Source organism: Elgaria multicarinata, chromosome 1 (assembly GCF_023053635.1).
Source record: "Elgaria multicarinata webbii isolate HBS135686 ecotype San Diego chromosome 1, rElgMul1.1.pri, whole genome shotgun sequence".
Lineage (NCBI taxonomy): Eukaryota > Metazoa > Chordata > Lepidosauria > Squamata > Anguidae > Elgaria > Elgaria multicarinata.
In genome coordinates, this window is record NC_086171.1 from 32,735,386 (window position 1) to 33,543,240 (window position 807,855).

The window sequence follows — 807,855 nt, forward strand, 5'->3', positions numbered from 1 at the left end:
ATTCCAATTTTAAAACTTTTTTCCTGCTGATCCTTTTCTTCAATGAAATGTTAAAGCATACTATTTGAAATACCTGATGCCCACATAGTTTAAGGGAGGCAGTCCGAGGAGGAAAAAAAACATTTCCCACCTAGTGGTAGTGGAAAAGCCCACAGGAAATGGAGACTTTTTTTCCCCATTTCCCCTTCCACCCATGGAACAAGCCATTTGATCCATGACACATATTTATTTATTTATTTATTTATTTGTAAACATGGGAGTGGCAGACACACACACACAAACACACCCATTCCCCATGTCAGAAGGAGGTCTGCATCAGAGACATTGCCACCATTGGGGTCAGGGGACAGGATAAACCCGCACAGCCTTGTGATCCCCTTCACGCATTCCTTATATTGAGTCAAACCATTGGTCCATCTAATCCAGTATTGTCAACACTGACTGGCAGAAGTTCTTCCAGGTTTCAATCAGGATTCTTTCCTAGCTCTGCCTGGAGAAGCCAGGGAGAGGGTTTCTCGTTTTTCCCACTTGAAGTTTAGTTAATCATGAATGGTGAGCATGCTTTTTCAAAAGGAGCTTGCATGCATATTTGTACACATTTTTGTGAGCATTTACCCAAACACATAGAATCATAGTAGTAGAGTCAGAAGGGGCCTATAAGGCTATGAGCCCAACCCCCTGCTCAATGCAGGAATCCACCTTAAAGCATCCCTGACAGATGGCTGCCCAGCTGCCTCTTGAATGTCTCTAGTGTGGGAGAGCCCACAACCTCCCTAGATAAATGGTCAATGGTGCAAATTTTGATGGGAGAACATAGTTTTGGTTTGCCTAATATGTTAAAAGTGCAAAATTAGGTGAGTTTCTATCAAAATGGAAATCAGATGAATTCCTTCTCCCTCCCTAGTGACATCAATAAAAACTGGGACATGTTTTACTTATTTACTATATTTCCTTCTCACTCTTCTTCCTAGGAATTCAGGGAAGCATATATGGTACTTTCCATTCTCTCTCTCTCACACACACACACAGAGAGAGAGAAAGAGAGAGAGAGAGAGAGAGAGAGAGAGGCCTATATCCTGGTGCGAATCCCAGGATCGTCCCTGTGCATCCACATGACACACAGGGGATCCCGAGATCAGGGAGGGATGATCCCTCCCTTGCCCTGGGATACAGCCCTCCCATTTGGGCCTGCTTTTTCCACAGTCCTGGGCTGAGCCCGAGACTGCGGAACATGTGGCCCGTTTCCGCGGCTTGACCCCGCTCCGCGCGATTTCTTATGCAGAGCCAGGAGCCGCGCATGGGGTGCATGGGGGGGAGCAGGGAAATTAATTTAAATGTAAAAAACACTTACCTTTGCGCACGACCATTCGTGCACTGCCATCGCTTTAAGGAAAAAATTTAAATGGCGGGCGCGACACCTCTCTTTCTGCGGTCGTCACGCCATATGTGTAAACGGGGGAGAGATGTTGCATTAATCCCAATGCAAGATCTCCCCTCCTCTGTCCCGGAACAAAAGGTAGGTCTAGCTAAGGTAGGGTGACCATATAAAGAGGAGGACAGAGCTCCTGTATTTTTAACAGTTGCATGGAAAAGGGAATTTCAGCAGGTGTCATCTGTATATATGGAGAACCTGGTGAAATTCCCTCTTCATCACAACAGTTAAAGTGCAGGAGCTATACTATGACCAGATTTAAAAGAGGGCAGGTCACCTGCACCTTTAACTGCTGTGATGAAGAGGGAATTTCACCAGGTTACCCAAAAATACAAATGACACCTGCTGAAATTCCCTTTTCAATACAACTGTTAAAGATACAGGTGCCCTGTCCTCCTTTTCTTATGGTCTCCCTAGCTAAGGCCAGAGGGAGCATTTCATCCTCACTATAAACTAAGGCCCTTTCTACCCCTAAGGATTATCCCAGGCAAATGGAGGGATTGTCCCTGCCTTTTCCCGGGATACCCTGTGTGTCATTTGGATGCACAGGGATGATCCCGGGATGATCCCTGGAAAAAAGGCAGGTGTAGAAATGGCCTAAGTGAGACTGAGGGAGAGAGAGTGGCTCAAAGTTTATGGCTTAGTATGGATTTGAACCTGGGTCTCCCAAGCCTTAATCCAATACACCCAAACCCCACTGTACATTATTACCAAAGCTGTTGTTACTACCAACATCATTTCTATTGCCTTTTTGTTGTTGTGCAAAGTGCTTTCCATTTTTTATTGAATTAGCTGATGCAACTTGTAACATTATTTCCTGAGAATTTAGCCATAAACTGAATGTAGCCATAAAATACTGCATTACAGCATCACAATGAAAAGCACAGGGCTGCCAACTACCTTTCAGTAACCATTTACTTAATATTCTTCTTATTCTATCCTGAAACAATAGCCAGCTCTTAGGAGCAAGACAAAAGAAATGAGAGGGTGTCAATTTAAATTCCTGTGAACTTATTTCCCCGCTTTGTGTGCTAAAAATTCTCCTCCCGGGGAACGTATTTGTTTAAGATGGTGATTATATCTGATTAGAGGCTTATTTTTAAGAAGTTAATATATACTTTGCCAAGTGTTGCTTTATCGTACTTTAGTGTTTAAGTAGCATAATCCTAGTCTGTGTAAAATGGATAAAGTACCAACCAGAGCAGCTCCCTATGAGATATCCTTGTACCATATTGAATGTGTGTGCTCTGTTTAGGTTCTTCTTAAGGATGACGTCTGCTTTCTTGAGTTGCAAATACTTATTTTTAAAAGTGATTTCTCTGCAAATATCCTGAAAGGGGTAAGTGGTAGATTAGCTTTTTAGCTGTTTTAGAAAATGCATCTGATGAGGTGGACTCTGGTCCATGAAAGTGAGTGACATAATAGCTTCTAAGGTGCTTCAAGTCCCCTTGGGTGCAATCCTATCAATTTCGCCCTTGATGCTCATAAACCTCCAACCTCAGAGCGTTACCAATGTAAACTACCAATTTACAACAATTTTTAATTGTTGTAAACCGCCCAGAGTTGTGGGGCGGCATATAAATGTAATAAAATAAATAAATAAATAAATAAAGAGGGAGGAGCAGCGGAGGTGATCATCAGCTCTGCCATGCTGCCCGCTCTGCATTTCATCTAGATGGGTTTTTTGCCCATCTAGCGGGGAATCTCAGAGGGGGAAGGAAGGAGGCTGGACAGGCCTCGGGATACCATGTAAGCCAGCCTCTCCACTCCCCTCTCTTCCTGCCCACCTGAACACCTCCTTTACCTCAACTCTGAGGTCACTTTTGTGACCTTGGAGAGGCAACCAGTGCGATTCTCTCCATGCTGGTTGTGAGGGGGTGGGAGCACAGATTCCTGGATCCAAGGTTGGAGCACTGTCTCTGACCTGGGATCCAGGAATCTGAACTGGTTCCCAAGATGCTGCCTTGGGGCCATAGGATAGATTCCCTTGTTGCTTTTCTTGCAACAGTCTTGCATGGCTTCTGCTCAGGAATTTGGAAAAAAAGGTGTCTCATGAATAGCAAAGTTCAACAGTAGCTTCTAGCTTTAGACGCACAACTCATGAAACTTGAAACAAATGAAAATTGATTGAGATTTCAGAATTGCTTCTCCCTGGCTGAATTTCAGGTTGTTGTTTTTTTAATATACTGATGGAAACTGAGCTAATGGTGACTGACCAAGAAAGAGATCTTGAGGTTGTGGTGGACAGCTGTTGAGTGTGTGGCTGCCGTAAAAAATGCAAATTCCATGTTAGGTATAATTAGAAAAGCAATTGAAAACAAAACTGCCAAGTTCATATTACCCTTACACAAATCGATGGTGTGTTCACACTTGGAATACTGTTTATGGTTCTGGTCACTGCAGCTTAAAAAGGATATTGTAAATTTGGAGACTGTGGCATTCCCACCTATTCCCAGTGAGATTTCCCCTTCTCTAAGGCTTTTCTCACCCCAGTAGGAAACAACTTTCCACACAGAGAGATTCGACGCCACAAAGACCTTTAGGCCGAGGCACAACCCATACTCTATCTGCGAGGACACAACCTGTTTATATTTTCCCCTGTATTGTTTCCTTTATTACCTTCCCCTTACATAGCCAAGAGCGGAAGGCATAGGAATTGTATAAAATAAAATAAGTAGTTGAATAGTAAATAAGTAATGTTTGTTCCCTCATACACAACACTCCAGATCACTCTCTCAGTCAGTCACTACACAGGCCTTAGCTAGACCTAAGGTTTATCCCGGGATTGTCCCAGGGTCGTCCCTGCCTGCTCCCAGGATATCCTGTGTGTCGTTTACATGAACAGGGATGACCCCAGGACGATCCCGGGATAAACCTTAGGTCTAGCTAAGGCCACAGTCACCACAGACCTTCACTGTATCAATAACTCCTCCAATATTTCTCAAATCCAAACCATTTCTCACATGAAATCCCGATCTTATCTGATCTGACTCACAGATACAACACGAATGCATAACCAAAACCATAGGCTTATAATAGGAGACATTACTATATTTACAGATTCCATATGTACAAACCAATTAAATCACGAAAACCGATCCCATACATGAGGTTCAGGTAACATCAGGAGAATAGTCATTGTTAAAAGTTTCAAAAGCATTTTCTTGGAAGACAGATTTATTTCAGCTTGACAATAGATAGATAGATAGATAGATAGATAGATAGATAGATAGATACATAGATATTATGGATGTCCTTTGGATTCAGATGAATCCTGAACTGATTCGGTCTCATTCAGATTAAGAATCCATCCAGGGGGTGCAAGTTTGCCAAGCGAGCTTCATATATACATACACATTCTCAGAAAAAACCATTACTAGCTGTGTGGCTGAGTAAATAAAATTGGAAGGTGCCTTATACAAAAAAGAAGAAAAGGGCTATAGTTATACATTTTTAGGACTAACAACAGCATTGGCAAGAAATAGCCTGCAGTTCTATCCCACCATTTCCGAGATGCCTACGTACAAAGAAGCGTTCCAGTCACTCAAAACAGAGGCGAGCTTGTGACATATGGTTGGCACAACAGCATCGTTTCACTGTGATTTTTATTTCCGTTTACTACCTCAGGATCTAATGAAGGTAACCAAGAGGGTGCATTGACTTGTAAAATTAGCAAAGGATCCGAAACAGTTGTTTGCATGGAGTGGCACATTTTCGAGGCCAAGGCAGCTGGGAGAAAGGAGGTCAAGGAGAAAGAAAAAAAGAGGAGAAAGTTTTTTTAGCTGGTAGCTGAGCTTCTCACAATATTTTTTTCTCTTTCAGTGGCTAGTGCGCCCATCGTCTTTATATATATTTTTTAATTGCTGAAACAAAATTCTTTCATAGACTTGTTAATAATATTATCTTTGTTTTATGACTTCCATTTCTTTTTACAAAGAGCTGCCGATTTTTTCCCCTTCCCTGACTTCTTCTGATAAGCCAATGCGCTAAAAGGAATACAATGAGACTATTGGTGCAAATTACTGAGCAGATAATGTTGCGTGACATTAAGGTCAATGGTGTTGTTTGCTATGGGAAAGGTAGTTAAATTTAAATAAAAGATTGTTCAAATTAGGGAGACCCAATGTCATTGGCTCGTCACAATGAGTAAAATTATAAAAATGCTAATAGGTTCTTCTATCATAATAACTTTATTTTGGTGCTAATGAAGTGAAGGGGAAATGGAGTCATGGTTAAATATGTAGTTGGCAGTTTTTCACATTATCATCAGGGTTAATTTTTGTATTCATACAATGAGCTGCAATGAGAAGCCCATACAATTTTGATGCTTTTCTCATTATGACTTTTCCTCAAAACTTTATATCTGCTCTTCCTACTTTTTTTTTTTGAAGACTTGAGGGGGCAAATTTTACAAGGGTTTTGGCTTCAGTTCTGATCACCCAAGGCAGAGATCACCATGAATTCACAAGCTGTTTGGCTGGATATTACAGGACTTACATTTGCATAAATTAGGGCAAACATAACGAATAATGTTAGCAGACATTTTCCCAAAGATGGATGAAAAATGGCCAAAAAGTGGGAGCTTGTTTGTTTGTTTACATGGAAGACAACTGTTGCAAATATATATATATATATATATATATATATATATATATATATATATATATATATATTCAATGTGTGTAAATGTGAAAAGAACACAAGAAAGTGTTGTGTGGCACATCAAAGATATTTCGACAGAAAAAGTCCTACAAATTCGAGCATCTCCCAGATTGGCTAGGGAATGCTGGGAGATGTAGGACTTTTTTCTATCGAAACATGCATAGGATTGCACTCTAAAATTTCTGTGTTCATTCCAGGCCAGACCTCCCATGAAACATAACCAGGCACCACCTCAGCCAGTAGATTTTTGGTGTCATAAAACTGCAGCAAATTGTTCCTTTGTTGTTGTTGTTGTTGTATGTTTATGGTCTGAGATGGAGAAATGTGCCTCAGAGAGCAAAATGCACTGGTGGACAAGAGCCTTCTTCATCCTCAGTTGGCAGAATATTTGTGTGCACACAAACACATGCCTCCATGAGTAAAAGGAGAGAGAGAGAGAAATGAAACAGTGGGATCAAAAGGCCACAAAATGCAAGAGGTACGATCTGGACCTAACCACCTGTCACATTAACAATGTGCTTAGCAATTGTGTTGTGGGCTTTTTAAAAGAAGATTTAAAAATCCCCCATGGCAACTAGCATTAGGGGGAACCTCCCATTGCCTTTAATGCAAGTTGCAACACCGTCTCCCCCATGCCTGATATTTATTTATTTATTTATTTATTTATTTATTTATTTATTTATTTCAAAGTTGTGACCATTATTCACCTAAGTAATGTAACATGATACTCCCTGTGACATTTCTGTGCCAAGTTCAAATATATAGATAAGCTCAGGGGACCATTCACAATAGCAGTAATTGGTGATCACACAATCTGTCTAACTTTGCTGGGCTGATTTTACATCTGTACTGGGAAACAACCCCTTGATCTCAGTTGTGTCCTACATGAATAGAATTAAATTTATCAATAAGTTCCAGTTCAGCGGTTTCAAGCTAGAGTCTCTCTGTGATGTTCTTTTGTTGGAGAATGCTGACATGCAGTTACCTGTTATTGACTTCAAGTTCCCTATTCATCTTGTTTACCCATGTTTGTACATAGTCCAGAAACAAACTCCAGTTACTACTTTTATTCAATCTCACTTTAGTCTAGGCATTGTCTGTCAGGCTGGCACTTCCCAACTCATTGAAGAGACCTGTCAAGTTTCTCCCTTAAAAAGCAAGCATTTATTCTGGAAAATGTATTCAGTTTCACAGGGTTGATTATTGCCTGGATCTTGTACGGCTTTATTCTATTTAAAAGACTTACTTCTGTATGTTGCCTTGAGTGTTTTAAAAACTCACTTTCTTTGAGATATGTCAGCAAATGAAAAAGAAAAACACAACCCTGAGACAGGTAAGTAGAAATGGTTGTAACAGTCTACAAACTTATGCATGGTGTGGAGAATGTGGATAGGGAGACATAATACTAGAACCCAGGATTATCCCATGAAGTTGATTGGTGGGAGGTCAGGACAGATAAAAGGAAGGACTTCTTCACACCGTGCATATGGAACTAGCTACCACAACTTGTAGCGATGGCCACCAGTTTGGATGGCTTTAAAAGGGAGGTTGGATAATTTCCTGGAGGAGAAGGCTACCAATGGCTATTAGTCCACTATGTGCTACCTCCAGTATCAGGGGCAGTAAGCCTGTGTACACTAGTTGCTGAGGAACATGGGTAGGAGGTTGCTGTTGCACTCACGTCCTGCTTGTAGGTTCCTGGTCAACAGCTGGTTGGACAGTGTGCAAAGGGATTGCTGGACTAGATGGACCTGTCTGATCCAACATGGCACTCCTGAGGGTTATAGATCAGAAACATAATCCAGACTTTACTTTCGCAAAGTCTTGAGTTTTGTTCTTGGCAATTAATAAGAACTTACAGCCAAAGCAGACATTACTTTAAAGACATAGCTAGCAGCTAGTTGTTTTTGTTTTTACTCTAGAGCAGAAATGAAGAACTTCAAGGCCAGGAGCCAAATCCTGAACCAGAAATGGTCCTAATCTCATCCTCTGGAGTTCTCCAGAAAACCATGCCCCCTTTTCCTGCCCCACACCCTTTCAACCATGACAAGCACAGAAACATAGAGGCTTAGAGGAAGACTTAAATCCAGTTCTCCTCTCCAATTCATTAATGCTGGTTTCCCTGAGTTCAGAGGCTGCCAGCAATCCACATAAGACTACATCCTTAATTTTCTTATATTATCCTAATATTATTTAATGTCTTTGTTTCTAAAAGCTATATAAAAGTTTAAAGTTTCCTCCCCACCCTCACACAGATGTCAGTTGAATGAACGAAAACTCATGTTGCTATATTAATGAAATCTATTCCCCTCCCTCTAATTCAGTTTGTACAGGCAGCAGAACAATGCTGTAAAATACACTGACACCAGGTCATCTTCTTTGCATTTTCAACAATAGTCCCATGTTTTCATAAAGGGTAATGTTAAGTCACCCTGCGTGTGTGTGTTGGGGTTTTCCCCCCAGGATTTTGTATATCTTTATCTTAAAATTCAAATTGTGTCAGCAATAGAAGGCGATTTAACAGCTAGTTCATAATTATTATTCTCCTCATGATGTGTGTCACACAGAGTCACCTTTTCTTAAAGTGGTCAGGAAAAGGGAGGAGCCTGAAAACAGCTGTATTTTACCTGCTTCCATTTTACTTACGATTATAGTGCTAATGTTACATGCTAACTGAATTTATGCAAATGTTGTCTTGCTTTCTTAAATAAATAAATATATGGTTAAGCTTCTGTAATCATATTAATGGTAGGTGCTAGGTCGTTCCTGTGTCCTGCTTTATGGAAGATAGGCCTGTTTGAAGGCATATTTTATTTGAAGGGTTATTCAGTAAAGAGCCTCATGTGGCGCAGAGCGGTAAAGCAGAAGTTTCTGCAGCCGAAACTCGCCCCACAGCCTGAGTTCAATCCCAGCGGAAGCTGGTTTCAGGCAGCCAGCTCAGGTCGACTCAGCCTTCCATCCTCCCGAGGTCGGTAAAATGAGTACCCAGATAGCTGGGGGAAAGGTAATAACGGCCGGGGAAGGCAACGGCAAACCACCCTGCTATAAGGCCTGCCAAGAAAACGTCAGCGAAAGCTGGCGTCCCTCCAAGAGTCAGCAATGACTCAGTGCTTGCACGAGAGGTTCCTTTCCTTTCCCTATTCAGTAAAAGTCCAGTTTAAAGTAAAGAAAGAGCAGCATAGGCCTTTAAGTTGACCAGCAATGGTTTGCATCTTAGCACCTGAGCAGGCACAGTCTGCCCCATGATGGTATTGTATTTCTTTTTAAAATGATCATCTTTCTTTCTAAATTGGCACCTCTACATCTAAATCAATGTACACATTGTTTTAGGTAGATCTGTGTCCTCTCAGGATGACCATATGAAAAGGAGGACAGGGCTCCTGTATCTTTAACAGTTATATAGAAAAGGGAATCTCAGCAGGTGCCATTTGTAGTCATGCAGCACGTGGTGAAATTCCCTCTTCATCACAACAGTTAAAGTTGCAGGAGCCCTGCCCTCAAGTGACCAGAAACAAAAGAGGGCAGGGCTCCTATTGTGATGAAGAGGGAATTTCACCAGGTGCTGCACACATACAAATAGCACCTGCTGAAATTCCCATTTCTATACAATTGTTAAAGATACAGGAGCCCTGTCCTCCTTTCCATATGTTGGTCCTTGGGGTGATGTCTAAGTGGCTGTCCTAGATAGGTCTAGAAGACAGGTGATGCAAAACACAGGAGTGAAGTACCCTCCTTTCCCTCAATCCTTGGTCATAGTGAAACAGAAATAACAATTGGAAGGCCTTGAGAATGGCAGTTATAGGGTGCTTTCTAATTTCCAGCCCAGTTCTGTAATGTAGCAATAAAAACTTGCTAGTGTTTGAGGTTCCATGAGATCCTATTTTGTTCATGGGAAGAATAAGGACATGAGGGAGGCATTATAGTTTAGACCATTAACGTCATAAATTGGTGTCAATCGAGGCTTCCCCCTCTTCCTTTTTAACACTCCTGTGAGGTTAAAACATCTGAAGGGAGAAAGCTGCTTTGGACTGAATGCTTATAATTGTGTGTGTGTGCATTCTGCATGCTCCAGTGTGGGACTTAATGTTGGTTGGGAGAGATCAGAAGGTAGAATATGGGACTGGAGCATCTCCCTTATGAGGGAAGGTTACAACAGCTGGGATTGTTCAGCTTGGGAAAAAGGAGGCTAAGGGGAAACATGATAGAGGTGTACAAAATTAGGCATGTTGTGGAGAATATAGGTAGGGAGACATTTCCCCCCTCTCCTGTAATACTAGAACCCAGGGCCATCCCATTGAGCTGATTGGTGGGAGATTCAGGACAGATAAAAGGAAGGACTTGCCCTCCTTATTGCTTTACTATGATTTTATTAGAATGTAAGCCTATGCGGCAGGGTCTTGCTATTTACTGTTTTACTCTGTACAGCACCATGTACATTGATGGTGCTATATAAATAAATAAATAAATAAATAAATAATAATAATAATAATAATACAGCGCATAGTTAAACTCCAGAATTCACTGTCACAAGATGTGGTGATGGCCACCAATTTGGATGGCATTAAAAGAGGGTTGGATAAATTCCTGGAGGAGAAGGCTATCAATGGCTACTAGTCCTGATGGCTAAGTGCAGCCTCCAGTATCAGAGGCAGTGAGGCTGTATACACTAGTTGTTCAGGAACATGGATGGGAAAGTGCTGTTGCACCATGTCCTGCTTGTGGTTCCCTGGTCAAGAGCTGGCTGGGCACTATGTGAACAGAGTGCTCGACTAGATGGACACTTGGTCAGATCCAGCGTGGCTTTTCTTATGTTCTTATGTAGAAGGGGGACCAAACACCAAAATATTGAGGGATGAAAGAACAATCCCATGCATGGTTAAACAGGAAAAAAGTCCTCCAATAACCAACATTCCTGTCTGGGTAATGCTGGGAGTCATAGGACATTTTTTTCCGTCTGAACATGCATAAGATTGCACTCTGAAAAACACTGAACTAAGAGAGACATTGAAGACTTGCAAAATAAGAAGTGGATAGAAGCAGGTAGTGCAGCAACTTCAAGTTTCCTGGTCAGCCATATTCACGGTGGAACATATTCTGATACTTGAATAACTCATACCACCCAGGCTTTTGGGGTCACCAGATGTGCTCAACTGAGGTTGCTCTCATTAGAATGTAAGCCTTTGCGGCAGGGTTTTGCTATTTTATTGTTTTACTCTGTAAAGCACCATGTACACTGACAGTGCTATATAAATTATTATTATTATTATTATTATTATTATTATTATTATTATTATTATTATTAATAATAATAATAATAATACATAAGAACACAGGAAGGGCAGTGCAATTCTATGGATGTCTACACAGATGTTAGTTCCACTGTGTTTACTGTGCCTTGTTCCTGGGTAAGTTGGTATACAATTCCAGCCTTATTTTTATTATTTTTTCCTCTTGTTATTGTGAATTTAAATAAAGAGAACAGAAAATAAATCGTGGCAGGGGGAGCACTACATACATAGGGATGTCGTCATTTTTTTCATCAAAGATACTGTTCATGAAAAAAGTATGTGGGTGGGACGCGTTATGCATAAGTTTAACAAAAGGCACACCAAATGTTTGTGTACATATCCAGGTAAGTTGGTGTACAATCACAGCCTTATTATTTTCATTGCAATTACATGGGCTGGGAAGGTAAAGCCAGCCAACCTCCAAGCCCAAAAACCTTAGCAAAAAGTAAATAACATGTGATTATGTGCATCAGGGTTACAGCTTATTCTCTGTATCTGTATGGAAGACTGTGTGCTGAGGAGGAGGAAGAGGAAGAGGAAGAGGAAGAGGAGGAGGATTGACATTCAAAGTCAAAATGCAACAGGTATACAAAATTACAAAACAGTTCCTTAGTAGTTCAGTTTAAGAGCAATCAGACTCATACATCCTAATTCAGAGTGGGGACCCAAGTACACAGAAGCAGGCTTTTGCACAGCTATGCAAAAGATCCGTAGCTCAGCAGAAAGAACACAAACTTTGCCAACAGAAGATCCCAGACCAAATTACTAGCATCAGTAAGCAGGCTGGGGAAGTCCTGTCCTCTCTGAAACCCAGGAGAGCCATGGCCCATCAACGTGGACAATACTAAGCTCAGTGGATCAATGAACTGACTCAGTATAAGGCATCTTTCTATATTCCTATAAATAGATATATAAATCAGATCCTCCTCCGCAATTTAGCTGCTCAAATGGCATGTATGGAATCCTGCAGTAAAACAGTAATTGTGCCTATAAGTTCTTTGGGAAGCTGGTCTAAATTAGGGTTGTGCTCCACTCCGATTCGGATCCCCGAATCGGGAGAAAGGCGACCCAATCCGCCTCTGCCAAGGGCGGATCCAAATTGGGTCGGGGGAGCTGCGGATTGAGGCAAAGCGGATCGCTCCACAGTGGATCACTCTGCCTCGATCTGGAGCTCTGCTCTCAGGTAAGTGTGGGGGAGTGGGTCTTACCTGGCGGCGGTGCTGCCACCACAGTCTGTGCGGCAATGGCAGCAGAGCCAGGTAAGGGGGCAGGGGGGAGGGGGCTTACCTGCCTCCGTTGCAGTCCGGCGGCAGCTTCAATTGAGACCTGGGCCTCAGTTGAAGCCACCGAAGGACCGCGACGGATGCAGGTAAGTGGGGGGGGGGAAGGAGCTTACTTAGCTCCACTGCCACCATTGCAGTCCATGTGGCGACAGCAGTGGAGCCAGGTAAGGGGGTGGGAAGGCTTACCTGCCTCCGTCACGGTCCAGCAGCGGCTTCAACTGAGGCCTGGGCCTCAGTTTAAGCCGCCGCTGGACAGTGATGGATGCAGGTAAGTGGGGGGAGGGGGGCTTACCTGGCTCCACCACCCCCTGCCGCCGCAGTCCATGTGGCAGCGGACAGTGGAGCCAGGTAATGGGGGAGTGGGACTTATTCACCCCCATTTTGCTCCCCTTCCCCACTTACCTGCCTCCGCCGCCCGCCGCTGAGGCAAGTAAGTGTGGAAGGGGGGCGAAATGGGGGGCAAATCTCAATCCGACCTTCCGGATCTCACTCTAGATCTGGATCTGGAGTGGGTCAGGGGAGGGGCGGATCAACCCAAAGTGGTTCAGGCCCAATCTGGAAGTTTTGGATTGGGCCCCGAAGTGGTTCGGGGGGCTGGTGCACAGCCCTAGTCTAAATGCAGTCCCAATCCTTGTCAAAGGGCTGATTAGAATTTCTCCTTCTCCTTCTCCTTCTCCTTCTCCTTCTCCTTCTCCTTCTCCTTCCCCTTCCCCTTCCCCTTCTCCTTCTCCTTCTTCTTCTCTTCTTAGGTATGCATAGCTCATCCCTAGCTTAGCATGCACAAAGGTGGATCCAGGCCAGACAGATTTATAGGAGATTTGAAACTTCTTTTATACAAGAAGGTTCGCAGTCAATTCCGTTCCCTCTGTACATAAAGACAGGTTTTCAGTAAACTGAAGCTGTCAATTATGTTTTCTCCAAGTTTCTCATTTTTCAAATCTTAAGGTCTGTTTCTCCTGAATGTTGCTGGGGGGAGGGGGTATTAAGTTGCCATAAAAATGCATACCCAGTTTTGTATGCATTTCTCCTAATACATGCATTTTCATGCACTAATTTGCCTAATATACACATTTTGAAAGCAATTTTCCTAATATAATGCATTTTTGAATATTATTTTCACTAATATTCAAGATTTTGTGTGCACATTTCCCTAATATATGCCTATTCACAGACATGTTTTGCCTGAAGAATTCCACTGCAAGATTGGGGTAGTGCAAATTTTGAAGAACAACTGAGCTTGGGTTAACATAGGCCTTAGCTAGACCTAAGGTTTATCCCAGGGTCATCTCGGGGTCGTCTCTGCCTGCTCCCTGGATCCCCTGTGTGTCATTTACATGAACAAGGATGACCCCGGGACAATCCTGGGATAAACCTTAGGTCTAGCTAAGGCCATATTGTGCTGAAATGGAAAATTAGGGGACATTCACATTAAAATGGGAAAATGAATTTCTCCTTCATCCCTAGCTTAGCATACACAAAGGTGGATCTGGGCCAGACAGATTTATACATTTAGGGCATCCCTTATTCAAGCAGCTTCCCAGTCAATTCAGGTCCCTCTGTATATAAAGACAGGTTTTCAGTAAACTCTGCTCTTTCAGTATTAAGGTTGTCAGGGAAGCATCCCTGCCTGGACACTAAAATGGTTTTGTGTAGCCATGTGTTCCCCAGCTGTCATGTAATCACTCAGAAAGATGTCCCCCGTGTTTATAGCTTGCATCACCGGCAGAGATCCAAATGCAAATGATTTTTAAAAGATAGTAAGGCTGCTGTCCTATGCAGAATAGGACATACCATGGCTCGTCAATCTCAATGGGCTTAGGCAGGCTTAACGCTTCATAGGGTCAGGTTGGAAATGGGCTAAAACATATTATCATCAGCATTATTATTATTATTATTATTATTACAACCAAAGGGACGCGGGCGGGGGGGGGGAGGAAACCAGAAGAAAGGTCTGATCCTTCTATTTTTAAACACTGTGTAATTCTGTGATGCTTTTCTATTTAATTAATGTGCCAGCACAATAAAATAACACAAAATCATTATTTCATGACATTAATGAAGTCGACTTTTCTAGCGCAATTTGAATAGGCAATTGAACAACAGTGTTCTAAAACACATTAAAACCAGGTCATCTGCTTTGCATTTCTAACAATATGCCCACACTTCCATGAAGGGTAATCTTAAACTACTTTTTTTTTTTCAGAGCAGACAATACATCTTTATCTTAAAATTCCAAATGTTTCAACAATGGATGATTGTAAAGAACTAGACAATTATTTTTCAGCACCCATTGATTAATGACTTAGTCTATGACACAGAGAGAAAGTGTAGAACAAAGGAGTCCATTATAATAATGCATAGGCATTAAACCATCTTCATTAATAGGGCCTTTTTTTTTTTTTGGCTTCTGCTTAGCATAAAACAAAATGCGCCATAAAGAAAGTGAAGACGCATTAATGTGAGATGTCTTTTTAAATGCAGTCAGTGAAAAAGCATGCATAAAAAATGGTGTCCTGGTATTTACTTGAGAACGTTTGTGCATTCCTTACTTGCATTTCCCCCAAAGGAGAGCTTATCTGAACAGAGTGGGTGCTCTGAGCTTTAGCGATCTCCGTTGAGAACATCCCTCTCTAGAGGCCTTTTTGAATAGTAAAAAGGATTTTGCAGATGCATTTTACCATGCAAGTGTGCACCTGCTGATGGTCCCCTTTCTGTGCAACAATGGAGGGCTCCAAGCCCTTCCCTCCTGGCCACTGCACCGCCACTGCTTCTCTACAGCATCCACATCCCAAATTGATCCAGGATGTTTTGTTTGTCAAGCATCAGCGGTCAATGGCAGACAGCGATGGTAAAGCACCATTGGTCAGTTGGAGACCACTACGCATTGCTAGGTACAGAGTAGCATTCTGCTGTTGGGGATGTGGTACAGGCACGATATGGTAACCCACCAAGAGGATATGTTCAATTGCTTTCCCGGCCAGTGACCATGCTTCATTTAATTTAAGCCACACCTTAGCAGGACTCACTTTCGGCACTCCTGTTGCAAAGTAACGATTCTGAACATGCACAGCAAACTTACGGATCCTCAGGCTGACGGACCAGGTCTGCCCTCCCCCCTGCCCTCCCAATCCAGTCCTCTGAGGTCCCCCACAGAGCCACACACCCTTCCTCTGGCTCCACCCCCTTTCCCCCACCACTGATTTCCCATCTTTTGTACAGTTATTCCCCAATCTCAAAGGTTGAAATGCCTCTCCTACGGGTTAGTTGGTGGCAGTAAGAGCTTTAAGCTAGTATTTTTGGGCCTGCCCCTTCTGCCTTTGACTCCACACACCAGTGGAATGTTGCCCCCGAGAACTTCTCTGAAATGGAATTCTGCTCTTGGGGGTGAAAGAGCTTCAACGCCCCTGATACATGGAGCATAATTTACACCACTGAATATTTTATCCATAGATGCTGCTCTTCCTAAGTTTCCAAAGCACTTTCCACATATTGGCTCACAAAACCTCTGCTCTTCCTAAACACACCCATCTATAGCTCCCATATTACAGTTTGGCTGGGCTGAGGTAGAATGGCATGACTGAGGCCAACCAGCAAGATTTGCATTGTGGATTTGGTGAGGTTTTTGATGCCGAAAATGTTGATTATTCCATTTTGGGGCATTTCCGGGGGGGACAGACAAAAACTCTGTCGAAAAAGGCTAGGAGAGGTGAGGATTTTCTCCTTGAGGAGGGGGGAGGGTTTCCACATGTCTTTTTAATGTGTAGCTGGTTGTTGAGGGGGGTCTTCTTTGTATTTTTTTTAAAAAAAAAACACAGTCCTTGTACTTGCAGGAGCTCAAGAGTTCTTCTTGAATGCCTATTGGAACGGGTGATGTCACATGTGTCCAATAGGCATTCAGGAAGAACTGCCAGGCTGCTCCAAGTGCCTGGGGTGTTGTTGTGTGTGTGTTTTTAAACAAAAAAAATGAAAGCAGAACCCTCAACAATCGGCTACATTTTTAAAATGTATGTGGAAACCCTGTCCCCTTCCCCAAGGAGGCAACTCTCCAAAATTCTCCCCCTCCCTTTGAAAAAGGCAGAAAAAACAATGCATCTTTCGCATGAAGAGAAAGTGTTCCTGAAAATAGGGGGGGGCAGGATTCAGCACAGCACTAGTTTTTAGGGTTTGCAGTTTCTTCACTAGCCTTTCACCTGTAGCCCCCATGGGTCAGGGGTACAACAAGCAGATGTCTCTGGGTTCACCTACATTTCTAGAGGTGAACCAATCTCGCATGCTGAAATTCACATGATTACCCATGCTGTTTAAGCAATGCTGTTTGAGACTTGGCAACCCAGACTTTGGGATGGATGATACAACCATGCATCCACTTGAGACTGTATGCATGCAATGGCCACACTCCTTCTGATGACATGTTTGAGCAAGGGTTGAACAAGATGACTTCCCTTCCATCTCTAACATTTTATGACCCCTGCTTTCTATTTGTTCAGATCCATAAGCTGGCAAATGTTTGTGTGAACAGGCCTGGATTTTTACATGATCCCGGGTTATATATCCATAATCACACAAATGGCAAATCAGGTGAAATATGACCAAGACAGAGTCCAAACTTCCAGAAGCAGATAAGACAAGAAAAGCTGAGCATTGGAAAGATTAGTGGAGCTGTATGAATAAATCACAATGAATAATTTGACAAAGTTAACCTCTCTTTCTGCTGGTAGAATATCAATGAATGGATCTCCCTGGCACTTAGCTCATACATTATCTATATTCATTTCATAGAAGATCTTTGAATGTGGGTGTTTTGTTTTGAGTTCTTGGATGTTTCTCAGCATTAGAACAGTGTTATTGGACTGCAAGTGCAGCTGTTAATTTATTTGAATTTGTAGCCCACCCTTTCATGCAGGCTCAAAGGATATTTTAGGGGGAAAGATTAAAAACAAGTCAAAAACACATGATAAAAAGCTGATGAAAAGTAGCCTAAAACATAACAGAGGGTAAGTCACACAAATTGAAGTCAGGCCTGGCATCACTGGGCAACTATCAAGACTCCACACCCCAGCATGGACCCACTGACAAGAGCCCTCTGGAGTTGTTCCTCCTCTTCACTGCCGCAACCTGCTTGTTCACCTACCGCTCGCTCTGGCCCAGTCAATGGTGGTGGTGAGAAGAAAGAGCAGTAGGTACCACTGCCTACTTGCTCACTGGCTCTCTACATGTCAAGCAAGCAGGCAGTAGCAACAATGTCAGTTTCATCTGCTCAAAACACTACTTCCTTTAGCCCAGCAGAGGCCATGTTCTGTACTTGTCAAAGAACTTGTCAATTTCATCCACCTCTTTGGTACTTCAGAGCAAAGGGCTGGGCATGGAATTGACAAGGTCATTAATATGTATTGGATATGGCCCTGCTGGCTAAGTAGTGCATAGTAGGGCTGTGAAGCACCTCAGGCCGAGGCCCTGAATCCGAGCCGAGGCAGGCTGATTCAGGCAAAGCCCGAGGCGGCCTAAAGCCGAAGCCAAATGGCTCTGAAGCTTCGGGGCATCTCAGCGCTTCGGAGCAGCCCTTGGCAGTCCCTTACCTGCTGCCTCCGCTGCCATCCGCCACCAGTGGACGGTGGACAGTGGCAGTGGCAGCAGGTAAGTGGGGAAAGGGAGCCTTTTCTGGGTGCCGGGGGGTGGGTGCACTGCTCTAGTGTATAGAGAGGATGAAACTGACAAGAATATTTAAAACAGGGAAATATGCCTCTGCAGAGTTACATCATGGATAAGCAGGCTTGTAGGGAAAAATACGACCCCATTTGCATGAATTTAAATATCACACATAATCAAATAACATCCAATTTGCACAAATTGCCACCATTTTGTAAAAAAAGGAATCCACATATTGGATCGGCTCGCTACAGACCAAGGCCATAGCTAGACCTAAAGTTTATCCCTGGATCGTCCAGGGGTCAAACCTGTTCATCTAGGTGACACACAGGGGATCCAGTGCTCAGGCAGGGGCGAACCCTGGACGATCCCAGGATAAACCTTAGGTCTAGCTGTGGCCCAAGTCAATATGAGTGGGAGAAAGGGAACGACATCTGCCAGGGCTGAACCAGAAAAATCCTTTGAGTTCTCACCTCCAAAATGGGATTCTTATACATCCCTAATTCAAATGCAGACTGAAATCGCACTTTGCAGAAAGAGTGGTACCACGTTCCATTCCTCGATATATAGATCAGTCCTTTGACTTCAGAGGGTAAATGAAAGTTCTGTGTTGCATCTGTATTCTATGTGGTGTCTAGTACAGCCTTCACCAACCTGGTGAAGGCTGTACTTGACCATGCTGTCTGGGGCTGATGGGAGTTAAAGTCCTAAGTATCTGGAGGGCATCAGGCTGTGGTCAGCTAGCCTAGCATTATGCTGTTGCTGAAAAGAAAGAAAAACTTCTGTTTGAAATTCAGTTTTAGGAACAACTGCTAGAAGCTACAGTAGTCATTGCAGTTTTAATTACCAAAGACGGTATTTTCTTTCTTACTGGAGTGACAAGCCATGGAGCCTTCTGATTTTCTGACACCAGTTCCACTTGGTGGAGTGTCATACACTGCACAGTGTATCTTAAAATGATAATTGCTGTTAGTTTTGTTTTCCAGCCAGATGTAACAGTGTGTTGATTAAGTGTTTTTAAAACTTTAATTGCACGCAGCTTAAATGTGTGTCTGATAAAATATTTACTGACAGCTTAGCTGGCAAGGACAGGCATGGTTCAATAATCATGAGTGGCTGCATCGTTTGTACATATTTTATAACTTTAATTTGCTGGTCAATGTTTACAGCTCAACGCTACTGCATCTGATCTTGTATTCTGTGGAGTTTATTGATAAACGATCATGGTATATATTTTAAATTATACTTTTTAAAAAACAAAGAAGAAGAAGCTCTCATCTTCTTTATGATCACACTACTGACACAGAATAAATATCAGCATTAATTAAAATGTGTTTATCTCATAGCGGCCCATTATTTTAGACATGGGCACATGAGAAAACACATTGCATTACAAAAGATTTGTATTTTTCTTTTTATACTTCCCTATCCAATGTAGTAATTAAGTTGCTTTAAAAATAGCAGAGGGCCTCATTGTGATAAGCAATTCTGCTCTCCTCTATCAGCCAGTTTAGAGACTATTGTTCTTAGCAGATGTCTTTTATTCTCTATTTTTATTTCCCCCCACCCCGGCCTTTTGTTTTGTATCTTGAGGTCCTTCACATGTTCGAGCAACTAATAGTAGGGCTGTGCAGCCACCCACCCACCCAACCCGATCTGTCTCGGAGGCCGATCCGGAGCCCCCAAAGCAGCCCCGATCAAATATTCTTGTCAGCATCTTGGGGCTGCCTCGGGGGTTGCCTGATCCGCCTCGATGCCTAAGCTGAGGCAAGATTCAGGCCCTCCGAGGTGATTCAGACTTTTCGGGGTGCTGGCTGCCCCCACCCCCCACCAGTCTCCTTACCTGCTGCCTCTGTCGCCTCCGCCATCTTTCTTTTGGCGGCTTCCAGTGCTGCCAGAGGAAATGACCAGAAGTAGGCCGTGCAATTTTAAGATATCGTGCAGCCTCTGCTGTGATTAGTACCTCTATGCCCACCATAGTTTGTGACCATAGAGGTACTAAACTTTTTTAGTACCTTTATGGCCACAAACTACGGTGGCCATATAGGTACCAATCACAGCAGAGGCCGCACGATATCTTAAAACAGCACGGCCTGCTCCCTTTCATTTCTGCTGGCAGCACCAGAAGCTGCCAGAACCATGATGGTGGAGGCAACGGAGGCAGCAGGTAAGGAGACTGGTGGGGGGAGCCTTTTCTGGGTGCTGACAGTGCAGCACAGCTGCACAGCCAGCACCCCGAAAAGTCCGAGTCAGAGGGCCTGAATCTCACCTCAGCTCTGAAGCACCAAGGCAGCCCGAAGCTTCAGAGCCAATTGACTTTGGCTTCGGGCCACCTCGGCTTTCGCCCGCACTGCCTCGGATCAGTGATTCAGAGGTCCGAATTACCCCAATCCACTTTGGATTCGGGGTTCGGATCTGAGATGGTGCACAGCCCTAACAAATAGCATTTCCAACTTTCAGGAGTTCCTCCCATAGCTTAACTACCCAATCCTGTGATTTTCCAGAGAATCCTTTTTCTGAGTGTCATGGATAGAAGCTGAGACTAGGCAGGGGGGAGTGGGGGAGGATGGTTCAGATTCCATTTTAATGTGGACATACCTAATTTGCACTTTCCAAATCAATATTCAGACCAAAATACAATTATATTTCAATAGTCGCACTGTTTCAGAATTTTGCCATGCAGCTATTCTTCCCAGTGCCAGATAGGGATGCTGTGGACATCCAATATGGGGGTGGTGTCTGCTGGACTACCTCTCACTCAGCCCCTTGCCCCCTCCCCATTCACAGACCACATGGCACTTGCTCGACCCATTCACCAAGGCCGTAGCTAGACCTAATGTTTATCCCAGGATCATCCCGGGTTCGTCCCTGCCTGAGTACTGGATGCCCTGTGTGGCACTTGGATGAACAGGTTTGACCCCAGGACAATCCTGGGATAAACCTTAGGTCTAGCTACAGCCCAAGTGTTGCATTGTCCACAAACAGGGAGCGGCCACCTACTCCTTCTCCAAGCTGCCATTTTTATGCAAATTTATTGCCCTATTATGCCAGTCATGTTGTGTAGATGGCCCCTTTATGGCTGCAATCTATGTGACATAACTTTTCTGGAAAGTCCTGAGCTGCCATTTTGGTGGCCCAGAATGCAGATGAGCAGCCATGTGGCATTTGCTGCTCGTCTGCACAAGCTGTCCAGGTGGTTATGTGGTGTAGTGGACAGGTATGAGCTGCAGCTGGGTGAGTGACCGGCAACCCTGAAAATCCTCAGTGCCAGGTGAGTCTTCCAACACCCGCAGCTATAGCAGGGAATTCAGGTGTGCCACTTCTCTTCCTAAGAAAGAGGAGGGAGAGCAGTGCACAGGAGAATCCCCACTGTTATCTCCATTCACTGATTGGAGGTAACAGTAGGGATTCCCTCCAGGAGGCAGGGCTTGGAGGCTAAGAGTACAGAAGCTCCTTGAGCCAGATTGAGGAGTCCAGCAGATCATGGGTTCTGTACCCCTGCTTTAGCCCAAACTTCCAGATGACTTCTATCCCATGCTGAAGTTAAAAACACAGGAGACAAGATAGGAACCCAAAACACTCCAAAGATCAGCCCTGGGGCAGATCTGGAGTCCCCCAACATCACTTCAAATCCCTTTAGAAGGGCCTAGAATCATAGAATCATAGAATAGTAGAGTTGGAAGGAGCCTATAAGGCCATCGAGTCCAACCCCCTGCTCAATGCAGGAATCCACCTTAAAGCATCCCCGACAGATGGTTGTCCAGCTGTATCTTGAATGCCTCTAGTGTGGCATTCACCCTAGGGAATTGGTCCCGTTGTCATACTGCTCTAATAGGAAGTTTTTTCTGATGTCCAGCCAGAATCTGGCTTCCTGTAACTTGAGCCCATTATTCCTTGTCCTGCACTCTGGGATGATCGAGAAGAGATCCTGGCCCTCCTCTGCCTGACAACCTTTCAAGTATTTGAAACCACTCTAACTCTGCTTCCCTTTACCTACCCAAGCTCAGCTTTCCAGACTTATATCAATGACAGGTCTTGGAGAATGGACAAAATTGTACTCCTCTTGGCATGAAGTCATCCCCAAGGCTGTTCTGACCCCAAACCAGATCATGGGAGACCAGACTGGAATGAATCTAAATGATCAGTATCATCCAACACCACCTGGATGAGACTTCTGCCTTTGCTTCTGCTTTTTCTCCTCCACTTCCTCTTGCTGGGATACAAAAAGCCTACAGTGCTCTCTCCATCTCAGGCACCCAGCATTGAGGAGCTTTACTTCCCAGGGGGAGGACAGGAAGGAAGTGGCAGCAACAGGAAAAGGTTGTTGAGCAAGCAGAAAGGACTAAGAGCGAATGTATCATCATGTGATTCCCTGGTATGCTAGAGACAGACATTAATACCAAAGACCTCATGGCACACTCACAGAGCAGCAAGTGCCCTTTTAATATTCTGTCTAGCCCTCTTATTACGGAGGCGAAGGGGATGTCACATGAGCGGCAGAGATGACTAAGGCATGAAGGGTGCTTTCATCCTTCTCCCAACACAGTGTTCCAGTTGAGAGTTAGACTCAATCCAGAAGTCTAGGGATGTGCATACAAGCTTGTTGAAGTTTTCCATATTTCACCTTGAAGCTAGGGAAGTACGAGAACAGCGTTCTTGCTCACAAAACATGGGCTCCCGTCCAATTTGTGCAAATTTTCCCAGTTCAATTTGTGCAACTTTCCCAGTTCAATCCGTTTTTCAATTTTCCTAACTTGCATACGTTTCTCCCATAGACTGAATCAACCCCGATTAATCTATGGAGGAAAGTTGTTCAGATTAGGACATTTGCGTGTATTTTGGGAAATGTGCACAGATTTCACATTTGATCACTACTCCAGTTGCACAATTTTCCCATTCGCCCAGAGCAGGCTGCGATGCGAAATGCAAGTGGAATGGAGAATGAGACAAGCTGCGAGGTGCTGTGTGGAAAATCCCAGCAATCTCGGACATCGCTCATTACCCCATCCTTACTTGAAGCTCGTTCCATCTTGTTTGTATCAGATTGTAGTCTTTGTTGGTTGCTTTGTGGTAAAGCAGCAGTTTCTGCAGCTGAAACTCTCCCCACGGCCTGAGTTCGATCTCAGCGGAAGCTGGTTTCAGGCAGCCGGCTCGGGTCGACTCAGCCTTCCATCCTCCCGAGGTCGGTAAAATGAGTACCCAGTTAGCTGGGGGAAAGGTAATAACGGCCGGGGAAGGCAACGGCAAACCACCCCGCTATAAGGCCTGCCAAGAAAACGTCAGCTGGCATCCCTCCAAGAGTCAGTAATGACTCAGTGCTTGCACGAGAGGTTCCTTTCCTTTCCTTGTTTGTTCTAGTGTATATTTTCCCCAGTGTATACATCCATCGTGCACATCTTTGAAATGTACACATTCTTCTCCCATTGATAAAGCATGTTTGTGCATATTTCTCAAATGTACGCTCGTTGTCACATGCCTTTTGAAAGGTGGTTGCGAATCACATACTGTAGCAAGCTCAGAAATGGAGGGCCTCCAACTGCAGATCGTGTTCAGGTCCGTGTTCAGTTCTGGAGATGTGAACTGGGTAAATCCTGATCAAAAATGGACTGAAATTAATTTCTCTATTTATGACTCTCAGCCAATTAGATAAGAAAATAGGCAGCCCGTGGGGTACCCTGCAGAATGGCATAGAAAATGTGAGCTGACTTCATGACTGAATTGGCCTCCTCCAAAGACCCTAATTATTGTCCTGCTGGGGCCAGTCTCGAAAACCACCTCATTTGTTATCAGTGATTGGATATGGCTCTGGAGGTGAGAACTTCAGCCTTTCCTGCGGCAGCTATAGCTGATCCATAAAGCAGGCTGCCTGTTATATTGGGAGGAGGTGAAATGAGGCCTTCTCCCAATATAACACATTACCTCTTGAAAGTGCTTCTGTCAGATGATAAACCCCCTCATCCCGCTGCCACTATAATAGATGGCACTAGGTATATGTGTTTATAGCAGCCTTCCTCGCCCTGGTGCACACTTGATATTATGGACTAACTCCCAACAGCTTCAGGCAGCCTGGCCAACCATCAGGAATGCTGGGAGTTGTGATCTGAAATGTCTGGATGGCACCAGACTGGGAAAGGCTGGAGTATAGGAGGAGTGAGTTTCTCTTCTTTCCTCAAGGTCAGGGAGGGTGGGATTCGTATTGCGGGCCTTGGGGCTGAGGCCGTGTGCTCCCCATCTCAATTTGGAATGTTCCTCCACAGGAAGTCTGAACTGCTGTGAGGAGCACAGGAATGCACATGGTGCCCCCCGAGGTTCCCATGTATGTCAGTAACAAAGCAAGATTCCCGATCGTGTAGGAGGTTCTATTCTCTTGCAAGCTGTCATTTCTACCACCCCTGATGCTGTGGTCTCACACCAAGGCCTCAGCTAGACCTACGGGTCTAGTGCGACGGAGGTGTGAAGATCTCACGATACTGTTATCTTGAGATCGTACCCCTCAGTTTACACGTGGCATGCGACATCCTCAGAGGAACAGGATGTTGCGCCTGCCATTTTGTGTTTGCTTTGTTTTTTAAAAAAAGAAGGGGCGCACGAGCGCTCATGCACTGAAAGTTAGGGGTTCTTTTTTTTAAAAAAAAAAACTCCACTCCCCTCACCCCATCCTCGATGGATGCAGAGCTCCTGAGGGGCTCCGCACCCTATGCACGTTTCCCAGCTCCTCGCGAGTAACCACCAGGAGACAGGGCAAATCATGACAGTGGGCCACACTTTCTGTGGTCTCAAGACTGCAGGGAAAAATGTGATGAAAGGGTAAGGTGATATCCTGGGGAAAGGGAGGAATCATCCTTCCCTGCTCCCAGGATCCCCTGTGCTTCATGTGGGTGCACAAGGATGATCCTGGGACGACCCCCAGGATATCACCCCGTCTAGCTATGGCCCAAAAGTCTGATTCAGCACGATAAGTCTGATTTATGGCCTGGTCAAGTTTTGGATTGCCAAGGTGCTGGGAATTTGTCTCTACCTGGTTTCACACTAAATTTCAATAAGGGAGAGGCCACTACTCCTCCCTCCAGCCAGAGCCACGGTCCCTCACCATGGGCTATGCTGTGTTATGGGGACAGCTAGGACAGTCCTAATGCAGAGGGAATTTCTAGCAGTCCTGGCATGATAAGCATATGTATGTGCTTTAGGGAAGGCTATTATGACAACTGTTGAGGACATTGTTTGGCAACAGAGTTTTACAATGTGCCCTGTGGTGTATTATGAGCTCCCACCTCACTAAATTAAAAATGCAAAAATAAAAAGAGCCAGCCAAACCAATCCACTCCCCCAAATCCTTACCATTTTCAGCCATAGCCCAACACAGCAGTTACATTTGACCTTAGCAGCTTTGCACACAGCACAGGCAAACAAGCTTTGAATTATTGCTGTGGTACAACATAACAATTCTATTGCTATGACCCCTGGTGTCTGGCAAAATACAGTAGAACAATAATTGTCAATCCTTCCTGTACAATGTGTAACGTTTGACAGAGGTCAACATTAGCCACATGACCTTTGGCTGGTACTCAAAGAGGTAATATCTCTTCTCCAGTTCAGTTGATAAAATGTTAAATAGAATCAATGTTGGCCATGCTTTTGTGGCGCTGGAGACAAAACCAATTTTTTACACTAAAGCGTGCCTTTTAACAGACAGAAAATAGCTTCCGTGACAGCCTTTCTTCCACTACCTTGGTAAATATATTATTTCAAATGTCAAAAATTTAATTTTCTCTAGAAAAGTGGCATAATTCTTATTTCCAATCTGTGGAATGGCATGATTAATATCATGAGGCTCTGCTGTATTACACAGAATAGAATGGGTTTTGCGAGAGATCTTTAAATAGGAAAGGAGGGAAGTTGAGCTTGCACAGATTCCGAACTAGTAGGCATGATCAGCTTTCGACAGTAATTGCAATTCCTGTGTTATCCCACCAATGTTTAAAATTCCAGGTGGTATGGAGCTCCCATAGCACCAGGGTTCAATTTGATGAGCAGTGTGACGGTTATTCGAGCATTGTTAATCATTTTTGCATTGTTGTAAAGACCAGTTTAGAGCTGGAGATAGGTGAGGAAAAAAACAAAGGTCTCAAGATGGAAAGATGGCTGGGCTCTTAGAAAAGGGGTTTTAGTAGGTGCTACTTTTGTAAAATGTCCTCTCCTGCACAATGGTTACGTATACAGTAGGGGTGTGTGCTCTGCTCAGCAAATCCGAGGGGAAAGCCTTTGTGAGGGAGGCACAACAAATAGGCGGTTGCATGTTGGGCTATTTGGAGGTATAGAATTAGCGAGCTTTGGCTATTGGGTGGTACAGAAATTAAATAAATAAATTAATTAATAAAAAGATTGAATCTTAGATCAATGCCAAGGCTGCCTGCTGTTGAGTCTCTGGCTGAAAATGGAAAATGCTGTAAGAAATGGGCAACCAACTTTATTATGGGATTTGACCAAGCTGTGAGATGTTGGTTTGTGGGGAGGGGGAATACACTTCCATCCTTCAGACCACAGCCTAGACCAGAGGTAGGAAATGTGTGGCCCTCCAGATGTTGGAGGACTGCTGCTCCATCAACCCTAGCCAGTATTATGGATAATGGGAATTGTAGTCCAACAACAACAGAAGAGCCACCTGTTCCCCATCCTTTGCCTAGACAAAGAATAGACCATGGCTATCCATGTTATCAGATGACGTGTGTATCTCCTCAACCTGTTGCCCAGGTGTGAACCATTGATTAGCAGCTTTTGTGAACCGCCCAGAGAGCTTCGGCTATTGGGCGGTATAAAAATGTAATAAATAAATAAATAAATAAATAAATAAAATGGCTCCTGCTCCCCCTCCCTTCTTACAGTTGAAGCAGACATGGACCGTCCAACCCTTCAAAGAGAAGATGCCTTTAATAGATGGCTGACCTCTGTAAAGTAGGGCTCGTGGCCACCCTAATTGGACTGCTTTTTGTGAACCGCCCAGAGAGCCTTGGCTATTGGGCGGTATAGAAATGTAATAAATAAATAAATAAATAAATATTCTCAACAATGGTTGGGGTGGCTTTTCCATGCTCTCTTAACAATGGTACGCAATGACGGAAAATAAGTCTTAGAACACTGAAGGGCTTTTTAGTCATTTTGTTTAGAAATTCGTTGGGAAATGGCCTTTTAAACAAGAGTTTTCAGTGGACAAAACATGCACCACATATCATGGTTATGATGGATAGGGAAAACCATAAATAAAAATAGCTGACATTTAAAAGGGGGGGGGAATAAACTCATAAATGGCAGGCGGTATTGATCAAGGATAATGAAATATCAGCTAAGTCCACAGAGTGCCTTAAGTTTTCTTCCTCTGTTTTGATCAGGTTCAAATGTTAAACTTAATCCGTAAACCTATAAATGAGAATCCAGCCAAAAACGCTCCAGGAGCTGAGATTTCAGGAAAGAACTGCTGATGCTCGATTCCAATGTCAATCTTGAAATAAAGAAAGGATTTTCTCATGGGGCTGTTTTCATAAATAATATTAAGAATCAATAGGTATGTTTGGGTACTTTTTGCTTAATGAATTTTTAGGGGATATTTTATAGAGAGAGGGGGTATAAAGTGGCACAACAGCTAAGCAACAAGAGGGCTCTGGATTTACTGTAGATGCAGTCAATCTCGAAGTAAAATGTCTATGAAATATAGAAAGCCTAACAAAGGTGTGTGTGCGTGTGCGCATGTGCGTGTTCAGTTTCTGCCTCTATCAGTAAATGGGTATCAGGAGTGGCATTATCAGGAGGCTGGTGGCTCCAAGATCAGTGGAGCAGCAAATCCAGTCTGGGTTTTCAGTCCAAAGGAGCTATCCAAGGTGCTGAAAGGACAGAAGAGGCTGGTGGCTCCAATGTCTGTAAAGTAGTGAATCCACTCCGGGTTTCAGTTAGAAGCCAGAACTCTAAAGGAGCTATCCAAAGTCCTTGGATAATTCCTTTGGAGTACTGACTGAAACCTGGAGTGGATTCACCACCACACTAACATCGGAACCACCAGCCTCCACTGATTAGATAGATAGATAGATAGATAGATAGATAGATAGATAGATAGATAGATAGATAGATAGTCTATAGTCTATAGATAACCACATGGTCAAAGCCTACAGGTCCTCTGGGAAGAATTTACTCCAGCCAACAAAAACAAGGCTGACAACTATTACCCAGAGGACTTTTTCTTCTGCTGCTCCCAGTTTGTGGAATGGCTTGCTGGGAGAGATTCGTCAACTTAATAGTCTTCTGGAATGTAAGAAAGCCATAAAGACTGATCTCTTCTGGCAGGCCTACCCACTTGAATTTTAAATTTGCCTTTTAATGATGTGCTGCTCTTAGTGATGTATTGGTTTTAAATGTTTTAATTAGTTGTATGATGTTTGCATTTGTGTTGTGCCCCACCTCAATCCAGAGGGAGAGGCGGGTAACAAAATTATTATTATTATTATTATTATTATTATTATTATTATTATTATTATTATGCCTTTAACAAGAAAGATATCTGACTTTATCTTAGAAATTAATCCACAAATTTAGAAATAATCTAATCATCCACAAATTTCATCCACAAATAAAAATTCATCCACAAATTTAGGCCTATTTGTAGTTTGGTTAGCAATCATATTTTTGTTTCCATGCACCTACTTGCTGACTATTTCTGGGGCTCTGCCATTTCCTGCCTGCCTTTGACTCCGACCATCTAGCCCTACGTGCCTCATACCCACTTGTATATAGGGAGAGATGATGTCTCCTTCTGATGAAGACTAGAAGCATCTGGTTATTAAATACTAAGGAATTCTTAAGGCTACCTTCAATATCTCAAAAAGACAGCCACGTTCAGGTTTTGAGAATATATGAACATTTACATTTAATCAATTCATTAATTGATTAGTCAATTAAAAAGGAGGCATTTAATCAACTGAGAAGTCCAGAGCCAGTGGGCTGTCCTAATAAACAAATGATAACGTAATGTAAGATGCTATAGAATCACAATAAGTATCCATTAACATTCCATAGAGCCTTCATTTTTGTTGGCAGAAATCATTAACTTAATGAGCATATGTACCAACTGAATTAATAATCTTATTAGCATTCTTGGCTAGGGGTGTGTCTCACCACTGCATGGTGGAGAGATGGTGTGTGTGTGTGTGTGTGTGAATATATATAGGTAAATGTTCAAAGAAGCCTTTTCTGAAGGGAGAAAGGATCCACTTCCTCCATGGCTTTGTGTTGAAATTGCACAGGATGGAATAATTTGGATGATTTCAAGTCATCCAACTGGGGGATTTTTTATTTAAATGAGATTCGGTGTCTGGCCCACTTGGGAGGTGGTCACTCACATGCCGGATGAGTGGTTAACAGCATGAATTGCATTGTAATGTGGAATAAATGAGGGTCGGCCACCTGCCCCCCATCATAGCCAGCCGGGCCCTGCTGCCACTTGCAATTACAAAGGACAAGTGCAAAGAGACACTTTGGCAGTAGGGGAAAGCATGACCTGCACGGCGCAGCTCATTTTGCCCTGCACTTATTCAATACACTACTGCCCTATAATTTGCTCTTGCATTGTTATCTGTTAGCCGCTTACACAGTCACACCTTCATTATGTCCCCGGTCGCCAACATCGGGTTACTTGTCACATCTATTGATTGCACTCAAACGGCAATTTACATGGATCACTTGTGACTGTCCTCTGGGGAAAGAAAAAGAAGAAGAAGAAGAAGAAGAAAAGGAAAACCAAACCAAACTGATATCCCTTCAGAAGAGTCGTCAGCTTTCTCCTGGGGACCTCAGAGGCACAACAAACTGTCTACCGGAAACCAATGTGACTCTAAGCACCACCATCAGCAAATATGCCACTTTTCATCAAACTCTAAGCCGGCTCTCGCTTTGCCCAAAATGTCAAGGTGTCACTCTCTTCCCGGCTGTTTGCTAAATTATTTGTGAAGTTGCTTAAGGCTACCGAAGGTCAAGGAGGTTATTATATGGGTGGTCTTTGGCTTTTCTACCTGCCATCAGCAATATCGAAAAGCACTCGTTCAAAAGGTTTCATTACATTTGGGCATCCGCAGTCCAAAGCTCCGAACAAAATTGCATTGCGACGCTTAGTTCCTGGGAATTTCCAGCCCAATTCAGGATCTAGTCAAGAGCTCCTCCTCTGTGCACTCCAGGGCTCTTTGTGATGAACTGCTTGGGGATACTGGGAAGAAGAAGAGGTGATATTGTCTTCCCAGGGCCCAATATACATCCACCTCCATGCAGCCCAGTGATTCCTGTTGACCTGTCTTACCTATAAACACTTCTGGATTAGGCCATTTTTTCTCCCTGGCAGCAGACAGATTCAGGCCTCACTTATGTGGCTGCTTTGCCTGTGTCAGGGGTCCGCCTGACAGCCTACATACCTGCTCCCTCCTTTCCCTCCGATGCCAGTGGGGCTATGAATCCACTCTGGGATCCAGTCAGAACTCTAAAGGAGCTATCCAAGGTGCTAAACCCTGTCCCCAAATTAGGTGCAGTCCCTCAGATAGTTCCATTAGGGTTCTGACTGGTTCTGATTGAAACCTAGAGCTGAATCAAAGCCCCACTGACATCAGAGGCACCAGTCTCCACTGTAATATGTTAGCATCCCTCTCCATCGTCCTAAATCCTCATTCCCAGGGACAGCCTTCCCACCAAACAGGACTGGGATGGGAAAGATATCATGCCCCTTCCCCCACTGGGAGGGCTGACCCTGCCGCCGGTAGCTGAGTCTGATACTTTGCTGTCAATATAGAATTGTAATAAATAAATAGCTAAATTTGTTGTTTATTCGTTCAGTCACTTCCGACTCTTCGTGACTTCATGGACCAGCCCACGCCAGAGCTTTCTGTCGGCCGTCGCCACCCCTAGCTCCCCCAAGGTCAAGTCTGTCACCTCCAGAATATCATCCATCCATCTTGCCCTTGGTCGGCCCCTCTTCCTTTTGCCTTCCACTTTCCCTAGCATCAGCCTCTTCTCCAGGGTATCCTGTCTTCTCATTATGTGGCCAAAGTACTTCAGTTTTGCCTTTAATACCATTCCCTCAAGTGAGCAGTCTGGCTTTATTTCCTGGAGTATGGACTGGTTTGATCTTCTTGCAGTCCACGGCACTCTCAGAATTTTCCTCCAACACCACAGTTCAAAAGCATCTATCTTCCTTCGCTCAGCTTTCCTTATGGTCCAGCTCTCGCAGCCATAGGTTACTACGGGGAATATCATTGCTTTAACTATGCGGACCTTTGTTGTCAGTGTGGTGTCTCTGCTCTTAACTATTTTATCAAGATTTGTCAAAGTAGCTAAATAGATAAATAAATCATCTGACCATGTCCTGTTCGCAACCCGGCATGTGAACATGAGTCGGCACTGAATTCTCAGGATTATTTCCTTTTTCAGTTTCCCAAACTTGCACTCATGTTCAAAAGTTTGCACACACACTAGTGCAGAGGGCAACAGCAACAGAGATGGAAGGGGTGGGGGGTAGTGCCCTCCCGCTCATGGGCTAGGGACTGTAGCATGTCCTAGAATACAGAGAGACCCATTGATAATACACACAGGAGAACAGGATGCACAACACAAGAAGTAGGGGAGCTTGGAAACAGATTACCACCCAAAGTCTCAAACAAGCCCCATCACAACCCAGCTGACAAAACATCCTTCTTGGGCCGAGGAAGAGCTCTGTTCATGTCAGTCCATGCCACACTTCAGGCAATCATGGGACTGGGCAGTGCCGGCTGGTGGCTTCGATCTCAGACGGGCTGTGAATCCATCCTGGGTTTCAGTCACAACCAGCCAGAACGCTAAAGTAGCTATCCAAGATGTTCCAGGGACAGGGTTCAGAACCTTGCATAGCTCCTTTAGAGTTCTGGTTGGTTTTGATTGAGACCCGTCATGGATTCACACAGCCCACCAAAAACAAAATGACTAGCCTCCACTGGGACTGGGCAAAGTAGAAGGGACGGTGGTTGCTACATTGCAGGGAATGGGGGCCTGGCAAAACAGTGTCACCTTGTGACTGATGCAAAAGGCACCAGGTCCTTGAAGTGCCATCCCTCATTTTTAAATGCCAGCCCAGGAGGGATGGGCCAAGGAAGACACAACATCCATCTTGTCAAACAGTGGAAGAGGAGAAGGAAGACATTACTGAGGTGTAGAGATCCATTTGGATTGGAAAGGGAGAGCAGTAGATTCTTCCTGTGCTGGGGACACAGCATTCCAGTTTTATGCATTATAAGATACGACCCCTCTTTATTTATCTCAATGGAGTATAATAAACCAAAGAACAAAGTACATCAAAGCATGTTCAAGTATTTCAAGTCCAGGTGCCAGATGTTTTCAAGACTTTCTCTTATAGGATAATTAAAGCTGCCTCCAATACACAACATGCTACTCTACGATGTACTTTTATCCCTCTGAGCATATGTAGGGTTTTGTTTGGGATTTTTGTTTTGTTTTGTTTTTTCTTGAAACTTGTGAGTCATTTAAAGCCAAGAACAATGACTGAAGATAAAAGAGAAGAAAGGCTTTCTCCTGGTATTTCGGTGTTGGCTGAAACCAATAATTCAGTGTCATGGGTGATGATGTAGTGAGTCAGGAGACATGAAATATCTACAGAAGACCCTTTGTTCAGCTATTTTTCCCCACCCAATGCCTCAGGTTGTCAGCAGGAGGGCATAAAATAAATTAAAATAAAATAAGGCATTTTTATGTAAGATACTAATACATCTCCTGGATGAAAAATGGGCAAAAATCAAGTGGAGCATTGTTGTAGATTTCCCTTTTCCTGAAAGTGCTTTAGCCAGTAATCCTGAAAGATGATGCTAATGAAGTTGATTTAGTATTAAGGGTGGGGGTTGTTATAACTATGTTGGACAAAAAAATAATAATCTTTGGTTGGCAAAGTTTTATGAATCCTTTTCCCCTGACTTGGGTCTGTCCAGTTTATCTTTTTATTTCAGGGCCACATGACACATTATGTGTTTAAAGCATACACCAAAAGTTTGGGGGGTTATTTTTGAAGTATGCACCAATAATATAAAGTGTGGCTGAGACAAATACCCATTTCCGAGCAGGATTGGTGGAATACTTGGCAGTAAATACAGACTTATTTATTTATTTATTTATTTATTTATTTATTTATTTATTTATTTATTACACTTATATACCGCTCCCATAGCCAGGGCTCTCTGGGCGGTTTACAGAAAGACTTGAATTACATATAGCATCCAACTTGCATATCCAACTCCCATCATGACTTCTGTCTTGCAAGATGGAACTGGGAAGGGATGAGAAACAGCTGGTGAGTGGAGACTGTCACAATACCCCTGCAAGTCACTTTGACAGGGTTCCAGATGTGTTTGCGTTGTATCTGAAACCCCAACTGGGAATAAAGCAAAGGCTGTGTGTTTGGGATCCTTGTTTGTTGACAAACCATGATTTGAGCAAACCATTGTTTGCCCATTTAGGCATAACAGCAAACAATGGTTGCCCACAAACCAGAAGTGAAAGCTGCTCACTTGTCCTTGTGCACCAAAGATGGAGAGCAAGGATTGTATAAGCCCAAGGCTCATCACTGTTTGTGAACATAATAGCAAAACATGGTTTATTATTATGCCGAATCGAGTCATAAGAGAGATTCAGATGTATATCCCTAGCTTCCTAAACCATGATTTAGGAAGCCAGGGCAAATGTCATGCCCCCACATTCTCTGCCCTTTTCCCTCCCCTCCCCAACTTCAGCAAAGGGATCCTGGTTTTCACTAAGCCAGAGTTCCCCATAATATCAAAACTATGGATCTCTGATTTAATGTCAGTTAAAGCCTGCCTTATTATTCTGGTTTGCTAACCAATATTTAACCAGAGTTCCCTGGTATGGGCATAATGGGAAACTCTGGCTTAATGAAAGCCAGGATCCTGACAAAGCTGGTTTGACGATGGGCGACAAAGGATAAGTATACAGTGTTCATCCTGATTTCATAAACCATGGTTTAAGAAATCAGAGACTAACATGCAAACTTAGCCAATGTATAGACTGATTTGTGGGTAACCTTGGAAAATAGGTACAAATAAGCTTAGGTTCTTTCCATGATGTATATTTTTTATACTTTGTATGAATCCATCAGGTGTTATCTAATAACCCTTGGGTAATTGAATCTATGAATAGATATTCAATGCGATCCCTCTTCTATGTTGCTATGTATGCATTTCTTGATTATAACTACTTCAAGGTGTAACATGTCAATATTATGCCTCTAATCAAGATCGTGTGCTTAGGAAAGGACTTTCAGAAGAAATATTACAGACCTTCACGCATAGACATACAGAAGCAAGGGGAAAAATGAACTTGCAACATAATTTCTTAGAGTTATAAAGATGTATCTGCCATGATACAGGCTCTGAACACCAGACCCCACTGCTGCCACTACTTCTTATGGGGCAACACAGGCTCTGAACAACAGACCCGGCCGAGGCTACTCCCTGCTCAAGCTAAGCACCACCGCTTGATACGCCTGAGGCAAGGGATAAAAACCACCTTCCTCCAAACTATGTGGAGAAAGGGGTTTAAAATGGAGAATGGATTTTAATATATATAATAATGCGCTGTGAGTTATATCTGCTTAGATGAACGATTGTCAGAGTGGGTGTTATATGTGTAAACTTAAGATGATAAATGCCAAACAGACACGTGGGCCTTTTGTGGTAGTTTAAAAACAAAACAATCAAAATTTATTTTTAAAAGTTCATAAGCTTTGTTTCAAATAACAACATTTAAAAACCTTTTTGAAACCTTTCATACAATCTGGTCACTCATTCACATACGCGCTTTCCTTTTTCTCACACAATCACTCTTGAACTTTCTTTATTCTCAGTATTGATTAATATACATCCACTACGTGCACACCACACTCTAAAGACACCACTCACTACACTGACCCTCAAATTTCCCAGAACTTAAGTACCCTAAACACAGAGAGCACTACAGACTCTAAGAGTACCTAACAAGTCTCCCTGAAAAGCTTTTTCAATCCCCTCAGTCATTCCCTTATATATCACTCCTCCCCCCTCCCAAGACATTCTAACTCCACCCACTCAGGCCAACATTCTAAAAACTACAGACTTAAAAACCACAGACATACATTTGGAACTGACTTCTGGGGTGTAACGCCACAGTATCCATCCATCAGAATTGCCATTTCATGAATCTGTGGCAGAAATAGCTTTTTTGTATAATTTAGCTCCATCAAAGGTATTTAGAACCATTGCCTATCTCAGGTGCTGAATTACTGAAACAGTCATTTAGGGCAAGGACAGGGAGCTTCTGGCCATCCTCCCTGCAGGAAAGAGCTCTTAAAAGCTCCCTTTCTCAGCACTTAGCAGTGAAAAGCTCTTATTTCCATTGAGCTGCTGATGGAGATAAGAGCTTTTCCCTGGTTGAGGTCTAGGAAGGAAGCTGTTAAATAAGTCAGTCCTGATTACTTCTGAGACCTCTCCTGCTTGCCTGTGAGTAGACATGCAGCTCAGACATGAAGAGGTGTCATATTTGGGATGCTATTTGAATATGCTGCTGGGTGATTCAGTCCTGCTTACTTATGAGTAGACATCCAAATGCTTGTTCCGCCTACCTCTGAGTAAATTTAAAATTCATTAGAAACACATTTTGGCTTCCCCCATTTTGCCTTTAGCCCTGTCCACAGAGGGAATGTGGACCCCTAGACCTTTTCCGGATTAAAATTTGGTCTTTAGACTGAAAATGGTTTCTCATCCTGACTTAAAGGTCCATCCGACAACAAGTGTTTTATTGCACACTCATTACTGGGCACTTACGGAGTTTGCTCAGGTCCCACACATGACGTCATCTGCCTCCTGCGCACCTTCCGGACCTTCTGGCCTTCCTTGCACAACAAAAAAAACCACTCATTAAGTCCGACGTTTTTTTTTAAACTCGGAATTGCTGCTCTCTCCTGCTGTGTGCAGAAGAAGCAGCACCATTAGAACAGCAGACTCAATGGGCCTCGTGCTTGTTGGGTACTTCTTCTTTTGAAAAGAGGAAGTAACTGAAAAATGTAAATACGGGTGGAGAAGCGACGGTAGGGAGCGTGTTAACTCCCAGTGTGATGGAGCTTTTAGGGAGAAATAAATAAAAAGGTAGACACCCAGCCAAAACCCATTGTGTTCCTGGACCTTTTTACAAGGAGATGGGTGGATGATACTGCTTGTCTGCCCCAACTGATAGTCACTTGAAGAAAGCAAGAATGGGGGCTTTATATCCCTATAAAAACCTCCAGGGCTTTTGTTACCATAAGTGTTCCTTATAAGTGTCGAGATTCCTGCATACTGACATGCTTTCTTCATAAACATGCTTTCTTCATAAACTCTTCAGGAACTTCTGATTACAGACAGTTCGGGATTTTAATGTAATCTTAATGTAATACAAAGGATAATAGGCATAGTTCTAGTCCTCTGCAACAAAGTAATTGTCACACAGCTCTATCAATGGACAAGGATAACAGGCGTTGTTGACCAACAACATTTGGAGGACCACAGATTCCTCAGATGTATGCAATTCCAAGAACCTTGGAGGAAGGATGAGATGATGATGATGATGATGATGATGATGATGATGATGATGATGATGATGATATACAGCTCATCCATGTGTGGAAGTATGGTATATAAGTCAAGAATGCTCACTATCATGCATCAAAGATGAAAGCATTTCTTCCACAATCAGATGTAAGGCTGTAGCATCATGTGGAAACTTCTGGTCACTATTGAACATCTGCAAAAGTTTATGTCCAGTCTACCTTTAGACTCAAAGAGTTCGTTGATATACTAAAAAGAAAGAATCATGTATATACCTCTCAAATATCCATATATCTCAAATATCCATGTATATACCTCTCAATATATCCAGAGGAGCTCAAACTACCTCAGCAGGTGTGCAAATGTCTTGGATGTTTATTCTTCTATGCACTAAAAAGAAGTATCAAATACATTCTGTTTTAAAGGTCTTTTCAAAATAAATACAGTTGGTTAAAAAAAAAAAGCATAATGTATCTGGGCTGGATTTTGACTTAGGCTGCAATCCTATGCATGTTTAGACAGAAAAAAGTCCTAAAACTCCCAGCATGCCCCACCTGGCTTTTTCTATCTAAACATGCATAGGATTGTGCCTTTAGTCATAGTTAGAGTAACCCCATTGCAATTAATGGGATTTAAATGAGTAATGAGTAACTTCAGATCCATTGATTTTAATGATTTTAGCCTAAATATGGCTAAAAGTGGATCCAATCCTTTGTCTTGCACTCTGAAGTAATTTCAGTCAGGATATATATATATATATATATATATATATATATATATATATATATATATATATATATTTCCCCAAGAGTTTTGGCTACAGGGTGACTCACAAGCTGAATAAATAAATAAACTCTAAAGGTAGATTAAGCTATGGCTGCAATCCACACTTGGATAACAGTGCCTCTATATATTCTTGTTGACCTGTCAGCTGCCTTTGATATAGTTGACGATGGCATTTTGTTGACCCACTTCCTGTAGACACTGGCTGGAATGAACAAATAAAAACATCTCTCATACCTATTTGATATACTCAGCCTCCTGGGAGTGCAACTGATGAGCTGTACCTGCCTGACCTGAAAGTGATTTTGCTTGCTATGGCCAAGGAAGAAGCAGACTTTTGTTTTAAACCGTTAGTATACTTATAGTTAAATGTATTTCCCCAGTGATGGCCAGCTGTTTCCTTAATGATCATTGATGGTTGGGGTGGCTGCTAGCTAGAGTAGTAGATGCTTTATCTCATGCCCCAAGTTGGGGGCTGGAGAGACACACTTGTGGCTGCTTGAATGTAGACAACAAAGGAGCCAGAACTCTGAGATTTTGCACCGGGCTGGAGCCAGAGGTGCAGCACACCCTAATTTTAGATCCTGGACTTAATGATCATTCTGGGGGAGGGGGGTCCTTAGATGACCATATGCATTACTACACTAACTTTGGGTGAAATGCTATGCATGTTTGGACCAGGATAGTCCTATAACTTCTAGCCTTCCAAGCCAGCATGGCTGACAGCTGGGAAATGTTGGGAGTTGCTATTGTTTGCTATTTTATTGTTTTACTCTGTACAGCACCATGTACACTGATGGTGCTATATAAATAAATAAATAAATAATAATAATAGTTGTAGGGCTTCTTTTAAACATGCATAGGGTTGCTCTCTAACGCAAACAAGTAACTTCCCCCCCCCTCACTTCCACTGCCGTTCCATGCTTTAAAAAAGCTTCTACATTCCTGATAAGTTTTTAAAAAACTGCTTGCCAGCCCAACCCTGATAAAAAGGAGGGGGGGAGATGTACTCTGAGCATATGCGGTGTTGCATTTTAAACTAAAATCACAGCACCAGCATGACTACAGGGATAAAATAGGTGCTTTCTTCTGAACCCGCCACTCTCTGGATGGTTATTAGGGGTGAGTGGGCTGGGCTGTGAGTCCTGGATGTTGGGGCTAAAGCCCAGACCTAGTTGCAGCACTAAGTGCAGGCACCGTTATTATGCTGTTTGCTGTTTGGAAAAGGTGCTGCTTCAAAGGCTGCTGTCCATTTGTGTGAGCACTCTCCCACTCCCATGTGCTCAACTTCTGTACTTCTAAATAGACCACCATTTTAACACTCCGTAAGAGAGCCAGTGGCTAGAGTGCTGGACTGGGGCCGTTTCTACACCAGCCTGAAAATGCGGGCTAGTCAGGGCCAAGTCCCTGTGTGTCCAAATGACAGGGGCAGGGGGATGAGCACGGGTTTTCCCAGGGATAAGTACTCCCTGGGAAAATCCTATTCTTCCAGCGGTGTTGGGATTGTCTCGAGACCATGGGAGGTGTGGCCGCCTGTCCCGGCTTCTTCCCTCCTCCCCATGAGTAGCGGGGAGTGGTAGAGGGAAGGAGCCAGGCCAGGAGAAATCAGGGGTGGGGGGAGAGGGGTCGGGGCTTTTTTTTTAACTCACCTTTCTTTGGAGCTCACATGCACTCAGCTTCTTTTTAAAAAATGGTGGGCGCAACACCCTCCTTCCTCCTGGGATGTCGTGCCTCCATGTGGACTAGTGGGGGAGGGGAATCTCATGATCAGGATATCTCGAGATCCTCCCCCCCTCTACACCGGGCTGGTGTAGAAATGGCCTGAGAGTCAGAAGATCAGGGTTCTAGTCCTCTTTCAGCCAGGAAGCTCACTGGGTGACTTCAGGACACTCAAAGGCCTAATGTACACCAAGCAGGATGTAGCACTTTGAAAGCGGTATATGGTATGTGTCAAAGGGCCCCAACAGTTGTCAGTGCACTTCAATACTGCTATAAAGCAGTATTGTGGCTCCTGCCTTTTATATACCACTTTCATAGTGTAATGTACTGCTTGCTGTAGATTAGGCCAAACCCTGAGCCCAACCTACCTCGCAGGATTGCTGTTGTTGTGAGGATAAAATGGAGAGGAGGAGGATTATGTATGCTGCCTTGGGTTCCTTAAGGAGGAAATAAAGGTGGGACATAAATGTTATAATAAAACCATAAAATGAAAATAACATAAATAAAGACTCCCATACATTGTTCTTAGAAGAAAATGGTCAGTGTAACAGTTTGCTCCATCTTGAACATCCCACTAGTTGCGATATGGGAAGCCGTGAAACAGTAGCCATATCAAGGCCGTTTCCAGCTCATTCTTCCTTGCATTGTGCTCCCCTTCTCCTTCTCATGTTAGACTGAAATTGTTGGGGCTTTCCAGGGAGGAGGGCATATCTCTGTCTGCAGGGTCTGTACTTTGAGCTTAACTCCTTTTGCAGAAGGTACTGTCCCTATTTCGGGGAGGTGGGGGAGAAGGGCCAAGGCAAATGCAAAGCTTTCATTCTGCAAAAGGGGTCAGATTACTGCAGAGTTTAAAACCTGGCCTGTTGTCATACCTCTGGCAGCCGCTACTACCAGCCCTTTTTATTCTTTGGATTCTGCTTGGGGGGCTAATGAGAGCTCAAAAGGTCTTGATCACACAGCCTCAAACTCTGAAAATTGCAATTGCTGCAGCTGCCAAAGAAAAAGAAGAAGAGGAGGAAAAGAAGAGAAAAATGAAGAAAGAGAAGGACCTAATGTTATTACTTGATGTGCAAAATCAGATCAAGTTCAAAGGAAGAGACTGGCTTGATTTTTGCACAGAGTAATTTCTTATCTTCTTCGAGATGACAAATGAAAACTGGTAGGAATGGATCTGCTCCCTTCTTTCTCCCTTCTCCCCCCAACCCCCCAGAAAACCCCTGGTTCTCTGGCCTCCCAAGCTAGAGTCTCTCTGCAAATAGTCACACTGTCAGCAGCTCTTCCTTGAAAGTAGGGCAAGAGTGGATTAATGCAGGAATTTTGCAGCAGGAAGCTCTGGTGTCTCACCTGTATGAGCTCAGGACTGCATCTGTGTCCTGCTTCAGTGCTCTTAGCATCATTCATCTCTCAACGTCTAGAGAGCTACGTTCCTCCCCGCCCCCAGCCCAGGCAATGGGAAAAAATGAAGGCAGGCTGTGCTTCAAACAGGCAACCATAATCCACCCTTTCATTTCTGGCACTCCAGAGAAGGGCTTTCAGGCAGGGAAGGCAAATGACTTCCCAACAGTCATGAGTCCCAAGCATTTTGCACTCTTATGACCTGTCCCGAAGCACAAAATGGCCTCGTGGGAGTATGTTTGCCAACTTACCAGGAATAGAACATGCCCCTGCTCTTGTGCCTTTTTGAACATTTTCACCACCACCACCAAAAATAAAAATGCATCACCAAGAGAGAGAGAGAGAGAGAGAGAGAGAGAGAGAGAGAGAGAGAGAGAGAGAGAGAGCAGAAAAGGACTACTATAATTCAAACAGAAATATAATACATCCAGTGACATCCAGTGGTGCAGCTGGGTAATTTTAGACCCTGGACTTAATGGTCTAATGGGAGGTGGCTTTTAGATGCCCAGGTGCACAACTAACATTTATCTTCACCCCACCCCCTGACCACCATTCCATGCCTGACAACAGCTTCTACATTTCTGATATGTTCAAACAATCTGAGCATCTGCAGTTTTGCATTTTAAGCTTGTGTGAATCTTAGCATTATCACAAGTCTAAGAATAAAATAGGGTTTGCTTCCGCTGCCTTCTTCATCTGCCATTCTCTGGGTGGGACATTTGGCGCCTCAAGTTTCCACCCCAAGATCCAAACTTTGCTGCGCCATGAAAGCATCTCACCATATAGGAAAGACGTGGGCCAGGTGACCAGCGTGGCTGCTCAGCGTGCTGTCCAGGTGATGAGTGTTGATGGGCAACTTCAAGGCCTCTGCTGCTCTCCCTTTAAATTGGACTTGGGTCAGATAGCCCTTCAAATAGAGGACTGTAAAGTAGGCCATAGATTTACAGACTGGTTGTGCTAGATCAGATAAATTGGGGTGAGTGTTTGTCTTAAATATGAGTGACCATAAGAAGAGCCATGCTGGATGAGACCAAGGGTCCATCTACTCCAGCACTCTGTTCACTCGGTGGCCAACCAGCTGTCAACCCACAAGCAGGACACAGTACCACAGCACCCTCCCACCCATGTTCCCCAGCAACTAGTATATATAGGTTGTGTCTGATACTGGAGGTTGTACATAGCCATCAGCACTAGTAGCCATTGATAGCTTTCTCCTCCAGGAATTTATCCAACCCCCTTTTGAAGCCATCCAAATTGGTGGCCATCACCACATCTTGTGGTAGCAAATTATATAGTTTAATTATGTACTGTGTGAAGAAGCATTTCCTTTTATCTGTCCTGAATCTCCCACCAATCAGCCCAGCTTCTAGTACCCCGGGTTCTAGTATTGTGAAAAATGACCACACATGGCCACTTGGCCTTTACCGGTCAACCTGAGATACAGAAAGCACTTTTGCATTTGGTGGATAAGTTGATCCAATGTAGGGTTAAGAAGAGCGCCTAAGTACAGCACAATGGTTAGAGTGTTGGACTGGTACTCGGGAGATCTGGGTTCTATTCCCCACTCAGCCATGAAGCTCACTGGGTGACTTTGAGCCAGTCACAGACTCTCAACCTAACCTACCTCACAGGGTTGTTGTGAGGCTAAAATGGAGAGGAGGAGCATTATGTATGCCACCTTTGGTTCCTTGCAAGAGGAAAAAAGGGTGGGGTATAAATGTAACAAATAAAATAAAAATAGTTGCTTTAGGCATGCCTAATTTTGCATAGTTTAAGACCACACATTGGAACATATTGGAATTCAGACTGTAGTTTATCTGATTTTATATTGCATTCTTATACTTTTAATGTTTAAAATTTATTGCATACTTATTCTGTTTTATGGTTTTAATTGTGCACTGCCCGGAGAGCATCAGCTATTGAGCAGTATAAAAATGTAATAAATAAATAAATTTTAACTCTGTTGTTATATAAACAAGATTTTGGAGGTGGGTTAAGCTCAGGGCTTTAAAAGCTGCAGTCTCTAAGATTTTATTTTTTTATTTTATTTTTAGTTTTGCATTCTATCATATTCAAGAAAAGAAGTAGAAAAACCTGAAGTTCTTTCTGTCCCATTTCTGAATATATATTTTTTTTCAAATTTTAGTAAATTCTTATTTTTAAAAAATGAACCTACCAACAGTATCAGCCAAATTCAAAAGCTATAGCTATTTCCATCATGAAGAGGACCATGTTATGCCTGCCCACCATGTGACAGTTGAAGATGAGGAGTCTGTTGTGGGGAAGGGGAGGGGGGGAATGATAGAAACCCTAATTCAGGACATGATTCAGGATCTACACTACTACTTTAAAATGGTTTATAACAGTAGTGACAACTGTTGGGGCTCAGGACATAGTCCATATGCAGTTTTTGAACCATTTTCAAAGTGTCATATTCTGCTTGGTGTAGATCTGGCATATCCAGACTTTTGAGGAGTAATAGGTTGACCATATAAAAAGGAGGACAGGGCTCCTGTATCTTTAACAGTTGTATAGTAAAGGGAATTTCAGCAGGTGTCATTTGTGTGCATGCAGCACCTGGTTAAATTGCCTCTTCATTTCAACAGTTAAAGCTGCAGGAACCCTGTCCTTGTGACCAGATACAAAAGACCGCAGGGCTCCTGCAGCTTTAACTGTTGTGATGAAGAGGGAATTTCACCAGGTGCTGCATGAATACCAATGACACCTGCTGAAATTCCCTTTACTATACAACTGTTAAAGATACAGGATTCCTGTCCTCCTTTCCATAGGGTCACCCTAGGGAGTAAGTATTAAAAGCCTTCTGTCTGGTGGGTGAATCTCTCAGTTTCCATTTCTCCCACATTCATTTAAAAAACAAACAAATCTCAAGTTCTTTCCATCCCAAATACAAAGAGCTCCATAAGAAGAGTATCTTATTGCATGTTCATTACTGGTAGGTTGACCATAAGAAAAAGAGGACAGGCTCAAGTATCTTTAACGGTTGTGTAGAAAATGGTATTTTAGGAGGTGTCATTCATTTGTATGCATGCAGCTCCTGGTAAAATTCCCTCTTCATTACAACAGTTAAAGCTCCATGAGGGTCATTCTAGTAAAGCTCCTGCAGCTTTAACTGTTGTGATGAAGAGGGAATTTTACCAGATGCTGCATGCATAACAAATGACACCTGCTGAAATACCATTTTCTCCACAACAGGAGCTCTGTCCTTCTTTTCATATGGTCACCCTAGTTTCTGTGCACTCATGGATTTTTGCAGGTTCCTCTCATGACATCATGTGACTCCTGTGCATCTCCCGCCCTTCCTAGCCTTCTTTGTGCAACAAAAAAACCACTCCAGTAAGTCCAACTTTAAATGGCGCACTGAATGAGCCATGTGTAATTTGTTTACTTCCTCTTTCAAAAGAGGAAGTAATCAGGGACAAACGCACAAGCTGAGAAGTGATGGTAAGCAAACACGATTTTCCCCTGGGTGAAGATGCTAAAAAAATATATGTATTGGGTAAGTTATTTTTTAAAAAAAATGGACCAAATGAAATTGTCGCTCATGCCTAGTAGTCCCTCCCATGCACTAGGAGCTGATTTTTTAATGAAATACAATGAAGCTGCTGTCTTCTACCTGCAGGGGAAAGAGTACAGGGTCCCCATATCATTGTCGTCTCTTGTAATGAGGAAAGCAGCTGGCATTGCTCTTTTGATCACCAAAAAACCAGACACAGGGAAAGAGTTAAGCACCCTTTTTCTCACCCTGGGGCTCCCATCAAATTTGCACTTGCACCGGTTACATTTTTTTTAAAAAAAAAAAAAAAAGCTCACATGCCTCTCCTACTTTGGCCCTGAAATCTACAGGATTTACTTCTGAGTAAGCCCAGATAGGTTCAGTCTGAACTGATGCAATCAGCAACAACAACCTCTCAATGCTACATGAGTACCATCTTCTGGGAGATTAATAATAATAATAATAATAATAATAATAATAATAATAATAATACACATGCAAGGGTAGAACCGAATAAAGTTTCAGGCCTACTTGAAATACAAAGTTCATAATAATTGGGAAAGTTAGAGAGAGAAAACCAATTCACAGCAGGGGAGATAACCTAGATTGAGACTGGAAAGAGAGTTTGGGCTTGTATTTATTTATTTATTTTTAGATTAAAGGGGTTCCAGTATACAGGGCCGTGCTGTTCTCATAAGGCCAAGTGCAGACGGAAGCAGAGATTAATCAAGGCATGAATAATTTAGCATAATTTTTCCCCTTCAGTTTTTTTTTCCTTGGCTCTGTGTCAGTAGTTTTGCTTCTGATAATATCCCTTAATAAGATGATGGGTAAAGCAGTACTTGGAAAGGCACTTCGTGATCTGCAGTGCAATCCTATGCATGCTTACTCAGAAGTAAATCCCATGTTCAATGGGTCTTACCCCAAAGTAAGTATGCATAGGATTGCATGCATAGGGTGTATATATGTTATGTGCATGTATGTAATTTTCAAGGGAGAGAATGCTTTCCTTACTTTTTATAGTCGCAGGCCATATAGAAATTGAACCAGGGTGAAGTCTGGAGAAAAGCTTTCCCTAATAATACTTTGCATGTTAAGCAGCTGGTATCAGGGCTCTGCCCAAGGAAATAAAAGTGTGGGTGTGTATATAGAGTCGATGATTGTACTAGCAGAACAACAACTTAATAAAAGGAAGTGAGGCAGGTGTCTACCAGAAAAAAAGGCCTTTTCTGCTGTGGCACCCCGGCTGTGGAATGAGCTCCCTGCAGAAGTTCACCTGGCGCCTAGATTGTACTCTTTCCGGTGCCAGGTGAAGACCTTTTTTATTTTCTCCAGTATTTTAGCAATTTACTATCCTGTTTTGTTTTTAAGTCTCTGCATTGCTGCTCCATTTTATTCTGGTTATTATTATTATTATTATTATTATTTATTTATTTATTTATTTATATTGCACCATCAATGTACATGGTGCTGTACAGAGTAAAACAGTAAATAGCAAGGCCCTGCCGCATAGGCTTACATTCTAATACTTTTATATTGTGGTCTTATATTGTGGTCTTAAAGCTTTCGTATTATATTTTATGCCATACTTATGGTTTTAATTTTTGTGAACCGCCCAGAAGGCTTTGGCTTTCAGGCAGTACAGTAAATAAATAAATAAGGGGGGGGAATTGATATCCCAGCATCATCCCCTTGCATTTCTCATTAATCCAGGATAACCAGCATCTTCTGTAATTCTTCTTCCACCATTAGTAATGTACGTATGTGAGAACCCCTTAGAGATGACACTCAAAATGTTATACAAATTCAGATACTGGAAGAGTTTCACCATTCCAAAGCATACTTTTTTAAAACTGTGAAACTTAAAATGTTGCCTTGTAAATTCAGCTTCATGAGATCTGGATGGTTAAATCAGGTATGACTCTCAATATGTTCTGTGTGGCTGTTTTGCAGGTATCTGTTTCCTGGGTGGTTATTTATGTCGTGCCATAGCAACTGGGCTGTACTTTTTCTTCCAAACTGAAAAACAATAATAACGGCCTGCAACCCAAATGCTGCCCAATTCACTCAAATCAACATGCGAATTTGCCTCAGTTGTCCATCTTCCCTGCGCTTTCCCCCAAACATCTTTCTCATTCATCTACATTTCCCTCGATCTCCTAATTTTCCATCTTCATTGCCTACTTTGCTTGCCTCTAGCAGCCATTTTGCCTCTGGACATCAAGTCCTTACATTTCTACCTGCTGGGACCACTTCTTAGTCATCCACTTGCCTCTCAAAATTATTCCTATCTCTATGGCCCTTTCTACACCTAAGGATTATCCCAGGAAAATGGAGGGGTCATCCCTGCCTGCTCCCGGGATCCCCTGTGTGTCATTTGCATATACAGGGATGATCCCTGGAAAAAAGGCAGGTGTAGAAACGGCCGAAGTCTTGTGTGATGCTTTAAACTCTCTGCCAGATTGATCTCTTTCCCTGTTCTGCAACCATTCTGACACGTTTGCTCCCCAAATTAGAATGACTGTAAATATTCTGTGGCATCACACCCCCATCTTTGCCAAACACTGCAACAGGCCAGTGTTGATAGTCAGTGTGGTGTAAAGTGTTGGACTGGGACTCAGTAGATCTGGGGTCTAGTTCTCATTTGACGATGAAGCCCACTGGGTGACTTTGGGCCAGTCAATGATTCTCAGCCAAACCTACTTCACAGGGCTGTTGTGAAAATAAAATGGAGAGGAGGGCAATCAAGTACTCTGCCTTCAGCTCTTTGGATGAAAAGGCAGGGGATACAAATGTAGCAAATGAAATAAATTGGCAAAATACAATATAGATAAATAAAAACACTTCATGAGATAGTTGTTTGTTTTTAAAACAGAGATCTTAATTTTTGGTGATGAGTTTCAAGCAGTTATATTTACACTTGCCAAACTCAGTGCTTTATGCACTTCAAGTACAATCCTGCCAGAGCATAGCACTTTGCAAGGTTTATTTATTATGATCAGAAAGTTATGCATATGTTAGGACAATGATGCAATTCTCTTTTGGTGGATCAAGCCCCTTGTTCTTTTTCCTAACTTTCCTAAATCCAACAGTATCCATATAAAGGGCCGGGGGGCGGGTAGGTGGGAGGGGGAGTATTATATTATTGTGACAAGCAAATTTAAGCTGCCAACATTTGCTTGAGGATTTTTCTACTCAATTTGGTTTGTCTCTAGCAGTCCCTCGGTGGCTGGAAGCATGCGTTGCAAGAATAGTGGCATGGCAGGATGGTTAAAGGGATTTGTGTTCTTGCATGTGCCCTTAAATCTTTGGACTAAGTTTTGTTTTGCCTACGTTTATATTTCATGGTTTCTGAGTTTCAGCACTGCAGACAGCTGTTTCCAGCTTCTTCTTCTTTTTACTCCCAGCTTTCTTGGCTTGCTTAATTCTCTCTCTACCCATCACTTCAAGACACGGTTTCCTGAACGCAGCAGTTCATCACCTCCTTCTCCTCTTCCATTTTTTCCCCTACCTTCCTTGTAAACTCAGAGAGGAAAACCTCTTATAAACTAATTACAGTGGATGATGGAAACATAGTAAAACTTTTCTCTAGAATAGGGTTTGTTCTATTAATGTTTTAAAAAATCCTACCTATGTTATATGTATTTTTCTTTTGTTCTTCTTAACAGTGTCAAAAATTAGCTAACAGCTACTGCTAAGGAGTAAATGATAACTGCATTAATCTTCACCAGATATAGTTATTTTTTCTGCACTACCTTTCCCCAATCTGGGGCTTTCTAGATGTTTTGGACTACAAATCCCATAATCCGTTTCCATCAGCTGTATCCCTGGGCATGATGGGGGTATAGTCCAAACCTTTTCGAGGGCCGCAAGTTAGGATTGGCTGATTTACACAAATTGATAGTGACCAGAGGTGCAAATGTTCTTCATACACCCGCTTTCACAACCTGTTGCCTTCCAGTTGTGTTGGACAGCAACTCCCATAATTCCCAGCCAGTATGGCTTCTGGCTGAGGATCATGGGAATTGCAGTCCAACACAACTGGAAGGCAATAGGTTGGGGAAGGCTACCTTACACCTTTAAGAGCCCTGTAAATGAGGAAAAATCCAGAGGTGAAGCTTAACACTTTCAGGGAGTAGGAATAGCTGCATCTTCTGAAATTACTTCCACACCCCTATTAAAGGTATGGGGCCCCTGTCATTCTCTTCACCATAACACAGAGAAGGCAGATATGATCTAGTCTAAAAGAAAACAAGGGACTCCTGTATCTTTAAGAAAGTTCTACAAAAAGAACCCCTAAAGGTTGCAGTGTTGTTTGTAAGAAAGGTTCCAAAAGCCATATTGGTGTAGCACTTTTATTGCACCAACTCAAAAGATTACAAAAAAAAAAAGCAGCAAGCTTTTGTGATCCCCAGATCTCTTCACCAGGCAAGAGGTTACAAAAGAGCAGAAACAGTGGGGAGGGGAATAGGCTGACTGGGTGTTGTAGTCAGGATGTCGGCACAGTCGGCACTTTAAGATGGTATGGAAGTAGAGGGTTTACCAACATTCATATCATCGCATTATAAGAACTTTGTTCTTTTAAAAATTGTATTTTTAATATGGTCATTTTATTCTTTGATTCTATTTGTTGTCCACCACTTTGAAATCTTTGGATGGAGAGCGGTATATAAATATTCTAAATAAAATAAAATGAATAAATAACATAGTACCTGACAGAACCCGTCATGAATGTCTGCAGACCTCCCTCCTCCTCCTCCATATCATCTCAAGGCTATGCAGACACCGTGACTGCAACATCCAGACAATCATTTATTTTCCTCCACCTCTTTTCACCCCCTTAGTTTCGACCAACTTTTTGGTAAGATCTTGTCTGATGAAGAGATCTGAAGATCTCAAAAGCTTGCACAGTTGAGGGAGGGAGGGTGAGAATCTTTTGAGTTGGCCCCGTAAAAGTATTACACTATATGGATTTAACAAAGCTGTGTGATGGTGGTGTGGTGAGGGAATTCAGCACCTTGGATAGCTCCTTCGGACCTTGCTGAAATATCACCCTCCTTCTACGCCACTAAGAAAAGGCTAGTTGGGAGGCCTGAGTGGTGATCAGCCTAGCACAGCATAAGATGGGACTCCTGCATTTGTGTGTATGGGGCGGTGGTGGAGGGAGGGAGAGTTTTCAGCAGATGCTGCTTTTCTCCCCACTTCGTGGACCAGTGGCACCTGCCGGGCCATTAAAGATAAAGGAGCCTTTCCCCCCCCCCCCTTTCTCCGTACCACTCCCTGGTCTCCCTGTTCCTCTTCCGAACAGTCCAAAGTGAGGTCTTCCTCTCGCACTGGAGTCATCATGAACTCATTCATTTCTTGCGCTGCGTTGAAAAAAGAAAAGGAACAGGGACTAGGGAGTAGGAATTAATGTTGGCCCTACATAGAGTAGACCCATTGAAATGAATAGGACTGAAGTCATGTCTAACTAGAGTTGCGTTCATTTCAGTGGGTCTACTCTGCGTAGTTACCCACAAGTAACCTTTCCTTCCTCCTTTTTCTACTGCAAGACGGGAAGTGCAGTGGGGGCTGGTGGCTCCAAACTTGGTGGGGCTGTGGTTCCATTCTGGGTTTCAGTCGGAATTAGTCAGAACTCCGGAGGAGGTATCCACAGTGCTAAACCCTATCCCCCAAATGGCTTCAGTACCTGGATAGCTCCTCCAGAGTTCTGGCTGGTTCTGACTGAAACCCAGAATGGATTCGCTGCCCCACCGGAGCTGGAGCCACCAGCCTCCGCAGGGGAAATGCGATTTCATTTCAGTGGGTCTACTCTGTGCAGTACTAACACTGGCTACCACCATAGGGCTGTTGCCCTAGTCACCCGTACCTGAGGTGGAAGCTCCATTGATGGCACTGGAATTTATTTCTGAGTAAACCTGTATAGGAGTAATGTGTGTGTGTGTGTGTGTGTGTGTGTGTGTGTGTGTGTGTGTGTGTGTGCATGCGTGCGCATTCTCTCTTCATACCAGCCTTGCTCTGCACTCTTATGCGGGAGGAAATCCCACCTCTGTGATTCTAAATCCCGTTTAATATAGTGGAACTTACTTCTGAGTCGACGCGCCGCAGGAGTAAACACTGCTGCAGATTTGGCGACGGTGGGCAGGGAAGGAAAGCTAGCAACTTTTCGGGACTTTATTTTGCACTCTTTAACTTGAGAGTGAGGAGTCATTGAACATAGCGGCTCGCCTGGCTGAACACGGATTCACGCACTGTGAGTTGGCACAACACCCTGGGACCTTTTGAGGAGGGGAAGTGAAGGAAGGAGTGCGAGATTTATTTATTTATTTATTTATTTATTTAGATTTATTTATTCAGGGTGCAATCTTATGTATGTTTAAACATTCAAAAGTCCTGCCACTTCCACTTAGACATTAAAAAGTCCTACCATTCTCCAGCCAGCTAGAAGTTGTGGGACTTCTTTCTTTCTTTCTTTCTTTTCGTTCTACTGTCCTAGGTGCTCTTAAATCCCAAAGCACACAGTGCACCTGGGTCCCACATGGCTGAAAACTCTCTGTACCAATGTGGTGCTTTCCAGATGTTTCGGAAGCCAAGGTCCATCAGGCCCAGCCAGCATGTCAGGGATGATGGGAGTGGCAGTCCAAAACATCCAGAGGGCCGCCAGGCTGGGGGAGGCTTCTCTGCGTACTTCTTTACTCAGCAGTAGGTTCCCACCCACCCACTGCAACTCATCGGGATGGAAAACTACTTTCGGATCCAGCTGCATTACTACTGGTACACTATTGATGATGATGATGATGATGATGATGATGATGATGATGATGATGATGATGATGAAAACAACAATAACTGTCCTGTCTGCTTCTGCTAGATTTGCTGTCTGTCTGGAGGTGGCTTTTGTTTTATTTCATTCCTTGATACCAGGGGAGGCCAACGTCGGTGGGGCAGTGCATCAGCTCTGGGTTTCAGTCAGAAGTCCAAAGGCGCTATCCAAGGTGTTGAAGTCATTTGGGGGATCGGGGCCAGCACCTTGGACAGTTCTTTTAGGGTCCTGCTGGTTCGGAAGAAACCCAGAGCGGATCCACCGCCCCGCCCCCCGCCTCCCCTGCCTGAGACCTTCCTCCGACCGCCCCACCCCTCCCCCCAGACCCCTCAGCCGTCGGAGTCCTTCCTTCTTTTCCTTTCGGGTCCTGGGAAGCTGAGTTTGCAAAGTGACAAGGGATGGATGGAGAGGGAGGGGAGTGGGGGAGAGGGAGGGGAGGGCTGCTGCTGCTGCTGCTGATGTCAGAGCTAGGAGACAGTTGTGATTGGATCTAATTAGACTTTGCAGCAGCAAATAGACACGCTCCCCGCATGATTGGCTTCAAAGTGGCTGGTGGTGCCAAAGAACTAGCAGAGGTGCAAAAAAAAAAGAAATAGAGAGAGAGAGAGAGAGAGAGAGAGAAAGAAAGAAAAAAAGTAAGAGACGTGCATTCCCAGCCCCTGATAAAACAAGGCACCCTGCGAGGGACTGAAGGAGTGAGACCCACCGAGGGGGAAAGCCAGCAGCGATGGGGAGAATCGGAGTTCCCCCATTGATTGAATTTCTTTCCTTCTTTTAAGTCCGCCTGTACCTGTTCGCGGTTCTCTCTCTCTCTCTCTCTCTCTCTCTCTCTCTCTCTCTCTCTCTCTCTCTCTCTCTCTCTCTTTCTTGCCATCATCCCCACCGCCACCGGCGGCGGCAGCTCTTCGAGGATGCCTGCCCGGAAGATCGCTTGAGCCCCCTGATCCGGCATCCTTGCTACGCAGAAGCTTGGAAAAGAAAAAAAGAAGAAAAAAAAGGGGGGGTCTTTAGCCCCGGCTCTCCAGACCTAGAAAGCGGCGGCGAGACGGAAGGAGTCCAAGACTTCTTTATTCCGTTCCCCGCCACCCCTCCCGCCTCTTTCCAGCGCGCCCCCCCACCCCACCCCGCAACGCACACGCTCGTCTTGTTTACTGAACTACACCGCTATGACATCGGTCCTGGGGAACGGCAGAGCGTCCGGAGGGCCAAGCAGCCAACTGAAATGCAAGTCCAAAAGGAGGAGGAGGAGGCGATCGAAGAGGAAAGGTAAGCTCTGGTTTTAAAAATCAAAATAAAAAACTGAAATCTTCCCTTTTTCCCCACTAGCGATTTCCCTGCTTCCTTTCGCCTCTTGACCAGCCATCCCCGGGTCCCTCTGCATCTCTCTTGTCCCTTCTCTCTGCTTCGGGCTTGTACTGACTTGTTTGTTGGAGTGGGATGGGGGAAGAAAAATGTGCCTTTTGGGCATGCTTTTTTCAGACAGAGCATCAGTTTTTGTGTGTGAAGGGGAGAAGTAGTCTCAGTTGTTTCTCAAACACGCCTTCCACTCAGAAATCCACACAGACAGGTACACATTTGGAAGCCAGAGAGGGTGTGCTTGTAAGAGGGGGATTATATTTATGTGGGGGGTTATTTATAGAAGTCTAAAACCCAAGGGAAGGCAGAGAAGAAGAAAACCCGCGTCTTCCTAACCTGCCTCCCATGTACCGGGGAATTAAAATAGCCAGATACCGCAGCGCAAGTTGAAGCACCACTAGCAGGTGCTTCCTTTGACCCTGTCAGAGGTAAAAAAAACAAATTGATAATATCACATGATTTGGAATGCGTTGAAGGGTGGGTGGATGATGGATGATGGAGTAGTCCAGGACTCTGAAAGGAATCCAGACACTGTGCGCTGTGCGTTTCCACGTTACCAATTATCTCCATCACAGCTGATTGTGATGGAGGTTAGTGCATAGTTTTGCTCTGCACACGATCATTTCTGTTGTGTAAAAAGAAAAAAATATGTCTCATCTATTGGAGATTTGGCTTACAGGGAAGAAGCAGACTTTGTGCAGTTGGGGTGAGGAGGGGCAGGAGATGGAACAGAAAGGAAAGGCCCAGTTTGATGACAGGTTGTATCTGCCAAGCTGTCATTTCTCGACCTTTGTTGTGTTTATGTGTATGTAGACGTTTACCTCGAAATATGTTTTGAAATGGGCTCTGTTGTTAGCCAATTCAGTTTTCTAATTTGCCAGGATGCGTTGTGTTTTAAAGTTAGGGAGTGCATTAACGCTGCTCCCGAATCTCAAAGGAGACCAGATTTCTATAAATGGTAGATGAGTAATTATCCTAATCCAGAAAAAGAAGGGAGCACAGCTTCTGAGTGTCAGGGAAAGCTGAAAGTCTGCCTGAGATTAAAGGTTTTCCCAAAGCTGTCCCTGCTTCCTCATAAAGGAAGGATGAGACGTTGCCAGTGGATTGTTAATGCTGCATTTCCACAGTTAGCGTTAAGATCCTGTGAAATAGTTGAAAGTCAAATAAGTATGACAAGCTCAAAGTAATCCAGAACCTCGACTCAGTGAAGTGTGGTATGCTGCAAAGATGCTCAACCCAAAGGCTCTTATCGGAACAGTAAATTCCACCTAGTCTATAGTTGTCATTGTTATGGAGGCCTTAGATAAGTTTCTGTCAGCTCACTCAATCACTTCTAGACAGATCTTTTTTTTGAAGCTGGGATAGAAACGTTCCTTCCATTATTAGGGAATTAAGCAGTCCAACTGTTAGAGGCCTAAAATTATGGATCGCAGAAGTTAGGGCTTAATTATTACCTTGTGCATATAAAATCCACAGTATGTGTGCCTGGATAGGTTCTGGGAGAGATTTAGAAATCAAAGGTTAAATGATCCAAGCCTTCCTTAATTTACTTGCTTCTGTGCTATATACAGTGTCTTCTTTCAGTTTGGACTTTCCCTCTTAGCGACCCAAACAAACTCAATTCTCAAGTCTGTCCATAGAAAGGCAAATGAATAAAACAATATCATGTGTGTCATCTTAAGTCTGTTACTTTAAAAGAAAAATAATCTTATTTTTAATTTCTGTTATAAATGGAGTTTGGGAAGTATCTTCAGCTTGAAGTAACAAGTAGGCGGGAAATCACATATCAAGTAGGAATATATAAAGTATCAAGTAGGAGGAAAATCAGGCTCAATTTATGAATTTGTACTAAAGCCATTCAATAAAGGGGTTTCTTTCTGTTGCTAATTGTCTCAAATTACTACTAGTAAGTCAGCATTTCATGTTCTATCCAAGATTCCATATTCCATCTGTAGTTCTGTTATGGAGAACTTGTATAAGTTATGTCTGCTTTCTAGGAATGTTAAACTTAGTGGCATTCTAAATTTGTCTTTTGAAATGAATCAATAATTCATTTCAGCCAAGATCCCTATGTTAAGATTGCTTTGCATGCAAATTCCACCAGGTCGCTCTCTTTCTAAACCAATAAGTTTGAACAATCTGTAATGGTGGGGGGGACACAATTTACTTCATTCTTGTGCTTTCTTCAGCATCTCCCTGAATGGTATTTGCATCACACACACACACACACACACACACACAGGGTGGGGGGGGTATTCTTGAAAAGAGTAAGTTTCTCAAGTGTTACCTCGTTTGGGGACAAATAATGGCAGTATATCAATAGTTCCAGGTGTCACACCATATTAAGGAATTATTGGATTAAATTGTTTAAAATAACCATGTTCTATGTGTACTTCAGTGAGCCATATAAATCTTTTGTGGCATGGTGGTCACAAGGGCTGCTTTGACAATCAGTTGTTTATTATTATTATTATTATTATTATTATTATTATTATTATTATACCATTTATTTATTTAAATAGTATATTATACTATTTATAATAATAATAATCAGTTGTCTTTCTGATAGATATAAAAACGTAAGAATGTATCTCTCAAAAACACCTGGATTTTCAACCTGTTGAATTCAATAGTTTGATCATAGTGAACATCAGTTTCCCAAAAGCAAATGTTGCTACTTAGATCTAAATGATGAGGTGAGTTTAAAAAGTAGTTTACTTAGCCACAACTGTTTAAATGGCAAGAAAGGGCAGATATCACTAGAGGCTGCATCAATGAAAGCATTTTCTAAAGCATCAACATGAGATCCATAATATTAATGGCAGTTCTAAATCTCATAGTATTTTCTGAACATATCAGAAGAAGAAGAAATGTACTTAAAATGTTCCTAATGCTTCTGCAGAGTCAGATTTACTGCCTTAAGTAAATGAACTCTACTTTTAAAGTGCAGGATGCCTTCAGAGATGTTTACATCAACTTCCTCACGCAGTCCAAGGAATGCTTGCGATGTTGATAAATCTAATCCTGACTTTAAATAGTGTAAAAATAAAATAAAAGGCCCATCTAAACTCATGTTCAGTTGATGAATGTGCAGCAATTATATATAGAAAGGCAAGTATTTTACATAAAATGCCGATGCGATGAATCATCATGCTACAAAGATGTAATTTTTGTTTAAATACCAGTTTGGAACTAAAATGGTTGATATTCAATGGGTAATATTGCTTTCTCTTGTCTGCCTGCCAACTTACTTCCTAGGATTTCCTTACACCGTTTATTAACTTTTTAAGTCAATTTGAAATGTATAGCGTCTGATGCTTGCTTCTTCTTAGAAGCTCTTTGCTATTACTAATTTTCTCAGAAAAAGTTAAACCATGGTGCTGGTGAAGTTGCATTGGAAGAAATAGTTAAAAATCAAGATAATATTAGAATTAAAGGATCTGGTGCAGAAATGGCTTAACTTCAGTGTTCAGTTCAGTGACAAGTGTATTGTTTGATTTCAACAGTCCAATATAGCATTGTTTTGGAGTTGCGGGATGATCCAGGCAAAGTTAAGCTCTGAAGTCCCATACAAGTAACTTTCTCTTACTATAATCAATTAGAATTAAAAGTGTCTAATTTGGGCTGTATGATGCCCTTGGTGTGCTGCTGCTGCTGCTGCTTCTATTGTTTAATGGTAAGTGAAATAATAACTGTATTTCTGGAGGTGTTAAAATTCAAAACCTTACCAAATGACCTTTCCACACGCACATTGCATGCCAGTGTCTTTCCACTTAACTCTGAATTCTAAGACCCTGATCAGAAAGCAATTTCTATTGATTTCAATAGAATTTCCAACGAGTTACATGTTTAGTAACAAGATGCTTCTTTGCTGCCAGGCAAAAAATATCTTTCTTTTTTAGAGCTATTGGCAAATGCTTGTAAATGTGCAATATATTTGCACCATTATTTTTTCGGTGGTAAGCATCTAATCATAGGTTATCATTTCTCAGAAGCCATCAAAAACAAATTTGTGCCAAAATGCTAGATTTATAGTTTATATCATTGAAATTTGTTCAGCAGCCCTTTATTTTAAATGTCCATCTGTGGCATGAGCTACACTGAATGAAGAATTCACAGTTTAGTATGTAATGGTTTTTTCTTTGTTTTGTTTTTGAACACCTGGCTTTATTTTCGTTATTAATCACGGATCTCAAACGTAATAGAATTTGAGAAGCATAATACGAAATCATAGAGTACATGTTGTGCAAAATTGGGCATAACTCTGAGGGCTTCTTTAAAAAGACAAATGACCAAGGTGTAGATATGTCAGTGTACAGAGATTTTCTGGTATCCTGGTTAGAAGTGAATCTGACCTCTGCCAAATCTCTTTAAAATGTAATTGTTGGGTTGTGATGTTTTCCTTGTTGGCTAGATCACCAAGAGCAATTAAGCTGACTCATCGGTTGCATGCAGGATTCACTAAATCGGAGGCATTCGCAGCAAAAGAAGTAAACACACAAAGTTAAATGCTACACTATATGGCCAAGGGGCGGAGGGTAATGTTGATGGAGCGAAACAAACAAAATATGTACAGCAAATGTATGTGTGTGTGTGTGTGTGTGTGTGTGTGTGTGAGAGAGAGAGAGAGAGAGAGAGAGAGAGAGAGAGAGAATAAGATTATAGTATAATGATTTTTTGTGTGAAAATTAATGAAATTGCGAGACCATGTTAAGGACAAGGCTCTTGAGCCCATGTAGCTTATCACTACGTGTTTTCCCTATAATATCCAAGTAATAAATGAATGTGTTTCCATTTTGATCTGGATTCATGGACAAACGTTCCATCCTGCAATAGGCTGGTGTCATGCTTCAGGATCTATGTTGCTTATCTTACCCCCCAGCCAGCTTGAGAGCAAGGATTGAATTTGTAGATAAAAATTTAAATTGATTAAAACTTAATATCCGCAGTCTTATTTGGCGTTTCCCTTCTTCTTCCCCCCCCCCTCCCGGTCCTCTCCCTCCTCTTGCTTCCTTCCTACTATTACCTCTGATTTCTAGTGATCCGTGGTAGTGACAGCAATTTGAGATTCCATCAAGGGCATTAGCTGCAATGGCTGAACTTAAATTTAGAATGAGGGGGAAATTATGGAATTCACAACTCCGAATCTACACAGTGGCAGAGCCTTACATGAAGAGCAAAGCCGCCTGTTCCTAACAAAAACCCCTAAATGGAGACAGCTGGATGGGGTGAAAGAGAGCAGGAAAATGGAACCCTCTAATATTAACAGAAAGATGTCCAGGCTTCAGCTTGAAATGTGCAATGAATTAACAAGTTATTTGACTACTTTTACTGTTTTACCTGCTGAGCTGTTTTGTTTTATTTTTGAAATGACGTTGATCGTGTTTTTTGCAGGTTTTATTTTTGTTTCTCCGCTGGCTATAACTGAGTAAGCCCTTGGCTTTTTAAGCATTCAAATACAGGAAATGGTTATGAGCTGTTTTCAAATGGATCATTTCTCTTGGATCAGCTGAAATTCCCCCCTTCCGTCCAAATCCCGGACACTCAGGCTCAGTTCGCTTGTTAATTGAGATGAATGGAGTATTTAAAAGACTTGGCAATGGGACTGAGGCTGACACATGTGTGAAATGCTGCTTTTAAAAAAAAAAAGAAAAAAAGAAAGAAAGGTCATGTGAAAATGCTTAATGAAACACCCAAACCATATTAAGGGAATAGAGGGTTTGCTAACCCTCTATTTCTCTTTATGTCTGCGTCTATTTTTTAAAAAGAGGAAGAACTGATTTTTAACAATATTTTGCAGCAAGAAACAATAAACACACACACACACAGAGACTTTTTTCCTATGAAGTCTTCATTAAGTTTTATAAGTTGTACAGGACTGTAACAATAGGATGAATGGAATAAAGGCACATGTGTAAGGAATACGATTGAATCCAGAAGAGGTGTTCTTAAACATCACCTTCTGTCCTACAATATGCCCCCGTTCTCCTAAATTCATACTCCACCCCTTTGTTCCTGCTCCAGGACAAGAAATCAGCAATATTACATCTTTTATAGTAGAGAGATGTTGCATTTTTGCAGAGAAACGTAAATAACTAAATTCAAGGCAAAAAGTAAGATCTTTTAACCAGATTAAAGTACCCTCGCCAGAATTATCCAGGCTATTTGACCAGCAAAGAACTTGAATTCCTTCCCGGATTTATAACCATCTATCTCTACAGTCTTCCAGACTGTTTACAGATTTGGCATGCATGTAAATGATTAGTTATCTGGACAAAAAGGAAGCTTGTTAAGCATAGGGAGATCCATCATTCTGTAAGGACCTGGGATGATCTTTGCCCCTTCCCTGTGTAAAACCCTCTGGTTTCTCTGAAAGTTGCATGGTTTCTGATATGGAAAATAAAGGGCTCCCAGTCGTCTTTTATCTGATCTTTTCCTGTCTGTTTGCTTTGTTTAAAATACTGACAACCTAGCAGATATTGTGAAAAGCGAATTGCAGCGATGGATGAAATGCAACACTCTGTTAATTTCTCTCAGTGGCTCACAAGCCTGGTTGTTCTGCAAAATAGCATGCCTTTAGTATGAATGTGTCAGATTAGTTGGCAATTTATATCATTTGGACTTTATGACATTACTAATTTCTAGATAGGATTTGGAGGGTTCGCTTGCTTGCTGGGGTTTTATATATATATACAATGATGATTAATTTAGGTTTCAAAAACATAATTGGTATGATGAACAGAGACGCGTCAGTCCGCTCAATGGATACCACAGCAAGTTTGCTGCCTTGAGGAGAAAAGCAACTTAAAATGTTAGGTTGTAGGAAGACTTGAATAAAACATAATGTGGGAAGCAGGAAGACCATTGATAGTTAGTGCGTGTGTGTGTGTGTGTGTGTGTGTGTGTGTGTGAGAGAGAGAGAGAGAGAGAGAGAGAGAGAGGAGCGTGTGTTAATGCCCTCAGCAAGAACATAGGTGCTTTTTGTCAAAATGATTTCTTAAAAGATGATCAATACAAATTGTGGAAGTGCTTCTGTGTTCCTAGAAACCCTGAAACTGTAACGTTGAAGCTATGCTGATGAAATGATGAATAGTTGTAGCGCAGGTAAACTAGGGGATTCTCCTTGCTGAAGGCAGGAGAACAAAGGGATAGTCACTGAGGCTGAAACACAATGGCCGTACTCCAAGGCTCCAGGAGTTCTGGTGTACACAAATAGCTTCACAGGAGGAGGAGCTGCACCATTCAGTGCCAGTGTGAATGCAACGGGGATGGAAAAGCATGGGTGAGGAGGCCTGTGCGTTCTTTGGAAACCATCCAGAGGTACAGAGCAACTATGTTGGGATGAAAGATTATGGAACTAGTAAACGTAAATTCTTTTCCACCAGCTCTTAATTCAAGCTTTGAAATGCCCTCACCCTAATAAGTCCTACAAAGAAGAAGTTGCCAAATGGGATAATGATAGATTTGCAAATAAATAATGACGGCCCTTTTAGAGCTCCAGCCAATAAGCAGCAGTGCAACAAATGCATGTTTAGGAAGCGGTGCGTCAGCAGTCTTTGTCAACAGAAGAACATGACAAGGGCATTGGGGAGGTGACCTGTGGCATTGTGTGATGCAACAGCATAGGCTGGTATATCATTGGCAGATGCGGCAGTGTTGCACAAAGCTGATGTGAACTCAGTGCTGGACTAGATGGGCCCATGGTCTGATCCAGCAGGGCTCTTCTTACGTTCTTAGGATAGCTTCTTTAATAATAATAATAATAATAATAATAATAAGAAGAAGAAGAAGAAGAAGAAGAAGAAGAAGAAGAAGAAGAAGAAGAAGAAGAAGAACTTCTTTAGAGTTTCTTACTGGTTCTGATTGAAACCCAGAGTGGATTCACTGCACCACTGTCACCAGCCTCCACTGCAAATATCTCAGATCTTTGTGTTATGAATGTGGACAACTTTGTGAATTTTGATAAGTTTGTATCAAAGCTGAATCGAAACTAAATTCTCACCTGTCCCTATTATTATTATTATTATTATTTATTTATATAGCACCATCGATGTACATGGTGCTGTACAGATAACACAGTAAATAGCAAGACCCTGCCGCATAGGCTTACAATCTAATAAAGTTGTAGTAAACAATAAGAAGGGAAAGAGACTGCAAACAGGCACAGGGAAGTGTAAACAGGCACCGGGAAGGGTGAAGCTAACAGTATAGAGTCAGAACAAACTCAAAGTTTAAAAGCTATAGGGAAAAGAAAAGTTTTTAGCTGTGTTTTAAAAGCTGTGATTGAGTTGGTAGTTCTCAGGTGTTCTGGAAGAGCATTCCAGGCATGAGGGGCAGCAGAGGAAAATGGACGAAGCCGAGCAAGGGAAGTAGAGACCCTTGGGCAGGCAAGAAGCATGGCATCAGAGGAGCGAAGAGCACGAGCGGGGCAATAGTGTGAGATGAGAGAGGAGAGATAGGCAGGAGCTAGACCGTGAAAAGCTTTGAAGGTCAACAGGAGAAGTTTATATTGGATTCTGGACTGAATTGGGAGCCAATGAAGAGATTTCAGAAGCGGAGTGACATGGTCAGAGCGGCGGGCCAGGAAGATGATCTTAGCGGCAGAGTGGTGGACAGAGACCAGCGGACTGATGTGAGATGAGGGGAGGCCAGAGAGGAGGAGGTTGCAGTAGTCCAACCGAGAGATAACCAGTGCGTGAACGAGAGTCTTGGCAGAAGAGACAGACAAAAATGGTCGAATCCTGGCAATATTATACAGGAAGAAACGACAAGATTTAGCTACTGCCTCGATATGAGGAATAAAGGAGAGCGAGGAATCAAATATAAAGCCAAGGCTACGAGTTTCCTTGACCGGAGTAAGCGTGACATCGTTGACAGTAAGAGAGAATGAGAGGTGAGGAGAAGGTTTAGGAGGAAAAACAAGCAGTTCAGTTTTTGCCATATTGAGTTTCAAACGGCGATGAAGCAGCCAGGCTGAGATATCTGAAAGACATGCTGAGATACGATCGTGGACATCAGGAGAAAGTTCCGGAGATGAGAGGTATAGTTGTGTGTCATCGGCATACAGGTGATATTGGAGGCCATGAGATTGAATAAGTTTACCCAAGGGCAGCATGTATAGAGAAAACAGCAGCGGGCCAAGCACCGAGCCTTGCGGAACCCCTACTGAAAGGGGAAAGGAGGAGGACGAGCTGCCGTTAGCCGACACGCTGAAAGAGCGACCCTCTAGATAGGAGGCGAACCAGTTATAGACAGAGCCACAGAGTCCAAGGTCATGGAGGGAATCTAAGAGAAGATCGTGATCAACCGTGTCAAAGGCTGCAGTTAGATCAAGGAGAATATGATGAGGTTACAGCTCTGCCGTCCTGTTCCAGCTTTGCATGTCTATAGGATCAGAGTCCTATTTGCACTGATAAGCCCTCATGCATTGTGAACCAAGTATATCTGCTCACAAAGAAGCTTCCTGCGTGTAAGCAGATTATCATCATTGTTTTCCATCATTTACTGTCTTTGCACTTTACTGTCCAATGGCTATGGCTGAGTAGGCAGGGAAACACACCCAACACAACATTCTCGCAGCTGTAGAAGCGAGCAGCGTTTCCAATTTCTGAGAAAGTGACCATTGCCGATACCCTAGGAACTGTGCAATTTGTTCTGTGCATCCGAGTCAGTTTTGGACTTGTTCAAGAAACACAGCTGCCGCCTGCATTTCAGGACAAATCACTTCTGGAACTTGGGAGAGTCCTGAACACAGTACATGACATCGCATTGGATGTCTAGTCTTGAAAGCGAGGCGGAAGGCAGAAATCCCACAGGGTACTCACAAACCCTGGGGCATGCCTAGCACAGCTCTTTGTATTCTGGCCTGGGTTTCCTCTCAGATTCTTTATTCTTAGATCTGGTTCAGCTTTGGAGGTTTCTGTCTCCCACCTATCCTCCACCCACGATGGTTGTCATCTTCTCACATGTACCCAAGTAATTTGTCACAAGCCAATCGACCAGATAATTGTGAATGCATTACCTGATTTGCTCCAAATTGTATTTTTTCCAAAGCCTGGTATGTTGAGTAAGCTGTTGCGGGGGCAGAGATGTCTCAGCAACTGCTTCTGTATGTCAATTACTCTAACCTGGGGGCCTTGCTAGACCTACCTTTGAATCCAGTTGTGAGGAGGGGCCAGCCCAAACTAAAAGTAGCATGGGCCATCACCCCTGTCTACATGTAAGACGCGACAGGCTGCAAGAAGGACCCGTCACGTCCGCCATTTTTTTTTACTTTAAAAGGGCCATGTGTGTAGGAGCGCACCAACAATAAAGGTAGGCTTTTTAAAAAAAAGTTCCCTGCTCCCCCCCTTGCCCCCGATTTCCCCACCCTGGCCACGATCCCCCTGCCCGCCCACAATCTCCGATACCCCCTTGCCCACCCGCGATCTCCAATGCCCCCCATCCCCCCCTGGCTCTGTTTCCCCCCCCCATCTCCCCACCCTGCCCTGATGGCCGCAACGCTCCTGCAGAGCGCCGTCTGCTGCTTTTCCCGGCTACTCACGAGTAAATGCATTAACTGGGAAAAGAAGCGGAACGGGCTACACACCCGGTGCCAGTTATCCTGAGCCAAGGGAGGATTACCCCTGCCTGAGCCCAGGATCCCCTATGCATCATCTGGATGCACAGGGGCTGGCCCGGGGCTTGCACCGGGCTACCCCGTCGTCTAGCAAGGCCCCTAGAGAGTAATTGACTTAGGGCCTTGCTAGACCTACTGGGGAATCCGTGTTGGGAGGAGGGGCCAGCCCACGCTAAAAGTAGCGCGGGACGTTGCCCCTATCTACACGTAAGATGCGACAGGCTGCTAGAAGGACCCATCGTGTCCACCATTTTTTTTTTTTAGTTTAAAGGGGCCACATGCACAGGAGCGCACCACCGGAAAAGGTGGGTGGTTTTTTTAAAAAAATTGGTTCCCCTGCTCCCCCTTCCCCCAATTTCCCCTCCCAATAATCTCCCCAGGCCTCCAATCCCCCCGATCTCCCGAAGTCCTCTGTTTCCCGCCCCCCCCATGTCCCCTGGCCTGCGATCCTGCCACCGCCAAGTCCCCAGCCTGTTTCCTGCCCCCATGTCCCGAGCCTCCATTTCCCGCCACCCCCCATGTCCCCAGCCTCCATTTCCCTCCACCCCCCATGTCCCCAGCCTCTGTTTCCCACCACCCCCATGTCCCCTGGCCTGCGATCCTTCTGTCGCCAAGTCCCCAGCCTCCGTTTCCCACCCACCCCATGTCCCCTGGCCTGCAATCCTGCCGCCGCCAAGTCCCCAGCCTCCATTTCCCGCCCCCGCATGTCCCCAGCCTCCGTTTCCCACCCCCCATGTCCCCAGCCTCTGTTTCCTGCCACCCCCCCATGTCCCCTGGCCTGTGATCCTGCCACCGCCGAGTCCCCAGCCTGTGTTGCCCTCCGCCGCTGAGGCCCCGGCCTGTGATGCCCAGAGCTGCCATGTCGCCGGCCTGTGATGCCCGGCCGGGGGACATGGGGGGGCAGGAAATGGAGGCCAGGGGACTCGGCGGTGGAGGCCAACACAGGCCAGGGGACTCGGCGGAGGCGGGAGCACTGCGGCCCATCCGCTGCTTTTCCCGGCTACTTGCATGTAAATGTGGTAGCCGGGAAAAGCGGCGGAATGGTCTACACGCCCGTGGAGACTGCGGGAAAAACTGGGCCAAAAGCAGTGCTGGTTAGCCAGGGTGACTTGAGACCTGCCTGAGCCCGGGATCCTCTGTGCGTCATTTGGATGCACAGGGACGAGCCCGGGCCTCGCACCGAGCTAACCTGCCATCTAGCAAGGCCCTTAGAAACTGTTTGGACTACTGCAACATGGTCTACCTGGGGTTTGCCTTTGAAAACTGTTTAAAAACGTCAGCTGTGCTGCAGCCAGACTGTTGACCAGGGCTGGTTACAGAGAAGGGATCATACAATTCACTTGTTCCAACAGCTTCACTGGCAACTGGTCCATTTCCAGACAGAATTCAAAGTGCTAGCTATGGCCTATAAAGCCTTATATGGCTTGGGGCCAGGTTACCTGAAAGACCACCTTCTCTTATATGATCCTGCCAGTTCTTAAGACCTTCTAGAGAGCATCTGATCGATAGCTCACTGTTCCTTATTTATTTATTCTGTAAAACCTGGAAACATGATCTAGCCTGATGAAGAAGAAATGATTGGATGTCTGTGAGCCATGCAGAGATCAATTTCAGACTACAGATCTGTATCCGTGCCTTCCGGAAGAGGCAGTTGTCATATTTAGTAATGGCAAACACGTCTCTTGTAGTCCAAATGAAACAGTACCCTTGAACTATCAAAGCTATTTGAAGGTGGTGGTAGTGTTAGGGATATCCTCCTGCATACAAGTCATGAAACATTGGTTAGGGCTTTAAACTATGGAGGTTCCCCGTCTCCTCTCTTGTGGGTTAGACATAGCTAAGGAACAGACATCCATCAGAATGATGCTTTAGCACTAAATGCTCTCTTACAGTGAATAGCACCCAGCTTTATAGAAAGAGAGAGACTCACTGTGATTATTTTCTGGGCAAAGCTCTCTTCACTGTAAGATACAGTGTCCAGTGTCAACACAATGCAATTGTGCAATCATAAACCCTGGCTGGCTATTCTTACTGAATGCAGACATATCGTGAGCGCCCAACATACGTTAAGCAAGAGCTGTTAAGCAGAACAGGGAAATAATAAAAATAATAAAATAAAAGCCACTCTTTGTTTTTTATGTATCTACAGAGAATTTTAAACATAGGTATTATTTTTTAAAAAAAAAAAGCCATAACCCATGTCTCAATGCTTTTTCAGGTCCCATTAAAATGAATACAAACTGAGCAAAGTGCAAGAAAATCCCTTTCCTTGCAAGAGTTGCTGCATTCCATTTCTGTGCATTGTGTGTGCTGTTTTTAAAGCTGTGGATGCAAAGTATGGTCCACAAGACTATAGAAAGTGTATGTGGCCATCAGCAGGATGGGAACACCGAAGAATGAGAAAGAGAGAGAGAGAGAGATCAAAACAATGCAGTTCAACAGTCGAATTATATGGCATTCAGTGATATAGATCCTGTTACCTGTCTCTTCCCCCTCTGCCTGTCAGTCATTACCAGGTCTTTGGATGCTTAGATTTGTATGAATGGTAACCTGGAAGCCGGAGAAGGAGTGGAAACATTAGAGGTCTCTATTGTTAAGTAGTGCAGACAGTAATTATATTACATCTTAAGTTTAAAGGGAACAGGGGGAATAGATCTTCCCCAATGTCATTGACAGAAGGTTTTCCTCCAGCTCCACACTGAGACACCAGACATATTGATTAATCTGTGTTGTACCATTTATTTATGCTAAACATCTGATGTTTGTTCCTGCAATCTGGTCTTTCGAAATCATGATAATATTTTGAAATGTTGGCATCGCCCGGTTGGTTTTTCAAGCCACGAGCCAAGCAGGCTCTTTAGTTTATCTTGCTTTTTGCATTTTGCACAGTAAACATGGCATGTTTAGTGTGTAGTCCTGGAAGCACAGATTCTTGAATTTATAAAAGGGAGAGAGAGAGAGAGAGAGAGAGAGACCACCCTCATTGCACTTGCTGCAATCCTCTCCCCCCAAATGGTAGCAAAAGACGGCAGGTCTCTCTGTATTTTCACAGCGCACTGGCCACATCTTTGAAGTACAGAAAAAGGACATATGTTTAATTTGGGAAACTAACACTAGGGGGCTGTCTAAATGCTTGGAAAGCCCTGGGATGGAGGCACGGTGGCGCAGTGGCGATCATACGCCGAGACTGTAATCGCCCACCCACCCCGGGGCTTTCCGCTGAAGCTGCGGGGTGGGGGGGGAGTCAGGGATTTACCATGACTTTTTTTCTCTGGAGCGAGGCAAGGATGTGCAAGGTGGCATCAAGACCGCCTCTTGCCTCACTCCAGAGTCGCAGCAGAGGCGTGGCCAGGTGGTACCCGGTGGAAGGCGACCTAGGATTGGTCGCCTTCCATCAGGAAGAGGGCGGGGGCAGCCCCGGTCCCCAGAGGGTCACCCAGAAACCCCGTGCTCCTTTCTTGTTTGTGTGCATGGACCACACTTTTAGATCATGTTTTTAATTGTTAACCTTGCTGGGAACTCTTTGGATGTGAACTTGAAGAGCAGGATGTAAAACAAATACAATTTTGGGGGGAAAGATGTGACGATGTAGGGAAAAGACAGGCGTGCCCTCTAAAGTGGTGGTCAAACTGAAAATATTTGCTGCGTTTTCTGAACCTGGCGCATTGGTTTTGAGCACAGAAAAGGTGTGGGCGCACGCTGCTTTCCACCTCGCTTGCGAGGTATCTGAGAATATGAATGTGTCTATGGGGTGGAGAGTGGGACTTCACACACTGACTAGGTTTGGAGGATTGCAGCGGGGGACAAAGACTTTGTGAGTTCTCACCCTGTGCATGCCGTGGGCACAGACACCACTTGCACTATTCCCTGTGCTGCAGCATGGGTTGGTGGGTTGTCCAAACCCAGCACATAGTGCGGGCGTCATACCCACCCTACAACCCACTATGTGCAGTAGAGGTTTTAGGGTGGGTACAAAATCTCCCTTGCTGTGTGCCAGGTTCGGATGATATGCCAACCCACACTGCAGTGTGGGTAATAATACAAGTGGCAGGCGTGCATGCGGCACGCACAGGGGCAGGAGGAGACGCCACAGTGGCTTCTCCTGCTGCTGCAATTGTCCAAACACACCCACTGACTCTGCTTTTTCCCCTCAACACATTTCTCCAAAGTCATGGATAAGGCCTGTGCGTGTCACAGTCCCTTTGAAATGTGTGCTCAGGCTCTTTTCACAGCTTTGGATGAATGCATTGTTTGAGACAGTGGCCATATACATAGGTTATATCCCAGGATATGTTGCGTGAACAAAGCTTCTGCCTATGCTGATAGGGGCCACATTTTCTGTACTGTGAGGGCTGGTACACCATAAGGGGTGAGAATGTGGAGCATGGGCTGGGAAGTCCCTCTATGCAAGTCTCAAACCCACTAGCCAGCCTTAACCAAGCCACTATCCTTGTAACTTCTCCCAAGCCAAGATCTGCAACATGGTGGGGTGAACAAAAAACAAACAAACCCAAAACAAATCTGATATATTTTATTGCAAGGATTACTGCGTGAATGTACATGAAGTGCTCCGAATGCTTGAAATGTGCCATAGAACCGTTGAGCAACGTGTAGCACTCTATGAATTCATTTGCAGCGGGAGCTCCTTCATTTATTAGGAACTTAAAAGACAGTGTATAAGTGCGTTGTTGCCACTAGTTGATTTAGTGCACTGGATACCTGGAAGTCTGACTGGAACTGGACTGACTTGCATGTTGGTCGCTGCAGGTTCAAATAGCAAAATGACAGTTAGGTGATAAATTATCCTAATTTCCTCCATATACTTCCTGGGTTAGATCCAGGATCTGACTTCCATGAGAAGAAGGGCTCTGCTTGCAGAAGTCCCTCTGTCCTACTTTGGGGAGAATCCCACCCCCACCCCCATACCACAACTCCTCCCGTTCAACAGGATTTTCTGACTTTATGTGTAGCATTTTCAGGGGCCTGGGAGAGCTGCTGTGGGCAGGAGAGGGCAGGGAAGTCCACTTATGCCAACATAGTTGATCTGGCGTAAATCTAGATCCAACCCCATCTCTGTGTGTGCGTATGTGTGTATGACAGAAAGAGAGAGAGGCTGTCAGAGACCCATTGGCTAGCTAAAAGCCAAAGTCCAGCCATAGTAATGGATAGAAGTTTTTTAATTGTTTGAAAATAAAGTAGAATGAGCACCATGCTGGTCTGAAAAGAAATAATGAGTTAATTGTGTGGTCTTTATTATTAAAACCTTAGGTGGCTGTAGCTTAGCCTTCCCCAACCTGGGCCCTCCAGATGTTTGGAACTTCAGCTTCATTCAGCCCCAACTAGGGATGGTTGTCATGGGGAAAACTGGCCCTTTTGGGGCCCAAGGGTTCCCTGTGTTGCCCTCGATTTGGCTTGCATTTCTGAGTGGTATGGGAGGTCATTTCCCAAAACTCTGGAACTTTGCCAGTTTTTTAAATTTATTTATTCAGGAATCATTATTTGTGCAAAATTACAGCTGTAAATAGTGGGATTTGCACAAAATTCTGTGCGCTATACACAGCCGCAATTTTGCGCAAACCACATTTTTCAAAAATAGTTGCACCTGCAGTTTAGCACAAATCACAGCTCGAAATTTTTAAATATTTTTAAAATAGCAATTTGGCCTGTTTGCGGATGGGTGAGTTAGAGTCCAGGGGCCAAGCTGGCCAAGCTGTGCCCCCAAATGAATTTGTCCACCACCCCTAGCCCCAGCCAGCATAGCCAATGGTCAGAAATGCTGGGAGTTGTAACCTAGAATGTCTGAAAGGCCCAAGGTTGGGAAAGGCTACATGGCTGTGAGTCAATGCAAGTCTTTGGGTTTCATTTTGGAGTTTTTCATCAGATGGAATGGAAAGAAAACAGAATCCGAGGCATGTGAGCATATGCCTATAGAGCAAGTATAAGCCAGTTTACAATTCAGATGCTTCAGCCACTTGCTGTATTTCCCTTCTATTCTGTCTAACGAAATAGTCTGTGGAACTGGAAAGACAGAAGATATCATTTCGCCTACTGTGTAAAGTAAATGAAAATGCACAGAGGGCTAGACCTCCGCTTAGTGTAAATCTGGCTTAGATAAATAGAACTAGAAGACCATACTTGCAGGCAGGCCTGGTTTAATAATGTCCAGGTCAACCAATCTTGTAAAAATGTAAAGTGCCAGAAGCATAAGAATGGCTCCAGACGTGACACAAATATGGAAGCAACACAAAGGTCAAGGATTTTGTGTTTCTTGTTTCTCAGCATCTCTGCCATGGGGATGTGTGAATCAGCAAAACGTGAACTCACCAAAGTGCTCCAAATTCCAAATCAAAGCTTGTTCCGACTTGGCTCCGTATCATATTCTGAGCTCTGTTTCTCTTGTCGCATAAAAATCCATGCGTATTGATGTGCGTGTTTTTCCAAATGTACACATCAATTTTGCACATCTTTGAAATGCACGCATTCTTCCCCCTTTGATTAAAGGGTACAGTTTTCAAAAGTAAGCATTTGTTTCGCACACATTTTTCAGTTGCATGCATGCTGTCAAACACATTTTGGTGGTGGTGGGAGAACCTGAATCATATGGCAAGCTTGGAAACGTACAGATTTCGACCACCGATTGCCTCCAAGTCCATGTTCAGTCTGGAAGGTGCAAACTGGGTAAAATTCTGATTGAAAACAAACTGAAATGAATTTCTCATAGGCCAAATGTAGACCCTGGGAGATGCACAAGCTGTTCTCACATGGACCAGGTTGGAGATAAGCAAACTTCATTTCTCAGCCAGAATATTGAGATGTGGTAAAATGTTCATAGGTCGGGTCTTGAATGCCTGATGCACCTCCAATGGACTGAGGTATCAAAGATGTCACCACTACCTCTCCATGCATAACTGTGGTGGGTTGTAAAGTCCATTTGAGATTCATCTGAAGAGTGGCCAGGATTCTTAAGGGAAGAATTAAATGATAGTACTCATCCCTTGCTCCTCTTAGCTACTTTTCTTAGGAAGTTGTGTGTAATGATGGGGGGAGTGAGTTGGCTACAACTGGAGGGGGATAGGGCCTGTGGGTTTTATTGAGAATCCCATATATTTTCCCTCTCATTAAATACATCCACTTCTTTCAATACATTTTTTTTTGGGGGGGGACCTAATATTCTGTAGTAAGTGTGTGTGTGTGTGTGTTTCAACTGCTATTTCAGCCAGATCCACTCATTTTATACTCGCTGATCTAATTATTCATCCCATTTGTTCTTGTTTCTTTAAAGGCCATTTTTGTGATGCTCTCCCTTAAGATCCCTTTTCTCCACTTAAGAACTGGGCTGCATTAATGGCCAAGAACATCATCCTCTTTCAAATATTTAAAATAATGTCTTGAGTAGGGATAGTGTTGTGGATCATGAATGTAAAAAAATAAGGTGCTGGAGGGGAGATGAACCATCTCTAAAGTTCGTTGTCATCATGACAGTTTTTTTTAAAAAAAGCAGGGGAGCAAAAGAAGGAACAGTACCATGGATAGTAGTAGTTTAATAATGAAAAATAAGCACATTTCAGAAGACAAATTATTTTCTCTCGTTTGTTTAGACACGCAGCCTCCTAAGGCTTTGCACAATGCTGACCTAAGGGGCACGCGGAAAGGGCACAGCAGAAGCCGCCTCATTCTATCGTAGCTCCGTCTCTGCAAAATAATGCACTGAAAATATATAAGCACTGAAGAAGCCGCTGGCTTCCCAGTAGGTAGTTATTAAAACAAAGTCCTGCAAATTGCCCCCAACCCCAAACACATGCATAATTCACACGGTGTAATTGTCTTTGCCTTCGACGACTCTCCATCAAAACTGTTCTACTGTTGTCATCTCTTGCCGGTGTCCTTCTCTTAAGACTGCGTTCTCTCTCCTCAGAAGTTAGGGAGGGGTGTGGGGGTGCATGAACACAAGTGGCGACTGTATTTTGCCAAGTCTGTGAGGAAGAACAAGGATGAAGAGCAGCTTGTACTTTTATTTCCTTCTCTATCTTCTTAAGCTGGCTAGGATTCGCCCAAACGTGCGGATCTTCGTAAGCTCAAGATGTCTGAGGGAAACTTTGGCACAACAGGAAATGCCGAGAGAGATTGTGCAATGTCCCCCACAAGGAGAAGAATGAACTACATGAAATGGTGCCGCTAAGCAATTTCAGACCTTGAACTTACCAGTGTTTTGGAGGCCTCCTGGAGGATGTCTATGCCACGAAGCCTTGGAAGGGTGTCAGATCAAACGCCCGCCGGATCGCTGCTGCGGGGCTAAATCGATAAAGCTAGATGGGGCAGGAAGGAGCATGGCCTGTCTGGCTGGAAAAACCCACTCCCTCGACTGAGATCCCATACTTTCCTATCCCAACAACAATAGACAGGCTCTCTCTCCAGACAATTGGAGCTTTTTCACAATGCCCACCGATAAACTGGAGCAAAGGTAAAAGTCGCTGTGAATCGGCAGTTTGAAAACTCGTAGTTTCAGGGTGAAACGCCCGATGAGCAGTGAGTTGGCAGCTGCATTGCTTAAACCATGCAGCGCCACTGCACAGCCACTACAGAGTTAATGCACTGTATAGACACCCCTGTAGGCAGCCATGTGCATTACTTCTGTTGTGAAGTGCATGACAAAGGTTCCTCTTCTTCCCTCCGCCGTGCCATACCTTAAAAGTGCTTCTGCATTCCTGATATGTTAGAATGACAACAAAACCACTAACCTTACGTAAAAACAATTAAAAAAATGCAATGGCCATGTGCAATTTCTCTTCCATTTTAAACTCATTTCAATCAAAGCTCCATCATCAGTACTGGGATAAAATGGTGTTTGCTTCTGCTAGCCTGATGCCTCATTACCTGCTGGTGGTCATTCAGTGGTCCCTTTGGCTGTAGGGCTTTGGACTTTGACTTCAAGGCCCAGCCCTAACTGCACCACTGACTACAAGTCCCACTCACACTTGGGTGATTCATTTGGGGAGGGGGGAGAAGCATGTGAATTCTTGATCCAGACATTTACACCAGAAATGCAGTGGGGGAAGGGGGAACCCTTCCACAAAAGGAGGAGGGCCTTCTCTGCTGTGGCACCCTGGCTGTGGAATGAGCTCCCTAAGGAGGATCACCTGGCATCTACACTATATTCTTTCAGACGCCAGGTGAAGACCTTTTTATTCTATTAGCATTTTAACAGTCTATAAATTCAATTTTAACTTTGCTGTTTTAACTTTGTATTTTAAATTTGTATTTTTGCATTGCTGCTGTTTTTAATCTTGGTTGTGCTTTTATATTGTATTTTATGTCAAGTTTTTATACTGTTTGTTTTATACTTTGAATGGTTTTAATTTTTGTGAACCACCCAGGGAACTTCAGCTATTGGGCAGTATAAAAATGCAATAAATAAATAACTCAAAGTCATCTTGGATCCAGAAGATGTCTTGCATGAGATGTCACTTCTGCTTGTGCAAGGTAGCTCTGGTGAATTCTCTCTATCTCCCTGTCCTGCTGCTCCATCCCATCCCAATGTGTCATAACAGGCCATTCCAGAGGATCCTGGAATAGAGTTTTTCTTGTCTAACTCCGGATCCAACCTGATGTGTGATTCAGTTGCATATTCTTTCCTCATGTTCCACTGACGTTAAAGCCCATCTTGAGATGGGAAGCCAGCCAATCTACTTAAAGCAGGTCCACCAAATCTGTGCCTCCATCGGGCTCTTCCTCCTTGTCTATTCAGGTGCTATGAAATCGTCCATCTCCGGCCATTTTCCAGCCACTTGCCTATATGTGTTTTTAAGGAGAGCCATGAATAGGGGAAAAGCACGATGTGAATGACAGGTCACTTAAAGCCAGTTTTTGAAGGCGTTGGTTGTTCTCTCAATTTTTTGTTCTCTCAATATGCATGACATTTTGAAGATGAAAAGGAAAGGCCGGTCAGTGTCTAAACTTTCACTTTGGAAGGGAGAAGAGTGACAGAATGTGGATACAAGAATAAATAGGGATTTCTGTTGTTGTTGTTGTTGTTGTTCGCAGTCCCAGCTTGTGTGGGAAGAGTATCTAAAAGAAAATGGGCTCACTTTCTGCTGTATGCCAGTAGTTTGAGCTTCTTTTTCTACAAGGATACATTTAGAGTTCAACCCTATGCATATCTACTCAGAAGTAGGCCTCTTTGAGTTGAACAGCGCTTACTCCTAGGTAAGTGTGTATTGCAGGGGTGGCCAATATATAGCCCGTAGGCTGCATGTGGCTACTGCATGCCCACACCCCCCAGTGCAGCTCCTACCGCCGCTGCCACCCAATTTCAGGAAACCTTTGGGGGCTTCAGAGCTGCTATGGATTCCCCAGAGGGTAAAAGTTAGCTTGCAAACAAGATAATTTTGATCCTTTCAACATGCTCAATAACTCAGTGTCTGGAACTTCATGGTGGTGAAGAGAAAGCAGCTCAGAAGTGACTTTTTTCAACAAAAAGCAATAGGCAGGGAGGGTTACGGTGCTGGTTTTAACCTATAAAGCCTTATATGGCTTGGGACCACAATACCTGATGGAACACCCCTCCCGACATGAACCTACCTATACACTGTGCTCAACATCTAAGGTCCTCCTCCGAGTGCCTACTCCAAGGGAAGCTCAGAGGATGGCAACAAGGGAGAGGGCCTTTTCAGTGGTGACCCCCACCCCCAATTATAGAATGATCTCCCCGATGAGGCTCGCCTGGCGCCAACATTGTTATCTTTTCGGCGCCAGGTCAAGACTTTTCTCTTCTCCCAGGCATATTACCCACCTCTCCCTCTGGATCGAGGTGGGAAACAACATAGAACACAAAAAATTATAAAATACATAAAACTGATTAAAACATATAAAAACTGAAACCTTATTAAAATAACAGCCAGATATCTTAAAATTCGACTGGGTAGGCCTGCTGGAAGAGATAAGTTTTTATTGCTTTTATATATATATATATATTTAGAAAGATTATTGAGTTGGCGGATCTCTCCCGGCAGGCCATTCCACAGTCCGGAATGGCCTACTCTACTGTCAGATGCTCAAGCTTTTCTTTGCATCACAAGGGCTACAACACTTTAAAAAAGTGACAGATGCGTTCTCCAGATTCTATGAAGCTGATCGGCTTTTGCTCGTCGTGCCTCTACAAGCATTCTTATGTGATCCCTTCCCTATGACCAACCTCTTCTTTTCAAAATAAGGAAACCTAATCCAGATACCTAGTTACAGAATTAGCTCCTCAACCATTGAGGATTCCATTGTGCTTCGAAACCACACAAGGCTATCATTATAGCATGCGCCACTGTGCCACCGACTCTCTGGTACATAAAGAAGGAAGCACAAAGGCATGGGTTAAGTAAGGATGAGGTTGTGCACCTCGACATGGAGCCTCCAGCGTTTGTTGGTTTCTGTTTTCAACATTTGTTGTGTGTGGCTGAGGACATGAGCAACATTAAATGGCTGCTGCACTCATAGGGCTATATCTGCAAACAATATAGATATTTTCACTTTTCCCTCTTGCTCCGATTATTCCGCAGAACGTCAATGTCTTGTAGTGAAAAAGATAACACTGATCTGGAACAACATATGAAGTTTAGGGGAAGTGGGGTGGAAACCAAACAACCACCCAGAAGCTTTTTAATAATCTCCCAATTTAACTGTCTCCATAAATACAGTTCCTTCTGCAAATTCTGTTGTATGATGCTAGCATGACAGAGGCAGACTCAATTCTGGAGGGGGAAAATACACCTGTGACCCAAAAATGGCAAACTGGCTTATGATTTGTCTGTACTTTTTAGGAGGGGGAGATTTATTTATCCCCTACTCTTCCACAGTTCTGTTTGGAGCAATGTATGTCAAGGATACACAAAGAAGAAGAAACAATCGTAAAAACATAATGAAAAAACAGATTGCAATTTATTACCGAAGGAAGGTTTGGTTGCACAGTGCTAAGAATAATTTTATGCATTTCCCCATTACAACATCCTTTTTATAAACTTACCCCAATAATGTAGATTAAGGTATAAATTCCATTTTGCCTGCCTCACTGCATATTCATCAGTTGAAAGCCCAGACAATTATTCTGATAGTTTCGCTGCCAGATGGAACCTGTTTTCGGATTTGACAGACACTTGATTTGACAGAATAATCCCTAAGAAATTTTCTGGATTATTGTTCTTTTTCCCTCCTCCCCTCCTGATTTAGGAGGAAGGGGGAGTTGCATGACAAAGTGAGAATGTAAGCAGACTCGGGAATGATTTCATTATGTTTTTAATATTGGTTTGCTCTTTTTAAAACTCATTTTAAAGCCTTAAAATAAACTCGTAGATGGGAAAATGAAAGTTTCCCATGGTAGACAGTAAGCTACAGAATAAGACAGCATTACTGGGACACCATGATTTTCCAAAGGGATACATTATCACATTTCTCTCCCTAAACAAGAGGAGAACAGAAGGAATGTTATATTTCTCACACCTGTTACATCATGTTAGGTTTGATCATCTCTGATTATGTATAGAAGGATATACTTTGTAGTTCACAATAAAGCAGCAATTTGAATAACAAATGCTTGAGCTGGATGAACTTTTAAATGGGAAAACCGAGCTCAGTATTAGTATCTTCCGATTAAAAAATGATATGAACGATTGAGATATGCAGGATTCAAAGTTGCATTACACAGGAGAAAAGTGGCTTTGCTATTCCATTAGTCTGTGAAAGGGGACAATTGAATTTTTTTTTTAATGTCTCCCTCCATCCTTACTCTTTGTCTATGAGCATCATCAGACTCGGAATGATGACGTTTCTGTCCCACGATACTTCACACAGGGAAATAAAGAGGGATTAAACAATGGGTGTCTTTACGTGCAGCTTTTCCTGCGCACAGCAGGAAATGGCAGAACATTTCATTTTTTAAAAAGACAATCGGATTTACCAGGGTCTATTTTGTGATGGAATGAAGGCCAGAAGGAGTGGGAGACGTGCAGGAGGCAGACAGCATCATCTAAAGGATGTGCAAAAAAAGACGTGAGTGGGCAGTAGCAAGCATGCAATAAAATGCTCGTCTGATGATGCTCTTAGAATCTCCCAGAATTCCAAGTGTGTGTCAAATGTCTGTGTTTGCATATCTGCATTCTCCCTTGAGAAAAATGTGTTTTCAGTATCTCCCAAATGGATCACAGCTGTTTAGGGCTAATTTTGAGACGTTCACATACTACTTTTACAATAGCTGAGCATAGGAAAAGCAGCTGTTTCTATAGACATTTTCCCATAGTGCTCAGCTCTTGTGAAACTAGTGCAGCAGTTTTACTGTACTAAGATCCTACGCCATGATCTTTTTGGAGCTATTGAGTAAGTTTTGCTTTGGGAAGAACACAGATCTTTGAAACGTTTTGTGTATTCTGGCAGGTTTTAAACATGATTTTTAAATGTCCTTTGTTTGCATTTGCAGTTGCTTTGCCTATCAGTTCTTAACCAGAAAAAACAATGCAGACTTTGTTGCTTCCATTGTAACGAAGTTACTGACATACCACCTGATTTAAGCTGTTATGGGGGTTTTTTTCCCTTAACTGCCCCCACCCATCTTCCTTTTAAACAATTAATGAATTGATTAAATGTAAGAATATTTGCATATTGCCAAAACTTTCAATATAGGTGCATTTTGGAAATACTAACAGGAAATGTAACAGACATATAAGATATTTTAAGCACAACATAAACAATGCTTTAAGGTAGATTCCTACCTGCATTGAGCAGGGGTTGGACTCAATGCCTTTATAGGCCTCTTCCAACTCTACTATTCTATGATTCTATGATTTTATGAATCTTATATTACATTGTTAGAACTAATGGCAACCTTTTAAAAGATATGTTTTCTTTCCCTCTGAGAGTAAAAGGGCAGAACTAAAATAATCTCCAACATGTCCCTGCCTCTAAGCCCCACTTATTAAAAATGCTTTCTGCTGATAATAAATTAGCTTTAGATGATCTAAATTTACAAAGTTTGCAACCCTACTTGAGTTAATATCAATAAAAGTCCAGATCAAGCTCTTAAGCAGAGTGTCATGTTGGTTCTCCACTCTCTGACCAGACCAATTTCGATATAGCTTTAGACTGGCTTTCTTAAACCCAACCACTTGCTTTGATTTGTGTTTATTTACTGCATTTGTAATACTGCCTTTCTGCTAATGCACCCATGGTGAGAGCTCAGTGTGGAAAATAATGGCTTATAATACTAGAGACACAATGCAGAATATGGTGGAGAGGAAAATAAATATGCTCTACTAACTTTCAAGATGGACTACTGTGTTGCATTGCACGTGGGGCTTCCTTTGAAGACTGCCTGGAAAGTAACTAGTACAAGTTAGTAAGATACTAATGGGATCATATCTTGTCCATGCTTACACTTGTATTGTTCTGTTTCTAAGTGCTGAGGAGGGGGGGGAGCTCAGAAACATTTGAAGGAAAATGTTTGGTCTTTTTCTGATGATTTAAAAAATATTTTTCCAACAGAAAAATTGGAGGTTTAGGGGAACACTGAAAGGGTGGGGGGAAACCTACTATGAAATAGTTTATATTTTCAGAAAGGAGCTGAAAGCTTATGCCGCTTTCAGGATGCAATATCCTACTTGGGCCAGATCTACACCAAGCAGGATGTAGCACTATGAAAGTGGTATGAAAGCAGTATATAAGAGGCAGGAGCCACACTACTGCTTTATAGTGGTATTGAAGTGCACTGACAACTGTTGGGGCCCATTGACACATACCATATACTGCTTTCATACTGCTATATCCTTCTTGGTGTGGCACTTATATACTGCTTTCATACCACTTTCACAGTGCTATATCCTGCTTGGTGTAGATGTGGCCTTGATGTAGGTTAGGCCTAAGTCTCCATGCTTGTAAACTGAGTGTGGAGATAGGAAAAGGAACATTTCTGGGCCTGGAGAAGGGAGGAGAGGAGACTGGGGCACTGGCCATATGAGGAATCCTATGACTTCCCCGGTCTCCTTCCCTCCCTATTCCCGAAGTCACTGCTAGATGGGCAAAATCACCCATCTAGCTTACATGCAATATACCTGCCACCCTGCATTGGACACTTGTAAGTATTCGAGTTTGTGGGTTGATGAATAGTCAGGATGGATCGTGTAGGATTGCACCCTAAAACATATTTTCTTTTGTTTCCTACACAATTTGTGATTTCTGTTTTCAACTTGTATTTTTTCCACTTCGCATATGGCAAATGTGTGTGCACTTAGGTAGCATAGATTATAGCAGTTTGAATCTCTCTCTCTCTCTCTCTCTCTCTCTCTCTCTCTCTCTCTCTCTTTCTCATATGCTGGGTATATTCACAACTTTGTTTGTACAAAACTAAAGCATTTGTGTGCTTACCTGATAGTAGCCTCCATTAAACAGGTCTTACTTCTGAGTTAACATGCATGGGTTTGCTCTGTAAACTTCATAAATATTCCAAATAGTACAATTGTATATGCTAAGTTATAAATTATATATTTTATGTTGTTAAAGTACTAAAATATTTAGGTTTGATAGGAATCTAAGTATTGGATGTATTTACTCCCCTCTTTGACACACACACACACACACACACACACACACACACACACACACACATTCAGGAAAAAGAGCCCATCCCTCCTCTCATATAGCTTCAAAACTTTCAGAAATGTTAAATCTTTATGCTTTCTTTCAAAGCCATACACAGCTTTGGACCTGGGCACCTGAAGGAAATCTGTTTCTGCATCATCCTTCCTGTGTGCTGAGATTATCTTTGGGTGCCCTCAACATCTGACATGTGGTGGGCGGTAACAGAGAAGAAGTCTTTCTCAATTGTGGCACCTCCTTTTTCTCTGGCAGGCTGATCTGGTGCCTGTTTTGATATCTGTTTTTGCCCCCAGGCAGAGATCTTATTTTCCCCAGGCTTCATCATTATTTTTGTATTGCTGCTTTGATCCTATTGGCTTACACCCAACATTACGCCAGCAGGGGGGGGGGGAATTAAAGAGGTGTTGTTGTTCTGCTAGCAGTTGCGGGATGACTACCAGAATTGTTAGCAGACCATAGGGGTGACATAATGGGATGTGGAATGACTTGTGGAACAGCTTGCACAACTGGAAACTCAGTATCAGATTTGACACTTGTGCAAGGATGAAACAGGATTTCTGCAAGCCCTGTTAGAGAAATGACACCATTTGACTCAACACACTGTCTTAATTGGACTTACAGTTGCACTTTTCTTGTATTGTTCTGTGTTAGTCTCTATAAACTGCTCTGGCAATTTTTATATTGAAGGGGAGCATTAAAATTTGACAGCTGAATTCAACCAGGCAGTCTTCACCTGCATCTGAATTGGTTTAGTCCAGGAACAGTTTAACTCCATTGTCTGCTGAATTGTGTGCAAATGAGATCCAAGTGATTATAGGCACTATATGGTGATGAGGAATTAGTGTAATACCTTAGCAGGCAGATCCTATACATGTCTACCCCTAAGCAGGTCCCACTGAGTTCAAGAATTTGCCTGGTATGTGTGTGATTTTTAATTACCTGCCATCCAGAACCACAGGCTTCATAATGCAAACCCATGATAACCTTTTTGCTTCTTTCCTATCAACCTGCCTGGTCACTGAGGTCATCCAGGGGCATGCTCCTGGTGGTTCCACATAGACCCATCCTCCAACTGGAGTCCACCAGGGGAAGAGCCTTCAGCTTGGTGGCCCCCCTCCTGTGGAATTCCCTGCCTCTGGAGGTCAGGCAGGCGCCAACTTTGTATTCCTTTCGGCACCTCCTGAAAACGTCATTGTTCTAGGAAGCCTTCCTTTGATGACCAGCCACGGTTCACTTTGCATTTCACTTCTTTTAAAAATCTATTTTAATGTGTTTTTATTTTATTTTATCTTGTACCCCACTCCGAAATTTTGAATAGGGAGTGATATATAAGTATTATAAGTAAATAAATAAATAATCTTGCCATTTATTCCATTATGATATGTAAATTGATAGATTAATTAGCAATTTGAGGTACATGCTCGCTCGCTCGCCATTTATATCATCAGTAGAAAAGCTGAGATGGAAATTTAGCCCAGTAATTAATCATCTCGTAGCTCACATTCTTCATGAAGAGGGTTCCCCCCCCCCGCCATTTTATCTGGTCATTCATAATGCCCATTCATAATAGTCGTTATCCCAGAATGAGGAAAGAGAAGAGTGACAGAGGATGTGAAGCAGGCTTCTCCCCCACACATCACTCGGCCATTTGAACATTTTTTTTGCTTCCTAGCATGAGTCGTAATTTCTAGGACAGGAGCCAGAATGAACAGCCAACTATTTTGCCTTCCTGACACAGAATGGGCCTTGGCTCATGGCAAGCCTGGTTGTATTATTTATGCAGCCAGGTTGGGATGCAATATGCGTGACCTGGAGCAAAGGGATCACATCCCTTCAGAGTCTCTATTCATACCCAGAGTAGCAGTGGGTGAGAAATTGGTTTCAGTTCATTTTAGTACAGAATTTATCCCATTTGCACCTCCCAGAAGTGAACATGGACCCAAATCCAATCTCTGATAAGAATGGTGCAAGAGTCCGACTGGGTCTGCGAGGGCAGCCAAATTCTTGCGTCTGACCCTCAGGGACCCAATCAGACATGCCCTGAAGTGTGAACTCAAGCCCAAGTGCTTGCAAGCCCCCCACAGGCACTTGGGCGTGGGTCCACCCTGATTTCCAGCCTTTTCCCCCCACTGCTCTAATGGCACCTGCCATTTCCAACTTCACTGGCTGACAGTCCAGGTCCAGGCCTGATTTAAAGTGCTGGTATTAACATTTAAAGCCCTAAACAGCTTGGGGTCAGGCTATCTGAAGGAACTCCTCTTCCCATATGTACCTGCCCGGACCCTAAGGTCATCCTCATGGGTTCTTCTCCGCGAGCCCCTGCCAAAGGAAGTGAGGCAGGTGGCTACCAGGAGGAAGGCCTTCTCTGCTGTGGCACCCCAGCTGTGGAATGAGCTCCCTAAGGAGGTTCGCCTGGCATCTACACTATATTCTTTCAGACGCCAGGTGAAGACTTTTTATTCTTTCAGCATTTTAACACTCTATAAATTTAATTTTAACTAGCCTATTTTAAATTTGTATTTTAAATTGGTATTTCTGCACTGCTGCTGATTTTATCCCGGTTGTGCTTTTAAACAATTTTTTTTTAAAAAAAATATTAATTCAAACACATACAATAATTACACTACTTCAACTCAATATCCCACAATAATAAAAATTAATAAACTTAATAAAATAATGTAATCATATCTCGTGCACCCCACCCCACCCTGGGATCATTATGCTCCATTCCAGAATTGTAACATATCCTGCGACAGTTTACTCCCTTTCCCTTTTCCTAATACAAACTTAACAAATGGTCTCCGTATCTCTTCAAAATCATTTCGCTTCATCACTCCTTTCTGGCTGTGCTTTTATATTGTATTTTATATCAGGTTTTTATACTCTTTGATTTATACTTAGAATGGTATTAATTTTTGTGAACCGCCCAGGGAGCTTTTGCGATTGGGTGGTATAAAAATGCAAGTAAATAAATAAATGTAACAGGGGGGAATTCACACTTTCCGGAGCCTTCAGAAAGCATGCCTGTCCCCCCTGTGCCAAAGGCCCTGTTAACGCAAAGCGTGTGTTTCTGTTTTCCACACTAGTGGCTAATGTACACTTTTCATAGCCTCCAGAAAGCGCATGTTCCCCCCCTGCATGCCAACCAGGGCCTTAAAGGCCCTATTAATGCAAGCATTTACTTTTGTGTGTTAATAGGGCCTTTAAGACCCCCATTGGTGCAGGGGGGCAACGCACACTTTCCAGACGCTCAGGAAATTGTGAAATCCCCCAACCTGCTGCATTAATGGCAGCCACCATTAGGGTGGAAGGGGAAACTGCACCCTTTCCAGAGCATCTGGATATCATGCATTCCCTCTCCTGCTGTGTTAATGGTGGCCATCATTAATGCAGTGGGGGGGGGAGGGCTGGAAGCCAGGGCGGGCAACTGCTGAGCACTCGTGAGCCTTGTCAGCATTCGGGGGACTCGCATGGCGTGGTTCATGGGGATGGTACCAAGATGAACACTTGCAGGGTGAGCACTCGCTGGTTTCAGCCACTCCTATTGGTACATTTCCAAGCTTGCAGCAATTCGAGCAACAGCCAAAACGGGCATGAAAAAAGGCGTCCATTTGAAAAATGTGCACAAGCCTGCTTTAACTCAATGGTGGAAAAAGTGTACATTTCAAGAATGTGCACAATTGACAATCTGCACAGATTTTCTTACAGGGGCAGGGGGTGGGGGTAAAAGAAGCTTGCAATCAGATACAGACACAAGTTGGAATGAGCTTGGTGGTGGAAAACTCAACAAACCGCCCAGAGAGCTTCGGCTATTGGGTGGTATAGAAATGTAATAAATAAAATAAATAAATAAATAAATAAATAAATAAATAAATAAATAAACAAACTCAATTCTTGCTGAGTTGCACATCCCTAGACCTGAGTAGAGTCAATTCTTGGGCAGATCAATGTTCAATTAAAACACGAAGGAACATCTGCTCCCAGGTCAAGAATGCTTGTACCCTAAGGTCATCTCCTGTTGCCCCCCTTCAAGTGCTCTTCTTGTTGCCAAGAAGTGAAACGGGTGGTGACGAGAGAGAGAGCATTTCTGTGGTCATGGCACCCCATAGATCTCTCTCCCCAGGGAACCTTACCTGACACCAATATTGCAACCTTTCTGGTGTGAGGCTAAGCCCTCTTTATTCTCCCAGGACTTTTAAACATTTTAAGCCTTGAACATTTTTATTCTGTTGGTTTTGGAGTTGTCTGGCTGCTTTTAAATCTACTGTTCTTAGCAGTGTTTTGTCACATGTATCATTATTTAGGTGGTGGTGGTGGTTTAATATTGTAAACTGCCCTTGAATCTTACGAAGGGTGGTATTAAAAATCCATGAGAAAACTGCACATGTTCACGTAAAGGAAGAAATTTCCAAATTGAAATTAGAGAGCTAGAGATATAGCTGTTATCAGGCTGCTGTAGCCCGACTTTGGGGATTCCCAGTGAGGCTTTTATTGCATCATCAACCTGCCTCTTTCACAGAATTTTACAGGGTGTGGTCCAGATGACATCATATTCCATTTGTAATTAGCGATGTCAGAGAAATTAGTTTGGATTTTTATGCATCTTCCACTGTAGATAGACTTTTAATCAGTCTGGAGCATTCCGCGAACCTGTGGGTCATTTTTTCTAGCTTTCCAGAAGGTTACACAACTGTAGTAATACAAATATACGCAATAATAATAATAATAAATAGCTTAAAAATGTCCATTTCCTCCATAACCTAAAGTGTAAAAATGCTATATATATATATATATATATATATATATATATATATATATATATCAGATTCTAATGATGAGCAGAGAATGTAACAAAAGCTGCATAATTACCACTAAATGCAGATGGTAGAGATTTTACACAATCTATACATCCCTACTTGTAACACACACACACACACACACACACCTATGTTTTCCCACTACTTTTTTTTCCTTAATGCCAACCTTCCATTATGAGGAAAAACAAGGAAGCATCTGGAAGCATCTTTGAATGCAGGAGAGAGCTGCAATTCCGAGTTTAAAAATACATTGGACTTAGAGGGGTTTTTTGGTCACACAAGGAAGGCCAGAAGGGGTGGAAGGGGTGCGGGAGTGCCCAGTAATGAGTGTGCAATAAAATGCTCATCAGATGGAGCTTTTAGTCACAGGAGTGGACTAACTTTCTGCTACCCTTTGAGATGTTTCTTCCTTTTTTCATTCTTGTTGACCAGGCCATACAATTGGATGCAATTGGGTCCACACTACGCTTTTGAAGGCTACTTAGAGTTCTCTAGAGCAGACTATTCCACAGAACTAAAACTCTCATCCTTCCTTGGCTGGCAGCCTTGAGAAAAAAACGGATTTAAGAATTGCTGTGCAGACATGGACTTGGCCAGGAAGCAGTGCCTTTTAAACTTCCTCTTTACAACTTACCAAGGGCACAGTAAATGCACCGGCGACATGCCTACTCAAGAACAAGCTCGAATAAATATGAATCCAATGTTTATTTCCTTGTTCCTTTTATCGTTCTTTTAAGTCACTGTTTCTGTCTCTGACTAGCAGCGCCAATAAGATTTATGCATCCAGAAAGAACTGGCCCTCACCAAATATCCCATAATTTATGTAGCAATTACTGTTTACTTGCCACCAAAGCAAAAGCACTTATGGATATGTCAGAGCAAGGAATAAGAGCTTCTAATTCAACATGAGGCATTTCAAGTCTCAGATTTTACTGCATATAGGGTTCACTTCAACAAGCCCTGCCATTCTGTATGCATTTGTTTTGTGGGGTACTGGGGGAGAGGTGCACATAAGGTCTCTCTCACACCTCCAAAATTCCCTCTCTCATTTTCCAGAACTTACTATATATTGGTGTTTTTCTTATCTGATTTCCTTGTCTCTCTCTTGCCTGCTTACGTCCCATGCTGGTGTGGAAGGTGGCTTATTGGGGACAAGGGGATCAGACAGAACAGAGGGAGGCCATTTATGCTCCCCCTAAAGTAGCAAAATTCAAAACGACCTGCAAGCCCTCTAAATCCATCAGTCGGAGGTGTGCGTGCACTGCAGGCTGGTGGCTCTGAGGTCAGTGGGGCGGTAAATCCACTCTGGATTTCAGTCAGAACCAATCAGAACTCTAAAGGAGCTATCCAATGTGCAGCACCTTGTCTAGCTCCTTTAGAGTTCTGTCTGAAACCCAGAGCGGATTCACCATCCCCGCTGTATGTCACAGCCTCCATCTTCCACTGCAAATCTCTGTTTCAGTTCCTCCCACATTTGCTTTCTTTTAAAAAAATAAAAATAAGTTCTTTGCGTCCTGAACGTGGACACAATTGTGCTCTTTTAGAGTTCTGACTGAACCAGATTCACTGCCCCACTGATGTCAGAGCCACCAGCTTCTACTGGTTGTGTGTGCACACTTTGCAGAAGCCCGTGGGGATCACAGGCAGCAGAAGGCAGTTGCTGAGGCAGTACGCAGGGTTCACATTCACACTCACACACTAGAGGTCGTAACTGTTTTTCGTTTGTTTGTTTTTTAAAATGTGCATCTAGCAGATACTCCTTTTTTTATTCATTTGACTGGGGCTCTGATCCAGGTCAGGAACATAGCAGCATGGGGAGCTTTTAACATCCAGATGGGAACCCCTGCGCCTACTGTAGAGTCAAAGTGAAAAAAGAGACAGATGGTAGGCACACATTTAAAGCAGCGTCTGTTTGGGCCTCCAGAGAGTTCTACAGCTCTCCTGACCCCCATTTCCTACTCCCAATCCTACACCCTGCACCCACCTTCTGCCCCCTCTGCAAATTATCATGGCCCATGCTCCTTATAACCATTACTTAACTATATACAAATCCATCAACTTTTGAGAATAGGTGTTGCTCTGATGGAAAAAACCAAAGCCAAAATGTTTAAAAAGTGAAATTATATGCCTGTGTCCCATGTGTAATATTCCTACTGAGTTTCGGGTTGCAGAAATATAGATTTCTTTATTCGGTTTATGTTTGAGTAAGGGACACATGCACAGCATGCGTGAGGAGGAGAGACCGTCCCACTAAAATGCTGTTTAAAAACCTATACAGTAATATGCTGAAACACCAAGTGTCTTGTGGCACCTTAAAACCTAACTTTTATTAATTTCATGGACTAGAGCTTGAGTGGGCTACAACTTTTATGGACTAGAACCTACTTCAGTTATTTATTATGATGTCATTTCTCATGATTTATTATGGCATCACTGTGTTTATTATGATGTCATTTATTATGACCTTTATTATGATGTCGTTTATTGTGATGTCATTTGTTACGATTTATCATGATGCCATTTATCATGATGCCATTTATTACGACGCCAGCTTTTTGTGATGAAGCCCACTCCATCAGGTGTATGAAGTGCTTTCCTCCATTGGCAGGTAGGGGTGAAAAGGTACATGTTGAGGCCAAGAAGTGATGAAATGCAAAAAGGACAGCCTGGCACAATTCTTTGTGAAGCTCACATATTTCCAAGATAAGCACATCTGACCCATCACAAAAGCAATAATTGGGGATGACAAAATCAACCTAGTTTCTAAAAAATGCAATGGGCTTACCTAGACCAGACTTGCTTATCTAATCCAGTTATTGGCCCCGTTCAGATGACACAAAAGCCATGATAATTAAGCATTTTGAGCTAAACATTATGACTTAGCATGTCATGTGAACCATTCCTAACCATGGTGGCCACATAACCATGGTTTAAACATGCTCACTTACCATTTGCTACAAAAGGGTTAGTGGCCTAACCAAGGCTTAGCATGTCATCTGAACAGGCGCACTGTCTACTCTGATTGGTAGCAGCTCTCTAGTCTCTCTGGCCAAGACCTTTCCCTCTCTAGGCTCTCTGGTCAAGAGGACAGGGCTACAAATGACACCTGCTGAAATTCCCTTTTCTATTCAACTGTTAAAGGTACAGGAGCCCTGTCCTCCTTTCCATATGTTCACCCCACTCATGTATAAATAGCAATTTTAAAAATGCATGCCATGTTTCCCAATTAACACCTTGGTCAGTCTTTTCGGTATGCCAGCACTGCAGTTGTAGTAGCAGCCCAGTGGCAGTTAGGTGGCATAGAACTATGAACTGGAGATTATGATGATTATGATGAATTTATATCTTGGAACAAACAGTGTTTTGGTTGCCCTCATGCCCAGAAGGCAGAAGGAGAGAGCAGATTATGGAACTTGTGGAAAGCCAATAGGGTGTGAGAAGTTGCATCTTGTTTCATTACTGCAGAAATCTTTAAAAGCTAGGCAAGATCTCTGTATTGCAACACAAAGTAGAAATGGCTCCATATTCTCACTGCAAGACAAATTGGTAGATGCAGAACATGCTTTTGCAGGTAACAGCATGTTTTATTCAGATGCTTGAGTGGACATTCAAAGGCACATTCAAAGGCAAGTGATCCAAAACAGTGTGGTCCCAATGTCAGGGTCCTGGAACTCTGATTTGTGATATCTTGGAGCCAACCTACAACCACCCAAGATTGAATTGAGTGGCTTCTGACATTAGCTGTCTTTTCAAAACCGTAAAATGGACGCAATTAAATAAGAGACCAGCCTCCTGGTATTCCAAGGACAATTTAGAAGCTGCTTCCCACATTATACTTCAAAATATAAAATGTGAATGGGTCAAATATGTGTCTGTAAACACATGCATGATAAAAGTCACTTCTTCTTTTCTTAGAGATAGAGGGACTTTTGATTGCTGCTCCTTTTTGAGTGCAAACTTGGTTTGCAGCTTCAAAAGATGTGAAATGCCCCCAAGATTAATAAATATTGCTGTCTGCCTTGATCTCTAGACCATGGTTTGAAGTAGCTTTATAATGTTTGAATGAACGTTGAATGAATGTTGGTTCTGCACTGAGCAGACTGTGGTTAAGATGGTTTTCTCATCTCCCTGAGGAGCGCTGCACCCCGTGCACGACTCCTGGCTCCGCGCAAGGAATCGCGTGGAGCCAGGTCAAACCACGGCAACGGGCCACACGTTCCGTGGTCTTGGTCTCAGCCAGAGACCACGGAAAAAGCGGGCCCAAAGTGTAGGGCTGTATCCCGGGGCAAGGGAAGGATGATCCCTCCTTGATCCCGGCATCCCCTGTGCGTCATGTGGACATCAGTCCATTGGTTTCTGTCCACCACTCTGCCGCTAAGATCATCTTCTTGGCTCGCCGCTCTGACCATGTTACTCCACTTCTGAAATCTCTTCACTGGCTTCCAATTCACTTCAGAATCCTATATAAACTTCTCCTGTTGACCTTCAAAGCTTTTCACGGTCTAGCTCCTTCCTATCTCTCCTCTCTCATCTCACACTATTGCCCCGCTCGTGCTCTTCGCTCCTCTGACGCCATGTTTCTCGCCTGCCCAAGGGTCTCTACTTCCCTTGCTCGGCTTCGTCCATTTTCTTCTGCTGCCCCTTACGCCTGGAACGCTCTTCCAGAACATCTGAGATCCACAAGTTCAATCGCAGCTTTTAAAGCTCAGCTAAAAACTTTTCTTTTTCCTAAAGCTTTTAAAACTTGATGCTGTTTGGACTTTATACTGTTAGTTTTACCCTACCCTGTGCCTGTTTGCATTCTCTTCCCCTCCTTATCGCTTTACTATGATTTTAATAGAATGTAAGCCTATGCGGCAGGGTCTTGCTATTTACTGTTTTACTCTGTACAGCACCATGTACATAGATGGTGCTATATAAATAAATAAATAAAAAAATAAATAATAATAATAATAATAATAATAATAATAATAATAATAATAATCATCCCGGGGTTTGCCCCGGGATATAGCCTGGTCTAGCTAAGGCCTGTCTCTCTCTGGCCATTTCTACACCAGCCTTTTTCCCCGGGATCATCCTGGGATCATCCCTGTGCATCCAAATGAGACACCGGGGATCCCAGGAGCAGGCAGGGATGATCCCTCCATTTTCCTGGGATAACCCTTAGGTGTAGAAAGGGCCTCTCTCTCTCTCTCTCTCTCTCTCTCTCTCTCTCTCTCTCTCTCTCTCTCTCTGTCCCTTTTCTTCTTCCCTAACAGCAGTTGAAAACCATAGAAGTCACTCAGTATTCAGATCGCAAAGAAGTGTTTCATTTCAAATTGAAATCACTAACAAAACATGTATCAATATAAGGACGTGTAGGGCACAAATGCTTCTGGTGCTGAGGAAAATTAATAAAGCGACTTATTAGCATGAGTTCAACTCGCTGCTCTTCTCTCTCTCACTCACTCTCTCTCTCTCTCTCCTTTTTTTTTAATTCATTGCCACCGATTCTGATTAACTGTAAAATATTCCCAGGTTCAGGACACACTGTCCTCTACCGACGGCTTTCGCAGGGAAAAGGTTATTAGCATTGAATGGGGACGGCTCCCTCAAGAGAGCTTTGCAGATAAAATGACCAGGGAAAGAAATAGCACAACTTCTCAAATTAGCATAATTAGTAATTATCTCTTAATAGCCCCACTTGGCTTTGGAGACTTGGCACTTGAAATTCCGCTTAAAGTTCAGTGAGGAAAAACAAATTTCACGGTGAAAATGTCTCAATAACACAGCTGAGCTACTGAGGTAATCGTCTGGTGTAGGTAAAGGGAAGGAGATGAGCATATGGACGGCCATGCACTTTCGCTGTGTTTGTGTTTGCGTGTGTGCAAAGCACTGAACAAAGGTCTTGACAGTGCAATTGCAATCCTTCATTTAGGTCCATTCCCTTTATTTCTCTCTCACAGAAAAAAGGAAAAATATGGCAGTTAACTAGCACAGACCTGCAATTCTTTACTTTAAAATAGAGCAACTCCCCCCTTCCTCCCCCACCTTTTTTTTTTTTCAAACCTATCAAACGAAAAGGAGGGGAGAATAACAGACAAGTTAATAAAGCAAATAGCAAGCTCTGTATTGCAGCTCACCGGTAGCAAATTAAAACCTTTCTAATGCACTTCCTAAATGTTAAGACTCCAGGCAAAAATCAACTCAGGAGAAACAGTAGCCTGATTTCTTTTTCCTGGTGCTGGGTGAAAAAAAGCAACCGCCTCAAAACATACTCTGAGATCACATCCATTGGGTTGTGGTGGCTGTTTGACATTTGACTTTCTCAAAAGCCAGCCAATCCTGGCAAAAGAAGGGGCTCCGTAGCCAACTGTGAGTTGGGTCGTTCATTTTAATAAATCAAATTTGATTTATACCTCAGGCAGATCTACACTAAGCAGTATATAACACTTTGGAAGTGGTTTGAAAATGATATATGGAATGTGTCATGGGCCTCATCAGTTGCCAAAACCATTATAAACCGTTACAAAGCAGTAGCGTAGATCTTGCCCTGGTATAGTTAGCATGGCTCAAATGTGGTCTAAGTATATTATCCAAAGCCACAATTCTTGATTATGGAAGTTAGCTGGTTTGTATGTTTTTTCATTATATTTTTTTTTTTAAAAAATGTTTCCCAATACAATCATTCCAGACACTTACCTATACTTTAACTTGGATCAATGTAAAATCAAGAATTTTTAAGATGTGTTGATTCCTGTACTAATGTTGTTCCCTGCCTCGATCCTAAGGGAGAGGCAGGTAAGAAATATATTATTATTATTATTATTATTATTATTATTATTATTATTATTATTTATAGTTTACCTATTGTTGTTTAATCCCCTGGCTAGAACCTATTCCAATAATTGATCAATTGTATCCAACTCTTCTCGAAAGTCTGGATGGAGTTCATTTTAGCCTCCCATAGCAGCTTATAACTTATTTTGTTCATTACTCTGACAGTCCAAATCTTTTTTTATCCATTGTACTAGAGATGGTGTGCATGTTGATTGCAAAGTGTTTGCTAAGTGGATCCTTGCAGCTATTAACATATAACTCACCATCACTGCTAAATCTCTAGAGATCTGATCTTTAGTATTTATCCAGGTATATAGTTGGTGGGGTTAATTGCAACTCATAGCCTTAATTTCTGTGATGCTGTTTATTATCTTCTGACAATATCGATTAACATGGTTTACAGAGCAACCATATATGGGAAAACGTTCTTCTGTCATTACAACTCCAGCACTTAACTGTTACATTTTATTGATGGACAAAGAAGCCACGGTGTAACAATGGTGTAACCAAATTCTATCCACACACCTCTCAGTCCCACATGCAGGGCAGCTACGGGTGCTATTACTTCCTTACATGATCCATAGTTACTACCCACTTCCTTCTCAGAGCGAAAATACATGTTACGCTAATCATGTTGTGTCGCATGTAGCCGAAGGTTAGCCTTTCATTTGCTCTAATGCACGAATGTGCAGCCCCAATTTGGATCAGGACCACCATGCACTGGGAGGGAAGGATTAAAACTTTCCTCCTACCATCAGTGTCTTGCCAAACTCTTCCTTCCTTGAGGGTTAAAAAGGAAATAGCTCTCCATTGACCCTTTTTTCCTTTTTTAACACCCCCATCCCATGAGGGGAGAGGATTTGGGGGGGGGGAATAGTGGTGAGGGAAATGTTTAATCCACCCCCGTCCCAGTTTGCATGGCGGACCTGCCCAATCAGGGCCACACATGCTTACACTACCATAAATAAAACGCTAACTTCAGTATAATTAGTGTGACTAGCATACTGTGTAGTTTAGCTATTCAGCAAGCTAATGTCAGGATTTGCCACACGTCCTGCTGTGAGGGTGAGTGCTGTTTTCTGTGGCTGTTTTTTCTTTGTTGCTCAAAGGTTTCTGAAAAATGGGTGAGCGCATAAATGTGCATCCCAGAGAGGGGTTGGAAAGCAAAGAAGAAGAACATCCATGTGCTTCCCTATGTATGTATGTTTCTAAAAAGGGGGGGACACATGTGCCTTCTCGTAAATCAAAATAACCAAGCACAAAAAGATAAGCAGTATGACAATGGATCCAGTTACCTAGGGAGGTTGTGGGCTGTCCCACACTGGAGGCCTTCAAGAGGTATCTGGATAGCCATCGGTAAGGGATGCTTTAGGGTGGATTCCTGCATTGAGCAGGGGGTTGGACTCGATGGCCTTGTAGGCCCCTTCCAACTCTGCTATTCTATGATTCTAAGCCCATGTGCTGAGTCGGTAATATTACGCGGGGGGGGGGAGGATTAGAGTGTTGCTAGGAGATTTTTAAACAAAAAAAAGTGGGAAGACTATTCCAAAAGACAGGTCACATGTTCATCCTTTGCAAATCCAAAAAAGAAGAAGAGATAGTCTCTAGTGTTAAAAAGTAGAAAAGTTTTAATCTCTTTGTACAGATGTCTCAAACGTTTAAAAATGTATTGTTGTTACAAGACTTTTTGAATAAAAGCTCAACGTTTCTGATCTGCCGATCCTTCTTCAGGAGCTGATATAACAGAATAACATGAACTACCAAAAAGTCCAAATGAAGCAGTCAAAAGCCTTCCTTGCGTTCGTCTTTTGACTGCTTCATTTAGACTTTTTGGTAGTTCATGTTATTCTGTTATATCAGCTCCTGAAGAAGGACCGGCAGATCCGAAACGTCGAGCTTTTATTCAAAAAGTCTTGTAAGAACAATACATTTTAAATGTTTGAGACATCTGTACAAAGAGATGAAAACTTTTTTACTTTTTAACACTAGAGACTATGGGCCTTGCTAGACCTGCCAGGATAAGCCGGCAGGGAGGCGGGGCGACGGCGCGCTGACATTAGCGCGCGCCGCCCGGGCTTCCAGACGTGGGACGCGCAGGGACATCGGGATCCCTGCAGCGTCCGCCATTTTTAAAAAAAGTTTAAAGGGGCCACGTGCGGCCTGAAGACTCCGGAGAAGGTAAGCCGTTTTTTTTAGTTAACCCCCCCATCCGCTCCTGATCCCTTCCTGATCTTTCTCTCCCTCCGTGTCCCGTGTGTCGTCTCTCCTTCTCCCTTCGTGTGTGTGTGTGTCCTGTGTCGTCTTCCCTCCGTGTGTGTGTGTGTGTTCTGTGTCGTCTCTCCTCCTTCTCCCTCCGCGTGTGTGTGTGTGTGTTCTGTGTCGTCTGTGCTTCTTCTCCCTCCGTGTGTGTGTGTTCTGTGTCGTCTGTGCTTCTTCTCCCTCCGTGTGTGTGTGTGTTCTGCGTCGTCTGTGCTCCCTTCTCCCCCCCCCCGGATCTCCCCCCCCAGCCGATGGGCACAGCGCTCAGCGCTGTGGCCAGTCCATGGCGTTTTGCGGCTACTCGCGAGTAAGCGAGTAGCCGCAAAAAGCCACGGAAGTCTCTAGACGTTCCGCAGCTCCGGCCTCAGGCCGGAGCTTCGGAAAAGGCGTGCCATAAGCAACTTCGCTTATGGCGCGTTAGAGGAGGCTTCAGTGCGGCCTGGAGCCGGATTCCCCTGTGCGTCATGTGGAAGCACAGCAGGGAAACCGGCTCTCAAGGCGCGCTAAGGCCTCGTCTAGCAACGCCCTTGCTCTTCCTTTTTTTGGTTTTATGTAGTGTTTTTCCCCTCATCATTTTGACGTGTGCATCCTTTGCAAATGCCATGTTACAAAATACAGGGGTGAAATGCTGTCTCTGACACCTGGCAGAGAGTGCATTTGTGGTATCCTGGGTTCAGGGAACCAGGGCGGGGTAGGACAGAGGCCTTTCCTTTTTCCTTTTTGGATAAATAAAGCTCCCTACTTTGGTATCAAAACAACAGACAAAGAGGAAATATGAAGATAAACTGCTCAGAGCAAGATGACAGCTATTATGAAACTGAGAGCCTGCCACTCTTGCAGCCAGAAGAGGAGGAAAGGACTTGGCTTGAAAACTCTAATTAAGGCTGGCCAAGGTCCATTAGCTCATCTTCACTTGTAGCTTCTTGATTCACACCCTATGGATCACCCTTATTATACCAGTTCTAGGTGAGAAATGTGATGAAGCAATCTGCTATAGAGCTCCATCACACCAGCATTTTAGCCTGCTGTCACGGTGCGTTACATACAAAGGACTCAGATGACGCTGTCCACGTCCTGTCCTGATCTCACCTCTCCCCCCACACACCCTCTTTGCGAGGTTTCCAAGTGTGGGGAAGGAACCTTTTTTCCAGCAATGCGCTCGACCCTCTACGTTTACTCAATCCAATGTTCTGAGGGCGGGAGGCATTGCTGATGAAAGGGAGGAGGCATGCCAGGGTAAGGTGTCCCTGCGAACAACCAATAGATTATAAGGGGAGGTACAAATGAGATCTGCAGGGTGGAGGGAAACAGCAATTCCAAGGAGAGGGGTGAAGATGAATGAAACATAAGGCTTTCAAACAAGTAAATGGAGGGGGATAATACAAGGGCAAACATTCAAGTGTGATGGAACTCATAGCTGCATTTTTCTGTATTTTCTCTCTCTGTGTGTGTGTGTGTGTGTGTGTGAAACCTTTCCAAACAATCCTTTACCAACCAATAGGCAAGGGAAGGGAGCGTTGTGAGAGAGAAAAGAAATGGAACTGGATCAAAAGAGATGAAATGACATGTTGAAAAGTATGGAAATAAGATTCTGAATTAATGGCAAAAGAAACTAGAACTGCAGCAAAGTCAATGTAAATATTTAGAAGGAAGACAAGCTGGAAGCAGGACGAAGATAAGAGCATAGAAATCAAGCTAATTTCTTTTCTCTCTTTCCTTTTGGGAATCGAGAGCTCTAAAAATATGTTCAGTGCAACAAAGGCCTCATTCACAGCAGAAGTGATTTCAGGTAACAAACTTCGAAGGCCTGATTCATCTCTTAAGCTTGGATAGTTGTCTCCTTTAAAAAAAACATGGATGCCACGCTTGGTTGGAATGAAAATCTTTTTTGGTATGAAGCCAATTCACATGATGTTGGGCCAGATTTGTTTATTTATTTATTTATAACATTTGTATACTGCTCCGTATCTAAGCAGAGGAAGTAAAATAATACAAAGATTAAATGATTAAAACAACATAATAAAATTATTCTTTTTTAACCACCATCTCTGGTGCCATTCTAGTGAACATGATTCCAATATGGCTTGACTGATATCAGCACACTACCACCCTTTTGGGTGAAAGAAGGCATCGTATGGTCAGTCAAATCCACCTTTGGGTACTTTGGACTGATCCAGCCCCGCTTCGGAACCAAACCGATTCGGTCCGAAGCACCCTGCTTCAGCTCAGAATTCAGATCTGGATCCGAAGTGGTGCATAGCCCTAGTTTTGAGAACCAGAACTGAACTGAGCTCACAGTCCCTCCACACACAAATATACTCCTGGTTATGCTGTGCTTTCATCATTTCAGCAGTATAATTTAGGGTGGGAGGGGAATCATTTTGTTGCTGCCTGCTTTTGGACAATAAGGGGATGCTTCACTCTTTTGCATAGTGCAAAGCGGATAGTGTGTGGGAGAGCTCAAAGCTGCTCACAGGATAAGTAAAACAAAACAGTTTCCCATGACCTCAATGAACATGATCCCCTTCCCAAGGAAAATCTGGATAATAAACTAGATTCATTGGGTATTTAAAAAAACCTGGTTATTTTATTTATTTATTTATTTATTATTTATTTATTTATTTATTATAACATTTCTATCCTGCCTTTTTGCCACTTGCTAGGAACTCAAGGGGCAGCTTCTATGATCATCCTCCTTTCCATTTTATCCTCACAACAACCCTGTGACGTAGGCTAGGCTGAGACTCATTGAGTGGCCAAAAGCCACCCAGTGAACTTCCATGGCCAAGTGGGGGCTAGTACCCAGATCTTCCAAATTCCAGTCCAGTACTCTAACCACTTTACCACACTGCTCTCTGTTTGGCATTTTTAGATTAAAAATAGCCAAAATGTACTAAACTCTTGTCCAAAAGAAAGTGCTCAACATACCCCAAGCCGATGCCTGTTGGACTGCAGTTCTTATCATTCCTAGCCAGCATGGTCTTTACCATCCAATACAGCTTGAGGATGCCAGCGTGGGCAAGATTGCTCCTGTCCTTGCCTCCAAATCCATGCCCAAGTGAAAGAATCTTTTATTTCACAGCTTCCAACAAAAAATGCATTTGAACTAATCTGTCGAGCTTCCAGCGTAGGAGGAGTTTGATAGATTTGGAGGTGCTGCTGAGAATTTCAACTCCATGCTCTTGAAGGGGCTGCAGGCCTTTGACTATATAGTGCACAGAGAGCAGTGTTACTGGGATGCTCTTGGCGTCCAGGGTCTCTGAGGCAAAAAACATGGTGGAAGAAGCCGTCTCCTATTGGGCTTGTGAATCAACTGGGATTGCTTAGCTTGGAAAAAAGGAGGCTAAGGGGAGACATGATAGAGGTGTCCAAAAGTATGCATTGTGTGGAGAATGTGGATAGGGGGAGATTTCTCTCCCTCTCTCAAAATACTAGAAGTCCCATGAAGCTGATTGGTGGGGGATCCAGGACAAATAAAAGGACGTGCTTCTTTACACAGCGCATAGTTAAATTATGGAACTCACTACCACAAGATGTGGCAATGGCCACCAATTTGGAATGCTTTAAAAGGGGGTTGGATTAATTCCTGGAGGCAAAGGCTTTCAATGGCAACTAGCCCTGATGGTTGTGTGCTATCTCCAGTATTTGAGGCAGTAAGCCTGTGTGCACCAGTTGCTGGGGAACATGGGTGGGAAGGTGCTGTTGCACTATGTCCTGCTTGTTCATCCCTGGCTGATGGCTGGTTGGCCACTGTGTGAACAGAGTGCTGGACTAGATGGACCCTTGGTCTGATCCAGAATGGTGCTTCTGATGTTCTTATGAATTCTGAGCAAACCAACACGCACACCCCAAACCAGCATATTGTAGCTTAAAACTCTTAAATCAAGCTTAAGTCTTCTAGAGAGGCATTTCAACTTTTAGAACGGGAAAGGAACTGCACAAAATAGGGGTGCGCAATCTCACCTGTGTGTGGCTCAGGGGCCACTTGCCCCATCGCTGCTGCCATCTGCCCATGCTCACCGGGACGCACGAGCCTCTTCTGAGACCCAGCTTGGCCTGGCAAGTGTTCGGCAGCCAGCTGACCGAGCACCAAAACCACACCCTCCCCCTTCCTGCATTAATGGCAGCCAGGGCTGGTGCCAGACTACTTTGCACCCTAAGCAAGGCGAGCCACTTGCACACACACACACACACACACACACACCTAAAATTGCCAACTTCAATTTCTAAGAACAGATGTTTTGTAGAAAAAATAAAAAGCACAAAACTTGAACTTATTATTCTTAAAACAGCTAATTTGTATAAAACTGTGACCCTTAAAGGTCAGTACTGCGCCCCTCTGAGGTCTGCGCCCTAGGCACCTGCCTAGTTGGCCTAATGGTAGCAGCAGCCCTGATGGCGGCTACCATTGACACAACAGGGGGAACTGCGCAATGTCCGGAGCTTTGGTAAATTGTGCTTCACACACACACATCCCAATGGTGCCCTTAAAGGCCCCAGCTATTGACACGAGGGTGAAAGCGCAAAAGGCGGCTGCCATTGATGCAGCAAGCGCACAATTTTGGCACGTGTACAGGTGGCTGCCTAGCACTCGCCGGGGCCTTGCGAGTGCTTGGCTGGGAGTCCGTGCTCTTGTCAGGAGCGTCCAGCTGGGTCTGGGGGCACTGGATGTGAGAGGAGGAACAGGACTACCACACCAAGCAGAGCGCTCATGGCATTCCTAACGCAAAAGCCGTGAAACTACCAACTGGTTGAGGAAAAGGGGTTGGGACTATTTGGGAAACCACAGAGGACTGGAATTATTCTCCGAGCCTGAGTTTCCCTAGCCTTGGCCTAAAACAACTGCCTGTGGAAGAAATGTGGGGAAAATATTTTACAAGTTGGGACTTACAAGAGTTGACTGTTTTCCTTATTCCGCTTCCTTGTACCTCCTTTTCTTTTTCGTTTCTTGTTTCCAAAGCAAACAACAACAACAACAGTTTCTGCCAAGAGTCGAAACACCTGATGCACCATCAGAACTATGTGGTGAACTCGATTTTGTAATGCATTCAGAGTTAAGCGCTTGCTATATTTTACAGGCATGCTAAGAGAAATGCCAGCATTTTAAAAAAGGACAAGTAAATTAGAAAACTCAGCAGACCCGAGAAGGTCTGCTTGCTCTCATCTAGTGAAAGTAGGTCAATGTTTTATGCTGTTCGCATTAATGTCATTCATTTGGTTGGGGGGGGGGGTTTCTTACTAATAAAATCTAATAGCTAGTTAAGCTTTCAATATGGGCAGGATTGCCCAATGGAAATGCCTTTTTGAACAAATCAATAAAACATTATCATGTGATACCTATAGCTTTTCTAATATTGTATGAACTAAATGGCTGCTTAGCTTATTGATGTATATTACATGACTAAATCACACACGTGGCAAAATATTGCACATGATATTAGTACAATACAGAATGGTCTCTCTCAAGTAGCTCATGGGATCAGTGATTTTGATTTTGATTCTCCTAGGCTTTGATGGGTGGTGGCCACAGGATAATTGTTAGTTTATATACTTCTAGTTCTGTGGAAGTAATCATAAATATTTCTTTAGTTCTATTTCACAGTGTTTTATATTTATTTGCTTTATTATGGCATTATAGCATTTCTAGACAAACTTTTATGCAAGGCCGTGTACAAATTCTAGGATAAGACATTGCATAAAATTATCAGTTTAAAACATATTACAACCCTGCTATTTATTTAATTTATATCCTGCTTTTCCATCTTCCCAAAACAGTACCAAAGGCACCCTTTAAAGTGATTGGTGCAAATTAATATAAAACATAGCAATTAATAAAATGCAGATTGAAATAAAAATAACTTGGGAGGATTTTTCTTAAAAAGAAAAAAATACTGATAATGATGAAACCATGCAGATTTCCTGGGGAAGTGAATTCCATAGATCTGAGACCACCACCGAAAAAAACCCTGGTTCCCTGTCATTGTAGCACTGCCTTCCCCAACCTGGTAAGTCCTACTTAAGTATGTTAGAGAAATCTAATCAAAGTAGTTTGCATTTCTGTGGATCTGATCCTCACATGGATTCCGTGGACTTGTGAACCATTATTTTTTAGTTTCCAAATAAAGAAGTAAAATGAAAAAAAATGAAAAACAAAAAACCCACAGACCTAAAATGTGCATTCCCACCTTAGGCTAAAGCATGAAAATGAAAATGTGCATTTGTATATGCTTGTTAGACTGGCAGGAGGATTTGCACATTTTTTGCAAGTACAAATTTGCATATAGGCAAGTTTGGGAAATTGAAAAAAAAAATCCAATTCCAGCAATGAACAGACAATGGAGCAAAAGGCACTTGACAGATGGAACAGATTTTGCAAAATCTGCAGTTTGCCTTTGCTTTTAGACACTCGCTCCAAAGTTCAATCTCTCTCCTGCCTTCTCTCTCTCACACACGCATACCTACACAGTTGAGATTAATGATCAATTAAGGATTATATCGGGGGTAAATAGTTTTGACACCCTTTTGTAAGCCACTTGGAGGGGTTCTTTTGGGGGAAGGGAGCAGAGGAATGGGGGGATCACGAATTGGGTATTATTTAATCTGACAGTTGAAGAGTGACAGGCACACTCCACCTAACCAAGCTACACTGAAATGCATGAGAGCTTAGAAGAGTACGGTTTGTTTCCAGCAGGAGTCTGCATTGGAAATTAGAGTGCATTTTGGGGAACTGGGCTCATTGCCCCATAGGCTTGTAAACTGATCACGTTTGGGCCAAATTTGCACAGCATGTGTTTGTGTTCTGTAAATCTCCGGCAGTTGTTAGCTTCAGATTCCAGGAGTTAAAGACCAAGTAATACTAATGGTCTGGTAGTGTATTTATTAGCCTTGATGAGACCATATACACATCAGTATCATGACATAAATCAATAATAATATTGGTGCAGGGAGACCAACATCAGTATTTGTAACCTAGGGCTTTGCTAGACCTGCCGGCTTATCCCGGCAGGGAGGCGGGGCCAAGGCGCGTTAAGGCCTCGTCTAGCAAGGCCCCTAGTTATCTTTATGCATCCAAATGTGCATCTCCTCGCCCAGATCTCTTGTGTACATGGGGGTAACCCCACTTGCTTTCAGTGAAGGCAGTCTGCAATGAAAAGGAACAAGGGTACTGATCAGCTCCCTACATTAAAGTCAATAAGCTATTTGGATATTCTTTGACTTTAACCCAGATTTTGATTGGAAACCTCTTCAAACTGAGGATACCTTGAAACAGAGGACTCTTCTCTGACACATCTCTAAAATACAGGAATGTCTTCTGTAACACAGGACACCTGGCTACCTTAATTAAGGCTATGGGCTCCAATCCAGCTACAATGTTGCACAACTAGTCATGAATAACCAACAGGCTGACCCAGATGGAGATGTCAAAATATGCAACCTAACAATTCAAAGGGACTTGCACAACTATCATAGTATGGAGAAGGCCATAAAGCAGCTACTCACATGGAAGGCTACAATTAAGCCTTCTCTCTCTTGTTGGATAAGGTCAGTGTTGTTGATTGGGAAAACAGAGAGAGAATGTGCTATTTTGATGAAGACCTTCTGAGTGCAAGCCTTATGATCATAGGGGAGCACCCAGCAGAACTTGTAAGATGTCTCTTGGTCTGAGGCCTAGCTTTGGTTGCATGTGTCAAGAAAACAAAGGCAACATCTCTACTTAGCCTTGGCAGCCACCACAGCAAACACTTTTCCCGGCCCCTCTCTTCTTATTTTCTTCTATAATCACAGAATTTCCACCTTGCCTGCTGAGCCAAGGACACCTACCAAGCAATTTAAGGTATTAGCAGGTTAGCCGGGCATTGTAATTAAGGGATAAATAGGACAAGTGCACTAGTAATCTAGTTGGGGAGTGGATAAAACAAGGCATGCTGTGTTTACTTCTCCCTAGGTAACTGTCAAAGTGTACTGCAAGCCTTCTGAGATTTGAGCCTTGGAGTATACCTGAGTAGCTTAGGTGCATTTTGGAGTTAGTCAATCCACTGTTACAAGTGGAGAGTGTGTTTTGTCTACTTTCACATGGGCAAATTAGCCTTAGACAGTATTGACAGGGAGCTTCTTGCCATGAATGGAAGTATGGGTCAAGATGGTTCCCAGGCTAGGTTTCAGATGCTGAAGCAGACTCGGAGGCAGAACTAGAAGAAGCCCAGCCAAGACAGGGAGCAGGGGAAGAAATTCCACAAGACTCTCCAGGAGTCAGGGAAGAATCTTCCCAGGAGCTTATCAAACAGAAGGCCTAGGTTCAGATATCGTCTTCCCCCTCCCCCAGGAACTAAACCTTTATGAGAGGGGGAGGGAGCATCAGAATTGACAGATCCCAGAATCAGGATCAAGCAATCAGAGCTGAGAGGAGGTGGAAGGCAGTCTGCCAGACTAGCTGCACATCAGACATTGTATCAAGAGGACCCTCCTTGAAGGAGGCGTCCAATAAAAGCCAGTCAGGCATGGCGGGAAACTGTCCGTTTAGTTGAGAGGCAACTGATTTGCTTTGTTTGGCTAATTAACCTTAGGGGGATAGCTCCTGGACTTTGTGGATTGCACAGCGAATCTCTTTGTTGTCTCACAATTCGGTGGGAGGGCTTGGAATCACTACAGTATGTTTGGGCTGAAGGCAAATTTGGGAGGATTTTGAGGTTCTAGTGTCTGTAAGGTTACAATGCTGGGATGTGACTGCATCTATTTACCCATGTCCCCAGCTGAATGCATTGACTGAGGGAAGGTTATCTCAGAACTATCCTCAGTTCTGGCTTGTGCAGGCGGCTTCATTCACTTTCATGGAGGCAGCAGAACCATCTGCAGACACAAAACACTGACAACTGTTAGGGCCCATGACACATTCAATATACAGTTTTCAAACTGCTTTCAAAGTGTCATATCCATCTGGCCATCTTTAGGGTTCTGACTGAAATCTAGAACGGATTCAGTGCCCCACTGACATCAGAGCCACCAGCCTCCACTATATGGCCATGTCTTGTTATAATTAAGCAGATTTGCCTGGTGACGTTCTTATTTTCTTTTCAGCAGCAAGGCGAAACCTCTTTTCTTGTCCAGGACTTTTAACATTTAGCTGTAAATTGAACTGATTTTATGCTGATATTTGACTGGCCTTATGGTTGACTCTTCTACTCCCGTGATTGTTATGGTTTGACTTGAAAACCACTGTGAGGGTTTTGGCTGAAAAATGGTTGACAAGCCCTCTAAATATGTCCTGACTTGGGAGATTTCCAAAATTAATTTTGGGATGAGATAAACAGTTGCAAAGGTGAGGAAGCACCTGGCTTTCCTCTCCCTCTTCCCTCATTACCTTATTATCTGAAATGGTGAAGTGGGCCTACATTGTTGTCTATTAACAACTTTGTCCAGATCAAAATGGAAGACGTGAGTTTTAGGGAGCATTAGAGTTCTGAAAAAACAGAGTTGCTTTTGCATGTTGTCAGATGTGACAGTCTCAAATAAGTAGCAAGAGCGGTCTGGCGATACTACCTGGACATCGTATGCTGACCCAGCAGAATGAGTTTCCAGGAACCTCTGCCTGTAAAGTTGAACCACCCGCCGCCTTGTTAACGGCAAGCTTCCTGTACAAGGCAAATAGTATTTCAGCATATTCCTGGCTTCGTACAAATTGGCTGCTTGTCCGCTCTGTCGGTGTTACACACACACACGCACCGCCTAAGGAGTACGCAGACGAGGATCATTATAAACTCCTTGCACCTGTTTTGTTAGCCAGACTTCCAGTCATTTTACTCAATTGATTAACTCAACCTAGCCTGTTCCATGTCTTTATATAGGGCCTTTATATAGCACCCTTCATCATATTTATCCCAGGATGGTTTACAGTGCAAGCTAAATCAAAAGCTGGTATACAATGAAGATTAACATGACTAAATTAACATGGTTAAAACTAATTAGAACAGAGGAGTGAAAACTTCATTTCCAGTTTTTTAAAATGGAGCATTCTTCGAACATTTCAAATATAGACCATTAAAATGCCTGGGGGTGAAGAGTACCTGGAGGGTGCACATGGCTCTGTCTTCCAACACCTTGTCACTTCTCTGTACCCCACCTCCTGCCCACCCCCCGGCATCTTCCACCTGAGGCAACTGTCCTATGCTGCCTCTTAGAGGTAGCCCTGTCAAGGAGTACTGTAGAGCGACACACCTGACCTTTCAGAGAGAGAGCAACCCCATCCAAATCGCCTCTTCCAGAACTAGGGAGTCATCTGCCCCCCCCCCCAATCATTACCTCCATCTTATCAGGACTGGAAACTCCATCATCAGCCTCCAGGAGCAGGCTATTTTAATATGTTCTCACCCCCGTGAAGAGGAATAGCTTATCATGCATATACCTCTGAAGTTAGTGCAATTCACAAGCTTACATGACTCACAGATATCAGTTATGCATCAGATATAACTTGGGAGTCAAGCCTCTTGAAGACAGGAGGGAATGCCTAGTCCCCCGTCCTTTTTGCCACATTTTTGAAGACTTATAGGAGCCAACTTTTGGTAATATTGGAAATCCCTGTATCTGGGGCATAACAAAGTTGTTTTAAAATTTGCATAATAAGTTTTTAACAATCCGCATATAATTCTTTCCCCACTGAGGAAGACCTTTATGGTCGAAAGACATTTGGGATTTATATTTGAGCTTCGTGTGGCGCAGAGCAGTAAAGCAGCAGTTTCTGCAGCTGAAACTCTCCTCACGGTCTGAGTTCGATCCCAGCGGAAGCTGGTTTCAGGCAGCCGGCTCGGGTCAACTCAGCCTTCCATCCTCCCGAGGTCGGTAAAATGAGTACCCAGTTAGCTGGGGGAAAGGTAATAACGGATGGGGAAGGCAATGGCAAACCACCCCGCTATAAGGCCTGCCAAGAAAATGTCAGCGAAAGCTGGCGTCCCTCCGAGAGTCAGTAATGACTCAGTGCTTGCATGAGAGGTTTCTTTCCTTTTCCTGTATGTGGACCATTCTGTTTAAAGTTGAAGTGTACATATTTGTTTTAAGAGTAAATAGATTTTCTATGAACTCATGGTTTTATTTTAACAGGCATAATTATACCAAAATTTGATATACTGTTTTTACCAGTTTCCTTAAACCTATTTTGCTTTCAGGTTTGTTTTTGGTTTAAGATAACACTTTTATTAGACTTCTAAACTTGAGAATGGGGCCAGGGCAGGCTGAAGACATTTTGTCACCTCAGCCAAAGGACAAAATAGCAGACCCTCCCATTGCATGTATAAAAGCCAACTGGAACAGCCGTTGAATGTTTCTTCAACATTGGCAACAAAACCGGCATCCCCCACCACACCAAAAGCAGCAAGCCAGCTTAGAGGGCGCAGGGCAGGCCACGTGACCCATAGCCCTCTCCTCCCACATCTTGCTGCTGCCTCTCTGTATATGCTGCCTGAGGCAACTGCTTCACTCTGCCTAAGGGCAGAGCCGGCCTTGACCTGTTATGCTACCATCCTCCTCCTGTGTCTCAGACACCAGCTCCAACATGCAACCATCCACATGTGTAGAGCCATTGATTTCTGGGACAGCCTCAGGGTTGCCAATTTCATTTCACTCAAATTAGTTCATTTAAAAGAAGCCTCCTACTATTTACTCACTCGGGGCTCATCTACACCAAGCAGGATATTCCACTATGAAAGCGGTATACAAAAGGCAGGAGCCACACTACTGCTTTATAGCGGTATTGAAGTGCACTGACAACTGTTGGGGCCCATCGAGACATACTATATACCGCTTTCATACTGCTATATGCTGCTTGGTGTGGCTCCTGCCTTTTATATACCACTTTCATAGTGGAATATCCTGCTTGGTGTAGATGAGCCCTCTGTCTTCTGGACCTTTTCAAATCCCCACCACCAAAGGGGGGCTACAATCCCATATACAGTCACCTAGGAGTAAGCCCCAATGAGCTTACTTCTGAGTAGACATGCATAGGATTGCAATGTTAATGAACTTTGCTAGGCCTGCTTCACTAGCTAAAAAGGCCCATTTAAAAAGAAGAAATGTTGTAATAGTTTTATATAAACTATTGGCACCAAATGATGCTGAAATTCTGTTATTTCGCCAGTCTTGCACTTTTTATTGTTTATCCCTTCTGGCTGTGTTTAGAGCTTAAAAAAAAAGCAAACCAAAAAAAAAGAAACCCAAACCAGCAGCATTTTCAATCAGACTAATCAATTTTAAAACCTTTTGTGCCCAAGGCAGCAATGAAGATGGGGGCGGGAAGGAACCACATGTATCACAGACGCTGGATAGAAAACAGAGCACAATTTCTATTGATTAAAGTTTCACAAGGACAAGGCATAGTAAAAACATACAAAAATATATTTTAAAAAATCTGGGCAAGGATCCTACTTCTGCCAACCTCCATGCTGTCTAAAGTATTTGACCAAAACTGCCTGCTAGATAAACATCTGAAGACAGATGGCAAAGTGGAAAACACACTGGGCCTGTTCAGACAACACACTAAGCCATTGTTAGTCAGGGTGACAATATGGGAAGGAGGACTGGGCTCCTGTATCTTTAACAGTTGTGTAGAAAAGGGAATTTCAGCAGGTGTTATTTGTATGCACACAGCACCTGGTGAAATTCCATCTTCATCACAACAGTTTAAACTGCAGGAGACCTGTCCTCTTTTGTATCTGGTCACTCTGTTAAAGATACAGGAGCCCTATCCTCCTTTCCAGATGGTCACCCTATGTTAGGCCACTAACCCTTTTGCAACAAATGGTTAGTGGGCATGTTTAAACCATGGTTATGTAGCCATCATGGTTGGGAATGGTTCACATGACATGCTAAGCCATAATGTTTAGCTCAGAATGCTTAACTGCCATGGCATAGCATGATGCCTGAACAGGGTCATTGTTTGGGTCTGTCAAGAGTCCACCTACTTCAGGGATCAGTGAGCACATTTGGGATTTTGTAAGTGTTGTGGGTGCTCTCATGAAATGGCTGCCATGGTGGGCATGGCTAATCACAAAACACTCTTTTTCCAGAAGGCAAACTGCTAAGATTAAACACAAAGTAATTTGCTCAAGAACCAGCATGCAATGCAGAACTCTGAAACATGAAACCACTCTATTGAACTGAAATAAATTACTTTAGGGGAAGCATTTTGCTTACAGCATGGATGTCACCATTCCAGCTTAAAACAAATCTATTTTATTAAAAAATAAAAATAAAAATGGTTGGACCAGATGGAATAAGTTGGTTCACTCAGGCAATTGTTACTCCTTTTGCTGCTGCCACCACCACCCCACCTGCTGTTCCTGATGTCCAAGGGGAAAGTAGGCTGACCAGTACTGCACCAGCATGACACTAATCACTGCTTGGATAGGCTTTGCTCTTTCTGCCTGGCCTCTCCCTGACATGGGTAAGGTACATGGTGGCTGAGGGGTGTGGGTGGTCTTGCTTAAACCTTAACTCTGCACTGCTGTGTGGCACCAATGAGCTTTCTCCAACTTCTTGGAATGTGGTTTCAAGCATCCCTCTCATCTGACAAAACAAAGCTAAATGTGGAGCATAACAGATGAGTGATAAAAAAAAATCAATAGGAAGTCCTCTTAACTTAAAAAAAAAAGATTGTCCACCTCTCAGGCCCTCAGCCACCTCATAACTTTATTAAAGTTAGTGCACACAATCTCCACCCTATGCCCAACCTTGACCTTCTAAGAAAATTCTTCCTTCTTTGAGGGGCAATTTCCTTTTGTCCGTCTTCCCGCATGAATGGCCCAAAAACCCACATCAAATGAATTACAGGAATTGCCTTCATAATTTCCCCATATAATACTTCCATTATCAATGTGACTATTCTCTGAATCTTGGCATTGAGGTATGTTCTTCTCAATGCTCTTCTATGTACATATATATCTGTCCTGAAGTTTTCAAGCCAAATATGGAGCCCTTGAGGGAGGGGCAATACTCCCATCCCAGTGCTGGCTCCAAGTTTTTGAGACCCCCTGGGCAAGACACCCTCAACAGGGGCCCTCAACATTCTATCCTTCAGTCACAGTTGATGATTGCAGATGATTATCCAATCATGACGCTGCTTAACCTGTCAGATTTGGCTACATGGTGATGTCACCAGTAAGAGTGCATCAAGCTCATTAAGCACGGTAATGGACTGGATGAGGGCTAACAAACTGAGACTCAATCCAGACAAGACGGAGGTACTGTTAGCGGGTGAAAGAGGGGACAAAGGCTTAATTTTTTAAAAAAAACGCTTATCTTTCGGGGCGCACGTGGCCCCTTTAAGACGCTGCAGGGCTTCCCTCGTCCCTACGCGTCGCCCCGCCTCCCTGCCGGCTTATCCTGGCAGGTCTAGCTCAGAGTCACCGGAAGAAGGAGGTTTACTTCAGAGCTAATGAAGAACGTTCTAAAGAAGAGTGTTCCCGGGTAAAACGATAGTAGAAAAGGTATTTCGATTGACTGGGCTCAAGTTGCATTTTGTAACGTAGCAAGGGAGGACGCAACAATGCACTTAAACAACGGTGTAATGAATAGTGTAGATCCTGCCCTGGTATTGACATTTAAAGCCCTAAACGGTTTGGGGCCAGGTTATTTGAAGGAACGCCTCCTCCCATATGTACCTACCTGGACCTTAAGATCATCTACAGGGGCCCTTCTCTGTGAGCCCCTGCCAAAGGAAGTGAGGCAGGTGGCTACTAGGAGGAGGGCTTTCTCCGCTGTGGCACCCCGGTTGTGGAATGAGCTCCCCAGAGAGGTCCGCCTGGCACCTACACTGTACTCCTTTCATCGCCAGCTGAAGACCTTTTTATTCACTCAGTATTTTAACACTTAATTTTAACTTAAATTTAAATTATACTGTTTTAACTCTGTATTTTAACCTTATATCAATTTTGCTGCGTAGTTTTTTCCTGGTTGTGCTTTTTATATTGTATTTTGTATTTGTGTTTTTAACTTGTTGGTTGTTTTATGATGGTTTTAATTTTTGTGAACCACCCAGAGAGCTTCGGCTATTGGGCGGTATAAAAATGTAATAAATAAATAAATAAATAAATAAGAGTGATAGCAATGCTTCATGGACTGGTCCCATGGGTTGCCTATAAGAGACTTTCTGCTATCACTCAGGATGAACACAGCCAATGTGGGGCAGTGCTTTCTGAATGATTTTCTCCTCTTTCACAATGAAAGAGACACAGCTTTGCAGGTCCCAGGTTCAATCCCTAAAATCTCCAGGTAGGACTGGAAAACCTGCTCAAAAACATTTGAGAGCTGCCAGTCAGTTTTGACAATCGCCCCATTCAGACAACACGCTAAACCATGCTGCTTAACCACAAAATGGTTAATGGAATGCATGCATACCATTAACCATTTTGTGGTTAAGCAGCATGGTTTAGCATGTTGTCTGAACAGGGCCAATGCTGGGCATAGATTAGGGTGACCATATGAAAAGGAGGACAGGGCTCCTGTATCTTTAACAGTTGTATTGAAAAGGGAATTTCAGCAGGTGTCATTTGTATATATGGGGAACCTGGTGAAATTTCCTCTTCATCACAACAGTTAAAGCTGCAGGTCCCCTGCCCTCTTTTAAATCTGGTCACTCTAGTATAGCTCCTGCACTTTAACTGTTGTGATGAAGAGGGAATTTCACCAGGTTCTCTATTTATACAAATGACACCTGCTGAAATTCCCTTTTCTATGCAACTGTTAAAGATACAGGAGCCCTGTCCTCCTTTCCATATGGTCACCCTAGCATAGATGGACCAATGGTCTCCAATAACTGGTTGGCTACTGCTGATGGACCCTTGGTCTGATCCAGCATGGCTCTTCTTATATTCTTAACTTTTGATGTTCCTAGTCCTCCTGCACCAAAAAAATATCCTTCCGGAGGAGCACCTTTCACTGCTGATGAAAATGTTTGCAAAAAAATCCACTTTCTCTTTCAGCGAAGCTGTGTATATGATGTGATTACTGCAAATGCAGCAACACCGGGGGATTCTTTTATCTACTTCTCTCCATCAATCTTTGTAGCTGTTCTTGTAGCCCATTATCTGTGCGTTTGTTACTGTACTTCAAGCAGTGCTAAAAGAAATGTTGGTACTGTGGGGTGATATTTTGTGGATTCTCCCTTCCCGTCTAACGTGCATCGGTATCCCCCTCCGCTTTCTCCTTCTGTTCCTGCCGGCCTATAAAAAATAATTTCTTACGAAGTCGCTTACACTTGCTCTGAACTTTTATTGTAATAGACACTGACCTTTGAAACCACTGAGCCTGTGGGTGGGGTGTGTGTTTGTGATAGACTTTAGATCCCCAAGTGCCCCTTAGCTGCCATAATGAAGGAAGTTTACTGTGGGAAAGTGAATGAAGCAAGCATGTTTTCAACCATATGGTAATTATCTGCTATCTGTGCAAAAGATATAAAGTGTTGTTTACTGGTTGTGAAAAGAGCATCTGAGAAGAGATTCCCTGGAGAAGTTCGGAAGGGAGATTTGGCACCGTGGCTGCTCTTCAGACGGCTGGTAATAGAGCCTATAAATTTGGAATATGCTGTTGTTAATCAGCGGAGATTGGAGACTGTTGGCTCATAATGTTTCAGTTTAAAGGGGCAGGTGATTGTCTTGCCAAGCAGGGTTTTTGGGTTTTTTTTTTTTATAACTGTAATTGAATTATGCAAATGGTAATTGCTAGGAGGAAGAAAGAATAGCACAAATGTGGGAAAAGAGGATATTAACTCTTTGAAGTCAACAGTGCATTTGATAAAGGGAAATCCTGTCGATAAAATTGTAAAATTTGACTTTTTTTAAAAAAAGTGGGGGTGAATAGCCAATTCGGGGGACATGATAGGGGGCCCTTCCCTTTTCATTCTTCTGAATAGCTATCATTCAGGTGAGAGAATTTCCCATCGCTTGCATCACTCATGCGGTACATTTCTGACAACTTCTGCTTCTGAAAAAGGTGGAAGAAATTGTGTCACACTCATAAGGGGAACGGCGCAGCTGTCCAAAATTTTCCAAAATGTTTAATTCGGGACATTAAGTTATGCAGAGAAATTGCCAAGCCTCCGTTGAACAAATCTCCTTAAACCACTTTAGCGTCTTAATACCAAGAAAATGAGTTGTGGAATTTCAGTGGCGCTATTTCTAACAGCTACGGTTCATGGGTTGTCTGGCATTTTCCCTAAAATTCTCCCATGCAGTATGCAAATGTCTTAGCACGTAACTATTGAAAATCCACTCAGTGGCAAAATGGTTCCTTTTTAGGATTTGCCCGAACAATAATGTCATTTATCAGCTTACTTTTGTTTTCACTGATTTTTAGTGGAAAGGTTTCTGTAACAAGATGTCTTGTGCCATCTGATGATCCTTTCTCTTTATAAGACAGATTCCGATGAAGCGCTTACGGCCTTTTTAGGGTGTCCATATGAAAAGGAGGACAGGGCTCCTGCATTTTTAACAGTTGTATAGAAAGGGAATTTCAGCAGGTATCATTGGTATGCATGCAGCACCTAGTGAAATTCCCCCTTCATCACAACAGTGAAAGCTGCAGGAGCCCTGCCCTCTTTTGTATCTCATCATGCTAGGCAGGGCTCCTGCAGCTTTCACTGTTGTGATGAAGAGGGAATTTCACCAGGTGCTGCATGAATACCAATGACACCTGTTGAAATTCCCTTTTCAGTACAACTGTTAAAGATATAGGAGCCCTGTCCTCCTTTTCATATGGATGCCCTAGCAAGGCCATAAGCGTTCCATCATCTAGGTAACATCTTTCCTAATATTTCAAGACGTCTGTCATATCACCTCTTCAGCACCTCTTCTCCAGGCTAAGCATACCCAACTCCTTTGACCTTTCCTCACAAGACTTGGTCTCCAGAAACCCCACCATCTTCATCCTTCTCTGGACCCATTCCAGGAGTCTATCAAGAGAAACTTTCCATTGCTGAAGCCAACAGGTGATACAGGATGAGGGATTCCTACATTTGTAAGTGTTACAGACACAAGCTAGACTTCAAAAGCACCTTAGGACAAAAGTATCCCCTCTTTTCACCATACCTTAGAGTTCCCGTGCACTGTGTAAGCACTAGATAATAAGTAGTTCAGGACCTTATACCCAATGAGCTACATCTTGCTTTCTTAAATAAGGTTATGGAGCATAGCCAGAACATTAAGCTATCAAAATCTTCATAAGATTTTTTTTAAAATGCCTTGAGACTGTCGGCTTCCAACCACTTTCCCCAGATTAGGATCATTTTACTTAGATGGTACTAATTCAACATCTGTGGTTTTGAGGACTGAACCCTTGGCCCATAAAAGTGAATGGCTCGCAACGCAGAGATCATCAAATGAACTCCTGGGCTGATGGGTAATATGAGCGGTACATTCTATCAGATCAGTGATCTGTTCACTCGGGAGTTTCTCTGTAGGCCTTTTTTTAAAAAAAGAAAAGACCATAAGGACAGTTTCAGGTAATAACTTGGAGTTTAATTGCTATGTAACTAAAAATGTGTCCATGTGATGACATGGGTGAAATTATTTTAATTCTGACTTAGGCCTTTTCTACACCAGCCTGAAAACCAGGGCTGGTCACAGCCGAGTCTCTGTGTGTCCAAATGATGCACAGGGACTCCCGGGGGCAGGGGGAGACAAGCATGCATTTTCCCAGGGATAAATAATCCCTGGGAAAACCCAATTCTTCCCACAGTCTCGGGATCATCCCGAGACCGTGGGACGTGTGTGGCCACCCATCCCGGCTTCTTCCTTCCTCCCTGCAAGTAGAGAGGATCAGAAGGGGGAAGCCGCTGGGCCAGGAGGAATCAGGAGTAGGTGGGGGAGCGGGGGGAATGGGGGGGTCCCCATGTACCTTTTGCTGGAGCACAAGCATGCTCCAGCTCCTGTAACTTTAAAAAAAATGTGCGCCTCCACGTACACAATGTCCCTCCTCCCATCCCAGACGTTGCGCTGGCCATTTGGACATGGGGGACGATCCCGGAAGAAGGTAAATCCAGGATCGCCCCCCTCCCTCTACACCTGTATGGTGTAGAAAGGGCCTCAGCAGATAGAAGCCCCAAAATGGCTGTTTTCTGCTACCAGACAGAACATCTGCCACTATTTGTTTGAACTGCTAGGATGTCATGAAGGCCAGGTTTCTTATATTTACCTGTTATGAGAGGAGCTATGCAGTTAATTAGACACTGAGTGAGATATTCCTTTCCATCAAATTGATCTTTCATTTCTTCCATGGCAGGTCAATCTGCCCCGCACACTCAGGTCCTCTGGGAAGAATCTACTTCAGTCTGCCAAAATTAGGCTGACAGTTTCCCAGAGGACCTTTTCTTCTGTCGCCCCCAGATTGTGGAATGGCCTGCCGGAGGAGACCCGTCAACTTAACAGTCTTTTAGCATTCAAGAAAGTTATAAAGACTTGATCTCTTCCAGCAGGCCTATCCAGTGGAATTTTAGGATGTTTTTAGGATTTTTTAAGGATGTTTTTAACAATGTATATTATGTTTTAATTCAGTTTTATGTATTTTATCATTTATTGTTGTTCCCCGCCTCGATCAGAATGGAGAGGCAGTTAAGAAATAAAATTATTATTATTATTATTATTATTATTATTATTATTATTATTATTGTCATTATTATTTTATTATTGGTCTAGTTTGCATGAGAATGAGCCACGGTGATCCTCAAGTGTTCATTCCTCCCTCCTATCCTATCCTCCTCCAGTGCAAATGTAAGGAGGAGACCAGACGTTTCCACTTCCATTTTAGATGCATCACAGTTTAGCGTTACATCAGTAAGGTTAAACTATGCTCAATTGTAACTATAGTAAGTGAAATTAAGACAAGTACATGAACTATGATTCGAAAATGACTATAGAATCCTCTTGCTTGTGTTTTGCAGCAATTGATGTAGTGAGGCATAGTACCTCTGATACTGGAGGTAATATATACTCACCAGGACTAGTAGTAATTTCATAGGAAGTTACTTTACATCAGGCCAACTTGGTTCTCCATCTAGTCCAACATTGTCTACTCTGAGTGATTCCTACATCTCAGGCAGGAGTTTTTCCTATCTAGTAGTTAATTGTGGCTCATGAACTACTAGTTAACTGCTGGTCAACTACTTGTCAGCTGTTAATCAACTATTAGTCAACTACTAGTCAGCTAGTCAACCCTTTATGACTAGTTCCCACATCTCAGGCAGGAGTCTTTCCTATCACTTACTGCCAGATCCTCCTAGCTAGAGATCCCAGAGGTGAACACGGAAATTTCTGCATGAAAGGTATGTATGTGCTCTACCACTGAACGTGATTTTCCACCCCACCCCCCAAACAAGCCTCTTTGTGGATAGGGATGTCATGGGAGTCTGAGGTGCACATCACGTTGGATAAGCACAGTAGTCCCACTAGTCTGCCAAGGTAAAAATTGTGGCTCATTGCTTTATGTAAAGGGCTTTTTTATGGAAAGCAGCCATATAGGGAAGAATACAGATGTAAAAGGCCTTTGATGTAAAAGAACAAGCCACCATTTTTTACACAAAATGGTGGCTTGCTGAGGGATCAAGCCACTGTGGATCACTCACTGGGCACCTATGGACTGCCCAGTGGCTCGCTACATGCAGCAAGCAGGAGCAAGCTCCTGGCAGGGGTCCGGTGAGGGGCACACGTGGTAGACTGGGGTGACTCCGTCCATTCCTAGGCCTTAGCTAGACAGTGCAAAATCCCAGGGTGATTCCCGGGATCATCCCTGTGCATCCACATGACACACAGGGGATCCCGGGATCAGGGAGGGATGATCCCTCCCTTGCCCCGGGATCTTGCCCTCCACTTTAGGCTCGCTTTTTCCGTGATCCCAAGACAGCGGAATGTGTGGGCGGGTATCGCGGGTTGTCCCCAGTTCCTCAAATTTCCTCCCAAGCTCCTCAGGAGCTCTGCGCCCATTGGGGGTGGTGTGGGGGGAGGGGGAAATTAAGTTTATTTTTTAAAAAAAAAACCCTACCTTTCTGCGCATGAGCATTCATGTGCTCTTCTTCTTTGAGAATTTTTTTTTAAATGGTGGCTGTGACATCCTCGCCTTCCGACCTCATTGCAGGTGCCGCAATGAGGGTGAGATCTCATGATTAAAATATTGTAAGATCTTTACCCCTCTGTCCCGCTAAACTGCTAGGTCTAGCTGAGGGCCTCGTTTCTTTTCCTCATGCCATTCTTATCAAATGCACAAGATCTGCCTATACCCCCTCAAAAATATCTTCAGTTATGAAAAGGGATGAGAGATATAACTAGAGTGGCTGGAAGATTTAGTTTGGTCCACATTTTGAAGCAATTTAATCAAATCTACTCCTTTTAGACTAATGTGGAGACCGGAGTGCAGTTATCCTTCGGATCTCACACTTTTCCAACTTTTATGATGCAGTTCTCTGTGTTGTTGTTGTTTAAAAAATAGGATAAAACACATTTATAAATGCATATTTTGTGAGAAATTTTGTTCTGACATATGTATCTAAATGTGTATCTAAAGATGAGACTTTGTGCACTAATTATGCATGCAGAAATAAGAAAGAACAGAATTACAAATGAACAAATGCAAAACTAATATTAACCTGGACATGGATGGATCTATCTATGCCTAAATGTAACAATGGCACTTTTTGAATGATTCCCTTTATTCCTAACTTGTAAGTTGACAAATTCTAGCCAAAAAACAAGGAAAATGCCAAAAACAAGGAAACGAAAAGAATGTGCACTTCTCTGTTGAATGCCTTGAACGACACAAAACTCAGTGTTAGCAATTGTATTTCTGGCCCAGAGTCAAATTGCCCCAATTGCTTCATTCATGTGTTGTTGTGACTATATAATTGTGGACAATTTGATCTGGAGGCTACACCTGCCATTACTTTCTTATCAACGTGCCTATTAAGATTCCTGCCAATAGTGTGAATAGTCTGACAACATCCAGTGCTGGAGCAGCATCTGAGCTAAGCAGATGTAAAACTAATGAGTAACCAATAGGCAGACCATAGGGAAAATGTATTCCTTTATTATTTAGAATACTTATCTCTCCCTCTATAGCTCCAAGTGGCTCTCTAAATGGCTTACGAAAGGTCCACACGGGAGACGTACAGATTTTGTTAAATCCATGTTTCATGGATTGTCAGGTTGTCATCTGCTCCATAGTCCATTCATTCAGAGGGCCAGATTGAAGCCCCAGGAAGGCTAGCGCCTGATGTTCATCACCCCTGGTATACCAGAGCAAACACAATGTTGACCTCCACAATTTGTGGGTGGTGGGGAAGGAACCCACTTCTGTCTTTCCTCCAGTTTGATTCAGCTCTGCTAACCAGGTGACTGTGAAGAATAACTAAGTATAGAAAGATTTCTAAATTTAAGACTGCAAATCCATGCCCACTTGCTTGGATGTATATGCCACTGAATTCAAAGAGGCTTGCTTCTGAGTAAATGTGGACTAGGTTCAGGCTGCATCTTTGGAGGATGAGTGGTGTAGCAACTGTCTCACCCTGGTTAAACAGAGTACTGCCACTAGTTTACAGCTAGTTGAATCTGTTGAGCAGGTAGAATGTGATTTTGTTCTTCTACAGTCCATGTTTGGTATGTTTTTGGAATGTGAATGTGCTCCTATTGGCAAGGTTTGCGCACAGATGTGGGACATTAACATAGTGGATAATTGGATATTGCAAATGAATTACCCGAATGGAAGTGACTAATGGGATAATATCCCCAGCTGACGGTGCTTACAGTACTCCATCTTTCAGAGGAGAAGAAAAGTAGTTATAAGAACCCTTGAATTATGGTGATCTTTTTTTCACTGGCTCTCTGTGAAATGTCTGTGTGTGAGAGAGAGGGAGCACATTTGTGTACAAACACTCACCTACAGGTTACCCACATTAAATTTCACCATATACACCAAATTGACAGTTAAGTCCCAATCCTACTGAAACTAGGGCTGTGCACAGCCCACGGATGTGACTTGGAGGCTGATTCGAAGCTTCCAAATTGGCTCCGAGTCTCAGGGTGCCTCAGTACTGCCACAGCCTTCTTTGGTTCAGCCCACTTTGGTTCAGCAGGCCGAGTTGTGGCAGTTTCACAGGTGTTAGGCCAACCGGGGATCCCTAGGACTCCCCTCCCACTCACCCCCCCTCCACTCCCACTTAACCTCCAAACCTGGTGGGCTGCTGCCCCCACCCACAGCCTCCACACGGACCAGCAAGCTCCCCATCCTCCAGAAGAGCCACTCTGACCTGCTGTAGATCTACAGTGGCTAGCCATTGGGCCAAATGAGCCCAAAGCACTTTGGCTGGTTCGGGCTGAGGTGGCCCAATCAGTCACAAACCAGATCACTTTGACTCAGATTCAGAATTTGGGACTGAGATGAAGCACACCCCTAACAGAAACACAGTTGAGAATTGTGAATTTTAGGGTCCTCTTATTACTATGAGTTAGACTCATGATCTGCAACTATCTAACTTCGGGGAACTCTCTCCACATGGACTTCTCTGCCATGGAATGACTTTATTTAGCAGAGGATTCAAGGGAGTTTTTGCAATAGTGCTCCAGCGTCACATGGAGCACTGGCACAGCGGTTCAGTCGCCCTCTTGCCCCAAGTGAAATGAGTGCACCCTGCTCATCTGCATTTTGCAAGGAGAAAGTGGGTGTGGCAAACAGGGCAGCCATCTGAGGTCAGCGTCGTTGGGGACCAGCAGGGGGCTCACGGCCAATCCTGGCTGGCCCTGGCTGTGCTAGGGTGACCATGTGGAAAGCAGCACAGGGCTCCTGTATCTTGAACAGTTGTCTCTGGTCAGGAGGGCAGGGCTCCTGAAGCTTTAACTGTTGTGATGAGGGAATTTCACCAGGTACTCAATATATACAAATGACACCTGCTGAAATTCCCTTTTCTATGCAGCTGTTAAAGGTAAAAGAGCCCTGTCCTCCTTTCCCTATGGTCACCCTAGGCTGTGCTCTTTGTTACTTCTGCATGTTCACCTGCCTTGTCCAAGCAAGTGACAATAGTAAGGAAAAGGAGAAGCAGCCCCCACTCATTAATCAGAGTGCCCTTCCCTTAGAGTAATCGTGCCAATTGGGCCCAGAGGGAGAGGGCAAGGGAATGGGCAGTTGTGACAGTGGCAACGAGGTGGTCCCAGTCAGGGATGTGCAGAACCTAAGGCCTGGCATCTGAATCCACCCCTCCTGTGGTCCCAAACCAACACTCCACTTCCCCTTCTCCTGGCTCCACCACTGTTCCCTTGACTGCCGGTTATTTGTAGGGTTGTCTCGGGTGCCCAACCAGGTCTGGGAACCCAACAGACTCCCCCTGCATCCACCCCAACCCCGGACCTAGTCAGGGGCCTATGGTGCATTCACAGACCAGCAGGCAAGCGCCCGCACAGCCCAACGAGTGCCCAGCAGATGTCCACCCCCATTCCGGAGCCCCCATTGTACATTACAAGTGAGGCTTTGGAAATTATGTCATTCCCCCCTCCTGTGTCAATAGCGACCATAAAGGCCCTATTTATGCAAGAACAAAGTTGTGCACGGTTGAGGCTCTGGATGCTGGGCGCTCATTGGACACTCGCCAAGCTCCCAAAGGAGCTCGCACAAAGCGCAAGCAGGGGAAAACAGTGGCAGCAGACTAGGGAGAGTTCACCCATCCCTAGATTTGGTGGTTTTCCGGGTTTTGTGCAGGTTTTTTTTAATAAAAAGCAAACAATGAAATGTACCTTCTAAGGCCTAGTTCCTGACCAGTGGACAGCTACAATATACAGGTATTTTATAGCATTTTGGCCACGCCCACCTCCAGAATACAACCCCTCAAAGCTTTTCCAAAATGGAGTTCAGCCCTCTGGCTGAAAGAAATTGACTACCCCAGCACTAAGCATGTCTTAAGGACATTGCTCAAACCTCCCCCTTTGTATTTATTCTGCAAGTGGAGCTGTTGCATAGGGGAGTCAAAAGAAGTTATGCGATTTCATTATGGGCCAAAGTCCTGTTTTTCAAATGTGTTGATTGTTCAGTGTGGAAGAATGTCAGTCCCCACTGAACATCTGGAATTAGGTGTACAGTGATGGCATCTCTTCACCGCAGTGGATGCCAGTGCCCATTGAGCCTCCATTACAGCTATCTGAAAATCAGTCCTTGGTCAGTGGCGTTGGGTAGGATTATCCAAGAGAGTGCAACAATCTCTTCTTCCTGATCCCAAGCCTGGGGTCTGCTTGTCTGTCTTTTCCTTGTCTCTGAAAAGCATAGAGATCTTCTGAAATGTTTACGGCTCAAAAACATTAATTGATGACTTGATGTGGTTTAATAAGTTCATTAATCACAGAGTTGGCCAGTGGAAGGGAGGCACTTTACATCCTGGGATTTGAAATACCAGAACAGAGGTGTCCAAATTCTCATTCACTGTATTCTACCGGCCCCTGACCAAAGCATGGAGGAGAAATGGATGGAACTCTTCCCCCTCCCTCAACACACACACACACACACACACACACACACACACACACACACACACACACACACATCCAATTCAGAGTGTATCTAATTAAATTGATTCTGTTCAAATTTAGTGAGGCCTCCCCTCCCCAATTATGTCATCTGCAGGAACAGCATGATGGGATCTACAAGCCATGCTACAGGCTGCATTTACCACAAGGACTCCCTGCAACTCTCCTTTCTGGGATCCATTCTCTCCATAAACCAAGGAAGTCCCCGGGAAAAACTTTCTCATACATGTTTGCTATAGGGCTGTAATGCCTGAACAGTTGGGATTCCCAAGGATCTTCCCTGCTTCTCCCTTACCTTGGTAAATCTGGGGAAAGACGATGGGTGAAAAATGGATCAGTTTTGACTCAGCCCACACTACAGAGGCACAACATTGATCCAGGGCGGACAAATTCCAGGAATCCAAAGTATGAACCTGCCCGTTTTGGAATTCCACACCCATCACTAGCTAGAATTGTATTTTGCCAAGCAAACAGATTCCTTTGTGAGTGGTCAGGCTATACAATGATGTTGGTGCCCTCAAGAAGTAAAAAAAATCATTGTTACAGACCATTGGCTTTTGCATAGCATTACATGCAGATGTATACCTATTGTATATGCATTAGATACAAAATTGGAAACATAGATGCTTCAGTCTTTACAAAGAGGTAAAGCATAGAACTCCTGTTTCTTAAAACTTGATTTTTTAAAATAATAACAACAACAACAACAACAACAACAACAACAACAACAGAAGTGAAGCTGTGAGAAAGCTTTTAAAATATACTGATTTAAAATTTGATATGGCTTATTGGGTCAAACAAAAAATATTTTGTAAACTGCTCAGAGAGCTTCGGCTATTGGGCGGTACAGAAATACAATAAATAAATACTATTCCAGTAGTCAAGAAAAGCAAGTTACTTAGACAGAAAGAGATCATGAGTGTAAATGCAGATGGAATAGAGAGTTCTTCCTCTCCCAAATATGAAGAACTTTGTGAATGATGGTAAATTCTTATTAAAAAAATGAACCAAAACAAAATGATCATTATCTGCACCAGCCAAATGCAATAACTACAACTATTCCCAGCATGGAGAAGAACCTCCCTACCATGTAGCTGATAAAGATGAGGAGCCTTTCCAAAAAATGAGAGGCGGGCATCCGTAATTCAGCCCCACAGATATGGTTGATTACACGGAGGTTAAAACTCAGATTTTTAAGATATAATCAGTGGTGGTTGGTACACACTGGGGCTGGTGGGGTGAGGAGTCTGGGTAGGAGATTTTGTACACTTTGGTTTGCATTATTATTATTATTAATAATAATAATATTTATTTATAAAGCGCCATCAATTTTCATGGCGCTGTACAGAATAAAACAAAACAAGACAATCTGCCATATGGCTTACAATCTAAAAGTAGGTTTAGTTCTTGTTTAGTTCTTGGTCTGGTTCTTGTTTTCTCAGGCCACAGCTAGACCTAAGGTTTATCCTGGGATCATCCAGGGTTCACCCCTGCCTGAGCACTGGATCCCCTGTGTGTCACCTAGATGAACAGGTTTGACCCCTGGACGATCCAGGGATAAACCTTAGGTCTAGCTATGGCCCCAGTCTCTCTGAAAGGCCAGGTATTCCCATCCCCACCCCTGCATCAGGAGAGGTGTGTGTGTGCGTGTGCGTGTGCATGTGCATGTGCATGTGCCCAACAATATCCTACTCCACAGGGAGCTAAGCACTCAAAGTCTTGGGCCTGGATGACCAAATGTGTCAATTTCAGTGTCTCCCACATTTGAATGTTTTAAATTTCAAGTCCTTCTTTTCTAAAATGTAGATAACTTTGAAAATTTTGTTGCATCATTATTTAAAACTAACAAACTGAAACAAAATTCTTACCCATCCCTAGGAACTAACAATTCAGCCTGGAGATCAGGTGATAGTTGGCATCATTATGGGCATAACATTGAAGTCCCAGAAACAAAGTTAAACACCTGGCAAAATCGTTACTAGAGGAGAGAGCAATTAAAGTTGCCTCGTGCAAGACATAGCGTTTTCCATTTGTTGAATGTGCGTATACCAAATCTGTCTGATCAAATTCAGGAGTGGAAGGTACAAATGGCATTTTTAAACTGCTAGAGATCCTCCAATTATTAATAAACATTCCTCTGAGTATTTAGCGACAGAAACACAGCTTGCTTAGTTTTCAGCCCTGGGAAAAGTGCTTAGCTTGCAGTCCGCTGCTTCTAAATGTAGAATAACTTTTCTTGACACCTTATTATCAGCAGAATTAACTTGTTTCCATTTTTCCCCCACACACTAAACTGCTTGATTTGTGGTTGTGCGGGGGCTGTGTAAGATATAGTCTGTGAGAAGCTTGGATTCAGGCTATGATATATATTCCTTTAAAAGGGGGGAAAATGAATGAAATCTTCTGGGATTTTGTGTCATCCATTAAATGCAAGTACGACTTTTCCCAGTGTAAGGTAAAGGTACCTGAGGAACTATTAATATCATGTCCCTAAATACTACAGCAGCAATTAAATGTCCAGCTCTGTTGAAGACTGAATAAAAGGCTAAGGAGCTGCAGCTGGAGGTAAAGTGAGGCACGCTGGTTGGGATTTAGAGGCCAAAAGACTGGGACAAAGGGTTGGCATCACCAGGCACTGATAATGCAATCATAGGCTGCATTAATAGAAGAACAGTGCATAGGCCACGGGAAGAAATATTCCCCTTGTATGCGGTGTTAGGTTACCTTTGGGATACTGTCTCCAGTTCTGGGCTCCATGTTTTAAGAAGGACTTGAACAAACTGGAATACCCAGGATAGCAAGGGGGCTGGAAACCAAGTCCTAGGAGGAATAGTTGAAAGAGCTGGTAGGTTTAGCTTGGAGAAGGGGAGATGAAGTGGAGATGTGATAGTGGTCTTCATATATCTGAAAGGCTGTGCAACAGTTTGAGGCATATAAAGGAAAGGTAATAAGGTCAGGCCTAAAGGCCTGGAATTTTCTGTTGGGAGTGGATATTCTTGGGAGAAGGAGTTTCTTTTCCCAACTAAGTTTCAATTCCTGCGTTGTTTTTCATTTCTTCAAGGCTGAAACAATACTTTCTGTTTTGGGAAAGGAGGGTATGAGAAAGAGAGGGAGAGAGAGAGAGAACCAGAAAGAAAAAGGGGCCAGGAAGAATACAGCAGGAAGAAGGAACAGGAAGAAGCAGCATGGGGAAGTCTGAATGCAGCTAGCGTATAAGAACTTGCATTTTTGCAACTTTTATTTTTGGAGGTATATAGTGTCTCCAATAGATAAGGTGATCAGTAAAATAAGAATTCCATAAGGTTCAATGGAAATCAAGGGGTGTTGTTATAACCTTGCTAAAGTAGAAATGGTTTCACTAATCTTCCTGAAAACTGTTCATGCCAGAAAGAAATGCCTATTTTACATAACCTAAAAAGTTCAAAAACTTTGGTTAAGGACTGAGTGAGAAAGGGCAGTTAACAGAACAAAAGAAGAAAATCCTCGGTTATGCAAAAATGTTTCTGAAGACATGTTGGCAACCGTTTTATGCCCTGTAAAGACACTATATCATCCATATTTTAATGGTTGGTGTCTTCTTATTCGCTTTCTACTGTATTGGGTGGAATGAATTTTTTTGAAAACAAAATCATTTACTTATTCTTAAAATATTTTTTCTAATAAAGGCCTTCGGAAGTTCATAACGTGGACCTTGGAGTGTTGAGGGTGGGGGAAAGGAGAGGGGATGATGGTTGTTTCAGTAGTTCCCTTTTGGAAAAAGAAGTCATTTTTTTTCTCCTTTTGAACATGGTTTCTCTTGGCTTTAAGACTATGGCCTTAGCTAGACCTACCCGTTATCCCGCAACAGAGGAGGGAAGATCTCGCAATGTGTTTAATGTAAGTTCCCTCCTTTGTTTACACGTGATGCATGACGACCTCAGAAAGAGAGGTGTCGCACCCACCATTTTTTTTAATTATAGGGCCAGTAGTGCACAAACACTCGTGCACAAAAGGTAAGGGTTTTTTTTAAAAAAAAATACTTTCCCCGCTCCCCCCACCCTACCCCCGATGGGTGCAGCACTCCTGAGGAGCACTGCGCCCCATGTGCAGCTCCCGCCTCCTCACGAGGAATCACGCGGAGCTGGGTCAACCCGCGGCACCCAGCCACACGTTCCACGGTCTCGGGCTCAGCCCGGGCCTGCAGAAAAAATGGGGCCAAAGGGGAGGGTGATATCCCAGGGCAAGGGAGGGATCATCCCTCCCAAATTCCAGGATCCCCGGTGAGTCACGTGGACGCACAGGGACGATACTGGGGTTCGCCCTGGGATAAAGCCCCATCTAGCTATGGCCTATTTTGGGCTATCATTCCCCAAGCCAGTTTCTCTGAGCCTGATACCTTGTTCCTGAACAGCTTGGTGTTGTTTTTGCCCCCTATTTTATTTTGGTCACTGGTGGAGCTTGGGCTTCACAGCACTTCATTTTAAAATATTGCCTTTGTTCCAGAAATTACGCATTTCCCCTTTACAGCCAAGAGTAGCCACCATTAACACAGAAGGGGGAAGTGCATAATTTTGCAAGACGCTGCTGAGCTGGGCATCAGAAGAGGATCACGTGGCCTGGAGAGCACTCATGGATGGCAGCGGTGACAGGGTGAGCACCCCCTGAGCCTGGCACAGGGGAATTCACTCACTTCTACAGTCGCCATCTGATTCAGGCATGAATCGGAATGAGCTTTGAGGTGGAGTTTGGAGAGGCTCTGTGATCTAGGGCATGTCTAGACCTAGCAAGGGGAGGGGTAGGATCTTGCGATATGGTGATTGTGAGATTCTCCCTCTCAGTCCACACGGGGCATGGTATGTCCCGGGAGGAAGGAGGACATCGCGCCTGCCATTGTGTGTATTTTTTCCTTTGAAGATGGGTGCATGAGCGCTCCATTGAAAAGGCAAGTATTGTTGTTGTTGTTGTTTTTAAAAAAGATCGCACTCCCCTCCTCCCACCCCCGATGGGCACAGAGCTCCTGAAGAGCTCCGTACCCCATGACCAGCTCCTAGCTCCTTGCGTTTACTCACGAGGATCAGGACGAAACCAGGATGGCTGCCTACATGTCCTGCAGTCTCAGGATGATCCTGAGACCACAAGAAAAGTTTACATTAAAGCTGTCCCGGTTATCCTGGGGAAAGGGAGGGATCATCCCTCCCTGCCTCCTGAATCCCCCGTGCATCATGCGGTTGCACAGGGGATGATCCTGGGGTGATCCCCAGGATTAGCCCTTGTGCAGACATGGCCAAAGTGTTTTTCTGATTTCCACATCCCTAGTTATAGCCCAACACATCCGGATGGCCCCAGGTTGAGGAAGGGTGGATAAAACAGCTTTTAAAAACCTCCCCTCCCCCTTTCCATTTGAATAAAACTATCAGCACCAAACATTTCACCACACCTTGTTTTAAAGTCTGGTAGGCTTCAGGAACCAGACCTCAGGAATCACCTGCCTGTTACCATTAATTCGCATCCACCTTTAGTGGTGGTAGTTTTTGATTTGTGCAAATCCAATCAAATATTTGAAACCTATTCAAGGCTATAGAGACTTCCTCCTTGGTAGGCAAGTGACTGGCTAAGTTGTGAAACTATGAACAGTAGTTACTAACAGGACCACAAAAGGTCGAAATGTTTTGGGAGTGGTAACGAGCTGACACGAGGCATAGTCAATCCCTCAAAGCTCTAATTCCTGGCTAGTGTGGATGTGCCAGATGGACACGGACATTAATTTTAATAGGCTAGCCTTGAAAGGCTGGCATTTGCCCAGGTGTGCCCAATGATATGGTATCCATATGCTTTAGAAGAAACATTAGTGCTTTAATTGAGGGTCAGACAGGACAAGATACGCTCACATGATGATGTGGGGAGGTGGTGCAATTGGCCTTTAATAAAAATCACAGCTTTTGAAATACATCACAAATAAAACTCTCTAGATTCCTATTCCACAGGGATTCATAAAGGAAGCCAATAGCCTGACAGTAGCTGGAAATAAATCTATCCGTTCCTGTCTTGTGTTAACCAGCTGCACCTTTTGCCTGCAAGGAAAAGAGAGAAAGGGAAACAATTTTAATTTCAAAAGCAAGCAAACATGCCGAACGAAAAGTGTTTGTTTGTTTTTCCTTTTCTTTTAAAACTGCATAAATTATGGGAATGCTTATGTACTTTACCTTTTCAAACTGCTTACCACAAGGTTTCCCTAACTTGTAATGAGAAACAAAAGATTCTGCAGCACCTTTTAAGGTGCCATAATAAACCACTTGGTAGCCCAATCCTAAGTATATTTACCCTAAAGTAGATTCAATTGAAATCAGTTGGTTATAGTCCGGGCCGGTCCACCCATTAGGGTGACCATATGAAAAGGAAGACAGGGCTCCTTTATCTTTAATAGTTGCGTAGAAAAGGGAATTTCAGCAGGTGTCATTTGTATATATGGAGAACCTGGTGAAATTCCTTCTTCATCACCACAGTTAAAGCTGCAGTTGTATCTGGACCAGATACTAAATACTATACTAGAGTGTCCAGGAGCTATGCTAGAGTGACCAGATTTAAAAGAGGGCAGGGCACCTGCAGCTTTAACTGTTGTGATGAAGAGGAAATTTCACCAGGTTCCCCATATATACAAATGACCCCTGCTGAAATTCCCTTCCCTATGCAACTGTTAAAGATACAGGAGCCCTGTGCTCCTTTTCATGTGGTCACTCTACATTAACCAGGCCAAGGCATCCGCATGAGGCTGTGGATTTGTAAACTGGCGAATTGTACTGCTCCCTTGTCCCCAGCCCAGCTTGAACCCAGCTTGAGCCACAGCTTGGAGGCATTCAAGAGGCAGGTGGACAAGCATCTGTCAGGAATGCTTTAGGGTGGATTCTTGCATTGAGCCAGGGGTTGGACTCGATGGCCTTCTAGGCCCCTCCTAACTCTACTAGTCTATGATTCTATGGTGAGCCCACATTCAGCATGTACAGGTGGTAAACTGTACCACTCCCCAGCCACAAGCACAGCCCCAGCCCAAAGAGCGGCCATTGGGGCTGTTCAAGCCGCCGCTGCTGGCCCTCTGTTGCTGTGGGACACCCACAATATCTTGGACATGTGCCGATCCATGATCCCAACCCACTCTTCCTGCCTGTCTCCTCTGCTGCTGTCAGCCCCAGCACAGGAGAAAGGAAAGGCAGTAGGATCTCCAGGCTTGGGCTGATGGTGGGAGGGTTGTGTGGCAGTGATGACAGAGAGGGAGGGTTGTGCCATGGTGCCACTACCATCAACCTGGGAAGAAGGGTGGCACGGCAGGGGCAGCAGGTGTTCTACTTCTGGTAGCACAAGCACTCTCGCCAGGCCTGGTTATAGCTGTGAATAAATATTCCCCATTCTGAAAGGTTGAAACGTCTCCCGTAAGGCTTAGTTACTGCTAGATAAAATATGCTAACAACTTTGATATTTTGACCACACCACTTTTGCTATTGGTGGCCCCACCACCCACCTCCGGGACATGGTCCCTGATGGCCTCTTCAAAATGGCATTTGCTCTTGGGCTGAAATAGATCCTGTACCCCAGCTTTATTTTTTGCAAGGCATAATCTAACCTTGAAGTGGTTTCCTGGTGCATTATGAGAGATGACCATGAGTGAGTGAAAGCCAGGTAAGTGCATCTATTGCTTCTACATAAGCCGACAATAGTGAACTAGTTAGGGTGACCAACTGTCAGGATTTCCCCGGATTTGTCCTGGTTTTTGTTCTTTCCATGGTGTCGGGGGATTTTCTATAATTTTCAATAATGTCCTGGAATGACACACCTTCCTCTTTAAGGCTGCCATTAGCATGGCAGGAGGGAATGACATGCTTTCTTGAGGCACATCATTCCCCCACCCCGAGCTCCAATTGAGGTCTTAAAGGGGAAAGTGGGTCATTCGTGGACATTATAGAAAAGGCCCCAATTGGAGTGGATGGTGGTGATGCAGAATGAAATCCTTTCCCTTCCTCCACTCCAATCGGGTTCTTTAAGGTGGCGGGGGAATAACGTACTTTCTGCAGGACTCAGAAAGCTGCTTCCCCACACACACACTAGGTGTCCTCTTTTTTGGTTTCCCAAATATGGTCACCCTAGAACTAGTGTTAGTGAAAGGCTCTGGGGCTCTGGTGGGTGCTTCACACCTGGCGTTTGTTCTACTCCAGCTGTAGGACTAAAAATGGTGTGCATGTCTTGGAGCCACTTCCAAACACTAGTGGTACGCATGGCAAAATGGACACTTGTGTGATGTTTGGGGTGCCATTTCAGATGTGGCCGTGACGTATCATGCAATTCATTCCCCCACCCGTAAAATGCTCTTCATCAGTGGCTGGTATATGTTCCCCTGATGATTAAGCACATGGGGCCCAAAATACAGGGGAAGCCACCCTCTGTCATGCTTCTCCTAAAGGACATCTTAGATGACGATCATATAGAATGGCATATTCCATATGCATGGTTTGGAGAATGTGGACAGGGATACATTTTTTCCTCCTCTCTCATAATACTAGAACCCAGTGGAGTCATCCCATGAAGGGGATTGGTGGGAGATTCAGGACACATAAAAGGACCTCAGTTATCCCGGTTTTACATGCAGTCCCGGGACGAACCGAAGGACCGCGGGCGGTGTGGGCGCCCATCCCAGCTTCTTCCCTCTTCCCCGCGAGCAGTGGGAGTCATCAGAGGGAAGGAGCCAGGATGGGGGGAGTCTAGGGCCCTCGGTGGTGGGGTGGGGCGGGGTTGGGGCCTTTTTTTCCCTTATCTTTTAATTTTTGCTGGCGCACAAGTGCGCTCCAGCTCTGGCCCTTTAAAAAAAATGGTGGCTGCAACAGCGCGATGCCTATGACATCGCGCAGCCCATTTAGACTGAGGGCGACAATCCCAGAAAGGTAAGACCAGGATGGCCCCTCTCCCTCTCTCTACACCTGTAGGTGTAGAAAGGGCCATAGTCAAACTATTGAATTTGCTGCCACAAGGGAGAAGGCCTTTTCAGTGGTGGCCCCCAATTATGGAACGATCTCCCCGACGAGGCTCACCTGGCGCCAACATTGTTATTTTTTGGGCACCAGGTTAAGACCTTTCTCTTCTCCCAGGCATTTAACAGCATTTAACAGCATATGCCAGGGTGGATAAAAATCAAGGATTTTTTTAAAAAATAAAATAAAATAAATCTGATTTCTTTTATTTAAATTGGATATTTGAATAAAATGCTTTTTGAAGAAAAATGTATCTAAAGATAGTTTTCTATTTAAGATATATTATAGTCCAAAGGTTATCCATCATGAAATAAGGATTAGATTTTAATTATGTAGCATGAAGCTGTATATTCATGCAATGTTTACATTTTTTGGTAAATGAATTCCATTAATCCATTCACAATGTCATGCTCTTCCAGAGGTTTCTGTGAGATTATTGGGCAATTTTTCTATCTAGAAGATATTATCACAGATGCTTGGTTTTACAGTTCTCAAAACAGTGAATTTGTGTCTGCAGAGATCACAATCCCATTGTTCCTTTGCAAATCTATGTACACATAGATTTATGTACACATACCTCTTAAGAGCTAAGTTTCAAAAAAAAATTCAATGAACAGAGTGCACTTTTGGAGGGGGAAGTCACATGATTAAATCAAGTCTTTCTGAGTAGTGATTTAAATCGTAATTTAAGTCATGATTTAAATCAAATCCACCCTGACATATGCTGAGTTTGTTTGTTTTTAACGGGCCCCAGAATAGCTGTTTTTATAAGGATACTGTGTTTTTATGCTTTTTATGTTTTTAAACTTCGTATATTTGTTTTAATGTTTACTGATTTTAACTTTTGTAAACCGCCCAGAGAGCTTCGGCTATGGGGCAGTATATAAATGCAATAAATAATAATAATAAAAGATGTAGGGATGGCCACCAATGTGGCTGGCTTTAAAAGGGGGTTAGACAAATTCCTGGAGGAGAAAGCTATCAAAGGCTATTAGTCCTGATGCCTCTATGCTACCTCCAGTATCAGAAGCAGTAAGCCTACGTACACCAGTTGCTGGGGAACATGGGCAGAAGGAAGCTGTTTCACTTTTGTCCTGCTGTGGGTTCCCCATGGGCAGCTGGCTGGCCACTATGTGAACAGCATGCCGGACTAGATGCTGGACCCATGTTCTTATGTGTACATTGGGGGTACACACCGTTTTTAGCCCCAAAGGCCGCACTGGGCATACCATCAGGGGCCACACATGTGCACATTCACACACACACATACACACTTTTGCATACAACTCACATGCACCCACTGCACTCACTGTATGTAGGTGGGGTAGCCCCCTCTCTGTGGTCAGTCTAGCTGCCTCTCTATTGCCCTTCCTCTAGAAGGAAAAGACATGTTCATTTAGGCAGGCTTTTGGTTGATGTTCAGATCATCTAAACTGCTGTGTTGCTGAAGCAGATTTTAATCTGGTGGGTGCTGGGGCGATGCATTTTTTACTCGGTGTGTAAATTGAGATGTAATTTAATTTGATGACATTTAATTATAACTTTGTTATTTTATTTGTATCGTATTGCTAGCTGCTTTCAGCACTAAACGGTGGGATGTAAATGTAAAAAAAAAAAATGAATAAAAAGTTATGCCCTGATTCCCAATAAAGCTCTGTGAACAATACAACCAGACCTCTAGCATCCTTATGTTTAAGGAGTATCTTCTCTCTTTGGGTGAGTTTTCTCAATCTGTTTACTGCAACCATTTTATTGTTGTTCATTCTCCATTTGGACCTCAAGCTCTTGTTCCTGTGTGTGTGTCTTTTGGCATAGCTAGGGACAGAAATTCCAAGTTTCCAGTTTCCAGTAGGAAGAGGTGCATTGCTATTATTACCACTCTTAGGCCTTAGCTAGAACCAAAGTTTATCCCGGGATCATCCCGGGGTCATCCCTGTTCATGTAAATGACACACAGGGGATCCCGGGAGCAGGCAGGGACGACCCCCACCCACCCACCTCTCTCTCTCTCTCTCTCTCTCTCTCTCTCTCTCTCTCTCTCTCTCTCTCTCTCTCTCTCTCTCATATATATAATGCACTCCAAGAAAGCTCATAATTACAAGCCAATTTCAAATTGAGATAGACAGAGCTTGGCGTCCATGTGTGAACATCACATTTTTCCTACACTCCTTGTATGGAAATAAAACAAGCAATGAGCCTGAAAACAGCATCTTGCTTTGCGGATGCCAGGGACTGAGTTTCTGTTATAGACGTTATTATGACAATGTCATTAATATGCATTACATTAGTGCTGGACATATCTGTTCCCGTTGCTTATCTTCTTAAGAAAATGGTTATTGGCACATCCTTTATGTGCAGCAAAACCTATGGTCAGCAGGCAAGGCGGGGGGGGGGGGTTAGTCTGATTGGCAGAAGAAACCCTTGGGCTGTCCACTAAAGATGGCCATTATCCTTTTTTACTAAGCAGGTGTTGAAATGAATTGGTCCTTTTATCGTAATGCAGATTTACAGTGTATTAGGCAATCCATTTTTCAATTTAGTGTACTGCCTCTGATAAATTAACAGATGTCGATTGATTTTCCCCCTCCCTCCCCCCTTCTTTCAGTCCCCCTGTTTACACCTGACAGCCAGTGCTTTATAGTTGAGCAGTTATTTGAAGTTATAAACATTATAATTAGCAATTTTTTAATTAGGCTGACAATTAACAGGAGATTTGCAAAGCTGCTAATTTGACATGTCATACTCTCTGCAGTGTTTGTTAACCACCACTTGAGTGAATTCAATTGAATAGAACTGGGTCGGGGGAGGATTTGATCTCAAGTGAACCCTTTCTCCCACTTAGGTATAGTTTTCAGCATTCTAGCCAGAGAAAAAAGGATGTCAGCTAAATGTTATGAGATGACAGGGGCCAACAATCCGAGTTCAAACACGGGACCTAGAAGGTATAATGAAGCATGCCTTAAGTTGCTGTTCTACTGTCCAGGAAGATTTTTGTCCCGTCTGGATCTTCAATTTATCTGGTTTATTACTGATTCAAGACATCAGTTTAGAAGCTCAGCAGCTTCCCAGGAAACAGACAAAAAGGAGAGAGGGAGAAAAGAGAGACAGACAGACAGACAGACAGACAGACAGACAGACAGACAGAGACCTGGACATCATCAATGTACTGATGTCACCCACACACAGCAACTCTTTGAATGATTTCCCCCAGTGACTTCTGTAACATATTAAAAAAAGCATAGGGGGCTAGATGGAAACCTGCAGGACCATAATCAAATGGTTATAGTGACAAGCAGCACTTCCTAGAACCATCTTCTGGAACCAACCAACCCTCCAGGAAACATTATAGCACAGTGCCCCAAAATGCTTTCTATGGCACCTTGGGGAGAGCTGGTGCTGCTTCAGTCCCGTCCCGGGCCCGGAAGAGCAGCTTCCCCGACGGGATGACCTGTTCGGCCCGCCAAGCTGTGGTGGCGCTGTACTGATTGCCATCTTCTCCATTCCAGAAGGATACCATGGCCAACAAGAAATGCAGTTTCTTAAGTATCTTTGGAAGCAGGCTGTTATCGTGAACATACACAGCAGCATCCAAGGTGCAAGGATGCATAGGAAATCTAGCTTCTATGGATTTTAGACCTTCCTAGGTGAGTGACAGGATCTAGGAGTACTACATTTCCCAGGGATCATTCTACTTAGGCCTTAGCTAGACCTACCTGTTATCCTGCGATGGAGGAGGGAAGATCTCACATTGTGTTTAACACGAGATCCCTCCTCTGTTTACACTCGATGACCTCAGAAGGAGAGGCGTCACGCCTGTCTTTTGGGGGGGGGGGATTAAAGGGCCAGCAGCGCATGAAAGCTTGTGTGCAAAAGTTAAGTACTTTTTAAAATTTAAATTACTTTCCCCGCTCCCCCCCACCCACCCTACCCCTGATAGGCGCAGTGCTCCTGAGGAGCGCTGCACCCCATGCGCAGCTCCCAGGTCCTCGCGAGGAATCGCACGGAGCCGGGTCAACTAATGGCACCCAGCCATACGTTCCACAGTCTCAGGACTGCAGAAAAACTGGGGCCAAAGAGGAAGGCTTTATCCCAGGGCAAAGGAGGGATCATCCCTCCCTGATCCTGGGATCCCATGTGCGTCACATGGACGCACAAGGACAATCCCGGGGATCACCCCGGGATTAAGCCGCATCTAGCTATGGCCTTAGTATACTCCAGAGGCAGCACAGAGTCCCTGTGATGAGGCCTCCTATGGAGAGATTGCCACTGTCCCTGCCATCAAGTAAGTTCTGGGCAAAGAGATTTGCAGGCTGAGGGTGGGTTGATGACATTTCAAAACATGTGGAATGCATCAGAGCTAAACTTAGGAATGGTTGTGGAAATAAGAAGATTTCAGTTTAACGGAAACCATTCCATTATGCATAGCAAGAAGAAAATAGTAGTAGTAGTAGTAGTAGTAGTAGTAGTAGTAACAATAAAGTAACTTAAATTTCAGGCGTGAACGTTTATAGAAAAGATAATGAATGAACAACTGCAATGAAACATCAATGAACTCGTGGCTCTCAGTGGTAGAAATTGCTGTTTTGGGAGGCCATTTTAAAGCAGACAAATGGTGCTCTCATAACACTTGTATTCAAATCCTGAACCCTAGGATTTTGTCAATTTATAACCTTTCATTTTCTTCCTATGGGGTTGTAATTGTACTTCTATAGGAAGGTGTTTGTTTTTTGTTTGTTTTTAATTCAAATTCATTTTTCTTCTCCAGGGAAATGGATTGTGGTTTTGCAAGGTGAGGTAGCAGGTGTTTCAATTTGTTGTTGACACTCCAAAATCTGATAGTCCTACCAGAAGACATAAAAAATAAAAACCAGCAGAAAAGTAACAGCAGAAATGGGGGAATCCACTGGTCTCTCCTTTTAATAGACTTCTGGGTTCACAACTTCACTTGTTTTATATAGCAGACAAACTAGAATTCCTGTTTTCCTTTGTAGCACAGCTTGTACATCCTTATAAAGGTTCATTTAGAGTAACTTGGAATCGATAGCAAACCAATTGCAATTCTGTGCCGCAATAGCATTAACAAGTTACTATTTTATGTTTTCAAGTTCAAGAGAAGACTAGATATTGCTTGATTTTACACCATGCACATTTGAAGATTTATGCCCATTGGTTAGGGCTTAGGGCCTTTTATTTACTGTATTTATTTATTTATTTTTGCAGAATGAAAAAAACAAAAACAGTTGGGAATCGTCATCTGCTAGAATATTACTAGGGTTAAACTGTAGGAGTTCATTGCGATCTTTAGTTCACATCTGATAGTAAATCTTTAAGTGGGAGTCCAAAAAAGCCAGGATGAGGGTTGATTACCTTTAAAAGATAATAATAATAATAACAACAACAACAACAACAACAACAACAACAACAACTGCAATAGCATTTAACACCAATAGATTTGAACATTAACAAAAGATATAAGGTGATGCCAATCACAGAGGTTATAGAGAGTACATTTTTAAGGTCCCCTCTTTGGTTAGGCTATAACAAGGAGAAACATATCTATTGATAGGGCTTAGGGTCTTTTAAAAATTCACAGTGTGGCATGCCAGAATCTAAGCTATAAATTCTTGTTAGCATCAAGGATTTGGAAACTTGGGCCATGGCTAGATGAGGGACTTGGAGGGCGACAATCTCACGATTTTATGATCGCAAGATCGTGACCCTCATCTACACATGGCGTGTGATGTCCCAGGAGGAAGAGGACGTCACGCCTGCCATTTTTTTTAAAGGAGAAGGAGCGCACGAGTGTTCGACCACAAAACGTGAGGGTTTGTTTTTTTAAAAAATATCCCCACTCACCCCACCCCCAATGGGCACAGAGCTCCTGAGAAGCTCCATGCACCTTGCCCAGCTCCCGGCTCCTCGCGGTTACTCGCGAGGAGCCGGGACAACCCAAGACGCCTGGACACACATTCCACGGTCTCGGGATCATCCCGAGACTGTGGGAAAAGTGGGCTAAAAGGATAGGGTGATATCCCGGGCCAAGAGAGGGATCATCCCTCCCTGCTCCCGGGCTGCCCTGTGCGTCATTTGGATGCATAAAGATGATCCCGGGGCGATCACTGGGATATCGCCTGCTCCAGCCATGGCCTTGGGTTGTATCTCTCAGGACAAAAAGCAAAATGATATGATCTGGGTCTTTAGTTTTCTTCTGAAAGATTAGTGGATCCACTCAACCCGTTTCTCCTTTTTTATCAAAGGCCACAGAGGCTACTGGGTTCTTGGGGGGCTCTACAATTTCCCAATTACTAGTTGAGAACAATCATGAGCAACTGTCTTCCACAAAAGCAGGAAGAAGATGACCCAGTCTTGCTAGAGCAGATGTGTTGAGCCTTTCAATGAGTTATGCCTCCATGAACATAGGGACACAGGAAGCTGCCTTATACCAAGTGAGACCATTGGTCTATCTAACCCAGTATTGTCGACACTGACTGGCAACTGCTCTTCAGGGAGTAATTTCTCCAGCCCTACCTGTTGGGAACTGAATTTGGGGCTTCATGCATGCAAATCATATGCTGTACCAGAGTCATGGCCCTTCCCCTGCACTTCCCTTGCCAGCAAGTTTTGGGGTTCTTGATTGTTTCCCCTCTATGTGCCCACCCTGAACTTCTATCCCAAATCTTGACAGTTTTGCTGCCTGTCAGCTCAGAGGTTCCTGGACCCATTTTACCTGTCTTGCCTGGATTCTGATTTCACCACATACCTGAGACTGCTAAGGTTTCTATTTTTGGTAGGGATGAGAGATTTAAAAAATCAGATTTTTTTTTAATGTACTTTTGAGCCAATATGTGAACCAAAACTCAATTGCCCTTTGAAATTCACACTTTTCTGAATTTCACAGTGAGGTCCTATAACTAAAAAAAAAAACCTGCTTACTATATGTGTGTGTGTGCGCACACGCACGCATGCATGTGTGCAGAAATGCATACGAATTTACATGTGAACTGTAAAAAAAAACCCATAAAGTTAGGAATGAACTGAATTTAAGACTAGAAAATTGAGAAATTGAGAGAAACTGAAATCAACAGGTTCATTCATTTCTAATTGATGTCTTGCAAATGCTTTTCACCTTGTGTAGCCCTGAAATTAAGTGGCTTGGTATGTCTGAGAAATCTGAAATGGATTGAAATGACTTTGGGTTTCTGGGAATTCAACCCATGGATTATGCAGTGGACATCTTCTGAGTCACACAGATACAAAAGTTACTATGCAAATCTATAGGCCATTTAAAGGCAACAACAACATTCTGATCTCTCTTCAGTCTCCACCCTGTGGCACTTTGGTGCAGGGTGGGGGGGCACTTGATGATATGCTGGCCTAAGAAAAAAAATACACATATAATTACATGCAAGCAAAAGTTACATGGATTGCAGTAGACTTTTTTGTGAACTCTTCAGCAGGTTGGTGAGGGGGAATTCGATTATGTCAATGAGTGGACACCAGAACAAAAGACACCTGACAATATGCAAACAGACTGAACACAATCCATACATCCCTAGTTGTATGTACCTTACAACATAATTGTTAAATGATCTAGGCAGGATCTACACTACTGCTGTATTGAAGTCCACTGACAACTGTCTGAGCCCAGGTACAGTTTCCATATGCAGTTTCCAAAGCACTTTCGACGTGTTATATCCTGCTTGGTGTAGATCCGGCCCTGGTGTGCCAAAACGGCAGCTTGGAGGCAGCAAGGTCCCAATGCTGCTGCTAGCATTCACGATTAACTGGATTCTGAAGCAAGTTATGCCTTTGTGCTGGGATTGTGGCCAGTGTGGAGTAGTGGTTCAAGTGTTGGACTGAGACTCAGCAGATCCAGGTTCAAGTCCCAACTTGGCCATGAAGTTTTCTGGGTGACTTTAGGCCAGTCACTGACTCTCAGCCTAACCTACCTCACAGGGTTGTTGTGACGATAAAATGGAGAGGAGCGGGATTATGTTCACCGACTTGGGTTCCTTGCAAGAGGGAAAAAAGCAGAACTGCATTATTATTATTATTATTATTATTATTATTATTATTATTATTATTATTATTATTTATGGCATATCCCATCCTTCCTCTGAGGAGACCAGAATGGCATGCATATGCGTTACTCTGTTGTCCTGATAAGAACTCTGAGGTAAATTTGGCTGAGAGAATTTCAAGCTCAAGGTCACCCAGAAGCCTTGAACTCAGTTCTCTCTGGTCCAAAGTCAATTACTGTCACCCTTAAAACCCTGACCCTGGCATCAAGATAAAAGACAGACACAGAGAGAGAGAGAGAACACTATATTGGTGCTGTCTAGTAACCAATAGCCCAGAAAAGCACACACGCCATGCTTTAATTGGGGGGAGACTATTTATTTGGAGCTGTTTGTTTAAGCGCAGGAGGATTCCTAATGGAGCCATCAGACCTCGCTCATTGGCTAATAGTTTAATTAGGCCCATCTGGTGGAGGCCGTGGAGAGAACTGTCCCAGCTCTGATATTGGCGGGGAGGTAATTTGTCATTCCTTGGCCCGGTGACTGGCACGCCGACGTCTTCAAAGCCAAACAGAAGCTGCGCAATCTGTCTGACAAGAGAATCGCTGAGAGTGATGGGAGGGATTTTGAGCCATTCACCTTGGCACACCCGAGGAGGAATGACACCATCCCCCTTCGTATCCTTGAGATCACCTCTGTGCAGAAATCAGGCGAAGGTTTCTGATACGGCGGGTCAATCTTGCCTTAATCAGCCAAACCTGTAATAACTGAAAGCTTTTCTAAAGAAGGGAGAAAGGAAAAAGAAACTTAAAAAAAAAAAAAGCACCATTTAAATGGAAATAATGTCCCCCGTCAGTGTGTCATGAGAGTATCCTGACTGGAGAAGTCCATTTAGGAACCTGAGAAAAGATTTGCTTTAACTATGAGAAACTCTATTTTTGTGTTCTTGTTGAACAACTGAGGGAAATTGGGTTTGAGAAGAGAAGAGGAATGTGTCGCTCAAAACATGGGGAGACTTAACTTGTAGTGGAGTAGATTAGGCAATATGGTGGTGGGCAAGGAAACACGCCTTCCCCTTCCCTCAGGGTATAACACAAACACACTCCAGCAGTCCTGCTATGAAGAGCTATTTATTTTTACTTGTTTTTAGTTTATTTATGAAAACATATCCCACCCTATGTCACAAGGAACTCAGGGTGGCGTACAGATAAAATCATACATATATAATAGAACAATAATACAATTCTAAAACAAATTAAACCATTAATATGTTAAAACTAATATGAAATTTTAAAACAGTAAAAGCCAATTATAACAAGACAGTGTGCAGGCTGGTGGATTTAGCCATCAATGGCTTTGTTTAAAAGCCATGTCTTAACCTGGTGCCGAAATGATGCCAGTGCCAGTGCCAGTCAGGCCTCCAGTGGGAGGGCATTCCACAGCCGGGTTGCCACAACAGAGAAAGCCCTCTCCCACATCCCACCATAGCGTATATCTCATGTCGGTGAAGCATGGAGAAGGGCTTCTCCAACAGATCTCAGGTCTCGGGCAGGTAGATATAGGGAGAGGTGCTCCTTCAAGTATCGAGGTTCCAAGCCATTTAGGGCTTTAAACCTCATTACCAACACCTTGAACCCGGGCCTATAGATAGAGAAGAATGAAGGGTGAGGGTGAAGACAGGCAAGGCTAACCCAGGATGTTTGGCTCATTCTCCTTCCAACAAACCCTATCTTGATACTAGTTTGAAAGACTGCAGGAAGAATCGGGCTAAAAGCCATCCTATTTATCCCAAGGGAAATGGAGGGAGCATCCCTCCCTGCCCCTGGGATACCCTGGGCATTATTTGGACACATAGGGTGATCCCGGGACCATCCCCAGGATAAGGACTAGTGTAGACATGCCCTAAGTCATCATGGGCTGGCCAAAATCCTCAGCTGTCATGTGAACTCGCTTTCAGTCTTGTCTATATAGTTAGTAGGGATGTCATTGGTACTGGACTGGGTCTGGGTGTCTGACCGACTCCCCTGCGTCTGTGCCCCCGCCCTCCGGATCCAGCTCACCAGACGTGGTGCATTCATGGTCCTCACTTCAAGCATCTGCATGGCCCAACAAGTGGCCAGCAGCTGTCCCACCCTCATCCAAAGTCTCCATTGCTGCGCACAATGGAGGCTCCAGAAATTTCATATTTTCCCCATTGTTTAAATGGTGGCAGTAAAGCCCCCATTTATACAACAGGGAAAATACATAATTTCTGGAACCTCCATTGTTGTACATGATGGAGGCTCCGGATGAAGGCAGATGGGCTCGTAATGTCATTGGACACTCACCAAACCTCAAAGAAGCTTGTGCAGCACTGCGGTCAGGGTTGGACGGCAGCAGCAACAGGGCGAGCATCCAGCAAGTCAGATACAGAGGAGTCCATCCATCCCTAACAGTTTGAGCTACTGCAGATGCCCCGAGCTGGACGGAGGTGCATTTATGGAGCTTGAGTCCATATTCTCCTTGGTCTCTTTCCCAAGACATATGTGTGACTGCTTAGTTACATATCTGACCATGACAAATCAATACATTGATCACCAGCCTAGTCTGAAGGTAAATGATGCAAGAGTTTTGCTGCAGTTAAGTGAGTCTGGGGTTTGGTCAGTATCTGGGTGCTTGGCAATTCTGGGTAGGGTGCCTTCACCTCCAGTGGTGTGATGGCATGGGATGCTGCAACTTTGATGAAGCTAAGTGGGTCTAGGGCTGATCAGTTTCTGGAAGGGTGCAGGGGGTTGGACTTGATGGCCTTGTAGGCCCCTTCCAACTCTACTATTCTTTGAGTCTGTGATTCTGAACGTGGGATTAAAAGCTAATAAAGCAAAAGGAAACTTTTGTATCTCAGCCAGCAGAGAGCTGCTTGGAATCAGCCATAATGATTGAAATGAAACATCCTTTCTAGGAAGCTCAGTTCAGCTTTTCATCGAGGCTTCAGGATTCCTGCTTGAGTGCATAAAACGTTTTATTTTCTTCTTGAGTTGCGTACGCTAATATGACCATCTCCCCTTTTACCAAACTCCCTAAAGCAGTTAACTTGTCAAATATTTTATCTATTTTAAAAAAAAAAGAAAAGAAAAAAAGAACCACAGGCACATAATGTGGGTGCTGACTAAACTAAAAAGCCAGCACAAAGCCCAGCCAGTGCAAACGTAGCAGTTTCCGCTATAAATGACACTTAGTGAGTATGAGTGGCCTCAGGGGAAGCATCAGAAGTTTTTTTAAAAAAAAAGAAAGAAAAAAGAAAAAACATTTAGTGAGTCAATAAATCATTTCCTTTCAGAGATGTCAGCTACCTATCCCCAGAAAATAAAGCAGGTGGAGTCACGGAATATTAACAGGGATGCCCTGATAGATACCAAGGGCCATTTGTTTAACAGTGAACAACTTGTTGTTGAGTCTGCAGGTAGAATGGGCCTGGACTAACTTTTGTGCAAAAAGAAATTGTGTGGCGATTCACAACTCTGCCTTTCCATAGCCAGCCAGAAGAGAAGGAGAAGGACGTGGTGGGTGAGGAGTTCATGGTGCCACTGCAGTCGCTGCCCTGTCCGGGAGCCAGCAGGGTGGCTAGCCCCATTTCTTGGCTGTCTTCGTTAGGGTGGCCATATGGAAAGGAGGACAGGGCTCCTGTGTCTTTAACAGTTGTGATGAAGAGGGAGTTTCAGCAGGTGTCATTTTTATGCATGCAGCACCTGGTGAAATCCTCTCTTCATCACAACAGCTACAACTGCAGGAGCTGTACTAGAGTGACCAGATACGAAAGAGGGCAGGGCTCCTGCAGCTTTAACTGTTGTGAATAAGAGGGAATTTCACCAGGTGCTGCACGCATACAAATGTCAACTGCTGAAATTCCCTTTTCTATACAACTGTTAAAGATAAAGGAGCCCTGTCGTACTTTTCATATGGTCACCCTATCTTTGTCCTCCTTGGGCTGACTTTGAGCTACTTCAGTCTCCTTCTCCTCCTCTGCTCATGCATTTGGCAGGACATCTGGTGAAGCCTTCCACACACACACAATGCCCTCTTCCTTGGTCATTCACCACTGCAAAATGTGTTGGCATCCACCGACTTAGATGGTTACATGGGGATTTGACAGATCCTTGGAGGATAGGACTATCAGTGCCTATTGATCCATCTTGAGGCTCAGCAAGGCCCGGTGAGCGCTCAGCAGCCATCCACCCTTGTTCCCGAAATTATGCATTTCCCCGTGGCATAAATGGCAGCCACAAAGGCCCCATTTACGCAAGAGTAAAGGTTGCAAATGTTCCATTCGTGCCTGTAATCTTGCATAAATGAGGCTTTTACAGCCACCATTTTTGCCATGGGGGGAATGTGCAATTTCCGGAGTCTCCATTGTGTGCAATGGAGGCTCTGGACGAGGGCAGACACCTGCGAACTGCTCCTTGGGCCTCGTGGGCACTCAGAGTGTGGGGTCTGAGAATATGCCACAGGTGCTAAATGGGGGAGCAGACATGGGGGAATCCCTTGGACTCCTGGAATCAGTCAGGCACCCACAACATCCCTATTCACCCTAAGGGAGGAGCTTTACAAGCCACTCAAGTTTCTGGCTAGCACCAGTTTCATTGAAACTATCAAACATAGTGCATTAACCCAAAGAAGTTGCTTGTAGCCTAAATGGTCTTTCGTTATGCAAAGCTGTCTAGAGACTTAGGGCATGATGCTGTCCAGATAAGTCACCAGCCTGTGAAATCAGACACTGCCAATGATCCTATGCAGGGCTGCTGGAGCGCTGAGGGGATCTTCACCTCCAAACTCTAGCCATCTTACATTTTGCCTAAATCGGCGATTTTGCAGCTTCGGGGAGCAAAGGAGCCTGGATACCCAATAGGAATCTGTGTAAATCAGCTTCCCTGGTCTCCTCTCCACCCCGCCTCCATAACTGTCCCCCTTTTCACCCTCTCTGTGATCCATTTCTGAGTGTGGAGACATAGTCAGTGTGGAAAGAACTGACTACAAGGGGAGAGCAGTTCCTGGGCTCCAAGGTCAGAGCCCTGATTCTGCCCTCAGTTCCCAGAAACCAAAGAACATTATGTCCCCCTAGATAGCATCTAGGATTGCTCAATTAGTATTTTGCTGCTGTTCCTGGTTTCTGATTGTCTGTTCCTGGATTCTGATTGTAAAGCATTGTCGACTTGACTGCAGTTTGCAATGTGTTAATTTGACTGCAGCTTGCATAATAAAAGACAAAAAAAATTGCACTTCCCTGAGGAAAGGGAGACCTGAGTGTCAGAGGTGGTAGGGGAGAGGGTGACGTAGTGGTCTTTATAGACTTCATTAGACTTCTTTAAACATCTGTTGGCTTCTTGTTGGACTTTTGATCTAATTTTAGTGCTATACACTTGATAGAATGGTAGGGTGCAGATCAAATAAAAAAGTAAATAAATAAATAAAATGATATTTAGATAAATAAATAAATAAATAAATAAATAAATAAATAAATAAATAAATAAATAAATTTTTGTTAGTTAAAAGCCAAATGAAGATCACCGAAAATTTCAGGTTAACAGAAAAGGATTCAAATGTATTTGAGTTGGAAAGACAGATTGGTCTCCAAGATCAGTTTTAATATATTTAATGTAAATTGAAGAAGAATTTCAGAAGCTTTTTCTGGAGCAGTCTCATTGCAACAAAAAGGGTTATTCCAGAATGAGCAGTTTGATCAGTTCCCTAACTCATATTATGATTGCAACCTAAACCTGTTTAACAGAGAACTGGTTTGATTGTGCAATTTAGTGTGTTTGAATAAATAATCAACCAGAACAATTATACTCTTTATGTTTGTGTTTTATAGGGAGGCAAAAAATATCCTAGATGGGTAATCTGAACTTTTCGCTATACAGTTTCTAAGTTACTACTCAAAACCACTGCAATTCATCAGCAGGAGGGGAACACAGTGGAGGATGGAAAAACAGCCCACGTGCCACATTTTGCCCACCCCAGTGGAGAAAATACTGACTTAGCTGGACCAATGGTCTGACATGGTATAAAGCAGCTTCCTATGTTTTTAAAGTTGGAAGTAACGGAATATCTAAAAGAAAGATGAGTTAATGTGTCTCATGGAGACGTTCGTGGCTCTGCACTGTTGCACTGCTAAGGTACAGGAATGTGACAGATGGCTATAGGGCATGGAATCCTGTTAGTAGGTGATGCGAGACGTTGGAAGCCAAGATCTACATCCTGTATGGAGGAGGAGAAGAAGAAAGTGTGTGTGGGAGGGGGGACCCAAATGGGTACCAGGCAAGTGGACCTGGGGTGAAATTGATTCCTATCCTCCTCTAGTGTGGTGTGACCTGTAATGGGCACAGGTTGCGAGACTCCAATACTGGCGAACATTTCTGTGCAAACGTCAGCATAGGACTCTGGCATCCAGCACAGTCGTTGCCTTCCAGGGTAGCCGCCGCCGTCGGATAATGGATGACCTTATTACATTGTCATACAGTCAGTTTCTGTAGTGCAGGGCAGGAAAATCGAAATAACCTCACTTCACGGGTGTTTTTCTTTCCCATACAAGGTATCTGAATGAAAAGCCTGAAACACTCATTTCCTTATATATGACGGGGAAATGGAATACATAGAGAAAAGCCTCAAACTATCCATTTATCTTTTTGAACAATGATATGGTTATTTATCTTTTTTAATTATACCTCAAAAGGCACATGCAGCAGCCATAAATAAAACCAGGCAATGACAAAGGAATGCCAGGTAGGGTGGGGAGGAACCGGTCCCCATCCCCCCCACCCCCGGTAGCTGTTTCTCCATGGTTCCCCCTTCCAAAATCTGCCGTTATGGTGGTTACAGTAAGGATGTAGATATAGTGGTACAGTTGGGCTTTTTTGGCCTCTCTTTTCCTGTTTGATATATACAGAACTGCTATATTTCTGGAATCAAGAAAAACACAGCTGCTGGCTGATTAGGGGTATAGATAAGATGGCAGGATTATATTAGTATGATGCATGTGTTATTTCTCCAGCACCAGCCCTCTCCCATATTTAGTGCCAGGCACACACACACACACACACACACACACACACACACACACACACACGATCACACCTGAGAATGTTAGAAACTATAGTACCTCCTCTGCTAGAGAGGCACAGCAATTGGCATTGTCTTGAGGGCACAAGCCTATACACGTTTAGACAGGAAAAAGTCCTACAGCCTCAGCATTCCCAAGCTTGCCATGGTGGCTGGGGGATGCTGGCAGTTGAGGGATTTTGTGCTGTCTAAACTAGGGTGACCAACTGTCAGGATTTCCCTGGATTTGTCCTGGTTTTTGTTCTTTCCATGGTGTCAGGGGGGATTTTCTATAATTTTCAATAATGTCCTGGAATGACACACCTTCCCCTTTAAGGCTGCCATTAGCATGGCAGGAGGGAATGACATGCTTTCTTGAGGCACATCATTCCCCCACCCCGAGCTCCAGTTGAGGTCTTAAAGGGGAAAGTGGGTCATTCGTGGACATGATAGAAAAGGCCCCAATTGGAGTGGATGGTGGTGGTGCAGAATGAAATCCTTTCCCCTCCTCCACTCCAATCGGGTTCTTTAAGGTGGCGGGGGAATAACGTACTTTCTGCAGGACTCAGAAAGCTGCTTCCCCACACACACACACTAGGTGTCCTCTTTTTTGGTTTCCCAAATATGGTCACCCTAGGAGAATGTAACACAGAGAGTATAGCAAAAGCTTCAAAGTACAGCAAAACCTACAAAAGTAGGAGTGAGTGAAGTTAATTTCAGATACATTGAATCTCTCACTTGTTCTTTATTTCAGAGATTTGTCTTAAATGTGTGCTGTAAAATCAGATATGTAACCAAGGCTATGTTCGGGTGGGCCCGCCCCCTTGGTGCTGGACACGCCCCCTTGGGGGCGACCATGTTGTCCTCCTTTTTGGTTTCCAAAATATGGTCACCCTAGTCTAAACATGCATCCTAAGAAGTATAAGTCTGGGACAGAGAAGCAGCAACATTCCCACATCCAATTTGTTTAGCCATTGCATCTTCGCTTCCAGTTCTAGGCCAGACCTTGCATGTTGCATTTATTTATTTGTTTGTTTAAGTCCTTATCTGCAGCCTTTCAAAACTGCTTACATCATTAAAACCACAAAGCAAAATCTAAAAGGTGAATAAAACAATCCAGTAATAAAAACAAGAACAAGCAATTCCATAAGAACGTAAGAAAAAAAAACGTGCTGGATTAGACCATGGGTCCATCTGGTCCAGCATTTTGCTCACACGGTAGCCAACCAGAGGCCTACAGGAAACCCACCAGCAGGACAAGAGCACAACATCATCATTCTGCCCATGTTCCTGAGCAACTGGTGTATACAGACTTACTGCCTCTGATACTGAAGGTAGCACATAGCCATCAGGACCAGTAGCCATTGATAGCTTCCTCCTCCAGGAATTTATCCAACCCTTTTTTAAAACCATCCAATTAGTGGACATCACTACATCTTGTGGAAGTTAGTTCCATAGTTTTCCAAGTAAATACCATAGTTTTCCAGCAGCCGTTTATCCAGCCCATAATGTTTTTAGTGGATTGCAAGTTGAAACAAATAAAGTAAGTATTTACGTTGTGTTTAAAAATGGGGCTAAACTTGAGGTGTGAAATATAGCCTCCACACCACTTTGTTTTCAACATTTACTTTGGTTTCGTAATCTTACAGGTGGGAAACAGTTCAAACATACATCTGAAATATCAAATATAATAATATAAAATGACCTATTCATTTAAATCTGAAAACAAGATAATTTCATAAATAAAGTGGTGGTCCAATCCTTCTCTCAGTGCCATTTGGAAGATGAGTAGACGTTTGTGTCTGCCTATATGTTGCGTGACTTTCCCCTGCACACACACACACACACACATGCACACACACAGAGGGGGGGGGCCTTAGCTAGACCGAAGGATTATCCCAGGCAAATGGAGGGGTCAGCCTTGCCTGCTCCCGGTATCCCCTGTGTGTCATTTCTGAACAGGGATGATCCTGGGACGATCCCGGGATAAAGGCCTGGTCTAGCCATGGCCAGAGAGAGAGAGAGAGATGCAGGCACACCCTGGCATGAGTATGAATCTCTGCTTCAACTTGACAGTTTCTAACAGAGCGTAGGCACTCAGTAAAAGGGGAATACGAGTTGTGATCTGGAGGGATTATTATGCTAATTATTCCTTTATTAATGGCTTTTCTGCTCCTCTACAGAAAGCACACAAAGCGACTTACAGCAAGATATTAAAATCGAGTATTAAAAATAAAGCCAAATAAAAGCCACCTATAAAACGTCAGCAATAAAACATGAAAATGCATTACAGTGCGGTCATGACTGAAGAACACAGCAGGAGAGTGTTTGATCTAGGAACAAGTGTGAGGGGAAGCAGAAAACAACCATGGCATCGTTGGAGTGGGTGAACATGATGCTTCTTCTTCGATAGCGTTGGGTGGGAATTTTGTTGGTTTGTTTTTCATAAAAACATACCCAAATTTGCAAATGCCTTCATATTTGGGATTGAAAGAATTTGAGATTTTTAAAAAATGTGGGTGAAACTGAAATTGACAGATTGGTCCATCCAGGCCCAGCGGTTTGGATGCCTAGCTCTTAAAAGTCTGGGGTTTCATCCATGTGTATTTAACCACATTAGTGCTGAATTGGGGCTGCTACTTTTTTTCCTTCTGGCAGGCTCCTTGGCTTTCACAGCCAAGGGATCTGCTTGCATACCATCCTGTTGCATTCAAGGGGCTCATCTACACCAAGCAGGATATTGCACTATGAAAGTGGTATATAAAAGGCAGGAGCCACACGACTGCTTTATAGCTGCATTGAAAGGCACTGCAGGATCTACACAACTGCTTTATAGTGGTACTGAAGTGCACTGACAACACTGACACTGGCATCATACCATTGCTGTGAGCACCTTGTTGTTCTCAGGCACTAGCTGTCGGCTAGTGAAACTGGAATCAGTGTTCGAATTAGGCGAAAACATTAGGAGGCCATCAAACAATCCAAAGTGCCACCCCGACACCACCCTCCCCATGTTCAGTCAGTTCTTGCCTCCTGCAGGAGCTAAGAGAGGTAGACCCACTGTGCCCTTCCTGTAATTCACATGGTGGCCAGAATTCTGAAGTAAACAGTTCTTGGTCCGATGGTTATTCTTCTCATGTCTTTATGGCATTGTAAGAATTGCCTGGATACTCTGCCTTTGAACACTGAGGCAGGTAGAGGGATAGTGTCTCTGGACTCATTGGTTTACCTTCCTATGTCCATAGCAAATCCAAACCACCTTGTTCCCACATCATGTACGTGTGGTCTTGAGGAATGGAAGCCTGAGTCTGTCCGGACTCTTGCCACCAGAAAAACTGTGTCCACACATTGTCAAAATTGCTTTTTTAAAAAATAAAAATGGGGAAGCGGTATACTGACCCTGCTAGGACCTGCCATGAAGCTGCTACTTGGGTGAAGAATACTCAGTAGAAGGAAGACGTTCAACACTTGGAAACTGGTTTTCATATACAGGGAGGTTTGGGATAGTGATGCACATTCAGTCACTATAAAGCAGTCATGTGGCTCCTGTCTTTTATATACCGCTTTCATAGTGGAATATCCTGCTTGGTTTAGATGAGCCCAAGGATTCCATAATTTTGCTAGATTGAAGCAATTATCTCCCACACGCACACGCACCCAAGTTTGGATCATGTGAGACTCAGTTGTGTCTCTTTTTGTACCTGGAAAAAATTGAAATCTGAAAAAAAATGCTAACATGGTAGATCTCAGCTGTATGCTGTAATTAAAAACAGCTGAGAGCCATGGTTTCACCATCACCACCTGCATACTTCCACTTTTTTCTAAGTTTCCAAGCTTTATATGCAACCTTCTTGAATCTATAAAATCTAGGAAGAAGGGCCAGGACCAGTGGGCCCTTAGATCATGAGAAACAGAAACCATAGCTGATAGTATACTTTGGAATATGAATATAAGTAACCCAAATCTACAATATGAGCCTGCCCAGATTTTAAGTACTTTGGGGAAAGCCCTTCTCTCGGAACCAGTCCCATCAGAGTTTGATGGGGATGGAAGACAGGACCCTCTTGGTGGCTGCTCCCAGGCTCTGAAACTCTTTGCTGTGGGAGATTAGGGTGGTCTCCTTCAATGGAGGCTGGTGGCTCCAATTTCGGTGGGGCTATGAATACATTCTAGGTTCTACCGTATTTCTTTGATTGTAAGACGCCATCGATTGTAAGACACATACTAATTTCAGTACCACCAACAGGAAAAAAAACCCTAAGATACACGATTCTAAGATGCACCCCATTTTTAGAGATGTTAATATGGGGGGGAAGTGTGTCTTAGAATCGAAGAAATAGTGTAGTTACAGCCAGCCAGAACTCCAAAGGAGCTATCCAAAGTGCTGAACCAGCCCTGCCCTCTTTTGTGTCTGGTCACTAGGGCAGGGCTCCTGCAGCTTTAACTCTTGTGATGAAGCAGGAATTTCACCAGGTGCTGCATGCATACAAATGACACCTGCTGAAATTCCTTTTTCTATACAACTCTTAAAGATACAGGAGCCTGGTCCTCCTTTTCATGTGGTCACCCTATTCCGGAAGGCCTTGTGCATGGCTTTGTGAGTTCTTGAGATAACCTGCAGTGCCACAGTGTGTGCGCGCGCATGCGTGCGGGCTTGTGTCTTCTTTAAGAAAAAGCATCTGTATTTCTCCACTCCCCTGTCAGCCCTGAAACCTTGATGGGAACTTTGCATGATGGATGCAAGTAGCTAAAAATAGTGTGTGTTAATGTGTAACATACAAGCAAGTCAAGACATAGTTTTACTTATTTATTTATTTCTCTGAGCAAGATGCCCATAGAGAGTGAGCAGCCTGATCGAGGCCACAAGGGAAGTTACAGTGATGGAGTGTTGCTTGCGGTACGGTAAATCAGGAGCGGAACAGCCTGGCCAGCTTGCAAGCATGCTGCATCTGGAGGAAAGCCCTAGAGAAATACTCCCTGCATTTAAAAATTATACCTTGGATATATTTGTTATATATAGGGAATTTGGCGATATATCCTTGCCGCTACCTGCAAATGTATTGCGGTAACAAATGGTGGGGATTGTTTTTATTAGAAATATTGTCTCCTGTTTCCCAGGTTTCTTGATCTCTGGTCAGGATGAGTATGTACCATAAACTTAGAGGGCTTCTTTTGGGGCAGGGTGGTGGAGGGGGGTTGGTGTTACAGTGATTGTAAAGCAGTAATTAACAAATTAGAATGGGAAGACTGCAAACCTCCTCCTTTACCCACTGCAATGTTCTAGCAATGTTCTTTTAAAAAGAAAGGTAGAAATTCACAGTGGGTTGGGGTGGATTTCTCTGTTCAGCTTTGACATTTTGCAGGTGTATTTGCATTGAAGCACATTGCAGAATTTCCTGATTGCTTTTGATTGCTATGAAGAGAGTACCAAGAGACAATCTCTCCTTGCCCCTAGTTTCTACCTCAAAAATACTAGATTCCAAGCCATGGTTGGTTGGTTGATAGATTATTACATTGATCATTTGATTGATTATTATTAGGGATGTCCTCCGCTTATAATGGGACCGGCGAATTAGAAGCAGAGCGGGGGGCTTCGCCTGCCCTTAAGGCGGAGGCGAAGAGGATTGGGGGGCCGGCGGAGCATGGCAAAGAGGATCGAGGTGAAGGCGGATCCTTCGCCTCGATCCGGAGCTCTGCCGGAAAGGCAAGTGGGGTTTACCGGGCCCTGCCGCTGTCGCTGTCGCCCATGCGGCGACAGCGGCAGGGCCCAGTAAACCCCCCCTCCTCTCCCTTACCTGCGTCCATCCGCGGTCCGTTGGCTTCTTCAATTGAGCCCGCGGTTCAACCAGGAAGTCTAGGCCGCACTTGCGGCCCAGACTTCCTGGTTGAACTGCAGGCTCAATTGAAGAAGCCGACGGACCGCGGATGGAGGCAGGTAAGGCCCCCCTCCCCCTTGGTCCCTTACCGGGCTCTGCTGCCGTCGCCGCACGGGCGGCGATGGCAGCAGGGCCCGGTAACCCCCCCCTCCGCCCTCCTCTCCCGGCCTTACCTGGCGCCACTCCCCTCCACTGCAGAGCTCCGATTCGGAGCCGGAGCTCCGCGGCGAAGAGGAGCGGAGTATGGGCGGAGCGGCGCGGAGCGGAGCGGACCGATCCAAAATTTTCGGATCGGCCCGCGGGGCGGAGCGGGGGGTCCGTGCACACCCCTAATTATTATGTTTATATCCCACCTATTTCCATCTTGCAAGGAAACCAAGGTGGCTTGCATGGTCCTCCTCTTCCTCTCCTCCTCTCCATTTTATCCTCACAACAACCCTGTGGGGTAGGTTAGGCTGAGAGTCATTGACTGACACATGATCACCCAGTGAGCTTCATGGCTGAGTGGGGGCTAGAACCCAGGTCTCCCAAGTTCCAGTCCAACACTTTAACCACAACACCACAGTGGCTGTACACTGAAAGGCAGAAAACAGGAGCTACTACTTCACACAAGTAGAATCATAGAGTTGGAAGGGACCTTGGAGATCATCTATTCCAACCCCTGCTCAGTGCGGGATGTTACTACAGCATACCTGATAAATGATCAACCAGCCTCTGCTTAAATGCCTCTGGCTAAGGCAAGCCCACCACCTCCCAAAGTAGTCTGTGCCACAGTTGGACAGCTCTTACTGATAGGATGTTTCTCCCTACCAACTGCGAACTGTGTAATTTATTGCCACAAGTTGTGGTATGAAGGCCAGCTGCTGAGGTGTTGCTAGGTAAGTCAAATCCACAAATAGGGAATTATTGATACCTATTGGCTATGATAGCAAGATGGGACCTCAGAGGCATTATACCTGTGATTACCAGAGGGGCAGAGATAAATATTAGGGTGACCATATGAAAAGGAGGACAGGGCTCCTGTCTCTTTAACAGCTGTAGAGAAAAAGGAATTTCAGCAAGTGTTATTTGTATACCTGCAGCTCCTGGTGAAATTCCCTCTTCATCACAACAGTTAAAGCTGTATCTGATCACTGTAATATAGCTAGAGCAGCTTTAATTGTTGTGATGAAGAGGGAACTTCACAGGTGCTGCAGGCATACAAATGACACCCGCTGAAATTCCCTTTTCTTTACAACTGTTAAAGATACAGGAGCCCTGGTCACCCTAATTTTAAGTAAGTAACAGGGGGTTAGAGTATCCATCTATGGAACACCAAAGAAGAGGAAAAGCAATACCAAATTAGAGTGGGGAGGAGCTGCACCATGTTACATAAAATGTGCATGTGCTAATTTGCATGTATAGAGGCTAAGTCAGAAATAGTTATTCTGATTTAAATAGTAATACAATGCATCTCACCAGAGTGTGGAAGGCTGAGCCTTGCTCAGTCTGCTGTCTGGGTGCTGTTGCTTTGCAACTTCAAGGCCCAGCTCTTCCTTCGCAGGGTTCTTTAAACCAGACAACCCTCCTCCTCCTCTCCATTTTATCCTCACAACAACCCTGTGGGGGAGGTTAGGCTGAGAGTCATTGAATAGCCCAACATCACCCCGTGAGCTTCATGGCTGAGTGGGACAGTCTTCCAGAGGACTGTCCTTCGTAAAAGAGGGCACATGGCCACCCTACAGGGGATTGCGATCAGCATCATACCATTGCTGTGAGCACCTTGTTGTTCTCAGGCACTAGCTGTCGGCTAGTGAAACTGGAATCAGTGTTCGAATTAGGCGAAAACGTTAGGAGGCCATCAAACAATCCAAAGTGCCACCCCTGACACCACCCTCCCCATGTTCAGTCAATTCTTGCCTCCTGCAGGAGCTAAGAGAGGTAGACCCACTGTGCCCTTCCTGTAATTCACATGGTGGCCAGAATTCTGAAGTAAACAGTTCTTGGTCCGATGGTTATTCTTCTCATGTCTTTATGGCATTGTAAGAATTGCCTGGATACTCTGCCTTTGAACACTGAGGCAGGTAGAGGGATAGTGTCTCTGGACTCATTGGTTTACCTTCCTATGTCCATAGCAAATCCAAACCACCTTGTTCCCACATCATGTACGTGTGGTCTTGAGGAATGGAAGCCTGAGTCTGTCCGGACTCTTGCCACCAGAAAAACTGTGTCCACACATTGTCAAAATTGCTTTTTAAAAAAATAAAAATGGGGAAGCGGTATACTGACCCTGCTAGGACCTGCCATGAAGCTGCTACTTGGGTGAAGAACACTCAGTAGAAGGAAGACGTTCAACACTTGGAAACTGGTTTTCATATACAGGGAGGTTTGGGATAGTGATGCACATTCAGTCATGTTGACCTGCTGAAAAGGGCCAGAGCTTAGTGGTAGAGCACCTACTTTGCATGCAGAAGGTACAAGGTTCAATCCCCTGCCTGAAAACTTAGAGGGCTGCTGCCAGTCAGTGTCAACAATGCTGGGCTTGATGGGCCAGTGGTCTGACTCAGGCCTTAGCTAGACCTAAGGTTTATCCCGGGATCGTCCCGGGGTCATCCCTGTTCATGTAAATGACACACAGGGGATCCCGGGAGCAGGCAGGGACGACCCCGGGATGATCCCGGGATAAACCTTAGGTCTAGCTAAGGCCTCAGTTTAAGCCTGCTTGCTATGTTCCTGTGAGAGACTTTGCTGGTTAGAGTGAGCAATACTGAGCTAGATGGACAAGTAACCCTGACCTGATATAACACATTTTCCTATTTTCCCCTCTTCCTGCCACTTGCAGGCTGATGTGAAGGAATAGGTTTACATTAGATCCAATGTTTGTATGAACTAGGCCTTAGGGCATGTCTAGATGGGGCGATATCAGGAGCTCCATGCCCATTGGGGCGGGGGGAGCAGGAGTAAAAAAATTTTTTTAAAGCCATATCTTTACGCTCAAGCACTCGTGCACTCATTTTCAAAACAAAACAAAAAACAAAATGGCGGGTGTGATGGCCCCCATCCTCCTGGGACGTTGCACGCCACATGTAGACTGAGGGGGAGGATCTCACAATCATCATATCACAATATCATCCCCCTCCACCACCCCTTGTCTAACCATGCCCTATGTCTCTCCAAAAGCAAGATATGTCAGTCATCACAATTCAAAGTTTGCTCTAATATATTATTGGCCTGTTACCTTTCAATGACAACCCAGTTTCATTGAAATTACAGGACTTTCCTGGGAGCACATCCATTCTTCTGTCACTCTGGAGGAGCTTTTCCTTCAAGAAGTGACTGAGGAGTACGTTGATCTCATACTTGGGCAAATGGATGAGCCTGGGCTATCAGAGTTTCCCTACATTGAGGGAAATCACGTTGTTTTGTGCTTCCTGGTTCTTTGGCATGGTTGTTATGTGTTGCATTACATGGGAGGAGAGGGGTGACAAGGGCTTTGAATTTAATACTTCTCCTTCATTCAGTTCCATTGAGTTCTGTTGAGGTAGCACCATCTAGTGGCAGAAGATCCTGCTGTATCCTGGCTATTACCACTTTAAAAGTGATTCTTTTTATCCTGGGATTTCTAGAGGATTCTGCGGGAGATGTCCTGGTTGTTGAGGACGTCATGAAATCGACCCGAAAACTTCCATAAGTGGCCAGTCACGAGCGTGCAACAAATTACTGTTAGAGGAGCCTATAGACTCATGGAAATGTCTTTCTATGCAGAGGCAGCACAAGGACTGCCACGAATGCTAAGTGCTAAAATGTGCAGTTAACTTGATAAAATGATTTGAGAAGCTATGGAATTGTTAATTACATGATTACATATGTTTGCCATTGATGTACACCCACACATTTGTTTCCCTAGTTCAAGGAAAGATAACAGAGATGGTGTCTGTCTGTGTGTGTGTATGCATGTGCCTTAAGCTTTTCCTGTAGTAAATAATTTGCAGCCAATGCCCACACACTCTTTCATTACGTAAATAGGACAAATGTTCCTCTTCTTGTTGTTTCCTATTCAAAGGCTCCATTTGAACAAAGACCCAGAGCATTTGCAAGCACTGGCATTAGACTGTTCACATCATTAGTTTAAACGAGATTGCAATTATGCCATCTGCATTCAATTGCGCTCCATTCAAACCTTGTCATCACCTTTGCCAAAGTTAACATCTTTTGGGGTGTTTTCTTTGTAACAGATTTCTCTGCATCTCCAGCCTATTTAAAGATACCAGTGCTGAATTTAGGATTTCATTACGTGAAGGCATTGTTGGGTTTTCCATTTTGTTTTAAAATAAAACTCAAATCATCACCTTTAGGAATAATGAACTAAATTTCTCAGTCCGCCTTCTTAAAAAAAGGAAAGAAAACTTTCCCTCCACTGGCCTTAGCTAATTTTATTCATTCTACTTTGTTCTGCCAGACATTTACAAAGTACTTTATTACCAGATCACTGCTTGCAGAGTTCAGATGGCCCCTTTCAACTGCATTCTTGGTGCCAAAAGACGCAGACTTGTTTTAGGCCCAAGATGTCTCCAGGAATTAAAATGTGGGCCCTCCATCTTGAAGATGCAGCGTTTTGAAATGGACAGTCCTCGCTCATAGGCTTAAGGTGTGATCCTATGCACGTTCAGACAACAACAAAAAGTCCTACAACATGGCTGGCTGGGGAATGTTGGGTGTTGTAGGGCTTTTTTCTGTCTAAATGTGCATAGGATTGCTAAGAAGAGCTGCCCCATATTAGAAAAGGCCCTTGGGAATGGAAGAGAAGTAAATCATGTTGTGGGGAGTGGAGAGGAACTGAGCAAAGAAATGGGTCCTCTTATACTATTTGTAGATGACAGATGGAGTGAGCTGGTTGACTTGCAATGCAGCCGACATGCCAGAAGCCATGCAAGGAAGGTTATGGAAGTTAGAGACATTAGAGACATTGGAGAGACATTCATTCAGTTTATATTTTAATGTGAAGTTCTGTAATTTTACACTTTCGGAAAAATCCGCGAACCCAAAGCCAATTATCCTTTGAAATTTGCATATCTCTGGATTTTGCAACTGTGTTCTCCAATCAAATAACTGTGTACAAAAAAATATGTGTATTTTAGGGGAACATGAAAACAGAAATGAATATATCAGTGAAAATAACATGCAAAATTCATTATATTAGGGAAATGGCTTCCAAAAAAAAGGTGTATATTAGGCAAAATTATGTACAAAAGGGCACGTACTGGGAGAAATGTGCACACAAATACCTCCACCTGTTCAAGCAAACTTTAAAAGAAAATACATTCTCAAAGTTCAGGTTGACCCAAACTTAAGATTGGAAAAATAAGAAACTGAGAGAAACTGAAATTGACAGATGCATCCATCCCTGATAGATGGGTGAAGTGATCAAAGCAAGGTATAACAAAACAAACAAACAAACAAACAAACAAACAAAAGTGAACTGAACCTTATGTCAATTGTCAAATATCTTGATTCTCAGTCACTCTCACCCAATGGTTTTCTCAGACCTGCCTTCCTACTCCTGTGGGTTGTATGTTTCCATTTTATAGGTTTCAGGTGTTTCTGCTCCTGGAATTCCAGCAAAGGTTTAACTTTAAACCATGTCTGACTCTTGGGGCCTTGCTAGATCTACCGGAGAATCCATGTGGGAGGAGGGGCCAGCCCACGCTAGAAGTAGTACGGGCTGTCGCTCCTTTCCACACGGCAGACAAGACGGGGTAAAGGAAAGCCCCGTCGCATCGGCCATTTTGTTTAAGATCTTAAAGGGGCCGGGTGCGCAGGAGCACACCAGCAACTAAGGTAGGTGTTTTTTAAAAAAACAAAGGGTTCCCCGCTCCCCCCTGCCCCGATTACCCCCCCAGCCGCAATTCCCCCACCTGTGATCTCCAGTTTCCCCCCCCCCCCGCCCGCGATCTCCGGTTCCCCCATCCCCTGCCCATGATCTCCAGTTCCCCCCATCTCCCGTGGCTCCATTTTTCCCCCACCCTGCCCTGATGCCCGCAACGCTCCTGCAGAGCACTGCACGCCATCCACCACTTTTCACGGCTACTCACGAGTAAATGCGGTAGCCGGGAAAAGCGGTGGAACAGGCTACATGACCGTGGTCTCGAGCTCAGCCTGAGATCATGGGAAATACTGGGCCACAAACGGTGCCGGTTACCCCGGGGCCAGGGAGGTTTGACCCCTGCCTGAGCCCGGGATCCCCTGTGCATCATCTAGACGCACAGGGACGAGCCCGGGCCTTGCACTGGGCTAACTCCTGGTCTAGCAAGGCCCTTGGTGACTTATAATGACTCTTGGTGACTTATGATGGCTTTCCACATTGACACCTATTTTCAAATGTTAGGCACAGTGCTATTTGAGAATGTGCATGTGCTCCCTCCCACAACTGAAAAATCACAATACAGAAAGTGGTGCTCATCTACTTCAAGCATGGTTACCATACGCAAACATACAGGTGCACCCACATGCACACACCCACTTCTTCCTGGTGTCACCCCATGCCTTGAGCTCTGTGCATGAACTATCAAACAGTGTGAGATGGATGATCCAGGTGAGCCTTTCCCACCCCATTTGGACAAAGGGTGGGGAAGCCCCACATGATGGTTCCCATTTGTGCCTATAGCATGGGACGGGGATACAAGAGTGAGAACAATGCTTAGAGTGAAGTGGGGTCAAGTGAATCCAGATATTGCACAGACCGATGGCTGACAAGCAACACCATAGCACAAGCATGCTAGAAGATCGTTGATGGAATCACAAGGCCACCTACGGCTTCCAACTCTCATAATACCCTCAGAACCCCACTGACCAATCCCAACTCAGTACAGAAGCCCCAACACCATCACGTTCTCCCTCCGGTATTATTATCATCATCATCATCATCATCATCATCATCATCATCATTATTATTATTATTATCATCATCATCATCATTATATCCCAATACTGGGACTCAAGGCAGTTTACAAAATTAAAACTGATACAATTAAAACAGATAAATATAAATTTACAAAATTTAAAACAGAACTTATATTAAAAACATTTTTTAAAAAATTAAAAAGCAAATAACATTTTTTTTTAAAAAAAAAAATCCAATACATTAGCACAGGTCCAGAGTATTCCCGAAGGCCTGCCGGAACAAAAAAGTTTTTGTCTGCCTCCCAAAGTGTAACAAGTACAACCAATCTTAGCAATGAATAGAATCTGCTGGATGATAATAAAAGCAACAGTTCCCCCATTTCACCACCAATGTAACAAATAAATGAATGTGTGATGCCCTTACAAAACCCTGCACTTGTACACAAAGAAGTGGAGTTGTGTAGCATGATGTCCCTTCTGATATCAGCCTGGAGCAGCAGGCTGACTCCATGACTTATTTATTTGACTACCGCAACAGCAATTGCTGTGATTTATCATTTGTACGTCTCCACCCGATGTGTGTGGGACGCTGGCATCACATTAGCAAACATATGTCATTGTTTTGCATCTAAATGAACATTTGCAACATAGGGCTTTGCGGGGTGGGGGTGGGGGCAGGCGCACGCATCACCTTTTCCCCGAGCCATCAAGGCTCCTTTCTCATCCCAATCAATCCCATCTTTATCAATGATTAGAAGTCTGTGCGTTCCTCCACTTAGCATCTGATTTAACGTTGCGCTTTGAGAATCGTAATGTCATCTAACGAGAGCTGGGAAGCGGATCTCTTTGCTGTTGCAAGCCTACAGTACATCAAGAGAGAAGAGCGCCAAGATTCCCTTCCCTGTTTATGACCTGACTCCAAATGATACACTCTGCTGGAGAGAAGGTAATTTAATGCCCATTATTATCATACAATCCCGAGCTTTCTTTTGAAGCCATCAGCTTCACACACACACAAAAATCAACTCCAGCTGCCTAAGTTCACTTGAAAACCTCAGCTGAGCTTTCATCACACACACAAACACCACACACGCATATGCACACAGACACACACAGGACACAAACCTGTTTTCCCCCAACATCTTTCTCCCTGCTTCCTTAAATTAACTACTTTTCCCTTCCACTGAGCAACAAAGGAAAGATATTTTCAGGCTCAGACGCAGACACAAGCAGCCGCGGCGGAAAAAAAGAAGAGAGGAGAACGGTAGAAGGAATATGCTAATTAAATTACTTAGACCCTTTAAAAAGCATTTACTTCCCTCATAGAGCTGTGCACAACTTTGCTGGCATGTTAATTCAGTTGTAAAGTAAATTATTTAAGCCAATTATTAATAAATCATTAATTGCACTTTTTGCAGGGGGAGGGTGAAGTACTCCTCGATCTGTATCAGTAGGGAGGATTTCTTTTTAGAAGAAGAAGAAGAAGATACAAGTTCTGAAAATGGTAGAGAGAAATCAGTTTTGCTGGTCACTAGCTCTTTTATGACAGATTTTAGAAGCTATGGAGCTTTCTTTTCCAGAAAATATAGCATTTTTAAAAAAATAATCCTGTAGCAAGTACAACAAGCAAATGTTGTGCTCGGACAGCCCCAGCTCCAAGGGAGAAGGATACATGTATGGAAGAGAAATATGTGTGTATACAGCTAGAACTTTCTTGCTATGTGTGCATTTTTCTCTGTGGTGGCACCCCGACTGTGGAATGCCCTCCTCTTGGAGGCCCGACTGGTGCCGAAATTGATTGCATTTCGACGCCAAGTAAAAACATGGCTTTTTAACAAAGCCTTTGATGGTTAAACTCACTGGCACATTGTTTTAACTGTTTTAACTGCATCTATTGCTTTTAAATTATATATTGTTTTAACTTGGATTATGGTTTAATTTGTTTTTAACTGTGTATATTTATTGTTCTATACTGTATGTTTTTATCTGTACGCCGCCCTGAGATCTTAGTGATATAGGGCGGGCTATAAATATTTTAAATAAATAAATAAATAAATAATAAATCACTGTCAAAGAGATAAGCCCCTTATAAAAGTGAGCAAAGGCTTGTCTCTTCTGCAGTGGAAACTGCTGTGACCAAATGAACTTAGTAGCTGCTTGTGACACATGCACATCCCTTCTTTGGAACCTGGCCACCCTTGGGAAGAAGGGTGTTACAAAAATAAAGAGAATGTGATGGATATATTTCACACTGACCAATAGTTGAGATAGACACTAGTGGGAAATTGCATAACTGAGAGCCATAAAAACAAATTGATATCTGCAAAACAGAAGCAACAACACAAGAAAGTGGGCCAAAGGAGGTTCTAAGTGCCTCTTGCAGTCATTTTAGCAGTTGGTGAGAATGCTTCATATCTCAGAAGAGATGCTCAAAACTGAAAGCTATGTAAAAAAGGGGATTTTAATTTTTGCCCTGAGAAATGTTCTAGTCTCTGAAGGCCATTCTTGTGAAGTAAAGGTATTATTATTATTATTATTATTATTATTATTATTATTATTATTATTATTATTATTATTATTTCAATGTGAATGGGATTTTTTTAAAAACCAAAATACCAGTACTTGGGGAGGAGGATTGCTTAAAAGTCTTGAAACATAAAATATTAATATAAAATACAAATGTAATATTGCACTGGGCTGAGCTCCAAGTTCTCCTTTCAGGAAAGAGCAAGTGAGCTCCCAGACCGCCTCCAGTTCAGTGATTGAGTGCCTGTTATGCATACAGAGTAGCAATGAATAGATCCATCTGATTCTAGTCCAGCTCAAGCCTTTGCTAGACCAGGGGTTATCCTGGGCTGATACCCGGGATCGTCCCTATGCATCCAGATGACACACAGGGGATCCCGGGCTCAAGTAGGGATCAACCCTCCCTGGCCCCAGGATAAAGCCTACCCCTTTGGGCCCACTTTTTCTCGCAGCCTCGGACTCAGCCTGAGACTGCAAGCGTGTGGCCCATTTTCGCGGCTTTTCCCAGCTCCGTGCAATTACTTGCAAGGAGCAAGGAGACGTGCACAGGGTGCAGCGATTCCCAGGAGTGCTGCACCCATTGGGGGCAGGGGGGGAGCGGGGAACACCCACCACCCACATTTTAAAAAACCCTTACCTTGGTTCGTGCGCTTTGTTCCTTTAAAAAAAAATGGCGGATGCAACGGCTCTCTACTTGAGTCGCCTTGCGTTACATGTAGACGAGGGCGGGATCTCGTGTTATTGACAACACGAGATCACCCCTCCTCCATCGTGGGAGATTAAGTAGGTCTAGCAAAGGCCTCAGTTTCACGTGTGTTCATTCATAAATACATTCTGTCCCATTTCAACAGCCATCTATTCAAATTGAAAAACTGCAGGACAATTCGCATTTAAATTGAAATCGTTATTTAAATATGCTTTTTTGTTTGTATTTTATCCCAAAATATGCATTTTTGTTTGCATTTTGAGTCAAGAACTGCAGCACAAAATTTGGAGAAGTATCTGGAGAATAATAGTGTTCCAATACATGTCTTTGTCCGGGAAATGAGGATTTGGTCACTTCTCTGAACAAAAATTCAAACGCTGTTAATGTAGAAGGTTCATGGTTTAATCCTGATATCTGCATTTCAAGGAACACTGTTAGTAGTAGGTGTCATGACAAGGCCTGTTCCCCTTAGTGTGGGGGAAGGAGTTTCAGGCTATCCATCAGAATCAGATTCTGAAGTTGAAGAAACAAGATTTGAAACATCCCAGCTTACACAGGAAGTGGGGGAGGTGTCTTGTGTTAGGGCCAGCCCTAATGACAGCATTTACACAAGCGGAAGCTGGAGTTCCTGTTCAGAGAGTCCCATGGCAAGTTGTAAAAGCTGTGTCATTTGGTGTAATTGTAAGGGGGAAATGTCCTGCACTCTTGCAAGGCTGAGGTGCCAGGGGTTTTCACTCATGCCATTGTTCTTGAATAATGCTTGGCCTTAACTAGACCCAAGGATTATCCCAGGCAAATGGAGGGGTCTTCCCTGCCTGCTCCGGGGATCCCCTGTGTGTCATTTGTATGCACAGGGGTGATCCCAGGGCGATCCCGGGATATAGGCCTGGTCTAGCTATGGCCCTTGATTCCAAAGAATATTTCACATTATCCGAACATGGTCAAATAATGGTCCGGCCAATGAACAAGAGTTGACAGCCATTTTACAGCCCCTTCAGAAATTTGTCTTCCACACATTCAAAGAACGAATGAAGTGCATGTGCTAGAACTGCATGTTCCACCCCTAAAACTTTCCAAATTGAAGTGACGGCCTGGGGTGGGCGATCTTTATGTGTTTGACTAAATGTGCCTCCCAGGTTTGTGATCATGTGGAGAATCTTAAATGTGTTCAGCTGAATTAGCAGACATTCCCCCCCACCTCCAAGACCTTTGGCTCCATGCAGGAAGGTAGAGAATGGAGCATATGGGTCATGGCAAGTCAGTGCACAGCGCCGCCTCCCCAACCACACATTCTCTGAACACATAGAGGAGAAATGTGTCATGGGAGTTCATGTCTAAATCCAAAGGTCTGGACATTTCATGGCTTTACACTCAGAGCAAATGCCACGCCTTCCTCTTCAGTGTTGGGGAATATTCCACACACCCAATTCTTCTGACTATGCAGAATGTATGCTTTAAGGTAGATTCCTGCAAATGAGCTGGGGGTTCGACTCGATGGCCTTGGAGGCCCCTTCCAACTCTACTATTCTATGATTCTATGAATGTTCCACAACACTGATAAGAATGGAGCAGCCTCTGTTTTTCCAGATCTCCATACATGAAGAAATATCCCAACATGTGCTCTTAAGGTGCTGGATCAGGACAAAAATATTTACACACACACACACACACACACACACACACACACACACATATATATACATATATATATATATATATATATATATATATATATATATATATTGATCTGCTTCAAATGTAGTTTGAAACTATGCAAATGAGCCATGAAAGACCTGAATTGGTTCAGTAACAACCTATTCCATTTCAGAAATGTATTAGTTTCAGTTAATATGCATTGGATCTCAGAGGAACATTGAGACTATCTTTCAAGGGCTTCAATAAAAATTGGCTTCTATAAATACCATCTGGTTTACTTCAATGCATCCAAGTGTGGCAAAGAAGGGGGAGGACAGCAAGCAAATCAGAGGAATTAAAATGCATTTGTTTTGAGATGTGCCTACTGGTTTTGGTAGAAAGCTTTATTGGGGTTAGTGAGATTTTTTTTCTTTTTTAAAACAACAACAACATTAGTATCCGTTGATTTATTTAGACTGCATTGTTTCCATATGTCAGTGTTGGTTCCACTGCTAATGAAATGGATTCAATTAAACAGATTCAGCCAAAGTATTGGTTGGAAAAAAATAAATAAACCAACAGTTTGATGCAGAAATGAACAAAGCCACTAGAATTAGCACAGAATACATAAATACTAAGCTGAATGAAACATAGATTGGATGATGCTTGGTATGTGCTTAAGTACCCTGATGCAACAGCGCAATGTGGATCTCAGTCCCATCAGTGAATTGTGCTAGTACAGATCAGGTACAGATCAGACTTTCTACCTTCAAGGAATCCTTTCTGCATTGACTTGTGGAACAGACAAGTCCCAAAAGAAACTGAAGAGTGTCTCTTGGAATTCACATTGCTTATTGTAGCATTGGCACGGCCAGGAGCAATGCCAGAGGTGCACTGAAGCATCCCCAGTGATCTCACAGGAGATGCTGAGGCATGTTTCTGAAATCATGTGTAGCGCCCATCCTGGCAAGCAACAAAGGAAGCTGTTTTACATGCATTAGACCATTGCTCCATCTAGCCCAGTATTGTCAACACTGACTGGCAGCAGCTCTCCAGTATTATGGGCAGGGATTTTTCCAACCCTACCTGGATATGCTGTGGGCTGAATCTAGGACCTTCTGCATGCAAAAAGTGTGTTCTGCCATTGAGCTACGCGCCTCCTCCCCCCTCACTATGATGCACCTGCAGGGACCATAAAAACAAAAGAACAGCCATGTTGGATCAGACCAATGGTCCATCTAGTCCAGCATTCTGTTCACACAGTGGGCAATCAGCTGTTGAATGGATGCCCACAAGCAAGACATGAGTGCAACAGAACCCTCCCACCCATGTTCCCCAGCAACTGATGTACACAAGCATACCGCCTCTGATCCTGGAAGTAGCATATAGCCAGCAGGATTGGTAGTCATTGAAGAAAATAGTAGAATACCACGGCTCAGTCAATTTAATTTGATAGAGACCAATACTCCCAGGTGAGTCTGGTTTGGCTCCTAAGCATGCTGAACTCAGGCCTTGTAGGGCTTTACAGGTAGTCTCCATCATCTTGAATTCACCCTGGACAGTAGCATGCAGCCAATGCACTGACAAAGTACCAGCATGATATGCTCCCTCAGATAAGTATTTTTTAGGAGATGAACCACCCCAGTTCTGCACCAGCTGCTGCTTCTGAAATACCATCAGGAGCCACATATAGAGCATGGGACATTCATCAGTTTGTACAGTTACCCAGAAAAAAATAGATAGCATTGGATGGTGCACTCTGTAGTAAGATATATATTTGGTATATTTCAGCAATGGATAAGATTCGTGGGAATATCGATAATTGTATCTGTTCAACAAATAAGTTGAAGTGTGAGGCAGTAATTTGTTAAGCTTGGAAAAAAGGTGAGTAAGGGATGACATGATAGAGGTGTACAAAATGAGGGTATAGAGATATACATTTTTCTTCCTCTCTCATAATATAGAATCCAGAGTCATCCCGTGAAGCTGATTGGTGGGAGGTTCAGGACTTCTTTACACAGCACATAGTTAAACTATGGAATTCACTACCACAAGTTGTGGTGATCGCCACCAATTTGGATGGCTCTAAAATGGAGGCTTAGACAAATTGCTGGAGGAGAAGGCTAGCAATGGCTACTAGTCCTGATGACTATGTGCTACCTCCATGATGCCTATGTACACCAGTTGCTGGGGAGCATGGGCAGGAGGGTGCCGTTGCACTTATGTCCTGCTTGTAGGTTTCCTGTTGACAGTGGGTTCGCCATTGTATGAACAGAATGCTGGTCCCTTGGTCTGATCCAGCATGGCTCTTCTTATGTTCTTGACTTTATGAAACTAGGGGGCTGTGAGAATTAAGTTAGCTTCATTCGTTGAGAAGAGTTTACTAAAAGTTTACAAATGTATTCATGAATCACATGAAAAGAAACTGCAGTTTTAGAAGTTCAAGTGTGGGAGAAATCGAAATTGAGAGATCCATCCATCCAAGCCAAGGGCTTTGAGTGCTTCGCTTTTAAAAACCTGGGTTCGAATCCCTGTGTATTCCACTATGTTGGCAGTGCTGAATTAGGGTTGCCACCTCTTTTTTTCTACCAGGTTCCTTATCTTTCTCAGCAATATAGCAGGACATGTACAGCATGGTCCTCTCCATGCTGGGAATAGCTGTAGCTGTTGAATATGGATGGTGTAGCTGGGTTAGAATTCCATTTCGGGGTTTTTTTCCGATAAGAATTTATTAAGATCCACCAATCTCTCCAAGAGTAGGATGGAAAGAACTTGAGACTTAAAAAAAAAAAAAAAAATGTAGAAGAACCAGCGAAACTGACAAATTTGCCCATCTCTGTATTGAAACTAAACACCCATGGACACGGCTGCTGTTTACGAGATGCTCCTCTATCTGGCTTTTTCAAGGCTATCGTGTCTGAGGCTGACTAGAAATGTGATGGCCTAAAATGGAAGTGGAGAAGGCCTGTTGATAATAAATGCTTTCATGTGGCTGTTGGCAAAATCAGGTGATTATCAGCCCAGTCACACGCAGGCATGCCTTGCTCCTGCCAGGGCTCGATTTCATTCCAGTGTGCTTTGTTCTGGGCTTTCTTGGGAATAGCTTAACAGCTGCAGCTGGCACTGAACGCACAAGTTTCTTCATGCCAGGAACATATTGCTTCTCATTCCCTTCACTGAACAGTGGGCAACCTTTGCCATGAAGGAGCGCACACTCTAAAGCCTTGCAGTGGTTGTGAAAACATCTCCTTATTTAAAAAGATCCACCTATTTAAAAAGGAGGAGGTAAAGCGGGGGGAATGAGAATACAGAACAGGACAGCATCAAGGATGGAACATTTAAGAATTACAATTAATCAAAAGAATAAAAGTTTAAAGGATGCCCAAGTCTGGATGGGAGGTCCGTTCTCTTCAGTATCTCCTAGAAGAATAAGTTCCTCCATCTGAAGTCCATGTTCAGGAACGTGGCATGTGGGCAGAGCCAATCTTGTGAACCCGAAAGTAAGGATGCTGCCAAATTCCATCCAACTAAGGGAATTCCACAGCCAGGCTGACACCACAAAAATGGTGGTATATGTGGTGTAGTGGCTAAAGTGTCACACTTGGGCCACAACTAGACCTAAGGTTTATCCTGGGATTATCCAGGGTTCGACCCTGCCTGAGCACTGGATCCCCTGTGTGTCACCTAGATGATCAGGTTTGACCCCCGGATGATCCAGGGATAAACCTTAGGTCTAGCTATGGCCTTGGAGTCAGGAGATCTGGGTTCTAGTCCCCACTTGGCCATGGAAACCCACTGGGTGACTTTGGGCCAGTCACAGACTCTCAGCCCGACCCACCTCATAGGGTTGTTGTGAGGATAGAAATGGAGAGGAGGATTATGTATGCCACCTTGGGTTCCTTAGAGGAAAAAAGGTGTGATATAAATGCAATAACAAATAAGTGTGTTATTGCAGCCCCATAGGCCACAGTTCTCAAGGCCACCACACACACAGCCTTCCCAACTTATCTTAAATCTCATGTTGTTTGGTACAAGGTATTTCAGTGGGTAAATGTGTTGAACCCAAACCTACCTCACAGGGCTGTTGTGATGGCAGGATAGGATACTGGTTCTTTACACTGCCTGGACTAAAAGCAAGACAGATATGCCAAATGCATGATCAGAAAGCAAGGCAAGTATTGATGTCAAAGACCTGAAGGCTTTCATAACTGGGTTAGCTTGTTCCTTTCAATGCGCAGCAGTGACCCATGTCAGTGAAAAGTGCAGCATGGTAATGAATGCATTGTATCCTTCCCTCCCATTCTCTTCTCCTGCATAAAGACTCATGCTCAAAGAGTCAGCACCAGCTATTGAGAGGAATGGGCTTGGGCCTCGGCCAACACTTGGGTGTCAGCTTGCATTGGGAGTCCGTTTCACTTGCTGCTGGCTTTCCTTTTAAATTGCCATCTCTTGAGTGAAGGTGAAACTCTTTCAGGCGACAGCAGCAGCAGAAAGGAATTGGCTGCTGGGCTTCCTTTGCTTGAAGTACTGCTGGGAAATCAAACTTGTGGCTTTATCCTGTTTCCAAGATGCTGCTCCTCCAACCAGTATCTCCCATCCCAAAGTATCACCCAATGACCCTGTTCAGATGACACACTAAGCCACGGTGGTTAAGCATTTTGAGCAAAACATTATGGCTTAGCGTGTCATGTGAACCATGACACAGCATGTTGGGTGAACCATTCCTAACCATGGTGGCTACGTAACCATGGTTAAACACTCACTAACCATTTCCTGCAAAGGATTAGCAGCCTAACCATGGCTTAGCATGTCGTCTAAACAGGCCCAATAACACAAAAATATCAGGGTGTTATTCTTCCTGAAGCCTCCACTTAAGAACTTATGTAGTTAGTCAGTCATGAACAGTGCAATCCTATACAAGTCTACTAAAAAGTAAGTCCTACTGGGTACAATAGGACTTGCTCCCAGGCACGTCCTGGAGGAGAAGGCTGTCAATGGCTCATAGTCCGGATGACTATATGCTACCTCCAGTTGCTGGGGACATAGGCAAAAGGGTACTCGTATCCTGCTTGTGGGTTTCCCAGTCACAACTGGTTGGCCACTGTGTGAACAAAATGCAGGACTAGATGGACCTGGAATCTGATCTGGTACAGCAATTCCTAGGTTATAAGCTCCACCTCATAAATTCTCAGTTGAGACCTGCTGCTTGCTGGAACAACATCTTACCTCAACTCCTAATACTTTTATGTCTTTCTGTTGCTTGACGGAATACCCATAAGCAGGACACGAGTGCAAGAGCACCCTCCAGCCCATGTTCCCCCAAGCAATCTGTGGCCATAGAAAATGGGGTAGGACCTGGGGAATGGCCATGGAGGGGACCCCAAAGGGACTTATTTGGGGGGTCAAGGCTTACAGTTCTGCACCCCTGTTCTGCTGAGGTCAACATCCTCACTTTGAAATGTTCATGAGACTCTCTGCTTCCCCAAGGTGAACAACATAATTAGTAGATAAGTTTAAGCGTTTTGTTTTTAAATATCCAACTTGATTTAGCATGCTTCTTGAGCGCTTGATTTTTAAAATATAATCTGTAAATACAAACTTAAAAGTTAGAGTCTGTTGCTTTGTAACCTTATGTTCATACAGACTTTGCCCCATTTTCATTTAGGCAGGTCGCCATGACCATCCTTCCAAAAACAAAGATCAAAGTGGGATGCTGATATTTAAAACCACCTCAAAACACCTTTTAAAGCCCAGCCAGCGTGAAGCACCACAGCGTTGTTTCAAACAACTTCGTTGTGTATGTGTGTTTTATAGCATCGGTCGGGGTTTCCTGCGTCAGAACGTGGGCTTATTAACTTCTTCTCAGTGCCATTTGAGTTGTAGAATGTGAGACTGTTTTCAAAACATCCCTTAGAGCTAGACAACAATAATTAACAGCATTGCAAGTGTTGAGAGGCAACTAGCTGATAATGACTCAGCCTAATGACAACGGAATGCAATTAATCATGGATACTACCCATAGAGTTTAGGATTTATACTCGGTTATTAAAAAAACAAAAAACAAAGGCACTGATGAGAGACCCCCGTCTTGATTCTGCGTGCTGTGTGTGTGTGTGTGTGTGCGCGCTAAAGTGTCTTCTCGCCATATGCAAACAAAAGCAGAAAGGAACATTTAGGGGCTTGCATTCCCTAATATGTTTATTATTGCTCAGTTATGCAGTTATTCACTGATATTCTCAGAGGACAGCGGTATCAAGGACAAACAGCAGCTCATCCTTCTAATCTTCACAGAAGGATGAGCTGCTGTTTGTCACGTGCATAGCTCTGTCTAGACTGGGGCCTAATCTACACCAAGCAGGATATTGCACTGTGAAAGCGGTATGAAAGCGGTCTATGGTGTGCGTCAATGAGCAGTGTGTCAGTGGGCCCCAACAGTTGTCAATGCACTTCAATACCGCTATAAAGCAGTAGTATGGCTCCTGCCTTTTAAATACTGCTTTCATGCCGCTTTCATAGTGCAATATCCTGTTTGGTGTAGATTAGGCCAGGGACTTTGGATGGCAGTGCAGGCTGGTGACTCTGACATCAGTGGGGCAATGAATCCACTCCGGGTTTCAGTCAGAACCAAGGTCCTTTAGAGTTCTGACTGGTTCTGATTGAAACCCAGAGTGGATTCACCGCCCCACTGATGTCGGAGCCACCAGCCTTCACTGGCCAAAAGTGCTTGCCTCGTGTGTTTTTAATTGTGTTTCAAGGATGTTGACAAACACTAGCAAATTTTGAAAGCCAATTCAATATGTACATTTGTTTTGCATGAATTCTGTTCTTCTTAGTCTGCAATCCTATGCCTGCACAGACAGGAAATAATGGCTGGCTGGGGCATGTTGAGAGTTCTAGGACTTTTTTTCTGTCTAGGATTGCACCTTTAGTGCAATTTGACTTCCTTTCTTTTCTTTTCTTTTCGCCTGTACTGCCTTGTAATTCCATTCGCTGTGAGAGCCCATGTGATTTGGTTATGGTATTATGTCTCAACATGGTGGAGGCTCGTAAACAAAATCACAAGGGCTGATTGACATCGCCTGTTGGATTAAATATCAGCATGGAGGAGACTGTGCCTGAGGAAAGTATTAGAGAGAAGAATGAAAAAGAGGCAGACAACTCATTAGTTTAATTTAAATTTATGTTGTGCCTTCTCACCAGCACTGTCTCTGGAATAATTTAAAAAAAGAATTCCTATAAAATCAGATTAGATCAAGCCTCTTAAAAGTGGAAACCAGCAGCCAATGAACAGAAGCTAAATACAGTTTAGTGATCATGTTGAAAGTTCAGTGTCATACCTGACCCAAACCCAGGACAGGATGAGTGTTCAAATGAAGATTCAGAGACTGTGAAGACCACCAACTCTATGGATGCTCCAGCAGCAGAGACAATGAACCTTTGTACACCAGTTGCTGGGGAAAAGGGTGGGAGGGTGCTCTTGCACTCGTATCCTACTTGTGGGCTCCTGGTCCTCAGCTGGTTGGCCACTGTGTGAACAGAATGCTGGACCAGATGGGCCCTTGATCTGATCCAGCACGGCTCTTCTTATATTCTTATGCTCTTAACACTACTGATAGCATCTCCAGGGAAGCTATATTGGGTACACTGAGGCTTTAGTTAGACCTACCTTTTATCACATGATGGAGGAGGGAAGATCTCGCATTGTGATTAACGTGAGATCCCTCCCCTGTTTACATGTGAGGCGGGACGACCTCAGGAGGAGAGGCATCATGCCCGCCTTTTTTAAAAAAAGCAGAAGGAGCGCACAAGTGCCAAAAGGTAAGTGTTTTTTAAAAATAATTTAATTTCCCCACTCCCTCCAAACCCCCGATGGGCACAGCTCCTGGCTCTGCACAAGGAATCGCGCGGAGCCGGGTCAACCCATGGCAATGGGCCGTACGTTCCCCGGAGCCCGAGACCGCAGAAAAAGTGGGCCCAAAGGGGAGGGGTCTATCCCGGGACAAGGGAGAGATGATCCCTCCCTGATCCCAGGATCCCCTGTGCGTCATGTGGATGCACAGGGACGATCCCGGGGTTTGCCCTGGGATAAAGCCCCATCTAGCTAAGGCCTGAGATGCACCTTAAGTCTGATCCAGCACAGCTCCTCTTAAATTCTCAGTGGAGACCTGCTGCTTGCTGGAACAATACCTTCCCTCCCCTCCGAGTTTTGATGTCTTGCTATTCCTTGAACTAATCTCTCATGCTGCTGGCTCTTGGCCTCCTGTAAGTAACTTTGGACTGCCTTTGACCACTCTTCTTGCTGAATCTGTGTCTGTCACTGTGTTCTGAGAATTTACTGACTTTGACTAGTGATGGGGCAAAAATCTGCCTAGGCCCGCAAGGGCAATGGATTCCCCGAAGCCTGGCCCTCATGGGCCCAGGCGGACATGTTTGGCAGATTTTTGCCCCAAGGCCAAGGGTGGGAAGATGATGAACAGATACTATGCATGGGCAAAAGTGGTTTGGATCCATTTCATGAACATCACAGATCTCATTATATAAAAAACTGTCTGAACATGAGTTTCTGCCAAGCCTGAAGGTAGAAATATCCACAAAAATAAATGGAGTATCTTGCAATCTCTCCGCCCCACCCCCTTGCAGTCTTTGGCTAGTTTTAAAATTGTCAGTCAATTATTCTATTCTGTACAGGTGTCTTTACACTTCTTTTTTTAATGTGCATAGGCTTTTTCCTTCTTTTGTTGCACCTGCTATCATGTTCCACTTGATTGATCCACTCTAATAGCTATTTGGTAATTGGCATCTGACTTGAATCTTAACCCTGTGGAGTGAGGTTGTAAATAGTAGAGTGCCAAAGAGCCATGAACTTCGAAGATGCCTTCAATGAAACATGGCTGGGTGAAAAAACACACACACACACACACACACACACACACACACACACACACACACACACACACAGTGAGTCCAGTTTGTATTCAAACATAGCTGCCCCACGAAGCACCCATGTTTCACTGTTCATTGGAAGAGTTCTTTGGAATACGTTGATTACGGAGACCTGCAAAGATTTGACTCTAAACTAACGGGTAGCTTTCTGCCCATTCTCCTCCCGTGCTTCTGAGAAACATTGGCTCATCCCTAGTTATCATTCTTCAGCACCCAGCACCTTTCCCAAGGTCAGAGTTGGCATTCAGGATTGTGAATGGGCCATGTTTCCATGATTTACAAGCATGAATGAAATCTTCCTACAGCCCTTGAGATTGCTCAGCAGACAAGCTGATATGGAAAAGGTTTCCTGGGGGTAGAAATTTTGAAAGCCAAGAAACTACATTCTAGGGCTGTTATGAAATTGAATCCTTCTCCCGATGCCATCCCATTCACAGGCAGTGATTGGGGGAGGTTTTGATTATTTTTCAGGGGTGGGATTCTCCATTTTTGCAGGGCCTCCTATAGCAGTAGTAGCAGTGCTTCACTCTCTCTTTATTTGCAAATTATGTTCGGCTGATACCACAACTGGCAATGGCAACAACAGAACTTCCATGCTGGCTATTCTGCTACCATTTCGTATTTCCAACAATGCTCCAGATGTAGCATCATTCAGGGCATTTTGAGCTCCCATGATAGCTACCATTTTTTCTCACATTGCTCCAGACAGATGCTACATCTGATGCATTGTGGGGGCTACAAAATGGTGGCCAGGCAGCCATCAGAAGAGCTCTGCTATTGTTGCTTAGGGTGACCATATGGAAAGGGCTCCTGTATCTTTAACAGTTGTATTGGAAAGGGAATTTCAGCAGGTGTTATTTGTATGCATGCAGCACCTGATGAAATTCCCTCTTCATCACAACAATTAAAGCTGCTCTACCTATATTACAGTGACCAGATACAGCTTTAACTGTTGTGATGAAGAGGGAGTTTCACTAGGTGCTGCATGCATACAAACGACACCTGCTGAAATTCCCCTTTCTACACAACTGTCAAAGATACAGGAGCCTTTCCTCCTTTTCATGTAGTCACCCTATTGTTGCTGTTGCTTTCAGTGGCAACAAAAGTGGTTACAGAAGAAAAAGAAAGAAGATGTGTCACCATGAGTGCTGAGGGTGACTGTCCCCCCCTCAAAAGTGTTGTATTATTTCATACACATATCCTGAAAAATCAGAGGAATTATCCCCGGTTCCTTCTGTACCTCAAATTTAATCAGAAGGTCCACCCCTAATACATTCCATTCCAAAATGTCAGTCATTTACTTTCTATCCCACATTAACAGTGTGTACAAGTTATACAACTTAGAGTAAAAGGCCTTCTTCATATCACTCGATTTACAAATAAAATGTAAAAAAACACCAAACCTAGCTACTTTCTCCCACGGCTAGGACTATGAATACACTACACTTCCTTTCTATATCTCCTTTTTTTCTTTTCCCAGGCTGGAAACTATGAATCAGTGTTTTCGCACTTCCAAAATACTTAACAACGTGTTCGTGCACTGCAAAGACTCTAAATTTAGACAGCCAGTGCCCATGTGCATAACAAATACTTCTTAGATGTGAAAATGAGCCTATGAAGGATTTTAGCTGCAAATTCACTCTGTTTAATTTCACCAAAGCCAAATTCCCATATAGCATGTTTTTCTCATGATGGCGCATAGTGCTCCTGTAATACCAGTTTTAATTAGTCATACAGCAGCCTTTCCACGCATTATGCTGCTGCAAACCAAGATGTGCCATCAAGGGTATTCCAAAATAGCTCCTTCTAGTTCTTGATGAGGGCACTTTTGTGATACATGTGTCTGTCCTATTCTAGGGATATCCATTGCTGGGAAATCCAGTTCCATGGCATGGCCGACTGGGTTTGCATTTGTGGGTCAAGCCGTGGGTTTTCTCTGAATCCCAGGAACATTTTGCAGTGTGTGTGTGTGTGTGTGTGTAGGTGTAGCCATAATTTTAACAAGTAGATATTTACACAAATTATGGCCAAGATTTGTGCAAATTATTTATTTATTTATTTATTACATTTCTATACCGCCCAGTAGCCAGAGCTCTCTGGGCGGTTCACAAAATTTACAACATTTGCATGCCACTTGACATCCAGACAGATTCCGGAGGGGTGAACAATAACAATACAAAATAGAATAAAACAATAATACACTATGTTAAAATAATTGCTGTTTTTTTTAAAAAAAAATAATCTGGTAAAACTGTGACCGGTCAGTCAAGGAAGGCTTCCTGAAATAAAGACATTTTCTTTATTTCAGGAGGCTCCAGAAACAGCACAATGTTGGCACCTGCCTGACTTCCAAATTCCATAGGAAGGGGGCCACCAACAGCTGAAGGCTGTTCTTGTGGTGGATTCCAATCGGGCCATGGGTCCATGTGGAACCACCAGGAGCATGTCCTCTGATGACTTCAGTGACTGGGCAAAGTTGGTAAGAAAGAAGGCGCTTTCTCAGGTATCCTGGTCCCAAGTTGCTTAGGGCTTTGTACACTAGTACTAAAACCTTAAATAGTGAATAGACAGCCAGCTCAGTTCCCTCAGCAAAGCAGTTGCATGCTGAAAAGGGCAAGCGCCGAGCTGCTGTATTCTGCACTAGCTCCAGCTTCTGAAGCAGTTTTAAGGGCAATCCCACATAGAGCCCATTGCAGTAAACCAGCTTCAAGGTTACTAATGCCTGTACCACCATGGCCAAGCTATCCCTGTCCAGGGGAGGCCATAGCTGACAAACCAGGCAAAGCTGGTAAAAAGCACACCAAGCCGCTGTGGCCATTGGGCCTCCAGCGACAGTGATGGATCTAAAAGTACTCTAAAACTACAATCCTGATCTTTCAGAGGGAGTGTGCAACCCCATCCAGAACAGGCAATGAGCCTATCTCCTGGACTCAGGAGCTACTCACCCACAGGGCTTCCAACTTGCCAGGATTCAGTTTCAGTTTACTGGCCCTCATCCAGCCCATTACTGAGTCTAGGCACTGGTCCAAGACTTGCACAGCCTCACCTGATTCAGAAGTCACAGGGTGATAGAGCTGCATGTCATCACATATTGATGGCACTGGGCTCCAAATCCCCCAACGATGGCCAAAATTGCAAACGTTTGTGCATATTGTGCAAATTATGCAAATGTGCACAAATTTCAGTCATAGTTTTCTCAGATTAAAAAACACAGAAAATCTGTGAACTGATTCAACGTGCTCTGTAGGGGGAAATGGAATGAAGTCCAGGGAGCAGAGACTATGAAAAGGAGGACCGGGCTCCTGTATCTATATCAGTTGAATAGAAAAGGGGATTTCAGCAGGTGTCATTTGTAGGCAGGCAGCACCTGGTGAAATTCCCTCTTCCTTGCAACAGTTAAAGCTGCAGGAGCCCTTCCCTCTTGACCAGATACAAAAGAGGGCACCCTAATACAAGGCTCAGTCAGTCTTAGGGTGACGATATGGAAAGGAGGACAGAGCTCCTGTATCTTTCACGGCTGTAGAGAAAAGGGGATTTCAGCTGGTGTCATTTTTATGCATGCAGCACCTGGTGAAATTCTCTCTTCATCACAACAGTTGAAGCTGCAGGAGGTATACTAGAATGACCAGATCCAAAAGAGGACAGGGTCCCTGCAGCTTTAACTGTTGTGATGAAGAGGGAATTTCACCAGGTGCTGCCTGCATACAAATGACGCCTGCTGAAATTTCCTCTTCATCACAACTGCTAAAGATACAGGATCCCTGTCCTCATTTTCATATGGTCACCATACCTTTATGTGGTGTAGTGGCTAAAGTGTCAGACTAGGAGTCAGGAGATCCAGGTTCTAGTCCCCACTTGGCCATGGAAACCCACTGGATGACTTTGGGCCAGTCACAGGCTTTCAGCCTAACCCACCTCACAGGGTTGTTGTGAGGGGGGGAAATGGAGAGGAAGAGGATTATGTATGCTGCCTTGGGTTCCTTGGAGGAAAAAAGGCAGGATATAAATGCAATAATAATGTTTACCTAAAATATATATTGAGTGAAGTGGTTCTAAATATATCTTTTAGAGCCATTTGGCTGGAAACTCAAAGTTCACCTAGAAGATAGATAGATAGATAGATAGATAGATAGATAGATAGATAGATAGATAGATAGAGATAGATGATGGATTATTTTAAGAGAGAAGTTAAGAGAAAGCTAGTTAGAGGCTTAAGTTCACATTGGTTGTACAAGTGTTTCTACACAACTTCCTTCTCTGAAGTTACCTCGAAAAGCAGGGGATATGCAGAACTATGCATTGTTTCCTGTCAAAGAGAAAAATGTCATTTCTTAACTGCCCTGGCTGCTGCAACTCTGGATTAATGTCTCGATATGTGTGTTACACTCACAATGAACATTTAATCTTCCAGGTATAATATTCAGTCAAGAAAAGTCATTTTATTTCCAACTGAATAGGCATTCTATTGTACTGAGCAAGTCAAACAAAGTTATTATTTGGCTCCTTGCCAAGATGTACAGTATAGAAAGGTCACATTTTTAATAGCTTTGTACTCCATAGTAATCACATTTGTAAGCCTGGAGAAATAAACTACTTGAATATATCAGTGTGCATGTTTAACCACTGCTGTGCTGCTTTCAGAGTACAGCAGAAAGCAATGTTTTCCCTCCTCTTATCTTGCTTATTGGCCTTGTACATGAAGGCAGAACATGCTAATCATAAGCTAACAGCAACCAGCTTAATAATAAGATTTTTGTTCTTACCGTCCTTCGCTGCAGAACGTGGCAGCTCTCTTCAATCAAAGGCCCTCTCATGTGCATCCAGCATGCACCAAAACTTGGGGTGGGGGGCAGCTGGTGCCGTGCATTGACTTTGGGGGTTACTTTCCATGCCACCTTTTTAAAGAAAGAGATGCCCAGATTGGTGAAAACATAACATCGAAGAGATGAATAGCGTCTACCTCTTTTCAAGTTGATAGGGAACCTCTTGATTCATTTCCAGAATGGATCACACCCTTTTCTTTTCAAAGCTTTGAGACTTGTTCAGAAGAAGTGCACCCTCAGAACTTCTATGAAAGATTGGATTAAGGGTGGGGCTTGTGCTCAGAAGCCTCATTCAATACTCCCCCTGCTCACATGCAGAAACATAATGCACAGATCCCACAGATATTTGAACGTAGCATCTCCTGAACCAGTCATCCAGCCCTTTCCTTGAAAGAAGAATTGGGAACAATGGTTTCATGGAGATCCTACATGGGTAGCAGGGGGTGGGTCAGCAGGTCGAGTTTAAGGCTTGGTCTCTATCTAAGTTTACGTAGAGGATTGTTTATTTAAACATTATATTTTCTGTAAGTTTTACTGGGTGGCATACAACAACATTGTAAAACAACAAGTCTTGTGGCACTTTAAAGACTTACACATTTATTTTGGAAGAATAACTTTGTCTGTCTTTAAGGTGCCACAAGACACTGCGTTGTTTTTATGGCAACACACTAACACCCCTCTGGAAAGAATGACTTCATAAAATGTCAACAGGGTGGGTGGGAATCACAACTCAGATCAGCACAAAGCAGTGCAAGTGAATTTGATGAAGAGAGAAGAGCCTAACGGTGTTACAGCAAATATAAAGCCGATTGAACCGGCTGGTTGAGATCCTGTGCTGGAAGGCCTGGGCAAATCAGAAGATGCTCACCTGAAGCTGAAAAGGCAACACAGCTGGAGGCACAGCTGGCGTGATGTTTATGGAATGAGGAGGCCATTCCTTAAACGTTCAGAGTTCAAGTCATGACCGGTTTCTTTGGCGTGGATGTTAAGATTCATATAGACATGAGAACCAAATAGAGGAGGGGAGGTAAAAGCAGGGAAAACATGAGAGTACTTGCTAAATAATTTGCATCTAAGGAGAAACAGAACCAAGGAATAGCACATAACCTGGACAAATATGTAGCATATGAGAGAAATAGACTATATGTAAAAGTGTAGCTTGAACATGGAATTTAATTTGTTGTAAAAGACATATAGACCAGATTCAGTTGTGATATTCAAAGCAGAAGTTGGCCATTGGAACCATGCTTTGGGCATGTGGCTCAATGTGCCCTCCATTACCCTGTTTTCCACTTATGTTCTCCTATTCTCTTCCTCACTTCCTGTGCTTGGTGTCATGTCTGACCTGGGCAAATCATGGTTACCACAAACCTCAGATTATCTCCAAACCAGAATTGAAAGCAGTGGTTTGATGAACTGGGCTCCTGTTCAGTTTTTGAAGCAATCAAAGGATTACCTTTTTTCCAACTTGGGGAAATGACAAACTATTCATATCATGAACCAGAAACTATAACAGTTCACTGGCATGGATTATTTGTTGTACCAATCAACTGAAGGGTAGTATATACATTTATAAAATAATTAAACGAAGACGGAGAGGAGAGAATACCTGAGTCTGACAGATGGCCCCAATGGCCAAACTCGGGTTTGACAATTACATTTGAACCAGGCCATAACATGACAGCTTAGACATTCGCTGACTTGCTACGGGGTGTGAGTATAGCCTCCATCAAATGTACAGAGTTGACAAACAATTTCTGTTCTGTTTTTAAAAATCATTTCTGTTGTTCACCCCTTTTGAAAATGTGCAACAATTGCTTTTGAATGCAGCCAACATTTCAGTAAAATCCCTCCCTCTGCAACCTTTGCGCGCATAGAAGACCCTGAGACGGAGCCTTTTAGTGTTCTGGCAAAGGTGTGAATGGCAAATCAGAGCGCAGCAAAACCTTGAAAAGCATAGTGCAGGGAAATGCGACCCCTTTCACAGAGCGGGGGGGGGACCTCTCTTTCAGCATTCCAGCCGTAGGACTTTTTAATTTTAGATTAGCTTCTATTTTTGCAATTTTGTGATAGCAGTTGTTATAAATTGGATTAGATCCAATGCACAATCTGATTGGCTGGAAGAGTTATTAAGGAGTAGCACAATGGCTAAAAGTGGAGTGCCTGCCAAAGGGACTAATTAATGTCAATTGTATTGATGTTTTTTCCTGATATGGGCCCTTGTCAGTCTTCAGCAACAATGACAAGTTATCCTGCAAACAGCAGTACCTTTATAAGGTCCTTGGTCTCATTTGACCCAGACAATCAAGGACGTAGGAAGGAAAGTGGGCCATGTCTTTACAGTTTACTTTGTTTGGCTTTTAGATGGCACCATACGCTAGATTTTACGAGGGGTGGAGGAGTCTGTCAGCTTTGCTCTCTCTCACAATTTTGAGGGGGAGTCTACAGCACTTGCATTCGACTCGTTGGATGCTTGCCCCATCACCACCACTGCCGCTGCCATCCACCCACACTCAGAGGGCCAAGCAAATGCTCTCTTGAGACTCACCTCAGCCCTACAAGTACTCAGCAGTCACCTGCCCTTGCTGGAGAAATTGTGCACTTCCCCTGCTGCGTCAATGGTGACCAGCATTGATACAACAGGGGGAAGTGTATAATTTTCCAGAGCCTCCTTTGTGCGCACGATGGAGGCTCTGATAATTGCACACTTTCTCCCGCTGCATCAATGCTGGCCGCCATTGATCCAGCAGAGGAAGTGTACAATCTCAGCAGTGACGGCAGGCAAATGCCAAGTGTTTATGGGGAGGGTGGACACAGGGGAGTCCGGCAGACTCCTAGACTCAGCCGGGTGCTTGTGACCTCCCTAGCCACCCAGAGGTATAATGCATTCCTCCATCTTCTCTACTTAGCACCCTTGGGTATATAACCCCAACCTTCCTTAGGAAACAGAGCATTATGGGTCCCTTATATGAAGCACTCAATGGCCCCATGCAGACAACATGCTAAACCATGCTGCTTAACCACAAAATGGTTAACAGAATGCATTAACCTTATTTAACAAATAAATAGGCCATTGCTATCTGCCATAAATAGATCTAAAGAGAGCTGCTTAGCAAAAAGAAAAAAAGGAGTTCAGATGGCCCAATCAAATTAGTTAAAAATGAATTGAGATCATAGAGTTCATGAATTGTATCAATGTAACCACTGACTTTCTTCAGAATGTTTTCGAAGTTGAACAAGGAATGTGTCATCAGAGAGGCAGTTTGATTGTCTGTGAAAAAGTATTAGTTAAGCTTGGAAGAAGATACTCAATGAGCATGAAATTCACGGTAATACAAGTCCACAACTTGAATTTGTCAAAAACGGGAACTCCAGTGGCTATATTGCCTTACTACTTGGCATACTTTCACACTTCTTTTTTTAAAAAGGAAGAAGTTAGAAATGGAAGTTGAAGCTGGGACTAGAAGGCAGAAGTCCCAAAACAAATGCTTGCTCATTACATTCATCCAGATAGAAAGATGTTCCAGAGTTGCATGGAGGGAAATGGATAGAAAACGGACAGGTGATTTTTCTTGACTTCCTTTTACACTCCCGAAGGGTGTAAAAGATGGTCCTGGAAGTTGCAAGAGGAAAGGGGAATCTGTCAAAATCACCTGCCCTCTTTCCACCAATAGGAGTGGCCAGTTTGTGCAGCGGGACCCTCTGGTGGATCTAATTCACTCCCGCAAACAGAAGGAGAACTTCCATTTGTGGAACAGCAGGTCTGGATCTGACCCAATGTTTCTAGGCCTTAGATAAGTCTTAAATATGCCACACTTTGCAGAATTGCAACTTTAAAGAATAAAATGCTGTTGTGTTTTTAAGGAACAGATAAGAATGGCAACTTTATTGTGTGTGATTCCCTTTCCACAACCCCACCCAACTATTACTTCTTAAGAGCTACTCACTTCTACAACTCCCAGGATTCCCCAGCCATCCATGCAGGCTTAACAAATGCTTGGAGTTGTAGGATTTTTTTCCCTGTCTAAACACACATAGGATTGCATCCCCATTCATTGTTTTGGTGGCCATGCTAGACCCTTTGATTAGGAGATACCAGGATGTCATAATGAAAGGCCAAATGAAGAACCAGTCTAGGGTGAAATATTTGCATAATGAAAATGACCTAGGAAGAGGTTTCAGAAACTCCTTATTCAAATATTCATTCCAAGTCATTGGATCCAACATTTGTTCTATGTATATACAACAGTCTAGCTTTTTTGTAACACCATCTACTCCATCTACCTGATGTTTGAGGAGACCTCTAATGGCATCACTTCAGCTCTTGTTTCTCCAGGCATTGTGATAATTCATAACAGGTTGTGGGCAATGCTGTAGATACAGGCCATAGCTAGACCTAAGGTTTATCCTTGGATCGTCCAGGGGCCAAACCTGTTCATCTAGGTGACACACAGGGGATCCAGTGCTCAGGCAGGGGCGAACTCTGGATGGTCCCAGGATAAACCTTAGGTCTAGCTGTGGCCACAGTGTTGCATTACATCAGGAGCTTGGGTTCACATTCCCACTCACCTATGAAGCTTATGGCAGCCTTGATCAAATCCCTAAATCTAACTTACATTTTATTTAAATGCATTTCACCTGAGGAAGACATCCCCTAATTCATTTTGAAGTTGACTTTAAGCCAACATTCATGCATCTTCAGATATAAGAAGAGACATGGTGGATTAGACCAAAGGCTTATCTAGACCAGCATTCTGTTCACACAGTGCTGAGCCTGAAGCCTGTGGGACGCCCACAAAAAGGACCTGAGTGCAATAACACCTTCCTGATTGTGATCCCCAGAAAAACGGTATATAGTAGCATACTGCCATTGATCCTAGAGGTAGCATATATACCCATCCCTACTAAGCACCCCTGGTGATCTTAACCTCCATGAATTTGTATAACCCCCTTTAAAACAATCCAAATTGGTGGCCATTGCTACATCTTGTATTAGTGAATTCCATAGTTTAACTATGTGCTGAAAATGTACATCTAGATGTACACTCACCTCTTCCAAAAGGACTTGTACAAACAATTCCTGTTATGAGATTACCTAAATGGCATTACCTAGTGTTATTTGGCCAATAAGCTAGTATTTACTTGCTTATTTCATTATTTATTTACATTAAGCTTTGCAAACTATCCAGAGAGCTTCAACTATGAGATGATTATTGATATAGAAATGAGAAGAAGAAGAAGAAGAAGAAGAAGAAGAAGAAGAAGAAGAAGAAGAAGAAGATGAAGATGATGATTTAGTTATTACATTAATACTCCACGCTTCTTCTGAGTTCAGGGGTGGCATATATGGGGTTACTCCTCCTTCTTCTTTTTCTCGTAACAGCAATTCTGTAGAAAGGGAACTCTTAACATTTCTGTGGTGTAATACCAAGGGCAGCGATCAACTCTTTCACCTAGCATGTTGCATGCCGCCAGACTATAAACAGTCCTAAAGAGAGCAGCCAGACGGTATTGTTCAGAGGGCTCCCAAACAAAGCCTCTCCGATGCAATGAGAAGGGCAGAGTTTATGCCAGCAAGCCGAATTGCCTTTAATTGCCTGCCTTTTAAAGAGACTGATAGATTGAAGGAATAATGCAAGTGATGTGTACTTGAACCAGATGTGAAATCACCTAGTGATTCCTTAATTGCATTCATTTGTATGACTACGCCGCCGCCCCCCACCTCGCCCCCCACCCGCCAAAAAAGATTGCCGGCAACAGTCTTGAACCCAGCATTCAATTTGCACTTTCAACCAAGGGCATTGGGAGCGGGGAGCGAAGAAGAAAGAGAAATCTCTAAGCTCCGCATGCAGCACGAAAGTAGGGACTGTACCTTGGAATGAAAACGTTTTCAATCGAGAATGGCAATCTGGATTCAATGCCATCCTGAAACGAACTCTGGTATTGCATCACATGTGCTACTAATCCTCCCTCTTTTTCCTTTTTTCTTTTCTTTTTTTTGGAGCATGCTGGTAGTACTGGCATGAAAGCAAGTTCCTGCAAAAAAAATACAAAAAACCCAGAGCAACAAAATAGGCAGGCGAAAAGCCGATGGGCTGCTTGGCAGGAAAAGAACAGCTGAAGCATGATGCGCCTTTGCTGACTCCCCCATCTCCCTCTGTGTCTCCCTCCCCCCATCTCCTTTTTTCAAATTATGTATTTATCTCCCAACCCAAGGACAGCAAATGGTTAAGAGCCAAAGACAAAACCCACTGTGACGGGCAGGTCTCTGTGCAATCATCAGTAGAACTAGCTATTATAGCCAATTTAATAGCTTGAAAATGAACTCATTAGTGCTCTTTTATCAGTGGAAAAAAGTCTATTAAATCCGGATGTGTGAAGAAGCAGCACGGAGGCTCATTTCCATCCCGCTTGTGACCTGAACAAATCGGAGAAATGGTTTTCAAGGGACAGGGTCAGGCTTGACTGCAATACGATATTTTCCTCTCGCGGGAGCCAACGGGTTCCTTTCCTTCAGGTTTCTGGTGCAATTAATTTCCATTTGCAAACTGTCCGGCCGCCGTCCCACATCGCCTTTGTCGCCGTCATCCATGAACATGCATGCTTTGGCGCGCACTGAATTGGCTCGCGATGGACTTACACCAGAACATCGCCTATCTGAATTGTGCATGAGGATACGTCGTCTAGGACTAAAGCTGATTCATGCTTTACATGTGAGACGACAGCATTGATAGTAGTGAATATGTAAAGCAGCGAAAGGAAAGCCCGTCCCTTCAGATGTGCAATGGATAGTCATCAGAAAGTCACAGCCAATCGTGGCTTTTTAGAATGGGTGGGAGTGGGGGAGCATATGTCACCCCTTCACATATCACATGTCAAACGCATCAACCTCTGGTGTACTACCATGCCACATAAAGTGTGGATAAGGTTTTATTGTTATCGTAAACAGCAGACTGTCTATATATTCTGTATAACTTGTGGTGGCTGCGCAGTGGCGCTGGGTCATTAATACAATGCAGCCGCCAACTCGCAGCCACAGTGGGCTTTTTCCCTGAAACTGTGCAGTATAGAATATAGAGCTTCGGCTATTGGGTGGTATAAAAAGGCAATAAATAAATCAATAGAAGGTCCCAACTTACTGTGGCTTTTCCCTTTGCTACAAGGTCGTCACCTTCTTTCTGCCAGTGGTAACTTCGCTTCGGGTTCAAGCTGGGGGTGTTCCTGGAGGTGGATTGAGGCCCAGGATAGGATGCGGTGAGCTAGGCAGGGGTCAGTCTCAGTAAGCCGAATGGCTGACAGCACCGCAGCTCTTTCAGCCAGAAATCCTGTGCACCCTCCTGCAATGAAGATTTAGCGTTCCCACCCCACAGCTGCGATGCCCCAAGGTTTCAAGGTTTCAAGCAGCAAAGGTGCCATCAGCAAGACATGGCCCAGCACTTAATCCAGCTTTCCCCAACCTGGTATCCTTCTGATGTGTTGGACTACAAGTCTTAGTATCCCCCAGGCAGCATGGATGGATTGGGGATGCTGTACATTGTAGTCCAACTCATTTCTCATGGTCCCCACCGTGGGAAATTCAGACTGCGTGTGGCAAAATATGCCACTGTTCAGCTGTCTCTGAAATTCTGCTTGGAATGGGCTCTTTTTTTTCCCCTCCAGTTGCTTTGACCAAATGTTAAGAAGTCCAATAATGGAATTAAATTATGTTTCTGATTTAATCCCAGACATTTTATGCACATGTAGTTAAGTGTAAATTACAAATACACCCTCTGCTCTGAAATGTAACCTTATTATTCCAGTTGCAGCTTCTCAGTAAAACAGAAACTCTGTATCATGACTTCCTGGTAGAACCGCGGGCTCAATTGAAGACGCTGACGGACCGCGGACGGACGCAGGTAAGGGAGAGGAGGGCGGGGGGGGTTACCGGGCCCTGCCGCTGTCGCCGCATGGGCGACAGCGGCAGGGCCCGATAAACCCCACTTACCTTTCCGGCGGAGCTCCGGATCGAGGCGAAGGATCCACCTTCACCTCGATCCTCTCCGCCACGCTCCGCCGGCCCCCCAATCCTCTTCGCCTCCGCCTTAAGGGCAGGCGAAGCCCCCCGCTCCGCTCCTGCTTCTCCGGTCCGATTAGAAGCGGAGCACATCCCTACTCTTTAACCCACCATTGATTATCATGTAATCTGAACCCAGTCTTGGTCATCCCTTCATTCCGCATTTTTTCCCACAAGAAATGTGTTAGGTTGCCCTGTGTTCACTTGAGACGTGGAGCACATTCCTAGTAAACAAGCACAAAGCCTTACAGGTGTTCCCACCTTCACTTGCCCCTGCAAAGTAACTTACCCACAAGCAAATAGGTGGAAACTGCAGGCACTCTCGGCCCATGGTGGAGCATCCTTTCCCACCAAGGATTGGGCCAGTAGCTCCAGATACGTGCCAGTATCTCCAGCCGAAAAATGATGCAATGCACACCCTTCCCATTCAAGTGAAAACCCAATCCAGCCAGGTGTTTCCCCACCAACACCACCCTTCATTTCATTTATGGCATTTTTATACCGCCCAATAGCCGGAGCTCTCTGGGCAGTTTACAAAAATTAAAAACTACAATATTTAACAACATACAAATCAACAATATCACAATAATATTCAAAATATACTAAATACACATGTACAGCAAAACAAACCAGGTAAGGGGGTGGGTGGGAAAGTCTTCAACTCCAGCCTTGCTTTAATGTCTCCAGGTGTGGGCGGGGGAGGAGAGCAGGTGGAATAGCTCACCCTTGATGGTCCAGCATTTCTCTCCCAGAAGCAGCACCTCCCAGCCTTCAGCTCCAGCCTTGCTTTAATGTCTCCAGGTGGGGAGGGGAGTAGGTGGAATAGCTCACCCTTACATTTATCATAATCATACTTAGCATTTATATAGTTCTTGGGAGTGTTCAATGTATCCCACGTAAGATAGAAGCACAGTTGATCGCTACAAGACATAGGGCCTTCTCGGTGGCTTCAGAAATTGTGGAACGTCTGAACCCATAAAGCATGGAGGACAGGTCCCCGTCTCCCTGGATGACCGGTTGGTAAAGACATCTCAACTACAGGCAGGCTTTTGCCCGCAAAGCATGTGCTGTTTTACGTCACTGTTGTCTTTTATCGGTGGCCTCTGCCTTGATATTTTTGCTCTTGCATTTTTATTTTATGACACTGCTATTTTAAATTGTCACCAGCTGCCCTGTGTGGTGCACAGAAGGGCAGGAGGGACGTGTGTATATATAAATAAATAATGTTGTTATAATCCTTGCAAACAACCCTGAAGGGGTAGTTTAGCATTACTGCGCGAGGATAGTAGAGGGCAGCTACAATGGATCGCCAGAGTTCTATAAAAATTTATGAGAAGCATAATAATATGCCGGTTGCAGGGGGAGAGGGCCAAAGAATGAGAAACTTTTCATGTCCCTGCCTGAGCTCAGATGCTCCATATTGCATCCAGGCTCATCACAATAGGACAGCCAAGTGATTATAAACCATTGTTACCTGTGTACAATTGCGGAAGAGAATCATTCGAATCCTGTGCCTTTGCTTGGGGAAGCTTTTGAGTTCAACGCACACTAAATTTGTATGTAAAAATTTCAAGTATGGCTTTTCTTTTCTTTTCTTTTCTCCACGGCACATCTATGGGCTAGTAACCGGTCTGAACATATTTATTGCTGTGAACTTAATTTAGTGTTATCTGAAGTCCTATTTTCCCCGATTCAAAGGCTTTTTTTGCATACATCACTGGGCTTGTTAAGCTTTCACAAAGCAGAGTGTGTGTGCGAGGGGGGGCAGGCTTTAAATAACATGCACATTGTTAACCTGCTGCCTTTTTATTCTCTTTTCCTCACACAGTATGTACTGTACAAGAAAAGAACATGGTCACCTATCTCCTTGCTGGAGGAACTGTCATTCTTAATTCATTTATACCGGGTACTTAAGATGCCTTAAGCGAAGCAAGATAGCTTTAAAGGGAAATTAATGTAGTTTGACTGTAGCAAACTACAGGGTTCCCCCCTCCCCCAGATGTATAAAATATTCTTCTTAAAGAATAGGTCACACAGATCTTTCCAAGTCAATTCATGGCAGGGGGGAAAAAATATTGGAACATCAGGCCTACATTTTAGAGAAGCAGTGGAAGGCAAATGAGCAAATGTGGTACATAAGAAAGGATACTGTCTGGAATTGGTCCGTAATGCTTTTGTTGTTGCTCTTCCATGTCTTGACTTTTCTACCAGGTCATCACACCACTTGACTTCATTCACTAACAACCGAGATTAGAACCTATAGATCCGTTTTCAAGTAGTTGCACTTAGGGTCAGAGTCTAACACGTGCCAAGCTTATCTGGGGCTGTTTCAAGCCTCAGTACAAGCTAGGAGGGCTGGAACACTATAAGGGAATGTTACTATGGAAAAGCCACAAGAGATTGCCCCCCCCCAACACACTCCCTCCATCATCATCTTCATCATCGTCATCTTCCTCATCATCATCATCACTATCATCTTTTTTCTCGCTCTTGGTGGTTTTACTATATGAACATGATGGGCTTTGTCAAGTCATGTTGTCTTTTACTGATTCAGGAATTTCCTGACTATTGAACATGCTTTAAATATAACTGCTTTCCAGATGTTGGTGTGGATGTATTTTGGTAGGCCCAGTTTCTTATTGTTTTCTGTACTGGTTTTGGATGTGATGCCGTAATGGAATAATTTTTACCTTTTCCTGTTGCCATAGTTCTTTAAATTATATAGTAGTAGTAGTAATAGTAGTAGTAGTAGTATTTTATTTTTACTATTTCTAAGTATTTATATGCCATTCTGTAACAATGTTCTATGTTCTTGCAGCATAGAGCAAGAATTAAAAATAACTTTAATGTAAGTGTATGCAATACAACAGATCAGCAATAATATTTTTTTTAAAAAAAAAAAAACAGCATACAACCAAGTGGCAGGTATAAAAACAACAGATTAAATGTCCCAGGGAAAATTTAAAGGGGTCCACCTGGTGCCAAAATGACATCAAGGTAAATGCTAGGGATAGCATTCCAAAACCAGGCTGCCACCACTGAAAAGACCCTTTCCCTAGTCGGGATGTATGGATTTGTTAAATCCATTCCATCCATGACTCACACATTGTCAAGTGTCTTTCATTACATTGTCCTTTCATTGATAGAATGGGGGGGGGGGGAGTATCACCAGAATTTCATTCTAATTGTGCTACAGAATCCATGTGACTCAGAAAAAGCCAGTCCGCTGCAGAATCCACAGGTCAGATTCATAGAACGCATTTGAATCTGTCGCAGATTTCTTTGGCATCCCTATTCCCTAGTAACTACTTATTGCTTCTTACCTGATGGGGACACCCAGGGAAAAGCTTCAGAAAAAGGCCTTAAATTCTGGGCATGTACATGTGGTGATAGGTGATCATTCAGTAGGGTGACCATATGAAAAGGAGGACAGGGCTCCTGTATCTTTAACAGTTGCATAGAAAAGGGAATTTCAGCAGGTGTCATTTGTATATATGGAGAGCCTGGTGAAATTTCCTCTTCATCACACCAGTTAAAGCTGCAAGTGCCCTGCCCTCTTTTAAATCTGGTCACTCTAGTATAGCTCCTGCAGCTTTAACTGTTGTGATGAAGAGGGAATTTCCCCAGGTTCTCCATATATGCAAATGACACCTGCTGAAATTCCCTTTTCTATGCAACTGTTAAAGATACAGGAGCCCTGTCCTCCTTTTCATATGGTCACCCTACATTCAGGTACCCCAGTCCCAAGCTGTAAGAGCTCAAAACCAGTACATTGAATTGGGCCCAGATATGGGCCAAGAGCCAATACAGTTGATTAAGCACTAGCATAGTATGCTCATATCACTGGAGCCATGGCTAGACCAGGCCTATATACCGGGAATCTCCCAGGATCATCCCTGTGCATCCAAATGACACACAGGGGATCCTGGGAGCAGGCAGGGACAACCCCTCCATTTGCCTGGGATAATCCTTAGGTCTAGCTAAGGCCTGGGTCTCAGTTAGCAATCTTGCAGTTGTATTCAGAACTAACTGAAGTTTATGGATTGTCTTCAAAGGCAGCCCCGCGTGCAATGCATTGCAGTAGTCCAAATGGGAAGCTGTTACCAGGACATTCCTTGAGGAAGTAGTGCATACCTGAGAAGTTACTGATGAATCCTAGGTTGGATTTTCAGCTCCTGGGAGTTTAGATGATACCAAATCTCTTACTGCTACTCTAATTGCTACTGCTTCTATAGAACCTGGCTGTTGCTGGATGGAGTTTTGGCTGCCTTACTCTCTTGCCTACTCTGAAGATTTGAGGTCTACAGATGGAAAGCAAAAAGGTCAGGCCTTAGAAGCCTGGGGGGTTTCTGTTGGAAGGGGATATCCCTGAGAGGAGTAGTTTCATTTCCTTGGTTAAGTTTCATTTCTCCAGTTGAGTTTCATTTCTTCAAGGTTGAAACATTACTTTCTGTTTTGGGGAGAGAAGGTATAAAAACAAAGGAGAAAGCCAGCCAAGGAGAGAAGAGGAAAAGACCAGAGCACAAGGAAAAAGCAGGAAGAAGCAGTCTGACGAAGTAAATGCAGTTAGGGTAAAATAATTTGCTTCTTTTTTATTTTGCAACTTTTACTTTCTTTTAATGCTTTTGCATCACTCATCTCTATTGACTAGATGCCTTTAATTGTAATTTGTGTGTTTCAATATACAAGTAAACCTTTGTCGTAAGGCACAAGTGTCTACAGTGTTACTCACCTCACATCTGCAGCCTAAACCTCACGTTGTTGGGAAGGGGAAGGTAAAAGAAGGAAGGTGGGATCCTTTAGAAGGTAAGAGATCCTTACAGAGTGGCTCAAGGGGTCCAGGAAACTGAAGGAACTTTGATGCCAACTTTTCCCCAATCCCAGTATCCCAGGAGATCCCAGGCTCTCCTATTATCAAATGCTGTTTCTGCATACATGGCCAAGTATAAACACAAAATACATGGAACTGTTTCTGTCCCATGGGGATATATGAGTGCTGCCTACTATGGTAAAATATACTCATGCCTAAAACCCACACTCATGATTTATTGTTTTCCCATCTTCAAAAGAACGGCAGCACTCCTTATAATAAGATAATGGCAATTAAGCATTCTTTTGTATCAGCTTCTTGAAAATGTCAATATGATGTTAATCAAAGGCATAACAACAATTAGCTAATGATGCGTGCATCATATGTCGTATAAATCTTTTGGAAGGTCACAGAATGGTATTTGTGTTCTTATTGGATGGGAGGAAAGGGGGCTGCCGAAGAAGTATCTCATTTTTAAAAAACTTGCACAACTTTTAACCAATCCCTTGTTAGAGAATTTTGAAACTCAGTGCACTCTTGGACATTTGTATAAGCTACAGTAAAGCAACGGAGAATGTTATAAACGGCTTTATACCAATTGATTTGAATGCTTCCTGGCCCAAGAGGCAAATTCCAAATTCAAGACATTTATGGATTACAATCCCAGTTCCAATCTTCTGTCCCACTCTATTGTAGGCTTCCTCAACCTAGCTCCCTTCAGATTTTTTGGACTACAATTCCCAGCATTCCTAACCATTGCTGGACAAGCATCTGTCAGGGACGCTTTAGGGTGGATTCCTGCATTGAGCAGGGGGTTGGACTCAATGGCCTTCTAGGCCCCTTCCAACTCTGCTATTCTATGATTCTATAATTGTATGCTCATGCTGGCTTGGGCTGGCAGGAGTTGAAGTCCAAAACATCTGGAGGACACTAGGTTGGGAAGGCTGCTCTAGTGTGACAAAGAAATGGAAGCCAGGATGAAGGACCAGGTTTGAGTCACCAGAGGGAAGAGAGCAAAATTTGTCCATCCTGTTCCCCATTCCTCCCCCCTGCTCCACCAGCAATGTCCAGATATGTCCAGTGCTTGACCTGTGTGGAGAAAGAAAGTATTGCATTCTGAGAAGATGGTTGCAATGAAGGGGAAATCCTTGCACATACAGACACACTGGATGGCCTGGCCCTCACTGGCAGGAATTCTACAGGGGAAACATGTGGTACCATGTGTCAATGTTTGTGAGGCCCACAGAGATGCACTGCATCCCCAGAGGTCCTTGCAATATACACGTCTCCTTATAGTAATGATGAGGATTTGGGTTCCTATTGCATGCAGGAATGAACAAAACACAATGGGTATAGTTCCCAGCTAAAAGAACATCTTGGTCAATCTCAGGGCATTTAGAGAACCATTTTTCAACACACACACACACACACACAGAGAGAGAGAGAGAGAGAGAGAGAGAGAGAGATTTACTATTAATTTCATTTTCATCCATTCTTTTTTCCCCCCAAGAAGGTTGTCACCAAGAGCAAACAAAGTAGCTATCCTAGACGCCCAGACCCATTGTGAATGTTCGCCTACTCCAACATGAGCTTCCCCAGACTCTTCAGTCATCCTCGAAGGATCTTGTCTGGGTGCTCCTTCCATTTGAAGTGGGGTGGGACAAGCAACAACTGGATAGAGAGCCTTCTCAGTAGTAGCACCGTGTTTGTGATTTGGTCTCCCCAAGGACGCACACCTGGGTACTCATACTGGTGTCCTTTTGACTTTGCTTTGCTTTCCCCAGGCTTTGAATGTGTAATGGAAGTTGTTTTCTGTATGTATGGATGGATGTATTACATTTTTGTACCACCCAATAGCTCAAGCTGTCTAGGCAGGTCACAAAAATTAAAACCACAAATACAGCATAAAACAATATAAAAGCTATATGAAAGTACCACTAGGATAAAACCTAGCAGCCATGCAGAGGTTTTTTTAAAAAAAAAAAACAGAATAAAAACAGCAGAACTAGGATGCTAAAATGCTAAACTACTGGGAAAATAAGAAAAGTCTTCACGTGATGCTGAAAAGAGTTCAATGTGGGTGCCAGTCAAACCTCTCTAAGGAGTTCATTCCACAACTGGGGTACCACAGCAGAAATAGACCTCTTTTAATGGTGCTGCATTTATCCAATTGTTGCTACTTGTGTCTGAGTAAGAGTTCACTGCTCTGTTTTCCATCTGTTTTGTCAGCCATCATGGGACCACTTTACGCTGAAAGGCGGGGCAGAAATGTATTAGATAAACAAGTTTGATCAAGACAGGGCAAGATGGGATGCAGCGGCCATACCAATGGAGAAATTAGGAGAGAATGAGAGAGAGCCACATCTGGTTGGTGGAAATCCTGGCTAGTAGAGTCCAGAGGAGGACAGTTCACTTTCTTCCTTTTATGACAGTTCAGTTTTGTCATGGTTGGTTGTCCAAGCATGAAGGAAATGACTCTATCTGTGTGTATATATGTGACTGCATGATTGGTTAACTGTGCATTGGAAGCACAGGAGAATTAATTAAGAATGGTGTCCCCCTTGCCATCCTAACTGTGACAAAGTGCAGCCTTTTCAGTGAGTTTCCCCCTTGATGCCACCTCCCTCCCATCACTGCAGCCCCCGTCAACAGAAGAGCGGTGAGCGAAGCCAAAGTTATTCCACCAGTCTGCAAAATTGCTGTAAGTATTCAGATGGCCACTTCCATTAGAAAGAAGAAGACGGAAAAAGCCTGCCCTGGATAAATTGCTATGATGCTAACAAGACAGCGGCAGCATCTGATAATGACTTACATTTCCTAAGCCTTCCTAGTGTCACAGTTTCCTTATTCTGAGAGATGAATTTCATAAAGCTACCACAGCCAAGCACAGTAAATATAGCAGCTCTGCCTCTTGAGCCGCTGTTGCCTAATGAAAGCAAGCTTTGAAGAAGGCGAGACATGATTATTTTGATTTGCAAGATGAGGGAGATCATATTTTTCCTATAAAGATTATCGGCTGCGGAAGGAAGTGCTTAGACGTTCGTGGCGTCTAGGGATTGGGGATGGTCTTAAAGTTTTATCGCCACAAGTGTGGCTCCATATGTTCTCCTCTCTTTTTTTCCTTTCTTTTTTTTAAAAAAAATTGGTTGAACTATATCTAGCTCCATCCATTTCTAGCCTGCCCCAGCCCAAGGATGGCGGATGAATCACAATAATTATGAATACAATATCTCTTAACTGTTGGGATGCTTGAGCAAGAATTGCATTGTCTGAGGATGGAACTAAGGGCACCTTCGTTCATTCACTTTTTGCAGGTCATCTACATGACATCACTAATAACCTAAAGCCAGTGTAGGGAGGTCCGGATTTTGTGAAGTCCGTCCCGCGCCTATTTCGTGGATAGTTCAGTGTCATTCGTTCCAAACTCCATTCACAGACGGATTCAATCTTCCCCCCACTGTGCAGAAAAATATTCAAATCATTCCGTAAGAAAATTCACAACAATTTACATAATTCATGTTTGTACAGAACTTCCAGTGTATTGTCCCCTATTCCATTTGGCTTCCCCCCCTGTATATTTTCCAGCATGGCATATGCCTCAGCAGAAACGTGTGTATTTTCCTGAGAATAAAATTGCTTAAATTAGGGAAAGTAAATAATCATACCAATCCAGAAGTCTACAGATTCCACATGGCGTGGGGAGGCTGGTCCACAGCAGATTCTGCAGGTGTTAAAAATCTGAAATAATTTTAGTCCGTCTCGAATTTCAGCAACATTTCTAAGCAGGAGTGAAGATTATTGGGTGCTTTCCTAGCTTTTGCAGTTTTTTCCCATCAAAAAGGTTGAAATGCCTCTCCTTATTTATTGGCAATAAAAGCTTTACTCTAAAATATACTAGGATTTTTGGTATGTTTGGCTCCACTCCTTTTGCCTTTGGACACATATGGACACACACACACACACACACACACACCTGGAATACTGACCTTGAGAGCATCTCTAAAATAGAATTTGGGCTGAAAGATGTTGAACACCCCTGACCAAAAGACAGTATTTACATCATGGCCAGTATCAACCAAAAGTCATCTCATTCCAGCTTCTCCAAACACCCTAAGCTAGGTTGTATCTGATGGTGATTTTGTCTTAGTGGAGAGTGCTTGCACATGTCAGTCGGGGCACCTCATTTTCACCTATTGCCCTGTTTACTTACTATAACTGTCTGCACAATATCTTATTCTATTCTGGAGAAGCCCACAATCCTCAGGAACATCTGGGACACTTAAGAGGGTAGGAGTGATCAATGAAAAGCAGATGCCCTGCCTTGTTCAAGCAGAAGTGCTTTCCACTAAGGTACCACTGGATGCAACCCTCTGAGAAGAGCTCAAGAAAATTATCGAGTTAAAAAATCAGAAACTAGATATATAAACCAAGTTGGAAGAGAAACTCCTACCATCAGTTTTTAATCAGTTGGTATCGGGTTTCAGGTGGCTCTTTCATTACAAATAGGGCAGTAAGAACATGTCCCATTCAGAGCTCTGAACGTGAGTGTGAGCACACGTCTGCCAAATATATCCTCAAATTGTCAAACAGTTGCTCACATTTGTCTAGTCCCTGGTTCCCAGTTTGATTTGCGCAGTACACTGAATTAGCCCTGCTTTAGTCTATGAAGGAAATTGGTGCAAATTAGGAAATTAGCACAAATTTGGGTAGATTTGCACAAATACCCCATTTAATCATTGCTTGACTTGCACAAGTTTCCTCTTCATGCAAAGCAAGCAGCTATTACAGACACAAATAGGAATTGGCCACAAGGCAAGTTTACAGACAATGTTCATAGTATCCTAGCAATGTCGAATATCACTCGTTCACCAATCCCAAGTTACAAATGAATTATTCCTCTCATTTGGGACAATAATTGCTATTGCTAACAAAGAACTGGGCTATTGTATTTGGGCTTAAAGTCAGTTATTAGAATGTGTAATATCATTGCTATTACCTTAAGATGACATATTATTAACATATTAACAGTGGTTTAGTTCACATGTAATGGCAATTCATGGTTTGGCTGTTTGTGTCTGAGCTTCAGGCTCACATGCTCCAATCTCTCCCCACTTTCTTTATTATGTAAACTCTAGTTTACCTGGAAGTCAAAACTGAAAATCATGGTTTGCCTAGTTTGGATGTAATGACAAACTATGGTTTCTGCAAACCAGGAAGTGGATGGAGAAATTGTAGCTTCCACAAACCACAATTTACCTGCAAAACAGAACTGAAAACCACATTTGAATCATGGTTTCCAGTTCTGACATGGAAGCATGTCATGGTTTCCATAAACAAGGATGTGTAATGGGGATTGAAGTACATGAGCTCAAGGCTCAAGCATGAATGGCCAAGCCATGGTTTACCATTACATGTGAACTAACCCTATAACTCTCAACATTTCTGTGTGTGGATCCGTCACTTTTTTGTTCAACATCTGACGGCCTTGAACCTTTTGGATCTTAAGCAGGGTTAAACCAACAAATCATGATTAACAGTTAGGAATGCTGGGAAGTTTAATTTAGTCTACTCTTTTAAGCAGACTGACCTAACCCACACTTTCTGGACTAACGCATGGATTGAAATGCGATCAGTTGGGTTGTGAACTTCCTCGAACATGCATACCAAAATGCTCATTTCAGGGGGAAATTCATAAAATTTAAATGCAATTTAAATGCAGAAAGCGGAATGGAACAAAGGTATGATTGAACACATGTAAAAACTGGCATAGACTGGAAATAGACTGATCTGTCTACCCCTGGTAGCAGTAACCATGGTTATATCTGCACTGGATGTTAGCGATGGCCAACACTTAGAAATGTTGAGCTTTATTTTGCATAGTTCTAATTAATACATTTTGACAACTCCATCCACACCAGGTATTGAACATACACTGTTTACATCATACTCCCTTTTAGGTGACATCCATAAATTGTATCCCCCTTCATCTCATATCTATCCTGAGGAGGAGGGGGGAAGTGGGAACCTCTAGGTAGAGGTACCTAGAAAACCGGCTCTCTTTCAGGCTCCATTTGCCTTCTATTTTCAGGAATGTTAACGCTGGATTCTTAACCGCTGTCGAATTGCCGGGTTTCTCACTGCGTTAATTATGCACTTGAATTCTCTCCCTTCCCTCCTTCCCTCCTACTACCAGTTAGCGTTTCAATGGGCTTTAACAGGCTCGGGAACAGCAAGGGTTTAACAGGCTTGGGGAAACTGTAAGGGATTCTAACTTTTCTGCATTTCGTGCATTGCGTTGCCATGGCGATGGGTTAGCCTCCCTCCCTCCCTCCCTCCCTCCCTCTCTCTCTCTCTCTCTCTCTCTCTCCCCCTGACAAGTAACAAAGAAGGCTGAGATTGCCGTCGCCAAAATAGTTCAAGGACTGGCACTGTAATATTTTTAAAAGATCCTTTTGCCGCGACACTATTCCCTTCTTTTCTCTTTCTTTCTTTTTTTTCTTTTCTTTTTGTGCCTCGATCCTTCTCCAAACGCCGTCACTCCAGCTGCGGAGGCTGGCTGGCAGCTCCCACAAGAATCTTAGCCCAGTTTCTGCTCCATGAACTCCTTGCTGACAGAGCTGGCATCTGTCTGCTTTCTCTGTCTTTCTATTCCCCTACCCCCACCCCACCCCGCGCCCAGCCTGGGGAAACTGGGACGTTTGCCTCCCCTTGCTATCAGTCACTTGGGGTTTCATCATCTCTCATCGCCTAGTTCAGTGCGCAGCATTTGGGGAATTTTCTCACTGGGGCTCGGAAGCTTCCTTCCCTGTGGGCTTTTGGACTCTCAGATAAAGCGGTATCATCTTAGCAGCTTTAGGCTTCAGCTCTCTTTGGAATGTTGAATTTAACTTTTATTTCATTGTTTTTGGCCTGCATCTGCTAAATCTGTTTTGAGTACATGCAAAGAGCTTTCCTCCTCCTATAATAGCTGTTTATTCATTTTTCCAATGTATATTTATGCTTTTATTATATATATTTGAATCTGCCCAGTAACAAGCATTCTCTGCGTGGATTGCAAAAAGCGAATAAAACAAAACAAAAATGCAATACAGAACAGGAGGCAGGAAAGGAATAAATATTAAAGCAGCCATAAAATCTGAACTTCGTGAAATGTCCTCCTCCTTGGTATGTGGGAGGTGCTGACTATGGGATGTTTTAGGTGACAACTAAAGACCTATCTTTTCATTCAGGCCTTTCTTGACTGATTGTGCTGCCCAGTTTGATGATTGTCAGTTCTCTGGTTTTAAATGCTGTAATTGAGGGCTTTATCTTTTGTTTTTAAATGTTTTCAATGGAGATCTTTTGCATTTTCTGTTTTGAAATATTTTAAACCGTGGACATTTTGTTTATTTATTTTTTTACATGATAAGATGTCTTTTGACACGTCTTTTGAGAAATAGCCAAATGGCCTATAAAACTAATGAATAAAGAAATAAGTGAACGGACAGGGATTATTTAAAAAGTTATATTTTTTTAAAAAAAAACCACAAAGTGTCAAAACCAAAAACAACAACAACACTGAAATAAACTTAGGTCTGTTCAGACAACAAACTAAGTCATGGTTAGGCTGCTAGCCCTTTTGCAGCAAATGGTTAGTAAACATGGTTAAACCATGGTTATGTAGCCACCATGGTTAGGAATGGTTCACAGGACATCCTATAAACAGGGCCATGTTTTCAAAGTAGGCAACAAAGGAGCTGGGCATATTTCTCTCAATAATCTATTCCACACTCTGGGCCCCACCACTCAAAAGGCCCTATCCAAGTATCCATATATCAGTCAGAAGGAAGGCAGAGAAAAAGGCCTCAGTTTTATGGAAGGGCAGATTGTATTAATTATAGAGCAAATATGTATTTCCTTCTGAAGGAATGGATCCCCTTATACCACCTCTTTGTAGCTTGGGTCTATGCTCCCAACCAAGACCCCAGCATTGGTACATCCAATGCTCCAGGTATTATTTTATTCGTGAGTCCAAAACAATGTGTTGCCTGAAAAAGCACTATATGCCACTGTGCCTCGACACAGGCTCTTTACAACAGGCCTGTCTGCGGACACTCCCTGCTCAAACTAAGCGCCACCACTTTATGAGCCTGAGGTGAGGGACAAACACTACCTTTCTACAAACTATGTGGAGAAAGGGGTTAAACAGGAATAATTTCAGGAATAAAATAATGTGCTGTGAATTACATGTGCTGATAGTGAATTAATGTCAGAATGGGTGTTATATGTATATAACTGCAGATGATAAATGCCAAGGAGACACATGGGATTTTTGTGGTAGTAAAATAAACTGAATAAAAAATTATTTTAATGTTCACAAACTTTGTTTCATAATAAAACTTCTCAGACCCTTGTTAAAACCTCTCATCCAATCCTTTCTCTCGTCTCATACACACTTTCCTTTCTCTCACACCTTCACTCTTGAACTTTCTTTATTATCAGGATTGTTTAATATACACCAACTGGCTATCTGCACACTTCACTCAAAAGATAACCCTCTTTACCCTGATCCTCTAATTCTCCCTTGAACCAAAGTACTTTAAAAACACCACACCCTATCACCTCAGTCATTCCCTTATATATCCTCCTCCGCCATCCTAAGATATTCAATCTCCACCCACTCAGGTCAACATTCTAAACACAATAGACTTACAAATCCTAGATGTACAGTAGGGAACTGACTTGTGGGGTGTAACGCCACAGCCACCACTCCCCATGCTAGGTATTACCCTTGGTAAGGTCTCACTGCATCATTCCAGTAAGAGCTCCTGCCTTCCTCTGTGCCCCACTCCAGGGCTATCTCTACAATGAAGTAGAAGGATGTGGCCACCATAGGTGGCAGAATATGGGAAGAGCAGTGCTTTCCCTCCATACAGGCAGCTGACAGGACCAAGATGTGGCCACTCAGTAACCCACATGTCTCTTGCCCCATTTGTGTGCCAACCCAGCTGGCCCATGTGGCCACCAGCCAGCTTACTTTTCTTGACATGCATACATATGGTTGTTGTGCCAATATGCTGCCCATAACATATTTCCACCTTCAGGAGCTGTGCAGCACCTGAGCAAGGTCAGGGCAAAGTATTGCAAGAAGTCTCAGAACTTCTTGGCATACACACACAAAGAAAAGTAAGCTGGTGAGTGGATGGGCAGATTGGGAGGTAGAGAGGGGCAGTGGCAGCACTGGGTCCCCACTTCAGGTGGTGAACTGCCTTGGGCCAGGCCTGCCCTCCTCCCCATGCCATGGTCAGGGTCTGGAAACAAAACCCTATGAGGAGAGACTGAACGAACTGGGCATGTTTAGCCTTGAGAAGAGAAGACTGAGGGAAGACATGATAGCACTCTTCAACGGTTGAAGGTTGAAAGGTTGTCACACACAAGAGGGCCAGGATCTCTTCTCAATCATCCCAGAGTGCAGGACACATAGTAATGGGCTCAAGTTACAGGAAACCAGATTCCAGCTAGACATCAGGAAAAACTCCCTGACTGTTAGAGCAGTACAACAATGGAAACAATTACCTAGGGAGGTCATGGGCTCTCCCACACTAGAGGCCTTCAAGAGGCACCTGGACAGCCATCTGTCAGGGATGCTTTGAGGTGGATTCCTGCACTGAGCACCGATGGCCTTATAGGCCCCTTCCAACTCTAGTATTCTATGATTCTATGACCTCCTGAATCTGTCTGCTTTACTTCACTGCCTGTCAGGACCTTGGTCAGATTCTGTCAGGACCTTGGACAGAGCACTATGAAAAAGTTACTTGGAGTGTTCTCACCCACCGAAAGAAAGGCTGTTTGCTTCAGCAAGATTCAAAGGCAAGATACAAAGGCCTTCTCAGGCCTTCTGAAGATGGCCAGACTAGACCTGAGCTTGAGAGTGGGCCAAGGCTGGGGAACATGGCATTGCCTTTCTGTGTGTGGGGCCAATTTCCATGCTGCGGCATTCTCACCATGGTGAAGAGCAGTGGAGAGTTTACATTTAGTTTCACTTATTATTGGTTTACTTAAAGTATTTATATCCAACCTTTCCATCCACAAAGAGGAACTTTAATAGAGAAGTATCTGTGCACCAGCTACAATGGGCCTTCTTCTAAATAAGCGTGTCTAGAATTGCAGCCTTAGATCCATTCTCTGTGACAGAGGGTGTAAATATAGCAAGCGCCTTACTTAAAATTGCTAACTTTGCATGAGCCCCTGTGAGTTGCCCCTTCAACAGCAATATACTCTATAACCCTTCACTTAGCAGAAGAGAGCCCTTATGTTGGTGCTGGAAAAAGGTTCGCCTGTTGCTTTCTTCATATCGAATCTCTGTTAAAGGCAAAGGAGTAGGACAGGCTGTTTCCCCCTCCCTGACTAATGCCAACTTGTACCCATTTCGAGGGTGGAAGTCAACTCTTGAATTTGTTTCAAGCAAAGATGCTCACTTACCAGTGTGACATTATTTGAGAATCATCTGAGAGCACATCAGCATTTGGAAGTAGCAAAAAAACATATATTTTTTTCCTTTAGAAAAATCTATGTCATTGAATGCATGCTTTATCACAAGGTGAAGTGAATCTCTAATGAATGACAGATGGGGCAACGTCCTTGGGAATGCAGAAAAAGGGGGAGCGTTCCTGACCACTTGGCCACGGAAAGAGAAAGAGAGGAGCTGTCATTTCTTTTAGGTTCATTTCACAACTTTGTGTTAGGTTTTCTGCTTAAATATCATGTTGTTTCGACCTTTTATGCCTGCAGTTCTTTTTCTCCTATCTATTTCTCCAGGTGTGGTTGTGGCACACTCTGAGGTTTGCCTGGATTTTTAGGTTGAAAAAGAAAAGAAGAATCACTCACTATATTGAAATTTTTTAAAAAAAAACCTCTTGGTCCTTCTCTCAGATACATTCTGTTTCATAATGGGAGGGGGGGAACCCTCTTGATGCAGGTGACTTTGATGTTAAGCCACAAAGGTGGAGACAGAATTTTGCACAGCTGCGGAGTGTGCAGCAAAGTTTTTCACAGTGACATAATACAGTTTTGCAAATATGTAGGGCTGAGCCAAACTTGGGGTGAGGGAGGGCGCTGCTTTTCATGAGAACTTTCAGCAACAGTAAACATACACCCTTTGGGAGTTTTTCGAGGATATTCCGAGATGGGACAAAAGTGTTTCCCTCTTCTAGGACTGAATAAAGAATGCCTCCCCATATGCAAGCTGCAAATGTGGAAGAGTATTGTTGGATGATTCTCTTGGAGGTCAGGAGAATGTCAAGAAGTCTTTGCTGGGGGGAGGCTTTCTGGTAATGTGGGGGCAGCCAGTGGCGGCTGGTGGCTCCAATGTCAGTGGGGCAATCAACCTTCTCAGAACGTTATTGGGTTCACACCTAAACTTCACACCTTGGATAGCTCATTTAGAGTTCTGTCTCCTGTTTTATTGCAGCAAATCTATCTCCTGTTTTATTGCCGCAATCAAAAATGACACCCCGTCAGATCTTTGGTTCTTTGGTTCTTCACATCTTCCGGACCTTCTCACAATCCAACATTCCTTCCCCTGCAATTTTTCTTTTTTCTTTTCTTTCCTTTCCTCTCTTTCTCTTCTGATTAATTATCCATATCTCTGAGTTCCTCTATGGGTGCGGCTGTCTGACCCATGAAGCGTACAGGTACAAAATTGCAATTAAAATTTAAAAGTTAAGTGTCAGAAGTTTTAAAAAAATCGACTGGCGATATCCAGAGTAAAAATGGGAATAGATAGACTTCTTAAAAAGTTTAAAAAATAAAAGAGAAAAACCTCTCAGACCTTGAGAAACCACCAACCTCGAGAGCAGCGTTTCAGTTTGCTTCCTCTTTCTCTGGCTTTCCCCAGGTATTGTACGAAGTCGTTCTAGGTGTATGAAGTCGTGCGGCTGTTGGTTAGCTTACTGAATGCCGACCGAGATGGGCTACAGAATTATGAGGCTCTGCTAGGTCTCACCAACTTTTTGGTTGGTTCTGACTGGTTCTGATTGAAGCCTAGAGCAGATTCACCACCCCATTGACACTGGAGTCACCAGCCTCCACTGGTGGTAGCAGCATCTTTTCTTCCTGCTCCCCTTTCTGGTTTTAAAACACAGTTTTCCTGCCACTTCAAGCACTGCGGCATTGCTGCAATGGGTGGCCAAGCAGGCCACTCTCTGCTCCACTACAACGTCGCTTTCTTCAAACCAAGGCATTGTGGTAGAACCTGATGGTCGGCCCAGGAGCTCTGTGCCACTTGAAACAATGGGGAAATGTAGTTCTAAAGCAAGAAAGGGGAGAAAGATTCTGTAGCACCGCTTTTGCTTTCCTGTGAAAGTGTCTAGACTTTCTGCTGCCCAAGAAAAAAAACCAAAACACATTTTCTCCTTCCCCATACCTGAATTTCACCAGAAAAGTTTCCAGGGAAACTTTCTGATCAGCACTAGCCCATTCAGTCTGAGGACCATGCTGATCCAGGAAGTATTGCCCTCCCTCTGAATTGGCTTGGTGATGCCATTTTGTACTGGACCTGATTGGCTACATGGCTTTTAATCCGGAGTTCCTGGAGGCGGTTCTTCCTTGACATATGTGACTAGGGATATGTTCATACGTTAAGCTAAGAGGCAAGTTGTCACCTGAAGATCATGCACCTGGGATTAAGGAGAAGAGCTTCCAAGCCCTATGGCAGGATTTTCAGATGAGTTGGCGAGTGGGGTAGTTGCAGCAACTGGTGATACATAAGCATCCTGCTTTCCCTGCCTCTGCCCCAGTTTCCCTTAAAATCAGCTCATTTTCCCCCTGAGATTTTTGGGAGGACATTTGCAGAGAGTCTGCAATGTTAAACGCCTTAGGGAAACATTTGCCAGCCCTCTCCTTTCTCCCAAAATGTACAAAGTGTGGTTGGCAGCAGTGATGGCCGCATCTCTAAGGCTTGAGTGTTCACACACAGCATGTGAACCGCCCAGAGAGCTTTGGCTATTGGGCGGTATAAAAATGTAAGAAATAAATCCATTGCTGCTGGGGCCGGGTGCGAGTTCTGAATGCCTCCTGCCTCTGTTCATGGAGATATATATATCCAAGGCTCCCTGTCAGTGGTGGACACTTATAAGTTATGCCTCCGCCATCATTGTGAGCCTTCCCTGCCCCTTCCTTCTTCATAAGAGTATGTTTTGGGAAAGGGGGAGTCTGTTAGAAAGGATGGTTTCCTGGTGGCATTGAATGCTGGTGTGGAAGCAAGCATATTTGGGACCAGACACCAAACTTCGGGGAAAGTTTGGTCTCAGCTCCTAATGTGGGAGTCTGAATTGTTGGGGACAACATTGCAATCTCATCTGCAAGTTACTGGAAGGGGCAGTGTTGCAGGTAGTTAGTCCATGCGGCTTTTGATCACAGCTGGCCTCAGGATCTCTAAAGCCTACAGTGTGGTTTCCTGAGATTTCTTTCTTTTGCTCCTCCCTGTCCTTCCCCTATTCTTTCTCTCTCTGTGTCTGTCTCTCTGAGTTTGGGTGACACTTTAGTCAATGGAGGGGGGAATAATCAAGTGACCGTGCATTACTGCACAAGTACTCCCCACATGACATGTTGCCCCACCGAGGTTGTGTGGCTGAGGCTCCCCATGGCAGTTGAGTGACATTCCAGCCCTCCGTTGCACCTGCCTCCCTCCTCCCTCAGTCCTCCCAGCCCTATCCCAGCAGCCCTTGCAAGTTCTGCCGGCTGTAGAGGAGCGGCTGGGGCGCTTTCAGTCACTCCTGCCAGAGAACTTGATGCACTCCCAAAATAGAGCACTCAATGCGTTAAATGGAGCCCGCCACATGACATGTTAAGCAACAGGTCTCCGGATAAGCAATGGAACAGCCCACTGTTTTTCTCTGTTGGTTAAGTCAACAAAGTAGTGTACCATGAGTTGTGTGCCCATTGTGTGTTGCCCGCCAGGTGACATGATAAGCAATGCAACCAACGATTGCCTAATTAACCAACCATTGCTTATTGTGTTGTCCGAAGCCAGCTTCTCTCTCTCTCTCTCTCTCTCTCTCTCTCTCTCTCTCTCTCTCTTTCTGACTTCCACCATTGCTGGGAAACATGTGTAATGGAACACAAACTAGATTAAGCAAACTTCTTTTGAAACCTCTGCACTGTACCTGCATTTTATATGTAAGAATATTTGTGAGTAAAACTATTTTCTTTCTTTCACTGAAGAAGAGTCTTCCCTTTTTATTGTTCTAAGATAGCCCATGTGCATGTGGGACTGGTAAATGCTTATTCTGTTTTGCCTTTTGTTTTTTCTCTGCTAATTGCCTTTCTAACATAAGACATCATTTCTAAATAATCCCATCATGAATGGGGGGAGGATTTCTAAATCCTCCCCATCCCTCCCCTAAAAAAAACTGGGTTTGGGGGCCATACGGCTTACAGCAAATCTAGGAAGCAATCATAAGTAGATGTTCAGAGGACTCTTGAAAATGAAAAGTTGAGGTTGGTGATAAGATAGTGTCATGTCTAGCCCTGCTCCCCCAGGGTTGGAAGGAGGTGTTTCAGGTGATCAATCAGAGTCAGACTCTGAAGTAGAGGAGTCGGTGCCAGAAACAGATCCAGCCTGTAGCAGTGGGGGAGAAAGCTCTCACTGGCTCTTCACCAGCTGGGAGTGAACCCTCTCCAGAGCTTATCTCAAGGGCAAATAATTCACAGTCAGTGGGAAGCCAACATTCTTCCGAGGGAGAGAGCATGCAGAGGTTAGCCGATCCTAGAGTACGCCGCAGACTAAAATGGGCGGAGCTAAAGGAAGGCAAGAGAAAGTCAGCCCTGCTTGCGTCTCATCAGAAGCTGCCTCAGAACTACACTCTCCGAAGTTACCGTGTCTTGAGAAAGAACTTTCCATTCTTCTTGAAAGGACCATTGTCTCGCTTTGTTTGCATAGTTTTGCATAGGGGAAAGTTCTTAGAGATTAGACTCTCTTCAGGTGGGAGGAGATGTTTATTGCTTGAATAAAGCTTTGTGGATTACTTAGCAGGCCTCATTGTTGTCTCCCAAGAAGGCAGGAGGTTTTGAGAAACACGATAGATAGATGGCACTAGGTATATTTAAGACAGTTGGTAGTTTGCTAACTGCATTCAGAAACAAATGGCTCGATATCGGAAAGTGTTGCAAACACTTCTACAAACCATGCAAGAATCATTTTTAAGAAGCATATTGGGAAATGGTTGTTCTTGACACAACTCTTTCTAAGACAGAGGTGATGTTATCCTCCCGCCAATCTAAGCAACCCACCTATCAGGTTACTAAAAAGTTAGCGACAGTGAATCCGAGCCATGTCCTTATTAGGAAGAGTATTTTTTTCTTCTTGTAAAGAAAGGCAATAACTTCATGATGAGACCGTGTATTGATTGTTAAAGGTTGGGCTAACCAACAAAATGTGATGATTGCCAATTTATTTCAAGAGGGTTTTTTTCCCCTCTCTCAGTTCTTCATGGTAGAAAAGGTGGCACACTGTTGTATGGCGTTAACATTTTTCAAACGCTATGATGCAAAAGCACTGCAAGCATTGACCTGAGACCTAGTTCATACTGAAGTAGTAAAGTTGTGTATTTCACTTCTACCACTTCTGACACCAGGTGTGGGGTCATGTGGTTGCATACTTATCTATCTACTGTATTTCTTCAATTCTAAGATGCACTTTTTCCCCATATAAACATCTCTAAAAATGGGGTGCGTCTTAGAATTGCAAGTGTGTCTTAGTTGTTGTTTTTTTCTGTTAGTGGTACTGAAATTAGTGTGCATCTTACAATCGATGGTGTCTTACAATCGAAGAAATACGGTATCTATCTATCTATCTATCTATCACATCCTCCACACATAGAAAATTAGCAATGGCAAGGGGAAAGGGTTCTACACTGTGGTTAGGTGGAATGTACCACACTGAGTTCAATACAATTTATGACTAATTAAAGCAAGTGTGGAGGGGATTGCAGCCTATCTGGTAATGGAATGGGTTCCTTGGAGGAAATAAGGCAAGATATAAATGAAATAAATAAATAAATAAATACATCTTCTTATAAGCAAATGTTAAAATGATAGAAAGCCCATCCACTCCTACTGGGGACAAATATAGGTAATCCATATGTCATATGATGTCCACACACCTTCCCTATGTTCTTCAGTGATCTCCAAGATCAACTAAAACCATCATTTGAGGTGGACTTTTAAACAAGGATTGATGTATCTGTCAAGTTCTTTCCATCCCAAATATGAAGAAATTCACAAATGTTGGTAAGCTTCTATCAAAAACAGAGCGAAACAATATTCTCTCCCATCTGCACCAGACAAGTTCATTTGGTAGAGCTCTTCCCAGCATGGAGAGGACCATGCTGATAGTCCACACCTGACTTGTCCCTGTTTGCTTTTGCCCAGCAGGGAGGGGACCATGCTGTCGTTGGTCCATGACCCACAGGAGTGAGTCAAATGAGGACTCACAGAAAGGACTCCCTGGTGGTCATTTGCCTTCCTCTTAAAATGTATAATTAAATATCCTGAATGGCCTACATGTTGATTTTAGCTGAACATAATTGTGCTGCACCATTGACCTATCCCATAAGTCAGAGGTGTTGAACATTTAGACATGCTATTATGGTTAGTATTTCTGCTATTTTGGGCCCTGTCACCTTATGCCTTTGGGTATGGCCACCACTGGAATGTGGCCCCAAAAGCAGCTCTGAAATTTAATGTGGCCCTCTGGCTGAATGAACACCCCTGCTGTAGGGCTAATTATTCTTTCTTATTCAGAGACACCATGTTTTAACAATGAAGAAACCAAAGGCTACACAGCCTGTGAGCACTTCTTTAGGAGTAAGCCACATTTATCACTGGTATTTACTTCTGGTCAAGCATAGGATGGGGTTGTAAATTACTCGTTTCATCCCAATGATGGTTTAAATGGCTGCCAAGCATGAATAACATGTGTTGCCATGTCTCTATGACATCAACAAACAAGGTAAGGTGGAGAGATGTAGAAATGGGTTTCGACCAGCTTTGTCATACTCTTAATTGGATGGGTTCTTTGGGGCAACCATGTTAAGAACATAAGAAGAGCCATGCTGGATCTGACCAAGGGTCCATCTAGTCCAGCACAGTGACTGAACAGCTGTTGACCAAGGATGGCACAAGTGCAACAGCACCCTCCACCCTCCCATGTTCTCTAGCGTACATAGAGACAGTGTACATAGGTTCACTGTCTCTGCTGCTGCTGGAAGTATCTCATAGCCATCAGAACTCGTAGACATTGATAGCCTTCTCCTTCAGGAATTTACCTAACCCCCTTTTAAAGCCATCCAAATTGATGGCCATCACTTAGGGTGACCATATGGAAAGGAGGACAGGGCTCCTGTATCTTTAACATTTGTGATGAAGAGGGAATTTCAGCAGGTGTCATTTGTATGCATGCAGCCCCTGGTCAAGAGGGCAGAGCTCCTGCAGCTTTAACTGTTGTGATGAAGAGGGAATTTCACCAGGTGCTGCATACATACAACTGACCCCTGCTGAAATCCCCTCTCCTTCACAACTGTTAAAGATTCAGGAGCCCTGTCCTCCTTTTCATATGGTCACCCTACATCGCTACATCTTGTGGCAGCGAATTCCATAGTTTGACTGTGCACTGTGTGAAGAAGTATGTTAACCATGGGAGAAGAGTCAACTCTCTTCTACCCTTACATATTCCATATGCAACATTTTATAATTCATTGAGGGCATCCAGAAATATAGCAGCACCAAAGAACAATCTTATTTTGACCTGAGGTCAGAAGCAAGTGGTGTAGTGGTTAGAGTGTTGGACAGACTGTGGAGACCTGGGCTCCAATCCCCACTCCCCCAAGAAGCTTACTTTGGGTCAGTAAGTAATACCTTACCTACCTCACAGGGTTTCTGTGAGGATAAAATGGAGTGAAAGAAGATCATGTACACTGCCTTGGACTCCCTGGATGAAACAGCAAGATATACATGTAACATATATGACAGGCTATGACACAAGCTTAGAGAGGCATTTTTAAAAAGCTCATTTTCTAGGCAAGTGAATCAAGAAGGCACAATAGGGGGGAAATCAACAGGGAAGACTCAAGAGGGAATTCAAAGGCAAGAAGGGATTCAAAAGAAAAATGAGACTTAAGATGCATAAAACCTCCCAGTTTAGGCAAGTTCAAACTAATTTTATAAACCGTTCACCCAGCTCTGCTCTCTGTTTCCCATCTCATTTTCTCTTCTAGCTAAAAACAAATACAGCAAATACCAGTAGACCTTGAAAAACACATTAAAATGGTGTGCATGGTTCCTCCTCTTTTCAATATATCTCCGCTAAATTGAAACACCATTATATTTCCAGAGTGACAGCTTTAAAAGAGAAAAATGATACCAAGTTTGAACTTTAAAAAAGGAAAACATCTGAATTATTTTGGTTTATTTTCATAAGTTTGGACACGGGAGGAACTCCGTGACCTCCTGGGTAAAGAACACTTAGAAACAAGTTCATCCCAATATACACCATGACACTATGTCCACAGTGTTGCATGTGGGGCTGACTTTTGAATAAATATCATCATCATCCAGGATCTAGTCATAGCAACCAAGAACTACCAAACAGCATCATAAAAGATAACAGTGTAACAACAGATTCATGTAAGAAATGTCATCAATTCCACACAAAAATTGACCATGTAACAGGAGGATATAAAATTCTGGCAGGAATGGACTACATGGACAGACACAATACACCTGCAAAAATAATTCACCATCAACTGGCCATCAAATTCAACTTCATCAAACAACCTACACCATACTTTACATACTCAGCCAAAACTATCTTTGAAAATGTAGATCTTTAGAATATACTGGGACAGAACAATTCATACAGACAAGACAATACTAGACATAACATTCATAGACAAAAAAGAAAACCACTTACCTCATTGACATAGCAATACCTAATGACAAAAATGCTGAAGAAAAGGAAGAGGAAAACAGAGAAAAATATACACCACTGGCTCTGAATGTTAAAGAACTATGGCAACAGGAAAAGGACACAATTATTATGTTAGCCACATCAGTTGCTGGCAGCAAATCAAAAAACTATACAGATAAACTTTAGAAATTGGTCCTACCAAAATACATCCACACCAACATCCAGAAAGCAGTCATAATTAAAACTTGCTCAATAATAAGGAAGTTTCTGAGTCAGTAAAGGACAGCATGACTTGGCAAAGCCCATCATGTCCATCTAGGAAAAACTGCCACAAGTGAGAAAAAAGAGAGATAATAATAATATAATGCACACCGTGTGGCTTGACACAAGAAGTCAGCAGTAATTCCTATTTCAATTTCTCAGAAGTGTTTCTTTAAATTTGTTCAGAGATTGCCAGTTTTGTCTACTCACAAGAGCTTTTAAACAACAGGTAGGGAGGTAGGAGAAATTTGTTTCAGTTTGTTTTTAACGAGGCTTCACCCAATTTGCATCTCCAAGACCCAAACGCAATCCACAGCTGACATCCATCATTTTCTGAGTTCATAATGTGATTTGCAAAACAACAACAAAATAAGTTCGACAACATGGTGCGCATTGGGAAAATGCCTACTTTTGAAAAATGTGCCCAAACCCACTTGAATTGATGGGAGAACAATAAAAATGTGCACAACTGATGTTTCCGTTTGGGGGAAATATGCATGAAAATGTGCACGAAGTTTTCATGTGAAAAGTAAAAAACTAAGCTCCCAATCTCATGCAGAAACAAATCGGGATGAGCTTCTGAGTGGATTCCAGAGAACCTCAGAAAGCTCAGATTTGTTGATTCACACATCCCTATCCTCAGGGTTGCTCCTCTCACCGTGTATCAGTCAAATGTAACATTTTTCATGCTCAGAAGGCTACATGCAGAAACACCAGTTTGCAGGGTTTCCGCCTAGTCTCCCGAACACAGTAGCAGAGGTCTCATCTTTTCTCCATGATAAATAAGATAAATAGTGAAGCACCAACCCGGCACACAGTTTATACATGGGTTATAAAGAGTAGACCTATTGACATGAACGGGACTTAAGTTAGCCATGACCATCTTCAGTCTCATTCATTTCAATGAGTCTGCTCTAAGTAGGATTTATGTTGGATTTTACCCTTGGTTTCCTGTACCTGAGCATCACATGTTATGTGACAAGCCTTCCTTACAACCATGTGGAATCAGATAACTTCTTCTGTCCATAATGATGGCAGTAGTTCATCATCAAAGTTGTGTGGATGTGCTACAATTCTGCAAGAGCGCAGAAAAGCTGCACCGGTCGCAGAATTCCACTGTCCAATTTTCCCCTTGCAGTCTTCGAAGTGATACAGAATTTCTGTTTAACGATCATGACTCTTAGTTCCCTCTGCACATTACCCCCAGCTAGCATAGCCAATGTTCAGGGATGATGGGAGGTGTAGCCAAAACATTGGGCGGTACCCAGGTGGGGGAAGGCTGGACCAGATGGACCTTTCTTCTAATCCAGCAGAGTTTTTCCTATGCTCTAATTAGGAATTGCTGGAGGAGGATGCCAGACAGTGGAGGCTGGTGGATCCAATTTCAGTGGGGCTGTAAATCCATTCTGGGTTTCAGTCAGAACCAGCCAGAACTCTCTATCCAACATGTTGAACACTCCTAAAATTGTTTCAGCACCTTAGATAACTCCTTTAGCATTCAGGCTGGTTCTGACTAAAACCCAGAATGGATTCACAGCCCCACCGAAATTGGTTCCAGTGGTGAGGAGAGGCCCATGTCCTCTGTTGATCTATGTCCCTTGCCCTGGGTAGAAACGCAGATCAAGTTATGTGAAACATGAAAGCCAGTGTAGGGACAAAGTGGCATAGCATGTACTGCTTTTAATCCCCAGCTGCATAACCAGTTCAGATGGGAGTCCACCTGAAACCCTGGAAAGTAAGTGCCAGTCTGCATAGAAAATACTGAACGAGATGGAACAATCATTAGAAGGCAGCTAATGTTCCTATGTTCCTAATTCTGCTTGATTTACATAATTGCTTCAGGCCTCAGAATTGAACTTTACACATTGGAGAATTTGGATGATTACTCTTTTTTTTTTTTTAGCACAGATTACCCAGAGCCCTCATATGCATATAGAACGTTTTTGCACAAGCCATTTATTGTGCACTTGTCATTCCTTACTCATGGTGTTTACTGGTTGTTTAGATGATGTTGTAATCCTCCAGTTTAACTTTTTTTTAAAAAAAAAAAAACTTTTAGGGACGTTTTAGAACAGGGAAAATAGAGTATTATTTGTGAAAGCAAAAGAAAACATATTTTCCTCCTTGTCTAATTGTGTTGTTCCGGTACAGCACATTGCCACCTAGAGGTTGTGTAGTGGAAAAGCAAGGGGAAATCTGTCTAGAGCTTGGATCTCAATTCTGTGACTGAACCGAAAGTAGATACAGCAGATTAACAGCCTCATGTAGAAAATCTCATTTAAAAAGAGAGAGAAACAGAGTTAAGGCCATATGTATAATTGGAAGGCAGGAATAATATTACTGGCACTTGAGTTCTCAGTCACACAACCTGAAAACTTGTTTCTCATTTTTTAATCTTAATAACTTTCAGAGCTGGCTAACAAAAGGTGTTTTGCTCTCCTTCTTTTCTGCAGCACTGCCAAACCAGGTGCCCAGACTGTGCATACTTAAGGAAATTTATTGTTCCTACACATTGTTTTGAAGCTAGATAATGTATTTTGTCGAGAGCGGCCATAATATTTTACATAATTCCAATTCTAATGAAAAATAGTGGTTTATATACTGATTTCATTTGACTTGTTCCATTTCAGTTTTAGAACTCATTAAAATGTAAATGATAGCAATGGAGAAATCATTCAATTTACGCTTTTTATGGGGGCATTTAAAAAACAACCATACCCAAAACTAACACTTGATGTTCGCATCAAGTACAAGGGAAAGAGACGAAATGAGATAATGCAATGCAAACAAACCCAGAAGATGTGATATATTAAGACAAAAGGCCTTGAGAGGCAAAAGCTGTCATCAACTCTACACTGACAACACCTTTGCTATGGGCCTTTAGGGTGACCCTATGGAAAGGAGGAAATTTCAGCAGGTGTCATTTGTATGCATGCAGCACCTGATGAAATTCCCTCTTCATCACAACAGTTAAAGCTGCAGGAGCCCTGCCCTTTTTTATATCTAGCTCTACTAGAGGGAACAGATACAAAAGAGGGCAGGGCTCCCGCAGCTTTATCTGTTGTGATGAAGAGGGAATTTCACCAGGTGCTGCATGCATACAAATGACCCCTGCTGAAATTCCCTTTTGTATGCAACTGTTAAAGATACAGGAGCCCTGTCCTCCTTTCCATATGGAGATGCCCTGTATCACCTAGGAGCATATTTTTCACAATATACAAGTCCATCCATACATCCCCTTCCATCATAAATCCTAAAATCCATACCAGATGTGATGTGGAAGACCCATGTTCAGGGGCAGGTCAATTTCAGTTTGGAAAATGGTGCAGTGCATTAGGGGGATATGAGATCTCCAACAGTCCATTGCTCTGATCAAAATGGGAGTCCCCTCCCTCTATTGCTCTAAAGCAGAAAAACAGACCTCAAGCAAAATCTAGCCTGTCTAGAGTCCCAATCTGGTACTACCAAATTCCCCCAGATGGCCACACCTCCTTTCCCCTGGCCACTGTCATGTTTCCCCAAAACGTCTCGCCTTGTTGGGAGACAATAAAGTGGTCTCCCACATAATCCACAAAGCTTTATTCAGGCAATAAACATCTCTTCCTGCTTGAAGAGTGTCTAACCTCTAGGAGCTTTCCTGTAGGCAAAAATATGGAAAATAAGCAAGACAATTATCCTTTCAAGAAAAGGGGAAAGCCTTTTCCCAGAACACTTTACCTTCAAGGAGGCTGGTTTTGAAGAAGACTTTGGTGAGAAGCTAGCCAGGCTGACCTTCTCTCACCTTCTTTTAGCTCTTTCCTTTTGAGTCTGTGGCATACTCTAGGATCAGCTAGCCCTGAAGTGCCCTCCCCCTCTGTATAATATGATTTCCCACAGACTGTGTGTTGTTACCATTTTCATTGATAAGGTCTGGCAAAGGTTCATCCCCAGCTGGTGAAGAGCCCATGAGAATCATCACCCTCAAATCCCGTGTAGGCTGGTATGTTTCTGGCGCTGTCTCTTCTGCTTCAGAATCTGATTCCGATTGATCGCCTGAAACTCCTTCCCCCTGCCTAAGGGTGAACAGGCCTCGTCATGACAGCCACATTCCCTTCCCTGGCCACACACCCTTCCCCTCAACCACCAATTGTTTGGTAGTTCCCCAGCATTTGCACAGGTTAGATATGATGGGAATTGCAATCCAACACATCTGGAGGGCACCATATTGGAGAAGGTCATTTGCTGTCCTAATAATGGGCACTCGGCTCGTAAAGAATGCTAAATGACAAACTGCCTTTGAGGTTCTCAGTGCAGAACTAAAACAGGCCCCGTTTTGTGGCCTTAGGAAGAGGCCTAATCGTAGCTGAAAAACCTCCGCGATGCAGACTAGCGCCGTCGCTTTCTTTCCCTTCCCCAGGTACTCACCTACGATTTAATCCATCTCTCCATCCCATCCATCACATAAATGAAATGTGGAACAGCCCCATGTTTCTTCAAGAGGCTATTAGCCTGCTAAAGCAAGTATTTGAGACTTGATTAGATTAAGTAAGTAGACATGGACTTCACATTACAAATGTACTTTCCATTTAATTTATAGCTCAAATGTCAGAAAATCTGATGAACCATAATCAGCGCTAAAGCGACACCTCGGTATCGCCAGTCCCAATATATTAAGGTCACTAACACAGTGCAGTAAAGTTGCTGTGTCAGTATTCCTATATGCTTTTATTTCCAGGAAGTCATAAATCTCAGAGATAAAGTGTGTGCAGGGAGCGGGGAGAGAAGATTTCTGAGCTGACACCTTCTCCGTGGGGATTTCCCCAAAACACAGGCTACTTTCAGAAAAGACAACAGATTGTGTACTCGTATTCCTGGATCTTTGTGTAATGGTGTTACGCATTGCACATTACACCAGCACAAAGGCAATTGGAGACCCAACACAGAGAGCTGGCAGGGCCAAACCATCAGGACATTATGCTGCCTGAGGCAAAGACAAGATGGCACTCAGTCCATGAAGTCAACTGGACAGAGCAGTAGACCAGCTTAGTAGGTGCACACACTGCTCTGTCCTCTAAAAAGAGGGAATGTCTGGAAGAGGGTGCTCAGGTGCCACTGCTGCCCCCCCCCTCAGCATCTGCTGCCTGGGTCACTTGCCTCAGTCTGCCTCTTGGTAAGGCCAGCCCTACAAACGATCACTGCTGGGAACGAGCAGGCTGGTAAGGGGAATATGTGCACAGCCAGGGTGTTCCCCATAACAGCACCCCTTACATGGAGAACATCTGTCCAGCTTGCACATTGCTTGCCACACAAACTGCCTCCATGTGAAAGCAACAATTCATGTGAGGCAGTGTGGTGTAGTGGATGAAGTTTCAGGGCCAAAGCAGACATTACTTTAAATCCATATCTAGCAGTTTCAACTTCTTTCTTTCTTTTTTCCATTTTTGTTCTAGAGTAGGCACAAGGGCCCCAATCTGGCTCTTAAAAGCCCCCTATCTCCCATGCTAGGATCCCGATCTGCATCGGGAGCCCTGTGCCAACTCTAGAATAAGAATGAGGGTGGAGAAAGACATAGCTGCTAGATGGGAGATAGAGATCTAAAGTAATGTCTGCTTTGGCCATCAAACTAGGGGCAGGGAGAATCTGGTTCAAATCAACCGATCAATTGAGTGAACATTTCAGCCCTTCTTTATGGCTTCCTGATCTATAGTGTACAAAGCATAATGGTTAGTCCAGTCCTACATGGCAAATTTACAATCAAGTTGTAGTGGATGTCCACGTGCAATCCACCTGTGACCATCACTCGAACTGGTTTGTCTCCTGAAGGACATTCTTCCACACCTTGGTAGATGATCAGTGTGTTTATGTGGTACACTAAATCCTGGAGCTATTACCCTTGGCCTATAATTGACTTAACTGGATGCCGATATGTACGTAGCGTTACCTGGCTTTAATGATAACATCTGGTTTTCACTGTTAATTTTAAATTTTATTATTGACGTATTATTTTTGTTATCATTGTTTGGTGTATTTCGTGCTTCTAAATTTTGCATGCCACTTTGGAAAGATATCCCCACAAACACTTTATAAATCTTTTGAACAAATAAATATTCCATAGCCCTTCCTGTCCCAAGGTACTATGAACATTTTTGCCCCACTTCTACATTCTTCTGGGATTTGCTTGTTTGTTCGTTTGTTTGTTCGTAATTCTCTGATGAGAGGAAATGTTTCTTTTGTCCAACAGCAGAAAATTCAGGGTGGGTTCACACCCTGCTCCCCAGGATTTCTCACCGGTTGCAGGAACGTTGTAACACTCAGCTCACCACGTGGTTGGAGGCAACAGACAACCGCCTCTCTGCGCAGTTTGAGCCACCACGCGGTAAGTCTTTAAGCAGGCCTCATGGGGCAAAGTGGTTGTGCAGACGTACCCTCTGATTGTGGATGTACTGATGTGAAAAAAGTAATCTGCCATCTCTCTCTCTCCCTCTCTCTCTCTCTCTCTATATATATATATATATATTATAAAAGGAGGAAGTTAAGAGAAAAATTTACACTTGTGCTCTCGTAGCAGCTAAACTAGAAACTTCTACTCATTGAATTCATTTAAATATTTGTACCCTGCCTGTCTTCATAAAATCGCCCTAGGTGAACTTTGGCAGCAAACTGCAGCTTTTCACTTTTAAAAGGAGGCATTTTTTGCTGTCACCACCACACCACTGAATTTTGGTGGCACATTGGCAGGAGCAAGGCATGGAGGGGATGCAAAAACGGTCAGGGGGCACAGGCAGGCTGCTTGTTGCCTACACCTGCCTGAGCATCACCCCTAGTTCACATTCCATACAGCACATGGGAGACCAGTGGAAGGATAAGTTCAGTTTTGGGTTTCGGGGGCAAGTCTATAGCCCAGGATCCCACAACAACATGGCGGCTCCATCTCTTTTGGCCAGTGCTGACACTGGGCCTCCCTTACTGTGGACTATCAAAGGCATGAAGTGATTGGAAAAGTTTGAAAAGGTGTTCCATGCAGAATCCGTTATTATAGAGTTGCCTATGGTGACCATACGGAAAGGAGGACAGGGCTCCTGTATCTTTAATAGTTCTATAGAAAAGGGAATATCAGCAGGTGTCATTTGAATGCAGGCAGCACCTGGTGAAATTCCCTTTTCATCACAATAGTTAAAGTTGAAGGAGTCCTGCTCTCTTTTGTATCTACAAAAGAGGGCAGGGCTCCTACAGCTTTAACTATTGTGATGAAGAGGGGATTTCACCAGGTACTGCATGCATAAAAATAACACCTGCTGAAATTCCCTTTACAGTAGAACTGTTAAAGATACAGGAGCCCTGTCCTCCTTTCCCATATGGTCATCTTTTGGAGCAGGCCTCCTCTGCCCTTCAAAGTTACCTAACAGGAAAAGAAAAAATGGACACCCATTTTCCTGCCCAAAGCTTCACAGGTTATCGTTGTGTGCAGTTAAAGGTAGAGGAGCCTCACCAGGGAAAAAATATGGCAACCGTATCCTAAAACTTCAATGCACCATGTGGATCAGGAGCTTCCAATATGTTCACAAAACTGATCCCCTCACGCAGGACTTTCCCTTTGGCATCAAAACTAGGGGTAGTTTCATATGTGCACAAGGACAGCAAAAGTTTAGAGGGGGGGATCTTCAGAGTTCATCCTGGTTGCAGCTTGGGCATTATGAGGAGGGACCATCATCCAGTGGACGAAAATGTGCTTGGTGTGCAAAAGATCCCAAGTTCAATCCCTGGCATCTCCAGTTAAGAAAAGGATCAGAAAGCCAATGATGGAGAAGAGCACTGCTAGAGACCCTGGAGACAATACTCAGCTGGCAGTACAAACCATCTGATCTAGTATCAGGCATGGGTGGCCATTTACGAATCACCCCCAAAAGAGGAAATGCATCACCTGAAAAAAGAGAACAGAATTGGATGGTGACTTCCATGCTGTTTGCCTAGGCTAATTGATATGCCTCGATGCAAATTGAGAAATAATTATTAGGATTTCAATTTTTAAAAAAAACACATTTCACCTCGCCATATAATGTAGAAGGCTGTGTGACCAAGTTACCCTACATGCCTGCCTATCAGCGCTAACTGTGGATTAGGGTGACCATATGAAAAGGAGGACAGGGCTCCTGTATCTTTAACAGTTGTATTGAAAAGGGAATTTCAGCAGGTGTCATTAGTATATATGGGGAACCTGGGGAACTTTCCTCTTCATCACAGCAGTTAAAGCTGCAGGTGCCCTGCCCTCTTTTAAATCTGGTCACTCTAGTATAGCTCCTGCACCTTTAACTGTTGCGAGGAAGAGGGAATTTCACCAGGTTCCCCATATATACAAATGACACCTGCTGAAATTCCCTTTTCTATGCAACTGTTAAAGATACAGGAGCCCTGTCCTCCTTTCCATAGGGTCACCCTACTATGGATGAGCCACAGTTCAATAGTTCATTATCTTTAAACCAGAATTAGGTAGAAAAGCACTTCAAATAGAAGATGTGTTCAAATAGAAGACACTTCCCTGGCTATTCCCTTTCAAATAGAGGACTGTCTATGTAAAAGAGGACACCCTAGCCGTCTTCCTTTATTTATTTATTTTGTCATCCCAGGGACATTTTAGCACTAGGAGTGCTGGTCCTGAGCTGACTGTTGTTTCCCCAGGTTGCTAGCTGAACCTCAAATTGAGAGTTCAGATTACAATCCAGTCCGTGTGAGGTTAGATCCCCCTTGAGCCCCTTGGCTTCTTGGGTGAAAGTCAGGGAGGTGAAGAGGGGGAATGAGGCCCAGTAGGTTGCAAAGTCTATGCTTGGGGATTAGGCACACCTGTTTCCCCTTATTACATGGTCTGGCTCTCCAGTTAGGTTTGAGGTGCCCTGCAAGACCTTGGGATAATGAGCTTTCTCCTGCTTCAGGATTGCCAAATTCAGTCTGTAGTTTTGATGTATGAGGATGGAAAACATTAAGGAAATTATACACACAAGCACAGCGTTTGGCATGGGCTGTTTCTTTCCCCACAATTGATTTGCTGCGGTGTCTTGTAATTTATTCATGCAAGGAAACAATGATGGATGGTGTAAATTATTCTTCTTTTTCCCTTTTGACTTAAATAATAATTGCCAATATCTCAGAACTGTATGGAAATATAGGGGGAAGACTGTGTCCAGGAAGTGTTGTAAAAGGTGGTGTTTGGTGGTAGGTGTCCTCTCCCATCCCCACTCCTTCAAGAGATGGCAATTAAAAATGGATTTTCCTACTGTGGAATGACATTGCTCTAGATTGTGAGTATTCCCACCCACCCCGGGAAAGGGGTTCCCAGAACCTCTTAGATCTGTATGTGGTAAGGAGATCTCATCTAGCGATATAGGAACAGAAAAAGATGTTCCAGTTTAGACTATGGTTTCTTTCGTCAAGTGTTCTCCTTGGACGTTTTCACTCTTTGCAAAGTATGCAGAGTCCATGGGTCTAAACACTTTCCCTTAAGTCCCTCTCTTCTGCAAAGGTAAAAGTTGGGAACAAAAACTGGGGCTCAAACTCCATCTGCAGCAAAGTAAATGCAGAGGCTGTGTAGTCAGCTCACAGCTAGGGAAGGGTGGACTAACCCATGACCAATTAGCACCTGGCAGTCACCCTGCCTCGTCTGGAGCCCCCAATGTGTGCAGAAATTGCCCATTTCTCCGATGCATAAATGGTGACCATAAATAGGGTGACCATCTGAAAAGGAGGACAGGGCTCCTGTATCTTTAAGAGTTGTATTGAAATGGGAATTTCAGCAGGTGTCATTTGTATATATGGGGAACCTGGTGAAATTTCCTCTTCATCATAACAGTTAAAGATGCAGGTGCCCTGCCCTCTTTTAATCTGGTCACTCTAGTATAGCTCCTGCACTTTAACTGTTGCGATGAAGAGGGAATTTCACCAGGTTCCCCACACCTGCTGAAATTCCCTTTTCTATGCAACTGTTAAAGATACAGGAGCCCTGTCCTCCTTTCCATAGGGTCACCCTACCATAAAGGCCCCATTTATGCAAGAATAAATGTTCAAATACTCCATTTGCGCCTTTTCTCTCGCATAAATGGGGCGTTTGCAGCTGCCATTTACACAACAGGGAAAATAAGTAATTTCCAGAGCCTCCATTGTTGCACGTGATGAAGGCTCCAGACAAGGGAGGATGTGCTCATGATGTCATCAGATGGGCTCGTGACATCCTCGGCTTGTGCAGCGCAGCGAGCAAGGATGGACAGCAGCAGGGCAAGCAACCAATGAATTAGATGTGGGTGAGTTCATCCATCCCTTCAATATGTACCCTTCCACAAACACACTTTGGCCCTGTTCAGAAGACACCTTAAACCAGGGTGATTAAGGCCTTTTCGTTAACAAAACAGCCTTAAACACCATGGCTAAAGCCTAAAAAACCATGGTTTAAGGTGTCTTCTGAACAGGGCCATAGTGAATATCATTGATGAGCAGGGATTATTTTGGGCCCATTCAGACAACATCATTAACTCTGCTGGTTAACGGTTTGGGGTTAAGCAGCAGGGTTTAAGGTGTCTTGTGCAATGTGTTTTCTTTAACCAGGCACACCTGCTAACTACATTGTGGCAGGCTTCACTAACCCTGTTCTGCAGCAGGTTTAGTGGCACTAACTTTGGCTTAAGGTGTCTTATGCGATGCAGCTGTGGTTAAGGGAGTGAAATCATAGAGCTAGCAGTAAAAAGCAGCCTAAATAGCCTAGGCCACTCTAGCCTGCAGGCTCACTCATTGCCCCTCATAGCTCCAGTTCTAATACAGCCCAGTGGCCGCCATTTCGTGTAATCGGTCCTGATTTTCAAGTGATACAGGCAGTTTAAAGGGCCATATATGGAATCCAGCCCTTTTTACTACCCAAAGGCACATCTCCAATTCAACCCTGTCCAGAATCCAGCCCCAGTGATCTGCAATTACCCCCAGATCAGGCAGACACACCCAAAATGGCAGCGAGCTCTGGACAGCAGAGGCGCCTCCTCAAAATGGCTGACCACATCAAGCATAGCAGCAGACACTCCCAAAATGGCAGCAAGTTCGGGACGGCAGAGGTACCTCCTCAAAATGGCTGACTACATCAATCATAGCAGCAGACACTCCCAAAATGGCAGTGAACTCGGGACAGCACTGCAGCGCATTCCATGTAAACAAATCTACTGGCATAACTCCTGGCCAGTGAGAGGGTGGGGATCAATATTCCTGAAAGGTTGCTGACAACCACAGGAGACAGTGGTCACAAGCTTCAAGGGCTGCTGACTTCAGGAACTGAACTAAAATAGTGGGTGCAAGGGCTGATGGGGCAGAGCATTCGGAGGACTCAGGTGTTCCTCTAACAAGTTTGTGGTTGGCATGTGGTTAAGGAAATTGGGACCCGGACAGGGTTTACAGTGTCATGTGCAACCATATGCCTTGTAATTAGTGCTAACCATAGGGAGGCACAGTTAAGCTAACCACAGAGCCCTCAGTATCGTCTGAATGGGCCCAATGTGGGCTTAATGTGCAGACATTACCTTTTCCTGTTTTTTATTGTTCAAACATATTCAATCTTTCTGTTGCTACACTCGCTATCTGGATAGGGATGCATGAGAATTTCATTTCTGTCCATTTTTCATAAGAATTTGCCAAAATTGGCAAAGTTCTTCATATTTGGGACAAAAAGAATTTGAGATTTTAAAATATGTTTGAATGTGAGAGAAACCAAAACAGACGGCTTCATCCATTGAGGCCCAGGGCTTTGAGTGCTTTGTTCCCTGTAGATTCAACCATTTTAGTGCTTAATTCGGGCTGCCGCTAGGGATAGGAAAGAAATTTGTTCAGTTCATGCCTTGATGCAAATTTACCTAATTTTGCACTATAGAACCAGTATGTGAAATAAAACTCAGTTATCTTTTGAAATTTGCAACTTCTCTGAATTGTGAGATGGGTTTCTCCAATCAAAAACTGTGTATGAAAAATGCATATATTAGGGGAAATAATATTAGAGAATGCATTATACTAGGAAAATTGCTTGTTTAAAAGTGTGCATAATAGTCAAAATGTGTACATACTAGGAGAAATGTGCACAAAAATACTTACAAATTTTCATGCAAACTTTAAAAGAAAAAATGCTCAACGTTTGGGACAAACCAAACTTAAGATTGGAAATATGAGAATCATTGAGAAAGCAAAATTCACAGATTTGTCCAATTCTATTTCCCACCTATTTTTTTTTTCTGATGGGTGCCTTATCTTTAACAGCAATAAGTCAGGGAGCTACAACATGGCCCATTCCATGTTGGGAATAGCTCTGCTTATTGACTTTGTTCAGCTTTCTGCAACACTCTCAAGTAAGAGCTGTATAAATTTTGTTAAATCCATTCCAACTTTGTTTTGCAGATTTCATTCCATTGTCTGCTTATTAATGGAATCAAAATTATTTATACTAGAATGCTGTTCTACTGGTATTAATTCACATTAGCACTAATTTGCATGACATTAATGTGTAGTTGTGCAAATGTGAACTAAGTAATGTCCATTAGCACATTTGCACAAGCGCTAATGCACACTTAGCATTAGCGCTAGTGCAAATTAGTGCAAATTCCCCCCCTCAAATGAAAATCTGATCTCCAGTCCATGGAATCCGTATGACTTGGGAAAAACTGGCCCACTACAGAATCCGCAGAGCTGATTCATAGAAATCTGAATCCATTTGAATCCATTGCGTATTTCTCCTAAATTCTTAGCCTCACCGCAGAACACTTGTGTGTGGCAGACTGAGCAATGTCTATTGAGGGCAAAGGGGAAATTAAACTCTCTTATTTTATTTTAAACCTGGAGCAATGGCCCATGTGCACCAAAGGCAAATGTACTATTATGTTAAGAGGAGGAACAGCCAGAAAATTAGCTTTGGGACTTGCTTCCAATGTGCGCTGTGTACGTTTCTGCTGCTACAGCAAAAGGAGGGAGGAGGAAATTCTTTTGCTTCTGTGGGGAGGACTAGCTGCAGAAATGCAAAGGTAAAGTGGCAAATTCCTTCAACTGGTTCATTTTCATAACGAGCATAACTAGCAATGGCCCACCCAGGGACATTTGAAGGTGGCGCTTCTGTATATTAGCATAGCTGGCAATATTTGAAAATTCAAATATAAAACATCACCTTCTCCCCATCTCTCCATCAGGTGTTTCCTGAGCCACTTTTTGTATTTCTTTTTTTCTTCTTTCTTTTAAGCAACTCTATTGGGCTACTTTTGTCCTTTCCCCCCACCCCTTGTAAAATATGTTTGTTTGAATCGGGATAACAGGCTTTTATCCTGCTAAAGGTGTTGATTAACTCACCAATGCCAGGAACTTTATGAGCAGTGAGAAGGGCCGCTGTAATGATTTCACATGATTACATAAACTGTAACACAGGGCCTTCCTAGACGAGGCCTTAGCGCGCCTTCTGACCCGGTTTCCCTGCTGTGCGTCCAGATGACGCACAGGGGAATCCGGAGGCAGGCCGCGCTGAGGCCTCCTCCAACGCGCCATAAGCGAATTCGCTTATGGCATGCCTTTTCCCCAGCTCCGGCCTCAGGCCAGAGCTGGGGAACGTCTAGGGACTTCCGCGGCTTTTTGCGGCTCCTCGCTTACTCGCGAAAAGCCGCGGACCTGCCTGGCACAGCGCCCGTCGGCCGGGGGGGGAAGAGAGGGGAGGGCGAAGGATGGCAGAGGGGGTGGCAAGGGGGAGGGGGGGAGATCACGCCGCCGCCGCCCGAGCAAGCAAGCGCCGCTCGCCTGCTTGCTCGGGCGGCGGCACGATCGCACCCCCCCTCCCCCTTGCCACCCCCCTGCCATCCTTCCCCCCCCCCGTTTTTAAAAAACACAGTAAAAACACCACTTACCGTCTCTGGAGTCTTCGGGCCGCACCCAGCCCCTTTAAACAAAAACAAAAAAAATGGCGGACGCCGCAGGGACGCGACGTCCCTGCGCGTCCGACGTGTGGAAACCTGGGGGAGGTGTGCTAACGTTAGCGCGCCTCGGCCCCACTTCCCTGCCGGCATAAGCCATTTATTATTATTATTATTATTATTTATTTATATAGCACCATCTTGCATTTCATTTCCATCTGACCCCACTGCTGAGATTATTTCTTCTTCTTCTCTATATATCTGGAACACTGAACCCCAGGCCCAAGTTCTCCAGATAGCCATACACCTTTTCCCCGAATCACTGAGGATTTGTTGCTTTCACAGCTTCTGCATGGTTTTTCTCCCCTATTCTAAAAGTTTGAAATGCCTCTTCCAAGGCTTAGGCCTTAGCTAGACCTAAGGTTTATCCCGGGATCGTCCCGGGTCATCCCTGTTCATGATGACACACAGGGGATCCCGGGAGCAGGCAGGGATGACCCCGGGACGATCCCGGGATAAACTTTAGGTCTAGCTAAGGCCTTAGTTACTGTCAGTTAGAATGTTAAGTTACATAAGAAGAGCCATGCTGGATCAGACCAATGGTTCATCTAGTCCAGCACACTGTTCACACATTGGCCAACCAGTTGCAGAATGTGGAGTGTGGAAATTACGAGGCAACACAAAATAGCTGGATTTAAAACTGGGCCACTATATATATATATATATATATATATATATATATATATATATATATATATATATGGGATGAACCTAAGCAGACATCAGAACTTCAGCAGCCAACAGCCACTCTGCTAGGGCGAGAGATTCTTGGCCTTAGGGTGGCGTGTCACCATCCCCTGGCTCCCCCTTTTGGGGTGGGAGACCTTCCGGTGTCACTCCTCCCCATGACGCTAGCCTCTGGGTGAGTGAGAATGGTCGGCCTCAAGGGTAACCCTTATCTCCCCAGCTGGGCCGCTAGGTTCACAGCTGGTGAGCCTCAGGCGTTTACCCCTCACTGATAGGTGCCTTGGAATGCTCACCAATCCTCATGATCTGAAGATGTCCACTTCCCTACCAACAAATGTGACCAAATTGGACAATTAAAATTGAACTAACCAATCAACTTATTTAATACTGCCCGCCTGTCTTGCAGTGTGAAGTAGGCGAAAAAACTAACTACCTTAACAGTAGGTTTTGAGTAAAAAAATTCCTACTTGGTCTCTTAAGGATGACCAGATAACCCCCACTGCCTACAGAGAAGGGAAGGAGGGAGCCGCTTTTCAAAGAAGGTCGAGGGAGGGGTGAGTGCTGTTATATAGGCTCCCCCTCTCCTTGCTGCAGTGGCACCACATGAGGCCAACCAATTGGTGGCCTCCACGCCTCTCTACCACCCCCACCCGCAACAGCCCTACCACGCCCAAGCTTTGCTGGGTGTTGGTTTAAGGCACCTGTTGATCAAGAACCAACAAGCAGGATGTGAATGTAACAGCACCCTCCCACCCATGTTTCCCAGCAATTAGTGTACATAGGCCTAATGCCTCTACTACTGAAGGAAGGACATAACCATCAGGACTAGTAGCCATTGATTGCCTTCTCCTCCAGAATTTATCCAACCCCCTTTTAAAGCCATCCAAATTGGTAATGGATTCCATAGTTGGACTATGCACTGTATGAAGTCCTTCCTTTTATCTGTCCTGAATCTCCCACCAATCAGCTTCATGGTTGTAGTATTATGGGGGGGAGAGAGAAATGTCCCACTAGCCACATTCTCCACACCGTGTATAATTTTGTACATGTTTATCATGTCTCCCCTTAGCCTCCTTTTTTCCAAGCTAAACAATCCCAGCTCTTGTAACCTTCCATCATGGGGGAGACGCTCCAGCCCCTTGATCATTTTAGCTGCCGTTTTCTGCACTTACAATATACTGGTATTTTGGGGGCCCATCCCTATTGCCTTTGGATCCCACTTTCCTTCAGCCTTGCTTACCACAAGAGCTTTGCCAAAATCGAACTGGGCTGAAGGAGGTTCGACATCCCTGCTCCACACCCATCTGCATATTATACCTGCCAACCCAGGATAATATTTCCTTCATCTGATGAAGCGGACTCATGTCTGTGAATGCTGGTGCCTTCAAGGGGCCACAAGACTCTGTGTTGCTTTTGCCATGAATGTAAAGCTCACGTCACCAGGGGCACTAGTAGTCTGAGGGCAAAACATACTGCTTTGGTTACTAAAGCTCGAACTTTGAACATGTTCAGACTTTCAACATTTTCTGCATGTCTGCACTGCTCAAGCTTCAGTTTTTTTTAAAAAAAATGGACAAAATCAGTCTGGTAGAACTCTGGTAATAAGCATCACACTGATGTTGTTATGACTAGGCCTGTTCCCCTTAGGCTGGGGGAAGGAGTTTCAGGTGATCAATCAGAATCAGATTCTGAAGCAGAAGAGACAGTGCCAGAAGCATACCAGCCTATACAGGGAGTGGGGAAGGTGACTCTCTTGGGCTCTTCACCAGCTGGGAATTGAACCTTCACCAGACCTTATCTCTGAAAGTGTAAACAACACACAGTCTATGGGAAACTGGTATTATTCTGAGGGTGAGGGCACTTCAAGGCTAGCTGATCCTAGAGTAGGCTGCAGACTAAAACAGGCGGCGCTAAAGGAAGGTGAGAGGTCAGCCTGACTAGCCTCTCACCAACTGAGAGCTCCGGCTATTGGGCGGTATAGAAATGTAATAAATAAATAAATAAATAAATAAACTGCTTCTCCAGAACCAGGCAGGATCTACACTATGCCTTTAAAATGGTTTATAACAGTAGTGACAACTGTTGGGGCCCAGGACACACTCCACATAAAGTTTTCAAAGCATTTTCAAAGTGTCATATCCTGCTTGGTGTAAATCTGGCCCCAGTCTCCTGAAGTTAAAGCGTTCTGGAGAAAGGCTTTCCGTTCTTCTTGAAAAGACAATTGTCTTGCTTAGCTTGCATAGTTTTGCCTAGGAAAGGCAAAACTAACCTCTAGGAAAGTTCCTAGAGGTTAGACTCCCTTCAGGTGGGAAGAGATGATTATTGCCTGAATAAAGGCAATATTGGATTATGTGGCAGACCTCTTTATGATCTCTCATTAAGGCAGGAGGTTTGGGGAAAACACGACAGATGTATCCTTATATAAACAACATTGCTTTCACTTGCTCTCATTGATGTCATCACTTAGCTAAATCTGATTGGCTCTGCAGCATTATGACATCATCACTTTTGCAGCATTTCTTGAGCCCCTAGTGGTGGTGTCCAGCATGATGATCACGCGTGGTGTGCAGGCCTGATCCATATAGCACTGCAAAATGGAAGGTCGCAGCAGGGACTGGCTTACACATATGTCATATTGTTTCCATTGTCTCGTAGAGCAGCGTTAATGCGAGTGGACTTTTCCTTCCCTCTCCCTTTCTTGTTGAACTCCTGGCTATGCCACGCAAGTCTTGCCTTTAAAGTCTTGTGCTCTTTTTTTTTTTTCCTCCGCCTTTGCTCCAGTCTGCTGCTGGTGCTAATGTTTAGTGACAGTTACTCAGTGCTAATGATCACCTTTGGGGATTTTTCAGAGTGCTTGCCTCTTGCTGGTCACTGGTGAAATGTAATCAATAAATCTGCCAGCCACGCTTTTCATGTTGCCTCATGGAACTGAACGAACGCCACAATTACTGATTTGTGACAGAGTCCCCCTTAACGGCAAAAGGAGTCCCCCTCGGGGAATTGGGCCAGTCGAATTGATCTACGAAACGGGCTGGTAAACCTGAAATGAATGGAAGCAAGAAACAAGGAGCACTACTTACCACCGATAAGTAACCGTGTGGTACATGAGTCTTGCCTCAAATAATACACACAGGAAAAACAGAGAGCACAACTGTAATTTTTAGCTTCTTACATTTTTTTTAAGTAACTTTCCTCCACGTGTGCTTGTTAACATCTGTGTTAGAGATACAGTGCCAGTGTCTGCAAGATACTTTATTTATTTATTTAATCCTATCTACATGTCAAATTTATATTGGGTTTATGCAAAGTATCATGTCGCCCCCACAGAATATTTAGAATCAGGCCAGGCACAAGACGCTTTGTGGCCTGAGGTAAAGGAGAAGTTGACAATTTTGAGGGAAAGGACAAGATAACAATTTTATTTATTTTATTCATTTCAAACATTTCTGGGCTGCCTTTCAGGGCAGAAGCCCTCCCAAGGTGTCTTACAACAATAAAACACATAAAAACAGTTAAACTATTAAAAGCAATGAAATCATAAATATAATTTAAAAAGCAATAAAAACAATAAAAGCCCACAATAAAAACAGCAGCAACAATGGCAATAGCAGCAACAGCAGTGCTCATATCATGAGAAGGCCACAGTAAAATAGTATGTTTTCAAGGCCTTCTCAAAGGCCTGCAAGGATGGTGCATGAAGGGAGTTTGTTCCAAAGGTGTGGGGCCAACGCCAAGAAGACCCTCTTGGTGAAATGCAATATGAATCCTTCTTAGAGTAGATCCATTGAAATGAATGGGACTTCAGTTAGTCATGAGTAACTTAAATACCATTCATTTCAAAGGGTCTAAGCAGGAATTTTGTTGGATCGTACCCAGTTCACCCAGAGAACATTAGTTAATGGGTGGATTAGATATGTAATAAATAAATAAAGAATTACATTAAAAATGCTTCCTCTGCCCCCCCTCCCTGCCCCATTCTGCATACAACAGAGAGCCAGCCTGGCCATTGAATCTGATGCCCACGGTGGTAAAGGGACAGTTTCCTCCATTACACTTGAGGGCAGCAAATGAGCCTCAAATAGAGGACTGTCCTCTGTAAAATAGGATGCATGGCCACCCAAAATGCAGCTGCAAGTATGTTGGTGGGTGCTTGCCCACAGGATCACATTATACGCCAATCCTGAATCAGTGACACTGGTTGCATTTGTGTCCTGTTTGTGGATTTCTGGTCAACAGCTGGTTGGCCACTGTGTGAACAGAATGCTGAACTAGATGGATGCTTGGTCTGATCCAGCATATCTCTTCTTGTGCTTTTATGTTATTATTAACCTCCAGTCATGTCTGGAGAATAGTACACCCAGAGTTAACTTGCACCTGCTTGGTCCTCTGCTCTGGTGACTGGTTTGGGGCATGCAACTGGCATCGGCTTCATCATCTCCTGCAACATGTACTAATTAAAAGGACGAGTAATATTTTCTTGCCTTTGGATTAAATACCTATGAATGCCTTTTGTCAGTTTATTACAGCAGATCGCTGTGTAAGCTGACATTTATTTTTTAATTAATGACCGGCGTAGCTATTCTTTCCAGCTGCCTGCCGCGGAGTAATAAACAGCATCGAGATGGATGCCAAAGCCTTTCCCCGAAATGAGTCTACTGTGTCTGACAAAATTGTTACTCAGTTAGCTAGTTCCTGACAAGGGCTGAATATCTTCGGTAGTTTAATGTAGGATCTCACCTCCCATTAAACAAAACCCAGAAAAATATGGCCAGCCTACTTTGTCCTTTACAACTCTACTGGAATTCTGGGCTATTTGTTTCTGAACTTAGGGTGACTCCTATGGCCCCTAGACAGCATATAAGGGGCTGTAGGATAGTGGGGACCCCTCCTCTGAGGTCGGACACAGCAATCGGACCTCAGAAGGGAAAGTCAGAGATCCAGTCCTCTGGCCTCCACCCCCTCGTAGCTGGCACTGAAAGATCAGTGACTGCTGCTCTCTGAGGTCGGAGAAGCAACTTCAGAGAGGGGGGTAAGAGGGCATTTTGGTGGGCAGGAAGGGGAGGAGACTGGAGTGGCCAAGATATGAGCTATCCTGAGGCTTCAGCAGCCTCCTTCCCCCCCATTCCAAAATGCCCCAGTTAGACAGGCAAAAAAAACCCCATCTAGCAAAAAATGTAAGGAGGGAGAGCAAGGAGGTGAAGATCATATCCACCACCCCTCCTGCCCTCCACAGGATGATTGGATGTCTCCAAATTCAAGGTCTCATGATCATCCAGCGTGCAACCAATAGGATTGCAACATTAGACTAGTTTGTGGTTTAAAACTTCTTGGTGATTCAATAGGCATTTTTAACCAGCTCCAACTATAAATTAAAATATACATTTTTGAACACCCATGATATTAGCTATGCATTTCTTTCCTTTATGTGGTCAGAGACTAGGAGATTCAGGACAGATAAAAGAAAGGACTTCTTCATACAGCACATACTTGACGTCTACAAGACTTTGTGATGGCCACCAATTTAGATTGCTTTAAAAGGGGATTGGACAAATTCACGAAGGCTATCCATGGCTACCAGTCTTGATGGCTACATGCTACGTCCAGTATCAGGAGAAGCAGTATATGCCTATGCACGCCAGTTGCTGGGGAACATGGGTGGGAGGGTGCTGTTGCATTCATGTACTGCTTGTGGGTTTCCTGTGGGCAACTGGTTAGCCACAGAATGCTGGACTAGATGGTCCGATCCAGCATGTGCTTCTTATGTTCTTATGAAAGCACCAGCCATCCCACCCCCACCCCCCACCATGCACTCAACACACATGCACTGGTTGTCACATTTGCAAGGGATGTCACCCCAAAGCTTGTGATCTATGCACTCAACTCCATTGTGTACAGATTGTCCAGTTCGAGCTTACGCACATTAGGCCCCTTTGCAAATATGATGACCCAATTCAGGCTCACCACGGGCATGGTACAGTCCTGATTTCTCTCACCCCCTCCCCAAAATGAACATTTTTTTAAAAAAAAATGAAATATTCATAGGGTATGAGCAAAGTAGCACAATTGACAATGCTGATAAAATGCTGCACCTAAATCATGATTTTAAACCTCAAATCTTCTCAAACATGCTGACAAAAATCGTTGCTGTGTGCTAACTTGTTCAGCAAATGATAGAAGGGGAAGTCATTGCTAAGGTAATTTCAGCATATTTGAACAGGAAGATGACTTATAGGTAAATATTGTGTGACTTTCAGCTGCCAGTTAAGATCCAAAACATCATCTCCGATAAACTGACATTCATTAACTATTTTGTCTTCTAAGTGACTTCTTAAACATTGCATTTAGTATCTGATTAGTTGCCGTGGCACCAGGAGCCGGAGAACAACAAATCGCCCAGCGGATTTCTCCGTCACGAGAGCTTTTGTAATGTTTCAGGGTTTTCTTTTTTCCCCTATTCCTTACTTGGCAGAGCTGTCCTTCGTGTAAATTTATGACACGTTTCTAGGCCTCTAGGTAGAAATGTCCTTGTGTTTCTCCTGGGAATAATTGGTATGAAGGTAAACATTAGCTGCTCTGCTTGGGGTGTTTCTGAGCAATGCCAGAATAAATGTTCAGGGCCTAGAGTGCAGGCATGTGATTGGCAGTTCTATTACCGCTGCCCTGTGCGCCTTCTTATATTTCTTTTTATTAGTAATTACGATATGGCGACTCAGGCTTCGGAACACTAGGCATGAGACTTACCCACATTAATGAGATGGTTGTCAATAATAATCAACAGGATTTAATTGGGGACCAGGCATAACAGGGCTTGGCTCCAAACCTGTATTTCTTTCATATCATAAACCATCCCTTGGATGCCATGTTAAGGCAACACGAGTGTCCTTGAACACTTTTATTTTTGAATTCAACATTATTCGCCGCCTTGATCCAGAGGGAGAGATGGGTAAGAAATTATTATTATTATTATTATTATTGTTGTTGTTGTTGTTGTTGTTGTTGCTGTGCACCACCTCGGATCCGAACCCTGAATCTGAAGCGGATTGGGGTGGTTCGGGCCCATCCGAACTGGATGGCTTGGGCGAAGGCCGAGGAGGCCCAAAGCTGAAGCCAATTGGCTCCAAAGCTTCAGGCCACCTCAGCGCTTCAGAGCTGCCCCCCACCCCCACCCCTTCCACTCCGACGACACTGAAGCCCGGGCCACAGCCTACTTCTGGGCTTCAGTGTCATCGGCAGTGGAAGCTGCCGGACGCAAACCAGTGGCATGAGAGGGCAGCAGACGAAGGGAAGTGGGGAAGTGGGGAGGGGGGCTTACCTGGTGCCTCCGCCATCCACGGTGGCAGATGGCAGAGGCACCATTTAAGAGGGGGGAGTTTTCTGGCTGCTGGCTGCACAGCCTGACTGCACAGCCAGCACCTAGAAAACTCCGAGTCGCCTTGGAGGGCCCGAATTTCACCTTGGCTTCAGCATTGAGGCGGGTCGGGAACCCCCGAGGCATCCTTGAGGCGGATTGGGCTGCTTCGGGGGCTCCGGATCAGCCTCCGAGGTGGATCGGGGATCCCTGCACAGCCCTAATTAGAATAGGGCTGGCCTTACTCTTCAAGTGGCAGATTTGTGGGGAGCTGTACCACTAGAGGGCAGCACATTGTCCATTGTTTTGTTGAATAATACCATGCCACGCACCATTTGGATTTTCAGTATAGGCGCCAACCTATTTTGGGACATCTCTTTCCAATGAGGAGCTTGAACCAAACCAAACCCTCCATACAACTGAAATAAGGGGAAGAGCATAACTTCCAGGGCTTGAGTCTCAACATCTGTCATGGCTGATGTTTACACAGCCATCGAGAGGGTGACAGAACTCAGAGTTGGGAAGACAGAACCAGAGAAGGATCCAGTAAAGGCTGCTGTTGCCCAGGGGGGAGGAAACCCAGCCTGTGCAGGAAGCAGTGGAGGCTGGTGGCTCCGATGTTGTCGGGGTGGCGAATCCACTCCGGATTTCAGTCAGAACCAGTCACAACTCTAAAGGAGCTCTCTAAGGAGCAGTAGTGGCCCTGTAGCAGCTGTTCCTTGGACTTCCTACTGATTGAGAGAAAGAGGGGAGCCTCCCCATCCCTAAATAAGGTATTGAACAATACCTCATTTAGGGATGGGGGAGAAATTCATTCAGTTTTAGTGCAAACGTACCTAATTTGAACCAATACATGAACTGAAACAGCTGTCTTTCAAAATCTGAACTTCTCTAAATTTTGCAATAGAGTCCTCCAGTCAAAAAAAATGCATACAAATGGGGAAAGTACACACAAAAATGCATATATTAGTGAAAATAACCTTTAAAATGCAAGGAAAATTGTGTGCCCAAAAACAGGTATATTGGACCACATGCTGTACAAAAATACATAGAAATTTTCATTCAAACTTTAAAAAAAATCTTCTGAGTTTAGAATAAACTGAAGTTAAGATTAGAAAAAAATTGAAGTTTGGGATAAACTAAACTTAAAAATTTTGAAAATTAGAAACAGAACAAACCCAAAATTTACAGATCTGTCCATTCCTACTTAAGATTAGGGATGTGCTCCGCTTCTAATCGGACCGGCGAATTAGAAGCAGAGCGGGGGGCTTTGCCTGCCCTTAAGGCGGAGGCGAAGAGGATTGGGGGGCCGGTGGAGCGTGGCGAAGAGGATCAAGGTGAAGGCGGATCCTTCGCCTCAATCCGGAGCTCCGCCGGAAAGGTAAGTGGGGTTTACCGGGCCCCACTTTACCGCCCCCGCATGGGCGACAGCGACAGCAGCAGGGCTCGGTAAAAAAAACCCTCCTCTCCCTTACCTGCCTCCATCCGCGGTCCGTTGGCTTCTTCAATTGAGCCCGCGGTTCAACCAGGAAGTCTAGGCCGCACTTGCGGCCCAGACTTCCTGGTTGAACCGCGGGCTCAATTGAAGAAGCCGACGGACCACGGATGGAGGCAGGTAAGGCCCCCTCCCCCTTGGTCCCTTACTGGGCTCTGCTGCCGTCGCCGCACAGGCGGCGACGGTGGCAGGGCTCGGTAACCCCGCCCCGCCCTCCTCTCCCTTACCTGCCTCCGTCCGCGGTCCGTCGGCTTCTTCAATTGAGCCTGCGGTTCAACCAGGAAGTCTAGGCCGCACGGCCCAGACTTCCTGGTTGAACCGCGGGCTCAATTGAAGAAGCCGACAGACCGCGGATGGAGGCAGGTAAGGCCCCCCTCCCCCTTGGTCCCTTACCGGGCTCTGCCGCCGTCACTGCACAGGCGGCGACGGCGGCTGGGCCCGGTAACCCCCACCCACCCTCCTCTCCCAGCCTTACCTGGCGCCACTCCCCTCCACTGCGGAGCTCCGATTCGGAGCCGGAGCTCCGCGGCGAAGAGGAGCGGAGTATGGGCGGAGCGGTGCGGAGCGGAGCAGGCCGATCCGAAATTTTCAGATCGGCCCGCGGGGCGGAGCAGGGGGTCCGTGCACACCCCTACTTAAGATGCATCGAATCAGTACACAGACTTGGACTAAAACTACTAGCACCAGCAATTCTCTTTGACAAAGGGAAGGGAGCCTTTCTGAGCCCATGGGCAGAATTTAAAATTTGAGAAACTGTCCTGGGCACCACCACAAAATGGCTTCCATGAGAGACATGGCAAAGGACATGTACCTGTCAAAAACACTGAGTACCAGACAGAAGTGCAGTCTGAGCCCCACTAACCAATTCCTTTGAAGCCACAGTTTTCAGCACCAACAGAAACTTCTTTCACAACAGTTCCAGCTGCCAGTATGAAAATAGGTTAATTGTTTTGTTTTGTTTTAAGTGGGAAGAGTAGGGTACATTGATGGTAGAGATGCTGCAATTGCCTGGCAGGGTCCAGGAGTCTGGCAGATTTCCCACTCCCCCAGTGTCCAAAACCCCGGACCCAGTCAGGCACTCCTGACATGAGCACAGACCCCCTCCCAAGTACTTATGGGAACCCGGCGAGCACTCAGCAGCTGCCTACCTACACAACAAAATCACACACCACCATTGGCACAGGAAGGGGAAGTGCATGATTTTAGTGCATGGGCAGGCAGGCGGTTGGACTCAATGGCCTCATAGGCCCCCTCCAGGTCTACTATTCTATGATTCTTTAGGCCCAGCCAAGCCTCAGCCTGGCAAGCAGTGGCGAGGAAAGCACCCCTTGAGGCAAACGCAGGTGAGTTTGCTCACCCCTACCATGGGTACCATTTTGCATACCCCTGTCTTAGGCACAAAGTTAGCTATCTGCATAAAATTATCTGCAGTCTTATATTTGCACCTCTGCAAGCCCCATCCATAGGCGTGTACAGGGGGTGTGCTGGGTGTGCCCAGGCACACCGTGATATCTCAAACAATAAGCCCTGCACTGAGGAGGGCTCCAGTGGGGGCTCCAGATGCAGTGGGAATGGTCCTCCAGCTGCTCTGCTGCCACCATCCCTGACACCATACCATTGATCCTGGCAGCAGGAGCAAAAAGGAATCACTCTTCTGGGAGCCTCTCTGTCAGGAGCCACATTTCAAAGAGTCCAAGAAGAGGAGCAGCAAAGGCTTAAGTCCCTCCTCCAGCCAGTGTCACCACAAAGCCCCACCAGTGCTTGGGCTTGAGGAGTCCCTCCTCATTCCCTCCCCACCTGCAAAGGTCCTCCCACGGTCAAGCAAGCCAAATGCACAGTAGGGCACCATTGTCTACAGCGTATGATAAATAAATGAATACAAATAATGTCCTTTATTATTGGGCATTCAATAAATGTTCACCTTTAAAAAATAATGATCCGTGAGTGCCCACCCTAATGAGATGTGCTGTGCACGCCTATGGCCCCATCGTAGTCAGCGTGCAAGATTGTGTTGCGTGCGCTGTATTAACTGGTTGCAGCCTTGTAATGTTCAGCCGCAAGCAGAGAAAAGGAAACTGCTTCCCACACTTAACTCAACCCCATTGTGTTGGGAGACATTGAACTCTGGAGCATTTTTCGCAGCAGGGGCATTTTCATCCCTGCAATCCAGACAGCTGACGGGGTGAATCAAGAATGGCGAGGGGAAACTCCTGGCTTCTTCTATTTTTTTTGTGGGCTTTGTCAGGAATGAGTATCATTACCTGAAAAGGCAGCATTCAGTGATGGAGGGAACTTTCTTATAAATGGGTATCATTTTGTCACACACACAAAATGTGGCAACTTCAGTCATCTTCGAAGAGCCTGCTGGGTCCATTTAAGAGCAGCATCTGAACATCATCTGCCCACCAATATACCGCGACGTATTAATCTTTTTTTTACTGCTTTACTGCTTGATTTGTGGCTCTCATTTCTCTCGCCCGAAGGCTATGGTTTTCTAAAGTGATGGTTACACTCAGATCCTTACAGGGAGCAAAATTACATACATAATACATTTATGGATCCCTTTTAGTTACTCCGTAATGGATTCCGCATTATGGGTTTCTCCGAACCCCGGAGAATTTTTGCAAGAAAAGGAGCGTTAGGGTTTTACGGAGGTTGTGACTGCAGGCGGGATGTTGCTAAGCACTTCTTCCCATTCCAAGGCAACAAAATGAACACAGATGGAATGTCAGGGCAACTTTATTAGGCATTTTACGCCATTGCCATGCCTGGAGCTTGGCTTTCTTTCCAATGTTAATAAGACACCTCGCCATCAGTTGCAGGTTTGACAGTGTGCTCTGGACAAGAAAAGGCAACACAGTCCACACAAAGTGGCCTTTCTATTGTTTATTATTTTGAATGTGGTTTACAATTTGGATCTTGTGTACTGTCACAGCAATTTTGCGGCATTTTCCTTTTATATTTATTTCTTGACTGTACTTTCAAAACCACCCGATAACCAAAGTTCTCTGGGCGGTGTACAATCCATTAAAAACATGCAGTACAAATATCTAAACAAACCAAAAAATAAAAGCAGGGCAGAATAAAACTGATATAAAACTGCAGCGAAGAATAAAATAATTACGCTATTGTAAAACCAGCGGCGGAATAGAATACTAAATGGTCCCCTTCTAGTTCCATTTTATAAATGGAGAGTTGAGCAATATGAAGGGCACACAATCAGGCTATATCCTTGGTTGGGCTTTGAAACCTGGTATCCCAGGTTCAAGTCCTAAACCCTTATCTGATGGGATTATTTGGTATTGCTGCCTCCCTGTTAGAAAGGCAGCTAGCAGAGGGGGGAAGGCAGAACGGAGTGAGCTTTTTCCAGTCCCACATGCACACAAAGGCTAACAGGAGTCCACACTTTTCTTTAGTGAAGGAAAGAAAACAGCATTACTCACAAGTGTTCTTGCACATATGAACTCAGGTTCAGCATAGGGTTTTAAAAAAGAGTTTGTTCAGTCCATTTCTTTGTATTCTACAACACCGGGACAGAGAGCAAGCATGTGTGCTCCCATCAATGGAGTAGGTCGGAGAGAGGGGGGAAAGAATGGGAGGAGCAGGAAGTCACACTGTAGGCTATAGAGATCCTAACACTAGCTACGCCCAAAATCCCCATGCATTAACTAGCTCACTGCAATACTGCCCTCTTCCTGAAACTTGCAATCGAGTTTGCAATATTCCCAGCATTATCTACTGCAGCTGACTGGGTTCAAACAATAACAATAACGTTGGATGATTCCCTTGTATATTATGGGGAACAAGAGCACATGCCTGCTTTCCCTGGCACACCTTTGTGCTCAGAGCAGGAAGGGCAAGGGTAGCACATGGTGCAAAACGGTATTCTCCCTTACGAGCCTGCCCGGGTTTTGAGATCTTCAGGGGAAGCCCTTCTCTCAGTCCCACCACAATCACAGGCATGCCTGGTGGAAACATCGGAGAGGGCCTTCTCAGTGGCTGCTCCAGTGCTCTGGAACTCCCTTCCCAGGGAAGCCAGACTGGCTCCCTCCCTGGTGCGTTTCTGGAGGCAGGCGAGAACTTTCCTATTCCGGCAGGCCTTTGCTGAATCATGTGGACCTCCATCTATGTTTTAGTCTTTTAAAATTTAATATCTATTTTAAATGTTGAAATGTTTTAATATTATTATATTTTTAACATATATATATATATATATATATATATATATATATATATATATATATATATCTGTATATCTTTTAATTTTGTAAAGCTGCCTTGAGGTCCAGCATTGGGCAAAAGGCCGGATACAAATAAAGATGAAGATGAGGATGAGGATATGGTCCACACTCCCTTCTGAATGTCTGGGGGTGGATTCCTGTATGTGGCTAATCTCTGGGTATAATGACTAGGCATGTGCTCCGCTCCGATTAGGAGCGGAGAAGCAGTAGCGGATTGGCCTGCTCCGCCTTACCCAGAGGCGGAGTAGAAGCGGGCCGTGGACCCCTAGAAGCAAAGCAAAGAGAAGCGACCATTTTTCGGAGCTCTTAGTTCAGGCGGAGCGCTCCGGTCGCCATCTTGAAAACATTTCGCCATAGGATTGCATTGCGGGAAATAGTCGCGGATAACTAGGTTGTTTTTGAAGCTATCGTTCTGGAAATTCTTGTGCACAGAGAGTTGTGGATGGGGGTCATTTTGAGACTACTCTCACCTCTCTGCGTCATGCGGGTCGCGTGCTATATTTTTTAAAAAATCGGGTCAACAAACAGGGATAGCACGGCTCAAACGGCGGTTTTCGGCTTTTCGCCCATAGGATTGCATTGCGGGAAAGAATCGGGGATAACTGGGTTGATTTTTAAGCTATCATTCTGAAAATTCTTGTGCACAGAGAGTCGTGGATGGGGGTCATTTTGAGACTACTCTCACCTCTCTGCGTGGTGCGGGTCGCGCGCTAGAATTTTTTTAAAAATCGGCGGGAAAAATACCTTTTTCAAAGGGCTGAGGGGCAGAGTCAGCTCCCGGTCATGATCACATGATCCCAAAGTTAGAGGAGGGCATAGGCAAAACAGGTAACTTGGGATTCTGGGAAACTTCTCTTTCTTAATCTGAACGGACTTTTCCCAGTGTTTTTTAACACAGTAGCCCCACCAAATGCACAAACACAACCTGAAATCATATACTAAGCCAATAATAAGAGAGCACTGCTACCCACCCTAACTTTGGGGAACAACTGAAAAGATGTGGTGCAAGGGGATGAGCTCCCCTAGGGCATCTCATCGTGGACGTGCCCTCACTCTCTCCTGCACTGGAAGGCCATCAGAGCCTTCCAAAGAGAGTAAAACGGTGGAGCAATGCCTATCATGAGTTGAAGTGAGCGTTTACTTCTTAGTGGTGGAGCAATGCCTATTATGAGTTGAAGTGAGCATTTACTTCTCAGAGCTCTTGGTGAAGCAATGGCTTTCTTGAGCTGAACTGGCAGCTGCTTCCCTCTCCCCCGGGCACGTCCCCCTATTACTGGTAAAAGACAGATATAGCCTTTTTTTAAAAGTTCTTCTTGTTGTTTATTCAGCAACACTGCTGCTTTTAATTCCACCCCTCCTTCGTTTATTTATTTATTTATTAATTCCATTTTATATGCATTACTGGCTTATCCTTGGCTCACTTCCTTATGCCCCCAGAAATGTCTGCTGCCTGCCTGCCTGCCTTCCCTCTCTCCTCCCCTGCCTGCCTTGCAGGGATGTTGTGTGTGTCTGGCTTTGACTCAGGGGAGAAGTCCTTCCTGTGCTCAAGTTCCAAATCCATTTTTCAAGTGTGGAAGAAGATTCATATAGGTTTATCTCTACTCCCCAATTCATGGCATGTTGGGATTTCCTTTGAAATGCCCCCATTGAGAGGTCTGCAGGTTTAAGCCCCACCAAAAAACAGGGGATGATGGGACTGCGTTGAGTCTCGGCGTGCGGTGTATGTATCCCTGGATAAGCTGTCATGGTGGTGAGTTTGAGGTTTTTTTTTAACGTGCAAATTGACGGAGCTATTGGAAAGGGGTGTGAATGGGTGTTGGATTTTCATAAATTCCCCAAAAATCAGGGGATGATGGGATTGCCTTGAAACTTGGCGTCCATGTGGACACATGGATAAGCTATCATGGTGCTGAGTTTGAGGTTTCTAACGTGCAAATTGACGGAGCTATGGAAAGGGGTCTGAATGGGGTGCCCGATTTTCAAAAATTCCCAAAAAATCAGGGGATAATGGGATTGCCTTGAAACTTGGCATGCGTGTCTATACCCCCATGAGGTGTCATGGTGCCAAACGTGAGGTTTCTAACTTGAACAGAAAAAAAGTTGTTTGCTTTTTTAGCTTTCAATGCAACCCTATGGGGGGAAACGGAGCTCCGATCCGGATCCGGAGCTCCGAGCAGAGCGGAGCGGAAGTGGGCAGAGCGGGGGCGGGGCAAAGCGGCCCGCTCCAAAAATCGCAGATCTGCAAGTGAAGCGGAGCGGGGGGTCCGTGCACACCCCTAATAATGACCATCACTGAATTTCAGCTTCCGTGGCTGTTAAAAAAAAGAATAAGTTGACTGTAACTTTTTTTCTCTCTCTCTCTCTCCTCCTTGAAGTATGGAGTCTATGCCTTGAGCCTGTCAACTGGATAAGATGAAACATAAAGAATGTGAATAATTTTAAAATAAGTGGCCAGTCATCATTAATTCATTTTGTGCTCATTACAGTCCCATTAATCATGATTTATGCATTGGGTACTAATATGGAGTTGCACTGAAACTCTGGTTTGCTTCTAATTTTATTTTAAGGGAAATAATTGGATTGCTTAAATCCTGACCTCTTCTGCCTTGTTCCTCAGTCTTTCAGAAGTGACGGCCATGGGGAAATGAGTCGTTTTGGTGGTTGGCAGACGAGCCCTTAGTTTCCGCTAAATCTAGGACAGGGCAAAGGGGAACCCTGTGACAGGCTATGTTAAATGAGGTGCTGGGTGGCCCAGTTCAAGTCAGGCTAGTGCTCAGCATTGTAAAGCCACCATAACATGAACCAAGGACAGGCCCTGTGCTTTTCCTCTGAGAGCCCTGGACTCCTAACAAGGAGAATGTTCTGGCCCTGCTTCATAACAGAACCAAATTGTTGCTTTTTCCCCTCTTGGGAAAACGTAGAAAGAAGGAGCCATGCTGACTCAAGCCATAGAATCCAGCATTCTGTTCGCACAGTGGTCAATCAGATGCTCATGAGAAGGCCACAAATAAGACATGAAGGTAACACTGCCCTCCTACTCATGTTCCCCAGCAACTTTTATACTGAAGGTAATATATAGCCATCATAACAAGTAACCATTGATAGCCTTATCCTCTATAAAGGAAGAGCAAAAAAAAAATGTGTTCCACTGCCTGTGGTTGCTTGGACTCTTCTCTGGGATCATGGAGAACTTCTCCACAGGAGCGATTTATTGCACGGTTGTGATTGGTCACTCACAAGTTTGCGGGTCCTTTTCATGATGTCATCAACCTCCGATGCCTCTCCTGCTGTTTTCAAGCGGGAATCTGCCATTTTATAAAACCCTGAAAATGCAGTAATAAGTGGGAAACATGCTGTAAAACATCGCCATCTGCTGACGGTAGAACTGAAACATATAGGAAGGAACTGGCAAAAATGGGGGGAGGAGCGTGTGTATTTTGCTGATGGTTAAACCCGCAAAGACTCAAGAAGGCAAAGCCCCAGTAAGTCTTTGGGAATTTTGCTGAATGTGTAGAAGCCTAGCGAATGGGCTGGAAGAGGGCTTTCTAGCCATGGCTACTTGGGCTATTTTCAGAACTCAAAGCCATTACAAGCACAGGGAGGCTTCATTGTTTATGCATTTCCTCATATAAATGTTTATAAATGAGGGTGGGCATTCCCCCCCCCCCATCCCTTTGTTTTGGCTGGAAGAAAATGGCCAAACTCTCCTGATTTGGGTGTGGAGCACTCGTGAAATTTTCTATATGAGGCATTTGTTTTAAACTTGCCATTCCTTACTCATGATTGTATATGGGTTCTTTAGACAAGGATGTGACCCGCCAGTTTCGCTTCTGTTTTTTAAGAGCACTTTCAGGGTTTTTTGTTGCTGTTTTTTAGAGCAGGGGAAATGGAGTATTATTTGCGAAAGAAAACATATTTTCATACTTGTGTGTTTCTATTTTCTGCTATGGCACAGTGCGATCTAGAGCTTATGTAGTGGAAAAACAGGAAAAGAAAAGCTAGTGGCGTAGAGCTCAGATTTCAATTCTGCAATGAAACCAAAAGTAGGTACAGCAGGTTAACAGCCTCGAGTAGAAAAGCCCCATATAATTTCTAAGTTAATCAGGGAGAGTTCTGCGGAACCCGTACATCAGAATCCCAGACTGTTTAAGGAATTAAAGGTCAATAACAGCACCTTGAAATGGTCCAAGAAACAAATTGCAAAGCAATATAGTTGTTTAACAGCGGGGTAGCATGTCTGAAAGAACATACTCCCATTAAAAAAACAGGCAGTGCCGGTCGTTTGGTCCTTAAACAACATACAAAATGTAGTGTTTGCCTCTGTTCAGATTAAATGTAAACCGTCTATTAAAATCTCTTATTATCTGGTTGGCTTGTGGGTAAGATGGTACTATTAAATTATTAGGTTTAGTTCACTTGTCAGCTGCAAACAAAATGCCATGCATTACTTGTAAGTGGCATCGAAGAGCAGAAATACTGCAAATTGCTTTCTCAATGTAGTTACCATAAACCCGGCAGACAATTACATAATTCTGTGAATTGCATTATAGGCCTAGTTACTTGAGGCCAAATGCTTCCCCACAGAACGTCAGAAGCTGGAGATTCATATATGTTGCCTGTAGTTTCATTCTAAGAACTTCCTTTCTTGGCTTGTTCTGTGTATATAACTCAACCAGTTAAAATACATTTTATTGAGCTACTGTAGATCAGAGGTGGGAACATCTGGCCTTCCAGATTTTGGTGGACTGCAAATTCCATTAGCCCCAGCTAGCATGGCCAAGGGTCCTCGATAATGGGGGTTGGAATCCACAGGTTTCCCATTCCAGAGGTAGAGGGAAATGATGTCTTCTATTCTGCTTATGGGAAAACAGGTGTTTTTCTTTCCCCACCCCTTATGGAATGCAGTTCATTCTTAAACTGGGCCCAATCTAGCTAAAGAGAATCATGACCAGGGCCGCAAATTAATTGTTACCGGGCACACATGGCTACCATCAAAAGTGGCAGCACTGTGTCTTACCCCATCTCTTTCCTGGAAGTATCTAGCATGTGGGATGATGTCAGCATGTTGCAAGATCCCTTACCCATGCAAGTAGCAGCTACTCACTTGGAGAAAAGGAGGGCACACTCCCAGTGCAATGACACATCATGGGGCATGGGTTTTTTTTTTAGCATTCTATGTTACCAGAGGAGAGATTGGAGGAGATACAGGGTTGGTGCTTTAGATTTATTTATTTTTATTTATTTATTTATTACATTTTTATACCGCCCAATAGCCGAAGCTCTCTGGGCGGTTCACAAAAATTAAAACCACAGTAAAACACCCAACAGTTTAAAACACAATTACGAAATACAGTATAAAAAGCGCAACCAGGATAAAACCACACAGCAAAGTTGATATAGGATTAAAATACAGAGTTAAAACAGTAAAATTTAAATTTAAGTTAAAATTAAGTGTTAAAATACTGAGTGAATAAAAAGGTCTTCAGCTGGCGACGAAAGCAGTACAGTGTAGGCGCCAAGCGGACCTCTCTGGGGAGCTCGTTCCACAACCGGGGTGCCACAGCGGAGAAAGCCCTCCTCCTAGTAGCCACCTGCCTCACTTCCTTTGGCAGGGGCTCACGGAGAAGGCCCCCTGTAGATGATCTTAAGGTCCGGGTAGGTACATATGGGAGGAGGCGTTCCTTCAGATAACCTGGCCCCAAACCGTTTAGGGCTTTAAATGTCAATACCAACACTTTGAATTGGGCCCGGACCTGGACTGGCAGCCAATGAAGTTGTAAAAGGACTGGCGTAATGTGATCTCGCCGGCCAGTCCCTGTTAATAACCTTGCTGCCCTGTTTTGCACCAGTTGAAGTTTCCGGACCGTTTTCAAAGGCAGCCCCACGTATAACGCATTGCAGTAATCCAAACGAGAGGTTATCAGAGCATGGATAACTGTAGCTAAGCTATCTCTGTCCAGATAAGGGCGCAGCTGGTATATCAGCCTGAGCTGATAAAAGGTGCTCTTTGCCACTGAGTTCACCTGTGCCTCAAGTGACAGTTCTGGATCCAAGAGCACCCCCAAACTACGGACCCGATCCTTTAGGGGGAGTGCAACCCCGTCCAGGACAGGGCAAACATCACCTTGCCGGACAGAAGAACCACCCGCTAACAGTACCTCCGTCTTGTCTGGATTGAGTTTCAGTTTATTAGCCCTCATCCAGTCCATTACCGTGCCCAGGCACTGGTTCAGAACAGCCACTGCCTCACCTGGGTTTGATGAAAAGGAAAGGTAGAGCTGGGTATCATCCGCATATTGATGACACCTCAGTCCACATCTCCGGATAACCTCCCCCAGCGGCTTCATGTATATGTTAAACAGCATAGGGGATAAGATAGAGCCCTGTGGAACCCCATGGCTTAGGTGCCACGGCACAGAGCAATAATCCCCCAGCACCACCTTCTGGAATCGGCCATCCAAGTAGGAGCGGAACCACTGCAACGCAGTACCTCCAACTCCCAGCTCAGACAACCTATCCAGAAGGATACCATGGTCGATGGTATCGAAGGCCGCTGAGAGGTCCAGGAGAACCAACAGGGTCGCACTCCCCCTGTCTCTCTCCCGACAGAGGTCATCCCACAGGGCGACCAAGGCAGTTTCTGTTCCAAAACCAGGCCTGAAGCCCGATTGAAATGGATCTAGATAATCCGTTTCATTCAAGAGTGCCTGGAGTTGTCCTGCAACCACCCGCTCAAGCACCTTGCCCAGGAAAGGGATATTAGCCACCGGCCTGTAGTTGTTAACATCTTCCGGGTCCAGATTAGGCTTCTTCAGGAGTGGTCTAATTACCGCCTCTTTTAAAGAGGCCGGCACCACTCCCTCTCTCAAGGAGGCATTTACAACCTCCTGGACCCAGCCGGCGATCCCCTCCTTATTTGATGTAATGAGCCACGAGGGGCAAGGGTCAAGCACACAGGTGGTCGACCGGACTTGGCCAAGCACCTTGTCCACATCCTCGGGCCTCACTAACTGAAACTCATCCAATAAAACTGAACCGGACGGCGCTCTGAACACCTCTACTAGTGGAGCTGCATTAAGTGTGGTGTCCAATTCATGACGAATCTGAGCGACTTTATCTTCAAAGTGCCGTGCAAATTTGTCACAGCGTGCTACCGAGGGTTCCACCATCTCTCGCCCTGGCCCAGAGTGTAACAGGCCGCGAACCACCCGGAAAAGCTCCGCTGGACGACACTGAGAAGACGCAATGCTGGTGGAAAAGAACTGCCTCTTTGCCACCCTCACCGCCACAGAGTAGGCTCGATAGTGAGCTCTAACCCGTGTTCGATCAGACCCAGCACGAGTCTTCCTCCACCTGCGTTCTAGCCGTCTCCCCTCTTGCTTCATTGCCCTCAGCTCAGGTGTATACCAAGGAGCTGACCGGGCTCTGCTCAGAGGGAGAGGACGCTTGGGAGCGATCGTGTCAACCGCCCGAGTCATCTCTGCATTCCACAGAGCGACCTGGGTTTCGACAGGAGCACCGGCCATATCAGCAGGAAAATCCCCCAGAGCCCTCTGGAATCCATCAGAGTCCATTAGCCTCCGGGGGCGGACCATTTTAATAGGCCCCCCACCCTTGCAGAGGGGAAAGGCCGCCGAGAGTCTAAACCTCAGTAGGAAGTGATCTGACCATGACAAGGGGGTAGATGTTAGTTCCCCCACTTCCAGATCACCATCCTCCTGCCCAGTCGAGAAAACCAGATCAAGCGTGTGTCCCTTTGCGTGTGTTGGGCCGATGACATGTTGAGACAGCCCCATGGTTGTCATGGCAGCCATGAAGTCCTGAGCCGCTCCAGAGACAGCAGCCTCGGCATGGAAGTTGAGATCCCCCAGAACCACCATCCTGGGGGTTCTCAACACCAGGTCCGAGACAACCTCCGTCAGCTCAGGCAGGGAGACTGTGGGGCAGCGGGGTGGACGGTACACCAGCAGAATCCCTAATCTGTCTCGAGTACCCAACACACAGTACAGACACTCAAGATCAGCACTCGACTGAACAGGAAGCCTAGAGAGGGAGATTGTATTCCTATAGACCACGGCAACCCCCCCTCCCCGGCCCTCGAGTCTGTGCTGGTGCTGCACCGAGTACCCAGGAGGGCAGAGCTGGGTGAGAGCAACCCCTCCCAGTTCCCCCACCCAGGTCTCAGTGATGCATACCAGGTCAGCCCCCTCATCCACAATCAAATCATGGATGAGAGAGATTTTGTTTTGGACTGACCTGGCATTCAGCAGCAGCACCACCAGACCCGAGAGCAAGCTGATAAGGCCGCCAGGAACCATCTGGTTGGGGGAAGAACTAGAAGAGGGGATAGCTGTAAGGAATCTGTCCCCTCTTCTCCTCATCTGGCCTGTTCCTCCCCCAGCACCATACCTCCCCCTACCCGTGACCACAGTTATGCAGGCACCCCCATATTCCCCAGAGCTCCCCAGGCACATATTAAAAATTATTTAAAAATTGATTAAAAGTTTTTTAAAAAATTGCTGTTGGTTGCTGGTCGGCTGGTGTTCTTCAAAACAGGGTTCTTCAAAACAGGGTGGCTCCTCTGTGCGACGCAAAGTGCGGCGCCACTCTGCGCGTCGCCGAGGCGCGCGCCGAGGCGCTGCCTCTGGCCGGCTGGAGCTTTACCTGGAAGCAAGGCGGGGCACTAGTCAGCAGATGTTCAGCAGCTGGGGGAAAGAGACTGCAGAGCCCAGGCTCCTGCAGCCCCACGGTCTTCTCTCCCCACTGCAAGCAGCAAGCACACCCCACCTTCCCCTGGCCGGCTGGAGCTTTACCTGGAAGCAAGGCGGGGCACTAGTCAGCAGATGTTCAGCAGCTGGGGGAAAGAGACTGCAGAGCCCAGGCTCCTGCAGCCCCACGGTCTTCTCTCCCCACTGCAAGCAGCAAGCACACCCCACCTTCCCCTGGCCGGCTGGAGCTTTACCTGGAAGCAAGGCGGGGCACTAGTCAGCAGATGTTCAGCAGCTGGGGGAAAGAGACTGCAGAGCCCAGGCTCCTGCAGCCCCACGGTCTTCTCTCCCCACTGCAAGCAGCAAGCACACTAGATGGTAGCTCTGTGGGAGAACATATGGCTTACATGCCCAGACTCCCAGTTTAATCCCCAACATCAGGCCAAGAAAGATCTGTGCTTGGGGTACTGGCAAACTACTACTTGTCAGGGTAGACAACAGAGAGCTAGACAGAGTGATAATCAGACTCTGTATAAGTCAACTGCATTTGTTCATGTGCTCTTATTCTACTATAAGTCCAATTGAAACCAATGGAACAACGTAGGCAGAACTAAGTCCCATTGCTTTTGTTATGACATAGCACAATCCTGCCCATGCCCACTCAAAAGTAAGCTTCAATGAGTTCAATGGAATTCCAAAGGATCCCATACATTGCAGCCTTAGGCATGTGTTCATGTACTCTGAGATATTCTAGTCTCCATCCAACTAAAACCAATGGAACAAGTTAAGCAGAAGTCCCATCGCTTTCAATACAGCTTACAGCACAAACCTTCACACTCATAGGTATGCTCCACTGAGTTCAATGGGACATATGAGTATAAGATCACAGCCTTAGGTATATCTGAGAATAAATCCCAGGGAACTCAGTGAGACTTCTCAGTAGACATGCCTAGGCTTGCACTGGTGGTCATGACTGATCTTGGCTGGATCAAAGGCACTGGAGCCAAAAGGAAAGCTGAAGATCCTCAAATTTATTTATTTATTTATTTATTTATTTCATTTATATACCGTCCCATAGCCGAAGCTCTCTGGGCGGTTTACAACAGTTAAAAATGGTAAATATTAAAAAGTATACAAAATGCTTACAAACGAATTACTCCACAAAATTGAGCATTACAAGAAATCTGTGTTCTTGTCCCTGTGCCAAATTGGATTCAGATAATAAACACAACAAACAGCCACCCGCATAACGTTAAATATTGGTTGCAGTGCAATTTGTTTTTAAAACACAAAGTCTGCATGTAAGCAAAGGAAGCAAACTAAGGATACATGCGGTGCTATTCTTAGCCACTGTTGGACTTGGAGCGGAAATTCAACATGACACACAGGCACACGCCATTTCTTGGACTAGAGCTCGTATTTTAAACGACATCCAGATGGGAAGTCAACATGGCAAGGAACGCAGAGCTGCCACTGAAAAGGGCAACCCCATGCTGAGCTCCCCCTCCTGTGTTGTGACATCCTCACGCCTTGTGTTTCCCTGCTTCAGTGCTGCAGTATTGGTGAGAGGTTGAGGGGACGCACATAAGAACATCAGAAGAGCCATGCTGGATCAGACCAAGGGTCCATCTAGTCGAGCACTAGTGCGCAGAGGCTCCAAAACTGCGCAATTCCCCTCGTTGACGCAGGGGGGTTAAGTGCGCAGCTTTGGTGTGAAGGGCCGGACGGCTGCCGTGCGCTCGCCAGGGCAAGGCAAGCCTCAGGAGAAGCTCAGGCAGCCCAGCGAACAGGTGCAAAGGCAGCAGCAATGGGGCGAGCGCCCGCCAAGGCATGGGGGAGTTCACCCACCCTTGTTGCCACCGTCCATATTCCCTACAAGTAATGTGACAAACGCTCCCAACATGGGCAGCTTAATTTTTCACGGCACACTGCAACCCTGCTCACAGCGCACTAGCGTGCTCCTCATCACATAAACGTCGGGAACTCCTCTGCCCTACATCTATTCCCATGGAAGGTCTTGTTCTAAGGAATCGGGGATCTCAGGGAGCATTCAGGTACTTCCTTTCTTTCTTCTCCCCCTTTTTTTGTGGTGTCTATGTGATGCTGATAATAAATAACCTGCTGCCATAAGATATCACAGCCGGCACTCTAGAATGCTACTGCTGGTGTCATTATGGTTATAACTGCTATATAGCAGAATGACAGAGCCTGTCTCTTTCCTGGGCTAAAATACAGGGATGCATTTAATACTTGACACATTTACATCAGCCACAGTTTCTAGATGTTTGAGGTTATGGTTCCTTCAGTTTCTATTTTAACAAAACCAAGGCTGCAAAAGGAGAGTACAGGAGAGAGATTTCCGCTTATAGCTGTGAAAATCCTTCACCCTTGTCTGCCCACCACAGCTCTGGGCAATAGGCTACAGCTGTGGTTGACCAGTTGGTGGATGTGAGTGTGTGAGTGTGAACTAAAGCACATTTGCAGAATATGGCAAATATGTGCAGGTTTTGATGAGCGCAGATCCACAGGAAGGATTGGCAAAAGGAATCATCTCTTTTTCCCCCCTTTTTTCATTTTTTATTGTGAATATTAACAAAACAGGACAAAAAAGTAAATCATGAAAAAGAACAGCAACAACAACAACAACAATTGCATATATAGAAATATCATAGAAATATCATCAGGTATACCATTCATTTAAAAAAAAGGAAGAAAGGAAGAAAAGCAGACCATATGGCCATGCATTTATCCACTCACAAGTCACGCCTATATAACCCCCATCCTAATATTGATAATGATAAGTCCTCAATCCATTGCATTATGGGAGTTGAGCATTTGTCCTTCCAACATGATAAGTCTTTTACCTGTCATAAGGGCTGTGAGAATCTATTTGTATTAACCATGTGTTAGCTTTCAAGAAGCCGGTAGGTAGTCTAGGAGGACATGCACATTGTTCCATATTAAAGATTGCTTCAGTACAAAGTTTATCCTTATTATAACCACCACCCCAAAGGGGGCAACTATGGGGCATTGCTAAAATGTATGAGTTAAAGAATTATCTCTGCCCATCTTTTCAGCTTTTGGGAGGAAAATGAAAAGAGGGTGTGGGGAATGGTGAGCTTAGAGACACACATCTCAAGAGGAGAACAATGACCCCCACACAAACCGGCAATCAAAGAAAAGGAAGCCATCCAAGAATAAATTTGGAGGGCAAATGGTATACAGGTGAATCCCTTTTTTATCTCTAAGGGGATTCCCTCCTTCGCATAAGAACCTAAGAGGAGCCCTGCTGGATCGGACAAAGGGTCCATCTAGTCCAGCCAACCAGCTGCCCACTGTGTGAACTGGGTCCCAATTGGGACACAAGTGATGCACGAAGGAGGCACCTAACTTGGCATGGGCTTGCAGAACCTGCAATCACCTGCTGAGCACTCTTTCCTTCCTTCTAATTGGGACACGAACAATAGGGATGTGCTCCGCTTCTAATCGGACCGGAGAAGCAGGAGCGGAGTGGGGGGCTTCGCCTGTCCTTAAGGCGGAGGCGAAGAGGATTGGGGGGCCGGCGGAACGTGGCAAAGAGGATCGAGGTGAAGGCGGATCCTTCGCCTCGATCCGGAGCTCCGCCGGAAAGGTAAGTGGGGTTTACCGGGCCCTGCCGCTGTCGCTGTCGCCCATGTGGCAACAGCGGCACGGCCCGGTAAACCCCCCCCCCCGCCCTCCTCTCCCTTACCTGCCTCCGTCCGTGGTCCGTCAGCGTCTTCAATTGAGCCCGTGGTTCAAAAAGGAAGTCTGGGCCGCTTGCGGCCCAGACTTCCTGGTTGAACCCCAGGCTCAATTGAAGATGGCGACGGACCACGGACGGAGGCAGGTAAGGCCCCCCTCTCCCTTGGTCCCTTACCGGGCTCTGCCGCCATTGCCGCATGGGCGGCGATGGCGGCAGGGCCCGGTAAACCCCCCGCCCTCCTCTCCCGGCCTTACTTGGTGCCACTCCCCTCCACTGCGGAGTTCAATTCGGCGCTTATTGCTTGAGACACTAGGGTGTGCCTGGGCACAGCCAGCACACCACTTGCGTACACCTATGTGAGGATGGGATGGGGATCATAGAATCATAGAATCATAGAATAGTAGAGTTGGAAGGGGCCTATAAGGCCATTGAGTCCAACCCCCTGCTCAATGCAGGAATCCACCCTAAAGCATCCCTGACAGATGGTTGTCCAGCTGCCTCTTGAAGGCCTCTAATGTGGGAGAGCCCACAACCTCCCTAGGTAACTGTTTCCATTGTTGTACTGCTCTAACAGTCAGGAAGTTTTTCCTGATGTCCAGCCGGAATCTGGCTTCCTGTAACTTGAGCCCGTTATTCCGTGTCCTGCCAAAGCTCTCTGGGCAGTTTACAACATAACAATGAATGATGCTGATGAAATTTGAGCAGAGGTTGGCTCAAAAAGGGCTGTCCGTTTCAAGTCAATCACACAGTACTTTGAGTCTGGAGTCAACTCAAAATGAGATTGGCCCACTGTCCTTGCTACTGTTAGCCCTCCCTTACCAGTTTTCCTTCATCAGCAAAAGAAAGAAAAAAGCCCTGCATTTTTCTTAAGGAGGAGGGGCTAACCAATATAGGGGAAGGCTCTCAGAGAGACTATTGAAAATGACAATCCTAAAACGACACTCTTACACATGCTCAGGAGCATCCATTGGAAGGATTCCTAAACCATATTTGGAAGTGTAAAGGGGACTCAAACAGCATTTCCTCTGTGTGGCAGAACAATATATATTACTAGAAACAGGAGGAGGAGGAGGAGGAGGAGGAGGAGGAGGAGGAGGAGGAGGAGGAGGAGGAGGAGGAGGAGGAGGAGGAGGAGAAGAAGAAGAAGAAGAAGAAGAAGAAGAAGAAGAAGAAGAAGAAGAAGAAGAAGAAGAAGAAGAAGAAGAAGAAGAGGAACTGAGAAGGAGGAGGAGGAGGAGGACAAGGAGAAGGAGAAGGACAAGAACAACAACAACAACAACAACAACATTAAGAATAGAACTTTGCAGAAAGTATATCCTCTGGTAGGGTGCCATACAGCCAGAAGGACTATGCGTATCCCTGTGTGTAACACTGCCAATAAAGAAAAGACACTTTCAAGCAACCAGATAAAAGATCAGCACATAAATACTACACTGGAAGTAACAGAACAAATCATAATCCATGCAACAACAAAATGTCTTTTGGAATGAGCGAGTCTTAAATGCCCTGGAAAATGTTCTCATGAATGAATGATTGTCAAATGCTGATAGACTGTCCTGCATTCTGCTGGGTAACTGTCCCTTTGTCTTAAGACAATGTCTGACCTGTAAGGCTCTGAAATAATTAATGTTAAAAGGGTGAAGGAGATGGGGGAGTCAAGAGCATGATGAAGTGGTTATGTGCCAATGTTTCGTAGTGTACCCATGTCCTATTATGTGCCAATATTTCACTGTGCCACCTGTTTTGTTAAATTTGACCTATAAACTAAAACCCCATATGAACCAGCTCCCTCGAATCTAGAAGACAGAGATACCATCATCCTCAAACACTTTTTGAAGGTGGCCCCTGTGTGTGAAATTTCCCCCCGAAGAAGGCCTAGTATAACATGAGGGCAGTAAGAATTCTGGGCCCTAAACTGCAAGGTTAAGGACCTATGCTACTTCCAGCAATTAAATCTGTTTGATTTGTTGAGTTATTTTCATTTTAAGGTTAAATTGAATGTTATTGTTTAGAAATGTGTTATTTGCTGAATTGTAGGCTGGGTACGAATTGAGTGAGTGAATGAATAAAGGAAGGAAGGAAGGAAAGAGTTAAAAAGAACGCCTGAAGACAGGCTTTTGCCCAGTGCATTCCACTCCCGTCTCTCATCATCACCTGCCCTTAGTGGGATGACAAATGACGCCTTGACTTCCATTGACTGAGAAGAGACCACCAGGGTCAGAGGCAAGGAGATTCGGTGAGGCCAGCCAACCAAGAGAAGCCAGTCACACCTCATTAGTAAGCACGCAGGTAGTGGAGGTTTTAGATTTGTTTCAGGCCCCGTTGCAAAAGGTGCCCTGACAGCTTGAGTTATGTTGACAGGTTCCCCTCAAAGGAAAGGAGTGTGTCACGCAGGAGAGATGAAACATGTTTCACTGTCACCCTCCACACAGAATAAATGGATGCCTCAGAATCTTTCCATCGGCGACATTCCCATATGAGGAGGGAGCGGGGAGAGCGAAGGAGAGTTGGGTTTGATGTTATAAATCACCATAATTTGTTACAATTTCCAAAGACAAATATGACAGGGTGGAATTACTTTGCGATGCTGAGACAGTCATTTGCAGAAGCCATAAAGTGCCAGAATAAATCTAAGGATGAGATATATCTAATCTGAGGAAACAGAGACCAATATCCCTTCTTGCTAGATTGTGTTTACAAAGAACTTAGCTCCACTGATGTTGTGTTGTTGCAAGTTGCTTCTTCTGTTTTCATTCTTCCAAATCAAACTAGTTCTCGGAGAAGCATTGAATCAGCTTCTGGAGGTTTCTCACAGACACTCCGTTAGGAAGAGAAGCAACTAAAAGCCATACATTTGTTAAGTCATCAGTAGAAGATATCAGATGGTTTTCGTCAAATCCATCTTTTTTTTTTCCAAAGAGTGAAGTGAGACTCAGGTGGTGAGAAAATATTCTCTAATGAAAGGCCACTTATTTAGTCATTCCTTTTCTTTTCCTTTTTGCATTTCTATGCTGCCTTTTAGCTCTTAAATGGGTCCCCAATACAGTCCATAACATATAATCTGCAAGGAAAATATGATTCTGGGCACCACATTTCCAGAAGAACAGGGAAAATGATCAAGAACTATTTTCCAGTGCCACAGAAATTAGGACTCGCTACCTAGATTTTTATTAAATATAAGGAAAAACTCCCCTGACAGTAAGATCTGTACAACAGTGCAGCAGTCTACCTATGGAGGTTGTGGGTTCTGCATCTCTGGAGATTTTTAAGAAGAGGCTAAAAAGCCACCAATCATGAATGGTTTAATTAGTTTTCCTGCACCTTGCAGAGGGTTCGACTAGATGATCCTTGTGGTCCCTTCGAACTCCACATTTCTATGATTCCATGATTCTCCTTGCCTTCTTCTGATTCAGCTTTCAAACTTCGCAAAAATAGGTAACAGAGCTTAAAGCAGCTTGAATCATAAAATCATAGGCCATGGCCATTGTAAGTAGATGATAAAGTTTAGAGAACAGTGAAAACACAAAATGTGTTATAGTTTGAGGAATGTTGTTTCTTTATTGTGTCTATGACCCACCAAGACCAAAACATGAAAGTCCACATGTCATGCAAGCCCCAAATAAGTCTTTTTTTCATCACAAAGAATGAAATACATGTGCCTGAATGACCACTCAAGGCCATATACTTCACATTTGCACAATCGCAATGAGAGAAGGTGTTCACATACTCTACAACTTCCTGGGTTGTGCTGCTATAACCCACTCCTTGCCCCCAGGAGCTAAGGTAGCTGGGAACATTTTGGCCATCAACTCAGAGGGACTTGAGGATGCTGGAAGAGAAGTGTGCTGCCTATCTGCTCACTAGGAAAAATCACTGTGTTGTTGTCCACGTGGTTATTTATTCCAAGATCAAACAAAGTTCATCCAAGAGCCCCTCATTTTTCAGGGGCTCTTTTTTATGCCTGTGATTTCATGTAAAGAAAGCAGAGATTCAAGTGAATCAAGGGGTTGCTAACCCAACTTTTCATGATTGTTGTCATACGCATTACTCCTTAAAAAAAAAAAAAGTGCCTTCAACATTATGCATTAAAGTTTTTTTTTTTTTAATGAAACAAGAGGCAGACATGGATTTAAAAGTCTGATTTGACACCTATCTCAATCTCTTCTTCAAGCCTGACATGCTCCACTCCTCTAAATGCTCATTTTGGCATGTCAGGACATAGATTTGGGTGTTCCCAAGACAGAGATGAAAAGCATCTTGCTGTCGTGTGCTGCGCTCAATGCATCAAACCCCAGTGATGCTGCCTTATGCATTTCCCTCCACGTGGGAAAGTCAGAAAGAAGTGATGAAACAACCACCTGACTCTCTTAGCTGGAGTTCCTGATATGTTTATTCTGATGCTTGGGAGGAAACCAGGAGGCATTTTAAACCCCACGGTGCAACAGTACCTTCAGCAGAAGCTAACAAGAGGAGTGCAGGTGTTTCCTCCCTTCTCCACCCTCCTCTCTGCAGGGGGCACCTTGTTTCATTCTTTGGGAAGTTGCTCTTCACAGAGCATAGCATCAACGTCAAGGCAGCTGCCAGCAGTTCACTCCACAATTGTCTTTTCTTCCCCCCACCTTTTTTTTTTTTTACTACAATAAACCTTCCCTTTACCTTATTCTTGCCAAAACAAATGACAGCAAATGACAGAGAGTGCTCTTCCCAGCCCAAGGAAAGATTTTGTGCTTGGTTATTTTGAGTGCGTATCCCACTGGCTACCTTGCAAAAAAATGGACGAGACCAAGAAAGTGCTGCGGATTAGTGAAAAACCCCGAATTCAGAGATTTGAAGGCTGTGTACTCAACCCTTTGCTTGAGGCAAGAAACCCAGAGATGCAGTATCCCCAAACATATCACTGTCCAGACTCTGCTCAAAGACCTGCAGCAAGAGGGACCCCCACCATCACCTTGGTAGTTGGTTCCATAAGAACATAAGGAGAGCCCTGCTGGATCAGACCAAGGGTCCATCTAGTCCAGCATTCTGTTCAGTGACCAACCAGCTGTTGTCCAGGAACCCACAAGCAGGACTTGGGTGCAACAGCACCCTGCCACCTTTGTGCCCCAGCAACTGGTACATATAGGCTTACTGCTTCGGATACTGGAGGTAGCACATAGCCATCAGGACTACTAGCCATTGATAGCCTTCTCCTTCAGGAATTTATCCAACCACCTTTTCAAGCCATCCAAATTGGTGGCCATCACTACATCTTGTGGTACTGAATTAGTTCAAAACTGCACTTATGTTAGGAAAATCTCTTGCAAAAAGTGTGTCTTTTAGGCAAATGGCTTTCAAAAACATGTATTGGGGAAAATGTGCACAAAATGCATATACATTTCCATGCCAACGTATGTGTTTTATTATTCTCACGTTTGGAGATAAATGGAATTTAAGTTTGGGGGGGGAAGGGGATTAGAGAAAGAAACTGAAAATGACAGATTTCTCCATCTCCAAGTAGTAGTACCACATCTACTTTGTTCCATATTCTCTAATATAAGGAGGAGCAGGCAGGTGGCTTACATAACCTAATACATTTCTTCATACTACCGTTGTCTACAGATCTGACACCTGTTTCTAAGGGGGGAAATGCCTGCAATCACAGGAATAAAGAAAGATGACATTTGAAAGAAAATAGCTTATGAGTATAATGGCCCCCTTCCTGCATCCGTTTTCTGCTGTGCTCTCTCCAGTCAGGTGGGTGAGGGGAAAGTTGTGCTTATTTTCTTTGGTTTGTACAGCTAATCAAGAGCTTCACAAGTCCCCGAAAGGCAGTCCAGCATCCCTAAAACATTTCTAGACTAACTAGGAGAGAGGGGAAACATTTCAAGACACCAGTTAATCTCCTAAAATGCATGGGTAGATCAACATGACCATAATATTGATGATGTTGTAATAATGCCTAAGTATTGCAGCAGAGATCCTGGTTTCCATTTTTTTTAAAAAAATATTATTATTATTTTGCTTTCTCCTGAGATAGAAACAAGACTATTCTGTCTTTATTTGTCTTGTAACTAGGTAGGATAGCCACTTATATTACACCAAAAATGAGGAAATGATCACCAAAAAAGAGGTCAAACGAGGGTGCTGATTTGAATAAAATACCCATATGCTAATGTATGGTTATAGCTAAAAAGGTAGAAATAATTACTATAATTTAAATAGAATTTTTATTTAGTTTTAATTTTTGTGTACTACCCAGAGAGCTTCTGCTATTGGGCAGTATAGAACTGAAATTAATTAATTAATTAATTAATTAAAATTGCCATATGTCCTTTTTTTTCTCCTAGACTGCCTAGTATTTAAAAGCTATTTTTAAAAACACAATTGGTAGCCAAAAAGGCAAGGGGCTGCAGATGGCACAACTTGGAACTTTAAATGCCTGTGTAGGGTGGGAAGGGAAATGACATCACATGCATTTCCTTTTCAGGGTGATTGTACCAAAAAGAGAAATGGCTCCCTCTATGGGCTGGCTATGGAGGCAGCTATTTCTTCTTCTGGACTATTGCCCTGTAGAGGGAATGTGAATGATGTGGTTTCCTTTCCCTCCCTTCCCAGAGGCATTTAAATTTTCCATTTGTGCCACACAGCAGGCAGCTCAGTTCAGTTGAAGTGCTGAAATGCCTTTGCTTGGGCGACCTTAATTGTTTACATGAGAGAGAGAGAGAGAGAGAGAGAGAGAGAGAGAGAGAGAGAGAGAGAGAGAGAGAGAGAGAGAGAGAGAGAGAGAGAGAGAGAGGAAAACAGATTAGTCACCCACCCATCCATCTCATGTCCTGATCTCTCTAATAAGGATCCCAGCACTGCACTAAAAGTGAATTCCAGTTCAGATCCTAATTATTATGAATGTAATTTGATTTAGGGGGGATAATAATGTGATTGAAGTGTATGGGAGTAATTGATTGAAGGGAAATTCATTTTGGAGCAGGATCTGGATCATCTAGGCGATAATTGATTGAATGAGGGAACACATTTCAGTGACCTGAGTGGGATGCAAATTAATTTCAGGATTTGGGGGTGGGGTGATTTGGATGGGAAATTAATTGGGTTGTGTTCTATGGAATTTAAATTTCAGTCATTATTTTGAAATTTGCATAGATACATATAAATTCGTATATGCAAATTTGTGTCTTCTTTTTTGGGGGGTGCATACCCTCATATGGGGAAAGGCATATCTGGCCACCATAAATGCAGTACATCTTTGCATTGCAGGGAAGATGGTAACCAGGGCCAGATCTACACCAAGCAGGATATGACACTTTGAAATGGTTTGAAAACTGCATATGTAGTGTGTCCTGGGCCCAAACAGTTGTCACTACTGTTATAAACCATTTTAAAACAGTAGTGTAGATCCTGCCCAGGTGTCCTGTGAGTCTGTTCAGTCTGCTTCCCAGGTGTTCAGTGTTGATGGACAACTTGAAAGCTCCTTCTCTCTCTTCTTAGATTTCTTGGACTGGACAGCCCTTCAAAGGGAGGACTGTCCTCTGTAAATTAGAATAAATGACCACTCTACCACTAGGCTTTATAAAACCACATTTTGTGTGCTGGTCCCTGGGTAGTCTTCTCCCCACCCCCTTATTTGACACGAGGCATCCTCCATGGCTGGAGATTTGTGACCCAATTTATCTTCAAAGCTCCTTGAAATTAATACTTGCAATGCTGCTTTGACCTATCCCCAAAACTTGTTGAACTTCAACAAAGTAGAAACTTTCATAAGGTGGGGAAGAACAGATCTCATGACTTGAGCTGGTTGGCCAAAGAAGACATTTCCAGATGTTCTGCAACTCCACCCTAAGTCCACAATTAAAAGGTGCATGCAAGCTTGCCCCTCTTTTAATATCCTCTATCCTAACTGGTGGACTGCCCTCCTCCATCTCGCCATCTCCTTCCCCTTGAATGTGGACTCCTTGTTCTCCTTGTTCTGGCTTTCGTGCTTTCTGCTTTGACACACCTTTTCCTCTCAGGGACTGTGGCGAAGGCCATTTTTCAACTCCATGGGAGGGAGCTGTAATCGCCAAGCAGGAGCCTGCCTGAGGTGAGGCACAGTTCTTAATGGAAGGCATTGAGGACAGAGGTGGCTTTATCCGAGACAAAATGCAACTCTTTGTAAGTGTCAGGTGGCCGGCCCACTGCTGTGCAAACCATTAACACGGCCATTCCCACCTCTCTTCCCCTCAGGACTCAAACAACCTTTAGTTCAGTGTTTTCATTTTGGAAGGCTCTTTGGTATTTTTAAACTATCACCAAGTGTGTGTGTGTGTGTGTGTGTGTGTGTGTGTGTGTGTGTGTGTATTTAGAGAGAGAGAGAGAGCACTTCCCTTTCTATCACCTTTTGGAAGCTGTTACTAAACAGTATAAAGCTTCTACCACTGTGGAAATGGTTTGGGGGCAATGTCAACAAGAAGGAGAGGGAGCTGTGAGAGGAACCTGAGAAAAGTACAGGAAACGCTGCGAGCTTTTTTGAGTCAATCAGAATGAGAAATCTTTATGTTTGTTGCAGGTAGGTGATATTTATTTGAAAGGTGTGTGTGGTGGGTGAGGGGAGAGAACAAACGGGTGGGAAACAAGGGCCTCTCTCAGGAGGCTTGCTAACTAATTATTTCGGTTCCCCCAAGACATGATAATACAGGGGGAAACCACGTTTGCTATTGCTTTTCCGACCGCACATTTGTCCCTCATTACTTCCTCGTTTGAAAGAGGAAGTAAACAACATGCCCTTGGCCCATTCAGTGGGCCGTTTTGATCCCACTGCTTCTCCTGCACACAGCAGGAGATAGCCACAACTTCTGTCTTTCTTTCTTTTTAAACTGTTTTTTTATTGTGAATATCAACAAACAGAACAGAAAATACATTGTGAAAATAGGAGGAAAAACCCATACATTGGATATATAAAATTATCATCATTTTCCATCATATGCACCATTTTTTTAAAAAAAAAAAAGGGGGGGAGAGAATTATACAAAAGTTTCAAGAAAAGCAGATCAGATATCCATATGTTTATCCACTTGCAAGTTATATAACACTCGTTCAAAACTTTATAATGTTATTAGGTCTGTCTTTAAAAATGTCAGATTTACTGGAGTGGTGTTTTTTTATTGCGTGAAGAAGGCTAGAAGGGACGGGAGGCAGACAACATCATGAGAGGGACCTGCGAAAATCTGTGAGTGCCCAGTAACGAGTGTGCAGTAAAACCCTCATCCGGTGGAGCTCTTAGGCCTTAGCAAGACCTACCTGTTATTGTGAGACGGAGGGGTGAAGATCTCACAATGTTTTTATCATGAGATACCCCCTCTGTTTACACGTGGTGTGTGACAACCTCAGAGGGAGAGGTGTTAAGCCCACCATTTTGTTTTGTTTTTTCTTAAAGGGGAAGACACGCAGAAGTGCTCATGCACAAAAGGTAAGGGTTGTTTTGTTTTGTTTGTAAAAGTATTTTCCTCGCTCACCCCACCCCACCCCCGATGGGCACAGTGTTCCTGAGGAGCTCTGCGCCCTGTGTGTGGGTCCCAGCTCCTCGCGAGTAACTGTGAGTAACCGGGACAAACCACGACACCCGGGCTCACATTCCGCAGTCTCGAGCTCAGCCTGGGACCATGGAAAAACCAGGCTCCAAGCTTAGGGTGAGATCTCGGGGCAAGGGATCCCCTGTGCATCATGTGAATGCACAGGGACGATCCCGGGGATCACCCCAGGATTTCGCCCTGTATAACTAAGACCTCAGTGTCTTGTTCAACCATATATTCACTGCTACCAGCCCCTATTCAGAAAGGAGTTAAAATCGAGACATGAGGAGAAAGGAGTGTTCCAGCCCGAACCCACTCCCTCGTGCATTTGTCACCCTCAACTCATAAGAGATGACCCTGTATTTGTGGAGGGTCTCCACAGGAGCAGTGCCGAATTTAGGAGTAAGCCAAGTATGCCATGGCTTAGAGCCTCACATTATGAGGAGCCTCTAAATATATTGTACCTAACAAAGGTACATTATAATTGAAATCACTTTGGCTTAAATATGTTGGAAAGTTTGGTGTGACTTACAGCAGAGTTGCCTTATATAGAAAAAGTGTGCCAATGCAGCATAGAGCATTGGAGGCAATAAGGGCAGACTAGAGCCAGTTTAAAAGACGTTCAAACCAATTTACTTTATTCATGCTTTTATCCACATCTTCAGAGAAGGCTATCTAAAACTGTGTAACTACAAGCACCTCCTAATGCTGGGTGGCACCCTTTCATTACCCTTTCTATTATAATGTAAGACACTTTTTTCTCTTTATTTGTATGGTTTGGGGCCTCTGAATCTTGACATGGTTTAGGGCCTCAACATATCTTAATCTGGCCTTGCACACGAGCCAGAATGCTGACTTTCCAGGATTCTTTTTTGCGTGGAGAGCCTCCATGGATAGAGGCAGCCCTCTTAAGACAGAATCCCTCCACAGGTTGTGTGCAAAAAACACAACGAGGGGAAATTACGCATTGATTTGAACCACTTTCAAAGTGCCTGAATAGGGCTAGTTTACCCTTTATTACCATACATTTAGGCAGGGGTGGGTGGGTGGGGAAACGTTCATGTTCTTTACTCTTTTAAATACATTTGAATTTATGGTCACCTGGGAGTGAATATAGAGGACAAAGACTTGCAACCCCTTGTAACTAATGAAGTGGGAGGGATATTATTATTATTATTATTATTATTATTATTATTATTATTATTATTTATTACATTTATATACTGCCCCACAGCCGAAGCTCTCTGGGCGGTTTACAAAAGTGACTTGCTTGATTCTCTGCATTGTTTTGGGAGATCAAAGGGTGTATCTGCACTAGAAGCATATGCTGCATTTATTCCCATTTAACTATCATAACACAACACATCCGCTGTGTAGTATAAAGTGTAGCTTGATTATTTTTAAATTACATCCATACTTTCTTCAAGGAGGTCAGGACATCATGCATGATACTCACCCACCCTTTATCCTCACAACAATCCTGTGAGGTAGGTTAGGCTGAAAGATGGTGATTGGCTCAAGGTCACCCAGTGAGCTTCAGGGCTGAGTGGGGATTTGAACCTGGATTTTCCCAGTTCTAGTCTGAAATTCTAACCCATGGCTGGACAACATCAGAAGGTCCACCACCACCCCAGAACCCACAGGAGCTATACCGCACCCCTACCAAAATTGCCACTGCTGAATTGCCACCAAATTTTGGCAACAATTAAGTAGCGAGAAAAAAACACCCTGCATTTTCCATTTTAATGCAAAGCCGTGCTCCAAGAAGACCAGGAAGCATTAAACATTTGCATTAAAAATGTGACTTTTTTTTCTCAGCAGCGATTGGGGGGTGGCGTGAGCTAGACAAAAGAACAGGGGACAAATGCAGCCCACGGCTCATGTATTGCCAACTCCTGCTCTAACCACTGTACCACATTCTCAGTTCTTGCCAGATATCCCAAGAGAATGGACTCCAACCATTTCCCTAGGGAGATTGTCCTACACTCCACTAGATTTCCCCATTAGCAAACGCTCATGATATTCAGCACACTTTATCATGGATCATTACATCTTCACTTTCGATGTGTGTGCTAGGACACTCTTTTCTTGGTAACGAGATATTCAGTCTGAATATAATGCCCTCACTCCTCACTCAAACTCTCGATATGCCTTTAAACAATAAATCTCAATTGCCTAGTATCTTAAGCAACAGAGTTGTTTGCATTAAAACACTTTAAAAGCACAATTTGCAGCGGGGTGGGGGCAGGAAGGGGAAAGAGTCCATATTCAACCCAATATAGTGCTATCCTTGAGGAGTGAACACTGTAAAGGCATTGATATATAATGTGGGTGATAAAGATTGGGAGTTGATGTATTTGTGAGGGAAGGCAAGGATGTATATCAAAACCAGAGGGAGAGCTTTGCCATAAATAAAGATAGCATGTATTCATGAGATGCACCTGCGGGAAAGGAGGAGTAAACTACAGTCAGGGGTTTAAGATAAAAGGGCAGAAGGGCCTTACCTAGACCTAAGGTTTATCCCGGGATTGTCCCAGGGTCATCCCTGTTCATGTAAATGACACACAGGATATCCTGGGAGCAGGCAGGGACGACCCCGGGACGATCCCGGGATAAACCTTAGGTCTAGCTAAGGCCAAGGTGTGCTCTTGAGAGGAAGGAGTTTTCACTATGAACAGCTGAAGTACAAGTGAGGAACTGACGTGGATGAATAAACCAAGAACAACACAAGGGGTATATTAACTTCTACAATCAGGGCCAGACTTCTATATTGCAGCCCTCATGACCCTTTTCTCCAAGTTGGTCCTCCAGGAAACGCATCTGCTATGTCCCACTGAAAGGAATTGGAGGTTCTGTATGGCTCTGGACTTAGCTAGACTTACCGGTTAGCCCACAACAGAGGTGGGAAGATCTCGAGATGTGTTTATTGCGCTCTCTCCTCTGTTTACATGTGACGCACAATGACCTCAGAAGGAGAGGCGTCGTGCCCACCATTTTTTTTAACTTAAAGGGGCAGCAGCGCATGAACACTTGTGTGCAAAGGATAAGTTTTTTAAAAAATTTAAATTACTTTTCCCGCTCCCCCCACCCTACCCCTGATGGGCGCAGCACTCCTGAGGAGTGCTGCGCCCCATGCACGGCTCCCAGCTCCTCGTGGGGAATCGCGCGGAGCTGAGTCACCCACAGCACCCGGCCACATGTTCCGCGGCCTTGGGCTCAGCCCCGGACCATGGAAAAACCGGGGCCAAAGTGGAGGGTGAGATCCCGGGGCAAGGGAGGGATCATGCATCCCTGATCCTGGGATCCCCTGTGTGTCATGTGGATGCACAGCGACAATCCTGGGGATCACCCTGAGATAAAGCCCCATCTAGCTATGGCATCCCTTCCATTTTGGGGTTGGGGTCCATGCTGTACGGTACAAGAACTTCATGGAGGATTATCTACACAAGAGACTCAACTGACTTACTAATGAGTCCTTCTCTTTCAGTGTGCAAAAAGAATACACAAATGATAATATGATGAGTTGAGTGTTAATCAGGGGAGGCCGATGGATCCAATTTCAGTAAGGCAGAGATTCCATTCTGGGTTTTAGTTACAACCAGCCAGAAGGTTAAAGAAGCTACCCAAGGTTCTGGGGCCATTTTGAGAATAGGGTCCAGCACCTTGGATAGCTTCTTTCGACATCTGGCTGGTTGTAACTAAAAACCAGAATGGATGTTCCACCCTGCCAAAACTGGACCCACCAGCCTCTCCCAGTTTTAATATGAAAGAAAAATAGCCTGCAAGCCCACTTGATATGGAAAGAAGAAGCCCCGTGTGACTGCTATTAAGATGGCTGTTGGAGTGACTGCTAGCTCTACTCATGCATTCTCTAAGTGATTAAGCTGGACACGTGAGGAGAGAGATCATGCTAGCCCCACTTCTCCCATTGTCCCATTCATCACCCTCTACTCATGAGGCACATCTATACTACAAAACTATGTTGGCTTTCTAAGAGTCATGATTTCCCTAAAGAATCCTGGGAAGTGTAGTTTTAAGGGGAGTGCTAAGACTTTTGCACAGTATACAAACTCCTCCCTCAACAGACAACAGTTCCCATGATTCCTGAGGGCTTTGAAAGTGTTTGAAAGTTGTTCGAGTCTTTCCCCAAAGGACAGACACAGCTTCTGATGAAAGAAAGCAGAATGTTTGGGGTTTGGGATGAAACACATCTTTGTCCTAGAGTAGCCCTGTTCAGGGACTCCCTAAATGGTTAACCTAAACATGTAAGGAGAGGGATCATATTAGCATTCTCCTCCATGGAAACAGGAAGGCCTTAGCTAGACCTAAGGTTTATCCTGGGGTTGTCCCTGCCTGCTCCCAGGATATCCTGTATGTCATTTACATGAACAGGGATGACCCCGGGACGATCCTGGGATAAACCTTAGGTCTAGCTAAGGCCGAAATTCTCTTCTTCAGAGAGTCGCTCTCCATGGCAGGATCTACACTACTGCTTTAAAACAGTTTATAACAGGAGTGACAGCTGTTGGTGCCCAGGACATACTCCACATAAAGTTTTCAAAATGTTTTCAAAGTGTCATATTCCGCTTGGTGTAGATCTGGCCCAAGAAGCTGAAGACTCCATCAGCTGCATCTTATTGTTGGTTGTTGATGATCTCTATATCCATGTTGCCCTCTAAAATCCTGAATATTGTTGGACATTAATCAACTCTTTTTTCCCCCCTTCCTTTGCACACATTTTGCAGAGGAGCTTTAATCACTGTCCTGTTTATTTGTTTAAGAAGGTTGTCTGTATATAAGTTGTCCTGTCCTGTCCTATGCAGCTGAACTGGATGCCTCACTAACTCTACACATGGATTTAATGTATGCATGCTCACATTACTAACAATAGAAGCATGTTTCCTCAAGGGAATAATGAAGGAGAAATAATTACAACTTGAGCAATAAAAGTTTAAAGTGTTTAACAACAGACTATATAAAAAAGATATTGATAGGGAATAATTGCTTCAAGCACTACCTACTTTAGAGCACTACAGTTAAAAAAATCAGTTAAAAAATAGAAGTTACTACCACTCGTTTATTTAGTGCTTTCAATTTATAAAATGCTTAACCTCATCTATCAGTTTTAACGTTATATCACTCCCATAAGGGGAAAAATGCTGTTGCTCCCATTGTATAGGCAGGAGCTGGGGATGGAAGAGGCACATGTGGACGCAGCTCTGATGTGCCTGAAGTGATTTTTAGCCATGTGATGCAATTGCAAACCCTACAACAATGTGGTTGAAATAACTACAACCAGATGGGTAGTTGTTGTATCATACAAGTGGCTTACCATGTGGAACTATAGATACAGAATTGCCCTGGAAACTGTCACCCACATGGCTACATGTGTGAAGGGGGAGGGTACCACAGAGTTGGCGTTAGTACTGAGATTTTAGATGAAGAGGCTTCTAGATCCAAGCCCAATGTTGCAACCTGGTTTGTACATAATGCTAACCCATGATTTGTTGCCCTAGTCAGGATTTGTCTGGCAGACGATTGAAGAAACCATTGTTTGTTTTCTTGATCCCTGGGTTGTTTGTTTCCATCCTCCCTGCCTGCACCCTCCCTCTATCCCAAATGCCTTTGCATCACTGTAGTAGTGGCATGTAGAGTGGTTGAGGATTGGGGTTGTTGTTGTTGTTATTTACCACTCTTGCCCACCACCTCTTTAGCCTTTCAAAACAACCCATGAACAAGCCAATGTTCATGGTTCACATGTGACAACAACTCTTGGTATACACAACCCAGAGTTCACAAACCAGCAACAAACTGTAGCTTCTCTTTCTGGGTTGTTTGTGGTTAACAAACCATGGTTTGTCAGCACAGCTACATTCACACACCAAAACAACACAGAATTCAACAAACTATGAATTAAATAAAACATGTGTTAGTGTTCTACGTGAACCGGGTCTATATCTACTAGAATATTTTGGAAGAGAACTTGTGGTCATACAGGCAATGTCCACCATCAAGTTGTTAATTTGAATGATATATTTTGGTGTTTGAATTTTAGGAGGAGGAAGGCAGTAGGCAGGACTCAGTGGCCTTTGGGGTTCTTTTCAAAGGTGATACTGCATCTTTCTAACGATTTGAAGATTTAACCCAGTCTTTCATGTCTACAAACTGATTCTGAAATGCTGAATGCAGATGACACCTGCAAATTTACCCCAGGGGTGGTCATGTAACTCAGCTGAGCAATACTAATTAGTAGGCAAATTAGATACCTTTATCTATATCTTCTCCTGATAGAAATGGCAGATATAATTTTGCAATTATCCCTCTAGGCCTCCAAAATGTCATTTCATTAATTTCTGGTGGGGGAGGAAGACGATTGAACATGAGTACAAATAACTTCATGGGTGTATCATGAAAGACAATATCTGTCAAGCAGCCTTTTACCCTCCTACCAATCAAAAACTCTAGCCAACAACACTGCTATCATAATACAAACACTTTATCTGCCTTATGCTTCAGTGTTAGCAAATAAGAGATATAGTACACTGGAGACCGTTCAGAACGTTCTAATTTCCACACTGACACCTGACAGCAAAACAATAACATAGGCTTTGCAAGGTATTGCCCTCTTGCAGAAAATATATTTTGGTATATTTGCAATGAAAAAGAAACATTTAAATGTTCTACATCTCCCTTGAAGATACCTGTCAAGCTTTAGATGACCATTTAAGAAACTTTGGTTGTGGACAAGTAAAAGCAGGAAGGCGGCTATGGGATTCTCTTTCTCTTAAGCATTTTAAACTAATAGTTGTGCTTGAGAAAACTTTGGCTGTAATTCATGGTGGACTGGCATGAACATTGCTAACTGTGCTGTTCACCAGAAGAATGCTGTGAATCAAAAGGGATTAAACCCAATGAACTAAGAGTCAAACTACATGTTATGCTAATTGCGGGGCTGAGGCGTATCTAATGTTTTACTCTCTTGTAAGCACATGTGGCCCCAATTTGGATTTCAGGGGGAAATGCAGGAGTGAGGTTTAACCCTCATCTCCCAGAGCTCTGTAGACTGTGGGCTCATCTACACCAAGCAGGATATTCCACTATGAAAGTAGTGTGAAAGAGGTATATAAAAGGCAGGAGCCACACTACTGCTTTATCGTGGCATTGAAGTGCACTGACAACTGTTGGGGCCCATTGACACATACCATATACCGCTTTCACATCACTTTCATAGCGTTATATCCTGCTTGGTGTAGATGTATCATGGCCCCTAACAGTTCTCAGTGCATTTCAGTACCACTATAAAGCAGTACTGTAGATCCTGCAATGCACTTCAATACTGCTATAAAGCAACAGTGTGGCTCCTGCCTTTTATATACCACTTTCATAGTGGAATACCCTGCTTGGTGTAGATGAGCCCAGTCTGCATTGGGTCCATACACACTTACACAAGAGTAAAAAGTAAGACAAGCCTCAGCTACACACTATTCAATTAGCATCACTTCAGGTTATGATAAATATGGAGTTACTGCCAAAAATGGCATTCCCATTTCAACCGTTCCTTTTATGTAATCCTAGTCCAACAGGCATTTGCCTTACACGCACATAAAGGTACAGTGGGAGGGGCATGTGAGCACACTTGCCTGGCTGCTATTTAGTGTAACATTTGCAAGTCCATAATCACATTCAGTTATATACTCAATAGGTGAAGGAGCAAGGCCCAGAAAATCTACTCCATTGCCTAGGAAAAATGGAACTTGAAATGGCTCTGTGCTGTCCATTTTTTCTCCACAGTTGCAATGGGATTTGGCCCTTAGCTAGACCTAAGGTTTATCCCGGGATCCTCCCGGGGTCATCCCTGTTCATGTAAATGACACACAGGATATCCTGGGAGCAGGCAGGGACAACCCCGGGAGGATCCCGGGATAAACCTTAGGTCTAGCTAAGGCCTAAGTGTGTGTGTGTGTGTGTGTTGTGTTTTGAGGGTGGGGGAATTAAAGAAAACTGATCCCCACCATCTCTTATATTGTTCTGCTATATATAGCATGATTTAGAGTAAAACGCTGGTTTCTGTTCTATGGGAGATGGGGCCCATTTTATAAAGTTAAGCACATATTTGAGGACTTTCCCAAAGAGATGTGGAAGGAAAGGTTTGCCCTTGTCAAACAACTTCTCATGGATCAAAGTAGAGAAAGATTAAAAGAGAATCTGCAGGTTGCTTTATCTGTATAATTATTAGAGCTGCCCTAAATATTCACAACTAAGCATTTTAAATGAAATGCTGGGCTTTTGAGGGGTACAAAAAGCTTCTTGGAAAAAGAAATCGACTTCCCTGAGCTTTTACATTTTTATTCACACCTATTTGTAGTCCCAAAAGGCGGCTGCTTTGATACCATTTTTAGGGCTTCGTTGTGTGATCCCAGTCAATCATGGATCACGTAGTACAGGTGATGATGTCACTGTGCCATGTGATGGTGTTACAATGCCACATAGCTAATCCAGTTTGGCTATATCATGGCATCATGGAGGGCTAATGAAGCCATCACGTCGCCTTCACTTTGAAGATCACAGGAAGAGGGAACAATTTCCATTGCCCAGGTGCCCAGGCTAATGCTAGTATCTTGCCTCACTCTGTCAGGGCCCATATACAGCACATCCACACATGCCTGTATTACATTCAATAGGCTGTGCATTCAGATTTATATCCAACTGCACAACTTCACCCACATTCTGCTGCAGCCAGTTGTGAGCAATTCTGCACAAAGAGAGTTGCCTTGCCACGCAGATCTGGTGGGCAATGAAAAACAGAGAAGAACAAAAGCAGCAAAAATAATACCAGTAGGAAGATCCCTGTATCACTGTAATATGCTCTTGCTCTAAGTATAAATTACTCACTTCAAAAAGGTGCATTGAGGATGATGTGATTCTAGATCCATGATGGCTGATTCTCAGATGCAAATCATCACTCGACGCTTGGGGTCCTCGGTAATGAGTATGTATGTGTGATCAAGCCCTTCTATTCATGGAAATGGGCCTGTGAAGGTACTCTTGGTAGAGGAGGCAATTCATCAGGCTCCATCCACTTTCACTGGGCTGGGTTTGCAAAGGGCTACTATCATCCCTGTGGAAATGATTGTTTGCCTAGTTGCAACGCTTGATAGACGGGGTCCTTGATATAGTACCTATCTAAAGGCAAAGGTGAGGGGCAGTTGACAAAGAGAGAGTAAGAAAAAGTGCATCGCCTCTTTCTTCTCCCTTCCACCCCCACCCCTCAGTGTACGAAGACTTTGTGGAATCACTAGAGCGAGTTGTAAATGATGTATGAAATGAAAAATCTTTGTCCATTGCACACAGAGAATATGACAGTGCAATGCATTCTCAGTGGCCCTGTCCTATCTGTTGTACTAATCAAATAAGACAGGATCAGGGGAGAAGAAATTCAGTAAACAGAAAGAAAGAGACAGAGAGCCACTAGCAGCAGAAGTGTTGCGTAGAAGAAACTTAAGTGCTTGTTCATGCATTCACGTTCAGCACTTGTTGCTCAATGACTTACTACTCTTCTTATTCAGCTCAGAGCAGAATGTAAGGGTGGCTTCCGCTGAAAAGCACGGTGTCTCAGGAGAGGTGATGATATGAAAGGTTCTGTCTGTCGGGCTTAGGCATGGGTGAAATTTTCATTTTCAGTTTTACCAAAATTGGCAAACTTCTTCATATCCAGGACTGAAAGAACTTGAGATTTAAAACATATGAGTGTGGGAGAAACCAAAACAGGCACATCAATCTATCCAGGCCCTGGGTTTTGAGTGCTTAGCATTCAGCATGTGTGTGTTTTAGTCCCTGTGTATCCAACCATGTTAGGCTTCAATTACAGATACCACTTCTTTTTTCTGATAGGCTCCGAATCTTTAACAGCTATATGCCAGGAAGGTACATATCTATTGAATTTGGCCAATGCAGATGAACAGTCATTTTATTTCAGTTTTATTAAAAATAAGAATTTAGCAAAATTTGCAAAGTTCTTCATATCCAGGATGGAAAGAAGAATATATATAATAATAATAATCAAATGTTGGAGAAAACAAAAATGACAGATTCACACTTCCGTAGTGGTGCATGATCTGTGATGGTTGTATCAGACATGTAAGCTATCACTTTATGTCGCAGTTGTCAAGAGATCAAGATGTGTAATGTGGTAAAGTAGGGTGTTGGATGTTCAAACATGCAGAGGTGAGAAAGGCAGTTCTCTTGCAAACACTGTACTGTTGGTAAACATGGTAATAATAATAGTAGGTTCCCCCCCCCTTTGGGTTTAAATGTTTATGAACATCCCATATATCCCAGTAGCTCAGAATCAATAGGGGAGGCTCACCATTTTTAGTTGTCATACCTCTGCAATTCAGAGATACAAGCTAGTGACAGAAGGTCGATATTATTTCATCACTGGGAAAATATGCTGCTTCTGTGAGTTATCCTTCTATGGGTCCATTCAGATGCTTTTCAAGGCTTTGTAGAAGAGGGGAGAGTGCTTCCTTGCATGCAAAAAGCTGGTGGGCAATTTTTAGTATGTGAATTTGTAAGGAGATACTGAGCTGCCTTATTCTCAGTCAGACCATTGGTCAGTTTACATGAATGTCTCAGAAGTAACCCCATTTAATTCAGCGCAGCTTACTCCCACAAAAGTGTGCATAGCATTGTGGTATCCGTCTAGTATTGTCACATCTGACTGGCAGCAGTTCTTCAAAGTCTAAGGTAGATGGCTTGCTGCATGAGATAATTTTAATAGGAGACACCAGGGATTGCAACTTGAACTTTCAGTATGCAAAACATGCTGTGGCAGAGACAAGTTTCTAATTTGTAAAAAAAAAGGGGGGGAGGGGCATGTCCACCCAAGTCTCCTTCAAAGCCATACTGCCCCCATTCAGAAGACACCTTAAACCATGGCTTTAACCATGGTGGTTAAGCCAGAAAGCCAGGCTGTGTTCAGAAGACACCTTAAACCACAACTTTAACCATAATGAATAAAGCAAAAAGCATTATTCACCATGGTTAAAGCCATGGTTTAAGGTGTCTTCTGAACACGACCTGGCTTTCTTGCTTAACCACCATGGTTAAAGCCATGGTTTAAGGTGTGTTCTGAATGGGCCCATTGTGTATCATGGAATTCCTAATCTGCTAACTACAGATCCATAAAGATGTTGATTATATAATTAGTAGCAGCAGCAGCAACAATGTTTATAGCTTCTCATTGAATGAATCCTCTGGTGATTTGTTTCCTCCATGGTGACAGAAAGAAATTCTTGCTCCTTGCCATCTCATCCAAGCCATGGCCACAAGGCAAGGCCATCCATTTCCCAGATCATTTAGTGGAAACTAAATCCCAGTGTGCCCTAAGGCCATGTCTACACCAGCCATTTATTCCAGAAGAATATCACAGTCATCCCTACCCTGCGGTGATCTCAGGACAACCTCTCAGTTTTCCCGGGATATCACTGATTGGATTTGTAGTGGCTTTTCTGGCTCTCCTGCTACAATCCTGAAGTCTGAGGCTGGTGTGCCCCCTCCCCTTCATGAAGCTATTGCTGTTCAGAGTGAGCTCCTGGCACATCAAACAGCCAATCTGCTATCAGGGGAGTGTGCATGGGCATTGGCGTGTTTCATCTCAGATTCTTTCTTTTTCTTCTTTTTTTACACAAACATATCGATGCGCAGGAGCGCCTCTTCAACACAGTACCTATTCCCTCCCCCCGGTGTTGCTGTGTGTCTGCGCTGGTGCACATCTTGGAGGAGATATTTTAAAAAATCCATGGCCTGTACCCATCTGTCCAGTCCCGCCCACTTCTCCCAATACTCATTCGGAATCACCATCACAGGGCACACGTCCTCCCGCAATGGCTCTCCTTAACTTGCAGGAAACCTCCTTTGCGGGCACCCCGTGAGCGTCGATCCCAGAAGTGGGAAACCTTGCAATTTAACTCTCCTCCATTGCAGTGTAGATTAGCCCTAAGTACAGAGCAGGTGGAAAACATGGGGAACCTAGGAAGCTGCTGCCTACTGTGAGCTTCATCCACCAGCGTTATACTGTGCATTCACTGCGAATTACATGCAAAGGACTCCAATGTTTTCTACTTTATAATCTGCTTTTATTGTGAAGTACTCGGACGCATCCTGCTGTGAATGTGCTGCTTCCCTAAAAGAAGCGCTGAAAATAGAATCGTGGAAAGAGCGACTCTTCTTACTCTCCCACAATCCCAAGGCTAATTTTAATATACTTCCTTGTCCTTCTCCGAGTGGCCACTAGGGATGCAGAAGGATGATTTTTAAACTTCAAATTAAACAAATGCTTACATCTACATAAGTTTTAAAGATAAAGACATCAAAATTGGCACAGTAATAGATATTAAAGAGGGCTTTCAGCGTACCAAATTTGAATTGGATTGGGTCATCCGTTGATTTTTTATTCTTTTTTTTTTTTACATCCCCCCCTTAAACCCTTTTCCTGGCATGCAAAGGATCTTAGGAGCGGCAGCACCCAGGGTGTGATTTAGCTAACAACAACAACAACAGCTTTACGCTATGGGGATAACCCAAGGGATACGGGTACGTGGGATGAAGCTCTGTGTCAAACCATGGGTCCTTCTAGCCTAATACTATTGACACCGACTGGCAGCACCTTCCTAGAGTTTCAGGCATGAGTTTTTCCTGCCCTACCTGGAGAAGCTGGAGTTTCTACCATGAACCTTCTCCTTGCCGAGCAGGTCCTCTGCCTCTGAGCCATGGGCCTTGCCCATAAGGAGGATTGCTGCAAGGAAAGGATAGCAGAGGAGATGGTTTCCACTGACTTCACCAAGAAAGTACACTGACTTCCACACTAGAGCAGAGGTGGGCAACCTACAACTCCCATCAGCCCTAGCCTGCATAGTGAATGGTGCAGGATGATGGATGTTGCAGTCAAACAACGTGAGGTGGGTTGCAAGTTGCCCGCCCCTGCACTACAGGAAAAAGAAAGAGAGGTTCCTCAGCAGAAGTCAGAGCAGCCATTTTTGGGTTAACTGTGGACTCCTTGCTTTGTTTCCGGCTTCCACGCTGATCCCAAGCAACCATTTCATGTACACGTATGGCTTGCTTGAGATTTGGTAAATAACCCAAACAAACAAGGACCACAAAAAGTAGACGACAAAACTAACATAATTACTTACACATATGATACTAGACAAAGATAATACTGTATACCTCAATCGTAGAAATAGAAATGATCACAATTAATTCTGTCTAAATAGACTGTGATACTCTAATAGTTTTACACAGAAGATTGCATTAGTGTGTAAATATTGTCCACACAGTTAATTCATGACAGATAACAGAACGGTCAATAAAGATAATAATGATGGTCAAACAACATAGGTGTGTCTGTGTTATCCACATAATTAGACGACTACTCCGGATTATATTGTTGTTTCTGTACTTCATCAGTATAATGCCATTGTGAATGTGTCTGATGTCTATCTGGCCACACTGTGACCCTTCTCTTACTCCACATCTACTCATCATACTGCTATAAGATAAAGAACGAAGGAGGATAAATACTTGAGATTGGGCCGAGAGAGACAAAAATGGTGCGTTGTTCTTTTGCGCTCTTCATGGATGAGTTCATTCCAGAGTGATTGTGACTCTTCCCGTTTGCAAAGTTGCTCTCTCTCTCTCTCTCTCTCACACACACACACACCTCATCTCCCATACTTTAAGGCTCCAGCTATGAGTGACAGGATCCCTCATGTGCTCACTGCTGAGGACTCCAAACTTTAAATTTAAAACTGCAGATAGGAGATCTTGCTCAATCGGTGGCTTGACTGACTAGGTTCAGGCCTGTACATCTGCTGCAAGCAGACTGGGCGGCGGGATGAAAAGCTGGAGGAGCGGGGAGTGGGCCGGTGAGTTTTAAGAGATGAAATGGCTCACCATTTCAAATTAATATTGGCTATCCAAATACTCAGCCCCTGAAAACTCCAAGCCTGAACAAATGTCTTAGAAAGGCACTCTCCGACACAACATTTAGGTTCCCTGTAATGGAATTTTAATATAAACGCTTGTGAATTTAATAAAGGCTTTTCCATCCCCCTCCATCATGTGCTTTATTGAAATGCACACAGTGGAGTCTCTATTTCTTGCATCTCCATCGGGCTAAAGGAAGAAAGTCTATGGAAGGGATACATTTTTACTACTGCACGCCAATGTTCCTGATGCTGTCACTTGATAGGGCCTGAAGCCATTAATATATATGCCAAACCACTTCTGAATGTTTGAATTTCAAATCCATACAGTGCAGACTTCCTCAGCCATCCATTTCATGAACTTAATAGGGGGAACCCTGTACAATGCACATGTCTGATAAGCCGGATGGAAATCAATCCAATCCAATCAAAGCCAAATTCCTGAGGAATACCCAATGAGGTTTCACCTCACTGAAGGTTATTTGTCCAGGCAAATTTCATCCCTTTATATTGCGTGTTGGATGGGAGGGGGGGCAGGAAAACACTGTGAGATTCTTTTGTTTTCTTTTCTCACACCAAGCCATGGTAATGATGAAAATATCCGGACAACTCTTTTCTAACGAAGAACACAAGATGCTTTTTCTTTGAGCCCTTTCTACCAAAAGCTCCATGAGAAGAATTGGATAGCTCTAGAGTTATGTGGCTATTCTTAATTTTCCAAAGGGTATAGCCATGTTAGTCTGTCACAGCAAAACCAAAGAATGTTGTGTCCATTTCATCAGATGCACAAAGTCTTATCCAGGCATGCAGGTATATGGGAAGTAGTATATAAATATTCTAAAATAAGTAATAAATAAACAGTGAGGTAAGAGGGAAATGAAATATAGGAAGAACAGGCAGCGATCATTATGTTATTAATAGCAGCCATTCAAAAAAGAGTCATTGTTGATAACACAGAAATCCTGGCACTGGTAAACGGCTTAATTCATGTAGTGTTATTTAAAACAAACCAACAAATGAAAAAACCTTATCCCAAATCAAGCCATTGGTTAACGAATTTTAATTCAGCAGTTTCATGTTGCAGTCTTCCTTTGAAGTTTTGCACTTAATCCCGTATCCTCTTTTGCAGAACATTTACATATAGCTTCTCTACTGGTGTCAATAGACAGAAGATTTTTTAGTTGATTAACCATCAGTCTTTTGGCTAATTAACAGTGCAATCCTTTACATGTCTCCTTAAAAGTAAGTCCCATTACTCTCATGCAAGTAACCGTAGAATTGCAGCCTAAAGCAGAAGTCCTCTGCACACTTACTTGGGAGTAAGAAAATCCAGTGAGGTTTATTTCCAAGTCAACATGCATACAATTAGATTAAATGCATAAGATTAGGCTGCAAATTTAAATACATTTGTATATCACCATTAGACTTCAAATTTAAATATATTTGCATAGGCCTTTTTTTGAAATAAGCATAATGTAACAAACAAAAGCTAACTTTCATTGTTCAATAGTTGCTTTTTATTTCCCTCTTGCATTAACACATCTGAACCAAAGTACTTGAATGACTACGTGTTCCATGAGAATGTGCTCAAAATCTAGAATTTGGAACCTTCCCCAGGCAAATTTAGGAGACACCAACATTTTTATCATTTAAGTGACAGGATAAGAACTTACTTTGCAAGGCTTTCAATGGGTAATAGGCAACCCTTGCTCTTGCTGATGTGTGTTTGACTGTTTTCCAGTTTTAGGCTGCTTCACTCATTGGTGCTGTTGTTTACCTGTTTTCACTGCTAATTTTATTGTTTTACAAAAGCATAGTATTTTAACAGGAAAGTGGTATATAAATAAAAGTAGCCTAAAAATAGAGAAAAGTATCTCCCTTATCTCATTGATTAAAATCACACACACACACACACACACACACACACACTGATGTTTCATGGAGCAAACTCGTTAAAGCTTACAGCTCTAAATTTTACACACCGAGAAAAAGAAATAACAATTATCTATACCCCTTATCAAATTTAAATGTGTGCTCAAGAATTTCAGAAAATTACACTTGGGGCTTTACATCACTTGTATTTCTTATCTTATTTGATATACTACAAGAAGCTAAGACAGATAGTCTTATTTGTATTGAACAATGTAATTCCACCAGCTCTGAACATTTGTCCAAATATGGTGCCGAAACCTGAACTACTTCTGTCCATTCCATTTTCAGAGTTTTCGTTTGGTGTTCTGTTCTAATGATATTTGCATTCCTGCAATGTTGTCAAACTCTTTCATGCTTGTCAGTTTATGGAATGTAACTGATGTTATTTATTTGTCTGTGCAAATAATACTTATCTTGCACTTTCCTAAAGGCTGGAGGCATTCAAACCAAAATCATAAAAATGAGCTTTTGATAAATAATTACATACGCACAGGGTAAAACTTCCCAAGCCTTCTAGTGAATATCCCCCATCCCTTGTCTACTTAGGGCATGTCTACACCTAGAGAGGGAGCAGGGTCATAGGGTGACCATAAGAAAATGAGGACACAGCTCCTGTATCTTTAACAGTTGCATAGAAATGGGGATTTCAGCAGGTGTCATTTGCATGCATGCAGCACCTGGTGAAATTCCCTCTTCATCACCAGTTTTAAAGTTGCAGGAGCCCTGCCCACTTGACCAGATACAAAAGAGGGCAGGACTCCTGCAGCTTTAACTGTTGTGATGAAGAGGGAATTTCACCAGGTGTTGTACGCATACAAATGACACCTGCTGAAATCCCCTTTTCTATGCAACTGTTAAAGATACAGGAGCCCTGTCCTCCTTTCCATATGGTCACCCTAAGCGGGGATGATCTCGCAATATGCTGATCACAAGATCCTCCCCCTGGGTTCACACATGGCATGCAACATCCAGGGAGGAAGCAAAATGTCACACCCACATTTTTTTTTAAAAAAAAGAATAAGTTTACAAAAAACCAGCCTTAACCGCACTCCCCACCCACCCTCGATGTCCCTGGACTCCCCCCATCGTGGCTCCTTCCCTCTGCTGACCCCCGCTACTCACGGGGAGGAGGGAAGAAGCCAGGATAGTTGCCCACACCACCCACGGTCCTTGGGATCATCCCAGGACCATGGGAAAAAACAGGGGGAAAGTGTCTGCAGATATCCCAGGGAAATGGAGGGATCATCCCTACTTGCTCCCAGGATCCCCTGTGCATCATGTGGACTTACAGGGGCAATCCAGGGATGATCCCTGGGATAAAGACTGGTGTAGACATGCCCTTAATCTCAGCTGCACAAAGAACTCAACCCAAACAAAGTCTTAACACATTTCTGAAAGAATTCTTGGCTTTAAATCCTTGGACCTCTAAGTCTCCAGTGGGACAGGATTCCATAACTATGAGGGAGCCAACAAGCTGCAGGATCCCTGCCCCTGTGGACCAGATACAAAAGAGGGCAGGAGAAAAATGGCATTTAGTGAAATTCCCTCTCCCATCTTGCCCTACCTGGACTTTTGCCATGTTATTTCCCATCTCTCTTCCCACCTCTAGCAAAAGCACTGCTGCTTCTTTCCTCTAGCCCAGCTGGTCCTCCAAAGGCACACCTCCCTTGTGAACTTTTTTTAGCTATTGTGTTTAGGTCATTGAACCTTTGATTCAGGAGTCCCACCTTTCATTAAAAAAAAATCTTTAGGTAATCTGAACATGGGGAACATGGGTGGGAGGGTGCTGTAGCACCATGTCCTGCTTGTTCATCCCTGGCCAATGGCTGGTTGGCCACTGTGTGAACAGAATGCTGGACTAGATGGACCCTTGGTCTGATCCTGCATGACACTTCTTATGTTCTTATGAACCTGCTGCTTCTTGAAAGAGAACATCAAGCTATCTTCAATGAAGGCTGGTGGCTCCAATGTCAGTGGAGCGGGGAATCCACCTCGGGTTTTGGTCAGAATCAATCAGAGCTCTAAGGGGGGTTATTTAGTGTTCTGACTGAAAACTAGAGTGGATCGACTGCCCCAGTGACATCGGAGCCACCAGCCCCCAATGGCTATCTTTGCTGGCAGTTTCAGGGTTGAGATGCCTATTGCAGGTGTCCCCAAAAGAAGCAGCCCCATACAACTCCTCCTTTTTTCCTCCTAATAATGTGTAGTAAAAGCAAAGTAAAAGTGTAGTAAAAGCAACCCCCTGCATTTATGGCCTTATAGGCCCCTTCCAACTCTACTATTCTATAATTCTATGAAGTGACATGTGACATCATACTGTTGAGTTTCATTGGCTGAAGTGGAGCTGGGGAAGGAAAACACGGACTGTGATGACATTACTTCACACATTCTGTTTTAATTGGGAGAGAGAAGAGGAGGAGGCTGTTTTCAATAGTGGCCACAGGTTGTGTCTCCTTTAAAAATATATATATATTGTCATGACGGTACAAGCAACATACACAGGCATTATATAATGCTGATTCACACCCTTAGTATTTAGCTCAGATTCCATATCTTGAATTGTTTTTCTTTTATCTTGGAAGGAATTCCTCAGAAGGGCAGATATCCTGGAAGCCTGTACTGTTGGGTTAACTTGCACTGTATTAATAAAGTTTCATCCTTTACAACCTATAGAAGTAAATACAGAGGTTTGATCATTGCTCTTACCTGTATACAAAACTTTAAAAAGGGAATACAAATATGTACTTTAAAAATGAAAAATTCATTTGTGACCCCTTTTGTTTTGATTTATACCAAACTCAAATATTCAAAAGCTAAAATAAATCTTGCAACAGTATTAGTTACCGTATTTCTTCGATTCTAAGATGCCATCGATTCTAAGGCGCACCCCATTTTTAGAGCTGTTTATTTAGGGGAAAAAGTGTGTCTTAGAATCGAAGAAATACGGTATATAAAGTAATATAAGTCTCCAAGCCTCCGTAACATACTTAACACTGGTGTGTTGTTGGGTGTTTTTTTGGTGTTCTGTGAGTTATTCTGTTCAACTATTCACTTTCTTGGATCGCTGTTGTTCCTTCCAGTGTTTTGCAAACGTTAATCTTGCTACTGTTAATGAGTAGGAACTAGTTCCTGAATATTTATAAAAGCCAGTATATCTTTCGTGTCATTGAGAAAACAGACGGCAGCTACGAGTCTTCCATTAACATATTGTTCCATTCTAAAACAGTAATGCTTTTTTAAAATATCTGTGTAGACATGCATATTTTAGCCACAGACCTAGCTTAGAAGGTTTAAATGAAATCCATCTATAAAAAGTAGGCTTAAAGGGGATTCTTGAAGTTAAATTCAGTTCCTAATTCAGAATTTTAAGCAACCCGACTATTTGATTCCATGTTTCAGTTTTAAGGGGTGGAAGCTATCACTTTAAAAATATGAAATCCCTAAAGTCCAACTCCTGACAAAACAAGTTAATAAACAAGGTGGTATCAGATGACTTCTGTAGTTCTGTATCTGGATGTTTTAAAGAGTATTTGAAAGGATATGAAAGATTCCCTCGGGGATTAAAAGAAGGCTCCAGCAAAAAGCTTCTGTAGTATTTCATTATCCTTTCTCTCCTTTATAGATCTTGCTTCTCTTCCCTCCCCCCATCAAAAAGTCCCTAATTTAGAGCACATAGGGCTGGTCCTGTTCTCAGAGAAGTTTATTACCAATAGGGTGACCATATGAAAAGGAGGACCGGGCTCCTGTATCTTTAACAGTTGCATTGAAAAGGGAATTTCAGCAGGTGTCATTTGTATATATGGGGAACCTGGTGAAATTCCCTCTTCATCACAACAGTTAAAGCTGCAGGTGCCCTGCCCTCTTTTAAATCTGGTCACAGTATAGGTGCAATATAGCTCCTGCAGCTTTAACTGTTGTGATGAAGAGGGAATTTCACCAGGTTCTCCATATATTCAAATGACACCTGCTGAAATTCCCTTTTCAATACAACTGTTAAAGATACAGGAGCCCTGTCCTCCTTTTCATATGGTCATCCTAATTACCAAACATCCACTATGGAAAGGGATAAATAAAAGAAAGAAATCTATCTTTTTCCCAGCAGTGCTGCATTGCTAGAAGTGTGGTTGGACTCATTGCAAGGGTTAAAATGAGGATTCAGTGGCTGTGCTTCGTGTAATGCTAAACCACGTAATGGTGGCAGAGCTAAGGCCCACACATCGCATGTAGTCTGTGGTGCCTTTGGATCGGGGGGGGGGGGAGTTTGTTATTTAGAGGGGAGATTCACAAATAGGGAGAGAAGGGCGAACCCTCCTTGCACACAGTAGCCTCACCAAACCACATACACATACCACCATTTAGCAAGTATGATTAAAATAAATTGCTATACAGGGAGGCAGTTTCCAGGGGAGTTGCAGCTGGGGAGGAAACAGTTAAGCCTCCCTTCCCTGCATGCTGTCATCTCCCTTCGCAGAATTGCGCCTTGTGGCAATTAGACTTAGAAAAATGTCCCATTTGGTACCAATGGAAGCTCTCTTTGACTAGATCAAACAACCGGGATTCACACTCGGGTTGAGTGTGGGTTGTTGTTGAATCATGGGTTAGCATGTTATCTGAACTGAGGATATTTTCCAGAGGGCAGCTTGGTAACTATGTGATATAGCTTGATAACTTCCTGAACAACCCAACAAAAAACATGCTTGTTTGAGAAAAATAAGCCACACTGCATGGCTAACAAGCCGTTCCGTGGAAAATGTCCTGTGTTCAGACAACATGCTAACCCATGGTTCAACAAACAACCCATGGTTCAACAACAACTCACACTCAACCACTGAGTGTGGGTTAGTATGTTGTGTGAATGAACCCATTCTCTCTCTCTCTCTCTCTCTCTCTCTCTCTCTCTCTCTCTCTCTCTCTCTCTCTCTCTCTCCCTTTTCTTTCTTTTTAAGCTTCCTTGCTGCAAAGATGGGGCATGGCAAGGAGGGAAGAAGAAAGGAAGAGGGAGAGCGGGAGGGAGAGAGAGAGAGAGAGGGAAGAGAGAATGGAATTTGTATGAAAGAAAGGGGCTGAAAGAGGAGTACCATTTGGGATTCCCTCTTCATCACAGCAGTTAAAGCTGCAGGAGCCCTGCCCACTTTGGGGCAGCGTTCCTGCAGCTTTATCTGTTGTGATGAAGAGGCAATTTCACCAGGTGCTGCATGCATATAAATGACACCTGCTGAAATTCCCTTTTCTATAAAAGTGTTAATGATACAGGAGCCCTGTCCTCCTTTCCGTATGGTTGCCCTACTCATGCAGCTCCCAACGGGGTACTCCTCCAGGGCATGTGGTCCAAAGAGTCCCCCAGTCCTGATTTAGCATAATGAAGATCAGCCACAGTAAACCTTAGGGATCATGCACTCCCCTTCTCTCCTGTGATGCTGCCAGAAGCAGTAAGATGGGGAATCAGGGAGAAGGCGAAAGAGTTTGTACGGCCATTTCTACAACAGCCCAAAAATGCAGGCTGGTCACGGCCGAGTCCCTGTGTATCCAAATGACACACAGGGACTCCCGAGAGGAAAGAGGGACGAGAACAGGTTTGCCAAGGGATAAGTACACCCTGGGGAAATCCGATTCTTTCCATGGGCTGTCCCGGCTTCTTCCCTCCTCCCCACGAGTAGCAGGAAGCAATAGAGGGAAGGAACCGGGCCGGGAAGAATCGGGGGTGGGGGTGAGTGGGGTCAGGGCTTCTTTTTTTAACTTATGTTTGAGTTGGAGCGCACGTGCGCTCAGTTCCTTTCAAAAAAAGTGGCAGGCACAACACCCTCCTTCCTCCCGGGATGTCGCGCCCGCATGTGGACCAAGGGGAGGATCTTGCGATCAGGCTATTGCGAGATCCTCCCCCCTCCCTCCCTCTACACCAGGCTGGTGTAGAAATGCCCTATGTCTACATTTCAGATTTATACTGGTTCTGTACTAGTTTAACTCTTATGGCTTTTGCAAAAAAAAAAACCACCAAAAAATCTTTGGATCTGTAAATTGGTACTATTCTGTTAAAGCCCTCTACTCCTTCACTGTAATTACTACTAGAGTTTTATAGAAAGAATGGCTGTTATACTAGCATGCCTGCAGTGTAGATTTGCCAGCGAGAGAGAGAGAAGAAACATACAATGTGTGTTATATGTTAAATAAAAATAAAAAAGTAAAAGTGGGTTTCAGATTGAGGTTAAAGACGGTACTGAAAAAGTCAAAAACTCTTGGCCTAAATGTTATAAGGAGAACTCAACAGACATTTTCAGTGGCAGCTGTGCATTGAATCATGTCTAGTTACGCCCTCAGAAAGACCTCATTGTCACGTTGGGTTTTTTTGCCTGTTAGCCCTATTGAAGAGGATGTGATGCTCCCCCCTCCACCCCTCCTCTTTCAGTTGCCGCACACATAATATAAGGTAACCTTCATGACGCGATAGGTTTATTAAAGGTAAATAGTCATCTCATGCTACAAATCCTTCAGAATACAGTGTTTTGAGTAAATGACATTTAGCAGCTATGAAACTCTAATGGCAAGGAAAACAGAGGTGGCTCAGTACTTAAACCTCCATCCCAAAGTGAATATCATTTTCAATATCCTGTGGAAAGGATATTCTTTGAAGTGTTTGTACCCAGCCAACCCCAGTGGATTTACTCAGAATTAGTTAACAGAGAGGAAGCATTGAACTAAATTTATTGGTTATCGTCTCTCATGATTGCATAAAGGGGGGAGGGGAATTAAAAGCAGCTCTCCGTAGAATACTTTATCAGGCTCTGTAATGGCATCATCTCTGACAGTGAGGCAATAAAAGCATATTAGTGACCCCCTGATGAAACATGTTTACAAGCCAAATCAAAGAGATGGATCATTCTATCTGCAAAGTGACATTTTAGGCCTATATACTGACTGCTATTAGTCACAAAAGCACATGGATCATAGAATGTATGTGGAGAAGTAAATGTCTGAAATGTGATCTAGCAATTAGGAGCAACCCACTCCTAAAAATAATTAAAAAAGCAGTCCCCTCCATGTTATGTATTGTTACATTCAAAATAAAATGGTGCACCGCCAAAGGGCAGCAAGAGAAAGCCCTTTCAGCTGGGGAAAGGATGGAATTGGACAAGGGGAAAAAGCAGTGTCTCCAAAACTGAAATCTTAGGCCACAGCTAGACCTAAGGTTTATCCTGGGATCATCCAGGGTTCACCCCTGCCTGAGCACTGGATCCCCTGTGTGTCACCTAGATGAACAGGTTTGACCCCTGGACGATCCAGGGATAAACCTTAGGTCTAGCTGTGGCGTTACACTCCACAAGTCAATTCCAAATGTATGTCTGCAGTTTGTAAGTCTGTGGTTTGTAGAATGTTGGCCTGAGTGGGCGGAGTTAGAATGTCTTGGGAGGGGGAGGAGTGATATATAAGGGAATGACTGAGGGGATTGAGAGTTCTTGTTCTTGTTCTTTTCAGAGGTTCTTTTGGAGAGAACCTTTTCAGGGAGACTTGTTAGGTACTCTTAGAGTCTGTAGTGCTCTCTGTATTTATGGTACTTAAGTTCTGGGAAATTTGAGGGTCAGTGTACGGAGTGGTGTCTTTAGAGTGTGGTGTGCACGTAGTGGATGTATATTAATCAATACTGAGAATAAAGAAAGTTCAAGAGTGATTGTGTGAGAAAAAGGAAAGCGCGAATGTGAATGAGTGACCGGATTGTATGAAAGGTTTCAAAAAGGTTTTTAAATGTTGTTATTTGAAACAAAGCTTATGAACTTTTAAAAATAAATTTTAATTGTTTTGTTTTTAAAACTACCACAAAAATCCCACGTGTCTGTTTGGCATTTATCATCTTAAGTTTACACATATAACACCCACTCTGACAACCATTCACCTAAGCAGATATATCTCACAGCGCATTATTATATATATTAAAAACCATTCTCCATTTTAAACCCCTTTCTCCACATAGTTTGGAGGAAGGTGGGCTTTATCCCTTGCCTCAGGCGTACCAAGCGGTGGTGCTTGGCTTGAGCAGGGAGTAGCCTCGGCCGGGTCTGGTGTTCAGAGCCTGTGTCGTGGCACTAGCTATGGCCCTAATCTCTCTAGCAGCCTTCCCAAACCTGGTGCCCTCCAGCTGTTTTGGACTTCAGCTCCACATCAGCCCCTGCCAGAATGGGGAGCGGTCAGATATTCTTGGAATTGTAGTCCAAAACATCTAGCGAGGTTGTGGGAGTCTTCTTCAGCATATATCACCCTCGTGGTACAGAGACGAGAGAGGAGGAGTAATCTATAAACGTTGTGATAATATTGCCAACATCACCCTGCACACAGATATTAAATCGTGTGAAAAATTTGACTTTTGGTTTAGGGTTTTTTTTTTGGTGAGCTGAGGTACTGTGGGGGCTTACTTAAGACCATTTCCCACAGCCTACTCGAAGGCTTCATTAAGTGCCTGGCTGGTGAGCAGCCCCGTTTTAATCAGTTGCTGAAATAATACAGGTCCTTACCTGAATGTCATTTCCACTTCCTAATGCCAAGCATCTTTGATACTTGCCTCCTTGTTTATGTACATCACATTGCCTGCAAAGAAAGGTCAATGTGACTTATAATATATCGGAAATGATCCAAATGGGAAAAGGCCCCACTTCTTACCATCCTGTTTGCTTGTTCGTTTCCCTTTTTAGTTTAAACAGGAGGGGAAAGGCAGTTACTGGAACCAGAAAATAAATTAATCATTTAGCTGGAACTTGTTCAGTCAGAGTGGGGAGGGAACAGCAGCAAAACCTAGATAAGGGGAAATCAAGAGCTTTGTTTAAGACCCCAAGTCAACAAACCAAGCAGAAAATCCTTCCTTCCTCTAACCTCAGAAGAAGGTGACCAGAAATTAGAGATATCAAGAAAGCGGCATCCTTCAGTACAAAGACAGTCTCAGAGCTATTGGTTATAAGGTTAGTTATATGGAATCTTAGGTCTGGCCCCAGAGAAGAACAAGGTGGTAATTCAAGCTGAATCACAAACAAAACTAGGCATGCTTGTGGTGCGACCTTGAAAAAACCCTACTTAATTTCCTTGAGCTTGGCCTTAGCTAGACCAGCGGTTATCCCAGGCTGATACCCGGGATCACCCCTGTGCATCCAGATGACGCACAGGGAATCCCAAGGTCAGGGAGGGATCATCCCTCCCTGGCCCCGGGATGCAGCCCTACACTTTCAGCCTGTTTTTTTCCATGTTCTTGGGCTTTTCCTGGCTCCACGCAATTACTTGCGTGGAGCTGGGAGCTGCGCCCATCGGGGCTAGGGTGGGGGGAGTGGGGAAAGTTGGTAAAATTAAAAAAAAAACTTACCTTTGCGCAGGATAGGTGGACTGCTCCTGCCTCTTTAAAAATAAAAATGGTGGGTGCAACGCCTCTCTTCTTGAGGTCATCGAGCCTTATGTGTAAAGGAGGGCGAGATCTCGCATTATTCATAACGCGAGGTCTCCCCTCCTTTCCCCTGGAACAACAGGTACGTCTAGCTAAGGCCTTTGAGAGAGTTAAAGAAGAATATGGGCTCATCTACACCAAGCAGGATATTCCATTATGAAAGTGGTATATAAAAGGCCGGAGCCACACCAAGCAGCATGTAGCAGTAGGAAACCGGTATATAGTATGTCTCAATGGGACCCAACGGTTGTCAGCGCACTTCAGTACCGCTATAAAGCAGTAGTGTGGCTCCTGCCTTTTATATACTGCTTTCATAGTGCTATATCCTGCTTGGTGTAGATGAGCCCTGAGTAACTGGCTGGCTGGAGTGAATGAACTTCCTGGGATAATGAAATAGGATTCAGGAGTGTTCTAAGTTCAGGAGAAAATGGCTCATCTTGATGAAAGAACAGGAATATTAAAATGGTCCTATTTAGCTTAGTTGTCCCGTTTGTGGAAATTTCCCATCTTTTATCATTACTTATCACATCAAGGTGACAATATTTGGTTAAAGGGTACGCAGTTAGCCAGGAGGGTGGGCACTGCATTAAAAAGTAATGACAGGAAACTCAGTGGCTTCCAATTAACAGGAAGACTGGATGAGGTTCTCAAAATTTTGCAGGGTTTAAGTGAATGTGCTTCACGGGGCTTTGCTTTGCATGGCAAATTGGTCCCTTAAACCTGAAATGAGTAAATATTATCAAAGAAGGAGTCCTGCAGATACCTTGAGGAAGAACATTAGTAGTAGTAGTAGTAGTAGTAGTAGTAGTAGTATCCTTCCTTTTGCCTAATACAGAGATGTGTCTCAGATGGAGAGAACATGCACCTAGTTGTCACCAATCTGATATTTGCTAAAGGAGAATCCATTTTACACCTTCTGTCCTAACTAGGCATAAGGCCCAGGGCAAGCAGACTACACCAATGTACTTCTTCACTCCCCATCTTTTCTGGATCAAATCAGAACCATTGAGAGCACATGGCAGGAGGTGCTAACTGGAGTATTCTCCCCTTAGAAGCTGTTGTCCCAGCAAAGAACTGCAGTCAACTGAGGCCTTAAGAAAGTTGGCAATCCCTGGGCTCTCAGTGGCTCCACCTCTGATGAATGCTGACTGCAGTTCTTAAAGAGGCAGTGTCAGTTTCTGCAGCCTCATGCTCCTGCATGGCTGAGGGACAGGAGGAGCTGCAGGGGAGTCAACTTCAGCATCAGTTGTTGATGTGAGTGCCACATTCTTAGGCCAAGAAGGCATAGAACGGAGTGCTAAGGGCTCCCCTAATGCTGGGCAACTCACAACCCATCTGAATCCAAGTCCTCCTACGGATAATGTGGAGCCTCAAAACCAGGGGACATGACAGCTTCCAAACACCCTTTCCACAAGTTCCATACAAATCCCCAGCTTTGCTGAGACCACATTAATTTCTAAATATTAGTACCACAAACTAGATATCATGAGAAGCAATGATTCAGCCCAAAATTCATGAACTTCACCCAGTAAATTTAGAAGAAACTGTTTTCATGAAATGCATCCCAAGTTTGTTTTACAGATTCATTTCATCAATTCATCAGACATTTACTTGGGAGTAAGTCTCACTGAACATAGTGGGGCTTACTTCTGATTAGACCTGCAAAGGGGTTCCACTGTTAATCTCTGATTGCTCCCTCTCCCCCATCCATAAAAAGAGAAAAATAAACAGGATGCCTTTTAAACCTTTGTGTCTGTTTTTGAATAAAACATCTCTGGCTTTTTGCAAGACAGTTTAATCCTGACTAGTAATCAACAGAAATAATATGTATTTCTATGCTTTTATAAAATGGTCAGACGTAGGCTTTGACATATCTCCATATTATGATCAAAGTATAGGCAAAAAGCACATGATGTAGGGCTTTAATATAAGCTGTGGGTCTGCACCACCATCCCCAACAATGCATCTCCTGGAGGGGGTGACAGTTCTGAGCTCTTTTTGGCTGCTTTGAGCTCTTTTCAAAGAGAACAAAATTAATTTTATATTTCTGAATGAAACAAATGAAGAAGAATAGCTGGGCAAGTCGTGTTTCTGGCCAGTCTTCAAGCCAGCAGGGGTGCAAAGGAAAGCCAGGAAAGAAACACGTTTCAGAAGGCAACAATTCAGCAGTGGGAGCAGGTTCTAGATAGCCAGTGTGAGGTCAGGTTTAAGTTCTTCAGGACCTGGGAGGGTTCCCAGGGAAGATGCTGTTTCAGAGCTCCATCAGACAAGTGTTTTATTGCATGCTTGTTACTGAGCACTGACAGGTTTTTGCAGGTCCCTCTCATGATGTCGTCTGCCTCCTGTGTGCCTCCTTCCTTCGTAACACAAAAAACACCCCAGTAAGTCTGACTTATTTCTAAAAATGGAAGTTGCCACTATCTCCTGCTCTGTGCAGGAGAAGCAGCAGGTTCGAAAAGGCCCACTGAATGGGCCATGTGCACGTTGTTTACTTCCTCTTTCAAAAGAGGAAGTAATGAGGGATGAACGCACTAGCAGAGAAGCGGCAGTAAGCAAACACAATTTTTTCCTGTGTGGTGATACTCGTAAAAAGGACTGAAGGCCAAACTAGATGAATGTTAAATTCATATTATTTGGCCCTGTACAGTGTTGTTTCTATGAATAGCTGGCATTGGGGGGGGGGGGGTACACCTGAGCGAGATCACAGTTTGTGGAAAATTAATGCTTTGACCTCACCATGGTCCTGATCTGGATCAGGCCTTCTCCATTGGAGCCAATGAAAGCTCTTCCTCCAGTTGCAAATAGCAAGAAGTAAATGCCAAAGCTCCACCTCTTAAGCAAAATTGTACGGTGTACATTTCTTGCACATTTATTTATTTATTATTCTTAAAAGGTTGATATTCTGCCTTTCCTGTAAATCCATAGCAGCTGACAAACAGTCAAAATAAAAACTATCCTAAAAGAAAACTCTTTAAAGTCTACAAAAACGTCTGAGCAAATCTCAAGGATATACAAAAAAATTCAATCTGCTAAAACCATGGAAACAACCATCTGTAAAACAAAGCATCCTTAAATAGCCTGTTCAAACCAGGAATAGTTTGCACCTTTGAAAGGCCTGCAGGCTTTGACTGGCATTGCTGCACCGAACATTCCAAAGCACCAGAGCACACAGAGGCTACATTTCGACAGAATGATAAATTACATTTGGATGTAATAATAAACAAGCCTAAGGCGTGTATGCTCTCTCTTCCCCTCTCTTCATCTGGCATGACCATGAAGAGATCAGAAATTTTAACTTCCATTGTTGACCAACCCCAGTTTAACATTATGTCCAAATCTGTACAAAATTAAGTTACCATTAATGATGGTTTACTGAAACAAGCCGATTTCAAACCTTGGTTTATGAATCTGGCTTATTTTAATGAATCATGGTTAAGTTTAACTACAGTTAAGGGTTCAGACATAACACTGTTAATCAAAATCAGAAGCTTCTGATCTCCTTCCAGCCATGGTAGAAGTAGGGAGGAGGCCATGAACAAATGGAAAATTTGTCCAGGCTCATACCTGTAATGAAAAAACATAGTTTATTATATCTGAACTGAACAACAGAAAAATTCAGGTTCTGGCTCCCACCACTACCACCAGAAATTAGGATCTTTTGTGTCCTGCTCTATAGATTACATGACTCATCGACAAGTCTGTCTGTATGATATACTTATTTCTAAACATTTGCTTCTCTCATTTGTATCTCATATTTTTGGTGTACACTCATAAAATATTAAGTGAAAAAGAAAAAAAAAATCTTGTGAAGGAATCCTTAGAGTAGCATCAGACCTTCATAGAAATAGGCTTGCTTTGGTGTTGGTCCCTGCAACGAAACAAATTAGGGATTTTTCTAATGATAGTCTGCCCTTTCTTATGCATTTTGTTAATTAGTACATTTGTATCCCACCCTTCTATCAAGGTTCCTCATAACAGCATTTTATCCTTGCAAAGATTATGTTGGATAGTTTAGACTGAAAGACAGAAAGTGATTTTCCCAAGGCAATTCGGTGGGCTTCATGGATGAACAAGGGTTTGCTAGGCCTGATTCAAGACCTAGTTGAGTATCAATCTGTTTCTCTTCCTTCTCTCCCCATCTAAAGGAACATGGGATATGAATGTTTCACTTACAATGGTCCAACTTGCATGATCTTTTCACTCACTCCCCCACCCCCTCTCTTTTCTTTTCAAGGAACACCCAACGTGTCTTTTGGTGCCTAGGGGATGGGCACATACCAAACTCTCAACCCTACAAAGTGATAGTTCCCCAAGGAAAGTGTTTGAACTAGGCCATTGTTACATAGCCAAAACAGCACCACCCATCCATTTTATTTTATTTTATTTTATTTTATTTTATTTATTTATTGCATTTTTATACCGCCCAATAGCCGAAGCTCTCTGGGCGGTTCCATACTTACAAGAATGAGGGATCAGCAGGAATGGGGAACTAGACAGTTTGCATAAATACAAAAAAGGCCTATTTGTGACACTAATTGCTTGAAACCACATAATCATTTTTTCTTTATTTAATTAGAGGCATGTGGTGGTGGTGGTGAGTTCCATTGGAACTGCAGCATGCAGGGACATTTAACCTTTCTTTCCACTACCATGATCGCAACGAAAATTGTCTTGCACTGCAGTTAGGGTTTTTTTTAAAAAAAAGCTCCCATTGGCGCAAATAGGAACTTTTTTCCTATGTCTGACTGCAGCATTGAGGGCAGTGGGAGGGAGAGAAGGATGCTTTTTGTAAACCGCCCAGAGAGCTTCGGCTATTGGGCGGTATAGAAATGCAATAAATAAATAAATGCTTATTCATTGCAATCACAGTGGTGGAGAGGGAAGGGTTAAAGCTTCCCTCAATGCATGCTGTGGTTCCAGTGAAATTTCTCCCATGGGCCTGTAATAAAATAAAGAGAAAACATTATTATTATTATTATTATTATTATTATTATTATTATTATTATTAATATATATAGCACCATCAATGTACATGGTGCTGTACAGAGTAAAACAATAAAACAGCAAAACCCTGCCGCATAGGCTTACATTCTAATAAAATCATAATAAAACAATAAGAAGGGGAAGAAAATGCACCAAACAGGCACAGGGTAGAGTAACAGTATAAAAGTCAGAACAAAATCAAGTTTTAAAAGCTTTAGAAAAAAGAAAAGTTTTTAGCTGAGCTTTAAAAGCTGCGATTGAACTTGTAGTTCTCAAATGTTCTGGAAGAGCGTTCCAGGCGTAAGGGGCAGCAGAAGAAAATGGACGAAGCCGAGCAAGGGAAGTAGAGACCCTTGGGCAGGTGAGAAACATGGCATTAGAGGAGCGAAGAGCACGAGCGGGGCAATAGTGTGAGATGAGAGAGGAAAGATAGGAAGGAGCTAGACAGTGAAAAGCTTTGTAGGTCAACAGGAGAATTTTATATTGGATTCTGGAGTGAATTGGAAGCCAATGAAGAGATTTCAGACGTGGAGTAACATGGTCAGAGCGGCGAGCCAAGAAGATGATCTTAGCAGCAGAGTGGTGAACAGAAACCAACGGACTGATGTGAGAAGAAGGAAGGCCAGTGAGAAGAAGGTTGCAGTAGTCCAACCGAGAAATAACCAATGCATGAACAAGAGTCTTGGCAGAAGAGACAGACAAAAATGATCGAATCCTGGCAATATTATACAGGAAAAAACGACAGGATTTAGCTACTGCCTCAATATGAGGAATAAAGGAGAGCGAGAAATCAAATATAAAGCCAAGACTATGAGCTTCCTTGACTGGAGTAAGTGTAACATCATTGACAGTAAGAGAGAATGAGAGATGAGGAGAAGGTTTAGGAGGAAAAACAAGCAATTCAGTCTTTGCCATATTAAGTTTCAAATGACGATGAAGCAACACAATTAGCATCATATGTAATTAGGCTCTAAATGGGGTGGGGGTCTAAAATCAGCCCAGTGAGGAATGAACATGGTCACAGAATGCTGACAGGTTATTGTTAGGGTGACCATATGGAAAGGAGGACAGGGCTCCTGTACCTTTAACAGTTGTACAGAGAAGGGAATTACAGCAGGTGTCATTTGTATGCATGCAGCACCTGGTGAAATTCCCTCTCCAGCACAACAGTTAAAGCTGCAAGAACCCAGATACAAAAGAGGGCAAGGCTCCTGCATCTTTAACTGTTGTGATGAAGAGGGGATTCCACCAGGTGCTGCATGCAGACAAATGACACCTGCTGAAATTCCCTTTTCTATGCAACTGTTAAAGATGCAGGAGCCCTGTCCTCCTGTCCATAGGGTCACCCTAGTTATTGTAGGGTGCTGGGGTGGAAAATCAGCCAGGATTGAGAATGTAATGTATTATCCTGGAAGAAGGCATGGCTGATTGATTAGAACCCTGAACAGAAGCACTCCATACTGCAACAGTTTGTTGCACGCCACATTTGTGTGGCCTACCACTAGAAATCTGTTGGTCTTCTTAGTTGTCCATTGTACTTTTCACCTTCAAAATTTGTGTCACTTCAGTTTACTGAACTGAAAGCATTTTGTTGATATAGTTCCTTAATCATCCTCAATATGGCACATTATTGTTGTCACATGGCTATAGTAAACTTGCCATATTTACAAGGAAGCAGAGCTTAAGGCGACGTCGGGTTTTGGTGGTCTGCCAAGCTGAAAATAGCATTTAACAGGCTTTTAATCTATTTCATAGGTTACTGTCCCCAGGAGTACTGTTAAGAGTCTGCAGATAAGGGAGAAAAAATGAGAACAAAGGGCTATTTTCACTTACAATTCAGCCACTGACGGTATTATTATTCTGTCATTGGTAATCAAATGGAGGTGCACTAATAACACTACCTGTTTATTCACCCAGGCCTTTTAAACTGTGATTTTAAAATCTGGGCTCAAGATGATTGATTTGTATTTTATTGTATATTTGCACTGCTTTCTGGGTTTTCTTTTTTCCTTGCTTCTATACTTTCTTCAGCTGCCGAAAATGTTTTTATGCTGCAAAGATTTGTTTTTGATAATGTTTTTATTATTGTATTTTTAATTTTTTAGATTTTAGTCTATCATGAGCCTCTCAGAGAACATAGGCTATGGGGGGTATATAAATATAATGTGTGACTAAATAAATGAATGAATGCATTCAAACATGCAAAAAGGAAAAAAATGTTAATATGTTTGGAATTTTTTGGTTTAAATATCAAACAGGTTATATAAATTTTGAAAGCTGTTCCCATCAAAACTTGAAGTGGCAAAGATCAACTAATTCAGACATGCTGATTGGGGATGATGGGAGTTGTAGTCCTACATGTTTTTTTAGGGCACTGGGTTGGAGATGGCTGAAGTGGAAGAATAGCTGTTTGGACGTGGGTTGGTTGCTCTCATAGTGGGAAGTTACTCCTTCTCAAGTCTTCACTTCCTTCTCAAAGACAGAATCCCTCTCCTATTTCACTGCCTGCTAAAGCAGACTGAGATTTTTATTTAGAACATAAGAACATAAGGAGGGCCATGCTGGATCTGACCAAGGGTCCACCTAGGCCAGATCTACACTACTGCTTTAAAGCACTTTATAACAGTTGTGACAACTGTATATGGAGTGTGTCCTGTGCCCCAATGGTTGTCAAAACTGTTATAAAGCACTTTAAAGCAGTACTGTAGATCCTGCCCTAGTCCAGCACTCTGTTCACACAGTGGCCAACCAGCTGTCGACCAGGGACCCACCAGCAGGACATGGGTGCAACAGCACCCTCACACCCATATTCCCCAGCAACTGGTGCACACAGGCTTACTGCCTCGGATATTGGAGGTAGCACATAGCCATCAGGACTAGTAGCCATTGATAGTCTTCTCATCCAGGAATTTATCCAACCTCTTTTTAAAACCATACAAATTGGTGCTCATTACTACATCTTGTGTGAAACGTTGTTGTTGTTGTTGTTGTTGTTGTTGTTATTTCTGGTATTTCAGTATTTTACATTTGACCTGAGTGGGCTGTCTTGCTACATCTATGTTTTCTCATAAATGTATAAACTCCAACTAATCTGAAACACTGATTCCTAAACATTGTCTCAAAGCCAGTAGCTCAGTTAGGTAACATTGCACTGGCAAGGACACAACACATTGAAAGTGTGTGAGGGATTCGAGGGATTGCTGAGTGAGGCCAAAGATTCAACACTCTTACTGTACCAGATAAGTATAAATCCACACATGAATTGTCTCTCTAATGCATTGTATTATTGGGGGGGGGGGTGTGTGTGTCAAAGGGGCTGAAAATGAAAGTGATCTGATCGCTAGGGCTAAAGAGGTTGGGGAACAGATATAGCCTGTGAAAGGAAGTATCTAATTATGCACTAGGCTCTCATGAGAAGCAATATGACATAGAGAACAGAATAATGAATTTTCATGTCAGAGAAACACTCAGAATGTGAGGGTACTCTCATCCCGGAAAGGTAGTAGAGGTAGTGTGAGTGGATAGTGTTATTATATAGGCTAGAGCAGCCTTCCTCAGCTAAGTGCCACCCAGTTGTGTTGGACTTCAATTCCCATCACTCCCAAACAGCGTGGCCAGTGATCAGGAATGTGGGAGTTGTAGTTCAAAACATCTGGAGGGCACTAGGTTGGGAGGGAAGGCTTCTTTAGAGGCACTGAGTTGTATCTGGGTGGGGTGAAGAGTTCCATGTAGCTGTTCTGTTGTTTAAGAAAGATAATAAAGTTCTTGTCTAGCTTACTGGCCAGTGTGTGCTCTAAGCACATGGTGTCAGCAATGGGATATGAGACTATACATTCATGAAATCCATTGTCAGGTTCCTTAAAGCTCAAACAGGAAACCCTGTGGGTAGGCACAAATTGTCTCCTCTCTACCTCATCACCACTGCTGGTCATAGCCCCACAGTGCTAACAATTCCCTGCCTCCAGTCTTACTGGTTGGAAGGGTGGCATTTTTTGGACACACACCTAGGGAGGCAAGAAAGGGTGGGCTGCAAAGCTTAGGTGCCGGATGTAGAGGGGGTGGAGCTCTGCATTTTAATGCACTGCCCCCTCCTTGATTGCTGTTTATTGGACCTTTGGGTTTGTCAAGAGGAGGACCTCATTGTTGTAATTACAGAGTTTGCAATTGCTATACTTACCTGGCTACCTTGATCAGGAGTCTGCAATTGTTCATAATGGTGAGCAGGCAAAAGAGGGAAGGCCTTGATTGCTAATAGCGGGCTGTTTTTTGCTTACCTTTGAGGTTTGCACCTAGTGCTTTTCTAGCAACTGTCAAGCCTGCAGCGACCTATGAGGGCAACAGATGTAACAATGGAGGAAACGCATCTCCATTGGTCAAAATTGCTGTACTAAATAAAAATATGGCCTTCATTCATAGTGGCCATAAACATGCAACGTTCCGAGGCTAGTGTAAACTAGTGTGTTTATTTTTCATATTTGGCATCACAGATGTTGGACTTGACAATCCAGGGCTTCTTCATGTTGAAAAAACAGATGAAAGAGTCCCAGAAGAAAAGAGGCCTTCTCTGAACTGCATATGCTATTTCAGTTCCTCCCCTTCCATGAAAAAAGCCCAATGCTGTAGAGTGGGGTCCAGATGTAGGGAGTTGATGTGGGGAGGAGAAGCATCGGCAGGGAGCCTGTTGGAAGCGTCCACAAAGTTATTTTTCAAAGTATTTTTCATCTTCAAAATTGAAGTGGCTTATCAAAGTCAGTGGTGTCTGAAATCGGATTTCCTTATCCTGGAGTGTATGTCACCCCTTGGCTTGTCACCAAAGAGCGCTCAGCTGAAAAGAATGAGATAGGAGGGTTTTTTTAAAAAAAGAGGCAACTGAAGTGTTGGGATGAGCAGACCCCATTGTTGATTTGCAATGCTGATTTTGGCAGTGCAAAACACCAAATGCTCAGAATTTCTAAACATCTTGTTCAAAGCTTCCATCTGGAAGCTTTCCAAGGGTCAGAACCCAGAAACAACTCTCAGGAAGGAGGCCCACCACGTTGCCCACCCCCCTATGCCAGCAATATCATCCCACATAACTGTGGTGTAGATGGGCAAGTGGCCACCACAGGCTAAAAAAAGAGTGCTAGATGCCTTGCACAAGGTGTAGCCATTCCCCAGCAAATGAGAAGCCAGTCAGCAAACACATTTGATAATCACAGCAAATAACAATTGGGGTGTTGTATTTAACAGAGCGCCTCGAATAACATTAGGTCTTTTGTCTATTTTTACGCCAGTTCAGTGATGCCGTCGCTGAAGGTCACTCTTCAGGAAAGGCCCTAATTAAGATTTCTGCCTGCAGCAAATTGTAAGAACTATAATACATCACACTGGAGCAACCGAGCTACAGATCATTGAGTATCCTGAGCCAGTCAGGTGGTAGGAGCAAATAACATGGTTTTCAAAGAGGCAAGGATCGTTTGACAATGTGATTAAAAATGCAATTTTCTTGTACAATGTCACTTAACACACACACCCAAAATTGTATTCTTGCCAGACAAACAGAATTCTTTAAATTATAGAGTGAAGGGCAATCAGAGAGAGATGTTTTCACTGACTGGGGCCAGATCTACACCTTGTGTCAAATCATCATGATCTCATCCCTCTTGCGCCTTTACACCTCGTAGGACACACAGTGACATTTGTCGCAGTATTTTGGATAATGTGGAATAAAAAGCAGGAAGTAACACTATGATAGCAGTACATAGAACGTGTAATGTGCCCCAACAGTTATCGCTATAAAGCAGTAAAGTAGATCTAGTCCAGGTGCCACTTACAATGTTATTCGTACCAACTTGGGTCTTAAAGGTGCAGGGACGCTGACGGACTTTCAGAACGCAGCGATACACATCTCCTTTAGTTGGGCATTTTACCAGGTGCTGGTGAGAACATGGAGATCCAGTGTGCTGTAGTGGACAGAGTGTTAGGTCAGAATCTGAAGACCTGGAGATCAGATCCTCACTCAGAATGAAACTGACTGCTTGACTTTAGACTGGTCACTAATCTCACTTATCTAATTTACCCCCCAGAGTTATTTTTAGATAAATGAAAGAAGATGAACTGTATACACCTTGCTGGGCTCTTTGGAGGAAGAGTGGTGTATAAATATAAATAAATCATCATAATCATCACCAGCAATAGGAAGAGACAAACCTGTCAATTTTGTTTTCACTTAGGATTGTTTTCCTCTCACTTCATTCCATCCCATTTCCACAGAACTGTGCAACTTCCTAAAAAAAATGTCCACATGAAAATTAATAGACACAGTTGTACACATTTCTTCTAATATACACATTTTGTATGCACTTTTTATTATTTATTACATTTATATACCGCCCCATAGCCGAAGCTCTCTGGGTGGTTTACAAAAGTTAAAAACAGCAAACATTTAAAAAGTATACAAAATTTAAAAATCATCATATTTAAATCACTTTAGCCCAATATACACATATCCAGTAACCATTTTTACTTATAGAATACATCATATCAAGTTTTCCCTTATATAAGGCTTCTTTCGGGGGGGGCTAAATATATACATTTTTATGTGCGCTTTCCCCTAATATCGGCGTTTTTCTAAACATTTTGCACATCTCTAAATTCTAAGAAGTGTGGATACTGAAGGATAACTGTATTCCAGTTCACATCTTGATTCAGGAAGTATGAATTTAGTAAGTTCAAAGTGCAAACTGAATGAAATTCTTCCCCCATCCTACCCATCAACAACTTATTTGTTTATATGACATGTGTCTCACCTTTCCACCAGAAATGGCACTGAACATGGCTTACAATCACCAATAAAACTTGATAAAAACAATAATAAAACACGATCAAACACAATTCAAAACAAGTTAGAAGTGTGAGTGGGTCTTGTAACACAGAGAGAGAGAACTTTCCCTGGGTGCTGTAATGGAAAAGACCCTGTTCCATGACCCAGCCAGCCAATCAGAACTCCAAAGGCAGTGGGATGTAAAGCACAGCCCCTGACGATTTTGGCAGTAAGCACGAAGGTTCAAGTTGGAAAAGGCTGTTCTTCAAATATCCTAGTCCCAAATCATTTCAAATCTGCCTATGGGCTGTCTCTCTAACTTATTGTGTACTTCGTTTCCATCAAAGATAATAGCCAGCCCTTTGAATTATGCTCAGGAAAAGAAAAAAGAACAGTAGCCCCAAAGCTGTTTGAACTAGTTGTGTGCTGAAAATTTCTCCTACAAAAATTTCGACCATTCTCATTCAATTTGATAGAAACGTGATCAGATCAGCCTTTTCCAGGCACAACTGGTGCACCAGCTGAAGCTATGCAAAGGCATTCCTGGCCACAGTGGCTACCTGAGTACCCAATAGCAAACCCAGCTCTAGGAGCAGCCCCTAAAGTATGAACTCGAATTTTCAAGGTTCCTCATTCAGAACAAGCTTTATGACTGATGCTGCATTGGCTCTCTTACTAACAGCACTGCTGCCTTTTTTGGAGTTGTCCAATTAGGCACTCCTTTTCAAGTCTACAACTGCTCCCCGACCTCTATGACCTTAGCAATCAGATTGCTTTCATATCCAGTCGCTTTGATGAAAATGACGTACACTATAAGTTAGAGAGATGGTTCATGTGCAGATTTGCACTCATCCGGTCTGATAGGAATTCAAAACAATTATCTGTATTGAATCACTGTTGGCCTCATAGCATTAGTCCGAGACTCTCTCAGCCAAACCTCACTTGAGATGGAACTGCTAGAACAGCAATGTCCACAAAGCATCCTTACTTTCAGATGTAGATTCAAGAGATGCGTAGGTAGATCCACTAGTGTAGACTTATAAAGTATGGTGATAGGGAGGGTGTGTGTCCTTCTTTACAGAGGGCAGGCCTCTATCTGAAGGCCTGCCAGAGGACTGTTCTCTATTCTGAAGGCATTTTGTATTTGAAGGGCTATCTAGTCTGCCCAGTCGAAAGATAAAGAAACATCAAAAGCAAGAGCTGGACTTTGAAGTTGTCCATTAATAGCAGCAGGAGAGCAGACTGAGCAGGTCTCCTGATCACAATCATCACTGTGGCGAGATGTACAGTGTTTCTGTTTACATTATAATTATTATTTCTAAATCTGCATCTAAATGTGGAAGTTAGCCCATGGAAATTTATCGATTTATTTTATCTTATTTATTTACAAAATTTGTATACCACTCCATATCTGAAAGAGATTATGGGGCAGCGAATATAAGAAATAAAATAGTAAAAGATACAAACATTAAAACACCATTAAAATTAAAAAACAGAATGCCAATAAAAACTTTGGCTGTCAGTCAAGAAATTCTTTCTGGAATAGAGCTGTTTTCAGGAGTTGCCTCAAGAAACACAGTGTTTGTGCCTGCCTGACCTCCAGGGGCAAGGAGTTCCAAAGAAAGGGGGCCACCACAGTGAAGGCCCTTCTCCTGGTGGACTCCAACTGGGCCATAGGTGCATGTGGAACCACCATATGGTTGGTTCCACATGGCCAATTGGTCAATTTAATTGACCAATTGGCCAATGTAACACCAATAGGTGTCCTCTTTTTTCTCTTCTTTTTGGGCAATTCGTAAGTGGACACTGTAATGATGAGCAAGGCTTCCTAAGTTTTGCAGAACTCTCAGGAGAAGTCCAAACCTCTCTCTCTCTCTCTCTCTCTCTTAAGAATTCTCCAAAAGGGCTCAGGAAGATACAACCCATCTGAATTGATGAGATGGATGGGGTTTGCCTGTCACTTATTTAATTGTTTAAGGGTACAAGCGCTCTACTGGATTAGATCCATCTAACAAATATTCTGTTTAAGCTTCAGTCATCTAGAAAGTTTCAAAGTGAGCACGAAGGCTACAGCCCTGCCCTGGTGTTTGTCCCCAACATCTGCTGCTCACAGGTTCCATTTCCTGGGCCAAGGGTTATTTCTACAGTGTTCCACACTCTTCATAATAAAGGCTTTTGAGTTTGCTTAGAAAGTGGCATTGACAAGGGGGCACCCTGAGTACCATAGTTTGTATCTTATACTGAGCCATTGGCACGCATGTCATTTATGAACTAGTGGTCATCTCCACATCTAGAGGTGGAGCTGGGAGGTGGAGCTGGGAAGGGCAACCATAGCAACTCACAATAATGATGATGATGATGATGATGATGATGATGATGATGATGATAATGGAATGGACTATACAGATAGATACAATACAGCTGGAAAAATAAATCACCAACAACTGACTATCAAATTCAACCTCAACAAACAACCTACACCATACTATACATACACTTCCGAAACAATCTTGGAAAATGCACATCATAAAATATACAGGGACAGAACAATTCATATGGACAAGACAATACCTTGCAACCGATCAGACTTAGCAGTTAGAGACAAAAAAAAGAAAAACACATGTACCTTATTGACATAGCAATACCTAATGACAAAAATATTGTAGAAAAGGAAGAGGAGAAGAGAGAAAAATGTACCCCACTGGCCATGGAAGTTAAAGAACTACGGCAACAGGAAAAGGTCACAATTACCATCACATCAAAAAACCATACAAAAAACCATCAGAAACTGGGCCTACCAAAATACATCCACACCAACATCCAGAAAGTTGTCATACTTAAAATATACTCAATTGTCAGGAAATTCCTGAATCTGTAAACGACAGTATGACCTGGCAAAGCCTATCATGTCCGTCTAGAAAAACTGATGGTGATGATGGTGATGATGGCATTGCCCAGATCCCCTCCAAAGGCAATACAGGGAAAGCAATTTACTAGGGGCAAATAACAATAAATAGGGGCATTCCCTGCTAGAGAGGGACTATTGAAGTGTATGAACATGAGGAACATGCAACTCTCAAAAGAGCCTTTGGAATCATTACTGCCTCCCTTCGGAAGACTGTAAATCACACCAGACCATTGCAAATGGCAAGGGAGGAACAGAACAGTACATATGTCTAATGGGCATGAAGCCTGAACGCGGCACTCCAAGGCCACAATGCTGTCCATTACCTTAATCTCCAAGATCATACCTGCCCAGCTGCCTGCACTATAAATTTTAGAGACATGCTCTTTTAAGCTGCCCAGTGTTTGACTCACTCTCTCTCTCTCTCTCTCTCTCTCTCTCTCTCTCTCTCTCTCTCTCTCTCTCTCTCTCTATATATATATATATATATATATATATATATATATATATATATCCTGCCTCATTTTTAGAACATTAACTAGTTCTTTTTGAATCCCAAACCTGATTGTAAAGGGTTTTCTTTTTTATTATTATCTTCAGGCTGAAGCATTTATCACTGTGAGCTGACAGTACAGGAAAGAACAAGTTAGAGTTTTAACCTTGTGGGTCAAAGGCAGGCCGTTATCAATGGCAGCTGGCAAGAACTCCAGAAGCATTTAATATGGCCCTTTTATACAGCGTGGCAGTAGATACAGCCTTGAATGTCCACGGGAGAAAAACTATGTCAGGCTTTTAATACTCTACGTGCCTCTCACTGTGCCCAACCACCACCACTACCCCGGCCCAGGAGGGAGGGCATCATTTACTGTCTCCCCGTTGGGAAGGCACTCTGTTGATATCAGACATTTGAGACAATGGTGACATTTCAAAGCAATCAAGAGTCCACACACGCAAAAAAGATTAAAAATTAAAAGATCCTTGGCGTTCCTCTCCCTCCCTCCTTCGCCCACCCCACCTCCTGGCCCGGCCCTGATTTAGCTATTACGGCGATGAAAAAGGAGTCATCACATAAACAGCAGCTCGTTTACCTATGACTCTTTTGCATGTCCTTTTTCAAACGCATCTTCAAGGATTCATCTTCTCCTTCCTCGCCAAGTCCGCACCCCAGCAGAATGTGAGAAATATCGCCTGCACATGAGAGATAATATTGTCCTGGGAAATATCCAGCGGATTAATGTATTTTGACTGAAACTAGTGGGGAAATTGTGCTTCAGGTCCTGCTTCTTATAAATACGTCACCTAAGGAACCATGTGTTAACTACAATCTGTGTGCGTGTAAAAAATCTACGTGTATCCATGAAGGGGGAAAAATGGGTGTGGGATAAGTTTGGTGTAAGTACCATTTCTCCTTTTCACTGATATAGAAATTTCTCTCTCACACACATGCCATTTCCTTATGAGAAAACAGAGTGTTTTCTCTGCCATATTCCCATAAAATGCTGCATGCCTTAATTATAACAGTATGGTTTATTTGTAAGCTGTTGTGTTGATGGCTCAGTTGAGAAGACAGAGGAATCCGGTTTAGCCGAAAGGGGTCAGTTAAATTCTATGAGGAGGGTTTGAAAAACAAACAAACAAACAAATAAACAAACAGGAAAGCAATTTCTTCCTTTAGAGAGACAAAGCCAGAGAGTGAGCCCAGAGAGACAATAGAAAATCCAGACTCAAGGATACCGCTGCACAATAAATGGAGGCCTGCAGTGTGACCAAGCCAAGAAGGTTCATCTGTAGTGGGTGGAAGTATATGATGCATGTAGAGTCAGCTGCCTGTGTGTGCCATTTGTACAACAGTAGGTCAGACTTTGATGGAAGAACTGGAGACATTGATGGTTTTGCGTTAACATGTGGAACCTGTTCTTGAGAGGACACGACACGGCCGCCATAACTGGCACAGTGGGTTCAACCCACCTCTTTATAACAGGGTTTCCTGAGGGACAATATTTCAGGAATATTTGCCAGGGTTTCATTTTAAGGATCCTCACCTTTAAAACCAGTGGAGTCTGGTGGCTCTGATTTTGGTGGGACTGTGAATCCATTCTGGGTTTCAGTCAGAACCAGCCAAAACTCTAAAGGAGCTATCCAAAGTGCTGAAGACCATCAGCACCATGGATAGCTCCTTCATAGTTCTGACCGGTTCTGACGGAAACCCAAAATTGATTCACAGCCCCACCGAAATCAGAGGCACCCACCTCCACTGCTTAAAATCATATCCTTACAACCACGTTGTAAGGTAGGTCTGTAATATTATATCCTACATTGCAGCTGGGAAGGGAGGGATTCAGAAAGCAGTGACTTATCTAAGTTCTGGTAATTTTTGAGACTGTGGCTTCCTGGTTGACAACTTGCTCATAGCTGAAACACATCACTGGGTTAGCGATAGACTGGAAATAAATCAGTTTATTTCCAGAGTCTGACATTTTTGAAAGGTGTTCACTTATAAGCCTGTTCCATTCCATTTCCATGTGAATCTCTTCATATTTTCTTAAATTCACATTTTTGAATGTGTGTATTTTTAAACAGATTTTCTTTTAAAATCTGCTTTTCTAAATCCTATATATGTTTAGTCAGAAAAAAAGCCCTACAGCTCTGAGCATATAGGGAGCTGTAGAACTTCTTTTCTTTCTAAACATGCATAGGATCATGTATTTTCTCTCAAAATATGTATTTTTAAATGCATTTTGATACTTTTGTTTTGTTTTGTTTTTAGCGAAAATCATGTCCGAACATTCAGGAAGTGAATACCTAAATGTTGCACTGCAAATTCATCCAGTTACAGTCTTCATCAAGGTGGTGAAATGTATTGTATTTCTATTTAAATTATAGTGTGAGAGCCAGTGTGGTGCAGTGGTTAGAGTCTTGCACTTGGGGAGATCCAAGTTCTAGTCTCCACTGGGTGACTTTGGGTCAGTCACTGGCTCTCAGTCCAACCTACCTCACAAGGTTCATGTGAAAATAAAAGGGAGAGGAGGAAGACCATGGCCTGGTTCAGACAACACACTAAACCATGCTGCTTAACCACAAAATGGATTCCCTTAACCATTTTGTGGTTCAACAGCGTGGTTTAGCGTGTTGCCTGAACCAGGCCCATGTTAACTTCCCTGAGTTCCTTACAAGAGGGGAAGAGGCAGAATAAAAATATAATAATAAAATAATAATTATCTCCAAATTACTTTGATACAAATAAATTAACAGCTACAAATTTTATGCAAACCCTTGGGGTCCTCTTTTTTTGGAGAGGAGTGATGCATTGCTGTCATTGTTGTTTTGATGATGCATTTGACATCTCATGCTACAGCAATCTACCACCACCACTATATAACAGCATAAGGAAAGAAGAGAAATGCATTCAATTCACATTTTAATGTGAACTTATCCTTTTTTGCACTATCAAACCCCTATGTGAACCAAAATGTGTTTATCCTTCGAAATTTGCACTTGTCCGAAATTTGCAGAGGAGTTCTCAAATCAGAAAATGCATACAAAAACACATAGATTTGGGGAAATCACGTTCAAATATGCATTTTATTTTTGGTAAATTGCTTGCAAGTAATCTGAATAGTAGAATCCTAGAATCCTAAAGCTGGAAGGGACGGTTTAGGCTATCAAGTCCAGTCCGACACCTTGCTCAATGCAGAAAGAAAGCCTTACAAAAAAGTAGGCAAACTGCATACAAAAATGCATGTATTCAGAGACATTTTCACAAAATGATGTTTTTTTAAAAAAAAAAAATTAAAAATCGCCATGTCTAAACCTTAAGACTAGAAAATTGGGAAACAGAGAAACCAAAATTGGCAACCAAAATTGACCAGTGGCTGGGTGGCAACTGTGGGAAAGACCTATTGCTTTTACACCCTTCTTGCAGACATGATCCAGTAGGTCTCTTCTTACATTCTCACAAGGCTAAAACCCCAAACAGCTCAGAGTGCAGCATGCAACCTATTGTCTGACGGCTAAACCTTCCTTCTTCTTTTAACTTTTCAAATTCTATCAGATTTGCTGTGTCCTTCTGCAAAACTCAGCCTTGGCGAGACATAGCACTCGAGAAAGAATAATTTATCATTTAGGAGAATAAGGGGGAAAGGTTACCTATTGTTCAGGTGTACCATCTACCAAGGATACATTTCCAATTACTCTGTTTTGTGAGCCCAGAGGAAATATCCCCTCGTGTCCTGTCCAGGTTCAGTACATTACAAAGGTAGGAGTTAATTGAAAGAGCCGCAGACAACAATTGTGCCCTAGAGCCTCTAAATGTCCGCCGGCTGACTGTGGGCAGTAGTAAACCCTGTGTGTTTCTCTTTAAAAATGATGGACGGCACGCTTGTGTTGTCAGCCTGCCCTAGAGAACCTTCCCTGTGTGCACCAAGTCTTCTTTTTGCAACTGCCCTGTGGTGGAGTCGATTTTCAAAACAAGAGAACTTGGCAAAAATGGTTTGTAGTAAGAGCAGGGGGGCTGGCAGAGCACTGGACACAAACTTCTATGCAATGAGGGCTGGACTCAACGAGAACCAGGCCAGGGACGAATTACAGAGGATTTCTGCTGAGAACGGTTTCAATTGTTTTGATCCAGCTTGCTAATTGCTTGGCAACAAGCCCCCCCCACTCCCCACAAAGCCAAGTATGCCCGGTGGAGGGCATGATGGGTAATTCTGCATCGAATTAAGCTGCTTCCCATTGTTGGTAATTGTTACCGTTTTATATTTCAACAAGAGCACGAGGCTTAAAGCGGGGATTCATTGAGCTCGAGACAGTAGAAAATGCATTCCTGTGTGGAGTAGGGGTGAAATACTTCAGCCCTCGGTGGCAATCCCTGCTCAGTCGTTCAGCCTCATCGGACGGCTTTAGGCCTGACTGTATATTTCAGTGTAATGTGTCTGAATGGCTTGTTGTGAGGATAACAGGTGTGCAAACCATCTATACCACCCTGAACTCTTGGGGAGGGGTTCATGCACGATTAATGATAACAGAAATACTGTATTTCTTTGATTCTAAGACGCCATCAATTGTAAGACGCACACTAATTTCAGTACCACCAACAGAAAAAAAAGCTTTGATTCTAAAAAATAATGAATGCACCCACGATTCTAAGATGCACCCCGTTTTTAGACATGTTTATATGGGGGAAAAGCGTGTCTTCGAATCGAAGAAATATGGTAAGTGCATTTGCCCACCACCAAGAGCAGTTAAGGAGGTGAGTCCAAGGGAGAGGGCTTTTTCAATGGTAGGCCTGCATATCTGAAATCAGCTTCCATCAGGGGTTAGGGATGTAGAAAGTGGCCTTTTACTGAATCAGACCATTGGTCTATCTGTTGCTGACACTGACTTGCAGCAGCTTTCCTGGATCTACCTGGATTTACCAGAGATTGATACTGGAATGTTCTGCATGCAACGCATGTGTTCTGCTACTAAGCTATGGCTCCCTCCCAACAAAGGTCCATTCAGGTCTCTTCAAAGAAGGTCCCTTCTTTGCAGGTCTTCAGAAAGGCTCTGAAGAACGACCTGGTTTTGCTGGGTTTTCCATTGTCTGTGGGGATGCAGACTTTACTGGTGTTCTCTGTTTTTATAGCATCTTTATTGAATATTTTCTGTTGTAATTGTTTTGCGTTGCTCAGTACTGTTTTTATCGAGAATGCTGCCTTGACAAGTTTCTAGCCTCAAAGGTGGCCTAAAAATAATTTTAAATACATACATACATCTGCCCAAATTATGTCTTTATTACTTTCTATCCCCCCCCACACACTCATCATCCAGGAGCTGAGAGGCATACCTGGCTCTTCCCCCCCATTTCTCATAACAACCCTGTGAAAGATGATGGGGACTAGCCCAAGGACATGCAGGAAGTTTCATGAATAAGTGGGGATTTGAAGTCAGGGCTCCCAGAGACTAAACTATTACACCACCCTACGCCCTAGTGTTCTTTACATATTTGATAATGTCTCCTGCTCAATGAATCCTCGCTTTAAGCCTCCTGCTCCAGCTGAAATATAAATGGTACCCATTACTAACAATAGGAAGAAGCTTAATTTGATGCAGAATTACGCATCATGAACTTCACTGGCTTATAATCACACGACTGAATTCTGGAGTTCCCATTTTTACTTAGCCCTAGACAGCCTTACAAATCCACTCAAACCGAGAATGCTCCTGCTGATAGGGGCATCCCTCTGCCAAATGCAAGCAGCAGCATCACGTGGAGAAACATTTACTTTTATTTTTTTAACATTGTTTTCATGAAGCCCGGTTGTTGTTGTTCTTTTTACTTAAAAAAAGGTTACGAACGCTTAAATAATATACGAAAATGAATAAGAGTTCAATCATAGCATTCAAGCCGTGGCTGGAAAGGATTCATCAGTGTTCCCCTCCAAAAAATGCTACAATTAGCATAACATAACTCTGGTTCACAAGGCCGGCCTTCCCATTGGGTAGAGTGAGGTGGCCACCACACAGGCTGCAGATGGAGGAATCACCTGCCACAGCTCATGCCAGCCATTCCCATCCATCTAAGTCAGCACTCCAGTAGTGATGCCTTGGGAAAGGCCCATGACTGGGTGAGGAGGCAGAGAAGCAGCCAGCTACCTCAGGCACCGTGGATTGATTGCTCTCCTCACATGAGTCACACTGGTGTTGTTTTATTTGAGTGAGCAGTCATCAGGTGCCAGGTGGAGTGGTGGGTGAACAGTGGCAAGGTGTTGTAGGGTAGAGCTGTGCCTGTTATGTGGCCTGCCCCACATCCCCTAAGTGAACAGTGGCAAGGCAGTGGAAGGTAGGGCTGTGCACCGCCTCAGATCCACACCCCAAATCCGAAGTGGATCAGGGTGGTTCGGGCGAAGGCTGAGGCGGTCCGAAGCCAAAGCCAATTGGCGCCGAAGCTTCGGGCCACCTCGGCGCTTCGGAGCCAGCCCCACCCCGCACCCACCCCCACCAGTCTCCTTACCTGCTGCCTCCATCGCCGTTGCCATCTTTTTTGTGACGGCTTCTGGTGCTCCCGCTGGAAATGAAAGGGAGTAGGCCACACAATTTTAAGTTACAGTGCGGCCTACTCACTTTCATTTCTGGTGGCACCGGAAGCCGCCACAAGAAAGATGGCAGCGGTGATGGAGGCATCAGGTAAGCCCCCCTCCCCCTCACAAAATCTTTTATTTTGCAACAGCAATACTGTAAACATTTTTGTTAAAGCAGGGAGATTACTGTCCATAGACATGAAGCAACTGTATAAATAGGATTATTCCCAACAGCCACCCCATACCAACATTTAAAAAAAAAAAAAAAAAACACTGTCGAAGAAGTGACTATTATAAATAGCCAGCCTCATAACTCAATGAATTAGTGCTCTAGACTTCTGAATCCTGTATAATCATAGCATGAAAGCTTCAGTCCCTGCAGTGGGTGAGCATTTAAAAATTACAGCTGAGGCAGTAAATTACTGGTCCTCAAATCTCCTCACTGGGCAAGTTGTTTTCCATTCATGAAGAGAAACTTAGAGCAGTGTGGTACGTTTGATGTGTTATAAAGACTACAAGAAGTACTACAAGAAGTAAAGGAAGTAGCTGTTGTTTTTAAGTACACACACACACACACACACACACACACACACACACACACACACAATCTACCAGCACCCAAGGCCTATTATTTATTTACTTATTTTCAAAACCACATTGAGAAAGATTTTTTCTGAAATATATTCATGGGACTTGTACTTACAAATTCCTTGGCACAAACTTGACCACTTTGCTGTTCTTCTAACTGGCACCAAAGACAAAATAAACTGCTAAAAAAAGAAAGAAAAGAAAATGGATCCTCCAAACATTGTTTATCATTAACATTTATATAACCACCTTATTTGCTAAAAACCCATCAAGGCAATGTACAACATTTCTTTAAAAAAAATGCATCACTTTCTCCCCCTTCCCCCTCCAACTGCTCCCAGGCCTTTTAGATTACGTTGGGAACCTAAAGTTGTTTTAGCTTAGTGAATTTTACTCCTCTGCCCACAGTTTTAGATTAGATACCAAGGGCTGGGAGGGATTTATAGATTATTTATTTATTATTTAATATATATGAATTGCTTATTTTAAAGAAATTTCTAAGTGATGAATGAATGCCTGTTGGAAAAGGTATGGCGCTATGAAACTAAAGGTCCTATTTTGAGCCATGATGAACTAAAACTGAAATCTTGGCTAACACCTGGAGAGTTTTACCCTACATGTTAGGCTATCGATACATTCAATAAATAAGGACAACTAAAATAATCAAGGGGCTGGAGCATCTCCCCCATGAGGGAAGGTTACAACAGCTGGGATTGTTTAGCTATGGAATTCACTACCACGAGATGTAGTGATGGCCACCAATCTGGATGTCTTTAAAGGGGGGTTGGATAAATTCCTGGAGCAGAAGGCAATCAATGGCTACTACAGCTGATGGCTAAGTGCTACCTCCAGTATCAGAGGCAGTAAGCCTATATAACTGTTGCTGGGGAACATGGGTGGGAGCGTGTTATTGCACCGTGCCCTGTTTGTGGGTCCCTGGTCAACAGCTGGTTGGCCACTGTGTGAACAGAGTGCTGGACTAAATGGACCCTCGGTCTGACCCAGCATGGCTCTTCTTCTGTTCTTTATGTTCTAAGGAGACAATCCAGTGCATGTTAAGACAGAAAGAAGTCCTACAACTCCTAGCATCCCCTGGAATGCTAGAAGTTGTAGGGTTTTTTTCTGTCTAAACATGCATAGGACTGTGCCCTAATTAGCCTAATGTATTTCACGGGGCATTGTGAGGATAAAATAGAGGTAGTTACACCATTGGCTGAGCACCTTTGATTTAGCTGGTGGCTCAATAAACGAAGGCAACGTTGTGGGTCATTGGTGCGATACCAATATTCTAAATAATGCCTACTTTTTTAGAACCAGCAATGCATACTCTTCCCATCTTCCAGATAACCAATAACCAATTAACAAAAACAGTTGTAATGTTATATGGTGCCTTGATCCGTAGGTTCAAATCCCTCTTTCTTTCACTCTCTCAACACACACACACACACACACACACACAAATCAGTCTATGGAACTCTGGACTGGTCCTTGCAATTCAGAATTAGAGTGGCTTCTACTTCCTATGGTTGCTTCCAATGTCTCTTCAGAGCTAACATTTGATCACTTTCTGTCCCAGAGCTTCTCCCTGCAAAATTGATTGGTGCTGGTATGGGAAATAGATATGTAGCTGGATGCTCTCACTTGATTGATTGATTGAATGATTACATTTTTATACCGCCCAATAGCCGAAGCTCTCTGGGCAGATCTCCTAGGTCTAGACATAACTGAAGCAGCAACTACCATTGTTCCAATAGTGTAGGACTTGGCTAACCGTCTGGCAAAGGGGGTTGAATCTGTACCATCACAACTTGCCATTCCTTCTGTGCACCTGGATAGGATCCATTTGACTGTCCTGCCTGTCATTCACATGGAGTCACTATGCTCCTGTCTAAGCTATGGAGGATAGAGAGCAGGATAGCACCTAATCAACACAAGGAAGTTGGGGAGGGCAAATTCCACACTCTAATCATGCATTGATTATAGCATAGGAAGCTACTCTTATACAGGTCAGACTATCGTGACTGGAAGCTGCTCTCCATGTTCTCTGGCACAAGCTTTCCTTCACCTGTTACCTGATTCTTCTGGAGATACCTGAGATTGAACCTGGGACCTTCTGCATGGAAAGCATGTGTCCCACCACTGAGCTATGGCCACTCTTCATGATTCTACATGTACATTTCTTGTTTGAAAAGGGGTCATACCTGCCTTTGCAGCTGGTAGGAAGCAAGCAAGCAAGCAAAGACACACAGAGAGACAACCTGAGGATGCTGAATTCATTGCACAATACAACACCAATTTCTCAGATACACAAAATACACACAAAAGTGTTTATGTTCCTTCTTGAAAGCTAAGTCACTCTATTCCTATTTGTCTGAAATGGTCTCTTGTCCTATCTTTTGTGGATAGCATAAATCACTGTTCCTCCTCCTTTCTTTCTTTCTTTTAACCTGGCATTCTTTGAATTATTTGACAAACTGCCAGCATTTATCTCTGTGCTGCCCAATCCTCACAGCGTGCTCAGTGGGGCTTGCTTCCAGGCACGGGATTTCTGCCTTATTTGTCTTTTCGTTTCAGGGTGGATATCCCCTGTTTTTTCTGCCTTTCATCATGCGATCGGTTTGCATATTTACTCGATAGCTTATCGTTGCTACATTTATTTCAGGTTGGGAGTTCTTGCGTGCTTAGGACATGAGGCTTACTTTCAAGTGATCAATGTTAGAATTACTTGATTTTTGCCAAAGATACATAACACATGATACATTTGTTAGGGCACAACAGGAAATTGCACCAGACAGTGATGTGCGTGGCAGTTAATGAAGTGTGTCTTTCAAATGGGTATTCAGTTGAAGGTCTTTGACAGTGGCAGCTCAGAAAAACAGATTTCAAAAAGCATAGGGGAGGGGGGCGGAACTGAGCAAGAAAGATACATCTGTTCCTGATGGCTCTGCCTGAAATACCCCAAGACTAACGCAATGTGCATTTTTAATAAACTAATTTTTCATTACTGGGTTGCCTTTACTGACCAGTAAAAAGAAAATATTTATTCAAATATATGAGACAATGAGTGTCCAGTGGGGGCTGGATGTTGACATTCAACTATGCATGCTGACAATCCCAGGTGCGTTTCATGAACTTCCAATCCTATTTTTAAAAAGAAATAAATTATAACTGGCCAGAGCTTCATACTCATTTCAATTATGCCCTTTGAATGGGTGCTATCATTAGTGGATAGGTAGCAAAGGGGGGGAATGGTCTTCCAAGCTTCCCCCTGCTTGGGCACATGCATGTGCTGTCATAGAGCACACATTCACACTATAAGGCATGGCTTGTAGAGAGAGATGCATTTTTACTCCACTACATGGGGCCATTTTGCATTAGCCAGAGCATATAAGCCAGATGTTCTACCTCTTCATCCCCTTAAGAATGCCACACATTCTAGAAATTCAGACTGGGGTAGTATTTTGTAAAGGATGTCCTTTCTCCACCTGTGGTTTTGTAGCCCTAGTTCTAATCTATAGAGAGCTGGCATCAGGAGAGACTCCACACTTAGCCAGTCACAATCTCTCAGGGTTATTGAGAGTATAAATTGGAAGGAAGTGGAGGGGGGGACCATTTATCCCACCTTGAGGTCCTTGGAGTGAGGCCAGTCCAAGAGATTTTGCTGCCTGAGGCAAAAGATGGATGCTGATTTGGATAACATCCACGTATGCACATTTCTATAGAGTACCTCTCAACCTGCTGTAGACAATTGTGACCAGGGCCCTGCCTTGACAGCACCGGGTTGCTGTTGCGTTTTTTAAAATCCTCACTTTCTCTGGTGGCGGTGGCTAATCCCGACGCAGAGGGAGGGCGCGGAATTTCCATCAGCCATTCGACTCACTGGGCCCACCCCCTGCCCTCTGCCCAAGCAGATGACAACCAATCAGCGGTCGCCATCTACCCAGCAATGCCTGCACCATGACACAATGAACGAGTTTAGATTGTAGTTGTGCCATATTTGCCTCACTCTGGCAAAAAACTCAGCGTAAGTCCCCAACATTTTTAGCTCACAGCTTCTCACTGACGCAGCAGGACCGTGCACCCACCACAGGGCTTTCAGAGTGTCCAGGCAGCCCCCATCTGACCCATTTCCCTGGCTACTCAGTCTGCAGTTCAGATCCTAACTGTGGATGGGCAGAAGTTCTTATTCTAACTGTGGATGGGCAGAAGCCCTGCACACCCAGGTCCTCTGGGAAGAATTTCCTTCAGCCAGCCAAAACTCTTCTGCTGCTCCCAGACTGTGGAATGGCCTGCCGGAGGAGATTCATCAACTTATCAGTCTTTCAGCATTTAAGAAAGCTATAAAGATTGATCTCTTCCAGCAGGCCTATCCAGTGGAATTTTAGGGTGCTTTTAGAATGTTTTTTAGGACATTTTAACAATGTATACTATTTTATGTATTTTATACTTACTGTTGTTCCCCGCCTCAATCAGGATGGATTATTTATTTATTTATTTATTTATTTTGTTTATTTATTTATTACATTTTTATACTGCCCAATAGCCAAAGCTCTCTGGGCAGTTCACAAAAATTAAAACCATAATAAAACAACCAACAGTCTAAAAACACAAATACAAAGACGTAAATTTTGAGGCAACAATGGATGAAGGCCAATGCACCACAGTACAGAGAACAGCTCCAACAGTGTCCCAAAATAGTGTCTGCAACAAGGTAGGAACAAAGCCAGACTATAAAACACATGGTCTTCGATGTCTATATACTAATGCCCAGAGCATGGGAAACAAACAAAATGAACTTGAACTCTTATTACATGAAGGCAAATACGACTTGATAGGTATAACTGAAACTTGGTGGGATGACTCCCATGACTGGAATATAGCAATTGAAGGATATAACTTGTTCAAAAAGAACAGAAGAAATAGAAAGGGAGGTGGAGTTGCACTATATGTTAAAAATACCTATCCCTGCACAGAAATACAGGCGGATGAGATTGGGAGCCCCGTCAAGAGCGTCTGGATTAAAATAAATGGGGCTAGGAATAAAAAGAATATGATAATCGGAGTCTACTACCGACCACCCAATCAAGGAGAAGACGAGGACGAAACTTTTGAGAAACAAATTACCAGTGTTTCAAGGAAGTGTGATGTAGTAGTGATGGGGGACTTCAATTACCCTGATATCTGTTGGGAGACCATTACTGCCAAAAGCGGCCCTTCCAAGAAATTCCTGACATGTATGGGTGATAACTTTCTCCTACAGAAAGTGGTGGAAGGAACTAGAGGATCGGCAATCCTTGACTTGTTATTGACCAATAGGGATGACTTAGTGGATAAAGTGGCAGTTACGGGAACTCTGGGGGAAAGTGACCACGTCATACTTGAATTCTTGATTATGAAGGAGACAAAAGTCGAGCGTAGCCATACACATTCTCTGGATTTTAGGAAAGCTGATTTTAATAAACTCAGAACTATAATAAGTAAGGTCCCGTGGCAAGGGAGCCTAAAGAGAAAAGGAGTGCAGGATGGGTGGGAGTATCTAAAAAATGAAATTTTAAAGGCACAGTTACAAACAATTCCAACAAGGAGAAAAGATAGAAGACAACAGAGGAAACCAATGTGGCTCCACAAAAAGCTTATTGATGAACTGAAAACAAAAAGGGATACATATAGGAAGTGGAAGGAAGGCCAGGCTACAAAAGAAGAGTACAGACAAGTGGTGCAGAAGTGCCGAAATGGCGTCAGGAAGGCTAAAGCTGTGAATGAGCTGAGATTAGCGAGGGATGCTAAAAACAATAAAAAGGCTTTCTTCAGATACGTGAGTAGTAAAAGACAGAGGAAAGAAATGGTGGTTCAATTGCTTAATGAGGATGGCAAATTGATAACAGATGACAAAGAAAAGGCTGAAGTGCTCAATTCCTACTTTGCCTCGGTCTTCTCCCAAAAGCGGGTCTATGACCCCCCTGGAAAAAGTGAAGCAGAAGTTGAGGGGGCAGGATTGCAGTTTGAGATTGATAAACAAATGGTCAAAGAACACCTAATTTCCTTGAATGAGTTCAAATCTCCAGGGCCCGATGAACTGCATCCAAGAGTAATGAAGGAGCTAGCGGAAGAACTCTCAGAACCTTTGTCTATTATCTTTGCAAAATCATGGAAGACGGGTGAGGTGCCGGATGACTGGAGGAGGGCTAACGTTGTCCCTATCTTCAAAAAGGGCAAAAAGGAGGAACCTGGGAACTACAGACCAGTCAGTCTGACATCCATCCCTGGGAAAATTCTGGAGCAGATTATAAAGAAGTCAATCTGTAAACACCTTGAAATCAATGCAGTGATTACTAGAAGCCAACATGGATTTGTCAGGAACAAATCCTGTCAGACTAATTTGATCTCATTTTTTGATAGGATAACCTCCCTTGTGGACTGTGGGAATGCTGTGGACGTCATATATCTTGACTTCAGCAAAGCTTTTGACAAAGTACCACATGACATTCTGATTAACAAACTAGCTAAAAGTGGGCTAGATGGAACAACTATTAGGTGGATCCACAGTTGGCTACAGAATCGGACTCAAAGAGTACTTATCAATGGAAACTTCTCAAACTGGGGAGAGGCAACGAGTGGGGTGCCGCAGGGCTCAGTCCTGGGCCCAGTGCTCTTCAACATTTTTATTAATGATTTGGATGAGGAGGTGCAGGGAACGCTGATCAAATTTGCAGATGACACAAAATTGGGTGGGATAGCTAATACCCTGGAAGACAGAAACAAACTTCAAAGTGATCTTGATAGGCTGGAGTGCTGGGCTGAAAACAACAGAATGAAATTTAATAGGGATAAATGCCAAGTTTCTATTCCCACATTTAGGGAATAGAAACCAAATGCACAGTTACAAGATGGGGGACACTTGGCTCAGCAATACTACAAACGAGAAAGATCTTGGAATTGTTGTAGATCACAAGCTGAATATGAGCCAACAGTGCGATATGGCTGCAAGAAAGGCAAATGCTATTTTGGGCTGCATTAATAGAAGTATAGCTTCCAAATCACGTGAGGTACTGGTTCCTCTCTATTCGGCCCTGGTTAGGCCTCATCTAGAGTATTGCGTCCAGTTCTGGGCTCCACAATTCAAGAAGGACGCAGACAAGCTGGAGCGTGTTCAGAAGAGGGCAACCAGGATGATCAGAGGTCTAGAAACAAAGCCCTATGAAGAGAGACTGAAAGAACTGGGCATGTTTAGCCTGGAGAAGAGAAGATTGAGGGGAGACATGATAGCAGTCTTCAAATACTTAAAAGGTTGTCACACAGAGGAGGGCCAGGATCTCTTCTCGATCCTCCCAGAGTGCAGGACACGGAATAACGGGCTCAAGTTAAAGGAAGCCAGATTCCGGCTGGACATCAGGAAAAACTTCCTGACTGTTAGAGCAGTGCGACAATGGAATCAGCTACCTAGGGAGGTTGTGGGCTCTCCCACACTAGAGGCATTCAAGAGGCAGCTGGACAACCATCTGTCAGGGATGCTTTAGGTGGATTCCTGCATTGAGCAGGGGGTTGGACTCGATGGCCTTGTAGGCCCCTTCCAACTCTGCTATTCTATGATTCTATGAAAATACAGTATAAAAAGCACAACTAGGATAAAACCACGCAGCAAAATTAATATAAGATTAAAATACAGAAATGTATTATTATTATTATTATTATTATTATTATTATTATTATTCATGATCTTTAAACTAGAATTGGACAGGACAACCTATCCAACAGAGGTCGCCTTCAAATAGAGGACTGTCCTCTGTTTTTAAAAAAGGACACCTGGCCATCCTAGCACCTGCCTATAATCTGTATGTAAGCAAGTGGAAGTGGCTCATTTTTTATTATTATTTTTACTTCTCCAAATGTGAACTCTCAGAGGGAAGAAGTACTCTGTACGTTCTCAAGAGCATTTGCCCTTCATTCAAATTTTGAAAACAAACAAACTAGAAGTCTGCTGAAAGTTGTTGAAAGTAAATTTTTGCTACCCTCCTGCCAGAAGTCTAAGAAGCTGAGGCAGCCTGTATAAACAGGGCATTTATCAAACACTTGAAGTCCCCAATACATGGCTAGCATGCTTCTTTCATTCTAGGGCCCATGTATTAGGCAGGCCTGCTGTATAACCTAGTGCTTTGAAGGACAGGCTGTCAAACAGAATTTCACCCCTTTTCCACATACGAGATCATTATAGGAGTTGTTTTGTTTGTTTTTAAACCCAACAAACTAAAACTGACCTTTTCTGAATTTCCTTCCACCCCATCTTATAAACTAAAACATGCCCTGATAGTCACCACATGTCCCCTCTAGCATATTTCAGGGACAATTCCAAAAGCCATGTTTCCACGGCGATAAACACAAGGTGTTGCTTCTGAAACAGCTGCCAACTAAGAGGCTGAGCCAAAGAAGACAGCAGACCTTTAAACCTGTCATGAGTGAGCTGAGAGCCTGGGGTTACCTGGTTCTCTACATCCACATGCTGAATCAGAGAGGGGCAAAAATCCTACTAATCCCATGTAGCAGAGCTACACAGGGTTGTATTTCCTACTCTCCTGGAAGTGGACATGACTCCAATTCTCAGATAGGGACCATGGCGCTTCAGGAGAGGAGGGCTTAAGCTTCCTTGCCATTCATTTTCATCTCCAAAATTCCACCCCCTTCCATGGGGATGGGTTAAAAAAGGGGGGAAAGTCTCCATTGGAGTCAATGGAAGCATTTTTCTTCTTTTGGGGATGAAAATGGGAAGCTTAAATCCCCCTACTGAAGCATGGATAATCGGGGCCGTACATGCTTATTCTGGAGTAAATAAACCAATCACGTCTAGCTCATGTATGCGCAATTATAAGAACGTTCGGTTTGGCCCATAGCCAGAGAGAGAGAATGGGCACACGGATGTCTATGGAATGACAATTCGATAATGAGAGAACAGGGCTCATAACAAAAAAATTAAAAAGCTCTCCGTCCCTTGTTATTACAGGGATGATCTTTTGGCTCATCAAGTGCTAGGGCAATAAATTAGATTAAAACTCTTAGGTCTCCTTATAATTATATATTTGAGGTTATCCCATCTATTAATTATCCAAGAAGAGCGCACTAATATCATAATTCTTGACAGAATTTATGCTCTCTGGGAATTCAACCCTTCTCTTATGAATGAACTTTGTCCCTGAAAACACAGATGTGCTTTATTTGCCATGTAGATTGCCTTGTACATACAACCAATCATAATTTCAAACGACAAGTGCTCCCTCTGTGAAATTTGATGCTTTCTTGTTCCTCAGTTCCTGAAGGGCCCTACCATTTTCCAGAGTAAGGTGGCCGCCACAGGCAGTTGATTCATAGTTGATTAATGGATTGTTATAGTATTTTTATTGCCAGTGAAGGGACATTTGTGGTATGTTATGCTTCAGTTTCCATATAACTTAGCCTTGAGTATTATGCACCTTAACCTGGGGGGGGGGAGGGTGCCAGAACCCCAAATACTTGAGAGTGAATTTCATGCTATAATTTTCTCTTCAACTCAACGTGCCAAGGGTTGGCAAACAATACTTTCAGACACGTCATTATGTTACAATTTTGATAAACCTTATACAGGCCTTCGCTCTGCTTGCATGATGGCAAAAATGGAGTGGGGGGCAAGGCGTGCAAGTCCTACCCCAATGTCCCCATCCCACCCACTCAGTCCCCAACCTTCACATATTGACAAGGAAGATGTCACATGAATGTGAGTAGAAGCCTCCCACCACAATCAAGAACCTGATAGACCAAAGTTCCTGATTATGTAGCAGCTTCTACTTGCATTCAAGTGAATGTGAGTAGAATGGAAGGACCCTCAAGCCGCCCAGCTCAACATGAGGGGAAGGAGACGTTGGGGGAGTGGCTTGCACACGTGCCCCCATCCCCACCACATGAGCATGTTGAATGGCTGCATTGGGTTTTTATTTTTTTAAAAACGAGTTTGGCTCTTTCTTTCTTTCTTTTTAAAGTGCTACGCAAAGAGCCTATTGACTAGGGCTCCACACCGCTTTGGTTCAGGATTCTAATCCCGAAGCGAAGCAATTCGGACCAAATTGGTCTGAATCCGGATCGTGCTTACGAGTGCAGTGCTGCAGCGCATTTCTTTAAGCTCGTGTTGTTGCATAAAGTTGCTCCTGCTGATGTCAGTATTTATGAAGGTGGCATAAGTAATACTGCTAGATGATGAAGATGATGATTCATTTCACTCATTCATTCTAATGGGAGAACATCCATTTTTGTTTCTTTGTCCCAGCAGCCCTCAAATCTGAAATCTGTTTTGTACCTATCTAATCAACTCTGCCGACCAACACCTATACTCAATCTTAAAACTGTTATAAGCTGTAGACTTCAGGGCTTCCATCATCTTCCTCCCCACTCCTTTGTTATTTTGCTTAATATCCAAGAGTTCCTTTTCAGACATGTGTGTTAAATATAATTTACCTGCTACAACTCAATGGCAATACTTGCAATTGCAACACCTGCTGGAATCTAGGTTTGGTTCAGCTGCTTTTACAGCTTCGGAGCCTCCAGCACTGTTAGAAACACTTTTAACAGCTGAATTGACACGTCAATCCATGACCCATATATATATAAGTATTTAATAGCAGTGAGTAAATATGATACCCATAGTCTAAGACTAGATTGGAATAGAGAATTGGAGTGCCCTATCTTGTCTAACCAATGGACAGTTGCTCTAGTATCTGTATCTGAAGCTTTTATGGATGCCAGGTTACGTCTTATTCAACAACAAATGTAGTTTCAGGTCTGTTGGACTCCACAATGCCTTTTCAGTAAGGGTTTGGCTAACTTGCACAATTATTGGAGATGTAATGCATCTAATGCTTCTTTAACTCATATGTTTTGACAATGCCCAATAGTTGCCCCCTTTTGGGAGGAGGTTGCTCTGACCTCTTTAAAATCTGGTCACTCTAGCATAGCTCCTGGACACTCTAGTATGGTATTTAGTATCTGATACTTTAACTGTTGTGATGAAGAGGGAATTTCATCAGGTTCTCCATATATACAAATGACACCTGCTGAAACTCCCTTTTCTATGCAACTGTTAAAGATACAGGAGCCCTGTCCTCCTTCTCATATGGTCACCCTAACCAAAGCAATAAAACAAGTCGGCATTTTTATCACATCAAAGCAATGGTAGCTACTTAATTTACTACAAAAAGCAAAATGAGTCAAATATCAGCGTGGCCGCTTGAAGTAAATCACAGCTGATCTTCCCTAAGCAGTAATCATGCCTAACTCTGATAAATTAAAATTTCAAATTTGGGAGGCATTAGGCCCTGCTATATTTTAAAGTGACATCAAATGATTGAATTCTTTCCAGGTGCTGCTTGCTATGCATCTGGCAAAAAGAACTGGGAAGCAGCTGCTCCCTAACAAGTAGCCTTCTTTTCCCTTGGACATCCCGCTAACAAGCATCTGTCGGCTGACTGCGTGCATAAGCTGCAGTTGGATCGCGCCGGCGTGAAAACTGTACCTGTGAAAGTCACATTGTGAGAAGCCAGAGCAGTGGTCCTTGACAGATCAATAGAGGCAAGCTAGGGAGAAAAACAGCAACATCCCAACCTTCCTAACAAGAAGCAGGGCCTTTGTTGTGCTTGCCCCAAGACTATGGAAAGATATTTAGAAATGGAGGGCAGACTGTGGGCGAAACTGCAAATTATATGAAAATAACTGATGTGCCAGCAAGAACTGATCACAGTGGATTCCTGCATTGAGCAGGGGGTTGGACTCGATGGCCTTACAGGCCCCTTCCAACTCTACTATTCTATGATTCTATGATACATCCCTGGGGTGATCGTATGAAAAGGAGGATAGGGCTCCTGTATCTTTAACAGTTGTATTGAAAGGGGAATTTCAGCAGGTGTCACTTGTATGCATGTAGCACCTAGTGAAATTCCTTCTTCGTCACAACAGTTAAAGCTGCAGTTGTATCTGGACCAGATACTAATGTTTCCAGATAGAAAAGAGAGCAGGGCTCCTGCAGCTTTCACTGTTGTGACAAAGAGGGAATTTCACCAGGTGATGCATGCATACAAATGACACCTGCTGAAATTCTGTTTTCAATATAACTGTTAAAGAAACAGGAGTCTTGTTCTCCTTTTCATATGGTCACCCTACACATCCCTGACAGGGAGGCTTAAAAAATAAATAAACAGACCTTGGGACCTTTTAGTCTGTCACAATATGCGCTCATGAGTTCATAGGGACTATGAAGATTGCTTTGAACTGTGAAGCTTGCTTTGCCACACCATCAGAATGATGCTCACTGTGCACCACAAAATATCACAATATAAATTTCCAAATGATCTGGTGAGTAATGATGTGGGTATGTGAAGAAACAACCAACCACTTTACAAGACACATAGTACTGATCATGAGCCTACACATGCTAAAAAAAGAAAAGAAAAACGTAACATGAAGCACGCTTTATGCATGCCTGTTCCTCACTAGTTGATTTGTGCTGACTTATCTGTGCGGATGATGACACATTACGCATCACCACCACGCATTGAAAGCATTTTCTTTTGAGGTCAACTCAAACGCAATGCTTTACATTGGACAGTTTACACATTTTGTTAAGAATCATCATCTGTTGCACGAACAAGGGATATGGGATTGGGTTATGTACTTGCTTGCATGGATGAACCAGACTACAGAAGGTCAACAACAACAAAAATTGTTTACTGCAGTGGCTTCAGGAATGTTCCATTCATGATTATGAAAACCAACCCAAATGAATCAGAGAAGCAGGAGCCATGTTTACACTCCCAATTCCTGTCACCACCACAGGTGTCATCTAAATCTAAATGTGCATCTAGAAGATGTCGGAAACATTTTAGCAGGCTAAAATTAGTTATTTGGCATATCTAGGGATCATGGAAGGTTAAAGATGGTTACTTGATGTTGCAAGCAACTGGGTGACATGTTGTAGATAGTTATTATTATGGGTATGTCAATAGAATATGTTAGAGATGGTTTTGAACCATGACAGTAAGCAGCCTATTGAGCTGCTGAGCACTCTAATAATCTATAACCATTGATTAACCATTTATTAAAAGTATGTGGAAATCATTTCCATAAAAGGACTTATATAACCTCAAAAGTGATGGTCCTCCTGCTGGAATCTTTTCCAAAGCTGGGGTGGGGTTAGGGGTGACTCACCTGAAGCCCAGCTTTTCCCTCACAGGTTTCTACATTTGTGACATGACAGCCAGTATTGCAAAAACTAGAGTTTGTGGAGCTTGGTGGGAGGTTTTGTTTTTTTAAGTAATAGTTATGATCTTAAAAGAATTAATGGCAACTAGTCTCTGCTCCATCCCACCCACCCCCCAGCTGAAGTGGTGTTCTAAATGGCACCCACATTCACTTAAGAAGACATCTGCTGGAAAAGACCAAGGCCTAATCTACACCAAGCAGGATATTGCACTATGAAAGCGGTATATAAAAGGCAGGAGCCACACTACTGCTTTATAGCAGTACTGAACATCATAAGAAGAGCCCTGCTGGATCAGACCATGGGTCCATCTAGTCCAGCACTCTGTTCACATAGTGGCCAACCAGCCAACAACAGGTCCAACTTCCAAATTTCCTACCCTATGCCACCATGCCTAGTAACATACCAGTAATATAATCCCCCTCCCAGAAAAAAACCAAATGGTGCCAGTACTTTACCCACTGATGGGCCAACTGCCCACTCATATCTCAAAATCCATTCATTTCTTTCATGCTTTCCAGGAAATCTCTTGAAAACAACCTTTTCAAGAAACCTATACGAAAATGGTTGAAGTAGACACCACTAGTTCTTTTTCCCTCCAAACATGCTCAAAACATCAATTCCAGCTACAAAGAGGTTATAAATGCCGGTCCTGGATCTAATGAGCCCTCTCTGCGGCTGGTTACTTGTTCTCAACAGTACTTCTTCTGCTTGGAAATGGTGAAGGTAAATGTCACACAGGGCTAGCTAGTGGCAGGAGTGTGGGCAAACCCTGTTTTGATTTGGACATGAATTCAGGTGAGTTTCGGTCTGGCTTGAAATGGAGAAAGGCATTTTGAACTTGGAAGAGTTCAAACATCAGTAGAATCTCCTGCCCTGACCCATCAATATTTTCTCCAAGGACAGATAAGAGCATATAGGGGCTATTCCTGTTAAATCGGGATAGAGGATATGAAAACAGATTTCATCTGGTCATTTTACCAGAGTCTTCCTTGCAGTGGGTTTATTAGTTCAGTTCAATTCTGTTAAAAAATAGTGAAAAGGGAATATTGAGAGGTCAAAAAACTGGCATATGCTTTTCTTCCGTTGCATAATGGAGTGTTCATTTGTGCATGCAGAACTGGCTGCTCGCCAACGAAATGCACAATGATAAATGCCTTTACGCCAACAGAGACTCGCACACACACACAACAATTCCACCCCAAAATCGGAAACTCCAAATCCTCATTATCCACCTAAGTTTCTTCTTCAAGATAAATGAGATGCCAGTGAGAAGCTGCACACACTAACCCTTCAAGGTTAGTTTAACTAAATAGGTTATTTAAATGCAGCAGTAGAATGTTTTTTAATGTTTGGAGGTTGCTTTCTCTTTTTGATCATCTGATCTCCAGGACAAGTTGACCTTGTGACCTTTTCTTCAGCTAGGGAGCATCATGATGGTGGCATTTCAAGTCTGTTTTCTTCTCAACCTCCCGCCCCCTATAAATCTGACTAATACCATTGACTGTGGACTTGAATTGATGGCTTCCTTAAGAATCAATTAAGCTCTGTGCATAATGTAATTGAGGAGCAAAGGAGATGGAATGGCAGTTTTTACTTGTAGAATCAAATTGGAAACAGAATGGCTAAACCCAAATTAATATTTCAGAAGATGCCCGGTGGAGAAGTGGAGAATTCATGGAAAATGTGGATGCAGTATGGATGTGTCCCTGGTAATTTTAATGGATAACCCAATTCAAAAAGCAAGCCTTGACCTTTAAAGTCTTAAATAATATGATGTCATGAGATCTAAAGTACCATCTGCTTAGTAAAACCTACTAAAGAAACTCTCTTTTGGACCGCACTGTCTGGTGGTGTGGTTCTTTGAGATTCACAGAGGAAGCCCATAGAAAGGTTGAATCAGGAAAGCAGACCAAGGCAGAAGAAAGTAGAACCTTGGGTAGCTTGAAGCGTGTCCTGCTTTAGCATGTATGTGAATTTCATTTTTGTTCACAAATGATGTGAGCATGCCTCATTTGCCGCTCTGAACATAAGCATGAACACATGTCTGCTGTGCTGCAAATCTTCACAAATTGTTGAACACGTGCTTCTGATTTGTGCAAGTTTTCTAATTTGCACAAATTTCCTCTGTAGACTGAATCAGCCCCGCTTAAGCCTTTGGCGAAAATATGAGGAGGTTTTTGGAAATTTGCGCAAATCTCCGATTCGATCGCTGCTTGATTTGCACAATTTTCCTGTTCATGCAAAGCGAGCAGCGACTGCAAACACCTACAGGAATCGAGCACGAGACAAGCAGGAAAATGAGGTTTAGGGACTCCTGGCGATCTCAAACTTTGCTTTTTTGCCCATCACTAGTTCTTTTAAGTATTTAAAATATATCTTGGCTGTTTTTCAGGGCAGGATCCCTCCCAAGGTGATGTACAGCAATAAAACACATAAAAAAAACAATTAAAAGCACAGTAAAAACAGTTAAAAAGTATAATAAAAACAGCAATAGAAGCAAACATTCTAAAAAACAGCAAAAAAATAGCATAAAATAAAACTTACAACAGACAATTGCAGTCACAACCCAATCCAATAAAACATAATCAGGGGAAGGCCAGAGTAAAGTAGTGCATTTTCAGGGCCTTCTTAAAAGCCTAAAATGATGGGCCTGGCGGATCCCCAGTGACAACCTATTCCAGAAGTGTGGGGCCACTGCAGAGCAGGCCCTCTCTCCTGTGGTCACTCACAGGTTGATAAATGAGAAGGGCCTCTCTTCTCCAGATATAGCAACAGCAGGTATACCAGCCTAAGCTGACAAAATGCCCTCCTCAACATCTCAGCCCCCTTGGCTTCTCCAGTTAGTGCAGAGACCAGGAAGACTCACAACTACACTCTGGGTCTTTGTGAGGAGTGCAATCCCATCTGAGACCAATTAGAAATTTCTACCCAGAGTAGTTGGTTTCTCAACCCACAGTACCTCTGTCTTGTCTGGATTAAGTTTCACCTTGTTCACCCTCATTTACTCCAAAACAACATCCCTGGGATGTGGAAACTGAAATGAGAGGTAGAGCTGAGAATCATCTGTAGCACCTGAATACACTTCCACCCAAACCTCTCGAAGACTTTTCCCAGTTGTTTCATGTTCATCTTAAAAAACATGGGGAACAGGATGGAACCTTGAAGCACCCAACAGTCTCATGGCCATGGGGTGGAACAGAAATCCCCCCTGCACCACCTTCTGAGACCACTCCTCCAGGAAGGACCAGAACCATTTTAAAAACATGCCTCCCAAACCCAATCTGGGGCCAGATCTACACCAAGCAAGATATAACACTTTGAAAACTGTTTGAAAACAGTATATGGAATGCGTCCTGGGCCCCAACAGTTGTCAATACCATTATAAACCATTATAAAGCAGTAGTGTAGATCCTGACCAGATAAACAATCCAGAAGGGAATGCCCTCAGCATCCCTCAAGGAGGCATTAACCACCTCAGAGGTCCAGGTACCCAGCCCAACTCAAGCAGATTTCACAAGCCAGGATGAACAAGGATCTAAAGAGTAAGAACTCTCTCCTACTACAACAATAGGAGGCTGTTGTCTTAGTAGGGAGCTAAAGCCAATTGAAGCCTTATTTAGGCTAACAAGACCTGTAGTATGGTCCCCTGATTTTGGAGCCAGAGACTTCTGCAAGGTTAGGAAGAGAGAGGTTCTACCAAGGAATCATCCTTTAAGGGCCCTGAATAAGGCACTATGCCTGTGCCTTGTCTGCTGCATACTGGAAGATCCAGGGCTGGGATGCATAACTAGAGATGGATGGCGTATTATCCCTCATTCCATTTAGTGTATTGTCCCCCATTCCATTTGACTTTTCCCTGTGTATATTTTCCAGCATGACATATGTCTCAGCAGAAACTTGCATATTTTACTGCAAATAAATTTGCATACATTTCAGGAAAATAATAATAATAATAAAAAGAAATCCAGAAGTCTGTGGACTCTGCGCAGCCTGGGGAGGTCAGTCCACAGCAGATTCTACAGGTTGGATACTTAGAAATCCAAACTCATTTTAGTCCATCTCAAATTTCTCCAGCATCCCTACTCATAACACCCAACAACAACTAAGGGCATGTCTACACCGGGGGGTGATATGCTGATCGCGGGATCCTCCCCCTCAGTCTACACGTGGCACACAACGTCCCGGGAGGAAGAGGACATCGCACCTGCCATTTTTAAAATCAGAAATAAGTGCAGGAGCACTCCAGCGAAAAAGGTAATTTAAAAAAACAACTCCCGCTCCCTTACCCCACCCCACCCAATGGACACAGAGTTCCTGAAGAGCTCCGTGCCCAGTTCCCAGCTCCTCACATTTAGTCTCGAGGAGCCGGAACAAACTGGGGCAGCCACCCATATGTCCCGTGGTCTCGGGATCATCCCGGGACTGTGGGAAAAACCAGGACAAAAGTGTAGGGCAATATCCTGGGGAAATGCAGGGATCTTTCCTGCCTGATCCCAGGATCCCCTGTGTGTCATCTGGATGCACAGGGATGATCCAGTCTAGACCCCATCATCTAGACATGCCCTAAGTTGCATTTGCCTGGGATGTGAGAGCTGGTCTTCTTGGTGGCTATGCTCAAATGTAAGAACTCCAACTCTAGGCAAGCTCAATGTGCCCCTTTTTGACAGTTTCCCATCATCATCATCATCATCATCACCATCATTATTATCTAAAAGCTCACTTGATCCAGCAAGCATTTCACCTGCTAGCCTACGGTGTTTTTTAACTCACCAGTTGCTTGCTCCTGGAATGTAAGCTGCCCTCTATTATCTCTTTTTATTGTCATTCATTGCACTGTAAGCAACCTTGGGCATCTTTGATTGAAAAGTGGGGTAACAAAACTTTAAAATAAATAAATCACCCAGTGGGTAAGGAGGACCATTACAGTAGGCTACAGAAATAGGCTTATCAAGCCCCCGGTGATGAGTCAAGCTGTTTGAACAAAGCAAAGTGATTCAAAGTAGATCTGTGTCTTTGTTGGCACTGTGTCATCAGCAACAGTGAATTGATCATGGAGTATATTTGACAGCTTGCATTTGATGACACATGGCATGTCATACTGTGTGGGTTACTTGCAGCCCCTTTGTAATTATTGTAATGCATTAGTATCAGCCTTTAACTGTTTTGTAGGATTATAGATCTGGTTTTATATCCTACTGTGGTGATCTTCCCTAATTTTCAAACAGGAGCCTCTTGGGATCCAGGCTGCACTGCCAAGGTGACTCGAGGGCAGTTCCTGGGGAACACAGGCAAGAGAGGGCTGTTGCATTCATATCCTGCTTGTGGATTTCCTGTGGGCAGCTGGTTGGCCACTGTGTGAACAGAATGCTGGACAAGATGGACCCTTGGTCTGCTCCAGGGTGGCTCTTCTTATGTTATACCCAGAAACGCAGTGCACCAAATGCACCTGGAGACCTTTTCAGGCCTCTCCTTTCCAGCTTCCTACATATCTTCCAAACAAGGCCTCATCCATCAGTCAACAGGCAGCCAACTTGTGACAGGTTCACTTCGGATGGATCTCTTTCTCACTGTGGAGGGTGTGATCTGCTTGGTGCTGCAAAATGTCCTAGTTCAGGTCCACGTTGCTCTCACACACACATTCAATGTCCACTCCACCTCTAGTGCCTGCATAGTGCACTGCTGCACCTAGCCAGTCACATTGCTCTTTGTGTCTTGGGCTCTTACCCCACCACACCTAATTGGTTGATTGATCCTGAGTTCTCCTCCCCGCCCTGCCACCAGCTATCTTCTAGCAGACTCCCCAGCCCTGAAGCCTCCACCTATAGCCCAGATCACAGCAGCCAGCCCACTGCTAAGGCAAACCACAAGACAAAATTACAGAGGCCCTGTACAGAGTGAGCAGCTACTCAGAAAAGAAAGAGAAAGGCGGAGATCCACCCTTGAGATGACTGGGAGCAGCCAGTCAGCCTTGGGTCTTGCAGGGAAGACCACTGTCTTATCGTGTGTGTTTTATTGTCGAAGTCAACTCTATGCTATTACCTGTAGATATATATCTGTATACAATACACATGATGATTTCAGTTCCTCTCTGTCATCTGCATTGCCATACATCATATGTGGATACCTTTTCAATGGTGATCCTTTGAGTTCCATTGGCACAATTAAAAAGACTTCACTCAGTGTTCCCCTCAGCTCTCCATAAAATAAAGTCACTTGACCTTTTCCTGAAAATGACCAAAGAAAATGGCAGATGTGAAGCATAAAATTCACAATGGGGGCGCCGTCACCAAAAAGGCCATGGTTTTAAATGTAGGCTTTGATGAGTTGTTTGTAATTCAATCGCAAAACATGTCAGTGTCTACAAAAACTGCTTAGATCAGAAAAGAAGACAAAACATTTCCACCCTTTCACTCCTCCCTCCCATCCTAACCACATTTACTTGGAAGCAAACACATTGGTTTTCACAGGAATTGCGTTGACATAAATGTGTTCTGGTTCTCAGCCTTTCCCTTTTCTTTTCGAATTTAATTTTCTCTGTCACAACCTTGCTTAACTTGTGCTGCTTCCTTCCCACACGACTCATTGTTATTTATGAAGTCATCATGGCATAACGTTGCTTCAGATAATATTTCACTATCTTGATTGGTGAGCACAACACACACACATACACAAAATGTTGCTGAAGTACAATAAATAAATAAATACATGTGCGTGTTTGCGTGTGTGTGTCTATGTGTGTACCTGGTAGATTATTATTTTACCTCAGCAACATAAAACATCACTCTTTTCTTTGATTAACGTGATTAATATTCCTGTCCTTAAGATTCACTGCTTAGGAAGCTTTGGAATACAAGAGGAATTGAGCGAGATAATATTTCTCAGCTCCATATGTTCAGCAGGAGTTTACCTCAAGGGAGTTTCCCTTAAGCAGGATTGTCCTATTTATGATTTATAGTCCATGAAGCCTCCTTTTATGCCTCCAGTATTAAAGCAGATAATAAGGGTATCACCGCATGTAATTTCTACTCCTTCAAAAAAAAAATCCATAGAGCTCTTCAAGGTTTTTTCCCCTGACTATGCACATATCCTACCCACTATATAATGCATCTTGTCAGTTCTTGACCCCTTGTTCTTAGAACCCCCAGGCAAGCTGCAAACCCAGGGTGGGTTGTGGACCCTTGGTAGGCTGTCATATACGTTGCTGTCTTGTATTTGCCATAGTGGGGCACAACTTGCTCAACCCTAACCAAGGCTATGTCCACCTATTCTTAAAGAACAAAGTAGGCCCCCTGAGGAAGTATCAACGAACCTTCCCAGCTGCTTCAGTCTTAAGATGAGGCTCAACTACATGTGCCACCTCCATCTGAAATGTGGGTGTTAGGAATGAGAGATGGGACTTCTATCATGGCACCCAAGTTTTGGGACATCTTGCCTTGAAAAAAATCAAGTAGCGCTCTCTCTCTTTCTGTTTTTAGGAGCCAAATAAGAACTTCCTTATTTATTTATTTATTTATTTATTTATTTATTTATTACATTTCTATCCCATGTTTCTTCCATAAAGACCAAGGGCCTTGCTAGACAAGGCCTTAGCGCGCTGTGAGGCCTGGTTTCCCTGCTGTGCGTCCAGATGACGCACAGGGGAATCCGGGGTCAGGCCGCGCTGAAGCCTCCCCTATCGCGCCATAAGCGAAGTCGCTTATGGCGCGCCTTTTCCGTAGCCCTGGCCTGAGGCTGGGGCTGCAGAATGTCTAGCAAGGTCCGTGGCTTTTTGGGGCTACTCACTCGCAAGTAGCCGGGAAAAGCCACGGACTGGGCACAGCGCTCATACGAGCGCTGTGCCCATCGGGCCGTGGAGGGAAGGCTGGACCCGGCAGGAGAGGGGGGGTAGAAGGCCGGGCACCGGGATGGCATCAGGGACAGGGAGGGCGGGCGGCACGGGCATGGCATCAGGGAGAGAGAGGGAGGGTGGCATGGGCATGGCATCGGGGAGAGGGCGGGCGGCACGGGCATGGCATCGGGGAGAGGGCGGGCGGGGAAAGAGTGGGCAAAGAGGCATCGGGGATGGCAGGGGGGATCAGGAGCGGGGGGGCTTAATTTTTTAAAAAAGGCACTTACCTTGTCCGGCGGCTTCGGGGCGCACATGGCCCATTTAACAACAAAAAATGACCGACGCTACAGGGCTTCCGGAGTCCCTGCTCGTCGTGTGTCTAGGAGGCAGGGCGGTGCGCGCTAAAGTTAGTGCGCCGTCGCCCCACCTCCCTGCCGGCTTATCCGGCATGGTCTAGCAAAGCCCCAAGATGGCATACATGTCCCCTTCTCGATTTTATCCTCACAACAATCCTGTGAGGTAAGATAGCCTTGTGTGTCATTTACATGAACCGGGATGACCCTGGGACAATTCCGGGATAAACCTTAGGTCTAGCTAAGACCTCAGAGCCAATAATGATTGGCCCATAATCACCCAGTGAGCTTCATGGCCAAGTAGGAACTAGAACCCTGGTCCTCTGAGTCCCCATCCAACACTCTAACCATTACACCACATTGGCTCTCACACTTTCCAGTGGTGTGTTTTATTAATAGCTCAGCCAGGTGCTTGCTGTGTTATTGATAGTGCTTGCTGCTTCTGCTTTCTTCCTTGGTCTTTCCACTGTTTATTATTTTATATTGCTTTTATTAATGTTAGGTACCTGGGGGCAGGAGGAGGAACCAAAAGGCAGGAGATATATAGAGTATGTCAAGTTATAAATAGGAACAGCATAGCATCCAATTGTGGGCCTTGCTAGACTTGCCGGATAAGCCGGCAGGGAGGCGGGACGACAGCACGCTAGAGCTAGCGCACACCGTCACCGGCTTCTAGACATCAACACATGACGGGGCAAGGGGAAGCCCCGTCGCGTGCTCCAGGTTTTCGGCCCTTAAAGGGCCATGTGCGCTGGAGAAGGTAAGTGCTTTTTTTAAAAAAATAAAGGGTCCCCGCTCCCCCTGCCCCTGATTCCCCCCACACACAATTCCTGATCCCCCCCTGCCCGCTCACTCGCCCGTCCTCCCCCCATCCCCGATGCCCTGTCCCCCGCTCTTCTTCTCCCTCCCCCTTGCCATCCCCGATACCCTGTCCCCCGCTCTTCTTCTCCCGCCCCCTTGCCATCCTCAATGCCCACTCTTCTCCTCCCCTTTCTCCTTCCGGGTCCGGCCTTCCCCCGCAGCCCCTATCTTCCCCCCCCCCGGGATCCACCCCCAGCCCGATGGGCACAGCGCTCGTATGAGCGTTGTGCCCAGTCCGTGGCTTCTCCCGGCTACTCGCGAGTAAGCAAGCAGCCACAAAAAGCCACAGACCCTGCTAGACGTTCCGCAGCCCCGGCCTCAAGCCAGGGCTGCAGAAAAACCAGGCCATAAGCGAATTCGCTTATGCCGGTTTAAGGGAAGGTTTTAGCGCAGCCTGACCCCGGATTCCCCTGTGCGTCATCTGGATGCACAGGAGGGAAACCGGGCCTCACACCGCGCTAACGCCTCATCTAGCAAAGGCCTCAACTTAATGCAGGTCTAGGGACCTAATCCAGTGTTCTTCCTGTGCAAACTCAGGCCTAATCTACACCAAGCAGGATATAGCACTAGGAAAGCGGTATGAAAGCGGTATATAAAATACAGGAGCTACACCAAGCAGGATACAGCACTTTGAAAGCAGTTTGGAAGTGGTATATGGGATGTGTCAATGGGCCCCAACAGTTGTCAGTGCACTTCAATACCAGTATAAAGCAGTAGTGTAGCTCCTGCCTTTTATATCCCACTTTCATACCACTTTCATAGTGCAATATCCTGCTTGGTGTAGATTAGGCCTCAGTTGAAATTGACACTTTAGGGTGGATTGTGTATGCTAGTTACCATTGTCCTGAATTTGTACCCAAATGCTGGCTCTTACATGCTAATTGTCCCCATTCGGCTGGCAGAAAAACCAAAAAAAACCCTACAATCTGTCATTCTTGGAAAGTGGATCCCACACCCTTTGCCAATGTCTGCTGAATTTGGAAATGCTGCATATTTTACTCTGTGCGTAGCGAGAGGTTATGTGACAACGACAACAAAGATGTACCAGTTTATGACATCTAAATGTGAAAATAAAATGTGCTTTCTGGGGGATTGGGGAGAAATGTTTATTTTGAAGAGAACTGTTTTCCAAAGTGTTATTGGCAGGGAGCAATGTCCGATCACATGGAAAGAACTGGCTCATTTGGCCTGCTCATTTGGCTCGCTTGCTGTCATACTATGGACCCCTCGTGCACTTAATATAAAATGAACGTGCCTCTATTTTCCACCAACAAAACATTACAGGCCACAGAATGGTTGGCCGGTAAAGACTGGCATTTCTGCTTTCACCCTTTCTCTGTTCACTTTTTATTTGTTGAAGCAACAGAATGCTAGCTGTCCTCAAACTCTTTTCGGAGGCAAAATCAAGTCTCCCAAAACAACAAAGAGCCTTGTGGCACCTGAAAAACAAACAGATTTATTGCAGTATACGTGTTTGTACCACAATAAATCTCCTGTCACACCAAAGGCACACAATACACAGGGACTCCTTCGGATGTAGCCTCCAGGAAGTTCTCGTTCCAGCCTGTCGGAACCTTCTAGAGAAGTGGGCACAAAAGGAGCCTAGAAATTCTGTGCCCAATTTGTGGGCAGAGAAAAGGGGTTGAGGGGAGTTATCTCACTGAATTTCTCCAAGGGAGTAGAACTTTTCTAAGAATTTCTTGGGAGTAGAGGGTCACCATGGGCAGCAGCAGTAGCCCAGCTTCTTTCTTTTTTTCCTAAGGTTTTATTTCCTTCTTTAAGTGTTTGTTACAGCTGCTGCAAGTGGCAGCAGCAACTGTATTATCAGCCTGGGCGCCATTTTGCATTCTTGGAGTCTCAAGCATTTCCTCAGGAAAAAAATGCTGTCTCAGAAATTTCAGCTCCACTTTAGTTTAATGATCATCAGCAACATTATCCCAAGCCAAGAAATAGGCAGAGGGTACTATCCCACCCACCACCCCTCACATACAAATTCATAAAGGATAGATCAATTAAAGGCCGTTTGGCTAGACAGCTCAATGAAACCTCTGGGTCCAGAGGCAGTTTGCCTCAGGTTACTGATGCTGAGGTCAAACAGGTTGTGGCTGTTGCTTTCCTTCCTTCCCTGAAACCTTCTCAGAGGCATTGGCTGACCACTATTGGAAACTGTATGCTAGGTTACATGGCTATGTTTGGTCTCAACCAGATGGGCTCTTGCACTCTTGTGAAGAGTGACACCCTGTACGTTTCTCAGCTGCTCGCTTCTGTATGTGTCCCAAGACAAAGGGCCTAGTGGGAGTGAGTGGCTGAGCTTCATGATAAGAGGAGGCAGCTCTGACCAAGCATCAAACTGGAGAAGGTGTGACCCAAATGCCCCTTTGTGTCTCAACTCATATGGGAAAGTGGGTGCAGCCACTGCAGCTGGGCCTGCAGATCCCATTTATTTATTTATTTAACAGTTTCTGTCCATTAGTTGTCAACACAACTCTACAGCATGGAATACTATGTAGGGATGGGTAAGAAATTTGCTCCATCAAGTTTTATTTATGGATTTCCCCCCATTTTGATGAGCCTCGTAATGCAGCTCCTCTTGGGAAAAACTCACCCAAAATGCATATATTTGAGAAACATACACACAAAACTGCATTACAGCTATGTAAAGGATTTGGGGGGAAATGCATACTTTTAAGAACATGCATAAATTAGGGAAGACATACCAAAAGGACAAATTTCCATACAGATTTTTTTTTAATGCAAGCTTATGCTGAAATGGGATGGAACAAGCTTGACCTTAAAAATCAGACAGCCTTGGTGAGACCAAGATAGATGGATCCATACAAGAGGCAGAGGAGACTAGTGGCTCCGATGTCAGTGGGGCAGTGAATCCTCTCCAGGCTTCACTCAGAACTAGTCAGAACTCTAAAGGAGCCATCCAAGGTGCTTTATTATCTTTCTATAGCATCCTACTATAGCTCTCTGAGCAGTTTACAAAGATTAAAACCATAAAAATACAATTTAGCAAGATAATATTTTATTTATTTATTTATTTATTTATTACATTTTTATACCGCCCAATAGCCGAAGCTCTCTGGGCGGTTCACAAAAATTAAAACCACAATAAAACAACCAACAGGTTAAAAGCACAAATACAAAATACAGTATAAAAAGCACAACCAGGATAAAACCACGCAGCAAAATTGATATAAGATTAAAATACAGACTTAAAACAGTAAAATTTAAATTTAAGTTAAAATTAAGTGTTAAAATACTGAGTGAATAAAAAGGTCTTCAGCTGGCGACGAAAGGAGTACAATGTAGGCGCCAGGCGGACCTCTCTGGGGAGCTCATTCCACAACGGGGGTGCCACAGCGGAGAAAGCCCTCCTCCTAGTAGCCACCTGCCTCACTTCCTTTTTCAGGGACTCATGAAGAAGGGCCCCTGTAGATAATATAAAGCCTTTCACATACAAACATACAACAATTACACAATTAATAATAAAAATCCCAGGATCTCTTTAAAAAAAAAACACCTTATATGCCGTCAAATGTCTGGCGTAGAGGAAAGTCTTGACTTGGCACCAGAAGGATGACAATGTTGGCACCAGGCAGGCCTCAATGGGAAGAGCATTCCACAATTGAGAGGCCACTATCAAAAAGGCCCTCTCCCTTGTTGCTATCTTCTGAACCTTGGAAGAGGCACCTGAAGGAGAGCCTCAGATAATGGTCTTCATTGTAGTATACTGGTTGGTAATTTCCCCTCCCACCACCGTTTGATTCCCCAAATCCACCACCTGCAGCAGGGCTAACAAAATAAAGCAACGTCTCAATTGATGTCATCCCAGCCTTGCAGAGAGGGGCCATTGGCATAGGAGAAGGCCCACCAGAGTACACTTTGCTCAAACCTGGAGCCAGGCCACCCCGATTGAGAGTGTCCCATTATTCAGTAGGGCTGGGATGACACCAATTGAACCTTTTTGAGGGGCAATGTTTCAGAGCAACTATGTGTCCTGTTTTCTTCAATCTAGCTGCCTTGAGACAAGGGCCATCAGTTGTGTTGTGCATCTTTGTGTGGTCTTAGGTTTGGTTCCAGGGCAGCATTTTTGTCCAAGAATGTGGCTTCATGGTGAGAAGCTGGAATTGCTTCTAGGGTAAATGAGAAGAAAAAAAGTCCCTCCTTCCACCGAAGGTAAATGTAGGCTGGTGGCATATTTCAGCCCTTAGAGCAGTTTCAGGATTTTATGGCTTTTCAATCATGGTATTATTGCTTTTATGGTGGGTTGGTTTGTTTTTTGGTAATGTAAATAATGCTATTTTATATGGAGACCAATTCTGTTTTTATTGTGCCGTTCATTGCTCTGGGTGCTTTTTTAGGAAGGCAAAGCACAAAAATCATACGAATGAGTGAATGATTGAAGAACATGTTAAGCTGGAACTGAAAATCCATATGGATTTTTCAGGAAAGAGCTGAGAGCAGAATGCTAGTTATCTACCGGCTCCCATGTGTGGCTCTTTCCTGAGAGCACCTTATGGATTTCAGTTCTGACATAACATTTTCAATGTATTACACCTCCATAGGGACAATTTCCAAAGCATTCCCCTGGAGGACAATGTTTATGACCCATGTTTACCCATGGCTAAACTCTGCTTTTTTTCTTTCTTTGACGTACTATTTCTTAAAGCCATCTAGTCTCCCCTCTCATGGGGCCTGATTACTGATTCTCTGGAAGATGTATTAAAAATTAACCCCACTTTTGTGTTAGACGGTCTTTTGGCCATACAATGAGATGAACTAAAGCAAAGAACAAAAAAGTGGTGTGGGTGGATGTGTTTAAAAAAGCAAGTTTCTAGATCTCATATTGTGGATCATAAGCAGGCCTTCAGCTAATTAATGAGTTTTGACTCAGAAACATGTGATTTTAGCTAAGGTGAGCTGTACCAGTGGCAATATGACCATCCTTTGGAAAGAAAAGGAGAAAAAGAGAGAAGTACAGATCTGGACATACAGGCAGGTAGTAAAAAACAAATTAATGTTAAAGTTTAACATGTAAAATTAAGCTTAAAGTTTAAAATAAAGTGGCTCCCCTGGATTAAAAATGGAGTCTGGAAAAGAGAAAGCACACTGTTGTAAAGACCTAATGAAATGAAGGGATGCTTTGTATGATACAGTTTGCAGCCCTGAAAGTACCAAAGTAAGTGTGTGTGTGTGTGTGTGTGTGTGTGTGTGTGTGTGTGTGTATCCTTTGTTATATGTCTAGACTCTTGACATCTTGGCTTTAAAATCGCAAATTTAAAAAAAGGCAATTTTTATTCAACATTCTTAAACTTTACTTAACAAATTTTCTGGTTTGCCTATTCTCTATTACCTTTCTCTATTGCCTCCTCTGTTAGCTTTAGAGACCGCAGCCTTAGCCTCTTGTGTTCATCCTATGTAGCATCGGTTGAAGGTGGTGCATGCACATTGAACTTGCAGTTTTTCTTAGCAAAATGTGAACATGTGACAATCAAGAAAAGATCTGCACACACACACACATACTGCTTTTGTGCATTTTGCCAAGAAAAGCATAGTTTCAGCACAGGTGCACTATTCATCAAGACTGATGTGTGGCATGTATATTTTGTACTCAAGTAGAAAATTCTGCAGGAACCAGCCCTTAAGGATTTTCACATCCTCATTATTGGCGTGTATGTTGAATTATGGTTATGGTTACTCTATAAGCCGGGGGTTCAAAATCTGCAATCCATGGGCCTCAGGCAGCCACCACCATCATCATCAACAACAACAACAACCCCGCCAGCATCTGGTACTGCTGAAAAAACACAGGTTCTATGGTCCCTGCCATAGAGCATGAACATTGTTCCTAGAGCATCCCAGGAAGCAGTGGTTGAATGTTCCTGAGTATTTCCTGGGATGTTCTAGGAATGAGGTTCTTACAGTACGGCAGGCACTATAGAGCTTGTTCCAAGAGCATCCCCCCCTCTTTTTTGGGTGCTCACCTTAGGGTGGCTGGGTTGGGGAGGGGCTTCTGTATCTTAATGTTGTTGTTGCAAGACCAAGATTAGTTGTCGTTGGGGTGAATGTGAGTGAGAAGGCTGTGTGTGAGTGAGTCTGAGAGAGATGGGTATGTGCAGCATATGTGTGTGTCTGTGCAGCCTCTGCCACCCCAGCAGACATCTCAAGACCAAAAGGCTGCACACCCCTGCAATAAGCAAAAAAAAAAAAAAACAACTATTAAGTTTTTTTATATGGGTGGCATTTAACACCAGAAAGGGTGAAGCTTTTACACTTTGAGCTCTGGCGTGTGTTAGATATGCCAAGCTTCTAACTCTCTAGACATGTGCTGGTCTTGTAAAAACTGTCTATTTTTGGGGTGGGGAGTGTTGACAGCTATGCAAAAGATCACAGGTTACACAGTTCCTTTTCACCCTCTTGTCATATTAACGGGATATCCAAAAGGCAGCATCCAAGTTGGCGCTAAAGAACTCTTGTTAGATCTTTGACAACAAGCCAAAAATACAAAGAAGAAGAAGAAGAAGAAGAAGAAGAAGAAGAAGAAGAAGAAGAAGAAGAAGAAGAAGAAGAAGAAGAAGAAGAAGAAGAAGATCTGATAGTATGTAAAGGATCTAAAACAGAACCATCACAAAACCAGGGCCAGTCCTAATATTAGGGGGAGAGAGGCAGTTGCCTCAGGTGGCAGATCTTGACAGGTGGCAGCAAGGTGATGGAGGAAAAACCTGCGTGCCCTGCAGCCTGTTCTGTAACCCCCTAAGTTAGCCTGCTGCCTTCGGATGCATTGGAGGATGCTGTTCCATTGTCAGTGATGAAGACTGATTCATTTGGCAGGCCATTTGGCTTTCATACATGGCATGGGAGGGGACACCATCTTGTTTTTTGCCTGAGGCAGCAAAATGTCTTGGACCAGCCCTACACAAAACAGACTTCGGAGTAATAACGTTAATGATGTGAGCAGGGGAAGGAGCAGCATCATTTCCAAGAAAAGTGGTCAGCAAAATTATAAGTTCACTTGGAAAGAAAGATTGCCTGGGGTGGGGAGGGGGCAAATGTGGAGGGAAATTGGTAAGGGGAAAGGGTTGAGCACCCTGATGACTCCACCTACTGTTTCTTTCCTATAGATATCCTGTTTCCCCCCATCCATCTCTGCTCTTGCCTTACAAGAGAAAAAAGCCTCGAGCCTGTTCCTATTTGCACAGCCCCACCTCTTCATCTGCATAGCCCAGCCTTGGGTTCTGGGGGGAATTTGGGGGGGGCTCACTCTAGAGCAGTTATCCCCAACCGGTGCCTTTCAGATGTGATGAACCACACCTCCCATAATCCCCAGCTGGTTTCACTCAAATGAAAATGAGTGGCAATACGTTCAGGAAATATTGCAGTACAGATGATGGAAGGCATGGAGTCTTTCTCTTTGTTTGCTACAAGAATATACATAGAAATGTCAACTAGTTTAGATGGCTTTGATATGGATTGGGGACATTTATGGAGGGCAAGCGTGTCAGTAGCTATTGCTCCTGGTAGCCACTGCCCCGACCCCCCAAAATGGAGCTTCCACGTTCAGAGGCAGTATATCTCTGCCACATGGTGGAGACTGATAACAGAGGATGGACCTCTGGTTTCATCATCTTTCCTTCCTTGTGCATTCCCAGGAGGATCTGGCTGTCCACTGTCAGGGGCAGAGTGCTCAGAGCTATGCACTTCTTAATACTTGTAAATGTATGCTTAGGACAGCAGGTTGTGGGCTCTTGCCCTCATGTGCTGCTCATCAACTGGTTTGGCCACTGCAGGAAAGAGGATGCTGATCTAGATAGGCTTTGAGGGCTTGTTTGCACCAGCGGTGCAATTAGCACTGGACCTTGAGGCCAAAAGCTAGAGCCCTGCAGCCCAGGGGAGTGTTAGGCAAATGACCACTCAGTGAGTGGCAGGTGATGAGGGCAGTGGTGATGCTGTTATGGTTTTAGTGAGTTCAAAACAAGGCAGGCCCAAGACATTTTGTTGCCTGAGAACAAGATAGCCCCTCCTCCCATTCTATGTACAAAAGCTGATTGGCCTGGCAAATAAACCTGCCTTCTATACTAATAATGAGGCAATGTTCTACACTGAACTTGAAGGCAGCAAGGGAACTTAGGGGGTGCAGAGCTGGATGCAAGGCACACAGTTCCCTCTCTGAATATCTTGCCGCTGCCTCCTGGTATCTGCCACCTGAGGCAACTGCCTCACCCTGCCTTATGGTAGGGCCAGCCCTGGTTTAAAATCCAAAACTACATATGTAATACCATGGTTGGCAAACAGTTTTGTTGTTGTTTAAACGTATCAGGATTGGAGAAGCATCCCCGTGAAGCTCACAGTGAAATATTAGCTGTGTGCATCACACATGGCCATCTAAAGCTACCCCCACCCCCCATATAACACCACTATGTCCAGGGTCTAAAATTACTTAGCTGCACCTCTGGATTGCACTGTAAACCTCCTCATTTCCTTGGACGATCTGGATTTACCAGGCCTTGAGGAGGAGAGGAGAGGACTTGAGCAGCCATTAGCTAAACTACAGCTGAGATGAAGAGGCTTCTCGAACTCCAGAGATGTGGGGGCATGTATTTACATGAGGATTTATTATCTCTGGCACATTTTCTTGAAATAAGAATTTGTATAATGACAATGAATTACAGGCAACAGCCTCACCCTCTAAAATTACTGCATCATACTGGCATAAAGAGCTCTCATTCTATTTTAGGGCAGCCTCTTTTCTGTCCCTCAAGCCATGAGAAAAGGAAAGAATGCATTTAAATAATTTCGGACTGAAAGCAGCAAACAAATTAAGTGTTCACAAGGCTGATGATAATTAAGTAACCGGCATACCTGTCGATTCCAACAGATGCTGGAAATTCCTTCTTTCTTGTTAGCTTGGGGAAGTTGAGATAGAGGTTTGCCCATGAATCTCAGATTTTTACATGGTCCAGCCTTCGCCCACCTGGTGCCATCCAGAAGTGTTGGACTACAGATTCATCATCCCCTGCCATACTGGTGGGATTATGGGCATTGTTAGATCTCAGCAGGCATCACCCACACACTTTAAAGCATATTTTCCCCATCATAAAGACTAGAAACTTTGGTTTTATTCTATTTTATTTTTAAGGAAGCAGAATTCTACAGCTGGTACTGTATTCTTATGATAGTCCCTATCATAAGAACTAGAAACTTTGGTTTTGTTTTATTTTATTAAGGAAGATTAATTCTGCAGCCAGTACTGTATTCTGTGCTCATTTTCCTATGCTTTTATGGAAGGAAGCCATATACAAGCCATCCAGAGTATAGTTAGGATAGTCATAAGTTGATCCAGCAGCTTACGCAAAGCACAGGAGACATTTGAAAATTCTTGTGTTTTCAATTTACAAGGAGATCAAGGCCTTGTGAACAGATAACATTCCCCTTAATATACCTAATAACACACAATAGTGTTGCTTATTCAGGAAGCATTCAATCTTGAAAATGTTTCCTCCCAAAAATAATAATACGTAATTACCACCTTTTCCCATTTTTCTTCCTCCCAAATTGCGTGAATATGGATCGGATGAGATTAATACAAAGTGTCACAGAAGTACGGAGCCTGACAAGGAGCGTCGACGAAGAGAATCTTCTCCTTGAAGGAGTATATAGTCAATAATAAATCAAAATGCTTCAGGGATACATGAAGCAGCTGCATTTTCATCCGAGGAAAATCAGAGCTTTTTATTTAAATGGAATCGCTGATTTAAAGGCAGAATGTAAAACCTTAAATGACAGTTAAAGCAGGCTGTCCTCAGGGGAAATTTAGATGTACCGAGGTACATTATCAGTTTTAATACTGATTTTTTTTCACTTAAAGCTGTTCCAATTTAAGGGTTCTTTGAAGGCTGGAATTAAGTGTTACACTCAGTTACTATATTATACAGGAATCCTGGTTTGTTGCAAATCGAAACCCAAAGCGTAGCAAAGAAAAGAGCCAAATTCTCCTAATGCATCGCAAAAAGGCTAACTTACACAAGCTACAAAAATGTAGGCAAATGTTATTTCATTACCTGACCCAGCACATCTAGAGAATTGATCATTTTATTAAATTGGGAGAAGGCGGCGGGCTTAGGATCCATCCCATGCTGTGAGCAATGGGATGAGAGGAGTAGGAAAATCTTTTCTCCCTTCCAGTGAAGTAGTGGGAAATTTCAGGGGATCATCATGACAGTCTCCAGAACCACGTCCCCAAAGGAGAATCCAAAAAATTCAGACAAGTGTGTTGATCTGTATCAAGCATTCTAGTAATTTTCACCTCCACTAGGAGCAAGTCGTATGTAAAGCTAATAGGTCTTAATTTCCTGTTAAAGACTAAGCCAGCCCAGGATAGTTTGCATTACAACAGGTTGGATCCAGATTTACACTGGATCAGCTACGCTGTTGGAAGTGGACTTCTCTGCCCACTTCTTCCTACAACAACAGCTGGGATTGTTTAGCTTGGAAAAAAGGAGGCTAAAGGGAGAGCTGATAGAGGTGTACAAAATTATGGATGGTATGGAGAATGTGAATAAGGAGACATTTTTCTCCCTCTCCCATATTATAGAACCCAATGGGGTCATCCCATGAAGCTGATTGGTGGGAGATTCAGGACAGATAAAAGGAAGGGCTTCTTCACACAGCGCATAGTCAAACTATGGAATTCGTGACCACAAGATGTAGTGATGGCCACCAATTTGGATGCTTTTAAAAGGGGGTTGGATGCATTCCTGGAGGAGAAGGAAGAGCTACTACTCTTGATGACTATCTGCTGCTGCTCCTGTATCAGAAGCAATAAGCCTATGAACACCAGTTTTGGGGAAACATGGGTGGGAGGGTGCTGTTGTACTCACGTCTTGCTTATGAGTTTCCCATCAACAGCTGGATGGCCACTGTGTGAACAGAGTCCTGGACTAGATGGACCCTTGGTCTGATCCAGCATGGCTCTTATGTTCTTATGTTCTCAAAGCCGTCCTTCCAACTGGTTTCTTCTTAGGCTCAGAGCCACAGAGATGAACAAGGAAGTTTGGGGCAAATGGAAGAAGGCACAGTGCGCTATCCAGTCAGGGAGAAATGGGGCAAGAGTATCTTAAACCCTGCCCTACAAGGGTTTTAGATACTCACATGGCACTATGATGAGAAGCCTCCAAGTGATTGCAGCAGCTAGTAATTCTGAGAACTGCTTCAGCCACCTGCAGCTAGTAATTCTGAGAACTGCTACAGCCACCCTCCATGCCCTGTCTTATCCTGAGAAGCCACTGGGATGCCTCTTCTCCTGAGATTTTCTTCTTTCATCATGGTGTGAAAGGAAGAAAGCCTTTGTTGGTTTAATACATTTATATCTGGCCTTTTTTCCTCCAAGGAACCCAACGCAGCATACCTAATCCTCCTCTTCTCCATTTTATCCTCACAACAACCCTGTGAGGTAGGTTACGCTGAGAGTCAGTGACTGGCCCAAAGTCACCCAGTGAGCTTCCATGGCTGAGTGGGGACTAGAACCCAGATCTCCTGGGTCCCAGGCCAACACTCTAACCATACTGCCGTAGTTGTTATTGTGAATGGTTAATTATTAAATGTATGTGATGCTTCCCACCACAAAAAGCAGTCTCGAAGCAACTTACACATGCAAATACAGAAATCCATAATGAATATAATGGAGGGGGTACCAAAGTAAATATAAGCCCTAAGAAGCAGAGTAATACAAATCAAAATAAGCCACATAAAACCATAATGTTAAAATAATAAGTATAGAAAGTGTTTGGCCATAATATCTTCCTCCCCACCACCAACATTCTAGGACAAAGACAACAAAAGCAGCTCACAACAATTGGGCCGTAACTAATGCCCAGGTGGGGTGGGGGTCAGGGGGATACGTGTTCCCCTGGTGCTGAAAAGGTGACAGCACCAGGCGAGCTTCCTTGGGGTGATCATTCCATAAAGGTGGGGCCATCACAGAAAAGGTTCTTTCCGGAACTGCCAGCCCCCAAGCTTCCCTCAAAGGGGCTACAGAGAAGGGCCTCTGAATCCTCAGGGACTGAGTAGGTTCATATGGGCAGAGATGGCCTTCAAGGCATTGGAGTCTCAAGCCATGTAGGAATTAGCACTTGGTTTAGGGTGGTGATCCACTCTATATGGATCCTGGATCTGGTTTTCCTTCAGAACCCGTCTGCTTGCTGTTTAAAAGTTAGCTGTTCTAACTGCAATTGCTCAACTCTTGCATCCTGCTTTATGCCTTTGAACAAAACTTTCCAATACTTTTTTTTTCTGCAGCCTTCACTCAAGAATGACATTCTGGGGCTAATCCTCCCATAGGTCAGACTGCAAGTCCCCAATCGATTCAGCTTGTTGTTTACCTTCCATTTATTCTTCAAATCTTTGCCAGGTTGTGATGAATTAAGACAGCAGAAAGGAAGGCACTCCTGGAAAATCTTTGGATCTGAATCGGCCCTGGTCTTCGGGTCTGCATCATGTATTTTTATTTTTATTTTACTCTCTTTTAAAATGGAGATCCAAAAGGAACGGCAGAAGCAAACCTGGTGCGGGGGTGTGGGCGTATGCGTGCGCGTATGTGACGTTAACACATTGAGTCCCACCAGATACATGACCCTAAAGGAAGAAAGGATACTTGCAAAAACCTGTCACGTCCAGTTTGCACCGGTTTGCATTAAGGGAAAACGCAGTTGACAGGCAAGGTTTTAGCTGACCCTGGCAGAGTTTTCAGTCTAAGACAAAAGGGGAGAAATATGCATACACTGCATCATGGTTTAATTTTTAAAAAAATACACTTTCTCTCTTTCTCTGTAATTGGGACAGCACTTTCTGGTCACAATCCAGCAGAGGAATAGGGATATCTAGTCATGCCCACACTTTTAAAAAAAGAAGAAGTAGAGGTTCGCTTCAGCAAACAGTAACTTCAGAAACAGAGTTCTTCTCTTCTGTAACTGCCTATGCATTTGGGAAGTGCACTTCTCCTGTTCATTCCCTTATGTCCAAGCCTACCTAGACGAAATACTTTGTGGCCAGAGTTACTGCTGAAATGCACTTTCCGTTAGTTTGTCCATTGCACCTAATAACAGCATCAGCAATCATGATATAGAAGACCTTTTGACGATTCAAAGTATTTCACAAATATCGTTTTAGTAGTTATTACAACAGCCGTGTAATGTAGGCCTGTGTTCTTTTTGTTTGTTTGTTTATTTGTTTTTTTGGGGGGGTGCTGGTTGTTGCTGTTTTGGCCCCATCGCAGACAGGGGACCAAGGTAGGGATGTGTATGCCTAATCCAGCCTGCAAAGCTTCTACAGCTGGCCTGCAGAACCTCCTTGGATTCCTGCAGGGGACAGCCCAACCCCTGGGGGAATGCCCTCTGGAGGAATGCCCACTGTTCGTGAAGATTCCCGTGCTTGCTGCTGTTATCTCCAGTCTTAGATCAGAGATAAGCGTGAGGATGCAGGTGGTGGAAGGATTTGCAAGCCCTGGGAAGAGTGGCCTCTCTTCTCAGTACCAGATGAGTCCTCTTTTGCAGTCTGCACCAGTGGCCATGTGCCTCTTTCACAGAGGACAGTCCTCTATTTCGAAGGCATCTTCTAATTGAAGGGCTGTCAAGCCCAATTCTGGTTTAAAGATAAAGTAGGGTGACCATATTTGGGAAACCAAAAAAGAGGACACCTAGCGTGTGTGGGGGGTTTTCTGAGTGTGGGGGCTTTCTGAGTCCTGCAGAAAATACATTATTCCCCCGCCACCTTAAAGAACCCAATTGGAGTAGAGGAGGGGAAAGGATTTCATTCTGCACCACCACCATCCACTCCAATTGGGGCCTTTTCTATAATGTCCACGAATGACCCACTTTCCCCTTTAAGACCTCAATTGGAGCTCGGGGTGGGGGAATGATGTGCCTCAAGAAAGCATGTCATTCCCTCCTGCCATGCTAATGGCAGCCTTAAAGGAGAAGGTGTGTCATTCCAGGACATTATTGAAAATTATAGAAAATCCCCCCTGACACCATGGAAAGAACAAAAACCAGGACAAATCCAGGGAAATCCTGACAGTTGGTCACCCTAGTTAAAGAACCATCGGAAGGAAGAGCTGGGCTTTGAAGATGCTCATCAACAGCATTTGAACAGTAAACTGAGCAAGGCACATAGGTCACCTGGTTACAGTCTTCCATGCTACGATGAGATGTATAATATTTATTTTCAAATCGGAATAATTCTTTCTAATTTTGCATCTATACATATGGATTAGCATATGCACATTTTAGGCAAATTCGCATCCTCTTTTTTGTTGACACATTTCCTTTAGGGGGATTTATAAGTAGCCCCCACCCCACTCCCAGTGATGGCTGAGTCCTTTTCCCCAGATGAAAGAGGCACAGAATTCCATGCCTCTCCCAAGACGGACAAAACCAAAATAGGCAAGAGCAGGGCAATAACATCAGTGGCTATGGCTACGGCCACTAACATCCTTCTCCCCACAGAGGACCAGGGTGGGGTGCAATTCATCCCACACCCTTAAATAATTATGCACCCCTGAGCTAAGATCACTTGGTGGGGTGCATTTTAAACTGGCTCGTGGTTTACCCTCTTAGCCCATCCACTTCACCACTTCACAAGTCCAAACTTATATCAAACAAACAGAACTAGTTGTTCCCACTATAGATCATCTTCTGTGGAATTGGGAGTGTGGTGCTAAGTTGTGTTGTGAAGTATGTTAGAGGTCCTTGACATTTCCCCCCCTCCCACTCCAAAAACTAAACAAAAAAAAATGTTACAGCTCCCAGGTTTCCTAAGGGCAGCTGTTAAACCATTTTAAGTCTGAAGCATAGATACATCCCTTGGTAAGGAAGGCAAGATGGCATAATCAGAGCAAACTCGAACTTGCGATCCTGTCTTTGAAACAAGGAATTTGCAAAAGTTAAAAGAGGCTGCGGGGGGCGGGGTCCACGTTCACCATCCTGACGTTTAAAATGCATTGATCCTACACTCTTAACGATTTTGCTTCCTTTGGACTCATTATTTCTGTCTGACAAGTGCCTCTTGTTCTGTTGCTGTTTGCGCCATATGAGATCAAACAAACACAATTCAGTAGGAGTATATATATATATGTACGCATGCAAATGCTTTTCCTTGCCCTTTGATTTCTATATCTATGGCCTACAGTTTCAAAGGATACGCACCTGACAGCTGGGCGCACATGCGCACACATATATGAAGGGGTGGGGGGAGAAACAGTTTGTCTCCTATTCAAATGATTTTGCTTCCTGCCAGCAAATGTGGAAGGTCTGACTGAGATTCCAGCCTTGTACACACACACAAACACACACACACGTGCACGCACGGACGCATATGTCTGCCCCAGTACCTTCCCATTTGATGGCATTTGGAACAGCTGGTGATTTCCACCGGTTAACTCCCAAGAGGCCGGCAGCCTCAATTTGTGACTAGCCTCATCTTCAAACATCTCAGGGCAACCAAAATGCGACAGGATGACAGATCGCCCTCTCGATGGATACTGACAAACAAATTAGTGCCAAGATGCTTTGCAGAGCATACCAGATGTGTTGGGTTCTATCATATGGAGCAAGCCATGAAAAGCTGTCTGTGTCCCATCTGTGCTTTTTGAGCAAGCGCTGTTTGTGGAGTAAAAGGCACTGTAAACATTTGGTCTGTGTTTTTAAACAGTCTCGGGTCTTGGCCTTATCATGCACTGAAAGCTTTTTCTCTTTAAAATGCTTTTTGAAAGACACACACACACACGAATGCAGCTATGGCTGGAAAACTTAAAAAATTAAGTTTTCTTAATCAACTTAAGAAATTATCTGGTGGCTGAAATGAGTTTTGAGTGCTGTGGATCCTGAGCAAAGGATTATAGATCAAAATTGTGCTTTATGCTATATTGTCCTGATCCTGAGCAGGGTGTCTTCACAGTGCCAGGTTGGTGCCGCCTCTCCCCAAAACCCCACAGTTTTTCTCTGGGTTTCCAGGACCCATCTGGGTACTGGAGCCGCCCCCCGCCCTCTTCCTGGTGGAAGGTGACCAATCACTGGTCACCTTCCACCAAGGACTGCCCCCCGATTGGGACTTGAGTGATGTCAGTCAGCGGAAGAGCTGTACTGACGTCACTCCCATTGAAAATGTCAGGGTAAGTCCCTGATTTTTTCAATGTGAAGCTTTGCGGTAAAGCCCCACAGTGGCTGTGAAGCTGTGGCTGCATCTCATAACTGACACAGCACAGGTGCACAGCCACTTCGGAGCTATAGACAGCCCCCAGGACAGAACTTTTTGTTTGTTTCCTTAGTGTGAAGTATGTTAGTTGCTAGGTATGAAAATGGGTTTGAGATGAGGGTGGGGATTGGTATAAGAGCTGGTGATGTCACAGAAAGGCACCAATGGGGGAAGCAGTGCTAACCCTACTCTGCTGATCCTGTAGGGAAGTGGCATCTAGGGAAGGCTCACAAGTGGGCAGTTATATGTTCCTTAAATGCAAAGGTACCACTCCCTCATGTGCCAATGAAGCGGTTCAGGAGGAGAAAGTGGACAGACAGGCAGACAGATAGAATCGTAGAATCATGGGACATTATTATTCAAGATTATTTCCTTGTCTTTATGTATATCCCACCTTTCTGCCCTATCAGAGCTCCCAATCAGCTGTTCACAGTACAAATATTAACTAAACAAAATGTTAAAACCCAAGTCCTACAATCAAATAGTAATGTAACATGCACACACTGCAGCAAACAACGTCCAAATAGCACCTGGGAAAGTAATCCGACGTAAACCCGTTAAAACCTCTTTACAATAAAGTTTTCACTGCTCTTCTAAAAAAGGAGCTAGCTTGATAAATTGTTTTAGGCAGTGGAGACTAATGGTTCTGGATTTCAGTGGGGCTTTGAATCCATTCTGGGTTTTAGTCGGACCAGAAAGAACTCTAATGGAGCTGTCCAGGGTTTTGAACCCCATCCCCAAACTATCAACACGTTGTATAGCTTCTTTAGAATTCTGACTGGTTCTGACTAAAATTTAGTATGGATTTACAGCCCCACAAAAATCAGAGCCACCAACCTCCATTGATTATAGAGACAAGTCCCCACCACCAAATGGGTGCCAAAACAGAAAAGGCCCTGCTCTTCCTAACTCCCAACCAAGCCTCAGAAGGCCCTCAGATAAGGACAGGGGTCCAGTTGACGATCTGAGGGCCAAAATAAATATTACTTTAAATCTCTTTTTTAAAAAAAACACCTGCCCACCCACAATAGGGACCCAATCCATATTGGGGTCCCTTTGTCTACTCTAGAGTAAAAAATGGGGAGGGGTGAGATGTAGCTGCTAGACACAGTTTTAAAATAAAGATATTACTTTACAACTGTGGGTTCAAAGGAAAGAATATGATTCTGTGCTAGTGATGCCACCAAAACTCTGAATTAGTCAGTCTGTTCTTTGAATCTAGGACGTTTGTAATTCCTACACATGTAATGAGCCCTGACTTTGATCCACTCAAGTTTCATAATTAGACCTGAGATTTCTAACAAGTTAATTTCTCTTTTCTGCACCTGCACAGAATCTGCATGGGTGGCATGACTAAATAACCAAATTCTGCCATAGAATCATAGAATAGCAGAGTTGGAAGGGGCCTACAAGGCCATCGAGTCCAACCCCCTGCTCAATGCAGGAATCCAGCCTAAGTCTTTGTGCAGACTTAGGTGTTACTTACTGTAACCCCTTAGATGCCCATGGAAATTTTATTTATTTATTACATTTCTATAGCGCCTAATAGCAAAAAAAAAAAGCTATATGGAATGAAAAAGACTGGTGTTTGCACATGCTCTAAATGTTTTATTTTAAACCTTTAGGGTGCAAGTCTACACAGGTTTCAGCAGAAAAATGTCCAACAACTCCCAGTATTCCCCAGCCAGTGATAAGACGTGTGTGTGTGTGTTTCTTTCAAAACATGCATGGAGTGGTGCCCTCGGTCATTCTTTGCCAAAGAAATCAATCCATTTAGAAGTTTGGATCTGAAACCAAATAACCACCAATCACCTTGGAAGAATGAAACATGTTGATTGTTGTCTCCATATCGATCTACTCCACACAGATGATAACAGCCCATCAGAGAAGGATGTGTTGTGATGCATGACGCCATGATGCAGGGAGCTGGAAAGCGAATGTCACACTAAGCCTGCCACATTCCCACTAAACTCTGCCTCCCAAGTCTGGCTGCCACATGGCTGGTACCTCTAAGAAGCCTCATCAGCAGGGCATCATGGACATACCCATTCCTTGTTCCTTGTCCACAGATCTAGTAATCAGATGTGTATTGCCAGTTATTATTTTGTATTATTATTATGCATTATTAATATTATTATTACTATTAATATTTCTATACTGCCCAATAGCCAAAACTCTCTGGACACTTCACAACAAGCCAGAATGAAACCAGAATAAGACCAGCAATGATTCTTTCCATCAAAGAACATGAACATCTCCCATTTCTTTCTATCTTATTGGTGGTGCCAATACAATGGGATGGTCTGAAACCAATTTCACAATTACAGTGCATAAATGATGGGTTCAGAACCTCTTTCAGCCCATTTCGGAGATGTTTTTGGAGGCCATATTCCAGCAGTTGGTGGGTCTAAAGGCAAAGAAGGCGAGGCCAAAATACCAAAAAACCAGCATATTTTAGTTTAAAGTTCTTATTGCTAGTAACTAAGGCCCAATCTACACCAAGCAGGATATTGCATTATGAAAGGGGTATGAAAGCGGTATATAAAAGGCAACAGCCACACCAAGCAGGATACAGCACTATGAAAGCTGTATGAAAGCAGTATACGGTATGTGTCAATGGGACCCCACAGTTGTCAGTGCACTTCAGTGCCTGAGCCAGTGTGGTGTAGTGGCTAAGGTGTTGGACTGGGAGTCGGGAGATCTGGTTAATAGTCCCCACTCCGCCATGGAAACGCACTGGGTGACTTTGGACCAGTCACAGACTCTCAGCCCAACCTACCTCACAGGGTTGTTGTTGTTGTGAGGATAGAAAGGGAGAGGAGGAGGATTATGTACACCGCCTTGGGTTCCTTGGAGGAAAAAAAGGTGTGATATAAATGTAATAAATAAATACATTCATAAATAAATAAATAGCAGTAGTGTAGCTCCTGCCTCTTATATACCGCTTTCATACCGCTTTCATAGTGCAATATCCTGCTTGGTGTAGATGAGGCCTCTGTTTTAGGAGAGGCATTTCAGCCTTTTAGAAAAGGGGAACTACACCAAAGCCAGGAAGCTACCAAACAACTGGTAGTTGGGGAAAAGGGTGGGTGCTGGATGAAAGGGGTGTTGCCTTGTTTATCTGTGCATTTGTCTGTGTGTTTATGAGAGGGAGGGAGGGAAGGAAAGAACCATTTAACATTTCCTGCTTTTTGTGTTTACTCCTGCTTTAAGGGGACTGAGGGACAAAGTGGGTGTCTTCACAGTGCCGCTTCTGCCCTGCTTTCCCTTAAAATCCCGCAGCATTGCAGCTGTGGGGTTGGGATAGTTAATTCCCACAGGAGGAAGGACACGGGCTTTCCAGGCAGCGACCACGAGCATTGAGCCCATGGAGCCCTCTCCCTGCCTGGCCCTTCCACATGTCCCCTCGACTTACCATGAGGCTTAATCTGCCCCCGTAATGCCCACAGCGTCGCTGCGCAGCAAAGTCACCACCGACAGATGGTGTGAAGAAGGTGGTGACTTCACATTAAAAGGAAAAGCCGGGGGTTCTGTGCAATTTCACTGGAAAGCCACATGGTGGGTGCTAGCTGGCAGCTGCGTCATATAAACTATGCTGTACCATTTCACAGTCACCATTGGGTATACACAGGGCCCATAGACCACCCCAAGGATTTGTCACAAATCATTCTGCATTTTTTTCCTTCAGCGTGTAAAAAATAATGCTTGCAGGCCAATTTCTACTGGGCCTTTCTGTAGTAAAGATCAGCCTAAACCAGCATTCTATAAACCTCTTATATCAAAATACTCTCCCTTGCAAATGCACTGTCTCAATAATTAAATAGGCAAGAACCACTTGTTGTGCAAATAACCTAGGAACTAATTAGCGGTTACATGGAGGTACAAAAAGCTCCTTCCTCAAGTAGTCAAATGTCTTTGTCATTTGTTGTTCGGCATCAGTGTGGATGGTAAGAAATGCTGCTGGGAGAAGCTATATATTAGGAGTTAAAACCACTTTGGCAAAGAAAACACAGGGAAAAGATATGATGTGTGCTAAGGGATAAATGGGAGCTTTTTCCACCAGTAGGTGAGGGGTTTTAAAATTCTCATTTGATCATTTACAAAAAGCCTCTGACTTGATTGTTAAATGTTTTCTCTTGTGCTTAAATTTCATGCCGGAGATTATTAAAAATTGACTTTACAGTATTTATTTTACTTATCTACTCCAGGCAGGCTGTGCTGAACTCATAGATTTGGTGAATTATTAAATTTTTAAAAGCCATTTGTGTTGGATTTTACACTGGCTTTCTCTCCGTCTGTAGGGACAAGCACCTCCGGTCCTAAAGTTGGAGATGAAATGCTTTGATTCATCTTTAATCTAAGATTTTTTTAAAAAAGCGTGCATGTGTTCAGAGATGTAAGACATAATGACAGTCTCCAGTGAAATGCTTAACTAACTGCTTGTTAGTGTTAACATTTAGAAGCGTGTGATGAAGAAGAGGGGACAATATGGCTTTCAATAGGTTACCCAAGCTGTAAGGCTGCACAAAATAATTCATTCTGTCAGATAACAAGATCTATTTTGGAACATAATGAGATGCTAATAAAGGTCACTATGCCTACAAAAAAATATTATACACAAATATTAATAGGGGCTCCAACTTTTAACGGAAATCTCCTATTCGCGTACTTAAGCAAATGAATAGAAATATCATATGTACACTGTCTTGGATTGACTACTGCAATGCACTGTATATGGGGCTATTTTTGAAGGCTGTTCAGAAACCGCTATTAGTTCAAACTAAGAGAGCTTCAGCTATTAGGTGGAATAGAAATGAAATAAATAAATAAACCACAGGCCCCAGTCTGTTGGTTGGGACAAGTCAGTAGGAACATACTTTGCCAGTATTGAAAGAACTGCACTGGCTTCTGGTCCATTTCCAATTCAAACTGCAGGTCCATACCTTGAATGCTCTATACAGTCTAGGTATGTGAAAGAATGCCTGCTCCCATACAAAGCTGCCTATCTATCAACCTCATCCTCAGAGCTTCTGTTCTAGGTGCCCCTGCCATCTGAGCTGAGTGTCAACCACAGAGGGAACTTTCCCAGGGGTGATGCCCTGAATATGGAATTCCCTCCCTGCGGGGAGACTCATCTGGCACCAACATTGTTATCTTTTTATTGCTAAAGACATTTTTTTAATCCCCCCAAGGTCTCTTTTCCAGAGGGAGAGCTGTGTTAGTTTGTTGCTGCAAAAATGACAAAAGAGTCCCGTGGCACTGCAAAACATTTATTAAAAGCATGAGCCCACGAGGCATCCTTGTCAAGTCATAGCTCAGCCCAGCTTCTCCGAACTATAGGCAACTCCAGGTTGGCAAATGCCTCAGCTGAGCCCTTCTGTACAGTGGAGGCTGTGGCTCCAGTGTCAATGGGGCAGGTGAATCCACTCTGGTTTTCAAGTCAGAATCAGTCAGAACTCTAAAGGAGGTGCACCTTGGAGAGCTCCTTTAGAGTTCTGAGTGGTTCTGACTGAAAACCAGAGCAGATTCACCACCCCACTGACATTGAAGCCACCGGCCTCCACTGCTTCTGCCTTCCTCTTGGATTTGACTACCCTTCCAGGATGCCCCTTGAGAAGTGGAGATAGACCTCTGGCCTAGAGCCTACCATTGCTTCAACTCTTTCTCTCCTTTCTCTCGCCTATGTAGCCCCAGCTTCATTTTTCTGTAAGAGAACAATAAGAATTCCCATGCATCTTCCACACTTTGCCCTCTTTTGCCTTGTGACATTCGTAACAGTCTCTGACGCAGGCTCGGAGGCCCTCATTCCGCAGCACTAAGAGGGTCACCCCGACCTGTGTCAGGTGATCTCTAACCAAAGCAGAGCAGACTTCTTCAAAGGAAGCTGCCTCTTAGCAGACATCCCTTGTGTCACACTTTTATCAATGGAGCCAGCCTGCGCGATTTCGCGACTGACAATGGCGTGCATTGGAAGGACAAATCTACACAAAGGGATAGAGATGGTATCATTCAGATTAAACTGTTGGAGAAAAACTGCTGTCAGCAGAGTCCCCTAAAGGGGAGTTTGTCAAATGACCTTCCTTTGCACTCAGAAAAGAGGTGTGCTGTTAGAATAGCCCTTGTTATGATCTGGGCTTTTTATTATTATTATTTCTCTCTCACACACACACACACACACACACACATCCGGTAATTAATAGAATTTATTTGTTTATTTATTTATTTATTTATTACATTTATATACCATCCCATAGCTGAAGCTCTCTGGGCGGTTTACAAAAGTTAAAAACAATGAACATTAAAAACGGATATGCAAAATTTTAAACCACCAAAAGTATAAAACAACAACCATATCCATTTAAAACAACTATTCTCGGGTCAGTTAAGAACTCAGCATGTGCGTTTTGACAGTACCATAGGGCACAATCTCCCCTTGAGACCCCTTCCCTGAGGCTACGGGTACATTTGTTCTATGTAAAAGAGTGGGTTCTCCTTACTTCAGTAAACATTACTCCTTATGCTTATGGTTTTTTTTTAATTTTTGTATACTTTTAATGTTTACTATTTTTAATTGTTGTAAACAATTCCCAGATTGCCCCTCCACTCTCTACCTCTAAACCACAACTGTCTCTTTAAACTGACTCACTCCTATTTAAACCCCACTGACTCCACGCTCTCCACCAATCATACACCAGCACTCCAACATTCCATTCACTCTCTCTTCCCTCCTCCAGCCTTAATTAACTTACCATATTAATTCTACACAAAGGACATCGTTTTGCTTAAATCGACGCACAGCTGACACTACACTACGCTACATCCATAACAGACCCTCATACACTTGTGTTGGAGAGGATGCAAGAAAAGTGGCTCTCCTATTCCCATGTGGTGGTCTTGTACACTGGTTGGCCAAGATCCCCATTGTCATTCTCTGCTACTGTGGAGCAAACAATTAAACCAGGTCCATTGCTAGTACTGCTCTCTCTTTGCAGAAACTCAAAAGTTTTCTCTTGTGATGAGGAACTGATTACATTTCCGCTGACAGTGGGGTGGATGGAAGTAGATGAATATTGAAAAGTGGCCTCTAGCCATACCACCATAAATCTAGCATTTTGCACTAGCTGAGAAACTAATGCACCAACGCAAACTGGCAAGAGGTGCAGTGAAGAAAGCCCATTTCCTAGTTTCTAGTTCTTATTGTTCATGTACTTTAACAGAGAATCTGTACATGATCTGCTTTGGATGCCATTCTTTGGGTGACCCTGCTTTCAGAATGTAGGCAGGTGGTGACTGTGGAGTGGTCTTTTCAGTGGTGGAACCCTGTCTGCGGAATACCATCCCCAAGTAAATCTGTGAGAGAGCAATTCTTATGATTTAGATAGCGGGTTAAGACTAGAGATGGATGAAAGAGCGATATTTAAGGTTCTCGCTGCTCGTCTCTCCTTGATTTGTATTTGCGCTTACAATCGCTGTTCGTTCGGCACAAATGGGAAAACTGCGCAAAGCAAACAGTTATCAAACATGAAAGTTATCCAAAAATAATCCCCAACTTGCACAAATTCCCAAAGTTGTGCAAATTTCCTCCATCGATTAAAGCGTGGTGGATTTTAAAGTTAGCACATTTTAAAATTTGCACAAAATAAAATGGAGAAATATGCGCAAATGACATGTGACTCGTGTTTGAGAGTTTGCAAACATTGTCAGCGGATGTGTTCTCCTGCATGTGCTCATATTTGGGGTTGTGAATAGCACGTGCTCATATGTTTTGCGAGCAGAAACAAAATTCTCACACATCCCTAGTTAAGACCTTTTATTCTCCAAAGCTTTTTAATGGGTAATCTGTTTTTATCTAATTTGCTAGGATTTAGGAATTGCTCTTCTGACTTTGGCTACTGTTGCATTTTTATTTTATTTGTGTGTTTCGATTGTTTAATTGGATCACTTTTATAATACGCCACTTTGGATGAGATGATGATGATGATGATGATGAAAAACAGCATATTTTAAAAATCAATCAAATGTATTTGCTATGCTTCTTTTTGCTTTGTGTATTGTCACAAGCACAGGTAGCATTCGGGGTTTGGCTAGAACTCTTGCTTTGGTTTTTTATTTGGCAGGAGACGAGCTCCTTGGCATTAATGCAGTTTCTAGCTTTGCCATGTATAAGAATCTCACATATTTTAATCAATGTACTTGGAAGCTTAGCCATGCCTTAGTGAATAGGATCACTAACTGTATAATTACAATAATGATCAGTACTTTAAGTGGATTAGCAACAGCCTGTTATTGGTAGCAGCGTGGAAGGCTGCAAACATCATTTGGAAGCAGTTGTGGTGTTAATTACTCCAGAGGATCTTTTGCCTTGTGCCCCTTGGCTGAGGGATGGAGAAGCAAATAGACAATTCAGGGCCTGGAAAGATAAAGAAGTGGATAAGATCATGGGCAAATGGACAAAACAGTCCTTTCCTTACATCTTGATTACATCATGGATAAGCAATGCATTGCAACATTATTGTGCTGTTGTTAATTACTGCTACTAGGGCCAGATCTACACCAAGCAGGAGATAACACTTTGAAAATGGTTTGAACGCTATATGGAACGTGTCATGGGCCCCAACAATTGTCAGTGCACTTCAATCCCGTTATAAATCAGTTGTGTAGATCCTGCCCTGATCGAGTCAATGTTTTGATCATTATACTCCTGGAATGGGATCATTAATGTTTATGCATAGGGCAAAGCCAATAAGGGTGCGATCCTATGGTGACGCCCATAAGCCTGCGCTCTTCCTCTTCTGTGTTTTGGGTAAATGGGCTTCCCCCCCCCCATCTAGCTGGAGTGCATCAGAGCGGGAGGGAAGGAGGCTGGGGAGGCCTCGGGAGACAGCGTATCCCGGCTTTCCCAATCCCCTCCCAGCAGCACACACCCCTTGTGAACTTGGAAAGGCAGCCAGCCAGTTCTCCCCGCACTGGCTGCAAAGGGGAGGAGGAGGAGGGAGAGCACAGATTCCTGGATCCAAGGTCAGAGCAGTGTCTCTGAGATAGTAAGGTCGTAGCTCAGTGTCATAGAGCACATGCTTTGTATGCAGAAGGTCCTGGGTTCGATCCCCAGCTTCTCCAGGTAGGGTGAAGAAAGATCCTGCATGAAATTCTGGAGAGTTGCTCTCAGTCAGTATTGATAATACTGGGCTAGAAGGACCAATGGTCTGATTCAGTATAAGGCAGCTTCCTATTTTTCATATGTCCTGATGTGCTCAGATTGCTTCCTTTGCCTTTGAGTAAGGGATGGAAGACCCGTCTAAATCAGGAGTGTCAAACCTCAGACCTGCAGGCCTTCCTGGGTTCCAATACAGCCCTTTGGGGTTCTTCAGGGGGCCACACCCCTTCCCCTGGGCCCACAGCCTTTCCCCAACCACCAAGTCTTTCCCAGCTTTTTCATGCTTCCCCCCCCCCATTCTAAAAGGTTGAAATGCCTCCAATAATAATAATAATAATTTATTTCTTACCCGCCTCTCCAATTAAATCAAGGCAAGGAACAACAGCAAGCATAAAATAATGATTAAAAACATAGTATGCACTGTTAAAACCATCCTAAAAGCATACTAAAAGTATTCTAAAATTCCACTAGATAGGCCTGCCAGAAGAGATCAGTCTTGATAGCTTTCTTGAAATGCTAAAAGACTGTCAAGCTGACGAGTCTCCTCCGGCAGGCTATTCCACAGTCTGGGAGCAGCAGAAGAGAAGGTCCTCTGGGTAATGGTTGTCAGCCATAACTAAGGCTTAGTTACCAGCAGTAACAGCTTTAAGCAAAAAATATGCTAGTATGCTTAGCCCTGCCCACTTTTGCATTTGGCTCCGCCCACCGTTAAAATGCACCACCACCCCAAAGAGCTTCTTCGAAATGGAATGCGGCCAATGGAATCTAACATGCATAACCAGATGTCCTGAAGTGATAAGCCAGTGTGATGTAGTGGTTAGAGTGTTGGACTGGGAACCAGGAGATCTGGGTTCTAGTCCCCACTCAGCCATGGAAACTCACTGTGTGACTTTGGGCCAGTCACCGACTCTCAGCCCAACCTACCTCACAGGGTTGTTGTTGTGAGCGTAAAATGGAGAGGATTGGGTTCTTTGGAAGAAAAAAGGCAGGATATAAATGAAATAAATAAATAAATGTTAAAGGTGCAGGAGCCCTCTCTGGGCTGGAACCTGATAAGCCATCTGTGGTCACTTGTGTACCATATCTTGCAATTAAAACCAATGAGACTCTCAGTTAAACAACCATCTGATTGTGCAATGGAGCACACAGAAAAACAGTGTTTGACTGATTCTCCATTCGCGGAGGGCCGATTTCTGGTTGTATGCATCCTCTGAAAAGAAGAAAATATGCCACTTAATCAGAAGGTCTGTCCCAGCTAGCAGCTGCCATTGCAACCATCCTCCAGAGGAAGACAAACAAAATCCAAAAGACAATACCAAGTTAAGTGTTGTTTTCCTGCTAAGCTAATCAGTTCTGTCTGAGGATGGAGGGATGCGTGCCAGCTGAGAAATCAATGCCCTAAATCAACTTGGCGTGCGCCTGAGCATCGCCAAAGTGTCAGCTGCTAACAAGGGAATAAAGAAAATGGTTATTGGATACTTAGGAGTCTTTTGTAAGCGCTTGTGTAAAATAACATATTTAATTCAATGCAAAGTTATAAACCTAATTGGGCTTTATGGGCATTTCAGCAGGGAAGCCAGGAACGCGTTGTTCCTCAAAGAACTGTTTAAACCCGACTGGATTATAGATCATCATTATCAGACACGTGTCTGTAATATATACTAGAACAACTGCTCCTTCTGTTATTCATACTTTTCCTCATCTCTGCTGAGCATGGCTATATGCAGCTCTCCTCTCAGCTTGTCCTCTCTCCAGAGTACCTTTTCATCTCAAACTCCCCCCTCTGGTCTCCACCCCTTTATTCCTTTAGACCACTTCCTGTCTCACATCCCAACCTTCATTTCTTATGCCCCCTTGCTTTTCTGCTAACCCTGCTACTTTCTCGGGCCTCTCGCTTCTGCTATGGTAGACCTTGTACCTCCTAGCCCATCTTTTTCTAGGCTTTTATGACAAGCCACTTAGGTCTCGGTCTCGGTCTTGGTCTCGGTCTCGGTCTCGGTCTCTCTCTCTCTCTCTCTCCCTCCCTCTCTCTCTCTTCCCTAAGACAAGGATCAAATGCAACTGATTGGCAGGAAATTCAGGACAGACCAAAAAGCAGCATTTCTTCATACAGGGCATAATCGGTACACGGAATTCATAGCCACAAGTGGTGATGGTCACTGACTTTAGATTGCTTTAAAGGAGGATTATACTAATGCACACAGGCGTGGGCAGCACATTTCATTAGGGGGTGCACCCAGGGATTCTTTTTTTAAAAAAGGTGAACATTTATTGAATACTCAATCATAAAGGACATTATTTTTATTCATTTATTTATTAGACACTGTAGACACTAATGCCCTACTCCGCGTTTGGCTTGCCTGACCGCAAGAGGGCCATTGCTGTTGGGAGTGGGATGAGGAGATGCTCCTGAAGTCCCAGCATTGGTGGGGCAGTGTGGTGATACTGGCCAGAGGAGAGGCTTACGAGGGGATATTAGCCTTCGGTGGCCCTCCTCTTGGCCTCTTTGAAGCATGGCTCATGGCAGGGAGGCTCCCAGCGAATGGGTTCCTTTTCGCTGCTGCTTCCAGGAGCAACAGTGCTCTCTCAGAGGCAGTAGTTCTTTGGTGTGGCAGAGCAGCCAGAGAGCAGCTGGAGGACTGTTCCCATTGTGACTGGATCTCCCTCTGGATCCCTATACAAAGCCCCCCTCAGTTTGGCATTTATTGCTTGAGACATTAGGGTGTGCCTGGGCACACCCGGCACACCCCTTGCACACGCCTATACCAATTCATAGAAGGAAGCTCCATAGTCATGACGGCATAAACAAACTGTAGGTTCACATGCCTTTTGAGTACCAGCGGCTGGGGAGCACTGGAAGAAGAGAGCCATTGCCATTAAAACCTGCTTGTGGGCTTCCAAGAGGCATCTGGATGGCCATTGTTGGCAATGGAATGCCAGGTCACATGGCCCAGGGGTCTGACATAGCAGGGCTCCTCTGAGGTTCTTATGCACGGTCAGCCAGAGCCCTAGTAAAGCTGGCTTGTCATTCTCATGCAGATCATCGCTTTAACATTTGTACCAGGGAGATTCTTGTGGTTAGGAGTGTAGTGGGAAATTCTGAAGTACAGGTGCTCATCCTATTAGTCCCCACAACTAGTCTCCCAAGCAGTGGTGGCTGGTGCCCATTGGGGCTGGTGGGGCAGAGAACAGGGCAGGTGCTCAATATTTTACTGACATTGCCGGAGAAGTACAGGAGAAGACCACATGTGGCACATGGTAGTAGTGAAGCAAATGTACCTGGTTGTGGGGGAAAATTTTCTGATACAAGTAGATGGGGGACAAGCAGGGGATCACTGCCCTGTTTTCCACAAATATAGAGCTACCTCTGCTCCCAAGGAGAGAGCAAAATAACTCTCTCTCTCTCTCCCTCTCCCTCTGTATTATATATGTATTTTGTAAACCTAATGGTTGCCCTTTCAAGACCAACCTACCTCAAAATACTTTGCATTGCAGCAGACTTAGGGTGACCATATGAAAAGGAGGACAGGGCTCTTGTATCTTTAACAGTTGCATAGAAAAGGGAATTTCAGCAGGTGTCATTTGTATGCATGCAGCACCTGGTGAAATTCCCTCTTCATCACAACAGTTAAAGGTGCAGGAGCTATACTAGAGTGACCAGATTTAAAAGAGGGCAGGGCACCTGCAGCTTTTACTGTTGTGATGAAGAGGAAATTTCCCCAGATTCCCCATAAATACAAATGACACCTGCTGAAATTTCCTTTTCAATACAACTGTTAAAGATACAGGAGCCCAGTCCTCCTTTTCATATGGTCACCGTAAGCAGACTAAGCTCCGAAGGAACAGGTGTCTTGAGGGCTTCCCTGCTAATTAAAAAGTCCTGGCATTTTTGGTCCTGTGAGCCATGGCTCCACTATACCACCACTATGGAACTTGAGTTTCAGCAACAGGTCCTGCAAAGTACTGAGTGGTTCTGACTAAAACCTGGAGTGGATTCACCAGAGCCACCAGCCTCTACCAGCAACAGGGCATTTCTTTTATGGAGCGATGCCATTTCTCCTTTCACATGCCTGCCTTTTGCATCTTTTTGTGTCCTTTGCAATCCAGGAAATAATTTTTTAAACAAATCCCAAGGCCCCTCCGGTTCTAATAAGTCTGCTTCAATCTATCACTGCAGGCAGCCTCCTCGGCTCACAGCATCAGATTAGCCCAATTTTCTCATCCTTCAAAATGGGGATCTGTTGCTGCGCGGTATAAGCCTCGCTATAAAACTGCCCACAAGCAAGGCATGTCGTTCTTGTTCTTTTATTTACACCTGTCCCAAATCACACGAAAAGTATTGCAAGGTTTTGCAAGGGCTAACTCTGACAGACCGTGCATAAGCAGCAGTGCAAAACAGCTCTCAAAATAAGCTAAGTCATCCTCCAGAAAATGATTGGACTCCGTTAACACTCAAAAGCGGATACGGACGGCCCAATGGAAAAGGACCAAAATTATTATCACTGATGGGAGTCGCACGTCATCCATTGCTGCCATTTCTTTCTGAATGTTAACCTTCTTCTCAGAGTTCGCCAAGCACCACAAACCTCCAGCCATCTGAAAGAGCGAGGCGGAGGGGGGACGGTTGTCTGCAAGAGAGCTTACTAAGGCTTCCTCAGAATACGGCATAGTTTGGAAATTCAGGTATGGTGACCATATGAAAAGGAGGACTGGGCTCCTGTATCTTTAACAGTTCTATTGAAAAGGAAATTTCAGCAGGTGTCATTTGTATTTATGGGGAATCTGGGGAAATTTCCTCTTCATCACAACAGTAAAAGCTGCAGGTGTCCTGCCCTCTTTTAAATCTGGTCACTCTAGTATAGCTCCTGCACCTTTAACTGTTGTGATGAAGAGGGAATTTCACCAGGTGCTGCATGCATACAAATGACACCTGCTGAAATTCCCTTTTCTAGGCAACTGTTAAAGATACAAGAGCCCTGTCCTCCTTTTCATATGGTCACCCTAAATTCAGGGTACTTCCTGCTCTTTCACACTATGTTTGTCCAGTAATGTGAATGGCTGTGTTCAGACAACACACTAAGCCATGATGGTTAAGCATTTTGAACTAATCATGATAGCTTAGTGTGTCATGTGAATGGCTTTTTTCCTAACCATGGTGGCTACATAACCATGGTTTAACCATGCTCACTAATCACTTGCTGCAAAAGGGTTAGCGGCGCTAATCATGGTTTAGCATGTTGTCTGAACAGGCCCATTATTTATTTATTTTAATCAAGGTTGGCCGACAGTTTCGTTGCTGTTCTTCTACCATATCAGGAATATAGAAACAGTTGGAAAGAATGGAATGGCATTTGTGGGGTCGGGGGAAAGAAAGGTAAATGGTGTGCTTCATCACGGAAGGAATTCATACGGCCATTGAAAGCTTCCCCCTTGAGACAGGGACCAGAACAGCTAGGCTTTCTGGCCTACTGTGGCAATTTGATGGATGGAGGAGGGAACTGCGGGCCAGCTCTCTGCTGTGCTATAGCGCCACCACAGCAGATGGCCAGAGGGTAGTACTACAGCACCCTCAGCAGGGTGTCAGACTCAGGAGATCCTATAAATCATGGATAGGGAAGCATTTTTTTTTTTACTCAAGAATCGAATTGGCCAAGGCCAGGGCATGAGGGTGGGCAAGGCAACTGCCCAAGGTGGAACAACTGCTGGTATGTACCCCTACATTCTCACATGCTCAGAGACACACACCATTCAAACACAGGCAGACCATACACACACACATACACACACGTGAACACACTTCCAACCCTATCTCCCCAGCTGATCCATGCAAATGAGCTGCAGAAGGGGAGGGATTTTCCCTCTGCATGAAGCCCTGCTGCACCCTCTGTTGCAGCCACTATGCCCCCACATCCTGAAGAAAAACATTTTTTAAATGTTGTCTTGAGCAGTATGAAGCACAAAAAGGCCTCATTTCACTTGCATGCAAGCGAAACGTGAGCATTTTACGGTCCCTTTCTCGGCACTGAGCAGGGGAAGGGGCTTATCCAATCTGTTACAGAGCCCTTTCCTCTGCCCCAGCGTTGGGGGAGAGAGGCCCTCTTTCCTGATCCAGGGAGTTTCTCTCAGCGCTGGGGCAGAGGAAAGGGCTTAGCTCTGATCAGCTGCTGATTGGAAAGGAGACCTTTTGGCTGGGGAGAGGGGGTTGGGCAAGGAAGAGGCTGGAAGGCAGGAGACCCCAGTGCGCCACATCTGGCTTGTGGCCCAAAGTTCCTCATGGCCTGAGGCAAATCTTGGTTCCTGACACTGAGCAGGAGAATGGATTCGATGGCCTTATAGGCCCCTTCCAACTCTACTGTTCTATGATTCTATGACCCTCTGAAGTGACCCTATGAAGTGAAAAGAAAAAGGCTGCGGCCATCGAGGAAACGGCTGGTACAGTTGCAGTGTTGGCATCTGGCTCGCACTGAAATTCCTTCATAGGGTTGTGGACCTGAGCATGCAACAATATGGAGAAAATAAGCCAGGAGGAATGGTTGCCCGGCTTCTACACAGTTGAAGGGAAGGAAAGGCAAAGTTAGACAAGGAGGAGGAGGAAACCCAAAGCAGTCTGTCTTTAGCAAGAAGAGAAACGCTCACAGTTGCTCAAGAGGCAAGCAGGCCAACCCCAAAACATTTGCAGAGGTCAGGGAATATGGCTGACCAGCAGTGGCCTATAGGTGCGAGGAGACTTCCTTTTTGGTGTCGCCAGCGCTCCTGCTGCTCCCTCTTTGGACCGCAGTTGACTGACGTGCTCAGGTCTCCCCCTGATCTCCCACAAGACCCATGGAGTCACATAAACTGGTCCTCAGTACATGCAAGCTGGGTTATTTTCCTGTAGGAACAGGCCACGCAAAGGCAAGCGTGAGATCATGGCCGGGTCCTCCCATTCCACATCACTCCTGCTCCCAGAGGGACATCTTCCCCACCCCACCCAGTTTCTAGTGTGAAAAGCTAAAAGTCAATCCATTGTTTGCATGCCTTCACCCGTCTTAAGCAGATTAGCACGCTGCCGACGCCGCCCCTTTTAAGAACGCACTGGCAAAGCCATTTAACATCTTGCCCTTTTAAGAGACTCCAGAAATGGAATGAGCAGCAAAAGATCAACTCACAGTATAAAACGGAGGCCGGGAGAGGATTAGGGTTAAATATGCATTATTGCAAAAGTACAAGAGAAGAAGGTCATACCTCCCCCAGTCTGTAGTGGATACAGGATTAAACAGAGAGCCTTTAATCACTAATCACTTACTGTACCTTTCAGAAGCAGTACATAAAAGACAAACAGCAGTGAGTCAGCTCTGGCTATGCAGACTACAAATCAGTGGGAAGAGAGCATGGGAACGTAAGAATCTGCCTTATATTGAGTCAGACCATGGGTCCATTTAGGCCAGTATTGTCAGCACTGACTGGCAGCAGCTCTACAGGGTTTTCAAGCAGGATTTTTTGCAGTCCTACCTGGAGATGCCGGAGATTGAACCTGCAAGCAAAGCAGGTGCCTGAAGCTCAACAAGAGACATGGAGCTCAGGCAATCACTTTCTTAGGGTGCCCACTTCCACACTGCCAAAAAAGAGGGCATAAAAGATCACGGATTTGCATAGCATTTGCATATACTAATGTTTATGTAGAGATGCAAGTGTAGAAAGAATGACTGTAACTTAAACAGAAATACAATATATCTCACTTTGGTGGGGAATATATCATAAGAAGAGCCCTCCTGGATCAGACCAAGGATCCATCTAGTCCAGCACTATATTCACATGGTAGCCAACCAGATGCCCCAGAGAAAACCCACAAGCAAGACATAAGTGCAACAGCACCTTCCTGCCCATGTTCCCCAACAACTGGTGTACATAGGCATATTGCCTCTGATCCTAGAGGTTGCATATAGCCACTAGGACTAGTTGCCATTGATAGCCTTCCCCTCCAGGAATCTGTTTAACCTAGGGTGACCCTATGAAAAGGAGGACAGGGCTCCTGTATTTTTAATAGTTGTATTGAAATGGAAATTTCAGGAGGTGTCATTTGTATATATGGGGAACCTGGTGAAATTCCCTCTTCATCGCAACATTTAAAGTTGCTCTAACTACACTAGTGTGACCAGATACAAACGAGGGTATGGCTCATGCAGCTTTAACTGTTGTGATGAAGAGGGAATTTCACCCGGTGCTGCATGCATACAAATGACACCTGCTGAAATTCCCTTTTCTATGCAACTGTTAAACATACAGGGGCCCTGTCCTCCTTTTCATGTGGTCACCCTAATTAGTCTAACCCCCTTTTAAAGCCATCCAAACTGGTAACCATTACTATGTCTTTGTGGCAATAAATTCCATAGTTTAACTATGCACTGTGTGAAGATGTACTTCCTTTTATCTGTCCTTAATCTCCCACCAATCAGCTTCGTGGGATGACCCCACTATCCACACCATGCAATTTTGTACACCTCTAGTTTGTTATTATTATTATTATTATTTATTTATTTATATAGCACCATCAATGTACATGGTGCTGTACAGATAACACAGTAAATAGCAAGACCCTGCCGCATAGGCTTACAATCTAATAAGTTGTAGTAAACAATAAAGAGGGAAGGAGAATGCAAACAGGCACAGGGAAGTGTAAACAGGCACCGGGTAGGGAGAAGCTAACAGTATAGAGTCAGAACAAACTCAATATTTGAAGGCTATAGGGAAAAGAAAAGTTTTTAGCTGAGTTTTAAAAGCAGTGATTGAGTTTGTAGTTCTCAAGTGTTCTGGAAGAGCGTTCCAGGCGTAAGGGGCAGCAGAAGAAAAAGGACGAAGCCGAGTAAGGGAAGTGGAGGTCCTAGGGCAGGCGAGAAGCATGGCATCAGAGGAGCGGAGAGCACGAGCGGGGCGATAGTGTGAGATGAGAGAGGAGAGATAGGCAGGAGCTAGACCGTGAAGAGCTTTGAAGGTCAGCAGGAGAAGTTTATATTGGATTCTGGAGTGAATTGGAAGCCAATGAAGAGATTTCAGAAGTGGACCTGGTGCTGAAGCTCTCCCTTCTTAGAGTTCTTAATTTTTAAACTGGACTGGGATTGGATAGCTCTTCGAAAAGAGGACACCCTCAAATAGAGGGCTTTCCAGAATGAATGTCCAAAATGTTGTGACAACAGTAGTGGCTGTCCCACACATTAACAACATTCTTGTATGGATGATTTGATAGTCCATAAACCAATGGGCGGGATATCCTGGTCTCCCACATACTTCACTATCATAGTTCACCATCATAATCTTTGGCCATCAGTTCTATTGTTCATGTTATGTCTTAGGCCCAGGTAACATATGTTTGCCAAGGGCCAAACGTTTTGAAACTTCGTTCTGGGCCTGCTTCCAAGTAAATGTGCTTAGGATCAGTATGTGTGATTAGTTATATTCCCACCCCGGTTTAAAGTGATGGAAGCCAGCTTTTCTGGGAGAGTTGGATTTCAGAGCAAAACCAAAAATCAATATTACATTGTTAATCTGCTGTTTAGCTAGCCGTGTCTGTCACTTTTAGGACCAAGGAGCTGTAAGTCAGTTAATGCAGATTCTGTTAATTAGAATGTGCACAGGCTTCTCTACTATGGTTCAAATTGCAAAAAGGGGGACAGAACAGTAAAGAAAAACATAGTCAATCTCTTCAGAAATGAAGCAATCAGAAGCAAGCAAGCTTGTTAAGATTTTCAGGTCACCCAGAGCTCTGCCTGGATCTTCCGGAAAATATTTTTTTAAAAAATAAAATCCTTATGTCAAAAGAATATCATCACTTTGTTTTCTCCCATCTGCAGGCTTTTTGGGGCTCAAAATGCAAGGACAATTTTGGAGCAAACACTGGCAGAGTAATCCTATGTATGCATACGCAGGAGTAAATCCCATTGAGTTCAATGGGGCTTATTCTCAGATAAATGTGTGGGATTGCAGTCTTCAAGAGATTACGAACAACCTAGGCTGCTAATGTTTCAGAGGACAAAAAAAAAATCCTCTCTATTTTAGAATGTGTTTGTAGACAGAGAAAGATTTCCCTCGGGGTAAGAAAACATTGACAGAAGTGTGAAAGAGAGGGGGTATTTTTGTTTTAGCGGCAGCTTAATTTGGCCACTTGCAACAGGATGGCTGTACTTCTACTTTCCAAATTTACATGAGCTCCATTCTACCTCATGGACTGCGGTGTCCTGGAATTGGGCATTCCAGGACCTCATGCCACAGCTGTGGAATTCACTCCCCCTTCTACTGCGGTTAACCAACAGCTTGGAAGTGTTCAAGAAAGGTTTGAACACCTTTCTTTTTTAATAGAGCGGGTTGGCTGGTTGTTCCTGAGATAGCGCATGCTGATGGCCCTTGTGGTGGTCACTATATATTTTGTATGTTTTTTTTTTACATTTTAAGCTTTTATTGTTATATTCTTTTAATCCAGTTCATTATTATTATTTTATTTATTTTTTATTTATTACATTTTTATACCGCCCAATAGCCAAAGCTCTAAAGTTTTCTATTAGGATTATTGTATTTATTGTAGTTTTGTAAACTGCGGAGCTATTTCATTTATGTACATCACTTTGTAATAAAGCGCTATATAAATCAATTGTATTATTATTATTAGTTCAGATTAGTGCCAGAAGCCCAACTGCCCTCTTGCAACTTCTTCATTTCCCTGGGAAAGAGGCAGTCATTTTTCTGCCACTTTCATGGGTATTTTGAGAATTTCTGAGAAATTTCTCAGGGTGTAGGACTTCAGTGCTTAGCTTACTTAAAGAGGTGGTGGGCTGGCGGGCGCAAGCCCTTTATCATTTTTATCCCATTCTCTTCAGCTACTTCTTCAAATGATGTTTAATATGAACCAAACAAAACCAAAAACATCTCTCTCACCTTTCAAGCGCTCATCAGGCAGCCACATTGGAAAGCCCTAAGGGTGGAAGTCCAGCTTATGTCCTTTACATGGCTTTCCAGAAAGCACAAGCGGTCAGACAGGCTGCAAGGACAGAATGGGAAAGAAATTATAAAATAAAAAGTGCACACACCTCTACCCACCCTCAGCTAGTTCCACAATAAGGTATGTGTAGTATACAGAAATAGTCAAGGATAGGGTGACCATATTTGGGAAACCAAAAAAGAGAACACCTAGTGTGTGTGGTGGGAAGCAGCTTTCTGAGTCCTGCAGAAAGTACGTTATTCCCCCGCCACCTTAAACAACCCGATTGGAGTGGAGGAGGGGAAAGGATTTCATTCTGCACCACCACCATCCACTCCAGTTGGGGCCTTTTCTATAATGTCCACGAATGACCCACTTTCCCCTTTAAGACCTCAATTGGAGCTCAGGGTGGGGGAATGATGTGCCTCAAGAAAGCATGTCATTCCCTCCTGCCATGCTAATGGCAGCCTTAAAGAGGAAGGTGTGTCATTCCAGGACATTATTGAAAATTATAGAAAATCCCCCCTGACACCATGGAAAGAACAAAAACCAGGACAAATCCGGGGAAATCCTGACAGTTGGTCACCCTAGTCAAGGATGCATTCTCTCAGGCTATCAGAGGGAGCAATAATGAGCACTACACACTGTGGTAAAGAACGTACCAGAAGGCTGAATAAAAAGGATGATGATGATAATAATAATTTATTTATTTCTTACCTGCCTCTCCCTTTGGATCGAGGCATGGAACAACATTAGTACAACAAATCAACACATCTTAAAAATTCTTGGTTTCACATTCATCTGGGTAGGCCTGCCGGAAAAGGCTAGTCTTTAAAGCTGTCTTAAATTCAGAGAGAGAGTTAAGTTGACGAATCTCCTCCGGCAGGCCTTCCACAGTCTGGGGGAAACAGAAGAAAAGGTCCTCTTGGTAACAGTTGTCAGCTTAGTTTTGGCTGACTGAAGTAAGTTCTCCCTAGAGGACCTGAGTGTGCGGGGTGGATCATATGGGAGAAGGCGATCCCACAGGTAACCTGGACCCAAACCATGTAGGGCTTTAAATATGGTGACCATATGAAAAGGAGGACAGGGCTCCTGTATATTTAACAGTTGCATAGAAAAGGGAATTCCAGCAGGTGTCATTTGTATATATGGAGAACCTGGTGAAATTCCCTCTTCATCACAACAGTTAAAGGTGCAGGAGCTATACTAGAGTGACCAGATTTAAAAGAGGGCAGGGCACCTGCAACTTTTACTGCTGTGATGAAGAGGAAAGTTCACCAGGTTCCCCATATATACAAATGACACCTGCTGAAATTTCCTTTTCAATACAACTGTTAAAGATACAAGAGCCCTGTCCTCCTTTTCATATGGTCACCCTACTTTAAAGGTAATGACACATATAAGGGGGGGACTCCACTAATGCAGGTTTATTGAATGCTTGAACAGAGTCTTTGGGCTTACAGTGGTACATGTGGAGAGAGCATGTGCCACAGTATGCATGATCAGTTACCCAATCGGTAACTTCCTCCTTTGGATAACATGATCAGTTATCCAATAGGTGGCAGGTCATCACTTGAAATCCACCCCCACCCCATCCAGTTTGAAATGATACAGCTCGAACAGCGTTTTCCCCAGGTCCGTGAGAACTAGGCTAGAGTGATATACCTACTAGAAGGAAGAGTTGGTGTGCTTAGTTGTCAGACAATGCTGTATGTGAGCATAAGCACTTAGTATTGTGTATATTTTGTATTAGCTTCAATTTTTTGTGCTGAGTCCTCTTGGCTATTTTTGTTTCGACAGCTTTTTCTGGCTGAGCGAGATTTCCAAACTGAGATAACAGCAGGCACTTTGTCTACAGTATTTTTGGATACTGTATATGTTTATTCTTGTAGTACAGTTTTGTATGTCATTGTATTTGCCCACTTTTTGAATAAATTTATGGAGATAGTACTGTTTTTTTCTTTCTGCCTGAATTGGGAAGTGCTTGTTTGTTTAGCTTTCTTTTATTACTCACTTGTCCTTCCCACCTTTGGTTTGCTTTGGTGCTTAGTTACTGACTGTGGTAAGGATTGCACTGGTCAAGCATGTAGAGTTTTAGTACATAAAGTTCATTTTGATAATTACATCAGTTGCATTGGTCTCGAAAGTGGAAATCCTCATGCATATGGAGAACGATGTGTTAAAGAAAATCTAGAAACGCTGCCCCCAGGGACAAAGGAATTAAGGAGGGCCAGTCCTAGTATTAGACAGAGTGAGACAGCCATCTCAGACCACTGATTTTGGGTGTCAAAAAGGGAGCAGCAAATGGTTAACTATTTAATTTAATACTTTATTATTATTTGTTATAATTTTAGTTTATTTTTAACACATTTTGTGAACCACCCACAGAGTTTTGGCTATTGGGCAATATAGAAATGAAATGAAATAAATAAAATTTCAACAATTTGTTGAAGGGAGAGAGGTGTTTGTGGGTTTTCAGACTCAAGTGCTAAAATAATGGGACTAGTTTTGGATATTATGCACCTTGATAGTGAGGGGTATCATTTGCTACTAGGTCCCAGGCAATAGAATGACTTGGACTAATCCTGATTCATGTAGAAAGATAACAGCAGGAACTCATTGTTTTATCATGGTTTTATTAGAATGTAAGCCCATGCGGCAGGGTCTCGCTATTTACTGTTTTACTCTGTACAGCACCATGTACATTGATGGTGCTATATAAATAAATAAATAAATAAATAAATAAATAATAATAGTCAAGTTCTGTGAAGAACGTATCAGACTATTGGTAGGCTGAGAACTGGTAATTTTGCAGTTAATTGGGCATTACCCATAGTGACCAAGACAAACACCTGACCATAATGTAGGGTGACCATATTTGGGAAACCAAAAAAGAGGACACCTAGCGTGTGTGTGGGGAAGCAGCTTTCTGAGTCCTGCAGAAAGTACGTTATTCCCCCGTCACCTTAAAGAACCCGACTGGAGTGGAGGAGGGGAAAGGATTTCATTCTGCACCACCACCATCCACTCCAATTGGGGCCTTTTCTATAATGTCCACGAATGACCCACTTTCCCCTTTAAGACCTCAATTGGAGCTCGGGTTGGGGGAATGATGTGCCTCAAGAAAGCATGTCATTCCCTCCTGCCATGCTAATGGCAGCCTTAAAGGGGAAAGTGTGTCATTCCAGGACATTATTGAAAATTATAGAAAATCCCCCCTGACATCATGGAAAGAACAAAAACCAGGACAAATCCGGGGAAATCCTGACAGTTGGTCACCCTACCATAATGGGAAGATCATTTAAACACTGCACCTCTGATACGTTATTGCTTTATATCATGCACTGTCCTGAAACTCTGAGCATCCCACTAAATATAAAAGAAGTGTGTTTTAGCAACGGTTTCCACAAACGAATGTAAATAGACATTTGAGTAGATAGCTCTCACTAGCAATCCTTCAGCACTTCATAAGAACCCACTCCAGCTTAAAAATGAGCGGCCATTTACAGAACAAGGCATGCATTGTGAAATATTAGTTTTTTATTACTTCTAGTAAACAGCAAAATAAGTTTATCAGCACGTGCACTGGATTTTCAATAAGAAAGGCAAAGGAGTGTATGTGTTGCCATCTATTAGATTCCATAGAAATCAATCTGAAATAGGGTTCAGGCTACTAAAATTAGATCTAAAACTATTTAATTTGGTTTCAAGAGTGTCTTCCCCCCTCCCTTCTGTCACCTAGCCTGAGAACACAAAGAGATAAAATAGCTTGAGTTATTATCACTTTATGGGCACCTCCACCACTGAGCGAGGATTACACAGTATTATATTTCTCAGTGGTTTGGCTGAAGCTGTATTAACAGTCAACAAATAATGTGTTTTCTCCCAAGTCTTTTAAGCATTGACCCTTCTTTTACTTTTCTTCTCTCTTTTTTCCAATATACTTTGAGGAATGAAACATGGCTTGTAGACTTATGCGTGTTGGTTCAGTTTAGAGGAAGAGAAGTCAGTGTTATCAAAAATAAAACAAAAATGTCATTCACCAATACAGAACCCTTCTGAATTGAGTGAGAACTAACTTCTCTCTGAAGCATTTGCGCCAGATGTAAGATCAGCTACAGGGCCTTTGCTCTAGGTATTGCACTGGACACAAGAGACAAGGTCTTTTCTGCAGTAGTAGTGCTAAAAACGGGCCATGCCCTCACGGGGGAGAATCCAGTAGATTCATCCTTTTCTTGAATTTAGATGGGCGTTTAAGACCCAACCATTGCAGCAGGTTTTTTTTTTTTTTTTTACTATTAGTGGTTTCTGTGTTTGAATTGCAGCTGATTCTTTGATGTCATTTATGAGTTTCATGTACATTTATGGTGCATGTATGTATGTTTTATGGCAGCGGCTTCTCGACCTCTCAGCGGCTTTCGATACCATTGACCATGGTATCCTTCTGGGACGACTCGCTGAGCTGGGAGTGGGAGGTACTGCTCTGCAGTGGTTCCGCTCTTATTTGGCGAGTCAGTTACAGAAGGTGGTGCTTGGGAAACATTACTCGGCCCCGTGGACTCTCAAGTATGGGGTCCCGCAGGGGTCGGTTTTGTCCCCCATGTTGTTTAACATTTACATGAAGCCGCTGGGGGCGGTCATCCGGAGCTTTGGCGTATGCTGTCATCAGTATGCTGACGACTCGCAGCTCTATTTCTCCTTTTCATCTTCAGCAGGAGAGGCTGTGGATGTGTTGAACCGGTGCCTGGCTGCGACAATGAACTGGATGAGGGCTAATAAACTGAGACTCAATCCAGACAAGACTGAGATGCTGGTAGTAGGTGACTCCACTGACAGGATGGGGGGTGTTCTACCAGTTCTGGATGGGATTGCACTCACTCTGAAGGAGCAGGTTCGTAGCTTGGGGGTTCTTTTAGATCCATCATTGTCACTTGAGGCTCAGGTGACCTCAGTGGCACGGAGTGCCTTCTACAAACTCTGGTTCATGGCCCAGCTACGCCCCTATCTAGACAGGGATAACCTGGCTTCAATTGTCCATGCTCTGGTAACCTCCAAGTTAGATTATTGCAATGCACTCTACGTAGGGCTGCCTTTGAAGACGGTTTGGAAGCTGCAGCTCGTGCAAAATGCAGCGGCCAGATTGATTTCGGGAACCAGAAGGTTTGACCATATAACACCTGCTCTGGTCCACTTGCACTGGCTGCCTGTATGTTTCCGAGCCCAATTCAAGGTGCTGGTTTTGACCTATAAAGCCTTACACAGCTTGGGACCACAATACCTGATGGAACGCCTCTCCCAACGTGAATATACCCGGTCACTACATTCAACATCTAAGGTCCTCCTCCGGGTGCCTACTCCGAGAGAGGCTTGGAGTGTGGCAACGAGGGATAGGGCCTTTTCGGTGGTGGCCCCCAGACTGTGAAATGATCTCCCTGACGAGGCTCGCCTGGCACCAACGCTGCTATCTTTCCGGCGCCATGTTAAGACTTTCCTTTTTGCCCAGGCACACGGCGGCACATCTTAATCACCCACATGTTTAGTTTTTAATCGGTTTTAATGCTTTATGTGTGTATGTTCTGTGTTTTAGAGTTTTAAATTTTGTATACTTGTTTTTATCTCAATTTTAGAATCTCTGTAAACCGCCCAGAGATTCCTGGCTATGGGAGCAGTATATAAGTGTAATAAATAAATAAATAAGCAAACAAACATTGAGAGAAACAGGAAATCTTGTCTCCAATCTGTGAACTACAGAAGCTCTATTCCCTGAAGTGGGAAGTCCCTCTCTCTCTGGCCATAGCTAGACCTAAGGTTTATCCCTGGATTGTCCAGTGGTCAAACCTGTTCATCTAGGTGACACACAGGGGATCCAGTGCTCAGACAGGGGCGAACCCTGGATGGTCCCAGGATAAACCTTAGGTCTAGCTGTGGCCTCTTTCACTTGAGCAAAATATGTGCCCCCACATAACAGGATGCCTTGTCCAAGAAGGCCCCATAAGCATTCAGCTTAGAAGTGCAAATATATAGAAGGTCAGGCCTGATGTTTTTCTGTTGGGAATGGGTATTTATGAGAAGAGTAGTTTCATTTTTCCAGTTAAGATTCATCTACCAGTTAAGTTCCAATTCCTAAATTAAGTTTCATTTCTTCATGTTTGAAATGGTACTTTCAGTTATGGGGGGAAGGTGGGATAAAGGGAGAGAGCCAGCCGAAGAGAAAGGGCAGAAAAAGGCAAGAGCATGAGGAAGAAGTATCTGCAGCTAGGGATAAAGGAACGTGTGTTTTTACAACTTTTCTTTTAATGCCTTTGTATCACTCCAGCTCTATTGACTAAATGCATTTACTTATAATTTGGTTGTTTTAATATTCTAGCAAACTGTTGTGCTAAATCTAAAGTGTCTTGAGTGTCACTCAGCCCACATCTAGAGCCTAAACCACACTTTACTGGGAAGGGTACGGCAAAAGAAGGAATGTGGAACTCTTAAGGATGCAGATATCCTTAAGGACTTGCTCAGGGGGTCCATCTGGAATCCCGTGTGAATTCCCTCCCTTCCCATTTCTCTATTTAAAACAATCCCATCATGCAAATCTCCCACATGCAAAATAGCTTAGAGTAATCAATTAGAATACAATGATAATGGCGGCAATTCAGTAAAACATCATTAATGCTGATGTGGCAAACTACCGGTCACCATCTGTCTAATCCTTGCCGTGTATTCAGAGAATGTTTCAAAACACAATTATTAATAGCACTCATTAACTTCTATGCAAAAAGAGCATGCCACGTGTCCAAATATTTATGAGAACTAGGGTGAGAAACTGCTGCATTTTCCATTCTTCCTCGGTTTCCTTAAATCAAGGCTCCATTAATAATATTCTGTAAGCTATAGCACTGCTCGAATTTCAGGGGAGGGGCAAAGGGGCACAGTTTTCTTACCTTTTGTTCTGGCTTCCCTAGCTACTGTTTTTTGTTGTTTTTTAGAATGCTACAGAGGTGTGTAATGTGGCTAACGAGTTTCATTAAAGCTTTGTCCCACCTCTTCTCCTATAATCTGAGCACTGTATCGTGTAGGAGGGGATCTACACTAGTATATGAAACGTTGTTTTTACAGTCATTGACCGTTTTGTTTTTGAACGATTTAAAACATAGCAGTTTTTAAAACGTTTACTTACTTTTCTCTTTCCGTGGGAATGCATTCCTTTTGGCCACACTAAGAAAAGAAATCCATTTATTTTTTTCCCCCGTCTGCCAATTTCCCCTCCCACTTCCTCTTCTCTACGAGAATCTTCCACCGGCAAACAATCCAGCAAGCAGCCTCCCAAAAGTGAAACTAAAAGTGTCTACAAAAAAGAGGCTTGAAAGAAAAAATGGCTTCAACTTTGGGCGTGGAAATTACATAAACATGGCCCCCAGGAATGCGATTGGCTAATTAAGAAATACAGGAAACCCATTTAATATGATGAAATCGGCCACATCATACCAAATAGAACGATTTATTTCAGAGAACTTCAAAATAAAAACTGGAGAACAGACAACAATAAAATGTCACAAACTGAACGTCATGTGGCAAAATACCATCAAACGCACACTTAAAAACAGTAAGACACGTTCTAACTCGACTAGTGTAGATCCCCTCATGATCACTGATTGGCAACCTAGCACTATCAAGATGTTTTGGACTATATTTTCCATAAATACTAGCCAGCATGGCAAATGGACAGGGATTACAGGAGTTGTCCTCCAAAACATGTGGAAGACAGGTTGCCTATACCTGTGGTAGATCAAGCTCCTTTCTCTATAGGGATGTGTCCTTGCCTAATGCCAGGACCATCAGTAACTATCTTTCCATTATAGTATGGGAGAGATGTATCACTGATGTATGACCTCCCATCACCTGAAACAAATGCTTTTTAGTGGAGTCCGTTCACACGTTCACGTCCCTCACATCAAGCATGCAGCATCTGAACTCTCTTCCCAGCCTCTTTCCCATTTCCCTCATGGGAAATCAACCGTTGTTACTTACTTAGAATTGGTATTACTGGATTTCATTGCAAGTGTGACCATATTGAAAAAACATTGTCATTAAGTTTAACCACACTGTGTTTAAGTGAAAATGGATGTTGAGGCCCTTCTTCATGAAAATACTTATGGCTCATGAGTAAGTTCTTGTACAAAGTGACATAATTAACCTAATGGAGGCTGGTGGCTCTACTGAGAGTGGGGCTGTGAATCCATTCCGGTTTCAGTCAGAACCAGCCTGGACTATAGCAGACCTATCCAAGGTGATGAGCCTATTTGGGCGATAGACCTTGGATAGCTCCTTTAGAGTTTTGGCTGGTTCTGACTGAAACCCAGAAATTGAGGCCAGCAGCCTCCACTGTTTGGATCTTATCTTTGTTCCCACCCACCCCAAAAAAATCCACCCAAAACCAAATGACCAGGATACAGCGGTGGCCAAAATTGTGGACACTTTTTGAAATTTTCATGTTTTGCAACTTTGCATGCTTATAGAAAATGTTCTGTTTCACGAATTTCAAATGTTTATATATCAATTGAAAGAGAATTTAATGCTGAATTCAATACAAAAAAACAGAATGCAAATATCTGCAGTACAAAAAACGTTATGCTTACTTTAGTCTAAAAACAAACACAGGTGTGATTGAGTAAAGAAGCGGATTGGAATTGCAAACCCTACTGGCCAATCACAGTCCTTGTTCTGAGGACCAATCACATGGCAGTAGCTGTGATACATCATGTTTCAAGTTGAGGAAAGTCAGTTTTGCTGTTTGTTCTGTAACTGAAGTGCAATTGGAGACTGTGTGACTATTTGAAGTATTTCTCAAATTAAAAGTGTACTACGTACATCATAAATATTGCAATGGCACCAAAGAAAAGAGTTGATTGGACACCCAGGAAAAGAAGCAGCATTGTTGTATTACATGAATCAGGTTGTTCAATTGATATATAAACATTTGAATTTCATGAAACAGAACATTTTCTATAAGCGTGCAAAGTTGCAAAATATCAAAATTTCAAAAAGTGTCCACAATTTTGGCCACCACTGTATATTTGCTTCTGGCCCTCACATACATCAACATCAGCACTTTACAAGTATATGGTACATAGATATTTTGTTTCTTTAGATGTATAGATGTGTTGATGTTTTTACACACACGAGTTCATGTGTATCGTTAGGTTTTATTGTGTTAATTTATGGTACTAGAGAGGTTCACCTGGCGCCTACATTATACTCTTTTCAACACCAGGTAAAGACCTTTTTTATTTTCATAGTATTTTAATCGTTTATCATCTCAATCTTTTAACTTTGCTGTTTTAAATCTGTATTTTAAATCTGAATAAATCTCTGCTCGGTTTTATCCTGGTTGTTCTTTTATATTGTACTTTTATATGGTGGCTTTTATATTGTGGTTTGTTGTTCTATATTGTATTTGATGGTTTCAATTTTTCTGAACCGCTCAGAGAGCTTCGGCTATTGGGTGGTATAGAAATGCAATAAATAAATAAATAAATAAATATTATTCTAGATCATCATTGTTATGGATGTGTTTAGATTGATGGCAGTAGGAGCCCCCCATCTGGAAACACCTCAGACCATGATTTGGCACTGTGAACATCAGCCTGGAAGGAACCTCAGGCTCATGCATTCTCCCCCTCACCCTCTCATCTCTTCATATAATAATAATTCCCTTCCTCCGTGTGTGTGTAAAACTATAATTTGCCATCACATTGAATTGGAAAATCTATGGTTTGCGGTTGCCTTGCAAACTAGATAACCTTTGTTTACCATTCTGCTTGCAGGTCAAGCATAAACGATAGCTTGCTGGATAGGATGTAATGGCAAACCTTGCCACAAACAAGGAAGGGAGGGAATTGAAGGGTGCAAGGAAAGGAGAGAGCAAATATGCCTGAGGCTCCTTCCATGCTCATTCTCAGGTGACACCCAGTGTGGTATAGTGGTTAGAGTGTTGGACTGGGACTCGGGAAATCCAGGTTCAAGTCCCTCAGTTGGCCATGAAGCTCACTGGGTGATTGTGGAATGGTCACTGACTCTCAGCCTAAACTACCTCAGAGTTGTTGTGAGGATAAAATGGAGAGGAAGGGGTTATATAAACCACCTTGAGTTCCTTGCAAGAGAAAAAGAGGTGGGATGCAAAGGCAATAATAAAAATAATAAAATAATAACTATCCATGATGTTTCAACAGAACTGAGCCACTGAATTTCTAAGGTGTCTGGACATAGCAGCTTACTGCATGCAATGAAAGCATCTCTTGAACTTTATTGTCTTTGGGTGAAAGGATTGTTAAGCTGGTTAAAGATATTACTGAAGACTCCTACTGTCTGATACAAGTGTTTACCACAGAGCAACAAACATGGGAATCCTTAACATGCAGAGTATGCTCTGCTAGCAACTTGTGTGAAGGGATTACTAGCATCCAACCAGTGGAAGGAAGGGATTTGTATGTAAAGTGTTGAAACAATCTGTAAAAGAATGTGGAAGGGAGCTGACTGATCAAAAAGCAATATGTTTACAATGTGTTGCATATTGTATATGAAGGCCCCATCAAGAATACAGGAAATCAAAAGAGATGTTCAGTTTGAAACTATGCAGAAGTCATAGAGCATCCATCCATAAGAAATTATTATTATTATTTTACAATGGCACAAATGTACATGGTGCTACAAAGTGTGACATAAGATTGGATCCCTGGGCCCTAGGACCTTATAGTGTACATTTTGCAAGTGGTGAAGGTAACAGAGGAGGAGGAGTGGGGCTGGGGAGGTGATTTGGGAGGGTGAGACAAGGGCAGCAAGGGCCAAATGTAAGCTAACACACTTACTGATGCTTGGTTGTAGTTGGGCGTTACGGTAAAATTGATGCCAAAGAAGCATTCCAATTGCCTTAGCTAAGAAAAGCAACCTGAAGAAAACCTCACATTTCCTAAGTATGTTCTCTCTCTCTCTCTCTCTCTCTCTCTCTCTGTCATTGCAGAAAAAGTCAGCATTTTGTCGACTTTCATCGCACCCTTCAAGTATCTAAGTCCAGGTGCAGCAAATATGGAAGACGAAGACAATTTAAGTAAGCAGTTTCTCTTCTTCATATGGAGGTGAATAGTAAAGCCAATAGGAAGCACTGTGTAATATGTGTGTGGGGCTAGCATACAATAGAAATCTCGCATTTGGGGCTTATACACAGCCTATAAGAGCCAGTTCAAAATCCACTATTTTTGGCCCAGCAAAAAGCCAGGATTGTTGGACTGGGGAGTCGGGAGATCCGGGTTCTAGTCCCCACTCAGCCATGGAAGGTCACACAGATTCTCAGCCCAACCTACCCCACAAGGGTTGTTGTTGTGAGGATAGAAATGGAGAGGAGGAGGAATATGTATGCTGCCTTGAGTTCCTTGGAGGAAATCAATGCAATCAATCATTCAATCAAGTCATCATTGTTCAGGTTTTGAGTGGTCGCCCACATAACTAGGATTGGGTGGGATAACCAATAATCCTGGGTAACTCTTCTTTATTCACTTTCCCTTTAGGTTCTGACCCATAGTGTTCTGGCATGCTTTCTGTTGGATCCATTACATAGTATTTGTTTATAGAAAGCTTTGTCATTTTGAATTTGGCACTGTTTAGTAATACAAACCAATCAATTGATAAGGTTATTAGTATTAGTATTTACATTTATCCACCGCCCCATTGCCGAAGCTCCCTGGGTGGTTTACAAAGATTAAAAACAGTGAATATTAAAAACAAATATACAAAATTTAAAACCATAAAAAGCATAAAAATGGACAATATCCATTTAAAACAACTATTCTGGGGTCAGTTAAGTAAAAACTCAGCATATGTTGTTAAATACCTGGGAGAAGAGAAAAGTCTTGACCTGGTGCCAAAAAGATAACAATGTTGGCGCCAGGCGAGCCTCATCAGAAAATTGTTTCATAATTGGTGTGCCACCACTGAAAGGTCCTCTCCCTTGTTGCCATCCTCTGAGCTTCCCTTGGAGTAGGCACCCGGAGAATTATGCTATTGAATTATGCTTCTTCTTTCCTCTGCTTCTCTAGACACATTTACTTGTGCCTACAGTATAGTGACAGCCTCACCCACCCTGGTATGAATCCGTGCTACTTGGAAGGCTATGTGTTAATGATGTTATGACAGATGGCTGGAGCCAATTGAGTTGGTCTTTCCCATCCAGTGGTTACCTATCTGGGAGGAGGGGCAATGATTGGACAGGAATAGCCCATGCAATTGGCCATGCCCATGTCGTTGCATCATTCATTCCCAGGTAGGGAAGGGATCACACCATAAAGAACTGGTTCCCATGCCACTTTGGGCATGTACACAGTCTCATTCAATCTAATGCATCTCCCCAGGTAGATAATACCCAAGCTTCCACTGCAGGAACGATCAGTGCATCTCTCTACTGGAAGAGAGGCACACAATTGAGTCCAAGTGAGCCACAAGTGCATGGGGAAGAGAGTTTATTTATTATTTGTTTATTACTAATACTTATACCACGTCAGTTAATAAAACCTTTTAGGCAGTTCACATATAAATCTTAAAGGAAAGAAAGGAACCTCTCGTGCAAGCACTGAGTCATTACTGACTCTTGGAGGGACGCCAGCTTTCGCTGATGTTTTCTTGGCAGGCCTTATAGGGGGGTGGTTTGCCATTGCCTTCCCCAGCCGTGATTACCTTTCCCCCAGCTAGCTGGGTACTCATTTTACTGACCTTGGGAGGATGGAAGGCTGAGTCGACCCGAGCCGGCTGCCTGAAACCAGCTTCTGCTGGGATCAAACTCAGGCCTTGGGGAGAGTTTCAGCTGCAGAAACTGCTGCTATACCGCTCTGCGCCACACGAGGCTCATAAATCTTAAAAGTCTCATTTAAATACACTGTTAAAAGCAAATTCTAACTGCAGTAACAATACAGATCCCATTTAAAATTCACTGTTAAAAACAATTACAATACAATTACAATATGAAACAATGTAAGGAACAGTAAAATGGAGCAGTATATGGGTAACTACAAAAATAAATAAATCCCTGGGTGACCAAGTGCATTTTCAGGAGTCGTTTGGAACAAACCACATTTTCTGCCCCCCAAAATGCATAGGGGAGGGTTTTCCAGAGGGTGGGTGTCACCACACTAAGAAAGCTCACCTTCATGTATTACATGGCGACATCATGTTGGTCAAGGAATGACCAGCAAGGCCTCCTCTGAAGATCTTAGCGGTTGGCTAGATATATATAGGAGGATGTGGTCTGCTAGGTATTCTTGTACCAAGTTGTTTAGGGCTTTATATGTGTCAAGAACATAATCTTGAACATGGCCGGGTAGCTGATAGGCTGCACATTCTGCTCCTTGCCAAGGTTATTTTGCATCCAAACCATCTCTCACTAATACATTGTCATGCACTCTGCCACTAAATGTTGCGGGAAGAGACTGAAATGAGACATCTATGAAATGAAAGAAAAATAGAATAATTAAGAGAAAGTGGCACCAGCTGGAGAGCATGTGGCACATTATCATATTCATCAGCCTAAACTTTAATTTTTAAGCATTATCTTACCTTCTTATTGTAACATATTGTCAGTGGAGGCTGGGGGCTCCGAGGAGAGTGGGATGGTGAATCCACCTGGAGGTCAGTCAGAACCAGACAGGACTCTAATGAAGCTGTCCAAGGTGACTAAAAATCAGAGCAGATTCACTGCCCCACTGATTTCATTATACCCTCATCTGACCAGGAAAAGAGAAAAATTGCCCAGTATTCTTACTGATATTGCTGCTGGGTTGGTTCCCAAGCCCCATTAATGACCACGAGCTTCCCAAGATTGCTTTTTCCGCTGAAATTCATTGCTTCCAAGTATGTCAAAAACTGATGGAGGTGAAACCTTTCCCCTCTCTGTACTCAATGGGATGCAGATGGGCGGAAAATATTGTGGTCTGTATGAGAAGAGCAAGGAGAGAGAGAGAGAGAGAGAGAGAGAGAGAGAGAGAGAGAGAGAGAGAGAGAGAGAGCTGTCAGGACATCAGTAGCAGGAAATGGTCCCTATTCGCCAGTCTGAATCCACAGCTGGCAATCTTACCAAGCCAGCTTTGCATGATGAGAGCAGCGAACCTAGATTATTACAGATACTTTCACATGTGCCCTAAAACAAATGTGGCCCAGGTTTTCACTTGATAGAGAAGCGTGAGTGAATAGCACTTGTACCAACAGACCAGGTTCTGCCAGACACAGTACTTTACTATGATATTTCTACGAAAAGAAAATGTAGGGCAGATACAAAACACACACACACACACACACACACACACACATACACAAAAACCCTCACCCAAATTTTCATATTTAAGCTGCAGTCTCTCTGCTATGAACTTTCTGTAAAGGCTGTTTCACAAGGAACACTGAGGCTGTAATCCTATACACACTTACTTCCATGTAAATGTGCACAGGATTGCACTGTAAGAATTTCTTTTCTTTTTTTCTTTTTCTTTTCTCTTTTGCACCAGCCCTCCAGTGTATCATAAGAACGTAAGAGCCCTGCCGGATCAGACCAAAGGCTTATCTAGTCCAACGTTGTCCCCGTTTTTCCCAGAGACATGCTGCCTCTTATACTGGAAGTAAGATGTAGCCATCATGACTAGTAGCCATTGATAGCCTTATCCTCCATGATTTTTTCTAAGCCTCTTTGAAAGCCATCCAAGTTGGCAGCCATCGCTGCATTTTTCAGTAACGAATTCCATATTTAATTCTGTGCTTTGTGAAGCATGGCGTTTCTGTTCATACAATACACATTCTCAATGTACCTTCTGATTGGCATGTTGATCATGGGGCATGGGAGGGTTAGGGTTACGTCTCAGCCTAGGAAGGCCGGAACTCACTGGACAATCATGGAGCAAACTGTCCAAAGGATGATGTACCGGGGCAAGCGAAGGTTGCACTTTAATTTGCTCTACTGAGCAAATGTCCCATGTGCTTGGCATGTGAGGATTGTAAGATTAGAGAGCGCAAAATTCTACACCTAGTGGGAGAATGTTTCAACTTCCCAGGACGTATTATTACTGACCTTAAAGTGACCATTCTTGTACAAGGGAATTTCAAAGACAGACTGCAGCATAAGACTGCCAAATTACAACTACTCAAGAAGTTCAATTCTATCACTTGTGGCCTGAATCATGACAGCAGGGTTTTTTTTAATCCCACTTCAGGTGTTAATTCACTTGCCAATGCTAGCATGATTGTGTTATCATCATGATTGCTTTTTCGATGATCAGGGTAACGATCATTCATAAATTTAAGCTTTAACATAATTGTCAGTATCTGTATCTTTTGCATTTCATTTTCCTCTGGCCTCAGTGCTTACACTGTTTGTATATGTCGGCGAACTGAGGATAACCGTTCATACATCTAATTAAGTAGACTCATAAATTTGCTAGTCATTAAGGTGCCAGAAGGCACATGGTTGTTTTTGTTAGATGGGTGTATCTTTGTGAAAGAGCCCCTATCTTTAATCATCACAGTTGATACAATAGACATCCTCCTCGTATTCACAAGAGTCAATAGCTGGAATGTGTTATTTACAGATATTTTTTAATGAAGAGATTGCCATTCATTTGTTTTCTTTTCCTCACCCAAAGTTCAAGCTGCTTGGCAGCAGAATAACCTTCAAGAGGAACAATATTATTGCTTCAAATGTAGCGTGGAGTATCGGATGGCTAGTTCTTCTGAACCTGTGTGACCTGGAGACAAAGGCAGTGTCATTATTAGTGATGCATTAGAGTTCTCAATAGCTCTTCATGATGCAAGCACTCCAGATTAACACTACCATGCATAATGACCAGAAAGGAGAAGGGCAGTGAGTGTGTAAGAGAGAAAAGGAGAAAGAGAATGAATAGAGATATCTAAGAAGAATATTCAGAAATTTACAGATAAACACATTTTATTGCTCATTCCCTCCCACATTTAAATGAAGTTAAATCAAGATAAGGGTCAAAAACATTTCTTCACAGTCTGCCAGAAACCAACCTGCCTACTCTACACATGCAGCAGAATTAGGCATCATAGAATCACTGGCCTTAGCTAGACCTAAGGTTTATCCCGGGATTGTCCTGGGGTCATCCCTGTTCATGTAAATGACACACAGGATATCCCAGGAGCAGGCAGGGACGACCCCAGGATAAACCTTAGGTCTAGCTAAGACCACAATTGATCCCATTATTCTACAAGCTCCATCCCACGAGTGTTTTACTGCACGCTTATTACTGGGCACTCACAGGTCGCTCACATGACGTTGTTTGCCTCTCGCATGTCATCCGCCCCTTCTGGCCTTTGTTGCGCTGCAAAAAAAACCCAGAAAAAGTCTGGTTGCTGCTCTCTCCTACCAGACTGAATGGGCCTAATTACTTCCTGTTTTCAGTCAGCGATGTCAGAATGATGACAGAGAAGCGACAAGAGCCACGCATTTCGATGTGATAGGGCTATATGTCCTGCACTCTGGGATGATCCTGGCCCTCTTCTGTGTGACAACTTTTGAAGAGTGCTATCATGTCTCCCTTCAGTTTTCTCTTTTCTTAAACATGCCCCATTCTTTCAGTCTCTCCTCACAGGGCTTTGTTTCCAGACCGTTGATCATCCCCGTTGCCCTCCTCTGAACTCCTCCAGCTTGTCTGCATCCTTCTTAAAGTGTGGTGCCCAGAACTGGATGCAGTACTCAAGATGAGGCCTAACCAGTACCTCACTCAACTTGGAAGCTATACTTCTATTAATGAAGCCCAAAATAACATCTGCGCTTTTTTGCAGCCATATCACACTGTTGGTCAAATCCAGAGGGAGCAGAAAACACTGTACACTTCACATTGCAGTTAGCAGTATAGGGGGAACTATCTTTTAAAAGCTCCTCCATGAAAAAATACCTCCCTGCCAGTAGAAAATTAGTAAAGAAGGGAGAAAGGTTTTATCTATACCTCAGTCTGCTCAGTTGGTTTTCTACTTGAAGGGATGTGTTTGTTTTGCCTTTTGATTTTTTGATTATTATTATTATTATTATTATTGGTTTGGTTTTGGGGGGGGTTACACTGAGGAGCATTCGGAAAAAGGATGCTCCCACCAGCTGTTTGAAAGGGTACCACTCATTCTGCCAACTCTTTCCTATCACATTTTGCTGAAGGTTTAACCTGTTATGAGGATTTATGTCATGAACCACTTTGAGGGGGCTGTTTGGCTCTGAAAGGCAGTATAAAAAACTATCTAAAGGCGCAACGCTATGCATGTTTAGACAGAAAAAAGGCTTACAACTCCCAGCATGCCCCAACCAGCTGTGTTGGTTGGGGCATGCTGAGAGATGTAGCCTTTTTTGGGGGGGGGGGTCTAAACATGAATAAGATTGCACCCTAAATAAATGAATAAGGTGTAGATCCAGCCTTAGTCTACTTCTAATGTTGAGTTTTTGACATGAGGGACCTAAGAACCTCTGCTACAAAGATGGACGACAACATATTTTGCTCCTCATTGAAGAGTGGTGACGTAGCAATGAGAATACACCCCACATTTACATTCTTCGGCTCAATATCCAGATGGCAGCAGGACAATCCAATCACAAGATCAGATGAAAATGATTATTTATATTCTCAAGCTCCTGCAAGTACCGCCCGAGTCCATTCCCACCTACCCCTCATACCCCTGATTGACCTGCAAGAGCGATGGGAAGGAGCCACTTACAGGCATGGTAGTGAGGGGAGATTCTGAAAAAATGGATGGAGGGACCTTCCGTGAGCAGAGCCCTTCTTCTTGTGGAAGGTTTCCATCACACAGGGGGAAATCCCTATTGCTTACCATCGCTTCTCCTCCCACGCATTTGTCCCTCATTAGTTCCTCTTTTGAAAGAAGAAGTAAACAACGTGCGCCTGGCCCATTCAGTGGGCCATTTTGATCCTGCTGCTTCTCCTGCACACAGCAGGAGATAGTGGCAACTTCCATCTTTAAAAATAAGTTGGGCTTACTTGGGTGGGTTTTTTGTCACGCGAAGAAGGCTAGAAGGGGTGGGAGGCGCATGGGAGGCAGACGACGTTGTGAGAGGGACCCGCAAAAATCCGTGAGTGCCCACCTGGTGGAGCTCTTGGAAGGTAGATTCTGGATCCAATCCATTGATTCTATAATAAATGATTTATTGGGTTTTTGATTATCATAGTTCTTAGCTGTCTTGGGTGCTATATGTAGAAAGATTTGTTTGTGCAATCCCCTCATGTGTGCATGTTTTGAGTGGAGAATTGTATCACAAAATTTAGAAAAGTGCTACTTTCTCTGCACAACTGTGTTCTGGTCTGCTTATTGATTTGAGAAGTGTGAATTTAGTAAATTCAAACAAAAATTCAAATGGAACAAATCCCACCCCCTGGTTTATTCCCCATGTCACCATTATATTACAGGTTTCTTGTTTACACATATTGCTGGAATGTTATGGAGGCAGACCAACAAGACGCTCCTTTGTCCCATGGGACAGGTTTGAATCTGCCCATAAATATGGCTCTCCCCAAATGCTGTGATAATACAAAATAGCAACAGAGTCTAAATCTTTCCATAACTGAATAATCAGAATCCCTGTGTTCGGATGTGACCCAGTATAGTATTCTACATATGCTTCCTCCAACCTGGTCCTCTCCAGATGTTTTGGAATACAAGTCCCAGCATTCCTGATCATTAGCCCTGTTGGCTAGGGATGATGGGAGTTGAATTCCAAAACATTTAGAGGACACCAGGCTGGGGAATGAAGTGCTACATAGGCCAAGCAGGATAAAACACTTTGAAAACAGTTTGAAAACTGTATATGGAGTGTCTCCTGGGCCCCAACAGTTGTCGATACCCTTACAAACTATTTTAAAGCAGTAGTGTAGATGCTGCCATAGTCTGAGAAGCAAAACCAGAGAGAAACTTTCAGATCTCAAAGGGAATTATTATTATTATTATTATTATTATTATTATTATTCAGATTTATATTCTGCTTTCCACGAAAGTATCAAAGTGGTAAACAAAATTCAATGGCGTAAAAACTATTAATCTAACAATAAAAACAACATGATGCAATTAATCAACAATATTATTATTACTCCATTTATATCTCACCTTTTTTCCTCTTGCAAGGAACCCAAGATGGCTTAAATGGTCCTCTTCCTCTCCATTTTATTATCCTCACAACAGCCATGTGAGGTAGGTTAGGCTGGGAGTCAGTGACCAAGCCAAAGTCACTCAGTGGCCCAGATTTTCCAAGTTCCATCCAACACTCTAACCACTACATCACACTGGCTCTCACGTGATTCACTTTATATTATCCAAATGAATGATTTACTTTACATTATCAGAACTGGTTACTCTGTGTGTTCATGAAGAAACGTAGAGACCTAAAGATGAATTTGCTATGTTCACAAACCCATGGCAACTGGGAGGGATTCTACACGTCGTACTGAGGGTGCTTCCATGCACCCCCAGTGCGCCTCCAAAGCGATCGTGTAGCTTGCCTGGAGAAGAGACGAGGAAGAGGCGTCCTTGCCGCCGCCGCCGCCGCCACCCACCTTCCTCCTCGCCGGCCGGGTTGGAGAGCTCGGCGGAAGAAGGCGGGGTGGAGAGCGACCCGGCCGGCAAGGAGGAAGGTGGGTGGTGGCAGCGGCGGCAAGGACGCCTCTTCCTCGTCTCTTCTCCAGGCAAGCTACACGATCGCTTTGGAGGCGCACTGGGGGCGCATGGAAGCTCCCTCAGTACAACGTGTGGAATCGCCCTGGCTTTATGAAAAGGGGGTGGGGGCAGAGATTGAAAAAGGCAATATGAATTATAAATACAAATAACCCCCTGTGTTTTCTTATTCAGTGGTGCAGAATCAATATAAATTCTTTCAAACCTGAATATGGTGTGAAACAAGAGCTATCTTTTTCTCCATGCTTTCCGACCTCAATATCATTACGTACAATAATTGGGTCTGTAAAAACCTATTAGTTCAAGAGAGCGGGGAGGTGTGCATTTCAGGACCTTCCCCCCACTTTCCTACAGGCAGATATGTCTGGGAACAAAATAGGTTGTGTCTGTTTTTTGTTTTGAAGTCATGGTCAAAAGGTATAGGCCATCTGCAAAAGTGTGATACTTGTGGTATTTTTTTATTTATTTATTAAATTTATTTATTCAATTTTTATACCGCCCAATAGCCGAAGCTCTCTGGGTGGTTCACAAAAATTAAAACCATGAAGAGCATAATAAAACAACCAACAATCTAAAAACACAAATACAAAATACAATATAAAAGCACAACCAGGATAAAACCACACAGCAGAAATTGATATAGGTTAAAATACAGAATTAAAACAGCAAAGTTTAAATTTAAGTTAAATTAGGTGTTAAAATACTGAGAGACTAAAAAGGTCTTCAGCTGGCGACGAAAGGAGTACAGTGTAGGTGCCAGGCGAACCTCTCTGGGGAGCTCTTGCCACAGCCGGGGTGCCACAGCAGAGAAAGCCCTCCTCCTAGTAGCCACCTGCCTCACTTCCTTTGGCAGGGGCTCACGGAGAAGGGCCCCTGTAGATGATCTTAAGGTCCGGGCAGGTACATATGGGAGGAGGCGTTCCTTCAAATAACCTGGCCCCAAGCCATTTAGGGCTTTGAATGTTAGTACCAGCACTTTGAATTGGGCCCGGACCTGGACTGGCAGCCAATGAAGTTGTAAAAGGACTAGCGTGATGTGGTCTCCCTGTTAGTAAACAGGCTGCCCTGTTTTGTACCAGCTGAAATTTCCTGACCATTTTCAAAGGCAGACCCACATATAACGCATTGCATTGTTGTAGCTTTGTTGGCTGCGTATGTGCATGTACTTTTTAAGAGACAGTGTTTACCATATCTATAAAGGGCAAGAGATACAGAGGTGAAGGTTCTGAGGCAGTGTGCAGAACGTTGGACTTATTCTGCATAAGTCCACATACAAATCACACTTGGGCATGAAGCTCATTGGGTGACCATGTGGAGGGATTTAAAATGGCTTCTCGCATGAAGGGTTGGTTCCAGATTATGCTGGATCAACTGCACTGGCAGAGGTGGGCATGCCCACCAACCCCATCCTGCTGCAGCCCCTCCAGCCCCAGGGAAATGCTACACAGATACCCTGCTGAATGGGGTGAGCTGTGCTGCGGTGGGGAGGAGGGATCCTCCAAAGTTGGGTAGAGGGGTCTTCTGTGGGCAGAGCCCTTCCTCTTGCGGAAGGTCCCTTCTGCTTGCAGAAGGCAGATCCTGGATCCCACCCACTATCTGTAATGTGTAGATCAGAACATAACAGCCCTGCTAGATAAGACCAAAGTACTATACAATCCCGCATCCTGTTTGCATGTTGGCCGATCAGATGCTGATGCAGGACATGAGGGCAACAATCTTCTCCCACTGTTGTTCTCCAGCAGATGGTATGAAGACAGATGCTCATACTTCCTTTGATCCTAGAGGCAGTATGTAACTATCATTACATGTAACCATTGATAAGTTTATCCTGCATGAATCTGATTAATCTCATTTTAAAACCATCCAAGTTGGTGGCCATCACTGAATTTCGTGGTTTAACTATGCACTTTTTTTTATCTGTCCTGAATCTCCCACCATTCAGTTTTATGGGATGGCCCCAGGTTCTAGTATTATGAGAGAGGGAGAAAAATCTCCCTCTGTTTCCTTCCTCCACAATAAGTAGACAGGTTGCAAACCATACAAGTGGTTTTTTGTCATGTTGACGGGGGGAATAGTTGAAGAGTAGCCATGGACAAGATATTGATGCATAAAAATATTGTTGAAATCTCCTTCTTTTTTTTTTCATGCTCTTGATCATAGTGGCACCAATAAAGTTGGCGGGCTTTCTTTTTCCTTTCTTTTTCCAAACAGGTACAAGCAGTGCAGAAGTAAAGGAGAACCGTAACACTGGCAACCTAGACGATCATGCGATTACCTGCAATGAAAGATCGAGAGTGGGAGCTTCCAGCATCAAAAGGAAAAGGCCTCTAGAAGAGGGCAACAGTGGACATTTCTGCAAACTCCAGCTCATCTGGAAGAAGGTCTCGTGGTCAGTAACGCCAAAGAATGCTCTGGTTCAGCTGCATGAACTCAAGCCAGGTTTACAATACAAAATGGTGTCCCAGACAGGCCCAGTCCATGCTCCGGTATTTGCAGTGGCTGTGGAGGTCAATGGGCTTACATTCGAAGGCACTGGGCCAACAAAAAAGAAGGCCAAAATGAGGGCCGCAGAACTAGCCCTCAAGTCTTTTGTTCAATTCCCCAACGCGTGTCAAGCTCACTTCGCCATGGGGAATTGTTTCAATCCTTCCACAGACTTTACGTCAGACCAGGCAGACTTTCCAGACACTCTGTTCAAGGAGTTTGAACCCTCTACGCACAGTAAGGACTTCTCAGTCTATAACCCGGTGAACAACGAATTGCTTTCCACGACTTGCCGGCACGGGAGGTTACTCTGCCACACGTTGGACTTAATGGGCCACTCTAAACAAAACAAGCGCAAGATGGCGTCCGCCGCTGAGAGCGAAAAGAACCCAGTGGTGTTGCTCAATGAGTTGCGGTCAGGACTGAGGTACGTCTGCCTTTCGGAGACTGTGGAGAAGCAGCATACCAAGAGTTTTGTGATGGCTGTGAGAGTGGATGGGAGAACATTTGAAGGCTCGGGACGTAGCAAGAAGCTGGCTAAAGGTCAAGCAGCACAGGCTGCTCTGCAGGCCCTCTTTAACATTCGTCTGCCCAGTCACATTCCCAGCAGGAGTAAATGTAATCATTTGCCACAGGTGAGAGCTCTAAGGTAGCCACCACCGAGCCGAAGGGATTCTTTCAGATTAATGTGATTTGTCGCGTTCTAGCCTGTAAATTGTGACGTCGTCAGAACACTCTCCTCACAGGGTACGATGCTGCAGCAAACCCCATTTCCTCACAGGAGCCACACACAAAGGTCTTTGGGCAGTGGAGGCTGGTGGCTCCCAAGTCAGTGGGTCAGTGAATCTGCTTCGGGTTTCAGTCAGAAGTTCTGACTGGTTCTGACTGAAACCTGAAGCGGATTCACTGACCCACTGACATCGGAGCCACCAGCCTCTGCTGTCTTTGCATATACTTCCCTTATTACATCATTCAGAGCCATTATGTGGGTGATTTCCTAAAGGGACAGCTGAGAAGAGAGAAATTCAAGGGACCATCAATCGTTCCACAACAGATTACGACACTATTACATGTAGCGAAGGCAGCGATCAGGGTGGGTGTTGTTATCAGGCTGCATTTGCACTTGAGGGAGGAACCATAAGTAACATACAATGGGGTGTCCTTGTTCTTTTCCTGTCAAGTTACATTTCGATAAAGAGGACATCATTCCTTAAAATAACTTATTGTACACTACATGCCTTTTTTTCCATATCTCATCCTCAGACAAACCTGCTTCTGGCAAGGATTAAAGATCTTTGTGTGTGGTTGTCAAACATCTGACTGAGAGACGGGGAAAGGCTTGAATGGCATCTCGCCCATTGTATGTCCATGTGCGCCTACACCAGCCTTCCCAACCTGGTGCCTTCCAGCCCAGATGTGTTGGACTGCAATTCCCATCATTCTCAGCCAGCATGCTGGCTGGGAATGATGGGAGTTGCAGTCCAACACATCTGGAAGGCTGCAGGTTGGGGAAAGCTGATCTAAACATGTAAAAAAAAAAGAAATTATATCTATAGCTGAAGTTTTTGGCTGCCCAAGAGTCTTCTGTTCTCACATTTGGAAAACGTTGCTAGTTTCCAGAAGTCTAATCTTTTCCAGATAATTATTTCCAGATAAAGAAATAAGTTGTGATTGTTTAGGTCAATGCAGACAGGTTTTCTAGGCCTGGATTTTTGATCAGTGTTGCTTACAGATATGGGTTGAAGTTCTTGGTTTCTTTTTTACCATGGCTAAAAGTACCGTAGGATGATTTTGCATACAAGTGGAATTTCCTTTGCTTTTCCAGAAAGAAAGAGATAGAGTTTTTTCCTTTTGAAGAGATGGGTCAGAGAAAGTCAGAGCTTGTTTACGTACTTCTTTTCTGAGACCTTTATCGGCTTTTGAATTCTTTCTCATTGATTGCTGTTGGTGTTGATTGGCTATTGCTTGCATGTTTGGGGTTGGTTAACATGGGACTTCAGGATTACAAAAATGGAATCTATATCATCATCAAAAACCTCCAAGAAAGAGCTACACCAAGATCTGTTTCCATGGGAGCTGCCCATCTAAGGTTGACAGGGATTTGTATGGTAGACATTTTTGCATTCCAGGTCAACTCATCTTAGCCTGATGTGGCATTAATGTGCATTTTCTTTTATATTTGCCTTGTTCTCAAGTTGTTGGGTCTCTCTTAGGAGTTCCTGCATCTTTACAGCTTATTCTGCTTTTAAATATCTTGTATGAATTGCTGAATTACATATCTGAGTGCTACTTGTATGCAGGTTTAAACAAGTATGTGTGGTATTGTTATTATAATTATTTACATTTCTATTCCATCCCATAGCCAAAGCCCTCTGGGCAGTTTTCAAAGATTAAAACATTATCTATCCGGTATTCTGCCTCATCAAGCAAATGTGTGGAGCTGAGCAGTCAAATAAAACGTTTCCCAGAAGTCAACTTTGGATGAGGTTGGAAGAGAGTGAACAATAGTAAAGGCAATTAACACAAACATAGCAGGCTTTGTCTAAAACAGAGATGGGCAACATGTGACCCTCCAGATGTTGCTGAACTGCAATTCTCACGCATGATGGACCACATGTTCCCCACCCCCTGGTCTAAAGGCAACATGAGAGAAGGGCCATCAGCAGGTCTTCCACAGGTGCATTTTGTAATAAAATAAGAGAACCATCCCTAGCCAGCCCCCAGACATTTTGGATTACCACTCCCATCATTCCTGAACATTGGCCATGTAGGCAGGGACTGATGACAGCTGAATTCCAAAACATCTAGAAGTCACCAGGTTGGGAAAGTCTGCCTTTTAGCCACTCCTAAAAGGCTGTAATTTGATCACATGAATGCCAGTGGGGAACCTCCAGCCTGTGGAATTAATGCAGCTCTTGAAGTTCTCCAGTCCAGCCTGTGAGGCATTCTGGGAAAGATCACCTCCTTGTGTAGGCCACTACCCCTTATTTTTTATCTTCTCCTTGGCTCAGTTACAAAGGGGAGATTAAAGGTCAGCGAGTTCCCAACCAAGCTGCATGGCCTTGAGGAACTATACTGTTTCAGGCCATGGGTTCTGCTTTTCACTCTAGCCTGGGTTGCAGGGTTCTGCTATGGGTCAGAGCTTTAGCAGGAGTCAGGTGAGGTCAGGATTCATAGGGAAGCAAGAGAGAAAGAGATCAGTACCACAGAACGTTCAAAGTGGTCCTGAGGCTGAAAGCTTGCCAAGGCTGTCTGTATGTTATTCCAACAAGGAAAAAATCAAGGCTGAGCCTTAAATAAGAGTTTGACTGCATTTAGGCAGCAGGGGGATGAGAGTGGGTAGTGTTGGAACTCGCGTGTGCCATGGAACGCAGCCACTGTCCACATGTGGAAGAGTCCCCTTCTGCTTAGTCTGCTCTGCCGCCTCCTTACAATTGCGGAAGGTGTCAGGCCGTGCAAAGTGGCTGAATCCCCTTGGCTCCTCTGTTGGGATTTAATTTGGTCTCCTTTGCTTTTGTTTTTCACATGTCCTGCTTCCTCTACCAGTTCAGGAAGGAGGCAAGGTAGAGCCAACCTAGTTTTTGCTGCTCCCCATTGGAGGAGCAATGGGGGTTAGTCCCACTTGGCTTCACTGTACTCAGGGAAGATCTACATGGAGCTTGAGCCAGGGAGCAAATGATATCAGTGGGTCATGCCCACTGATGCCAAGGGCGTGGCCACATTCACCTGACCTTAAGCAGCCTAGGTGTGGGGGGGGGCATCCATCCTCCCACCTTAAAGTAGTTCTTTGCAGCCTTGTGCTACAGCAACTCTGAACTCCAGTGCTTTGTTCTGTTCTGGAAAGGTTAGTTTAGACTAATTTCCAGTTGCTGTGGCAAGGGCTAGCTTCCCATGGCCCTAGTGGTTAGGGCTGTGCACCCACCCCCCGCTCCGCCTAGGACGCCAATCCGGAGCCACCAAAGCAGCCCAAATCTACCTCAGGGCTGCCTCGGGGGTTGCCCGACCTACCTCGGCGCTGAAGTGAGATTCGGGCCCTCCAAGGCGATTCAGACTTTTCTGCTGTTCCCTTCCCCACTAACCTGGTGCCTCCACTGTCCACCGCCACCATCTTTGCAAGGACAGCAGTGCGAGATGGCAAAGGCAGGTAAGCCCCCCTCCCCACTTACCCGCAGCCTACTTCTAGGCTTATGCGTCGGCAGCAGTGGAAGCCACTGGACGCAAGGATGACGGTGGTGGTGGCAGACGGCAGCGACAGGTAAGCCCCCCTCCCCACTTACCTGCTGCCGCTGCCAGTTCCAAGGGCCAGCTCTGAAGCGCAGAGGCAGCCCAAAGCTTCGGAGCAAATTAGCTTCGGCTTCGGGCCTCCTCAGCCCTCGCCCAAATCACCTCGGATCTGTGATTCAGAGGTCCGAATCACCCCAATATGCTTCAGATTTGGGGTTCGGATCCGAGGCGGTGCACAGCCCTAATGGTCCTTCAAGGTAGCGCAACGGCTGGAGAATGCTGGTAGTTGTAGGATTTTTTTTTCAGTCTAAACATGCATAGGATTGCACGCTAAGTTGGTATATATAAATATAATAAAGGAGATCTTTTAATGTGGTGAGTCTTTCCTCATGCTTCTCTCCTTTTCTCACGCTTATCTCCTTTCTCGAAATGGAACTGGATCTTTGAATCCTTGACGATTTTGCTAAGACGACGATGCGTGGAGACAGAGACGTTGCCTTATAATTTCAGGAACAATGTGATTTGGGGTGGGGGTGGGGTAGGGGTATTGCATTACCCTGAAACAACTTCTTTGTAATTTAAGCCATAATAATGATTCCTATTGGTAATGCAAGCAATATTACGCAAAGTCCAACTGCAGTTAAATCCCATTGATTTTAATGGGAGAGGTTTGGAGCTGCAATCCTTTACAGATAGATAAGCATAAAACTACAGCACCGAGGTCCCTCTGCCTTTTTTTTTTTAAAGTGTTCTGCTTTTTGTTGAGGGGAGGGCAGAGATATTTTCCTCCGAAGAAGAGTTCTGTGTAGCCCCCAAGCACTTGCTTCCAGCATTCTAAACACTGGTTAGCTTTTCAAAAGTGCAGTCTCCCTGTCGAGACGGTGGGACCTGTTATGTCTCCTGCTAACGTTGAGTTATTCACTAATTTACACCGAGCGCTCCTCTCCTCTCCTCTCCAGGGAGCCAATGGTGAGGATATGTCCACCGATTGGGCAGTGAATTATTACTGCTCAGAGGCATTACCGTGAGAGGGGCTTGTTTGGGACCATTACATCTCGAGCAAAGGAAGCGAGGCTATTTATTAGATGAAAGCTAGGGAGTCTCGCTCCGGAGTCATCATCCCATAAAGATGTCTTTAAAAGCAGCCACTTCCGCAACCATCAGAGACTCCTCTGTTGCTTTTGTCCAGGTCTGCAAGGAAGCGAGAGCCGTGCTTCGAAATCCTGCCGGCCCTCATTAAAAGCTGCCACTTTCTCTCGGCCTCGCATCCTCGCCTGGTTTATGATGGTTCGTTATTGTCTCCTTTGCACTAGCTAAGAGCACCCTGTCCCTCCAAGCAGGGCTGGTGAACAACTTCTCTCTGGCAGGGTCCCATGAGAAAAAATCCTCGGCTTGCACAGGGGTGGGGGGGGGCTGCCATTGGCTCCCAAATTGCATTCTTTATCTATTTGTGGCTGGTATTCAGTTCACATCTAGGAAGCCTTCCATTTATTCTAACCGCTTTCCCTCCTCCCGGAATGCCAGAGCAGCGGGTTGAGTTGGGCTACCACTGAGTTCTGACTCCCTCTTGTGGTACTCCTGACAAATCTTACACAATGGTTTCATGTTTCACTTCACACGAAGAAAGGCCGAAAGAGGGGGGAAACGACAGACAGCCAAGCACTCAGGAGTGTTCAAAAAGCCAGCCAGGGAAATGATCCAGTATCTCTTTTGTTCTTTATTGCCACATGCAGCAGTCAATAAAGGGCCTTTTTAATTGCACACAGTTTCTGAGGACCACCTTTGTGGGTTCTTCAAGAACGCTTTCATAGGTTTCATTCATGCGAGACTGACTGAGTGAATGGGAAAGAGGATCAAATGCCGCCGTGCTTCGGTAAAGGCATGTTTGAATCGCTGTGCCTTCCCCACCCCCACCCCCGGCTTAAAAAGCAGCAGTAGGATGGCCCAATCTGGGTTAGGTTAGTGGGAAAAGATTTAGACCTTTCCCCTGCACTGCTTCCGCACAGAACACCCCCTCTCCCAAAGGTTTGCCTTCAAAACTATTTTTTGCAAATAGCAGGTTCAAGAACATAGTGTAACAGGGAGGGGGGATTTTCACTGGGAAAACGCAAGAGGGGAAAGGGTTAAAAGCCACTCACCTTCCACACTGAGCTGAAGGAACTGTGAGCTGAGCTCGGTGTGGCTGGGTTGCACACTCCGTGGAGTGCACACTCTGCAGTGCGTTTGGTTGCGGCGGGGTGAGGGGAGCCATAAGGCTGCAATCCTAATTGCACACTTACCTGGGGAGTGCAGTACGATTGAATTCTGTGTACTATTATTGACAGCTTTTATGCCCCCCTCTTTAGCCAAAAGGACTCTCAGGGCAGCTTACTTAATATTGTATTGGTTTTACATGCTCTTTTAACTAGTTTTATGCATTATATTGTATTTAATGTTGTTCCCCGCCTCAATCTAGAGGGAGAGGCGGGTAATAATTATTATTATTACATCATCATCATTATTATTATTATTATTATTATTGCAAAGATAAGTAGCATGACATTGCCTCACCTCAGCCTTACCAAGACACAAGGAATAGGGAAGAAAGAGGGAGGATTGATACTATTAAATTAAGTTTTAAAACCTTTTTGAGGAGAGGGTGGCCGTTCACTTCCTCTTCCTCTCCAACTCGCAGGTCAGTTGGTGTGAGGGGAGGGGTAGCCCAGTTGTCTGCTTCATGAAGCCATAGGTGGGGAAGGCAGGGGTGGCAAATTGCCTGGCTGGATGCTTCTTCCATTCCTGTTCACAGCCAGGGCCGGCCCTACCATTAGGCAAAGTGAGGCAACCACCTCAGGTGGCAGTTGCTGCAGGGAGGGCAGCAGTGGCAGCCCCCTGGCTATTCCTCCCGACACACACACCCCATCAACGCCATTCCCTTCTATTGGAGGACAGAGCTGTGTGCCAGGGCTTGTCCTGCACCCCCTAAAATAGTCGGCTGTCTTCCGGTGAAGTTAAGGACATTGTCCCATCACCAATGTTGAAGTAAAATTCAACTACCAGTTCAGTTTGCTTCTGTACCTGGGCTGGGGGAGAGGGGCACACCATCCCCTCCTTTCCCTCAGGCAGCAAAATGTCTTCGGCCAGCACTGATCATAGGCAGTTGGATAGAATGGTCTCTGGGAGTGGGGGGGAGGAGCCCACTCCCTGCTTCATTTTTATTTTTATTTTATTTATTGTATTTATATACCATTCCATATCTAAAGTAGGTTTCAAAGCGGTGAACATAGAAATAACACAGTAAAAAGAAAGAAGATAAAGCATATTAAAATTGTTCAATTTAAAACAAAGGACTAATAAAAACAGTGGCTGGTCAGTTCAGGAAGGCTTCCTGGTTGTTTTAAGAGTTGTTTTTAGGAGGCGCTGGAAGCAGCTTACTGTTGTCACCTCCCTGACCTCCAGGGGCAGGGAATTCCAGAGAGAGGGGGCCACCCACTAAAGGCTCTTCTGATGGACTCTAATCGGTCCATGTAGAACCACCAGGAGCATGCCCTCCAATGACCGGGAAGGTTAGTAAGGGATAAGGTGCTTATCCTGGTCCAAAGTTGTTTAGGAATTTGTATTCTATTACCATGGAGCAGTAGAAGCCACAGGTGGGGAAGGCAATGGTGGCAGGTCATCTGGCTGGCTGCTGCTTCTTCTCAGTGCAATCCTATACATAACTACTTAGATTCTAAGTAGATGTATATAGAATTGCACTGTGAGTATTATTAACCTTTCTTTCAGAGTTCTGCAAAAGTGAAATTCCACCAGTTAGCTTAAAGGTATGGTTCTTTCTCAATACCCAGGTTGATGTCATTCATCCCAGATAAAAAAATGTGTGGAGTATGGGTAGTATCCAATGTTAGTCCTTCTTAGAGTAGACTCATTGAAATGAGTGAGACTTAAGGTAGTCATGACTAACGTTGGATACTACCCCATAGCTTTACTGTAAGACAATGTTAACAAGCACAATAATCATAATAATCATAATCATAATCATACATTTATTTGTTACCCACTTCTCCCTCTGTATCGAGGCAGTAACAACACAAATACAAACACCATAAAATACATATAACTAATTAAAACATTTAAAAATAATACATTATTAAAAGCAGAACATTATTAAAAAGGCATCTTAAAATTCAAGTGGGTAGGCCTGCCAGAAGAGATCAGTCTTTATGGCTTTCTTAAATTCCAGAAGACTGTTAAGTTGATGAATCACTCCCGGCAAGCCATTCCACAAACTGGGAGCGGCAGAAGAAAAGCTCCTCTGGGTAATAGTTGTCAGCCTTGTTTTTGTTGGCTGGAATAATTTCTTCCCAGACGACCTGAGTGTGCGGGGCGGATTGTATGGGAGAAGGCGATCCCGCAGGTAGCCTGGACCCAAACCATGTAGGGCTTTAAAGGTGATAACCAACACTTTATACTTCGCCCGGAAACTAATTGGCAGCCAGTGAAGTGATTTTAAAGTTGTTGTAATATGGTCACCCCTAGGTGTACCAGTGACCAACTTGGCTGCCATATTTTGAACTAGTTGAAGTTTCCAGACTAGGCACAAAGATAGCCTAATGTAGAACGCATTGCAGAAGTCAAGCCTTGAAGTTACCAGCACGTGCACTACCATCTTTAGGTCCTCTGGCTCTAGGAAAGGGCACAGCCTAGAAATACTAAGGTAGAAATGCTTTTTTTATAAAAGAAAAGAAACTGATAGGGCAGGGTGCTGAAGGCCAGGGTGCTTTTTATCCTAGGTCCAGCCCAGCAGGGAAGGGAATGTGGGGGGGGGGGGCTTCCATTCATAAAATGTCTTGGGCTGGCCCTATAGGAACAGCCTCCATCCTTCATTGCTTAGTATGGGGACTGGATATGCTTTTAGGAAGCAGAGGTAGAGCAAGGGGCCACTTCAAGTCTTGCAGCTTAAGCCTTTTCCTGTTCCACAGAAGTTTGTGGTCACAGTGGTCACAGGAGTGGCTGCTCCTTAGAATGTTTTAATTTTAATTTATGTGGGGGGGGGTTTCATTGAGCATATGCTTCCCCTTTCAAAAATTCAGCAACACAGAAATATATGATGTTCCTGTTTTCGAAGGAACACTCAAGACTACAAAACCACGATATGTGATGTATTATATCTTTCTTCCACCATACCCCCCTTCACACCCTCCTGCTAGAGCTTTTCTGGGAGAGAATTTGTTCTATAAAAATAATTATCATCAGTGCCTTTCTTTCTTACTTGGATTTTACTAGGTAGAATTGTTCTTCCAGGTCTTTGTCCAATTATGGCTTCATTTAATGTTTCTTAAGTGATTTCTATAGTAGATTAACTTTGCAGTTCCGTCGTTGCAAAGTATAATATTTGTTAGGCTATTAAAAAGCAAACTCAACATTTGCAGGTTTACCTGTTTTCTTCTCTGTATCTCTCTGGGACACCTAGCACATTTACAGAGGAGGAAAGATTTCTTCTCTTGGTGCCTAATGAGCCATTGTGTGTTAATAATGTGAACAATAGTTTAAAATAGCACCTCAATTAAACTCCAAGGGCCTGGCTATTGCCAGAAAGCAAAAAATAGAAAAGCCATGTTGATGTTGATGCTATTGCAGTAGTAGGAGGAGCAGTAGTAGTAATGAATAAGATTACCAGTAGCTTATGCTACTAAACATACCACTAATAGTAGTAGTAAATGATGGTTATGCTAATGACATCCAGGGTATTGTCTGAAAGCCCATGATGAAGCAACCTTACTGAAGCTAAGCAGGTTTGTGGTCAATTCCTTGGGTGGGAGACCTTCTGGGAACTCCATGTATGTGGCCTAAAGTTCCATGATTAAAGAAAGGTGGGATATCAACATAATAAATAAATAAATAAATAATCAGGGCTGTTGTATTTAAACATGATCTTATTGCCCCCACTCCAGCTTAAGGATCTCCCAGCCTCGCCCCCTCTGCTGCCGCTATGCCACTAGAATAGTTACCAGATCTGTCCATGGTACTGGACTCAGTCTAATCGTCTCTATGGTGGGGCACACCCAACTCACCCGATTGTACTTTTTCATGGCCCTGGTAGGAGATAGATGTGACTGGACCTCTTTACACTCACAAAACAGCCTCACTGCATTGCTCCAAACATGACAGTGTAGGGTAACCATATGAAAAGGAGGACAGGGCTCCTGTATCTTTAGCAGTTACATAGAAAAGGGACTTTCAGCAGGTGTCAGTTGTAGGCATGCAGCACCTGGTGAAATCCCCTCTTCATCACAACAGTTAAAGCTGCAGGAGCCCTGCCTTCTTTTGTATCTTGTCAAGAGGGCAGGGCTTCTGCAGCTTTAACTGTTGCGATGAAGAGGGGATTTCACCAGGTGCTGCATGCCTAAAAATGACACCTGCTGAAGTTCCCTTTTCTCTACAACTGTTAAAGATATAGGAGCCCTGTCCTCCTCTCCATAGGGTCACCCTATGACAGTCAGGCCTATGGCTTTATATGTGTGCCTGCTCTGGTCACATGTAAAGGGCAGGGGAGTGAGGGGGTTGTGCTGGAATTTAATGCACTGAAAGGCTTCTAGTAGTGGGAGCTGAGCTGTCCTCTGGCTCACTGCACCTTTCCTGTGATCCTTCTGACACCCCAGCCCTACCTGGGCTCCAATACTGGGAGTTAGGCTGGCTGGGATTAATGCAACTGGGAGAGGGGCTGCAGAGGAGAAGAGGTTAGCATTGCCCACCTGCATGTGCTTATAACACTTTCAGCTGCAGCTCTACCTCCTCACACTAAATGTGATTAGGCCGGGCCAACACTTAAAGACACAGGGCTGCTGCTGACTGGGGCTGTTGGAGAAAACCACAATGGATTTAAATACGTTCAGATTTCTATGAATCTGCAGCAGATCAGCTATTTCCGAGTCATGTGGATTCCCCGGACTTGCATAACCCAGTTTTTCACTGGAGTGGGGTGGGTGGGATTTGCACTAATTCTAACAAATGCAGGTTAGCGCATTTGCGCAAGTGGCCATTAGCACTGATGAACACCTGCGCTAATGTGTGAATTAGCACAAATAGAATGAAATTTTGGTAAAAAAATCTGATTCCATTAATCAACCCGACAATCTATGAAACACAAATGGAACAGGTTTAATAAAATCCATACTTCCCTACTGCTGACGTATGTCACTTGAGCCTCACAGCAGCAAAACTCAATATTATTTATTACATTTATATACTGCCCCATAGCCATATGAAAAGGAGGATCATATGCAGGAGCCCTGCCCTCTTTTGTTAGAGTGACCAGATACAAAAGAGGGCAGGGCTCCTGCAACTTTAACTGCTGTGATGAAGAGGGGACTTCACCAGGTGCTGCATGCAGACAAATGACACCTGCTGAAATTCCCTTTTCTATGCAACTGTTAAAGATATGGAAGCCCTAGAGTCCTCTTTTCCATATGGGCACCCTAAACAACTGTGCCAAATGTATGACATAACATAATGAGCAATAATGACCACAAGCCTGAGGCCTTCAACAGTTTAAATCTTTTAGTGTATGATCACAAGCCTGTAACCTTCACAGTGGCAGGAAAAAGATTTCTTTAAAAGTGTGGGCTGTACTTACTGAGGCTCAAGTAACCAACTGAGTATGCATCATATGCCACAAATGCAGCTGCCAACTGCTGTGTTTATTTATGTGTTTGTTTACTTTATCCCTAACCATTCCGAGGGCTCCATGGGATATTAAGCATGCTTAGAACAAAGATGACTAATGGTTTGTTTGCAGAAATTATGTGGTTAAAAAGTGGTTCTCTGCATGTCATCTGTTGCCTGCAATCCCTGCTTGGCCATTGGTTGAACTGCTGTGATGTTGGAAAGCTCAAAGCAGCAGATAGAAACGTCAAACAGAAAATGAGGGTAGGCTTAATTGGGGAATGAGCACGTGAATGCTCGTAAGTGTCGTGGGAAGGAGTCAGTATCTGTATTTAAAGAGTAAAACTTCCAGCTACAGACTATATAGAGGAGATGGGGGACAGCACATAGTTGGAGATTTTACCTTATATGAGTGTGTATGTGTATATGATGGAAATTAAAACAGAAGGATATAGATATTGCTGTCATCACATACTGTAGAACAGTGACAAGATACCTGAATAGTATTCTTACTCCTCCTTCCCTCCTTCCCTCCACCCCAAAAACCCCAGACAGACCCAATGCCATAAATTTGCATCTTTAAAGCTTGCATTCATAAAAAGGAGGGTGGAGGGGCTCAGAAAAATGTCTTTCAGATTTGCTAGTCTTTGATGTTGCTGTTTTGACATCTTCTCTTCTATAGACAGGCGAAAGCTGGGAAAGGATGTAAATTCATTTTAAAAAAAAACCCAAAAAAACCCATACGAGTTTGCCTGGAGCTTCCTTTTGAAGCGGCTGTAGGTTGACGATGCGCGTACGCTAAAACACAACAGCAAGTCCAGCCGATCCTATTTCATGTTTCAGAAAAGCCAGAGCACACGGCAAAATGTAGCGCTGAGTCTCGTAAAGAGTGAAGCGACACCCGAGGGAGCGCTGTTATTAAAGTAAGTAAAAATGGAGCAGGCACCTCGCGCAAAGACGCTGCGCCTGTCTACCAGGGGTGACCTGCGTGAATAAAAGGGATCAATTAAGTAAGCATGCAGTAACGACGGGTTCTCAAGACAAACACCAATGGCACCAGATTGATCAGCAGGGAAGAAAGAAAACATTGCAGAGGCGAGCCAAAAAGAGGCCTCTCATCCGCCTTTGACAGAAATTGATCTGAGTAAATTAAACACTTGTACTGCAGGGCTTAGAGCTATTGGGGGGGGAGGGGATATAAGGTGCCACCAATGTCAGAATCCGGGCTCCTCTTTTTCAATCGCTTTTGGATTGTAGGCCCCTTCCAACTCTGCTATTCTAGTTCTGAAGAACGCAGGACACCGTCACCGGAACAGGTAGAAACAGTGCAGGAAGAGGTATTTTGCTGAAAACCCTCTCTTTCAACATATTTGTTTATGTATTTATTTATTGCATTTCTATTCCGCCCAATAGCTGAAGCTCTCTGGACGGTTTACATATAATAGTAGTGAAGCTTACATGGAACCCAAGCAACATAGGGTTGCCTCTAAGGATTCCAAACATACAGAAAGATTAATGTTATGGTGCTTCGAAAACTGTGTAAATAAAAAAGAAAAACAAGTGCCCTAAGACAGTTATGGAGCCAGTGTGGTGTAGTGGCTAAACTGTTGGACTGGGAGTCAGGAGATCTGGGTTCTAGTCCCAACTCGGCCATGGAAAACCACTGGGTGACTTTGGGCCAGATATAGACTTTCAGCCCAACCCTCCTCACAGGGTTGTTGTTGTGAGGATAAAGTGGAGAGGAGGAGGATTATGGATTCCTTGGAGGAAAAAAGGCAGGATATAAATGCAATAATAAATAAATAAATCCCAGGCCAAGATACCCCAAAAGGTGAAGCTAGTCCTAAGGGCTTATTTATTTATTTATTTATTTATTACATTTTTATACCGCCCAATAGCCGAAGCTTTCTGGGCGGTTCACAAAAATTAAAACCACAATAAAACAACCAACAGGTTAAAAGCACAATTACAAAATACTGTATAAAAAGCACAACCAGGATAAAACCACGCAGCAAAATTGATATAAGATTAAAATACAGAGTTAAAACAGTAAAATTTAAATTTAAGTTAAAATTAAGTGTTAAAATACTGAGAGAATAAAAAGGTCTTCCGCTGGTGACGAAAGCAGTACAGTGTAGGCGCCAGGCGGACCTCTCTGGGGAGCTCATTCCACAACCGGGGTGCGACAGCGGAGAAAGCCCTACTCCATTAGCATTCTCTGGAGCCAGTCAGGTACCACAGAGATCTGTAACCTGAAAGATTGAGGGAAGGGCTGTAGCTCAAGACTAGAGCCCCTGCTCTGCATGCAGAAGGGCCCAAGTTTGATCCCCTGCATCTCCAGGTAGGGCTAAGAAAGAATCCTGCCTGAAAACCCAGAGAGCTGCTGCTGGTCAGTGTAGACAATACTACGCTAGATAGACCCATGGACTGACTCAGTGTAAGGCAGCTCACTATGTTTCTAACAGAGTGACCACAGCTCCTTCCTACAGTGTTAGAAACTTCAGATCATGTTAGTTCATGACAGCGCAATGCCAAACAACTCTGGGCCCACTTCAGAAAAAAATCTTAGCCCTCCCTATGTCCTGTTTAAATCAATTGAGTTTCTTTAATTGAAAGACACAACTAAACAGAGTTGTGTGAACAGAATGCTGGACTAGGTGAACCCTGGGTCTGATCCAGTGTGGCTCTTCTTATGTTCTAACTAAACTATGCCATTGACTTCAGTGCCACTTATCCGCTACTAGCTTTCTCTGGAGCATGGCTTCCTCTGCCTGCCATGTAACTCCGCTTTAAGTCTAGTTGGTAGTGTTACAACTATATTTATTTTATTATTTGTTAAAACATTGTATCTCGCCCTATATCTTAGGGATCCCAGGGTGGCGTACAGATAAAAACAATTCAAACAGTATAAAACAATAAATAATATACACAGCTAAAAACATATCAATCTATTAACAAGCTAAAAGTCAGTAGAAAATTTAAAAGCAATAAAAACAATTAAAGCTATGCGCAGCTTTTAGGCAAATTTAGCCCTTTGATAAAAAAAAGGGGGGGCACGTTTTAACTTGGTGCTGAAACAAGGCCAACGTTGGCTTCAGTCGGGCCTCCAAGGGGAGGGCATTCCGCAACCAGGGTGCCACAACAGAGAAAGCCCTCTCCCACGTGCTATCATAATGCATGGGGCTGCCTTGACAGTGCCAGTTTGGCCCCGTTTCAGAGAAGCAACACACTTTTGCAGCTGCGGGGTGACATCAGGTAATCCTGATGCAGGAGGCAGTGCAGCCTTTTTGGCAGCCATTCGGCTCGCTGGGCCCACCCCCTCCCCCGGCTTCCAGTGACCAATGGGAGGTCGCCTTCCACCCGGGAATAACCCCAGTACGGTACTGGAGCAAGGACAGATGGCCAAAGAGCTGTGCTGACCTTGCCCCAAGAGGAAAAGTCAGGGTAAGTTCCCGAATTCTCCAACGTGCATCTTCGTATCTTTGCCCCGCGGTGGCAGAGAATTGGAATATAACTGCATATAACAGATGCAGTGCTGATTCGCAGCCACTATGGGGCAAGGACGCCATTTAAACAGCCCCTTAATCTCATATTGGTGGGATGCAGAGGAGGGCTCCTCCAACAGATCTCAAATCACAGGCGCTAGCTGCAATTTCCAAGTTCTCTTCAAAGGCAGCCCCACATAGAGTGCATTGCAGTAGTCTAATTAGGAAGTTACCAGCACATGCACTACTGTGGCTATGTTGTCCTGGTCCAGGAAACGTCATAGCTGGCAGATCAGTCAAATTTGGCCCCAAGTACTCTGGGCCACAGAGTCCACATGGGCCTCCAGTGACAAGGATGGATCTAGGAGTACTCCAAAATACACACTTGCTCCTTCAAAGGGAATGCAACCCTTCTAGGACAGGTCACTTCCCCAATTTCTGGACTTGGGAACCACCAATCCACAGAGTTTCAATCATCAGCTTCAGTTTTTTGGCCCTCATCCAGCCCATTACAGCCTCCAGGCACTGGTCCATCACCATCACCACTGCAGCTGACTCTGATGACAAGAAGTAAAGCTGAGTATCATCAGCATACTGATGGCACCCAACCCCCAAAACCCTAATAACCTCATATCAGTGTGTGTTCACACACGCGCCACTGCTTTGGGGACAATTGGTTTGGCTGATCAGTCTGATCTGTATCTCAGAGCTTCTATGGCAGATATAAATTACCGCCTTGGCTATACGTTGGAATGAGTTCCACAACATTTGCGCTGATTGCATTACGTCTTGGTTTTGTTTTTTATCCGTGTTCGTCTAGTTGCCAAATTGCTCTGCTGTTTTACAGTTTCCTGCCTGGCTTTACACTCTGTTTACATGAGCAGCGTGTCGCTGCAAAAGTGGAATCAATAGAACGGAGATGTACAGCACCTGTATCACAAAGGTTACTGCAGTCAGAAAAGAGCTGATGAAGGCTGGATGTAATGAGCTGGAACATCCTAAAAGTAATTCCTAGCAGCACTAAAGACAATCATATAACTTCACTTGACATGGGTAATCCTCAGTAGACTGAGGAAGTATCGGGGCGGTGCTTTCTTCTCCTGGAACCGAGTTTTGTCGTCTGTGAAGAGTTAGCATGAGATATGGGGAATATCTTCCCAGCTAGGAATAGCTCATAAGTCAAGGGAGGTGGAACTTATATGAAGTCACAAAGGTCATTCTGAGTCTATCACAGCATAATGTATCACTCACACTGCCGGCATACGTAGAGCTTGAGTTCACCATGTTTGCTTGTATGTACATCCCAATTATTCCAGTAGGATTCATTTCCAAGTGAATGGGTTTAGGATTGCAGGCTTTGTCATAGAAACAACTCCTATTCAAGACAAGCTCCATGTTTGACGGGGCCCTGATCATCGGGTGGACCTCCTCCTGTGTTGACAAGCCCCTTCAGGATTACCTGGCAGGAGTGGTGACAGCAGCACTCACAGAGTGGCTGGGAGCTACCATTTTAATTTCCCACAATCTCCTGGAGCGCCCAATGTGGTGTCATTCCAAGGCATTGTGGGAAATTTAAAGGAAGGCTCACAGACACAGCTGTGTGATGTGGAGAGCCCGGGTCAGATGTCAGGGATGATGGGCCCTGCTGGGGAGCCCGCTGGGACCCTGGCAGCTCCCCTGAGGTGCCTGCTCTTATTTCAATAAATTGGACTGATTTGTAAAATCGTAACAGTGGTTTCCTTTTATCCACCCTCTGATAAAAGTTTGAAATAAGAATGCAACACAAAGAGGGCAGCCTTGGCACCTAAAGCTGGATCCCAGGGCGGACATCCAGGTGCCCACATCCCGGCTCATCCACCCCAAATGATCACCAAGGTGATAGGGGCTACCATGGGCATGTTGAGATCCACCAGAACAGATCCACCAGAACAGAGAGAGAGAGAGAGTCAAAGGCTGGCTGGGCATGTACTTGGCTCCAAATGTTTGTTTTGTTTTATTTTTACTTTAAAAAAAAATCAATCATCTTTTCCTGCAACAAAAAATGTGTTTAGCATAAGGTCAGCAGAAACAAACTCCATTTTATTCCCATACCTTTGATGGTGCTATGGTTTAAGTAAGTTTAAAATGGTCAAACTGCACATGCTCAGAGAATTTCTTTCTTTTTTTAAAAAAAAAAAAAACACCACAGGATTGACAAACAGTTTTGAGGCATGGAGGATCGCTCTGATACTAGGGCAAAGGTCCCAGGACAATAAGGGAGACTCAGGCCTTAGCTAGACCTAAGGATTATCCCAGGCAAATGGAGGGGTTGTCCCTGCCTGCTCCCGGGATCCCCTGTGTGTCATTTGGATGCACAGGGATGATCCCGGGACGATCCTGGGATATAGGCCTGGTCTAGCCATGGCCATAAATTACAATAAATTAGTATTGTTCATGGATATGGTAAGAGTGCAAAGAGTGTTGCCAGAGTTCAAATTGCCATAGAGCTGATTGTTTGACCCTTAACATGTCAGAGCCCATGGGCTGCCTGAGTGGCTGTACCGAGCCTTCGAAACTTCCTTGTAAATGATGCCAGTCTAGCCTCTTGTCTGGCAGGATAAGGCCTTTGTGTTTATCCCGCCTTTGGTGTTTTGAGCTGATTAATTTTTCCAATTGCAGTTTGGTGGTTTTCATTTAGCTGGCTTCCGTTTTTATCTGCCTCTTTTGATACGTTTGGGATGCATTTGTGTCTATTTTTTAAATTGTATTCTGCAATTGTAATTTAATGTTTCACTGCTGGTGGTGCTTTGTGACAGGATGGGGGGGCAAGGATTTGGGAAAGGTGGGATGGACTATATATGTAATAAATATAATAAATAAATAATATTCTGCCATATGTCGTCCCGACTTCCTTGGAGGAACGACAGATTACAAATGCAGTCAAAAGAAGGACCTCACAAAGGAAGGAAGGTAAAATAATAATTTGGGACAGTTGTGTGATATTTAAATTGGAAGTTCTAACCGCCAATCACTTGTAATTTCCATCTATTTTAATAATGCTCGCATTCGTTCCAAAATAACAGCGCACAGCCTTCTAATCTTGACAGGGAAATATGAATATAGTGACATTAATCACTAATGTTCAAAGCGTTCAGTACCGTGTAGGGACTGCCAAAACACACATTCTGATACTCCTCCTGTGAACTGTATTTCACTCCAGATATAGTTTATTGGGCTACTTTGAGCTGGAGAATGGAGCATTCTATCATAGAGTAGCCCCCCCTCCCTCAACCATGCCTCTTGTGTCTGATTCCTTTCCCCCCTTTAAAGAATTGTTTTTATCATCTATCTTTTACTTTGTATCCCAGCATTATCTCCCCCTGTTAGAGAGGGAGAAAATGAATGGACTTAAAGCATACAAGAGACTGACAGCAAATCATCGCTTAGGAGCTCCCTTCAGAATGTCAGCGATACCCTAGATGGAAGAGGGACTAAATAACTCATTGTGAGAAACTCTCTTTTCTGCAGACAGTTATTAAATTGGAAGCATTACAGGAAGGGAATGCGAGGCTCACATTTGCCTCGCTGGTCATTTTTCTTTGGCTATGGATATCTCCCTGCCTTCCTTTTGCCTCTTGTAAGAAGCGGTGCTGGAGTGGGAAATAGGCCAGGCCTTGACAGAGGACATGATCCAATGGGGAGATTTCCTGGACAAGAGCGTGAGAGTTACTGGGCCTGCTCCAGCCTAATTTGTCATACAAGCGTAAAGGGGGAAATTGGCCGGACGAGAGGAAACGGAGGTGGCTGCCCCTCAAAGCTACAGCCTTCATCTCTGGCCAACTGCCCACTTGACAAACAGCCGCTGTATGAATCGCTCTAACCTCACCCCAAGGTCAAGGAGTGTTGTGGCTTCCTCGCCAGCTCAAACAGGCTTGAACCTGGCTCCGGTTGCCAGCTACTCCCCAGAGAGCATGCCCATTATCTTTCCAATTCTACGCTTATTATAATCAACTGTTACATCAAAACAGCAACACTGCGATGATTTAAATGATAGCTTTTATCCATAAAAATGATCAATGGGGAGGCAGAAGTAGCATGTATTTCATCTGCTAATGTTTCTGGTCTACCCTCCCGTGATATAAAATGAAGGTACCTGACTGGGTACTTTCTTTTTGCTATTCAGTCATAATTCCATTCCGTCCAATTTCCACATCAGTCTGCACTTCTTTATTTTTAAAGGAAAGAACCATACACAATATCACCTTTCTTTTCATAGGCAACTTTCCCTAACACATGTGTTTTTGTACGCATCTTCAAATTCTAAGAAGCGTGCAGTCTGAAGGATAACTGTGTTCAAATCTGCATTTTATTTATTGATTTAATGGCATAATTTATAATGTCACCTTTCAGGATACAAACCCTACCAAGGCAGTTTACAAGTAACATAAAAGTAATAAAAATGACAATAAACAAAATTAACAATTTGTTTAAATCATCATGATAAACAAGAATGAGGAGGAGGAGGAGGACGACAACAACATGTTGGCCACGTAAGGATCAGCACGTGGTAAATTTGTTCACTATTAGTATATGGCATACCACTTAACATTTGCACAGTACAAGGGTGGGCAACTTGTGGGGTCAGGCAACCGTGTTGCCCCTCCTAGTCCCCGCCAAGGATGCACTCAGTGCCCTTCTTCAGTGGCCCCATTCAGAAGACACCATGGTGGTTAAGCCAGAATGCCAGGCTGTGTTCAGAAGACACCTTAAACCATGGCTTTAACCACGGTGAATAAAGCTTTTTGCTTTATTCACCATGGTTAAAGACGTAGTTTAAGGTGTCTTCTGAACACAGCCTGGCATTCTGGCTTAACCACCATGGTTAAAGCCATGGTTTAAGGTGTCTTCTGAACAGGGGCATTGAGTCTACCTTCACACTGCCATGGTCGCTAACTGCTCTTGTTCCTCATCCTCTTTCTCACCATTGCTACCACTTGCTTGATTGACAGGTAGAGAGCCAGAGGGCAAGCAGGCTGTGGCATCTACTGCTCCTCCCTCTCACCACCACCATTGTCTGGAGCAGAGTGAGACACATCTGAACAAGCATGTGGCAATGGTGAAGAGGAGGGGCAATTCCAGGGTAGGGTGACCCTATGGACAGGAGGACAGGGCTCCTGCATCTTTAACAGTTGCATAGAAAAGGGAATTTCAGCAGGTGTCATTTGTCTGCATGCAGCACCTGGTGAAATGCCCTCTTCATCACAACAGCTAGAGCTGCAGAAGCCCTGCTCTCTTTTGTATCTGGTCACTCTAGTATAGCTCCTGCAGCTTTAACTGTTGTGATGAAGAGGGGATTTCACCAGGTGCTGCAGGCATACAAATGACACCTGCTGAAATTCCCTTTTCCATGCAACTGTTAAAGATGCAGGAGCCTTGTCCTCCTTTCCATAGGGTCACCCTAATCCAGGGCCTCTCGTGAGTGAGCCCCTGCAGGACTGTCAGTCCCTGGCAGGTGCCCAATCATTCCCACCCTTGGCGTTATCCCTGCCTGCACTCCTACCCCTACGCTGTTGCTGTGCCACCAAACTCGCTGCCAAAATATGGCGGTGCTGCAGCAGCAGGAGGAGGAAAGTGGCCATTTTTCTTTAAAGAAAAAAATGGCTGCCTTTGTTGCCGCTCCCCCTTCTGCTGCTGCAGGGTGGGGGAGCACAAAACTGACCGGGGGACGCTTGCAGGCGTTGCAATACCGACCCCTGGTATACCGCTTTCACGTGTTCGAAGCACTTCACATGTATTACCTCATTGTAATCCTTATAATAATCATTTAAGATGTTTCACTATTACTATCCCCAGATTGCAAAAGGGTGGTAAAAGGGCGAATGAAATCCTTTTTCTGGGGCTGTTTGTAGCTGTCTTTTTATTCAAATCTGCTCTCAAAAGTTCAGATTTATCCCAGCTTAGAGCCGTTTCGCAAAGTACAGATTTCCTACACAGAAGTTACTCTGTGTAGAAGAATGTCATAAATATCCACACCTCACTGGATTAGTGCCACCATGTGTTGGAGGGGGAGGCCTCAGGGCAATTTGCATAGTCATCATGCTCCCCTCTTTTTCAAGCCGTTGTGATTATTCACACCATGGCAGATGTGTGTCCATGCTCCATACCAGTTCACACAACTAACGTCTCAACACAATCAGGTTTCACCCCCACCACTGACCCGGCCGGCACCCCCCTGCAGGGAACACATGGGGGGGTCTAACTATAATAATGTCATTTTTCTCCACCTCATCAATTCTCTTAGGTATCTGAATACTATTATACTACATTTCATAACAGGAAGAAAAAATGTCAGTGTATTACAAAGGAATGTGTCCCTCTATGATATACTCAGCACTACCAGTCTGTAAAATTATTTATGATGGGATATTTTCCACTTTTAAGATATAAGATGTAATAGAGGCAATGATATATATATATAGAGAGAGAGAGAGAGAGATGATAGGTGTTTGTGTATGCATGTGTGTATGCGCGTATGTATTCATATAGATAGATAAGTAGATAGAGATGAATGAATCCTGAATGAAGCTGAAAATTAAAAGCTCTAAAGTAAAGTTCATATATACTGTGAAATCCTTGGCATTAATTGCTCCTGAACAGTTCTGTGTACTCAAAAATCCTGACATAAAAGTTGTAATTTCTATGCAAAGTAGATAGGATGATTGAGTTATAATTAAAATGGTAATTATACCCTTAATGCTCCATATTTGACTTTTCAAGAGAAAAAAATGTTATGCTCCAAGAAAAGTTATTTAAAGATCTGAGCAAAAAAAGAGAGGGAGTGGGAGAAAGAATGGAAGACTAATGTTTGAAAATGAATGTATTTGAGACATTCTGACTATTTAGTCCTATATATGGCTATTCAGAAATAAATCCATTGCATTAAGTGGATTTACTCCTAGGTAAATGGGCACTGGATTGCAGCCTAAATCTTTTAAAATCCAGTTATTGATTCCTGTATGATTTTGCATGTCATCTGAAATTATTTCTCCATTTATTTTTGTCAATGGCAACACTTTAAAAAAGTCTTTAGGATGTGTAAAAATACCTTCAGTGTGTGCAATATTTCCACAAATGATCATTACAGAGTTGCCAAATTCTTAAATAGCTCTGCTCCTGTGCTGACACGGGAGTTATGTAAGTGAAGCATTTCCTGCAAACAGAGTGGAAGTGATGGGAAAGAGTCACCTTCTGAATTTCTGAGTGTATGACCAAGAGCAGAGCCAGATATCTCACCTTTCTATGAAGAGTCTATAAAAATGTTCAAATCAGCAAACTATACTGGAATGATGATGATGATGATGATGATGATGATGATGATGATGATGATCTTCCAGGAGAACTTTAAATAAATAAATAGAGAAGTGCTTAACTAGGGTGACCGTATGGAAAGGAGGACAGGGCTGCTGTATCTTCAACAGTTGTATTGAAAAGGGGAATTTTAGCAGGTGTGATTTGTATGCATGCAGCTCCTGGTGAAATTCCCTCATTATCACAACAGTTAAAGCTGCAGGAGCCCTGGCATCTTGACCAGATACAAAAGAGGGCAGGGCTCCTGCAGCTTTAACTGTTGTGATGAAGAGGGAATTTCACCAGATGCTGCATGCAGACAAATGACACCTGCTGAAATTCCCTTTTCTATGCAACTGTTAAAGATACAGGAGCCCTGTCCTCCTTTCCATAGGGTCACCCTGCCGGCAAATGTCTCTCTCCCAGGATTCTTTTCTCTGTTGGCCTCACTTTGGGAACCCTGCTAGGGGGACGGGAGATGTAGAAGTACCGGATGAGATTAATTTTCAAAGCAGCCTTAGTAGGTAGGAGAAGGGTTAAGCCATCTTCTTCCTGCCCATTGATTGTCCTATGCAAGTGCCCCCCATGAGCCCCATATTAGGGAAACTCAGGGTCAGAGCATCGTATTTCCTCTAGGGTGGTCATTTACCCTACCTTACATAGGACAATCCTCTGTTTGAAGAGGTGACCAGTCCAAGTCTGGTTCAAATTCAAAGGACCATCAGAAGGAAGAGCTGGGTCTGAAAATGCCCATCAGCAACAGCACCTGGACAGCAGACTGAACAAGGCTCACAGGTCACCTTCTATTTAAATTATAGTTAGCCTTTCCACATTTGCACCCATACATAAATATTTGCATATGCAAATATTATGCAAATGGGTCTCGACTTTTGTGCTCATTTTTGTCGATGCATTTCCACCCTTTCGGTAAGGCGTCGTTGCCCTGATTTTCTCTGTTTTGGTTGATTTCTTTTTCAGGCCTTCAAAAATGTGCCCAAACTGCCTGCAATTCTGATCTCTTGGAACAATTGTAGGCTCAGGATCCACCATTGTTAGCTTGGCAAGCGTCAATCTGTGCTTTGCATGCTGTAGAACTGGTGTTTCCTTTGATTCCACGTTGCTGCTTTAGAAGAGGATATATATATATATATATATATATATATATATATATATATATATATATATATACACACACACACACACACACAAGGAGGACCTAAAGCCATATATCAAATGTCAGATGTGGCAGCCTTGTGGAACCATATCAATATAACATGATATATGGCTTGCTGGGAGGCTTACGAAACATTGGCCATGCCAGAAATGACACCCGCTATGCTTTGCACTCATTCAGCCATGCTATGCGCCCAGAGCTGCAGTAAATGAACGCAACAGCCATCATTATGCATGCAGTGAGAGCTCAAATGTGTGTGCGGCTGGGGTCGTAGCAAACCAGCATGGAAAAGAAGACCCATGCAAGTCACTGCCACATAATGTCGTTGCTTTGTGGGAGGTTTTGCACTGAGATTGCCATGGCTGGATGCAGGAGGGACGCAGGCGGAGAGAACACAGGATGCTTTTCCAGGCTATAACGTTGATAGTCCTCTTGAATATATATCAAACATGTAGAATCTACTGCTTATTTCATTACTAATAAAACGCTTACTATCATGACAGATGAGATGCACGCACAAAGGGAGGCCTGGTCTACCACTGATAGTACATCTGGAGTACTGTCGAGATACACATTTCTTCCTCCTTGGAGGTCTCTACAATGGAGGCCAATCCAACCAACGTTGGCCGAAGGGATGAAGAGGTGTGTTTTGTCCCTGCTATAATATCATCCCCCAATGTGGCACTTAAATACTTCCCCATAGGACAGTCATTCATGTATATGGGGGAAGGTTAATACCTTCCCTCATAGATACAGCACAGTATCCAACTGCGTCGTTCTGTTAGTGTAAATGACATTGCGCTAGCGGAATCTAGGTTCCGAACATTGCGCAAGAGGAGAATCCAATTAAAGTTATGTTTGTGCAAGCATAGTTGTGCATTTCACTTGGGCAACCGGATGTGCATAGCTCTTGTGCCACCTGTTGTTCACCTGATGCACATTCCACTTGTGCAACGGCTTGTACAATCAGTTGCGCAAGAATAATGGGCAACCGCTTGCACAGCGGAAAGGTTTGGCGAAGCTCCGCTAGCGTTATTTGAGTTCCTGGAATGACACCATTGTATACTGTCCATGCCCCTTACCCGTAGTAAAATCGGCTTTGAGACATGAAGCAGAATGAAGTGGCAGAATCCTGAGAGGTCAAATAGGTTTGTCTCCAATGTTAGACCTACTTAAAGCAGACCCATTGAAATTAAGTGAATTAAGTTTGACTAACTTTGGATACAACCCATAGACTGCATGTGGCAGAGTCACTATTTTTAATGCTCTGCTACATTTGTATAATAATCATAAAAAGGAACCCCCTGTGTAGGTAGGACTGTGGCTCAGTGTTAGAGCACCTGCTTTGCATGAAGAAATTCCTAGGCTCACTCTCCAGCTGCTCCAGGTAGGCTAGGGAAGAATGCTTCCTGAAACCCCAGAGAGCTGCTGCCAGCCAGTGTTGACAATACTGAGCTAGATGGATCAGTGGACTGATTCAGTATAAGGCAGCTTCCTAAGTAGAAAACGAGCACAGCGAGGAAAGGGCCATACCAGACATTTTCTCCCTCAAATGCAAGGGCCCTTTAGCAGAGAATCTTTTCTTTTTCATTGGAGAGCATCCAAAAGTGGCATCTCTTACCTCCTGCCTAAGCAGTACAGTCTATTTTACCACCTCGTGATTCTAACTGCCCTATTCTGCTACACATGTGGATCAGGCCTCAGTGCCCATTCGCAGCTGCTTCCTAGGTAGCACTCTCACTTACTTTGTCTCACAAAATTCGGTGGGAACCCTTGCGGTGTAGTGGAACACGAACACAGGGGTGCAGGGCACAGCGCCATTGCTTTTTTCACTGCAGAAGTGACGATGTCGTCTGCCAGAGCAGTATTGGCCAGTGTTGTAAGCTTAGGGGCACTGGTGCCATGAGGGCAGGAGTTTGGGGCAGGAGTTGAGGGCCCCACTTGGTAGAATGAGCTGGAGAGCCTTGAAAAGCAGTGGGCTTGGCTTATCACATTTTTTGAAGTAGATGAAGTAATATATTATACACATTACAGTCTAATTATGTGTGAGCGGGAACCATTAAATCCAGAGTCTAACATTACTTAATAGTACTTAACAGTTACTGGTGCATATAGGCAGTAAGTCTATATGCACCAGTTGCTGGGGAACACGAGTGGGAGGGTACTGTTGCACTGTGTCATGCTTTGTTGGTCCCTGGCCAAGAGCTGGTTGGCCACTGTGTGAACAGAGTGCTGGACTAGATGGACCCTCAATCTGATCCAGCATGGCTCCTCTTATGTTCTTGCTACTGTTGGGGAAGAGGGGTTGGAGGACAGGTCTGGCCTGGCACATGAACCCTTTGTTGGGTAGGCTAGGTAGGCTAGGCTGACACAGGAGGGGGGAGTTGTAGCTCAGGTGGTAGAGCACCTGCTTTGCATGCAAAAGGTCCCAAGTTCAATCCCCAGCATCTCCAGGTAGACCTGGAAAGATTCCTGCCAGAAACCCAGTAGAACCGCTGCCAATCAATGTCAACAACGCTGTGTAAATGGGCCAATGGTCTGTCTCAGTATAATGCAGCTTCCAGTGATCTTGAGGTATGTGAGCCCAGGTCTTCCCAGTCATGTGTGTCTGTGTGTATTTCTATTGCAAAATAGGGTTGGATCCAGATTTATGCTGTATCAACTGCACTGATGGGAGTGGACTTCCCCACCCCTTGCCTTCCCGTGGTAGTTCATCCAGCCTCCCTGAAAAGGCTATGGAGAGAGTCAGGAGACCCTGTTGAATGGAGTGAGCTGTGCTGTGGGATTGGGGGAGGGGTATCCCAAAAGATTGGGCAGAGGGACTTTTCATGAATGGAGCCCTTCCTCTTGCAGAAGGTCTCTTTCTCTCACAGAAGGCAGATCCTGGATCCAGCACAAACACACACATAGCTACCTATAGATAATCACACACACACACACACTGCTTATGGATAAACACAGCTTCTTCAAATTTTGGACTCCCCCTAAAGGTTTGCTCTGGGCTCTTCTTAGGGTGTCACTAAGGGAGCGGTAACGCTAAGGGGTCATCCCATGAAGCTGATTGGTGGGAGATTTAGGACAGATAGAAGGAAGGACATCTTCACACAGCGCAGAGTCAAACTGTGGAATAGACGACCACAAGGTGTAGTGATTGGCCACCAATTTGGATGGCTTTAAAAGTGGGTTAGACAAATTCCTGGAGGAGAAGGCTATCCATGGCTACTAGTCCTGGTGGCTCTATGCTACCTCCAGTATCAGAAGCAGTATGTCTATGTACACTAGTTGCTGGGGAACATGGGTGGGAGAATGCTGTTGCACTCATGTCCTGCTTGTGGGTTTCCCTTGGGGCAGCTGTCTGGCCACTGTATGAACAGAATACTGGACTAGATGGATGCTTGGTCTGATCCAGCATAGGTCTTCTTATGTTCTTATGTCATGATGAGCTCCTGCACTTCAACATTTGGGGGATGTAAAGTCCCCCAAAGGGCCATTTGGGGGAGACGGTCCCTAAAGCTTTCCAACGATTTCCTATGGCCAACCAATCCATTGCAAAGGCCATTCCGTGCCCTTCTTTCATTAGCATTTCCCTTCATAGGCCCCATTCTTAATCTGCATATTGCCCCATTGAGTTGATTCGTGGTAACAAAAATCTGGGCTTTGAAGAGTGATGTCAGGAGCAATCCTCTGTCCCCAAGGCAGCGCCTGAGAGGCCGTAGGATTGTTTGCCACCCCTTCAAGATCGGAAACAGTGCTCCGACCTCAGAAGGGGGAGTCAGAAATCTGACCTGGATCCTACCCACCCCTCACAGCCGGCACGGAAAGACCCACACCAGCTGCTCTCCTGACTGGAGGAGGGAGGGGGCATTCCAGTGGGTGGAGAGGGGAAGAGACTGGAGAGGCCAGGATACAAGCTCTCCTGAGGCCTCACCAGCCTCCTTCCTTCCCCCACCAAAACAGTTTTGCTAGATGGGCAAAAAAGCCAGTCCAGCAAAAATGCAGGGCAGGAGGGTGGGGAGGTGAAGATCACCCCTGCTGCTCCTCTTTCCCTGCATTGGCTGATTGGACACCTCAGAATTTAGGAGCTTCGAATCAACAAGGGTGCAATCAATAGGATTGTGGACTTAAAAATGATGGGAACTTGCAGGTGGATGGATGGACGGACGAAGATAGTATATGTCTTCCTTTTCCCCAATGCATACATTTAGTCAATTTATTTTATGGTGAATGCCTTGAGATACCATGGTGATGGGCTTCAGTATGAAACCTTAATTAATAGGTGATGAAAATGCCATAAAAATAAAATGGGATCATTGCTAGAATAAATAAAGGATCATTTTTGCAGGGCTCTTTCTTGTCTAATGCCTCACTTACAGCTTCTTCCAAAACCTCTTGAGATCGACAGAGAAACTACAACTCTTTCAGTCAACCTTACATCTAATTAATTGTGTTAATCACCTCTGATTCCCAGCCACACCTTCTCCGAAATTCCTGAGTGGCAATGATAGACAAGGCTGGATTTGCTCTGCGTGCGGTAGGAACATATTGCATCACAGACCATTGGATACAGGGAGGAGAAACGTAGTTAAAAGTACCAAGAGACATATGGCAGCATACAAAAGACCTGCACCCTGGACCCGAGAAACTCTGTTCAAGCCTTCAAAATACTGAGATGATCAGGAATCCCAGTGGGGGCTGGGGGCTTCGATGTCAGTGGGGCAGTGAATCCACTCTCGTTTTCAGTCAAAACCAGTCAGAACTCTAATGGAGCCATCCTAGGTGTGTATCTCACCCCTCAAATGAAAATTGAAATACTTCACACAATAATAGGAGTCAGCACTCTTTGACTGACAGAGCAAACCACTTACATTACCTCACCTCAGTAATATGTACATCAACTTTCCTGAGGCCCGGCTCTTCCCAAGCTCACCTCGTTTGCTCTTTATCCATTCTTTCTTTCCTTGCATGATGTCTATTCCAGAGACACACTTGGTGCTGACCTTTTTAGGCAGGTCACTATTAATGTGACCCCTATACTGGAGACCAGACATGAAAGCTGAGACTTGACTAAGGCTGTACAAGGACTTCATGCTTGAGGGGAAATTTGAGGCTGGGGCTTGGTGCATAGCTCATATCCTTATGTACTATACGACACACCTCATGCTGAGGTGTGACTCATCAGTGATGCTGAGTGATGCACAAAGGGCCTATGTGATTTAGTCCTCACCACTTCAACTGGCTTGGAAATGTATCCCCGGAGTGGTGCTTTGACTTTCCTGGTAGCACAGGCATGTGGAGTCTGTTTGAGGGGCTGTCCAGTTCAAGTCTGGTTTAAAGATAAAGAACCATCAGAAAGAAGAGCTAGGCCTTGAGGTAGCTGTCTCCCAGACAGCAGACAGAGGACTTTCAGAGGGAGGCGGGGGGCGGAATCGCGTTTCCTTACCGTGGCTCTCTTCCTGGTTCTCTTCCGCGTTTGAAACCAGCAGAATTACACAAAGAAGAAAGCAGCGACCACGTAGCCTGTACATGTCAGTGGGACAGCACCTTCTAGTGAGCAATTTATAGCACAACCTTCCCTGCACACAGCAGGAAATCCTGACAAACCCAACATAACTTAGAAGAGTCGGGTTTTCTGAGGTTTATTTTGTGGAGCTAAGACTGAGAAAAGGAGTGGGAGACGTGCAGGAGGTGGACAGTGTCATGAAAATGACCCGTGAACTTCCGTGAGTGGCCAGTAACAAGTGTGCTATAAATAGCTCATTTAAAGAAGCTCTGAGTAAGCCCCATATGTCACTTGGTCACAGTCTTTCACATTATGGTTTGATATACTGTATGGCTATTGAAATTGTAATAATTATTTCTAAATTTGCATATATATATATATATATATATATATATATATATAGCATGTGGAAATTTTATGGAAATTGGTGCTCTCTTTTGTCCTCTTTTTAAGGAATTCACACCTGGCCTCCCAAAATCAAAGTTTGGTTTGGGAGAGAAATAACAGGTCAAGTGCTCTGTAGGTCAAATGTCAGCCGAAAGCATTATTTTCAGTTACCATGATCCTAAAAAAAAAAAAAAAAAAGGAAAATAAGGAAATGCAGAGGAACAGCATGGGGACATTTCCTTAATGTGCACTTTATTAAAGAGTACGATAAAGGAGCTTGATGGAGTTTATGTCTTAAACTATATTAAAACCACTGTGGATTTAGTTTATTCTCAAAAACGCAAAGCAAATTTAAAGTTCTTGATGAGCCCTAAAAGGCACTAAGAGACTAATTGAGAAGCCCATTAGAAGGCAATTAGTCAACATAGAGACACTTGGGAAATGCATTCTGATAACTTAGCAGTTCATGAAATAGAGAATTCAGATCTGTTTTGGTACTACAGAAACAGCATTTTGTGCTCAGATGCAGGGCAAACAATTGGGCAAATATATGTATTGTTTGTTTGTTTAAATCTAAATTCATTTGCTGCCTTTCCGCCAAGAAATAGCCCTCAGAGCAGCTGACAACAACAACCAAAACCACAAAACAATGAAGCAATCATAAAACACATCAAATTCAATTACAAACAAGAAAAAAAATCTAAAACAAATAGCAGCAATCCTGAGATAAAATGCATCACGCTCAAGGATCATCAAAGGGCTTGGCAGAAGAAGAGATGAGTTGTCACTAATCACCAACTAAAAATAATAACAGACCAGAGTAGATGAATCTCCCTTGTGAGAAAATCCAAAAGCTACAGCAGGGTGTAACAAGGAGGTCCTAAGCCACAACACGTTGCTTGTTTGAAAAGCTGCCTCTTGTCCAGTAGGGAGGCTGCCCAGAGAGAGAGACCAGCGGTTATCCCGGGCTGATACCCGGGATCGCCCCTGTGCATCCAGATGACGCACAGGGGATCCCAGGATCAGGGAGGGATCATCCTTCCCTGGCCCTGGGATACAGCCCTACACTTTGGGCCTGGTGTTTTCCGCGGTCTCGGGCTGAGCCTGAGACTGCGAGCGTGTGGCCCATTTCTGCAGCTTTTCCCGGCTCTGCACGATTACTAGCGTGGAGCCAGGAGCTGTGCACGGGGCGCAGCTCTCCTCAGGAGTGCTGCGCCTATCGGGGCTAGGGTGGGGGGAGCGGGGAAATCTTTTTTAAAAAACAAAAACAAAAAAACACCTACCTGGAGTCGCTTGAGCGCTCGTGCACTGCTGGCTCCTTTAAAAATAAAAAATGGTGGGCGCGATGCCTCTCTTCTTGAGGTTGTTGCGCCTTATGTGTAAACAAGGCTGAGATCTCGCATTATTCATAATGCGAGGTCTCCCCTCCTCTGCCCCTGAACAACAGGTAAGGCCAAAGCCTCCCTAGGTAAGGGCTACAGAGGCATGGATTGGGCAAGCTGATAGCCAACCAGATCATCACATTAAAAGATGTCCTTCCTCGGGTGGAAGGTACATTGGCACTCACAGCACGAACATTGGAAATGGAAGGAATTATGATACCTTTATTACAGGGGTACAGAACCTCAGGCCCAGGAGTCAAATGTAGCCCTCTGGGGGGTTCTCAGTTTGGCCCGGTATGCCCCCCTTTCCCTCAACCACCAATCGTTTGATGGTTTCTCATCTGTTGTGCCTTCCCCCCCCCCCCCGGAAGACCCACTGCTGAGGCAGAATTTCAACTTGAGGCTCACCTGCAAAATGTAGCCTTCTGATTAATTGCCTGACAACATCTAAGACACGGCCTGTCACCATCTTACCAGTGGTGAGCTGGTCAGTCGCAACAAGACATGAGGAGTTCAAAGAGAGTTTTGCTCTGGAGCTTCATCAGCATTTCACCTTTTCTGTTTCCTTCCAGGAGAAATGTCTCCAGATTTGCTGCCAACGCTGCAGTCTAGCAACAATTCCTGGAGTGCTAGACTGTTAGTATGTGTTTTATTTATACAGTTCATGTCAGCAATGCTGGACTGTTACAATATGTATTTTATTTATACATTTCACTATACCTAATGAAGGTGCACCTATTATTGCTATTATTAATAATATATTTTAATTTATTATTATTATTATTAAATCAATAATATTTTATATTAATAATAACAATAATAATATTTTTATTATTATCTCTCTTTTCTCATGTGTGGCGGTTTTTCCAAATGGACGTGACGGTCATGCTGTCTTTTACTGATTCAGGAATTTCCTGATTATTGAACCTGTTTTAAGTATGACTACATTCTGGATGTTGGTGCAGATGCATTTTAGTAGGCCCATTTTCTGAAAGTTTTCTGTAAAAAATATTGATGTGATTCTGATGATGATGATGATTCAGAGCTGCCCATCCCTGTGACCCACAAAGCCAAACAGTGCTCACACCAGCCCTGTATGTATTACAGCATAGGATTAGTGTGAGTCGTGTTTCGCTTGGTGTGTCATAGGTTGTGCAGAGTGCGCCGGAGACACCCACCCCTAAAATTGGCCAGGAGGACTGATAACGCTGCCTCCACCCCCACCCGCTCCACCCTCAGCCAAAAAGAGTACTGCTGTAGCAAGGACTGGTTGATAAAGAAAAGGGTGCAACAAGGAATATACAGATTTTGTAAAATCCACTCTGTCTGCGTTTTGTGGGTTGTTCGGTGCCTTTCATTCCATCGTCTGCTCATTGGCAGAATCAAATTTTTCCCCATTTCCCGCAGTTGCAGAAATTTGCATGTGAGAAAAGGGGCAAACCTTGGCCAGAAAGAAAGAGAAAAATGCTGTGCAAGTCCACTGCATCTGTTCAGCTTAGGAAAAGTTGGTCTGCAGCGGAAACCACAGGTTGGATTCATAGAAATGATGCCATTGCAGATTTCTTTGACATCCCTAGGTTCAACCCATTTTCTAAGAACTAGCAACTGACTGCACCTTCTCACTAGCACCAATAAAAGAAGGGGGTTTACCAGAGGGAACTTTGGCCACAGGGCATTCAAACCAGGAACTGGTCCTCCCCAAGACAGAAAGAGATGATGAAGAGGTGGAAAGTGGACTATACTGTACTAGTACTGTGATACTTTCCTGGGAGTCTTCCATTGAAGACAGTGGGGCTTACTTCTAAGTAAACATGCAAAGGATCGTGATGGGCAGACTCATTCTGGAAGCGCCTGACACCACCTAATGTGAGAGGATGCAAGAAAAATAAGCATGTGCAAATCATATAACTCTTGGTATTTTTATCAGACTGCAGCTGTCAATTCCAAATAAATCTTGTAGAGTGGGAGGTCAAAAGGTATATCAAATGAAGCTTTGTCAAGAGTGGCATTTTCACGGACATTTATTTCTGAGATGAGGAGAGACAGAGAAAAGCAGAACAACCATATAAATTATAATGCGTTGATGTCACCCCATAGGATTTGGGGGGGGGGGGGATGGACAAGCTGACCAATAAATTAAACATGGCAAGTGAGACAAATCGAATCAAGGAAAGGGTCTCAAAAATTCATCAAAGGTTTTGAAAACATCGATACCGTTCACCAATGGGATGCGGCATCTTCATTTCAGCGCTACAAATTGGCTTTCCTATTACTGATGAGCTAACAGTCCCAGGAGGCATGGGATGCAAACAGATGAGAGGGTGAAATAATTGGAGTAGCTAGTGTGTGGCTTACTGGAATGTCTGTGTGTACCTTAGTATTTTAAGCCCCCACAGTAAGATCAAATTCCATGGATTCCTGGATGCCAGCTTTGTCACTAGAACTAGCTAGATCCATAAGAACAGTGACCAGACCACCTATCTTTGGGAGTTTTTTTCAGAGCTTCGGGGATACTGCAGAAAAGGCCCTGCTCCTTCCAACCTCCAGACTCATTGGTTTGGACTATGGGTGTGGACTAGGGTGACAATATGAAAAGGAGGACAGGGCTGCTGTATTTTTAACAGTAATGTAGAAGAGGGAATTTCAGCAGGTGTCAATTGAAGAGGATGAATTTCCCTCTTCATCACAACAGTTAAAGCTACACTAGCTATAGTAGAGTGACCAGATACAAAAGAGGGCAGGGCTTCTGCAGCTTTAACTGTTGTGATGAAGAGGAAATTTCACCCTCTTCAATTGACACCTGCTGAAATTCCCTTTTCTACATTACTGTTAAAGATACAGGAGCCCTGTCCTCCTTTTCATATGGTCACCCTAGTGTGGACCCATAATTGGAGGGGTGTATGACACACACCCCACTCCACCCAGCCTTCAGTGAGCCATATGACATCAGTTGGATGTGGCCACACCTGTGACACAAGTGGGCATGGCCACGCCCACCTGATGTCATTTACTCCCAAGTATCAGGTGGAGCTTTTAAAAAATGACTTTAAAAAATGTCAGGGCCAACATTTCTAGTCGAGACATCTTGGCTTGGAATTGTGATCACTTCTTATAGCACAGAGTACACATAGATCATATGTTAAAGCTGCAGGAGCCCTGCCCTCTTTAGCTAGAGTGACCAGATACAAAAGATGGCAGGGCCCCTGCAGCTTTAACTGTGGTGATGAATTTCAGCAGGGAATTTCACCAGGTGCCGCATGCTTGCAAATGACATCTGCTGAAACTCACTTTTCCATGCAACTCTTAAAGATACAGGAGCCCTGTCCTCCTTTCCATATGGTCACCCTACCACAGCACCTTTAAAAAGCTCAGGAAAAGATAGCAGGTGAGCTTTCCCTGAGTACCCACATCCCTCCCACATGATCTGGTACTGCCTCTTTTCCCAATGACTGTTGAAAGGAAACGTTTGCTGGAGTCATGCATGGACCCATGACCCGTTATTATCTCAGAACCCTCCATCAAACGGCAAATATACTTTCCCCCAGCTGATTGTTTGCAACAACAACAACATACACCAAAGTTTGGTTTGGGTTCTCTGTCTCTCTCTCTCTCTCTCTTTTCCATCCACCCTGTTTCCCAGCTGCCTTTTGTTGTGCATTTCCTAGCCCTTGGAAGACAACACCCTGCTGACACGTACAGAGGCATCAGCAAGTAGAGAAGTCTGTTGTGCAGGCTGCAAAGCCATCTGGACTCTGCTACTGAAAAGGTTGGACATGGTTTTAGGCAAGATTTTATCACATTGGGAGAGAGGGGAGGAGAGGGAGAAATCTCAACACTCTACATCTTCCAAGGTTGATGTCAGATTTATTTATTTATTTATTGTTTGTTTGTTGCAAAGCTTTTTATATAGACAAACAGTTGAAAGGCAGTAAGAAAGGAGATACAAATCTCTACAGGATGGTGTGTCAAAGATAGTGGAGGATAAACAAACAAAACAAAACAAAATCCATGAGTGATCAGAACCTGGTCAGGCTTCGATTTGTTTTGAGGGTTTGTCTCCGATTCCTCCTAGGGCATTTACAAAAAAAATTAAAATGCTTTTTAAAAAGGGGGAGATTTTATTGAATAGGCTAACTGCTGTGCTGTATGCACAGCACACAGAGTAGTGTGATGTGCATACAGCCTAACCTTCCTCACAGGAGGAGCTCATTGGAGGAACAGTGGGAGAAAAATGGAAGCAGCAAAATATTCTTTTCTGAAGGTCTACTTCCTTCTTGCCATATCCACAGATATCTTTTATATCCAATGACAAAGCCCAGGCACAAACACCACCGAGAAGTCCAGGGAACATTCAGGGACCAGGGAAACCTGTTTACAGCTCTTGCAGGATGGACCATTAGGGCCCAATAAGTTGTCTCACATTTCTTTAGGAGAGTGATGTTTGTCTATTCAGATCTCTAAGGTTTGAAACTTCCTGCCCAGACAGATGTAAAGGAAGGAGTGGGGTCAGCAGTGTTATCAGGGTAGGACTTCCGGGCCCATTGGAACACCCTCTTTTCTCCTCCTCCAAGGTCAATGTTCTGAGCTCGGAGGTCAGCCAGTGCAATTCTTTCCATGTGCCTGTGAGGGGAAGGGGTGAGATCTTCGAATCCCCCATTCCAAGGTTGGAGTACAGTCTCTGACCTCGGAAAGGGGACCCTGAACAATCCTATGGTCCCTGGGACACTCGTCCAGGGATCATAGGATTGCTCCCGACGCGAAGTAATAAACCTTACCATCTAAAAAGAGGACTGTGGCAGCTACCATTACCCTGGCATGAGGTATGAACTTAACGGGTGTTACTTCCGAGAAGTCATGTGTAGGATTGTGCTGTAAGTCTCACTAGTGTATGTCTATCCAAAAGCAATTCTGAAGCTGATAAACCTGGCACCCAAATTGTTTTCTTTTTGGTATTAGGCAAATACCTTCGTAAAAAATATGTTTAAACTAGGGCTGTGCACGCCCCCCGAACCGCTTTGGATCCCAATCCAGACCTTCTGGATCGGGCCCAAACTGGTTCGGATTGATCCAGACCCCCCCCCAACCCGCTCTGGAACCAGATCCGGAGCAAGATCCGGAGGTCCAGAGCGATATTCGGATGCCATTTTGACCCCCTTCCCCACTTACCTGTCTCAGCAGCGTGCGGCGGAGGCAGGTAAGTGGGGAAGCAGGTACAAAATGGGGTCCAAATAAGCCCCCCTCCCCCCCCTTACCTGGCTCCGCCATCCAACGCCACGCAGACCACAGCAGCAGCGGACGGGGGAGCCAGGTAAGCTCCCCTCCCCACTTACCTGGCTCTGAAGCTTCGGACCGGTCCGAATCGCTTCAGACCATTCCGAACCACTTCAGGTTGATCCGGACCTCCCCCAATCCACTCCTGAACCAGGCTTAGGAGGTCTGGATCGGCCCGCTCTGCTTTGGATTCGGGGATCTGAAACGGAGCAGAGCACACCCCTAGTTTAAACCCTGAATTGTTTGTTTTTATGCTGCCCTTTTGCTGATTGTTGTTATGGTAATATATGTTATGATGCTGATTGCTTCATTGATACATGAAGTAAGTCACTGTAAGAAATTTTGAATGGCAAGGTAACAAACCTATGAAATAAACACTGTCAGAACCATTGAGGTGACTGGCGATATATATAAAAATGAGTCAAATAAACCATTTGGTCTGTGGCCATCAAGACGATCACAAACTGGAGGTTTGCATCATTGGAAACGGTGCCAGTTCCAGGTGTTGGAGGGCCATTGGGCAAGATGCCCCCTTCTCACCACCATTGTCACTAGCAGCTATTGCTCCTCATCCTCTTTCTCCTCCTTGCTGTCTCTTGCTTCCTTGACAGGCAGAGAACCAGTAAGTGAGTAGGCCGTGGCATCTACTGCTCCTCCTTCTCACCGCCACCATTGTCTGGACCAGAGTGAAAGGAAGTGAACAAGCAGGTTGCCATGGTGAAGAGGAGGAGCAAGTCCAGGGGCCTGTCAGTAGGCCCCATGCTTAAGTGTGGGCCATTGATAGGTGCCCAACCATGGTAATCCTTGCCGCTGGACCCTCTCACAGAAAAGCACGGAGAAAAATAATGCTTCAATGATTTTAAGAAAATCTCGGCAACAGTGTCCTGCTTCCTGAGAGGGTTCATTGGTGAGAATGTTATAAGGCTTTGAAGAAAGGGAGGGGGAGGTAGTTTCACAGAATGAAGAAAACAAAGAGAAACTCGCTGTGACAAAAAAATAATCCCTCATCATGGAGCTCTTAGGGCCAAATGGAATACAGCAAGTTTGTGGATGTAATTCATTGGAGTACCCTTTGGGTTGCATTCATCTTGGCAAGTGAGCTATGATCCTGAAATTGCCTTAAAATACGCTCTGAAAACCTAAGGGATAGATGTTAAAAAGGCAGATATTAAAAACTGCTCTCTTTTTCTGGGAAGACAGCATCTTTTGGAATCATTTTACAAAGCAAGAAAATGCCGCGTTGTGTCATCACTGAGTATACTGACAATTCTAAGGTTGGGTGCAGGATCTGCCTTCTGTTGACAGAAGGGTTCTAGTCACAGAAGGTGCCTCTGCCCCGTTTTAGGGGGATCCCCTCTTCACCACAGCTCACCCCAGTCAGCAGAGTCCCCCAACATACCCTATCCCATTTTCTGGAGGGGCTGCTATGGGGAGGAAAGAGTGGGGACGTCTGCTTCTGCCAGCCCAGTTGTGCATGTGCCTAAATCTGGATCCAACCCCATGTGTTTTCACTTGACCATTCTAGACATCCACTGAAGAAATTTAACAGGGCATTTTAGCACAGACTAAATAGAGAAATGTAAAAGACGACCACACTGCTCAAGCGTGAAATTTGCAGCAAACAGGATATCAGCTGTCATTTCTTTTAAAAGTTTCTTTCTAGTACTTATGATTGAGAAAACAAGACTTTTAAAACTATTGGTTATGCATGGTAAAATATAGTAAACTGAAGGGACTAACTAGGATACAGACTAATCAAAGGGTCACACTTCTGGGTTCTGCACTAGCATCCCCCCTTGGCTAGCAGTAACAGAATGAAATCACGTAAATATATGCACATTTGCTCGGTTCACATCAATCATTTCAGGTTGCATCTTACCTTACATTAAAACTATTTAAAAACAATTCTATTCCAGCCAAGTAATTCAGTAGAAAGTTGGAGAGTATGTTCAAACCACTCATCAGCCAAACACTCACAATCTCTATTCTCCCATCTGTAAGAATGGAAATTCTGAGCATCATCAGAGGAGTGTTTTATAGCATGATCGTTACTGGCCACTCACGTATTTCCGTGGTTCCTTTTCAGACGCTGTCCGCCTCCCGCGCACCTCCCACTCCTTCTGCTCCACTTTTCCGTCACAAAAAAAGACCCGGAAAATCCCATTCTTTTGGTTGTGACAAAACTTGCCTCCATTTCCTGCTGAGTGCAGGAGAAGCAGCGCAATAAAAACAGACACTGAAGGGGCCACGTGGTCATTGCTTGCTTCCCCTTTCTTCCCCATGTGAAGAAAGAGGAAGCTGTTCATTCCTATTGTGGGACATGAGCAGGAGGCAAAGCAATGGTAGGGAAATGTGATTTCCCCCCCCCCCCATCTGATGATGCCCAATAACAGTAAAGCACTTTAGACACCTTCCACTCATCTATTTTGGAAACCAAAAAGGGGGACAACATGATCAGCTCCCAAGGAGGCATACCCACCAACATGTCTGGCCCTAGGGGGCATGTCCAGCACCAAGGGGGGGTGACCAGATATGTCACCCGACCATAGCCTTGGTGACGTATCTGATTTTAAAGCACACAATTAAGACAAATCTGTTCTACATAACATCTTAATGTTAAAATCACAGAAATAAAGAACAAGTGAGACATTCAATGTATCTGAAATTCTCATCACTCATAGCATGGTACAGGGTGAAATGGAGTATAGTTAATAGTTGAAATAGTTTAGCCGGATCAAGTGGTTTTAATTCCCATGGTGCAGACTTACCCAACCTGATACCTTCCAGATGTTTCAGGCTACATCTCCCTCATTTCTGACCTTGCTAGCTGGTGCTAATGGGAGTTGAAGTCCAAAACATCTGTAGGGCATTCAGTTGGGAGAAGACTGTCATAGGGGTTGATGGTTTGTTATGAGGAAATTCTAAGGTTTTCTTAGAAAGTGTTCAAGAGCCATTACTAGCTGAGACGCTGGACCTCAGCCAATCAATGGCTGTGGCAAAAAGATGCTGCTACTGCTCCAACTTGCTTCAGTGAGGCTGTTCATTTGGATGCATGGGGCGAGGAGGGAAAGCAAAGGAACGGAGATGCTTCTCAGGCCAGACGAAGCATTGATTTTTATTACCAAGATCGAGCTTGTAATATGAATTGAAAATCTAATTTTATTTTTTATAGCGCATAAAAGGCTTTTCCAAGAGTTAGCCGTTCCCAAGTGCCGGTGGCTTTATAGAGCTTTTATCTAGTTAAAGAAAACCCAGTCGTGCTAATTTAATCTCTGTAGTAGTACAACAGCTTGGCACCTGAGGCTTGTCCTAACGCAGTTGCAACGCCACAGATTGAAAAAAAAAAGAAGGGGAAAAAGCCTCCGTTGTTTTGTTTCATTTTGAATTATTCAGCACTTGCAGCCAACCTTGTATTTGTCCCCATAGGGACATGCTTTTGGGCTAAGGGTCGGTAAAGCGGAGGGACGCACCGGGCACACGTTCCCTTTCTCTCTCCACTTCTTGGCACTTGCAAGCAAGGCCATGATCGAGTTCAGCAATGATTCCGCAAAATCGGCGTGGACATTCTTCATTACCTAAGCAATAAAATGCAAAACTGGAGTCAGAATTGGAAGGGAGCGGGGGGGGGGGGGGGGAAGTACCCAAACAACCGAACCTCCTTGAGGGAACAACTGCTATTTCCATAGAAAAGCTTGTTTTCTCTGGATTCATTGAAATGGGGCTTGTTTGTTTGCATTTTTTTAAAGCAACACGACAGTGCAAACAGCAATGAATCAACCTCAAATGGAAGGGCTCATCTGTTAACATCCTCACATTAACACATTAATGTGAACTTAAAGTTTCTAATTAAACCTAGACACAAAATGGCTTACAAGTAAACAAAATACCAGTGCTTAAAAAAGCCCTCCTCCTCCTTCTTCTTCTTTCCGGTAACTTGTTTACTTTTATTTTATTTATTTTCTGATTTTCTATACTGCCCAATAGCCAAAGCTCTTTGGGCAGTTCACAAAAATTAAAACCATAAAATGCAACTTAAGTATAAAATTTAAATCACAATACAAAACCACAATATAAAAGTACAACCAGAAGAAAACCGAGCAGCAATGCAGAGATTTATAGATTTAAAACAGCAGAGCTAAAAGACTAGAATGGTCTTTTAAAACGTTAAAATACTAGGAAAATAAAAAGGTCTCCACCTTGCACAGCAAAGACTATAATGTACTTTCCAGCTGAACCTCTCTGGGGAGCTCATGCCACAGCCAGGGTGCCACAGCAGAAAAGACCCTCCTTCTGGTAGCCATCCGCCTCACTTCCTTTGACAGGGGCTCACAGAGATGGAAAGGAAAGGAACCTCTCGTGCAAGCACTGAGTCATTACTGACTCTTGGAGGTACGCCTGCTTTCGCTGACGTTTTCTTGGCTGGCCTTATAGCAGGGTGGTTTGCCGTTGCCTTCCGCGGCCGTTATTACCTTTCCCCCAGCTAACTGGGTATTCATTTTACCGACCTCGGGAGGATGGAAGGCTGAGTTGACCCGAGCCAGCTGCCTGAGAACCAGCTTCCGCTGGGATCGAACTCAGGCCGTGGGGAGAGTTTCGGCTGCAGTAACTGCTGCTTTACCACTCTGCGCCACACGAGGCTCTTTTTTCACAGAGAAGGACCCCAAAAGATTATCTTAGGGCTGGGCAGGTACATATGGGAGGAGGTATTCCTTTAGATAACCTGGCACCAAGCCATTTCAGGCTATGAATGTTAATATTAGCACTTTGAATCGGGCACTTTTGGATTAGTCTAAGGCCCCTTGAAAGAGATAACAGGATACTATATTTGATTTTTCCATTACAGCAAACAGCTAGCATTCAAAGAGTCTAAACTGCATTTATTTATTATTTATTTATTTATTTATTACATTTCTATACCGCCCAATAGCCGGAGCTCTCTGGGCGGTTCACAAAAATTCCTAAATGCACATTCCTAAACCGCATTCCTAAATGCCATTTTCCATTTCTTGCTGCAGGCCCTGCTCACACCTCATCAATACTGTTCTGGAAGGTCCCCATGATGTTTAGGAGCAGCTTTTCAGGGGACATAAGGGGGTGCAGTGGAACTGGAAGGAGCCCCAAAATAATCTAAGAAGCATCACATGCAACCTTTTGGATCCCTACCAAAATTATCACAGAAATGACTCCCCATAGATTTTGTGGATGTGCTTTGAAATATTTTACTATAGGATACAGCAGTTTTTCGCAGGAAATCGTTACCCTCTCTCCCCCAACATGCCAGAGAAGTAACCTAACAACAAACCATGGGTAAAGTGACCATATGGAAAGGAGGACATGGCTCTTGTATCTTTTAACAGTTGAGTAGAAAAGGGAATTTCAGCAGGTGTTTTTTTGTATGCATGCAGCACCTGGTGAAATTCCCACTTCATCACAACAGTTAACGCTACAGGAGCCCTGCCTTCTTTTGTATCTGGTCACTCTAGTATAGCTCCTGCAGCATTAACTGTTGTGATGAAGTGGGAATTTAAGCAGGTGCTGCATGCATACAAATGACACCTGCTGAAACTCCCTTTTCTACACAGCTGTTAAAGATACAGGAGCCCTGTCCTCCTTTTCATATGGTCACCCTAACCATGGGGAAAGTTAACCAGAAGTCCAGGTTGTTTAGCTACTCCCACTGGCAGTGGGAACAAGTAAGGCAGTGGGAGCAAACTGCCCAAACACAATTACCCAGGATTCCAGAAGAACCCTGACTTATTGTGACTGGTCAGCTGGATCTATGTAATGTCGTCATCCCACAGAGGTTGGAAATTTTAAGCCTGTCTTTGAAGGGCATCTCCTCCCTTCCTTCCTTCCTTCCTTCCTTCCTTCCTTCCTTCCTTCCAGTGGGTGTTACATTCAGTAAATATTTTGGGGGCTGGGTATTCCTGTTTCTATGATGAATTTGTCAGTTAAAGTTCTTTGCCTTCAAGGGCGGTTCCACACACCGTTCCGAAAGCACCCCGAAGATCCTTGCGGGCACCCCGAAAACGGTACTGTAGCATGTACCTTAATCGTCGTCAGAAGAGACAGAGGAGGAGGCGTGCTTCGGCGGCGTTCCCTGCTCCAGGCTCCTTTTCCCATTGCCAAACTGCAGCCAACCAGCTGCTTCCCTCTTGAAAAGCTGCATTTTCTTAGTCTTTTCTGATTACTTTTTACCCCGGGACGTACAGGGGCCGCCGCCGCCACCGCCCCTTTCCTTGCCCGTCCGCTGGGTCGTGGGAGGGAAAAGTCAAGGGGTGGGGTCCCCGGGACCGTGCAGGGACCGCCGCCGCTGCCACCCGCCGCCGCTGCCCCTTTCCTCGCCCGTCCGCTGGGAAGAGAGCAGACGGGCAAAGAAAGGGGCAGCGGCGGCAGCGGCGGCCCGTGCGCAGTCCTGGTGTTCAACCGTGCGCAGTCCAATAGTGTTCACTATCAAAGGTGACTGAAGAGTCATTTTGGGAATGCAGAGAGAATGGACTCTTCCATTCCTCCTAGATCAATTCTTACATTCCTCTTGAGGTTTTCAGCAAGGGTCGTTTTTAATGCTGGAATAAGATTCCATATAGCAAGGGGTTTAAAATGTTCAGGTCTTGTAGAGGGGGGGGGGTTGGGGGGATGGGGGGAAGATGTTAAGTGAAATAAGGCACTAGCACTACCTGGAAGCACTTGGAAACATACGGGGAAATTCATTTTAACACACTTTGGTGCTGTTCCCTGCTATACAATTAACATGATCATAGAATCATAGAATCATAGAATAGCAGAGTTGGAAGGGGCCTACAAGGCCATCGAGTCCAACCCCCTGCTCAATGCAGGAATCCACCCTAAAGCATCCCTGACAGATGGTTGTCCAGCTGCCTCTTGAATGCCTCTAGTGTGGGAGAGCCCACAACCTCCCTAGGTAGCTGATGACATTTTTAACAATGCACTGAGTGCATTTGAGTTTCTTTCCCAGACCCTATGTCTGGGAAAGGCAGAGAGATTAGCCATAGTTTGGAAGGCAAAGGGACCTTAATGGCCAGTACTCTAGTCTTCAACAGGTGGGTCACAACCCAAAAGTGGGTCGCGAGATCAGTCCAGATGGGTCACAGCCAAGCTGTTGCCGCCATGTTGGGCATGGGAAAAATGATGAAAGTGGGTCCCATGTTGCAGGTTGAGAGTCCGAGGTGGGTCTCAGGTCTGGACCAGTTGAAAGCCACTGCTCTAGAAAGAGTACACAGCCCTCCTGAAGTCCCAATTCAGCTCACTGAGCTCCCCCAGATTTATTTATTTATTTATTTATTTATTTATTTATTTATTTATTTACAATATTTAGATACCACTCCCCATGCAACATTTCGGAGCAGTGTACAAGATAAAATAAAATAAAAACAGAATAAAACACTTTAAAATAGATTTTAAAAGAAGCAAAATGTACAGTGAACTGTGGCTGGTCATTAAGGAAAGGCTTCCTGGAATAATGACGTTTTCAGGATGCCCCCGATGCCCCGGCCCCACCCTCTTCCCTTCAACCACTGATCATTTGGTGGTTCCCTGGTTTCTTCTGCAGTTTTTCCCCCATTCTAAAAAGTTGAAACACCTCTCCTATGGCTTCGTTAACATTTAAAGTAAGATGGTAAGACGAGCCACTGTTTTTCTGGTTCCTTTGTTTTAAATTGAACAATTTTAATTTGCTTTTATGTTTATACCTATGTTCACCGCTCCAGAATCTGATAGATAGATGATAGATAGATAGATAGATAGATAGATAGATAGATAGATAGATAGATAGATAGGATGTCTTTAAAAGGGGTTTGGATAAATTCCTGGAGGAGAAAGCTATCAATGGCTACTAATCCTGATGGCTATGTGCTACCTCCAGTACCCAAGTAAACCTACGTACACCAGTTGCTGGGGAACATGGGTAAGTAGGGTGCTGTTGCACCTGTGTCCTGATTGTGTGTTCCTAGTCAACAGCTGGTTGACCACTGTGTGAACGGAGTGCTGGACTACATGGATGCTTGGGGCTTCTTTAAAAGAGCGGTTTATAGGACACTCGTGAATGGGCACTCATGGAAGTTTGCGATTCATTTTGAAGATAACGGGAGCCTCCTGCACGACTCCCGCTCATTCCCTCGGTTATTCCTCTTAAAAATAAACCTTGGAAACCCCAATTTTTAAAAAACTTCTTGATTCTTCCTGCCATGTGCAGCCAAAGTTGCGCTACAAAACACCCCCTCGAGGGCGTTGTCCCATCCGACTATAGGATCTGGGAAATTTTAAATTACAGACCATTTGGTCACTACTCGCCTCCCGTGTAATTCAGCTCGTGTAATTCAAATGCAGAAGCAAAGCAGTAAGCAAACACAATTTCCCTTTAATCTAAAGGGCTCCGAGGTCTGATCCAGCATGGCTCTTCTGATTTCTAAGAGCAGTAAGCTATTTTGATATTTTGTTGACGCCACCACATTTTGCCTTCAACCCTGCCCACGTCCCCAAGACCTCTCCAAAATTGAATCTGGCCGTCAGGCTGAAAGAGGTTCAATAGCTGTGTGCTACAGAGTGGTTTCACAACCTTGGTGTCAAAACACCAAAAAAAGGAAGCGTGAATGAGTTGTGCATCATATTTCAGGGTTAAAATCTGAAAAAGGAAGACATGCATTTCTCCTGTGGGAAGACGTGTTGACACCCGATATGCAGCCAACGTGCCTCTCTCCCTGCGAGGGCAGTGCCTGACCTTCTCCTCTTTATCGGTTACCATGGAAACATAGGAAGAGGAAGCTTGACTCATTTGCACGTCCCATTTTGGTGCTTACGGAACATGTGGCTGAATTTTCACTGGGAGCAACAAAGACAGCCAAAGAAAGTTTTCTTGAAGTGAGGTGAATGTTATAGGAGTTCATATTTCAATGGGAGGGGAAATTATACTGTATCCAGTGGAGATTAGTGGCTCCAATTTTTTCATGTGTGTAGAGAAGTTCAAAGAGAACTTAATGACTAGTACAGGGACAGAACCTCTGCCTGTAAGCCCTATATGGCCCTCCTGAAGTCCCAATCCAGCTCCCAAGACATCTCCAGGACTGCGAATCTATTCTGGGTTTCAGTCAAAACCTTCCAGACTTCTAAAGGAGCTATTCAAGGTGCTGAACCTATTAACTCCTTTAGAGTTCTGACTGGTTCTGACTGAAACCCAGAATGGCTTCACAGCTTCACTGAAATCAGAGTCACCAGCCTCCACTGACTGTATCCATTTTGTATTGTATCCTCTTGATCACTTGGCAGGATACTACCGAGTAGTTTACCGTGGGGTTACATCTTTGGATGCATGTAGGCTGGGGATGTGTGGGAACAGTAGGAACGGCCTATGCTAGCCCTCCCCAATATTGTGCCATCAAGATGTTTTGGACTTCAACTCCCACCAGCCTCAGCCAGCATGACCAATGGTCAGGAATGATGGGAGTTGTAGTCCAAAACATCTGGAGGGCACCAGATTAGGGAAGGCTGGCCAATGCATTCAAAGTAGGGTTGAAACAGAGTGTACGCATATAATTGCACATGCAGAGGTCTCTCTCCATGCTTTTGGGAAATGTGAAGAAGCAGAGTATGAAGGGAGCCCTACACACATACATCTCTATGCTCACCAAGTTGAATTTATATCCCACCTTTTTTCCTTCAAGAAATCCAAGGTGGCATCCATAACCCTCCTCCTCGCCATTTTTATCTTCACAATAACAACCCTGGACTGAAAGTCTGTGACTGGCCTAAAGTCACCCAGTGAGTTTCCATGGCTTACTGGTAGTCCCAGTCCAACACTCCAATCACTGCACCACACTGGCACTTTTGTAGATTTCAACTGAGTACATGAAGGTGGAGGCAGGACCTGCCACCATAAACACTCCCCTTTTCTTTGCATATACAATCAACCTGGATTAGACGTCCAAAAGATCCTGTAGTCTTTTATTGCTTCTCATCTTGTTTTCATCCTGTTTTATCACTTTGCCTGCCTGCCTGTAGAAAAGACTGTTTTATTTAATACTGTAGGCCTTTTATTTAAACTGTACATTAGAACCCCACACAGCAATGTCTTGTAAGTGAATACCTATTCCACAAGCTTGCTTTTCCCTTTTATGCTTGAAGGATTGAAGGAAATTCTCTGAATTGGGCTGCATCAGGAAACATACCGAGGTCTACGGTTAGCTAAAAAGGAAATGAATAGCCACACAAACTAATGGAAAAGACAACAAATGTATTCTCTGCTTCCCAAGGAGAAAGCTTCAGCCACACATCGTGATGAATACAGTGGTAGTTATGACCATGGGGAAAATAGTCATCACATATCTTCTTCGTAAAGGGCCCCAAAAGGCTGTTTGGCAACATGCCGTTCTTTGAGTTCAACAGTATAAATGCCTCTCCTCATTACAGGAACGATGAGTTATGGAGAAGGCTCAGTAGCAGAGGCCTCTGCTCGGAACGTGATAGTTGAGTTTCTCATCATGACATATTCTGAATGCCTACCAGAAAGAGTGGGATTTGTCCTTATCAATCTCTTGTGAAGCAGAGGCAGCAGCATCCCTGGCTATGTTCATAGGGGCATATTGGGACTGGCCTTGAGTAGGGGCTTTCTGGGGATAAGTTCATAGCTGTCATGGACCACAGTTCTGAAACCTCATCCTCAGAGGATCCCAACACTTTGTTCCCCAGAAGAAGAGATTCCAGAGTTAATGGTTCGGGGAGAGGACTTGGACATGGAAAGATGTTACGAGGCTGCTAAAATCGGCCAGGCCCCTTTGAGAGACAAATTCTTAGTCAGTATGGAGGCAAGCTTAAAAGAAGCCAAATTCCTATTTAAGGTTCAGCCTTGATCTGCTGTTTGTTGGAGCAATGTACCGACAACTCTGTCTAGCTTCCAGCCCCAGCACCACTTGGAGCTTTCTATGGTACTGATATATTCTTATCTTTCCTCCCTATGAAACCCTACTAAAGATCTAACCCATAGCAGAACTTACAACCCAGGCTGCTGCAGCAATGCCTAGTGACATGAAGCCTGAGCCACAACTGAGACAGTGCAGGGCATTGCCAGGACCTGCAGCTAGAAATGGCACAATACCACAAGTAAGGATGACCTGAACAGCTTGAAACTTCCCAAGTCAAACAGACCCTGCTCATCCAGCCATGTGTGGTAGTGTACCACTGGCTTGCTAAAGCACCTATTATTTCTGCCTAACCGGTTGATTGGCCACAGTTTCTTCAGTAGGTCACACATTTTGGAGGCCTGCAGTAAACAGCAAAGCAAATATATTTATAATGATCAGATGGGGGCTAAGTGTGAACTGTCATTCTATTAAAGATGATGCAACGTTTCTCAACTTGGGGGATTTTCAGAATTAAGCTAGTCCTATAAACTGGCAATAGTAAAAGAAACTAAGCCTGCCAAATTGCTTTGCACATTTTAGGAACACATGGATGCATGAACAGCTCATGCTTCTTCTTTAGGTGCTTCTGGTGTAAAAAGAGCTAATGGGAAATAGGTAATAACCATAGGAAACAAGGGTCAAGGGTGATGAAGCTTGAAGGCCATATTTGAAGCTCATGTGGTCAGTAAGAGGAAGCTAGTACAGATGTGAAGAAATTGCACAACAGCAAAATGGGATGGTTCACATGTAACCCTAAACCATGATTTAGTGTTATGTCTTTGCCTCGTGTGGCGCAGAGTGGTAAAGCAGCAGTTTCTGCAGCTGAAACTCTCCCCACGGCCTGAGTTCGATCCCAGCGGAAGCTGGTTTCAGGCAGCCGGCTCAGGTCAACTCAGCCTTCCATCCTTCCGAGGTCGGTAAAATGAGTACCCAGTTAGCTGGGGGAAAGGTAATCACAGCCAGGGAAGGCAACGGCAAACCACCCCGCTATAAGGCCTGCCAAGAAAACGTCAGCGAAAGCTGGCGTCCCTCCAAGAGTCAGTAATGACTCAGTGCTTGCACGAGAGGTTCCTTTCCTTCCTTTGAGCTGGAACAAGCCCAAGCAAAACCTTGCATGCTCCCCTCTCCTCCTCCCTCTTGTCTGAGAGAAGGAGTAATGCAGCATTTAGTTTCACTTTCCACAAATCCTAGTTTGTCACGATATACACAAACCAGAGATCATGGATAAAAACAAACACTGGTTAGTTAAACAAGCCCATTCGACTCTTTCGCCGAGCAATAACAAGGATTGGGCTCACTGAGAGTTGAGTAAGGTGAACCGGGTAGGAAGAAGGCAGTGCTGCCACTGAAAGCCTCTCTCTCTCCCATATTGCTTAGACATATTTATCAACACTCTTATGAATTTTCCCACTAAGAGCAGCCAATGATGTTGAGTAGCAGATGTCAAGACACAGAAAGCTGCACTAGATGTCAAGAGGGAGAGGAGAAGAACTCAAGACAGGGATGTCATTTTTGAAAAGTCCTTTCGAAAGCTGACAGAAGAGACTGCATCATGATCACACTGAGCAGTGAAAGTCGTATTTAAAGGGCCAGAGATCCAGGAAATTTTCATACATGATTAACTCATGGTTTTAACTTCATGGTTTTGTGAACTGCCCAGAGAGTTTCAGCTATTGGGCAGTATAAAAATGGAATAAATAAATAAATATAAATAAATAAATAAATATCCATTGGCTTCTGAAGTAAACATACCAATTTCTCTTTCCTGGTTCATGTACAAATTAGGAGGTGTTTGTGGGTCTTTTTGCATGTGTTTAAGTGTGTGCACATCCCTGACAAACCAATGGAAGATATTCATCTAATTTCCCATTCACTATGCTCAACATTTACTTCCAAATGTCGATAATTTACTGCAAAATGAAGTACTGGTGGTGGCAATAAGCCACTGTGTTCTTAATGGCGCCTGTTTAGCAGAATATTTCATCCCACCCATATGCAAATATAACCTTTCTAATATTTGAGCCCAGTAAGCCCAAAGACAGGATTTCAATGGAAAATGTTTACTAAAGACTTTCTCCCTTATAATCTATTGATTTTAATATCCTTACCATTCCCGTTGAATGTCAATTTCCCCCTGAAGACTGCCATTGCAAATCTGAATACATTTCATTTATTTATACTGTTTGAAATAAGTGCTGAGAAATGAGTAAAAGTTGTTGTTTTTGCTGATGTTCTCGCATTGAGAATCCACAATTCGATCATTGGTTTTCTGTATGAATAATCAGGGGGTGTTTGGATATGCCAGTCAACTATAAGAAGACCCAAGCTGGATCAGGCCAAGAAGGGCTCATCTAATCTAGCATTTTGCTTGCACCTGCTATGCATGCAAAAAGTCTAAGGTTTGCATACAGAAAACTTTGCATGCAGAAAGCCCCACTCCTAAAAAAACCACAAAGGTATTGTAGAGCTGGAAAAAGTGCAGGAAAGTATAACTACAATGATCAAGGGTCTGGAGCATCTCCCCCATAAAGGAAGCTTACAACTTCAGGGATTGTTTAGTTTGGAAAAATGGTAAGGGGAGACTTGATAGAAGTGTACAAAATTATGCATGGTGTGGAGAACGTGGATGGGGGGACATTTTTCTCCATCTCTCATAATACTAGACCCCAGTGGGGTCATCCCATGAAGCTGATTGGTCGGAGATCCACACCCATAAAAAAGAAGGACTTCTTCACACAGTGCATAATCAAACTATGAAATTCGCTACCACAAGACAAAGTAATGGCCACCAATTTGGATGGCTTTAAAAGGGGGTTAGATAAATTCCTGGAGGAGAAGGCTATCAATGGCTACTAGTGCTGATGGCTATATGCTGCCTCCATTATCAGAGTCACTTTGCCTACATGCACCAGTTGCTGGAGAACATGGGTGGAAGGGTGTTGATGCACTCATGTTCTAGGTGGTTTCCCAGTCAACAGCTGGTTGGCCTCTGTGTGAACAGAGTGCTGGACTAGATGGACCCTTGGTCTGATCCAGGATGGATCTTCTTAGGTTCTAATTTTCCTTATTTCGCTTAGGAAAGAACCATAGTTCAGCGGTAGAATGCCTGCTTTGCATACAGAAATCTTGGGTTCAGTCCCTGGCATCCTGTGCAGAGAAAGAACCCTAGAGAGCTTCTGATAATATAGATAATACTGAGCTAGACAGAAGTATGGTCTGACTCAATGGGCAGCAGCTTCCTTTGTTTCCATAGTTGCCAACCAGAAGCCTCAGGAAGCGTACAAGCAAAATTGTTCTTGCTATCCATCCAGTGGTATTAAGTAGCATCTGCCGATGGTGGTTCCATTCAGCCAGCAGGACCAATAGCAGACCCATCCTCTATGAATTTGCCTGCTCTCCTTTTAAGGAGGGATTGTTGAGTTGTACTGTACTTTTCTGCCTCTTGGTGGCCTTACTAAATTATTCAAGGATAGTTCTATTCTTTTTCTAATGCTTCAAGGGAAGGCAGCTATACCTGCCTTGCATATTTATATATAGCTGGCTTGAAAAATAGCCATTTGCTTGGTTGCCCATGGTAAATCAGAAAAATCGCGCCCAGTTTTACAGAAGTTGGCTCTTTTTTTTTTCTTTAAATCACACAATGTAGGCAGTTCTTTTCTACCACAAACTAACCCACTTCCATACAAATGGCCTTTATCGTGGAATCATAGGCTTCAGGCAGAAGGTTTTGAAGCACTTGCAAAAACTGCCTGACAAGAAATGAGTGACGGGGAAGGGGGAAAACGAGTGTGCCCTTCACACACCATGAGTAATGATGGTGTCATCCCCCACATACCTGTCACATGCCTGGGGATTTGTTGATACTCACGGCAACAAGCCTCTAGCCATGGCGTCTTGTTGCCATGAGTATCAAGCCATCCACAATCCATTGGGTGATTTTGCATTTTAGGTGGGTTGTTACCCTCTCGAATGCAGCTTGTCTTGTCATGTGAATCTGGTCAGGATGGCTTGTTGCGGTAACAATATAAACGGGGGCCGTGGTTGAAACAACGACACGAAAAGCGCGCACAGCACTCAACTACATACAAACCAAACAGACAACAGTTATATGTGATTGAGGGCTGTGCACTCTTTTCGTGTCTTGTTGTTTCAACCACTGCCTCTGTTTATGTTGTTACCGCAACAAGCCATCCTGGCCAGATTCGTATGACAAGACAAGCTGCATTCGAGAGGGTAATTATGCAAATCCACTCCTCACCCCAGCCCATCCGGTATGCAACCAGCACATGCGAGGGGGGAAGGAGAAATAAGCTATTGTGGCTGATTTCTCCTCTGTGATCATGTGAACCAGGTTACTGAAAACACTGTTGATAGGCATGGTGCAGTGATGTAGTGGTTAGAGTGTTGGACTAGCAGTCGGGAGATCCAGGTTCTAGTTCCCATTCAGCCATCAAAACCCACTGGGTGGCTTTGGGCCAGTCATAAGCCTTAGCTAGACCTACCTTTTGTTCCAGGGCAGAGGAGGGGAGATGTCACATTGGGATTAACACAAGATCTCTGCCCCGTTTACACGTAAGGTGTAGCACACAAACACTCGTGCACTAAAGGTAAGTATTTTAAAAAATGTAATTTGGTTTCCCCGCTCCCTCCCACCCTAACCCCAATGGGCACAGCGCTCCTGAGGAGCATTGCACCCCGTGCGCGGCTCCCAGTTCCGCGTGAGTAATCGCGTGGAGCGGGGTTAAGCTGCGGAAACGGGCCACGGAAAAAGCAGGCCCAAAGGGGAGGGCTCTATCCCGGGGCAAGGGAGGGATGATCCCTCCCTGATCCCTCCCTGATCCCTCCCTGATCCCGGGATCCCCTGTGCGTCATCTGGACGCACAGGGACGATCCCAGGGGTCGCCCTGGGGATATAGCCTGGTCTAGCTAAGGCCATAGACTCTCACCCCAAACTACCTCACAGGGTTGTTGTTGTGAAGATAAAATGGAAAGGAGAATTATATACGCCGCCTTGGTTTCCCTGGAGGAAAAAAGGCGGGATATAAATGCAATAAATAAAATAAAATAAAATAAAATAAATGGTCAAGGCATCCTTAACATAATTTTAAATAACAATAAAGTGTGTGTGTGGGGGGGGGTAAACTGTGAAGTGAAGTGTCTCCCAAAAATATATTGGCACAATCTCTGACCTAGGTTATGTTATTGTGGCAATTCTCTACAAGTCCACATGTTTTCTTCTTAGCAGTGTGCTCTAATTTTCTTTTTCTTTAATAATAATCCCCTCAAGTTATTTCTGCTAACTTCTGTCACGTAATGGATTTACTGTTCTTTAAAGTCCCTGGTCAGTCTTTTGAATTCAGCAAAAGCTGAGTCCCTTACTGTCTTTCCCTGTCTCCAGCCAAGTTGTTATTTTGCCTTGATTTGGTCTCTGCGCTCACTTGGTTTGGAATTTGCTGCCAAATGGAGTAAAGGAAACTGTGGCTAGTGAGATTTCTGACGCCAATGTTAAAAATTTGTTTGTTCTCTCTAACATTTTAAGAACAATCCTTCTAGGAGCCATGTGTGCCTCCGAGCTAATTAACTCCGAATAAGTGTGAAACGCCCTGGGATGCATACATGAAGGGCACTGCAGAAACAAAGATGGACCAGATTGTAGGATTGGGAGAGATTAAAATTTTGATTTGATTCTCTAAAAAGAGAGAGAGAAATGCTATTGAAACAATCCCCTCCGCCCCAATATTTGTGTTCTAATTGAAGTTGATAAAATCAGCAGTCCGTGCTGAGTTCTGCCTCTCTAAAGCATTCTTAACCCCTTTCTCTAGGACATTAGAGATGCCCAATACACTTTCCTCAGTGGATGGGTTTCTTCACAGTCTGGCTGACCAACTTGACTGGGTATATTAGGGAGGAACCGCAGCTCAGTGGAGGAGCATATATGCTTAGCCTGCAGGAAGTTCTATATTCATCCTCAGCAACTCCAAGGGCCTGTCTTGACCAGGGGTGGATCTGCAGTGGCAGCAGGTCATCTATAGGACGCAGCCGCCATCGCAAAGCCATCCAGGGGCAGACCCCCGAAGCTCTGCTTTAAAAAAGCCAGGCACTTACCCCGACTTTTTTCACTTGGAGCGAGGGGAGAGAGGCAGGGACTGGGGGAGGGGTGCTGAGTGGTGCCGTCTCTGGAGGCCTGGCTCACTCGAAGAAGCCTCTCAGAGTAAGCCAGTGAGTGAGCGGGCTCTGCAGAGCCACGTTCCCTGCAGAAGCCCCATCACAGTTCTTCGGAGAGCCCCCCAGATTCAACTGCCTGGCTCTGAGGAAGACCTTCCTCAGAGCCAGGCATTGCCTGGGGAGGTGACCCAGGGGATTTGCCTGTGCTGCAGACACTCTCCAGGGACACCCATCCTCTGGAGCAGCCACCTGTCCTCCTGAGCAGCCACCCAGTCCTTTGTTTAGCCAGAGCTAAGAGAGGACAGGTGGCTGCTCCAAAAGAGGGGTGCCCCAGGAGATCACCTGCAGTACAGGCAATCTCCTTGCACACCTCTGAAATCACTGCCTGACTCTGAGGAAAGACCCCCTCAGAGCCAGTCATTCTAGACTGGGTGCCTCTTGAAAGCCACGCCAGGCGCTTTCACTGGCCAATGTGACTCTTCAGAGGATGGTCAGGCTGGCGAGGGTCACGGTGGCTAACTGGGGTGTGTGGAAGGAACCTTTTCTTCCACCTCAAACCCTCTGCTGTGTTCCTATGTACCTTGCCTGCTTTATGCACTTTGACCTGCTTTATGCAAAAAAGGAGGGGCGGGGGACCAAAGGATCTAGTTAAGTGACAGTTCCTCCTCTCTTCCTTTTCATCCCACCCCATTCCATTGATTTCACCCTTTAATCCCTGGTGTGGGTGTGGGTGTGGGTGTGAATGAATGTACACTGATACACCTAGCAGGAACATGGGCCCTTGAATGGTGCAACTGTGCTAATCTAAAGATTCCTGTGGACTGCAGTAGCAAAAGCCGGGAGTGTCTGCAACGCTTGATCACACATGCACACACCTCTTTGGTGCATGCTCATGCATGGATATGAATGAATGCAAACATTATAATACCAGACCTTAAGGCTTAGCTTAACTTTCATTATGGGTCACAGAGTGGGAGGGGATCTACACTATTCATTACACCGTTGTTTAAGTGCATTGTTGCGTCCTTCCTTGCTACGTTACGAAATGCAACTTGAGCCCAGTCAACCGAAATACCTTTTCTTCTATCGTTTTACCCCGGCACACCATTCTTTAGAACGTTCTTCATTATGCTCATACCGTCTCTGAAGTAAACCTCCTTCTTCCTGTGACTCTGAGCTTTGCTAGACCTGCCGGGATAAGCCGGCAGGGAGGCGGGGCGACGCGTAGGGACGAGGGAAGCCCTGCAGCGTCTTAAAGGGGCCACGTGCGCCCCGAAAGATAAGCGGTTTTTTAAAAAAATTAAGCCTCTGTCCCCTCTTTCACCGCCCTCCCTCCCCCTCCCCCTCGTCGCGTTGTGCCAGCTCTCTTTCCCTTTCATCTAGCAAAGCCCTCACTTGAAAGACTTTGAAAGACAGCGTTGAAAACAACGAAAGGTTGGGGCACATTGTTAGTATTAAAACGATTTTAATGGAAAGTGGAACGGTTTTAAAAGTCAGAAGAAACGTAACAACAACAGCATCACGTGACTGCTGACGTCATCTCTGCCAACTTGTTACGTTTCATCTAGACAAGTGTAGATTCCCTCTGGGAATGTCCAAGTAGGGTAAAGAAACCCAATGCAAATCTTTACCCTCATTTACCTTGCACAAACATTGTGTTAGTAGCAAGGCATGGTCAGCATTGGTTCTACTAGCCTTTTTTCTCTCAAAGTGTAGTATAAAGAGCTTTTTAAAACTAAATTTCTTAACAAAGCTTCTTTTCAATATCAATGGCCAGATCCAAGTACTGGTTCAGTCCAGATGTAACAACAAACTATGATTTGTATTGAGAAGTATGAATCGTTATCATTTATTGATTGATTTGATTTGTACTTCGCCTTTCTACCAAGAAAATGGTACTGAGGGCAGCTTGAAGTGCAGTGAGCCTTGGGCTGACACACTCCTACCTCCCCTTACCCCTGTTGTGTGCAAGGGAAGGAGAATAGAAGCTTCCACTTCAAATTTGTGGCAAACCATTTACCTCGATCACGGCAAACTGTGGTTTGCACCAACCATAGTTCGCCCTCAAACCGAGATCCCAAACCATTGCTCAATACTATGTCCAAATTGAGCCACTATAGTTACCTAAGTTGTTGTTTTCTAAGTGTATGTCTAAAAATGTAATGTGTGAACGGGATGCATTAGAGAGCCAAGATGGGCGACAGCACATGGTCAAACTCAGATACAAACCCAGGTTTGCTGCCACCTGTTTGGAAAGACTCTCTGTGTGTGCTGGAAGAGAAAACGTGTCCCTCCCAGTACTCAGAGACACGTGGCGATCACATTCACTTTAAAAGGGAAGCGCGGGTGGGGGGGGAGCAGGGAAAGATGTTGACAGGAGAGTGCATGTCTGACTTACATCTGTGCAGGGACAGCTTGTTCCATGTACTGTTATAGTGAGACAGCTTTTCTGTATTTATTTACAGCAAAGCTTAATAATTAATGAGCACTTATTATTATAGCTGCTCGAAACCATATGGCAGGCAGGATGTGAACAAATCTTTCGAGACAGAGCACGCGGGTGGAAGCTTGTTCTGATTTTGCTACTTTCTGTTAAGAGCAGAAGGCTGAGGTGTTTTCACAGCATGGAATGTTTACTTACAGGTTTTCATTTAGATGGGCTTCTGTTCTGTTCAGGCCCCTTTACTTCAACAAATTTCAATCAGATCGTGGGCAGATCTTCCGTCTGTGGAATAGCGGGGAAACAAAAGAGGGGGCATGAGTGGCATGTGGGGAAGCTGGAGGCGGTCGGCTCTCCTGCTCCTTGGTGGATCAGAGCCACAACGTAAGGAGATGAACCCCCCCACAAATCTTCCCCCCCCCACAAATATTCAGACACGTGGTCTAGGCAAGACATGGCCAACTCTGGTAGGTTGGATTAGTCTAAAGCACCTAGGTCAGCCTTCCACAACCTCTAAAGGTGTTGGACTACAACTTCCATCATCCCCAGCCAGCATGGGATCCATTGTCCTCAGCCAACACATGTAGATGCCTCCCAGTTGGCAAAAGATGACCCAGAGTAAGTAACAATCTGAATTAAGAGCCAGGCATCCGTAGGGTGGTGCCCATGTGTCCTATTTTAGAGAAGCCGGTTCTCTATTTGAAGAGATGTTGGAGGTCAGTCCTCTGTTTGAAGAAGTCTTCTGTTTGAAGGGCTGTCCAGTCCAATTTAAAGATAAAGAATCATAAGGAGGGAAAATAGCAGGGGCTCATCAACAGCACCTGGACACCACACTGAGCAGGCGCACTGGAGGTCACCTGGTGAGTCTTCACCACAGTGCTGTGATGTATTGTATTTCTGTTTAAATTTTAGCGACTTTTATATGCATGTTTTTTCTATGCATATGTGCTCATTTATATGTGCATCTATCCCTATAAATTTGCATATGTAAATTTTACGCCAATATGTCCTCTTTCCTCCCCTTTTTTGGTGATGTGTAAGCGGTCACCCTACATGCACATTTACCAAAGCAACCAGAAGCTCTTTAATTGAGTTGGCTTGTTTCAAAAGCTGGGACTGAGTTACTTAGGGTATAATAAAGACTTTGCTGGGAGTGTTTCCTGACAGAAGGGAAAGCAATGGGCAGGACTTCGGCCTACATAGATGGGACACTTACAAAATATAAGTCAGCATCAAGCACTTTGTGATAGTTTTAATGCACAAAAATCTGGAAGAGCTGCCACCCAGATTTTACCAATTGCTCAGCCTCTCTCTACAAGCCAACCTGTCCAGGCAGTAATAAAAGGTTCTGATAGGCCTCACACTCCATTTCCAGTTTGCCTGGATCTGTTCCAAAGGCAATAAAAGCTCATGCTTTGCCCTGACTACTACTGTCCACATCATTTTGGACCTATGAAGAAAACAACAGGAATGGTAGTTTTTTAAAAAAAACACAGCTGGCAATGGGATGGAACAACACAGTTTTTCTAGTATTATTTTCCAGCGTGAGACAATTATACTGATTGCAAGCCAGAGTTAGCATTTGCGGAAACAAGCACTGTGCAGGACTAAACTCAAACCAGACTAAACTCAAACCAGGGAACAAAACCATCATCACAGCAAATTGTAAACAAAATGGAAGGGAACGGGACTATTATAAGGATTTTAGCCAAAAGACTGAGCTGGCAGCAGCCAATTAGGGTCTGAAAAAAATGCCTGAAAGATCAAGAAAAGGTTCTGTAATTTGCTGAATGTGGGCTGAGGCCTGGTCATAACATGGAAGAATTATGTGGCTGAAGCCTAGTTTGAGTCTATCTAGGTTGAGGCCTGGTCATAATGTGCAAGAGTGGACTGTACAGGGTGACCATATGAAAAGGAGGACAGGGCTCCTGTATCTTTAACAGTTGTATTGAAAAGGGAGTTTCAGCAGGTGTCATTTGTATATATGAAGAACCTGGTGAAACTCCCTCTTCATCACAACAGTTAAAGCTGCAGGCGCTATACTAGAGTGACCAGATTTAAAAGAGAGCAGGGCACCTGCAGCTTTAACTGTTGTGATGAAGAGGGAATTTCACCAGGTTCTCCATATATACAAATGACACCTGCTGAAATTCCCTTTTCAGTACAACTGTTAAAGATACAGGAGCCCTGTCCTCCTTTTCATATGGTCACACTACTGTACTACTTCAGATAATGGGAGGGGGTATCATTTTTAAAATGCTTTCTTGCACCTTTCTGAACTCATTTCCTATTTGCAGGTGGTTTTGTGTCTATGTGTTTGTTTTATAATCATAGGGAACATTCAAGTATGATATCCCAGCTTGCAACCTGATTCTACCAGGGGACTTTTCCATCAAGTTTTGCTGCATGTATTGACTGAGCCTGTATGACTGGACCTAGGCTGGGCTTGTGGCTTAAGGGACCCATGGTTTGGGGGACTGTCACAGAGGTCAGCCAGAAGGTGGCTTTCCCCAGCAACAAGCAGAACATTAGAGAAAGTAAGAACTGCTCCCCAGGAATTAGATCAGTAGCCATGTCACTCCACCAAATAAAAATCACAACATAAAGTTGGTTCGCAAAGTTAAAATGAAATAGGTTCGTCAAATATCGAGTTGCTAGAGCATTCTGCTCAGGAAACAGAATGGAATTAGGGCAGAGTTCTAGCTCAGTGGTAGGACATGTGCTTTGTATGCAGAAGGCCATGGGTTCAAGCCCCGGCATGTATAGGGAGAACTGGGAAAGATTCCCAGAGAGCTGCTGCCCATTAATGTAGGCAATACTAAGCTAGATACAGTAGTGCCACTAGGACCGGACTGTAGGGCATATGTCCGGAGCCCCAAACAACCCCCAGACTGGCAAGGATAGCGGTAGTCCACTAGCAACAATCCTTAGCACGTTATAAAAGAAAGGGCTGCGCACCATTTTAGATTAAAGTATTTCCTGAAGTGTGAGAGTGGCAGTCAGCTGAACCAATCCAAACTCATTTAGAATTGGAACCGCATGATTATAATTGTGCTGCAAATCTCAGCAGCTAAATTAGTGTGGCCATGTGCCCTGTTTTACAGAGGGCGATCCTCTGTTTGAGGGTGTCCTCTATTTGAAGAGCTGCCTAGTCCAAGTCCAATTTAAAGAAAATGATCCATAAGAAGGGAGAGAGGGGGCTTAAAATTGTCCGTCGGTGATAAACAGCTGGACAGCAGACTAAGCAAACATAGAGTCACTTGGTCACAGCCTTCCCCACTCAGATGAGGTCTATTTAAATTATAGTAATTCTTTCTAAATTGACATCTTCGTAGAGAAATTGCCATGTACAAATTGGTATGCAAACTTTTATCTTCTTTCTCCCCTCCCCTCTTTTTTGGCGATGCATAATCCAAATACCCTCTGAAATAAGACCATAATGCATCCTTTCCAGAAAGAAAAGAGAGAATTATTATTATTATTATTATTATTATTATTATTATTATTATTATTAGTCAGATTTATATACCGCTTTTCACAAAAGAATCAGAGAAGTGAACATAAAATAGTGGCATAAAAGCAACTATAAATATAACAATAAAAACAACATGATGCAATTAATCAGCAATAAAACCACACATTCTACTGTGTGCTACAAACTGTAGCTGGCTGGGTCAGACTTCTGGGAAAGCCTCTGTAAAGAGATGAATTTTAAGAAGAGGTCTGCATTTCTAACATTGATTGGTAACTTGTTCCAATGGGTGCTGCAAGAAGACCCAACTTATGTTTTTATCTGATGATCTTCCACTTTTTGTTTTTACCTTGAAGGCATTTGGAGCAGGGCCTGATCCACCATTCCCAACTACCGTAAGAGCTCATAAAGTCAGACAGTGGCCAGCAACTTGAGTTGTAGTCCGATACATCTGGAGGGCACCAGGTTGGGAAAAGCTGTGCTGGACCCTGACAAGTGCAAAAGCAAGGAAAACCCCATGGGGGAGTAAAGAGAAGCCAAAGGCAAAGGTAGAACCAGGCAATCTTCAAAACAGAATATTTACAAAAGTTTATTTACAGTGCCATGGTGCCGCCTACGCGTTTCGAACACAAACTGCGCTCTTCCTCAGGGCTGTTATAGAGTTCGTTAAGTTGTCTGCAGAACGCTGAGGAAGAGCGCAGTTTGCGTTCGAAACGCGTAGGCGGCACCTTGGCACTGTAAATAAACTTTTGTAAATATTCCGTTTTGAAGATTGCCTGGTTCTACCTTTGCCTTTGGCTTCTTTTTACTCCTGGACCCTGACAAGCCAGGCAACATCTATGCAGGACCCAAAGATTTCCATGCTGACTGCTGCTAGTCCAAAATAGTAGCAGGGAATAAATAATCTGTGTGAATGCAGGAGATTAGCTCCACAATGTGGTTTAAAATGGTGCTATTATACTTTTTGTGGCCTAGATATAGACAATGACAAAAGCCATTCTAATTAAAGGAGGAAGTTGGCAAACAGGGTTGTGAAATGAGCAGTTGTAGACTATTGGTCCAGTCCAGCCGAGTGAAAGAATGGCTTCTGGTTGTATCTTTTCAGGAATTTGCCGATTCCGTGTATCAAATAATTACACAGAAGTTTCAAGAGGTGACAGATAACTTTGCTGCCATTCATGCCCGTCACAAATCCCTTGCAGGAATTGTAATGACCAGAGGTAAGCTTCAACTTCTTTTCATATTACTTTGCTTTAATTTTGTTTCAGATTTATTTTTCTGGTGGGAAAAAATATTGTTTATACTAGGTATTAGGGCTCAAGTTAATATTTATATGTGTATTGGGATCTTTTTTTATTTGTGTTCAGCAGTGCAGACTTTTTTTTATTGTGAGTCTCTCCTGAGGCTCAGTGCAGTGCATTTGCTGCAATATTTGACTTGCCTGTGAGTTCAAATCTTTGATAAACTATGAAGTTTTCTTGCTTGGGCAAATCTCTCCCTAGCTGCCTAGAGTGCCTAGCCCCTTTACTGCAGCAAAAATATAGGATATAAACATCTTAAGTAAACACATAAAATCTCTCATCCTAATCTTCTTCACGGGGATGTTGTGAAGCTAAAAACCTAGTCTAGAGGAGCAATGAGATACATATAATTTTGGAAAGGCCAATTTCCAAATGTAAAGACAAACAATAAGGCTTTATCTTCGTTCATGGTCTTCCCATTGCCTTGGCTGCCATACATGCCTCTATATGTGAACAAATATGGTAGCACCTATGGTAGCATCCATCTTCTATATTTATATACGGGGGCCATTTTGACTAATTGCACATGGGAGGTGCACATGTGACTGTATGCAAAGCGTAATCTAAGCAGAATGAGGTGGCCACCAAAGGCAGTGGATGCTGGAGGCAAGGAATAGTGATGAGTTGTTGCAGGGAAGAGCTGTGTGTGCCTTATGGCCTACCCCGGGTCCCCTAACCTAGGCCAGATCTACACCAAGCAAGATATAGCACTATGAAAGTAGTACAAAAGCAGTATACGGAGGCAGGATCTCCACTACTGCTTTATAGCGGTATTGAAGTGCACTGACAACTGTTGGGACCCATAAAACATGCCATATACTGCTTTCATACCACTTTCATAGTGTTATATCCTGCTTGGTGTAGAAGTGGGCCACAACAGTTGTCAGTGCACTTCAATACCGCTATAAAGCAGCAGTGTAGATCCTGCCCTAGTCTGCTGCCTTCAGCAACAGTGGAGTACGTTGCCCTATTGCCCGATTGACGTAAGATTCAGCTGCTCGTCTTGTCAGCTTCTATATGTGAATGACATTAGGAGGGATGACACACCATCTTGTCCTTTACTTCAAGCAGGGAAATGTCTTGAGCAAATGTCTTGCAAAGCCCTGTGGACAGCTCTTTTGCCTATAGTACTCAGTGAACCTGACTTTCCCACTGAAACCTACCGCGAACGCAGAAACAGAAGGAAACTGTGTCCAGTTTGCTTCTCATTTAAATTATTTCTGTCTTCATTTGATTGCATAGGGATGTTTTCCTTTTCCCAGCTTCCCTCTACACAGTTTGATTTGAGAATAGCACCACTGCATGTACTGCTACGTACTATTAACAGTAGTTGCAGTAGTAGTACTTGTTATTATTTATATGTATGCTTGTTATTTGAAACGTTTCTCTGCCACCCTTCATCAGATGAGATTCCAGGGCAGTGTACAATAGAAATAATCCATTCTTTTAAAACCTAACACAGTATAATAAAATTAATATCTAACAGCCACAATAAAAGACAACAAGTAAAAAATCCACTTATGGTTTAAATTACAAAGGCAGACTGAGAAGTTGTACAATTGAAAATGCCTTAGTAAAAAGTTGGATCCTAAGCTGGTGCCAAAGAGATTGTAAATTAAGCACCAGGCATACCTAACTCAAACAGCTTCTCCGAAAGCAGCTCACAATATGAAATCAGTTGAAGTACAATATATTGAACCAACAAAATGCAAATATTTAAATTCCAACAAAATCCTAAGAACAGCAGTAAGAAAAACTACAGAAACCAGCTTTGCCTCCTTTAAATGCTAAATGTCTGCCTTATTAAAGTTTAAGAAGATGTTGCTATGTGAGTTCTATTGGAAGAGTCTGGATATTCCACAATGTAGGGGCCATCACAGAAAAGACCCTGCTCTCAGAGGATGACACTGTAGCGTTCATAAATCATAAAACGCAGGAGAGGCTCATTAGATGATCAACATGTATAATGATATATTTAGTATAATTCCATTCTACCTGACTAACGCTTCATCACACAGCCCACTTGCCCCTTTTTATCTGCTTTTTTAATCATCTGTCTACTTTGTCCCATTTATCCGTCTTGCCAGACAAAAGTTGTCCCCCAAAGCGATTCACAGTAATTTAAATCCAATACACAGTGTTGCTGGTCAGCACAATGATTCTCTCTCTCTTCTTCTTCTTCTTCTTATTATTATTATTATTATTATTATTATTATATTTATTTGTATCCCGCCTTTTGCCCAATGCTGGGCCTCAAGGCGGCCTTACAAAGTTTAAAATATACATGGAGGGGGGGAAACAAAACCATAAACATTTAAAATACACAACAAAATTATAAGACATTAACATAGATGGAGGGCCAGATTATTCTGCAAAGGCCTGCTGGAACAAAAAAGTTTTAGCCTGCTTCTGAAAGCCCATCAAGGAGGGAGCCAGCCCGGGAAGAGAGTTCCAGAGCCAATGTCTTACTGTAGGCCAGGTTAATAAGAATTTCTAATAACCTCACATGCTAGTTGCCAAGGCTAAAAAGCATTTATATTTGGGCTAGATATATATCTGGGGATAACTAAGAAAGTCCACCATACTACAATACAGTATGGTACTAAACTGTGAGTCTCATCTCACAACTATTACATGTCTTTTTTCCCTAATGGTTTAACAGCATTCATAATGATCTGGGAATAGGTGATCCAGAATTAAATGTGTGAAACTTGGGGGCATGATCTAGTTCTTGGTATTTTGTTTCCTACAATAGTTTTATTTCGGCTGGAAAAAGTAACAGCAAAAACAGCAAATCATGTATCAAAGGCAGGCGATTATCTCATATACATATGTTTAGAGTTTGACAGACAATTTTTCAGAGGAGGCAGGAGGTATGCAATGCATATTCAGAGGGGGCTTGCTAAATTATCTGGAACAAACTGGCATTATGCTGTAGACTCAGGCTGTGCAATATGTTAACTGCTATGGGCTCAAACTAGATCACCAGACAGAACTGAAGGCTAGGAGATAATGAAGGCCATCACACTCACCTTCACCCACCCCTCTGTTAAGAGAAGCCAATACCAGATGTTCATGGTGGATTTTAAAGCCATGGGATTATAAGGACCTCAGGGTTAAACGACACAAGACATTTTTTAAAAGTAGCATGCTGCTGACCCTCTTTTTGTACTCACGAATAAGTGTGTGGGACCCTATCAGGACCACCACATGCTGCTAGAGGAAATATAAACCTTTGCCCCACCCACAGACGACGATGACAAGAAGAAGAAGAAGAAGAAGAAGAAGAAGAAGAAGAAGAAGAAGAAGAAGAAGAAGAAGAAGAAGAAGAAGAAGAAGAAGAAGAAGAAGAAACCCAGTCCCAATGGAGGCTTTTTCTTTTTTTGATGGGAGCGAATTTGAGGAAACAAGTTGTTGGGGAGAAGGTTTAAACCAGGGTGCAGAACCTCTTTCAGCCTGAGGGCCAAATTCCATTTCAGAGAAGCCCTTGGGGGGGGGGCATTCCAGTGGTGGGAGGGGCTGAAAGGCAAAAGGGATGGGACCAAGTGCTCAGTGCCCACCTTCTCGCCTGCAAGTTTTCTGTGCTTTTGTTCCACATGAAAAAGGGTAGCCCTGTCCTCTAAATGCTCTGGCATATACAGAGAACTCAGGGGAGTGAGGGGAAAGAGGAGGAGCCCTCATCACTCATTTTGTACCAGGCTTTGGAGAAAGTCACAAGGGATACAGGAGCCTCTGGAGGGTTCCAGCCTTCCTTAATGTCTGTTGTGATGAAAGATGCACTGCTTCTGACTTTCTCCAAAGCTCAATATGAATCAAAGCTCTGGAACTGTTCTTCAAGAGCCAGAAATGTATTTTGCCACATAGCGTCCTTCTCTCCCTTGCCATGGATGTTCAGGATCGACAACTGATCCACATTTAGCAAAAATCCCATAGCCTTACTGGGACTTTGACTTCCAGAGTTTTCACGGATTTAAGGATTGACACAATACATGTGTTCCCAACCCCCCAGCTCCTTGTTTTTGCCGGTTCCTTCCCATGTTTTAATTTTACCACCAGCAAATGGTGCTGTTGTATAGAGCGATTTCCATTTACTACCACATTTTGTGGGGTTTTATAGAATGGCAGATTCCTGCTTGAAAATGGTGAAAAAGGCCTCGGAGCCTGACGATGTCATGAAAAGGACCCACAAACTTCTGTGAATGACCAATCACAAGAGTGCAATAAATCGCTCATGTGCATAAGCTCTAAGTCTTCACAATCATGGAATAGATATGATCAGGGATGGCCAGAACATTGCATACAAAACCGAGAGAGAGAGAGAGAATATTAAGCTGTAAAAAGCTAGACTTGCCATTGCAAGTTATCCCATTCCTAAAGGAAAGACATATATATTGGATGGTTTTGTGTTTTTAAGACAGCGTTTTGATTTTCTCTCTCTGTGGGTGTGTTGTTGAAGACACAACTTATGGCTTTTTTTGGCCCTCAGCCTAATTCCATGTGGCCCTCAGCACCATCCAGCTCTCAGGATGTTGTGACCCCACTCTTGCTTTTTGGACCACCCCTCTGGGAATTGATCCCCCTTCCACTTGGTGAATGTGTGTGTAGAGAAGGGCTGGTACAGAGAAAGAAAGATCTCTACAATGCTGCAAACTTTTGGCTTTGGCTCTGCCCATTTTTGGCTTTGGCTCGCCCATCATCAGAACTGGTTCCACCCACCATTGGTTGCAGTGTTCGATTGATTGTTCCCATGGGTCAATGCCCTTTCATAGGAAAAAGGTTCCTCATTCCTGTTTTAATGTTTTGTAATGCTGCATTTTCCTCTCCACCTGCAATTACTGGACAGAATAAAAAGTCCCTGTCACAGTTTCTATGGCTAATCCATTATTTTCCAAGTCTTTCTAGCAAGGCGGCAGGGGGGCAAGCCGTCCACACTTACATTGGATAAGAGGAGGCTGGTATTTAAACACTATTTTTCCCATTTGAACTTGATCTATCTTGACAGTTTAAATATAGCTAGAAACATTTTTGTCCTCTTTTCCCTTCAAAATACATAATCTAAGAAGTTCAGTCCTCTTCAGAAGAGGAGGCAAAAAAACTCGTCGAAGAGCAATATACATTGATTTCTTTTCTCTGCATCTGAGTTCAATTTTCTTCCTCTCTCGCTCGCTCTCTCTCTTTTTTTTATGAAGCTGACAATCACTTTGATCTTAAAAGCAAGCAGGGAGGCCTTTTCAGTTATCTTATATGAAATAAAGATGAAGTGGACAAAAAGTGCCTCTAAACAGCAATTTCATGCTGTGATAAAAGATGGCAAATTATGGCCCATATCTCAGGACATGGATCTTAATAATTGCTAAGTGGAGTAGCAGGAGAAAAGTAAAAGTTGGCAATCTGTCTCCATGGATCCTTCTCATCATTTTAAGATTCAAAACGCATGTCACCTAAAGGTAATCAAGAATATTGATGGGGCAATTCATTTCTGGTCGGAAGCTGGTAAAATGTATTAGCAGAGTGATACAATAGGACTTGGTTTAAAGAACCAAGATGCCATCCAAAGTATCATCAAAACAGTCGAATCAAACATGCCTGTTTTACAAAGCTCTTCCATATTGAGCAACATCTGGGGCTGCTTCCCACATATTGAGTTGGATCCAAATTTAGTCATATGTAGAGTAGACCTATTGAAATCAATGGGCCTTAAATAACTGAAGTCCCAATAATAATAATAATAATAATAATAATAATAATAATAATAATAATAATAATTTATTCCTTACCCACCTCTGCCCTTGGATCGAGATGGGGAACAACATAGAATACAAAAATACTATAAAATGTATAAAATTGATTAAACACATATAAAGCTAATACATTATTAAAATAGCAGCTGTGTAAAGCCTACTGGAAGAGATCAGTCGTTATCGCTTTTTTAAATTCAGAAAGATTCCAATAGTTCTACTCTAAGGCCATGGCTAGACCAGGCCTGTATCCTGGGATCGTCCCGGGGTCGTCCCTGGCTGATCCCCGGATCCCCTGTGTGTCATTTACTTGAACAGAGATGATCCCGGGACAACCCCAGGATATAGGCCTGGTTTAGCCAAGGCCTAAGTATTATTTGGATCTGACCCTCTGTAGCCTGGATGTGTGCTTAGGAGCCTCGGTCAATCTTGTCTCCCTGGCACTTATATCAATATAATAACACACGTATTTGCCAGCCTGCATACCCCAGTGCCACGACGGATTTGGGGATCATAGATGGCACATTATCAACCATTTATGCATAACATCCAACATGCATACACCATACATACCTACACAAGGCTAGTTCACACATCATGGTTACAAACCAATAATTAACTAATTTACCCATGATTTGGTGGGATATGCACAAGCTGCTTCCGCATACAGTAAACAACCTCAGACTGGCACGATTTGGGGTTATCAGTATGACATGCGAACTCCGGAACAATGGGCTGTTTCATAGCAAAACAACCCAGGATGAACCCACCAACGAACTACGGATTAGCTACTGGGTGGTTTAGCAAACTGGCTCCAGGCTTGTGAGGGGCCCTGGGCAAAGCCCTCTGGTGGGACTCCTCCTCTGTCACTAAGCCCTAGTAGGCTTATTTGGCTGCAGCGACAACACAGTTCAGTGACTATATCTAGACACCCATTTAATTTCTCACAGTACCTCAGAAAATTCTTGGTTGGAGTCGTTCTAGGAATTTGAAAAAGTGGTTCAGAGTGTCAGGTCAGAAAAAAACAGATAAGAGGGGAGCCTTCAGGCAAGCATCAGTGATGGGATCCTAGCACCTGGCTAAGGATGTGGTGTAGTAACACCAGCCTTGCCCTATCCCCATATTATGGCAAACACAGGGAAGGCTTGGTTGTAGGAAGTTAACATGCCAGGGAGATGTCTCATTTAAAAACAAAACAAGATTGCCCCATTTTTGGAAATTTGTCCACATTGAAGCAAACATGTAGTCCATCACCTTCAGTCTGTTCTGGGAGGACTGTACCGTTTGCTTTTCATGCACATTTAAATTAAGGTAAAGAAAAGACATGTGTGAATTGGCCTTTAAGTGTACTGGGCCCAAGCAGTTCAGATCAGATAGTGCTTTGCATCTTATGCTGCAAAGTGCACGGAATAAATGAGGGCCGAAGAGGTCTGCAAACCTCCGCCCTACAACACAGGCAGGCAGGCAGAGCTCCTTGGAAGCATAGCAGAGGGGCAAGTGCTTCTGTTAAGTCCGTGTCCGTCCCCCCCACCAGTAGTACTGCAGTCCCACCCCCCGCCCTGCTCACAAAGAGGGGAGTGAATGTAATGGACTGTAGAAATTAGAAATGGAAAAGACTGCTAAGTCATCACATCCATGCCTCTGCAAGTGCCCAATTGCTCCCTACAGTATACTCTTGACTGCCTTTCTTTTCCAAATCGAGATTTAAACGTATCACTTAGCAATGGGGCTTTCAGCACTTCCTCTGGGAGATCCTTCCATTCTAAAGAGCCTTTGTTGCTGTTGTGGTTGATCATTATTATTATTATTATTATTATTATTATTATTATTATTAGTGGTAGTAGTAGTAGCAGCAGTAGTACTATTTCTTCTTCAACTCACTATTTTCCTGCCTTTCATTTTGTTGAGGTGCTCTTCATTATCTTAATACAAATCACCCTAAACAATTTCCCCCTTTATCGCCACACCTCTCTTCCTCAGGGGGCATGTCTACACCTCCCGGCGTTCCGGGAGGGAGTGGGGAGGATCTCACGATATGCTGATCGCGAGATCCTCCCCCTGCATTCACACATGGCGTGCGACTTCCAGGGAGGAAGGAGGATGTCACGCCCGCCATTTTTTAAAAAAGACAGGACCTAGAGTGCATCTGCATTCCAGAGCAAAAGTAAGTTTTTTTAAAAAAAGCCCTGACTCCACTCCCCTCCCCACCCCCAATGGGCATGAAGCACTTGAAGAGCTCCATGCCCTGTGCCTGGCTCCTCGCATTTACTCACAAGGAACCGGGACGAAATCAGGACAGCTGCCCACACCTCCCGCGGTCTCAGGACGATCCCGAGACCACAGGAAAAACATAGAAAAAAGGGTATGGCAATATCCCGGGAAAATGGAGGGATCATCCCTCCCTGCTCCCGGGGTCCCCTGTGCGTCATGTGGATGCCTGGTGTAGACATGCCCTGGGTTTACACTTACAGAGGCTTGTAGGCAGCTTTCCTGTTCCCTTACTTGTCTATGAGTGCAGCTTTGCCTATTTAATTATTTGGCTCTCTCGCCTTTTACATAATTCTTGGCTTGCAAATGTTTAATGAGTTCTGTTGCCACTCTGATTTATACCCAGCTTATCAACATGGGCCTCGTAGTAGTCTATGATCCTGAGCAAGCTAATCTAGTTGGGAATAACACTTGGCTGCGTTCACACAACACGCTAACCCACCCAGTCTGGGTTGTCATTGAACTGTGGGTTTTCTTAACACAGCATGTTTTTCACAGGGTGAGTTATCATGTTGTCTGAACGCAGCCCTTTCTCCGCAGGGTTGTCAACAATACAGTGTAGCTTGTTAACCACCCCGAACAACCCAACAACAAGCCATGGGTTCTCAAGAATAATAAACCACAAGCTACCCTGCAGAAAATGTGCTGCATTCAGACAACACAATAATCCATGGTGGGTTAGTGTGTTGTGTGAAAAAGGTGTTGTGTGAAAAAGGTTCTCCTGCCTGATACATCACTGCACACATTGAACCCATGCATCTTGGAGAGATGGAAGAGTAGCACTAAGAACCATCCATTAAAGTGAAATTTGCGCTACTCTTCCCTGGAGGAAGGGCGGGAAGGCAGAAAAGTAATTCAGATTTTCTGTGGTGAGAGAAAAGAACCTGCTAAGGGAGGACAACTATTGGATGAATACATGAAGTAGACCATGATGTTTCCACACTAAATGCCTTCTGTGAAAGCTCTCAGGAAGATTGGCCATGCCCGTGATAAGAGGGGCCTACTGAAAACTTTGGCCTAGTCTCTCTTGAGAAAGAATTTGCAAGGCTGACCTGTTGTACTTCATTGGTGTGTAATAATACAGTGTGATCACTTCCACTGTACAGCTTCAAAAATTTTGTGTGTGTGCGTGTTTATTCTTCTAATCCACATTGGCATTCTCCTGGTGGTGAAACAGTACAAAGGGCCAAAATCCAACACAGAATTAAGAGTCCTCCCCATGGATTCCAACATTTTTAAGCCCACTATTCAATCCACTAGGCCTCACGGATCAACCCAAAGTTCTGGTCATTGCAGACCACTGCTTTTCAATACCAGGACCCATCTCTAGCATGTAAAATGACGAAATGCTTTGAGTAGGCTGACATTTGAAAAGGAGGACAGGGCTCCTGTATCTTTAACAGTTGCATAGAAAGGGGAATTTCAGCAGGTGTCATTTGTATGCAGGCAGCAGCTGGTGAAATCCCCTCTTCATCACAACAGTTAAAGCTGCAGGAGCCCTGCCCTCTTTTGTATCTGATCACTCTAGTATAACTCCTGCAGCTTTAACTGTTGTGATGAAGAGGGGATTTCACCAGGTGCTGCTTGCATACAAATGACACCTGCTGAAATTCCCTTTTCTATGCAACTGTTAAAGATACAGGAGCCCTGTCCTCCTTTTCATATGGTCAGCCTAGCTTTGAGCAAGTGCAGAAGCTGTTTCCTTCATTTCCAAGTGTACCGCCCCAGTGCACAATGTTGCAGGTGTGAGGTCTCCGATATGCGGTGGAGTAGCAACACCCACAAGGATTCTCCTATTTCTCTGTACACCCAAAAAAACTTTTTCTTCTTCCTCTTCTTCTTTTTACTATCCATAACAGGATATTCTGATTGAAACACAGCACAGAAATCTCCTGGGTTGTTATGGCTATCTTTGCTTTGGGAAATGTTCCATCTAGCCTTATTCCAGCAGTAAATAGAATGAATAACCAAGAGCCAGTTTATTAAGCTCTGGATCCAAATACACATGTACACACACATATGTATGCATGTTTGATATATACACTCCTGTTTGGCCAATTTGTTAAATAAGAAACAAAGAAGGAATGCCAGATGATCTGAACTATCACTGAACATTATATTAAATTGTCCCCTATGAAAAATTCACAAGGGTGACTTTTAACAATCATTATTTCCAGCTTTCCTTTTTCTTTTCTTTTTTTCTTAGTGTCCAAGTGGTCCATGTCAGTCATCACCAACCAAATGAGAAGGAGAGTGGGAATTGTTTTAGATTGGGTTGTTTGTTTTACATTCAAGTATCTAGAATAACGAATTAGTCTCCTCTGTGCCTTTTTTAAGGTCGGACAGGCTGATGGGTTTTCGTTTTTATTGGTTTACTAACAGGCCTCATTAGATGCCTATCCTGTGATATTTCTTTATGAAACAATGCTATTTTAGGAATATAGAGAGTCAGGGCTGGATATAACCTGCCCTAAAAAAAAAGTCTGTGCTTAAAATGGCCATACTCAGTATCTTTATGCTTTATGACAGTGGTTCTCATACTGTACCTTGACCCAGGTAGGGTGGGGTTTGAATACCTGGAATGAGAAGCACAATATTCTAGAGAGAGAGATAATATTGGGCAGGTGGAGACTTCTTCCTCCCCTCTCTGGCTAAACAGGCAAGTTAAATGGCCTTCAGCAGAAAACCTTTGTTGACTTGATTCATGTCGGATTGTGTGTCTGTGTGTCTGTTTCTCTCACTTGCCCCATCAATCCCAACCTGATTTGGGAAGAGCGGTTAAGATTGTTTTAATGGTGTTTCCTCGTGTGTAGTCCTAGGATGTGATGTCAGAAATGGCTTTTGCTCCATTCCCATTTCTAATACCTTGGGATGGATGAACCAATCTGTTTCACATTCTATAACATTTGCATTTTATCAAACAAAAGTTTGCTCTGTCCTGTTTCTGTATCAGCTTGAAAATGGGTCTCTTCTTTTTTTTAAGCCTCCACAAAAACTCATACGTAGTTCTGTATGCATTTTCTCCTAATATGCACATTTTTAGCAAGCACTTTACCCTAATACATGCCTTTTTGAACACATCAGATTTTCTCTAATGTAAGCATTTTTATGTCATTTCCCTTAATGTACACCTTTTTTTTTATCAGAGAACTGCATTGCAAAATTTGGAGTTGTGCGAAAACTGAAAACCGGTTCATGTATTATTTCAGGAACTGTGATTAGGTCAATTCATATTAAAATGTGAGTCAGTCCCGACTACTATTAAGATGCAATCCGATCCCTATAATGCCAGTGCTGGGTTAGCATTCTGATCTGTGCACATGGCAGCAGATCACATATCCATGAATGCATGCAAGGCCCTGCGTGTGCTCTGCTGTGGACCAAATGGTTCGTGCTGAGTTGTGGAGGTGGAGCCAGAACATAGAATACAATTAGAGATGGAGCTCAAGCACTTGCACCACCAGGGTCAGACCACAGGTTGCAGGTCTGGGGCCCTGCGGTATGGGCTGGCCCTTAAATATCTTCCTGCCCTGACAAGTGGCAATGACAAATGACAGCAGTAAAGGGAAAGAAAGAGAACTCTTCCAGAGTCCACCTCCTCCTCTGTTACCTGTGGTGACTCACTGGTAAAGGTAGTGCTGTGGCAGCCAGCTGGTCATGGCTGAAGTCACACAGTGCACCATTTTAATTGAAAGTAGTTCTCGTTTTGCTTAATCACAGGGCTTCAGCCTCAACCAGCCAGCTGCCACTACACTTTCTTAACCAGGGAGCTGTTCCTGGTAAAGGAGGAAGAAGACTCAGACACTGAAGGTTAAAAAGGAGGAAGGCTAAACTGGTGGGACAACAGGGGGGGGCTGTTTGGGGGCCCTCAACTTGCCCAGGGGAACCTCAGATGTAGCAGCGCCTCTGGGACCATCCTCAGCACGCATGAGAGACTTGACTATATTAAAATTTAAGCCCCTTTGCGTATTTTATCCAATTTATTTGTTTATTTATTACATGTACATCCTGTCTTTTTTCTAATGAGCTCAAGGCAACATTCATAGTTATCGCCCCTTTATCCCCACAACAACCCTGTGTGGTTGGTTAGGCTGAGAGATAGGGATTAGCCCAACCTTACACAAACACTCACATATGCATGAAATAAACCCATATACTAATAGAAATACTTTATATGGTATAATAGAATGGCTTGGAGTACACAGTAAGTTACATGTTTGTGTGTGTGTCTGTGTGTGTGTATAATTGTAGGAGTACATGGGCTTCTTTGTTTCACAGATCTTTTCATCAGGCAGAACAGAAAGGTAGCATAATTAGAGAGAGAGAGCGCGCAAATTAGGTTACATGGGATTGATAACATTTGCATTGCTGATAATGGGTTATTTACAAGGCTGAAAGCATTTGCATTGCTGATAGCAGTGTATTTGCAAAGCTGGGTTACAAGTAACTGAAAACATTTGCAATTTACAAAACTATTCACTAGAGGATTAGAGACAGTGTGGAGTTTAGAAAGGACTCACTGTGGCCAAATAGTTTACAGAAGTCCCAGCCCTGCCGGCACGGTTAGGGCATGAGCGTGCTTTTGCAGGCGGGGAGAGGGAGGAAAGGATGGCCTACCTGGGCCAACACCTGGTCAAGGTGAGGCGGGGTGGGACTGGCTGGCCTTAAAAGCCGGCCCCACACGCACCCCAGGCCTCTTTACTTTTCCGGCTGGGAGAAGACAGCAGACAGGGAGAGTGGTACAAGAGGTTGTCCTCGGGGACTGAGCAGCTCTGGACCTGGCTTTGGGGACCTCACTCTCTCACCTACTTGGAGTTGAGTGGCCTGGGCGAGGTGAGATGGGGTGGTTTCCCCCAAGGCAAACGTTCCTCCAAGCCAGAAGTCGTTTCATCCAACTTCTGGCTTGGGCAAGTGGCTCGCCCATAATGCAGGCTAGTAGCATGGAGATAGAGAGTTTAGATTCCCGCACTTTCTCTTGCAGATTCAAGGAAGGGTGAATTACCCAATTTAAAATAAAGAGGCCCTAGTTTTCCCCAGTCTCTGGAGTCTGTGTTGTTATTTCCTCACTTCTTCCTCTATCCGCAAAAAGGAAGCTTAACCCTTGGAATGAGATTCAGCTTCAGCAGAACTGGGATTGCTTTACAAATTGGTCATAATCAGAAGGGAAATAGTTCCTTCAGATGTGGAATTTAGAGATTGGCCACTCTATATATTTGAGATCATAACTGCCCTCCCCTGGCACAAAGGTATAAGTGGCGGTCCATAACTAGAGATTTGTGACACTGGTCCATAACTACGGGTGTATAACGTTCCATTTAAGCTCAATGGGATTCCACAGTGTTTCCATTCCAGTAAGTTATAATCTATAACAGATTAGCCCACACAGGTGTACCCAAAGTTCTGAATAGAACTACATGCCAACCCATAGGACAGAGATGCAGAACTTCTGCTTCTAGATTTAGCCGGGGGGGGGGGGGGTCCCTATACAACCCGCTAACTTCTTCCCGAGATCTCACTCCTTTCCCAGCTGGAACAAGCTCTTATCTCAGCTTTTATCTGATCAGAGATAAAAAGCTTTTCCCAGCATGGAAGAAGGGGCAGGATCTAGTTTGGAAGCTGCTGAGTGATTCAGCCCTGCTTGCTCCTGAGGTTTGTCCTGCTTACATGTGAGTAGATATGCTGCTCATGCTTACTTCTGAGAGGTTTGTTATTTCAATGTTATTTGAAAGTGCCATTGGATGATTCAGCCCTGTTTACTTCTGAGCAGACACAGAGAGGCTTATTCTGCTGAGTATGCTTAAAATTGGCAATAATCACACTTTGGTCCTACCAACTCTGTCTTGAGCCATGCCCACTGCGCATTTGGCCTTGCCCACACATGGAGTGTATGCTCCGAGACCTTTCCCATATTGGGATTCAACACATGGGCTCAAAAAGGTCCCCTGCTCCTGCCAAAGGATGTCCCAGTGGTAGGGTGACCATATGAAAAAGAGGACAGGGTTCCTGTATCTTTAAATGTTGCATAGAAAAGGGAATTTCAGTAGGTGTCATTTGCATGCATGCAGCACCTGGTGAAATGCCCTCTGCATCACAAGAGTTAAAGCTGCAAAAGCCTTGCCCTCTTTTGTATCTGGTCACTCTACAAAACAGGGCAGGGCTCCTGCAGCTTTAACTGTTGTGATGCAGAGGGAATTTCACCAGGTGCTGCCTGCATATAAATGACACCTACTGAAATTCCTTTTTCAATACTGTTAAAGATAAAGAAGCCCTGTCCTCCTTTTCATATGGTCACCCTACCCAATGCAATTGGGAACCCTACAAAAGAGAGTCCCTGCTCATGTGTAAAGAGGCAACTCACAAGTACACAAGTAGACTCTGTTCAGAATTTGGATAGAGTGTGTAATTCCTGTTTCCCCCACACACACACTCCACCTCCTCATCTCCAATTTATGTGATCACTGAACATCTGAAAAGGAATGATCTATCTCCCCTCTGAAAGCAACTGTATCTCCTCCTTACTTCTTTGTGTGCCTCCTCCCAACTTCAGGTTCCCTTCCTTCAGGGCACATGCTGACATAGCAAGCCTCCTTCCTCGTTCTACCCCAGCCCTGTTACTTTGCTTCATTTCCTTTTCGAACTGAAAACTATTATCAGGGCTTAGCCTGGTTATTAAAACCTTAACGTTATACATTTGTTTGCCCATTGTGACCTTCCTTTCCCCCACACCTCCGAAATTATTTCATGCAAAGCTCTGAGGGAAAAGAAATATTCAAACGGCTTTCCGAGAACAGAGGAGTCTGTCAGATGACAAGTTTATAACAAAGAAGGAAGTGCAGTTGTCTAGGTTGATTTAAAATGGTGCGGTTCTGGAGTCAGAGAGTCTTATAGTAGAGCTCTGCAAAAATTGGGTTAAAACAGGATAAAAACAGAAAATGATGTGCGTGTGTGTATGTGTGTGTTATTTTAATACAATGTGTCTCCTGAGATTAATTCTTTTTAATGGTTATTTAATTACTCTGGCTTACTTAGGCTATGGCTTCCTCTGGTCTACCAGAAAAATGGAACACTTGTTTGCAAAAGTTTATTACACCAACAATCACATTCTGCCATTTATAAATGATTCGCTTGGATCATGTACCTGAGGGCACCTTCACACATTACATTTGTTACCCATACACGTGCAACGTTTAAGTGTAAAACTGCCATGATTGTATGCAGCCCACAGTCCAGTGGTGTGTATCATAAAAGCATTGCAGATATCTAGAACTGCAGTAGAGAGCCAGTGTGGTGTAGTGGCTAGAGTGTTGGACTAGGAGTCGAGAGATCCAGGTTCTAGACTCCGCTCAGCCGTGGAAGCTCACTGGGTGATTTGAGGCCAGTCACAGATTCTCAGCCCAACCTACCTCACAGGGTTGCTGTTGTGAAGATAAAATGGTGAGGAGGAGGATTATGTACACTGCCTTGGGTTCCTTAGAGAGGAAAAAAGGAGGGATATAAATGCAATAAATAAATAAAACTGGGAATGGCTGCAGCCCTCTACCACATGTAGATGCGGTGCCAAAGGCATTTATGACAACCTGTACGGAGTGAGGCAGCTATAATGACCTCTTGGATTGTTCATTCTACCCAAATTCCCTCATTAACAGAGTTTGTAAAACCTGGCTTCGGACTCCAGTTTTGAGTGCAGTCCTAGTTAGAATTAATCATGCTTAGTGCCAATGGAAATATAATGCTACACTCCGCTATCGCAAACTATGAAAGGCAATGCACAAACTTGCAGTATGGCCCCATCACATAACTGTGGAGACTGAGAACCTAATGCCTGCACTGGACTTAGGCTTCTATATTTCCCCCTCTGTCTTCTAGTCACAATTCAAGTCACTGGTTTATGACGTACAGAGCCTTAAGTGCCTTGGGTGTCCCTTAGAAGCTGCCTTCTGCCAAATGTGAATCTTTTTTAAAAAAAAATATTGTGAAATTAACAAAACAGAACAGAGAACAAATGCTGGCACAGGGGGAGATTGAGAACAAACATTATATGCATAGGAATGTCTACCCCCCTCCCATCAGTTACAGCATTCATAAAAAGGGGGCAGAGTTATGCATAGGTTTCAGGAAAAGCAGACCAAATATCCATGTACTTATCCACTCACAAGTGGCGTCTATATACCACCCATTCAAATGTTGATAGCATTAAGTCCTCAGTCCGTTGCATTATGGGAGCTGAACATTTATCTTTCCAAAGAAATAATATCAGTCTTTTAGCTGTCATAAGAGCTTGGAAAATCCATTTGCACCGACCATGCGTTGACTTCCAAGAAAACCGGTAGGTAGTTTAGGAGGACATGCACATCATTCCATATTAAAGATTGTTTCAATACAAAGTTTATCTTTCTTATGACCTCCTCCCAAAAGGGGGGCAACTATTGGGCATTCCCAAAACATATGAATAAAAGAAGCATTAGGCGTGTTACATCTCCAACAATCATGCAAATTAGGCTAACCCATGTTAAAGAGGTGTTGTGGAGTCCAATAAATGGGGGGGGATTGTTGGATAAGGCGAAGCCTAAGATCAGTGGAAACTTCAGATACAGACACTAAGACAACAATCGATTGATTAGGCAAAATAGGGCACTCCAATTCTCTATCCCATTCCTGTAAATCCTAATCAAGGGACAGCAGCATTTAGGATGCTTCAAACAGGTGATGCCATCAAAGCCTGGAAATAGTGCTTTGGGACTGGGAGGATAATGGTGTGTATTTTTCTTTAATGGACTACCAAGCGGTAGAGGAGGGATGGAGGGATAGATAATAAGATATTTGGGGAGAGATGGACTACACCTTGCCCAGGGGGATATGGTTGAGAGATATAGGAAGGAGTTAAAACTGTATTTTAAAATGTTGTAAAATGTTTTGAGGACTGATGCTTGAAAAGAAGGATATAAAGCTAATAAATAAATATATTATTAGTATTTCAACTGTGTATCATGTTTGAAGTGGTATTCTTAGTGGCTGGCCTGCAACGGTTGACTATCTTCCCTTTGGATATTTCACAAAAGCACTTTCAGAACTTGTGGGCCAGACCAGCTTTTGGAAGCCACAGTTAAAAGTCTTTTTTCTGCAAACAATGAAATGTTTCATTTATGGTTCTTATTGTTTGACTCATAATTTTATGATTTAATGCACATTTTGTCATCATTGTAACCAACGTTGAGCTTCTTGGAATAGGCCTAGCTGTAATTTGAAATAAGTAAAAAAAAAATGGTTAATGTTATGAAGAGCTCGTTTATCACTGTATAGATAGAAACAACAATTTACTTGCAAATGTGCTACAAGATTTCTTTTCTATTATGGATGATCCCTCAAATATTTAGGGATAGGGATAATGAGCTTTTGTACACGAGGCTGTTAATCATTGCGCTTACTTTCGGTTTCATCGCAGAATTGAAATCCAAGCTCTACCCAAAAAGCTTTTCCTTTCCTGATTTTCCACTACATAACCTCTAGGTGGAGCAGTGCTATAGCAGAATAGTGCAAATACACAAGCAGAAACAGTGCTTTCAGAAATAATACCCCATAATTCCTGGGAAAGTATTCTGAAAAAATAGAAGCAAAACTGGAGGATCATAACATTGTCCAAATAACCTGTAAACAACCGTGAGTAAGGAATCACAGGAGCACAATAAATGCCTCATGTAGAACAGCTCAATTTGTAATTAATTATTGCAAGTATTTATTAATGCTATAGTTCATGGCCAGGCTGGTTGGGGGATGATAAAAGCTGTAGTCCAACATATCTAGAGGTCACCAGGTTGGGAAAGGCTACTAAAGTTCATGGTCTAATAGCCTGGAAGTCTTCCACATCCTGGTGTCTTCCTGATTTGTTGGACTAAATCTCCTATCATTACCAGCCAGCATGACCATGATTAGAGTTGCAGGCCAATACATCAGGAAGGCACTAGGTGTTGGGGAAGGTTGGTCTGTGTCTTCAATGTAGCTCCGAAACATATGAGACTCCACAGTAGAATATGCCAACAACCAGTTAGACTGCTAATATTTCATAGGTGGCTGGAAGGACAGGTTTGGCCTACTGGTCCTCTCCCATTGGCCTTTGATGCCTCTTCCCTTTTTCTTGCAACTTGTTATTCCCAAATGCTTCCTATTCGTTTCCAGCTGGCTACCATGTTTCTTAATCAAGGGTGCCGAAATCCAGGCACCTGGTAGCCATTGGCACCTAGAAAATCAGTCCTGGCGACTGGCATTTGGGTTGCTGAAAAAGTCAGGAAGCAAGCTTTCACTCTCATCTCCTAGAAAAGTTTTCTGGCTCCTAAATGTTGGATGTACTCGACACCTTTTCTTAATAATCCTGCACACATATGCAAATGCAAATTTAATTCAAAATGGCCCAAACAGACGGAACCATTTATAGGAAAGTTGTGAATGGTGGGCCTGGTGCAGGTAAGTTTAAGATAGTAGGGTGGAGCTTGCCAGTATGGGAGACCCAGGCCCTGATATTATTTCTATGTGCCGGTATGTGTCCATCTGAGCTAACAGAACACATAATTGAGTAATGCTGCAATAGGGGCTGATGGGAGATAAAACAAAGATCCAGCTGCAAAGGAAGGTCTGTGTTTTCTGTACAACATCTAAAGAAGAGAAGCTCTAAAACTCACTTGCTTTTTATTAGTGCTTCCAGTGTCACAGAAATGAAAGCTCATATTAAAGGTAGTGTATGTTTCTATCATAAAAAGAGAGAAAGGAAGAAGAAACCACCCCCACCAGGCTACTATTTATCAGTACTGCAGGAGATTCTTTTATTACCTCTTTGCAGGATGTACATCTCTTGTGATGTAGTTATTGATTTAACAAGTAAACTTTCTAGCTGGCTTTTATCTGGGAATTAGCATTCCAGACTGAAATGGACCCCACATTATTCCAATAGTGCTGAGATACAAGATTGCTGCATATTCCAAGAGCCATGTAATCACCCTATTAGGGTTGTCTCTGCTGCCACATGAAAGCGTGGTCTTTAAGGACTCAAGCAATTATGATGTAGTCCTGTCAGGCAATTCTAAAACCTCCTTGTGCATTGTATTTTTTTGGTGTGTTTTTTTTTAATCTTTCCACAGGTTTGGACATTCGGCAAGCTCAGGTTATTGTGCTGTCATCGGGTACCAAATGCATAAACGGAGAATACCTTAATGACCAAGGGCTGGTGGTTAATGACTGTCATGCAGAAATTGTGGCAAGGAGGGCCTTCATTCACTTCCTTTACTCGCAGCTGGAGCTGCACCTGAGGTAAATTTGGTTTCGATAATGTTCAGAAATTGATAGTTGTCAGAGGTTTCTAAAGTTCCAGCACAGAGAACAAAGGGGAAATTTAAAAAACGGTGTTATTCTTCCCCAAGTTAACAAAGGAAAGGTTTTTTGTTTTCTTAAATCAGTTAAGAATGTAAGAAGGGCTGTCTTGGGTCAGACCAAAAGCCTGTCTAGTCTAGCATTCTGTTCCTGCAGTGGACAACCTGATGCCAATTGGAAGCCCCAAGCAGGACATGAGTGCAACAGCACCCTGCCACCCATCTTCCAAAGCAACTGGCGTACAGAGGCATACTACCTCTGATGCTGGAGGTAGCATACAGCCATCAGGGCTAGTAGCCATTGATAGCCTTCTCAGTAGCAGGAATTGAGAAAAATAGCACCTGCCCATTCATGTGCCCCAACAAATGGAATTTAAAGGGCTTTTCTACATGAGGCATTTGTCCTGTGCTTGTCATTTCCTACTCACTGTTGTTTATGGGGTTTTTAGATGACATAATGATCCTCCAGTTTCTTTTTTGGGTCTAACTAGCACTTTTGGCAAGTTGTGTGTGTTTTTAGAGCAGGTAAAATGCAGGATTTCATTGTGAAAGCGAAAGAAAGCACAATTTCCTCTTGTGTATTTGCACTATTCCACTATACTACATAGAGATTATGTCATAGAAAAGCAGGAAAAGCAAAGCTCTTCGTGTAGCGCTTGGATCTCAAGTCTGCGACGAGACCGAACATAAATACAGTGGATTAACAGCTGATTAGCAGCCTCATGTAGAAAAGTTCAAAGGCATACTGCCTCTGATGCTGGAGGTAATATATAACCATCATAACTAGTAGCCATCAAAAGCTTTATCCTCCATGAATTTATCAAATCACTTTTAAAGCTGTCAAAGCTGGTGACCATCACTACATTTAAGGGTAGAGAGTTCCATAGTTTAACCTCAAAACAGTCCGGAGCAGGGGCGCTAGGCAATCCCTTATGTTGCCTAGTGCCCCTGCACCTCCCAGGAAAGCAATAAAAACAGAGTTTCATCAAGCCCCCAATGAGGGCTGTTCTACTGGGCTGAAGGTGGGCTCCATTCAGTTTGATGGGTCCCAAGTTGTACAGGCCTAGTAGAGAGATACATCAAAACATTGAGTTCATGCTAGCAATCCATTGCGTTCCAATAACCAGAAATCTGTTTTAACCCAGTTTGGAATAATGACGGTTCCAATGTAGTTGTTTTTCTAACTCGCCATTTACGAGCTTGCTTGAAGAGTACGGCCCAAATAACTGTACAAAGGGAGTCAGATTTAGCCCGGAGTCATTTCATTCATACCAGTCTATCTTCCTTCGGTAGCTATTAAATTTTAATCATAAAACTGTGTTTTATGAAACCTCTTGGTTGTTTGCGATGAACACTTGAAGCACAAACCAGATAAGAGGAGTGAAAGAGAACGAAAGAGTGGCCATCTTCTTATTATAGGCATTTTCTTCCTTCACTGCTGCTGAGTCATAGCGGGGAAGGTTATTTACGATGAACATGCTCTCTTGTATTTTGTTGGTCATTAATACATTCTTTGGGTCATAAAAGAGCTGCCCGCTAGTGCATGAAGCAGACAGCAGCCCTGGAATCTAAGCAGTATACAGTAATACTCCCTCCACAGCACACAGTTAAACTATGAAATTCACAACCACAAGATGTCGTGATGGCTACTAATTTGGATGGCTTGAAAAGGGGATTGGGCAAATTCCTGGGGGAGAAGGCTATCAATGGCTACTAGTCCTGATGGCTATATGATACCTCCAGTATCAGAGACAGTATGCCCAGATATACCAGTGGCTAGGATCATGGGGAGGGGGTGCTGTTGCCCTCATATCCCGCTTGTGGGTTTCTTGTGGGCAGCTGGTTGGCCACTGTGACAACAGAGTGCTGGACGAGATGGATCATGGTCTGACATAATATGACTTTTCTTGTTTTCGTATGTTCTTTGGGTGAACATGTTCTTACGTTCACCCAGGGATCATAGGATCGCTCTCTAATTATTATGTTTTAAATGCTAAACTTCCCTTCGTCCAATTGGATTCTAAACTGGCGTACAAATGTCATCAATAAAATAGTTCAGACAAAATGCAAGACTTTTTTTCCTTTTTTTTACAAATCCCTTCGAAACAGACCAACAAACTGAGAAACAGCAAAACTGAAAGGCAGACTGTGAAGTCAGAACCCTTGAAGCTCCCTGGGCAAATAAAAATGTCTTTCCCTGGTACCGAAAAGACTGTAGAGCCAGTGCCGGTCTTACCTGTTTGGATGAGGCATCTCAAAGTCAGGTGCACTCCTGTTACACCTGCTCGTTGACAGAACGCAATATGGCAGTAATAGAGCAGATGAGCATAACTTAAAAGGACGAGAGAAGAAATGAGAAACCACAAGGAATCAGCCATAACTGATACGCTATTTTTTATCGCCTGTGCTTTCCCCCCTCCCGCCCCCATTTTGGGTTTACATTAAATTATTATGTTTTCTCCACTTAGCAATCCTTGTGCTTGCTTTGTGTTAAGAATGGCATCCGTGCCTCTAGGGATAGAAGTGCAATCACTGTTTCTTAAGCTCTCTATTGATCCATCTCCATAGCACACTCAGTTATGTTATTATGTTATTTGGATCAATGCTGCATTCTTTTGTGAAGGGAATTCTCCAAGAAGCACAGAACTCTGCTCGCAACAACTCCTACAGATGACTTTTCTCTATTTAGCCAGGAGCTGCACTGCTGACCCATACAAAACACACACACACATTGTCTAATGCCCTCTGAAATACAGTTAAAAGTCTTGCAAAGTCTTTTTTTTTCAATGCAGTAATACATTGATGACCTTTTTGGTATCCCTTGTTCGCACATGATGTTGATTGAGACCCCCTCGGGTTCAGTGGAAAAAAAGCCAGGAGAGGGTTCAAAGTGAGGTTAAACATACTTTTTCTGCTCTCTGGGAAAGAATAGCACAATTACATTTGCTTGCTCCTCTCCCCCGCTCCAAATGCCCACTCTTTCTTTCTTTCTTTCTTCTTCCTCTTCAATGAATTGGATTGGCAGTAGACTCAGGATAACCCAAAAATAGCCCTTCTTCACACAATGCCCAATTAATATATGGAACTCACTGCCACGAAGTTGTAGTAGATGGCTTTAAAATGGAAGTAGACAGATTTATGGAGGCCACTCCCAGGTGCTGTGGATGGAAAACCAGAGTGAAAGGAGTGTTGCCTTCATACCCTGTTGTGGGTTTCTCATAAGCATTTATCTAGCTGACCACTGATGGAAACTGGATGCTTGGCAAAATGCACCAGCAGGGCTTTTCTTCTGATCTCTCTCTCTCTCTCTCTCAGAGTGTATTGAGGCATTACTTTATGGGGGGCTTCCCTACTCCCATGGGTAGCATAAGCTCATAAGACCTGCCTGCAGAAGATATCGGCAGCTGCTGATATCATTGCGATGAACACTAGGTCCAATTGAGGCTGGTGGCTGAAACTGCTCCGCACCTGGGATAGCTCCTTTAGAGTTCTGACTGAAACCCGGAGCGGATTCGCCACCTTGTTGACATCGGAACCACCAACCTCCACTGGCTAGGTCAGCTCTACCCATCAACATAAATCAGGTATCAATGGCTACTAGTCCTGATGACTATGTGCCACCTCCAGTACCAGAGGCAGCAAGCTTATATATACTACACCAGTTGATGGGAAAGATGGAGGGAAGGGTCCTGCAGAACCCATGTCCTGCTTGTGGTTTTCTGGTCGACAGCTGGTTGGCCACTGAGTGAACGGAGTGCAGGACTAGATGGATTATTGGTCTAATCCTGCATGGCTCTTCTTATGTTCAGCGGTAGTACTAAGTGATATACTTGGGGCCTTGACATTAGGTTGCAAGGCTAGTCAGCTTGACTCGGATTTCAGCTACGGGAGAGAAAGACCTATAGGGGAAAAGGGCTCTGCATGACGGCTCCATTTTTCCCAGGCCAGTAAATGACTTGAGACAGCGCCTTCTCCCTTACCATCCAGCCTGATCACTGAGGTTGTCGGAGGGCATGCTCCTGGTGGTTCCACGTGGACCAATTGGAATCCATCAGGAGAAGAGCCTTCAGTGTGGTGGCCCCTTCTCTGTGGAACTCTCTGCCCCTGGAGGTCAGGCAGGTACCAACACTAGGCTGCTTCCAGCGCCTCCTGAAAACAACTCTGTTTTCAACTGACTAGCCACTGTTTTTCTGGTTCCTTTGTTTTTAAATTGAACAATTTAAATTTGTATTAGTAGTGGTAGTAGTAGTAGTATTCCATTTCTATACCACCCCATAGCCGAAGCTCTCTGGGCAGTTTACAAAAGATTAAAACATTAAATATTAAAAAATCAATATACAAAATTTAAAAACATAAAAACAGACAATATACAAAGAGAATATCCATTTAAAACAACTTTGAGCTCTCAGCCAAAGATAGATCAATTAAAAACTCAACATATGCTGTTAAATGCCTGGGAGAACAGAAAAGTCTTGACCTGGCACCGAAAATATAACAATGTTGGTGCCAGGCAAGCCTCATCAGGGAGATCATTCCATAATTGGGGGGCCACCACAGAGAAGGCTCTCTCCCTTGTTGCTGTCCTCTGAGCTTCCCTCAGAGTAGGAACCCTTAGATGTTTTTAATTTTATTTCTTTTATGGTTTATACCTATGCTCACCACTCTGGAAACTCTTCTGTTAGATAACTGAGTGATATATAAATATTGTATAATTATTATTATTATTATTATTATTATTATTATTATTATTATTATTATTTCTCCTACAGAGCTGAGGCCCTAACTTATTTCTAGCACCCTGCCCTTTGTATGCACACCTAGCAACTGTCTCTAAATACCACTAGTGTTATTTTTATTTATTTGTATGTTTCTTTTCTATTTTGTTTCATGTAATGGATTTTAAAACCACCTTTTAGGATCAATTATCCTCCCAAGGCAGTTTAGAATACTTAACAATATAATAATGCAGTAATGCTATTTGGTTTCATAATAGCAGGCCATAGCAGTGTTCTGATTTTGGCTTTGTATGATTTCAAAATGGGTGTGATTGTTTTAAACTCCCAAGTGGCCTGATCTTCAGGTATTCCATTGTTCTAGAGGTCTGTGGTGGGGTGATCAATGCAGTTAAAGTAGCTGGGAGGTTTCTCAGAAGGTGGTAGGGAAATGAGGGAGCCGCAGGCACCCACCCTCTCCTCAGGAGATCCTACTGGCTCAGTGTTCCTGTCAAGCAGGGTAATGTGCCTGTAAATTTCACTCGACAGAAAACGCATCACAGCATCCGAAACTGACAAAACAAGCAAACCATGAAAGAGTGACAGCCAAACAGTTTTAACAGCATGCAGGCTGTGCCGGAGGAGGAGGTAGCACTCCAGCAGGAAGACAAGCTAGTAGAAAGAAAACACAAGGAGTTGCTAAGCATTGTTGATTACGCTTGTGGAAGAGAAAATATATTTTAGTTGCATTTGGAGTTAGCAGGAATAACAACCACGCTGGAAGAAAAAAAAACACTGATCCATCAGCGTGAGCAACTTCCACACCAACAGGCCACATTCCTGCTAATCAGACCATTAAAGCTGATATCTGCTTCTCATGTTCAGACATGATTGTATATACTTGTTCTGGAAAATAGATATGCACTGTAACTTGTAAAAGCCAGAACGAGTCTCCCTTCTGCAAGCATTAGGCAGCCAATACCATTATCAGGCATTGTACCAAGCATATGTGCCCAGAAAAATAAATAATATATCTGCCTGCCACTCATGCATAAACAGTTTGTCCAAAAACGAGAGAGAGAACAGAATGTATAAAGTGATTTAGAGCTTTTCCACACACACGATTTATTGCATGCTTGTGATTGGTCACTCACGGAAGTTTGTGGGTCATTTTCATGATGTCGTCAACATCCAATGCCTCTCCCACCATTTTCAAGTGGTAATCTGCCATTTTATAAAAAACCCAAAAATGCACTAAGAAATGGAAAACATGCTTTAAGGCATCGCCGTCTGCTGGCAGTAAAATTGAAGTATACAGGAAGGAACTAGCAAAATCAAGGGAGGAAGCGCGTTCTGATCCTTAAACCCACAAAGACTCCAGGAGACAAAGCCCCAGTAAGGCTGCAGGATTTTTGCTAAATGTGGAGAAGCCCTTAGAAGGATTTCCTGAGGAAAAACTACCATATGTGACCCTAATTATATTCTCCCACATGTGCTTTTCTCTGTGTAAGAATATATTTTTGTGCATTTGTACTTGACAGACTGGGAGTACACTGAAGCCCATTTCAGACAGGTCCAGTACTAGCACACGGCATCCTCAGGCAGTGCTGGGGCCCAATTAAGAATGTAAGAGCCATGCTGATTCAGTCCAAAGGCCGACATAGTCCAGTGTTGTGTTCCCACACTGGCCAATTAGCTGCCTGTGGGAAGCCACAAGTAGGACATTAATGCAATTGGAGAATCCAGGGCAGACACTACTGTTGACTGCCCTGGACTCTCAAATTAGCACCAGGCAGTGAGCCACCATCTTAATTTCCTACAGTGCCCTTCAGTGCTGCTACATATTATTATTATTATTATTATTATTATTATTATTATTATTATTATTATAGCACCATCAGTGTACATGGTGCTGTACAGAGTAAAACAATAAAATAGCAAAACCCTGCCGCATAGGCTTACATTCTAATAAAATCACAATAAAACAATAAGAAGGGGAAGAGAATGCACAGGGTAGAGTAAAACTAACAATATAAAAGTCAGATCATAGTCTGGAATAATGGTGTAATCTTCTACCCAGCAATGGCACAATGAGGTCCTTGCACACTTACACTTGTATGCATGTAAGCTCAATTCAGATGTTTGTTTATTGATTTGATTTGTACGTCACCCTTCTACCAAAAATGGCACTCAAGGTGGCTTACAATCACTAATACAACCTGATAAAAACAAGGATCAGCAAATACGTTAAAACACAATAAAAAACACAACAATAACAGTAAAAACAGCATCCAGCTCAACAGACCAGCCTACACTCCAAAGGCCCATTTTAATAAAGCAGTCTTTGGCCGCTGGTGGAAGGACAGGAGAATGAGAGAGAACCTAGCCTCCCTCGGCAGAGAGTTCCACAGTCAGGGAGCAGCCACCAAAAAGGCCCTATTTCATGTTGCCATCAGATGCACCTCTGTTTTGAAAGAAAGACCTCTCCCAAAGATCTTAGGAACTGGGCAAGCTTGTATGGGAGAAGGCAGTCTTTCAGGTAGCCTGGTCTCAAGCCCTATAGATGTTTATAGGTCCTCCAGTACTTTGAATTCTGACTGGAAACAGACCAGTAGCCAATGAAGCTGTTGAAACAAGGTAGTCACGTGCTCCCTGTAACGAGCCCCAGTCAACAGTCTGGCTGCAACATTCTGGACCAGCTGCAGGGGTCCATATTGAAATAAATGTATTTTAATTAGGAATAAAATCTACCATGGCAATGCCACTGCCCACCCCCTCACCACATTGGATCAACCCAGATCAAAGAGGCTTTAAAGAAGTGTCTTTTAGGATCATTGGATGGGAGAGAAATCAAATCTCCTTAACACGGGCTCTCTTTCTGGTTCTCTTCCTCGTTTGAAACGAACACTTTTCACAGAGAAAAGACCAGCGACCATGTGGCCTGTACATTTCAATGGGACAGCACCCTCTAGTGGGCATTTTATAGCGCAATCTCAGAGGAGTCGGATTAAAAAGAGATTTATTTTGTGACTCTAAAACCGAGAAAAGGTGCGGGAGGCCCGCAGGAGGTGGATGGTGGCATCAAGTACCTGCGAACATCCATGAGAGGCCAGCAATGAAAGTGCTATCAAACACTCATCTGATGACGCTCTTTGAAAACATCATTCAAAGGTCCTGGCAATATCAAAAAGACTTCCCTACGAAACCCAGGTTGGACACAGAATCCTGGACTAGATGGCTTGAGCAGACTCATTTCTTACGTTCTTACGCTTTGCCATCTGAAAAAAATCAGGATGAGAAATATATAGATGAGTTCTTAGCATAATGGAGCAGTGTAGTTACACAAATCTGTGCAGGAGTGTGCATTTTAGAAGACATGGCAGAAATTATTATTATATTTATTAATATCCTGCCTTTTTCCCCAATACCGGGACTCAAGGGGGCTTTACAAATTTAAACATGTACAGTTAAAACAGATAAGAGATATACAAAAAAATTAAAAAAAAGTAAACATGCTACAATATTAAAACATTTAAAATACTTTTTTTAAAAAAAAAATCCAATATATAAACAATGCGTAAACAGAGGTCCAGACTACACCCCAAAGGCCAGACAGAACAGAAAAATTTTAGCCTTTCTCTGGAATCACACCAGGGAGGGAGCCAGTCTAGCTTCCCTAGAAAGGGAGTTCCAGAGCCCCGGGGCAACCACCGAGAAGGCCTTCTCCCGCATTCCCACCAGGCGTGCCTGTGATGGTGGTGGGACCTAGAGAAGGGATTCCTCTGAAGATCTGGCAGGCTCGTAAGGGAGAGTACAGTCTTTCAGATAATCTGGATGCAAGCAGTATAGGGCTTTATAGGCCATAGCCAGCTCTTTGAATTGTGCCTGGAAGCAGACTGGAAGACAGTGGCAATGTTTTAACAAGGGCTCTCTTTCTGGTTCTCTGCTCCCGGTAACTTAAATATAGTCTTGCCAGGAAAGTTGGCACAGGCAGCAAAGGAGGGTTGAGGAGCCATGTGGACTAGCCTGACACACAACGTTTCCACCCTCCCCTAATGTCCACATGTGGAGCCAGGGTCAGAAGACGTTCCATACGCCTAGAACGGCATGCATAAAGCTCCTTCCGTGCAGATATCGGAGGAATTTTGAAGCAGCATGCATTCTGATGCAGAGCGGGGCTAGTCCACATGACACCACGCATTCCCTCAAGGCACAGAAGAGGTCGTATGCACACCTACCCTATCATCAGCCCACGTGCAGCTGAAAGGATAGCTGAGGAGAAAGAGTTACCCTACGGTTTCTCTACAACAGCCTCCCCCAATCTGGTGCCATCCGTGCTGGCTGAGGAATGCTAGGACTTCTAGTCCAACGCATGTGGAGGGCACCGGGTGAGGCAAAGCTGCTTAACATGCTTTTCTGTGGAGTTCCATTTTTTGTTCTTCGATGTCGTCCAGCTTCAAAGCCACGGAAAGACAACACCTTCTGGCACCAGCACCAATTCCCAGATATTTACAGAACAGAGGATACCGTAGGTAAACTGCTGGCTGAATCGATTTCAAGTCAGCACTGACCTGAGGCAAACACACAATCTAAGCAAGCTCAGTAACACACTGAAGTGAACAGTACAGGCATCACTGAGGGCCCATTCCTTTGTTACTTGGCCGCTGGGATTGTAGCTGAGGTGAGATTTGGAGTAGGCCTCAGGCTCAGGAACTGCTCCCCTACTCTCCTTGATATGGTTAGAAATGAATAACTGAACAGGGAGGTTTCTGTTTTCATTTGAACAGAATGATTTCTCAAGGTTCCTAGTAACTAGGGCTGTGCAAGCCTCAGGCCTTAAATTAAGAAATCCAAATCACAGAGGCCATTTTATGATGGATCCGCCATTTTATGACGGATCTGCCATTTCCTTGCACAGCCCTAGGCCCCCGTACAGCCTAGAACTCCCAGCATGCAGTGCCTGGGAAGGCTGTACTTACCTGGGGGCAGGAACAGAGGGCATTCGTGTACTGGCCCCCGCCATTGCCCACTCCTCAGTGCGATCATCTCCTTGGCGCTATCGCCAGCTTTCTGGCGTGATCTGCTGCCGCAATCAGGAATACTCCATTGGCCTTGGAGGAGTCCCTGCGAGTTCCACAGGTGCCTTGAAGCTGCCTGCTTCCCCCAACAGCAGCTGGTTGCGCCAGGAAGCTGCCGATGGCACAGAGAAGCTGGCAATAGCACCAGGTAGCTGGCAATAGTGCTGAGGAGGAGGCAATCGCTCTGAGCAGTGGGGGGCACGGGAAAGCAGAGGCTGCTCTGGGAAATTAGGGTGTGCCACGGCACACCTAGCACACCCTGTGTGCATGCCTATAGTAGTAGTGCTAGTAGTATCCAATTGGATATTTCCCTAGCAGTTTTTCAGCAGAGGCAATAAATTTGGCTTTATTGACAAAGTCAGAGAGAACCGAGTTGCTTTCTGCAAGGATCTGAAGGTGCTGGCTGCTCCCCAGATAATCTGATGGGGGAGCAATGAATTTAGGGGCATTAAGCTGTGAAAACAAAATGCATAACTCTCCAGAAGAAACCAAACACAAGATACCACTGGCATCTCTGAATCCTCTCACTGCTCAAAGAACTGGGATGCACATAACCAATATCTATCTGCAGTTTTTGGCCAGATCAATACCTTGCATCATATCAGCATGATCCCATCATGGTCGTGCTGTATCCCTCTTGCACATTTATACCTCGTAGCACACACAATGACATCTGTTGTGGTATTTTTTGAATAATCCAGGGGGCTGTCTATGTGCTCTGGAAGCCCCGGGGTGGCTCCAAATCCACGCTATGTCGGTTATATGACACAGCCACAAATTCAGAGCCACCCTGGGTCAAAGAGCTGAAGATCAGGAGCCGAAAAGTCAGGGACTTACCCCGACTTTTCCTGCCGGAGCAAGGTCAGCCTGTCCTCTCTCTGGTGTTGCTCTGGGGGCGTTCCTGGGCAGAAGGCGGCCTCCCAATTGTTGCTAGAAGCCACAGGGGGGAGGGGCAAGCCGGGCAAGCCTGATGGCTGCCGGAAAGCCTGCACTTTATTCAACACCATCCCACACCAGTGATACCGCGGGTTTTGGTGGCAGAGTGGTACCAACTCGGCACCATGAAGACAGCCCCTAGAATAAAAAAGCAGGGGGAAATGCTAGAAAAAGCAGCATATGGAATCCTTAATGTGGCCCAACAGTTATCAGTGCATTTCAGTACCAATAAAAAGCACTAATGTATATCAAGCCGTTGACTCTAGGTAGAAACCCAGGGCCAAGTCATGAGTGCACAGGCAGGTCTTAACAGTCTCAGGGTGCACGTGTATTATTTTCACATTCACCCACCTTGTCCTCATTGCTTCGACATTTCTGTACTTTGTTGGTCTACAGTTCTGTGGCTTGTGGGGAAGCCAATACACAACTGATTACCAAAAGATGTAGTGATGGCCACCAGCCTGGATGGCTTTTAAAAAGGGTTGGATAAATTCCTGGAGGAGAAGGCTATCCATGGCTACTAGTCTTGATGTCTATGTGCTACCGCCAGTATCACAGGCAGTAAGCTTATGTACACCAGTTGCTGGGGAACATGTTGCTGGTCGACAGCTGGTTGGCCTCTGTGTGAACAGAGTGCTGGACTAGATGGTGCCTTAGTCTGATCCAGCAGGGCTCTTCTTATGTTCTCATGATTTCTCAGACAAATCAAAAACTTTTGAGAACGGATGAACTTGAGTTGGCCAAGCTCCAAACACAGAATGATTCACAAAAGGTGTTAATATGTGACAAATAGGATAGTGAGAATCCATCCCAACATGCAAATAAGCTGCAGCATTCCAGTCTGGTTATGTAGGATTCCCTTCATGGCAGTGAATAAATTGTCCAACTTCAACATTCATAATATTTATTCACGAAGATATCTACTGAAATTGGATTGATGGCTCAGAAATGGTTGAAGCTCTCGACACCGTGCAAGCTGTAAGCCATTTTGTGGACATTCCATAGAAATCAACATGGTTTGTTTAAAGTAAATGTGTTTACGATCCGCTTGTTGGGAACCAATTTTCCAACCATTTACTTTGCTCTAATCCCACTTAAATCAGTGAATTGATTCTAAGATAATTGGTTTGATGGACGCAAAGTCACAAAACTTATTATCGAGCCAAAAATAATCTACTCCGTAAAAGAAAGAATAAAAATAAATTATCTAAAAAAATAAAGATCAAATGGTGAAGACCAAAAAGCTAGACAAGTTGCATCATTGTCTTCATCAGCAGCTTTAAACATTAAATCTGCTTGTCCATTTGCATTAGCTTTCAGAGCAGGCTTAATATTGTTCCTCCAGGCTCGATCTGTGACCCTAATTTAAGAAAATATATAAGCTGCATTTGAATGTTTTGATAAACTATGATTTATTGTGACAGGGATAAGCCTAGTCTACCCCAAGCTTCATGTACTCCGTACTCCTCTTTCCATCATGGCTGCGAGGAGATTTGAACCTTTGACTTCTGCTTTTGATTAACCATGGTTTATTGTGTCATCCAAACCGATAAAATGTGGTTTTAATTACGGTTTGCTTCTATGGGCATGTCTACACCTCCCGGCATTCCGGGAGGGAGGGAGGAGGATCTCGCAATATTGTGCTCGCGAGATCCTCCCCTTTGGACAGACGCACGCACGACATCCCGGGAGGAATGAGGGATGTCGTGCCCTCCATTAAAAAAAACACTGCTCCCCCCACCCCATCCCCGATGGGCACGGAGCACCTGAAGATTTCCATGTCCCATGCCCGGTTCCTGCCTCTTCACATTTACTAACAAGGATCCAGGACAAAAACGGGGTGGCCGCCCACACCTCCCACGGTCTCTGGACAATCCCGAGGCCGTGGGAAAAATCGGGCTAAAAGCCGTCCCAGTTATCCCAGGGAAATGGAGGGATCATCCCTCCCCGCCCCCAGGATCCCCTGTGCGTCATGTGGACTCACAGGGGTGACCCAGGATGATCCCTGGGATAAGGCATGGTGTAGACACGCCCTATGTTTCAACACACCATAGTTTAGCCTGCTTGGGTTTAAATGACCCAGCAAGCTGCAGTTAATCAAAAATGGAAGTGAAGGCTTCCATTCTCCTACCCACAGCCACGCAACCTGGAGGAGGAGAGGGGAATGGAAGCATGCAAGCCCATCATGATATACCATAGCTTATTTTGACATCCAAATGCAGCCATAGTTACCTTTTCATTCAAAAAATACTGTTTAACAGTTCTCCTGTAGATAGTATTACTCCATGAAGATATTGCCCCTGTTCAGATGACATGCTAAGCCATGGGGGTTTAGCATTTTGAGCTGATTATGACTTCGCGTGTCGTGTGAACCATCACTTAGTGTGTCATGTGAACTGTTCCTAACCATGGCGGCTATATAACCACAGTTTAAACACGCTCACTCACCATTTGCCACAAAAGGGTTAGTGGCCTAACCATGGCTTAGCATGTTGTCTGAACAGTCTCAAACAGAAAGGAAAATTTATCAGTTATATCCAGAGTCCACCATTTCCAATCAATGGCTTGAACTTTTTTTTCCAGCAATACTCTTACTGCTCCTTTTTATCTACAAAATATATGACTGTTATATGTTTCTATATCTACTAAAAGTGAAATGGCTTGCAAACAGTCTTCTGGTGTGTGGAATGCTAAAAGCTGCCCCTGAAGACTGTTGAAACACATCCAGCTCTTTATTTGAGCTTTTACCATGCAATCTTATACACATCTACTCAGAAGTAAGTCCCGTTGGTTTAAGTAAGTCCCAGGTTTCACAGGATTGTAGCCTTTGTGTGGGCATAACAGTGCCATCATTATCGTTTGTGCTAATAAATAATGAACCTATTTTAATAATATATTTTGATTCTAACCCTTTTCTTCATTTGTTGTATAATCAATTTGATGGCTGGAGCCTTAAACTCACTAGAACACTGTGGAGAAAATATACAAACATCACATGGAGAAAAACCATACTAGGTACATCGAAGAACTGTAACAAAAAGGGCTATAAGCTAACCCATAGAGAAAATGGAATTAGTTCTGATTTGGAATGTAACAAATGACCTGCAACCTTTCTTTGTGATCCTAGCAAACGCCGAGAAGATGGTGAGCGATCAATCTTCGTGCGGTTAAAAGAGGGAGGCTACAGGCTAAAAGAGAACATTCTGTTCCATCTGTACGTGAGCACTTCGCCCTGCGGAGATGCGCGCCTCCACTCCCCCTATGAAATCACAACGGACTGTAAGAAAGGGTCTTCCCTAGTTTTATTTCACTTTATTTTTTTTGGCTTCTGTTAACATTTTCATTCGCTGCTTTCCTGTCAAGTAGGTAATGTCTTGTTGTGGAAGTAATGCAACATGAACCTCTCTCATTGGGCTGGAGTAGATGTAACACTGCCCCCCCCCCCCCTTAATCGTGTTTAAGGAATTGGGAGGCTGCCTCAGAAACACATGCCTCCTCCTCGAAGTCATTTTCCTCCCTGGAATAAATTGTCCCCTGCCACCTCCTCCACAATTACGTAGTTTACCAGCACTGGCATTAATCGCAGCGAAGTTTAACAAAGCTTCCTCTTTTGATTAAGATCTGAAACCATGGTTAAAAATAGGATTCAGATCCTGGGTTAAGGGGAACTCTTATGAATGTTAATTAATGTTCATGCTAGTACTGAAACAACCAGAGCTAAGAGGAATGAGGGATTTGTTCTTAGGAAGGAACTCGTGTTTTCTTACCTATTCTGATTTCTTACCCATCTGGACAAGTGAGATCATCGTAATGACCATTACTGTTATTATTGTTAAATAAAATAATTACTAAAAATACTAAAATCACTGCTAAAACAACATATCAGGTAAAAGAAAGGAAGTTAATAAATCCTATATACTAATTGCAAACTTGTTTTCCAAGTATGGATCTTTATATAGCCAAAACTGCACCATCCTCCCACAAGAACGAGTTATTAGCAGGGTTTGAGGAACCCAAAGTTTGCAAACATCTTTATTCAAAAACCTTTCATGGGAGGAAATCAAAGACAGCCCAATGATATATGAGCATACTCAGTGGCTACAGAATACTGACCAACTGCTGGAGGGTGGAATACCAGAGGGAGGGAGGATGGAATGGGGTATACTGGAAAAGGGTAGAGCTGGCTGAAATCCTGAGAAGGAGCACTCCACACTGGAAAATTTTGTTGCAGTTCACAGCTGTTATATATTAAATATGTTGAAATAAGTGCCTAAAAGCATACAAAGAAGGAGCTTAGCAGAGGTCCAGAGGGGAGCAGCCCAGAGTTTTGGTGCCTCTACTGCACAGTGCCTGTCCCTCAGGCACAGGCACAGGGGAGAAGGCAATTTTGACAGCAACCTGGTCCTACACCATTAAAAACTTTAAAGACACTTTAAATTGAGGCAAAAAGTAAATAACTAAACAGTGCAGCTGGGATAAGATAAAGAGTTATATGCAGGAATTGGTGGCCACATCTTGGCCCAATTGCAGTTTCTGAACTGATTTAAATTTAGACTATTTACATCTTTTGTAAACGTTATTAGGTATATACAATGGTCTATTAGGTTTTAGGAGATAAACTGGGAAGCAATTTGGAGCATTCCATGTCTGCTTTTAGTGCTCACTGGAGAAGACTGACCCAGTTAGCCAGGGTCTCTTTTAGATGGAGGCAGAGTTGTGGAGTTCTGGGGTATGGTTCGGGTCGGACTGTGAAAAGGCCCTTTCCCCGAGCTGAACCCAAATTCCCCTTTTGGCTGAAGCTGCTTTCTAACTGATGGAACACCCCAGACCAGCCTTACCCTGCAAAGCTTGTTACAGGAGTTTAAAACTTATGTTTCTATTCTTTCTTTTGGAAAACCATTTTCCTTGTTTTATTGTTGATGTTGTTCCCCGCCTCGATCCAAAGGGAGAGGCGGGTAAGAAATAAATTATTATTATTATTATTATTATTATTATTATTATTATTATTATTATTACTGTATAAATGGGCTCTATAATGTCATCATTTGCCTCTTATGAAAGAAAATGCTTTAGCTTCATTTGGCCTTTAAATTATACATGGCCAAGATAACAGACACCTCTGCCTTGTCAGCTGAAAACAATTCCTTCTTTTTGTGGGATAGTGATTCAAAAATATTACTGAAACAATTAGGATACTAATAATATTTATTTATTTATTATTTTATTATTGCATTTATATCCTGCCTTTTTTCCTCCAAGGAACCCAAGGCGGTGTGTACATAACCCTCTTCCTCTCCACTTTATCCTCACAACAACAACCCTGTGAGGTGGGTTGGGCTGAGAGTCTGTGACTGGCCCAAAGTCACCCAGTGGGTTTCTATGGCTGAGTGGGGACTAGAACCCAGATCTCCCAACTCCCAGTCCAACACTTTAGCCAGTACACTACACTGGCACTCATTGTTTCAATAGCACATTTTAAATCTATCCAGTGAGTTGTGTCCAGATGTGAAAGTAGATAGAGCTCCTGTATCTTTGATGATGTTATTGGGGGGGGAGGACAAATGATGTGACCAAGTTTGCCTTGTAACAGGAGCAAATTTTATTTCAATGTTTCCCAACCTGGCACACACCCACACAGCCGTAATTCCCAGCCAGTGTGGTCCCAATGGTAATTATGAACAAGTTTTAAAATGTTCCAAATAGATATCCATCCCTGTGGGACCCTAGTGTTTACGTTCCTCAATTGGGAGAATTTACCATTTATTCCTACTCTCTGCTTTCTGTCTTTAACCAGTTACCTCTCATCTTATTCCATGACTGGTAAGTCATGGAGATGAGCCATGGAGCAGGAATACAAGTCCATATTTTCACGACTCTTAACCTCATTACCTGTGCCCGTCGTAGTTCTTAAAAGCTCCAGCCTGTTCCTCTGCCCTCTCCAACTCTGAAGGAATTGAATTACATAGAGATGCCATCATCAAAACATATCTTGAAAACAGTCAACCTGGGGTTTTTTTTCTTTTCTTTTACAGTCGCTATGATGGGAAATATCTGAGAAATTCAGTGTGTTATATAGATATAGATATCGCCCCCCCCATCTAAAACCCTTTTCTTTTGTCCATTCATGACAATCAATCCAACAGGAATGCTGTTTCCATTCTCATGCAACAAAGGAGCTGTCTCAGAGCCAGCTAAACCATCAAACACTCAAGATGGGTCTCTAAAGAGGCATTAACATTTTAAAGCAGCGTCTTCAGGTTTTGCATGGCCACTGTGATAAGACTTTCTGCATATGGGGAGAAAAGAGAAACCGTTCCTCAAAACTCCTTCCAAATACTTCCCTGCATTTATCTGCTGAGTCTTCCTCAAATACCCCCGGGGTGGAGCTCCCGTTCACACACACACACACACACACACACACACACACACACACGCCTTTCCCAAGTACTTTCTTATTGTAAGAAAGGAGATAATGTTTGCAGCACTCAGAAATTACTTACTTTAAAACATGTAAAGCTGGTGGAAATTAGGGAGTCATGGCTGTGCCTACAAGTGGAAGATCAATGGATCACTCCTGTACATTGAATGTGTGCCTTCACTTGTGCATGTGTGTGTCTGAAATAGAAGAAGGACTTGAATATCCAGGGCCTATTATTATAATTTGCTTCCATTTTGTGGGAATTTCTAATTAATCATCTTCTTCTTCTTCTTCTTCTTCTTCTTCTTCTTCTTCTTCTTCTTCTTCTTCTTCTTCTTCTTCTCCTTCTTCTCTCTCTCTCTCTCTCTTATAAAAAAGCAGACTTTTTTTCTTCATTATGCTTTCTTCTTCTCGGTTTAACTTTTGTTATGTGTTTCGTAATAATGTCCTTTGCGTCGCAGGCAAGCTTTTCAAGGACTGCTCTTGCAAAGTGCAAAGTAAGGCCCTTTGCGCAGCGAATCTTCTGCAAGCTCATTAAAATAAGACATGCAAAACCTGAGCTGCTGGAGTGAAGAAGAGATCATTGTAAAATCACAGCTCCTTTACTAGTTTAATTAAGGAACTCTTCGCTAAACCTGGCTTGCTGGGTTAGTTTCTTTCAACAGCTCCGCAAGAGATGCAGAAGAATCCTAGAGTAAAATTTCTGATGTGTTTTTTCCTGACAGGCAAATTGTAAAATGTACTCATACTAAATATGACATTGTGCAACATAAAAATAAATTAGGGGTGTTGAACACCACCACCCAGCCTATCGGCCTATTCTGTCCAGGTGGGCTCCCCAGCCCAGCCAAAAGAGCTTCCTGGGGTTTCTCAGAGGATTCCCCTCTGATATAAGATAACAGTGCACCCAAGCCCCTGGCTTTGTCCGGTTCCGGTCATCCCCAATGGAAGGGAGAGCTCAGTGCTGTGCATCCCTGCTCTTTTGTCTTGTGTTAATCTGTCATGCTGGCTAGGGACGATGGGGTTTGTAATCCAACACTTGTGTAGAGCATCAGGTTATGGAAGGCTGGTGCAAATTATTGTATCATCATCATCATCATCATCATTCCCAGGTTTTTTTAGTGCTTTTGAAATCCCAGACTTTAAACGAACAAAAATGTTGGAGATGTTTTCCCAAGGGGAAAACTGGATTCCTTGACTTTTTAGATGAGATTGTTAATGAGTTTTTAAAAATCCAACCTGTCTCCCTCTTTCCTCTCAGTCCATCTTTCTTCTCTGGCCTGCAATATTTCCTGTCCCTAGACAGACTGGCAAAGAGACAAGCAAATCAAGTCTGCCCTGGGGCTGTCTCTCCTCTCTTCCCCTTGGGTTGCTTTTCTATCTTTTGCTAACATGTTGTATTGCCTTGTTCCATTGACTTCCTGATAGCCCAGCTCCTGTTTTATCCCACAGTCCCGTTAGGTCTGAAACACACCATTGCATCCTCTCTACGTGTGGTCTTCCTCCTGCTTGTCTATTAACCTACAGCTGTGCCAGAGCCGTGATGCAAACACATGCCATAGCACTTCCTCTCAACAGGATCCTCGTGCAAAGACAACAACTGGGTTGTTGGGTTTGTAGGTGAACTAGGGTTGAGGATCCTCATCCCCCAAAAGAGTTCTAGGAGAAGACCTCAATACACAAAACATCCATAGAAGAAGCATCTAAATAAATTCACGTATGCCATAAATCCAACAGTATAAGAAGCAGCTCTGCCTGTTTTGATTTCCCGTTTAATCAACAGATTTATCCCTTAAAGCTCTAGGTGGTTACTTGGTGGTGACTAATTTGTAATTTAAATAAGTTTGCATATCACCAAAGCATCAGCAGAGATTCCATTTTGAGTGCAAAATTACTTCCAACTTAATAAATAAAAGCTAAGGCTCCTTGTTAAACATTAAACATCTTTAACATTTTGGGGGGTTCTTATCAGAACCAAAAATAATTCCCCCCCCCCAAAAAACCTGGTAGCCTGTAACTGGGAGCTCCAATGAGATGGGTCAGGGAAATAAAAATGGCCCTTCCTATTCTTTCCAGCTACACACACACCAACATCAACACCAACACCAATGCATGTCAACAAGATTTATGTTACTGCTGCCAACACCCTTTATTTTAATGTGCCAGAATGGGAGGGGGAAACCTTTATATATCAGGATAAATTGTCCCTAATACAGGGAGATAAAGTCAGAAATGTAGTTTACTAATCTCATGGCCATCAGTGCAGAGGGCAAGAGGGAGAGACCAGCCAGAGAACAGAGAACTAAAGCGATCCTTTATGCAGGAGTTACCAATGGCAGACATCTTGCTACAGGAAGGACATAGCTAATATACCAGGGATGCTGAACTTCTTTCAATCTGAGGCCAAATTCTATTTCAGAGAAGCTCTCGGGGGGGGGGGGCAAATTCCAGTGGTGGATGGAGCTGAAGGCAAAATGGGCAGGAGCAAAAACACCCACATATTTTAGCTTGAAGCTGTTCAGAGCCTCGTGTGGCGCAGAGCGGTAAAGCAGCAGTTTCTGCAGCTGAAACTCTCCCCACGACCTGAGTTCAATCCAGCAGCCGGCTCAGGTCGACTCAGCCTTCCATCCTCCCGAGGTCGGTAAAATGAGTACCCAGTTAGCTGGGGGAAAGGTAATAATGGCCGGGGAAGGCAACGGCAAACCACCCCGCTATAAGGCCTGCCAAGAAAACTCCAAGAGTCCCTCCAAGAGTCAGTAAAGTCTCAGTGCTTGCACGAGAGGTTCCTTTCCTTCCCTTCTTACTGTTAATAACTAAGGAGAAGCATTTCAACCTTTCAGAATAGGAGAGGAGGTCTGCAGAAAACCAACAAATAATCGGTGGCCAGTGAAGGGAGAGTGGCCACCTACAGAGCCCCAGAGGACCACACTAGGCCCCCAGGCAGGCTCAGATATGGCCCTTGGTTATGCACCCCTGATAATCCCAGTGGAGGCTGCTGGCTCCGATTTCAGTGGGGCATTTAATCCATTTTGGGTTTCAATCAGAACCAGCCAAAACTCTAAAGGAGCTATCCAAGGTGCTGAACCCTGTCCCCAAAAAAGGTACACCACCTTGGATAACTCCTTTAGGATTGATTTACAACCCCACCAAAATCTGAACCACCAGTCTCTGTGCTTAATCCTCCCCTTTGATAGCTGTAGCAGAAATGCGTAGAACAACCACATTTATCTTCCTGAAAGACACTTTCTTCCACACGAACCTATCTAAGCCTTGTGTCCATAGCTGAAGACCTCCTCCGTGACCTCCTGGCTTTCGTTCCTGGCATTGCAGTGTCCAACGGCATCATTTCGCTAGCGCAAATGATGTTGCTCTAGTGAGAACCAGGTTCTGAACTATGCACAAGAGGAGAAGCCAGCTAAATTTACATTTGTGCAAAGCGTAGTTGTGGAAGTGCTTTTGCATAACTCTTGTGCAAATGATTGCACAATGGCTCACACGACCAGTTGCACAAGTATAGTGGCCAACCACTCGCACAACGGACAGATTTAGCGGCGCTCCACTAGCACTCCTTTGGCTTGCGGAATGGCACTGTTTGATAGTGCGCTTTATCTCCAGCTGTTTTTGATCCTCTCTATTGTGTGACTCTTCCAGGACCAACACACACCTCTGCCGCACCAGCTGAAGTTAGGCAGGTGGTGATGGGAAAGAGGATTTTTTCCAGCTGCAGCACCTTGAACCTTGAATGCCTTCAAGACAGATGCTCACTTGGCACCAAGTTTGATGTCTTTCTTTCATTTATTTAATCATTTGAATTTGCCTAGGCATTCCAGCATGCTCTATCGCTGGTTCAAATTATTGCCTTTTGCTGGATCTTATTGACGTGCCATGGCTGCTGCCTCTACGTTTTTGCGATTTTCATCCATTTTTGTATGAAATTGTATCACATTTGTTTTTGTTTTAGTTTGAAGTGTACCCCATTCTGGGAGTTTTTTATAGAAAGGGCAATTCATGAAGCCACTAACAAACAAAGCCAAACATTCCAATTGTGTGGAATGTAAGTGAAGGTTAGCTTTTTCTTTACTCTAGTGTAAGTTAATTCCCTCTGCCCCCTCCTCCCTGTCTTTGCCCAACAAAAAAGTTTAAAAAAGAAAAAAGTCTCCCATTGGAAACTTTTTTTCTTTTTTAGCCAGTGTAATAAACATTATAAAAGTTATAATGTTGCTACTTTCTATTGTATCTTTGTCTTCCTTGACATTCATTTCTGAACAGCAGGTTCAAAACAGCAACCAGAGTTTTGACGCTTTCTTAAATAATAATAACAATAATTCTTCTTCTTCTTCTTCTTCTTCTTCTTCTTCTTCTTCTTCTTCTTCTTCTTCTTCCCCTGTCAGGTGTCCATGCTTTGCCTTGTGGGACGTGCAACATTTTCAAAACGGTGGCACTGAAGTGCTAATTTTAGTCACGCAACGCAATTAGTAATTAAAAATAATACTCTTGAAACCTCCAAGCTGCACTTGCTTTGATTGGTATCTCCAAGCAAGCCACCTGTGCAGAATCTGATTAATTTGTGTGATTTCTACTTCAAACATTCTGATATAATTCAAATCCAGAAAGGAGATAGGATTTTATCACTAAAGAGACAAACCAAATTTGTGGCTGGCAGGGAAGGGGGCAGGGGGGAGTTCTGAAAATACCAGCTTTGATTCTTTCAGACTTCAGGTATAATTGTGATGCAAACACAATTTGCTGTTGATGTGCTCAAAGCTAATGGATGGCTCTGCTTGCCTTTGGGCAGAGGGTTGGGATAGATGAATAGCTGGTGGTCTTAGAGGCAGGCACGGGGCAGGGCCAAAAGGTGTGATGTGACTCCCCCACCACAAATAGGATGATGATCAGGGAAAGCATCATCTGACCAGCCTCAAATAAAGCTTTCATGGACCAGTGTGAGAGCCAGTGCACGGTCTAGTGTTTAGAGTATTGATCCCCGCTCGGCTATGAAGTTCACTGGGTCACTTTGGGCCAGTCACAGGCTCTCAGCCCACCCTCACAGGGTTGTTGTGAGGATAAAATGGAGAGGAGGAGAATCGTGTACAATGGCCTGGTTCCTTGCAAGAAGGACAAAGATGGGCTAAAAATTTAATAAATAAATATTGGGCTACAGCCCACTTCATCTAACGCATGAATCGGGCATGAAGGAGGCTCTACCCCAAAAAAAGCCTATGCCAATACCTAATGTTTTACCTTTAAGGCAGAACCTAAGGCCTGGGTGCCAAATCATAGAATCATAAAATAGCAGAGTTGGAAGGGGCCTACAAGGCCATCGAGTCCAACCCCCTGCTCAATGCAGGAATCCACCCTAAAGCATCCCTGACAGATGGTTGCCCAGCTGCCTCTTGAATGCCTCTAGTGTGGGAGAGCACACAACCTCCCTAGGTAACTAATTCCATTGTCGTACTGCTCTAACAGTCAGGAAGTTTTTCCTGATGTCCAGCCGGAATCTGACACTCTAGGGTTCCCCACAAGGCCACGCTGCTTCTCCGGCCCCTGAACTTTGGCCAGTTCCTTAGCTTTTGTGCAGCTTTTTCCCCATTCTAAAAAAAAGTTGAAATGTTGCTCCTAAGGCTTAGTTACCGGCCATAAGAGCTTTAAGCGAAAGTATGCTGGTATTTTGACTCCACCCCTTTTGCCATGGCCTTGCCCACAAGTGGAATGCAGCCCCTGAAAAATGGAATTCAGCCCTCGAGCTGATCAAGGTTCTACATCCCTGCTTTCAGGCATCACCGGATTATTTCCAGGGGCTGTTTTGATTTTGTTTCTGCTACACCAGGCTGACACAGCAACCCGTCTTGAATATATCCCCAATTCCAGTAATGCAGCAATACTAGAAAGCCTGAGAATAAACAAGTGCGCCTTTAACTTGAAGCCCTCCCTATTCAAGGTTTCATTGAACTCTAGCTAGAGGATGCAGCCCTGTTATATATGCCTTTGTCATCCAAGGGATTACGGGGGCTCTGCGCTCCCTTTAGTTGCCAAGTGCTCTTCCAACATTTTATTCACTATAGTGATGAACTGAGAGGCCAGTCTAAAAGGGTGTGTGTGTGTGTGTGTGTGTGTGTGTGTGTGTGTGTGTGTGTGTGTGTAAAGATAGCCTCCTCACTCCTAGAGAGAGAGAGAAGATCCAGTGAAGCAGAGAAAAAGAAAATGGACTTCTGAAGCAGTCACGTGTGAATTTCAGACAGGTTTTTTACCCATGTGATTCTGTTTAATCACCATTTACTTCCAGCATGTGTTTTTTTTAAGGTGGGGATTTTTTTTTTAATTTTCCTTTTTTAAAACTAAAAATCCATTGTCTGTCATAACAAAAAACCTAAGCAGTTGCAGATCATTGCAAAAATAATTGAACTTGCCATGTACAGCTATTTATTATTATTATTATTATTATTATTATTATTATTATTATTATTATTTTAAAGGGGTGGGGAGGACTTATCACTCTATATTCAAAATACAAAATTGATACTGATAATTCTGCCCTTCCTTTTTTTCTTTCCCTTCTTCTTCTTCTCTGACGCACTGAGCAGTGATTTACACATCTAATGTCTAGTCAGGCACACATCATAAACCCACTCCAAATGATTTTTAAATTGGCCCTCTCTAATGCTTGGGTCGGGTTGACATCTTGTTCCAGATGAAGTAGCATCTTCAACTGCCTTCTCTCGAATGCGCCCTCCTTCCTCCTCCTTTCCCCCTCCCCCCTGCAATTAGTGAAGATAATCAAGGGGGAGAATAAGCGCTGCAAAAATCAGAAAGACTTACACTGTCACTAGGATTTGGATCAGAGTGGTGAAGAAAGCAGCAGTAGGCTAGAGCTTCAGGCAACTTATTGGTAGATTTTAAAAAAAGCACCTTGGAGATACATCTTTTATAATAAGGTGGCCCAAAATAAGTGTTATAGAAAATGAAGCTCACAATAACCAGGTCTGCCGGCCGATGCAGGTTCAAAGCTTCCATGAGAAATGCATGGAATCAACATCAATTCAGCTTTCATGCAAAATACATAGATACAGCATCAATTCAGCCTCCATGCAAAATACGTGTATTCACCTTCAAGTTAGCTACCATGTGAAATGCATGGATTCACCATCAATTTAGCTACCATGTGAAATGCATGGATTCACCATCAATTTAGCTACCATGTGAAGTGCATGGATTCACCATCAATTTAGCTACCATGTGAAATGCATGGATTCACCATCAATTCAGCCTCCATGCAAAATACATGGATTCACCATCAATTCAGCCTCCATGCAAAATACATGTATTTAACCATCAATTCAGCCTCCATGCAAAATACATGTATTCACCATCAATTCAGCCTCCATGCGAAATACGTGTATTCACCATCAATTCAGCTTCCATGTGAAATGCATGGATTCACCATCAAGGTACAAGGTCCATTTCAGGACAGAAAAGAGGTTGGATCCAGATGTAGTCATACACAGAATAGACTCACTGAAATCAATGGGACTTGTTAGTATATCTAAATCTGGGTCCAACCACTATTGGGATGTCTAATCATGAATCTCTCACACAATGTATAGAGCTTCTGTCCTTGAGGCTAGAAAATTCAAATTCCCAAAGTAGGGCGACCATATGTAAAGGAGGACAGGGCTCCTGTATCTTTAACAGTTGCATTGAAAAGGGAATTTCAGCAGGTGTCATTTCTATATATGGGGAATATGGGGAAGTTTCCTCTTTATCACAGCAGTTAAAGCTGAAGGTGCTCTGCCCTCTTTTGTATCTGGCCACTTTAGTATAGGTCCTGCAGCTTTAACTGTTGTGATGAAGAGGGAATTTCACCAGCTGCTGCAGGCATACAAACGAAACCTGCTGAAATTCCCTTTTCTATGCAACTGTTAAAGGTACAGGAGCCCTGTCCTCCTTTTCATATGGTCACCCTACCTAAAGGTCTTCCTGACAGTTCATGGGTCCAATGGGATTCGACCATCCCGATTCGGCTTTGTTACTCTGTTTGCTGTGCCTGTCAAACTCCTAGGTTGAGTCCAGATTTACACTGGACCAACTGCACTGATGGAAGTAGACTTCGCCGCCCCCTCCTTTCCATAGCAGCTCTCCCAGCCCCTGAAAATACTACAATGGGGAAATCTACTTCCATGAGCACAGTTGGTCCAGTGTAAATCTTTTTCAGCCAGAGGGCCGAATCCACTTTGGAGAGCTCTTGAGGGCTGCCTCCCAGTGGTGAGCTGGAGGCAATGCGATGGGGCAACCCAAAATATCAGGGTTTTGCCTAAAGATCTTAGTACCAATAACTAAGCCTTAAGAGAGGCACTTTGACCTTTTAGAATGGGGGAGGAGCTGCACAAAAGCTGAGCAACAGACACAAGATGGGGGGATGGGGGGGACATAGCATTCTGAAGACTTCTGGAGGGCCAGATAGGAATCCGCTGGGGGCCAGATTTGCCCCCCCCCCCAGCCTCAGGTTCTGCACCCCTGCACTACTCCAAGCTTAGATCGAACCCCATGAGTGTTGCTAGGGAGCAAGAAAGGTTATACTTGATGGGGTGAGATTAAAGGGAGGTGGCAGATCAAAAAGCTGCTGTTTATATGTCCCCATAGATAGCGTAGGTAGAAAGCCTTTAAGGCAGCATCTTTTTGATTATTTACTGTTGTATAATCACAATGCTGGCTTTATTCATTTGTTTATTGTATTTCTATACCACCTAATAGCCGAAGCTCTCTGGGCAGTTCACAAAAAATTAAAACCATGAAGACAGTTCAAAGTATAAAACAAACAACAGTATAAAAACACAGTACAATATAAAAGCACAACCAGGATAAAACCGAGCAGCAATGCAGAGATTAATATAGATTTAAAATACAGTTTTAAAACAGCAAAGTGAAAAGACTAAAATGATAAACTGTTAAAATACTGGGGGGAAATTTAAAAACTCTTTACCTGGTGTCAAAAAGAATATAACATAGGTGCCAGGCGAACCCCTCTAGGCAGCTCATGCCACAGCCAGGGTGCCACAGAAGAGAAGGCCCTCCTCCTAGTACCTTCCTTTGGCTTCTAATCTAGTGGCAGTAAAGAAGCAAAAATTTTGGTTCAATCTTTTGATTGAAACACTGTCAGGCAATTCACACGAGGTGATGAGGGTATTTTTGAGCCACGGTTGGAGAAGGGCTGGCACTTCTCAGGGATGTGAATCCTACATACACACCTGTGCAAGTGGCATCTCTTATTTTCACTAATCCTTCCACCCTTTTTTAAAGGGAAGGATTGTGTGAATTTAGGAGTGTTGTATGGGTACATGCGTGCCCAATTCCAAAACCGCTTCCTACGTGCAGTCGCATGAGTGTACGTGGACCTACCTGTGTGCCAAGATGCACAATTTCAGCATTCATGAATGGTTTAGTTTTCAAGCTGCAATCCACGGAATAACATTGGAGGAACTGGTGTGTTGCATGGCTCATTTGCTCAAACTGTTCAGAGACAGTTTGGGGGCTTCCTTCAGCCTTGTGATCTACATCTGGGTGGCACATTATGGTCTGCATTGTGTGAGTTAATCCATGGGGCACCTGGAATGCCTTAGAACAGGGATGTTCAACCTTAGGCTCATGAGTCAAATCTGTTACCTGGGGTCCCAATCCTGCCCTCTGGTCTTCCCCAAATGGCCTGAACCCTTTCCGCTGCCCACCAATTATTTGGTGGATTCCCAATTTTTGCAGTTTCCCCTCTGCCCCAATCGAAAAGATTGAAATGCCTCTTTTAAGGCTTAATTACCGGCAGTAAGGAGCTTGAAGCTAAAACATGCTGGTATTTATTTATTGAATTATTAGTATTTTGGTCCGAGCCCCATTTGAACAGGGGATTAGACTCGTTGGCCTTATAAACCCCTTCCAACTCTACTATTCTGTGATTCTATGCTGTCGGCCTTGTTCACCGCTGGAATTTAGCCCCAAAATGGGATTTGGATCTCGAGCTCAAAGACCTCCAACACACACACACCCCACCTTAGAGAGTCTTTCCTTAGGCCAGGCTGTTGGATTTGATGGCCTTCGCATCCTTTTCAGCCCCAGTAATCTTCGATCTAAGTGAACGAACATGAACTATCAAAGTAGTAGGTCTCAGATATTTCTAGATGTGCCTCGAGTAGGAGTGAAGTTTGCAGAACACCTGACAAAAGCAGGCTCTTATTTGTGTCTGAATCAAGTTTGCATTTGGTAATTATGTCTGTCAATGCACCTTGCTCAGGCTTTGATCCTTGTCAGCTAACATTTACTTAGTATAATCAAAGTCATGTAAATTACAGCATATTCATTCCTGTCCCGGAATTGCTGATATTTTCAGGTAGCGCCTTCTGCCTGCCTGCCTGCCTGCACATGCGTCTCCTTTCTGCCGTTTCTACTTTTCAGGCTTTGAAATGCAGAAGTGGCTTGGTGGCAATTTGAGGACTTTAGATCTGAAAAATCAAAAAGTAGGCCAGGCAGAGGTTAGGGGAGGAGAGGCATGGTTTAAAGGCAGGTGATCGTATATGGGTAAGGACGAAACAAAGGAAAAAATTAGGCAAGATAATGGAACATCTGAAAGTTTACCAGGGAGCATTTATTTCTGAGATGAGTAGTACGGACTCACAGTTCCAATCCTCACAGTTCAGATGTGTGTAGGATGGTAATACGGCAGGTCAAAGAGGACAGCGAGCTCCTGCAATTACAGTAAAGATGTCCCAGGCAAAAAAGGTGCCTTGATTTGCTCTTCCTCAGCACACATTGTGCATGACAAGCAGAGATGAACCAAGAGCAGATAGGAGCAAGGAAGCCAATGCCTGGGTAAGCGAGCCCACACCCCCTGGCATAGGGTTAGGGTGACCATATGGAAAGGAGGACAGGGCTCCTGTATCTTTAACAGTTGTATAAAAAAGGGAATTTCAGCAGGTGTCATTTGTCTGCAAGCAGTATCTGGTGAAATTCCCTCTTTCCCTCCGATTTCAGTGGGGCTTGTGCAATGGAACATCTTCCTGGACGGTGCCCCTTAACTGGAAAAGACAGGCCACCCCTCTCAGTTTAAGGTCTGTAAAATGGGGAGTCCTGGTGTCCTGCCCTACGATGCTCATGTACAAGTAAGCCACATGAAAGATGACAATGCGCTTTGCACATGGGAAGTGTTTTGTGCGTTAAACGGCAAAGAACAATTGCTGAATGTAAAGCCCAGGAGGAGATGATGACCAAATGATGAGGAGTTGACAGAGCAGTTCACAGGACAAAGCTGACATTGCTGTTCTACATGCATTTGCTCTCCTCTTACTAATCCCAGGGTTCTAGGGGCGGAGCTGGCCGCCTGAGCAATGGCGGGTTTCTTCTGAGGCTCTAAGCGGCGTTTGCCGGAAAAAGCAATTATCTCTCTTCTAATGGGCATAAATCTTTGAGTAAACGACAGAAAATGATTATAAAAGTCACAGGAGCTGGAAAAGCTGAGAGATTTGAAGAAGGGAGGTGAGATGATTGATATTTAATACAATGTCTGTATAAACGGCAACACTATTGAAACCGAAAGTAACACTGACGCAGTTTAAAAAGAAGGAATTTATGCTTGCTGGACATTGATTTGTGTTATAACCTTTCATTCTTATCTCACATGGGAAAGATTGAAATGCTGGCTTTGTAAGGTGGAAGTTGTTGATTGGATTTATTGGCGTGGTGAGAAGGGGGGGAGAGAAGGTGGAAGAAGCTGCATTCGGCATTCGGTGAGGGAGATGTGGGAAGCTGAGAGGCTGCGAATGATTAAACTGATCCCCTCTAGTGAATGCTGTTGTGAACTGGATATTCCCCCCCCTCATGAAAGAAGAAGAAGTGTTTGATATATAACAGAGAAGCCAGCATAAGTTGCTAAGGAAGCGAGTTACACTCTAAGATTTATGCCCTACCCAGAAGAGTCCCATGCCTAACATTAAAAGAAAGATCAAAAGTTGGGCAAAGCTTAATATACAAAAAAAGAAAAAGAAAAAAAAAAAGAAAAAAGAAAAAAAGAAGAAAAAAAAAATAAGAAACCTTCAAATTATAAAAAAAAAAGGAACTTTCAAATCATAATTTGGCATGCCTCTCCCTCCTGGAAAGGACAGCCCCTGGAGTTGAGCAAGAGGAGGAAGATAAAGACCCAGTCCCTTTGGATACAATACCAAATAAAGAAAAAATATGACTGAAGGAGGAGAAAGTGGTAGTAACCCTCCCTCGTTGATGGAGATCAGGCCCATTATAGCTGAAAATAACATTGTTATATTTTTAAAAAATGGATCAGCATATGAGTGAATTTAGACATTAATTGTGTATTTAGCGGATAAAAAAGGTGGAAAATTCGGATAAGATCAAAAAGATAGAGGCTAAAGCGGACTTGGACCAGAAGGAATAAGAGGCTTTTGAGAAATCAACTAATATACAATTTAAAGAATGGTTACTGTGATCGATTGCCTCGGAAGATTAATCTAGTAGATCTACTTTTTGAATAAAGCAGCTAAAGGAGTCGCAGGGAGAAGATCTTAGAGAAATCATCGTGAACTGGTTCAAGGAGCTGATGCCGATATATCAATAGACGGATTGGATCCGGATCGAGTCCATCGTGTGGGGGGGCAAAACCACAAAGGGGCAAGAGACATTTTGGTGAAATTTGGTAATTATTATAAAAAAGAGCAAATTATGAAAGAATTGAGATTTAAGAATCAGATATAATATAAAGGCAAACCAGTGTAAATTTACAATGATCTTTCTCAACGTACATTAAATTGGAGAAGTAGTCTTAAACTAATAATGGAAACATTAATGAAGAATGAAATTCCTTATGCATGGGGTTACCCGGTTTTTTTTAAGATTTACATATGGGAGGAGGGAACACAGTAACCTCATTGGATCAAGGTAAAGATTTGCTGAAGAGGCTGGGTCTGGATGGGGAAGCAGATGGGGCTGGAGTGGGTGGGGGAGGGAATGAGGCTGGGACATCTGGAGAGTAAGAGAATTGTTAATTATGTTTGGAGATAATTGCAAATAAAAATGCTAATATAGAAACCTGCCGGCCAGGCACAGCACTGCCTCCCCCCTCCCCCTTTAAAGTAGATGGCTGGAGTACTAGACTCACGGGGATATGGGGGGGGGATTAGAGTGGGGGGGTGGGGAGGGGGGGAAGGTAGGGGAGGAGGGATTGGGGGAGGAGGGTGGGGGTTTTATGTATGGAGTTTGTGTTTTTATGTAAGCAAGTTTGAACTGCTGAGCACAAGGGATCGGAAGAGATTTCAAAAGGGTGATTATGGATAAAAAGATAAAGGTATCAACACTCAATGTTAAAGGTTTAGGGGCAGTCGTGAAAAGGAAGAGAATAGAACAAATGCTTAATAAAGAGGGATCAGATATTATAATGATCCAAGAGACACACCAAGGCTCCGAGAATTCGAATATGATAAAATTAAAGTGGCTAGCCTATTATGAAAAGTCATTAGGGACATCAAAAAAAAATGGAGTGGCCACTTTGATTTCAAAAAAAAGTGGGTTTACATTAGAAGAGGTAAAAAAGGATGATAAGGGTAGATATCTTATGTTAAAAGGTAAAATTGAGGGAAAGGTCTATACTTTGATTAATGTTTATGCCCCAAATGAGAGGCATAGAGAGTTTTTTATAAAGTTGTTTAAAGAAATAGAAGAATTTAAGGAGGGGTATGTTATATTAGCGGGGGATTTTAATATGGTTATGGATAATAAAAGAGATAGGTCAAATCCCACTAATGTTGAAAAGAGAAACAATATGACTATATTGAATAAATTAATAAAAGAAAATGATTATTTAGATTCGTGGCGCTTACTTAACGGGAATAGGCCTGGATTCTCATATTTTTCCCCAGTTCATCATACATACTCCAGGATAGATCATATATTTGTTTCAAAAGACTTTGCAACGAGGATTTGTAAAATGGAAATGGGGGTAATAAAAGTAACTGATCATGCCTTGTTAAGTTTAGAATTTACAGTTAAGAAAGATTATAAAGAGGCATATAGATGGAAGTTGAACACAAAGATATTGAAATACAATAAAATAGTAGATAAAATTCGGAAGGAACTGTCGGAGTCATGGGAAATTAATGAAAAAGGAGGAACAGCTGGGTCAGTCATTTGGGACACCATGAAGGCTGTAGCAAGAGGAATCTGTATTAGAGAAACATGTAGTTTAAAAAGACAACAACGTGCAGAACAGGAAAAGTTAGAGATAGAAATTAAAAACTTGGAGGAAAGATATTGGCGAAGTAAAGATAAATATAAATTAGTGGAAATACAAGCTAAGAAGAAACAATTAGAAAATTTAAATATAGAAGAGATTCAAAAGAATTTAATGTATATGAAAAGGGAATATTTTGAAAATAGTGATAAGAACTCGAGGTTGCTTGCCAAGCTCACACAAAAAGAAAAAGGGAGGAATGGGATAGAAACGTTGAAAGATAGCCGAGGGAATTATTGTCATGCAATGAAAGCTAAAATAAAAATTTTTCAGGAATTTTATCAGGAATTGTACAAGGGTAAAGAAATTCAACAAGAAAAGGTGGAGGAGTATATTGGAAGGTTTATAAAGAAGGAAATAAAATCAGAATATAAGGAGTTAATGGAGTCAGTAATAACTCAAAGAGAAGTTGAAGAGGTTATTGATAAGTTAAAAGTGGGTAAATCACCAGGAGCAGATGGTTTGGGTCCAGAATATTATAAGGTCTTCAAAGATTGTCTAGTTCCAAAATTAATGGAACTTTATAATAGGATATTATCAGGAGAGAAGATACCTGAATCATGGGAACATTCAGTGATAATTCTGATCCCAAAACCAGATAAAGATTTGACTAATCCCGATTCTTATAGACCTATTTCTTTAATAAATCAAGATGCTAAAATTTTTACATCTATTATGGCCAAACGATTAAATAAATTCTTGGCAGAATATATAGGAGCAGATCAATGTGGGTTTGTGGTAGGAAGACATATGCATAATTTAGTGGGTAGAGTTTTAAATGTAATAAATGTAATAAAAAAAGCAAATATTAAGGCAGGTATTATGGCATTAGATATTTTTAAAGCTTTTGATTGTGTGAGCTGGCAGGCACTAAAGAGTATTATAGATAAATTGGGATTTGGAAATAAATTTAAAAATGTAATAGAACAGCTATATTCCCAAAATACGGCGGTAGTGGTGGTAAATGACGGACTTACTGAAAAGATACGACTAGCCAGAGGAACAAGACAAGGATGTCCGCTCTCGCCGGTCCTTTTTGTAATGGTTATGGAAGTTTTGGCGAAGGCACTAAGGGAGGATAAAGAATTAGAAGGAATTGGAGAGGTAAGGGAAATAAAGCTAAACATGTTTGCGGATGATACTTTATTGACCATTAAGAATCCATTAAGAAAATTAGAAAGAATTAAATATCAGTTGAGGGAATTTGAGGAAATTACAGGGTTAAAAATAAATTGGTCTAAATCAGAGATGATGTTGTTTAACTATACTAAGAGGGAAGAAAAGGATTGGGAAGTTAAGGGAATGGAATTGAAAGTTAAGAACGAGATTAAATATTTGGGAATTAAAATTACAAAAAATCTAGAGAATTTAGAAAGGGAAAATTTAACGAGGTTAAAGAAGGAGGTACTAGAGAAATTGGAAAAATATAAAAGATTAAATTTATCTTGGTTTGGGAGAATAGCTTTGATAAAAATGAAGATATTAGCTAAAATTAATTTTGTATTTAGGATGTTACCTATAAAAATATCAGAAACCGAGATAAAAAGTTGGCAAAATATTATTAATAAATATTGTAATGGAGAAAAGAGAGCAAGAGTGAATAAAAATAATTGGTACCTAAGCCAAAAAAAGGGGGGAATGGGTCTCCCAAACATAAAATTATACTACGTAGCAAATAGATTAAGACATGTTGTAGAAGCAATTATGGGAGTAGGAGATTTATATTGGATGGAAGAAAAAATTATAAGTAAGGTAGAGATGAATCTGGAGAATGTTTTTTTTAAAGATGGAGGAAGAAAGTGGGTTGGAAGTATAGATAATCCACTCCTGAGGACTCAATGGGAAATTTGGAGTAAATTTAAAGGGAAGCTGCTTCCGAGCAACTCTCCCTTAGCACCGATAATAATGTTAAAGAATTTCCCAGAGGATCTAAAGGGTAGATTATGTAAAATATTAAAAGAGAAAAATAAAATAAAATTAAAGGATTGGGTAAGAGATATTAAAACAAGAGAAGATATGGAAAATTTGTTAAAGGAGAAGAAGCTATCTTGGCTAGAATATGGTCAATTAGAGCAATGGAATAAAAAGTGGATTAAAGATAATAGAATGTGCAGAAAGATGACGAGGTTTGAAGAATTAGTAGTAAGTAAGGAGAAAGGAAAAGGAAGTAGTATAGTTTCAAAAGGATTAATGAGTGAAATATATAAAATATTGTTAGAGAAGGAGTTTAGAGAGAATACAGAGAAAATGATTTGGGAATCAGATTTGAAGATACAAATAGGGCGACAGAGCTGGGAGGGACTATGGAAACAAAGAGTGTTGAGAAGTTTATCAGTAAGAATAAAGGAGAATTATTTTAAAATTTTATGGAGGTGGTACCTAACCCCGGTTAGATTGAATAAGATAAGTGATCAACATTCAGCAAATTGTTGGAGAGGATGTGGGGAAAAAGGAACGTATTTACATATGTGGTGGCAATGCAAATATGTACAAAGATTATGGAAGATGGTGTTTTCAGAAATTGAAGAAATAGTGGGAATGAAAATAGAACAAACACCAAAAATAGCATTGCTGTCACTATTTGAAGATATAAAGTGTGGAAAAGGAACTATAGAGCTGATATCGAGTTTGTTGGTTGCAGCACGATTGATGATAGCTAGGAACTGGAAGATCCAAGGGGAATATTCTATTGAGGAATGGTATAAAGTAGTATGGGACATAGCCATTAATGATAAACTGACATGTAATATTAAGTGGAGAAAAGGCGTAACTAAAATAAATGAGTTCGAAGGAATCTGGAAACAGTTCCTAGTGTTCGTGTTTACTAAGGGAAGTGGGAAACCACCAGCAGAAGAAATGATTAGATTTTGGACTCAAGAATGATCCCGAGGTGGGGGGTGCACATTTATGTTAAGAATGAAGATGTTGTAGAGTGATAAGGCATATGTAATAGTTTTTGATATTTGTACTCAACAATTATTCAATATGTATGCAGCAGATATTTGATGTATTTTTTTTCTTATTGTGTTAGTTTCAGTTATATTTTGGAAATGTTTATCTATGTTTATATAGTGTTGAAAATGAATAAAAATTAAAAAAAAAAAAAAAAAAACTAATCCCAGGGTTCTGAAGCAATTTATTTTTCCCATCACCCGTTTTCTTTGATAAACAATCCATTGGCACCAGCCAGAGTCAATCAATTGCTTCAGTTCTCGCTAATGGGTGCCAGAAAATACACCATAACGAAGCCAGTGGGTTGTGGGGGAAATGACAGGAGAGATACAAATATGTGGCCGAGGGAGTGAGAAACGCAACAAATGCCGCTCTCTGCCCAGTGGCCTAGAGTTGCCCACGGGCTTGCAGTGCCTTGGGCTTTTATTTCTGCTCCGTGACCCTCTGCATGCAAAACGTGGGCTCTGCCACCGAGCCGTGCCCCCTCCTGTCATGTGCAGTATATGCAGTGAGGGCTTTGTGCATAGAAAGAACAGCAGGGCCACACTGCTTGCTTCACCCTAACCCCCCACCCCATCTGCACATTGAAAATGGATCTCTGAAGAAGAGAAAACTAGAAACATATAGGATGAAAAAGAGAGGTTTTTGTCCTGCCCCCTATTTTCGGGAACTTTCTCTCTCTCTCCCTGCGAAAGAGGCCTTGTTTTTTCTGCCTCTTTTGCAGGGGGGTGGGAGATACGGACAATTTTTTTCCCTTCGGGACGGGGACAGGGTTTCCACATGCCTTTTTAAGTGTAGCCGGTCGCTTAGGGGCCTTCTTCCTATTTTTTAGTTTTTCAAGAAAAACACCCCCCCTTCCCTCAGCATTTGGAGGAGCCCAGCAGTTCTTAGAGAATGCCTATTAGAGACCATGTGACCTCACCCTCTCCAATAAGCATTCAGGAAGAACTCTTGGGTTCCTGGAAATGCCGGAGGTGTTTTAAAAAAATAAAAAGAAAGAAAGAAGAGCCCTCAACAACTGGCTACATTTAAAAAGGTATGTGGAAACCCTGTCCCCCTCCCCTAGGAGAAAATTCTCCAAAATTCTCAACTCTTCCAACCTCTTTCGCCCAAGTTTTCATTCTTCCCCCACCCACCACAAAATGCCAAAAATGGAATGGTCGAAATTTTCAGCAGAGCACTAGTTTTTATTTTCTTAATACCGTTTTCCATTTTAAGATATGAGAGGCAAGGTTGTACCCGTTTAAAGCATACCATCTAAAATATGGGTCACAGTCATGTAGTTCAATCTTATTCAATGTTTACACAGAATTCACTAAGCTCAACGGATCTTGCTCCTCAGTAAAAATGTGCATAAGATGAGAGCCTTGTAAAACGATTTTAACTCAGAAATGCCCCAAACTTCAACAGGATTGACTCCCAGCCAAATATGCAAAGGATGACAGCCTAAATCATACATCACTATTCATCTTAGGACAGGAGTAATGAACTTCTTTCAATGCAAGGGCTGAATTTGATTTTGTAGCAGTTTTTGGAGGCCACATTCTGGTGGAGCGCAGGGCCAAAGGAAAAAGGGATGACCCCAAAATCAGAAAAAGAACATATTTTAGCTTAATACTCTTTCTGCCAGTAACTCAGGGGTTCATCACACACGGCTGAAATCCTGCATCCTTACCAGGGCTTTCTGCTTCTGAATTCTTTGTGGGATTAAGATTGGCTCCTTCCACGGGTGGACGTGTGATTTGAGTCAAGGAAAGTCTTGAGAAGTTCTATATGTTTTGTTTTACAACCACTAGATGGTGATATGATTATAGTGCAATGCCATCCTTTCATACAGCCAATAGATCAGATTAATGTCCCTTATCGGGTAACTGTGATCTTTTTGAAAGCGGGGTGAAGGTCATAAACTGCAGGAGGGGTCCTTGAGGTTGAGGTTGTCATTTAAAGGACCCCCAAACTTCCATGAGCAACCAATCTTGATCGCACGATATAAGCCCCATGTGGAGAAGCTCTCATCCTTAGGAGAGTGGGGGGGAGGGGTTTGGACTCGATGGCCTTATAGGCCCCTTCCAACTCTACTATTCTATGATTCTATGAGAGGAATTTCAACCCTTTAACATTGGGGAAATGTGCAAAGCTGGAAAACCACCCAATGATCGGCAGATGGAGAAATGGATGTAGCCAGGAAAATGAGGCATCATCATCTAGGGAACCTAGGGGGCTGGATTGGGACCCCAGAGGGGGCAAATTTGACCTGCATGCCTGAGGTTCCCTACCCTTGCATTAGGAGATAAATGTAAAAACATTACATTTCAATCTGGTGGTTGTTTTTCTTTTCTTTTAAACCCAGTGAACAGCATCAAGCACATAGTAAGAAAGTACCGTGGGCACCTGCGAACAAAGATCGAATCTGGGGAAGGAACCATCCCAGCTCGGTGTCCCAGTGCAGTCCAGACGTGGGATGGCGTGTTATTGGGGGAGCAGCTCGTCACCATGTCTTGCACAGACAAAATTGCCAGGTAAGATTAGAGTGGAATTGTAAAGCAGGCGGGCAGCAAGCGTGGGAAAATGTCGTTGATAGGAGAAATTGTTATGTTTTCCAGTGGGGGGAATAAATTAAGTCCTAAGGAAATGAGAGAGTTGTTGCCATATAATCACCTCCTTTTAATGTATGGCAATAAGCACTGACATGACCATTCAGAAACAGTCCATGTGCTCCCTGAATATGCTGTGGCCCTGAAGTGAATGCTGAAGTCCCTGCTTGTGCAGAGCCCTGTCTGTCCATCGGTGCTTTTGTAGATTCACTCGAGCCATCGGATCAGGGCTATTATGCTGATGCTTTGGAAACTTAAAGTATCCTGTGGTGTAGTAGTTATCTGCCCCTATGTTACTTTAGAGCAGCCTTCCTCAACCTGGGGCGCTCCAGATGTGTTGGACTACAACTCCCAGAATGCCCCAGCCAGCTGGCTGGGGCATTCTGGGAGATGCAGTCCAACACATCTGGAGCGCCCTAGGTTGAGGAGGGCTGCTTTAGTGTGTGTGTGTGTGTGTGTGAGAGAGAGAGAGAGAGAGAGAGATCCTTTCATAGGCCTGTGACTCTGCAACAAACGTATATACCTTATACACAATGATAAGAGCCCATTATTATTACTATTTTATTGATAAATAATATTATTCAGCTCCCTGGCAGCTATGATTTTTCCTCCTAGCTCTCCCTTGATTGACTCTGCCTCTACAAGGCTAAACAAACCAGTTCATAAAGGTTAGAAATGCACCAGTTTTTAAGATCAAGGGTTGGATCTAGGAAGTCTTCCTCAAAAGGAAGGGCTCTGCTCACAGAAAGTCATTCTGCCCAATTTGGGGTGATTCCCCCCCACCCCCGGTCCCACACCATAGCTCACCCCATTAAGCAGAATCTCTTTACTTTCTGTGTAGCATTGCCAGGGGTGGGGTTGGCGGGGCTGCCGTGGGAAGGAAGGAGCAGGGAGGTCCACTTCCGTCAGCACAGTTGATCCAACATGAAACTGGATCCAATCCCAAGTGGGTACTGTAAGAGGATGATCATGCTTTACGGAGGAGGAGGAATGTTTTTCTGATGGTTTCTGTATCACCAGCACAAAACTGTTCCTTTTTCAGTCTCAGTTTACCTAGATGGTCTGTGTTGAAGCCAATAATATTGTACAATCACGGTGGGTATTTTGCATGGTTGATCCAATAGGAATAATAGGAGAGTCCAATGACAGTACATCAAAAGAATGTGACACACTGATAATGAAATAGTCTCAAAATAATGTTGTTAGGTCGAGTCTACCACTAATGCATTGCCTCAAAGAGATGAGGGGAAAGTTTCCAACAACATTTCTACATTGCATCTGAGTATAACCAAACTGTCCAAATCAAATCACAGGCAGAATTGAATGACTAAAGAAATTAAAGATTCCAAACCAAAATGATGCTGTTTCTGGTTTTCGGCATGTCGATAGGTAGTAAATTAAATATAACCTCAGAAACCACGATTATATTTTAATATTGATGGGGAAGTCAGTTGCAATATAGTGTCCAGAGGTGCATTTTCTCCAAACAAATCTGCCGTTGTCTGCTACAAAATCAGTCTGGAGTATTTAAAGATTCCTTGCACACATCCACAGCTGTAAAGTAATGTGATCCATTTTCATGACCTGGGTTTCCAGGATCAAAAAAGTAACCTCTGTTTTGATGTTCAAATTATTCTAATTGTTGATGTTATTATTTATTAATTACATATTAATATGAATGTGCACTTGGTTTTTTTTAGATGGCTCTAACCACGTAGGTGTCAGGAAAGAAGTACAGGGTTGAGGTTTTCTCAGTGATTCTTCTCATGCAGGAGAGGAGACCCAAGTTGGTGTGGGGGCCCAAATGGCCACCCAGACCTCCACGGGCCTGGGGATATCACAGGGTGTGGCCAAGCCCTTAATATCAACCATTCCCCCTTGTTTCAGAGCTACTTTTCCCATGCTGCATCCTTCCCTATGGGGAAAGGTATGACAAGGACAAAGCAGGGACAAACCATGGCCTTGGCTAGGGTTGCTTTACCCATGCTGTCTCTTCCCCCATGGGAGATGCCATGCTGCTGCAAAGCACTTAGAGCACTGAGCTGAGAGAAATCCTCTCCCCACCCCTTCCTCTTGGGGAGAGGGTGAGAAGAGGAAACCCCCTGTTACCTATGATCAGTGACTGGAGATAATGGGGGGATCCTCACCCCCTTCCAAAACCCCCAGGAGACCTCTCCATAGGCTAGATGGGAAACATCTGTGGACTGGATTAGGCCCACAGGCCAGGGGTTCCTGTGCCCTGCTCTCATGGTTCTGAGAGCCTTCCCTTAGGGACTTCTTTCGATTCCTGAGTTCAGGATAAGGCCATGTTCAGTCTCCTCCTGCTTCTCTGCCTGCCACTCTTCCTACCCACCTATCCTGCCTCTGCCACCACCGTCACTTGTGATGGGTGAAACACATAGGTTGCATATTGGGGGAAGTCAACAGTGCCTGTTGCTGATCAGTCCCTGTGAGTCTGACTTCAGAGAGGGGCTTTGGAGGAAGCAGCACTGTGGAATGGATGGTGAGAGTAGAAAACAATCAGACAAGGACTGCAGAGGCAATCAAAGGTCGCAAACTGAATCTGAGAACAAGGAGGGTGGTGACAGCCAGTTCTTTCAGGACCCTGGACAGTTCACAGGGACCAATATCTCAGTCCAACAGAGTCCCAACTCCAGTTGAGCCCTCTCTGAAGTTCTGCTCCCTTGCAGTGCAGCTCTCAGACCTGGAGCCTAGGAAGATTAGTCCCTCCTGGGGAGTGGGCACTGGGGAGGGTTGGCCCGTTGGTGTGGAGGGGGACAGTCCCTCAGAGAATCTGCCTCAGGGAGTGCTACTCAGGGGCCTCCTGACTATCAGGATCAGTGTTGGTTTCCAATGCCTCCTCAGCCTGTGCTGCTGACCAGGTTGTCTTCTGCCCTCTGTGTCAAAAGTTCTGCCTGATACTTGAAGTCACCATCATGATACTTTTTAATTCCTGTGCCACAGAAATGTCTGTAGCAATCCAGGTTGGTTTTTATTTTTTTTAGACTGAAATGTATAGGTAGTGCTGTGACTTGGGAACAGGCATCAGGGAGAATGCATAAAGGGCTAACACAGGCCTACTTTGGAAGGGACATTCTGCCATCCTGCTCAGATTTCAGTGTGGGGGTGTTTTCCCTATTTATTTTTACCCCTGACTGGTCCTGTTCTGCATGGTGTGACATTCCTACTTGAGTTCTTTCCGTGAGAAAGAACTCCACATCTCATAATCCTCACAGGCAAGAAAGATAGAACATCCTCCTGGCCTTTCTCTGGAGGGTGCTACTTTTGCCATAAGACATGGGCTCATGCACCAGGAATACACACTGGCTAGAGTTACACTAGAGTTAGAAATGGTTGAGAAGAGTGGTGTCCATGGAAAAGAACAACCAAACCTATAAGATCTCCTAAATTACACCATGACCACATAAAATAAGTTCTTAAAAGAAAATAGATATTAATGCAGTTATTTTGAATGGTGAAAACTTTCCATAATAAAAGAATATAATGTAACAATGGCCGCCTTTGAAAGTATGTCTCATACATTGGTGCACTGGCTTGTTTTGTTTTGCACTGGATGCAAGTGCTCAGATGAATTGATGTTTGTCTAAATGAGATTGTTGACAAAACTGTCCTTCGACTCCATTCCCCTTCGGGGGTGGGGGGGTTAGTGATTTAGAGAAAAATCCACATTGAGAACATTGGTCACAGTTGCTTTTAAGCAACCTATTTTGCATGACTTACAAAGGGAAGGAGGACCAGAGTAGCAGTTTTCTGATATATTGGAAAGAATTACTGGAGCCAAGCGAATAATGCACAATTAATAATTTATCCAACAGCTGTTATCGTATTTCCTTGCTCACAAGGTATTTGTAAGCAAAAAAAGCAGTTTCATCAATTTGATTACCATTCAAAGCATTCAGCAACTTTTTGTGAGTGGAAGGTTTCATCACAAGTAAATTCTCTGTTAGTATCCAACATTACCTTCTGTGCAGTAAGTCTACTGAGAGGCAATATCTGAGGCCACTTGTAAGTTTTGGAATTCCCTTTCTCTGGAATTCAAAGAACTCCTGATCCTGAAAGTGGCATTGGATGTTACATGGGGCTGCCTCCAGGTTTGAAGGGATCCTTGGCCAAACCCTTTTGACATTGTAAGCAGTAGACAACTACAAGCTGCCATTTTTTAATTTTGCACATTGCTCCTAATTTAGCAACACTCCAGGGCCCTGTGAGAAATTTAAAACGGCAGCTCATGGACTCAGTCACCTGGCGCTGGGATCCAACCCTACCAAGGTGCTGGAACCCAGAAACTCCCAGAGGCTGATGTTACATTGTCTAGGGGCTAACCGGAAGGTAAAGCACATGGTTCTTTCTGTTGTATTGTAGAATCATAGGATCATAGAGTTGGAAGGAGCCTTAGACTAGGACAATATGAGAAGCATAAAGAATTTTAAAAATTTCCTCAAGGCCCTTCTTAGAGTAGGGTCTTGAGTAGCTACACATACTTTGTGTATGTATTGTTTCTTTTTCTTTTTGTAATGTCTTCTCTGTCAACTGATTAGTGCATTGGCACCAGGTTTAAGGCAACCCAGTCCCATCTGCTGGAAGTCTCTCTTCCTTTTCCACTCGGATCCTGAAGACTTTAATTCTACTTCTGAAAAAGCTTTCACAAGGATAGAAGCAAAATGAACTGCATATAAGAGAAAAGTTACACATTAAAAAATATCAAACATTATAGCTTTTGCAAGCCTTTTCGTGATAGACTGTCGGGATCACATCAGTTGGCTGTGGAAGGTTTGATCCTGGGATATGTAGCTTTGAAAAACAACCCACTTGAAAAGCTACGTATTAATGGAAGTGGAAATCAATTAACACAGCTAGCTCCCCAACCAGAGACAATCTGTGCACATGATGCAAGTCAATTTGCAATCGTCTCTTTCTTATTTAACCCCTTTCTGCATCAATCAGAATTTGGCCTCGGTCTTTCACTGCCAGATACAAAAAGATGTGCCACCTGCTGCTAAAATACAGATCAAACCCTAATGCAGTAGTTCCAGTTTCCAAACCAATAATAGCTGAGTTGTCATATAACTAGAAAAGCAGCAGGTGTTCTGGAGTGTACAGAATAGCATGAATAACAATCCTTATTGCGTGAAAATATCAGAGGAAGCTTTGATAATTGTCTGCATGATCCGTCCGCACAGTAAATGGCAAAGCCTTGTCACTATGCACATGACACTTGCTCAGCTTGGCCTCAGCCAGCCAAGCCCTTCTTCCAAGCAACCTTTGCTTATTTTAGGGGATCTGTGAAGTTCAACATGCTTGGCATTCGACTTCAATCCTTGGCTACAGGACTGCAAGGCATAAAACTGTCGTAGAGCCACTTCTTCCTGGAGGCACAAAAATATCAGAATCCCTTTGATAGATGTTGAAAACCCTTCACAGTTTCTTGGATTAAGCTGACTTGCCTTCTGAAGTGACACTCCGACCTTTGGGTCGACTGTGGTGCATTCAAAACATATGAATATGGCTGATGTGGCACATAATGTTGGAAATATTCCAAGGATAGCCCCTTGGGATCATAGATTTGGGAGGTACCTTGGAGTTCATCTAGCTCTATGCAGGCTCTGCAATGGAGGATGGAGCTCCATTTCTTGGATGTGTCTTCCTTGAATGGATTAGTGGGTGCCTGTTTTCTGTTTCCTATTTTTCACTGTCACACCAGGTCAGAGCATTGCTGGAGGTCATGTTTTGGGACAGAAAGACAGGATACCAATACTTTAAGAAATACCTTTTTAAAAGAATTTTTCACTGATTGGCTCTCCAAGGTTTGGGCAAATGTCGTTTCAATCCGTCTTCCTGAGATCCTTTAACTGGTGATGCCAAGAAACAAATTTGGGACCATCTCCATGCAATGCCTGTGCCTCATTACTGAGCTGTGGCCCCTCTCTTTCAGTCACACAACTTATTCTTGTTGCTCACCTAGAATATGCTCAGGACCGTAATACAACATCTGATGAAACAAGGCAAAAGTGCTTCAGATGATGGGGATGGAAGAGAAGTACAAAGTTGGGGAGCACAAATATGAGGAGCATTACATACTGTGGGGGGAAATGGGGAAAGGATGACCACAAAGCTACTTCCAGAATATGTCCTACTGTTACTGGAAGCAACCATGATGAGGACACTTAAGCGTTGACTGTTCAGCACCAAGGACAGCACCTGATATTGCAATGCTGAGCTCACCACTAGCTAAGGATGGATGAAAATTTCTTTTCAGTTAGCAAAACATTCAAACTTGACCTGTTTGGAAACCTGAAAAATAATTGCACATTCCCAAACTTGTGATTACATTCAAAAAATGCATTTTTCTATTTTAAAAAATGTGCATTTTCATGTTTTAGTCAATGAATGCGAAATGCACACTTTCCCCATTTGTATGAACTGAAAAACAGTTTGCTTATGAAAAATGATCAAGCAAAATCTACCTCCAGGATCTAAATATTTCCATTGGAGTAGCTTGTGGATCCAGCTATCCAAGTGCAGATAAGTCAGTTTTTGCTCTGTGACAAAAGTTATTTAAAATGATACATTATCTGAGTAGGGAACATGTCCTTGAAGGGGACATTTTAAAAGTCTTGCACAATTAGAAGAAAACGTCAAACAATCCATCATATGTCTTCTTCCCAAGACAAGTCACTTTGATATATTGAGAGCCCAGAATGTAACAGTACATTTGCTCTGCATAATCACGTTAATTCTGAAACTGTCATCTATGAAGAGAGCAGTAGAATCACAGCTACATTCTTAACACCTAAACACACACACAACCTCTTCGAGAAATTAGTATTGCTGTTGATATTTTTGTTCATTTCACTTCCTTGGTTCTCCTAGGCCTACTTCACACAAACAGGAGAAGACATTGTAAAAAACTATCCCTGGACTTCAGATGGCTGGAGGGAGATTGCTCAACTGAATGTTCTTATATTCTAACATTCAAAGAGGATCTACACGTCTTACTGAAGGCACTTGCGTGTAGATCCTGCCCCAGAGACAGTGGAGGAGGAGGCTGGGGAATCCAGCTGCGTCCTTGCCGCCACCGCCGCCTACCTCCCCGCCGGCCTCCTGCTCTTTCCCTGGCAGCAGGAGGCCAACGGGGAGGTAGGCAGCGGCGGCAAGGACGTGGCCGGATTCCCCAGCCTCCTCCTCCTCCGCCTCTTCCTCCGTCTCTGGGGCAGGATCTACACTATCGTTTTTGGGGTGCACTGGAGGCGCACGCAAGTGCCTTCAGTATGACGTGTAGATGCCCTCTCAGAAGATGTGCTAACACTGTTCCTGGGCTATAGAACATTTCAATCTAATGTTGTGCCAGGTTTCCTTCAGCTTCTTCCCCCTGCCTCCAATTTTAGAAAATGGGCCTCACCCTTAAGCTTCATTGCCATTGAATCTGATTATGTGACAACTTCTCTGTTTCCAGAAAGAATATGGCCAATTAAAGAAAGATCTTAAAAACCAGAACTGAAGCAGTAGCTGATCAGGACCAAAAACAGGCTAAATAGTTCTGGAGAGAGGAACATTGAAGGGAAAGTCCAAGGTTCAAGAGGTGCTGAAGCTGGATTGATGCATGACCAGGAGTGGAAGGGGGGGGACTTTCTTCCTCTTTTGCGCAACCCCTGAAAATGGGTGTGAATTTTGCAGTGGTAGAAAATGTTCACAAGAAGCTCCTCCTTGTCTCATCTCACCACTATTATTTATTATTTACTTAAAATATTTATATCCCGCCTATATCACTAAGATCTCAGGGCGGTGTACAGATAAAAACATACAGTATAAAACAATAAATATACACAGTTAAAAACAAATTAAACCATAATCCAAGTTAAAACAATATATAATTTAAAAGCAATAGATGCAGTTAAAACAATGTGCCAGTGAGTTTAACCATCAAAGGCTTTATTAAAAAGCCATGTTTTTACTTGGCGTCGAAATGCAATCAATGTTGGCGCCAATCGGGCCTCCAAGGGGAGGGCATTCCACAGTCGGGGTGCCACCACAGAGAAAGCCCTCTCCCTTGTCCCATCATAACGTATATGTTGCATTGGTGGGATGCGGAGAAGGGCTCCTCCAACAGATCTAAGGTCTCGGGCAAGCATATATAAGGAGAGGTGCTCTCTCAAGTATCGAGGTCCCAAGCCGTTTAGGGCTTTAAACGTCATTACCAGCACCTTGAATTCTGACCAGAAGCGTATAGGCAGCCAGTGCAGTTCCTTTAAAACCGGTGTTATGTGGGCTCTGTAAGATGTACCTGCCAGCAGTCTAGCTGCTGCATTTTGCACTAGCTGCAATTTCCGCGTCGTCTTCAAGGGCAGCCCCACGTAGAGTGCATTGCAGTAGTCTAATCGGGAAGTTACCAGTACATGCATTACTGTGGCTAGGTTGCCCCTTTCCAGGAAAGGCTGTAGCTGGCGGATCAGCCGAAGCTGACCCCAAGTACTCCATGCCACAGAGTCCACATGGGCCTCCAGTGACAATGATGGATCAAGGAGTACTCCCAAGCTACGCACCTGCTCCTTCAGAGGGAGCGCCACCTCATCCAGAACAGGCCGCTTACCCACTTCCCGGACTCGGGAACCACCAATCCACAGAGTTTCCGACTTATCAGGATTCAGCTTCAGTTTATTGGCCCTCATCCAGCCCATTACAGCCTCCAGGCACTGGTCCAGCACATTCACAGCCCCAGCTGACTCCGACGACAAGGAGAAGTAGAGCTGAGTATCATCAGCATGCTGATGGCACCCAACCCCAAACCCCTTAATGATCTCACCCAACGGCTTCATATAGATGTTGAACAGCATGGGGGACAGAATAGAACCCTGTGGCACCCCACAGCTTAATTGCCATGGGGTGGGACAGGAATCCCCCAATACCACTCTCTGCGATCGGTCCCGCAAGTAGGAGCGGAACCACTGTAACGCAGTGCCTCCTACTCCCATCTCGCAGAGCCGACCCAGTAAGATACCATGATCAATGGTATCAAAAGCTGCCGAGAGATCCAGGAAGATCAACAGGGTAGCACTCCCTCTGTCTTTCACCTGGAGTAGGTCGTCAATCAGAGCCACCAAGGCCGTGCCCTGGCCTGAAACCAGACTGAAATGGGTCCAGATAATCCGTTTCTTCCAAGAACGTCTGAAGTTGCCCAGCCACCACCCGCTTAAGCACCTTGCCCAAAAAGGGGTTATTAGCAATAGGGCGGTAGTTCTCACATACCTCTGGGTCCAGGGAGGGCCTCTTTCAAGGCACCAGGCACCACTCCCTGACAGAGGGAGACATTTACCACTCCCTGGACCCACCCAGCCAATCCACCTCTGCTAGATCGAATTAGCCAGGATGGGCAAGGGTCAAGCTTACATGTAGTGGGACCGACTGATTCAAGCGTCTTGTCCACATCATCAGGCTGCAACAACTGAAACTGATCCCAAAAAACATGATTAGATGGGGCACTGTACACCTCCCCAGACGCTGCGATAACTGTGGCATCAAGTTCCGAATGAGTACGAGCAACTTTCTCCTCGAAGTGCCTAGCAAATTTATCACAGCAGGTTACCGAGGGTTCCTATGGCCTTAGCTAGACCTAAGGTTTATCCCGGGGTCATCCCTGCCTGTTCCCAGGATATCCTGTGTGTCATTTACATGAATCGGGGTGATCCCGGGATAAACCTTCAGTCTAGCTAAGGCCTATGTCATTATGGGTAATTACATTGTCTGATTGCTTCATATATATTCCCTGCCTATCGGAGGCTACTAGCTTATCAGGGAGAAGGCTAAACTCACCCATATGTACATGAGTTTTAATATGAAGAAGCATTCCTAACATAAGAGCTATGCTGAATCATACCCAAGGCCTTAGGTATCTAGGCCTACATCCAGTTGCCCCCAGTGGCCAACCAGCTGCCTGTGGGAAACGTAGAAGTAGGATATGAGAGCAAGAGCGCCTTTCTGCTTGCAACTGGTATTCAGAGGCATATTGCCTCTGATCCTGGAGGTAGGATATGACTACCTTGACTAGTAGCCATTGAAAGCTTTATCCTCAACAAATTTGTCAAATCCTTTATTAAATCTGTCTGATTTGGTGGCCGTCACCACATTGTGTGCTGATTGTGCGAGCTAGGCCCTAGATTCCAGGACATTCCTCCCAATGCGGTTTGCCCCCTGTGGAAAAACTAGGACTATGTTTTTGATGCATTTTAATAAGAAGATTTAGCAACGGGCAGAGCCATCCTATGGAAGTGGGAAATCTGTGAAGGTCAATCCACCACATCCAAAGTCATACCAACTTACTGCACCAGCAGTTAGATCATATGGCAAAAAAGTAATTTTTTTCCCAGTGTTGATAGTCCAGATACTTATTTGTGTGGAAGCATCCTCATTGATGTGCATAAATATCAAAGGAGTAACTTTGATGTGACAAAGAAATCTGCTTCTAAGGAAAATTAGTATGTGCTACAGAGATATAACCTGCAAAAAAAAAATCCCTAGGATTCGCTGCTAATAAATATTAATTGGTCAAATGGATCTTAAAACCTATATCATGATCCAGAAATTTGTGTGCGTTCAGATGTCGTTCACTGCTGTTTCAGGCGATGTAATTCCACATATGCATCAGAGCTCCAGAATAGAACTTCCATGTCTAGGAGCAGTACCTTACCTCTTTATACCAGATGCTAGGTCCATGCACCAACCACACAATTCAGTTTGGACCCCATTTCATTGATTGAGAAAACAGCCCAATTCAGCTCGGACCAATTCGGAGCCTGCCCGCTTCTACGCGGGTCCAAATCACATTAATTTTCATGCCTCCATTGACTATCACTGGGAATCAACAAATGGCTATAACATATTTTTTTTCTCCTTGTCAGAACTGAATGGCAATGACTTGCTTCCCTTTACCACCCCATGTGTGTTGTTTTGGACTTGATAATTTGCATGAAAATGCCGTATGTCATAAAGGTGTCCCTAAGCAAGAAACCTGCAAAATGTGCAGGGTTTAGAGAGTCGTTACTACGAATATAAAACCATTTAAGACATTTTTGTTTTCTGCTTAATTGGCATCAAAAATGCAAGGGTGCAACAGGGCAGGGCTGGTTGATGGATGTGAAGCACACAGTGGAAGAGGCAGAAAGACTTGAACATCCAGCATTTTCCAAGCAAGGCCCCAAAGCTACACCTTCCCAGGTCCAACACAATCCTCCAAATTTCTTTTGAAGTCCCTGTTCCTGAGAGAGGGAACTAGTAAAGCACTTTGAACTCTCCATCAGCCCTGCAATATATTAATTTAACATCTCTCCCCGAAAGCGCTGGGATTAGAGAGTTCTGGTAAAACTATTCACTGTGATCCAAAGCTAGAGCTCCCAGTCACAAAACGACACCCACTCCTCTCCCATACCCCTCTTCCCACCCTCATCTTTTCCTTATATGGAGAGCCAGGGGACAAATGTATCAATGTTTGAAGACACCCTGATTGTGACCCAAATCTTCATGAATGTTTTCAGTCTTCATGAGTGTCAAATCTTCATGGGTGTCTTCCGTTAGTCTTCAGATTAAGATTTGGCCTACTTTGAGGAGCTCGGCTTCAATGCGGCAGGGTCTTGCTATTTACTGTGTTATCTGTACAGCACCATGTACATTGATGGTGCTATATAAATAAATAATAATAATAATAATAATAATAATAATAATAATAATAATAATAATAATAATTTGGACGTCTCCCAAATCTGTCCCAACTCAGCCTGATTCACTTCGGCCGGCTGAACCATACCAGATGCTGAGGCAAACAACAGGAAAAGGGCCAGAGGCTTAACTACCTGCTTGTAGGGTTCCTGGCAACATCTGGATGACAGAATCAGCATGCTGAGCTAGATGAACCCCTTGATGAGATCCAGCAGGGCTCTTTCTTAAGGCCAAGAAGACACCGATGACATTCAAACTCTGGATATGTTTTTTAGTTCACAGTCAGTTCAGTTTTATTGTTTATAACACTAGGCTATTCTGTCCGTACATATACTTCTTCACTTTCAGTCAAGTAAACAAGGCAGATGTCAAATTTAAAACATCAAAAAAGATATTGAGATCATACATATAATTCTACCTGAAAGAAAATACTGCTTTCTGATGATTTTACTCTATTATCCAATAAATTCTAACTTGTTTAACATCCACAGAACATAGCTATTTCTTCTGCTTTCATTCTTAATTTCCAGTACCACCAGTACAATAAAATCTGCTTTTAATGTGATGGATGGATGGATGATAGAGATAGATAGATAGATAGATAGATAGATAGATAGATAGATAGATAGATAGATAGATAGATAGATATTTTCAGAAATGACCACACTTACACACACACAAACACACACAAATGAAGGTATGCAAATCTGATAGACTAAAGCAAATGTTTCATAAAACCAATGGCTGTTTAAATGGTGGGACTAAATTGTTTGTATATAAATATTACCTTTTATCTTCCATTTGAGTTTTATGTAGGATGAACACATTACTTTAATGACCTGCATTTAGGGAGGGAGGCAGGGGCAGGCTCACTCCGAAATCCTCAGCAGCCAGATGGCTGCCTTGTCTTCCATGAGATTAAAAGATGTTTCACATTCGCAGGCCTTGCTTCTGAAGCAAATTAATATAACCAACTAAATTGCCTGTGGTTTGCTCTTTTGTGTGTGTGTGTGTGTGTGTGCACGCGCGGAATAAAATTTAAAAAGAACTTCTGAAAGCAATTTTTGTCGCAGGTTCCGTGAGCAGATTGCTCTCCAGGTACAGCATGCTGGCTTTAAACATTCGGTAATTAATGGAAAGTATTTCGTGTTAATTGACTGCTTCAGGAAAGGGAAGTATAATGGCTCCTTATTAATCATGGAAAGAGACATACAGCACAGAGGCACTGCAATTATTGCACTAACGGTTGAGAAATGTTAATTAATGAAAAGAACAATGATGTAAGAAATTAGCTACATAATGCTTCCTGCTGGTACAGATTTGCACTTTAAATGCGTTTTCTTTTCTTTTTCGCATGGCAACCGCTGGATGTTGCTTTAAATAGCAAAATTTCTCTAACCTTTTCTAAAATGTCACCTATATTTCATCTCATGAACCACTAAGCTCGTTGAAGGCATTTTACCCCCAATAAAGCTTTTCTAAAGGACTGACATTCGAGAACTGGGGTAAAGCTTTGTGTATATCCACCTTCCCTAACCTGATGCCCTTCAGATGTGTTGGACTACAGCTTCCAGCACCCCCTAGCTAGCATTGCCTAGTGGGGATGATGGGAGGTATAGCCCAAAACATCTGGAGAACACCAGGTTAAGGAAGGAGGATGAACATGGGCTAAGTTCTCTGGTAGGAAAGCTATGTTGATGTTTCATATATTTTCACCCTAACAAAACAGGAAAGCTTTAACCTGCTTCCCAAAGACCAGTAAGGGAGTTAGTATCAGATGGGGGGGGGAGAATCACGTTTCCTTACTGTTGCTGTCTTCCTGGTTCTCTTCCGTGTTTGAAATGAGCACAATTACGCAGAGAAGAAAGCAGTGACCACGTGGCCTGTACATTTCAATGGAACAGCACCCTCTAGTGGGCATTTTATTGTGCAACCTCAGAAGAGTCGGGTTTTCTGAGGTTTATTTTGTGCCGGTAAAACTGAGAAAAGGAGCAGAAGACACACAGGAGGGGGATGGTGGCGTCCAAAGGACCCACGAACATCCGTGAGTGGCCAGTAACGAGCATGCTATATATCACTCATTCGAAAAAGCTCAATGTGCAGGAAATGGCATTTTGTAAGGTACCATGGACCCAAGCTGTTCAAGGCCTCAAAAAACAGCAGCAACACCTGTAAACTAAGGACCAAATTATACATAATGGCAGCTGATATTTTGTGTGAAAAGACCGATCTAGCCCAGTCAACTACAAAGGGTTGGAGAGTGTGGATCTTCTGCAGTACCAAAACGGTGAGGAATCAGAATCCTCTACAGCAGTGGTCCCCAACCTTTTTGACACCAGGGACTGGTTTCATGGAAGACAATTTTTCCACAGACCCGGGGGGGGGGGTGTTGAGGGGATGGTTTTGGGAAGCCTTCCCACCCACCCCACTCCAGCATCCTGGCTTTGCTTACGCTGAGGCAGGCAGGCAGGCAGCTTCGTAATGGCGCACCCGGAAGTCGCTCTCCCAGAGTGGCTTCCAGCTGGGTGTGCCATTCCGAAGCCGCCCCACCCCACCCCAGCGTCCTGGCTTCGCTTCAGCTGGGCAGGCGAGATGGTGCCCTGCGCCTAGGTATGCTGGGGTGGGGTGGGGTGGGTGGGTGAAAGCAGCGACCCGATTCCTAACAGGCCACAGACCGGTACCGATCCGTGGCCTGGGGGTTGGGGACCCCTGCTATACAGGTTACCTTGCTATTGTCTGCCATCCCAGTTGCTTTCCTCTTCAGACAGACTTCAGTTCCAGAAATGTGCTTAGCATAGAGAAAACCATGTGGAAAGGCTGCAGCGAAGGGAGAAAGTTTTGGACCCCTCTTGATGTTAAGAGTCCCTCCCTCTAACTGTTTTTTCTGATTTGGGCACATATGTGTTTAAGCACACATGTCTTCCACCACGACATCCAGTTTAGCTCTAATTAGCAGCCAGTGAATACGGGTGTGATATGGTCGGCTTTGCAAATCACGCAAGGCAACACACTTGCATTTATGTTCCACTGTCTTCAGCAGATCTGTGTTGGTTTCAGGACTGGAGAACGTGACTGCCTAATTGGAAGCACAGCAGGTGCAACCCAGTGAAAGTTAAGCACATTTAAATCCCATTGGCTTCCGTGGAAGAGTTACTTGTGTGCATAATGACCTTCCACTGAAATCAATGGGACTTCAAAGTGCTGTGCTGCGGCTGGATCAGGCCTAGTGATTTTCATACGGCTTGCTGCCATGGGACAGCTGCGTTCCACTAGGGTATCGAACACACAGGTCATACTTGTGCGCACCGCAATGTTTCTGCCATTTCCTCTCTCATGCTTCCAGGGACAAATGTCAATCCCCCTTCTCAAGCCAAGAGGACAAATCAGATACCCTGTGTGTGATGTGTTCATGCCTTTAGATCATCATCTTGAACAAGACTTCTGAGTGCACATGTGGGAGTTCTTGTTGCTGGTACAGATGTGTGCATCAGCAATACTCAAGCTTGACAAAGTACTCTGAATTGCATTCAATGATCTTTCTGACTTGAGTCCATTTCAGATTGCAAGCTTTGTTTTTGGCATGAAAATCCATGCATAGTTTCCTGAATGTACCCATCAAGTGTGCGCATCTTTGAAATGCATGCATCCTTCTCCCCTTGATTAAAGCCTATTTGTGCACATATTTCAAAAGTACATGTTATTTCATGTGCATTTTTCACACACTGTCGAGCACTTCCTTTTTTTGGGGGGGGGGTTGTCTGCAAATCACAGTGCAAGCTCAGAAATGTACAGACTTCGATCACAGATTGCGTCTGAGTCCACATTTGGTCCAGAAAATGCGAACATGGTAAATCCTGATTTTAAAAAATGAACTGAAATGAATTTCTCATACATCCTTAATTGTGGGCAAAGAATTCAAAATGAGCCAGTGTGGTGTAGTGGCTAAAGTGTCGGACTGGGAGTCGGGAGATCCGGGTTCTAGTCCCCACTCAGCCATGGAAACCCACTCGGTGACTTTGGGCCAGTCACAGACTCTCAGCCCAACCCACCTCACAGGGTTGTTGTTGTGAGGATAACATGGAGAGGAGGAGGAGGATTACGTATGCAGCCTTGGGTTCCTTGGAGGAAAAAAGGCAGGATATAAATGCAATAATACAATAATACATTGGTCATGCAAAACTCTGTGGCAGGAGTCAGCAGAAGGTAAATCAGGATGTAATGGTAGATTTCTGGGTGATTTGCAGCAGATCATCAAGTGTTTCTGATTCCCAGCTGTCTAACAATAACAACTAACACCCGCCCCTCTGAACATGCCAAAATAAAGTTAGGTTGTTGAAAAAGAGCTCTTGTGAGGGAAGTCAGGGATGGATTTTTTGTGTGAAAGGACTTGTGAGCTTGGTTCTAGTCCCAATCACAAATTCCTGGGCTGAGCATATGCTCAGAGTTACTCTGTTCCTTCATGCTTAGTGCTGGGGTCCCAACATGGTGCTCGTGAACACCATTGTGGCCATGGGCACAGCCCAGTCCATCAGGCAGCTTCCTATGTTGCACATCTGATTGGCCACAGATCCTGATATGTCAGAAATCCCTATGTTCCACCAGCCAAGCTCCCTGTTCTCAAAAAAAAATGAATTTTGTTTTTTAAAAAGATTTTATCTTAATTTTAAAAAATAGAAGGGGGAGGCCAGCATGCTGCAAAGTGAAGGGCCAACCTCCAGCACCTCTGACTGACCCTCATTTAAAATGATGAGGGGGTCTGCAGCCCCAGTACTTTGTTGTTAAGCATGTCCCAAAATGGTTTCTGTGCCTACCTGAACCACTATTTTGCCTAGATGGGGGACCTCAAGATTCTAGCAGGAAGCAAAGTAGTGCAAACCTGTAGATCACAAGCTATGTGTGCTTAAGATCAGAGACCCAATGCGTATCATCATTTTAGTTCCTCAAAATGGAAGAGACATGAGCAAATGTCCAAAGCCTACATAATGTATGACCCACCAAACCAAATGCAGAACGCCGACCCTGTTTTGCGGTCTGACAACAGCTTCAGATCCTTAAAGGAACAGCCCTGTTTTAAGTATCAAAAGATGCCATTGTTGTAGTAGTCAGAGAACCTGGTACTCTTGAGAATCTGGATACCAAATAAGCTTAACCGATGTAAAATTTAGGGTTGAGGATCCTTCCCTGCATTTAGCCGCATATGGTTCATTCTCTGCCTCGTCACCTAACATCAGCCTTTTCATCAGACTTCAGCCGAGGAAGAGGTGGGAAATGGGTACTCCACCCGCTCTGCTGAGAGACCCGGGTAGGATCTACACTACTGCTTTAAAACAGTTTATAGTGGTTTTGACAACTGTTGAGGCCCATGACACATTCCATAGACAGTTTTCAAACCATTTTCAAAGTATTGCATCCTGCTCAGTTTAAACCTGGCCCAGCTCCTCTCTCTGAAATAAAGCAAACTTAAACACACACACCTCTCTTATGTACGTATCTTGTTTTGACACCTCAGTGTTACCTCTTTGTCATTTCCTGCCTTGCTGAACAGCTTTCTCACTGTTGAACTTCTTTTCCAGGTGGAACGTCCTTGGGTTGCAAGGTGCTCTCCTTAGCTACTTCACTGAGCCTGTGTATTTGCATAGCATTATTGTGGGAAGCCTCTCTCACCCTGGTCACCTTTCACGGGTGATGAGCCATAGATTGGAAGATGTTGGCCAACTTCCATCCTCATACCGGCACAATCAGCTGCTTCTGAGTGGTAAGCCCATGCTTGCTTAGAAAAATAAACAGCCTGCTTTCTCATTGCTAGCATTGCTGAGCTCCTACAAGAACCCTTCTGAAGAGCATCTACAAAATACTTGCTTCATTCTCCATTTTCTTTGATGTTGTTGATAATGACACATTCTACTCAGAAGTACGTCTCATGAGGTTCAATGGGGCGTACTCCCAGGTAAGTGGAGATAGGACTGCAGCCTTAGCTGAAATGTTTCCATCGTTGTGTTTGGGGCAGTTGTCCTTCCCCAGAGAGAATTCCTGCCCAGGGATATTCATTGTGAAATATTATTAAGTAAGGATAACTCTACCAAGTTTGACTCTACTCGGTCTCTCATTTTTCCTACATTAAGTTCGTTCTGTTCCATTTCTGCATCAGTTTGTGAATTCGAATTTTTTAAAAGCCCAAATGAGAATTTGTATGTATTTGTATGCATATTTATCTAAATGAACACATTTTTGTATGCGCTTTTCCAAATATGCACCATTTTCAAAATGTAATTTTTTTTTCAAGTGATGATGCAGTTTTGTGCACACTTTTCCCTATTGTACTAATGGGGGGGGGGGACATATTCCCCTGTTCTGCACACTTTTGTGCACATGTTTCTGTTTCACGAACTGCATCGCAAAATTCAGGGAAGTGTGAATGTCGCCATCTCGCTGCATTCCATTTTCATGCACACGTTTGGGAAGTGCAAATTTGGTAAGTTTACATTGGGCCCGTTCAGAAGACACCTTAAACCACGGCTTTAACCATGGTAGTTAAGCCAGAAAGCCAGGCTGTGTTCAGAAGACATCTTAAACCATGGCTTTAATCACAGTGAATAAGGCTTTTTTGCTTTATTCATCATAGTTAAAGCCATGGTTTAAGGTGTCTTCTGAACGGGGCCATTAAAACGAGAACCCAATGAATTTCTCACCCATCCCATGTAAAGACAGCACTAAACTATTGACACGTTCCACTTGGTGCGTTTTTTAACTGATCATTGCCATTAAGGGCTTGAGGCTACACGCAGTTGCTGCTGGATCAAGTAATCAAAGAACGGGATGGGTTGGATCCTTCAGCAAAAGAAAGGGCTCTTTCAATTTTTCCCCTTCCCCTACACACTACAACTCACCCTGTTCAGCAAGCACTTTTAATGCTGTGTGTAATATTTTCAGGCTGGAAAGGAAGGGGTAGAAAGTCCACTTCCGTCAGTGCAGTTGACCCAGTGTAAATCTGTGGGGGTGGGGGGGACATTATCTGCCAGACTTAAAGTCAATTTGCACCAGATCCAATTCAGATGGTATCTTAAACCTGCCTTCTGGGTGGAAAGAAAAATCTATAACCTCCAGGAAGAGAAATGCTGGAGCTGTCAAACCACATGGTTTCGACATTACATATTTCTTGCTCCTGCTCTCACATACAATAGTTTTAGCAGGAACTATTAAAAGCAATAAAACACATGGCCGGAAATGATATTCCTTTAACTCCTAAAGTGGTAATTCTAAGATATTTAAAGGATAACATCTTAGAGGATGATTTAGAATTATTTTCTTGTTTATTTACAGATAGACAAACCATAGCGTAATTTTGATCTCCAAGATCTCCCGTAATGTAAAGTTGATATGAATATGTTTTGACAGAGGCCTTTCTGGCCAAACTTACATATTATAAAAGGTTCAAAGAAAGACAATCATTGGATGCATTTATTGAAAAGATGAAGTTTATTTATAAACCAGTGGAATATAAAATATCATGATACTATATAGCCTTATATAAACTTCTGCCATACAAATAGCTGTATAATCATTCATTTTGCTTACTGAATATTTGCGATTTATCCTAGATAATGTCATAAGTTCTGTGTAATAACATTTTATTTTGTGTATGTTTTTATATTTTAGAAATATATATATATATATATATATATATATATATATATATATATATTAGGCCCAACTCATCACGAGGGGCTGAGTACTCATATCTTTTCACTGTTGCCTTCAGTAACCAATTAAAATAGATTTCACTGTACTTGGCATTTTGCTTTTCATAAGTTCATAAGCTTGATAGTTAACCAAGTCCTGAAGACTTTAAATGCCTAAAGTGGCCTAAGTACTTTTGTATTTAAATTGGTGCAACCAGTCATTGCTTTAAGGTGGCCTGACATTTTGTCCCAGTTCATATCTACACAACCATGTATAGGCAACATCACATTATAAACTCTCCTTAACTGTCTAAATTGTTTTATATCTTGTATATTTATATTTTATGCTATATTTTATTCTCTGATGAATTGTTGTAAACTGCCCAAGTGCTTTGGGTATTGGGCAGTATAAAAATGAACATCATCATCATCATCACCTATCTGTGTAAGCAGGTGTCTCTGTGATTAAATTAATATTAACCCAGGGGTAGGGTGACCAACTGTCAGGATTTCCCCGGATTTGTCCTGGTTTTTGTTCTTTCCATGGTGTCGGGGGATTTTCTATAATTTTCAATAATGTCCTGGAATGACACACCTTCCCCTTTAAGGCTGCCATTAGCATGGCAGGAGGGAATGTCATGCTTTCTTGAGGCACATCATTCCCCCACCCCGAGCTCCAATTGAGGTCTTAAAGGGGAAAGTGGGTCATTCGTGGACATTATAGAAAAGGCCCCAATTGGAGTGGATGGTGGTGGTGCAGAATGAAATCTTTTCCCCTCCTCCACTCCAATCGGGTTCTTTAAGGTGGCGGGGGAAGAACGTACTTTCTGCAGGACTCAGAAAGCTGCTTCCCCACACATACACTAGGTGTCCTCTTTTTTGGTTTCCCAAATATGATCACCCTACCCAGGGGTTAACCTTGTCAGTGCAAACGGGGTGTTTTTTCTGTGCTAGCATGGTTAAAATTGCCCAGGGGGTTCTCGAGGAGCAGCTCACACGAATGGTTTACCACATGGCACTACTTGAACATACAAAATGGACCTTTGTGGTGGCTTATTCTATGCCAGAGTCCTACTAGACATTTTTAAAATGGCTTGCACCATTAAGCATCATTAAACACATCTTTGGCTGACCAGATAAGCTATAGAGTTGGAAGCAATCATTCTCCAAGAGAGCAATCTTTCCATTAGACTTGGCACCTGTGCATGTATATCACCTCTCATCCAAAAACCTTAAAGCACTTTGTAAGTGTTAAAACCAAACTAAAGCCTCGGATCATAAAAATTTACTTAAGAACAGATTTAAACCGATTCCCAATCCAGTGATGTGCTTAAGGATGAACCTAAGCACCAGGGAAAAGCAATAGTGAATGAAATGGGACTCCCTTGAGGAAAGGGGAGGGTGTCAAGAAGCTGAAGGGTGCTTTCACTTTGGATACTTAGCACAGAACTAAACTATGGGCCTGTTCAGACAACACACTAAGCTATGATGGTTAAGTGTTTTGAGATGGCTTAGCGTGTCGTGTGTGGGGCGTTTTTCCTAACCATGGTGGCTGCATGGCCATGATTTAACCACCCTCACTAACCACATGCTGCAAAAGGATTAGCGGCCCTAACCATGTTTTAGCATGTTGTCTGTCAGGGCCCTGTGGTTAACCCCACAGTTAACCGAGCATTGACATATAGCTGCCATTAGCGCTGCCATTAGAGGTGTGAATATTCTTGAGTAAATGGCCGCTATACACCCACAATTTCCATAAAAGACGTTTTGTGCAGAATAACAAGCTGCCATTTTTATTCATAATGGTGGCTCACTAAGGCGACAGGCAGCCATGCAGCACAACCCAGGAATTCACAGAGCTGTTTAGTGCTTGCACAGTGCAGTGAATGGGGGTGGGCAACAGTGAAGGGTCACAGACACCAGTCTGGCAGGCCGAGTGGCAGGAAGTCCACCACATCCCTAGCAGGGAAAAGAGATGTTTTCAATCCCTTGACGCTGTATCAGCACAGCAACCCTGAGCGCTCCATGCTGTGGATGCTACATAAAGCGAAAACATCTCCAGCCAAATGTCAAGAAGCACAAAACCCGCTTCCCATGGTTCTCCAAGCAGTTGGAGCACAGCGGCTAATCCTGCACCCCGCAGCAGCTCAAGGAGAAGCTACACACGTTCAAGAAGGGTGGTTAGGCAGGCCAGGAGGACTCTGCGTGGTTAGTGGTAACCACCATGCACTGTGGTTAGCCAACCACCCTTCCCCAAGTTACATCTGAACAGGGCCATTCTAGTCAAAACTGGTCTGCTGCTGAAAATAGTGGCCTCATGTGACATTTTCCCCTTTCCCATGTCATGACATCATCATGTTGTGCATTTCCTTGCTCAGTCTCTCCATGCTATTAGTTATCCCTGGCAGGTGTTAGGAAGCAAGGAATGGTATCCTATTGTGCCCAAGTGCTTCTGCGCGTCTAAAAATAACCCAAAATGAGTGGGAACACTTGTTTCCGGAATGAGGCAAGTCAGCGGAGCACTCAGAAGGGAGCTCCATTGATCTACTGCCATCTGGAAATGAGCATTTCCACTCATTTATGGCATTACTTTTAGGAGTATGAAAGCCCCTTTGCACAAGTGGTTGCTCACGCGAGCGCAACAAAACCAGTGGAGCCCTGTTGGATATTGCCCACAATGCAATGATATCATGACATGGGAAAATATTATTATTATTTATTTTATTATTATTTATTTATTTATATAGCACCATCAATGTACATGGTGCTGTACAGAGTAAAACAGTAAATAGCGAGACCCTGCCGCATAGGCTTACATTCTAATAAAACCATAATAAAACAATAAGGAGGGGAAGAGAATGCAAACAGGCACAGGGTAGGGTAAACAGGCACTGGGTAGGGTAAAACTAACAGTATAAAGTCAGAACAAAATCAAGTTTTAAAAGCTTTAGGAAAAAGAAAAGTTTTTAGTTGAGCTTTAAAAGCTGCGATTGAACTTGTAGTTCTCAAATGTTCTGGAAGAGCGTTCCAGGCGTAAGGGGCAGCAGAAGAAAATGGACGGAGCCGAGCAAGGGAAGTAGAGGCCCTTGGGCAGGCGAGAAACATGGCATCAGAGGAGCGAAGAGCACGAGCGGGGCAATAGTGTGAGGTAGCATTCATGCATTGGGCAAGCAGGCCTTCTTTCGCTTCTGAGCTTACCTTCTGTGGGGCATTTGCCTGAACATTAATTGCAGCAAGAGGGTGGAGAACTCTACACACGGTTGCTTATGCTGGTTTGGCTGCGAGATCTGTCTTCTGTTGATTATTATTATTATTATTATTTATTTATTTATATAGCACCATCAATGTACATGGTGCTGTACACAGTAAAAGAATAAAACAGCAACACCCTGCCACATAGGCTTACATTCTAATAAAATCATAAGAAAACAATAAGAAAAAGAAGAGAATGCACCAGATAGGCACAGGGGACAATAAAACTAACAGTGAGGGGATCTACACTAGTCAAGTTAGAACATGTCTTACCATTTTTAAGTGTCAATTTCGTAGTATTACGCCACATGACGTTCAGTTTGTGACGTTTTATTGTTGTCTGTTCTCCGGTTTTTATTTTGAACTTCTCTGAAATAAGTCATTCTATTTGGTATGATGTGGCCGATTTCATCGTATTAAATGGGTTTCCTGTATTTCTTAATTAGCCAATCGCATTCCTGGGGGGCATGTTTATGTAATTTCCGCGCCCAAAGTTGGAGCCTTTTTTTCTTTCAAGCCTCTTTTTTGCAGCCACTTCCAGTTTCACTTTTGGGAGGCTACTTGGTGGATTGTTTGTAGGTGGAGGATTGTCTCGGAGAGAAGAGGAAGTGGGAGGGGAAATTGGCAGACAGGGAAATAGAACAAACGGATTTATTTTCTTAGTGTGGCCAAAAGGAATGCATTCCCCCAGAAAGAGAAAACGTAAGTAAACGTTTTAAAAACTGCTACGTTTTAAATCGTTCAAAAACAAAACGTTCAATGACTGTAAAAACAATGTTTCATATACTAGTGTAGATCCCCTCTAAGTGAAAGTAAGAACAAAGTCAAGTTCTAAAAGCTGTAGAAAAAGGAAAAGTTTTCAATTGAGCTTTAAAAACAGTAATTGAACTCGTGTTCCACAAATGCTCTGGAAGAGAATTCCAGGCATAAGGGGCAGCGAGAGAAAATGGATGAAGCCGAGAAAGAGAAGTTGAGGCCCTTGGGCGGGTAAGAAACATGGCATTTGATGAGCGAAGAGCACGAGCAGGGTAATAATGTGAGATGAGAGAAGAAAGATAGGAAGGAGCTAGACTGTGACAAGCTTTGAAAGTCAACAGGAGAAGCTTATATTGGATTCTGAGGTGAATTGGAAGCCAATGAAGACATTTCAGAAGTGGAGTAACATGATCAGAGCGATGAGCCAAGAAGATGATCTTAGCAGCATTGTGGTGAATAGAAACCAATGAATGGAAGGTCTCTGGTCATGGAAGATGATGGTAATGATGATGATGATGATGATGATGATGATGATGATGATGATGACGATATTTATTTGTATCCCGCCTTTTGCTAATGCCTCTGCCAGATTTTTGGAGATCCCCCTTTCTCCCCTGCACTACAGGTCACCCCATTCAGCAGGGTCCCCCAGCCCTCTGTGTAGTATTTTCAGGGGGCTGGAGGAGCTCCTGTCAGAAGGAGGAAGTGAGGAACCCTCTGATGCTTTATACTGAGTCAGCCTATGGGTCCAGCTAGCCCAGTGATGCCTATTTTGAGTGACAGCAATGGTTCAGAGGCAGACGTCTTCTCCAGCCCTGGCCTGGGATGCTTAGGATTGAACCTATACATGCAAACCATGTGATCTGCCTCTGAGCTTTCACCTCTCCCCACATGGCAACACTCACACCTAGCACCAGCAGCGCAAGAGAGGAGCTGAGGTTGCTGTTATGATGGTTCCCTCCAACACTTCATACTTTTTGAGTGATTTACAGCACAGTCCACAACCCGGCTAACAAGCAGAATCAGATTCCACTTGCTTTAAACCCATTCGCCATTGATTTCAATTGCTATGACCATATATTTCATTTCTGTTCTTAAGAACCCCCCATTCATCACATTTGGTCTTGGAAGAGTTCCCAGCGGATCACATCTGCCATCTGCTTCATCATCAGAGCAAATTATAAATTGTGGATGCATCCTATGCATGTTACTCACAAGTAAGTCTCAGTATAACTCAGTGGGACCAATGCCCTAGTCAATGGGCTTAGGATTGCAGCCTCAGTCAGATGACCAACAACACAAATTATAGAGGGGCAGAAAAAGCAAAAGGAGGCTTGTAGCACCCAAACACAGTTTGCTGGAAGGTAGGTGGTTAGTCCCAAGTCTCTTACCACCTTCCCCAACCTTGGCACCTAAAAATTCCAGGCAGATGCACATGCTTACCCACTTTGTCCTGTGCCATTGGCCAAAGTTGGGGCCAGAGACCTTTGTATCTAGGCATGGGACATATGACATGTGGTGAAAAGTAGGAGCAGAAGGTAATGGAGCTACAGGGTAAGAGTCTTACGCCCTGTGCCCTGTCTATTAAAGGACTTTCCGTTGATCCAAAGGACTCCAGTAGGATGGCCACATGTCCTGCTTTAAAGAGGAAAGCTTTCAGAAGACTCTCTTTTTGCATCTGAAGAGCTTTCAGAAGACTCTTTTTGAAGGCATCATCAATTTCTGGGCTGAGCAAGTTCTGGCCTTCTGGATGGGGTGGCCTATAAACTCCCATAATCTCTCAAACATTGATGGGATGTGTAAGACAAAACTCTTGAGGGCCACAAGTTGCCCATTCCTGCTCTCTTTGAAGGGATGTCTAGTCCAAACCCAATTTAAAGGAAAAGAACAAAAAGAAGGGAGAAGAGGGACTGAAATTTCCCATCGACTGCCCTGGGACAGCAGATTGAGAAGGTGCAGACATCAGTGGGTCACAGACTTCCCCAGCGTGTACAAATGTTACGCAAATTTGTGTCCTCTTTTGTTCTCTTTTTTTGATGCACCATTTCCTTTTGGAGATGCATAAGAGGCCACCTGAGTCTCCAGTTACTACCACAAGTTATCATTTCCATTACCATGTTCATTTGCAAAGTTATTTATTTATTACATTTATTTATTCCATTGTGTAACTAAAGGTGGCTACACGGGGTTCCCAGGTGGTTTCTCCTCCAAGCACGGACCAGACCCAGACCTGCTTAGCTTCAACAAGGTGGCCGCCCCACATGCCTTCAGACCATACTGTGGGACCGTGTCTTGAGAAGGGATTCATTGTATTTGCCTTGGTAGCAGCCCTCAAAGATTGTTGATTATAGTCCCCAATTAGGAACAGTGGGGTACTGAAGCCTAGAAATAGTGACTTGTCCAACCAAGGCCATATACTGAAGATCAACCTGGATGTGATGCAGGGCCCAAGGCCACTGCACAAGTCTCCCAGATTCAGTCTCTCCAGTGTTAAAGAGGTAGGTACTATAGCACAGACTTTGTGCTTTGCTATGGTGCTGTGCTATACTTACCTCTCCAATTTCCTTACATCCCCTTCCACAGGAACAATGCTCCTCTGAAAAACAGGGGATCAAGCTCTTGCAATCTGCACCCACAATGTTGAAGGATCCCATCACTAAATCGCCAAATACATTTATTGATGCTGCGAGGGAGGGCCTGTAGCTCAGTGGTATAGTGACCATGTTTTGCATGCAGAAGGTCCCAGGTTGCATCCCCATCATCTCCAGGTAAGGCTGGAAAAAACCTGCCTAAAACTCTGGAGAGCCACTGCCAGTCAGTGTTGATAATACCCAGTTAGATGGACCAAGGGTCTGACTCAGTATAAGGCAGCTTCCTATGGATTTTAGCTTCCATGAGTTTGCTACATTTTATTTTCCATGAGAACGGATTGTCTGTTGGTAGCAAACGTCTGGGGATAGCATGTAATTTGCTTTTACTTGGGGCGGTTCGTTGGCAATGCGTGTGTGCAAAGCTGCTAATTTGACTGAATGTTTTGCTTGCCTCTGGTCGTTAGGTTTGCTGGCATCTCTGTTTGTCCTTTTACCTGTGGCTTTATCCCAGGCAGGCCTTATCTGAACATGCGCTGTCATGTTTGGCCCTCCATCCACTAAGCTTTTGGGAGATAGCTTGACAGAGACTGATGCATTAGTGTCAAGTCGTATGTTCAGATCTGCATGCAACAGGCTCAGAAAGGAAGTATTTAAATAGCACCACAGTGTCAGCACACACATTTATTTTGAATACTTTCAGCAGGTTTTTTTTTAATACAAACTGATCAGTTATCTTTGTGAAAGAACTGAAGTTGCTAGGAATGTGACATAAATGTGATTAGCAACCCCAAGTGAGATGATAACTCAATTATGTTTTCATCTGAATTCATCTGTGTACAGTCATTCAGGGTAGTGCCACTTAACCAGGCAAATGGATGCTACTTATGACAGAAGGCCCAGAAATGCTAAGGATCTTTAACAAGCATCCTGCATTCAGTGCATTTTGCTGGAGCATTTCCACTTGACTCCAACTGCAATGTTTCCACACTTCTGCTCTATTTATAGAGCATTCCTATGGCCCTAGGCAGTGTCTGAGGGGTCGCAGGACCCAGTGAGTCTCTTTGTCATAGGCCAGCTCCAACTTCGGAGAAGGACATCCGACTGTGTCATGAGAATTATTTAGCATTGATGCCTTCCATTAGAAAGGCTGTTAGCAGAGAAAAAACAAAGGGCAGAACAGAATGAGCATTTACCAGTCCCACATGCACATGAAGCTAAAAAGGAGACAACACCCTTCTTCAGTGAAGGAAAGATAAAATAGTTTACTAAGAATGTTGTTGCATAAAACTGCAGGTACAGCGTACAAGAGCAAACATAACTGCTCCCGCAATGAAGAACGCCAGAGAAACGGGAAGGGGAAGAGCAAAAGGAACAAACCACAGTAAACCACACTTAGGGCTATAGAGATTCTAAGGCTAGCTGTAGCCTAAATCCCCATGAACTAACAGCAGCACTGCCACCTTCAAGTAACTTGCAGACAAGGATGCAATATTCCCAACACTGTGGACCTCCCCTTCATGGTGACACTCTGTTGGCTCCCTCTCCTGTGCTTGGGACAGACTTTGAGGATGGAGGAAATGGGTGTATTGTGGTAGAGAGAGGGCAGGGAGGGGAAAGGCTGTGGATCCACTGGATTGAAAGGCCTCTCAGTTCCCATCCCCACCCCTGGCAGTGAAGAAGGGTTGGGTGGACTCAGAGGTCCATCTAATGTAAAAGCTATTTCGGAGGATGGAGAGGCCTCTTTTGCGCCTCCTGTCCTGCCAGCAAAAACTTGGCAGGGCTTAGAATGGATGGAGGGCTCTGGCATTGGAGCCCTCCATCCTTTGGGCACCAAGTCCATAGGACTGCTCTCTTTAACCCCATATAGGGCTTCTGTGGTGAACTGAATCACCTATCGCAATCATTAACAGTCGCAAATATCATGTTATGGTGAAGATAACAGAAGGCTTCTGTCACTGGTTGGCCAAGCCGGTGCGTTGATGGATAAAAAGCAATTTTAAAAAATATATAACAAATTTGATTCATTTTTCTTTAAATCACTTTCTTTTAAATTTCAATTACAAGTATATATATTTTTAATATAACCTGGCTTAAAACAAAATGAATTTAATAGAAACATGTTCAAGCCTGTGCTTCTAATTTCTGAAAGCTGAATGATGATCATCTATCAGTCAGAGTTTAAAGCAGCTTTTTCTATTCTAAAAAATAAAAAACGGCCAAGCGAGGGTGTGGGAGAAGAGCCTATTTGACTTCTGAGGCTGAATATTATAAATGACCCAGGGACTAGCAAGTCATCACAAGCGATGCCATGCTGTATCTCACCAGGATTATCCATGGGGCCCATATGGGTGATCTTGTACTCCTATTTTATGCCCTGCAAACAGCTGAGCTCTGCAATGTGTTCAGTTCACAAATGATGAACGTTTATGACTCTACCAACTCAGCAGCATGGACATTTATTTTCCATTTCATAGAGAAACGCTATTTTCGTACACAGGAAATACCAACCTTTGCTGCTTCTGCAAAACTCTAGATATTGCAGCACACTCCCGCACGAGCTTCTCAGAAGTCTGTCCCACTTTGGTAAATGGAACAAAATGGATAGGATTCCAGCCTTAGGGCAAAACTACGTGTGATGTAAAAGATCTGTGTCATCAAGTCTCCCGACATATTTTGCTTTGCCTAAAAGCACCTGCAAGGGCAGGGTGGGCTGCATTAGATCGGGGCCACAATGCTGGAAAAGAAAAGGTTTGCTTTTCACTCGGCCCAAGTACACCATTTCCCCCAATGGCAATCAACCCCCCTCAAAATAGTAGAACCCAATGGGATCATTCCATGAAGCTGATTGGTGGGAGATTCAGGACAAATGAAAAGAAGGATTTCTTCACACAACGCATAGTTAAACTGTGGAATTCACAAGATGTAGTGATGGCCACCAGTTTGGATGGCTTTAAAACGAGGTTGGATAAATTCCTGGAGGAGAAGGCTATCCATGGCTACTAGCCCTGATGGTTATGTGCTACCTCCTGTATCTGAGGCAGTAAGCCTGTGTGCACCAGTTGCTGGGGAACATGGGTGGGAGGGTGCTGTTGCACCATGTCCTGCTTTGTTGGTTCCTGGCCGACAGCTGGTTGGCCACTGTGTGAACAGAGTGCTGGACTAGGTGGACCCTTGGTCTGAACCAGCATGGCTCTTCTTATGTTCTTCTGCTGCCAAAGCTGTGGAAGGCAAAAAAAAAGAGGGGGGCATTCAGTTGCCTCTTTTTTCCGCACAAATGGTTAATAGCAATTTTGGAGGTGATTTTCTGTTGCGGAAACCATGAGGGGGAAAGTTAGCCATTCCATAGCTGAGACCCTGTGACCGTTTTCTGTTAGTTCAGTGATTCAGGGGTTTTGTGCTTGAAATCACACACAGAGACCTGCCCCCACTTCAAACACGGCTGGAGCAGCTTCTGTTCCAAAGGATGCCACCTGTACTTTGGCCCTCAGCTGTCACCAGCAGCATCCATTCCAGCAGATGGAGATTGGACGGGAAAACAGCTATCCCACCAGCCCCTGCTGAAAGCTTTCCCCACCTCATTCCTTCCTTCCTTCCCCATCCCCTTTTCCTTTTGGGTTGCATCTGTTTAGATTGCAAGCCTGTAGACAGGCACCATCTTGTTTTTATCGATGGTTTGTAAGCTGCTCTGGGAGCGTTTATGGCTGAGGAGTAGGATTAAAAAAATGCTGTAAATAAATTAATAAAGCTGATAAGGGAAAGAAAGGCTGTCTCTATATTACAGAAAAACCCTGCAATCTTACTAGGCTTTCTTCTTTTGGGGTCTTTCCACATTTACTATGGGCATCTTTAAACGATGACCAATCGCAGTCACGTGATTTGTAATTGAAAACTTCCCCTCTTGGCAATGCTTTGTAAAGGTAAATGAAATGTCGCCATCTAGCGGCAGTATTATAGTACAACATTAACTTTACACATTGGGAAAATCCCACGATATCCCACGATAATTTTAAATTGTGCATTATCTGTAATCTTTTTTAAAGCGAGATTACTGGGGGGAAGGTGCGGGAGACATCCTAGAGGTTTGCAGAGTCATGTAAAAGACCTGCCAATGTCCACGAGTGGCCAATCGTGAGCATGCAATAAATCGCTTGTGTAGAGAAGCTCACTGAGAGATGTTGTGCCCAAGTGGGAGAGAGGGAAAGCATGAATGCCTGGGGGTGGCTGCCAATTTGCAAACCATGCTTTGAAAGGAGGCAACATTCCATCTGCATAGGGCCAATATCTTTCTCCTTTCTAAAACTGAGGACTTAGAAAGAGGGGGAAAGGATCTTATATTTAACTATTGGAACCAGCCCTCTCCTGAAAGACTCCATTCCATCCCATTGCTCTCCAGATTTCCTTTTTTCCCCTTGCATCACTCAGTCAGCATTCCATGCTCAGTCCTCACTGGGCTGTTTCAGGTTCATTTTCCTAAGCATATTGTTATACTTCTGCAGCAAACCTTGGGGATCCCTCCAACCTGCTGATACCTCCTCTCTTGAGTGTGGAGGGTGCTGTTTTGGCTACGTAAGATGTGGCACACAGAGAGGCAAATATGAGCCGCCACCCCCCACTCCCTTGGTTTTTAGAAAGGGTGTGAAGACAAATCTTTTTAATTTCGGCAGCAATCCTATGGACACCAGACACTGTCTAGATGGCCGTAAGATTTTTCGGTTTCTGGGAACTGAAGTCAGAGCCAGTGCTCTGACTTTGGTTCCCAGAAAATGCTCACCCTTCCTCTTTCCCGGGCCGCCTTGTCACCAGAGCAGTTCTCTCTGCACCAGCTCCTTATCCATGCTTGGGAACTTAGTGCAGCGAGAGTGGAAAGGGAGCGTGCCCAGGAGTGGGGAGGGGAGGAGACCACAGAAGCTCCTTTACGCAGCCTCCCACCCACCCCTGAAGCTCCCCCCCTCAGACTCCCAAAATCAAGCGACTAGCAAAAACTGCAGGGCAGACGGAGCATGGCAGAAAGGATCCACTGGAAAGTCATTTGCCTCCGAGTAGTGGGATTTACAACTATCCCAATAGGATGGCATCCTTAACCTTTTCAATAATGTAGTTTTAACAGATTTTGTTATGTTCTCATGTTACAATTGTATTATTGTAACTTGTCGTACACCACCATTTTTAGCAAATAAGGCAGTGTATAAATGTGAATACTAAATCAATAAAATAACAGTATCCATGATTTTATGTTCGGTGCTGCTTTCATACAAATAATTGCACTCAGAACGACTCATACTGCACGCAAAAATAGAGCAACCATCATTCCATTCTACACAGTTAGGTAGATCATACCATACACGGAGCTATACATTAAGCAGGTTCCGGCCAACGAATGAAAACAGTTTATTTATGTAGGTGCAGAAGTCCAGTTCCTTTCCCAGCAAAACAGGAGTTCCATTTCATGCTTGCCAGGGGCAAGGTGGGGCTATTGATCTTAATGCTTTGATGTTCTCTGCTTCCCCTTTGACAGGCGTGAGTAATGCTGAGATGCGTCAGGCAGGGAAATCACCTGGTTTCAGTGTGAATTGGATAGTGGGCACCGCAGACCTCGAGCTTATTAACGCCACAACAGGAAAACGAAACTGTGGGAGTTCTTCCCGGCTCTGCAAGCACATGTTTTACACTCGATGGGCAAAGCTTTATGGAAAGGTAAGGCTGAACAGCACCAGGGAAGGCAAAGGTGTGTCCATTGCAACACCGTCAATTTCCATTCCAACCACATCCCAAGCCTCGTATCACCAGCTCAGAGCCGTGACCCTGGCATGGACGCCACCGTCCCAAGCACAGCGTGTCAATTACACAAACATGATTATTCACAACAGCCATTTTGTGTATACTCCAGTATACGTGCTTGAGTACAAAATGCACAGAGATCATGTCAAATAGGAACGGGGCGCACGTGTATTACTGGCGGCTTTTGTTTTCCACATGCAGGCAAGTGGCATCGGAAAACAGAAAAGGGGCAAATAATGTATCCCTGCCACGTTCACATTTGACACAACAGCCCACGTGCCATTTGTAAGTACGCGTGTTTGGCTCAGCATCATGGAGGAAGCATCTCTCAGGGGATCCCAACTCACTCGCTTGGAAGTGCTGGGCTGGACTTCTGTCTGACGTTCCTCAGGCTTCTTATTACTTTCCTGAAATGTCAAAGGCTCACTCTTGGCTTGTTTGCGCTCTGCCTTTGGCAGGTGGGGAAGGAGGTCATTGATTTAATCCTCCTGCAAAACAAAAAGTTCTTTCCTCCCAGGTGCTTGGGTGCCCGGGGTGATTATTAGACAGCAGATGCGTGACTTTGCCTCTTAAGACAGTTTCTGGCAGGAAGCCGGCAGCAGGGAGTGGGGGTGTTATTTCATAACATTTCAATGCTGTTCACAAGACAGTCTCTCGGCTATACATGCTGGGTAAACCCCGAATGCTCGATTACTGCCTGCTCTTCTGCATGTTTCACAGTATCTTTGTTAATAACCGATCTGAAGGAATGAAGGTGGAATTCTACTTGTGCATTCACTCGAGGGATCAGCTTGCCTGTCAGAAACCTTGAATAGCTCAAATCCTTTCTCCAAATGCCAGCACATCCTTTTTTCATTTTAAGTGCTGCCCTGAAGCCTGGCCTGCTTGCTTGCTTATTTATTTAGCAAATCAGCTTTTGATTTGAAGTCTGCAGGACCTAGGGTTGCCATACGTCCTGGAAAACCGGGAATGTCCTGATTTCCAGGAGTTTCTGAAATGTCCCGACCGGCTGGGCAAGAATCCCGGATTCCTGGTCCAGCTGGCCACAGAAATTCTGACCTCCAAAATGGTGCCTTGAGCCTGCTCAGCGGAGCAGCGGCAGCAGAGGAAAAGACGCATCAATCTGGCGCCTTTTCCAGAGCATCACCGCTCCTCCACAGGCTCATCTGAGTCACTCACCGTGACTCACCTTATTGCGCCTGCAGCTGCGTAGAAGAAGAAGAACAGCGAGGAAAGGCACACATGCTCTCCTCAGGCTACCTGAGTCCCAAGCAATGCAAAGGAGTTTGGTGAGCTTGGCTGATTGTGGTCAGACCTTTAGGGTAAGTGTGGGGCAGAGCTACTGGGTTATTTGTGGGGGAAGAAAGAGAGTTTTGTGGGGGACAGGAGGGAGGGAGTGGAGGACCAGGGAGTGAAGGAGAGGAAAGGAGAGAGGGGAGAAAGGAAAGGAAAGTCACTCCCCCAAAAATCGCCCTCCAGAAAGCCACCTCTTTGGATTTGAGTTGCAAGCCTCAAATCTGTTCCTTGGAAGTAAGTTGCAGGGAATTTAAGATGTCTGGTTTTACAGTTGTTGACATTGTAATTAAAAAATTGGGCTTTGCAAAAATTGGGCTTTCCCTAGATATTTATATATTGTTTAGCTTTTTTAAAAAAAAAAATCCTACCCCCCCACCCACCCCAAAAAATAATCCTAGCCCCCCCCACCTCCCAAAAATCCTAGCCCCCCCCACCCCCCAAAAAAATTGTCCAGGTTTTGTGGATTCAGAACATGGCAACCTTAGAGGGACCTCTCAAGAAAGCATAATAAAAACAATATGGGTTGTACTCAATGGTGCCATACCGCTAGCGCAAAGCTTCTACCACTTGTGGAAACCCTGTTTTCATCCTTGTGCAAGTGTGAAATCAATATAGGGATTCCGTTTGCACACGCCGTTCCATAAACCATTGAACAACCCATGATAAATTCATTAGGCTGAATGTTACTTGTGCCAGTTGTTTTGCTAGCGGTCATGCAAGCGTTAGCAGAATGGCCACTCTTGCCATTTTTCTGCTGGTTGATATGGGATGTGTCCCTCTAAAAACAGATAAAAACCAAGAAAATTTAAAACATACAAAGTCATTAGCGGTTACACTAATCAAAGCAGCAGATCCAGAGCACGGCGGGAAGGGGCAGGCTATTTATTTACATGGTCACGGCTCTGTGCAAACTGTGCGAAGCAGAATCCAAATTCTATATAAAAGTAAGAGAAATTCTGCAGCTCGGCAACCCAGATCGCACTGTCAGCATAAGATTGGCTTTATAGTAAAGCTCCATTTGCACAAAGAATTAGAATATAGTTTTTGAAAATCCAATATCAAAATAAGAGGCTTACTGAAAAACATGGAAGGCAAAGATTTGGCTCTGCTGCTTTTTCACTTGGGAGGGAAGGATGAAAACCACAAAATATTAATAGGTTTTCATATCGATCTAGCCAGAAATCCACAGAAATAAGCTTCCTTAGGCCTGTGCTTCGTTGAAAGAAGAAGTCATGTGCAGATATATGTCACCCACAAGCTTCTCTCTACTCAGAAGCCTCATCCAGTGGCAGAGTCTTTGCACCCCCATCCCTCATAAACTGACAGCAATAGCAGTGATCATAGTGTTTGCAGAGGGAAGGAAGTGGCTGAAATCGGTTGTTCTAGCTCCCATTCCCTCTAAACAGATGGCCAGCGATATTGCTCATAATTATTGGTTGTGGGGAGTAGGGTAAGTTGAGTGATGGGGATGATAAAGGCAGCAGCCCACTGCTGCACAAAGATATGATCAGGTCTTCATATATACTCAAGTACAAAACGTAGGGTGACCATATGGAAAGGAGGACAGCAGGGCTCCTGTATCTTTAACAGTTGTATAGAGAAGGTAGGGTGACCATATGGAAAGGAGGACAGGGTTCCTGTGTCCTTAACAGTTGTATAGAAAAGGGAATTTCAGCAGGTGTCATTTGGATGCATGCAGCACCTGGTGAAATTCCCTCTTCATCGCAACAGTTAAAGCTGCAGGAGCCCTGCCCTCTTTAGCTAGAGTGCCCAGATACAAAAGAGAGCAGGACTCCTTCAACTTTAACTTTTGTGATGAAAAGGGAATTTCACCAGGTGCTGCATGTAGACGAATGACACCTACTGAAATGCCCTTCTCTATACAACTGTTAAAGATACAGGAGCTCTGCTGTCCTCCTTTCCATAGGGTCATACATTCCAATGGCCATCCTTTGTCATTTACTTTAATAAGTCTCCAAACCATCTCTCCAAAGGAGGAATGGAAGATAACAGGTGCAATTTATAGGCACAGCATCCCAGCCTACCTTCCAAGTGATAAGCAAACTTATACTTGTGCTCGCCAAAACACACCTTCAAGTCTTGTGGGTTGGCACTAAGCCTGCCCAATGGAAACAATGTATCATCTAAGTTGCTCTTCCTCCCAATATTGTTACTGTAAACCAGAAACAAACACGTAAAGCTTATGGAATGTTTGTCTGTGGCTTATGAAATGCAGACGGAACGATTTTGTTCAGCTGCCGGAGAGCCTGCTGTTTCTGCACTTCTTTCATTTGCATTTGAGATTTTCCTCCTCTCCATCTCTCTTACAGCTGAGCACACGGGTACCAAGCCATGGAAATGTGCCATCGGTGTACAGTGAGGCCAAGCTGGTGGCGCACACGTACCAGTCTGTCAAGCAGCAGCTGTTTAAAGCGTTTCAGAAAGCAGGCCTGGGCACCTGGGTGAAAAAGCCCCCTGAGCAAGATCAGTTCCTACTAACTGTGTGAATCATTCGGCACCTCTGTGACGTGACCCCATCAAATTGACTGGAGAGAAGGGCAGGTGCGCTATGGGAGCGGAGAGCGTGACAGATGCCGTCTGAGATTTACCTCCAGCAGAAGCATCACAGCTCAGCTTGGAATCCTCTACTGGTGAAAATGCGTGAAGTATAAAATAGGTTCTGATTAATGCACTGAACTTGACTTTAGGAAACTGCTTTTACCTACCCATCCCTTCTCAAGGATGCACAAGCCCAGGTTACAAAAATGACCTTCACTGTTGGTTCCTTGTTTGTAGCACATCACTGTAATTATCCGAGTGGCACCTGTATTTCAGGCAACAGCAGGTCCTGCTTCCGACTAAAAAAACAGACGACCCCCCCCTCCCCCCCCCTTGTATTCCCCTTCATTGTTAGTGCAATAATTACCCTTGGAGGACAAATTTTTTCCTAGGTAGCAAACACACGCAGGTCCTTTTAGAATCAGTGTGCACTAAAATTCAAGAGGAAGGCAGTGTGTGTGTGTGTGTGTGTGTGTGTGTGTGTGTGTGTGTGTGTGTGTGTTTAAGGAGAGGGGGAGTTTCAGACTAGTTCTGGAAGGAGAGGTGTTAAAGACACGGCTAAGTAGCACACTGCTGCACTCCCAGCGGCATGAGGAGTGTGCATGTCCTTTCCCACTGAAACATGGATGTCCACAAACTAGCCACATGGGCTGTGCTCCAGGCCGTATCAGTCCATGAAGCCCCTTGTATAAGCTATGCGCACCAAGAGGTTGACCAGAGCAAGGGGAAGCACCTTACATCCGATCTCCAAACTTACAAGCCTGTGAATGTACCTCAGAATTACAGCACTGCAGGAAAGCTGTTGAGTTGCTGCACGACAGGAGGCTAGGAGGATTCAAGACCAGCAGCTGTTGCTCACAAGTATGCACCCCGGGCACTTCCTGCTGAGCACAGAGGGAAAAGCAGCAAGGAAAATGGAATGCCAGCATTGGAGAAATACATTTCCAGGGCATGGAGGGCGTCACCTCATCCAACCCCTGGCACCTCCGAGCCGCCGTTATCCGAACCTCGAGAAATAATACAGGGCAATGGTGCTCCTCAGCCAACGTGGGACCAAAAAAAAAGAAAAAAGCACATCGGATCGCTGAAAGTAACACGTGTGCAAAGATTCTACCATGCAACAGACGGCACCAAACGTATTGCCTGAGACACCCATCCCATCTTGGGCACCTGACTCTTGGGCATGCTCAGAACTGCAGCGTCCCCAGACATTGCCTTGCGTGGGAAGCCCCCTTGCACAGCCCACAGGAGACATTGGCAGCTCTGCGAAGGAGAGCGATGACGGGTCTCTTTATGATAGCGAGAGCCAAGGGGATGGATTTGTGCTGCAAATCTGCAATCGTTAACAACATATGGCATGAGAAGCTCCATGACAGACATGAGATGCTAAAGGTCCAACTGCACATTATTCCAGTGTAGATAATACTATGCTGTTCCCTTCCCTGAGAGCCCTTGCCGGAATGATTGTTGACATTCCTTGGCTCCTAATCTGGAGATTTCCCTATAGTCCTCAGAGGTTAAATCCATTCAATATCCTTATTGCATTCTGCTTTACCTTTCGACGCTGTCAGACGAGCGTTTTATCGCACGCTCATTACTGGCCACTCACTGGTTTTCTGCAGGTCCGTTTGTCAATGGCATCTGTCTCCCGCTCCTTCTGCTGTATTTTCTGTGACCAAATAAGACATAGTAACTCTGGCTTTTTTTTTTTTACTTTCGCCACCGTTTCCTGCTGCATGCAGGAAAAGCAGCGCGATAAAAATGGCCCACTGAATGGGCCACGTGGTCGCTGTTTGCGTGAAGAAAGAGGAAGGTGATCGTCCTTATGGTGGGACAGGAAAGCGCAGTAGGGAAACGCCATGCCCCCACCCCCCCGCCCTGTCTGATGACTCTCATAGAGTTAGAGCCATCCAGTTTGCAAATCTGAAACTGCAGCAGCTGAGGGTAGGGAGGATTTGTTGCTGTAACTGCAAAAAGAAAAAAGTCACCACTAAGAAGAACAATGGATGGTGATTAAACATGAGAGTTAAAATATACTAGTATTGGGAGGCTATGAATTGGGGGGCAGGGGGAGAGTCCATTTGCTAAAGTCCTTTGGAAGGGGCTGGAGGCAACTCTCTGTGCCTCCAATAAATGGCCCACGGTGAGGGAGTTCTCCTGCCCTTTCTCCCATTTCCAAAGAAATGGTGGCTGTAGGTGCTACAGCCCCACCGTGGGTTAAATAACCCATGATAGGCTGGCGTGTCATCCAAACTGGCCCAACAGTTGCCTAACAGAATCTTAAAAACCAGACAGGGAAGGGCTGGGCAGGATTTTTCCCCTTATCGGACAATGAAGTTCCACAGGACTGCATAGCATTGATCGCTTTCCCAGAGACAAAATAAATTGTATTTTTAAAAAAGCAATTGGCAGTCTAGGGTGACCATGTGAAAAGGAGGACAGGGCTTCTGTATTTTTAACGGTTATATTGGAAAGGGAATTTCAGCAGGTGTCATTTGTATGCATGCAGCACCTGATGAAATTCCCTCTTGATCACAACAGTTAAAGCTGCAGGAGCCTTCCTAGCATGATCAGATACAAAAGAGGGCAGGGCTCCAGCAGCTTTAACTGTTGTGATCAATAGGGGATTGCACCAGGTGCTGCATGTATACAAATGACCCCTGCTGAAGTTCCCTTTTCTATGCAACTGTTAAAGAAGATACAAGAGCCCTGTCCTCCTTTCCATATGGTCACCCTACATTGGACCTGTAGTATCCCTGTGGATACCTCCTCATGGAGCATAGGTGCCTATAAACCGAGCCTTGCCCTGGTCACATGATTGCACTGCCTGAAAGATACACCTGTTTAGGGTGATCATATGGAAAGGAGGACAGGGCTCCTGTATCTTTAACAGCTGTATAGTAAAAGGAGTTTCAGCAGGTGTCATTTGTATGCATGCAGATAGAAAATTCCTGATGAAGAGGTAGTTTTACCAGGTGCTGCATGCATGCAAATGGCACCTGCTGAAATTCCCTTTTGTATGCAGCTGTTAAAGGTACAGGAGCCCTGCTGTCCTCCGTTCCATATGGTCACCCTACACCTGTCGTGCTTTCTCCATGTGACCACATCCTTGAGGCAATTGCACCATCAGAAACCCTTTTGTAACATGCAAAAACAGGCCTCTGCTGCTCCCATAATTCTGGGCGCATTGTGTAGAGGAAGGGGGCACAACCTGCAGCCCGTCCAGGCCTTTACTGCAGCCTCATTCATGCCTGTCCTCTTCACTTCCTCCCCCAGAGATTCTCATACAGATTCTGCGCTTTCCTTGCCATTGCAAGCAGAGATGAAAAAGCAATCTATATCAGGATTGCTTGAATATATGTGTGCACTTGTGTCTATGCATCTGTGTGTGTGTGTGCGCGCGTATGCGTGGCCCTGATCCACAAGACAGCATCACATGCAGCCTGTGCGGCCAAAAAGGTTGTGCATCCCTGGTGTTATTTTTAGGACAAATACCAGTCCCCAATTCGTGGGTACACCTGTCACCTGGCACACGAGAAATATCACTGAGGATGCCCTAAGAGAAAAAAAAACAAGTTATTGAAATCTAAGCAACTCCAGAATTAACCTCTACTCAAACTGTAGTTTTATTTTTCAAATGACAGGATTTGCGGGTATAGAACTACTGTTTTCTTTTTAACCGTGTGGTTTTCTTGAAATGTGTATATATTAACATGCTGCTACTAATCTGTGGTCTGTGCTGGTGTTTCTTCTTAGAACTAGCCAACTGAGTTACTTTTAAAACTCAAGCACACAGCTCATTCTCTCCCCCCCCCCAAAAAAAAAAATATTTTCAGCTATACTTTTTTCCCCTTCCTTCTTTTGCCAATAAAGTTAGATGCTCTTTATATAAGGTTTGGAGAGCCATATTCAGTCAACATATTTGTTTATTAACGTCCACACAATAGTAATAGCAAAGTATTTTGATGATTTTTTTTATTTTTTAGATGATAAACTACAAGATTATCTACAGTGTCTTGTACAAAAGAAATCATTGTGATAAACTAGAATTTTTAAATTAGATTACAAAGAATAACTCCCCACTTACAAAGAAATGTTTTCAACAAAACAATACATTCCATATTGATTGCCAAAACTATTGCCCAGTCCTTAGAGTAGAAATAGTAGAATACCTGAATTGCTTCATCAAGTTAGGATTGAGAAATATGTTAGGGTAGCAAGCGCTTAAAATGAGATAAGCCAGATCCTAAAACCTTCAAAAGGTTTTACATTGCTCCCTTAATCCCAAAGTGGAGAGAGAAAGGTTTGGGATCAAATCCAGAGAAAGTTAGGTAGGTCTAAATTGCATTGAAGTTACTGGAATATCACAACTATTGTCCTATGCAGCCCGACCCTATGCACATTTACTTAGAAGTAACCCCCGCTGATTTCAGTGTGGCTTACTCCAAAGTAAGGAGACATAGGATTTCAGCCTAATTCCCAATGATTTCAGTAGGATTTGACGATAATTACGAGCCTGTCTACATGTACTCTAAAATAACATGGCTCAAAATCCATGTGGGTATAGACACATGTTTGAATGCTCCCCCATTTCCCGCACCCCCAAATCCCTGCACATCAAGGAGCATGATAGACACAAACCCTTCCCACTGGCATACTCACTTCCCATGTATAGAGCGCATTTTTTTATTTGTAATGTGGGGAAGCATTTCAGCCACCCTCACATTCTCAAGTTCTAAGTGGGCTCTTGTCACATCGTATTTCTGAGCATGTAGAGCAGCTAAGAGTGATCCTGCATAGTAGGGGTAAACAGGGCGACAGCCTTAAGGCTTCAGAAATCTGCCTGGCTGTGAAGCTCAACGGGGAAACCGTGAGAGACAAGACTGAAGCCTACCTCACAGAGTTGTTGTGAGGATAAAAATGGAGCGGCTTGAGACGGAAAAGTCAGAATACTTAAATGTAAGGAAAAAATGTTCTTCGGAGCCTGATGATCAAACAGATGCCAGGACAGATTAACGCCTCCTAGGAACATAGGAAGCTGACTTATACCGAGTCAGACCAGTGGTCCATCAAGCCCAAGTGTTGACAATGCCAGTGGGAGGCTGGTGGCTCCGATGTCAGTGGGGCAGTGAATCCACTCCAGGTTTCAGTCAGAACACTATCCAAGGTGCTTCCTTTAGAGATCTTACTGAAACCCGGAGCGGATTCACCGCCCCACTGACATCGGTGCCACCAGCCTCCCACTGGCAATAGCTTTCCAGGTTTTCAGGCAAGATTTTTCCCCAGCCCAGGATTGACCACGGGACATTCTGTATGCAAACAGGGGCTCCACCACTGAGCTACAGCTACTCCTGTCTGAGTTGCCACCATTTTATTTACAATGCGACTTGTCCTTTACGACTGAAAAATACGTGACATCCCCTCACAAATGCAACACTTCCCTTCTACGTCTAAAACTGCCCGGGGGGAGGGGGTGTCATTGAAGGGCAATATAAACATTTCTATAATAACTAAATAAGTATAAGTATAAAGGAACCAGAGCTCCATGCTGGATCCAGGGCATACATGGCAGTCCCATGATTATCCTCCCACATATCCAGATTCAGACCTCACTCCTTCCCTTTCTTAAAAACTGGCTTTCGCCCATCACCTCACCCATCTACCCATATAATTGGTACTTCCTGCTCACTTCTGTTAAAACGAAAAACTTTGGGACTGTAAGGATGAGGCCTGAAGAATCAACATGGGCAGTGCAGGCTGGTGGTTCCGCTGTCAGTGGGGCTGTGAATCCACTCCGGGTTCAACCAGAACCACACTGAACTTTAAAGGTGCTGTGCAATGAGCTTTGCCCCTTGGATAGCACCATTAGAGTTCAGACTGAAACCCAGAGTGGATCCATCACTCCACTGGCATCAGAGCCCCCAGCCTCCCCTGAACATGGGGCTCTCAAATGTTCATCTCCAAATCTCTGTGGAAATGGGTGGGTTGAATTGCTACAGCACAACCTCCAGTTTTACCACCCATGGTACACAAAATGCCCTCTTGTAGACATCTGGAAGATAACTAGGACAATTTCTCAAATTACTGATAATTTATGTTAAATTTATCACAATTTTTTCCCCTCCTGGGATTGAGCAGAACAGCCCAATGCTGCGGAAAGACCTTGCCGCTGCAGAGATTTGGGCAGGATCTACACTACCGCGTTATAACAGTATTGAAGTGCACTGACAACCGTTGGGGCCCGTGACACGTTCCATATACCATTTTCAAACTGCTTTCATCGTGTTATATCCTGCCTGGTGTAGATCTGGCCTTGGTTCACTGACAAGTGGACCCAAACCATCTCTTGTCATTAAAAGCAATGCAAAAGTAACAAGTAAAATAAGAGATGTAGCAGATATTCCTAACCCTCCAAACCTTGCTGTGAGCAGCATTTGATAACTCCACTGAAATCCCTGGGAGACTTTTATTTTGTCCCTTTCAGAATTCGAGTCCGGCCCAAAGTTCACTTCCCCACGTGAGGCCTTCACACGTTGTGAGGCAATCCATCCCCGGCTCCGCGCCACGTCTGCATTTCCTGAAGCAAGGAGAATGACTCGGCAGGAATTCTAAAGGGAAGACAATGTACATAGCGAGCATGAGTGAATGGCAATACTGTACGAATGGATGTACATTTGTAAGATTTGTACAAAACAAAACAAAAAAATCTGAATTTACAGGTGTGAATTTGCTGCTAAGTTCTGTAAATTGCACTTCAGTGATACCTGATAAGTGAATGTTTCTGTTATAAGTGAATAAAATGCCAAGAAAAAAATGGCTCTTTCATTGTCTGCTGAGCTTCCTTCTCTCCACGCGCCCCCCCCAAAAAAAACAGAGGACTTTGCTATGCTGGCAAAATGCCTGTCAAATGTAAAATGGAAGCAGGCATTAAGCATCTTATGGGGAGGGGGTAGACCTCCAGGTTTCTGAGGGCCCACCAAAGGCCCCATTGTCACCAGCTGCTCTTATTCCTCATCCTCTTTCTAATGTTTCAATATTTACTCAGAGCTTTTCTGCACAAGGCTGTTAATCCGCTGTATCTACTTTCAGTTTTGAGGTCCAAGCACTACACGAAGAGTATTTCCTTTCCTGCTGTTCCGCTCCATCGTCCTGTGCCCCTGTGGTAGAGAGGAATAGTGTAAACACACAAAAAGAAATTCTGTTTTCTTTCGCTTTCACAATGAAGTGCCATCTTTTCCGTGCTCGGGGGGGTGGGGGGACACGACTCACCAAAAGTGCTGGATAGACACAGAAGCAAAACGGGAGGAAGGGCTCTGATCACAGAAGGTACCACTGGCTGGTTTGGGGGGATCTTCCTGCTCACACATACACACCGCACCTCACCCTATTCATCACAGTCTGCTCACTCTCTCCTGCATTTTCGTTTGGTTGCAGGGGAGGCTGCCATGGGAAGGAGGGGGTTGAATAGTCTACTGCTGCCAGAACAGTTGATCCAGCATAAATCTGGATCTAAGCCCCAGAGCTGGAAGGGATTTCACATATCATCCAGCCCAGCCTTACCAAACCTGGCATCCTCCAGGTGTTTGGGACTACAAACTGCCAGAGTTCCTGATCACTGGCCATGCTGGCTGGAACAGATGGGAGTTGGAAGTCCGAAGCATTTGGAGGACACCAGGTTGGGGGAGGCTGATCTAGCACCAACCCTCTGCCGATGCAAGGAGTCCACTCCTGCTTCATCCAACCAACCTTTGCTTTAAAACTTCTAATGAAGGAGCGTCCATCCCCTTTCTAGCCAGACCTTTCCACTCTCAAGCAGCTTAAACCACTTGGGAGCTGTCTTCACAGCACCGAGTTGGTGCCGCGTTCTCCCTAAACACCACGGTTTCGCTCCTGCGGAGCAGCATCAGATAATCCTCATGTCAAGGAGGGAGCACAGGGTTTCCGGTAGTCATCTGGATACCTGAACCATCACTGCCCTTTTCCTGGCTTCTGGCAATTAATCACTGGACTACAAAATAGAAGGCAGCAGTTGAAATAAACAGAACAAAGTGATGCTAACTAGCATACAAACTGAAATACTAAATATGAGCAAGCATTGGAGTAACAGATTCAAAGAAACAATTTAATTACGTATTGTTTAGTATTGCAGTTTGTATGCTAACTAATTGGACGCCATTCTCCAGGAATGCCCCTCCCCCCGAATCGACCATGGAGCGAGGTCAGATGACAGAAGACCAGGGGTGACCTCACTCCAACCGAAAAAGTTGGGCTAAGTCCCTGACTTTATACCATGCAGCTTCGTGAAAAAGCCCCGCGGTGGCTGTGAATATATGACTGCATCATATATAACTGAGCAGCACTGATTCACAGACACCATGGGGATTTGACCACACAAAGACAGCCCCCAGGACATCCCTCCTAATGTTTTGTTAAATTAAAAAAACATGTATATTATATGCTTCATAATGAGCATAGCAATATTATCATGCAGGCCAGTCTGAGTCACAGTCACTTGATGGGTCTGTTCACACAACATGCTGACCCATACTCAGAGGTTGAATGTGTGTTGTTTTGAACCATGGGTTGTTTGCTGAACCATGGATTAGCATGTTGTCTGAAGGCAGCACATTCTCCACAGGGTGGGTTAGTGTGTTGTCTGAACACAGCTAGAGTGGCTTGTTAAACATTCTGAACAACAACAAACCATGAATTCTCAAGGTAGCTTGTTCGAGAAAATAAGGCACACTGCATGGTTAACAAGTCACCCTGGCTGTATTCAGATAACACAGTCACCCATGGTTCAACAAACAACCCATGGTTCAAAACAATGTACACTCAACCACAGAGTGTGGGTTAGCGCATTGTGTGAAAAGCCAGTGAGTTGGCCAGAGTTATAGGAAGGCCTGAAGAATGAGCAGTCTATCTGATGATAAGGCTATCAATGGCTACTTGCCCTGATAGCTATATGTACCTCCAAAATCAGAGGCAGTATGCCTAGGTACACCAGGGAACATGGGCAGGAGGGTTCTGTTGAACTCATGTCCTGCTTGTGGGTTCCTGGTTGATGGCTGGTTGGCCGCTGTGTGAACAGAGTGCTGGACTAGATGGACCCTGGCACAATCGGGCATGGCTCTTCTTATGTGCTTAACAGTCACCTGTGAACTGAAATGTGGGAGGGGATTCTCACCTCGCTGGGCCCTCCCTAAATACTGCCCAACTCCAATCTGAATAATAAGAGCCAACCCCTATAAGTGATGTAATGGGATCCAGGTTTTGTGCTCATTACTGTTCACGCCTATTGTTACATTTCAGTCACAGCTCAAGTTGCCAGAATAGTTACCCTTACTGTTTTTTTAATCCCCTTTGATAGTTGTTTTTATTTCATCATCATCAACAACAACAACATTTTATCCCAAAAAGTTCATAGTCCTTGTCTGAGTACCCAGGAGCAGAATAAGATTGTACCAAAAAAAAAAAAACAATGAGAAAGCATTTGAGGAATCCTTCAGCTCTTCATTCAAAAGTTTGGTACGAATTTGCTGCAAGCTGAAATCAAAACATATAATGGACACTTCTGATGGGGGAGGGCGGCAGAAGTGTGGGTTGGGGGGGGAGACATCCGTGTGTTTTCTTCACCTTCAAACTTTGGCATTGGCAAAGAGGAAGATGGGTCTATTTTTAACCAGAGAGAGAGATGTATCGATTGCTGATTTCAGGCTCTGTGTGCTGTAGCTTCTTTGCCACTCCGCCTTTTCCTTTCTCTTTTTAAGAAGGCAGTTTCCTAGTTCAGAAAAGCGTTGCTCATGCCTTTAGGTCTCCACATAGGATGGTAAGCTTTTTCTGTGAGCTGCTCAATTCCAAGCAGCTGAAATGTGAGCGAAGGCACTCGGAGGGGGGGGGGAGCAGCAATCAATTCTTAATCCTCAGAAATGATGTGTGATGCTTCTGACACTTAAAAAACAACAACAGAATTTAAGAAAGCACCCAGAAAATGGCTACAGATGCAATATCATATGCCAGTCTTTACCAATGTGATGCCTCCCAAATGAGTGGGACTTCAGTTCCCATCATCCCCGGACAGCACAATCATTGGGAAGGTTCATGAGCAGCAGAAAGGGCCTCTGCAATCTTTGCCAGTTGTGTGTGCATGTCTGTGTAAAAGACAGAGGCAGGATTTACACTGCTGCTTTAAAACAGTTTATAACAGTAGTGACAACTGTTGGGGCCCAGGACACACTCCATATGCAGTTTTCAAACCATTTTCAAAGTGTTAGATCCTGCTTGGTGTAGATCTGCCCAGACAGACATCTGGCCATCATAACATTTCAAAAGGAATGCATTTGTAGCCATACTGTGACCCCATGCAGAGTTTTAAAAAAAAAACCTGGGAAGGATTGCAGTTTATTAAAAAGTCAGTTTATTAAAAAGTCCTGCTCTGCTGTTCTCTACTTTAAGAGCATTCTACGCAAGGCATTTGTGATGGGCCCGTCATTCCCTACTCATCATTGTTTACGGGTTCTTTAGACAATGACATGATCTTTTAGTTTTGCTTCTGTTTCTAAACAGCACTTTAGGGGTTTTTTTAGAGCAGGGGAAAATGGGGTATTATTTCTGATGGTGGAAGAAAACACTGCTTTCACTTGTGTATTTCTGCTATTCCTCTATAACACAGTGCCACCTAGAGGTTATGCGATGGAAAAGCAGGAAAGGAAACATTCTTCATCTAGTGCTCAGATCTTAGTTCTGCAATGAAACTGAAAGTAGATGCAGCAGATGCCTTGTATAGAAAAGCCCTAAGTCCTTTAAGCTCTATTTTAAGTACTTGGGGGAGGGCAAGGCTCCTGTTGTGATGAAGAGGGGATTTCACCAGGTGCTGCCTGCATATGAATGACACCTGCTGAAATTCCCTTTTATATGCAACTGTTAAAGATACAGGAGCCCTGTCCTCCTTTTCATAGAATCACCCTAGTTCTGCGAGCATTAATAGCAATTCTCTTTGAAAGAAAGAAAGAAAGAAAGAAAGAAAGAAAGAAAGAAAGAAAGAAAGAAAGAAAGAAAGGTCATTTTGCTACATTTGCTCACACCTCAGAAGCTGCCAATAAATGCTTGCAATCCACCAACATGCAAAACTTCTTGTCGGCCTGAGGCTCTGCGAGATAAGTAATGTGGCCTTGGAGAATGAGGATTAATAATCGCTGACTTCCCTTTGCTGAAATAGTTCTGCATGAATACCCTGCTCATGCTAGCTTCCCAGGTAATTAAATCCCTCATCGCTGCAGTTTATGTTCTATTTTATCAACTCTCCTCATGACCCTGGCTGCTTCCATTAGGGCCATTTAAAATTTTGTTTCCCCCGTATGAGAAAGCATTCCGCCTTTTGCTCGCACCAGTGAATACCCAGGCCTCTAATAACGCTGACAGTCTGCTTCCCCAAGCCTTCCTAAAGACGATATTTAGATGTAAAGGTGAGTGATGCAGTCCACATATGCTGTCTGGGTATTCATGTCGTGCCCACGGTGTGCCACCTGCCACCTGTCTGCAAGTCTCCCCTGCTCTCAAGTCATTGGCTGGGCTACTGTGATGTCATAGTATGTTTATAATAAAGGTGGGCCAAATATCCACTGCTCACATTCGCAGGAGCATTGCCCCCGCCCCCATGAAACAGAAAATCTACAATGATTGTTGAGGAGTGGGCAAATTTTAAGAATGTGGGGGGCAGGGGCAGGAGGCTTATCTTTAAAGATAAAGTGGCCAAGTTTTTTTCTTTATTCTTTTTTAAAAACCAAGAATCACTGGGAAAGAGGCCAAATTCTATGTTCTAATTTCAGCTACTTGTGTAACCACTACTTTCCCTGCAGGTTTCTAACATGTCCATAAATACACACACACATACACACACACCCCACAAATATAAAGTACTGCAGGTTCAGACTCACCATCTGTGCACAGAATACCAATTGATCATTTTCCGCTGCCGTTTCCTTCGAAGTCGGGCTACTTCGAAAAGCACTGGGAACAGCTGAGGTGCAAGATGAAACGGTGTGCTTCAGGGCAAAATGCTGTTCAGCGATCTTCGGGGCAGATCTCGACGTCGGCTTCCCGTGTTCTTACACGCTTGCTGGGCTACTCATGCCTGCAGGGGAAGCAAGGCCGCAACATCAAGCTCAGTGTGCCATTCCAAGAACAGGATTTCGCCTTGCAGCCGTGCAAGCAATGAAAGGCCTCCGAGCCGGAGGAATCCCAGCCTCCCGCTGCTCATTTCGATGGGCTTAAATGAAGCCGAGGCCTTTGATGCTTGTGCCAGCATAAAACTCTATAATTCTAGGTGTGCGTTGGAGCTTGAAGCCTCATCCACCAAAACTCTTTGGAGAAGAGTCACCATGTCGACACGGAACTTAGCCATTACGAACTCCATTGGGACAGTGCAGGGCGCACTCAAGCACCCAGGGCCATCTTGGGGAAATGAGAAGCCACCTTCAGAGGGACCCTGCAGCTCAGGAGGAGACACCAATTCAGGCATAAAGTTGCAAGTCCTTCTTTGTGCCTTAAAGCAGACAGACGGTAGCATCATAAGACCCTAAGAAATGGGCCGAGAAACTCCTGGGGCAAACCTCCATCCTGTGGTCAACTGCTGACACCATTTAATATTTCTTTTTAAGTCAAAAATAAGTCAAAGTGACAAGCAGGATGGTGTGTATGTGATTTGAGAAGTCTGTTGGTTATATGGAGTATGAAACCAGGGGGCTGTCTTCATGGCACTGTATTGGTGTGGTTCCACCGCCGAACCCCACGGTATCGCTGCTGCGGGGTGGCAGCAAGTGATTTACATGGAGGGAGGCAGCATGGGCTTTCTGGCAGCCATTACACTCACAGGGGCTGTTTCAGGGGCTCCGGATCGGCCTCCAAGGTGGATCAGGGGGTGGGTGCACAGCCCTAGTGTCAAGGGAGTTATTCATGGGCACCACGTTAGTGCCCCAGCCCTAGAGGGATGCTGCCACTCAGAGTAAGTAATATTGAGGTAGATGATAGTGAGTTCAAAACTTGACAGGTAGCACCAGCAGCAAGGAATGAGTGATCTGTATCAAGGGGTGAGGAAAGAAGAGTGGCAATTGACAGTGGTACAATGCAGAAATTCAGCTGGTGGGTGTCAGGGTACCTGTAGGGGGCAGTTTTGAAGGCCTTGGAGACTGAAAGTAGTGCACCTCTGAGTTAGTTGGATCTTCACCGCGTAACCACAGGTGGGGAGTAACATGCAAACCGATGCCCAAGGAAGCTGCACGGGTCACGTTCATGTACCATATCACCCAGTCTTAGAATGAGGCGAAACGTTGGCTAGAGCTGGGAACAGCACGGAATCCCACACAGAACCAGGAATTTGAGTCACTATGACGAGCTATCGCAAGACTTTAAGGGTGAAGCGAACTGTGTGTAGCTGCCAACATTGTGAAAGTCTCGATAGCGGGAATTAATTGCCAGCTGTTCCTGGAAGCTCATGATCACCTCTTTCACCTTCACGGTCCTCACCTCCTATTTTCTCCAGCGCTGTTCCTTGCACTCTCTAGACATTTTCTTGGATGTCATCTGCAAGTCGCCCTCTGAACAAGCAAATGTTTTACAGCATGCAAGGAAGTGTCAGATGTTCAGCTCATTCAGACACTGCCGTCTTTGGGTCGAGAGTTTCCAAGCTTGTGCCACCTTTTCATCAAATATAAGGCCGTATGCAAGCATACAGTACATGCATGTTTAGCCTAATGCGCATGTGTTCTTGGGACGCACTCCAGAAAGACAACGGAAAGTGTTTGTCTTGTGGCCTCACTTCAGATTCACTCCAGAAAACCAACCAGATGGCAGAAATGTATTTTGCTTCACAATGCAATCCATTCGTAAGCCAAGAGACTCAATAAAACTGGCACTGTAGTTGTTCAGCAGTAAGGGATTCACAATTATGGTGCACATGTGCTTGCACATGGCTGGCTCACAATATACAAATCCTGAAAGACAGATGTGGAATCACTCAATCTCACACACTGAATTTTTGATAACCATTTTCCTTTCCTTATACCTGGGTGTAAGTGTGGCATGGCTGCTGGAACCTGATAAAATTGCTTGCTGTGGTTAAGCATTTTGAGCTAAACATTACGGCTTAGCATGTCACATGCACCATGACTTAGCATGTCATGTGAAGCATGACTTAGCATGTTGTGTGAACCATTCCTAACCATGGTGTCTATATAACCATGGTTTAAACATGCTCACTATTTGGTGCAAAAGGGTTAACGGTCTAACCGTGGCGTAACGTATTGTCTGAACAAGCCCACTGTTTCTGTTTTCAAGTGGATTTCTAGAGCAACAAAAACCTCTGGCCCACTTTCTCATCCAGTGCCTTTGGTCTAAAACAGCACATGGGAGCAAAATGGGACATGCAACATGATTGAGATTAAATTGCCTGCCCACTCAGTAGCAATAAAATCACATACACAGGAGAGGGGGTGGAGAAAGGTGAAGGAGGGCAAGAGGGAGCCATCCAGTTGACTTTAGCATTTTACTATGGATTAAGTTTCAAATAGTTCCAGAAAACGCACACACATAAATACAGAGCAAGTGTTCGTGTATTATTTGGTGGCATCTCTTTGGTTAGTGGCAATGTTCTCCTTGACTGTGAGATTGGACAAGCGCCCTCTGTCCCCATCTTGATAAAACTGTTTGGCGGGCCGCGTCCTGCCCTTGAGCCACCAACTGGTCTTATAAAGTAAGAAGTAATGGTGTATGTACTTCACATACGCCACTGCTGGATTGAGCTAGGCTCAACTTGTGTATATAATTCATCCATTCATTACAATATTTATATCCCACCTTTCCTCACAAAAGTTCAAGGCAGCTCATAACAAGAGTGCAACAAAAAACGAAAATGCAACAAACAAAAAAACAAAAACAACACACACACACACACTAAATGGCCAGTGCAGCAGACCAAGGGATGCCAGCCGGATAGCGTAGGTCAGTCCTTTAACAGAGGAGTTTTAACACCATGGCGGAAGCCCAATTAATAAGGCGGGTGCAGAGCAAGAATGTGTTCCCATCATGAGCTGGGAACCAAGAAGAGGTTAAGAGGGAGACATGAGTTCAGAATTATGCATGGGGTGGAGAATGTGGACAAGGAGACATTTTCCTCCATCTCTCATCATACTAGAACCTGGGGTCAGCCCGTGAAGCCGATTGGTGCAGGATTCAGGACAGATAAAAGGAAATACTTCTTCAAACAGCGCACAGGTCCTGGACCAATGCCTAGACTCAGTAATGGGCAGGATGAGGGCCAATAAATTGAAACTGAATCCTGGCAAGATGGAAGCCCTGTGGGTGAGTGGTTCCCGAGTCCAGGAGATAGGCTCATTGCCTGTTCTGGATGGCGTTGCCCTCCCTCTGAAAGATCAGGTTCATAGTTTGGGGGTACTCTTAGATCCATCTCTGTCACTGGAGGCTCAAGTGGCCACAATGCCTTTTACCAGCTTCAGCTGGTTCGGCAGCTATGGCCTCCCCTGGATGGAGCAAGGTCACATGACGGAATGGCCCTGGTGACCTCACTTTGAAGAAGAAAGTCAGGGTAAGCTTTGACAAAAAGCCCCAAGCTGGCAGCTGCGCTGTAGAACTGACCCAGCGCCACTGCGCAGCCACTGCACAGCTTAGAAGACTTATAGACAGCCCCCAAATGGCCCTCCAGATGTTGCTGGATTGCAACTCCAATCAGCTGTAACCCATAGTGAAGGATGAGGGGAGTTGCAATGCAAAATTATCTGGAAGTCCATCCCTGCTATACACACTTCCCTCAGTGTAGGGCCCATTCAACTCAGTGGGCCTTACTTCTAAGTAGACATAGAATCATAGAATCATAGAATAGCAGAGTTGGAAGGGGCCTACAAGGCCATCGAGTCCAACATGCCTAGGATTGAACTGTTAAGGCCTACTTTCAAAGTCCTTTTGTGTCTGAGACAACTGGATTCTGACGGAAAGGTATAATTTCTCAAAGCATTTCTACAGAACTCCGCTCCGCTGCACAGAAGACACTCCATCTCTAGGAGAACGGCTGCCTCTTTAGCTTTCCTGCGCATTTGCCCTTAATCGAAGCTTGGCGTTCAGAGACTCGGTCTTATGTCATGGTCTGATTATTTTCAGAAAGAATTAAACTGGAGGTGGCAGAGGAGGGATGATAAAACTATTCCCTGGAAATACTTTGATTTTTATTAAAGCTTCCTTTATTGCTTGCGCTGTTGTGTTTGTCCAATCTGCCTGGCAAGTTGCCATTACCCCTAATTTACAAACATTAGGCAGAAAAACAGACCCGGAGCTGGGGGTGAGTTAAAACAATGGCTTTCTTGCAAGTTTTGGAGCATAATCCTATACATGTTTAGACGGGGGGGGGGGGGGGGGCAGTCCTACAACTCCCAAGCATTCCCCAGCCAGCACAACTAAACATATAAACATTTATTGAACAAATACAGTGGCAAGAAAAGGTTTGTGAACACCTTAGGATTGTCACATATTTTCAACTTAAAGTGTTATTAGATCTTAATCTAACCCCATAAGCCTAGATAAAGAACAATAGATAGCCTGATCAAACAAATGACATACAAACATGGTGTATTTTCAACATTTATTTACCCACAACTGATTCAATATTCAATACCCATCATGAAAAAAGTATGTCAAACTTTAGATCCAATACCTGGTAGCACCCCGTTGAGCAACAATGACTTCAAGTAAGTGTTTCCTGTAACTGATGGTCAGTATCTCACATCAGCTTTGAGGAAGTTTGACCCATTCCTCTTTACAGAACTGTTTCATTTGAATGACATTTGAGGGCTTCCGTACATGAACAGCTCACTTCAGGTCCTGCTGCTACAACTTTTCAATGGGGTTCAGGTCCGGACTTTGATAGAGAAGGGATCTAGTCAAGTTAGAACGTTTCTTACCGTTTTTAAGTGTGCATTTGGTAGTATTTCACCACATGACATTCAGTTTGAGACGTTTTATTGTTGTCAGTTCTCCGGTTTTTATTTTGAACTTCTCTGAAATAAGTCGTTCTATTTGGTATGATGTGGCCGATTTCATCGTATTAAATGGGTTTCCTGTAGTTCTTAATTAGCCAATCACATTCCTGGGGGCATGTTTATGTTATTTCCGTGCCCAAAATTGGAGCCTTTTTTTCTTTCAAGCCTCTTTTTTGCAGACTTTTTTAGTTTTAGTTTTGAGAGGCTGCTTCCTGGTTTGTTTGCCGGTGGAGAGAAGAGGAAGTGGGAGGGGAAATTGGCAGATGGGGAAATAGAACAAACGGATTTATTTTCTTAGTGTGGCCAGAAGGAATGCATTCCCACGGAAAGAGAAAAGTAAGTAAACGTTTTAAAAACTGCTACGTTTTAAATCGTTCAAAAACAAAACGTTCTTCAATGACTGTAAAAACGTTTCATGTACTAGTGTAGATCCCCTCTAGGCCAATCTAAAACATGTGATTTATTTATTTACTTATTTATTACATTTTTATACCGCCTAATAGCCGAAGCACTCTGGGCAGTTCACAAAAATGAAAACTATAATAAAACAACCAACAAGTTAAAAGCACAAATACAAAATACAGTATAAAAAGCACAAGCAGGATAAAAACCATGCAGCAAAATTGATATAAAATTAAAATACAGAGTTAAAACAGTAAAATTTAAATTTAAGTTAAAATTAAGTGTGAAAATACTGAGAGAATAAAAAGGTCTTCAGCTGGCGACAAAAGGAGTACAGTGTAGGCGCCAGGCGGACCTCTCTGGGGAGCTCATTCCACAACCGGGGTGCCACAGTGGAGAAAGCCCTCCTCCTAGTAGCCACCTGCCTCACTTCCTTTCTTCTTCCGCAGCCATTCTTTTGTAGATCTGTTTGTATGTTTAGGATCATTCTCTTGTTGTATGACCCACTTTTGGTTCAAGTTCAGCTCATAGGCAGATGGGCTGACATTCTCCTCTAGAAAACACTGCAGGATTCATGGCTGTGTCAATGAAGGCAAGCCTTCCAGATCCTGAGGCAGCAAAGCAGCCCAAACCATTACATTCCCACCACCATCCCTGATAGTTGGGATGAGGTTCTTCCGTTCGAACTCAGTGTTTGTTTTTCACCTTAACATCATGTTTCTCATTGAGGTCAAAATGTTCTACTTTTGACTTGGCTGTCCTTTGAACGTCGTCTATGAGATCTTTGGCTCAGTGGTAGAGCATATATGCTTTGCATGCAGAAGGTCCCAGGTTCAATCGCCAGCATCTCCAGGGTGGGGCTAGGAAAGACTCCTGCCTGGACCCCTGGAGAGCCATTAGGGGCAGTCAGTATCAGCAATAGTAGGCTAGATAGACTAAGGGGACTGACTCAAGATAAGCCAGCTTCTTATGGCTTAAGATAAGCCAGCTTCCTAAACCAGCTTCCTATGGCACATAACCACCCACGCACACACACACCTTAAGCAATTATTTCTTAGAAGCTGCATGCTAGGAAACCACAAAAAGTCAACTTTTCCCCATTCTCAGGGGCTCACCCGTTATGCTACGACAGCTTCTGTGCTCCACTGGCCATCAGGATTTGAGCTTCTGTTTCCTTGTAGAATTTTTATTTTATTTCAGAGTACAAAGTCCCGTTACTTTTTTTCCTGGTGTTTTTTTTTTGGGGGGGGGTCTTATTTATCACGTATCAGCAGAGGAATTGAGTGACTAGCTGCATAATCTGTTCAAATGGTTACACACAAGACAGACATTTGCCGTTTATCTAATGGATAAGCAGATCTAACAGACTTTCTCATTTATGCAGTAATTTTCCCAATAAGAAGGAGAAAAGTTTGAATCATGCTGGGAACTAAAGACACCCTTTTTTGTACAGTTTTTTGTGTTTGTTTTTCCTGTGTTTGCAAGAGAATTTTGGTAGGCATCAACTGTGACAGGCATCCAGGCCTTTGTACACTACATACTTCGATTTTATTATTATTTTTCTCTTGGTTTAGTAGTAGCATAAACAGCTTTTACTATCTAAACTTAACCTAAAACAATTAGGGTTTTCAATTAGATCAATTTTATATCATTTTGTCATGGCTTCCCTCCAAATAATACTCCGTTATAGGTGATGAGCTCTTTCACAGAATCAATTCCCAGGATTCCTGTGGAAGAGAGGATAACTCCCATGAAAATCAATGGGACATCAGTTAGTTCCATGGAGTCACTTTGACTTCAGTGGGTCTACTCCAAGTATAACTAGGTCTGGATCCAAGCCATTGTACAGTAAAAATGTCCCAGGAGCATTGTAGAAGAGGGGGGACCAGATGGCTGACCCTGTACTGAGACTGTATCAACAGTGGTGATCAAATAAACATAAGGGTCGCCAACTTTTTACTCAGAAGTGCTTTGTAAACTGTTCATAATGAGCCTCTGAGGGCTCCAAGTATTGAAAGTATCCCAACAACCACTCAAAAAGGCTCAGCTGGATGATTAACTCGATGACAGTAAGCCTTCTTTGCTGCCTTCACCACCACACAGTAGATGATGATGATGATGATATTTATTTGTATCCTGCCTTTTGCCCAATACTGGGCCATTATGCACTCTTAGACATGTTCAGTCTGGAAAATGATGTTTAATGAGATAAAAGAAATTATAGGAATGGAGATAGAAGAGACACCAACCGTGGCATTGTTATCAGTGTATGGAGAATTGAATTGTAATAAAGGGACAAAAGAATTGATAACGAATTCTGTTAATTCAGATAACAGCTGCAAGATTAATGATATCCAGGAAGGTTCGAGGGGTTTATCATATAGAAGGTTGGTACAAAGAAATATGGGATATTGCTATTAACGATAAATTAATATGTAACATGAGAGTCAGAAGAGGAATGACAAAAACGAATGATTTTGAAGAAATGTGGAAACAGTTTTTAGATTTTGTATTATTAAAGGGGAGAGGGAAAACACCTCCAGAGGAAGTAATGAAATTTTGGAAATTAGAATAAGATCTCGGGGTTGGGGGAGCACGTTAATGTTAATCAATTATTATATTAAATGGACTTAAGTTAAAATATATGTTTATTAAATTGTTTAGTATGTAAAAAAAAGAAAAAAGGGGGAAATTAAAAAAAATAAAAAGACATGTTCAGTCACCCTCATGACAACCATGTTCCATCCCATTTCATTGTCTGGAGCTCTCTGGTAAACCAGGGCACCATACAAACTCCAAGTGCTGGAAAGGGCACTTAGCGTCGATCGGGTCAATGGCCTGTCACACCTTACCATTCCACCAAGCAACAAGGGTCTTGGCAGAATCACCAGCTCTAGTTACTGAAAAATCCCACAGAGCATTCAAGAATCCATTGGATTCCCCAAGTCATTTGGCTGAAAACAACAGAATGAAATTTAATAGGGATAAATGCCAAGTTCCACACCTAGGAAAAAGAAACCAAATGCACAGTTACAAGATGGGAAACACTTGGCTCAGCAATACTACAAGCAAGAAGGATCTTGGAATTGTTGTAGACCACAAGCTGAATATGAGCCAACAACAGTGTGATGTGACTGCAAAAAACCAAATTCTATTTTGGGCTACATTAACAGAAGTATAGCTTCCAAATCGCACGAGGGTACTAGTTCCCCTATTTTCGACACCGGTTAGGCCTCATCCGGCGTCCACAAAGTCACAAAGTGAGTCAGTTCATTTATTAGAATGTAAGCCTATGGGGCAGGGTATTGCTATTTCACTATGTACAGCACCACGTACGTTGATGGTGCAATAAAATAATAATAATAATAATAATAATAATAATAATAATAATAATAATAATAATAATAATAATAATAATACATTAAACATGCCTATAAAGAATTAGTGGCTGATTTTGCTTGGGGGTTTCCCACTTCTTTCCCATTTTTTATACACATACATAAACATCTGTATTGTGCTTACAGCACCTAGGAAGCTTTAGGCATAATAGTAGTAATATAATGGAGCAGAGATGTTCTTTTTTATATGTGTATATAAATAACGCAGGGTCCTGAACATGCTACAGGCATAGAAATGCACTAAAAGGCACACATTCTGGCTGGGTCTGCATTGCTGCCATTCCTGATATTGCTTCTGGCTGAATCTTTTAGGAACTAATCCCAGTTAGGGAATAACAGAACAAGAATTTGGCAGAGAAGGCAGCAGGAGACAATCCTGGGCCACAGGTTTACAGGGCAAGGTTTAATGAACTCTGAGAGTTGAGTAAGGATATCAAGCCCTGAGATTTAAAGCGTGGGTTTAGGGCTGGGGGGTGGAAGGCCTTCGTGTATTGTTCCATCAGCTTCCTTTTAGCAAGAACTCCTGTCCCTTCGTTTAACTAGACTGAACAATTGTTCAGCTTCTCTTCTGTTCTCCTTTCTGCTGATTCTGACATAGTTGGGCTTTTTTATGCCCAATTCATGAAGAAACAGCTTGAAAATATTCCCAGGTCTTTGAAAATACTTGAAAATATTCCCAACTATTTGTGGAATATTCCGTGTTCAATTCAAGGCGCTAGTTTTCACGAACTAAGTCCCCAAAGGTCTGATTCCTACAAGTCTTCAAGAGTGCATTTTTCTCGCTCCAATGTTCCCTGTCTGGCTTTTAACACCTGAGGCCAGTCCATTCCAATGGGGACGTTAATCCATGAATAGCATTATGATGTTGTAGCGTAATTAGTGTTTCTCTATTATTACCCTTACCTTGTGGAACGTCTTCCAAGTGTGACACATTTTAAAACCACCCCCTCCTTTTAAAATTTTAGTTTAGAGGTATCTCTTATAATTCATCAACTTGTCCAGTTTTCTGGGTGCATTCCCTCTGCTTCTTATATTTGCTTATTTAAGTCAGCCAGTGATATTATCGTATTCTATGATTTTTAACGTTTTGCAAATTTTTAAGTGTTAGTAAGCTGCCTTGAGCTTTTAGGGAAAATACCGCATTTAAAATAACTGTGAACTCATTTCTTTTTAAGGTAAGATTTGATTAAGGCATATTTTGATGGAAGCCATCTGCACTGCCCCTGACAGAACAAATGTATTTCCTTAAACTGCCTAAACAGTGCATAAATCCTAAACTTACTAGTGAAATAATCGCAGTATCTATTCTTATAATTAACATAACATACACCAGTGTGGGTTTTTTGCTCGTATATCTTGTCCTGCCCTCTAGTGGAAGTAAAAACTAAGAACATAACACTGTGCAAAAGTATTCTTTGTATTAAACACAGTTTGACCAAAAAAAAAAGGGGGGGGTTGCTTTTGATCAAAACAAGTAAGGGTGAGGGGGGAGGAACAGTGAACAAAAAGCAGGATGAACTTCGCTACACAAGAAAGGAGGTGTAGCACAAAACAGCTGGAATCTCTGAGTCTGTCCATAAATACGTTTAAGGGAACTGTCATACATGACAAATATTTTCAAAAACGTTCCAGAGATAAGAGGCATCTCGGAGGCAGAAAAACAAGACGCTGACATGTCATTATATGGAACAGAGGTGCACATAATGTAGAGAGAGCAAATACAGCAGGAGTGCGGAATCTGTTTCAGCCTGCGGGCTGAACTCCATTTTGGAGCTGCTGTTGGGCGCCGCATTCCAGTGGTGCATGGGTTCAAAGGTCATAGGGGTGGGGACAAAAATACCAGCGTATTTTATCTTATAGTTCTTCCTGCCAGTAACGAAACCTAGGAGAGGCATTTCAGCCTTTAAAATGGGGGGGGGGGACAAAACCTACACAAAAAACAGGAAACCAATAAGCCATCAATGATCAGGTGTAAGGATCTATGGCCCTCTAGGGAACCCCAGAGAGATGGATCAGGACCCCAGGCAGCCCAAATTTGCCCCCCAAGCATGGGGTTCTGCACCCCTAAAGTACAGGAACAGAAGTACACATGGCCCAGAGGGATTTGTGTGACCTTGGAACCACCTGGAGAATTTCTCCGTACATCCACTATCCTCACAGAATCCTCAAAGTTGTGTTTCAAACTCCCCTGAAATTGAAAAGCATTGGTGGTGGTGGTAAAGCTTGGGTGGGAATTCTGTGTGGGGAAAGATATGTGGCATTTTTCATCCCATCCCCTGGTCCCATTTAGGTGCTCAGCGCTGTGCTCCTTGTAAGATGCAAAGCAGGGCAATGGGGAGTCATCTGGTAAGCCAAAGCGGGCAGCAAAAAGGCAGGATGGCAGGGTGTCAGGATCAGGCCCAGTCTCCCTGGTGTAGATCCCAAATCAGACTGAGAAGCTGCAGAAGAAGACCACCCAAGATAGGAAGTGGGGGAGGAAATTCTCCGAGTCAATCCAGGAGTCAAGGAGGAATCTTCCCAGGAGCTTATCGAACAGGAAGCTCAGGCTCAGAGATCATCTTCCCTCTTCTCCCCCTCCCTGGGAACTCAGTCTTTGTCAGAGTGTGAGGGAGCATCAGAATTGACCGACCCCAGAATCCGCCACAAGGTCAAGCGGGCAGAGTTGAGAGGAGGTGGGAGACAGCCCACTAGAGGTTGCCACTTGAAGACTCTCCCTGAAGGAGGGGTCTGGTAAAAGCCTGTCAGGCATGGCAGGAAACTGTCCATTTAGCTGATAGACAACTGTCTTGCTTTGTTAGTTTAATTAAGCTTAGAGGTTAGCTCCTAGCATTCACACTCCCATCAGGTGTGAAGAGGGGTCTATTTACTGAATCAAGCTTTTTGTGGATGGAACAGCAGACCTCTTTATTGTCACACATCTCGGTGGGAGGGCTTGGAATCACAACACAGGGGATAGTTCAAAGGGCACAAAGGAGGAACGGTCAAGTACTTTCTCCAAAGGACCAGAATAAAACTGCAGCAGACACTGGGATTTACACGGGAGATGAATGAGGTGATTGTGTCTTCCCAATCACCTGACCCCCACCCCCCTGTCTAAGAATGTTCTAGCCAGAGATTTCTGGCTGTTGGCTTAAAAGCTGTGTAGGTGAGCAAGGAGCCAACCCCTGGAGAACCTGGTCTTATGGCCCTCAAAGGCAGAACAAGAAACATGGCTCTGCCGCCAAAGATTACAACCTGTAGCAAGTACCCTTCTTCCACACAAAACTTTCTAGCACAAATAACCCAATATGTTGAGGCCAATATGCTGAGGCCATGATGCAAGGCTTCTCCCACCAGTGACAACCAATGAGCCAGAGCATTTACAGAGCAAAGCACTACATAATAACATCAGCGGACAAGATAAATTGCTCCGAAGGTTACACTGGGAAACGACGAGCTCAACAGAGGGTGCAGCTTTCAGCGGCAGCCCCGTGTCTCGTATCGCATTTGGTTCCACGCAGTGTTTCCCCCTCCAGGAAGAGTCGGACCATACCTGTCAGAACTGCTAGCATTGTTGTCATAATAGTAGTTTGGGAGGGTTTCCAAATGTACTTTGTGAGTGTCATGATTGAACATCTTGCAAGAAGATACTACCCCCAGCTCTAATAATAAAATACAACCTGCATACAGATCACGCACGCTTGTTTCTCTCAAGCACAGGTATGATGAAAAAGTGGGTCTTCATCTTCTGGATCTCTTTTACAGGTGGTCAGATTTGGAAAGGTGCAATTTGTTCCTTAATGCTTCGTTCCTTTTTTTGACTGTGTGTGTGTGTGTTTTATGGGGAATCAAGCTGACTTTGTTAAACAGAAACACACAAACCCACCCACCCCCAAGAGACTGATAGATGGCTGGCTTTATACACAAGCGCAGCACCGACAACAGATGCTGCGTCAACTTTGCAGAACAGGCCCGCCAACAGATTTGCTATTCCGGAAGGGAAATGAACAGCCGTGCCAAATTTCCCGTCGCTTCCTGATCAAGAGGTGGCAGGTCCCCTAATTCAGCTCAGTGGGATACAGATTGCGCTAAAACTAGGATATATGGACCAAAGTTTCTCTTTCAAAGCTAAGTGGAAGATGGGTTCTTGATTATTAACCCATCTCCCTCTTCACACATTCCTTCGCCCTACTGGAGACCGGGAACTTGGCCTGAATGGACCATAAGCCTCAAGAGTATGTATGGAAATTCTTATCAACCCATTTGCCTTCCCTATGAATGGGGAGTGCCCATAGCTCGGTGATGTCACACATGCTTCACATGGATAAGGGCCCCAGTTCAATGCCCTGACATCCCCAGTTAAACTTGCAGGGTTGAGGAACCTGGAGTCCTCCAGCTGTTGCTGGACTATAAATCTCCTGAACAGTGGCTATACTGGCTGGTGCCAATGGGTGTTGGGAGGCCATCATCATCTGGAGGACCTCAGACATTGGAGATTCACCACGAGAGTCGACAGGTCTGGGCTAGATGAATCAATGGTCTGAATCTGTATAATGCAGCCACGTATGTTCTCTTTTCTCTGATTTGTGCTAATTAGAAAAAAAGGCACTGACTTTCAGCTATAACCCGTAATCGCTCCCAGTGCTAGGGAATGAGGATTTTTTTCTACATTAGGCTTTTAACTCGCCATGTTACTGAGGCTTTTGCATTTGGATTCTTTGTGGGATTAAGATCAGCTGCTTTACATGTGTGTGTGTTTTCTTCTTACAGAGTTTCTTTCTCTGCCTTCCTATATTTTCCATTACACACCCACTAGGTGGCACTGTGGTGTAGCAGATTTGCACAAATACACCAGCGTTTCATATTACCATTCAGGGATACCAAACTTTCCTTGTTGCAGGGAGCTAAAAAGGCTGCAAAGCACAGGAGAAGCCTTGGAAAATGATATCATGTAAAGAAGCCGAAAACTACAATGAAGAAGACTGATACATGAAATCTACTGAATATATCCATTCATATATATTAGGGGTGGAGAATCTTGACTTCAGGGACCCAGTGCAGGCCTGTTGAGGGCCCCATCCAGCCCTTTTCGGTTTACCCAGAGGGCCATGCCCCCTGGCCCCACCCCTTTTAGCCCAACCACCAATCACTTGGTGGCTTCCCAGCTTGTGCAATTTCCCTCTCCCCCCCACCACACACCTATTTAATTTAAGAATGTTAAACTAAAACATGCTGGCATCTTTGGCTTCACAGTCTTTGCCTTTGGCTCCACCAACCACTGGAATGTGACCCCCGAGAACTTTTCCAAAATCCCGACTTTCAGCTGAAAAAAGTCCCCCACCCCTCATATATGTTCTATTGACGAGCCTTCTTCTAATCCAGGAACAATTGTTTGCACCTGAAGGACATATATACATCACAGACGTAAACTACCTTAACCGCTATTCCCACTTTACAGGGAATCTTTTCAGGGATGGGTGGGAATTATGAGTTGCCAACAGAGTCTTCAGCACCTCCATCAAAGAGGGGGAGGCCTGAGACAACCGAAGGGGGATAAAACCTATATATAGAACATATTTAAGAAGAATCAAGCTTAATTCTGCAAGGCTTTAGAAATGGATGGCTTCAGCAAAATTGAGCTGGCTCACAACCAAGGCGCTCTGCTCGAAGTCCAAGATCAAATTAATTTGGCCTCAAGAAGTTTGGGATGGGAGTTGGGAGGGAGGGAGATCGAACACACTTGGGGACCTGGAAAATAAGTTTGCTGGCCTCTAACCTGTGTGCAGTAATCTTTGAAAGAGGATGCTTAGGGCGGTAATCCTCTTATTCCATTGACATAATTAACAAAGGAATTACTGGGTAACACATTTGACCATGAGTGACTTGTAAACCATGGTGGTTGTTTTTTTTTTAAAAAAAAATGGTCTCTGTAGCCTTTTTTAAGACCAGAATTCTGAAGGGCAGTGAAGCCACTCTGAATGCCTCCCCTTAAACACCAAAGGTGAAGAAAGCTATGTGTAATTACAGCCTAATTGTGTGAGTAAGCTCAGCTCACACATAACACTGAAGAAGCTTTCTCTAGATGTTGAACTTTACCAAGATGAGATCAGGGGGCTGGATTATATGTTGAGTACTTAATTTTAATTCTGACAAGCAGCCAGCATGGAAAATAGACCAAATTATTTAGGGCGGTTCCAACCAACAAGGAATTGTGAGGAGCTCCAAAAGGATCTGTCCAAATGGAGAGAATGAGCATCAAAATGGCAAAGTTGTGTCAGCGTAAGCAAGTGCACGTTGGGGCAAAAGATCCCGACCATATCCTGATGGGATCTGAGGTAGCCATGACTGACCAAGGGGTTGTGGTGGACAGGCTCAATGAAAATGTCGACCCAGTGTGCGGCTGCTGTGAAGAAAGCAAATTCCATGTTAGGCATAATAAGGAAAGGAATTGAAAATAAAACTGCCAATAGCTTGATTGGTAACTGGCAAATAGAGGGAGAAAACGTGGAGGCAGTGACAGACTTTGTATTTCTGGGCGCAAAGATTACTGCAGACGCTGACTGCAGCCAGGAAATCAGAAGACGTTTAATTCTTGGGAGGAGAGCAATGACAAATCTTGATAAAATTGTTAAGAGCAGAAACACCACACTGACAACAAAGGTCCGCATAGTTAAAGCAATGGTATTCCCCGTAGTAACCTATGGCTGCGAGAGCTGGACCATAAGGAAAGCTGAGCAAAGGAAGATAGATGCTTTTGAACTGTGGTGTTGGAGGAAAATTCTGAGAGTGCCATGGACTGCAAGAAGATCAAACCAGTCCATACTCCAGGAAATAAAGCCAGACTGCTCACTTGAGGGAATGGTATTAAAGGCAAAACTGAAGTACTTTGGCCACATAATGAGAAGACAGGATACCCTGGAGAAGAGGCTGATGCTAGGGAAAGTGGAAGGCAAAAGGAAGAGGGGCCGACCAAGGGCAAGATGGATGGATGATATTCTGGAGGTGACAGACTTGACCTTGGGGGAGCTAGGGGTGGCAACGGCCAACAGAAAGCTCTGGCGTGGGCTGGTCCATGAAGTCACGAAGAGTCGGAAGCGACTGAACGAATAAACAACAAAAATCATACTCAACTTATTCTAATCTATGGTTTTAGCCACACTTAGACTACTGTGTACAGTTCTGGTCACTGCACCTAAAAACAAAAAAGAAGACACTGTAGAGTTGGAAAAAATGCAGAAAAGGGCAACTAAAATGATCGATGGCTTGGAGCAACTCCCCTATGAGAAAAGGTTACGATCTGGGATTGTTTAGTTTAGGAAGGAGACAAGTAAGGGGAGACATGATAAAGGTGTACAAAATTATGCATGGTGTGGAGAAAGTAGAAAAAGGCATTTTCCTCCCATTTTCATCATACTAGAACCCAATGGGGTCATCCCATGATGCAGATTGGTGGGAGATTCACGACAGATAAAAGGAAGGACTTCTTCACACAGCTGTGGAATTTGGTACCACAAGATGCAGTCATGATGGCTACCAATCAGGATGGCTTTAAAAGTAGATTGGGCAAGTTCCTTGAGGATAAGGCTTATCAATGGCTATTAGTCCGGATGACTGTATGTTACCTCCACTATCAGAGGCAGTATGCCTTTGTACACCAATTGCTGGGGAACATGGGTGGGAAGGTGCTGTTGTATTCGGGTCCTGCTTGTGGTTTTCTGGTCAAGAGCTGGGTGGCCACTGTGCAAACAGATTAGATGGACCTTGGTTTGATCCGGCGTGGCTCTTATGTTTTCATTACAGGATACACAAAATAATGGAAACAATATTTTTTCTTAGTAATACTTAGCATTTATACTAGGGGTAAGGAACCTCAGACCCAGGGACCAAATCCAGCCATGTCCCCTCTCTCATGGCCCTGCCCCTTGCCCACAAGATGCAGTGATGGCCACCAAACAGGATGGCTTTAAAAGTAGATTGGATCACTTGGTGGTTTTCCTGGGTTTTGTGCAGGGTTTTCCCCAGTCTAAAAGGCTGAAATGCCTTTCCTAAGTCTTTGTTACTGGCAGGAAGAGGTTTAAACTACAATATGCAGGCAGTTGTTGAGAGCACCATCGCAAAATGGCCACCGGGGGGGGGGGAGTCCCAAAATTTACTGCTGCAGTAAAACAATCATTTTCATAGAAAGGCCAACTGACAGAGCTTTGAACCCAGCTTCCGCTCCCAAAACCTCCTCCTATTACACTCAAAAGCAAGCCAGTTTCCCCAAATCTCTGAATAAATTATATCAAAATTCACATCTCCCAAACCATTCTCCTCCAAATGTACACACAAAAGCCGTACTCCACACTGCCAACACATAAAACGTCTGTCTCACAATCACCTCACCCCAAGAAAGCACTTCCTCTCTCCATTTCACTCCTGAGTTCTCTCTCACACTTGCACTCACACTCACACACACACACACACACACACACACACACACAGAGAGAGAGAGAGAGAGAGAGAGAGAGAGAGAGAGAGAGAGAGAGAGAGAGAGAGATCTTACCTGGATTTGTTTTTATTACAGTAGTGAATGGGTGCTATTGCCCTCTGGTCTTGCAGGCCTCCCCTGGGCATCTGGTTGGGCACTGTGCAAACAGAATGTTGGATTGGAGAGGCTTCTGGTCGCATCCCATACGGCTCTTATGTCCCAGAGTGCAGGACACTGGAATAATGGGCTCAAGTTACAGGAAGCCCGATTCCATCTGGCCATCAGGAAAAACTTCCTGACTGTTAGAGCAGTACGACAATGGAACCAATTGCCTAGGGAGGTGGTGGGCTCTCCTGCACTAGAGGCCTTCAAGAGGCAGCTGGACAGCCATCTGGTATGCTTTAAGATGGATTCATTCCTGCATTGAGCAGGGGGTTGGACTCAATGGCCTTATAGGCCCCTTCCAACTCTGCTATTCTAGGATTCTTATGTGAGGCTAACCAAGAGCTCTGGCTATGTAATTACATCACAGTACACTACCATCTCTCTGGTTTACGCAACAGTACACCAAAAGTTAACATTCCTTTTCTTTGCAGGATTAACAACTGTGTTGTATTATACTATAAATCTTCCTCTGAGTTTGGATCCAATAACAATTCTTTATTTGCTTTGGCTTCTGGTAAGTTATGCTGCAAAGGTGCAGATAACATTTTGACAAAGCTCGATAAGAAATTAAAATCAGATTAAAACTTATTCCATCATTTCAATTTTAAATAGCAAACTGCGCCTTCTCCGGGGACGTTGTCTGAGCCGGCAAAAAAACTCCAAACATTAAATGATCGAGTTATATTAACTTGTTTACCATCCCTGCTTGCTGGCATTTCTTTTGTTTGAGGAAGCTCAGAGAACGGCACAAAGTGGGATCTTAATATTAGCAGTCCCTTTGCAGGATAATCTCATTCAAGACAGACCAACTGGGCTTGTCACATTGACAAACCCCATGTATAATTAGAGTCGTGTGTACGCCACGTTAATATCCAATTCGGTTCCCCAAAATGCTGAATTTTGCATTCAGCATAAATTATGTAAATGAGGCATATTTGAATAAATATATTCTGGCTCTGCTACTCATAGAAAGGGACAAGCAGCTTTTTCTGAGCACCGAAGATCTCCTCTGGTTTTTGACATCATGCACACCTTCTCAGTTGTAATGACTAAGGACCTTTTTTTTTCCAAAATGAAAGGTAAGATTTTCCTGATGCTGAATCCCCATCCCCAGTATTCTGCACCTTTTCTTTGCTTCCGCAGTGAAGTCACATACTACAAATACAACACTTACTGTCCATACCATGAACTGCTGCAACCCAATGACTCCTTTACCAGTCCCTCAGCATTATGCATGAGCATCCCTTTAAATTATTGTTTGTCCATTGCTAAGGCATTGTGAAATGGGATGGCCAACCAGTCCTTCCATTGGGTGGTGGTGCTTGCAGTGGGACTACAATGTGTGGGATCTTCTATATAAACTACAAAATATTAACACAATACTCTGACAATGGTCTGGTTTTATTTTTGTTTATGGAGCATAAGTAATGTTTCTAATATGCTCATCATCACCACATCTCCCTCCTGTTAAGTCTAGTCATTGGGTGCCATTTTGATGTGGTACTGACATTGTACAGTATGTTAAGCTCATATCAAAGCACATGAAAGTCACTCCGTGTGCAATGCTCATAGCCTCCTCGAGTCCTTAAGCATTACACAAAGACAATGCTGACAATTGTGAAGTGATGTAGCTTGTGCAAGAAATCTAACCATGCCCAGTGTCTGCACATTTCCATCCATCGTTATGTTTCTGGACTACCCACCTCCCTGTCTATCACCAGTCTACACTATGGCCTCAGCTAGACCTACCTGGTCTTGTGCGACGGAGGGGTGAAGATCTCACAATATTTTTATCACTAGATCCCCTGTTTACACATGGCGCGTGACGACCTCGGAGGAAGAGGACGTCATGCCCACCATTTTGTTTTTGTTAAAGAAGAAGAGTGCATGAATGCTTGTGCGCAAAAGTTTTTTTGTTTTAAATAAAGTTTTTTTATTTTAAATATTTTTTCCCGCTCACTCCACCCCACCCCCAATGGACACAGAGCTCTTGAGGAGTTCTGCACCCCATGCGCAGGTCCCAGCTCCTCGCAAGTAACTGCAAGGGGCCAGGACAAACCACAATACCCACACACACACATTCTGCGGTCTCGGGATCAGCCCGAGACCATGGAAAAAGTGGGCTCAAAGGCTAGGGCGAGATCCCGGGGCAAGGGAGGGATCATCCTTCCCTGTTCCTGGGACCCACTGTGCATCATATGGACACTCAGGGATGGTCTCGGGGATGGCCCCAGGATATCGCCCTGTCTAGCCATGGCCTATGTCTTCTAAAACAGAAGCAAAGAGGAGCAACATGGCCTCATTTGTTCAATTCCCAATTCAATTGTCATTCTTGCAAAGATTCCTCAGTAGAAAATGTTTAATCCAGTAACTTAATATGCCTGGCCTCGCTTGTGCTGCATGACAAACCCAAAGCAGAAGGCCTTCAAGATGCTATTGGTGACAATTTTGCAAGAATAATCCAGGAAGGATGTTAACTAGGCAAGATGTTTCCATAGCAATCCTAACACTTCATTTTTATATGAATGCGACAATCTTTGGATCCCTTGTCAATCTTGACTTCAGCTTATTGTAAGCTGTATCAGTTATTTCTGTTCAGTCTGTAAAGTGTTTCGTGATACTCTGAGGGCTGTTGTATCAAAATAAATTGTACTGAATCTATGTTTTGACTCGTTTCTTTAAGCAGGAAAAATCAATTTAATGTAACACTAGGGAAACAAGCCACATGGAAGATGTTCATAACCTGTGTAGCAAGATGCAATTAAAGATTTGCTTGCACGGGATATGAGCGCAAATGGAAACGTACAAAAGTGCCTATCAGAGCCACTTTTAAGTTATGCACTTCAGAATATAGGGTGCATTTTTAAACACAGACAAGTCCTGCTTCAAAAGCTAGCTCGGCCTTCTTCCTGCCAACTGTGGCTTAGGATGGAACTAGATGTTATGACACAGGTTTGCCCCTGAAAAATGGCAGCCCTGTGTATCGTTCTCCAATTCTTCTCTGAAATGTGTATGTATACACAAAATGTGACTGACCTCAAGCTGCAAGGTTCTGTCCTGTGACAGTGAAGAGAAAGTGAACATCACAGTGTGACAGCACATTACTATGTATTTCTAGATGTCACAGGGGAGAAGGAAGGGTAAAAAGACACCCAGTGCTACTATTTTCAGTGGCAGCCCTGTGTCTGTTGTAACATCTAGTTTCATCCTTAATAGCAGAAGAAATTTAGAAAAGGTTGCACTAGATTAAGAAATCAAGAAATCCACGCGTTTTCTTTCACTTAGCCAGGATACTGGGAGAACAAGGAGAGACTTTTGGAAATCATGCCATTTAGAGCTGATTAAAAATGCAAATTCGGAAACTATGCTGAATGATTTAATGGCATTTTCAAATTGCAACAAAGACACACACTGAACATCTAAAAAAACACAAACAATCAATTCACCAGAATATCAGTAAACAAAAAACAAGTGGTTCTACATTGACATACAATACAGGATTTTCTTCTTCCGTTGAGGAAGCCGGTTTTCAAAGACTTAGGCATCAAAATAAGATCCTTCAGATTCTGAAACAGTTACTTTTTTCACCTACAAAAAATATGTGCACTGTTTGAAGAACACGTATACACAGAGAAAGAGACAAACAGACACAGGTCTTTGTGATTTGCCCAGTGATTCAGCCTTCTTTCATAAAATTAAGTCTCAATACTGAAAATATGCAAAAGTCACTTTCCTTCTATGTGAAATGCAGGACATAATTATATCAATACTCTCACAGCAGTTGTTAGAACCCCTGTTTGCTTTGAAATAGAGACCAGAAAAAGTGAAATGTGTCACCAATAACGGTTTTCACCACTACCGTTCGTCAATCATTGGGAGGCATCTCTGTCGCCTCAACACAACACCTAAGATATTGCAGCAGTTAAGAAACTAGCTAGATCCTTACAAAGAAGCCAGGCGTGGCCCATGGCTGAAGTGAGAACAAGCAGGTAGATATATCTCTGCTATGAAAAGTAGCTCCTTTGGTGATATAAAGCTCAGCAATGGTGGACAGTGTCAACTCCATGCTGCTGCGTTATTTCATATGTATTTTAAAAATGTACAACCCCCGATCATGTGGACTGTCCATGACACTAAAGTCCATTGTCCCCACTGAAGGCAAGAAGCCATTAGCCCAAAACATTCATCAGTGAGACCAAAGGCCCTGCAAACTTTTCCCTAATGTAGATCTAAAAGGTTCAGATGCCTAAAGGAGTCTATCGCTCTCAAACGGCACATGAATTCAGCCGAAATGCCTTCCACCCCATTAGCCAGGGAGTACACAGGTAAAAACAGGGTCATTTATAGTGACAAATCTACATGTGCATTAGAGTTCTCTCAGTGGCTCCGGTTTCTCTTGCTGTCCAAACAGAAGAGCTGAGAAGTAAACTGCTTCTCTCCACCCACACTCCAGGTGCTTTGAGGGCAGCCCCAACATTAGAAGCACATGCTACAAAAGGATATAATAAAACACGCACAATACAGCCGTCCGTAACTCATTTGAGTCTTTGCCATGACGTATAGGTGGAGAAAGAACCAGATTGTGTGGGCCTTTAAGATCCCAGCAAGGATTCTCCAAAAGGAAAAGGGGAGAGCAATCTCTCCGGTTGATCCTTCACCTAACTCCCAAGTCAATGTTTGCTTATCAGTATACATTTGATAATCATTGAAAGCCTCAGTCATTTACTTGCCTTCTCTTCTTTCAAGGCTTCCGTTTTTCATAGCTACTTAAGCTCTGGGTCCATACAACCTTTTGCCCTAAATGGTTCACACTAATACATTCTAAATTCTCCATAAACTACCTAAACTCTCATTCATCCACTTCCTTCTAGGATTTTAGCTCTCTCTCTCTCTCTCTCCCTCTGCTCCCAACTTACTCTCTCCTCTACGTACAGAAAGAAACCAGTCAGCCTCTCAACTTCATATTGGGCAGTGCTGTAGAAGACAACCTCAACAACCACAAAAAAAGAGTGACCAAGGAAATGTAATGCAGGGCATTCTATGCGAATTCGTTTTAAACCCATTTTCAGCAACCTACATTACCACTTTGATTACTGTGGCCCTAACCCTGAGATATGGACAGACAGTGAAGAGAAGTGCTTCCTGCCTTCAGCTGAAAAGGCAACATCTATAAAGGAGCCTTAAAATACATCTTCCATATCCTTCTTCGAAACTGCCATAAACTGCACACTTGCAAATATGAATCAAGCACGTCAAGCTGGGCGGCACAATTTGGGAGGAGCAAACCCTATGTAGGATTCTCCTGGGTAAAAGTAAAGAAAAATCTACAGAACTGCATGGAACAAGATCGGGAGCTTTGTTTACGTTCAAAGTGAACATTTCTCATTGTGACTATGTTCTATTGAGTTTGATACAGTTCGAGCTTGAAGTTTGGTATGATTGTCTTCTACTCTTTAAGACTGCACAATGAAATGAGATCCAAAGTGCTTTAGCAAGGTTAAACACTTCAAAGTAGCCCCACATTAATTTTTGAGGTAGCACTCTAAGTTACAATGGCCAGAACCCAGAGAACTATGTTCGGCACCACCAAGAGCTTGGGCCTGCCCAGTGAGATCTCTTGCTGGTTTTGTTTGTTGAACAGCAGCACGTCTCCAACCACCATACCATAATATAAACTGCTGTATGGAAGACCCCTTACTGTCGAAAGCAGCTTGGCATGGATGCTGGACATAAGCCCCCAATCCCTCTTGGGTATGCAGAACATGTATGGTTGTTTGGATCGTGGCCTTTGTATTGTTGGCTCAAAACAGAATTATGATGGGAAAGCTCCCATTTTAAAACACGTTAAACACAGGTGGAGTTGTTGTCGTCGTTTTTAAAAAAACCAAAACAAAGATTTATTCTCTGACTTAAAAGAACAAAATCACAAAAATGTAGCATTGTAAATCCTTCTTAGATACAGGTCTCACATTCTCCAGGAAATGTCATGTGATGCTTGCGGCTTATAACAGCTGCTATAAACTAAAGTGCTTTAAGAACTTGTTCAGTTTCCCATGATAGTAACATTTTATTGTTTGCCATAAGTGAGATTTCGAGTGTTGGCTCAAGTCAATGGGGTAAGAACTAACAAGTTACTTTTTGAAATGTATAAGGATAGTCCCAACATGGCAAACCAGCATTCTATGCCCAAAGCTAAAGTTAGCGTTTGTCTCTTTCCCTAAACCTTGTATTTATTCCAGAAACGAGACTAAATTGGGAGTTGAAATTAATGCATTGGAACCCTCATGTCAGACTTCATATAGATGCAAGAAAATCTCTGCCAGACTTCTAAGTGAAATTCACCCTTCATCTTAAGAGTTTAGCCCTATACTCTCTTTAACCACAAGGCAGATATGTAAAATGATGGGGGAAAGGCAGACTACATATTCTTCACAATAAGTACACAGAATTCACATTTAACTCAGACATAATGCCCTACTGTTCATCTAGGCTGAATAACTTATGAACACTTATATGCTCCATAGGAAAGCTGAACATCCTTCTATTCACCAGTGGATGCCAAGATATAAAAGTTCATACACAAGAACCTAACTTCTTTGAAAAGGTCACATTTTTTTCCTGTACATTTCATGCAACTATGCACAATGTGGTAACAACAGCTGTAACACATCCCCTTTCAAGGCGCACCTTTTACAATGATAGCAGACAAGCTTATAGGAAAGTCTGCCCAAAAGTCCATGGCAACAAAAGTGAAAAGAAAGAAAAGAGGAATTCTTCTAGCATCTCATTTTTCCTGAAGCAAGGCAGGGATGTTGATGTTCCACCCAATAGCCTGGCGATCAAATCCGCAAGTGAACAGATTACATATTGGGTGGTCTTCACTCCACGCTGAGCAACAGACCATTCTTCTATGGCCCTGTAATAGCAGAAAGGACTTCATTAAAATGTGCGTTGGTTTTTCCAGCATTAGGCCCCTATGCACTCCCAAAACCTGATATTTACAAAGATGGATTATGATCCATATCAAGTTTAAGTGAGCAAAGCCCTCACCAGTACCATTGCTAAGATAATCAAGTTGTGTTATGCACAAAGTCAGCAGCCAAAAATAATCCCCAAATAATATCAAGAACACCAATGCCTGCCATTACCTGTAAGTTCACATTTTAAAAGCATAAATATATCATCAAAACAAAAAACCCAATAGAAAGCTTGATCCATCTAAAGTTAAACACTTTCATGTGGGAGGAGGTGATCCAAGCCATTTGGGGCTTTGGACCAGCACTTTGAATTGAGCTCAGAAATTGACAGGGATCCTACGTATTCGCTTTAAAGTGGAAAGACGTGTTTACTACATACAGAGTATAAAGAGAAAAGAAATACAAACACGTTCCGTTCGTAATTGATGACTGCTAAAGACTTTGGAACATCCATTCTCCCGGCAAAGGGCGTTCTTTCTGCCTTTGAATCAGATATCCTGCAATCAATATTCTGAGCCATGCAAATAATGGAGGGGGGGAGCAGTATGCATACTTCTTACAAATAGAACTAAAAATTGTGTTACCTGTCTGTTGCTACGAGGGAGCCGTGCTAATCGCACTCCAGACATGTCAAATAATCTAACCTGCCGGTTGTCATGTGGAAGGGCAATAATTCTTTGGCCGACACAAACATTAATCCTGCACAGAAGAGATAAAAAAAAATAGGTTAGGAAGCCTGACAAATAGGAACTGACAGTTGTTCAAGTTCACTGAAAGTGATTTAATTGGAGGTTTATGTTATACGTATTTCCCACAAATACATATAACTTTATTTTCTACAAAGAAAAAAATAAAAAGACTGGGGTTGTATCCAGATTCTGGCATACGCAACTGGGCTGGTGGAAGCAAAGACCCTACCTTCCCCTCCTCCCCACGGCAGCTCCCCCCTAATCCCTTGCAAAAGCTACACAGAGGGTTGGAAGGCCCCTACTGGTTAAGGGGAGGTGTGTTGTGAGGGAGGGGGATCTCCCCCAAAACAGGAAGAGGGACCTTCCAAGAGCAGTGCCCTTCTACTCACAGAAGGTGGGTCCTGGCTCCAACCCCTAGTTTCTGGTGGAGGTGGTATCATCAAAATCCACATTGTCACAACCACCAGATGTAGCAGTGAAGTGCTTTGTCAAAATCAGAAGACCCACAGCAGGCCAATCTTGCACACACTGGGACTATCCTGGGTCCCCCTAGGATTAGGTAATGCTTCGGAGTGTTATCTAATGTGGCATAAGGAGCTGTGACCGAAGTAAACATTAGCAAAGTCACACACCCAGTTTGTGTGAAATGCCTTAATTGCACAGATGGGATTCTTTGCATCTAGGTCCTTGAGAACAACAGTTACATAAACATGTAGTGTCCCAAGGCAATCCAGGTAAGTGTTTATGCAAATTCACACACACGCAAGAAAACTATCATATCATGCAAACCCTAAAACAAAAACAAAGAACAAGAAAATCTAATTTGCATCAGATTGAAAGGCCAAGATTGCTTTTACTTCGAGGCTCCCAGAATAGCCAAAAACACATGTGGCAGCACTATATCTTGAATATGATTTGGTAGAAAGCAGGGACAAAGTTGTGGACGATGCTTGGCAGCCGTAAGCCATGGGTAGTGTGACATACAAGTTCAATAAAGACAGTCTGCCAAACCCAGAATCCATGTGACCTTCCCCACAAGGAACTTTTAACTGCTTTGCACACGGTACTCCTTTTCTCTCAACAATTCCCTCTTTTAGAAGAGGCTTCCCGTCACGGGCACCGCCATTCTGATATGCTACAATTGTTTATACAGAAATCTGACTTCATCACCAAAATGTAGAGTATCCAATTAGAGCTGTCATTCCAGAATACTGCTGTGCACGCAGAGCATTAATCCCAAAAGATATGGCATCCATATCCTAGTTTGTCCACAGCAAGACATTTCATGAAGCAGAAGCAAGAGCACCAAATTAGTAAGATTCTAGCTAAATCTCAAATTGAGTAGGAATCTGAGTACTAATTTTTGTTCATGAAAATTGAATTAGTGACCTGCTTCACATGATCATCATAGGCTAAACAAGCCACAGTGACTTGTTTAAGCTGCAGTGCATGCTGGGCACGATTTATATAGACCCCCGGCCAGCTGCAGCTTCTTGTGTCAACCTGGCAGCATGGCTTGTTTGATGGGAAAACAACCCTTAAATAATGCAACAGCCCATGGGTTATTTGAGCATTATTTCCCCCTCAAACAAGCCAGGTTTGGGTGACACAAGCTGCAGCCAGGAGGACTTATTATGCAAACCATGCCTGGCTCATGCTGTGGCTTAACCAAACGACCATGTTTAGCCCATGATGATTGTGCAAACCAGCCCACTATCTCCTGCATTTAACCACACGGATTTCTTTGGCTTACCTGTTTACTGCAGAATCTGTGCGAATAGTGGCAATAGGTGATCTCATATTTTTCAAATCCCAAACTTTCACAGTACGGTCATCACTACCTGAAACAACGTTGTCCCCCACAGTGAAGACAGCCGACGTCACGGTGCTTAAGGAGGATGAGGGGAAATCAGAACCCTAGTTAGCACTGTTACCTAAAATGTACTAGTCATTTTAAAGTGCAACAATACTGTTTGGAAGAAAAAAGCAAGCTTTAGATTAAATTTATTTATTACATTTATATACCACCCCATAGCCAAAGCTCTCTGGGCAGTTTACAAAAGTTAAAACAGTAACTACTTTAAAGTATTAAAACTGTAATACTTTAACAGTGGGAATTATACTCATGAAAGCCCAAAGCCTCCCGATATGGTTATATGCTGCTGGGCATCGAAGACAATCAACAGCTCCCTACAGCATGTAGTTTAATACTTATAGCATCCAGGTACATGCTAATAAAGCAATCCGTGTCTCACTCACAAGAAGGGATATAACTTCGTAGCATAGGATGTCAAACCACATATATAAAGAGAAACCCTTCGCCCAAAAGGAAAAAAAGTAGATGATGTTGGTCTGCTAATGTTATAGCAGCTGACTATCCGAATTATTATTTTTGTTTTAAATCTTTGCCGGATTTGAAAGATATCAAGGATCAACAAGGGAGAAAAATATTTAATCCCAATAACTAGGAACACGTTAACCATTATATCTGAAGAGGCAAAGTCCAGAACTGTAAACTGTTTCTTTCATTCCTGCCTATGAAGCCTTTAGCCTGCTTTCACTTATACACCATGCTAACAAAACCATTTCCTTCGTCCCCACCCCACCCCCACCCCGGTTCATTACAGGATGCTTCTCAGCTCAATTTCTATGGATCCCGTTTAATGACCTAGCCTGCATTGCTTGAGGGTCACACACACATCAATTGCTTGGAATTTAGTAATTTTAATTTAAGGTGTCAAGTTGCTCCTGTCACTTCTATTGTACTGTGAGAATTTGATTTCATGTCCTATTCAGCCTACTGATTGAGATTAGTATTACCCAAGTCACAATGGACTAGTATGTGCAAGCCCTCTTAATTTAAATTGACATCAAATTAAAGTCTAATTAGATCCAAACACCACTGTGTCAGTGGTACGAAGTTTTTGAATGCCGTATCAGAGTGCCACTGAGCCGGTCAGGGTAATTATGTGGCACGAACTAAAGGTCGTCGCCTGAGCCTTGTGAGCCCAACGCACAATTACTCATGCCTCTGCATCTGAACTGCTGTGGGGGCACAAGCAATTACGAATGGCCACTGGATCTATGGAAGGACTCCAAAAATCACCACACATTCACAGCAAGGAGAACACTGCGTTCTCCCAAAATATATGCATTAGATACTGAAATATTCATGCAAGCAGAGCGTTTCGCTGTTCCACAACACATGACAATAGATTTGATTCTTTCATCATGCATTAAAATTATTCATCTAGTTAAGATTTAAAAGCGTGTATTTTCAAGCAACCATTCAAAGCCCTCTGCTTTTCAAATTCAGCTCAAAAATTTGAACGCTTTTTTAAGGACGTTTAAATTTGCATCCCAACCAACATCGTAAAGGTGCAGTGCGGGTTGCATGCATTACTATTATTATTTAAAAAGAAGAAAGATAGAAAATGCAAGAAGTTAACTATTTACTGGCTGAGCCCTTATCCTCTAAAATCTAGCTTAAACATGAAGATCCAACATTGCAAAATACTCATATTGTCAAAATAGATTTATGAACCTATAAAACTGACTGGCCTTTTCTGGCCTCCCACCCATGCCTTGGGTGGGAGGCCAGACTTACCAGCCTTTGGTGGCTATTGTGAGAAAACACTTTGTATAATAATAGAAGAAATTATTTCTCAAGGACTGAGTGTTCAACCTTTGAAGCTACACAGAGCCGCTTCCCTATGCTCCTTGCCGAAATAAAAATCTCCTACCAACGTAAAGATGAATAAGTCACAGAGATATTTGTTATTTATCAAATACACATTATTCAGGGACCTGGGCAACACCGGGTGTAGCAAATCCCTGCCGGAAAGGCAGACATTCTAATACATAACAAAATAAAACCAAAAAGGAGGGAAGAGAATGCACAGGAATCATTATAAAACAATGGCTTGGGGTCAGGTTACCGGAGGAACTGTCAGACACTATGAGCCTGCCCATCAGTTAAGATTAGCATTTGAGGCTCTCCTCTCAATTCACTCAGATGAGACAGGTGGATACCCAGGACAAGACCTTTTCAGTGGTGGCACCGAGATTGTAGTATACCCTCACCTGTGGAGATATGCTCAGTCCCTTCTATTTTAGCCTTTAGATCAGCCTTCCTCAACCTGGGGCGTTCCAGATGTGTTGGACTGAGTCATTCTGGGAGTTGTAGTCCAACACATCTGGAGCGCCCCAGGTTGAGGAAGGCTGCTTTAGATGCTTGTTGAAGACTGTGTCCTTTTAGTATGCGATTTTAAATCTCCTGATTTCTCCTTTTAATCTGGGGCTTTCAAAAAAAAACTGCTTTGCTTTTATTATTTCTTTTATTCTGTATGATTTTAATCTTTGTAAGCCACTTTGTATGTTTTTGTAACAGGAAAGCAGGGACGGTGCAACTTTTTGTGAGATGGTGTAAAAAGCTGTTCAAAGAAAGGCAGGCAAGCCTGAAGGGCAGTCAGATATATCCTGGCAATGTGCAAAATGCACATTGGATATGAGAGCTAAACACAAGTCCAGGTAGCAGACATGGCAAATACAGCCACACAACGTAACAGCATATCCTGCAGTAGTGACACTGCCAAGGTGTACAGACATTAAGACCCACTGAAGTGGGAAACGGCAATAAGCAAGCTATTTCACTACTTTAAAAAGAAAAAGTGAAGAAGAAATAATGAAAAGAAAGCAGTAATTACTCCCCCACCCTACCCCTTCACGCCAGGGGCAATTCACAGAGAGACTATTCAAAGGGAAATTACTCACAGATCCCCCAGCCAAGATCAATATGAAGCAATAAAGCGAACCTGCAAAGAGGTAGCGGCTGCATTCAGACACCACAATAGTCAACACTGGGTTAATAGTCAATTCACAGTTGGTTATTTTGTGGGTAATCCATCATGGACTATTTAAAGCATCGGGGGTTATTATGTTGTCTGAACCCAATCACTGTTTCATTCAAAGGGATAGGAGCCCTTAGTAGCCTTTATACTGTTTGTTTGTTTGTTTATTTATTTATTTATTTATTACATTTTTATACCGCCCAATAGCCGAAGCTCTCTGGGCGGTTCACAAAAATTAAAACCACAATAAAACAACCAACAGGTTAAAAGCACAATTACGAAATACAGTATAAAAAGCGCAACCAGGATAAAACCACGCAGCAAAATTGATATAAGATTAAAATACAGAGTTAAAACAGTAAAATTTAAATTTAAGTTAAAATTAAGTGTTAAAATACTGAGTGAATAAAAAGGTCTTCAGCTGGCGACGAAAGCAGTACAGTGTAGGCGCCAGGCGGACCTCTCTGGGGAGCTCGTTCCACAACCGGGGTGCCAGAGCGGAAAAAGCCCTCCTCCTAGTAGCCACCTGCCTCACTTCCTTTGGCAGGGGCTCACGGAGAAGGGCCCCTGTAGATGATCTTAAGGTCCGGGCAGGTACATATGGGAGGAGGCGTTCCTTCAAATACTGTTTTGCCAGTCCCCACCAAACAGGCTGGTACTGCAACTGTATTTTATTACAAGAAAAAAATAACCACAAATAAGGTCTGAAAAAAACAGTAGAGGCATCACAGAGTGGCCAAGTGTCCCTACCTTACAGAGGACATGTCTCTCTTTGGAGGAATCCTCTATTTGAAGGCCTTCCTAGTTTAAGCTTCATTTATTTATTTATTATTTATTTATTTATTTATTTATTACATTTATATACCGCCCCACAGCCGAAGCTCTCTGGGCGGTTTACAACAATTAAAAATAGTAAACATTAAAAGTATACAAAAAAAATTTAAAAATTAAAGATAAAGTGACTGAACTTTGTTCATTTCAGTTGGATGGATGGAATATGAATGTGAACGTTTTTCGATCCCACTTGCCAATTGGGGTCTTCACCATCACTGCCCTCTTCATGCACCTAATAATTAAAACTTTTGCAGTTTTTAAGGATTCACCACACATTTGGCATTCTATATATACTCACACACACAAACCGGCAAGTTCATTAATTTTGTTCACTCACTCCATACACACATCTAAAGCAACCTTTTAACCAGTATGGGCATTTATCAACAGCCTGTGAATTTACATCCTCCACAAATGGCACTTCAAAGCAATGCATTAGGGGAGCACGTTGCTGCACTACACAAAGGATTTTTTTTTTGTTTCATCCCAAGCTGAGTGCAACTTCCCTCTACTCTAATTTGTGGCTTACGCTGACATGAGACTCCCAGATAATTGTTCCTGTGACAAACATTACGGGAGCAAGGCCAACTTTTTTGCTTTCTTTTTTTTTACTTATGAACTAAATTGAGGCTTGAACTCAAAGTTAATGGAAAGTGGAGGCTAAGTAGAGCATTTGGTTCGCGCGCTGGCCTTTTGTTTAGTGGCTTAATGACAACACACAGGCCGTCCAAGGCTCAATCTGTGGTGAATCTGGAGTGTTTAAATAAGGAACTAGGGAGGGAGAGAGTAAATTAACATCCCTCCCCTCTTTCTCTTACTTAACACTGGGTCCTCTTAAAAACAGTAGCCAACTTAAAACTGTGGTTAATATCCCCTCGGCTAAATTAATGAAAAATGTCAACAAAAGATCATTAGACTCTGTGTTAATGGAATGCTAAAAGGCATTAAGCTTTTAATAACTCAAGAGTGGATGACAGGTATCTTTGGGCATTACAAAAAAAAAAAGAAGTTGGCAATGAGGCCCGTCGTCTTATGACACCCTTAAACTGTGGGTCCTCCACAGGGTGTTTTGGTGTGCCACTACCATTCTCTGGGGGGTGGGGGGACTTCAGACTCTGCCAAGCCCCAGCAAAACTCATTTATCTTGTCGTAGCAAGCAGCCGAGCATGTACTTCCAGCTGACAAAGAGTGGCACTTTCTCACCACACACCACTGCCTGATCTGGAACATTCTGCTCCCTCCGTGGGTCTCAATCAACAGAAATACTGTAATGCTAGCACTCCTCATTAGGACTAACAGCTGTCTCCCCAGTCACACAGAGACACAAAACTGTTTTGCATAACAATCTGCTGAAATTTCACACTCACAGGGGGGAAAAAATATGATGCAGAAAATGCTGGACCATGAAATGCTGATGCGGTGTGTGCTGCTTGGAACCGCTTCAGAAAAATTAACCCTGCAGTGCCCATTTCACTCGGGCGGCAGGAGTTTTGAGAGGGGCGGAGTGGGGAAAAACAAACAAATTCATTGCATTCTGGGAAGCAGTATGTTTATTACAATGTTTTTGTATGTTTTGATTTGCATGTTGCCTTGCAACGCTTTATAAATAAATAAAAGGACATTTATTTATGTCCAGCTGGACATCAGGAAAAACTTCCTGACTGTTAGAGCAGTACGACAATGGAATCAGTTACGTAGGGAGGTTGTGGGCTCTCCCACACTAGAGGCCTTCAAGAGGCAGCTGGACAACCATCTGTCAGGGGTGCTTTAGGGTGGGGATTCCTTCATTGAGCAGGGGGTTGGACTCGATGGCCTTGTAGGCCCCTTCCAACTCTGCTATTCTATGATTCTATGAAATGCTTACTACAGGATACGAACAGGTAGATGCAGAAACTGAACTATAATTTAAATCAGTCGCAAGTAAATAAATACAATTTCCCTTAAAACAAAATAAGCTTTTGCATGGTGTAAGCCTTATTGATTAAACAGCATCAACACTAGCAAAGTTAGTGGCAGACATATATAATACTTATTTTCTAAGAAATATTTTTAGCAGCAACAAGGTCTCAAAGGTTCATTCAGGCTCTATTTACAACGCTACTACTATATCATACAGAGTGCGCTACTGTCCAGCAAATGGATACAAACATCAGCACTGCTTTAACTCCCTAAATATCTCCCCCACCCACCCCAATTACCTCCCCAACATTTTGAGGGTGCTGTTCATTTCGTTCACATGGAAAGCCTTTTCATTAAATACTTAAATCAAACTAGAAAAGTATCCATGGCTGTTATCTGTATTTAGTTATTCCCATTTATTTTAAAAACAGAATTCTGCTGTTTCTGTTCTCTTTTTTTCTCCAGACATGGCAATTGGTAATTAAGGTTGCAATCGTAATTAAAGTTACCTGAACGTTATGGAGTATGCTTTGAAATAAGTGGACAAGATCAGAACCTCAGTCTTGTATTACTTTACAATAAACCAGCATACTGGACTAGAAATTAATGTGAGAACGCTTGTCATCCCTTACATATGAAATTCCCTTTTCAGTGAAATTAAGCTTGAATCCTTTAAGCCCTCCCTCTGAATATTTCCTCCAAGGAGCCTTATATTTTCCTCTAAGAAAACTGTAAAAAAAATCTCACACTAGTTCCTATTCCCTAATGTGCAATGAACTGCAATTTACATAAGAACATAGCCTATCAATAGCTGGATTCACACAACATGCTAACCCACCAAGGGTGGCTTGTTGTTGAACCGTGGGTTATCAGGTTGACTGCGCACAGTACGTTTTCTGCAGGGGTGGGTTATCGTGTTGTCTGAATGCAGCGCTTTTTCTGTAGGGTGGGTTATTGTGTTGTTTGAATGCAGCATGTTTTCTACAGGGTCGCTCGTTAACCATGCAGTGTGGCTTGTTAACCATCCTGAAGAGTCCAACAACAAGCCATGAGTTCTCAAAGTGACTTGTTCAAGAAAAATGAACCACCCAGTGGAAAATGCACTGCATTCAGACAACACAATGGCCTGGTTCAGAGGACATTCTGGGCTTTCTGGTTAGCTTAACCATGTTCAGCTGTCGTTAATGCTAACCACATGCGGAATGCTTGCTGACAACACTTTTAACCCTTTTGCTGACAACACTTTTAACCCTTTTGTGGTTAAGTTTTCCTTAGTGAGCCTTAGTGGTTAACGGGGCAGATGGTTAGGTAAAACATGTGTCAGACGACACCGTAAACCATGGCTAAGCATTCCATTAACCATTTTCTGGTTAAGCAGCATGGTTTAGCGTGTTGTCTGAACGGGGTCAAGGACTACTTAGTCATGATGGCTATAGTTTACCTCCAGTATAAGAGGCAGCATGGGCTCTCAATACCATTGAATTAATGTCCTGTTTCTGAGGGCTTTTCATGGGCATCTAGTTGGCTACACTTGGAACAGAACACTGAATTAGATAGGTCTTTGGACTGATCCAGCAGGGCTTTTTTATATTCCTATATTCTGACTCTGAATGTTCTTAATATTGACGTAAAAACTTCTCACCCTCTCCAAGCCCCTACCTTTCTCCTTGTCATCTTCTCCCAAGTTGCTCTGAAAAACGAGCCGTGTGTGCCCCAGTTTCCTATTTTAATTCTGAAGTGCAACATATATTGGTAGAATATGAAAGTTCACTACCGTCACCTCCTTATACTAGGAGTCATTAAGTCACGGAAGCAAACATTTTATAGCTGTGCATATTCCTTCATGCTGATCTTTCTTTTTTCTAGAAGACATAATTTTAAGCCAAGGCCTTTGCAAATTCCTACTGAAACATATTCATATAGCTTTAAAAATTAAACAAAGCCCACGCTGCTGTGTTTTATAGTCCGGTTGGCTAAGCTTGGCATTCTTTATGGAAACCATGTATTCCCTGAATGTTAGAGATTATATTTTTCAGGTTTAAAAACAGAATTAAAGCGCCATCTGCTGGAAAACATCCAGGTTATTCTTTGCCCCCAAATAGTTATTTTTTTTCTTCTCTATTTTACCTCTGCTGTAAAAGTACAGCTTGCAGCTGATAAGATGAACTACTCTTGTATAAGGCTGTAATTAGGAAGATGAAACCCTATCTTCCAAAATTTAGAAAAGAGCACCACTCCACAGAAGAAACAAGAGGAAAGCATCAGACGATCCTACGCAAAAGCGGACATTTAAAGTATCACAGTGGGAATATAAAGTGGAACTGGGCAACATGGGGAGACATATATCAGAAATTCTTAATATAAAAATACAGAAATTCCTTTCGAGAAAAGGGAAATGTCTTTTTTAAATGGTGCTCACCTCTATTTCTTGACGACAGAAGTTACTATTATAGAATTTAATTTTGTCTGAAAGGTCATTATGAAGCTAACAGCTTTTAATTTAAACTAAGAACTGGAGCAGGAAAAACCTTAGGTAACTATTCAACTAAAGTCTAAAGAAGATTCCTTGAATTATGTATTTACTCATTAAATGTATATATTGCTCCAGAGTAAAGCTGATAGTTTACAATAAAATGAAATTATGCACCATGTACAAAAATAAGAAGCAACAAGAATAAAAAACAAGAACGTTAAACCTCCCTGGATGGAACCATATAGCCTATAGATTGTATGGCCACATGGTGGGGGCAGTCGCAAAAGAACTTATTTGGAAGTTCTTAAGGCATGAGAGGGGAGATATATAGAAGGTCTTCCTTCAGGCAGGCATGATCTAGGGTGTATAGGAACTTTAAAGATTAAAAAAAAAATCACTTTGAATGGGGCCTGGAAACAAACGGGTAACCTATGTAGATCTTTTAGGAAATGGATCGTTCCAAATAACTTATATCCTTAATCACATGACAAGCTGGAGAAGTTAAAATTCTTGCTGCTATACTTCGTATCTTAGAAATTTATCAACTGTCTTGAAATGCAGCCCCATGTATAGCACATTACAGAAGCCCCATCTAGAAGCTAGCAGGGCACGGACTACAGAAGTAATTTTCCAATCATCAAATAAATGGAACACAATGCCCTCTAGGTCACAAAGCTGGGTTGAAGAGTTCTCCTTCATGGGGCGTGTGACCTCCCCTAGAGCAGAACCTTCTTTGCCTGAATGTAAGTTTCCACCTATGACTATCACCACTACCTTGTCAAGATTGAATTTCAGTTTATTTCTCCTGTCTAGCCCATTAATGATTCAGATATTATACTGCCTCACTGGGAAGGCAAGATATAAATGATTTCCATTAGCATACTGAAGACATGGTACACCAAATCCCCCCATGACCTCCCACCAGCGGTTTTGTATAGATGTTAAAAAGTGCAATGACAGAATACTCTAAAAAGAATGGAAAAGAACCCATAGAAAAGTACTGCTTAAAGGTTGTTTTTTAAAAAATTGTAAGCAAAATAATAATAATAATAATAATAATAATAATAATAATAATAATAATAATAATAATAGGTCAGTACAGGAGTTTCCAAGAAACCTTCTGAAACTGCCAAGCATAGGTGGGGTGAGATCTCTCTGGTCACCTATTGCAACAGAGACGGACCTTCCTCAACAAGTACAGAGTTACATGGCAAGAGCTCCTTCCATGACACCTTGCCAAACAGGCTTACTTGATCAACCTTTGACAAACTGAGAGATCACAGTAATGACCTCCCCTTACAACAGCACCAATCAGTGAAATTTGAGCAGTCACACACTCAGTGAATGATGTAGGAGCCTCAACACTGCTGAAGCAAAATGCAACTAGACTGTCAGTGGAAGCCCCATTTAAGCTCATCTGAGCTTTCTAAAGAAAGACCAGGATTATGTTAATAAATGAACCTTCCCACTTATGTTGTTGTGGATTCAGAGCATGCTGAGAGTCAGTGGGCTGATCCTATAGCTTTCCATAGGCTTCATGCTTCTAAAAGTTACCTGCTTCATGGAGTTTGAATGATAGAGGGCTTGATGCCTCTACTGCCTTTACTTTTAGCCCCTTCCAACAGCTCTATCATGAATGAGCACTAACAACTCATCTGACTTTTAACCTTAATTAATCATTATAACTATGAATGATTCTTATAGGGCTTTAGCAGGCAAGAAAATCCTCAAGAAAATCTTCCAGTTAAAATTTTAGATTTAAACTTTACATGGGGAGAATCACTATGGACTTTAATGAGAATATTTAATATGCTTAAGTCTGCCTGGTATATGGTAGCCTGATCTTAAGCCCCAGAACATGCTGCAACTTTTAAGAGTCTCAACTTATCCTTTTGAAATGAAATCGATCCATTGTGATGACCTAGAGTTATAAGCAATAAAACTAAACTTAAATAAATCCACGTAGTTCTGTTCCAGTTGCTTCAACCAGATGAACAACCAAAATCCAGAGAAAAGCACCTTTATTGCAGCAGCAGATTATGGAATCTTTCCCTGATCCTGGTTAGTTTACATAACCCTGAAAATAGTCCAGAAAACCCTGTTCTTGCACAGGTCTGGAGTATTTCTAAGGTCAACCAGATCTGAGCACTCCTAGCTTCTACTAAAAAACCTTAGATTCTCTCGCTACACAAGGTTTATCTGCATTCAGACGCGTAGCAGAGCTAGTCTGCTGCAGCAAAAACAATAAAGAATTTTGCGGTATGCCAGAAAGACTAACAAATTTGTTATGGCATAAGATTTTGTGAACTAGACTGCACTTCATCAAACACATGGAGTGGAATCCTCAGTTGACTGATATAAATACACATGGGTCTTAAGGAAAAGTACAAGCCCTGAAAGGACAGGGCTGCTCCAATAGACTTCAAGATGCAAGGTGGAGCAGGGGGTTGGACTCAATGGCCTTATAGGCCTCCCTTCCAACTCTACTATTCTATGATTCTATGCAATGGAAGCTACTGCTGGAAAACCCACTGCCAGTCTAGTCCACGGTGCACTATAGATGCAGTATTCTAAAAACCCTTATTTAAAATTTATGCAGCCTCCCAAAAATCCCATTTCGATGTAACTAGAAGAAGGCCATGTCTTATCTTGTTCTTCCTTGGCACTGACTACTTTTTAATTGGGATGGGAAGGAGGGAAGGGATTTCTGAGAAGTTCCCAAAATAAAAGTGATCACTGTCGAAATCGAAGAAGAGAAATTCTGTGGCACAAGTAGCCCAACACAACTCCCCCTTAAAAACCCTAGGAAACAGCTGTCACTTACTCTGTATGGCCCTGAAAGACATTCACAGAATGGATAGAAGGGTCTCTGAAATCCCACAGACGGAAGGTTGTGTCGCGTGACGATGTCACCACAAGACGCTGAGTGGGATGTGTGCAACAATGTGTAAGTTCCTGGTCATGTCCTACAACCACAGATGAAAACATTAAGGCCCTGAGAATGCAAGACAGTTCATTTCCACAGACACTGAGAATGAAAACAGCAGAGAGAGAGAGAATAATTTCATTTTGATGGTCATCAAGCTGGCCCCAGGAAGGCAGAACCTGCCTGGGTGAATAAAAATGGTGCCCCCCACCCCACCCCTACCGCGAGCCATACTCCCTTTCCCAGGTCCTGGCCACCATTAACAACATAGATTAGCCTCCTGATTTTGTTTAGAAACATACATCCAAGAAGTGTATGGATCCAACTTTTTACCATTCCACAATCCTGATGGTGAGCACAACTTCCCTTCCAAAGATCTGCTCAGCACCAAAATGAGCATTGTGCACAGCCTAACTCCTTGATTAAACATGCAGAGAAGGGAAAGTGCAAAGACACTCTGAAAGGGGGGGAGGGATATCGATCGGCTCAAAAGCTGCTAAACTGTCTTTGTGCACCTCCTTCAGAAGAGCAGGGGGCAGCCTGCTCTCTTCCAGACATTTACATATCTGAAGCAGACACGCCAGGAAGAGTTGAACCCAAAGCAGCTACTTTCTGTGCCTCAGTAATTGGAAAGCTGCGACCAGAAATGTTACTCCAAATCTTCAGCTCTATGAACATTTAATTCTCTGTCGGTACCCCCCGCCCCCCTCCAATTGTCTGTCAAAGCAGACTGGCCTAAAATGTAAAGGACCATGCTTAGGACTGCAAAATCAGAGGGCTGTAAGATCTATAAATCATCTAGTTAATCCCTCTGCTTTAGGCATTCCACACTGTAGTTGAATGTCCTGGCAATTAACAAACTACCACCAGGACATTGCTGTTAAAGGAGAGCAAAAGAAAATGAAGGCATAGTCGCAAATAAAGACAAGCACACAACTGATATAGTTGAACCGCTAGCCTCTAAGGTTTAGGCACAAGTCTTATATACGTTTTATTACTTATTTACAAATGCTGCATTTCTTATGTCTACTTAATGGAAGTCTTCAATTGCACACTTGAGGACAACCCACAGATTGGTCCGGCATCGTGATACCGTAAGCAGAGGCGACTGCTTGCGGATTGGGACTTTCGCACCTTCTTTTCTCCCTGCTGTACCCCTTCTCCATGAGCCCAACACATGCCAGGGGACTCTCCAGAGCGAGTCTGGGGCACGCATGGGGGCTGCAGGGGGGGGGGGGGAGAGGAGAAGATGCAACCACATAGCCTCTGCTTACGCTGTCGTGATGCTGGATCCAATCCTATGACATGCTCAGCTGCTACAGCTAATACAGGGTGTGGAAAATAGCTATGTAAGAAAGCTAAAACAAACTAAATGACAGGAGTGGCCTGGAACCAATCAGCATAAGAAACAAGCCAAAGATAAAAAAAAAAATCCGTATGAAAAGATACCTGTCAGAGAGTGCACAAGTTCAGAGGTCTCCACATCGTATAGATTTGCTGTCCTATCCCATGAAGCTGTCACAGCTTGCTTCCCTCCAACCAGCCAATCAGCTGCTATGACTACACCTTGATGGCTTTTTAGGGAGGTTAAAGGAGCCCGGATGGTGGGACAATCACTGGAACCATCTCCATCGCCATCAGGTTCATCTTTGTCAGAGAACTCGACTTCATCTTCTCCAGACATTTGCTGTTAATTTTGAGAATACTGAATATGCATTAAACCCGCCAAGTTGAACGTGGCTTCCAGCAGTGTTGGTACTGAACCTTAGCATGGAGATTATCTACTGCAAACACAAAGGTTTCTGCTACAGAGATTCCCACTGTGCCAAAGCCAGCTTGAGAGAGAGAAGAGCTGGAGTGGGGATATTAGGAGAGAGGAAGGTTGGGCTGTGGAGCGAATCCACAATAACAAGGAGAATGCATGTGTGTGTGTGTGTGTGTACACGCAAGAGAGTGTGAGTACACTTGGGGAAGAGGCAGAGCACAGAAAGGAAATAGTAATACTGGATGAATTTTGTAGGGACGTTTTGTCAAAATAAAATCCCTCACCTGGGATTTTATTTTGAGATTGTAAACTCTCCTGGGCCTTTGGGATACAGCAGCACAAACATGTTTTCCTTCTTTCAAGAATTTATACAACCTTTACTAAATCATGTGCAATTTTTCCAACCATGTAGTCATGCTCTGCAGTCTTTGCATTCTTAAGTTAGGGAATTTGCTGCAGGCAACATGATTGGTTGAAGAATTAAATAGTTGGTGTGAATGCTAAGGGAGCAGTTCCTGTAGTTCCTGTTTTTAATATTGTTAGTACTGCATTTCTAAGGAGCGAAGATCATATACTGATGAGCTTCCACTTGAGCTAATAATAGCAGCCGTATGAGAACCACAGAATAAGGCTGATGGACTTTATGGCACAGTTGCACCTAAGCTAGGACTTGGAAAGCACGTGGGGTACTTACGAAAAAGACAAATCAGCAAAATATCAAGCAGTAAAAATAATCTCAAATGGTGCATTTTTCTCAATTAGGCCAATTGCTAAGATAAATGCAGCATAAAAACCATCCTCAGTAACCAGAACCTCACTCTGGAGTTCATCACTTACATTGCAGTCTGCGGTAGGCTGAGGTGTGGGCAGCTGCACCATAAACCTCCAGATATGAGCTGTCTGGTCTCCAGAAGCTGCGGAGCAAATTAGACAGAATAAGAAAAACAGAAGGCAATTCAGAAGTCACATTCCGGATCCCCCACAAACTAGGCTATGAAAGATTGGGAACGAGAGACAAGCTAAGCAGCTCCCTCTTCTGCAGCCCTTCCCTGTTTACTATGACATGCAAACAAACAAAGCGTTTAAGTGATTTCTAGAGCCCAGTATTTCAAACCACAGTTTGATTCTGGCTTGGAGGGAACAATGAAACCAGTTTGCCAAATTGGATGTGATTTAAGGGAACAGGGAAGTCTTGGAGAGGAAGCGCTTACACCCGTCCCAAGAGACTTTCAAGCCCCATTTTAGAGAATTGGGAATGTGCTATCAGAATCCTGGCCGTTATCATTTTCACCAGTTCGACTAAACTACATACGTTACTTTTTAACAAATACTGCTAGTTCATGTTCAGCCTTAATTAAATGGCTCATTATTTGGATGCTCTACAATGTTCAATTAGGTGAAGTGGAATCAGAAGCTCTACACATACTCTCCGCATATTAAAATATGCTTTAATATCGAGCCATTCATAAAAATAATGCAAACATCCCATAAGGATATTCATCCCTTCTCGCTACCAATGCGCACATTAAGCTTTGCCTAGGACTGCAAGTTCTGGAAAGCTGCTGGCATTCCTTATCTGCACCCCAGCCCCAGAATAATACTTTAAAAACATTCTCACAACTATGACGGCTCCTAGGGACAGGGGATGAACTATAAATGCCAAAATATAAACGTAGAGTATCGCAATTTCTCAAAATCAAACGATTTTTAAAAAATTCTGCACCCTTTTTCACGAAAGGTTAGTTTTTCTCAAGTCTACTGATAAAGCTGGAATGGCCCCATCTTTCACACACGGGGGCATTTAAATACATATAGCCAAGCCATAGAGAAACCAAGCCAGATGCCAAATACAACAGAGCGGCAAGGAAAGGGGGAAGTGGCCTTAGTTCATAGAATCATAGAATAGCAGAGTTGGAAGGGGACTTATGCATGCGGCTCTACCATTCCTGCTGGACATCAGAAAAAACTTCCTGACTGTTAGAGCAGTACGACAGTGGAACCAGTTACCTAGGGAGGTTGTGGGCTCTCCCACACTAGAGGCCTTCAAGAGGCAGCTGGACAACCATCTGTCAGGGGTGCTTTAACCTCCCTAGGTAACTGGTTCCACTGTCGTACTGCTCTAACAGTCAGGAAGTTTTTTCTGATGTCCAGCAGGAATGGTAGAGCCGCATGCATAAGTCCCAGGTTCAATCCCTGGCATCTCCAAGTAGGGCTAGGACAGAATCTTGCCTGGAACCATGGAGAGCCATTGCTGGCACTCAGTGTAAACCAGGGGTGTGAAACCATTTTGGCTTTAGGGGCCAGATTGCCTCCTCAATTAGCCCCACAGGCCAGTTGACATTACGGGGGAAGGTGCCCCATCTGCGACAGCATCAGGTCCCTGGCTGAAGCTCTTCCAGCTGGCACCTCGGTGAAGGAGCCAACTTTGTTTTGCCTGGGTTTTTCTTGGCTAGGGAAAGCCCAGGTGGAGCAAAGCCCACTGAGCTGCCAGCTTCACTCCTCCTTCATGTAACCTGTGTGGGGGAACACAGGAGCGAAGTGGGTTCATCCATCGCCTTGCATCCGTCCTCCATCGCTTTGCCCATGCAGAGAATGTGGAGGAGGAGCAAACTGACGGAGCTGAGGTTTAGTGTCTCCCCTGCTTCTCTCCCTTCTGAGGGGGTGGGGTTTTTCGTCTCCCACAAAGTGGATGGGCTGGCTTGGTAGGCCAAAGTGGCCCTCGAGCCAGAGGTTCCCTATCCCCAGTGTAAACAATACTGAGCAAGAGTGACAGTAGACGGTGGTACCTTCAGAACAGACCAAAGTACTTCGTCACACAGCACATAGTTACACCATGGGATTCACTGCCAGAAAGTGTGGTGAAGACCACCAGCTTCAAAGGGAGATTAGACAGAGTAACTGAAACTAAGGCGATCCATGGCTGCTAGTCATGATGGCTATATGTTACCTGCAGGATCAGAGACTGCATGCCTTTGTACATCAGTAGCTAGAGAACAACAGTGAGAGAAGGTATTGCCTGCGTGTCCTGTTCTTGGGCTTGTTTATTATTTCTTACATTTCTAATTCACCCAATAACCAATGATCACCAGGTGGCTTCCCATAGGTCACTGTGGGAAACAGGGTTGCTAGACTAGACAGCTCTTTAGTCGGATCAAGAAGGGCCATTATGTTTTTAATAGTCTGACAGTGTATGACAGCTTTCTATATTCCTGTAAATTAGAACTTGACAGAAATGACAAGCTATCAAATTATTCAGCAACACACACACATTAAACAATGGAAAGTAAGGGTCACATTTCTTCCCAGGTATCTTATAAACATTATTGTGTGAGCACAAAATAATTACCTACCTGTTAGAGCCACTTGTTCTGCTGGATGGAACTTTATTGAGTTTACTTTGTTGAAAAACACACAACAAAGAATCATTAGGTCAATCAATCCACAAGAAAGCCTTACTGCAGTTCACATACAATTGAACTCTGTGACCAGATTCAGATGACACTTCGCAGCTCATCATAGAACATGCATGTAATTATTCAAGTGCATCAGGTGGGGAAACTAGTTCACTACAAGCAGTGGGCTTTTTTAGATGATGCATTCAAAAGCCCGGTATCCCCACCTTCAGTCTGAAGCAAAACAGTCTAGAATTCTACCACCTCAGTCTGTGTAATGCATAGAATGGCTCCAATGACAGAGAACTTTAAGACAATTGCTATCTTCTTAGCAACACAGCTATCAAGAAATCTGAAAGCTTATTTTGCAAATTAATATTTATTTATGTATTTATTTATTGCATTTATATCCCACCTTTTTTCCTCCAAGGAACCCAAGGGGGGCATACATAAACCACCTCCTCTCCATTTCTATCCTCACAACAACAACCCTGTGAGGTAGGTTGGGCTGAGAGGCTGTGACTGGCCCAAAGTCACCTGGTGGGTTTCCATGGCCAAGTGGGGTCTAGAACCCGGAACTCCTGACTCCCTGTCCAACCCTTTAACCACTACACCACACTGGCTCAGTGTATATTGCACTTTGTTACTTCTTGTGTGCACTTTATAAAAATGTGCATATTAGAGATGCTGTATCCAAATGTTTTGCAATACGCTTTCCTTTCATCAAAGCGTGTTTTGCATACAAAGAGAACTTTTCTAAAGTTTGTCTAATGATTTACTGTCCATCAAATGTGCCATTATAAGAAACATAAAAAGTATTTTTCTGACGGGGATTTTTTTCTTACCTGATCCAGCATGCCCAACATATTTGACAAGGCACTTTCCGGTTTCTATACTCCACAGCAAAGCAGTGTGATCTGTCAGAATTAAAAAAGAGAGAAATGTAAAGTATATTTCAACAGGTCCCTGTTTTAATTTACATACTGCAAGTCAGGGTCTGACAGCAATACATGCAACCACCAGCTAGACCAAGAATAGCAACCTCTTCCTATGTAGGCTGAGCTTGACAATGGGAGATGGAAGTTGTACATACAATTTCAAGTCAAAGAAAATGCCTCTCAGAGGATTCAAAAAAACAGAAGGAGGTGAGCAACCAAAGCAGGTCACAAAGGAGAGAAAAATAGACTAACACTATGAGACACATTCTGAAAGGCACTTTTTCCAGTCACCTGTAGATGCATACAGGAGACAATCTTTTTGCTGGAAGGAACCCTGCAGACATTTCTTTCTAGAAAGTAGGGATTTGCTTGTTAAACTTCTGCAATATGCCAGATCTGTAAGATTTTCAATATCAATACATGTGCATAGGCCCTGGTGCAACTATGTCAGAATTACAAGGCTTTTAAACTTTAATATATTGGCATAGGCCCCTGTGGCAATGTGTTAAGTTTTATCATATGTGCTGCCTTGTTTGTATTTTATTATTGTTTACAGCCCCCTGAAGAAGGCTTCAGAATAAGAAACAAGCTGAAATGTGTTGTGCTTCTGGTGAATAAACTAATTTGCATCCTGAGAACATGTTTCTCTCCTTTGTGACCCTGTCAGAGGATTCATACACCTCTCCCCCACACCCCATGGCTTGCACTAGGAAGGAAATTTCATCACTGCATGGACTTCATTACTTCAAGCTGGTTCATACATGCATGAACTTCACTCGATTTCTCATAACTTTATTATTCAGGGGAATTCTGAAATGACTCCACTGAAAAGCATCAGGTTTGAGGCGCTCAAATTTCTCTGTGCTGTTTTAACCTGCGAAGGCTGGTTCACATATGCAAATCACCATATGATATTGTAGTTGCGTAATGAGGATACATGTGGAACTGGCCTCCGAAACAGATTTTGTGGGCGGGTGAGGGTCTGTAAGGGGGTTGGGGGGAATCTCCCACTTGATAGGATGGATCAATTAGATACCACCCTATGTGCTGGCTTTTCATTTCTCCGCATCATGGCCTCCTGCTCTCTTTGATGTCCAGTAGATGGTGCTAATGTATCTCAGACTTCTTATTTTAATCAGAGGGAGAATCCTTTTTTTTCAAAGTTATATTGCTCTTATATATAAAATTAACTGCCCCCTGTTTAAACAATTATCAGCATATTTCAGTCTCCGGGTGATTATTGTGAGGCCAAAAATAAGACGTGTCCTAACAAAGTTATGGAAATAGCTTAACTTAAGATATAAAAGGAATGTTTGTAATACATGTTCAAATATATTTCTAAGTTTGGTGTTTAGGTTGCTAGATTGGTAGACAAAGAAAAAGAGGTAAAAGAAAATCTTGAAAAAAGATGAAAATGCAACAACAGAAATCCAGGATTTGAGTTAGGGCTTAGCTACTATAATGTAATACCAGGTTCCTTCTTAACTGTTAAGACATCAATTTTCCTTAATGTGCATCATAAGAGTTAAGAGGTTAACTACAGTTTTTGTTTTTAGCTGAGACAGCTATTCGCTCAAGCAACAAAAGTTGTTGTTGTTATTGTTATTATTGTTATTGTTGTTATTATTATTATATTACATTTATTTACATCCCACCTTTTGCTGGGCCTCAAGGCAGCCTTACAAAGTTTAAAACATAATTGGGGTGGGAATATAAACGTTTAAAATACACAACAAAATTATAAGACATTAACATAGATGGAGGGCCAGATTATTCTCCAAAGGCCTGCTATAGGTACTTAAGGCAAGTGGACAGATCTGGTTAGGTACCTGACCTCTAACCTAAGTACTTTGAGATTACAGCCTATCTAGCTCATAAGCAAGAACTGGAGTTTTGTCAAAGTAGACAAAATAGTATCCAAAATTCAGGAATTGTGGAATACGTTTCCTTCAGTAAGAGTCCATGTTTAGAGGGGTGCATGGAAAAACAGGAAAGAATCATTGTGGCTCAAAACCATAAAATGGGAGCATGTGCATGGATCCATCTGGGCAATGGTGTATGCAAGAACCTAGTACTAGTATGAAAGCATGAATCGTTTAGAACAACAATGACCGACTTCTGCAGTCTGGTGGACTCTATCCAGCTCAGATGCTTGGGGGTGAGCGTGTGTGCACATGTCCACACATATACACACACAGCCTCCACAATGCTGCCATCGTGAAGATGCAGACCCCCAGGCTGAAGTCTCCAACATGCACCCCACCAAGAACAAAATGAGAAGATGCCCCAGCAGTCTTTAAACATCCTCTCCGTTCGAAGCGAGCTGTTTCCCATCTGGCCCTGAGAGGGCTAGGAGCCAAAAACATAGGCCACTAGCAAGCCGTGTGCAGTCTAGCATAACCCTTAAGAACAGACATCATAAATCGCAGTGGAGACAAGAGATAAGATTACCAGCGGATGCAGTGCCCAGCACCACTGGCTGCGTTTTCGTAACACTGACATCCCAAATCCCATCCCGATGACCAATATACTCTTTCACCAGCTGACAGATTGCTCTAGATGTTGTTGTTTTGAAACTGGACACGATCTAAAGAGATCAAGAGGCAGATCTGAGATACAAGTGCAGGCGTACAATTCTTTACTAACCCACCCATCCAACACACAACACAGAAGCCATTGAAACATTAACTGTAGCACGGTTTAATGGATGCATAAGCTCTAGGATGTTCTCTCCTAAAAATAATGGGACCAAATTTGTCCTATGTGAAGTCAGGACAGGGTACTATGCGGCAGAGCGAATTTGGCCCAATGTGAGCATTTTAGGAGACCATAATGCAGCAAACGCTCAGATTTTCCCTTCCCCTCTCCTGATAAACAGGTGGGTATAATCTGAGGATCACTTAGCCTTTTCTTCAGCCTACAATGTATTGCATGTGCCATACAAGTCTGTTTATTAAATACAGCTAATCAAAAATGTGGGAGAAGGAAAAAGAGTTGCGTAGAAATCCGAAGCTCAGAGCAATGTGGAAAGGGCAAAACATTACAACTAGAGTACACTGAAAATAACAATTAACCTGGAAGCACAGGCCAATTCCTTTTGCATGACAATGAAACATTCTTTTCAAGAAATAGTAGAAAAATGAATAAATAATAATAATTATTATAATAATACAAGAGAAATATAAAAACGTTAATGAAGGCTTTAAAACCAGTAATGAATCACTTTACTTGCCTGCTCTAATTAAATGCCTTTGGAGAAAAATGGGGAGGAAAGGTCCTCAAATTGCAACTGTTACTTTAAAAAAAAAAAAAACGGGACATGAAAAAGGAAGCAGAAGTTTGCCTTGTTTTCAGAATTCTCCCTGAGGGCAAAGAGCCTTGGTGCTAATGTTTGCAATAAAGAAGCTATGTTCTAATACACAGGCTTACGTGTACTGTTTTTGACAAATGCTGGGTCACCAAATCAATGGGAGGAAGAATAGAAGGAAGAAAGTCATGAACAAAAATATTTGCTGTCCAGGACCTGGCAAGTGTCCACAGATAAACATATTAAATTACTGAAGCCAGAAGAAATTATTTTTCAGCATTATATTATTTGCCTTTAATTGATAGCTTACAAGATCTGTAAGTGGATTGACCTAGAGACAGCACTAAGAATGCGTTCTGTATTTGCTTACATTGGCTGCCTGTTAGTTTCTGGTGCAGGTTTTGTCCTTCAAACCCCTAAATCAGGGATGAGGAATTTGTGGCCCTCGCAATATTTTGGCCTAAGAACATAAGAAGAGCCATGCTGCATCAGACCAAGGGTCCATCCAGGGCAGCATTCTGTTCTCACAGCAGCTGCTGACCAGGATCCCACAACCAGGACATACGTGCAACAGCACCCTCCCACCCATGCTCCCCAGCAACTAGTGTACATAGGCTTACTGCCTCTGCAACTGGAGGTAGCACATATTTTCAGGACCTATGAGTCCCATCAGCATTGTTTTGTAGGCCAAAACCTTCTGAAAGTCAACAAGCTGCCTATCCCAGCCCTAAACTACCTGACAGCCTGCCCAAGCCTCAAGATCAGCCTCAGAGGTCTTACTCTCTGACCCACAGCAAGAGCCATTAGGATGGCGGATAGTAGAGATAGGGCTTTCTCAGTGGTGGCTCCACACCTTTGGAGCTTCCCCGCCCCCCACCCCAGGGAAATTTGTATGGCCTCGTCACTACTGGCTTCCTGGGAACTCTATTTTAAAAGGAACAATTTTAATATGGCGTTTTAATCTTTTTTATTGTTTTACCCTTATATTCAGCACTCAGGGATCTGTCTTAAATGTGGAGCAGTATACAAATTTTGCAAATAAATAAGTTAAAAGAAACCTCTGAAGACACATTTACTCCAGTCTACATTTAGTGCTTAAAACCATTAGCTGCTGGTACTGCTAGGTGGGTGCGAGAAAGAGTTTAATTGTAAACTGTATGTTAATCTTTTTATAATATTGTAAAGCACCATGGGAGGGCAGTGCACCCTGAAAGGCGAGTTAAAAATCTTTCAAATGGGTGAATAAGAGGATGGGTCAAGGCTGTGACATGGCCCGTTAAAAGGTTCTCAGTATGGCCTGCAGCACCCCAACAACATTCCACACGTGCTGCTCGACCCTATTCAGAGCTACGAAGCAAGGCCCTGTCAGTGGCTGCTCCTGCATGCCAAAGCATCAGCCGCTTCTGCATTCCATTTACATCTTCTGTTCAGGCTTCAGGGAGTTGGGAGAGTGCGGAATTCAGAATGTGCTTGTATATGTAGCTAAGGAGTGGGGAAAGGGTTGGAGAAGACCTGGATAACAGAAGATATTTAGACTGACGGAACAGGAGGAGAGGCAGCTGTTTGGGCATGCAAGAGGATTTGGGAAGGTACTCACTGAGAGCACTGTTAACTGTGGACCCCAACATTTTGTGACCCCTCAAAACCTATGCCAAAGTTTTGGGTCACTATCTCCTAGTGTGTACTGGCATACCCAATCAGTTAACACCCCCAAAACCCCAAGATGGTTGTATTCATTCAAAACCCATGACAAAGCTTTGTGCCATCATCCACAAGTGTGCAACAGATGCATTTAGGGTCGGGTCCAGCTGAAGACGGGCCCTTGAAGACTCAGAAGTTGCAGCTAGTGCAAAATTCAACAACTCGATTGTTAACTGGAACATCTCATAGAGACCATATAACACTGGTCTTAAAGGAACTGAACTGGCTGCCAATACATTTCTGGTCGGAATTCAAGGTGTTGGTAATGACATTTAAAGCCCTAAACGGCGTGAGACCTTGATACTTAAGGGACCTTCTCTCCCTATATCTGCCTGCCCGAGACCTGAGATCTGTCGGAGGGGCCCTTCTCCGTGCCCCACCAACGCAAGATATAAGCTACTGTGGGACGTGGGGGAGGGCTTTCTGTTGTGGCACCCCGGCTGTGGAATGCCCTCCCACTGGAGGCCCGACTGGCACCAACACTGGCTTCATTTCAACGCCAGGTTAAGACATGGCTTTTTAACACAGCCTTTGATGGCTAAATCCATCAGCCTGCGCAATGTCTTGTTTTAATTGGCTTTTACCGTTTTAAAATTTCATATTGGTTTTAACATGTTAATGGTTTAATTTGTTTTAGAATTGTGTATTTATTGTTCTATTTTATATGTATGGCTTTATCTCTACGTCGCCGTGAAATCCCTGTGATATAGGGCGAGATATAAATGTTTTAATAAATAAACTGTCATCTCTTTTCAAAACTGATGACAAGGTCTTATGCTAGCTTTGCACTGCAACCTCTTCGTATGTAATAACATATCTAACTAGGGGTCTTATTTAACACACACCAAAGTCTGTTTTTCTCTTAAACCCAATGGCAAAGTTCTGAGCTGAGCAATTATTTCTAATGTACTGACAGCTGCTAAACTCGTCACCACTAAGAACTGGGGATTGGGGGGGGGGGACTATTGGTTGAACTTGCAACGAGCAGATTAGTAAAGTATGGCAGGTAGTGCAGCTAACTAAGCTCAGCAAAATCATGAATTAAGGAACTATGGGCTACAAACACCGGGAAAAAGATAATAAGGGGGGGAAACAGTTTTTGTCAGGAAATTTCTTTTTTTATAAACAACGAATAGCAAGACTTCATTAAGAAGTCATAATCTGACAATGTATGATGGTAAAGCTGAGTGTACAAAAAGATCACAAGTTTTTTGAGTGAATACAAACATGTCCCCCAACTGGATATCTCAGCACGTACTTCTAGGAGGCAGCACAAAACTCTGGATTTATAGCACAAAAGCACACAGAATTACCCCACACTTTGGCATAGGCCATGAGGTGATATCAAATTTCAGGGTTCCTAGTTAACGGAGCTCTTGGTGTTATACGGGGAAGGGAGCTTTAGATGAAGCAGAGTTAGGAGTCGAATGGGGACCCAGTCAAGACTTCTGGCGAGGGTATTTATAGAGCTGGATCACTGATTCTAGTACTGAACTCTCTTGCACCTTAAAACTAATGATTTTGTAGGAATGCCACCTGAAAATCTTTTTGACATTTATTTATATGATTTGTAACCCCTTTTCTACCAAAAAAAAAAATAGCACTCAATGTGGCTACTGAGCACCATGTTGTAGATTAGGGTCAATATCAGGTCTTACGTCTGAAAAGGATAAGGACTAGTAGTTTAACTCACAATAATGCTCCTAATATGCCATTCCCATAGCTTAGGGGGTCATATATACTTTTGCTTATTTATTTATTTATTTACATTTTTTTATACCACCCAATAGCCGAAGCTCTCTGGGCGGTTCACAAATTATTCACATATTAACGTCAAATGGCACTGCTATGCTGAGCCACTCCCAGATTCTCTGCATACAAAGGTTTCCGAAACAAATGCTCAGATTACATGCAAGTTTCAGCCAAAAAAAAATAAATGTGCTCAGTGTTTTGCCATAAGGCATTGGAGTAATTTGCAAGAGCACCCCCATGTCTTAGAAGCCCTAGTTTAGGAAGCAGTCCTAAGAGCCATTCCAAATTAAGAGACAATGAAGGGTGGGGGAGAGTAAATAGATCTTTTCACACAATGATTTTAGGTATATTCCTATGAGCGTTTTTAAATAAAGAATAAAATTTAACAAGCATTTGAAAACATGTGTATTATGTTAATATACACAGAGAGTTGGGGTAAGAATATCCTATCAAATATAGGGGTAGAATCAGACTTAGTCATACTTACAGTAGACTCATTAAAATCATGTCATGACTAACTGAAGTCCCATGGATTTCAATGAAACTATTCTATCTACAGTTAAGTCTGGATAAAACCCGTAGACACGATGGTAAACGAAGGCTTGTTGCAGTATAATGTATGAATTGGCCTTAAACAATATCAATGTATGTTGACAACAGGAAATTTAGGTTCCACTTCAACAGCAGTTGAAACAGAAGTGTTTAGTGTTGCCACAAAAAGAATTAAAAGACATGAAGGGAGGGGCTAGGCGTATACCCAACTTTAATTAAAAAGTTGTATTAAGAATTTTGGAGTCATCCTTAGAATTAGAAGCAGGTATATAAAGTGTTTTATAATCAAAGCCTAGTTAAGCCAAAATCCTGAATGCAACATGTACTGTCTCGTAAGCAAACATAGAAAAAAATTCAATTATATCCAATTCAGGTATTACAAACAAGGTCGTAGAAATGTTGAATGATAAAAAAAAAGAGAGAGAAGACAAGGTGTTCTATCAATGTATTAAATTAAATGTTTTTTTAAAAGGAATTGAAGGACTAGAAGAAACCTGCAATAGTGTAGAAAGTGAAACTATTCCATTTTTTCTCTTTGTTAATCTTTATAATGATGAAATGAGACCTAGATGAAATCATAATTAAGTAGTTAATGAGCAGAATTGTTTCAAAGCAAGTAGAAGCAATAATTACTATGGATGCATTGAAAAGGAAACAGGTTAATTCTTGCAGAACTAGGTAGAGATTAGTATTGAACCACAGAGTGGAATTAATCATAAATTTTCAAGGCAATATTAAAATTCAGTTGTCAGATTTAATAAATGTCTTCAAACAAAATGAAGTTATATATGAGAAGTGGAACAGTAGAATAAATTACAGCAATAGGAGTTGCATACCTCTCAACTGTTAATAAGCGAAGAATCCAACTTGCAGGCTCTCGGGCCTACAAGTCACCTCAAGGAAGGAACTGAATTCTGGGAATATTTCTTTAGTTTCCTGAGAAATTTGAAGAATTTCCCTAAATTTTGAATTCTAAGACGCAAAAGCAGTCAATGCCAAACCTCACAAGGGTGGAAAACTGACATTTACCTCAATTCCTTCTACCACGTTGGCTATATTTATTTTCAGCAGGAGACCCCCTCAGGCTCACTCTGTGGAATTCTACAAATCTATTACTGATGTGGACATAATTTTGTCTTGCTAGAAAAGCAAGAATTCTTTTAAAATCTGGTTACTAAAATGAAGCCCAAGAAAAAGAGGGTCTGAACAGAAAATGGGCCTTGAGGATGGCTGCAAACCTGTGCATAATGAGCAGAACGCCTCGCTAGTAAGTATGCCTTACTGGAGGGTGCTGCTGCATTCATGTCCTGCTTGTGGGTCTCTGGTTGACAGCTGGTAAGCCACTGTGTGAACAGAATGCTGGACTAGTTGGCCCTTTCGTCTGATCCAGCATGGCTCTTATGCCTTGTCCAGAGACTGCCCACTACTTCCCTACACCTACACCATCAGTGTAGCAGTGACTGAGCGAAGGAGAAGGATCCCCCCCCCAAAGCAAGCCCTCCTTGCTCTTGAAAGGATCCTTTTCTGCCCCTCCCTTGGAACTGAACCTTACCTGGCAAAGACAGGTCATCCGAGAGAGACTATTTAGGCATAACATCTGCACTGACTCTTCGACACCCCCCCCCCTGCTTCCTGTGGCCTGCCTATATCTTCAGCTACACTGTCAGTAAATACTCCATGTCCTGGGCAGAGATGTTTGTTTCCTTCTCCCTGGCCATTCAGCATATCAATTTAGTACTTTTTTTTTAACTTTTATTTTTGATGCTTGTGTATGTTCCACCCAGGTGTCAGTGGAGCAAAACAGATAGTTCTTGAGTACTGCAGAACTGGCCCAAGCTCATGGCACATGAGAGCAGCTTTCTCTGAAGTGAGACTTAGTTAGTTGCTAGGCAGACTTTAAATTTAACAGCATGGAATGCACAGCAGCTGCTTGTCAGTAATGGGGTTTGTCATCATGCAAATAGGTGAGATCAAGAAAGGGATGGGGGGAAATGGCTGCCAATATCAGAAGGAGCTTTGAATATCAGAAGGAGTATATGAAGGAGCATTGTTGCAGTTATCCCATCTAACTCCAGGCGGGGGAGGCTTTTGAAGGAGCTGTTTTAGGATGGAACGTCACACATGGACCACACTTAGGCTTTCAATATTCCCTTTCCAGAATTCCACACAACACTGCTCAGTGCAATGTTTCAGGAGGGCAATATAGCATGACAGACTTATGTAGGCTGACAGAATCCATTATGGATTCTACTTCCTATGAAGTTTGAAAGAATTCAACATTTATACTTTAGGGCAGTGGTTTTCAACAGGTCCAGAGCCGAGACCCACCTCAGACTCCCAACTTGCAACATGGGACCCACTTTCATAATTGTTCAGCATAGCAGTAACAGCTTTGCCATGACCCATCTGGACTGATCTCGTGACCCACTTTTGGGTTGCAACCCACCGGTTGAAGACCACTGCTTTAGGGGATTACTCTTGAGATTAAGTCTTTTTCCTTTGTCATTAAGTGGCATCTGCTTCTAAATCTTCTAAACCTTTGTGCTGGCTGGTTTAATTATCAGAGACAGCAGCCTACCTTTCTCCCAAAACAGATACCATGTTCAGTGCCATTTGGCATTTTGGGACCCCTTACATTTTTTAAAAAAGGATAATGGAAGTCTGATCAGTATTCTTCCACTCTTGAAATTTCAGCAGCAGCCAGTCCAACCTGCTAGACCAGTCACGGGCTTCACAAGGGGGCCTGCCCACTGCTGCATCAGTGCAATGTTACTGACTGTCTTTATGCAAACACTGCAAGGAAATTATAGTCATATGCCATTAAGCACCAATACTAAAATTTCCATTGCAGGTGCTATTAATTTCTACACATCCTTCTGCTTAATTCAGAAATAGATTATTTACTGCTTATCTTCTGAAGTACAGCATTGGCTGAACCTTATCAGCACTTGACAATGCTATGCTTTTTCAGGCTACAAAACAAAAAATGTAGGGAAACAGCAAGGAGGATTACACTGCATTTACGCAGTGAAATAAAGGAAACACCATCCCTGTGAACACAAACAAGGAAGTCATTCGTCTGCATTAATGCAGATTGGTATTAGCACCTTCCCTAAATGTTTCTACATAATCTTTGTCAGTCTTTGCCAATGCCTGCACCAAGGCTTCGTTCCATCCATCAAAGAGTTAATTGTGTTATCCAGGCAAAGACAAACTCTTTCTCTTTGGTATCCACAATTACTTTCATTTTTAAAACAAACATGTTTGTTTGCATGAGATTTGTTTTTTTCATCTTGCACCAATTCATGTTTATTTTCACTATCCATCTTTTGGTTATCCACATATGATACTTAACACATTCAATACTACTGTACTGGCGGATTTGTTCCTCTTTCTGTTATGCCTCTGAAAGTACAATTCAAGTTTTAGCAACCATACAGGTGCCAACAAAAAAGACTTCCCTAAGCTGGCAATCTGCATGAATTTGGATCTTTTCCTTTTCCGAACAGCAGATTTCCTGCATTTCACAACTGCTTTATAGACCCCACTCAGTTTCAAATGAGGGTTACCATGTTGTGCTATAGGGGAGGTGTTGCTGTTCATGAAATCCAAAACCTCTCTGGATACCTAGAAATAGTTGCATGGTTCTTGGGATCTTAGCCTGCAAGCTACTGTTCACAACTGTAGTTAATTTAGTTGACTTTTATGGCTCTGTCATTGTTATAATTTACTACTATTACTACTCCAAGGACTGCTCAATAGATTCTCATCACCCTATGACAAAATTCTGTTGAAGTATCAATATATCTGAAGTGCCAGATGGGAGTTAATTGTGTTTAATAAACCGCTCCAACGAATGTGCACATTTATAAGGCAATTAAAGAAATAGACCCATAGGCCTGGTTCAGACAACAAGCTAAACCATGCTGCTTAACCACAAAACGGTTAAGGGAATGCATTCCTTAACCATTTTGTGGTTAAGCAGCATGGTTTAGTGTGTTGTCTGAACCAGGCTATAGAGGGATCTCCACAGGGCATAATAGAGCCTTGTTCCCCCGACCCAGCGTGCAGGCACTGCGCTTGGCCTTCAGGGGAAGTGAGAGATCTATGCATGCTTCTTACATCCCCAACCAAACCGCTCCCTCAGAGCTCACGTTTCTTGATCGAGCGTTGTGTGGGTGCACATGCGTGCACAGACCACCTATTCCCATAATGGCCGGTTGGTCTAAGTGCCTATGCAATAAGCAATGGGGTGGGTGGGTGGCTCTGTTATGTTCTATGGAGACCTCTCTGTCTGCAGGTGCTGTGCCCATGCAGAAATCATGCCCCACCTTACGTGCCTCAATAGTAGAATTCAGTCTCACTAATGGTTAACAACAAAGGAGTGTAATGGGGAAACGCTGCTTCTATTTTCTTTGATTCTGGCTTAGTGTCTAATTAGTATCTACAAGGAAGAGCAGGAAATGACTAAACTTGGGTGGCACAAGGCACTCCAAGAAGGCACAGTTGACAGATACGGTATCCATAGAAGAAAACGGGTTAAGATGAGAGATTCTGCATGTTCCACCACTCACTACTGTTTAGCTGGGCATGCATAATTGGCACACTGGGAAGCAAAGCAGTTACCCAGGAGTCTCCACCCCATAATTCCCAGCTTCCCACGTTGAAGTTGCGAGGTCCACCTGATTTGCCTGGGAAAGAATTTGAACGCTATGCAGCAAGTAAGAAGAGATAAGTATTCAGCACTAGCTTTTTTAAAAACAACAACAGCAATTTATGACACACATTTAATTTTAAACATCATTATTTTAATAACTACGTAGAAAGTGAACACTCTGCTCCACATATTTAATAGATTAACGGTAAACTAATAAAAAATGAAAGGGGATATATTTCCATCCCACAACATGCATATTGACAGTGGGAACGATGTAGAATGGCAAATGATGAGAATTGCTTAAACTAAAAATGAACACTCTAAACACATTATTATCATCTTAAAGCATTTCAACAGTTTATTAAAATTCTCATAGAAACCGCACATTTGCATTATACTTCATTTCTCACTATTTTATTTGAACTTGGGACAGTAGCAAAAGTGGCCAAAAATGGAGTAACTGTACTGAAATGTTTTGCAGTGAAGTTTCTAAGTGCCATATAGACCACAACTGCTGATGTGCCCACTGGTGTCCCAAATCCCACACAGAGAGGGCACAGGAGGGGTACAACAAGCCTGAGCTTTAAATCCCTCCCAAATTGCCAACTTGCTTGCCTCTCGGTGTAGGAATGGATTGGCAGCATTCAACCCAGCCTCAGGTTGGAGGATGAGGCCCTAGCATGAGACTGGTGCTGAGAGTCCTTAAGGCCCTCCCAGGCTGCACCTCCCCTCCCCGCTCCCTCTATGCACCTGGTGGCAGAGATCGCATGGGCGAGATTGCCCTGATCTAACAGCTGCCAACACCAACCAAACTCCTGGATGTGCCAGGAGGACAGACAAGGAGTGGGGCTCAAACTCTGGGGGCTAATGTCTGTAGTACGGAAAATTAGAATCTTGTAGAGGTGATGTTATTGTGAACTTTGGTTATTGGACAGTCTAAAAGTGTAACAATTAAATGAATAAACAAACATGGGGCGGACTTGCCCTTATCTTTTCTGGAAACCAGACAGAAAGCATGAATGAATGAATGAATGAATGAATGAATGAATGAATGAATGAATGAATGAGAGAGACAGGGCTTTTCCTCTCCCCAGTTGATTAGCAATCCTGAATTCATGTGATGGTCATAGTTAAAAAAAAAAAAGTCAGGTGCCAAATCCTAGAAATTTGTTACTAGGAATTTTAAATAACACCTAAAGTTTAGGATTTCACCGAACATCTAATTTCTTTTGAAAGACAAGGTAAGTGAAAAAAATGTGTATAACCATCCTTCCCTGTGAATGAATTTTCTTCACATGTGGTAAGAACACTCTATAGCTGGAATGTGACTGATAGGGCACATTCAATGAGGTTAGTGGCAAGTGCAAGTAAAATTTGCTATCCGGTCCAACGAATCCACATTTGGAAAGGCATCACACAAAAAACGATGCCCAATAAGTAAGAGGAATAATAGGCAAAATGGATTTGACCCCTGTTCTAATCCCATAAATGACAATGGATTCCTAAAAACAAATTTTAGTTTTCTATTAATGCCTCAAAACAAAAACAAACAAAATCCTCTCACGGCGTGCCCTTGCTACAAACCTCCTTCTGGCATTCTAGTTGCCTCTACTTAATTAAGGATGCCTACAAGTAGACAGTACTAATTCCCAAAGTACCTGAGGCTGGTGAGTAAGTATTATAGATGTTCAATGTGTTTCATACCTTGCTAGTAGACGCCTTGTAAGTAGTCTTTAATTTCTGAGAGAGCTGGCTGGTACTATGACTGGCTGTTGAGACAAATACATTTAAAGGAAGTTTGTTTACTTTTAAAAGCTGTTTGATTGTCTTATTTGAACATTGCTGTAAATAGCCTTCCAATAGATTACCAGCTTAAGTTACGAAAAGCGAACTAACTGAGGCATATTTGTCAATTCTCTTCTTACCTTTTGTTTTCAGCTGTCCCTTGCTCAGTTCAGCTCCATCAATGGTTTGGCCTTCAGCTGCTAAGCGCTCATTAAGTGTATCAATCTCTCTACGTACTAACAGTAGCATAAAAATTAATGTTAATGCAAATAACAAGCTTTCAATCACAATGTTTAAATCATCATATTTTCTCTATTTCTAAGGCCTTGACTCGGCAGTCTCCAGGATACCATCTACAAAGGATGGCTGTGGTTACCTGTATATTACAACAATTAATCATCTCAAGAGAGCAGGTAAACTCCGAGAAAATAGCATATTGAATATTGCTAAGAGGAATTTGTTTTAAAATCATCGCTCCTACAGGGAAAATGCTGACACAAAACAGCCTTAGTAAAAGTAAGATTGCTATCTCTCTTCCACAATGAGCAAGTCACTGCTTGCCAAAGAACTTGTTCCTGTACGTAATTCCATTCCAATCTAGAAGACAATGAATCCAGCATTAGAAAGTCTGTTATTGCCAAGTCCAAAAATAAACAAATTACAACATCCCAGTTCAGAGAATTTTTTGGCTGCACATGCAAAGACTCTCCACATTATCAGGAACATCAATTTGCGGGACTCCTGATTGTGTGGACTGTGTAAGTTCCCCCTTCAGACCTTCTGCCCAATGTGTGAAAATCTGGTGCTACAGCTGGTAAGGATGGACACATTGGAGCCAGGGCCAATGCGGTCCGAATCCCTCCTCTACCCTTCTCGGAACACGGGGAGGGCAACTTTTCTAAATTTATTTATATTCATTTATTAAAACATTTGTATCCCACCCTATATCATTGGGATCTCAGGGCGGCATATGCATAAAATCTAACAGTATAAAACAATAATGTACACAGCCAAAAACGTATTAAACCATTAACAACCTAAAACCAGTAGAAAATTTAAAAGCAATAAAATTATGTGCAGCTTTAGGCAAATTTAGCCCTCAAAGGCTTTGATATAGAACTTAATGACAAACATTTGTTTCTCAACATTTATTATTACATTCCTATGCTGCCTTTTGACCAGACTGGTGGCTTGTTACAAGGGGCGAAACACAGCTGCTGCTTAAAATAGTGAAGTTTAGCCACTATTTAGTGGAATCAAAAACTCAACATGATTATCAAATTTCTGAATGTTCTGGATCTATAGCTTAAAAGAGCTATGTACTGAACAGCATGGGAGATAGTACTGGTTTAGAATGCCAGTACAGTCCTTAAATTAAGCAGGATTAAACAATAATGAAATATAACTGCCCAAAGTTCATAATGAGTTGATAATGTATCACAGTTTATGGAAATAGAGGTAAAAATAATTATTTGGAACATAATGCTTTTAAAAACTATTCTGCATCTAATATATTCTATTGACACCTTATTTCAACTTCATCTTTTTCCTAACAAGTTGCATAAATACATACTCACATTCAAGATTTTCAATGTAGAGGTTCTCAAACTCTCTTTCTATTTGGCCAAAAAGTTCCAGAAGTGTATTTCTAACAGATGATGGCAGTTTTGAATCCTAGGAAAGATGAAAACATTAAAGTTATAGAAGAGTTTTTACAGGGTTTTGTTGTTGCTTTTGTGTGTTATGGCATTTTATGAAAAGTCTGCTATGTGATTACAAAACCTACTTTGAAATCATGTTTTCATTATTTCAAAGCAGAGAGTTCAAACTCAAACATTCACATTCAAACAATACTTCTAACCCCATTGTTTATTTGGGGTTAATCAAATAATTGTTAATCATATAATACTTTTATCTCCACACAAGCACTGTTCTTGTAGTTGCTGTTGTTGTTACAGCTTTTAAAGATTCATCAAGTTTTAGTGTAAAGAAGGAGTAAGCAAGCTGGTGCCCTCCGGATGTTTTGGACTACAGCTCCCATAAGCCCCAACTAACCTGACCAATGGTCTAAGATTATGGGAGTTGCAGTTCAAAGCTTCAGGAGGGCACCAAATTGACTACCTCTGGTATAGGGAATGTGGCCTAGATAAGAACAGAGGATAACAAGGCAGTCAAATGGGTAATGAGTTCTACAAAAAAAAAACCATCAAGAAAACAGAAAAAATACGTTTCACTATAATTGAGGGTGTAGGGGAAGGAGAGGTTTAATATTCTCTGAAATTCAAGTGCAGGAAAGGAGTGAGCAATCCATACCTCTCTGAGCTGACAAAAACTTCTTACTTGACAGCACTCACTATACACATGTGACCCAGCAACTATTTACCCTTGGTATGGCCTTCAGTACTATTTCCAGTACAGTTTACTATTGCACAAGAAACTGCACACAGCGAGATTAACCAAGAGTTATCCCTCTCAAGCTGTTCAAGGAAATCTTTTCTTAAAGATGGGCACACTGGTTGCCACTTTCATTTCGCCAAGGTTAAAACAGCACAATTAATAGGAGAATTCCGTAAGTTAAAACACAACCACCCTCTGTAACAGGCTGCAATCCTAAAACCATGTTGAGATTTTGTAAAAATTTCAGATGCTGTTGAAATAAGGATTCTGTAGTTTATGCCTTGTTTACAACAAAGGGGTATGATGAATATTCAGTTTTCAACATTCATTTTTATTGAAATGTCCATGTTAAAGCTATAATTCCCTGGATTAGACTTGTGGAAAAAATTCTACAGACATAAACTGCACTTAAAGAGATCGAAAGGGAAACATTTAGAAAGTTCCCAAATCAGAATTGGGACCCAAAGATTAGATTAGGCTGATGCAAAGAGCTATGGTAATTCACTAGACTCTTTAAAAAACTGGGGTAGGGAGAAAGAGATTCAGGGCTGATATGGGCTGAAAACATATCTAAAGCCCACCTCGTGTCACAGTTGCTTGAATCCTGGCCAACATTCCCAGAGAAAGGCTTTAGATTTGATCTTTTGTCTTTTGATTTTTAATGCAAGTTAGCAAACTTTTTTAAAATGAAGAGTCTGCACTCATTTTTCCATCAAAGAAATAAGTTGGTTCTCAGTCAGGATCAGTGACCTAAGGTGTTGGGTTCGGACAATCATCCAAGGTTTCATAAACCATTGTTTGAGATTTATGAAGCCAGGAACAAACACCCCCTCCCCTCCTTTGCACAGAGTTCCCCATTATGCCAATTAACAAAACCCAGGGATGGAGGACAAGATTGGCTTATTTTCCTGGTTTGTTAACCAACACCAAGCCAGAGTTCCGCAGTTCAGCTGCTAACAGGGAACCCTGGCTTAATAAAAGCCAGGATCTTCATGCTGAAGCCAGTATGAAACAGAAGGAAAGGAAGGCGAGGAAAAGGGAGCTCAATCCCAACGATGTTCAAAAATCATGGTTTAGAAACCCTCAAACGATTGTCCAAACTGGACCACTCAGTTCCCAGCTTAGCCATGAAGCTTGAAAGGGTGATCTTCAACAAGCTGCCACATTTCACCCAAATATTCTTTAAATGTTGTGGTAAGAATAAATGAGGTAAGGGGCACAATCCTTTGATACAGGTATCAAGTCCTTTACACTTGAACAGACGCCTTCCATATTGTCTTCACATCTCCTTCTTTTGGTTTATTTTAAAAGCAAGTCGGTGCTAATCTATGGATTATCAACAAGGTATTGTAAGTTGCCCTGATAGTACAGTGGTGACATATAGAAACACATGCTTTCCAGTCAAATTTACCTGGCTTTCCAGCATCTCTCTCTGCAGTCCTGACCGCTCTTGCTCAGAACTGTTGGTTCTTCGTATAGAAAGACTGTGAGATTTGCGTTTCTGCTTTGCTTGGCGAGCAGTGGTACAGCTTCCACTTTCCGTGGGCATTACTTCAAAAAATAACTTCCCAAAAGCTCCTAAGATAAACTAAAGCCAAATATTAAGTATTACAATATGCTTTATATAACAAATCACTCCTAGAAGTAATAATTTTAATGGAAACATTCAGGCCTGCTGAATTCTTTTAATAATTTTTACAGTAGTTTTTGTTTGTTTGTTAACCCTTTCTAGAAAAAGCTTTTTTCAGTTAAGATCTCAGCTGTAATTAATTCAACTTCTATTAAAAATCATGTTGCGGATAATATTAAGATAGTGGAATTGTTACACCGTTAATTGCTAACTACAAAGCCAACTCATAATCCCCTTAAGGTCTAACGTTTTCTAAATGCAAACCTAATGAAAATTCCAAAATGCTTCCAGCAAACAACCAAACACTTTTTGTAGTTCAACGAAACACATGCAAAGGCATAAACCCAGCTGGAAATACAGGAAGATGATGTTTGAAGGGCAGTGCCAGGTAAATTATTTAGAATTAAACATTTGCTAAAGATTATTTGCAGCCGTTTACTAAGTACATATAACAGGAACACTACAGCAATTTTCCAAATCAATTCTTTCCTGTCAAACGTGTTCTGTGTAAACTGCCATATAGATGGCTCTAGAGACAAACTAAATTCTTTAAAAGTTTATTTCTTCAGCAGGTAATTCTATTGATTAGATTTGTGGATTTCTTCTTCCATTTTGCCTCTATTAAGTCATTGCTATGCATTTCAAAAAGGTAATTCCATAAAACCAAATTTGAACTGTGTCCAAATTACCTGATAGCACACTTCAACAAGACTCACCTATGCATGGATCATTTTGCTTCCCTAAGAAAATAAACTTATGCTTAATTTACCGCAGTGTCCAAGGAACTGTACTGCACTCAAATCTTTTAACAATAAATATGAGCATATTACGCAAGTAGCATCTACACCACTCCTAGCCAAATCCATTAAATAGAGCTGCATTGTTTAGTCAATTCAAAACCTTTTGATTAGTCAAATGCCATTCACCTGGCATGAAAATTTTATTAAAATTTATGATTTTTGTTACAAGTACTTACAAAAACCATGGGAGGTAGACACCATCTTATCAGAGGTATTCCTCCTCTCCAAGGGAAAGAATGACTCTTTTAAAATGGACTATGACACAGGTGTGAAAAATCTAAACCATAGAATCATTTTCTGTTCAGAATGATTTTATTCATATGTCTCAAAACAGATCCAGCAACTTGCAGAATAAAGACGAAAGTAAAAACAGTAAGCAAAGAAATTTGAGCAGGATTTAAAACAACTGTGTGATAAACCCTAATTCTAAGGAGATCTGACAACATAACTAGTTCTTTGGTAAATTAAAAATGAGAACTGTCATACTTTTAAAGACTGGAGATTGTCAGGTTCTAAAAAACAGATTATGAAATGTACAAGCAAGACAGATACAACTTTTCCAAGTCAATGCAGTGTAAATAAATCACTAGAAACCAATAGAGAAAAATACTACATTTACTAATTAAGGATAAGGATAAAATTCTTTATACTATGTGAATGTCGTAAAAGGGGTATGCAGCTGAAGCAGCATTCTTTCCTGTCTGCTAATTGCCATTTTCATACCTAGTTTTCATGTCTGCCTAGAGAAGGTCTGTTATTGGGCAGATCAAAATTATAATAAATAGTGGCTAGCAAGCAACACAAATGTTATCAGCAGTTTGGAAGATGCCTCTATCTGAAACATCAGGCTCAAGGTCAATCTATGAATGACAGTTTTGTGTGACCAAATTCACATTATACTTTCATTTGTTTTTTGCCAGCTCTATTACAAACTATTAAAATTCTTCCACTTAATTCTCCTCAGACCCCTTTGAAGTGATCAGAGAACTGTGTTTTCCTCATTTTGTGTAACTTTGACCACTCAAACATCTACCCTTGGGTCATTTTTAAGTTTGTATTTTGCTGCATCAAAGTTTGTATTTTCATTTTTTCCCCAACTAAAAATAAAGAGAGCAAGCAGAAGACAAACTAAATTTGGGAAGAAGAAAGAAATCATATTTTCAACTAGTAATATTTATTATTTGTAAAGAACCAGAGGGAGCAAACCTATGGCCCCTAAACAGAGCCCGGGCTGCTATAGGATAATTCAGATTCCTGGGCCTGAGGTCAGAGACAGTGCTCTGACCTGGGATCCAGGAATTCATGTTCCATACTCCTCCCCAACAGCACAGAAAGAAATGTGCAAAGGTGACCTCGGAGAGAGCGTAAAGGCAGCATGCCGTTTGGCAGAGAGGGGAGGGGACTAGGGAAGCCAGGATACAATGTATCCCAAGGCCTCTCCAGCTTTCTTCTTTCCCACTCCAACATGCTTCTGTACGCCGCTCTGTGATCGTAATGATATAGGGCGGGATATAAATGTTTTAAATAAATAAATAGATGGGCAAAACAGCCTGTCTAGCCAAAATGCAGAATAGGAGGGGCACAGAGGTGAAGATCACCTCTGCCACTCTTCCGCTCTGCATAGAATGCCCAGAAGCCTCCAAATTTGATTGCTTACAGAGATCTCCATAGGACTGTGTCCTAAAAAAAACTAGGCACCATACAATATACATAAAGTCATGCCCTGCCCAACAGGCTTACAACCTAACTTAGACTAAAAAGCTTTTTTAAAAATGGAAGAAAAAGTCAAACATAGACATCAAAGTCTAAAAAAAAATGCAATTTGAGAACTAGAAAAAAGTTGTTCACCCACAAAATGCTAACAGCTTAGTCAGTTGGACATCATCATTCTGTGTTTCATTGCACTAATGTTCCATTGCACATCTTCATGCACCAGCATGGCTGCAAAATTCATGCATTATTCAAAACCAGATGGCACATGCAAGCCCTCCCCCAGATCTTGCAAGAAGAAAAACCTAAAGCTGAAGAGGCAGCAAGCAAACACACATATAGGAAAAGGGGGGAAATGTAACAGGCAGGATCAATCTCCAAGGGCTAGCTGGCATGTGCCGTTTCTCCCACACTGAGAATCTCGGTGTACAAAATGCACGCTGTGTGTGACAGCATAATGGAAAGTATACTTCCTCACAAATAGATTCATAAGGAAGCCAGTGTAGGAAACATCCCTTAGTGAATTTTATATTAGTTTAAGGCTGCAATCCTATATTCACTTGTGGAAGTATGCCCTATTGAACTCCACAGGGTTTACTTCTGAGTAGTCATAAGATTGCACTGTAAATTAATCCAAAAGCCACTTCACTAGAAAAACAGAGCAGCCTTTATTTTTTAAAGAAGCATTACAAACATTAGAGGAAAAGCTACCATCCTTTTAAACTTTTGTAGTAAATCACTTCTCCAAGCTGCAAAAGTGATTTGTGCACATTTCACCACAAAAAAAAATCTTACAAATTTAATGTAAGATATGGAATGAGTTAAACAAGTCCTTGGCAATGTGATGCTACAAGGAGATAAAGAGATGATAATTTCTGGTTGTTACCTGGACTCACCCTATTAGATCATGTTTCAAAAACAATTGGAAATTACCTGTCCAGTATATCAGTGTCATGTTAAATATCCTATGAAAACCATATTAAATATTGATTAGTGAACAATACAAAAACCAGTCAAAAAGACTTTGACATTTTAAAGTTAATTTCAGCTGAAGCATGCAAAACTACTACCTATACATTTTGCTGTCAGGCAAGGTAAAATCCACAATGAGAAATTAGTGAGAAATTACAAAATATACAGTTCAAATTATCTTGCAGTTTATCTTCAGTACAATCTGACTATTACTCGTTCATGAACTTGGGATAGTAACATTTAAAGAGAAGGCAGGTACACTTGGAGCAGAGATGGGGGAAGTGTGGCCCTCCAGATGTTGTTGGGTTGAAACTCCCATCGCCCCTCACCATTTGCTATTCTGTCTCAGGCCAATGGGAGTCGTGGTCCAACATCAGGAAGGTCACACATCCTCCATCTCCTCAATACAGCAGCATCATTAGCCTAAAGCATGGCCCTTTTATTTCAATGGGGTTGCACTGAAACCATGCCATTAGTATCAGTGGAGTTATTCTAGAAAAAGTATCAATCAAGAGTAAGTACACCCACTTGAAAGGCAATGGCATGTAGATTGCATCTACCTTTCAGTTTGCCACCATCCAGACCATAGTGAGCCAAATGCAGGGTCAAGAAAAATAATCAGAGACAGCAATAAGTCAATAAAACACGGTTAAATAAAATACTAGGCGTAAACAGAACATACTCTATGCAGGAAACTACACTAGGAATTTCCCAAGTTATTATTATTATTTATTGCATTTATATCCCGCTTTTTTCTTCCAAGGAACCCTAGGTGGCGTACATAATCCTCCTCCTCTCCATTTTATCCTCACGACAACAACAACCCTGTGAGGTAGGCTGAGCTGAGAGTCTGCTACTGGCCCAAAGTCACCCAATGAGCTTCCACGGCTGAGCGGGGACTAGAACCCGGATCTCCCGACTCCCTGTCCAACACTTTAGCCACTACACCACGGTGGTTCTGTCAAGCATCAAACAAGGGAATTCTGGTAGCCATAGCAGAAATGCTGAAGCCTATATTAGGCAACAATGAAGTCACCTAATATAGGAGGGAGGGTTTAAAATCCCACCCATAACACATGGCAATTATCACACACTTTTGGGTGAAGTTCGCCCCAATCACTCTTGACGGCAGTTTTCAATGTCGCCTCCTGCATGCGTGGTGAATGAGGAAGCGCGGTTTCTGGCAAGGTTGTGTCAGGCTACAATGTCGAGAAGACCTGTCCATTTGAGCAGCTGTCCCAGAGACATCACTTGATGCAGTTGTGTCACTATTATCTGTGGGAATGATTGTGCAGCCTTGCCTGCATCTGCACCCACAACTATCATCATCCCCGTCCATCAGTCCCCCCTCCCTGCAAAGAGCAGTGGCTACTGGCAACTGATCCAACTACTGCACTATTTGAAGTGACTGGGAAGATCAAGCTTTGTCTACTCATTTGAACTACATTCACACATACAAAAAGATCCTTTCAAAGCTATCTGCTAGCGTAATAGAGCTACAATTAATAATTCAACACCAAAACTGCATTTTCCTTTTGCTCCCTGGATTCTAGCCCCCCAAAATATCACTAAGCAGTAGTGACAGCACACTTGACCATCAAGAATTAATTTATCTAGTTGCAAACAACAGTCTCTTAAACATGCACAAACAAAATTTCCCTCTAGTGATCAATTAGGTCTGTAACTGAAAAATTACTTGTTTAAAATAATTCAAATACTGATAGATCTTCCCACACAAGACAGAAGAGAAATAAAGTATTCAATGCAATAACAAAACGACAAAAGACAAAATCCAGAATGACTATACACTTCTTGAATACCATTATTCTGGAATTTTAATTATCCTTTTCATCAAGCATGCGCTCTCTCTCTCTCTCATGCTTGAAATCTGTTTTTATGGAATGTATCAGATTATATTTGGAAGAGAAATAAATGTAAAACCAATCATTTGCTTTAGCTCAAGCAATGATGTTACAAGTTCTCCCCAGTACATCATCTACTGTAGCAATAGTTGGCATCCCTATGTGCTTGCCTGCCTGAAGTTTAATAATCTAAATGAGTTGTGTAATGAAAGAAAAAAAATCTCTCGGGCATACATGGTTCTGAAAGCCAAGAGCCTAACTTTGTGTTTCAGGAAATGTCAGAATGTGGAAAGAATGACTAAGGCAGTGTGCTTCCTTTTTTGTTTATTTAAAATGCCTTAAAAGATTTGGTGTGGAGGAGGGAAAGACTATACATACTGAAGCAAGATCACAGCCTTTTCTGCTCCACTACTAAATATCCAGTTTGATATTCTATTCAAATTTTAAACAGAGTTAGGCCCAGAGTTAAATAGAGTTTAAACACAGGTAGACAGAGTTAAACAGAGGGATCTTTTTAACATGCACATAGGAGTGGAGCACAACTTAAGGGTAAGTTAAGCACTTTAAAGAGTGCCTGCCTCAAACCTCTGTTAAACAGATGTAAAAGAAAACCATTAAGAATTTCAGAAGGGGAGCTGAGTTAATCTGTTGCAGCAAAAACAGCAAGTTCTGTTGCAACAAAATCAGCAACTTCTGTGGCACCTTAAAGACCAACTCATTTATTATGGCATAAGTAGTTAAGAGTTTAGTATAAGGTTAAGAGAGCAATCCTATGCTCCTTAGTCAGTGTCTGGGAGATATAGGAATGTTCATTTCCTGGGTCTAAGGGTCAAAAACAGAGCTCCGTCCTCATAACCAGGAAACCATATCCCCTTCCCCCTTGTAGCTGGAGCAGAGAGAACTGCACCAGCTACTTCTCCACACTCAAAAAATGGAGCGCAGAGACAGGGAAGAGGAGGCACTCCTGTGGAGGGGGTGGAAGGGTTGAGACTGGGACGGCAGCCTTAGGAGAAATTCTATGGCTGCCCCAGCCTCCTTCTGATCTGCTGCTCCTGGAAGCCTCCACTAGACAGGTGAAAATGCCTGTCTGGCTTAAATGAAGCGCAGGAGGCACAATGAGCCTCACGCTCTGCAGAGGATGCTCATAAGCCTCTGAATTCAGAGGCTTACAAGTACCCAGGGCAGATCACAAAGGACTGCACCCTTAGTAGTGCTTTTCAAAAAGTTTTCCAGGACTCCACGAGTTCCTCAAAAGTTTACTAGGAGTTTCACAATAAGATCAGTCATAGTGGGCAAACTTTCCTAAACAACAGTTTAGCAATCCCCACTATTTACTTTTCCCTGTCCATGTACAGTCATAGGGTAAGTTTTAGACTACTCCTACACATTAACAGGGTTGGAGGTGTGAGCAGCACGCCATACGAATTGAGTCTGCACTCAAGAAGATGCCCAGGGATCCTCTGCAACATGCTGGGATCCTCAGTGGGTGGGTGGGTCAATGTGGAAAGGCTTCCATGAAGGTACTACCATATTCCAAAACATCAGTATTGTTAAAACAAATTACTATTTATTTAGATTTATATACCACTCTGCATCCAATAAAATATCCAAGCAGTGAGCAATAAAAAGGGAAGAAAATAGCAATACTTGTGAGATAGGTAACAAAAATTACAGCACAGCTGCTATTAGGCCATAGTGTGCCTTATAGTTGATTATGTTTCAAGAACTCGTATCTTGGGCCTAATTTAAATGCACAACTCTTAATTATTATTTAAAATATTTGTATACTGCCCTTCATTAACAAATTATAGGGCAGTGTACAGAATTCATTGAAATATATATCCACAATAAAAGCAAAAAGTCTCATTACGTTGGGCATTAAAACCAACAAATGCTTGATTAAACAAATAATTAATAGGCACCGCAACATCATAAGGCTTAGCACCTGTCATACTGCAGTGGGATAGAATTCCAAAAGCAGGGCGACACAACCAAGAACTCTGCCCCTCCCTCCCACGGTTGACATCAGATGTATATGTACAGATGACATAGCAGGAGGCCCTGATCTGTACATCTCATTAAATAGGCAAGTTGATATGAGAGAAGGTAATGTACTTCCAAGTTGTTTAGGGCCTTCCATCTCAATAACAATACTATGAACCCGGCCCTGTAACATATTGGCAGCCAAAGTAGTTCTTTGAACAAAGGTGTAACATGCTCACAGCCCACCCAGCAATCTAACTGCTGTTTTCTGCATTAGATGAAGTTTCCGGACCAATCCCAAGGGAAGGCCCCACATAGAGAGCACTGCAGTAATCCAATCTCAAGGTTACCAATGTATGGATCACTGTGACCAGACTACCCCTAACCAGGAACGGCCATAGCTGATCAAAGGCATCCCTAGTCACCAAGTCCTCCTGAAATTCCAGTGACAAAGATGGTTTGAGCCTTTAAGGAAAACCCCCAGACAACAAACCTGATCCTTTAGGGGAATGCAACTCCATCTAGAACAGGTAACCTGCCTCACTCCTGGACTCAGGAACCACCCACCCACAGAACCTCTGTCTTGTCAGGATTCAGCCTTAAACTTATTATGTCATCCACGTGGATAAGGTTTCTGCTCTAACTGGCCACTGAATTCAAAGGGGATTTTATACAATGCAACTGAATAACACAGCATTGTGGGTACAATTACAGTCAGGACTAATATGGTGCAGATTTCCAGTTTTACTTCTCTTCCTCCCTATCCACCTCCTCCTCTTCCTCCTCCCATCTCTCTCTCTCTCTCTCTCACACACACACACACACACACACAAACACAAACACACCTTTGCAGGTGAGAACAAGGCAAACAATAAACTATGGTGAGATTTTAGCATGCATTTAGCAGCAGTTATTACTGTCCGACTATGATTACAGTTCAAATATAGTATTTTAAGAAGGGCATATCATGCCTATTTTGAAATATTGTGTATAACATTTCATCCAGGGATGCCCATCAATCAGAATGTCCATGTATCGAACAGGAATTGTAATAATTTAGTATAGGTAAAATGCAACACATATCCCTAAACATTGGGCCTCAAGTTTACAACTAAAAAAAACTCGCTGAGCTGGTGTTGTGCCTAAACCTAGCTGACATTGTTGCTGCAATATTAATATGCATCACCACAGCATATTTACTTTAACCAAGGATATAATATTTAAATTGCCCTACCATCAGATCGTGCAATATGATGTAAATAATTTTGGACTTAATTTGTTAGGGAAACATGAGCTCAAATAATTCTCAGCCATATGGCCCTCTAAGACCCAATCCCTGGGTTGTTTCATATAGGTTAAACAACACAGTTAACCCAAAAACAAACCATGGGTTAACTCTGGATTGTTTGACCTCTAAACAACCCATCATTCTAGGTTCACATGTCACAAAACAATCCAGGATCCAGAAATTCCTCCGTTAATTAAAAGCGAAAAGAATGGCTGGGTTCACACAACACGCTAACTTACCCAGTGTGAGTGGTTGTTGAACTGTGGATTACCATTATCTGAACACAGAAAGTTTTCTATAGGGTTGCTCATTAACCATGTAGTGTGGCTTGCTAACTACCATGCATAACCCAACAACAAGCAATGGGTTCTCAAGGTGACGTGTTCAAAAAAACCAACAACCATACTGTATGGTTAACAAGCCACCCTGTGGAAAACAGGTTGTGTTCAGACAACACGATAACCCATCCTGCAGAAAACACAATGCGTTCAGACAAAACATTAACCTGTGGTATGAACCCAGCCTTTGTGTTAAAGGACTAGGAAAAAAAGAGTACCAATAACAAAGAACTGACTAACATCAAAGAGTATGTGATGTGCAAAACAGGTCTAAGTGAACTTGCACTAATCTCTCTCTCTCTCCTCACAGGGCTGTTGTGAGATGAGGGGGTATGTATACTGATGTGGAAGCTTGAATTTTTCTCCTTCAGAACTGATGGCGTAAATGTTTAATGGTTAAACACATTTTACAATATTATGACAGCAAGTCTGACTACAAATATCACTGGCTACTATCCAGGGAATAAAGTAAACTGCTCTTCATGCTCAGCAGATCACTTTCTCACTTTCTTGGTGCCAGGGGCCCCAGAGGAAACCTTTCAGACCTTCAATAAAATTTGCTGAATCAGGATACAGGAGTAGAAGGTCAGCACCAAAACAGATGGATAAAAAAAGCTCATAGTCAAGAATATTAATCCAGGATTGGAACCAGATAGTCAGTTGGCAAAGTTAAAGAGCCAACAGATACATGGACTATACACAAGGAAGAAATCAAGCAGGCAGCAAGAAACCCAGGTCTGGTATTGTCGACTAAGAAATTGCTAAGATACTAAGCCAGGAAGGAAGGAGACTGAAATAGGAAGCAATGTGCAAAGATTGATAAATGCATCTTAACCGCCATCAGGATTAAAGGTATTAATCAATGCCCAGTACACCTACCTATACCAGCCACTAGAAAATGGCAGCACAAAGAATTGGGTGTATCTCCTATCCCTAAAATCCTGAGTATTAACCCCACGGAGTATGACACATGAACAGCAGAGTTCTTCCCACACATGCTCCAAAATGCAGACTAGCTTTTTAAACAAGGATTTCTATAAGCAATTTGTGGCGCAGAATGGGACTCAGCTGACCAGGAGAAGAAAATAGGCCTGATAGATTGGCTAATGCCAATGGGCGTACATGAAACAAATTTTCTGGATGAACAGCTAATGTGTCCAGGCAAATTACATTATTCTTTCCAACCAGCAATTTTCTGCACTGGATTTTCACAAGCTGTTAAAATTGCCTAATCATCTAGTTCTTTCATAGCTCTAAAAGTCTTGCTAGTTTTCATTAACAGAACCAGCTATTTCATTACATCACTTCATTGTTCACGCCACTCTCTTTATCATAAGCACACCTGGCCAACCTGTGTGCTTTAAAACCACATCTAATCTCCACTTACACAAACCCAGCTGTTTATCTGCATATTTTTCTTATTACCACATTTACTAATTTATCTTGTTCTGATATAGTTTTTTTGTTAACTTGAGTTTACCCAGTATTGTTAGAAGCCCCAATCCTATCCTATATTAACATTGTTATTCACATGTTGCTGGCACCCTATCATTTTTATATCCAAATAGTTTTCTTTTAAACTATTCATGAAATGTCATGGGTTTAGCTGATTTTAATACTGAAAACAAAACCTGTACCCCATTACATAAAATGCATACACAGAATATAAACATTAATATGAAGATACAGTTAAGGGAATTAGAAAATACTTCACTGTATGTATGGTAACTATTAAATATGAAACTACTGTGCTCAATCACTGGTTGATATCGATACATGTTTATATTATTCATCACTGCTGAAATTTGGTAGCTATTTGGTGCCAACAACTAATCAATAAATGAAGTGAAGATTAGGCAGATACACCACATTGCTAATTTAAAAAATGGTCAACAGCACTCATTAAGAGAGCTCTCAGCTCAGAAGAGAAAAGACATCAAGTACTTGAACAAAACCCTTTAAACTAGCAATCTCAGCACTACCATTTTTGTTACTTAGGGGATGTGCCATGACTTGCCATCCTAACCAACTGGCACTGAAACTTCCTGAGCATTATAATCACATACTCAGTAATACAACCATGTTTCAGTTAACCAACTGATGAAATCATACATATCATTCATATACTGCCTATGTTATTTCCCCCAAATAATACTTTTTAAAAAGCAATCTTGTCACTTTAATGTAAGTATTAGGGGGAAGGGCTCCAAGAAGAGGTATTAAAATAGTTATGATTCCATAATCAAAGCTTGGATGTTAACTGAAGGAGCACATTCTCTGCAATACGGGGTGTTGCTTTATAACAACTCAAACCAATGGTCCATCTCACTCCATATTACACCAGCCTTCTCCAACCTGGTGTCATGACTAGGCCTGTTCCCCTTAGGCTGAGGGAAGGAGTTTCAGGCGATCAATCAGAATCAGATTTATTTATTTATTTATTACATTTCTATACCACCCAATAGCCGGAGCTCTCTGATTCTGAAGCAGAAGAGACAGCGTCAGAAACATACCAGCCTATACAGAGAGTGGGGGAGGTGACTCTCAAGGGCTCTTCACCAGCTGGGAATTAACCTTTGCCAGACCTTATCTCTGAAAACGTTAACAACACACGGTGTGTGGAAAATCAGTATTCTTCTGAGGGGGGAGGGCACTGAAAGGCTAGCTGATCCTAGAGTACGCCACAGACTAAAACAGGTGGAGCTAAAGGCAGGTGAGAGAAGGTCGGCCTGGCTAGCTTCTTACCAAAGGCTTCTTCAGAACCAATCTCCCTGAAGTTAAAGCATTCTGGGGAAAGGCTTTCCGTTCTTCTTGAAAAGACAATTGTCTTGCTTAGTTTGCATAGTTTTGCCTAGAGGAAAGTTCCTAGAAGTTGGACTCTCTTCAGGTGGGAAGAGATGTTTATTGCCTGAATAAAGCTTTGTGGATTGTGTGGCAAACCTCTTTATTGTCTCCCAATAAGGCGGAAGTTTTGGGAAACATGACACCTGGTAACCTCCAAATACGGACTACAATTTTTATCATCCCCAGCCATCAATGGACATGTTAGCTGGAGATGACAGGGTTGTAGTCCAAAACATCTGGAAGATACCAGGTTAAGGAAGGTTGATTTACAGTGACTGGCAGCAGCTCTTCAGGCTTTAAAACAGAAGTATTTCCCAGTTTTATCTTGAGATGCCAAGGCCTGGGACATGTTGCATGCAAAGCATGTGCTTATCATTCAGTTATCACCCCTCCCCTAAAACCCTACACCACTGTGTGGTTGTTTTCACTTTAACATTTTGTTCTGGTCTATTTTATTTTATTTGAAAGCTGACTCTAGTTTAAAACTTAGGATTCAGTAAGGTTTGAAGAACATCAGGTATTCCCAAACTATGAGAAAAGGGTTGTTATTTTATTAGAGGGAATGTGTGTTCAAGGATAAGAAACTCATTAAACACTACACTCTCTCTGAAACTAATTGGCAGACTTCCCGACACTAATTACCCTGGTTGTCTCAATTGTTCATAAAATATGCACCTTGGAGCAAGCATGCTGATTAACACTTCTGTGTGTTTCAAACAGCAGTATTCACTTTCAGGATATTTTGAAAGGGAAGGAGGAGTCCCCACTGAACTTAACAGTTAGGGTGCAATCCTATGCCTTTTTAAAACAGAAAAAAAGCCCTACAACTCCCAATACTCCCCACCCATCAGGGCAGCCAGGGGACTTTTTCTGCCTAAACATGCATAGGATTGCACCCTTAAGGTGACCGTGCCCCTATTTCTTTTTTTAATAGAATATATTGAAACATTGCAGGCAGATCCTATTTACATTTCTCTTCTCATCGAATAGCCACACTTTCCACCCCTATTTATGTAAAAAGTGCAGACGAGTGTTAGTTTCTCTTTATTAAACTCCTCTCTGCCTAACAAGCATTAGAAACATTGACATTAAAAAACACCCTGTAAACACATACACAGAAATAAAGTCAGATCTTATTACATAATGTCATCATTAAGGATCCCACTCTCCTTGCTGTCCCAACCTTTCCCCTCCCCATCTGAGCGACCCATAGCCCAGGTTTCCCCAACCCGGCGCCCTCCAGATGTCTTGGCCTACAACCCCCAGAATCCCCCAGCCACTGTGGTTGGGGAATTATGGGGGTTGTAGTCCAAGACGTCTGGAAGGCGCCGGGTTTGGCACGGCTGCCATAGCCTCAACCCCACCACAGTATCCCCCAAATCCCCCTTTCTTCCCCGGCCGCCTATGCAGGAGAACCTGAAGTCCCGCCGCCCGGAGGTTCACAGAATCTACCGCCCAGGGCTGAGGGGATGAAGCGGGAGAGGGAAGAGAGGCGGGGAGGCCCCGAGGCTCACCTCTGAAGTCCAGCTGAGAGGCGGCGGCGAAGGAGGCGGCTCCTTAGCCCGGAGTGGGAGGAGAGACGGTGAAGAGAGGGCGGGGACGAGAACGCCACGAGCGGAGAGACAACCGACCAAAGGAGGAACAGGAGAGGGAGCCGCCGCTGTCGTCGTCGTCGCCAGGCGCTACTGCCGGTCTCTCTCTCAGACCCGGAATGCACCAAAACCGCTCGCTCTAGAGAACCTCGAGACCACTTCCGCTTCTCGCCGGAAGCGCTGCCGCTGCCCCTACTAGCCTGCCAACCACCATAGAGACAGACCGCCATTAGAGCAAGAGGAGGGGGGAGCGAGAGTCGGCGAGTGTCACGTGATGCGGAGGCTCGCGTTCCACGCTGCCACCCCCAAACAAGGCTCGCTGCAACTCAAAGCGCCTTTGCGGCGGGCTTGGGGAAAACATGACATGGGCATACTCCGAGTCCCCCTGGTAGAGGCAAAGGAGGACCCTTTGGTAAAGATTTGTTACGGAGTAGCTCTCCTGCGAGTGAGCAGTACTAACACTGACAAGGCAAAGTTGCTCCATTTTTCTGTTGATGATGAATTTGCCCAAAGAAAAGCACGTAAAGCATTTCTGAATGTGAAGAAGTGATGTCTTATATACATTTTGAATAAAAGCGCTTGTCATTACCTTTTTTATAAATCGTTGCAGTTCATATGTATTTAGAACTGATTCAAAATACTTAATGAGCAGTTTGAAATGAGGTCCACATTTCCCATCTGGCCCAGGCCTATTACAGACGCGCCAGTGCCGACCTCGATGTCCACATGCAAGCTCCAATGAGTTCCGTCACCCTTAATATACACCAGTTGCTGGGGAACATAGGTGGGGAGGTGCTGTTGCAATCGTATCCTGCTTGTAGGTCCCTGGTCAACAGCTGGTTGGCCAATGTGTAAACAGTGCTGGACTAGACGGATCCTTCGTCTGATCCAGCAGGGCTCTTCTTATGTTCTTAATAGGCCCACGGCGAAGTAAGGTGGCAATTCTGTTTATCAGGATCTCCAACGTGGAACCCACAGGGTCTTTCAATGATACCAAGGGAGCTGTCCACTCCCTGCCTCTTTAAAAGTGTGTTTTTAAATAAAAAAAAACCTAGGAAGATGTTAGAACCGCCTTGCTCTTTCTCTCCCCTCTACGGCTTTGCCTCAGCATTTTTCCCTCTCAGCCTCTAGCCTTTCTATTCCTCTCCGCACCTCTACCTTGCTGTTTATTCCGCCTCTAGCCTTGCTCTTTCTCTCCCTTATACCTCTTTGCTTTGCTACTTCTCCCAGCCGCTAACCTCACTATTTCTCTACCCCCTGCTGCCCCTCTTTATCTCACTTAACTTGATGGGGTCCGCAGCAGCTGCATCCTCCAGGGCAGTTGTTTTGTGGTGGTGGGATTCCCAGATTCCACATTTGGGAATTTAAGCTGTTTCTTAAATTCCCAAATGTGCCCATGGGTCCAAAAAGATGGGGACCCCTCCTATATGTTCACCTGGGAACAAGCCATTGAGATCTCTGCAGGAATGCACTGTAAGTCTCACTGAGTTTTAGGAGACTTGGGCCAGACCTACACCAAGCAGGATAAAACACTTTGAAAATATTTTGAAAACTGTATGGATGAGTTCAGACGACAAGCTAATCAACGGTTGTTTCCTATTCTGTTCCAGTTGATTAGCGTGTCGTCCAAACTCAGCCTATATGAAGTGTGTCATGGGCCCCAACAGTTGTCAAAACTTATAAACCATGTTAAAGCAGTAGTGTAAGAGCTTCATCACACCAGTGTTATACTGTGCAACCATTGCGAATTGCATGCAAAGGACTCAGAAGTTTTCCACCTTATAATTTGCTTTGATTGTGAAGTACTCCCATGCATCCTGCCTTAATTGTGCAATAAAGCAAAAAGATTTGCCGTATTTAGCCCCTACTTTTTGAGCATATCTTCCGAGCCGCCGCTGGGGTGCAGGAGCAGGATTTTAAAGAAATGCTTACATCAGTGTAAGCTTTAAAGAAAAAGACACCAAAATCGGCACAGTAATAAATATTGGGTGGGAGCTTTAAGCATACTAAATTTGAATTGAATTGGGTCATCCGTTGATTTTTTATGATTTTTTACATTTCCCCTCTTAAACTAACTTCCTGGTATGCAAAGGATCGCTGTCACCTGGTAGGAAAAACAACAACAACTGCGAAAGCTTACCACTACGGGGATAAACTGAGGGAAGCAGGTACGTGGAATGAAGTTTTAAGTCCTGTCTTAGAAAGTTGCCTCCTGCCAATAATAGTTGTTTGTCTAAAGTATTTTATTCTGCTCTTTAACAGTACTCTTAAAGCGGCTTACAGACAAGGGTGTATTTGTAAATGTTGATATAGAGGCATAGTCCCTGTACAATGACCCCAAGGAGAACACCGCTCCAAATTAAAACACCAAATAGCAGACGCTCCACTGGTCCAACACTTTATCGAGATGGCGCATAGATATGATGATTTTCAGTTCCTGATCATTGATAAAATATAGCCCCACAAATATAATTGGGATGATCACGACAACCTTCTCTTAAAAAAGGAAGCTGAATGGATTTTTAAACTCAATTCAGTTCATCCATATGGTTTAAACGTCAACTTAGAACTAACATCCTTTCTTGGAAAGTGATTTATCTGTTTGGTCATTGATCTACCCCAACATCACTACACCTCCCTTACTAGCATCTCCAAGCAGCTGTACCTTCAATCCTTGGAATATAGACTCAGACTCAAGGACTGAGTCTGAGTGAGATCACCTGATGGATTGCTTCCTCACTATCTGAAGCTACTGAATCTTTAGCTGAGGCCAAGGTCTGAGTTTTTTTAACACTCTTTCATAGCTTTTAAAAGTTATCCTAGCTAAATAATTTCTCTTATCATACAGAAAGAATTCCCTTCAGAGGGCCTAGACTGACAATTAGAGATAACTTTTGGAATAATTAATATATATCTACACCTCCATGGCTATCACTCACATACAGCGGTGAGTGTTTATCCCTGCACAGGGAGCATTTCAGAAGGGGCAGATTTTTCCACTTACTTGCATAGAAGCTGCTTCTGCTAACAACATGCTTCTCAACCTCCACAATGAATCTGAAAATCTTACATCAGCGTAACCCACTGAGAAAGTCTCCACTGGCATCCATTCCACCTGGTTCCATCAGGAGGGAATATGAGATAGCGAGACCCTCTTCGTCAGCTTGATTGGGATCAAAGCAGTAGCTGTTCCACCTGGTCATTATGTACGTCACTACATAATATTATGAAACATACAACTTCTATAAACTAATGACAAGAGACCAGTATAGCAGGACCAGAAGATATCATTGGTTTGAGTTGGGCTCTAGTGGGCATGGGCTCAAATCTTGGTTTAAAACACTCAGAGATAAGCAACCTAGTGTCCTCCAGATGTTTTTGACTATGAGCTCAATCCAATGACTGTTTTTATTGCATGCCAACAGATATTGTGTATTGTAGACCAAAACACCTGGAGAGCACAGGGTTGCCTATGCCTTTTTGGTCTGATTAAGGATGCAATCCTATGTAAGTTTTGACAGAAGAAAGTCCTATAACTCCCAGCATTCTCCAGCCAGCATATGCTGGGAGTTGTAGGACATTCTTCTTTCTAACCATACACAGAATTCCCTATTCCTTCTGAGGTTAGCTCCAATCCTCCCAGTAGCTGGGAGGAAATGGATTTCCCCCACAACAGTATATTGTTCCTTGTAATGAATTAAGACCCATTAGTTCCACAAAAGGTCTGTTCTTGGCGGAGAGGAAAATTGCTAGAACTTGTTGGTTGTTGACCATGGATCAACACAGCAGCCTGCAATGCTAGATTCTCCTTGGGCTACCAGCCAACAAAAGGCTGCAGTTGATAGTAACAGAAAAAAAGAATGCCAAGGGGCTTACAACTACATGTAATGATTTGCTTATCAAGAATGTAAGGTAACTGAATATAGTTTATCAACAGTTTTAAATTTTAAACAAGTCTAAAGCTCCAAATCAGGACAAAGTAATATCTTCGTCCTTCATAAACAGTTACATTCGGGGTATTGTGTCTAACAGACAAAATTATTTCCACAAGCAACATTGTGTCCAACAGAAAAAGTTATTACAACAAACTACATTGTCTAATTTATAAGTCTGCCGCACAAAATAGTTACAACAGGCTAAGTTCATTGTAACAAGCTACGTTGTTTAATTTGTAAGTTTGCCAGAAAAAGTTGTTACAACAAACTATGTTGTTATATTAAATTACAACAGACTGGGTTGTTTTGTTTACAGGAATCCGGTATATGTCCCATTTCGTTCTAGTTATAAACTTCATCAGATGTCCAGTCAATCATTCACTGGGAAATAGTAATTGGGGGCTTGACGTGCAAAGGGGGCATGGTTAAAGATGAGACGGCATAACGAGTGACAGGAGAGGAGGATGCCACAGGGGGGGGCAGGGGAAGGGGGACACAAACAGCTGGAATCACAATTATCAATATGGGGAGCAAGAAATGGAGGGCAGGCAGGATGGGAAAGATGGATAGGTTGGAGAATCAATAGAAAGAAAGGTTGGGAGGGGGAGGTGGCCAATAGCGGCTTCCTCTCGCTAAAGCTTCCAGATTTGGGGTAACAAGACAAATTGGTGAACGGGATCAGACTGTTGCAGCAAACGGGAAAAAGTGAAATTATTATTGTGTCACCTTAAAAACTAAATTGTTAATTGAGACATAAGCTCTCGTGGACCAGAACCTAGGGAGATGCATGAAGTTGCATAAGTAAAAATATTATTGTGCCCCATGAAAGTTTCTTCAGCTTTATCAAGAACAAGCAAGATACAGGAATAGTGGATGGTTAGTGGTCAGTGAAGCTGGGGACAGGGTGACGATATTGCTGTCTTGATGAAGTGAAGCAGGTGTGATCCCGGTCATTCCCATGTGTGGGAGACCATTACAAACCCCATGTAAAAGCAGGATGTATTTAATTTTAACACTTTTTTTAAAAGTAGAAAGTTATGAGTGTACTATAAAAAGGAAAATACGAAACCCATAAGGTGGAAGATCTCCAAAAGATTCCTTTACTGCCAATTTAGAAACCAGCATTATGCCTCCTAGTGGCTACTACACATTAATACATGGTAACAAGAAAATCGTGGGAAGAGGACTTCTTTTGGAAGGAGGTGCTTTAAAAAAAACCCTATTTAGGATGTATAATTCTTTCAGTTCTGCGTTAAAGCCTGGCCTGAAAGTCCAATTGAAACAGATCATCAGTCTTAGGATGACCATATGCAAAGGCGGACAGGGCTCCTGTTTTTTAACAGTTGCACAGAAAAGGGAATTCCAGCAGTTGTCATTTGTATATAGAGAGAACCTGGTGAAATTCCCTCTTCATCACAACAGTTAAAGCTGCGGGAGCTATACTAGAGTGACAATTTTAAAAGAGGGCAGGGCTCCTGCAGCTTTAACTGTTGTGATGAAGAGGGAATTTCACCCTCTTCAATTGACACCTGCTGAAATGCCCTTTTCAATACAACTGTTAAAATACAGGAGCCCTGTCCTCCTTTTCATATGGTCACCCTAATCAGTCTCATTCAAGAGATCCTAGAGTTGCACAACCACCACCACATCCCAGCATCTCGTCGAGGAAAGGAATGTGAGCATAGTTGTTGCAATCCCAGGTCCAGGGACGCCTTTTTTGTCTCCCAGGAGCGGCAAAACAGTCATCTCCTATAAGGCAAAAGTGGCCATGCACCTCCTTTAGCAGGAATAATAATACCTCCCGGCACTGTAGTAATAATATCTTGGCTGTGCTAATTTAGCAACTAATTTAATCCTTCATCAAATACATGTATTAATATTAATAACAATAAATAAATCTGATGAAAGATTAAATTAGTTGTTAAATTAGCACAGCAGACACAGACTGTATAACCAGTATTGCTGTTGTGAGTGGCGTAAAACATATACAAGTCTTGAATACGTTTGAACTTTAAATAGAAATCTCATAAGATTTGCATTTCATCCTTCGCATTTCAAGGGCTTTTGGCCCCACAGTTTAGAATCGCTTTCTTTTTACCTAGATTATGTTTGTGTGTTTTTACTTATGCAACTTAATGCATCTTTCATGCATGAACCGCCCAGAGAGCTTCGGCTATTGGGCGGTATAAAAATGTAATAAATAAATAAATAAATAAATTTCACTGAAAATTTTTCATTGAAAATTTTCAATGGGGAGCGGTATATAAATATTCTAAATAAATAAATAAATAATCTCCCTAGGTTCTGGTCCACAAGAGCTTATGTCTCAATAAACAACTTAGTTTTTAAGGTGGCACGATAATAATTTCACTTTTTTCCCCGTTTGCTGCAACAGTCTGATCCCGTTCGCTAATTTCTCTTGTTACCCCAAATCTGGAAGCTTTAACGAGAGGAAGCCGCTATTGACCAGCTCCCCCTCCTAACCTTTCTTTCTATTGGTTCTCCAACCTATCCATCTTTCCCACCCAGCCCGCCCTTCTTGCTCCCAATATCGATAATCGTGTTTCCGGCCGTTCGCCCCGCCCCGTGGCATCCTCCTCTCCTGTCACTCGTTATGCCGTCTCATCTTTAGCAGCGCCCCTTTGCACGTCAAGCCCCCAATGGCCGTTTCCTATTGAATGATTGACTGGGGGTTCTTGCGCCTTTGCGCAGTGGTGCGATCGGCCCACGTCGTGACGCTAGCGCCTGGAGCCGTCGCCATTGGTCAGGCGAGGAGGGGGGCGTGTTGCCTGGCGATGTGGCGCGCAGTGCGCAGGGCGGCGGCGGCGGCGGCGCCGGTGTCTGTCAGGGGAGCGGGGGAAGCTTCTTCTTCTCAAAGGCGCCTCAGTCACCGCGCGCGGGGGCTGCAACCACCTCAGTCGCCGGCTTCCTTCGTGTGCGTGAGGGGAAGAGCGACGTGGAACGGAGCGGGGTAAGGACCAAAAGGGGGAGAGACGGCGCGAGAAGGACGTTAAACCGACCTGGCAGGGTTGCGAGCGAGACGGAGACCTTGAGGGGAAGCCGTTGGCGGTTGCGGGGGACCGTTGGAGTAGATTAGCTTCGTGCCTCAGGAACTGAAGAAGTGGCCCCTCAGTCCAGCCTTCTGTTTCTCCCGCAGTGCCCAGCCAGGGGTTAGGGCATTCGAGCAACTGCCGGATCAAGTGCCGTTTGTTTGGGGGGGGGGGGGGGTAGAAAAGCAAATAAACAAAACAGCTTTTTCTTCCCCCCCCCCCTCGCGTCTCCAGGGCCGGCTTTCGACCCTAGCAGCTCATATTGTGCGGCGTATTATGCTGTTTCGGTAGGAGGCTCCATTTAGCTGTTGCCCACGAACAGCTGCTGAAGGGTCAACCTAGCTACTACCCGCATCCTTCACTGGCCACCTGCCTATAAATGATGTGGGCCCGTCGCCTCCTTGTGGTAGGAAGTTCCCTTCCTCTCCCTCCCACCTTCCCAAAAAATCGTATTAATTTAGTTCATTCGCAGCCTACAAGAAAATCAAGGAAGAGTGTAGTTTTCTTTCTCTCCCCTATCGTGGCTGGCTGGGGAATACCGGGGCTTTTCTCCCCTGAATAAATATGCATAGGATTGCACCTTAATTGTTGCTTTGTAGTTGTGCTTTTTCCTCTCTCTCTAGGTACATCTTGTCGTGGTATCATTCCTGTATGTTTAACACAGGCTTTGCTTTCTCTGTTACTAGCCTTATTTCTGTCTCTTAGCAGCAGCCTGAAAGTGATGATCACTTTCTCCAGTAAAAGCTTCACCTACTAATCAAGCTGCTGTTAAAGGCACTTGCTTACGACTGATGAAAGTGGGTTGGGGAGGGAGGGAGGGAGGACCATAACAAAGATCCAGCAACCAAGGTTAGGGGTCAGAGATGTTGTAGGGAGAAATGTGTGGTACCTAAAAGATGTTAGCAAAGGTTCTTTGGATTTCTGTACATTTTCCTGGAAGTTTGGAAGTGCAAGCTAAAACAAGTAGGTACACGTGCTGTGTGTAAAACACTTCAAATTTTCTTTCTGTATAATTTCTTGGAGATTTGGTAGTACAAGATAAAACAACTAAGTACATATGCTGTGCACAATATACTCAGTAAAATTAGCTTTATCAAGCTGTCATAATTGATAGATATGTTTCAACTAGACTTGCCTTGATAGTTGGGAAATCCTGAGGGCGGTTTGCTTAAGTGCTGCTTTTTGCCCCTGGCAATGCATTTGATCCTGATGTGCAATACTAATTGTCTGTGCAACTTGGTAAATCTTTAACAAGAAACCTCAAATTCTGATAATAGTTCATTAAATGTGGGGGGGTGGTGGTTTTGAGTGAGAATAACCAGATCTTTCTTATTAGGAAGGTCAATACTGCAACCATGCCTGAAATAAACACAAATGATCTGGATGAGCAACAGGTGCAGTTGCTGGCAGAGATGTGCATCCTTATTGATGAAAATGACAACAGAATTGGTTCAGATACAAAGAAAAACTGCCACCTGAATGAAAACATTGACAAAGGTATTTTTAGTTATACAAATCCCCTTGCGTATAAGATGGTTCTGCCTGAATGTCCCAGTCAGTTCATGAAGTACGTGTTGCCCACAAAGCAACTTCCTGTGGACTACCACTCCATTTAGTCTTGGTTTTATTTACATCTGCCTGGCACACAAAGTTAAACTGCAGGTGGCTTCGGTTGTTCACCCCAAGCAACAATAAAGGAGGCGTGAGTGATTTGCTGTTCTGTCACTGCTTCCAGCCTTCATGCAGTGAGAGAAGGGGCTTGTCCCCGGAGGCAAGCTACACATTCTCCTTTTCAGTCAAAATATCACTTTGATGCAGTGGATATGTACACCTCTCCCACTTTGCCCAAGACCAGAAGCAGCAACTGAAAACAGATGAGTGTCTTGCACTTTCTCTTGTGCTGTTTTAATGTCTGAGAACTGAATTCATGGACCCGACTAGGCCTTTGCAAACCCACAGCTTTAGGTGTATTGTTCCAATGTAAAAGATAGCATAATCTTGTTGGATCAGGTGGAAAGAGGATAAAATATAGTGGGACAACCTGCTGTCAAATTAAGGCAGGAAGACCCCGACTTGAGGAACAGCTTATCTTAGGAAAAGGACTACGCTCTAGGTTGGGAAATACTGCCTATTCCAAGAAACCATTAACATCTCACTGGCATCTGTCAAAAATAATGAGCAGGACCCTTTCCTTAGGGAATAAAGCACCATACAATAAATGATATTTTCCAGAAGTCATATTGAGTACTATTATGTTTTACTGTGCCCATCATTTGTTGTTCTGAGCTCATAAAGGTATTAAATATATTCCTACAAAGCTCTCCAAAAGAAATTGTAAGAAGTTACCCAAACACTTTCCTCAGATTAGTCTTTTAAGAATTTTAAAATTAAAATCTGATGTTAAATGAAACAGCAATGTAATTTGCTTTTTTCCTTGAGTACAATCTTTTTTAAAAGTATATTGCTTATCTGTATGTACTAGGATTGCTGCATCGGGCATTCAGTGTATTCTTATTCAATAAGGAGAACAAGCTGCTGTTGCAACAGAGATCAGATGCCAAAATCACTTTCCCAGGTTTGTTATTAGCAATGAATTCAAGTTCTTGTTTTGTAGCATAGATCCTCTGTGCCTTTGTGTTCCCAAATATATCTGGAATGCTTAAAGAATAAATTTATTTACTAAAATTTCAGGCAAGGTTTAGGTGCCTCCTAGTTAAGTAGTCCCTTACCATATTTGCCTTTATTTTTAAATGCATAGATAACCTGGGTAGCAGCAATATTTACTTCTCTGAAAGCTCCCTGGTGTGGTCTTGTGGGGACACAGTATCTGTTTGTTCAGGCAACAGGAAAAGGATGAGAAACAGGCAACAATTTTCTGACAGGATAGATCTCTTAAAAGACTGTCTCATGATAGTGTTGTGTTTGATCTAGTCTAGCACACTTTTGATTAGTCATCAAGTGTATATTTTGTAATAGGTGATCACAATTTAAATAAAGACTTCCTTGTCTCCCCTTTTATTGTTTTTTCCCCCTTTTTAAAAAAACACTCAGGCTCTTGGAGCACAATTCCAAATAATGATTGCATACTCTACATGGTGCTTTGATGGGTTTCTGTTGCTTGGAATACCTTGTATAATACAGCGTGTGCTTTTTCAGAGCATTCATGTTTCTGAGATAGCAAACATGGATACTCAATGTTGTCAACAAAGCCTGTTCCTGAGGTGGGCCACCAAATGTTCTTCCATCTGAAATTCTGCAAAGTATTGTTAAAACTGAATTCACAAAACCTCTTTTATAGATTGTTTCACCAACACTTGTTGCAGTCATCCTCTAAGCAACCCTCTCGAACTGGAAGAAAACAATGCAATTGGTATTCGAAGAGCAGCACAGAGGCGACTGAAAGCAGAGCTAGGAATTCCACTCGAACAGGTAAATGTTCTTTTAGAGTAATTACTTCTCTGGGGTAAAGTAGTTGAATAGCAACTAGTTGTACTTGTAATTACTAATCAGAGCTACAGTACATATTTGGAAGCTCTTAGCCTGCCCTATTCCCAAAAGCTTAGGATAGGGGACAATTAACAGTGTCTTTGTCATCATCCCAACACATCTACACATTTTCTGTAGTTAACATGACTGACTCTGGTGCCTGACAGGAACATTTGAATTGTGTTCCAGAACAATGCAAAAGGAAACCTTTCCATGTTCCACAGAAGCACCTGCTTCTTTTATCATAAAAGAATCAGTTAATCAGGACATGTATGTTCACAGATGAGTGTTAAAATTGTCCAGTAACAAACCAGAAAACCTTCTGTATATAAATAGTTTTAGACTAGTAAGAAATATTTAAGTCTTGTGGACCTGTTTAAGAGTATCATCTCTCTCTCTCTCTCTCACACACACACACACACACACACACACACACACCAGAAAGGGATTTCAAATTCCTTGGTGATCAGCATCAAATTCCTATGAGCCTGGTTAACTAGACACCCAACAGTTCTTCAGTATTATTTTTTTCAAAATAATTCTAATCTTTTTCCTTCCTTGTTGTGATTGCTGCAATATAGCAAGTGGTGCTGGTACAGAATAGCCATGGCATGGTTTACCTATCCCCCTAATGTTTCTGTCTTCTGCCCCAGACTTCAGTATGCTTGGTTTTCATGGCCACATACAAGTCTGGGCCAGTATACCCTCCATCCTCACTTCTTTCTCAGCAGTAGAAATTGGGCAGAATCAGGCATGTCCATATACTTAAGAGATTAACAATATCTGAAATTAGTTTCTTTGATTCTCTCATCTATTAAATCCACTTAGATATTTAAGGAAACACTAACTTGGACCCTTTGTGTCCCACTTAAGCAAAAGTGCTTTAGAGAAGAAGAGGCTTATATTGAAGTTTTCAGAGGGAGGGAAATCCTATCCAAAAACAGAACTACTGAAACATTTATCTGGTTTTCAATATTCTCACTAAAAGTTTTTGGTTGTAGGTAACTCCAGAAGAACTCTTCTACCTAACCCGAATTCACTACAAAGCCCAGTCTAGTGGGACCTGGGGAGAACATGAAATAGATTATATCCTTTTTGTGCAGAAAGATGTGACGCTGAATCCAGATCCCAATGAGATTAAAAGCTACTGTTATGTGACACAAGAAGAACTGAGAGAACTCCTGAAAAAAGCATCCCGAAATGAAATTAAGATTACGCCATGGTTCAAACTGATTGCAGAGACTTTTCTCTTTAAGTGGTGGGATAACTTGAATAATCTGAAGAAATTTGTTGATCACAACATACACAGAATGTAACAACTAGTAGAATATGCTAGTAGCAAAGTTTTAATCCCAATCAATGGCACATTTGAAGCACTATTTGTAGAATGGACTGCATAATGGTGGTTGAAATAGGAAGAGGTTCCTTGAGAATGAGGGGAATCTGCTTTCATATCTGGCATGACCTGGAAGGCTTGTGCTAAGGTTTCAGTTGTCTCTACTTTTTCCTTCCTGGACTAAGTAGTTGGATTACTAAGAAACCATCAATTATGTTTGGATTTGTTGATAAAACCACTAGTCATTGGGCCATTAATTAAGAGGAAATGTGTATTTTGGCCCTACTCTCTGTGGCTTATGAAAAGTGGGCTGTTTGTGGCATAGAAAATGGAGTAATTTATTCTATTCTGGCCCTCAAGGCTACATTTTTCATATTTCATTCTAAAGTCCTTTTGGGGGATGAGGGAAGTGGCAGTTACATTATCCTGTCTCCCACCCCCAAAATTTGGTATATTGCATCCATTTATCTTTAACCTTCTGGTAGCTAATGGGATAGGATTAATGTGTTAGGATGTAAATGTGGTATTAAATGCTCTAATAACGTTCTCTTGAAGTTCCTGTTCACTTGTAAGCCTTATGTATTATAAAGTGACTTTTTCCATTAAAGAAAAACAGGTATTTCAAAACTAGAAATGTAAAGTTAGACTTTGTACTTTAGTAGACTCCAAATGTGCCTTCCTTATGTGAATTAACTTGTAAAAAGGAATGGAACTTTTAACAATAAAAACTATCTAGCAAGAACTTCTCATAGTACCTTGAAAATACTGAATCTGTTAAGTTTTCAACAGAACTTAGAGGAGGAAAAGGGTGCATCATCAGACATTGTACTGTGGTTTAGAAAAAGTTGTTAGTGTATTTTTAATCATTGAACCTGAAAATGTAACTTAATTTTTAAAAGGCTGCAGGGTTTGTCTATATTATGGGGAAAATCTTATGCTAATTACTTGAATAAAAATTAAAAGTGAAAATATTTTTTGTGCTCCATTTAGTTTTCAGTAGTGTATTAGCTTTGGTGGTTTCAAGCTGGCTAACAGAAAAAGTACTTTAATATAAGATGCACATTTTCACTTTTTCCTCCAAAATGAGAGGCAAAAGTCATGGACTACAATGTAAAGAAAAATCTAAATGCTTGAACCAGCAGCCCCTATACTATATGACATCTCCCTTCTGAACTAAGGTGACTTCAAGAATGGTTTCTTTCTGACCAAGGTAGGAGACCAGCAGCTGTTCAAAGTCAAAGATCTCATATAAGCTTCTAGTCATTCCCTAAAGGGACTCACTATATGTAGCAATTAAAATGGATAGGCAGTATGGCAGGGTTAGCAATGTGGTGCACTCCAGATGTTTGGGATTAGAACTTCTTTAATCTGTGACTATTCTCCATGCAAGCTGAAGCTGATGGTAATTGGAGACAAAAACATCTGGGAGCCACCAGGCTGCCTCCGAATCTTGATTGGATTAATACTCAGGAGAAACATTGATTATACTGTATTCACAAGACTCCAACCAGATCTTCTAAGGGTCTGAATATTTGAACATAAAGTGCTGACTTCAGATACACTGTGTCGGTCACCTTTATTTTCTAAGTCCTGTAAGGAACTAACACTGGCAACCACAAATCCCAACTAATTCAAGATACAGATATGCAGCTTAGCTAGCTAATTTCAAAGGGTAAATGTTTCCCGTATCCCATGACATGTAGTTAAAATCAGAGTTTGATATCAGAATACATGTTGCCAAGCCTCAAAATTCATTACAGGCATGAGGTAACCCTGCAGTGTGAGATCTACTACTTATCTTAGTTTGCATGGCATGGGGAGGGAGGAATAAGTTATATTCATATTCCTCCATGTGAATGGAATTTTAAAAAACTGAAAATTCTCCACACTGTTTTACAAATTATTTTAATTTGCATTAATAAAAGATGGTGCCATTTCTTTATTGTCTTCTTAGAGCCATTCATCTTCGCTGGTTTGTACCAGATTTCCTTTTGCCAGAAAATAGATGTTTGGGCTTAAGGTCAAAGACATGCCTATCTGCCTCACCTTTCTTGCCCAACCGATTCATTTTCCTTTGAGCTTTCTTCATCATGGTTTTAGTTTTCTTCACCATCTATACAAATAAAATACAGAGAAGTGAAATAGTGTTTCTCCACTTGCACATCTCACAAAACTTATGAACTAAAACTGCATTATCACATGCCAAAATCTGCAGACTTGATGGGTAGAATAAGAATGTTCTAAATAATATTCCAAAGTCACAAATGTGAAGAGAGACACACTGCAGAAATGATTTCCAGTGCATTCTACAAAAGCAATGGGGTAACTTGAAAATAAGTGTATCAAATAAAAGTATTCTTGCATAACCTAAACAAGTACATACACGACACAGCTATATGGTTAGATGAGTCCTGAAGCCAAATTTGTTTGTGGTTAGTTCAAGCCAGTATGTGAAACTAAGCCTAGCTCCTGGCCACATGTACCTCATATCGTAGGCCTTTCTTCCTGTTCTGCTTCTCTGACATTAACAGTGCAATCCTACATATTTCTACTCAGAAGAACATCCTATTAAGTTCAAGGTGACTTACTCCAAGTTAAGGTTATGTCAGTTGACATAACCTTCACCACTGCCATCACTTCTGCTAGTGCATGACAATATTAATTATGAACTGTATAAAAATTGTTTTTCTTTCCCTAAAGAGTCTAAAAGGAAAAGCATTGCAGATGCACTGAGGAAATTCGCTGACAATACAATGCTACATAGACAGGGAGAAGGTTGGAACAACTAATTTTTAAAAAAACCACCTACGTTTTAAAAAACTAATTCCATTTTTTCTACGTTTTTTAGTAATGGAGACCCTAGGCATACTTTAGAACGGGTTGGCAACTTGTGGCCCTCCAGATGTTTTGACCTACAACTCCCATGATCTCTCCCCTGACTGCTGTCTACAGCTGATGGAGGGCTGGATCAACAAGAACAAAAAGCAATAGCTAATTTAATGTTGCACGGATACTATTTCACATCTTTGCCACAAAATATAAAAGCGGCTGCATAAACAGTGCAAAACAGCAGCAAAAAAAATTGTAATTACTATAAAAGTGTCAATAACTTTTATCAAGTGAAACAGACCTTTACATCTCGAAGACCAGATACATCACGAGGCGTACAGGAGGAGCTACGACTTCGTGCCACAGATGTGGGTGGTACAGATTCTTCTCGTTTACGTTTGCGAGTAACACTCCGGGATTGTCTTGTCTGGGTTACATAATGTGCCTGAAAATTCACAGATCAAGAAGTACCCAATCAGAAGCCACCTTCTAAACTGATATTCAATTGATCAAGACACGATGCTGTGGCATCTTTTCAACAGAAACTGTTTATTGATTTATTACATTTCTATACCGCCCAATAGCCAAAGCTCTCTAAGAGCGTGTACTAACACACTTTACCCTGCCTTAAAAAAAAAATACAACTGAACTAAGATCTTTGCTGGAGCAGAAGAAAAGCCTATCTAAATCCCGCATCCTGTTTACGCACCAGTGAGCTAGAGGTGCCTTTGGGAAACCCACCATCAGTACTTGAAGGCAATAGTCCTCTCCTACTGTAGTTTCCCTGCCACTTGTATTCACAAATACGCACAGTGCCTTTGATCCAGGAGGCAATATATAGCCATAAGAAGAGCGATGCATGGATCACTCCAAGGGTCCATCTAATCCAGCATTCTGGCCAACCAGCTGCCCAAAGGAAAATCCAGAAGTAGGACTTGAGTGCAGTAGCACCCTCCCGTTCATGTTCCCCAGCAAACACAACTGATAGGTACTGATAACTTCATCCCCCATGAATTTGTCTAATCCCCCTTTGAAGTCATCTTAAAAAAAGAGAATTGCAGCGTTTAACTTTTGCCCATCCAGCTTCTGTGAGTCCGCAATTAGCCTTTGATGGGTAATCCCACATTCTAGTTCTGTGAGAGTGGAAGAAAAACTTCTCTGTCCACTTTCTCCACACCATGCATAAGTTCATACACCTCTATCATGACCCCACCTTGTCGTCTTTTTTTCCTAATAAAGTAAACATCTCAAATATCCCCCCCCCCTCTTATCCAGTATTAATCCATTCCCTCAACACAGCTCCATTTCCTGGTACAAAAAAGGAACATAAAGGAAATTGTTTTTTAAAATAAAAGTACAGAATTCAGTACCGAAAAAGGGCAATAAGCAAGAACGTCCATCTTACATCATTTTTGCTAGTCATGTCGAGCCCAAGATCAGTCATCTCCTTCTCAATTGTCTTCCGTTGAACCTAAAGCCACAAAGAAATAGTTATTATCCCAATGACCAATACCATTTTGTTTTTCTCGAAACGGCACCAAGGAACGTAGGAAGCAATACAACGCAGTCTGTTCAAAAGCTAGAAGAGGAATCATGCAGCAGAAATAAGAAGACGTAACAGCAGGAGCGTCAACAGTCTGCCGTTCCCTACTCCCTGCCTCAGGACGTCTGAATAGGGCTAGAGCGAGCGTTGAAAATTATGCTCGGCACATTCAAGAATGCTAATATTATACCAAGCCTCATGTTTCACCCAAAAACCCATCTGGGAGTTGTTTTGGGGGGGGTGCAGATTTTTGCTGTGGGGTGTTGTTGTTTTTACGTATATAATTTCTCAGGCTGTTGTATGGTGGGTGCTTGTTAGTAAGATTCCTCCGGAGCCTGAATTAGCTAGGAAGGCAGGGTAGAAATCTTGGGATAAAAGTTATTATTCATTATAGCATAATAAGATCGCTGGGAGATGATCGCTTGTACAAAGGTATTGATATAATGTGTTTAATGGTTTTTAATTTTTGTGAACCACCCACAGAGCCTTGGCTTTGGGGCGGAACAGAAATATAATAAACTAAATGAAATATGCCTATTCTTCCAACAACATACAATAACTCAACATGTATAGAGTGCTTTAAGTGTTCAAAGAACTTCAGATACTACTCCTTCACACAGTGGATAGTTAAACTATGGAATTTGCCACCACAAGATGTAGTGATAGCCACCAATTTGGATGGCTTTAAAAGGGGGTTGGATAAATTCCTGGAGCAGAAGGCCATCAATGGCTACTATAGCTGATGGCTATGTGCTACCCCCAGTATCAGAGGCAGTAAGCCTATGTACACTACTTGTTGGGGAACATGGATGGGAGGGTGCTGTGGCACCATGTCCTGCCTTGTGGGTTCCTGGTCAACAGCTGGTTGGCCATTGTGTGAATGGAGTGCTGGACTAGATGGACCCTTGGTCTGACCCAGCATGGCTCTTATGTTCTTACCATCTTAGTAATCTTGATTATGAAATCCTATCAGCTCTGACCTAGTCTACAGGTGTAGTGAAAGAAGGTGGTAGAATGAATGGATTGTACTACTTAAACTGGTAGGAAGGAATTCACACTTTTGGATGCTCGCCTATGTGGAAAAAAAATTGCAAATACAACACTAACAAAACAAGAGGTAAACTGGATTAGAACTTTGTCCTCTGATGTGCTAGGATGTGTTTATTTTGTTTGCAGGGAGCATTTAATGTTGCAACAGATTAAAAAAATGGCATTCCCCAAAATAGGGAAGGAGTGTCACCGAAATGGCAGAGCTCACATGCTTTGCTTTGCATGTAGAAGGGTCCCAGGTTCAATCTGGCTTCTCCAGCTAGGGCTGGGAATGACTCCTACCTGAAACCCCTGGAAAGCTGCTGCCGGTCAGTGGAGGCAATACTGAGCTTGGTGGATGAATGGCCCTGCTCAGCAGAAGCCAGCTTTCCATGTTTCCAGTTCACTCTACTGCTTCATCCCACTGTTTGGTATAGACAAGGCTGCAGACTTGATCCACATGTTTGAAGACAAGCCATAAAGAGACGATACCTTAAAAAGGGAGAGTCCTGTTCTTTTTTTCCTGACCATTGCTTATAAGCCTCGTTACTGTATCATCTGCCCCTGCCCTTACTTCTCTCTCTTCAGACTCACAGGCATTTCTAGCCATGCCAACTTTGATCTTTCTTTTTCTCTTATAATTAAAACAATGCAGCACATGCAAGAGTGAGAGTAGGCGGTACATAATCCTTTAAATGCAGTCATGTCTGAGCACGTTTCTGAACACTGTCTTACACTTGCCTTTCTAGCAGTTCTAGGCATCTTGGGCCCCTGAGTATCTTTCTCTTTGGATGCCAGGATCTTCAGTTTCTTTTTCTCTCGAATCTGTTGTGCCAATTGCCTGATTCCCATCATTTCCTCGTCTTCGCTTTCTGAATCGCTGTCATATTCACCAGCTGTTTGCCTCAGTTCCTCTTCCTCCTCCAGCTGTTCCAGTTTCTTTAAAAAGAAATCAAACACAAAGCATTAGAAACTTTTAGACAATGTGCATTCTTTCATCACCACAGCCTTTCAGACAATTCATGCTCAACTCTTGACTGACTTCCATATTGAAGTCCTCACTTTTTGAGCAAAGATAAATGGCAGAAGCAGAATATTCAGTCTAAGAAAGAGAGGAATGATGATTGTTTAACCAAACATCTAACTAGCTCTCTTTAGTAATAAATACAGTCATAACAACTTCTGTTCTCAACAGAAGGCAAATAAGAAATATGTAGCTTGATATATATAACATTCTATATATTCCCTGTTGCAACATGAATACACAAATTTTCTCTACAAAGTGGAAGGTCGATGGAGTAACACTTACCTTCATGATATCTGGGTCTATATAATCAGCTACATTATGACCTTCCCAGATCTCTGGTATCGTATCATATCTTTCAGATGGGTTCATTAGATCCCAGTATTCTAGAATAAGGAAAACAAAATGCAGAAACACTGTTAATTGGTGCAGCTCAAAAGCCCGGTCATTTTATGTAGCTGGTAGAAAGAGACGGGAGAAAATATTTATATCCACTACGTTGGTGAGTTACATGCCAGCAGGTGGTCTCCAAGGTGGTACACCTGTTTAGGCTGACAGCCTTCGTTGAACCCTAGGGTGCATTAAAATATTAGACAATGGATCCAAGATGATCCTCAGTCCAAAAGGTTCTGTCTACAAAGGCAGTGGAAACAGAATTCTCCATCAGCTTTATGAACCTAAGAACAATGAACAGGAAATGCAAGTTGCTTACCTGTAACTGTAGTTCTTCGAGTGGTCATCTGTGCAGTCACACATATGGGCTCTGCGCCCACATGGAGCTACTGTCGGAAGACTTCTATAGCTGAGATTAATTTGGCAGGAACCCTTCCCCACTCTGTAGTGCACACGTCTAGGAGGGTTCCCACCCATTCCCCAGTTCTCCTGAGACAAAAGCCTTAAAACCGAGGAATAACATTATTTAATAACACCACACCGTAATGGGGACGGCAGGTGGGTTGTGTGACTGCACAGATGACCACTCGAAGAACTACAGTTACAGGTAAGCAACTTGCATTTCTTGTTCATGGTCTCTGTGCATCACACATATGGGCGATTAACAAGCTGACTTACCGGAGGTAGGTGTCAGTGTAGAATAGAAGAAAGGACAGCACGTCCAAAGGCGCAATCGGCTCAGGATTGAGTGTCCAACCTGTAGTGCCTGATGAAGGTTGTAGACTTCGACCAGGTGGCTGCCTGGCACAAATCAGGTATTGAAACTCCCCTCTCGAATGCAGATGACGAAGCCACAGCCCTGGTAGAATGTGCCTTGATGGCTTTAGGGGTTTCCAAGCGTGCTAGTTCGTATGCTAGTATTATAGTCTGGACTATCCAGGATGACAGTCTCTGCTTTGACACAGGAAGGCCCTTCTTGGTCCCACCATAGCAAATGAGTAATCTCTGGGATTGCCGTATAGATTCAGTGCGTGACTTGTAGAATGCAAGAGCTCGACGAACATCCAGCATGTGTAGAGATCGCTCGAGATCAGATGTAGGAGATGGAAAGAAGGCTGGGAGGACTATGTCCTGATTAATAAGGAATGCACATACAACCTTAGGCAAAAACTGAAGATCTGGTTGCAGAACCGCCTTATCGTGATGAAACGCCAAGTAAGGTTCATCTACCCTCAGAGCAGAGAGTTCACTGGCCCTTCTGGCTGTGGTGATAGCAATCAGAAAAACCACTTTAAATGTTAGTAGCCGTAAATCTGTAGTGGCGAGACGTTCGAAGGGCTTGGAAAGTAATGCATGGAGCACAATAGACAGACTCCATGTGGGAACAGGTGACTTTGCAGGAGGATGCAAATTAAGGTAACCCTTTAAAAACTTTTTAACGATGGAATGAGAGAAAACTGAAGATCCATCTATTTTGTTATGATGTGCAGAAGCTGCAGCAAAATAAACCTTGAGTGAAGAAATTTAAAGTCAACATGAGCAATAAAATTGTGTTAATAGAACAATTGACTTGGTCTGAGTTGTTCTTTCTAACAAACTGTGTGAAGAGGCCCCATTTCCTCTTGTACGATATCTTAGTTAACGGCCTTAGTGCTGCATCCAGGAAAGTAGGAGTTCTGATTTAGAGTGGTAGTAGTCTCCAGGCTGACAAATGTAGTGAGTCGAGGTCTGGGTGGTGAACCCGCCCTTGACTGTGATACAGGAGGTCTTGCCTCAGTGGAAAGGTGATGGAAGTTCCCCTGAGACCTGTCCAGAAGGGAGGTGAACCAGGAGGTGAACTTGGCCACCAAGGAGCCAGCAGGATGCAGTTCATGTCGTTTCTTATCGCTTTTCCTCCTATTTTGGTGAGGAGAGGGAACGGTGGAAACACGTAGACAAACTCTGTGGTCCAACTGAACAGGAACGCATCTCCGAGTGAATTCCCTATCCCTGCTCTGCCGCAAAATCGCCTGCAAACTGTGTTGTGCATTGTTGCGAACAAGTCGATGGAAGGGGTCCCCCATTGGTCGAAGACACTGTTGATCACTTGTGGGGGTATCTGCCACTCGTGAGCAGTAGACATAGTCCTGCTCAGTTGATCCGCTAGTTGGGTTGTGCTTGCCCACTATGTGCACTGCAGGTATGGTAATTCCTCTGGGGATGCACCATTCTAAGATTTGGATAGTCAAATGTACTAGGGGCAAGGACCTGGTTCCTCCTTGCTTGTTGAGATGAAATACAACTGTGGTATTGTCCGAAGTTGTCTGGGTATGGCGACCACGCAGCTGGGACTGGAACGCTTTTAGTGCCTTTTGTACAGTCAGCAGCTCTAAAAGATTGATGTGTTTGCACTTGTCTTTGCTCGACCAGAGGCCCTGCACTCTCAGATGTTCGTAGTGCACTCCCCATCCTGCTGCGGATGCGTCTGTAGTGACGATCCCTGTAGGTGTGGATGGAAGGAAAGGAATGCCTGTCCTTAGGTTCCGGGGCAGAGTCTACCACAGAAGTGACCTGGAAACTTCTACAGGCACAAGAAGGTTGACCCGTCTTGTGTTTCTTGTGGGGTTGAAGACCCTTGTAAACCCTAGGTGCATTTTCAGCCGAGCAAATGGCACAACCATGGTAGCTGCTGCCAAGAGTCCTAACATCCTTCGTATAGTAGTAGCCTTGACCTTGTTGCGACACATGATTTTGCGAGCCAGGGTTATGATGGTATTCTCTCTGCCCCGGGTAGGAAAGCCCTGGCGCAATTCGCATCAAGGATGGCTCTCATGAATTTTATGGATTTTACCGGCGACAGGAAGGACTTCTCACTGTTTATATATAGGCCTAGATCCCGTAACAAGCTCTGGATGACAGCTAGATCTTTGGTTAATGACTGGCGGAAAGTTCCTACTATAAGCCAGTCGTCTATGTACAAGTACACCTGAATCTTCTGTTGCCTTAGGAATGCACAGACGACAGCCATGCATTTCGTGAAGACTCATGGGACTGTTGAAAGTCTAAACAGGAGAACAGTGAACTGAAAAGCATGGTCGCCTATGGCGAAACGTAGATATTGCTGGCTTTGGTCGTGTATATCGATGTGGAAATAAGCATCCTTCAAATCGATTGAGGCAAACCATGCTTGTTCTGTTAGAAGAGGGAATGGGTGGGAACCCTCCTAGACATGGGGCACTACAGAGTGGGGGAGGGTTCCTGCCAAATTAATCTCAGCTATAGAAGTCTTCCAACAGTAGCTCCACGCAGGCGCAGAGCCCATATGTGTGATGCACAGAGACCACGAAGAAGAACAGCGCCTTTATATATCAGCATATATTCCAATCACCATTCCCAGGTAAAAATTAGAGCAGAACACTAATATTAACCAATATGAGAGCAACATTGGAGAGACTTCAACTGTCTGCAAAACTCAACACACTAACAGTGCAGTCCAATACATTTCTACTTAGAAGGAAGTCCCATTGATTTCAGTGGGACTTACTCCCAGTTAAACGTGCATAGGGTCACAGTCCAAATCTACTTATGCTTCTAAACATTAAGATTGCACTTGCCACTTACTCTTAAGATCCAACACGTAGTCCTCTCCCATTTCCATTTCAAGATCTTTCTCCTGCAAAGAAGTGCACATCGTTAATAAGGCCCCTTTTCATAAGGATTCACAAAAACACTACTATTCCTCAAAAAAAAAAAGAAAAAAAAGAGAGAGTAATCTTTCAAAACCCACGTACCAGTTTCTTTTTAGGTATATCAACTTCCATGCGTTTCTTGCGCAGCAAGACACCCTCAGGAATAAAAGGCAGCCTTTCCTAGGATTAAGGAATGAAACCAAAACAAGCTTATTAACGTGCTGGATTTGGGTTGCCATAATAAACCATATTTTTCTTACCAAGGAATATTGGTTGCAAGCTGGGAAATAATCATTGCATTGTCAGCTTGTGAAATCAAGAGGGTTAGAGAGAGAGAGACTGTTTTATTAATATTTGATACATGCACACGCTTCCGAAACAACAGATAAGCAGGCGATGCAATGTGCATGAGGCAGCCCTCCAAAACAAAACAATTGACCACCAGTAGCGCATCCTGTTTATGAATTTATAGATTTAAAAATGTAAAAGTTTAAAATGCATATATTTATAGATAGATAGATAGATAGACAGACAGACAGACAGACATATATATAAAGAAACAAATTTTAAAATGTGAAACATTTTGGTATAAAACTTCTGAAACAGAAAAACAAAGTCTAATGGGTGACCAACACCAACCTTGTTGTCTCTTTTGGCTGGAACAGCTAAATGCAGCCTGTTCAGTACATCATTCACCTTGTTCCCTTTCATTTTGGTATCGACACGATGGGCCAGCAATCTGTCACAGGCCTGGAAAGTATTAATGCAAAAGACAAGCTGTTCATGCAGATGAACAAAGGTCATATGCAGCCCTAATGGCTCCCAATTTCTTAACTAGTTTGGGGAAATGTGGGTCCCATGGGCTGATGAATTCCCTCCCCCATCCTGCATGAAATCTCCCTGAACTTTTCAGCACGGTCCATGGTGCAGTTACGATGTCTGCACCAAGGTTAGGGCTAGTTGTAGTTACCAGAACAGCTTCAACCCCTTATTCCGAACTTTGACTTAAAGCATGGGCAGCATTAGCGTGGGTGCAGATGTAACGCTACATCATGATCATCGCTGAAGACGGGAAGGGGAAATTTGCATGGGATAACAGAATTGCAGCGTGTTGAGCCCAGCAGTGTTCCTAACTATGGTCAAGAAATCAGGAAATAATTCATCTGCACCAGGCCAACTTTTAATTTCAAATGCATTGCTGGGTTGGGGGGGAGGTGTATGTCAGTCGAAAAAGAAAGGGAAGGCTATTTTCAACCAGAAGTATTTGGACTTAAAATATGCTTCAGAGAAATCCAGCAATACCAGCAATTCATTCTCATATACATAATGAAAATTCAGTCTCTCAGACATATTGGGTTAGATCCAGATATAGTCATCTTATGATAGGCCCGCTGAAACCAATGGGAAGTTAGCCATGACTTGCAGCAAGCTAAAAATTGCCTCCAAATGAGCAGGTGGAGAAGAATGGGCTCTTTTTGCAGCCGGGATGTCACTTTGCCACAAGCAACTTACAATGGGGTGACTGGTAGAGACTGGCTAGTAAAAACCTCGGTAGGCCAATCATGTTTATTAACATTTTGCCGGGCTGTTCTAAGACTCGCCTAACAGCAGATATTTATCAGATTTATACTGTACTATTGGCAAAATCCAATAACATATATTATATATATTCTTTTTCAACTGAGGAACTGCAGACTGAGCTTGCAACCTGATTGTTTTCTCTTTGACTCTTCTCTCTTCTTTCCCCGTGTTCAGCCTGTTGTCAAAGCAGGTTGCATCTCTCTTTACAAGGTTACAAAAATATTATCTATTCCCATTGTGAAAGCCCCAACTCATTCCCTGGTCATTTCTCGCCTTGACTATGGCAATCTTCTTCTCACTGTCCTTCTGCTGTCTCATCTTCATCCATTCAGCACTCTGCTGCCAAAATGTTTCAACTTTCTCATCACTCTGATGGTGTGGCACCCTCCTTAAGTCATAGAATCATAGAATAGCAGAGTTGGAAGGGGCCTACAAGGCCATCGAGTCCAACCCCCTGCTCAATGCAGGAATCCACCCTAAAGCATCCCTGACAGATGGTTGTCCAGCTGCCTCTTGAATGCCTCTAGTGTGGGAGAGCCCACAACCTCCCTAGGTAGCTGATTCCACTGTCGCACTGCTCTAACAGTCAGGAAGTCCCTACGCTAGTTTCCTGTCCAGTGCCAAATCCTGCAAAAGATCCTTGTCCTTAGCTTCAAAATCCTCCATGTCCTTGCCCCCAGTTTACTCTTGCTCTTATAGTCCAACACATCCATGCCTGTGATTTTCACCCATCCAGCTCAACCACTCTCAGCGGTCCAGAGGTCTCCTGCTTCCTGAAATGACTCCGCCCTTATTCCCTTACTGCGCCTTACGCCTGGAACTGCCTCCCAAACACCTTTATGTGATCACTTTTACTTCCTTCAAGTCCCTCCTCAAAAACCCACCCTTTCCCTAGTCTCCAGAACCCATTGTAATGGCATATACTTCTGTTTACTCCTGCTTCCATTCCAACTTGGCCTGCTGAAGACAACGTTCCGGCAAATGAGAGGAACTTTGTTGAGGGCTCCAGCTAGTCTGGATCAAGAGTTCTATAGTTCTATTCAGGCCTTATAGGGAAAAAGAATGCCCTTTTCCTCCCCTGTAACGCAACCTTCCCTTGCTATGCTATATTGTAGTGGTTCGCAATTGGGGGTCCGCGTAACCCACCCAGGGGGTCCGCATAACCCACCCAGGGGGTCCGTGGCACCATTCACATATTCACCATTCATTTCTGGAGCCCACTGATGACGAACTCCTACCAGAAGTAAAATATAACATCACTGAGCACCTGCGTGATTTAGCAACTAGCTTCAGAGATTACTTCCCTGCACCTAATCCTGAAAACTCATGGAGAAGGAATCCTTTTGAATGTGGTAATGTACAACTAACAACTCGAGCAAGATGCACTTGTTGACGTGACTTGTGATGGTTCACTGAAATCATTTTTCAAGGAATATAGACGACCAATTCTGAGTGAAGGTTTTTCCTGATTATAAGAAGTTAGGTGAAAAAGCTCTGAAACGTCTAGTTCCCTTTTGTTCCACATATCTTTGTGAACAAACATTTTCGACATTTTTTATGTGAAGAACAAGCATAGAAATCGGCTCGATATTGATCCAGATTTGTGATTAAAAGTAGGAAATATTGAACCGGATGTGGAAGGGATTGTTCGTGACAAAAAGAGGCATGCTTTCTCCCATCACATTTAGGTTTAGTAGCTGCTAGACAAGTCATAATTTGTTCAATTGTAAACTAGACATTAGAAAAATTAAATTCATCTTTATATTCCTAACTAAATCATGGTCATTTTTGCGTGGTAATATCACAAATATCACAAATTTTATGGTCTGTTTTTTAGTATACCTAAAATCCTTTGCTTGTTAGGGGCTACCCCTTATTTTCTAAAAAAATTGCTTCACACAGGTAACTACCATAGTTATAACAAATTTTTCAAAAGTAGGCGGTCCATGGCTTGGCATTTGAAAAACAAGGAGTCCGCAGTACTTAGCTAATTGGGAACCACTGCTATATGGCATTTAGAGGACTCTAAGCTTAGAGGACCCTAACGAGTGAGAAAGGTAAACCAGGTCATTTCCCCTTCCCGTCTTCCTGAAATATCCTAGCCTCTAAGCTCATGTCGCGCCAACCCCTCACCGTAAGTTGTCAGGGGCTTGAGCAGACCAACATCCTCTTCCCCAGACCACCCATTTCCTTCCCAGCATCCACAACTGTCAACCAACTATTCCATGTCTGAACTGCTCTCAAACAGAGACTTAATGAACAGAGTCAGAGACTGGCCATCTTCTGCTTCCTTGAGACAAAATTTTCTCCCACTATAAAACTCAACAACTCACAGGTGATTGCCAAGTCATTTGGATTTTTAATTTCATTTTCTGATAGTTTACCCACTTAGACAGTTCTGAAGACCTAGGGAATCCACTCCCTTATTTTGGGGTGGCCTTGTTTCTTCCAAACTGATAGGCATTTGTCCACCCTAGGTTGTTATAAGATGCAACGATTCAATGTAGAAAATCAATAGTTAAAGGTACTATTATTTACAATTTTTCAGACAGACAGACCTTAAGCTGAAATACCCACAGCAATCAGACTCACAAATAAAAGAATAATGGATTATTCCAAAGGACCACGAGCAGAAGGAAAGTAGCTATTAGTGCTATGCCACAAATATTTGCACAGGAGACTGTGCAAGAATTCATGCAGTCGTCTAATAAGAAAGTTCTGTGGCTGTGCAAAGAGATCATCACATTGTTGTTGGATTTAGTTCTCCTTTTTTTCACACAGTATTCTAGTGCAGGGTACAAAACAGCCTTTCCATAAGTAGAAGATACTTTGAACATGCAGGAGAGGTCACCGTTGGATCCAACACAATAGGTATGTTTGGAATACAAGATTGTATAAAATAAGCAAACACTCACTTCTGTTTTAACTTGAATCACTCCTTCTTCAGTTAGGGTGCTTGTCTCTATTACAGGAAGCCCATCTGCTTCTAAATCAGCGAACATTTTCTAAAACATGAGGGACTCACATTAATCAAGTACTTGTCACACTCACAAAACAAAACCCATTAAATGCAACAAAAATCCTCCCGTCATTTATTTCTAAGGAATCAGAGTAACACAACAACTTCATAAAATCGAAGATACTAAGACAACACTAGAAAGTTTAATGACCATCATGAAATAAACTGCACATATACAGACCAACCCCACAGTTGCATATGCTGTGACATGTATGCTACAGTTCTGATACATATATAGCAACATTTCACCGATTCACAAGTTATAAAAAAAAAGAATGAGAGCTCTTCCACAATAAATAAAGATGGAATATGGTACACACGGTCCAAATAGAGACTTAGGCTCTCACCACAAGTGAAGATGAGAAGTGAAAATGTCACAAGTAAGGATCTACACCTGTAGTCAGGGTTTGGGAGGTGTGGAAGTTCCCTTGAGCCACGCCCAGATTGCAGTAGCACTGGGAATATTCTTGCAGAAAGAAAACGGTACTATCTTTTCATTTATATTGATCAGGGGGGTATTGATCTTCCTTCAGCCGGAAGGTTGAATTCAATTTTGGAAAAGTTCTCAGGTGCTGCATTCCAGTGGTGGACAGAGCCAAAGGCAAAAGGGGGCAAGGCTCCTGCAGCTTTTAAGTGTTGTGATGAAGAGGGGATTTCACCAGGGGCTGCATGCATGCAAACGACACCTCCTGAAATTCCCTTTTCAACACAACTGCAGGAGCCCTGTCCTCCTTTCCATAGGGTCACCCTAAGCAGGTGTCATTTTGCTACATGCTGCACCTGGTGAAATTCCCTCTTCATCACAACAGTTAAAGCTGCAGGAGCCCTGTCCTCTTTTATATCTGGTCACGCTAGGCAGGGCTCCTGCAGCTTTTAACTGTTGTGATGAAGAGGGGATTTCACCAGGTGCAGCATGCATGCAAATGACACCTGCTGAAATTCCCTTTTCTACACAACTGTTAAAGATACAGGATCCCTGTCCTCCTTTCCATAGGGTCACCCTAATTTTAGCTTAAAATTCTTACTGCCAGTAACTAAGACTTAGGAGAGGCAGTTCAACTTTTCAGAATGGGGGAAAGCTATGCAAAAGCCAAGCAACCGCTGTTCTGTGCCCGCATTGTTCAGATATATCAGCAATCAGGGGAAAGGGTGTGTGGCCATCCGGAGAACCTTGGAGGACCAGGACTAGGACCCCAGTTGGGACAGATCTGTCCCATTGGCTTCAGGTTCAACACCCCTGATATAGACAGACAGACAGATATATAGCCATTACACATATTTGTGTATGTGTGTGTTAGTAATTATTTGTGAAAGCATCGTACCTGGTTTTCCTCAGAAAGTTCAGAAACCCTCTTCACATCACATTTATTTGCTACAATTATTAGAGGCTAAAAACAGAAAGGGAAAGGGAAAAAAAACATACGTTGAACTAAGTCTCCAGCTTAGATTTTATAACAAACAAAACAGACCCAGCTGAAGTGAGAAAATCCCAGCCCACCTTGTTAGCAAACAGTGGCTTAATATTCCCAAAAAGTTCAAGCTGTTCTTCCAGGCTGTGCCCGCACTGTTCAGATATATCCATGACATAGAGCACAGCTGCACGAAGGTGAGCAAGCGCCGTTATTGCCTGCATCTCAATGGTGTTTCTCTCTTCCAGGGGATGATCCAGAATACCAGGCGTATCTACTACCTAGAATGAAGACAGAGAGAAGAAAGGCCTTTGATCTCACATGCACTGGCAAGTAGCAAGCTAGAAGCGGGGATGGGCTAGGAAGATAAATAGCCCCATCAGAGGAATTGCTACAAATGAAGGAGGGGCATTTACAGTGGCTTTAATAACCCAAACACTGTTATCCTCTCCTTCTAAACTGGTAAAAAATGGGGAGGGATGCTAGAACGAAACTACATAGTATAACCATACACAGTATACACAAGATTGAGTTCTTGCTCCCACAACCAGAGAGTGTAGTGTCAATGGCTACAATCCTTCGCACGCTTACCTGTGAGTACATTGCCCTGAACTCAATGGGGCTTACTTCTGAATGAACAAGCTATAAGACCAGCTGTAGTCAATGCTAGGGTGACCATATGAAAAGGAGGACAGGGCTCCTGTATCTTTAACAGTTGTATTGAAAAGGGAATTTCAGCAGGTGTCATTTGTATATATGGGGAACCTGGTGAAATTTTCTCTTCATCACGACAGTTAAAGCTGCAGGAGCCCTGCCCTCTTTTAAATCTGGTCACTCTAGTATAACTCCTGCACCTTTAACTGTGGTGTTGAAGAGGGAATTTCACCAGGTTCTCCCTATATACAAATGACACCTGCTGAAATCCCCTTTACTATGCAACTGTTAAAGATACAGGAGCCTTGTCCTCCTTTTCATATGGTCACCCTAGTCAATGCACACTTTCACTTGGACAAATGGAGGCTAGCAAACTGAACTGTATGGCTCTCCAGAGAGTACTCAACTATTCCTCTAGGTTACTATTCTCAACTGTATTTAACCCGCAAATATGGAAAGGTTTGTTTTATCAGTTTAGTTTAAGATGGCAGACAAAATTTATGCCTTGGTCGCCCTATGGGATGACCTCTGCCAGCAGAGGGCCAGGGGGAGTGCGACCCTGTTGATTCTCTTGGACCTCTCAGCGGCTTTCGATACCATCGACCATGGGATCCTTCTGGATAGGTTGTCTGGGCTGGGAGTTGGAGGCACTGTGTTGCAGTGGTTCCGCTCCTACTTGGATGGCCGATTTCAGAAGGTGGTGCTGGAGGATTATTGCTCTATGCCTTGGCATTTAGGCCATGGGGTTCCACAGGGCTCTATTATCCAGAGATGTGGATTGAGGTGTTATCAATATGCGGATGACACCCAACTCTACCTCTGGTTTTCATCAAACCCAGGTAAGGCAGTGGCTGTTCTGAATCAGAGTTTGAGCACAGTAATGGACTAGATGAGAGCCAACAACCTGAGACTCAATCCAGACAAAACGGAAGTACTGTTAGCAGATGGTTCGCCTGTCCGGCTAGGTGATGTTCATCCTGTTCTGGAGGGGGTTGCACTCCCCCTAAAGGATCAGGTTTGTAGTTTGGGGGTGCTCTTGGATCCAGAACTGTCACTTGAGGCACAGGTGAACTCAGTGGCAAAGAGCACCTTTTATCAGCTTAGGATAATATACCAACTGTGCCCTTATCTGGACCGAGATAGCCTAGCTACAGTTATCCATGCTCTGATGACCTCTCGTTTGGATTACTGCAATGCGTTATACGTGGGGCTGCCTTTGAAAACGGTCCGGAAACTTCAACTGGTACAAAACAGGGCAGCACGTTTACTAAAAGGGACTGGCCGACGAGACCACATTACGCCAGTCCTTTTCCAGCTTCATTGGCTGCCAGTCCAGGTCCAATTCAAAGTGCTGGTATTAACATTTAAAGCCCTAAACGCATTGGGGCCAGGCTATCTGAAGGAATGCCTCCTCCCATATGTACCTGCCCGAACCCTAAGGTCATCCTCAGGGGTCCTTCTCCATGAGCCAGTGCCAAAGCAAGTGAGGCAGGTGGCTATCAGGAGGACGTTCTCTGCTGTGGCACCCCGGCTGTGGCATGAGCTCCCTAAGGAGTTTCACGTGGCATCTACACTACATACTTTTAGATGCCAGGTGAAGACCTTTTTATTCTCTCAGCATTTTAACAGTCTATAAATTTGTTTAACTTTGCTGTTTTAAATTTGCATTTTAAATTTGTATTTCTGCACTGCGGCTGTTTTTGTTGTGCTTTTATATTGTATTTTATATCATGTTTTTATACTGTTTGTTTTATACTTTGAATGGTTTTAATTCTGTGAACTGCCCAGGGAGCTTCAGCTATTGGGCGGTATAAAAATGCAATAAATAAATAAATAAATAAATAAGAATCTACAGAAGACAAAGCTATGTAATTAGGCAACTATGCTAATAATAGGATGGAGGGGACAGTCTATACCCCTCCAAGGCCTAAAACCTCCAAGCCGCCGCCCGTTTCCAATATTGGTGTACAGGGGTTTAATTATTTCCCTATAACCCTCAACTCTATAAACCTCACAGCCACCCACATGTCTAGACTCTCTGTCTGATGTGTGTGAGTGGCTGACATACAGGAGAATCACATGACCCCGTCAGCTGATTTACAGAGACATCAAGTTTGGGGTCTGAGCAGTGATGGGACTGGACATGCAATATACGTTGAGATCCCTGAATGAAAGCTGCATTAGGATAGAGGTTCCAATCCTGGCTACTGGCCTTTGGAAGGTTAAAACTAGGAGAAAGTGGCCAATACTGTAATAGGCTGCCGTTACAGTATTGGCTTTACTACATAGTTCCTTACAAAGGTAAGGCGTATAAGCAGGAAGCAGCAGCCAGGCACCTCTCCATCGTGCCTGGGTCCAGCTCCAGCTGAGAGCCCCCTTCCTCCTGCTACCAACTGTCTCTGCAGAGGCCACCAGTGAGGGAGGAAGCAGCAGCCAGGCACCTCTCCACCGTGCCTGGGTCCAGCTCCAGCTGAGAGCCCCCTCCCTCCTGCTACCAACTGTCTCTGCAGAGGCCACCAGTGAGGGAGGAAGCAGCAGCCAGGCACCTCTCCACCATGCCTGGGTCCAGCTCCAGCTGAGAGCCCCCTCCCTCCTGCTACCAACTGTCTCTGCAGAGGCCACCAGTGAGGGAGGAAGCAGCAGCCAAGCACCTCTCCACCGTGCCTGGGTCCAGCTCCAGCTGAGAGCCCCCTCCCTCCTGCTACCAACTGTCTCTGCAGAGGCCACCAGTGAGGGAGGAAGCAGCAGCCAGGCACCTCTCCACCGTGCCTGGGTCCAGCTCCAGCTGAGAGCCCCCTCCCTCCTGCTGTCAACTGTAACTGCTGAACTTTGCAACTAAGATTGTAGTGCCTGAATTTGCTTTCCTTTCCCTCCTCCTCCTCCTCCTCCCCCCTCCCAATCCCCTTTCCTTTTGTGTCATGTCTTTTAGATTGTAAGCCTGTGGGCAGGGACTGTCAAGAAATACTTTTGTAAGCTGCCGTGAGAGCCTTTTTTGGCTGAATGGCGGCATAAAAATCCTTAAATAAATAAATAAATAAATAAATAAGCATTGCAGCTCAATGTAGCCAGCACAAATACACATACACACACACAAACCTAAATGAAAATCACAGTAATCCAATTGCTAGTTTAGTAAGGTTTTAAAGAACTCTAGACAACAAAACATAATTCACAGTATTATCTTGAAGAATTAAGATTCTTCCCAGTTACATGCTTCAGCTCAGGGACGGGGGCTTACCTGCCAGCGCAAATACTTGTAATCCATGTGCCCCACAAACAGAGATTTTGTGGTAAAGGCATACGGCTGCACTTCTACATCAGCTCTTGTAACCTTAAAAACAAAACAAAAAGTCTCAAAGCTGCACGGTTTCTTCATTTAGAAGGCAATTTCCTTTTTTAGTAACATACAGCTATTAGAATTATCGTGGACAACTTACATGAGAAATGTTTGTAAGCCGGTATGGTACGATTAAAAACACAGCTATGTCATTGATGAGAAGTGAAGGTGAGAGATCTCATCTGAAAGGTCAGTCATAACCAGGGTGGATAAAAATCAATGATTTTAAAAAAATAATCAGATTTTTTAAATTTAAATCGGATTTTTTTAGTAAAATGCTTTTTGAGGGAAAATATATCTAAAGATAATTTTCTTTTTAAGATACATTATAGTCCAAAAGTTATTCATCATGAAATAAGGATTAGTTTTTAATTATTTAGCATAGGGCTGTATATTCATGCAATGTTTAAATTTTTTGGTAAATGAATCCCATTAATCCCTTCAAAATGCTTAGAGGTTCCTGTAAGATTATTGGGCAATTTTTCTGTCTAGAAGATATTATCACAGATGCTTGGTTTTACAGTTCTCAAAACTGTGAATTTGTGTCTGCAGAGATCACAATCCCACTGTTCCTTTGCAAATCTATGCACACAGAATCAACCCCTTACCTCTTAAGTGCTAAGTTTCAAAAAATTCAATGAATAGAGTGCACTTTTGGGAGGGGGGAAGTCACATGATTAAATCGAGTCTTTCTGAGTAGTGATTTAAACCAAATCCACCCCAGTCATAACACAACTAAAAGGGGCAATCCTATTCATGTTTAGACAGAAAGAAGTCCTACAACTCCCAGCATGCCCCAGCCAGTCATGCTGGGAGTGTAGGACTTTTTTTCCTGTCTAAACATGAATAGGATTGAGCCCTAAGGCTGCAATCCTAAACAAACTTAATAAGAAGAAAGTCCCATTGAACGTTATTTCTTAGTACAAATGCTTATGATGGCCCCAGAGTTTTCTTTGGTTCTGAAGCAATACATAAATCCACAAACCTTATTTATAAAGCTGGATTTCCCAACATTCGGGTATCCACACAATAAGAGCGTCCGTGTGTTAGGATCAATGGTTGGCAATCGAGATAAATGCTGTCGTACTGGGGAGAGAAAATTAAGATAAGAAGGAAAAATCTGTAAAAGCTAATGACAGAGAGTTGTGGTAGGAAAAAGATCTTTGATTAAAAATATTAAGGAAGTTAACTTGAAATAGTACAAAATCTGTATTCTAAAATAATGGTTATATGGAAAAACAATGGATTCCCAGGGATTTGGGGAGTCAGATGGGAAGGGTGTGCAGCTGAAACATAAAGTGATAAAGCAAACTGCCTGCACACTTAAGTCCATAGATTTCAGTGGGTTCGGTCATGCCTAGCTCTGTGTTAGGTTCTGCCCAAAATGCATAGCAGCTTGGTGAATTGTCACTACCCAGCTCCCAGTATTCCAGCCAAGACGCCCCTTCCCACCCACAAGTCTGACTATACCGAAGATCACGGGAGGAGGCAGGGAGAAGCGATCGTGACTTCTCCCCCCACCCCTGTCATTTATGTAATTACCCCTGCTGCAGCGTGAGTTGGCGTGTCATCCAAACCCGGGGTACAGCGCAGGTGACTTCTTACTCAACCTTCAGCCCCTGCTGCAAATCTTGGGTCGTAGGGTAGGTATGAAGCTACACCTGCTGTGCCACACACCAGGTTCAGACAACATGCCAACCCGCACTGCAGCACAGATAATTATGTAAAGGACAAGCACATTACATGCACAGGGGTGGCAGGAGAAGCCATGGTGGCTTCTTACCCCCACCCACACCCCCATGATCATCTGAACCCGGACTACATGGAAAAGAGAAAAAGTTTTCAAAAAGGGTTACCCCACTCAGTTGTTTCTCTTTTCTGTTTTATTGTATCATTTTATTAATGCTTATTCTTCTAATAGTTTTATGTAAACCAATTTGCAAAATCCACCTGACGCAGTGTATAAATACCTTAAATTCCAAATCACCATTCTGTCAAAGCAGAACAAACACCACCACCCTGCCGCCCATTATCTCCTCCCAAAATAAAAGGCAGCCCACAACAACAACAGAAAAATGAAACAAACATCAGAGCTACAATGAAAGTTCAAATTTCTACATAAATATCTCTGGGGCCTTTTTAAAGACTGGATTTTAACTGGCCCTTTTCCAAGACATTCAATTAAATGGGCCTGCATGGAATTTAGTAGCCAATCGCTCATGACTTTCATCTTTTTAAAATCTACTTTCTAGCCTTCATGGTTGTATATCTGGAGACTACTTCTGAATCATGGAACAGGGGGTTCCAGTCGTCAAATAGAAGGGTGGTTTTTTTCTGCTCCTAGAAGTCTTCTAAGTACAACTTCCATATATTCTAATGCTCAGAGGAAGGGTGGGCAACTTGTAGCCCTCCAGATATTTTGGCCTACAACTCCCATTAGTCTCAACTAACACAGCCAATGGGGAGGGATCATGGGAGCTGTAGGCCAAAACATCTGGAGAACCACCCCTGTTCTAAGCCCATCCCCCTCTGCAACCAAAACAAAAAAGGGGGGGGTTGGAAATTTACATCTCAAGAGCAGATTCAATTCTGCAATTACACACACACACACACACACACACACACACACGGTTCTCCCCTTCCCTGAGTGACAGCTTAATTTAAGGGGGGGTATTATCCTTCAACCTCCTCTTTCACAGTGATGCAGTCTCCTTGATCATGATGGGGTAGGAGCTTGGTTGAAGAGTCTGCTCTCCAGAAAGTTCAGTGTGATCAAGAGACAAATGTACCACAATGCTTTTTATACGTATATGTACTAGTACCATTTCTAACAGAATAACTTTATTCCTTCCAATGGCAGCCAGTGTGGCATGGCTGGAGTGTCCACTCAAAATGGGGTAGCCCAGGTTCAAATCCCCACTCAAACATGACATACATTGCATGATCTTGGGCCGGTCGGTATCTTTCAGCCTAACCGCCCTCACAGGGCTGTTGTAAAGATAAAATTCGGGGAGAAGGAAGCCTCCTCTATCAGCCTGAGCTTTTTGAAGGAAGGGCAGTCCAACAACCGTCATAAATAGTTCGCCCTGCTCCCACCTTGTTCTAAGTATTCCAGACTCTGCTTCTGTCTTTTGATGATCGTGCACATCCGTCCCAGTGCCGCACGCTTCAACTGTTTGCATCGGTAAAGAGAATCTCCGTATTTCATCAGCCGTACATAATCTTTGGCAACACTGCATTGCAAAAACAAAAGTCGAACCCATATTCAGATTGCTAGAAAAAAAATATTAAGCTTGTCTCCTCCCTCCAGGTGTCTGAGCACAAGTATGGGACTTTGGCAGGGGTGGAGGGATGAGAAAAGGGGAGATTTAAAGGAACATGCAGGCATTCCTCTTTATTATGAAGGAAGAACTTTATAAAGAGGAACTGCAAAGAGAGATTTGAAACCACTGCAAAGAGAGATGTGGGGTAGGTTCCAGCATCAGGGCACCATAGAGACTAGTAGAACTGGTCTTCCACATCCTCTCCTCCCTCCTCTGATGACTTTCCCACACACACACTTCAAATCTGCTTAAGAGGGTGGAGCAGATCTGGAGGGGGAGGGGGAGGGGGGTGGGGGTGGGGCTCAGAGGGGGAGGATGGAAGTCCTATTCTGCAAGCGAAAGCCTCTGCTTGTGGTACCATGATGCTGGCTCCAACCCCTTTACTACAAGCATTCAAACAACAGAAACATTTTCATAGCAACCATCAATTTAAGCTCTTACTTGTCAATCAGATTTTTGGCAATATTAATCTGCCCCAAAGCCAACTTGTAATGATCTTTGTCGTAAAGGACGTTCATCAAGTCTGCATAAAAGGGATGGATGTCCTGAAAAGCAGAAAACAAGTTTGTCAAATGCTTGATATAATAATTCCTGCCTCAAAGGCACAAACTTCTTAATAGTTTGACCTCCGCTCAGTTGTATGGCCAGGATCCAAAGAACCACGAGCCCAAGTGAGAGTCAGACTTGTTTTTCATCCACATAGTAAATTCGTTTTGAAACTAGGGGGAATTCTAAAAGCAGTTTGTAATATAGCATGGGAATTACTTGTTTGGGGGAAGTTTATTTATTAAATTTATTTCCTGACTTTCTACCAAAAATGGCGCTTGTTTGCTTATTTATTTACACAATTTATATACCGTTCTACATTCAATAAAATATCTGACTGGTGAACAATAAAAAGGAAACAACAAAAACAGAAATACAGAATTAAAATCTTTAAAATCAGATTGTGCCAATCAAACCGTGGCTCATTAGACAGGGGAGCTCTGCTTAAATAAAAATGTCTTCGGCAGGCACCAAAAACAGGCAGGGAATTACACAGAGAGGGAGTCAACCCACCAAAGGCTCTACTCTTGGTGGACTCCAAATGGACGGCAGGCCCACATGGAATCATCAGGAGGGCCTCATCAGATGACCTCAATGACTGTGCAGGCTGATAAGGGGAAAGGCATACTCTCAAACATCCTGGCCCCAAGTTGTTGAGGGCTTTATACACCAATTAGAAAACCTTAAAACAAACCCAGTAGCAAACAGAAAACCAACGTAGTTCCCTCACTACAGGGGTTACATGATGGGAACGGGCAGCTCCATTCTGCAGTAGCTACGGATTCTGGACCAACCTTCAAGGCAGCCCCCTAAAGAGCGGGTTGCAGTAATGCAGTCTTGAAGTTACTACTGCCTGGGCCACTGTGGTGGCTAGTAATTAACAAGATCAAGGTAAAACAGAAGTGTAACTAAAACATAAAAACAAATAAATTAAAAACACAGCTTTGAGCCTGTTGAGACACCACGCTAAGCCATGGTTAGGCTGCTAACCCTTGTGCAGCAAGTAGTTAGTGAGTGTGTTTAAACGTAGTTATGTAGCCACCATGGTTGGAAATGGTTCGCACGACACGCTAAGCCATAATGTTTAGTTCAAAATGCTTAACCATCATGGTTTTAGCATGTTATCTGAATAGGGCCAATAATTTATTTATTTATTTGTTTATTTATTACATTTTTATACCGCCCAATAGCCGAAGCTCTCTGGGCGGTTCACAAAAATAAAAGAAATAAACAGCTCCCAACCCATTAAAAAACCCTCCAGCAGCAGCTTACATTCCAAATAAGTCAAAAGTTTCTATTAGGCTACCGCTAGCCACTAAACAGCTCTTTGGATCCCAGCCTATCATCTCTGCAGCAGTTGGATAGTCGTAGGGAACACCGGGATATGTTCTGCCCAGGAAAAACTGGAAAATAGTTTCCATATTAATGCAATACTGCAAAGAAAAGCACAGCTCTCTCTGACTTTGAGCAAGGAAGGGCTTACTAACATTCAATCTAATGTTCTCCTTGCACAAACATGACAATTAAAAAGAGCAAAGTAATCCAAAACTGAGATGTGTTACTTCATCAGCGATGTTCCAAGGTAGGTCAAATTGAGACAACTCTCATCAGCTCAACTTTGGTTGATGTAGGAGTATGGAAGCTTTCAGGCACCACACAACACTTCATTAGGTAGGAGTTGCACTTTTAAAAACTCTATAAAACTCTCAGACGGCATACTCAGCAACTAACTTAAGGCATATCAGCAGCAGACATACTGTCTTCTGAATAATAGACCTTTACAACATGTCATTACTTAATCTGTCGAAGCACTGCACGGAAACCCTGATATTTGTACAGAAAACCATCCCAAAATCCTTCATGTCTGTGTCTCTTTCTTCATAAGTTTTTGTCTTACTGTGACTTGTGTGCTTCTTAACATACATTCCTTTGTCTATACCAAAAAGGTTGCCTACCCCTGGTCTATAGCAGGGGTTTCCAAACTTTTTGGATCCATGGGCATATTTGGGAATTTGAGACCATGCTGTGGGCACTGCCAAAAATGCCTAACCACTGGATCAGTGCTTTGGCATCTACTTCTTGCATCTATGGATCTTGGGATTCGTCTTACTCAGCAAAGAAGTTTACTTCATGTCTATTGGACAACATCTCTTTAGTAAGGGAATCTTTAATTTGACTAACTGCTGGCAGTACAATGGAGCTAATGGTTCTTTCAAACATGTTTTGGCAATGTCCAGTAGTTGTTTCTTTTGGGGAGGAGGTTATTACACTGATCAATTTTGTACTGAAACAATCTTTAATATTCACTGATGTATGCGCTCTTTTGAACTATTTACCTGCTTCACGGAAATTAACAAATGGTCAGCATAAATGGATTCTCTGCACATTTATATTACAACAACATTTGAGGGATAAACACTCACCTCCTAAAATGCAAAGCTTTCAATATTTGAATGGGTGACATATCTTCAAATGGATAGTTCTTTGGATATTTGATCCAGTTTTGTTGAAACCCATGTATAATTGCTAGAAAGCTGTATGCATTTCATACAAATCCCATGTATGTATATTAGAAAAATAGGGGGGGATACCAAATATATATTTAAAAATTAAAAAATAATTCGGGGGCCCACAGGCATCATGTTTGGGACTCAGTCACAGGCGCTATTCTCATTGGGGATCCCTGTTCTTTAGTGTTCTTTGACACTTTCATTTGAACAAGATTTTCCAACATGTACTAAGCTGACAGACTAGTTTATAGTGATTTTCCAAAAGAAAGCACCTACAACTCTTTTCAACTCATATAACCTTTTTCTAGAAAGCCACAGGTAAGATAAAGCATCCTTCCCAAATCTGGTATCCTCCAGATGTGTTAGACTTCATCATCGCAAGCCAGCATGGCCATGCAGTACCACACATCTGGGGGGTGCCAGATTGGAAAGGCAGATTTAGAACAAAGAAAAACATTTGCAAGTTAGCCCACAGATTATAACTCTGAACTGAAAATAACATATATATTTTTGTTCAATTGTCTTCAGCCAGAGCCACTTACATCCAGCTTTGGGAAATCCATTATGATCTGGGTGAGTCTGTCGTGGTAATTTTGTTGCGTGTATTTTACTTTTCTCATGTAGAAATGACGAATGCGGTGGATTTGATAATGTTTATGAATGACCGTAGGAGTCTTACGCTGCGTCTTGGACAACGTCAGATCGATGAAGTTCTGAAGCGAAAGAATAAACAGAAATTGTCACAGATATGTAAGGAGGAGTTATTAGTATTTTCTAAGCCACCAAGCAAGACAATGACTGGGTTCAGACAACATGATAAGCAATGGTGGTTTAAATAGTTGACAGTTGGATTTTTAACCCACCATGGGTTATCATGTTGTGTTGAGGGAATTTTTTAACCAATGGTTGGTCATTTGGCCAAAATAACCAACTCAAATAACCAACGCTGTGCAGAGTTGGCTATTTGAACCACCATTGGTTATTGTGTTGTGTGGAGGGCACCGTTGGTTATTTCCTTGGCCGCCATTGGTTATTTCGTCAGCCACAGAGTCACAAGACATGATCAGTCAAAGCAGTGGCTGCCATTCTAGTCTAGCTGGTAGGATAGATTTGCAGCATCAATGGCTGATGGGATACTAGCTGGAGGACAGAGAGGGGAGACAGGGCTGGGGATGAGTGAGTCAACTCAGCATGGACTAATAGTCAACTCAACACTGATCCTAATCCACACCATGGTTGATAATTATGTTGTGTAGAGAGTACCCCTTAGATAAACAACTGTCGAGTTGATAATTACCCTACTGTTGACTATCGTGTTGTCTGAATGCAGCCAATGAAACCACGGGTAAAAAAGTACCCAGGGTCTTTGTGACAGAACACTGCATTTTTACTGAGCCATTAGAAAGCCTTCTCCAGTCTGGTGGGATCTGAACATTCTCAACTACAGATCTCATCACCCCAGAGTACTGGCCATGCTTGCTCAGACTGATGGGAGTTGTCCAAAGGATCTGAAGGGCACCATGCTGGGGAAAAGCTAAATTAGAGTGTCTTATTTGCAGTAGAAATGAAACTTCAGGAAGGAAGTTGTTAGGCCTATGTACATCAGTTCCTAGGGAACATGGGCAGCAGGGTGCTGTTGCACTCATGTCCTGCCTTGTGGGTTTCTGGTCAACACCTGGCTGTCTACTGTGTGAACAGAATGCTAGACTAGGGGCATGTTTACACCAGCCATTTATCTCGGGATCATCCCTGTGCGTCCAAATGCCACATGGGATCCTGGGAGCAGGCAGGGACAATCCTTCCATTTTCCTGGGATAACCCTTAGGTATAGAAAAGGCCTAGATGGATCCTTGGTCTGATCCAGCATGGCTCTTCTTATGTTTTTAGAGATGCTTGGGGTTGAAGCTAGGGCCTCCTGGTGACAGTGGCTCAATTCAGACAACACGTTAGTCAACATAGTGTGAAAACTCCATTCAACAGTTGAGTTTTTAGGGGGTACTTCCCACACAACATGTTTTAACTCCACCATTGTGTAATTGGGCTATTGTGGAGTTGAATAAAATACATTGCAACGTTTGATTGACAGTTCCTCCACCCTCTCTCCTCCCATGGTCCTCCAGATGGTATCCCATCAGCCACTGCTGCGAGAAAACAATCCCAGCAGCTCACCTCTAGGACAACTCGGTCTTTTCACCACTCTTGCCAGGGAACTCTGTAGCCAGTGGGAAAAGTCAACTCAACGCAATGGAAAACTCCACAGAGCCCTCCACACAACACAACGGTTGTGCAGGAACTCTTCTCTGCACAGTGTGGATAATTCTGCATGGAGCATTTTCCCAAAAAAAACTCCACCACAGGGTGACGTTTTCCCACCAGACAACACATTTCTCAACGGTGGTGTAAAAACTCCACCGTGTAGTTCTAAAACCACCCGTTGAGAAACGTGTGGTCTGAACTGAGCCAGTATGTACTCGGCCGTGAAGCTATGGCCTCAGTTCCATTTCAATGCTGTGCCAGTTTCATTCCAGTTCTTGCTCCAGACTCTTTGCAAGCAGTGAAACTGGAACAATTCACGTGCACCACGGAGGCAACAAGTCGTATCTTAACATCCATCTGAATCCTGAAAGCAATGTCTCAGAAGAACGCCCAGCTGATGGGGTTCAGTTTTCACTGAGACTTGAGAACAAGCAAAGCAAAAGAAAATGAGTGGCAATTAGCTCCCCGCCTTAAGCTCCTAGCATCATCCAAGAGAACAGATTGTTCTCATGATAGCAAGAATAAGTGTGATAAGCATCGCCCCATTGCAAACACACTTCCCAGCTGTTACACATAGAACTGCAGTGGGATCCCTCTTCCACCAGCTTGGGCAGGTGGAGCGCACAGCCATGGGTTTCACGACAAAGCCTAAGCCAGGAATTCAGGGGGGATGGATAGAAGAAAGGGGGTTGGTCACGATCTGGGGGAAGAGAAAAACGGAGTTGAGGAAACACTGCAGTACGATATTAGTGAGGGGGGGGAGACAGAGAGAAAAGGGGAGCCTCCACCAACCTTTGACCCCATCCAGCACAGATCCTGACCACATTCCCCAGAGATAAAAAGCCTAAAAATATTGCCCACCCAAAACAGAGCAAAACAGCTGACATGTGTGAAAAAGAGCCGCTATAAACAAATATTCTGCAGAAAGGGGGAGAGCTGGGAAAAGTGTAGAAAGGAGAAACCACAATTATCAAAGAGCTAGAGCAACTCCCAAGGAAAAGTTGCAACATTTGGGGCTGTGCCATACACCTATGTAGTGTCCTCAGCATCAGAGCCAGAATGCCTCTCAATACCGGATGCTTGAGAATATGAGTGGGCGGGTGCTATTGCATCCATGTCCTCGGGAACCTCCCGCTGGCATCTGGTTGGCCACGGTGCTGGCTTGGAGAGGCCCCTGACCTGATTCAGCAGGGCCCTTCTTAGGTGAACGGCGTTGTCCTAGGCAGGAGAAGTCCGCCACCTGCTGGAAGGGTGGGAAAACTGGCCGCCCAGGGAGGCAAAGAACTTGCACCCACATCCATCTCACACCTCTTTGAGGTTTGCCTCATTACAAAATAAATGAAATATTTAAATAATAATAGCAACAGCCTGTGTAACTCTGCGAGATGCCCCGTACAATGCTGATTACACTGTGTTACTATTATTAACAATTATTATTAATAATAATACCGTATTTCTTTGATTGTAAGACGCCATCGATTGTAAGATGCACACTAATTTCAGTACCACCAACAGAAAAAAAACACCCTAAGACACACCCGCGATTCTAAGACGCAACCCATTTTTAGAGATGTTTATATGGGGAAAAATGTGCGTCTTAGAATCAAAGAAATAGGATAATAGCAACAACAGCCTGTGTAACTCTGCAAAATGCCCCATACAGAGCTGACTGTATTACTATTATTAACAATAACGGATTATTAATAATAATTAATATTATTAATATTAATATTATTATTGATATTATTATAATATTAATAATAATAATAATCTGTTATTGTTAATTATTATTAATATTAATATTAATAATGGAGTAGGGCAGCCTTCTCCAACCTGTTGCCACCCCCAGATATTTTGGACTACAACTCCCATGTTTCCTAACGACTGATTATGCCAACTGGGGCTGATGGGAGTTGTAGTCCAAAAGATCAGAAGGGGACCAAGTTGGGGAAGGCTGGAGTAGGATTTAAAACAACAACACGAGTCTCCCCACCCCGGCAAAGCTCGTGGAGCTATTTGCCACTGCGCCGCAGGCAGAAATCCAACAGGGAAAGCTTTCCGTGTAATGAGCAGAGATGGACCTCTTGAATTTCTGCCTGCTCGAGCCGGAGCCCATCCAGGCAGAGCTCCACGCAGGACAAGTGAAGGCCTCTCCCTGTGACACGTGGTCTCTCCCAGGCGGCACGAATCAACCGCTGAACCTTTGCCGCGGTGACCGCGCAGCCGTACAAAGAGCGTAGGGGGGAAGGGGGAACCTGAGGGACTGACTTCGCCTCACCTTGGCGGACGGGACCACCGTGATCTTCTTGAAGTTGTAGAGCGCCATGGCTGCAGCGTGTCCGCCCGGCTGTCCGCCGAGCTCGAAGAGGCCGAGAGGGAAGCGAAGGTGGGACTTCCGGGTTCGCCCATTCCCGCGAGAACACCCGATCTACATCATAGACTTAGTCATCTACACTATAGACTTAGTCATCTACATACAGGCTTTCAACTTCCGCGCTCCTTTAGACACTTTTTATCCTCTCTCCCTCAGGGTGAAATGGGAGCTACTGACGGGGAACAGAGAAGTCAACCTATTTTTAAGCGTAGTTTTAAGCGGGCGTCATCGACTCCATCAGACTGAACTCACTCCAATGTTTATATCTTTGATTTAAGGAAATACGTGAAATCCGTTATAGAGAGAGAATATGTTAGACTAGCACACGACCTGAACTTCCGGTAAAAAATCAAAAGCCGTTTGAGACTGAATTGTTTTTATCTCTAAGGTCAGGACGGGGATTGGAAGCAGCATAGAAAAAGAAGATCGTCTCTAGCTCCGCCGCCAGCGAAGTTCTGTAGCGCCGCTCGGCGTTCAGGGGTATGAATTGCCGCCTCATTTTCCAGGTCTTACAGAATCCATCCAATGTTGTATATAATATAATGTGATACTTAATATAATATAATTTATTTAATGTGTGTGTGCTTAGATACGGAGCAGAATATAAATGCTGTAAATAAATAAATATACGTGCATGTAAATCTAGTATAGTATTTATTATATTACAATTATATAATTGTATTATATAATTTATATTGTATTATGGTTTTATACTGTTGTTTTATACTTTGAATAGTTTTAATTTTTGTGAACCGCCCAGAGAGCTCCGGCTATTGGGCGGTATAGAAATGCAATCAATCAATCAATCAATCAATAAAAAATATACAGACTAATCTCTTCCGGCAGGCCTACCCAGATGGATTTTATACCTGAGAATTTTAAGACGTTGTGATTGTTAATTTAATGTATCGGTTTCATAGGCTCTTTTAATCAACTTTATGTATTGTTGAATTTAATATTGTTTTAATACTGAATTTAATATTGTATTAATAATTTAATACTGTCTTCTTTACTGATCAATTCTAAACCGCTCCGAGAGCCTTTTTGGCTGAGGTGCGCAATAAAAATATTCTAAATAAATAATAAATATAAATTGTTCCCCGCCTCGATCCAGAGGGAGAGGCGGGTAAGAAATATATAAATAAATGTATTATTATTTTACCTTATATAGGCTGCATTTTTAAAATATGATCAGCTACAGCTGAATCACCACACCTAAATATATATATTACAGGGGACACTGTAGTGTCCCCTGTGTTATAGGCGATCAGTAAAAAGAGCATTCCACCATGTTACCCTGTAAATTGGGGGGTGGGTCATTCTAGCGTTCATAAAATGGAAAATGTTTCACCAATCTTTCTGAAAATACGACCTGCCAGAAAGAAATGCTGGTTTTACATACCCTGGCAATTTCAAGAAGTTTGGTGAAATATTGAAGGGGTGGTGGCAGTTGAAAGGACGAAAGTAAAAAAATCCTCTCTGACTCAAAAGTGAAACTGAAAACTGGGGTTGGCGACTTTTTTTTTGCGCAGGGAAAGCTCCGAATTGGGACCCTTACCCTCCAATCCATTGGTGGGATCGTGTTCCCCAGTCCATCTCGTTGATGGAATGGCCTTTCTTTTTTTAAAATTCCCTTCCATTGAATTTTAATAATAAAAAAATTGCCCCATTAAAGTCAATGGAGGCCTCATAACACATCGCATGCGCAGTAGCGGCGCTCTCCCCCCCTCCCTCCTGTCTTGAGGGCTATCCGGAGTAGGAGCCAGCCCGGGGGCTCGCTGCCCAGTCCAGGATACACAAAATGTGGCTGCTGCCGCTGCCCCTCCTTCCCTGTCAGCGCGACCCGGCAATTGCCCCAAGATGGCAGCGCAGGCCTTGCAGCAGCAGCAGCCTAGCAACACCTGAGAAGCCCCGGCCGGCTGGGGAGTGGAAGGGGGAGCCGGGCGGAAGCGGAGCAGCAGGACCGGAGGCAGAGCCAGAGCAGCAGCAACCCAACAACGACCAGACGGAGCAGCAGCAGCAGCAGCAACCCAACGACAACAACACAAACGGCTGCCCCGCCTCCTCACGGCTGCTCTCCCGGGGAAACAGGCTCCCATGCAGGGCCTCGGCACGAGGGAGCACAAGGGAGAGAGATCAGCGCGCCACGAGGTCTCCAGGGTGCTTACTTTAAAGAAAGTTCTCCTCGGGTGAGTGCCTGGATCCAGCTCACCTCCTGGCCCTTCTCGTGTTTGGAAGAAGAAAGTCCTACAACTCCCAGCATCTCCAAGCCTTAGACTGGTCTAGCAGCTCCCTGGGAGTTGCAGGGCTTTTTCCCCTTGCCGAGCAAACCTGCTGCTGCTGCTTGTTGTTGTTGTTGCTGCCGCCTCCTGCAATCCTGGGGCTGCAATCCTGGGCATGCCTCTCTGGAAAAAAGCCTCATACAGACCTGCACAGGATTGCCCTGTTAAAAGTATGGGGAGGGGGGGGGGAGACTGCTTAGGCTTCCTGCTGATTTTAAAACTGGATTCTAGGTCTACTGCAAATTAGATCCTGGCTTCTCATGTTTTGGACTACAATTCCCATAAGCCCTCACCAACACAGCCAATGAGTTGTAGTCCAAAATATATATTGAGGGTAAAATCCAAGGTAAATCCTACTTAGAGTAGACCCATTGAAATGAATGGAACTTAACTTGGTCAAAACTTACATAAGTCTTATTCATGTCAATGGGTCTGCACTACATAGGACTCATGTGGGATTCTACCCTCTGTTGCCTACCACACTTAGAATCATAGAATAGTAGAATTGGAAGGGGCCTAAAAGGCCATTGAGTCCAACCCCCTGCTCAATGCAGGAATCCACTCTACAGCATACTTGACAGATGCTTGTCCAGCTGCCTCTTGAAGGCCTTTAGTGTGGGAGAGCACTTAACCTCCCTAGGTAACTGATTCCATTGTCGCACTGCTCTAACAGTCAAGAAATTTTTCCTGATGTCCAGTTGGAATCTGTTTTCCTTTAACTTGAGCCCGTTATTCCGTGTCCTGCACTCTGGGAGGATCGAGAAGAGATCCTGGCCCTCCTCTGTGTGACAACCTTTTAAGTATTTGAAGAGTGCTATCATCTCTCCCCTCAATCTTCTCTTTTCCACGCTAAATATGCCCAGTTCTTTCAGTTTCTCTTCATAGGGCTTTGTTTCTAGACCCATGATCATCCTGGTTGCCTCCTCTGTCTGCGTCCTTCTTGAAGTGTGGTGCCCAGAACTGGACGCAATACTCCAGATGAGGCCTAACTAGGGCCGAATAGAGAGGAACCAGCACCTCACTTGATTTGGAAACTATACTTTTATTAATGCAGCTCAAAATAACATTTGCCTTTTTTGCAGCCATATCGTATTGTTGGCTCATATTCAGCTTGTGATCTACAACAATTCCAAGATTCTTCTCATTTTTAGTATTGCTGAGCCAAGTATCCCCCCCCCCCCCCCATCTTGCAACAGTTCATTTGGTTTCTTTTTCCTCGGTGTAGAACTTGGCATTTATTCCTATTAAATTTCATGCTGTTGTTTCCAGCCCAGCGCTGCAGCCTATCAAGTTCACTTTCAACTTTGATTCTGTGTTCCAGGGTATTAGCTATCCCACCCAATTTTGGCTTAGCCTACCTCACAGGGTTGTTGGAGGGGGGGCTAGGAAGGGGAGATGTTATTTCTGCCCTGAGCTCCTGGGAAGGAACAGAAGTACCATAGATGCCTTACGCCAGGTCAGATGATTTCATCACCTATTCCGCTATTATATGTTTTCTACTCTAACTGCCAGCAAAAAAGTTACCTTCTTTCCAGCAGGCTATCTGAAAGCACACCCAAGTCATATGTAATATGCACATTTGATTTTTAAAAGATTTAGAAAGTAATGCTTCCAAAAACTGCATTAGCCTTTTATGCTGCAACATTACACTATTGGCTCACATTGAGAAATTGATCAAAAATGGTCACCTTCTTTCCAGCAGACCCAAGTCATATGTAATATGCACATCTGATATTTAAAAGATTTAGAAAGTAATGCTTCCAAAAACTGCATTAGCTTTTTGTGTGGCTTTTATTCCTGTGTGTCGTTTATTACATACTAACCCTGTTCAAAAGGCATGCTAAACCACAGTGGTTAAGCATTTTGAGCTAAACATTATGGCTTAGAGTGTCATGTGAACCATGACAATTGATGGAATGAGACCCTTACTCATTAATCCAGTGGTGGTGTCTTCTTCGGCCTTCATTGTAGTTGGTGGAATGACTTTTCTTTTTTTAAAAAAATCCCTTCGGTTGATTTTTAATTATTATTGTTTTGCCCTAGAGCCTCAATGTTATTATGTAAACCATTGGTTTTTTGTTTATTGAATATAATATATAGGGTGGCCATCTTGATTTGTAAGCATGCTCAGTAGTGCCTCCTCCCCCCCACCTGCCTCAGCTATATTGGAACATTGAGAGAAAATGGCTGCCTCCTCTAGCAAATATTGTCAGTGTCTTCTCAGAAGTACGTCCCATTGAATGTAATGGTCTTATTCCCTGGAAAGTGTGTAGGGGATTGTAGCTTTTTCCACACTCAGTACACAGAAATGGTTTTTCACCTCGGTGAATTTATTTATTTATTTATTTATTTATTACATTTTTATACCGCCCAATAGCCGAAGCTCTCTTTGATGTAAAGTAAGGGTGAACATAATTTTAAAGCTTTCCCACACTCTACACATTTTTATAGTTTCTCCCCTGTGTGGGTTCTTTGATGTCTACTCAAGGTCCCACTAGAGCTGAAACTTTCCCCACAGCCCATACATTTATATGGCTTCTTTCCTGTGTGGTCATCCGTTACACAAAACCATGAAATTCCATAAACAAAAAACCTACGGTTTACAAAACAACGTTATAGGCTGTACAGTTTTCAACCAAACTCCAAAAAGCAGGGAAATTGAGAGTTAAGGCTCACAGGCCTATAACGCCACATCCTCCCTAAGGAGGCAGAAAGTGCCAGTGAAATTCTCATTCTCCCAAAGCAGATATAAACCATGAGGACAGGATGGAGAATAGGATATGCAGAGGTGACTGTGGGGTTGTGGAAAACTGATGACGAACAACTTAGGGCCACCTACTTTTTGTTTGTTTATTTATTTATTACATTTCTATACCGCCCAATAGCCGGAGCTCTCTGGGCAGTTTAGAGCAGCCCTTCCCCAACCTGGTGCCCTCCAAAGATGTTGGACTACAACTCCCATCATTGCAAGTCAGTATGTCCCATGGACAGGAATGCTGCGACTTGTACTCTCAAACATGTGGAGAGGTGACTATGGGATTCTGGAAAACTGATCGGGGAATGTTGTTCTAGAGCAGCCTTTCTCAACCTGGGGCGCTCCAGATGTGTTGGACTACAACTCCCAGAATGCCCCAGCCAGCTGGCTGGGGCATTCTGGGAGATGCAGTCCAACACATCTGGAGTGCCCCAGGTTGAGAACCACTGTTCTAGAGCAAGGGCAGGCAAAATGTAGCTCTCTAGATGTTTTAGCATTCAATTCATAAAAGTCTCTGTCAGCATGGACAGTGATCAAGAATGCTGTGACCGCAGAAGAATGCTGTGACCGCAGAGGATTTTTCTTAGTGTTCAGCAGTGTGAGATCAAAGGCAGAGCTACCACCTAATAGATTCATGTGTAAGGAAGGATTATTTTAAAAACTATTGATGAAAATGATTTTCGTCCTCACCATAACATGGGAGTTGCAGCGCAGCACATCTGGACAGCACCAGGCTGGACGAAAGTAAAAAAATCCTCTCTGACTCAAAAGTGAAACTGAAAACTGGGGTTGGCGACTTTTTTTTTGCGCAGGGAAAGCTCCGAATTGGGACCCTTACCCTCCAATCCATTGGTGGGATCGTGTTCCCCAGTCCATCTCGTTGATGGAATGGCCTTTCTTTTTTTAAAATTCCCTTCCATTGAATTTTAATAATAAAAAAATTGCCCCATTAAAGTCAATGGAGGCCTCATAACACATCGCATGCGCAGTAGCGGCGCTCTCCCCCCCTCCCTCCTGTCTTGAGGGCTATCCGGAGTAGGAGCCAGCCCGGGGGCTCGCTGCCCAGTCCAGGATACACAAAATGTGGCTGCTGCCGCTGCCCCTCCTTCCCTGTCAGCGCGACCCGGCAATTGCCCCAAGATGGCAGCGCAGGCCTTGCAGCAGCAGCAGCCTAGCAACACCTGAGAAGCCCCGGCCGGCTGGGGAGTGGAAGGGGGAGCCGGGCGGAAGCGGAGCAGCAGGACCGGAGGCAGAGCCAGAGCAGCAGCAACCCAACAACGACCAGACGGAGCAGCAGCAGCAGCAGCAGCAGCAACCCAACGACAACAACACAAACGGCTGCCCCGCCTCCTCACGGCTGCTCTCCCGGGGAAACAGGCTCCCATGCAGGGCCTCGGCACGAGGGAGCACAAGGGAGAGAGATCAGCGCGCCACGAGGTCTCCAGGGTGCTTACTTTAAAGAAAGTTCTCCTCGGGTGAGTGCCTGGATCCAGCTCACCTCCTGGCCCTTCTCGTGTTTGGAAGAAGAAAGTCCTACAACTCCCAGCATCTCCAAGCCTTAGACTGGTCTAGCAGCTCCCTGGGAGTTGCAGGGCTTTTTCCCCTTGCCGAGCAAACCTGCTGCTGCTGCTTGTTGTTGTTGTTGCTGCCGCCTCCTGCAATCCTGGGGCTGCAATCCTGGGCATGCCTCTCTGGAAAAAAGCCTCATACAGACCTGCACAGGATTGCCCTGTTAAAAGTATGGGGAGGGGGGGGGGGGGAGACTGCTTAGGCTTCCTGCTGATTTTAAAACTGGATTCTAGGTCTACTGCAAATTAGATCCTGGCTTCTCATGTTTTGGACTACAATTCCCATAAGCCCTCACCAACACAGCCAATGAGTTGTAGTCCAAAATATATATTGAGGGTAAAATCCAAGGTAAATCCTACTTAGAGTAGACCCATTGAAATGAATGGAACTTAACTTGGTCAAAACTTACATAAGTCTTATTCATGTCAATGGGTCTGCACTACATAGGACTCATGTGGGATTCTACCCTCTGTTGCCTACCACACTTAGAATCATAGAATAGTAGAATTGGAAGGGGCCTAAAAGGCCATTGAGTCCAACCCCCTGCTCAATGCAGGAATCCACTCTACAGCATACTTGACAGATGCTTGTCCAGCTGCCTCTTGAAGGCCTTTAGTGTGGGAGAGCACTTAACCTCCCTAGGTAACTGATTCCATTGTCGCACTGCTCTAACAGTCAAGAAATTTTTCCTGATGTCCAGTTGGAATCTGTTTTCCTTTAACTTGAGCCCGTTATTCCGTGTCCTGCACTCTGGGAGGATCGAGAAGAGATCCTGGCCCTCCTCTGTGTGACAACCTTTTAAGTATTTGAAGAGTGCTATCATCTCTCCCCTCAATCTTCTCTTTTCCACGCTAAATATGCCCAGTTCTTTCAGTTTCTCTTCATAGGGCTTTGTTTCTAGACCCATGATCATCCTGGTTGCCTCCTCTGTCTGCGTCCTTCTTGAAGTGTGGTGCCCAGAACTGGACGCAATACTCCAGATGAGGCCTAACTAGGGCCGAATAGAGAGGAACCAGCACCTCACTTGATTTGGAAACTATACTTTTATTAATGCAGCTCAAAATAACATTTGCCTTTTTTGCAGCCATATCGTATTGTTGGCTCATATTCAGCTTGTGATCTACAACAATTCCAAGATTCTTCTCATTTTTAGTATTGCTGAGCCAAGTATCCCCCCCCCCCATCTTGCAACAGTTCATTTGGTTTCTTTTTCCTCGGTGTAGAACTTGGCATTTATTCCTATTAAATTTCATGCTGTTGTTTCCAGCCCAGCGCTGCAGCCTATCAAGTTCACTTTCAACTTTGATTCTGTGTTCCAGGGTATTAGCTATCCCACCCAATTTTGGCTTAGCCTACCTCACAGGGTTGTTGGAGGGGGGGCTAGGAAGGGGAGATGTTATTTCTGCCCTGAGCTCCTGGGAAGGAACAGAAGTACCATAGATGCCTTACGCCAGGTCAGATGATTTCATCACCTATTCCGCTATTATATGTTTTCTACTCTAACTGCCAGCAAAAAAGTTACCTTCTTTCCAGCAGGCTATCTGAAAGCACACCCAAGTCATATGTAATATGCACATTTGATTTTTAAAAGATTTAGAAAGTAATGCTTCCAAAAACTGCATTAGCCTTTTATGCTGCAACATTACACTATTGGCTCACATTGAGAAATTGATCAAAAATGGTCACCTTCTTTCCAGCAGACCCAAGTCATATGTAATATGCACATCTGATATTTAAAAGATTTAGAAAGTAATGCTTCCAAAAACTGCATTAGCTTTTTGTGTGGCTTTTATTCCTGTGTGTCGTTTATTACATACTAACCCTGTTCAAAAGGCATGCTAAACCACAGTGGTTAAGCATTTTGAGCTAAACATTATGGCTTAGAGTGTCATGTGAACCATGACAATTGATGGAATGAGACCCTTACTCATTAATCCAGTGGTGGTGTCTTCTTCGGCCTTCATTGTAGTTGGTGGAATGACTTTTCTTTTTTTAAAAAAATCCCTTCGGTTGATTTTTAATTATTATTGTTTTGCCCTAGAGCCTCAATGTTATTATGTAAACCATTGGTTTTTTGTTTATTGAATATAATATATAGGGTGGCCATCTTGATTTGTAAGCATGCTCAGTAGTGCCTCCTCCCCCCCACCTGCCTCAGCTATATTGGAACATTGAGAGAAAATGGCTGCCTCCTCTAGCAAATATTGTCAGTGTCTTCTCAGAAGTACGTCCCATTGAATGTAATGGTCTTATTCCCTGGAAAGTGTGTAGGGGATTGTAGCTTTTTCCACACTCAGTACACAGAAATGGTTTTTCACCTCGGTGAATTTATTTATTTATTTATTTATTTATTACATTTTTATACCGCCCAATAGCCGAAGCTCTCTTTGATGTAAAGTAAGGGTGAACATAATTTTAAAGCTTTCCCACACTCTACACATTTTTATAGTTTCTCCCCTGTGTGGGTTCTTTGATGTCTACTCAAGGTCCCACTAGAGCTGAAACTTTCCCCACAGCCCATACATTTATATGGCTTCTTTCCTGTGTGGTCATCCGTTACACAAAACCATGAAATTCCATAAACAAAAAACCTACGGTTTACAAAACAACGTTATAGGCTGTACAGTTTTCAACCAAACTCCAAAAAGCAGGGAAATTGAGAGTTAAGGCTCACAGGCCTATAACGCCACATCCTCCCTAAGGAGGCAGAAAGTGCCAGTGAAATTCTCATTCTCCCAAAGCAGATATAAACCATGAGGACAGGATGGAGAATAGGATATGCAGAGGTGACTGTGGGGTTGTGGAAAACTGATGACGAACAACTTAGGGCCACCTACTTTTTGTTTGTTTATTTATTTATTACATTTCTATACCGCCCAATAGCCGGAGCTCTCTGGGCAGTTTAGAGCAGCCCTTCCCCAACCTGGTGCCCTCCAAAGATGTTGGACTACAACTCCCATCATTGCAAGTCAGTATGTCCCATGGACAGGAATGCTGCGACTTGTACTCTCAAACATGTGGAGAGGTGACTATGGGATTCTGGAAAACTGATCGGGGAATGTTGTTCTAGAGCAGCCTTTCTCAACCTGGGGCGCTCCAGATGTGTTGGACTACAACTCCCAGAATGCCCCAGCCAGCTGGCTGGGGCATTCTGGGAGATGCAGTCCAACACATCTGGAGTGCCCCAGGTTGAGAACCACTGTTCTAGAGCAAGGGCAGGCAAAATGTAGCTCTCTAGATGTTTTAGCATTCAATTCATAAAAGTCTCTGTCAGCATGGACAGTGATCAAGAATGCTGTGACCGCAGAAGAATGCTGTGACCGCAGAGGATTTTTCTTAGTGTTCAGCAGTGTGAGATCAAAGGCAGAGCTACCACCTAATAGATTCATGTGTAAGGAAGGATTATTTTAAAAACTATTGATGAAAATGATTTTCGTCCTCACCATAACATGGGAGTTGCAGCGCAGCACATCTGGACAGCACCAGGCTGGAGAAGGATGGTTTATACTTGGGTCCTATACATGTCTTCTCAGAAGCCAGTGCCACTGAGTTTACTAGGGCTTCCCCCCAAGTGGTATAGGATTGCAAACTAATCTCATTTGAAAGGAGTTCAAGACACCCAAACTAATCCTTTTCTGTTCCTCTGTCACTCTGATGAGATGATGTATTGTGGAGGGATTGTGGGGAGTGAACAGTATATTTTGTATGAACACATTTTAAGAAAAAAATTGGTTCTTTGAAGGGCAGGGTATTTACGAAAAGCTGAAAGTGCCAGCTCTTGCTCTGGTTCTACATCTCCAACAAATAGTGCCCCTTCTGTTATCAGTCGTGCTGCTCTATGCGAGATGTGTGTGAGAAAAAAATATTGCGCAGCCCCTGTATTTGGTAAGGATATAGAACAGCATTCCCTCTCCTGCTGTCCCAGCTTTCCTGACCATGGGACATACTGACTTGCAATGATGGGAGTTGTAGTCTAACACCTTTGGAGGGCACCAGGTTGGGGAAGGGCTGCACTAAAAAAAAAATAGAAGTAGGTGGCCCTAAGTTGTTCGTCATCAGTTTTCCACAACCCCACAGTCACCTCTGCATATCCTATTCTCCATCCTGTCCTCATGGTTTATATCTGCTTTGGGAGAATGAGAATTTCACTGGCACTTTCTGCCTCCTTAGGGAGGATGTGGCGTTATAGGCCTGTGAGCCTTAACTCTCAATTTCCCTGCTTTTTGGAGTTTGGTTGAAAACTGTACAGCCTATAACGTTGTTTTGTAAACCGTAGGTTTTTTGTTTATGGAATATATATATTGTGGAGCAGGAAAACATGCAGAAAAGAGCAACTAAAATGATTAAGGGGCTGGAGCATGTCTTCTGTGAGGGAAGGTTACAACAACTGGGATTGTTTATGCTGGGGGGGAAAGGAGGCTAAGGGGAGACCTGATAGAGGTGTACAAAATTATGCATGGTGTGGAGAACTTCTTCACACGATGCATAGGTAAACTATGGAATTCACTACCACAAGATGTGGTGATGGCGACCAATTTGGAAAGGTTTAAAGGGTGGTTGGATAAATTCCTGGGGAATAAAGCTATCATTGCGAGCTATCTCCAGTATTTGAGGCAATAAGTGCCTTTGTGTGCACTAGTTGCTGGGGAACATGGGTGGGAGGGTGCTATTGCACCATGTCCTGCTTGTTCATCCCTGGCCGATGGCTGGTTGGCCACTGTGTGAACAGAGTGCTGGACTAGATGGACCCTTGGTCTGATCCAGCGTGGCACTTCTAGTCCTGATGGCTATGTGCTACCTCCAATATCAAAGGCAGTAAGCCTATATACGCCGGTTGCTGGGGAACATGGGTGGGAAGGTCCTGTTGCACCATGTCCTGCTTGTGGTTGACAGCTGATTGGCCACTGCGTGAACAGAGTGCTGGACTAGATGGACCCTTGGTCTGTTTCAGCATAGCACTTCTTACGTTCTTTTGTTCTTAACTCTTTTGAACATCACTATATTGTCGTGGGAGTGGGAGGGCAGGAATGTGATGAATGGCTGAAGAGGGCACAGGCATAACATCATATGTTATTCTAGCTTTCTTTTAGAACAATGTTCCCTAGTTCTGTACTAAAATGGTTGGTTTATAGTTTAACAGCCACATATAAACTTGCATTGAAAATGTGTGTGGACAACTGCATTAAGGAATGCCTTATGCATCCCAGGAACCAACTGGGATGCATAGCTCAAAGTCAGCTCAAGACCCAGTACAAGAAGATAAATAATGCCAAAGCCATTGTATTGCCAGTCATTTGACCAGGTTGAATTTCAGCCTGCAGCGATATAATGTTTCCTGCCTCCTTCGTTATTAAAATTGAACTTCAGTCCTCTATGTGTGGGTTTGTGAAGTACATGTATGTTAAGTTCTCATAGTTTCGGTGCCAGTGTTGCTGCCTACAATGCAGGGCTCCTATTTTCAACAGATATTATTTGGGTTATTGTAGATAGGACTACAGCAGCCTTCCCCAACCTAGTTCCTCCTGGATGTGTTGTACTACAAATCTTATCATCCCCAGCCAACATGATGATTGGCTTAGGTGATGGAAAGTACAGTACAACACATCTGAAGGGCATCAGGTTGGGTTACACACAGTGGGCTTGCCTAATTGGAGTCTGGGATTTGATACCCCCCTCCTTAAAAAAAAAAGGGGGGGGAAACGAGCCAATCTTTGTGGGAATTAATTGTTGGATGATGTTTCTTGATACAGAGATCTCTATGAATGTTTCAAATGGGAAAGGCCATTAAAGCATGGAAGTTGACACACCCCAGGGACATGTGTAAAGAAACTAACGGGGATAGGACAAATTCCTGGAGGAGAAGACTATCAGTGGCTACTAGTCCTGATGGCTATATGCTACCTCCAATATCAGAGGCAGTATGCCTATGTGCACTAGTTGCTGGGGAGCATGGGTGGCAGGGTGCTGATGCACTCATGACCTGCTTGTGGGTTTCTCTTCAACAGCTGGTTGGCCACTGTGTGAACAGAATGCTGGACTAGATGGACCCTTGGTCTGAGCTGGCATGGCTTTTCTTACGTTCTTAGGCAATTTTAGACTCTGGATTTCATGGTCTTATGACTCCCCACCCATCCCTTCAGATGGTAATATGTATTAATTTACTTATTTCAAAATATCATAAACCAGCACTGCTGCTCATTCTACTGAATGGGGCCTGGACCTCTGCCCCAAGGTCCTATCCTGACTGACACCACTGCAGGAGAATTTAATTCGCTGAGTTATTCTGCTTAGGCATCATCCTGAAAATAGGCCTCAGTGGGTGGCCCAGCCTGTTCACACTATATACTGGGCCAACTGAGTGACCAAGATGAACTCTTTCATTCTTTCTTTCTTTCTTTCTTTCTCAGAACGGCCCGTGAAGAAGTTGGGTTAAGATGAAGGCATTATCAAACAGAGAAGTGCAAAGCTTTGAGACTGTGCTTGTATCTCCCATAAGCAACATGAATGCTTAACAGAGTTGTAAACTATTCTTTTATCATCTGTCACATGCCATCAAGCTTTTGTGTCCATAATGCAAAATGGAATTCTTTTTTATATGCACAACTCAGCCTCCTCGTGTACAGACACATCCCAAGCCCTTCAGTCTTTACATTGCTTTTAACAAAGCAGGTTGAAGGACGTGAATGAATTAAAGCGTTTATAAAGTCATTCACCCACCAAGATGATAAGGCAGCTGTAAATAGGCTCTCAAGGACCGTAACTCTTGTGGCTTTATCGGGCTGTTTGTGATAAGTGTTGTTCATTTATTCATTACTGAAATTAAACGGTGAAAAGGATTAGTTGATCGCTCAGCTGATTGGAATATAAATGCTGTTCAAATACAGTGACAGTTGCCAATATGTAATAATTTGCGCAGAGCAGCTGAGGAGAAAGAAGCTATAGGGAAATGCAGAATAAGCTGTATTTTGCAAGTGCTTCTTTCTGCAGACCTTGTGATGGGAATAGTCTCTTCTTTGGTATATAAAAAGGGTTGGAAGCTCTTGCCCTCTATCAGAAGTATGGTGGCTAGCTGCTGTATTCCAATCCTACGAGGATATCATACATGTGTTCAGAGGCACTCTTGTTTCCCAGCGGAGGTGGCTACTTACACATAACCCCAAAAGAGGAAATGCATCACTAAAAAAAGGACAACAAGATGCAAGTTTGCATAAAACGTACACATGTTTATTTATCAATGCAACTTTGGGGTGGGTGGGTGGAATAATATATCTTCCATAGAAATACAATAGATTTCACCATAATGGGGAAGAATTGAACAGTTACAAGGTGGGGGATACTTGGCTCAGCAATACTACAAGTGAGAAGGATCTTGGAATTGTTGTAGATCACAAGCTGAATATGAGCCAACAGTGTGATATGGCTGCAAAAAAAGCAAATGCTATTTTGGGCTGCATTAATAGAAGTATAGCTTCCAAATCGCACGAGGTACTGATTCCGCTCTATTCCGCACTGGTTAGGCCTCATCTTGAGTATTGCGTCCAGTTCTGGGCATCACACGTCAAGAAGGATGCAGACAGGCTAGAGGAGGGCAATGAGGATGATCAGGGGTCTGGAAACAAAGCTTTATTAGGAGCTACTGAAAGAACTGGGCATGTTTAGCCTTGAGAATAGAAGACTGAGGGGAGACAGGATAGCACTCTTCAAATACTTGAAAGGTTGTCACACAGATCTCTTCTCGATCATCCCAGTGCAGGACATGGACTAATGGACTCAAGTTACAGGAAGCCAGATTCCAGCTGGACATCAGGAAAAACTTCCTGACTGTTAGAGCAGTATGACAATGGAACCAATTCCCTAGGGAGGACGTGGGCTCTCCCACACTAGAGGCATTCAAGAGGCAGCTGGACTGCCATCTGTCAGTGGTGCTTTAAGGTGGATTCCTGCATTGAGCAGGGGGTTGGACTCGATTGCCTTATAGGTTCCTTCCAACTCTACTATTCCATGATTCTATGGTTGTGGCCAGGTGACCTGTCTGCCTTGCTCAGTCTGCTGTAAGCAACTTTAAGGCCTCTGATTCTCTCTCTTGTAATGGCTCTCGTGGATAGCCCTTAAATCAAGGACTGTCTTTAACGGCCATTCAAATAGAGGAGTGCCCTCTGTAAAAGAGGACATATGCCCACCCTACAATGCACCACTACTTGTGATGATACAAAATAAGTTCAAGATGTGGGTAATATGTGCAACCCACTATGCAGCTGATTTGCTCCCTATTCTCAAGTGGTGTAGGGGTAAATCACAGGTACTCATCATGGAGAAAGTGGATAGGGATGCACTTTTCTCCCTCTCTCATTATAATAAAACCCAATGGGGTGATCCCATGAAGATGATTGGTGGGAGAAAATCAGGACAGATGAAAGAAAGCACTTCTTCACACAGCGCACAGTGCAACTATGGAATTCGCTACCACAAGATGTGGTGATGGCCACCAATTTGGATGGCTTTAAAAGAGGGTTGGAGAAATTCCTGGAGAAGACTATCAATGGCTACTAGTCCTGATGACTATGTTCTACCTCCTGTACCAGCGGCAGTAAGCCTGTATGCACCTGTTGCTAGGGAACATGGGCACTAGGGTGCTGTTGAACTCATGGTCTGTTTATGGGTTCCTGGTCAACAGCTGGTTGGCTGCTGTGTGAACTGAGTGCTCAAGTAGATGGATCCTTGATCTGATCTTTTTAAGATTGTAAGCCTGTGGGCAGAAACTATCTTGTTTTACTGATTGATTGTAAACTGCTCTGAAAACCTTTTTGGGGTAGAGGAACGGCATAAAAATACTTTAAATATGATGATAGACAGATAGATAGATAAAGACAAAGAAAAGGCCTCTGCTAGAATGGTTCCAGACAATTTGTGAGTGCCAGGCATGCTGATTATGCCTTTGTTTGATTCCTGGTAGCCAGAATAGCAAACCATCAATCTGCACAACAGCTAATACAAAATGCAACCTACTAAATCAAATGATGCCCACCAGCCATCTTATTGCAGCCCACTAGATAAATCTCCTGTCCATCGCCTGCAAGCGACCGCCCAGACAGCTTCGGCTATTGGGCGGTATAGAAATGAAATAAATAAAATAAAGCGACTGCAAAAAACCAGAAGATTACCACCGAATTTGGAGATTAGGTAGTCCTTGGCTTGTTAGTCCTGGACTAACATGATCAGCATAGATGCTATGATTCAGAAGGGTGAGCTACGAATTTCCAAAAACACCATTGTATTGGGTACCTTTTCCTAGCTACAGGGCCAGACTGCAGAGCGCCTTGTCAAGGAACCCTCGGATGGGCCACCTTCTACATCAGTAAACCTCTCATGGCGTACCTGGTGACAGTTGTAGATGACAAGCAGCAGCAAGCCAATCAAACCCTGCCACAATTTTAATATACCACAGTGCTCCCAAAATGGCATCACTCAGGACCATTGTGAGAAATCAAAATGGCGGCTCTCAGACCCAGCCACTTTTTAAGGAGGGACCATTGCAGCAACCCCATGATGCCACACGGTGACATCAGGTCTGTCTATCAATCTCACCATCAGAAAAAGGTGTTAATATTCAACTAAAACCATTTCTTGATTATATTGCTATTTTTCCTTGAAAGGATGTATTTATAAAGGGGGGGAAGTTACCATGGAAACCCTATAGCAATTACTTTCCCTCTGGTGAGATTTCTTTGGGAGTGGAGGGGGGAGATGAAAAATCGCCAGAGATTACTAGAACCAGGAAAATGGTGGTTAATTTTCTACAATATTTTGGTCATCTTACTGTGAAAATAAAATCTCTGTCATTAATTTGAGACGCTCCTAAATTCTAGCTGTCACATCTGATTGGCTAAGAGAGACAAGAAAACTACAAAGGACGGTGAACAAGCTGCGGCGTTTCTGCTCACTCGGGAGCAATTGCTATACAATGAAAAAAAAACGATAAAGAATCTTGTGAGTTTCTTCTAACGGTCAAAAGCAGCAGCGTAGAAAAGGCACCTTCTGACTGACCAGTCTTGCTCCCTCCTTGTAATCTCATCTTCTCTTAATGCTTTAATGATTTGCCCACCCCCGCCTCCATCCTGTTATCAGAACAGACTCAGCCAAAAGATAAAGGGTTGGATTTGACTTGGTAAGCAGGATTTCAATCAGTTGTGCCGACATGAGTTATTGACAGCAGCCCTGTGCCTCCTGTGGGACTGAGAGATACTAAGTGATTGAAATCTTCCTCCACCTTCTAGGTCCCTCCTAGGTTTGGGTGGGTCAGGAGCCCGACAGCTAAGCATTCTGCATCTGGCTCCAGTTTATGGACTCCAGGGGCTCCAGTCAAAACCCGAGTAGGTCCTGGAAGTCTCTCCACCTCTGATCTATTAAATGTATAGACCACCCTTCTTTCAAGGAGCCCAGAGCAACACAGATAGGGAGTTAGTGACTGGTCCAACATCACCCATTGAGCATCATGGCTGAGGGAATACTTATTTATTTCAAATAAGTATGTATGCTGCCTTTGAGGGCGATACAGCTCTCCCACAGAGGTTCACACAAGAGAGTTATAATCAAATCATTTAAATATAGACTACAAAATCAGTGTAAAACACACCAAAATACCCTCTAACGACAAGTAACGTAAAGCTAAAGTCAAACAGAAAAAATCTTCTAGAATAATTCCAGAGGATTTGTCACCCAACAGTCCGCCCCCCCTGCTTCTGATGTATTTAAAGAATTCTTTATTGTTGGCCTTGATACGGTTAGCAATATGCTCATCAAGACTAGGGTGGCCATATGGAAAGGAGGACAGGGCTCCTGCATCTTTAACAGCTGTATAGAAAATGGAATTTCTGCAGGTGTCATTTGTATGCATGCAGCACCTGCTGCAGGAGGTTGACAACATCATCTAAAGAACCCGCAAACTTCCATGAGTGGCCAGTCACAGGTGTGCCACATATTGCTGGTGTAAAGATGCTCTTGATCTGCAGTACTCTTTTTTCCTCCAAGGAACCAAAAATCAACTAGCATGTATTTCTTAAATACATCCCTACTAGCAAATTATCTGCTTGTTTCCTTGTCCAATGTCTGATTCCTCTATTGGGCCATTTCCATACAGATTCCCCATTTCTCCTAACAAATGCATTTTGGGGGCAAGCGATATCCTTTCTTAGAATATATATTTGTACATAATTTTCATAAATACACTCATTTTTGTGTGCTCTTTCTCCCCGATATACACAGTTTTGCACACATTCTTAAAATCAGAGAGTTGCATCGCAAAACTCAGAGCCTGTCCCAAAGGAAAATTACATTTTGGTTTGCGTCTTGATTTGGGCATTGCAAATTAGGTAGGTTCACATTAAAATGCAATCTGGACACATTTCTCTTCCCCCCCCCCCCAATCCCTAGGGTTGCCACCTTTCTTTTCTTATTGGCCCCACTCCTGTGCCTTTAACTGCACTCAACAGAAAGCAATTCAGCTGACAAAACTTTCCCCCATCACTTGATTCCCAGGCTTGGAAAGGCTTTACCCATTCTAAGTCAATCCTGCCTCACTTTTTCCTTCCAAATGAGGGAACCATCAGTTTTCAGTCTGATCTTGCAGTGGTAGCTTTGGGCTTTTATGCTGATTGAGGTCAGTTGGGCTCCAGCAGCTACAAGTGACCCCAATCAATTTCCTCTTAACTCAGGCTATTGCTTTCCCAAAAAAGAAATAGCTTCTCCTATCCCTCTCTTCCCCACCCTGTCTGAATCTCTCAAAACATTTTTTTAACTCCTGAAAGGCCTTCTCCCCCACACCCCACCCTCATCTTGGCCTGTGCTTAACCTCCCACTCCGTAGAATGCTTTGAATTTCTCCAGCAAAAGTTATTATAAAAACATTTGTGTTAATCTGAATTGTAGGTGCCAGTGACAAACATTTTAAAGGTAAGGAACAGGCTGGTTTTATTCAGTACACCAGAGCTGTGAGATTCTGCAGTATTTTCATATGTATCTGTAAATAAGCAACATGCAAACAGAGATTAGAATAAAAATTATTATTATTATTATTATTATTATTATTATTATTATTATTATTATTTTGGCCTTCAGTGAGGATGAAACTGGACAAGTCCTTGAAATATCTATGATCAGTCTGCCTATACCTTTAATTTTTTTTTAAAAAAAAACTGTGTTGGGGTGGGGGCAATTTGGGTCAGGACCATTGTGTTGGGGGAAGGGGGTTAACTTTTCCTGTGCTGCTGCTTGTGCAACCCTACCTCCCCAAACTGGAAACTGGTATTTGCCCCAGTAAGGAAAAACTATAGATATCCATATGTATTCCCAAATTGGTCGAATAAAAGGATATTTACCCAAGCAAGCAACCTCAGAAAAAGGATCCCCCCCCTACCCTCAACAGCATCACAGTCCTGATCTTAATTTCCCCTCCCCCCATAGCTACTTAACAAAAAACATTTAAAATAAAATATCTGATCATGGATTTTCAACATTTAATTTAGGGTGACCATATGAAAAGCAGGACAGGGCTCCTGTATCTTTAACAGTTGTATTGAAAAGGAGATTTCAGCAGGTGTCATTTGTATATACGGAGAACCTGGTGAAATTTCCTTTTCGTCACAACACTTAAAGTTCCAGGTGCCCTGCCCTCTTTTAAATCTGGTCACTCTAGTATAGCTCCTGCAGCTTTAACTGTGGTGATGAAGAGGGAATTTCCCCAGGTTCTCCATATATACAAATGACACCTGCTGAAATTCGCTTTTCTATGCAACTGTTGAAGATACAGGAGCCCTGTCCTCCTTTTCATAGGGTCACCCTACCTATCTACTTTGAGAATTAAACCTTTGGAGGTGTGTGTTTTATTATCAGTGCGTTCTTTAGAAGACAGAAGTATAATCTCCTTCTAAAAGCATACTAAAACAAACAAACAAAAAACCCACAAGGTTGCAAGTGTAGCAAACATCTTTCTAAGCCTTGCAGCTGGTACATGTCGTTATGGATGCGTGTCAATGTTGTCAAGAATCAACAGGCCGTGCATTTGAGGAGACATACACCAGTCAAGGCAGGGAGAGGAGGAGAAATCTTCCCAGGAATTTATTAGACAGGACACTCAGGCTCAGAGATCACCCTCCCCTTCAGGAACTTAGTCTTCAGGAACATCTGGGTGAGTAAAAGCTTGTCAGCAGAAAACTGTCCTTTTAGTTGATTGGCAACTGCCTTGCTTTGTTAAGCTAATCAAGCTTAGAGGATAGCTCCTAGCCTTCACACTCCCGTCTGGTATGAAGAGACATCTATTTGCTGAATAAAGCTTTGTGGATTGCATGGCAGACCTCTTTTATTGTCTCACATCTCGGCAGGAGGGCTCAGAAACACAACACACACAGTGTAGAACAATAGTTTCACCAAAGAGAAGCAGAAAAAGATGTCTTGGGAAGGCAGCTGTACCATCTTTCTAGAACAAATGCCTTGGTGTAGAAGACAAAGTACAAAGAGGGTGAACCTATTAAAGCGCTCTGTTTCTACCTGGGCAACTTGCTTTTGATCCTCACTGCACACTCAGGAAGGGGCTTCTCTTCTCTGCGTGTGGCACAGAAAGATGGTCAACTACCTGAGGAGAAACAGAGCATTTCCCAAGCAGCTCATTTCGGATTGTGGAGCCAAGGGAAAGCGCCATGGCTGGAGAGAAGAGGCTGTACTAGAGCATCCTTCCCCAACCTGGTGCCCTCCAGATGTTTTAGACTAGAACTCAAAGGATTCCTCAGCTTTAGACCTGCTGGCTGTGGCTGTGAGTTGTAATCCATAATATCTGGAAAGCACCCGGTTGGGGAAGACTGGCATAGACTCAGGAGGAGACACCATAGTTTAGTGGTCAAGCACAACCTTTGCATGCAAAAAGTCCCAAGTTCATTTCTCCAGTTGAAGTCCAAAACCTCTGGCAGGCACCAGATTGGGGAAAGCTTCACTGGAAGCTCACCTGACATTCCAACAACCCAGAGCTCGAATCTTTTTGCTACAAGACTAGGATTTCACCCAGCAGCTCAGCAAAGTGCTCAGTCCAAAGCAGCACCTCAATTACCTATACAAGGCTTAAGCCTGGAGTATTTGGGGAAGGTTTGGGAAGCCAATAGAGTATTTGGAAAACCAGTAGCGTTTGACAGAGCTGGAAACAGTGGTATGCTAGAGCCAGAGTAAATACTTCTCTGGTGTCCCAGAAAGCATTGACAAAGCAGAGGGTGACATGTTTGAAGAACTGTCAAATAGAGTTGATAAAAGCTGACATTCCAGGGCAACTTGATAAATTACAAGATGGTCCAGATGGCATAGATCTGGAAGTGTTTTTTTTAAAGAAAACTCCAGTGTGAAAGTGTTCATTCTCTAACAAATATACCCAATTTGTCACTGAAATCAACACATTTTAAGAAGGACTGGAATGTGCCCGACATAAAATTTTATATTTTAAAAAAAGAAAGTTCCAGGGGAGATGCAGGAAATTGCAAGCCTATTTGTCTTGGGCAAATTGTTGGAAAGACTTATGAAAGCTGAAATTATTAAGCATCTAGGAGAATCTTCTCACTTCATGCTAAGTTGCTCTACTAAGCTGCTGCTTTACCTACATGCCTACATTTTGTTTTCTTACCTGGGACATTTTTTTCCCTCTTCTCCATAGTTTTCTTGCAACTTACCACATTATTCAGTGTGGTATAGTGGCTAGAATGTTGGACTGGGAGTCAAACAGGCCAGGTTCTTGTCCCCACTCAGCCATGGAAGCCCACTGGGTGACTTTGGGCCAGTCACTGACTCTCAGCCCAACCTACCTCATAGGGTTGTTGTTGTGATGATAAAAAGGAGAGGAGGAGGATTATATATGCCTCCTTGGGTTCCTTGGAGGAAAAAAGGTGGGATATAGATTAAATAAATAAAATTCCACTTTTCCTTTACATAGTTTAATCATTGGTCTTTGTCCCATGGGGAAGCTGGTAGCACCCGATGGCAGTCAGAACAAGGTAAGAAGAAAATAGGACCTTGGATAGTCCCCAATACAGGAGTCCCCAACATGGCACCAGAGCATCCTTAGGGACCTCCAATAGCACCCATGAAGCTCTCCACTCCCTGCCTCCATCCCCAAAATATTTTTTTTATAAAGCCCTTGAAAAATCTTAAGGCATTCTTCTTTCTCTCCCCTCTATCCCTTTGCCTTAAAATTTCCACTTCCCTTCCAGCCTCCAACCTCACTGTTTCCCTCTCCACCTCTTTACCTCATGGTTTGTTCCACTCCTAGCCTCTAGCCTTTCTCTTTCTCTACCCTTTTGTTTTGCTGTTTCCTCCCAGTCTCTAGCCTCACTATTTCTCTCCCCCACACCTCCGCACGCACACACTTTTTTAGCTCACTTTTGGTGAGCCAGGCCCCAACGGCAGCCATTAAGCCACCAGCAATGTCCTCTGTGGGAGCCATTTTGTGGTGGTGTCCACAGCAATACCCAAATGTGCCCACAGTTCTAAAAAGTTTGGGGCCCTGTCCTAGTAGGTCATACAGGCTGCAACACGCTCCTACTATTAACAGGAGGATATTGTCTCAGTAGGAAGCCAACTAAAGCCTTATGTAGGCAGACAAAACCTGTAATGTGGTCACCTCCATCCCTCTTGGAGGGCCATCTCCCAATTTGGTAGCCTGAGACTTCTTCAAAGCTGGGGAGATGAAGGTTCTGCTGGAGACTCGCCCTATGAACCAGAGGTTGATAGCAGGGCTGTGTCCTCTGGCTGGGTGGGCCTTGAATTAAGCACTGCCTGTCCTACCCCCGAGGAAATAAGACAGTGACTCATCCTCACCAGAATCCTCTGCTGCACACTGGAAGGTCAAAGGGCTGGGAGTCATGTCAGTCTTCAACTGTCCTACTTATGGGTTACAGCCAGACCTCAGGTGGATCACAACCACAGTACTACCATCACAGGAATATATCATTAAAACATAAGGTCCCCCAGTAAACGTTTGGATTAAAGACAGATCTCAGTTCTGAAAAGACTCATATTTTTCTCATCCAGGTATCAGTCGGATCCAGACCTGCTTTGCTGCATACTGACTGAAGTATTATTGCTCCCAGACAAAGCCATGCAATGAAAACACAACATAGTTCAAACAACAGGTAGCCCAAGTCTCCGGAGTCATAGGGAAAACCTGTTATTAAATTACATTTGACAAGCAATGAACTGTCTCATTGGCTGTAGTCGTATCCCTCATAAATCTGGCATGGGTGCATGAATTCACCTGCTGAGACCTTGACTTTTTAAATGGATACTTATATAAAACCTAGAAACATAGGAAAGGATAAATTGAATTATCGTGGGACACTTGATGGATGGTGCTTAGTGTATCTAAAACTGTTTCCGTTTGCACTTAAGCGTTAAATAACAGGCACCTAACTTCATAATGTACCCATCATAAGCCTACATTCTAAACAACAGGTCTCATTAATGCGGTGGAAGAGTGCTGTGTGTTTGAAGTATTTCCATATTTATGATGGTGAACTGTGCTGAATGAGCATAAGGTGGTGTTAGGTAAGCCCATGTGGTATATATACCAGTAGGTGAATTAGTCACTTCCTTGTTTTCTGCAGCTCTTTCCACATAAATGGAAAAATTTGGTCAAGGTCTGATATGGCGTCAAACCCTCCCTCACATCATTATCATCCAAATATAGATGTTTAAACACCAGCCAAGGAGAACAGCTGAATTAACAGCCCTTCCCTTGACACATATAAAGAGAGATATGAGTTGACCGGTCAACCAAACGTCTCGCTCACTGACTTGTTCACGCAGGATGCTGCTGTTGCTATCGGATCAGTTGCCGGACGGCTGTTTGGCAGGCCAGGAGAGGGGAAAACCCTTCTAGTCTTCCATTCTTCCTCTGGAGTCCAAGGAATAGCTGCCCAGGAAGAGGGCAAGGACACTGTATGTACAAGGCAGGTGAGACAAAAGAACCAGCAGGGTGCAAAATTGCAGTCATCCAGGAACCGTAACAAATTGAGCTCAGTAATGACTAGGTTGCTGCTGACGAGTGCATGAAGTAGGTAGTAATAAAAAGGGTGCCTGTGAGCATGTGCAGATGGACTTTCCCTCCCCACTGAGAAATTGTAACCTGCAGTCATCAACCACTCCCTTGGAGGAAGGGCTACCCCTAGGCACCACATCAGAGTCCCCAGTAGCCATTTCTGCATGCAAAGAAGCCACCGATTTCCCTTGCTCGCACACACCCATGTAATTAGGGTAGAGGATTGCTCTGGCTATTGATTTACTAGTTTATATGCTTGTTTATTATGCTAAATGGTTTTTTAATGTTTCTATTATTTTAATATGTTGCCAAAAGAAAAGGGGGGAAGAAGAAGAAGAAGAAGAAGAAGAAGAAGAAGAAGAAGAAGAAGAAGAAGAAGATGTTCATGTGTCATATGTGTTCGAAAGTCCGGTGTGACCTTGCTTTAGATAGAGAAAGTGTGGCAACACATATTTCATATTGGAGGCAATAAACACAGGCTAGAGCCAGAAGAAGTCCAAGTCAACTTACTGTGTGAATGTTCTTCTACACATGGTCAAACAAGGATATCTAACATTGTTTAACTACATGCGACCCCTAAAGTTGGGTGTATGAGCGTAAGTGAGCGAAGGCACGAGATGTGGTTACTTGCTTCCTCTCTGGGGAGACTACATGGCACTTGTTGCAGAGCCAAGAGGAAGAAGGAAGAGGAAATTAAGAACTGATCAAGTTATAGGGCATTCTCTATCGACACCCCCCCCACCAGGGTTTCTCTAAATGAGTAATTTATAGCATGCTTGTGACTGGCCACTCACAGAAGTTTTCGGGTCAATAACATGATGGCATCAACAGCCAGGATGTCTCCTGCTCTTCCCCCCACCCACCCCTTATCCTGTTTTCAAAAAGATAGGAGATAAGCTGGAATAAACCCTTAATGGTGGGAACTGGCAGTACGTAAAGCTAGCATTGCACTATGGCCCTGCAGAGGAAGGGAGGATGGAGAAGAGGGTAAAATGCCTTCTGCAACAAAGGGAGACATCTGATCCCTCACCACACCAAAAGCACCCTTTTAAGTTCAGTGGGGTTACTTCCAAGTAAATGTGCTTAGAGTTGTAGACTTACAGCGCAATCTTATGTCTATGTTCAGAAATAAGTCTTGGCTTTCCTGAGGAGCTGTGAGAAATCAGTATAGCGCAGGTTAACCAACAAAAACAAGATTCCCTTCCCCACCGTTACACACATGCCAGGGAGGGACGGAGGCACTCCCTCAATTCAAACCCCATGTGTCTGCCATATAAAGGAGCCATCCTAATACCACAAAGAACCCAAAAATAGAAAGCCATGGTAAGGATGTGGGGATTTTTTTTTTTTTTTGCTTAATGTAAAGGCACCCCTAATCTCTGGAAGCATGTGGTGTTGTTCCTATTATCCAACAACATGAACTTACCAAAACACATGCTAACTTAATTTTACACAACATGCATAAAGGCTGATGAAAGCAGTGTAGTCCAGAGCATAGTGTTAGGGTTGTTGTTGTTGTTGTTATTATTATTATTATTATTATTATTATTATTTGAAAATCAGCAAAGAACAACTAACAAACTCATTGCAATGTAAGCTTTCCGTAAGCAAGAACCTACTTCATCAGGTGTAATGCTGAACTACTGTATTTTTCTAGAATTCATCCAACTCCTTATAGTAACATCTTCCCTTCCTCTGTCCACACAGAATCTGCTTTTTTGGGTGAATTGAAAGGGACTAAGATTGTCCCTAGATCAGCCAGAAATCTGACTGATTTTGACACTTCAAAGGTAATGATAGTCGCAAAGAAAACCAACTGAGGCTTCCTTGTGAGTATATGCAGTGGAGGCTAGCGGCTCTGAAGTCAGTGAGGTGGCGAATCCTCTTTAGGTTTCAATCAGAACCTGTCTGGACTGTACGCTTCGCATCTTGGATATAGCTCTAATTGGTTCTGACTGAAACCTGGAAGGGATTTACCGCCCCACTGAGATCGGAGCCACCAGCCACCACTCAGTGCCTGTATTGAAGATAACTCTATAAATACACGCCATGAGTGAACTCTTGACAGCTCTCACCTGGAAAGGGTGGGGCTCTCCTGAGCCTGCATCACGTTGTAATTAAGAGGGCTGTGCTTTGCCTATCATATCAGCAAGTGCTTCAGTGCTTTGGAATGTCACCTTGCACACGCCTTGGGAGCCTGCGATGATAGCAGCGTAGAACGAAAGCTGTGGATGTCAATCAGCCGAAGGAGCAAGGAGGACGAAAGAAATGATAGCAAGTCAACATTCGCCTTCTTCTCGAGGATTACCACCAAGTGATGAGAATGGCTATGACTGGACTCCCTTGATGGGGCTCAACCGCATGAGGTCTGCATAATGCAACAGAGAAGCTGCCTGTGCAATCCCATCTTTCTCTCTTTTGATAAGCCTCTGTGTCCCTTTCTAATGCTGCCAGGTCACTGTGGTGTCAAAAGCAGAGGATGATCTGTGCAGTCCTTGATAGAGAAATCAAGCGTTGAGTGTAGCCAGTAATCCATACCTTTTCTCCAGCCTTCAGGTCATGAAGCTGACCCAATCTCTTAGCTGACAGTGCATTCCAGACCTTTTATTATTCTCAACCAGCCCTATTTCTTCCTGTACCAATGACTGTATGCTCAGTGTGCATCTAGAAAATGCTCAGCATACATCTGAAGAATTTTTATATTTTGGATTCTCCCCCACCCCGCTCCCAGCGCTCTTGGTCTGACGGCAAGACCTTAAAGACAACAACATAAGAGACATTTCTGGGAAGGCAGCCAATCCTGGCGAAGGCCAAGGAAGGAAATCAATCTCCAGCAATGAAATAAATTAAACACTGTCGCTATTTATCAATATTTGTTTCCAGCTCCAGCAGCTAGCAGGGCTGAGAAAACAGACGGCTTGTTTTCAAAGATACCAGCAAGATGGAAAGGGGACTTTGGAATGTGTTGAAAGGACACTTGCTGCGGAGAGAAATTAGTCATAACGATAGGACAGGACGTGCTAAAAAGGAAAAAAGAAGAAGACAGGATTGGATCTAAGGTGGATTCAGGTCCAGGATAGGAGAAAAGAAGACGATAACAGGTTTATGGACACCGGAGTAGACAGGAGAAAGACAAGCCAGGCACAGGGTGTGATTTTATATTAGGCAAGAATCTCTAGGGCAGTGGTTCAGAATCTTGGGTCCCCCATATCTCAGACGACAACTCCCACTGTCCCCAGCCAGCACATCTAATGGTCATGGATGATGGGTCATGGATGATTATCTGCCCCCTCCACCTGTTTGGAGACTGCTGCTCTAAGGAGAGATTCAAAGAGGGTGCAGGACAAACAGAAACCAAGGCTGAGGAGCAGGCAAGCAAGGAGAGGCAGAGCTTGCTCTGGGCCTGGTCCAATTGCAATGGCCAAATATTGTTGACAGGCCTTCCTGCTTCCTTTTGTGGAGGCTTGTAAGACAATGGGGTTATTGAGTCCAGAGCAAATTACCTATGCTATGCCTCATTCCAGGGCACTGCAACGCAGCAGTGACTCTGCATTGAACCATTACCATAATGGCCCGTTCAGAAGACACCTACCATGGTAAAAGCCATGGTTTAAGGTGTCTTCTGAACACGGCCTGGCTTTCTGGCTTAACCACCATGGTTAAAGCCATGGTTTAAGTTGTCTTCTGAACTGGCCCAATGAAATGTAAGGCTGAGATGGTGGAAGCCACTGCAAGCAGCACATACATGGCTCATGTCCACAGGGTGTGCCGGATGTGCCGAGGCACACCCTAATTTCCCAGGGCCACCTCCACTTTCCTGTCCCCTCCCCACCCCACTCTATCGGGGCTTTTAAGGAGGACAGGAAAGTGCATCATCCCCCTGGGCATGCTAATGGAAGCCACCATTAGCATCCACGGGGGAACTATACACTTTCCAGAAGCCCCGTAAAGTGCGCTTTCCCAACCCCAACCCCTCCAATCGGAGTCTTTAAGGTGCATACCTTAATGACATGAGCTGCGCACACCTATGCACATGTCACAGCTCTTGAGCGAAGCAGGTTAACCCTTCTACAATGTAAACCCACTGTTTGACATACTGTTCAGAATCTAGTTGTGTTGGGGAAGGAGGTGGTGGAGTCATCCACTCTCAATCTCTTCCCCGGCACAATTGCAGAGGAGAATAAATTGGGTGGGAGCCACCTTGGGTACCCACTGTGGGCCATGTGCGGCTCATGGGCTGCAGGTCACCCACCTCTGATGTAATTGATGAACACTAGCATATATGATATGGTTCTGGTTAGGGTGACCATGTGGAAAGGAGGACAGGGCTCCTGTACCTTTAACAGTTGTGTAGAACAGGGAATTTCAGCAAGTGTCATTTGTATGCATGCAGCACCTGGTGAAATTCCCTCTTCATCACAACAGTCAAAGTTACAGGAGCCCTGTCCTCTTCTGTATCTGGTTGAGGGCAAGGCTCCTGCAGCTTTAACTGTTGTGATGAAGAGGGGATTTCACAATGTGCTGCGTTCATACAAATGACGCCTGCTGAAATTCCCTTTTCTATTCAACTGTTAAAGATACAGGAGCCCTGTCCTCCTTTCCATATGGTCACCCTAGCTGTGGTTTCACCTGCAAGGCCTCAAATCAAGCAAGGCCCAAAATCCAATCCAATCAAGTAAAAATGGTGCTATTTATTTTACTGTTTGACTCACTTGTTATCAAGATTTATATCCTGACTTTCAATGAAGTTATCAGAATTACAAAAAATAATATTTCTAAAACACACACACACACAAAACCTTTAATAGATAAAAAATAAGCATTAAAACACCAAATCTATAAAAAGCCTCATTAAAATAATATATAAGGGAGAATAAAAAGTTTATCAAAAGCTTGAAAGCCGGGAAAATAAGAACTACACATGGTGCATGAAAAGCAATTCAGGGCACAATCCTATGCAACTTTAGACAGGAAAAAAGGTTTACAATTCCCAGAATGCCCCAGCCAGACATGCTTTTTTTCCTTCTAGACTTGCATAGGATTGTGCCTTAAGTGGTCAGAACATTCCAAAGCTGAGATGCCCCCACTGAAAAAGACCATTTCCCTGGTAACTACCCTCCATGCCTCAGACAGTGGGGGGAACCTCTGATGATGTCAGAGTACGGGCAGCGACACATCTTTCTTACATTATGCACAGTTCCAGGATGTAAGCATTCCTGTCTGTCTGTCTCTCACATGGTCTTCCTGACTTTTCCTCCTGCCATCACCTTTTGCCATGTTTCCTTGTTCACACTGACACATAACTGTCATGTATACATGTGTAACAACCAACGTGGGCCTAAGGGGGGCAGCATGGGTGGAAATCGAGAGGGTATGGAAGTCTTCAAGTCTCTTGGTGGACGTTATTACATATGTGAACCTCTTCCCATGAGGCCCTGGGGAGGGACACTTCTCAGTAGTGAATAGCTTTGCATAGCTATAAGCTATAATTACCTGTGTTGTAGGACATGTGTTGGTTCTCTGTGTAAACTATATCTTCTTGACAGTGTTCTTGTTTTATCTTGTCTTTGAATCCCTAGAGAGCTTCGCCTGGCTCCTTCGTTACACTCTTTTTGACGCCAGGTAAAACCCTTTTTATTTTCCCAGTATTTTCGCAGTTTATCATCTTAGTTTTTTTTTTAACTTTGCTGTTTTAAATCTGTATTTTAAATCTGTATTAATCTCTGAGTTGCTGCTCAGTTTTATCCTGGTTGTGCTTTTATATTGTCCTTCTATACTGTATTTTTATACCGTTGTTTGTTTTATACTTTGAATTGTCTTCATGGTTTTAATTTCTGTGAACTGCTCAGAGAGCTTTGATTATTGGGTGGCATAGAAAGGCAATAAATAAATAAATAAAATTTTACTTTTTAAAAAATAAAGTCCTCCCTGAAATGCTTTTTTGGTTCATTTGCCTCACCGCTCCCCTCTCTCAATTTAGCAGATGCCACCGACGGCCTCTTATGAACACCTCCAAAATTCAACCCATTGAATTGCACGTAGGGTGACCATATGAAAAGGAGGACAGGGCTCTTGTATCTTTAACAGTTGTATTGAAAAGGAAATTTCAGCAGGTGTCATTTGTATATATGGGGAACCTGGGGAAATTCCCTCTTCATCACAACAGTTAAAGTTGCAGGAGCTATACTGCAGCTATACTGTGACCAGATTTAAAAGAGGGCAGGGCACCTGCAGCTTTAACTGTTGTGACGAAGAGGAAATTTCACCAGGTTCTCCATATATACAAATGACACCTGCTGAAATTCCCTTTCCAATACAACTGTTAAAGATACAGAAGCCCTGTCCTCCTTTTCATATGGTCACCCTAATTGCACGCGACTTATTTTTTCAACTCACTGTGCTTTGGATGAACAAGTTACAGTAAGGCAAAAAAAGCTCCAAGCTTAGCAACTTCTGATGTCACACAAAAAGCCATCCTGTGCGTAACAAGCGCCCGCAAAGCCTTTGCGCACTTTTAAAATTAACTTGGGATTGATCCAGTGAAGATTAAAGTATAGCAATTTAAAAGTTAGCAGTTTTCAGCACACAAACAGACTTTAAAGGGGACAAGGTTGCCATCTCGAGCAATTAGCTCATTATTGTGACAGACTGACAATGACCTTTTGTGCACCACTGCATTATGGAAATTCATATCTTCATTAAAAATGTAATAATAGCCCCTTTAAGAGCTACAAAAGTTACTAACTCAGTTGGCACAGGGAACAACTAGCAACCAGGTGAATGAGCACAGTGGAGGCTGGTGGCTCCAATTTTGGTGGAGTTGTGAATCCATTCTGTGTTTCAGTGATTTTTGGGTTACAGTTCAGCACCTTTAGAGTTCTGACTGGTTCTGAATGAAAGCCAAAATGGATTCATAGACCTACTTAAATCGGAGTCACCAGGCTCCACTGGATGTGCCTTACCAAACAACCTTTTGGTAGGGTGACCCTATGGAAAGGAGGACAGGGCTTCTGTATCTTTAACAGTTGAATCAAAAAGGAAATTTCAGCAGGTGCCATTTGTATGCATGCAGAACCTAGTGAAATTCCCTCATCACAACAGTTAAAGCTGCAGGAGCCCTGCCTTCTTTTGTATCTGGTCACACTAGGCAAGGATCCTGCAGCTTTAACTGTTGTGATGAAGAGGGGATTTCATTAGGTGCTGCCTGCATACAAATGGCACCTGCTGAGATTCCCCTTTTCTACACAATTGTTAAAGATGATGATGATGATGATGATGATGATAATAATAATAATAATAATAATAATAATAATAATAATAATAATCTGTTACTTGCCTCTCGCTCTGGATCGAGGCAGGGCACAACACAAACAAAAACACCATAAAACACATAAAACTAATTCAAACGTCCAAAACCAGTGCATCATTAAAAGCAACACACCATTAAAAAAGGCATCTTAAAATTCAACCTGTCCTCCTTTCCATATGGTCACCCTGCAATTCGGTCCCATCTAGGGATGTGCATAACGTTGCAGATGCAATTGTTCTACCACATTTACAAACTGGCACTTAGGACCTGTGTTCACGTCCTTGTGGTTTTGTCACAGGGTATGAATGCGATGTTCATTGTTGTTAAGAATTAATTGCATCTCATAGGAGTGCTATTCCTAATTATCGGTGCATGCTGACTGTAAGTGATCAGTAACAGATGTGATTAGTTCTGTGTGTTGTGAGATAACTGTGAGTAACAGAATGTATTTTGGAAATAAAAGAAAACATTCTTGCCACGATTTCTATTATGTTTCTAATCATCCAAATTGCATAGCATGTAGTAATGTCTTTTGCTTGTTTGTCTTTGCATAGATTTGTTATTCTATAATACTGTTTGAGCAATAAATGTATATTTTGTGGTACCGCTTTATGTTATTTAGCTTGAGAGAGGTTTCAGGAACCATTATCCATATATTAATTCTTGTAGCCCAAAACACTCGGTAAAGACATGCAAATCTATCACTGAGTGGGGTCTGCCCTTAAAGCTGTTGTATTCTCTCTTGATCTGCTGAACCTCAGATATACCCGTTCAAGTTTGGGAAGCAAGCTAGTTGGATGGAGCGAGAAGAAGTTACTCATCTCAGTTTGACCATTTTGCTTTGTTTTGCTTAAACTTGTCCTTCAAAATCTTTCACAGGGAAGGAATCTACACGTCGTACTGAGGGCGCTTGCATGCACCCCCAGTACGCCCCCAAAACAATGGTGTAGATTCTGCCTACCTGCAGCCCAGAAGAGACAGAGGAGGAGGCGGCTGGGGAATCCGGCCACGTCCTTGCCACCGCCGCTGCCTCCCCGCCGGCCTCCTGCTGCCAGGATAAGAGCGACCCGGGTTGGAGAGCTCGGGAGCTGAGCTCTCCGACCCGGGTCACTCTTACCCCAGCAGCAGGAGGCCAGAAGAGACGGAGGAGGAGGCGGCTGGGGAATCCGGCCGCGTCCTTGCCGCCGCCTCCCCGCTGGCCTCCTGCTGCCGGGGTAAGAGCGACCCGGGTCGGAGAGCTCGGCTTCCACTTCTGCTGAGCTCTCCGACCCGGGTCGCTCTTATCCCGGCAGCCGGAGGCCGGCGGGGAAGCGGTGGCGGCAAGGACGCAGCCGGATTCCCCAGCCGCCGCCTCCTCCGTCTCTTCTGGGCTGCAGGTAGGCAGAATCTACACCATCATTTTGGGGGCATACTGGGGGCGCATGCAAGCGCCCTCAGTACGACGTGTAGATTCTTGCACTGCTGCCCCCCAAAGGCAGCAGTCAGGGCTGAGCCAGGAACCAAGAGTTCTGACACAAAGAGGAGTCAGAGATGAAGAACACACCAGAGCCAAGAAGACCATAGTTACTCAGGCAAAGACTTGGCCTAAACTGGACATCTCTCATAGTCCTTCCTGTCTGGGTGTTCCCAGTGGCCAAACTGCATGGGTGAGGTTAGCCATAGTCTAAGAGCCTGGCTTACAATCTTAAAAAGACATAAGAAGAGCCCTGCTAGATCAGACCAAGGGTCCATCTAGTCCAGCACTCTGTTCACACAGTGGCCAACCAGCCATCGGCCAGGGATGAACAAACAGGACATGGTACTACAGCACCCTCCCACCCATGTTCCCCAGCAACTGGTGCACACAGGCTTACTGCCTGGAATATTGGAGATAGCACACAACCATCAGGGCCCGGCTAGTAGCCATTGATAGCCTTTGCCTCCAGGAATTTATCCAACCCCCTTTTAAAGCCATCCAAATTGGTGCCCATCACTACATCTTGTGGTAGTGAGTTCCATAATTTAACTCTGTGCTGTGTGAAGAAGTACTTCCTTTTATTTGTCCAGGATCTCCCACCAGTCAGCTTCATGGGATGACCCCAGGTTCTAGTATTTTGAGAGAGGGAGAAAAATGTCCCCCTATCCACATTCTCCACACTGTGCGTAATTTTGTACACCTCTATCATGTCTCCCCTTAGCCTCCTTTTTTCCAAGCTAAACAATCCCAGTTGATATAACCTTCCCTCATAGGGGACATACTCCAGCCCCTTAATCATTTTAATATTCAATCTAATACTTTCACCAGTTGGCTAATACCTGCGACCTAGTGCTAGATGCTTACTCCAGCGGTGTCACATTCATGTTTTGCTCAATACCCCATACATTCTTATCTTTTCCCAGCTGATATAGGTCATGTGTAGCTTGCTCCCATGGGAACACGGTGATCTGGTCTCTTAGGGGGGGAAATCCCCTCAATTAAGAAGAGCTTTTTCATGTAGTGTGATATCCCAGATGTGGTTTAAAAATTCTCTCTCTCTCTCATTGTTTGAATTTTAAATTAAGACTGAAAACTCATTACACTTTTTCAATGAGTCAAGGAAAGGAAGAGGCATTTTTTAGAAATCTTTCTAATAGTTAGCAAGCATATCTTACTGAGGTGTCTGGTACCAAAGAGCAGACTGGAGTTCAAAGAGAAGGTACTGAATAGGTTTGAAATATTATATGTATTTCAGGAACACAAAACATCAGGGGCTAGAAAACTGGACTTTTGACCAGAGGCATTCAAGATTATTATTTTTACTCATGATGACTACAGCATTAATATACAGAACAGTCATGTGTCAATATTTAATCTATATAACACATATTTTGAAGCCCTCTTCCTAACTCATATTTTGCAAACATAAACCTTAAATTCCTAAAGAACATGTGGTTTTGAAAGGGCACGATACTTTGAACAGCTAACTTCTTCAAAAGATTTAATTTCACCTATGCCGTTTCCCTGAAATCCTGAATGCAAACTGATATTTGGATCCAATGATGACATCACAAAAAGAAACTGGATCCAAGTATGGATTCAGAAATAAATTTGGCATTTCAAGTGGGAAAACAAGGCCAGAAGCCTTGACATGCCTGTTCTGAATGTAGGCCTCTGTATATAGTGTTTGATGAAGAGGGACTAATAGCAAGGGCTTGAGCATTTCCACCTGCCTCATCCCACCCATCACCTTGGAGCCTGAAAACGTGATGCCTGAAGATCAGCGCTGGGAGGGGTGCTTGGTGGGGAGAGACTGAGTAATGTCAAACTTTGTGGGTCTACGGAGCTTGAAGGACTGGCAATCTCTACCTCAGGTGAGAGACAGGGAAGGAACTATGAGATGCAGGTGAGAGCTGGGAGAGATGAAGGCTGCCACAGGTGAGAGAGGTGGCTTCCAGCCAACCTGTATTTGTAGGCTAATTGTGGAGAACCCTCGTGTGGAATGGAAACTTATTGATATGTGTTAATATTCTTGTACTGTGCTTTATTTTCTCTTTTGTTTAGTGAGCTTTAGTTAAGTTTATTTATATATATATCTGCCAACACTATGGTTATTGTCATTTTTGAATATTGTTGTATTTATTGCTGTTTGATACCTTGTAAATTGTATTTATTGTTGTTCATTTGTTATGTTGTGAGCCGCTTTGGGCACAATTTTTTGTGGGAAAGTGGCATACAAATAAAAAGATAATTTGATTCTTGCAAGTGAACTGCATGATGGGATTAGAATGTATGTGTCTGAATGTGCTGTACTGCTAAAACTGTTATATCAGCAAGAAAATGCTTAATTGGAATTTCTAACTGTCAAGATCTCTTGATATAGTATAAGACAAATAAACTAGCTTGATAAGGAGGATTGATCTGACATTGTCAGAAGAGTTATGGGCCATCTGTTGATAAGGTATAATAAAGAAGTTTTCTTTGTTCAGTCTTTGTTTTGCTTTAGAACTTTGCTAACTGCTAATTGGTTAAGATGGTACTATCTATAAATATACCTGCTTTTCACACTGCCAGTTGAGAAGTTCTTTGTCTGTAGGACTTTCTCCATACAGCTGTATTACGCTCAATAAAACAGAGTTGCCTTACAAAGTGGATTTTTATCCCTGCCACAGGTCTACATCAGAAGTTAGAATTATAATTATAATACTTCTTGCTATGTACTGCTGCACAGGTTAACTACTGGAATAAAAAACAAAGCCCTTTACCTGTAAATAATAACACAAGAAATTATTTTATTAAAACATGTTACCTGCTTTATGTTGTCTTGATAGCTTCTCTGCTGTGTGCAATATATAACAACTGTTTGGTTCCTCCCTTGCTTTCAATACTGCTACAGATAAGTCAGTCAGTTACAATAGTTTTCAGTGATTCCTTCCACATTGTAAAATATTACCTATATATTTTCAGCATTTCTATGATAATGCTCCTGAAATAAAAAAGAGATGTCTTTTCTCTGTGGGTAAATGTCTCCCCCTATACTAACCTCCCAGGCCACTATCATCTTCAGGGGAGGTCTACGGATTTCTATTTGATGGCAAAACAGAAATAGGCCTTCTCTGCAATGGCATCCACCTAATGGAATGATCTCCCCTCTGAGGTACACCGGGCCTCAATGTTGATGTATTTTAGACATTTATTGCATAACATATCTAGGCTGAGACCACCATACATGAATAGGAGAGCCACTTTCTCCTTAGCCCTCACCCTATCCAGGAGCTAAAGAGAACAAAACACACCTCATTTGGCACCAATGGTGATCAAGAAGAAGGTGGCCTTGCACTTCCAGATGCAGCATTCTCAATTGTGTGGAAAGCCTCCATGGATACAGGAGGCACTGCTCTTCAGAACATCTGCTACTCGGTTTTATATTGTAATTTAAGTTTCCATATTTTATACTTCAAGCTGTACTCTGATGATTTTAATTTTTGTGAACCTCCCAGAAAGCTTTGGCTTTTGGGCAGTATAGAAATGAAATAAATAATCGCCTTCCAGGAGTACAGGGCGATGGAAACGTGCAAGGAGGGGGTGGGATAGAATGCTCTGCTGAGAGGCTGGCAACTCCGATGTCAGCGAGGCGGTGAATCCACTCCAGGTTTCAGTCAGAACTCCAAGGAGCTTTCCAAGATGCCAAACCCATTTTGGGGATAGGGTTCAGCACCTTGGATAGTTCCTTTAGAGTTCTGCCTGAAACCCAGAACAGATTCACAGCCCCACTGACACTGGAACCACCAGCCTCCACTGGTTGTATCTCAAATCCAAATCCAGCCTTGCTGGGGACCCAATCTGTCTCTCCAGGGTTGCCTAGGTTGCCCCGCCCCTTCTCCTGGCCCCGCCCCTTCCTCCCAACCACCGATCACTTGGTGGTTTCCTGACTTTTGCACAGTTTTTGTTCCCATTCTAAAAGGTTGGAATGCCTCTCCTGAAGCTTCGTTACTGGCAGTAAGAGCTTTATTATTTTTATTTATTTATTTACATTTATATACTGCCCCATAGCCTAAGCTCTCTGGACAGTTTACAAAGATTAAGACACTGAACATTAAAACTGATATAAAAAAAATAATAATTCCATAAATAGCAAAGAAGCAGATTACATAATATCCATTTAAAACAACAATTCTGGGTCAGTTAAAACTCAACATATGCTGTTAAATGCCTGGGAGAAGAGAAAAGTCATGACCTGATGCTGAAAAGATAACAATGTTGGCACCAAGCGAGCCTTGTTGGGGAGATTGTTCCACAATTGAGGGGTCACCGCTGAAAAGGCCCTCTCCCTTGTTACCATCTTCCGAGCTTCTCTTGGAGTAGGCACCCATAGGAGGGCCTTTAGGAGCCAATATGCCAGTATTTTTGGTATTTAGGCCTTCAGCCCCACTCACTACTGGAATGCAGCCACCAAGCACTTCTCCAAAATTGAATTTGACCTTCAGGCTGAAAGAGGTTTGATACCCCTGGTATTATAATAATAATAATAATAATAATAATAATAATAATAATAATAATAATAATATATTCTTTACCCGCCTCTCCACTTGGATCGAGGCGGGGAACAACAATGAATATAAAACACATTAAAAACTGATTTAAAAAACAACATACACGATTAAAACATCCTTAAAACATTCTAAAATTTCACTGGGTAGGCCTGCCAGAATAGATCAGTCTTTATTACTTTTTTAAATTCAGAAAGACTGTCAAGTTGCCGAATCTCCTCTGGCAGGCCATTCCACAGTCTGGGAGCAGCAGAAGAGAAGGTATGCTTTCGTTGCATTCTATGCATTCTAGCCTGCACAGTATATGTATAGAGGGCTTAGCTGGCCCTACCATTAGGTAGAGTGAGGCAACCGCCTCAGGCAGCAGATCCCAGGGGTGGGGGCAGGAAGCAGCCAGTGAAGTGTTGGAACTTAATGCTATGCGTTGGAGAGGATGAGAAGTGGAGTGTTTTAAAGTTCACAACGACAATCAAAATGGACACGAAAATATGGCCAGAAGCCAACGCAAGGCCCTAAGGAGAGGGATGATTGATCTGATCAATTATTTGATATGATGACTCACCCTTCAACTCAACAGAATTCCCGGAGCAGCTTACAAAAGGGAGAAAAAGACAACTTTTAGCAGGGTGCTTCATAATAGAATGGTGAAGGCAGATGAGAGATAATCTACCCAGCATTAAAGTGCCCTGCATACCTAAATAAACTGAAGAATGCATTTGCAGTATTAACCCATACCATGATTTTTACGTTTGTAGGACTACTAGGTTCCTTTCATTCATCAATGTCTAGCACTACAATACAAATTCCACTGCTCCATCCTGCAACCCGATAATTAAAACTATGTGGCTCTCGCCACGATATTCTTTTTTTCAAAAAAGAAGTCACAGGACTGCCACTATTTAGGCCGCTGAATGGTCCTCTATTGTACTCTGCTTTTGCTCCAGTGAAGCAGAACAAGCCCTTCTTTTTCTTTGTTTATAGGAGGTGGAAAAAGAAAGAAAGAGAAAAAAAACATACTGGTACAGGCTTTCCAATAAAAACACAATTAATGCAGCTCCTGCTCACTTCAGGCATGCTGGGTCTACTAGAAAGGGGTCAGAATGCTATTAACTGGAATGAAATGCCTACAGAGCTCATCAGATTCTCTTAGCAGAATAAGCTGCGAAGGCACAAGCAGCAGATGTACTTTTCAAGCTTCACATCGGAACCATGAGTGCTGGAAACTTGTTTGTTTTTAAAAGGCAGCTGAGTTTCTGCCTAAAGGCAATTCTTGGTGGAGCAGAGGACAACATGGGTCGCATGCAAGATATCAGTAGTGCTCTACCATGTGTCAGTCTTTCATTGCCGACTCCAGGTTTTTGAGGGCTCTTGAACAAGACACCCTCCCTTAGTCAGCCTACCTTCTCACTGCTATTGTCACCAGCTGCTATTGCTCCTAAGATCATAAGAACGTAAGAAAAGCTATGCAGGATCAGACCAAGGGCATAGCTAGATGGGGAGATATCCCGGGGATCACCGCAGGATCGTCCCTGTGTGTTCACATGACGTACAGGGGATCCCGGGAGCAGGGAGGGACGATCCCTCCCTTTGACCGGGATATCGCCCTGCCCTTTTAGCCTGCTTTTTCTGTGGTCTTGGGATGATTCCAAGACCACGAAATGTGTGGCCGGGCATAGTAGGTTGTCCCGGCTCCTCGGGCACAGGGCTCAGAGCTCTCAGGAGCTCTGTGTCCATCGGGGGTGGGGGAGCGGGGATTTTTATTAAAAAAAACAACTTACTATTTGCGACGAGCGTTTGTGCGCTCCTTCTCCGAAAAAAAAAAAACAAAATTGCGGCCGCGATGTCCTCTTCCTCCTGGGACATCGCGCTCCACATGTAGACTGAGGGGGAGATCTCGCAATAACCATATCATGAGATCATACCCTCTCCATTGCGCTAGACCCGGTAGGTCTAGCCATGGCCCAAGAGTCCATCTAATCCAGCACTCTGTTCATACAGTGGCCAAATCAGCTGTTGACCAGGGACCCACAAGCAGGATATAGTGCAACAGCACCCTCCCAGCCATGTTCCCCAGCAACTGGTGTGCATAGGCTTACCGCCTCTGATATTCATCATTGTCGCCACTTGCTTGCCTGACGGGCAGAGAGCCAGTGAGCAAGTAGGCCGTGGCATCTACTGCTCCTCCTTCTCATCATCACTGTTGTCTGGACCAGAGTCAGAGGTAGGGGAACAAGCAAGTTGCAATAGTGAATCCAGGGGACTCTTGCCACTGCCCCCCCCCCCGCCCTGATGGGATGTGGGCTCTGAGCATGTGCCCAACCATGCCAACCCTTGATACCAGCCCAACAGCCTCTGCTTGTGAGCAAAGTGATATCTGATTCATAATATTTATGTAAGGATGCATAAGCAACATGGAGTAGACCTCATCTACTCATCTTAATGAGTGAGAGAGGGGGATGGTGTTCCCAAAGCATCTAGGCCCATGATTAGTTACAAAGGGACAGGCTGTGGCTATTCATAGATTTAAAAACAACAACACAAAGTTACTCAACGGCAGTATTGTGTCTAGGCAATCTCAGAAAATGATCTCAGTTAATATATGACCTGGAAGAATGGAATGCATATAGAATGCATATGATTACTCCTAATGGTTCTTTCTCCTCTCACCAAATGTGGTGACTGTTGCTTGTGTATAATGTATTATTTGTCACATAAATGTGGTCATATGGTTACACATCGTCTATGTTCTTTTTATCCTTTGGACACTCTGTTACTGTGTAATCTATTACACTTAATTAAAAATGAACTCTGAATAGAATGCTTAACGTGTTTTTGTTACAATAAACTGCAACTCAGTCCAAGCTCTTTTCCTCTCTCAGAATAGATTTTAATGGTAGTTGACCACTTCCTATTTCCTCTAGTCACCATTGCTTCAATGACAGGACAGAAAAGGAAATGAAAGGTATCTCAAGAGTAAAAGAATGTACTCCTTCCTTCTTACATTCTAAGTAATTAGGCCAGGCTTATAAACAAACTCAGCCAGTCTCCTGTAGTGAGTAACAACCTATTCTAAGTAAGTAGGGAGAGAAGCTTTTAAACAAAACGTGACTTCCCCCCTTCTTTTTGGGTCACAAAATGACCCCATGTATATGATAACTAGTAAAATATTTTGTGGGTTTTTTGCACTTTTTTGCATGGCTTTACTAGGCTGATTCTTAAGATGTTGTGAGAAACTTGTTCTTCTGGTAACAATTAGCAAGTTTCTTCTTGATGGGCATTAGAAAGAAATAGGAATGAATTATACAGTTTTTAAACAAAGTCTAACAATCTTTTGGAGGAAAAATTGTAATTTAAAAAATATTCCCTTGATTCAGCCATCAAAATGTAGGCAAACTTCTCGGTTGACCTCTAATAAGTACCATTTCCTTTTGTGTAACAATTAAATTCCACTCCAGTCACTGGGACAGATATCTAGGTATATTTCTAGGTATATTCTTTGTTGCCCAGAACAAACGTCCACATAGCCTTTAAAGAATTTTTCTTGCCATGTAAACAATTTAGCAGAATAGTTCTATTCAATTTACAACAGTGTTTAACAATTGCTACTCAATTACAGGAGTAAATGCAGCCATTAGTAATTGAAACCTGTTGTGTAAATGCTTTATGAAAAATGTAATATCCACCTTTGCTCATGCTTTCAGACACTAAAATAGATATTACAGCTGCTGTTCACTTAGTCATGAATCATTACTGACATGAATGAATGACCTAGTTGTTATAACTTCTGTTACAATCCCCTTCCTCTCCTCCATAAGAATCTACAATCACACCTTATTGGAAACCTAAAAACTTGTTTTTTCCCCCTTGGTTTGTGATCTAAATACAATAGCAACGTGACATGCAGCACACTCCTATCCAAGTTTACTCAGACGTAAGTGCCATTTATTTAAGCACATATTTAAGCCAAGTAAGCACAGATAGCATTGTGGCCTCGCATGAGCTAGGCTTTTGGTACATATAGCCGAAATCCAAAAAAAGAATGTGAAGTGAGAATTGCCACTACTTGTCCCTGCAGTTGATTCTGCAAACACTGTTTACCTCCCAACACTAGAATTGGGGGGTTTACATGTAGTTCAAAGTGTGTGTGCATGTATATAATTATAGTCTTCAGGTTGCCTGGTCCCAGACTTGAGTCTTTAAATTAAATATGAAGAATTTAGCTGGTGAAACTTTTCCAATATTAGCCCTGCAATGGAAAAGCTACACCTGGTGCAGCTTCCCCTTCTATTATGTCTTTTCTGTTCTCAAAAAGAACTGAATTATTTCCATTCTTTTACTTATTTTGTGGCCAATTACGCTATCCAGGTTTATTTCAAAGCGCCCACTCCGTTCAAAGGAGGTTAGTCCCAATTTACGTGCACAGGATTTCAGCCTTAGCAAGCTTAGTTCCTATAAAAGCGGGGGATATTCGACAGGCGCCTATAGTAATTTCAAAGCACTACATTTAATCTGCCTTGAAAAAGCAGTAGAAGATATTAAAGGAGTGATGGCAGCGCCCTACACTGACAGGCCATTATTCTTCATTCACAGGGAAAATGTTTGATAGTAATTATTTCTTGACCAGGCCCGAAACTAGTCTCTTTTAATCCAGCCTTCCTACGGAACCCGAGAGAAGGACAACCTTCCTGCTGCAGCGTCCGTAAATTAGAACGGAATCCCCAGAGGATGAAGGCGGGGGGCGGGGCGGGGCGGGGCGGGAAAGAGAGAGGAGAAGAAGAATCTGGTAACCGCTGCTAGAGCTTTCTGTGAATTCTCCCTCCCTCTTTTCCTCTCTCGCGCTCCCTCATGAAAGGGGAGTGACGTCGCCCGCCCCTCGGTCACGTGCCGCGCGGCTTACGTCATGCCGCGCCCCGCGCGCTGTCCCTCCGCCGGCCAATCACACGCGGCGAAGGTTGCCGGCCTATTACCCCCTCCCCCTGTAGCCTCTTGCTCTCGGCCGAGGGGAAGGAAGGAGGAGAAGAAGCAGTGTGCGGATGCGGGTGGGGGGTTGGGGGCGAACCTTCAGGCGTCGGCCAATATCTTCCGCCGCCGGAGGCGGGACTTCCGCCCGGAGCCGGAAGCGGGGCTCGTGGGTCTCCCTGGCGCTCTCTCCCTCATATGCGAGCGAATTGTTCCTGCTGCTTCTTGGCGTCGAGACGTTCCGGGGCCCGGACCCGCCGCCGCCGCTGCCTCCGCCCGGCTCTCCGCGCCCTTCCCTCCCCTTCCCGCTTGTCGCTTCTTCTTCCTCCTCCTCCTCCTCCCCGCTGCCGCCGCCGCCACTCCTCCCTCGCCTGGGCCCCGCTGCCGCCTCTGCCTATCCCCGCCCGCCCGGCCGCCCCGCTCTTGCTCTCTCACCCCCTTCCTGGGATTCGGTAGCGGCGGCGGCGGCGGCAGCGGCGGTAGAGGAGAAGGAAAGAAGGAAGGAAAAAGAAGACCCCGAACAGCAGCAGCAGCCGCAGCAGCGAAGGATCCCTGCCCGGCCTACGAGCGAGATTCCTCCCGGCCCGCCGGGGCCTTGCTGGCTGTTGGTTGACAGGTGAGTGAGGCCCGGTTCAGTCTCATCGCCGCCGCCGTCACCGCCCCGAGCCGCCGCCATTTTCTCACCCGAGGCCGCTGGCGGGGGGCGGGGCTGGCAGCTGCAGCGATCTGGTCCCGGTTTTGGCCTCCTCCTGCCGGGAGCTCCGCACTGCGCCTGCCCTGGTGGCCCTTGTCAGGGAAGGCCGTGCAGCGCCCGGACGTGGTGACTGCCAAGCCTCCCAGGTTCACGTGTTCCGGCCCCTTCGCCTTTCTTCCCCGTCAGCGCGACCGTCCCGAGTGGGGGGAAGTCGGGGGCGCCGTTTTAGCTGCTCCAAAGACTAGCCGAAAACTGGTGAACTAGATACCGCCGCCGCCCCTCCCCAAGAGCTCGCCCTTCTTTCTCTTTCTCAACCCCACCCGACTCCTTCACGCACACCCTTGTTTAAAAGTTGGGAACTAAAACAAAAAATGCCCATATAAGACGCTCGCCTACACGCCTCCTTCCATACTCCTACTTGGTATGACTAAACACTAGTAGTCCAAGGGAGTTACTGCCTCACTTTCCTGAACAAACTTAAAAAGCTGATGGGGACTTTAATCTGGTGGTGTCCGAGCTGTAGTTGTTATGCAAGATCGCTTTAACGTAGGATCTTGTGTATAAGCATTCTTCATCCTCTGAGTTTCCCTTGCCCTCATTATAGTTGAAAACCTGATGTGACAGATCTATGTGCTTTACTTGCTGGATCAGGCAAACACCATCTTAAGAGTATTTACTTCCGAACTTCAAAAACTAAAAAGATGCGTAAAGGAGGTGGGACATCTGTGCCATAGTGGTGTACTGGAAAAAAGATGTTTGTTGGGACCATGTATCATGACGAAGGGGATGGTGCTTTTTTGCTTCCTTGTAGTGTATGAGTTTCATCTGGACTTGATTGAAATGCGTTTTGGAACACCATGGTCTGATGATACTCCATACCTGTTTGTTCCTGCCCACTTTTATCACTGTCTGTTCAACCAGTTCACATAATGATGCAGGCATTTGATAGCCACTCTAATGTGTTTCCAATTCCATTCCTCCTTCAGTTTCCCTAAGTTAACAGTTTCAATTTGCAACGTATGACTCCCATCATACCAAGTCTTTATTAACTTAAAAAAGATATTAACTCTAGATTTACATAGTATGCCTGCAGCCTTCTATTGAAGATAGAAGAGTCGTTCTATCAGTATACAAATATGTAATCAACAGGTTATTTCTTCCACCATGTTGGGAGCTGTGGCTTTTGCATGTGTATATAGATGTACAGATTCATTTGTTAAAATGCTTATCAGTTTGTAGCTCAGTTGTGATCATAATGTGGTGTGCAACTACAAATGTCTTAACCGTATGCTGGATATGGCCCATGAAGAGCAAACCATACTGTTCACCGATATGTGTAAAGGATCCTTTGGTTCAAGATTCAAGCTTAAATGTGCCCCATTTATCCAGTCAGTCAGTTGAACTACTAGTGTACAAATTCTTGGGTTTTTTAATCTACTGTAGAAGTATTTAATTAGTTACTTATATCATTAGTTTCAAAGCCTAACGTTGATTATATCATTAGGTTCAGGACAAAGCTGCAGAGACTGAAAGATTGAAGTTAGCAACCTTGAGACATGGGGACTGAAGTCCACATAAGCTAGTTCTTGATATGTGTGTCTTGGACTGGGTTTGCTAACCTTCATTAAAAGACTAAACAAAATTAAACCAAAAGCCTTAAGTATGTTAAGAGAAGGGAGATGCATGCTGGATCCTTCTGAAAGCATTTAGAGACCACTTCTTTAACTCTTGGCTGGTTTTCTCTCCAAACTTTTAAGTGGCATCTATTGGCTTTCTGACTATCTTTGCCAAGAAAATATTCAGGTAATAGAAATTCTGATTATTTTTCTTAATACAACAAATCTCTCTAATGTAACACTCAAGTGAGCTGTGAGCTTTCTTTATGCCTTCATATCTAACTCTTGAACATTGGTTTATATTTCCCAGCAGTAAACATGTAACTGTATTTTGTGCTATACATAGAATCTCTTCTATATAAAAGAGATGAAACTAAGGAGATGGACCTCTTTGTTTGATATATAATCATGGTTTATTTTTCATATTGCCATTTGATGTTTGATTTGATAGTATTGTATTTGTTCGGAATGATTTTAACAGCTTTGGTCTTCCTTTTGGAGGGGAAAGCAGGATACAAATAAATGATGATGATGACTACAATTCCTATAAACCCCAATCAGCCTGGTCAGTGGTAAGGGATTATGAAAGTTGTATCTGAAGAGGACTGGGTCTGGTAGTCTTTATGGTGCCCCAGACACTCTGCTAATTTTGTTGCTAGAAGTTGTTATGTCCGGCAAAGTGCTATATAATGGTTTCCTCTTTGATTTGTCTTCTGATGTCACTGTTTGACTAAATTTGAATTCTTTCTGTTTGAAATAATGTATGTTAATGAACAACAAGCAGCACAACCCTGTTGATTTCAGTGGAGCTTTCAAGTTGGTACATCTATAATCACGACAGTTAATTGATTAGAACTGTGTGTGTGCTTGTGGTTCAGTCACTGCATCTAAAGGGGTTCTCGTGGAATTGCCATAGATTTACAAACATCCCTTTTAATCAAATAGCCTAATTAGTCCTAAGTTAGACAATTCTGTCTAATCAAAGATTAAGGTATTTTGATTTTTAAAATCATGATTATATAGGATAGAACATTAATATATGGATAACGCTAATAATAAGTATTATTCAATCAATAGAGCCCTGGGCTTGGATCTGAGAGATCTCTGTTCAAGGCCTATCTTTACTATGGAATCACTTGCCAAAATTCATTTCTACATCCTGTTTCCTATCTATAAAATCAGGAAAAAAATGTGCTTATCCTCATAGCCACTTGGAGAGAGATGTCAAAGATGGCAAAGCATATAGCACTTACATCAAAAATTATAAGTATTGAGAGTAATTTGTAACTTTTTAAAATACTAGTCATATTTCCAGTTTGTCATTTATTTTTTCCAAGATTCCACTTAAGAATGAGGTTCTATCATAAACTGACAATATGGAGCTGTAGACTTAAAGCATTTAAAAAAAAGACAAATGTCTGGGTGCAAATGGCTATATAGAACAGAATACCACTTTTGATGTGGTTGGGAGACTGAGCATATTCATTTTAATAGAACTATTCAGAAACTAAAAGTATTTTATACTTGCTGTGCTTGCTGGAGACTGAAAAGCTGCACTTGCACCTTTTTTGTATGTGAAAACTCCTGTAGTTCCATGTCTTTTTCTCTTCTTAAAGGCTCATATTCTTTGCTCTTCTGACTTGAATTAGTTTTTTTCCCCTGGGAAATAATTTCTGCAGGGCTACAGGAGAGGTATGTCTTGAGGCACAAATATTTAAGCAATTCTCAGTAACTGGTTTTAAACTAAAGGGTGTACCTAATATTTGTATTCAAATAATTGTTGCTTTTGCTAGTGTGCTTGAGCAAATCAGCTTTTGGTTAGTTTTAATCATGTGATGGAAACGGTACCAATACTGTGAAATAACAATAATATTTCATGGTGCTGATTCAAAGTTACTACAAGCTGTACAGTTAACAAGTAGCTTGTTAGACTCAATGCCAAATTGCATTTAGTATACATATTGTCTGGGATGTATGTCAGAGGATAGGCTAATGAAGAATTCCTAGTTCAATGATACTGAACCATTAGTTGAATGATGTGTACTGTGGATTATTTTCTACCTAAGAGGGTGACATTGACTACAACTCTTTTCTATTTAGTTACCTTAAAGTGGGCAATAACTGAAGCCAGTAGGGGTATTGTTTGCTTCAGTCTCTATTAAAAGAAACCAAAATATGGTTGCAAACAGCTGGAATAAAAAGATACTAGTTGCTTTTTGGGGGAAACATTGTGTTCCTGCCTTGTTCAAAATTATTTTTAATTTTTTTAAAAAATTGAAAAAATGTAGTGTCAGGTTCTCTTTTCTTTGCCTGAACCTGCTACTAATCCACTGTTCAGTAAGCAGGAAGAGAAGGAAAGAGTTGCTTCCTGTTCCTGGCCAATGTTCTTCCATCTACACAGACCTTTCCCCTTGGCTCTTTTTATCTCTCCTCTCTCAGCCTCTAGCCTTGCTATTTCTCTCCATCCAACCCCTTACCTCACTATTTTTCTCTGTTCCCCATCCCTCAACTACTTCTTGCTCTCTCTTCCTGGCCCCTAACCTTGCTCTTTTTCTGCCACTCTCCCATTTGCCTTATTATTTCCCTCTCCGTCATTATTCCTCCTTCTTTTGACTAGCCAGGCCCCCACTAGCCACCTTTTCTATGGGAGCCATTTTGTGGAGGTGCCTACAGCAATTTCTCAATTGACAAATGTGCCCGTGGGTCCAAAAAAGTTTGGGGACCCTTGGTCTATAGTGATGAGCTCATGTTTTTCTAGGCCTGGCAAAATAAATCTGAAGTCACAAACCAAACATAAAGCAGCAGCTCTGTGATTATAAAATATTGCCTAGAGTCCAAAGAGCTGCTGAGGCTCACACTCCATCGTACTAGTGCAGTGAAATTTTTGAATTGGACCAGCCGACCCCTATGCCATTTTAGAAAAGCTTCTATGCAGCATGGTGTGTGTGTATATATATATATAGAGAGAGAGAGAGAGAGAGAGAGGTGGTGATGGTTGTGGAAAGGTCTAAAGCACACTTGGGTTTGTGGGATTGCTTTCATGGGTCTTTGAAACCTTAGTATATTAGTTAGTAGTTTAGAAATGAACCCTTTGTCATTTGTGTTACTATAGCTTCACTCTTTGTCAACTTCTCTATGTAAACACAAGTGTTGGTTTATACTGCTTAAATCACTTGATTTCTGAAACATTCCTGGCACATCAAGATGAAATCTAGAGTCATGAAATGGGAACCATAAATTGGGGAGAGTAGCATGAGGATCTTAGTGCTCTTTTTTAATATATATATATATATATATATATATATATATATATATGTAATTATGTGCTTGCACAGAATGGCTAAGCATATGTGGGTTATGATGACCTAAAATGGCAGGCAAACCATCATGTTTTAGAAAATATGCTGACATTCTGCTTCAGTATGTGAGACATAGAAGCAAGCAGCATAAATGTACATGACACACAGTTATTAAGAGTAGTAAGCTAATACCTGAAGAGGAAGCTGACTTTAAACAATAGGCTTTCAAGGTATATTTAATTGAGACAACCTAGGTGTTGCCCCGACCAAAGCTTTGTTTAGCTCTTAACAAAATGTTAGTCAAATGCATAACACAAGAGTATACTGTTTTCCAAACTGAAAGTACTTCTGGAGTACGTCTCCCTGAAAACATTCAGTTGTAACAACTTGTAGGTTAAATTATAAATGTCAGTCCATTCTGCTAGCTTTCCTTTATAATATACTAGATAAGTTAACACATGTTTGGAGTTTTATTTTTTTCATGTGCACAGCAAACATCCACTGAATTTTTATTTACTCATTCAATCAGTTCAGATCTGTATGTTAGACATGAACTTATGAAAAGTATATTAGACTAGATTTTTAAAACAAAAACAGTTTTGGCAATGTTCCAAGAAATGGTAGTTTGGGTTAAGGTTCTTATAATACCTTATTAAATGCAGCCTGATAAAAGTAGGCAAAATAGTCTTGTTGAACATTGATAAACATTACTTATTACTTGTCACCCGTTTTAAGAGCTATTTCTTCTCTATAAAACGTGACACTGCCTTCGCTACCTCAAACTGAAATTGATAAAAATTAATTTATTATAACTTGGTAGACAAATCTGAGTGCATACCCTACAATCTTAGTTCATTAAAATGATGCTCCAGTCCACTTTAATGTTTAGTAAACTGGGCATCTTCGCAATCCTTTGAAATGCATGCTTTCAAAATTGAAGTTTGTACAATTTGATTGGCTCTAGCAGAAGGAGGCAACTTGATTCTCTCCAGTTGTTTTTGACTACAGCTCCCATCAGTCACAGCATGACCAATAGTTTTTTTTAAATTTTTTTTATTTTTCTACACTATATAAACATACAACATTACAAGAATAATAATAATGAAACAAAAACATCAAAACTGCTACATACATATTGAATAAATGTTGAGTACTTATGTGTTGAATAAGTATTACCTATACATTATCATACTACAACATAATCATTCTTAACATACAAGTGCACCCCCCACCTCGGGATCTATTCCTGAATCCAAAATCTTATCGTTTCTTCCGCTTGCGGTTTCCCACTTCCCTTAGTAAACACAAATATTAGGAACTGTTTCCAGATTCCTTCAAACTCATTTATTTTAGTTACACCTTTTCTCCACTTAATATTACATGTCAGTTTATCATTAATGGCTATATCCCATACTTCATTATACCATTCTTCAATTGAATATTCCCCTTGAATCTTCCAGTTCCTAGCTACCATCAATCGTGCTGCAACCAGCAAACTCGATATCAGCTCTATATTTTCTTTTCCACACTTTATATCTTCAAATAGTGACAGTAATGCAATCTTTGGTGTTTGTTCTATTTTCATTCCCACTATTTCTTTAATTTCTGAAAACACCATCTTCCATAATCTTTGTACATATTTGCATTCCCACCACATATGTAAATACGTTCCTTTCCCCCCACAACCTCTCCAACAATTTGCTGACTGCTGATCATTTATCTTATTCAGTCTAATCGGGGTTAGGTACCACCTCCACAAAATTTTATAATAGTTCTCCTTTATGACCAATAGTATGAGATTATGGGAGATATTGTCCAAAACAAATGGAGGGCACTGGGTTGCCTATCCCTGTACTATAGTGCGATTTTGCTGCTGTAAATGCTACACAGCCAAATGGATGTTCTGGTCTGATATATTAAGTCCTATGCTTGGAGAAACTTGGATGACAAGCTTTATAGACAAGTGGAAGAAAGTGGGGCAGGTTTTTGTCTTCAGACATAAATTATGATTTTGAGCGTTGAATGCCCTATTCAAGTAAGTTACTTACATTTCAGACATTCATTATTTAAATTCAATTGTGCGTATAAATCTGGCAGGTATCTAGAACACTTTTCTGATGTTTTATTATTTTTTGTTTCTATTGTCATCCTTCAGCTCTCCAGTTTCCTTTTCATATGCTCTTCTTAAAATTGGTTAGCAAAGTGAGCCTTTCAGGTATTTTGGAATTACCTCTTATGTCAACACCTTTATGTATAAAAAGCAACAGCAATTTCCTTGCTGGCAAAACTGTTCAAAACCAGACACTGGTCTGGTTGCCTGTGTGGTGAGCTTATGACTTTAATGTGTCATAAACGCCTACATGGAGATCACTGGTGAAATACTCCGATGAATCACCTTTGTACTGAGTCTTTTATTTTCCATCTCTCATTTGATTGAAATAGCATGTTCTAGGAATTTCCAGAGCCTGTCACTCCAGATGCTTAATAACTAGTTGAGGTGTGATACAAAAGATTCATTGCTTCATAATCTAAATGTTGTTGCCACATCTGTGCCTCACAGATTCTGTATTTAAATTTAGCAGCACTATAAAGGCCAGGGTTTTCCTTGCTAATGAAATAAAGCTCAGGACTTCCTACGTCAAAGAAGCACATTGCCCATCTGAATTCACACTGTTCGTACCATTCTATGACAAGACAATGCATCCTGCTAAGGAAGCCTTTTTGTTGCTATTGATGGTAGTATACTTCATATTCAAAAAACCCAGTTTCAGGTATTTGCTTATCTAGCCTATGGATCTTAGTTGGCGAAAGCAACTTGGTTTCTCAATATAAACAGCCTCACAAAGTTACTATGAGGCTAAATTATAGTTCTGAGCTTGGAGGAAGAAGATATGCAAATATAATGAGGGGGGAAGCACGTTTCTATAAAGCAAATACAGTGCTTCTCACTTGGAAAGGGAAGGAATTTTGGGGGTTGGGGCAAAGGAGATATGCAAGATGGGTTGTTTTTCCTTCCTGGAAATACTTTTGCGCTGGATTTTAATAAAGCAATGCAAGAATCAGCCCACAAGTCTGTTTTATATAGAGCAATATGGTTTGAACATGGTTCTATTTCAGCAGCAATGTGGCATTTTTAATTTCCTATGCTTATTTTTCATTTTGGGGAAACCCAGGCTGTATCAGACTACCATTAGTAAGCATTAAATGCACACAATGGTGAGCAGCTACTTATTTGGGAAACCAGTCATTCACATCCTGCCCAGCAGCGGTGCAAATTTATACAACGCAGGTACAACTCATAATTGTTCCCAGTTTCTTAGGTGGTTGAGTACTACTTTTACGAGACCCCTAGTAGAAATAAAGTATACCCTGTTGCTTGGTATTGGCACACAGTATGCAAGCGTACGCTATTCTTTAGCATGAGTTCAAGTTGCTTAGGCGGTGTCCCAGTTTCAAAGCTCAATAAAGCTGGGAACAGATGGACTTTTTTCTTCTGCTGTGATGTACCCTTCATGCTCCTCTAATAAGTAACACTTTTCTTGATATTCATACTTGTATACACAAGATTTCAAAGTTAGAAGTACAGTTATACTTCTGTAGCTATACTTTGACCCTATAACTAAACTGTGAAATATCTGTATGATGAACTAGTGTCTTCACATTTGCACTACTAATTTTAGAAGGCATTGGGAGCTTTTCTGAATGTAACTTTGTAATTTTAAATTTCTTTTTAAAAAATTGACTAGAAAAGTTATTCAGGGGTTGTGCAGGGTGAGGGATGCAGAAGCTGTCTTGTTCCCTGCCAAGCACAGATTTTTACATATGTAGTGAAGGAACAAAATACTTGTACCCTGGTATGGACCTGCAGACTACATGTTTCAAATCTCATAAGAATTTAAGTCCAGCCCATTACCCCCTGCAATGTGGGTTTTCTGGATAATTTTGAAGTTTTTTCTAATGCAAAGTAAGTTCACGTGCATAGGAAAAATTTAGCTTGTATCAGAAAAAATTCTGATTCCTTTGAGAAATCTAAGTTAGCATGTTTATTTTTCTTGTATGTAGTAAATAAAGTTGAAACTAGCACCCCATGTTAAATTTTTGTCACAATACAACACAAATATGTGACCTGAAATATTTGAGGAGGAAAAATTAAAGTTTGCATAATATGATTTAAATGTTAAACGTTTAGCTAGATGTTTTTATTGGAATACTTGTTTAAAAAGAGTTAAAGAAAATAGCATGTATCTCCCTTACATTGTTTAATTTTAAAGGGGAAAAACAAAGGTACTGAAAACTGTTGAAGCAGCAGCCCAAAGAAATGTCCGTGATATGCTGTCAACTACTCAACTATTTCAACATAGTTCAACTCTTCTGCTAAGCTTATTAGAGCGCCTTCAGTTTTGCTGTCACTCCATTTCACTCTGAGATATACATGTATTTCAATGGCATATATGTATTCTCTCGGATACTTTTTGGCGTAATCACCTGAAAAACATTAATTAAAACTTTGAAATTGCCCAGTTTGCCTATTTTTGTATTTCCAATTGACATATATTCATTTTTACTACTGAACCTATGAAACAAAATTTTCCACGTAAAAATAAATACTGGAAAAAATTCCACTGCATATCGCTGATTGCTCCTGACCCGTACATGGAATGCACATTATATATTGTGGCCCACTATGTGGTAGATTTAAATTAAATTTCTCATCATTAGGTTGCCCGTTCACCATTAACTACTAGAAATTGTCACCTGGCAGTGGTGGTGACTCAAAGCATCTTGATTTACAGCATATTCCCCAGAAGTCAGGCCCTTGAGAAATAATAAGGTGGCAGTGAGTCTACTGGACATGCTAAGTTCAAAGCAGACAGCATTCTTGTCATCTGTCAAGACATACATTCATGCCAGAATCCTCTTGCTTTGTTTTATAGTAAATTTGAAGATAACTGTCAGTGGGTTTGTATGTACTTGTGATCATTGCCTTTAGAACAAGCTCTCATCTCCATTTAACTTACCCTTTCCTTGCCTTGAGCTTGTGTGAATTCGAACTAGCTTTTTGCATTTGCTCCTCTGCCCAGGCAAAAAAGAGACCCCTGAAACATATTTTCTATGGCATTTGGGGGATGGAAGATCTCTGTCGGCTACTCATTGAGTTAAAGAAAAGCACTTTACTAATGTAACATATGCTCTTTGAACATCACATTATTACATTGCATGTTTCTAGGCTGATCCCTGGAAATAAAAGCAAGTCCTGGTCTGGTTCAAACTAAAGGGAGTGAGTAGTAGAGAAGAGAGATTGATGTTGTTGATTTGCAGATCCCTGCACAGTTTTTGTTGTCATTAGATGCTAGTCTGGTGTGTGTTTGTGTGTTTATGTTCGGTTACAATCTGAAGAGAAACCTGTGCTGAAAGGCTCTTTGCAGCTATGACCATCTTTTTCTATATGTTCCTTTTTGTGCCTTCAGAGTTACAGGAAGGTTAAACAAAATCAATGTCCCCTAATATTTACTTCTGTTTGTTCTTTCTTTGCTGCTTTCTGATTCTTGTAATCTCTGAAACAGCTCAATAGTTAAGCCTGTTTTACAACGGAATTCTATGCGTGTCTCCTCAAAATTAAGTTCTGTCTTGTTCATTTGAGTTTACTCCCTTGTAAGGATATCAAAACTTCTTATAAGCTAGTAACTCTTATGAAATTATTTTGCAAGACTAGATTAAACTCCTGTAAAGAACTGATAGGTTGCATTGTAGGATTAGGATGGTGCTGGTGTTAGGCAACTAACAGGTACATGTGACGGTGAAAAGTGAGCCAACACACACTTCTGTCCTGGTGAATACATTTTTTCATTCTGCTATTGAAAGCATTTTGGCATAGTGTGAAGGAGTGTTGCCTGATGTTTTGAAGGAGGGGGAGTGTGACCACACCCTGGATTTGAGGAGGCATGAAAACTATCGCTCAATCACAAATACACAGTCCTGGTTTTATCCTGGTTGCGCTTTTTATACTGTATTTCGTAATTGTGTTTTAACCTGTTGGGTGTTTTACTGTGGTTTTAATTTTTGTGAACCGCCCAGAGAGCTTCGGCTATTGGGCGGTATAAAAATGTAATAATAATAAAAAAAAAATAGGCAAGGTAATTGAGAGTGTTCTGGTGGGGCAACTGCAGGAGTTGTTAGATGAAACCGATTATCTAGACCCATTCCAGTCTGCCTGGTTTTGAGACCAAATTGGCTTTGGCTGACCTTTATTGAGAGAAGGATGGAGGGAGTGCAACCTTGCTCCTCTTACTCAATCTCTCTGCAGCTTTTAATACCATCGAACATGGTATCCTCTTAGATCAGGTTTAGGAGATGGGTATCGGGAACACTGTATTTCAGTGGTTCCATTCCTACCTATGGTCTGCAAGTGGTGTTCTGGGAGTGCACCTAAGCCTCATGACATTTGTGCTTTGGGATGCCACAGGGCACTATTTTATTCCCAATGCTATTTGACATCTACATGAAGCAGTTGGGAGCAGTTATCCAGGGATTTGGAGCGGGGTGTCATCAGCATGCAGATGGCACCCAGTTTTATTTCTCTATAACATCTGAGTCAAGTGGGGCCATGCAGACTCAGGACCAGTGCTTGGATACAGTCCTGGATTGGATGAGGTCCAATAAACTGAGTTTGAATCCCAAGATGGAAGCACTGCAAGTGAGTCACAGGTCCGGGAAATAAGTCAGTCACCTGCTCTGGCTGGGGTTGCACTCCCTGAAGGAACAAGTGTATAGTTTGAAGGTTCTCCTGAATTTATCTTTGTCACATGAGGCTCAGTGGCAAGGGATGCTTTTACCAGGTTGAGCTGGTATGTCAACTATGCCTGGACCATGATAGCCATGGTAGTTCAGGTATTGGTAACCTCAAGTTTGGATTTTTGTTATGGGCTCTATGTAGGGCTGCCCTTGGGCTTTGTCGAGAAGCTACAACTGGTATAGAATGCTGCAGCGAGGCTACTAACTGTGGCCTCATTCTAGCAGCAAGTTACACCTTTGCTAAAAGAACTACTGGCTACCAACAAGCTACTGGGTCAAGTTTATGTTGTCGTTAACTTATAAAACCCTAAACAACTTAGAACCAAGTTACTTTAGGGATCAACTCAGCTCTTATGTCCCTGCCCAATCTCCGATCATCAGAGGAGAATTTCCAAAGGTGCCACATGCTCTGTAGGCTACTTGCTGTAGAGCGTTTAGTGTTGCAGCACCCACCCGCTGGAACACTTTACCATTATTAGACGGGTCCCCACAGTTTTGATATTTAGTCATCTTCTCAAGACCATCCCTTCACACAGGCTTTCCCTGAAGTGTGACCCAGCCAGTTATGGTCTGTAGCATACACTAGAGTGTACAGTTGTACTGTTTCACTTTATTGCGTTTTATTGCTATATTTTATTGTTTTGAGGGCATTACATTTTATGTTCTCCGCTTTGATACCTTTCTAGAAAACAGTTTATAAATTTGAGTAATAGCTAAACAAAATTTGGTGACTATTATTCAGTTGGGTTTAAAGCTTAGTGCAGGTTAAAATATAAAGTAAAAATATAAAGAAATAGTTACTTTGTCACATTTTGACTCACCTATGGAATTCATAGGTTCATTGAGAAGGATTTATGAAGTTATCTACTTTTCTGAAAGGTTGGGAAGCACAAGTTTCAGTAGTTACTATATCATCATAAGATACAAGTTTATGGTAACTTCAGTGGGACTGGTTGCTCCAAATTAACAAGCTTGGACAGAGTTTGGTAAAGCTACTTCTGAAGACATAAAATTGTCTCCTTTTGTTATATAAATGTGAACAGGATGATGTTTATAAGAAAGACATTAACCCGTTAATATTCAGCAATGCATGTTCTATAGTTCAATGGTGGTCTAATTCTATGCTTAAAAGTAATACATATAGCAAACATGCAGCTTGAGTTCATTTGATCTGATGGATTTGGATTCTGTTGGTGGTGTGTTCAGGATGGCAGCATAACCTTTGATTTTTTGACTGCTGCAACCAAGCCGAAATATCATAATCTTGATATTGTTTTGAACAGTAAAAATAATTTTTGTTCTAAGCAAGATTGACTGGGGCAGGGTTTCAGCTACCCAATTAAGTTCCAGTTTAAGGTGAAGTGAATTCCATAACACAGAAAATTCCAGGAAAAGCAAAACAAATCCAGGATACTGCAGTAATGTCGAATTGAAATATTTAAATTAGTAAAGTTAGAAACTTTCTGGTGAGTTATGGGTCATGATCTTATATGCAACTTATTGGAAGTCATTTGTAATAACAATGGTTTCAAAGAATTTTCCATCTATTTTTCCTAGGGGAGTAAAATCATGCTACTGACCTGAAAAATTACTTTTACATAGATGACATTACCTGCAGAAATGAGAAGCAGGAAATGATGGACTAATGAATGTGTGGTTATGCCATAGTGCAACTCTACATTGTTGAACTTACAATATTATTTTAAGAGATGGTATACAGGGATATCTGCAGGATTAACTGCTGCAGTCTATTGGTTTAAATGTTGAGTGTGATTTAGGCAACGTTCTTTGTGTTCCTTCTGCACTTCTACTGCTCTATATGAAAGTAATCAGGTTTTCTTTTCAAACTCAATAAAATGGTGGTGCTCATCTGGCAAGGATTCCTGCAAGAGAAAGTACTAATGAAAAGGCTTCAAGAGTATGCCTTAACATTTGCAGCATGTGACTTTGGTCAAACTAAAAGATCCCAGCATTTTGAATCCCTGACTAATACCAAATTTCATGTTCTACCACCTTCCCATGTGGGTCCACAACAAACTTGCTTCTAATAACTGTTCAACAAAACTGATGAGTCACCAAGCCAGTGTTTTCTAAAACAGCTTGATTACTTATATCAAGGCATTGAAATTTTATGTTTAAATGACATTCACAGTTAGGTATTTGAAATTATACATTATTGAGTGACCAGAATACAGCAAAGCTAAATAACTGTTGACCTGAACCTTAAAAACATGCTCTGAAACGCTGGTTTTAATAAAGCAGCAGATAATCTTGAGTTTCAAAGTAACCCCTAGGAAATGATGTTACATTAGGAAATAACACTTACTGAGTCTTGCTGGGGGAGGAAAAAAGAACGTTTTTTCAAAACAGATGCCGTCAAAGCTGCTTTGGTCTAAGCCAGTCGCAAGAATAGATCTGACATTCTTTTTCATTCTTGTTTACTGGAGGACATCATTGCTTCAGAAAAAAGGAGTATGGGAAAGTTAGTTTCTATCTTGCATTAATTTCTCACTGTTAACATAGTTCTCTAACAATGTATTTGACTGAAAGGGTTTATTTTTTACTTCCAAAATTCATAGAATCATAGTAGAGTTGGAAGAGGCCTATAAGGCTCAATGCAGGAATCAAATGCTCAAGCTTCTTCAGACTTTGATTTCAAGAGAGATCCTTGTTAGTGAGGGTTTGTACCTCTGTGTGTGGAAGCAGATTTCAGAAACTAATCTGTGCTTCACACAAGCCAAAGTGTCATAACATAGTGGAATGTCTCTTCTCACATGGACTTGCTCAGACCCTTAGGTTATCTTCAAAGGCCCTCCACTGGGTCTGCCCATCAAAGGAAGCTAGATGGTTGGCTACAAGAGAAGAGGTCCTTCTCAATGGTGGCACCCCACTTACGGAATACATTCTGCAAAGAGGTTTGTCTTACCTTTTCAGTGCCAGGCAAAGACTTTTCTCTTCTCCTGGACATTTTAGAGACTGTGGGCATGTCTAGATGAGGGGTTATCCTGGGGATCGCCCCGGGATCATCCCTGTGCATCCACGACGCACAAGGGATCCCGGGGGCAGGGAGGGATGATCCCTCCCTTTCCCCAGGATAATGGGATGGCTTTAATCCCGACTTTTCCCATGGTCTCGGGATCGTCCTGAGACCATGGGATGTGTGGGCAGCCGTCCTGGCTCCTTGCGAGTAAACATGGGGAATGGGGTACAGAGCTCTTCAGGAGCTTTGTGCCCATGGGAGGGGGGGGAGAGCAGGATTTATTTATTTTTTAAAACACTTCTCTTTTTGATGGAGTAACCGTGCGCCCATTCAGTATAAAAAAAATGGCGGGTGCAATGTCCTCTTCCTCCCGAGACATTGCGTGCCATGTATGGACTGAGGGGGAGGATCTCGCAAGCACCATATCGCGAGATCCTCCCCCTCCCTTCCCTAGTTCTAGACATGCCCTGTGTTTCAGATTATTTTGGCAGTATTATCGATTCTTCTGCTATTTATTATTTTGCATTATGTTGTGTTTTATTCTTTTAACAGTTGTATGGCATTTTAGTTTTTTAACTGTTGGTAGTCTGCCCAGAGAACTTTAGTTCCTGGTTAGATTAGAAATGTAGTAAATACTCAATTAGTTCCCATATCCTGCCCCACTACAACAGTGCTGAGCAAATTTCAGGTTTCTGAGATCTACTTTTTTTTTTTATTAGAACCCCTAGACCCCGACCAATTGGAGCTTGGTGCAAAAGGTCTATAGTTAGAATTAATTTCAAAATCCATACTAGTGCACTATTTTTATTAGGCTACCTCAAAGGTAACAAAATATATACAAGCTGTTAAGCTCTCCAGAGCTTTTCATCAGGTAACATGTAAATGGTGTGGGAGAGTGGCTAATGTTCAAGCCCTGGACTCTGCATCTAGTTACATTTCAAGATAGGAAGTAGGAGGTGGCTGCAGATATTCCAGTTGGACACTACCTGGGATCCTTGGAAGGGTAGCTGGGGAGACAAATCAAAGAACAGTTGGCCCCCATTTTTAAAAATGCAATATCCACCTGCTATTCAAAAGCCATTGTCACCCTTCCATGAAATACCCAGGTTCCTTGGTAAGAGCACAATAGAAGCAAAGAGGGACTAAACAGTGAAGTAGGAGGTAACTTCTAAGTCATCTACTAGGTCACACATAATAGAAGCCAAACAGCATAGCTCTACCTAGCAGTTGGAGAGGATGTACCCTCGGACAATGAAGTCCCAGCTACAAATGGTATAAGATACTTTTCCTCTGGTGTAGAATCACACTGTTGAATGGCTAAAGGCAGGTCATACAAAAAGCAAAGGTGGCCTGTTTGGCCAAAAGAGAAATTCCAAAATCCTATCATTGTAATATTTCAAACTAACATACTAAACAATTATAACAGAGGGAAACATTTTAAAAAACAGCAGAATTACATTTAAAATCATTGTATGGCCTGGCAGTCTACCTAAAACTAAACAAGGGACACGCGGATCATGTTAGTCATTTGCAGCAAAACAGCAGCAGTCTTGTGCCATCTTAAATGCTAACAAATTTATTACGGCACGAAGTGGACACTGTCCGCAATCTCTTATGCCATAATAACTTTTTCTTTAAGGTGCCACAAGACTCAGTTGAAATGTTTTAGTCTTAAAACATACTTTGGTGATGTCTGAGCCACATCTTTGTGGTGCAGTGAGTGAAGCTAACAGTTGTTAATATGTGTTTTGTGTTTTTTAAAAAGAGAAATGCTCTGAAGCCACTTCTTGAACTTTGAGCTAGGGCAACTGGCCATGTGACCATGTCTGTTGCTACGCACCTAGAATGCTGAGTCGTCTTTGGCAAAACCACAAAAAGCTGTTGGATTGTTCAGCCCTGTCATAGCTGGCTGTAATGTCGAGAGCACTCTGGCAGTGTTCAAATAGATGCAAGACTTGTACAGATGCGATCCAAAATTGTTCCTTAACTACTTTTTTTTTTCTTGAAAGCTGCTCGGAGTATTATCTGAAGCACCCCTTCAGCTGAGTTAGCATAATCTAGGAGCTTGTTTAATTAAATGCAGCCAGTATTGTGTTAGGAAGCATGCTTCAGAAGCCACTGTAAGCCTCTGCAGTTAAATCTCTAATTCTAGAGATACCACACTTATTATCTGTCTTAAAGGTTGTATTTTCTCTACTGTTAGAACTCTTGGCTACAGAGGCTTAAAGTAGCTTCTAAAGCACGGTTCTCATCATCACAGTAGTGGCTGCATTTTCAGTAAGCTTGCTCTTCCTGAAATAGTCTTGGGGAATGAATTTGTTCCCCCTGCTTTCTCTCAACTAGAGGCCAAAGATGAACTAGAACTGGGTGCCCAGCCAGATCACCAGAAGCAGCTGATGTTCTTGCCAAGACTGAGCATGGAATAGCTAGTGCTAGCGGCTAGCATAACAAATACAGACTTCCACCTATTGTATAGCAATCAGTTCTCAAAAACTGTGTGTGTGAGAGAGATACATATGCATGCAAACAAGCATCTGTCTGATCTTGTCTTGAGGCAAGGAGGGTATCTGGTGCCAGTGTTTCTGGAGCTTTTTTTTTTTTAATCCCAAGCTAGTGTGCCATGAGACATTTTTTGAATGTGCCCTGTTAACTCAAGAGACTGCCTATTCAATCTCTCCTTTTGCTGAGCTGGCCATGCATTTTTCTGATAAACCTCTGGAGTGGGTAATTGTTGCATGTCTCTGCATAAGGTGTACTTGATTCATTAGGTCACAGCTAATAATGATGATGATGAAGATATAATGATGATGATAATAATACAAATAAACACCCTTTTCTTTTAAAAAAAAGACTCAAGGTGTTGTATAGCAGGGGTTAAATCCTAGAAAAAGTTAAAACGATTTAAAAAGCCAAAACCCAATAAAACCGCTAAATTGATAAACTTTGTCATATGCTGTCAAATGTCTGGGAATAAAGGAAAGTCTAAATATAGTGCCAGAAAAGATGACAATGTTGGTGCTAGGTGGACTTCAGAGAACATTCGACAGTCAGGGGTCGTCCACCACCAAGAAGGCGTTCTTCTTTGTTGCCATCCTCGAAAGGAACAGGGCCTCAGATGCTGATCATAGTGTAGAGGTAGGGTCATATCAGGAGAGACACTTGCATCAGGTTTTGTGGCCCCAAGTATGTAAGACTTTGTGGGTCAAAACCATATTAACAGGGTTATATCCTGCTTGTCCGTTTACTGATCTAGGTGATCATACATGGCAACCGAGGCTGTTTCCACGCCAAAATCTGGTCTGAACCCTGATTGAGGTGACTCCAGATGCTAGAGTGTCTGGAGCTAGTTAGCAGCCACCTGCTTAAGTGTGTTGCTCAGGAAAGTAACATTTGCCAGTGTTCTAAAATCATTAAGATCTTCCAGTCCAAGAAAGATTTCTTCATGCATGGTCTTACCACTGCCTCTTTCAGGTGGCCTGGGACCACTCTCTCTTGCAAGCAGGCACTAATCACCTCCCTTGCTTAGCTAGCTGTTCCCTCCCTACCAGATTTAATAAGCCATGACGGGCAAGGATCTAATACAGAAATGGTTGCACAAGCCTGTCCAAGCACCATGTCAATGTTCTTGAGTTCTACCAGCTGAAACTCACCCAACAAAACTAGATAAAACTGCACATTGGATACCACACCTAATTCACCTGCTATTGCACTGGAATGTTAAGCCTTGGTGGATGCCAGAGATTTTATCCTGGAAGTTCCTTGCAAACATGACACAGAAGACATCTAATAGTTCCAACGTTCTTGGGACGAGTTTATAGTAACCCCCATATAATCCTTAAAAATCTCTGCTGAATGACATACAGAGGATGCAGTAGTAATGTTTCTTCACCACCTTCACTGCCACTTCTATTAACTCAAACATGGGTATACACCAGTGTTCCATTGCATCTGTCCTTCTCCATCTGTTCTCAAACTGTCTCCCCACCTGTTTCATTGCTCTCACCTCTGGGGTATTCCATTGAGCCATATAAACTCTACTAATCAGTTGAAGACTCTCAGGAACAGTTGTATCAACTGGCCAGGTCATTTTTGCATTCCACAGATTAACCAGGGCTTCAACAGAAGAGCCAGCCATATCAGCTGGTAAATCTCCATTTAGGATTATATATTCTTTATATGTGTTTGTAGACAGTTCTTGCCTTCTCTTCTACTTAGATGCCTTTTTTCTCTTTCAATCTCTCTCTGGTGATCTGTGCCATACCACAGACGACATACTTTACTTGATTTCTCAGTACTATATGCAGCCAATCAAATTTGGATATATGTGTTAAGAGCTAATGAAGTCCATTTAGAGGCAAATATGGAACAGTCGTAACTAGCAATTGGACACTTTTGCAGCCCTGAAAAATCACTGAAACTGTGTGCCCTACTTTATGCTGGCAAAGATGATTGTGCAAATGGACTCTTCAGCCCTAGTCTAAAGCTTCCTAATGTTCATAGAATTAGATCCTCTCCCTCTCTCATAATACTGAAACCTGGGGTCATCCCATGAAACTGATTGGTGGGATATTAAGTACTTCTTTACGCAATGCATAGTTAAACTATGGAATTTGGTACCACAAGATGTAGTGATGGTCACCAATTTGGATGGCTTTAAAAGGGGTTTGGATAAATTCCTAGAGGACAGGGTATCAATGTCTACTGGTCTTGAAGGCTATGTGCTACCTTCAGTATCAGAGGGAGTTTGCCTATGTGCACCAATTGCTGGGGAACATGGGCAAGAGAGTGCTGTAGCACATTTGTCCTACTTGTGGGTTCCCAGTTGACAGCTGGTTGACCACTGTGCAAACAGAATGCTGGACTAGATGGACCTTTGGTTGGATCCAGCATGGTTCTGATGTTCTTGGTGACCACTGTGACCAAGTTCACATGATCACAGAGTGGGAGGATTGGCATAATTACCCCTGGCAGCACAGCTTGTTGTGTCTTGTGAGCCTGGGCTAGGGTGGCTTGTTGCTGTTGGTAACATGCCACACAGAACCCATGGACTGTTGTCGGTTTCTGTTATAGGCTATCCAGAAACAACTGGAAATGGCAACAAGCCATCCTGCATGGGTTCGCACAACATGGCAAGCCGCCATGCTGCTGAGGGTAATAATTCTAATCTCTCCAGCATGTGACTGGCATGTATGATCATGCAAACTAGCCCGTTTTAAGCATATTGGAATGCTAAACCATCTAGACTCTTTCTGTAGCAGATAACATCTAGAAAATGAATTCTCTGGAATATTAGAGAACTAATAACCTTTAGAAAACTAATAATTATTCCAATGTTACTGTTTCAGCCATTGACCGTAATATACACACCTGAATATTTCAGCCAGTCAATATAATTATCAGACTGTTGTGTTATGATTAACTACTTGCTTAATATAATGAATTCAAAACTTGGCTAATGCCATTAACTATGTAGCAACTATGCACATTAACTTAAAACCATTGTTAAATGGATATAGTATGATTAACAAGCAGTTATATTTCCTAAAAGTATCAGAAAGATACTCAAATCTGCAGTTAATTAGTGATAAAGGCCTCAGTTTGATTGCTCCCGCAATCACACACACAATGTTAAGAAGTATGGCCTCAGGCACAGCTGATGTCATCATTTGGAATCTCACCATGGTCAATTGGAGTTTATTAACAATGGCATAAGTATTTCTCTATACCTGGTTTATATTTGAATAAATTATATCTTTAGTGGTCTTACACACCTAATGAGACTATCATTCTGAATATCTTGAGTTATTATTTTAAAGTCCTTCTTGGCTGTTGTTGTTTTTAATTACACTGGAGAAAATAACTGTCTTAGTTTCTGCAGTAGGTAGTCCATGTTTCAATACCAAGTATGAACATTTGGGGCACTAAGACTGGTAGAAAGCTTCACTGACTTGCAGTCTGTTTCCAGGCACAGTTCCAGGTCCTACCTTTGACCTAAACAGTTTGGGCCAGGATATTTGAAGGACTGCCTTCCATTTGAACCCCAGCTGTAAAATTCCTTCCCAAGAGAAGTGAGATTGGTTTCCTATTTGCCTTTCAGATGTGCAGTATAAGATGTTCTTTACTGTTGGGCTTCTGGTGCTATATAATGTTTTATGGCTCTCAAATCTTTGTGCTTAAATTTTATTGTAAGTTTTTTTTTTAGCTCCTTGCTGTTTTGATATTATGAGAAGATTTAATTATTTTATTGTGCATCGCCCCGGGTACTGGGTAAGTGGAGGATGTGATACATTCATTTAATAAGTGCAATTTAGTCCCCATATTGCAGAATTTTGTCAAATGAGGCTCTGACATAGCAAGAGGTTTTATCCAGTTTTGGAGACCCAGAAAGGGACTTCCAGTCACAAGAACACAATATATAACTTTGGAGTCCTTAGTAAACTATTACATATACAGTCCAAATAATCTGAAAGCCCCAGATCTCTGTGTGATATAAACATGGCTGGACTTCAGATTTCATCATAAATTTTGCTTACCTTCCTCCGCCATTTCACCAAAATTGATTAAGATGCTTTGCAGGTTGTTCTGCTTTAAGTTCAACTGCTTTTAACTGACCAGCTCAGATCCTAGGGTTAGGGCCAGCAAGCTGAAGGTAGAGTGAAAGGCGGAGTGAAATAGTAGTGGCCTAGGAAAGAAGGAGCCAAAGGCCTGAAAAGCAAACAGAGCAAAGAGAAACAAGGGCTGGGACCTCGAAGAAGGAAATGGCTAGAATGAATGATGAGGAAGTGGAAAAGAAAAAATGGGGAGAGAATGTTCAGAGAGGGATAGATACATATGACCAGAGCTACAGAAAGGAGGAATTGCATATTTGAAATATCTGGATAGATCTTTGGCTGCCAGCATCTAGTATACTTAATACTTTGGCAGTTCTCAATAGCAGTAAGAAGGGTATTTGCGTATAGGCCTTGAAATGGGCAGTAATGAAATCATTTCACCGAATGATAGCAAAAGCTGAAGGTCTTTATGCTTTCCAAACCAAAACGTTTCTTGGCTGTAGTGTAGCAACTGAAAACAGATGCCTACTAGCTATGCAAGGTGTAATGATGTCTGTTAATAATATACAAACTGCCAAGATCAAAAGGGAGAATAAACAGTATTATAGTGTCACTTCCTATTCAGAGATGCATTTTATCCCTAGGCAGGGGGTGGTGAGCTCTATTCTTGAGAATGAAAAGAGTTGCTGGCATCTCTTCAGTAGCTTATTAACCTAAAAAGGTTTTAGTTGGCAGGATGTTTACCTCTGTAGAGCAGCTATGACGGTGAATAACATCTTAAGTGACAATAGGGAATGGAAATAGCAGTCATAATTAATTGTCAAAAGACACCAAAAGGTCCAGTAGATTTTCACCAAATGCTTCTCTCTAAACAGAGATTTCTGGATAGATGCATACTAATGAAATAAAGAGCCTTCTAAAACAGCCCCTTCTAGAACATTTTAATTGGTACATAATGATCAGGAATCCCTTTTGGCTGTTGTTCATAAAATACTGATGAAAAATTATCATGTTTTTGGTAGTTATGGTGTACAGAGTGTTGTTGGCTTTTGCACTTTTCATCATAATTTTTAGAAAAACAGTCTTGAATGTTACCTTCCGTGTGGACTTGCATTTCATAGAACAGGGCTTCCCTGCCTCCCCCTTCTTACTGCAGTCCCTGTGCTCTTGAAAATCTGTTCCTAAGGGTTGGGGGGCTTTCCATTTAGGGTAAGCTAGACATTGTAAGTTGGGGAGTTTAAACAACCATGGCTTTTCTGGCTAGGGCTGATGAGAGTTGCAATCCACCAACACATGCTCCCTGTCCCTGCCTTAGAAATTAGTGCTCTGGTGTTTTCTATGTACATTATCTACTTATATTGTAGAAATAAACAACATTCTTAAATTGCTAAAGGTCATTATTATTATTATTATTTATTTATATATGTACATGGTGCTGTACAGATTACACAGTAAATAGCAAGACCCTGCCGCATAGGCTTACAATCTAATAAAGATAGGCTTACAATCTAATAATGATAACTGTAAGGCCTAAACGTCTTCGTGGAATGGCAAGTTCCAAAAACTTTATACCGATGTACTGTCTCTGTGTAAGGGTGATCAGGAATGCAACTTTCCCTGACTTGGGTAATTTTTTACATAACGGCAGCATCCCAAGCTCTGCAAACAGACAAACCTGATTCTTATATGGGTTTTAAAAACACTTTTAGGGGTAGGAATCTGTTAAGGCAGGGGCGGGCAGAGGGTAGTTCTCCAGAGGTTTTGGTCTTCAAGTCCCAGAAGCTCCTGCCAGCATGGCCAATGGTGAGGAATCTTGGGAAATGGAATCTAAAACATCTGGAGATCTACTTTCTGCCCACCCCTATGTTAAGGCTTTAACATAGGGCTAGTTCCATGATGGTGAATCCAATAATTTGGTATGGTGCAAGCCTATAAAGTGTGAAGTAAGTGTATACCTGCACATGCAGTACACCTAATTCCTGCAATCCTTGTACTCCAGTTTTTGAGACAGATTTCATGATCTGGGTGTACTTTGCAGATGCCTACAGCATTCACTTTATGGTACATGTAGTAACAGGTTCAAGCCCACACACCATTGCACAGAGGTGATTGGCAAATTCACAACCGTGTGAATTAGCCCTTTACTGAAAGAGTTTCCAGGTTGGTACACCGTCTGCTGTTGTGCTCTCTTTTGTCAATGCAGTTCATAGTCTGCTGTTAATTCAGTGCTTGGGTAGCTTCATGTGTCACATGAATACTTGATAAAGTCTGGGAAGTGTGGTAGGGCTGTCCCCCTGTGGATAGAACTAAACTCAGTAGCTTCATGGGAAAGACTGGAAAGTATCAGTAAAACTAAATGTGCATTTTAATGCAACTGTTTATATTAGCAGCACTGAATTTTAGCGGAATGTCCATTGTACATTTCAGAGAGCTGTTATTCCCTGCTGAAATGGGCATTTGGATATCAGTAATGTCCAAATGTTCTGACTTTATACTGCTAGTTTTACCCTACCCTGTGCCTGTTTGGTGCATTCTCTTCCCCTCATTGTTTTATTATGATTTTATTAGAATGTAAGCCTATGCGGCAGGGTCTTGCTATTTACTGTTTTACTCTGTACAGCACCATGTACATTGATGGTGCTATATAAATAAATAAATAAATAATAATAATAATAATGTTGGTTTTATAGAAAATATTGAATCAGAAAAAATCCAATGCAAATTTGATTAATTAACCTAGAGATAACCCAATAATTGCCCATTGTTTGTTTTGGGGTTAACTCTGGGTTGTTTAATCCCTAAACAACCCAGAGTTCCAGATTCAGATGTAACATTATTGATTGAAAGCAGTCATGATGAGTGTGTGGGAGGCAGTGTGTTTGCTTGCTACATCTCAGCCTTCACAATTTCTGTGTTAAGCAACCCAGGCCACAGTAACTTGGAAGACTGAAGTGTTCTCCCACTGGTTTTTTTTTTAATATTGCCATTTCTGATGTGAGATTTGTGACCATTTATTCTTTTGCATAGAGATTGGCTTGTTTGTCCTGTGTAGAATGCAGTAAACATTGCTAGCAAATGATGCTGTATATCTCTGTAGAAATTGTGTACTTGTCATCCACAGTATTTATTTATTATATTTATATACCGCCCCATAGCCGAAGCTCTCTGGGCGGTTTACAACAGTTAAAAATGGTAAAAAGTATACAAAATTTAAAAAACCATCAGAAACATAAAAACAACAGTATAAAAACAACAGTATGCATTTAAAAACAACAATTCTGGGGTCCATTAAAAACAAACTTAACGTTGTTAAATGCTGTTAAAATGCCTGGGAGAAGAGAAAAGTCTTGACCTGGCACCGAAAAGATAACAATGTTGTCGCCAGGTATCAGGGCTTCATACACCATTAGGTCTTGTAATAGTGCACCTGAAGTCCTGAAAAATAACAAGTGACAATCCCTCCAAAGTGCTGTTTGGGCATTGGTGGAGGAGCGCTTACTGGGCAGGGAAGCTGCAGGCAGCACTGGCAAGATCGCGAAGAACAACATGTGCTTTTTTGCCAGTCTTGCCAAGCAGCTCTGTAGCCAATCCCTGAGCTCTCCTGGGTTCAGACAAGACAACCACCCCTCTGGGTATGAATAACCCCTACAACAAGCCATGGATTCTCAGGGTGGCTTGTTTAAGAAAAATAAGCCAACCTGTGGAAAATGCACTGGGTTTGGACTACACAACAACCCATCATGGCTGGCAGCCCTGGTGGGTTGTCATGTTGTGCAAACACGCTGCTAGTGTGTTTTAGGTTGGGTGGCTGACTGTTAGCAAGTACAGACCTATCACCCAAGCCTTATGAGATGTATGTGTCCTGGATGGGTTGTAGATCATTGATGATAAATTTGAGTTATTTATTTATTTATTTATTTATTATTACATTTCTATACCGCCCAATAGCCGAAGCTCTCTGGGCGGTTCACAAAAATTAAAACCATAGTAAGACAACCAACAGGTTAAAAGCACAAATACACAATACAATATAAAAAGCACAACCAGAATAAAAACCACGCAGAAAAATTGATATAAAATTAAAATACAGAGTTAAAACAGTAAAATTTAAATTTAAGTTAAAATTAAGTATTAAAACACTGAGAGAATAAAAAGGTCTTCAACTGGCGACGAAAGGAGTACAGTGTAGGCGCCAGGCGGACCTCTCTGGGGAGCTCATTTTAGCTGGAAACTGAAGGTGGCAACAACTAGTGTTCTCTGTTTTTCTCTTCTGGCTCTGTTTTGTAGAAGTTGACAATCTGGTCCTGTTGGTCTGTTGTTGTTTTTACTTTGTTGGGTGGGTATTGTAGTCAGATATGCCTGATTTAAAACCTTAAGTTGTGAGTCTCTGTCCAGCAAGACTAGACAGATGGGATTGTATTCTACTGCTTGACCATAAACAATTGTTTTTTTGGTGTGTCCTGGTTGGAAGTTGGAAGCATGTAAGTGTGTGTAACAGTCAGTAGGTTTTATAATCAAACTACATTATCAAAGGTTGTGTAGCAAATAGCACCTTTTTCTTTAACAGATGAATATTACTCACTCCTTGGCAGTGTGCTGTGTGTGTTTTGGAGTTACAATCTTAGCTAAAAGTGTGTAGTCTCTCATTTTAAAGATGAAGAGACACATGTGTATAGACATCGCTTAGTAGCCAAATGCATCTAATCATCTGTCCACTCTTTATTGCAAATGCCAGTCGTTTCCATGGAGTTAACTGGGGAGTCTTATCACCATAGTGTGTCATGAGGTGAACACTGTGCTATTTCTTTAAAATATTGGTTTGACACATCATTTACACTTCCAATTAGTTTTCCACTCCTAATCTCAATAGTCAGAAATCTTATGGCCTGTCATTCAGAGTAACTTTCCAGGAGCTAGCCCAACAGAATGCGGAAAATATATTAGTTTGGACATAATTCCTTTAAACACCATAGTAGCTGTGGGTTGGATCTAGAGGTGATCAAGTGGAACTCCACTCGCACAATGAGGCTTTCGTAACTTTACCCCCTACAGTCTCCTGTGCCAACGAAAGCCACTTCTGAGGGTCAACAGACCCTCTGGAATTGCATGGGATGAGGGATATGCTAATGAGCTTTCAACATGTTAGAAATTGTATTTCTTATAAGACGTTTTCACCGAGCCTGTATATAGTTTTAATTGTTTTAATTGGTTTTACTGTTTTTAAATTCTATACTGGTTTTAGCTAATTATTGGGTTAATTTGTTTTTAACTGTGTATATTGTTTGTATGATTTTATCTGTAGGCCACCCTGAGATCCTTGTGAAATAGGGCAGGATACAAATGTTTTAATAAATATTTTTTTAAAAAATGCCAGCGAAGCATGAAAATAATCTAATCAGATGCTTTTCATGGAAGATCAAGAACACACCCTGCATTTATCAGTATAATCTGCCATCTTTTATGGTTTGACTGCATTCTGTTTACTAGTGCTAGCTGTACATAAAATGAACTATGTATTCTTTGTGTCTTTCTTTCTTCTACCCTGCAGCTTAGAAGGTGATCGATACAGTTCTCTCTGAGGAGCCAGAAAGCAGGCAGCTCATGACTTCTGATCAGGACACTAAAGTTGTGGCTGAACCGCAGGTGCAGCAAGTACAAGAAGTTAAAGATAGTTCTCATCTAGTAAGTATTATGATGAAGTCTTGATAAATGACTGCATAAAAATGTGAGCATTTCGGACACTGTTCTATACCTCAAAGTTTATGCCTGTCTTTAGTAACTTGTCAAACTGTTTTCCAAAACTACTTCACAGGAAATAGAAGTCTATTGCTGATTTCATGCATTTGTGCTAAGCATATAAAGTAGAAGGAATCCTTCAATTTCTGGCTATGGTAGTTATACTCACTTAAAAGAGATAATACTACTGATTCCATTCGTAGAATCGGTTTAGAACCAGGGATAAGCTGCCATGTAACACAATTAAATTTCCCGATATGCTCTCGAGCAGTTTTCTGCTGATATGTATGAATTTCATTCCTATAACCAAGAATGTGATTGTTTTATAAAAGATGGCTCACTGACTCTTTTAGAAGAGGTGGCTTCACAAAATGAAATGTGAATAAATGAAAATGGCCATGCTAGAGTACTCTGGTGTGCCATATGTGACTCTCAACATAAATATCATGGTGTCATCCATTGGGCAAGCAACAAAGTGTACTAATAGCAAAGAAGGAAGGCAGCTTCATTCACCAAAACCAACTAGTGGTGCTAGGAGAAATTGGATGAGATTTCAACTTGGTGTTTTAAATTCGTAATTTTGCATTGCTGCTGTTTTTATCTGGTTGAGCTTTTATATTATGGTTTTATACTGTTTTATACTCCGAATGTTTTTAATTTTTCTACTCAGAAATAAGTTCCATTGAGTTTAGTGGGGCTTGCTCCCAGGCAAGTGGTCATAGGATGCAATGTATGAGACTACAGAAAGATGCACCCAAGACCATTTTGTCTTCCCTTCTTTCTGCTTCACTCTGTCTTGCCCAGTTTTGCCCTCACAAAAACAAAATAGTAAAGGAAAATGAAATGTCTGTGACGGATAGGACAAAGCAAGGTTTAATTGTTACTTGGCTGACTAGAGCAGTTTATTTTCATTAGTTGAAAATGAAATGCCTGTGCTTGGGTAGGTAGAGTGTAAATATTCATATCTGAGAAGTGATCAGATTGCTTCTTCATTTCCATAGAAGGGCATCTTTTATCACAGTGTATCTGGTAGAGGTGTTGATTCAGTTTAGAGATTAACTGTGTGCTTTTATCCAGATTATGTAATGTTAACCTAGTTATTATTTAAGAGAAACTTAATAGTTAAACATTTTAAAAACTGCCAAAATACATTTTATCTGACTTAACTAAGCCCTTCACCTTGTTTCGCCCAGCTCCAGCACCACATGAGCACAGAATTTTAGTCAAATAGAAACTGAAAGCAACAATGAATGTCCGTGTTTAATGAATGGCTAATTAATTAATGGCTCTGTGTTCATCTTTAGTTCGTCTTTATGGGACTGTAAGTTTATGATGAGATTTAATGGAAACTTACTTTCACATGAGTAATTTGTTCCTTAAATTTAAAAAATTGAGATTTAATTTAAGAAACCGGATATATAATTTATTTCTTTTCATCCTAAAGTGAGCAAACAAAGTAGTCTTTTTCCAAATAGCCTTCCAATAAGGCAAAGGATAAAATTGATGCATTTTTAATTTACACAATCTTTTAAAATTTTGATTTGCTGTGGGTGCACATGTGGGTGGCTTTTTGAGAAGGGAAGACTCCTAATATGCCTAAAATAATGTTTGTTCAGATCATGAAAAATCAGGAAGATACTCCCAGTTCATAATATAAGCCCGAAAAATATAGTTAAAAAGTAAATTATTTAGGGTAATCTTTGCTGTACATATGATAACATACTAAGGCATTGCTCAGTTACTGAGCTTTGGATTTTGAGTGGCAATAGCATATGAGCCCCCTGCACTGTTGAAACAGTACTATTTTTGGCATCTGGGTGTTGGCTTGTCTCCCCAGCAGCCTTAAAGTGAAGTGAGCATATGCAGAAAGGAGCTTACAGTTCTGGGACTTGCAAAAAGAACTTAACAAAATGGGTTGCTGTTTCAGTAAAGAACAAAATAACACCAAGAATGAGAAAATGAGTTTGTTGGGGAAATCTACTGAAGAGGAGGCCTCTGAAAATGGGATAAGTAAAACTTTAACTTCAATTTTGGAGACGATGGAAGAAAAGGAACTGCATGTAATCCAAGAGACAGTGTGTGGGGAAGCTGTTCTTCATAATAGCTGCAGGGAGCCAGTTAAATATCCTTTAAACCATTGTTTGGGCATTGCTGAAGATGACCATGTTACCAATAAACGTTTTAAGCTCCATCCACATAATGTGAAAAGGGTCTTGAATAGGTATGACAGTTTACAAGAATCTGAATTAATGGAAGATACAGTTGGTGGTGAAAGGCTTACAGAATATAGTAATAGTAATGCTCAATGTGTGAATATTGCAGACAGCTACCATATTAATAGCAATATTGAAACTGGATCTACTGTAGCTAGAAAGTGTTCATTTGAAAATACTTCTACTTCATATGTGCCAAACGTTTTAAGCCAAGGAAGTTTCTTACCAAAAGCCTTAAGTACATGCAAAGAAAATCCAGTTATGAGCAAGTGCTTACTACTACAGGATGAAGTAGAGGCTGTTAAGGGTAATTCTAATGCAATAATTTCAAGTACAGCAGATAGAGAAAGAGCAGTGTCAACCTTCGCATATCTTGATATAGACAGGCACCATATAACCACCAGAGATGAGTTCTACAGTATTTGTTTAATTGACGATGATCTGAGAATGGATGTAGAAGAAGGGCAAGCTATTGTGGATGAAGAGACTTCTTTAAATGTAAAAACACCAGCTGTTCTGAAAATGTATAGTATGACATGGCCTCTTGAAAGTGGGAAAGAATTCTTCGCCCAGAAGCCTTTGCCTGTTGACTTCAGCATCCAGGAAAATGTATCTTACAACTTAATAGATGATAATATGGTGCCGAAAAGTGAGATAAAAAGTTCAATTGACTTAGAGAATGGGGGCTATAGGTTAAATACTGACAACATAGCAGCAGATGGTTTAAGGGTGCAGACACATGCTGAAGAATGCCCTCAAAATAGAACTCTGGAAATGGATACACTAGGTAGTAAAATCTTTGTGAATGAATTGGTTAGTGAAGACAATAATTCCTCAACACCTGCACCCTTAGAGAAAGATGGGGAATATTCTCTACAGTTGAAAAGCATGAGAAGTTCACGCAGTTCCACTTTAGATAGTAGGAGCAACTGTGACACAGAAGTGATAAAGTCTGAGCTTAATGAAAATCAAAATACAGAAGGAGAAAACACTAAGCAGTTGTTAGGAAATCCAAAGTACCCATCAGAGATTGATGAAAATACCAGTGATTTAGTCTCTGTAAGTCAGAATAATACAGAAAGCCTAAGTCAAGGAAATAGTCGAAAGTCTGAGAATTTTACAGGGAGTACAAATGAATTTTGGACAATATCTGCCTGCAATGATGAGGAAACAACTGACTTCTCTGAGCAGTATAATGTAGACCAGCTCTTGAAATATGAAGATGTTTCTCATCTTGAAACTTGCTGCAGCCATGAAAATCTGACAGAAAACAAAATGCTTTCAACATCAAATAATTTGATTTTTGAAGCAGAAATACCTAATCTTTCAGAGTTTAGTAGTAATGAAGATGGCACCTGTATAAGGACTGCTCAGCAAAACCTGTCTCAAAAAGGTAACATACCTTCAGAGATGAGTGGTTTGATTGAGGGATCATGGGGAAGTAAAGATACAATATTTTTTTCTGAGACAGTTAATGAGCAAAAGGAAAATTGCTTGGGAATTCAAGTTCTACTTGACCTCTCAAAAAATGATGGTGAAACACATGAATATTCTAGTTTACTTAATGAAGATAGCAGCTGCTCTGTCTCTTTAGCACATTCTGAAGCGGGTGAAATGGATTTGAATTTGAAGCTATGGGACAAATGTACATTCCATAGACTGGAAGATCAACTGAGTGCAGGGATCAACCCTTGCAGATTAATAACAACTGTAGAAGAGCCCGTAAATGTTTTGAAATGCGAACTACACCATAAAGGGAAAATACACAGTGAAATGGAAACTAAAGCAGTTTCTGAAGGTTCCATTGTTCATGACAGTTCTATAGTAAATAGCAATAATCTAATGCAAAAGCATAGTATATCTTCAAATGTTCAAGAGAGGCCTGCAATTCTGGAGTTGCCTGTAAGTATCTTGGAAATTGATAGAGCTAAGGGCCAATTTGAAACTGAGAGGCTTCCTGCATTGATTGATGACAATTACGCTAGAAGTGTAAATATGGAAACTGGCTACACTACAACATCAACCAGAGCAAATGAAAAAAATGAAGGATTCCATGAAAACAGCAGTCTATCCAGACAAATTGCGATGGAAGCTATATGTCCTCCTCAGCCCTTAATCTCTGGAATATCAGCTCTCTGTACAAATATATTAAAAGAAAATACAAAGAACTCAACTCCTGAAAGTAGCCTGTATGAACTGAAAGCTGAGAAGGATGTTCTGACTTGCAGTTTGGAAATTTGTAAAGATGCTGGTGGAATTTGCATTGACCCAAAGCAGGTAGACAGATATGCTGCTACTCCTTCATACGAAATACCTCTTGCCTCTGCTAATGACCAAGAATCTGAGCAACACAGTGCAAAGCATGTATTAGATCTGATGGAAGATATTTTAAAGGAATCTGATAATACTCACAAAATGGATATCAGAGATTCCCAAGGTGATACTGGTGGCTCAGGAACAGCATATGCACTTTGTCAGTCTGCTCCGCTAAGTGGGTTGTTTTCAACCACTGACTTCACTCACGATGACAAATATCTGATGGGATATTTGTGGATTAATTCATCTAACAAAACTGATAACATATGCACTACTAGTGAGACACTACAAAACCAAGGTGGAGATGTGTCAGTTCCTCCTTTTGATATTGGAGGATACCCTTACCAGTTGCTGGTACAGCAGAACAGTGATATTTGGGGATGGCAAGATAGAGATGAAGAGTGTGTAAGTATTTTACAATTACAATTTCTTTCATGAGGCACCTTTTTAAATCCAATCTGTGGTTTGAACCTTGATTTTTTTAATTTGTTGTATAATTGTCTAAGATCCTATGGATAGGATCCAAATGTGTCCTGCACAAGGCACTTCTGCTTGCACAAAGCAGCCTTGCCAAAGTCTTTCAAGTTCCCTGTCCAGTTGCAAGCACCTTAGGGGGTCTTTCAACGATCAGGAATGGGTTTGGGGGCTGTGGCAGGGTATATACTGTTAGGAAAGGAGGCAGAAAAGCACAGATGCACAAGTGGAGTTCCACTAGTTTTTCTCTGGATTCAACTCTTCCACTATGAGGTGCTAAACCGAAGGCATATATATTAGGGTATTCTGGTACCCATTTTTATGGCAAACCTTTATTGTCTCCACCCTGTCCCTTGCACTTGTACTACTTACTGTAATTTTCTGCCTAAAACAGGTTTGAAATATGCTTGAGTTGAACTTTAGCATTCCTTAGATAAGTATTTTCTATCCCATCTCCAATAGTTTCAGCCAAGAAATAAATTGTGTTCACATACTTACACTCTTATTTGAGAGCTCAAGCATGAGGATTTGAAAAAGTGTCTCTACCTTTATGCAGCAAAGTGCTTTTAACCATTTGTGAGCAATAACTGTAGAACTGGGTTGGGTCTAATTGAAGGAAAACTGGAGAAAGCTACAGAATTGAATTTCTTCCCAGGTGTGACATAGTTGTGTTTAAATTTTAAGAGCTTCCGTCTTTTCAGACTCATTGCCCGCTTCTACTGAAATCACGCCCCTTCCCACAGAATATTATGGATACGTAATACATATATCACACTGCCCCTGCCAGACATCTGTGTACTCAAACCATGCTAGCAGAGTGGTTTACCCCCATTTGTGAGAGGGGTGACATTAATTAATATGTAGTTAGCAATTTTTTAACAGAATTTTTAAAGCAATGCAGTGATAAGTGGCTAGACACTGTGCACACTGAAATTTAAAGCTGAAGTGTCCTGTCCATGCTTACCTGGGAGTAAGACTGACTTGCCATTGCACTTACAAGTAGACATGCATAAGATTGTGTCTGTCCAGTATTGGGTTTTTTTCTCCCTCTAGTAATGTCTGTTGGCGATTATGGTTTTGCTTGCTTTGTTTATGTAACTGTCTTGAATTTGGCCTGCTGCAAAATGACGCACCAGATTTGCCCCCCTCCCCATGTCTAGGTTGAATTGGAGGAGGCACTTTGTCAAATTGGACGGCATTTTCCTGCCCTCAGCTTTTGTGGGAGCACTTTTACCATTGGCAGCTAGGCAGCTTTGATGTTTTTTATTAATCCTTCTTGCTGAACTTCTTCACTTTTTGTTGCTGCCAGTGGCAGTGGCAAAATAACTCCTTGCAGTATTATTTATTTATTTATTTGTTTATTTATTACATTTATAGACTGCCCCATAGCCGAAGCTCTCTGTGTGGTTTACAAAGATTAAAACACAAAGCATTAAAAACAAATATACAAAATGTAAAACCATAAAAAGCATAAAAACAGATTACATACAATATCCATCTATTCTGAGTCAGTTAAAAATTCAACATATGCTGTTAAATGTAGGAAGTTCCATTACTCTGCTCTTGGAATAATGCTATATTACTGTTTTACCATTTTTCTGAGCTTCTGAACTCTTCCTGACCATACAGGAGGCGGAAGAAGGGAAGTGTTTGAGCCCAAGAATTACTATGGTTTAGCATGATGTGTAAAAACTGCCGTACTTTGAAGATTACTGAGCAGTGGTGTCTTCATTCATTTGTTGTGAAAGACTGAGTTGTGTAGCAGTCGTTGTTGCCAGGCCTTGGGACTCTTATCACCATAAGAGATTAGATTTGTCTTGTAGGAATGTGCATATCAAGAAAACTCCACTTCGCCCAAGTTCTCTAAATTTCATCAAGAAGCTTGTTCCAACTCAAGTCCATTTCAGATTATGAGCTTTGTGGGTTTTTTCCTTTTCGCATGAAAATCCCCACGTATTTTTGTGTATATATTTCCAAATGTAGTCATCAGTTGTGTGACTCTTTGAAACATTCTTTTCCCAATGATTAAAAAATATTTGTATGCATTTTTCAAAAGTACAGTGTTTTTCATGTGCATTTTTCAAATGAATGCTTGCAGTTGAACACATTTTTGGTCCATGAATCACATTGCAGACTTCAACTGCAGATTGAGTCCAAATCCATTTTCAGTCAGGAAGGTGTAAACTGGGTAAATCCTGATCAAAAATGAACTGAAGCTAATTTCTCATATATCCTAATTGTCTTGTTATGCTTGCTATTGTCTTTATTTAGAAAACCAGGCAAGAACCAAAGTGATACAAAATACAATTTAGTGTAGAAATGTTCGGAGATGTATTTCTCTTAAAGATTCCAGTGTAGTACGAGATTGAATTCTTTGAAGGAATTGTTGCATAAATAGCCCCATTATTATTATATATTTTATTATTATATTTATTTATTTAGCACCATCAATGTACATGGTGCTTTACAGAGTAAAACAGTAAATAGCAAGACCCTGCTGCATAGACTTACATTCTAATAAAATCATAGTAAAACAATAAGGAGGGGCAAAAAGGGCAAAAAGGAGGAACCTGGGAAAAGACAGGCCTGTCAGTCTGACATCCATCCCTAGGAAACGTCTGGAGCAGATTCTAAAAACGTTAATCTGTAAGCACCTTGAAAACAATGCAATAATTACTGTGGAAATGCTGTAGACGTCATATATCTTAACTTCAGCAAAGCTTTTGACAAAGTGACCCATGATATTCCGATAAACAAAAGAGCTAAAAGTGGGCTAGATGGAACAACTATTAGATGGATACATAGTTGGCCACAGACTCAGACTCAAAGAATGCTTATCAACAGTACCTTCTCAATCTGAGGGGAGGTAAGGAGTGGGGTACCGCAGGGATCAGTCCTGGGCCCAGTGCTCTTCAACATTTTTATTAAATGTTGAAGAAGGTGCAGGGAATGCTTATCAAGTTTGCAGATGACACCAAATTGGGTGGGATAGCTAATACAACCATAGAGTTATTAGATTGTAAAACATAAATTCCAATAGCTAGCAATGCACACAGTTACAACTTATCATGATGAAGAAACGTAATCTCAGAACACTTTAATAGTTCTACAATAAATTGTACTAGAAGCCTCCAACCAACACTTGGATCAGTTCCAACACACAGCATGGCAGCCTTTCTAATACCAACATGTCAGTGTCTTATACCTGTGTGTGTGTGTCCAATACTTCTCCTGCCTCAAGGACAATACAAGTTAGATATGCATCCCTGTGGCTTTTCCTTTGCATTTTTTCTTCTGCTCTTCTGCTTGTTTTGATCATTCCACTTCCGAAACTGTCTGCTCAGTTCTATTTCAGGAAATAAATCAAGTCAAAACTGAGAAATTCATTTCAACCAAGTTTAGTAATGGACTAATATAGATGGATTTTTTTTAAAAAAAAAATCCACTTGAAAGAGTGACCACAACCTTTTTTTTATTTTGTCAAGCATTTAACTTGCTGGGTTGAGAATTTTATTGCTAATTACCTTGCTTTTTAGATTGGTTTCATCTGCTGATCTGTTCGTTTTCCATGCAGGTTGTGTGTTTGCTTGGCTTTTTCTTTTTCTGTTGGCTTTTATTTTTAAACTGTTGTAAGCTACGTTGAGTGCTAGAAATGCAGTGGAAGAGTACAATATAAATATTCCAGATATATAGTTTATGGGTTTGCCTTTGTGGCCAGGAGCTTCAGTCAAACCATTTTGCTGCTTTATCAAAGGAAACTGAAGGTAACAAAGAGTCCCATAAATAGTATGTGCTCTTTAAAATGTTGCTCCTTTCATATACCCAGATCCTAAATGTATTGCTTTAAAAGTCCCAATATCTTCGAATTGTCTCAGGTACTTAGAGGCAAATTATCTTTCACCTTCTGCTCCCCTCTCACCTTTACAATATGAGAATAACAGTTTAAATCTACCTTTACAGGACTGTTGCAAGAATGACAGAGATTTGGGTGGGTTGCATGTGCCCTCACCACCACTGCATGCCCCCCCCCACTTTAAGTGTGCCTTAATTTAAAGCTAACCTTTAGGCCACTGAAATTCATCAGCAAACTACTCATTATTTTTCTGCTTCCGCCACCAACTTTCAGCTGTATGGAAGCAGCCCCCAAGGAGACTGGGAAAGTGAAATTAGCCTCAGAGACCTCAGAGTTGCCCACCCCGAGATAATTCTAGACTTTGATATCCCTACTGCTTAGATTCCTTTTTGAGTTTAATATAGCTCTTATTAGTTTTATATTGACAGCCGCATTTGGTCCTTTTGTGTGTATGTAGTTTTTAATATTTTATTGTGCCACTTTGGACATCTCCATTTGGAGGAGAAGTGGACTATAAATCTTACCATAAATATAACTGGAAATGGTTCAGTATTTGCTATCAGCAGCTCGCTTAACAATATCTTGTAACTGGAAAGAAGTGTGAGTCCCTGTCTTGGATGAATGGTTGATTAAAATATGGTATATAGTGTTTATGGTAAATATTTGATCAGAGTAAGGGAAGGCGGCAGTTATATGATTCTTTTGTTGCAAATTGGACCGTTTTTTATTATATGCTGGTCTAATAAAGTGCAAGAGAGTGCTAATCCACATTCCCTGGTAGGGATACTATGAGGTTGTATAGACTGCATATTATATCTTGACATTTTTATTTGTAAAATGGAATATAAATGATTTATTTCTTAATTATTTATATGATCAAATACTTGTAAAGTAAATTTGATTTTAAAAAATATATAAATAAAGGCTTGGATGCTAACTTTCCTGCCGTGAATGAGACAGAATTACCCACCCCCCAATACCTGTTCCCTGTACAACTGCCTGTGCCTCCGAAAAGCCTGCTCATGGACCCTTGGGTATGGTATGGGATTGGGTATGGTATGGGATATAGTGCAGGGAGCTGTAGTGAGGGGGTAGTTGGTGGAATCACCCCCCACCCTTATATGAACAGAAGAGCCAACTTAGGATCCAAGCTGATGTAGGTGAATTGATCTGAACACTCTAAAGAATTATGCAAATGTTAACTATTTATGAATTGGTCTCAACAATTAACTTAGCGTGACTTTATATAAGCATCTTGATGAGAGCGCTGGTCATAAGATGTTTTCTTTCTTTTTTCTTTCTTTTTAGGAGATGTGTATATATCACTACATGCAGTTTCATTAAAATAAGTAACCATGTTAAAATTGCAGGGATTTCTAACTTCAGGAGGAAATGGGTCTGTAAAAAAGATTGAGCAAGCTACCCTAATTTCAGAATGTGGGGGTACTGTTGTATTCTTTATCAAACATGCTTCTGTTTCACATATTAATCCACAGAGTGTAATCCAAACACTATTTTATAGGAGTCAGCCAAGGTTTCCGAATTAAATCCTAATGCAAAAGTATGGGGGAATCACATGTTACACGTGGAGGCAAGTGGTGCTACTGATGGTAGCGTGAGCAAAACCTGGGAAGAAATACCAGATCATCCGCCAGATTCCTGCAAAGAAGGTATGAGTAAGCAGTCTAGTTCCAACGTTTGTTTTCTCAAAAGAAAACTTATTCTGGCACTTATAGTAATTCAACCTTGGAAATAAATTCTTTTCCCCCTTCAGGGGCAGCTGCTTATATCCTGTTTAGTTTACCCATGATCCTCCCTTTTGCTTCCCTCCTGGTCTAATCTGATGTACACTTGGCTAACCCATTTAGCTGTTTCTACCAGAAGGAACGTAGTTACTGGTTCTCTAAGCAAAAAGAGGCCCTGGATGCGCATGGCACTCTTTCTTCAACAAACAAACAAATGGGAGCTGTTTGCACAGCATGATAGCCCACTATGGGTTAACCTGTGCGCAGCATGTGGAACCTATGCATTGGGGGTTGTTGTGTCGTGCAAACCCAGTGAACATGGGTTATGCAAGGTTTAAACAGTCCTCACATAACCCTAAAACCAGACCATGGGTTGTGTGAGGGTTGTTTAACCCTCACATAACCCACGCTCGCCAGGTTCACACAGGCCAACTACCAAGCGGGGTGCATATGCAATTTGGTGCCCATGGACACCATGGCTCATTGTGGGCTAAATAACCCACAATGACCGCTGGTGTGTCATCCGAACCTGATCAGAGAGCTGGTTCCAATTTTAAAGGCTGTGACAGGCTTTGAGTAATGGCTCAGTCTGAGCCAGGGGCAAGCAGGTTGTTTGCTGCTTGACTAGCTACTGGGTAAGTCAGCAAGTAGCAAATTGCATAGCTATAGTAATTGAATGACACTTCAGGTTCTGTTAAGAATGTAACAACCTTGTAAGACGTGAAGGAGTAATCTATGTATTGTTAGTCTTTTTAGGTATTGCAAAACTCTTAGTTGTGATAAGCACACAAATACACACACTCGCAGCTACTGCTCTGGCAGTTATTCAAAATATAAAACGTTTCTTGTCTAGTTGAGAGTAAGTCAATAATGTCTTAGTTTGTGACTCTGGCAGTTTTCTCTACAGGATTGGAGGCCAATGGTGATGGTGACAAAAAGCACCAGAATGAATCGTTAGCAGAACTACAAGAACCAGCACTAACTGCTCCATTATCAGACCAAACAGATATGAACCCTTTGGCTCTAGATCATTCAGAGTATGAAACTGTGCATGAAAACACTCAGACAGGTAAGAAAAACGTCTTCAGATAAGCTCATTGTCTGTTTTTAAATTTGTTTGTCATTTTATTTATTCAACCCCCCCTCCTTTCCAACAACAAAACAGTGCTCAAGGCAGATGTTTGCTATTCCATCTTACAAAATCACCTCCAGTGTTTATGCTAAATATACCTATATGCCAAGAATTTGCAAATTACAGGCTTCTGATGAAACTTGCCAGAGCAAGCTTGAATTATAGGCATTGTTACAGAAATGACCATACGCTAACAGTAGTCACTTAAATCCTTAATATATAGTCTTCAATAGGAATTGGCAATTAATGTAACAATTTTTCTAGCTTGCTTGCGTGTGTGCAACTAGATCCAACTCATCTAGAAGGAATTGTTGTTTGCCCTGGGCATGTGACTAGCTTTGTCCTCCTTGTATGTGTACTGAAATAGCTAGCTTTTTGTGTTGCAAAACAAATATAGATGAAATACTGACATCTACATTTCATATTAAATGAAAGATAATACTTACTTAATATTGCTTGGATTTTAGCCAACCTGCTCCCACAAAGTCTTCCAGTGGATAACAATACATCTTCATAAACACCAAACTGATCACATAGGTGCAGTTTTGGAAATATTCAAACCCATCCCTCATTCTGCTTAGCCCAGGCCGCTAAAATAAAAAGGTCTAACCTTCCAGACTTTAGATCTCCAGCGTCTTGGGTGTGTGTGTGTGAATATGTTTACTGGATTAATTGAGCATATATAAAAAGTTAGAGGCTGCAAGTCAGCATATTTTGTTACCTTACAGATTTTGGATCTATAATGAAAAGTGTCTACAATGCATAATTTATATAATGCCTTAAGCAGGTTTGTGTACTTTGAAAGTTGTGATGTGTGTGTGTATACTTTATGAATATTTTTGTCATTTGCATACCTTGAATAATTCTGCTTTTGTTGATCAACAGAGGAAAAATAGCTATGCAGGATACTAGGAATCTGCTCACTGCCCCTGCCCCACCCCCCGCCCATTAATACCAATTATTGCCTACAGACTTTCAGGATGCTCCCTTCACACCCGGAGAACCAGTATCTTGTTTTTCCCAATTAAAAAAGAAAAGTGATATCTTCAACATAATCAGTAGTACACCGAGTGCCAAATGCTTCACTTGCACAGTATGAACGTAGAGTTGTGCAATTGTTCAAATCCTATCATTTTTATACAACGTAGGATATATGCTAGCTGTCCAGATGCTTATGTAACATGCTTTTTATTTTAATCTAATGTTTGTTGGGGAGCTCAGTATCTCCTGTAGGAGCAGAAATAATCCAACCATGGCCTATAGTTGGGTTATTTGAGGGCTGTTTCCCCTTCCAGCAAGCCCTGGTTTAGACAGCACAAGAAGCCGCTCCCCACACACATCAAGGATTAAACAAGCCACGGTGGCTTGTTTAACCCTCAGTGATTGTTGGATGAGCATATTTGTCATGGTGTCAAAAAGAGCAGTGATCTTGGTTTCCTTGTTTTGAAGCAGAACTGCCACTGCACCACTGAATTGCAGTGTCGGAATGCAGAAGTTGCCCAGCCCTGGTGTAAAGCATTTACATAATAGGGCAGAATAACAGAAAACTCAGGACCCTCTTAAAACCAATCTTTATTCAAATATTTACATACCTTTCTTTTGTTCTTATGACTTCTTAAAAGCTGTTCCAAGTGAAAAGGAATCACAACTAATACTTCAACGTTTGTGCATTGACTCTTACAGAAAAAATGTTGTTGCTTTTTGAATTCAGATAATTATTCCCTTGTTCAGTGTTTTCTAATGGGGGGCGCAGGGTGGACTATGGCTGCAAGCTAAGTGTGCCTATGGTCCATTGACATTTCTGCAGAATTCATGTGTTTTGGAGCAAGATTATTTTGGTTGTACTGCTTCATATAAAGAGTACTTTGTGGTATTTCGCTGCAAGTGCCATCATGAAAGAGGTGATAGTGTTGTCACAAAGGGAACTACTATTACAAATGACTTCTTGACTTTCAGTTGACTTAGTATTTTCCATTTCTAGGAGGTAAAGAACAGCTGCAACCAGAAGGTCAAGAAGATTTGCGAGAAGTGCTTAAAAAAACACTGGAGTTCTGTTTATCTAGGTACCGTAAACATAAAATGGATATTACAAAATAGTGAGCACTCCTGCTATATTTTCCTTTAGGATGATAGGTTAAGTAATAATCACCATGAAATAAATGATGTACCTGTTTTGTCTCTAAGAAACGGCATTGTGGCATTTGGATTGCATGGGAATTCATGACTGGGCAGGGACAAATATGGTGGGTTCATACCTTGAAAAGTCTGCGGACAGTTTGGGGAAGAATGAAAGCATTTATTTTCCTTGACTAAACGTTTGCTTGTTTCCCTTAATTTAGGCATGAAAGCCTTTCAAATTAAGGCAGTTTCACAAGTTGACAGTCACTCTCTAGATGGTTACATATGTTCTCTGTCTGCATAAAAAAATAGTGCTCAATGCTTTAGGAAGACAGTAACTATTGAGAATAGACTTAAGTCTGTTATGGTCTGTCATCTGCAGCAGAAAATATTTTGTAACTGATACCTCCTATGCACTGATGGTGAAATGCAAGGGTGGGCAAACTTTTTGCCCTGAGGCATGCACAGACATGCTTCTGCCCACCCACTGAGGCACATCTCAGTGCACAGGTATGGGGAAACCTCCCCTCCCTATAGGCTGAGATCAGGACAGCTGGAATCACGCTGGTGACAGCCAGCTCAGTCCTGGCTTTCAAAGACTCTCTTTGCTGTGTGGAGAATTGCAGACCTTTCTTCACCCCAGCAAGGCGACATCACGCTCCTCCTAACCCACCAAGCCCCTGTTTAGCAACCTGGGAGAAGCGTGACCTACCTGGGGGTGCAATCATGGGGGTGGAGGAGATAAAGCATCAACCCCATCCCCAGCAATTCTGATTCTGATTGCAGTTTGCCTGCTGTGGGGAATCTACATAGAGAGGGAGAGTGGGCGGGGCTCGTTCCCGAGGATTCCACAGTCTGCACAGAGAACTTCTGAGGGCTGCATGCAGGCCAAGGGTTCCTCCTGTCCGATTAAATTCATGCCAAGAACCTGATAAATCTCAAGTACGTTCTTTCTGTCTCTCTGAGGCTATAAAACAGTTTTAAAAAACACCTGGCAAGTGGGCTATATTCAGTTTGGTGTGTCAGTTTGTAGAATCCTGCCATTCTCAACCATAACTAGACCATAACTACTCAAGCAACAAGGAAACTAAGACTGTTTCAGGGTAACTGTTTTTATTTTATTTTGATTTTGTGTTTGTTACATTTATATACCGCCCCATAGCCAAAACTCTCTGGGTGGTTTACAAAGATTAAAAAGATTGGATTAAAAAGACTGAACATTAAAAATCAATATACAAAATCTAAAAACAGTTAACATTTAAAACAAATTTTAATTGTTATCTTCACACTAGCAACCAAGGGAATTTATATATGACTTTACCAATACATAGGTATCTATTTTGGGGTTTTATCATGAAGGCAAACACAGTGTTCCCTCTTCCCTCCCCATCCCCTTTTCCTCATGTGTCATGTCTTGTTTTAGATTGTAAGCCTGAGGGCAGGGGCTGTCTTCTTTACAGATTGATTGTAAACTGCTCCGGGAGCCTTTTTTGGATGAGAAGCAGGGTAAAAATATGATAAATACATGAGTTATAAAAAGAAATGTTTTGGGGTGGGTTTTTTTGCTTTTGTTTTTTACAATGAAGGCTCCTATTGTTCCTTCAACAGAGAGAATCTTGCCAGTGACATGTACCTTATATCTCAGATGGACAGTGATCAGTATGTGCCAATAATGACAGTAGCTAACCTTGATCACGTCAAGAAGCTGAGTACTGATATGGATTTGATTGTCGAAGTGCTGCGATGTAAGTAAAAGATAAGGCATAAGAATTATTTACTTGTACGTGCATTATAAAAAAAATGTTTCAACAAAAGAGCATTAGTACTGGAAGGAAGGGTTGACGCTCTTACAACTTGTTCTTTCCTCTTAAAGGCAAAGTTAACAGCTTAAACTGATCTTAATAATAAAACCAAATTTTATTACGGTGGGGAGGGGCACACACTCCCATTAATCTTCTGTGTAATGCAAGGACTTATCAAATAATTTACCTTTACTAAAATTCTCAATTTGAAAATCCCAAACCAGGTAAGTAGCAAAATTGAGGCGGTCTTTGTTGCTCCAGCTGCATATATCTTCAGCATGTAATTTGCTTTGCTTTAGCCACTACAGCCAACTTCAGATGGAACTAGTTTCAAAAGATCAGTAATAGGTTTGATCTACAGCACGTATTACTTGGAATCCTTATCTGGCAGATAAGTAATTAAGCTTATCAGATCTGAAGTTTCCCATCTTGGGTAGAGCCTTCTTATTTGAAAACAGGTGCTATCAGTGTGAGGCAGCCTGAAGTGTAATACTTCACTGCCATTTCTGCTGATTTGGCCGTTAGTGTTGTTCTAAAGAGTTTAGAGCATTTTCTATTCAAAGTAGAAAACAGTTCCATGCAAGGGTCATCTGACACAATGACCCGGTTTGCATGTCAAAAACAACATAGTTTGTTAACTGGGAGTTGTTGATAATGAAACGGGAGTGAGCATGCTGGTTCCCCACTGACCACTCCCGCTGAGTTAAACAATCCAGGGAACAAACCATGAGTTGAACAACCCAGGGAACAAGCCATGGGTTACATGATTGTTCTTCCAGTAACAATGGAAGAACAATCACCTGCCTGGTTGCTCCCACTTGTTCACAGCTTCCTGGGTTTCTTTAAACCCTCGGTAGCTCTCACATACAAACTGGGCTAGCATGACTGTCGCATGTGTTTCTCCCCCAGAGGCTTCACAGAGAAACATGGCAAACATACTAGTGGCAAAGTAGGTAACCTATATTAAAAGTTAGAAAGATCTCTCCCAAAATAATGTAGGTGCCATGTCTTGGAGACTTCATTTGTACTTGCTACATTTAAAACTTCCCCTTCTGTTAATTGCATGTTAAGAGCAGCAAGTGTAAAACCAAACCCTGCTGCATTCCTTAATGTATAACCGCGGCTGTATTGTGTATTTTCTCAGCATTGCCTTTAGTCCAAGTGGATGAGAAGGGTGAAAAAGTCAGGCCAAACCAGAATCGCTGCATTGTGATTTTACGTGAAGTACCTGAATCTACTCCAGTTGAAGTAAGTATCTCTTAAGGGAGAAAAGATCTCTACTGGAAGCCAGGGCATACTTAGCAAATACAACTTATGCTCTAGAAGCATAGTTTGTGTTTGTGTACATGCACTAAATAAAGAGACCTAACAGTCCAATACTCTAAAACTTAAATGGTTCATCTAAATATATTGACAGAGAGTGCAGAAATCTTGGAATGCTGGTCAAAGAAATCATGATTAAATTATCTGTTCTCAAATTAAGTCTTACGTGGCTTACAAGTTTAATGCACTAAGTAAAGCATGGATCGAATTCAAAGCTTGTGTGAATGGAAAGCCACTTTCTCAACAAATCTGTCCCATTCCCTTGAACTGCAAGGGCTATGTCTTTGGAGGCTGAAGAAGTGAAAGAAGTTAACAAAACTTTTGAGCACAATCTTCTAAGAGCACAAATGAGTTTTTTGATCACACAACAGGTCCATTGCACGAGTGGCCTTGCCTTCACACAACCTTTGGATCCAACCCCATGTTTTTGCAAGTATATTTAGGCTTCTATATAAAATCTTTAGGTGGCAGCCTGTGCACAGTTGAAAGCTTCTTACAAGGACCAGATACCTGGAACTTTATTACTGCTTCACTGTTTCATGCCCCTTCGTTGAAATTAAATATAGCTACTGATATTTAGTGCTTGGATACTTGCTGTCAGTACTAACAAAGGCCTCATACTCTGCCCAGTACCAAATCAGCCTTCAATTATACTTATCAGTGAGTCTTTCCCCCCCACTCTTTTCTTAGGAGGTTGAAGCACTCTTCAAAGGAGATAACTTGCCTAAATTCATCAACTGTGAGTTTGCCTATAATGACAACTGGTTTATTACATTTGAGTCTGAAGCAGATGCACAACAGGTAAGCATTCTCTAACGTCAGTGTCCTATTTCAGATATTGCTTCAGGTTAATCATAGCTATGGTGATGTGACACAAACATGTTGATCCATAATACGCAGTTGATTTAATGGTCTGTAATACGAAGTTGTAAGACGGAATCATTGGGCAGAATTACAGTGTTTTTAGTTCAGGGCAAAATACATTCCAAGTAGTCATAGTTTCCATAATTAAGTCTAGAAGACATTAGAACACACTCAGGAATTTAAATCCCACTGAAACTATTTTAATAACTGATACCTGTGAATTTCAGTAGGCCTTAGGTGTGCCTACTCTGTGGGAGAAGGCCATCTCAGTGGTGGCCCCCCAATTATGGAATGATCTCCCTGACAAAGCCTACCTGGCACCAACATTGCTATCTTTTCAACGCCAGGTCAAAACTTTTCTCTTTTCCAGGCATTTAGCAATATGCAATGAGCTCCACTGATCCTGGATCTGTTTTTAGGTTTGGCTGACAATTTAAAGTTGTTTATAGTTATTTTTAGATGTATGTTTTTGTGTATGCTGCATATTTTTATGGTTTTAAATTTTGTATATCATTTTTAACTGTTTTAACCTTATGTAAACTGCCCAGAGAGCTTCAGCTATTTTTATTTATTTATTTATTTAATTTATATACCGCCCCATAGCTGAAGCTCTCTGGGCGGTATAGAAGTGTAATAAAGAATAAAGTCTATGGGTGGATTCCTGCATTGAGCAGGGGGTTGGACTCGATGGCCTTGTAGGTCCCTTCCAGCTCTGCTATTCTATGATTCTAAGTGGGGTTTATGAAATGGGTGCGGTCCTAACTGCATGAATTCTCTCTGTTCCTCTCTACCTGATTTTTTTGCCATCTCATGTGATGGTTGCCAAACGTTGTTATAAAAAGTCCAAATTTAGCTGTCTCCAAGCTTTGGGGACCAGGCTATAATACTTTGTAAGCCTGTATCAGACTTGAGTATCCTATTAAATTGAGAACAGTTGTTATTACTTGTGACAGTATACGTTGCTGCTGATCACTTTGCTGTTGTATTTGTTACTCTTAAAGGCTTACAGATACCTTAGAGAAGAAGTGAAAATCTTCCAAGGAAAACCAATTAAGGTAAATGAATCTTCATTTTTTTTAGTGTTAGTTGTAATGCCTTTGAGCACAGGCGTCTAAGAGCATAATCTTCTGTCTTTTAGGCAAGAATAAAAGCAAAGGCTATAGCTATAAATACATTTTTGCCAAAGAATGGATACAGACCTCTGGATATGAACATCTACACACAGCAGCGTTATACAACATCATTTTACTTACCTCCAGTATACAGCCCCCAGCAGCAGTTTCCACTGTACAGCTTAATTGCCCCACAGACCTGGTCAACAACACACAGCTATCTTGATCCATCACTGGTAAGCACTTGGGAATCATTTCTTAAATAGATATTCAAGCTATTGCTTGGTCTTGAATGCCACCGGGCCATCTTAGATTAAATATATAGTTCCGTAATATTGATGCATTTTTCAATCTTGCTCCACCCAGATCTGACCATTGCATCTTGTTTATGTAATTCTCCAGCATTAATTCAGAATAGCTAAGTCCTGGGAACAATTCTCTTGAATCTTCTGAATTCTGTTGTGGAATTCCTTTAAACAAGAGCTAGAGCCTAAGTATGATGCTTAGGTTAGACCCAAAAAGTGAAGGAATGTACAGAGGGCAAATCAGAGTCTTGTGACTGTTTCAGGACTTTTGAAGGTCTGTGTGGCTACGGAAAATTCCAGGTCTATAGCTGTTTAATCTGCAGTACTTTTGTTCTTTAGGTAACGCCATTTCCAAATACTGGATTTATCAATGGTTTTACGTCGCCTACTTTCAAGCCTACTGCTTCTCCACTGACTTCACTTAGGCAGTATACTCCCAGAAACAGGCAAGTTCTAAAGACAAATGTTGATCTTGTGAGCCTTTAAGTTACATCTCTTATGGGAATTGTTAAAATAGCTTTTGGGGGAGTATGCATCACATTACAGATGTTCACTTCACTTGGGTACTTCGGCCTGCCCTCACTTTACAGCAGTATAAAGACTATTAATTGATTTTCATGTAACAGACTTAATTACAACCCCAGGTTATGTTCAAGCTATAGTAGCAGTTGGGAGGATTGATTTAAGACGAGTGGTCTACGTGACCTCCCCAAGTGGTAATCTATCTGTTGCTAGCAGAAATAATCAGTTTTACAAGGACTATAGACATTTTGTCTTCAGAAACTGCTATGGCCACAGTTCTCAATGTGATGCGGCAGGCTTTCCCTTAAGACACATAGGCTCTTTTCTCTACGCAGTGTGAAAACTCCACTCAATGGTGAAGTTTTTAGGAGGTACTCACGACACAACGTGTTCCAACTCCACCGTTGTGTGAATGTGGGGAAATTCCACCCAATGCAGCGTGAAACTCCACGGAGCCCTCCAAACAACACAGAGCACAACAGTTGTGCAGGAACTCTTCTCTGCATGATGTGGGTATTCTTTGTGGAGTGTTTTTTTTTAAAAAAAAACTACCTCCACCGTTGGGTGGAGTTTTTCCTCCAACACATTTCTAAATGGTGGTGTAACAACTCCACCATGGAGTTCTACAACCACCATTGAGAAATGTGTTGTCTGAACTGAGCTATAGTCAGCTCATAGAGGTAGCATAAACAGCTGGCCATAAAACAGCTGCCAAAGGAAGTGAGGCAGGTGGCTACTAGAAGGAGGGCTTTCTCCGCTGTGGCACCCCAGTTGTGGAATGAGCTCCCCAGAGAGGTCCGCCTGGCGCCTACACTACTGCTTTCGTCGCCAGCTGAAGACCTTTTTATTCTCTCAGTATTTTAACACTTAATTTTAACTTAAATTTAAATTTTATTGTTCTAACTCTGTATTTTAATCTTATATCAATTTCTGCTGCGTGGTTTTATCCTGGTTGTGCTTTTTATACTGTATTTTGTAATTGTGCTTTTAACCTGTTGGTTTATTGTGGTTTTTATTTTTGTGAACCGCCCAGAGAGCTTCAGCTATTGGGCGGTATAAAAATGTAATAACTAAATAAATAAATAAATAAAAACAACCACAAACAAGAGGTGGGTTGGGATAAGGTGTGTCTGTAGGAAGGCAAGAACAGGAGAATGTTGAAGTTGCAGGTTAGTTAATGTCGCCAAGGGTGCTGCAAATATAATCTCTTTTTTTCAACTATGATTAAGGAATCAAGTGCTGGCCATAGGATCAGGTACTTCTTCCTCAGAGCAAATTCATCTCTCCCATTTCATCCACCTTGATGGCTAACTGATGCCAACAACTCTTAACTGTGGTGCAGATGGGAGGAGAGGGGACACATTTCCATGACTTAAGACTTTTGCATCTGCACAGGCTTCAGGCCCCACTATGTAAAGATACCTTGTAGAAGTAACTTACTATGTGTATTGTGGCAAAAGTTAATAGTTTTTTGCCCCTCTCTCATAATACTCGAACCTGGAGTCATATAATGAAGCTAACTGGTGGGGGATCCAGAACAGAAGTACTATTTCACATGGTGCAATAGTTAAATTTGAATTTTCTGCCAAAAGATGTGGTGATGGCCACCAACTTAAGACAGCTTTAAATGGGAATTGGATATATATTCATTGAAGAAAAATCTATTGATGGTTACTAGTTACGATAGCTATGTAGTGCCTCCAGAACCAGAAGCAGCATGCCTCAGAATACTGGCTTCTGGGGAACAGGAGTGGGAAAGGCTATTACCCTCATGTCCTGCTTGTGATCTTCCCATAGGCTACCAGTTAGCCAATGAAAGAAAAAGAATGATGGACTGGTAGTCCATACTGGTCCTGCAGTATGATTAGAATGACGAAGGCAGAACGATGTGTTGCGTTCATCTTACGAAAAGCCACTGCCTTTGAGCATGTCCTTTACATGGTTCAAGAAATTTTCTAAACATTCCCTGTGACAGTTAAGATATGCTTTGTTTTTTCTCCAGAAACCCCAGCAAATCACATCTACGGCATACGATACCCAGTGCAGACAGAGGGACTGGACTTTTAGAGAGCCCTACAATATTCAATTTTTCTGCTGACCGTTTGATCAACGGTGTCAGAAGCCCACAGACAAGGCAACCAGGCCAGAACAGAACACGGATGCAGAGTACTACAAGTTATACCAAGCGAGAAGTTGGCAGTGGACGAGTAGAACCCACTGCTTCAGACTCTTCCCCAAGCTTAGGTAGAGGAAGGTGAGTATTGAAATGTAGATGCCTGTTGAAGTTGGTTAGGTGCAGTAGAAAGGTAGATTAAGTCATCTGTTTGCACAGCGTGGGAAGGAAGGAATGGATGTAACATAAGGGGAAGGGGAAGATAAGGCCACAAGCAGAGGTGGAGGGAGGGGAAATTGATTTGAAGAAGAACTTGAGAAAATGAAGGTTGGGTAGAGATTAAGTGCAGAGAAAAGTCCCACTGATTGGGAGCCAGCATAGAAACGAACATGCACAGGAAAGAATTGCAAGAAGATGGGTATTAGCAAGAAAGTTCGAACCAGCAGACTGAAGAGTGGAAGATTTCTGATACCTACATAAAAGCATTACAACACTTTGGCACGTTTCTGGGTTGATGGGTCCAGTTGCAGGAATAGTTGTTTTCCGAAAGAGAAATAATTAAAGAAATAAGTCAAAGTGAGAAAGTAACAGATTTGAAGTGTCCAGTATGGAGTTTAACTAGGGTTAAACGGTAGTCAATAGTAATGGTAGGACTTAGTTTGGACATAACTACACAATCCATGATTTAAACCAACCCATGGGTTGTCATGCATCAACGGGAGAGAGCAAGCACGCTACCTCTCACACGCTTGCCACGATCAACTTGTTCATAGGTTGTTGAGTGTGTCATGTAAACCCAGACTGCAAGGTTGTTTAGGGGCTAAACAACCTGGTGGTTAACCCATGTTTATTATTGGGTTAACAGCTGGGTTGTTTAGTCCCTGAACAACCCAGCAGTGCAGTCCAGGTTCGTACATCATGCACAACAACCTACAAATGAACCAATTGTATTTTGTTGATTAAAAGCAAAAGTGCCTGGTGCACTGCACCCCTGCTTGACCTCAGCAGCCCATGGTTTGTTTAACCCATGGGCTGTTGTTATGTGTGAACTGCTCCTATATGTATCTGATTAAGAGTTCATGTGATTATCCCAAAACAGGTTCATGAGTGAAACTATTGACATAATTATGGGGGTTGGTAGAGAATTTAGAAGAGGAAGAATAAACCGTAGAATTGGGTTGTAGCTCAACACCATCTTTATACTGAGATTCCTTAAGAGTTAATACTGAGTAATTTTAAAGGTAGTTTTAAAGTTAATTCACACACAATAGAAAAGTGGGCGAAGTTGTCTTCCATAGAGAATATAGACATGATATGACCACCAGTGTATTGGTGATGGCTGACTTTAGCTAAATCAGTGGATCATCTGAAAATTAAACCATCCACCTTGAATGCTGCACTTCTACTTTTTTTTTTTTTTTAGCACCAGTGGTACTCTGACGCTGATTTAAAACTAGTTTTTATTTACTTGTGTCCTCTTGTGAATGCTTTCCCTTCAGTAACTTTATGTGAACTGCTTTGGCAATTTGGTTTAATCTGTTACCTGTGCATGCCTAGACTGTTCATGCAACAGCAGATTCCTAATACCAGTGGAATGTCCTAAAACTCAGATTATGGCATTTGACTGCAGATGAAACCTGCCTAGAATTGGACTGTTGTATTGATGACACCCCTTGCACTAATATAAGAAATTAGATAACATGGGAGTTTTCCAGTTTTAAAAGATTTAGAACCCTACTGATCAATGCTTTAGGAAAAGGGTAAGCAACCTGGTTCCCTCCATGTGCTTTGGACTAAAAGACCCATAAGCCCCAGCCAGTAGTCAGTCACTATCAGAGTTACAGTCCAAAACATCTGGAGGGACCTCTGCTCTTGGATTATTTCCAATCAATGTCACTCTCATGTGTGTTTATAAGTCCCATCCTTTCCCCTCATTAATCTATACATGTTGTTTTTAAAACTACATTCCAATTCATATTATAATACCAATTTTTGGATCTATTTTCTCTCAAAATACATATTTCTAAACATACTGTAAAATGCAAATTTTGAAATGTGATTTAGTACATTTTTTTAGCCAAAATTGTATTGCAAAATCAGGAGAAATGCGAAATCTGGAGGGGAAACTATATTTTGACTCGCACATTAACCGGTGAGGTGCCAGTCACATCCATTTGTTTTGGAATTTGTGAAGATTGAATTCCTCAGGCATTCTCTGACTTTATTGCTGAAGCTAGTAATCTTATTTTCTTCTTTTAAAACTTTTGGCCCGTTCACATGGAGAAGAACCCACACGAAGTTAGAGTAAATATACAAAGTGACTAAATTTTGTCTTTTCAAGAACACAAACTACTTGGGTAGAGGGTCAGCTGGGATTGTATAGGCAGCTTCAGTGGCCAAGGATTTATGGGCTGCTTTGATGGCCAAACATTTAAAACTTGGGAGGGGGGAATTAGGAAGGGAAGAACCGGAGGGCACAAAAGCCTTATTAATATTCTGCCAAACATTCCTTTTGGTTTCTAAGCCTCCAACAGAACTTTCTCTGCCACAATAGTGGGGCTGGAAATGTATAAGAGGGAAGTTTTCTTAGGAAGCCAGATCACTGCCAAAAATGGATTTCTGTGCTGCTTGGATTTTCTGAATAGGCACAGCTTTGTGCGTCTGTCATATACAATACTGTTCAGTGCAGTAGAGAGGCTCTTCGGCCGTTGCGCTTCGATAGCATTGACTTGCAGCTGTTAATAAGTTTCACTCTGGTTTATTTATTTATTTATTTATTTATTTATTACATTTTTATACCGCCCAATAGCCGAAGCTCTCTGGGCGGTTCACAAAAATTAAAACCACAGTAAAACACCCAACAGTTTAAAACACAATTACGAAATACAGTATAAAAAGCGCAACCAGGATAAAACCACACAGCAAAGTTGATATAGGATTAAAATACAGAGTTAAAACAGTAAAATTTAAATTTAAGTTAAAATTAAGTGTTAAAATACTGAGTGAATAAAAAGGTCTTCAGCTGGCGACGAAAGGAGTACAGTGTAGGCGCCAGGCGGACCTCTCTGGGGAGCTCGTTCCACAACCGGGGTGCCACAGCGGAGAAAGCCCTCCTCCTCGTAGCCACCTGCCTCACTTCCTTTGGCAGGGGCTCACGGAGAAGGCCCCCTGTAGATGATCTTAAGGTCCGGGTAGGTACATATGGGAGGAGGCGTTCCTTCAGATAACCTGGCCCCAAACCGTTTAGGGCTTTAAATGTCAATACCAGCACTTTGAATACCAGCAAAGAAAAGACCCCCCTGGAAAAAGTGAAGTACAAGCTGAAGGGGCAGGATTGCAGTTTGAGATTGATAAACAAATGGTCAAAGAACACCTAATTTCCTTGAATGAGTTCAGATCTCCAGGGCCCGATGAACTGCATCCTAGAGTAATGAAGGAGCTTGCAGAAGAACTCTCAGAACCATTGTCGATTATCTTTGTGAAATCATGGAAGATGGGTGAGGTGCCGGACGACAGGAAGAGGGCTAACGTTCCTATCTGCAAAAAGGAGGGACCTGGGAACTACAGACCAGTCAGTCTGACATCCATCCCTGGGAAATTTTTGGAGCAGATTATAAAGAAGTCAATCTGTAAACACCTTGAGAACAATGCAGTGATTACTAGAAGCCAGCATGGATTTGTCAAGAACAAATCCTGTCAGACTAATCTGATCTCATTTTTTGATTGGGTAACCTCCCTTGTGGACTATGGGAATGCTGTGGACATAATGTATCTTGAGCTCAGCAAAGCTTTTGACGAAGTGCCCCATGATATTCTGATTAACAAACTAGCTAAAAGTGGGCTAGATGGAACAACTATTAAGTGGATTCCTAGTTGGCTACAGAATCGGACTCAAAAAGTGCTTATCAATGGTACCTTCTCAAACTGGGGGAGGTAACGAGTGGGGTTCCGCTGGGCTCAGTCCTGGGCCCAGTGCTCTTCAACATTTTGATTAATGGTTTGGACGAGGAGGTACAGGAAACGCTTACCAAATTTGCAGATAACAAAAAAATGGGTGGAATAGCTAATACACTGGAAGACAGAAACAAACTTCAAAGTGATCTTGATAGTTTGGAGCTCTGGGCTGAAAACAACAGAATGAAATTTAATAGGAATAAATGTCAAGTTCTACACCTAGGAAAAAGAAAACAAATGCACAGCTACAAGATGGGGGATACTTGGCTCAGCAATACTACAAACGAGAAGGATCTTGGAATTGTTGTAGATCGCAAGCCAACAGTGTGAAGTGGCTGCAAAAAAAGCAAATGCTATTTTGGGCTGCATTAATAGAAATATAGCTTCCAAATCGTGCGAGGTAGTGGTTCCCCTGTATTCGGCACTAGTTAGGCCTCATCTTGAGCCTTGTGTCCAGTTCTGGGCACCACACTTCAAGAAGGACGCAGACAAGCTGGAGGGGGTTCAGAGAAGGGCAACCAGGATGATCAGGGGTCTGGAAACAAAGCCCTATGAGGAGAGATGTTTAGCCTGAGGAGAAGATTGAGGGGAGTCATGATAGCACTTCTCAAATACTTGAAAGGTTGTCACACAGAGGAGGGCCAGGATCTCTTCTTGATCATCCCAGAGTGCAGGACACGGAATAATGGGCTCAAGTTAAAGGAAGCCAGATTCCAGCTGACTGTTAGAGCAGTACGACAATGGAACCAATGACCTAGGGAGGTTGTGGGCTCTCCCACACTAGAGGCATTCAAGAGGCAGCCGGACAACCATCTGTCAAGTGTGCTTTAAGATGGATTCCTGCATTGAGCAGGGGGTTGGACTCGATGGCCGTAAAGGTCCCTTCCAACTCTACTATTCTATGATTTTACAAACATCTTACAAGTTAGTCTTAAGAGCATTTTCATTATTGTTTACTTAGAAACAAGTACAAGAGGTTATATAACTATACCATGTTATTGTGAGTACTGCATAGAACAGGAGTAAGTTTTTGATGATAATTTTTTCTCTCTCTCCAGAAAAAACTCGTACGGCTATCGAAAGAAGAGAGAAGACAAGTTCACAGTAAGTGTTATGCCTAACTGCGCATGGATGATAGTGGAATAACTGACTTAAGGGGGTGTCTGGGTTGGCGCCATGTTCCTTGGAAACCCCGCGGCTTCCCTCCCCCTGGGTGGCATTGAGTAATCCCGACACCGAGGAGGGAGCGCAGGGTGCCTGGGCGGCCATACAGGGACCGGAGATAGCCCAGCCCTCTTCCTGGTGGAAGATGACCAATCGCAGGTTACCTTCCACCGGGCTCCACCAAGCATTTAGACAGCCCCTAATATAGTAACACAACAGCAAGATATAATTACTAAAGAAAATAACTGTTCTAAATGGTCATGGACTGAATGCAAGACTGGAGCTAATCAAATCTGCTTTAGGTTGGGAAGTTATTAAAAATGGGACATACTCCTATCCGGGGGGTGGGGGGGCAATCTCACCCCCTCCCCCATCACCTGTGCTGAAGCTTTTAGTTCTCCTTTCCCCCCCCCCCCTCCTTCTCCATCTCCAGCTAGAAACTAAACTACTTTTTGGAAGTAGAAAATCCACCACAACAAAACAGACCCTAGACAACCTGGTGCTTTGTGATTTTAATATCATGTGAATGTCTCCTGGTCCCCATTTCCCCCAATGATTATCACTTTTTGTTTAAATGTGCTCTGTCTTGTTTTCTCCTTCTGCCTGCTACTCCCATGCCAAGCCATTATATTCTTCCCCCTCCCTGCCCTGAAAATACTGGTTTTTCTTTCCTTTTGAGATAGCTTCTTATACCATGTAGACGATGTCTTGTGTTTTCCAAACCTTCTTTTCGGTCCCTCTCTGAACAGTTGCTCATAGTTACATTTGATGACTGCCTTCCTTCAGAATTTTGTCCACATATACAATGGAAGAAACCCTTTTTAAAATGGAAGTTGAGACTTGTAGGTCCTCCTATTAAATATTTTTAGGGCTGGTGTAATTTTTGACTGTGTAGTGAACCAACTTGGGGCCATGATTAAGTGAGCCTGGTCCCTGTGTGGAAACAGGTTTTTGTGTGCATAATGGCTACTTTCCTCACACAAAACAGTCAAAACCCAGGCAGAGAATCTGCAGAAGCTGCATAGCTTAGTTAAGTGTGGAATTCTCATCCCAGGGAGGTTAGATTGGCTCCCTCGTTATTAGTCTTTAGATGGCTGGTAAAAACAATATTGTCCCACCAAGCTTTTACAGATTAAGACTGCTCTTTCATTTTAAAAGGTTCCCCCTGTTTTATTATGAACGTTATCAGTTTTGCTTTGACATTGTTTTTTTTTTAATTTATTTATTTATTTATTGCATTTATGTACCGCCCCATAGCTGAAGCTCTCTGGGCGGTTTACGAAAGTTAAAAACAGTAAACATTAAAAAGAATACAAAATTTAAAAACCATCAGAAACGTAAAAACAACAGTATCCATTTAAAAACAACAGTTCTGGGGTCCATTAAAAAACAAACCGCGTTGTTAAATGCTGTTAAATGCCTGGGAGAAGAGAAAAGTCTTGACCTGGCGCCTGAATGATAAACAGTGTTGGTGCCAGGCGAGCCTCATCGGGGAGATCATTCCACAGTCGGGGGGCCACCACTGAAAAAGTCCTCTCCCTTATGTTCATGTTCTTACTTTAAATCGGTTTGAGCACTCACTGGGTGGAGTAGCAATTCAACAATACTTTAAATAAAGTACACACCTTGTATCTCACAACGGCATGAGCATTGCATGTGCGGCGCACAGGATTTTGGAGATCTTCTTCAAGGCCTGGTGTTCCACCATTTTCTTATGCTGCTCTTTTCTCATGCAGAGAGGGCAAACACAGTCTCCGCCCCCTCCAAAGCCTCCATCTCCAAGTTTTGAATTGGGGTTGTCCAGTTTCCCTCCGCTGCCTGGAGCTGCTGGCAATCTGAAGACTGAAGACTTGTTTGAAAACCGATTGTCAAATGTGGTAGTAGGAGCATCAAAGGAAAAAGTAAGTGTGCACAAAAAAACAGGAGGACCCACAAAGAGATTCTCTCCCCCCCCCCTTCCCCTTCATAATGGCCTTGTGCTTCCTTTGGGATCCCTGCCTTTTCACTTTGAGAGTCATATGATCAGAATTCGACAGCATTTTTGAAACATCTGTGAGAAGAGGCTTAGTGCTAGCCTGCAAACTTGTCTGGAGCAGTTAGCTTTTTTAATTTTGATTTCAGTAAACTAATATAGTTGATTTACAGGCAAACGAATTACATACACTTATGTCCGATGTAATTGATGCAGAGTGGGTGCCACATCAGTGACTACATGGCCTTGCAGTAGTACAAAACTGTCTTAATGATGTTTGAAGTAAGCCCGGAAGGAAAAGGGTGCAGCCGGGTGCTTAATATCCTGACGTGTCAAGATATACTTACCAGTACCAAGGTGCTAAGTTTATAACCAGCTGTAAGGTGCCAGTCAAACCAGTAGTCCATCTTGCCTAGTACTGTGGCTTTCCACAGTATGTGGTCAGAGGTTTTCCTTGTTTGGCTACAGCTTTTCAAGTCCTCTAACGAGATCCCAGCAATCCTGAGAGCCAGGGAACCTCCGGAGTAGTGTGTAGTAAGGCACAGAGGTTGTAGCCAGGAGAAACAATTCCGTTGTGGGAATCCCTTCTTTTCATACAAGCACCACTTTGGATCCAAAACCAAGAATTCCTGAACTTGATATAGCCTAAGATACTATATTCAACTAGTCTTTCCTGTTAACTCTGTTGAGCACTTCCCTATCTAAATGTTTATTTGGCAACATCAAATCAGATTGTCACATTTGGGCTTGGGAAGTAGGTTTCCTGAGGTCTGGTTTAACTCCCCTGCAGCTTGAATTCCTTGCTTGAGTCATCTCGGTCGATTGCTGTGTACATACCTTGCTGCAGTGTACATGCCCTCTGTTTGTGGCATATCTTGGTCTGCATTGGTTTATTTTATCTTTGAAGGGCTGGTGCCTCACAGCAGGGATTGACCCCTGTTCCAACAGCTTCTATAAAAGTATTGAGTGTGTTAAACTATGCTATTTATATATTGTGTTCTTGAAGTGCATTTGAAATGACCCAAATTTCCTTTCCTTCAGAACCTCAACGTGGGTGCAAATACGAACACTATTCCATCAGGAATTCCTCGGGAGCCTTTGTTGCCTGTTTCTTCTGTTCTGCCAGGAACATTTGAAAGGTCTCCTTCCCCATCCCAGCCTCCTGAGTAAGGACTTAATTATACATGGCTTTTACTATACTGCTCAACTATGCTGAATCAACTTTGCATTTTCCATCCTCAAAAGGTTAGGTGTGATGCTGTGTGAATAGCTCTTGAGCGATGTAGTGAATAACACTCCATGTGTGACCACCACCAGTTGTCCAGAATTTTATTTTTAATTGTGCATGCTCAAACACTTAACTTTCAGTCTGGCAGTCAGTGTTGAAAAAAGCGTATGCATGCATCCATGGTGGGCCGCAAACAATTACTCATTTCCCTACAGTACAGGTAGACTCACTTCCCAACCAGTGTAGACCCTTCTGCAGTTAACTGTATTGTGCTGATGTGAAGTTGAGGGTTTTCCATTGCATTCACATGTTCCTTTTTATCAATTGCAGTGACCCCAAAGTTATGGATAAGCAGCAAAGAGAGACGCAAAATATTGAAAGGCTTTCTTCAGTACTCACTACCGCTTGTAAATCAGTACAAGTCAATGGGGCTGCTGTAGCAGTAAGTGCATTTGGACTTTTATAAGGGGTTCTCTGTTTGATTAGTGCCTTCCATCTTGAGTTTTTAATGTTCGGTAAGAGCTGCTTACTGCCAAACACACCCACCCCTGAAAAATCAAATAGGTTGAGTTATGGAGCACTTTGATTAGTAAGTGGGATGGAATGAGGTGGGGAAAAGCAGAGCTCAACATCTATTTGTTTTCTGATGTATTCACACATGAATATTATTCCTCCAGTACACCTATCTCTTATTTTTCTAATTCAAATGTTGGAGAGGTTCAAAAAATCGGTTTTCTCAGCAGCTGATGATTCTCATGGTCAATAAGTGATAAGAACTCTGTAAAAGTTGAATGTTCAGAATAAGCCATAATAAGCTATGTACTCAACAGCTACCAAGCTTCTTAGTCAGCTGTATTTTCACACATCATTCTGACCAATGGATAAAAATTGGTTACACAGCGGACCTCATATATCTGTTTTGTTTAAAGATATTTATCCCATCTTTCTGTCCTGCGAAGTTGGAACCCCAAGGCAGCTGACAGACAAAATTTTAAAATTGTAATAATTAAAATTAATAAAATTAGAAAACACCACCAAAAACAGAATGGCATTACAGAACCAAGTTATGATGAGGAGATGAACTTTAGTTGCTATACCAAAGGTACAGTAGTTACCACCCCCAACTTCAAAAGTTTTTGTGTGGTAGGAATTAATAATCCATGTCATTTTCATGTGCCTGATGACAACTGTGCTTTCTCAGCCCTGCCCTCCTGACCTTTGCTCATGTGTCCTACCCTGTTTGTGTGTGCTATTTTCCCAAACAGTTGCCCCAAAGGCTGTGTATACAGCTCCAGTATCACAGTCTAAAAATGATGTGCTTTGTACTCTGTACCATATGTACAATTGAAGTTTGTAATGAACGCTCAGATGTCTTACTCAGCTTGATGTTGAAGTTTCAGTTCTTCAGAGAAGCATACTTTTCAAAGTTATTTTAACAGCCACTTCCCCTTGTTGGAAAATGAAACCTCGAAGCATGACCTCATTCACGGATCTTTCCTGGCTAGTTATTTTTGTCGTAGGGCGTATTTGACACTCCTGGGTAGTGAAACCGTTAACTTTTGATCAATATAATCTTTGCTGGGGGTTTTAACACACCAAGGAAAATCACTATTTTGTGCTACAGCATTGTCTATTTCTTGTGCTTTTGATCACATAGGAATTGCGAAAACCTAGTTACGCAGAGATCTGCCAGAGGACAACTAAGGACCCACCTCCGCTGCAGCCCCCAAAAGAACAGAAGCCAAACACTGTCAGCTGTGGGAAAGACGAAAGGAAGCCCACAGAAACACTAGAGAGAAGCAAAGAACCCCCCCTTGTGAAGTCTAATCCAGGGCAGCCCAAAGACCAGAGAAGACAGTCGGGACGCAAGTCACCGCCTCCAGCTGTTGGGAAACGTCTAACTAAAGAACAGAGCACCCCTCCCAAATCTCCTCAGTGAAACTAGTGCTTAGGAGGAGGTTCCAAACGTTCTCACTATGAAGTAAACCCATGTTGCCACTCAGAGTACAAAGAATGAGTTGCTGGTTAGGAGCTTGCAGTGGGTATTAAGTATATGAAATGCCTGCAAGTTTTTTTGTTTGTTTCTTTGTAAAATAGATTGCTCCCCCAATTTTCTTGCTCCCCCACCAAATTCCCCTCAAGCAAACAGTCTACTCTGTCAGGGTTTAATTAATCTAAACCTTACATTTAGGTTGGTGCTGAACTGGAGGTGATGCCTAAAATCCTTTCTTTCTTTTTTTCCTAGATGGAAGATGCATTTATCTGAAAAATCATTTTTTTTATTAAGCCTCCATGTGGCTGTGTGAATACAAGCTCTGTCTAATGAGTTTTTTTCCTAATCTACTAAGCAGAATTGTGCTGCTGTAGTTTTTAAAATAACTGGTCTGTAAGTACATATCTAAAAAAAATCAAAAAAAATCCAGAAGACTAATAATAGCAGCTAATATTTAGAGTGCAAAGAAAAACAGGTATTTTATAAGACAGTAAGACAAGTTTGACTTTACTTTTCTTTCTTTTTAAATTCTAGCTGCTGTAGCACATCAGCAAATAAATTATACTTTTTTAAGTTGAAAGATACATTTAATTCTAACGTTTTAAAATTCAGCCATTTTTGTTCTTGGCCAAATAGGAACCTCATGAAGATCACCTGTGAGGCTTCTGTAAAATATTTATTTTGATGGTCTGCAAGCAAGTAACCAGCTTCTCAATTCCCCCCCCTCCCCCGCCAAAAAAAAAAGTGGTTCCTTGAATTTCAGGAAAAGGGAAAAAAGCACATTGTGAATAAAAAATAATAATTAAATACATAAGCCCTTGTAAATGGCAGATGCCAACTAATGGCTGTTTTTCACAAGATAGCACAATAGCACTCTTGTGATAAGGATCTCAATTTTTCCCCTCAGCCAGAAGAAATTAATTTTGAGTCACCACTGTCCTTTCTGATTTATCCCTGTGCTCTGTGTAGGTTTTTAAAACTATGCTCAAAGTGCTCTTTGAAAGAGTTCATATCTTAATCGGCCTAAGTGCTGACACCTTTCTGTACCTACAAACATTGGCATATGGATTTAATTTTTTTTTCAGTCTGTGAGATAATGGAGTTTTTTTGTGTGTGTGTGCATGTATGGTGAAGGAAGAGATCCCTATTTCCGTCTGGGGTGAGGTTTGTCACGCTTATTTACTTTAGAAGTGACATGCTTTCTGAAGGACAAGGATGCACTAAATTAACAAGTTTCTAATAAAGTTGAATATAAATTATTTTTGTTTTAAAATGCCTAAAGTTTTTCTTTGAGTGTTAAGCAGCAGATGGTTCAGGTGAAATGAGTTCCTGCTGAATACAGTTTATTCCACACAAAAAAGGTTTATTTAAACAACTGATTTTTTAAAGAATAATTTCCATCCAATATTTAAAGACTTGAATTTTATTTAAACTTGAAAATGACTTTGCCTTAACTTTTGTATAAGACAGATTAGAGTTACTGAAGTCTGACCCCTCAAGGGTTAGTGTGGGTGGCATATACAGAATTACTCAGTTACAGTATGTATGTATTGTCACTGGTCTTACTGGGTAAACATACTGTAGTACAGGTAGTAGCGGCAGTTTTTGTAATATACCTTAAAAGATCTTAAGCAGTTGATCTTTTTCAAAATGTTGAAAAATCTGTAAATGGAAATAGTCAATACTGTATTAAATATGTGCACTTGGAAGTGTGTGCTTTGCTTGTACAGGTGTAAATAATCAGAACATATAAAAAGGTACCATTAAAAAACTGATAAAAAATATTGATATATTATAAATGTTGCTGTTGAGCTGGATGTAGATAAACTAAATGTTGTGGTTTGAATATTACTTTACTTAGTTTTTTCCCCTTGTTTCTTTTACTTTATTCTGATGTGTGCTGAGCTGATTCTGCCTGTTCACTGCAAAAGGGAATTGGAGAAAGTCTATCTTAAAAGCCCTGACATTTTAAAAACTTTTCTGGAAGTGTGCATTTCAACCAATGTGACACACGGTTGTGCAATGCAACTTTCAACTTTGTCTTACAAACTGCAATAGTGTGGGTTTTTTTAAAAAAAACTGAATTGGAAAGAAATAACATTGCCGCAGAAAAGTATCCCCAAAGTTTACTCAACCACTTTTCTTAGGCCAAAATATTAGCAAGTACATATGTTGGATTTAAGTTTCCACATAGCTATGAAGTACTTAGGGCAGTTGATTTCCTAACATAGGTTGCTGCTATTTTAATTGTCCTTTAACAAAACAAAAATAAACCAAACAAAACCAGCCTGCTTTTTGCACTGCAGAATTGAAAATGGGTGAGCTGGGCTCTGTTGCTTCCTGAAAAGGTGCACTTGGAGTGGGACGGGATGGGGACTCCTAACACCGGGTAAAATCACCAAATGTACTGTTGTTTGGTATAAATGTTTATCCTTGACCCTGTGAGCAGTGAAAACGGCAGCTTAGACTGGGGCATGGTTTAGGCCAGCTATGAGATTTCTTTGTTTGCCTGTTGGCAGCACGGACGAAACGGCTGCAAACAAAGTGAGAAGTGGCCATGGCAAGCATACAGCTAATCATCCCAGCTAACTGATATATTGAGGTTAATATATGCAGACCAGCAGGTGGGTTGTATTTTGCCGCTGTTGCTTCTACTAGGTTAATATGCTATAGTTCTCATCCAAATAACAGTCTGTGTAAAGAGTTTAAACTTTGCTGTAATGGCATTAAAAAAAGCAAAAGTGTCATGCCAAATAACTTCTCCAATCACTTTAATTACTTTCCCATTCAGACAGTATGGGGTTACTGGAACAAAAGTTGTCCTGCAGACTGTTTACATATAGCTGTTCAAATCTGCCCTATTTTTAAAAAATCCTTCCCTGAAATCTGAGCTGCAGGTTAACACTATAGGAACCAATTACATTTTGGCTTTTATAAAATAACTCGTAGGATCACCTTGCTTTTTATGTGGAAGTATAATGCAGGTTCTTCTGAGGCTGTTCAAGGGATGTATTTTAAACATGAATTTTGCTTCTGAACACCTAACACGTACAAGAATTTTGCATCAGGGTGCCTCAACTCCCTTACCCCTCCCCAATTTTACATCCTGTCACAGAGAAACCAATACACTGTCATGCTCTATTTTTGTTTCTGTTCTTTTTGCTGCCTCTGATTTAAAAACCATAACCAGTTAGCAGAGATGCCCTTACTGGTGGGTGTGATGCGTTGGATCATGAACAACCACTGACTGCAAGGGTCCACACTAAACTCTGTAACCCTTTCAGCTAGCTGCAGTTCTTAATGTGTTGTGTAATCTATTAAACTGATAGCAGCAGACAACCGAAAACATCTGCGCGCTAACAGCTGCCAAGTCACAAAACAGAAGGTGTTATATGGAGGCCTTTTTTCTGAGGGTATTTTTTTTGTTTGTTTTTTGTTTCGTTCTTCTTCCATTTAAGACTGGAATCAAGCTTACATGTAAACTATTGGTAATTTAAGTTTCCTTTTTGTGTCATAAAATGTACAACTGTCTAAAAATGTAGGTTATGAAAAATAAAGATTTAGGCACTGTTGAATTTCTCTTTTTTTAAATTAAACTTCTTACAACAGTATTTTTCCCTTCCTTTGTCTTTGCGCCCACTTTGTGTGTAGTCTTAATGCTTCAGAGGCAGCTACCAGAAGCGCCTTTGCTGTGGCTATACCTTTTTGAGAGTTCAAGAGCAATAAACACAACTCCAAAACCAGATGGCGTGCCCCCATTTTTCCAAGGAATCTGATGTTGGAATGGCACTTCGCTCTCTTGTGACTTCTCTAGAAAGATCTAGTTGTGAATCAGATTTTGTTTTGTTTCAAATAAAATCTTGTATTTGGAAGCCAAAGTCTTACTGGTGTTGGGGTCCCCTGTAATACTTAATTTTACTTTATAGTTGCTGTTTCCCATTTTCTGATTTCTAGTAACGCAATAAAAAAATTGGCACCAAAGAGGCATCCATGTAAGCAACCAATCTCCCATGTTAGATATGCCTATGGCAGCCTTCCCCAATTTGGAGCCTTCCAGATGTTTTGGACTACAACTCATATCAGCCCCAGCCAGCATGGCCAATAGACAGGGAGTATGGGCACTGTAGTTCGAATCATCTGGAGGATACCAATTTGAGAACGGCTGGCCTGTGATCACTAAATGTAGATACTTTAACATCGTATTTGGCAGAGAAGGGGAGGGAGTCAAAGGGTAGACCTTACCTACAGAAGGGTTATTGCAGATCTATGAGCGATACTTACATTTCAGTCACCGTTACTATTAGCATGGCATATTATTTATATGACTGTCATATCCGATGGCATAAGCTACACGGGCATCTTTATGAGGTTTGTGCAGCCACATATGTAAATGTGACTATGAAACAAAAGTAGCCAGACTCCTAGGGTGCCATGACACGGGGTGCTGTTTGTACCGAACCATACAATGCCATTTAAATCTTTGCTGTTTAAGTGTCTTTGCTTGGGTGTTCTATAAATGTACAACTTCTCCCTATGTGATGAATAATTCCTAGTTCATCAGTGGGAGGTCTTTCGTGTGGTGTTAAGAATGAATGTCTATATTAAAAGTCTATCTTTACTAGTTTATATGAATGTAGCTTTTAAAACAAACGAGGGATAGCGTTTTGAAAGCATCCAACCACCATGACCCATGTTCAGTACAAATGTACTTTTTCTGTCCCTAAGCAAGTTCTGACTAAATGGCTCAAGTCTGTTTTCAGTGATGCTTAATTTAAAGGAGGGAAGAGCTGCTGTTGGCGTGTGGCCATGAAATCAACCCCACACTACTACTCGGATTAGTTTTGCACAAATGTATTAAGGTTAAGTACAGACGTTGCCTTTTTTTTTTTTTAAGGTAGACAGTTTGCTTGAAACACAAGAGAAGGGCAAGATTGACAAGGGAACCAGAGTTTGATTTGCTGTCTTGGATGTATATAAGGCAAGTTGCAGAGCTATGATTACAGCACAACCGCTGCGCTTTCTGTTAAAATGTTATGTCTATCTTCACCCTTTTTTCTCAGCCTGGCCGAACAGATGGTCACCAAGACAACCAAGCATGTTTGGTGAGATCTCAAGGTCAGGGTTCAGGCATCAGCTGAGAAGTGTAAAAAAGGAGCTTGTTAACTTTTCCACTTCTCGGAGGAACAAATACAAGATTTTTAGACCCACAAGCTTTTGCATCTAGTACATCTCATGGGTATTTAGAAAAAGAAACCCTGATTTTTTTCATGGGAGACTATGTTAATTCTTCCAAACCTTGAAGAGCAGTCTGGAAACATCGCTTCAGAGATTGTGAATCTTAAATTCCTGATAACCTTAACACTGAGTGTCTCTTTAGCCTTACCTATTTTCCACAGTGTCCCTCTTCTTGAGCCCTTAAAAACCAGCTCCTAGATGGTTCATGCAAACCATGAAAGTGCTTTGGCAGGTTGTCAGATGGTGCCTGCCTTGGAAATAAAGCCACAGTTATTGCTGGCCGTATTCTGGCAGTTTTACAGGTGAGATGGGAGATGTTTTAATTTTTCAAGGCAAAATAATCCTCAGTTTGTCTCAAAAGGTTTTTTTTAACCTGCTGTGGGGTGTTTGTTAAGAAAATAAGCTGTCAGAAATCTAGTGTGTCAGGAAACAGTTTTTACAATCTCAGGTTTGACACTAAAACATACAAGCTCTTCCTAACACCCCCTTCACCCCTCTTTTTTATCTGGTCAAACAGGCAGGGCTCCTGCAGAGGGAATCTCACCAGGTGTTGCATGGTTTGAGCAATTTTCCTTTTTTTAAAAAAAAAAAAAAACATGGTTGTATGCATTAAGCAGAGAAACAAGCATGACTTTCCCCCTTCTCTTGATTAGATTTATTTTTAAAAAAAAACCATGACCTCAAATGAAAGGCTATTACAATGCCTTCTCCCCACCCCGCTCCCTCTTGTGTCTGACCAACCGGTCGATGTCACTGCTAATCCTACAAAAAAAAAGTTTTAAAAAATCACACCTGCATGTGCGTTCTTGCCTTGGTTTCCTATCCCACAAACAGCTTAAAGGCCTCAAGCCAAGGAGGTTCACTTCCCACGGACTCTACAAAGTTCTGAGTTCGCTCAGTTTGACAAAATGGAAGCTTCACCCTGGAGAGATGCTTTAGAATTCTGACTGATTCTGATTCAAACCCAGGACAGATTTACTGCCCTACTGAAATTGGAGCCACCAGCCTCCATTGGCTCTGCAACATCCATCTGCTGCTGCTGCTCCCAGAGAAAGGGCCAATGGCCAGGCCTGCCTTTGGAGGCCTGCTAATTCTTTTAACTGGAGCTCCTAGGAGTTCATCCTGGGACATTCTTCATGCCTCCCGTTTGCTCTGTTCTCTATCACTGAGCTATGGCTCCTTGTAGGCTTTGCAGCATAGGCTGCTATGCCATTTCTCTAAGGAATTCATCATTCCTGACAAGGTTCCTGGAATACTCTATTATATTCTGATTATTCAACCATTTCTTTTGGCAGGAGACGAGGGTATCCATAAAGATACAGAGATCCTATTCGTACATCTTTAGAAATATAAATACGAGACCACGAAAATACAATGCCGAAAAGGAGATGGATTTGCTTTCTCATAAGCTATGCTCTGTTCTTGATTACCCTTTAAAATCTTCCTCTTAATTAACTTGCTAATTGCAATATAATTAAGTTCTTAAGAGTCTTATTAATTCTGCTTCTCCAAAGCCCCAGTGTTCCAAAAAAGCTGTAAAAGAATCTAGTTTAAAGAATGCCCCATTGGAGACTATTTGTTTAAATCTAGCATAAAATTGAATTGTGTTTTTTTAAAAGGAAATCAATAAAAGAACATTTAAGGATATCCAAATATTTGGATATCCAAATATTTACAAATAATTATTTTTTAATTTGATTTGTTTGGCAGCTTAAGGGAATGCAGATGTCAATCAACACAGCACAAGCATTAAAATCTTCTGGTGTATTTTTAAGAACCCTGGGGAACAGTGTTAACAATATGATTAAACAATTTAGTTGAATGAGTGGGTATAATTTCCCCAGATGATAATAAAGGTATTTTCTTCTATGCATGCATTTTGAATAGAAGAACATTTACTATGAAACACACAGTTGCTTAATATTATGTAAACCATTACTATCATCCACAGCTGGTAGGGTCAATGGCCATTCTACTTGGGGATCATAGGAGCTATATAGTCCAACAAACCTGGAGGGGATCAAGTTGGTTTGTTTATTACATTTTGATACTGCCTAATATCCGAAGCTCTCTGGGCAATTCATGAAACCAAACTTCAAGCCATAAAATACTATAAACGTAGTAAAACATCTTATAAAAGCCTTCTGTTTAAAGCAGAATAAAACAAAGTAAAAACTAGAGTAAAAGCCAGCAGCAGCATTTGTTGTTTATTTGTTCAGTCGTTTCCGACTCTTCGTGACTTCATGGACCAGCCCACGCCAGAGCTTTCTGTCGGCTGACGCCACCCCAGCTCCCCCAAGGTCAAGTCTGTCACCTCCAGAATATCATCCATCCATCTTGCCCTTGGTCGGCCCCTCTTCCTTTTGCCTCCCACTTTCCCTAGCATCAGCCTCTTCTCCAGGGTATCCTGTCTTCTCATTATGTGGCCAAAGTACTTCAGTTTTGCCTTTAATACCATTCCCTCAAGAGAGCAGTCTGGCTTTATTTCCTGGAGCATGGACTGGTTTGATCTTCTTGCAGTCCAAGGCGCTCTCAGAATTTTCCTCCAACACCACAGTTCAAAAGCATCTGTCTTCCTTCCCTCAGCTTTCCTTATGGTCCAGCTCTCGCAGCCATAGGTTACTACAAATGCACACTTTTTTTTAACAACACCACTGGCTTTTAAAGAGCCTGTGAAAATCGAAAGGCCTTCACCTGATGCCTGAAAGACCACAATGTAGGTACCAGGCGAGCCTCTCTAGGAAGGGCATTCCATGTCTGAGGTGCCACCAAAGAAAAGACCCTTTCCTTTATAGCCACCCACCTCCTGTCATTTATTGGGGGCATCCAGACAAGGCCTTACACAGAAGATCTGAGGGTCCAAGCAGGTATATATGCAAGAGACAATCCTTCAGGTAGCTTGGCCCCAAGCTATATAGGGCATACTTTAAACTCTAGCTTATTTTGCAGCTTTTTCAAACACCGGGGAGGGTGGGGAGTTGAGAAACAGAATTAATTAAGTTCTTAAGAACTTAATTATATTGCAATCAGCACTTTTGAATTGGGATCGGAAATGGATTGACAGTCAGTGCAGATCATAAAGTATTATTGTAATATCAAATTAACCAGATTATTATTATTATTATTATTTGACATATCTATACCATCCCATAGCTGAAGCTCTGGGCAGTTTACAAAGATTTAATGATTAAACATTAAAAATCGATATATGAAATTTAAAGCCACAGAAGCATAAGAATAGACAACATACATTTAAAAACAACTTTAAATTCTCCGCCAGGCCTAAAGATAGATCTGGGGTTAACAGTCTCGGTATCCTATTTTGGACCAGCTGACGTTTCCAGACTGCTTTCAAAGGCAGTACTGCAGTAATCCAAGTGTGAGGCTGAGAAAGACTGATCGAAACAGTCCTTTCAAATCTAGAGGTCACCCCTCCGCCCTGCCACCTCCCGGCCTTGTCCCCCGCCATTTCATTGCAATGCCCAACGGAGAGCATGAGACATATTCAAAGCAACCCTCAGTGTGGAGGTAAGGCACTTGCATATGCTCAGAGGTGCTCTTGCCTATTACTAAACACCAGTGAAAGCCCTGTCATTATGATGCATAGAGGAGCATCAAGTATATTGCAGAGGGCTTTGGAGGAGTGTAGCATGACTCTGCTCTCTGTACATGGAGACATATTGCTAAACCATACACCCTGGGGCAGAGCTGGGGAACCAAATGGTGAACACCCACTCCCATCACTCTCACTTGCCAGGCTGGCTGAGGCTGATGGGCACTGGCGTCCCAGAACAACTGAATGTTTCCTGAGCTCTCACCTAAAATGAAGGATGGAGGATTTGTGTCCCCCAAATATAACATGTACTTTTTTACTTTTCCCTTTGAAATGAATGGCAGCTACACACATATGTGGAAGATAAAGCTGCACTAGCAAGATCTCGTATTGGTGGAGCACCAACATCACCAAAGTCATGGGTGGAAGGAGACTTTGGTCCCGTTATGTGCTGGGGGGGTCAGCCTGAATTACCTTCAGGGGCCTGTCACAATCCAGTGCTGCTGAGTGCAAAGCGACTGAGGACTTTCTGCCTCTTGAACTGGTAACCTTTATTCTACAAGACCTGAGGGGGTAAAAAGAAATGAATCTGGAGGAAGGTGAATCTATGAGGGAGATTGGCTTTTGTCTTGCAGGAGATCCGTGGGGAGCCAGGAGGAAGCAGGGTTGCTTGGAGTTGTATTATTGTAGGTCTTCATCCTGAGCACAGTGATAAACCCTTTTTATAGAAGAAATGTCACAAGGCTCCAGTGCTCTCCTTCTAGGAAACTGGAGTCTGAATAAGTGCTGAGGCCTCTGCAAATTCACTCCTCTCAGGGCTGGGGAGCAGGAGCGTAACAGGCCCCATCCAAACCAGGACACACACCATAGCCACCACTCTGCTTATGGGAGACTCAATTCATTTCCAGTCTTTTCTCCCAAGAGTGGGAAAATGTAGCACCATACTGAAATAACTGTATAATAATCATCATCTCCCTCAGTGGTCTCCGCCGCCTTCTTAAATCACTTGAGCTCCTCTTGCTTTCTCGTATCGCGTCCGGCTTCCCTGTTGCCAGGCGATCGTAACACCACAAGGCGTGGCAGGATGAGCGGCCCACGTGCATTCTTATTGCACTGTTTCCCTCATGAAGTCCACTGGGCCCCCTCCATTTATTCACTCTTCAATGTATAGTCTATGAAAGGAACTTATGTCTGTGTGCATGTGGGTGTGCGCATGTGTAGAAGAGCAATGTCTTAATAAACATTCACAAGTGATTGATATAAAAATAAACGCTTGCTAAGAGACCAAAAAAAAAAGTAGCAATTATGTAATAAGGGAAACTTATTTTAGGAATAATCTTTGCTGTCTCTCAGCAACGTAGTGCACCCGTCGTGAGTAGAGGTTTCAATTGATAAAGATGTCCATACTGAATGCAGCCTTGCTGTTCCTTAATCTCTCTTCCCCCCCCCCCCCCCATGCTTTCTGGAGTGAATTATTGGTGTTTTTAAAAGGTATAAGGTCATCTTCAGATGGTGTTTTCTTCCGCAATTTACCACTTCTTCCTATTCTGGATTCTTTTGGGGATTTAAACAGGGTCTTTATACAGTCTGTTTTTCTTTTTAGGCATTTATTTTTATTTTTATGTGCCATTTACAACGGAGAGTGGAGCCCGGTAGGATGTTATCAGTTGTCCACCGCTCTGGCACACACCCTTCCCTCTCTCGGCATGAAATGAAACACTTCTTCACAAATTCAGAAGTCTGCGTCTTTGGAGATCCACCCCACTTTTATGCAGTATTGTCCCTGTAAAAGCAACAGTAACACTTTTCTCATTTGTGTATACACTGGAAGAGGGGATTGAGTGGAAGGGAGTTTCACTTCTCTCTTGTGTATGTGCTTGGAGATTGAATAGAAAGGGCTAAAAGTTTTCCGGGCAGTACATGCAGAGCAGCCCCCATCCCAGAGTTAAGTGCTGATTCTTTGCAAGCTCAGAAGTCTGCACCTTCAGAGGTCCGCCTCCCCCGACCCCACGTGCAAATTAGTATTGTTCCTGTAAAAGCAACGGTAACACTTTTCTCGTTTGAGTATACACTTGGAAAGGGGATTAAATAGAAACAGGTTGCATGTGCTCATGTCCATTGCAGCCACCATCCCCCTCCCCATTGCCCATCTGCTTAGATAGTGTGACCATATGAAAAGGAGGACAGGGCTCCTGTATCTTTAACAGTTGCATAGAAAAAGGAATTTCAGCAGGTGTCATTTGTATATATGGAAAACTTGGTGAAATTCTTTCTTCTTCACAGCATTTAAAGGTGCAGGAGCTATACTAGAGTGGCCAGATTTAAAAGAGGGCAGGGCACCTGCAGCTTTAAATCTTGTGATTAAGAGGGAATTTCACCAGGTTCTCCATATATACAAATGACACCTGTTGAAATTCCCTTTTCAATACAACTGTTAAAGATACAGGAGCCCTGTCCTCCTTTTCATATGGTCACCCTAGCTTAGGCATTCCTGAAATACAGAGTCGAGCAGGAGCGAAATGGTGGAGGCATGGGAGGAGACACTCCCAACTGAGCCTGACGTCAACACTGCACCGCCCAACACCAACCCACACAAAGCAGGACATAGCACGAGGGAAGGATTACACGGGGAGATGATGGCGGTTTCATCGCATGACCGTAAAAAATGCATGTTCCCCATAGCAAAATAACACATGAAAATGTTGGGGGGGGGGGAGAGATGAGATGACAACTGCATGGTATTTGCATCGTGTAAAGTGCCCCGAAAACCAGTGACCAAACCATGATGATCGCATGAAAAAATGCCCATCTGAAGATGCCTTAAAACAAACATTTGCAGCAAATTCTAAACTAAGGACACAAGAGCCCTGTTGGATCAGAACAAAGGCCTATCTAGTCTAGTATTCTGTTTGAGTGGTATCCAACCGTGTGCGGTCTTCCAGTTGTTGATAGACTGCAATTCCCATTAGCTAGGGTGACCATATGAAAAGGAGGACAGGGCTCCTGTATTGAAAAGGAAATTTCAGCAGTTGTCATTTGTATATATGGGGAACCTGGTGAAATTTCCTCTTCATCACAACAGTTAAAGTTGCAGGTGCCATGCCCTCTTTTAAATCTGGTCACTCTAGTATAGCTCCTGCACTTTAACTGTTGTGATGAAGAGGGAATTTCACCAGGTTCTCCATATATACAAATGACACCTGCTGAAATTCCCTTTTCTATGCAACTGTTAAAGATACAGGAGCCCAGTCCTCCTTTTCAGATGGTCACCCTACATTAGCCCTAGCTGATTTGTATAGCTCCCGCTGCCCAAGAGCTGATTGATCATTACTCACTTCAGTTAGATATAAATTAGTGCTGTGCTGAATCCCGCCCCCTACTTTCAGGAATCTTTTCTCCCCTTGCAAAAGAGGCAGAAATTGTTTTTTTCTGCCTCTTTCGCAAGGAGGGGGAGAATTTCAGAGAATCTTCACTTTGTGGATGGGGCAGTGTTTTCACATACCTTTTTAAAGCCCCCCTCCCCAGTCACCATGGCCGCAATCCAAATCAGGCCTATGCATGCTTACACTAAACCAAGGAAGTCAATCATGTACAGTTCCGCTATGCGTGATTAGCAAAACATTTAGCTTGGCTCACAAATGGCTCGCATAGGGTTTCCAGGTGGTCTCTCAACTGGGTTCAGCCTCCATATACTTCAGACTATTCTTTGGGCCATATTAATAAAAACAACAGCAACCCATACATGAAGCCTGCAGCAAAATATTGCATGGTATCCTCCCCTCCTAGCAGGTTGTGCCTTTCCAGGGTTCGTGCCAGCCAGCCTCACCCTCCTGTAGGATACTGAGATCAAGGAGGACATTCCACTTCTCCCAACACGCATCTCCTTTTGTCTTCTCTGATACTCAACTTTCCATGGTTATGGATCATGCTCAGTCTTCACTGGGCTGATTTGGAAGGAGGGGTGTAATTTATCTATTTTAAATTATGTTGTTATACTTTTGCATGCTTTGGTATTCTCCAAGGAATCCGATTACTCCTTGCCTTTTCCCCCCCAACAGCTTCATTTTGTCTCCAATTTTAGCTTCACTCACCACCTGAATTCGCCATTAGAGGGAGAGATGGAAGTTATTTACAGTTTAAATTCAGTGGTGCAAGCCAATTGATTTGTAAGCATTGGGAATCACATGGAGTTACACCTGTGCAGTCCACTGCAGCTTTAAGATTTTTTTTTTAAAACCCACTGTATTTTCTTGGAACATTCAGAGAGTGAGGAAGCTCTCAATAATGAGTTCTCAATATTTTGTAAGGTTAAACACAAGGGGCAAATTAATTATGGTTAAATTACAGCCTTGAAACTCTGAAGGAGTTCAAAGTAAGCTATACATTGCAGGTGGGTTTATTCCCACTACAATAATTCTTAAAATTTCTAAAAACTGTATTTCAGCCCCAATTTAAATTAGAATTCTATTCACAAATAATGTCTCATTGCTCAAATATGTATTTTCTTGACTCCAAGTTCCCCTACTCATAATTTTCTCCCAGTTGCTTAGGATTTCTTTGGGCACTGTCAAAAGCAGAGGCAGGCAACCTAATGCCTTCCAGATGTTTAGAACCACAATTCCCATCATAAGAACATAAGATAGGGTGACCATATGAAAAGGAGGACAGGGCTCCTGTATCTTTATCAGTTGCATAGAAAAGGGAATTTCAGCAGCTGTTATTTGTATATATGGAGAACCTGGTGAAATTCCCTCTTCATCACAGCAGTTAAAGCTGCAGGAGCTATACTAGAGTGACCAGATTGAAAAGAGGGCAGGGCACCTGCAACTTTAACTGTTGTGATGAAGAGGAAATTTCACCAGGTTCCCCATATATACAAATGACACCTGCTGAAATTTCCTTTTCAATACAACTGTTAAAGATACAAGAGCCTTGTTCTCCTTTTCATATGGTCACCCTACATAAGAAGAGCTATTCTGGATCAGACCAAGAGTCTATCTAGTCCAGCACTATGTTCACACAGTGGCCAACTAGTTGTTGACAAGGTCCCTGACTATTGGTCATGCTGGCTGGGACTTATGGGAGTTAGACTCCAAAACATCAGGAGAACACCAGGTTGCCAACTCTTGAGTTTAAAGAGTAGGCAGCATGGGAAGTACTTTACACTGAGGGGGAGTCTACACCAACCATTCATTGCAGTGTTGTATCGTAGTCGTCACTAGCGGGTCACATGATGCTCACCTGCTCCTGTGGTGTTCCCAGCTTTCACGGAAAATCCCTGACTGCTTTTGCACTGTTTTTCCGGCTCTCTCGCATCCACTCCAAAGAACATTTGCAGTGTGCACCCCCCTTTGCGAGGTTGTTGTTGGTCACCGTGAGTTCGGGCTCAGCGAACAGCCAATCAGCTGTGAGGGGCAATGTGCACGGGTATCAGTGTGTTTCACCAAGTTTTTAAGAAACAAACAAACATATCTCTGCTCAGGAGCGCATATTCGTCATAGATCCTATCCCCCCCCCCATGTGTTGCTGTGTGTGCATCCCTCAGGAGTAAGTAAAAACAACAACACCCTGTGCCCCATAGCCATCTCCCTAGCCCCACCCACTTCTACCAATACACATGCGGAACTGCAGCAATGGAGCACATGTGCTCCTGCAACAGCACTCCTGTCATTGCGAGAAACGTCACTCGCGTGTGCCTGGTGAGTGCCAATTGTGAAAGCGGGAAGACTCACAATCATCCCTCCTCCATTGCAAAAGGGCTGTAGGTGTAGATTAGGCCTGAGTCAGACTATTGGTCTATCTAGCTCAGTATTGTTTACCTTGGCTGGCAGCAGCTCATCAGAGGTCTTTCCCAGGGCTACCTGGAGATATCTGGAGCTATTTGCATGCTAAGCAGGTGTTCTACCAGTGATCTATGACTATTCCCATTTAAATCAGCAGGTTATTCACCTGTGGTGTGAATTCATGCAAAACATCAAAATTTGCATTCAAAGGCTCTCACATTTCCTCTCCTGTGAGATGGACTACCTAAAAAGAAAAGAAAAATAGTGATGCAAAACTACTGTAGACTCTCTGGTGAGGTTGGTGATCGCATCGGCACTAGCCAATAGACACACCTGTCACAGCCAGTGTTTCCCTAGTCGAGCTATACCACACTGAAAACCTTCAGAACTTTTTTCTGCAGAATAGAAAAATAAGACATTTGTTTAGAGAGCGATTAAACTGCCTCTGCCACTCTTAAAACATTGTGTTTATCTTCACCCTTTGCTTTTTTAGATCTTCCAGTCTGCACTCTTTGAATGCTTGAGCTTCACACTATCAGTTACAAGCGACATTGAGTGATCTCTCTCTAGAAGTCATCTCTGAAGGGCCATTGTTAATTTCAGTACTGGAGCTAATCCTCAATTAGAGTGCTGCTTCTATCATCTGTCCACAGGGAACAATAGCCAATGTAAAAGAGCATCCCCATCAACCTATCACATTATTATAGCATCTGGGAATTTATTTTCTCTGAAGTGAAGGGGCCATAAATAAAGAACTAATTTGTCATTGCTTATGTTAGACTGATCACAAATGAGCACCAGGTAATGGAGTAAATAAGCAACTGAGATCTTTCGGGCAGTTATTACTTTTTAGAAATTGTACTTTCCACTCAGCACTACAACTGTTCCTTGTGAAGGCAGGTCCCAAGGCCTTATCTTTTAGCAGTGCAATCTTACAAATCTATATATGTCAATGACTCTATTCAGACAACACGCTAAGCCACGGTGGTTAAGCATTTTGAGCTAAACATTATGGCTTAGCATGTCGTGTGAACCATTCCGAACTATGGTGGTTCTTCATCATGGCAGTTAAAGCTGCAGGAGCCCTGCCCTGCCCTCTAGAGTGACCAGATAAAAAAGAGGGCAGGGCTCCTGCAGCTTTCTGTTGTGATGAAGAGGGGATTTCACCAGGTGCTGTATGCCTACAAATGACACCTGCTGAAATTCCCTTTTCTGTACAACTGTTAAATATACAGGAGCCCTGTCCTCCTTTCATATGGTCACCCCAATTAGTCTAACACTTGCCTATGTGATGGAAGTTGGATATTTCTAGCCAAAAACACTCACACCACAATGTAATAATGCATCAAGGGCAGAGTAAGTAATTGAACCTGAGTGCTTTGATGCAGATACCTAAAACTAAAGTAAGGCTTCAATATCCAGGTCCCTGCTTCGTTTTTATAGACTTGAAGGAAAAGAGTGAGTCAATTAATCCTAATAACAAGGAGTAAATTACATTTCAGATCCAATCAAGGTCTACAGAGAAGAAATTAACACTACTTTCCCTCATAGAATGCAGCCAGACCACGCTGCTGGACAATTTATTCCATGTCAATTTGTTTCGCCCTTTGAAATCTTTGTGGCTTCACCTCTAGTTACTTTAATGCCATTGAACTGGACAAGATTTCTTAAATAAATTATTTCTTTACTGCTAGGTGGAAATCAAAGGGAGACAAATTGTCCCTAGCCACCCCAGGGCTAGTTCAATAGGTTACTTATACACAGATTATGCATGTTTGCCCAGTATGTGCCAGGGCCTCCTCAATTGCCTAGTCCTCATAGAAGAGAATGGATTATTATATTGCTAGAACTACTAAAATCACATCTATAGCTCAAGTAGTAATCCAAATAGTTTGGGACCCTGGGCAAAGATATCCTAGGGAAATTTCATCACCCCAGGGTATTACTGTCCTCCCAATGACTCAGAAATGAAAATCCTAGGTCAGCAAGAAGGTGATGGCAGTACCCATGCTAAAGAAGTTTCAATAAGATATTTAATTTTATTTATTTTAAATACTTTTAAAATTGCACCACAGTAAAAAAAACTCCCCAAGTGGCTTACCCACTATCAATAAAACAAGACAGTCCCTGTCTGCAGGCTTACAATATAAACTGATACAATACACAAGGAAAAAGCGATGGGAAGGGCAGAGGAAAAAAATTAAGTAGTTTTTCAGTAGGGCTGGTGCAATGGCCCCACTTCCCCTCTTATCACCCCCTTTTCAGCCTGCTAGATAAGATGAGACGGCAAATGCTCAATCTAATTTAAAAAAAATGTAATCTGGGCTCTCAAGAACCATGTAACCTGTTATGGTTGTTAATTTATACCCCACTTTTGCAAAAGTACACAAAGTGGCTTACATAAATACAATACAAAATAGGGTAGCTTCTCTAATGATGGTCTTTGCCACCCTTTCACTCTCCCAGACTAATGTTTTGGAGTCGCCCCATTCCAAAAAATTCCCTAAAATTAGTTAGAACACTTCCAATCAATTCACTACAAACAGAATGGAGTAAAAATCAAAGTGTAGCCTAGACATCAAAGTTATTGGTTGGTGCAGTTAAGTCATACATAATATTTATTACTATTACTTATTACTGTTACTTATTATGTGCTTATTACTATTACTTATTACATGGTCTTGGATCCAGTATCTGCCCTCTGCAAGAGGAAGGGACCCCTACGCAATTTAGGGGGAAACCCCTCTAATCTCACCTCAGCTCACTTCACTCAAGGTCTTCTGACTCTCTGTGTAGCATTTTCAGGGGATGGAGGAGTTTTTGTGGGAAGGAGGGGACAGAGAAATCTGCTTCTGATAGAGCAGTTAATCCAGCATACTAAATTCTCAGTTCAGCAACTGTTTTGAACATCAGAGGTTCTGTTAGTCTGTTTTGCATTTTATTCCAAAAGGAAAATAAAGAGTAATGCAACTGAAGTTCACTTTTTGCACCCCAAATCTCTGGTTCATTGGTAAGGTGGCCGCTTATGCATTGCCAAAGAAAAGAACTGGATATCACCCAAAACAAGACACAGATATACATTAAATGTGCATGCGCTACTTTGGATGTCTAGATGCAAATTTAGACATTATTACAGTTATGTAAATAGAAATACAAAGCATCTCACATTAAGGCCATACCTAGACAGGATTGCCCCTGTGCGTTCATATTATTATGGAAAAAATAACTGATTTCCCACTACTCCCTTCACCCATCTCTTCTCTCCCGTCCTTCTTCCAAGAGCCCTCATTTCCCTTTCCCAAAATGCCACCCTTGGGAGATTTCTAAGTGATTTTGATGAGTAGAATAGACTCCCTACTCCCAGGTAGGAGAGAAAAGTCCCATTTACCTATTTGGGTAAGGTCACTTACTCAGGTGTAAAGGATGAGCCCTAGCTGCTGGTTAAATCGCCAGGCGCTTGCTTGCACAGCTGGCATACACATACACACACACACACACACACACACACACACACACACACACACCCCTCTTATTTCCTTTCCCCACAGCTCAGCGGGAAACCAGGGAGAGAAATAAGAGGTGGGAAGCTCTCCCATCGAAAGGAATGTCAGGCGCCAAGGGAGTGGTGGACAGGGATTAGTTAAAGACAATGGAATACGTGACAGGAAGGTCCCAGGATTCATTACTAAGGGAATCATGTGATAATGGAGTTTGCAAAGTCAATAGGGTCTCTCACCATCTGGGCATGTCAAGAAAACAGGGAGGAGGATCAACTGTGACGATCTGAGCAAGCAACCAATTATTTGCATACAATGTTTCCCCCCTGTATAAAATGAAACGTAAACTTCTGTTCCGGGGCCCTTTCCTTTACATTGGCAAGGGAGAAGGACCTTTGTACAAAGAGATTTTTGGTACCTGAGGTGGAAAATAAACTTCCTTTTTGAAACTGCATCCAGATGCCTTTTTATTTGATTTAATTGGGTTGTAATCCACAATTTTTCTAACAATATGACGCACAGAGGATCCCGGGATCAGGGAGGGATGATCCCTCCCTTGCCCAGGGATCTCGCCCTACCCTTTGAGCCTGCTTTTTCCATGATCTCGGGCTGATCCCAAGACCGCAGAACGTGTGTGCGGGTGTCGCGGTTTGTCCTGGCTCCTCGCAGTTACTTGCGAGGAGCCAGGAGCTCTGCGCTCATCGGGGGTGGGGGGAGTGGGAAAATTGTAAAAAAATAAATTAAAAAACTTACCTTTTGCGCACAAGCGTTCTGCTCCTTTAAGAAAAGCAAAACAAAATGGCGGGCGCAACATCTTCTCCCTCCGAGGTTGTTGCGCACCGCGTGCAAATAGAGGGGGAGATCTCGTGATAAAAAATATCGCGAGATCTTCACCCCTCTGTTGCCTGACACCAGGTAGGTCTAGCTGAGGCCTAAGTCTGTGACCCCATGACCTGTGGGCCTGCTCAGTCTGCTGTCCAGGATCGTAATGAAGACTCCACCAAGAATAGGCACAGAGCGTCTAAGGAATTAGTGGCACAATTTATTTCATATAACACACAATGGAGGCCTAGTGCCTCTAACTATAGTCAGCCATCTTACAACATACATCTGAGGGGGGAAAAAGAGTTGTTCTTCCCTTTGGGAGGTTGATGCTCTTCCTACAACTATTAACTCTTCATTTACCATAGCCTGGTTTAATGCACTTCAGCACATGCAGGTGCTTAATGTTGAGGGGCGACTTCAAGGTCCCTTTTGCTCTTAAACAATAAAATATATAAAAACAGTTAACATATTAAAGCAATAAAAACATAAACACAAGAAAAGAAAAACAAGGAAGGGCAACAATAAAACCATCAACAATAGCGCAAAACCAGTAGTTATATCACAAGACGGCCCTATTCAAATAATCACATTCTGTTGTGGCAATAATAAATGGCTTTCTTCAAACTGTCTGTATGAGAGATGGTGAACGTGTGTGTGGCCCTACTGATGTCTTTGGACTGCAACTCTCATCATTGCCTCTTCTGGCTAGGGCTGATGGGAATTGCAGTGCACTTACATCTGGAGGGCCACACATTTCCCACCGCTGGAACTTTCCTACTCAAAGCTGTTAATTGGCTCTTAAGCCGCTGTATCTACTTTCAGTTTCATGGCAGAACTGAGATCCAAGCACAACATGAGGAGCTTTACTTTTCCCGCTTTTCCACTACATAACCTGTAAGTGGCGTTGTGTTATAATGGAATAGCACAAAAACACAATGGGAAATCATGCTTTCTTTCACTTTGACAATTAAATGCCACAATGTCCCTGCTCAATTTTTTTTAAAAAAAACCCTCACTGAAAGTCCTGTTTAGACACAGAAGTGAAACTGGAAGGTCATGAAGTCACCTAAAGAATCCATAAATAACTATGAGTAGAGAATAATGAGTGCACACAATGCCTTCTGATGGGTTGCAGTAGGAGCCCTCCGTCTGGAACCACTCTGTACCATTGACTTTCCCCTTAATCCTTTCTCTTCTCCAGTCCATCTTCATTGAAGTTGTCCCCCACCACAAAACGTTATTTTCCTCTGCAGAGTTCCAAATGTGGGTTTGTAAAGATAAGCATGCATTGTGCAACTTAACTAAACAAATGTGACCGCCACCATTATGTTTCGTTTGGCCCTAAAATCTTATGATTCAAAATGAGAAAAGCAGACTTTGTAGCTGCACACATCAGATCCACAGAACAGCCTAGAATATAAATCTGTGTTGTGCATGCTGGAAATAAAGAAACTCCACCTTTCTGAGGCATCTTTAAATGTCAATATGTTCTAGAAGTGTGCCGTGACAATTTGGCCTTTGAATGATATTTCTCATCATGTTCAAGTACAGTACCTGCATTTTCAAGTCCACTCTTTTTTCCCCTTTTCTTTTTTGAGTCAACAATATATGTTACCCTGTCAAGAATGCTCCTTCCTTCAGAATGTCATCATTTTTGTGAAATGATCCCAGATAAAGTTAGGTCTTTTATTCTGCATTTTAAAACATGTACAAAAGAGACTATTTTATGGATGAGCGAGTCTTATGTATAACAACCTATTTACCCCAATAATACTCAGGCTGGATTTATAGCTTAGCATGTCACTAAGTCATGGTTCCCACGACATGCTAAACTATAGTGACCCTTTTCAGATGACTCGCTAAGCCACGGTGGTTAAGCATTTTTAGCTAAATGTTATGGCTTACCATGTTGTGTGAATCATGACTTAGTGTGTCAAAGTGAATCATTCCTAAATATGGTGGCTACATAACCACGGTTTAAATACCTCACTAACCATTTTCTGCAAAAGGGTTAGCAGCCTAACCATGGTTTATAGTGTCATCTGAATAGGACCAATGTTTAGCTCAAAATGCTTAACCACCGTGGCTTAGAGTGTCCTCTAAACAGAGCCATCTCGTGTTAGTGAATTCCATAGTTTAACAATGAACTTACATCTCCACTGTTACCTCCGATATCAAATTGGAGAAAACTGTGGGGATTCCTCCAGCGGAGGGGCTGGCAACCTTTTCAGGCCATGGGCACGTTTGGCAATTGGAGAAATTGTTCTTGGTACCACTACAAAATGGCTGCCATTTTGGGAAGCGTGGCAAAGGACAAGTAACCTTCCGAAAAGATTGAGTACAAGGTAGAGGTGGGGGGGTGAGACCCAACATAATAAACAACTCCTTTCAATCCACAGTTTTCAGCACCAACAGAAATCTATTTCACAGCAATCCCATCTGCTGGTAAGAAAATATGTTCATTTTTGTTGGTTTGTTTAGGTGGGAGGGGTAGGTCATCATGCCGGGCACCAAAGAATGGTGTCCACAGGCATCACATTGCCCACCTCAGAGGGCCAGGGGTTCCACATCCCTCCTATAGGGCTATCAGGATTGCCATGCCCTGAGAGGCAATGCCTGACCAGAACCACAAACTACTTGGCAAAATTAAAGAATGATGGCTGATAGTCCTGCAATGATATTTCTTTCTAATGTTGTCTGGCCTGCTAAGAAAATCTTGTTTAATTATTTGGTAGACAGAAGAATGGCAAACAGCGGCCTGTGAGGTGAAGCCATCGTCCCTTCTGGGTGCCCTGTCTCTGCTAGGCCAGACCACTGGCATTTTGTGTACCCACAAGCCCACTTTTCATCCATGTTGCAGCTGGGTCCCTCCTGCACCTCCATGTTGCTAGATGCTTCGTCATGATGCCATCACTGACAAATTCTCCAGATATTGCTGGACAGTGTTATAAGGATGACAATATGGTCTTCCATCCTGTCCTCCATGAATTTCTTCTGCCCTTGCACTGAGGGCCTTGCTTTGCTGTGCCACAGTGCATTGCACATGTGAGTTGCAGCTCCATCAAAAGAAACCCCTGGGCAAGTGGTATATTGTGACATTCCTGCTCCTGGGTTATACCTTTTCCAGCTTCCACCTGTTGAAACTGAAAAGCCCCTCAGGACATCTGCCTCCTCTTTGGTCCGTTATCCTCACTGACACACAAAGCTTCAGCCCTTTTACTCTGGGTCAAAGGAGACACCCAATGTGATTAATTGGTTTCTTCTACCCAATACATGAGAAGTGACAAGGAAATAGGCTTTTTTTTTAACTTGGTAGCATAATAAGAGAAACCAACATGTGGGATTTCGTATTCATAATAAAACAAACAAAATTTATTAAACACAAAAAGAGTTATATATTATTATTAAGTAGGGGTGTGCACGGACCCCCCACTCCGCTTCACTTTCAGATCCGCCATTTTCGGATCGGGCCGCTCCGCCCCGCCCCGCCCCCACTCCGCCTGTGCCCACTCCGCTCCGCTCGGAGCTCCGGATCCGGATCGGAGCTCCGTTCCCCCCCCATGGGGGGGTTACCGGGCCCTGCCGCCATCGCCGCCCATGTGGCGACGGCGGCAGAGCCCGGTAAGGGACCAAGGGAGAGGGGGACCTTACCTGCCTCTGTCCGCGGTCCGTCGCCGTCTTTAATTGAGCCCGCGGTTCCACCAGGAAGTCTGGGCCGCAAGCGGCCCAGACTTCCTACTGGAACCACGGGCTCAATTGAAGACGCTGAGGGACCGTGGACGGAGGCAGGTAAGGGAGAGGAGGGCGGGGGGACAGCGGCAGGGCCCGGTAAACCCCACTTACCTTTCCGGCGGAGCTCCGGATTGAGGCGAAGGATCCGCCTTCACCTCGATCCTCTTCGCCACGCTCCGCCGGCCCCCCCAATCCTCTTCGCCTCCGTCTTAAGGGCAGGCGAAGCCCCCCGCTCCGCTCCTGCTTCTACAGTCCGATTAGTAGCGGAGCACATCCCTATTATTAAGCAATCTATACTTAGTCCTAAACTACCTACTGTTGTGGCCCAAACATTACGAAGACGCTTCTTATGGTCCAACACACCTTTATTTGATAGAAAGGAATTAACATTGCAATGGAGAGAAGATGTACCTCTGCCAAGGAGCACCTCTCTGATTCTTGCTGGGTGTGCCAACTGTTTTATTAGCAAGTCCTGGTCACGTAAACATGAAACAATTGAGCATGTGCAGAGGACACCTGCTAACTCAGTAGGAAAGTTAGTAGGAAAGTTAGATGGCTACTAGTTCCTGTATTTTCTGTGGTTAAGCCAGCTCTTTCCTGCCTGTCTTGTAAGAGGAACTTGTTTATCATTCAGACATTTCAAAGATCACCCAGAGTGAATGTTATTACTGCACAAGATTTTTTTTTTTTAATGAACAGTTCAACTCCAATATCAACATGGCTTCGCTTATGCTAAGGTAAAACTCAAGATGTGTTTCACCTGCAACAGTACTTACTCTTCTCCTTCTAAATCCTATTTCCAAAACCCCACTCACTAGGGCCTTTGCTAGACCTACCTGAAAGTCCGGTCGGGAGGAGGGGCGATCCCGCGCTACAGCTAGCACGGCTGTCACCTCAGTCTATACGTCAGATGTGACGGGCTAAAGGAAAGCCCCATCGCGTCCGCCATTTTTTTTCATTCTTAAAGGGCCAGGTGCTCAGGAGCGCACCAACGACCAAGGTGAGTTTTTCTTTTTTTAAAAAAGGTTTTCCCGCTCCCCTCCTGGCTCCAATCTCCCCCCCACCCCGATCTCCCCACCCTGCCCCGATGGGCCCAGCGCTCCTGTGGAGCACTGCACCCCGTTCCCCGCTTTCCCCAGCTACTCGTGAGTAATTGCAGTAGCCGGGGAAAGCGGCAGAACGGTCTACATGCTCAGCCCGAGACCGCAGGAAATACCAGGCTACAACTGTAGCCAAATACCCAGGGGCAAGGGAGGGTTACCCCTGCTTGACCCCAGGATCCACTGTGTGTCATCTGGATGCACAAGGGCGAGCCCAGAGTTCACCCCGGGCTAAACCCTGGTCTAGCAACGGCCTAGATGTGCATTCCTTCAATCCCTAATCCCTATCTGAACTATTAACTGTCAGTTTACCCCTTTATAACCCTCAAAATCCTCCCACCTTTCATTCATTCTCTAACATTCTATTATCCCTAACCTACCTAGATCACATTTAACAATACGAGCACATACATGTTATAAAAATAGCCACACGTTACACATATTTTACCATGCTGCACCATTTGCACTATACAGGGTTGCAATTTCAGCATGCGTAACTTGAGCAGCATCTGTGTCTCTTCCCAGGTTGGACAATTCCTGACTGAAGGGGCACATAATTTCCAGTATAGGCAGAACAGAAATATGGAAGCAGAAATATGAGTTCTAAGGATTTTTGTAGCAAAATCAGTCATGTGGCCCTACTTCTCCTCCTAAAACACGTCAACACTGTGGAATGAATTGCTAATACCAGTGTTCCTGGTACAAATTTCATTTGAATAAGTGAATAGTAAATGTTTCTGTTTTCAGGGATTAAAAAAACCACAGATAAAATATCCCGCAATGCACTCTAAGAGGCATTCTTGATTGCTGTTCTCCCCCATTTTATTGCAGACAGTTGTAAAGGTCATTGAATAGGGCAATGAAAAGCAACCCAAGGAGACAAAAAAAGGAACTGGCAAAGGAATATCGCAAAGTGAGTTCAAAGCATGCGGGGATGGGGTGGGGAGAAGTGTCAATTACAATGAAACCATCATCCTTTTTATGCGCTGCCATTCTCTTTTACTCTGCTCAAATGATGATACTGTAAATCCCAGCCACCTAAAAAGCTCTCTGGCGAAGCTATATTTGTCACGGTGCCAAACAAAACTCTTGGTAACTGACACATTTGCCATAACCCGTACCCAGCTTTTACACTGGCATCAAACGTGATAGTTATTATTATAATTATTAATGTTGTCGGGTTTTTTCTTTAGGTATATATCAAAAGTGATGTAATTTTAAAAAGTTATATAGCCAATTAAAATAGTACAAATAAGATGGGAAATCTAACATCACAGCAGCAACATAATCATAATTCAATGAATTCAGCTATCAATAAAATATGATTACATCTCCATCAATTACCTAGGAATTGGAAATGGCAGTTGTCCAGATTTTATGTGCAACACTTTATTGCATGGAGAGATGTCAAAGAAATCCACAACAGAATCAAATGAGTTCAGATTTCTATGAATCCAACTCGTAAATTCTGCAGTGGGCCAGCCTTCTGGGGTTGCACAAATACAACGAACTCATGGGCCTTTTCCCCCTTTTTCTTTCTCAAATTTTATGCAAATTTACTCATAGAGAAATATGTAATAAAACACACACACACACACCACTAAGCTGAAAATGTGCATTTTCCCCATGGGCTAGAGCACGAAGATGCATATTTGTCTGCAAGGAACATCTCTCCATATACCAGCCCACTACAATCTTCAGGGGAGGCCCTGTTGTCCATGCTATAGCTTACAGATTTTTGTTGACAGTGACACAGAGGTGGGCCTTCTCTGCAGTGGCACCCACCCTGTGGAATGATCTCCCCTATAAGGTACATCAGAACACAACCCTGGCATGTTTCAAGTGTTTATTGAAAACGTAGCTGATTACTTTGGGTTCCCCCAGCCATGAGCCATATTTGTACCATCTTTATGAAATTATTGTGTATATGTGCATGTAGTTTTTGTTAACAACATAACGTAAGAACATAAAAAGAGCCATGCTGGATCAGACCAAGGGTCCATCTAGTCCAGCACTCTGTTCACACAGTGGCTAACCAGCTGTCAACAAGGGAACCACAAGCAGGACATGGTGCAACAGCACCCTCCCACCCATGTTCCCCAGCAACTGGTGTGTACAGGCTTACTGCCCCTGATACTGGAGGATGCACTTAGCCATCAGGACAAGTACCCATTGATAGCCTTCTCCTCCAGGAATTTATCCAACCCGCTTTTAAAGCCATCCAAACTGGTGGCCATCACTATATCTTGTGGTAGCAAATTCCATAGTTTAACTATGCACTGTCTGAAGAAGTCCTTCCTTTTATCTGTCCTGAATCTCCCACCAATGAGCTTCATGGGATGACCCCGGGTTCTAGTATTATGGGAGAGAGAGAGAAATGCATAATTTTGTTCAACCTTCTGTTGTTTGTTTGTTTTGATTCAGGATTTGTTTCAAATGAGAAGCAGTATATAAATATTGCTAATAAATAAATAAAAGTCATTTACAGCAGTTTTATGCCAGTTAAATTGTCATAAATTTACTTTCTACAAAAAAACTTTGTATTTCCTCCTTGCTAAATTGAAGATTTTGGGTTCTCCCCATGTGATTCTTGAATACTTTTCATGGTTAGAAACAGTGTCAATTTCTCTGGCTAATGCTGCAATGTCTTTCTGAGTTGTAGGACTTTTTTCTGTCTGAAACTTGCATAAGATTGTGCCCCAAGTCACTTTAGTATAAATATTGTCCCTCCATCTTCTTGAACAGTAGAAAAATGACTATTAAAGGATTTAATTGTAGATCTTAAAATGCAGCAACCACAGACAGTGTGGATCTCCAGCAGGGGGCTGTCTGGGACAATTCTCATTTTGGCCAATGAGACCTTCTTCCTCTTACACTTCTTCCTCTTGTGGAGAGAGAGAATCTAGTCCAAGAAAACACAGACCCACTTACAGGATTGCATCTTTTTTTCTCTAGGATATCCATAGCAATAACAACTATCTAGGCCTCATATACACAACTGTTTTGATGGAGAATATAATGCCTTACTGCTCCACAGGCGTGATTCGCTCCTGCTGAGAATGGTTTGCGTTAAAAAGCACCCCACTGGAGTTATCACTACTAGAGCACTAAAAGGCTCCTAAACAAACCATATACTGTTACAAATTTGGAACATTGTCTGGAGACCTGCCGCTTAAGTCCAGTCTATGATAAGGGCCTCTTGGTTATTTATTTATGTTCCAAACAGAAGCCCAGATTGCAAGCTGCGTTTAAAATCCCTCTGGATGGATTGTCATATGGTGTGGAGCAGGGGAGTTTTGAATGAACAAGCACACAGTCCTTGCATGTGTCAAAAGAGGGGGCTCTCCAGATGGCTAGGGTGACCAACTGTCAGGATTTCCCCGGATTTGTCCTGGTTTTTGTTCTTTCCATGGTGTCAGGGGGGATTTTCTATAATTTTCAATAATGTCCTGGAATGATACACCTTCCTCTTTAAGGCTGCCATTAGCATGGCAGGAGGGAATGACATGCTTTCTTGAGGCACATCATTCCCCCACCCCGAGCTCCAATTGAGGTCTTAAAGGGGAAAGTGGGTCATTCGTGGACATTATAGAAAAGGCCCCAATTGGAGTGGATGGTGGTGGTGCAGAATGAAATCCTTTCCCCTCCTCCACTCCAATCGGATTCTTTAAGGTGGCGGGGGAATAACGTACTTTCTGCAGGACTCAGAAAGCTGCTTCCCCCCCCACACACTAGGTGTCCTCTTTTTTGGTTTCCCAAATATGGTCACCCTACAGATGGCAAACTCATATTTCCAGACAGAAACTTCGAAGAGTACTCCTCCTACCTCTGTTAGGTGTTTCCCTAAACTGAAAGAAATTTTGTTTCACTTTATCTGTGCTTATGCTGCATAGGGAATAACATAACTGGAAGCCCCTATGGTATTACATTATCTCAGGACTGCATAAACCCTGAAGGTGTTGTTTGTGGGACCCGTGATCCCTATAGTTGAAATTACATCTAATTTGCATTTGCCACGGCCAAAAACACGCCAGGAACCTGCACTCAAAGGGCCAGCTTTCCAGAGGATGCGCTAGGAAATACCACTCAGAGGGCCTGCTTCCCAGAAGAGGCTCTAGAAATCAGCACTCAGCTTCCAAGATGACACTCTAGGAATGAAATGAAGTGAGGGGAGTGGCTACTGAGAAGATGGCCTTTTCTTTTGTGGCACCCCAGTTGTAGAATGAGTTCCCCAGGGAAGCTCATCTGGCACCTACATTGCGCTCTTTCAGTGCCAGGTGAAGACCTTCTTTTCCCAGGCATTTTAATATTTCAGGTTCTGTTGTTTAAATCTGTTACTGTGTTTTACATCTTTGCAGTGCTACTAGGTTTTATTTGGATTTTATATTGTAGTTCTAAACTTTAAAATTTTAAATTATATTCTATTTTATCGTGCTTTAATTGTTGTGAAACACCCACAGAGCTCTGAGAGTGTTCGGCAGTATAGAAATGTAATAAATATATGAATAAACCAGGATTCCCAGAAGTGTGTGTGTATGTAAGAGTGTCTGTTTCTGTGTGTGTGTGTGCGCGTGCATGCTCGCAAGTGTGCACTCACATGCATGTGTGACCCCTGATCCCCCAATCGACATCACATGTGTCCTTTGGGGCCCTTGACAATTATATATGTTGCTGCCATGCTTTTAAAAGTAATGGGCCTATCTAAACAGATGGCTCTCGCATGAGGAAGGAAGAGCAGAAGGGTAAACTAGAGTGTAAGCGAACAAAACAATGACCAGTTTCGCACAATCACCGCAGCCATGGTGGGCTGCCAGGATGGCGGTCAAAATTAGTAGAAAGTCAGACATTGATGGCCACCAATTTGGATGGCTTTAAAAGGGGGTTAGATAAATTCCTGGAGGAGAAAGCTATCAATGGCTACTAGCCCTGACGGTTATGTGCTACCTCCAGTATCCAAGGCAGTAAGCCTGTTTGCACCAATTGCTGGGGAACATGGGTGGGAAGGTGCTGTGGCACCATGTCCTGCTTTGTTGGTCCTTGGTCGACAGCTGGTTGGCCACTGCGTGAACAGAGTGCTGGGCTAGATGGGCCCTCAGTCTGATCCAGCATGGCACTTGTTATATTCTTATGTCCTAGTTATACCTGGGGCTCTTGAGAGCAAGATACTCATATCAATTCAATTGAACAAATACTTTTAAATGTTTGTGGATGGATGGGTGGCTGGAAATATCCAAGATAATCAGAAAGGAGAGAGCAAAATGATGATATGATATTGCTCCTGTGACCAACGAGCAGAGAATAACCCAAAACACACCGTAGGGTTCAATATCACCTTAGCAGGGCCCACTGCTAATGCTGGTTCTGTCCAGTCTTGCCTCTGCCTCTACTGTAATGGGCAGCTGAGCTTGAGAGCTGCTGATTATTTTAAATTTCCAGCAGTGCCCCAGAGTACTTGACTAGTATTGCTCCAGCACAGTGTGGGAAATTTTAAATGGCAGCCAACAGCCCACTTTGGAGAAGGAGCTCCCTCAAAGCTGGGACCAGCTCTGACTATAAATATTTAGGGTGGCCACTCATAAACCATCAAAAAGGAGGAAAAGCATCACCAAAAAGAAGACAAAGGAGGACAGTGATTTGCATAGATTTTGTGTGTGTCAATTTATATATATTGATGCAAATTTAGAAATAATTGCTCCGATTTAAATAGAAATACACTACATCTCACCATAGTAGTCCTGTCCTATCCTGCCTGCCTGTTCAGCCTGCCATTCAAGTGCTTGGGGATTGGAACTGCTCAATTGGTGACCATGTGAAAAGGAGGTCAGGGCTCCTGTATCTTTAACAGTTGCATAGAAAAGGGAATTTCAGCAGGTGTCATTTGTATATATGGGAACCTGGTGAAATTCCCTCTTCATTACCACAGTTAAAGCTGAAGGAGCTATACTAGAGTGACCAGATTTAAAAGATGGCAGGGCACCTGCAGCTTTAACTGTGGTGATGAAGAGGAAATTTCCCCAGGTTCTTCATATATACAAATGACACCTGCTGAAATTCCCTTTTCAATACAACTTTTAAAGATACAGGAGCCCTGTCCTCCTTTCCATATGGTCACCCTAGATCAAACAACAGCTTTCACAAACAGCTTCCCATGCCCCCATGCCAATTGGCAAACCCATTTTAAAATTGTAGGTATTTTTGTCTTACAGTTGGGGCATGGCCTAGGGTTGCTATGCCAAGAAGATGTGCATTTTAGAATTCCACGTAGCATGCCCAAGTAGATCTTTGGATCTCGGCCACTAGCTTTGACTGGACGGTTCCAGTAAATACAGTGAAAGCTTTTTAATTTTAATCCTTTGGGCCTGCCCTGGTTATTCCTTTTAGGAAGACAACACTGCTTCTAAAAGCTGAAGGCAACATCTTACTGCACTTAGACTGGCTGGCTTTGGAGCCCTGGGAAAACCACCCAACTTCTTGCATTCTTGAAGCCTCCACCTTCCAAGCATGAGAGATAATAATAGTTTTCAAGGTGGTGTGAAGACTAATTATTGTGTAAACCCCTTTGAAGATAAGGAACACTTAAGAGCTAAGCATCCTTAAATTGTAATCCAGCAATTATGTAAAGGGTCATTACTTGCATTTACATTGTATTCAGGGTTTGCCCTTTCTTAAGATAGGGAAGGAGCTGTAGCACAGAGACATTTTGAATCAAATTTAAGCTTATATCTTAGCCTATGGGTGATGCTTGGCTGAATCCCTATATGTAGGATTCCTTCCTATAGCTTCAAGCCTTATAGTCAATGCTACTGTTTGAAAAGCAGAGATAAATAAAACCAGAGTGAGCATGTGACAATACTAGAGTGGTTACTTAGGGATTTTGCTGCCTGACTAACTAACAATTTTCTGCCCTTTCATGAAACCTAAAATAAGCTGCCTGAGGCAACCGCCTCACTTTCCCCAATAGCAGGGCCGTCCCCGGGTAGGCCACCTGGTGCCATGTAGATGTTTTGGGACAACAATTCCCATTGTTCCCAGTCAGCAAACCAGTGGTCAAGGGTTATGGGAATTGAAGTACAAAACAACTGGAGGGCACCAGGTTGCCTACCCCTGAAATAGAGGAGTGTCTTCAATAAAGTAGGGCACATAGCCACCACCTGCTTGCTCAATGGCTCTCTGCCTGTCAAGCAAGCAAGTCATAGCGATGATGAGGAAGAGGATGAGGAGCATCAGCTGCTGGTGGCAATGGTGGTGAGAAAGTAGACTGAAGGAGGGGATCCATTGAGGGTGTCTAGCCCAAGGACCCTCCAAAGCCTGGAGCCGGCATTGCACGGCCACCGTAAATAATACACATTTATAGCTGCTGTTGTTTTGCTCATGGGAACACAGCCATAAGACATTCACTTTACAGAAATTATAAAGCAAGTCAGACATGCATGCGCTGAGTAGTTCATGAGATTCTGGCATATCTGTGTCTAATTTGAAAGTAGACATGAGAATAAGTCCTTTTGATGTTATGCTGTGATGATATCCTGTTATGCAAAGTGCAGAGTTTGGTTAGAGCCTTGTCGTTGATGGTGGAGAATATGCAGCTTGGCTCAGTGGGTGGTTATAGGCTAAAGCCACCTTGGAATGAACCTCTAGGCAGAGGATGGAACTGGGTTTGCGAAGGCAGGTGGATTTTCACTGTGTTAAGAACTAGGCTAGATTAATATATATTTACAACATTTATATCCTCCCATTCCTAAGAAATTCAAGGTGTCTAGCAAAAAAAAAAAAAATGGGTTGGATCCATAATCTACCTTCCATTACTGATGGAAGGGTAATTCATCTTGGAGCTCCCCCTTCCTCCCACCTCATTCCTTGCGCAGTTACACCCCATTTTTTATATATATGATGCTAGGGTGACCATATTTTGGAAACCAAAAAGGAGGACAACATGGTCACCATGTTAAAATTATTTAAAAAAAATAATTTTAAAACCTCAAACCTTAAAAAAAAAAACCTAAAACTCAATGGATGGACAGATCTTTTTCAAACTTAGCATAGCTAAAGTCCTTGTTAAGAGCAATCATGGTGCCATTTCATCTCTTTATCTTTAAAAATAACATTTAAAAAAATCCTCAAATTTTAAAAAATTCCTAAAAATCAATGGATGAACAGATCTGTTTCAAATTTGGTATAACTAAAGCCCTTCCTAAGAGCTACCATCGTGCCAAGTTTCATGTCTTTATCTTAAAAAAAGACAGAGTTATAAGCATTTTTGTTAATTCCCATTAGAGCTGCTCTTTGGAAAAATTCGGATTTACTCTCCCCCCTCCCGGATTTGTCATCGAAACCAGGACAAATCCGGGCAAATCCGGTCATATGGTCACCCTATATGATGCAGCCACCAACTCGCAGTCACATCATGCTATTCCCCACAAAGCTGCACTTTTTCAATGTGTCATTTTACCATGACATTTTACATTGCTCCAATGTCGCCATGGTTGTTTGTTTGTCTGTGGTGTGTTCAGTACGGATTAAAAAAAGTGGACATAGGAACGGATCCCAGTGCAGGATAGGTGCGGGAATACAGGACAGGGGGCAAGGGGCGGGCTTGAAAAGCCTAGTAGCGGCTGCCACAGCAATATTAAAGTCTGAGGAATGAAAGGAAGGACAGTTTCAATGTCTAATGCACAAATTCAATGAACTGTAGCAGAGTAGATGCATAGCTACAGGCTTTCAAAACTGCAATGTTGCGCAGAGTTGCTAAGTTAAAACAAAAGGGGGTTGCGGCTTTCTGTCCCTCGATATTCGCCACCCATTACTGCCATCTGACAACAGAGCTGTGGATTTTCCTGGGTGGGCACCCCATGCTCACTCCTGCCATTAACCCTATCAATGCCATTTTGCAGCAGCAATGCTGCAGGGTTTGTGGGGAATCAGTAAGCGAAGCGGCATGGTATAGACTCCTTCTCCCATAGGGTCGGTTCACACCATTGTTCAGTTGGTGGCTTGGTAACCACTCTGCACATGCTGGCCTGATTTATGCATTTACTCTTGTCAGACGCATCTTGTAGCAATGTCTGGACCTGGTGAGGGTGAGTAGTTGGGGTGGTTAACAAATAGGGTGACCATATGACCGAATTTGCCTGGATTTTTGATGGCAAATCCGGGAGGGGGAGGGGGAATCTGGATTTTTTTCAAAGAGCAGCTCTAATGGGAATTAACAAAAATGCTTATAACTCTGTCATTTTTTAAGATAAAGACATGAAATTTGGCACAATGGTAGCTCTTAGGAAGGGCTTTAGTCATACCAAATTTGAAACAGATCCGTTCATCCATTGATTTTTAGGAATTTTTTTTAAATGAGGTTTTAAAATTATTATTTTTTAAACTGTCATTTTTAAAATTAAAGAGCTGAAAGTTGGCACCATGATAGCTTTTAGGTAGAGCTTTAGCCATACCAAATTTGAAACAGGTCTGGGGCCAGTAGCAAACCCTGTTAACAACAACAGCAGCTTGCAATGAGTGAAGATACAGTCAGAAAAGATATTTGAGGGAAGGGGAGAATGTAACACACAGAGTATAGCAAAAGCTTCAAAGTACAGCAAAACCTACAAAAGTAGGAGTGAGTGAAGTTAATTTCAGATACATTGAATCTCTCACTTGTTCTTTATTTCAGTGATTTTAACATTAAGATGTTATGTAGAACAGATTTGTCTTAAATGTGTGCGTTAAAATCAGACATGTGACCAAGGCTATGTTTGGGTGGGCACGACCCCTTGGTACTGGACGCACCCCCTTGAGGGCGACCATGTTGTCCTCCTTTTTGGTTTCCAAAATATGGTCACCCTATTAACAAACCACCCCAGAACCCTACAACAGCCCATGGCTTCTGCATGCCCCATAAGGACGTGGCAAGGAAGTCTGTTTCCAGCAGCCCAGTTGCAGACGCCTAAATCTGGATCCACCCTGTTATAAACTGAATAAAAACACCCCAAAAATTATAAATACAATTAAAGCAATCACAATGCCATCATCAAAAAAGAAAAGAAAAATGAGCATCGGAAGACCAGCTGATAAAACACACACACACAGCAATTAAAACAAGATAACAGGCCTCAGTGAAGCCACTAAAAACAAGAGCTTTCTATAAAGCAGGGGTGGGCAACATGGGGCCTGGAGGCCACCAGTGACCTTCACCACCTCTTAGTGTGGCTCCTGCTACCACCTTTGAAATGCCACAGAAGCCTGAAACGCTCCAATATTGCTTTAGATTCCTTAATGGTTTGCTGCCAAAAATCAGAGTATGGCCCACAGGGGGGCAAAATTGGTGCTTGGATCTCTCGAGGTGGTCCACCCCTATTATCAAAGAAGACCTTCACAATGTGGCAGAAGGCCATCAAGGAAGATGTGTGGCAGGCCTCCCTAGGGAGGTTGTCCCAGAACTAGGGCATGACTACCGCTTTGTGGAAAGGAGGGAAGGGCCAAGGGCCCTGTTAATCTGGTACTACCTGCCAGTTTACTTTGACTGCCATATAATATTTGTTCAGCCTCTACATTTGCCGTTTGGCATGATGAGCTGCTATTCAAGAAATGCTAATCTAATCACCACCTTTGATGCGTGGAACTTTGGATCCCATACTATGATGTGTTGCCATAGTTGTGGCCTGTTGCTAATTATTATTTGTTTGAAAATGATAACATCAGAAATGGCCCCTGTAATCAATTCCTTGGCCTTCCCTGCATATTTGTCTTATCCAAGTAATTTTGGAGTGCAAGTCCTCTTGTCATTTCTACGTTCTATACATAGTGCCTATCGTGCTGTTGGGGTTAAAAAAAGAAGAAGAAGTGTGGTTACTCTAGCTGTTTTGGACATGCTTTCTGATGTCATGGATATTCAGTAGTGCAGGGCTATAAAAAAAAAGACACAGGGATTGTACACTGAACTTACTTATTTTATCCAACTGTCACCTCTGGTCAAACAAGTTTACTTGTTTGTTTTTCTGGTCACACCGTGTATCTCAGGGTAGAGGCAGACAACCTTTTTATATTTTTTTAAGGACACTTTAAAATTGTTTGCAAGAGGCTCTTCTTCCCATGGTTTACACCAGCCTTCCCCAACTTGACATCTCTGGACAAATAGTGGTGTGTGTGTTTTTAAAGTTACTTAAAAACAGCAACAACAACACACCCTGTACAACCTGTTTACTAGAGGTGAAAGTTAGCTAAATTCTCTGAGTGACTTGGGGACAGTCACTGACTCTTGACTAACCTACCTCACAGGGTTGTTGTGGGGATAAAATAGAGGATCATGTATGCTGCCTTCGGTTCCTTGGAGGAAAGGAGGGATACAAATGTAACAAATAAAATAAAACAAATATATTGAGCTTAATGGATGGTTAGAATGGTGATAACAATACTATGGCAAAGCTACTATGGCAATAATGGTTGCACAACAGAGGAGCACAAAAATGAGAGAATAAATATAATAACCCTCACCAAATTTTCACAAAATTGTAGGGTGGTATATGTGAGTCATGGGGAGTGGTGGACAAGGGTTTGAGCTACTCTTGGTGACATGAAAAAAAAAATAGGACTGAGTGCTCCACCACTGACATTGCACAGCAAGAGAACACACAACCGCTAGATACATACATTTTCTTTTTTTATTACTATGTATTACAGTTTTATCTCATCTTGCATTCAAGGAGTTCAAGGCGGTGCGCATGGTTGCACACACCCCATTTTTCTTTACAACAACCCAGTAAGGTTTTTATCCTTTGCAAACTGCCCAGACAGCTTCAGCTATGGGGTGGTATACAAATGTAACAACAACAACAACAACAATGACGTAGGTTAGGTTGAGAGGTAGTGTAGTGGTTAGAGTGTTGGACTGGGACTCAGGGTATTCCCCACTCAGCCATGAAGCTCACTGGGTGACTTTGGGCCAGTCAAGGACTCTCAGCCTAACCTACCTTGCAGGGTTGTTGGGAGGGTAAAATTGAGAGGAAGAGGATCATTTAAGCTGCTTTGGGTTCCTTGCAAGAAGAAAAAGGATGGGATATAAATGTACAAATAAATAAATAGTAATTGCTCCAATGTGTTTTTTGGAGGAATGGGAATTTATGGTGCATTTTCTCTATGTGCTGGGAAAAGGAATATAGTTGGCACTGGGTAAAATAAATATGACTTTCTTGAAAAATTACTTGCATTCACTGATAACTGCCATTTCCCTATCACTTTAACAAGGTCCATCAATGCAAGTTTTTAAGAAAGCCTTGAAATTTTATCTTTTCCTTTGGCTTGTCCTTGATTGTGTTTCTGGACTGTTCCTGATTTTTAGCTGCATTTGTATTTTAGATTTCAGTATCACCTGGGCTGGATGTTGATTATGATTCCTGGTGTGCATTGATGTTATTGTTTTTCACTGCTTTATTATTGTATGCAATTTTATTATGTAAGTCGCCTTGGGGGAGCCCTTATTATTATTATTATTATTATTATTATTATTATTTATATACTATTTTAAATAAAATTAATAAAAATAACAGTGCATGTTTGCTTCCCTTCTTGTTCCTCACAACACCCTTTGCCCTTTCTTTTTGACCCTCCAAATATTTTTTCCTAGTATGGCAAGTATAAAAACCGAAGTAATGCCCCTGCAAAGAAAGAACAGCTTTGAGGGAAGTGACGGTACAACACATGTGTTAAGAGGAGTAATATTAATACGTGTCCTGATGGAGTTAAGAACATAAGAAGAAGTGTCATGCTGGATCACACCGAGGGTCCACCTAGTCCAGCACTCTGTTCACAAAGTGGCCAACCAGCTGCCGACCAGGGACCAACAAAGCAGGACATGGTGCAACAGCACCCTCCCACCCATGTTCCCCAGCAACTGGTGTATACAGGCTTACTGCTTCAGATACTGGAGGTAGCACTCAACCATCAGGACTAGTAGCCATTGATAGTCTTCTCCTCCAGGAATTTATCCAACCCCCTTTTACAGCCATCTGAATTCGCGGCCATCATCACATCTTGTGATAGCAAATTCCATAATTTAACTGTGCAGCATGTGAAGAAGCCCTTCCTTTTATTTGTCCAGAATCTCCCACCAGTTTCATGGGATGTTCCCATTGGGTTTTCATATTATGGGAGAGGGAGAAAAATGTCTCCCTATCCACACTGTGCATAATTTTGTACACCTGTATCAGGTCTCCCCCTAGCTTTTCCAATTACCATGTAGTTTGCAGGCGCAAGTGTTGATCTTGACTTTTAAAGCTCTAAATGGTGTGAGGATGGACCTTATATATTTGAAGGATCATGGGTGCATAGTGGGTGTGCAAAGGCATGGATGGGCACCTGCAAAGGGCCCATACCCGAGATGGGGCCCACTGGCAAAAGCCGCCTGGAGTTGTTGCTTCTCTTCACCACTGCAACGTGCTTGCTTACCTGCCTCTTGCTCTGGCCCAGAGCCAGTGTGATGTAGTGGCTAGCGTGTCAGACTGGGAGTCGGGAGACCCAGGTTCTAGTCCCCACTTGGCCATGGAAGCCCACTGGGTGACTTTGGGCCAGCCACAGACTCTCAGCCCAACCCACCTCACAGGGTTGTTGTTGTGAGGATAAAAGTGGAAAGGAGGAGGATTATGTATGCCGCCTTGGGTTCTTGGGAGGAAAAAGGCGGGATATAAATGCAATAATAAATAAATAGTGGTGCAAAGGAGGAACAGTAGATGCCACTGCCTAGGTGCTTGTTAGCTCTCTGCACTCTCTGTCAAGCAATGATGAGGAGGATGAGAAGCAGGAGCAGCAATTGACACTGATGGGGAGAAGGTAGGTTCACTGAGGGAAGGGGGCCATTGAGGGTGCCTTGCATTAAGGCTCTCAAAAACGGGATCCCTTTACCAATACATGTTCCTGCATGCCCTAAGACTTTATGGGAAAACAATGCCTTTGGTGACCTCAACAAAAATGTGCAGATGGAAGGTCACGTCTCTTCAGTGGTGGTGCCTTCCTTATGGCATTTGTTTATTTATTTATAGTATTTATGGACTACTCTACATCTGAAGAATTTCTGTGGAGCATGGATGTTCTGTGTTGCAGGCCAGAGGGCAGAACTAGAACGAATGGGTGAAGGGACAGCCCTACCATTAGGCAGAGTGAGGCAGACGCCTCAGGCCACAGATGTTAAGAAGCAGCAGCGTAGAGGGCCAGAGCGGTGTATGCCATGCAGCCCCAGCCCGAGCTCAATACTGGATAATACTGCTCCCATGATCATGACTGAAGTAATTTACAACTACCAGCGTGTTTGGCTGCCTTTTAGTACATGGAGTAGGGGTGGTGGTGGAGGGCACCTTCTTGTCCTTAGGCTGAGGCAGCAAAACGTGTTAGGCTGTCCCTAAATGGATGGAAACGGGCTAAACCTCCCAAGGGTAAGAGCTGTTTAACTGTGGAACAGGCCACCCGGCAAAGTGGCGGTGTCTCCTTTGCTAGCGGTATTTAAGCAGAGGCTGGATGGCCACCTGTCAGCAATGCTGCTGTGCCGTTGTTTTACGCTGGGGGGGGGGGGGGCTCGAATAGATGACCTCCAAGCTTCCTTCTAATCCTGAAAGTCTAATCTCGTCTGTTCCTCCACCCTGATGTTTTTAATCCTTGGTCGCTTTATCGTGGGTCGTATTCTTATTGTGCATACATTGCACAGAACTATTTTATATTTGTACGCCGCGTTGGAGGGACTTAGGCAGTAGCCGTTGGATTTCAGAAAGAAAGAACGGAGAAAGAGCGACAAGAGTGGAAATATATATATATATATATATATTTTGCGCTCATTGTTGCTGCGACTTAATAAATAAATAAATCCGATCCTGCGGAAAGAGACTGGAGGAAAGTGAATCAGCCCCTTCCTCGCTGATCCGACACACGCGCGCCCGCGCGCGCCCGCGCCCATCCTCGCGCTCCTTCCAGTGCGGGAAACGTTCCGCCCATGAACGCGCCGGCGCGCGCCCGCGAGACACCGGGACGGAGGGAGGCGCGTCTTCCCTGGAGGCGCGTGC

The 807,855-nt window shown here is 43.1% G+C and overlaps 5 protein-coding genes across 7 annotated transcripts; 3 read left to right on the forward strand and 2 right to left on the reverse strand.

Moving 5' to 3' along the window:
• The first annotated feature begins 52,334 nt into the window (after positions 1-52,334).
• Positions 52,335-536,557, forward strand: ADARB2 (adenosine deaminase RNA specific B2 (inactive)). The gene is made up of 11 exons (XM_063125777.1): positions 52,335-52,452; positions 211,974-212,108; positions 372,783-372,869; positions 383,690-384,597; positions 444,448-444,562; positions 463,779-463,947; positions 477,860-478,011; positions 500,728-500,896; positions 518,272-518,453; positions 532,492-532,670; positions 536,381-536,557. The coding sequence occupies exons 1-11, from the start codon at positions 52,353-52,355 to the stop codon at positions 536,555-536,557; spliced, it is 2,373 nt and encodes a 790-aa protein (XP_062981847.1). The 5' UTR covers positions 52,335-52,352.
• Positions 536,558-569,428: 32,871 nt separating this feature from the next.
• WDR37 (WD repeat domain 37) lies at positions 569,429-624,142 on the reverse strand. Of its 3 annotated transcripts, none has more exons than XM_063125697.1 (15): positions 623,904-624,142; positions 610,374-610,550; positions 608,143-608,239; positions 606,706-606,801; positions 606,485-606,549; positions 604,750-604,833; positions 595,263-595,398; positions 592,719-592,790; positions 591,832-591,876; positions 589,319-589,395; positions 588,166-588,403; positions 586,615-586,756; positions 575,488-575,622; positions 573,630-573,744; positions 569,429-572,984 (listed from the first exon to the last, which is right to left on the reverse strand). In XM_063125697.1, the coding sequence occupies exons 2-15, from the start codon at positions 610,509-610,511 to the stop codon at positions 572,853-572,855; spliced, it is 1,572 nt and encodes a 523-aa protein (XP_062981767.1). In that variant the 5' UTR covers positions 610,512-610,550; positions 623,904-624,142; the 3' UTR covers positions 569,429-572,852. The 3 variants fall into 3 exon arrangements, with proteins under 3 accessions (XP_062981767.1, XP_062981774.1, XP_062981782.1); XM_063125704.1 differs by lacking the exon at positions 623,904-624,142 and adding an exon at positions 623,806-623,868; XM_063125712.1 differs by lacking the exon at positions 604,750-604,833.
• A 6,620-nt stretch (positions 624,143-630,762) lies between these two features.
• On the forward strand, positions 630,763-636,530 carry IDI1 (isopentenyl-diphosphate delta isomerase 1). The gene is made up of 5 exons (XM_063125802.1): positions 630,763-630,887; positions 632,303-632,463; positions 633,449-633,541; positions 634,265-634,395; positions 635,454-636,530. The coding sequence occupies exons 2-5, from the start codon at positions 632,322-632,324 to the stop codon at positions 635,766-635,768; spliced, it is 681 nt and encodes a 226-aa protein (XP_062981872.1). The 5' UTR covers positions 630,763-630,887; positions 632,303-632,321; the 3' UTR covers positions 635,769-636,530.
• Positions 636,531-637,677: 1,147 nt separating this feature from the next.
• GTPBP4 (GTP binding protein 4) lies at positions 637,678-667,294 on the reverse strand. The gene is made up of 17 exons (XM_063125790.1): positions 667,188-667,294; positions 663,196-663,366; positions 660,039-660,142; positions 659,371-659,507; positions 657,260-657,360; positions 656,176-656,268; positions 652,373-652,564; positions 652,197-652,262; positions 650,771-650,860; positions 646,914-647,024; positions 646,377-646,454; positions 646,207-646,258; positions 642,499-642,599; positions 641,931-642,128; positions 640,023-640,088; positions 638,919-639,062; positions 637,678-637,901 (listed from the first exon to the last, which is right to left on the reverse strand). Exons 1-17 carry the CDS (start codon positions 667,233-667,235, stop codon positions 637,749-637,751), a joined length of 1,905 nt encoding a protein of 634 aa, XP_062981860.1. The 5' UTR covers positions 667,236-667,294; the 3' UTR covers positions 637,678-637,748.
• A 42,351-nt stretch (positions 667,295-709,645) lies between these two features.
• LARP4B (La ribonucleoprotein 4B) lies at positions 709,646-772,709 on the forward strand. Its single transcript, XM_063125724.1, has 17 exons — positions 709,646-709,843; positions 736,708-736,841; positions 747,274-747,421; positions 748,404-748,565; positions 750,610-750,691; positions 752,355-752,491; positions 753,693-753,796; positions 754,562-754,672; positions 755,737-755,790; positions 755,874-756,083; positions 756,492-756,598; positions 758,677-758,928; positions 763,800-763,845; positions 765,642-765,806; positions 766,919-767,043; positions 767,436-767,547; positions 768,763-772,709. Exons 2-17 carry the CDS (start codon positions 736,761-736,763, stop codon positions 769,042-769,044), a joined length of 2,178 nt encoding a protein of 725 aa, XP_062981794.1. The 5' UTR covers positions 709,646-709,843; positions 736,708-736,760; the 3' UTR covers positions 769,045-772,709.
• The last annotated feature ends 35,146 nt before the right edge of the window (positions 772,710-807,855 follow it).

What these genes read in the sequence shown, in the direction of transcription:
- LARP4B (XM_063125724.1), top strand. Translation starts at nt 736,761, where the DNA reads ATGACTTCTGATCAGGACACTAAAGTTGTGGCTGAACCGCAGGTGCAG. An exon ending in GCATGAAAACACTCAGACAG is followed by an intron (nt 748,566 to 750,609) that starts GTAAGAAAAACG and finishes TTCCATTTCTAG; the next exon opens with GAGGTAAAGAACAGCTGCAA. An exon ending in GCTATCTTGATCCATCACTG is followed by an intron (nt 756,084 to 756,491) that starts GTAAGCACTTGG and finishes TTTGTTCTTTAG; the next exon opens with GTAACGCCATTTCCAAATAC.
- GTPBP4 (XM_063125790.1), bottom strand. Translation starts at nt 667,235, where the DNA reads ATGGCGCTCTACAACTTCAAGAAGATCACGGTGGTCCCGTCCGCCAAG. An exon ending in TCTGGAATACTTAGAACAAG is followed by an intron (nt 657,361 to 659,370) that starts GTGGGAGCAGGG and finishes TTCTCTCCCCAG; the next exon opens with TACGACAGCATTTATCTCGA. An exon ending in CTACGTGTTGGATCTTAAGA is followed by an intron (nt 642,600 to 646,206) that starts GTAAGTGGCAAG and finishes TCCTTATTCTAG; the next exon opens with AATACTGGGATCTAATGAAC.
- IDI1 (XM_063125802.1), top strand. Translation starts at nt 632,322, where the DNA reads ATGCCTGAAATAAACACAAATGATCTGGATGAGCAACAGGTGCAGTTG. An exon ending in GAATGAAAACATTGACAAAG is followed by an intron (nt 632,464 to 633,448) that starts GTATTTTTAGTT and finishes TGTATGTACTAG; the next exon opens with GATTGCTGCATCGGGCATTC. An exon ending in TAGGAATTCCACTCGAACAG is followed by an intron (nt 634,396 to 635,453) that starts GTAAATGTTCTT and finishes TTTTGGTTGTAG; the next exon opens with GTAACTCCAGAAGAACTCTT.
- WDR37 (XM_063125697.1), bottom strand. Translation starts at nt 610,511, where the DNA reads ATGCCCACGGAAAGTGGAAGCTGTACCACTGCTCGCCAAGCAAAGCAG. An exon ending in ACAAGGCGTCTACTAGCAAG is followed by an intron (nt 604,834 to 606,484) that starts GTATGAAACACA and finishes CTTGCTGCATAG; the next exon opens with CGTTCAAATTCTTTCCCAGG. An exon ending in GCTGGGCACTGCATCCGCTG is followed by an intron (nt 592,791 to 595,262) that starts GTAATCTTATCT and finishes TAATTCTGACAG; the next exon opens with ATCACACTGCTTTGCTGTGG.
- ADARB2 (XM_063125777.1), top strand. Translation starts at nt 52,353, where the DNA reads ATGACATCGGTCCTGGGGAACGGCAGAGCGTCCGGAGGGCCAAGCAGC. An exon ending in GCAGTTTGAGCCACCACGCG is followed by an intron (nt 212,109 to 372,782) that starts GTAAGTCTTTAA and finishes CTGTCATTGCAG; the next exon opens with AAAAAGTCAGCATTTTGTCG. An exon ending in TGCACAGACAAAATTGCCAG is followed by an intron (nt 500,897 to 518,271) that starts GTAAGATTAGAG and finishes CTTCTTTTCCAG; the next exon opens with GTGGAACGTCCTTGGGTTGC.